This window comes from Phyllobates terribilis, unplaced genomic scaffold (assembly GCF_046119375.1).
Source record: "Phyllobates terribilis strain yellow unplaced genomic scaffold, ASM4611937v1 Scaffold_5__5_contigs__length_657084704, whole genome shotgun sequence".
NCBI classification, from domain to species: Eukaryota; Metazoa; Chordata; class Amphibia; order Anura; family Dendrobatidae; genus Phyllobates; species Phyllobates terribilis.
Genome location: NW_027362765.1, coordinates 20,438,787 through 21,592,219, shown reverse-complemented (window position 1 = coordinate 21,592,219; position 1,153,433 = coordinate 20,438,787). Strand labels below are relative to the sequence as shown.

The window sequence follows — 1,153,433 nt, the reverse complement described above, 5'->3', positions numbered from 1 at the left end:
TTTTTATTGTTTTAATGTTTGGAATTCATGTAAAAAATGTATTTAACTGTTTAAAATTAAGTGGTGTAATTCTTTTTTTAATTACTTTTTTTTACTTTGCCACTTACAGCAGTTATGGTAGCCACTGGTCATAAAAGACTGCAGTTGGATGCCAACCCTATCTTCTGTGTTGTTGCTGCCTCAGCTGTGAACTACCCCATCAAGCCCAGTGCACAGCTGTAGGTGGAGTTTGAAACCATTTTATTGTAGTCCAGCGCTATGCACTGGGTTACAATTTTTTTCTGTCATCAGTCCATACAGTGATCAGAGCCAAGCCTTCATCATTGCCAACTGCAGCCCTGAGATCACCAGGACTATTCAGCTTTCCAGGGACAAATTCAAATAACAGCAGTTGAACAACCTGGTAATGTAAGAGATGTTAGAGTGAGGTGTAGTCAGCACACTCCCCTCAACTTAAACTGGTCCTGGTCAACTTTATAAAAAAAAAAAAAATTGAAACATTTTTTTTACTCCGTCTTCTCCATTAAAGTGAAAGAAAATAAAAAATAAACATTTGGTATTGCCGCATTCATGTAGGTCTAAGAGGTAGCGTTTCTCCTTATGGAGAGTGACACACCAGCTCTGGCACGTCAAGGTAAGGAGGCTTATTCGCCATGCAATGCTCTTCAGAGAAAAAGAGGACTTGTACTCTATAGCGCCACCTATTGGAAGTAGCAATCCTACAAGTCACAATCAACCCTTTAACGAGTCGTGCAATATGACTTTGAGATTCTGATTTGGCTTTTATCCTAAGTCATATTGCACGACTCGTTAAAGGGTTGATTGTGACTTGTAGGATTGCTACTTCCAATAGGTGGCGCTATAGAGTACAAGTCCTCTTTTTCTCTGAAGAGCATTGCATGGCGAATAAGCCTCCTTACCTTGACTTGCCAGAGCTGGTGTGTCACACTCCATAAAGAAAAACGCTACCCCTTAGACCTCAGTTCGGAGCCTCACACCTAGCAAATCAGTTCTCATACTTTGCACTGACGAGGGCCAACACCGTGTCTGCAAATTGAGATTCTGATTTGGCTTTTTTCCTAAGTCATATTGCACGACTCGTTGATTTGATTGTGACTTGTAGGATTTCTACTTCCAATAGGTGGCGCTATAAAGTACAAGTCTTTTTTTTCTCTGAAGAGGCAATTTGCATATTTAAATTTCCCAGAGGAGCATTGCATGGCGAATAAGCAATAAGCGAAGAGGAAATTTGCGCATTCATATAAAAATTTGTTTTCCACTTTGGGAAATGCCATCTATAAAAAAAATAATCAAAATACTAGAATTAAGTTTTTTTGGTCACCTGTAGGGATGAGCGAACCTGACCCAGAAAGTTTGGGGTTTGTACCGGACACCTAGTGTCTGGTAAAGAACACGGACATTTTACTATATGTTCGGTTTCCTATTCCGGTTCCCCAGTCTAATAAAGCTTGTTGAAAGGCAGCAGCACAGCTAGTCAACAAGCTTTTAGACTGTGGGCACTTCCGCAGCCATGCCAAATAGTTGGCATGGTTGTGATTGGTCGGCACAGCACATGACTCAACCTGTATAAAGGCCAGATCATGAGTGCTCATTGGTGGTTCCGGTGTACATGTGCGCTGGCTCTCTCATTACGTATAAGACCTTCTGGTCTTGCGCACTAAGTGGTTCGGCACGTGGGTGGAACTCACGCTGGTACGCAATACATAGAACTTACGGGCATGCGCAGTAGCCCTACAGGCGTGCTGGTGGAACACATGAGATGCTGGATGGAACACCACACACGCGCTCCAGGGTGTACATATGGTACCTTCAGTATATACCTGGAGTGCGATATTAATCTAATATAATATAGTGCAAGAGGGAAAGTGCCTTGATTATAAGTAAGGGCATCCCTTGGGCATAATGTACAGTGGGGGAAATAAGTATTTGATCCCTTGCTGTTTTTGTAAGTTTGCCCACTGACAAAGACATGAATAGTCTATAGTTTTAGGGGAAGGTTAATTTTAACATTGAGAGATAGAATATAAAAAAAAAATCAAGAAAATCACATTGTAAAAATTAGATACATTTATTTGCATTTTGCAGTGAGACATAAGTATTTGATCCCCTACAAACCATTATGAGTTCTGGCTCCTACAGATCAGTTAGACGCTCCTAATCAACTCGTTATCTGCATTAAAGACTCCCACAGGAGTCTTTTATACAGACAGCCACCTGTATAAAAGACTCCTGTCCACAGACTTAATTAATCAGTTAGTCTCTAACCTCTACAACATGGGCAAGACCAAAGAGCTTTCTAAGGATGTCAGGGACAAGATCATAGACCTGCACAAAGCTGGAATGGGCTACAAAACCATAAGTAAGATGCTGGGTGAGAAGGAGAGAACTGTTGGTGCAATAGTAAGAAAATGGAAGAAATACAATCGACATCGATCTGGGGCACCATGCAAAATCTCACCTCGTGGGGTATACTTGATCATGAGGAAGGTGAGAGATCAGCCTAAAACTACACGGGGGGATCTTGTTAATGATCTCAAAGCAGTTGGGACCACAGTCACCAAGAAAACCATTGGTAACACATTACGCCTTAAAGGTTTAAAATCCTGCAGTGCCCGCAAGGTCCCCCTGCTCAAGAAGGCACATGTGCAGGCCTGTCTGAAGTTTGCCAATGAACACCTGGATGATTCTGTGAGTTATTGGGAGAAGGTGCTGTGGTCAGATGAGAAAAATTGAGCTTTTTGGCACTAACTCAACTCGCCGTGTTTGGAGGAAGAGAAATGCTGCCTATGACCCAAAGAACACTGTCCCCACTGTCAAGCATGGAGGTGGAAACATTATGTTTTAGGTGTGTTTCTCTGCTAAGGGCACAGAACTACTTCACCGCATCAATGGGAGGAATGGATGGAGCCATGTACCGTAAAACCCTAGGTGACAACCTCCTTCCCTCTGCCAGGACATTAAAAATGGCTCGTGGCTGGGTCTTCTAGCAAGACAATGACCCAAAACTTACAGCCAAGGCAACAATGGAGTGGCTCAAAAAGAAGCACATTAAGGTCATGGAGGGGCCTAGCCAGTCTCCAGACATTAATCCCATAGAAAACTTATGGAGGGAGTTGAAGCTCCCGAGTTGCCAAGCGACAGCCTCAAAATCTTAATGATTTACAGATGATCTGCAAAAAGGAGTGGACCAAAATTCCTCCTGACATGTGCGCAACCCTCATCATCAACTACAAAAAACATCCGACTGCTGTGCTTGCCAACAAGGGTTTTGCTACCAAGTATTAAGTGTTGTTTGCCAGAGGGATCAAATACTTATTGCTCACTGCAAAATGAAAAAAAAAGATCTAATTTCTAAAATGTGATTTTCTTGATTTGTTTTTAGATATTCTATCTCTCAATGTTAAAATTAACCTACCCTTAAAATTATAGACTGGTCATGTCTTTTTCAGTGGGCAAACTTACAAAAACAGCTAGGGATCAAATACTTATTTCCCCCACTGTATGTCTTGGTGCATAATTAGTGAAAGCCCTGTAAGAGAAAAAAGGAGAAGGAACAGGTCAGAGATACATATATATATATATGATGGTACTTAAGCTAATAAATATTTAACAATAATTATAGATACACAGTAAGACCCGTAATGATATCTATAAATTATCAGAAATACATAATTATCAATACTGTAACTTGTACTCCCTATTAAAACCCTTTGGAGATAGAGTTTGAAGTGTGTGTATCCAAAAGGATTCATGCTCTTTTAGCCTTTTAATATGATTACCCCCTCTTCAGCTTTGTGGAATGTCATCAATAACCTGGTATCTCAACTGTGATACCGTATGAGAAATAGCATTGAAGTGGGCCGGTATTGGCAACATAGTGCGACCACATCTAATTATAGATTTATGTTGTGACATGGGGTCTTGGATATGCTGGATGGTCTCCCCAATATATCCGAGACCGCAAGGACACTTTATTAAATATATCACATAGGTAGAATCGTTAGCCTGATTGTGGATGGGTGAAAGAGTCCCCTTTCATAATGTTTGAACATTGAAGACACCCTAAGCACGGGAATGTGCCGCGACTTGGTGTCGCTAGGGTAAGCTGTATTGAACTCTTTCTTGTAACGCCCACATCTGTTCTAACTATATGATCTAAATGTTGTGGGGGCGTTTATTGCAAAGCAGGGGTTTATTTGAAAATTAAGGTATAATGCCCAATGTCGCTGAATGCGTTTATAAATGGGTCCTCTAAAGGGAGGGTAAGTGTTGACAAATGTTAGTCTTGTGATTTTTTCCTCACTTGGTGTCCGTTGACTATTATACTTTAAAATATGACTTGGATAACCCCTTTGATAGAATTTCTGGTCTATTTCTTTGTGTCTAATATTTTTCACAGCACTGTCAGACAATGCGTTCGACCCTGCAGTGCTGTGATTTCGGAAGAGTCTTTTTTTATATGACAACTCGAATATAGTAATAAGCTATTTTTGTCAGTTGCCTTGACATTTAAGTCACTTTCGAGTGAGCCTATGTTTGTCAATGTAATCATGGTTTTCAAGAAATGGATAGAATGTGGGTGTCACGCCAGGTGTGGCAAAGACTAGTGCAACACAGAGGGACGAGGGAAAGGGAGCCCAGACACTAGGGAAAGGGGGGGAAGTGGAGACCTCCTAGTCTAGTCTAGTGTCACCCTGTCTCAACTACCATCCCTATATTGCCTCTTCAGCAATCGCCGCACGCGTGCCTCGCTCTGACTTTCCCTGGCGTATGGCTGTAATAGTGGGGAAGGGCGTAGCCTTCCTTTGGTACTGAGATAGTTAAAGGAAGTGTCCCTGAGGTCAGACCTCCCTAACTGGGGTAGACCAAGCTAAGGGGGTTAGCTTTAGCGGTCCAGTTAGTAGTGAGTAGAGGGGGAACTTTCTGCCCTTAGCAAGCCTAGAGAGATATAGAGCTTGTTCCTGGTATAATTCCTTCTGGGCTGTAGTACCTGAAAACAGCCACAAGATGCCACTGTTCTGGGTGCAGATGTCAGGTTGAGTCTGCCAGCAAAGTTATAGACAGTGATGGGTTAAAGTTCTGTGATGACAGCTCACTGAGGGTGGGCATATTCGGAAAGTCTCTGTTTAAGTTTCCAGAATCAGGAAGTGATTCTTGAGTACGAGTTGAGACCTCAAGTTGATCAGACAGCCTGACTATAGTGGCTGCTAGGGTAGACGGGAGCTCTGAACCCTCAGACAGTGAGATCCCAGTGCGCAATTCTCCCCACACAAGAGCACGAGTCCTGTTCGCTCGCCGGAGAAACTCATCAAAGTGTAGTGAGGACACGGGGCACTTCTAGTCTGCAGGAAGCAGAGGAAGCTAAATAGGACTCCAAGCTAAGACGTGGGGGAGAGATATCGGATCCGGTCACTGTCAATACAGAGGAGTCTCTTGGGCCAGGAATTATAGCCACAGAGATGCTCCGCTTAAAGAGGGAACCAGGGCTGAAGCAGTTAACAGCGCCTGTGAGAGAGATGATTGCCTGTCGGGCCTTATCCATTATATCTGACTGTAAATATTGTATATATTCCTCTTCCCCAAGTAAAGTCCAAGTTCTGGTTAAGAACCTCGTGTCCTCTGAAATTATTGCTGCCCTGGTCCCAGAAGAAAATTGCCTGGAGACAGCCGTGATCGGATGGCTTGAAGTAAGTGAAGAGCACTACATACACAGCCACACACCAGAGGGAGGACACGTATTGTCTGTAGGGTGCCATAGCGAGAGGGAGCTACAGCTCGCCCACAACTACCTCGCTGGGGCACCTTACATGGCTAAGGCTAGGGATGGGAGGAGATGAGCACTAGTCGATCTCCACTAAACTCTATAGACAACAAGGGTAGACTAACAGGGGGAGATTGCTTAGCTTTAGCCGACTCCTGACAAATGAGCACTCGGCCTCAAGCTCCAGAGTGGATGAAGTACTGCTCTTGCTAAGCCGTCACAACTAGTAATGAATATAGCTGGCACCTCCCTCTCAGACATACCAGGTATTTATACTCACAGGCCAGAGAACTAATTAGCCAGAGGGAGGTAGCCGCTGGGTCCTAAAGACAGCCTCTCCTCTAAGAAGATGTCTGTAATGCCAAACGCAGCGATCTCCAGCAACCAACTGCAGGGCGACTGTCACTTCTGACATACCCGTGACAGTGGGCTTTGATTTTTCATGAAAGTTAAATTAGGAACTTGAGTATTAAGATCTTCTAAGAAAATAAGTAACTCATCATCTCTGCCTGTCCAAATTAGAAAAATATCGATGACGCGTTTTCTGAAAGAGTATGAGTATATACAAAATCATCCTCAAAGCCCGCCATGAAGATGTTGGCGTAAGGGGGCGCTAAGTTCGAACCCATCGCTGTCCCCCTCTTTTGCAAATAAAGCTGATCCTCAAAGAGGAAATAGTTTTTAGTAAGGATCAAAGTAAGAGTGTCAATGCAGAAACTGATCTGTGGTGATTTTAATCTAGTATGCATGTGGAGGAAATTGGATGTAGCTTCAATCCCCTTATGGTGGTCTATGCTCATATACAAACTATTTAGATCCATGATAACCAAAAGACTGTTTGCAGGAATGATGCCTAGCCCACGTATAGATGACAGAAAATGGGAAAGAGCCTTTAGATAAGAGGTAATTTTGGTAATATGTGGAGTCAGAATTTTTTCGAGTGTAATAGACAACTGGGACAAAATAGAGTCAGTTGAGGCAACGATTTGTCTGCCTGGTGGTTTTCGTAAGTTCTTATGTATTTTAAGTAATGTATAAAAAACAGGTATTGTTGGATGTGTATTGACCAGAAATTCACAGAGCTTGGAGTCAATCTTGCCCCTTTGTGAATGATGAGAAACCAAATCCGCAATGAGTCCCGCTATTTCTGATGTGGGGTTGTTAGTGACACATATTTGGCCATTCCTATCGTTTATCGTCACTATCGTCCATGACAACTATAGCACCTCCCTTGTCAGCCAGTTTTATCCTAAGATCCTTCCTCTTTCTCAGAAAAAAGGGCTCTATGTTCTTCTACATTTAGGTTGATTTTGTTATGTAATTCCCCTGCTTAATTGCTTGTAAGGTGCCATTGATATCTCTCTGGACTAGGTCAATGTATGTCTTCACATGGTGATAAGAATGTGGAGGTTGGAAATAGCTTGGAACACGTAACTGCAAACTATGTAAAGAAAATGTGTCATCCTTTTGACCAGCCAAACTATTATCAGTTTTTTTTTTATCACCGGAAAAATGCACTTTAGTCTAAGAGTCCTAAAAATTCTGTATAACTCCTGTTCCAGGTGGAACATATCAAATGACATGGTGGGGCTGAACGAGAGTCCTTTTTGAAGTAAGGTTAATTCAGTGGGCGCCAAATTGTATGATGAGATGTTAAACACGATGTTGTCTGTCCTACCTGGGACCGTGTTGTCATCCGGGTGTTGTCTGGCTGCTCGCCTCCCCCTCCGCGGTTTGTTTTGTTCAGACGGGTTCTGCGTTGATCCAAAAAATGAGTTGAATAATGTGTGCCACGTATGCTGACGGTGGATGAGTTGTGTCCTGAAGATTTATTGTTGCCCCGTCTGTGGAATCTGCCGTTCCTGTTGAAATCTGAGGTACGCCATCAATAGACTTGATTATGCAGATAGTCCTCCGCGTCGCAAAGAAACTTAGATTTTTTTTCCTTACTTGTAAGTCGTTGTGATTGTCACTGATGGTTATATCGATACCGGTCTTCAGGGCCGAGAACTTCTCAGGTGATACTGTATTGCTCAGTTGTGGTTATCTTGGTATTTAAGTTTACTATTTCCTTCTGTAGAAAATCAACAGTAAGGAGTATTATGTCCACTGAACATTTATTCAAGATCCCCTCAAACTTAGTACAAAAGTCAGGGTTATCATTAAATAAGGTTGGACACAGTGAGACTCTCAGGCCTCGTGGGATCCGTTGCGTTTTATGGTATTCAGCAAGTGTTATACAGTGTAGATCAAGTGCCGTGTAGAGCTGTAATCCTTTCTCCAGATCCCGCGTACGAACCTCCTCAACCAGGGTGTGGAGGAAGGTACCAGGAGTAGTGACTCATGCAATGATACCACTCGCTTCATCTTGATTGTTCGCACCACCTCCAGTATCACCAAGCATCTCCACACCGTCCCATGGAAGTGTTCAACTTTCCATCCCCCAAATCCTTGAGAGAAAGATCAGATGCCAATGAGGCATGGTCCTTAATGAGAGCATTTGAAAATTACTGGCATTTGAAATGCTGCCATTCCGGCTGGTGGAGACAGACAGTATTTATACAACTGATGGCGGTGGCTGTCCCGCAGTACGTTGTTCCCAGTCACTACTTTTCTAGGCGGGCCATCCTGCCAGCCCACAAACATTTTGCGGACCAAATCAAGTATGCACTGCACAACGCCATTAGTGGGAAGGTCTACATAATCACCGACACGTGGACCAGTAAGCACGGCCAGGGACGTTCCATCTCCATTACTGCCCACTGGGTAAATTTATTGGCGGCTGGGGTAGAGGCGGAAGGGATTCTATCTCATGTCCTACTACCACCTAGTATTGCTGGATGTTTATATGTCCAAGTTCCCTCCTCCTACTCTTCTTCCTCCACCGCCTCCTGATTGGGTAACAGGAACACCTGCACTACCAACTTGTGCACAGCCAGGGGGAAACGACAGCAAGCTGTTCTTAAACTCCTCTATTTGGGGGACAAATCCCACAACGCGCAGGAGTTGTGGGCTGGGGTCAAACCGCAGACAGATGAGTAGTTGCTGCCGATGAACCTCTTGCCCGGCCTGATAGTGTGTCCTAACGGGCGAAATCTCATAGCAGCTCTGGGCCTAGCCGGTTTGACACACATCCCTTGCCTGGCGCATGTGCTCAATTTGGTGGTGCAGAGCTTCCTGAAAAACTACCCACACCTGTCAGAGTTGCAGCTGAAAGCGCTGGCAGTGTGTGCGCACTTTCGGTGTACTCATCCTGCTGCTGCTCGCTTGTCTGCTCTGCAGCGCCACTTCTGCCTTCCCACTCACCGCTGATTTGCGACGTACCTACAAGGTGGAACTCCACTTTGCATATTTTGGAGAGACTGGGCGAGCAGCAACAGGCAATAGTGGAGTTTCAGCTACTCCACGCACTGCAGAACAACACCACTTCACCACCCATGACTGGGCCTCCATTCGGGACGTGTGTGCTGTGTTGTGCTGCTATGACTATTCCGCCAATATGGCCAATGCTAATGACACAATCATCAGCATTACTATACCACTTGTATGCCTGCTGGAAAAAAACAATTCAGGTTATAATGAATGAGGTTGTGGCACAGGAGGAAGAGGAGCAGAGCCAATTCACACCATTATCAGACCTGTCGTCCACACACGGCTCGGAGGGTGGGTTACTGTCCCAACATCGGCCAGGTACCCAACTGTACAGGCAGAGGACAGTTTGGGAGGCTAATGAAGGGGAGGAGGAACAGTTTTTACAGCAGGGTTGCACTCAGATCAGCTCACTGGAGCGTGGCTGGGGGAATACAGAGTACCCAGACGATATACCTTCCACCGAGGACAGCTTGTCATCTCTGGGCAGTCTGGCACACATAAGCCAATATATGCTGCAGTGCCTGTGGAATGACCGCCGAGTTGTCCGTATTGTTAACAGTGCAGACTACTGCATGGCCACCCTGATGAATCCCCGCTACCAGAACAATGTACCGTCATTATGTGACGTTAGTCACTACTCACAGACAGGCCATTAAACAGAAGAGTCAGGTCACAGTCCAGAGTCAGGATACCAGAGAAATAGCAGATAAGCAAAGGGGCAAAAGCAAATGGGTAGTCACAGTCCAAAGGTCAGGCAGCAGAAGGACAGAACTCAGCACAGGAATCAGGCAAACACACACCAGAGAGCAGAAGCTATTGACTGGCAGTGATGTGGGCCAGACAGCTCACTTAAATAGCAAGGCAATTACTAAGAACAGGGAACACCTGCAGGAATCTCTAGATCTCCCAGTCTTCAGATACGTCAACTAAGCTGTCAATCAAGGCACTGACAGCTCAGCATGCCCCAGGATAGGATAACAGCTGTCCATCACTGAGTTCTGGACACTGAGCAGTGGAATCGTAACAGTACCCGCTTTTCTAGGGGGGCCACTAGACCCCCAAGTTTCCCAGGAAACCTACGATGAAAAGCTCTGATCAAATGAGCAGCCTTCACCGAACGAGCCAGAATCCAGAATCTCTCCTCAGGTTCGTATCCCCTTCAATGAACAAGATATTGGACTGAGTTTTGGACCCTCAGAGAATCCACGATCCTCTGTACCTCATACTAGAAACATTCATCAACAGTCACTGGAGGAGGTGGGGACAAGACAGACAACACCGAAGGAACAAACTTCTTTAACATGGACCTGTGGAAAACAGTACAGAAACGAAGGGACTGCGGAAGCTTTAATCTAAAGGCAATTGTATTGACTACCTCCTATAAACTTAGGACTGAATTTTAGCCCAATATTCTTGGACGATAACTAAACTTTATCCCCAACTTTGAAAGTGGGACCCGCCAAGCATATTCTATCGGCCTTACGTTTTTGAAGAAACTGAGCCACCCCAATATTCATCTGAACCTCTCTCCAAAAATCTCCCAAGTTTCTGTATGGTCACCTCTACTCCAGGACTCATCCTAGAAAATTCACCAAAATGAGGATGAAAACCATAATTACAAAAGATAGATGAGGTTCCATTGGATTGATTTACCCGACTGTTAAAAGCGGACTCAGCAAGAGGTAAGAATGAAGACCAGTCCTCCTTCTGAGCCACAACAAAACATCTTAAAATTTGTTCTAAGTAACGATTAATTCGTCCTGTCTGTCTGACCGTTGGTTTTAGGGTGGTAAGCAGAGGAAAATGACTAATCAATCTCCAATTTCCTACAAAACTCCCTCCAAAATTTAGAGACAAATTGCACCCTCTATCAGATACAATGTTAAAAGGAATGCCATGCAATTTCACCACATGATTGATTGACCTCGAAACTGTTTCAGCATTAGGTAACCCTGATAATGGAACAAAGTGAGCTTGTTTTCTGAATTGGTCAGCTACCAACCAAATAACAGTTTTTCCACCAGACAAAGGCAAATCAGTAATGAAATCCATGGACAAATGAGTCCACGCTGTTTCTGGATTAGGCAAAGGAGCCAATTCTCCGGCCAGCCGGTTATGACAGACTTTAGCTCGTGCGCAAACCTTAATATCGTTAAGCATGGATCCTTAATATTGTTAAGCATGAATGGCCACTAAAAGAGTCTAGCATCAGCGTTCTGCAGTGACTCCAGGTGACCACTTAAGATGGAATCATGAAACTCTTGCAATAGACGTAATCTTAGATACACAAGCACAAATAATTTAGATTCAGGAGTAGCGGATGGGGCCAACAACTGGACCTCACGAATTTCAGCTTCCAATTCCGAGGATACCATAGAAATCACAGTTCCTAGAGGAAGAATGGAGGATGGAGGTTCTGGGGGAGAAACGGAATCAAGGCTGCGTGACAAAGCGTTAGCCCTAACTTTCTTAGACCCTGCTCTGAGCATGATGGAAAAATTTAATTTGGAAAAAAAGTATGGACCATCTGGCCTGTGTAGGGGTTAAACGTTTAGCTAAATTTTTATTATCTGTCACCACAGTAACCGGAAGAATAGCTCTCTCCAAAAAATGTCTCCATTCGTCAAAAGCTAACTTGACAGTGAGCAGCTCACGATTCCCAACATCATAATTTTTCTCAGCAGATGAAAATTTCCTAGAGAAAAATGCACATGGTCGTAAGTTGGTCACAGTTTTGGAACCTTCAGACAAAACAGCCCCTACCACAACCTCTAAGGCATCCACCTTTACGATAAATGGTTTCTGGAGATCGGGTTGAATCTAAACTGGAGCGGACATGAAGCACTCCTTTAATTTATCAAAGGAGTCAATAGCATCCAATGGCCAAACCTTAAGATCCACCCCTTTACGTATGCGGTCAGTAAGGAGTTTAACGATCTGAGAAAAAACCCTAATCTTCTATAGTAAATGGTGAATCCTAAAAATCGTTGCAATGCTTTCAGGTCAAGAGGTTGAACCCAATCAATCAATCATAGCATGTTCCTTCCCGGGGTCTATCTTAAACCTTTAAGCTGATACAATAAACCCCAGGAACGATATTTCTTGAACAGAAAAAGTACATTTTTCCAATTTAGCAAACAAAGAATTTTCCCTGAGTTTCTGTAAAACAAACCGAATGTGCTCGTAATGTGAATCCAGATCAGGTGAAAAAAATTTGAATGACATCAAGGTATACCACAGTAAACCTTCCAGTAATATCTGAAAGAATGTCATTCATAAAACTCTGAAAGACTACAGATGCATTGGTTAAACCAAAAGGCATGACAAGATTTTCAAATAAACCCTCCAACATTAAAAACAATGTTTTCCACTCATCACCCTTCCGGGAAAATTGACTTGTGGATTTCAAACACTCAGCGCAGGTCAGTTTAGGCTGTGTAAAAAAAAAAAAAAAAAGAAAAACCACAGTGGGCATGAAATTTCTATAAATCCCATCTGTAAAATGTAGCGTTTTTGGCGCAGCGAAAACATGCAGTGTTGAAAACTCAGTGTGAAAACTTAACCTTGAAGCAATGGCCCCACTATCAGTATTCGGTCAGTATTTTTGGTGATAAATGCAGAATTGGTGACTTGTTTCTATTATACTTTTTCTCTGATTTGTTCCTCACCTGGTTTTGGCTCCCACTCCTGAGACAAAATACTGACCAAATACTGACCAAATACTGTTAGTGGTGCCGTGGCCTAAAGGGGTTTCCTGGTCTTCAAAAACCCTTTAACCTCTGGCTGTAAGTTATTGACAAAAACAAACAAACTGTGTTTTACTACCCGCCCCGAGTCCAGCACTTAGGCTATGTGCCCACGATGCAGAAATGCTCAGGAATTTTTCCTGAGCGTTTCTGCATCTCCGTGGCAGAAAAAAACGCATGTGGATTGTACATGCGTTTTCCTGCCAGGGACATGCAGATATGAAGCGTTCTTCACATGCATTTCCGCATGCAGGTGTCAAGCGCTTTCCAAGTAATTTTAGCATCACTTGGAAAGTGCTTGTCAACTTGGTCACACTATATAAATCCATGCAAACAGCATGGATTTATATACTGTGACCGAAAGAACAGTAAAAAATAAACCTATACTTACCTTCCGATGGCCCCTGCAGTCTTGCTGCGCTGCTGTGCTGGCTGCCGGCAGATCGCGGTACGCTGTACTGAAGGACCTGCCGTCACATGACTGTGACGTCACCGCAGGTCCTTCAGTCCTGCGCGATCTATCGGCAAGCACAAGGAAGGAGTCCGGGGGCCGTCGGAAGGTAAATATAATCTTTATTTTTTATTTTATTATTTTTTTTACAGCTTTTAGGGTACCTGGGTGTGGAGGAGAGTCTCCTGTCCTCCACACTCGGGTACCATCCGCACATTAGAACGCGCCAATTACGCAAGTACAGATGCAGTCTTGCGGAATTGGCGCGTTCTAATGCAAGTCAATGGCGGCGAAAACGCAGCACTTCCGCAAAATAATTGGTAGTGCTGCGTTTTTTTCCGCAATGAATTTCCGCAGCATGTGTACAGCACGTGCAGATTATCATTGGGGAGCATGGCAGGCCTTCAACCATGCGCTTTTTAAGCGCTTCTGCAGCGTTTTTGCCGCTGCAGAAACGCTTAAAAAACACATCATGGGCACACAGCCTAACAGTAGTCTCCATTGTTCCCATTGTCTGCAGCCTTGACGTCATCTCGACAGGACAGCAGACTATAACTCAGCAGATCTTAGCTCAGCAGCTCTACCCAAGGTCACAGATTGGCTGCCGTGCTGTTGAGATGACGTCAGCACTGCAGACAATAACAGAAACTGGGAAAAGCTATGGATACCCCGCACTGGATCCTGGGAAAGTAGTAAAGTACATTTTATTTTAATAAACATACTTCAGCCAGGGAGGAGAAGGGCTTTCTATATGTACATGTCGTACACACGCGGCTCGGCTCCGTACACCTCGTACACACGCTGCTCCGCTCCGTACACCTCGTACACACGCGGCTCTGCTCCGTACACCTCGTACACACGCTGCTCCGCTCCGTACACCTCGTACACACACAACTCCGTGCCGTACACGTTATACACGCACAGCTCCGCTCCGTACACCTCATACACAGGGCTCCACGTCGTACACCTCATTCCATTTCCAGTTAATGGAGCTGTACCTATGAGGACTTTGAGTGCCGAGTTGTAGATTTTATTGGTGCCATTTTGGGGTACACATGACATTTTGATTGCTTTGTACTGCATTGTTTGTGGGTGGTACATTGACAAGAAAAATAACCAGGATCTATCTGGCCATGACGACTGCATGTCACAGGGCACTTTGATGTGAAGGGGAGGGGGGAAACATTATAATTACCACAGGAGGCGGGGATTTCTTCCGGACCCCGGGACTGGAACACATCTGAAACTTGTATGAATAAAAAGACATTTCACAGTAACAAGACCTTTAATATGAGGCATGCATGCAGGTATAGGTTCACATTTCTATCACCTGTAAGCCCATATTAAAGGTCAGATAAGTGTCAGGGGGGGGGTGACAGATTCCCTTTAAGTGATAATTTTACTGTAGTAAAATGGTAACATCAGGATTTTTATCACTATTATGATACAATAATCAAGATATTTAGAACATAAAATATTTATTAGAACACAAGTTTGGAACACAAAAAGCTTTAAGAAATTGTAAATATGCAATACACTATGCAGTAAGTGGGAAAAACAGTTTTCAACAAAAAAACATACAGAATAACATTTGTGCAGTCCAAGAATTTGCTGTGAGAAATAGTATTGCCTCCATCAGATCCTCCTTCATAGATGACCTCAAATCTGATCTAATTATTTTAAGAGTAGAACAACCTCTCTACACTTACTTGGGCTGCCGCATGGGCAACATCTCTGACAATTTCATAGAATGTGTTTGGATGCTATTTTACTAGATTAAGCATTTGCACTTTATATCTGACATATACACTCTCTGGCATCTTTTGGAACCCATGAACATTGGGCCATAAAAGGCTTAACTGAGAATTTTGTATCCATTTTTTTATAGTATAGATAGTAATCAACTGAATAAGGATATATATATAGCACTTGCACTTTACTATTATTCCTGTATTCATTACTATTATACTTACCTGTGGATCTGTCTGATATTTACTATAAAACATATGTATATCCTTACCTTTGATGTGATTTTTCATTAGATAAAGATGAATTGTCTTTACTGTTAGTACTGATTTGCATATATATGTTTGGCCACCAGGTGGAGACATTATACCATTCTCTCTAAGGAATACCTATATATAAGTTATATTGTACTATTTTCTCCACATGGGTCTATAATTGGGAACGAATATGTTCCTAGTGATTAACATTTGGACTGACATAACGTTCACATTTGTCTGTCTCCTCTGCAGTTCAACTCCTTTTTAAGTGTTTTGCATGTATGTCTTATTACATGTATTTTCAATAAAAAATTTATTTATTGAAGAATGGGAGGATTCTGGTTGGTTTGCTTTATTTATACACAGAACGGTGACTGAAACCGCGCCTAATCCAACCCATGACTGAAACCCAAACTCCCAGGAGTAATAAAGTTAATTTCATTCCGACAGCATTCCAGATTTATTAATTGATTATCCCTGACTCCGACTCCCTCATACATTGCTCATGATTAACCCCTTTAAAGCCTGGGGCGTATTAGCCTGGTGCGTACTATCACCCCCTGTTCAGCGGCATTTAACAGCGCCGCGCCAGAAGCGCGTCACTTACCCCGCCCATCGGTGACCCCGTCACGTGATCGCGGGTCACTGATGTGTGAGCATGACAACCCTGGGTCTGCAGCAGACCTCAGTGGTTGTCATGTACTGATCGCTATGCTCGCCACCTAGTAGTCGGCGCTCATAGCACAGGAGCATTTCTGCTACATAGAGGTGATCTGCTCATCACCTCTATGTAGCAGAGGCGATCGGACAGTTGCTGCTTCTAGTCTCCTATGGAGACTATAGAAGCAAGCAAAAAGTGTTAAAAAAATGTTTTTAAAAAAAATATAAAAGTTTAATTCACCCCATTCAAAATAAAATAATAAAAAAAAAAAAAACACATACACATATTTGGTATGCCGCATTCAGAATCGCCCGATCTATCAATATAAAAAAAGAATTAATCCGATCGGTAAACGGCGTAACGAGAAAAAAATTCTAAACGCCAGAATTACGTTTTTTGGTCGCCGCAACATCGTAATAAACTGCAATAACAGGCGATCAAAACATCGGATCTTCCCCAAAATGATATCAATAAAAAATTCAGCACGGCGCGCAAAAAATAAGCCCTCACCCGGCTCCAGATCCCGAAAAATGGAGACACTACGGTTCTTGGAAAATGGCGCCATTTTATTTTTTTATTTTTTTTAGCAAACTGTGGATTTTTTTTTCACCACTTAAATAAAAAGGAACCTATACATGTTTGGTGTCTATGAACTCGTAATGACCTGTAGAATAAGAAGGGCAGGTCAGTTTTAGCATTCAGTGAACGTGGTAAAAAAATTTAAAAAAAAACATCTATGGTATTGCACTTTTTTTGCAATTTCACCGCACTTGGAATTTTTTTCCAGTTTTCCCGTACACGATATGGTAAAACCAGTAATGTCGTTCAAAAATACAACTCGTCCTGCAAAAATAAGCCCTCACACGGCCATATTGACCAAAAAATAACACTATGGCTTTGGGAACAAGGGGAGCACAAAACGAAAATGCAAAAACGGAAAATCCCAAGGTCCTTAAGGGGTTAAGTGATAAATTTACTGTAGTAAAATAGTAACATCAGGCTTTTCATCATCATTATGATACAATAATCAAGCTATTTAGATACAACATACTGAATAACATTTGTGCAGTTTATAACTTTGTTCTGAGAAATAGTATCACCTCCGTCAAATTATTTTAAGGCTAGAGAACAGATTCATCTCAACTAAAAGCCTATGTGACTAAACACCTTATAATATTAATCAGCCAGATGTTTAGATTTGTTAAGCCAAGAGAAATACACTATTATCTTTGAGGCTCAAGAAGGAGGACCGGAGAGCCCGTTGATCTGAGAGAGATCTAGAGTGATTGCCAGTGGACAACTGGGCGAACCTAATACAACGCTTGGGCGACTGGGACCGTGAACATGAGAAGGTCAGTATAGACATGGAGGAGTAACCGACTGAGTTGAGGCAGATGCTGGACGCGCTAGGAGAGCAGGCCATGGAGATAGTGAGCGGCAGTATTAAGAAAATGTCTAGGTGTGCATGTAGCAAGTAGCACCCTTACCCACCGCAGCACAGAGGACAATGGATAACAAGAGAGACGGGCCCACATCTTTAAGGTACCAGGATATACCACAGTTCAATGAGGACACCTCAGATATTGATGAACATCTCCGGTTATTTGATAACCTCTGCCTGCTGCATGAGGTGTCAGTCAGTGACTGGCCCAGATTTTTGAGTGTTGGCCTGACTGGAAAAGCAAGAGAAGCTTTTAATAGCTAGTCTTCCGGGGATCAGAGATGTTACTATAACTTTCGCAGCGCATTACTAGAGGGGTATGCCGTCACGCCTGAAACCTACCAGAGGATGTTTCGGGAGACTGACAAGCCCAGTGCACACATGCATTGGGAGCTTGCCAACACACTACGTACGGCATGCACTCAGTGAATAGAAGGACTAAGGGCTTTGGAAGCAGAACATGTCTTGGATATATTTATGCTGGAACAATTTATGTCCAAGCTCCCAGGTGACTTAAAAGAATGGCTGGCGGCGAGAAAACCACTCAGCCTGGATGAGGCTGCAAGATTGTCTGATGATTGGTCTGCTAATTGACCAGGGCTATGTGGAAGTACAGCCCCAGCGAGTTGGGAGCAGTAGCTTATGGGGAGGCCAGCCAGACCCATGGACCGGCCAGAGGAGGAACTGCTGAGATTCCGGACTTTACAAATAGGGGGAGGTTTCCCAAGCCCCCAAGTACGGCCCACGTTAGGGAAGCCCCCAAGTACGGCCTGCGTTGGGGCGAGAATGGTTAAGCTGCCATAACCGAAGACACATATGACACTTTGCAAGGGAATGCCGGGAACGTTCTAGCCCACATCATCCGCATCCCCAACCAGTGAACACTGTGCTGCAATGGGGCTGGAATGCTGAGAGAGGATCCCACTACCCCGACCGGAAGAGGAATATGGGGTACAAGGACAAGTGTCCCAGAGTAGATGGGACACCTCAGCGACAATGAACCAACATCTGCAGCCGGTCTGGGTAGAGGGCGGAGCCTCGGTCACATTGGTCCAATACTAACTGTTCTTTGATCAGTGTATTGTTCCTGGCAGCCGTATGTTACTTAATGTAGCCAGAGGAGAATCTTTGAACATTTGGAGGGCCCAACTACATTTAGACTGGGGTCACAGTCATGGAATTGTGGATGTAATAGTATTGCGGCACCTACCAGTAGATATGTTACTGGGAAACAATCTAGGATCAGGGTTAGTGTGCCACTGGGCCAATGTCGTAACCCAAAGCCAGGGACCAGTTCACACTGCATCAGCTGAGAGGGGGAACGGAGCAATCTCAACATGTTGACTAACCCCCCGCCAGTGTGGAACCGTGAGTATGAGGACATTAAAGAAACCATCCTTTAACATTATGCAGTTACTCCAGAAACTTACAGGACTCAGTTCCGCTCATTAGCCTGTAAGGGGGAAGGGTCTTTTAAAATGTATGCCCATATGATCAAACAGGTGTGTCTGGAGGGAGTCTTAACTTGGGAGACCATCCTCCTGGTCATCCTAAAAGAACAGTTCTTTGTCTAGTGCCCTGCTGAGATCAGAGAATGGGTGTGTAAAAGAAAACCAGCGACAATAGAACAAGCTGCCTCTTTAGCTGATAAAGTTCTCACCATCAAGCCTCAGTGGAAAAAGCTACTGTTGGATGGAGAAACCAGGATATACCACAGTTCAATTAGGACACCTCGGGACCTTCAGTCCCTAAGGTTTGCTGTCCCACTAGACCACCACCTAATGTTGGTACCTATGTGAATCACTTTCCAGCTAGTCCTACCTCATCCTCTGGAATGCGACAAGGAGAGAAAGTAGTAGAGCGCAGGTGTTATGGTTGTGGACATCCTGGGCATCTACAAGCCACATGCCCAGCTATCCAGTGGAGGAATCGTCCTCAACCCCAACAACCACCTTCAAATGGATATCTGCCTCTAGGTTCCCTTACTTCCTTCCCCAGAATGCAAATGGGAAGGAGTCCAACACAGTGCAGATGTTACTGATGTGGGCATCTGTAAGATACCTGCACTCATGGTCAATTGAGGAATGACCCTGCACCAAATTGGCCTATCAATTATTTGTAGCGAAATACAATGGAGGAAAAGGTGTTAACCCTCCAAGTTGACTTGCCTAATGCCTCAGATACCCATGTTCGACCATTATGGATTCATGGGGTGCGGGTCACAGCCATGAGTGTTAGCACCACACCGGATCCCTGCTCTGATGGGCAGGGTCTCCGGCGTGTCACTTCCCTCACCCACACTGCAGTCAGTGCTTCCCTTCCTCATGCTCTGCATGCTTCCAGCCGGGCTTCCAGCCATATCCGCACTCCCACCCTCTTAGAGGACCAGCGCGTGCACTTGCTATTTCCTCCCCAGCCAATGGCTGTGGGGCATTATGTATATATTGCTTCCTCCCCACTGGGGAGGTGCCTGAGCAACCTTCCTGTTTTGCAGTCTTAGTTGTTAAGGTTGCGTACCAGTCCTTGGTGCACTCTGGTGCAGATCCTGCCTGCTGCACTCTGGTGCAGATCCTGCCTGCTGCACTCTGGTGCAAAACCCAGCCTGCTGCACTCTGGTGCAAAACCCAGCCTGCTGCACTCTGGTGCAAAACCCAGCCTGCTGCACTCTGGTGCAAAACCCTGCCTGCTGCACTCTGGGGCAAAACCCTGCCTGCTGCACTCTGGTGCAAAACCCTGCCTGCTGCACTCTGGTGCAAAACCCTGCCACTCTGGTGCAAAACCCTGCCTGCTGCACTCTGGTGCAAAACCCTGCCTGCTGCACTCTGGTGCAAAACCCAGCCTGCTGCACTCTGGTGCAAAACCCAGCCTGCTGCACTCTGGTGCAAAACCCAGCCTGCTGCACTCTGGTGCAAAACCCAGCCTGCTGCACTCTGGTGCAAACTCTGCCTACTGCACTCTGATACAAACCCAGCCTGCTGCACCATCTAGTCTGTCCTACTGAGTCCAGCTGCTGCGCGTCCGTTGGTCTCTCCTGGAGTAGCACCTGGCATTCATCGGGAGAAAAGTCTAACCTCACCATCAGAGGCTCTAGTGAACAGTCCGGTGCTTGCTTAGTCACGACCCTCCAGGCTCTCCGCGGTCCGTGGCACAGTGGTTCCACAAACCACGTCCATGACAACGAGTTCCTCTAATCATCAAAGAAAGCACTTACAGGAGGTTGTGCTAGACAGTCGAATAGTTCTTGGTTCTTGTTTTTTTTGACTCTGGGGCATTTCTTACCACAGCTGATGTAAGAGTGGTTCTGCCAGAGGCGATACAGCAAGGACCAGGGATTACCATTGAATTAGCTGGAGGCCAATGGAGGAATATCCCAAAAGCAAATGTAGAACTGGACTTTGGATTTGGGGTCAAGCAATGTGTGGTTGGGGTGATCAGTGGCCTGCCTGCAGATATTGTCCTAGGAAATGATGTGGGAGATCTACAGTGCCGATTTGTGGATGCAGGAAGCAGAGTTTAAGTCAAAGAGAATGCGAAATGGAGTCCGGAACTGCATCCCTGTAACTCCAGAAGAGAACCAACACCAAAATGCTGAAGGATTGTCCTGACAGGAGGAGCCATGAGTCATGTCAGCCATGTCTACGTGTATTTGACAAGCGACCTGTTGAGGTCACTAGTCTGTACACAAGTTGAGGGGTGAAGGGGTTGTAACAGAGTGCAGAGCAGCGCCATTTTTTTTTCTCCTGCAGACTTTCCTCACAGAGGTTAGGTCTACAGGGAAAGCCCGCATGCGTACCCGCAAGAAAAATTTACATGCTGTGGTCTGGAAAGACGCGCTGCATGTCAGTTTCCGCACGTGAGCGGTAGACGCATAGTGGACATGGGATTTCAACAAATCCCATCCACTATGCTGTAACATCTGGCCGCTGTGGGTTTGATGCTGCATAAGTCCGCAGTGTCAATCCCGCAGCTGCTCCAGATCATGGGCACATACCCTAATCAGGCCCACATTAGCATTTTCTGTCCTGCATCTGGTGGGGGCATGTGTGTCTTTGTTCCTCTCTGCAGGGGGCTTCACTTAAACACACAACTCTGCTGACCAGCCTGAGACTGAAGTTCTAGAAGATTCTTCATTGTTTGAGTTAGGCCACAGCCCCACTATCAGTATTCGGTCAGTATTCGTCAGTATTTTTTCTCAGGAGTGGGTGATAAATGCAGAATTGGTGACTTGTTTCTGTTACACCTTTTCTCTGATTGTTCCTCACCTGGTTTTGGCTCCCACTCCTGAGAAAAAATACTGACCGAATACTGATAGTGCGGTCGTGGCCTTACCTGTAGTAAATGTTTAAGGGGGTGGGGTGTGGGTATCTCTGCCCAACCTGGGGGCTGATCCCAAGAGAAGGGGAACAATAAGCCACATGATTGGAGTTAGTTGATGCTGTGCTGTGTGAAAGGCTAGGATCTATTGCTGCGGCCAGGTCCTGGTGACGTGTATGGCAATTGGGAGATCAGTTGCTGCGTGGAATTGTGATGTGTTGCCACCCCGCTGGATTTGAGGACTTAGTCTAAGGTCGGTTTCACACATCCTTATATTTCCTGTACTGGAAAAAACGGTACCGGAGATATCCGTGTCCAGTGTGCCCATGTGTGCTTTATGTACCACAGAAACCAAGAAGAGGAACCACATCAAAGATGTGCACACCCACTATAATAGGATAAATATAACAAGTTTAATTGGGAATATACATACAAAAAAACACTTAAAAACATTTAAAAGACATATATCAAAGGATCCGCTCCTATAGAGATAATGAAAGTACTCAGCCTCCAAGAACCATATATTTTCTTACAATAAAGCCATTGCGTAACACATTTGGCACCTACCTCCCCAAGGTAATGTTCAATATACACTGTGTTCCAAATTATTATTCAAATAATATTTTCTCCGATTTTCCCAAATTACCTATATGAATTGCAGTCATTGTAATTTTCCAGTCAAATAACTATTAGAGTACAATTGAAAGGTTTTTGTACAAACTGCCTATGATAACAGTATATTTAAAAAAAAATAAAATACTCAAACTGCACTCAAAATGCATCTTCCAAATTATTACGCACAGCAGAGTTTTCAACCTTTTCATTTTAATAAAGAACAAAAAAATGGTCATTTTTGAAATTATAAGCATTAGCAGGTTATTACAAACTGAAATCAAACAGTTTTCAACTCAAAACTTTATTCTAGGTGATGTTACATTTGCACATAGGACCCCTTGTTCGAAAGGAGCTTCTGAACTCTCTCGTCCATTGAATTTGTCAGGTTTTGGATGGTTTCTGCTTCAATTGTTTTGCATGAGGACAGAATACCCTCCCAGAGCTGTTGCTTAGATGTGAACTGCCTCCCGCCATCATAGACACTCCTTTTGATGATGCTCCAGAGGTTCTCAATGGGGTTGAGGTCAGGGGAGCATGGGGGCCACACCATAAGTTTGTCCCCTTTTATGCCCACTCCATCCATCTGGACCATTGAACTGTTTTGTTCACCGATGAGTGCCGTGCAACGCTCAATGGTCCAGATGGATGGAGTGGAGGATGGCTGGTTGATGGACACCCCATGCAAACACGGCTACGGCGCCAACAAGGAAGAGGTGGAGTAATGTTTTAGGCTGGAATCATGGGGAGAGAGATTGTCGGCCCCTTTAGGATCCCTGAAGGGGTAAAGATGAACTCCATAATGTATGTTGAGTTTCTCAAACAGCACTTCCTGCCATGGTTCAAGAAGAAGAACCGTGCATTCCGCAGCAAGATCATTTTCATGCATGATAATGCACCGTCTCATGCTGCACATAACACATCTGCATCTCTGGTTGCTATGGGCATAAAAGGGGACAAACTTATGGTGTGGCACCCATGCTCCCCTGACCTCAACCCCATTGAGAACCTCTGGAGCATCATCAAAAGGAGTGTCTATGATGGCGGGAGGCAGTTCACATCTAAGCAACAGCTCTGGGAGGGTATTCTGTATTCATGCAAAACAATTGTAGCAGAAACCATCCAAAACCTGACAAATTCAATGGACGAGAGAGTTCAGAAGCTCCTTTCGGACAAGCGGTCCTATGTGCAAATGTAACATCACCTAGAATAAAGTTTTGAGTTGAAAACTGTTTGATTTCAGTTTCTAATAACCTGCTAATGCTTATCATTTCAAAAATGACCATTTTTTGTTCTTTATTAAAATGAAAAGGTTGAAAACTCTGCTGTGCATAATAATTTGGAACATGCATTTTGAGTGCGGTTTGAGTGTTTTATTTTTTAAAAAATATACTGTTATCATAGGCAGTTTGTACAAAAACCTTTCGATTGTACTCTAATGGTTATTTGACTGGAAAATTACAATGACTGCAATTCATATAGGTAATTTGGGAAAATCTGAGAAAATATTATTTGCATAATAATTTGGAACACAGTGTATTGATCATAAATATGGATCACGCAAATATCCTATATGTAGCGACTATGCAAAAGCCTATGGCTGTAGAACTTTACAATAAAGAAATCTGTGACAATACAGTACTGTGATGGTAACCTATAAATATAATATCACCATTATGCTAGACTAGACACATATATCAAAACATATCTATCATATGCACTTAACAAATAAAAGCTCATTTAAACCCCAATGGACTAATAGATACAGCAACCATGTCAGGCCCAGGGACAAGGACCACTAGCTAGGCACAGGGGTAAATGGTAGGGATATAGATGAGGGTACCGGCTGACCATCATCTGTGCCAGTTTAGAATACCTGCTATACATATAGTTGTTCCCCTGGACCAGGAACTGCATAATCAGTAAGTGATCTACCTATCCTTGTACGATTCTCCGGGACATGACCCGTAAAGAAAATGGTAAATTCAAGGGAGGCTAAAAGAGGCAGGAGGAGGCATGAGAGGAGCGAATCTCTGACCCCATGGGTATCGCTTGCATCTAGCGCAGCTTCATCAAGGGAATTACAATCAATCCTAGTACATCCCCTTAAATACTTGTATATCAAAAGGGTATAATTACATACCGGTGCCTCCCAGCTGTAAGGAGCAATGGCCGCAGACTGGAAATTACGTCATCCGCTGTATACCTAAGTAGTGTGGGCATAAGCGAGAGGTTTGCCCATACTCCGCGCAAAGCTCAATAATACAGTCTTCCTATGCTCAAGTAGGAGGAGATCCCTCTCTCCCGTGCCACCCCTGAGGGCGTATGGGGCATGCTAATAGCACACATAAATGTGCCTGTATATCCCTTCGGCACCTACCATCCCAGAATGGCAGTATGCTAGGTTGTCATACTGCCTAGTGATGAGCGAGTACCGTAATATTCGTAATCGCTATACTCGTAACGAGAACTTTGTAATAATCGTGTATTCGTTCCGAATAGCGAGTACAATGTAAGTCAATGGGAAATGAGTCAGCGACTCATTTGCGACCTGCCCACACGGTGGAACTCAACCTATCATATGTTGGCGAGGATTGGTCAACAGCAGAGGGCTGTAGCTGAATACCAGCTTCAACATGGCCGTCAGACTGAGAGTCAGCCACCACACATAACAATTGTCGAGTGAGTGTGGATCGCTGACATTTGTGAGGTTCTTGAGAACTTTGAGTACTGCACCAACCTCCTGAGCGGTGATCAGGCTATTATCAGTGTAACCATCCCACTGTTGTGTCTCTTGAAACAATCACTGCATAATCTCAAAGAGGAAGCTTTGAGTGCCCAGCATGTTGGTATGGAGCCAGATTTCCCAATGGGTGATACTAGCCAGCCCAGCCAATATTCTGAGACAACATTGGGTGATGAGGAGGAAGATGAGGAGGGAGAGGACTTGTTTTTCTGTGCTACCGAGAGGACTCGTAATGCTACAGAGGGGACACCCAACCCAAGCTTCATGTTTGTCCAGCCTGGATGGGCTGGAGAGGAGGAGGTGAAGGAGGAGGCGAGTCAGCGTGAGGAGAGGATGGGTACTGTTTCTACTGTTGGGGACACAGAACATTGGCTTTTTTGCAGCTTGGCCCACATGGCACAGTTCATGTGTAAGTCTGTGGCAAGACCCTCGCATGATACACATTTTATCCAACAATAATAATAATTTTTATTTATATAGCGACAACGTATTCTGCAGCACTTTAAAATTAAGCGGGGACATGTACATACAATAAATTCAATACAAGGTAAGACAGTTTAAACAGTTACATTAGGAGTGAGGTCCCTGCTCGCAAGCTTACATTCAACAAGGAAATGGGTGGACACAATATGTGAAAGGTGCTTGTTATTTCAGGTCAGGCAATTATAATAAGTAGGGATTTTCATATAAGACTGCATGATCCGGTCATCAGCCAGTATGTTTAAGTGGAATAAGCATGTATCGAGTGTAGCTATCGTGTGCATGGAGGATGTGGAGACAGATGAATAGTAGGGTGCAGATTCTGAATAATATTTAGAAGGAGGGAACAGGGGAAAGTTAGTTTACTGAGTAGTTGAGGTGGTAGACTTTTTAAAGAGATGGGTTTTTAAAGCTCGCTTGAAGACATGGGGGCTAGGCATCAGTCGGATCATCTGGGGTAGAGCATTCCAGAGAACTGGTGCAGCACGAGAGAAGTCTTGGAGATGGAGGTGCGAGGTTCAGATTATGGGGGATGTTAGTCTTGGGTCATTTGTAGAACGGAGGGCACGTGTAGGGCGATAGTTCTGTGGAAAGCTTTGTGGGTGAGAGTGATGAATTTATATTGGACCCTGTAGCGAATGGGCAACCAGTGTAATGACTGGTAAAAGATGGAGGCATCGGTGAAGCGGCTGGACAGAAATACGACCCTTTCTGTCGCATTCAGGACGGATTGGAGAGGAGAAAGTTTGGTAAGAGGAAGACCGATCAGAAGAGAGTTGCAGTAGTCCAGGCGAGAGTGTATAAGAGTGACAGTAAGAGTTTTAGCAGTTTCAAAGGTGAGAAAAGGTGTGATTCTGGAGATGTTTTTATGGTGCAGGTGACAAGAGCGACCTATACTGGTTGGCCACCTTTCTCGATCCACGGTACAAGGAGAAATTTCCTTCTCTCCTTTTGGAGTCAACAAAGAGTTTTACAATGGAATCGTTCAAGAGGGCTGTTGTAGATCAGTTGCTGAAAACATCACCCTCAGACAATGCTGGTGGCAGAGGTACCGGCTATTTTCAACACCAAGGGATAATGTGGAGAAACACGAACACCAGCTCCAACAGAGGTGGGGGGAAAATGTGCACGAATTGGGCAATTTTCAATAAACAAGCACAAAAGCAAGGGCTATCTGTGACTGTAACAATGCCAAGGAGGGATAAGTTGCAGAACATGGTCAAGTGGTACTTAAGTGACCATACGTGCGTCCTTTCTGACGCTTCAGTTCCATTTAATTATTGGGTGTCTAAGCTGATCACTTGGCCCGACCTCTCCTTATATGCCTTGGAGGTGCTGTCTTTCTCAGCTGCTAGTGTGGTGTCAGAGCGTGTTTTCAGTTCCGCTGGGGCAATCATCACCGATAGGCGCACACGCCTCTCCATGGACAATGCAGACAGACTTACTCTGATTAAATTCAACAAGGACTGAATATCTCCACATTTTATAATCCCTCCAGGTGACAGCAAGCCAACCTAAATTCACCAAAAATGCAGATTCATGCTACTGCTGTTAACGTCACCCCTTCCCATAAGAACCCGTTTCCTTCCTGCGTCAACCATGACTCAGCCCTTAGGGCTAATTTTTACAAACCCTATGCACATTGTGCAGACAAACCAGGACAGTATTCCTACTCCAGCCTAACTACTATTTGTGATTCGTGGCCCTTGGGATGGTGGCTTCCAAAATAGTGGGTAAAATTGCCTGGTGCGTGCTTGGTAGCAGGCAGTAGGAAATGTTTGGACTACTGCTTTGCGTAGGGCACTAAACTCCTTTTTAAGTGGACTAATGTGGACAGAAGTCAGGCTGTCAGCCCAAAAACAGCGGGGAAAATGGGCTGGTGCGTGCTTGGTAGCAGGCAGAAGGAAATGTTTGGACTACTGCTTTGTGCAGTGCACTAAACGCTGTTTTAAGTGGACTAATGTGGACAGAAGGCAGGCTGTCACCCCAGAAACAGGGGGAAAATGGGCTGGTACGTGCTTGGTAGCAGACAGTAGGAAATGTTTGGACTACTGCTTTGTGTAGGACACTAAACGCTTCTTTAAGTGGACTAATGTAGACAGAAGGCAGGCTGTCACCCCAAAAACAGCGGGGAAAATGGGCTGGTGCGTGCTTTGTAGCAGGCAGTAGGAAATGTTTGGACTCCTGCTTTGCGTTGGGCACTAACCGCCTTTTTAAGTGGACTAATGTGGACAGCAGAAGCCAGGCTCTGACCCCTAAAACAGCGGGGAAAATAGACCGCTGCTTTTACAAAAAAGGCAGCACAAAATGCTACTACTCTTCAGCTCTGAAAAGAGCTATTTTTTGGTGGTATTATGGAGCTAGTGAGCGGCTCCTTTAAACATTAACTTAGTATATACCTCAGGTAGCCATTAAAAGGGCTTTTGTTTGATCAAGAGGCCTAAACACTCTCCCTAGCAGCTCAGCGATCTCTCCCTATGCGTGTAGAATGCAGGCTCCAGGCGCAACGTGCCTAAAATGTCAGCGGCAGGGCTTAAATAGACCCTATGACGCTGGGCGGCCAGCCAATCACAGTAATGCCACAACCAAGATGTCTGCGGCATTACTGTGATTGGCTAAGAAGCCCAGCATGTTTAGTGGCTGCAAAGAAGGCGCCAAAATTGCAGGGCGGGACATCCGAATATAGCGAGGAGAGTACACAAATACTCGCAATATAACGAGTAACCCGAATACCGTACTATCCGTGCGAATAGTAAAAAATACACTCGCTCATCACTAATACTGCCAATGCCCGGACACCCGTGCCTGTATCGTACTCGCGTTGCCAGTGTCTGCAGGCACTATCAACACGAGTGTATCAATGAAATAGTGCATAGCCAATATGCCATATAGGAGTGCATTGTTATTACTGGTGGCCCAATGGTTGTCTACCAAACGTGCCTAAGAAGTATATAAAGATAGATAGCTGGCATGTTGTTTGATGTTAGGCAACCATAGGGCTGTGACCTACCCAGACCTTTGCTCTGATGCCTATATGCGTCCTACCATACATCTACCCCACATAGAGGACAGATATACAGACTAGTCTGCATGGAGAAATAATGCCTATAGCACTCCCTAAGTTTGTCATCTATACACTGTGTTCCAAATTATTATGCAAATAATATTTTCTCAGATTTTCACAAATTACCTATATGAATTGCAGTCATTGTAATTTTCCAGTCAAATAACTATTAGAGTACAATTGAAAGGTTTTTGTACAAACTGCCTATGATAACAGTATATTTTTAAAAAAATAAAACACTCAAACTGCACTCAAAATGCATGTTCCAAATTATTATGCACAGCAGAGTTTTCAACCTTTTCATTTTAATAAAGAACAAAAAATGGTCATTTTTGAAATTATAAGCATTAGCAGGTTATTACAAACTGAAATCAAACAGTTTTCAACTCAAAACTTGATTCTAGGTGATGTTACATTTGCACATAGGACCCCTTGTCCGAAAGGAGCTTCTGAACTCTCTCGTCCATTGAATTTGTCAGGTTTTGGATGGTTTCTGCTTCAATTGTTTTGCATGAGGACAGAATAGGTGGTGGAGTAATGTTTTAGGCTGGAATCATGGGGAGAGAGATTGTCGGCCCCTTTAGGATAGCGGCGCTATCGCTGACTGCGCACAGGCAGTACATGACCCCCGGCTGCAGCCGGCTCTTGCTTCCGCTTACGTCACGACTATTTGCGGCTGGAGCCAGGAGTCTCCTGTTCCGCGTTCCACGGTGAGTGACGGGTTGTGGGCGGGGTTATCCCCCATCGCGTCACACCCGGCATCCACCGCGCACTCTCTCAATGAATGGGCGCGCTGTGGATGCCGGGTGTGACGCGATGGGGGATAACCCCGCCCACAACCTGTCACTCACCGTGGAACACGGAACAGGAGACCAGTGGCTGCAGCCGCAAATAGTCATGACGTAAGCGGAAGCAAGAGCATACATATTCTAGAATACCTGATGCGTTAGAATCAGGCCACCATCTAGTATATTTATATCAACATACATACGTGTCACATTCACATTCATAAATCCTACGTGATTATACAAAGAACGTATCATATAAATTTCATTTAATTTCTAGGGCTAAACCAGTAACAGCCAAATAGTTGGCCAAAAAGAATTTGAAATGTCCCAAGATATTCCATAGGACCAATAGGTACCAAAAAAGATATGTCTTAGACCTGTGATGGCGAACCTTTTACGGACCGAGTGCCCAAACTGCAATCCAAAATCCACTTATTTATCGCCAAGTGCCAACACGGCAAATTAACCTGAATACTGAGGTTTTAGTTTAGAAAAAACAACTCATACCCCTGCTCCTTTCTGTGGCTGCTCTATGCTACCCTTGTCTGCTCTCTGTATGAGACTGCAGAAATAATGTGCTCACCCCCATCTTGTTATATGCTGCCCTCCCCCAATCCATGTATATATGGCTGCCCTCCCTCAATCCATGTATATATGGCTGTGTAGCACCCCGAGGACTCGGCTGCTACAGGGGTATTGCACCTCAGACCAGAGGTGTGGTATTCCACTCCCGGGTAAGGATGGAGTGTGGGACTGAGCTCAGTTAGCTGCATGCACTACACTCACCCCATTTCCGGGGGACAGAACAACGGTACTCCCACTAGGTAGATGTGCAGGTACGACAGCGTCTGTCCCTGGCTGGAGTGGGGAGGGGGGTGGAACATCCCAGTAGTGTAGGAGCAGACAGGGGAGGGACTCTGGGCATAGGAAGGAGCCCATTGGGTGCTAGTCACCTGGGCTCGGGTGTCAGAGGGAGTATAAGAGGTGGGCACCATCTTGAGACAGGGTTGTTGAGTCTGGGGAGAAGCAGAGAGAGAGTTCAGCCAGAGAGGGCTGACAGGGAGCTGTGGCTCCGGCTGGGCCCAGCTCCAGGGCCAGGCCTGAAGCGCAGAGAAAGAGGAAGAAGAGGAAAAACCCAGAGAAAGGCCCAGAGACACAATTAGAGGGAACCCTGAGATCCCACAAGTGAACTAAGACGGGTGAAGGGTTGGCAGAAGAGGGTACCGGATCCCAAACTGGCAGAGGCTAATCATCCTTAGCCAGGAACCGGAGGTCGTGGACAAGCTTTGGCGCGACCCCTCACCATATCCACCAGGAAGGCAGACCACGCATAGGGTCAGGGAAGCCGGGAAAGGTTTCGCCACCAAAAGACCCGAGGGAGCCGGACATAGGTGGGTCCCTGGTGAGGACGGCCTGTAGGAAGGAAGAGAGGGGAGCTCAGGACCACGCTCTGGAACTGCCTGGGAGTTGGCCGAGTCCCGCACCTGGTGGACGCAGCACGGCTCGGGTGGTCACTGCTGGCCGAAGTGACCGGAGCAACACCTGTGAGTAAAAGCCTTGAAACTGCACCACACGTCTCTGAGCTTCCTTGCTGCACCATCACTACCACTATCTTCTACATCTGCTGCTAAAGACTGCCGCTCAGTTTGACTCCCTGGGCACGGACCGGGTCACCGCCACGAGACTACTACCCCCATCTGATCCGGCTCCGGGTAAGCCCCCGTGCGCGCGATGCCGCACGACACAGCAGGCCCAGGGGCGCGTCAACTTTGGCGTAGTCGGCAGGATTACGTGCCCGCAACCACCGGGTACTGCGTGCCTGAAGAAAAGTTCACATTTACCGTAAGAAGAAGTCTCCCGCCAATTCCAAAGGGTTCCCGCCATCGGACGCCATCTTGGGTCATTTCCCGCCGTTTGCCCGCCATCTGCAGCCTTTTCCCGCCATCCACGGAGTTTCCCGCCATAAGGAGACGATTCCCGCCATCTGAGACGATTTCCCGCCCTGGCAGAGCGGACGCCATTATGGGCGTGCCAGAGGGTGGCAAGAGGCCACCTCCCATCGTGGGCCAGGGCCAGGTCCAGGAATGGCGCCAAAAGCGGAAACCGCCCCCACCAACAGAGACTGCAATGGTAGAAATGTCCATCAGCGTGAGGGGGCTGCCCCTGGAACTGACAATCACCAAGTTGCCCCGGGACCACCCTCAATGGGGGCGGATACAGAACAAAACCAAGAAGATGGGTGCGGCCTGGAGGAGTCTGGACAGATCGCACCCGGAGATGGAGGGAGAGTCGATCAGCACCGACCCTGTGGTCCGGAACATGTTGCAGGCTGCCACCCCAGAAGGCCTGGTGGAGATCCTGGCACAGCTCCCCAGAAATCGGGAGCGTGCACAGACCGCGCTGGAGGCCTTGGCCCGGAAGATGGCCCGGGTGCAGCAAGAAGCGCTGGCCGAGTGGAGGAGGGAGATGGTCCAGCAGGCTGGAACCAGCCAGCAGAGGATGCCACCCGCAACGTGGAGCGTGTCTGCCCCTGAGGATGGTGCAGGAGAAACGGAGGCCGGAGACGACGCCGTGGAGGGAGCCACCGAGATGGAAGCAGGTAAAGGGGACGACATCATCCCGTGCCCCGTAGCCGTAAGCCTGACCCAGCTCCCCGTCGCAGAGCCCGAAGTTCCACTCACCGCGCCCGTTGCCGCACCGCCGCTGCTTCCAACTAGGCCTCAAGCGGCAGGAGCCGCGGTCGCGCCCTCTGTTACGCCACGCCCCTTGACCCTGAGCGCGGCAAAAGAGGAAGTGCCCCCGGCCTGGTCGCAGGGCCGAGTACCCCCGGGCGCCGCCGTCTCCACAGTACCCTTCACCTTCAGAGTGCCACCGGCCTGGTCGCAAGGCCTGGTGAATCCGGGCGCTGCTGCCCCCACCGCGCCCTCAACCTCCACAGTGCTGCCCCTGGGTGAAGACCTATTCATGCAGCACACTTGCCCGGATGGGCAGCCCTTCGTGTGGCCACCGGAGTACGCCAACCCCCGACTCCGGAAGGAATGGCCCCTGTGTGAGCCTCTGATCCCGGCTCCGGCGCCCGCCAACATTGTCCCGCTCCCATTGGAAGAGGCCCAATTTGCGTGGGACCCCACCGGTGAAAACCTTATGGGGTTCACCCAAGAGACCCGGGCGGCCGCAGCCCAACGTGAGGAGTGCTGTCGTCAACAGCTGGAGGTCTTTCAGAGGGAACGGCAAGAGAGGCGGGTCCGCGAGGAGCGGCTGCAGGTCCAAAGCGCGGAGCAGAAAAGCCGGACCCGACGAAACCGCCGTGCAGCCCACGGTCCCCGCGCCACCGGGACTGTAATAAAGTTTCGGATGGAGCACGGCTGGGGCTTTATCCGGGATCATAGAACCCCCGGCGACGTCTTTGTCACCCGCAGGGATGTCGAATCTCACCTGCCGGAGGGACACCGCGGACGTGACCTCTACCCGGGTGACGAGGTCACCTTCACCCGGCATCAGTGTGCCAAGGGACCGTACGCCCTTCACGTACACCGGCTGACTGAGGAGGAGTTACAGTGGGAGGAAGATCAAGAGGACCCGGACGGGTCTGAAGACTATCCTCAGGAGGAGACAAGGAGAAGACACCGCTACTGAAGGGAAGTAGCCCAAATAAAGTACTGTAAATAGTTACCCGTAAGGGTACTTGACATGCTGCTAATCAGAGTATGTTCCCCGTTGGGACTAGTGTGAACTGTTTCCTGTGTGCCCCTATCCCTTACCAGGCTGAGGACTGTGAGCAGCCATTCCCCTATTTCCCACTGGCCAAGGACTGAGAGCGGCCATACCCTGTAAATAGTTGCGCTTCCTAAAGCGCCCCCTTTTGGTTTTATAAAGAACCGTTTTTCTCTAGTGACTGTTGCACTTTACCCGGTCATAAGTTGCACCGTGGCCGGAGGAACAAGAATGCTTTATATGGAAAAGTTTTATATCAAAAGTTTATGCTGCTAAGATAGTAATCTAAAAAGTTACCTGTAATGTTATATCTTCTGATAATGTTTTTATAATGTTTTATATGTTAGTGTATATTTTAAAAATTTTTGTATGTTTGGTTTTATTCTTTTACAGCCCGAGGACGTGCTGTGATTTACCAGGGGGGAATGTAGCACCCCGAGGACTCGGCTGCTACAGGGGTATTGCACCTCAGACCAGAGGTGTGGTATTCCACTCCCGGGTAAGGATGGAGTGTGGGACTGAGCTCAGTTAGCTGCATGCACTACACTCACCCCATTTCCGGGGGACAGAACAACGGTACTCCCACTAGGTAGATGTGCAGGTACGACAGCGTCTGTCCCTGGCTGGAGTGGGGAGGGGGGTGGAACATCCCAGTAGTGTAGGAGCAGACAGGGGAGGGACTCTGGGCATAGGAAGGAGCCCATTGGGTGCTAGTCACCTGGGCTCGGGTGTCAGAGGGAGTATAAGAGGTGGGCACCATCTTGAGACAGGGTTGTTGAGTCTGGGGAGAAGCAGAGAGAGAGTTCAGCCAGAGAGGGCTGACAGGGAGCTGTGGCTCCGGCTGGGCCCAGCTCCAGGGCCAGGCCTGAAGCGCAGAGAAAGAGGAAGAAGAGGAAAAACCCAGAGAAAGGCCCAGAGACACAATTAGAGGGAACCCTGAGATCCCACAAGTGAACTAAGATGGGTGAAGGGTTGGCAGAAGAGGGTACCGGATCCCAAACTGGCAGAGGCTAATCATCCTTAGCCAGGAACCGGAGGTCGTGGACAAGCTTTGGCGCGACCCCTCACCATATCCACCAGGAAGGCAGACCACGCATAGGGTCAGGGAAGCCGGGAAAGGTTTCGCCACCAAAAGACCCGAGGGAGCCGGACATAGGTGGGTCCCTGGTGAGGACGGCCTGTAGGAAGGAAGAGAGGGGAGCTCAGGACCACGCTCTGGAACTGCCTGGGAGTTGGCCGAGTCCCGCACCTGGTGGACGCAGCACGGCTCGGGTGGTCACTGCTGGCCGAAGTGACCGGAGCAACACCTGTGAGTAAAAGCCTTGAAACTGCACCACACGTCTCTGAGCTTCCTTGCTGCACCATCACTACCACTATCTTCTACATCTGCTGCCCTGAGGCCATACCCCTCCCGTTGGGGGTTCTACCAGCTACGCTGCACAACCTTACCACCGACCTCAGCGGTCTGCCCTGCAGCGGCGGCTTCATAGCCGCATTCAGCGGGTGGCGTAGTCGAACATTCTAACATCTACTGCTAAAGACTGCCGCTCAGTTTGACTCCCTGGGCACGGACCGGGTCACCGCCACGAGACTACTACCCCCATCTGATCCGGCTCCGGGTAAGCCCCCGTGCGCGCGATGCCGCACGACACAGCAGGCCCAGGGGCGCGTCAGCTGCCTTCCCCAATCCATGTATATATGCTGTTTCCCCCCCATTCCATGTATATATGCGGTTTCCCCCATTCCATGTATATGCTGTTCCACCCCATTCCATGTATATATGGTGTTTCCCCTCCATTCCATGTATATATGCTGTTTCCCCCCCATTCCATGTATATATGCTGTTCCCCCCCGATTCCATGTATATATGCTGTTTCCCCCCCATTCCATGTATATATGCTGTTCCCCCCCACTCCATTTATATATGCTGTTTCCCTCCCCATTCCATGTATACATGCTCTTTCCCTCCCATTCCATGTATATATGCTACCCCCCCATTCCATGTATATATGCTGTCCCCCCATTCCATGTATATATGCTGTCCCCCCCATTCCATGTATTTATGCCCTTTCACCCCCATTCCATGTATATATGCTCTTTCACCCCCATTCCATGTATATATGCTCTTTCCCCCCCATTCCATATATATATAGTACAGACCAAACGTTTGGACACACCTTCTCATTTAAAGATTTTTCTATATTTTCATAACTATGAAAATTGTACATTCACACTGAAGGCATCAAAACTATGAATTAACACATGTGGAATTATATACTTAACAAAAATGTGTGAAACAACTGAAAATATGTCTTATATTCTAGGTTCTTCAAAGTAGCCACCTTTTGCTTTGATGACTGCTTTGCACACTCTTGGCATTCTCTTGATGAACTTCAAGAGGTAGTCACTGGAAATGGTTTTCACTTCACAGGTGTGCCCTGTCAGCTTTAATAAGTGGGATTTCTTGCCTTATAAATGGGGTTGGGACCATCAGTTGTGTTGTGCAGAAGTCAGGTGGATACTCAGCTGATAGTCCTACTGAATAGACTGTTAGAATTTGTATTATGGCAAGAAAAAAGCAGCTAAGCAAAGAAAAACGAGTGGCCATCATTACTTTAAGAAATGAAGGTCAGTCAGTCCGAAAAATTGGGAAAACTTTGAAAGTGTCCCCAAGTGCAGTTGCAAAAACTATCAAGCGCTGCAAAGAAACTGGCTCACATGAGGAAAGGAAGACCAAGAGTCACCTCTGCTTCTGAGGATAAGTTTATCCGAGTCACCAGCCTCAGAAATCGCAGGTTAACAGCAGCTCAAATTAGAGACTAGGTCAATGCCACACAGAGTTCTAGCAGCAGACACATCTCTTCAACAACTGTTAAGAGGAGACATTGTGCAGCAGGCCTTCATGATAAAATAGCTGCTAGGATACCACTGCTAAGGACAAGCAACAAGCAGAAGAGACAAGTTTGGGCTAAAGAACACAAGGAATGGACATTAGACCAGTGGAAATCTGTGCTTTCGTCTGATGAGTCCAAATTTGAGATCTTTGGTTCCAACCACCGTGTCTTTGAGCGACGCAGAAAAGGTGAACGGATGGACTCTACATGCCTGGTTCCCACCTTGAAGCATGGAGGAGGAGGTGTGATGGTGTGGGGGTGCTTTTCTGGTGACACTGTTGGGGATTTATTAAAAATTGAAGGCATCCTGAACCAGCATGGCTACCACAGCATCTTGCAGCGGCATGCTATTCCATCCGGTTTGCGTTTAGTTTGGCCATCATTTATTTTTCAACAGGACAAAGACCCCAAACACACCTCCAGGCTGTGTAAGGGCTATTTGACCAAGAGGGAGAGTGGAGAGGTGCTACGCCAGATGACCTGGCCTCCACAGTCACCAGACCTGAACCCAATCGAGATGGTTTGGGGTTAGCTGGACCGCAGAGTGAAGGCAAAAGGGCAAACAAGTGCTAAGCATCTCTGGGAACTCCTTCAAGATTGTTGGAAGACCATTTCCGGTGACTACCTCTTGAAGCTCATCAAGAGAATGCCAAGAGTGTGCAAAGCAGTCATCAAAGCAAAAGGTGGCTACTTTGAAGAACCTAGAATATAAGACATATTTTCAGTTGTTTCACACTTTTTTGTTAAGTATATAATTCCACATGTGTTAATTCATAGTTTTGATGCCTTCAGTGTGAATGTACAATTTTCATAGTCATGAAAATATAGAAAAATCTTTAAATGAGAAGGTGTGTCCAAACTTTTGGTCTGTACTGTGTATATATATATATATATATATATATATATATATATATATATATATGCCGCCTCCCCCATTCCATGTATATATGCTGCACCCCCATTCCATGTATATATGCTGTTTCCCCCCCATTCCATGAATATATATGGTGCCCCTCCATTCCATGTATATATGCTGTTTCCCCCCCATTCCATGAATATATATGGTGCCCCTCCATTCCATGTATAAATGCTCTTTCCCTCCCATTCCATGTATGACTGTGGGGACCCACAGCCAAACCCAGATGCTCAGCCCCCTTACCGCCCCCCCTTTTCTTAATAATACAATAATGTAACTCTTACAACTGGATGGGTGAGGATCGGTCACAGCTTTATTAATTCTTTATACTCTTTCCATTAGAAAGGCATTTTATTTCCAAAATAATTCAGCTTTTTGCAGCATGCCCTGTGTCTCCACACTGGCAAGTTGGCCAACAAGTGTAACTCTCTAACATGTCCTTTCTATTTCCAGGCCGCTGTGACTTGAAAAGTCTATGATTTTCCTTTTTGCAGTCTTCACAGCAGTGAGGGTGGGTGGGACGTTCGGCTCCGGGACCAACACAGAAAGGAAGGAAGGTGGCATGTCCCGGTGTTTATGTATCCATGGGACGGCTTGTGGCAGCCGTCCCTTCCGCTTCATTGGACCCTTCCGGGGACTTCAGGATCACAGGTCAGTAAGGGGCAGTGAAGGGGCATCACCAATCGCCACGGCCCGTGGAGGAGCCACCACAGTCAGTGACTCCTTCCTTATTTAGTATGGAGTCTACCAGACTGTGGGGACCCCCAACCAAACCCAAACGCTCAGCCCCCCTACTCTTGACAATACAATAATGTAACTCTTACAGCTGGATGGGTGAGGATTGGTCACAGCTTTAATTCTTTATACTCATTCCATTAGAAAGGCATTTTATTTCCAAAGTAATTCAGCTTGTTGCAGCATGCCGTGTCTCCACACCGGCAAGTTGGCCAACAAGTGTAACTCTCCAACATGACTTTCTATTTCCAGGCCACGGAGGATCCTGCTTACTCATATGCAGGACTTCGACCCCCACCCATCATCATTAACGCTTACTCCATTCCGTCCTGGAGTCCTGACAGGAATAAGTCCAGTCCAATATCCGTTAACTGAACATCATCGGGCTGTATGAGGCCTGCTTTATCTTCTTCCAGTTGTCGGTGCCGTATTACTACACCGCCTCTTTCTTTTACAAATTTTGCCATTCGAATATTTATCAGCCGCCTTGTCCGTTCGATGGCCGCGATGTCTCGCGCACCTCGCCATACCACTCTTGGCACTATCTCTGACCATACTATAGTTAGTTTTCTAGAAATGCTCTGAAGCGCTCAGTGTCTAGTTTCATTATTGCCATTAGTTCTGCGCTCTTGTAATGATCGAGGTCGTTTCCCCCGGCGTGTATAACTAATATGACCGGACCTGTTGCCTCTCTCCCTATGTCGATCACCTCCATTAGTACCTGTGGCCAGGGGCGGACCTACCGCCCGTGCAGCCGGTTCATTGAACGGGGGCCCCCGAGGGAGAGGGGGCCCCTCCAGCCTCCAGCAGGGCCACCATCAGGGCATGACTGCCCTGACTCCAGCATGGGGCCCGGCCGGTCGGGGCCCCCTCGGGGCCCCCCTCTTGTGCGCAGGGACATCTCCGGTCATGTGACGGCGCCGGCACAATACTTACCTCTCCCCGTGCCTCCGCAGCGTCTTCCGCGTCCTCTGACTGTGACATCTCAGGTCAGAGGGCGCGGTGATGTCTTTACACCGCGCGCGCTCTCTCCTGACCTGTCACAGTGCAGAGCGGGAAGACGCGGGCGACGCTGGAGTCCGGAGCAGCGCCAGCAGCAGGTAAGAAGTGAGGTGAGTATTGGATTTTTTTATTTTTTTCATGTATTGGGGCATGGGGCATTATATGGTGGGGGGAGAGTGGGTGTGACATCCTGCATGGGGCATTATATGGGGGGGGTGGGGGGGTGACATCCTGCATGGGGCATTATATGGGGGGGTGATATCCTGCATGGGACTTTATATGGGGGGAGAGGTGACATCCTGCATGGGGCATTATATGGGGGGTGGGGTGGTGTGACATCCTGCATGGGGCATTATATGGGGGGTGATATCCTGCATGGGGCATTATATGGGGGGAGAGGTGACATCCTGCATGTGGCATTATATGGGGGGGTGACATCCTGCATGGGGCATTATATGGGGGGGTGACATCCTGCATGGGGCATTATATGGGGGGTAGAGGTGACATCCTGCATGGGGCATTATATGGGGCGTAGAGGTGACATCCTGCATGGGGCATTATATGGGGGGTAGAGGTGACATCCTGCATGGGGCATTATATGGGGGGTAGAGGTGACATCTTGCATGGGGCATTATATGGGGGGTAGAGGTGACATCCTGCATGGGGCATTATATGGGGGGGGTGACATCCTGTATGGGGCATTTTATGGGAGGTAGAGGTGACATCCTGCATAGGGCATTAAAAGGGGGGTGTCATCCTGCATGGGGCATTATAAGGGGGGAACAGCCTGCATGGAGCGTTACATGGGGGCCAATATTCTGTATGGAGTGTTATATGGGGGTCAGTATTCTGTATGGAGCGTTATATGGGGGACAGTATCCTGTATGGAGCGTTATATGGGGACCAGTATCCTGTATGGAGCATTATATTGGGACCAGTATCCTGTATGGAGCATTATAAGGGGGTCAGTATCCTGTATGGAGCATTATATGGTGCCCATAATACTGTATGGAGGACTATACTGTCCGGTCTGCACTGTGCGCTGTGAGGATTTGCCGGTTTCTGAGCTATTGTAGAATTTACAATAGATATCGCTCGTGTAATGGGGCATTATAAGGGGGGAACAGCCTGCATGGAGCGTTATATGGGGGCCAATATTCTGTATGGAGCGTTATATGGGGGGTCAATATTCTGTATGGAGCGTTATATGGGGGACAGTATTCTGTATGCAGTGTTATATGGGGACCAGTATCCTGTATGGAGCGTTATATGGGGACCAGTATCCTGTATGGAGCATTATATGGGGACCAGTATCCTGTATGGAGCATTATAAGGGGGTCAGTATCCTGTATGGATCATTATATGGTGCCCATAATACTGTATGGAGGACTATACTGTCCGGTCTGCTCTGTGCGCTGTGAGGATTCGCTGGTTTCTGAGCCTTTGTAGAATTTACAATAGATATCGCTCGTGTAATGGGGCATTATAAGGGGGGAACAGCCTGCATGGAGCATTATATGGGGGCCAATATTTTGTATGGAGCGTTATATGGGGGTCAGTATTCTGTATGGAGCGCTATATGGGGGACAGTATTCTGTATGGAGCGTTATATGGGGGCCAGTATTCTGTATGAAGCGTTATATGGGGACCAGTATCCTGTATGGAGCGTTATATGGGGACCAGTATCCTGTATGGAGCATTGTAAGGGGGTCAGTATCCTGTATGGAGCATTATATGGTGCCCATAATACTGTATGGAGGACTATACTGTCCGGTCTGCACTGTGCGCTGTGAGGATTCGCTGGTTTCTGAGCTATTGTATAATTTACAATAGATATCGCTCGTGTAATGGGGGATTATAAGGGGGGAACAGCCTGCATGGAGCATTATATGGTGAGCTATTGTAGAATTTACAATAAATATCGCTCATGTAATGTAGTAAGTGAAATCCTTGACCTTGTACTATATATATATATATTTCTCTGTGGTATCTGTGCATCATGAATCATGGTATGTGTTAAAGGGGCCCACTGAAACTCTGTCGCCCAGGGACCACAAAAACCTGGAGCCGGCCCTGGGGGTAAGTATAACAAGTTTTATTTTTTTAAAATACAATTAATTAACTAGGAGTGGGGGGAATCAGAGATGCACAGGGGGAAGAGAGATGCACGGGGGGGGGGGGGCCCTTCATGCCCCCTATGAAGGGCAGGGGGGGGGCCCTCAAAAAATTCTTGCACAGGGGCCCACTACAGTCTGTGTCCGCCCCTACCTGTGGCCATCGCAGGCCTCTAATACCTCTCCAGATGATATATTTGTTATGAAACCCTAACTTTCTCCCGCCAGGGCGGACTTTTGCCCTTTTTTCTGCCCAGTATATGTACAAGTGGCCTATCACCCACACTGTTGGCTTTGTGTCACCTGTAAAAGAAACAAACCACGTTAGGATAACAAGTCCGGTCTTATGTATCTCGCAAAACATGTGGATCGCCATCTCCTTATCCTCTGCACTTCCGTTTCTGACAGTCCTGCTCTTGCTGCTTCTGTGGCTGAACCTATGCGGAATGAGTGTGTCCCGTAATCTTTGGGGTGGTTCCCACCTGATGTTAGGCTATGTGCCCACGATGCAGAAATGCTGCATATTTTTTACGCTTCTCCCTGGCAGGAAAAACGCATGCGGATTTTACATGCGTTTTTCACGCCAGGTAGAATCGTTTGTCAAGCGTCTTTGCATGCATTTCTGCATGCGGGTTGACAAGCTCTTTTCCAAGCGATTTTAGCATCACTTGGAAAGTGCTTGACAACTTGGTCACACTATATAAATCCATGCAACCGGCATGGATTTATATAGTGTGACCAAGTAATAGTAAAAAAAAGAATAAGAATGGTGAAAAATAAAAAATAAAGATTATCCTTACCTTCCGATGGCCCCCGGTCTCCTTCTCCGCTCCATCCGGTCTCCCCGGTGTATCGCGGTGGTGTGAAGGACCTGCGATGACGTCATTGAGTCATGTGTGACGTCATGTCAGGTCCTCACACCACCGCGAGCCGCCCAACACACCGCACGCATCGCTGAGGAGGCCGGGGGACATCTTTATTTTTTATTTTAAATTCTTTTTTTTACAGTTTCTATGGTACCCGGGTCTGGATGAGAGTCTCCTCTTCTCCCGGCCTGGGTACCATCCACACATTGAATCGCTTCATATCCGTGTGTGTACATGTAGTGATGCGGATATGAAGCGTTTCAATGCAAGTCAATGGCGGCAATTACACCGAGTGTCCGCAAAATTAATGGACATGTTGCGTATTTTTCCGCAATGATAATCTGCACCGGAAATTTCCGCAGCATGTGCACAGCACATGCGGATTATCATTGGGGACCATGGGGCATGTATTACAAAGCGTTTTTTACGTGTTTTCGCTGCGGAAGTTCCGCGGCAAAAACGCTTGAAAAACGCATAGTGGGCACACAGTGTTTTTTAAGCGTTTTCGCTGCGGAAGTTCCGCGGCAAAAACGCTTGAAAAAAGCATAGTGGGCACACAGCCTTAGGCATTTATTAAATATAGATTGGAACTGGTATCTTGATAATGGAGTTCCGTCAATGTGTGATAGGAAGAAATTACTTTGTGGCCTGATGGCTGTATATGTTTTTACTATTGTTACCAGACACAGTGTGCCGTTTATGGGTTGTAAAAGCACCCAAGTGCCCTTGCCAGCTGGGTCCGTTTTCGATTTGCATATGCGTATTGCATTATTGGCTATGACTACGTCCTGGTGTAATAAGCCTCCACTGGTAATAATTTTGGATTGAGGGACTAATTCGCTTAAGCGTAGCGCCCCGAAGAAGGTGATCACAAATGCAGTAGACAGTAGTGTCGCTTCAAATTGTAAGTGGCATGTTAATGGTGTTAGGGATATGATTTCTGAAAGCAGTTTTAGTGACACGGGACGTCTGCACTCCTGACTTGGCTGAGCGCTTTTCCACCCTTTTAACGCTTGTCTGATGATGAATTTCTTTGTCACATCTCTCCAATTCAGTAGTTGGAAGTGAAATGCCACTCCGGTCAGACACCGCTGCGCCGACGCCCCTGATATGCCCCTCATCAGGCCCTCATCTTTAGCTTGTGAAGAAATTCTATGGTGACTTCTAATCTGGCTTGTTCACATTGGTCAACCCGTCTGCCTGACACTAGTCATATCCACTCTTCCAATGCCTTACCGTATGCTTGCCACGTCGACGGGGCGACTGACGCTCTGATTAATGGCATCAGCTGTTCACCACTATATCCCAGAGGGATGGGGGGCAACTGGTGCCCAACGGGTGGGAATTGGGGAGGAGCTCTCTGAAAACCTGCCAATTGAATTGTGATAAAGCGTTATCAGCAGCGTTAGACTCCTCCGTGCCGTGTTTGGCGCGGACCCATATATTGTGTTTTAGGCACAGGAATGCTAGCCTGCGTAATAGGCCTAGCACTGTGCGAGACGATTATGCCATCTTATTAATGCAGTGCGCTAGACTAGTGTTTTTTGTTATGAAGCGTATATTTTTGTTCACCAGGTGCGTGCCCCATGTTCCTATTGCTACCACTATGGGGAAGAGTTCCAGGAGTGTCTGTTTTTTTGTCAACCCTTGTTCAGACCAATACGGAGGCCATAAGCCTGTGCACCATTGGTTATCTAGTATCACTGCATATCCACCAGATTCTGCCGCCCCGGTGAATAATCTTAGTTCAATGTTGGACTACTCATCTGACAAAAATATCATGTGACAGTTGAATGATTGTAAGAAGGTTTTCCACACCTCTAAGTCCGCCCGAAGCTGCCTGAAGGTTCTGATTCTATGACTCGGTTTTAATGCACCTTTTGTTGCGAGGGATAAATGACAAGAAAAAACCCTTCCGACTGGCATCACCCGGCTCGCGAACACAAGGAGGCCTAGTATCACTTGCATCTGCTGTAGTGTTACTTTCTGTACTGCGCAAAATCCCTCTATCAGGTGTAGTGTTTTTTGTATTTTTTCCGTTGGGAGGCGGACCAATCTTGCCGTTGTGTCGATTTCAATGCCTAAGAACGATAGCTTTGTTGTGGGGCCTATGGTTTTTGTTGGGCATAATGGGACTCCAAACCAATGGGAGATGTTTGTGAATTCGTTGAGTAATGATTGGCATTGGTTTGAATCTTTGGGTCAGACGAATAGGAAGTAATCTAGGTAATGAGTGACGGACCTATTGCCGGTTTCGTACCTCAGCACCCATTCTAGGAAAGAACAGAATAGTTCGAAGTAATAACAAGATATTGAACAACCCATTGGGAGGCAAGTGTCGTAGAAGTAGTCGTTGTCCACTTGGCATCCCAACAGGTGGTAGCAATGTGGGTGTACCGGTAGTAGGCGAAAGGCGGATTCTATGTCGGATTTAGAGAGCAGCGCTCCTGGCCCCGCATCGCGTACTAACATTACAGCCCTGTCAAAGGACACGTAGGAGACACAGGCGTCTTCAAACGAATACCGTCATTCACAGACTCTCCTTTTGGGTAAGATAAATGATAGATAAGCCGGAATGAACCTGGCTCTTTTTTGGAGATTATTCCCAGAGGGGAAACGCTTAGGTTACTGAATGGTGGTGTTGGGAAAGGGCCCACTACTCTGCCTAGGGTTACTTTTTTTTGTATTTTTTGCCTAAGTATTTGGGGGTGCTCTCTTGCAGATTTAAGGTTATTTGCAAAGGTAGGCGATTTATTAGGTTTGAAAAGGATGAAAAAACCGTATGTGAAACCAAAATGTAATTTCCCCGCTGCGTCTTTCTTAGGATATTGGTTTAGCCAGGGCCCCATCGCATTTACGCTCTCCAGGGTCCTTGGAATCTGACTGTGGGAGTTTAATTGATAATTTGCTTGCGGGACGAGAACGTCTTGCTGCGGGATGGGCTCCTCCGCAGGATGAGCAATCATGCTTGTATCAGCATAAGGTGTAAAAACGACAGTGTCCCTCGTTAAACTGCCAGCAGGCCCCTGGTCTACGTACGACCACTGAATTTTGGCCTGCTGTTGCCGGTTGTCCAGTAGCCGTTGTTGGAAAGGGATGGTGTTTCTGTGACAGCATTAGTCGTAACCATACGTCTGTAGCTTTTACCCCCCCAGCCTAGTTGTGGTTGCAGGGCCAACCGCCTCCGGAACTCTTCATCGTAGCGCCACCATGCTGAACCGCCGTGGGCTTTGTACGAGTTATACACCGTATCCTGGTATATGAATAGTCCCGAGCAGCATTCCGGATGCTTTTGGCCCTTTATGCAACCCAGCATAGAAAATGCCTGTAACCAGTTACTCATTGTCTTAGCGACTTTTTGTCTGTTTCTGTCGAATGGTCTGTCGGCTACCCTTCTCTCTTTGTCTATAGTATGTTGGTCTGTGGATACTAGGGACCACATGTCGATGTAGTCATTATTCCATATTTTAATTCTTATTTCCTCGTCTATGTGTGAACCCAATGGACTAAACCCGCAAAAGAATGCGTCCTTGTGTACGCTAGCTAAAGGTGGAGTTGTTTTAGTGGAATTATGTACCGCGCCTGGTGGGGCAGATGGTTGTTCGACTAGGGCCTTAAGGGCCGCTATTAAGTTGGTGTTACTATTTCCCATTTCAGTTATACTTATATTGCACTCGCCCGTTCCTGCGGCTGGAGGAGGGACTCCGATGTGTGGAGGAACTCCGGCACCTGTCTCGATCGGGGTGAGCGGCGTGCCTCTGCTCGTAGACCTGCGTGAAACCGTTGCATCGTGCAGGCTGTAAGCGTTGGAGGGTGTATCATTTCTGTCCCCCGGAGGATGGGATCGGTGCAAGGGGCTACTGGGGCTCGATGATTCGCTCGACATCTCTGAAGCGGAGGATGGTGAGCGCCACCTTGAGGACCTTGATCTGTGACCCCTCCTGTGGGATGCCGATCTCCGCTTTGTTTGTGACGACCGCTTCCTTCGCCGGTGACTTGTGTGCGATGGTGTTGACCTGTCATAGGAGGAACTACGGCGAGTTCACCTGGAGCGAGTACGCCTGGTGTCTCTCTGTCCCTGAGGGTGTATGAGGGGTTCAGCGCAGTTTACAAGCGTCCAGCCGGGACATGTCGGTGCTATTTTTGGCCAGCTGGAGGGCGTCAGGGGAACATTACCTACTACATTTTTAATCTGGTGCTGCGATGCTATAGCGGTGTCAAGCGCGTGCGTCACTACGCTATTATAGGGGTATATGAAGGAGGGGAGGATGGGTGCTGAAGCTTTTAAGCTCGGCGTAGTGTCCATCAGGGGGTTATTGATACTGTGAACGGGCGCTAGATGGGCTGCGGTAATTACAAGGGCCGCCATGTTCCCCGGTTGTGTAGTGTTTTGGGCACTTTTTCTCTTATTTTTATTAGAGAGTTTTCTGCGGGGGGGGGGGGTGTTTGGGGGGGAGGAAGAGCACAGCCCCTGGCAGAGGATTTCCATCCGGAGCTCTGCTCTGCCACAGCCCCTGCTGTATGTTGAGGGGGTGGGGACTGATTACTATGTGGCCGGCAGCTTCTTCTGTGAGGCTGCGGAGTACTGTGCCTAAAGCGCTCTGGAGGGCAGGAGTGCCGACTGGACCTCCACTCTCCAGGGCGCCCATCGGCGGGATGCAGGACGGGTGTGTTCTGGGGGGTATGGGACAACAGGCTCGGTGTAGTCTCCAGCCCCGGCAGCGGGCACGAGCCCTGAATCCACTCTGCACCCACCACCGACACCACAGAAAGCCCCCATTCATTTATTAGCGCAGGGCCCGTCGCCGCCTCCTGGACTGGGGGGCGCGGCCTGCAGGGTCACGTGCGGCGGGCACGGACCCAGCACATGTGCATGGAGTGCTACCGGCTCTACAGCCACGCCTCCACTAGTGTGCCACTCCGGCCCCGAGGAGTCACGCACCCGCTGCCCTGCGCCGGTGCACGCCCGCCGAGCCGCCACAGTTACCTGCTTCCCAGCGCTGGTGTGCGCCCGCCGAACCGCCGCAGCTGCCCGCTCTCCTGTGCCAGTGTGCACCCGCCAAGTCATCTCCGCTGACCTCTTTCCTATGCCGGTGCGCTCCTGCCGAGTCGCCACCGTTGCCCTCTCTTCTATGCCGGCGCGCGCCCGCCGAGCAGCTGCCCGCTCCCCTGTGCTGGGGTGCGTGGCCAGATGAGACTCCTGCAGCTGTGCAGCTGCGGCGGCCGGGCGAGAACGGAGGACAGGGCCGAGCAGCGGCAGAAGCGCAGTCCCCCGTCCCAGAGGATCCGACTGCAGCATGTGGAGTGGGGGAAACTGCGTTACCAGTGGAACTTGATCCTGATGAAGTGGGTAAGTGGGCCAAATGGGTGAGGGGACTGGGTCTGGGGAATGTTGTTCCCATAAGGGGTTGAGGGCCTGGGGCAGGGTGATCTGGGGATTTAGAGCTGGGGCCAGAGGGATGAGCGCTGAGCCCAGACATGAAGGCCTGTAACCAGCGCTCGCCCCCCTGTGCAAACCCAGCCCGGAGGGCCTCAGCAATCTGACCTGATCCTCAATTGTCCATAGCGATGTTAGTCTCCGGGACCAACACAGAAAGGAAGGAAGGTGGGATGTCCCGGTGTTTATGTATCCATGGGACGGCTTGTGGAAGCCATCCCTTCTGCTTCATTGGACCCTTCCGGGGTCAGTAAGGGGCAGCGAAGGGAGATCACCAATCGCCATGGCCCAGGGAGGGGCCACCACAGTCAGTGACTCCTTCCTTATTTAGTATGGAGTCTACCAATATGTTGCTCCTCCATTCCATGTATATATGCTGTTTCCCTCCCCCCTCCCATTCCATGTATATGCTGTTTCCCTCCCCCCTCACATTCTGTGTATATATGCTCTTTCCCTCCCATTCCATGTATATATGCTGCCCCCCTATTCCATGTATATATGCTGTTTCCCTCCCCCTCCCACTCCATGAATATATGCTGTTTCCCCCCCCATTCCATGTATATATGCTCTTTCCCTCCCCCCTCCCATTCCATGTATATATGCTGTTTCCCTCCCTCCTCCCACTCCATGTATATATGCTGTTTCCCTCCCTCCTCCCATTCCACGTACAGTACAGACCAAAAGTTTGGACACACCTTCTCATTTAAAGATTTTTCTGTATTTTCATTACTATGAAAATTGTACATTCACACTGAAGGCATCAAAACTATGAATTAACACATGTGGAATTATATACTTAACAAAAAAGTGTGAAACAACTGAAAATATGTCTTATATTCTAGGTTCTTCAAAGTAGCCACCTTTTGCTTTGATGACTGCTTTGCACACTCTTGGCATTCTCTTGATGCGCTTCAAGAGGTAGTCACCGGAAATGGTTTTCACTTCACAGGTGTGCCCTGTCAGGTTTAATAAGTGGGATTTCTTGCCTTATAAATGGGGTTGGGACTATCAGTTGTGTTGTGCAGAAGTCTGGTGGATACATAGCTGATAGTCCTACTGAATAGACTGTTAGAATTTGTATTATGGCAAGAAAAAAGCAGCTAAGTAAAGAAAAACGAGTGGCCATCATTACAAATTGCCCTTACATCAGATGGATCAAGTGAGTACCTCATATGGAGGTCCTAGCACTATGGAATATTAGCGCAGCCAATCCTGTAAAGTATTGGCATAGCTAATATGGAGTTTGGGCATAACAAATTGTATTCTGTGAATAAAATATGTACCCTCCACTGTGAAATTAGATATAAGCATGGAGTATATGTATATAACGTCCATGGGTCTACCGGTCTAGGTAATCTTGCCCCTTAGGTACATTTTCCAAGGGTAGGGAAAGCTGAAAGGGAAAGACTTCCGTTGAAAAAGTCCCATAAGACGAATGGCACGAAATGGCCATATATACTGCCTCCATGCATGCATGCGCTCTTTCTTGGTCCATGCTTTGATCGACAGGTGTCAGCAGTTTTTATCTTGTAGATTATATCCGTAGACATGATGGATATTGGCGGATGTTCAGTCCCAGAGAGCCAGATGCTCACATTGTTGACAAAATTTCTAATTCCTTAGTATAGGGATCTTATGTCGCTTCATGCCGTGGAGGAGAACTAGAACAAACGTATTTGGCATACTTCATGGTCCCAAAAATCCCATAAATAATAGTTTGTTTCGTCCTTTTGGGGACACAGTCTGGAGTTCAAAAATCCAGAGTGACTACCTTTGAAGGAGTTTTTTACGTAGATTTCCACCTCTTCCAGATGCCTTGATTTTTTCCAACCCTACTACCCGTGTGTCGGTGGCATCACCATGATGAGAGTTGTAAAAATGCGCAGCTACAGAGGTTAGTATATTATCTTTCTCTAAATCCCCCGCCGCCAGATTGATGTTAGACAAATGATCCTCCTTCAAAGTTCTTGCGAGGTCTGTCCAACATAGACTTGTCGGCATGGACAGATGATCGCATAAATGACGTCTCTAGATTTGCAGTTGATGTAGGTCCTCTGGAGGTGTCAGGTCGAATCTGAGGGGTTAGTAAATGTGTCACGTGTTGCATACATACACACGTGGTCAAAATTGTTGGTACCCCTCATTTAATGAAAGAAAAACCCTCAATAGTCACAGAAATAACTTGAATCTGACAAAAGTAATAAAGTATTAAAAATCTATGAAAATGAACAAATGAAAGTCAGACATTGCTTTTCCACCCTGCTTCCACAGAATTAAAAAAAAAATTAAACTCATGAAATAGGCCTGGACAGAAATTATGGTACCCCTGAAAATAATGTGACAAAAGGGACATGTTAGATCAGGTTGTGTCCACTAATTAGCATCACAGGTGTCTACCATCTTGTAATCAGTCAGTGGGCCTGTATATAGGGCTACAGATACTCACTGTGCTGTTTGGTGACATGGTGTGTACCACACTCAACATGGACCAGAGGAAGCAAAGGAAAGAGTTGTCTCAGGAGATTAGGGAACATTGGACATAATTTCAAAAAACATCACAGTAAAAGATAATGCCTTATCAACACCAGGTCAGATTACCAATGCACTGCAGAATGCAGCAAGCCTCCACAATGAAGGCAGGGGGAGCACATGTGCAAAATACTGATGCAGACAGCCACTCACTAACCTACCAATTCATGGAGGGGGTGGCTGTGTAGTATTATACACCGCGTGCAGAATTATTAGGCAAATGAGTATTTTGATCACATGATACTTTTTATACATGTTGTCTTACTGCAAGCTGCATAGGCTTTAGAGCCAACTACCAATTAAGTAAATCTGGTGATGTGCATCTCTGTAATGAGGAGGGGTGTTGACTAATGACATCAACACCCTATATAAGGTGTGCTTAATTATTAGGCAACTTCCTTTCCTTTCACAAAATGGGTCAGAAGAGAGATTTGACGGGCTCTGAAAAGTCCAAAATTGTGAGATGTCTTGCAGAGGGATGCAGCAGTCTTGAAAATTCCAAACTTTTGAAGCGTGTTGGCCAAAAAAGGCGCAAAATAACTGCCCATGAATTGAGGAAAATCAACCGTGAAGCTGCCAAGAAGCCATTCGCCACCAGTTTTGCCATATTTCAGAGCTGCAACGTTACTGGAGTATCAAAAAGCACAAGGTGTGCGATACTCAGGGACATGGCCAAGGTAAGGAAGGCTGAAAAACGACCACCTTTGAACAAGAAACATAAGATAAAACGTCAAGAAATATCTTAAGACTGATTTTTCAAAGGTTTTATGGACTGATGAAATGAGCGTGACTCTTGATGGGCCAGAGGCTGGATCAGTAAAGGGCAGAGAGCTCCAATCCGACTCAGACGCCAGCAAGGTGGAGGAGGGGTACTGGTATGGGCTGGTATCATCAAAGATGAACTTGTGGGACCTTTTCTGGTTGAGGATGGAGTGAAGCTCGACTCCCAGACCTACTGCCAGTTTCTGGAAGACAACTTCTTCAAGCAGTGGTACAGGAAGAAGTCGGTATCATTCAAGAAAAACATGATTTTCATGCAGGACAATGCTCCATCACATGCATCTAACTACTCCACAGCGTGGCTGGCCAGTAAAGGTCTAAAAGAAGAAAAAATAATGACATGGCCCCCTTGTTCACCTGATCAGAACCCCATAGAAAATCTGTGGTCCATCATAAAATGTGAGATCTACAGGGAGGGAAAACAGTACACCTCTCGGAACAGTGTCTGGGAGGTTGTGGAGACTGCTGCACGCAATGTTGATCGAAAACAGATCAAGCAACTGACAGAATCTATGGATTCAAGGCTGTTGAGTGTCATCATAAAGAAAGGTGGCTATATTGATCACTAATTTTTTTGGTTTTTGTAAGTCAGAAATGTTTATTTCTAAATTTTGTGCACTGATATTGGTTTACCTGGTGAAAATAAACAAGTGAGATGGGATTATATTTGTTTTTTATTAAGTTGCCTAATAATTCTGCACAGTAATAGTTACCTGCACAAACAGATATCCTCCTAAGATAACCAAATCTAAAAAAAAAACACTCCAACTTCCAAAAATATTAAGCTTGGATATTTATGAGTCTTTTCGGTTGATTGAGAACATAGTTGTTGATCAATAATAAAAATAATCCTCTAAAATACAACTTGCCTAATAATTCTGCACACAGTGTACATGCACACCGATGGAGTCCCGCTCCGTACACCTCGTACACACACGGCTTCGCTCCATACGCCTCGTACACGCACTGTTCCCGGCCGAATCCCACGCCTGCTTTGTTTCCCCTGTACGGACGGCGCTATTCTCCCTGCCGTCCGTACAGTCTTGTGGACCAGGGAACTTGTGAGCAGGCGCTGGGAAGGTCCATTACACCTACTTCGCACACGGCTCTGCTCTGTACACCTATTACGCACACGGCTCAACTCTGTACACCTCGTACACACACGGCTCTGCTACATCCACAGTGTAAATCCCTCCTGACCTCACACACTGCTCCGCTCCGTGCAGCTCCGACACACGCGGCTCAGCTCCGTACGCCTCGTACACAAGCGGCTCAGCTCCGTACGCCTCGTACACACGCGGCTCAGCTCCGTACGCCTCGTACATACGCGGCTCTGCTCCGTACGCCTTGTACACACGCGGCTCCGCTCCGTACGCCTCGTACACACGCGGCTCCGCTCCGTACGCCTCGTACACACGCGCGGCTCCGCTCCGTACGCCTCGTACACACGCGGCTCCGCTCCGTACGCCTCGTACACACACACGGCTCTGCTCCGTACACCTCGTACACGCCCGGCTCCGCTCCGTACACCTCGTACACGCGCGGCTCAGCTCCGTACACCTCGTACACACGCGGCTCTGCTCCGTACACCTCGTACATACGCGGCTCTGCTCCGTACGCCTTGTACACACGCGGCTCCGCTCCGTACGCCTCGTACACACGCGGCTCCGCTCCGTACGCCTCGTACACACGCGCGGCTCCGCTCCGTACGCCTCGTACACACGCGGCTCCGCTCCGTACGCCTCGTACACACACACGGCTCTGCTCCGTACACCTCGTACACGCGCGGCTCAGCTCCGTACACCTCGTACACACGCGGCTCTGCTCCGTACACCTCGTACACACGCGGCTCTGCTACATCCACACTGTAAACCCCTCCTGACCCCACACATAAACTTCACCTCATCCAGCACCATGACAACCAGCACAGCAGAGTCCTGCATCCACTGAGGCCCCTGATCATGTGACCCCTGACTCCTCCCCTCCTGTGACCTCATCACAGGTCCTGTGCGCACAGAACAGCCATATATGTGGTGGCGGCTCTGCAGGTGGAGGTATGTGGAGATCCCCGTTACTGGGCCCAGGCCTTCGCTTCTCAGCCTTTTGGCTAAGATCTAGTGTAGTTTCTTTTGAAAAGATGCTCTATGTCTAGGTTCCATCCTAGTAGATAGATACAATATGCACACTGGGGTTGGTGTGCTTGTTAGTTTGCTAGGTGGCTTATATATTCACATATATATAGTGGAGAGCATGGCCCCTATGATCGACACCATTAGGCCAGGCAAGTTTGGAAGTGTAAAGTGCCCCAGGACTGGTGACACTAGGGTGCCTAAATTCACTGGGAACCCCACAAATTTTGATACATTTGCACATGCACTTCAAGTTTTTTACTTATTGAGTACACACCCTTTTCTGGGCCTTTTGGTCTTATGATGGGATTTTTTTTAAGTTTCCCACTCAAAGGTCCGGCCAGTGTTTCACTAGAAACATCTTCATTATTTATTTTTATATTTGTTTTTCACTGTGTGTCACCCTATTCACATGTGTCCTTTTGTTACTAGGATTTGTCAGGATGAGGATGCAGTTCCTTGGCAGGTCTAGGGGGGAGTGTGTGGCCATCAGTTTCCCCTCCCCTCTGACCACAACCTCTCCTCTCTTGAGAGGGGAGCCAATAGTCAAAGGCTGCCAGTTCTCAATTGGGTGGCAGTTGTTGGGGGTAAGATTGGGTCAAATATCACTGAATGAGGAGTTAGAAAGCTCAGGAAGGCCACCAAAATTGCACTAAAGTATCTTGCAATAGATATGTAATTGGTACAAATACTAGTCTACAGTATAATAATATTGACAATATTGTACTATCCCTTATTTCCTATGGACCAGCAACACTAAATGATATAATACAGAGTCCTGTTACATGGATATTTCCTAGTCCTTACTAGGTTCTGTCAAGTAGGTCAGGGTCTATTACATTAAAAGTGGACCTAATAGACTGCCCTATGCATTCACCCCTTTAATTACTTTTCGATCAGAGCATCCTATTTTATGGCATCAGAGTTTCCTATTCAATTATTCCCTGTGCCTATCTATATATACTGTATTCCACCTCAACGCAATCGCCACCCCCCCATCCAAAACAAAACATTAGATTGGCAAATCAGAAGGTTGACACCCTAATAAGTTTGTGCTAAAACATTCAATATTTTCAAGTATTAATGCTTTCGCTTTTGGCCACGATTAGAGCCCTTGTGATAACAGTAAGATTGGGACTCCGTTGGCTTCAGCTTTTGGAGGCCACTTGGACCTTACCCTTGGTGTGACCTGGCTCAAAGGGACAGGGAACGGTTATTGGAGGCACTTCTCCTGTTAGAGAGGGCTGCAATAGACCGCATCCTAGTTCAATTTTGTTGCATCACTTACAAAGTAATTGGGGCAGTGTAGATAGTAGATAGGAAGTGACAGTTTCCCTTTAAAGCTATTAGCAGCACTGTCTTAAGGGAAAGGGATTTAAGGGTTGCTGATTCTATTGGCTCAAAAGGCGAGCTAGTCAAGGCCTTTAGAACCAAATTTAGATCCCAGGGAACCAAGTTGCTTTTGACGATGGGTCTAGATCTAAAAGCTGCCTTCATGAATCGAGAAACCCAATAGTTACCTGCTAGATCGCAGCTATATAGGGCTCCCAATGCAGAGACCTGAACTTTTAGGGTGCTGAAGGATAACCCTAATTCAAGTCCCTTTTGTAAAATCTCCAAGATCTTTCCTATTGGCGCCCCCTCATCAACCCTAGATCCAAAGAAAGGCAAAAACTTCTTCCAAGTTCTGGCATAAATTCGAGTCTTAACAGGTTTTCTACTACGCATCAGGGTGACCACTAGACCTTGAGAAAAACCTTTCTGGCTTAGCAGTCACCTTTCAAGTTCCATACCTTCCAGTGGAGGCCAGCTGCTTGAGGATGGACTATTGGACCCTAGAAGAGGAGATCCAGAATCGCGGGCAGTATCCAAGGATCGGAGATGAACATGCTCCACAGGCATGAGAACCAGGTTCTCCTGGGCCAAAAGGGTGCGACCAGCAGAACCCTCGCCTTGTACTGCCTGATTTTTATTATGACCATGAGAAGAAGAGCCAATGGGGGAAAGGCATAGGTCAGGCTGAAATCCCAAGGTATCAGGAGAGCGTTCACTCCCAAGGGATTTAGAGAGTAGAAGAGCCTTGTTTGCTGATTTAGTCTTGTGGCAAACAGGCAGGGCTGTGGAGTAGGAGTCGGAGCCCATTTTGGTGGAGTCGGTATAAAATGGACTCCTAAAATATATAATAAATTGGGTATAGTAGTTGAATGCAGTATGTGGGGAATATTTTTTCATAAGAATTTAGGAAAGTTATGAAATGTTCTATAAATGTCTGTCCTATTCCTGAACTAAGGGTCTAGAATTTTAGCTGAGACCCTTAGTCACTTAAACATGAGCCATGTATGAGGGAGTCGGAGTCGGTGTCATGGAAATTGAGGAGTCTTGAGTCGGAGATTTGTGTTACCGACTCCACAGCCCTGCAAACAGGTCTACCAACGGAGGCCCCCATTTCTGGACTATTTGGATAAAAACTTCTTATTTTAGTTCCCATTCCCTCTGCATCAGAGAATAGTGGCTTAGGTAGTCTGCTCTTGTATTTTCTTTTCCCCTTATATGGAGGGCCGTCAAGGAAAGGAGGTGACTTTCCGTGATCTGAAAGAGATGATCTGTCACTCTCACCAGCGATCTTGACCGTGTACCCCCCTGGTGGTTCATGTACGCTACCGCCACTCTGTTATCCGCAAGGATCTTCACATTCTGACCCTGAAGGAAAACTAAGAAATTATTTACCGCCTTGTCTACTGCCAGCAGTTCCTTTGTGTTGGAGGAGAGACCCTTCTTGTTATCTGACCAGGTCCCCTGGGCTACCATATCCCCCAGATAGGCTCCCTGCCCCCTGCGACTTGCATCTGTGGTAATTGTTCTAGTGATCCTAAGTACCCAGGGAACCCCCCGAGATAGGTTCGCCTCACCCCCCCACCACTGTAAGGATTCTACTGACCGGGGTGATAAGGACATCTTTGCTTTCAGGTGCCCCTTAAGAGAAACTTCGTTATATAGCACATCCCACTGTAGAACCCTGGAGTGGTATTGTGCCCACAGAACCCCTGGGAAGCATGATGTGGGGTTACCCAACAGGGACATCGCTGCTCTAAGGGACATGACTGGATTTGATACGACTTTCTTCACCTGATTACTATTTTTTTGTTTTTTAAGCTTCCGGGAGGTAACATTCTTGAGGGTACTAATCTAGATTTTTCAAAGTTTAGCACGCAGCCCAGACTTTCTAGGATGGTGATCACCTCTTCTAGGTGTTTATTACATTGGTAGGCAGAATTTCCAACCACCAAGAAATCATCCAGATAAGGGATAATTAAAATTTAACTATAACTTTAGTAAACACCCGGGGGAGCTATGGCTAGATCAAACGGCAGGGCCTTAAACTGGAAATGCTTAATTTCCCCATCCATGACCAGGGCCACCCTTGGGTATCTCTGATATTTCTCATGGAGAGGTACATGGTAATAAGCGACTTTCAAATCTAATACTACCATGTAACAGCCGGAAAACCGTAATTTTATTGTTAAACTAACAGAATCCATCTTAAAGGTGGGAATTATCAAGAACTTATTAAGGGCTTTTAAGTTAATGATACATCTGAAGGAGCCGTCCGGCTTCGGAACTAGGAAGAGAGGTGAGTAGATCCCCAACCCTCTTTCGGACTTCCATCAGGACTGCCTTACAAACTAAGTCCAGCACCTTGTTTTGTAGGGCCTGTTGCTCTGTCACTGAGGAACAGACCGGAGTCAAGATGAATCTCTCACGAGGGATCACCTGGAACTCGAACCTCAGACCTCAAACTATCAGATCAAGCATCCAATTACTGGTTGAAATGGCCTGATCTCTCTGCGGTCTTTTACTTACTAATCTTCTTTTATGAAATGAACGTTTATAAGCAGGCATGGATAGGCTAGAGAATCCCTTTTTTGTGTCGCTTGCCTTATCCAAGATTTCATCCAGAGCCGGTCTAAAGAGATGCTCCCTCTAACATGGTATAGAGCACAGTCTCGTTCTGGCCTGGATATCTCCTGGCTAACACTTAAGCCACAAGGCTCTATGGGCTGCGTTGGACATGGCGGCTGACCTTGCCGCCAACCTAACCGAGTCCGCAGAGGCGTCCGCTAGGAAAGCTGCTGCCCCCTGCATGAGTGGGATGTTGGACAATATCTCCTTCTTGGATGTCTTATTTTTTAGATGGGACTCAAGCTGTTTCAGCCATATCATCGATGCTGCTCGGGACATTTCTTCAGGTGGTCTCTGGAAACTGTTGCTGTCGTTTCTCCTCCATCCTTACTTATGAGGTACACCTTGGTGTTATCATGCCTTGATGGTAGAATGGTGTACGGCTCTTTTTCCCACTGGTCATCCAATTTATGGAGCCTCCTTTTTCTCTTTAGGACTTGCTCTCCAGGTGACAAGGGGGCAGCAGGTGCATGTTGATTGTAAGTCCTCTCTTGCTTGGGGCAGACTTCTTTCAACACTTTCCTGTACCTTACGGTATTGCTGTTGCCACTCAGTATCCCAATCCGCAACTGGTGAGGCGTCCTCTGGTGTCAGAACTCCCATATCCAGATCAATGGGCAGCTTACCAGGGCTTGCTCTCATCAGGTAAGCAGGTGTGCAGTTGGTGGAATTCACTGGGATGTGATTGTAGAGATCCACCAGGTCTGGCAACTTTTCTGTCCACAGGCTGCGTTCCTCCAGGGGCAACTTCTTCAGTAGGTCTATCACCACCTGATTCATCTTTTCACACATCCCGTTGGTCTGGGGATGATAAGGCGTTGTACGGATCTTCCTGCAGCCGTACAGGTTGCAGAATTCCTGGAATACTGGCACTACTACCAGGAACCGGGAGTAGTGGTCTATGATGGTGAGAGCGTAGACATAGCCTGACCTGCTTGGGGATAGCTTCACATGGTCCAGGGCTACCAGTTCGAGTGGCTGCTTGGTGATGATGGGCTGTAGGGGAGCCCTCTGGCTGTCACGGTCTTTTCTTCTCAGGTTGCATGGTCCGCATTCTCGACACCACCTCTCGACTGCTTTCCTCATGCCAACCCAATAGAACCGTTCACCTAGCAGGACTTCCAGCTTCGTCCATCCAAAATGTCCCGCTCCATCGTGGTACGCTTCCAGGACCATAGACGCATCTCGCCTCGGGAGTACCACCTGCCAGACCAGCTCATGTGTCCGGGAGTTGACAGTTCTTCGACACAGCTTCCCTTCATAGATGAACAGCTTGCTCTTTTCTTTCCACAGCTATTTGGTCTCTTCTGGAGCATCTGAATCAGGGTATGAGTCAGCTTGTGTCAGCAACTCTTTGACTAGGCGAACAGCCGGGTCCCTGTCTTGTGTTTCTGCCCATCCATGCTGGGGCAATGGATTGAACGTGGCTTCTCTGTTGGCAGAGCACCTGTTCTTCACACAATGGGAGCACTGCTTTATTCCATGGCGGTGGAACGCAGGGATTTCTATCTCTTCCAGCTCCTCTGGGTCTTCTCCCCCGTCTGGCAAGTTAGGCATTCTGGACAGCGCATCTGCGTTTTGCATTCTTGTGCCCAGCCCGGTACTTGATGGTGAATTCGTAATTAGACAGTCGGGCCATCCATCTTTGTTCCAGGGCACCAAGTTTTGCAGTGTCCAGGTGTGTCAGCGGGTTATTATCCGTGTACACAGTGAATTTGGAAGAGGCGAGATAATGTTTGAAGCACTCAGTCACAGCCCAGACGATGGCAAGGAACTCCAACTTGAAGGAGCTGTAGTTTTCTGGGTTTCTTTCTGTGGGCCGGAACTTCCTGCTGGCGTAGGCTATCACCCTTTCTCTGCCTTGCTGGATCTGGGACAGCACCGCTCCTAGTCCCACGTTGCTCGCGTCCATGTGAAGGATGAAGGGTTGGCCATAATCAGGGTAGGCCAGGACCTCGTCTCCTGTTAGGGTCATCTTGAACCTGGTGAAGGACTCATCTTCCAGCTTGTCCCATTTGAATGGTGGTTTCTGGTTCTTGGCCTTCCTGGACTGGCCTATCCGGAGGTCCTGCATGGGTGCCGCCATCTTGGTGAAGCCTGGTATAAACCTTCGGTAGTAGCCTACCAACCCGAGGAACTTCCGCACTTCTTTGATGGTGGAAGGTCTCGGCCAGTCCTTGATTACGGTGATCTTATCGGGGTCTGCTGCTACACAGTCAGCGCTTACCACATGTCCTAAGTACTGTACTTTGGGCTTCAGCAGGTGGCACTTAGACGGCTTCACCTTCAGGCCAAAGCCAGCCAGGGCTTCAAACACTTCTGCCAGGTGCTTCAGATGATCCTCATATGTCTTGGAGTATACTATGACGTCATCCAGGTACAGCAGGACTGTCTCGAAAAATTCTTATGCCCTAGACAGCACTCCATCAACCGCTGAAAGGTTCCTGGGGCGTTGCAGAGCCCGAATGGCATGCAGTTGAACTCGCTGAGGCCCATCGGGGTGGTGAATGCGGTCTTTTCCTTATCCGCCTCTGCTACAGGAACCTGCCAATACCCACTAGTAAGATCCAAAGTAGAGAAATAATTAGCAGATTTTAACGCAGCTAGTGACTCCTCTATCCTGGGTAGCGGGTATGCATCTTTATGTGTTACGCGGTTAATTTGCCTGTAGTCTACACATATTCTCATTGTGCCATCCTTTTTCTTTACAAGAACTAATGGAGCTGCCCAGGGGCTACAACTGTCTCTTATTACCCCAGCCTCCTTCATCTCTCACAACATCCCTTTGGCATTTTGGTAGTGTGCTTGCGGTACAGGCCGGTACCTTTCTTTAATGGGTGGATGGTCTCCCATGGGGATATGGTGTTGAACCCCCTTTACCTGCCCGAAGTCGAGCGGGTGTTTACTGAAGACCCTTTCATACTCTTGGACCACCCGGTATACTCCTTGTTTTTGGTGTTGAGGGGTGGAGTCAGTGCCTAAATGCAGCTTCTGACACCAGTCCTCCATCTGTCCCTCGGAGCCATTACCCTCCGCCTGGTTGGATGGAGGTAAGGGTTCCCCTGTTTTTATAGCATTTTGATTGACGGTAAATAGCTTGGCTAGAGTGGCATACCGGGGCAAATGGACTTCTTTTTCCCCAATATTCAGGATGTGGACTGGCACTCTCCCATGGCGGACATCAACCACCCCCCCCGGCTGTCAAAATGGTGGTCCTACTGTCAGAGTAGACGAGCTCTACCAGGGCCTGGTAATCTCTACCCCGGAGACCGATTGCTGCCCGGCACCATATCAGCATTTCACTTCTTGGGGGCATGGCAATAGGGATTGGGTCACTTATCCTGACACTGCCAATTTCACCACCAGACAGTTCTACCTGTTGTCTTTTCATCAGGGCTCTGATCTCTCTTTGTAGAACCCACTGCTGGCTGGAACTGGCGGTCTCCGCAACCTGCTGTAACAAGACAATTATTTCTGCAAGACAATTTTCAATGACATTAGTGCCTAAGGTTATCATGGGATGACTTTCTCAGCGATCAATGTCGACAATAATCAGTCCTTGTGCTGGCAGTTCGACTTTGCCAACCTTTATGGTCACTTCTTTGTACCCCACCTGAGGTACGGGTTGACCATTACTAGCATAAATACTCAAATGTTCGTCTGGACGGCGGGTAATGTCCGAATCAGTCCAATACCGTTTGAAAAGATTGTAGAGGATGGTGGTCACCTGGGACCCAGTGTCCAGCAACGCGCTCATTGGAAAGCCGTCCAGCACGAATGGTAGGACTGGTTGTCCTCCCACATATTTGTCTCGCCAGCTTGATGGGTCTGGTGGTCTTACGCCTGGGGGTTGACCCTCTGCCCAAGGTTTTGCTCTTTTAAATGACAGTACCTTGCATAATGTCCTGGCTGGTTGCAGCGGCGGCAGATGGGTTGTCCCTCCTGGTCGTAGCGGTCGCTGTTCCTCCCTATGGATGGTGGAATCCTCTTCTGTCGGCACCACGGGATGTCCTCCGAACTGGAAGCCAGCTGGATCTTTCCTTTGGGATACACCTGCAAGGACTGCATAGTTTTGGTTAGCGCAGCTACACTTTTAGTTAACTCTTGGACCTGATGGTGCAGGTCTGTAGACGGAGCATTGTCCAGTGTCTGTGCATCAGCTCCTACAGGCTCCGGGGAAAAGGGTGCCACCTCCTGGTGGTAGGTGATAGCTGGGCGCCTTTGAGCTGTAGCGCCACCTGGTGCTGGTTTCCGTAGCACCCGGATGGCCCTGTCCTTAAATTGAGCAAAGTCCAAGTCGGGGTTTTGCAGATCCATTATGTGCTGCTGGGTTCGGTGGGCGCTGGACCGTAAACCCTCAATAAATTGCTCAGTTAACAGTCTGTTTTCATCACGCACACTGTCAGATTCTACCCGTTAGATGGCCCTCAGCGCCTCCTGCAGGTTTAAAGCATAGTCCCGTACACTGTCCTGTGCCCGTTGTTTGCACCCATAAAACTTCATCTTTATCTCTGCCGTAGTACGGGTGTCAAAAGTGTCCTTTAGGCGGGCCAGTATCTCTTTTACAGTCCCTTTTTCTCTGGCTGACCAGGATTTTACTTCTCTCTGGGCTGCACCAATCAACTGGCCTATGAGGATGCTCACTTTCTGCTCCTCGGACAGGGGGTATACTTTAAATAAATAAACTGCTTAGTCTCTCCTTGAAGTCACTCAGGCTGTGCGACTCTCCTGAGTACTGGGGCAACCACGCCACCCCCGGTATATATGGCATGGAGAATGGCATTACCGCGGCAGCGGCCGAGCCGGTGGTTGAAGTTCCCTCCATATCTGGCATCTTCCTCCCCCACTAGTGAACCGTGGCCTACCTTCCTTCTCTTTTCTTCCGTAGGCCGCAGTTCCGCAGGCAATGGTCTCTGTCGAGGGCCTGGCGTCGCACGCGTCTGACGTCCGCATTCGCTGTGGCTCCTTCCAGGACCTGGCGCTGCGTCCGTGCGTGGGGCGGGGCTTTGGACTTTGCGCGTTTCCAGCGATCACGCCCCTCTTCTTCCCGCGCGGCGACTCGAAAATGGCAGACAACGGCGGGAAAACGGCGACAAATGGCGGGAAATCTTCACCACGGTATGCGACAGTCTGTGAAGGCGCGCAGTACCAGGTGATAGCGGGTACGCAATCCTGCCGACTACGCCAAAGTTGATGCGCCCCCTGGGCCATGGGGTACCCGGAGCCGGGCCTGTAGATCCTGGGGGTTGTAGTCACCGTGGCGGTGACCCGGTCCGTGACCCAGGTGGTCAATCGAAGGGTAGTTTATGTATATCTGTTATGTATAGTCCGACTACGCCACCTGTGGAATGCGGTTATTGGGAACCGCCGCTGCGGAGCAGTCCGCTGAAGCTGGTGGTATGTGCAGCAAGGTGATGTAACTCCCCACAGGAAGAGTGGAGCTTCAGGGCAGCGTGTATGGATGATGGTGGTGGTAGTGCAAGGTATCAGTAATGACAACACGGTGCAGTGCAGTCCCAGGGTCTTTACTGTTGGCAATTATATGGGCCCCAACGGGAGTACCGGCTAGTGATGAGGGCCTGATCAGTCTGGGAGCAGTCCTAGAGTCCTCCTGGCCAGGTGAAGTTGTAGGCCTTCCGTTCTGACTATACTCTTTGGCTATCCCGCTTATAGTCGTGTTGTAGCCCACGTTCCTGAGTGTAACGTGCTGCGCTCACCCGTATGGCTGGCGACTTGGACCTTGTGTATTCCTCGCTCCTCTGTGGCGGTACGGGTCCTTTCGTGTGGCTGAGCCTCCGGGCTTCTGTTGGGCCAGGAGACCTGCAATCTCCTGCCCTGTAGTATCTGCTGCTGGGTATGCAATCCCCACAGCCTTGGACTCCGGCATCCGGTCCTCTGTGGATACTATCCAGGACGAGCTAACTCCAGCTCCAGTCCCTGGCTCTTTACTCCTCCGTGTCCTACTTCACTCCACACACACCTGAGCTCTAGACTCAGACTGACTAACCCCGCCTCCAGATCCAGTTATATAGGGCAGCATCCTCCCCTTTCTGGTCTGGGGCAGGAGGTGTTGCTTGTAATGTGTTCCTGACCAGGAAACTTCTGTTTTGCTCCCAGACATGGTATTACTACCACTGTGGCAACCAGACCCTCTGGGGTGCCACACATCCAGTTAACCTCCTTCAAGGTTACCTCCAGGCGGGCTTCAGGCATCCTATAGAGCTTTAAATTTTCTCGGACATGAGGTTCAGTGAGTATCTCATGCTCGATGACACAAATGAGACCTGGTAACTCCGAGTATATGTCCTTATCTTGGTGTAAAAATTCCCGGCAATGCTGTTCTTGGGAGGGTGACAAAGTTTCTGCCACCTTGACATCCCCAATGTTGGCTTCTAACTGGGCCAACAAGCAAGTGGTTTTGAGAGGCTCCCTATCCTTCCAAGGTTTTATTAGGTTGATGTGATATGTTTGGAAGGGCTTCCTTTCACTTGGTTGGTGTATTTTCCAAATTTGATCTCTCCTACAATTTCCACTAACTATGCCAGAGAACAGGTCTATGGCTGTAGCCATTTTTGCACCAAGTGTAGCAGGTCGAACATCTATAATCTGGGAGATGTGACCCTGACTGACAGGCTTAGCCCAAAAGTGCCAGAATTTTGCCCTTCAGCTAGCCGTACTCCTTAGCATCCTGCAGGGTAAGTTGTAATACGCTTCCTGTAGTTACTCAGTAAGGTACAGACTGAAGACCTCTCTAAATTGCTCTGTGGACAGTTTCTCCCAGTCTGCCAACCTCTTAAAGACGGAAAAGCGTTGACATCATCCTCCAGAGTTATTTTTTGCAAGGGCTCCTGTACTGTTCCCCTCACACGGGTACTGTCACTTGTTTCACGGGAGTTGCCGTCTCCCGGGCCCTGACAATTTTGGCAAGAGAGACATTTGCTGCTGTTACTGATGCTGCTGAAACTGCTGCTGTTGAGACTGCTGGATCAGGAGTTTTTGTTTTCCTGTTGGGTCTGCTGCTTCTGCAACTGCAGATTGGCTTGGACCAGTTTCTTAACAAGCTCCTCCATGCTTTCAGACCATATTTGCAATGCTGTAGGTGCCAGTACCAAGGACATTCAGTCTTTAAACTATAACCACCTGTGTTCTTTGGGACTATGCCCCACATTCAAACACCAATTGTTGGGGTTTCAGCTCTTTGGTCATCACATGGACATGCACAGGCACCGGTTTTAATTTCAAAACAAAGCAATGTTTATTGTCCTTCATAAACTTTCCAGCTTCAAAATGAAAACAGCCTTTCTTAGGCACAAATCAATAGCAAACCAGTTGTTTCTCTGGGTAAGGGAAAATAACTTAAAACAATCTCACCAACTTGGTATTAAAGGCACTTCTGAGTCTTTAGGATAGACTGTCCACAACTGATGGTCTTTTCACCAGCTCCAACACAACAAACTACCTGCTTAGCTAACTCGGCTGCCTTTTATTGGCCCTTTAAGACCTCGACTGGATTATGGGAGTGACCTTTCCCACCCAAGCCCTTCCCAAACACATCCCAAGTTTTCTTTTTGAAACTCTGAGGATTTTTTTTTATAGGTTATGTGAACCTGGCTTTAGAGGCAAGTATATCATGAAGATACAAACCTTTCAAGTAGAAAGCTAACGAGCTTCCCCTACACTTAGTGTTTATGAAAGGACTTCAGTCACATCCGGTCTGCTGGTATAACAGGCTCCATACAAGCAAACTTGCCTGGCAATTCATTATTTGTTTGTTTTTTTAAGTCACTTTTCTTTTGTTCTATTGTGGTATTTATTTAATTTTCTTTGCTCCAAATTCTTCAAAATGGCGCACGTGGGTCATGAATTTTGTGCAAAATAAAAATGCTGTTAGGGCAAAAAAGTTTCAAATTTTGCTAAGTTGCACAAAACCTGCATGGAAATATCTGGGGATGAACTTGGGTACATTTGTGACAAATTTTGTTTTTGTTTTTTTAAGTTGCAGCTGACAAATCAACTGAAAACATTTTGAGACCCCAAACCACGGCCAAATTGGTGAACAATAGAAAAAAAACAGGTGAACACTTATAAAATTGTCATATATGTTAGCATCATTTCTGCAGCCAGTAATGGATATAAAGTGTCCAGTAATTGTATTATTACATTTTTTATGATTTTTCACAGGCTCATCTTCCCATTCAGGTCCCTACAATATCGGAGATCTTCTATATAAGAGAATTCTCCTGATTGATCAAGGATGGAAAGGAATAGTGACAAGATGGCGGAAAAAATATTACACCTCACTCTAGAGATCGTCTTCCGGCTTACTGGAGAGGTGAGAGATTCTGTTGGCGTCACATTACATCATTCTTATCTATGGGAATAACAGATGGACAGAACTGGAGAGGTGAGGACTCTGGAAATGCCTGCAGTCAGATTTATTAATGTGTCTCTCCATAACCAGGATTACACAGTAGTGAAGAAGACCTCTAGTGAGTGCTGTCAGGACCCTGTGTCTGAGGGACGGGGAAGACCCCTGAGACCAATTATGGGGCTTCCACCTCACCCCCTGATACATGAGGACATCAATGACCAGAAGATCCTAGAACTCACCTACAAGATGATTGAGCTGCTGACTGGAGAGGTGACACTCTGGGAATGTTGGGACATTATACAGTAACGCTATAAAGGGATCGCGGGGATGACTGTATCATTGTATGTGTCAGGTTCATATTAGGTGTCAGGATGTCGCTGTCTATTTCTCCATGGAGGAGTGGGAGTATATTGAAGGACACAAAGATCTGTACAAGAACGTCATGACGGAGGTTTCCCATCCCCTCACATCACCAGGTAATAGACAGGACTAAATACACACGGCCTATAATTATCTGTATGTAAAGAATGAATTCAGTCTCTTTATGTGTTTCCTCCAGTTCTATCCAGTAAGAGAACAACACCAGACAGATGTCCCCGTCCTCTTCTTCCACAGGACTGTGAAAAAGAAAATCCCGATGTTCCTCAGGATCATCAGGTAGATGGAGAGAAGGTGTCATGAGATCTTCCCTGTGATGTATAGACAGCTGTGAAGATCTTGTGTTCAGTCTTGTTTTATCCACCATTATTATATGTTTTATTCTTGTGTAATGAGAACGGTGGAGATGGCAGGATTAGAGCTGATCATAGATGGGACTTCTCCATCTGTCTGTGACTGTTACAATATTTGTTTCAGGGTGAAGAGTTGAACAATATTGATGCTACAGAGACATATGTGAGTGGTGATGATTGGTATAAAGTGGAGATTCTTTCAGATGACAGCGCAGGTGAGTAGTAACCTTTATATTTTACTTATTCACTGGTTGGTACAATTGTGTTCAATTTTGTAGGCTTTCTATTGAATCCGTACTCTGTTCTGTGCACTTACCTCACAAGCTATGCACTTCTTAGCAGTCTTTTAAGCAATTGGTGCTGGTCTCAGGACCTAGACATCTGCCAATCTGTAGGTAATTAAAGAGGACCTTTCATAATATTAGTTTAAATCAGTAATTACCCTCTCTGAGGCTGGACAGGGCAGTAAGTAGACTAATGGCAAACTGGGCCAAATCCTGCTACTGGTCCAATTGTTTAACGTAGAAGTTCATGGGGTCAGATCTCAGGATATCTTCTTGACAAAGAACACAGTCCAGGTGTGTCTGATCTTGTGATCTCTGTTCAGGTGCAACTGCTTTTACTGATTTGTGTCAGGTTGACGAAGATGATGATAAAACACCTAGTATATCGTGTCCTATAAATTATCTTCGCTGCTGCTTCTTCGGCTACTTGTGTAGCTGACAGAAGTGGTGGAGCATTGACTCTGCGAGAAGCAGAGAGAGGCCTTCAGGTCACACATACAGACAGCAGGCATCTGCTGGGAGAAAGCTAGCACAGGATGAGTATAGAGTTTATCCTGGTAATATTTCAGGTTTGTTTTCCCTTCAGAAGCAGGAACTATCTCACATTTTCCTTTAATAGTGAGGGTATAACAGCATGGATATCCAATAGTCATCACTTGGCTTGATGCTAAAAATACTTCGATCAACACAATAGTTAACTTGCAACTTGGTTCAATGTGATTGAAGACCCTGTTAATTAACTCTTCTCTCCAGTATACGAGATTTTGCCATTATAGTCAGTGTCTTTGTCATTTGATAACGATGACAACAATGAGTGTAAGCCACATTGTCTCCATGAGCCTGGGATACCTCAATGTCTACATCCAAATCCACCAGTTACTCCTTCTCAAGTGCTCCTAGGTCTTTATCCTCCCCTACATCCTCCTGAATGTGACATTATCGCAACTAATCCCCAACAGCCCTCGGCTGACAAGAAAGTTGTAGATCTTGATGTTCTTCCTCCATATATGTTTGAATCATCAAGATCAAGCAATCAAGTGGCGACTATTTTGTTGGTGAAAGTTCAGAATGGCATTTTCACCACACCAGAATGGCTGAAATATGCAGATGCTCTCCTGGACATACAACATTTTTTTCAAGCTGCCTTTTGTTCTTCCACAAATGGACTTCCTGCAAATAAAAGTAGTAATTAGAGGTGAGCGGATTGACTCATTGGATTCCAGTCCAGGTCAGTTGCACCAAGCAGCTAGATAAGAGGCCCCCCAAATCTTTTACGTACGATCATCCCAGTGTCGCTTTAATCCGGGGTTGGCACAACTTCATAAATCCAAATTGCAGGAGATTTATCATAAATGGATATACAGTTGCGTCTCTTGCATGACACGGACTAACGAGTTGTGCTCGTCTCATCACCAGCAGGAGCCGGTTGTTACACATAGCTGACCTCCTTCTGTAAAAAATAGAAAACCAAAAAATATAATCCAGTTTAATAAGAAAAAAATGGTTTTGGTTGTTAAAAAAACCTCCAAAACTCGACATGTATTTGGTATTGCCGCATTTGTAATGACCCGTGCTATAAAACTGTATAATTTTTCATCCCGTAAACACTGATTTAAAAAAAATCTAAAAATGTATTCCATAATTTGGCAGTTTTGTTAGTCTTGGTTCAAAATATTAAATAAAAAATCTGAAATTCGCACGTATTCCAATATTTTACCAATAAAAACTTCAGCTCAATACCGAAAATAAAATCATAAAATCCCTCAAAATTTTCTGTGGCGACCAGAAAAAAGTGTTTTTTTTTGTGGTTTAAATTTACTGCCAAGCAAAACAATGACCCAGTCATCTGAAAAAGAAAATGTACTGTCACTGGCCATAGTTGTTGCTTTGTGTCCATGCTGGGGTGCACCGTGCTGCACAATCACAGTCCCAACAACAAATTCCATTGTTGTGATCACATGATCGCCCACTCGAGCTGGAGACGTAAGCTAATCCTGCAATAAAGTGAGTGCAGAAATGTATGTTGATCTCAGAAAACCCCTTTTGAATCTATTTTCTTTTTCTCGCACACTAATTCTTACGGCTGTCACCCACTAAGTGTATTTTGTGATTATGTCTTTCTCTCTGACTCAGAGATAGTCAAAGGCAATTTCAACATCCTACTAAAATTCAGATCAATTAAATTGATGCTTGTTCCAGTGTGTAAAAGACTTGAAGCAAAGCTAAACATAGCAACAAAATCTTGGATAAATAATGGACATACTCCTTCTTCTAGGTAGGTTTCCTCAAGACATCGAGAAGAAATTGACTTCAAATGCCGAGATCATTCCATTAATAATTTGTAGCCCACTAAACAAAAAGAGCAAAAGTCTCCCACTCTGTACTGTTATCCTGTTTTGGTCATAAAAGGTTTCTGCAGATAACAACTTTGGAGACCCAAGAGAGAATTCCCACATCTGAGGATCCTAGTGTTTTAATAAACATAGTCTTGCATGTTGTTGTTCGGAGTCACAGGTTTGAGGGTAGAGCATTTACAACTTTCATGGAAAAGCTAAAATTTCTTGCAGTGTCTAGAAAATCAATCGGTTGAGTTGCTTGAGTTCAGCTACTTGAGTCAGGATACTTCCTAACTTTTAATCGTTTGGCCCGTTCACGCACCTGCTGAGACATTCCATGAACTTGATCCTCCTTAGATTGCAGATGGTCTAACCGTATCGGACAATTGTCTTGTTAGGATTATGCTTACTAGCCAACTGAGGTAAAACACAATGAGCTTGGTCAGCGCTAAACCTGTTAACGAGTCCAAGAGATCACTTGTACTTATCATTTGATTCCTAAACAGAGATTTAGACTTTGCTGTAATATCTGTCACCAATTAAAGTTTCCGAATGGCAAACAAAATAGAAGTCAGTCTGGAGATTATCAGCAAGTGCATAGAGAGATTGGAGGAGAACCCAGAAACCTGGTCAGATAACAAGCTGGGTTAGAACCAAGTAGCAAAACTCACAATCACACATGAGAGACAGTTATCTAAACGAATATCTGTCAGACAGAGTGGCTGATCTGCCATGTACGCAGTTAGATTGGGAGACCACGTACATCATGCAGCATCCCCACCAGCGCGGCCATGGACTCTATTAATGCAGCTGGTATGAGGTGAAGCGCAGGAACATGCCATGTACTTTACAGCATAATCATGTGACAGTATAGCAAAGATGTTGTACTTACAAATATTTTTCTACATAATCAGCTTTATATTTTCTGTGCCCCATTTTTTTAAGGAAATTCTGCTTAATATGATATTTTGTGTAATCTTCAGTATTTTGGGCAAAGAAACGGAAATCATCTTGATGCAGAAATGAACAAACTTTTCTGTAAGGAATATATAATACATGTGAAAGTCAGAGACTGGCAACCATGACCGGATAATGACACTGCTTCAAATTAATTTTCAGGTGTCCCAGTGCTTCCATATACGCCTTAAAAGCCAATGTTTCACTTTTCCTCCTTATATTTCTCTTTGATCCTTATTTTTGCTAATGAAAATATACAAAAATGTCTGCACTACTCCAACCTTATTCCTGTTCTAAAGTCATGGTTTCTTTATACACTACCATCCTCCCCTTTGCATTGTTCTATGCTATAGTTCATGTAGCTGTCAGGGAGTAAACAAATTGAATTAGTGTACCAGCTCACCAGTCCTCCTGAAAAGGTTTTTCCGGCCATGCACGGACCATGAGGCTTGTGTCAGGAACAAGATAGAAATCCCAAATGAAAAAAGAAGGATCCAGCACCTCCAATCCGGAAAAAAAAATTTGGATTAAAATAAATTGAAAAACTGGTTTAAAATTAATTCATGGGTTCTTAGTCCTGGTTATGCACAGGAGGATGCATAACAAGGACTAAGAACCCAGTGTTCGAAACGCGTCAGTTGCATGCTTCTGACAATAGCTTTTTTTTATCATGAATTAATTTTAAACCAATTTTTCAATAAATGTTGTTTTTTTAATACAATTTTTTTTTTCCGGATTGGAGGTGCTGGATCCTTCTTTTTTCATTTTTTCATTTGAGCTGTCAGAGAGTGTATGAGACAGACACCACCTAATAGCACTGACATACAGGCCTCTTCATGATTCTCCACTGAACATTTCATTAGAAAAATTTGGTGACAAGTACAGTGAAACATAAAGCTATAAAAGAAAAAGCTAGCATTAGAAGAGCAATTTAAAATAAAAAAAGCACAACCTTTTGGTTTAATATTATACTCTTTTAGTCCCTCCATTGAAGTCTACAATTTGTACCCCTGTCTTCGTCAGCTAGTAATTGAATTTTTACACAATTTGTTTCAAAAGGCAGCATTTATGAAGAATTGTAATTTTTTTTCTTTGCAGATGACTGGGCGTCAGATGGACATCTGTCAGTTACTGATTTTGAAGCAGTTGATTATGGTATCACACCATATATATATGAAGGGCATGACATTATTCCAGATATACCGCCAGCCATTCACAGCGAAAATCTATCATCTATTCTTTACCAACAGGTCCCATCTTCTGATTCATTACAGACTGTTAAGCAAAATGAAAATAGTAATAGGGATGCTGAACATCAAAAAGCTCATACAGGGGAGAAGCCATTTTCATGTTCAGAATGTGGGAAATGTTTTACCAACAAAACAAGGCTTAGCGTACATGAGCGAATTCACACAGGGGAGAAGCCATTTTCATGTCACGAATGTGGGAAATGTTTTAACAGGAAAGAAACTCTTACTGCACATAAGAAAATTCACACTGGGGAGAAGCCATTTTCTTGTTCAGAATGTGGGAAATGTTTTACTTACAAAACCAGTCTTGTTGCACATAAGAAAATTCACACAGGGGAGAAGCCATTTTCTTGTTCAGAATGTGGGAAATGTTTTAACAAGAAAGCAAGTCTTATTGACCATCAGCGAATTCACACAGGGGAGAAGCCATTTTCATGTCAAGAATGTGGGAAATATTTTACTTACAAAACAAGTCTTGCTGCACATAAGAAAATTCACACAGGGGAGAAGCCATTTTCATGTTCAGAATGTGGGAAATGTTTTATTATAAAAGCAAATCTTACTGTGCATCAGAGAATTCACACAGGGGAAAAGCCATTTTCATGTCACGAATGTGGGAAATGCTTTACAGGCAAAGGAGAGCTCGTTAAACATAAAATCAGTCACACAGGGAGGAAGCCATTTTCATGTTTAAAATGTGGAAAATCTTATAGCATTAAATCAAAACTTGTTAGTCATCAGAGGAGTCACACAGGGGAAAAGCCATTTTCTTGTTCAGAATGTGGGAAATGTTTTAACAAGAAAGAAAATCTTACTGCACATAAGAAAATTCACACTGGGGAAAGACCATTTTCATGTCATGAATGTGGGAAATGTTTTACCTACAAAGCAAATCTTATTGCGCATAAGGTAATTCACACAGGGGAGAAGCCATTTTCATGTCCAGATTGTGGGAAATGTTTTACCTGCAAAACAAGTCTTGTTTCACATAAGATAGTTCATACGGGGGAGAAGCCATTTTCTTGTTCAGAATGTGGGAAATGTTTTACCAAGAAATCAAATCTTAATGTACATAAGAAAATTCACACAGGGGAGAAGCCATTTTCATGTCACGAATGTGGGAAATGTTTTTCGAACAAAGGAGATCTCGTTCAACATCAACGCACTCACACAGGGGAGAAGCCATTTTCTTGTTCAGAATGTGGGAAATGTTTTACCAAGAAAACATATCTTGTTGCACATCTGAAAATTCACACAGGCTATAATCCAATTTCCTGTCAACTAACTATGAATCAAAGAATACACACAGAGGAAAAGCCATTTTCACAATGAGAGTGGGAAAAGGTTTAACAAAGAATTACATTTTCTTAAACATTAGACATATTACACAGGGAACTAACCATTTCATTATTTATTAATGAATTTGAACAAGAAAAGTTAAGTCAAATCTTGGAAAGAAATTTAGAACACTAAATGATTAAGAAATGTACTGTATGCAATGACCAATAAATATCAGTAAGTGCAATGCATATAACAATCCTAAATATGTCACCATGTATATACAGGATGGGCCATTTATATGGAGACACCTAAATTAAATGGGAATGGTTGGTGATATCAACTTCCTGTTTGTGGCACATTAGTATATGGGAGGGGGAAAACTTTTCCAGATGGGTGGTGACCATGGTGACCATGGTGGCCATTTTGGATCCAACTTTATTTTTTTCAATAGGAAGAGGGTCATGTGACACATCAGACTTATTGAGAATTTCATAAGAAAAACAATGGTGTGCTTGATTTTTAACGTAGCTTTATTCTTTCATGAGTTTTTTTACAAGTTTATGACCACTTATAAAATGTGTTCAAAGTGCTGCCCATTGTGTTGGATTGTCAATGCAACCCTCTTCTCCCACTCTTGACACACTGATAGCAACACCGCAGAAGAAATGCTAGCACAGGCTTCCAGTATCCGTTGTTTCAGATGCTGCACATCTCGTATCTTCACAGCATAGACAATTGCCTTCAGATGACCCTAAAGATAAAAGTCTAAGGGGGTCAGATCGGGAGACCTTGGTAGCCATTCAACTGGCCCACAACGAACAATCCACTTTCCAGGAAACTGTTCATGTAGGAATGCTCGGACCTGACACCCATAATGTGGTGGTGCACCATCTTGTTGGAAAAACTCAGGGAACGTGCCATCTTCAGTGCATAAAGAGGGCAACACATCATGATGTAGCAATTTCACATATCCAATGGCATTGAGGTTTCCATTGATGAAGAATAGCCTCACTATCTTTGTACCCCATATACCACACCATACCATCAAGATACGAGATGTGCAGCATCTGAAACAACGGATACTGGAAGCCTGTGCTAGCATTTCTTCTGTGGTGTTGCTATCAGTGTGTCAAGAGTGGGAGAAGAGGGTTGCATTGACAATCCAACACAATGGGCTGCACTTTGAACACATTTTATAAGTGGTCATAAACTTGTAAAAAACTCATGAAAGAATAAAGTTACGTTAAAACCAAGCACTCCATTGTTTTTCTTATGAAATTCTCAATAAGTTTGATGTGTCACATGACCCTCTTCCCATTGAAAAAAAATAAAGTTGGATCCAAAATGGCCGCCATGGTCACCACCCATCTGGAAAAGTTTTCCCCCTCCCATATACTAATGTGCCACAAACAGGAAGTTAATATCACCAACCATTCCCATTTAATTTAGGTGTATCCATATAAATGGCCCACCCTGTATAATACTTTACCTTATGTGAACACTATAACTTCATCTTAAAGGGGTTGACCAGCACTTCTCTGGTATACATGATCGGTACAGTTGCTGAGGCAAACGTCAGACACCAAGCATGTCACATCTAATAATTATGGTGTCTTATTAATCAGATGAGACCAACTGGGGACTGGATGGTTCCCTCTTCAATTGTCATATTCAAGTTCAGCAGCATCTACCGGCATCTGATACCAGACCACATAGAAGAGAGAGGCGTAGAACTTGTAACCAAAGAGTAATACACATCTGCCCTTAATACTAATATCCTTTTGTTTGCATCTATATTTTTTATTTGTATGTTAAGATACTGTCTTAGGACCTGCATAGTTGAGGGAGAGCTGGTAAGGTTTGTATAGAAATAATGAAATAACAAATCTGAGATCATTGTAATGAAATTCTTAAGACGCTTTTCCGTTTTTGAAATTATCCTTTTATAGGAGACTAGTATAATTACCCAGCTTTGCATTGGTCTATAATGTTTTAAGAGGACTTTCCACCAGTTTCCGCATTGTAACTACCCACATCATGGAATAGTGGCTGGAGAGCTGAGTAAAACTTTAATTTTTTAATTTTTCCTCACCATTATGGAGAGATTAGCCTGTAAAGTTTAGGCTATTACTTTAGTTATAGTTCAACTGGGTGTTACCAGAAATTTTTCTCTGAGGGCTTGTTTTTTTGAAGGGCGAGTTGTATTTTTGAATAACACCATTAATTTTACCAAATAGTGTACTGGAAAATAAGAAAAAAAATCCCAAGTGCAATGAAATTTAAAAAAAAACAACGCAATTCTGACATTGTTTTTTGGGGGATTTGTTTTTACAGCGCACATTTTGTGGTAAGAATTACCATGCAATATGATTCTCCTCATCAATATGATTACGGTGATACTCAACATATCCAATTCTTTATTGGTGGAAAAAAAAAAATTGTTTGAAAAAAAAAAAGTATTTCGGCTTGTCTCACCATTTGACGAAAGCCGTGACATTTTTGCCCGTAAATTTCTATTTGTTGTGTTCCCTTGTTTTGGAAAGATGTTGAAAATGGCAGGTTCTGAATTCCAGTCTAAAATATACCAAAGCTCCTGATTTGTCTACATGGCAAATTTGGGGCAGAATGGTCCAGTCATTTTGCCATAAGTTATATTTGCTTTTGGTGAATATCTCGAAAGCTAGGTCATAGCTGAAATTTGTTCCAAATCTTCTTAAGTGCCTGATTTACCAATGTGCATAATGTGGTGCAGATTGGTCCAGTCGTTTGGTCATGCGTGCATAACAGACAACAGAATTTCATTCAACGTTATACATAATATATCTGTGTTGATCCTCTTACACCACTGAACAAGGCTAGGGGGGGCACCCATACATCCATCTATTCTAGTAAAAAGTTACACATATCAATATCCCAGTATGATGTAGCCACTTCTCATCATCAAAAAGACCCAACAGGATTATCTCAAGAGTAACTAGGACCCGAGGTCGGCCCACCTCAGACAGGTCCATCATTTCAGTCTAAAGGGTACAAATACTGGAACAGGAAAATATTGGATGTATACAATCCGCTCTCCTGGCGTTTATTACATTGTGATGACTTTGTGAGGTAGCATTGATGCACAATGTATAGTGTAGGAGGCCTATTATTAGCTGCAGAGGAGACTATTACATGGTATTCCAGACCTTCTTTTCATTCTACTTTGTAAGGTACAGGATGGGAGTCTTCCATCTATGGTGCTCCAGTAGAATTTTCAACATAATCCCTCTTATACTCTGTATATTTTGCTCCTTAACTAATGAGCGCACTGATGCCAACACGCAGGGCTAGAGAAAGAGTTGGTGGATTCGAAACCGCTGTCACCTGTCATACGCTTTTTTACTCTCCCCTGTGAGGTTGTATTTGGATTTATGGATTAAGAAATAAAAGTAGAGGTTGTTGCCATTTGGTGAGTGCTATGTTTTTCTTTCTATTATTGCTTGATCCTTAACTAATGATCTTCTATTGAAATAAATTATTTAAAACTAACATTAGTTATGATTTTAATGTTCCTGTTTACACCAGTATGAGAGCAGACACAATCAACTGGAACCAGTGTTAACGTCTGCTAGACTATAACTTAAGGTTGTTTTTACCTGGTTAGAAAATGCTGTGGGAGCTCCTGCACTCCAAGTAGCTCCCACATTGACACCACAGCGTTTTCTAACCAGGTTAAAACAACCTTAAGTTCTACCAGTTTAATGTACATGTGATAGTTCTTATTCATATTAGTGAGACCAAGTTGGAATTTCATGACCACTGAGGTTATTTTCACATTTAGATGATTCCCTGTGGCATCCAGCTTGACCTTTATACTACTAAGTGCACCTGGGAACTCTAATGATTTGACTCCCCATATGAAGGCTTAGCTTTGATATAGCACTATAGACCTTGGGGTACGTGTATTAATAATTTAGGTCAGAGGGCAGCATGCAATATTTGATAATAAATGATTTATATTTGCAATTGTACTAGCACTCCTCTATTGTTTGCATCTAGCTACCTTGCTTTGGACTACTAATTATAAGGATATTGTGCTTTAATGAGTTAGACTAAGGAGCAAAGTGCTAAATACAAAATTAAATTATACATGTATTTTTGAACTTTACTTAGAACTATAATCAATGTTGAATTTATATAAGATTGCTTCCAATTATTGGGTATAATAACTCCTGTACCTTTTCTGTTTTTAATAATTTTTAATTTGAAATATCTAATAAAAAATCTTTTTATTGAACTAATAGGTGTCACTTCTAGTTGTCACCAGGGGCAAACAGAACACCTGGTGGGGTCTTTCGTTATATATAATAGCCCCATATAGTGCACCACAGTATAATGACCCCATATAGTGCACCACAGTATAATGGTCCCATATAGTGCACCATACTATAATGGCCTGAAATAGTGCCCCACAGTATAAAGACTCCATATAGTGAACCACAGTATAATGGCCCCATAAAGTACACTACAGTATAATGGCCCAATACAGTGCAACACAGTATAATGACCCCATATAGTGCACTACAGTATAATGGCCCAATACAGTGCAACACAGTATAATGACCCCATATAGTGCACCACAGTATAATGGCGTCATATAGTGCACCACAGTATAATGGCGTTATATAGTGCCCCACAGTATAATGGCCCATGTAGTGACCTACAGTATAATGACATCATATATGGCCCCATCTTCCTCCTAGTATATATGGCCCTATCTTCCTCCTCCTAGTATATTTGGCCCCATCCTCCTCCTCCTAGTATATATATGGCCCCCATTATTCACGTATATATGGCCCCCATCCTCCTCATATATATGACTCCTATCATCCTCCTCCTAGTATATATGGCGCCCATCATTCTCTTCCTAGTATATATGGCCCCCATCATTCTCCACGTATATATGGGCCCCATCATTCTCGTATATATGGGCCCCATCATTCTCCTAGTATATATGGTCCCCATCAACATCCTCTGTGTGTATATATGGCCCCCATCATCCTCCTCCTAGTATATATGGCCTCCATCATCCTCATCCTAGTATATATGGCCTCCCTCATCCTCGTATATATGGCCCCTATCATCCTCCACGTATATATGGCCCCCATCATCCTCCACGTATATATGGCCCCAATATTCAATAAATAAAAGAGACTTGTACCTACCTTCCCAGCGCTCCTACTCAGCACTACGTCCTGCTCAGTGTCTTCAGGGCACCACAGATGGATGATCTCCCTGCTGTGTCCTGAACAGGTTGGTGGTGATCTGCAGCCTGTATTGTAATACTGACAGGCTGAGATCACCGCTGTCCGCCGCCACTGATACTCATCCCGGGACCATCGCTGCTGGCACTTCCTCTCCCTGGCTGCTCCTGACTGTCATCACATGCACTGAGCAGTGCGTGTGATGATGCGAAAATGAAGCCCGCTCCAACGCTGCTGGTTACAATAAAATGGTCTAAATCTCCTCCCACAGCTGTGACCTGGACAGCCTGGGGCGTGCCCAGGTCGCAGCTAAGAGGCAGGAGAAGTGGGCTCAACGTTAAAGATGCAGTCGGAGAGCGACCGCAGTCTCTTATGCCCATGGCTGCTGTAAGTGAGGTGTGTAAGTGTCTTGGGACAATTAGAGCCCCACTAAATTAAAATGGCAACCCCCAATGGCTAATGTAAAAATTAATAAATGAAATACTATTAAAGTGGTACATTTAATTTTGTATTAAAAATAATTGATTATGTAATCAAAAAATGTTAATACAAAATTAAAATTTGCGGCACCTTCCCTTTTAAGTCACAAGTTTGAAAGGGAAAGCAATTTAGAATACTAAATGATAATAATTGGGAAATGTACTGCATGCAATTACCAATAAATATCAGCAAGTAGAATGCGTATAACAATCCTAAATATGTCACCATTTATATAGAAATCTTTATCGTTATGTTAACAAAAGAGGTTGACCAGCCCTTCTCTGGTATACATGATCGGGACAGTTGTTAGGGCAAACGTCAGACACCAAGCACGTCACATCTAATAATTATGGTGTCTTATTAATCAGATGAGACCAACTGAGGGCTGGATGGTTCCCTTTTCAACTTCTCTAATCAAGTTCAACGGCATCTACCCGCACCTGATACCAGACCACATAGAAGAGAGAGGCGTCGGACCACCCCTTTAGAACTTGTAACCTAAGATTAATAAATATCTACCTTTAATACTAATATCCACCTGTACCTATTTGTATTGCTTATATGTTAAGATACTACCCTAGAACCTATAAAGGTTCTACTAAAGGTGACAAATCCCCGGGCCCGGATGTCATACACCTGCGAGTACTGCAGGAATTAAGTAAAGTCATATATAGACCATTATTTTTAATCTTTAAAGATTCCATAATAACAGGGTCTTTACCACAGGACTGACTTATAGCAAATGTGGTGCCAATATTCAAAAAGGGGACAAAAACTGAACTTGGAAATTATAGGCCAGTAAGCTTAACCTCAACTGTGGGTAAAATCCTGGAGGGTTTCCGAAGAGAGCCATACTCTAGTATAGCATCTGTGCCCACGATGCAGAAATGCTCAGAATTTTTCCTGAGCGCTTCTGCATCTCCCTGGCAGAAAAAACGCATGCGGATTGTACATGCGGATTGTACATGCGGATTGTACATGCGTTTTTCCTGCCAGGGACATGCGGATGTGAAGCGTTCTTCACATGCATTTCCGCATGCGGGTTGTCAAGCGCTTTCCAAGCGATTTTAGCATCACTTGGAAAGTGCTTGACAACTTGGTCACACTATATAAATCCATGCAACCGGCATGGATTTATATAGTGTGACCGAAAGAATGGTAAAAAATAAAATATATACATTATACTTACCTTCTAATGGCCCCCGGTGTCTTTATCCGATGCGTCCTGGCTTGCCGGCAGTTCGCGGTAGACTAAAAGGACCTGCCATGACGTCATTTAGTCATGTAACTGGTCACTCGACCGCCGACGTTGGCGGTCGCGTGCCCCGTCACATGACTAAATGATGTCATGGCAGGTCCTTTTTAGACCATCGCGAGCTGCCGGCAAGCCAGGACGCATCGCTATGGACACCGGGGGCCATCAGAAGGTAAGTATAATATATATTTTTTATTTTATTCTTTTTTTTACAGGTACTATGGTACCCGGGTCCAGAGGAGAGTCTCCTCTTCTCCAAACCATCCACACATTGAGCCGCATGATATATCCACATCTGCAGATGCAGTGATGCGGATGTCATGCGGTCCAATTAAAGTCAATATCGGCGCGATTCCGCAAAATAATTAATAGTGCTGCGGATTTTTCCGCAATGATAATCTGCAGCGGAAATTTCCGCAGCATGTGCACAGCACATGTGGATTATCATTGGGGAACATGGCAGACCTTCTACCAAGCGTTTTTTAAGCATTTCTGCAGCGGAATTGCCGCTGCGGAAACACTTAAAAAACGCATAGTGGGCACACAGCCTATCTGAAGAAAAATAACCTCATGACCCAATATCAACATGGGTTTACGAGGGACCGTTCCTGTCAAACTAATCTGATCAGCTTTTATGAAGAGGTAAGTTCCGGACTGAACCAAGGAAATGCAGTGGATGTTGTGTATATGGACATATCAAAAGCTTTTGATACGATTCCACACAAGAGGTTGATACATAAAATGAGAACAATGGGGATAGGGGAAAATGCATGTAAGTGGGTTAAGAACTGGCTCAGTGATAGGAAAGAGAGGGTGGTTATTAATGGAACACACTCAGACTGGGTCTCAGTTAACAGTGGGGTAACACAGGGGTCAGTATTGGACCCCCTTCTTTTAAACATTTATTAATGACTTTGTAGGGGGCATGCAGAGTAATATTTCAATATTTGCAGATGACACTAAACTGCAGGGTAATCAATACAGAGGAAGACAATTTTATATTACAGGAGGATCTATGTAAACTAGAAGCTTGGTCTGATAACTGGCAAACAAGCTTTAATGGGGATAAATGTAAGGTAATGCACTTGGGCAGAGGAAATAAAATGTATAATTATATGCTTAATTGTAAAACACTGGGCAAAACTGTCACTGAAAAAGACCTGGGTGTATTGGTGGACGACAAGCTCACGTTTGGTGGTCAGTGTCAGGCAGCTGCTGCAAAGGCAAATAAAATAATGGGATGCATTAAAAGAGGCATAGATGCTCATGAGGAGAACATAATTTTACCTCTATACAAGTCACTAGTGCGACCACACTTAGAATACTGTGTACAGTTCTGGTCTCCGGTGTATAAGAAAGACGTAGCTGAACTACAGCGGGTGCAGAGAAGAGCAACCAAGATTATTAGAGGACTGAGGGGTCTGCAATACCAAAATAGGTTATTACATTATGATTGGTGATTTTTCTGTTATTAAAGATTTGTGCCAGATTTGACAAAAACTTTTTTTGGACAGATGATAATGATTGTCGCAATGCGGACAATTCTCCACAACCTAATTCCTTTTAAAGGGAAATTTTTACAGGACAAATTAGTTTAACTTGTCTTATGGATTTGAATCCGCACGAAACTCTTACAGAATATTAATACTGTTCCATCTTTTATGACAAAGAATCCACATTTTTATCCTGTTCAAACACGTACAAATGCCATGGATCATTTTCAGGAAAATGTGGAAAGGGAGATTAAAAAACTTTTGGAGACTAACCGTCTCCTTCCATCAAATTAAATTCATGAAAATCTGAATATGATGGTTTGGAAAAATTGTCACTATGTCAGTGCATTGTTCATGAAGGTTTTTCTTTGGGTATTTGTTCACAGAAACTGGTTGACTATCTCATTTTGGAAAATCCTACAATTTCTAATATGCACGCTCTTTCTAAAACACACAAAGCGATATTTCCCCCACCAATACGTCCAATAGTGTGTGGTATTGGTTCTCTGGGAGACCATTTAGGTCAGTGGCTGGATTTGGCTTTACAACCTCTTGTCCAGCCCATCCCAGGCTATTTACAGGATTCAAAGGATGTATTGGAAATGTTTCAGGATACATGCTGGGATGCCAACTGGTCATGGCTCAAGTGTGATGTTGTTTTGCTTTATACCAGCATACCACATCTCACAGGTCTCCATGCTGTTAGTCACCACTTATCCAAATAGAGTTCCTACACTAATGACCTCCAGAATTTCATTAAATCAGTATTATAGTTTCTGTTAACACACAACTATTTTTTAATTAATAAAAAAAAATGTCTTCAAAATAGTGGAGTTTCCATGGGTAGAGTATGGAAGATACATAGACGATTTTCTTCTTGTTTGGGACGGTCCATTTTCTGACATATCTCTTTTTCTTGATCACTTAAACAAAAATCAATTTAATCTTCATTTCACTAGTTTTTTCACCCGGATTCCATCGCTTTTCTGGACCTATATTTGACAGGAAGGCATGGTTTTGCCGTCGATAGTAGTACGCACAGAAAAGCAACTGTGGAGAATACAATTTTACATTAAGCTGAAAAAGAGAATGGACAGCACCTCCAAAAACATGCGCTGATCTAATGCCTCTTGGCAAAAATATATAAAACTGAACATGAGGTTCTTAGTTTAACATTCTGATCAGACTGGATGAAGCCCACTGCCAGGTCACGACAAACATCTTAGTGGGTCCTATTATTCCCTGCCTGAACGGGAGCGGAGCCGTGCGCCAACCACCGCTGCAGCGACAATGCACCAGCAGGGCGGGCGGCCTGGTGCCTCACAGCACCCATGCTGCAAGACCGAGTCCCCATGACTCCAGGCCGTGCCGCCCCACAAGCACAAAACCACAGCAACAATGGCCAACACACTGCACCAACACCACATGGAAGGAGCATTATGACTCGCCTTCCTCAAGTGAGAGCAAAAATAGGCTGGACCCTCTTTGCAGTCTCCTAATTAAAATCACCTGTGCCAAATAAGAGGAGTGCACATCAAAAAAAAAAGGACAGATCATGCATTAAGCTGAAAAAGAGAATGGACAGCACCTCCAAAAACATACGTTGATCTAATGCCTCTCGGCAAAAATATACAAAACTGAATATGAGGTTCTTAGTTTAACATTCTGATCAGACTGTATGAAGCCCACTGCCACGTCACGGCAAACGTCGTAGTGGGTCCTAACATTTCCTACCTGAACGGGAGCGGAGCCGTGCGCCAACCACCACTACAGCGACAATGCACCAGCAGGGTGGGCAGCCTGGTGCCTCACAGCAACCATGCTGCAAGACCGAGTCCCCATGACTCCAGGCCACGCCGCCCCACAAGCACAAAACCACAGCAACAATACAATACAATTTTACATGTCCACAGTTTTTATCCCCTACATACTATTAATTCTGTTTCTGTCGGTGAATTAATCAGGGCCCAGAGAAACTGCCGTCATCCATCTTCTTTTCAAAAGGAATCGCATTCAATACATCAGCGTTTCAAAATTAGAAAGTATCCCACCTAGTCCTTAAATAGTGCATTCAATATACTAAACTCTAAAACTAGACAGGATTTAATAAATAAAACTCCTATCAAGAATAATACTACTTCGCCCCATACACCTACTATGGTTTCAGCTTATAATACTCATTTCAAAACCTTCTCCAATATTGTAAATCGTAACTTGCATATCCTGAGAGATAACATCATGGATTCAATTTTACAGAACGGTATTAGAATTGTTTCTCGACATGCACCTACTATTGGAAACTTTCGTTCACGTAGCTTGTACTGTTCATACAAGGGAATCAAGCGCTCCCATAATTGACTCTCCATAAAGGGTTACTTTAAATGAGGCCAGTCCTCATGTAAGACGTGTTCACACTCAGTCAACATGCAATTGTTCTCCAACTTCTTTTTGATGATGGTTCGTTTGAGAATCCCAGTGCAAACTGCTTTTTTTTATCAAAGAGCTAAAAATGTTGCCACACATCATATTTTTGCTGAAAATTTTGTGACTTTTTCCAGCACAGTTGCCAGTTTTCTAAAAAGGGTGGGCAAGTGTGCATGGTTAGCTTTGCGAAGAGGCATAACCCTTTAACGGCTGCCAATACGCATTAAAACAGCGGTCGTGAAGCGACCTTATTCCCTCATCACCGTTTTAAAACGCGATCGGGAATAAATGAACAGTGCCGCCCGGCAGCGGCAATTTCCACATTTGTCAGCTGTATCGGACAGCTGACACCCTGCAGTATTGGCCTCAGATGGTCGATCAAAGCCGATTAGCCCCTTAAATACCATTGTCAATTGAGACAGCGGTATTTAAGTTGTTACAAGGGGGTCTCAATATGAGAATCACAGATCCCGATGGTTACCATAGTACCATGTGATGACCTATAAGCTGGATCTCACAGGCTGAGTCAGTAACTTACTGACAGTCTCATGCACTGCAGTACATGAGTACTGCAGTATATGAAACCAGAGATCAAAATAAAAATAAGCATGTCCCACAGTGGGACTAAGTGAACTATTAAAAAAAAGTAGAATAAAATATGTAACAAAAAAACACACAAAAAAGCGCCCACAAATCAAGAAAAGCAGTTTTGCCACTCAAAACAAAGTGTTTGTGATAACAATTATGTTTACTTTTTTTTATATTTGTTTTATCGCTGTGTCCAGAATGACCAGATCTATACAATTGGCACATTATTTATTCCGGATGGCGAACGCAGTTGAAAAAAAAATGCCAAAAATGTAACTTTTTCATCATACTGATTCACAAAAAAGTGAATAAAAAGCGATCAAAAAGTAATTTGTAAAAAAAAAAAATGGTATAAATGAAAGCGCCAAACCATCCAGCAAAAAACAAGCCCTAATATGGCCAATTCGGAGTTACAGCTCTCAGAATATGATGATGCAAAAACAAATTCATTTTTGTAAAATATTGTTTTTAACCCCTTAAGCCCCGGAGCATTTTTCGTTTTTGCATTTTCGTTTTTGCTCCCCTTGTTCCCAGAGCCATAGCGTTTTTATTTTTTGGTCAATATGGCCATGTGAGGGCTTATTTTTTGCGGGACGAGTTGTACTTTTCAACGCCATTACTAGTTTTATCATATCCTGTACGGGAAAACAGGAAAAAAATTCCAAGTGCGGTAAAATTGCAAAAAAAGTGCAATACCCCAGTTGTTTTTTATTTATTTTTTTTACCATGTTCACTGAATGCTAAAACTGACCTTCCCTTCTTATTCTACAGGTCATTACGAGTTCATAGACACCAAACATGTATAGGTTCTTTTATATTTAAGTGGTGAAAAAAAATTCCAAAATTTGGTAAAAAAAAAAAAAAAAAATAGCGCCATTTTCTAAGACCCGTAGCGTCTCCATTTTTCGTGATCTGGGGCTGGTTGATGGCTTATTTTTTGCGTGCCAGGCTGACGTTTATATTGATAACATTTGGGGTAGATCCGATGTTTTGATCGCCCGTTATTGCATTTTATTGCAATTTTGCGGCGACCAAAAAACGTAATTCTGGCGTTTAGAATTTTTTTCTCGCTACGCCGTTTACCGATCGGAATAATTCTTTTTTTATTTTGATAGATCGGGCGATTCTGAACGCGGCGATACCAAATATGTGTATGTGGGTTTTTTTTTATATATATTTTATTTTGAATGGGGCGAAAGGGGGGTGATTTAAACTTTTATATTTTTTTATTTTTTTTTATATTTTTAAAAACTTTTTTTTTTTACTTTTTGCATGCTTCTATAGTCTCCATAGGAGACTAGAAGCAGCAACTGTCCGATCGCCTCTGCTACATACAGGGGACCAGCAGATCCCCTGCATGCAGCAGAAATGGTCCTGTGCTATGAGCGCCGACCACTAGGTGGCGCTCATAGCGACAAGATCATGACAACCACAGGCGTCTGCTGCAGACCCTGGGTTGTCATGCACGCCCATCGGCGACCCGCAATCACGTGACGGGGTCGCCGGTGGGCGGGGCTTATGACGCGCTACCCGGAAGCGCGCGTTAAATGCTGCTGTCGGAGATTGACAGCAGCATTTAACTGGTTAACAGCCGCGGGTGGATCGCGATTCCACCCGCGGCTGTTGCGGGCACATGTCAGCTGTAAGAATCAGCTGACATGTGCTCGGTTCAGTGAGGGCTCAGCGCCGGAGCCCTCACTGAACCGGCGGTACGCAGATATGCGTACTAATACGTCCCCGGTAAGTAAGGGGTTAATCTGTAAAAATAGCAAATCATAACAAAACAATATAAATTTGGTATCGCTGTAATTGATGAACAATTCAGTCTTATCACTTTTACCACACGGTGAACGGTGCAAAAAATAAAAACAATAACTGAATTGTTGTTTTTTGTTCATTCTGGATAAAAAGCGATAAAAAAATGAGCCATCATACCGCTTTGTTTGCCAAAAAATAAAAAAAATTACAGCTCTTAGAATATGGTGGCGAAAAAAACCTTTTTTTAATAAAAAATCATTTTTGCTGTTTGATAGCAGCAAAACATAAAAAAAATTAAATAAATCTGGTATCACTGTAAATGCACTGATCCAAAGAATAAATCTGCCTTATCACAAATACTGCACAGTGAACCACGCAAAAATAAAAATAACAAGTATTCTGGTATTTGTTCATTCTGTCTCCCAAAAATCGAAATAATTCTCGACTCGCATTTATCCTGCGCTCTCCGCTGAGCGCTTTACCCCCGTTGGAACCACTCACTTATGAGAGTGATGGAATGACTTTGGACTGGTCTCTGTTCCGGCGGTGTTCCATCATTTTAAGCATCTTTTTAGTGCACAAGTGTGGGCGACCACAGATCTGTGCATGCCTAAACAATGGATTCCACCGAAGCAGACGCCAAACAGACTCCAAAGTGTTTCCATCTGCCTCATTATGGGGGTTTCGTCTGAATCGCATTTTTATGGGATTTACACGGAAACTCCGACATAAGTGCTCAGCATAGAACACAAGAAGGAGGTCTCAGCCTTATTCTGGAAGCGATCAAAAAATATTATGTACTCCATAATGTTACCAATAAAACCCTAATTTATCCCACACAAAACCAGTCCCCACTCAGGTCCGTCATCTGTCACTGGAACTAAAGGGGTTTCCCACGTTACTGGCAGAACAAAGACTCTGGAAAAGCGACGGCTCCCGCCCCCTCAAGTAAAATCCAGTAAATTCAGCACTCCCAAATCCAAATACCCCCTCCTTCTGAGCCCCACTGTGCCTAAACCGCAGTAAGCGGTCACATGTTTGGCATTATTGTAGTGGGGAAAGCGCACTTAACAATTTAAGGGGTGTGTGTCTCCAGAAGCACAAGCTGGGCACAATGTATTGGGGCGCTACAATATATTGGGGCACAATGTATGGGCACTAAACTGGCATGTTTGCAATTCTCTAGAATAAAGCACGGCGTGAATGTTACAAAATAGTCACTGCAGACGTAGATTAATTCATTGAGATGCAATTTCTAGAATGCGGTCACTTTTTGAGTTTTTCTACTGTTCTTCCACCTTTGGGGCTCCGCAAGTGTCACCCACAAACTAATCTAGCAAAATCTGTGCTCCAAAAGCCAAATAGCGTTTCTTCCTTCTCAGCCCTGTCACGACCCCACTATCAGTATTCGGTCAGTATTATTTCTCAGGAGTGGGAGACAAAAACCATGAGTTGGTGATAAATGGAGAATTGCTGCACTTGTTTCTATTATACCTTTTCTCTGATTGTTCCTCACCTGGTTTTGGCTTCCAATCCTGAGAAAAAATACTAACCGAATACTGACCAAATACTGATAGTGGGGCCGTGGCCTACCAGTAATTTCTAACGATATATGGGGCATCATTGCGTTCGGGAGAAATTGTACAATAAATTATGGGGTCCAGTTTCACCTATTAACCCTTGTGGACCTGAAAAATTTGCAGTAAATATAATAATTACATTTTCACCATTAAAATTTCATATTTCCATGTCTCAGTGTTATAAAATTCTGTGATGCACCTATGGGTTCAAAATACTCACTACACCCCTAGGTGAATGCCTTAGGCAGTGGAGTTTCCGATATGGGGTCAACTGGGGAGTTTCTGATGTTCTGGCACCTCAGGTGCTCTGCTAATGGAGCCCATAATCTATTCAAACTGAATCTACGTTCTAAAAGCCACATAGCGCTCCTTCCCATCCGATCCCTGTTGTGTGCTCAAACAGTAGTGTACAACCACATATGTGGGGTACTGCCTCATTTGGGAGAAACTGCATAACAAATTGTGGGGTCCAATTTCTCCCATTACCCCTTGTGTAAATTATAAATTTGGTGCTAAAACAGTATTTTAGTGGGAAAAAATATATATTTTTGCTCTCACATCTAAATGTTGTAAAGTTTTGTGAATTACCTGTAGGTTAAAAATGCTCAGTATACCCCTAAATGAATTCCTTGAGGGGTCTAGTTTCTAAAACGGGGTCACTTGTGGGGGGTTTCTTCTGTATTCGCTTGTCAGGGACTCTCCAAATGTGACATGGCATTCACAATTTATTCCAGACAAATAGCGCTCTTTCCTTTCCTAGCCCTGCCATGTACCCAAACAGAAGTTTTTGACCATATATCGGGAGAAATTGCATAACAAAATATGGGGTCCGTTATCATCTATTATTGTGGCGCCCCTGAGGGTTGGACCGCCACAGGGATGCTGCACCTCTGTCGTGGGGTGTAGTGTTCCTCCTTTGAGGTAAGAACAGTGCGATGGTCAGGACCCTCCCTCCACATCCAACACCACACTTCTCCCACCAGAGGGGGCTAGTAGGCACCAGGTGCTGCCCCTACTGGAGGTTGGGAGACTGGGGAAACAAGAGTTAGGGGAACCAGTTAGTGGGTGAGGGTGGAGGATTCACATTTTAGTGAAATTTCATATTTAATTCACAGCCATCTTGGTTCTGCGTTCTTTGATCGTGATCTCCCTCCCTGAGCGTGGATCCTGTGTGGACCTGCAGAGGATGGAGACACGGCCCTCGTACCCTGGCCTTGGGTCGAGGGACAGGTTGCAGATAATGTATGTCTCAGCCCGGTCAAGGACCGTGACCAAGAAGGCCCACAGCTTAGGAGTGTAGCTCCACCGCAAATGGATCCCGGGAGGATGCAGACGGAGCGATATACGCCACCTGTCCTCGCCAACCTGATCTATTCAGAGGGATTCCGGCTGCAAGAGTGGTACTGGCCCCCGATACCTGACCTTGCTACTCTATGCCCTGGTCAGGGAACCCCTGTAGGCCCTGAGGATCCCACCGGGTAACGGAAAGAGTGGCGCTGCCACCCGTACCCTTTTTCTGAGTGAAGTTCAGAGAGAGACCAGGCCTATCTACACACACAGACAGGAAAGGTCCCGGTGTGAAGTCTAGGAACACTCTGGTACGGGGTCCCGATTGAACACTGGACTTACTCAGAGGTTGTCGGACCCCCGTCTCTGGTGACCGCAGAACTCCGCGAGGAGCAGGGAGAAGCCTTTCAACTGCAATCTCCACCATGAGTAAAAGCCCTGGAAGTTAATCCCTATGGCCTCTTTATTCTGCAATACACCGCATTACGCAGCACCAGACCTACTATACTACAACCCCCCTCCTGCTGCCTCTCTCTGCCTTGAGGCCCTGCTCCGCCTGTGGGGAGTAGTAACAACGACGGCTGCCATAACATCCTGCCTCAGCGGACTGCAGCAGCGCTGGTGGCCTTCACCAGGTGCCCCAGGTGGCGTAGTCGAGATCAGCCACTCAACCTGGATAAGCCCGTACCATCCTTTTTTTAATGTGACGGCCCTGGGCACGGGGCGGGTCCGGGCCACGGCTACACCCCATCGACAACATTAGGACCCCGCTCCGAGTCCCCCATCTCCCAGGGTAGGGCTTTCGAGCGTCACACATTATCCATTGTGAAAATTACAAATTTGGGGCTAAAACAACATTTTTGTGAAAAAAATGAAAATATTCCATATGATGACCTAATGTTATCAAATTCTGTGTAGTACCTGTGGGTTCAAAATGCTCATTATACCCTTTGATAAAATCCTTGCGGGGTGTAGTTTCCAAAATGGGGTCACTTGTGGGGGGTTTCCACTGCTTAGGCATATCAGGGCCTCTCCAAATGCGACATGGCGTCCGCTCTTGATTCCAGCCATTTTCTCCTTCCCCCATGACGTCACCACGGAGAGAGGGGATCCGCCCTTCAAGGATCCCCTCTTGAATCTGCCCTGTCCTTGACGGGATCCTACAGCTCCTAAAGGAGACATACCTGCGGGGTGCCAGAAGATGGACGTCGTGGGAAGCCAGGCCCGGCCAGTTCGATTCAGGCAGCGGGGGTTCCCTGCCTCGGCTGGTGCGGTGCTCTGAAGCACCACCGCTGGGGTCAGAGGCCTTTAGGGTGTGCGGGGGGGTCCAGATGAAGAGGACGGAGCCTGTCTGGGCCCGCCGAGGCTTGCTGCGCTGGACCCCCCTGGTTGCAGCAGGTGGGATCGCGGCGCTGCCCGGCGGCGATCTTAAAGACTTCCGGGTCTACCGCGTATGCGCAAGTGCGCCGGGCGCCTTCTGATGACGCGGTGCTGCAATGCATGACTGGGAAGCCAGTCTGTGCAGGCGCCAGCGTCCCCCCGCAGGTGCGGGGGAGGAGGGGTGCACCGGATCACCGCAGGCACTATGGGAGGGACTTCCAGTGCCTTAAAAGACAGCTGGGAGCGCCAGTAATTGCTTCTCTGAAGCTCTGGCACACTCTCTTGGAAAAAGATGAGTGACCAGCAGCTACTTGAGGGACAAGAGCTGCATCCTCAGTCGCCACCACCGCCGCCAACTCAGCGCAAAAAGAAACCGGAAGAGACGGAAAACCAGGATCGTAACAATGGAAGCGGGCACTCCAGCAGATCAAAGCAGCGCAGCAAAGACTCCACTTCAGCATCTTCCAGGAGGACCCCGTCTACAAAGATGGCTCCACCTCCTGAATCGGTACCCTCTCTTCCATCTGGTTGGTAAGTGATCTTCGTGAAAGTCCACTTTGTATCTAGGGCCTCCCCCCTCTCTCTTTTTTTCTCTTATTAGGGAAGAAAGAGTACAGGAAAAACTAAGAATAGGACCTGTGCACGGAAATCTTACCCGCTACTTGGGATAAGAGACTCTGCAGCTCCTGCATTGAGCAGACCATATGCGAGGAATCTCCGAAATTTGCCTCAGAACTTAGATACCTGATAAAATCGCAGGTTGAAGATACCATTAAGTCCCTTCGGGGGGGGGGACTTAAAAAAACTAAAAACATATCCCCCTAGCAGCTCTGAGATCGGCGGAGATTCGGACACGTCCGTTTCTTCATCCTCTTCCTCATCTACAGATAGGGGAGGACAGAGCTGTTTCCCTATCCAGAAAACAGATAGCCTCATTAAGGCTGTCAGGTCCACCATGGGGTTAGCAGATCCCCGGCCCAAGAGATCTATCCAGGAGGTAATGTTCAGCAGGTTAGAACTAAAAAAGAGGAGATCTTTTCCACTTAATGAGCAAGTTCACTTTGAAATTAAAAAGAGTGGAAAAGACCGGAGAGGAAGGGCCTCCTTTCCCCAAAAAGAAAGTACCCGTTCAATGACCCTGCATGTTCCTTTTGGGAGAAAGCGCCAAAAGTGGACGTCGCGATTGCTAAAGCCTCAAAGAAGTTCTCCCTCCCATTTGAGGACATGGGCGTCTTAAAAGACCCCATGGATAAAAAAGCAGACACCTTTCTAAAGGATTCCTGGGAAGCCGCTGGCGGGGGGTTAAAACCTGCGATAGCTGCCACATGTACGGCCAGGTCATTAATGGTCTGGTTAGACCAGCTTGAAACGCAACTGCAACAGAAAACGTCTAGAGACACAATACTAGAAACCATCCCGGTAATGAAAGGAGCAGCGGCCTTCTTAGCTGACACCTCGGCGGACTCCGTCAGATTAGGAGCTAGGGCGGCAGGGCTCGCTAACGCGGCCAGACGAGCCCTCTGGCTTAAATGTTGGCCCGGGGATCTACAAACAAAATCGAGATTGTGTTCCATCCTCTGTGAGGGCGAATTTCTATTTGGGCCCACCCTTGATGACATCTTAGAGAAAGCGGGGGACAATAAAAAGCAGTTCCTTATCCTATCTAACACTGCTTACAGAAAACCTTTTCGGAGGAAAAGGTTTATCCGCAGAAAGCCTCCTAATGAGCATAAGTGGGAGGACTGGAGAAGGAAAACAAAAGGGTTCCTATTCATCAAACCCCCCAATGATAGCAGAAAGCCCTCCCAATGAGAATTTGCCACAGGTGGGGAGAAGGCTATCAGATTTTCTCCCAGCCTGGGAAACAATATCCAACAGCTCATGGATTCTGAGTCTAATAAAATCAGGCCTGAAATTCCAGTTCCTCTCATTTCCACAGCCAAACGAGGAGCAGCTGGCCTTAGAGCAAGAAATCCGAGGACTGGTAGGGAAAGCGGTCCTTCAAGAGGTCAAGAGGTCCCGAAGTGGGAGGAAGGCAAAGGCTTCTACTCTCCGCTATTCCTAAGGAAAAAAACAGATGGGACTTATAGGACGATTATAAATGTAAAAAAGCTGAACAGACTTTTGAAGGTGGAAGCCTTCAAAATGGAGACAATAAAATCATCAGTAAAAATGCTGTTTCCCAATTGTTTCATATGCCGTTCTGGATTTAAAAGACGCCTGTTATCATGTCCCAATACACAAAGATTGCCAGAAGTTCCTCAGAGTAGCAGTTCCCATACGTGGAGTGGTCAAACACTATCAATACACTGCCCTCCCATTCGGCATCGCCATAGCCCCAAGGGTATTCACCAAAGTTATTGCGGAGGTGATGGCACATCTAAGGGAATAGAACACCCTAGTTGTTCCATACCTGGACGACTTTCTGGTAATAGGCAGTTCCTTCCTAAACTGCAGAACCCATCTGGGAAAGGTCATGGATTTCTTGACACACTTAGGATGGCTTTTGAATCTGAAAAAATCCAAAACAGAACCATGCCAGATACAGGAATATCTAGGCATCGTGTTGGATTCAAAAAGATGAGTGTCGTCTACCCCCAGGGAAAATTCACAAGATCATAGACCAAATATCGCGGGCAAGGACCCACCCGTCTATGTCCCTACGGAAAGCCATGTCCCTTCTAGGCTCCCTGACGGCGTGTTTCCCGACCGTCCAATGAGCCCAAATACACACCAGGGCCCTGCAGTGGGAAATCCTAAAGGTGGAAAAATCTCTAAAAGGGAATTTAGAAGGGCAGCTAACGCCATCTGCAGAAACCACACTTTTCCTAGAGTGGTGGGGGGAAGATAGACAATCTAACCCAGGGTATTCCACGGACAATCCCACACCTCAAATCCTGACAACAGACTCAAGCCCCGGGGGCTGGGGGGCTCACCTCAACAATCTTGTAGCTCAGGGGGTCTGGACAGAACATCTGAAGACAGTTTCCTCAAACATGAAGGAGCTTCTAGCCGTAGAGTGTGCACTCTGGGAATTCATACACACACTCCAAGGCCACCACATGAGGGTATTCTGGGACAATCGAGTAGTAGTAGCGTACCTGAACCACCAGGGGGGTACCCGGTCCCATTCTCTGATGCAGGCGACAGAGGTCATCTTTCATTTAGCCGAGGAAAACTTACAATCCCTATCAGCCCTACACATAAAAGGGATAGAAAATCGCATGGCAGACTTCCTGAGTCGGACACAGCTAAGGCAGGATGAGTGGGAGTTAAATCAGTCAGTTTTTCGTCAGATTGTACAAATGTGGGGACGACCTTCCATAGACCTGTTCGCCAACAGTCGGGACAAGAAAACAGACTCATTCTGCTCTCTAGACCCCAAAGGGAACCCCATAGCTTTAGATGCCGTTATGATCCCATGGAGTCACCCTCTAGCTTACATTTTTCCTCCGACCGCCCTGATTCCAGCTGTTCTGAGGAAAATCAAGGAAGAGAAAGCAAGAGTAATCTTGATAGCCCCCTTCTGGCCAAAGAGGGCGTGTTTTTTTTGGCTCAGGATGATGTCAATCTCCGACCCATGGGTTCTTCCGGACCTTCTTTCGCAGGGTCCGGTACTTCATCCTCAGGCATCAAACTTACACTTGACAGCCTGGAATTTGAGAGGGCTCTTCTGAAGGACAAAGATTTTTCCCCAAATCTCATCACCACACTTCTTCAAAGTAGGAAACCCGTGACCACCAAACTTTATGGGAAAACTTGGAGGAAGTTCCTTTCAGTCTCAGGTTTCAGGCTAGGAGGGGAGGTTCCATTAACAGCTATCCTAGAATTCTTACAGAGTGGTTTGGAACAGGGCCTGGCCACAAGTACCTTAAAAGTCCAAGTTGCGGCCCTGGGAGCCCTATACAATTTCGATCTGGCCAGGGATAGATGGGTATCTAGGTTCATTAAAGCATCATCCAGATCCCCACCCATCCGCTCTCGAAAAACTGCCCCTTGGGATTTAAACGTGGTCCTTTCAGCTTTAACAAAGACCCCTTTTGAACCTCTGTCAGCAGTGTCCCTAAAAATCCTACCCCTCAAGACAGTGCTTTTAGTAGCTCTCACATCCGCACATAGGGTTAGTGATATTCAGGCCCTATCTGCAGGCCCTCCCTTCACACAAATCTTGGGGGATAGGGTTACTCTGAGAACTGACCCTGCCTACCTGCCAAAATTGGCGTCAAGATTCCACAGGTCTCAGGAAATCACCCTCCTTTCTTTCTGCCCCAATCCTAGGAACAAGAAAGAGAGAGACTTACATACGCTAGACGTCAGGAGGTGCCTAATCTGTTACCTAGAGGCGACACAAGAGTGTAGTGAGGATAGTTCTCTTTTTGTTTGCTTTCAAGGTCCTCGTAAAGGGAAAAAAGCTTCTAAGGGCACGCTGGCCAGATGGATAAGGGAAGCCATCACACTATCGTACTCCTCACGCGGGGAAGCTGCCCCGGAGAAACTGAAGGCCCACTCAACGAGAGCGGTGGCAGCCTCCTGGGAGGAGAAGGCCGGTGCCACAGTAGAGCAGATATGTAGAGCGGCAACCTGGTCTTCCCCCTCTACCTTCTTCAATCACTACCGGCTAGACTTAACCTCTTCTTCAGACCTTACTTTCGGGAGAAGGCTTCTGGAAGCTGTGGTCTCCCCCTAATGAGTCACTTCTCTGTAATTCTCTCCGTGGTGCCGACATGGGGGAAGGAGAAAGACGTAGTTACTTACCGGTGACAGGATTTCTCATAGCCCATGACGGCACCCGTATATTCCCTCCATTCACATGTGGGTACACACACTTATTAGTTGCCTGTTTGTAGCCACATGGTGTTTCTGATAAGTTCTTAAAATGTTACATTTTGTGTTACTAATCTGGTGGTCCTCTCATGCTCTGTAAACAACTGATGCGGGAGAGAGGTACCGCCCTTTTATCTGTAGGTTTCCTGTCCTTGAAGGGCGGATCCCCTCTCTCAGTGGTGCCGTCATGGGCTCTGAGAAATCCCATTACCGGTAAGTAGCTATGTCTTTTGCCTTCATAAAGTCAATGTGAAGCTCCTTCCGAGCCCTGCTGTGCACCCAAACAATAATTTTCCCCACATAAGGGGTATCTGCATACTCAGAATGCATACTTCAATTTTTGTGGTGCATTTGTGCCCTTGTGAGAATAAAAAAATTGAGGCTAACAGCACATTTTTGTTGGAAAAATGTGATTTTTTTTATTTCCAACAATCTACGTTATAAACTTCTGTGAAGCCCCTGGGGGTTCAAGGTGCACATAACACATCTAGATACATTCCTTGAGAGGTCTAGTTTCCAAAATGGTGTCATTTGTAGGGGGTTTCCACTGATTAGGCAAATCAGGGGCTTTCCAAATGCAATATGGCATCTGCTCTCGATTTCAGTCTTTTTTTGCGTTCAAAAAGTCAAACTGTGCTCCTTTTCTTCTGAGCCCTGATGTGCGGTCAAACAATAGTTTTCCCCTATATAAGGGGTATTGGCGTACTCAAAATAAAGTAAACAACAAATTTTGGGATTCATTTTTTACTGTTATGTGGCACCCCTGAGGGTTCAGTCGCCACAGAGGTACTCCACCTCACCCAGAAGTGTGGTATCCCCTTCTCTCAGGTAAGGAGGGAGTGCTGCCCGGAACCCCAACACCTGCATCCAACACTACACTGCTCCAGGCCGGCAGGAGGGGCAACATGCATGTGCGTAGCTGCTGAGCCCTGACCCTGGCTGGAGTGGGGGGAACCCAGAGGTAGGGGGGAACCAGTAGTGGGTGTGGGTGGAGGAAGCAGTTTAGCGGAGCACCATAGAGTGAGGTATATAATGGGGAGCCATCTTAGGGTGGCAGTGGAGTCGGATTAGTCAGTGGGTGAAGTCAGTCTGGGAGCAGAGTCTATTTAGGAGCTCTGCTCCACAAGAAGGGCCCAGTCCTAGAGGCCCAGGAGGGGAGCAGAGGAGTAGGCTCCGATCTATTGAAGGGACCCCAGGGGGTACGGCGAGTGCAGGACGGCACCCGTACGCCCCGAATCTGTCAGAAGACAGAGGGATCGTAAGCCGCAAGAAGGGGACCGGCCCCTGGACCATTCGTGTAACTCCTCGGCTGGAAAAACCGGAGGCTTCTGGCTTTCATAGACCAGTTGCCGCAGCCTTATTCTAATCTCCGTGAGGGTCAAGCAGGTCTGGGAACTCCAGTAAGACAGGAAGAACCTCAGAGCACCCGAGCGGGATTGAGAGTGGGGAAGCGCAGGGCAGGAGGGAGAAAGACCCAGGGTGAAGACGGTCTAGCTAGGAACACAAGAAAGCGTGGTTCCGTCAGGTGCTCCCAATTTGCCTGAGGAAGAGCTGAGCCCCTGCCTGGTGAACGCAGCGCGACGTGGGAGGCTGGCACCCGTACAGTGCACCAGTGGAACTGTCATAAGAACTGTGAGTAAAAACTCGAATGACTGCACCGTACTGCCTCCATCCATTCTTTCATCTGCGCCCTCTTGCCTCCCGGCACTACAACGCCCAGCGCAACCACCACTACCTATACTGCCCTGGAGCTAGCTCTACCTGTGGAGAGCCACACCATCCCTGCTGCCGTAACATCAGCTCCAGAGGACTGCTCCGCAGCGTCGGCTCCCTTTAGCCGCATTCCACAGGTGGCGCCACGAGAAATTTACAAAAACCTCATATAAATCAAAACCCCCTTTTTATTGACCGCCCTGGGTCACGGACCAGGCCAGCCACCATGATATTCCCCACCGGCATCCAAAGGCTCGGCTGCCGAGCACCCCACGGCCCTGGGGGCGCGTCAGTTACCCCTGTGAAAATAAAAAAATTGGGGCTAAAAGTAAATTTTTGTGCGAAAAATGTGATTTTCTTATTTACATGGCTCTATGTTCAACTTCTGTGAAGCACCTGGAGGTTAAATGTGCTCATCACACATCTATATACATTCCTTGAGGAGTCTATTTTTCAAAATGATGTCTCTCATGGGGGATTTCCACTGTTTAGACACATCAGGGGCTCTCCAAACGCGACATGGCGTCCAACCATTTTTGCGTTCAAAAAGTCAAAGTGATGCTCCTCCTAGCCCTGCTGTACACCCAAAAAATAGTTTTCCCCTACATATGGAGCATCTGCATACTCAGAAGAAATTGGCTAACAAATGTGGTGCATTTTCTCCTGTTGCCCATGTGAAAACAAAAAATTTGGGGCTCAAGTAAAATTTTTATAAAAAAAGTAAAATGTTTATTTTTTTCCTTCCACATTGCTTTAGTTCCTGTGAAGCACCTGAAGGGTTGATAAACTACTTGAATGTGGTTTTGAGGACTTTGAGTGGTGCACTTTTTAGAAGGGTGTCACTTTTGGGTATTTTCTCTCATATGGGTCACAAAAAAGTCACTTCAAATGTGATGTGGTTCTTAAAAAATGGTTTTGTAAATTTTCTTGGAAAAATGAGAAATCACTGGTCAACTTTTAACCCTTCTAACTTCCTAACAAAAAAAATTGTATCAAAAATTGTGCTGCTGTAAAGTAGACATTTATTAAATGTTGTTTATTAACTATTTTTGTGTGACATAACTCTCTAAGGGCATAAGGATTTAAAGTTTGAAAATTGCGAAATTTTCGCTAAATTTCCAATTTTTTTCACAAATAAATGCAAGTCGTATCAAACAAATTTTACTACTGTCATGAAATACAATATGCCATGAAGTGACACTGGTCAGAATTCAAAAATTTGGCCTGGTCATTAAGGTCAAAATTGGCTTGATCACTAAGGGTTTAACCCCTTAAGCCCCGGAGCATTTTCCGTTTTTGCATTTTCGTTTTTGCTCCCCTTGTTCCCAGAGCCATAGCGTTTTTATTTTTTGGTCAATATGGCCATGTGAGGGCTTATTTTTTGCGGGACGAGTTGTACTTTTCAACGCCATTACTAGTTTTACCATATCCTGTACGGGAAAACGGGAAAAAAATTCCAAGTGCGGTAAAATTGCAAAAAAAGTGCAATACCACAGTTGTTTTTTATTTATTTTTTTACCACGTTCACTGAATGCTAAAACTGTCCTGCCTTTCTTATTCTACAGGTCATTACGAGTTCATAGACACCAAACATGTATAGGTTCTTTTATATTTAAGTGGTGAAAAAAAAATCCAAAATTTGGTAAAAAAAAAAAATAAAAAATAGCGCCATTTTCTAAGACCCATAGCGTCTCCATTTTTCGTGATCTGGGGCTGGTTGATGGCTTATTTTTTGCGTGCCGGGCTGACGTTTTTATTGCTAACATTTGGGGTAGATCCGATGTTTTGATCGCCCGTTATTGCATTTTATTGCAATTTTGCGGCGACCAAAAAACGTAATTCTGGCGTTTAGAATTTTTTTCTCATTACGCCGTTTACCGATCGGATTAATTCTTTTTTTATATTGATAGATCGGGCGATTCTGAACGCGGCGATACCAAATATGTGTATGTGGGTTTTTTTTTTATATATATTTTATTTTGAATGGGGCGAAAGGGGGGTGATTTAAACTTTTATATTTTTTTATTTTTTTTTATATTTTTAAAAACTTTTTTTTTTTTTACTTTTTGCATGCTTCTATAGTCTCCATAGGAGACTAGAAGCAGCAACTGTCCGATCGCCTCTGCTACATACAGGGGACGAGCAGGTCCCCTGCATGCAGCAGAAATGGTCCTGTGCTATGAGCGCCGACCACTAGGTGGCGCTCATAGCGACAAGATCATGACAACCACAGGCGTCTGCTGCAGACCCTGGGTTGTCATGCACGCCCATCGGCGACCCGCGATCACGTGACGGGGTCGCCGGTGGGCGGGGCTTATGACGCGCTACCCGGAAGCGCGCGTTAAATGCTGCTGTCGGAGATTGACAGCGGCATTTAACATGTTAACAGCCGCGGGTGGATCGCGATTCCACCCGCGGCTGTTGCGGGCACATGTCAGCTGTAATAATCAGCTGACATGTGCTCCGTTCAGTGAGGGCTCAGCGCAGCAGTCCTCACTGAACGGGCAGTACGCAAATATGCGTACTAATACGTCCCCGGTAAGTGAGTGGTCTGGAACTTCAATTTTTATAAATACGTACTGCTTATCTATTTAACGCCTTCACGACCTTAGACGTATAAATACGTCCTGGGTGGGAAGGGATCCCCGAGCTTGGACGTATGGATACGCGCAGTTGAAAATGCGTCACCGTGCATTAAGGTGCCTGCTGTTTCAGACAGCAGGGCACCTGTACTCGTCACCACAAGGGGGTTTTGCTGCTTCCTGCAGCTATGATCACTGTCATTGGCTGTTCAATTCTGAACAGCCAATCACAGCGATTTCAGTGTTTCACCGAAGTCCAGCTATGATCGATGCTTTAACAGCACTGATCATATGCTTGAGCTTAGCAACGGCAGCGTCAGACGATGACATCCGATCGCATCAATTAGTGACCAGAGACACAATCTGAACTCACAGTGACCACTCTGCACTTCCTCATTTCAGCTTGGAGACGCTGCAGAGCGGTCAATTTGTCGTTCTGTTGTGAATCTGCTGCGTCTTGTGGTGCCACATATTTTTTGAAGCTTGTGCCATCACTGCTGTTGCTGAAAGAAGATGTTTCTGATCTGTTCCTGCCCCCTGCTTTTTCCTAATCCACCCCAATCCATTCCCCTCTCCCCCTTTCCCCCACCTCCCCCTTCTGCCACCGAGCGCTGATCAGTACTTGATCGCCGATCAGTATTTGATTGCTCATTTTTTGGCAGCCGCCGAGAGCTGATCAGTGATGCATATCACCGATCAGCACCCATGCTCACTTTTGGCCAGGACTTTTTATCACTGTCCATTTTTTCTCCCCACCCTATGCACCACGTCTGTGTGTGCGTCCTGCAGCCACTGATCAGTGATGCACATCACTGATCAGCATCTGTGCTTGCTTTTGGCCAGACCTTTTTTTTCCAGTCCATTTTTTCTGCCCCCCCCCCCCTCTTTGCACTACCTCCTTGTGTGCGTCCTATAGCCGTTGAGAGCTGATCAGTGACGCAAAACACTGATCAGCTTATGTGCTCGCTTTGGGCAGGGCCTTTTTTTTCCTGTCCACCCCCCCCATCCTTTTGCACCACATCCGTGTGTGCGTCCTACAGCCGTAAAAGCGATGATTACAGTATTTTTAACTGAATATAGTCAGGATTAGTGTCAAATAGTTGCAAGCACTGCAAGTTTGTTTTTTATTTTATAAAATTTTTCTATTCTTTTATTTTTATCTTTTTCTTTCTAGATTATTTTGTTCTATTCCTTTTTTTCTCTTTATTGTATTCTAATAAAAAAAGTTTACTGCCTGCCTATAGCACTATACCCCATCTTGATGTGTGCTCTCTCTCACGGACAGAGTCACCAGTCCAAGGACGCAATGGTGAGTCAGGTAAAAATCAGTTGGGTGGCCCCAGTGTTCCATTATACTGCTACTAAATTTGTACAGGGATGCGTAATCTGTGTGTAATGTGGGAAAAATGGTGAAGGTGCCACTGTGATGAAACAGCTTCTTACCTTAATCAGCAAGACCTTTAGATTTGTTAAGCCAGGAGAAATACACTATTATCTTTGTTGACTTTTGAATGTATGTGTTTCTTTGGCTGGTGAAGAAGGACAGTGACTCAGTGTTTGGGAACAATGATGTTTGTTACTAGGCAAATTGCATATCTTACTAAGCTAGCTAGTTTATTTACAAGAGCCCCCTGCTATACCAACTATGTAAATTGATTAAATGCACAAACAATGAGACCTGAGCCATGTAGACTAATATCACACCTGACCCTTGATCTGTGGATGTGTACTTGAAAAGACAATTGTAACTATTTAAGGGACATATGCCTCTGTAGCAGTCAGAATTGTAAGAGAGAATCAAAGATCAAAAAGAGTCTTCAAGACATTAGCTTGGTAGCATGGCTTAATCCAGAGAGACACAGATTTGGATTCTACATGATTCCGGCTTAAGGGTATATGGCTCTGACTGGAAGGATACGGATCTGCTCCATTGACCATCAGAGAACCCATGGATATGTGGCGCCCAGGGGATGGGGACTACTCGGCGCCCGGGCCTTAATGCCTGGTCATGGGGGGGGTGGTGTCGCGGTGGTAGGCTCCCGGGCCCGTACACTGGGGTCTCTCTTAAAAAAAGGGGAAATTGAAATGTCAAAGTTCGTGACGCCACCTGTGGTGTCTGGTGAGGATCACCAGCGCTGCGGCAGTCCACTGAGGCCGGTGTTACGGCAGCTTTGATGGTGTAGCTCCCCACAGGTGGAGCTAGGCCTCAGGGCGGCGATGTTTGAAGAGGTGCACGATATGGCGGCGACCCAGCCAGGTCCAAGGAAGAACAGGGGACACACACACACGGTTTGCTTCTGTACCTGCAGGTACCGTCCGGAGCACTGTAGGGTGAGGGGTGCACTGCAGGACTCTCCCCAGTGAGCAGGTGTAGGGCCTCCTGTTTCTTCGCCGCTTAGTGTTAGTCTCTGGCCTGCCTGGAGCTAGGCCTAATTTAATCTCTGTTCTGCACCGGCTGATCCTGTGGTAGGGCCTTCTGTTGAAGTACACACTCCCTGGTATATGGGGGCTCGGTAACTCCTGACCCTGGTATAACAGTCAGCGTTTGGTATTCCTGGGACATGTAGTTCGCCAGAGGTTCTGGTTGTCTTCTGCTGGGTGTAAAGAATCCCTGCAGACTCGGACCCTGTGTCCGGTATATGGTTTCTGGGGTGAGCTGGTGAAGCTCCTCTGCCCCCAATGCTACTCACTCCTCTAGCCTTCGGCCTACTAGGGCCCTCACTAGGCTATACACACTGGCAGCTAGTTGGCTGCCTCTTCTGCAGCTCTCTGAGCGTCAGCAACGCTCCTAGCTCGCTTAACTAGAGCTGCTTGAGTCTGACTGAGCTCCACTGCAGACTGACCTGTTTCTCTGTGTCTCACTCTGCAGGAACTGGCTGTGGACTCCAGACTGTTCTGTCTCCACTCTCTTCCTGAGGAGAACTCACTCACAGACTCTCTCCTTCTGTGTCTGAGCAGAAAACTGCTGAATCACTCCACCTTCCCTATTTATATCCCTATCCGGGCTCCCTCTGGTGGTCTGAGGTGGAAGGTGGAGGTGTGTGTATGCTCTGAGGGCCTCTTGTGGAGAAAACCTGAAATGCACCCCTCCAGGATCTGTGGCTCCATGCACAGCAGGGTGTCACAGATACATTTGGGGAAACCAGATAGGGACAATGAGGTCACCTGGCCCCATGGATATCTTGTTTGGGGTTGCCAGGTGGGACCCTCTGGTCGCCTGGAACCCATGGAGATGTTCGGTGAAGCCAGTTTGGGATCAGCCGGTCATCTGGCTCCATAGAAACTCTCGGAGAGGCCAGGGTTGGACCCTTGGGTCTCCTGGCCTTGTGCCTCAATGGACTGTCAGCTTCCTAAGCTTGCCGCTACCTCCTCATCCCAAAGTCGCAGTTGTTCTAGCCCAGGCGGGCCAGCAGAAGGATGAGACTGTGTACATTTTACCATCTTGGATATTTGTGGGGACTGTTCTAGGTGTTTATTGTCAGTTTGGTGGTTCAATAAAATATTGCCACACTGTTTTACCCTCACCCTGTGTTGTCTGATTAGTGTTACGCCCACGGAAGACCCCATGTCTTCACAGCCACCAAAGTGCACAGCTAGACCATTGTACCAGTTTCAGCAACTTCAAACAGATTCCATACAGCTTACAGGGGTAGGCAGTTAAGAATAGGTGCTGGTATGCATTGATTTGTTCTCAAACTGGCCTGAAGCTTGGCCAACTGCCAAGGCTAACGCACGGTGGTGAAAAAGCAGTTTTCAGAGGTAGTGAGCAGATATGGAGTCCCAGAGAAAATTGAGAGTGACAGGGGCAGCCATTTCACTTCACAAGTATGCAAAGAAGTCTTACAGGCTCTAAGGGTACAACAATCCTTTCATACTCCATACCATCCGCAGAGTAGCGGTAAAGTGGAAATGCTAAATGGCACACTAAAAATTTAAAAGGCAATGGCTGAGACAGGTAAACCTCGGACTGAATGTCTTCCAATAGCATTGTACGCTGTCAGGGTTACTCCACTTAAGAAAACCAGTATAAGTCCATATGAGATTTTTTTGGGAGGACCTCCAAAAACTGAGTTGTAATTTCCCCAATAGTTGCAAGATTTACATTCAAATATGACAACATACGTGGGAGTTTTACAAAAGGTATTGCAACAGATTCACAACTGTGTTTTCAGTTTCATTCCAGATCCATCCTCCTTACAAGGTACGCATGATCTTAATCCTGGCTTCTGGGTGACAGTACGAAAGCACCTATGGAAAAGCCTGGGTCCTCGGTTTGAGGGGCCTTATCAAGTCCAACTGACAACTCCTACCTCGGTGAAGGTGGAAGGGATCCCCGAATCCACACTTCCCACTGCAACAAAATCCACAAAGACTGAGAGAACTTAGGGAAGTACAGTTATATGAAAAAGTTTGGGCACCCCTATTAATCTTAAGCTTAATGTTTTATAAAAATTGGTGTTTTTGCAACAGCTATTTCAGTTTGATATATGTAATAACTGTTGGACACAGTAATGTTTCTGCCTTGAAATGAGGTTTATTATACTAACAGAAAATGTGCAATCTGTATTCAAACAAAATTTGACAGGTGCATAAGTATGGGCACCTCACCAGAAAAGTGACATTAATATTTAGTAGATCCTCCTTTTGCAAAAATAACAGCCTCTAGTCGCTTCCTGTAGTTTTTAATGAGTTCCTGGATCCTGGATGAAGGTATTTTTGACCATTCCTCTTTACAAAACAATTCCAGTTAAGTTAAGTTTGATGGTCGCCGAGCATGGACAGCCCTCTTCAAATGATCCCACAGATGTTCAATGATATTCAGGTCTGGGGACTGGGATGGCCATTCCAGAACATTGTAATTGTTCCTCTGCATGAATGCCTGAGTAGATTTGGAGCAGTGTTTTGGATCATTGTCTTGCTGAAAGATCCATCCTCTGCGTAACTTCAACTTTATCACTGATTCTTGAACATTATTGTCAAGAATCTGCTGATACTGAGTGGAATCCATGCGTCCCTCAACTTTAACAAGATTCCCGGTGCCGGCATTGGCCACACAGCCCCAAAGCATGATGGAACCTCCACCAAATTTTACTGTGGGTAGCAAGTGTTTTTCTTGGAATGCTGTGTTTTTTTGCCGCCATGCATAACACCTTTTTGTATGACCAAACAACTCAATCTCGGTTTCATCAGTCCACAGGACCTTCTTCCAAAAAGAAATTGGCTTCCCCAAATGTGCTTTTGCATACCTCAGCCGACTCTGTTTGTGGCGTGCTTGCAGAAACGGCTTCTTTCGCATCACTCTCCCATACAGCTTCTCCTTGTGCAAAGTGCGTTGTATAGTTGACCAATGCACAGTGACACCATCTGCAGCAAGTTGATGCTGCAGCTCTCTGGAGGTGGTCTGAGGATTGTTCTTGACTGATCTCACCATTCTTCTTCTCTGCCTTTCTGATGTTTTTCTTGGCCTGCCACTTCTGGCCTTAACAAGAACTGTCCCTGTGTTCTTCCATTTCCTTGCTATGTTCCTCACAGTGGAAACTGACAGGTTAAATCTCTGAGACAGCTTTTTGTATCCTTCCCCTGAACAACTATGTTGAATAATCTTTGTTTTCAGATCATTTGACAATTGTTTTGAGGAGCCCATGATGCCACTCTTCAGAGGAGATTCAAACAGGAGAACAACTTGCAAGTGGCCACTTTAAGTAGCTTTTCTCATGATTGCATACACCTGGCTATGAAGTTCAAAGCTCAATGAGGTTACAAAACCAAAAAAAGTGCTTTAGTAAGTCAGTAAAAAGTAGGTAGGAGTATTTAAAACAAGAAAATGATAAGGGTGCCCATACTTATGCACCTGTCAAATTTTGTTTGAATGCAGATTGCACATTTTCTGTTAGTACAATAAACCTCATTTCAAGGAAGAAACATTACTGTGTCCAACAGTTATTACATATATCAAACTGAAATAGCTGTTGCAAAAACACCAATTTTTATAAAACATTAAGCTTAAGATTAATAGGGGTGCCCAAACTATTTCATATAACTGTATTATCCTTTGACCCTTCTCATTCTCAGCTTGTTATTCCAAAGTAAAAAGGGTGATAACATACTAGACCAGTAGGATAATGACATGTCAAAACAATGAAGTAATATGTTTGTGAAGTATCATGATTATTTAGCTCAAGCTCGAAACCTGTCAAATTATTAGATCTTTACACATGTCCCTATTTCTGAAAAAAACTATGCCTTACTTTGTTACTCTTCTTCCTGAAAAAAGATCTATTGAAAGGAAGGTGCTGGGATATGTAGTCCTTAGATTTGGGTGAACGAGAGCGTAAGACCTCTGCAGCCCTACCCATTATAGACTGGACAAAGTAACCCTGGTTCCAAATTAATCTAACCAGAAACCTAAATGGTAAAAGCAAGAGTCAAGGTAATATGTTTGAATTTAGAGTTTGATGGTACTTGGATGAATAAAGAAGCTAATGGAAACTACCTACGAAGAGTACCAGACCAAGAGGTAAAACTCTGCTAAAAGTCCTACCCCCTTAAATGTTGAAGGAGGACAACAATGTAATAGACAGATCTGTCTGGACAGAGAGCTCCATGATTACAACTAGTCCTGAGAATACCTCTTCGAAGGGGAAAATACAGATTAGTGTGCATAAAGGGGGGCAATATATATTGACAAAGAAAATAAAGAAGGTCAACTAGGTAATAGGGTGACTGGAATGTCAATAAGTATCAATACTGAACCTGGGTGTTATACAGTATTATGGATCAGTCACTACAGATTTAGACAATTCCTGGTGCCTCTATTCTCAAACTGTGCGTTTAGTCACCATAGTGATGCCATTTATTAAAGAATATAAATGCCAACTACCTAAGGGAATGTACATAGTATGTGGTAATAAAGTCTACAGATGGATACCCAAATGTGCAGAGGGTACTTGTACCTTAGACAGGTTAGAACCAGCAACATGAATGTGGGAAGATAAAGATTTTCCTTACAAATATGTTCCAAATCATATGCTTGCCAAGCGCAGTATACAACCCCCACATGACAAGCATTTAATGCACACCCCATGGTATCTGAAAACGGGGGATGGTTTTAACTGGCCCTTTAAGAGTAATGACTGGAACAATGAGAAATGTTCAGATGATAAAGGAACTGGGTGTTATCTTCGATAATTAACTGACTATCTATTTGATGTTCTTAATGTCGCATCTGCCTACATGAAACACCTTACAGTTATTACCAATCAGCACTCAATGATACTTGACTATCTCACGGTCTCTCAAAGGGGTTTGTGCCAGGTTGTTGGTTTTGCATGTTGCCATTACATAGACCCTACAGGACTCATGCAAGTCACCCATGATATAGAGCAGACCAGGAGACTTAGAGGAGTGAGAAAAGCAAATTCATTGGATGATCTACCATTCCCTGAATGGTTTTCGTGGTTGAACCCTTTAAACCTGTTCAAAGGAATAGGTGGATGGATAACTGGTGTAATTCACTTCCTGATTCAGGCAGTTTTTGTGATTCTGATTATTGCAATAATGATAAAACATTTTGTAATGCTCATAAAGAAAATTCTTGGTTCTAATTATAAATGTTTTCCAGGTAAAAACAAAGCCAAAGTTGACACAGATTCAGAAATAAAGCAAACTCAAGTGATGACCACAATAATTACTACAGTCTAGCGTGAATGTCTCTTCTGCAATACAGCAACTTCAGCCGACCAAGCTGATTGCATCTACTGTGAAAATCCGCTGGTCTAATGGATCCAAGAATAGAAGAATTCCTTTTATGGAAATATGGACTATACTAAGAACTATGTCATTAAGATTCATATAATCCATATATACTGATATATATAATTTATTTTCATGTTTTTCTTACACATATACTACCCCTCCAATAGCAATATACTGGCAGAAATAGGGACTGAAGGGATAGAAGGTCTGACTAGCAAGTTTAATCTGAATGGATATGTAGCAGGACTAGTATCCCATGATATACAAAGGTTTAGTCTTGTATTTTGTGAAGTAGGGTTATCTTGCAGACCTAACGAGTAGGCAAAGAAAGGACTAAGGGAAATATAGACAAGATGATGCAAAGAGGGGAGTTGTTAAAGAAATGGTTAAACTCCAGTTTTCAGGTTATTTCAGAAAAATAACCTTTATACTTGGTTTTCATATTGTTATCATCTATGTCTACATAAGCATTCCTTTCTGTGTTTATATCCTGTGTTTTTCCGAGAATCTTAGTAAACAATTTGTCGTTGATTTATTTGACAGATCAGATCCCGCCGCTAACACACACACTTTAATAAAATTTGGTTATTTTACATACACACCACACACGACAAAAAAATGTCCCACTCGTCTCGGGAATAGAGTTGAGCCACCCCCGTAGTGTCCGAGTTCAGTTCGGTTCGTCGAACACCCGTATGTTCGCCGAATTGTTCGTCGAACTGTTCGTCGAACACCGTCGAAACCAATGGCAGGCAAACAAAAACACATAGAAACACATAGAAAACACCTTCAAAGGTATCCAAAACCTGACAAACTGCTCAGAAGACACAACTAACACGTGGAAAAGTGACAAGTACATATAGTCATGCGAAAAGAAAAGAGGTGGAAGAGTAAAAGGAGGGGGAGACACAGATATAGGCATGTCATGCCCTTCTAAAACCAAAAAAGTGCGAAGCTGACACGGCCAGTCCGTTCCTGCCCGTGCGACCTCCGTGTCGCCGGGTTTGTGCCAGAGCTGCGGTGGACCCTGACGGCCAGTCTCCCTCTCCCAATACTGGTGCCTGTCCGCTGGTGGGTCGAGAGAGCCCCCCCTGTGGTGGAGGCAGGTCTAAGATTTTTAATTTAAATTGTCTTTGTAATTTGAATGAGTACACTTTAAATCCTTTTACAAGGATCTATTGGAGGGCAAGTCTGATGCCAGCAGCCGCGGGAATTCCAGCTCCAGTAGCGTCCACTAAAGCTGCTGCAGTTAAAAAGCTTTTATAAGGATCGAGCTTGGCAGTCCATCGCAAGGCGTCCTACCACCAGTCCCAGCCCCTGTGCTTTGGGGTGCCTCCCCGATGCTCTTCACTGAGTGTCCCGGGGGCCCGAAGCATTTCCTTTGAAAAAAATAAGTGTCCAAACTACAGGTGGTGTAGCTTGCTTAACAGGTGGGATAATCCGCTGACTAGCAGACACTGCTACTAGGTCCAAAGTATTTCCTGTGCTAGATGCAGTTAAAAATTTGTAATTAGATCTACAGGCGGTGGCTACTCCGCTGACTAGCAGACACTGCTACTAGGCCCAAAGTATTGCCTGGGCTAGATGCAGTTAAAAATTTGTAATTAGATACTCTCGTTGGATGCTGAGAAAGCATTCCATAGAGTCTCCTGGCACGCCATATATTATTCTCTTAAAAAGCTTGGTCTAGGGGAACCTTTTATAGCCAAAATCATGGCCCTGTATTGCAATCCGTCAGCTAGGCTGAAGATAAATGGAACATTTTCATCACCTTTCATAATCACCAATGGGACAAGGCAGGGATGTCCTCTGTCCCCTCTCTTATACATCCTAGTGATGGAGCACCTGCTCTCATCAATTCGCGATAACCCCAATATTAGGTGGATTGAGGTGGGAGGCACCGAGTACAAGTACTCTGCATTTGCTGATGATGTCCTAGTATATATCACTCAATCACATATATCCATCCCTGCTGTTATGGCTGAAATAGATCATTTTGTTACATTGTCAAATTTTAAAATCAATGCAGCGAAGTCTGAGGCCCTCGATATCTCCCTCCCCAAATCCATACAGGATTCCATCCAGTCCAACTTTCCCTTTGCCTGGCCCTCACAGGGTATCAAATACTTAGGATTTCGTATTCATAGAGACCTCTCCCGTCTATTTTATCTTAATTTTGGGCCCTTTATTGAACAACTCCATAAAGATCTTGCTTCTTGGACGGTGAAGGATTTTTCCTGGGTCGGCAGAATAAGTATACTAAAAATGAACGTCCTACCTAAACTCTTATACCTCTTCCAAACCATTCCTGTGGTAATTCCCTCAAATTTTTGGAAAAGACTACGCAGTAGCTTTTAGTCTCCCCAGGATGACACAGGTGGGGCAGATGGTGGTTGTCCCGGCCCGCTAGGCCGCATTGTAGCACAGTGAGCTTCGCTCTGCAACTTATGCTTCATATCCATGTGACGGTTCATGCATGAAGTACTCAAACTATGTATTTTTTGGCCTCTACTTAACTTTTGGTGACAAATGTTACAGATAACACGAGTTGGGTCATCCTTAGCGATCTGAAAAAATGCACAGGCTATGCAAGGTTTAGAGCCCATGCGACTCTGCTACTAGCAATACTATCATATGATTGGCTGGATTAGATGCAGAGCGTCTGGGTTTGGTTGGGGGTCCCAACAGTCTGCCTAGGCTAGATGCAGTTAAAAATTCTCATTAGATACACAGGCGGTGCAGCTTGCTTCGCAGCTGGGCTAATACGCCCAAAGTATTGGTAGACTCTATACTAAATAATGAAGGATTCACTGACTGTGGTGGCCCCTCCGTGGGCCGTGGCGATTGGTGGAAATTTGGTGGATGATTATAGGAGAAAGCTCCTTAATAGAGAAAGTTGGTGGATTTATACTTTAAATACACGTGTACCAGCGGGTTTAAACATCAGACATGATTTGATGTATCATTATGAGTGATCATTTATAGATTATTATTATATTATTATTATATATATGTTCCTTTTTTCTTCTTTTCTTTTTCTTTTTGATTATTTACATATATATGCATTGTTTCTATGCTATATGATTTTAACATGGTATGTGTTTTTAAATTTCTGATATAAATACCACTTCCTTGCTGTTTTTTTGCTATGCAATGATTAAGAACTCGTATATATATTGTGCAGAAAGAAGGGTGAAAGTCTGCCCAGGAGGGAGGAAATTGGAGTTTCATAACACATATTTGAACTGGAGAGGTATGAGAGGCCTGCAATGGCCACAGGTACTAATGGAGGTAATCAAGGTAGGGAGAGAGGCAAGAGGTCCGGTCATCTTAGTTATACAGGCCGGGGGAAACGACATAGCTTATCACAAGAGCGCATAACTAATGGCAATAATGAAACTAGACACTGAGCGCTTCAGAGAATTCTTCACAAAACTAACTATAGTATGGTCAGAGATTGTGCCGAGAACGGTATGGCAAGGTGCGTGAGACATCACGGCCATCGAACGGACAAGGCAGGTAATAAATATTCGGATGGCAAAATTTATAAGAGACAGAGGCTGTGTAGTGATACGACACAGACAACTGGAAGGAGATAAAGCAGGCCTCATATGGCCCAACAGTGTTCACTTAATGGATATTGGACTGGACATATTACTGTCAGGACTCCAGGACGGAGTGGAACAAGCGTTAAGAGTGATGGATGGGGGTCGGAGTCCTGCATACGAGTAAGTAGGATCCTCCGTGACCTGGAAATAGAAAGGACATGTTGGAGAGTTACACTTGTTGGCCAACTTGCCGTTGTGGAGACTGGAGACACAGGGCATGCTGCAACAAGCTGAATTAATTTAGAAATAAAATGCATTTCTAATGGAATGAGTATAAACAGTTAATAAAGCTGTGACCGATCCTCACCCATCCAGTTGTAAGAGTTACATGATTGTATTGTCAATGAAAGGGGGGCGTTAGGGGGCTGAGCGTCTGGGTTTGGTTAGGGGTCCCCACACTCTGCCTAGGCTAGATGCATTTAAAAATCATTATTAGATACACAGGCGGTGCAGCTTGCTTCGCAGCTGGGTTACTACGCTGACTAGCAGACACTGAAGCTTTGAAGCAGACCTCTGAGTAAACAGCTCTTCAGACTCAACCATCTGTGTTACCCCAAGCCATAGTGTATGTATTTTCTTACGGTTAAAACCCACCTCTGATTGACAATGGCAACGTCACGTAAAACAAAGCAAGGGGACTCCAAAAAGAGTCACCATTTTTTCCAAAAATTTGTGGCATAGACACCACTTAAGTGGCATCAATTGCCCCAGAGTTGCTTAAAACGGTTGGTTAGAATGAGTACCACACACTGCTACTATGCCCAAAATTATTTTCCAGACAAGATGCAGCTAAAAATTATTAGTAATTTGCAAGCTGGTGGAGCTTAGTATAGATGGCATAATAGAATGAGTACCGCACACTGCTACAGGCCCAAAATTATTTTCCAGACAAGATGCAGCTAAAAATTATTAGTAATTTGCAAGCTGGTGGAGCTTAGTATAGATGGCATAATAGAATGAGTACCGCACACTGTTACAGGCCCAAAATTATTTTCCAGACAAGATGCAGATAAAAATTATTAGTAATTTGCAAGCTGGTGGAGCTTAGTATAGATGGCATAATAGAATGAGTACCGCACACTGCTACAGGCCCAAAATTATTTTCCAGACAAGATGCAGCTAAAAATTATTAATAATTTGAAAGCTTAAAACGGTTGGTGAGGTGATTTTACGAAATCCTCAAGCTTTTACTCTCCCCAGGATGACACAGGGGTAGAAAAGTCCTTGCGGATCCATGATTTGTTCATCTTTATGAACATGAGTCTGTCTACATTCTCAGTGGACAGCCGCGTGCGCTTATCTGTCACCACACCACCAGCAGCGCTGAACACACGTTCAGAGAGAATGCTGGCTGCAGGGCATGACAAGATCTCCAAGGCGTAAGTGGCGAGCTCCGGACGTTTATCCAGATTGGAAGCCCAAAAAGAGCAAGGGTCCAGTGACACAGTCATGGCTTCGATGTTTACTTGGAGATACTCCTGTACCATTGTCTCTAGGCGTTGACTATGTGTCAGACTTGTTGTCTCCTGTGGCCTTGCAAAGGATGGGCTAAAAAAGTGGTGAAATGATTCAGCAAAATTGCTGTTACCAGCAGATACTGTGTTTCTGTTACGGTTTGAGTGCTGAACACTCGACAGTCCCACGGTTGGCAAGTTAGAACTGTGAGATTCACTACGTGCACCACTGGTGTTTTGTGGAAAAGCACATGTAAGATTCTGCAACAGTCTCTGCTGATACTCCTGCATGCGTGAATCCCTTTCTATGGCAGGAATTATTTTGGCAAATTTACTTTTGTACCGGGGATCTAAGAGTGTGGCAACCCAGTAGTCAGGATTATTTCGAATTCTGACAATTTGACGGTCATGTTGCAGGTAGTGCAGCAAGAAGGCACTCATGTGTCTTGCGCATCCAGGAGCACCAAGTCCCTGTTGTGTTGGTGGCGAGGTAACAATCATGCTTCCTTCCTCTGCCCTCTCCCCCCAACCTCGCACAACAGAAATGTGATCAAGGTCTCCCTCATCTGATGAGTCTTCCATCAGTTCGTTCCCCACTTCTTCCTGGGCTCCTGCACCTTCTTCACTAGTTTGGCTGCTACCATGCACCCTGGTAAATCCATCTCCCCCACCCTCACATGCCTGCCGCCTTGGTGCTGCCGACCGTCTGGACCTTGCAGATGTTAGCCCTTCCACATACAACTCCTACTCCTCTACTTCCTCCACCTCCTCTTGTCGCACCACCTGACTCCGAATTCTGTTTAACATGTGCTCCAGCATGTAAATCACCGAAATAGTCATGCTGATAATGGCATCATCAGCACTAAACATCTTCGTCGCCATTTCAAAACTGTGCAGAAGGGTGCATAGGTCCCTGATCTGAGACCACTCCTCCAGCGTGATTTGACCCACCTCTGGATCTCGTTGGCCCAGGCTATACGTCAGAACGTATTGCACCAGGGCTTGTCGGTGCTGCCACAGTCGCTGCAACATGTACAGAGTTGAATTCCACCGGGTAGGCGCATCGCATTTTAGCCGGTGAAGTGGCAGGCCAAACAACTACGGTAGAGATGTAAGTCACTGAGCTGCGGGATGCGAACGGCGGAAGTGAGCACACAGCGACCGTGACCTCTGCAGAAGGCCATCTAGTCCGGGATAGTGGCCGAAAAATTGCTGGACAACCAGGTTCAACACGTGAGCCATACAAGGCACGTGAGTGACATTGCCCCGGCGAAGGGCCGCACCGAGGTTTGCAGTATTGTCGCACAAGGCCTTCCCTGGTTTCAGGTCCAGTGGAGACAACCATTCATGAAACTGGTTCTCCAGAGCTGACCACAACTCCTCAGCTGTGTGACTCACATTTCCCAGACATTTCAAAGTAAAAACCGCCTGATGATGTTGAGCCCTGCTGTCAGCATAGTAAGGAGGTGTGCAGGATCCCTCCTGCGCAGTTAGAAAGTGGGTGGCATGACCAGACAGGCTTTGGGTGCAGGTGGAGGACCGAGAGGAGGTTGAGGAGGCAGAAGCAGTGGAGGAACTTCGAGATAAAAGAGGATTGACGCACAACTCGTGGGGACGGCAAGACTTGGACAGCAGCCCCTTGTCCTGCTGTCACCATAGTTACCCAGTGCCCAGTCAGCGACATGTAACGCCCCTGTCCATGCCTACTCGTCCAAGTGTCTGTGGTGAAATGCACCCTGTCACACACAGAGTTTCTCAAAGAAGCGGTGATGTTGTGTGCGACATGCTGGTGGAGCGCAGGCACACTTTTCTTTGAGAAGTAGTGCCGACTGGGCATCTGGTACTGGGGCACTGCGACGGACATAAGGTCTCGAAAATCCTCTGTGTCCACCAGGCGGAAAGGCAGCATTTCTGTAGCCAAGAGCTTGCAGATGGCGAAATTCAACCTCTTAGCTTTCTCATGGCTAGGAGGAAATGGTCTTTTACTTGTCCACATCTGAGGGACCGAGGGCTGGCTGTTGTGCTTAGACGGGGTTGAGAAGTGTGTCCCCGGCAAACTGCCGGTCTGTGAGGAAGATGCAGGCGGTCATGTTAGGTTGCCTTGATCCAAAGGTGGTGCTCTCGATGTTGGAGAGCGCTCAACACCAGCTGGTGTTTCCACCTCCAAATAAAATGATGACCTGCCAATCACGCTGGCTGTTGCGGGTAAAGAGGTGGCAGGTCTGCGTCCCAAAACAGGTATGACTGCTGTCCGCCCAGTCACAGAGGATGTAGAGGCCGCGGATGCACAAGATGGGGCAGACGGTGGTTGGCCCGGCCCGCTAGGTCGCATTGTAGCACAGTGAGCTTCCCACTGCAACTTATGCTTCATATCCATGTAACGGTTCATGCATGAAGTACTCAAACTATGGATTTTTTGGCCTCTACTTAGCTTTTGGTGACAAATGTTACAGATAACACGAGTTGGGTCATCCTTATCGATCTGAAAAAATGCCCAGGCTATGCAAGGCTTAGCACCCATGTGACCTGAAGAGCCACCACGACTTGTGGTCAGAGGCAGAGTTGTGTTTGAGGATGCCGTTGTTGACGTGCTTCCAGTACTATGTCTCTGTCCAGGAAGGCGCAACCTGACCTCGTCGTCACTAGCATCCTCCTCCATGCAACATACCTGGCGGCGTCCTTGCATAGTGGTCCATCTCCCACTGTGCAAGAGCGCGTACTTGATCTCCTGTCCAGGGTGTCTCTCTGGCTTCCCTCCTTGCTGTCTGTTTGTCTGTTTTGGCTGCATAGGGCGACGCCCGCTGAACTTCCTGTTTCTTGTACCTGCTGCGGACACGCCCCTGTTGCACCTTCAGCCTATTGCTGTCCATCTTTGGGTATTTATACCACCTTCTTCCTCAAGATGGCGCCTGAGCATAGTGTTTCATTCAGTGTGTGCTTGCACTCTGAAGGTGCCAGGTCCCGTTCTGTGTTCTCTTGTCTGCCTATCCTGGAGGCTGTATTTCCAGGCCTGTCTGAACACGCTCCTAGCCTGTTCCTCCTGCCTTCTAGGGGCCGATTACCTAGACCCGCTCCTGTATCTTGTCTGTCCTGTCTGAACACGCTCCTAGCCTGTTCCTCCCGCCTTCTAGGGGCCGATTACCTAGACCCGCTCCTGTATCTTGTCTGTCCTGTCTGAACACGCTCCTTGCCTGTTCGTCCCGCCTCTCTGGGGGCAGTATTCCCAGACCCGCTCCTGTATCCCGCTGCAGTGTCGGTCTCCTCCGTACACTCAGTTCCAGTCTGAACTCTCTCCTATCCTTTACCTGTTTTGCCTCTATGTCCGTTCCCTTCCTTTTTCTGCAGAGTCTGAACTCGTACCTAACTCCTGCTTGTTGTCTCTGTACTCCCGTTTGTGAGTTTGAGGTCCACTCGCTACTTCACTGCAAGTACCCTTCCTTTCTCTTCCTGTCTGTTCCGTGTGAACAGAGCCCTGTCCCCCCTGCTCCGACTCCTTTGCTCACCGCTCCGGCGGTTCTAGCCTGCTCTGGCTCCTTTGCTCACCGCTCTGGCGGTTCTAGCCTGCTCTGACTCCTTTGCTCACCGCTCCGGCGGTTCTAGCCTGCTCTGACTCCTTTGCTCACCGCTCCGGCGGTTCTAGCCTGCTCTGACTCCTTTGCTCACCGCTCCGGCGGTTCTAGCCTGCTCTGACTCCTTTGCTCACCGCTCCGGCGGTTCTAGCCTGCTCTGACTCCTTTGCTCACCGCTCCGGCGGTTCTAGCCTGCTCTGACTCCTTTGCTCACCGCTCCGGCGGTTCTAGCCTGCTCTGACTCCTTTGCTCACCGCTCCGGCGGTTCTAGCCTGCTCTGGCTCCTTTTGCTCGCTGCTCCGGCAGCCTTGCTCCGCTCTGACCCTTTTGCTCACTGCTCCGGCAGTCTTGCTCACCGCTCCAGGCGGCCTCGTCCTGCTTTACTCTTGCTCACTGCTCCGGCAGTCTCGCTCAGCTCTGACCCTTTGCTCACCGCTCCTGGCGGCCTTGTCCTGCTCTACTCTTGCTCACCGCTCCAGGCGGCCTCGTCCTGCTCTGCTCTCACTCACCTCTCTGGGCGGCCTCACTCTGCTGTGTTTGTCCGCCACATCTGTGGTTCTGTTCCTGAGTCGCAATGTGTACTGGGTCCTATCCCGCCAGTGTCCCTACCTGCTAGTGCCTCCCTGTCTGCACTCTAGCTGTGCTTGCCTGTACCCCTCTGTCTGTATTGTTCCTGAGTCCCAGTGTGTACTGGGTCCTATCCCGCCTGTGTTCCTACCTGCTAGTGCCTCCCTGTCTGCACTCTAGCTGTGCTTGCCTGTACCCCCCTGCCTGCATACCCGCCTGCCTGCATCCCAGTCGAGCCAGCCTATACCCACCAGTCTGTATGCCAGCCTACCAGTCTGTTCCTGTATTCCCCTGTGTGGGTCAACAGCCGTGTCCGGGGTCTGTCCTGGAGTAGCACCTGGTCCCTCTGCTCGGTTCCTCCTTGGTGCACTGGCGTCGTATGCCGTCGTGCGACCCTGGTCGGATCGGGTGAATACCTAGTTACGCCCCTCCAGGCATTCACTCTCCGGCACGGTCCAGTGGAATCACTACAATCACACGCACACGCCGCTCAGCCCGGGCGTGTGCATTACACTCCACCTCCTCTGCTGACCTCATCGACTGGCTGACTGTGGGTTGACAGTAAGTGGGATCTGCAACCTCGTCATCATCACCCTGTGTGTTCTCACACCCGTCGTCCTCAGAGCCAACCTCTTCCTGCCCTGACAAAAAACTCAAGTTGTCGCTCCAATCAGGTATTTGAGTCTCATCATCGTCTTCCTCATTGTCTCCACCAACAGGAGTTACAGTTTGGGAACGAGGGTCTACATTATGGTCAGAACCTTCTGCGTCTGGTCCTGGATCCGACTCATAAAGATTCTGGGCATCAGTGCAGATCATTTCCTCGTCTGGATTCACAGAAGCTCTGGAGCCGACCTCTGATTCCCAGGCTATAGTATGAGTAATCAGCTCTGCAGACCCAACCATCTGTTCTACCCCATACTCAGATGGGCAGCTGGAGACTTGGGAGCTGTGAGGAAGCAAGTGCGATTGGGGTGACACCTCTGAGGACTGGAGTATTTGTGATGTTGAGGTGGAAGAGAGCCCACTTAAAGGAGCACTTGATATCAGCTGAAGCACCTGCTGTTTTTGTGCCTCATCTGGAATTTGTAGCGATTGGCGTGGCCGTAAGAAAAGGATCATATCACATTGTCCGCTAAAAGAAGTAGACATCTTAGTTTGGCTGGAAGATGGTCTTTCTTCTGCAGATGTTACTGTTGCTTTAACACCTACCCCACGGACACAACCTTTTTTTCCCTTCCCAACACGCCTATTCCCCTTTCCACCAGCAGCAGGCCCTTTTCCACTCATTTTGGTGGTTAACTAATTGACAACTCTGGAGTTGTTTGCACAAAAAATGATGGATGGGAACCGAGCAGAGCTGAGTGGCCAAACTGTGGTATTAGCCCAAAAGGATTGGCTGGGTTAGATGCAGTAAAACAATTTTATTACATACACAGGTGGTGGAGCTTAGTATAGATGGACTAATAGAATGAGTCCCACACACTGCTACAAGCCCAAAATTATTTTCCGAGCTAGATGCAGATAAAAATTATTTGTAATTTGCAAGCTGGTGGAGCTTAGTATAGATGGACTAATAGAATAAGTCCCACACACTGCTACAAGCCCAAAATTATTTTCCGAGCTAGATGCAGCTAAAAATTATTTGTAATTTGCAAGCTGGTGGAGCTTAGTATAGATGGCCTAATAGAATGAGTACCACACACTGCTACTATGCCCAAAATTATTTTCCAGACAAGATGCAGCTAAAAATTATTTGTAATTTCCAAGCTGGTGGAGCTTAGTATAGATGGCCTAATAGAATGAGTACCACACACTGCTACTATGCCCCAAATTATTTTCCAGACAAGATGCAGCTAAAAATTATTTGTAATTTGCAAGCTGGTGGAGCTTAGTATAGATGGCCTAATAGAATGAGTACCACACACTGCTACTATGCCCAAAATTATTTTCCGAGCTAGATGCAGCTAAAAATTATTTGTAATTTGCAAGCTGGTGGAGCTTAGTATAGATGGCCTAATAGAATGATGCTATGCCCAAAAGGTTTTACTTGGCTAGGTGCAGTAAAAAAGATTGTATTCTATACAATTCTATTGCAACACAGATACGTTACTCCACTGACTAACACACACTGCAAGAGGCCAAAAAGGATTTGCTTAGCTAGATTTAGCCAAATGCTGTGAAAAACACTTGCACAGCACTGGCACAGACCTGCTTGGCAAAAAGTCCTAGGAAATGCTGTAACCTAGTCCTCAAAAGGACTGCAATTACAACTAGTCCCTACTCCCAAGCTGTCTATTTAAGAGCACAGACCAGCCTGATAAAAGTCGTAGGAAATGCTGTAACCTAGTCCTCAAAAGGACTGCAATTACAAGTAGACCCTACTCCCAACCTATCTATTTAAGAGCACAGACCTGCCTGCTAAAAGACGTAGGAAATGCTGTAACCTAGTCCTCAAAAGGACTGCAATCACAACTATTCCCTGCTCCCAAGCTATCTGTATATTTCTGAGAAAATTGGCTTGAAATTAACACTGAAAGTACAGCGCACACAGCAACAGCGGTGCCGTCTAATACGCAGCTGCAGCAGTGAGAAAATGGTGGCGACGGGGAAAATGTCTGGGTCTTATAGGGCAAGGACATGTGACATACACAGCCAATGACACATGCCATTGCTTGTGTGATAAAAAGCAGTTCGCTCCGTGTGTGCGCTGCTGATAGGCTGACAGATTGCACCTCCCCACTGTAAATGAGGGAAAGAGAAAAAAAATGGAGATCTTCATTATTTATGCAGAGATCCATCCCCTGCCTCTCCCCCCGCCCCGCTGTACACTCAAACTGCGTATTAACATTGATTATCAGCATTACTGTGAAAAAGTCCAGTTATGATTTTGGTGCACGAACAGTTATCGAACATAACCTCGAACAGCCGGATTTTTTTCAAATTGTTCGTGTTCGCCGAACGGCTCAAACACCGCTCAAAACAGCTCGAATTTGAGATTGGCGAACAGTTCGAGTCGAACACCGCTCATCTCTACTCGGGAATTCATCCGAGGAGGCATACTTCTTCCTTGCTTCCTTGCCTCCGACACTGATAAGTGAGGGAGAGGATGCCACCTTCCTTTAGTTTTCCTCTTGTGATACCGAACCACCAAGTAGACGCCCCAGGACAAGTTTGCTGAGGTGTACATTCCCCAAAGAAACATTTGCATGGATGAATCTCTAATACATTTCAAGAGAAGGCTCAAATTCCAACAATACCTGTCCAGTTAGAGGGCCATGTACGGAATTAAACTGTACAAGCTGTGTGAGAGTACCTCAGGTTACACCCACAGATTTTGTGTTTATTAAGTGAAGGACACCCAGAATGCCCCCCTGTCCTGGGAGTGAGTGGGAAATTTGTATGGGATTTGGTGCACCCACTGCTGAATCACGGTTATCACCTCTACGTACTGTAGATAACTTTTATACCAGCATCCCACTCTTCAATTCCCTCTCTGCCAGAGCTACCGCAGGCTGCGATGCTGTGTGCAAAAATCAGAGAGGACTCCCTAGGATGCTAATTGGGCAGCTACGCAAAAAGGGTAAGAGCAGAGCCCAATGTAGCGACAATATGCTAGTGGTCAAGTACAAGAGGGATGTCCTTTTCTTGACCACCATACATGGTGATGTCTGCACCACCACTGCTGTACGAGGTACCTCTACACAGGTCCCCAAACCAGACTGTGTCAAGGGGTACAAAAAAATATCGGGGGAGCTGATCTCTCTGATCAAGTTCTCCTGCCCTATCGTGCCATGCAGAAAGCTGAAGTGTGGTACAAGAAGCTGGCCGTGCACATCGTACAGATGGCAATTCATAACTCTTTCTTGCTATCACAATAAGTTCAGTTTTCAGTTCCAGGAAGTAGTAATGAAGGTCCTAGTATTTGAAAGTCAGGAAGGAGAGGGCCCGAGTACTTCTGGAATTGAAGATGCCCGTATCGTACCAGAGCAACATTTCCCAGGTGAGGTCCCTCAAACCTCAAAGAAAGGAAGCTCGCAAAAAAGGTATCGAATGTATTACAGAACGGGGATAAGAAAGGACACCACTTATCAGTGTGACACCTGCCATGACAAACCTGGCCTGTATATGAAAGACTGTTTCAAACTGTACTACTCATCCATGGACTAATAAATTTATTTCTGGCTCATGCAATTTACATATGCCAACGTGATGAACTCTACACAACTCACATATGCCAAAATGATGCACTTTACACTACACATCCCACATATGCCAACCCGATGCACTCTACACAACTTACATATGCCAACCTCATGCACTCTACACAAATTACATATGCCACCAGGGTCGGCCCGAGAGATTACGGCGCCCTAGGCGAAACTATTTTGTTGCGCCCCTACTATTCTTGGCAGTAGATGAAAACTTGGGATATAAATTTAGGAGCAAAATAAACCACAACAACAATGATTAATTAACTCTCTCATAACTCTTTAATCTTCTGAGAAGTTGTATAGGACAAATATATACAAAGTAATTAATAACACAAAACAAAAACGACCATAGGTAATTAAAATTTTTGTTTCCTTGCCTTTTTTTTTTTTTAAAGGATGACACTAAGTCACCGAGATTAATTTGTTTAGCAACTTCAGATTCTATTGAAATTGTTGCCAACCCAACCAACCTCTCTGGCATCATATTTGCCCTTAAATATGTTTTAATTAGCTTTAGTTTTGAGAAGCTTCTCTCTCCTGAGGCCACGGACACAGGCAGAGTCAAAAGAATTCTTAGAGCCACCACCAGGTTGGGGACACTTTCTTTCAAGTCAGATTTAAGCAAAAGTTCAAGAACGTCTTTTGGTGATGAATCTTCTGGAACACGTCTTGACATTGCCTGCAGTTCACCACATAGCTCTATGGCATCTATGTCTTTTACTTCGTTGTGTGTAAGAGACTTTTCCAGAGCTTTACACTTATCCAGAACAAATTTGCTTGGTTTTCCCTCAAGTGAACGGATGTGGTACAAAAATCCAAATTTCAATTCCATTTCTTTCAGCTGAGTGAACCGCTCATCAACTGAATTTATAGCAGTATCTAAGATCGCAAAGTAAAAGTTAATTTTGAAACTCTGTTTCTCATCTCTTATTGGCTCATCTTTCACTTCATAAGAGAACTGTCTGTTTTTTTTTCTTTAAACGTTTTGGCGCAGAACTTGACTCAAAATTAGCTGGTATGCCAAGCTCTTCTGCGATCTCCCTCGCATCAACTAACAGCTTCTCAAACTCTTCATCGCTTCTTAATGATTGCAGATATTTCTTTGTTTTGTCAAGGTGTTGAGAAGCAGCAGCTAAATCGAATTCTTGTGACTGAAGTAACTTACTTGTCAAATTGATTTCGTACAAAATGTTGAACCATACTAGAACAGATGTAACAAAAGAAAAGGTTCCAACTTGTTTAGCAAGACCTTGAGCTTCTAGCCGGGAGACATTTCCAGAGCTTCCTGTGAGACTAATATTTTCTGCTATGTCCATTAGGGCATCATGGACTTCGCTCAATTGGTAACGGAGGGGGGCCAGAGCATCAATTCTACTTTCCCACCTTGTTTCGCTTAGAGGTTTTAGAGTCAGAGATGGCAAATGACGCACGAGTACTTCCCAACGCTGAGTTGACGAAGAGAAAAATACGTAGAGATTTTGAACTAACAGGAAAAAAGTTGTCGCTCCAAAACAACATTTAGCGGCATCATTGTCGACTAAGTTTAGAGAATGGGAGCTGCAAGGCACAAATAATGCACGTGGGTTTATGTCCAAAATTCGTCTTTGTAGTCCAATGTTTTTTCCCTTCATGTTGCTCCCATTGTCGTAGCCTTGCCCTCGTAAGTTGTCCACAGAGAGCGACAGTTCTTCAAATTTGTTCAAGATAGCGGCTGTCAAACCACCTCCAGTTGTATCAGAAACAGGAATGAATCCCAAGAAGTGCTCTTTAATTTCAAACTTTTTGTCTTCTGATGTGGAAACAAACCGAACAATGATAGTCATTTGTTCAACATGAGACACGTCAGAAGTACAATCCAGCACTACAGAAAAGTATTTTGCAGTTTTGACATCGTCAAGAATCTTTTCCTGAATACCATTACTTAGCAGTTGAATCATCTCATTCTGCATTGTTTTTCCCAAATAATGTGCATGAATCTCTTTGTCCCGGATTTTCCGAATGTGCTCACACATGACGGGATCGAACATAGCCAAATACTCCACAAATTTCAAAAAGTTCCCATTATTAGATGCAAACAATGCATCATTTGATCCACGGAACGCTAAGTTTTGCGTACCTAGTACCCTCACTAGAGCTATCAACCTTTCTAAAATTTGATGCCAGTATTTTTCTTGCTCTTCAATTTTGCGTAAGTGTTCTTCGTCAATGGTCTTGTTCATCTTAAGTCTATTTTCGAGTTCCTTCCATTTTTGAAAGCTAATCATGTGATCTTTGCTTTTTTCGTGGCTGGCTAAATTAGCAGATATGTTTTTCCAGTCATTTACACCATCAGTACCTAAGGCTGAGCATTTGATGATTCCTAGTTGAAGTGATGAGTCTGGAAACAACGTGCAGCAAAAACAAAAAATTGAATTTTTCTGAATAGAATACGTTAGCCAATTGCGTTCAAGACTTTCACCATTGACAAGACGACGTTTATAGTGAACACAAGAAAATTTTCTACGATTAGTGTCCAAAGGAAAATCGAAATCTTTAACTTGTGTGGGGCCGAGTTTTACTACATCATCATTGATTACGGTCCACGTAGAGGGATCGTCCGTATAGTCTTTGCGTAGTATTTCTATAGATGTACCAGCCTCCATGTCAGTACTGGTACTTTGATCAGATCTACCACCAGATATTGATGGTTGTAGTTCACTATTTTCAGCATGAGAAACAAATTCTATTTCCACATTCGATATTTCCGAGGCAACAGAAGCCTGTTGTTCCAACGTTTGGAATTCCGCGTCTTCATTTCTATTGCTTAGATATTTTAAAAATGACCCTTTGATTTTTGAAAGTGATTTCTCCTCCTCAGCTTTTCTTTTACGGTTCTGAAACCCCAAAAGTTTTTTCTTCTTATCATCCATGACTCGTTACAACACACAGCATTTACCTAAAAGTTAACGCGCCGATTAAAATTGTTATCTGAACATTATATAATACGATTTTACTTTTAAGACAAAAACCACAAATTTCTTTAACAATTTCCAATGTTTCCAATATTTTTGAAAATCAAAACAATATACCTACCTCGCAGCGCCTAACACTTGAGAACCTAGGCCAAAAATTTACTAAAAACCTCCTATTTTCTATTTGCATTCATGAAACCTCATGGAACAATGAATCTAATGAATATACAAAATAACAGCAATGGCTCACATGATAAAGCATGCAAACAGTAGAGACATACCTCGAAAATATTATAATCGCGCGCGCCGATATGCAAAAAACGTAGATACTATTTCCCTTGGCTTAGCTGTCCTGACTGGCTGTCCAGGCAGTCTACGCCAATGCGTCAAAACAGACTCCTCCCACTAGCCGCATCGACTGCTGATGACATCTATCAATATAATCGCCAACTAGTACCTAGTACCTAAAGTCCAAACTACGTATAAATAGGCCATATGGTACACCTACCTTTTAAGTATACGTATTTTTTTCTCTCGGGCGCCCCCTTAGTGTAGTGTGTGCATTTTTGGTTGTTTGCTTTGCTTTGCCAACATTTGAAAACTTAGGAGCAAAATAAACGCGCGGGATCAAACACCTGTCAGCAGATGATGCAAACGACTCATGTCCGTAGTTTAGCGCCTCATTTCCGTGCGTAAATTGAAGCTCAACGGTTTTTCTTTTAAATTTATGGTAAAAAAAAATATGTATACTTTTGTTTCCATCCCTAAAACTTTTTGCCTTTTGAAAAGATTTTTTATAATTTTTTCTATTTTTTCTCTGGCGCCCCCTTAGGGTCGGCGCCCTAGGCGGCCGCCTAGTTCGCCTATACGTTCGGGCCGGCCCTGTATGCCACCACAGGATAAAATTCACATACCAGAAAAACACTAGATCAAATCCAATATATTGTCACTTGTGGGGGGTTTCCACTGTTTAGGCACATCAGGCCCTCTCCAAATGCAACATGGAATTCGCTCTCGATTCCAGCCAATTTTGCTTTCATAAAGTGAAACGGTGCTTCTTCCCTTCTGAATCCTGTCGAGCTCCTAAACAGTGGTTTTCCTCCACATATGGAGTATCAGTGTACTCAGGAGAAATTGTTCAACAAATTTTGGGGTCCATTTTCTCCTGTTACCCTTATGAAAATAAAAAATTTGGGACTAAAGTAACATTTTTGGGAAAAAAAGTAAAATGTTCATTCTTTTCTTGCACATCAATTCCTTTCATAAGTGGTTACACAACAGCTTTTGAGACTGTGTAGGTCATTTCATCAGGCATGCATAACAATGTATCTATGAGTGAATCCATAATTAGTTTAGACGTGGTGGAAGTTTTATTGTCCCAGTATCCAGGTAAGATTAGAGACCCGATGCCCTCACTGTCTCTGGAGCAGATTCCTCAGATTTTGTAGTAAGTCATAAATCCTTGTGACAGATTTAGTCCTGTGTGGAGGGGATCACAAACTGTAATTAAATTTTGTTCCCAGACCCCTCAGTGTTTTGAAGTTGTTTTTTTTAATATGACAACTTTCATATTGCTGATGTTGTGTCCTGGAGCACAGAGATGTTTAGCCACAGGTAGATGGTTTTTGTTTGTAATTGTGTGGTGATGAGACCTCATCCTTGCTCTCAATTTCTGTCTTGTTTCTCCAACAGACAGAACCCCAGTAGGACAAATAGTGCACAGAATTAAGTACACCCCTTTAGAAGAAGAACATGTGAATGCCCCAGGAATCTTATATTCCTGCTGTGCGGCGGGATCTGTATCCTGTCTGTGGTCATTACATGAGTGCAGGTTCTGCAGCATTTCACATTGTTAGGATAAGTTCCTAATGGGATATCAGAGGGCACTGAGCTCCTGATCACAATATTCCTTATATTTGGAGGCCGTCGGTAGTAAGGGAGGGTCTTTGCATAATATTTTTAGCCGGCCATCTTTGTGTAGGAAATGCTGACATTTTTTCGAAGTTTTTCTCAGCACTTCAAGTACACGACATACACAAAGCTCTGCTACATACGCTCCGCAAACATGCTGCTCTGCTCGTCTTGTATACAATCGGCTCTGCTCCATACACATCATACACACATGGCTCCGCTTCGTACATGTTGTACACACGCGGTTCGGATCCATACAACTCGTACACACGCGGCTCCGCTCTGTACACCTCGTACACGCGCGGCTCCGCTCCGTACACCTCGTATACGCGCGGCTCCGCTCCGTACACCTCGTACACGCGTGGCTCCGCTCCGTACACCTCGTATACGCGTGGCTCCGCTCACCTCGTACACGCGCGGCTCCGCTCCGTACACCTCGTACACGCGCGGCTCCGCTCCGTACACCTCGTACACGCGCGGCTCCGCTCCGTACACCTCGTACACACGCGGCTCCGCTCCGTACACCTCGTACACACGCGGCTCTGCTCCGTACACCTCGTACACACGCGGCTCCGCTCCGTACACCTCGTACACACGTGGCTCCGCTCCGTACACCTCGTACACACGCGGCTCCGCTCCGTACACCTTGTACACACGCGGCTCCGCACACCTCGTACACGCGCGGCTTCGCTCCGTACACCTCGTACACGCATGGCTCTGCTCCGTACACCTCGTACACACGCAGCTCCGCTCCGCACACGTCGTACACACGCGGCTCCCCTCCGTACGCCTCGTACACATGGCTCTGCTCCGTACACCTTGTACACGCGCGGCTCCGCTCCGTACACCTCGTACACGCGCGGCTCTGCTCCGTACACCTCATACACACACGGCTCTGCTCCGTACACTTCGTACACGCGCGGCTCTGCTCCGTACACCTCGTACACGCGTGGCTCCGCTCCGTACACCTCGTACACACTGCTCTGCTCCGTACACCTCGTACACACACGGCTCCGCTCCGTACACCTCGTACACACACGGCTCCGCTCCGTACACCTCGCACACGCGCGGCTCCGCTCCGTACACCTCGCACACACGCGGCTCCGCTCCGTACACCTCGTATACGCGCGGCTCCGCTCCGTACACCTCGTACACGCGTGGCTCCGCTCCGTACACCTCGTATACGCGTGGCTCCGCTCACCTCGTACACGCGCGGCTCCGCTCCGTACACCTCGTACACACGCGGCTCTGCTCCGTACACCTCGTACACACGCGGCTCCGCTCCGTACACCTCGTACACACGTGGCTCCGCTCCGTACACCTCGTACACACGCGGCTCCGCTCCGTACACCTTGTACACGCGCGGCTCCGCACACCTCGTACACGCGCGGCTTCGCTCCGTACACCTCGTACACGCATGGCTCTGCTCCGTACACCTCGTACACACGCAGCTCCGCTCCGCACACGTCGTACACACGCGGCTCCCCTCCGTACGCCTCGTACACATGGCTCTGCTCCGTACACCTTGTACACGCGCGGCTCCGCTCCGTACACCTCGTACACGCGCGGCTCTGCTCCGTACACCTCATACACACACGGCTCTGCTCCGTACACCTCGTACACATGCGGCTCTGCTCCGTACACCTCGTACACGCGCGGCTCTGCTCCGTACACCTCGTACACGCGTGGCTCTGCTCCGTACACCTCGTACACGCGTGGCTCCGCTCCGTACACCTCGTACACACGCGGCTCCCCTCCGTACGCCTCGTACACATGGCTCTGCTCCGTACACCTTGTACACGCGCGGCTCCGCTCCGTACACCTCGTACACGCGCGGCTCTGCTCCGTACACCTCATACACACACGGCTCTGCTCCGTACACCTCATACACACACGGCTCTGCTCCGTACACCTCGTACACGCGCGGCTCTGCTCCGTACACCTCGTACACGCGTGGCTCCGCTCCGTACACCTCGTACACACGCGGCTCTGCTCCGTACACCTCGTACACACACAGCTCTGCTCCGTACACCTCGTACACACACGGCTCCGCTCCGTACACCTCGCACACGCGCGGCTCCGCTCCGTACACCTCGTACACGCGCGGCTCCGCTCCGTACTCCTCGTACACACACGGCTCTGCTACATCCACACTGTAAACCCCTCCTGACCCCACACATAACCTTCCCCTCATCCAGCACCATGACAACCAGCACAGCAGAGTCCTGCATCCACTGAGGCCCCTGATCATGTGACCCCTGACTCCTCCCCTCCTGTGACCTCATCACAGGTCCTGTGCGCACAGAGCAGCCATATATGTGGTGGCGGCTCTGCAGGTGGAGGTATGTGGAGACCCCGTTATTCACACTCGGCCATTTTCCTCAGTATATAATAAATGTCCTTTATCGTCTTTGTGATGTTTAGTTTTCCATCATGTTTCCCTGTTTCCTCCCTGAATAAACTCGTCCTCCCCTCCACCATGTGCTGGTCGCTGGGGTCTGACCTGTGGACCCCCAGAGATCCTGAGATCGGGCTCTGCAGTCCTGGATGGATGGGAGGTTTGTGCTCGGCCTCCCCTCCCCCAGGTGCTGGTCGCTGGGGTCTGACCTGTGGACCCCCAGAGATCCTGAGATCGGGCTCTGCAGTCCTGGATGGATGGGAGGTTTGTGCTCGGCCTCCGCTCCCCCAGGTGCTGGTCGCTGGGGTCTGACCTGTGGACCCCCAGAGATCCTGAGATCGGGCTCTGCAGTACTGGATGGATGGGAGGTTTGTGCTCGGCCTCCCCTCCCCCAGGTGCTGGTCGCTGGGGTCTGACCTGTGGACCCCCAGAGATCCTGAGATCGGGCTCTGCAGTACTGGATGGATGGGAGGTTTGTGCTCGGCCTCCCCTCCCCCAGGTGCTGGTCGCTGGGGTCTGACCTGTGGACCCCCAGAGATCCTGAGATCGGGCTCTGCAGTCCTGGATGGATGGGAGGTTTGTGCTCGGCCTCCCCTCCCCCAGGTGCTGGTCGCTGGGGTCTGACCTGTGGACCCCCAGAGATCCTGAGATCGGGGTCTGCAGTCCTGGATGGATGGGAGGTTTGTGCTCGGCCTCCCCTCCCCCAGGTGCTGGTCGCTGGGGTCTGACCTGTGGACCCCCAGAGATCCTGAGATCGGGGTCTGCAGTCCTGGATGGATGGGAGGTTTGTGCTCGGCCTCCGCTCCATTCATTATGGGACTGCAGGGAACGGCCTGTAATGATTGATTGTATTTGTTACTTCCCCTAGAGGACTTGAACATTTGATAGTTGGGTGGCTTGTAATATATAGTGTAAAATACAGACTTCTATGACGCCAAGCCTGTATGAGCGTCACATGAGCACCAAGATGGCGTTACTAGTCTGTGGGATGAGAACAGAGCGCTCTATAGGGCGTGACCCGGATACATGGAGCATTAGTGTTGTGATATTCGCTCACCTTGTGGGGTTGTGAAACGCACAACTATTAAATTGGCTGATAAGAGCTAGCGCCTATAAAATAAAATTGCTCTTAGGGCAAAAAGTATCAAGTTTTGCTAAATTGCACAAAATTTGCAGCAAAATATCTGGGATATGTAAAATAGCTCAGGAGTGAACTGGAGTAAATTTGTGACAAATTTTGTGAATTTTTAAATAGTTGCAGTTGATGAATCAGTCAAAAACATCTGAAACCACGGTTGTGAAGACCCAGGGTCTTCCATGGGCGTAATACTACTCAGACAACACAGGGTGAGGGTTAAACAGTGTGGCAATACTTTATTGAACCACCAAACAGACAATAAACATATAGAACAATCCCAGCAAATGCCCAAGATGGTGCAAAATTACAGAGTTTCACCCTTCCCCTGGCTTGCTGGGAAAAGAGCAGCTGTGACTTTGGGACTTCTAGGGCCAACTACTTCAACCAGTGGCCCCTCGCTTTGGATGGACACCCACATAGAGGAGGTAGCTGTAAGCTTAGGAAGCTGACAGTCCGTTGAGGTACATAGCCAGGAGATCCGAGGGTCCCACCCTTGCTACTCCGGACATATCCATAGAACCATGTGACCGGTTGGTCCCAACCTAGTTATTGCCGAGTGTATCCATGGGTTCCAGGTGACCAGATGGTCCCAACATGGCTAACCCAAATATATCCATGGGTCCAGGTGACCGGAGGGTCACAATCCTGGCTTGACCCAAACGTCTCCATGGAACCAGGCAACCGTATGGTCCCAACCTGGCGTCTCAGAACATATCCATGGGATCAGGTGACCGGAGGGTAACAATCCTGGTTTCCCCAAATGTCTCCATAGGGTCAGTGATGGTCAATTGAGCAGATCTGTATCCTTCCAGCCAGGGCAGTGTTCCCTTAGTCTGGCATCCTGTAGAATCCAAATCTGGATGGAACCATGCTACCAAACTGCTGTCCTGAAGAGTATCTCTGATTCTTTTAGCAGCACTATAGAAACCCCTTTTTATGTACATCCATCTGTGGCTCAGGACATCATTCCCAGGTCGGAGGGAAGGTGCATGGCTCATGTCTTATTGTTTGAGAATTTAATCAATTTGCATAGTTTGTATCCCCCTGCTCTGTAAATGAACTAGCTGGAGTAGTACAATATGTAATTAGCATATTAACAAACATCATTGTTCCCCAACCCTGAGTCACTGTCCTCCATACAATAAGTTGCAGTAAATATCAACTGAAATGTTAATGACTCGCCCCCTGGGCCGGTGCTGGGAACCCGGAACCGGGCCTGTTTGTAGTATGCTGGGGGTTGTAGTCTCCGTGTGGCGGTGACCCGGTCCGTGGCTCAGGGTGGTCAAACCAGTGGCAGTCTATTGGTATAATAATTGTCCGACTACGCCACCCGTGGATTGCGGTCAGTGGGGACCGCCGCTGCGCTGCAGACCGCTGAGGCTGATGTTGTTTGCGCAGCTGAGTATGGGATAACTCCCCACGGGAGAAGTATTGCCTCAGGGCAGCTAATGTGGATGATGGGAGTGATGGTGTGAGCGTCCCAGTACTAATGGTGCTGGTGTGGCAAGGAATCACAGAGACGTGTGGGGCAGTTCAGGGTCTTTACTGATGGTATAAGCAGACCCTCCCGGGAGTACTGGCTAGTATAAGGGCCTGGTCAGTCTGCGAGCAAGCAGGAGTTCCCCTGGGCAGGTGGAGTTGTAGGCCTCCCCGTTTATCTGCACTCTTCCTGGCTACCTTGCTGTAAGCGGTTACAAGTAGCCCACGTCCCTGAGTATACCGTGTGGTGCTCACCCGTATGGCTGGTGACTTGGGGCCTTCTGTTAGCTTCCGCTCCTGGATGGCGGCGCTGGTCCCTTCTTTGTGACTGAGCCTCCGGGCTTCTATGGCCAGAGGACCCGGAATCCCCTGCCGGCTGGTTTCTGCTGCTGGGTATATATCGGTCCCCACAGCCTCGGACTCCTGTGTCCGGTTTTAGTGTCCTCGGCCAGGGCGAGCTATATCTCTGCTCACAGCCCCTGGTCTTCTGCTTCTGCTAATACAGAGCTCCTGTTCTCACTTTACCTGTGTCTGCTGTCCTCCAGACCAGACTGCGTCTCTGTCTGGGACTTCACTCCCTAATCCCGCCCCAGACCCAGTTTATAAGGGCAGATTCCTCCCCTCCCAGGTCTGGGTGGGCCGTGTTGCATGCTTAGGGCTCCTGACCAGAGAAACCTCCCACTTGCTCTCAGACATAATATTTCTATTACTGTGGCAACCAGACCCCTGGGGTGCCACATTCCCCCCTAGTAAATTTTAGTACTCCGGGACTAAACACATTTTTAAAGAAACATAAATGCAAGGTATAACAATAACAAGACAACATATTTACAAGAAACTTTAGTCTGTAGATGTCACGGCGTGTCCGTAACCGGGTGTCCATATCACCCAAGGTGAAGTTTTAAGTGAAGTAGGGGACCTGTCCAAAGCAAACCCCTTGCGTTGGCCTTGGGCGTGGCTGCAAGGCTGGAGCTAGTTACTTTGGGCAGCAAGGAGGCCACGCCAGACAGGTTTTCTCTTCCGCGGCTGTCTTCGCAAGAGGCACCAAGGTGCAACTATCTACAAGAATTGTTCCGGTTATCCAGCGTCCATAACCTGTTACTCCAGATAAATCTGCAGGGTAACTGAGAAACATAATTAGTAACAGGCAACAACAAAAACCATAAACAGTTAACAGATAAATTCACAGTGCATTAGTTATATTCTCCAGCGAGCGGGCATCTGACCTCTAGTGACCCTAGTGGACCTACGGAGCTCACTAATTGGCTCTGCACTACAGGGTGTAGGGGAGGTTGTAGGTAAGCTGGGCAGCTGTCTGCGCACTCTTTGGCTCACTAGGGGCACGGCAGGCTCACTACTAGCAGAGGGTTGATCCTCCTGGACTGCTGGTGTGGACTCTTCTGCCTCTTGGGCCGGCTGCTCTTCCAGCTCTATCGGTTCCTCTGTAGGCACTTGCGGGGCTGGCTGGAGAAAGGTGAGGATGGGTACCACGACAGCGCCGTTTACTTGTGTCCAAGACCGGGGGAAGTCTCCGAGTACGGTACTGATCATTTCTTCCCTTTCCTCTGCGGGTTGAGGTTTTTTTTGATCTTCTTCAGGGCTTTGCAGCTGCTCGGGACACTTCTTCAGGTGGTCTCTGGAGACAATGGCTGTGGTTTCTCCTCCATCCTTACTGATTACGCAGATTTTTGGGTTCTCATGGCTTGAGGGCAGTACGGTGTACGGGTCCTTCTCCCACTGGTCGTCCAACTTGTGGAGCCGCCTCTTCCTCTTCAAGACCTGCTCTCCAGGTACCAGGGGAACAGCGGGAGCATACTGGTTATAAGCCTTCTCTTGCCTTTCTCTAGCTTGAGACAGACTTCGCTCAAAGCTCTCCTGTACTTTCCGATACTGCTGCTGCCGTTCTGCATCCCAGTCTGCCTCTGGCGAGGTGTCCTCAGGTGTCAGGACTCCCATATCCAGGTCAATAGACAGCTTACCAGGTCTTGCTCTCATTAGGTAAGCCGGGGTACAGTTGGTGGAACCTACAGGGATGTGGTTATACAGGTCCACCAGATCGGGCAGTTTCTCAGGCCACAGACTGCGTTCTTCCAGGGGCAATGTTTTTAGCAGATCTATGACCACCTGGTTCATCTTCTCGCAGAGTCCATTGGTTTGCGGGTGATAGGGCGTTGTTCTTATCTTCTTGCAGCCATACAGGTTGCAGAACTCCTGGAAGACCTCCGCTTCGAAGGCTGGTCCTTGGTCTGTCAACACTTGGTCCGGGTACCCATGTGGACGGCAGAAGTGCTGCTGGAAGGCTCTAGCTGCTGTTTGAGCCGTTAAGTCCTTGACCGGGACCACCACCAGGAACCGGGAGTAATGATCTACGATTGTGAGGGCGTAGACATACCCAGATCTGCTTGGAGCCAGTTTCACATGGTCCAGGGCTACCAGTTCCAGTGGCTGTGTGGTGATGATGGGCTGCAGGGGAATCTTCTGGCTGGCACGATCCTTTCTTCTTAGGTTGCACGGGCCACAGTCTCTGCACCACCTCTCGATGGCTCCTCTCATGCCCACCCAGTAGAACCATTCACGCAACAAGAACTCCAGCTTCTTCCATCCGAAGTGTCCTGCTCCGTTGTGGTATGCCTCCAGAACCATAGCCGCGTCTCGTCTTGGGACCACTACCTGCCAGGTCAACTCATGAGTTCGAGAGTTAACCATTCTCCGGCACAGCTTCTCCCTGTAGAGGAACAGCTTACTTTTCTCCTTCCACAGTTGCTTGGTCTCCTCCGGAGCGTCTGGGTCAAGACTGGCATCGGCCTGGGTCAGCATTTCCTTCACCAAACGGACTGCGGGATCACTGTCTTGCGTTTCCGCCCAGTTGTAGTGGAGCAAGGGATTGAACGTCACGGAGCGCCTGTCCTTCACACGGTGGGAATACAGGGTAATCCCATGACGGTGGAACGCAGGGAGCTCGACTCCTTCCAGATCTTCTGGATATTCCCCTACGTCCGGCAAGTTCGGCATTCTAGACAGGGCATCCGCGTTGGCATTTGAGCGTCCCGCCCGGTATTTGATGGTGAATTCAAAGTTGGACAGGCGGGCCATCCATCTCTGCTCCAGGGCACCGAGCCTTGCAGTGTCCAGGTGTGTCAACGGGTTGTTATCCGTGTACACGGTGAACTTGGAAGAGGCAAGGTAATGCTTGAAACGCTCGGTCACTGCCCACACCACTGCCAGGAACTCCAGTTTGAATGAGCTATAATTCTCAGAGTTCCTCTCCGTGGGCCGTAGCTTTCGGCTGGCGTAAGCGATTACCCATTCTTTCCCCTGCTGGATCTGGGACAATACGGCTCCTAGCCCGATGATGCTTGCGTCCGTGTGGAGGATAAAGGGCTGGCTGTAATCAGGGTATGCCAGGATTTCATCCCCCGTGAGGGCCATCTTCAGCTGGCAGAAGGACTCCTCTTCCAGCTTTTCCCACCTGAAGGGCGGCTTCTGGTTTTTGGCTTTCCGAGATTGACCTATCAGGAGGTCTTGCATAGGGGCTGCCATTTTGGTGAAACCGGGAATGAATCTTCGGTAGTAGCCTACCAACCCGAGGAACTGCCGCACTTCCTTTATGCTGGAGGGTCTTGGCCAGTCTTTAATCACAGTGATCTTATCGGGGTCGGGAGCCACTCCGTCAGCACTCACCACGTGTCCCAGGTACTGCACCTTTGGTTTCAGGAGGTGACACTTGGAGGGTTTCACCTTTAGGCCGTAGTTTGCCAGAGCTTCAAACACTTCTGCCAGGTGTTTCAGGCGGTCCTCGTAGGTCTTGGAATAGACGATGACATCGTCCAGGTATAACAGGACCGTCTCGAAGTTCCGGTGTCCCAGACAGCATTCCATCAACCGTTGGAAGGTTCCTGGTGCGTTGCAGAGCCCGAACGGCATACAGTTAAATTCGCTGAGACCCATCGGGTGGTGAATGAGGTCTTCTCCCGGTCCGCCTCTGCTACAGGAACCTGCCAGTACCCGCTAGTGAGATCCAAAGTAGCGAAGAAGTTAGCAGATTTTAATGCAGCTAAGGACTCTTCTATCCTTGGTAACGGGAACGCATCTTTGTGTGTGATACGGTTGACCTTCCTGTAGTCTACACACATTCTCATGGTGTTGTCTTTCTTTTTCACTAAGACTAGTGGAGCTGCCCAGGGGCTACAGCTGTCCCTGATTACCCCAGCCTCCTTCATGTCTCTTAGCATCCCCTTGGCGTGTTGGTAGTGTGCAGGGGGTGCGGGTCGGTATCTCTCCTTTATGGGAGGATGGTCTCCTGTGGGGATGTGATGTTCTACCCCCTTTACTCGCCCGAAGTCTAGCGGGTGTTTACTAAACACTCTCTCGTACTCTTGAACCACCCGATAGACTCCCTGTTTCTGGTGTGAGGGAGTGGAGTCAGTACCCAAATGCAGTTGCTGACACCAGTCCTCCATTGGTTTCTTAGAGCCGTTACCTTCCTCTGGTTGAGATGGAGGTAAGGGTTCCACGGCCTTTACAGAATTCTGGTTGATGGTGAACAATTTGGCTAGCGTGGCATACCGGGGCAGGTGTACTTCTCTCCCCGATATTTATGATGCGAACAGGCACCCTCTCGTGGCGTACATCGACCACCCCCCGTGCTGTCAAAATGGTGGGCCTATTGTCTGAGTAGACGGGTTCTACCATTGCTTGGTAATCTCTACCTCTTAGACCAATAGCTGCCCGACACCAAATCATCATCTCACTTTTTGGGGGCATGGCAATAGGGAACGGGTCACACATTCTCACGCTACCTATCTCACCACCAGATAATTCCACTTGTTGCCGCTTCATCAGCGCCCGGATCTCCTTTTGGAGGACACGCTGCTGGCTGGAACTGGCGTTCTTGGCAACCTGCTGTAAAATGAGAATCACCTCTGCAAGACAATTTTCAATCACATTAGTTCCCAAAGTTATTCTAGGGTGACTCTCATGACGGTCTATGTCCACTATAATCAGTCCTTGTGCCGCCAGTTCGACTTTACCGATCTTAATGGTCACCTCCTTGAATCCCACCTGCGGCACGGGCTGACCATTGCTGGCGATGATACTCAGGTCGTCATCTGGGTAGCGGGTTATGTCCGAGTCATTCCAGTACTGCTTAAAGAGCACGTACGGGATGGTGGTCACCTGTGACCCAGTGTCTAGTAGGGCACTCATAGGAATGCCATCCAGTACCACAGGCAAGATTGGACGTCCCCCTACGTATTTATTACGCCAGTTTGATGGGCCTGATGATCTTATGCCTGGGGGTTGGCCCTCTACCCCAGGTTGTGCCCGTTTAAATGACAGTACCTTGCCATATGTCCGGGTTGGTTGCAGCGGCGGCAGATGGGTCGTCCGTCCTCGTTGTATCTGTCGCTGGGTCTTCCTCTGGCCGGTGGGGTCCTCCTCAGTCGGCGCCACGGGACGTCCTCCGGTCCGGATGCCAGCTGGATCTTTCTTGGAGTAGAGACCTGTAAAGACTGCACAGTTCTGGTTAGCGCGGCAACGCTCTTAGTCAGCTCTTGGACCTGATGGTGCAGGTCTGTAGCCGGGTCACTGTTTAAAGCCTGCGCATCAGCTCCCACAGGCCCTGCAGCCAAGGGCACCGTCTCCTGGTGATAAGTGATAGCAGGGCACCTGTGGGTCACAGCGCCACCTGGTGCCGGTTCTCGGAGCACCCGGATGGCTCTGTCCTTGAACTGTGCAAAGTCCAGGTCAGGGTCCTGTAAGGCCATTGCCCGCAACTAGGTTCGGTGGGCATTGCACAGTAGACCTTCAATAAATTGTTCGGTCAACAGCTTGTCTTCATTTCCCACGCTGTCAGGGTCTGCCTGCTTAATGGCTCTCATGGCCTCTTGTAGGTTTAGAGCATAGTCTCGTATACTTTCATGTGCCCGCTGTTTGCACCCGTAAAATCTGAGCTTTATTTCGGCTGAGGTGCGGGTGTCAAATGTGTCTTTCAGCCGGGCTAGTATTTCTCTGACAGTTCTCTTCCTCCTAGGTGGCCAGGACTTTACCTCCCTTTGGGCTGCCCCGATTAACTGGGCCACCAGGATGCTTACTTTTTGCTCCTCCGTGAGGGGGTATACCTGGAAGAGGCTATCCAGTCTTTCTCTAAAGTCACTTAGGGTATGTGACTCCCCTGAGTACTGGGGTAGCCCGGTTGCCCCCGGGATATAGGGCATGGTGAAAGGCATGACCGCAGCAGCGGTTGCGCTGGCGGCCGGTGTGGCGGTGGAGCTCCCCTCGGTGTCCGACATCCTCCTTCCCCCCCCTAGTGGACCGTGGCCTACCTTGCGATGCTCTTCTTCCGTAGGCCGCGGTTCCGCAGTCGATCGTCGGGGTCGAGGACCTGGCGTCGCGCTCCGATGATGTCAGCGTCGCTCTTCCTCCCTTCCAGGACCTTGCGCAGCGTCAGTGCGTGGGGCGGAGCTTCGGGTCTCGCCCGCTTTTGGCGTCCACGCCCCTCTTCTTCCTGCTCGGCGTCTTGAAGATGGCGTCCGATGGCGGGAAGCAGCTGCGGATGGCGGGAAGACGGCGGGAAACGGTCCAAGATGGCGTCTGATGGCGGGAATCGGCTCCAGATGACGGGAAACGACTCCGGACGGCGGGAAACTTCGCCACAGGTAAGTTACAAAAGTCTTTTTCAGGCATGCAGTACCCGGTGGTTGCGGGCATGAAATCCTGCCGACTACGCCAAAGTTGACTCGCCCCCTGGGCCGGTGCTGGGAACCCGGAACCGGGCCTGTTTGTAGTATGCTGGGGGTTGTAGTCTCCGTGTGGCGGTGACCCGGTCCGTGGCTCAGGGTGGTCAAACCAGTGGCAGTCTATTGGTATAATAATTGTCCGACTACGCCACCCGTGGATTGCGGTCAGTGGGGACCGCCGCTGCGCTGCAGACCGCTGAGGCTGATGTTGTTTGCGCAGCTGAGTATGGGATAACTCCCCACGGGAGAAGTATTGCCTCAGGGCAGCTAATGTGGATGACGGGAGTGATGGTGTGAGCGTCCCAGTACTAATGGTGCTGGTGCGGCAAGGAATCACAGAGACGTGTGGGGCAGTTCAGGGTCTTTACTGATGGTATAAGCAGACTCTCCCGGGAGTACTGGCTAGTATAAGGGCCTGGTCAGTCTGCGAGCAAGCAGGAGTTCCCCTGGGCAGGTGGAGTTGTAGGCCTCCCCGTTTATCTGCACTCTTCCTGGCTACCTTGCTGTAAGCGGTTACAAGTAGCCCACGTCCCTGAGTATACCGTGTGGTGCTCACCCGTATGGCTGGTGACTTGGGGCCTTCTGTTAGCCTCCGCTCCTGGATGGCGGCGCTGGTCCCTTCTTTGTGACTGAGCCTCCGGGCTTCTATGGCCAGAGGACCTGGAATCCCCTGCCGTCTGGTTTCTGCTGCTGGGTATATATCAGTCCCCACAGCCTCGGACTCCTGTGTCCGGTTTTAGTGTCCTCGGCCAGGGCGAGCTATATCTCTGCTCACAGCCCCTGGTCTTCTGCTTCTGCTCCTACAGAGCTCCTGTTCTCACTTTCCCTGTTTCTGCTGTCCTCCAGACCAGACTGTGCCTCTGTCTGGGACTTCACTCCCTAATCCCGCCCCAGACCCAGTTTATAAGGGCAGATTCCTCCCCTCGCAGGTCTGGGTGGGCCATGTTGCATGCTTAGGGCTCCTGACCAGAGAAACCTCCCACTTGCTATCAGACATAATATTTCTATTACTGTGGCAACCAGACCCCTGGGGTGCCACATTAACATTCAAAGTTATACAAATACTAGTCTGTCTTTCTTGACCCACCAAAGAAAAACACATAAATTCAAACGTCAACACAAAGATAATAGTGTATTTCTCCTGGCTTAACAAATATAGACTATTGGTGAATAGTAAAGAAAACACAGATGATGTTAGAACCCTCCTGTTTGTTTTTTCCATGTTGTGTTTTGCGGTCACATGACCATCTGCCTTTATATTCCAGCTCCGCCCTTTTGGCTGTGCTGGACTTCAGTGTTTGACTGTTTCTCTATCCAGGTGCATCTGTGCCTTTCTCTGTCAGTTCGTTTGGTCCTTCTGGGACCTCTAGAACCTTTTTGTCTGTTTGTCTTTTTGTGTTCTGCAACAACTTCTCTGTTTAGGAGGTCTCCCATTTTTGTCCCAGTCCTTAGTTCTTTTAGGGACCCCTCCTCTTATGCTATAGGTCTTCGTTCAGACTAGCCGAGGACTAAGGCGGGTCTGTTCGCTAGGAACAGGCAGCCCGCTACATCGTAGGGATTCAGCTTAGTTTTACTGTAGGGACAGTTTTCTCTTATCTTTCCTTAGTACTTATTGCAGATCATAACAGATGAACAGTTATAAAATAGTCATGTGCCTTACATGTTAGCATTATTTCTGTAGTTGGTGATTGGATATAAAGTCACCAGTAATTGTATTGTTACGTTGGATTCTTTATGATGTTACATCAGCTCATCTTCTCCCCCAAACCTTCTCACATCTCCCTTTTCAGCTTCCCACAATATCAGAGATCTTCTATATAGGAGAATTTTCCTGAATGACCCTTTAAGGATGGGGAGGAACAGGGACAAGATGGTGAAGAGGATAGTACACCTCACACTAGAGATCCTCTTCCGGCTTACTGGAGAGGTGAGAGATTCTGATGACGTCACATTACATCATTCTTATCTATGGGAATAACTGATGGACAGAACTGGAGAGGTGAGGACTCTGGAAACGTCTGTAGTGAGATTTATTAATGTGTCTCTCCATAACCAGGATTACACAGTAGTGAAGAAGACCTCTAGTGACCGCTGTCAGGCCCCTGTGTCAGACGGATGGGGAAGACCTCTGAGCCCATCAGGGCCTCCACCTCAGCCCCTGATACATGAGGACATCAATGAGCAGAAGATCCTAGAACTCACCTACAAGATGATTGAGCTGCTGACTGGAGAGGTGACACTGCTGGAAATGCTGGGACATTATACAGTAACGCTATGATCGGATTGGGGGTATGACGGTATCATTGTATGTGTCAGGTTCCTGTAAGGTGTCAGGATGTCACCATCTATTTTTCCATGGAGGAGTGGGAGTATTTAGAAGGACACAAAGATCTGTACGAGGATGTCATGATGGAGGTTCCCCAGCCCCTCACATCACCAGGTGATAGACAGGACTAAATACACACGGCCTATAATCTGTATGTAAAGAATGAATTCGGTCCCTATATGTGTTTCCTCCAGATTTATCCAGTAAGCGGACAACACCAGAGAGATGTCCCCATCCTCCTAAACAAGAAGATCCCAATGTTCCTCCGGATCATCAAGTAGATGAAGAGACGGCTGTGAAGGTCTTGTGCTCAGACTTGTTTTACTCACCAGTATTATATGTGTTATACTTGTGTAATGAGAAAGGTGGAGATAGCAGGATTAGAGCTGATCATAGATATGACTTCTCTATCTGTCTGTGACTTTTACAATATTTGTTTCAGCGTGAAGATCTGACCCATATTGATACTACAGAGACGCACGTGAGGGGTGATGAGCGGTGTAAAGAGGAGATTCCTATGGAAAACCGCCGAGGTGAGTAGTAGCGTCTCTATTTACTTATTCACCGGATGGTATAATTTTGATTTTGTAGACTTTCTCTGTTTTGTGCACCTACCTCACAAGCTATGCATTTCTCATCAGTCTATTAAGCAAGTAGTGCTGGTCTTTGGATCTAGACTTCCACCGATCTGTTGGAAGTTGAATAGGACCTTTCATTATATTTATTAGTTTAAATTGTATAAAATAAAAAGGGGCAGAGTGGTGAGTGGTTAATTACAACCGTTTTCTTTCTACACTGAATTGTGGAAATATGGGCTATTTAAAGTTTAGGGTGCCCAATATATCAATTTCCCCTTCAGCCAAATCTCACCTACAACAAAAGGGATGTTAACAGAGATTCCACTGGGGAAGGGGGTTACTTGTTTCTCTCTACGTCATTACCCAATCATAGGCAGGCAGAGTCATAGAGGGGAATGTATCGGTACAGCAGGTCCAGAGTGTTTTTTGGAACAAACGCTGCTCCCACAATGATCTTCACTTCAGTGGCATCAATGTGTGTTTTTATATTATTTTTACCCGTGTAAAGTAATTTCCTTCTCTGCAATGAGCAGAACAGTATTCCAAATGAAGAAGCCATGCCTTGTTTTCGCAATGAAAAATTACATTTTTGGTGGGCAGCTGCTTAATATTATGGTACTTTCTTTTTTCCAGTGAAGCGTAGGCCTTGTTCCTTCTATTCTTCCGACCATGTTGTCCTTCTCCGGTGATTACTCTCTTCGTATGATGTGTTTAAAGTAGACAAGTCTTAGCTGGATGATACTTGCTTCGAGTGACGTGTCTGCCTTGATTTGTTCCAAAATTGATTTCTTGCCATCCATGGTATTGATAACTTCCTTCTCCAGCACCACATTTCAAAGGCATCGATTCTTCTACTGTCTTGTTTCCCCTCACCGATGACAGCACACCTTGAGAGAGGGATCCGCCCCACCAAGGACAGGAAACAGTCTGACATAAAAGGGCGGTACCTCTCCCTCACTTCAGTTGGTTTCCTGTCCTTGATGGGAACCTGTCTGAAGAAAGGTGTCTTCTTACCTGGGCCCGTTCCGGTGTGGAAGAGCGGGCACCTGCCTGTGCACAGGGTTCCGGGTCCCAGAAGCGCCGTCCGCGATTCCCTGGAGCCGTGTCCGAGCGGGCGCAGGCGGTGAGGAGGGCTCCGGCTCCCCGCAGCCCGCTGATCTGTCTTCTCCCTGCCGCAGGCTCCTGGCTGGTCGCACGCTGGGAGCAGCGTCTTCCGGGTGTGACGCGCCTGACGTCACGGCGCGGTGCACGCTGGGAGAGGCGTGCCCGATGACGTCGGAGGCAGCACCCTTAACCAAGATGGCGGCGCCTTGTAAACGCTTGGCGGCTGTTTTTTTCAAAGATCGGCCGGTGGGTGTCAGGATGGGGGAGGACACATGGACCGGAGGAGGTCCGGATGTGCCCTATTTAAGGTGGGGGGGGCTCCTGACAAGCGCTGCTTATACTCAAGCTCGGGTGTAGCAGCTATGGCAGACCAGGACAGCCAGGAGCAGCAGCAGCTGACCCCTCCACCGCATCAACGCCAGTGGAAGAAGCAGTCGGACACCTCGCACACGGACTGCCGCTCCAGCAACCGCAGCGGCAGCAGGAGGAGTAAGGTGTCGGACCCTTCAGGGCCATCCAGAAGGGATTCGTCTTATGTCCCGCCACAGCCTCCAAATCCGGTACCCTTTTGTGACTTCAGGGGTGAGTGATCTTCGTGAATGTCACTTAATAGTAATGGAAAGTTATTATGTGCTTCATTCCTTAGGAACCTAAGAAGAGTAGCGCCAAAAAGAAGCACAGGGTTTGCGCCTTATGCCAGGCCCCCCTTGCCATAGATTGGCAGAAACAGCTTTGTGCAAGCTGTATTAGCCCAACGATAGCGGAGAGCACCCTGGATTTCGCCTCTAATTTGAGGTCCGTAATCCGTTCAGAGGTGCAAGATTCCCTGAAAGGCTTACTAAAGGGGAAAAAGAGATCCCATAAAGATATCTCCTCCGACTATGATTTATCCTCCCAGTCAGAGGATCTTTGCCTCAGTGATTCGGCATCCTCCTCTTCATCAGACAGTGGTAGGTCCTGTTTCCCTATTGAGGATACTGACAAGTTGGTCAGAGCGGTCAGATCTACCATGGGGTTGAGGGAGGAGAAGGCAGCCAGGTCCTTGGAAGATATTATGTTCGCAGGCCTGGAGGAAAAAAAGACGCTCCTTTCCAGTCAATTCGCAAATTCAGACCCTTATAGACCGGGAATGAAGGAAGCCGGAGAACTCAGGAGTATTTCCCTCATCCTCTAAAAGGAGGTACCCCTTCGAGGATAGTGTCTCTGAGTCCTGGGACAAAATTCCTAAAGTTGACAGGTTTGTCGCCCGATCATCCAAAAGATCGTCCCTACCCCTGGAGGATTCGGGCAGCCTAAAGGATGCTCTGGATAAGAAGGCAGATTCCTTCCTGCGTCACACCTGGGAAGCAGCGGCAGGGGGCCTGAAGCCAGCAGTAGCAGGCATTTGTGTCGCTAGGTCAATTAGGAGACCAGCTCTCCTATCTGCCTTTGCTACAAGCAGCATCTGCTTTTTTGGCCGACTCCTCAGCGGATTCAGTTAAACTCGCTGCCAGGTCGGCGAATTTGTCTAATGCTGCCAGACGAGCCATGTGGCTCAAGGGTTGCCCAGGAGACCTACAATCTAAGCATAAGCTTTGTTCTCTTCCTTGTGATGGTAAACTTTTGTTTGGCCAAAAACTGGACGAGCTTTTGGAGAAGGCTGGCGACAGAAAGAGAGGTTTCACAGGGGAAACAAAAAGGTCCTATTTTCGGAGGAAGAGATTTAATCGGGGTCGCCCTCCGGGAGAAAGGAAAAGATGGGAGCCCAGTTCTAAAAAGGACTCTGGTTACATGTTTGGAGGACCATCCTCCAGTTCCAAAAAATCTCCCCAATGACGCGAGGCTAGAGGTCGGGGGAAGGCTTTCCCATTTTATCCCAGCTTGGGAAGCCATCACTTCAAATCCCTGGGTGTTGGATATCATAAAGTACGGCCTAAAGATACGCTTCTGTCAGGTCCCTCACCAAACCTTCATGATCACCTCCAGGAGGAAGTCCAGGGAGGAGCAGATGGCTCTAGAATCAGAGATATTAGACTTAGTCAACAAGCAGGTCCTTCACGAAGTTCCAGTTTCACAATGGGGACAGGGATTTTATTCCCCCCTGTTTGTGATAAAAGAAACAAATGGGTCCTTAAGGACCATTATCAACCTCAAAAGTCTAAATCAGCTGATAATCAACCAGACTTTCAACATGGAATCAGTGAACTCTGCAGTGAAACTCTTACACCACAATTGTTTCATGGTGGTCATCGACCTAAAAGATGCCTACTATCACGTCCCAATCCACCCAGACTACCGGAAGTACATAAGTGTAGCCCTGTTCATCCAAGGGCAATTGAGACATTTCCAATTCACTGCCCTAACTTTTGGACTCTCGATAGCACCGAGAGTATTTACAAAGGTTATAGCGGAGATGACAGCTTTTCTCCGAATCAAGAACGTGGTGATTGTTCCCTATCTGGATGACTTTCTGATAATAGGGAAATCGGAGGACCACTGTTCCGCTCCCTATTTTAGAGGTCAGGACAGCTTTACATCACCTGGGGTGGTTAATAAATATTCAAAAATCAAAGCTATCCCCCTCAAGGACTCAGATCTTTCTGGGCTTGACCCTAGATTCCCAACGCCAATCCTGTTTCCTCCCAGAAGACAAGGTTTGCAAAATAATCAGCCTGGTCTCAAGGGCCATAAGGTCTCCCGTGATGTCCTTGAGAGAAGCAATGTCCCTACTAGGCTCCATGACTTCCTGTCTACCGGCAGTCAAATGGGCCCAGAGTCATATGAGGCTTCTTCAGTGGGAGGTCCTGTCGGCTCAGAAATCCTTCAATGGACATTTAGGAAGAAAACTCTTTCTTTGGAGACAGTAAACTCCCTCTCCTGGTGGACAAACAGGGAGAATCTGACCGCAGGTTTACAATGGTCCAAACCAGTGGAGAAATCCCTGATAGGCTTCCTTCCCCACATACAGGGTCGCCATGTCCAGATCAGGTCTGACAATCGGACGACAGTGGCGTATATAAATCACCAAGGAGGAACAAGATCTCGCTCCCTTATGGTAGTGGCCAACAGGATCCTGCATCTAGCAGAACAACATCTCCCATCCCTCAGTGCTCTTTTCATCCGGGGGGTAGAAAATTCAAGAGCAGATTTCCTCAGTCGCCACACTTTAAGACAAGGAGAGTGGGCTCTAAACCCGATAGTCTTCAAACAGATTATCCAGCTATGGGGGTCACCGGACATAGATTTGTTCTCCACCAGGGCGAACAGGAAGGTGGAGAGATTCTGTTCACTAAATCCAACAGAGAATCCCTATGCTGTAGACGTTCTCCACATTCCCTGGAAGTTCAGGAAGGCCTACGCGTTTCCACCGATAGTGATGATCCCGGCAGTTGTGAGGAAAATTCGGGAGGAGGGGGCGAGGATAATTCTAATAGCCCCCTTTTGGCCCAAAAGACCCTGGTTCTCCCTGCTTCCCCTAATGTCGGTCTCAGATCCCTGGGTCCTGCCTTACAGGCCGGACCTTCTCATCCAGGGGCCAATATTCCATGCACAAGCCAAAGGTTTCCATCTGGCGGCTTGGAATTTGAGAGGTTGTTACTGAACAATAGGGGTTTTTCACCAGGCCTAGTTTCTACCCTGTTGGGTAGTAGAAAGCCCATAACAACTATAAGTTATTCCAGAATCTGGAGAAAATTCCTGGATTTTATAGACTCCCCATTGTCGGATAAACCTCCAGTTAGAGAAATCCTAGAGTTTTTACAAAAGGACCGTGACATAGGGTTGGCTACGGGAACACTTAAAGTTCAGGTGTCCGCCCTTGGGGCGCTCTATAATTGTAACCAGGCAGGGAACAGATGGGTCTCTAGATTCATTAAATCCTGTTCCAGAGCTAAGCCAGTTCGGGCTCTCAGAGTTCCTCCCTGGGACCTGAATTTGGTTTTAAATGCACTCTCTGGCAACCCATTTGAACCCCTGCAGGTTATCTCTCCAAAGATCCTCACCCTCAAAACCATCCTCTTAGTGGCCCTAACGTCTGCCTGTAGGGTAAGTGACCTGCAGGCCCTTTCTGTTGATCCCCCATACACCCAAATTCATGAGGACCGGGTCATCCTGCGTACAGATCCGGCGTACCTTCCAAAAGTTGTATCCAGATTCCACTGTAATCAGGAGATTGTACTTCCCTCTTTCTGCAGTAACCCTAAAAACCCCGGGGAGGTTAGGTTCCACAATCTAGATGTTAGAAGGGCATTACTACAGTACATAGACATGACTAGTCAGTGGAGGAAGGACAAGTCCTTGTTTCTGGCCTTTCAGGGGAGTAGGAAAGGTCATGGGGTATCAAAGGAAACTATTGCTAGGTGGCTTAGGGAGGCCATTTGTCTAGCTTATACATCTACAGGTGTTCCGGCACCGGACGGTATTAAAGCTCATTCCACCAGAGCTGTCCCAACCTCCTGGGCAGAGAGAGCAGATGTCTCGATTGACCAGATATGTAAAGCTGCTACTTGGTCTGCACCATCCACCTTCTACAAGCACTATCGGTTGGATCTATCCTCCTCTGACCTTACCTTTGGGAGAAGGGTACTTCAGGCGGTGGTCCCTCCCTAGGGTGCTCATATTCTCCAAAATTCTCTGAAGGTGTGCTGTCATGGGTGAGGGGAAAACATCAAGGTTACTTACCGGTAGCCGGTTTTTCCTGAACCCATGACAGCACCCGTAGTCCCCCCCCCCCCGTCTTTCTCACACCCTGTTGAAGCACTTTACATTTTGGGTGATTATATACAGTATATATATATATATATATATATATATATATATATATATATATATATAGTAGGTGTTGGTTATGTGTCTAACCTTTTAATGGAGGTCCTCTCAATGCTCTGTAATCCAACTGAAGCAAGGGAGAGGTAGCACCCTTTTATTTCAGACGGTTTCCTGTCCTTGGTGGGGCGGATCCCTCTCTCAAGGTGTGCTGTCATGGGTTCAGGAAAAACCGGCTACCGGTAAGTAACCTTGGTGTTTCTTTATCGTCCAGGTTTCACATCCGTATGTTTCCACAAAATAGGCAAAACTATGTAGAGGTCGTCTCTTCTTCACTAGTGAAATTTTCCTTGATTTGAAGACCTTGTCCAGTGACTTCATTTGTGATTAGCTATTCTCCTATTGACTTCTGGTGTTGTTGCTGCATCTTGAGTTATCATCAATCTTAGTAGGTTGAAGTCTTTTACAACTTCCAGTTAGTCGCCGTCCATCTCAAATGTGTCCCAGTCTTGGCAGTAGTCAATATCTTTGTCTTCCTTGTGTTGAGTAAGACAACACAGACTCACAGCAGAACACTTATCTCCACCATTTAAATACATTGGGGCATTTTATATAGTAGCGGCAACCTCTTTAAGATTGTTGATGATTCGTAATGCAATTCTGACTCCTACTTCTTTTTCGGCAACATCAGCCTTCTGGAAATTAGCTTCTGCATAAAAATGGAAGAGAAATGGTGACTGAATGCAGCCTCGTCTGACGCTTTGCTCTACTTTGACCCATGCTGTGTCGCCTTGTTCCATTCGGACTGTTGCTTCTTTATCGATGTTAAGGTTCCTAATGAGGCTGATCAGATGGTTCGGCACACCCATACATATTCTTGATGGTATTCAAAAGTTTCTGGTGATCAACAAAGTCGGAGGCTTTGCTGTAATCGATGAAGCAAAAATAGATTTCCTTGTTGTATTCTTTGACCTTTTCTATTATCCATCTAATGTTAGCAATCACATCTCTTGTTCCTCTGCCTTTTTTAAATCCTGCTCGATCCTCTGGCAGCTCTTTGTCAAAGTAAGGCTGTAGCCGTCTTTGTAGGATCTTCAGTAGTATTTTGCTGGCATGACGTATGAGTGCAAAAGTCCGATAGTTTCCACAATCGGTAGCATCTCCCTTCTTTGGAATAGGCATAAACAGGGATCTTGTCCAGTCCTTGGGCTATGCACCAGTTGTCCACATCTGTTGACACAGGCACGTGATGACATCAACTGCTGCTTCAGAAGACTTTATTACCTCTATTGGAATATTGTCGCATCCAGACACTTTGTTGTTTGACATAAATTTTATTGCAGCTACGACTTCGTCTTTCAGGATGTTCGGCTTTCTATCATTCCCAGTCTGTTTTTTCCCGTATCACTGAGTCATTCTTGTAGAAGTGCTCCATGTACTCTTTCCTTGATCTGTTTTGACTGTTGACTGTTTTGTTTTAGATTGTTTCCGTTAGTGTCTTTCAACTTGCCCAATCTTGGTTGGAACTTATCTCTTTGATCTTTAGATATGCCTACCTGGTTTTGTCCCCCAGATGTTGTCTTTCTATCTCTGTACATATCTTTTGGTAATTTCTTTGTCTGCTCGAATGTCTTTCTTTAGACTTTTACTGATGTCTGCATCCTGCTTGTTACCCACTGATTTTACCACTCGTCTTTCTTTGATGATCTTTAGGGTCTCTTCTGTTAACCATGGCTGCGGGAGCCTCCTTTGCCTCTTGTTTTATTGTCTTACTGGTTTCTTCACTAATAATAGTCTTTATGTGTCCATAATTCCTCATGCTTTATTTAATTTGTGTCCAATGAAACACTTCCAAAAAACTTCAGGTATGTTGGTCAAATCGAAGTTGGAAACTGCCTGTTGTCTAGTCCATTTTCACAACTTTACTCTAATCTTTGCTGTCAAAAGTTCATGATAAATTTCACAGTCAGCTCCTGGCCTTGTTTTCAGGGTAATGATGATCGAAAACCTCCATCTTTGGCGCACACATATGTAGTCAATCTTATTCTTATAGACTCCATTCGGTTATGTCCATGTGTAGATTCTCCGCTTGTAATTTTGCAAGAAGGGGTTCATGACGGATAGTTGATATATTGTACAGAAGTCAATGTATCTTCCTCCAGCCTCATTTTGTTCACCAATTCCAAAGTTTCCAACAACGGTTCCATGTTTGCCATGGCCCATTTTGGCATTCAAGTCTCCCATGATAACAAGTAATTCTTGCTTTGGCATCTTGTTGAATTCCTCTCAAACTTGATCATAAAATAGTTCAACTTCTTCCTTCTCGGCATATGTTGTTGGTGAGTAGATTAGTATAACTGTGACATGGATTGGCGGTCCTTATAGCCGTATCGAGATGACTCTATCACTGACTCCATTGTACTTCAGGACAGTGCCGGCCTATCTTTAGTTGAGAATAAAAGCGAGACAGTTTCTTATTCGGTAACACAGGTCTGCAAGGGTAAAATTGTTTGAAAAGTAAGAGGTGATTATTATATACTTTCGATCACTGAACTCAGTACAAATATCAAAAATTTCCATCATGTACAGTTTTTTCACAAACAGTGACTCCATAGGCTTTTTCTTGCACCATACTTTGACCCCTTTGCGTGACTTTTGGTGAATAATTTTGGTGTCATTAGACTGGTTAGAAATTAATGGACGCTGTGCTTCAATTGGCTGCTGTGGGCAGAGAAGATTTTCTTAACCCACCTTCCAAAGAATGTGGTGGTGTCCATAACATCAAATCATAGCATGTCTTTCATTTTACCTCAGCAGTATAAGAAGTGAAAGCTGCGCTGTGATTGGTTGTTATGAGCAATAAAGACAGATTTTTTTTTATTCACAGTTCATAATAGTGTGGTGATTTAGGCACACATTCTATGGATGGGTGGTCCTCTTAATTGTCTACTGTCAAATTAGATATAAGGTGTACGTACATTGAGAACTCAGACAAGTGACTGTCGAAATCTGTCGTCAAAAGCAAATTTATGTTTATTAAGCAGGATACACAAAGTTATATAGCAAATGATTTTAGGTGTTTCCAATAGTGTTAATCTTCATAATTATTGCTGACAACTGCAAGCTAAATTTATAATTCAAGATATCAATCGATGTGGTCATTGTCCTTATGATTCTTCTGGTACTGGTACGGAAGCAATAAACTCTATTAGCAAAGTCAGAACAAACGAATTAATGTCCACGTAAGCAGGAGCAGATGAATTTTCCATTTAATCATCTCACGTATTGTTTAGACTATGGACTCAATATAGGTGCGGTACGGTGTTGTACAGCATGGAAGCACATTTTATATAACTTCAATATATAGGTATCAATATGTATAACTTCAACATACACATATGTCCTTAACAGTGGTGGTGTACATCACATCAAATCATATCATATCTTTCATTTTACCTCCGCAGTATAAGATCGGAAAGCTGCACTGTGATTTGATATCTATGTGGAGCAAAGGCAAAGTTTTTTAGACAGAGTTCATAAGAGTGTGGTGGTGTGCTAGACTTCGCTAGAAAAGTGTATTATGCATACTCTGGTATAAAACTAGGTGATCAAGACAAGTTGTGGGCTCCGCATGTAGTGTATTCTGTTTGTGTAGAAGTTCCAGGGACTGTCTGAAGCAAAACTGAAGGAAGGCATATTTATGGGTCTAGATATTCGGAAACTCAAGAAGGGCAACGTGTTCTAAACAACAATGAACGCTGTTGAGAAAAGGGCTTGGGATTCTTTTAAGGAAATCGTGAAGAAATTTTTAGGTAACAGCAAAGATCCAACATTTAAGAGACAATAATGCTATTGCCGGCGCCCCTGCATGACTCCACTTCCCCCTCCATGCAGGGAAGTTAGCATACTCACTGCCCGGACGTGCGACGTGATCCCACGGCGTGCTCTCTGCTTCTTCCTGTACTGAGCCCTGGCGGCGCACCTACGGCGCGGGCGCTTCTCTGCTCTTAAAGGTGCAGCACACGTATAGTAAAATATCCTCAGCCTATAACTGAGGGGCATTTAGTATAATTGTGCACTTGCAACATGGCTCCCAAACAATAAGTGGTAGTATCTTGTTTAAAATGCACTCTCCCCAATAGGATACAGAACCTATTAGTCTGAATGGAGTCCGAGTCCATATCAATGTCTGCGTACCTGACCCCTAGGGTCAGCAGCTGTAGTACTGGAGACTGCCTATAAGTGGTACCTGGCAGCTACCTACAGCCAAGCCTGACTCCACCAACAGGAGCACCAGTGAACACCTGGTAGCCGCTTAGCTGCGTCCCTCCTAGGTAAGCCTGGCCCCGTGGAATTTCAATATACAGTGAAACAATTACTAACATACAGTGCCAAAATACATACCAAGAGATCCCATCAAATTAATACGAATATACAGCACTCAAACAATACCAACATACAGTCCAATATACAGTGCCCAAATTATACAGAATAAAACCACTACACAAGACTAATATAGTATCAAAATACAGAGCACAAATAATACCACCATATAGTGCTCAAATATGAACAAAAAAGAAATCCCAGCCAACTAATGCAAATATGCAGTGTCCGAATATTGCTAGCTAAATAATACCAATGTACAGTGGCAAAATAATACCAACACACAGAGCTTAAATAATACCAACTTTTAAAATACAGTGCCCAAATAAAATTGACAATGTCCATATACTAGAAACCAATTACTGATAAACCGTGCTCAAATATTAACCAAATGCCAAAACATAGTGCCCAAATGATACTAAAATATACCACTATACAGTGTCTAATACAAGCCAAATAGTACCATGTACAGTGCCCAAATATTACAAGACAAATAATACTGATGTAGAGTCCATTTTGATTCTCCTGGACCTCTCTGCAGCATTCCACACTATGGATCACCAACTCGTCCTCACTATGCTCCTCTGTATTGGCTCCTTTTAGCTGTCCAAAAATTATCCATTTTGGGGAGTTTTTTGTTAGGTTCACCCCGTGTAGGGCTGAGTTCCCTCTCAGGAACAGCACAGTATCAAAAATAATGGAGAAGCAAAACATTTCTGGCAGTATAGGAGCGTTGGCTACAGCAGCAGCAGTACAGTATGAAACATAATGGACAGGCAGGAGATATCTGGGTTTGTAAGGGCTTTAGCGCTGGCTGCTTTATCAGTACAGTTTGGAACATAATGAACAGGCAGGAAATAGCATCATGGGGCTGTTAATATATAGCCAGTCCCCACTGTCCCCCACTGGTAGATCTAATTATTGGAATTAGCTCTGTTGCTCACCTGTCCTGGCTAGGCCCAGCTGCTGTCTCCTCTGGCTGCCCTTTGCTGTGCTCTACGTCGGGTTTTACAAGTTGCTTGATGTGTCTCTGTGACTTCATTTTAGGCCAGTTAGAGACACATCCTAGTTTTAGTATTGATTCTTAAGAGTTGATTTGTGTGGAGTACTCCAACATTCTTTCACCTGGGTACTGTCATGTTGCTATTCTCCGGTGATTTCGGCATACCCTCAGTCCTGTTGATTAATCTGCTACTACCCAGTTTCTCATTAACCCTTATGTTGCAGTAAACATGATGATGTTATTAGACTGCTCAGTTTGCGCAGTCTTCTTCCACAACTCCTATAATTCGTGCAGCGTCTCAGTACTACCAGTTAACCGTCTACTAGCCACGTGGATTAACCAGTTGGTTGCTGTAAGCATATTGTGCATTATCCTTGAAAAATACTGGAGGTTCTTCTCCCTTCCTGTGCGCTGATTTGGACTAGGCTATTCCCTCTATTCTGACCCTATAGTTTACCATGTGCCCTCCAGCCAAATGTGCCAACACCCTGGGTTAGTGTGCCCACCTTGACCTGTGGCTTCATGAATCTACCTCACCAGGTGAGCCTAACAAGCTGTAGGTGTGTGAACATAGATCTACAGTATGCTAGATTCATTTTAACAAATGTAAGGTTTTCCACATTTAAGAAGGCTACTCACTTGGGAGCAATCTGAGGTATCACAAGAACCGTTTCTATTTAAAGTCTGGCTGGTTTATTTCAATCCTTATAAACCACATCACAGGAAAACTTAAATACAGGCTTTATCTGGAACAAGGTGAAACATAAAGCAAAAAGTCCATACAATAGTGCTGGTTAGTCCGCCTGACTTCGAGTCCAGCTTCTTAGTCCTTTAGCAAAGGCACTTAATCCAGGAGTTCTGCACACCTCCATACACATAGTACTGTGTGAGACAAACAGGTCTCATTTCACAAAGTGAACCATAAACAGAGGTGGAGATATAGTGAGCAGCAACTCTTCAGCTGATCTTAATTAACCTGTTATGTCCTATTAACACCTTTTAGTCCTATATGTACTAAATCATTAATCCAGGTTTATCTCCCATCCACTATGTGCCTAACAGCCAACTTACACACACTTGTGAAGGACAGTCTTGTCTTCTTTGGTGTGACAGTGCCATGTTCCACGCTTATTATTCTCTCTGACATTACATGGAAGGCTGGACAAGGCAATAGACTAATTGTACACTGGTCCAAATCCTTTTACTGGTCCAATTTTTTTGATTTAGACGACTAGTCTGGGGAAACAATTGCCCCATCAACTATAATTTACATATGAAAAACAGAGTTTATAAAGACTTATTTTAATTATGTGTTTAGGTGTCAAATACTATAAAGGGCTTCTTAGGCAGGGCATTTAGCAAGAAATATACAAATGCTGGTGGGTTGGAAGTCATGGGGGACATGTCACATTCCCTTTAAACTCTATTCTCTTCTTCTCACACACTAATTCTCACTGCTGTCACCCACTCTGTCTGTACACAGTGCATGTTGTCTATTATGTCTCTATCTCTATGGCGGAGAGATAGTCAGAGGCAATTTCAACATTCTAATAACATTCAGATCGATTAAATTGATGGTTGCTCCGCCGTGTAGAAGAGTTGAAATAAAGATAAACATCATAGCAACAAAATCTTGGATAAATCAAGGAAATATACGTTCATCTAGGTAGGTTTCCTCAAAACCACCAATAACAAATTGACATCAGATGCCGAAAACTTTCCTCTGAGTATTTGTAGCTGTCACAATTTCGCCTACAGCTATGTCTGGAAGCAGTGAGTGACAGTTCAGGTGTCCTATCTAGGACAGCGGCTTGTTGTGCTGTCAGTATTGTGATGGACAGATCAGTTGTCAAATTAGAGGCTGGGGAGTGATGAGCTATCAGTAGGTTGAGTGATAGTTCAGCCATCCAATCATGGCCGTGACATGCTCGAGCTTCCTCCATGTGTCTGCTATTCAAGTGATTATGACTATTTAGCTCTCTCTCTGCCTCCAATTTGTGCCAGTTTTAGCTTTGCTCAAATGGTGTGCGCATTCTCTGTTCTTTATGTTCCTGTATTTGGTCTTTGCTGCCTGACCTAGGACCTTGCCTTTGACTATCTGTTTGCCTTACCCTTTTGTCTTGGTCCGCCACCTTCTCAGAATTCTGACCTAAAACTTTTACCTGACTACGATTTTGCCTCATCCGTTTGTTTATGATGAGCCATCTTGGTATCTAACCCTGGACCTCTTGACTACCCAGCCTCACGGCTTGTCCGTGAGTAGTGACTAGTATTGAGTAGCCCACTGAACAAAAAGAGCAAAAGTCTCACTCTGCAAAGTTCTGTTTTGGTCATAAAAGATTTCCGCAGGTAACCCCTCAGGGGGCCCAAGAGACAGAATTCCCACATCCAAGGATCCTCTTGTACAGTAGTAATAAAAATTGTCTATCATGTAATTGTTCAGTGAAAGGTTTGAGGGCAGAGCATTTACAACTTTAACAGAAAAGCAAGAATTTCTTGCAAACTCCTGAAAATCAATTGGGTTAGGTTTATCTTGAGTTCAGGAACAGGAGCAGCATTATGGGATACTTCCTAAGGTTGAATTTGTTTGGCAATTCACACTCCATGTGAGACATTTCATGAACTTGATCCACTGTTGGTTGCAGATGGTCCATTCTAACAGTTAAATTGTTAGGATTATGCTTACCAGCGAAGTGAGGCAAATTGCAGTGAGCTTGGTCAGGGCTAAACCAATCACTGAGACCAATAGATCCCTCATGTTTATCATTTAATGCCCTAAAGGAGATTTAGACTTCAAGGTCCAGAATGGCAAGCAAAATAGAAGTCAGTCTGGAGATCAGCAGCAAGTGTATAGACAGATTAGGGGCCAACCCAAAGGCAAGGTCAGATAACAAGCTTGGTCAGAACCGATTGGCAATACTAACAGTCAGATAATAGAGCCAGTTATCTAAACGAATATCTGTCAGACAGAGTTGCTGATCTGTAATGTACTCAGTTAGATTGGGGGACCACATGCATCATACAGCATCCCCACCAGCGCGGCCATGGACTTTATTAATACAGCTGGTATGAAGTGAAGTGCAGAAACATGGCAGATACATTATAGCATAATAATGTGACAGTATAGCAAAGATATTGTACATACGAATGTCGTTTTCCTAGATGATCGGCTTTATATTTACTGTGCCCCATTTTTCTGATTGAAATTTTGGTTTATATATTTTGTACATGCTAAAGTACTTTGGGCAAAGAAATGAACTCATCCTAATGCAGAAATGGTCAAACTTTTCTGTAAGGAATATACAATACATTTTATGTAGCTTAAGCTTTGTGATCACCCAAAGACCAGAGACTGGCAACCATGACAGGTAATGACACTGCTTCAAAATAATTTTCAGGTGTCCCACTGCTCCCATATACAGTTGTGCTCAAAAGTTTACATACCCCTGCAGAATTTTTGCTTTCTTGGCCTTGTTTCAGAGAATATGAATGATAAAAAAAAACTTTTTCTCTACTCATGGTTTTTGGTTGGGTGTAGCCATTTATTGTCAAACTACTGTGTTTTCTCTTTTTAAATCTTAATGACAACCAAAAACATCCAAATGACCCTGATCAAAAGTTCACATACCCTGGTGATTTTGGCCTGATAACATGCTCAGAATTTAACACAAATGGGTTTGAATGGCTACTGAAGGTAACATCCTCATCTGTGACCTGTTTGCTTGTAATCAGTGTGTGTGCATAAAAGCTGAGTGAGTTTCTGGGATCCAGACAGACTCTTGCATCTTTCATCCAGCCACTGATGTTTCTGGATTGTGAGTCATAGGGAAAGCAAAAGAATTGTCAACGGATCTATGGGAAAAGGTAGTTGAACTATATAACACAGAAAAGGGATACAAAAAGATTTCCAAGGAATTGATAATGCCAGTCAGCAGCATTCAAACTGTGATTGACAAATGGAAAATCAGGGGCTCTGTAAAAACCAAACCATGGGCAGGTAGACCAACAAAACTTTTGGCCACAACTGCCAGGAAAATTTGTTCAGAATGCAATTAAAAACCTGCAAATAACAGCTGAAATTCAGGACTCTCTGAAAACTAGCGTTGTGGCTGTTTCAAAATGCACAATAAGGAGGTGCATGGTCGAGTCGCCAGAAGAAAGCCAGTACTTCCACAAAGTATCTCGCCTACAATACGCCAAACACAGAGACAAGCCTCAAATTTCTGGAACAAGGTAATTTGGAGTGATGAGACCAAAATTTAACTTTTTGACCACAACCATAAACGTTACATTTGAAGAAAGGTCAACAAGGCCTATGATGAAAGGAACACCATTCCTACTGTAAAGCACAGAGGTGGATCGCTGATGTTTTGGGGATGTGTGAACTACAAAGGCACAGGAAACTTGGTAAAAGTTGAAGGAAAGATGAATGCAGCACGTTATCAGCAAATACTGGAGGCAAATTTGCACTCATCAGCCCGGAAGCTGCGCATGGGACGTACTTGGATGTTCCAACATGACAACGATCCAAAACACAAGGCCAAGTCGACCTGTCATTGGCTACAGCAGAACAAAGTGAAGGTTCTGGAGTGGCCATCTCAGTCTCCTGACCTCAATATCATTGAGCCACTCTGGGGAGATCTCAAGCGCGCCGTTCATGCTAGACAGCCCAGGAATTTACAGGAACTGGAGGCTTTTTGCCAAGAAGAATGGGCAGCTTTACCATCTGAGAAAATAAAGAACCTCATCTACAACTACCACAAAAGACTTCAAGTTGTCATTGATGTTAGAGGGGGCAAAATACGGTATTATACTTTTGATCAGGGTCATTTGGATGTTTTTGGTTGTCATTAAGATTTAAAAAGAGAAAACACAGTAGTTTGACAATAAATGGCTTCACCCAACCAATAACCATGAGTGGAGAAAAAGGATTTTTTGTTATCATTCATATTCTCTGAAACAAGGCCAAGAAAGCAAAAATTCTGCCAGGGTATGTAAATTATTGAGCACAACTGTACGTCTATAAGCTAATGTTTCACTAGTCCTCCTTTTATTTGTCTTTTCTCCCTATTTTTGCTAATGAAAATACATACCAAAATGTTTGTGCTACACCTGCTCTAAAGTTATGGCCTCTTTGTTCACGGCCACCCTGCTCCTAGCCTTTTTTCATTCTTTGCTATAGTTCATGTAGCTGTCAGGGAGTGTATGAGACAGACACCACCTAATAGCACTGACTTACAGGAATCTTTATGATTCTTCACTTAGCATTTCATTAGAAAAAATTGATGACTGGCACAGTGAAACATAAAGCTATATAAAAAAAAAACTAGTGTCAAGGAATTAGCTGGGGAATCACGCCGATATCCCACGACTGTCACGACAACAGCCAGGGGAATCTTGCAGATATTCCACCTTTACCATCAATTGTCAGGACAATTATGGAATTGACTGACGTTAGATGGATGAGGCCAAGGCTGCTTTCGCTACTACGCCAGTTATTGGAGAACTCACAGTGAACGTATAGTATATACATTTCCAATTCATGGAATATACACTGTGTGCAGAATTATTAGGCAAGTTGTATTTTAGAGGATTATTTTTATTATTGATTAACAACTATGTTCTCAATCAACCCAAAAGACTCATAAATATCCAAGCTTAATATTTTTGGAAGTTGGAGTGGGTTTTTTTAGATTTGGCTATCTTAAGAGGATATCTGTTTGTGCAGGTAACTATTACTGTGCAGAATTATTAGGCAACTTAATGAAAACCAAATATAATCCCATCTCACTTGTTTATTTTCACCAGGTAAACCAATATCAGTGCACAAAATTTAGAAATAAACATTTCTGACATGCAAAAACAAAAACCAAAATAATTAGTGATCAATATAGCCACCTTTCTTTATGATGACACTCAACAGCCTTCCATCCATAGATGCTGTCAGTTGCTTGATCTGTTTTCGATCAACATTGCGTGCAGCAGCCACCACAGCCTCCCAGACACTGTTCCGAGAGGTGTACTGTTTTCCCTCCCTGTAGATCTCACATTTTATGATGGACCATAGGTTCTCTATGGGGTTCAGATCAGGTGAACAAGGGGCCCATGTCATTATTTTTTCTTCCTTTAGACCTTTACTGGCCAGCCACGCTGTGGAGTAGTTGGATGCATGTGATGGCGCATTGTCCTGCATGAAAATCATGTTTTTCTTGAACGATACTGACTTCTTCCTGTATCACTAATTGAAGAAGTTGTCTTCCAGAAACTTGCAGTAGGTCTGGGAGTTGAGCTTCACTCCATCCTCAACCCGAAAAGGTCCCACAAGTTCATCTTTGATGATACCTGCTCATACCAGTTCCCCACCTCCACCTTGCTGGCTTCTGAGTCGGAGTGGAGCTCTCTGCCCTTTACTGATCCAGCCTCTGGCCCATCACGAGTCACTCTCATTTCATCAGTCCATAAAACCTTTGAAAAATCAGTCTTAAGATATTTCTTGAACCATTCTTGACATTTTATCTTATGTTTCTTGTTCAAAGGTGTTCGTTTTTCAGCCTTCCTTACCTTGGCCATGTCCCTGAGTATTGCACACCTTGTGCTTTTTGATACTCCAGTAACATTGCAGCTCTGAAATATGGCAAAACTGGTGGCGAATGGCATCTTGGCAGCTTCACGCTTGATTTTCCTCAATTCATGGGCAGTTATTTTGTGCCTTTTTTGGCCAACACACTTCTTGCGACCTTGTTGGCTATTTTCCATGAAACGCTTGATTGTTCGGTGATCACGCTTCAAAAGTTTGGAAATTTCAAGACTGCTGCATCCCTCTGCAAGACATCTCACAATTTTGGACTTTTCAGAGCCCGTCAAAACTCTCTTCTGACCCATTTAGCCAAAGGAAAGGAAGTTGCCTAATAATTAATCACACCTTATATAGGGTGTTGATGTCATTAGTCAACACCCCCTCCTCATTACAGAGATGCACATCACCAGATTTACTTAATTGGTAGTTGGATCTCAAGCCTATGCAGCTTGGAGTAGGACAACATGTATAAAAAGTATCATGTGATCAAAATACTCATTTGCCAAATAATTCCGAACACAGTGTATGTATATGTGTATATATATTTATATTATATATATTTACACACCCCAGTACGGTCACTGCCAAACTCCACAATAACCCAAGAAAAACTAACTGCCACCACCAATCTTTTATACCAGCCGATTGGACACTGGTTACAGGTAGCGTATGGCTTCAGGGGTGCTTTTTTTTAGAGCAAGAGGAATAGAGCTATTACATTTTATACATTTAATCCAAAAAGTAGGCAATGTTTATAAAAAATGTACAAAAGATATTACAAAAGAGACAAAACAATACTGTATACCCAATTACATTAAAAAGGGATAAGAAAAAAGATCTAAACCTCTGTCATGGAAATGGCGCAAATCTTAGCAGAGGGAAGCTCTCCTTTGTGAAAAATGGTACAGAACTACAGCAAACCGTGTCTTCCAGGGCTGACAATGACAATAATTCAAAATCTGCTTTTATTAGATAAAAGTCACGCCCACATGCCTCCCCTGGGTGACCACTGATTGGGACTGGTGAATGGGATGCAGCTTGGTCTCAAAAAATTGAGATCCCCAATTTTCAATATATCTGCTCACTTGGATGTTCCAGGCAGGAGATATTAATGCTATTTTTCCTATCATAATTTTAGCTTTCCATAGATGGGAAACATGGCCTACATACCGTTGCCCACCTGTTGAATATTAATCCGGCTCCACAAAGTCTGCTATAATTCCTTTAAAGACCAGAACAGTTACCTCCGGAGTTGATAGATTTGTCGCCTCCCAGCATCTGGTATAGACGTCTTATCTGCTCTGTATCAGATAACCCACTTCAATTCCTGTTCACAGCAGGGGATCATAGATGAATAGGGATTGGAATGAAGTCCCAGGTCTTTTTCCCTTCCCAAATTGTAATTAAGGCTGTGTGCCCACGATGCCTTTTTTAAGCGTTTCCGCAGTGGCAAAAGCGCTGCAGAAACGCTTAAAAAACGCATGGTAGAAGGCCTGCCATGTTCCCCAATGATAATCCGCATGTGCTATGCACATGCTGCGGAAATTTCCACTGCGGATTATCATTGTGGAAAAAAACGCAGCACTACCAATTATTTTGCGGAAGTGCTGCGTTTTCGCCGCCATTGACTAGCATTGGAACGCATGGATTACGCATCACTGTACATGTAGATGCACATTCCATGCGTTCCAATGTGCGGATGGTACCCAGGTCTAGAGAGGAGACTCTCCTCCGGACCCAGGTACCATAGAAACTGTGAAAAAAAGAATAAAATAAAAAATAAATATTATACTTACCTTCTGACGGCCTCCGGTGTGCTTGTCTTCGCTTGCCGGCAGCTCGAGATGGACTGGAGGACCTGCGCTGACGTCATAGTCATGTGACGGGTCACGCGATTCTGACTTCAGCAGGTCCTTCAGTGTACCGCGATCTGCCGACAAGGGAGAACGGAGGGAAGCAAGACACCGGGGGCCATCGGAAGGTAAGTATAGATTTATTTTTTTATTTTTAAACATTCTTTACGGTCCCACTATATAAATCCATGCCGTTTGCATGGATTTATACAGTGTGACCAAGTTGTCAAGCACTTTTCAAGTGATGCTAAAATCGCTTGGAAAGCGCTTGTCAACCCGCATGCGGAAATGCATGTGAAGAACGCTTCACTTCCGCTTGTCCCTGGCAGGAAAACGCATATACAATCCGCATGTACAATCTTCATGTACAATCCGCATGTACACTGTGTTCCAAATTATTATGCAAAAAGTGTTTAGGAGTGATAAGGTAAGAATTTTTTTGTTTGTCTGTTAAACTCATTGATGGTGATGTGTGTCAGGGCTCTTTATATCACTGTAAGCAATTGCAGACACCTGTGCTAGATAGTTTGGCAGGTGTGTCCAATGAAAGGCAAAACTACTTAAGAAGGCTGTTCCACATTATTAAGCAGCCTACATTTTCTGCCAAAATGGGAAAGAAAAAGGATGTGTCGGCTGCTGAGAAGCAACAAATTGTGGAGTGTTTAGGTCAAGGCATGACTACAATCAACATTGCCAAGACACTTCATCCTGATCATCGCACAAGAAGTATGTAGCTGATTCACAGTACACACGTGTGCGTGCTGATAAGGGAAAATTGAGGACTCTTTCCTACAGGCAATTACTTCAGGTTAAAAGAGCAGCGGCAAAAAAGCCTTGTCATAGCAGCAGACAAGTTTTTGAAGCTGCTGGTGCCTCCAACGTCCCCTGAACAACAAGATGCAGGGTCCTTCAGAGGTTTGCAGCTGTGCGTAAGCCATCCTGTCGACCTCCTCTATCCACTGCACACAAGCAGAAACGGCTCCAGTGGGCCAAACAATACATGAAGACTGACTTCAAAACGGTTTTGTTCACCGATGAGTGCCGTGCAGCGCTCGATGGTACAGATGGATGGAGTGGAGGATGGCTGGTTGATGGATACCCCATGCAAACACGGCTACGGCGCCAACAAGGAGGAGGTGGAGTAATGTTTTGTGCTGGAATCATGGGGAGAGAGATTGTCGGCCCCTTTAGGATCCCTGAAGGGGTAAAGATGAACTCCATAATGTATGTTGAGTTTCTCAAACAGAACTTCCTGCCATGGTTCAAGAAGAAGAACCGTGCATTCCGCAGCAAGATCATTTTCATGCATGATAATGCACCGTCTCATGCTGCACATAACACATCTGCATCTCTGGCTGCTATGGGCATAAAAGGGGACAAACTTATGGTGTGGCCCCCATGCTCCCCTGACCTCAACCCCATTGAGAACCACTGGAGCATTATCAAAAGGAGTGTCTATGATGGCGGGAGGCAGTTCACATCTAAGCAACAGCTCTGGGAGGGTATTCTGTCCTCATGCAAAACAATTGAAGCAGAAACCATCCAAAACCTGACAAATTCAATGGACGAGAGAGTTCAGAAGCTCCTTTCGAACAAGGGGTCCTATGATCAAATGTAACATCACCTAGAATAAAGTTTTGAGTTGAAAACTGTTTGATTTCAGTTTGTAATAACCTGCTAATGCTTATAATTTCAAAAATGACCATTTTTTTGTTCTTTATTAAAATGAAAAGCTTGAAAACTCTGCTGTGCGTAATAATTTGGAACATGCATTTTGAGTGCAGTATGAGTGTTTTATTTTTTTAAAAATATACTGTTATCATAGGCAGTTTGTCCAAAAACCTTTCAATTGTACTCTAATAGTTATTTGACTGGAAAATTACAATGACTGCAATTCATATAGGTAATTTGGGAAAATCGGAGAAAATATTATTTGCATAATAATTTGGAACACAGTGTACAATCCGCATGTGTTTTTTCTACCAGGGAGATGCAGAAACGCTCAGGAAAAATCCGGAGCATTTCTGCATCGTGAACACATAGCCTAAGCCATGCTTCAATGCTCAATATGAAGGTGACATGTCTCCTTTTACGAGATGGCTTTATGGATTTTCATCCCAATTTTACAATTATATCTTTGACAGCCAACATTGGAAGAGAAATTGAAAGAGCAAAAACTTTTGGCTTAATTCCATGATCTATTAGTCTTTGCATTGAAGCCAGCTGGTAATTGATTTTTTTATACAATTTGTTTGAAAAGGCAGGACTTATGAAGAAAATACTGTATTTTTTTTTCTTGACAGATGACAGTGCGTCAGAGGGACATCTAACATTTTCTGATTTTGAAGCAGCTGATTATAATATTACACCATATATACATGAAGAACATGACATTATTCCCGATATACCGCCAGCCATTTACAGCAAAAATCTATTATCTATTCCTTCTCAACAGGTCCTATCTTCTGATTCATTACAGACTGTTAAGCAAAATAAAAATAACAAAAAAGATGTTGAACATGAAAAAGATCATACAGGGGAGAAACCATTTTCATGTTCAAAATGTGGAAAATGTTTTACCAACAAAGGAAATCTTACTGTACATCAGAGAGTTCACACAGGGGAGAAGCCATTTTCATGTTCAAAATGTGGAAAATGTTTTACCAACAAAGGAAATCTTACTGTACATCAGAGAATCCACACAGGGGAGAAGCCATTTTCATGTCAAGAATGTGGGAAATGTTTTACTTGCACAAGAGATCTCGTCAATCATAAAAGAACTCATACAGGAGAGAAACCATTTTCATGTTCAGAATGTGGGAAATGTTTTACTAAGGAAGCAAACCTTACTGTACATCAGAGAATTCACACTGGAGAAAAGCCATTTTCATGTCATGAATGTGGGAAATGTTTTACTTACAAAGGAGATCTTGTTAGCCATAAAAGCACTCACACGGGCGAGAATCCATTTTCATGTTCAGAATGCGGGAAATGTTTTACTAAGAAAACAAACTTTACTGTACATCAGAGAATTCACACAGGGGAGAAGCCATTTTTATGTCCAGAATGTGGGAAATGTTTTACTTACAAAGGAGATCTTGTTAGCCATAAAAGCACTCACACGGGTGAGAATCCATTTTCATGTTCAGAATGCGGGAAATGTTTTACTAAGAAAACAAACTTTACTGTACATCAGAGAATTCACACAGGGGAGAAGCCATTTTCATGTCCAGAATGTGGGAAATGTTTTACTTGCAAAGGACATCTTGTTAAACATATCAGGACTCACACAGGGGAGAAACCATTTTCATGTTCAGAATGTGGGAAATGTTTTACTTGCAAAGGAGATCTCGTTAAACATATCAGGACTCACACAGGTGAGAAGCCATTTTCATGTCCAGAATGTGGGAAATGTTTTACTTGCAAAGGAGATCTTATTAAACATATCAGTACTCACACAGGGGAGAAGCCATTTTCATGTCCAGAATGTGGGAAATATTTTACATATTACACAAATCTTGTTGCACATAAGAGAATTCACACAGGAGAAAAGCCATTTTCATGTCTAGAATGTGGAAAATGTTTTACATACAAATCGGATCTTGTCAGACATCAGAGAAGTCACACAGGGGAGAAGCCATTTTCATGTTCCGAATGTGGGAAAGGATTTAATGACAAACCAAATCTTACTGCACATCAGAGGATTCACACAGGGGAGAAGCCGTTTTCATGTTCCGAATGTGGAAAATGTTGTACCACAAAATCAAATCTTGCTGCACATCTGAGAATTCACAAAGTATAATCCATTTTAATGTTCAGAATGTGGGAATTATTGTTCCTGTAAATCCTCTCTTTAACAAAGAAATTACATTTTCTTAAACATCAGAGAAATCACATAGGGATGTAGCCATTTGATATTTTAGAAAAATATTTTATTTATGAAATGTACAAGAATATTTAGATAAGATAAAATGTATTAATCATCTTACACCACTGAGCCAGGCTAGGGGGACACCTATACATCCATCTATTCTTGTAAAAAGTTTCACATATCAATATACCAGTATGATGAAGCCACTGCTCATTATCATCAAGAAGACCCAAAAGGATTATCTCAGGAGTAACTAGGACTGGAGGTTGGACCACCTCAGACAGGTCCATAATTTCAGTCTCAAAGGTACATATTCTTGAACAGAAAAATACTAGATGCAGAAGTATCAGATCTCCTGGCATTTACTACATTGTGATGACTTTGTGAGGTAGCATTGATGCACAATCTATAGTGTAGGAGACTTATTGTTAGCTGCAGGGGAGAGGATTACATGGTATTCCAGACCTTCTTTTCATTCTACTTTGTAAAGGACAGGATGGGAGTCCTCCATCTATGGTGCTCCAGTAGAATTTGCATCATAATCACTCTTCCGCAGTGCTAGAAAAAGAGTCAGTGGACATGAAACGGCTGTCGCCTGTATTATGCTTCCCTACTCTCCTATGTGGGGATGTATTTGGAAGTTTGGATTAAGAAATAAAAGTAGAGTTTTTTGCCTTGGGGTGAGTATTGTGTTTACGTTCAACTATTGCTGAATCCTTACATGGGTGGTCGAAAGGCAAATAATTTTCATCCTAAATCCCTGTCTATTTAGTGCCATAATCTAAACTGTTGTCTAATATACTTGCATTAAAAATTCTCTCTCCTTTCCTAACTACTCTATTTAACTGCTTTTATATTTTTTCCCTACTTCTTTTTGATGGATGTTTCATTTGAGAATACCAGTGCATACTGCTTTTTTATCAAAAAGCTGAAAATTTTCCCACATACCATAATTTTGCTGAAAAATTTGTGACTTTTTCTTGCACAATTGACACTTGTAAAAACAGGGTCTGCAAGTGGGCATGGTTAGCTATGCAGAGAAGCTTATAGGGGGGGTCTGGAACTTAAATTTATTTTAATACGAACTGCTTATCTATTTAACCCCTTTACCCCCGAGGGTGGTTTGCACGTTAATGACCAGGCCAATTTTTACAATTCTGACCACTGTCACTTTATGAGATAATAACTCTGGAACGCTTCAACGGATCTCCCTGATTCTGAGATTGTTTTTTTCCGTGACATATTGTCCTTCATGATAGTGGTAAAATTTCTTTGATAGGACTTGTGTTTATTTGTGAAAAAAAAATGAATTTTGGCGAAAACTTCGCAATTTTCAAGATTTGAATTTTCATGCCCTTAAATTAGAGAGATATGTCACCCAAATTAGTTAATAAATAACATTTCCCACATGTCTACTTTACATCAGCACAATTTTGGAACCCAAATTTTTTTTTTTTAGGGAGTTATAAAGGTTAAAAGTTGACCAGCGATTTCTAATTTTTCAACAAAATTTACAAAACCATTTTTTTACGGACCACACCACATTTGAAGTCACTTTGAGGGGCCTTTATGACAGAAAATACCCAAAAGTGACACCATTCCAAAAACTGCACCCCTCAAGGTGCTTAAAACCACATTCAAGAAGTTTATTAACCCTTCACGTGCTTCACAGCAATTAATCGAATGTGAAAGGAAAAAATGAACATTTAACTTTTTTTTAACTAAAATTTTACTTTAGACCCCACGTTTTTTATTTTCACAAGAGTAACAGAAGAAATTGGACCCCATATGTGGGGGAAAGCCATTGTTTGGGCGCGCGGAAGGGAAGGAGCACCCTTTGACCTTTTCAACGAAAACTCGCTGGAATTGACAGCGGACACCATGTCGCGTTTGAAGAGCCCCTGATGTGCCTAAACAGTGGAAAGCCCCACAAGTGACCCCATTTTGGAAACTACACCCCTTAAGGAACTTATTTAGATGAGTGGTGAGCACTTTGAACCCCAAGTGTTTTGCAAACGTTTATGACGTAGAGCCGTGAATAAAATGTATATTTTTTTTCCACAAAACAATCTTTTAGCCGCAATTCTTTTATTTTCACGAGTGTAACAGGAGAAATTGGACCCCAAAAGTTGTTGTGCAATTTCTCCTGAGTACACTGATACCCCATATGTGGGGGAAAGCCATTGTTTGGGTGCACGGCAGGGCTCGGAAGGGAAGGAGTGACGCTTTGAAATGCAGACTTTGATGGAATGGGCTGCGGGTGTCATGTCTCATTTTGAGAGCCCCTGATGTGCCTAAACAGTGGAAATGCCCAACAAGTGCCCCCTTTTTGGAACTGATACCTGACTTTTGAATTATATAATGTAGTGTCATATGTCGTTGTGTAGGACAACCTGACGAACACTACACAACTGACGTAGGAAAACCTGACGAACACGTCGTCAGTTGTGTAGTGTTCATCAGGTTGTCATACGTCCGAAATTAATTTAGTAGTGCATGGAAGTATGGTACCTTCTGAAGCATTCTTTCATGCACAGGCCAGGTTTTTCGGGGCAGGTGTCACATTGATAAGTGGTGTTCTTGCGTATTCCCCTTTTGTAACACACTTCTTTTGTGACTTACCTTTTTTTTCCTGTTTGAGGGACCTCCCCCGGGATATGCTGGCCTGGTACAATTCGAGGTCCTTCAGTTCTGGAAGTACTGGGGCCCGCTCCGTCACCACTGCCAAATATCAGGGCCTTGATCACTACCTCCTGGAAGTGAAGGTATGACGTAGAAGTTTGACCTACACATCGTGATAGAAGGAAAGTGCATTGCCATCTGTACAATGTGCACGGCCAGCTTCTTGTACCACACCTTGGCCTTTCTCAAAGCACTGTATGGCTGGAGGACTTGATCAGAGAGATCAAGTCCCCCCATGTACTTGTTGTATCCCACTACACAGTCTGGTTTGACGACCTGTGTAGTGGAACCTCGTACAGTGCTGAGGGTGCAGCCATCACAATGTATGGTGGTCAAGAGAAGGACATCCCTCTTGTACTTGACCACCAACAGGTGGTCACTACATTTGGCTCTGCTCTCACCCCTTCTGAGCAGCTGGCCAATTAGCGTCTTCGGGAGGCCTCTGATTTTTGGGGACAGTACCGCAGGCTGTGGTACCTTGCGCAGACAGGGACTTGGAGAGGGACACTGGTATAAAAGTTATCCACGTAGAGGTTATAACCTTTATCCAGCAGTGGGTGCACCAAATCCCACACAATTTTCCAACTCACTCGCAAAACGGGGGCATTCAGGGGGTTCAATCCGGGAGTCCTTCCCTTCGTAAACTCTAAACTTGTGAGTGTACCCTGAGGTACTCTCACACAGTTTTTACAGCTTGATTCTGTAGCTGGCCCTCTTACTGGGCAGGTACTGCTGGAATCCAAGCCACCCCTTAAAATGGATTAAGGACACATCCACGCAGATGTTCATTTGTGGCACGTACACTTCAGCAAACTTGTTAAAGTGCTCGATGACCGGCTGAACTTTGAAAAGATGATCAAAGTTCGGGTCATCACATGCAAGGCACCTTGCATTATCGTTGTAATGCAAGAACATGTAGATGGCCTCAAAACGTGTCCGGGTCATAGCCATGCGGAACACTGGAGTGTTATACAAAACGTCAACACTCCAGTATTGCCCAACTTCTGGCTTCTTCAGGATCCCAATATGAAGGATCAGGCCCCAAAACATCATAATTTCTACTGTGTCTAAAGGAGACCAGTTAGAAAATGATGAAGAGGGGTTTTGTTCCAAAAATTGATGAGCAGACATATTAGTTTGGCCCACCACGAGGTTTACAAAATCCTCAGAGAAAAAGACTTTGAAAAAGTCTATTTCTGTGAGGCTGCTGGTGTCAAACTTGATTTCTGATTCCACCACGAAATCAGGAATCTGGCTCAAAATTTTCAGGGGGTGAGGTCCATATGGGGTCAGTAGTGGGGGGCGCTGGTTCATCTTTTCTCCTGGGATGATTGTTTGGCGGTTCAGCAGCACCTGAGGAGGAGGAGGAAGAAGAGGAAGACGACGACGAGGAGTTAGAAAAATAAAGAAAAGTGGGATCCTCTTCCTTGCTGTCAGTGTCGGAGGCAAGAAAAGCATATGCCTCCTCCACTGAATAGCGAGTTTGGGATGAGCGGAACATTTGCTTTTATGTATGTGGTTCATGTGTGTCAGTGTGCTTGGTGTAAACTTTTTTTTGTTCTGATAAAAAAAAAGGAACAATCGTAGGTGGTGCAAACAGCGAGCACGAGTGCGGATCAGTGAACTACGTCACCGATCAACGCTCAGCGGCTGCTGGATGTGCACACAGATGTGGTGCAAAGGAGCAAGGTGTAAAACAGCGAGCACGAGTGCGGATCAGTGATCTGCAGTCACTGATCAGCACTCAACCGCTGCAGGAAGTATGAAAAAAAAAACTGACAGAAGTCAAGCGATCAAGTAATGATCAGCACTTGGTGGCTGAAAGGGAGATGGCAAAGGGGGAGAGGTGGATTGGGGTGGATGAGGAGGGATCAAAAAATCTTACTTACAGCTGTCTTCTGTAAGATGTCTTCTGTAGCAGGAGCGGCGATTGTGGTGTCACAAGCTTCTGTGGCACCACAAGGCCCAGCACAGCGCACAATCAGACAGCGTGACCGCCCTCTACTTTATAGGTTAGTGGAAAAAAAAAAGTGTAAATTAACGAGCGCGAGTGCTGATCGGTGATTTGTCTAAGAAAAGAGGGGGGAGAGGGGAATTGGGGTGGATGAGGGGAGATCAGAGATGGACTTACCGAAGTCTTCTCTGTTCTTCTTTCAGCAGCAGGCTCCGGAGCAGGATCAGCAGCTGGAGCAGACCCGAGCAAAAGACCCAAGCAGGAGCTGGAGACGGGAGCTGGAAACCGGCGACTGGAGCAGGTAGGAGATGGTCTTGTGGTGTCACAGGTGCTGTGGCACCACAAGGCCAAGCACAGAGGAGATTAGACATGTGACCACCCTGTAGAAATCATCACCAACTGTGAGGAGCTGCAGGGTGGTCATAGGGGGGTGATAGGGTGCTGACAGGCCGGTCACCTTCCGGTCAGGCACTCTGATTGGTGTGATGGATGTCATCATCGATTGCTCCAATCAGAACCGGCTGGGCCCAGGGCTGAGAGTACAGGGGGTCACAGGACGGTGACAGGCAGGTCATAAGCCGGTCGCTGCCCTTTGACTGCCTGGTCACCTATGGTCAGGCACTCTGATTGGAGCGATCAATATCATCGATCGCTCCAATCAGAGCTAGCTGGGGCCTGTGCACACATCACTGCGGGTCATGGGGCGGTGACAGGCAGATCACAAGCCGGTCACCGTGCGGCCGCGCTCTGATCGGTGCGATCAATGTAATCGGCGATCGCACCGATTAGAGCGGGTCGGGGAGAGGGCTGGCATTACTAGGCAACAGCCTAGGATTGGTGCTCTTAAGAGCACCGATCCTAGGCTGTACAACATTGTTTCAGACAACCTGATTGCCTGAAACAGTGAGAAATGCTGTGATTGGCTGTTCAGAATTGAACAGCCAATCACAGTGATCGTGATTGCGGGGGGGGCGGCGACACCCCCCGGGATGAAGGCGCCATCTACCCTGAGGTAAGATGGCGCCGGAAATTTAATGCGATCACCGCGACCGAAGTCGCGGTGCCGCATTAAAGCTAGGGTGTACTAATACGTATCTGGCCCAAAAGGCCCAGGGCGCAGGTACGGATTATTACGCCCAATGTCAGAAAGGGGTTAATGTCATAATCTAATCTCTTTCCTAGTATACTAGAACATACTGCTCTCTCACTGCTCTTTTTTTTTTTTCTGCCCCCTCCCTGAAATGAAGCGTCATAAGTGATGCTTGTTTCAAGTCTGGGTTAGTCCCTGCAAACTGTGCAATGTGTTCAAAGACAGTGCGCACTCTGTTGCCGGGTCAGATCAGCAGTAAGAGCTGTCAACAAAGTGCATTGACAGAATACCTAGCGTGCAGAAACCAGTGAAGTCACTAAAGGGAGCAGCGCTGGTCTCTTCATGCTGGGTTTTCTGACACCGCTCTGTTGCCGGCTTGTTATTGCTGATCAGAGCCGGCAACAGAGAGCGTACTGTTATTGTGTACATCGCACAGTGACAGGACAGAGAGTAGCCCAGACCCTGAAATGACCATCACTGATGACGCTTCATTTTAAGGAAGGGACAGAGGCTGTGACAGTGACCGTAATCTTTGCCTGCTGGTGGCGCTTCGTTTGAGTATCCCAGCATGCACTGGGATTCTCAAACGAAGCATTATCAAAATGGAAGTAGGTATAAAAAAATAGAAAAGCAGTTAGATAGTGTAGTTTTGCAAGTATATTAAAATATAGGTTAGATTATGACACTAAATACATAGGGATTTAGAATGAAAATTACTTTTGGCGTTTGGACCACCCCTTTTAACTAATGATTTTATTTATTGAAATAAACTATTTATTTAACTCAAACTTTAGTTATAATTTCAATATTTTTGTTAATACCAGGGTGAGAGCAGACACAATCAAACTGGAACTCTCAGAGCAAGAATTACTGTTCCAGCAGCTAAAAGTTGATCTACTATTTGCCACTGCATTGGCACTGCCAGACTACAACAAGCCCTTCACTGGGAATTCTTACTCAACTCAATGGATGTAAAGAGTGACTTATTGCTGTTATAAGTCGTTGCCTCAAAAAGGCTACCTCAAGACAGACTTGGCATTGGCCACTCCAAAGGAATCTCGGCCTTCGCCCTTTATTTCTTGTACAGGAATCTTAAGTTACAGCACAGTCCACTGGATTGCTTCCACGGAAGAGCTGGTGGCCAAAGGAGTGAACCAGATCCAAGAGAAGTCAAAGTAGATGGGTCAGAACCAAGAGGGCAGTTATGGCAGAAAATCAGAAAACAAGGAATGGTGAGCAAACAGGATGTGGTCGCACAACAGAAATTCAGTAAGCAAAGCAGGAGCAGATAGTTCCTCTTCTCTGGCTTTATCTTGTGCTAACAGGCAGTGAGACTAAGAGGTTCATGGTTTAAATAGATGACAGCCTCACCCTGGTCTCACAGAAAGGAGCTAGGAATTAACCCCATAGCTGCCGAAGCAGCACCAACAGGTCAAAGAATTGAACAAGATCGCGCTCCGCATCGTCTGCAGTAACGGTACAACGCCTGTAAGTGACCGAAGTGGAAAAACGGGACAAGCACTGGCCTGGATGTTACAATTCGATCCAGTAATATGAGGGTTCTCATTCTGCATTCAAGCATTGGCAGCATGTATACATACAGGTGCTTCTCACAAAATTAGAATATCATCAAAAACTTTATTTCAGTTCTTCAATACAAAAAGTGAAGCTCATATTTTACATAGAATCATTACAAACAAAGTGATCTATTTCAAGTGTTTATTTCTGTTAATGGTGATGATTATGGATTACAGCCAATGAAAACACACAAGTCATTATCTCAGTAAATTAGAATAATTAACAAAAAACACCTGCTCCCTAAGCATTTAAAAAGTCCCTTAGTCTGTTTCAGTCGGCTCCACAATCATGGGGAAAACTGCTGACTTGACAGATGTCCAGAAGGCAGTGATTGACACACCACAAGGAGGGTAAGTCACAAAAAGTCATTGCTAAAGAAGCTGGCTGTTCAGAGTGCTGTATCCAAGCATATTAATGGAAATTGAATGGAAGGAAAAAGTGTGATAGAAAAAGGTGCACTAGCAACCGGGATAACCGCAGACTTGAAAGGATTGTTAAGAAAAGACCATTCAAAACTTTGAGGAAGATTCACAAGCAGTGGGCTGCTGCTGGAGTCATTGCTTCAAGATCCACCACACACAGACGTATCAGGACATGGGCTACAAGTGTCGCATTCCTTGTGTCAAGCCACTCATGACCAATAGACAACGCCAGAAGTGTCTTACCTGGGCCAAGGAGAAAAAGACCTGGACTGTTGCTCAGTGATCCAAGGTGTTGTTTTCAGATGAAAGTAAACTTTGCATTTCATTTGTAAATCAAGGTCCCAGAGTCTGGAGGAAGAGTGGAGAGGCACACAATCCAAGCTGCTTGAGGTCTAGTGTGAAGGTTCCATAATCAGTGATGGTTTGGGGAGCAATGTCATCTGCTGGTGTAGGTCCACTGTATTTTATCAAGACCAAAATCAGCGCAGCGGTCTATCAGGAAATTTTAGAGCACTTCATGCTTCTCTCTGCCGACAAGCTTTTTCGATGGAAATTTCATTCTCCAGTAGGACTTGGCACCTGTCCACACTGCCAAAAGTACCAATACCTGGTTTAAAAACAACAGTATCACTGTGCTTGATTGGCCAGTAAACTCGCCTGCCCTTAACCCCATAGAGAATCTATGGGGTATTGTCAAGTGGAAGATGAGAGACACCAGACCCAACAATGCAGACGAGCTGAAGGCTGTTATCAAAGCAACCTGGGCTTCCATAACACCTCATCAGTGTCACAGGCTGATCGCCTAGAGATCACGCCGCATTGATGCACTAATTGATGCAAAAGGAGCCCTGACCAAGTATTGAGTGCATTTACTGAACATACTTTTCAGTAGGCCAACATTTCGGATTTAAAAAACATTTTTCAAGCTGGTGTTATAAAGTATTCTAATTTACTGAGATAATGACTTTTGTGTTTTCATTGTAAGCCATAATCATCAACATTAGCAGAAATAAACACTTGAAATTGATCACTCTGTTTGTAATGACTCTATATAATATGAGTTTCACTTTTTGTATTGAAGAACTGAAATAAATTACATTTTTGAGGATATTCTAATTTTGTGAGAAGCACCTGTAGTTGCAGACAAGATACTCTTATCACCCATTTTTGATACAAACATCACATTTAGTCACTAAATTGCTGAACCTGGTTCATGAAAAACATCTCTGTGCTGCCAGACTCTCCTATTATGATGTTGCCCTCTGCACTCCCTCTGACAAAGTTCTTACAACCAGGGGGTCGCACTCTTCTGACTTTGCTGTTCTCTGCCCATAGTTAGGCAAAGTTTGTTTCTAGTAACAAAGACCCTGAGACAGTCTTCAGAAAGTAGGGGGTATCTCTCATTAGCTGAAAAAAAGATTATTCCCAGTGGTAGAAAGAAAATAGTATACTTGTAGTTATGAAACCTTTTAATGGCTAACAAAAATAAAATAAGTGGTTACACAGAAGTTTCCGAGACTGCTTAGGTCTCGTCATCAGGCATGTATAACAAAGTATGTACAGTAGGGAAAATAAGTATTTCATACACTGCCGATTTTGCAAGTTTTCCCACCTACAAAGAATGGAGAGGTCTGTAAGTTTTATCGTAGGTACACTTCACCTGTGACAGAATTTAAAAATAAAAAACAGAAAATGACATTGTCTGATTTTTAAATAATTAAATCTCATTTTATTGCATGAAATAAGTATTTGATCACCTACCAAACAGCAAGAATTCTGGCTCACAGACGTGTTAGTTTTTCTTTAAGAAGCCCTCCTACTCTGCACTCATTACCTGTATTAATTGAATCTAATTTAACTTGTTACTGTATAAAAGACACCTGTCCACACACTCAATCACACTCCAACCTCTCCACCCAAGAGCTGTAATGGAGACCAGGGACCAAATTCTAGACCTGCACAAGGCTGGGATAGGCTACAGGACAATAGGCAAGCAGGTTGGTGAGAAGGCAACATCTGTTGGCACAATTATTAGAAGATGGAAGAAACACAATGTGACTGTCAATCTAACTCGGTCTGGGGCTACATCCAAAATCTCTCCTCATGGAGTAAAGATGATTCTGGGAGAGGTCAGGAGGAATCAACCCAGAACTACCAGGAAGGACCTGGTCAATGATCTGAAGAGAGATGGAACCACAGTCTCAAACATTACCGTTAGTAACGCACTACGCTGTCATGGATTAAAATCCTGCAGGGCACGTAATATCCCCCTGCTCATGCTGTCACATATCCAGGCCCGTTTGAAGTTCGCCAATGACCATCTGGATGATCCAGAAGAGGCAAGGGAGAAGGTCATGTGGTCAGTTGAGAATAAAATAGAACTTTTTGGCATCAACTCCACTCGTCGTGGTTGGAGCAAGAAGGATGGGGTCATGTATAGCGAGATTTTGGCCAACAATCTCCTTCTCTCAGTAAGATCATTGGAGATGGGTCGTGCCTTGGTCTTCCAGCATGACAGTGACCCGAAATGCACAGCCAGGGAAACTAAGGAGTGGCTCCCTAAGAAGCATTTCAAGGTCCTGGAGTAGCCTAGCCAGTCTCCAGTCGTGAACCCAATTGAAAAGCTTTGGAGGGAGTTGAAACGCAATGTTGCCCAGCGATAGGCCCGAAACCTGAAAGATCTGGAGAATATCTGTATGTAGGAGTGGGACAAAATCCGCAGTGTGTGAAAACTTGATCAAGAACTACAGGAAATGTCTGACCTCTGTAATTGCAACAAAGGTTTCTGTACCAAATATTAAGTTCTGTTTTTCTATTGTATCAAATACTTATTTTATGCAATAAAATGTTAATTAATAATGTAAAAATCATACAATGTGGTTTTCTGTATTTTTAATTAAAATTCTGTCACAGTTGAAGTGTACCTACGATAAAAATGACAGACCTCTCCATTCTTTGTAGGTGGGAAAACTTGCAAAATTAGCAGTATATCAAATATTTATTTTCCCCACTGTATATGTATACAGTGATGACCCTAAGTATTGGCACCCTTCAAATTGCTCCAGAAAGTATTTCTCCCAGAAAATTATTGCAATTGCACTTTTTTTTATGCACATGTTTAATTTCCTTTGTGTGTATTGGAACAAGACAAACAGAGACAAAAAGACAAATTGGATATAGTTTCACACAAAATCCCTAAAATGGGCCGGAAAAAAATTGTTGGCATCCTCAACTTAATATTTGGTTGCACACCCTTTGGAATAAATAAATGCAATCAATCGCTTACTATTACCATCAACAATCTTACACCTCTCAACTGGAATTTTGGACCACTCTTCTTATGCAAACTGCTCCAGGTCCCTTATATTTGAAGAGTGCCTTCTCCCAACAGCAAATTTAAGATCTCTCCACAGGTGTTCAATGGGACCTAGATCCGGATTCATTGCTGGCAACTTCAGAACTCTGTTTATATCCCTTTGTGGGTGCTTCTTGAAGTATGTTTGGGGTCATTGTCCTGCTGGTAGACCCATGAACTAGGATGCAAACCCAGCTTTTTAACACTACCTTACGACCCAAAATCCTTTGGTAATCTTCAGATTTCATGATGCCTTGCACACAGTCAAGGCACCCAGTGCCAGAGGCAACAAAACAACCCAAAACATCTTTGAACCTCCACCATATTTGACTATAAGCACTGTGATCTTTAATTTGTAAGCTTCATCCATTTTTGGCAAACAGTAGAATGTTTGCTTTACCAAAAAGCGCTATCTTGGTCTCATCTGTCCACAAGACGCTTTCTCAGAAGGATTTTGGCTTACTCGCATACATTTTGGCAAACAGCAGTCTAGATTTTTTTTATCTATGTGTCAGCAGTTGGGTTCTCCTGGGTCTTTGCTGCCATAGCGTTTCATTTTATTCAAACGTTGGTGGAAAGTAGTAGGGTATGGTACGTGTAGAAGGCGCTTATCAGGCTAACTACTACCAATGGCAGCGATAATTGTGGACAGGGAACCACTAATGTCCGTAGTAGATATACTACAATAAATTAACTGTTCTATAGTAAAAATCGCGCTATCGGTAGTGAAAAAGAGATCAGGAGAAGAGTACTATTATTTTATAAAAAAATGTTTTATTTGTTTGGATGCTAGCGATAAAAACTTAATAAAATACAGGATTAAAAAGACGAGTGTAGAAAACAATATTTCGTTTGGGATAAAAAAACAAATGGTATACAAGGTGTAATAAATAGTTAAATCCAGCGGTTAATTGGTGTGGTAAAAATGCCTGTGGTGGCTTTGTACCTGGAAAGAAGAGGAGTTTGGTTAGGACTATTGTTCTCTAGTATTGGGTATGCTTAGCTGGCTGTGGAGCTGTTACTCACCAGGTATCAGGATTGGCAAAGTGCAGGTGTGCACTAGGACTGTGGTCCGTCAGGATTCTTTGGGTGAGGCGTGGTCCTGAACGCTTTGTTATGCTCCTGGAGATTTAATGATATGGGGTTAATGCTGTTAGCACTGGGTAGGTAGATAGTGGGGTTAGCGACTTACCCTCAGAGGAGCTGGTCTATTTTTGGAGATTGCTTGTTAGCACTCCCTCAGTTGGGGGGTGCAGCAGGAGGCTCTGGATTGTATCTGACTTTATTGCAGAGATGTGACAGGGGGGCTTTTTGGTTGCCGGTAGGCGTAGTAACGCTTGAGAATACTCAATGTCCTGTATATAGATATGGAGGAAGGATTAGGAACTGAGACATACAGGAATAGTCCACAGTATGTGGTAAACCTAGATGTTTACCTGTGCATAATTATCAGTAATCCAGGGGTGCAACAGGAGGCTCTGGATTGTATCTATCTCTGAGCAGAGATGTAGCAGGAGGCTTCTGATTGCCGGGTGATAGGGGGCGTTGTAGCACTCAAGGATATTTGATGTCCTGTATATAGATGGGGAGGGAGAGTTAGGAGCTGAGGTGTGCAAACAATAAGCCACAGTGTAAGTAAGCCCAGGTGTTTACCTTGTTTAGGGTCCAAGTGTGAAATGGTCAGTCACCTTCTTATCTATAGCTGGAGGCCTAAATCAAGGGAAGGTGTTCAAGAGGTTCTGCAAGAGGTTTCAGCCTAGTGGTAGGTGTAGCAGGAGGCTCTGGCTGAGTAGTTTACTGGCTAAGTAGCAGTGGGTCTTGTCCCTGGACACTGTGGTGCAGCAGGGGACCGGCTACAAATGTGGTAGGAGGCCTGGTCTGGGTAAGTATATTCAAGTGGGTGAAAGGCTATGGTAGCAGGCTGTGTAGTAGATATCCGGGCAAGGTATATGGTTATGCGGAGTCCGGTTTTCATGCACGGTCCCTACTCGTTTGGAGTCAGGCAGGCCGCGTTCCTGGAATCCTGTCGGTAATAAAGAGGTGAGTGTATGTGGTTTTTGGTCCTTGTGGTGGCGTGTATCATAAACGGTGGGGGCCATGGCCCAGGGTACTTACGGTCCGTAGTCCTGCGGAGATGTCAAGAGGTAGTGGGGCCCGGAGGGAGAGCGGGGTCCCGGCCGGTGACCGCCGCTACTCGCGTGCTTCCGGGTAGGTGGAGCAAGAGAGGAGGGGCGGAGAAGGTGAGGGGGCGCGTTCTTTGGAAGCGCGCGAGAGGCAGAGAGACGCGCTGACACGTGGTGTGCAGCGTGTATTCGGGACGGATGCCTGTGGGCGCCTTCTCTTCTGGGTCAGTCAGTTCCAACGCGTTTCGACAGCTGACGGCTGTCTTCATCAGGGAAACTAAGGAGTGGCTCCCTAAGAAGCATTTCAAGGTCCTAGAGTAGCCTAGCCAGTCTCCAGTCGTGAACCCAATTGAAAAGCTTTGGAGGGAGTTGAAACGCAATGTTGCCCAGCGATAGGCCCGAAACCTGAAAGATCTGGAGAATATCTGTATGTAGGAGTGGGACAAAATCCGCAGTGTGTGAAAACTTGATCAAGAACTACAGGAAATGTCTGACCTCTGTAATTGCAACAAAGGTTTCTGTACCAAATATTAAGTTCTGTTTTTCTATTGTATCAAATACTTATTTTATGCAATAAAATGTTAATTAATAATGTAAAAATCATACAATGTGGTTTTCTGTATTTTTAATTAAAATTCTGTCACAGTTGAAGTGTACCTACGATAAAAATGACAGACCTCTCCATTCTTTGTAGGTGGGAAAACTTGCAAAATTGGCAGTATATCAAATATTTATTTTCCCCACTGTATATGTATACAGTGATGACCCTAAGTATTGGCACCCTTCAAATTGCTCCAGAAAGTATTTCTCCCAGAAAATTATTGCAATTGCACTTTTTTTTATGCACATGTTTAATTTCCTTTGTGTGTATTGGAACAAGACAAACAGAGACAAAAAGACAAATTGGATATAGTTTCACACAAAATCCCTAAAATGGGCCGGAAAAAAATTGTTGGCATCCTCAACTTAATATTTGGTTGCACACCCTTTGGAATAAATAACTGCAATCAATCGCTTACTATTACCATCAACAATCTTCTTACACCTCTCAACTGGAATTTTGGACCACTCTTCTTATGCAAACTGCTCCAGGTCACTCATATTTGAAGAGTGCCTTCTCCCAACAGCAAATTTAAGATCTCTCCACAGGTGTTCAATGGGACCTAGATCCGGATTCATTGCTGGCAACTTCAGAACTCTGTTTATATCCCTTTCTGGGTGCTTCTTGAAGTATGTTTGGGGTCATTGTCCTGCTGGTAGACCCATGAACTAGGATGCAAACCCAGCTTTTTAACACTACCTTACGACCCAAAATCCTTTGGTAATCTTCAGATTTCATGATGCCTTGCACACAGTCAAGGCACCCAGTGCCAGAGGCAACAAAACAACCCAAAACATCTTTGAACCTCCACCATATTTGACTATAAGCACTGTGATCTTTAATTTGTAAGCTTCATCCATTTTTGGTAAACAGTAGAATGTTTGCTTTACCAAAAAGCGCTATCTTGGTCTCATCTGTCCACAAGACGCTTTCTCAGAAGGATTTTGGCTTACTCGCATACATTTTGGCAAACAGCAGTCTAGATTTTTTTTATCTATGTGTCAGCAGTGGGGTTCTCCTGGGTCTTTGCTGCCATAGCATTTCATTTTATTCAAACGTTGGTGGAAAGTACACTGATGCACCCTGAGCCTGCAAGACAGCTTTAATTTCTTTGGAACTTGATTGGAGCTGCTAATCCACCATCTGAAATAGTTCTCTTTCTGTACTCCATGCTTAGTGTGGCACACAGACACCCAATGCAAAGATTGAGTCAACTACTCCCTTTTTCATCTGGTTTCAGGTGTGATTTTCATGTTGCCCACACCTGTTATTTGCCATGGGTGAGTTTGAATGAGCATCACATGCTTGAAACAAAGTTTTTTACCCACTATTTTGAAAAGGTGTCAACAATTTTGTCCGGCCTATTTTTGGGGTTTTGTGTGAAATTACGTTCAATTTGCCTTTTTTGTTTTTTTTGTGTTGTTCTAATACAAAGGGAATAAACATGTGTATAACAAAACATGTGTACCGTAATTGCAATAATTCTCTGGGATAAAATACTTCATTTACTGGAACTATTTCAAGGATGTCAACACTTTTGGCCATGACTGTATATACAAAAGAGCAGAGACATGACATGAATGGATAAAAAAATACAAACTGAGCTCAGACAATGAATCCTTAATAAGCTCAGATGGGTGATGTGAAAGTTTTATTGTCCCAATCTCCATGTAAGAGCAGAGACCTGGTGCCCTCAGGCTGCGTGCCCACGTTGCGTATTACAAGCGTATATGCTGCGGAATTTCCGCAGCGTAAACGCTTGTAAAACGCATGTATATCCGCACCCCATGGTCCCCAATGGCATTCTGCAATGTCAGTGCCCATGCTGCGGATTTTTCCGCAGCGTATATGCTGCGGTCAAAAATCTGCAGCATGTTCATTAATTTTGCGTTTCCGCATGCGGAATCAATGTGCGGATGGTACCCAAGTCTGGAGGAGAGGAGACTCTCATCCAGACCTGGGTACCAAAGAACCTGTAAAAAAAGAATAAAATAAAGTTTATACTTATCTTCTGATGTTTTCCCTCCATCGCGCTGTTGTCTGAAGGACCTGCCGCGTCATTGAGTTGTGTGACCCATCACATGACTCAATGACGTCATCGCAGGTCCTGCACACAACAGCGTGAGCCGCTCAAGACTCCGGACGGGGCCGAGAATGCATCGGTAGGTGAGTATAAACTTTGTTTTTTTATTTTTTACCATTCTGATTCTTTTTTTTAACTATTACTTGGTCACACTATATAAATCCATGCCGGTTGCATGGATTTATATAGTGTGACCAAGTTGTCAAGCACTTTTCCAAGTGATGGTTAAATCACTTGGAGAAGTGCTTGATAACCCGCATGCGGAAATGCATGCAAAGACGCTTGACAAACGCTTCTACCTGGCGGGAAAACCGCATGTAAAATCCGCATGCGATTTTCCCGCCAGGGAGAAGCGTAAAAAATATGCTTCAGTTCCGCAACGTGGGCACATAGCCTCACTGTTCATGTAGCAGATTTCTCAGATTTTGTAGTAAGTCATAAATCTTTGTGACAGATTTAGTCCTGTGTGGAGGGGATCACAGACTGTAATTCATTTTTGTTCCCAGACCCTTTGGTGTTTTGTGATTTGAAGTTGCCTTTTAATATGACAACTTTCATACTGCTGATGTGTCCTGAAGAAAGGTAGATGGTTTTTGTCTGTAATCCTGTGGTGATGAGACCACATCCTTGCACTCAGTTTCTGCTCTGTTTCTCCAACAGACAGACCCCCAGTAGGACATATAGTGCACAGAATTATGTACACCCCATTTGAGGAGGAACATGTGAATGTCCCGGGAATATTATATTCCTGCTGTGCAGTGGGATCTGTATCCTGTCTGTTGTCATTACATGAGTGCAGGTTCTGCAGCTCTTCACATTGCAAGGATAAATTCTGTGACAATACAGTTTATAATCTTAATCAGCCAGGCGATTAGATTTGTTAATCCAAGAGAAATAGACTATTATATTTGTGTTGACTTGTGAATGTCTGAATTGAATTTCTGTGGCTGGTCAAGAAGGACATGCAATCATTTGTATAACCCTGATTGTTGTCTCCTCTTGGGTCTGTGAACAATGATGTTTGTTAATATGCTAATTACATATTGTACTAAAAGCCAGCTAGATGTTGATTTAAAGAGCTCCCTCCTATACCAACTATGTAAATTGAATAAATGCACAAACAATGAGACCTGACCCCTGTGGAATGATATCGTCCCTAATCCTTGACCTGTGAATGTGTACTGAAAAAGGAGATATGCTTCTGTAGCAGTCAGACTTGAAACAGAGATTGGAGAGAGACTTTACAAGGAGAATCAAAGATCCGACTCTGAGACCATCAGCGTGGAAGCATGGCTTTAACCAAAGAGACACAGATTTGGATTCTACATGATTCCAGCCTAAGGGTATATGGCCCTGACTGGAAAGGTACGGATCTGCTCCATTGATCATCAGAGAGCCCATGGATACATTTGGGGAGACCAGGTTGGGACGATGAAGTCACCTGGCCCCATGGATATGTTGTTTGGGGTTGCCAGATAGGACCCTCCGGTCGCCTGGAACCCATGGAGACATTTGGAGAAGGCAAATTGGGACCAGTTATCTGGCCCCATGGAAACTCGAACAGGCGAGGGTGGGACCCTCGGATCTCCTGGCCTTGTACCTCGATGGACTGCTAGCTTCCTAAGCTTGCTGCTACCTTCTCTCTGTGGGGGGCCACTGGTTGAGGTAGTTGGCCCTGGAAGTCCCAAAGTCGCAGCTGTTCTATCTCAGGCGGGCCAGTGGAAGTGTGAGACTGTGTAATGTTGTACCATCTTGGGTATTTGCTGGGACTGTTATGTGTGTTTATTGTTTGCTTTGTGGTTCAATAAAGTATTGCCACGCTGTTTTACCCTCACTCTGTGTTGTCTGAGTAGTGTTACGCTCCCAGGGAAGACCCAGGGTCTTCAGAAGTTCCTCTTGGGGTATCAGCGGGCACTGAGCTTCTGATCGCGATATTTCTTATATTTGGAGGCCATCTGTAGTAAGGGAGGGTCGTTGCATATTATTTTTAGGTCAAGTTTTTTAGCAGTTTTTCTCAGCACTTCAAGTGCATGTCATACACACGGCTCTGATACATACGCTCTATAAGCGTCATACTTAGATGTCTCCGTACTGTACGCGTCTTAGGCATGTGGCTCCATTTTGTACATGTTGTATACACTCGGCAGTGCTCCATACACATCGTACACACACGGCTCTGTTCCGTACAGATCATACACACACGACTCCGCTCCATATGCATTGTACACACGGCTGTGCTCCGTACACCTCGTACACGCGCGGCTCCGCTCCGTACACCTCGTACACGCACGGCTCCGCTCCGTACACCTCGTACACGCGCGGCTCCGCTCCGTACACCTCGTACACACGCGGCTCCACTCCGTACACCTCGTACACGCGTGGCTCTGCTCCGTACACCTCGTACACACGCGGCTCTGCTCCGTACACCTCGTACACGCGCGGCTCTGCTCCGTACACCTCGTACACGCGCGGCTCTGCTCCGTACACCTGCGGCTCTGCTCCGTACACCTCGTACACGCGCGGCTCTGCTCCGTACACCTCGTACACGCGCGGCTCCGCTCCATACACCTCGTACACGTGCGGCTCCGCTCCGTACACCTCGTACACGCGTGGCTCGGCTCCGTACACCTCGTACACACGGCTCCGCTCCGTACACCTCATACACACACGGCTCCGCTCCATACACCTCATACACACACGGCTCCGCTCCATACACCTCATACACACACACGGCTCCGCTCCGTACACCTCGTACACGCACGGCTCCGCTCCGTACACCTCGTACACACACTGCTCTGCTCCGTACGCCTCGTACACACACTGCTCTGCTCCGTACGCCTCGTACACACCCGGCTCCTTACGCCTCGTACACACCCGGCTACGCTCTGTACGCCTCGTACACACGCGGCTCCGCTCCGTACCCCTCGTACACACGCGGCTCCGCTCCGTACACCTCGTACACACACGGCTCCGCTCCGTACACCTCGTACACACGCGGCTCTGCTCCGTACACCTCGTACACACATGGCTCCGCTCCGTACACCTCGCACGCGCGCGGCTCTGCTCCGTACACCTCGTACACGCGCGGCTCTGCTCCGTACACCTCGTACACGCGCGGCTCTGCTCCGTACACCTGTGGCTCTGCTCCGTACACCTCGTACACGCGCGGCTCTGCTCCGTACACCTCGTACACGCGCGGCTCCACTCCGTACACCTCGTACACGCGCGGCTCCGCTCCGTACACCTCGTACACACACACGGCTCCACTCCATACACCTCATACACACACACGGCTCCGCTCCGTACACCTCGTACACGCACGGCTCCGCTCCGTACACCTCGTACACGCACGGCTCCGCTCCGTACACCTCGTACACGCACGGCTCCGCTCCGTACACCTCGTACACACACTGCTCTGCTCCGTACGCCTCGTACACACCCGGCTCCGTACGCCTCGTACACACCCGGCTACGCTCCGTACACCTCGTACACACATGGCTCCACTCCGTACACCTCGCACGCGCGCGGCTCCGCTCCGTACACCTCGTACACGCGCGGCTCTGCTCCGTACACCTCGTACACATGCGGCTCTGCTCCGTACGCCTCGTACACATGCGGCTCTGCTCCGTACACCTCGTACACATGCGGCTCCGCTCCGTACACCTCGTACACACGCGGCTCCGCTCCGTACACCTCGTACACACGCGGCTCTGCTACATCCACACTGTAAACCCCTCCTGACCCCACACATAAACTTCCCCTCATCCAGCACCATGACAACCAGCACAGCAGAGTCCTGCATCCACTGAGGCCCCTGATCATGTGACCCCTGACTCCTCCCCTCCTGTGACCTCATCACAGGTCCTGTGCGCACAGAACAGCCATATATGTGGTGGCGGCTCTGCAGGTGGAGGTATGTGGAGACCCCGTTATTCTCTATCAGGATTAGCCGTTATTCACACTCGGCCATTTTCCTCAGCATATAATGAATGTCCTTTATGATGTTTAGCATAGCTCCCAACCATCCTGCATACTGCGGGACCATCCCGGTTTTGAGACTTCGCCCCGCAGTCCCAGCAGGGACCTTCTCCAGCACGGCAGTGAGAAGCAGCCGACATGCCCCCCCTTCTTTGTATCAGGCTATGTCCTTTCCGTCTCCTCTTCTTCTCGTCGTTCACTGAGAGCGAGCTCACCGCGTATCATTTTGGTGTTCTGGACTGAGTCAAGTGAGGTAATTTCAGCAGCAAAAAAAACAATCACCTCCAGCAGCAGCAGCTCCTGTGTGTGTGGCGCCCCTGAGGGTTTGGTCGCCACAGGGGTACTGCATCTCTTTAATGAGGTGTGGTATCTCTCCTTAGAGGTAAGGATGGTGCAGCTGTCAGGACCCCACCTCTGCATCCAACACTACACCTCTCCCACCTTAGGGGGGCTTATATGCACCAGGGTGCTGCCCCAGCCGGGATAAGTGGAGATGGGGGAACCAAAGTTAGGGGGGACCTAGTAGTGGGTGAGGGTGGATGACGCACATTTAGGTTACACAACAAATTCATATTTAATAAACAGCCATCTTGGGCTTATGGTCTTTTGATTGTGATCTTTATCACTGAACGTGGCTTTCTGTGTGAACCTGCAGTTGATGGGGACACGGTCCTCGTACTCTGGCCTTGAGTCGAGGAGCGGGCTAGAGTTAACGGCTGTCTCTACCCGGTCAAGGTCCCTACTGGAGGGGAGCAGAGGAGTAAAGCTCCGCAGGCAAAAGGATCCCAGGGGAATGCAGATGGAGCGGCATACGCCACCTGTCCTCCCTATTCTGGCCTAGTCAGAGGGAGTCCTGCTGCAAAAGGGGTACTGGCCCCCGATATCTGACTCTGTCACTTCACGTCTTAGTCGGAGAAGCCCGGAGGCTCAGTGGATCCCACCGGGTAACGGACTGAGCGGAGTTGCCACCCGTACCCTTGTTCTGTGCATAGTCCAGAGGGAGACCCGGCCTTAGCACACGCATCACATACGGACAGGAGAGGACCTAGTGGGAACTTCTAGGAACACTCTGGTGCGGGTTCCTGACCAAAGCACCTGAACTACCCGGAGGTTGTCGGACCCCCCGGTCCTGGTGACCGCAGCGGCCGTGAGGAGCAGGGAGAAGTCTTGCAGCTGTGCATTCTACCATGAGTAAAGCTTGGAAGACTACCCCTATGGCCTCCGGTTTCTTATTGCCACGCGGCACCACACGACACCACACCACATCTCCCACTACAATTCCCATCCTCCTGTCCCCTCTGCCCTGAGGCCCTGCTCCGCCTGTGGGGAGTAGTACCATCTGCTGTTGCCACTACATCCCGCCTCAGAGGACTGAACGCAGCGCTGGTGGAGGATCACCAGAAACCACAGGTGGCGTAGTCAATAGAACCACTCGATTAACACCAAAACCTGAAAGCCCATTACATCTTTTAATGTGACGGCCCTGGGCACGGAATGGGTCCAGGCCACGGCTACAACCCCCAACATCTGACCCGGCTCTGAGTACCCCCCATCTCTCAGGGTTGGGCTGTGAGTGTCACATGTGCTCTGTTGTGGCTAAGTTCCTGTTCTCATTACCTTACAACAATGAACTCTGTCCAGCAGTGATTTATAGCAACCAGCGTCTGCTGGGATCAGTGGTGCCCTGATACTATGGGGTGGACATACTATAACACCACAGATCCGTTCTCTCAGGGAAGTTTCACTTTCTATTCGGGGCTGGAGGCTGCACTAGAACCTGCTCTTCCTGCATTGTGCAGACCTCCTGTAAGCTTCAGGTCAGCCTGATATCCATGGTCTGATGGCTGCTCCTCTGTGATGATCCTTTCTATACTACAGATCAGGTAAGAGCATAGCTCCCAACTTTCCCGTATTCGGCGGGTCTGTCCCGATTTGATGGCTCAGTCCCGCGTACCGTCACGGCACAGCTGTTCTCCTGGCTTCAGTAGCGTCGTTCTATATCTAGTAACAAGCCGATTCCACCGACACCTTCCAGTTAAACACTCAGAGCTTCTCAGTGAGAGACGGCTATGAGCGCACACTTCCCATTATGTGGGCCAACATCCTATCGCTGCTCACATTAACCAAACAGCCGAGTGCTGCAGGATTCTCCGGGGCCGCACAATTAGAGGGAATCTGTCACATATGTGACCTATCTAAGCTATTAATATGGGCAGACAGGTTATAGACGGCTAAGGAGAGTGATACCTGTATGCCTCATACAGTCATGGCCGAAAGTGTTGGCTCCCTTGAAAATCTCCCAGAAAATGATTGAAGTTACACATGATTAGTTATACACACGCCAAGCCTGTATGAGCATCACATGAGCACCAAGATGGCGTTAATAGGCTGTGGGATGAGAAAAGAGCGCTCTATAGGGCATGACCCGGATACATGGAGCATTAGTGTTGTGATATTCGCTCCCCTTGTGGGGTTGTGAAACGCACAACTATTAAAGAGGCTGATGAGAATGTCCAGCTGCTGCTGCTCCGAGAGTCCGAAGAATTCCAACGTAATATAAAGGAAGAAGGAAAAGGATTATCTGCTGGTAAATAAATATACCAAGAGCGTGATATGGTAAAGTCATACAAAACTATAACGACTACATGCGGAAGGATATGAAGATTTCATCCAACATCAATTACTAATCTGCCATAAGCACCAATCCATTCCCATCAGTAGGACCAGAATGTTTACAACTCTTCAACAGAGCCCAATCCCTGCCATCTTATACAAGAATTAAATGAAATTTCTTATCATTTTGAACCCTAATATACCCTTTTTTTACCACCTCACTAAAATACATAAGCATCTCAATAATCCTCCAGGTAGACCCTTAATTGTGGTGATAAACTCACTAACAAGTACTCTCTCTTCCTGTATTGATTTGTTTCTTCAGCCCCATATACTCTCACCACCCAGCCGTCTTAGAGACTCTACAGAACTAATTGAACGCCTTCAATGTATCAGATGGAAGGAATCCTGTTTTTTCTTCACTCTAGATGTGTCAGCATTGTATTCCAATATATCGCATGATATTGGGCTCTTATGTATCCAAAAATGTTTATTTGTAGACTCCAGAATTGACAATAACCATAGAAGCTTCATCCTAGAAGGCTCAGAATTTATTTTAAAAACAATTTTTTTAAACTCCAAAATGTCATCTACTAACAAATCGAGAGGTACAGTTATGGGGACACGGGTGGCACCCACGTATGCCTACTGTTTGGTCGGGGTATTCAAAAGTATCTACATTTCTTCCAAACATGTAGAGAATATGAGAATAAAACCTAATATTTTGTTATTAGGAGCCTTCATCAGGACCATGGCAATCCATCTGCACCCTGTGATTGTGTCATACAGAGGACCGATAAGCCCCACTAGGATTGTACCATTTAAATACCACAGTCGGAGACTGAGAGTGGGGTTTCCGTTGGTTAACAGGAACAATAAGAGCTAGCTCCGGTAAAATAAAAATGCTCTTAGGGCAAAAAGTATCAAGTTTTGCTAAATGGCTCAAAATTTGCACCAAAATATCTGGGAAACATAAAATAGCTCAGGACTGAACTGGAGTACATTTGTGACAAATTTGTAAATTTTTAAGAAGTTGCAGTTGATGAATCAGCCACAAACATCTGAAACCATGGTCTCTTTGGCGAACATAAAAAAAAACACAGATGAACACTTAAAATAGTCATGTGCCAAACATGTCAGCATCATCATGGATATAAAGTCTTCAGTAATTTAATTGTATTGTTATGTGGGATTCTTTATGATATTACATCGGCTCATCTTCACATTCAGGTCCCTACGATATTGGATCCTCTCATTGGAAAGCTTTTATATAAGAGAATTTTTCTGATTCAAGGATAGATAGGAACAGGGACAAGAAGGTAGAGAAGATATTACACCTCACCCTAGAGCTCCTGCTCTGGCTTACTGGAGAGGTGAGCAATTCTGATCATTCTTATCTTTGGGTATAACAAATGGACAGAACTGGGGAGTCGAGGACTCTGGAAATATCTGTAGTGAGATTTATTAATGTGTCTCTCCATAACCAGGATTACACAGTAGTGAAGAAGACCTCTAGTGAGTGCTGTCAGGCCCCTGTGTCTGAGGGATGGGGAACACCCCTGAGCCCAATCACAGGCCCTCCTCCTCACCCCCTGATACATGAGGACATCAATAGCCAGAAGATCGTTGAACTCACCTACAAGATGATTGAGCTCTTGACTGGAGAGGTGACACTGCTGGGAATACTGGGACATTATACAGTAATGCTATGAAGGGATCACGGGATGACGGTATCATTGTATGTGTCAGGTTCCTATAAGGTGTCAGGATGTCGCCGTCTATTTCTCCATGGAGGAGTGGGAGTATTTAGAAGGACACAAAGATCTGTACAAGGACATCATGGTGGAGGTTCCCCAGCCCCTCACATCACCAGGTAATAGACAGGACTAAATACACACGGCCTATAATTATCTGTATGTAAAGAATGAATTCAGTCCCTGTATGTGTTTCCTCCAGTTCTATCCAGTAAGAGGACAACACCAGAGAGATGTCCCCATCCTCTTCTTCCACAGGACTGTAAACAAGAAGATCCCAATGTTCCTCAGGATCATCAGGTAGATGGAGAGAAGGTGTCATGAGATCTCCCCTATAATGTGTAGATGGCTGTGAAGGTCTTATGCTCAGTCTTGTTTTATCCACCAGTATTATATGTTTTATACTTGTGTAATGAGAACAGTGGAGATGGCAGGATTAGAGATGATCATAGATGTGACTTCTCCATCTGTCTGTGACTTTTGCAATATTTGTTCCAGGGTGAAGATCTGACCCATATTAATACTACAGAGACATTTGTAAGGGGCGCTGAACGGTGTAAAGAGGAGATTCCTAAAGAAAACCGCACAGGTGAATAGTTGCCTCTCTATTTACCTATTTACAAGTTGTTACAATTTTGTTTTCGATTTCGTAGACTTTCTATTGAATCTGTACTCTGTTTTGTGCACCTACCTTACAAGCTATGCACTTCTCATCTCATTTCCCAGTCTATTAAGCAATTGATGCTGGTCTCAAGACCTGGACATCCACCAATCTGTGGGCAATTGAATTTAATATTTAATATTTTTTAGTTTAAATTGTATATATCACTAAAAAGGGGCAGAGGGGCTGATTAGAACAGTTTTTTTCTCCATTGAATTGTGGAGACATGGGCTATTAAAGTTTAGGGTGCCCAATATATAAATTTCCTCTTCAGCCAAATCTCCCCTTCAATGAAAGGGGTGTTAACAGAGATTCCGCTGGGGTAGGGGGTTACTTTTTATCTGTCTATGACACTACCCAATCATTTGAAGGCAGTCATAAAGGGGAAAAAAAAACAAAAGCTCAGAGAATGTCAAAACAGGCCATTGTAGTTTGATTTAGCTGAGAACTCTTCACCTCCGTTGCTTCCTGTCATTACAGCTCTGGGAGAGGAGGAATAGTTGATTTGTTGTACAAAAGTCGAAGAATCTTCCCACAGCCTAATTTTTTTTCCAAGTCCAAAGTTTCCAAAAACGGTGCCATGTTTGCCGTGGCCCACTTTGGCATTCAAGTCTCCCATGATAATGAGTAAGTCTTGTTTTGGCATATTGTCGATTTCCTCTTGAACTTGATCATAGAATAGTTCAACGTCCTCCTCCTCGGCATCTGTTGTTGGTGAGTAGACTTGTATAACTGTGTCATGGATTGGCTCTTCTTGTAGTCATCACGACTATATTTTACTTCAGGACAGTGCCGGACAAGCTTCAGTTGAGAATAAAAGCAACACTGTTTCTTCTTCGGTTATCGTTGCCAGTATAGTAGATCCAATGTTCATTTGACTGGAAATGTCCGCATTGAGTCCATCTTTATTCGCCAGTTCTGAGTAAATCAAGTCCTATTCTGTCCATTTCGGCTTTGACGATGTCAAGTTCACATTGGTTCATGGTTCAAGGGCTCCAAGTTCCCAACTTTGATATCTCTGCAGCTTTTGATCTTCCCATTCAACCAAGCGATATCAGAACCAAGATGTCCTCGCGGCTTGGATCCTGGTGTGTCATGATGAGTGAACATATTCAGGTCTACTATCAACTCTTCCTCTGTAGCTTGTTGAGTGCCTTCCGACTTAGGGGTGCATCTTCCAGCAGTATATCGAATTCTATTAGTTGTACTCTCCATCAAGTTTTCTTGGCCTAATACATAGGAAGATTGCCTGGCCTTTTTTCAGCGCAGTAATGTGCCACCCATAAAGTATCCAGACTGAATCGGTGTTGTATGTTGTCAATACAAACTGCCTCATCGCCCAATGTCCTGCTGCCAATGCTGGTGCTGAGCAGTATGCTTAGTCTGGCACCCAATAGATATATCAGGTATACAAAACAGATAACAATAGCAAAATACAGACATTAAATATACAAAACACACAACAAATATACACACAACAAATACACAATACAGACATCAAATACACAATATAGACAACAAACCTATAATACAGACAACAAAAACAATGCAGACACATTACAGACAAAAAAAACTATACAAAGCTAATATACTTCCAATTTACAGTGAAATAATTACCAACATACAGTGCCCAAATATATACCAAGAAATCACATTAAATGAATACTAATATACAGCGCTTACCAAGTACCAATATATAGTTCAATAGACAGAGCCCAAATAATACAGAGAAAAACCACTACACATGGCTAATATAGTATCAAAATACAGAGCACAAATAATAGCAAAATCTAGTGCTTAAATATGTACTAAAAAATCAAGGCCAACTAATGCAAACATGCAGTGCCCAAATAACATGGATATTCAGTGCCTAGATATTACCAACCAAATAATACCAATATACAGTGACAAAATAATATTAAATACCAACACACAGAGCCTAAATAATACCAAATATCAAAATAATACAGTCTCCAAATAATGGCAACCAAATAATACTGAAATAATACTGACATACAGTTCCCATATAATACAAACCAAACACTTTAAACAGTGCTCAAATACCAACCAATTACCAGCATACAGTGCCTAAATGATACCAAAATATACCAATATATAGTGCCTAATACCAACCAAATAATACCAATGCTCAGTGCCGAAATGTTGCAAACCAAATAATACTGATGTGCTGTTCGTCCTTCAAAGATGACCATGACTTCAAGGTTTAGAGGAGGATCAGTGGCTGTGGGTCCAGAGGTGACTGATGAGGCCAAGCCTGGCCCTGAAAGCTTGCCCACATACATGACATAAGTTCAGGACAGTAGATAGCACAGCTCTCTTTCTTTAAGCCTCAAAGATTCTCCCGTCGTCAGCTGTATGTATTCCTGTGGTGATTCTGCCTCGTCAAGCTGGACAGTCCAGGGCAAGCTTCGCTCATTCGTTGATATCGACTCCCAGGTTTTTGAGAGACACTTTAAGGCAGTCATTGTAATATTTCTTCTGACACCCGACTGCTCACTTTCCCTAACACAGTTCTCCATACAGCAGTTTCTTTAGGCATCGGCTGTATGGCATTCTGACCACATGTTCGGCCACCTGGCTTGGGCTTTCAGTAGGAGGGTGTAAACACTGCAGAGCCCAGCTTGTTCTTGGATTGTCAGGGACATTGTCTTGCCACCTGATATGAAGAAGTCTGCGGAGACAGCTCAGGTGGAAGCGATTGAGCTATTTGGCATGCCGGCTGTAGACAGTCCAGGTCTCACTGCCATAGAGAAGTGTGGTAAGGACCAGGGCTGTGGAGTCGGAGTCTGTATAAAATGGACCAACTCCTAAAATATATAATAATTAGTACAATGCAGGATGTGCTGTAAATGTTTTCATAAGAATTTGGGAAAGTTGGGAAATGTCCTATAAATGTCTGTTCTATTCCTGATCGAAGGATTTAGGCTTTTAGTTAAGATAAATCTGTGCTGCACTTTATGTACATGCTTAGTAGTGAGGTAGTGCTGTGGTGTCAGAAGTCAGGCAAATTAAGGAGTCTTGAGTCGATGGTTTGGCTTACTGACTTCACCGCCCTGATAAGGACCACCGCGCAGTAAACCTTCAGCTTAGTGGTAAGGCTGAGTCCCCTTCATTCCCAGATATTCTTACGCAGTCTCCCGAAAGTGGTGCTGGATTTGGCAATTCTGTTTTTGACCTTAGCGTCAATTTCACTACGTGGGAGAGTGTGCTGCCCAGACTGGTGAAGTTTTCAACTGCTTTGAGGTTGTGCTCCTTCATCGTAATGCGTGGCTGCTAGTATGGTTTTCCTAGAGCAGGTTAGTACATAACTTTGGTCTTTCTAGTATTTGTAACAAGACTGTCATCAGAAAACAACAAGTCACAGATAACAGTCTCATGCACCTTTGTTACAGTCTTTAGACGTCTGGGGTTGAATAGCTTGCTGTCAGTCCTGTACCAGACATGCATTCTGTCTTCGCAGTTGCTAAAGGCTTCTCTCAACATGGCAGAAAATACCATACTGAACAGGGTCGAGGAGAGTACACAGCCTGGTTTTACACCGTTTGTAACTGGGAATGCCTCTGATTCGTCTCAATCATTTGGGACCTTCACCATCATACCATCATGCGGGACGATTGTGATGAACTTGATCAGGCAGCCAAACTTTGCCATGATTTTCCATAGAAATCCTCTGCTGACTGTGTCAAAAGCCGTGGTCAAATCAACAAAGGTCGCTATGTTGCTCCTGGCACTTTTCCTGGAGTTGACGCGCCTCGAAGACCATATCTGCCTACCCACGTATAGCACGGAAGCCGCACTGGCTTACGGGTAGTAGACGTTGCTCAGGGTGGTGGAGGAGGCAGTTGAGCAAGAGGTGAGCAGGAATCTTCCCAGCAGTGGACAGAAGGGAGATGCCTCGATGGTTGTAGCAAGATTGGGAGTTGCCTTTTTTCTTATAGATGTGGATTATGCTTACATCTTTCAGCTGTTGTGGAACCTGTTTCTTTTTCCACATGGACTGGAATAGTTTAATCATCATTTGTATCAGGACAGGGTCTCCTGCTTTGTATACCTCAGTAGGTATAACATCATTTCCTGGTGCTTTGTCACAGGAGAAATGTTTTACTGTTTTCCTGACTTCATCTTCACTGGGGAGAACATCGAGGTCCTTGTTGATTTCTTCCTGGGGCAGGTAAGCAATGACCTCATCGTTATGGCAGAGCGATTAAGGACACTGTTGAAGTGCTCAGCCCACCAATCCAGAATCTGTTTCTTTACTGTCAGCAGCTTAGTTTCAACCGTGTTAAGGAGAATTGAGGAGTTGGAGTGATTGGGGTCAATATTCAGCCTTTAGCGCATGATAGCAGTGCATAGCCCTGGATTTCCTCAGCCTTCTTGCTAAACCAGCTGTCCCAAATCTCGTGTTGCTTTATCTGTACCTTTCTTTTTGTGCTGATAAAGCCATCCTTCTTGTCTAGTGACATAGGGTTGTGTAGATGCGCTTTGTACTGCTGATGTTTCCATTTTAGGAGTGCCTTTATTTCTTCATCGTTTTCATCGAACCAATCTTTGTTATTTCGGGCTGCTGGTCCGAGATGCTCCAGAGCAGTATTGTACATAGCATCTTTAAGAATTCTTCACTGTTTTTCAACGCCAGTCTAGTCTGCCTGCGGTGTCTCTGACAATCAGCCGTCAAGTTCATTGGCAAATTAATCTGCAACTTTTCTGCTTTGCAGCTTGCAGACATTATTATTATTATTACATTCAGCCTCTTTGTAGTTTTCTGCCCTTGGGGTCCACTTGCCAACAGAATGCAAAGCCTGCACTTAGACACAATGAGGTGGTGGTCGGTCCAGCAGTCTGCACCGCACATGGTTCTCGTTACTCTAAAGTCACAGTGGAACTCAAAACCAATGGCTACCTTCTAAGGTGTATTGCTCCCGCATGCTAGCAGTTACTTGGATGTACAGGTCATTAGTCACATGTCAGAGGTAAAGGTGCAGGGCTCAACTATCATTGTTTTAGCTAATCTATTTACACAGTTGGTATCACAGAGACTGTTGTAAATAAACATCTAGGTGACTTTTAGTACAATTTGTCATTAGCATAGGAAACATGATTGTTTCCAAAGGAATAGAATTCAACATTCAGGGTTATACAAATACTGGTTTGTTCTTATTGACCAGACACAAATACACAAAGATAATGTTAGGCACACGCCCGGACTGACTGGCGTGAGCGTGATTAGTGATCCCTCTGGACCATGAACCAAGAAGTGCCTGGAGGGGCGTAACTAAGTATCAACTCGGTCCGACCAAAGTCACACGGCGGCTCAGTCGACTCTGTGAACCAGGGAGGAACCGAGCAGAGGGACCAGGTGCTACTCCAGGTCAGACCCCGGTCACAGCTGTTGACCCACACCGGGGAATGCAGGAACAGGCAGGTTAGGCTGGCATATAGACAGATGGGTACTGGCAGGCACGGCTGGCATACAGACAGGTGGGTACTGGCAGGCACGGCTGGTATGCAGACAGGTGGGTACTGGCAGGCACGGCTGGCATGCAGACAGGCGGGTACTGGCATGTAGGAACGCAGGCAGGATAGGGACCAGTACAGACTGGGACACAGGAACGGAGCCGCAGGTGCGGTAGACAAGCAGAGCAGACAAAACCCGCAGGTGCGGTAGACAAGCAGAGCAGAGCAAAACCCGCAAGTGCAGTAGACGAGCAGAGCAGAGCAAAACCCGCAGGTGCGGTAGACAAGCAGAGCAGAGCAAAACCCGCAGGTGCGGTAGACAAGCAGAGCAGAGCAAAACCCTCAGGTGCGGTGAACAAGCTGAGCAGAGCGAAACCGCAGGTGCGGTGAACTAGCTGAGCAGAGCGAAACCGCAGGTGCTGTGAACAAGCAAAGCAGAGCGAAACCGCAGGTGCGGTGACCAAGCAGGGCAGAGCGAAACCGCAGGTGCGGTGAACAAGCAGAACCAGATACACACAAGGTACTTAAAATGAAGTAGCGAGTGTACACAAAACTCACAAACAGAAGTTCAGAGACAACGAGTTGGCGTTAGGTGCAGGTTCAGACACTGCAGGAAAAGGGAAGGTTCGGACATAGAGAGAAACAGGTAACGGGCTAGGACCCAGTTCAGACAGGAACTGAACCAGGAATAAGATACAGGAACGAGCCTGGGAATTCAGCCCCCAGAGTGGCGGAGACAGACTAGAAGTCACAGATACAGGTAACAGGCCTGGGTATACAGCCCCCAGGGCGGAAACAGAAACGATACAGGACAGGACCTGGCAACTCAGTTGCACAGAACACACTGAATGAAAGTGTTGCTCAGGCACCCCCTACTGGGTGGAGGGGGTTTAAGTATCTAGTGACTCACAGCAATAGGCTGGAGAGGCATTAGGAGTGCGCACACAGTAACTATAAGAATCAGGCAGTAGCCGCGCCGCTGCCCTAAGCAATCAGACAAGAGACACAGCAGGTACTGGAGCAAAGTGTGCAGCCTGGATTGATAGGTAAGATGGCGGTCTTGCATGGTGGGAGATGGTAAGCCATGCCAGCATGCCGCCAGGGATGTTACAGATAATAGGGTATTTTTCTTGAATTAACAAATCTAAACGTCTGGCTTATTAAGAATTTACTCTGTATCGTCACAACTGTTATAGTTCATATTGTGTGTGAAGATACGGGGTCTTCCGAGGACATAATACTACTTAGACAACACAAGGTGAGGGTAAAACATTGTGCCAATACTTTATTGAACCATCAAATGGACAATAAACACATAGAATAGTACCAGCAAATACCCAAGATAGAGCAAAATTACACAGTCTCCCCCTTCCGCTGGCCCACCGGGAATAGATCAACTGTGACTTTGGGACTTCTAGGAGGTAGCGACAAGTTTAGGAAGCTAACAGTCCACCGAGGTACAAGGCCAGGAGACCCGTGGGTCCCACCCTGACCCTTCCGAGCAACTCAATGGGTTCAAGGTGACCTCATTGTCCCAACCTGGCTTTCTCCGAGTGTCTCCATGCGTTCCAGTTGACCAGATGGTCCCAATCTGGTAACCCGAAACAACATATCCATGGGGCCAGGTGACATCACTGTCCCAACCTGGTTTCCTCAAATGTATCCATGGGTTCTCTGATGGCCAATGGAGCAGATCTGTATCCTTCCAGCCAGGGCCGTGTACCCTTAGGCTGGAATCCTGTAGAATCCAAATCTTTGTCTCTCTGGATTCAGCCATGCTACCAAACTACTCTCCTGAAGAGTCTCTCTGCATCTCTGATTCTCCTTGCAGCAGGATAGAAAACCCTTTTTATATTTACAAATGTGGCTAAGGTCATCATTTACAGGTCAGGGGGAAAGGTGCAGGGCTCAGGTCTCATTGTTTGAGCATTTAATCAATTTACATATACACCTGCTCTGTAAATCAACAACTAGCATTCTTAGTACAATATGTAGTTAGCATATTAACAAACACTATTGTTCCCCAACACTGAGTGGCTGCCCTCTTTGACCAGCCAAAGAAACTCATATAATTCTAAAGTCAACACAAACACATTAGTGTATTTCTATTGGCCTAACAAATCTAGACGTTTGGCTAATTAAGATTAGAAGCTATGTCGTCACATTGCTCCCCCATCTTAATTTTCCAGACATGATAGGATCCCAATCATCCTTCTCCACTTATTGGGGATAGTCCATCAGCATGTCTTTAAGCACAGACACGAATGTAAGAGGTCTCACCTTCATGAGAGCAAAACTTTGCATCATCCAGTTTCCTCAGAGCAAATTCCATGTCTTCCTTGTGAATAAACTCCACACATAATTGACGAGAACCGACTCGTATCCATTGCTTCCACACCTGCCGTCCTCAGCATCCTGTGGTTCCCGAATTAAATCAAATGAGTGTTGGTGGCCTAGAATTCAATCCATTGAAGCTGGCACAGCTCCTTTAGTTGCCGTTTCGTCACATTGTGCATTTATCTTTGCAAAATACTGGCAGTTCTTCTACCTTCCTGTGTGCTGCTTTGAACTAGGCTATTCCCTCTGTTCTGATCCTATGGTTTATATTGTGCCCTGCAGCCGAATGTGGCAGCACGCTGGGTCCATGTTCCCACCTTGATTTGTGGATTTATAAATATTAATAATAATCTTTATTTATATAGCGCAAACATATTCTGCAACACTTTACAATTCAGAGGTTCATATACAACAGTCTTAAATAACAGTTAAAAATTTGTAGTGCTTTCGGGTGTGGTGGAGTTTGGTGGAGAATTATGTTTGGAGAAAGTGAATGGGCTATATATAAAATATACAGTACAGACCAAAAGTTTGGACACACCTCATTTAAAGATTTTTCTGTATTTTCATGACTATGAAAATTGTGCTTTCACACTGAAGGCATCAAAACTATGAATTAACACATGTGGAATTATATACTTAACAAAAAAGTGTGAAACAACTGAAAATATGTCTTATATTCTAGGTTTTTCAAAGTAGCCACCTTTTGCTTTGATGACTGCTTTGCACACTCTTGGCATTCTCTTGATGAGCTTCAAGAGGTAGTCACCAGAAATGGTTTTCACTTCACAGGTGTGCCCTGTCAGGTTTAATAAGTGGGATTTCTTGCCTTATAAATGGGGTTGGGACCATCAGTTGTGTTGTGCAGAAGTCAGGTGGATACACAGCTGATAGTCCTACTGAATAGACTGTCAGGCTATGTGCCCACGATTCAGAAATGCTCCGGATTTTTTTTGAGCGTTTCTGCATCTCCCTGGCGGAAAAAAACGCATGCAGATTGTACATGCGGTTTCCTGCAAGGGACATGCGGAGGTGAAGCGTTCTTCACTTGCATTTCCGCATGCGGGTTGACAAACGCTTTCCAAGCGATTTTAGCATCACTTGGAAAGTGCTTGTCAACTTGGTCACACTATATAAATCCATGCAAACAGCATCGATTTATATAGTGTGACCGAAAGAATGGTAAAAAATAAAAAAATAAATATATACTTACCTTCCGATGGCCCCCGCAGTCTTACTTCCCTCCGTCCTGGATGCCGGCAGCGGTACACTGAAGGACCTGCCGACGTCAGCGTCGCGTGACCCGTCACATGACTATGACGTCAGCGCAGGTCCTTCAGTCCATCGCGATCTGCCGGCATGAAAGGACGAGTGCAGCGGGGGCCGCCAGAAGGTAAATATAATCTTTATTTTTTATTTTATTCTTTTTTTCACAGTTTCTATGGTACCTGGGTCTGGAGGAGAGTCTCCTCTCCTCTAGACCTGGGTACCATCCGCATATTGGAACGCATGCATTCCGCATGTCCTTATCTAGTGAGGCGGAATGCATGCGTTCTAATGCAAGTCAATGTCGGCGAAAACGCAGCACTTCCGCAAAATAATTGGTAGTGCTGCGTTTTTTTCCGCAATGATAATCCACAGCGGAGATTTCCGCAGCATGTGCACTGCACATGTGTATTATCATTGGGGAACATGGCAGGCCTTCTACCATGCGTTTTTTAAGCGTTTCTGCAGCATTTTTGCCGCTGCGGAAACGCTTAAAAAACGCATCGTGGGCACACAGCCTTAGAATTTGTATTATGGCAAGAAAAAAGCAGCTAAGTAAAGAAAAACGAGTGGCCATTATTACTTTAAGAAATGAAGGTCAGTCAGTCTGAAAAATTAGGCAAACTTTGAAAGTGTCCCCAAGTGCAGTTGCAAAACCATCAAGCGCTACAAAGAAACTGGCTCACATGAGGACCGCCCCAGGAAAGGAAGACCAAGGGTCACCTCTGCTTCTGAGCATAAGTTTATCCGAGTCACCAGCCTCAGAAATCTCAGGTTAACAGCTGCTCAGAATAGAGACCAGGTCAATGCCACACAGAGTTCTAGCAGCAGACACATCTCTACAACAACTGTTAAGAGGAGACTTTGTGCAGCAGGCCTTCATGGTAAAATAGCTGCTAGGAAACCACTGCTAAGGACATTCAACAAGCCGAAGAGACTTGTTTGGGCTAAAGAACACAAGGAATGGACATTAGACCAGTGGAAATCTGTGCTTTGGTCTGATGAGTCCAAATTTGAGATCTTTGGTTCCAACCACCGTGTCTTTGTGCGACTCAGAAAAGGTGAACGGATGGACTGTACATGCCTAGTTCCCACCGTGAAGCATGGAGGAGGAGGTGTGATGGTGTGGGGGTGCTTTGCTGGTGACACTGTTGGGGATTTATTCAAAATTTAAGGCATACTGAACCAGCATGGCTACCACAGCATCTTGCAGCGTCATGCTATTCCATCCGGTTTGCATTTAATTGGACCATCATTTATTTTTCAACAGGACAATGACCCCAAACACACCTCCAGGCTGTGTAAGGGCTATTTGACCAAGAAGGAGAGTGATGGGGTGCTACGCCAGATGACCTGGCGTCCACAGTCACCAGACCTGAACCCAATCAAGATGGTTTGGGGTGAGCTGGACCGCAGAGTGAATGCAAAAGGGCCAACAAGTGCTAAGCTTCTCTGGGAACTCCTTCAAGATTGTTGGAAGACCATTTCCAGTGACTACCTCTTGAAGCTCATCAAGAGAATGCCAAGAGTGTGCAAAGCAGTCATCAAAGCAAAAGGTGGCTACTTTGAAGAACCTAGAATATAAGACATATTTTCAGTTTTTTCACACTTTTTTGTTAAGTATATAATTCCATAGGTGTTAATTCATAGTTTTGATGTCTTCAGTGTGAATGTACAATTTTCATAGTCATGAAAATACAGAAAAATCTTTAAATGAGAAAGTGTGTCCAAACTTTTGATCTGTACTGTATATATCCTAATTTCTTGGGGAACTGCATTCCAAAGAATAGGTGCAACTCTGGAGAAGTCTTGAAGCCGGGAGTGGGAGGTACGGGTTAGTGCGGATGTTAGTCGAAAATTGCTTGAGAAGCATAGAAAACGGGTAGGCCGATAAACAGAGATGAGGGAGGAGATGTAGGGGGTGCCGCACTGTGGAGAGCTTTGTGGGTGAGAACAAGCAATTTATATTGGATCCTACAATGAATGGGGAGCCAATGCAATGACTGGCACAGAGCGGAAGCATCCGAGTAACGATTAGCCAGATAGATGACTCTGGCTGCCTCATTAAGGATGGACTGGAGAGGGGAAAGTCGAGTGTGGGGTAGGCCAATTAATAGAGAATTACAATAGTCCAGGCAGGAGTGGATGAGGGCGACAGTGAGGGTTTTTGTTGTTTCCATGGTGAGAAAGGGGCGGATTCTTGAGATGTTCTTCAGGTGCAAGCGACAAGAGTGGGCATGAGATTGTATATGGGAGGTGAAGGACAGATTGGTGTCAAACATAACACCCAGACAGCAAGCCAGTTGGCTTGGCATAATTATGGTGCCACACATGGAGAAAGAGATATCCGATTTAGGGAGGTAAGTAGACGGCGGGAGCAGAAGAAGTTCAGTTTTGGAAAGGTTGAGTTTCAGATAGAGACGGATTTGATGTTGGAAACTGCGGACCGACAGTCACTGGTGTTCTGTAGTACAGCAGGGGTGAAGTCAGGGGATGAAGTGTTTAGTTGCGTGTCATCAGCATGTCTGTAGTTGTTTGTGCAGGAAGGGTCAAGAGAGGTTTTTTTTAGTAAAGTAATAATAAAGTGTTTGAAGGAAGAGGGGAAGATACCGGAAGAGATTGAAGTTTTTTGTTAGGTGAGTAGTGACGACTGGAGGGAAAGACTGGAGTAGGTGTGAGGGAATGGGGTCAGTAGTGCATGTAGGAGGACAAGAAGAAGAGACGAGCCTGGAGACTTCTTCTTCTGTGACTGAGGAAAATGTGGAGAGTGAGCCAGAGGAGATGTGGGGGGGGGTGGGAGTCACAGCATTTGGTGGCTGAGAGCTGATTTCCTGACAGATATTCTCTATTTTCTCTGTGAAGTAGGGGGCCAGGTCCTCAGCACAAATGTCTGTGATAGGGGCCTTCGCTTTAGGACTGAGGAGGGAGTGAAAGGTGTCAAAGAGTTTTTTTGGGTTGTTGGATAGTGAGGAGATCAGGGTGGTGAAATAGGACTGTTTGGCAAGGTGAAGGGCAGAATTATAGGTTTATTTATAGTGGCTAAAGTTTTCTGGTGTGCAAGTTTTTCTCCACAAGCGTTCGGCACTCCTAGCATTAGAAGAGAAATTAAAAATTGAAAGAGCACAATCTTTGGCTTAATATCATAATCTATTAGTCCTTGCATAGAAGTCAGCTAGTAATTGATTTTTTAATACAATTTGTTTCAAAAGGCAGCATTTATGATAATACTGTATATTTTTTTTCTTGGCAGATGACTATGCATTAGAGGGACATCTGACATTTACTGAATTTCAAGCAGCTGATTATGGCATCACACCATATATATATGAAGAGCATGACATTATTCCAGATATACCGCCAGCCCTTCACGGCAAAAATCTATTATCTATTCCTTATCAACAGGTCCTATCTTCTGATTCGTTACAGTCTATTAAGCAAAGTGAAAATACCAATAGGGATGCTGAACATCAAAAAGCTCATACAGGAGAGAAGCCATTTTCATGTTCAGAATGTGGGAAATGTTTTTCTTGCAGAAGAGATCTTGTTAAACATAAAAGAACTCACACAGGGGAGAAACCATTTTCATGTTCAGAATGTGGGAAATGTTTTACTAATAAAACAAACCTTACTGGACATCAGAGAACTCACACACGGGAGAAGCCATTTTCATGTTCAGAATGTGGGAAATGTTTTACTTGCAAAGGAGATCTTGTTAAACATAAAAGAACTCACTCAGGGGAGAAGCCATTTTCATGTTCAGAATGTGGGAAATATTTTACTTGCAAAGGAGATCTTGTTAAGCATAAAAGAACTCACACAGGGGAGAAGCCATTTTCATGTTCAGAATGTGGGAAATGTTTTACTTGCAAAGGAGATCTTGTTAAACATAAAAGAACTCACACAGGGGAGAAGCCATTTTCATGTTCAGAATGTGGGAAATGTTTTATTATAAAAGCAAACCTTACAGTACATCAGAAAATTCACACTGGGGAGAAGTCATTTTCATGTTCAGAATGTGGAAAATGTTTTACTTGCAAAGGAGATCTCGTTAAACACATAAGAACTCACACAGGGGAGAAGCCATTTTCATGTTCAGAATGTGGGAAATGTTTTACTTACAAAAGAGATCTTCTTAAACACAACAGAGATCACAAAGGGGAGAAGCCATTTTGATGTCACGAATGTGGGAAATGCTTTACTCAAAAAGGAGATCTTGTTAGACATAAGAGAACTCACACAGGGGAGAAGCCATTTTCATGTTCAGAATGTAGAAATGTTTTACCCCGAAATTAAATCTTGCTGCACATCTGAGACTACACACAGAGGAGAAATTACATTTTCTTAAACATCAGAGAAATCACCCAGGGAAATAGCCATTTCATATTTTATAAAATTATTTAATTGATGAAATGTACAAGAACACTTACAGTAAAAGTTAAGTCAGAAGTCTGAAAGGGAAAAGCAATTTAGAACACTAAATGATAATGATTAGGAAATGTACTGTATGCAATGACCAATAAACATCAGCAAGTAGAATGCGTATAACAATCCTAAATATTTCACTATGTATATAGAATACTTTACCGCTATGTGAACACTATAGCAGCATCGTAAAGGGGTTAACCAGCCCTTCTCTGGTATACATGATCGGGACAGTTGTTAGGGCAAACGTCAGACACCAAGCATGTCACATCTAATAATTATGGTGTCTTAAATATCAGATGAGCCCAACTGGGGACTGGATGGTTCCCTCTTCAACTGCTCTAATCAAGTTCAACGGCATCTACCCACACCTGATACCAGACCTCATAGAAGAGAGAGGCGTCGGACCACCCCTTTAAAACTTGTAACCTAAGATTAATAAACATCTACCTCTAATACTAATATCCACCTGTACCTATATCTTTTATTGTTTATATGTTAAGATACTACCCAAGAACCTGTATAGTTGAGGGAGTATCAGTAAAATGTAGTTTTATTTTTACATTTCTCTTCTCATTTCATAATTACATATGTGAATATAAATATATATATAGTGGGGAAAAAAGTATTTAGTCAGCCACCAACTGTGCAAGTTCTCCCACTTAAAAAGATGAGAGAGGCCTGTAATTGACATCATAGGTAGACCTCAACTATGAGAGACAAAATGAGAAAACAAATCCTGAAAATCACATTGTCTGATTTGGAAAGAATTTTTTTTTCAAATTTTGGTGGAAAATAAGTATTTGGTCAATTACAAATGTTCATCTCAATACTTTGTTATATATCCTTTGTTGGCAATGACAAAGGTCAAATGTTTTCTGCAAGTCTTCACAAGGCTGGCACACACTGTTGCTGGTATGTTGGCCCATTCCTCCATGCAGATCTCCTCTAGAGCAGTGATGTTTTGGGGCTTTCTCTGGGCAACACAGACTTTCAACTCCCTCCAAAGGTTTTCTATGGGGTTTAGATCTGGAGACTGGCTAGGCCACTCCAGGACAGTGAAATGCTTCTTACAAAGATACTCCTTCGTTGCCCTGGTGGTGTGCTTGGGATCATTGTCATGCTGAAAGACCCAGCCACGTTTCATCTTCAATGCCCTTGCTGAAGGAGGTTTGCACTCAAAATCTCATGATACATGGCCCCATTCATGCTTTCATGTACACGGATCAGTCGTCCTTGTCCCTTGGCAGAGAAACAGCCCCAAAGCATGATGTTGCCACCCCCATGCTTCACAGTAGGTATGGTGTTCTTTGGATGCAACTCAGCATTCTTTCTCCTCTAAACACGACGAGTTGTGTTTCTACCAAACAGTTCTACTTTGGTTTCATCTGACCATATGAAAATCTCCCAATACTCTTCTGGATCATCCAAATGCTCTCTAGCAAACTTCAAACGGGCCCGGACATGTAATGGCTTAAACAGGGAGACACATCTGGCACTGCAGTATCTGAGTCCCTGGTGGTGTAGTGTGTTACTGATGGTAGCCTGTGTAACATTGGTACCAGCTCTCTGCAGGTCATTCACCAAGTCCCCCCATGTGGTTCTGGGATTTTTGCTCACCGTTCTTGAGATCATTTTGACCCCACGGGGTGAGATCTTGTGTGGAGCCCCAGATGGAGGGAGATTATCAGTGGTCTTGTATGTCTTCCATTTTCTAATTATTGCTCCCACAGTTGATTTCTTCACACCAAGCTACTTGCCTATTGCAGGTTCAGTCTTCGCAGCCTGGTGCAGGGCTACAATTTTGTTTCTGGTGTCCTTCGACAGCTCTTTGGTCTTCACCATAGTGGAGTTTGGAGTGTGACTGTTTGAGGTTGCAGACAGGTGGCTTTTATACTGATAACAAGTTCAAACAGGTGGCAATACTACAGGTAATGAGTGGAGGACAGAGGAACCTCTTAAAGAAAAAGTTACAGGTCTGCGAGAGCCAGAAATCTTGCTTGTTTGTAATTGACCAAATACTTATTTTCCACCAAAATTTGAAAAAAAAGTTCTTTCCAAATCAGACAATGTGATTTTCAGGATTTGTTTTCTCATTTTGTGTCTCATAGTTGAGGTCTACCTATGATGTCAATTACAGGCCTCGCTCATCTTTTTAAGTGGGAGAACTTGCACAATTGGTGGCTGACTAAATACTTTTTTTCCCCACTGTATACAGTGGGTACGGAAAGTATTCAGACCCCTTTAAATTTTTCACTCTTTGTTTCATTGCAGCCATTTGGTAAATTCTAAAAACTTCATTTTTTTTTCTCAATAAAGTACACTCTGCACCCCATCTTGACTGAAAAAAAAACAAATGTAGAAATTTTTGCAAATTTATTAAAAAAGAAAAACTGAAATATCACATGGTCATAAGTATTCAGACCCTTTGCTCAGTATTGAGTAGAAGCACCCTTTTGAGGTAGTACAGCCATGAGTCTTCTTGGGAATGATGCAACAAGTTTTTCACACCTGGATTTGGGGATCCTGTGCCATTCTTCCTTGCAGATCCTCTCCAGTTTCGTCAGGTTGGATGGGGAACGTTGGTGGACAGCCATTTTCAGGTCTCTCCAGAGAAGTTCAATTGGGTTTAGGTCAGGGCCCTGGCTGGGCCAGTCAAGAATGGTCACAGAGTTGTTCTGAAGCCACTCCTTTGTTATTTTAGCTGTGTGCTTAGGATCATTGTCTTGTTGGAATATGAACCTTCGGCCAAGTCTGAGGTCCAGAGCACTCTGGAAGAGGTTTTCATCCATGATATCTCTGTACTTGGCTGCATTCATGTTTCCTTCAATTGCAACCAGTCATCCTGTCCCTGCAGCTGAAAAACACCCCCATAGCATGATGCTGCCACCACCATGTTTCACTGTTGGGATTGTATTGGTCAGGTGATGAGCTGTGCTTGGTTTTCTCCACACATACCGCTTAGAACTTTTTGGTGATAATTCTATCTTTGTCTCATCAGACCAGAAAACCTTATTTCTCATAGTCTGGGAGTATTTCATGTGTTTTTGAGCAAACTCTATGCGGGCTTTCATATGTCTTGCACTGAGGTGAGGCTTTTGTAGGGCCACTCTGCCATAAAGGTCCAACTGGTGGAGGGCTGCAGTGATAGTTCCACAAAAGTCAACTTTCTCCCATCTCCCTACTGCATCTCTGGAGCTCAGCCACAGTGATCTTGGGGTTCTTCTTTACCTCTCTCACCAAGGCTCTTCTCCCACGATTGCTCAGTTTGGCTGGACGGCCTGGTCTAGGAAGACTTCTGGTGGTCCCAAACTTCTTCCATTTAAGGATTGTGGAGGCCACTGTGCTCTTAGGAACCTTGAGTAATGCAGAAATTCTTTTGTAACCTTGGCCAGATCTGTGCCTTGCCACAATTCTGTCTATGAGCTCCTTGGGCAGTTCCTTTGAGCTCATGATGCTCATTTGGTTTGATATGCACTGTGAGATGTGAGGTCTTATATAGACAGGTGTGTGCCTTTCCAAATCAAGTCCTATCAGTTTTATTAAACACAGCTGGACTCCAATGAAGGAGTAGAACCATCTCAAGGAGGATCACAAGGAAATGGACAGCATGTGACTTAAATATGAGTGTCTGAGCAAAGGGTCTGAATACTTATGACCATGTGATATTTCAGTTTTTCTTTTTTAATAAATTTGCAAAAATTTCTACATTTCTGTTATTTTCTGTCAAGATGGGGCGCAGAGTGTATTTTAATGAGAAAAAAATTAACTTCTTAGAATTTACCAAATGGCTGCAATGAAGCAAAGACTGAAAAATTTAAAGGGGTCTGAATACTTTCCGTACCCACTGTGCATATATACAACCCCTGGCAAAAATGATGGAATCACCGGGCTCAGAAGATGTTCATTCAGTTGTTTAATGTTGTTGAAAAAAAGCAGATCACAGACATGCCACGAAACTAAAGTAATTTCAAATGGCAACTTTATGGCTTTAAGAAACACTAAAAGAAATCAAGATAAAAAATGTGGTACTCAGTAAGGGTAATTTTTTTCAGACCAAGCAGAGGGAAAAAATTATGGAATCACTCAATTCTGAGGAAAAAATTATGGAGTCACCCTGTAAATTTTCATTTCCAAAACTAACACCTGCATCAAATTAGATCTGCTCATTAGTCTGCATTTAAAAAGGAGTGATCACACCTTGGAGAGCTGTTGCACCAATTGGACTGACATGAATCGTGGCTCCAACATGAGAGATGTCAATTGAAACAAAGGAGAGGATTATCAAACTCTTAAAAGAAGGTAAATCATCACGCAATGTTGCAAAAGATGTTGGTTGTTCACAGTCAGCTGTGTCTAAAATCTGGACCAAATACAAACAACATGGGAAGGTTGTTAAAGGCAAACATACTGGTAGACCAAGAAAGACATGAAAGCGTCAAGACCGGAAACTTAAAGCAGTATGTCTCCAAAACAGGAAATGCACAACAAAACAAATGAGGAACGAATGGGAGGAAACTGGAGTCAATGTCTGTGACCGAAATGTAAGAAACTGCCTAGAGGAAATGTTAACATTAACACCTAAACAGAAAAAAACAAGGTTACAATGGGTTAAGGAAAAGCAATCGTGGACTGTGGATGATTGGATGAAAGTCATATTCAGTGATTAATCACAAATCTGCATTGGGCAAGGTGATGATGCTGGAACTTATGTTTGGTGCCATTCCAATGAGATTTATAAAGATGACTGCATGAAGAGAATATGCAAATTTCCACAGTCATTGATGATATGGGGCTGCATGTCAGGTAAAGGAAGTGGGGAGATGGCTGTCATTACATCTTTAATAAATGCCCAAGGTTACATTGATATTTTGGACAGTTTTCTTATCCAATCAATTGAAAGGATGTTTGGGGATGATGACATAATTTTTCAAGATGATAATGCATCCTGCCATAGAGCAAAAACTGTGAAAACATTCCTTGAAAGAAGACACATAAGGTCAATGTCATGGCCTGCAAATAGTCCGGATCTCAATCCAATTGAAAATCTCTGGTGGAAGTTGAAGAAAATGGTCCATGACAAGGCTCCAACCTGCAAAGCTGATCTGGCAACAGAAATCAGAGAAAGTTGGAGCCAGATTGATGAAGAGTACTGTTTGTCACTCATTAAGTCCATGTCTTAGAGACTGCAAGCTGTTATTAAAGCCAGAGGTGGTGCAAAAAAATACTAGTGATGTATTGGAGTGTTCTTTTGTGTGTTTGTTTTTCATCATTCCATAATTTTTTCCTCAGAATTGAGTGATTCCATAATTTTTTCCCTCTGCTTGGTCTGAAAAAAATTACTCTTACTGAGTACCACATTTTTTATCTTGATTTCTTTTAGTGTTTCTTAAAGCCATAAAGTTGCCATTTGAAATGACTTTAGTTTTGTGCCATGTCTGTGAGCTGCTTTTTTTCAACAACATTAAACAACTGAATGAACATCCTCCGAGCCCGGTGATTCCATAATTTTTGCCAGGGGTTGTATATATAGATATACATATACTGTATATATGAAGAAATAATAGGGTAAATATAGTCCTGAGAGGGATTCTAAATCATATATCAAAAGGGGAGGACCCCCAATAAATCTCCCCCCCTAACAGGACCTAAAACTTAGCTTTTATTATGCATCAATAATGGAGGGTATCAAAATAGAATTGCTTTGCCGCAAGTTTGCTGATTTGAAGCTTTACATTGAGCCATACATTGCTAGTAAACCTATTACAAAGGCATCCCGGTGCCATATTTTATAAGCAAATCAGGGCAAACTATTTACAGCCTCTGCCGTATTTGTACGCACAAGGCTGTGACCCCCGGTTCAGTGAGGGCTCCGGCGCTGAGCCCGCACTGAACCGGGCACATGTCAACTGACTATTAAAGCTGACATGTGCCCGCAACAGCCACGGGTGGAATCGCGATCCACCCGCGGCTGTTAACATGTTAAATGCCACTGTCAATCTCTGACAGCAACATTTAACTTGCGCAAACCGAATGCGCGTCACTTACCCCGCCCATCCGCGACCCCATCACATGATCGCGGGTCACCGATGGGTTGGCATGACAACCCTGGGTCTGCCGCAGACTCCAGTGGTTGTCATGAGCTGGTCGCTATGAGCGCCACCTAGTGCTCGGCGCTCATAGCACAGGACCATTTCTGCTGCATAGAGGTGATCTGCTGATCATCTCTATGTAGCAGAGGCGTTCAGACAAGTGCTGTTTCTAGTCTCCTATGGAGACTATAGAAGCACGCAAAAAGTGAAAAAAAAATGTTTTTTAAAATATTTAAAAAATATAAAAGTTTAAATCACCCCCCTTTTGCCCATTCAAAATAAAATAATAAAAAAAAAACACATACTCCTATTTGGTATCACCGCATTCAGAATCGCCCGATCTATCAATATAAAAGAAGAATTAATCCGATCGGTAAACGGCGTAACGAGAAAAAGATTCTAAACGAAAGAATTACGTTTTTTGGTCGCCGCAACATTGCAATAAAATGCAATAACGGGCGATCAAAACATCGGATCTACCCCAAAATGGTATCAATAAAAACTTCAGCTCGGCACGCAAAAAATAAGCCTTCACCCGGCCCCAGATCCTGAAAAATGAAGACGCTACGGGTCTTGGAAAATGGCGCCTTTTTTTTTTTAGCAAATTTTGTAATTTTTTTTCACCACTTAAATAAAAAAGAACCTATACATGTTTGGTGTCTACGAACTCGTAATGACCTGGAGAATAATAATGGCAGGTCAGTTTTAGCATTCAGTGAACGTGGTAAAAAAAACAAACATCTGTGGTATTGCACTTTTTTTGCAATTTCAAAGCACTTGGAATTTTTTTCCCGTACACAATATGGTAAAACCAGTAATTTCCTTCAAAAGTACAACTCGTCCCGCAAAAAATAAGCCCTCACACGGCCATATTGACCCAAAAATAAAAACGCTATGGCTGTGGGAACAAGGGGAGCAAAAAACGAAAATGCAAAAACGGAAAATCCCAGGGTTGCAAAAGGGTTAAAATAAGTCCCCTCTACATATTTCACCGTTTACACAGGGGAAGGGACAGCGACATTAATGAAGGCCAGCCAAAAACGCCTTCTATAGATAGTCTATGCCGGTGTAAGGACCAATCATTGACACTCCACACCAATCACATATTTCAATGACGACGCTGGCATCCAATGATCTAAAAGCGTCATCTTTTGAGAGTAGCTATAGAAACTCCTTACCAATCACCTCGTCCTCCGATAATCTATCAGCCATTCAATGTGTTCGTCATCGGGTATCTCAGCATGACATGGGTGATTCTAATAGGGTAGCGCTAGTTATCACATGGCCCAATCACAGCACACCAGTAAGAAGGTCCGATCAATCAGTGCACATTAGCGGAACAAATCAGAATTCAGCATTGTAAAGGTCCTATAGATTTGCATAAAAGTATAGTTATTGCCACAGAAACAAATATATACAAATGGGATAACAACATATACACATAAAAGTACAGAGTGCAATAATCATTATTATAGGGCAGCATGGTGGCTCAGTGGTTAGCACAGCAGCCTTGCAGCGCTGGGGTCCTGGATTCAAATCCCACCAAGGACAACATCGGCAAGGAGTTTGTATGTTCTCCCCATGTTTGCATGGGTTTCCTCCGGGTTCTCCGGTTTCTTCCCACACTCCAAACACATACTGATAGGGAATTTAGATTTTGAGCCCCAATGGGGACAGTGGCGATAATGTCTGTAAAGCGCTGTGGAATTAATGCCACTATATAAGTGAGTAAAATAAATAAATAAAAATAGGCAAATATACAGATGATATGGCATTAGTCATTGTCTAATGAACCTAAACCATTTACACTAGCTCATAATGTCTATTATAATGGCATAATACATGATGGATTATGACTGGTTACATATAGATGGTAAAAAATATTTATAATCACCCCAACAAATATTCAAAATGTGTCACATTTGTTAATTAATAACACATGCAGATACTCTCCATTTTATTAGATTCATTTATTAAATTCTAATACTACATTAAGGCTGGAATTTCAGTGGTGGAATTATCCCAATGGGAGAGAAAATGACATAGGAAACCTATGAAAAAGCACCATATTTGAAGCCCTCATTCAGGCCCGATGGACTTAGAGTACCTAAATGGTAAATCCATCTGGCTTCCTCCTTTAAAATCAGTTTATCAAGATCACCTTTTCTTTGTTTTAATACACAGTTTTGGATTCCCCAAAATTTAATATCAAAGGGATCTGTATTATGATGAAATCTCAAATGGCGTTAGATTGGAGTGTCAAGACTATTTCGGATAGAATCAATATGTTGTAAAACTCATCTTCTAAACTGCTGGCCTGTTTTTCCTACATATAGAAGGGGACAGGGACATTCAACTGCATAAATGATACCTGTAGTGGAACAGTTAATTGATAGTGATGAGCGAGCACTAAAATGCTTGGGTGCTCGATGCTCGTGTCGAGCAAATTGGAATGCTCAAGTGCTCGGTCCGAGTAACGAGCCCAATGTAAGTCTATGGGAAACTCGAGCATTTTTCCGGCGGCTCCCCCCGGCGGTCTGCAGAGGGCCTAAAAATTGCCCAAATAGATGGGAACAGTGCTCAAATTACATGGGAACAGCATGGGGAAGACCCCTGGAAGCATTTTTGACTCCCAGGTCACTGCTGTCAACAACGTTGTCAGAGGAATTACGCCACTTTTACGGACTCACAATAAAACATGCAAAAACTAAACCAAAATGGATTTTCCTGGGAAATATGATAAGGAACATCCTTTCCAGGGTAATGACTTGTATATAAGGCAAAATAAATAACCAAAACCAAAAATACTCCTCCACACCTTGGGCTATGTTGACACGTAGCATTTTTGATGCGTTTTTGCAGTATTGCATTGCTTTCAACCAAGACAAATGCATTCACTAGGAAATGTCATTTTAACATTTTACAACCTTATCTGGCCATGTGGTGTGTGACACATCATCAGAAACGTGCTGAAAAGACATGGGAACAGCATGGGGAGGACCCCTGGAAGCATCTCTGACTCCCGGGTCACTGCCTAAAAGTGTGCCCATCATAAGTGATCCTTGGTGCATGCGAAGATGCCTCCCGCCATGCACCTGTCGTTGCAGATTTGCAACAATCCTGTCCTAGTGCATCGTTCAGTTGTCCCTACCCCATTCCTTGGAATGCAAGCGCAAATATGCAGCCAGCCACCCACCCACAGGCTGCAATACTATACTGCCAAATTTTTGACAGCTGCTTGCACTTGAAATGTGGCCTTTTAGGCTCATGGAGGCGGAAGCTGTCCACAACCTCATGGTGGCGGCGGCCGGGTGTCCATACTCGGACCCCAGCCGCCACTATTTCTCCCAGTGTCGTCTCTGCCTTCCACAAGCACGGGTCCCACAACATTACCTGTGCCCTCCCCAGTGCACTTACTGGGAAGGACCGACTAACCGCAAACACGTGGACAAGTGAATGTGGCCAGGGTGCAGAGCCAGTCCACAGCTTGTCGGTGAGTTGTATTTCACCATAGCCATACTTTTTATCTCAGTGAAAGGACTGACTTTTGGGAAACCGTATCTACTCCGGCTGTCATTTCTCCGTCATCAGGTTCCACCCATTGTCACACACGACCATGCCTGTCTGTATGTTCAGCGGTGAGAGTCACAGGCTGCTGTGTTACAGCTTTCAACAATTCTTCAGCAGTGGGCGGTTTATCACCTAAGCATTAAGAATGTTATTTTCAGCACAGCCTTTTGCCGCTTGGCCAAGGCAGTGCTGCAGTGCTTTCAGCTTGTGACTGATGTGGTCATTTCGGAGATGGAGGCCAAACTGGAGGAGGAGGTGCAGGAGCTGAACAATGTGATTACATTGAGGTTACATTGGCGAGTCTGGTTTTTATACTAAACAAATATTCTACTGTGTTTTTATTTTTTAAGACAAATGCATTCACCGGGAAATGTTATTTTAACATTTTACAACCTTACCTGGTCATGTGGTGTGTGACACATCATCAGACACATGCTGTTTCATTTATGATGGAGGGACTCTGAAAGTCACAAAGCCTATTTTTATAGGGTCATCAGGCGGCCCTTACTATTCTTAAAGGGCCAGCAATCGGCCCTCGCTATTGTTAGAGCCATCAGCCGGCTATACTTTGTTGTTCCCATTATTAACGAGTGGGTCTCCTATACTGTTATTGCGTATGCAGTGACTGCAAGGGCTGCCAAAAATTTGGACGCAACCCAATACCCCTTTGAAGAGACATAGATGAGGGTCTCAGTAAAAAAAAATATTCCCATTATAAAGGAGCGGGTCTCCTATAGTGGTAATGCCCATGTTGTGACTGCAAGAGCTGCCAAAATTTGGGAAAAACCCCACTACCAATTGTAAGACACATAGAGCTGGGCCACAGTAATGACATGTTCCCATTAGAAAGGAGAGGGTTTGCTATACCGTTATAGGGGATGCAGTGAGTCCAACGGCTGCCAAAATTTAGGAAAAACCCCACTAACAATTTAAAGACACATAGAGGTGGGCCTCAGTAACGAAATATTCCCATTAGAAAGGAGCGGGTCTCCCATACTGTTTGCCTATGCACTGAAGCAATGGCTGCCAAAAATTTGGAGGAACTCCAATGCCCCTTGCAAGAGACGTAGAGGTCGGAGGGCCTCCAGAAAACAATGTTCCCATTTTTAGAAAGTGGGTCTCCCATACTGTTTGCCTATTCAGTGAAGCAACGGCTGCCAAAAATTTGGACGAACTCCAATGCCCCTTGCAAGAGATGTAGAGGTCGGAGGGCCTCCGGAAAACAATGTTCCCATTATTAGGAAGTGTGTCTCCCATACTGTTTGCCTATGCAGTGAAGCAATGGTTGCCAAAAATTTGGAGGAACTCCAATGCCCCTTGCAAGAGACGTAGATATGGCAGATATGGTGGTGGAGGGTGAGGATGCGGAGAAGGAGGAGGACAAGAGCAAATAGACAAAATCAGGAAGCGTATACCCATGTCTGGGTGTGAAGACAGAGGTGCATGTGAATAGAGTTAGACCTTATCAAAAAAAGACACTGTATTTGAGTTTATGTTACGCTGCTATCATTCGGTGGTGTTGAGAAGTCTGGCCCAATCCAGCCCTTGTTCATTTTTATAAGAGTCAGCCTGTCAGCATTTTCAGTTGACAGGCGGATGCGCTTATCAGTTATAATTCCACCAGCGGCACTAAAAACACGCTCTGACAAAACGCTAGCGGCAGGGCAGGCCAGGACCTCCAAAGCATAGAGAGCCAGCTCATGCCATGTGTCCAGCTTGGATACCCAATAATTATAAGGCACAGAGGAATCACAGAGGATGTTGGTACGGTCGGCAAGGTACTCCCTCACCATCTTCCGAAACGTTGCACTCCTTGTGAGAGTACCCCCCACCTCAGGGCCTGTGCGATGGGAGGGCCTGAGAAAACTGTCCCAGAACTTTGACAGTGTTCCCCTGCCTCAGCTGGATTGCATTTGTGGCTCTCTCGCCTGTACTCCTTGGTGACCTCTGCCGCCAGCATTTACAGATGGGAATTTTTTCAATAATTCTGATGCTGGCCTGGCAGGTGGTGCAAATGGCCTTTTTGGGGTTATCGTCAGAGTCTTTAAAAAACAACCAGACTCGGGAAGACCTAACAATTGTACTGGCAACTTCCATTGTATTGGCATTACGAGGAACGCTTTCCCGCCTTGTGTCTGCGGCTACCACACTGCTTCTTCCTGCCCTTTGTGGTGCTCCTCCCTCCCCCTGTGTGTTTCTGTCCTCGCTCTGTGTGTCCCCCTGTCAGGTTTGGGTCAGTTACTATATCATCCACCACCTCGTCTTCCACTTCCGCATCCTGGTGCTCCTCTTGACTTTCTGGCAATTGTGTCTCATCATCATCCACCTCTTGTGACAGTTTCCCACCGTTGCCTTTATGTGACCGTGGCTGCTCAAATACTTGGGCATCGCTACATGCGATCTCCTCTTGCCCTTTTCAAGTGGATGTGGCGAGAGGCCCGAATCTATAAATGGAAAAGTGAACAGCTCTTCGGAGTGTCCAAGTGTGGGATCAGTTGTCTCTGGGCACTCGGCATGGTGGGAGGAAGGAGGATCAGGGTGAGGAATATGCGGTCCACACTCATGGCTACTGACACTTGACCGTGTGGAAGACAGGGTGGTGGTGTTGGTGGCTAAGTGACTGCAAGCATTATCTGCTATCCAACCAATAACCTTTTGACACTGCTCTGTGTTCAATAGTGGTGTTCTGCGGTCCCCTATTAATTGGGATAGGAAGGTCGAGCAACAAGATGTGGGTGTTTGTTGTGGCGCAATTTCAGCTTGCACACGGCGTCGTCCTCTGCATACACCATCACCATCATGTCCACTTTCCCTTCCCTTGCCACGCGCCTTGCCCATTTTAAATGGAGAACAATATTTTCCACGTTCACTACAAATAGCTGGATTTGAACCGCAGTGATATGTGATAAATGTGACGGAAAACCACAGTTTTAAATAGCTGGCCTGTAGGTTACTATTTTTCACAGCGATCTCGTGTCAATAACTTCAATGACACACTACAACAAAATTTAAATGGAGGCCAATATTTTCCACGTTCACTACAAATTTCTGGATTTTTATCGCTGTAATATGGAAAGGATCTGGCTGTATTCTGCAGTGCCTACAAGCAAATGGAGCAGAAAAATGGTGTACCCTGGATTGCTTTTTAAGCAAATAACCAGGATACAGATAAAAAAAAAATTTCCCTGGCCCCTGATATCTGGGGCTATGTCTACAAATATCTGTAAGAACAGCAGCAGCAGGAACGTTCAATGGACCCTCTTGCACTATATGCACTGCAGTCTGCCACATACACTGCCTGCCTGCCTAGCACTGATTATATGCAGCTGGATTAGTCTTCAGAAGGACTGTTAGTTCAGATGGATATAGATATATGTTGTGGAATACCTATACTAACTCAAAACAAGCAAATCTCTCCCTGACGCAGCAGCACCTCTTCCTACTCTGCCTGATTCCGTGGTAGACTGTGACGAGCATGGCGGCGCCCGGTCTTATATACACCTGATGATGCAGTGCGGCCAGTCAATCACTGTAATGCCCACAACCAACATGGCTACGGCATTACAGTGCGTGGCAGCCAATCCCTGTGTAACATACCTTGTGGCGTCCTTGCATAGTGGTCCATCTCCCACTGTGCAAGAGCGCGCACTTGATCTCCGGTCCAGTCTGCTAGCCTGGCTTCCCTCCATGCTGTCTGCTTGCCTCTGTTTTTGCTGCTTAAGGGCGGCGCCCGATCACTTCCTGTTTCTTGTACCTGCTGCAGACACACCCCTTGTGTGTCCTCAGCCTATTGCTGTCTGTCACCTGGTATTTAACCCAGCTCCTCCCAAGAAACCCTGCCTGAGCATTGTGTTCTGTCAGTTGGCTTCTGGTCACTGATATGCCAGGTCCCGTTTATGTTTCCTGCCTTCGGTATCAGTTCCCGTGTCTGAACTGTGTCCTGTCTGTATTGTCTTCTAGCCTGTTGTCTTCTGCCTATCCTGGAGGCTGTATTTCCAGGCCTGTGTGTACACGCTCCTAGCCTGTTCGTTCTGCCTTCTAGGGGCCGCATACCTAGACCCGCTCCTGTATCTTGCTGCTGTGTCTGTTCTTGTCTGAATACTCTCCTAGCCTTTTTCCTGTTTTTCTCTATGTCCGTACCTTCCGTTTTCCTGCAGAATCTGATCCCGTACCTATCTCCTACTCGTTGTCTCTGTACTCCCGTTTGTGAGTTTAAAGTCCACTCGCTACTTCATTGCAATTATCCTGTGTGTACCTGGTTCTGCCTTTCCCTTCCAGTCTGTTCCGTGTGAACAGAGCCCTGTCCCCTCTGCTCTGCCTTGCTTACCGCTCCGGCGGTTCTTGCCTGCTCAGCCCTGTCCACCGCGTCTGCGGTTTCGCTTTGCTCAGCCCTGTCCACCGCGTCTGCGGTTTCGCTTTGCTCAGCCCTGTCCACCGTGTCTGCGGTTTCGCTTTGCTCAGCCCTGTCCACCGCGTCTGCGGTTTCGCTTTGCTCAGCCCTGTCCACCGCGTCTGCGGTTTCGCTTTTCTCAGTCCTGTCCACCGCGTCTGCGGTTTCGCTTTGCTCAGCCCTGTCCACCGCGACTGCGGTTTCGCTTTGCTCAGCCCTGTCCACCGCGTCTGCGGTTTCGCTTTGCTCAGCCCTGTCCACCGCGTCTGCGGTTTCGCTTTGCTCAGCCCGGTCCACCGCGTCTGCGGTTTCGCTTTGCTCAGCCCTATCCACCGCGTCTGCGGTTTCGCTTTGCTCAGCCCTGTCCACCGCATCTGCGGTTTCGCTTTGCTCAGCCCTGTACACCGCGTCTGCGGTTTCGCTTTGCTCAGCCCTGTCCACCGCGTCTGCGGTTTCGCTTTGCTCAGCCCTGTCCACCGCGTCTGCGGTTTCGCTTTGCTCAGCCCTGTCCACCGCGTCTGCGGTTTCGCTTTGCTCAGCCCTGTCCACCGCGTCTGCGGTTTCGCTTTGCTCAGCCCTGTCCACCGCGTCTGCGGTTTCGCTTTGCTCAGCCCTGTCCACCGCATCTGCGGTTTCGCTTTGCTCAGCCCTGTCCACCGCGTCTGCGGTTTCGCTTTGCTCAGCCCTGTACACCGCGTCTGCGGTTTCGCTTTGCTCAGCCCTGACTACCGCGTCTGTGGTTTCGCTTTGCTCAGCCCTGTCCACCGAGTCTGCGGTTCTGCTCTGTTCAGCCTTGTCTACCGCGTCTGCGGTTCTGCTCTGCTCAGCCTTGTCTACCGCGTCTGCGGTTCTGCTCTGCTCAGCCTTGTCTACCGCGTCTGCGGTTCTGCTCTGCTCAGCCTTGTCTACCGCGTCTGCGGTTCTGCTCTGCTCAGCCTTGTCTACCGCACTTGCGGTTTCGCTTTACTCTGTTTGTTAACCGCATCTGCGGCTCTGAATTTGTCTCCCAGTCTGTACTGGACCCTACCCAGCCTGCGCTCTAGTCTGCCTGTTCCTGTATTCCCCGGTGTGGGTCAACAGCCGTGTCCGGAGTCTGACCTGGAGTAGACCCTGGTCCCTCTGCTCGGTTCCTCCCTGGTGCACTGGCGTCGTATGCCGTCGTGCGACCTTGGTCGGATCGGGCAGATACTTAGTTACGCCCCTCCAGGCACTCTCCGGTTCATGGCACAGTGGAACCACTAAACACGCACACGGCAGTCAGTCCGGGCGTGTGCATTACAGCATGCTCAGGCCATGGTTCCCGTTGAGCCCCACGGCCTTCGCTCTCTGAGACTTTTTCCAGCGAATACGTGCTTCTAGAAGAAATGTATTTATTTATTTTGGGGTTTTTTTGCTACCAGCTGAGTTTCAGGCGTATTACGCACCCGTCCAGATGGATCTGTCAGCACTCGTTCCTGCGGATCCGCCACGGTACTATGGGAATCCAAGACTGAGTCGTGCATTTGTGGAGCAATGCATGCTACACTTCAAGTTCTACCCTCTTTGTTTTCCCACCGATCGGGTTAAGATGGGATTCATGATGTCTTACCTAATGGGTGATGCCTTGGAATGGATCAACCCCCTATGGGAAGCACAGGATCCTATCCTCCTGGACCTTCTGGCCTTCCTGGTGGCCTTTCTAATGGTCTTCGATGACCCTAATCCAGAGGCTCCTGCTGAAGCTTCACTTCCCAATAACCCGGAGCAGCCCCGTTGGGTAATGTGTGTGGGTAGCGCACTAGTCCTCCTGCCCGAAGAGACTACTGCCCACCCAGAATCCACACAGGATGACTACGCTCTCCGGAATACTTCTCCCAACCTCAAGAGGCAGTCCAGACGTGCTAGGCGTAGAGGCAAGCCGTCACGCCAGGGTCTGTCCTCCCAAAGACCTCCTGACCCCAACCTTGAAGTCCCTGCTGAAGCTTCACTTCCCTGTATCCCGGAGCAGCCCCGACGGGTAATGTGCGTGGGTAGCGCACCAGTTTTCTTGCCCGAAGAGACTTCTGCCCACCTAGAATCCACACAGGAGGACTTCCTGCACCCGATATGTGATGCTTCACCCACTTTAACCGGTGAGCCTGTCCAAGGGTACTCCGAAGCAGTGATTACCTCTGAGTCTGTGCATCTCTACTACCTGGCGGAGGACCCCCTGTTGCCTCCTGAATCCTCCGGGATACCACCTAATGACAAATGGAGAGAGACTTCCCTACACCCGGTACCCGATACTTCATTCGCTCCGTCCTGTGAGCCTGACAATGGGTACCTCAAAGCGGTAGTTAACCCCGAGTCTCTACACCCCTCCGACCAGTCGGAGGACCTCCAGTTGTCTCCAGAACCCTTCGGGGTTCTACCTGGTAGCGAATGGACAGAGTCTTCCCTATACTCTGCACCTGATACCTCGCCCGCTTCGTCCAGTGAGTCCGACCTAGTGTACTCCGAAGCAGAGGTTATCCCCGAGTCTCTACACCCCTCCGACCAGGCGGAGGACCTCCAGTTGTCTCCTGAACCCTTCGGGGTGCTACCTGATAGCGAATGGACAGGGACTCTCCTATACTCGGTACCTGATACCTCGCCCGCTTCTTCCAGCGAGTCCGACCTAGTGTACTCCGAAGCAGAGGTTGCCCCCGAATCTCTGCACTCTTCCGACCTGGCGGAGGACCCCCAGTTGTTTCCTGAATCCTCCAGGGTACCACCAGATAACCAAGAGACAGTGACTTTTTTACATCTTGTACCTGATACCTCGCCTTTTTCATTCTGTGAGCTTGACAAGATGTACCCCGAAGCAGAGGTTACCCCCGAGTCTCTGCACCCCTCCAACCCGGCGGAGGACTTCCAGTTGTCTCCTGAACCCTCTGGGGTGCTACCTGATAATAAGTGGAGAGAGACTTCCTTGTGTGCTGTTCCTGGTACTCCACTCGTTTCGTCTGTTGCTGAGGATGGCTGGATAGGAGGTAGCATCCTAGCTACCCAGATAAGACCAGTTTTTCCTGTGGACAGTGGAAGTGATCTCCTTGAAGTGAAGGATTGGCCCTCGAATTCCCTGCGGAACATTCTGGCAGGCCTGAAGAAGAGGGGGCGTAAGGGGGGGTACTGTAACATACCTGGCGGCGTCCTTGCATAGTGGTCCATCTCCCACTGTGGCAAGAGCGCGCACTTGATCTCCGGTCCAGTCTGCTAGCCTGGCTTCCCTCCATGCTGTCTGCTTGCCTCTGTTTTTGCTGCTTAAGGGCGGCGCCCGATCACTTCCTGTTTCTTTTACCTGCTGCAGACACACCCCTTGTGTGTCCTCAGCCTATTGCTGTCTGTCACCTGGTATTTAACCCAGCTCCTCCCAAGAAACCTTGCCTGAGCATTGTGTTCTGTCAGTTGGCTTCTGGTCACTGATATGCCAGGTCCCGTTTATGTTTCCTGCCTTCGGTATCAGTTCCCGTGTCTGAACTGTGTCCTGTCTGTATTGTCTTCTAGCCTGTTGTCTTCTGCCTATCCTGGAGGATGTATTTCCAGGCCTGTGTGTGCACGCTCCTAGCCTGTTCTTTCCGCCTTCTAGGGGCCGCATACCTAGACCCGCTCCTGTATCTTGCTGCTGTGTCTGTTCTTGTCTGAATACTCTCCTAGCCTGTTTCCTGTTTTTCTCTATGTCCGTACCTTCCCTTTTCCTGCAGAATCTGATCCCGTACCTATCTCCTACTCGTTGTCTCTGTACTCCCGTTTGTGAGTTTAGAGTCCACTCGCTACTTCATTGCAAGTATCCTGTGTGTACCTGGTTCTGCCTTTCCCTTCCAGTGTGTTTCGTGTGAACAGAGCCCTGTCCCATCTGCTCTGCCTTGCTTACCGCTCCGGCGGTTCTTGCCTGCTCAGCCCTGTCCACCGCGTCTGCGGTTTCGCTTTGCTCAGCCCTGTCCACCGTGTCTGCGGTTTCGCTTTGCTCAGCCCTGTCCACCACGTCTGCGGTTTCGCTTTGCTCAGCCCTGTCCACCGCGTCTGCGGTTTCGCTTCGCTCAGCCCTGTCCACCGCGTCTGCGGTTTCGCTTTACTCAGCCCTGACCACCGCGTCTGCGGTTTCGCTTTGCTCAGCCCTGTCCACCGCGTCTGCGGTTTCGCTTTGCTCAGCCCTGTCCACCACGTCTGCGGTTTCACTTTGCTCAGCCCTGTCCACCGCGTCTGCGGTTTCGCTTTGCTCAGCCCTGTCCACCGCGTCTGCGGTTTCGCTTTGCTCAGCCCTGTCCACCGCGTCTGCGGTTTCGCTTTGCTCAGCCCTGTCCACCGCGTCTGCGGTTTTGCTTTGCTCAGCCCTGTCCACTGCATCTGCGGTTCTGCTCTGCTCAGCCTTGTCTACCGCACTTGCGGTTTCGCTTTACTCTGTTTGTTTACCGCATCTGCGGCTCTGAATTTGTCTCCCAGTCTGTACTGGACCCTACCCAGCCTGCGCTCTAGTCTGCCTGTTCCTGTATTCCCCGGTGTGGGTCAACAGCCGTGTCCGGTGTCTGACCTGGAGTAGACCCTGGTCCCTCTGCTCAGTTCCTCCCTGGTGCACTGGCGTCGTATGCCGTCGTGCGACCTTGGTCGGATCGGGCAGATACTTAGTTACGCCCCTCCAGGCACTCTCCGGTTCATGGCACAGTGGAACCACTAAACACGCACACGCCAGTCAGTCCGGGCGTGTGCATTACACCCTGTATGTTCATTGGCTCTCTAAAGAGCGCCAAACATGCATGGGGGAGACCCGAGCTCCCGCCCGAGCAACCTGGAAATACTTGTCGAGCACCGAGTATCTCGAGCAGTGAGATGCTTGGGCGAGTACCGAGCAGTGGCGAGCATGTTCGCTCATCACTATTAATGAACTCATTAATAGTGTACATTTTTTGTACTTTTTGAGCCCTGAAAATATTTGACAGATGTAATGAAATTGCATGCCTTAAAATGTCCATATTTGTGTGAAACTAGCGTATTGTTTTGAAGCCAAGATGTGTTTTGTTCCTTCATGCCTGTTTCTTAGGCATTCCTCACATGTATTAAAGCTGTCAAACAGTGCACACAGAGAGACTGAAACATAACACCTGAGCACGCTGAAGATACTCGGTGTTCACCCGAACATGCTTGCCCAAAGGGTTAATAGAACATACTCGCTCATCACTACAGGATAGGACTTTTGTTCTCTTCTCAATAGATGGTTTAGGTGTTTGTCTTGATATTTATAGAGTTTTTGTAAAGCAAACTTTCTCACAAATATATTTATGTCTTTAACCCAGCTAAATATATCCATTTTTGGGGCCATAGTAAAGGATAATCCCTTACTGAGAAAAGATGTTTGTCATTCAGTTAGTGGTATGCCCACTTGGACCTGTCCTGTAGTTGAATTTGACATGCCCCTAAAAAAAGAGTATGTAGTTGGTGTTGTCAGGGACTCCTTACATAGTAGTTGTGTAGTCAGATTTACAGATTGTGTATCTGTACTTGTATTTATTCTGGGTGTTATTGTGAGGTTCAGTGATGGAGCATTCTGAACCTGCATGGATACTGGTTGCAAGAGCGATAAATTAGAATATGATTCCAAAGATGGAGTCGTACTGGAACATTGTGGATTACTTTGAATCAATGGTTGTTTAACCATTTGATATACACTTGAGGCAGTGTTATCAGATGATTTATGATAACGAGTGGAGGATGTATAATCCCTTCTCTTTGGAATGGCACCTTTGTTGTTATTCATGCCAGAAGATTTATTATTAAAAAATCTCTTTTTATCTGGGTAGTTCTTGGACTTAGTTCGAATCCACACTATCTTTCTATCACACTGGTTTTCTGATTCAGATAGATCACTCTCTGAAAAATAACTTGTAGATTTTTTTTATAGTTATTGCTTCTATCTTGTCTATAATAGGTCTTCTGATATTCTGTACCTGTCTGGAAATCGTTAAGACCACTGATAAATTTTTTATGTTTACGTTCTTTGATAGTTTTCTTGAAACTTTCTATATTTTTTTTGTAACTTTAATTCCAAATTGTTAAATTCAGGATTAGTTTTAAAAGTTTTGATTTGTTCAATTTCTTTTTCAAGTATTAGATTAACTTTAGCAAAATGTTCCTTTTCATAATCTAGTAGATATTTAATCATGCGTAGTGAATTCTCAGTCAATAGTCTTTCCCAGCCCTTTAAGAAGTCAGTATCTTCTCTATGTGAATTTGGTAATATGGGAATACGAAGACCTTGGTAAACTAGTTTCTGTTTGACGTAGGTGTCCAAGCTAGCCACTTCCCACAACGATTTGGTGTCTATCTTGAACATTTTTGAAAAGCAAATTGTATATTTTTTTTTTTGGAAGTGCATTGAGGTGAAGGGTACATTGCTGGAAAAGGAAAAAAAAAAACTCTTTAAATCTCTTAGTTTGCGAGTGTGAACGAGCTGCGTGTGTCCGGAGCGTAAGTGCGAACGAAAGTAAGTGTGTGACTTGTTTTTCAGTGAAGAGGTATTGGGAATCCTGCAGAAAATACCTGTGTGAATTGCGGTGAGTGCTGCATTGTGACCTGCTGAGTGCTTTTCTACCTGTTTAGATTTATTGGGCTTTTTAAAACCTATTTTCTCACTACAGTTTTAGTTTCTTAGTTTACTACCTGTGTATTTAAGGGTAAACTACATTGCACTAAAATCCTGAGGTGTAGATTTACTCACAAGGGGTTAATTAAGGGGAAGGGGTCATAATTAAGGGTTTATAAGGGGCAGCTGGTTGGGCATCAAGTCCTTTGGAAGTGCATTGAGGTGAAGGGTACATTGCTGGAAAAGAAAAAAAAAAAAAAAAGGAAAAAAAACTCTTTAAATCTCTTAGTTTGCGAGTGTGAACGAGCTGCGTGTGTCCGGAGCGTAAGTGCGAACGAAAGTAAGTGTGTGACTTGTTTTTCAGTGACTTTGGATTCAGGGAGTTTGGAAGGGAGGACTTAGGACTGAATTGCTGACTGTATTTCATTCTTTCTTTACTTTACTTTTTACTTAATTAATCCACCTGACCTACTTATCTGATTCCCCCGTCCATACTTGATACTTAAGTGATCCCCCGTCCATACTTAACTGATCCCCCGCCGATATCTAATTGATACACTTGCACATCCCTAATTGATCCCCGTCCATACACCTATATATAAATAATTGTGTTTTGTACTTTTATATATATACTGACTGTATCCCCATATTTAGAATGACATCCATGTTGGCCGGAGCCGTGCAGTGTACATCTTGCGCAATTTATGCATTCCGTGAGCAACCGCTCGAGGATCCATACTGCTGCGAGAGATGTGAGCATATCGTGCACTTGGAAGCCCAAATTCTGGATCTAAGTGCTCAGATAGCGATACTGAGGAGCATCGACAACATGGAACGGAGTTTGCTGCTCACCGAGCAGACACTCAATGGGTCAATACTGGGGGTGGAGCATAGAGAGGAAGTGCAGGCTGAACAGGCAGGGAGCTGGATAATAGTTAGGAGGGATAGAGGGAAGAAGTATAGGAAGGCTGGTTCAGAACCGACATTATTGGAGCACGACAGATCCTCTGACCGCCGGGGGAGTGTATGCTCCAGTAATGAGGGGGAGGGGGGAAGTGTAGGGCAGGCAAGACAGGTTCTGGTAGTGGGTGACTCTATTATTAGGGGGACAGACAGGGCAATCTGCAACAAAGACCGGGATCGCCGAACGGTGTGCTGCCTCCCTGGCGCTCGAGTCCGGCACATCGCGGATCGGGTTGACAGGTTACTGGGTGGGGCTGGCGAAGACCCAGCGGTCATGGTCCACATCGGCACGAATGACAAAGTGAGTGGTAGATGGAGGGTCCTTAAAAATGATTTCAGGGACCTAGGTAGGAAGCTTAGGGCAAGGACCTCCAAGGTAGTTTTCTCAGAAATACTACCAATCCCGCGAGCCACACAGGAGCGCCAACAGAAAGTTAGGGAGGTGAATAAGTGGCTAAAGAGTTGGTGCAAGGCAGAAGGGTTGGGGTTCATGGAGAACTGGGCCGACTTCGCGGTCGGCTACGGGCTCTACCGTAGGGACGGGCTGCACCTCAATGGGGAGGGTGCAGCGGTGCTGGGGAAGAAGATGACTAATAGGTTGGAGGAGTTTTTAAACTAGAGACGGGGGGGTAACCAAGGAAATAGGTGGGATGCGAGGCAAGCAAGGGGGAAGGGGAGAAGTGAATATAATGAGGGTGGAGAGGGGGGTGGAGATAGTACAGTTAGATCGTTAGAGAAGAATAGGATGCTAAATAACCCCAAAGTTTTATCTTGCATGCTGACCAACGCAAGAAGCCTGACCAATAAGGCGGATGAGCTGCGGGCGCTTATATCGGAGGAGAGGTATGACATCGTAGGTATAACAGAGACTTGGCTAGACGATAGCTACGACTGGGTGGTAAATTTATTAGATTATAGTTTATTTAGAAGGGACCGGAAACAGGGGAAAGGCGGAGGAGTCTGCTTATATGTAAAGTCATGTCTAAAACCCAGACTAAGGGAAGATATAGGAGAGGGAGAAGAGGGGGTCGAGTCCATGTGGGTAGAGATAGAGGGGGCAAAAAATAATAATAAAATATTACTGGGGGTCTGCTATAAGCCACCAAATATAACAGAGGAGAATGAGAATCTGCTATTAGGACAAATAGACAAAGTAGCAAAACATAATGAAGTGATTGTAATGGGGGATTTCAACTACCCGGATATTGACTGGGAAACAGAAACCTGTAGATCTCAGAAAGGAAAAAGGTTCTTGACAAATATTAGGGATAATTATCTCTCCCAACTAGTGCAGGAACCAACGAGAGGGAAGGCCGTGTTGGACTTAATATTGACTAATAGGCCTGATAGAATAACTGAGGTACAGATAGGGGGGCACCTAGGTAATAGCGATCATAATATTATCAACTTCAAAATGCCCTTCAGTAGGGTTATCAATAAGGGAACAACAAAAACATTAAACTTTAGGAGGGCGAAGTTTGATCAGCTGATAGAAAACCTTCAACTTATTGACTGGGACAAAGTACTTAATCAATGGAATACGAATAGTAAATGGGAAACCTTCAAAAGAATTCTGAATACTCAGTGCGAGAGATATATACCGTATGGGAATAAAAGGGCCAGAAATAAGAGGAAACCAATATGGTTGAACAAGAACGTAAAAGGGGCGTTAAATAGCAAAAAAGAGGCATTCAAGAGATGAAAACAGGAAAACAGTAAGGAGGCACTAATGTGTTACAAGGAAAAAACGAGAACCTGTAAAAAACAAATAAAAATAGCGAAGGAGGAAACAGAGAGACGTATTGCTAGGGAAAGTAGATCAAATCCCAAACTGTTCTTTACGTATATAAATAGTAAAGGGATTAAATTGGATAATATTGGACCGATAAAAAGTGAGGAAGGCAAAATCATAGAGAAAGATGAGGATAAAGCTAATCTATTAAATAATTTTTTTTCGACAACTTTCACAAAGGAAATAGAACTAACAGGAGAAATGAGAAGTGACAAACTTAATCCTCCACTAAGTATGACAAATCTAACCCAAGCTGGGGTACAGAAACGCCTCAGTAACATTAAAATAAACAAATCACCAGGACCTGAAGGCATACACCCACGGGTACTAAGGGAACTAAGTAATGTGATAGACAGACCGTTATATCTTATATTTAAGGACTCTGTTGAGACTGGGTCTGTGCCACTTGATTGGCGACAGGCGAATGTAGTGCCAATATTCAAAAAGGGAGCGAAAAGTGACGCCGGAAACTATCGGCCGGTGAGTCTGACGTCCGTTGTGGGCAAAATTTTTGAAAGCTTCATTAAAGAGGCAATTACGGAGCATCTTGATGCTAATAATCTTTTAATCCCGAACCAACATGGATTCATGAGGAATCGCTCCTGCCAAACAAACCTGATTGACTTCTACGAGGAGGTTAGCTCTCGATTAGATCAGGGGGAACCAGTGGATGTCGTGTATCTCGACTTCTCAAAAGCGTTCGATAGCGTGCCACATAATAGGTTGGTATACAAAATGAGAATGATGGGGCTGGGGGAAAATGTCTGCAAGTGGGTAGCTAACTGGCTAAAGGATAGAAGGCAGAGGGTGGTTATAAATGGAATATTCTCAGATTTGGTAAGCGTCACTTGTGGGGTACCACAGGGGTCTGTACTAGGCCCAATGTTATTTAATATCTTTATTAACGACATAGTCAACGGGATAAATAGTAAAATATCAATATTTGCAGATGACAAAAAGTTATGTAAAACAATTAATACAAAAGAGGACAGTGCAGACCTACAGAGGGATTTGGATAAGCTGGGTAGGTGGAGCATTAAATGGCAAATGAGGTTTAACGAGGAGAAATGTAAGGTCATACATATGGGAAGGAAAAATGGAAGTCACCAGTACTCACTGAATGGGAAATCATTGGGGAATTCAGAGATGGAGAAGGACTTGGGCATCTTGATTGATTGCAAACTAAATTGGAGTGCCCAAAGTCAGGCCGCTGCTGTAAGGGCAAACAGGGTAATGGGATGTATCAGAAGAGGTATAGCTGCAAAGGATGAGAACATTGTTCTTCCACTGTACAAAGCACTGGTCAGACCACACTTGGAATACTGTGCTCAGTTATGGGCCCCAATATATAGAAAGGATATAAATGAGCTTGAAAAGGTACAAAGGAGGGCAACAAAATTAATAAAGGGAATGGAGGGACTGCAATACCCTGAGAGGTTGGCAAAACTAGGACTATTCAGCCTGGAAAAGAGAAGGTTGAGGGGGGACATAATAAATGTGTACAAATATGTTAGGGGACAGTATAGAGATCTTGCCCGGGATTTGTTCAAAAGGAGGGATATTACGGTAACAAGAGGGCACTCACTAAGACTGGAAGAGAAAAGGTTTCAGCACCAGCATAGGAAGGGGTTCTTTACGGTAAGAGCAGTGAGAATATGGAATTCACTGAGTGAGGAGACGGTAATGTCGGATTCACTACACCAGTTCAAGCGGGGACTGGATGCATTTCTAGATACCAGGCAGATTTCAGCGTATACTTAAAAATAAAATAAAATAGTAGGTTGATACAGGGATTTATTCTGACTGCTGGTTTCAGAGTCGGGAGGGAATTTTTCCTCAGGTGAAGATTGGCTAAATCATTTGGGGTTTTTGCCCTCCTCTGGATCAACTTTAGCAATTACAGAACTAACAGGTCGAACTTGATGGACGCAAGTCTTTATTCGGCTTTACAAACTATGTTACTATGTTACTATGTTACTATATCAGCATTGATATCCACACCATTAGGTTTAGAAAAAACCTGTATATTTTCTGCTGACAAATTTTCAAAATTAATTTGTTGTTAGAGGAAACCAGCCATATTAATAATGGAGAGTATACGGGAGAATTATCCCAATAGAAAACCCCAAACTGACTTGCTTATAAAATATGGCACCCAGTATGCCATTGTTATACTGTAGGTTTAGTAGCAATGTAAGGCTCCATGTAAAGCTTCAAAACTGCAAACTTGTGGCAAAGCAATTTTAATCGTTCTATTTTGACACCCTCCTTTATTGATGCATAATTGTCTGAATTGTAAAGCGCTGCAGAATGTCTCGGCGCTATATAAATAAAAAAAATATTATATTATAATAAAAGCTAAGTTTTAGGTCCTGTTATTGAGAGAGATTTCATGGGGGTTCTCCCCTTTTGGTATGTGATATATATACAGTATATGTTTTTATATATATATATATATATATATATATATATATACATATATATACAGTACAGACCAAAAGTTTGGACACACCTTCTCATTTAAAGATTTTTCTGTATTTTCATGACTATGAAAATTGTACATTCACACTGAAGGCATCAAAACTATGAATTAACACATGTGGAATTATATACTTAACAAAAAAGTGTGAAACAACTGAAAATATGTCTTATATTCTAGGTTCTTCAAAGTAGCCACCTTTTGCTTTGATGACTGCTTTGCACACTCTTGGCATTCTCTTGATGAGCTTCAAGTGGTAGTCACCGGAAATGGTCTTCCAACAATCTTGAAGGAGTTCCCAGAGATGCTTAGCACTTGTTGGCCCTTTTGCCTTCACTCTGCGGTCCAGCTCACCCCAAACCATCTCGATTGGGTTCAGGTCTGGTGACTGTGGAGGCCAGGTCATCTGGCATAGCACCCCATCACTCTCCTCCTTGGTCAAATAGCCCTTACACAGCCTGGAGGTGTGTTTGGGGTCATTGTCCTATTGAAAAATAAATGATGGTCCAACTAAACGCAAACCGGATGGAATAGCTTGCCGCTGCAAGATTCTGTGGTAGCCATGCTGGTTCAGTATGCCTTCAATTTTGAATAAATCCCCAACAGTGTCACCAGCAAAGCACCCCCACACCATCACACCTCCTCCTCCATGCTTCACGGTGGGAACCAGGCATGTAGAGTCCATCCGTTCACCTTTTCTGCGTCGCACAAAGACACGGTGGTTGGAACCAAAGATCTCAAATTTGGACTCATCAGACCAAAGCACAGATTTCCACTGGTCTAATGTCCATTCCTTGTGTTCTTTAGCCCAAACAAGTCTCTTCTGCTTGTTGCCTGTCCTTAGCAGGGTTTCCTAGCAGCTATTTTACCATGAAGGCATGCTGCACAAAGTCTCCTCTTAACAGTTGTTGAAGAGATGTGTCTGCTGCTAGAACTCTGTGTGGCATTGACCTGGTCTCTAATCTGAGCTGCTGTTAACCTGCGATTTCTGAGGCTGGTGACTCAGATGAACTTATCCTCAGAAGCAGAGGTGACTCTTGGTCTTCCTTTCCTGGGGCGGCCCTCATGTGAGACAGTTTCTTTGTAGCGCTTTATGGTTTTTGCAACTGCACTAATTTTTTGGACTGACTGACCTTCATTTCTTAAAGTAATGATGGCCACTCGTTTTTCTTTACTTAGCTGCTTTTTTCTTGCCATAATACAAATTCTAACAGTCTATTCCGTAGGACTATCAGCTGTGTATCCACCTGACTTCTGCACAACACAACTGATGGTCCCAACCCCATTTATAAGGCAAGAAATCACACTTATTAAACCTGACAGGGCACACCTGTGAAGTGAAAACCATTTCCGGTAACTACCTCTTGAAGTTCATCAAGAGAATGCCGAGAGTGTGCAAAGCAGTCATCAAAGCAAAAGGTGGCTACTTTGAAGAACCTAGAATATAAGACATATTTTCAGTTGTTTCACACTTTTTTGTTAAGTATATAATTCCACATGAGAAGGTGTGTCCAAACTTTTGGTCTGTACTGTATATATATATATATATATATATATATATATATATATATATATACACACACACAGTTGTGCTCAAAAGTTTACATACCCCGGCAGAATTTTTGGTTTCTTGTCCTTGTTTCAGAGAATATGAATGATAACAAAAATACTTTTTCTCCACTCATGGTTATTGGTTGGGTGAAGCCATTTATTGTCAAACTACTGTGTTTTCTCTTTTTTTTCAACAACATTTTTAGTTGATTTTTCAAAACATAACATACATCTAATCTGGTACATAGAGAGATAAGAGTGCCTGTACGCAGACTGGGTCTATAACAACTCTATTCACATATTTAATTGGTATAACAGATATAACAAACAAACACAATGAATTAGTTGACAGTATGTCTTATATCTCATTGAAGCCATCATGGATAATTAATGCATTTATATCTATGCCAGAAGTCCTGGCCCATTGATTGTTCTCCTCACCATTCTCTTCTTCATTTTAAGTTAAACAAAGTCATTTTTGAGATCTTCTAGTATATACCATGCTGTAGATGTAAAGGGTTCTACTATTTTCCTTTTGTCCTCTATTGAACAGCAATTTATAATAAACTGTTTCCATTTTAGAAGGAATTTGCCTGCTTGCTTCTCTTTATTACATAGGGCATCTTGTTGTTCTACCTCCATATAATGCTTCATTTGTGCTATTAGTTCCATAATGGGGGGGTTATTTTTTGCCAATATAAGCCAGGCATGTAGTAGCTTGGGGGGACTCCCTATTAATTTGTTAGGGTTGTTTATGTTAGTCCAAACATGCAGCAGGGCTAAACATGGAGAAAGGACATATTCTGGTCCCCATGTGGTGTTAGTCATGTCAGCTACCTGGGTCTCAATAGGAAACCGATGCAGGACAGGACCAAAGGCCGCGTAGGAGGTCAGAGTGTGGATATTGGCACTTGGGACATGCAATTAGTCTATTAGAAAGTGGGTCTTTTTTGGTAGATTAAAGGCGTATATCGCACCATGCATGATTTTGAACTGAGTTTCTCTCCACGACTGATTTATAATATGTTTCCTGACTATCCTCCAATCCGTTCTAATCTTCTCGGGGATATCTACATCATCTAATTGTTGTTTCCAGTACTTAAAAAAGGTATCTGGGTGTGTTTCCACAAGGTTAGGTTTCATTGATGAATATAGTGTAGATATTGAGGGGGTACCCATTGGAGTTGACAGGATATTATCCAGTTCATTTCGGGAAGTTTCAAAGGTAACATCTCTTAAGTTATCCATGACGCAGAGCTTGATCTGTTCATATTGGAAATAGTGCTGTGAGGATAGTTCATATTTTCCTAAAGTTTCTGCACATGTTAGCCATCTTTGTTCAATTGGGTGAAGAAGGTGAGATATGTTCATAACACCTACTTGTTGCCATTTTATAAAGAATTTATTTTCACTACCTTGGGGGAATTTGAGATTGGGGTGTTTTGAGATTCTGAATGAAAGGCCATATTTTTTCCTGACTGCTTTCCATGTAGAGATAGTATCTCCAAAGATCACGGATTTCTTGATTACTAAGGGCAGCGAGGTAAAACCTGAGTGGAGGAGAGCTGTTAAGTTGTAGGGGGATGCATAGTCAGAATCTAGCGAGTAGTCCGAATATGCATGTCTTTTATGAAGCCAATCTATTATATATCGAAAAAGGCAAGCTAGGTTGTAATTTCTAATGCATGGAAAGTTGATGCCTCCCTCTTCCTTGGAGGCTATCAGTTTATTCATACTAATTCTAGGACGCTTTCCCTTCCAGATGAACTGACTGAAAGCTCTATTAAGTATAGTAATGTCTGAGTGTTTTAAAAGTAATGGTAAGGTTTGTAGATGATACATGAGCTTTGCCATACTTATCTTCACCAAGTGTGCCCTACCCATAAAGGATAAGGGTAGATCTTGCCAGCTTTTTAATAATTTTCTTAATAAGGGGGGGATAGTTTAGAGTGTATAAAGACGAGGGCGAGCGACCTATCTTGATACCCAAGTATGTAATATATGAGATGGCTAACGTTATGCCACCGAAAGATCCACTCGCGAATAATTTTATTCCTCTCTCGGTTTAGGAGGATTATTTAGCATTTTTTTACATTTATTTTAAACCTGGAGTAAGTGCCGAAGTTTTTAAGTAGTTCGAGAACTTTAGGCAAATGCTGAATGGAATCAGACATAAATAAAATGAAGTTGTCAGCAAAAAAGGCTGCCTGTATTGATCTCCTTGTGAACTGGATGCCTGAAAAAGTGTATGGATCTGATAATATGCGGACTAAGGGTTCCAGAGCTAAATTGAACAGGAGGGGGGGCAATGGACAGCCTTGTCTCGTTCTTTTTTCGAGGGGAAAGGGAGTGGACAAAAAGCCTGGAGTGTTTTCTCTTTTTAAATCTTAATGTCAACCAAAAACATCCAAATGACTCTGATCAAAAGTTCACATACCCCAGTTCTTAGTACCGTGTATTGCCCCCTCTAACATCAATGACAGCTTGAAGTCTTTTGTGGTAGTTGTGGATGATTTTTTTTTCTCAGATGGTAAAGCTGCCCATTCTTCTTGGCAAAAAGTCTCCAGTTCCTGGAAATTCCTGGGCTGTCTAGCATGAACGGCATGCTTGAGATCTCCCCAGAGTGGCTCAATGATATTGAGGTCAGGAGACTGAGATGGCCACTCCAGAACCTTCATTTTGTTCTGCAGTAGCCAATGACAGGTCGACTTGGCCTTTTGTTTTGGATCATTGTCATGTTGGAATGTCCAAGTACGTCCCATGCGCAGCTTCCGGGCTGATGAGTGAAAATTTGCCTACAGTATTTGCTGATAACGTGCTGGATTCATCTTTCCTTTAACTTTCACCAAGTTTCCTGTGCCTTTGTAGCTTAAACATCCCCAAAACATCAACGATCCACCACCGTGCTTTACTGTAGGAATGGTGTTCCTTTCATCATAGGTCTTGTTGACCTCTCTTCAAATGTAACATTTATGATTGTGGCAAAAAGTTAAATTTTGGTCTCATCACTCCAAATTACCTTGTTCCAGAAGTTTTGAGGCTTGTCTCTGTGCTGTTTGGCGTATTGTAGATGAGATACTTTATGGCATTTGCGCAGTAAACGCTTTCTTCTGGCAACTTGACCATGCAGCCCATTTTTCTTCAAGTGCCTCCTTATTGTGCATCTTGAAACAGCCACACCCCTAGTTTTCGGAGAGTCCTGAATTTCAGCTTGTTACGGGTCCGGGGGGTGGAACCTCTGTGACGATGTGCAAGGAGGGACCCAGAGGGGCGTAACTAAGTATCAACTGAGACCGACCCTGGTCGTACGGCGGCTAATGACTCCGTGACCAGGGAGGCACCGAGCAGAGGGACCAGGTGCTACTCTGGGAACGACCTTGTAAGAGAGCAGGTGGCTCCCACGGGTCAGCAGACTGGGACTGACCGGTATAGCGGATGGGCACAACAAGCAGGCAGGAGTCTCTGGGTTAGCTGACAGGTGGTCAGGGCACGTGACGGCAGAGCAGGCTGAAGTCTCTAGGTTAGCAGACAGGTGGTCACGGTAAGTAACAGCAGAGCAGGCTGAAGTCTCTAGGTTAGCAGACAGGTGGTCACGGCAAGTGACAGCAGAGCAGGCTGAAGTCTCTAGGTTGGCTAGCAGGTAACAAGCAGCTAACAGGCGAGTGCTCCCAGGTGAGCGGGCTAGCAGGCACGGCAGGTAACAGGCGGGTGCTCCCAGGTGAGCGGGCTAGCAGGCACGGCAGGTAGCAGGCAGGTAACTGGCAGGTGCTTCCTGGTAAGCAGGCGGGCTTGCCCATAGACAGACTGGCGGGTTGAACAGAAGACAGACTGTCGGGCTGAAGAGTAGTCAGGCTGGCGGACTGGAACAGTAGTCAGGCTGGCAACTGGACCTGAGGGCTGAAGCAGAGGTAAGTATACTGTGCAACAACTATTGCTCGGGCACCTCCATTTTGGAGGAGGTGCCTTATATAAGGGAGGACCCTCGGCAATTGGCCGGGGACTCCTTAGGACGAAGCGCGCGGCCCCTATAAGAGAGAGGGAGTGGGCGCACGCGCGCCCTAAGCACAGTGCCCGGGAAGCTGCGCGCGCAGGCAGCAGCAGAAAGAGGAGCGCAGGAGGATGCCGCACGGGGAGCGGGGAGGTGAGAAGGACGGCGTCTCTGCCTGGCAGGGGGCAGAGACGCCGATGCTACAGTACCCCCCCTTTACGCCCCCTCTTTTTTAGACCAGAAAGAAATTTTTCATGGAGAAACGGGGCATGAATGTTCTCCCTGGGTTCCCAAGTTCTCTCCTCTGAGCCAAACCCCTTCCAATCCACCAGAAAAAAAGGTTTTTCCTCTTACCCTCTTGGTGGCCACAATATTCTCTACCTCAAACACGTCCTCAGCGGAAACCAGAGCAGGGGAAGAACCTGGATTATTGGAAAAAGAGTTAAAGACAACTGGTTTGAGGAGAGATACGTGGAAGGAGTTGGGAATCCATAAGGTGGCTGGGAGTTTTAACTTGTAGGCCACTGGATTGATTTGCTTAAGGACTTCAAATGGACCGATGAACCGGGGGCCCAACTTGTAGGAGGGTATTTTGAGCCGAACATGTTTGGAGGAGAGCCAAACCTTGTCTCCCGGACGGAATTGAGGCGGATCCAGATGTCTCTTGTCAGCATGTCTCTTCATCCGCTTAGAGGACTGAAGAAGTGTGGACCTAGTACTCTCCCAAATGGTGGAAAATTCGCTGACCAGAGACTCCGCGGCAGGGTGGTCCACAGAAGTGGAGACGGGAAACGGAATCCGGGGATGTTGACCATAAACTGTAAAGAACGGAGACTTGGAAGATGATTCGCTCTCATGGTTGTTGTAGGAGAATTCGGCCCATGGCAGGAGATCCACCCAATCAGTATGGTGAGCATTAACAAAGTGCCGGAGGTAGCTGGTAAGGATCTGGTTGATCCGCTCCACTTGACCATTGGACTGTGAATGATAAGCGGAGGAGAAATACAGGGTGACATCCAGCAGCTTACACGTAGCTCGCCAGAAACAAGAGGTAAACTGAACCCTTCGATCCGACACGATGAGGAGGGGTAGGCCATGAAGACGGAAGATGTGGAGGAAGAAGTCCTTAGCTAGCTCTGATGCAGATGGGAGACCAGGCAGAGCGATGAAGTGAGCCATTTTAGAAAAGCGGTCGGCGACCACCCAAATGACTGTACAACCGGCAGAGACAGGGAGATCTTTGATAAAGTCCATAGCAATGTGTTGCCACGGAGCATCAGGTACGGGAAGAGGCAGGAGACGACCGGCTGGTAGATGTCTGGGAACTTTGTTGCGGGCACAGGACGAACAGACTGAGACGAAGTCTACCACATCCTTGCTCAGGGTAGGCCACCAGTAATACCGGGCGATGAGCAAGAAGGTCTTCTTTTGGCCAGCATGGCCGGCTAGTTTAGATGAATGACCCCAGCGAAGAACCTTCACACGATCCGGTACTGCTACAAACGTCTTACCGGGTGGAAGACGAGTTAGATCCAAGGGAGCCACATTCATCACTTTGGAGGGGTCGATGATGTGCATAGGCTCCTCCTCTTGATCGGAGGACAAGAAGGAACCAGACAAGGCTTTGACATTCTTGTCCGCTGGGAGGAAGTGTAGGACGAAGTCGAAGCGGGAGAAGAACAAAGACCACCGGGCCTGGCGCGGGTTGAGTCTTTCGGCATTCTGGAGATATGCCCGGTTTTTGTGATCCGTATAGATGATCACCGGGTATAGAGCCCCTTCAAGCAGGTAATGCCACTCCTCCAGCGCCAATTTAATGGCTAACAGTTCTCGGTCTCCTATAGAGTAGTTGTGCTCCGAGGAGGAGAAGAGTTTGGAGAAGAAGCCGCAGGTTACCATTCTGCCGGAAGAAGACTTTTGGGTGAGCACCACTCCGGCTCCGGAGGAGGAAGCATCAACCTCCAGGTAGAACTGTTTGTTGCTATCCGGACGGTGCAGCACTGGGGCAGAGGAGAAAGCTTGCTTTAAGGAAAGGAAGGCCTCCTCAGCTTCGGGTGACCATTCCTTGGGATTTGCTCCTTTATGGGTGAGCGCAGATATGGGAGCAGTCCGAGAAGAGAAGTGCTCGATGAAGAGACGATAGTAGTTGGCGAAGCCCAGGAATCGCTGAATCGCCTTCAACCCCTCCGGACGGGGCCACTTTAGGACAGCAGAGAGCTTCTCAGGATCCATTCGTAGGCCTGTCTGGGAGATAACGTAGCCCAGGAATGGAAGAGAGGTCTGCTCGAAGAGGCACTTCTCATATTTTGCATAGAGGTGGTTCTGCCTGAGCCTAAGCAGGACCTGACGAACATCTCTCTGGTGTGTGGGAAGATCCGGAGAGAAGACCAAGATATCGTCCAGGTATACCACCACGCAGGAGTAAAGAAGATCATGGAAGATGTCGTTGACCAATTCTTGGAAGACAGCGGGAGCATTGCAGAGACCAAAGGGCATCACACGGTACTCATAGTGACCGTCCAGGGTATTGAATGCCGTCTTCCACTCATCTCCTTGATGGATTCGGACCAGGTTATACACTCCACGTAGATCCAGCTTGGAAAAGATCCTGGCACCTTTAAGGCAATCAAACAACTCAGAGATGAGTGGCAGGGGATATTTGTTTTTTACCGTGACCTGATTGAGTCCTCTATAATCAATACAGGGGCGTAGCGAACCATCCTTCTCTTTGACAAAGAAGAATCCGGCTACAGCCGGGGAGGTAGATTTCTGGATGAATCCCCTAGCCAGGTTCTCCTCAATGTACTCAGACATGGCCCGGGTTTCGGCCGCCGACAACAGGTAAATACGCCCACGGGGTGGAGTGGCACCAGGTACCAGGTCGATCGGGCAATCATATGGCCTATGAGGTGGCAGTGTCTCTGCTTCCTTTTTATCGAAGACATCCGAGTAGGACCAGTAAGGAGCCGCTAGACTGGGTAAATTAGCTGGGGTAGGTGGAGGACGAGTCGGGCGAACCGGAATCAGGCAGGTCCTATGGCAGTCCTGCCCCTAGCAGAGTACTTCACCAGATTGCCAGTTCAGCACGGGTTCATGTGTCTGGAGCCAGGGTAGACCTAGCAATAGGGAGTGAGAGAGTTCGGACAGCACATAGAAGGAGATTTTCTCCGAGTGCAGCATTCCCACCTGCAGGGTTAGGGGCTCAGTGACGAGCAGGATGGTCACCGGAAGGAGTCTTCCATCCACAGAGGCGACGGACAATGGTTCAGCCAGAGGTTTGGTGGGAATTCGGTATCTCTCTACCAGGGACTGGGAAATGAGGTTTCCAGCAGCTCCAGAATCCAGATGAGCAATTTCAAAGAGACGGTTCTCTCCCCAGGAGATAGAGACAGACAAAGTCAGGGATGGAGAGGGCTTACTTTTGCCTAGGACGACCTCTCCGAGCGGTCCTAGACACTGAAGTTTCCCGGCCTCTCCGGGCAGAAACGGATCAGGTGCTCTTTACTGCCACAATAGAAACAGCTCCCCTCTGCTCAACGTGACTCTTGGCGAGATTTGACCATCTTGATCTGGTCGATCTGCATGGGTTCGGGCGAGTGCACCCGGGGAGTAACTGGTTGAGAGGCGGGTCTCTGGAAAGTAGGAGCAAGACGGAGGAATTTTCCCTCCCGGGTGGTCTCTTTGGTGCGTTCTTGGAACCGGATGTCAATCCGGGTAGCGAGTGACACCAGGTCATCCAGGGTGGTAGGAATGTCCCGACCGGCTAGCTTATCCTTAATCCATCCGGAAAGGCCCTTCCAGAAGACGGACACCAGAGCCTCGTTATCCCAGGTAAGCTCAGAAGCGAGGGTACAGAACCGTATGGCATATTGGCCCGCAGTGAGACTCTCTTGGCGGAGACGTAGCAGAGAGGAGGCTGAAGAGGATTTTCAACCTGGTTCATCGAAGACTTTCCGGAAAGTAGCAAGGAAAGACGATAGGTCGGACACCAGGGGATCCCCTCTCTCCCACAGGGGATTTAGCCATGCCAGTGCTTCCCCAGTGAGATGGGACATGATGAATGCCACCTTGGCCCGGTCGGAGATGAACTGATGTGCCAAGAGTTCAAAGTGCAGGGTGCACTGGTTTATGAAACCCCGAGCTAAGGCGGGGTTGCCAGAAAAACGTGGAGGTGCCGAGAGCCGGGGTCCATAGCCGGACGCCATAATAGGAGTAGTTGGTGGTGCCGAGGAAGTAGGCGCTGCCTGACCAGAGAAGGACACAGACGGATCAGATAATGCACCTAGGCGAGAGTTAACAGACCGTAGGTAGGACAGGACCGACTCCTGTTGACCTCTCTGACATAAGACCTCCTGGTGCAGGTCGGATATTGTGGGAGTCTGCGGGCCATCGGGTTCCATGGCCCGAGCAAACTGTTACGGGTCCGGGGGGTGGAACCTCTGTGCCGAGGTGCAAGGAGGGACCCAGAGGGGCGTAACTAAGTATCAACTCAGACCGACCCTGGTCGTACGGCGGCTAACGACTCCGTGACCAGGGAGGGACCGAGCAGAGGGACCAGGTGCAACTCTGGGGACGACCTTGTAAGAGAGCGGGTGGCTCCCACGGGTCAGCAGACTGGGACTGACCAATATAGCGGATGGGCACAACAAGCTGGCAGGAGTCTCTGGGTTAGCTGACAGGTGGTCACGGCATGTGACGGCAGAGCAGGCTGAAGTCTCTAGGTTAGCAGACAGATGGTCACGGCAAGTGACAGCATTGCAGGCTGAAGTCTCTAGGTTGGCTAGCAGGTAACAAGCAGGTAACAGGCGAGTGCTCCCAGGTGAGCAGGCTAGCAGTCACGGCAGGTAGCAGGCAGGTAACAGGCGGGTGCTCCCAGGTGAGCGGGCTAGCAGGCACGGCAGGTAGCAGGCAGGTAACCGGCAGGTGCTTCCTGGTAAGCAGGCGGACTTGCCCATAGACAGACTGGTGGGTTGAACGGAAGACAGACTGTCGGGCTGAAGAGTAGTCAGGCTGGCGGACTGGAACAGTAGTCAGGCTGGCAACTGGACCTGAGGGCTGAAGCAGAGGTAAGTATACTGTGCAACAACTATTGCTCGGGCACCTCCATTTTGGAGGAGGTGCCTTATATATGGGAGGACCCTCGGCAATTGGCTGGGGACTCCTTAGGACGACGCGGCCCCTAAAAGAGAGAGGGAGCGTGCGCGAGCCTTAAGCACAGTGCCCGGGAAGCTGCGCGTGCCGGCAGCAGCAGGAAGAGGAGCGCAGGAGAACGCCGCGAGGGGAGCGGGGAGGTGAGAAGGACGGCGTCTCTGCCTGGCAGGGGGCAGAGACGCCGATGCTACACTGCTGATGTTATTTGTGGGTTTTTCATTGCATCTCGAACAATTTTCCTGGCAGTTGTGGACGAAATTTTTGTTGGTCTACCTGACCTTGGTTTGGTTTTTACAGAGCCCATGATTTTCCATTTGTTAATCACAGTTTGAATGCTGCTGACTGGCATTATCAATTCCTTGGATATTTTTTTGTATCCCTTTCCTGTGTTATACCGTTCAACTACCTTTTCCCATAGATCCGTTGACAATTCTTTTGCTTTCCTCATGACTCACAATCCAAAAACGTCAGTGGCTGGATGAAAGATGCAAGAGTCTGTCTGGATCCCAGAAACTCACTCAGCTTTTATGCACACTCACGGATTACAAGCAAACAGGTCACAGGTGAGGATGTTACCTTCAGTAGCCATTCAAACCCATTTGTGTCAAATTCTGTGCATGTTATCAGGCCAAAATCACCAGGGTATGTGAAGTTTTGATCAGAGTCATTTGGATGTTTTTGGTTGACATTAAAATTAAAAAGAGAAAACACAGTAGTTTGACAATAAATGGCTTCACCCAACCAATAACCATGAGTGGAGAAAAAGTTTTTTTGTTATCATTCATATTCTCTGAAACAGGAAAAATTCTGCCGGGGTATGTAAACTTTTGAGCACAACTGTATATACATATATACACAAAAGTGCAGAGACATGACATAATAAATGGATAAAAAGCAAACAAACTGAGCTCAGAGAGTGAATCCTTAATTAGCTTACATAAGTGGTGTGAAAGTTTTGTCCAAAGCAAGTAAGATCAGAGACCTGATGCCCTCCTGTCTCTGGAGCAGATTCCTCAGATATTGTAATAAGTCATAAATAGAGATGAGCGTTCGACTCAAACTGTTCGCCAATCTCAAATTCGAGCTGTTTTGGGCGGTGTTCGAGCCGTTCGGCGAATACGAACGATTTGAAAAAAATTTGGCTGTTCGAGGTTATGTTTGATAACTGTTCGTGCACCAAAATCATAACTGGATTTTTTCTCAGTAATGCTGAAAATTAATGTTAATACGCAGTTTGAGTGTACAGTGGGGCGGGGGGAGGATCTCTGCAGGAATAATGAAGATCTCCATTTTTTTTCCTCTCTCCCGCATTTACAGTGGGGAGGTGCAGTCTGTCAGCCTATCAGCAGCGCACACACGGAGCGAACTGCTTTTTTTCACACAAGCAAGGGCATGTGTCATTGGCAGTGAATGTCACATGTCATTGCCCTATAAGACCCGGCCATTTTCCCCGTCGCCACCATTTTCTCACTGCTGCAGCTGCGTGTTAGACGGCACCGCTGTTGCTGTGTGCGCTATACCTTGTTAATTTCAAGCCAATTTTCGCACAAATCTACAGATAGCTTGGGAGTAGGGAATAGTTGTGATTGCAGTCCTTTTAAGGACTAGGTTACAGCATTTCCTACGACTTTTATCAGGCAGGTCTGTGCTCTTAAATAGATAGGTTGGGAGTAAAGACTAATTGTAATTGCAGTCCTTTTCAGGACTAAGTTACATCAGTTCCTATCAGTTTTTGCCAGGCAGGTCTGTGCCAGTGCTGTGCAAGTTTTTTTCACAGCATTTGGCTAAATCTAGCAAAGCTAATCCTTTTTGGCCTATTGCAGAGTGTGTTAGTCAGTGGAGTAGCCTATCTGTGTTGCAAGATATATCAGACCGACCCTGGTCGTACGGCGGCTAATGACTCCGTGACCAGGGAGGCACCGAGCAGAGGGACCAGGTGCTACTCTGGGGACGACCTTGTAAGAGAGCAGGTGGCTCCCACGGGTCAGCAGACTGGGACTGACCGGTATAGCGGATGGGCACAACAAGCAGGCAGGAGTCTCTGGGTTAGCTGACAGGTGGTCAGGGCACGTGACGACAGAGCAGGCTGAAGTCTCTAGGTTAGCAGACAGGTGGTCACGGTAAGTAACAGCCGAGCAGGCTGAAGTCTCGAGGTTAGCAGACAGGTGGTCACGGCAAGTGACAGCAGAGCAGGCTGAAGTCTCTAGGTTGGCTAGCAGGTAACAAGCAGCTAACAGGCGAGTGCTCCCAGGTGAGCGGGCTAGCAGGCACGGCAGGTAACAGGCGGGTGCTCCCAGGTGAGCGGGCTAGCAGGCACGGCAGGTAGCAGGCAGGTAACTGGCAGGTGCTTCCTGGTAAGCAGGCGGGCTTGCCCATAGACAGACTGGCGGGTTGAACAGAAGACAGACTGTCGGGCTGAAGAGTAGTCAGGCTGGCGGACTGGAATAGTAGTCAGGCTGGCAACTGGACCTGAGGGCTGAAGCAGAGGTAAGTATACTGTGCAACAACTATTGCTCTGGCACCTCCATTTTGGAGGAGGTGCCTCATATATGGGAGGACCCTCGGCAATTGGCCGGGGACTCCTTAGGACGACGCGCGCAGCCCCTATAAGAGAGAGGGAGTGGGCACACGTGCGCCCTAAGCACAGTGCCCGGGAAGCTGCGCGCGCAGGCAGCAGCAGAAAGAGGAGCGCAGGAGGATGCCGCGCGGGGAGGTGAGAAGGACGGCGTCTCTGCCTGGCAGGGGGCAGAGACGCCGATGCTACAGTACCCCCCCCTTTACGCCCCCTCTTTTTTAGGCCAGAAAGAAATTTTTCATGGAGAAACGGGGCATGAATGTGCTCCCTGGGTTCCCAAGTTCTCTCCTCTGAGCCAAACCCCTTCCAATCCACCAGAAAAAAGGTTTTTCCTCTTACCCTCTTGGTGGCCACAATATTCTCTACCTCAAACACGTCCTCAGCGGAAACCAGAGCAGGGGAAGAACCTGGATTATTGGAAAAAGAGTTAAAGACAACTGGTTTGAGGAGAGATACGTGGAAGGAGTTGAGAATCCGTAAGGTGGCTGGGAGTTTTAACTTGTAGGCCACTGGATTGATTTGCTTAAGGACTTCAAATGGACCGATGAACCGGGGGCCCAACTTGTAGGAGGGTATTTTGAGCCGAACATGTTTGGAGGAGAGCCAAACCTTGTCTCCCGGACGGAATTGAGGCGGATCCAGACGTCTCTTGTCAGCATGTCTCTTCATCCGCTCAGAGGACTGAAGAAGTGTGGACCTAGTACTCTCCCAAATGGTGGAAAATTCGCTGACCAGAGACTCCGCGGCAGGGTTGTCCACAGAAGTGGAGACGGGAAATGGAATCCGGGAATGTTGATCATCAACTATAAAGAACGGAGACTTGGAAGAGGATTCGCTCTCATGGTTGTTGTAGGAGAATTCGGCCCATGGCAGGAGATCCACCAAATCAGTATGGTGAGCATTAACAAAGTGCCGGAGGTAGCTGGTAAGGATCTGGTTGATCCGCTCCACTTGACCATTGGACTGTGGATGATAAGCTGAGGAGAAATACAGGGTGACATCCAGCAGCTTACACGTAGCTCGCCAGAAACAAGAGGTAAACTGAACCCCTCGATCCGACACGATGAGGAGGGGTAGGCCATGAAGACGGAAGATGTGGAGGAAGAAGTCCTTAGCTAGCTCTGATGCAGAAGGGAGACCAGGCAGAGGGATGAAGTGAGCCATTTTAGAAAAGCGGTCGGCGACCACCCAAATGACTGTACAACCGGCAGAGACAGGGAGATCTTTGATAAAGTCCATAGCAATGTGTTGCCACGGAGCATCAGGTACGGGAAGAGGCAGGAGACGACCGGCTGGTAGATGTCTGGGAACTTTGTTGCGGGCACAGGACGAACAGGCTGAGACGAAGTCTACCACATCCTTGCTCAGGGTAGGCCACCAGTAATGCCGGGCGATGAGCAAGAAGGTCTTCTTTTGGCCAGCATGGCCGGCTAGTTTAGATGAATGACCCCAGCGAAGAACCTTCACACGATCCGGTACTGCTACAAACGTCTTACCGGGTGGAAGACGAGTTAGATCCAAGGGAGCCACATTCATCACTTTGGAGGGGTCGATGATGTGCATAGGCTCCTCCTCTTGATCGGAGGACAAGAAGGAACCAGACAAGGCGTCGGCTTTAACATTCTTGTCCGCTGGGCGGAAATGTAGGACGAAGTCGAAGCGGGCGAAGAACAAAGACCACCGGGCCTGGCGCGGGTTGAGTCTTTGGGCATTCTGGAGATATGCCAGATTTTTGTGATCCGTATAGATGATCACCGGGTATAGAGCCCCTTCAAGCAGGTAATGCCACTCCTCCAGCGCCAATTTAACGGCTAACAGTTCTCGGTCTCCTATAGAGTAGTTGTGCTCCGAGGAGGAGAAGAGTTTGGAGAAGAAGCCGCAGGTTACCATTCCGCCGGAAGAAGACTTTTGGGTGAGCACCACTCCGGCTCCGGAGGAGGAAGCATCAACCTCCAGGTAGAACTGTTTGTTGCTATCTGGACGGTGCAGCACTGGGGCAGAGGAGAAGGCTTGCTTTAAGGAAAGGAAGGCCTCCTCAGCTTCGGGTGACCATTCCTTGGGATTTGCTCCTTTATGGGTGAGCGCAGATATGGGAGCAGTCCGAGAAGAGAAGTGCGGGATGAAGAGACGATAGTAGTTGGCGAAGCCCAGGAATCGCTGAATCGCCTTCAACCCCTCCGGACGGGGCCACTTTAGGACTGCAGAGAGCTTCTCAGGATCCATTCGTAGGCCTGTCTGGGAGATAACGTAGCCCAGAAATGGAAGAGAGGTCTGCTCGAAAAGGCACTTCTCATATTTTGCATAGAGGTGGTTCTGCCTGAGCCTAAGCAGGACCTGACGAACATCCCTCTGGTGTGTGGGAAGATCCGGAGAGAAGACCAAGATATCGTCCAGGTATACCACCACGCAGGAGTAAAGAAGATCATGGAAGATGTCGTTTACCAATTCTTGGAAGACAGCGGGAGCATTGCAGAGACCAAAGGGCATCACACGGTACTCATAATGACCGTCCCGGGTATTGAATGCCGTCTTCCACTCATCTCCTTGATGGATTCGGACCAGGTTATACGCTCCACGTAGATCCAGCTTGGAAAAGATCCTGGCACCTTTAAGGCGATCAAACAACTCAGAGATGAGTGGCAGGGGATATTTGTTTTTTACCGTGATCTGATTGAGTCCTCTATAATCAATACAGGGGCGTAGCGAACCATCCTTCTTTTTGACAAAGAAGAATCCGGCTACAGCCGGGGAGGTAGATTTCTGGATGAATCCCCTAGCCAGATTCTCCTCAATGTACTCAGACATGGCCCGGGTTTCGGCCGCCGACAACAGGTAAATACGCCCATGGGGTGGAGTGGCGCCAGGTACCAGGTCGATCGGGCAATCATATGGCCTATGAGGTGGCAGTGTCTCTGCTTCCTTTTTATCGAAGACATCCGAGTAGGACCAGTAAGGAGCCGCTAGACCGGGTAAATTAGCTGGGGTAGGTGGAGGACGAGTCGGGCGAACCGGAATCAGGCAGGTCCTATGGCAGTCCTGCCCCCAGCGGAGTACTTCACCAGATTGCCAGTTCAGCACGGGTTCATGTGTCTGGAGCCTGGGTAGACCTAGCAATAGGGAGTGAGAGAGTTCGGACAGCACATAGAAGGAGATTTTCTCCGAGTGCAGCATTCCCACCTGCAGGGTTAGGGGCTCAGTGACGAGCAGGATGGTCACCGGAAGGAGTCTTCCATCCACGGAGGCGATGGACAATGGTTCAGCCAGGGGTTTGGTGGGAATTCGGTATCTCTCTACCAGGGACTGGGAAATGAGGTTTCCAGCAGCTCCAGAATCCAGATGAGCAATTTCTGGTTGAGAGGCGGGTCTCTGGAAAGTAGGAGCAAGGCGGAGGAATTTTCCCTCCCGGGTGGTCTCTTTGGTACGTTCTTGGAACCGGATGTCATTCCGGGTAGCGAGTGACACCAGGTCATCCAGGGTGGTAGGAATGTCCCGACCGGCTAGCTTATCCTTAATCCATCCGGAAAGGCCCTCCCAGAAGACGGACACTAGAGCCTCGTTATCCCAGGTAAGCTCAGAAGCGAGGGTACAGAACCGTATGGCATATTGGCCCGCGGTGAGACTCTCTTGGCGGAGACGTAGCAGAGAGGAGGCTGAAGAGGATTTTCGACCTGGTTCATCGAAGACTTTCCGTAAAGCAGCAAGGAAAGACGATAGCTCGGACACCAGGGGATCCCCTCTCTCCCACAGGGGATTTAGCCATGCCAGTGCTTCCCCAGTGAGATGGGACATGATGAATGCCACCTTGGCCCGGTCGGAGATGAACTGATATGCCAAGAGTTCAAAGTGCAGGGTGCACTGGTTTATGAAACCCCGAGCTAAGGCGGGGTTGCCAGAAAAACGTGGAGGTGCCGAGAGCCGGGGTCCATAGCCGGACGCCATAATAGGAGTAGTTGGTGGTGCCGCGGAAGTAGGCGCTGCCTGACCAGAGAAGGACACAGACGGATCAGATAATGCACCTAGGCGAGAGTTAACAGACCGTAGGTAGGACAGGACCGACTGCTGTTGACCTCTCTGACATAAGACCTCCTGGTGCAGGTCGGATATTGTGGGGGTCTGCGGGCCATCGGGTTCCATGGCCCGAGCAAACTGTTACGGGTCCGGGGGGGTGAAACCTCTGTGCCGAGGTGCAAGGAGGGACCCAGAGGGGTGTAACTAAGTATCAACTCAGACCGACCCTGGTCGTACGGCGGCTAACGACTCCGTGACCAGGGAGGGACCGAGCAGAGGGACCAGGTGCTACTCTGGGGACGACCTTGTAAGAGAGCGGGTGGCTCCCACGGGTCAGCAGACTGGGACTGACCAATATAGCGGATGGGCACAACAAGCTGGCAGGAGTCTCTGGGTTAGCTGACAGGTGGTCACGGCATGTGACGGCAGAGCAGGCTGAAGTCTCTAGGTTAGCAGACAGGTGGTCACGGCAAGTGACAGCATTGCAGGCTGAAGTCTCTAGGTTGGCTAGCAGGTAACAAGCAGGTAACAGGCGAGTGCTCCCAGGTGAGCAGGCTAGCAGTCACGGCAGGTAGCAGGCAGGTAACAGGCGGGTGCTCCCAGGTGAGCGGGCTAGCAGGCACGGCAGGTAGATGGCAGGTAACCGGCAGGTGCTTCCTGGTAAGCAGGCGGACTTGCCCATAGACAGACTGGTGGGTTGAACGGAAGACAGACTGTCGGGCTCAAGAGTAGTCAGGCTGGCGGACTGGAACAGTAGTCAGGCTGGCAACTGGACCTGAGGGCTGAAGCAGAGGTAAGTATACTGTGCAACAACTATTGCTCGGGCACCTCCATTTTGGAGGAGGTGCCTTATATATGGGAGGACCCTCGGCAATTGGCTGGGGACTCCTTAGGACGACGCGGCCCCTAAAAGAGAGAGGGAGCGCGCGCGAGCCGTAAGCACAGTGCCCGGGAAGCTGCGCGTGCCGGCAGCAGCAGGAAGAGGAGCGCAGGAGAACGCCGCGAGGGGAGCGGGGAGGTGAGAAGGACGGCGTCTCTGCCTGGCAGGGGGCAAAGATGCCGATGCTACACTGCTGATGTTATTTGTGGGTTTTTCATTGCATCTCGAACAATTTTCCTGGCAGTTGTGGACGAAATTTTTGTTGGTCTACCTGACCGTGGTTTGTTTTTTACAGAGCCCATGATTTTCCATTTGTTAATCACAGTTTGAATGCTGCTGACTGGCATTATCAATTCCTTGGATAATTTTTTGTATCCCTTTCCTGTGTTATACCGTTCAACTACCTTTTCCCATAGATCCGTTGACAATTCTTTTGCTTTCCTCATGACTCACAATGCAAAAAACGTCAGTGGCTGGATGAAAGATGCAAGAGTCTATCTGGATCCCAGAAACTCACTCACCTTTTATGCACACTCACTGATTACAAGCAAACAGGTCACAGGTGAGGATGTTACCTTCAGTAGCCATTCAAACCCATTTGTGTCAAATTCTGTGCATGTTATCAGGCCAAAATCACCAGGGTATGTGAAGTTTTGATCAGAGTCATTTGGATGTTTTTGGTTGACATTAAGATTTAAAAAGAGAAAACACAGTAGTTTGACAATAAATGGCTTCACCCAACCAATAACCATGAGTGGAGAAAAAGTTTTTTTGTTATCATTCATATTCTCTGAAACAGGAAAAATTCTGCCGGGGTATGTAAACTTTTGAGCACAACTGTATATATATACACAAAAGTGCAGAGACTTGACATAATAAATGGATAAAAAGCAAACAAACTGAGCTCAGAGAGTGAATCCTTAATTAGCTTACATAAGTGGTGTGAAAGTTTTGTCCAAAGCAAGTAAGATCAGAGACCTGATGCCCTCCTGTCTCTGGAGCAGATTCCTCAGATATTGCAATAAGTCATAAATAGAGATGAGCGTTCGACTCGAACTGTTCGCCAATCTCAAATTCGAGCTGTTTTGGGCGGTGTTCGAGCCATTCGGCGAACACGAACGATTTGAAAAAAATTCGGCTGTTCGAGGTTATGTTCGATAACTGTTCGTGCACCAAAATCATAACTGGATTTTTTCTCAGTAATGCTGAAAATTAATGTTAATACGCAGTTTGAGTGTACAGTGGGGCGGGGGGAGGATCTCTGCAGGAATAATGAAGATCTCCATTTTTTTTTCTCTTTCCCGCATTTACAGTGGGGAGGTGCAGTCTGTCAGCCTATCAGCAGCGCACACACGGAGCGAACTGCTTTTTTTCACACAAGCAAGGGCATGTGTCATTGGCAGTGTATGTCACATGTCCTTGCCCTATAAGACCCAGCCATTTTCCCCGTCGCCACCATTTTCTCACTGCTGCAGCTGCGTGTTAGACGGCACCGCTGTTGCTGTGTGCGCTATACCTTGTTAATTTCAAGCCAATTTTCGCACAAATCTACAGATAGCTTGGGAGTAGGGAATAGTTGTGATTGCAGTCCTTTTAAGGACTAGGTTACAGCATTTCCTATGACTTTTATCAGGCAGGTCTGTGCTCTTAAATAGATAGGTTGGGAGTAAAGACTAATTGTAATTGCAGTCCTTTTCAGGACTAAGTTACATCAGTTCCTATCAGTTTTTGCCAGGCAGGTCTGTGCCAGTGCTGTGCAAGTTTTTTTCACAGCATTTGGCTAAATCTAGCAAAGCTAATCCTTTTTGGCCTATTGCAGAGTGTGTTAGTCAGTGGAGTAGCCTATCTGTGTTGCAAGATATACGACCTGTGTATAGAATACCAATTTTTTTACTGCACCTAGTGAAGTAAAACCTTTTGGGCGTAGCATCATTCTATTAGTCCATCTATACTAACCTCCACCAGGTTGCAAATTGAATATAATTTTTTTCTGCATCTAGCTCTGAAAAAATATTTGGGCTTCTAGCAGTGTGTGGGACTTGTTCTATTAGTCCATCTATACTGACCTCCATCAGGTTGCAAATTGAATATAATTTTTTTCTGCATCTAGCTCTGAAAAAATATTTGGGCTTCTAGCAGTGTGTGGGACTTGTTCTATTAGTCAATCTATACTGACCTCCATCAGGTTGCAAATTGAATATAATTTTTTTCTGCATCTAACCCAGCCAATAGTTTTGGCCTAATACCACAGTTTGGCCACTCAGCTCTGCTCGGTTCCCATCCATTGTTTTTTTGTGCAAACAACTCCAGAGTTGTGAATTAGTTAACCACCAAAATGAGTGGAAAAAGGCCTGCTGCTGGTGGAAAGGGGAATAGGCGTGTTGGGAAGGGGAAAAAACGTTGTGTCCGTGGGGTAGGTGTTAAAGCAACAGTAACATCTGCAGAAGAAAGACCATCTTCCAGCCAAACTAAAATGTCTACTTCTTTTAGCGGACAATTTGATAAGATCCCTTTCTTACGGCCACGCCAATCACTACAAATTCCAAATGAGGCACAAAAACAGCAGGTGCTTCAACGGATATCAAGTGCTCCTTTAAGTGGGCTCTCCTCCACATCAACTTCAACCTCACAAATACTCCAGTCCTCAGAGGTGTCACCCCAATCGCACTTGCTTCCTCACAGCTCCCAAATCTCCAGCTGCCCGTCTGAGTATGAGGTAGAACAGATGGTTGAGTCTGCAGAGCTGTTTACTCATACTATAGCCTGGGAATCAGAGGTCGGCTCCAGCGCTTCTGTGAATCCAGACGAGGAAATGATCTGCACTGATGCCCAGAATCTTTATGAGTCGGATCAAGGACCAGACGCAGAAGGTTCTGACCATAATGTAGACCCTCATTCCCAAACTGTAACTCCTGTTGGTGGAGACAATGAGGAAGACGATGATGAGACTCAAATACCTGATTGGAGCGACTTTAGTTTTTTGTCAGGGCAGGAACAGGTTGGCTCTGAGGACGATGGGTGTGATAACACACAGGGTGATGATGATGAGGTTGGAGATCCCACTTACTGTCAACCCACAGTCAGCCAAGAGATGAGGTCAGCAGAGGAGGTGGAGGAGGATGCTAGTGACGACAAGGTCAGGTTGCGCCTTCCTGGACAGAGACGTAGTACTGGAAGCACGTCAACAACTGCATCCTCAAACGCAACTCTGCCTCTCACCACAAGTCGTGGTGGCTCTTCAGGTCGCATGGGTGCTAAGCCTTGCATAGCCTGGGCATTTTTTCAGATCGATAAAGATGACCCAACTCGTGTTATCTGTAACATTTGTCAGCAAAAGCTAAGTAGAGGCCAAAAAATACATAGTTTGAGTACTTCATGCATGAACCGGCACATGGACATGAAGCATAAGTTGCAGTGGGAAGCTCACTGTGCTACAATGCGGCCTATCCGGCCGGGCCAACCACCGTCTGCCCCATCTTGTGCATCTGCGGCCTCTTCATCCTCTGTGACTGGGGGGACAGCAGTCACACCTGTTTTGGGACGCAGATCTGCCACCTCTTTACCCGCAACAGCCAGCGTGATTGGCAGGTCATCATTTTCTTTGGAGGTGGTAACACCAGCTGGTGTTGAGCGCTGTCCGACATCGATAGCACCACCTTTGGATCAAGGCAACCTAACATGTCCGCCTGCATCTTCCTCACAGACCGGCAGTTTGCCGGGGACACCCTTATCAACCCCGTCTAAGCACAACAGCCAGCCCTCGGTCCCTCAGATGTGAACAAGTAAAAGACCATTTCCTCCTAGCCATGAGAAAGCTAAGAGATTGAATTTCACCATTTGCAAGCTCTTGGCTACAGAAATGCTGCCTTTCCGCCTGGTGGACACAGAGGATTTTCGAGACCTTATGTCCGTCGCAGTGCCCCAGTACCAGATGCCCAGTCGGCACTACTTCTCAAAGAAAGGTGTGCCTGCGCTCCACCAGCATGTCGCACACAACATCACCGCTTCTTTGAGAAACTCTATGTTTGACAGGGTGCATTTCACCACAGACACTTGGACAAGTAGGCATGGACAGGGGCATTACATGTCGCTGACTGGGCACTGGGTAACTATGGTGACAGCAGGACAAGGGGCTGCTATCCAAGTCTTGCCGTCCCCACGAGTTGTGCGTCAATCCTCTTTATGTCAAAGTTCCTCCACTGCTTCTGCCTCCTCAACCTCCTCTCGGTCCTCCACCTGCACCCAAAGCCTGTCTGGTCATGCCACAAGCTTTCTAACTGCGCAGAAGGGATCCTGCACACCTCCTTACTATGCTGGCAGTAGGGCTCAACGTCATCAGGCGGTTTTTACTTTGAAATGTCTGGGAAATGTGAGTCACACAGCTGAGGAGTTGTGGTCAGCTCTGGAGAACCAATTTCATGAATGGTTGTCTCCACGGGACCTGAAACCAGGGAAGGCCGTGTGCGACAATGCTGCAAACCTGGGTGTGGCCCTTCGCCGGAGCAATGTCACACACGTGCCTTGTATGGCTCACGTGTTGAACCTGGTTGTCCAGCAATTTTTAGCCCACTATCCCGGACTAGATGGCCTTCTGCAGAGGGCACGGTCGCTGTGTGCTCACTTCCGCCGTTCGCATCCCGCAGCTCAGCGACTTACATCTCTACAGAAGTTGTTGGGCCTGCCACTTCACCGGCTAAAATGCGATGTGCCTACCCGGTGGAATTCACCTCTGCACATGCCATTGTCAGCATGACTATTCCGGTGATTTACATGCTGGAGCAAATGTTAAACAGAATTCGGAGTCAGGTGGTGGCACAAGAGGAGGTGGAGGAAGTAGAGGAGGAGGAGTTGTATGCGGAAGGGCTAACATCTGCAAGGTCCAGACGGTCGGCAGCACCAAGGTGGCAGGCATGTGAGGGTGGGGGAGATGGTTTTACCAGGGCGCATGGTAGCAGCCAAACTAGTGAGGAAGGTACAGGAGCCAAGGAAGAAGTGGAGGACGAACTGATGGAAGACTCATCAGATGAGGGAGACCTTGATCACATTTCTGTTGTGCGAGGTTGGGGGGAGAGGACAGAGGAAGGAAGCATGATTGTTAGCTCGCCACCAACACAACAGGGACTTGGTGCTCCTGGATGCGCAAGACAAATGAGTGCCTTCTTGCTGCACTACCTGCAACATGACCCTTGAATTGTGAGAATTAGAAATAATCCTGACTACTGGGTTGCCACACTGTTAGATCCCCGGTACAAAAGTAAATTTGCAGAAATTATTCCTGCCATAGAAAGGGATGCACGCATGCAGGAGTATCAGCAGAGACTGTTGCAGAATCTTACATGTGCTTTTCCACAAAACACCAGTGGTGCACGTAGTGAATCTCACAGTTCCAACTTGCCAACCGTGGGACCGTCGAGTGTTCAGCACTCAAACCGTAACAGAAACACAGTATCTGCTGGTAACATCAATTTTACGGAATCATTTCACCACTTTTTTAGCCCATCCATTGCAAGGCCACAGGAGACAAGAAGTCTGACACATAGTCAACGCCTAGAGACGATGGTACAGGAGTATCTCCAAGTAAACATTGAAGCCATGACTGTGTCACTGGACCCTTGCTCTTTTTGGGCTTCCAATCTGGATAAATGGCCGGAGCTCGCCACTTGCGCCTTGGAGATCTTGTCATGCCCCGCAGCCAGCGTTCTGTCTGAACGTGTGTTCAGCGCTGCTGGTGGTGTGCTGACAGATAAGCGCACGTGGCTCTCCACTGATAATGTAGACAGACTCACGTTCATAAAGATGAACAAATCATGGATCCGAAACGACTTTTCTACCCCTGTGTCATCCTGGGGAGAGTAAAAGCTTGATGATTGGTTAAAATCACCTCACCAACCGTTTTGAGCTTTCAAATTACTAATCATGTTTATCTGTTTCTTGGCTGGAAAATAATTTGGGCTTTGTAGCAGTGTGCAGTACTGATTCTATTAGGCCATCTATACTAAGCTCCACCAGATTTAAAATTAATAATAATTTTTAGCTGCATCTAGCCCGGAAAATAATTTTGGGGCTCCGAGATGCGCAAGACACATAAGTGCCTTCTTGCTGCTCTACCTGCAACATGACCCTCAGATTGTCAGAATTCGAAGTAATCCTGACTACTGGGTTGCCACACTCTTAGATCCCCCACACTCTTCGATCAACCTTTTCATTTTAATAAAGACCAAAAAAATGGTCATTTTTGAAATTATAAGCATTAGCAGGTTATTAGAAACTGAAATCAAACAGTTTTCAACTCAAAACTTTATTCTAGGTGATGTTACATTTGCACATAGGACCGCTTGTCCGAAAGGAGCTTCTGAACTCTCTCGTCCATTGAATTTGTCAGGTTTTGGATGGTTTCTGCTACAATTGTTTTGCATGAATACAGAATACCCTCCCAGAGCTGTTGCTTAGATGTGAACTGCCTCCCGCCATCATAGACACTCCTTTTGATGATGCTCCAGAGGTTCTGAATGGGGTAGAGGTCAGAGGAGCATGGGGGTCACACCATAAGTTTGTCCCCTTTTATGCCCATATCAGCCAGAGATGCAGATGTGTTATGTGCAGCATGAGACGGTGCATTATCATGCATGAAAATGATCTTGCTGTGGAATACACGGTTCTTCTTCTTGAACCATGGCAGGAAGTGCTGTTTGAGAAACTCCACATACATTATGGAGTTCATCTTTACCCCTTCAGGGATCCTAAATGGGCCGAAAATCTCTCTCCCCATGATTCCAGCCCAAAACATTACTCCACCTCCTCCTTGTTGGCGCTGTAGCCGTGTTTGCGTGGGGTGTCCATCATCCAGCCATCCTCCACTCCATCCATCTGGACCATCGAGCGTTGCACGGCACTCATCCGTGAACAAAACAGTTTTGAAGTCAGTCTTCATGTATTGTTTGGCCCACTGGAGCCGTTTCTGCTTGTGTGCAGTGGATAGAGGAGGTCGACAGGATGGCGTACGCACAGCTGCAAACCTCTGAAGGACCCTGCATTTTGTTGTTCGCGGGACGTTGGAGGCACCAGCAGCTTCAAAAACTTGTCTGCTGCTATGACAAGGCTTTTTTGCCGCTGCTGTTTTAACCTGACGTAATTGCCTTTGGAAAGAGTCCTCAATTTTCCCTTATCAGCACGCACACGTGTGTACTGTGAATCAGCTACATACTTCTTGATTGCCAATACACTTCATCCTGATCATCGCACAATGTTGATTGTAGTCATGCCTTGACCTAAACACTCCACAATTTGTTGCTTCTCAGCAGCCGACACATCCTTGTTCTTTCCCATTTTGGCAGAAAATGTAGGCTGCTTAATAATGTGGGACAGCCTTCTTAAGTAGTCTTGCCTTTCATTGGACACACCTGCCAAACTAATTAGCACAGGTGTCTGCAATTGCTTACAGTGATATAAAGAGCCCTGACACACATCACCATCAATGAGTTTAACTGACAAACAAACAAATTCTTCCCTTATCACTCCTAAACACTTTTTGCATAATAATTTGGAACACAGTGTACATGTGCTTTTCCACAAAACACCAGTGGTTCACGTAGTGAATCTTACAGTTCTAACTTGCCAACCGTGGTCTGTATGGAGTTGTTCAATAAAGGGCCCAAAATTAAGATAACATAGATGGGAGAGGTCTCTATGAATAGGAATTCCTAAGTATTTGATACCCTGTGAGCGCCAGGCAAAGGGAAAGTTGGACTGGATGGAATCCTGTATGGATTTGGGGAGGGAGACATCGAGAGCCTCAGACTTCGCTGCATTGATTTTAAAATTTGACCATGTAACAAAGTGATCTATTTCAGCCATAACAGCAGGGACGGATATATGTGATTGAGTGATATATACTAGGACATCATCAGCAAATAGAGAGCACTTGTACTCAGTGCCTCCCACCTCAATCCACCTAATATTGGGGTTATGGCGAATTGATGAGAGCAGGTGCTCCGTCACTAGGATGTATAAGAGAGGGGACAGAGGACATCCCTGCCTTGTCCCATTGGTGATTATGAAAGGTGATGAAAATGGTCTGACGCGCCCCCTGGGCCTTGGGACACCCGGAGCCGGACCCTTTTTGGTGGATGCTGGTGGTTGTAGTCTCCGTGGCGGCGACCCGGTTCCGTGGCTCAGGGCGGTCAAACCAGTGGCGGAACTATTTATGTGGTTTTGATGTTTAAATGTCCGACTACGCCACCCGTGGATTGCGGTCAGAGTGAACCGCCGCTGCAGGGCAGACCGCTGAGGCTGGTGTTGTGAGTGCAGCAGAGCTTAGCATAACTCCCCATGGGCGGAGTATAGCCTCAGGGCAGTGTATGCGGAGGATGGGGGTGATGGTGCAGGGCAGCAGCAGTAACGACACAGAGTCAGTGATACAGTCCAGGGCCTTTACTCACAGTTCTTATTATCCAGACCACTTCTGCAGGTAACGGCTGCCCACGTCGTACTGTGCTCACCAGGAGAGGGGCTCAGACAACTCCCAGATAACTTTGGAGCGCTTCACAGGACCCCCTTTGTGTGTCCTTTGTCTGGCCTTTCTTACCAACCCTTCTGTCCGGCTGCCTCGGGCCTCCTCTTGGTAAACTTGGCGCCAGTTTCCCTGACCCTATGTGGTGCCTTCCTAGCGGGTGTAGCGAGGGGCTGCACCACATAAAATGTCACAGCCTCCGGTTTCTAGCTGAGGGTCGTTTCCCGCCTCCACTAGTTTCGGGGACCGGTCTCCCCCTTTGGCCTGACCCCTCCACGCAGGTGTATTCGGGCGTGCGGTGGCGACTCGCCCGTCCGCACCCCTGGGATCCATTCGTTCCTCGTTCCTGGAGCCTTCTCCGCTCCTCTTCCTTCCTTCTCCCTCTTCCAGGCCTGGGCCTCTGTTACTAGGCCCGCCTCCGGAGCAGAGCTCATGCAGAGCCCCTGCTCCCTGTCACTTCTGCTCAGACTTCTCTGCACTGAACTAAGATGGTGCCCACCTTTTATACTCCCTTCTCAATGCACCCAGGAACTGCTTCCTCCCTGCTCCTGCACTACAGGGTTCCCCTTCCTCAGTGTTCCCTTCCCCCACTCCAGCCAGGGACAGGGACTGTCGTGCCCATCTCAGGGGCATATTGGTCGCCCTGCCCCACGGCAATGTGGTGTAATGCATGCAGGTGTCGGGTCCTGATCCACACTCCATCCTTACCTGAGAGTGAGATATCACACCTCTGGGTGAGGTGCAATACCTCTGTAGCAACCGAGCCCTCAGGGTGCTACAGTTCCATTTATCTTCAGCCTAGGAGACGTATTGCGATACAGGGCCGTGATTTTGGCTATAAAACGGTCCCCTAGACCCCTACCCCAAGCTTTTTAAGAGAATAGTATATGGCGTGCCAGGAGACTCTATGGAATGCTTTCTCAGCATCCAACGAGAGTATCTAATTACAAATTTTTAACTGCATCTAGCCCAGGAAATACTTTGTGCCTAGTAGCAGTGTCTGCTAGTCAGCGGATTATCCTGGCTGTTAAGCAAGCTACACCACCTGTAGTTTGGACACTTAATTTTTTCAAAGGAAATGCTTCGGGACCACGGGATACTCAGTGAAGAGCATCAGGAGGCACCCCAAGGCATAGGGGCTGGGACTGGCGGTAGGACGCCTTGCGGTGGACAGCCGAGCTCGATCCTTATAAAAGCTTTTTAACTGCAGCAGCTTTAGTGGACGCTACTGGAGCTGGAATTACGCGGCTGCTGGCATGAGACTTGCCCTCCAATAGATCCTTGTAAAAGGATTTAAAGTGTATTCATTGAAATTAGAGAGACAATTTAAATTAAAAAGCTTAGAGCTGCCTCCACCACAGGGGGGCTCGCTCGACCCACCAGCGGACAGGCACCAGTATTGGGAGAGGAGGGCTGGCCGTCAGGGTCCACCGCGGCTCTGGCACAAACCCGGCGACACGGAGGTGGTACGGGCAGGAACGGACTGGCCGTGTCGGCTTCTCACTTTTTGGATTTTAGAAGGGCATGACATGCCTATATCTGTGTCTCCCCCTCCTTTTACTCCTCCACCTCTTTTCTTTTCGCATGACTATATGTACTTGTCACTTTTCCATGTGTTAGTTATGTCTTCTGAGCAGTTTGTCAGCTTTTGGACACCTTTGAAGGTGTTTTCTATGTGTTTCTATGTGTTTTTGTTTGCCTGCCATTGGTTTTAACAGTGTTCGAAGGTGTTCGACGAACAGTACGGCGAACACACGGGTGTTCGACGAACCGAACCGAACTCGAACACTACGGGGGGTGGCTCAACACTAGTCATAAATCCTTCTGACAGATTTAGTCCTGTGTGGAGGGGATCAAAGACTGTGATTAATTTTTGTTCCTAGACCCGTCTGTTTTGAAGTTGCCTTTTAATATGATAACTTTCATATAGCTGATGTTGTGTCCTGGAGCACAGAGATGTTTGGCCACAGGTAGATGGTTTTTGTTTGTAATCGTATGGCGATGAGACCACATCCTTGCACTCAGTTTCTGTCCTGTTTCTCTAACATAGAGACCCCAAGTAGGACATATAGATACAAAGGTAAGTACACCACATTGGAAGAGGAACATGTGAATGCCCTAGGAATCTTATATTCCTGCTGTGTGGTGGGATCTGTGTCCTGTCTATGGTCATTACATGAGTGCAGGTTCTGCTGCTCTTCACATTGCAAGGATAAGTTCCTAATGGGATATCAGAGGGCACTGAGCTCCTGATCACAATATTCCTTATATTTGGAGGCCGTCTGTAGTAAGGGAGGGTCTTTACATAATATTTTTAACCGGCCATCTTTGTGTAGGAAATGGTGACTTTTTTAGCAGTTTTTCTCAGCACTTCAAGTACACGACATACACAAAGCTCTCTACATATGCTCTGTACTCTGCGTACACACACGGCTCCGCTCCGAACACACACTGCTCCGCTCCGTACGCCTCGCGCACGCGCGGCTCTGCTCAGTGCGCCTCGCACACGCACGGCTCCGCTCCGTACGCCTCGCACACGCTCGGCTCAGCTCCGTACGCCTCGTAGACGCGCGGCTCTGCTCCGTACACCTCGTACACATGACTCGCCCCCTGGGCCGTGGGGCACCTGGAACCGGGCAATAATGGGAGTAGTAGTGGCAACCCGGTCCGTGGCTCAGGGTGGTCAGACCAAACATTGTGGCAGTCTATTTGTAGGGTTTTAAATGTCCTACTACGCCACCCGTGGATTGCGGTAGAGTTAACCGCCGCTGCAGTGCTGACCGCTGGGGCAGATGTAGGTGTGCAGCACTAAGTAGTGTAATTCCCTACGGGAGGAGTGTGGCCCCAGGACAGTATATAGATGGATGGTGGAGGGGATGATTCCGACCGCAATAGCCAGGAGACGGAGGCCTCTTAAACAGTTCAGGGTCTTTATTAGAACAGGTGAGACGACCCAAAAACAGTCCCGGCTAGGAGGGAGCCTGGATGTCTGAGAACAAGTGGGAAGCTGGCCCTGGTCAGGGTGAGGGTGAAGGCCTACCGTACTCTCTGCGCTCTTTCTGGCTATTTCCCTTCTTGTGGTGTAACAGCCCACGTTCCTGAGCTCGCCATGTCTTCTCGCCCGTATGGCTTGCAACTTGGGTCCCTTTCTACTCTTGGCTTGGTGCAGCTTTGCTGGTCCCTTCAGTTGTGGCGGAACCTCCGGGCTTCTTAGGCCAAGGAACATACAGTTCCCTGCGGGCTGGTTATTTGCTGTAGGACTTGGAATCCTAGCAGCCTCGGACACCAAGACCGGTAGATCAGTTTCTCTCTCGGCCAGGACAGGCTCACCTCACCTTCCGTCCCTGGCTCATGGCTCCTCTGCTGCCACACGACCTCCTCAGCTACAGCTGAACTGACTCTCCCTTCTCTGGGACACCTCTCACTCCAGAGACAGGTCGTCCAGAACTCTCTAACCCTGCCCCCAGTTCCAGCTTTTATAGGGGCAGCCTGCTCCCCCTACTGGCCTGGGACAGGAGGTGCTGCATGCTAATGGTCCCTGACCAGAGAACCTCCCCCCTGCTCTCAGACACAGCCTTTAACTATTTGTGGCATCCAGGCCTGGGGTGACACATTCCCCCCTAGTAAAGTTTAGTACTCCTGGACTAACAGGAAACACAAATACAGGTTATAAGCAACAACATAACATATGTACAAGTGCATTTTGTCCTTAAGGCCACGGCGCTTCCGTGACCGGGTGTCCATTTCGCCCAACAAGGCGAAGTCTTTGAGCGATGTGGGGACCTGTCCAAAGCAAGCCCCAAACGTTGGCCCTGGGCGTGGCTGCAAGGCGAAACTACCTACTTTGGACCACACGGGGCCACGCCAGACAGGTTTTTCTTCCGTGGCCGTCTTCGCAAGAGGCACCAAGTGCAACTATCCACATGGTAGTTCCGGTTATTCACCGTCCATAACCTGTCAGTCCATGAGCTAGAAAAACTAGAAAAACACAATTAATAACCAGGGTACAACATAACACATTAAATATATACATTATCCATTTAGATCTTCCAGCGAGCTGGTATTTGCCCCTTAGTGCTTCGGGTTGACCTACGTAACCCAATGTCTGGTGGTGGTCTAACCTGGCTTTTCTCACTAGCGCTCGGGGTGCAATCACAGGCTAAACTTACAGGCATGGCAGGCTCACTGTCAGCAGAGGGTTGACTCTCCTGGGCTGCTGGTACAGGCTCTTCTGCCTCTGGAGCTGCTTGTTCTCCTTCACTTTCCTGCTCTGGTGTAGGTTGTTGCTGAGCCGGTTGCAGGAAATGCAGGACGGGTACCACTATGGCACCGTTTATTCGAGTCCAGGACTGAGGGAATTCTCTGAGAACGGTGCTGATCATTTCTTCCTTGTCCTCTGCGGGTTCAAGGTCACTTTGATCCTCTTCTGCATCCTGTAGTTGCTCGGGGCACCTTTTTAGGTGGTCTCTGGAGACGGTACTAGTGGTTTCTCCTCCATCCTTAGTGACCACGCACACCTTCGAGTTGTCGTGATCAGACTGCAGTACTGTGTAAGGTTCCCTCTCCCACTGGTCGTCCAGCTTGTGTAGCCTTCTCTTTCGCTTCAGGACCTGTTCACCAGGTTCCAAGGGACCAGCAGGGGCGTGTTGGTTGAAGAGCCTCTCTTGCTTTTCTCTCGCCTGGGCCAGGCTCTTCTCCACACTCTCCTGTACCTTCTTGTACTGCAGTCGCCTTTCCGTATCCCAGTCCGCATGTGGGGAGGTGTCCTCGGGTGTTAGGACTCCCATCTCCAGGTCTATTGGCAGCTTACCTGGTCTGGCTCGCATCAGGTAAGCCGGGGTGCAGTTTGTAGCATTCACCGGGATATGGTTGTATAAGTCTATCAGGTCCGGCAGTTTTTCTGGCCACAGGCTGCGTTCCTCCAGGGGCAATGTCTTCAGGAGATCAATGACTATATTGTTCATTTTCTCACACATCCCGTTGGTTTGTGGGTGGTAAGGCGTTGTCCGAATCTTCTTACAGCCATAGAGGTTGCAGAACTCTTGGAAGATTTCAGCCTCGAACGCTGGACCTTGGTCTGTCAGGACCTGTTCCGGATACCTGTGTGGGCGGCAGAAGTTTTGCTGGAAGGCTCTGGCCGCCATTTGGGCTGTCAAGTCTTTTACCGGGACCACCACTAGAAAACGGGAATAGTGGTCCACGATTGTCAGGGCATAAACGTATCGTGACCGGCTTGGAGCCAATTTGACGTGGTCCAGAGCTACCAGCTCAAGAGGCTGCTTGGTGACTATGGGCCTCAAGGGTGTCTTCTGGCTGGTGCGGTCCTTCCTCCTTAGATTACAAGGGCCACAGTCTCTGCACCACTTCTCTACAGCCCCTCTCATGCCGATCCAGAAGAACCGTCCTCTTAGCAGAAACTCCAGTTTCTTCCTGCCGAAGTGCCCCGCTCTGTCATGGTAAGCCTCCAGGACCATAGCTGCATCTCGCCTTGGGACCACGACTTGCCAGGTCAGCTTGTGCGTCCGGTGGTTGACGAGTCTTCTGCACAGCTTACCTTCATAGAGGAACAGCCTGCTCTTCTCTCTCCATAGCTGCTTGGCTTCCTCTGGGGCATCCGGATCTAGACGGGCGTCTTCTCGGGTCAGCAGGTCTTTCACCATGCGGATTGCAGGGTCACTATCTTGGGTCTCGGCCCAGCTGTGGTGAGGTAGGGGATTGATCATGATGGTTGTTAAGTTTCCTCCTTCACGCGGTGGGAGTATTGAGTGGCCCCATACCGGTGGAATGCAGGGAGCTCTACTTCCTCTAGCTCATCTGGATCTTCTCCCTCATCGGGCAAGTGGGGCATTCTCGATAGGGCATCTGCATTAGCATTCGCTCGGCCTCCCCGGTACTTGATGGTGAAGTCATAATTTGCTAGCCGGGCCATCCACCGCTGCTCTAGGGCACCAAGTCTCGCATTGTCCAGATGCGTTAACGGATTGTCCGTGTACACAGTGAATTTCGCAGAGGCCAGGTAATACTTGAAACGCTCCGTTACGGCCCACACCACTGCCAAGAACTCCAGCTTAAAGGAGCTGTAATTCTCCGGGTTTCTCTCGGTGGGCCTCAGCTTTCAGCTGGCGTACGCGATCACCCTTTCTCTGCCCTGTTGGTTCTGTGACAGTACGGCTCCCAGCCCCACATTACTGGTGTCTGTGTGGAGGATAAAAGGCTGGCCATAATCGGGGTAGGCCACGATCTCATTCCCTGTGAGGGCCATCTTCAACTGGCGGAAGGACTCCTCTTCCGGCTTGTCCCACTTGAAGGGTGGCTTTTGGCTTCTGGACTTAGACTGTCCTATCAGGAGGTCCTGCATAGTGGCTGCCATCTTAGTGAACCCGGGGATGAACCTTCAGTAGTAGCCTACCAACCCGAGGAATTGCCTCACTTCTTTGAAGTTAGATGGGCTTGGCCAGCTCTTGATGGCTGTCACTTTGTCGGGGTCAGGGGCTACTCCCTCTGCACTCACCACGTGTCCTAGGTACTGGACCTTCGGTTTCAACAGGTGACACTTTGAGGGTTTCACCTTCAGGGCATAGCCTGCCAGGGCTTCGAACACCTCGGCCAGGTGCTTTAGATGGTCCTCGTAAGTCTTCGAATAGACGATCACGTTGTCCAGGTAAAGGAGAACTGCCCTAGACAGCATTCCATCAGCCTCTGGAAGGTCCCTGGTGCGTTACAGAGCCCGAAGGGCATACAGTTGAACTCACTCAGTCCCATCGGGGTGGTGAAGGCGGTCTTCTCCTTGTCAGCCTCTGCCACGGGAACCTGCCAGTACCCGCTAGTAAGGTCCAAAGTAGAGAAGAAGTTAGCTGATTTTAGGGCTGCTAAAGACTCCTCTATCCTAGGTAACGGGTACGCGTCTTTATGGGTGATACGGTTGACCTTTCTATAGTCCACGCACATTCTCATGGTACCGTCTTTCTTTTTACCAGAACCAAGGGGGCTGCCCAGGAGCTACAGCTATCTCTAATGACCCCAGCTTCTTTAATTTCTCTCAGCATGCCCTTAGCGTTCTGATAATGTGCAGGGGGTACAGGCCTGTGTCTCTCTTTTATTGGTGGGTGGCTCCCCGTGGGGATGTGGTGTTCTATCCCTCTTACTCTGCCGAAGTCTAGCGGGTGCTTACTAAAGATTCTCTCGTACTCCTGTACCACCCGGTAGACTCCTTGTTTTTGGTGCTGGGGAGTGGAGTCAGCACCCACATGGAGTTCCTGGCACCAGTCCTCCTTGTGTTTCTGTGAGCCATTACTCTCCACCGGGGAAGATGGAGGCAAGGGTTCCACTACCCTGATAGCATTGTGTTGGACTGCAAACAATTTAGCTAGCGTAGCGTACCGGGGCAAGTATACTTCCCTTTCCCCGATGTTTAAGATCTGGACGGGCACCCTTCCATGGTGGACATCAACCACCCCCCTGGCTGTCCAAATGGTGGGCCTGCTGTCTGAGTACACGGGTTCTACCATGGCTTGGTAGTCTCTCCCTCTTAACCCGATTGCAGTCTGACACCAGATCATCATTTCGCTTTTGGGAGGCATGGCAATGGGGAACGGGTCGCTCATCCTCACGCTACCGATCTCACCACCAGACAGTTCTACCTGTTGCCGCCTCATCAGGGCTCTAATCTCTTTCTGGAGGGCCCTCTGTTGGCTGGAGCTCGCATTCATCACCACCTGCTGCTTACTTCTGAAAGACAATTTTCAATCACGTTAGTACCCACAGTTATTTTAGGGTGACTCTCACGCTGATCAATGTCCACAATGATCACTCCTTGTGCCGGCACTTCAACCTTACCAATCTTGATGGTCATCTCTCTGAACCCCACTTGCGGCTCAGGTTGGCCATTGCTGGCGATGATGCTTAAGTCATCGTCTGGATAACGGGTTATATCCGCGTCATTCCAGTACCGCTTGAAAAGTACGTAGGGGATGGTAGTCACTTGAGACCCGGTGTCCAGCAGTGCACTCATGGGGATACCGTCCAGCACTACGGGTAAGACCGGGCGTCCCCCCATGTACTTATCACGCCAATTAGACGGGCCTGATGACCTTATGCCTGGGGGTTGGCCCTCTACCCCAGGTCGGACCCATTTAAAGTACAGTACCTTGCTATGTGTCCTGGCTGGCTGCAACGGCGGCAAATCAGCTGTCCATCCTCAGTGTAATGGTCGGGGGGCCTCCCTCTGAATGACGGGATCCTCCTCTGTCGACGCCACGGGACATCCTCCGGACTGGAAGCCAGCTTGATTCGTCTTGACGGTTCCACCTGCAACGACTGTATGGTCCTGGTCAATGCAGCCACACTCTTTGTTAATTCTTGGACCTGATGGTGCAGGTTTGCAGGCTGGGATGGATTTAGGGCCTGTGCATCAGCCCCCACAAGGTCTGCGGGGTAGGGCACCCCCCCTGGTGGTAAGTGATGGCAGGGCGCCGGGAAGCTACAGCGACACCTGGTGCGGGTTCTCGGAGCACCCGGATGGCCCTATCTTTGAACTGCGCAAAAGTCAAATCGGGGTTCTGTAGGGCCATGCGGCGCAGCTGGGTTCTGTGGGCGCTGGACAGCAGACCTTCTATGAACTGGTCAGTCAACAGCTTATCGGTGTCCTGCACGCTACCAGGGTCAGCTTGTTTGATAGCTCTCAGGGCTTCTTGCAGGTTCAAGGCATAGTCTCTGATACTATCCTGGGCTCGCTGCTTACAGCCATAGAACCGCATTTTTATTTCTGCTGAGGTACGGGTATCAAAGGTGCTCCATAACCTGGCCAGAATGTCCTTTACAGTCCTTTTTTCCTCATCTGACCATGATTTCACTTCCCGCTGGGCTGCACCGGTGAGCTGCCCCGTCAGAATGCTCACTTTCTGTTCCTCTGTCAGGGGATAAACTTTAAATAAACTGTGCAGTCGTTCCTTAAAGTCAGTCAATGTATGGGATTCCCCTGAGTATTGTGGCAGCCAGGCTGCTCCGGGGATGTAGGGCATGGAGAAGGGCATCACCGCTGCTGCAGCCACACTGGTGGTAGAAGGTCCCTCCGCATCCGTCATCATCCTCCCCCCTAGTTAACCGTGGCCTACCTTCCGTTGATCCTCTTCCGTAGGCCGCAGTTCCGCTGGTGCTGCTCCGTGCGAGGACCTTGCGTCGCGTCCTGGTGACGTCAGCATCGCTCTCTCTCCTTCCAGGACCTTGCGCAGCATCGGTGCATAGGGCGGGGCTTCAAGTCTCGCGCATTTTTGACGTCCACGCCCCTCTTCTTCCCGCGCGGCGTCCTGAAGATGGCGTCCGATGGCGGGAAAATGGCTGAAGATGGCGGGAAAACGGCTGAAGATGGCAGGAACCGACTGAAGATGGTGGGAAATGGCTCTGGATGGCGGGAAACTGCCTTGTCAAGGTACGCAAAGTCTCTTCAGGCGCGCAATACCCGTTTGTGGTGGGTTGGTCACAATCCTGCCGACTACGCCAAACCTGACTCGCCCCCTGGGCCGTGGGGCACACGGAACCGGGCAACAGGGCAATAATGGGAGTAGTAGTGGCAACCCGGTCTGTGGCTCAGGGTGGTCAGACCAAACGTTGTGGCAGTCTATTTGTAGGGTTTTAAATGTCCGACTACGCCACCCGTGGATTGCGGTAGAGTTAACCACTGCAGACCGCTGGGGCAGATGTAGGTGTGCAGCACTAAGTAGTGTAATTCCCCACGGGAGGAGTGTGGCCCCAGGACAGTATATAGATGGATGGTGGAGGGGATGATTCCGACCGCAATAGCCAGGAGACGGAGGCCTCTTAAACAGTTCAGGGTCTTTATTAGAACAGGTGAGACGACCCAAAAACAGTCCCGGCTAGGAGGGAGCCTGGATGTCTGAGAACAAGTGGGAAGCTGGCCCTGGTCAGGGTGAGGGTGAAGGCCTACCGTACTCTCTGCGCTCTTTCTGGCTATTTCCCTTCTTGTGGTGTAACAGCCCACGTTCCTGAGCTCGCCATGTCTTCTCGCCCGTATGGCTTGCAACTTGGGTCCCTTTCTACTCTTGGCTTGGTGCAGCTTTGCTGGTCCCTTCAGTTGTGGCGGAACCTCCGGGCTTCTTAGGCCAAGGAACATACAGTTCCCTGCGGGCTGGTTATTTGCTGTAGGACTTGGAATCCTAGCAGCCTCGGACACCAAGACCGGTAGATCAGTTTCTCTCTCGGCCAGGACAGGCTCACCTCACCTTCCGTCCCTGGCTCGTGGCTCCTCTGCTGCCACACGACCTCCTCAGCTACAGCTGAACTGACTCTCCCTTCTCTGGGACACCTCTCACTCCAGAGACAGGTCGTCCAGAACTCTCTAACCCTGCCCCCAGTTCCAGCTTTTATAGGGGCAGCCTGCTCCCCCTACTGGCCTGGGACAGGAGGTGCTGCAAGCTAATGGTCCCTGACCAGAGAACCTCCCCCCTGCTCTCAGACACAGCCTTTAACTATTTGTGGCATCCAGGCCTGGGGTGACACACACACACGGCTCCGTTCACCTCGTACACACGCGACTCCGCTCCGTTCACCTCGTACACACGCGACTCCGCTCCGTACGCCTCGTACACGCGCGGCTCCGCTCTGTACGTCTCGCACACGCCCGGCTCCGCTCCGTACGCCTCGCACACGCACGGCTCCGCTCCGTACGCCTCGTACACGCGCGGCTCCGCTCCAAACGCCTCGCACACGCGCGGCTCCGCTCCGTACGCCTCGCACACGCCCGGCTCCGCTCCGTACGCCTCGCACACACGCGGCTCCGCACGCCTCGCACACGCGCGGCTCCGCTCCGTACGCCTCGTACTCGCGCGGCTCCGCTCCATACGCCTCGCACACGCGCGGCTCCGCTCCGTACGCCTCGTAGACGCGCGGCTCCGCTCCGAACGCCTCGTACACGCGCGGCTCCGCTCCGTACGCCTCGTACACGCGCGGCTCCGCACCATACGCCTCGTACACACTCGGCTCTGCTCCGTACACCTCGTACACACCCGGCTCTGCTACATCCACACTGTAAACCCCTCCTGACCCCACACATAAACTTCAGCTCATCCAGCACCATGACAACCAGCACAGCAGAGTCCTGCATCCACTGAGGCCCCTGATCATGTGACCCCTGACTCCTCCCCTCCTGTGACCTCATCACAGGTCCTGTGTGCACAGAGCAGCCATATATGTGGTGGCGGCTCTGCAGGTGGAGGTATGTGGAGACCCCGTTATTCTCTATCAGGATTAGCCGTTATTCACACTCGGCCATTTTCCTCAGTATATAATAAATGTCCTTTATTGTCTTTGTGATGTTTAGTTTTCCATCATTTTCCCTGTTTCCTCCCTGAATAAACCCGTCCTCCCCTCCCCCAGGTGCTGGTTGCTGGGGTCTGACCTGTGGACCCCCAGAGATCCAGAGATCGGGCTCTGCAGTCCTGGATGGATGGGAGGTTTGTGCTCGGCCTCCCCTCCCCCAGGTGCTGGTTGCTGGGGTCTGACCTGTGGACCCCCAGAGATCCTGAGATCGGGCTCTGCAGTACTGGATGGATGGGAGGTTTGTGCTCGGCCTCCCCTCCCCCAGGTGCTGATTGCTGGGGTCTGACCTGTGGACCCCCAGAGATCCTGAGATCGGGCTCTGTAGTCCTGGATGGATGGGAGGTTTGTTCTCGGCCTCCCCTCCCCCAGGTGCTGGTCGCTGGGGTCTGACCTGTGGACCCCCAGAGATCCTGAGATCGGGCTCTGTAGTCCTGGATGGATGGGAGGTTTGTGCTCGGCCTCCGCTCCATTCATTATGGGACTGCAGGGAACGGCCGAGTGCTGCAGGATTCTCCGGGGCTGAACCATTAGAGGGAATCTATGTCACCTATCTAAGCTATTAATATGGGCAGACAGGTTATAGACGGCTAAGGAGAGTGATACCTGTATGTCTCATACAGTCATGGCTGAAAGTATTGGCTCCCTTGAAAATCTCTCAGAAAATGATTGAAGTTACACATGATTATTTATACACACGCCAAGCCTGTATAAGTGTCACAAGAGCACCAAGATGGCGTTAGTGGGATCAGAAAAGAGCGCTCTATAGGGCATGACCCGGATACATGGAGCATTAGACTGCGTGTCCACTATGCGTTTTTCAAGCGTTTTTGCCGTGGAATTTCCGCAGCAAAAACGCTTGGTAATACGTGCCCCATGGTCCCCAATGATAATCCGCATGTGCTGTGCTCATGCTGCGGAAATTTCCACTGCAAATTATCATTGCGAAAAATACGCTGCATGTGCATTAATTTTGCGGACCCACAGTGTAATTGCCACCATTGACTTGGATTGAAAAGCTTGATATCCGCATGTGCACACGCGGATATGAAGCGATTCAATGTGCGGATGGTACCCGGGTCTGGATAAGAGGAGACTCTCATCCAGACTTGGGTACCATAGTACCTGTAAAAAAAAAAAGAATTTAAAATAAAAAATAAAGATTATGCTTACCTTCCGATGGCCCCCCCTTCCATGACGTCATTTAGGCGGTTGCGTGACCTGTCACATGACTAAATGACGTCATGGCAGGTTCTTTCACTCCACCGCGAGCCGCCCAACACACCGGACGCATCGCTAAGGAGACCGGGGGCCATCGGAAGGTAAGTATAATCTTTATTTTTTACCATTGTTATTCTTTTTTTTTTTAACTATTACTTGGTCACACTATATAAATCCATGCCGGTTGCATGGATTTATATAGAGTGACTAAGTTGTCAAGCACTTTTCCAAGTGATGCTAAAATCACTTGGAATAGCGCTTGACAAACGCAGGGAGAAGCGGAAAAAATATGCAGAATTTCTACATCGTGGGCACTTAACTTTAGTGTTGTGATATTCGCTTCCCTTGTGCGGTTGTGAAAAGAGGCTGATCAGAACGTCCAGCTGCTGCTGCTGCTCCGAGAGAAGAATCCCAGTGGAATATACCAAAAGGAAGAAGGAAAAGCAGATTATCTACTGGTAAATAAATATACCAAGAGCGTAATATGGTAAAGTCATACAAAACAATAACGACTACATGCGGAAGGATATGAAGATTATATCTAACATCAACTACTAATCTGTTATAAGCACCAATCCATTCCCATCAGTCGGACGAGAATATTTACAACTCTTCAGCACAGCCCAATCCCTGGCATCTTATACAAGAATGAAAGGAAATTTCTTATAATTTCAGACCCTAATCTACCCTTTTTTTTTTTTTTTTATCACCTCTCGAACATACATAAGCATCTCAGTAATTCCCCAGGTAGACGCATGATTTCGGTGATAAACTCCCTAACTAGTAACCTCTTTTCCTGTATTGATTTGTTTCTTCAGCCCCATGTACCCTCTCCACCCAACCATCTTAAAGACTCTACACAACTAATTGGACTCCTTCAAGGTATCACATGGAGGGAATCTTATTATTTCATCACTCTATATGTGTCAGCATTGTATTCCAATATACAACATGATATTGGGCTCTTACTGTATGTATCAAAAAATGTTTATATCTAGACACGGGAATTGACAACAACCATAGAAGCTTCATCCTAGAGGGCTCAGAATTTAATTTAATTTTTTTTTTTTACATTCCAAAATGTCATCTTTCACCAAAACGAGAGGTACAGCTATAGGTGGCACTTACGTATGCCAGCAGCGCAGAAGGTAATTCGCTTTTCCTTCTTCCTTTGGGTATACTAAGATTTTGTTAATAGTAGCCTTCAGAAGGACCCAGACATCCATGGCAATCCATCGGCACCCTGCGTTTGTGACGCGCCCCCTGGGACATATTCCTTTTTGAGGGGAATACCCGGCACCGGATCAGATGGGGGGGGTTGTAGTCTCCGAGCGGCTGTGACCCGGCCCGTGCCCAGGGCGTCAAGCTCAGTGTTATGTGGCAGTCCTACAGATGTTATTAAGAGTTCTTTTGTGTCGACTACGCCACCCGTTGTGTTGCGGTCACTGTGGCCGCCGCTGCAGCAGGGTCCGCTGAGGCTGGTGATGGGTGCGCAGCTTGGTGAGATAACCCCCAACGGGAGGGGTATAGCCTCAGGGGGGACAGGTGCAGAGGATGGGGGTTGTGGTGGTGCAGTGCAGACGGCAATGAAGACAGAGTCGGGTTGTGCAGTTAAGGGTGTTTACTTACTGCAGATGTTGTACTGGTCACTCCAGCTTCGAGTGACCACCCGAGCCGTGCTGCGTCCACCAGGTCCTGGATCCAGCCAACCCCCAAACAAGTCCGGAGCGTGGCCCTGAGCTCTCCTTCTGTCCCGTTCTCTGGCCGTCCCCACCAGTGATCCACCTAGGTCCAGCTCCCTCGGGCCTTCTGTTGGGACACCCTTGGCCCTGGGTTCCCTGACCCTTCATGTGGTGTGCCTTCGGGGTGGATGTGATGGGTGACCGTGGCAAACGCTGCCCACGGTCTCCGGTCTCTGGCTAGGGTGTGTTTTCTGCCCCCACCAGCTTGGGTTCCGGTACCCTGTGCCGACTCTTCACCCGGGGATTTAAGTTGGGATCTTGGAGTCCTTTTCTGCTGTTTTCCCCTCTGGGTCTCTCTCTCTCTTCTCCTCTCTCACTCTGGGTCTCTCTCTTCTCCTCTTCCTCTGCTTGCTGACTTGTTCTCTGCATCTGACCCTGTTCTTAGTTGGTGCCCACCTTATATACACCCTCTATGTGTGAGCTCAGGTGACCAGCACCCAATGAGCTCCTATCTTTACCCAGGCTGCTCCCCCTATCTGCCCCTACACTACTTGGGATGTACCACCCCCCTCCCACTCCAGCCAGGAACAGACTCGGTCGTACCTGCACATTTCTAAGTGGGAGTACCGTCGGTCTGCTCCTCGGAAATGGGATGTGTGTAGTGCATGCAGCCTACCGAGCTCAGTTCCACTCTCCATCCTTACCCGGGAGTGGAATATCACACCTCTGGGTTGAGGTGCAATACCCCTGTAGCAGCCGAATCCTCAGGGTGCTACATTCCCCCCTGGTAAATCACAGCACGTCCTCGGGCTGTAAGACATAAATAACACCAAAACATACATTTTTTTTTTTCATAAACATATAAAACAACATATATTAGCAAATAAAACATTCTCGTCGCCTCTGGCTCCTCCTCCGGTCACTGTGCAACGTGTGACCGGGTAAAGTGCGACAGTCTCTCTGGAAAACTGGTTTTCCTATAAAACCAGTAGGGGGCGCTTTAGGAAGCGCAACTATATACAGGGGAAGTTGGCCGCTCTCAGTCCTCGGCCAGGTAAAGGGAAGGGAATGGCTGCTCACAGTCCTCAGCCTGGTATGGATTACGGAATAACGGGTAAAAAGTTCACTCATACTGGTCCCAACGGGGACTATATATATGTAGCAACAGTTTCTTTAGTACCCGGTCGGGTAACTATTTACATCCACTGCTCTGCCGCACTCAACGGCGTCTTCCTCCTGCTCTTTGCTTATAGCTGGTTGTAACTTCAGACCCGTCCGGGTCCTCTTGCTCCTCCTCCTCGCACCGCAACTCCTCCTCCGTCAGGCGGTGTACGTGGAGGGCATAAGGTCCTTTGGCACACTTGTGCCGGGTAAAGGTGACCTCGTCTCCGATGTAGAGGTCACGACCTCTGTGCCCCTCCGGCAGATGGGACTCCACGTCTCTGCGCGTGACAAAGACGTCGCCGGGGGTGTTGTTGTCTCGGATGAAGCCCCACCCATGCTGCTGGTTGAACTTGATCACTGTCCCGATGGTGCGGGGACAATGCGCTGCACGGGGGTCCCTCCTGGTCCGGCTCTTCTGCTCGGCGCTCCTTATTTGGGCCTGTTGTTCCCGGACCCGCCTCTCTCTCCGCTCCCTCGCAAACTCTTCGAGCTGCTGTCGGCAACACTCAGCACGCTCCGCTGCAGCTGCCCTGGTTTCCTGAGTGAACCCCATTAGGTCTTCTCCGGTGGGGTCCCACTCAAACTGTGCTTCCGCTAGCGGGGGCGAGATCCGTGCCACGGGCTTCGGAGCCGGAATCAGGGGTTCATCCAGGGGTCTTAGTCTCTGCTGCCGTTCCAGCTCATGGTATTCTTCGGGCCAGATGAAGGGCCGCCCGTCCGGCCATGTGAGCTGGCCGAACAAGTCCTCCCCCAGGTGTGGCACCCTTGGTTTTACGGGCGCGGGCGCGGTGGTGGTGGCGCCCGGGTTGCCCAGGCCTTGCGGCCAGGCCTGGGGCACCTGGAAGGTGAAGGGCACCGTTAGGACGGCGGCGCCCTGGGCTACCTGGCCTTGCGGCCAGGCCGGAGGCTCTGCGGAGGTAGGGGGCGCTGTTGGTGATGCGGCGCCCGGGGGTACTAGGCCTTGCGACCAGGCTGGTGGTATTTCCTGCTTTGTCACGCTCCGGGTCGAGGCGCGTGACGTCACAGGGGTCGCTGCGGCGGCTTCCGGTCGGGGCCTAGTCCATAGCGGTGACATGGCGGCTACGGGCACAGCAGGGGGACTTTCGGGCTCTGCGACGGGGAGCTGGGGCAGGTGGGCGGTTTCCCGGCTTGGGGTATAGGCGTCCCCTGTACCTGCCTCCATGCGTTCGGCTCCCTTCTCGGCGCCGTCTCCGTACTTTGGTCCTCCCGCGCCATCCTCAGAGGCGGTCTGTTTCCTCTTCCAGGGTAGCGTGCTCCGTTGACTGGTCTCAGCTTGCTGGGCCATCTCCCGGCTCCATTCCGCCAATATCTCGCGCTGTACCCGGGCCATCCTCCGTGCGAGGCCCTCCAGGGCGGTCTGTGCACACTCCCGGTCTCGGGGGAGCTGTGCTAGGACCTCCACTAGGCCTAGTGGGGTCGTGGTGTCTAGCAGGCTCCTGACCAACGGGTCGGTGCTGCTCTGCTCTTCTTCCAGCAGGCTCCTGGCCAGCGGGCTGGTGCTGCTCTGCTCTCCTTCCTCGGTCTCTAGCAGACTCCTGGCCAGCGGGCCGGTGCTGTTCTGCTTTCTCTCCATATCCGGGTAAGCTCCTCCGCTACTCCTCGTTAGACTTCTTGCCTCCGGGTGCGCTCGCTCCAGACTGCTCCAGGCGGCACCCATCTTCGTTCTTTTCTTTCGTCTCCTCCCACTTAGAGGGCGGTCCCGGGGCAACTCGGTGACTGTCAGCTCCAGGGGCAGTTCTTTCACGCTGACAGACACCTCCAGCATCACAGTCTCTGTTGGTGGGGGCGGTTTCCACTTTTGGCGCCATTTTCTGTCCTGGCCCACGATGGGAGGCGGCCTCCTGCCCTCCTTTGGCACGCCCATAATGGCGTCCGCTCTTCCAAGGCGGGAAACCTTTGGAAATGGCGGGAATCGTCGCCCAGTGGCGGGAAACTCTGCAGATGGCGGGAACAAGCTGGAAATGGCGGACAACCGGCAGGAATCGATCTGTGATGGAGTCCGATGGCGGGGACCCTCCGGAACCGGCGGGAGACTTCTTTTTGAGGTAAACTCGTTCTTTTCTTCAGGCACGCAGTACCCGGGTGTTGTGGGCAAGTAATCCTGCCGACTACGCCAAAGTTGACGCGCCCCCTGGGACATATTCCTTTTTGAGGGGAATACCCGGCACCGGATCAGATGGGGGGGGTTGTAGTCTCCGAGCGGCTGTGACCCGGCCCGTGCCCAGGGCGTCAAGCTCAGTGTTATGTGGCAGTCCTACAGATGTTATTAAGAGTTCTTTTGTGTCGACTACGCCACCCGTTGTGTTGCGGTCACTGTGGCCGCCGCTGCAGCAGGGTCCGCTGAGGCTGGTGATGGGTGCGCAGCTTGGTGAGATAACCCCCAACGGGAGGGGTATAGCCTCAGGGGGGACAGGTGCAGAGGATGGGGGTTGTGGTGGTGCAGTGCAGACGGCAATGAAGACAGAGTCGGGTTGTGCAGTTAAGGGTGTTTACTTACTGCAGATGTTGTACTGGTCACTCCAGCTTCGAGTGACCACCCGAGCCGTGCTGCGTCCACCAGGTCCTGGATCCAGCCAACCCCCAAACAAGTCCGGAGCGTGGCCCTGAGCTCTCCTTCTGTCCCGTTCTCTGGCCGTCCCCACCAGTGATCCACCTAGGTCCAGCTCCCTCGGGCCTTCTGTTGGGACACCCTTGGCCCTGGGTTCCCTGACCCTTCATGTGGTGTGCCTTCGGGGTGGATGTGATGGGTGACCGTGGCAAACGCTGCCCACGGTCTCCGGTCTCTGGCTAGGGTGTGTTTTCTGCCCCCACCAGCTTGGGTTCCGGTACCCTGTGCCGACTCTTCACCCGGGGATTTAAGTTGGGATCTTGGAGTCCTTTTCTGCTGTTTTCCCCTCTGGGTCTCTCTCTCTCTTCTCCTCTCTCACTCTGGGTCTCTCTCTTCTCCTCTTCCTCTGCTTGCTGACTTGTTCTCTGCATCTGACCCTGTTCTTAGTTGGTGCCCACCTTATATACACCCTCTATGTGTGAGCTCAGGTGACCAGCACCCAATGAGCTCCTATCTTTACCCAGGCTGCTCCCCCTATCTGCCCCTACACTACTTGGGATGTACCACCCCCCTCCCACTCCAGCCAGGAACAGACTCGGTCGTACCTGCACATTTCTAAGTGGGAGTACCGTCGGTCTGCTCCTCGGAAATGGGATGTGTGTAGTGCATGCAGCCTACCGAGCTCAGTTCCACTCTCCATCCTTACCCGGGAGTGGAATATCACACCTCTGGGTTGAGGTGCAATACCCCTGTAGCAGCCGAATCCTCAGGGTGCTACATTTGTATCAACTGGAAGGAACAATATGCCCCACCAGTATTGCACCATTCAAATGTCATGGTCGAAGACTGAGAGTGGGGTTTACTTTAGTTAACCATGAGGGATAAGAGCTAGCTCCGGTAAAATAAAAATGCTCTTAGGGTAAAAAGTCTCAAGTTTTGCTAAATGGCACAACATTTGCACCAAAATATCTGGGATACATAAAAAAGCTCAGGAGTGAACTGGAGTAAATTTGTGACAAATTTTGTGAATTTTTTAAAAAAGTTGCAGTTGATAAAACAGCCAAAAACATCTGAAACCACGGCCTTATTGGTGAACATTAAAAAAAAAACACAGGTAACCTCTTATAAAATAGTCAAGTGTCATACATGTCAGCATAATTTCTGTGGTCGGTGATTGGATATAAAGTCTTCAGTAATTGTATTGTTACGTGGGATTCTTTATGATCTAACATCAGCTCATCTTCTCCCCAATTAGGTCCTACAATATCGGATCCTCTCATTGGAGATTTTCTGTATAAGAGAATTTTTACCCATCAAGGATGGAAAGGAACAGACACATGATTGTGGAGAGGATATTACACCTCACCCTAGAGATCATCTTCCGGCTTACTGGAGAGGTGAGAGATTCTGATGACGTCACATTACATCATTCTTATCTATGGGAATAACAGATGGACAGAACTGGAGAGGTGAGGACTCTGGAAATGTCTGTAGTGAGATTTATTAATGTGTCTCTCCATAACCAGGATTACACAGTAGTGAAGAAAACCTCTAGTGAGCGCTGTCAGGATCCTGTGTCTGAGGGATGGGGAAGACCCTTAAGCCCAATCACAGGGCCTCCACCTCACCCCCTGATACATGAGGACATCAATGACCAGAAGATCCTAGAACTCACCTACAAGATGATTGAGCTGCTGACTGGAGAGGTGATACTGCTGGGAATGCTGGGACATTTACAGTTATGCTATGAAGGGATCAGGGGGATGACGGTATCATTGCATGTGACAGGTTTCTATAAGGTGTCAAGATGTCGCCATCTATCTCTCCATGGAGGAGTGGGAGTATTTAGAAGGACACAAAGATCTGTTCACGGACGTCATGATGGAGGTTCCCCAGCCCCTCACATCACCAGGTAATAGACAGGACTAAATACACAACTATAATTACCTGTATGTAAAGAATGAATTCAGTCCCTGTATGTTTTTCCTCCAGTTCTATCCAGTAAGAGGACAACACCAGAGAGATGTCCCCGTCCTCTTCTTCCACGGGACTGTAAACAAGAAGATCCCAGTGTTCCTCAGGATCATCAGGTAGATGGAGAGAAGGTGTTATGAGATCTCACCTATGATGTGTAGACGGCTGTGAAGGTCTTGTGCTCAGTCTTGTTTTATCCACCAGTATTATATGTTTTATACTTGTGTAATGAGAACGATGGAGATGGCAGGATTAGAGCTGATCATAGATGGGACTTCTCCATCTGTCTGTGACTTTTACAATATTTGTTTCAGGGTGAAGATCTGACCCATATTATTAATATAGAGACATGTGTGAGGGGTGATAAGTGGTGTAAAGAGGAGATTCCTACATATAACCCAGGTAAGTATTAGCCTCTATATTTATTTATTCATCGGTTCATACAATTTTGTTTTCGATTTTGTAGACTTTCTATTGAATCCATACTCTGTTTTGTTCACCTACCTCACAAACTATACTTTTCTCATCAGTCTATTAAGCAATTGGTGCTGGTCTCAGGACCTGGACATCCACCGATCTGCTGAAAATTGAAAAGGACCTTTCATAATATTTTTAGTTGAAATTGTATATAAGTATATATCACTAAAAAGGGGCAGAGGGGTTGATTACAACAGTTTTTTTCTCTTTTGAATTGTGGAGATATGTTCTATTGAAATTTAGGGTGCCCAATATATAAATTTTCACTTCAGCCAAATCTCCCCTTCAACGAAAGTGGTGTTAACAGAGATTCCACTGGGGAGGGGGTTATTTTTTTCCCTCTGACACAATCATACAAAGGCAGAGTCATAAACGGGGAAAAAAACAAAAGCTCAGAAAATCTAAGAACAGGCATTTTTAGTTTAATTTCACAGAGAACTCTTCACCTACATTGCTTCCCGTCATTACAGCGCTGGGAAAGGAGGAGAGCTGCAGTGTGGAGAACCTGGAGATTGAAGATCATCATGTGAGCAGCATTTGTCATATACAGCGCTCTGAACCTACAACAGGTATCGGTGCGGCAGGTCCAGAGTGTTTTATGGCACAAACGTTGCTCCCACAATGATCTTCACTTCACTGGCAGCTGTAATGCCTGTAGGCGGCGCACATGGTTCGTGGACCTACTCTGCCAGGGAAAGGACTTAGTCCGGAGGGGCGTGACTAAGCAGCTACCTTTGTGTTCGCTGAATCTTCTAGTCGTGAGGTCATACCTCAGCAGGTATAGCATCATATCCTGGCACTTTGTGATAGGAGAGTTTGTCACAGGAGAGTTGTTTTACTGCCTTTCTGATTTCATCTTCATTGGGTAGAATATTGAGATTTTGTTGATTTCCACCTGGGGCAGGCAAGCAATGACCTAATCGTTATGGCAGAGCGATCAAGGACACTGTTGAAGTGCTCAGCCTACCATTCCAGAATCTGTTTCTTTACTGTCAGCAGCTTAGTTCCGTCCGTGTTATGGAGAGCTGAGGAGTTGGATGATTGGAGTCCATATTCAGCCTTTAGTGCATCATAGATGTGTTTGAGGTCATGACTATCTGCATAGCCCTGGATTTCTTCAGCCTTCTTGCTAAACCAGCTGTCCTACATCTCGTGTAGTTTTATCTGTACCTTTCTTTTTGTGCTGATAAAGTCACTCTTCTTGTCTAGGGACCTGGGGTCATTTTGATGCACTTTGTACTGCTGATGTTTTTCTTCTAGGAGTGCCTTTATTTCTTCATCGTTTTCATTGAACCAATCTTGATTACTTCAGGCTGCTCTTCCGAGATGCTCCAGAGCAGTATTTTACATAGCATCTTTAATAATTGTCCACTGTTCTTTTATGCAAGTCTCAGCGTAGCACACTTCTTGTTTGTACTGTAAGTGGGAGCTAAAGTGTCATCAGGAGGTCGTTTATGCCCTCTGAAAGCTGGCAAGTTTACAGACAAGGGGACATTTGATAGCAAATCCCAAGCCTGCTTCTCGTCGTTCAGTTCTGCCTCAACCACTCCAGAAAAGCTTGTATCCACCATTACTCTCTGTCAGTTGGCCCTTATCTGCTAAGCGTGGTTGCCGTCCATCTCTTTAGTCTGTTTGCTTTGATATTGTCTAGCAGAGTTTTCACATTCCATGTGCTAAGGTTGAGTATCATCATTTTCTTTGTGTGTCGACCGCGATGAGGGATAGCCGCCAGCTACAATAGGCTGTCCAGGTCAAGATGAAGCAGACTATGTTTGAGGCACCTTTTCTAGCTCTTTCCTCAATGGAAGTGAGCAAAGTGATCCTAACGAGGGTTGCTCAGACACCTAGCGGGCTGCCGAACTCCACTGCTTCTTCTGTCCATTGGAAAGCGACCCTATGCCCTGGGCCGCCTGTATGTAGGTTCGTGACTACAGCTTCCAATGATTCCACACCTGCTGCTTCACCACTCCCCCATCACTACAGGACTTTGAAGAGCGGTGATTGAAGTCATGACTTGCTTTTGACTTTGATTAAAGTGAGCAAGAGTTGCGCATGTGGCCAGCCTCACTCCTTATCCGTGTCTATCGAGTCCCAGTGGCAAGAGGGAGGTTGAGATGATTGGACATACAGTACAGACCAAAAGTTTGGACACACCTTCTCATTTAAAGATTTTTCTGTATTTTTATGACTTTGAAAATTGTATATTCACACTGAAGGCATCAAAATTATGAATTAACACATGTGGAATTATATACTTAACAAAAAAGTGAAACAACTGAAAATATGTCTTATATTCTAGGTTCTTCAAAGTAGCCACCTTTTGCTTTGATGACTGTTTTGCACTCTCTTGGCATTCTCTTGATGAGCTTCAAGAGGTAGTCACCGGTAATGGTCTTCCAACAATCTTGAAGGAGTTCCCAGAGATGCTTAGCACTTGTTGGCCCTTTTGCCTTCACTCGGCGGTCCAGCTCACCCCAAATCATCTCGATTGGGTTCAGGTCTGGTGACTGTGGAGGCCAGGTCATCTGGCGTAGCACCCCATCACTCTCCTTCTTGGTCAAATAGCCCTTACACAACCTGGAGGTGTGTTTGGGGTCATTGTCCTGTTGAAAAATAAATGATGGTCCAACTAAACGCAAACCGGATGTAATAGCATGCAGCTGCAAGATGCTGTGGTAGCCATGCTGGTTCAGTATGCCTTCAATTTTGAATAAATCCCCAACTGTGTCACCAGCAAAGCACCCCCACACCATCACACCTCATCCTCCATGCTTCACGGTGGGAACCAGGCATGTAGAGTCCATCCGTTCACCTTTTCTGCGTCGCACAAAGACACGGTGGTTGGAACCAAAGATCTCAAATTTGGACTCATCAGACCAAAGCACAGATTTCCACTGGTCTAATGTCCATTCCTTGTGTTCTTTAGCCCAAACAAGTCTCTTCTGCTTGTTGCCTGTCCTTAACAGTGGTTTTCCTAGCAGCTATTTTACCATGAAGGCCTGCTGCACAAAGTCTCCTCTTAACAGTTGTTGTAGAGATGTGTCTGCTGCTAGAACTCTGTGTGGCATTGACCTGGTCTCTAATCTGAGCTGCTGGTGACTCGGATAAACTTATCCTCAGAAGCAGAGGTGACTCTTGGTCTTCGTTTCCTGGGGCGGTCCTCATGTGAGCCAGTTTCTTTGTAGCACTTGATGGTTTTTGCAACTGCACTTGGGGACATATTCAAAGTTTGCCCAATTTTTCGAACTGCCTGACCTTCATTTCTTAAAGTAATGATGGCCACTCATTTTTCTTTACTTAGCTGCATTTTTCTTGCCATAATACAAATTCTAACAGTCTATTCAGAAGGACTATCAGCTGTGTATCCACCTGACTTCTGCACAACACAACTGATGGTCCCAACTCCATTTATAAGCCAAGAAATCCCACTTATTAAACCTGACAGGGCACACCTGTGAAGTGAAAACCATTTCCGGTGACTACCTCTTGAAGCTCATCAAGAGAATGCCAAGAGTGTGCAAAGCAGTCATCAAAGCAAAAGGTGACTACTTTCAAGAACCTAGAATATAAGACATATTTTCAGTTGTTTCACACTTTTTTGTTAAGTATATAATTCCACATGTGTTAATTCATAGTTTTGATGCCTTCAGTGTGATTGTACAATTTTCATAGTCATGAAAATGCAGAAAAATCTTTAAATGAGAAGGTGTGTTCAAACTTTTGGTCTGTACTGTAGGTCAGGATGCAATGGATGGCCAGTAGTGTCCTATATGTGCCTCACTGCACCCTGTCAGTGCTGCATAACACTTTGCTGGGAATCACTTTTCTATGCCTTGAATCTTACATGATTTCTTCAGTCCACCGAATCCAGCCTTCACATGCACGGGTAGTCAAACCCTTAAAGTCACCGTGGGCCTCAAAACCAACGGCTACCCTCACCTGGTTTGGCCTGCCTGCCCCTCTCCTTCCTCCCGCCCTCTACTAGATATAAGGATAGTGTATCTGCCCTGGATAAGCAGACGGGAGTGTGGATGAATGAATAAATAGTGGAGGATGTTGTGAAGCATTCTGAAGTGGGTACCTCCCCCTCTATTTGATGTTCCCTCCCCTTATGCTTCTGTCTATCCCTTCTGCTTTTTTGTTTTCTCTGTTTTCCTCCTCATCCCTCCTACAACACTCCCCTCTTAACGTTATAAGGGATAATGGGTAGCAGGTGTGCGTGTCTGTTTTTATTGGTGGCAGTGTACTACTTAATGAGATCCAAAGTGTGGCCATACCCTGGAAGAAGGCTAAGCGAGCCGAAATGTACGTAGGGTAGTGTGTGTGTGACGCCCTCTAACCCACATCAGGTAACTGTGTTTTGCTAAATAAATCCCTCTGTGGTATCGGGGGACTATTATGCTTTTGAACTATGGACTATTTCATCCCTTTTAATTTGAATGGGGGAATTAGCCAATAGTATATATAATAGACCCGTGTTAGTAAGGTCCATGTGGGTTATGGTGCCACCTGGTGGTTGTTCCCATTTTTTAAATGTGCATTTTTAAACTTTTTTCAATTACGACTGATGATTTAAAGGAAATTTATCTCTGAGTACTATGTGTAACTTTAAAATATGGTTGGTTCCACGGTACATTTATTTCCCTATAAGATATTAATGTATATGTGTACAGAACCATGTTACATATTTATGTGGAACTCTGGGTATTCTAATAGAGTCTGCATATAGTGACTGATAATCAAAATATGCCGTATATGTGGACAAATATATTTTACTACCCAGTACAGTTCCCAATTCCCGATTATTGTTGATATTATAAAAAAGTACTTACCTTTGTTAAATGACGATACCAAGCGTGCAGAAATCCTGAAAAAGGATGAAATTAGATATGCAGTAAAGAGGGCTCCTACTTTTGGAAATTTTCTTTCGCCCCACTTGTTTAATACATGTAAGCTAACTCCCTCATCTACGTGGCTTTCCCTGCAGGGATTTTAGAAATGTGGACATCACCCTTGTAAAGCATGTTTGCATGCGGAAAATAAAAAATAAATTTAAGTCTTTGGTTACAAATAGAGAATTTGCAATTATTAGGTTTATTAATTGCAATACTGCAGGTGTCATATACCTTGTAGAATGCACATAATGCGCATTACAATATGTTGGTTATACTATGGGACTCCTGAAGAAACATATTCGTAGAGATTTATCAGATGCAATTAATCCCACAGCTTGTAACATGTCAGCGGTATCCAAACATTTCTCCCATATCCACAGGGGAGATGTTAGTGCAATCAAGTTTTCAGGTATAGAGAAAGTTTTTAAACCAGTAAGAGGTGGGGATTTAAGGAGAAAGGTATTAACTAGAGAAACTTTTTGGATTTTTAAGTTACATACTAGAGTACCGCAAGGTATGAATACCCGCCAGGATCTTATCCTACAATATAATTCATCAAAATAATTGTTAATCTTCGCTGTAGATTTGTACTTCACGTGGTAATTAAAGAAGTTGTCCACTACTTTGACATTGATGCCCTATCCGTAGGATAGGGCTTCAATGTATGATCGGCCGGGGTAAAAGATAAAAGTCTAAAGGGGTCAGATCCGGAGACCTTGGTGGCCATTCAACTGGCCCATGACGACCAATCCACTTTCCAGGAAACTGTTCATGTAGGAATGCTCGAACCTGACACCCATAATGTGGTGGTGCACCATCTTGTTGGAAAAACTCAGGGAACGTGCCATCTTCAATGCATGAAGAGGGCAACATATCATTTTATCTTTGGGGTCATCTGAAGGCAATTGTCTAAGCTGTGAAGATAGGAGATGTGCAGCATCGGAAACAACGGATACTGGAAGCCTGTGCTAGCATTTCTTCTGCGGTGTTGCTATCAGTGTGTCAAGAGTGGGAGAAGAGGGTTGCATTGACAATCCAACACAATGGGCAGCACTTTGAACACATTTTATAAGTGGTCATAAACCTGTAAAAAACTCACGAAAGAATAAAGTTACGTTAAAATCAAGCACACCATTGTTTTTCTTATGAAATTTTCAATAAGTTTGATGTGTCACATGACATATGTGTATCCATATAAATGGCCCACATGTAGATGTCTTTTTTTCAAAAGCTGTATCATTGTTGAGCACGTCATGAATATTGCTAGTTTTCCAAAGAAAATGATTATTTAAGTTACCTAGGAGCTGACCAATTACCTCTGATAAGTGGTGCTTGTTTAGTAACAATTCTCGGATTGTTTTCCTAATAAGGAGGAGATGTAGGAAATCTTTACTTAGCAATTTATATTTTTGCTTAAGTTCCGTAAAGGATACAAACCTATTCCTGTCTTGCAGATCTTCAACCTTTTTTATCCCTAAAAGAGACCAATTTGCTGGTACGTCAGGTTTATTCAAAATTTGAAAAATTGAAAGGGGGAAATTTTTAATCTGTTCAAATCTCGTGGTTTTCTTATTGGGTCTTGACAGTTTTTTCCAAGCTAGGATAGGGGCTGAAAAAATGGGATGAGATGGATGCGGAATGGATGGATTAATAATATGTTTTACTACTAACTCATAAAGAGGACGATAATCGTTGAGTGCTAGCTCCAAATCTAACCATGCTGAGAGTGAGTCAGTTTTTAGCCATGCTAGGCTTTGTTTAATAAGGTTAATGTAGTAGTAGTAGCATATCAAGTTTGGAAGGCCCAAACCCTCCCTAAATTATTTTTCATCAGTGTATTTTTTTAAATTCTCTCCCTGTTTTGTCTGCAAATAAAATGGTTTAATATAGATTGCAGCTTGAGGACATACTTAGTTGGTATTGGCAATGGAATAGCCCTAAAAATATATAGGTTCTTAGGGAGACTAATTATTTTAAGGGAAACTACTCTTCCTAACCAGGTCAATTCGAGATTGGAAAAGCTGTCTAGATCCTTTGTTATGGTATTAATAATTTTTTTCCATATTCATATCTATAGTTGTTTTGAGATTTCTAGAGAGCAAAATTGACTTGTCCTCCCATTCAAAGTGTGAAGTACTTTTTATGTTATTTTTTATAGAAGTATCTATGTAGAAATGGAGTATTTTTGACTTTTCCACATTGACCTTGAAGTATGAAGCTTTAGCATATTTGTCTAACGCTATATGGACTTCTTGAATTGAAACAGACGGGTCTGTAAGGGACAATAAAATGTCGTCTGCAAAAAGACTGATTTTGAATTGACGTCTAGTAGTATGGATCCCTTTTATGGCTGGATTCAATCTAATCATTTCAGCTAAGGGCTCCATAACAAGGGCCAAAAGTAATAGAGACAGGGGACAACCCTGTCTGGTTCCATTAGTAATCGGTATGATCTTAGAGAGATGATTGTTGGCATAAATTCTTGCTCAGGAGCTTGAGTATAGTGCCATTATTATTTTGTTTATTTGACAATTAAACCAAATTTTATTAGTGTAGATTCTAAAAAAGCCCAGTTAACTCTGTCGAACGCTTTTTCAGCGTGGAGCGTAATGAGTATAGAAGGGATTTTTGATGTATTCATAATTTTTATTATGTTCAAAGTTCTTCTGGTTTCATCTGACGTTTGGCGTCCTTCTATGAACCCTAATTGGTCATTGTTCACTATTAAAGGGAGAATTTTTTTTAGTGTGTTTGATAAAATTTTTGAAAAGATTTTTATATCTGAATTCATAAAAGAAATCGGTCTATAATTGTTGAGTTGTTCCGGGTCTCCCTTAGATTTTGGTATAAGTAATGATGGCTTGTAGCATTTCAGGTGGAAAGGTGCCTGTGTCTGAAGCCTTATTGAAGATTTAAGCAATATGTGGGACCAGAAGGAAGGAAAAATATATATAATATTCATTAATAAATTAATTTGGGCCTGGTGATTTTTTTTGTTTCAGTTTTTTAATTGTATCTATTATTTCCATTTCAGAAATAGGAGCATTTAGTTGTTTTAACAATTCCTGTGGAATAGCGGGAAGATTTACTTTGGCAAGAAATGTATTAATATATTATTTAGTTGGTTGAGAATTCAGTGGGTCTTCTTTTAAATTGTATATATTATAGTAGAATTCCGCAAAAGATTCCACTATGTCTTTAGGGTGGATTTTTGTATTGCCATGTAGTGCTTTAATTTTGTTTATCCTAGTTTTTGTTCTATAATGTTTAAGTCTATTGGCCATAAATTTTGAGGGTTTATTAGATAGTGTATAGTAGTTTGTCTTCATTGTTTTAATGAATGTATCATATTCTGAGATCAATAATGTTTTGATTTCGCTTTTATAGGTAGGGGATTGAATTAAAAAAGATTTGCATTTCCAAAGTAAGCTAGGAGGGCCCAGGGAGATCACTCCTAAAACCAATGAGTGGTCAGAGAAGGTCTTTGGGTTTATTATGATCCTTTTAAATTTAGAAATAGTAAATCTATCCGTCAGATTTAAGTCAATCCGGGAAGATGTTTTGTGGACCTCAGAATAGTATGTAAATTCTATAGATGATTTATTTATACATCTAAAGTTTGTTGTTTTGTAGCCACTTCTTTAAAGTTGTGTAGGAGGAACAGGAGAGAAAAGTTGAATCTAAAGGCCCCGTCACACTTAGCGACGCTACAGCGATCCCGACAACGATACGACCTGTCAGGGATCGTTGCTGCGTCGCTATGTGATCGCTGGTGAGCTGTGAAACAGGCAGGCTCACCAACGATCAGGGGAGCAGCGATATCGTGGAAAGAATCTTTCCACGATGTCCTGCTCCTGGTTACCAGTCTGCTGAAGCAGGAGAAGGCTGGTAACCATGATAAACAGCGGGTTACTAAGTGCGCGTGTGCCCCTAGTAACCCGCTGTTTATTATGGTTACCAGCCTGATCACTGGTCCCGCTGGTCACACATAGCGATGTGTGCTGACCAGCGGGAGGGCAAAGACTAAAAAATGGTCCAGGACATTTCGCAGCGATCAGCGACCTCACAGCAGGGGCCTGATCGCTGCAAAGTGTCATACATAGCGACATATCTGGTGAGGTCGCTGTTGCGTCACCAAAACCGTGACTCAGCAGCGATCTCGCTAGCGATCTCGCTATGTGACACGGGGGCTTTAAATTGCTTCGGGCACTAGATTAAAATCACCTAACATTAAGAAATCTCTTTTTTATTTCTTGTGTTCTTTTTATAAGATTATCCAAGAACCAAATTCATTTTTTATTTGGAGCATAAGTGTTTACTATTGTGCATAGGTGGTTATTGATATAGCATACCAAAATATGATATCCGCCCTCAGTATCGAAATATTCGGATTCTAGCTTAAATGATACTGAATCTTTTATGATTGTAATCATCCCTGCTTTTTTATTTTCATTTAAAGTGTTGAAGATGTGAGGGTAATTTTTATGGATGAATTTGGGGTGCTTTTCTCTCGCTAGTTTTGTCTCTTGTAGACATATTATGTCCGCATTACTATTTTTAATTTACCAGGTCGTCCATCATGACATTACGATAGGGGGTACAGGACGCAGCAGAAAAGGTCTAAAGAAGATGATCAAAGGTACCTGTGCATCGGGGGGATCGGGGAGATCGATTGCTCCCCTCCCCCCTGTCAAGAGGCTCCATGCTGACACCCCACTGGGCGGGGGTCCCTCAGCTGAGTTGGTGGAGGGAACTCCCGACTAAGCCATATCCCTCGGACAGAGGGCTCTCGGCTTCACGCCTCTGCCCGCCGCCAGATTTCCCCGGTACCTGCGTGCATTCCAGAGTGGAGCGCACACCATGTCTGCCAGCCAAACTTCCTGCTGGCACGCGCTCTCTGGAGGTGGAGCATCAAGTCTTCCGGAATCTGACCTACACAGGCGCCCCGGGGGTAAATATTACGTCCAGGGCGCGTTATGATGACACGTGCGTTCCAGGCTGGAACGCACGCTGGCTTTTACAGGTCGCTGTCCGGTTTCAGCCATTTGGGCTGGGTAGCAAGGCGAACATCCCTGCAGAGATAGTAGCGGTTGATGAAGGGGGCGTGCCTCACACCACCTTGACCAGGTAAGACCCTATAGAGGGTACACTTGCATACACACACCTTCTGACACATTGGATTCCAATCCTCCACGGTCAGAAGCTCCAGCAGAGTCCCTGGGTAGTGTGAGTATAGGCCCAGGTTTATATCTGCTTTAATCTCCTGATCCACAGTAGAATGGGTTTAAAATACAAATTCCCGTGTCTCCTTTAAATGTAGGATAGAGGAACCAGGTAACCGGATCTTTCTCTTCTAAGAAATCCCAGAAATGCTTATCCTGTAACTCTAAGCTGCAGGATTCCTACAAAAAACAGTTATGCAAAGAATGTATTACCAAAATTCTCAGAGAGGAAAAGACATCATTTCTAACGGACATGCGTTCCATGATCCGAGAAGAGGTTCAAAACACAGTTTCTAACCTCTTACCCTCCCAAGCGCTCCAGGTGCCCCACACCGTTCAGCACTCCTCCCGCCATAAGAGACTTAGGTGGGAAATAGAGGAGTCAACTGAGGAAGGAGAAGATCTATGCTCAGCGTCGGAACAGGGTCTGGAAGGGGAGGAGGAGATGTTTTCCCAGTTACCTTCAGAGGAAAGGAAAAAATATATAGCTGAACATACGGATGATTTATTTAAATCAGTGAGACATAGTATGAAACTAGAGAACACACACATATCCCATTCTAGGCAGGATGAAATGTTTTCAGGTCTGAGAACGCAAAGAAATAGGGTATTTCTAGTTAATGAACACGTAAGAGCTATAATTTTGGAAGAGTGGGAAGACACGGAGAAAAGACTCGTCATCCCAAGAGACTTTAAAGCCAGGCTTCCATTAGACCCGGATGAAATTAAATTATGGGAAGAAATTCCCAAAGTAGATATTCCCATTGCAAAAGTTGCTAGAAAAACGTCCATTCCCTTTAAAGACTCCTCTTGTCTGAAGGACGCAATGGACAGAAAGGCAGAGTATGCTAAAGAGATGCTTGGAATCTGCCGCAGCAATTATAAAAAACAATATTGCAGTTACAGTACAGACCAAAAGTTTGGACACACCTTCTCATTTAAAGATTTTTCTGTATTTTCATGACTATGAAAATTGCACATTCACACTGAAGGCATCAAAACTATGAATTAACACATGTGGAATTATATACTTAACAAAAAAGTGTGAAACAACTGAAAATATGTCTGATATTCTAGGTTCTTCAAAGTAGCCACCTTTTGCTTTGATGTCATAGTCATGAAAATACAAAAAAATCTTTAAATGAGAATGTGTGTCCAAACTTTTGGTCTGTACTGTACCTCTGCTACCTCTGTAGCTAGATCAATGTTCCCCTGGATAGATGAGCTTGCAGATCAGATTACACCCAATACCCCTAGAGAAATAATGTCAGACTCCCTGCAATTTGTGGCCGACGCAATTGCGAAATCAGTCAAGTTCGCATCTAGGAGTAGCATGCTCTCTAACTCAGCCAGACGCGCGATTTGGCTTAAAACATGGTCAGGGGACAGCAATTCTAAAAACAAACTCTGCTCCATCCCCTTTTCCGGTTCTCGGGTCTTTAGTCCTGTCCTGGACGAAATCCTTGAAAGGGCATCAGACAAGAAAAAGGGTTTTCTGGAAGATAAAGCAAGGAAATACCAGCCCTTTCGTAAATCCCCTAGACGAGACTATAGGGCCAAGGGTAAATCGGGTAGATGGAGGGGGGGGGGAGATTGTGCAGCCCAGTTTTCCTCTGGTCCCTCGAATAGACTCTGACACCATAGGGGTTGGGTGGAGGCTCTGTTTTCTTAAGGAAAAATAGCAGACCATAACAGAAAACCAATGGATCTTACGGACCAAAAGGGAGGGGTACAAAATAGATTTTTCCCACCCTCCCCCATACCGTTTTCAGATTACCCACCCTCAATCTTCCGTGGCCTCAGAAAACCTCTGGCAGGATATAATATCCCTAGAATCTCTAGATACGGTCAAACAAGTACCTCTTTCAGATCTAGGTACGGGGCACTAGTCCTACCTCTTTACAATAATAAAACCTTTGGGCAAATGCGGTACGGTGATGAATCTAAAACCCCTAAATCATTGGGTAGAATACAGGAGGTTCAAGATGGAGACAATAAGCTCCAGCATCCCATTAATAGAAAAAGACTCCATAATGTGCACCCTAGATCTGAGGGATGCATACTATCATGTTCCTGTCCATCCAAGCCATCAACAATATCTGAGGTTCGCCCTAGAACAAGGAAACAGGGTATATCATTTCCAGTTCACCTGCCTGCCATTCGGCATCTGCTCCACTAATCTTTACAAAAGTAATGACGGAGGTGGCAGCCTTTCTAAAAATCATAATTCCCTTCCTGAACGATATGCTTTTAGTGGCCAAATCGGAGTCTCTTCTACTTCAACAACAGAAACATGCATTCGGGACATTAGTATCCCTAGGATGGGGTATCAACTGGGAGATATGCTTTTAGTGGCCGAATCAGAGTCTCTTCTACTTCAACAACAGAAACATGCATTCGGGACATTAGTATCCCTAGGATGGGGTATCAACTGGGAGAAATCAAATCTCCAGCCAAGCACCGGAAAAGTATTCCTAGGGGTGCTTTTGAATTCTCATCTTCAAAATTCCTCCCTGCCTATAATAAAGCAGGAAGAAATCAGTCTCAAAATCTGAAATTTCCAGAGGAAGAATTCCACGATAATCAGGTACGCCATGCGAATCCTAGGTCTAATGATGTCTTGTATTTCCAGCGAAAGATGGGCCTAGGCCCATTCAAGGCCCTTACAGAAGTCAGTCCTGTCGATCTGGAACAAACGGTCATCCCGACTGGACAAAAAGATGAGACTGTCAACAGAGCTAAACACTTCCCTTTCTTGGTGGACAGCCCCGTCAAACTAAGAAAGGGAGTAGATTGGATCCTCCTTCCCTCTATTCGAATCACTACAGACGCCAGTCAGAAAGGATGGGGCGTGAATGTGGAAGGCAGGTATCTACAAGGCTCATGGTCTCCTGAAGTGCAAAAAAAAAAATCTTAAAATTTCAAAGAATTAAAAGCGGTCTGGGAAACTTCCAACAATGCCTGGATCTGGTCAGGGGAAGTCACATAAAGATATTCTCAGACAACAGTACCACCTTCTCCTTCCTTTGCTGACATAGAGGCCCAAGGAAATGGTTACAACTTTTAGCGGCACAGATTTTCCGGTGGGCAGACGAAAATGTTCTTTCGGTGACAGCTGTCAATCTCAAAGGAACCGAAAACACGGTAGCAGATTACCTCAGCAGCAAGGAAATCTGGTCCTCCGAATGGGAATTGAACCCAGAGATCTTCCAGCGAATAGTCCAGAGATGGGGCACACCCTGTATAGACTTATTCACAACCAGAAAAAAACAGGAAACGTTGGCGTTTTTTCTCCATGAACCCGAAGGACAATCCAGAATGAGTGGACGATCTCTTTCAGCCCTGGGGAGTAAGTCTTCTGTACGCCTTTCCACCAATCCCACTTATCTCGAGAGTTTTGAGAAAAGTCAGACAGGAACAAACGACTCTAGTCATGATATCGCCTTACTGGCCCAAGAAGAATTGGTTTCCCCTGCTAGGGCTCATACTTGTGAGAAAAGCGGACGAGTGCAATCCAGTAAAGCATAGGATTGCACTCGGACCAATGTTAATTAATGAGTGACATCTCATCTGCGATTTTTTTTCTCACCTGAAATCGGACTGAGAAAAAAATTGCAGCATGCTGCGATCTGACACGTATCTCAGAGGAGACTCGCCAATGCAAGTCAATGGGTGCGTGAAAAAAATCGCACAGCACTCGGACCATGCGAGTGCCGTCCGATTTTCACACACCCGTCTCCTTAAAAGCCGGCAATTCATCAGATGCATACAGTTACCATACAGCAGTACCCGACAATTTAGAATAGAAAGAATAGAGCTACACTAGTGATGAGCAAGCACTAAAATGCTCGGGTACTCGTTGTTCGAGTCGAGCAAATTGGAATGCTTGAGTGCTCGGACCGAGTAACGAGCCCAATGTAAGTCTATGGGAAACTCGAGCATTTTTCCGGCGGCTCCCCCCAGCGGTCTGCCGAGGACCTAAAAATTACCCAAATCGATGGGAACAGTGCTCAAATGACATAGGATCAGCATGGGGAAGACCCCTGGAAGCATTTCGGATGCCCGGGTGCCTTTCTGATGCATTTTTGCACTTTTTACTACCTTATCTGGCCATGTGGTGTGTGACCCATCATCAGACACATGCATATAGTGCTGAAAATACATGGGAACAGCATGGGGAAGACCCCTGTTAGCATCTCTGACTCCCAGGTCACTGCCTAAAAGTGTGCCCATCATAAGTGATCCTTGGCGCATGCAAAGATGCCTCCTGCCATGCACCTGTCATTGCAGACTTGCAGCAGTCACCATCCACGTCCTTGTTCCAGCGCAGCGTTCAGTTGTCCCTACCCCATTCCTTGGAATGCAAGCGCAAGTATGCAGCCAGCCACCCACCCACAGGCTGCAATACTATACTGCTAAATTTTTGACAGCTGCTTGCACTTGAAATGTGGCCTTTTAGGCTCGTGGAGGTGGAAGCTGTCCACAACCTCATGGCGGCCGGGTGTCCATACTCGGTCCCCAGCCGCCACTGTAACTCCCGTTATAGTCTCCTCCTTCCACAAGCGCGGGTCCCAGAATATTACCTGTGCCCTCCCCAGTGCACTTACTGGGCAGGACTGCCTAACCACAAACACGTGTACAAGTGAATATGGCCAGGGACAGTACGGAACCAGGCCACAGCTTGTCGGTGAGAGTTGTATTTCACCATAGCCATATTCTTTAGCTCAGTGAAAGGACTTGGGAAACTGTATCTACTCAAGCTGTCATTTCTCCTAGGAAGTCCTCTAATGCAGCTTGTTGCATGAGCAATGGCAGCCCGTCCAACATCAGCTCGCACTTGTCGGTGGTGCTTCGATACACAAACATCTTTCTTTGCGCCTTTAATTTCATGACTACAGAGTTGGGCAATGGCCTGATCTGCAATGCGGTTTGAGAAATAACATGCCTAAGCACGTCCAATCCACATTAAAAAAGCAGCCATAAAGTGTCTGGGAACCTTCCCACACCCACACACTTTTTTTAATCCAGGGCTGCTTCTCGGCAAGGTTCGAAGGGCCCACTAGAGAACCGGAGAGTCGTCTGGTGGGCCCTGGCTTCTCCTTCAGGAGAGTTCATAGTGCCGAGGTGAGGCCATGATGATGATAGAGGCCACCATTTGCTTAGTTTTCTGTTACTTGGAATGCAAGCGCAAGTATGCAGCCAGCCACCCACCCACAGGCTGCAATAGTAAACTGCCAGATTTCTGGGCAGCTGCTTGTACTTCAAAAGGTGCCGTATTAGGCTCGTGGAGGCGGAAGCTTTTCACAACCTCATGGCGGCAGCCGGGTGTCCATACTTAGTCCCCAGCCGCCATTATTTCTCCCGGTATCGTCTCTGCCTTCCACAAGGGCGGGTCCCAGAACATTAACCGTGCCCTTACTGGGAAGGACCGCCTAACCACAAACACATGGACAAGTGAATGTGGCCAGGGACAGTACGGAGCCAGTCCACAGCTTGTCGGTGAGAGTTGAATTTCACCACAGCCATATTCTTTAGCTCGGTGAAAGGACTTGGGAAACCGTATTTACTCCAGCTGTCATTTTTCTGTCCCCAGGTTCTGCCCATTGTCACACACGACCATGCCTGGCTGTATGTTCAGCGGTGAGAGCCACAGATCAGGCTGCTGTGTTACAGCTTTCAACAACTCTGTAGCGGTGGGCGGTTTGTCACCTAAGCATTAAGAATGTTCCCTTCAGCACAGCCTGTTGCCGCTTGGCCAAGGCAGTGCTCCAGTGCTTTCAGCTTGTGACTGATGTGGTCATTTCAGAGAGGTGTAGGAGCTGAACAATGTGATTACATTGAGGTTACATTGGCGAGTCTGGTTTTTATACTAAACAAAGATCCCACTGTGTTTTTATTTATTTATTTTTTACGTTATTTTTTAAGGCAAATGCATTCACCGGGAAATGTCATTTTAACATTTTACAACCTTATCTGGCCATGTGGTGTGTGACACATCATCAGACACATCTTGTTTTATTTATGATGGAGGGAATTTGAAAGTCACAATGCCTATTTGTATAGGGCCATCAGGCGGCCCTTACTGTTCTTAAAGGGCCTGCAGTCGGTCCTCGCGATTTGTTAGAGAGCCATCAGACGACTATGCTTTGTTGTTCCCATTATTAACGAGTGGGTCTCTTATACTGTTATTGCGTATGCAGTGACTGCAAGGGCTGCCAAAAATTTGGATGCAACCCAATACCCCTTTGAAGAGACATAGAGGAGGGTCTCAGTGAAAAAAATGTTTCCATTATAAAGGAGCGGGTCTCCTACAGTTGTAATGCCCATGCTGTGACTGCAAGGGCTGCCAAAATTTTGGAAAAACCCCACTAACAATTTAAAGACACATAGAGCTGTGCCAGACTAATGATATGTTCTCATTAGAAAGGAGAGGGTCTGCTATACAGTTATAGGGTATGCAGTGAGTCCAACGGCTGACCAATTTTAGAAAAAAAAACACTAAGAATTTAAAGACACATAGAGCAGGGCCACAGTAACGACAAAATCCCATTAGAAAGGAGAGAGTCTGCTATACAGTTATAGGGTATGCAGTGAATGAAACTGCTGCCAAAAATTTGGAGGAACTCTAATGCCCCTTGCAAGAGATGTACAGTTGGTACAGAAAGTATTCAGACCGCTTTAAATTTTTCACTCTTTGTTTCTTTGCAACCATTTGGTAAATTCTAAAAAGTTCATTTTTTTCTCATTAAATTTCACTCTGCACCCCATCTTGAAAAAGTGAACAGCTCTTCTGAGTGTCCAAGTGTGGGATCAGTTCTCTCCGGGCACTTGGTGTTACGCACACGCCCGGGCTGACTAGCGTGAGCGTGATTAGTGATCCCACTGTACCATTAACCGAGGAGTGCCTGGAGGGGTGTGACTAAGTATCAACCCGATCCGACCAAGGTCGCACGGCGTTTCAGTCGACTCCGTGAACCAGGGAGGAACCGAGCAGAGGGACCAGGTGCTACTCCAGGTCAGACCCCAGTCACAGCTGTTGACCCACACCGGGGAATGCAGTAACAGGCAGGTTAAACTGGCATATTGACTGGTGGGTACTGGCAGGCACGGCTGGTATGCAGACAGGTGGATATTGACAGGCACAGCTGGTATGCAGACAGGTGGGCACTGGCAGGCACGGCTGGCATGCAGACAGGCGGATACTGGCAGGTAGGAACATAGACAGGATAGGGACCTGTACAGACTGGGATACAGTAACAAAGCCGCAGGTGCGGTAGACAAGCAGAGCAGAGCAAAACCCGCAGATGTGCTGAACAAGCAAAGCAGAGCAAAACCGCAGATGCGGTGAACAAGCAAAGCAGAGCAAAATCGCAGATGCGGTGAACAAGCAAAGCAGAAGCAAAACCCGCAGATGCGGTGAACTAGCAATGCAGAGCAAAACCCGCAGATGCGGTGAACTAGCAAAGCAGAGCAAAACTGCAGGTGCGGTGAGCAAGCAGAGCAAAGCAAAACCCGCTGATGCGGTAGACAGGACAGGGCTCTGTTCAACAGACTGGAAAATACAAGAAGATAGCTGGAACACAGGAGTTAGATACAGAGGCAGAACGAGCATAACCAGATACACACAAGGTACTTGCAAAGAAGTAGCGAGTGGACACAAAACTCACAAACAGAAGTACAGAGACAACGAGTTGGAGTTAGGTGCGGGTTCAGACACTGCAGGAAAAAGGGAAGATAGAGACAAACAAGTAACTGACTAGGACACTGTTCAGACAGGATCTGAACCAGGAACAAAATACAGGAACGAGCCTGGGAACTCAGCCCTCAGGGTGGCAGAAACTGACTAGAAGTCACAGGTACAGGTAGCGGCCCTGGGTACTCAGCCCACAGGGTGGCGGAAACAGACTAGAGTCAGGACAGGACCTGGCAACTCACAGTTGTACAGAACACACTGTAAGAAAGTGATGCTCAGGCACCTCCTACTGGGTGGAGGGGGTTTAAGTACCCTGTGACTCACAGCAATAGGCTGGGGACGCATTAGGACTGTGCACACTGTAGCTTTAAGAATCAGGAAGCAACAGCGCCGACGCCCTAAGCCTGCAGACAAGAGACATACAAACAGCAGGTACTGGAGCCAAGTGTGCAGGCTGGCCTGAAAGGTAAGATTGCGGTCTTGCATGGTGGGAGATGGTAAGCCATGCAAGCATGCCGCCAGGGATGTTACACTTGGCATGGTGGGAAGAAGGAGGATCTGGGTGAGGAATATGCGGTCCAGACTCACAGCTACTGAGACTTGACCGTGTGGAAGACAGGGTGGGGGTGGTGGTGGCCAAGTGACTGGAAGCATTATCTGCTATCCAACCAATAACCTTTTCACACTGCTCTGTCTTCAGTAGTGGTGGTCTGCGGTCCCCTAGTAATTGGGACAGGAAAGTCGAGCGACAAGATGTAGGTGTTTGTTGTGGCACAATTTCACCTTTCCCACTGCCACGTCCTTGGCCTCTGCATGCACCATCACGTCCACTTCCCCGTCCCTTGCCACGTACCTTGCCCATTTTAAATGGAGGACAATATTTTCCACGTTCACGAGAAATGGCTGATTTTGGAACGCAGTTATATGTGATATGTCTGACCAAGAATCACGATTTTAAATAGCAGGCCTGTAATTTACTAATATTCTACACGGAGAAGTAGTGTGAATAGCTTCACCGACACACTGCAACGGAATGAAAATGCAAGAAATGTATGATTTTTTAAGTCTTTTCAGTGATATGTTTGACAGAGAACCACGGCTTTAAATTGTAGGCCTGTAATTTACTAATATTATTCTACACGGAGACCTAGTGTGAATAGCTTCACCGACACACTGCAACAGAATTGAAAAGGAGGCCAATATTTTCCACGTTCAGTTCAAATTTCTGGATTTTTATTGCTGTAATATGGAAAAGATTTATTCTGCAGTGTGCAGAAAAATGGTGTACTCTGGATTGCTTTTTAAGCAAATAACCAGGTTTCAGATAAAAAAAAAAAATTGCCCTGGCCCCTAATATCAGGGACTGTCTAGAAATATCTGTAATTATTACAGCAGCAGACAGGACGTTCAATGGACCCTCTTGTGCTGTATTATACACTGCAGTCTGCCACGTACACTGCCTAGCACTGATTAAATGCAGCTGGATTAGTCCTCAGAAGGACTGTTGGTTCAGATGGATATAGATATACAGTACAGACCAAAAGTTTGGACACACCTTCTCATTTAAAGATTTTTCTGCATTTTCATGACTATGAAAATTGTACATTCACATTGAAGGCATCAAAACTATGAATTAACACATGTGGAATTATATACTTAACAAAAAAGTGTGAAACAACTGAAAATATGTCTTATATTCTAGGTTCTTCAAAGTAGCCACCTTTTGCTTTGATGACTGTTTGCACACTCTTGGCATTCTCTTGATGAGCTTCAAGAGGTAGTCACCAGAAATGGTTTTCCAACAATCTTGAAGGAGTTCCCAGAGATGCTTAGCACTTGTAGGCCCTTTTGCCTTCACTCTGCGGTCCAGCTCACCCCAAACCATCTCGATTGTGTTCAGGTCTGGTGACTGTGGAGGCCAGGTCATCTGGCGTAGCACGCCATCACTCTCCTTCTTGGTCAAATAGCCCTTAGACAGCCTGGAGGTGTGTTTGGGGTCATGGTCCTGTTGAAAAATAAATGATGGTCCAACTAAACGCAAACCGGATGGAATAGCATGCCGCTGCAAGATGCTGTGGTAGCCATGCTGGTTCAGTATGCCTTCAATTTTGAATAAATCCTCAACAGTGTCACCAGCAAAGCACCCCCACACCATCACACCTCCTCCTCCATGCTTCACGGTGGGAACCAGGCATGTAGAGTTCATCCGTTCACCTTTTCTGCGTTCCACAAAGACATGGTGGTTGGAACCAAAGATCTCAAATATGAACTCATTTGACCAAAGCACAGATTTCCACTGGTCTAATGTCCATTCCTTGTGTTCTTTAGCCCAAACAAGTCTCTTCTGCTTGTTGCCTGTCCTTAGCAGTGGTTTCCTAGCAGCTATTTTACCATGAAGGCCTGCTGCACAAAGTCTCCTCTTAACAGTTGTTGAAGAGATGTGTCTGCTGCTAGAACTCTGTGTGGCATTGACCTGGTCTCTCATCTGAGCTGCTGTTAACCTGCGATTTCTGAGGCTGGTGACTCGGATAAACTTATCCTCAGAAGCAGAGGTGACTCTTGGTCTTCCTTTCCTGGGGCGGTCCTCATGTGAGCCAGTTTCTTTGTAGCACTTGATGGTTTTTGCAACTGCACTTGGGGACACTTTCAAAGTTTTCCCAATTTTTCAGACTGACTGACCTTCATTTCTTAAAGTAATGATGGCCACTCATTTTTCTTTACTTAGCTGCTTTTTTCTTGCCATAATACAAATTCTAACAGTCTATTCAGTAGGACTATCAGCTGTGTATCCACCTGACTTCGGCACAACACAACTGATGGTCCCAACCACATTTATAAGGCAAGAAATCCCACTTATTAAACCTGACAGGGCACACCTGTGAAGTGAAAACCATTTCCGGTGACTACCTCTTGAAGCTCATCAAGAGAATGCCAAGAGTGTGCAAAGCAGTCATCAAAGCAAAAGGTGGCTACTTTGAAGAACCTTCAATATAAGACATATTTTCAGTTGTTTCACACTTTTTTGTTAAGTATATAATTCCGCATGTGTTAATTCATAGTTTTGATGCCTTCAGTGTGAATGTACAATTTTCATAGTCATGAAAATACAGAAAAATCTTTAAATGAGAAGGTGTGTCCAAACTTTTGGTCTGTACTGTATGTTGTGGAATACCTACACTAACTATGAACAAGCAAATCTCGCCCTGACGCCGCAGAAGCTCTCCCTACTCTGCCTGTTTCCGGAGTAGACTGTGACTAGCATGGCGACGCCCGGTCTTATATACACCTGATGGTGCTGTGCAGCCAGCTAATCACTATAATGCCCACAACCAACATGGCTACGGCATTACAGTGCGTGGCAGGCAATCCCTGCATTTTCATTGGCTCTCTAAAGAGCGCCAAACATGCAGGGAGGGGACCCGAGTTCCCTCCCGAGCAACCCGGAAATAATCGCCGAGCTCGTCGAGCACAGTGATGCTCGGGCGAGTACTGAGCAGTGGTGAGCATGTTCGCTCATCAATAATCTACACGCACAGAATAGATAGAGAGATGTCAGTCACATATATAATTAGTACAGTAACTGTGTTGGTTACTGTATTTGTAATTTATTGTTAAATTACAGAATTTATTTTAAAAAAAAAATTGGTGTGGGGTCCCTCGTAATTTTATACTCTAGCAGAGGTTAAGCAGACAGGACTGATATTAATAGCCCAAGAAGGGTCCATGAATATTGGCCCCCTCCCAGGCTAGAAACACCAGCCCTCAGCCGCCCCAGAAATGGCACATCCATAGGATGCACTAATTCTGGCACTTAGCCTCCGCTCTTCCCACTGTCTTTAGCCGTAGCGAGTGGGGTTATAGGGATGTGGTTGATGTCAGCTTATAATGCCTACAGAGTAAACACTCTGAAGTATTGTGGATTTATAACGGTGGATCAGAAAATATTCCTTGTAAGGAAATGTCTCTCTCCATCATTACCTGCAACCTATGGAAGCCTGTCGCGTCGTTGAAGTCGAGAGGTCTTTGCTTTTTAACTGCTTGGGGGATTTCCCCTGTATGCAGCGTCGGGTCTCTCGCCGTGATAAGGCGCAGTGAAAATAACCAATTTTGGTGTTTTCTTCACAGAGATAACACTGTGGGTTTTAAGGAATGAAATCTGACTATATTCCCCTCATAGAGATAACACTTTCTTTTTGTCTACAATGTTATATCACTCCCCAGCAGAGAGAAAAATCTTTACCTCAGATTAAATCTTCAGGGTAAACGTGCGTTTTCCAAGCTCTAACAGATTTTGGCTATGTGCCCGCATAGCAGATTTGATGCAGAGCGTTTTTGCCTCTCTCTGGCAGGAAAAAACGCATGCAGATTTACATGCGTTTTTTTCTGCCAGAGAGAAGCGTTTTTTCAGCGTTTTTACATGCATTTTCGCATGCGTTTTTTCAAGCAGTTTTCCAAGCGATTTTGAGCATCACTTGGAAAAGTGCTTCACAAGTTGGTCACACAATATAAATCCATGCAACCGGCATGGATTTATAATGTGTGAACAACTGATGCTTTAAATGCAGCATCTATAGTAAAAAAAAAAAAAGAGGAATTAAAACATTTAAAAAAAAAAACTTGTATACTCACCTATCCGGTCTCCTCCAGTCTGCTCCCGGCGGCGATCCTGCGATCCTCTCTCTTCGGCGTCCCGCTTTGTACTGTCGGGACCTGCTTTGACGTCATTTAGTCAGCTGATGGTCACGCGACCATCACCTGACTGCCGACGTCAGCGGTCGCGTGACCATCAGGTGACTAAATGACGTCACCGCAGGTCCCGACAGTACACCGCGGGACGCCAAGGAGAGAGGACGTGGGCGGGAGCAGACCGGGGGCCGACGAAGAGGTGACTATACAGGTTTTGTTTATTTTTAACTTATTTCTTTTTTTCACCGCGTGGTAGCCGGGATGATAGGAGTTGTAGTCTGCTCTTCATCCCGGGTACCACACGCACCGCGATTATGCTGCAAATTCGCGGCCATTGAATTTAATTGAAACGCAGCAAATCCACATATACCTGCGGGTTTACTGCGTTTCAATGTTCCTCAATGGCCGCAAATTTGCAGCTTAATCGCGGTAGAAATGGTCATGCTGCGTTTTGCAATGCAATGCGAATTCGGCGCGCAAATTAGCGCATCATGTGCGCAGCACATCCGAATTCACATTGCTTTGCATGGCAGACTGTTTTACAAGCGTTTTCGCTGCATTTTCGCAGCCGTAAACGCCGCAAAAATGCTACGTGGGCACATGGCCTTACACCCTCTGCAAAGTGCTTCCCTCCTCCTGTACCTGGACACACGAGGTAACAAAATGTTCAGGAGGTATTCCTGAGTCTTTTGGTAGTGTTCTGGAAGCTGTTACTCTTCTGTAGGTTGAGTTATCCATTGCTTTTCAAGATGAAGCACTGGACCTCGGGCTTCTGCTGCCTTCTCCATCAGCATCCCAGCCATGCCCCCATAAGACCTTCTTGTGACCAACACCCATAGAGCTAATTCTCAGGTGACATTCACTAATTTACTGACCTCACACCCTTGGAGCTTTTTGGATGTGTGCTTATTTGGGGAAACATTAAGGTATCATTTACATACCTTGATTAAGGCATCTCTCTGAAACTCGTAGGTTTTTGTATCTTTGGATATTCCTTGTGAACCGATGCATAGGGATTTTAATATTTCTACAATGGAGATGGTTTTTTTAACTGTCTGTCATCCCTGGAGAACCCTTTTTTCCTTTTGCATTTGTCTTTACGTCCAAGGCTAGGACGGCTCCGTGCGAGGCTTCATACCTGCTGGCAATAGGCAATGTGGTGAGCTGACATCCCTACCCTACTCCACTCTGTATATATGCTCTACAGTCATGGCTTCTTTGTACATGACCATCCTGCTCCTCACCTTTGTTTCGTTCTGTGCTATAGTTCATGTAGCTGTCAGGCAGTGTATGAGACAGACACCACCTACTAGCACTGACTTACAGACTTTTTAAAATTTGATGACAGGCATAGTGAAACATAAAGCTATAAAAAAAAAAAAAGTGTCGGGGAACCAGCTGGGGAATCACGCCAATAATCCCACGGCTGCCAGCAATTGTCACGACAACAACTGGAGGAATCTCGCAGATATCCCACCGATGCCACCAATTTGTCACGAACAGCACTTCGCTGCCTCCAATTGTCAGGACAATTACTTAGTTGACTGACGTTAGATGGACGAGGTCGCGGCTGCTTTCGCTACTAGGCCAGTTATTAGGGAACTCACAGTGAACATATAGTATATACACATCCAATTCCAATGCATGGATACCCATTATAGGTAGCGTATGGCTTCAGGGGTGCGGTTTATAGAGCAAGAGGAAGACTTTTTATATTTAATCCAAAAAGTAGGCAATGTTTATTAAAAATACGGGTATATGAAAAAAAGGAAAAGGAAATTCAACCTACCATACATATGCCACGAGGGTCTACTGGTGCACAGAAATCCTTGGTAGCAAATCCAGGGATAAAAAGTAAGTAATTGATGAAAATAAACTCCAGCACCTTCTCCATAGCCATCACAAGAAATGTAAAGTTAAAACGTCCATTTTATTGATTCCATTAAAAAACACCATGTGTAAGGCAAACCTTACGCGTTTCGAACCAAACAAGGGTTGTTAATCATAGGTTAAGAACCCTTGTTTGGTTCTAATCGCATAAGGTTTGCCTTACACATGGTGTTTATTTAATGCAATCAATAAAATGGACATTTTAACTTTATATTTCTTGTGATGGATATGGAGAAGTGTGCTGGAGTTTATTTTCATCAATTATTTATTAAAAATATACAAAAGAAGACAAAACATATCAGAATACACAATTACATAAAATAAAAAGGGATAATAAACGAAAAGATCTAAACTTCTGTCACAGAAATGGTGCAGATCTTAGCAGAGGTAAGTTCTCCTTTTTGGAAAATGGTACAGAACTACAGCGAACTGTGTCTTTCAGGACTGACAATGACAATAATTCAAAATCTGCTTTCATTAGATAAAAGTCACGCTCACATGCCTCCCCTGGGTGGCCTCAGATTGGGGCTGGTCAGTGGGATACGGCTTGGTCCCAAAACATTAATAAGATCCCCAATTTTCAGGATATCTGCTCACTTGGATGTTCCAGGCAGGAGATATTAATGCTATTTTTCCTATCATGATTTTAGCTTTCCAAAGATAGGAAACATGGCCTGTATGCCGTTATCCATCTGTCCAATAATAATCCGGCTCCACAAAGTCTGCTATAATTCCTTTTGAAGTCCAGAATAGTTACCTCCAGAGGGTAGATTTGTCACCTCTCAGCATCTAGTAAAGAATTCTTATCTGCTCTGCATCAGATAACCCACTTCAATTCATTTTCACAGCAGGGGGTCTTAGCTGAAAAGAGATTAGAATGAAGTGCCAGCTCTTTTTCCCTTTCCAAGTTATAATTAAGCCATTCTTCAATGCTCAATATGAGGGTGACACATCTCCTCTTACAAGATGGCTTTATGGATTTTGATCCCATTTTACCATTACATCTATGACAGCTAGCATTAGAAGAGAAATTGAAAGAGCAAAAACTTTTGGCTTCATATCATAATATATTAGTCTGAATTGAATTTAGCTGGTAATTGATTTTTAATATTATTTGTTTCAAAAAGGCAGCATTGATGAAAAAAAATACTGTGTATATATTTTTTCTTGGCAGATGACTGTGCGTCAGAGGGACATCTGACAGTTGCTGATTTTGAAGCAGCTGATTATAGTATCACACCATATATATATGAAGAGCATGACATTATTCCAGATATACCGCCAGCCCTTCACAGCGAAAATCTATCATCTATTCCTTGTCAACAGGTCCTATCTTCTGATTCATTACAAACTGTTAAGCAAAATGAAAATAACAAAAGGGATGCTGAACATCAAAACGCTCATACAGGGGAGAAGCCATTTTTATGTGCAGAATGTGGGAAATGTTTTACTAATAAAACAAGGCTTACTGTACATCAGAGAATTCACACAGGGGAGAAGCCATTTTCATGTCATGAATGTGGGAAATGTTTTGCCAAGAAAGAAAATCTTACTGCACATAAACAAATTCACACAGGGGAGAAGCCATTTTCATGTTCAGAATGTGGGAAATATTTTACATATAAAACAAATCTTATTGCACATAAGCAAATTCACACAGGGGAGAAGCCATTTTCATGTCCAGAATGTGGGAAATGTTTTACGTGCAAAAGAGATCTTGTTAGACATATCAGAACTCACACAGGCGAGAAGCCATTTTCATGTTCAGAATGTGGGAAACGTTTTACTCAAAAAGGAGGTGTTGTTAGACATAAGAGAACTCATACTGTATAATTCATTTTCAATTTTTAAATCCGCTCTTGTTATGAATCAGAGAATAGCCACAGAGGAGAAGCCATTTTCACATTGAGGATAGAAAAATATTTAACAAGGAAATAACATTTTATTAAACATCAGAGAAATTACACAGAGAAGTAGTCTTTACCTGCGCTGCTTGGCCGGCGCTTGTTACTGCACATCCGCTTACCATTCAATTGAATGGGAGGCGGATGTGCAATACCCCGCGGCGGCCACTACAGAAGGAAGGCCAAGCACCGCAGGTAAGCACTTCCGGCCGGCAGCAGCCGCCTCCGGCACCGATATCAGCCGAATCGGCGGGGGTGCCGCGTGTGGGACCCCGGCCGGTCAATGTGAAAGTAGTGGACAACTCCTTTAAAATCTGTATAGTTGAGGGAGAGCTGGTATCAGTAAACTTTTAGTTTTTATTTTTTCATTTCTCTTCTCATTTCAGAATTGTATGTATGTATATATAGTAACATAGTTTTTAAGATTGAAGGAAGACTAAGTCCATCTAGTCCAACCCATAGCCTAACTTGTTGATCCAGAGGAAGGCAAAAAAAAAACCATGTGGCAAACACTAAGCTCCACATTGGGGAAAAAAATTCCTTCCCGACTCCATACGACAATCAGACTAGTTCCCTGGATCAACGCCCTATCAAAGAATCTAGTATTTATAACCTGTAATATTATACTTTTCAAGAAAGGCATCCATGCCCTTCTTAAATTTTAACAGTAAATCACTCATTACAACATCATGCGGCAGAGAGTTCCATAGTCTCACTGCTCTTACAGTAAAGAATCCCCGTCTGTGATTATGATTAAACCTTCTTTCCTCCAGACGTAGAAGATGCCCCCTTGTCCCTGTCTCTGGCCTCAGAGTAGAAAGATCAGTAGAAAGGCCTTTGTACTGTCCGCTCATATACTTGTACATAGTAATAAGATCACCCCTAAGCCTTCTTTTTTCCACAGTAAATAACCCCAAGTGTAATAACCTGTCTTGGTATTGCAGACCCCCCAGTCCTCTAATAACCTTGGTCGCTCTTCTCTGCACCCTCTCTAGTTCAGCTATGTCTTTCTTATACACCGGAGACCAAAACTGTACACAATATTCTAAGTGTGGTCGCACTAATGACTTATATAGAGGTAAAATTATGTTCTCCTCATGAGCATCTATGCCTCTTTTAATGCATCCCATTATTTTATTTGCCTTTGAAGCAGCTGCCTAACACTGGCCACTAAACGTGAGCTTGTCGTTCACCAATACACCCAGGTCTTTTTCAGTTACAGTTTTGCCCAGTGTTTTACAATTAAGCATATAATTATACATTTTATTTCCTCTGCCCAAGTGCATTACTTTACCTTACCTTACATGTGTGTGTGTATATATATATATATATATATATATATATACTGCTCAAAAAAATAAAGGGAACACTCAAATAACACATCTTAGATCTGAATGAATGAAATATTCTCATTGAATACTTTGTTCTGTACAAAGTTGAATGTGCTGACAACAAAATCACACAAAAATCATCAATGGAAATCAAATTTATTAACCAATGGTGGCCTGGATTTGGAGTCAACCCCAAAATTAAAGTGGAAAAACACACTACGGGCTGATCCAACTTTGATGTAATGTCCTTAAAACAAGTCAAAATGAGGCTCAGTATTGTGTGTGGCCTCCACGTGCCTGTATGACCTCCCTACAACACCTGGGCATGCTCCTGATGAGGTTGTGGATGGTCTCCTGTGGGATCTCCTCCCAGACCTGGACTAAAGCATCCGCCAACTCCTGGACAGTCTGTGGTGCAACGTGACGTTGGTGGATGGAGTGAGACGTGATGTCCCAGATGTACTCAATCGGATTCAGGTCTGGGGAACGGGCGGGCCAGTCCATAGCTTCAATGCCTTCATCATGCAGGAACTGCTGACACACTCCAGCCACATGAGGTCTGGCATTGTCCTGCATTAGGAGGAACACAGGGCCAACCGCACCAGCATATGGTCTCACAAGGGGTCTGAGGATCTCATCTTGGTACCTAATGGCAGTCAGGCTACCTCTGGCGAGCACATGGAGGGCTGTGCAGCCCTCCAAAGAAATGCCACCCCACACCATTATTGACCCACTGCCACACCGGTCATGCTGAAGGATGTTGCAGGCAGCAGATCGCTCTCCACGGCGTCTCCAGACTCTGTCACGTCTGTCACATTTGCTCAGTGTGAACCTGCTTTCATCTGTGAAGAGCACAGGGCGTCAGTGGCGACTTTGACAATCTTGGTGTTCTGTGGCAAATGCCAAGCGTCTTGCACGGTGTTGGGCTGTGAGCACAACCCCCATCTGTGGACGTCGGGCCCTCATACCACCCTCATGAAGTCGGTTTCTAACCGTTTGTGCAGACACATCCACATTTGTGGCCTGCTGGAGGTAATTTTGCAGGGCTCCTGCAGTGCTCCTCCTTGCACAAAGGCGGAGGTAACGGTCCTGCTGCTGGGTTGTTGCCCTCCTACGGCCCCCTCCATGTCTCCTGGTGTACTGGCCTGTCTCCTGGTAGCGCCTCCAGCCTCTGGACACTACGCTGACAGACACAGCAAACCTTCTTGCCACAGCTCGCATTGATGTGCCTTCCTGGATGAGCTGCACTACCTGAGCAACTTCTGTGGGTTGTAGAGTCCGTCTCATGCTTCCACGAGTGTGAAAGCACAACCAACATTCAAAAGTGACCAAAACATCAGCCAGAAAGCATTGGTACTGAGATGTGGTCTGTGGTCCCCACCTGCAGAACCACTCCTTTATTGAGTGTGTCTTGATAATTACCAATAATTTCCATCTATTGTCTATTCCATTTGCACAACAGCATGTGAAATTGATTGTCAATCAGTGTTGCTCCCTAAGTGGACAGTTTGATTTCACAGAAGTTTGATTTACTTGGAGTTATATTCTGTTGTTTAAGTGTTCCCTTTATTTTTTTGAGCAGTGTATGTATATATATATATATATATATATATATATATATATATATATATATATATATATATTTATTAAGAAATAAAAGTAGAGTTTTTTGCCATGTGGTGAGTGCTGTGTTTTCTTTCTCATCCTAAATCCCTGTCTATTTAGTGCCATAATCTAAACTGCTCTCTAATATAAGAAAAAAACAGTGGTAGTTCAGCTCACCAAATAGTTCGGCGTAGTAAAAGTGGAGTTGTCAGAAGCCACGGATCCAGTCAGAGCAGCTGCACATGTACAAAAATGAAGGGAGAAACGATCCAGCGTAAATACAGGCTTTCTTTTAAAAAATAAAACTTAACATTTATTGAAGTATATAGAACTCTAGGTATACAGGTAACGTAATATAAAATACTGTTAACAGGAGCTACTAGTTTTGACACACTGTCTTACTCATGGTCTGTCTTGTCTGCTGGCTGCCAGGAAATATATAAATCAAAGATGTAAATTAACAGGGCGTGTTGTTCAAATATCATGTGATATGCCAGCAGACTGGTGTCAGCAGTAAATTAAAGGAGTTGTCCATTACGTTTTCATGTGAAAAAGATCGGCCGTACCCGGCACCCCCGTCGATCAGCTGTTATCGGTGCCGCCAACCGGAAGTGCTTACCTGCGGTGCTTGGCCGTCAAGTTTTAGTGGCCGGAGCTTGTTATTGCACAACCGCCTCCTATTCAATTCAACGGGAGGCAGATGCGCAGTACCCGTGGTGGCCACTGCAGATGGACGTCCAAGCCCCGCAAGTAAGTACTTCCGGCCAGCGGCTTCCGGCACCGATAACAGCTGATCGGTGAGGGGTGCCAGGTGCGGGACCCCAGCCTATCAAACTATGGATAGGACATCAATAAAAAAGTAGTGTACAACTTCTTTAAAATAAGTCCAATAAACAGAAAAAAGAGCATGTCAATCAAATCAAATGATAGTGTGATAAACAGTGAGGAAAAAAATAACACATTCAATATTGCAGGATTAAATCCTGTCTTAGATTTAATCCTAAAGGTGTATTGGTTTCAAGCATGAAGATCCAGTATGTTTCTCTGTTCAGCAGTTTACGTTTGAGATCCCCTCCACGGTGTGGCTTATGTACTTTCTCTATTCCCGAAAACCTGAAACCTGTTACATCCCCCTTGTATGTTCTAGGAAAATATTTGGATACAGCTGATGTGAAAATGGCTTTGGGATTATTAGCATCAGAAAGATGAGGCCTGATTCTTTTTTTCAGAGGACCTATTGTACAGCCCACATACTGGACCTTGCAGAATGTACACTCAATCAGATAGATTATATTGGAGGGGGGGCTTTGCTGGCGCACAATGAGAGGGGACGTGATCCCTGAGCTCTCTGGGATCGTTATACTGTATTGCCGTGATCCGGGCAGTATAATTGTGCTAATTGGCGCACACCCGCACTCTCTCTGTTAAGTGGTGACAGCGGTACTTTCCGGTCCTCTTTTCTGGTGTTGGGCGGCGAGGATGAGGAGAGCGAAAATGCCTAAGTGAGCTGAGCTCGAGATCCAAGATGGCGCCGCGGCGTCTGCACTCGAAGTGAAATATGGACGCGCAGCCATTCATCATAAGGAAGCCGCGACGAAGCTGGAGAGGTTTGCTAGGTCCACCTCTCTGGGAGAGGGAACGAGCCCCAGAAGAGAATCAGCACAGGTAGCACAACATAAGGCCCAGCCAGCAAAAATGCCACGCAATCAGCACAGCAAGGTATGATGAATGCTTACATACTATTACTGAGGAATCTGACATAAACTAGGCTGAAGGAACAGGGATCCTCACAGAATGAACAGCCTGATTTTACCACTAAAGAGCCCACTCGCACTGATGTAATGTCAGCGATAGGGATATACAATAAATTCCTGAATAATATTGCATTTCAAATGGAGTGCATTAACGAGGCGATGACCATGATTTAAGGAAACCGGCTGAAAGAACAAGCGAATTAGAGGAGAAAGTGAATGAAATGGATGATACGCTTCTGCTTGTGAAACAGGATGTACAACAGCATGGGAGAGACTTAGATATTATCCGTGCAAAACAGGATGATCTGGAAAACTGGCTATGCCGGAATAATATTCGTTTGGTGGGGGCGCCTGAGAAAGCGGAGGGAAATAGGCCCACTGAAATCTTTGAAGACTGGATTCTAAAAATATTTGGGAAACACAACCTGTCCCACTATTTGCTATAGAACGTGCTCATCGCGTTCCAACTCGGCCACTTCCCTCTGGCAGCCCACCACGTACAGTGCTCATGAAGATACTACACTACAGAGACAGGGATATAATACTCGGTATGGCGAGGAATATTTCTGACCTATCGGTGGATGGACACAAGATCTCCCTATTTCCTGATTAATCAGTAGAGGCCCAGAAAAAAAGAGCCTAATTCATGGACATTAAACGGAGGCTCTGCCAAATAAATATACCTTACCAATGTTGTACCCCGCGAGGCTTACAGTGGCGGCAATGAACTGTACCTTTTTCTTCGAGACGCCGAAAAACGCCCTTGGATGAATGGACCAAAACGAGAGACACTTGGACAAGACAGACAGCGCCTACTTGATATGTGTCAGATGAGTGTATACTGTGGACTTCTCTTGGTGTACTTAATTCATGATTCTAAAATTGCTATAATGCTCGACACATATGTTTGATATGCATGCTACTCATTCATTAACATCATGTGCTGGGTTGTAAACTCCTCTCCTTTCCCCTCCCCCACCTTTTTTTTCCTCTCTCTTCCTCATTACTGGTGCTGATTGGCATATGAGGTCATATGGATAAATCCGTTGTTGATATAATGCTTGATTTTCAGAGGCTCAGGGTTCATTTTGTTCTGTCAGATTACGACCCCTTGGGAGTTTAGCGCAAAGACAGTGGTAATCAGTCTTGACTCCTGGAGAGGGGAATGTTTCAGAGACCCCACTGTCATATCTGTTACATGTGCGTTAAAAGGGAGTTATATTTTTTCATGGGTAAAAGTTGAGGTGGGATTTGTTTGGGAATGCTATATTTGCTGTTGATTTATGGGGAATCTACAAACTTGAAAAGATATCTATCTGAAATGAGGTGTGCGTCAGAGTCTGACATTGCTCTAGAAAATGGCTAAGATTACAACCTTTTTGTCATGGAATGTTAGGAGGGTTAATGAGTTTGTAAAACAAAGGGATATTCTGGATTATACCAAGCCCTTGCACCCAGCAATAGTCTGTCTACAAGAAGCTCACCTAACTAAGGACAGAATACGCTTGTCAAAGGCACCCTGGATTGGTCAATGCTTTCATGTTACACACTCGGCGTATTCAAGGGGGAGTGTATTGATCCACCGCAATGTTCCTCTTTACTGCCAAAGGGTTAAAATTGATAAAGAAGGGAGATACATTTGTATTATGGGAAAATTAAATTATATGTACTGTATTATTGTGGCGGTCTATATACACACGTGGTCAAAATTGTTGGTACCCCTCGTTTAATGAAAGAAAAACCCACAATGGTCACAGAAATAACTTGATTCTGACAAAAGTAATCATAAATTAAAAATCTATGAAAATGAAAAAATGAAAGTCAGACATTGCTTTTCTGCTTCCACTGAATTTTTAAAAAAATTGAACTCATGAAATAGGCCTGGACAGAAATGATGGTACCCCTGAAAATAATGTAACAAAAGGGACATGTTAAATCAAGTTGTGTCCACTAATTAGCATCACAGGTGTCTACAATCTTGTAATCAGTCAGTGGGCCTGTATATATTGCTACAGATACTCACTGTGCTGTTTGGTGACATGGTGTGTACCACACTCAACATGGACCAGAGGAAGCAAAGGAAAGAGTTGTCTCAGGAGATTAGAAAGAAAATTATAGACAAGCATGTTAAAGGTAAAGGTTATAAGACCATCTCCCATCAGCTTGATGTTCCTGTGACTAAAGTTGTACATATTCAGAAATTTTAGATCCATGGGACTGTAACCAACCTCCTTGGACGTGGCCGCAGGAGGAAAATTGATGACAAATCAAAGAGACGGATAATACGAATGGTAACAAAAGAGCCCAGGAAAACTTCTAAAGAGATTAAAGGTGAACTTCAAGCTCAAGGAACATCAGTGTCAGATCGCACCATCCATCGTTGTTTGATCCAAAGTGGACTTCAAGGGAGATGACCAAGGAGAACACCATTGTTGGAAAAAAATCATAAAAAAGCCAGATTGGAATTGGCCAAACTACATGTTGACAAGCCACAAAGCTTCTGGGAGAATTTCCTATGGACAGATGAGACAAAAATGGCAGTTTTTGGCAAGGCACATCAGCTCTATGTTCACAGATGGAAAAATGAAGCATATCAAGAAAAAAAAACTGTCCCTACTGTGAAACATGGTGGAGGCTCTGTTATGTTCTGGGGCTGCTTTGCTGCATCTGGCACAGGGTGTCTTGAATCTGTGCAGGGTACAATGAAATCTCAAGACTATCAAGAGATTCTAGAGAGAAATGTGCTGCCCAGTGTCGGAAAGCTTGGTCTCAGTCGCAGGTCTTGCAACAGGATAATGACCCAAAACACACAGCTAAAAACACCCAAGAATGGCTAAGAGGAAAACATTGGACTATTCTGAAGTGGCCTTCTATGAGCCCTGACCTAAATCCTATTGAGCATCTTTGGAAAGAGCTGAAACATGCCGTCTGGAAAAGGCAACCTTCAAACACGAGACAACTGGAGCAGTTTGCCCATGACGAGTGGGCCAAAATACCTGTCGAGAGGTGCAGAAGTCTCACTAACAGTTACAGGAATCGTTTGATTGCAGTGATTGCCTCAAAAGGTTGTTCAACAAAATATTAAGTTAAGAAGAACCATCATTTCTGTCCAGGCCTATTACATGAGTTTAATTTTTTTTTTAATTCTGTGGAAGCAGAAAAGCAATGTCTGACTTTCATTTGTTCATTTTCATAGATTTTTAATTTATTATTACTTTTATCAGATTCAAGTTATTTCTGTGACCATTGTGGGTTTTTCTTTCATTAAACGAGGGGTACCAACAATTTTTACCACTTGTGTGTGTGTGTATATATATATACATATTACCCGCAGTGTTCTCCAGTGACCCCGGACATTCCTGTAATAATTTGTCACTTCTGTGTTGTACATTATGGTGACTGTCGGGGGCGCTCTTTTACGCCGAGGAGCTCCGCCCACTCTTCACAATGTCGGTGCTGCGGACAGGACTGTGGACAAATTGGAAATGTCACATTCTGCCAAAACTGAACAATCAGCGCTGAATGTAATTTATTATATTACAAAAAGCGACGATGCAAGTTTTATTAATCTGGGGAAAAAAATAATTTTTCTCAAATCCATAAAATATATAAGAGTGTAAAGAAAAATCCTGTCTGACCTATGATGTTTGCTCCATTAAAAACATGAGCAATTGCATAAAAAAAACCCCACTAGACTGCAGAGTGTATGAAAAGCTCCTGAGATCAGCGCCATCTAGTGGTGGCAGTGCAGAACTGCCTACATCGGAGGGGATTACTCCAGCAACTACAATCTAGACAGCAACCTTCCTGGTGTCAGGTTTGCAATAGAGAATGAGGCCCCGCCCTTTCTGGTGACATCACCAAATGGCATGGTCACATGGGCATGACGTCAGCAGAGGTCCTTTAGCCGATTTGGATTTAGTCTCTATCTACCATATATGTGGTGGCGGCTCTGCAGGTGGAGGTATGTGGAGACCCCGTTATTCTCTATCAGGATTAGCCGTTATTCACACTCGGCCATTTTCCTCAGTATATAATAAATGTCCTTTATCGTCTTTGTGATGTTTAGTTTTCCATCATCACTGACCTACACATTATACAGAGACATTAAGTATATACATGACCATATATATATACAGTACAGACCAAAAGTTTGGACACACCTTCTCATTTAAAGATTTTTCTGTATTTTCATGACTATGAAAATTGTACATTCACACTGAAGGCATCAAAACTATGAATTAACACATGTGGAATTATATACTTAACAAAAAGTGTGAAACAACTGAAAATATGCCTTATAGTCTAGGTTCTTCAAAGTAGTCACCTTTTGCTTTGATGACTGCTTTGCACACTCTTGGCATTCTCTTGATGAGCTTCAAGAGGTAGTCACCGGAAATGGTTTTCACTTCACAGGTGTGCCCTGTCAGGTTTAATAAGTGGGATTTCTTGCCTTATAAATGGGGTTGGGACCATCAGTTGTGTTGTGCAGAAGTCTGGTGGATACACAGCTGATAGTCCTACTGAATAGACTGTTAGAATTTGTATTATGGCAAGAAAAAAGCAGCTAAGTAAAGAAAAACGAGTGGCCATCATTACATTAAGAAATGAAGATCAGTCAGTGAGAAAAATTGGGAAAACTTTGAAAGTGTCCCCAAGTGCAGTTGCAAAAACCATCTAGCGCTACAAAGAAACTGGCTCACATGAGGACCACCCCAGGAAAGGAAGACCAAGAGTCACCTCTGCTGCTGAGGATAAGTTTATCCGAGTCACCAGCCTCAGAAAACACAGGTTAACAGCAGCTCAGATTAGAGGCCAGGTCAATACCACACAGAGTTCTAGCAGCAAACACATCTCTACAACAACTGTTAAGAGGAGACTTTGTGCAGCAGGCCTTCATGGTAAAATAGCTGCTAGGAAACCACTGCTAAGGAAAGGCAACAAGCAGAGGAGACTTGTTTGGGCTAAAGAAGACAAGGAATGGACATTAGACCAGTGGAAATCTGTGCTTTGGTCTGATGAGTCCAAATTTGAGATCTTTGGTTCCAACCAATGTGTCTTTGTGCGACACAGAAAAGGTGAACGGATGGACTCTACATGCTTGGTTCCCACCGTGAAGCATGGAGGAGGAGGTGTGATGGTGTGGGGGTGCTCTGCTGGTGACACTGTTGGGGATTTATTCAAAATTGAAGGCATACTGAACCAGCATGGCTACCACAGCATCTTGCAGTGGCATGCTATTCCATCCGGTTTGCATTTAGTTGGACCATCATTTATTTTTCAACAGAACAATGACCCCAAACACACCTCCAGGCTGTGTAAGGGCTATTTGACCAAGAGGGGGTGTGATGGGGTGCTACGCCAGATGACCTGGTCTCCATAGTCACCAGACCTGAACCCAATCGAGATGGTTTGGGGTGAGCTGGACCGCAGAGTGAAGGCAAAAGGATCAACAAGTGCTAAGCATCTCTGGGAACTCCTTCAAGATTGTTGGAAGACCATTTCTGATGACTACCTTTTGAAGCTCATCAAGAGAATGCCAAGAGTGTGCAAAGCAGTCATCAAAGCAAAAGGTGGCTACTTTGAAGAACCTAGAATATAAGACATATTTTCAGTTGTTTCACACTTTTTTGTTAAGTATATAATTCCACATGTGTTAATTCATAGTTTTGATGCCTTCAGTGTGAATGTACAATTTTCATAGTCATGAAAATACATAAAAATCTTTAAATGAGAAGGTGTGTCCAAACTTTTGGTCTGTACTGTATATATATATATATATATATATATATATATATATATATACAGTGGTGGCCAAAAGTATTGGCACCCCTGCAATTCTGTCAGATAATACTCAGTTTCTTCCTGAAAATGATTGCAATCACAAATTCTTTGGTATTATTATCTTCATTTAATTTGTCTTCAATGAAAAAACACAAAAAGAATTGTCCTAAAGCCAAATTGGATATAATTCAACACCAAACCTAAAAAAGGGGGTGGACAAAAGTATTGGCACTGTTTGAAAAATCATGTGATGCTTCTCTAATTCGTGTAATTAACAGCACCTGTAACTTACCTGTGGCACCTAACAACAGGTGTTGGCAATAACTAAATCACACTTGCAGCCAGTTAACATGGATTAAAGTTGACTCAACCTCTGTCCAGTGTCCTTGTGTGTACCACATTGAGCATGGAGAAAAGAAAGAAGACCAAAGAACTGTCTGAGGACTTGAGAAACCAAATTGTGAGGAAGCGTGAGCAATCTCAAGGCTACAAGTCCATCTCCAAAGACCTGAATGTTCCTGTGTCTTCCGTGCGCAGTGTCATCAAGAAGTTTAACGCTTATGGCACTGTGGCTAACCTCCCTAGATGTGGACTGAAACGAAAAATTGACGAGAGATTTCAACGCAATATTGTGCGGATGGTGGATAAAGAACCTCGACTAACATCCAAACAAGTTCAAGCTGCCCTGCAGTCTGAGGGTACAACAGTGTCAACCCGTACTATCCGTCGGCGTCTGAATGAAAAGGAACTGTATGGTTGGATACCCAGGAAGACCCCACTTCTTACCCCGAGACATAAAAAAGGGAGGCTGGAGTTTGCCAAAACTTACCTGAGAAAGCCTAAAACGTTTTGGAAGAATGTTCTCTGGTCAGATGAGACAAAAGTAGAGCGTTTTTGGGAAAAAGCATCAACATAGAGTGTACAGGAAAAAAAAAGAGGCATTCAAAGAAAAGAACACGGTTCCTACAGTCAAACATGGCGGAGGTTCCCTGATGTTTTGGGGTTGCTTTGCTGCCTCTGGCACTGGACTGCTTGACCGTGTGCATGGCATTATGAAGTCTGAAGACTACAAACAAATTTTGCAGCATAATGTAGGGCCGAGTGTGAGAAAGCTGGGTCTCCCTCAGAGGTCATGGGTCTTCCAGCAGGACAATGACCCAAAACACACTTCCAAAAGCACTATAAAATGGTTTGAGAGAAAGCACTGGAGACTTCTAAGGTGGCCAGCAATGAGTCCAGACCTGAATCCCATAGAACACCTGTGGAGAGATCTCAAAATGGCAGTTTGGAGAAGGCAACCTTCAAATATCAGGGACCTGGAGCAGTTTGCCAAAGAAGAATGGTCTACAATTGCAGCATAGCATTGTAAGAAACTCATTGATGGTTACCGGAAGCGGTTGTTCGCAGTTATTTTGGCTAAAGGTTGTGCAACCAAGTATTAGGCTGAGGGTGCCAATACTTTTGTCTGGCCCATTTTTGGAGTTTTGGGTGAAATGATCAATGATTTGATTTTTGCTTCATTCTCTTTTGTGTTTTTTCCTTGCAAGCAAATTAAATGAAGAGAATAATACCAAAGAATTTGTGATTGCAATCGTTTTCAGGAAGAAACAGAGTATTATCTGACAGAATTGCAGGGGTGCCAATACTTTTGGCCACCACTGTATATATATATATATATATATATATATATATATATATATATATATATAATACACACACATTATACTGGGACATGACATGTACATACTGTACTTACTCTCTTCATCAGCATTTATCCAGTGGCAGCAGTGGGGGAGTCCTGACTTTGGCAATCAGCAGTAGGAGCGTGGCTTGTACACCCCATCAGCCCTGTACACCCTCCCCTGTCAGCCCTGCACACCCTCCCCTGTCAGTCCTGTACACCCTCCCCTGTCATCCCTGCATACCCTCCCCTGTCAGCCCTGTACACCCTCCCCTGTCAGCCCTGTACACCCTCCCCTGAGGTGTCTGTAACATTACAGGAGGTGGTGGGGGGGGTGCTGTGCAGGCACAGAGGAGAGAGTTGTGATCTCTATCACCTCCCCCTAAAGCCGAGTGGTTAGATTCCCTGACAGACCTGGCCTGAGGCCTCATTGACCTCCTTCCTCCCCCTTCCAACATATACTCCCCCTAGGTGGCGCTGTGCAGTTGTTCTGCACATAGATGGATCCTCTGGGAGAGAAGCTGCGAGGTGATGACGCATCCACTGCACGTAAGGGAACCTGAACCCTGTGCGTTGTGTGGTGCGCGCACTCAGCGCACAGACAGATAAAAAAGTGCAATTAGTCTAAGAAAAAAAATTCTACAGAGAGATTCGAGGCAGCTCCCAGACCCGGACCTAAGTGCCCAACGACGCCCCTGACTTGGCCTGATTGGTGGTGCAACAGCATGTAGAGCAGAGCAGGGCTTGGAGAGCACCGCCTGCCCTGCACAGATGCCGGGGAAGCGGCCCATGCCCCCCTGATGGTCCAGGGTTCCGGCACTTGCCCGGGTACGCCAGGTGCTGACGCCGGCCCTGCCTCTATGCCTCATACAGTCATGGCTGAAAGTGTTGGCTCCCTTGAAAATCTCCCAGAAAATGATTGAAGTTGCACATGATTAGTTATACACACGCCAAGCCTGTATGAGCTTCACAGGAGCACCAAGATGGCGTTAATGGGCTGTGGGATGAGAAAAGAGCATTCTATAGGGCATGACCCGGATACATGGAGCATTAGTGTTGTGATATTCGCTTCCCTTGTGGGGTTGTGAAACACAAAACTATTAGGCTATGTGCCCACGATGCAGAAATGCACCACATTTTTCCTGAGCGTTTCTGCATCTCCCTGGCAGAAAAAACGCATGCGGATTGTACAGTCATGGCCAAAAGTATTGAGAATGAGACAAATAGTAATTTTTCCAAAGTTTATTGCTTCATTTTTTGTAATGGCAATTTGCATATACTCCTGAATGTCAATGAGTGATCAGCTTAACAGCAATTACTGTACTTGCAAAGTCAATATTTGCCCAGGAAATGAACTTTAACCCCCAAAACACATGTCAACATCATTGCAGTCCTGCCTTAAAAGGAGCAGCTAACATCGTTTTAGTGATTGATCCATTAACACAGGTGTGAGTGTTGATGAGGACAGGGCTGGCGATCAATCAGTCATGATTAAGTAAGAATGACATCACTGGACACTTTAAAAGGAGGCTGGTTCTTGGTATCATTGTTTCTCTTCAGTTAACCATGGTTATCTCTAAAGAAACACATGCAGCCATCATTGCACTGCACAAAAATGGCCTAACAGGGAAGAGTATCGCAGCTACAAAGATTGCACCTCAGTCAACAATCTATCGCATCATCAAGAACTTCAAGGAGAGAGCTTCCATTGTTGTCAAAAAGGCTCCAGGGCGCCCAAGAAAGACCAGCAAGCGCCAGGACCGTATCTTAAAACTGTTTCAGCTGCGCGATCGGACTACCAGCAGTGCCGAGCTTGCTCAGGAATGGCAGCAGGCTGGTGTGAGTGCTTCTGCACGCACTGTGAGGCGGAGACTCTTTGAGCAAGGGCTGGTTTCAAGGAGGGCAGCAAAGAAGCCACTTCTCTCCAGAAAAAACATCAGGGACCGACTGATATTCTGCAAAAGGTACAGGGAGTGGACTGCTGAGGACTGGGGCAAAGTCATTTTCTCTGATGAATCCCCTTTGTTTGGGACATCTGGAAAACAGCTTATTTGGAGAAGAAGAGGTGAGCGCTACCACCAGTCTTGTCTCATGCCAACTGTAAAGCATCCTGAAACCATTCATGTGTGGGGTTGCTTCTCAGCCAAGGGAATCGGCTCACTCACAGTCTTGCCTAAAAACACAGCCATGAATAAAGAATGGTACCAGAATGTCCTCCAAGAGCAACTTCTCCCAACCGTCCAAGAGCAGTTTGGCGCCCAAAAATGCCTTTTCCAGCATGATGGAGCACCTTGCCATAAAGCAAAGGTGATAACAAAATGGCTCATGGAACAAAACATAGAGATTTTGGGTCCATGGCCTGGAAACTCCCCAGATCTTAATCCCATTGAGAACTTGTGGTCAATCATCAAGAGACGGGTGGACAAACAAAAACCAACAAATTCTGGCAAAATGCAAGCATTAATTATGCAAGAATGGACTGCTATCAGTCAGGATTTGGTCCAAAAGTTGATTGAGAGCATGCCAGGGAGAATTACAGAGGTCTTGAAGAAGAAGGGGCAACACTGCAAATATTGACTTGCTGCATTAACTCATTCTAACTGTCAATATAACCTATTGGTACTCATAATATGATTGCAATTATATTTTTGTATGTGATATAAACATCAGACAAACACTAATAAAAACCAGAGGCCAGCAGATCATGTGAAAATATAATTTTGGTGTCATTCTCAAAACTTTTGGCCATGACTGTACATGCGTTTTTCCTGCCAGGGACAAGCGGATGTGAAGCGTTCTTCACATGCATTTCCGCATGCGGGTTGTCAAGTGCTTTCCAAGCGATTTTGGCATCACTTGGAAAGTGCTTGACAGCTTGGTCACACTATATAAATCTATGCAAACAGCATGGATTTATATAGTGTGACCGTAAAAGAATGGTAAAAAATGAATATTATACTTACCTTCTGATGGCCCCCCGTGTCCTTATCTGATGTGTCCGGTCTCCCCAGGGTCTTGCGGTTGTGTAAAAGGACCTGCCATGACGTCATTTAGTCATGTGACGGGTCACGCGACCGCCGATGTCAGCGGTCGCATGACCCGTCACATGACTAAATGACGTCATGGCAGGTCCTTTTAGACCATCACAAGCTGCCGGGGAGACCGGACGCATCAGATAAGGAGACCGAGGGCCATCGGAAGGTGAGTATAATATTTATTTTTTATTTTTAATTATTTTATTTTTTTTACTGGTACTATGGTACCCGGGTCTGGAGGAGAGTGTCCTCTTCTCCAAACCCGGGTGCCATCTGCACATTGAAGCACTTAATATCCGCATGTGCACGTGTAGTCATGCGGATATTATGCGATTCAATGCAAGTCAATGGCGGCAAAAACGGCGCGATTACGCAAAATAATTGGTAGTGCTGCAGATTTTTCCGCAATGATAATCTGCAGCAGAATTTTCCGCAGCATGTGCACAGCACATGCGGATTATCATTGGGGAACATTGCAGACCTTCTACCAAGCGTTTTTTAAGCGTTTCTGCAGCAGAATTGCCGCTGCGGAAACGCTTAAAAAACGCATAGTGGGCACACAACCTTAAAGAGGCTGATGAGAAAGTCCAGCTGCTGCTGCTCTGTGAGTCAGAAGAATTCCAACGTAATATAAAGGAAGAATGAAAAGCGGATTATCTGCTGGTAAATAAATATACCAAGCGCGTGATATAGTAAAGTCATACTAAACTATAATGACTACATGCGGATGGATATGAAGATTATATCTGACCAACTACTAATCTGCTATAAGCACCAATACATTCCCATCAGTAGGACGAGAATATTTACAGCTCATCGCTAGAGCCCAATGTCTGGCATCTTATACAAAAATGAAAGGAAATTTCTTATCATTTCGACCCTAATATGACCTATTTTACCACCTCCTTAAAATACATAAGCGTCTTGATAATCCCCCATTTTGCCCAATGTAACTTCAGCCCCATATACTCTCACCACCCAGCCTTTTTAGAGACTCTACCCAACGAATTGAACTTCTTCAATGTATCAGATGGAAGGAATCCTGTTTTTTCTTCACTCTAGATGTGTCAGCATTGTATTCCAATATACGACATGATATTGGGCTCTTATCTATCCAAAAATGTTTATATCTAGACACCAGAATTGACAATAACCATAGAAGCTTCATCCTAGAAGGCTCAGAATTTATTTTAAGAACCATTTTTTTAAATTCCAAAATGTCATCTACTAACAAATCGAGAGGTACAGCTATAGGAACACAGGTGGCACCCACGTATGCCTACTGTTTAGTGAGGGTATTCGAAAATATATGCATTCATGATTCCAAACATGTAGAGAATCTGAGAATTACACCATACCAAGCTTTTAAAATATTGATTTATATGCAGCGCAGAAGATAATCCGCTTTTCATTCTTCCTTTGGGTATATTAATATTTTGTTAATAGGAGCCTTCAGCAGGACCTAGGTGGTCATGGCAATCCATCGGCACCCTGCAATCGTGTCATGCAGGAGAACAGATAAGCCCCACTAGCATTGCACCATTTAAATGCCACAGCCACAGACTGAGAGTGGGGTTTACGTTGGTTAGCAGGAGGGATGAGAGCTAGCTCCGGTAAAATAAAGAGGCTCTTTGGGCAAAAAATTCTCACGTTTTGCTAAATGGCACAAAATTTGCACCAGAATATCTGGGATACATAAAATAGCTCAGGAGTGAACTCGAGTAAATTTGTGATGCATTTTGTGACTTTTTAAAAAGTTGTAGTTGATAAAACAGCCAAAAACATCTGAAACCACTGCCTCATTGGTGAACATTAAAATAAAACAGGTAAACAGTTATAAAATAGTCAAGTGCCAAACACGTCAGCATCATTTCTATGGTTGGTGATTGGATATAAAGTCTTCAGTAATTGTATTATTACATGGGATTCTTTATGACGTTACATCGACTCATCTTCTCCCCATTCAGGTCCTACAATATCGGATCCTCTCAGTGGAGATCTTATATATAAGAGAATTTTCTGATTTACCCATCAAGGATGGAAAGGAACAGAGACAAGATGGCGGAAAGGATATTACATCTCACCCTAGAGATCCTCTTCCAGCTTATTGGAGAGGTGAGAGATTCTGATGACATCACATTACATCATTCTTATCTATGGGAATAATAGATGGACAGAACTGGAGAGGTGAGGACTCTGGAAATGTCTGTAGTGAGATTTATTAATGTGTCTATCCATAACCAGGATTACACAATAGTGAAGAAGACCCCTAGTGAGCTCTGTCAGGACCCTGTGTCTGAGGGCAGGGGAAGACCCCTGAGCCCAATCACAGGGCGTCCACCTCACCCCCTAATACATAAGGACATCAATGACCAGAAGATGCTAGAACTTACCTACAACATGATTGAGCTACTGACTGGAGAGGTGACACTGCTGGGAATGCTGGAACATTATACAGTTATGCTCTGAAGGGATCGGGGGATGACGGTATCATTTTATGTGACAGGTTTCTATAAGGTGTCAAGATGTCTCCGTCTATTTCTCCATGGAGGAGTGGGAGTATTTAGAAGGACACAAACATCTGTACAAGGACTTCATGATGGAGGTTCCTCAGCCCCTCACATCACCAGGTAATAGACAGGACTGAATACACACGGCCTATAATTATCTGTATGTAAAGAATGAATTCAGTCCCTGTATGTTTTTCTTCCAGTTCCATTCAGTAAGAGGACAACACCAGAGAGATGTCCCCGTCCTCTTCTTCCACAGGACTGTAAACAAGAAAATCCCAATGTTCCTCAGGATGATCAGGTAGATGGAGAGAAGGTGTCATGAGATCTCCCCTATGATGTGTAGTCGGCTGTGAAGGTCTTGTGCTCAGTCTTGTGTTATCCACCAGTATTATATGTTTTATACTTGTGTAATGAGAACGGTGGAGATGTCAGGATTAGAGCTGATCATAGATGTGACTTCTCCATCTGTCTGTGACTTTTACAATATTTGTTTCAGGGTAAAGATCTGACCCATATTAATACTACAGAGACATATGCGAGGGGTGATGAGCGATGTAAAGAGGAGATTCCTACAGATAACCGCCCAGGTAAGTAGTAGCCTCTATATTTACTTATTCACCAGTTTGTACAATTTTGATTTTGATTCTGTAGACTTTCTATTGAATCCGTACTCGGTTTTGTGCATTTCTCATCAGTCTATTAAGCAATTGGTGCTGGTCCCAGGACCTGAACATCCACCGATCTGCTGACAATATACTGTATATATTAGTATATATCACTAAAAAGGGGCAAAGGGGCTGATTACAATAGTTATTTTTCTCCACTGAATTGTGCAGATATGTGCTATTGTAATTTAGGGTGCCCAATATATAATTTTTCACTTCAGCCTCCCCTTCAACGAAAGAGGTGTTAACGGACATTCCACTGGGGAAAGGGGTTATTTTTTTTCATGGGGGAACTGGCAACATACAGTTGCACACACCAAACCACCTAACAGTAACTATAGGGGTTGCTCAGGCACCTCCCAATTGGTGAGTGTGACAAATAAGCTTCTAATCTTAATCAGTCAGACGTTTAGGTTTGTTAAGCCAAGAGAAATACACTATTATCTTTGTGTTGACTTGTGAATGTATGTGTTTTTCCTTGGCTGGTCAAGAAGGACATACTATCATGTGTGTAAACCTGAATATTGACTTATCTTGGTTTGGAAACAATAATGTTTGTTAATATGCTAATTACCTATTGTACTAAAGTCAGCTAGTTTATTTATAAAAGAAGGGGGATTAGCTCAAACAATGAGACCTGAGCGCTGCACCTCCCACTCCCCCCCATAACCCCTCCCCCCAACCCTGTGACTGATGACCTTAACCACATATGCAAGTATAGAAAGGGCTTTTCAATCCTGCTGGAGAGGGAATCAAAGAGAATCAGAAAGACATTCTTCAGGACAGCAGATGGATAGCATGGCTCGATCCAGAGAGACACAGATTTGCATTTTACATGATTACGACCTAAGTGTATACGGCCATGAATTGAAGGATACAGATCTGCTCCATTGACCATCAGAAAACCCATAGATACATTTGGGGAGACCAGGTTAATATGATGAGGTCACCTGGCCCCATGGATATATTGTTTGGGGTTGCCAGATGGGACCCTCCGGTCGCCTGGAACCCATGGAGACATTCGGAGAAGCCAGATTAGGATCCACCGGTCATCTGGCCCCATGAAAACTCTCGGAGAGGCCAGGGTGGGACCCTCGGGTCTCCTGGCCTTGTACGTCGATGGACTGTCAGCTTCCTAAGCTTGCTGCTACCTCCTCTCTGTGGGGGCCCACCAAAAGCGGGGAGTCACTGGTTGAGGTAGTTGGCCCTGGAACTCCCAAAGTCGCAGCTGTTCTATCCCAGACGGGCCAGCAGAAGGGTGAGACTGTAATTTTGCACCAACTTGGGTATTTGCTGGGACTCTTCTATGTGTTTATTCAGGTAATGGAGAACCAAATGGGTTAATTCTGCACTGCCATGTACAAAGGATGAGGGATGCCAATTCGGGTGTAAGTGTTTTTTTAGTCAACACGTTTCAAAGTATACAAATGTGCTAAGATACGGAAAAATATGCATACTGTTCCTTAGTTAGCCCCGCTGCTAAAAATATATTTCCCATCACAATCAGAATTATAGAAATCTGGAGATCAAACTCGTGCAAATGGGAATGACCCAGCTATTGTAAGGAGTGTGATAGTTTCCCTTTGAAGCCTTAACGAGATGTTTCCTATCTCTCTCAGGTGTCTATTCATCACACGTCTCCTTTACCAGGGGCTCCATTTTATATGGTAATTAGCCAGGATAATTAAGTTTGTCACTTATTTTGTACCCTGCTACTTTACATAGAAGCAGCTTTTTAGATTGCTAGCTCACTACTGCAAATGGTATAAGGGAGGGGTTTGGAGGGAGAGAGAGTGTAGAGATCCGAGGTTGTGGGTTGTAAGTAATCACCTAGGCAGGTTAATGATGCAACAATATTTTATTGATCACAGCTATGGTAATAAAGCAATTCCAGGTAAATGGCCAAAATACAGTTCTCTCAGTCCTCAAATTCCCTATCTGGGTTCAGTAGTTCCACTGGGGCTTTGTATAAGGCCATACTTACTGTCTCCCAACTTTTGGTTGGCCCACAGATTTCGTATCTCCAGCCAGCATAGTCTGTAGCCACAGTCCATGATCCTCTAGACGGCAGATAAAACGATGAAAGCACAGGTATCCAGTCCTTTTAAGAAAGTGTAAATCCTAACAACATAATCCATAATGGTAACATGTTTATCCATTCATCCTTCCAAGTCCACGGTATCCATCCTCTTTTTCAATCCTTCCACACAAATCTCTAAAACATGTCTCCCCTTTCTTCCACTGGGCTCAGTCCCCTCCCAAGTCAGAAGTGATCACACCCTCCCTCTTAAACCTTTACTGTCCCCTAAAACAATGAAGAATAGTCTAGAAGCCTTTATCTGAGACTGCATGTAAGACCCCCTGTGGTGACGGCTCCACTGTGTCTACAATCTATACACACATAATGAGATTATTGGCTATTGGAACAATGGTTAGATACTCCTGAGATACAGAGATCCTGACATACAGATTAGTGGAATGCTGGACATTTTACAAGTGAATCTAGTGCACATACTGACAAGTTAGCAGAACTATATAAAACATAAGTAAATCACTAATAAAACACAATAATAATATTAACAAAAATGGTGGTCCGTTGCTGGAAAAGTATCATAGTTTTTAGAAAGTGGGCAGCTCCTCACAGAGAGATTTTTAATATTTTCTATGACAAGCAGTGTGTGTTTTTATATTATTTTTACGAGTGTCTGATAGTTTCCTTCCCTGCAATGAGCAGGACAAATGAAAAAGCATTCCAAATGAAGAAGCAATGCCTAATTTTAGCCATGAAAAATTAAATTTTTCGTGGGCAGCTGTTTAATGTTATCGTACTTTTTTTCCTGTGAAGTGTAGGCATCTCTTTCAGGAGAAGGACATTAGGGGCCGTGAAGAAGCAATGGCTCTTAACCGTTCTCCACAGGGTTGGACTGGGGCACCGGGACACTGGAGAATTCTCCGGTGGGCCCGGGTCCTCAGCGGGCCCCCGAGCTGGACGCAGGGGGGCCCCTAGTTATCATGGCCACCGGTGCTCCGCACTGCAAGGGCCCGGAGGGTCAGGAGGGCCCTTGCAGTGCGGCTGATGAGGGCAAGCTGGCCTGCTTCTCAGAGCCCCTCGCTCCGGGGTGCCCATGGCCAGATTGCCCTCATCCTGTGCGGCGGGCAGGGAGCGATCCCTCCAGCTCCGCTGCCCACAGGAGGAAGATGGCAGCGGAGCTGGAGGGATCCGTTCTCTGCTTCCTGCCTGGCGCTTCTTCCCTGACACAGGCTTGCACTGCTTGATGACGTCATCATGCAGCGCGAGCCTGTGTCAGGAAGAAAGATGCCGGGCAGGAAGCAGAGGACGGTGCTGCGGGGGAGCGCACTGAGAGGTAAGTTTTTTGTTTTTTTTGAGGGAGAGCAATGGTGATTGAGAAGGTGGGGGGAGATATGACATGGTGGGGGAAGATATGGCATGGCAATGGGGAAGGTAGGGGGGAGATATGACACGGTGGGGGATATATGGCATGGCAATGGGGGAGGTGGGGGGAGATATGCATGGCATGGTGATGGAGGAGGTAGGGGGAGACATGCATGGCATGGTGATGGAGGAGGTGGGGGGAGATATGCATGGCATGGTGATAGAGGAGGTGGGGGGAGATATGGCAAAGATGATGGAGCAGGTGGGGGGAGATATGGCAATGATGACGGAGCAGGTGGGGGGAGATATGGCAATGATGACGGAGCAGGTGGGGGGAGATATGGCAATGATGACAGAGCAGGTGGGGGGAGATATGGCAATGATGACGGAGCAGTTGAGGGGAGATATGGCAATGATGACGGAGCAGGTGGGGGAAGATATGGCAATGATGGAGGAGATATGACAATGATGGAGAAGGAGGGGGAGAACAATGATGGGGATGGGAGGGAGCAATGATGGAGGAGGTGGGGAGAGAGCAATGATGGGAATGGGGTAGAGCAATTTTGGAGGTGGGGGAGAGAAATGATGGAGAATTATTTGGACTCGTATATCCTCGTCAAAGCCCCTGGCGAAACGTGCGTCGGATTTGGTCTCTCGGGTCAGTATCAGCTCTGTAATTTCATACATGTTCTATTGTTGTATACCTTATCACCTGTTTATGCTGCATTATTACATACTCATCTGTGTGAGAATCTTAACCTGCACTATGCACCTTATTGTTGTTTCTACTTAAACACATGCAGTATATCCATGCTGTGGTGGGTATTTATGAATTGATCTTTTTGTATGTTAATTTTGTGATAGCTGCTGCTTACCTCTGGGACTTTTTATTGTGTTACCTTTCCCTATTTTATCTCCCTGATGTGTCTTTTTATTATATTGATTAATAAATATTACATTTTATAGTAATCTAGTTTGTGTGTCATACATGTAGGCTTTTCTAGTTACAGACACGCAACCGCCTGTCTATATATCTTTATATAGATTGTATCTAATTCTCTATATGCTGTTAATATCTGGTCTGGTCATGGTGTGGTAACATAGTAACATAGTTTTTAAGGTTGAAGGAAGACTTATTCCATCTAGTTCAACCCATAGCCTAACATGTTGATCCAGAGGAAGGCAAAAAACCCATGTGGCAACACTAAGCTCCACATTGGGGAAAAAAATTCTTTCCCGACTCCATACGACAATCAAACTAGTTCCCTGGATCAACGCCCTATCAAGAAATCAAGTACATATAACCTGTAATATTATACTTTTCAAGAAAGGCATCCATGCCCTTCTTAAATTTTAGTAGTGAATCACTCATTACAACATCATGCGGCAGAGAGTTCAATAGTCTCACTGCTCTTACAGTAAAGAATCCCCATCTGTGATTATGATTAAACCTTCTTTCCTCCAGACGTAGAAGATGCCCCCTTGTCCCCGTCTCTGGCCTCAGAGTAAAAGGATCAGTAGACAGGTCTTTGTACTGTCCCCTCATATACTTGTTCATAGTAATAATATCACCCCTAAGCCTTCTCTTTTCCACAGTAAATAACCCCAAGTGTAATAACCTGTCTTAGTATTGCAGTCCCACCAGTCCTCTAATAACCTTGGTCGCTCTTCTCTGCACCCTCTCTAGTTCAGCTATGTCTTTCTTATACACCGGAGACCAGAACTGTACACAGTATTCTAAGTGCGGTCGCACTAGTGACTTGTATAGAGGTAAAACTATGTTCTCTTCATGAGCATCTATGCCTCTATTAATGCATCCCATTATTTTATTTGCCTTTGCAGTAGCTGCCTGACACTGGCCACTAAACGTGAGCTTGTCATCCACCAATACACCCAGGTCTTTTTCAGTTACAGTTTTGCCCAGCGTTTTACAATTAATCATATAATTATACATTTTATTTCCTCTGCCCAAGTGCATTACCTTACATTTATCCCCATTAAAGCTCATTTGCCATATATCAGCCCAAGCTTCTAGTTTACATAGATCCTCCTGTAATATAAAATTGTCCTGCTCTGTATTGATTACCCTGCAGAGTTTAGTGTCATCTGCAAATATTGAAATATTACTCTGTATGCCCCCTGTAATAAATATGTTAAAAAGAAGGGGGCCCAATACTGACCCCTGTGGTACCCCACTGTTAACTGAGACCCAGTCTGAGTGTTTTCCATTAATAACCACCCTTTGTTTCCTATCACTGAGCCAATTCTTAACCCACATACATATATTTTCCCCTATCCCCATTGTTCTCATTTTATGTATCAACCTTTTGTGTGGAAACGTATCAAAAGCTTTTGAAAAGTCCATATACACAACATCCACTGCATTTCCTTGGTCCAGTCCGGAACTTGCCTCCTCATAAAAGCTGATCAGATTAGTCTGACAGGAACGGTCCCTCGTAAACCCATGTTGATATTGGGTCATGAGGTTATTCTTCTTCAGATACTCTAGTATAGCATCTCTTAGGAAACCCTCCAGGATTTTACCCACAGTAGAGGTTAAGCTTACTGGCCTATAATTTCCAAGTTCAGCTTTTGTCCCCTTTTTGAATATTGGCACCACATTTGCTATACGCCAGTCCTGTGGTACAGACCCTGTTATTATGGAATCTTTAACCCCTTAAGCCCCGGAGCATTTTCCGTTTTTGCATTCTCGTTTTTGCTCCCCTTGTTCCCAGAGCCATAGCGTTTTTATTTTTTGGTCAATATGGCCATGTGAGGGCTTATTTTTTGTGGGACGAGTTGTACTTTTCAACGCCATTACTAGTTTTACCATATCCTGTACGGGAAAACGGGAAAAAAATTCCAAGTGCCGTAAAATTGCAAAAAAAAGTGCAATACCACAGTTGTTTTTTATTTATTTTTTTTATCACGTTCACTGAATGCTAAAACTGACCTGCCCTTCTTATTCTACAGGTCATTACGAGTTCATAGACACCAAACATGTATAGGTTCTTTTATATTTAAGTGGTGAAAAAAAATTCCAAAATTTGGTAAAAAAAATAAATAAAAAAATAGTGTCTCCATTTTTCGTGATCTGGGGCTGGTTGATGGCTTATTTTTTGCGCACCGGGCTGACATTTTTATTGATAACATTTGGGGTAGATCCGATGTTTTGATCGCCCGTTATTGCATTTTATTGCAATTTTGCGGCGACCAAAAAACGTAATTTTGGCGTTTAGAATTTTTTTCTCGTTACGCCGTTTACCGATCGGATTAATTCTTTTTTTATATTGATAGATCGGGCGATTCTGAGCGCGGCGATACCAAATATGTGTATGTGGGGTTTATTTTTTATTATTTTATTTTGAATGGGGCAAAAGGGGGGTGATTTAAACTTTTATATTTTATATTTTTATTTTTTTTTATATTTTTAAAAACTTTTTTTTTTTACTTTTTGCATGCTTCTATAGTCTCCATAGGAGACTAGAAGCAGCAACTATCCGATCGCCTCTGCTACATACAGGGGACGAGCAGGTCCCCTGCATGCAGGGGACATGACAACCACAGGCGTCTGCTGCAGACCCTGGGTTGTCATGCCCACCCATCGGCGACCCGCGATCACGTGACGGGGTCGCCGGTGGGAGGGGCTTATGACGCGCTACCCGGAAGCGCGCGTTAAATGCTGCTGTCAGAGATTGACAGCGTCATTTAACATGTTAACAGCCGCGGGTGGATCGCGATTCCACCCGCGGCTGTTGCGGGCACATGTCAGCTGTAAAAATCAGCTGACATGTGCTCCGTTCAGTGAGGGCTCAGCGCAGCAGCCCTCACTGAACGGGCAGTACGTAAATATGCGTACTAATACGTCCCCGGTAATTAAGGGGTTAAAGATTAAAAATAATGGTATATCTTTGACGTTACTTAATTCCTGCAGTACTCGCGGGTGTATCCCATCCGGGCCCGGGGATTTGTCAACTTTAGTGATTTTTAGACGCCGCCATACTTCCTGCTGGGTTAAGCAAGTGACATTTAATGGAGAATTTTTGTTATCACTAATCATGTTTTCTGTCATGCGATTTTCTTATGTAAATACTGTTGAAAAAAAATCATTTAGCATATTGGCTTTTTCCTCATTTTCATCCACCGTTTCACCCAGACTATTTTTAAGGGGGCCAACACTATCATTTTTTAGTTTTTTACTATTTATGTAGTTAAAGAATATTTTGGGATTATTTTTACTTTCTCTGGCAATTATTCTCTCTATCTATTGACTACCTGTCGGATAGGCCACAGTTTGTTAGGTGGGGGACGGCTACATCAGATAGTGTACTGAGCAGTGTCGGAGCCCCACAGGGAACAGTGCTGTCGCCATTCCTCTTTACATTGTACACAGCTGACTTTCAGTATAAATCAGACCGTTGTCACCTCCAGAAGTACTCGGATGACTCTGTGATAGTTGGCGGTATTGGGAAGGACCAGGATGAAGAGGAATATAGAAGGGTGGTTGCGGACTTTGTAGTATGGTGCCAGGCTAACCATCTAGAACTAAATGTTAAGAAAACCAGGGAGTTGGTGATGAGCTATGGAAGGTGCAAGAAGGTATGCCTACCTGTTACCATTGACGGTCAGGATGTGGAGATGGTGGACAGTTTCAAATATTTGGGGGTTTACCTGGATAGCAAGCTAGACTGGAAGTGCCACATGGAGAAGGTCTACAAGAAGGGGATGAGTAGATTGTACTTCCTAAGGAAGTTAAGGTCTTTTAATGTGTGTGGCAAAATGCTTGAGGTGTTCTACCAATCCATTGTGGCTAGTGCCACCTTTCCGGCAATAATTTGGTGGGGTAACAGTGTGCGTGTTGCTGACGCCAACAAGCTCAACAAACTTATAAAGAAGGCTAGCTTGGGACTTTTGAAGAGGTGGTAGAGGATAGGATTAAGAAGAAGTGCAGAGCTATAATGGGCAACAACACACACCCGCTTTATGAACTGTTTGCGAAACAGAAGAGCACATTCAGCAATCGCCTAATACAACTAAGGTGTAAAAAGGAAAAATACAGGAGATCGTTTGTTCCAACAGCTATGGGGGTGTTTAACAAATGTCTGAAAAGCAATGTCTAAAGCATTCCAAATCTTATGTTATCATATGTGTCATGTTCGAGATCTGTGTTCTGCTGCTGTGATACCGCAATTTCCTCCGGGATAAATAAAGTATATCTTATCTTATCTTATCTATCTCAATCTTTGCTGCCTTGATTTGGTTTTTACAGAATTTATTTAATTTTCTATATTTATTTAATGCCTCATCACTACCTACTTGCTTTAGTTCTCTAAATGCTTTCTTTTTGTCACTTATTGCACCCCTTACAGCTCTATTTAGCCATAGTAGTTTCCTCCTATTTCTAGCATGTTTATTCCCATAGGGTATATATTGTGCACAGGTCCTATTCAGGATGCTAATAAATGTCTCCCATTTGCTTTGTGTAGCTTTATGTCTCAGGATATCATCCCAGTTTATTGCACTAAGATCATCTCTCAACCATTGGAAATTTGCCTTCTTGAAGTTTAGTGGCCTTGTAACCCTTCTACTACACATGTTATTAAAGGTTACATGAAAACGTATTATTTTGTGATCACTATTACCCAAGTGACCCCCAACTCGTATATTTGATATGCGGTCTGGCCTGTTGGTTAATATCAGGTCTAGAAGTGCCCCCCTTCTTGTTGGGTCCCGAACCAGTTGTGAAAGGTAATTGTCTCTCATAGTTGTCAAAAACCTATTACCTTTGCTTGAACTACATGTTTCTGTCCCCCAATGTATTTCAGGGTAGTTGAAGTCCCCCATAATAATGACTTCTCCTTCAGTCGCTGCTTCATCTATTTGCTTTACGAGGATATTCTCCGCTGCTTCCATTATTTTTGGAGACTTATAACAAACCCCTATCAGTAATTTATTATTTTTTCCCCCTCCCCTTATCTCCACCCACAGGGACTCTACATTTTCATTAGATTCACATATATTCTCGGACTCGAGCGCCGGTTAGGCAGCACACTGTTCGACGATCCCTGTCTTTGTGACAGATTGCCCTATCTGTTCCCGTAATAATTGAGTCCCCCACTACCAGCACCTGCCTGGCCTGCCCTGCTCTCCTATTCCCCCCCTTACTGGAGCTGACACTCCTCTGGCTTTCAGGGGACATGCCTTGCTGCAGCAGTGCTACCCCTGTACCGACACCCCCCTCATCTGCCAACTTTGCAAACTTATTGGGGTGTGCCAGATCAGGACTAGCCTCCCTGGCACTCTTCCCTCTACCCCCCCCCCTTCTAACTGTCACCCAGCTAGCTGCCTCACTGTCCTGCAGCTCCCTGCTACCACCCTCCCCCACATCTACCCCAGTGAGCAGCAGACTCCTTTCCATATTGTCAATGGATCCCAGTGTTGCCAGCTGCTCATTTAGATCCAGTACCTGGGCTTCCAAATGCACAACATGCTCACATCTCGCACAGCAGTATGCAAACCCGACCGGCTGTTCAAGGTTGCATACATGTGGCAAGATGTACACTGGATAGCATTGCCAATAATGGAGCTCATTTCCTAATGGGAATTGCACTAGACAGAAATGTTAGGTAAAAAGAAATGTAAAGAATTAATAAAATACAGACAGTAATTCAGTCCAAATTCCTCCCTTCCAAACTCCCTGAATCCAAAGTCACACACTTACTTCCGTTTGCACTTACGCTCCGGTCACACTCAGCTCGTTCACACTTGCTAAGGAAAAAGATTTAAAGAGGTTTTTTTTCCCCCCTTTTCCAGCAATGCACCCTACAGCTCAATGCACTTCCAAAGGACTGGATGCCCCAACCAGCTGCCCCTTATAAACCCTTAATTATGACCCCTCACCCTTAATTAACCCCTTGTGAGTATAGCTACACCTCAGGATTTAAGTGCAATGTAGTTAACCCTTAAATACACAGGTAGTAAACTACGAGACTGTAAAACTGTAGTGAGAAAATAGGTTTTAAAAAGCCCAGTAAAACTAAACAGGTAGAAAAGCACTCAGCAGGTCACAATTCAGCAACTCACAGCAATTCACACAGGTTTTTCTGCAGGATTCCCAAATACCTCTTCACTGAACAACAAGTAACACACTTAATTCCGTTTGCACTTGCGCTCCGGTAACACTCAGCTCGTTCACACGCGCTAAGGAAAAAGATTTAAAGAGGTTTTTTTTCCCCTTTTGCAGCAATGCACCTTACAGCTCAATGCACTTCCAAAGTGGTGGTATTTCTCCCTTGTATGTGGTATTATTCAGTCACTATGTGGTGGTAATATGTGGTCTGGTCATGGCGTGGTGGTATTTCTCCCTTGTATGTAGTATTATTTGGTCACTATGGGGTGGTAATATCTGGTCTGGTCAAGGTGTGGTGGTATTTCTCCCTTCTATGTTGTATTATTCGGTCACTATGTGGTGGTAATATGTAGTCCAGTCATGGTGTGGCAGTATTTCTCCCTTGTATGTGGTACTATTTGTGTTGGTACAGTGCATTGTGTTGTGTATGACGGCCATTTGTTCTCTCTGATATTAATTAGGAGAAGATTCTTTATTTCCATTAGTGATTAAATACTTGGAACAAGATGCACTTACAGGGGTTCTCCGGGGAAAACAAGTAATCACCTCTCCACAGGATAAGTGATACATTATTGATTAGTGGGGGTCTGACTGCTGGGAACCACACTGATTGGTAGAATGTGGCGCTTTTATCACCATTAGACTGGAGCTCATGTGCGACTTGGCCACTGATCCATTCATTCTCTCAGTGGCTGCTCTTGTTTTTTTTCTGGAAGCCCCAAAGAGAATGAATTGAGATGTGATCAGACGTCCCAGCTGCCTCTGCATTTTAAAATGGGGATAAGTGTCCTGTCAGGAATAAAACTTCCCCATTCTTCCGATCGGTGTGGTTTCCAATGTTCGGACCCAAACGATCAGTAAGTTATCACCAATCCTGTGGAGCCCTTGGATCGGTGATAACTTGTTTTAACCAAAGAACCCCTTTACTGCAAACTACCGTAATTGTACATCCCAGTTATAATGGTGCACAGTAGATGTGCCGGAGCCGCCTGTGATTCACAGCAGACGCTCCACTATAACGGGGATATCGGCTATCAGGTATTTGCATATAGCTGTAGGGTGGGCCCCGAGGATCAATTCCTCCTGTGGGCCCCAGACACTCCAGTCCGCCACTGGTTCTCCACCATTATCATGATAGTGTCAAGCCATCGTGTTGCTGATCTTCCTTTTCACCCCCTTGTTCCTTTTATTCTTCCAACCATGATGTCCTTCTCCATTGATTTCTCTTTTTGTATGATGTGTCCAAATTAGGCAAGTTGTAGCTTGGTGATCTTTGCTTCGAGGGATGATATCCTTCTCCAGCACCACATGTCAAAGGCGTCGATACTTCTTCTGTATTGTTTCTTTATCGTCCAGGTTTGGCATCCATATGTTACCACAGAAGAGGTCAAACTATGTAGAAACTGTGTCTTTATCGCCAGTGAAATGTTCCTCGATTTGAAGATCTTGTTCAGTTTATTGACATCATTGTTGATTTGCCCATAGCTATTGTTCTATTGACTTCCAGTGTCAACTCTGCATTTTGAGTTATCATCGATCTGAGTAGGCTGAAGCGCTTTACAACTTCCAACTAACAAAAAAGCAGCACACTGTAACGCTAAGTGTGCAATCATGAAATATATGAAATATGAAAGCATTACTGCTGTAGAAAAAAATAATAAATGAGAAATTCATGTGTACCTGGTAGCCACGTTAAGGCATCTCTCAAAATACCATGGTGAATCGGGGAAGTGAAATCAGCCAATTAGCAAATCTATTAATTAGTCTGTCTCCTTGCAACACTAGTGAAGGGTATAAATTGTTTCTGTGGCTCATACCATATATTTACCTGATGAAGGATGGATAGCCAAAACGCGTTGTGTTTTCATTGCAATTTTTATTCAATATCCAAAAACTCTTATCTAACTTGATAGTTATTTGTATTAATAAAATATTTTTATCATACATCGATTTTTTTGGACCCTTAGTATGATAGAGTAGGAGCGCCCATATCTTGGCTTTTAACTTGGTCTACTACTTTACGTTGGAACCTTTTCAAGGACTTGTCCACGGAAACCACGTTGGCAGCAAACCATCACCAAGGATCAATACTGGACATCTGCCCTTTTCAGAGTTGCGCCTGCTTGCTCAACTTCACAAGGTGAGCAAAATCTCTTCTCACCTTACACAGTTACTAATACTATGCTTAGATAGCACTCCCTTATTTTCCCTATTTTTCCAGGTAGCACCTTATAGCCATGGCTTCTTCAGTAATAATAATCTCTCTATATATATATCCATAATTCCTCAGGCTTTCTTTCATCCGTGTCCAGTGAAACTGTTCCTAAAAACTTCAGATATGTTGGTCAAATCGAAGTTGGAAACTGCCTGTTGTCTAGTCCGTTTGCGCTGCTTGACTCTAATCTTTGCTGTCAAAAGTTCATGATCAGTTCCACAGTCATATCTTGACTTTGTTTTCACAGTAATGTTCGATGACCTCCATCTTGAGCGAACACATATGTAGTCAATCTGATTCTTATAGGCCTCATTTGGTTATGTCCATGTGTAGATTCTCCGTTTGTGATTTTGGATGAAGGTGTGCATGACGGGTAGTTGATTTGTTGTACAATAGTCAAAGAATCTTCCCACAGCCTCATTTTGTTTTCCAATTCTAAAGTTTCCAACAATGGTTCCATGTTTGCCGTAGCACACTTTGGTATTCAAGTCTCCCAAATAAGGAGTAAGTCCTGTTTTGGCATATTGTCGATTTCATCTTGAACTTGATCATAGACTAGCTCAACGTCCTCCTCCTCGGCATCTGTTGGTGAGTAGACTTGTTTAACTGTGACATGTATTGGCGCTCTTTGTAGTCGTTTCGAGATGACCATCACTGTAATGTGGCACCCATAAAGTAGCCAGACTGAATCAGTGTTTTATGTTGTTAATACAAACTGCCTCATCGCGCAAAGTCTTGCTGCCGATGCTGGTGCTGAGCAGTATACTTAGTTTGGCACCCAACAGATACATCAAGTACACAATACAGACAACAATAGCAAACTACAGACATCAAATATACAATACACACAACAAATACACAATGCATACAACATACACCAAATACACAATATAGACAACAAACCTACAATACAGACAACAAAAACAATACAGACATCAAATACACAATACAGACAACAAATACACAAAACAGACAACAAATGCACAGTACAGACAAAAAAACGCTATACAGGGCTAAAATAATTCCAATAAAATGAAACAATTACCAACATACAGTGCCCAAATATATACCAAGAAATCACATCAAATTAATACTAATATACAGCGCTTAAAAATACCAATATATAGTCCAATATACAGTGCCCAAATAATACAGAACAAAACCACTACACAAGGCTAATAATATAGTATCAAAATCCAGAGCACAAATAGCAAAATCCAGTACTCAAATATATACAAAAAAATCAGAGCCAACTAATACAAACATGCAGTGCCCAAATAAGGATATTCAGTGCCCAGATATTACCAACTAAATAATACCAATATACAGTGGCAAAATATTGAAAAATACCAACACACAGAGCTTAAATAATACCACATATCAAAATACAGTGCCCAAATAATAGCAACTAAATAAAACTAACATACAGTTCCCATATAATACAAACCAAATACTGGTATACAGTGCTCAAATACCAACATACAAATTATACCAAAATATACCAATATATACTGCCTAACACCAACCAAATAATACCACTGCACAGTGCCCAAATATTACAAACCAAATAATGCTGATGTGCTGTTTGCCCTTCTTAGTCGAAGATGACCATGACTTCAGGGTTTAGAGGAGGATCAGTGGCTGTGGCTCCTGAGGTGACTCATGAGGCTAATCCTGGCCCTAAAGTCTCACCCACATATATGACATAAGTAACTAGATGTGGTCAGGACAGTAGAAGATGCTGCTTGTGCCATGCGCTTTCTTTTTGCCTCAAAGGTTCTCCTGTCGTCAGCTACGCGTACTGCTGAGGTGATTCTGCCTCGTCAAGCTGGACAGTCCAGGGCAAGCTTCTCCCATTCGTTGATGTCGACTCCCAGGTTTTTGAGAGACACTTTAAGACAGTGTTTTGTAACGTTTCTTCTGCCCCCTCCCCCCGACTGCTTGCTTTTCCTGACACAGTTCTCCATACAGCAGTTTTTTTAGGCAATCGGCTGTCTGGCCAAATGTCCAACCCCATCTGGCTTGGGCTTTCAGTAGGAGAGTGTAAACACTGCAGAGCCCAGCTTATTCTAGGATTGTTGAGGACATTGTCTTAACACCTGATGTGGAGAAGTCTACGGAGACAGCTCAGTTAAAAGCGATTGAGCTATTTGGCATGCCAGCTGTAGACAGTCCAGGTCTCACTGGCATAGAGAAGTGTGGTAAGGACCAGGGCTGTGGAGTCAGTCGGAGTCCATTTTGACTCCTAAAATATATAATAAATTGGGTTCATTAGTACAATGCAATATGTGCTGTAAATGTTTTCTTAAGAATTTGGGAAAGTTGGGAAATGTCCCATAAATGTCTGTTCTGCTTCTGAGCTTAGGATTTAAGCTTTTAGTTAAGATAAATCTGTGCTGCACTTTATGTACATGCTCATTAGTGAGGTAGTGCTGTGGAGTCGGAGTCGGAAGTCAGGCAAATTGAGGAGTCGGAATCGGTGGTTTGGCTTACCGACTCCACAGCTCTGGCAAGGACCACCGTGCAGTAAACCTTCAGCTTAGTGGTAAGGCTGAGTTCTCTTCACTCCCTGATGTTCTTACACAGTCTCTGGATGGTGGTGCTGGCTTTAGCAATTCTGTTGTTGACCTGAGCGTCTATGGTCACTACGCAGGAGAGTGTGCTACCAGACTGGTGAAGTTTTTCAACTGCTTTGAGGTTGTGCTCCTTCACTGTAATGTGTGGCTGCTAGTATGGTTTTCCTGGAGCAGGTTAGTACATAACTTTGGTCTTTATAGTATTGCTAATGAGAACGAAGTTGTTGCAAGCTTGTGAAAAACGGTCCATTTCATACGGCATCAGCTGCTCTGTGCTGACGTTCAGTGTGCAGTCTTCAGCAAACAACAAGTCACAGAAAACTGTCTAATGCACTATTGTAACAGGCGTCTGGGGTTGAATAGCTTGCTGTCAGTTCTATACCTGACATACGTTCCGTCTTCGCAGTTGCTAAAGGCATCTCTCAACATGGCAGAAAATACCATACTGAACAGGGTCGAGCAAAGTACACAGCCTTGTTTTACGCCGTTTGTAACTGGGAATGTGTATCATTCAGGACCTTCACCATCATGCTGGACGATTATGATGAACTTGATCGGGTAGCCAAACTTTGCCATGATTTTCCACAGGCCGTCTCTGCTGACTGTGTCAAAAGCCTTGGTCAAATCAACAAAGGCCACAAAAAGGTTGCTACTTTGCTCCTGGCACTTCTCCTGAAGTTGATGCTCTGCGCAGACCTTATTTGCCGACCCACATTTAGCACGGAAGCCGTACTGGCTTTCGGGTAGTAGACCTTGCTCAAGGTGGTGGAGATGGCGGTTGAACAAGAGGTGAGCCAGAATCTTCCCAGCCTTGGACAGAAGGGATATGCCTCGATCGTTATAGGAAGATTGGCAGTTGCTTTTTTCTTGTAGATGTGGATTATGCTTACATCTTTCAGCTATTGTGGATCCTGTTCCTTTTTTCGCATAGACTGGAATAGTTTAATCATCATTTGTATCGGAACAGGGTATCCTGCTTTGTATACCTCAGCAGGTATGGCATCATCCAGCAGGTATGGCGCTTTGTCACAGGAGAGTTGTTTTACTGCTTTCCTGATTTCATCTTCACTGGGAAGAACATCAAGTTTTTGTTGATTTCCACCTGGGGCAGGCAAGCAATGACCTCATCATTATGGCAGAGCAATTAAGGACACTGTTGAAGTTCTCTGCCTACCATTCCAGAATCTGTTTCTTTACTGTCAGCAGCTTAGCTCTGTCCCGTGTAACAAAAAACTGAGGAGTTGGATGATTGGGGTCCATATTCAGCCTTAAGCGCATCATAGAAGTGCTTGAGGTCATGACTATCTGCATAACCCTGGATTTCGCCGGCCTTCTTGCCAAACAAGCTGTCCTCCATCTTGTGTAGCTTTATCTATACCTTTCTTTTTGTTTTGATAAAGTCATTCTTCTTGGCTAGGGATGTGGGGTCGTTTTGATGCGCTTTGTACTGCTGATGTTTCTCTTCTAGGAGTGCCTTTATTTCTCCGTCGTTTTCATTGAACCAATCTTGGATACTTCAGGCTGCTGGTCCGAGCTGTTCCAGTGCAGTATTGTAAATAGCATCTTTAAGAATTGTCCACTGTTCTTCAACGTCAGTCTCAGCGTAGCATACTTCTTGTTTATAAGTTGTAGCTGAAGTGTCATCAAGAGGTTGTTTGTGTCCTCTGAAAGCTAGCAAGTTTACGAACAAGGAGAGATTTGATAGCAAATCCCAAGACTGCTTCTCATCGTTCAGTGCTGCCTCCACCACTCCAGAAAAGCTTGTATCCTCTGCTACGCTCTGTCAGTTGGCCCTATGTACACGTTGTAGCTAGCTAGTTTCTTAGCAACCGTTGCCATTCTTCTCTCTGGTCTGTCTGCTTTGATAATGTCTAGCAGAGTTTTCACATTCCATGTGCCAAGGTTGAGTATCATCATTTTCTTTGTGTGTTGACCGCTATGAGGGATACCCGCCAGATACGATAGGTTGTCAAGGTCAAGGTGAAGCAGACTATGTTTGGGACACCTTTTCTAGCTCTTTCCTCAATGGAAGTGAGCAAAGTGATTATAAAGAGGGCTGCTCACACAACTAGCGGGCTGCCGGACTTCACTGCTGCTTCTGTTCAATGGGAAGCGACCCTATGCCCTGGGCCGCCTGTATGCAGGTTCGTGACTACAGCTTCCAGTGATTCCACACCTGCTGCTTCACCACTCCCCCATCACTACAGGACTTTGAAGAGCGGAGATTGAAGTTATGACTTGCTTTACACTTGGATTAAAGTGAGCAAGAGTTGCGCTGGTGTTCAGTCTCACTCGTTATTCGTGCCTATCGAGTCCCAGTGGCAAGAGAGGGTTGAGATGACTGGAGATAGGTCAGGATGCAATGGATGGCCAGTAGTGTCCTATATGTGCCTCACTGCACCTTCTCAGTGCTCCATAACACTTTGCTAGGAATCGCTTTTCTGTGCCTTGAGGGTATGTGCCCACGTAGCGTTTTACAAGCGTATTTGCAGCGGAATTTCCGCAGCGGAAACGCTTGTAAAACGCTTGTCAATCCGCACCCCATGGTCCCCAATGAGAATCCGCAAGTTCTATGCCCATGCTGCGGATTTTTCCGCAGCGTTTTTGATGCGCACAAAAATCCGCAGCATGTCATTTAATTTTGCGTTTCCGCAAGCGGAATTGCCTTTTCAATGCAATAAAAAACGCAAGGCAATTCCGCATGTGGAAAACGCGCAATAACCGCTTGCGTAATTCCGCATGCGTTTTTCCGGGAGAGGACATGCTTAAATGAAGCAGAAATTTTCTGCTTCTTTTCTGCAACGTGGGCACATAGCCTAAATCTTAGATGGTTTCACATTCTGCCGAATCCAGCCTTCACATGCACGGGTAGTCAAACCCTTAAAGTCACCGTGGGCCTCAAAACCAACGGCTTACCCTCACCTGGTTTGGCCTGCCTGCCAAGGCGGTGTTCCAGGTTGTACCTACTGCTGCATGCTAGCAGTTACTTGGAGGTACAGGTGATAGTTAAGTACTAGTTGAGGACCAAAGATGGGGGAGCTGTCTTTAAAAGACACGGCAAGCTTCCACTAGAGGTGCTACCTCTATCTGGACACCCCTTACACACCAGTAATAAAAATACTGACGTACAGCGTACATATAATAGCAACAGAACAAATACCAAAATAGATTGCCCAAATAATACCAATATACGGTCCAAAAATAATACCAATTTACAGTGCCCTAGTATTTCAAACCAAATAATGACAACGTACAGTATCCAAATAATACCAGCAAAATAATACTAGGCATATAATACAAATATACAATACCCAAATTATACCAACATACAGTGCCCAACTAATTTTATTCAAGTAATAAAACATCCTCTCTTCCATCCTGGTTCATGTAAAAGTCCATTTTGATTCTCCTGGATCTCTCTTCAGCATTTGACACCATGGATCACCAGCTGCTCCTCACTAATCTCCGCTCTATTGGCTCCTTTCAGAAGTCCAAAAATTATCCGTTTTGTGGAATCTTTTGTTAGGTTTACCCTGTGCAGGGCTGGGTTCCTTCTCAGGAGCAGCAAAAAATTCCTGGCTGTTTAGGGGAGTTGGTTACAGCAACAGCAGTACATTATGAAACATAATGGACAGGTTAGAGAGATCTGGGTTTGTAAGGGCTTTAGCACTGGCTGCTTCATCAGCACAGTTTGGATCATGACGAACTGGTGGGCAGAGGCAGTGGCATCATTGAGCTGGTAATAAATAGCCAGTTCCCATTGTCTCCTACTGGTGATCAAATCACTGGAATTAATTGTTACTCACCTGTCCTGTCTAGGCTCAGCTACCTTCTCCTCTGGCCGCTGCCCTTTGCTGTGCTCTACGTCTGGTTTTGTAAGTTGCCCAATGCGTCTCTGTGACTTTATCTTCTTTGGCCAGTTAGAGAAACATCCTAGTCTTAGATTTTAGACTTAAGAGTTCATTTGGGTGGACTATGCCAACATTATTTCACATCAGTGCTGTCATCTTGCTCTTCTGTGATTACTGAATACCCTCACTCCTGTTGACCTATCGGCTGCTACCCAACTTCTGACTAACTATTTGGTTTCAGTAAGCATGATGATTAGTGATGAGCGAGTATGTTCGGTTAACCCTTTCGCCGAGTATACTCGGCCGAGCACCGAGTATTTATAGAATGCTCGGGCTTTAAGTTTTCGTCGCTCCGTGAACATGATTTGCGACTGTTTGACAGATTTAATACATGTGAGGAATGCCTGTTTTTCCAGCATTCTTCACATGTATTAAATCTGTCAAACAGTCGCAAATCATGTTCACGGAGCGACGAAAACTTAAAGCCCGAGCATTCTATAAATACTCGGTGCTCGGCCGAGTATACTCGGCGAAAGGGTTAACCGAACATACTCTCTCATCACAAATGATGATGTTATTAAGACACTCTTAATATCATTAAGACAGTCTTCTTCCAAATCTCCTATATTCCTGCAGGCTCTCAGTCCTGCCAGTTAACCCTCTACTAGCCTCCTGGATTCACTTATTGATTGCTGTAAGCATATGAACAGTTATAGTTGATATTGTGCATTCATCCTTGAAAAATACTGGCAGTTCTTCTCCCTTCCTGTGTGCTGCTTTGAACTAGGCTATTCCTTCTGTTCTGACCCTATAGTTTATCATGTGCCCTCCAGCCGAATGTGGCAGCACACTGGGTCCATGTTCCCACCTTGATTTGTGGCTTTATGAATTCATCTCACCAATTGAGCCTAACAAGCTGTAGCTGTGTGAACATAAATCTGCAGTATGCTGGAATCATTTTAACCAAGTTAGGTTTTCACCAAGCGTGGAAGGACAGTCTTGTCTTCTTCAGTGTGACAGTGCCATCTGCCGCACTTAATACCCTCTCTGACATTGCATGGGAGACTGGACAAGGCAATAGACTAACTGTTGCCACCAATTTGTCACGAACAGCACTTCGGTTCCTCCAATTGTCAGGGCAGTTACGTAATTGACTGACGTAAGATGGACAAGGCAGCGGCTGCTTTCGCTACTATGCCAATTATTGGGGAACTCACAGTGAACATATAATATATGCACATTCAATTCCAACACATGGAGTATGTATATATATATATATATATATATATATATATATATATATATATATATATATATACATATATACACTGCTCAAAAAAATAAAGGGAACACTTAAACAACAGAATAAAACTCCAAGTAAATCAAACTTCTGTGAAATCAAACTGTCCAGTTAGGAAGAAACACTGATTGACAATCAATTTCACATGCTGTTGTGCAAATGGAATAGACAATAGATGGAAATTATTGGCAATTATCAAGACACACTCAATAAAGGAATGGTTCTGCAGGTGTGGACCACAGGCCACATCTCAGTAGCAATGCTTTCTGGCTGATGTTTTGGTCACTTTTGAATGTTTGTTGTGCTTTCACACTTGTGGTAGCATGAGATGGACTCTACAACCCACAGAAGTTGCTCAGGTAGTGCAGCTCATCCAGGATGGCACATCAATGCGAGCTGTGGCAAGAGGGTTTGCTGTGTCTGTTAGCTTAGTGTCCAGAGGCTGGAGGCGCTACCAGGAGACAGGCCAGTACACCAGGAGACGTGGAGGGGGCTGTAGGAGGGCAACACCCCAGCAGCAGGACCGCTACCCTACCTCCGCCTTTGTGCAAGGAGGAACAGGAGGAGCACTGCCAGAGCCCTGCAAAATGACCTCCAGCAGGCCACAAACGTGCATGTGTCTGCACAAACGGTTATAAACCGACTTCATGAGGGTGGCATGAGGGCCCGACGTCCACAGATGGGGGTTGTGCTCACAGCCCAACACCGTGCAGGACGCTTGGCATTTGCCACAGAACACCAGGATTGGCAAAGTCCCACTGGCACCCTGTGCTCTTCACAGATGAAGGCAGGTTCACACTGAGCACATGTGACAGATGTGACAGAGTCTGGAGACGCCGTGGAGAGCGATCTGCTGCCTGCAACATCCTTCAGCATGACCGGTTTGGCAGTGGGTCAGTAATGGTGTGGGGTGGCATTTCTTTGGAGGGCCACACAGCCCTCCATGTGCTCGCCAGAGGTAGCCTGACTGCCATTAGGTACCGAGATGAGATCCTCAGACCCCTTGTGAGACCATATGCTGGAGCGGTTGGCCCTGGGTTCCTCCTAATGTAGGACAATGCAGGACCTCATGTGGCTGGAGTGTGTCAGCAGTTCCTACAAAATGAAGGCATTGAAGCTATGGACTGGCCCATCCGTTCCCCAGACCTGAATCCGATTGAGCACATCTGGGACATCATGTCTCGCTCCATCCACCAACGTCACGTTGCACCACAGATTGTCCAGGAGTTGGCGGATGCTTTAGTCCAGGTCTGGGAGGAGATCCCACAGGAGACCATCCACACCCTCATCAGGAGCATGCCCAGGTGTTGTAGGGAGGTCATACAGGCACGTGGAGGCCACACACAATACTGAGCCTCATTATGACTTGTTTTAAGGACATTACATCAAAGTTGGATCAGCCTGTAGTGTGTTTTTCCACTTTAATTTTGGGGGTGACTCCAAATCCAGGCCTCCATTGGTTAATAAATTTGATTTCCATTGATGATTTTTGTGTGATTTTGTTGTCAGCACATTCAACTTTGTACAGAACAAAGTATTCAATGAGAATATTTCATTCATTCAGATCTAGGATGTGTTATTTGAGTGTTTCCTTTATTTTTTTGAGTGTCTATATATTATATATATTTTATCCATAAAGTAGGCAGTGTTTATTAAAAATATACAAAAGAGAACAAAACAATACAGAATACACAATTACATAAAATAAAAAGGAATGACGAAAGAAAAGATCTAAACTTCTGTCATGTAAATGGTGCAGATCTTAGTAAAGGGAAGTTCTCCTTTTTGGAAAATGGTACAGAACTACAGCGAACTGTGTCTTCCAGGACTGACAATGACAATAATTCAAAATCTGCTTGTATTAGATAAAAGTCACGCCCACTTGTCTCCCCTGGGTGGCCACAGATTGGGGCTAAAGAATGGGATGCGACTTGGTCTAAAAAAAATTGAGATTCCCAATTTTCAGGATATCTGCCCACCTGGATGTCTCAGGCAGAAGATATTAATGCTATTTTTCGTATCAAGATTTTAGATTTCCAAAGATAGGAAACATGGCCTATATGCCGTTATCCATCTGTCCAACAATAATCCGGCTCCACAAAGTCTGCTATAATTCCTTTGAAGTCCAGAATAGTTACCTCCAAGGTAATAGATTTGTAATTTCCCAGCATCTGGTATAGACTTCTTGTCTGCTCTGCGTCAGATAACCCACTTCAATTCATTTACAGCAGGGGATCATAGTTAAATATGGATTAGAATAAAGTGTGAGCTCTTTTTCCCTTCCCAAGTTATAATTAAGCCATGCTTCAATGCTCAATATGAAGGTGACATGTCCCCTCTTACGGGATGGCTTTATGGATTTTTATCCCATTTTACCATTGCATCAATGACAGCTAGCATTAGAAGAGAAATTAAAAATTGAAAGAGCACGCCGGAGGATGGTGATGGGGATAGGGCTGTATGTTCTCTGGACTCCGCTAAGTTGTTTGATTCTGTTGAGTGGGAATATTTATGGGTGGTGTTGGAAAAGTTTGGTATAGGACCTAGTTTTATTTCATGGATTAAATTGCTGTATGGTAGGCCGGTGGCTAGAATACGGAAAAATGGACACCTCTCCCCGGCTTTTGGACTCAGTAGAGGTACGCGGCAGGGGTGCCCGTTGTCTCCCCTGTGTTATGCACACGCCCGGGCTGAGCGGCGTGTGCGTGTGATTCCACTGGACCATGAACCGGAGAGTGCCTGGAGGGGCGTGACTAAGTATCTGGCCGATCCGACCAAGATGGCACGACGGCATACGACGCCAGTGCACCAGGGAGAAACCGGGCAGAGGGACCAGGTGCTACTCCAGGTCAAACTCCGGACACGGGGGTTGACCCACACAGGGATTACTGGATCAGGCTGGTTAGGCTGGCGCACAGACTGGAGGGTATAGGCAGGCACGACTGGTATGCAGGCAGGCGGGTAAAGGCAAGCGCAGCTAGAGTGCAGACAGGGAGGCACTAGCAGGTAGGAACACAGGCGGGATAGGACCCAGTACACACTGGGACTCAGGAACAATACAGGTAGAGGGGTACAGGCAAGCCCAGCTAGAGTGCAGACAGGGAGGCACTAGCAGGTAGGAACACAGGAGGGATAGGACCCAGTACACACTGGGACTCAGGAACAGGCAGGTTAGGCTGGCACAGACTGGTGGATATAAGCAAACACGGCAGGTATGCAGATGGGTGGATACAGGCGAGTATGCAGGCAGGGAGGTACTGGCCGAAAGGACGGGCTGGAGCACAGAAAGGTTAAGACCCAGTACAGACTGGGTCACAGAACCGCAGATGCGGTAGACAACCACAGCAGAGAGGGAACGCCCGAAGCGGTGGGCAAGAACAGAGCAGGACGGGGCTGCAGGAGCAGCGAGCACAAGCAGGGCAGGACAGGACTGCCGGAGCAGCGGGCAGAAGCAGGGCAGGACAGGACTGCCGGAGCAGCGGGCAGAAGCAGGGCAGGACAGGACTGCCGGAGCAGCGGGCAGAAGCAGGGCAGGACAGGACTGCCGGAGCAGCGGGCAGAAGCAGGGCAGGACAGGACTGCCGGAGCAGCGGGCAGAAGCAGGGCAGGACAGGACTGCCGGAGCAGCGGCCAGAAGCAGGGCAGGACAGGACTGCCGGAGCAGCGGGCAGAAGCAGGGCAGGACAGGACTGCCGGAGCAGCGGGCAGAAGCAGGGCAGGACAGGACTGCCGGAGCAGCGGGCAGAAGCAGGGCAGGACAGGACTGCCGGAGCAGTGGGCAGAAGCAGGGCAGGCTAGAACCACCGGAGCGGTGAGCAAAGGAGTCAGAGCAGGCTAGGCTGAGTAGGGGGGACAGGGCTCTGTTCACACGGAACAGACAGGAAGGGAAAGGCAGAGCCAGACACCCACAGGGTACTAGCAGAGAAGTAGCGAGTGGACCACAAACTCACAAACGGGAGTACAGAGACAACAAGCAGGAGTTAGGTACAAGTTCAGACTCTGCAGAAAAAGGAAGGGAACGGACATAGAGGCAAAACAGGTAAAGGATAGGAGAGAGTTCAGACTGGAACTGAGTGTACGGAGGAGACCGACACTGCAGCGGAATACAGGAGCGGGTCTGGGAATACGGCCCCCAGAGAGGCAGGACGAACAGGCAAGGTGCGTGTTCAGACAGGACAGACAAGATACAGGAGCAGGTCTAGGTAATCGGCCCCTAGAAGGCAGGAGGAACAGGCTAGGAGCGTGTTCAGACAGGTCAGACAAGATACAGGAACAGGTCTAGGTAATCGGCCCCTAGAAGGCAGGAGGAACAGGCTAGGAGCGTGTTCAGACAGGCCTGGAAATACAGCCTCCAGGATAGGCAGACAAGAGAACACAGAACGGGACCTGGCACCTTCAGAGTGCAAGCACACACTGAATGAAACACTATGCTCAGGCAGGGATAGATGGAAGCAGCTGAGCTATATACCAGGTGACAGACAGCAATAGGCTGAGGACGCACAAGGGGTGTGACCCACAGCAGGTACAAAAAGCAGGAAGTGATCGGGCGCCGCCCTTAAGCAGCAGAAACAGACACAAACAGACAGCATGGAGGGAAGCCAGAGAGACATTCTGGACAGGAGATCAAGTGCGCGCTCTTGCACAGTGGGAGATGGACCACTATGCAAGGACGCCGCCAGGTATGTTACACCCTGCTTTTTGCAATGGCCATTGATTCCCTGGCATTGGTTATCAGGGAGCATCCAGGAATAGTTGGGTTTCGTAGAGGGAATAATGAAGAGAAGGTCGCTTTATACGCTGACGACACTTTATTATTTTTGGCTAAAACTTCTGAGTCCCTTCCTATAGTAATGGAAACGAAAGAAACATTTGGAATATACTCTGGCCTGAAGATAAAATGGAGCAAATCCGTCATACTTCCATTGGATAATACAGATGAGAATGCTTCCCACTACATTAATTCGGGTTTACAAGTGGTATCGGAGGTTAAATATTTAGGCATCAATATATCGGCAAAAATAAATGATTATAAGAAGTTGAATCTTGACCCAATATTAATTAAATTTTGAGGTAAACTAGGGGCCTGTTCTAAGTTACCGTTGTCGGTGGTGGGCCCTGCTAACCTGGTCAAAATGATCTGGATGCCACAACTTCTGTATGTTCTACAGAACTCCCCAATATGGATAAATCGGAGGTTTTTCTTTAAAGTCAGTCAGGAGTTTAGAAAATTAATATGGGGCAAACAGACTCCCAGAATTAAACTGGAAACATTGCAAAGAACCAAAAGAATGGGAGGGCTTGCGGTTCCTAATCCATGGGTATATTATGTGGCAGTTCAGCTTCAACATATTCGGGGATGGGGTGACCCTTGGAGAGGGGGGGGGGGCTCAACGTGTCTTGCTACAGCATTTTTTCCAATCAGATAAACTCTATGAGGTACTGGAGGCACATAAGTTTGGGACACTTGGAGGCAAAATGCAGACTATTCTGTTATGTCACAAACTTTTGGGGACGGTGAAAATATTACAGGGAATAGAAGGTATTTCGCAATTTACTTCATTATGGAACACTCCATGGCTTCCAAATCTATACCAACTGGTGGGATTTGGCTCCTGGAGCGCCAAGAGTTTAAACAGACTTAATCAAGTGCTGATAGGTGATGTGATTAAGGAATTCTCACAGCTGCAAAACAAATATGGGTTACCTCAAATATTCTACAAATATTTACAATTTAGGCACGCATATTGGGCGGAAGGCATTGTTCTGGAAGGGGCGTACCCCGAAATGCAGTAATTCAAAGACTAGCTAATTTACATAATTCTCGTGGACTGATCTCATTACTTTATAACATTCTCTTAGACATTATATTGACAAACCAGCCTATGGGATTAATAGAGAAATGGGAGAGCATAATGGGACCCATAGAGGAAAATCACTGGTCAGATATACTGGAAAGAGTTCCACAGCTGTCTTTTTAAGTGAATCCCATTGATTGTCCCATATATATGTGATACATCAGGTATACAGGACACCTCAATTCTTATTTAACATAGGATTTCGTTCAAGTCCCCACTGTCCTAGATGCAAAACTAACATAGCAGATATGCTTCATATGATGTGGAACTGTCCTAACTTGGTGTCCTTTTGTAATGACTAACAGGGTTTATTCAATTGACGTGGAGCTTTGACCATTGGTATGTATGGTGGGATATGTTGAAGATCTAACTACTGATGAGTATGGCAAAATTGTGACGGCACTAGTGATGATCGAGCATGCTCGTTGCTCGAGATTTACAAGAATGCTCGGGTGAGTAACTATTCTCTTCAGCGTGCTCGGGGGTAGAGATGAGCGTTGTTCTACTCGAACTGTTCGCCAATCTCAAATTCGAGCTGTTTTGGGTGGTGTTCGAGCCGTTCGGCGAACACGAACGATTTGAGAAAAATTCGGCTGTTCGAGGTTATGTTCGATAACTGTTCGTGCACCAAAATCATAACTGGATTTTTTCTCAGTAATGAAGAAAATTAATGTTAATACGCAGTTTGAGTGTACAGCGGGGTGGGGGGAGGGGCAGGGGATGGATCTCTGCAGGAATAATGAAGATCTCCATTTTTTTTTCTCTTTCCCGCATTTGCAGTGGGGAGGTGCAGTCTGTCAGCCTATCAGCAGCGCACACACGGAGCGAACTGCTGTTTTTCACACAAGCAAGGGCATGTGTCATTGGCAGTGTATGTCACATGTCCTTGCCCTATAAGACCAAGCCATTTTCCCCGTCGCCACCATTTTCTCACTGCTGCAGCTGCGTGTTAGACGGCACCGCTGTTGCTGTGTGCGCTATACCTTGTTAATTTCAAGCCAATTTTCGCACAAATCTACAGATAGCTTGGGAGTAGGGAATAGTTGTGATTGCAGTCCTTTTAAGGACTAGGTTACAGCATTTCCTACGACTTTTATCAGGCAGGTCTGTGCTCTTAAATAGATAGATTGTGGGAGTAAAGACTAATTGTAATTGCAGTCCTTTTCAGGACTAGGTTACATCAGTTCCTATCAGTTTTTGCCAGGCAGGTCTGTGCCAGTGCTGTGCAAGTTTTTTTCACAGCATTTGGCTGAATCTAGCAAAGCTAATCCTTTTTGGCCTATTGCAGAGTGTGTTAGTCAGTGGAGTAGCCTATCTGTGTTGCAAGATATACCACCTGTGTATAGAATACCAATTTTTTTACTGCACCTAGTGAAGTAAAATCTTTTGGGCATAGCATCATTCTATTAGTCCATCTATACTGACCTCCATCAGGTTGCAAATTGAATATAATTTTATTCTGCATCTAGCTCTGAAAAAATATTTGGGCTTCTAGCAGTGTGTGGGACTTGTTCTATTAGTCCATCTATACTGACCTCCATCAGGTTGCAAACTGAATATAATTTTTTTCTGCATTTAGCTCTGAAAAAATATTTGGCCTTTTAGCAGTGTGTGGGACTTTCTCTATTAGTCCATCTATACTGACCTCCATCACGTTGCAAACTGAATATAATTTTTTTCTGCATCTAGCTCTGAAAAAATATTTGGCCTTCTAGCAGTGTGTGGGACTTTCTCTATTAGTCCATCTATACTGACCTCCATCAGGTTGCAAATTAAAAATAATTTTTATCTGCATCTAGCTCTGAAAAAATATTTGGCCTTCTAGCAGTGTGTGGGACTTTCTCTATTAGTCCATCTATACTGACCTCCATCAGGTTGCAAATTAAAAATAATTTTTATCTGCATCTACCTCTGAAAAAATATTTGGGCTTCTAGCTGTGTGTGGGACTTGTTCTATTAGTCCATCTATACTGACCTCCATCAGGTTGCAAACTGAATATAATTTTTTTCTGCATCTAGCTCTGAAAAAATATTTGGCCTTCTAGCAGTGTGTGGGACTTTCTCTATTAGTCCATCTATACTGACCTCCATCAGGTTGCAAACTGAATGTAATTTTTTTCTGCATCTAGCTCTGAAAAAATATTGGCCTTCTAGCAGTGTGTGGGACTTTCTCTATTAGTCCATCTATACTAACCTCCATCAGGTTGCAAATTAAAAATAATTTTTTTCTGCATCTACCTCTGAAAAAATATTTGGGCTTCTAGCTGTGTGTGGGACTTGTTCTATTAGTCCATCTATACTGACCTCCATCAGGTTGCAAACTGAATATAATTTTTTTCTGCATCTAGCTCTGAAAAAATATTTGGCCTTCTAGCAGTGTGTGGGACTTTCTCTATTAGTCCATCTATACTGACCTCCATCAGGTTGCAAATTAAAAATAATTTTTATCTGCATCTACCTCTGAAAAAATATTTGGGCTTCTAGCTGTGTGTGGGACTTGTTCTGTTAGTCCATCTATACTTACCTCCATCAGGTTGCAAACTGAATATAATTTTTTTCTGCATCTAGCTCTGAAAAAATATTTGGCCTTTTAGCAGTGTGTGGGACTTTCTCTATTAGTCCATCTATACTGACCTCCATCAGGTTGCAAATTAAAAATAATTTTTTTTCTGCATCTACCTCTGAAAAAATATTGGGCTTCTAGCTGTGTGTGGGACTTGTTCTATTAATCCATCTATACAGACCTCCATCAGGTTGCAAACTGAATATAATTTTTTTCTGCATCTACCTCTGAAAAAATATTTGGGCTTCTAGCTGTGTGTGGGACTTGTTCTATTAGTCCATCTATACTGACCTCCATCAGGTTGCAAACTGAATATAATTTTTTTCTGCATCTAGCTCTGAAAAAATATTTGGCCTTCTAGCAGTGTGTGGACTTTCTCTATTAGTCCATCTATACTGACCTCCATCAGGTTGCAAATTAAAAATAATTTTTATCTGCATCTAGCTCTGAAAAAATATTTGGCCTTCTAGCAGTGTGTGGGACTTTCTCTATTAGTCCATCTATACTGACCTCCATCAAGTTGCAAATTAAAAATAATTTTTATCTGCATCTACCTCTGAAAAAATATTTGGGCTTCTAGCTGTGTGTGGGACTTGTTCTATTAGTCCATCTATACTGACCTCCATCAGGTTGCAAACTGAATATAATTTTTTTCTGCATCTAGCTCTGAAAAAATATTTGGCCTTCTAGCAGTGTGTGGGACTTTCTCTATTAGTCCATCTATACTGACCTCCATCAGGTTGCAAACTGAATATATTTTTTTTCTGCATCTACCTCTGAAAAAATATTTGGGCTTCTAGCTGTGTGTGGGACTTGTTCTATTAGTCCATCTATACTGACCTCCATCAGGTTGCAAATCGAATATAATTTTTTTCTGCATCTAACCCAGCCAATAGTTTTGGCCTAATACCACAGTTTGGCCACTCAGCTCTGCTCGGCTCCCATCCATTGTTTTTTTGTGCAAACAACTCCAGAGTTGTGAATTAGTTAACCACCAAAATGAGTGGAAAAAGGCCTGCTGCTGGTGGAAAGGGGAATAGGCGTGTTGGGAAGGGGAAAAAAGGTTGTGTCCGTGGGGTAGGTGTTAAAGCAACAGTAACATCTGCAGAAGAAAGACCATCTTCCAGCCAAACTAAAATGTCTACTTCTTTTAGCGGACAATGTGATAAGATCCCTTTCTTACGGCCACGCCAATCGCTACAAATTCCACATGAGGCACAAAAACAGCAGGTGCTTCAACGGATATCAAGTGCTCCTTTAAGTGGGCTCTCCTCCACATCAACTTCAACATCACAAATACTCCAGTCCTCAAAGGTGTCACCCCAATCGCACTTGCTTCCTCACAGCTCCCAAATCTCCAGCTGCCCGTCTGAGTATGAGGTAGAACAGATGGTTGAGTCTGCAGAGCTGTTTACTCATACTATAGCCTGGGAATCAGAGGTCGACTCCAGCGCTTCTGTGAATCCAGACGAGGAAATGATCTGCACTGATGCCCAGAATCTTTATGAGTCGGATCCAGGACCAGACGCAGAAGGTTCTGACCATAATGTAGACCCTCATTCCCAAACTGTAACTCCTGTTGGTGGAGACAATGAGGAAGATGATGATGAGACTCAAATACCTGATTGGAGCGACAACTTTAGTTTTTTGTCAGGGCAGGAACAGGTTGGCTCTGAGGACGACGGGTGTGATAACGCACAGGGTGATGATGATGAGGTTGGAGATCCCACTTACTGTCAACCCACAGTCAGCCAAGAGATGAGGTCAGCAGAGGAGGTGGAGGAAGATGCTAGTGACGACGAGGTCAGGTTGCGCCTTCCTGGACAGAGAGGTAGTACTGGAAGCACGTCAACAACTGCATCCTCAAACACAACTCTGCCTCTCACCACAAGTCGTGGTGGCTCTTCAGGTCGCATGGGTGCTAAGCCTTGCATAGCCTGGGCATTTTTTCAGATCGATAAAGATGACCCAACTCGTGTTATCCATAACATTTGTCAGCAAAAGCTAAGTAGAGGCCAAAAAATACATTGTTTGAGTACTTCATGCATGAACCGGCACATGGACATGAAGCATAAGTTGCAGTGGGAAGCTCAGTGTGCTACAATGCGGCCTAGCCGGCCGGGCCAACCACCGTCTGCCATATCTTGTGCATCCGCGGCCTCTTCATCCTCTGTGACTGGGGGGACAGCAGTCACACCTGTTTTGGGGCGCAGACCTGCCACCTCTTTACCCGCAACAGCCAGCGTGATTGGCAGGTCATCATTTTCTTTGGAGGTGGTAACACCAGCTGGTATTGAGCGCTGTCCGACATCGATAGCACCACCTTTGGATCAAGGCAACCTAACATGTCCGCCTGCATCTTCCTCACAGACCGGCAGTTTGCCGGGGACACCCTTATCAACCCCGTCTAAGCACAATAGCCAGCCCTCGGTCCCTCAGATGTGGACAAGTAAAAGACCATTTCCTCCTAGCCATGAGAAAGCTAAGAGGTTGAATTTCACCATCTGTAAGCTCTTGGCTACAGAAATGCTGCCTTTCCGCCTGGTGGACACAGAGGATTTTCGAGACCTTATGTCCGTCGCAGTGCCCCAGTACCAGATGCCCAGTCGGCACTACTTCTCAAAGAAAGGTGTGCCTGCGCTCCACCAGCATGTCGCACACAACATCACCGCTTCTTTGAGAAACTCTGTGTGTGACAGGGTGCATTTCACCACAGACACTTGGACGAGTAGGCATGGACAGGGGCGTTACATGTCGCTGACTGGGCACTGGGTAACTATGGTGACAGCAGGACAAGGGGCTGCTGTCCAAGTCTTGCCGTCCCCACGAGTTGTGCGTCAATCCTCTTTATGTCAAAGTTCCTCCACTGCTTCTGCCTCCTCAACCTCCTCTCGGTCTTCCACCTGCACCCAAAGCCTGTCTGGTCATGCCACAAGCTTTCTAACTGCGCAGAAGGGATCCTGCACGCCTCCTTACTATGCTGGCAGTAGGGCTCAACGTCATCAGGCGGTTTTTACTTTGAAATGTCTGGGAAATGTGAGTCACACAGCTGAGGAGTTGTGGTCAGCTCTGGAGAACCAATTTCATGAATGGTTGTCTCCACTGGACCTGAAACCAGGGAAGGCCGTGTGCGACAATGCTGCAAACCTGGGTGCGGCCCTTCGCCGGGGCAATGTCACACACGTGCCTTGTATGGCTCACGTGTTGAACCTGGTTGTCCAGCAATTTTTAGCCCACTATCCCAGACTAGATGGCCTTCTGCAGAGGGCATGGTCGCTGTGTGCTCACTTCCGCCGTTCACATCCCGCAGCTCAGCGACTTACATCTGTACAGAAGTCGTTGGGCCTGCCACTTCACCGGCTAAAATGCGATGTGCCTACCCGGTGGAATTCAACTCTGCACATGTTGCAGCGACTGTGGCAGCACCGACAAGCCCTGGTGCAATACGTTCTGACGTATAGCCTGGGCCAACGAGATCCAGAGGTGGGGCAAATCACGCTGGAGGAGTGGTCTCAGATCAGGGACCTATGCACCTTTCTGCACAGTTTTGAAATGGCGACGAAGATGTTTAGTGCTGACGATGCCATTATCAGCATGACTATTTCGGTGATTTACATGCTGGAGGACATGTTAAACAGAATTCGGAGTCAGGTGGTGGCACAAGAGGAGGTGGAGGAAGTAGAGGAGGAGGAGTTGTATGCGGAAGGGCTAACATCTGCAAGGTCCAGACGGTCGGCAGCACCAAGGCGGCAGGCATGTGAGGGTGGGGGGGATGGTTTTACCAGGGCGCATGGTAGCAGCCAAACTAGTGAGGAAGGTGCAGGAGCCCAGGAAGAAGTGGAGGACGAACTGATGGAAGACTCATCAGATGAGGGAGACCTTGATCACATTTCTGTTGTGCGAGGTTGGGGGGAGAGGACAGAGGAAGGAAGCATGATTGTTACCTCGCCACCAACACAACAGGGACTTGGTGCTCCTGGATGCGCAACACACATGAATGCCTTCTTGCTGCACTACCTGCAACATGACCCTCGAATTGTGAGAATTAGAAATAATCCTGACTACTGGGTTGCCACACTGTTAGATCCCCGGTACAAAAGTAAATTTGCCGAAATTATTCCTGCCATAGAAAGGGATGCACGCATGCAGGAGTATCAGCAGAGACTGTTGCAGAATCTTACATGTGCTTTTCCACAAAACACCAGTGGTGCACGTAGTGAATCTCACAGTTCCAACTTGCCAGCCGTGGGACCGTCAAGTGTTCAGCACTCAAACCGTAACAGAACCACAGTATCTGCTGGTAACATCAATTTTGCGGAATCATTTCACCACTTTTTTAGCCCATCCTTTGCAAGGCCACAGGAGACAAGAAGTCTGACACATAGTCAACGCCTAGAGACGATGGTACAGGAGTATCTCCAAGTAAACATTGAAGCCATGACTGTGTCACTGGACCCTTGCTCTTTTTGGGCTTCCAATCTGGATAAATGGCCGGAGCTAGCCACTTACGCCTTGGAGATCTTGTCATGCCCCGCAGCCAGCGTTCTGTCTGAACGTGTGTTCAGCGCTGCTGGTGGTGTGCTGACAGATAAGCGCACGCGGCTCTCCACTGATAATGTAGACAGACTCACGTTCATAAAGATGAACAAATCATGGATCCGAAACGACTTTTCTACCCCTGTGTCATCCTGGGGAGAGTAAAAGCTTGATGATTGGTTAAAATCACCCTACCAACCGTTTTAAGCTTTCAAATTACTAATCATGTTTATCTGTATCTTGGCTGGAAAATAATTTGGGCTTTGTAGCAGTGTGCAGCACTGATTCTATTAGGCCATCTATAATAAGCTCCACCAGATTTAAAATTACTAATCATGTTTATCTGTATCTTGGCTGGAAAATAATTTGGGCTTTGTAGCAGTGTGCAGCACTGATTCTATTAGGCCATCTATAATAAGCTCCACCAGATTTAAAATTACTAATCATGTTTATCTGTATCTTGGCTGGAAAATAATTTGGGCTTTGTAGCAGTGTGCAGCACTGATCCTATTAGGCCATCTATACTAAGCTCCACCAGATTCAAAATTAATAATAATTTTTAGCTGCATCTAGCCCGGAAAATAATTTTGGGGCTCCGAGATGCGCAAGACACATAAGTGCCTTCTTGCTGCACTACCTGCAACATGACCCTCATATTGTCAGAATTCGAAGTAATCATGACTACTGGGTTGCCACACTCTTAGATCCCCCAAACTTTTCGATCAACCTTTTCATTTTAATAAAGACCAAAAAAATTGTCATTTTTGAAATTATAAGCATTAGCAGGTTATTAGAAACTGAAATCAAACAGTTTTCAACTCAAAACTTTATTCTAGGTGATGTTACATTTTCACATAGGACCCCTTGTTCGAAAGGAGCTTCTGAACTCTCTCGTCCATTGAATTTGTCAGGTTTTGGATGGTTTCTGCTTCAATTGTTTTGCATGAGGACAGAATACCCTCCCAGAGCTGTTGCTTAGATGTGAACTGCCTCCCGCCATCATAGACACTCCTTTTGATGATGCTCCAGAGGTTCTGAATGGGGTAGAGGTCAGAGGAGCATGGGGGTCACACCATAAGTTTGTCCCCTTTTATGCCCATATCAGCCAGAGATGCAGATGTTTTATGTGCAGCATGAGATGGTGCATTATCATGCAAAAAAAATGATCTTGCTGTGAAATACACGGTTCTTCTACTTGAACCATGGCAGGAAGTGCTGTTTGAGAAAATCCACATACATTATGGAGTTCATCTTTAGCGCCTTCAGGGATCCTAAAGGGGCCGACAATCCCTCTCCCCATGATTCCAGCCCAAAACATTACTCCACCTCCTCCTTGTTGGCGCTGTATCCGTGTTTGCGTGGGGTGTCCATCAACCAGCCATCCTCCACTCCATCCATCTGGACCATCGAGCGCTGCACGGCACTCATCCGTGAACAAAACAGTTTTGAAATCAGTCTTCATGTAATGTTTAGCCCACTGGAGCCGTTTCTGCTTGTGTGAAGTGGATAGAGGAGGTCGACAGGATGGCGTATGCACAGCTGCAAACCTCTGAAGGACCCTGCATCTTGTTGTTCGGGGGACGTTGGAGGCACCAGCAGCTTCAAAAACTTGTCTGCTGCTATGACAAGGCTTTTTTGCCGCTGCTCTTTTAACCTGACGTAATTGCCTGTAGGAAAGAGTCCTCAATTTGCCCTTATCAGCACGCACACGTGTGTACTGTGAATCAGCTACATACTTCTTGATTGCCAAGACACTTCATCCTGATCATCGCACAATGTTGATTGTAGTCATGCCTTGACCTAAACACTCCACAATTTGTTGCTTCTCAGCAGCCGACACATCCTTTTTCTTTCCCATTTTGGCAGAAAATGTAGGCTGCTTAATAATGTGAGACAGCCTTCTTAAGTAGTCTTGCCTTTCATTGGACACACCTGCCAAACTAATTAGCACAGGTGTCTGCAATTGCTTACAGTGATATAAAGAGCCCTGACACACATCACCATCAATGAGTTTAACTGACAAACAAACAAATTCTTCCCTTATCACTCCTAAACACTTTTTGCATAATAATTTGGAACACAGTGTACATGTGCTTTTCCACAAAACACCAGTGGTTCACGTAGTGAATCTTACAGTTCTAACTTGCCAACCGTGGTCTGTATGGAGTTGTTCAATAAAGGGCCCAAAATTAAGATAACATAGATGGGAGAGGTCTCTATGAATAGGAATTCCTAAGTATTTGATACCCTGTGAGGGCCAGGCAAAGGGAAAGTTGGACTGGATGGAATCCTATATGGATTTGGGGAGGGAGACATCGAGGGCCTCAGACTTCGCTGCATTGATTTTAAAATTTGACCATGTAACAAAGTGATCTATTTCAGCCATAACAGCATGGATGAATATATGTGATTGAGTGATATATACTAGGACATCATCAGCAAATAGAGAGCACTTGTACTCGGTGCCTCCCACCTCAATCCACCTAATATTGGGGTTATGGCGAATTGATGAGAGCAGGTGCTCCATCACTAGGATGTATAAGAGAGGGGACAGAGGACATCCCTGCCTTGTCCCATTGGTGATTGTGAAAGGTGATGAAAATGTTCTGATGCACCCCCTGGGCCTTGGGACACCCGGAGCCGGACCCTTTTTGGTGGATGCTGGTGGTTGTAGTCTTCGTGGCGGCGACCCGGTTCCGTGGCTCAGGGTGGTCAAACCAGTGGCGGAACTATTTATGTGGTTTTGATGTTTAAATGTCCGACTACGCCACCCGTGGATTGCGGTCAGAGTGAACCGCCGCTGCAGGGCAGACCGCTGAGGCTGGTGTTGTGGGTGCAGCAGAGCTTAGCATAACTCCCCACAGGAGGAGTATAGCCTCAGGGCAGTGTATGCGGAGGATGGGGGTGATGGTGCAGGGCAGCAGCAGTAACGACACGGAGTCAATGATGCAGTCCAGGGCCTTTACTCACAGTTCTTATTATCCAGACCACGTCTGCAGGTAACGGCTGCCCACGTCGTACTGTGCTCACCAGGTGAGGGGCTCAGACAACTCCCAGATAACTTTGGAGCGCTTCACAGGACCCCCTTTGTGTGTCCTTTGTCTGGCCTTTCTTACCAACCCTTCTGTCCAGCTGCCTCGGGCCTCCTCTTGGTAAACTTGGCGCCAGTTTCCCTGACCCTATGTGGTGCCTTCCTAGTGGGTGTAGCGAGGGGCTGCGCCACATAAAATGTCACAGCCTCTGGTTTCTAGCTGAGGGTCGTTTCCTGCCTCCACTAGTTTCGGGGACCGTCTCCCCCTTTGGCCTGACCCGTCCACGCAGGTGGATTCGGGCGTGCGGTGGCAACTCGCCCTTCCGCACCCCTGGGATCCCTTCATTCCTCGTTCCTGGAGCCTTCTCCGCTCCTCTTCCTTCCTTCTCCCTCTTCCAGGCCTGGGCCTCTGTTACTAGGCCCGCCTCCGGAGCAGAGCTCATGCAGAGCCCCTGCTCCCTGCCACTTCTGCTCAGACTTCTCTGCACTGAACTAAGATGGTGCCCACCTTTTATACTCCCTTCTCAATGCACCCAGGAACTGCTTCCTCCCTGCTCCTGCACTACAGGGTTCCCCTTCCTCAGTGTTCCCTCCCCCCACTCCAGCCAGGGACAGGGACTGTCGTGCCCATCTCAGAGGCATATTGGTCGCCCTGCCCCACGGCAATGTGGTGTAATGCATGCAGGTGTCGGGTCCTGATCCACACTCCATCCTTACCTGAGAGTGAGATATCACACCTCTGGGTGAGGTGCAATACCTCTGTAGCAACCGAGCCCTCAGGGTGCTACAGTTCCATTTATCTTCAGCCTAGGTGACGTATTGTGATACAGGGCCGTGATTTTGGCTATAAAAGGGTCCCCTAGACCCCTACCCCAAGCTTTTTAAGAGAATCATATATGGCGTGCCAGGAGACTCTATGGAATGCTTTCTCAGCATCCAACGAGAGAATCTAATTACAAATTTTTAACTGCATCTAGCCCAGGAAATACTTTGTGCCTAGTAGCAGTGTCTGCTAGTCAGCGGATTATCCCGGCTGTTAAGCAAGCTACACCACCTGTAGTTTGGACACTTAATTTTTTCAAAGGAAATGCTTCGGGACCACGGGATACTCAGTGAAGAGCATCAGGAGGCACCCCAAGGCATAGGGGCTGGGACTGGCAGTAGGATGCCTTGCGGTGGACAGCCGAGCTCGATCCTTATAAAAGCTTTTTAACTGCAGCAGCTTTAGTGGACGCTACTTGAGCTGGAATTACGCGGCTGCTGGCATGAGACTTGCCCTCCAATAGATCCTTGTAAATGGATTTAAAGTGTATTCATTCAAATTAGAGAGACAATTTAAATTAAAAAGCTTAGAGCTGCCTCCACCACAGGGGGGCTCGCTCGACCCACCAGCGGACAGGCACCAGTATTGGGAGAGGGGGGCTGGCCGTCAGGGTTCACCGCGGCTCTGGCACAAACCCGGCGACACGGAGGTGGCACGGGCAGGAGCGGACTGAACGTGTCGGCTTCTCACTTTTTGGATTTTAGAAGGGCATGACATGCCTATATCTGTGTCTCCCCCTCCTTTTACTCCTCCACCTCTTTTCTTTTCGCATGACTATATGTACTTGTCACTTTTCCATGTGTTAGTTGTGTCTTCTGAGCAGTTTGTCAGCTTTTGGACACCTTTGAAGGTGTTTTCTATGTGTTTCTATGTGTTTTTGTTTGCCTGCCATTGGTTTTAACGGTGTTCGAAGGTGTTCGACGAACAGTTCGGCGAACACACGGGTGTTCGACGAACCGAACCGAACTCGAACACTACGGGGGTGGCTCAACACTACTCGGGGGTTAAGTTTTCGTTCCTCCCTGAACATGATTTGCGACTGTTTGAGAGCTTTAGTACATGTGAGGAATGCCTGTTTTTCCAGCATTTCTCACATGTATTAAAGCTGTCAAACAATCACAAATCATGTTCACGGAGCGACAAAAACTTAACCCCCAAGCACGCTGAAGATAATAGGTACTCACCCGAGCATGCTCGTAAATCTCGAGCAACGAGCATGCTCGATCATCACTAGACGGCACGTATGTTTTACATGGCAAGAAAATTGATAGCCCAAAAATGGATAGCAGACCAGGAGCCTATGATATCAGAATTTATTGATAAAGTTAACTAGCTAGTAAAGTTGGAGAAAGGCATATACCGAAAAAGAGATGTGATCTCTAAATTTGACAAGATATGGGGTCTATTGATTGATGGCTCTGGTTTGACATCTAGGGAACTGAGGAGATTTTGCCTCGGCTTGCTTTGCGTTACGTTTATATGATGCCTCAAATCAAACTTCTATGAAAATTAAAAGCATGTTATTAGTACTTCCACAAGTTATATTGGGTTGGATTGACTATCGTTATTAAGTTTAAATATTCGTCCGTCTAGTTATGCTGGTTCTGCAGAGCCAAGATGTATAAATAACTCATGTTTAATGTTTCTGAATGTTGGGGGGTGGATAACCGTGTTTCTCCAGTGTTTGTCTTGTTTTTTTATTTTTACCTTTTTGAAAATCTTTATACAAATCAATAAAAAACATTAAAAAAAAATAATTAACAAGCACAATCTTATGGCTTCACATCATAATCAATTAGTCCTTGAATTGAAGTAAACTGGTAATTGATTTTTAATATAATTTGTTTCAAAAGGCAGCATTGATGAAAAAAAATACTGTATATATTTTTTTCTTGGCAGATGACTGTGCGTCGGAGGGATATCTGACAGTTACTGATTTTGAAGCAGCTGATTATAGTATCACACCATATATATATGAAGAGCATGACATTATTCCAGATATACCGCCAGCCCTTCACAGCCAAAATCTATCATCTATTCCTTATCAACAGGTCCTATCTTCTGATTCATTACAGACTGTTAAGCAAAACGACAATAACAAAAAGGATGCTGAACATCAAAACGCTCATACAGGGGAGAAGCCATATTTATGTGCAGAATGTGGGAAATGTTTTACTAGGAAAGGAGATCTCTGTACACATAAAAGCACTCACACAGGGGAGAAGCCATTTTCATGTCATGAATGTGGGAAATGTTTTAACAAGAAAGAAATTCTTACCATACATCAGAGAACTCACACAGGGGAGAAGCCATTTTCATGTCCAGAATGTGGGAAATTTTTTATAGATAAAACAAGTCTTAATGTACATAAGAAATTTCACATAGGGGAGAAGCCATTTTCATGTCCAGAATGTGGGAAATGTTTTACTTGCAAAGGAGATCTCATTAGACATAAAAGAACTCACACAGGGGAGAAGCCATTTTCATGTTCAGAATGTGGGAAATGTTTTATTCGAAAAGCAGACCTTGTTAGACATAAGAGAACTCACACAGGGGAGAAGCCATTTTCATGTCACAAATGTGAGAAATGTTTTACTTTAAAAGCAAGTCTTGTTAGACATAAGAGAACTCATACTGTATAATTCATTTTTATGTCCAGAATGTGGGAATTGTTGTTCCTGCAAATCCGCTCTTGTTATGAATCAGAAAATACCCACAGAGGAGAAACCATTTTCACATTGAGAATTGGAAAAAGTTTAACAAGGAAATTACATTTTCTTAAACATCAGAGAAATTCCACAGAGAAGTATTTCTTTGTGACTTCACAAAAAAACTTAGTGAAAGTGAAGTCACAAGTCTAAAAGGGAAAGCAATTTAGAATACTAAATGATAATGATTAGGAAATGTACTGTATGTAATGAGCAATAAACATCAGCAAGTAGAATTTATATAACAATCCTATATATTTCACCATGTATATAGAATACTTTACCGTTATGTGAACTCTATAACTGCATCTTAAAGGGGTTGACCAGCCCTTCTCTGGTATACATGATCGGGACAGTTGCTGAGGCAAACGTCAAACACCATGCATGTCACATCTAATAATTATGGTGTTATAGATGAGACCAACTGGGGACTGGATGGTTCGCTTTTCAACTGTCCTAATCAAGTTCAACAGCATCTACCCGCACCTGATACCAGACCTCATAGAAGAGAGAGGCGTCAGACCACCCCTTTAAAACTTGTAACCTAAGATTTATAAACTGCCTTTAATATGAATATCCACTTTTATCTATACTTTTTATTGTTTATATATTTTAAGATATTGCCTTAGAACCTGTATAGTTGATGGAAAGCTGATATCAGTAAAAAAAAAATATTTTATTAATTTCTCTTCTCATTTCATAATTATATATATATATATGTGTGTGTGTTCTCATATATATATATATACATATATATATATATATATACAGTACAGACCAAAAGTTTGGACACACCTTCTCATTTAAAGATTTTTCTGTATTTTCATGACTATGAAAATTGTACATTCACACTGAAGGCATCAAAACTATGAATTAACACATGTGGAATTATATACTTAACAAAAAAGTGTGAAACAACTGAAAATATGTCTTATATTCTAGGTTCTTCAAAGTAGCCACCTTTTGCTTTGATGACTGCTTTGCACACTCTAGGCATTCTCTTGCCAGCTCATTGATGTAGATATTGAAGAGCGTTGGACTTAGGCTGCAGCCCTGTCTGACTCCTCGGTACTGCTGGAAATCAGCCGTTCTTTTCCCGTTCACCCTCACGCTGCAGCCGTTTTCAGTGTTGGAGCTTTTGATGACATAATAGGTCTTTCCTCCTATTCCGCTCTCCAGCAGTTTCAGAAACCGGCCCGGGTGCCATATTGAGTCAAAGACTTTTTTAAAGTCTACAAAACAAGCGTATATCTTCACGTGCTTTGTATTGTGGACCTGACTCTGAATCAGGCTGTGCAGGGTGTAGATGTGGTCGGTGGTGCGGTGGTTTGGCATGAAACCTGCTTGGCTTTTGCTGAGGACTTTGTGTTCAGTGAGGAAACGGAGGATCCTCTTGTTTAGGATACTGTTGAACAGTTTTCCCAGGTTGCTGCTGACACATATGCCTCTGTAGTTGGCAGGGTCATACCTGTCCCCACTCTTGTGAATGGGTGAGATGAGGCCTTGGTTTCCGGTGTGAGGTAAATAGCCAGCACTCAGCACGATGTTGAACAGTTTAGCTATTGTAGCCTTTATTTCTGGGGGGCTGTATTTCAGCATTTCCGGCGGGATTCCATCCACGCCGCTGGCTTTTCTACACCTTGTGGAAGACATTGTCTCTGAAACTTCCTGTAATGTGATTGGTGTATCCAGAGGGTTTTGGAAATCTTTTACTTTTTCCTCCATTGCCTTTAGTTTTGCAATCATATTTTCCTGTTCTTGGCTTAGTCCTTCCTTCGAGATGTCTTTGTATAGGTCACTGAAGTACTGGAGCCAGATGTTGCCGTTTTGGATATGTATGTTGCTTTTCTTGCTTTTTGTTCCCATGCGGTTCCATAATTCCCAGAAGGAGTTGTCTTGGAGGGCGTCTTGGAGTTGGTTAAGTTTAGTGGAGATGTAACTCTGCTTCTTCTTCCTGAGAATGGTTTTGTATTGCCTTTGTATGGTGTCGTAGGTATCTCTAAGGTCCGGGTGGTTGGGGTCTCTGTGTTTCTTGTTTGAGGCTGTTCTCAGGCTCTTCCGAACGACTTTACATTCTCTGTCAAACCAACCGTAGATCTGTTTTTCTTTTGGTCTCTTGTAGTTGACTTTTTTAAGGTCGGACAATTCTACCATGGTGTAGAGTATATCAATGAGATCTTTAGCAGCTTGATTCACACCTTCTGGGTTTGACTTGTACTCGTAGTTGTAAAAGTGGTGGAGCATCTCCTGTTTTTCGGGGTTGCTTGGAACCTCTTTATATTTTGTTGCCGATGCCTTGGACCATTTATAGTATGGAGGCAGGTTGAGGAGGCCACTCAGCTGGGGCTTTTATGTTGATGAGTTTTTTGAAGATTTCATGTATAGAAGAAGTTGGCTGTGATCTGTCAGGTGCAATTGTGGGGTGACAATAAAGGCGCTGATATTTGCTGGGTCCATGTCTGTAATGGCATAGTCAACAACACTCCTTCCTACATGTGAGTTTAATGTAAATCTTCCTACAGAGTCTCCTTTAGTACGGCCATTAAGTATATGAAGTCCTAAACTTCTGCATAGGTTCAGGAGCTTTTTGCCACTTTTGTTGACTGTACTGTCATAGCTGTTTCTCTCTGTGTGTACTGAGCCGTGGACGTTAGATTCTGCTCCATGTATGTAGATGTTTCCGTCCGTGGTCAGAAAGTCTTTTTCTCTCCCTGTTCTGGCATTGAGGTCTCCAAAGATGAGAACTTTGCCCAGGGCCTGATAATGGGCAGCTTCTCTTTGTAAGGTCTCAAAGCTGTCTGGATTGAAGTAGGGTGACTCTGGCGAGGGTATGTAGGTAGCGCAGAGGTAGACATCAGACTGAGAGGTAATGATGGAGCTGCTGATTTTGATCCATATGTGGCTGTCTCCTCTCTAAATCGGTTTGATGTACGGTTGGAGCTCCTCTTTATACCAGACCGATATTGCTCCTGAGCAGCGACCTTGTTTGATGTTTTTATTTTTCAGGGCAGGGACGGAGATTTCCCTGAATCCAGTGGGCACCAGGGATTCTTTTTCAGCTCCGGTCCATGTTTCCAGGAGGATCTGGATGTCTATATATTCAGTCTTTGTGTAAAGTCGTGGTCATTTGTTTTACGTCCAAAGGCCGAGGTTTTCAGGCCTTGGATGTTCCAACTGCTAATAGTAAGTGAGGTCATTTTTTCTATATAACTTGTGTGCATATACCTTGTAATGAGTGTGGTTGTGTAGGACACACCTGATATCTGACTGGTTTATTAATGACGTTCGTTTCATCCAGTCACATTAATTTTTTGCCCAATGTGCTGAGCATTTGTCTTCTCTGGATGTCTCTGTTTTGTATATCTCTTTGTAAGGCTGGTGGTCTCCTTCGTGGTGGTATTCTCTGATGGTCCAGTTTTGAGTGCAGGTGTTTGTTTCCATTTTTTTGTGAGATAATTGTGAGACTACCTCTTGAAGCTCATCAAGAGAATGCCAAGAGTGTGCAAAGCAGTCATCAAAGCAAAAGGTGGCTACTTTGAAGAACCTAGAATATAAGACATATTTTCAGTTGTTTCACACTTTTTTGTTAAGTATATAATTCCACATGTGTTAATTCATAGTTTTGATGCCTTCAGTGTGAATGTACAATTTTCATAGTCATGAAAATACAGAAAAATCTTTAAATGAGAAGGTGTGTCCAAACTTTTAGTCTGTACTGTATATATGTGTGTGTGTGTATATGTGTGTGTCTATAGGAAAAATAGAGGCAGCACTCCATGGAATCTAATATATCGTACATTTATTTGACCCATCATGTCAAAGGTGGTAACTTTTCATCCATAGTGAGGGACTTTTTCAAGCAATATGATATAGTGGTATATAGTCTCTAGTAATAGAGACTCTGAGACAGTGTGCAGGAAGTAGAGAGTGGAGGGGGTCTCTCATTAACTGAAATGAGATTGATTGTTCCCAGTGGGAAAAATAAAATAATATACCTGTAGAAATGAGACCTTTTAATGGCTACCAACAATAAAATAAGTGATTACACACAGGGGTGGATTAAAAGTAGCAAGGGCCCCGGGCAGTTTAGAAGGCGCGGCCCCCCCATTCCCCCACACACCTGATGTATCACGTGACATGTCACATGATCCCCTTTGATAGATCATGTGATAGTTCACGTGAAATTAATTTGGCACAATATTAATATATTAATTATAATTTTTTTTTATATTAATTGTATGACTTAATATTGAGCACAATTAAGTATGCTGACATCCCCTATATACAGTATGAGACCCTACACACAATATGAGCTGCCACAAACCTCCTATATGCAGCAGGGAGGCCGCGCGTAGCCATCTATGCGCAGCGGGGGGCCGCGCGGCGCCATCTATGCGCAGCGGGGGGCCGCGCGGCGCCATCTATGCGCAGCGGGAGGCCGCGCGGCGCCCCCCCAACAGACAGCGGGAGGCCGCAAGCAGTCGCGCACACACACATACATATACAGACATATACTACACTCATAAACACATTTGAAACACAAAAATACATATAAACAGACATCACACAATGATATCTGCCTGCACGCACACACACACTCACTCACCATCCCCCGGCTCGGTTCTAGTCGTCCAGATCCTCTCCGGTGGTAAGTAGCAGTGCAGGGCGCGCACTGCGTGACGTCATGCTAGCAGACACTGCCGTGCACAGGGCCGTGTCTCCTAGCTGTGACGCGGCCGGGCCAGCACACAGGGAAGTTAACAGGTCCAGTGCTGGCCCGGCCGAAGAAGAAGCAGCGGCTGTGCGCTGCTGCTGGGTGAACGGTCCGGGGGCCACCCGCCTCTGCCTGCCGGTATGTGCCGCATTGGCACCACACATATTATAATGAGGGCAATCTGGCCATGGGAGCCCCGGGCCCCAGGCGGTAGCCCAGATTGCCCTCATTATAATCCGCCTATGGTTACACAGAAGCTTTTGAAACTGTGTGGGTCTCATCATCCGGCATGTATAATAAAGTATCTGAAGAAACACATATACAGTGATAGCCAAAAATGTTGGCACCCTTGAAATTGTTACAGAAAGTTATTGCAATTACACATGTTTTGTTATACACGTTTATTTTTTTTGCGTGTATTGGAACAACACAAAAAAAAAGGCAAATTGGACATAATTTCACAAAAAAACAAACAAAATTGTTTTAGTTGCCTTTTAATGACAACTTTCATATTGTTGATGTTGTTCCCTGGAGCACAGAGATGTTTGGCCACAGGTAGATGGTTTTTGTCCGTAATCGTGTGGTGATGAGTAGTGATGAGCGAATATGTTCGAAATCTGATCTCAAAAGTTAAATTCGACACAAATATGGCATATTCGGATTCGTGATTGGAAAAGCTACCATTTTTACTTAAGTTTGGGAAAATTGGTAACATTCGGCAATCAGGGGCGGGAAAATGATTGCGGCGCAACTACAGTGTTTTTAACAGTTTGGCTAGCATACTGCTCTTGTATGATGAGTGGGGGGACGTGTTAGATGAGTGGAGGGGTTGGAGAGAGCTCAGAAGAGCGGCGCACTTGTAATCTTTTTTTTTCCTGTAACTTTAAGTGTGCAAATCGCGGCTAGCCAATCAGAGCGCAGGAAGCATCCACACTGTCCAGACACAAGGGCTTAGGCCATTGGTTGCTGAAATCACATGTCCTCTCTATATAAAGAGCGGCCATGTTCCCTCAGCGCCATTTTATGCATCTCACTGCTCACAGACGCTGCTGCTGAGTGTGCTCCTGTTTAATGAGAGATATTAGCTAGATAAATAGGCGGTTGTTTGGAAGACAGATAGTTTTGATAAGTAGTCTGCTGTGTGCCCGTGAAATCGACCTTGCAGCACCTTTTTTTTTTCTTGTGTAATTACTGAGATTCACACAAAAACAGCAGGGCCCATGGCATAGAACTGTGCTGTGCACTGCTTGTATTGTGCTCTATGCACCAGTATCGTTTCAATTTATTTTTTCACTTGCTAATGTGATATAGCAAGCAAGCCCTAGTAGCCCACCTTTTCATTTTGTGGGATTGAAATTCAGCTGTATGCAGACTCTGCAGAGCTCGTGAGTGCAGAGCATAAAACTCTTTTTTTCATTTGCTAATGTGATAGCACAAGCTATAGTAGCCCACTTTGTCATTTTTTGTGGGTGAAATTCAGCTGTATGCACAGTAAAAAATAAAAAAAAATTCTGTTGCTAGCCAGACTACAAAAAATATTTTTTTCTGTCGCAAATGTGATACACTCTGCTATAAGCCACCTACTACTTTAGTGGCGATGAACTTCAGCAGTTTTCAGAGTAAAAGAATATATTTATCTGTTGCTAGCCAGACTACAAAAAACTATTTTTTTCTATGACAAACGTGATAGTCTGCCATAAGCCACCTAGTCCTTTTGTGGCGGTGAAATTCAGCTGTATGGAGAGCTTATGCAGAGTAAAAAGATCTTTCGGTTTATGAAAGCTGATGGCCATCGCAGTCCCCCAGTAGCAGTTGCCATTACTTCTCTAAGAAAGCAGTGCCTGCGCTACACTACCATGTCACAGACAACATCACCTGTTCCTTGACTAAATCTAATATTTCACCACAGACACCAGGACGAGTAAGCATTGCCAAGAGCGTTACATCTCACTGACTTTGCACTGAGTGACTGTGGGGGCAGGCGGGGAAGGGGCAGCTCCACAAATCTTGGAATCCCAAAGGCTTGCAGAACAAACATCTGTATTTCACACTTCCTCCACTGCTTCTACCTCCTCTAGGGCTTCCACCTGCGCACTCGACCTCTGCCTTAACGAGACACGTGTTCCAACAGTGCAGAGCGAATCCACACCACCTCCGTGCTGCGCAATCAGGGCTCATCGCGATCAGGCAGTGATAGAATTAATATGCCTTGGAGATCGCAGTCATACAGCTCAAGAGTTGTGGACAGCTCTCCAGGTTGAGTTTGAGAAATGGCTGTCTCCGTTGAATCTAGAGCCAAAGAAGGCAGTGTGTGATAAAGGTGCGAACCTTGTGGTGTCCCTAGGCTGAGGCAAGCTCACACACGAACCTTGCAAGGTCACGTCCTCATCCCGATGATACAGCGATTTCACCGTCGCTATCCAGCTTGGATGAGCTGCTTCCGCCGTTCGCAGCCCTCAGGTCATCAACTTGCATTGATACAGAGGTCTTTGTCCATGCCAGTTAACAGGTTGATATGCGATGTGCCGACACGGTGGAATTCCACTCTGCACATGTTGCAGCGACTGTGGCAGCAGCAACCAGTCCTGACGCAGTATATCATGTCGTATAGCCTGGGCCAATGCAGTACAGACGTGGGGCATATCACGTTTACGGAGTGGGAACAGATTAAGGACCTCTGCACCCTTCTGCACAGTTTTAAAATGGCTACTAAAATGGTTAGCGTTGTTGATGCCATCATCAGCATCACTATTCCGGTCATCTACATTCTGGAGCAGACTTTGAATAGCTTGCGGCAGGAGGTGGTGGTCCCAGAAGAAGAAAAGGATGCGAAGGGATAAGAATGTCTCAAAGTTCCAGACTGTCGCTAACACAGGCGGATACCAAGTGACAGTGGATTCCTGCGATTGAGGGGGGTTGGTGATACCAGACAAACTGTTAGTGAAGGTGCCAGAGCCGAGTAACAAATGGAGGAGGAAGAGGTGATGGACGAGCACAGTCAGAGGATGAAGAGGATAATCATCCCCTCTCTGTTAATCATGGTTGGCAGGAGGGGACGGAGGAAACAAGCATCAATGTTACATTGCCATCAAGACAACCTGTCTTTGGACCTCCTGGAAGAGCCCGACATATGAGTGCCGCCTTCTCTTATAGTTAGGATTCGAAATAATGATGACTACTGGGTTGCCACTCTGTTAGAGCCACGTTATAAGAGTAAATTTTGACAGATTCCTGCCCTGGAAAGGGACCCGCTAATGCTGGAGTATCGAAACAAGCTTTTAAGCAACCTTAAGAGAGGTTTCCCCCAAGATAGCAGTGAGGCACACAATCACAGCTGTAGTCTTTCAACCTCCGGCACGTCAATTCATCAACGCCAAAAAATTAGCAACAACAGAGTAAGTGGCAGAAGCAATTTCTGTGAGTCCTTTCACACATTTTTTACAACAGCTTGTGCACCAGCTCAACAGAGTACAAGTCTGACACGTGGTCAACGACTGGAGAGGATGGTGCAGGATTATCTAGAGCTGAATATGAATACCATTAGGGAGGATTTGGACCCTTTTACATTTTGGTCTTAAAAATTGGATGAATGGCCTGAGCTCGCCTGTCACGCCTTGGAGGTTTTGTCATGCCCGGCAGTCAGCGTTCACTCAGAACGTGTCTTCAGCACTGCTGCTGGTGTCCTGTTGGATAAGCGCAGCCTGCTGTCCCCTGAAAGTGGAGACCGCCTAACTTTCATCAAGATGAACAAGTCATGGATCTCCAACGACTTTTGCACCCCAATCGCAGACTGTACAGACTAGGCGATGTTGTAGTTTTTAGTGTGCTGCATTGATCTTGCGGAATTGCAGTCTGTGATATGGCTTCTGTGCCTGCTCTTGCTGCTGCAGGTTTTAGGCCCTAATGTTTTTAAATGTGAACACTCCTGATTGGGTCTCCATCTACTGGGTTGGCTGTAGTGGAAGAGCTTTTGGTCTCTTTTAAACTACTTCTACTCTGGTGAAATTGATGCCACTTTGCTTGCTTTAGGCCATAATTTAGGGAAATATGAACACTCCTGGTTAGGTCTCCATCTCCTGAGTTGGCTGTACTGGAAGAGGTGTCAGTCCTAATTATACTATTTCTACTGTAGTGAAATTGATGCCACTTCGGTGGTGTCTGGCACTAATTTTTGTAAATGTGGAGAATCCTGATTGGGTCTCCATCTACTGGGTTGGCTGTAGTGGAAAAGGTTTTGGTATCCAATATACTACTTCTACTCTAGTGAAATTGATGCCACTTCGGTGTTTTAGGCCCTGATTTACGGAAATGTGAACACTCCTGATTGGGTCTCCATCTGCTGAGTTGCCTTTAGTGGAAGAGGTTTTGGTCTCCATTAAACTACTTCTACTCTGGTGAAATTGATGCCACTTTGGTGGTGTTAGGCCCTAATTTAGAGAAATGTGAACACTCCTGGTTAGGTCTCCATTTCCTGGGTTGGTTGTAGTGGAAGAGGTGTCGGTCCTAATTATACTATTTCGACTGTAGTGAAATTGATGCCACTTCGGTGGTGTCTGCCACTAATTTTTGTAAATGTGTTGAATCCTGATTGGGTCTCCATCTACTGAGTTGGCTGTAGTAGAAGAGGTTTTGGTCTCCTGGTCTCCATTAAACTACTTCTACTCTTGTGAAATTCATGCCTCTTTGGTGGTTTTAGGCCCTAATTTTTTAAAATGTGAACACTGCTGATTGGGTCTCTATTATAATATTTATACTCTAGTGAAATTAATTTTTTGGTGCAGATATTGTTCTCCACACAGGGGTACACAGACATGATAAACTCAAAATTGGTTTTCTTACTACCGTGGTATATAAAGCAGGCTACATCTCAGCTTAAAATTTTTTGGTGCAAATATTGTTCTCCATACAGGGGGGAAAAAATTAGGGTCCGAGCAGCTTCCTGACCCTCGTCACCAGACGTTAACCACTGAGGGAGAGGTGATCCTAATGAGACTCAGATACCTGAGGGTCACGCGGACTGTACTGTGCTGTCAGGGCAAGAAGAGGAGGAGGGTGATTGTCCGGGCGAGAAATGGGATAACACATTTCATGATGGTGAGGTTGTAGATATTGTTGATTTTCAATAAACAACCATCATCTGCCCCATCAACCACATCTGCTGCTTCTTCCTCCTCCTCTGTTACTGTACCAAGTATTGTCACTCAGGTCTCCAACCATAGAACCTACAGTTGTATACCTGCTCCAGTCACCCTGAGTGCGAGCTGTAATGGAAGTGGACATACCCGCTGTGTTTGTTTCACCGAGTACATCACATCTTTCTCAATCCACCATAACATCTCCGCCTGCACCTCACTCACGGTCCAGCAGTTTGTCCGGGTCACCGTTCTCCGCCCTCTCTCAGCACTGCAGCCAGCCCTCGCTCTCGCAGTTATGGTCACGTAAAAGATTGTTTCCTCTACACATGACAAAGCTAAGAGGTTGAACTCCACCATCTCCAATCTGTTGTCCACGGAACTAGTGGTGTTAGGCCCTAATTTTTTTTAAATGTGAACACTCCTGATTGTGTTTCCATCTGCTGGGTTGGCTGTAGTGGAAGAGGTGTCAGTCTCCATTATAATACTTATACTCAATTTAAATTAATTGTTTGGTGTAGATATTGTTCTCACAGGAGAACAAATGATAAAATAGAAATTGGTTTTCTTTCTACCCTGGTATATAAAGCAGGCTACATCGCTGCTTAAAATTCTTTGGGGCAGATATTCTCCACAGAGGGGTACACAGACATAATAAACTCAAAATTGGTATATAAAGCAGGCTACATCTCCGCTAAAAAATCTTTGGGGCAGATATTGTTCTCCATGTAGAGGAAAAAAAATGTTGGGTCCGAGCAGCTTCCTGACCCACAACTGTACTGTGTTGTCAGGGGAAGAAGAGGAGGGGTGAGACTCTCGGGGAGGAATGGGATAACACATTGAATGATGATGAGGTTGTAGATCCCACTTGGTGTGAACCCAGAGGCACACAGCCGAGTAGCTAATCTGAGGAGGACGAAGATGAGGAGGTTTTGTTGCACCCTATGGCGCAGACACGGAGTGATGCAAGCACGAGGAGCACTGCATCCTTAGCCACAACTGTGGCTGTTGCCAGCAGCGGTTGCGGGTCTGCAGCTCACAGGGGCTGCAAGGGTTGCCTTGCCTGGGCCTTTTTTGAGACTGCATAGGATGAGCCAGCACACGTTATCTGCAAACTTTGCAAGAAAAAACTCAGTAGAGGGAAAAAGTGCAATAATTTGACTACTACATGCATGAACCTTCACATCCGCATTCAACATGCTTTACACTGGCAATCTCACTGCGATAAAATGCGGACCTTAACAACCATCAGCCGCCCCATCAACCAAATCTGCTGCTTCTTCCTCCTTGTCTGTTACCGTGCCAAGTATTGTCACGCAGGTCTCCAACCGTAGAACCTACGGTTGTATACCCGCTCCAGTCACCCTGAGTTCGAGCCCGTTAGCTGCAACGGAAGCGGACATACCTGCTATGTTTGTTTCACCGAACACATCATGTTTCTCAATCCACCGTAACATCTCCGCTTGTACCTCACTCACGGTTCAGCAGTTTGTCCGGTTCACCGTACTCCACCCTTTCTCAGCACTGCAGCCAGCCCTCGATTCCGCATTTGTGGTCACGTAAAAGAGTGCTTCCTCCACACATGACAAACCTAAGAGGTTGAACTCCACCATCTTCAATCTCTTGGCTATGGATATGATAGTGTTAGGCCCTAAATTTTTAAAATTTGAACACTCCTGATTGTGTCACCATCTGCTGGATTAGCTGTAGTGGAAGACGTGTCATCCCCATTATAATACGTATACTCTATTTAAATTAATTGTTTGGTGCAGATATTGTTCTCACAGGGGAACACATGATAAAATAGAAATTGGTTTTCTTTGTACGGTGGTATATAAAGCAGGCTACATCTCTGCTTAAAATTCTTTGGGGTAGATATTGTTCTCCACACAGGGGTACACATTAGTGATAAGAGAACACTAAATGTGATCAAATTAGTGGTTCAGTGGTTTCACAAAATCTACCCAGAGCTGCTTGTGAAAGTATGCCGCATGTGTGCCCATTTCAGGAAGTCAGCTACAGCTTCCGCCACCCTGGCAATGCTTCAGCATCGTTTGCAGCTTCCAGCTCACCGACTGGTGTGCGATGTGACCACACGTTGGAAATGAATGTTGCAGATGTTGGGAAGAATTTGTGAGCAGCAGAGGGCAGTTGTTGAGTCCCAACTTCAATATGCCCGTTGGAATTCAGGTCAGCCTCCGCACATAACAGCTGATGAGTGGGCAAGGATGTCTGACATCTGTGCCGTCCTCCAAAACTTTGAGGACTCTACCAAGATGGTGAGCGGCGATGACACCATAATTAGCATCACCATCCCGCTTCTAAGTCTACTGAAACTCTCTGTGCTCACAGTTAAAGAGGAGGCATTGCAGGCGGAGCAAGAAACTATACAGCCCAGCCTTATCTCATCTCAACGCGGATTGGGTGATAATGAGAAGGATGAGGAGAACATGGACAGTTGTCCTCTTGGTGAGTACAGGGAAGTCTTGCCTGTTTTGGAAGTCTTGATACCCCACTTTCAATCTGTAAGAAAGCTGTATGAGCTTTGCTTAATGGTGACATTCAGTAGCCTAAACCGTGGCTTTGCTTATGCACGTTATTTCTCAAAATGCACTGTGGATCAAGCTATTTCCCAACTCTGTAGTCAAGAAATTCAAGGCATAAAGAAATATCTTTGTGTGTGACTAAGCACCGCCGAGAAGTGTGAGATGATGTTGGTCGTGCTGCCATTGTCTATGGAACAAGCTGCATTAGAGGACATCCTGGGAGAAACGACAGCTGTAAAAAGATACGGTTTCCATCTATGCCTGTCCTTTCACCGACTTAAAAATTATGGCTGAGGTGAAATACAACTGTCACCGAGAAGTAGTGTCAGACTGAAGAACATTGGACCCACCAGAGGATTTGATTCTGATGCCCCACCTTTGTCCCCCGCTCAAGAGCCCCCATAGCAGCTGCAAAGTTTGCGCTATGAACTTAGGGCCCACCGGATGATTCTCCGGTTCTCTGGTGGGCCCGTCCAACCCTGCCGAGAAGCAGCCCTGCCTAAGAAAAGTCTGTGTGAAGGTTCCCGGACACTGTATGGCTGCTTTTTTACATACATTATCACCACTGTCCCCATTAGGGCTCACAATCTACATTCCCTATCAGTATGTCGTTGAAGTGTGGGAGGAAACCGGAGAACACGGGGCGAACATACAAACTACTTGCAGATGTTGTTCTTGGTGGGATTTGAACCCAGGCCAAGACCCCAGCGCTGCATGGCTGCAATGCCACCACTGAGCCAATGTGCTGCTCTCTCTGTTCTCCCGGCTCTGATATCTAATATGCTGGAGAAACTTGCACCTAAAGCCACTCAGTGTCTTCTTTGTGAGAAACTAATGTTTGGGCAGCCACTCAGTTTACCAAATAAAATTCCTGAGAAGGGAATTGTGGATGGCTTTGCTTCTGGTACTGGGTGCACTGCTAATACCATGGCATTGTGCCATAATTCACTGGAAATATTCCAGGCTGGTTGAAGACAAGCTCAGTCCCACAGAAAAGTACCAGAAGCTAAGGAGATGGTGATCTCTATAATCCTAAAGGAGTTAGCGTGACACAGAGTAGCCAGAAGACCGCAGCGTCTGATTCCTCCCACTCCTGCAGTCATGAGAAGCCTTTCGCGTTCATATTAATTGGTGCAGGGGTTAATCTGCTCAGTTGTGAGCTCATGGAAGTTTACCTTTATTTAGGCTCTCAGCAGATTTGTCCCGTACATCTCCCCTACTGTGTAACTCTGTACCCCAACACATCAGACTCTCACTTACCATGGTAACCTTGAAAAGGAAGCTGAAGACCCACGTCTTCTGAGAAACGTACAACCTGCGGTAACCCTCGCCCCAGCATACCGCTGCACGACTAGCTGTACCCTAACCTACTGTATCCTCACCCATCCCTTGTAGATTGTTTGTGCTCCCTCGCGGGCAGGGTCCTGTCTCCTCGGGTACCAGTCGGTGAGCCACCGATAGTGACCCCTTTTCACATGTAAAGCGCCACAGAATAAATGTTGCTATAATAATAATTATAGTACTTGTACTCTGGGTCAATTGATGGATCTTTCCTGGTGTCTACCTCTAATTGGATTGTTTTGGCAGCTTTTGGGCCCTTATGAAGGTGTTGTGTATGTGTTTCTTTTTGCCCCCCATTGAATCCTATGGCATTTTGGTATTGTTTAACGAATATTTGACGAATAAATCGGCGAATATTGCAGATTCGACGATCGTAATCCGAACCGAATATTGAAACATTCGCTCATCTCTAGTGATGAGACCTCATCCTTGCTCTCAGTTTCTGTCCTGTTTCTCCAACAGAGAGACCCCCAGTAGGACAAATAGTGCACAGAATTAAGTACACCCCTTTAGAAGAAGAACATGTGAATGTTTCAGGAATCTTATATACCTGCTGTGTGGTGTGATCTGTATCCTGTCTGTGGTCATTATATGAGTGCAGGTTCTGCAGCTCTTCCCATTGCAAGGATAAGTTCCTAATGGGGTATCAGAGGGCACTGAGCTCCTGATCATGATATTCCTTATATTTGGAGGCCATCTGTAGTAAGGGAGGGTCTTTGCATAATATTTTTAGCCTGTTATCTTTGTGTAGGATATGTTAAAGGTTTTAGCAGTTTTTCTGAACACTTCAAGTACACGACATACACACAGGTCTGCTACATATGCTCCGTACACCTCATAAACACAGGAATCCGCTCCGTACACCTCGTGCGCGCGGCTCCGCTCTGTACGCCTTGTGCGCGTGTGGCTCCACTCCATACGCCTTGTACAAGCGCGGTTCTGCCCCGTACGCCTCGTACACGTGCGGTTCAGCCCCGCACATGTGGGGCTCCGCACGCCTTCTACACGTCCGGCTCCGCTCTGTACGCCTCGTACACGCGCGGCTCCGCTCCGTACGCCTCGCACACGCGCGGCTCCGCTCTGTACGCCTCGCACACGCGCGGCTCCGCTCAGTACGCCTCGCACACGCGCGGCTCCGCTCAGTACGCCTCGCACACGCGCGGCTCCGCTCCGTACGCCACGCACACGCGCGGCTCCGCTCCGTACGCCTCGCACACGCGCGGCTCCGCTCCGTACGCCTCGTACATGTGGGGCTCCGCCCTGTACGAGCGCGGCTCCGCTCCGTACGTCTTGTATATGCTCGACTCCGCACGCCTCCGCTCCGTACGCCTTCTACACGTCTGGCTCCGCTCCGTACGCCTTCTACACGTCTGGCTCCGCTCCGTACGCCTTCTACACGTCTGGCTCCGCTCCGTACGCCTTGTACACGCGCGGCTCCGCTCCGTACGCCTCGTACACGCGCGGCTCCGCTCAGTACGCCTCGTACACGCGCGGCTCCGCTCAGTACGCCTCGTACACGCGCGGCTCCGCTCAGTACGCCTCGTACACGCGCGGCTCCGCTCAGTACGCCTCGTACACGCGCGGCTCCGCTCAGTACGCCTCGTACACGCGCGGCTCCGCTCAGTACGCCTCGTACACGCGCGGCTCCGCTCAGTACGCCTCGTACACGCGCGGCTCCGCTCAGTACGCCTCGTACACGTGCGGCTCCGCTCAGTACGCCTCATACACGCGCGGCTCCGCTCCGTACACCTCGTACACGCGCGGCTCCGCTCCGTACACCTCGTACACGCGCGGCTCCGCTCCGTACACCTCGTACACGCGCGGCTCCGCTCCGTACACCTCGTACACGCGCGGCTCTGCTCCGTACACCTCGTACACACGCGGCTCTGCTCCGTACACACGCGGCTCCGCTCCGTACACCTCGTACACACGCGGCTCTGCTCCGTACACCTCGTACACGCGCGGCTCCGCTCCGTACGCCTCGTACACGCGCGGCTCCGCTCCGTACGCCTCGTACACGCGCGGCTCCGCTCCGTACGCCTCGTACACGCGCGGCTCCGCTCCGTACGCCTCGTACACGCGCGGCTCCGCTCCGTACGCCTCGTACACACGCGGCTCTGCTCCGTACGCGTCGTACACACGCGGCTCCATACGCCTCGTACACACGCGGCTCCGCTCCGTACACCTCGTACACACGCGGCTCTGCTCTGTACACGCGCGGCTCTGCTCCGTACACCTCGTACACACGCGGCTCCGCTCCGTACACCTCGTACACGCGCGGCTCCCCTCCGTACACCTCGTACACGCGCGGCTCCGCTCCGTACACCTCGTACACATGCGGCTCTGCTCCGTACACCTCGTACACACACGGCTCTGCTCCGTACACACGCGGCTCCGCTCCGTACACCTCGTACACACGCGGCTCTGCTCCGTACACCTCGTACACACGCGGCTCTGCTCCGTACACACGCGGCTCTGCTCCGTACACCTCGTACACACGCGGCTCCGCTCCGTACGCCTCGTACACGCGCGGCGCGGCTCCGCACGCCTCGTACACGCGCGGCTCCGCTCCGTACGCCTCGTACACACGCGCGGTTCCGCTCCGTACGCCTCGTACACACGCGCGGTTCCACTCCGTACACCTCGTACACACGCGCGGCTCCGCTCCGTACACACGCGGGGCTCCGCTCCGTACACCTCGTACACACGCGGCTCCGCTCCGTACACCTCGTACACGCGCGGCTCCGCTCCGTACACCTCGTACACGCGCGGCTCCGCTCCGTACACCTCGTACACGCGCGGCTCCGCTCCGTACACCTCGTACACGCGCGGCTCCGCTCCGTACACCTCGTACACGCGCGGCTCCGCTCCGTACACCTCGTACACGCGCGGCTCCCCTCCGTACACCTCGTACACGCGCGGCTCCGCTCCGTACACCTCGTACACGCGCGGCTCCGCTCCGTACACCTCGTACACGCGCGGCTCCGCTCCGTACACCTCGTACACGCGCGGCTCCGCTCCGTACACCTCGTACACGCGCGGCTCCGCTCCGTACACCTCGTACACGCGCGGCTCCGCTCCGTACACCTCGTACACGCGCGGCTCCGCTCCGTACACCTCGTACACGCGCGGCTCCGCTCCGTACACCTCGTACACGCGCGGCTCCGCTCCGTACACCTCGTACACGCGCGGCTCCGCTCCGTACACCTCGTACACGCGCGGCTCCGCTCCGTACACCTCGTACACGCGCGGCTCTTCTCCGTACACGCGCGGCTCTGCTCCGTACACCTCGTACACACGCGGCTCCGCTCCGTACACCTCGTACACACGCGGCTCCGCTCCGTACACCTCGTACACACGCGGCTCCGCTCCGTACACCTCGTACACACGCGGCTCTTCTCCGTACACGCGCGGCTCTGCTCTGTACACCTCGTACACGCGCGGCTCCGCTCCGTACACCTCGTACACACGCGGCTCCGCTCCGTACACCTCGTACACACGCGGCTCTGCTCCGTACACGCGCGGCTCTGCTCCGTACACCTCGTACACACACGGCTCTGCTCCGTACACCTCGTACACACGCGGCTCCGCTCCGTACACCTCGTACACACGCGGCTCCGCTCCGTACACCTCGTACACGCGCGGCTCTGCTCCGTACACCTCGTACACACGCGGCTCCGCTCCGTACACCTCGTACACACGCGGCTCCGCTCCGTACACCTCGTACACACGCGGCTCCGCTCCGTACACCTCGTACACGCGCGGCTCCGCTCCGTACACGCGCGGCTCCGCTCCGTACACCTCGTACACGCGCAGCTCTGCTCCGTACATCTCGTACACACGCGGCTCCGCTCCGTACACCTCGTACACGCGCGGCTCTTCTCCGTACACGCGCGGCTCTGCTCCGTACACCTCGTACACGCGCAGCTCTGCTCCGTACATCTCGTACACACGCGGCTCCGCTCCGTACGCCTCGTACACGCGCGGCTCCGCTCCGTACACCTCGTACACGCGCGGCTCCGCTCCGTACACCTCGTACACGCGCAGCTCCGCTCCGTACATCTCGTACACACGCGGCTCCGCTCCGTACGCCTCGTACACACGCGGCTCCGCTCCGTACACCTCGTACACGCGCGGCTCTGCTCTGTACACGCGCGGCTCTGCTCCGTACACCTCGTACACACACGGCTCTGCTCCGTACACCTCGTACACACGCGGCTCCGCTCCGTACACCTCGTACACACACGGCTCTGCTCCGTACGCCTCGTACACGCGCGGCTCTGCTCCGTACACCTCGTACACACACGGCTCTGCTCCGTACACCTCGTACACACGCGGCTCCGCTCCGTACACCTTGTACACGCGCGGCTCCGCTCCGTACACCTCGTACACGCGCGGCTCCGCTCCGTACACCTCGTACACGCGCGGCTCTGCTCCGTACTCCTCGTACACACTCGGCTCTGCTCCGTACACCTCGTACACACGCGGCTCTGCTACATCCACACTGTAAACCCCTCCTGACCCCACACATAACCTTCCCCTCATCCAGCACCATGACAACCAGCACAGCAGAGTCCTGCATCCACTGAGGCCCCTGATCATGTGACCCCTGACTCCTCCCCTCCTGTGACCTCATCACAGGTCCTGTGCGCACAGAACAGCCATATATGTGGTGGCGGCTCTGCAGGTAGAGGTATGTGGAGACCCCGTTATTCTCTATCAGGATTAGCCGTTATTCACACTCGGCCATTTTCCTCAGTATATAATAAATGTCCTTTATCGTCTTTGTGATGTTTAGTTTTCCATCATTTTCCCTGTTTCCTCCCTGAATAAACCCGTCCTCCCCTCCCCCAGGTGCTGGTCGCTGGGGTCTGACCTGTGGAATCCCAGAGATCCTGAGATCGGGCTCTGCAGTACTGGATGGATGGGAGGTTTGTGCTCGGCCTCCCCTCCCCCAGGTGCTGATCGCTGGGGTCTGACCTGTGGACCCCCAGAGATCCAGAGATCGGGCTCTGCAGTCCTGGATGGATGGGAGGTTTGTGCTCGGCCTCCCCTCCCCCAGGTGCTGGTCGCTGGGGTCTGACCTGTGGACCCCCAGAGATCCTGAGATCGGGCTCTGCAGTCCTGGATGGATGGGAGGTTTGTGCTCGGCCTCCCCTCCCCCAGGTGCTGGTGGCTGGGGTCTGACCTGTGGACCCCCAGAGATCCTGAGATCGGGCTCTGCAGTACTGGATGGATGGGAGGTTTGTGCTCGGCCTCCCCTCCCCCAGGTGCTGATTGCTGGGGTCTGACCTGTGGACCCCCAGAGATCCTGAGATCGGGCTCTGCAGTCCTGGATGGATGGGAGGTTTGTGCGCGGCCTCCGCTCCATTCATTATGGGACTGCAGGGAACGGCCGAGTGCTGCAGGATTCTCCGGGGCCGCACAATTAGAGGGAATCTGTCACACTTGTGACCTATCTAAGCTATTAATATGGGCAGACAGGTTATAGACGGCTAAGGAGAGTGATACCTGTATGTCTCATACAGTCATGGCTGAAAGTGTTGGCTCCCTTGAATGTCTCCCAGAAAATGATTGCAATTACACACGATTAGGCCACGACCGCACTATCAGTATTTGGTCAGTCTTTTTTCTCAGGAGTTGGAGCCAAAACCAGGTGAGGAACAATCAGAGAAAAGGTGTAATAGAAACAAGTCACCAATTCTACACTTATAACCCACTCATGGTTTTGGCTCCCACTTCTGAGAAAAAATACTGACCGAATACTGACCAAATACTGATAGTGGGGCCATGGCCTTAGTGTTGTGATATTCGCTCCCCTTGTGGGGTTGTGAAACGCACAACTATTAAAGAGGCTGATGAGAATGTCCAGCTGCTGCTGCTGCTCCGAGAGAAGACTCCCAGTGGAATATACCAAAAGGAAGAATGAAAAGCGGATTTAAATAAATATACCAAGAGCGTGATATGGTAAAGTCATACAAAACTATAACGACTACATGCGGAAGGATACGAAGATTTTATCTAACATCAACTACTAATCTGCTATAAGCACCAATCCATTCCCATCAGTAGGACGAGAATATTTACAGCTCATCACTAGAGCCCAATGTCTGGCATCTTATACAAGAATGAAAGGCAATCTCTTATCATTTCGGACTCTAATATACCCTTTTTTTTACCACCTCCCAAAAATACATAAGTGTCTTGATAAGCCGCCTTAGAGACTCTACACAACGAATTGAACTTCTTCAATATATCACATGAAGGAATCCTTTCATCATCTATCACCAAAATGAGAGATACAGCCATGGGAACATGTGGCACTGATTGGTGAACATTAAAAAATCCCAGATAAACTCTTATAAAATAGTCAAGTGCCATACATGTCAGCATCATTTCTGCAGTTGGTGATTGGATATAAAGTCTTCAGTAATTGTATTATTACACAGGATTCTTTATGATGTTACACTGTCTCATCTTCTTCTCATTCAGGTCTCTACAATATCAGTTCCTGTCAGTGGAGATCTTTTATAGGAGAATTCCTGATGTACCTATAAAGGATGGATAGGGAGAAGATGGCAGAGAGGATATTACACCTCACCCTAGAGATCCTCTTCCGGCTTACTGGAGAGGTGAGAGATTCTGATGACGTCACATTACATCACTCTTATCTATGGGAATAACAGATGAACAGAACTGGAGAGGTGAGGACTCTGGAAATGTCTGTAGTGAGATTTATTAATGTGTCTCTCCATAACCAGGATTACACAGTAGTGAAGAAGACCTCTAATGAGTGCTGTCAGGACCCTGTGTCTGAGGGATGGGGAAGACCCCTGAGCCCAATCACGGGGCCTTCACCTCATCCCATGATACATGAGGACATCAATGACCAGAAGATCCTAGAACTCACCTACAAGATGATTGAGCTGCTGACTGGAGAGGTGACACTGCTGGGAATGCTGGGACATTATACAGTAACGCTATGAAGGGATTGGGGGAATGATTGTGTCATTGTATGTGTCAGGTTCCTATAAGGTGTCAGGATGTCACTGTCTATTTCTCCATGGAGGAGTGGGAATTTTTAGAAGGACACAAAGATCTGTACAAGGACGTCATGATGGAGGTTCCCCAGCCCCTCACATCACCAGGTAATAGACAGGACTGAATACACACGGCCTATAATTATCTTTATGTAAAGAATGAATTCAGTCCCTGTGTTTCCTCCAGATCTATCCAGTAAGAGGACAACACCAGAGAGATGTCCCCGTCCTCTTCTTCCACAGGACTGTAAACAAGAAGATCCCAATGTTCCTCAGGATCATCAGGTAGATGGAGAGAAGGTGTCATGAGATCTCCCCTATGATGTGTAGATGGCTGTGAAGATCTTGTGCTCAGTCTTGTTTTATCCACCAGGATTATTTGTTTTACACTTGTTTAAGGTTTCATTTGGCCGAGTGTGCTTTGGAATCCCTGAACACCAGTGAAACACGGATGTAATGACACTGTCTTCACTACATCACGTTCTTACACTATTGGCACTGCGTCCTTGTGGGCCCATGACAATGACCTGTGATATAGTGTAGTGGAGGAGACGAACAAGGAACCAGGAGAGGCCATTATAATCAACAACAGAAAGTCTTTTACTGAGGTAGAAGTTGAAGATAACTAACATAACTGCCATTGGAGTGGATGGTATTCCCATTTGGATTTGACAGAGTTTTCACTTACTGTAGATGGGTTATACTGTATATACTGTAGATGGGTATGGCAGTACTTTACATTTCTACTTCAATTCTATCTCATAGTCATAGGAATCTGTTTTAGCAAAAATCAACTTTACTACTATCTGCAAAACGGCTACAGCAGCTACCTTTTCAGATGTTCCCATGAGACGAGACATAGAATTCCTTCTCTAAATCTTCCACACTTGTTTGGCAACTTACAATCCACCACTGTATCGGTGCGACAATGTCCATCCTATAGCAGTCTCAGGACTATCAATAGCACAGCTCCACCGTTGTTTCTAACTATGCTCCGATTTGGGTTTCTCTCAGCTTCCCACTAAACTTCCAGGATAATGCTTCTGCTACTTTTTCTGTATTTCTGTTCTTGTAGAATCTGCTTTTTGTCTGGTTGATGTTCACTCTGCTGTAAGTACAGGTAATCTGGTGCACCAGGCCTCTACAGCTCCCTGTAGTGCTGAAGCCCCAAGCTTCTAACTAATTGCTAAATCTTTGTTATCCACAACTCCTGCAGCTAGCATTACTTTTTACAGTACACTTATAAATCAATGCAGTAACTGAGAAATGCAGAAACATAGCATATTACATTTATTATATGATCTTGAGTAGGCGCTGATCATTCTTCCACTCCCTTACACTTGCACAATGAGAACAGTGTAGATGGCAGGATTAGAGCTGATCATAGATGTGACTTCTCCACCTGTCTGTGACTTTTACAATATTTGTTTCAGGGTGAAGATCTGACCCATATTAATATTTACGAGACATATGTGACGGATGATGAGCGGTGTAAAGAGGAGATTCCTACAGATAACACAGGTTAGTAGTAGATTCTATATTTTCGTATTCACCGGTTGGTACAATTATGTGTTTGATTTTGTAGGCTTTCTATTGAATCTTCATTCTGTTCTGTGCCCCTGACTTACAAGATATGCACTTCTCAGCTGCCTATTTGTTACGATTTCACCACTCACTGTGTCCTAAGGACGCTTTGAGTGACAGCTCAGCCGCCCTATAGCATCAGAGAGCTGGGCCGTTGCTCAATCTGGCTGGGCCTGGGGGGGTTTCCTTCAGCGTCACCTATTCAGGGTGATTGCCAGGCTATTTAGCTGAATTGCAATGATCAGACCACTTCCAGTCGTAGACTTTCTCAGTGGTGTGTTTGCTCTGTGTTCTGATATTCTGATCTTCATTGCCAGACCTTGGATTTGCCTTTTGACTACTCCTTTGTATTATCCTTTTTTTCTTGACATACTCTAACTTTAGCTCCCTGACACCGGACTTTGCCTCTGACTATTCGTTTGTCTTATCCCTTTGTCTCTGTTGTACTCTAATGGCATTTGACCTTGGACTCCTGGACTTCCCCACCTTGCGGCTTGTCCGTAAGTATTGACTCAGCGTCATACTACTAAGCAATTGGTGCTTGTCTTAGAACCTGGACATATACCGATCTGCTGCAATAAAAGAGGACCTTTCATAATATTTTACTTTAAACTGTATATATCATTAAAAAGGAGTAGAAGGCTGATCACAACAGTTTTTTCTCCAATGAATTGTGGCGATATGGGCTTTGGAAGTTTAGGGTGCCCAGTATATAAATTTCCCCTTCATCCAAATCTCCCTTTCAGCAAAAGGGGTGTTAACTGAGATTCCTCTGGGGGGGAGGGGGTTATTTTTTCACAATATCAAAACAGGCATTTTTAGCTTGATTTCAGTGATTTCATTCCCATTGCTTCCTGTGATTACAACACTTGGAGAGGAGGAGAGCTTGGAGCATTGAAGATCAACGTGTGAGCAGCATTTGTCATATACGGCGCCCTGAACCTGCTACGGGTATTGGTGCATACCATCAATCTCCTTTGTTTCTGATATGTGTAGCAGGTCCAGAGTGTTGTATGTGACAAACGCAGCTCCCAAAATGATCTTCACTTCACTGGCAGCAGTGTGTGCTTTTACATTTTTTTTTTTACCAGTGTCTGGTAATTTCCTTCCCTACAAGGTGCAGAACAGTATTCCAAATGAAGAAGCAATGCCTAATTTTAGTGGTGAAAAATGACATTTTTGGTGGGCAGCTGCTTAATATTTTGGAACTTTTTTTCTGTGTAGGGTAGACATCTCTTCCAGAAGAAAGACATTAGAAGCTGGGAAGAAGCAATGTCTTCTTTTAGCTGTCCAAAAATTATCCATTTTTTGGAGTTTTTTGTTCGATTTACCCCGTGCAGGGCTTGGCTCCTTCTCACGAGCATCACAGTATCAAACATAACAGGCAAGCAAAAGATTTCTGGCTGTCTAGGGGCATTACATACAGCAGCAGCCGTACAATATGAAACATAATGGACAGGCCGATGTCTGGGTTTGTATGGGCTTTAGCGCTGGCTGTTATTCAGTACAGTTTGGATCATGATGAATAGGCAGTGGCATCATTGAGCTGTTAATAAATAGCCAGTTTAAACTGGTAGATCTAATCATTGGAATTAGCTGTGTTATTCACTTGTCCTGGCCAGGCTTGGCTATCTTCCCCTCTGGCCGCTGCCCTTTGCAGTGCTCCACATTGGATTTTAGAAGTTGCCCGATATGTTTTTGTGATATCATCTTCCTAAGCCAGTTAGAGACACACACCCTTGTCTTAGTAGTGTGTTTCAAAAGTTCAGTCACGTGGAGTACTCCCAACATTCTTTCACATGGTGCTGTCATCTTACTCTTCTGTGATTCATGCTTTCCCTCAGTCCTGTTGGTTAACCCTCTGCCACCCAGTTTCTGAATTAACGCTTATGTTGCAGTAAGCATAGCAAACTGTTATTGGACTGTTCAGATTTTGTGTTCTTCCAATTCTCCTGTGATTCTTGCTGTCTCTCAGTCCCGCCTGTTAACCCTCTACTAGCCATCTGGATTAGTCCTTTGGTTGCAGTAAGCATATGAATTGCTATAGTTCATATTGTGTATTTATCCTTGCAAAATACTGGAGGTTCTTCTGCCTTCCTCTGTGTGCTGCTTTGGACTAGCTCTATTCTGGCTTTATGGTCTACCATGTGAAATCCCGCTGACTGCGCCAACACTCTTGGGTCCCTGCTCTTGACGTCCAGCTTCGTGAATTCACATCACCAGGTGAGCCCAACAAGCTGTAGATGTGTGAACATAGATCTATAGTATTCTGGATTAATTTTAACAAATATAAGTTTTTCCAACACTTGTGAAGGACATTTTGGTCTGCTTCAATGTGACAGTTCCATCTGCCGCACTTAATACCCACTATGACATTACATTAAAGGCTGCAGAAGGCAGTGGAGTAATGGCACACTGAGCCAAATTCTACTACTAATCCACTTTTTTGACATAGAACTCAGGGCTGCAACAAGGTACTTTGGTGCCCTAGGCAGATAAAGCCGACGGCGACCCCCTCACCCCTCAGCCACTGAGCAAATGAAAGGGTCAGAGGCTAAGGTAACATGACTCATGATGCTCCCCCTCCCTTCCCTCCGATGGGTCAGGTAAAAATTTCTGATGGACACTAAAATTGTTACCTTCTTCACCAAAAAATACCAACATACAGAAAAACGTGGTGTATTTTTAAAGATGAGGCACAACAGGGAATGCAATTTCACAGTTAGATATAGAATCATTCATTATTTGCATTGTTTACATATTCATGTAGTGATGATAGTTCAGATGCTGTATTTATCATCAGGACGATCATCAGTACATGAATATGATACAAAAATCATCGCCAGTACATAAATAGAACACCAAAGCCATATATGGTACATAAATATGGTAGCAGGACCATCATCAATAAATAAATAGGTCAATAGAACCACCATTATTATATGAACACATCACCAGAACCACTTTCAATACATTAATGCATCACCAGAACCACTAACAGTATATAAATGCATCAGCAGAACCATAATAAGTACATGAATACATCATGAGAACCACCATTGGTAAATAACTACATCACCAGAACCACCTTCAGAACATGAATGCATCACCAGGACTACCATCAGTATTTGAACGCTTCAACAGAACCACCAACAGTACATTAATGCATCACCAGAACCACTATCGGTACATTTATATATCACAGAATCACCATCAGTAAATCACCAAACTTAGTACAGCTGTCTATTGTAATGTCAAGTCAGCCTCCTATACATGAATGCATGACCAGAAACATAATCCGTGCATTAGTACATCACGAAAACCACCATCAGTAAATTCAACACCAGTGCTATCATAAAATACATTTATACAGTTATATGAAAAAGTTTGGGCACCCCTATTAATCTTAAGCTTAATGTTTTATAAAAATTGGTGTTTTTGCAACAGCTATTTCAGTTTGATATATATAATAACTGTTGGACACAGTAATGTTTCTGCCTTGAAATGAGGTTTATTGTACTAACAGAAAATGTGCAATCTGCATTCAAACAAAATTTGACAGGTGCATAAGTATGGGCACTCTTATCATTTTCTTGTTTTAAATACTCCTACCTACTTTTTACTGACTTACTAAAGCACTTTTTTTTTGTTTTGTAACCTCATTGAGCTTTGAACTTCATAGCCAGGTGTATGCAATCATGAGAAAAGCTACTTAAAGTGGCCACTTGCAAGTTGTTCTCCTGTTTGAATCTCCTCTGAAGAGTGGCATCATGGGCTCCTCAAAACAACTGTCACATGATCTGAAAACAAAAATTATTCAACATAGTTGTTCAGAGGAAGGATACAAAAAGCTGTCTCAGAGATTTAACCTGTCAGTTTCCACTGTGAGGAACATAGTAAGGAAATGGAAGAACACAGGGACAGTTCTTGTTAAGGCCAGAAGTGGCAGGCCAAGAAAAACATCAGAAAGGCAGAGAAGAAGAATGGTGAGATCAGTCAAGGACAATCCTCAGACCACCTCCAGAGAGCTGCAGCATCAACTTGCTGCAGATGGTGTCACTGTGCATCGGTCAACTATACAACGCACTTTGCACAAGGAGAAGCTGTATGGGAGAGTGATGCGAAAGAAGCCTTTTCCGCAAGCACGCCACAAACAGAGTCGGCTGAGGTATGCAAAAGCACATTTGGAGAAGCCAATTTCTTTTTGGAAGAAGGTCCTGTGGACTGATGAAACCAAGATTGAGTTGTTTGGTCATACAAAAAGGCGTTATGCATGGCGGCAAAAAAACACAGCATTCCAAGAAAAATACTTGCTACCCACAGTAAAATTTGGTGGAGGTTCCATCATGCTTTGGGGCTGTGTGGCCAATGCCGGCACCGGGAATCTTGTTAAAGTTGAGGGACGCATGGATTCCACTCAGTATCAGCAGATTCTTGACAATAATGTTCAAGAATCAGTGACAAAGTTGAAGTTACGCAGGGGATAGATCTTTCAGCAAGACAATGATCCAAAACACCGCTCCAAATCTGCTCAGGCATTCATGCAGAGGAACAATTACAATGTTCTGGAATGGCCATCCCAGTCCCCAGACCTGAATATCATTGAACATCTGGGGGATCATTTGAAGAGGGCTGTCCATGCTCGGCGACCATCAAACTTAACTGAACTAGAATTGTTTTGTAAAGAGGAAAGGTCAAAAATACCTTCATCCAGGATCCAGGAAATCATTAAAAGCTACATGAAGCGACTAGAGGCTGTTATTTTTGCAAAAGGAGGATCTACTAAATATTAATGTCACTTTTCTGGTGAGGTGCCCATACTTATGCACCTGTCAAATTTTGGTTGAATGCAGATTGCACATTTTCTGTTAGTACAATAAACCTCATTTCAAGGCAGAAACATTACTGTGTCCAACAGTTATTACATATATCAAACTGAAATAGCTGTTGCAAAAACACCAATTTTTATAAAACATTAAGCTTAAGATTAATAGGGGTGCCCAAACTTTTTCATATAACTGTATGTCACCAGAATCACCATCAGTACATGAGTACATCAACAGAACCTCCAATGGTACATAATAGCGTCACCAGAACCACCATCAGTACATGAATACATCACCAACCTTTGTACAGCAGTCTATTGTAATGTCAAGTCATCCCCATAAACATTTGTATTGCATGAACCTACAACTCCCAGCATGTCCTTAACAATGGTAAGTAGATGCTGGGAGTTGTTGTTAACCTCCATCATCAGGCTGCGGAGCATACAGGAACCTAAGTACTGATGAGACGCAGGCAGTATTACAAATAAACAGTTACATACCGGGTACTTAACAGGTGACATCATCTTCGATAGGAGTTGTCACTTTCTTTTCGTCTCCATCTTGTCTAGATGCCATGATGACTTTTCACGTCCACAGCTCGTCTTGGCAGACTTCCCTCTTCTCTCGTCTTCTGCAGCACATCTCATGGTGCCCTTAAAAATAAGAGTGTCAATAAAATGTCCTCTACATAAAAATATCTCTCCATACTATGACCTAAATAAGCCTCTGACACTGTTCATCTTAATGAGCTATAACCGTCACAAAGAATGCCCTTATGAAACATGACCTATGCCATAGATGTCGCCTCTCTAATTTTCCGTTACACTCTCTATATCTCAACACTGTCTTCCCACCATGCTAACCTCTCTGCATAAGTACCTGACATAGAGTGACCACAGAAATTTATGTTCACCCTTGAAAATCGCTTAAAATCCCTTCTTCTCACTCACTATTCAAATGCCGAGATCATTCCACTGAGAATTTAAAGTTCACTGTTTGCAGTGTTAGACTTTTCCTCTTTTTGTTCAATGTTACTCTGTTTTGGTCATAAAAGGTCTCCGCAAGTAAACCCTCCTGAGACCCAAGAGACAGAAAGAATTCCCACATCCAAAGATCCTCTTGTAATATAAGTAGTCTAGCATGTTGTTGTTTAGAGTAACAGGTTTCAGGACAGAGCATTTACAACTTTCACAAAAAAGCAATAATTTCTTGCAATCTCCAGAAAATCAATCGGTTGAGTTTATCTTGAGTTCAAGAATAGCATCAACATGAAAGGATGCTTCCTAAGGTTGAATTTGTTTGGCCAATTCACTTTCCAGCTAAGACATTCCGTGAACTCAATCCACCGTTGTATTGTTAGAATTATGCTTACCAGCAAAGTGAGGCAATACATATAAGCTTCAGTACTTTGGGAAAAGAAGCAGAACTCATCTTGATGCAGAAATGGCCAAACTTTTCTGTATGGAACTTATGCTTTATGTAGCTTTATCCTCCCTTTGCCTTGTTTTGTGCTATAGTTCATGTAGCTGTCAGGGAGTGTATGAGACAGACACCACCTAATAGCACTGACTTACAGGAATCTTTATGATTCTCCACTGAACATTTCTTAGAAAAATTTGGTGACAAGTACAGTGAAACATAAAGCTATAAAAGAAAAAAGCTAGCATTAGAAGAGAAATTAAAAATTGAAAGAGCACAACCTTTTGGTTTAATATCATAATCTTTCAGTCCTTGCATTGAAGGCTACAGTTTGTCTTCGTCAGGTAGTAATTGAATTTTAATCTAATTTGTTTCTAAAGCAGCATTTACCAAAAAATATATATTTTTTTCTTTGCAGATGACTGTGCGTCGGAGGGATATCTGACGGTTACTGATTTTGAAGCAGCTGATTATGGCATTACACCATATATATATGAAGAGCATGACATTATTCCAGATATACCGCCAGCCCTTCACAGCAACAATCTATCATCTATTCCTAATCAACAGGTCCCATATTCTGATTCATTACAGACTGTTAAGCAAAATAAAAATAACAATAGGGATGCTGAACATCAAAAAGCTCATACACCGGAGAAGCCATATTCATGTTCAGAATGTGGGAAATATTTTACCAACAAAAGAAATCTTACTGTACATCAGAGAATTCACACAGGGGAGAAACCATATTCATGTCCAGAATGTGGGAAATGTTTTACTTACAAACGAGATCTCATTAAACATAAAAGCACTCACACAGGGGAGAAGCCATTTTCATGTGCAGAATGTGGGAAATATTTTAACTGCAAAACAAATCTTGTTGTACATTTGAAAATTCACACAGGAGTGAAGCAATTTTCTTGTTCAGAGTGTGGGAAATGTTTTAACAAGAAAGCAAATTTTTCTGCACATCAAAGATATCACACAGGGGAGAAGCCATTTTCATGTCCAGATTGTGGGAAATGTTTTACTTGCAAAGGAGATCTCATTAGACATAAAAGAACTCACACAGGGGAGAAGCCATTTTCATGTTCCGAATGTGGGAAACGCTTTGTTAGTAAAACAAATCTTACTGTACATAAGAGAATTCACACAGGGGAGAAAACATTTTCATGTCACGAATGTGGGAAAGGTTTTAACAAGAAAGCTCATTTTTCTGCACATAAAAGCACTCACACTGGCGAGAAGCCATTTTCATGTCCAGAATGTGGGAAATATTTTAGCTACAAAACAAGTCTTGTTGCACATAAGATAATTCACACCGGGGAGAAGCCATTTTCTTGTTCAGAATGTGGGAAATGTTTTAACAATAAAGCAAATTTTTCTGCACATCAAAAATGTCACACAGGGGAGAAGCCATTTTCATGTCCAGAATGTGGGAAATGTTTTACTTGCAAAGGAGATCTCATTAGACATAAAAGAACTCACACAGGGGAGAAGCCATTTTCATGTTCCGAATGTGGGAAATGTTTTGCCAGTAAAGCATATCTTCCTGTACATCAGAGAATTCACACAGGGGAGAGGCCATTTTCATGTCACAAATGTGGGAAAGGATTTACAAAGAAATCAAATCTTACTGCACATCTCAGAACTCACACATTATAATCTATTTTCATGTCCAGAGTGTGGGAATGGTTGTTCCTGTAAATCAACTCTTGTTATAAATCAAAGAATACACACAGAGGAGAAGCTGTTTTGACATTGAGGATAGAAAAATGTTTAACAATTACATTTTGTTAAGCATCAGAGAAATTACACAAGTAGCCATTTCATATTTTATAAAATTATTTCATTGATGAATTGTATCAGTAAAGTTATACTAAAAGTTAATTCACACGTCTAAAAGGGAAAGCTATTTAGAATACTAAATGGTAATGATTATGTAGTGTACTGTATGCAATGACCAATAAACATCAGCAAATAGAATGTATATAACAATCCTAAATATTTATACCTTTATGTGAACACTATAACTTAAAGAGGTTGACCAGCACTTCTCAGGGTATACATGATCGGGGCAGTTGCTGAAGCAAACGTCAGACACAAACCATGTCACATCTAATAATTATGATTAATAATTATCAGATGAGATCAACTGGGGACTGGATGGCTCCCTCTTCATCTGTCCTAATCAAGTATCACACCACCTGCCCACACGTGATGCGAGTTCACATTGAAAAGGGAGGCGTCTGACCACCACTAAATATTCATCTGTTTGTATCTACAGTATATCTTTATTGTTAATATGATAAGATATTGCCTAAGAACGTGTATAGTTGAGGGAGAGCTGGCATAGTTTGTATAGAAATATTAAAGGAAGAATTACATTAAAGATCTCAGGTTTGTTAAATACTTTTCCATTTTTTAAATTATCCTTTTATAGGGAACTAGTATAATTACCCAACTTTGCTTGGATTTATAAGGCTTTTCGGCCGAGGTCACAAGAGCAATGACAGTCTTCCAAGAGAATTGGATAGATAATGTAAACGACACTCGATTCAAGCTCTGTCAGAGTTTGAGCCGAGTGTCAGCTTACTGTGATCCGATTCTCTCGGATGAGAGAATTGTACCACAGGTGAGGAGAAGATGGAGAGCTTAATTTCTCCATCTTCTCCATTGTATGTAGGACTGTATCCGGATGACATCCGAGTTCAGTCCGATGTTTTACACACACCCATAGACTTGAATTAGTGCTTGTGGTCTGATTTGCTGAGCCACTTGCAGCATGCTGCAATTTTTTTCTCATGTTGAATCAGCATGAGAAAAAAACACAGATCTGCACTGCCCCATAGTATAACTTTGGTCCCAGTGCTATCCTATAAAAGATTGGATAGCACTTGGCTTAGTTATACGCTTGTGTGAGCAAGCTCTTTAAGATGAAATATCACCAGTTTGAGCAAGTCATCTTGACTTTGTTTTATTTTTTTCTTTTCTCCATTGTGGCGATATTAGCTTGTAAAGTTTAGGCTATTATTTATGTTATAGTTCAACAGGGTGATACCAGAGATTTGTCTCTGGTTGCGTGTACTTCTTCCCCTGAATATGGTTGACAATTATGAGTAGGGAGCTTCATGTGAAGAAAAAAAGAATATGTCCTCCACTGCTCACTGATGTCTGCAGCTACTACGTATAAATACTGCAGAGCTACTTATCGTTATCAACCTCTCCAGATCTCATCTCACGGCAGTCAGTGTGGGGGGATGATAACAGCTGACAGCAATGTGAGATAAGATCTGGATGTGTTTGTAATGATACATAATTTGGCTGTGTTGTATCTCTACATGATAGCAGCAGAGATCAGTTAGAAAAGAAAGGCCTGTTCTTTTTTTCCACCAATGTGTTGCTGCCTGCTTATGATTGGGCAACCTCATGCAGTGGAAGAAGTATATGCCCCCAGAGACAAATCTCTGGTAACTCCCACTTAACCTATACCAAATAATTAACTAAACTGTGCAAGCTAATATCTCCGCAACAGAGATGAGAAATTAAATAATAATCTCGATATTTTACTCAGCGCTGCAGCCAGTAAACCATGATGTGGCATGGTGAAAGGTCCTGTATAATTATTTGTGTGTGTAGTTAATAACTAAGTTTGCTGCTGATATGAAGCCGACATATCTAAGTTATGCACAGAAATGTTACGTCTCTGTAATGGTGTCCTTAAGAAATATAAAGATTTGCTTTTGTATTCCATTTTTTGTTAATATGTTGAGACTGGAAGGTGCTAGAGTGCAGAAACCCAGTCTAAAACCTTCCGAATTGCCAGATTTACCAATGTAGCAAATTTGGGGCAGATTTGTCAAAGTATATATTTCGTTTTTTCAGTAAGTCATAGACAACCAAAATTCGTTCCAAATCTTCCTAAGGCTATGTGCCCACGATGCAGAAATGCTCTGGATTTTTTCCTGAGCGTTTCTGCATCTCCCTGGCAGAAAAAAAACGCATGCGGATTGTACATGCGGATTGTACATGCGTTTTTCCTGCCAGGGACAAGCGGATGTGAAGCGTTCTTCACTTGCATTTCCGCATGCGGGTTGACAAGCGCTTTCCAAGCGATTTTAGCATCACTTGGAAAGTGCTTGTCAACTTGGTCACACTATATAAATCCATGCAACAAGCATGGATTTATATAGTGTGACCGAAAGAATGGTAAAAAATAAATATTATACTTACCCTCTGATGGCCCCCGGTGTCTTGCTTCCCTCCGTTCTCCCTTGCCGGCAGCGGTACACTGAAGGATCTGCCGACGTCAGCATCGCGTGACCCGTCACATGACTATGACGTCAGCGCAGGTCCTTCAGTCCATCGCTAGCTGCCAGCAAGTGAAGACAAGGAGAGAGGGGGCCGCCAGAAGGTAAATATAATCTTTATTTTTTATTTTATTCTTTTTTTCACAGTTTTCTATGGTACCCGGGTCCGGAGGAGAGTCTCCTCTCCTCTAGACCTGGGTACCATCCGCACATTAGAATGCGTGCATTCCGCAAGTCCTTATCTAGTGAAGCGGAATCCATGCGTTCTAATGCAAGTCAATGGCTGCGAAAACGCAGCACTTCCGCAAAGTAATTGGTAGTGCTGCGTTTTTTTCCGCAATGATAATCCGCAGCGGAAATTTCCGCAGCATGTGCACAGCACGTGCGGATTATCATTGGTGAACATGGCAGGCCTTCTACCATACGTTTTTTAAGCATTTCTGCAGCGTTTTTACCGTACTGTAGAAACGCTTAAAAAACGCATCATGGGCACACAGCCTAAGTGTCTGATTTACTGACATGTCTAATTTGATGCAGACTGGTCCAGCCCTTTAGCTGTACATAACGAACAGATAATGGAGTTTCATTATTTATATATGTATGTATGTGTATATATACAGTACAGACCAAAAGTTTGGACACATCTTCTCATTTAAAGATTTTTCTGTATTTTCATGACTATGAAAATTGTACATTCACACTGAAGGCATCAAAACTATGAATTAACACATGTGGAATTATATACTTAACAAAAAAGTGTGAAACAACTGAAAATATGTCTTATATTCTAGGTTCATCAAAGTAGCCACCTTTTGCTTTGATGACTGCTTTGCAGTCTTGGCATTCTCTTGATGAGCTTCAAGAGGTAGTCACCGGAAATGGTTTTCACTTCACAGGTGTGCCCTGTCAGGTTTAATAAGTGGGATTTCTTGCCTTATAAATTGGGTTGGGACCATCAGTTGTGTTGTGCAGAAGTCTGGTGGATACACAGCTGATAGTCCTACTGAATAGACTGTTAGAATTTGTATTATAGCAAGAACAAAAGCAGCTAAGTAAAGAAAAACGAGTGGCCATCATTACTTTAAGAAATGAAGGTCAGTCAGTCCGAAAAATTGGGCAAACTTTGAAAGTGTCCCCAAGTGCAGTTGCAAAATCCTTCAAGCGCTACAAAGAAACTGGCTCACATGAGGACCACCCCAGGAAAGGAAGACCAAGAGTCATCTCTGCTTCTGAGGATAAGTTTATCCGAGTCACCAGCCTCAGAAATCGCAGGTTAACAGCAGCTCAGATTAGAGACCAGGTCAATGCCACACAGAGTTCTAGCAGCAGACACATCTCTTCAACAACTGTTAAGAGGAGACATTGTGCAGCAGGCCTTCATGGTAAAATAGCTGCTAGGAAACCACTGCTAAGGACAGGCAACAAGCAGAAGAGACAAGTTTGGGCTAAAGAACACAATGGATGGACATTAGACCAGTGGAAATCTGTGCTTTGGTCTGATGAGTCCAAATTTGAGATCTTTGGTTCCAACCACCTTGTCTTTGGGCGACGCAGAAAAGGTGAATGGATGGTTCCCACCGTGAAGCATGGAGGAGGAGGTGTGATGGTGTGAGGGTGCTTTGCTGGTGACACTGTTGGGGATTTATTCAAAATTGAAGGCATACTGAACCAGCATGGCTACCACAGCATCTTGCAGCGGCATGCTATTCCGTCCGGTTTGCGTTTAGTGGGACCATCATTTATTTTTCAACAGGACAATGACCCCAAACACACCTCCAGGCTGTGTAAGGGCTATTTGACCAAGAATGAGAGTGATGGGGTGCTACGCCAGATGACCTGGCCTCCACAGTCACCAGACCTGAACCCAATCGAGATGGTTTGGGGTGAGCTGGACCGCAGAGTGAAGGCAAAAGGGCCAACAAGTGCTAAGCATCTCTGGAAACTCCTTCAAGATTGTTGGAAGACCATTTCCGGTGACTACCTCTTGAAGTTCATCAAGAATATGCCAAGAGTTTGCAAAGCAGTCATCAAAGCAAAAGGTGGCTACTTTGAAGAACCTAGAATATAAGACATATTTTCAGTTGTTTCACACTTTTTTGTTAAGTATATAATTCCACATGTGTTAATTCATAGTTTTGATGACTTCAGTGTGAATGTGCAATTTTAATAGTCAAGAAAATACAGAAAAATCTTTAAATGAGAAGGTGTGTCCAAACTTTTGGTCTGTACTGTATATATGGCATTGATGACTTTGTGAGGTAGCATTGATGCACAATGTGTAGTATAGTAGATATATTATTAGCTGTAGGGGAGAAGATTACATGGTATTCCAGCACCTCTTTTTGTTCTACTTTGTAAGGTACAGGATGGGAGTCCTCCATCTATCGTGCTCCAGTAGAATTTTCAACATAATCCCTCTTATACTCTGTATATTTTGCTCACTTTTGTTCCTTAATTAATGATCACACTGATGCCAACACACAGGGCTAGAGAAAGAGTTGGTGGATGCAAAACGACTGCCGTCTGTCATATGCTTCACTACTCTCTCCTGTGAGGATGTATTTGGATTTATGGATTAAGAAATAAAATAGAAGTTTTTTTGCCAATTGGGGAGTGCTGTGTTTTTTCTTCTATTATTGCTATATCATTAACTAATCATCTTTTATTGACATAAATAATTGATTTAATGCAAACTTTAGTTATGATTTTAATGTTTCTGTTAATAACAGTGGACATCTATTTCTCTTCAGGTCAAATGGGCTCCCAATAATCGATAATACATGTATGGTGAAATAAAGAATGCACAGGAAATAATATTTGCCTATATTTACCTGTATTATCGATTTATTGGGAGCGCATTTGGCCTGGAGAGAAATCGATGTCTGTTAATAACAGTGTGAGAGCAGACACAATCAACCTGGAACTCGTAGAGCCAGAATTGCTGTTCCAGTAGCTAAAAGCTGATATACTATGTGCCTCAGCATTGACTGCGTGAGACTACAACAAGCCCTTCACGGGGAATTCTTACCCAACTCGATGGGTGAAAACAGTGACTCATTACTGCCACACCTGTAAGAGGCCGTTGGCTCAAAAAAGGTATCTCGGATAGACTTGGCACTAGCCATTCCAAAGGAATCGCGGCCTTCGCCCTTCAACCATTTTACATAGATCTGGTGTTACAGCAGGGTCCACTGGATTGCTTTACATGGAAGAGCTGCTGGCCGGAGGAGCAAACCAGGGGCAAGAGGAGTCAAGTTAGACGGGTCAGAACTAGGAGGGCAGTTAAAGCACAAAAATCAGAAGACAAAGAATGGTCAGGAAACAGGCTGTGGTCAAACAGGAAATCAATATGCAAAGCAGGAGTAGATAGCACAAGATATAATCAGAGAAGAGAAACTAACGGGCAGTGATAGTCAGAGTTTTAAGGGTTTAAATACATAATAGCCCCAAGGCTCTCAGAATCGAGTCAGGAATTAATCATACAGCTACCTGTCAAAGCAGCACCAACTGGCCGAGACATTAAACAGGACCGCCGCTCTGAATCCACCCCACAACAAAAGGCCTTCCAGCGACTGAGGTGGAAACAAGGAGAAGGCACTTGGCTGGATATTACAATTAGATCCAATAATAACAGGGTCCTCTTTCCGCATTCAAGCAGTGTCACTGTCAGCAAATATAGTTACAGACATGATAAATGTTACAGACATGAAAATATCACATTCAGTCACTGAATTGCTGACCCAGGCTTGTGCATCTGTTTGCTGCCAGCCTCACCAAGTATGATGTTGCCCTCTAAACTCCCTCTGACATTACCTTTAAAAAATGTTCAAATTTAGACCCAGAAGCAACGTCGTAGCTGCGTTAAGAAGACAGGGCAAATGAGTAGGTATAACAATTATATGAGAGATATGAGAAGGCCAAAGAAAAGGAAGAGCAGTGAGTGGAAATGAGAACCTAAAAACAGAGAGAGGAAGCAAGTTATCAAATTACTTTAACAAGTTACCCTAAACCACACATTTCTTTTCTCATCTGGATAATTATCATAACCATCTTGATTTGATGAAAATGGAAATGATGGAGCTACAACACCAATAACACCAGACTGAGGTTTTTTTTTGTATATAATGCTCCTGATAGTACCATGAGTTCAGTCCATGAACGGGTTTCGTGATCACCCCCATGGATGAGGTTATAGTACAAGAACCAGTCCCAGCCTCTTGTTTGCCACAGGAGGTGGAATTGAAAGCATTTGTTAAGGAAATTATTGCGGATTGGTCAACATACCGTAATTTTCTCTTCAACTCCAAATAGTAGTGTCTGATCAAAATCATGAAATTCGGTCTGCAACGTTCACAGAAAAGTTTAAATGGTGTTCAAGTACTGAATGCTTAATTTCAATCAAATGGAAAGCAGTGCACAATGAAGCAAATAAATGTAGTATATTGAAAATGATAAATAAGATCAACCCAAACAACGTTTTGTATGGCAGACATAGATTGCAATGACGTGGGCTGAAACACGTCTGCCCCAAAATTCCCCCCCCCCCCTTCCTGTGGTTGTAACCTATATGCTGTGATTCATACATTTTTTAACATACATGGAATAAAAACTGCTGATTTTAATGGATTTCTGAGGCTGGATATTGTCTGCTATTGTTAGGAGGAAATGGACCACATAATTTGTTAAGCAATTTCTCTTAAGTTCACCAATACCCTATATGTGGTCGGAAACTACTTTTCAGGCACAGTACGAAGCTCAGAAGGGAAGGAGCACCATATTGAAATACAGATTGCTAGAATGGTTTGCCTGCATCATGTCACATTGACAGAGCCCCTGAGGTGCCAGAACAGCAGAACCCTATATAAGTGACTTCATTTTACAAACTGCACCCCTTAGTGAATACATTTAGTGATGAAGTGAGGATATTGACACTACAGGTATGTCACAGAATTTTACACCATTCTGTGTTGAAGAACTAATTGTTATGCTTTCAGCATTAAGTTTAATTGCTAGGTTTGTTTGCAGAACACAGGCTAGATCTATTGGATGAATTTATTTATCGGCACTAACTTTTTGTCCCTCTACTTTTCCTGTCTCTTGCTCTGTAGTGGTGCTTTATGAGAAGAAGCTCATTACTTCACAGACTGGTGAAACAGCACCTCAGTGTGCACAGAGATGACAGAACAGTGAAACATTGGCTACCCAGCCAGTGGGATTCAGGACACCGACTATACAGAGACTTAGTACAGCTACAGCAATCTCTGCATAGCTAAACACTCCCTTAATGGCACCATGTCCCAAAAATCTTCATAAAGAATGAGATCTGTAGCTTCTATCTCCTCGAAGGCATAATCTATTAGAAGCGCTGTCGCCATTGCCCTCGCAACAGCTGAAGCTGCCAAAACGCGTGCAATTTTTGCTAGCCAGGAAATGCAACTGAAGTGGGAGAAAGCACTCTTGGAAGCAACACTAACAGAGCAAGAAACAAGAGCAAAGTTAGAGAAAGCAGAGCAAGAAACGAGCAAAGTTAGAGAAAATGTGCTTAGAATCAACTCTTGAAGAGCGAGAGAAAAGGTAACAAATTGAGAAGGCACGCCTGAATGCTGCCTTAGAAAGACTAGCAACAGAAAAGGAGGCTGCAGCCGCTCTAGCCAAAGCAGAGTCCCTAGAGGCAATGCAACTCCTTAGATCGCAAAGGCAAAGCAGCATGCCAAGCATGAGGCTTATACCCCAGGATTCATTATAACACACATCACAGTACGTTAACGAGCTTCCCAATTCGAACTATAATCCTGAGCCAGTACCAAAACAAGAACATGATATCCCCAGTGAATCAAACAGAGTTCATCATGGGGTGCAAATCCAGGATAGCTATAAATATGAGAGCAACATGCAAAACAACTCCGCTAACGTCAATCCTGCTGCTCACTAGTCAACCAAGCCAGATCAACTTCTATATCTTTCGTCATGCTGAATAAGTATGACACTGGCTGGCGCCACTTAGAGGATACTAACAGGTATGAACGCACCTCACATCATTACCATCAGTATACCCTGCCGATAGTCTGTTCACGACAAACTTTGCTAAGTTCTTTACATGGCATGAACTAGTCACCAAAGCGCTCTTAAAATTCAATAATCATGCTGAAGACTACAGGGCCTGGATAGTTTCTTTCCAAAATGTTACTAGAGACTTGGGGTTGTCACACAGAGAAGAAATAGACCTCTTAGTCAAATATCTGTAAGAAGAGTCAGGCAGACACACAGTAAGGATCAGAGAAATCAATATAAACCACTCTGAGACTGAACTCAAAATGATCTGGAATAGGCTGGATGAGTGTTAGGCTATGTGCCCACGATGCAGAAATGCTGCATATTTTTTCCGCTTCTCCCTGGCAGGAAAAACGCTTGCGGTTTTTACATGCGTTTTTCCCGCCAGGTAGAAGCGTTTGTCAAGCGTTTTTGCATGCATTTCTGCATGCGGGTTATCAAGCGCTTTTCCAAGCGATTTTAGCATCACTTGGAAAAGTGCTTGACAACTTGGTCACACTATATAAATCCATGCAGCCGGCATGGATTTATAGTAGTGTGACTATGTTAGTTAAAAAAAAAAGAATAAGAATGGTAAAAAGAAAAAAAAAAAAAAAGATTATACTTATCTTCTGATGTCCTCCCGGTGTTTTCTCTGCTGCGTCCGGTCTCTTGCACTGCTCGCGGTGGTGTGAAGGACCTGCGGTGACGTCATTGACTCATGTGACAGGTCACATGACTCAATGACGTCATGGCAGGTCCTTCACAACACCGCGACCCATAGAGCAGACCAGACGAAGGGGAGAAAACACCGGGAGGACATCGGAAGGTAAGTATAATCTTTATTTTTTATTTTAAATTCTTTTTTTTACAGTTTCTATGGTACCCAGGTCTGGAGGAAAGTCTCCAGACCTGGGTGCCATCCGCACATTGAACCGTGTGATATCCGCTTGTGCACATGTAGTGATGCAGATGTCACGCGGTCCAATGCAAGTCAATGGCGGTGATTACGCTGCGTGTCCGCAAAATTAATGGAGATGCTGGGGATTTTTGAGCGCAGCATAAATGCTGCGGAAAAATCCGCCGCATGGGCATTAACATTGCGGCTTGTCATTGGGGACCATGGGGGACGGATTACCAAGCGTTTCCCAAGCGTGTACGCTGCGTAAATTCCGCAGCATAAACGCTTGGAAAATGCTTCGTGGGCACACAGCCTTATGGCTCCATATCTATTCCAACCCAGTAACAACGACTTCCATGTCAAGGAACAGGCACACTGCACCCAACTACCCAACCCTCTAATAGACTCTACTTGTGACAGCAGTATAATATCCAACAGCTATGAGAGTCAGTTAGGGTGTACAGTCCTCCAGAGAACAAAGCAAGACAATCAGGTGGCAATGTCAATGGAAGACAAATTGTCCTTTGAGATAATGGACAAGGAACTTGTTAAAGATGAGACTAACAACTGGGTTGCACCTCTTCCCTTCAGAAACCACAGACCATGCCAAATAACGGATCAAGTGTTAAAATTCAGAAGGAAAAAAATCCAGCGTCCAGATCGTCCATAAAATCTCCACATTATTTTATAAATTTTTTAAAAATAATTAGTGGAATAAAGTCGCATCCCTACACAGAGGGTTAGATACACTTGGCAAACATGTTTCGGAGTAAAACCCCTTATTCATTGCATACTGACATACCATGTGTTGGCGAATTCATACGAGTAAAAAGAAATGCTACATTGGAACAGAAATTGGAGCAAGAAATAGCGACTATCAGTAAAAGATTGGAAATTAGGAAATATCCAAAGTGGACACTAAAACGAGCACAATCTATAGAGAGAGATATACCAAGACAGGAGATATTAAAAACTAAAACAAAACCATCAAATCATTTGGATAATCGAACGATCACATTTGTTTCCACATATAGCCCTCAATTTTGGCAGATTAAAGATATTATAAATAAATATTTACCATTATTATATCAGGATGAAAAACTAAGAAATATTCTAAAGAATCCTGTCAGATTTTCAGCAAGGAAAGCACCGACTTTGGGCAGCTTATTGTCAACTAGCTTATATTTAAGTACTGAAAAAAAGTTTATCTAATAATACTTGGTTGGATGTTGTGGGTTTTTATAAATGTGGACATAATCGCTGTCTACTAAGAAACCCTACCCGATTAGAAGCTATATTAATTGCAATTCATCTTTTGTCATATATCTAATAACATGTAAAACCTGTAGTATTCAATACGTGGGTTGTATAACAAATAGTTTAAAAATACGTATTAGGAGACGTTTATCGGATGCATATGGTATGAATATCAGACCGGACATTCATTATGAATGACAATGCATACTGTAACATCCCTGGCGGCGTGCTGGCATGGCTTACCACCTCCCACCATGCAAGACCGCCATCTTACCTATCAGTCCAGGCTGCACACTTTGCTCCAGTACCTGCTGTGTGCATGTCTCTTGTCTGATTGCTTATTGGCGGCGCCGCTGTTACTGCCTGTTTCTTAAAGTTACTGTGTGCACAGTCCTAATGCGTCCCCAGCCTATTGCTGTGAGTCACTGGATACTTAAACCCCCTCCACCCAGTAGGAGGTGCCTGAGCAACACTTTCTTTCAGTGTGTTCTGTGCAACTGAGTTGCCAGGTCCTGTCCTGTATCTTGTCTGTTTCCGCCACCCTGGGGGCTGTATACCCAGGCCTGTTACCTGTATCTGTGACTTCTAGTCTGTTCCGCCACCCTGGGGGGCTGTATACCCAGGCCCGTTACCTGTATCTGTGACTTCTAGTCTGTTTCCACCACCCTGGGGGCTGAGTTCCCAGGCTCGTTCCTGTATCTTGTTCCTGGTTCAGTTTCTGTCTGAACAGTGTCCTAGCCCGTTACTTGTTTGTCTCTATGTCCGTATCTTCCCTTTTCCTGCAGTGTCTGAACCTGCACCTAACTCCAACTCGTTGTCTCTGTACTTCTGTCTGTGAGTTTAGTGTCCACTCGCTACTTCATTGTACGTAGTTTTGCTCTGCTTGTCTACCGCACCTGCGGGTTTTGCTCTGCTCTGCTTGTCTACCGCACCTGCGGGTTTTGCTCTGCTCAGCTTGTCTACCGCACCTGCGGGTTTTGCTCTGCTCTGCTTGTCTACCGCACCTGCGGGTTTTGCTCTGTTCTGCTTTTCTACCGCACCTACGGGTTTTGCTCTGCTCTGCTTGTCTACCGCACTTGCGGGTTTTGCTCTGCTCTGCTTGTCTACCGCACCTGCGGGTTTTGTCTGCTTGTCTACCGCACTTGCGGCTCTGTTCCTGTATCCCAGTCTGTACTGGTCCGTATCCTGCCTGCGTTCCTACCTGCCAGTACCCACCTGTCTGCATACCAGCCGTGCCTGCCAGTACCCACCTGTCTGCATACCAGCCGTGCCTGCCAGTACCCACCTGTCTGCATACCTGCCGTGCCTGCCAGTACCCACCTGTCTGTATGCCAGCCTAATCTGCCTATTCTTGCATTCCCCGGTGTGGGTCAACAGCTGTGACCGGGGTCTGACCTGGAGTAGCACCTGGTCCCTCTGCTCGGTTCCTCCCTGGTTCATGGAGTCGACTGAGCCACCGTTCGACCTTGGTCGGACGGAGTTGATACTTAGTCACGCCCCTCCAGGCACTCCTCGGTTCATGGTCCAGTGGGATCACTAACCACGCTCACGCCAGTCAGTACGGGCGTGTGCGTAACACATACTATGGTATTTGGATTTTAACAATTTGAAAGGTTTTAATATATATGTTTTTTATGCTTTTTCAGTTTTTTTTTCTGTTAGTTTGTGGATGTGTATTGTTACATACTATAGAGGTAGGGCTGAATGACTGCTTAATGTTGTTTTTCTTTCCTCACCTGAGATTGGATTACTGACACAGGTGTCTGATCAGGATATGACATAAGACTCCGAACAACACATGGTATGACAGTATGCAATGAATAAGGGGTTTTACTCCGAAACATATTTGCCAAGTGTATCTAACCCTCTGTGTAGGGATGCGACTTTATTCCACTAATTATTTTTTAAAAATTGATAAAAAAAAAATTATAATAAAATTTGGAGATTTTATGGAGGATCTGGACGCTGGATATTTTTCCTTCTGAATTCTGATCTACGTTGTTGCACTAAGAGTATCCGTGCAGAGGATTCTTCTGATGGTGATCTGACTCTCTTCATCTTTTTTCAAGTGTTAAAATGTTTCTCCTCTCTCAAGCATAACTTCCAAAAGAAACCAGAGATGAAAAAAATCACTTTTTCTCCTTCATGGCAAATATTTTTTCAAACCTTCATGTAGAGAAATCTCCCACTCTCAAACACTCCGAAGAATGCTGGTTCCTACCCATGTTTGGAGTATACCACCCAAAGAAACCAGGCCAGATTAAAGTGGTGTTTGATTCTAGTGCTAAGTTTAAAAATGTCTCTTTGAATGACATTCTTCTAACAGGTCCAGACCTCAACAACAAACTGCTCGGAGTACTAATGTACTTCAGTAAAGATTCCATTGCCTTTGTCGCTGACATCCAGCAAATGTTCCACTGCTTCCTCGTAAAAGAAAGGGACAGGTATTTCTTTTAGTTCCTCTGGTACAGAGACAATGATCCTTCTAAAGACATCACAGGCTATATTGCATGAGAGTAAACATCTTTGGCAACACTCCTTCCCCTGTAGTCGCTATTTATGGACTCAAAAGGTCTGCTCAAGAAGGATAAGCCAAAAACTCTACGTATTCTCAGATGATTCTGTCAAAGCAATTGATGCTGTTGCCTACATTGAGACTGTGGACTCCAAAGGTCAGAGTCGCATCGGATTCGTCATGGGGAAAGCCAAACTTGCACCACTCCCAGGCAGCATGGTGGCTCAGTTGTTAGCACTGCAGCCATGCAGTGCTGGGTTCCTGGGTTCAAATCCCACCAAGGACAACAGCTGCAAGGACTTTGTATGTTCTCCCCGTGTTTGCATTGGTTTCCTCCAGGTTCTCCGGCCTCCTCCCACACTCCAAAGTAGTACTGTTTGGGGATTTAGATTGTGAGCCCCAATGGAGACATCGATGATAATGTATGTAAAGAGCTGGGAAATATGATTTCACCCTCACCCACACACACGGTTTACAGCCTATGTAGGAGCTTTCACCAAATGAACCTACATATGCTGTACACTAACATGAATCTGCGTGCATTGCTATACCTGTTCATTACAATATATTAAAAAAAATTAATCTGGGCTCCCGCATAATTTTAATACCCAGCAGATGGCTGAGGACTGATGTTGGACTGTGGGAAGTAGCCAATATTCATGGCCCCTTTCCCTGGCTATTAATGACATCCCACAGCTGTTTTCTTACCCTTTCCTGGCTATTTTACAGTGGTACCCCAGAAAAAAAAGGACATGGGGTCCCCCTATAAATTGTAACCAGCAAAAGCACTGTTTTGGGTTTTCTTGCTATTTTAAAGGGGAACCCCAGAAAAAAAAGAGGATGTGGGGTCCCCCTGTAAATTGTAACCAGCAAAGGCTAGGCAGACAGCTGTGAGCTGATATAAATAGCCTAGAAAAGGGCCATGGATATTAGCCCCCTCCCAGGCTATAATATCAGCTCTCAGCTGCCCCAGATTTGGCGCATCAATTTTGTGCTGCAAACCTGGATCTTAGCCTCGCTCTTCCCACTGCCGTGTAGCGGTGGCAAGTGGGGTAATAGTGTTGGGGTTCATGTCAGCCGCAGCTGACATGAAGCCCAGGTTAGTAAAGGAGCGGCGTCTATAAGACGCCCCCATTACTAACCTAAAATATGAAAGAGTTAAAAAATAAATGCAAGACCCAGAAAAAATCCTTTATTGAAATAAATGACACTTTTTTATTTAATTCTTATTTTACTAAAAAAAATACTTACCTAGCTCCTAATCCCCAATTCCCTTGTCTAATAAAAATTTTAAAAAAACACAAAAATACTCACCTGTTACATGTTCCCACACAGATCTGACATGAACAGCAGTCACATCTGGAGATGTGACTGCTGTTCATCACAGGAAGCACACACTGCCGGGAACGTGATTGCTCCCGGCAGTGTGAAGCACTGAGTGAGGTCACTGGAGTTTAATCAGCTGATCTGCTGCGGTGACCTCGTTTACGGCCTGGTCGCACCGTAAGAATTTCATCACGAAGCACCGGGGCTGTACATGAGATCACCAGAGCAGATCAGCTGACTGAACTCAGGTGAACTCTGCGCTACACTGACGGGAGCGCTTTACGTTCCCGTCAGCGTATCGCCGGCGGCTGTTTAGAGCGGTCACATCTAATGTGGCTGCTCTAAACATTGGATCTGCTTGGGACCCTCGCTTATTAGGACTGCTGCGGACAGGTGAGGATGAGCTTGGTTTTTAATATTTTATTTATTACAGGTGATCATGGGCTTCGGGGACAAGCTGTAAGGTGAGTATATGGTGTTTTTTTGTTTTTTTTCAGGGGACGAGAACATCGGTGACTGGTGAGTATGAACTACATTTATTAAATTTTAATTTTTTTTTATGCACTAGAACTGGAGGAGACGGATGGGAACTACTGCTCCCATCCAGCTGCTCCTTCCCTCACTGCAGCACGGGGTACAGATGCAGGCTGATGGGAGTTGTAATCTCTCATCAGCCCACGTCTTGCTGCAATCCCGGACACACACAACAGGACTCCAGGACACAACCGGACCCCCGGACAACCATATACAGACCCCGGAAAACAAGGACACTCACACACACAAACACCCACATACAGACATCACCGGACACAGTGGGTACGGAAAGTATTCAGACCCCTTTAAATTTTTCACTATTTGTTTCATTGCAGCCATTTGGTAAATTCTAACAAGTTCTTTTTTTTTCTTATTAAAGTACACTCTGCACCCCATCTTGACTGAAAAAAAAAACAGAAATGTAGAAATTTTTGCAAATTTATTAAAAAAGAGAAACTGAAATATCACATGGTCATAAGTATTCAGACCCTTTGCTCAGTATTGAGTAGAAGCACCCTTTTGAGCTAGTACAGCCATGAGTCTTCTTGGGAATGATGCAACAAGTTTTTCACACCTGGATTTGGGGATCCTATGCCGTTCTTCCTTGCAGATCCTCTCCAGTTCCGTCAGGTTGGATGATCAACGTTGGTGGGTTTAGGTCAGGGCTCTGGCTGGGCCAGTCAAAAATGGTCACAGAGTTGTTCTGAAGCCACTTCTTTGTTATTTTAGCTGTGTGCTTAGGGTCATTGTCTTGTTGGAAGGTGAACCTTCGGCCAAGTCTGAGGTCCAGAGCACTCTGGAAGAGGTTTTCATCCAGGATATCTCTGTACTTGGCCGCATTCATGTTTCCTTCAATTGCAACCAGTCGTCCTGTCCCTGCAGCTGAAAAGCACCCCCATAGCATGATGCTGCCACCACCATGTTTCACTGTTAGGATTGTATTGGGCAGGTGATGAGCAGTGCCTGGTTTTCTCCACACATACTGCTTAGAATTAACACCAAAAAGTTCTATCTTTGTCTCATCAGACCAGAGAATCTTATTTCTCATAGCCTCGGGGTCCTTCATGTGTTTTTGAGCAAACTCTATGCGTGCTTTCATATGTCTTGCACTGAGGAAAGGCTTCCGTCAGGCCACTCTGCCATGAAGGCCCGACTGGTGGAGGGCTGCAGTGATAGTTGACTTTGTGGAACTTTCTCCCATCTCCCTACTGCATCTCTGGAGCTCAGCCACATTGATCTTGAGGTTCTTCTTTTCCTCTCTCACCAAGGCTCTTCTCCCACGATTGCTCAGTTTGGCTGGACGGCCAGGTCTAGGAAGACTTCTGGGTGTCCCAAACTTCTTCCATTTAAGGATTATAGAGGCCACTGTGCTCTTAGGAACCTTGAGTAATGCAGAAATTCTTTTATAACCTTGGCCAGATCTGTGCCTTGCCTTAATTCTGTCTCTGAGCTCCTTGGGCGGTTCCTTTGAGCTGATGATTCTCATTTGGTCTGACATGCACTGAGCTGTGAGGTCTTATATAGACAGGTGTGTGCCTTTCCAAATCAAGTCCTATCAGTTTAATTAAACACAGCTGGACTCCAATGAAGGAGTAGAACCATCTCAAGGAGGATCATAAGGAAATGGACAGGATGTGACTTACTGAGCAAAGGGTCTGAATACTTATGACCATGTAATATTTCAGTCTTTCTTTTTTAATAAATCTGCAAAAATTTCTACATTTCTGTTTTTTTTTCAGTCAAGATGGGGTGCAGAGTGTACTTTAATGATAAAAAAAAATAAACTTTTTAGAATTTACCAAATAGCTGCAATGAAACAAGGGGTCTGAATACTTTCCGTACCCACTGTATGAGCTGAATCAGTCAATGCCATTTGGGAGCAGCAGCCTTAGCGGGAGTGAACTTTAACCCCTTTCCGATCTTGTCAGTAATAGTACGTAGCTGTGCCCTGGGCCTATAGGGTCAGCTACGTACTATTACGCGCGCTGCGATCGCGCCCGCACATAAGCGGCGCCAGGTGTCAGCTGATTGTCACAGTTGACACCCGGTGCTATGTGCAGGGAGTGGTCCCGCACCGCTCCCTGCACATTAACCCCCGCAATGCTGCGATCTAAGTAGATCACAGCATTGTGGTGGCAAGGGGGGAGGTGATCGTTATACTCACCTCTCCTGCTGACGTCCAGCAATGTCTGCGGCGGCTTCCGGATATTGTCATGACGACCCGATGTCGTAATGACAACATCCGGGTCACCAGGACGTAGGACATTACTTTGGTTATGCGCAGTGAACGGCCAAAGTAATGTCTCCCCTGTGTGCAGCGCTGACAGGCTGCATGACATGCTCTCTATGCCATGCAGCCGATCAGACTGCAAAAAGTGAAAGTCCCATAGTGGGACAATGTGTAAAAGTAAAAAAAAAATAGGAAAGTGAAAAAATAAAAATAAAAAATTTTTTAAAAATATTTAAAAAAATGAAAAAAATAATCCCCCAAAAATAAAAATATATTGAACCCATAATAAAAATAATAAAAGTACACATATTTGGTATCGCCACGTCCGGAACGACCTGACCTATAAAACTGTCCCACTAGCTAACCCCTTTAGTGAATATGGTTAAAAAAAAAAAAAAAAACGAAGCAAAAAACAATGCCTTATCATCATACAGCCAAACAAAAAATGGAATAACACGCGATCAAAAAGACGAATGTAAATAAAAATGGTACCACTGAAAACGTCATCTTGTCCCGCAAAAAAACAAGCTGCCACACAGCTCCATCATCCGAAAAATAAAAAAGTTATAGCTCTCAGAATAAAGCGATACAAAAAAAATATTTTTTCTAGAAAATCGTTTTTATTGTGTAAAAGCGCCAAAACATAAAAAAACTATATAAATGTGGTACCGCTGTAGACGTACTGACCTGAAGAATAACGCTGCATTATTAATTTTACCACACGCAGAACGGCATAAAAAAAACAAAAGAAACAATTCCTGAATTGTTGTTTTTTTTTTATTCTGCCTCCCTAAAATCGGAATAGAAAGTGATCAAAAAATGTCACATACCCGAAAATGGTACCAATAAAAAACGTCAACTTGTCCCGCAAAAAAACTAGCCGTCACATGACTCTGTCGGGCAAAATATGGAAAAATTATAGCTCTCAAAATATGGTGATGCAAAAACTAGTCTTTGCAAAAAAGCGTCTTTTAGTGTGTGACAGCTGTCAATCATAAAAACCCGATATGAATCTGGTATCGCTGTAATCGCACCGACCCGAAGAATAAAGTCGTCTAATCACTTATACCACACGAGGAACGGTGTAAAAAACTAAACTCTTGGGTTAGGGTTGTGCTAGGGTTAGGGTTTGGCTAGAGTTAGGGTTAGGGTAGGGTTGGGGTTGGGGTTAGGGTTGGGGTTGTATTAGAGTTGGGGTTAGAGTTGGGATTTTTTCAAAGGTAAAGAAAAAAAAATGATGACAATATGGAGACCAGTGTTGAGCACAAGTGCTCGCTACTTGAGTTTGCATTGGGTGCTCGGGTATCATCGAGTGACATGCTCGAGTCTCTGCCCCATATGCTTCGTGGCCAAAAAAAACGTTGCTGGGATCGCCTGCCATGCACGAGCAATCCCCGCATGTTTTTTTTTTGGGTGTCTAACAACCGTAAAACATGCGGGGCAGTGACTCGAGCATGTCACTCGAGCACCCATGATACATGGTGCATACCCGAGTACCCTATGCAAACTCAAGTAGCGAGGACTTGCGCTCAAGACTAATGACAACTTATTCAATATGATGACCTAATGTTATCAAATTCTGTCGTACCTCTGGGTTCAAAATGTACACTATACCCCTTGAAAAAAAAAAATCAGAGGTCTAGTTTCCAAAATGGTGTCACTTGTGGGGAGTTTCTACTGTTTAGGCACATCATGGGCTCTCCAAATTCTACATGGCGTCTGCTAACTATTCCAGCAAATTTTGTATTCAAAAAGTAAAACGGTGCCAAATCCCTTCCGAGCCCTGCCGTGCCCCAAACAGTGTTTTTTTTCCCACATATGGGGTATTGCCATGCTCAGGAAAAATTGCACAAGAAGTTTTGGGATCCATTTTTTCCTGGTATCCTTGAGAAAATAAAAAAGATTTGGGTCTAAAGTAAAATTTTTGTGAAAAACAGTTAAATGTTAATTTTTTGTTTCCACATTCCAAAAATTTCTGTGAAGCACCTGAAGGGTTAATAAACTTCTTGAATGTGGTTTTAAGTACCTTGAGGGGTGCATTTTTTAGAATGGTGTCACTTTTGGGTATTTTCTGTCATGTAGACACCTCAAAGTCACTTCAAATGTGATGTGGTCCCTAAAAAAAAAAATGGTTATGTAAATTTTATTGGAAAAATGAGAAATCGCTGGTAAAATTTTAACCCTTAACTTCCTAACAAAAAAAAAATGCTTCAAAAATTGTGCTGATGCAAAGCAGACGTGAGAAATGTTATTAACTATTTTGTGTAACATCTCAAAATTGCAAAATTTTCAGCAAATTACCGTTTGTTTTCACAAATAAATGCAAGTCATATCGAAGCAATTTTACCACTATCATGAAGTACAATATGTCATGAAAAACAGTCTCAGAATCAGTGGGATCTTACCTCATAAAGTGACGCTGGTCACAATTGTAAAAATTGGCCTGGTCAGGAAGATGCAAACAGCCTTCGTGGGGATTAAGGGGTTAAAGATAGCAGGGTTCTTTACTTGTTTGGATGAGGTTTCCAGGACCTAACGTATAATCATATTGGTTTAGAAAGAATACATACAAACAGTACCAATAAATACAAACCAATGCCGTTCTTGGAGAATTCTATATGAGGCCGCCTAGAAGTAGGTGTGGTGTCAATCTCTCAGAACTCTGAGAATCTCCCGAGGGTTCCATCAGGCCTTAACTGTCAAAGACTATACGTAAGACCCAAATTCAGTAACCTAATACTTTTTTGCGTACTATAACCACAACATATGGAAACCAATAATAACAGAATAACAGAACACAATATATAGCAGAAGACCTGAGTAGTCCCTACACATAATATTTCCCTATTATTGCCCCTGCCCAGACGCCGAGGTTGGCACCTATTAAATGCATATGGTGCCCATACTCAGCATAGGTGGACCCCAATGTCCTGGCATACCCTATATATAACATAGAATTATTCATTCCCTCATACATTAGGGAGCGGTCAGCTCTGGACATGTGACCAATCACATGACCGTGATATCATGAGCCGTCCTTGAGTTCATCGGTACCCACCATCTCCTGTCCGGCTGTTTCACGACCTGCAGCTTCTGCGCTTCTCTCCATTGTAGGAAGCTGAAGAGCGATGAGCAAATCCTGATCAGCTTCTTCTCCTCGCTGATCAGAGACGTGAGCGGCCGCACAGAGATCAGGGGGCGAGATGTGATTGTATTTCTCGTGGAAAGTCTCATGGAGAAGACGAGAGCTGACAGTGTCAAGGTAAAATATATATATTATAGAAAATCAATTAGTTTATTTTAATAGATTACCTAATCAGTGTGAATTAACAGAGATGATGGAATAATCTATGTGTATGTATGTATGCAAATGTGTATATGCACATGGATTATGTTAATAGTTAATGAATATATAACTAACAGCTTCTGTTTTTATTGCAGACATGAACAACTAAATGATTTCATGTGAATGATGTATGCATGGCTGATAACAGAGAGATTTATGTCGAGTTGGCAAAGATGGCGCTGAGAGACGAACTCACCCCTCCCATCGGAATTCCTAAGGCGCTACTGAGAATAAGAGATAAATGGATGAGAAAATTGCAGTGTGCCGAGTTATCAGAAAGCAATGAATTTTACTAATCCCACCTAGAAGTAGAATACTATATAACCCCATGTCTACGTAATAAAGTATGCCATTTTGGTGGTTCAGTCTCTGAGGGAAGTTTTTCAACCAGATTAGCAGATTTGGTTAATTAGCTTCTCTGCATGCACTCGGACATCTTTAATTTGTAGGAGAGCAGTTACCTAGTGTATCTTGGTGAAACCTCCACAAATGGTGCCGTGACTAGGATTACACTCGAGGGGACTCTAAGTCTTAGGGTGCCCATCACCGGACCACCTACGGACGAGCCGGGACTGCTCAAAGTGAGAGCCTGATCAACTCTCATCACTGAATACGGTAAGTCTGCAGATTTAATGAATCTGTAGTGCTTACTCATATTTTGAGCGGTCTCTGGTGAGTTTGTGGTGTCTAGATTGGCCCTTAGGGACAGCCCATGCGACTGGGCGGGTCCCCGCTGTGTGATTCCAAGAACTCTGGTGTGTAGTCGCTCCTAGCTAACTGCTGCTCTGTGGTTTCTGAGGTGTTTCGTCCCATTGGAACGATCTTTGTAGGGGCGTACAAGTATACACTTGAGAATTTAGGAAAATTTCTTTGTTTATAACGCGGGCACGCGGGGAGTGACGTTGTTGCTGATAAGTAGTGTATTAAGATGCCATTAGGACGTGGGCGCACGGGGCCAACCAATCCTCTATTAAGTCGGTAATTAAGTCTTGGGACACACGGGGAGTGAAGTTACTGATAAGTCGTGTATTAAGATGTTATTAGGGCGCGGACACGCTGGGTTAACCAATCCTCTATTAAGATGTGGAATACGCGGGGAGCCAACTGCATCGTTAAGCTGTATATTAAGACGTCACTAGGACGCGGGTGCACGGGGTGTTCAGTGCTTCATTAAGTTGTAAAGAATCAATTCAGTACTTGGTAGGGAGTGTAGGGACCTGTTACAATTCTACTTGTGTATCAGCTGCCTGGTCTGATCATAAGTCTAAGGGGACGGAACGCCTGGAGCCAAAATCATGAAAAAACTAAAGACATTGTTTGTGTCACAGGGGTCGCTCGATCAGGAGCGACAGGACCCCAAAGATATAGTTGCTAGAAGAGAAGGAAGGAAATATGTAGAGAAAACAGAAAAAGTAATGTCATTGTGTGGGTTGTACCCGGGGGGGGGGATAGATTACAGTACGAGATGTTGAACGCAGCAATTTGTGAAAACAGGGGAAAACTGGAAGATAATGGGTTGTTGCAAAGTGCATTCATGTGGAAAACGGTTGGGTTGAGTTTATCGAAAGAAGGGAAAAAGTATGTGCAGAAACTTAAACAGTTAACTAAAATATGCGAGCTACCAGATAAGGGCCGGTTACAGCTGCTAGAATGTCAAGAAATTATGAAGAAGAGAAAGGGCAAGCTAGAAGATGAAGGATTGTTACAAACAGCTTTGGCTTGGTATAGAACAGCAGAGAATTTGTCAAAAGAAGGGTGGGTGAAGGAAGAAAATACAGGCAATAAGGGAAAGACGCCATATTATGTGTATTACAAAGATACTGCTCTCCAGCCACCGCCCGATAATGGCGGACAGGGGAGATGGACCTGTACAAATTGCAGTCAGCAGAATCCTGATAATAGAGATACTTGTCTTGCATGCGGGGCACCACGTCCCAGACCTCCCACTGTTCCTCCCCTCCCTACCATGCCTCCGCCACCACCCTATAATGGCGGCGCAATGAATTGTTGGGTGTGTTCTAATTGTGGCCAGCAGAATCCATTGTCAGCAGATTATTGTGTTGCATGTCACGCACCCCCTCCAGGAGGCCCAACCCTCGCTACTACCCAAGCCACTCCTAGTGCCCCATCCTCATTCTGCAGCGGCCATGTTACTACACTCTTTGCATCACCTCCGGCCTCTGACCAGATGTCAGTGAGTGTGTTCCTTCCCAGTGGCACACACCCTTCCTGTTGTGTGCTTCCTTCCGGTGGCGGCCATTTTGGCACACCCGGAATGCAGGCCACAATACACACTACACCCGGGAACATCAACAGCAACATTTACTCCTATATCAGTGTGTCCAGTTGTCACTCGGATGGTGCATACTATGTCCCAAAAGACTATGTCCCTCTCTATCCTCATTTGCCTAGTGCCGAAACTCTATTTAATAGTCCGGAGTTCCGGCAGGCCCTTAACCGAAGGAGAAATACTATTGAATCGGAAGAGCCGTGGGATGACGAGGAGGCAGCACCACCACCACCATCAGCGTCCACACCAATAAGCGATCCAGAAGGTAAACCGGCTCGTGTGACATTTCATACACCAGTATCAGAATTCCCTCCGGATCATGAGGATTCCTGTGCCACCCTTTCAGATGAAGATTACCCACAGGTGTGGAAACCATGGACAGAAAGAATGATTTGGAAGTCTTCAAGGGTACTAACAGCAGGTCTAGGGGATCTGGTAACACAGTGGGTGGATGCTATAGTTAATGCAGCAAACCCTAGATTACAACATAGGGGAGGAGTGGCTAAGACTATTGTGCAAGCCAGAGGTAATGCTATTCAGGATGACTGTAACAGCATTGTACATTCTTCAGGACCGGTCGAGACAACAGACCTGGTAGCCACCAGACCAGGGAGATTACCATGCAGGCTTATCATTCATGCAGTAGGTCCAGTGTATGATGAAGATCGTCATGATCAGTGTGTGTTACAACTTAGAGCTACAATCAACAATATTCTGAACTATGCTGGAACAAGGAACCTTACTTCTATAGCTCTTCCTGCTATAAGTTCTGGAATGTATGGATTTCTTATGCAAGCCTGTGCCCAAGCAATAGTCCAAGCTATACGGGAGTATAGAGGACTAACTACGTTGGAGGAGATAAGACTAATCAGCAATGACTATCATAAATCTCAAATTCTCACCCGAGCTGTGGAAAGTGCCACAGCTAGATCAGACCCACTCAGCTGCCAGATGACCTCAGAAGATAACCCAAATGAACTATTTTGGTGACAAACAAGCCCACCTCCTGTTGCTGTGTTGCCGGTATCTCCCTCAACATCTTCTCAGTCAGAATCTCCAGTGCCAGATTACCATAATATATATGTGGCATTCACACCTTTGCAAGTTTATGGAGTGATTAGTCAACTACCTGACCCAGACAGACACCCTATGGCGTTCTACAGAAGAGTCAGACAAATTCAACAAACTTAATCAGCCACTTGGAAAGATCTTCATGAAATCACTAGCATTAAAGCGGGAGATGGCTTTTGGCCAATAATTCAAGTAGCTCTGAATGACAGCCAAGTGACAGACAAGGAGACTTACCAATCAGGAGGAGCTTTTTGTCAACAACTTCAGCAATGGGCCAAGGAGCGGCTCACAGACCCATCTACCAGTGTATCGGACTGTACTCAAGAATCAGGGAAGAATGTAAAAAAAATTTACACCAGAATCTATACTCTGTTCAAGGATCAAGGGTTCGATGAAGGTCAGAGGATCCAACAGAATCTGCTAGTCACTTCATTTGTTAGGGGACTCAGAGAGGAAATCTCAGTGAAGCTTACAGACTCCAGGCCAGAATATGTGGACATGTCCTCCCAGAATGTACTCCTTATTGCTAAAGCTATAGAGAAACAATTGAATGCTGTACTAAGGCCTGCTCCAGAGCCTGCTCCAGCACCTGCTCAACAGATTTACCCTATGAATCGCTTATTTCTGATGATTTCCCTTCATGTGTGGGAGTGGATGGAAAACCACACTCATCCCGACTAACATTTCCATTTCCTATTGGGAAAGAACAGAAGCTGCTGGCCAGATTGCTCGTTTCAGACACCTGCCCGCTTAATTTGTTGGGAGCAGATCTACTCCAGAAGTTAAATGCTCAGATATATGATGAGAATGGAATGCATCTAGATGTCTCTACTCCATTATCATTAGAGGAACAAACAAAGGTACATGCCCTCCCATTGTGTGTCATCCAATTTGCAACAACCGCCATACCACAGCATTATCTTGACTGCATACCACCTGAACTCTGGTCTCAAGGTCCTGATGATATAGGCCGGCTGCCTGTCCCGCCAGTTCAAGTTTTCCTGAAAGAAGGTGCACAGATTCCCAGACTCCCACAGTACCCACTGAAAGCAGCCCAAGAAGCGTCATTAGATGCCCAGATCCAAGAATTACTCAAGAAAGGAGCATGTGTTTCTCCTGCTAATACTCCATTGTTTCCAGTGAAGAAGAAAACTGCAAGAGGAGAACCAGATAAATTTAGGATGGTGCAAGATCTGAGAGCTGTGAATGCAGTTACAATCCTGGAGACCAAATCCACATACATTACTCAGTGAAATTCCCCCTGAGGCAACGCATTTTACAGTAATCGACTTGGCAAACGCCTTCTTCAGTGTGCCTTTGCATCCAGACTATCAGTATCTTTTTGCTTTTACACACAGAGGAGTAAAGTACACCTGGACCGTTATGCCTCAAGGAGCTCAGAACTCTCCTCATCACTTCACACTGGCCTTAACTACCTGTCTCCAACCCTAGAAGAGTGAGAACCCTGAAGTCACATTGATACAATATGTCGATGATGTACTCCTCTTGTTGTCCCGATGACCAAACTTTCCACAGGTTCAGCTATTCTTTGCTACAATTTCTGGCCACCATCGGATGCAAAGTTACTCTGCGAAAGCTACAATGGTGTTGTACCAAAGTTGTGCTTTTGGGTCATTGCATATCCCAAGGTACCAAGCATCTCACTGAAGAGCGGAAAACTGCCATCCGTGACATCCCATACCCGAGAACTGTCAAACAACTCCAAGCTTTCCTGGGAATGGTCACATACGGCAGGCAGTGGATCCCTAACACGTCAGGTCTCATGCAACCTCTATATGATCGGGTCCACTCTTCTGAGCTTGACTTGCATTTTGACCAAGAAGCTGAGGATGCAATGGACCAGTTGAAATAACTCATCATTTCAGCCCCTGCACTGGGGATTCCCAACTATGAATTTCCATTCTTTCTATTTGTCTCTGAAGCGTGTGGCCATGCCTCAGGAGTTCTGGCACAAAAACATGGAGGCCACATGAGACCCATCGGATATTATTGCAGTAAATTGGATCCAGTGGCGCAAACATCTTCAACATGTCTCAAAGCAATGCTGGCAGCTACAGAACTCCTCCACAAGAACAGCAGATGTTGTACTTGGCCATCCTACAACTATACTGGCCCCTCATGATTTGAAAGCTATACTTGCATAAACCGAGCACAACCATCTATCTATGCAACGTCGTGTCAGAATCCAATGTGAGCTCCTTTTACCAGAAAATATAGCTCTTCGGCGATGTACTGTCTTGAACCCCTCCACTCTGCTTCCTCTGTCAAGGGGGGGACTGCTCTGATTACTTAGGGGGGTCCTCAGAAGACCATGAATACCCTGATTCGAGTGACTATGATTGCCTTGAGGTCATGAAGGCAGAAATCTCTCACCTACCTACTGTCTCTGAACAGCCACTGCCTGAAGCGGATCTTATACTGTATACTGACGGGTCCAGATACGCAGATGAATATGGAACTTACCATACCGGATATGCGGTGGTGACCCACCAACAGTTATTTCTGCTGGCCCACTGCCATCTTATATGTCAGCTCAAGAGGCCAAACTGTATGCTCTGACCGAAGGCTGCAAGTGCGCAGAGAGTCGAGTCGTCAATATCTACATGGACTCGAGGTACGGATTCAGGATTGCCCACGACTTTGGCCTGATATGAGCCCTGAGGGGCTACAAGACAGCCAGTGGAGCTCCAATCCGGAATGCAGCAGAAGTGAGAAGTCTGCTAGAAGCTCTGAAGTTACCTAGGCAAGTGGCTGTGATCAAAATTAAGGCTCATGGGAAACTGAATTCGGAAGAAGCCAAGGGGAATCAGCTGGCTGACATTAAAGCAAAATCAGCAGTTATGGAACCAATATTTCCAGAGGAAGCAGAGGTGTCGGGGGGTACGGAGGTGTTTGTGCTCACCAGAAGTGAGAGACAACGAGGGGATGAGGAAGAAACGGGAATGAGAAATTTGGGGTTGGAAGAAGAAAAGGAGGAAGATGAAGAGGAGCAAAGACTGGAAGAGAATCCGGCATACAGGACTTTAGTGGACCGGCAGAATGCGGTAACAGAAGAAAAACAAGGATGGATCGGACTGGGAGGAATGTTTTGTAATGACGGAGGAGAGTGGGAAGAAGAATATGTCTGCCAAGAGCACTGTATCCTGCAGTGGTTCAGTGGGCTCATGGAAAGGTACATAGAAGGAAGAATCAGATGATTTCAGCTATCAATAAACTCTATTGCACCCGAGATCTCAGTTCTTGCTACAAACTATACTAGGAGCTGTGAGATTTGTAGCACTTGTAATCCCAGAAGAACAGAACATGTGCCAAAGAAGAAACTGGCAAAGTCACAGTATCCTTTCCAGAGAATCCAAATTGATCATATGTAATTACCCAAGAGTGGAAGATATGAATATGTTCTGGTGGTGTTGGCTATGTTTTCAGGCTGGACAGAAGCATACCCAGTAGCCAACATGACTGCTAGAACTACAGTGAAAAGGCTTCTGGCAGAAGTGATTGAAAGTGATCACGGACCCGCCTTCACTGCAGAAGTTACCAAATCAATCTGGGAGATGATTGGTGCGGATTTGGGCCTGCATACTCCTTATCATCCTCAAAGTAGCGGCAAAGTTGAAAGGATGAATGGCACTTTGAAAAACAAAATTCTTAAAGCCAGTAAAGAATTGTCACTTCCATGGCCGGAGGTGCTGCCTATTGCCCTATACTCAGTCCGAAATACCCCGAGACAACCCACAGGGCTCACACCATATGAGATCTTGTTTGGGGGGCCACCTAGAATGGGTCGATATTACCCACAGCAACTTAGTTCAGGGAATGATAAGCTTGTGAATTTTGTTGTCAGACTTGCTAAAGAGTTAAAACTAACTCATGCTACAGTGTACTCTTCTATTCCAGACTCAGATCTTAAACCAGGTACTCACAGCATCCAGCCTGGAGATTTTGTCTAGCTAAAGTATCATGTGCGAGACACACTGGATGCCAGATTTGAAAGGCCCTATCAAGTGTTGCTTACATCACCTACGGCTGTGAAGGTCGAAGGCCGAACATCAAGGGTCCACGCATCCCATTGCAAGAAGGCAGTCTCAGACCCACAACCCTGATGCTCCTTTTTCTGATGACGGTAGCTATGGGGGAAGCCTTTGTTACGGTAACACATGCATTCCAAGCAATTATTACTAAAGAGAACGATATTCCAGTTTACTGGTACAACACTTCCTTGAATGTGGTGACTTTCCAATTTGATTACTGTGGGACAGTATCTTGTAGGGGGTATGAGAGATTGAGTAGTGACTGGTTAAGAGCTTTGTGGGTGGACGCTGACCAATATATCTGTGTCACTGACAATTAATGGGGACAAAAATGTGATTACTGGGGTGCTGTTGGGTGGAACACAGGTGACTATGACTGGGGAATGTGCCTTAACTAAAGCAATAATGTCTGTTTACCTTATATCTGAGTCCCAGGAATCCAAAGAGGAAATAAAGGCTGCGTTTGCAGGTACATACAGGGCCAAGAGAGAAGTCAACCCCAAAGGCAATTTTGACCCACATATATATATATATATATTGATGTTCTCGGAGTGCCTAGGGGGGTAACAGACTAATTCAAGGCCCGAGACTAAGTGAAGGCGGGATTTGAGTCCATAATACCCATAATAACCGTTAACAAGAACGTAGATTGGATAAATTACATACAGTATATTATAACCAACAAAGATTTGTCAATTACACCAAAGATGCCTTACAAGGGATAGCTGACCAACTAGCACCCACATCTACCATGCCTTCAAAAACAGAATAGCTCTGGATATGTTACTTACAGAAAAAGGAGGGGTATGCAAAATGATAGGTGAACATTGTTGTACCTATATCCCAGACAATACCGGCCCCACAGGGAAAGTTACTAAGGCTCTCAAAAATCTATGAATAAACAGTTCCCCTTAGAGCAAAGGTGTTGTACCAGAGAGATTACTGGAAGTAAATGAGTTTGTAAAGTTGATATCCATATTTCTGTGCTAGGGGTGGCCCTCGATTACCCAGTCACTAGATCTTTTAGGGTCTCCATCCCTTTCCTGTAGGTCTTCGTTTGAGTTAGATTTAGGAACGTCGGTGGGTCCGTCTAAAAGGGACTGGGCGCCCGTCACATCGTAGGGTTCCAGAATAGCCTACGCTCCGTACGCCTCGTACACGCGCGGCTCCGTTCCGTACGCCTCGTACACGCGCGGCTCCGTTCCGTACGCCTCGTACACGCGCGGCTCCGTTCCGTACGCCTCGTACACGCGCGGCTCCGCTCCGTACACCTCGTACACGCGCGGCTCCGCTCCGTACACCTCGTACACGCGCGGCTCCGCTCCGTACACCTCGTACACACGCGGCTCCGCTCCGTACACCTTGTACACACACGGCTCTGCTACATCCACACTGTAAACCCCTCCTGACCCCACACATAAACTTCCCCTCATCCAGCACCATGACAACCAGCACAGCAGAGTCCTGCATCCACTGAGGCCCCTGATCATGTGACCCCTGACTCCTCCCCTCCTGTGACCTCATCACAGGTCCTGTGCGCACAGAACAGCCATATATGTGGTGGCGGCTCTGCAGGTGGAGGTATGTGGAGACCCCGTTATTCTCTGTCAGGATTAGCCGTTATTCACACTCGGCCATTTTCCTCAGTATATAATAAATGTCCTTTATCGTCTTTGTGATGTTTAGTTTTCCATCATTTTCACTGTTTCCTCCCTGAATAAACCCGTCCTCCCCTCCCCCAGGTGCTGATTGCTGGGGTCTGACCTGTGGACCCCCAGAGATCCAGAGATCGGGCTCTGCAGTCCTGGATGGATGGGAGGTTTGTTCTCGGCCTCCGCTCCATTCATTATGGGACTGCAGGGAACGGCCGAGTGCTGCAGGATTCTCCGGGCTGAACCATTAGAGGGAATCTATGTCACCTATCTAAGCTATTAATATGGGCAGACAGGTTATAGACGGCTGAGGAGAGTGATACCTCTGTGTCTCATACAGTCATGGCTGAAAGTGTTGGCTCCCTTGAATGTCTCCCAGAAAATGATTGAAGTTACACATGATTATTTATACACACGCCAAGCCTGTATAAGTGTCACAAGAGCACCAAGATGGCGTTAGTGGGATCAGAAAATAGCGCTCTATAGGGTATGACCCGGATACATGGAGCATTAGGCCACGGCCCACTATCAGTATTTGGTCAGTATTCGGTCAGTATTTATTCTCAGGAGTGGGAGCAAAAACCAGGTGAGGAACAATCAGAGAAAAGGTGTAATAGAAACAAGTCACCAATACTGCATTTATCACCCACTCCTGAGAAAAAATACTGACCGAATACTGACCAAATACTGATAGTGGGGCCGTGGCCTTAGTGTTGTGATATTCGCTCCCCTTGTGGGGTTGTGAAACGCACAACTATTAAAGAGGCTGATCCAGCTGCTGCTGCTCCGGGGGTCAGAAGAATTCCAAGGTAATATAAAGGAAGAAGGAAAAGCGGATTATCTGCTGGTAAATAAATATACCAAGAGCGTGATATAGTAAAGTCATACAAAACTATAACGACTACATGCGGAAGGATACGAAGATTTTATCTGACCTCGACTTCTAATCTGTTATAAGCACCAATCCATTCCCATCAGTAGGACGAGAATATTTCCAGCTCATCACTAGAGCCCAATGTCTGGCATCTTATACAAGAATGAAAAGAAATTTCTTATCGTTTTGTACCCCAATATACCATTTTTTACCACCTCTCGAAAATACAAAAGTGTCTTGATAAGCCCCCAGGTTGCCCAATGTAGCTTAAGCCCCATGTACTCTATCCACACAGCCGCCTTATAGACTCTACACAACGAATTGAACTACTTCAATATATCACATGAAGGAATCCTATTCTTTCATCACTTTAGATGCGTCAGCATTGTATTCCAATATACGACATGATATTGGGCTCTTATGCAAAGAAAAGTTTTATCTAGACACCAGAATTGACAACAACCATAGAAGCTTTCTGGTGGAGGGCTGGCATAATTTTTTACATTTCAAAATATCATCAACCACCAAAACGAGAGGTACAGCTATGGGGACATGTGACATTCATTGGTGAACAATAAAAAAAAAAAATAGATGAACTCTTATAAAATAGTCATGTGCCTGATGTCAGCATCATTTCTGCAGGATTCTTTATGATGTTACACTGTCTCATCTTCTTCTCATTCAGGTCTCTACAATATCAGATCCTGTCAGTGGAGATCTTTTATAGGAGAATTTCCTGATGTACCTATAAAGGATGGATAGGGAGAGGGAGAAGATGGCAGAGAGGATATTACACCTCACCCTAGAGATCCTCTTCCGGCTTACTGGAGAGGTGAGAGATTCTGATGATGTCACATTACATCATTCTTATCTATGGGAATAACAGATGGACAGAACTGGAGAGGTGAGGACTCTGGAAATGTCTGGAGTGAGATTTATTAATGTGTCTCTCCATAACCAGGATTACACAGTAGTGAAGAAGACCTCTAGTAATCGCTGTCAGGACCCGGTGTCTGAGGGATGGGGAAGACCCCTGAGCCCAATCACGGGGCCTCCACCTCACCCCCTGATACATGAGGTCATGAATGACCAGAAGATCCTAGAACTCATCTACAAGATGATTGAGCTGCTGACTGGAGAGGTGACACTACTGGGAATGCTGGGACATTATACAGTAATGCTATGAAGGGGTCGGGGGGATGACGGTATGTTTGTATGTGTCAGGTTCCTATAAGGTGTCAGGATGTTGCTGTCTATTTCTCCATGGAGGAGTGGGAGTATTTAGAAGAACACAAAGATCTGTACAAGGATGTCATGATGGAGGTTCCCCAGCCCCTCACATCACCAGGTAATAGACAGGACTAAATACACACGGCCTATAATTATCTGTATGTAAAGAATGAATTCAGTCCCTGTATGTGTTTCCTCCAGTTCTATCCAGTAAGAGGACAACACCAGAGAGTTCCCCCCGTCATCTTCTTCCACAGGACTGTAAACAAGAAGATGCTCATGTTCCTCAGGATCATCAGGTAGATGGAGAGAAGATGTCATGAGATCTCCCCTATGATGTGTATACGGCTGTGAAGATCTTGTGCTCAATCTTGTTTTATCCACCAGGATTATATGTTTTATGCTTGTTTAAGGTTTCATTTGGCCGAGTGTGCTTTGGAATCCCTGAACACCAGTGAAACACGAGATGTAGTGACACTGTCTTCACTACATCATGTCCTTACACTATTGGCACTGCCTCCTTGGGGGCCGGTGACAATGACTTGTGATATAGTGTAGTGGAGGAGACGAACAAGGAACTAGGAGAGGCCATTATAGTCAACAACAGAAAGTCTTTTACTGAGGTAGAAGTTGAAAATACCGAACATAACTGCCGTTGGAATGGATGGTATTCGCATTTGGATTTGACAGAGTTTTACATACTGTAGATGGGTTATACATGGCAGTTACTTACATTTCTACTTCAATTCTATCTCATAGTTATATGAATTTGTTTTAGCAAACTCCATCTTTACTACTATCTGCAAACCGGCTTGAGCAGCTACCTTTTCAGATGTTCCCATTTGAAACATAGAATTCCTTCTCTAAATCTTCCACACTTGGTTGGCAACTTGCAATCCACCACTGTATCGGGGCACCCTTGTCCATCCTATACACACGTGGTCAAAATTGTTGGTACCCCTCGTTTAATGAAAGAAAAACCCACAATGGTCACAGAAATAACTAGAATCTGACAAAAGTAATAATAAATTAAAAATCTTTGAAAATGATCAAATGGCATGTTTCAGCTCTTTCCAAAGATGCTCAATAGGATTTAGGTCAGGGCTCATAGAAGGCCACTTCAGAATAGTCCAATGTTTTCCTCTTAGCCATTCGTGGGTGGTTTTAGCTGTGTGTTTTGGGTCATTATCCTGTTGCAAGACCCATGACCTGCGACTGAGACCAAGCTTTCTGACACTGGGCAGCACATTTCTCTCTAGAATCCCTTGATAATCTTGAGATTTCATTGTACCCTGCACAGATTCAAGACACCCTGTGCCAGATGCAGCAAAGCAGCCCCAGAAAATATCAGAGCCTCCTCCATGTTTCACAATAGGGACAGTGCACTTTTCTTGATATGCTTCATTTTTCCGTCTGTGAACATAGAGCTGAAGTGCCTTGCCAAAAAATTCCATAGGACATTCTCCCAGAAGCTTTGTGGCTTGTCATTATGTAATGTGGCAAATTCCAGTCTGGCTTTTTTATTTTTTTTTCAACAATGGTGTTCTCCTTTGTCGTCTCCCATGAAGTCCACTTTGGATCAAACAACGATGGATGGTGTGATCTGACACTGATGTTCCTTGAGCTTGAAGTTCACCTTTAATCTCTTTTAGCAGTTATCCTGGGCTCTTTTGTTACCATTCGTATTATCCGTCTCTTTGATTTGTCATGAATTTTCCTCGTGCGGCCACGTCCAGGGAGGTTGGTTACAGTCCCATTGTTACGGGTGTGTCAGAGGTGACAGACCGTCGCCCTGCAATGGTTTGCAGGAGATCTCCACGTTTGGCAATGCTGACAGCTGCCTAGATAGGAGGCTGTGTTTAGGACCCTGCGACTATTTCCCTTTAGTCTGGGTGTATATATACCTGGTATGTCTAGGTGGGTTATATTCATTCCTGCTTGAAACGTGTGCCCTGTTGGAGTTCTTCTAAAGCAAAGTTATATTTTCCCTGTGTTGTCTTCCCCTTTTGTCTTTAGAGTGGTAGTGGAGGTGGACTAGTGCTCATCTCCTTCCACCCCCAGCTTTAGCCTTATGCCAGGGATAGTAGGGCGAGGCACGTGATCGGCGACAGCTGCGGAGGCTGCATAGGGACGTTAGGGGGAGACAGGGTGCCGCTACTCCAGATTAGGAGGTCACCTCTTCCCCCTTTCCCTAGTGTCTGGGCTTCCTTTCCCTTTCCCCTCTGTGTTTCGCTCACACCTGGCGTGACACCCATGGATCTTAAATTTCTGAATAATATGTGTAGCTGTAGTCACAGGAACATCAAGCTGCTTGGAGATGGTCTTATAACCTTTACCTTTAACATGCTTGTCTATAATTTTCTTTCTACAACCCCTGGCAAAAATTATGGAATCACCGGGATCGGAGGATGTTCATTCAGTTGTTTAATGTTGTTGAAAAAAAGCAGATCACAGACATGGCACAAAACTAAAGTAATTTCAAATGGCAACTTTAGGGCTTTAAGAAACACTAAAAGAAATCAAGATTAAAAATGTGGTACTCAGTAAGGGTAATTTTTTTCAGACCAAGCAGAGGGAAAAAATTATGGAATCACCCTGTAAATTTTCATTTCCAAAACTAACACCTGCATCAAATTAGATCTGCTCATTAGTCTGCATCTAAAAAGGAGTGCACCAAGTGGACTGACATGAATCATGGCGCCAACACGAGAGATGTCAATTGAAACAAAGGAGAGGATTATCAAACTCTTAAAAGAAGGTAAATCATCACGCAATGTTGCAAAAGATGTTGGTTGTTCACAGTCAGCTGTGTCTAAAATCTGAACCAAATACAAACAACATGGGAAGGTTGTTAAAGGCAAACATACTGGTAGACCAAGGAAGACATCAAAGCGTCAAGACCGGAAACTTAAAGCAATATGTCTCCAAAACAGGAAATGCACAACAAAACAAATGAGGAACGAATGGGAGGAAACTGGAGTCAATGTCTGTGACCGAACTGTAACAAACCGCCTAAAGGAAATGGGATTCACATACAGAAAAGCTAAACATAAGCCATCATTAACACCTAAACAGAAAAAAACAAGGTTACAATGGTCTAAGGAAAAGCAATCGTGGACTGTGGATGACTGGATGAAAGTCATATTCAGTGATGAATCGCGAATCTGCATTGGGCAAAGTGATGATGCTGGAACTTTTGTTTGGTGTCGTTCTAATGAGATTTATAAAGGTGACTGCATGCAGAGAACATGCAAATTTCTACAGTCACTGATGATATGGGGATGCATGTCAGGTAAAGGCACTGGGGAGATGGTTGTCGTTACATCTTCAATAAATGCCCAAGCTTACATTGATATTTTGGACAGTTTTCTTATCCCATCAATTGAAAGGATGTTTGGGGATGATGACATAATTTTTCAAGATGATAATGCATCCTGCCATAGAGCAAAAACTGTGAAAACATTCCTTGAAAGAATACACATAAGGTCAATGTCATGGCCTGCAAATAGTCCGGATCTCAATCCAATTGAAAATCTTTGGTGGAAGTTGAAGAAAATGGTCCATGGCAAGGCTCCAACCTGCAAAGCTGATCTGGCAACAGCAATCAGAGAACTTTGGAGCCAGATTGATGAAGAGTACTGTTTGTCACTCATTAAGTCCATGCCTCAGAGACTGCAAGCTGTTATTAAAGCCAGAGGTGGTGCAACAAAATACTAGTGATGTATTGGAGTGTTCTTTTGTGTGTTTGTTTTTCATGATTCCATAATTTTTTCCACAAAATTGAGTGATTCCATAATTTTTTCCCTCTGCTTGGTCTGAAAAAAAAATTACCCTTACTAAGTACCACATTTTTATCCTGATTTCTTTTAGTGTTTCTTAAAGCCCTAAAGTTGACATTTGAAATGACTTTAGTTTTGTGCCATGTCTGTGATCTGCTTTTTTTCAACAACATTAAACAACTGAATGAACATCCTCCGAGCCCGGTGATTCCATAATTTTTGCCAGAAGTTGTAATCTTCTGAGACAACTCTTTCCTTTGCTTCCTCTGGTCCATGTTGAGTGTGGTGCACACCATGTCACCAAACAGCACAGTGAGTATCTGTAGCCCTATATACAGGCCCACTGACTGATTACAAGATTGCAGACACCTGTGATGCTAATTAGAGGACACAACTTGATTTAACATGTCCCTTTTGTCACATTATTTTGAGGGGTATCATCATTTCTGTCCAGGCCTATTTCATGAGTTTATTTTTTTTTAATTCTGTGGAAGCAGGGTTGAAAAGCAATGACTGACTTTCATTTTTTCATTTTCATAGATTTTTAATTTATTAGTTTTGTCAGATTCAAGTTATGTCTGTGACCATTGTGGGTTTTTCTTTCATTAAACGAGGGGTACCAACAATTTTGACCACGAGAGTAGCACTGTCAGGACTATCAATAGCACAGCTCCACCGTTGTTCCCAGCTTGGGCCTCTAACAGCTTCCCACTAAACTGTACTCACTTCCAGGATAATGCTTCTGCTACTTTTTCTCTATTCCTGTACTCCTTTTTACAGTACACTTATAAATCAATGCAGTAACAGAGAAATGCAGCAACATAGCATATTACATTTATTATAAGATCTTCAGGAGGTGCTGATCATTCTTCCACTCTCTTGTACTTGTGTACTGAGAATGGTGGAGATGGCAGGATTAGAGCTGATCATAGCTGTGACTTCTCCATTTGTCTGTGACTTTTACAATATTTGTTTCAGAGTGAAGATCTGACCCATATTAATACTACAGAGACATATGTGAGAAGTGATGAGCGGTGTAAAGAGGAGATTCCTACAGATAACGACACAGGTTAGTAGTAGATTCTATATTTACTTATTCACCGGTTGGTCCAATTATGTGTTTGATTTTGTAGGCTTTCTATTGAATCTGCACTCTGTTCTGTGCCCCTGACTCACAAGATATGCACTTCTCAGCTGCCTATTTGTTACGATTTCACCACTCACGGTGTCCTAAGGACGCTATGAGTGACAGCTCAGCCTTCCTATAGCATCGGCGAACTGGGTTGTCAGTATTGTGAGTGTCAACCCAGCTGCCCAATCTGGCTGGGCCTGCGGGGTTTCCTCCAGCTGTCACCAGTGCAGGGTGATTACCAGGCTATTTGGCTGGATTGCAGTGATCAGACCATATTCAGTAGTAGACTTTCTCGGTGGTGTGTTTGCTCTGTGTTCTGATATTTTGATCTTCATTGCCACACTTTGGATTTGCCTCTTGATTACTCCTTTGCATTATCCCTTTTGCCTTGATGCACTATGACTTTAGCTGCCTGACCCCGGACTTCGCCTCTGACTATTCATTTGTCTCATTCCTTTGTTTTTGATATACTCTTTTGGCATTTGACCTCGGACTCCTGGACTTCCCCGCCTTGCGGCTTGTCCAAAAGTATTGACTCATTGTCATACTATTAAGCAATTGGTGCTGGTCTTAGAACGTGGACATCCACCAATCTGCAGCAATAAAAGAGGACCTTTCATAATATTTTAGTTTAAACTGTATATATTATTAAAAAGGGGCGGAAGGGCTGATCACAACAGTTTTTTTCTCCACTGAATTGTGGAGATATGGACTATGGAAGTTTAGGGTGCCCAATATGCAAATTTTCCCTTCATCCAAATCTCCCTTTCAGCAAAAGGGGTGATTCCTCTGGGGGGATGGGGTTATTTTTTCCCCCTTTATGACACTACCCAATCATACAAAGACACATAGAGAGGAGAAAAAGAAAAGCTCACAATGTCAAAACAGGCATTTTTGCTCGATTTCAGTGAGAATTCTTCATTCCCATTGCTTCCTGTGATTACAACACTCGGAGAGGAGGAGAGCTTAGAGCATTGAAGATCAACGTGTGAGCAGCATTTGTCATATACGGTGCCCTGAACCTGCTACGGGTATTGGTGCATACCATTAATGTCCTTTGTTTCTGATATGTGTAGCAGGTCCAGAGTGTTTTATGTGACAAACACAGCTCCCAAAATGTTCTTCACTTCACTGGCAGCAATGTGTGTTTTTACATTTTTTTTTACCAGTGTTTGGTGTTTGCTTAATATTATGGGACTTTTTTTCTGTGCAGGGTAGGCATCTCTTCCAGGAGAAAGACATTAGGAGCTGTGAAGAAGCAATGTCTTCTTTTAGCCGTCCAAAAATTATCAATTTTTTGGAGTTTTTTTGCTCGATTTACCCCGTGCAGGGCTTGGTTCCTTCTCATAAACAGCACAGTATCAACCATAACCGGCAAGCAAAAGATTTCTGGCTGTCTAGGGGAATTACATACAGCAGCAGCCATACAATATGAAACATAATGGACAGGCCGATGTCTGGGTTTGTATGGGCTTTAGCGCTGGCTGTTATTCAGTACAGTTTGGATCATGATGAATAGGCAGTGGCATCATTGAGCTGTTAATAAATAGCCAGATTTCACTGGTAGATCTAATCATTGGAATTAGCTGTGTTATTCACTTATCCTGGTCAGGCTTGGCTATCTTCCCCTCTGGCCGCTGGCCTTTGTTGTGCTCTGTGCTCCGTATTTTAGAAGTTGGCATATACGTCTTTGTGATATCATCTTCCTAGGTCAGTTAGAGACACACCCTTGTCTTAGTAGTGTGTCTCAATAGTTCAGTAGTGTGGAGTACTCCAACATTCTTTCACATCGTGCTGTCATCTTGCTCTTCTGTGACTCTTGTGTTACGGGTCCGGGTGGTGGAACCTCTGTGCAGCGGTGCAAGGAGGGACCAGAGGGGCGTGACTAAGTACCTACTCGACCTGACCAAGGTTGCCCGTCGGCTTAGTCGACTCCGTGAACCAGGGAGGGACCGAGCAGGGGGACCAGGTGCCACTCTGGGACCGACCTTGTATGAGAGCAGGTGACTCCCATGGGTCAGATGGCAGGAACAGACCGGTACAGCAGATAAGCAGGCTGATTCGGCTGATAGCCAGATGGGTGCTCTGGTTAGGCAGGCTGGCGGGCACAACGGGAAACTGGCAGGTGCTTGCAGGTAAGCAGGCTGGCGGGCACGGCAGGTAACAGACAGGTGCTTCCAGGTAAGCAGGCTGGTAGGCACGGCAGGTAACTGGCAGGTGCTTCCAGATAGACAGACTGGCGGACTGGACTGTAGAGACACTGTCGGGCTGGATTGTAGTCAGACTGGCGGGCTGGACTGAAGAACAGGCTGGCGGACAGGACTGACTTGTAGAGGGACCTGAGGGCTGAAGCAACAGTAAGAACACAGAGCAACAACCTTGCACGGGCACCTCCATATTGGAGGAGGTGCTTTGAATAGGGAAAGTCCTCCGGCCATTGGCTGGGGACTTTTAGGACGGCGCGCGTGTGCCCTTTAAGAGGTAGGGAGCGCGCGCCCAAAGCACAGTGCCCGGGAAACTGCATGCATCAGCAGCAGCAGGGAGGCCGGAAGACGCCGGACCCGGACCGCGGCGGTAAGGGGGATGGCGTCTCTGCCTAGCGGGGGGCAGAGACGCTGATGCTACAGTACCCCCCCTTTTACGCCCCCTCTTTTTTAAGCTTGCAAGAAATTCTTTAAGAAGAAGAGGGGCATGGATGTTCTCCCTGGGTTCCCAAGACCTCTCCTCTGGGCCAAACCCCTTCCAATCCACCAGAAAAAAAGTTTTTCCTCTTACCCTTTTGGTGGCCAAAATGTTCTCTACCTCATAGACGTCCTCAGCAGAGACCGGAGCTGGGGTGGTACCTGGATCGTCAGAAAAAGAATTAAGAACAACTGGTTTGAGGAGAGATACGTGGAAGGAGTTGGGAATCCGTAAGGTGGCCGGGAGTTTTAGTTTGTAAGCCACGGGGTTGATTTGAGACGAACATATTTGGAGGAGAAACAGACCTTGTCTCCTGGACGGAATTGAGGCGGATCCAGACGTCTCTTATCAGCATTTTTCTTCATCCTCTCGGAGGGCTAAAGAAGTGCGGATCTAGTGTCTTCCCAAATAGCAAAAAATTCGCTGACCAGAGACTCCGCGGCAGGATTGTCCACTGAAGAAGAGATGGGAAACGGAATCCGGGGGTGTTGACCGACGACCACAAAGAACGGGGATTTGGAAGAAGACTCGCTCTCATGGTTGTTATAGGAGAACTCGGCCCAGGGTAGGAGCTCAATCCAATCGTTATGGTGAGCGTTGACGAAGTGCCGAAAAAAGCTGGTAAGGACCTAGTTGATACTTTCCACTTGACCATTGGACTGAGGATGATAAGCAGAGGAGAAATCCAAGGAGACATCCAGCAGCTTGCACGTAGCTCTCCAGAAGCGCGAAGTGAACTCTACTCCGCGATCAGACACAATGTGGAGGGGTAGGCCGTGGAGACGAAAGATGTGATGGATGAAGTCCTTAGCCAGCACAGATGCAGATGGGAGACCAGGCAGCGGGATGAAGTGGGACATTTTAGAAAAGCGGTCAGCGACCACCCAAATTACAGTACAACCGGCAGAAACAGGGAGATCCGTAATAAAGTCCATAGCAATGTGTTGCCACGGAGCGGAAGGTACGGGAAGAGGAAGGAGACGGCCGGCTGGAAGATGCCTGGGAACCTTGTTACGGGCACAGGAGGAACAAGCCGTGACTAAATCCGCAACATCCTTGCGTAGAGAAGGCCACCAGTAATGCTGGGTGATGAGCAGGAAGCTCTTCCTCTGGCCAGCATGGCCGGCTAGTTTGGATGAATGGCCCCAGAGAATAACCTTCTTACGATCCGGAACCGCTACAAAGGTCTTACCGGGTGGAAGACAAGACAGGTCAAATGGAGCCACAGTCATTACTTTGGAGGGGTCGATGATATGCAGAGGCTCCTCCTCTTGGTCGGAAGACAGGAATGAGCGGGATAGAGCGTCGGCTTTAATGTTCTTGTCCGCAGGGCGGTAGTGTAGAGTAAAGCAGAATCTGGCAAAGAATAGAGACCACCGGGCCTGACGCGGATTGAGTCTTTGGACATTTTGTAAATAGGCCAGGTTTTTGTGGTCAGTGTAGATGACCACCCAGTGCAGGGCCCCTCCAGCAGGTAGCGCCACTCCTCCAGCGCCAATTTGATGGCTAGTATCTCACGATCTCCTATGGAGTAGTTGCGCTCGGACGAGGAGAAGAGCTTGGAAAAGAAGCCGCAGGTTACCATTCTCCTGGACGGAGATTTCTAGGTGAGCAGCGCTCCGGCTCTGGAGGAGGAAGCATCAACCTCCAGGAAGAACTGCTTGTTGCAATCCGACCGGTGCGGCACAGGGGCAGAGGAGAAAACTTGTTTTAGGGAGACGAAGGCCTCCTCCGCTTCGGAAGTCCATTCCCTGGGATTTGCTCCCTTACTGGTGAGCGCGGAGATGGGAGCTGTCCGGGAGGAGAAATGAGGGATGAAGAGGCGGTAATAATTTGCAAAGCCCAGGAATCGCTGAATCGCCTTCAACCCCTCCGGTTGGGGCCACTTTAAGACGGCAGAAACCTTCTCGGGATCCATCCGTAGACCAGTCTTGGAGATAATATATCCCAGGAACGGATGGGAATTCTGCTCGAAGAGGCATTTCTCAAATTTTGCGTATAGGCGATTCTGCCGAAACCTTAGCAGGACCTGACGAACATCCCTCCGGTGTGCGGGCAGGTCCGGAGAGCAGACCAAGATATCGTCCAGGTACACAACCACGCAAGAATACAGGAGATCACGGAAGATGTCGTTAACCAGCTCCTGGAAGACGGCTGGGGCATTACAGAGACCAAAGGGCATCACACGATATTCATAGTGACCATCTCGGGTATTGAATGCCGTCTTCCACTCGTCTCCCTGGCGGATCCAGACCAAATTGTATGCCCCACGAAGATCGAGCTTGGTGAAGATCTTCGTGCCTTTAAGGTGGTCGAACAGCTCCGAGATGAGAGGCAGGGGGTACTTATTCTTGATAGTAATCTGGTTAAGACCCCTGTAATCGCTACAGGGACGTAGTGAGCCGTCTTTCTTCACGAAGAAGGGTGCCGGCAGACGAGGTAGATTAGCTGGAGTAGACGGGGGTCGAGCTGGACGAACCGGAACCAGACAGGACTCATGGCAATTCTGCCCCCAGCGGAGCACCTCACCAGATCGCCAATTCAGGATGGGTTCATGTCTCTGTAACCAGGGTAGACCAAGCAAGAGGGAGTGAGAGAGACCGGACAGCACATGAAAGGAGATCCTCTCCGAATGCGGCATTCCCACCTGAAGGGTTAAAGGCTCTGTGACGAGCAAGATGGTCTCCGGAAGAAGTCTCCCATCCACGGAAGCGACTGCCAATGGTTCAGCCTGATGTATGGTAGGAATCTGATACCGCTCCACTACAGCCTGTGAAATGAGATTCCCAGCGACTCCGGAATCCAGGTGGGCAGTCTCGAAGAAGCGGGTCTCACCACTGGAAATGGAAACAGGTAGGGTCAAGGATGGAGAGGATTTACTCTTGCCTAGGACGACCTCTCCGAGCGGTCCTAGACACTGGAGTTTCCCGGCCTCACCGGGCAGGATTGGATAAGATGCTCTTTACTGCCACAGTAGAAGCAACTCCCCTCGGCTCGGCGCATCTCCTGGCGAGACTTGACCATCTTGGTTTGGTCAATTTGCATTGGCTCAGGCGAACATGCCCGGGGAATTGATGGTTGAGAGGCAGGCTGTTGGAATACAGGAGCGAGACGCGGAAATCTTCTCTCCCGGGTAATTTCCATGGCACGTTCCTGAAAATGGATGTCAATCCGGGTAGCTAATGACACCAGGTCGTCCAGGGTTGTAGGGATGTCACGACCGGCTAGCTCATCCTTGATCCGTCCGGAAAGACCCTCCCAGAAGGTGGACACCAGGGCCTCAATGTTCCAGGCATGCTCAGATGCCAGGGTTTGAAAATGTATGGCATACTGGCCCACGGTGAGACTCCCTTGGCGTAGACTGAGAAGTGACGAGGCAGTAGAAGATTTTCGTCCGGGCTCATCGAAGACCTTCCGGAAGGCAGTGAGGAAAGCCGGAAGATCGGACACCAGGGGATCCCCACTCTCCCACAGAGGGTTCAGCCATGCCAATGCCTCCCCGCTGAGGTGAGACATGATGAACGCCACCTTGGCCCGGTCGGAGGGGAACTGATGTGCCAGGAGTTCAAACTGCAGCGTGCACTGATTTAAGAAGCCCCGAAATAAGATGGGGTCACCACCAAAACGTGGAGGCGCAGAGAGCCGGGGTCCAGAGCCGGGTGCCATAGCGCCAGTAGGTTGAGATGCCGCCAGAGCGGGTGCCGCTCGGCTAGAGACGGACACAGACGGAGTGGACAGCATGTCCAGGCGGGAATTGACATTCCGCAGATAGGTCAGGATAGTCTCCTGTTGGGATCTCTGACTTAAGACCTCCAGGTACAGGTCAGAGCGTGAAGGAGCTCTGGGCCACCGGGTTCCCTGGCCCGTGCAAACTGTTATGGGTCCGAGTGGTGAAACCTCTGTGCTGCGGTGCAAGGAGGGACCAGAGGGGCGTGACTAAGTACCTGCTCGGCCTGACCAAGGTCGCACGGTGGCTTAGTCGACTCCGTGAACCAGGGAGGGACCGAGCAGGGGGACCAGGTGCCACTCTGGGACCGACCTTGTATGATAGCAGGTGACTCCCACGGGTCAGATGGCAGGAACAGACTGGTACAGCGGATAGGCAGGCTGATTCGGTTGATAGCCAGACGGGTGCTCCGGGTAGGCAGACTGGCGGGCACAACGGGAAACTGGCAGGTGCTTCCAGGTAAGCAGGCTGGCGGGCATGGCAGGTAACAGACAGGTGCTTGCAGGTAAGCAGGCTGGCGGGCACGGCAGGTAACTGGAAGGTGCTTCCAGGCAAGCAGGCGGGCAGAGCCCATAGACAGACTGGCGGACTTGACTGTAGACAGACTGTTGGGCTGGATTGTAGTCAGACTGGCGGGCTAGACTGAAGAACAGGCTGGCGGACATGACTGACTTGCAGAGGGACCTGAGGGCTGAAGCAACAGTAAGAACACAGAGCAACAACCTTGCACAGGCACCTCCATATTGGAGGAGGTGCTTTAAATAGGGAAAGTCCTCCGGCCATTGGCCGGGGACTTTTAGGACGGCGTTCGCGGCCCCTTTAAGAGGGAGCGCGGGCGCCCTAAGCACAGTGCCCGGGAAGCTGCGTGCACCAGCAGCAGCAGCAGGGAGGCCGGAAGACGCCGGACCTGGACCGCGGCGGTAAGGGGGGGGCGGCGTCTCTGCCTAGCAGGGGGCAGAGACGCTGATGCTACATCTTGCATACCCTCAGTCCTGTTGGTTAACCCTCTGCTACCCAGTTTCTGGATTAACCCTTATTCTGCAGTAAGCATAACAAACTGTTGTTGGACTGTTCAGATTGTGCATTGTTTTTCCAATTCTCCTGTGATTCTTGCTGTCTCTCAGTCCCGCCAGTTAACCCTCTACTAGCCATCTGGATTAGTTCTTTGGTTGCAGTAAGCATATGAACTGCTATAGTTCCACTATAGTTCATATTGTGCATTTATCCTCGCAAAATGCTGGAGGTTCTTCTGTTTTTCTCTGTGTGCTGCTTTGGACTAGCTCTGTTCTGGCTTTATAGTCTACCATGTGCCATCCAACTGACTGTGCCAACACTCTGAGTCCCTGTTCTTGACCTCCAGCTTCGTGAATCCACATGACCAGGTGAGCCCAACAAGCTTTAGGTGTGTGAACATAGATCTATAGTATTCCGGATTCATTGTAACAAATATAAGTTTTTCCACACTTGTGAAGGACATTTTGGTCTGCTTCAATGTGACAGTTCCATCTGCCGCACTTAATACCCTCTATGACATTACATTAAAGGCTGCAGAAGGCGGTGGAGTAATGGCACACTGGGCCAAATTCTACTACTAGTTCACTTTTTTGACATAGAACTCAGGGCCGCAACAGGGCACATTGGTGCCCTAGGCAGATGAAGCCAATGGTGTCCCACTTATCACAAGAACCATTATCAGTACATGAATATGATACAAAAATCATTCCCTGTACATAAATAGAATACCAAAGCCATCTATGGTGTATAAATATGGTAGCAGAACCATCATCATTAAATAAATAGGTCAATAGAACCACCATTAGTATATGAATACATCACCAGAGCCACCTAAATACATTAATGCATCACCAGAACCACCATCAGTAGATTAATGCGACACCAGAACCACTAACAGTAAATGAGTGCATCACCAGGACCATAATAAGTACATGAATACATCATGAGAACCACCATCAGTAAATAACTACATCACCAGTACTACCTTCAGAACATGAATGCATCATCAGAAACACCATCAGTACATGAATGCATCACCAGAACCACCAACAGTACATTAATGCAACACCAAAACCACTATCAGTACACGAATACATGAATACATCTCTCTCATTATTCTGTCATATGGCAAATATTAAAAATTATGGTAATCCTAATTGACCTAAAATGGGAAAGCTTTATTCTGATTTCATGTCAGATATTGAGAAAAACATGCATATGTGTCTTTTTATATAGTGTATGTAAACTTCTGATTTCAACTGTATAACTGTCACAAAGTATGCCCTTTTGAAACATGACCTATGCCATAGCTGTCCCTTCTCTAGTTTTCCGTTACACTCTCTATATCTCAACACTGGCCTCCCACCATGCATAAGTACCTGACATAGAGTGACCACAGAAATTTATGTTCACCCTTGAAAATCGCTTAAAATCTTTTCTTTTCACACACTAATTATCTAATGCCGAGATCATTCAACTGAGAATTTAAAGCTCACAGTCTGATCAAAAAGAGCAAAAGTCTCACTCTGCAATGTTACTCTGTTTTGGTCATAAAAGGTCTCCACAGGCATGTTGTTGTTTAGAGTAACAGGTTTGAGGACAGAGCATTTACAACTTTCATGGAAAAGCAATAATTTCTTGCAACCCCAGAAAATCTCCAGAAAATCAATCGGGTGAGTTTATCTTGAGTTCAGGAATAGCATCAACATGAATTTGTTTGGCTAATTCACGCTCCAGCTAAGACATTCCATTAACTCAATCCACAGTTGTCTTGTTAGGATTATGTTTACCAGCAAAGTGAAGCAAACTGCAATGAGCTTGGTCAGGGCTAAACCAGTCACTGAGACCAAAAGATCCCCCGTATTTATCCTTTGATGCTCAAACATAGATTTAGATTTATGTTCCTGAATGGCAAACAAAATAGAAGTCAGTCTGGAGATCAGCAGCCAGTGTATAGAGAGATTAGGGGACAACCCAGAAACAAGGTCAGATAACAAGCCTGTTCAGAACCAAGTAGCAAAACTCACAAAATAGAGCCAGTTATCAAAACGGATATCTGTCAGACAGAGTGGCTGATCTGTGATGTACTCAGTTAGACTGGGAGACCACGTGCATTGTGCAGCATCCCCACCAGCGCAGCCATGGACTCTATTAATGCAGCTGGTATGAAGTGAAGTGCAGGAGCATGCCAAGTACATTATAGCAATGGAACTTACCTCACAGGCCCCTGATGAAGCCACTTATGTGGCGACACGTATGTAGGGCAGTTTGTTTGCCCATGCACATCCACTTGTGATTTTTTTTCCTCCTTACTTGATTGTCTTTATGATTTTATGGGACACTTTGGTCAGTGTAACTGCCTGTCCAGCTGAGACCATCTTTCATGGGCTGACCAGGTATTCTGAACAGGGTTCTGGTTTACAAGATACACCTGCACTTGGTGAGTCTCTGCTGGGTATGTACAGGCCTTGTTGTGCACAGACATGCATATACGTTTGCATTAGTTTTGCAGGTCTGTCCTCATCCATCTGGCACTAAGTTACCTTTGTTGCCCCATAACTACAGCATTTATTGGTTTCTTTATTTAGTGTGGGGAGTTTAGTATCAAAAGGATCTTTGATCATCAGAAACAGCATATGTATATTATATATCTATCATTCACATATATTTTGCCTGTATAGTCTTATGTTGGATGGGCTACCACCCAGTGTGGAGTTTATTAGGTTTTTACTTGTGTTTTAACATTTTTTGGTTTTATTCTGTGACATGCACTTAATAAAATGTATACATTTTTTCATATATCTTTTGCATATGGTGATCACTGCATATTAGCATGTTTCTTCTTCTTGCTTATCATAGCATAATCATGTGACAGTATAGCAAAAAGATATTATAAATAAAAATGTCATTTTGCTAGATGATCAGCTTTATATCTGCTGTTTCCCATTTTTTAAAATTTTGCTTAATATGATTTTTTATATAAGCTTCAGTACTTTGGCCAAAGAAGCGGAACTCATCTTGATACAGAAATGGGCAAACTTTTCTGTATTGAACATACAATACATTTTATGTAGTTTAAGACCAAAGACTACCGACCATGACAGGATAATGACACTGCTTCAAATTAATTTTCAGGTGTCCCAGTGCTCCTGTGTATGTCTATAAGTCAATGTTTCACTTGTCCCCATTACTTCTCTTTGCTTATTATTTTTGCTAATGAAAATACTTACAAAAATGTTCTACTCCAACCTTACACCTGCTCTAAAGTCATGGTTTCTATGTACACGACCATCCTGCTCCTCCCCTTTGTATTGTTCTGTGCTGTAGTTCATGTAGCTGTCAGGGAGCGTGTGAGACAGACACCATCTAATAAGAATAATAATTTTTATTTATATAGCGCCAACATGTTCCGCAGAACTTTACAATTAAGTAGGGACATGTGCAGACAATATAAACAATACAATGTATCACATTTCAACAGTTACAGGAGGAGTGAGGACACTGCTCGCAAGCTTACAATCTACATGGAAATGGGGGGGGGACACAATAGGTAGAACATGGTCATCAGCCAGTATCTGTCTAAGAGCAGGTACCGTGTGGTATTTGGTGCATGGAGGATGTGGAGACAGATGAATACGCAGGGGCAGATTAAGATTAACAATTAGGAGAGGACAGGGGAGAGTTAGGTTGGTGAGTTGAGGTGATAGGCTTATCTAAACAGATGTGTTTTTAAAGCACGTTTAAAAACATCGGGGCTAGATATCGTTTGGGGTAGTGTATTCCAGAAAACTGGTGCGGCACGAGAGAAGTCTTGGAGACCGAGGTATCAGATTCGGATTAAGGAGGATGTTAGTCTTACATCAGTTGCAGAACAGAGGGCACGGGAAGGGTGATAGACAGAAATGAGGGATGAGATATAGGGTTGTGCAGAACTGTGGAGAGCTTTGTGGGTGAGAGAGATGAGTTTGTATTGTATTCTGTAGTGAATGGGTAACCAGTGCAATGACTGGCACAGGGTAGAGGCGTCGGTGAAGCTGCCTGATAAAATTACGACCCTGGCTGCAGCATTCAGGATGGATTGGAGAGGAGAGAGTTGGTTTAGAAGGAGACCGATTAGAAGAGAGTTGCAGTAGTCTAGGCGAGAGTGAATAAGAGCGACAGTAAGAGTTTTTGCAGTATCAAAGGTGAGAAAAGGTTGGATTCTGGAGATGTTTTTAAAGTGCAGGTGACATGAACGAGTGAGTGATTGTATAGGGGAAATAAAGGAAAGTTGTGTGTCATATGACTCCAAGACAGCGAGCTTGCTGCTTGGTAGTTATGGTGGCACCACCCAAGAAAATTGTAAAGTCAGGTTTAGGTAGGTTAGTAGAGGGAGGAAACACAAGGAGTTCAGTTTTGAAGAGATTCAGTTTCAGATAGAGGGAGGACATGATGTTAGAGACAGCAGAAAAACAAGCACTGTTATTTTGTAAAAGAGTGGGGGTGATGTAAGGTGAAGAGGTGTATAGTTGGGTGTCATCAGCATAGTGATGATACTGGAAACCAAATCTGCTGATGGTTTGTCGAATAGGGGCAGTATACAAAGAAAAGAGGAGGGGGCCTAGGACTGAGCCTTGAGGAACCCCGACAGCAAGGGGAAGATTAGAGGAAGAGCCAGTAAAAAATACAGTGAAGGAGCAATTGGAGAGAGAGGAGGAGAACCAGGAGACAATGGTGTCCTTGAGGCCTATAGAGCGGGGCATAACGAGGAGAAGCTGGTGATCCACAGTGTCAAATGCGGCAGGGAATTCCAGGAGAAACAGCATGGAGTAGTGACCATTAGATTTAGCTGTTAATAGATCATCAGTGACTTTAGTGAGGGCAGTTTCAGTAGAGTGTGAAGAGCGTTAATCAGATTGTAAAGGGTCGAGAAGAGTGTTTTCTGAGAAATGGCAGATGAGACGGGAGTGGACCAAGCATTCCAAGAGTTTAGAGATGAAAGGAAAATTAGAGACCGGTCTCTAGTTAGCAGCGCAGTTCTGGCCAGGGATGTTTTTTTAAGTAAAGGGGTTATAATGACATGTTTGAATGAAGAGAGAAAGATACCCGAAGAAAGAGAGAGGTTAAATATTTTAGTTAGGTGGGTAGTGATAGCTGGGGAAAGGGACTGAAGGAGATGTGAGGGAACAGGGTCACTGTTGCAGGTGGTAGAGCGAGAAGAAGCGAGGAGTCTGGTCACTTCTTCTTTTGTGACGGGCTTGAAGATGGAAAGTGAACTTGAGATGGAGGAGGGAAGGGGATCAAGACTCTACAAAAGTGTCTTGATGGATATGATTGATTTTTTTGTAGGAAATAAGTGGCCAGATCGTCAGCGCTTAGATTGGTGACGAGGGTCTGTACTTTAGGGCTCAGGAAGGAGTGGAAGGTTTCAAAGAGTCGTTTAGAATTGTTGGCTAGAGATGTGATGATGGTTGTAAAGTAGACTTGTTTAGCCAGATGGAGAGCAGAGTTACAAGTTATAAGTTTTGAGCATGAACACTGACTTACAGTCATCTTCATGATTCTCCACTGAAAATTTCATTAGAAAAATTTGGTGACAAGCAGGGTGAAACATAAAGATATAAAACAAAAAAGCTAGCATTAGAAGAGAAATTAAAAACTGAAAGAACACAACCTTTTAGCTTAATATCATAATCCTTTAGTCCTTGCATTGAAGGCTACAGTTTGTACCCCTGTCTTCGTCAGCTAGTAACTGAATTTTAATCTAATTTGTTTCTAAAGGCAGCATTTATGAAAAAAATATTTACTTTTTCTTGGCAGATGACTGTGCGTCAGAGGAATATCTGACAGTTACTGATTTTGAAGCAGCTGATTATGCTATCACAACATTTATATATGAAGAGAATGACATTATTCCAGATCTACCGCCAGCCCATCACAGCAAAAATCTATCATCTAATCCTGATCCACAGGTCCCATCTTTTGATTCATTACAGACTGTTAAGCAAAGTTACAATAACAAAAGGGATGTTGAACATGAAAAAGCTCATACAGGAGAGAAACCATATTCATGTTCAGAATGTGGGAAATGTTTTACCAACAAAGGAAATCTTACTGTACATCAGAGAATTCACACAGGGGAGAAGCCATTTTCATGTTCAGAATGTGGGAAATGTTTTACTTACAAACGAGATCTCATTAAACATAAAAGCACTCACACAGGGGAGAAGCCATTTTCATGTCCAGAATGTGGGAAATATTTTACCTACAAAACAAATCTTGTTGCACATAAGAAAATTCACACAGGAGTGAAGCAATTTTCTTGTTCAGAATGTGGGAAAGGGTTTAACAAGAAAGCTAATTTTTCTGCACATAAAAGTACTCACACGGGCGAGAAGCCATATTCATGTCTAGAATGTGGGAAATATTTTACCTACAAAACAAGTCTTGTTGCACATAAGAAAATTCACACCGGGGAGAAGCCATTTTCTTGTTCAGAATGTGGGAAATGTTTTAATAAGAAAGCTAATTTTTCTGCACATCAAAGATGTCACACAGGGGAGAAGCCATTTTCATGTCCAGAATGTGGGAAATGTTTTACTTGCAAAGGAGATCTCATTAGACATAAAAGAACTCACACAGGCGAGAAGCCATTTTCATGTTTTGAATGTGGGAAATGTTTTGTTAGTAAAACAAATCTTACTGTACATAAGAGAATTCACACAGGGGAGAAAACATTTTCATGTCACGAATGTGGGAAAGGTTTTAACAAGAAAGCTAATTTTTCTGCACATAAAAGCACTCACACTGGCGAGAAGCCATTTTCATGTCAAGAATGTGGGAAATATTTTACCTACAAAACAAGTCTTATTGCACATAAGATAATTCACACAGGGGAGAAGCCATTTTCTTGTTCAGAATGTGGGAAATGTTTTAACAATAAAGCAAATTTTTCTGCACATCAAAGATGTCACACGGGGGAGAAACCATATTCATGTCCAGAATGTGGGAAATGTTTTGCTTGCAAAGGAGATCTCATTATACATAAAAGAACTCACACAGGGGAGAAGCCATTTTCATGTTCCGAATGTGGGAAATGTTTTGCCAGTAAAGCAAGTCTTACTGTACACCAGAGAATTCACACAGGGGAGAGGCCATTTTCATGTCACGAATGTGGGAAAGGATTTACCAAGAAATCAAATCTTACTGCACATCTCAGAACTCACACATTATAATCTATTTTCATGTCCAGAGTGTGGGAATGGTTGTTCCTGTAAATCAACTCTTGTTATAAATCAAAGAATACACACAGAGGAGAAGCTGTTTTGACATTGAGGATAGAAAAATGTTTAACAATTACATTTTGTTAAACATCAGAGAAATTACACAAGTAGCCATTTGATATTTTATAAAATTATTTCATTGATGAATTGTATCAGTAAAGTTATACTAAAAGTTAATTCACACGTCTAAAAGGGAAAGCAATTTAGATTACTAAATGATAATGATTAGGAAATGTACTGTATGTAATGACCAATATAAATCAGCAAGTAGAATGCATATAACAATCCTAAATATTTATACCTTTATGTGAACACTATAACTGCATCTTAAAGGGGTTGACCAGCACTTCTCAGGGTATACATGATCGGGGCAGTTGCTGAAGCAAACATCACACACCAAACATGTCACATCTAATAATTATGGTGTCTTATTAATCAGATGAGACTAACTAGGGACTGCATGGCTCCCTCTTCATCTGTCTTAATCATCTACAACAGCATCTACCCACACGTGATGCCAATTCACATGGAAAAGAGGCGTCAGACCACCACTAAATATTTATCTGTTTGTATCCATATCTTTATCATTTATACGATAAGATATTATCGTAGTTTCTTTATAGTTGAGGGAGAGCAGGTATAGTTTGTATAGAAATATTAAAGGAAGAATTACATGAAAGATCTCAGGTTTGTTAAATACTTTTCCATTTTTTAAATTATCCTTTTATAGGAGACTAGTATAATTGCTCAACTTTGCTTGGATTTCTAAGGCTTTGCCAGGGGTCACAAGAGCAATGACAGTCTTCCGAGAGAATTGGATAGATAATGTAAATGACACTCGATTCAAGCTCTGTCAGAGTTTGAGCCGAGTGTCAGCTTACTGTGATCTGATTCTCTCGGATGGGAGAATTGTACCACAGGTGAGGAGAAGATGGAGAGCTTTAATTCACCGTCTTCTCCATTGTCTGAGGCTGCGTATGTAGGACTGTATCCGGATGACATCCGAGTTCAGTCCGATGTTTTACACACACCCATAGACTTGAATTGGTGCTTGTGGTTTGATTTGCAGAGCCACTTGCAGCATGCTGCAATTTTTTTCTCATGTCGTATCAGCTTGAGAAAAAAACGCAGATCTGCACTGCCCCATAGTATAACATTGGTTTGTGTGCTATCCTATAAAACATCGGATAGCACTTGGCCATATTATACGCTTGTGTGAGCAAGCCCTTTAAGAGGAAATATCACCAGTTTTAGCAAGTGGTCTGACCACATCATGGAATAGAGGCTGCTGAGCTGAGTAAAACTTTGTTCTATTTTTTAATTACTTTTCTCCATTGTGGCGATATTAGCTTGTAAAGTTTAGGCTATTATTTATGTTATAGTTCAACTGGGTGTTACCAGAGATTTGTCTCTGGTTGCGTGTACTTCTTTCCCTGAATATGGTTGACAATTATGAGTAGAGAGCTTCATGCGGAGGAGAAAATAATATGTCCTCCACTGCTCACTGATGTCTGCAGTTACTATGTAGAAATACTGCAGAGCTACTTATCGTTATCAACCTCTCCAGATCTCATCTCACGGCAGTCAGTATGGGTGGAGAATCACAGCTGACAGCAATATGAGATAAGATCTGGATGTGTTTGTAATGATACATAATTTGGCTGTGTTGTATGTCTACACAATAGCAGCAGAGATCAGTTAGAAAAGAAAGGCCTGTTCTTTTTTTCACCAATGTGTTGCTGCCTGCTTATGATTGGGCAACCTCATGCAGTGGAAGAAGTATATGCCCCCAGAGACAAATCTTTGGTATCTCCCACTTAAACTATACCAAATAATTAACTAAACTGTACAAGCTAATATCTCCGCAACAGAGATGAGAAATTAAATAATAATCTCGATATTTTACTCAGCGCTTCAGCCAGTAAACAATGATGTTGGATGGTGAAAGGTCCTGTATAATTATTTGTTATTTGTGTGTGTAGTTAAAAACTAAGTTTCTTGAGAAAGGTTCTGAGAACCGAAACGTTGCCAATTGGGCTCAATAAAGTCAATTTTTTCGAAGAATTGAATTTACTTGGAGTGCTGCCTCAATAAATTATATACATATACAGTACAGACCAAAAGTTTGGACACACCTCATTTAAAGATTTTTCTGTATTTTCATGACTTTGAAAATTATACATTCACACTGAAGGCATCAAAACTATGAATTAACACATGTGGAATTATATACTTAACAAAAAAGTGTGAAACAACTGAAAATATGTCTTATATTCTAGGTTCTTCAAAGTAGCCACCTTTTGCTTTGATGACTGCTTTGCACACTCTTGGCATTCTCTTGAAGAGCTTCAAGAGGTAGTCACCGGAAATGGTCTTCCAACAATCTTGAAGGAGTTCCCAGAGATGCTTAGCACTTGTTGGCCCTTTTGCCTTCACTCTGTGGTCCAGCTCACCGCAAACCATCTCGATTGGGTTCAGGTCTGGTGACTGTGGAGGCCAGGTCATCTGGCGTAGCACCCCATCACTCTCCATCTTGGTCAAATAGCCCTTACACAGCCTGGAGGTGAGTTTGGGGTCATTGTCCTGTTGAAAAATAAATGATGGTCCAACTAAACGCAAACCGGATGGAATAGCATGCCGCTGCAAGATGCTGTGGTAGCCAGGCTGGTTTAGTATGCCTTCAAATTTGAATAAATCCCCAACAGTGTCACCAGCAAAGCACCCCCACACCATCACACCTCCTCCTCCTCCATGCTTCACGGTGGGAACCAGGCATGTAGAGTCCATCCGTTCACCTTTTCTGCGTCGCACAAAGACACGGTGGTAGGAACCAAAGATCTCAAATTTGGACTCATCAGACCAAAGCACAGATTTCCACTGGTCTAATGTCCATTCCTTGTGTTCTTTAGCCTAAACAAGTCTCTTCTGCTTGTTGCCTGTCCTTAGCAGTGGTTTCCTAGTAGCTATTTTACCATGAAGGCTTGCTGCACAAAGTCTCCTCTTAACAGTTGTTGTAGAGATGTGTCTGCTGCTAGAACTCTGTGTGGCATTGACCTGGTCTCTGAGCTGCTGTTAACCTGCAATTTCTGAGGCTGGTGACTCGGATAAACATCCTCAGAAGCAGAGGTGACTCTTGGTCTTCCTTTCCTGGGGCGGTCCTCATGTGAGCCAGTTTCTTTGTAGCGCTTGATGGTTTTTGCAACTGTACTTGGGGACACATTCAAAGTTTGCTGAATTTTTCAGACTGACAGACCTTAATTTCTTAAAGTAATGATGGCCACTTGTTTTTCTTTACTTAGCTGTTTTTGTCTTGCCATAATACAAATTCTAACAGTCTATTCAGTAGGACTATCAGCTGTGTATCCAACTGACTTCTGCACAACACAACTGATGGTCCCAACCCCATTTATAAGGCAAGAAATCCCACTTATTAAACCTGACAGGGCACACCTGTGAAGTGAAAACCATTTCCAGTGACTACCTCTTGAAGCTCATCAAGAGAATGCCAAGAGTGTGCAAAGCAGTCATCAAAGCAAAAGGTGGCTACTTTGAAGATCCTAGAATATAAGACATATTTTCAGTTGTTTCACACTTTTTTGTTAAGTATATAATTCCACACGTGTTAATTCATAGTTTTGATGCCTTCAGTGTGAATGTACAATTTTCATAGTCATGAAAATACAGAAAAATCTTTAAATGAGAAGGTGTGTCCAAATTTTTGGTCTGTACTGTATATGTGTATATATATATATATATATATATATTGTAAGGTAGCGTTATTCATCACGCTGGGGGTACTCGCTTCGCCTCATCAATTAAAGCACACATGCAACGTCTTTCCGGTATTTCACAGTCCAGCAGTTTATTACACATCATAAACTGCACATAACATAGTCCATCTCAGTGGCTCACCGACATATTACACATATAATGTCCAAGAGCCTTTCCAGTGACAGATATGTCCACTTGGCTCCTGATACAGCCTTCAGCAAGGTAACAATACCAATGTCCACATCAAGCAGCGTTTTTACCTTTGCCGGGTTTTAGCTGCTTCTCTCAGCTCGGTTCTGCCACCGCTGTGGCTTTAAGGTTTCCCAGACGTAGTCTCCAAGCCACGTGCCTTCAAAAGGCTACTGGTATCTTAGATCCAGCCTCTGCCTTCCAGGCTTCACCAGGCCTCTCTCTTCCAGCCTCTCCAGGCTAATGGTGTCCCACACACAGGGATCAGGCCTCACGCCTTTCACGCTGTTTCCAAACCACCAGGATTTATATATCCTTTAGTGCACACAGGACCTGCGATGATGTCACAGTCATGTGATCAGTCACCTGAGGGAGAGGTAAATGGTCAGCTAGAGCACACCCCCTGGACCATTACAGTAATTCCGCAAGCCGCTGCATTATAATATATATAATATTGCATTTATTACATTGTGATGTCTTTGTGAGGTAGCATTGATGCACAATGTATAGTGTAGGAGGCCTATTATTAGCTGCAGAGGAGACTATTACATGGTTTTCCAGAACCTCTTTTGTTCTACTTTGTAAGGTACAGGATGGGAGTGTTCCATCTATCCTGCTCCAGAAGAATTTTCAACATAATCCCTCTTATGCTCGGTATATTGTGCTCAGTTTTGCTCCCTTAATTAATGATCAAGAGTTGGTTGATGTGAAACGACTGCCGTCTGTCAAATGCTTTGCTACTCTACTCTGTGAGGATGTATTTGGATTTATGGATTAAGAAATAAGAGTTTTTTTGCCAATTGGGGAGTGCTGTGTTTTTTTCTTCTATTATAGCTGGATCATTAACTAATCATCTTTTATTGAAATAAATAATTGATTTAACGCAAACTTTAGTAATGATTTTAATGTTTCTGTTAATAACAGTGTGAGAGCAGACACAATCAACCTGGAACTCATATAGCAAGAATTACTGTTCCAGTAGCTAAAAGCTGATATACTATGTGCCTCAGCATTGACTGCGTGAGACTACAACAAGCCCTTCACGGGGAATTCTTACCCAACTCGATGGGTGTAAACAGTGACTCATTACTGCCACATCTGTAAGAGGCTGTTGGCCCAAAAAAGGTATCTCGGATAGACTTGGCACTAGCCATTCCAAAGGAATCGCGGCCTTCGCCCTAAAACCCTTTTACAGAGATATGGTGTTACAGCAGTGTAGCCAGGTCAGAACTAGGAGGGCAGTCAAGGCACAAAATCAGAAGACAAAGAATGGTCCGGAAACAGGCCGTGGTCAAAATGGAATTCAATACGCAAAGCAGTAGTAGAAGCATAAGATAAAATCAGAGAAGAGAAACTAACTGGCAGTGATAGTCAGAGTTTTAAGGGTTTAAATACATAATAGCCCCAAGGCTCTCAGAATTGAGCCAGGAATTAATCACACAGCTACCTGTCAAAGCAGCACCAACAGGCCGAGAAATTAAACAGGACCGCCGCTCTGAATCCACCCCACAACAAAAGGCCTTCCAGCGACTAAGGTGGATACAAGGGGAAGGCACTTGGCTGGATATAAGGTGGATACAAGGGGAAGGCACTTGGCTGGATATTACAATCCAGTAATAAGAGGGTCCTCTTTCCACATTCAAGCAGTGGCAGCTAGTGTTGAGCGAGTATGTTCTATTAACCCTTTCGCCGAGTATGCTCGGGCCGAGCTCCGAGTATTTACAGCTGCTCGGTGATATGGTTGAATCGCTCCCGTGTGCATGATTTGCAACTGTTTGACAGTTTTATTACATGTGAGGAATGTCTATTTCTTACACATTCCTCACATGTAATAAAACTGTCAAACAGTTGCAAATCATGCACACGGGAGCTATTTAACCTTATCACCGAGCAGCTATAAATACTCAGAGCTCGGCCCGAGCATACTCGGACAGAACATACTCGCTCAACACTAGTGGCAGCACATTGATATAGTTACAGATATAATACTTGATTGCCCATTTGTAATACAAAATCACATTCAGTCACTGAATTACTGACCCAGGCTCGTGCATTTGTTTGCTGCCAGACTCACCAAGCATGATGTTGCCCTCCAAACGCCCTCTGAAATTGCCTTTAAAAAATGTTCATATTTGGACCCAGCAGCAACATCGTAGCTGCGTTCAGAAGACCGGACAAATGAGTAGGCAGAACAGTTATGCGGGAGATATGAGGAAGCCAAAGAAGAGGAAGAGCAGTGAATGGAAATGAGAACCTAGTAATTGGGACAGGAAGGTAGGTCGACATGATGTGGGTGTTTGTTGTGCTCCCTCAGCAGGTACAGTTTTATCACGTCCCCGGAAGAGGCGATCAAGCGATACGGCATCCGTCGGGTGTGGGGAGGACACAGCAGGTCTTTAGCGCTCCAGGACCCACGGTTACAACGAGGTATCTTGATTCCCTCTTCTAAATACATTATTTATTTAATGCATATTAGCTCTAATATCCCATTTAGAGCCCCTTTTCCTTTTTTTTTTTTTTTTTTTTTACATAATTTGGATTAACATTGTACATACTCCCCTTGTTGCACTTGCGCAGTATTTGGTGAAGTATTTCAATCTGATTTAATATGCCTCCCCATTTTTTGGATTAATTACCTGACCTCGTTTAGGTTCCTGTTCCTGTGTGCTGCTTTATACGATTACATCGTTCATTATTTATTAGACCGTATTGTGTTTCCTATCCCCCCTTTTTTGGACGTTTATTTCCTTGTCTATTTTATTATACTTTTTATCCATTACTTGAAATAAAATTGTCAGTATTTTATTATTTCATTGTCAGAATTTCTTCTTATCTGGCGGTCAAATGCCGTTATAGATCTTTTTGTGGTGTAATAATTTCAAAGTTGTCTGACCTCATGTTATTGCACTATTTTTGGATTTAACAGTTTTATCTTGTTCACAGCCTTGGCCTCTGCGTGCACCATCACCATCACGTCCACGCACCTTTACCATTTTAAATGGAGTGTAATATTTGGCTCCACAAAATGTCTGTATTATTACGTCTGTAATATGTGATCACGTGTGACGATCACGGTTTTAGGCTGTGGACTTGTATAGTATTGGTCACTTACCAAGTGTGAATAGGTTCAACAAAAACACAGATGGCTGACTTTAACTGGAGTGGAATATTTGGCACGCTCCAAAAAATGTCTGAATTATTACCGCAGTAATATGGGATTATGTGTGATGTGATGGAAAAGTTTCTCTGCTTACACAATACAGCATTGTGAATAAAATAAAAAAAATTGCCTGTATTCTGCTAACAAGCTAATGGAGCAGTAAAATGGAGTACTGTATTGCTTTTTAAGCAAATAATCAGGATTAAGAGCAAAAAAAAAAAGTCCTGATATGTAGGGCTATGGATATCTGTAACAGCAGCAGCAGACAGAATGTGCAATGGACCCTATTGTGCTGTATACACTGCCACAAACCCTGCCTAACTCCTACTATCACCAGTAATATATGCAGCTTGGATTAGTCCTCAGAAGGACTGTTAGTTTAGATGTATATATTACTGTGGAATAGCTGACTAAAACAAGCAACAATACTCTCCGTCACTCAGCAGCAGCTCTCCCTACTCTGCCTGTTTTCTCGGTAGACTGTGACGAGCATAGGGCCACCAGGTCTTTTATAGACCTGATGACGCTATGCGGCCAGCCAATCACTGTAATGCCACAAGCAACATGGCTACGGCATTACAGTGAGTGGCAGGCAATCCCTGCATGTTAATTGGCTGTCTAAAGAGCGCCAAACATGTGGGGAGTGGACCTGAGCTCCTGCCCAAGCATCCTGGAAATACTCGAGGAGTGCCAAGCTTCTCGAGCAGTGAGATGCTTCAGCGAGTACCAAGCAGTGACGAGCACGCTCACTCATTACTAGTCAGCACTGTTCTGAAGTACAATGCAGTGAGTGATAGAGTCATCTCAATATGACTACAAGGTGCGCCAATACATGTCACAACTATACAAGTTTACTCACCAACAACAGATGCCAAGGACATTGAAATATTCTACGATCAAGTTCAAGTAGGAATCGACAAGACAAGACTTACTTATTATCATGGTAGACTTGAATGCCAAATTGGGCCATGGCAAACATGGAATCGTTGCTGGAAACTTTGGACTTGGTGAAAGAAACAAGGCTGGAGGAAGATTTATTGACTTTTGTATGAGAAATCAAATGTACATCATGAACACCTTCTTCCAAAATCAGAAAAAAAAACTATATATGGACATCATTGAATGGGGTTTGTATGAACCATATTGACTACATATGTGTTTGCTAAAGATGGAGGTTGTCTATCATTATCGTGAAAACAAGGCCAGGATCTTACTATGGAACTGTTCATGAACTTTTGACAGCAAAGATTAGAGTCAAACTGAGCAAATGGACTAGACCACAGGCCATTTCCAACTTTGATTTCACCAACATACCTGAAGTTTTTTGGAACAGCCTACACAACCGATTTACATCACTGGACACATATGAAAGTAAGTCTGAGGAATTAGTGACACATATAAAGACTATTATTACTGAAAAAGCCAGTAAGACAATAAACAAGAGGTAGAAGGGACCCCCGCTGTCATGGTTAACAGAAGAGACCCTGAAGATCATTGAGCAAAGGCAAATGGCAAAAGGTAACAAGCAGAACGCATACAACATCAGTAAAAGAGTAAAGACAGTCATTCAAGCAGACAGAGAACTTTATTACCAAAAGATATGTACAGAAATAAAAAGCGAACATCTGAGGGGCAAGACCAGGAAGAACAGATACGACGAAAGTTTCAACCAAGAGGGAAGCATGCTGAAAGATGTCAACAGGAACAAACTAACTGAGCAACAACAGATCATGGAAAGATGGAAAAAGAACAAAGATCACCTTTACAAGAATGATTCAGAAAGAAACTGAGACTGGAAATGATAGTGAGCCAAACATCCTGAAAGACTAAGTCGTTGCTGCGATAAAACCTCTGTCAAACAACAAAAAGTCTGGATGTGACATTATTTCATTAGTGCTAATGAAGTCTTTTGAAGTAGTGGTTGATGTCATCACATGCCTGTGTCAACAGATATGGAGAACTTTTAAATGGCCCAAGGACTGGACAAGATCGATATTTATTCCTATTCCGAAAAAGTGAGATACTACTGACTGTGGAAAGTATCGGACTATTGCGCTCATACCTCATGCCAGAAAAATACTACTGAAGACCAGGTTACAGCCTTGCATTGACAAAGAGCTGCCAGAGGAAGTAGCAGGATTCAGAAAAGGCAGAGGAACAAGAGATGTAATTGCTAACATTAGATGGATAATGGAAAAGGCCAAAGAAAACAACAAGGAAATCTATTTTTGCTTCATTGACTACAGCAAAGCCTTCAACAGTATTGATCACCAGAAACTTTGGAATAACATGAAGGATATGGGTATGCTGAACCATCTGATCAGCTACATTTGGCACCAAGAAGCAACAGTCTGAACAAAAACGCAGCGACCCGGCATGGTTCAAAGTAAAGGAAGGCGTCAGACAAGGCTGCATCCTTTCACTATTCCTTTTCAATTTATATGCAAAAGATATTTTCAGGAACGCTGGACTTGCTGAAAAAAAAGGAATCAAAATTGCTGAATGAATCATCAACAATCTTAAATACGCAGACGATAAAAAATTGAAAGAAACAAGTATAGATGGAATGGAGGACTTATTACTGAGTGTCAAGATGGAACATGAAACTGTTATTCAATACAAAGAAGACAAAGGTATTGACTACTGCCAGGTACAACCAGGACACAATGTAGATGGACGGTGATGAACTGAAAGTTGTAAAGCACTTCTTCGTACTCGGATTGAACGTCACTCAAGATGCAGCGACAACACCAGAAGTTAATAGAATAGCTATGGGCAAATCAATAATGAAGTCACTGGACAAGGTCTTTAAATTGAGGAGCATTTCACTGGCGACGAAGACATGGCTTGTACATAGCCTGTTTTTTTCTGTAGTAAGATATGGATGCGAAACCTGGATGATAAAGAAACAAGACAGAAGAAGAATGCACGCCTTTGAAATGTGGTCCTAGAGAGGGATGTTATCAATACCAAGGATGGCAAGAAGAACAAACCAATTTTGGAACAAATCAAACCAGACATGTCCTTTGAATCAAGGATCACCAAGCTACGACTTGCCTACTTTGAACACATCATACAAAGAGAGCATTCACTGGAGAAGAACATCATGGTCGTGAGAATAGAAGGAACAAAGCGAAGAGGAAGACCTGATGGCTTGATATCAATTGATATTAATCAAGATAACGGCAGAGAAGACCCTGGTGGACCTATCTAGGCTTGCACAAGATCGATCTTCCTATAGATCTTTCTTCCATCAAGTAGTCATTGCTCGAGGTAGAGCCGAGGACTGTTAAATAAATATTTAATTGAATTTTAAATAAACAGAAATGGAGATAAATGACCTGGGAAGGGTATAACAATATATACAAAACTCCTAAAAGCGCAAAGCCCTATTGGAAATTACCTTTCTCTAATCTATATAAATAAAATGTAAATGTTCGTTTGTTCAAAATCTTAAATCTCCGAAAGTTCCGCACCGATTGCTTTGAAATTTTGACACAACGTTGCATTCGAACACACGCATGTTTTTATATACCAGCTGTTGGACGTAGAAGCAACAGCGAGAGGGCGGTTACGAGCTCAGTCCCAGGCTGACTCTCCCCCCCCCCTTAGTGACATCTAATTCATAAACCTTTCTCCCTGTCCTTCATTTGCCCCAGCCCGTGCCGGTGCTCTGCTCCTTTCATGTTCCCCGTGGTGGTAGGGGGGAAGAGATATGACAAGACCATCTGTTCGAGGCCGAAAGACACTGGTGCTCATCACCACCACCGCGTCTCTGCTCTCCGGCACCACTGCTGCTGCGTCTTCTTCAGCAGGTGAGTCTTATTTCCTACTGCGCAACAACAAGCGGGTGAGGGAGAGAAGGAGAGAGGCAGGCTGCACGGAGATGCGCAAGCCGTGGCCTCCGCTCTGGCTGCTGAACTGGGCCGGAGCCTTGCAGCAGTGGGTGGATAGAGAGTGAGTGCAAATCCCACCGTGCCACTGGCGGGAGCGGCGCTGTGATCTGGCTGGTACCGGCCCAGGACATGTCAAGCGGATCACCTGTTAAATATTAATTACGGATATTCATTTTATTCTTTAATTCTGTATCCATAAACAAGAGTGCATCAGCCTTGTGCTAAATCTTCAGGCTATTTTTAGCCCATTGTAAGTTAATGCCATATATAGATAACAAATACTATGAGGGGACTGTATAACCCCTGTAAGACATAAGGAGGGGCTCGCTGGCCATTTCACAGGACACTGGATCAGGATCTACGCTGGCTGAGGAAACCGCTGCCGATGTAGGCCCAAGGAGACATGTGCTTTACCCGGACATGTGCTTGACACAGATTGAAGGGAGATATCCTTCAGGATCCAAGGAAAGATGGACACTCATGAATCAATCACTTTGTAACTATTTCACCTATTTTATGTAACTACTGCAATTGTTCTTTTTGACGGACAATCTAAGAATAAACCGCTACATTTTTTATAAGAATATTGTGATATATATTCTTTAATCAATCGCATCTGATAAGAAGTCCTCTATAAAAATATACGTAAATAAGTATTTTTAACATCACCCCCTCCTCCTCTGCTGCCGCCTGCCTTCATCTCTGCACAATCTCCTGTCACATTCCCTCTGTACTAGGCAATTGTATATCTAGCAATCCCTGACATGAACGGCTCCATTGTGACACCTGACAGCAAGTACCGACCTCTTTAGTGACCTGTGCAGAGTACAGGCCTGCAGGGATCACAGGGCACAGGCTGCCACCATGCCTGCCTGATGGGCACAACTATCAACAGCGCCAGCATTGCCTCATCTGATATAGACTGAGCCACAGCAACGCATGGCCGAGTACAGCTAGTGGTCAATAAAATGTAACCATTACTCCATTACTTTAATATATTAATTTTGTGGGGTAATAAATTAAAATAGTAATTCATATTTGCCATTGATCAATTAGATTATTAGAGAGAGCACCCTGGGGTACCATCAATAGAAAGGCAAATTAGATGTTTAGTTTCATATTGTTTTATTTGAAAAGGAACAATAAATTCGGTGACAATTACCCCACACAGGGGGAGTATAATACTATTCATGTCCATTTGTCCCTTCGCTTTTTACATTTTTACAGTAACACATCAAACAAATACAAATAAGACTCCAGACTCAACATGGGAAGGGGAGGGAATGAATATCCAGAGGTTACCATTTCAATCACATTTCCTAAATCTCATTGTCCACCTTTAATTTGTTACAGATGGATAGGCAAACTCAAAGTGACCCTAATGACACATAATATGGTGTCCTTTAATTAAGACTACCAAGCTAATATGATCCAATCATGCCCATCTTTATATACAAACTCCATATCAAGGGGAGATACGCAGGGCTGCTGCTAGCTGTGTGTCCGTGTGAAAATCTAACCAGGGGGTCCAGGTGTCGAAGTATGTTATCAGGCTGTCAGTTCTTGTGGCTTCTATTCTTTCGTGTAACATTATTGTATTAATTCTGTTTTTTACTTCCAAAAGGAATGTTGTTGTTTTCCATTTGGATGCTATATGGATCCTCGTCGCCTTGGTGATATAATTAAGGAGTTTAAAAGAAGTGTTAGAGATTCCAGAAGGTTTATCTCCTAGTAGCAAAACTGTCAAAGATATCTGGACAGATGTCCTAAGCAGTTTCGTGATCAAATCTCCAATATCTTTCCACAAGGCTTGCACCTTGGAACACGTCCACCAGATATGTTTCATGTCTCCCTGGGCATCACATCCTCTGAAGCATTTTTCCGAGATCCCTGGGTAGATTCTGTGCAGTCTAGTTGGGACATAGTATGTTCTGTATAGTAGTTTTATTGAGGTTTCTGTCAATGAAGTTTGATTGCTACCCTTTGAAATTGTGTCACAACAGCATTGCCATCTTTGGGGGGTCATTGTTACATTGAGGTCTGTTTCCCAGTTTAGCATGAATTTTTGTTTTCTATTATGTGTTGGGGTGTTAAATATAGAATATAAGTGTGAGATGATTCCCCTACCGAACGGGTCGTAGATACATTTTTGTTCAAAACTCGTTGGATGTGAGAGAATTTTCTTTGGGACTTGTCTTCCTACAAAATGTAGTACCTGGTTGGTGTGCATTGCTTCTCTACATGGAGGGGTGTGTGTGTCTACGAATTCCTGTCTAGTGATCAGTTTATAGGATGGGCAAAATTCCTTCAAACTTATAAGCCTCTTTAGCTTCCACCATTGGAACGCTTGTGGTTCTAATCCAGGGGGAACATCGGATTATTAAGTATCCTCAGCAACGGGGAGGGTTGAGATTGTAGATGGAACTTAAATCTTACTTTCCTCCAGATGCTCAGAGAGTGGAATGAAAATGGGGAAAATATAGTCACATGTTTAAGTAATTTGCCCACTGACCACAGGAGCCCTGGGAGTGAGTATGGCTCCAATAGTGAAGACTCAATTCCTACCCATCTGGGCACATCAGGTTGAGCGGACACATTTGACAGCTGTGCCACTTGAGCTGCTTTGTAGTATAAGGAAAAGTTTGGCAGCGACACTCCTCCCGCTTGTTGTTCCATATGAATTTATCTATCAGCGAATGTATCATGGAAAAGGTCCTATGAGGTATATTTATAGGGATAGTTTTAAAGAGGTAAAGAAATTTCGGGAGTGTGACCATTTTGATTGCATGTACTCTACCTAACCAAGAAAGTGATGGGGTGGACCATCTATTTAGGTCAGCTTTAAAGCTTTGTATAAGAGTGGCGTAGTTCCATTTATAAAGTGTACCCTTTTCTTTTGTGAGGTTAATTCCCAAATATGTAATGTAGTGTTCTTTTTTAGTAAAGCCAAAGTTTGAGGTAATTTGTTCTTGCTGTGTTTGGGTCATATTGATGAATAGTGCTTCGGATTTCTCTATATTGATTTTGAGTCCTGAGATTTTTTCAAACGATTTGAGGAGGGAAAATAAATTGGTCAGGGATATTAAAGGCTGGGTAATGGATAGGAGAAGGTCATCTGCAAGAAGACTCACCTTGTATTCATCGTTGGAGAGCTTAAAACCGCTTATGTCAGGGTGGCCTCGGATTGCTTCAGCCAGGGGTTCCATCGCCAGTGCAAATAGCGCAGGAGAAAGTGGACAGCCTTGGCGTGTACCTCTGCATATATTTATAGGGGTCGGTTTGGTTGTTGGGAGTTTAAGATAAGCAGAGGGTTTATCATAAAGCAATGCAATGGGGTCGATGAACGAGCGGGGGAATCCATACTTACTCAAAATGTTGAAAAGATAGGGCCAGGATATCGAATCAAACACTTTTTCAATATCTAAAGCGAGCATCATTAGTGGTGTCTTTTTCGTTGTTGCGGCATGTATAATATTTAGGTTATGCCTAATATTGTCTGGCGCTTGCCTAGTGGGGATAAAATCTACCTGATCTCTATTGATTAGAGATGGCAAAAGTTTCTTTAATCGTCTGGTGATGATAGATGTATAAATCTTAAGGTCAATGTTAAGTAGGGATATTGGTCTATAATTTTTGATCATGAGGAGGTCTCGTTTGGGTTTGGGTATTACCGTAACTTTAGCAGTATAAAATTCTGTCGGCATTTGTTCACCTAAAAGTAAAGCATTAGAGTATTTTTTGATGTGTGGGAGAAGGGTGTCAATATATTTTATATAGTACATGGCTGTCAGCCCATCGGGTCCTGGAGCCTTCCCTTTCTTAAGCTGTTTTATCACCATAGTGATTTCCTCTTCCGTTATCTCAGATTGCAAAACTTTACTTGTATTATTGTCAATTTTGGGGAGGTGTATTGTTTGTAGGAAGGACTCTATCTGGTTTTGAGGCAAGGGTTGGGGCTTTGAATATAGTTGTTGATAGAAAGAATGAAATGTGGCATAAATTTTGTCAGGGTGTGATGTTACGCTACCTGAGGTATCTTTTATGGAGAATACTGTGTTTATTAGTTCTTTTTTACGGAGTTGTCTAGCTAATAGCTTACTGGGTTTGTTCGCTTGTTTATAGAAGTATGTTTTTGTCCATTTCATAGCCTTCTCCGTTTTTGTAGTTAAAAGGGCATTTAATTGTAGTTTCGTGTCTAGGATGAGTTTTATTAGATATTTCGATGTTTGCGATTGGTTCGCTATTTCATATCTAGCTAGTTGGGTTTCTAGATTCCTTTGTTTTTGGGATCTTTCTTGCTTTCTATGAGCCGCCAATTTAATTAGTGTTCCTGTTATGTATTTTTTGTGAGCCAGCCAAATGGTTCCAGGGCTAATGTCTTCCGTACAATTTGTAGAAAAATAAGTATCCAGGTCTTCCTTAATTTGAGCTGCTATTATTGGGTCTGTGAGGATAGCCTCATTTAGTCTCCAAGAGAAAAGCCGTGTTGTTGGAGTATTAAGTTTGAAAACCATTAAAACCGCATCATAATCTGACCAGGAGGAAGGGATATGTCTAGAGTATAACATTGTTGGTAACGTACATGAGTTTGTTAGGATCAGGTCAATCCTAGAGTAGGTTTTATGCACTGGGGAGAAGAACGTATACCCTCTGTTAGAGCTATTGGATTCTCTCCAGGTATCAGTTAGTTGGTTGGATTTAATAAGGTAATTGATCCTTTTACGTTCTATTTTGGATAAATCCGCTCTGCCAATGGCGGAGCTGTCCAGGCTAGGGTTTAAGGTCAGATTAAAATCCCCGCACCATATTAAATGTTTGAAGGTGAAGTTATTGAGCTTAGTAAGAATCATTCGGAATAATGAAAGCTGTTGACCAGCTGGGGTGTAGCTATTAATTAGACCTAGGTCTAAGCCCTGCAATGTTCCCATTAGGATAACAAAACGGCCCTCTGGGTCAACTAGGGTATCGCTCAGTTGGAAAGGTAAGCTATTTTTAAGGAATATTGCCACTCCTCTATTTTTTTTGTCATTAGTTGCCAAATAAACCCTATTGTATGCAGAATTAAAATATGAAGGGAATTACGTGTTTGAGAAATGGGTTTCTTGGAGGCAGATAATATCAGGATTATGCTTCGCATAGTCAATGAATGCCATTCTTCGTTTTTACAGGGAATTAAATCCCCGGACATTATGCGATAAGACCCTACACATGGTTATGGTGTGTGGGGGTGTAGAGTGGGTTACCTATTACATATCGCCTTATATTCAATGTTCGTGTCGGTGGTTCCAAATTGGCATGGTATATCAGGAAAGGATCTGTGGACATGGTCGGAGAATCTGGATCATAGGAATAAAAATACATATAGGGTGAATAAGACAAAAAATAACATAAATACAAGTTGGGAGATTAACCCAAACAGGTTGGTAACATAGAGGTTCCTAACACACTTGGAATTCCTCCTCATTAAGATGGTGGGCAACATACAGAATCCCGGGTCGCCTAACACAGCTAAATATATGGAAATTCACCGTAAACAGGTGAAAAAAAAAGAAACAATCTAATATGCGTCTTATGATGTATCCGTCCTTCCAAATCATATACATGTGTTTTCACATGTATATACCACATATGAACCTTCTTTCTTTTTTTTTTTTTTCTAACAATTTTTATTAATAAAGGTTTATGTGGTATAATTACTAGGGTCGGAGGGATATCATAAGAGTAAAACTGTCTCATTTCTGGGTTGTGGGTACACGTTACCTGTTTAATCTCAATAAACAAAAAGAGCATAGGCAAACAACTTAAAAAGAGACCTATGTAACTTCTCAAGTTCTAAAACCCATCTCAGACTCGAGGGCATAAGAAACCATAGAAGGTCTCTGTAATTTAAGTTCAGGTCGTTGATACTCTGGTCTGTTGTCTCCTTCTTATGTTGGCTTCAGCCCTCTCACTCCGACATGTCCTCTCACTCCGAGGTCCACGCATGCGCCGCAAATTAGATGTTTAAAATTCAAACATTCAACACATGTCCCCCCCAACATTTTTCACCAAAGGATTGGCATCATCGGTAGATGGGACCATAGACATTTAGGATTTTTGACCATATATTTAATACATAACTTAATGGGCAATAGCTCTTTTTGTAGTGTGTGACTGAGATATTCTGGGAGCCTTGGCTGAGCACCTGTCTTGTCTGTCATAAGCTATATGATCATGGTCATGTACTCTGGTCAAAACATGAGCTACGTGATCGGAGACAAATGTCATATACTGAAGTGAGACACACAAACAAATATTTATATAAATTCTTAAAGGTAGCAAGGTTCTTTACGAATTTGGATGAGGTTTCCGGGACCTAGCGTATAACCATATTGGAACAGAAAGAATAAATACAAACTAATGCAGTTCTTGGAGAATTGTATATGAGGCAGGCTAGAAGTAGGTGTGGTGTCAGATCCCTCAGAACCCTGAGAATCTCTAAAGGATCCCTTCAGGCTACAACTGACAAAGACTATACGTAAGACCTAAATTCTGTAACCTAATCCTTTTTTTTTTAAACTATTTGTTTCATTGCATACGGGACTCAATATTGCATTCTTTTCATAGGCCTCACCGTGCTCTGACTAAGAGCACAAAAGCCTCCGCCATGTCAAGGTGTACCTGAATATAGACAGTCCTTATCACTAATGTCCTAACTCCATGTTGCAAACCAGCCTCATCTGAATGGGGAAATGAATAGTGATCGGGAATACTTCACAGCAAATGATACAGCATAACATCAATGGTCACCTAAATATAATGAAAATCATCGACTTAATAAAATATTGGGTACAAGCACAAAACAGTGCAGTAAGTCGTAATTTAGAAGAGAGAAAATCGCCACCAAGAACATGTGACAAAAACACAGGTAAGTATGGAAAATGGGTGATAGGCAGCCAATAAACAGGTCCAGGTCTTATGGATATAGGGCCACAGTGTATCCTACGGGGCCTGGAATAACCACAACATATGGAAGCCAATAATAACATATATAGCAGAAGACCCGAGTAGCCACTACACATAACATTCTCCTATTGTTGCCCCTGCCCGGCCGCCGAGGTTGGAACCTATTAGATGCATAGGTGACCCCAATGTCCTGGCATACCCTATATATGAGTTATTCATTCCCTCATACGTTAGTGAGTGGTCAGCTCTGGACATGTGACCAATCACATGACCGTGATATCATGAGCAGTCCTTCAGCTCATCATTACCCATCATCTACTGTCCGGCTGTTCCAGGACCTGCAGCTTCTGAGCTTCTCTCCATTGTAGAAAGCAGAAGAGCGATGAGCAAATACCGATCAGCTTCTTCTCCTCCCTGATCAGAGATGTGAGCGGCCGCACAGAGATGGAGGGGCGAGATGTGATTGTATTTCTTGTGGAAAGTCTCACGGAGAAGACGAGAGCTGACAGCATCTATAGCAAAGTAATGGAAGGGACAGATACACACGGCTCTGCTACATACGCTCCGTACACACACGGCTCTGCTGCATACACCCCATATACACGGCTCTGCTACATACGCTCCGTACACACACTGCTCCACTCCGTACACACACGGCTCTGCTGCATACACCCCATACACATGGCTCTGCTACAAACGCTCAGTACACACACGGCTCCACTCCGTACACACACGGCTCTGCTACATACGTTCCGTACACACACTGCTCCACTCCGTACACACACGGCTCTGCTACATACACTCCGTACACACACGGCTCTGCTACATACACTCCGAACACACATGGCTCTGCTACAGACACTCCGTACACACATGGCTTCTCTCCATACACCTTGTGCACACATTGCTCCGCTCCATACACACGTGGCTCCGCTATGTACACCTCGTATACACGCGGCTCCGCTCCGTATATCTCGTACACCTATGGCTCCGCTCCGTATATCTCGTACACCTATGGCTCCGCTTCGTACACCTCGTACACACTCGGCTCCGCTCCGTACGCCTCGTACACACACACGGCTCCGCTCTGTACACCTCGTACACGCGCGGCTCCGTACGTCTCGTACACACACACGGCTCCGCTCCGTACGCCTCGTACACGCGCGGCTCAGCTCCGTACGCCTCGTACACGCGCGGCTCAGCTCCGTACGCCTCGTACACGCGCGGCTCAGCTCCGTACGCCTCGTACACGCGCGGCTCAGCTCCGTACGCCTCGTACACGCGCGGCTCAGCTCCGTACGCCTCGTACACGCGCGGCTCAGCTCCGTACACCTCGTACACACACGCGGCTCCGCTCCGTACACCTCGTACACACGCGGCTCCGCTCCGTACGCCTCGTACACGCGCGGCTCTGCTCCGTACGCCTCGTACACGCGCGGCTCTGCTCCGTACGCCTCGTACACGCACGGCTCCGCTCAAAACACCTCGTACACGCGCGGCTCTGCTCCGTACGCCTCGTACACGCGCGGCTCTGCTCCGTACGCCTCGTACACGCGCGGCTCTGCTCCGTACGCCTCGTACACGCGCGGCTCTGCTCCGTACGCCTCGTACACGCGCGGCTCTGCTCCGTACGCCTCGTACACGCGCGGCTCTGCTCCGTACGCCTCGTACACGCGCGGCTCCGCTCAAAACACCTCGTACACGCGCGGCTCAGCTCCGTACACCTCGTACACACGCGGCTCCGCTCCGTACACCTCGTACACACGCGGCTCCGCTCCGTACACCTCGTACACACGCGGCTCCGCTCCGTACGCCTCGTACACGCGCGGCTCCGCTCAAAACACCTCGTACACGCGCGGCTCAGCTCCGTACACCTCGTACACGCGCGGCTCCGCTCCGTACACCTCGTACACACGCGGCTCCGCTCCGTACACCTCGTACACACGCGGCTCCGCTCCGTACACCTCGTAGACACACGGCTCTGCTCCGTACACCTCGTACACACGCGGCTCCGCTCCGTACACCTCGTAGACACACGGCTCTGCTCCGTACACCTCGTACACACGCGGCTCCGCTCCGTACACCTCGTACACACGCGGCTCCGCTCCGTACACCTCGTACACACACGGCTCTGCTCCGTACACCTCGTACACGCGGCTCCGCTCCGTACACCTCGTACACACACGGCTCTGCTCCGTACACCTCGTACACACGCGGCTCTGCTCCGTACACCTCGTACACACGCGGCTCTGCTCCGTACACCTCGTACACACGCGGCTCTGCTCCGTACACCTCGTACACACACGGCTCTGCTCCGTACACCTCGTACACACGCGGCTCTGCTCCGTACACCTCGTACACACGCGGCTCTGCTCCGTACACCTCGTACACACACGGCTCTGCTCCGTACACCTCGTACACGCGGCTCTGCTACATCCACACTGTAAACCCCTCCGGACCCCACACATAAACTTCAGCTCATCCAGCACCATGACAACCAGCACAGCAGAGTCCTGCATCCACTGAGGCCCCTGATCATGTGACCCCTGACTCCTCCCCTCCTGTGACCTCATCACAGGTCCTGTGCGCACAGAACAGCCATATATGTGGTGGCGGCTCTGCAGGTGGAGGTATGTGGAGATTCCCCTCATTTTTTTCTGTATGGATTAGCCATTATTCACACTCCTGTGTCCGTTTTCCCTCAGCATATAAGAAATGGACTTTATCAAATTATTATTTTTCCCTGTTTCCTCCCTGAATAAACCCGTCCCCCCCCCCCCCCAGGTGCTGGTCGCTGGGGTCTGACCTGTGGACCCCCTGAGATCGGGCTCTGCAGTCCTGGATGGATGGGAGGTTTCATTTTCGGAGACCCATACATTTTTGTTTTTTTTGTTAATTCTGCCTTCTGTTTGCTGCCTTATTTCTAGTCTTTATTTTAGTTTGTAATCACTTTTTTGCATTTTAGGGGGAATTATAGTGACTGGGGTGTTGTTAGGGTTAAAAAAGATCAGTGGAAGAGACCACGAGACTTATGCTGCTCTACCAAAGAATGAAATGCATCCTCGCATATAACAGTGATAACTCTGGGTGCAGATCATGTAGTAGATGTCACTTGCAGTCCTATGTAACACCACAGATAACACTGTGATAACTCTCCTAGTTCAGATAATGTAGTAGATGTCACCTGCAGTCCTATGTAACACCACAGATAATACGGTGATAACTTGTCTAGCACAGATAATGTAGTAGATGTCACCTGCAGTCCCATGTAACACCACAGATAATACGGTGATAACTCTATCAGTACAAATAATGTAGTAGAGGTGATAACTCTGTGGGTATACATAATGTAGTAGATGTCACCTGCAGTCCTGTGTAACACCACAGATAATACGGTGATAACTTGTCTAGCACAGATAATGTAGTAGATGTCACCTGCAGTCCCATGTAACATCAAAGATAACACTGTGATAACTCTATCAGTACAAATAATGTAGTAGAGGTGATAACTCTGTGGGTATACATAATGTAGTAGATGTCACCTGCAGTCCTGTGTAACACCACAGATATTATAGTAGATGTTACTTGCAGGTGAGTACAGAGAGTTGAGACACTGGGAGCAGAGGTGTAGACTCAGTGTTGACGATGAGCACAGCGCAGTATAATATATAACAGTCTGCAGCCACGGCCGAACATTTTATGAATAATGACGACCCATTTACACTTGAATTTAATTCTCTGTTAATTATTTTAGTAACTTCAAAAATTCTGACGTTTGTTTGATAAAGAAAAAAAGTTGGTTTGTGTCTCCGTTTTCTGAGACTGATAACACTTTATTTTTCAGTCTGTGGTGCTGTGTGTATGAGGGCTTTGCGTACCGAGTTGTAGATTTTATTGCTGTCATTTTGGGGTACATACAACATTTTGTTTGCCTTGTATTGCTTTTTTTGGGGTTGGTACATTGACCAAAAAATTTTTATTTTTTTATTTTGGGCATCTACCATATGGGTTAAATAGTAAAAGGCAGGACTTTTACAGACACGTCGATACAGAATATTTTTTTTGCACTTTTAAACTTCTTCTGTGGGCTGTGGGATGATAAAAGAGCGCTCTATAGGGCATGACCCGGATACATGGAGCATTAGTGTTGTGATATTCGCTGCCCTTGTGGGGTTGTGAAGCGCACAACTATTAAATAGGCTGATAAGATCGTCCAGCTGCTGCTGCTTCGCGGGTCAGAAGCAGTTAATCCGCCTTTCCTTCTTCCTTTTGGTATACTTTGATGGCCTTTAATAGGAACCTTCAGCAGGACCCAGGCGGCCAGGGCAATCCCTCGACACACCGCGATTGTGTCATACAGGAGGAACAATATGCCCCACCAGGATTGCGCCAGTTAAAATGGGTTGTCCGGTCAAATGTGATGTCTGCAGTTACTCTGTGTAAGTGCAGACTTATGGATCCCTCCAGCGCATGCATTGTGCGTTGCGGGGATTTGATGGTTTCAGACTCGGTAACGGAGGATAAAAGTTATACATTCCCCCCGCCAGTCGGTGCCGCCTCGCTCCATACAAGTGTACAGAGAGAGAGCCCGCGTCCACTGGCCAGGGGTATGTATAAGGCATCTTAGGGCTCGTTCACACGACCGTATGTTCAGTTCGAGTTCTGTAGGTAAAATAACGGACTGCACTTGGACCATATGATTCAATGTGGCATGTTCAGATGAGCAATATTTTTTTTCACTGACTGAAAAAAAATTGCAGCATGCACGAGTTCCTTCAGTAAATCGGATGAGACTCGTCCTTTTAAGTCTACAGCTGCGCCCAAAAAAATTGGATTCTAAGCAGCCACTATACAGCAGCCATTTTTTACAAATACATTGAATTTCTTTAATGTAGAAAACTGTAAATTATGTATAATTGGTGCTATGGATGCACACGGACCACAAGTGAGAAAAAAATCGTACCAAGTTTTCTGGATGAAACTGATGATCTTTGTATCCGGTCATGTGGCATCAGAGGCAGTTACTTCATGGAAAGAGAAAGGATTCAAGTAGAAGCTAAGGAGCTTTTCCCTCAGTGAATATTTATGACTGGACCTCGGTCACGTCCGGTCTGCGGGTTCTGTACCAGAAAACGTAGGTCCCGTCAAATGCATTGTTTTTTTTCAAGTCACTTTTCTTTTTTTGCCTCATGATATTTGAGTATTTTTGCTCCTTATTGTTCAAAATGGTGCAAGTGGTTCATTTATTTTGCACAAAAGAGAAATGCTCCAAGGGTAACAAGTCTAACGTTTTGCTAAATGGCAGAGCATTTGCACCAAAATATCTGCGATACATAAAATAGCTCAGGAGTGATCTGGAGTTTATTTGAAATGTTTGACTTTTTAAAAAGTTGCAGTTGATTAATTGTTCAAAATTATCTGGTAACTCTAGACCACGACCTCAGAGGTGAACATTAAAAAAACAAACAAAAAACAGGTGAACACTTATAAAATAGTCATGTGTCATACATATTAGCATTGTTTCTCTGGCCAGTGATTGGATATAAAGTCTTCACTAATTGTATTATTACATTCGACTCATCTTCTCCACATTCAGGTCCCTACAATATCGGATCCTCTCAGTGGAGATCTTCTATATTAACAGAATTTTCCTGATTTACCCGTCAAGGATGGATATGGACAAAGACAAGATATCGGAGAGGATATTACATCTCACCCTAGAGATCCTCTTCCGGCTTACTGGAGAGGTGAGAGATTCTGATGACGTCACATTACATCATTCTTATCTATGGGAATAACAGATGGACAGAACTGGAGAGGTGAGGACTCTGGAAATGTCTGTAGTGAGATTTATTAATGTGTCTCTCCATAACCAGGATTACACAGTAGTGAAGAAGAACTCTAGTGAGCGCTGCCAGGACCCTGTGTCTGAGGGATGGGGAAGACTCCTGAGCCCAATCACAGGGCCTCCACCTCACCCCCTGATGCATGAAGACATCAATGACCAGAAGATCCTGGAACTCGCCTACAAGATGATTGAGCTGTTGACTGGAGAGGTGACACTGCTGGGAATGCTGGGGCATTATACAGTAATGCTATGAAGGGATCTGGGGGATGACGGTATCATTGTATGTGTCAGGTTCCTATAAGGTGTCAGGATGTCACCATCAATTTCTCCATGGAAGAGTGGAAATATTTAGAAGGACACAAAGATCTGTACAAGGACATCATGATGGAGGTTCCCCAGCCACTCACATCACCAGGTAATAGACAGGACTAAATACACACTGCCTATAATTATCTGTATGTGAAGAATGAATTCAGTCCCTGTATGTTTTTCCTCCAGTTCTATCCAGTAAGATGACAACACCAGAGAGATGTCACCATCCTCTTCTTCCACAGGACTGTAAACAAGAAGATCCCAGTGTTCCTCAGGATCATCAGGTAGATGGAGAGAAGGTGTCATGAGATCTTACCTATGATGTGTAGACGGCTGTGAATGTCTTGTGTTCAGTCTTGTTTTATCTACCAATATTATATATTTTATACTTGTGTATTGAGAACGGTGGAGATGGCAGGATTAGAGCTGATCAGAGACGTGACTTCTCCATCTGTCTGTGACTTTTACAATATTTGTTCCAGGGTGAAGATCTGACCCATTTTAATACTACAGAGACATATGTGAGGGGTGACGAGTGGTGTAAAGAGGAGCTTCCTACTGAAAACCGCCCAGGTGAGTAGAAGCCTCTCTATTTGCTTATTCACTGGTTGGTACAATTATGTGTTTGATTTTGTAGACTTTTTATTGAATCCGTACTCTTTGCTGTGCACTTACCTCATAAGCTACGCTCGTCACAGTAGTCTATTAAGCAAGTGGTGCTGGTCTCAGGACCTGGACATCCACCGTTCTGCTGGCACTTAAAGAGAACTGTTCACTACATTTTTTAGTTTAAACTATATATGTCACTAATAGGGACAGGGGGCTCATTACAACTAAGATGCCAAGCCTGTGGTTTCACATGAGCACTAAGATGGCGCTAAATACTCTGTAGGATGACAAAAGAGTGCTCAATAGAGCATTAACTGGATACATGTTGCATTAGTGTTGAGATATTCGCTCACCTTGTGGGGTTGTGAAACGCACAACTATTAAAGAGGCTGATAAGAACGTCCAGCTGCTGCTGCTCCATGAGTCAGAAGAATTCCAACGTAATATACCCAAAGGAAGAAAGTGAATTATCTTCTAGTAAATAAAAATACTAAAAGTTTGGTGTAGTAAAGTTATATAACACTTTAACAACTACATTCACAAGGCTATGATGATTTTATTTAACCTCGACTACTATCCTGCTATAAACAATTTCATATATGTATAGTAAAAAAGTACCTATCTATAAAGCCATCGCTCAAGATATCTCACCCTCTCATTGAGGATTGAAGCATGGCTTCATTATAAATTGAAGGGGAAAATAAAGCGTTCACTCTAACACTTCATCTGACCCCCGTTCAGCTACAACCTCCTGCTGTGAACAAGTAATTAAAGTCGATTAACTGATGGAGAACAGACACGAAGTCCTGGCAAAATCTGTACCAGTTACTGTGAGGTGACAAATTTATCACCTATAGAGATAAGTGTTCTTGTGTTCAAAGGAATAAAAGGCAGACGAGATGGCACCAGATTCCAGTAATGAATATTGTTGTTTTTTTGTGACTGGTGTAGCTCTAATATACTGTGTGCAGAATTATTAGGCAAGTTGTATTTTAGAGGATTATTTTTATTATTGATCAACAACTATGTTCTCAATCAACCCAAAAGACTCATAAATATCCAAGCTTAATATTTTTGGAAGTTGGAATGTTTTTTTTTTTTCAGATTTGGCTATCTTAGGAGGATATCTGTTTGTGCAGGTAACTATTACTGTGCAGAATTATTAGGCTGTTATGATCTGCTACAGGGACTAAGGAAAGACAGGAGAACTGTCCCTACAATAGAACTAAACTAGATCCCTACGATGTAACGGGGAACCTGATCCTGCGATCAGACCCGCTAAAGTCCTCGGCTAGTCTGTACGAAGACCTATAGATGTGAGGGAGGGATCCCTACAAGAACTAGGGACTGGGATAAGTTGGACACCTCCTAGCAGAAATAGTAGCAGTCAAAGACAAACACACAACAAAAAGCATAGAGGTCAGAAGACCTAGCAAAACTAACAGAGAACGGCAACAGAGCACCAAGCTAGCTCAAGAGTAGTAAATACAATGAAGTCCAGCAAGACCAGGAGGACGGAGCCGGATTAAATAGGCAAAAATGGTCATGTGACCAGCAAACTAAAAAAAACCTAACAGGAGAGTTCTAACAGTACCCCCTCTTTTAAGAGGATCCTCCGGATCCCCTAGGCCCAGGCTTACCAGGAAACCTCCTGTGAAACGCTCTGACAAGTCTGGAAGCAGAAACATCATCCGCCCTCACCCATGAGTTATCCTCAGGTCCGAAACCCTTCCAAGCGACGAGATACTGCAAACTCCCTCTATACCGTCTAGAATTTAGGATGCGGGAAATTTCATATACCCCGTCCTCCACCACCGGAGGAACAGTGGCAGAGGCGTCACCATCCGATACATCAGCTTTTTTCAACAGAGAAACATGAAGCACCGGGTTAATCTTCCAGGACGTAGGAACCTCCAACCTAACAGCAGATTGGTTAACTATCTGAAGCACCTTAAAGGGCCCTATGAACTTGGGACCCAATTTTTTAGAAGGAATCCTCAATCGCAGATTCTTAGAGGACAACCAAACCATGTCACCAACAGCAAACAAAACCTATTGCCGTTTCCTATCAAAGTACCTCTTAGATTTTTTGTTAGCCTCCTGAAGATTACCACGCACATCCGTCCAAACTCTCTCCAAATCACCGGAAAAACTCTCCTCCTCAGGCACAGCCGAAACCAATTTGGAGAATGACCCAAAAGACGGATGTCTCCCAGAACAACAAAAAAAAGGCGAACACCCAGCAGAAGAGGATGTATGGTTGTTAAGAGCAAATTCAGCAAGTGGCAGAAACTCAGACCACCCCTCTTGATTGTCTGCCACAAAACAACGCAAGAACTGCTCAACATCCTGGTTCTTCCTTTCTGTCTGGCCATTAGACTCAGGATGATATCCAGATGAAAACGACAAATGAACTCCCAACCTGTCACAAAAGGCACGCCAAAAACGAGCCACGAACTGAGGTCCCCTATCAGAAACAATGTCAGTAGGAACACCATGTAGTCTGACAATTTCCTTGACAAAGGCCTTAGCGAGTGTCTTAGTGCAAGGCAGTTTGATGAAGGGAACCAAGTGACACATCTTGCTAAAACGGTCCACGACCACCCAGATGACCGTGAAACCTTCAGAGGGGGGAAGGTCAGTAATAAAGTCCATAGCCAGATGTGTCCAAGGTGCACCTGGAACCTCCAGAGGGCAAAGCAACCCCGCAGCATGCGAAGACTTGGATCTAGCACACACAGTACATTGGCGCACCCACTTAATGACTTCCTTCTGCCATCCAGGCCACCAAAAACTGCGACCCACAAGTCTCTTGGTCTCAGAAATTCCTGGATGACCTGCCAACCGAGACTCCTGACACTCAACAAACAAATCTCTCCTAAAGGTCCTAGGCACAAACAACCTCCCATGGGGAGTGTTAGATGGGGCATTCTCCTGAGCTTTAAGAATCTCATCCTCCAAAACGGAGTCCAAAGCAGCAATCACAACACCTTCTTGTAAAATGCTCTCCTCTTCCTCCACAACACCGACCATGGGAGAAAAGCTGCGAGACAAAGCATCCGCTTTAACATTCTTGGTACCCGGGATGTAAGTAACGGAAAAATTAAACCGCGAGAAAAAAAGTGCCCACCTAGCCTGACGGGCATTCAAGCGCTTGGCAGCATCAAGATAGATCAGATTTTTATGATCAGTGAAAACCTGAATGGGAAATTCAGCACCTTCCAAGAGGTGACGCCAGTGTTCAAATGCGAGTTTAATCGCCAGCAATTCCCGATTACCAATATCGTAATTAAGTTCAGTCTCAGAAAATTTTTTTGAAGAAAAGGCACAGGGATGTACTCCATCCTTGTTCTCCTGAGACAACACCGCACCGACCCCCACCGAAGAAGCATCAACCTCAACCAAAAAACGTCTTAGTCACATCAGGCTGCATAAGGATGGGAGCAGAGGTGAACCTCTCCTTTAGAAACACAAAAGCTTCAGTGGCCTCAGAAGTCCACTGAACCGCATTAGCACCTTTCCTGGTGAGATCGGTCAGCGGTTTGACAATAATAGAAACATTTTTTATGAATTTTCTGTAATAATTGGCAAAAACCAAAAACCTCTGTATCGATTTCAAACCAATAGGCCTAGGCCATTCCTGCACAGCTTGAACTTTAACCGGGTCCATCTCAAAACCTTCACTGGAGATAATGTAGCCCAAAAAACTAATTCTCTGTACAGCGAACTCACATTTCTCCAGCTTAGCAAAAAGCGAATTGTCCATTAATAACTGTAATACCTCACGTACGCTCCGCCAATGAGACTCCAGATCAGGCGAATAAATCAGAATGTCATCCAAATACACAACCACATTTTTGCAGATTAAAGGTCTAAGGATGTCATTAATAAGATTCTGAAAAAATGCTGGAGCATTGGTAAGACCAAAAGGCATAACCAGATTCTCAAAATGACCCACAGGAGTGTTAAAAGCAGTCTTCCATTCATCACCCTCCTTCATGCACAACAAATTGTCTGCCCCCCGGAGATCAATTTTAGAGAACCACTTGGCCCCCACTAACTGGTTAAATAAATCAGGAATCAATGGCAGTGGGTAAGGATTGCGTACAGTAATTTTATTAATCTCACGAAAGTCCAGACAAGGACGTAAACCGCCATCTTTTTTTTTTTACAAAAAAAAATCCAACAGCCACAGGAGACTTGGAAGGCCTAATGTGACCGGCGGCCAAGCTTGTCTGTATGTATTCCTCCAAAGCCTTTCTCTCAGGAATAGTAAGATTAAATAAACGACTTTTAGGAAGAGTCGCTCCAGGGACAAATTCAATGGTACAATCATAGTCGCTATGGGGAGGCAAAATTTGTGACTCCTCCTCAGAAAAAACTCTCCAAAAATCCTGAATAGGTACAGGCAATTCCCCTTTATCCACAGCAGCAATACGTCCGTTACAACACTTGTCATAACACTTAGGGCTCCAGGACTTAATTTCATTGGTAGACCAATCCAGTACAGGATTGTGCAATTTTAACCAGGGTAACCCCAATATTACTGGAGAAGGCAAATTATCCAATACCACCAAATCCAAATTTTCTTGGTGAATACCATTAATAGTGAGGGGAAATTCACAGACCTTATGAGTAACACTCTTCAAGGGAGAGCCATCAACAGAAACCACAGCAATAGGGGATGACAAAGTTTTAGGTTCTAATCTAAGTTTTTCCAAGAATCCCCCATCAATCACATTCAGAATAGAACCACAATCCACAAATACCCGAAATTCAATTAATTCATCCTGAGCAGCAGTAGTGGCAGATAGGAATACTCCCTTAGAATTTAAACAGGCAATACGGGCATAACTGACCATTTTTTTTTCTTTCTTCATACGAAGCACACAGTTCTTAATAAAATGACCAGAATTTCCGCAATAGAAGCACAAGCCTTCAGAAAGCCTGCGGTCTTTTTCCTGAGAGCGGGGTGTCATCGCCCCAATCTCCATCGGCTCTCCATTGTCAGCACAGACCCTCTCAGGACTCGGAGCTGACATAGCAGAGGATTTGCTCTCATTAACCCTTGCACGCAGTCTCCTGTCCACCCGTATAGCTAATTGCATTGCCTCCTGCAAGTTTCCAGGTGTGGGATAAGCAATCAGTAAATCCTTAACCCTTTCACCTAGCCCTGCAAGAAACAAGCTTTTCAAAGCTGAATCGTTCCACCCCACCTGGGCAGACCACCGACGGAAGTGAGAACAATATTTTTCCACATTACCTGATCCCTGCCTCAAACGTCTCAATTCAGACTCAGCAGATGAGACACGATCAGGATCATCATACAACAAACCCAAAGCAGAAAAAAAACTATCCACTGATCTAAAGCACGGATCATTAGGTTGGAGAGAGAAGGCCCATCCCTGAGGATCTTTGCGCAAAAGTGACATTATGAACCCTATGCGCTGTGATTCATCACCAGAGGATCCGGGTCTCAAACGAAAATCCAATAAACAAGCATTTTTAAAAGAAAAAAAATCTTGTTGTTCGCCAAAAAATAGATCAGGCAGACGTACCTTTGGTTCCACAAAATGCGCTCCAGAACAGCTACTCACGTGTTGTTGGAGCTCGGCCACCTCCAGAGAGAGTCCCTGCAAGCGTTGAGCCAAATCTTGAACCGAGACCATGATGGAAAACTGGAGGTCTTTCCTTAGAGAAAATTTTTTTTTTTCTTTTAGGGCTGGACTTACTGTTATGATCTGCTACAGGGACTAAGGAAAGACAGGAGAACTGTCCTTACAATAGAACTAAACTAGATCCCTACGATGTAACGGGGAACCTGATCCTGCGATCAGACCCGCTAAAGTCCTCGGCTAGTCTGTACGAAGACCTATAGATGTGAGGGAGGGATCCCTACAAGAACTAGGGACTGGGATAAGTTGGACACCTCCTAGCAGAAATAGTAGCAGTCAAAGACAAACACACAACAAAAAGCATAGAGGTCAGAAGACCTAGCAAAACTAACAGAGAACGGCAACAGAGCACCAAGCTAGCTCAAGAGTAGTAAATACAATGAAGTCCAGCAAGACCAGGAGGGCGGAGCCGGATTAAATAGGCAAAAATGGTCATGTGACCAGCAAACTAGAAAAAACCTAACAGGAGAGTTCTAACATAGGCAACTTATTAAAAAACAAATATAATCCCATCTCACTTGTTTATTTTCACCAGGTAAACCAATATCAGTGCACAAAATTTAGAAATTAACATTTCTGACATACAAAAACAAAACACCAAGGTTACTTACCGGTAGCCGGTTTTTCCTGAGCCCATGACAGCACACCTTGAGAGAGGATCCGCCCCACCAAGGACAGGAAACCGTCTGAAATAAAAGGGCGGCATCTCTCCCTTGCTTCAGTTGTTTACAGAGCATTGAGAGGACTTCCCTAAACAGGTTAGGCATATAACCAACACCACAATATACATATACACACCACCCAAAACAGTGCACACCAGGGTGTGAGAAACATAGAAAAAATAGGGGGGGGAACTACGGGTGCTGTCATGGGCTCAGGAAAAACCGGCTACCGGTAAGTAACCTTGGTGTTTTCCCCTCCCCCATGACAGCACACCTTGAGAGGATTTTGGAGAATTTATGAGCACCCTTGGGAGGGACCACCACCTGAAGTACCCTTCTCCCAAAGGTGAGATCAGAAGAGGACAGATCCAACCGATAGTGCTTAAAGAAGGTGGATGGTGTAGACCAAGTAGCAGCCCTACATATCTGCTCGATCGAGACGTCTGCTCTCTCTGCCCAGGAGGTTGCGGCGGCTCTGGTGGAATGAGCCCTCACATTGTCCGGGGCTGGAACCCCTGTGGACGTATAGGCTAAGCAAATGGCCTCCCTGAGCCACCTAGAGATGGTACCCTTGGACACCCCGTGACCTTTCCTACACCCTTGAAAGGCCAGGAACAAAGAATAGTCTTTCCTCCACAGACTAGTCATGTGAATGTACTGTAGCAGGGACCTCCTAACATCTAGGCTATGGAACCTGACTTCCCCTGGGTTCTTGGGATTGCTGCAGAACGAGGGTAGCACAATCTATTGACTACGGTGAAATCTAGATACCACCTTGGGAAGGTATGCTGGATCTGGCCGCAAGGTGACCCTATCCTCAAAGATTTGTGTGTAAGGAGGATTAACCGAGAGGGCCTGCAGATCACCCACCCTACGGGCTGACGTTAAGGCCACTAGGAGGATGGTCTTAAGGGTGAGAATTTTTGGAGAGACCTTGTGTAGGGGTTCGAACGGTTCACTAGTAAGAGCGTTCAAGACTAAATTCAGGTCCCAAGGAGGAACACCCATGGACCTAACCGGTCCTGCTCTCGCACAGGACTTGATAAACCTCGAGATCCACCTATTCCCAGCCAGATTACAATTGTAGAGTGCTCCCAAAGCTGAAACTTGAACCTTAAGGGTCCCTGTAGCTAGACCCAGGTCCCTCCCCTTTTGCAGAAATTCCAGGATCCCTCTGATCGGAGGTTTGCTCGATAGCGGGATTTCTATAAACTCTAGGAATTTACCCCAAACCCTGCTATAAATCTTAGTTGTAATTGGTTTTCTGCTCCCCAATAAAGTAGAAACTAAGCCTAGTGAAAACCCCTTGCTACTCAATAGTGACCTCTCAAATTCCATGCAGAAAGATGGAACCCCCTGGCCTGGGCATGGAATTCTGGTCCCTGCATGAGAAGGTCCGGCCTCTCTGGTAGAATCCAGGGATCTGACGCCGACATTAGCCGAAGCAGAGAGAACCAAGGCCTCTTGGGCCAAAAAGGGGCTATCAAAATCACCCTGGCGCCTTCCTCCCGGATCTTCCTCACCACTACTGGAATCATCACTAATGGCGGAAAGGCATAGGCCTTCCTGAACCCCCAAGGAATCTGGAGGGCATCTACGGCATGGGGATTTTCTGCCGGATTTAGGGAGCAAAATCTCTGCACCTTCCTGTTTACCCTTGTGGCGAACAGGTCTATGTCTGGCTGCCCCCATAACTGGACAATCTGATGGAAGACCTCCGGGTTTAACCCCCACTCCCCCTGTCTTAGGGTATGGCGGCTTAGAAAATCTGCTTTCACGTTTTCTACCCCCTTTATGTGAAGGGCGCTGAGGGATGGGAGGTTTCGCTCTGCTAGACGAAGGATCCTGTCTGCCACCATCATCAGAGGGCGTGACCTTGTCCCTCCCTGGTGATTCACATAGGCTACTGCTGTCCGGTTGTCGGACCTGACCTGGACATGGTGACTTTGGATGTGAGGGAGGAAGCCCCTGAGGGATCTTTCTACTGCCCAAAGCTCCTTTATGTTTGAGGATGCTCCCCTCTCGTGGTAAGCCCAGTGACCCTGTATTGAGAGTTCTGCCAGATGACCCCCCCCATCCGGAACTGCTTGTGTTGGTCGTAATTACCCGATCTACTGGTCTGGACCACTGAACGCCTGCGGTCAGATTTCCCCTGACTGTCCACCACGAAAGGGAATCTACTACTTCTGGGGAGAGAGAGAGACTGCCTTCTAAATGCCCGTTGCAGGACCTCTGTGCTGACAGGACCTCCCACTGAAGCCGCCTCATATGCCCCTGGGCCCACATTACTGCTGGGAGACAGGCCGTCATAGAACCCAGGAGGGACATTTCCTCTCTCAGAGACATCTCTGGAGCTTGAATGGCCTTCGAGACTAATGCAATCAACCTGCAGATTTTGTCCTCTGGGAGGAAGCAGGTTTGGTGACGAGAGTCTAGGATTAGACCCAGAAAGGTCTGAGTCCTGGAGGAGGTTAGTCTTGATTTTTGGAAATTCACTAACCACCCCAGCTGATGCAACACTTCCGTGACCACTAGGAGCTGACTGGAGCAGTGGGCTTCTGTTTTCCCTATTATCAAGAAGTCGTCTAAATATGGCACGATCACTACATTCTTGATCCGTAGGAAGGCTGTCACTTCTGCTATTAGTTTCGTAAATATTCTCGGGGCAATGGAGAGGCAAAAGGGTAGGGCAGCAAACTGAAAATGCCTCAGCTTCCCCTGAATAAACAGGGCTACTCTCAGATACTTCTGATACTCCGGATGGATTGGGACGTGATAATATGCGTCCTTCAAGTCTATTACAGCCATAAAGCAGTTGCGATGTAAGAGCTTCACTGCCGAGCTTACTGACTCCATCTTGAAAGTCTGGTTTTCTACTACTTGGTTCAGACTCCTGAGGTTGATGATGGTCATTAAGGACCCGTTTGTTTTTTTTATCATGAATAGTGGGGAATAGAACCCCTTCCCTCTCTTTGGTGCTGGTACTTCGAGAAGGACCTGCTTTCCTACTAACTCTAACACTTCTGTTTCCAGGGCTAACTGTTCTTCCTGGACCTTTCGTAGGGGGGTAACCACAAAGGTCCGCCAGGAGGTCTGGCTGAATCGGATCTTCAGGCCCCCACTGATAATTTTCAGAATCCAGGGGTTTGTTGTTATCGCGTCCCAAGCTGGAAGAAAGTGGGAAAGCCTTCCACCCACTACTAGCCTGGCGTCATTGGGAGGATCTCTTTGAACTCGAGGATGGTCCTCCAAACTTGTAGCCCGACTCTTTTTTGGACTTGGCTTCCCATCTCCTTTTGTCTCCCGGAGGACGACCCCGATTTAAATTTCCTCCTCCGAAAACTAAATCTTCTTGGTTCCCCTGAAAATCCCGGGAACCCTTTGCTTTTATCGCCTGCTTTTTCTAACAGGTTTTCTAACTTTTGGCCAAACAGGAGTCTACCTTCACACGGGAGGGAGCACAGCTTCTGTTTCGAAGGTAGGTTGCCTAGGCAACCTTTGAGCCACAAGGCCCGCCTGGCTGCGTTGGATAGTCCCTCTGCCCTGGCTGACAGTCTGACCGAGTCTGCTGAAGAGTTGGCCAGGAAGGCCGATGCTGTTTGTATTAGAGGTAGATCCGCAAGTATTGCCTGTCTGGAGACCTTTTTATCTTTAAGCTGGTCTTCCAGCTGTTGGAGCCACACCATCAAGGACCTCGCCACACAGGTGCTAGCCATCGCTGGTTTTAGGCCGCCTGCTGCCGCCTCCCACGTGTGGCGCAGGAAGGAGTCAGCTCTTTTATCCAGGGCATCTTTTAGGACACCAGAGTCCTCCAAGGGCAGGGAACATCTTTTCGATGACCTTGCTACAGTCCAGTCCACCTTGGGGATCTTATCCCAAGGTTCCGCATCCTTCTCTTCGAAGGGGTACCTTCTTTTTGAGAAGGAGGGTAAAGCCCCTGATCTCTCTGGTCTCCTCCACTCCCGGTCAATGAGGCCCTGAATCTTACTGTTAACCGGTAATGAGCGTCTCTTTTTCTCTCCCAACCTCCAAACATGATGTCCTCCCAGGATTTAGATGCTCTCTCTTCCTCCAGACCCATGGTTGATCTTACTGCCCTAACCAGTCTGTCTGTATTCTCAATGGGGAAGCAGGGTCTACCGCCCCCCGATGAGGAAGAGGACGATGAATCCCACTGCTCCTCGGACTGGGAGGAATCCGAGACGGAGGAAACCTCTCTACGGGGTCTTTTCTTCCCTCTAAGTAACCCTTTCAGGGACCCCTGAACTTCTGCATGTACTATGGACTTTAAATTTGCAGCAAAATCCCGGGAATTCTCAGCTATGGTTTTGGTCACACAGCCCTGGCAAAGTGGTTTCTGCCACTCTACTGAGAGAGAAGCTTGGCAAAGGGCACACATTCTATGGTTTTGCTTGGCACTACTCTTCTTAGGCTCCTAAAAAAAAGAAGCGCATAAGAGACTTACCGTTACTAACCAGTGACATTCACGAAGCTCACTCACCCCCGGAGGTCACAAACGGGTACCGGATTCGGAGGCTGCCGTGGAACTGAAGATTCCATTCTGGATGGTCCTGAGGCACTTGAAGCCTTACTCCTGAGGCTGCCACTACGATTACTCGAGCGGCTGTCTGTATGCGATGCATCCCTCTGCTTTTTCTGTTGCTGAGGTGGGGTAAGCTGCTCCCCCCCCTTAAAAATAGGGCCATCCAGCCTCCTCCGGTCTGTGGGCCCTCCCCCTTCCTCAGGCCGGAGCTCCGTCGAAAAAAAACGGCCTGGAACGCTCCGATGGGCGCCGCCATCTTGGATCGGCGCCGCCTCCTGACGTCACCCAGCGCGCCGCTCCCAGCATGCCCTGCTCCGTGACGTCAGGCGCATCACACCCGGAAGCGTTCCACACTGCAGGGGGAGGACGGCGCCGCGGTCTCCGGGAGGACAGAACCTGCCTCACCGCGTGCGCCTCGCTCGGCGCAGAGACCCCAGGGGAAGCTGCGGACGGCGCTTCTGGGATACTGAACCCGGTGCACAGGCCAGTGCCCGCTCTTCCACACCGGGACAGCCCCAGGTAAGTCTTCTTTCTTCCAGACAGGTTCCCCATCAAGGACAGGAAACCAACTGAAGCGAGGGAGAGGTGCCGCCCTTTTATTTCAGACGGTTTCCTGTCCTTGATGGGGCGGATCCTCTCTCAAGGTGTGCTGTCATGGGGGAGGGGAAAAAAAATTTGTGATCAATATGATGACACTCAACAGCCTTCCATCCATAGATTTTGTCAGTTGCTTGATCTGTTTTCGATCAACATTGCGTGCAGCAGCCACCACAGCCTCCTAGACACTGTTCCGAGAGGTGTATTGTTTTCCCTCCCTGTAGATCTCACATTTTATGATGGACCACAGGTTCTCTATGGGGTTCAGATCAGGTGAACAAGGGGGCCATGTCATTATTTTTTTCTTCTTTTAGACCTTTACTGGCCAGCCACGCTGTGGAGTAGTTGGATGCATGAGATGGAGCATTGTCCTGCATGAAAATCATGTTTTTCTTGAACGATACCGACTTCTTCCTGTACCACTGCTTGAAGAAGTTGTCTTCCAGAAACTGGCAGTAGGTCTGGGAGTTGAGCTTCACTCCATCCTCAACCCGAAAAGGTCCCACAAGTTCATCTTTGATGATACCAGCCCATACCAGTACCCCACCTCCACCTTGCTGGCGTCTGAGTTGGAGTGGAGCTCTCTGCCCTTTACTGATCCAGCCTCTGGCCCATCCATCTGGCCCATCAAGAGTCACTCTCATTTCATCAGTCCATAAAACCTTTGAAAAATCAGTCTAAAGATATTTCTTGGCCCATTCTTGACGTTATATCTTATGTTTCTTGTTCAAAGTTGGTCGATTTTCAGCCTTCTTTACCTTGGCCATGTCCCTGAGTATCGCACACCTTGTGCTTTTTGATACTCCAGTAATGTTGCAGCTCTGAAATATGGCAAAACTGGTGGCGAATGGCATCTTGGCAGCTTCACGCTTGATTTTCCTCAATTCATGGGCAGTTATTTTGCGCATTTTTTGGCCAACACGCTTCTTGCGACCCTGTTGGCTATTTGCCATGAAACGCTTGATTGTTCGGTGATCACTCTTCAAAAGTTTGGAAATTTCAAGACTGCTGCATCCCTCTGCAAGACATCTCACAATTTTGGACTTTTCAGAGCCCGTCAAATCTCTCTTTTGACCCATTTTGCCAAAGGAAAGGAAGTTGCCTAATAATTAAGCACACCTTATATAGGGTGTTGATGTCATTAGTCAACACCCCTCCTCATTCCAGAGATGCACATCACCAGATTTACTTAATTGGTAGTTGGCTCTCAAGCCTATGCAGCTTGGAGTAGGACAACATATATAAAAAGTATCATGTGATCAAAATACTCATTTGCCTAATAATTCTGCACACAGTGTAGTTATGGCGGACATATGACATATTTTTGTAATCGTTCCCCCGAAGTGAACACAATGCATCTGCTTGCATTGCAGTGTGGCCTGCCTATCACCCCCGAATTGCTGTCGGCCAGATGGATACCGTTATATTGGCAAGGTTTCATATCTACTGAAAGCTAAAATCATGATAGGAAATATCCCATTAATATCTCCCACATGGGACCCCCAGGATTGCAGATACCCGAAAGGTTGGCGATCTCCTTATTTTTTGGGACCTAGCTACATCCCATTGAGCAGTTCCCATCTGAGGTCACCAAGGGGAGGTAAGTTGAAACCAGAAGTTTACATACACTATATAAAAAGACACGTGCATGTTTTTCTCAATATCTGACATGAAATCAGAATAAACCTTTCCCGTTTTAGGTTAATTAGGATTACCATAATTTTGAATATTTGCCAAATGCCAGAATAATATGAGAGAGAATGTTTTAAAGCATTTTCATTACTTAATGCAAAGCCAAAAGTTTACACACACTAAGATTACTATGCCTTTAAACCGTTCTGGACTGCCCATATGACGGTGTCATGTGTTTGGAAGCTTCTGATAGTTTTTTTGGCAACATCTGAATTAATTAGAGACACACCTGTGGATGTATTTTAATGCACACCTGAAACACACTGTTTCTTTGTGTAGCATCATGGGGAAGTCTAAAGAAATCAGCCAAGATATCAGGAATAGAATTGTGCATACTGCCAAAGTGGCTTAAGGATAACAAAGTCAATGTTTTGGAGTGGTCATTCCAAAGCCCTGATCTCAATCCTATTGAAAATTATTGGGTAAAGCTGAAAAGGCAGGTGCGAGCAAGGTGACCTACAAACCTGGATCAGTTACACCAGTTTTGTCAGGAAGAATGCGCCCAAATTCCAACTATTGTGAGAAGCTTGTGGAAGGATATCCCAAACGACTGACCCGAGTCATTCAGTTTAAGGACAATGGTACCAAATACTAACGAAATGTATGTAAACTTTTGACTTTGTAGTAAGTAGTAAAATGCCTTAAAACATTCTCTCTCTCTCTCTCTCTCTCTCTCTCATTATTCTGGCATTTGGCAAATATTAAAAATTATGGTAATCCTAATTGACCTAAAGCAGGAAAGGTTTATTCTGATTTCATGTCAGATATTGAGAAAAACATGCATATGTGTCTTTTTATATAGTGTATGTAAACTTCTGGTTTCAACTGTATGTGGGCATCACTTTTATCTAATAAAAGCAGATTCTGAATTATATTCTGGGAGATACAGCTTTCTGTAGGACTGTGTCATAATCCAATCGGAATGCCCCTTTCCGTAAAGACCAGCGCCATTTCTGTCCGGTTTAGTCATTTTCTTTTGATATCCCTTTTTATTTTATGTAATTGATTGTATATAATGTATTGTTTTGTCCCTTTTTTTTGTAATTTTTTAAAAATATTTTTAGAAACACCGAAACATTGCCTACTTGTTCGACTAAATATATAAAATTTAATAGCTTTGTTCCTCTTGCTCTATAAGCCGCATCCCTGAAGCCTCTTGAGGCCATACATTACCAGCAATGGGTTTCCAATCAACCTGAAAAACGATTGGTGGTGGCTGATAGTTTTTCTTGGGTTATTGCGGAGCTTGACGGTGACCGTACTGAAGTAGATACAGTGGGGAAAATAAGTTTTTGATACACTGCCGATTTCGTAAGTTTTCACACGTACAAAGATTCGAGAGGTTTGCAATTTTTATCATAGGTACACTTTAACTGTGAGAGACAGAATCTAAAAAAAATCCAGAAAATCACATTTTATGAATTTTAAATAACTAAATTGCATTTTATTGCATGAAATAAGTATTTTGATCACCTACCAACCAGCAAGAATTCTGGCTATCAGACCTGTTCATTTTTCTTTAAGAAGCCCTCCTACTCTGCTCCCATTACCTGTATTAATTGCACCTGTTTGAACTTGTTATCTGAACTTGTTATGGAAAATTACATTGCATTACATTTTACTTAATTAATTTGCATCTTATTGCATGAAATAAGTATTTGATACAGTAGAAAAACAGAACTTAATATTTGGTACAGAAACCTTTGTTTGCAATTACAGAGGGCAGAAGTGTCCTGTAGTTCTTGACGAAGTTTGCACAAACTGCAGCAGGGATTTTGGCCCACTCCTCCATACTGATCTTCTCCAGATCTTTCAGGTTTTGGGGCTGTTACTGAGCAACATTGAGTTTCAGCTCCCTCCAAAGATTTTCTATTGGGTTCAGGTCTGGAGACTGGCTAGGCCACTCCAGGACCTTAAAATACTTCTTACGGAGCCACTCCTTTGTTGCCCTGGCTATGTGTTTTGGGTCATTGTCATGCTGAAAGACCCACCCACGACCCATCTTCAGTGCTCTTACTGAGGGAAGGAGGTTGTTTTCCAAAATCTCTCAATACATGACCCCATCCAACCTCCCTTCAATACAGTGCTGTCATCCTGTCCTGTTTGCAGAAAAGCACGCCTAAAGTATGCTGTTTTCCCTTGCACCATGCTTCACGGTTGAGATGGTGTTCTTGGAGTTGTACTCATCCTTATTCTTCCTCCAAACACGGCGAGTGGAGTTGATACCAAAAGTTTCTATTTTGATCTCATCTGACCACATGACCTTCTCCCATGCCTCCTCTGAATCATCCAGATAGTCATTCAAACGGGCTTGGACATGTGCTGGCGTGAGCAGGGGGACCTTGCGTGCCTGCAAAATTGTAATCCATGATGGAGTAGTGTGTTACTAACGGTAATGTTTGAGACTGTGGTCCCATCTCTCTTCAGGTCATTGACCAGGTCCTCCCATGTAGTTCTGGACTGATTCCTGACCTTTCTTAGAATCATTCTTGCCCCACGAGGCGAGATCTTGCATGGAGCCCCAGACCAAGGAAGATTGACAGTCATTTTGTGTTTCTTCCATTTTCTAATAATTGTGCCAACAGTTGTTGCCTTCTCACCAAGCTGCTTGACTATTGTCCTGTAGCTTATCCCCAGCCTTGTGCAGGTCTACAATTTTGTCCCTGATGTTCTTAGACAGCTCTTTGGTCTTGGCCATGGTGGAGAGTTTGGAGTGTGATTGATTGAATGTGTGGACAGGTGTCTTTTATATAGGTAACAAGCTCAAACAGGTGCAATTAATACAGGTAATGAGTGCAGAATAGGAGGGCTTCTTAAAGAAAAACTAACAGGTCTGTGAGAGCCAGAATTCTTGCTGGTTGGTAGGTGATCAAATACTTATTTCATGCAATAAAATGCAATTTAATTATGTAAAAATCATACAATGCGATTTTCTGGATTTTTAAGATTCTGTCTCTCACAGTTGAAGATTACCTACGATAAAAATTACAGACCTCTTGATTCTTTGTAGGTGGGAAAACTTGCAAAATTGGCAGTGCATCAAATACTTATTTTACCCACTGTATATATTATATTCCTTCCCTTCCATTTTATATTCACTGTGAAGTGTCCAATAACCTGCATAGTAGCGAAAGCAGCCATGGCCTTGTTTATTAATTGTCAGTCAATTTTGTATTTGTCTTGATTACACAGATCTACAAAATAATATTTTTTGTAATCATCGCAGTTGACCTTGTACTTTTCTGAATCATTTTGTTGTTCTGATTTAAAAAATGTATATGTAGCATCGGCGTCTCTGCCCCGTTCTAGGCAGAGACGCCGTCCCTCTCACCTCCCCGCTCCTGGCGCGGCGTCCTCCAGCGCTGCTCTCCCCGCTGCTTCCGGCACGCGCTCCTTCCCCGGCAGTGTGCTTAGGGCGCGCGCGCTCCCCCTCTCTTAAAGGGACCGCGTGCGCCGTCCTAAGGAGTCCCCGGCCAATTGCCGGACGACCTCCCATTTAAAGGCACCTCCTCCAAAATGGAGGTGCCCGAGCAATGTTGTTGCACTGTTCACTACTCTGCTTCAGCCCTCAGGTCCCGTTGCCAGTTACCTGCCAGATTCCTGACAGTCTGCTGTCTAATTCCTGCCTGATATCCTGCTACCTGCCTGCTAGCCTGAGGTCCGACGGTCTGCCTTACTACTCCTGTCAGTCTGTCTATGGACCAGCTTGCCCGCTCACCTGGGAGCGCACATCTGCTACCTGCCTGCTAGCCTACCTGGAGGCTCCGCCGTCACGTGCTGTGACCACCTGCCTGTCCAGTGACTCCTGCCCGCTCACCTGGGGGCGCTCATCTGCTGCCTGTCTGCTAGCCTACCTGGAGGCTCCGCCGTCACATGCTGTGACCACCCGCCTGTCCAGAAGACTTCTGCCCGCTCACCTGGGAGCTCACGTCTACCATCAGCCGCCACAGGTCGTACCAACCCTTTACCCAGAGACTGCCCCGGTCACTTGCCGTGACCATCTGCCCGTTCACCCAGAGACTGCCCCGGTCACTTGCCGTGACCATCTGCCCGTTCACCCAGAGACTGCCCCGGTCACTTGCCGTGACCATCTGCCCGTTCACCCAGAGACTGCCCCGGTCACTTGCCGTGACCATCTGCCCGTTCATCCAGAGACTGCCCCGGTCACTTGCCGTAACCTCCTGCCCGTTCTTCTAGAGACTGTCCCGGTCACCTGCTGTGACTGCCTGCCTGGTCGCCACCCGCTCCCTTACAAGGACCGCCCCCTTGTATAGTAGCTCAGAGGTTCCGCCTCCCAGACCCGTTAGTTTGCTCGGGCCATGGAACCCGGTGGCACCCAAGCTCCCTCGCTCTCTGACCTATACCATGAACTCTCCCGTCAAAGATCCCAGCAGGAGTCCATCCTGAACCACCTGCGGAATGTCAACTCCCGCCTGGACACACTGTCTGCTCCACCAGCAACCACCGCTAGTGTCACGACTCGCACCCCGGCAGCACCGTTGCCCACCAATACCATGGCATCCTGTCTCGGACCCCGGCTGTCTGCACCTCCTCGCTTCGGAGGGGACCCCGCTCAAGCTCGGGGCTTCATAAACCAGTGCACCCTGCACTTTGAACTCTTGACTCACCAGTTTATCTCCGACCGGGCCAAAGTGGCATTCATCATGTCCCATCTCACTGGGGAGGCACTGGCATGGCTTAACCCCCTGTGGGAGAGAGGGGATCCCCTGGTGTCCGACCTGTCGTCTTTCCTCATTGCTTTCCGGAGAGTCTTCGATGAACCGGGACGAAAGACCTCATCTGCCTCCTCTTTGCTACGTCTCCGTCAAGGGAGTCTCACCGTGGGCCAATATGCCATACGGTTCCGCACCCTCGCTTCTGAGCTTGCCTGGGATAATGAGGCCCTGGTGTCCGTCTTCTGGGAGGGCCTTTCCGGTCGGATTAAAGATGAGCTCGCCGGTCGGGATATTCCTACCACCCTGGATGACCTGGTGTCGTTGGCTACCCGGATTGACATCCGGTTTCAAGAACGCACCAAAGAGACCACCCGAGAGAGAAGGTTTCCCCGCCTAGCTCCTACTTTCCAGAAACCTGTCTCCTCTTCTGTCACTCCCCGGGCACACTCACCCGAGCCCATGCAGGACGACCAGACCAAGATGGTCAAATCTCGCCAGGAGTCTCGCCGAGCCGAGGGGAGCTGCTTCTATTGTGGCAGTAAGGAGCACTTGATTCGTTCCTGCCCGGAGAGGCCGGGAAACTCCAGTGTCTAGGACCGCTCGGAGAGGTCGCCCTAGACAAAAATAAATCCTCTCCAACCCTGACTTTGTCTGTATCTATCTCCTGGGGAGAGACCCGTCACTTTGAACTCGCCCACCTGGATTCTGGATCCGCTGGAAACCTCATCTCCCAGTCCCTGGTTGAGAAATACCGTATTCCCACCAAGTCTCTGGCTGAACCCTTGTCGGTCGCCTCAGTGGATGGAAGACTCCTTCCGGTGACCATCCTGCTCGCCACGGAACCCATAACCCTGCAGGTGGGAATGCTGCACTCTGAGGTAATCTCCTTCCATGTGTTGCCCGGACTCTCCCACTCCCTATTGCTAGGTCTACGTTGGCTCCAAACACACGAACCCGTGTTGAACTGGCATTCCGGTGAAGTACTCCGGTGGGGGCCGGACTGCCATAAGACCTGCCTGGTTCCGGTTCGTCCTCCACCTACCCCAGCTAACTTACCCGGTCTTCCGGCTCCTTACTGGACCTATGCTGACGTCTTTGGTAAGAAGGAAGAAGAGACATTGCCACCTCATAGGCCATATGATTGACCTGGTTCCTGGCGCCACTCCACCCCGTGGGCGTATTTATCCGTTGTCTGCGGCCGAAACCCGGGCCATGTCTGAGTACATAGAGGAGAATCTGGCCAGGGGATTCATCCGGAAGGCTGGAGCCGGATTCTTCTTTGTCAAAAAAAAGGATGGCTCGCTACGCCCCTGTATTGACTATAGAGGACTCAATCAGATCACTGTTAAAAATAAATACCCCCTTCTGCTCATCTCCGAGTTATTTGATCGCCTTAAAGGCGCCAGGATCTTTTCCAAGCTGGATCTACGTGGAGCGTATAACCTGGTCCGTATCCGTCAGGGAGACGAGTGGAAAACGGCATTTAATACCCGTGACGGACACTATGAGTACCGTGTGATGCCCTTCGGTCTCTGCAATGCTCCCGCCGTCTTCCAAGAACTGGTCAACGACATCTTCCGTGACCTTCTTTACTCCTGCGTGGTGGTATACCTGGACGACATCTTGGTCTTCTCTCCGGATCTTCCCTCACACCGGAGGGATGTTCGTCAGGTCCTGCTGAGGCTCAGGCAGAACCACCTCTATGCTAAATACGAGAAGTGCCTTTTTGAGCAGACCTCTCTTCCATTTCTGGGCTACGTTATCTCCCAGACGGGTTTGCGAATGGATCCCGAGAAGCTCTCTGCTGTCCTAAAGTGGCCCCGGCCGGAGGGCTTGAAGGCGATACAGCGATTCCTGGGCTTCGCTAATTACTATCGTCTCTTCATTCCTCACTTCTCGTCTCGGACTGCGCCCATATCTGCGCTCACCCGTAAGGGAGCAAATCCCAAGGTATGGCCACCCGAAGCTGAGGAGGCCTTCCTTTCCCTGAAGCAAGCCTTCTCCTCTGCCCCTGTGCTGCACCGTCCGGACTGCAACAAACAGTTCTACCTGGAGGTTGATGCTTCCTCCTCTGGAGCCGGAGCGGTGCTCACCCAAAAGTCTTCTTCCGGGAGAATGGTAACCTGCGGCTTCTTCTCTAAAATCTTCTCCTCCTCTGAGCGCAATTACTCCATTGGAGACCGAGAACTGTTAGCTGTTAAATTGGCGCTGGAGGAGTGGCGTTACCTGCTTGAAGGGGCTCTATACCCGGTGATCATCTACACGGATCACAAAAACCTGGCATATCTCCAAAATGCCCAGAGACTTAATCCACGTCAGGCCCGGTGGTCTTTGTTTTTTGCCCGCTTCGATTTCATCCTTCATTTCCGCCCGGCGGACAAGAATGTCAAAGCTGATGCCTTGTCCCGATCCTTCCTGTCCTCCGACCAAGAGGAGGAGCCTATGCACCTTATCGACCCCTCCAAGGTGATGAATGTGGCCCCCCTGGATTTGACTCGTCTTCCACCCGGCAAGACGTTCGTGGCGCCTCCTGACCGTGAGAAGGTTCTTCACTGGGGTCATTCTTCTAAACTTGCTGGCCATGCCGGCCAAAAAAAGACCTTCCTACTCATTTCCCGGCATTACTGGTGGCCTACCCTGCGTAAGGATGTGGTAGACTTCGTCTCTGCATGTTCATCTTGTGGCCGCAACAAGGTTCCCAGACACTTACCAGCTGGTCATCTCCTGCCGCTTCCCATACCTGTTGCCCCGTGGCAACACATCGCTATGGACTTCATTACCGATCTTCCTGTCTCTGCCGGGTGTACTGTCATTTGGGTGGTCGCTGACCGCTTTTCTAAAATGGCCCACTTCATTCCCCTGCCTGGTCTTTCATCTGCACCTGAGCTGGCTAAGGACTTTATCTGCCATATCTTCCGTCTTCATGGCCTACCCCTCCACATCGTGTCGGATCGAGGAGTTCAGTTCACCTCGCGCTTCTGGAGAGCCACATGTAAACTGCTGGACGTCACCCTGGACTTCTCCGCTTACCACCCTCAGTCCAATGGTCAAGTGGAGCGGATCAATCAGATCCTTACCAGCTATCTCCGGCACTTTGTTAATGCCCACCATTCTGATTGGGTGGACCTCCTCCCTTGGGCCGAGTTCTCTTACAATAACCACGAGAGCGAGTCCTCTTCCAAATCCCCGTTCTTTGTTGTCTTTGGCCAGCACCCCCGGATTCCGTTTCCCGTCTCCGCCTCTGTGGACAACCCTGCCGCGCAGTCTCTTGTCAGCGAGTTTTTTACCATTTGGGAGAGTACTAGATCCGCACTTCTTCTGTCCTCCGAGCGGATGAAGAGATATGCTGATAAGAGACGTCTGGATCCGCCTCAATTCCGTCCGGGAGACAAGGTTTGGCTCTCCTCCAAACATGTACGGCTCAAGATACCCTCCTACAAGTTAGGTCCTCGCTTCATCGGCCCATTCGAAATCCTCAGGCAAATAAATCCGGTGGCCTACAAACTAAAACTCCCGGCCACCTTACGGATTCCTAACTCCTTCCATGTGTCTCTCCTCAAACCCGTTGTCTTTAACTCTTTTTCCAATAATCCAGGTGCCCCTCCTGCTCCGGTTTCCGCTGATGACGTCTTTGAGGTAGAGAGTATTCTGGCCTCCAAGAGGGTAAGAGGAAAGACCTTTTTTCTGGTAGATTGGAGGGGGTTTGGTCCTGAGGAGAGAACTTGGGAGCCCAGGGAGAACATCAACGCCCCGCTTCTCCTTGAAAAATTTCTTTCTGGCCAAAAAAAGAGGGGGCCTAAAGGGGGGGGTACTGTAGCATCGGCGTCTCTGCCCCGTTCTAGGCAGAGACGCCGTCCCTCTCACCTCCCCGCTCCTGGCGCGGCGTCCTCCAGCGCTGCTCTCCCCGCTGCTTCCGGCACGCGCTCCTTCCCCGGCAGTGTGCTTAGGGCGCGCGCGCTCCCCCTCTCTTAAAGGGACCGCGCGCGCCGTCCTAAGGAGTCCCCGGCCAATTGCCGGACGACCTCCCATTTAAAGGCACCTCCTCCAAAATGGAGGTGCCCGAGCAATGTTGTTGCACTGTTCACTACTCTGCTTCAGCCCTCAGGTCCCGTTGCCAGTTACCTGCCAGATTCCTGCCAGTCTGCTGTCTAATTCCTGCCTGATATCCTGCTACCTGCCTGCTAGCCTGAGGTCCGACGGTCTGCCTTACTACTCCTGTCAGTCTGTCTAAGGACCAGCTTGCCCGCTCACCTGGGAGCGCACATCAACTACCTGCCTGCTTGCCTGAGGTCCGACGGTCTGCCTTCCAACTCTTGTCAGTCTGTCTATGGACCAGCTTGCCCGCTCACCTGGGAGCGCACATCTGCTACCTGCCTGCTAGCCTACCTGGAGGCTCCGCCGTCACGTGCTGTGACCACCTGCCTGTCCAGTGACTCCTGCCCGCTCACCTGGGGGCGCTCATCTGCTGCCTGTCTGCTAGCCTACCTGGAGGCTCCGCCGTCACATGCTGTGACCACCCGCCTGTCCAGAAGACTTCTGCCCGCTCACCTGGGAGCTCACGTCTACCATCAGCCGCCACAGGTCGTACCAACCCTTTACCCAGAGACTGCCCCGGTCACTTGCCGTGACCATCTGCCCGTTCACCCAGAGACTGCCCCGGTCACTTGCCGTGACCATCTGCCCGTTCACCCAGAGACTGCCCCGGTCACTTGCCGTGACCATCTGCCCGTTCACCCAGAGACTGCCCCGGTCACTTGCCGTGACCATCTGCCCGTTCACCCAGAGACTGCCCCGGTCACTTGCCGTGACCATCTGCCCGTTCACCCAGAGACTGCCCCGGTCACTTGCCGTGACCATCTGCCCGTTCACCCAGAGACTGCCCCGGTCACTTGCCGTGACCATCTGCCCGTTCATCCAGAGACTGCCCCGGTCACTTGCCGTAACCTCCTGCCCGTTCTTCTAGAGACTGTCCCGGTCACCTGCTGTGACTGCCTGCCTGGTCGCCACCCGCTCCCTTACAAGGACCGCCCCCTTGTATAGTAGCTCAGAGGTTCCGCCTCCCAGACCCGTTACAGTATATAGTTTTTCAGTAGCAGGTATAGTTTCCACGGAGCAGCATCATTATTATAAGGTATAGGAAATATACTGGTGACATTAAGAAAACAGTAATCTACATATCAGAAAAATATGCTTGACCTTACAAAACCGTTTTTAGTGAACCAAAATAAGTTCACATGCAAAATAGAAACCAAAATATGAGCAAAAATTAAAAGTGCTTGACATTAGACTGTCGTTGATACGATTTTTCAGGGTTGTCCCTATATAACATCCAACAGTAATCTGCCATCATTGAGTCATTCCAAAAACCCTGGTAGCAGTGTTCCATTACTTTAATGTCCTGGTGAAACCGCTCGCCTTGTTCATTGCTTACATCCCCAATATTTGGAGGGAAGAAATCTAAATGTGAATGCAAAAAGTGCATTTTCAGAGACATGAGGCATCCAAAACACTGGTATGCATTTAGCAGTTCCTCAACACCTTCAACATATTCTGGAGATTTATTTTTTCTTAAGAAGTTTTCATAGATCCACTTGAAGCTTTTCCAAGCTCTCAATTCCTTATCATTTAGATTTCCTTCAAACACACCATTACTCATAAGCTCTCTGATGTGAGGACCAACAAATACCCCTTCCTTCAGTTTTGCTTGTAACATGCTGGAGAATTTCTGTGAAATGTACTGGAACCCTTGTGAATTTGTCTTTGCCATGGCGTTCACAAAGTTTTTAATCAATCCCAACTTTATATGTAGTGGAGGAAGAAAGATTTTTGTTGGCGCAACTAAAGGATTACGCTGTACATTGTGTCTACCTGGAGCATAGATGTCTCTCTGTCCCCAATCATGTCGAACATAATGCTCTACTGTATTTCTACTGTCCCATAAACACAAGAAGCAACAATATTTTGTGAAACCTCCTTGCATTCCCATTAGCAGACCAATCACTTTCAAATCCCCACTGATATTCCATTGATGATGCTTATATTGTATAGCATCCAAAACAACTAACAGATTTTCATAACTTTCCTTTAGAAGACATGAGTGAGCAATAGGGAGTGATGGTTTCATATTTCCATTGTGAAGTAACACTGCTTTCAAACTTCTCTGGGATGAGTCAATAAACAATCGCCAATCTGCAGCAAAATACTCTTGATTCAGTTCTTCAAAGAACATTGTTACAGTACACCATTGGTCCATCGACTGTGAAAAATTGTGTTAAACTGTTATTTCTGTTTTGGTAATAACACACTTTGACATCATCATGAAGAAGATGCTTCTGTTTCAAACTAGATCCAAGAAGTTTGGCTTTATCTTTTGACAATGACAGGTCTCTGATGAAATCATTTAATTCATGTTGAGTAAAGCGTTCTGGCTGCTCGGCTTCTCCATCAGGTACATACTCATCTTGACTTGAGGTCTCCATGCCTTCGCTAGTAGCTTCAGCTCCATATCCTACTTCAATTTCATCCAATCCAGACAATGGTGGTACAGGAACTGGCAAGGTATCATCATGTGGAACTGGCCTAATCGCAGATTCAAGTTCAGGATAATTAATCTTATGTTTGTTCTTTGTAGAAAAGCCCTTTAGTTTGACAAAACAAAAGTATCAGTCATCACTATGATTTTTGGGTTCTCTCCAAATCATGGGAACAGCAAATGGCATAGCCACTTTCCTCATATTCAACCAGTCACGAAGACCATTTGAACAACTTGAGCGTATCACATGAGGGGCCCAGCTTTTGTCTTGATCACCAAGTTGACAGTTAAAGTACATCTGGTACATCATTTTAATATCATGAGTGATTGAACGTACTTGGCGTTTTGGTGTAAAAGAACCACACACATAGCAGAATCTGTCCGGATGATTGATACACTGTCGGGGCATTTTTCTCCTTTAAATCAGATCAAACAGTAGAGTAAGTTCAGTTCAAAGGTGGTGACAAACTAAAAAAAAAAAATGTGACGAGCCGGTATGTAGATATTTCCCCAGAGATGACAGAGGCTGCTTGTATTTAGAACTGATTTTACTGGAGGTAATCTGGTAGATTAGTATATACAGGTGTGAGGTAAACGGGTCAGTCTATTCCTTACAGATGAACACTTGCAGACAGGCAGTTTCTCAGTGTGATATTGACTGCTTTCATGTTCTGTCTATGTGGAGACCCTTACTCAGATACACCTCAGTGTAAGAGGCCTATCTCCTGTCACAGTCTCACATACCAGTCCTTGCTGCCATCACCATCCTTTTCTGACTGACTCAAATCTTACCACCTCATAACAGGTAGCTCCTCCCCATAACATGTGACTTTCCGAGAAGCAGTCATTGGCTGACTGCACTGTCAATACTCCTTCCCATAAAACTCACTAAAAACTTTACTGATATTGTCCCTGTAAGAAAATTCACAATTAAGTATGACAAGCAAAGAAATGGGAATAATGTAGAAAAACCACATACGTTGAAAATGTAGAAATAACGTAGTAACAAAAAATCCTTCTAATGCATATTTTTGGAATCAGCACATCAAACTCCATAAAACAGACATATTACCTTTGCTGATGATTTTTTTTTGTGTTGACCAGTGTTATTGGAGATAGCGGAATATTGTTTGTGACAAATTGGTGTCAGCTGTGGAATATCTACCTGATTCCCCAACTGTCCTTTGACAAGTACTAATCTATTCTTATCAGCCGAATCAGAATATTTACAACTCTCCAATTGAGCCTACTCCAAAGGCATCTTATACAAGAATGAAAGGAAATGTCTTATCATTTCAGACCCTAATATACAGGGATACGGATAGTATTCAGACCCCTTTAAATTTTTCACTCTTTGTTCCATTGCAAAGTGGCTTCAGAACAACTCTGTGACCATTCTTGACTGGCCCAGCCAGAGCCCTGACCTAAACCCAATTGAGCATCTCTGGGGAGACCTGAAAATGGCTGTCCACCAACATTCACCATCCAACCTGACGGAACTGGAGAGGATCTGAAAGGAAGAATGGCAGAGGATCCCCAAATCCAGGTGTGAGAAATTTGTTGCATCATTTCCAAGAAGACTCATGGCTGTACTCGCTCAAAAGGGTGCTTCTACTCAATACTGAGCAAAGGGTCTGAATACTTATGACCTTGTGATATTTGTTTTTCTTTTTTAACAAATTTGCAAAAATTTCTACATTTCTGGGTTTTTTTTTTCAGTCAAGATGGGGTGCAGAGTGTACTTTATTGAGAAAAAAAATGAAGTTTTTAGAATTTACCAAATGGCTGCAATGAAACAAAGAGTGAAAAATTTAAAGGAGTCTGAATACTTTCCGTACCCACTGTATATTTTCTTTTTACCACTTCACAAAATAAATGTCTCAAAAACCCCCCAGGTAGACCTATAATTTCGGTGATAAACTCACTAACTAGTAACTTCTTTTCCTGTATTGATGTGTTTCCTCAGCCCTATATACTCTCTCCACCCAGCCATCTTAAAGACTTTACACAACTAATTGATCTACTTCAATGTATCGCACAAAGGAATCCTATTCTTTCATCACTCTAGATGTGTCAGCATTGTCTTCCAAAACATGACATGATATTGGTCTCTTATGTATCAAAAAAAAAATTCCATCTAGACACCAGAATTGACAATAACCATAGCAGCTACATCCTAGAGGGCTGAGAATTTATTTTAATTTTTTTTTTTAAGTTCCAAAATGTCATATACCACAAAAAACATAGGTACAGTTATTGGGACACTGGTGGCACTACATATGCCAAGTTATTCATTGGGGTTTGAGGTAATTACATCACAGGTAGAGAAGGCATTCAAGTAGAAAGCTAACAAGCTTACCCTAGACTGAATATTTATGACAGGACCTCAGTCACATCCAGTCTGATGGTATAACAGACTCCGTACCAGAAAACTTGGGTCCCAACGTTTCATTTGAGGGTTTTTTAAATTCACTTTTCTTTTTTTTTTTTCCTCACATTTTTCTCTAAGGCACAAAATTTTCACCAAAATATCAAACTTTTTAAAAAGTTACAGTTGATAAATCAGACAAAATCATCTGGAAACCCTCAAACCATGGCCTCAATGGTGAGCAATAAAAAAAGAAGCAATAAAATCAGGTGAACACTTAAAAAATAGTGAAGTGCCATATGTTTATATACAGTCACTGACAGCAGAAATTATGCAAAGTCTTCAGTAATTGTAATATTACTTGGGATCTTTATGATTTTACACAGGCTCATCTTCTCGTTCAGGTCCCTATAATATCGGGGATCTTCTGTATAAGAGAGTTTTCCTGACTGACCCTTCAAGGATAGAAAGGAACAGTGACAAGATAGCAGAGAGGTTATTAAACCTCACCCTAGAGATCCTCTTTCGACTTACTGGAGAGGTGAGAGATTCTGATGATGTCACATTACATCATTCTTAGGAATAACAGATGGACAGAACTGGAGAGGTGAGGACTCTGGAAATGTCTGTAGTGAGATTTATTAATGTGTCTCTCCATAACCAGGATTACACAATAATGAAGAAGATCTCTAGTGAGCTCTGTCAGACCCCTGTATATGAGGGATCGGGAAGACTCCTGAGCCCAATCACAGGGACTACACCTCACCCCCTGATACATGAGGACATCAATGACCAGAAGATCCTAGAACTCGCCTACAAGATGATTGAGCTGCTGACTGGAGAGGTGACACTGCTGGGACATTACACAGTGATGCTATAAAAAGATTGGGGGGATGACTGTGTCATTGTATGTGTCAGGTTCCTATAAGGTGTCAGGATGTTACCGTCTATTTCTCCATGGAGGAGTGGAAGTATTTAGAAGGACACAAATGTCTGTACAAGGACGTCATGATGGAGGTTCCCCAGCCCCTGACATCACCAGGTAATAGACAGGACTAAATACACATGGCCTATAATTATCTGTACGTAAAGAATGAATTCAGTCCCTGTATGTGTTTCCTCCAGTTCTATCCAGTAAGAGGACAGCACCAGAGAGATGTCCCCGTCCTCTTCTTCCACAGAACTGTAAACAAGAAGATCTAAATGTTCCTCAGGATCGTCAGGTAGATGGAGAGAAGGTGACATGAGATCGCCCCTATGATGTGTAGATTACTGTGAAGATCTTGTGCTCAGTTTTGTTTTATCCACCAGGATTACAGTGGGGAAAAAAAAGTATTTAGTCAGCCACCAATTGTGCAAGTTCTCCCACTTAAAAATATGAGCGAGGCCTGTAATTGACCTCATAGGTAGACCTCAACTATGAGAGACAAAATGAGAAAACAAATCCTGAAAATCACATTGTCTGATTTGGAAAGAAATTTTTTTCAAATTTTGGTGGAAAAAAAGTATATGGTCACCTACAAACAAGCAAGATTTCTGGCTTTCACAGACCTGTAACTTCTTTAAGAGGTTCCTCTGTCCTCCACTCATTACCTGTAGTACTGGCACCTGTTTGAACTTGTTCAAACAGTCACACTCCAAACTTCACTATGGTGAAGACCAAAGAGCTGTCGAAGGACACCAAAAACAAAATTGTAGCCCTGCACCAGGCTGGGAAGACTGAATCTGCAATAGGCAAGTAGCTTGGTGTGAAGAAATCAACTGTGGGAGCAAGAATTAGAAAATAGAAGACATACAAGACCACTGATAATCTCCCTCGACCTGGGGCTCCACACAAGATCTCGCCCCGTGGGGTCAAAATGATCTCAAGAACTGTGAGCAAAAATCCCAGAACCACACGGGGGGCCTAGTGAATGACCTGAAGAGAACTGGGACCAACGTTACAGAGGCTACCATCAGTAACACACTACGCCGCCAGGGACTCAGATCCTGCAGTGCCAGACGTGTCCCCCTGCTCAAGCCATTACATGTCCGGGCCCGCCTGAAGTTTGCTAGAGAGCATTTGGATGATACTGAAGCGTATTGGGAGAATGTCGTATGGTCAGATGAAACCAAAGTAGAATTGTTTGGTAGAAACACAACTTGTCTTGTTTGGAGGAGAAAAAATGCTGAGTTGCAGCCAAAGAACACCATACCTACTGTGAAGCATGGGGGTGGCAACATCATGCTTTGGGGCTGTTTCTCTGCCAAGGGACCAAGATGACTGATCCGTGTACATTAAATGAATGGGGCCATGTATCGTGAGATTTTGAGTGCAAACCTCTTTCCATTAGCAAGGGCATTGAAGATTAAACGTGGCTGGGTCTTTCAGCATGACAATGATCCAAAGCACACCGCTAGGGCAACCAAGGAGTGGCTTCGTAAGAAGCATTTCAAGGTCCTGGAGTGGCCTAGCCAGTTTCCAGATCTAAACCCTATAGAAAACCTTTGGAGGGAGTTGAAAGTCCGTGTTGCCCAGCGACAGCCCCAAAACTTCACTGCTCTAGAGGAGATCTGCATGGAGGAATGGGCCAACATAACAGCAACAGTGTGTGCCAACCTTGTGAAGACTTGCAGAAAACGTTTGACCTCTGTCATTACCAACAAAGTATTGAGATGAACTTTTGTAGGTGACCAAATACTTATTTTCCACCAAAATTTGAAAAAAAATTATTTTCAAATCAGACAATGTGATTTTCAGGATTTGTTTTCTCATTTTGTCTCTCATAGTTGAGGTCTACCTATGATGTCAATTACAGGCCTCTCTCATCTTTTTAAGTGGGAGAACTTTCACAATTGGTGGCTGACTAAAAACTTTTTTCCACACTGTATGTGTTTTATACTTGTGTAATGAGAACGGTGGAGATGGCAGGATTAGAGCTGATCATAGATGTGACTTCTCCATCTGTCTGTGACATTTACAATATTTGTTTCAGAGTAAAGATCTGACCCATATTAATACTACAGAGACCTATGTGAGGGGTGATGAGCGGTGTAAAGAGGAGATTCCAACAGAAAACCTCCCCGGTGAGTAGTAGCATCCATATTGACTTATTCATTGGTTGGTACAATTTTCATTTTGTAGACTTTCTCTGTTTTGTGCACCTACTTCACAAGCTATGCATTTCTCATCAGTCTATTAAGCAATTTGTGCTGGTCTCAGGACCTGGACATCCACCGATCTGCTAGCAATTGAAGAGGACCTTTCATAATAATTTTTAGTTTAACCTGTATATGTCACTAAAAGGGGCAGAGGGGCTGAATACAACAGTGTTTTTCTCCACTGAAGTGTGGAGATATGGGCTATTAAACTTTAGGGTGCCCAATATATAAATTTCCCCTTCAGCCAAATCTCCTCTTGAACAAAAGGGGTGTTAACAGAGATTCCACTGGGTTAGGGGGTTACTTTGATTTTGCTGAGAACTCTTCACATCTGTTGCTTCCTTTCATTACATCACTGGAGAGGAGAGCTGCAGTGTGGATAGCTTGGAGCATTGAAGATCATCATGCAAGCAGCATTTGTCATATACAGTACAGACCAAAAGTTTGGACACCCCTTCTCATTTAAAGATTTTTCTGTATTTTTATGACTATGAAAATTGTACATTCACACTGAAGGCATCAAAACTATGAATTAACACATGTGGAATTATATACTTATCAAAAAAGTGTGAAACAACTGAAAATATGTCTTATATTCTAGGTTCTTCAAAGTAGCCACCTTTTGCTTTGATGGCTGCTTTGCACACTCTTGGCATTCTCTTGATGAGCTTCAAGAAGTAGTCACCGGAAACGGTCTTCCAACAATCTTGAAGGAGTTCCCAGAGATGCTTAGCACTTGTTGGCCCTTTTGCCTTCACTCTGCGGTCCAGCTCACCCCAAACCATCTCGATTGGGTTCAGGTCTGGTGACTGTGGAGGCCAGGTCATCTGGCATAGCACCCCATCAGCCTGGAGGTGTGTTTGGGGTCATTGTCCTGTTGAAAAATAAATGATGGTGCAACTAAACGCAAACCGGATGGAATAGCATGCCGCTGCAAGATGCTGTGGTAGCCATGCTGGTTCAGTATGCCTTCAATTTTGAATAAATCCCAAACAGTGTCACCAGCAAAGCACCCCCACACCATCACACCTCCTCCTCCATGCTTCACGGTGGGAACCAGGCATGTAGAGTCCATCCGTTCACCTTTTCTGCGTCGCACAAAGACACGGTGTTTGGAACCCAAGATCTCAAATTTGGACTCATCAGACCAAAGCACAGATTTCCACTGGTCTAATGTCCATTCTTTGTGTTCTTTAGCCCAAACAAGTCTCTTCTGCTTGTTGCCTGTCCTTAGCAGTGGTTTCCTAACTGCTATTTTACCATGAAGGCCTGCTGCACAAAGTCTTCTCTTAACAGTTGTTGAAGAGATGTGTCTGCTGCTAGAACTCTGTGTGGCATTGACCTGGTCTCTAATCTGAGCTGCTGTTAACCTGCGATTTCTGAGGCTGGTGACTCGGATAAACTTATCCTCAGAAGCAGAGGTGACTCTTGGTCTTCCTTTCCTGGGGCGGTCCTCATGTGAGCCAGTTTCTTTGTAGTGCTTGATGGTTTTTGCAACTGCACTTGGGGACACTTTCAACGGTTTCCCAATTTTTCGCACTGACTGACCTTCATTTCTTAAAGTAATGATGGCCACTCGTTTTTCTTTACTTAGAATTTGTATTATGGCAAGAAAAAAGCAGCTATCAGTCTATTCAATAGGACTATCAGCTGTGTATCCACCAGAATTCTGCACAACACAACTGATGGTCCCAACCCCATTTATAAGGAAAGAAATCCCACTTATTAAACCTGACAGGGCACACCTGTGAAGTGAAAACCATTTCCGGTGAAGCTCATCTAGAGAATGCCAAGAGTGTGCAAAGCAGTCATCAAAGCAAAAGGTGGCTACTTTGAAGAACGTAGAATATAAGACATATTTTCAGTTGTTTCACACTTTTTTGTTAAGTATATAATTCCACATGTGTTAATTCATAGTTTTGATGCCTTCAGTGTGAATGTACAATTTTCATAGTCATGAAAATACAGAAAAATCTTTAAATGAGAAGGTGTGTCCAAACTTTTGGTCTGTACTGTACAGCGCTCCGAACCTACTACAAGTATCGGTGCAGCATGTCCAGAATGTTTTTTGGGACAAACACTGCTCCCACAATGATCTTGACTTCACTGGCAGCAGTGTGTGTTTTTACATGTTTTTTTACCAGTGTATGGTAATTTCCTTCTCTGCACGGAGCATAACAGTATTCCAAATGAAAAAGCAATGCCTAATTTTAGCCTTGAAAAATTAAATTTTTGGTGGGCAGCTGTTTAATATTATGGTATTTTTTTCCTATGAAATATAGGCATCTCTTTCAGGAGACGAACATTATGAGCCGTGAAGAATCAATGGCTCCTTTTGTTTGCTGTTATTATTTAACGGGCTTCGGGTCAATCTTAAGCCATGGAGACTTGATGGATGAATGATCTGTAGGAAAATTGATCTTGCGCAAGCCTAGATTGGTCTACCAGGATCTTATCTTGATAGTGTCAATGTGACGACACCGCGTCGATCAGTCCACTGGTGGAGGGCTGAAATATTCTTAATTATGCCAGACGTACTGTTTCTTTGTTCAGTAGGTCAAGGGACATGAGCCATTGTTTCAGGTAAAACTGTTTGTTGAACCTTGTATGTTAATTTGTGGAATGCCTGCAGTGTACTAGTCTGCACAACTTGGAGGACAAATATGCAGTCTAATTGAACAAGAAGGTATTACCTCCCCGCACCTTCCCCTTATCGTAAGGGACAATGCCCTGAAATGAGAGCTGTGGAATATAAAAGGGTCCTGCTCCTTTCACCGGTGTGACTCTACAGGGCATCTGGTGGAATATAGTGGAATATAGATTTGATCCACTGACTATCACTGAACCCACAACGTCGTTTGGAGAACCCAGGTTGGGACAGTCAGGTCACTTGGCCACATACTTCGATGTGTTCGGTCAGTTTTCTAAGCTTGCCGCTACCTCTTCTCTGTGGGTGCCCACCAAAAGCGGGGTGCTACTGGTTGGGGTAGTTGACTCTGGATGCTTCAAAGTCACGGAGGTTCTAATTCCCGATGAGCCAGTGGAAGGGTGAGGCGCTGTCATTTTCACCATCTTGTGTACTTACTGGGAATGTACTATATATTTTTGACTGTTGGTGATCCAATTAAGTCTTATCAGAGTGTGATTCCCTCACCCTGTGTTGTCTGAGTAGTGTTCTTCCCATGGGGATGGAGTATGGGCATTCAGTGGGATGAGCCGTGGCTTGTGCGGTCTTTCTAAAGACAGCCAGGCCAGCAGTCGAGCTCACTCACTGACCCTCATGTCTCTACACTTTGTGGCATCGGTGGGACACTACTCCTCCCGGCTGATCCAGGGAGCTTTAGGGGACTGGTGTTCGTAGACACCATCAAAGTGCTCCACAACCAGGGAGGTATATAGGCAGACTCAGCAGACCATAGGTGAGGCATACACAGCAGGTTCATGTCTAGTCCCACCAGGTCGGCCTTGGGAAGAGGACTGGAAAGGATATACAGCCGCAACAGGAAACTGCAACTACAGGAGCTATGCTAGCTTTGACGGGTTGAATACCGAGCTGTATTTGATCCTGGAATTGGTCTATTGGGATGCCCAGAACGTCGTGGAGGATGACGAGGTTGACCCAGAGTGATTAAACTGCTCATCAAGGATCCAGTGGCAGTCTGGAATCAACAACCCAGTCCCAAGAAGCCCAAACCCAGGAGTTGTTTCTCACATTGAGACCCAGAGCCTCAAGCAGGGAGAGGGCTTGTGTTATGGAATGAGTTTTGGGGGTTCCAGTTCCCCTACCGTCAGCACCGGCCCCTACCTCCATGACGGTCCACTACCATGACAATTATTTCCGCTACAGAGACGTGCCAGTATTTAGTCAAACACCAAGGTTGATGAACATTTGCAAAGTTTTGAGACCCTGATGCTGATGCACCAGGTGCCCATAGCTGATTGGGTCAAATACCTGTGAAGTAGTTTGACTGGCCAGGCCCAGGATGCTGTCCGGCCACTTGGCGTAGGGACTGCTTGGACTATGGGACTAGTAAGAACACCCTGTTGGCCATTTTTACCATCACCCCCAAGATATAACGCATCAAGTTCCGGATGTTGTCTCGCCAGCGGGCCTCCTATGTAGAATTTGGCAGTCATCTCTGACGGCACTGCAACCGATGGATCGATAGTCGGGCTGCTCTCTCCGCTGCTGCTTTCCAGGATGTGATTATTCTTGAACAACTTATGGAGAAGATGGCCCCAGAAATATGACAGTGGGTAGCCGACCAGAAGCCTGGCACCACAGAGCAAGTAGCCCAATTGGCTGATGAGTTTACAGCCAATTGACCCCACTGGAGACCCGATATGCTCACCAATCCCAGAAGACCCCGCAACCAAGGATTCGACTGACCACCAGCCACTCGAGCAGGACTGTCCCATTACCCAGGAGAAACCCCACCAAGCCAAAGGTTTACAAACAGGGCCCCTGATTTGCCCAACCCACGGCGTTGATGTATGTGCAGGAGCCTTCGACACATGGCTAAAGATTGTCTCCAGAGCCAGGGCCCCATGCTTGGAGCTCGTCTGCCGGCCCAGCCTATCAACATCTGCCAATACGAGCCATCAGGGTCTGAGGGCCGCTACCCCCGGGATACACGACACCAACAGCAGAGGAAGTGATATATCTCATCTACACTCTACCAGTCTACAGCTGCTTGGCCACCCTACATCGCTTCATCCAGCTGGTCAAGGTCGGTGACTTTCAGGCCCAGGGACTTTGGGACACTGGAACACCATTTACCAGGCCGCCAAGTGACCATCTCCCTGGCTGGAGGTTAGTGCTCGGACATCCCCTTGGCATGTGTGCAGTTAGACTGGGAGACCGACCAGGGAGAGGTCAAAGTGGGGCTCATGAACGACCTTTCCACTCCTGTTATTTTGGGGAGCAACCGAGGACAAGGGCTGTCTAGCCAGTTTGTCATAGTCATCACCTGCAACCAAGCCAAGCAGGACCCTGATGCGGATCATTTTTCCACCCCTTCAAGGAAAACCCACACTCCAACCCTCCATCATCCTCCTCGGAGCCGGCGATGGTGAGTACATATGACCAAACTGTGGCCATTGACTGGTGGGAGATCGCAAGGAGTATAGGAAGCCTAACTCACAGACCCCACCCTAGAGCTTGTCTACAGTATGGCTGCCTGACCTGGGGAAAGCCCTCATCCTGCTCAGAGAAACCCAGGGACCAGTGTCCCTCAGATCATGGTACCCCAGCAGTACCGACCCCAACTTCTACAGTTGGCCCATGACGTCCCTGCAGCTGGGCACATGGGGATCAAAAAGACCCGGGGCCATATGCTGCGTAGTTTCTTTTGGCCGAGGGTCACTGGAGGTGCGGAAATACCGAGCTGCTTGTCTGGTATGTCAATGAATGGGGGGGAGTATGCTGTCGTGGCCCACTCCAATCCATGCCTTGGTAGGTGAACCATTTTAGAGGGTTGCCATCGATTTGATAGGCCCCTTAGCCATCCCCAGCGGAAAGTGGCTTATCCTCACCCTTGTCAACTTTGCCACCCGGAGGTCATTGTCAATTTTACAAGTGGCTCAAGCTCTACTGGACATCTTTAGTCGAGTAGGGTTTTCGTATAGAGAATTGACCGACTATGGGGCTAAGTTCTAAAGCAAGCTGATTCAGGCCCTCTGGGAGAAACAAGGGGTCACCGTTACAGATGCCTTGGATGGATGAACTACTGGACAGGTTAGGAGGGTCTCTGTTCATATCAACCATTGATCTGAGCAAAGCATACTGGCAGATCCCGCTCACGAAGGAAACTCAAGAGAAGTTTGCATTCATTATCCCATTTGGCCTGGCTTTCTTCCAAAGGATGGTGGACCAGTTAGGTGTCATGGGTATGCCCAAGCCTACCTGGGCCCTGCAAAAATTACAGCCATATCTCTATGGCAAGGAGTTAACGGTCCTAATCGACCACAATCCTTTAAGTTGGCTAAATGGGACTGCCAGGGACAACGGACATTTACTCAGATGGAGTCTGGCCTTACAGCCCTATAATTTTTCGGTCTCACATAAAAAGGGCAAAGATCATGGAAATGCAGACGGACTGTTCCGACAAGTGGTGAAGGATGATCAGAAGCCTATCACGTCTGGCAGCTCCATTAACAGCGACCTACAACAGGATCCAGAAGTCTTTGGGACTAATTAAGAATGGGGAGGAATGTGTCGACATAGCGTCAATCTGACCATTGGTGCGGGGGTGAATTATTCTTAATTATGCCAGACATGTTGTTCCTTTAGTTCAGTAGTCAAGGCACATGAGCCATTGTTTCATGTGAGATTTTCCATTGAACCTTGTTGTATTTTAATTTGTGGAATGCCTGCTGATTACCTATTGCATCAGCCCCCTGCGGTGTACTAGTCTGCAAAACTTGGAAGGACAAATATGCAGTTTAATTGATCAATCAAACAATGAGAGATTACCTACCTCCACCTTCCTCCAATCCTGTGGGACAATGCCCTGAAATGAGAGCTGTGGGATATAAAATGGAGCTGCTCTTGTCACTGGTGTGACTCTACAGGACGTCAGCCCAGGAACCACGGTTCCAGCTGGTGGAATACAGATCTTCTCCACTGCCCATCACTGAGCCAAGAAAGTCGTCTGGAGAACCCAGGTTGGGATGTTCAGGACACCTAGCCACATACCTTGCTGTGCTCGGTCAGCTTCATAAACTTGCCGCTACCTCTTCTCTGTGGAAGTTCGCCAAAAGCAGTATGCTGTGTTGTCTGAGTAGTGTTCTGCCCCCAAGCAAGGAGTACGGGCTTTCAGTGGGATGAGCCCTGGCTCGTGCGGTCTTTCTAAAGACAGCCAGGCCAGCAGGTGAGAGCACCCACTGACCCTTCTGTCTCCATATTGAAGCATAGGGTTGCTGCTCTTCTCCTTGTTCCTTCTATTCTTCTTCTTCTTCCATGATGTCTTTCTCCAGTGATTGCTCTCTTCGTGTGATGTGTCCAAAGGAGGCAAGTCGTAGCTTGGTGATCCTTGCTTCAAGTGATATCAATGGCTTTATTTGTTTCAAAATTGATTTGTTTGTTCTTTTTGCCATCCTTGGTATTGATGACGTTCTTCTCCAGCAGGGGTGGATTAAGAGTAGCAAGGGCCCGGGCAGTTTAGAAGGCGTGCCCCCCCCCTCCCCCCCCCCCCTCCCCACACACACACACACACACACACCTGATGTATCACGTGACTTGTCACATGATCCCCCTTTGATAGATCATGTGAAATTCATTCTGAACAATATTAATATATTATAATAATTTTTTTATATTAATTGTATGACTTAATATTGAGCACAATTAAGCATGCTGACATCCCCCTATGTATGTAGGGTCTCATACTGTATAATATGAGCTTCCACATAATCCTCCTATACACAGCAGGAGGCTGCACGGCGCCCCCCCCACGCACAGCCTGAGGCCGCATGGCCCCCCCCCCAGATACAGCATGAGGCCACACGGCGCCCCCCTAGATACAGCATGAGGCCACACGGCGCCCCCCTAGATACAGCATGAGGCCACACGGCGCCCCCCCAGATACAGCATGAGGCCGGACGGCGCCCCCCCAGATACAGCATGAGGCCGGACAGCACCCCCCCAGATACTGCATGAGGCCGGACGGCGCCCCCCCCCCAGATACAGCATGACGCCACACGGCGCCCCCCCAGATACAGCATGAGGCCGCACAGGCCCCCCAGATACAGCAGGAGGCCACACGCGGTCACGCGCACACACACACACACAAACATATACAGACATATACAAAGACAAATACATACACGCATAAACACATTTGAAACACAAAAATACATATAAACAGACATATCATCACACAATGATATCTGCACACACAGACAAGCACTGTGCGCACACACACACACCACTCACCATCCCCCTGCTCGGCTCCCATCATCCAGCTCCTCTCTGGTGCAGCAGTGCAGGGCACACTGCATGACGTCACGCTAGCAGACACTGCCGCGCACAGGGCCGTCTCTTCTAGCTGTGACGCTGCCGGGCTAGCACACGCGCGAACGCACGATACGCAGACATGCGCACACGCACGGCACGCAGGCATGCGCACACGCACGGTACGCAGGCAGGCGCACACGCATGGTACGCAGGCAGGCGCACACGCACTTTACTCAGGCATACAAGCATACGTACATATCTTATAAAAACATAAAACTGTCCTGTCCAGCAGCTCCTCATGCATTTCTCAGTGCAGGGTCGCCGGTGTGTCACAGACATGGCCCTGGACCATCAGAGGGGCCCACTCGCCGTTGGGGCCTGGCTGCTTTAACAGCATCTGTGTAGGACCTCTGGCGCTGCTTGGTTGCCGGCACTTCTCCTGACATGGCCGTGTCGCCCCTGCCTTGTCATTAATACCAGACACAGCCACACAGCTCACTGCCATGTCAGGTGAAGTGCCGGTGGTCCTGCACAGATGTCGGGGAACTGGCCCGGGCCACGACAGCGAGTGAGCCCCTCTGATGGTTCACAAATACATAGACATAGATACATACATACACATTTATGTGTATATATATATATATATATATATATATATATATATATACACACACCCACACATTGCACATGGACTTACCCTTTCTGTACATGATGCAGGTTCTTCCATCTTCTCTGTGGGGCAGCCTCCCCTCCTCTTGGGGCCCGACTCCAGAGCTCTGGGAGGGGGAGAGCGGAGCAGTAACATTCAGAGCAGGGGAGGGGGCAGGGAGAGCAGTAGCCATGCTGTAAGCTGGCTCTGTGCTCTGCTGGAGGCTGGAGCAGGTGGGCGGAGCCTCCTCTCCTGCACTTACACAGTAAGCAGCGGGTGAGTCATCTTCTGCAGCGCTGCCGAACACACCAGTTTTACGGAGCAGATTCCATCTTCCGACTCCCGGGTCCTCCTGTCACAGACACATTATAATGAGGGCAATCTGGCCATGGGCCCTCTGGGAGCCCTGGGCCTCGGGCTGTAGCCCAGATTGACCTCATTATAATCCGCCTATGTTCTCCAGCACCACATTTTAAAGGCGTTGATTGTTCTTCTGCCTTGTTTCTTTATCGTTCAGGTTTCGCATCCCTATTTAACCACAGAAAAGACCAGGCTATGTACGAGCCATGTTTTCGTCGCCAGTGAAATACTCCCTGATTTGAAGGGACTTCAGTATTCATTTTTCCATAGCTATTTTCCTATTGACTTCTGGTTTTGTCGCAGTATCTTGAATGATCATCGATCACAGTATGTTGAAGTCCTTTACAACTTCCAGTTCGTCGCCGTCCAGCTCAAATGTCGTACCTGGCAATAGTCAATATCTTTCTTTGTCTTCTTTGTGTTGAGTAGCAGTCCCATGTGTGAGCTCTCCATCTTGTCGTCACTCCTTAATAAGTCTTTCATTCCATCTATGCTTGTTGCTATCAATGTTGTATCGTCTGTGTATTTAAGATTGTTTATGATTCGTAATGCAATTTTGATTCCTCCTTTTCCGGCAAGTCCAGCCTTCCTGAAAATAGCTTATAAATGTAAATTGAAGACAAATGGTGACAGGATGCAGCCTTGTCTGACATTCGCTCTACTTTGAACCATGCCGTGTTGCCTTTTTCCATTCGGACCGTTGCTTCTTGGTCGATGTAAAAGTTCCTAATGATTCTGATCAGATGCTTCAGCACATCCATATCCTTCATGGTATTCCAAAGCTCCTAGTGATGAATAGTCAAAGGCTTTGCTGTAGTCTATGAAGCAAAAATAGATTTCCTTGTATTCTTTGGCCTTTTCCATTATCCATCTAATATTAGCAATCACATCTCTTGTTCCTCTGCCTTTTCTGAATCCTGCATGTTCCTCTGGCAGCTCTTTGTCAAAGTAAGATTGTTACCATCTTTGTGAGATTTCCAGTACTATTTTGCTGGCATGAGGTATGAATTCAATAGTTTCCACAGTCGGTAGCATGTTCCTTCGGAATAAGCATAAACACGGATCTTGTCCTGTCCTTGGGCCATTTACCAGTTGTCCATATCTGTTGACACAGGCTCGTGATGACATCAACTGCTGCTTCAGAAGACTTTATTAGCTCTATTGGAATATTGTCGCATCCAGACACTTTGTTGTTTGACAGAAGCTTTATTACAACAACGACTTCATCTTTCAGGATGTTCTGCTCTCCATCATTTCCAGTCTTAGTTTCTTCCCGTATCGCTGAGCATTTCTTGTAGAGGTGCTTCGTGCACTCTTTCCATCTTTCCTTGATCTGTTTTGGCTCAGTTAGTTTGTTCCTGCTGGTGTCTTTCAACATGCCCTCTTTTGGTTGAAACTTTTGCCATATATCTTTGATCTTTAGATATGCTTTCCTGGTCTTGCCTTTATCTTGCCCTTCAGAACAAAACCAATATTATTATTATTATTATTAATATTTATTTATATAGCGCCATTGATTCCATGGTGCTGTACATAAGAAGGGGTTACATACCAAATACAGATATCACTTACAGTAAACAAACTAACAATGATAGACTGGTATGGAGGGAAGAGGACTCTGCCCTTGCAGGCTAAAGCCCCCGTCACACTAAGCGAGATCGCTAGCGAGATCGCTGCTGAGTCACAAGTTTTGTGACGCAACAGCGACCTCAGCAGCGATCTCGCTACGTTTGACACTTAGCAGCGACCAGGCCCCTGCTGTGAGATCGCTGGTCGTGTCGGAATGGTCTGGACATTTCTTTGATCGTTTAGGCCCCGCTGGGTAGCATTCATCGGTGTGTTTGACACCTTACCAACGACCTTGTTAACGACTCAGACACAGAAACACATAGGTGTGCATCGTTATACAGGTCGCTACGGGTCGCCGCATCGTTGCTGCGTCTTTGGGAAGATCTGACTGTTTGACATCTCACCAGCGACCACATAGCGACGCAGCAACGATCCCTGACAGGTCATATCATTGTCGGGATCGCTGTAGCGTCGCTTAGTGTGACGGGGCCTTTACATTCTACAGGAGTGGGGAAGGAGACAGTAGGTTGAGGGGTTGCCGTAGATCCGGTGTTGTTGAGGTGGCAGCAAGCAAGGTCATGGCAGGCTGTAAGCTTGTTTGAAGAGATGAGTTTTCAGGTTCCGTCTGAAGGATCCAAGTGTGGCGGATAATCGGACGTGTTGAATCACAGAATTCCATAGGACAGGAGATATACGGGAGAAATCCTGGAGGCGATTGCGTGAGGAATGAATAAGTGTGGAGGAGAGAAGGAGGTCTTGGGAGGACCGGAGATTATGTGAGGGAATATATCGGGAGATTATTTCAGAGATGTATGGAGGAGAGATGTTATGGATGGCTTTGTAGGTCAGTGTTAGTAGTTTGAACTGGATACGCTGGGCAATTAGGAGCCAGTGAAGGGATTTGCAAAGGGGCGTAGCAGAGGAGTAGCGAGGCGAGAGATGGACCAGTTGCGCAGCTTGAGGGGTGCGAGAGTGCTAGCAGGTAGGCCACAGAGGAGGATGTTGCAGTAGTCGAGGTGGGAGATGATGAGGGCATGCACAAGCAGTTTAGTAGATTGAGGGTTGAGGAAAGGATGGATTCTGGAAATATTTTTGAGCTGGAGGCGACAGGAGGTGGCGAGAGCTTGGGTGTGGGGTTTGAAGGACAGGGCAGAGTCAAGGGTTACTCCGAGGCAGTGGATTGTCGGTACAGCACGGTGGCTCAGTGGATAGCACTGCAACCTTGCAGTGCTGGGGACCTGGGTTCAAATCCCACCAAGGACAACATCTGCAAGGAGTTTGTATGTTCTCCCCGTGTTTGTGTGGGTTCTCCGGTTTCCTCCCACACTCCAAAGACATACTGATAGGGAATTTAGATTGTGAGCCCCAATGGGGACAGCCATGATAATGTATGTAAAGCGCTGCGGAATATGTTGGCGCTATATAAAAATAAAGATTATTATTATTATTTATTACATAAAAGAAAAGATCCCAATTTATGTCACGGAAAAGGTACAGATCTTAGCAGAGGGAAGCTTTACTTTTTGGAAAATGGTACAGAACTACAGCGAACTGTGTGTTCCAGGACTGACCATGACAATAATTCAAAATCTGCTTTTATGAGATAAAAGTCACGCCCACTTGTCTCCCCTGGGTGGCCTCAGATTGGGGCTGGTGAATGGGATGCGGCTTGGTCCAAGAAAATTATGAGAACCCCAATTTTCAGAATACCTGCCCACCTGGATGTTCCAGGCAGGAGATATTAATGCTATTTTTCCTATCATTATTTTAGCTTTCCATAGATAGGAAGCATGACCTTTATGCCGTTAGTCATTGGTCCAGGCACAGACTGGGACTGAAATTCAGTTCTAGCATTTGAAAGCACAGGCCCATGCTGTCCCCGCCCCTGAGTCCCAGATGGGTATATCCATTACTAATATTACCCTGCCTGGAGGAAATCGTGATTTACTACTTTCATAATACCACTATATAAGATTGAATAATACCGCTATATAAGATTTAATAATCATACCGTAATAATAATATTGCAATATTTATTTATTTTACTCATTTATACAGCACCATTAATTCCACAGCGCTTTACAGACATCATCATTACTGTCTCCATTGGGTCTCACAATCTAAGTTCCTTATCAGTATGTCTTTTTGGAGTGTGGGAAGAAACTGGGGGAAATCCATGCAAACATGGGGAGAACATACAAACTCCTGGCAGATGTTGTCCTTGGTGGGATTTGAACCCATAACAGACAAATGCCAACAAACCATAACCAAATATTACCAGCATATTATTATTGCTTGTACCACCATACTGATAGTTAAAGGGGATGTCCAGGCTTGAGGTTAAAGTCTATGTGACTACAGACTTTTGAACCCTCACAGTGCACACTGTCAGGATTTTTATGCGCCAGCATTGGGAGCGGCCGTTATGTATGCGATTTCTACACCTCCGGACACATTCCGACTAAACGTACTCTGCTTTGCTAAATTCTCTTGTATTGAGCGAGGCCATGCACATCTAGTCAGCATGTGACCCCATGAATGCAAATTACATACTTGCGGTCACATGATCGCCCGCTTCCAGCGCCGGCACCAGAGCATCCTCACAGCGTGCGATGCACACAGTGTGAGGATTCAGAAGTCTGCAGTCGCACAGAGTGAGTGTAGATCAACTTCAAGCCTGGACCACCCCTTTAACCAAAACCAATGTACTAGGACTGATATCCCCACCATACCACCATACAAAGACAGTATATTGGTAATTTCAGGTCTACACTAGTGCTCTGCAGACCATATATGTCTATAATGTACACCAATGACGTTCTCGCTGATTGTTGTCATTCATTTTCCCTTTTCCTTTGCATTTTCCCAAACAATGATGACCTCTTCTTCCATCCATAACTTTTCTCCGTAAAATATAACACAGACATCTTTACTTTACTGCATTTCCAGGACCCTCCTCACATTCTACCATCTCTACACAATCCATATAGTGCCGTTAACAGTGCCCCAGAGGGTAATAATGCCCCTTCTTTGCCCTATATAGTAATATTATCCTCCTATTATGCTCCACACAATAACAGAGCCCTCTGAGAACTCCTACACAGTTATAATGTTTCCTATGTACTTCATACGTACAGCATCATACAGTAATAACGTCCCTTTGTGCTGCCTTATAATTCCCTTGCGCCTCCTTTAATAATGATCCCCCTTGACCCCTTATAATAATTGCCCTGTACCTCCTTATCTAATAAAACCAAGAAAATACAGCTGCACTCTGAAATGCTATAATTTGCAAATATTGAGTATATGATATTGCAACTGCATGACTGCTATAGAAAATATACTTAAAAATTAAGGTACTTGGCACACAAATTGGCCAATTCATGAGAGCCCACTAGCTGTAACAATACATTAAAAGCCTACAATTTTATGGGCAGGCAGCATCCAGCTGGAATTATGTATGATGGTCCCCCACAGTTTTTCCACACAGTATAATGTCCACCACAACCACCTTACATAGTATGATAGTCCTCCACAGACACTCCACACACACACTTTGATGATCACCAACAGCCCCAATACAGTATGATGGTTCCCTCTACAGGCCACCATAAAGTATGATGGTCCACCCAACAACCCCCTATACAGCATGATGATCCCCCAAACAGACCCCTTTACAGTATGATGGTCCACCCCTCAGGCCCCCATAAAGTATGATGGTCCACTCCACAGACCCAACCCACACTGGCCAAATACCGCACACAGGCACTGGACATTCTGTATACCGTAAAGAACCCCCACACTGAATACATACAGCACATGGCACTCACACTCTGTATACAGCACTCACATACTGGACATACACCACATCTGGCACACATACACTGTACACGAACGTCACTAATACATTAGATATATGGTATATATTAGTTATAAACAAATTTAGCTCAGATATAAGTATTTGGTGCTTCGCTGACCCTGTGCCCCCCACCGGTAACATCATGTGCAGCACAAGTTCCTGCCTGAGGCTCCTCCTCATGTGAGTAGGATGAACAGCTAAGCTCCAGGGCTACAGCAGAAAGGAAGCCTGGCCCTGACCAATGTTTGGCCAATCAGCGCTGGCTTCACTCACGTCTCCTGTCTTTTCTATGCGGCTACAGCTGAACAACCAAAGGACTCCGGAGTGCAGAGGACGAGATGGGAGAGAGGTGGAGGACATGGCACCATTCCGCCTCCTCAGTGCGATCCAGGCCCCTCTCTCTGGTTGTGACTGGTATCTGACAGGAGAGTGTGCAGGATCCCAGAGGGAGAGTGAAGTCACCCCTACTGCTGACCGGCGCCCTGTGCGATCGCACATCGCTAAAGACTGCCATGGTTAACAGTATGAAGAGAGTAGGGAATAATATTGTGGGCATTCAGACGGTTAGTAGATTTCCCACTTAGTGGTAGAACAAACTTGATATGAAATGAAATACCACGGCACAGATATATTGCAAAGAAAAGGGTGTAATTTTAATGGTGCACCAAAAATGTAAGAAAAGGAGAAGAGTAATTTATAAGGAGCAAAAGCAATAATGTAAGTTAAAAAGGCAAAGGAAGGGACCAGATATAGAAAGTGAAGAAAAGAAAGAGAAAAAAGGGGGATAAATAATTATATACCAGTAGGGGTAAATAAAGTAAAGGATGAAAAAAAGATAGTCAAAAAAGCCAGCAATGCAATGGAGAGCTCAGGCTAAAATATGTAATGCAGCAAAAGATCATGATAGAAAATTAAGGCAAATAGGAGGGAGCTGGGGGAAAGGAGTGAGGAGTAACGAGGACTGCAATGGTGATGATACTGAATAAAAATTCTCTGAAAAAGAGAGGTGTCTACATGACAGATAAATGCTAAACGAGCAGAGAGAGGAGGCATCACAAGCGCTCACGAAGGCCAGGGAGACAGACTTCCATCTGCTGCTGAAGATGAAGTGGGTATCAGGAAGCCAAGTTTGAATAGACCACCCATACTGCAGACAAAGTCATGCTGTGACTGTATTAGATCAGAAGTGTGGCAGAGAGAGTACACCATGCAGGACGGAAGTGGGGCAAGGAGGAAGGGTGGAAGTGAGGAACTAAAAGTAGATGTAGGAGTATATAGATAAGATGGGAGTGGGGCAGAAAATATGAAAAGGCAGGGAAACAGGCTTTTGGTTAACTGAATGGGCGTCCTGATGACACAGATATTGTCCATGGTTGTCCCAGCCCATCTGTCATCTGCCAGATGGCCAGTCCGGCCTTGCATTGGTCTGATATTAAGTTGGAGCTGACGTGCAGGCTGCCCAATGATGCAAGTAAATCCATTATGCCTTCCACTTTGTCAGAATGCCGAAAATATGTTTCCCATAATTGTAGGGCCTATGACAGTCAAAAAAAAAAAAATATTCATAACTGGAATCCTTCTCCACAAAGTCTGCTATAATTCCTTTGAAGACCAGAACAGTTACTTCCGGAGGTGATGTATTTGTTGCCTTCCAGCTTCTGGTATAGACTTCTTGTCTGCTCTGCATCAGATAACCCACTTCAATTCCTGTTCACAGCAAGGGATCATAGTAGAATAGGGATTGGAATTAAGTGCAAGCTCTTTTTCACTTTCCAAGTTATAACTAAGCCACGTTTCAATATGAGGGTGACACGTGCACTTTTAAGAGATGGCTCTATGGATTTTGATACCATTTTATCTATGACAGCTAGCATTAGAAGATAAATTGAAAAAGCACAACCTTTTGACTTAATACCATAATCAATTAGTCCTTGCACTGAAGTCAGCTATTAATTGATTTTTAATACAATTTGTTTCAAAGGCGGCATTTATGAAAAAAATACTGTTTTTTTTTTTCTTGGCAGATGACTATGCGTCAGAAAAACATTTGACATTTACTGATTTTGAAGCAGCTGATTATGGTATCACACCATATATATATGAAGAGCATGACATTATTCCAGATATACCGCCAGCCCTTCACAGCAAAGAACTGTCATCTTTTCCTTATCAACAAGTTCCATCTTCTGATTCATTACAGAATGTTAAGCAAAATAAAAATAACAAAAGGGATGCTGAACATCAAAAAGCTCATACAGGGGAGAAACCATTTTCATGTTCAGAATGTGGGAAATGTTTTACCAACAAAACAAATCTTACTGTACATCAGAGAATTCACACAGGGGAGAAGCCATTTCCATGCCAAGAATGTGGGAAATGTTTTACTTGCAATGGAGATCTTGTTAAACATAAAAGAACTCACACAGGGGAGAAGCCATTTTCATGTTCAGAATGTGGGAAATGTTTTACCAAGAAAGGAAATCTTACTGTACATCAGAAAACTCACACAGGGGAGAAGCCATTTTCATGTCATGAATGTGGGAAATGTTTTACTCACAAAGGAAAACTCATTAAACATAAAATAACTCACACAGGGGAGAAGCCATTTTCATGTTCAGAATGTGGGAAATGTTTTACCAAGAAAGAATATCTTACTGTACATCAGAGAATTCACACAGGGGAGAAACTATTTTCATGTACACAATGTGGGAGATACTTTACATACAAAACAAATCTTGTTGTACATCAGAAAATTCACACAGGGGAGAAGCCATTTTCATGTTCCGAATGTGGGAAATGTTTTAACAAGAAAGCAAATTTTTTTGCACATCTGAGAAGTCACACAGGGGAGAAACCATTTTCATGTCCAGAATGTGAGAAATGTTTTACTTGCAAAGGAGATCTCGTTAAACATAAAAGAACTCACACAGGGGAGAAGCCATTTTCATGTTCCGAATGTGGGAAATGTTTTGTTAGTAAAGCAAGTCTTACTGCACATCAGAGAAATCACACAGGGGAGAAACCATTTTCATGTCATGAATGTGGGAAATGTTTTACTTGCAAAAGAGATCTTGTTAAACATAAAAGAGCTCACACAGGGGAGAAGCCATTTTCATGTCCAGAATGTGGGAAATATTTTACCTACAAAACAAGTCTTGTTGCACATCTGAGAATTCATACAGGGGAGAAGCCATTTTCATGTCACGAATGTGGGAAATGTTTTACTCAAAAAGGAGATCTTGTTAAACATAAAAGAACTCACACAGGGGAAAAGCCGTTTTCATGTTCAGAATGTGGAAAATGTTTTACCACTAAATCAAGTCTTACTGTACATCTGAGAACTCACACAGGAGAGAAGTAATTTTAATGTTCAGAATGTGGGAATTGTTGTTTCTGTAAATCTATTCTTGTTATGAATTAGAGAATACACACAGAGGAGAAGCCATTTTCACATTGAGAATGGTAGAATGTTTAACAAAGAAATTACATTTTCTTAAACATCATGAAAAGTACACGTGGATGTAGCCATTTCTTATTTTATAAAATTCTTTCATTTATGACATGTACAAGAAAAGTTACAGTATAAGTTAAGGCACACTTCTTAAAAGGAGAGCAATTTAGAACAGTAAAAAAATGATTAGGTAGTGTACTGTATGCAATGGCAAAATAAACATTAGCAAGTAGAATGCATATAACAGTCCTAAATATTTAATGTACTGTATATAGAATACTTTACCTTATTTTCAACACTATAACTGCATCTTAGAAGGGTTGACCAGCCCTTCTCTTGTATACATAATCGGGACAGTTGCTGAGGCAAACGTCAGACACCATGCATGTCACATCTAATAATTATGGTGTCTTAGTAATCAGGTGAGACCAGCTGGGAGCTGGATGGTTCCCTCTTTTTAACAGCATCTACCCACACCTGATACCAGACCACATAGAGGAGAGAGGTGTCGGACCACCCCTTTAGAACTTGTAACCTAAAATTAATAAACATCTACCTTTAATACTAATATCCATCTGTTTGCATCTATATTTTTTATTGTTTATATGTTGATATTGCCTTAGGACCTGTGTAGTTGAGGGAGAGCTGGCATGGTTTGTATAGAAGTATAAGTGCTTCTCACTAAATTAGAATATTATCAAAAAGTTAATTTATTTCAGTTCTTCAATACAAAAAGTGAAATGGAGATGAGAAATTATAAAACTAAGTTTTACTCAGTTCTGTAGCCACTATTCCATGATGTGGCATAAGATACTCAAACTGATGAAAGTTCTTCTTAAAACGTTATAGACCTTTGCAATGCTGGGTAATTATACTGGTCCCTGTCCTAGAAATATTTAGAATTTCGCTCTTCCCCTGAAACCACTCATTCCCCCTCCTATCTACCATTTCTCACAGGAGAAGAGCTGACAATCTACGGAGCTGGCAATCTACGGAGCTGGCTGTATGCAAATAGCAGTACAAGAAGCTCAATAGCCCCTTCTAATTAACATACAAATGCAGTCCCTCTTAGCTCAGACCTGTGATAAATGGACACCTTTGAGCAGATGGGCCAGAGATTGGAAGACAGATGATACAGCTCTTGGGCTTCAAAGGAACTCTGTCACCCTCATTTGCAAAATCCTTTTGGTTAACCGCAATCTTCAGTCTTTCCAGCAGCAACGCAAAATATGGAATATATGAAGTTCTATACTTCCGATAATAATGGGAAGCATATTTTTAGTGGCAGAGTCAGCTAAGGAGCAATATGGATAATTTTCCATAGCTGTATGCCCCCCGGGGAGCGGTAATGCAAAAGTACAAAATAACAGACTGCAGCTATGTCATGTGACGTCTCTAAAGAAAGGTAAATTCATAATGGAAATTATGGCGTCACTTGCAAGCTTCTGCGATCCACCAGAGATAAGTTATCTCAGAAGTTAGAGATTCTAATAAAAATATGAAGGCTGGTACCCAGCCCATGTGAGGTCATCACAAGGGGTGTGTGGGCAGGTCTCCCCCTTTGGCATAAAAGACACAGCCAAAGGGGGGGGTCAGTACTCATTACTGGGAATATATATTTTATATAGCAGGGGTCACTTTCGATAATGGTCAAATGAATTGGAGTGTCTCCCCTCCAGCTATACTGAGTCGTCTCTGCGAACTTTATAGTAAGTTTCTTCTATTTAATTGTTAAATATTAATTACAGATATTCATTTTATTCTGAATTCTGTACCATACATTGCATAAGATTGCATCAGCCCCAAGCTAGGGTTTCTAGATGACATGCGCTATTTGTATTTTTAGTTGGTGTAAGTTAGTACCATAAGTAGAAGAACAGCTGGTATGCCGGCCTATATAACCCCATGTTAGAGACAGGGGGGGGCGCTCTTGCCATTTCACAGGACACTGGACGAGGATTTATGTGTGAAGGAAACAGCTGCCGATGTAGGCCCAACGAGACACGTGCTTTACCCGGACACATGGTGTTATCCTGACACACGTGCTGGACACAAACAGACGCAATCTACCATTCAGGATCCCAAGAAAAAATGGGTAAATCTCAACTATTAAGCTAATTATGGACAAATGGACAATCACTTTGTAACTATTTTATGTAACTACTGCAATCATTCTTTTTAATGGACAATCCAAGAATAAATCGATACATTTTTTTATAAGAATATCGTGATAGTCTTTGATCGATCACATCTGGTAAGAAGTTCTCGATAGAAAAATATACGAAAATAAGTATTTTTTACATTGATCCCTTTTATTTTGGTGTAAACTGTATATTCTGTACTGTATTGTCTCCTTTTGTAAAATCTTTGTATATTTTTCCTAAACACTACCTCCCTTTTGGATTAAATATAAAATTTAATAGCTCTGTTTCTTTTGCTATGTTATCGTTCCCTCCCCTGAAGCCAGATACGCTACCAGAAAGCAGGCGTCCGATCAGGCCTGTATTGTATTTTAAAAGCTGGTCGGTGGTGGCAGCGAATAATCGTAATTGGGCTATCGTGTAGCTGGCAGTAACCGTATGGGGCGTATACACATATTCCATGCATTGGAATCCGGAGGTGTGTACACCATACGCTTTCTGCTCGCTTGCTAATAGCTACGGAGTGAGTAATCGGGATCGTGTGTGCACAAATCCCTGCTCAATCCTGACAAAGTGACGGCAGCAGTGGGATATTGAGGGATCTCCCCGGAGTCGTCACTGATGTCCCTGACAGTCCCCTATAAAAAGAATCATTTCCAAAATGGAAAAGTGTCTTAACAAACCTGAGAACCTTAATGTAATTCTTCCTTCAAGTGTTTATTGTTTATTATAAGTTAGAGATTTTAATAAAAACATGAAGGGTGGAGCGCAGCCCACGTGAGGTCATCACAGGGGATTGTGTGGGCAGGCCCCCCTTCAGCATAAAAGATCCAGCTGAAGATGGGTCCATACTCATGCCGGGAGATACGTATTTATGTGTAAGCAGTGGTCCTGTTCGATAATGGTCCATTAGAGCGCCTCCCCTCCAGCTAAACTGAATCGTCTCTGCAATCTGTCTAGTAAGTTCTGTTAATCCATTTTTATTTTGTGTAACTGTATATTCTGTACTGTATTGTCCCCCTTTGTAAAATCTTTGTATATTTTTCATAAACACTGCCTCCCTTTTGGATTAAATATAAAATTTAATAGTTCTGTTTTTTGTGCTCTGTAATCGTCCCTCCCCCGAAGCCATACGCTACCAGAAATCAGGCGCCCGATCAGGCCTGTATTATATTTTAAAACTGATCGGTGGTGGCAGCGAATAATATTCATTGGGCTATCGTGAAGCTGGCAGTGATCATACGGGGGCATATACACATATTCCATGCTTTGGAATTTGGAGGTGTGTATGCCGTACTCTCACTGCTCGCTTGCCGATAACTACGTAGTGAGTAATCGGCATTGTGCATGTGCCGAATCCCTGACAAAGTGACGGCAGCGACGGAATATGGTATGATCACGATGGTGTCGTTCCTAACAAGAATATATGGGGTATTGTCAAGAGGAAGATGAGAGACACCAGACCCAACAATGCAGACGAGCTGAAGGCTGGCATCAAAGCAACCTGGGCTTCCATAACATCTCAGCAGTGCTACAGGCTGATCGCCTCCATGCCACGCTGTATTGATGCAGTAATTGATGCAAAAGGAGCCATGACCAAGTATCGAGTGCATTTACTGAAAATACATTTCAGTAGACCAACATTTCGGATTTTAAAATCATTTTTCAAGCTGTTGTTATAAAGTATTCTACTTTACTGAGATAATAATTTTTGTGTTTTCATTGGCTGTAAGCCATAATCATCAACATTAACAGAAGTAAACACTTGAAATAGATCACTCTGCTTGTAATGACTCTGTATAATATTAGTTTCACTTTTTGCGTTGAAGCACTGAAATAAATTATCTTTTTGATGATATTCTAATTTAGTGAGAATCACTTGCATTGAAGGAAGAATTACATTAAGGATCTCTGGTTTGTTAAGACACTTTTCCATTTTGGAAATTATCCTTTTTATAGGGGCCCGGTATAATTACCCAGCATTGTAAAGGTATATAACATTTTAAGACAAACTTTCATCAGTTTGAGTATGTTATCTGGCTACATCATGGAATAGTAGCTACAGAACTGAGTAAAACTTAGTTTTATAATTTCTCATCTCTATTTCATAATTTATATATACACACGTGGTCAAAATTGTCGGTACCCCTCATTTAATGAAAGAAAAACCCACAATGGTCACAGAAATAACTTAAATCTGACAAAAGTAATAAATTAAAAATCTATGAAAATGAAAGTCAGACATTGCTTTTCAACCCTGCTTCCACAGAATTAAAAAAAAAAAATGTAACTCATGAAATAGGCCTGGACAGAAATGATGGTACCCCTGAAAATAATGTGACAAAAGAGAAATGTTAAATCAAGTTGTGTCCACTAATTTGCATCACATGTGTCTACAATCTTGCAATCAGTGTCAGTGGGCCTGTATATAGGGCTACAGATACTCACTGTGCTGCTTGGTGACATGGTGTGTACCACACTCAACATGGACCAGAGGAAGCAAAGGAAAGAGTTGTCTCAGGAGATTAGAAAGGAAATTATAGACAAGCATGTTAAAGGTAAAGGTTAGAAGACCATCTCCAAGCAGCTTGATGTTCCTGTGACTACAGTTGCACATATTATTCAGAAATTTCAGATCCATGGGACTGTAGCCAACCTCCCTGGACGTGGCCGCAGGAGGAAAATTGATGACAAATCAAAGAGACGGATAATACAAATGGTAACAAAAGAGCCCAGGAAAACTTCTAAAGAGATTAAAGGTGAACTTCAAGATCAAGGAACATCAGTGTCAGATCACACCATCCGACTTCATGGGAGACTACAAAGGAGAACACAATTGTTGGAAAAAAAAATCATAGCAAAGCCAGACTGGAATTTGCCAAACTACATGTTGACAAGCCACAAAGCTTCTGGGAGAGTGTACTATGGACAGATAAGACAAAAATGGAAGCTTTTGGCAAGGCACATCAGCTCTATGTTCACAGACGGAAAAATGAAGCAAAAGAACACTGTCCCTACTGTGAAACATGGAGGAAGCTCTGTTATGTTCTGGGGCTGTTTTGTTGCATCTGGCATAGGGTGTCTTGAATCTGTGCAGGGTACAATGAAATCTCAAGACTATCCAGGGATTATCCAGTGTCAGAAAGCTTGATCTCAGTCACAGGTCATGGATCTTGCACCAGGATAATGACCCAAAACACACAGCTAAAAACACCCAAGAATGGCTAAGAGGAAAACATTAGACTATTCTGAAGTGGCCTTCTATGAGCCCTGACCTAAATCCTATTGAGCATCTTTGGAAAGAGCTGTCTGGAAAAGGCAACCTTCAAACACAAGACAATTGGAGCAGTTTGCTCTTGAGGAGTGGGCCAAAATACCCGTCGAGAGGTGCAGAAGTCTCATTGACAGTTACAGGAATCGTTTGATTGCCTGAAAAGGTTGTTTAACAAAATAGTAAGTTAAGGGTACCATCATTTCTGTCCAGGCCTATTTCATGAGTTTAATTTTTTTTTTAAATTCTGTGGAAGCAAGGGTGCAATGACTGACTTTTATTTGTTCATTTTCATAGATTTTTAATTTATTATTACTTTTGTCAGATTCAAGTTATTTCTGTGACCATTGTGGGTTTTTCTTTCATTAAAGGAAGGGTACCAACAATTTTGACCACGTGTGTATTCATATATATATATATATATATATATATATATTTATATTTATATATAATTTATTTTTATTTTTTTAAAACAATGAGTTTTTATTAGAATTTTTCAAACATAACAAAGGAAAAAGGACATCAGATACATCACATACAATATTTAGTGTACAATATTGCTTCTGAGAGCAAGTAGCAAGGAAACTTTAATGTCATGAATCTGAGGAACAAGAGAGGAAGGGTAGCTGGATATAAGCCAACCTCTCAATTGTGGAAGGGAGAGGAGGAGGGGGAAGTAAACCAGGGAAGGGTATATTCTCCAAAATGGATACCGTCAGGAATTATACATAGAGAAGGAACTAAGTCCAGATTCTACAAAAGCAAGAAGTGTGGTGTAATGTTAATCATGAACATACTATACTCAAGAATCTTGGTTATGAAAAAATGCTTTAACTTCCAGCCATGCAGACCACCGTTGTTGGGTCTTATCTTTTTTTGAAACGTCCCATGACAGAATCATTTCATAGGAATTATATGAATCGACTCTCCACCAGATGTCATCCATTGATGGAGCAGAGTGGGATTTCAACTTAGAGGCAAGGGCTAGTCTGGCCGCAGTTAATATAAAGGAACAGAGCCATCTATTTTTGTACGGGAGGTCAGTAATGCCTATGTTCAGTAAAGCTAATGCTGGATTCATTGGGATGTCAGTTCCAGCACAGTGTGATAATATCTTATATACCTCCTTCCAAAAGCTATTTAATTTAGAGCAAGACCATCAAGAATGCAAGAGTGTGCCTGTTTCTCTACAATTTTTCCAGCATTAAAGGGATGCTCCCTGGGATAGGTGAGCTATACGGTTTGGGGGTAAATACCAACGGAGTTGGATTTTTTTTGCAATTTCTAGGTGGTTTATGCATGACGAACCTTTAATGGGCCAAGACAGAGCTAATTGCCATTGTTCATACGTGAACGAAGTGCCCAAATCTGATTCCCATTTAACCATGTACGGGTGCTTAGTATTGTCAGAGGGAGAATTGAGATAATTATATGCTACCGAGACACCCCTGGAGAATCCCTTCTTCCCTAAGATAAAATGTTGTATTGTGGATGGAGCCAGTCGAGACATAATTGCTGGGGAAGAGGATAAAAAACTCTTCAGTTGAATATAGGAAAAGAGAAGATTGCTGTGGAGTTGATATATGGAAGAAAGTTCATCAAACGTTTTAATAGAACTAGCTAAAAACATAGACTGCAAATTAGGAATACCGTGATCTTCCCAATGATGGAATTGGGAGAAAGGGACCACCAAATCAACGCTCCTAAACGAGATATATTTCAACGGAATGTGTATAATCCTTTTAAAAATCAACTCCACATTTTAAGAGCATGTATCATTGTAGGGAGAGAGCAAGATTGAGACCCCGGGAGCAGAAATTCCGCTTCCAACATAAATCTAGTAGAATGAAGTTTAGTTTCTGATTTTTTCATTTGAACCCAGGAGAGATTGGACTTAGTGTCCCACCACTCTCTAAGAGCATCAATCGTGCATGCTTTATAGTAGAGGTGGATATTCGGTAGTCCCAAACCTCCCAATCCCATTCTATAAGACAACAAAGAGCTTTGGAATCTGGGTTTTTGGGTTTTTTGCCACACCAAATAAAACGAAATAGTAGAGCTTGGATTTCGTCTAGTTGTTTTTTTTTGTATGGGAAGTGGTATACATCTTAAAAGATATAGAATTTTAGGTAAAAATGTCATTTTACACGTTTGTATATGGGCCATCCAAGAAAATTCTAAAGTGCTTAGTCTTTTGAGTTCTGGTTTGATAGAATTTAGTAATTCTGAAATATTTTTAGAGACTAAATTTTTAGAGGGGGATATTAGGTGAATTCCCAGGTAGAGAATGGAGTTTTTAGCCCACGTAAATGGCAGGAATTTTTTTAAATCAGAAATTAATCTAGAGGGACAGCCAATCGGGAGGGCCATTGACTTTGTGGAGTTCAATTTGTAGAGAGATACTTCTGAGAACTGAGAGAGAATGGATAGCAGTGCTCGGAGGGAAGTTTCGGGGTGTGTTACAGAAATAATTACATCATCCGCATACAGACCAATTGGGTGGGCTACGGATCCTATTTTAATTCCAGAGATATCTTCACAAGTACGAATCTTCTGCGCCAAGGGCTCCATTATCAATGCAAAAATTGCAGGTGACAACGGACACCCCTGGCGAGTTCCATTCGAGATATGAAACCGTTTTGAGCTAAAGCCTGCTGCTAATACCTTCGCACTCGGGGAGGAATATAACGCCATTATATCCTTTTGTATGTGTCCAATGAACCCAAATTTAGGCAAGACTGCTTGAAGATATCCCCAGTGTACTCGATGAAACGCTTTTTCTGCGTCCAGCGAAACGAGCACACTGGGGACTTCAGATTTTTCTGCTCTATGTATCAAGTTTAGAACACGTCGAGTGGCGTCTCTAGTTTGTCTCCCCGGCACAAAACCCATTTGATCTGGTGCTATCAGTTGAGGAAGGACCAAATTAATTCTTTGAGCTAGGATCTTAGAGTACAATTTAAGATCACAATTCAGTAGTGAGATAGGTCGGAAGTTCTCAGGTTTATTTGGGGGTTACCTTACGTTTTGCTAAGGTAGCGGCTGATAAATCTTGAAAAATAGTGATCTCTTGGAACGGAGCGGGTAGATCTGGTTTATCTCTGATTCAGGGTAAAAAATTTTCTTTGATGGTAAAAAATTGAATCCTTGCTAGAGTATCTCTAGGCAGTGAGGGATTTACATGTTTAGGTTTAGGAACCCTGTGAATTCTGTCCACTACCAACTCAGAGTCAGATGCGTCTGGAAGTACAGACTGCAGCAGGTTGTGAAAAAATTGGGGCAAATCTGAATTTTTAACACTTTCTGGAAACCCACGTAGTCTCACGTTATTCCTACGAGATCTGTCCTCTTGGTCTCCCATTTTATTTCTGAGATATTCTGAGGAATCTTTTAATTCGTAGTATGCGTCAACCAGAGAATTGTGAGAATCCGCAAAATCTACCATTTTGTCCTCCAACCGTGAGGTACGCTCCTCCAGGTTTCTCACATCTTTTGTCAAGGCACTCACCATTTGTTTCATGTCATCTTTTAAAGATTTACGTAGAGTGCTCAGTAACTCTTGCATCATGTTTTTAGTTAACGGAGCATCTGCAGTCCCTGGATCTTCTCCCATAGTTGAGCTTTCACGGGAGGAGCGACCCGAGGGTGGCGAGGAGTCTCGTTGTGTCTCACTCTGAATGGAAGTAGACTGTGCGGCTCCCCGTGTAAAAAATTCAGTCAGTTTAGTAGGTGACGCTGTTTTACGAGGATTGCCTCTGGTCATTTTTGCTTTTATTAATGGGAACAAGATATAGCGTTATTAAGCTTATTCTCTGTTTTGGAGTATTAGCCTAGCTTCACTGTTCACTTTGAATAGAAATGCGTCGTGTCGCTTTTATAGAGGTCTGTGTAGTAGGAGTCACCTCATCTTGTGATCAGCATAATGAGGTTAGGTACCGGACAAAGCCATATCACTATATATTGGGCAATAACTTGGAGTTTTCTGTTTTACCCAAAAGTTCCAGCAGGTGGCAGTCTTGCACTAGGCAACACTGGTGAAGACTCACATAGCAGTAGATTGGGAATTTACACCTGGGAACTATGTTTAGACAGCTTATTAACTCCCTGTGGTATGGCAAAATGGCGGCCGTCTTTCTCAGAGGAAGATGGCGGGAACTTTTGGCGCCAAAAGATGAAGAGGCTTACAGTACCGTTCCCGGTCAGTGTCCCGCTCTGCAAGAAAGGAGCAATGAGGGAGAGAAGGTCCAGGGGGCACCAGGGTCGTCTCTCCCAAGAGCGGCGGTCCTGCTCCTTCACTCCGGGCACGGTGCACCTCCTCCTCCAGCACCACAAGGCAAAGCGCGGCTTCGGGCACCCGCACCCCCACCTCCCCCAAGCAAAGGCTCCGCTCTCTATCACCCCGGAGTTCAGCAGATCGGGTAAGGGGGACCGCAGCCGCAGGGTAGGAGGGGGGAGGAGGGGTTGACTCACAGCGTCTCTTCCGTGATCCGACGGTCCTGCCCTTCATATATATATATATAGACTACTCACAAAGCATTAGGGATATTTGACTTTCTGGTGAAATTTATGGAAAACGTAAAATATTTAGATGAGACAGGTTACGGAAAGCAAAGTTATCACTACGGCAGACATCATCTATTGCATTATTTCTGTGTCTTATTGTGTATAAATATGTGGCTCTTCAGATTTTGCATTATAAACCTGATGAAGAGACCTGCGTAGTCTCGAAAGCTTGCAACTTGTTACCATCTTTTCAGTTAGCCATTAAAAGGTATCAACCACTGAGGACTCTCAAATCTAAATATTTTTCTATCTACTGGCTAACCTAACATGGTACAAAAATATGGAAAACATAAAAAGTTCACGCTGCAGTGATATTTTATCATGAAAGTAAGGCATTTAAGTAGAAGCATGAAATGGTGATTTGCTCATCTCAAAATTTATTGAAACAAAAGAAAAATGTCAATGTCTCAATAGCTTGTCATGTGGCCTTGAACATCAATAACAGCTTGACAATAACATCTCATGCTGTTCAAAAGTTATTGTCTGCTGAGGCATGGCATCTCACTCTTCTAGAAGGGCGGCCCTCATGTCATTGAAGTTCTGGGATACAAAGTTACAAGCCTCTACACGGCAACTCAGCTGATCCCGCAGGTTTTCTATGGGATTCAGGTCTGGAAAAAATGCAGGCCACTCCATTTGAGGTACCCCAGTCTCTAGCATCTGTTCAATAATGATGCGATCTCAATGAGCTGGAGCATTGTCGTCCATGAAGATGAAATTAGGCATGTGTTGTTCGTGCAGAGGCACAATGACTGGATTAATGATCTTATTCAAGTAGTAGGGGTTTGTCACTGTACCATTCACAAAGTGTAGGGCAGTTCTGTATTGACTAGACACACCTGCCCACACATTGTAACACCACCACCAAAGACTCGTCTGGTGACAACAGTGGCTGATGCAAAGTGCTCTCCTTAACGTCTCCCAACATCATTAGCAGCCATTATTTCTGCTCAGTGTGCATCGACTAAGGCACACTGGTCACTTGTCCAGCGTAGATGCTCCCTAGCTTATGTAAGACGATGCCTGTGCCTGGTGGTGTGGTCTGGTCCCTTTGCAGGTCATCTAGCACTCAGACCATGCTGATGCAAACAGTTTTGAATAATCTGACATGACACTTAGGTGCCTCTCACCTCCCTTAAAGCGAACCTGTCACCAGGATTTAGCCCTATTAACTAAAGGCATGGCTATAATGGCACTGTGATGCTGATTAATATGATACCTGATGTGAAGGGATCCGCTCAGTGGCTGCTGAATGCTCACCCTTTTAAGCTTTCAGAAAATGATGTCTTGTGTGCTTCAGGGAGGGACGTGGGGGCAGAGTCGTCTTCTCGTTCTCCGCCTCCCACCAGCCTCCTCTGTTTCTTGTGCAGGTCACTGATTATTCAGTGACCTGCCTCCTTTTAAAATTTCATGCCATCGCCCACACAATAATTGTTTGGGTGGCGCATGCGCATTGGCAGCCAGCATCCTGTATGTAGGACCCCAGTAAGATGGCGCCGGAGGCAGCGCATGCGCAGATCAAGCTCTTAGCCCAGTTCAGAGCCGAAATCTCGATCTGTGCATGCACCGAAGCACACTCCAGCACAGAAGACGTAATTTTCTTAAAACTTCATAAGGTAAGTATTCAGCAGCCACTGAGCGGATCGCTTCACATCATGCCTTTAGTTTATAGGGCTAAATCCTGCTGACACATTTGCTTTAAATGTGCTTAGAGTTGTGTTGCATTCATCATCCGATTCCGAAGGGAATTGTTCACAATGAAGCGGTCAACAGTGTGGGATTAGGCCATAGGATGTCCACTTCTCTACCTTTCTCTTACTCTTCCAGTCTCTCTGTATATCTGTTGCAACCTGCTGGTGACCTGCTCAGTGGCCACTTCCGTCTGAGAACATCCTGCTTGAAGCCTCACAATGGCGAGGTACTGTTGATTAATTGTTAGGTGTCGTCTTGGTCTCATGATGTCAAAATGTGAACAGCATGAAGTGGAAAACTGTTTAAATACCAATTCTAACTGAACCCCGAAATGTATTGGCTGATTCATGGATCAAACTCTTGCTGTGAATTTTGCCATTAAGCTCCTTGTTAGAGAACAGCAAGTTGTGCAAAAAGTACTAAAATATTGAACAGATGGACATGTGCATTCAAAAGTTTAGAGAAGGGCAAATTAACTTCACAAAAGGTTAGAATGCATTTTAGGTTCATCCTGAGATTTCACCCGAAAGGCTATGTCCCTAACGTTTTGTGAGTAGTGTATGTATACTCTGACTAGCAAAATGGTAATAATGTTTTGAACTTTTGGGCTCCATATCTCACTATCCACTACTGAGACTACCATAATTTTATAGACAATCATCTTGACTATCCCATACATAAATTTGACTTGCAGCTGTTTAGCATATGATTAGTTATGCAGATTCTTGTCATGCCACTGCATTGTTACTGTTTTGCTTCTGGTGGTTGAAAAATCTTTTTCTTCCCGTGTACTACAAATTACAATCTGTTCTCACATTCCCTAACAGCTCAATGTGTTATTAGGTTGATTCCCAAGCAAAATGTCACTGGTTCGAATTGAGGAGCAGGCATGAAGATGATTTCCCAAGAAAAGAGTGTACACGTCATAGACATATGTAGCTTTGCTTTGTACATGTCATATACACCTGGCTCTGCTTGGTACACAGTTTTGCTCCATACAACTCACACACACACTGCTCCTCTCCGTACACTTTGTACATACACGGCTCGGCTTTGTACACCTCGTACATGCGCGGCTCCGCTTCGTACACCTCGTACACGCGCGGCTCCGCGCCGTACACCTCGTACACGCGCGGCTCCGCTCCGTACACCTCGTACACGCGCGGCTCCGCTCCGTACGCCTCGTACACGCGCGGCTCCGCTCCGCACGCCTCGTACAGGCGCGGCTCCGCTCCGCACGCCTCGTACACGCGCGGCTCCGCTCCGCACGCCTCGTACACGCGCGGCTCCGCTCCGTACTCCTCGTACACACGCTGCTCCGCTCCGTACGCCTCGTACACGCGCGGCTCCGCTCCGTACGCCTCGTACACGCTCGGATCCGCTCCGTACGCCTCGTACACGCGCGGCTCCGCTCCGTACACCTCGTACACGCGCGGCTCCGCTCCGTACACCTCGTACACGCGCGGCTCCGCTCCGTACACTTCGTACACGCGCGGCTCCGCTCCGTACACTTCGTACACGCGCGGCTCCGCTCCGTACGCCTCGTACACGCGCGGATCCGCTCCGTACGCCTCGTACACGCGCGGATCCGCTCCGTACGCCTCGTACACGCGCGGATCCGCTCCGTACGCCTCGTACACGCGCGGCTCCGCTCCGTACACCTCGTACACGCGCGGCTCCGCTCCGTACACCTCGTACACGCGCGGCTCCGCTCCGTACGCCTCGTACACACGCGGCTCCGCTCCGTACGCCTCGTACACACGCGGCTCCGCTCCGTACACTTGGTACACACGCGGCTCCGCTCCGTACGCTTCGTACACGCGCGGATCCGCTCCGTACGCCTCGTACACACACGGCTCTGCTACATCCACACTGTAAACCCCTCCTGACCCCACACATAAACTTCAGCTCATCCAGCACCATGACAACCAGCACAGCAGAGTACTGCATCCACTGAGGCCCCTGATCATGTGACCCCTGACTCCTCCCCTCCTGTGACCTCATCACAGGTCCTGTGCGCACAGAACAGCCATATATGTGGTGGCGGCTCTGCAGGTGGAGGTATGTGGAGATTCCCCTCATTTTTTTCTGTATGGATTAGCCATTATTCACACTCATGTGTCCGTTTTCCCTCAGCATATAATGAATGGACTTTATCATCTTATTATTTTCCCTGTTTCCTCCCTGAATAAACTCGTCCTCCCCTCCCCCAGGTGCTGATCGCTGGGGTCTGACCTGTGGACCCCCAGAGATCCTGAGATCGGGCTCTGCAGTCCTGGATGGATGGGAGGTTTGTGCTCGGCCTCCCCTCCCCCAGGTGCTGGTCGCTGGGGTCTGACCTGTGGACCCCCAGAGATCCTGAGATCGGGCTCTGCAGTCCTGGATGGATGGGAGGTTTGTGCTCGGCCTCCCCTCCCCCAGGTGCTGGTCGCTGGGGTCTGACCTGTGGACCCCCAGAGATCCTGAGATCGGGCTCTGCAGTCCTGGATGGATGGGAGGTTTGTGCTCGGCCTCCCCTCCCCCAGGTGCTGGTCGCTGGGGTCTGACCTGTGGACCCCCAGAGATCCTGAGATCGGGCTCTGCAGTCCTGGATGGATGGGAGGTTTGTGCTCGGCCTCCCCTCCCCCAGGTGCTGGTCGCTGGGGTCTGACCTGTGGACCCCCAGAGATCCTGAGATCGGGCTCTGCAGTCCTGGATGGATGGGAGGTTTGTGCTCGGCCTCCGCTCCATTCATTTTGGGACTGCAGGACTCTCCAGGTTCATGTAAATGACGTCTTCCAGGCAATGGGCAGAACAATGTCCAGAAGATAACTCTGCCTCCGTCATTCATCTCCATATACCTCACCTCCCATCAGTGTTACTCTGGTCCTGTGGCGTTGGAAGTTTGAGAATAAATCTTTCGCTTGCACATTACTGTTCCCTTCTTTCCTCCGAAGTCTTCTGCTCTTCTATGGGCATAGTCATTGAGTATCTTCTGTGCAGGGGCCGTTCTCAGTGTTCTCCAGTGCTCATGTTTAATCACACAGGGAACACTGGGAAGGCCCTTAATGCCTGTGCCCATAGAAGGGAGGAAGAATGCGGAGGAAAGAAGAGAACAGTAATACTCAAGAGGTTTTCCACTCAAGCGGGCGACATCATAGGGACCGAGTGACGCTGATGGGAGGCGAGATATATGGAGATGCATGGCGGAGGCAGAGTTAGCTTCCGGGCAATGTCCTGCCCAGAATCTGGAAGAGGTTGTTTACATAAATGGATTAAAGATGATGATTTATCAACAAGGCATTTGATATGAGACATGCAGGTATCACTTTTTTTCAGCAGTATATAACCTGTATGTCCGTATTAATTAATTTAGATAGGTTAAATGTGGTAACAGATTCCCCGTAAAGACATAACAAACATATAAGGTTTATAAATACACATATATATATACAGTGCAGACCAAAAGTTATAGTGTTGAAAATAAGGTAAAGTATTCTATATACAGTACAGACCAAAAGTTTGGACACACCTTCTCATTTAAAGATTTTTCTGTATTTTCATGACTTTGAAAATTGTACATTCACACTGAAGGCATCAAAACTATGAATTAACACATGTGGAATTATATACTTAACAAAAAAGTGTGAAACAACTGAAAATATGTCTTATATTCCAGGTTCTTCAAAGTAGCCACCTTTTTCTTTGATGACTGCTTTGCACACTCTTGGCATTCTCTTGATGAGCTTCAAGAGGTAGTCACCGGAAATGGTTTTCACTTCACAGGTGTGCCCTGTCAGGTTTAATAAGTGGGATTTCTTGCCTTATAAATGGTGTTGGGACCATCAGTTGTGTTGTGCAGAAGTCAGGTGGATACACAGCTGATAGTCCTACTGAATAGACTGTTAGCTGCTTTATTCTTGCCAAAATACAAATTCTAAGTAAAGAAAAACAAGTGGCCATCATTACTTTAAGAAATGAAGGTCAGTCAGTCAGAAAAATTGGGCAAACTTTGAAAGTGTCCCCAAGTGCAGTTGCAAAAACCATCAAGCACTACAAAGAACCTAGCTCACATGAGGACCGCCCCAGGAAAGGAAGACCAAGAGTCACCTCTGCTTCTGAGGATAAGTTTATCCGAGTCACCAGCCTCAGAAATCGCAGGTTAACAGCAGCTCAGATTAGAGACCAGGTCAATGCCACACAGAGTTCTAGCAACAGACACATCTCTTCAACAACTGTTAAGAGGAGACTTTGTGCAGCAGGCCTTTATGGTAAAATAGCTGCTAGGAAACCACTGCTAAGGACAGGCAACAAGCAGAAAAGACTTGTTTGGGCTAAAGAACACAATGAATGGACATTAGACCAGTGGAAATCTGTGCTTTGGTCTGATGAGTCCAAATTTGAGATCTTTGGTTCCAACCACCGTGTCTTTGTGCAACGCAGAAAAGGTGAACGGATGGACTCTACATGCCTGGTTCCCACCGTGAAGCATGGAGGAGGAGGTGTGATGGTGTGGGGGTGCTTTGCTGGTGACACTGTTGGGGATTTATTCAAAATTGAAGGCATACTGAACCAGCATGGCTACCACAGCATCTTGCAGCGGCATGCTATTCCATCCAGTTTGCGTTTAGTTGGACCATCATTTATTTTTCAACAGGACAATGACCCCAAACACACCTCCAGGCTGTGTAAGGGCTATTTGACCAAGAAAGAGAGTGATGGGGTGCTACGCCAGATGACCTGGCCTCCACAGTCACCAGACCTGAACCCAATCGAGATGGTTTGGGGTGAGCTGGACTGCAGAGTTAAGGCAAAAGGGCCAACAAGTGCTAAGCATCTCTGGGAACTCCTTCAAGATTGTTGGAAGACCATTTCCGGTGACTACCTCTTGAAGCTCATCAAGAGCATGCCAAGAGTGTGCAAAGCAGTCATCAAAGCAAAAGGTGGCTACTTTGAAGAACCTAGAATATAAGACATATTTTCAGTTGTTTCACACTTTTTTGTTAAGTATATAATTCCACATGTGTTAATTCATAGTTTTGATGCCTTCAGTGTGAATGTACAATTTTCATAGTCATGAAAATACAGAAAAATCTTTAAATGAGAAGGTGTGTCCAAACTTTTGGTCTCTACTGTATATGTTGTGACAGGGTCACTGACGATGTATGTGAAGGGAGATATGTGTCACTGAAATTGCTATCTTCCGTGATATGAAACCCAGAAGTTTCTCTCCAGCATGTTATGTGCTGAGAGGGGTTAATCTGCTATGACAGGGTTGGGATTTATGTGAGTGGCTGTGATAGATGGGTGGGTCGGCCACTCACCATATCTCCGCCTCAAAGGTGTGGTTGGGGAAGTTAAATTTCCAGCTACTGAGTTTTTTTTCTCTGTTTTGTGTGTGTGTGTGTGTGTGTGTGTGTAGGCCTGAGAGCTCCACAGAAGTGTTTAGGTGTACTTTGTTGTTGTATCCAGAGGTCTGTGTCACCATTTTCTGAGACCCACAGTTTTTTTTAAATTCCTCCATCTGTTTAATGCTTTATTTCTAGTTCATCTTTGATCACTTTTTTTTCTTTTAAATTTAGCATTTTTGGGGGAAATTATAGTGACTAGGGTATTGCTAGTGTCAAAAAAGATCAGCGGCCCAGACCACGAGACTAATATTTTGCTGCTCTACCAAAACATAAAATGCATTCTCACAGATAAGTGATAACTCTCTAAGGACAGATCATGTAGTAGATGTCACCAGCAGTCCTATGTAACACCACAGATAACACAGTTATATCTCTCTGAGTACAGAGAGTTGGGACATCAGTGCCACATCCAATACTGGACATCGGGAGCAGAGGTGTAATCTCAATGTTGGGCCCAAGTTTGGTGAACACGGCACAATTTAATATATAAAAAACTGCAGCCAGGGCAGAATATTTTAAGAAAAGGCCAACCTATTTAAATTGGAATATAATTCTTTGTTAGTTATTTTAGTACCTTAAAATGTTCTGAAGTTTAATGACAAACAAAATGTATTTTGTTGCCATTTTCTGAGACTGATAACATTTTTTTCTCAGTCAGTGTAACTGTATGACAGCTTTTTGTGCTAATTTGTAGATTTTATTAGTACCATTTTTGGGTACATAAAACATTTTGCTCACTTTGTAGTGCTTTTTTTGAGGGTGGTACATTGACCAAAAATATTTTTTTCCTGGTCATCCTTCGCACACAATACTCTATCCATACCCTGGGACACAAACTTATATGAAGCCAAGTCTGTGGCTGAGCTTCACATGAACACCAAAATGGCGTTAATAGGCTGTGGGATGACAAAACAATGCACTATAGGGCATTAACCAGATACTTGGAGCATTACTGTTGTGATATTCGTTCACCTTGTTGGGTTGTGAAACGCACAACTATTAGGCTGTGTGCCCACAATGCATTTTTTAAGCTTTTCCGCAGCGGCAATTCCGCTGCAGAAACGCTTAAAAAACGATTGCTAGAAGGCCTGCCATGTTCCCCAATGATAATCCGCATGTGCAGTACACATGCTGTGGAAATTTCCGCTACGGTTTATCATTGCGGAAAAAAACAGCACTACCAATTATTTTGCGGAAGCACTGCGTTTTCACTGCCATTGACTTGCATTGGAACGCATGGATTACGCATCACTGCATCTGTAGACGCGGATTCCATAAGTTTCAATGTGCGGATGGTACCCGGGTCTGAAGAAGAGGAGACTCTCCTCCGGATACGGGTACCATAGAGCCTGTAAAAAAAAGGAATAAAATAAAAAATATATATTATATTTACCTTCTGATGGCCCCCGGTGTGCTTGTCTTCGCTTGCCGGCAGATCGCGGTGAACGGAAGGACCTGCTCTGATGTCATTTAGTCATGTGACGGCAGGTCCTTTAGTGTACCGCGAGCTGCCGGCAAGCCAGAACGGATCGAATCAAGACTCCGGGGGCCATCAGAAGGTAAGTGTATATTTATTTTTTTATTTTTTACCATTCTTTACGGTCACACTATATAAATCCATGCTGTTTGCATGGATTTATATAGTGTGACCAAGTTGTCAAGCACTTTCCAAGTGATGCTAAAATTACCTGGAAAGCGCTTGTCAACCCGCATGCGGAAATGCATGTGAAGAACGCTTCACTTCCGCTTGTCCCTGGCAGGAAAAACGCATGTACAATCCGCATGCGTTTTTTCTGCTAGGGAGATGCAGAAACGCTCAGGAAAAAATCCTGAGCATTTCAGCATCGTGGGCATATAGCCTTAAAGAGGTTCATAAGAACGTCCAGCTGCTGCTGCTCTGCAAGTCAGAAGGATTCCAAAAGGAAGAAGGAAAAGCGGATTATCTGCTGGTAAATAAATATACCAAGAGCGTGATATGGTAAAGTCATACAAAACTATAACTACTACATTTGGAAGGCTATGAAGATTTTATCTGACCTCAAATACTAAGCTGTTATAAGCACCAATCCATTCCCATCAGTAGAATAGTAGAATGAGAATATACCCAACTGTTCAATAGAGCCCAATTCCTGGCATATTAACCAAGAATTAAAGGAAATTTCTCATAAGTTCAGACCCAGTATACCCTTTTTTTACCACCTCCCCAAAATACATAGGTATCTCGATAATCCCCCAGGTAGACGCATGATTTCAGTGATAAACTCACTAACTAGTAACTTCTCCACCTGTACTGATTTGTTTCTTCAGCCCTATGTACTCTCTCCACCCAGCCATCTTGGAGACTACACAACTAATTGAACTCCTTCAATGTATCAGATGGAAGGAATCCTATTCTTCACTTTAGATGTGTCAGCATTATATTCCAATATACAACATGATATTGGGCTCTTATATATGTAAAAAAGGTTTATATCTCAACAACTGGAATGACCATAACCATATTAGCTTCATCCTAGAGAGTTCAGAATTTATTTTTAAAAATTTTTAAATACAAAATGTCATCTTCCACCAAAATGAGAGGTACAGCAATGGATACATAAGTGGCACCTACGTATGCAAAGTGTTTGGTGGGGGAATTCGAAAGTATCTACATTTCTGATTCCAATCATGTTGAGAATATGAGAATTAGATTGCAAAATTTACAATTTAAAAAATTGATATACCAGCAGCACAAAAGACAATCTCATTTTCCTTCTTCCTATGTCAAGGTATCACATGGAAGGAATCCTATTCTTTCTTCACTTTAGCACTGTATTCCAATATACAACATGATATTGAGCCGCTGTCTGTACAAAAGTGTTTCTATCTAGACACAAGAATTAACAACAACCATAGAAGCTTCATCCTAGATAAAATGTCGTTTACTAGAACAAGAAGTACAGCTATGGGGACACTGGTGTCACATAAATAGGCCAACTTATGGAGCTATTTGAAAGTATCTACATTTATGATTCCAAAAATGTAGAAAGCATCAGAATTTAACTGCAAGATTTACCATACTACGCTTTTGCAATATTTACCAGCAGTCCAGCAGACAATCCACTTTTCATTCTTCCTTTTGGTATACTAAGATGTTATTAAAGGGAGCCTTCACCTGAACCCAAGCTGCCATGGCAATCTACTGACATTCCATGACTGCGTCATAAAGGAGGAATGATATGCCCCTTCAGGACTGCGCTACTTAAATGCCAGAGAGATTGACTGTGGCATTTATGTTGGTTAAAAAGGAGCGATAAGAGCTCGCTCCAATAGTTCCTCTCCAGGCTCATTCAAACGATCACATTTTCATTCCTAGTGCTCTCTGTAAAATAACAGACTGCACTCAGACCAATGTTTTTCAATCTAAACCGAAAAAAGTGAACTGGAGTATAAGTTGGTATGTGTCAGGAACAACATCGGGGGATCATGCATCCCAGTTTTCATGGCACCCCTTGATCCCCCATCCTGGTATGCATGGCACCCCTTGATCACACATCCTGGTATGCATGGCACCCCTTGATCACACATCCTGGTATGCATGGCACCCCTTGAGCTCCCATCCTGGTATGTATGGCACCCCTTGAGCCCCCATCCTGGTATGCAAGGCACCCCTTGAGCACCCATCCTGGTATGCATGGCACCCCTTGAGCCCCCATCCTGGTATGCTTGCCACCCCTTGAGCCCCCATCCTGCTGCCCACAAAAAAAAAAAATCAATCATACTCACCTCCTCTCTCCTCCAGCGCTGTCCTGCTCTGCTGCTGACACTCTCACTGTGAGCCGCGCATGACAGGGCGAGCATGGCGTCCCTGCCATGCGCCCTTACACAGTGTGAGAGCGCGCACTCTGTACTGCAGCACGGCTCCTGCTGCCCCTCTGTGGTCAGTGTACCAGCTATTAAAGACCATGGATATTCACTACAACCCATGGGAGTGGGTTGTAGTGAATATTCATGAGCTTTAATAGCGGGCACACAGACCGCTGCGGTACAGTGTGCCAGCTATTAAGAAAAATTAATATTCCCTGCTCCCCACGCCCATGGCAGGGAATATTCATTTTCTTTAGTAGCGGGCACAGCGCAGGCTGCAGCAGTTGGCTGCTGCCTCCTGTGCCCCGCTGATCCCCTGCTGCTGCTCCCCCAGACCTCCTACCACGTAGAGCCACAGTATATACATGGAGATAGTATTCGGACTATAAGACGCACTCCCCACTTTCCTCCAAAATTTTGGAGGAAAAAAGTGCGTCTTATAGTCCGAAAAATACAGTACTATCTAGACACAAAAATTAACAACAACCATAGAAGCTTCATCCTAGATAAAATGTCGTCTACCAGAACAAGAAGTACGGCTATGGGGACACAGGTGTCACCTAAATAGGCCAACTTATGAAGTTATTTGAAAGTATCTACATTTATGATTCCAAAAATATAGAAAGCATCAGAATTTAACTGCAAGGTTTACCATACCACACTTTTGCAATATTTACCAACAGACAATCCACTTTTCATTCTTCCTTTTGATATACTAAGATGTCATTAATGGAAGCCTTCACCAGGACCCAAGCTGCCATGGCAATCTACTGACCCTCCATGACAGCGTCATAAAGGATGAACAATATGCCTCTTCAGGACTGTGCTACTTAAATGCCAGATAGATTGACTGTGGCATTCATGCTGCTTAAATAGGAGCAATGACAGCTCGCTCCAATAGTTCCTCTCCAGGCTCATTCAAACGATCACATTTTCATTCCTAGTGCTCTCTGTAAAATAACAGACTGCACTCAGACCAATGTTTTTCAATCTAAACCGAAAAAAGTGAACTGGAGTATAAGTTGGTATGTGTCAGGAACAACATCGGGGGATCATGCATCCCAGTTTTCATGGCACCCCTTGATCCCCCATCCTGGCATGCATGGCACCCCTTGAGCTCCCATCCTGGTATGTATGGCACCTCTTGAGCCCCCATCCTGGTATGCAAGGCACCCCTTGAGCACCCATCCTGGTATGCATGGCACCCCTTGAGCCCCCATCCTGGTATGCTTGCCACCCCTTGAGCCCCCATCCTGCTGCCCACAAAAAAAAAAAAATCAATCATACTCACCTCCTCTCTCCTCCAGCGCTGTCCTGCTCTGCCGCTCTGCTGCTGACACTCTCACTGTGTGAGCCGCGCATGACAGGGCGAGCATGGCGTCCCTGCCATGCGCCCTTACACAGTGTGAGAGCGCGCACTCTGTACTGCAGCACGGCTCCTGCTGCCCCTCTGTGGTCAGTGTACCAGCTATTAAAGACCATGGATATTCACTACAACCCATGGGAGTGGGTTGTAGTGAACATTCATGAGCTTTAATAGCGGGCACACAGACCGCTGCGGTACAGTGTGCCCGCTATTAAGAAAAATTAATATTCCCTGCTCCCCACGCCCATGGCAGGGAATATTCATTTTCTTTAGTAGCGGGCACAGCGCAGGCTGCAGCAGTTGGCTGCTGCCTCCTGTGCCCCGCTGATCCCCTGCTGCTGCTCCCCCAGACCTCCTACCACGTAGAGCCACAGTATATACATGGAGATAGTATTCGGACTATAAGACGCACTCCCCACTTTCCTCCAAAATTTTGGAGGAAAAAAGTGCGTCTTATAGTCCGAAAAATACAGTACTATCTAGACACAAAAATTAACAACAACCATAGAAGCTTCATCCTAGATAAAATGTAGTTTACCAGAACAAGAAGTACGGCTATGGGGACACAGGTGTCACCTAAATAGGCCAACTTATGAAGTTATTTGAAAGTATCTACATTTATGATTCCAAAAATATAGAAAGCATCAGAATTTAACTGCAAGGTTTACCATACCACACTTTTGCAATATTTACCAACAGACAATCCACTTTTCATTCTTCCTTTTGATATACTAAGATGTCATTAATGGAAGCCTTCACCAGGACCCAAGCTGCCATGGCAATCTACTGACCCTCCATGACTGCGTCATAAAGGATGAACAATATGCCTCTTCAGGACTGTGCTACTTAAATGCCAGATAGATTGACTGTGGCATTCATGCTGCTTAAATAGGAGCAATGACAGCTCGCTCCAATAGTTCCTCTCCAGGCTCATTCAAACGATCGCATTTTCAGTCCTAGTGCTGTCTGTAAAATAACAGACAGCACTCAGACCAATGTTTTTCAATCTAAACCGAAAAAAGTGAACTGGAGTATAAGTTGGTATGCATGCAAAATATAGGAACATGTTCACACTGGCAACTAAGCAGACAAAACCTAAGACAGAAACAAAGTGAACATATACCCTGTTGTAAGTAAATAAGTAAAAGCAATAGTGCATATAAATAACACAAGGTACTTAGGAAACACCGGTTTTGATTAAAAAAAAAGCGTCATAGCCATCCTACCAGCGTCAAGGTGTACCCAAATCGGGATGGTCCTAACCTCTAGTATTTTTTTCAGTGTGGCAGTGAAGATGAGTGATTTATTTTCACTGACCACTTCTGGGTGTGAATCAATTGATTACAGCATGCCCTCGTTTTTTCAGTAAATCAAATGAGACATTCATGTGTATGAGTGCTCAAAAAAACTAATGAGATTCCAAATAGAGCTACCATAGTGCATCTATTTTTTACAGATACATTGCGATTCTGTAACATAGGAAATTGTAAGTGGTCTCATAATTAATAGCTACTGCTGTAAAAAAATAAATTGCACACAGATGACAAATGAGAAAAAAATTGTTCAAGTTTTCAGGATGAAACTCTGATTATTTTTTATGCGGCAGTGTGAAGATTGTTGTATGACATTAGAGGAAATTATTTCAAGGGAAGAGAATGGATATAAGTAGAAAGCTAAAAAGCTTTCATCACTGAATATTTATTACAGGACCTCAATCACATCCAGTCTGCTGGTATAACAGGCTCCGTACCAGAAAATTTATGTCCCATTTCAATCAATTGCATTGTTTTTTTTAAGTCACTTTTCTTTTTTGCCATGTGGTATTCATTGAGTTTTTTACTCCTAATTATTCAAAATTATGCATGTGCTTCATTCATTTTGCACAAAATAAAAATCTCTTTTGAAAATAGTCTCACATTTTGCTAAATGACACAAAATTTGCACCAATATATATGGAACACATAAAATAGCTCAGGGGTGAGCTGGAGTACATTTCTGCCAAATTTTGTGACTTTTTAAAAAGTTGCAGATTATGATGAATCAGCAAAAACAGCTGGAAACCCCCAAACCACAGCCTCAATGGTGAGCAATAAAAAAAAAAAAAAGCAGGTGAACACATAAAATAGTGATGTGCCATACATGTTAGTATCATATCTCCGGCTAGTGATTGAATTGAGTGATTAAAGTCTCCAGTAATTTGTAATATTACATTCTTTATGATTTTACACAGGCAAATCATCCCATTCAGGTCCCTACAATATCGGAGATTTTCTATATAAGAAAATTTTCCTAATTAACCGATCAAGGATGGAAAGGAATAGTGACAAGATGGTGGAGAAGATAATAAACCTCACCCTAGAGATCCTCTTCCGGCTTACTGGAGAGGTGAGAGATTCTGATGACGTCACATTACATCATTCTTATCTATGGGAATAACAGATGGACAGAACTGGAGAGGTGAGGACTCTGGAAATGTCTGTAGTGAGATTTATTAATGTGTCTCTCCATAACCAGGATTACACAGTAGTGAAGAAGACCTCTATTGAGCGCTGTCAGGATCCTCTCTCTGAGGGATGGGGAAGACCCCTCAGCCCAATCATGGGGCCTCCACCTCACCCCCTGATGCATGAAGACATCAATAACCAGAAGATCCTAGAACTCACCTACAAGATGATTGAGCTGCTGACTGGAGAGGTGACACTGCTGGGAAATTATACAGTAACGCTATGAAGGGATCGAGGTGATGACCGTATTATTGTATGTGTCAGGTTCCTATAAGATGTCAGGATGTCACCATCTATTTCTCCCTGGAGGAGTGGGAATATTTACAAGGACACAAAGATCTGTACAAGGACGTCATGATGGAAGTTCCCCAGCCCCTCACATCACCTGGTAATAGACAGGACTAAATACACACGGCCTATAATTATCTGTATGTAAAGAATGAATTCAGTCCCTGTATATGTTTCTTCCAGTTCTATCCAGTAAGAGGACAACACCAGAGAGATGTCCCCATCCTCTTCTTCCACAGGACTGTGAACAAGAAGATCCCAATGTTCCTCAGGATCATCAGGTAGATGGAGAGAAGGTGTCTTGAGATCTCCCCTATGATGTGTAGACGGCTGTGAAGGTCTTGTGCTCAGTCTTGTTTTATCCACCAGTATTATATGTTTTATACTTATGTAATGAGAACGGTGGAGATGGCAGGATTAGTGCTGGTCATAGATGTGACTTCTCCATCTGTCTGTGACTGTTACAATATTTGTTTCAGGGTGAACAGTTGAACAATATTGATACTACAGAGACATATGTGAGGGGTGATGATTGGTTTAAAGTGGAAGTTATTACCGATGACAGCGCAGGTGAGTTGTAACCTTTATATTTACATATTCACTGGTTGGTACAATTATTTTGTTCAATTTTGTAAAACTTCAATTGAATTTGAAAGCAAAAGCAATGAACTAGAATATAAGTTGGTGTGCATGCAACGTGTAGGTGCATGTTCACACTGGCTAGTAAACAGACAAAACCCAAGACAGAAACAAAATGACCAAATACCCTATAGTAAATAAATACATAGCAATAGTGCATGAAGATAATATAGAGTACTTGGTTAACATATTTTTGATCAAAAAAACATAAAAGCCATCCCACCACTTCATGATGACCCTATTTGGGACGGTTCCAATCTCTAGTATTAAAACCTTACCATGTGTCTAATGACGTATGTGTGAATAAGGGCTGAAAAGGACCAAAACCCCGACTAATGGACACCCAGCAGAGGGGAGCATTTTAATCGTAATGTCCAACTCAAAGAAAAGAGAGGCCACGCTGCAATTTGCACGGGGTGCAAAAACTGAAACAGAAAGCAAAAGCAATGAACTGGAATATAAGTTAGTGTACAGGCAACATGTAGGCGCATGGTCACACTGGCCATTAAACAAACGAAATCCAAGACAGAAACAAAATGAGCAAATCCCCTGCAGTAAATTAATAAAGAGCAATAGTGCTTGAAAATAATATATGGTACTTGGTTAACATATTTTTGATCAAAAAAACGTAAAAGCCATTCCGTCATTCCGCTATTCGGGACGGTCCTAACCTATTGAATCTGCCCCTGCCTAATAAGCAACGCATTACTTATCAGTCTTTAATGCAATTGGTGTGGGTCTCAGGACCTGGACATATACCGATCTGCAGGATCTTTCATAATATTTTTTACTATAACCCCTTTCTGACATTGTGCGTAATAATACTTCCCTGTGCCCTGGGCCTTATGGACCAGGTACGTATTATTACTACATGGCGATCGTGCCCGCACATAGGCTGTGCGGGAGTGATCGCAGCCGGGTGTCATCTGACAGCTGACACCCGGCACTCAGTGCCAGGAGCAGTGCCAGAACCGTTCCCAGCACTTTAACCGCCTAAATGCTGCGATCACAGCATTTAGCGAGAGAGCTGAGGGACAAAAGCTCATCTGCTCTTGGACCGGAGACCCCGCACTGACAGACCGTTGCCATAGTGACCCGACATCCAGGTCACCAGGCACCAGCAAGTTAGTTTGATCAAGTGCAGTGCATGACCAACTAACTTGTATTAGTGCAGAACTGACAGTTATGAGGTATAGCAGTGATCCTGCACTATTACACCTTATAACTGCGATCAGATCGCTAAAAGTGAAAGTTCCGTAGTGGGACTAAGTAAAAAAGTGAAAAAAAAAGTTGTAAAAATATTTAAAAAAAAAAAGAAAAAACATACATACATATATATATATTTTACCCATAAATAAATACTTCTGAAAAAATAAAAAAACAATAAAAGTACACATATTTGGTATCACCACGTCCGGAACTGTTCTACTAGTTAACCCCTTTAGTGAACACCGTAAAAAAAAAAAAATGAAGCAAAAAACGATGCTTTATCATTATACTGCCAAACAAAAAGTGGAATAAAACCAGATCAAAAAGACTAATGTAAATAAAATATGGTACCGCTGAAAATGTAATTTTGTCCCGCAAAAAACAAGCCGACATACAGCTCCATCACTCGTAAAATAAAATAGTTATAGCTTTCAGAATAAAGTGATGCAAAAAAATTTATTTTTTCTCCAAAATAGTTTTTATTGTGTAAAAGCGCCAAAACATAAAATAATATATAAATGTAGTAGCGCTGTAAACGTACAGAGCCGAAGAATAAAGCTGCCTTATAAATTTTACCACACTCAGAACTGCATAAATAAAACACAATTCCTGAATTGTTGTTTTTTGCTTATTCTGCCTCCAAAAAATTGGAACTGAAAAAGATCAAAAAATGTCACGTGCCTGAAAATGGTACCAATAGAAACGTCAACTTGTCCCGCAAAAAAACAAGCCTTTACATGACTCTGTTGGCCGAAATATGGAAAAATTATAGCTCTCAAAATATGGTGATGCAAAAACTAGTCTGCAAAAAAAAATGTTTTTTTTAGTGTGTGACAGCTGTCAATCATAAAAACCTGATAGAAATCTGGTATTGCTGTAATCACACCGACTCGAAGAATAAAGTTGTCTAATCACTTATACCGCATGAGGAATGGCGTAAATAGTAAATAAAACCAAATTTTCACCTGCTGCTAATTTGTTCATTCTGCCTCCCAAAGATCACAGTAAGGCCTGGCTCACATTTATCCTGCGCTTTGCGCTGAGCGCTTACACCGGGGTTTCCATGTGAATCTCTGAAATACGTGACTCAGACGAACCCCCGGCAGAAGATTTCCTGTAATGAGGCAGATGGACGCACCATGGACGCCATCTGGCCTGTGATCCCACGGTGTCTGTCTCTTTATTAGGCGTGCATAAAAGTGCCGTCGGCCACAGTTTTGTGCTCCTCTGAAAAAAAGGACACCACTAAACAGAGGCCAGACTGAGTCCAGAGTAAGGCTGGTTTCACACGTCCTGATATTTCCGGTACTGGAAAAAACAGTACCGGAGATGTCCGTATGTACATGTGTGGCAACCATGTGCCGCCCGTGTGCCACATCAGGAGCACACGTACCGGCGCCTGGGAATCAGTGGTACAGTTAGCTCTGTTTCCAAGCATCTGGTGCTGAACGCTGCCCTCATCATTGTCTTCTGCCGGCGCTGCATGTCAGCGCGAGCAAGGGACAATGTTGAGCATAGTATTCTGCGCCCTCTGTGTCCTGGTGTTAAAAAAAAAAAAAAAAAAAAAGAAATAACATCCTTATACTCACCTGTCCGAAAATGTCCCCTGCTGTAACCCATCTGACTGCTCACGCCGAGGACCCAGGGAGAATGCGCTCAGCGAGCAGTGTCATGTCACTCACTGAGCTCAGCACAGCTTCGGGGCTCTTTCGCTGGAGTGAGTCATTCTCCCCAGCTCCTCTGCATGAGCAGTCAGGTGTATTAAGTTCTTAATATGATATTTTGTAAAAGCTACAGTACTATGGGAGAAGAAATTGAACTTATCTTCATGCAGAAATGGCCAAACTTTTCTGTATAAAATGTATAATATATTTTATGAAGCTTAATCTAGGTGATAACCCAAAGACCAGAGAATGGCAAATATAACAGGATACTGACACTGCTTCAAGTTTATTTTCAGGTGTACCAATGCTTCCATATATGTGTTTTAATTGTCCTCCTTTTATTTCTTTTTGCTCTTTATTTTTGCTAATGAAAAAACATACAAAAATGCACGTACTACTCCAACCTTACACCTGCTCCAAAGTCATGACTTCTTCATACACGACCATCTTGTTCCTCCCCTTTGCCTTGTTCCATGCTATAGTTCATGTAGCTGTCAGGGAGTGTATGAGACAGACACCACCTAATAGCCCTGACTTACAGGCCTCTTTATGATTCTCCACTGAACATTTCATTAGGTGACAAGCAGAGTGAAACATAAAGCTATAAAAAAGCTAGCATTAGAAGAAAAATTAAAAATTGAAAGAGCACAACCTTTTGGCTTAATGTCATAATCTATTACTTTTTGCATTGAAGTCTAAAGTTTTTACCCATGTCTTCATCGGATAGGTATTGAGTTTAAATACAATTTGTTTCAAAAGGCAGCATTTATGAAAAAAAATACATTTTTCTTGGCAGATGACTGTGCGTCAGAGGGACATCTGTCAGTTACTGATTATGAAGCAGCAGAATATAGTATCACACCTTATATATATGAAGAGCATGACATTCCAGATATACCGCCGGTCCGTCACAGCAAAAATCTATCATCTATTCCATATCAACAGGTTCCATCTTCTGATTCATTACAGACTGTTAAGCAAAATGAAAATAACAAAAGGGATGCTCATACAGGAGAGAAGCCATTTTCATGTTTAGAATGTGGGAAATATTTTAACCAGAAAGCAAATCTTTCTGCACATCAAAGAATTCACACAGGAGAGAAACCATTTTCATGTCCAGAATGTGGAAAATGTTTTACCTACAAAACAAATCTTGTTAGCCATATGACAACTCACACAGATGAAAAGCCATTTTCATGTTTGGAATGTGGGAAATGTTTTACCAAGAAAGCAAGTCTTGCTGTACATCAGAGAATTCACACAGGACAGAAACCATTTTCATGTGAAGAATGTGGGAAATGTTTTACTTACAAAGGAGATCTCATTAAACATAAGACCACACACACAGGGGAGAAGCCTTTTTCATGTTCAGAATGTGGGAAATGTTTTACCAAGAAAGCAAGTCTTACTGTACATCAGAGAATTCACACAGGGGAGAAACCATATTCATGTCAAGAATGTGGGAAATGTTTTACATACAAAGGAGATCTTGTTAAACACGAGATAAGTCACACAGGTGAGATGCCATTTTCATGTTCAAAATGTGGAAAATCTTATAGCATTAAATCACAACTTGTTAGACATCAGATAAGCCACATGGAGGAAAAGCCATTTTCATGTTCCGTATGTGGGAAAAGTTTTAACAAAAAAGCAAATCTTACTGCACATCAGAGAATTCACACAGGGGAGAAGCCATTTTCATGTCCAGAATGTGGGAAATATTTTACCTACAAAACAAATCTTATTGCTCATAAGAAAATTCACACAGGGGAGAAGCCGTTTTCTTGTCCAGAATGTGGGAAATGTTTTAACAAGAAAGCAAATTTTTCTGCACATCTGAGAAGTCACACAGGGGAGAAGCCATTTTCATGTCCAGAATGTGGGAAATGTTTTACAGACAAAACAAATCTTGTTAGACATAAGAGAACTCACACAGGGGAGAAGCCATTTTCATGTTCAGAATGTGGGAAAGGTTTTACCAACAAATCAAACCTTGTTGCACACGTGAGAATTCACACAGCGGATAATCCATTTTCATGTCCAGATTGTGGGAATTGTTGTTCCTGTAAATCAGCTCTTGTAATGAATCAAAGAATACACACTGAGGAGAAGCCATTTTCACATTGAGAATAGGAAAATGTTTAACAAGGAAATTACATTTTCTTAAACATCAGAGAAATTACACAGAGAAGTAGTCATTTCATACTTTATTAAATTATTTAATTGAAGAAATGTGTATGAAAACTTACAGTAAAAGTTAAGTCACAAGTCTAAAAGGGAAAGCAATCTAGAATACTAAATGATAATGATTAGGAAATGTACTGTATGCAATGACCAATAAATATCAGCAAGCAGAATGTATATAACAATCCTATATATTTCACTATATATGTGTGTGTGTGTATATATATATATATATATATATATGTGTGTGTGTGTGTATATATATATATATATATATATATATATAGAATACTTTACCATTATGTGAACACTATAACTGCATCTTAAAGGGGTTGACCAGCACTTCTCTGGTATACATGATCGGGACGTTGCTAACGTTAGACACCAAGCGTGTCACATCTAATAATTATGGTGTTATAGATGAGACCAACTGGGGACTGGATGGTTCCCTTTTCAACTGTCCTAATCAAGTTCAACAGCATCTACCCACATCTGATACCAGACCACGTGGAAGAGAGAGGTGTTGGACCACCCTTTTAAAACTTGCAACCATGAATTAATAAAAACTGCCTTTAATGTTAATATCCATCTGTATCTATATTTTCATTGTTTATATGTTAAGATATTGCCTTAGGACCTGTGTAGTTGAGGGAGAAGTGGTATGTAGTTTGTATACAAATATTGAAGCAAGAATTACATTTTGGATCTGAGGTTTGTCAAGACAGTTTTTGATTTTTGAAATTATCCTTTACTTGGGGGGCTGGGCTATTATAATTTGAAGGTTTAAGGGGAAACTTGCACTAGTTTGATCATGTTATCTGGTCACATCATGGAATAGTGGCTGCAGAGCTGAGTAAAACGTTTAATTTCTTTTCTCCACTGTGGAGATATTAGCTTGTAAAGTTTAGGCTATTATTTATGTTATAGTTCACCTGAGAGTTATCAGAGATTTGTTTCTGGGGGTGTGTACTTCTCACCCTGAATGGGGTTGACAATCATAAGTAGGCAGCATCATACAGGGGAGAAAAGAATACACCCTGCTTTCATCAACTTCTATGTAGAGATGCTGCAGAGCTGTGTATCATTATAAACTCTTCCAGATCTCATCGAACAGCAGTCAGTGTGGGGAAGGGGATCAGTGCTGGGATTCAGAAGGTGCACTGGGAAGAGAGCCTGTCTGAGTAAGCGCTGTCTTGTCGTGGTGTGGCTATTCCTAGTCCATTCTTGCTTGGTTAGCTCTCCTGTTTTTTTGTTACAGTTTGTTTGACAACACGGGGTCCAGAGCGAGGACAACCAGCTTATGGTAGCAGGATTAACCCTCAGAGTGTAAGCTTTTTCTCTTGTTATCCACATCCCGCTTTTTTGTTTGTATTTTTTAGCTAATATCTCTCCAACATAGATGAAAAATTAAATAATAATTAAGTTTTACTCAGCGTTGCAGCCAGTAAACCCTTATGTGGCCAGTTTAACATGCTCAAACTGGTGAAATGTCCTTTTTAACTATTTCATGTTTGTGGGTGTGTGGTTAAAAAGTTTGCTATTGCTATGAAGCCAACTTATTGGAGTTATATGCAGAAATTTTATGCATCTGTAGTGGTATCCTGAAAAGATTTAAATATTTGCTTTATATTCCATATTTTTGCAAATATGTTGAGAATGTATAATCCTATGTATCTGAATCCAGATGTAAAATCTTCCAAACCACTTGATTTGCCTATTCGGCAAATTTGGGGCAGAATGGTCAGGTCATTTGGCCGTAAATTAATATTTGCCTTTGTTTTTGATTTTTGGTGAATATCTCGAGAACGGTAGATCACAAAGAGCAGAAATTTGGTTGTATGTGCCCAATTTATTGATGTCCTAAATTTGGTACAGCTGGGTTCGTTTGACTGTGCATAATAAACACACAACAGAATATGAATTTATATATAACATAATTGTAATAAACATCTTATAGCACTGAGGCAGGCTAGGGGCCACCTATCCATCTATTTTAGTAAAATGTTTCACTTATCAATATACCAGTATGATGTAGCCGCTGCGCATCAAGAAGACCTCACAATATTATCCTAGGAGTAATTGGCACTCCTTAATTAATGAGCGCACGGATGACAAGACACATGGCTAAAAAAACGAATAAATTGACACAACACGGTTGTTGCCTATCTTCTGCTTTGCTACTCTCCCCTGTAAAGAGTATTTAGATTTATGGATTAATAAATAAAAGTAAAGTTTTTTGCCATTTGGTGAGTGCTGCATTTTTCTTTCTACTATTGCTGAATTGATAACTAATGATCTTTTATTGAAATAAATTATTACAAACTTTAGTTATAATTTTACTGGTTCTGTTAATACCAGTGTAAGAGCAGACCCAATCAACCTGGAACTCACAGGGCAAGAATTACAGTTCCAGTAGCTAAAAGCTGATCCACGATCTGCCACAGCATTGGCTCTGCCAGACTACAAGCAGCCCTTCACTGGGAATTCTTACCCAACAAGATGGGAGTAAACAATGACTCTTTGGATATTATTACGTCTGTCAGAGGCCAAATCTACGCTACCCACTCCGTCTGGTAGATTACAAAGGAATCCCAGCCTAAACCAATTAACCCCTGTACAGTGATCTGGTGTTAAAACGGAGTCCAGTAGATTGCTTCCATGAGAGAGCTGCTATTCAGAGAAGCAAACCAGAGGCAAGTTTGCCGGGTCAGAAAAAGCATGGCAATCAAGGCCCAAAACGAGAAGACAAAGAATGGTCAGGAAACAGGCTGTGGTCAGGCAACTGGAATTCAATAAGCAAAGCAAAAGCAGATAGCACCAGACAGAGCCAGAAAAGAGACACTAGCTGGCAATGATAATCAGAGGTTCAGTGGTGTATATTGATGACAGCCTCTCCTCAAAGTAAGGAGTCAGGAAATAACCAAAATAGTTGCAAGACTAATCAGCAGACCCAGGAATTAAACAGGACGGCCACTCCACATCGCCCACAAAAAAAGTCACGGTGCCTCCCAGCAATCATAGTGGGAACAGATGAGATATGCACTGGTCTGGATGTTACTATTAGATCCAGTAATAAGATGGTCCTCTTTCTGCATTCAAACAGTGGCAGCACATAGACATAGAAGTAGACATGTTACCCAATCACCCTTGTATAATAAAAAATCACATTTAGTCACTGAAATGCTGACCCAGACTCACGGAAAACATCTCTGTGATGCTAGACTCGTCAAGTATGATGTTACCCTCTGAACTGCCTCTGATAATACCTTAAAAAGATGTATAAATTTGAACCCAACTACCATGTTGCTGCTGAGTCCAAAAGAGGGGACAAATGAGTAGGCAGAACAATTATTGGAGAGATATGAGAAAGCCAAAAAAGAGGAAGAGCAGAGAGTGGGAAATGGGAATGGAAAGAGGAAACGAGTTATCAAATAACCCACATTTTTTCCCTTTTCTCACCTAGATTATCATTATGACCGTCTTGAGCTGATAAAAATTGAAATGAGAGAGCTACAGTCATGGCCAAAAGTTTTGAGAATGACACTAAAATTATATTTTCACATGATCTGCTGGCCTCTGGTTTTTATTAGTGTTTGTCTGATGTTTATATCACATACAGAAATATAATTGCAATCATATTATGAGTACCAATAGGTTATATTGACAGTTAGAATGAGTTAATGCAGCAAGTCAATATTTGTAGTGTTGCCCCTTCTTCTTCAAGACCTCTGTAATTCTCCCTGGCATGCTCTCAATCAACTTTTGGACCAAATCCTGACTGATAGCAGTCCATTCTTGCATAATCAATGCTTGCATTTTGCCAGAATTTGTTGGTTTTTGTTTGTCCACCCGTCTCTTGATGATTGACCACAAGTTCTCAATGGGATTAAGATCTGGGGAGTTTCCAGGCCATGGACCCAAAATCTCTGTTTTGTTCCATGAGCCATTTAGTTATCACCTTTGCTTTATGGCAAGGTGCTCCATCATGCTGGAAAGGGCATTGTTGGGCGCCAAACTGCTCTTGGACAGTTGGGAGAAGTTGCTCTTGGAGGACATTCTGGTACCATTCTTTATTCATGGCTGTGTTTTTAGGCAAGACTGTGAGTGAGCCGATTCCCTTGGCTGAGAAGCAACCCCACACATGAATGGTTTCAGGATGCTTTACAGTTGGCATGAGACAAGACTGGTGGTAGCGCTCACCTCTTCTTCTCCGAATAAGCTGTTTTCCAGATGTCCCAAACAATCGAAAAGGGGATTCATCAGAGAAAATGACTTTGCCCCAGTCCTCAGCAGTCCACTCCCTGTACCTTTTGCAGAATATCAGTTGGTCCCTGATGTTTTTTCTGGAGAGAAGTGGCTTCTTTGCTGCCCTCCTTGAAACCAGCCCTTGCTCAAAGAGTCTCCGCCTCACAGTGCGTGCAGAAGCACTCACACCAGCCTGCTGCCATTCCTGAGCAAGCTTGGCACTGCTGGTAGTCCGATCCCACAGCTGAAACAGTTTTAAGATACGGTCCTGGCGCTTGCTGGTCTTTCTTGGGCGCCCTGGAGCCTTTTTGACAACAATGGAAGCTCTCTCCTTGAAGTTCTTGATGATGCGATAGATTGTTGACTGAGGTGCAATCTTTGTAGCTGCGATACTCTTCCCTGTTAGGCCATTTTTGTGCAGTGCAATGATGGCTGCACATGTTTCTTTAGAGATAACCATGGTTAACTGAAGAGAAACAATGATACCAAGAACCAGCCTCCTTTTAAAGTGTCCAGTGATGTCATTCTTACTTAATCATGACTGATCGCCAGCCCTGTCCTCATCAACACCCACACCTGTGTTAATGGATCAATCACTAAAACAATGTTAGCTGCTCCTTTTAAGGCAGGACTGCAATGATGTTGAAATGTGTTTTGGGGGTTAAAGTTCATTTTCTGGGCAAATATTGACTTTGCAAGTACAGTAATTGCTGTTAAGCTGATCACTCTTTGACATTTAGGAGTATATGCAAATTGCCATTACAAAAAATGAAGCAGTAAACTTTGGAAAAATTACTATTTGTCTCATTCTCAATACTTTTGGCCATGACTGTAGAACACCAATACGTAAATAAGACTGAGTTTTTTGTATACAGCTCCAGATACTAGCATAAGGATAGTCCATGCACGGGGTACGCGGTTACCCCCACTTCCTTGGCTCAGGAGGAGGAATTGAAAGCGTTTAAGAAAATGATAGCACATTTGTGAACATACTTTGTTCCTTTTCAATTCAACTCCAAATAGTACAGTTACTATAGTTGATCCTTACTACGGATCCTTGTAAAGTAAAATGAAACCATTCAACTTATCTAACAAAAGCCACCATCTAATTAATGAAACTCAGAAAAGGAGTGAAACAGAATCCCTTTCATATCAAAATCATTTGACTTAAATTCTAAAATATTTAAAAAACAAAGTTGATAAAATAAGACCCATAGTTACTCAAGAGCAACATACTTATAGAGCAATCCAATTAAACAGATAATACAAATGGGTTACACAATTACCAACTGCTAGATGGCTGTTAATCCCGTAGATAGTATAAAATTCATAAATTGCCGCAACGCAAATTGCACATATACAAAATTGGCATTGAATTATGATTAATATGAGCAAAAAGGACAAACAGTGGTGACTAAATTAATATATAGCTCTATATTAATGCACATACTAGTTGATAACATATAAGGGACAGAAAATAATTCTGACAAAGTGTGAGGGTATATTATATATTCTAAAAATAAAGTGCATGAAAAGTAGAAATGGTAGTAATATAGGTCCCTTTTAGTGTCTAGAAATCGATATAATGCGCTTACAAAAGGTGAAGGTATGTAACAAAGAGCTAGTGAAGCTGTATTAATATACACTGCTCAAAAAAATAAAGGGAACACTCAAATAACACATCCTAGAACTGAATGAATAAATGAAATATTCTCATTGAATACTTTGTTCTGTACAAAGTTGAATGTGCTGACAACAAAATCACACGAAAATCATCAATGGAAATCAAATTTATCAAATTTATTAACCAATGGAGGCCTGGATTTGGAGTCACCCCCAAAATTTAAGTGGAAAAACACACTACAGGCTGATCCAACTTTGATGTAATGTCCTTAAAACAAGTCAAAATGAGGCTCAGTATTGTGTGTGGCCTCCACGTGCCTGTATGACCTCCCTACAACACCTGGGCATGCTCCTGATGAGGTTGCGGATGGTCTCCTATGGGATCTCCTCTCAGACCTGGACTAAAGCATCCGCTAACTCCTGGACAGTCTGTGGTGCAACGTGACGTTGGTGGATGGAGCGAGACATGATGTCTCAGATGTGCTCAATCGGATTCAGGTCTGGGGAACGGGCGGGCCAGTCCATAGCTTCAATGCCTTCATCTTGCAGGAACTGCTGACACACTCCAGCCACATGAGGTCTGGCATTGTCCTGCATTAGGAGGAACCCAGGGCCAACCGAACCAGCATATGGTCTCACAAGGGGTCTGAGGATCTCATCTCGGTACCTAATGGCAGTTAGACTACCTCTGGAGAGCACATGGAGAGCTGTGCGGCCCTCCAAAGAAGTGCCACCCCACACCATTACTGACCCACTGGCAAACCGGTCATGCTGAAGGATGTTGCAGGCAGCAGATCTCCATGGCATCTCCAGACTCTGTCACGTCTGTTACATGTGCTCAGTGTAAACCTGCTTTCATCTGTGAAGAGCACAGGGCATCACTGGAGACTTTGCCAATCCTGGTGTTCTTTGGCAAATGCCAAGCGTCCTGCACTGTGTTGGGCTGTGAGCACAACCCCCATCTATGGACGTCGGGCCCTCATACCACCCTCATGGAGTCGGTTTCTAAACGTTTGTGCAGACACGTACACATTTGTGGCCTGCTGGAGGTCATTTTGCAGGGCTCTGGCAGTGCTCCTCCTGTTCCTCCTTGCACAAAGGTGGAGGTAGCGGTCCTGCTGCTGGTTGTTGCCCTCCCCTCCACGTATCCTGGTGTACTGGCCTGTCTCCTGGTAGCGCCTCCAGCCTCTGGATACTACGCTGACAAACATAGCAAATCTTCTTGCCACAGCTCGCATTGATGTGCCATCCTGGATGAGCTGCACTACCTGAGCAACTTCTGTGGGTTGTAGAGTCCGTCTCATGCTACCATGAGTGTGAAAGCACAACCAACCTTCAAAGGTGACCAAAATATCAGCCAGAAAGCATTGGTACTGAGATGTGGTCTGTGGTCCCCACCTGCAGAACCACTCCTTCATTGAGTGTGTCTTGATAATTGCCAATAATTTCCATTTATTGTCTATTCCATTTGCACAACAGCATGTGAAATTGATTGTCAATCAGTGTCGCTTCCTAAGTGGACAGTTTGATTTCACAGAAGTTTGATTTACTTGGAGTTATATTCTGTTGCTTAAGTGTTCCCTTTATTTTTTTGAGCAGTGTATAATAAAGAAACGCCATACTTAGCTGTTGTGTGGATATAATGTGCCTGCACTCCGATGTGCGTTTCACCCTGCTTCCTCAGGGGGGTGTGTTTGAGGAGAAGGAGAAGTTTCGTTTTTTATATGGTGAATACCCAAAGGGAATAGGAGTGAAATGGTCATGAGATTTTTGATTATAATATATTTCCAGAATTATAGCTTACCACATTGTATCAGCACTTTAAGTACTGATATCCTCCCATAGGTATGGCTACTGTTTCCAGTCAGTGGAAAGCATGCCAGAATCTGACATGCCGACGTCTCAAATAATATATACAGTGGGTACGGAAAGTATTCAGACCCCTTTAAATTTTCACTCTTTGTTTCATTGCAGCCATTTAGTAAATTCTAAAAAGTTCATTTTTTTTCTCTTTAAAGTACACTCTGCACCCCATCTTGACTGAAAAAAAAACTGAAATGTAGAAATTTTCGCAAATTTATTAAAAAAGAAAAACTGAAATATCACACGGTCATAAGTATTCAGACCCTTTGCTCAGTATTGAGTACAGCCATGAGTCTTCTTGGGAATGATGCAACAAGTTTTTCACACCTGGATTTGGGGATCCTCTGCCATTCTTCCTTGTAGATTCTCTCCAGTTCCGTCAGGTTGGATGGTGAACGGTGGTGGACAGCCTTTTTCAGGTCTCTCCAGAGATGCTCAGTTGGGTTTAGGTCAGGGCTCTGGCTGGACCAGTCAAGAATGGTCACAGATTTGTTCTGAAGCCACTCCTTTGTTATTTTAGCTGTGTGCTTAAGGTCATTGTCTTGTTGGAAGGTGAACCTTCGGCTAAGTCTGAGGTCCAGAGCACTCTGGAAGAGGTTTTCATCCAGGATATCTCTGTACTTGGAAGCATTCATGTTTCCTTCAATGGCAACCAGTCATCCTGTCCCTGCAGCCGAAAAACACCCCCATAGCATTATGCTGCCACCACCATGTTTCACTGTTGGGATTGTATTGGGCAGGTGATGAGCAGTGCCTGGTTTTCTCCACACATACTGCTTAGAATTATCACCAAAAAGTTCTATCTTCGTCTCATCAGACCAGAGAATCTTATTTCTCATAGTCTGGGAGTCCTTCATGTGTTTTTGAGCCAACTCTATGCGGGCTTTCATATGTCTTGCACTGAGGAGAGGCTTCAGTGGGGCCCCTCTGCCATAAAGGCCCAACTGGTGGAGGGCTGCTGTGATAGTTGACTTTGTGGAACTTTCTCCCATCTCCCTACTGCATGGCTGGAGCTCAGCCACAGTGATCTTGGGTTCTTCTTTATTTCTCTCACCAAGGCTCTTCTCCCACGATTGCTCAGTTTGGCTGGACGGCCAGGTCTAGGAAGACTTCTGGTGGTCCCAAACTTCTTCCATTTAAGGATTATGGAGGCCTCTGTGCTCTTAGGAACCTTGAGTAATGCAGAAATTCTTTTGTAACCTTGGCGAGATCTGTGCCTTGCCATAATTCTGTCTCTGAGCTCCTTGGGCAGTTCCTTTGAGCTCATGATTCTCATTTGGTCTGACATGCACTGTGAGCTGTGAGGTCTTATATAGGCAGGTGTGTACCTTTCCAAGTCAAGTCCTATCAGTTTAATTAAACACAGCTGGACTCCAATGAAGGAGTAGAACCATCTCAAGGAGGATCACAAGGAAATGGACAGTATGTGACTTAAATATGAGTGTCTGAGCAAAGGTCTGAATACTTATGACCATGTGATATTTCAGTTTTTATTTTTTAATAAATTTGCAAAAATGTCTACGTTTCAGTTTTTTTTTCAGTCAAGATGGAGTGCAGAGTGTACATTAATGGAAAAAATTAACTTTTTAGAATTTACCAAATGGCTGCACTGAAACAAAAAGTGAAAAATTTAAAGGGGTCTGAATACTTTCCGTACCCACTGTAGCTGGTTATTTTCCTGATTTTTCTCAAAAACTGTTCTATCTGCACAGTGCGCAGGGGACAGCACACAGGAGACAGTGCACAGGGGACAGTGCAGGGACCAGCCCCTTAAACAAGCATCACTGATTATGGTTCGTTTTACGGACGGGGCAGAGCCTGTGACAGTGACCGCACCCTCTGCCCCCAGCTCTGATGACACTTCGTTTGAGTATCCCAGTATCTCGAATCGTAATCGGACAGGAAGTTAAAAAAAATAGACAATGTAGTTAGGGAACGGTAGGGAATTTTTAAAGGAGTATATTAGAAAATAGCTTAGATTATGGCATCAAATAGATAAGAGGAAAATGATTTTGCCTTCGAACCACCTCTTTAAGGAATCTCCTTGTCCTTAGTGTTCTCTCATCACCATCAGAGAGTAGCACATTCCCCTTTAACAGCAAAAAAATGCAAGACTTGTACCCACATATTACCAGCAAATACAGTCCGCATATTCAACACAAATCACGACTATAAGATCATGGATTTCTTTTCATATACATCCTCCACTGTTGTGTACATGATGATGACTATATTGGGGAAACTAAGCAAAGACTACAAACGTGGATGAATCTAAACAGACGCACTATAAGGAATGAGCAGGAAAACATATCTCTGGACCTTGAGACAATATGACAGATTAAAAGGTCTTAATACTGAAAGGTCAATTTAAAGACAACCGAGAGAGAAATCTGTGAATTCAAGCTGATCAGGATGTTCAAGTCTTTAACAATAGGACTCAATCTAACCCCTTGATTTATGACTCACTACTTGGACATACTTCACACCTCCACTAGACTGACCCCAGATCATTAAGCCATCACTTACACCACTTCTCTTCTTGTAACAAAAACAATTTTCTAAGCTTCGTGTCACAGCAGTAACGCACACGAGTCCCCAGTGCCGTGCTACTCACTGCATTCGTCATTCTGCTCCTTCCCATGTCAGGCCACCGTTCTGAGTCATGCAGCTCTTCCAACTCTGTTGCATACCCCTGCTGTCTCAACCTGGCCTTAAGGAGGTGCGCCAGATACTGCTGGGGAACCTAAATCCTGCAGGTTTAGGTTCCGCAGCCTATCCCTAGTCAGCATTGGGTTTTTTAGGCATCTCCTCCCATTATTCCTTGCCTGAACTTAGGTTCCTAGTAGCTTGTCTCTAGTCCTGTTTGTGCTTGTTTGTTCTGTGTCTCCTTATTGACCCAGCTCGTTTACCGTTTATCCTGATCTCTCTGCTCCTGACCTCAGCATATTCTATATTGAACCTGTGCTGCCTACTCAGACCTCGGATTGTCTGACCACATCTTTGCTTTTGTCCTCCTCTGCCTTGTACCAGTGTGTCTGACCCTCTGGTCAGCTGCTGACCTGGGGACTGCCAGGGAGTGGTACCTGCGGCCCAGCCTATCCTCACTATCAGTGGCTCTAGTAATTGCCAGGTAGTAACTCCGTTATGAACCGCCAAGGTAAGCCCGACCCGTGGAGCAGTTGCTTCACACCAATCAGCGTTACAGTTCATGGACCCCGCTGACAAATCGGGACCCAGGGACCTCAATTCTAGCGTGCAAGTAGTGTACGATGAGGTCCGCTCTCAGCATGTCAGGACCTGTTGATGCAGGACATCAAGGTGGTGGCAACCAAGCTGCAGGATCTGTCCAACGTAATGTCCTCCTTGCCTCTTGCTTCTCCCATGTTTGGACAACCCTCCCCTGGACAGTCAGCCTGTCCGGGATAACCGACTAATGTTCTAGTCTCTGGTCGAACTGCTAAGCTCCAACTTCCACTTCTGACCCACTACGGAGCAGAGCTGTGCGTGTACGATGTATACGGAGCAGAGCCGTGTGTGTACGAGGTGTGCAAAGCGGAGCCGTGTATGTACAAAGTGTATGGAGAGGAGCTGTGTATGTACGAGTTGTATGGAGCAAAGCTGTGTGTGTACAATGTGCATCAAGCAGAGCCAGGTGTACATGACCTGTACAAAGCAGAGCCACGTATGTCTATGACGTGACTGACGTGTGTCAGAAATGGGTGACAGGGGGTTAATCCTATGGACTCTTTCCACTTTTTTGCCCTCTGGTAACTGTAATGTTCTTGGGATCTCGTTTTCACATAGAGACTTCAGGGCATTTTGTTGGAAGGATTCTGGTAGCCCCATCAGATGTAAGTTGCTTCTGCATGAGCAGTTCTTGAGGTCATCAATGTGGTCCTTGTTATGTCCCATGATTTACTGTAAAGAGTGGCAAGCTTTCCACCAACTTAAATCTGAGAGAGATTGCATGGTGCGTGATATTAAAGCCAAGACAGAGGCAAGAATTTCACTAATGGCCAAGATGTCATCTTGCATTTCTGGCTCAGCCAGGCAGGCCATGCGTTCATCTAAGACACGCTCTTCAAAATCTTCAACCCTCAGCAAAGGAAGCAGAAATGGTAGCCAAAGCAGCACGCAAGAAGGCAGAAATTGAAGCCAGCGCAGCACGCTAAAAGGCAGAAATAGAGGCCCTAGAGAAGGAATGTGAATACTCCACAGCCATGGCAAGGTAAGGTACAGGAACAAGCTATCAATGAGAGCCAAAGAGACAGCATCAGTTTAAGTGAATTTGATACTGAAAACCCCCTTAAGCGTACAAGAGACTATGTACAAAGCCAAAATAGTGCACCCCTGATTCCAGCAATCATTCCTGATGCCACAGACGTTCCCCTAAGGCAACAGGACACAGAGCGTTTATCAGCATCCTGCATTCAAGGTCAGTACAACACGCTGCCAACCCTTCATCCTGATCCTCCTCCGTGCACCAGAATGTACCAGGCCCTTGCACCTCACCAAACCCTATACACAGAAGCTCATGTGCAGGCCAATATGCAGGCAAGTCCTCACATTCCGGTCAGCCACACAGTTCCAGCTCAATGTGTGGCAGAAACCATGCACATTAAGCTAGTTACTGGACTGAACGCTTACGCTGCACCATTCTTTCTTGCACTCCTAGGTCAAAACACCACAGACTGTAAGAACAACGCTACTCAGCCAGTAACCGTCTTTCCAAAATCAGAGAATGCTGACATGTCCGCCTTTGCAAGGTACATGATTCGCCATGAACTAACTCAGACCGGTCTTACAAGGTTTGATGATCAACCTGAAAACTACAGAGGTTGGAAATGTACCTTTAAAACTGCAATTAGTGACCTCGGCATCACCGCTGCTGAAGAGCTGGATCTGCTGATCAGGTGGCTCGGGCCACAGTCCACAGAACGGGTCAAGAGACTCATCTGTCTACATCAGTAATCCAATGGCTGGTCCCACTGCTGCATGGGAGAAACTAGAACAAAGCTATGGTAGTGCTGAGGCCATAGAAAATGCCCCGCTCAAGCGTCTAGATGATTTTCCAAAAATATCCAGTAAGGACAGTCTAAAATTCCAAGAGCTCAGTGACTTCCTGTTAGAGCTTCATCAGGCCAAAGGTGACCCACACCTGCCTGGCCTCAGCTTCCTGGCCTGGACACTGCTCGTGGGGCAATCCCAATAGCTTCTAAGCTACCATTCAACATCCAAGATAGGTGGGCCACACTTTGATCAAAGTACAAAAGGGAAAACAGAGTCTCCTTTCCTCCATTTTCCTACTTCTGTGAGTTTATATCGAAAATATAGCAGAATGTAAGACTGACCCAAGCTTTTTCCATGGAGAACCCAGCGGCCCTGGTTCATCCCCTCCCAAGTATGAAAGTCCACGTTCAAGCAACAGAAACCGCAGCAGTCCAGTGTCAGCAAAGAAGGCTGATGTTCTCCCCACACCTTCACCAGCTCCAGACAAGAAAGAGGTATGTGAAAAGGTCGAAAATCCTAATCGTATGTGTCCCATTCTTAAGATGCCATATCCCCTAAAGAAGTGCATCGGCTTCAGAAAGAAACCGCTCCAGGAACATAAGGAGCTTCTAAAGAAGTTTGGGGTATGTTCCAGATGTTGTGCGTCTACTGAACACCTTGCTGAAGAATGTAAAATCTCTATTAAGTGTTTTGAGTGCAACAGTGAGGACCACGTACAAGCGCTCCATTCATCCGAACCTGACTCTGCACCGCTTACGCCTTCCTTCACCACAAGGCATGGTGGGGAGAATGCAGATCAACCAGCAAGTCTTACCACAATATCTCCTTCATGTACAGAAGTCTGCACAGAGGACCGGTGTGACAAATCCTGTGCAAAGATATGTATGGTGAACGTGCATCCTAAGGGTCAACCAGAGAAAACAGTAAAGATGTATGCTGTTCTGGACGATCAGAGCAATCGATCCCTTGCAAGGTCAGAACTCTTTGATCGGTTTGACTTAAAGGGAAAAGCTCACCCCTACACCCTTGGCAACTGTAGTGGTATTACAGAGGTCTCTGGGAGAAGAGCAAATGAACTCCTAGTACGAGTTCTCTTGAGAACAATGTGAAGATACTCCTACCCACTTTGGTCGAGTGCAGCCAGATACCATCCAACAGAGAGGAGATCCCTTCTCCAGAGGCTGCTTTTCGTCACCCCCATCTACCGTATTTTTCAGACTATAAGACGCACCGGACCATAAAACGCACCTAGGTTTTAGAGGAGGAAAATAAAGAAATAAAAATTTAAAAATGTGGTAATGATGCACTTTTAAGGGGGAGGGGGTCTTCTGCTGACACTGGTATAGGGGTAATGTCCCCCAATTCTGACAATATCCCCCATCCTGGTATATATGCCGCCCCCCTTCCTTTTATACGTGGTCCCCATCCTCATCCTGGTATGCCTGGCATCCCTCCATCCTGGTATGCATGGCACCCCTCATACCTGTCCTAGTATGCATGGCACCCCTCATTCCTGTCCTAGTATGCATGGTACCCCTCATCTCTGTCCTGGTATGCATGGCACCCCTAATCCCTATCCTGGTATGCATGGCACCCATCATCCCTGTCCTGGTATGCATGGTACCCCTCATCTCTGTCCTGGTATGCATGGCACCCCTAATCCCTATCCTGGTATGCATGGCACCCATCATCCCTGTCCTGGTATGCATGGCACCCCTCATCACTGTCCTGGTATGCATGGCACCCCTCATCCCTGTCCTGGTATGCATGGCACCCCTAATCCCTATCCTGGAATGCATGGCACCGCTAATCCCTATCCTGGTATGCATGGCACCCATAATCTCTATTCTGGTATGCATGGCACCCCTCATCCCTGTCCTGGTATGCATGGCACCCCTCATCCCTGTCCTGGTATGCATGGCACCCCTCATCCCTATCCTGGTATACATGGCACCCCTAATCCCTGTCCTGGTATGCTTGGCACCCCTAATCCCTGTCCTGGTATGCATGGCACCCCTAATCCCTGTCCTAGTATGCATGGTCCCCCTAATCCCCATCATACTGCACATTAAAAATAAACACTCCTACTCACCTCTCTTCTCTCCTCCAGCGCTGCATCCTGTCTGCCTGCACTTATCTCTCCATGTGAGCTGCGCATGACGTCACTGCCATGCGCGGATCACATGGAGAGATCAGCTGCCGGAAGTCACTGCTCCCCACGCCGGGTCTGTGTGCACGGGGAGCAGTGACTTCCTCTCCTTCATAGCCAGCACACAGCGGAGCCGCGCTGCGGCTGCTGCTGCTATCTCCTGTGCCCGCTCATTAAAGGGCATGAATATTCACCCCATGCCCATGGGCATGGAGAGAGGTTGAATATTCATGCCCTTTAACAGTGGGCACAGGAGATAGCCGGCAGCAGCCGCAGCGCGGCTACACTGTGTACCATGGTGCTTGGGGAGCACTGAATATTAATTTTCTTTAGCAGCGGGGACAGTGTAGGCTGCAGCGGGCGGCTGCCGCCTCCTGTGCCCCGCTCCTCCACTGATACCGCTCCCCCCACCACACATAATTATACACCCCCCCCCCAACATTCGGACTATAAGACACACACCCCATTTTCCTCCAAAATTTTGGAGGAAAAAAGTGTGTCTTATAGTCCGAAAAATATGGTAAAGACTATAGCCAACAAGATTCCAGCTCTTGACAACAGCGCAAATATCCTGATTCTGCTTGGCAGAGACATTCTGCAGCTACACAAGGTACGTCAGCAAATCAACGGGCCAGCCACATGATGCTCCATTTGCTCAATGCTTTGATCTAGGCTGGGTTATCATAGGTGATGTCTGCATGGAAAGGACGAAGAGACCTGCAAAGATCTTCTCATTTAAGACTCATGTCTTGCCAAATGGTCGCAGCACTTACTTTCAGCCATGGCCACATCATTACTGTTAGAACCCTCCTGTTTGTTTTTTCCATCTTGTGTTTTGCGGTCACGTGACCATCTGCCTTTATATTCCAGCTCCGCCTTTTTGGCTTTGCTCGACTTCAGTGTTGTTTGACTGTTTTGCTAGCCAGGTGCTTTGGTGCCTATCTCTCAGTTCGCTTGGTCCTTTGGGACCTCTAGTACCTTTTAGTCAGTTTTTCTTTTGTTTTCTGCAACAACTTTCTTTGTTCAGGAGGTGTCCCTTTTTGTTCCAATCCTCAGTTCTTTTAGGGACCCCTTCCTTTTATTCTATAGGTCTTCGTTCAGACTAGCCTAGGACTAAGGCTTAAGCTTTCCCCTTCTTTCCTTAGTTCTTGTTGCAGATCATAACAATTACTGGGTGAAAGAGAAGCCGAGTAACAGTAAGTGGCAGCATGAAACCCCTAACAACATGGACACGTTCCCGTCCTGTGATGACAACCTCGGGTCAACGGCGTTAAACTCTACAAGTGAAGATTACCGGACGAAGGTACATGTCTTCGGGATCAGCCCCTCACCTGCTGCAGCAATCTGTGGACTGAGACGGACAGCCCAGGAAGGTGAGAGAGAGTATGCATCTGATGCTCATCTATCTGTGAAGAAGAACTTCTATGTAGATGATGTGCTTAAATCTCTACCCACAAGTAAAGCGGCAATTGATCCGCTCCCTAAAATCAGGAAATGTTGTTAGCAGCAAACCTTAGACCTCACAAGATTATCTCCATCAGCCAGGAGGTAATGGAGGCATTTCCATTTGAGCACCGTACAACAAGCTTACCAAACGAGGAGTCTTACGTGTTGTGAACAGCTTACAAAAGTCCCACAATGGTATCCCATATATAATGATATAGATCACAAAAAACTCCAACAATATGTAGCAACTACTTGCATATAGGATATTAATCCAAATAACAAGAAAATTAGTATATCAGATCATAAAATTTAACTTTTATTAAATAAAGTCACAATACTATAAAAACTAGATAAAAAGCACACCAGTAACTTCATGGAATGGGTATCGTCAAAAAGTGGCATTAAATCACATATTGCCATACAGATGGATCACAAAATAACAAAGTTGTGGAATATAATGGTTTACATCAGACTCAGTAGCTATAACATACCAAACAAATATATAAAGTTGCACAGCAATCTTATAGCGTTGAATTCGTGTTAATAGCTCATAACCATGATTAAGAATAAATATGATCTACATATAATCTCATATATACAAAATATGCACACAATTTGCCATAGTGTCCATTACCTGATGGAACAATAAGGTGAGTAAACAAGACGACCCGCCGCTAAGACGCGCGTTTCGTCAACCTTCTTCAGGGAGCGCAATATGTGATTCAATGCCACTTTTTGACGATACCCATTCCATGAAGTTACTGGTGTGCTGTTTATCTAGTTTTTATAGTATTGTGACTTTATTTAATAAAAGTTAAATTTTATGATCTGATATACTCATTTTCTTGTTATTTGGATTAATATCCTATATGCAAGTAGTTGCTACTGTTGTGAACAGCACCTACGATCCGCTCGGGTTTACAGCACCTATCACCATTCAAGGCAAGATACTGTTGAGACAGTTGACCACTGAGAACACGGATTGGAAGACTCCACTACCGTCCCTGAAACCACACACGTGGGAAACATGGAAGATGTCTCCGAAGATCTTAGAACATCCCATCTCATTCCTATCTGGTTCTACCTTAAGGTCTCTTTCAGCCATCACTAGAAGAGAAGTCCACATTCTCTCTGACACACCTAGAAGGGTAATAGCTGCAGTAGCCTACCTGAAGACCTCAGGAGCCATCAACAAGTCAGACAGTGAGTTCGTCCTGGACAGGGCCAAACTAGCTTTAAGGCCTGCTGCACCAAAACTTGGTCTTTGTGCTGCTGTACTAGCAGTGGAGGTTACCGAAATTGGCCCTGAACCGTGGCACCCATAGGCGGATTATAATGATGGCAATATGGGCTACCACCCGGGGCCCTGAGGCTCCAGGGGGCCCATGAATTGCTCCCATTATAATGCGCATTTTTTTTGGTCACCGCCGCTCTGGCCGAAGGTTTAGATGATCACCGCTGCGGACCCGCAGCTGTCGGCGGTTTGAATCATACTGTGTCGCCCCGCCCTGCCAGTGCCACATGACGCTCCCATCTGGCCGCCGCGGCTGTATATTCACTAGCACGGGCGTGCAGTTTAAATGCTGTTGGTACCGCCCTGCCTGACGTCATGTGGCAGAGCAGTCCCAACATCATTTCAATTTCCTGCTGGCGCTAGTGCATATACAGGGCTGCGTGATGCAGCCAGCGTGTCTGTGAGTGGCTGCTTTGAACTTTGGGACTGCCCTGCCACATGATGTCAAGCAGGGCGGTCCCAAAGTTCAAAGCAGCCATTCACAGACACGCTGCATCACGCAGCCGCTCCCATGCGGCCAGCTGCAGATCCACCTTGGCGGGCAGTTTGAATGATGCTGGGACCGCCCTATCACATGATGTCAAGCAGGGCCCAGCATACACAGGGGCGCGTCATACAGGCAGACAGTGGTGGAGGGGCACCCGGACCGCTCCCCCAGCAGCGGTGCACGGCCGCTACTTCTTCGGCCAGGCCAGCACTGCAGCAGTTAACTTCCCTGTGCTGGCCCGGCTGCGTCACAGCTAGGAGACACGGCCCTGTGCCTCCTGCTGTCTCTGGGGGGGGGCGCCGTGCGGCCTCCCGCTGTGTATAGATGATGCCCTGCGGCCTCCCGCTGTGTATAGACGGCACCGTGCGGCCTCCCGTTGTGTATAGATGGCACCGTGCGGCCCCCTGCTGTGTATAGATGGCACCGCGCGGCCCCCTGCTGTGTATAGATGGCGCCGTGCGGCCTCCTGCTGTCTCTGGGGGGGCACCGTGCGGCCTCCCGCTGTGTATAGATGGCACCGTGCGGCCTCCAGCTGTGTATAGATGGCACCGTGCGGGCCCCTGCTGTGTATGGATGGCACCGTGCGGCCCCCTGCTGTGTATAGATGGCAGCGTGCGGCCCCCTGCTGTGTATAGATGGCACCGTGCAGCCCCCTGCAGTGTATGGATGGCAGCGTGCGGCCTCCCGCTGTGTATAGATGGCACCCTACGGCATCCTGCTGTGTATAGATGGCACCGTGCGGCCTCCCGCTGTGTATAGATGGCACCGTGCGGCCTCCCACTGTGTATAGATGGCACCGTGCGGCCTCCTGTTGTGTATAGATGCCTACGTGTGCTCCATATTGAGTCATACAATTAATGTAAGGCTATGTGCCCACGATGCAGAAATGCTCCGGATTTTTTTGAGCGTTTCTGCATCTCCCTGGCAGAAAAAACGCATGCGGATTGTACATGCGTTTTTCCTGCCAGGGACAAGCGGATGTGAAGCGTTCTTCACATGCATTTCTGCATGCGGGTTGACAAACGCTTTCCAAGCGATTTTAGCATCACTTGGAAAGTGCTTGACAACTTGGTCACACTATATAAATCCATGCAACCAGCATGCATTTATATAGTGTGACCGTAAAAGAATGTTAAAAAATAAAAAATATATACTTACCTTCTGATGGCCTGCCGACGTCAGTGGTCGCGTGACCCGTCACATGACTAAATGACTTCACGGCAGGTCCTTTTCAGACCATCGCGAGCTGCTGGCAAGCCAGGACGCATCGGATAAAGACATCGGGGGCCATCAGAAGGTAAGCATTATATTTATTTTTTATTTTATTCTTTTTTTACAGGTTCTATGGTACCCGGGTCCGGAGGAGAGTCTCCTCTTCTCCAAACCCGGGTACCATCCACACATTGAAACGCATGGATTCTGCATGTACAGTTGCAGTGATGCGGATTCCATGCGTTCTAATGCAAGGCAATGGCTGCGAAAACGCAGCACTTCCGCAAAATAATTGGTAATGCTGCGGATTTTTCCGCAATGATAATCCACAGCGGAAATTTCCGCAGCATGTGCACAGCACATGCGGATTATCATTGGGGAACATGGCAGAACTTCTACCAAGCGGTTTTTAAGTGTTTCTGCAGCGGAACTGCCGCTGTGGAAACGCTTAAAAACGCATAGTGGGCACACAGCCTAAAAAAAATGATTATAATTAATATTGTGCCAAATAAATTTCACGTGAACTATCACATGATCTATCACAGGGGATCATGTGACATGTGATACATCAGGTGTGTGTGTGGGGTTGGGGGGCCCGCGCCTTCTAAACTGCCCGGGGCCCTTGCTACTCTTAATCCACCCCTGGTGGCACCACATCTCCACCATTGGCCTGCTTCCAGCTTTCCAAGGATCAGGACTCATGGCTGTATCTACCCTTTGTGACAACACCTGGCTGTCGTCTCCAAGTTTTGTTCCTGTGGACCCTTGTTCTGTTAATGTTGGCAGCACTTTTAAACTCGAGGAGCCAGACATCGATGGAGAGATCGGACCAGCAATCTCTACACGCTGCATACCCGTGACACCAATGTTGAAGGTGAGGCCTCATCACTCTGGACGCTTCTCAAGCTGGTCACCAGTTGTGCAGGCTGGTATTCACCTGACTTATACCGCCAAGTGCTTCATGGGAGAAGGTATCACATGAAGGACATTGACATTGACACTGGACACAGCTTACGGTGGGGATCTTACCACTATATACCTCCAGCTGTGTTAGAACATTGGAACTTTCTCCCGTGGATTGTTGGGTTGGTGGAAGTGTTTGCACCTTGCAGCTTCCCCAATCCGAAGATTGGTTCCCATTTGGACTTGGATTATCCGGCTGTTAAGGACTTCACGCCACCAACTGGAAAGTTGGACAACTGTTATGGTTATTGTTGTATGCTTGTTTATTTCCTTTGTCTTTCAGGTCTACTGTGACATCCCCAGAAGACATCACGTCAAAGGAATCATTGAAATCTAAAGATTTCAGATGGGGAGTGTAATGTTCCATGATTGGGACATTTACAGACTTTATTGGACTTTTTTCAGTTGTTATATACTGCTGTTTATTGCATAGCTGTAATGATCACTTTCTCTGAAGCTTGTCTCTTCTCTCTCCCTGTCTCCCTCTCATGTGACTGTAATGTAGCTAACCCCTCCCTTCTTCCCCTCATTCTCCATCTTGGCCATGATAGAAGCTCATGTGCTCTCAGTCTGTGTGAGAAAAGTTATTTTTACCTGCAGTTGATGTATGCATTCTTACAAGATTCTGCAAGAGAAAATAAAGATTCTTCTAATCTTCACAACGTGCAAGTCTGTAGCCAAGTTAAAGCTATCTGCGACCATCACCACTGTAAGTAAGGTGAAGAGACATCGTCTCACAGCACCCTATATTTACAGCACAGCCATGGGGACAGAATAGTCCCTCAAAACAGTGTTGTCACAGATGAGAAATAATATCTTGGCGTGGCCACTACTGGAGTCGTCCTCTAGTTAATACTCATTCCAACTCTGATATATGTTCTGCCTGTTCATCTTGCCTGTCTTGCAGCCCCTTTAGTGCCGTGTTCAGAGTGACTGAATTATGGCGGTGATTTCAAGGAGAGGCTTGGCCGTGACCTTGGCTGCCAAGGAAGAACATCCCATTGGTGAACCATCTCCCCTTGAGGTAGATGAATGAGTTGGTTTGGAGGTAGGAATGATCTCATCTTCTGTGTGCTGGTTCTGGTTTTCAAAAGTTGAAGTTGGCATCATTTTGTGACCATCACTTAAATTTGAGAGGAGAGAGGAAGTAGGCTGCTTTTGTCCACTGCAAGGTAAGTAATGATCCATAAATGTGAGCGGCGAGGGCAGGGAACCGCTTTTCACCTTGTTTTCACATCCCGTAAGGGCAGAGAACCTGGGAACTAGGATGCGATAAATTGTATTCAGTAGGTAGAGCATCTAGTGTTGACATGTCTCACATTGTCGGCGCCTGAACCAGAAGTTTGAGTCTAATGTTATTTGCGTTAGTGACCATCAAGGTTAAGCTTGAACTGGGGGCTGACATCTGCATCTTAGCTTAGTCATTGAAGATGGTAAGTTGAATTTTTAGATAGTATTGAGGAGAAATTAAAAGTTTCAGTTTTAATTGTATTGTTCGCAATTGGTCACAAGGTGGCAGCAGAGTCATAGATTGAGATTGCAAAAGAGCTGAATTTTAGCAAAAATGCTTACCTGTAGGGATTCATCAAAGATGAGGTCTCTGAGTCATTATTATTATTTTTTTATTTTACTAACTTATATAGCACCATTAATTCCACAGCACTTTACATTCATTATACATGAATATGTTTAGCCCCCTGTTAAGCTGATCAGGAGTGTGAGAAGAATTGGCCCATATGTTTTGCCTCCCCAGGAAGATTTATCCTGAGCAGCCACAGGGACCTTATATTGTGTGTCTCTCTCCCAGGCGGCCCTCAAGATGGAGGATGAGTGCAGGCAGTGGTAGGGAGAGAGAGATTTCAGTCAGGCCCTCAACAGGACCCTCAGTGTCCTGGGTAAGGAAGAACAAGAGCAGTGCCTCCTGGACTCAACACCCACGATCAGGACCTCTTCCATGGGCGGGGTGGGAAGCATGCCTTCGGTGTCAAACATGGTGGCGGTCGGCAGGAAGGTAGACTTATTCTTGTGACAGTGCCAGGGGAGCTCAAGAGAGGTATCAAACGACTCCTCCAGGTGAGACAAAGCACGGGGAGGTGTTTTGGCGGGTGAATGTTTTTTCTGCCTGTGTTACAAGCACGCTTCTTCCCCAACGGTCAAACGCTGAATGGTTTAATTTTAAATCCTTGTCTTTTCCTCATGTTCATTGATCCTAATAGGTTATACTTAGTGTTGAGCATTCCGATACTGAAATATCTGGTATCGGCCGATATTCGCGGTATCGGAATTCCGATACTTAATTCCGTTACTTTTACAATATCGAATACCGGAATCGGAAGTTCCCATAATGCCTGCGCTCTGCAGTGTCTCTGAAGGATGACAAGCTGGATGGCAGCGCTCAGCTGCGATCCAGCCTGTCATCAGAATGCCATCGCAGCGTGAGAGAATTCTCCTGATTGTTTAAAAGCCGGTGGGCGGTAAAAAGCCGCCGGCTTTTAAACAATCACACAGCCCAATACTGCTTCCCCGCAGCCTCCCACCCCGATCCTCCGCTCCCCTCGCCACCTCCCATCCCGATCGTAAGTTAGGACCAGGCGGGGAGTTCAGCACCAAGGAGCGGGGAGCGAAGGACCCGGGCGGGGAAGCCGGCAGTGAAAAGACTTCACCGCCGGCTATCTCGTTCTGTGCTGCGCTTTCCCGCCGGTTATTTCAAATGAACAGCTGAGGTATCAGGTGATGCCGATCAGCTGTTCATTTGAAGTAGCCACGGTGCCCTCAGAGGGTTCATGTGAGTTCATGCTTGACTGCATTGCATGAACTCACATGAACTTTCCCACGGCCGCACAGGTCAGCCTCACCTCCCAGACCACCAGACCCGTCATGGTTGGTGTGTGTGGGTCTCTGTGCGGGTGTGCGCGGTGTGTGTGCGGTGTCTGTGCGATGTCTGCGGGTGTGCGCAGTGTCTGTGCGATGTGTGCGGGTGTGCGCGGTGTCTGTGCGATGTCTGCGGGTGTGTGCGTGCAGGCAAACATAGGCCGATGTGACACTACTACTCCCATCGGCCTATGTCTGTCCCCCGTCCACTCGTGCCAGCAGGATCAGCTTGATGGGAGCAGTAGTTCCCATCAGCCTGATCCTACTATTTAAACTGCCCCATATGTTATTTTGGCCCCCATAGGTTTATATTTTTGCCCCTATACGTGTTTTTTTTAGGCCCCCATATTTTTTTTTTGTTTTTGGTCCCCAATAAATTTTAAATACATGTCATTGGTGGCCAGTGGTTACCTAAAATAAATTAGTTTATACATTACCTGTCCCCGCCGATCGCCACCTAAAATAAAGTAAAAAATAAAATACACCTATACTCCCCTAGACACCTAATTCCCCGAAGCCATCGATCTCCTGTAATAAAATGTAAAATAATAAACCACAACCTTATCCTTACCCCTCCGTAGTAGTCCACGAGTGTCCCACGAAGATCTCCAGTTTAGAGCAGCCACATAGAATGTGACCGCTCTGAACCGCTGCCGCCGCTAGAATGACGAGGCCGTAAAGCAGCCCCGTCATTGCATAAGCGGGTTCGCCGGAGTTCAGGCAGCGCTGCTCCGGTTAGCTGCTTTACGGCCCCGCTGTACCGTGAGAAATTCCCACGGTACAGCAGTGCCGTAAAGGAGGTCTCCGGAGCTGCGCTGCCTGAATGCACTCCGGTGACCTCAGTCAGTGACTCCTGCTGCCGGGAGCGGACGTGTTCCCGGCAGTGTGAGCTTACGGCAGCCATGCACAGCTGTCACCATCTCCAGATGTGACAGCTGTGCATGGGAGATCAGCGCAGGAACGTGGACAGGTAACTATTTTTTTTTTAGTAAACTAAGAATTAAATAAAATGGTGTGTTTTATTTCAAATAAATTATTTTTTTCTGGGTGTAGTGTGTGTTTTTTATTTTTAACACTTTGTAGGTTAGTAATGGGGGTGTCTTATACACGCCCATCATTACTAACCTGGGCTTCATGGCAGCTGGCGCTGACATGAACCCCACCACTATTACCCCCTGCCACCGCACCAGGGCAGCGTGGAAGAGCGAGGCTAAGTGCCAGAATTGGCGCATCCTATGGATGCGCCATTTCTGGGGCGGCTGACGGCTGGTGTTTCTAGCCTGGGAGGGGGCCAATATTCATGGTACCCTTCCTGGGCTATTAATATCAGCCCCCAGCTGTCTGCCTAGCCTTTGCTAGCTATTAAAATAGGGGGGACCCCACGTCATTTTTTTTTGGGGGGGGGGTCTCCCATTTTAATAGCTAGTAAAGGCTAGGTATTCAGCTGGGGGCTGATATTAGTAGCCTGGGAAGCTCCGTGGGTATTACCCCCTTCCCAGGCTTCAAACATCTGCCCCAGCCGTCTGCTTAACCTCCGCTAGAGACTAAAATTATGGGGGATCCCACGCCAATTTTATTTTTAATAAATCCTTTATTTTAACACTAAATGACACTTGAGGGGTTAATAAAGATGCAGTCCCTAAATTATTATTTATTTTTTTATTAATTTTTCCCAAAAATTTTGACGTGGGCTTTGCCATATTTTTGTATGCCAGCCAGGTACAGCATCCAGGAACGGGCTGCCCCCAACTCCCAGCTGCCTAATTGTACCTGGCCGGACACAACAATATAGGGAAGCCCTTTTTTTTTAATTATTTCATGAAATAATTAAAAAAAAATTGACGTGGGGCTTCGCACTATATTTGTGTCCAGCCAGGTACAGCAGGCAGGAACGGGCAGCCCCCAACCACCAGCTGCCTATTTGTACCTGGCCGGACACAACAATATAGGGAAGCCCTTTTTTTTTAAATTATTTCATGAAATAATTAAAAATAAATTGACGTGGGGCTTCGCACTATATTTGTGTCCAGCCAGGTACAGCAGGCAGGAACGGGCTGCCCCCAACCACTAGCTGCCTATTTGTACCTGGCCGGACACAACAATATAGGGAAGCCCTTTTTTTTTTAATTATATAATGAAATAATTAAAAAAAATTGACGTGGGGCTTCGCCCTGTTTTTGTGTCCAGCCAGGTACAACTAGGCAGCTGGGGGCTGGAATCCGCAGCGCAGGGAGGCCCAAGCTTTCTGGGCCACCCCCGCTGCAAATTGCAGTCCGCAGCCACCCCGGAAAAGGGCGCGTTCATAGAAGCGCCATCTTCTGGCGCTGTACCCAACTCATCCAGGGCCCTGGTGCGGTGGCTCACTGGGTAATAAAGGGGTTAGGGCCAGCTTGGCATTATCAGCTGGCCCTAAGCCCGAAATTCATGGGGTCACGCCAATATTAGACATGACCACCATGAATTTCTAGTAAAGTATTTAAAAAAAACACAACACCCAGAATAAAGTCCTTTAATTGAAATAAACACACAATTCTTTATTGTTCTAAATTAAACTATACTTACCATCACGCCCATTCCAGCTGAAGCCAACGATCTCCTGCAAAAAAAGAAAAATAATAAAGCGACCTCATCCTTACCTTTCCATGGTTCCCACGACAGCTTCAGCTCTGCTACATCGAGATGACAGGCCGGACCGCAGCAGAACGCTGCCATCCAGCCTGTCATCCCGCAGACACTGAGAAGCGCAGGCTTGCTTGCGCTCCTCAGTGTCTCACTGTGACGGCATAAAGATGAGCCGAGGTCATGTCCAATGAACTCGGCTCACCTCATGCACATCACTGACAGCGTGGGAAAATTCTCCTGCACTCAGCGCTTCAGCGTGAGAATTCTCTCACGCTGTCAGTGACGTGCATGAGGTGAGGTCATGTCCTATGAACTCAGCTCACCTCATGCACGTCACTGACAGCGTGGGAAAATTCTCCTGCACTCAGCGCTTCAGTGTGAGAATTTTCCCACGCTGTCAGTGACGTGCATGAGGTGAGCTCATGTCCAATGAACTCAGCTGACCTCATGCACGTCACTGACAGCGTGGGAAAATTCTCCTGCACTCAGCGCTTCAGCGTGAGAATTCTCCCACGCTGTCAGTGACGTGCATGAGGTGAGCCGAGTTCATTAGGCATGAACTCGGCTCATCTGGATGCCGTCACAGAGAGACACTGAGGAGCGCAAGCAAGCCTGCGCTTCTCAGTGTGTGCTGGATGGCAGCTTTCTGCTGCGGTCCAGCCTGTCATCTCGATGTAGCAGAGCTGAAGCTGTCGTAGGAACCATGGAAAGGTAAGGATGATGTTGCTTTAATATTTTTCTTTTATTGCAGGAGATCGTTGGCTTCAGCTGGAATGGGCGTGATGGTAAGTATGGTTTAATTTAGAACAATAAAGAATTGTGTCTTTATTTCAATTAAAGGACTTTATTCTGGGTGTTTGTGTTTTTTTTTAACTTTGACTATGGGGTTAGTAATGGGGGTGTCTTATAGACGCCTCTCCATTACTAACCTGGGCTTGATGTCAGCTGGCATTATAAGCTGACATCAACCCCAGCTCTATTACCCCACTGCCACTGCTACAGGGCAGTGGGAAGAGCGAGGCTAAGTGCCAGAATTGGCGCATCCTATGGATGCGCCATTTCTGGGGCGGCTGACGGCTGGTGTTTCTAGCCTGGGAGGGGGCCAATATTCATGGCACCCTTCCTGGGCTATTAATATCAGCCCCCAGCTGTCTGCCTAGCCTTTGCTAGCTATTAAATTACGGGGGACCCCACGTCATTTTTTGGGGGGGGTCCCGCATTTTGATAGCTAGTAAAGGCTAGGTATTCAGCTGGGGGCTGATATTAGTAGCCTGGGAAGCTCCGTGGGTATTACCCCTTTCCCAGGCTTCAAACATCTGCCCCAGCTGTCTGCTTAACCTCTGCTAGAGCCTAAAATTACGGGGAACCCCTCGCCAATTTTTTTTTAAATAAATCCTTTATTTTAACACTAAATGACAAGTACAGTAATCAACACTGTCACTGTACTTCATATATATGTGACTGACATGTTTCTATCTATCTAATCTATGTGTGATTCTCTATTCCTTCTATTCTAAATTGTCGGGTACCGCTGCTGAATTGCCGGACGGTGCATGAAAACACTATTATTTTTTTTAATAAATCCTTTAAACTAAATGACAAGTACAGTAAGCAACACTGTCACTGTACTTCATATATATGTGACTGACATGTTTCTATCTAATCTATGTGTGATTCTTTATTCTTTCTGTTCTAAATTGTCGGGTACCGGTGTATGCCGCTGATGAATTGCCGGCTTTTCGCGTAATACATTCTACATTATTCTTAGTTGTTTTACTTCATGTAGAATTAACCTACAAGGAAAGAAAGGGTTTATTTTCATTCCGATATTTGTGTCCCATTGACTTGCATTGGTTTCCGGTATCGGAATCGGCGATATCCGATACTTTTTGGGTATCGGTCCGATCCAATCCGATACGATATTTCCTGATATCGGAAGGTATCGCTCAACACTAGTTATACTGTAATAAGATATTCTACTTTATGTTATATTTTCGTAACATGGTATAATAAATTTTAAAAAAAAGAAAGAAAAATCAAAATAATAATACTCATGATTTCTTCATTCTCTGATGTTACTTTCATGGTCCTCATTCACAAACTTTCCCCACAAAGAAGTAGAACCCTCCACTGGGTTGGGTTCCTTCAGGAGGACTTCATTTAAAGTTTAAATTTGTGATTTATTAACATTTCTACTGTTATTCATTATCGTTGCAAATCAATATCTGACTGTATTGTCTTGGTTTTTGTATTTTTATTTGTTGGTTTATTATTCACCCTAAGCCTTAAACTGTCAATCCAGAGCCCCATTATCATTTCACATAACAATTAAAGAACTTAATCTAGTATACACCACTGTGCATCTATTACACCATGAGTATTAAACTCTTGTCATATAACGTGAGAGGTCTAAACAGCCCAAACAAAAGACATTCCATTTGGAAGGAAATCAGTAACAGTCACGCTGATTTGATATGTCTTCAGGAAACAAAATTTTCCCAAGCAAATCACCCAAAATTTTCACATAAAAATTTTCCCAATATTTTCGAATCCTTAAATTCAAAAGAAAAAGCGGGAGTAGCTACAATAATAAAAAACTTGATCCCCTTTAAACTGATAGAAGAACATTGTGACTCCCTGGGCAGATATCACATCTTGATCTGCTATCTGAACAATCAATTGAGCACCATTGTCAATATTTATGCCCCTAATAAAAGACATATTTCTTTCTTAGACAAATTAATGATAAAAGTTCAATCAATAAGAAAAGGTGTCTTAATTCTGTTAGGTGACTTTAATATAGTCCTAGATGGACACTTAGATTCCACCTCCACAACTCGTCATACCGCTGCCACTCTCAATAACTGGATCTTTAAAAATGAATTATTCAATGTTTTTCGGTGTATCAATACAACATCTATTGAATATACCCATTTTTCTGACGTGCACCAATCCGCTTCTAGAATTGATCTTATTATTACTGATGTGTTTCCTCTTCCTAAATTTAAGAAAGTAACAATTCTCCCAAGAACTATCTCTGACCATTCACCAGTTGTGTGCGAAATCTCTTTAGGACCCAATCTCCAAAATAAAATCTTGTGGAAATGCAACTCCACTCTTTTACAAAATCCTAATTATAAGGAAGAAATCGATTCCGCCCTAAAAAATTTCTTTATTGATAACTGTACCAAGGGAATGGACCCTTTCATCTGTTGGAATGCTCATAAAGCGTTTATGAGAGGGGTCCTGATGCAGATCTCGTCTAGACACAAGAAAAAATATAGAGCTAAACTAACTTCCTTACAATCTCAAATAAAAATCAAAGAAGACCTCCAACTCAACTCCTCCTCTCCCTCATTATTAAAACAAAAAGAAATTTTCAATCTCAGACAAGAGTTAAAACACAAAATTTTTTCCTCTTACGACTCAATGATTAAATCCTCTAAATACAATTTCTATACATCTGCGAACAAACCAACTAGATTCATGATGGGTCGTCTAAAATCCAACAGATTAAAAAATAGAATTGATAAAATCATTTCTTCTAAAGGGGTTCCGTCATCTCATCTGAAAGATATTGCTGACATTTTTGCAGATTATTATTATAAGCTGTATAATTTACACCTTAATCCTCTTTCTCCCCAACCAAATAAAAATGATATTGACTCATTTCTTTCATCCATTAATCTTCCCAAGATTAATCCTAATGACCTAGAACACTTAACTCCCCTGTTCTCTGAAAAAGAAATCGCAGATACTATCCAAAGACTAAAAAATCATAAAGCTCCAGGCCCTGATGGTTTTATCAACGAGTACTTTAAAATTTTTAACAAACATTTGATCCCAAAAATGACCGAAATATTCAATTTAGCCTCTTCCCAATGGTCTTTCCCAGCCAAAATGCTCAAAGCTAACATTATACTAATTCCTAAATCTAAAGACAAATTAGATCAGGTCAAAAATTTCAGGCCAATTTCACTTATTAATACAGACCTTAAAATTTACTCTAAAATTTAGGCAAATAGATTAAAAAACACCTTCCCATACCTAATCAACAATGACCAAATTGGTTTTGTTGAAGGCAGACAAGCCACGGAAGGAACAAGGAGAATTATAAATATTATTAAAATGATCAATACCTCGAAGCTTTCTGCAATCTTCCTTACCCTTGACGCCGAAAAGGCTTTCGACAGACTGAACTGGAACTATTTAAATTCAACACTCCTTAAATTCGGCTTTAACGATCAATCACTTCTATTTATCTCAGCTCTCTACTCAAATCCTAGCGCTAATATCTATGTTAACAATCATCTTTCAAATCCATTTACATTATCCAATGGCCCAAGACAATGGTGTCCCTTATCCCATCTCCTTTTTGCTCTCACAATGGAGCCTTAGGCTCAAACAATAAGGGATAATCCGAAAATCTCTGGAATCTCGATTCCTTCGCAACATTACAAAATCAGCCTATTTGCGGATGACCTTTTTTTGACCCTCTCCGATCCTGTTAATTCTATTTGCGAACTCACCAAAATACTTAACGCATTCTCAAAAATTTCGTATTTTAAGATCAATGAAAGGAAATCTAAAATTCTGCATTTTAATCTCAATGACTATTCCATTGATAAAGTTAAAAACCTTTCTTCATTTTCCTGGGTAGAAAGAGATCTCTCCTGCATAGGTATTTCAGTCACCAAAAATATTAGTTCTATGATTTCCCTCAACATTGAAAATTTAAGTAATACCAAACCAGGGGAGGAGTCCTGAGGACACAATTTGCATATTCCCACTACATTTTGGGATAAGTGAAGAGTCTCCGCGAGCTCAAAGAACACTGGATTTTGGCCGTTGGAGCTGAAAGGAGGACATCGGTAAACCAGGGGAGGAGTCCTGAGGAGACAATTTGCATATTCCCACTGCATTTTGGGATAAGTTTGAGCTCGCGGAGACTCTTCACAACACTGGATTTTGGCCATTGGAGCTGAAAGGAGGACATCGGTAAACCAGGGGAGGAGTCCTGAGGAGACAATTTGCATATTCCCACTGCATTTTGGGATAAGTGAAGAGTCTCTGCGAGCTCAAAGAACACTGGATTTTGGCCGTTGGAGCTGAAAGGAGGACATCGGTAAACCAGGGGAGGAGTCCTGAGGAGACAATTTGCATATTCCCACTGCATTTTGGGATAAGTTTGAGCTCGCGGAGACTCTTCACAACACTGGATTTTGGCCATTGGAGCTGAAAGGAGGACATTGGTAAACTAGGGGAGGAGTCCTGAGGAGACAATTTGCATATTCCCACTGCATTTTGGGATAAGTGAAGAGTCTCTGTGAGCTCAAAGAACACTGGATTTTGGCCGTTGGAGCTGAAAGGAGGCCCTCCGTAAGCCGCGCGCCTATTGGCATGCAAATTTTGGAGCGTTTTTCACTGTTTTCATAACACATTAACAGTAAGAACATGGAAGAGTCCAGGAGCCATTTGGTGAGCTGCATATCCTGCTACATGTTCACAGACTTGCCAGTGGAAAAGCCAAACTTCACATGCCAGAAATGCAAGCTTGTGTCCCTGTTGGAGGAAAAGTTGCGAAATCTAGAAGAGAGGTTAACTACCTTGAAAATCATTAAGGAAGGTGAAGAGTTCTTAGACAGAGCAGAATTATCTCTTCATGATACAGAAAGAGAAGAAATTCGAACTGCATCTGACGAAACAGAGGAATGGAAGCATGTGACTCAGAGAAGCAGGAGGATCGAGAGGCAGTCAGCACCCATACTGCTCAGGAACCAGTACCAGGCTCTCACGCAGGAGAACCACGAACAAATACAGCAAGATAAGACTTTGCCCACAATGAATAACTTTGTAAGCCCTCAGAATCCTCCTGGATGGAGAAAGAAAAATGTTGTGAAGAAAAAACGGAGAGTGGTGGTCATGGGGGATTCCCTGTTAAGAGGAACAGAGGCCGCTATCTGCAGACCAGACATAACCTCAAGAGAAATGTGCTGTCTTCCAGGTGCAAAAATTAAAGATGTGTTTGACAGGATATCAAGACTCTTCAGACCTACAGATCACTACTCATTCCTGCTAATACATGTGGGGACAAATGACACTGCAAGAAAGGACCTGGAAACCATCTGCAGTGACTTTGAAAACTTAGGCAAGAAAGTGAAAGAATTGGGAGCGCAGGTGGTCTTCTCATCCATCCTCCCAGTGGATGGCCATGGAACAATGAGGTGGAATAAGATTCTACAGGTGAAAAACTGGCTACGTCAATGGTGCCGTCATCAAGGATTTGGATTTCTGGATCACGGAATGAATTACCTATATGATGGACTACTTGCTAGAGATGGGGTGCACCTTACGAAGACTGGAAAACATGTATTTGGAAGTCGCCTTGCTACACTCATCAGGAGAGCTTTAAACTAGAAAAATGTGGGAAGGGAAGCAAAAGGCCAGAAAAAGCTATACAGCTGACAAATACTATTGAGATCTCTGCTATTGGAAGTGGAAAGAAAGAACAAAGACAAAAAAAAATCTAATAAATAAAAATATGGGAGGAAGAGAAACCAATCACAAACTAAAATGTTTTTATACAAATGCACAAAGCATGGGCAACAAACAAGGAGAATTGGAACTACTAACGCAGGGAAAGAAATATGATGTAATTGGAATCACTGAAACTTGGTGGGACGATACACATGATTGGAATACGAGGCTAAAAGGATACAACTTATTTGCAAGAAACAGACTTGATAAACGAGGAGGAGGTGTCGCATTGTATGTTAGAAAAGCGTATATCTGCACAGAGATTGAAGCTTCAGAGACTGGGAGTTCTGTGGAAACTGTTTGGGTAAGAATACAAGGAGAGAACAACGGAAAGGACACCATTGTAAGCATTTACTACAGGCCACCTGGGCAAACTGAAGATATGGATGAACTCTTTATGTATCAAATGACCAAGTTCTCCAAAAAATATGACATAGTGGTCATGGGAGATTTCAACTATCCTGACATTTGTAGGGAATCTCTCTCAAGTAAAACTAACAGGTCAAGCAAATTCTTATCCTCTCTTGCTGACAAAAGGTAGAGGAGAAAACAAGGGGATCTGCTACTTTGGATCTAATCCTTATAAACAGGGAGGAAATGGTTGAGGAGGTAAAAGTGACTGGGACGCTAGGAGGCAGCGATCATGCTATTATAGAATTTTGGATAACTAGAGGAGAAAGACATGTGAAGACTCAAATTTCAAGGTTAGATTTCAGAAAGGCAGATTTTAAGCGACTCAGAAAGAGAATAGGAGGGATCCAATGGCTGGATGTCCTTAAGGACAAAAATGTCCAGGAAGGATGGGAAATTTTTAAAAATGAGATTCTCAAAGCACAATCGTTAACAATCCCAAAAAGTAGGAAAAATGGGAAGCATTTAAGGAAACCAGGATGGATGAAAACAGAACTTAAACACATGCTAAAAAAATGAAAGAAATGTTTATCAAATGAAAAGAGGGAAGAAGATTATAATGCAGTCTGCAGAACCTGCAGGGCACGTATTAAGTTAGCTAAAGCTGACAATGAATTAAGGCTTGCAAGAGATGTCAATAGCAATAAAAAAGGATTTGGGGGGTATGTCAAAAGTAAAAGAAAAGTCAAAGATGCTATAGGATTTTTACAGGATAAAAATGGTGAAATGGTAAGAAAGGATGTTGAGAAGGCAGAACTTTTTAATTCCTATTTTGCATCAGTTTTCTCTCAGAAAGAAAATGTAACATCAACTGATCTTCACTGTCCTATTAAAGGAATATAAGAATCCAGGTTATCTGTAAACAGAAAGATTGTGAGGGGATATTTAGCTAACATAAATGAGTTCAAGTCTCCAGGTCCAGATGAATTACACCCCAGAGTACTGAAGGAGATCGTAGAAGAAATTTTAGAACCACTCTCCATAATCTTTGAAAATTCTTTGAGAAAAGGAGAAGTCCCAGAAGACTGGAGAAGAGCAAATGTTGTTCCTATCTTCAAAAAGGGGAAGAAGGTGGACCCAGGGAACTATAGGCCGGTGAGTCTGACTACTATACCAGGAAAGATGTTTGAACAAATTATTAAACAACATGTATGTAAGTACCTGGATAAGAATGAAGTGATTAACCAGAGTCAGCATGGGTTTGTAATTAACAAGTCATGTCAGACTAACTTAATTTCCTTCTATGACAGAATCACTGACTGGGTGGATCAGGGAAATGCTGTAGATATAGTATATCTTGACTTCAGCAAAGCATTTGACAAAGTATCTCACACCATCCTTATTGAAAAAATGACCAAGTATGGAATGGACAAGGCAACTGTTAGGTGGATTCATAACTGGCTTAGTGATCGTACTCAAAGAGTGGTCGTTGTTATGCACACGCCCGGACTGACTGGCGTGTGCGGGTGTTGTGGTTCCACTGGACCATGGACCGGAGAGTGCCTGGAGGGGCGTGACTAAGTATCTGGCCGATCCGACCAAGGTGGCACGACGGCATACGACGCCAGTGCACCAGGGAGAAACCGGGCAGAGGGACCAGGTGCTACTCCAGGTCAAACTCCGGACACGGGGGTTGACCCACACTGGGATTACTGGAACAGGCAGGTTAGGCTGGCACAGACTGGTGGATGTAAGCAAACACGGCAGGTATGCAGATGGGTAGATACAGGCGAGTATGCAGGCAGGGAGGTACTGGCCGAAAGGACGGGCTGGAGCACAGAAAGGTTAAGACCCAGTACAGACTGGGTCACAGAACCGCAGATGCGGTAGACAACCACAGCAGAGAGGGAACGCCCGAAGCGGTGGGCAAGAACAGAGCAGGACGGGGCTGCAGGAGCAGCGAGCACAAGCAGGGCAGGACAGGATTGCCGGAGCAGCGGGCAGAAGCAGGGCAGGACAGGACTGCCGGAGCAGCGGGCAGAAGCAGGGCAGGACAGGACTGCCGGAGCAGCGGGCAGAAGCAGGGCAGGACAGGACTGCCGGAGCAGCGGGCAGAAGCAGGGCAGGACAGGACTGCCGGAGCAGCGGGCAGAAGCAGGGCAGGACAGGACTGCTGGAGCAGCGGGCAGAAGCAGGGCAGGACAGGACTGCCGGAGCAGCGGGCAGAAGCAGGGCAGGACAGGACTGCCGGAGCAGCGGGCAGAAGCAGGGCAGGACAGGACTGCCGGAGCAGCGGGCAGAAGCAGGGCAGGACAGGGCTGCCGGAGCAGTGAGCAAAAGGGTCAGAGCGGAGCAAGGCTGCCGGAGCAGTGAGCAAAAGGGTCAGAGCGGAGCAAGGCTGCGGAGCAGTGAGCAAGGAGTCAGAGCAGGCTAGAACCGCCGGAGCGGTAAGCAAAGGAGTCAGAGCAGACTAGAACCGCCGGAGCGGTGAGCAAAGGAGTCAGAGCAAGCTAGAACCGCCGGAGCGGTGAGCAAAGGAGTCAGAGCAGGCTAGAACCGCCGGAGCGGTGAGCAAAGGAGTCAGAGCAGGCTAGAACCGCCGGAGCGGTGAGCAAAGGAGTCAGAGCAGGCTAGAACCGCCGGAGCGGTGAGCAAAGGAGTCAGAGCAGGCAAGGCTGAGTAGGGGGGACAGGGCTCTGTTCACACGGAACAGACAGGAAGGGAAAGGCAGAGCCAGACACCCACAGGGTACTTGCAGAGAAGTAGCGAGTGGACCACAAACTCACAAACGGGAGTACAGAGACAACAAGCAGGAGTTAGGTACGAGTTCAGACTCTGCAGAAAAAGGAAGGGAACGGACATAGAGGCAAAACAGGTAAAGGATAGGAGAGAGTTCAGACTGGAACTGAGTGTACGGAGGAGACCGACACTGCAGCGGAATACAGGAGCGGGTCTGGGAATACTGCCCCCAGAGAGGCAGGACGAACAGGCAAGGAGCATGTTCAGACAGGACAGACAAGATACAGGAGCGGGTCTAGGTAATCAGCCCCTAGAAGGCGGGAGGAACAGGCTAGGAGCGTGTTCAGACAGGTCAGACAAGATACAGGAACGGGTCTAGGTAATCGGCCCCTAGAAGGCAGGAGGAACAGGCTAGGAGCGTGTTCAGACAGGCCTGGAAATACAGCCTCCAGGATAGGCAGACAAGAGAACACAGAACGGGACCTGGCACCTTCAGAGTGCAAGCACACACTGAATGAAACACTATGCTCAGGCAGGAATAGATGGGAGCAGCTGAGCTATATACCAGGTGACAGACAGCAATAGGCTGAGGACGCACAAGGGGTGTGACCCACAGCAGGTACAAAAAGCAGGAAGTGATCGGGCGCCGCCCTTAAGCAGCAGAAACAGACACAAACAGACAGCATGGAGGGAAGCCAGAGAGACATTCTGGACTGGAGATCAAGTGCGCGCTCTTGCACAGTGGGAGATGGACCACCATGCAAGGACGCCGCCAGGTATGTTACAGTCCCCCCCCCACTTACGCCCCCTCTTCTTCAGGCCTGCCAGAATCTTCCGCAGGGAATTCGAGGACCAGTCGTTCACTTGAAGGAGATCACTTCCACTGTCCACAGGAAAAACTGATCTCATCTGGTTAGCTAGGATGCTACCTCCTATCCAGCCATCCTCCGCAACAGACGAAACGGGTGGAGTACCAGGAACAGCACACAAGGAAGTCTCTCTCCACATATTTTCAGGTGGCACCCCAGAGGGTACAGGAGACAACTGGAAGTCCTTCACCGGGTTGGAGGGGGACAGAGACTTGAGGGTAATCTCTGCTTCGAGGTACATCTTGTCAAGCTCACAGGAAGAAATAGACGGGTTATCAGGTACATAATGAGGAAAAGTCACTGTCTCTTTGTTATCTGGTGGTACCCCGGAGGATTCAGGAAACAACTGGAGATCCCCCGCCGGGTCAGAAGTGTGCAGAGGCTCAGAGAAAACATCTGCTTCAGAGTACACTAGGTCGGACTCACTGGACGAAGCAGGCGAGGTATCGGGTACCGAGTATAGGAAAGTCTCTGTCCATTCACCACCAGGTGGCACCCCGAAGGGTTCTGGAGACAACTGGCGGTCCTCCGCCTGGTCAGAGGGGTGTAGAGACTCACGGGTAACCTCTGCTTCAGAGTACACTAGGTCGGACTCACTGGACGAAGCAAGCGAGGAATCAGATCCAGGATATAGGAAAGTCTCTGTCCATTCACCACCAGGTGGCACCCCGAAGGGTTCAGGAGACAACTGGCGGTCCTCCGCCTGGTCAGAGGGGGGTAGAGACTCACGGGTAACCTCTGCTTCGGAGTACACTAGGTTGGACTCACTGGACGAAGCGAGCGAGATATCAGGTACAGAGTATAGGAGAGTCTCTGTCCTTTTGCTACCAGGTAGCACCCCGTAGGGTTCTGGAGACAACTGGAGGTCCTCCGCCTGGTCGGAGGGGTGTTGAGACTCGGGAGTAACCTCTGCTTCGGAGTACACTAGGTTGGACTCACTGGACGAAGCGAGCGAGGTATCAGGTACAGAGTATAGGAGAGTCTCTGTCCTTTCGCTACCAGGTAGCACCCCGAAGGGTTCTGGAGACAACTGGAGGTCCTCCGCCTGGTCGGAGGGGTGTAGAGACTCGGGGGTAACTACCACTTTGGGGTACCCATTGTCAGGCTCACAGGACGAAGCGGACAAAGTATCGAGTACCGAGTGTAGAGAAGTCTCTCTCCATTTGTCATCGAGTGGTATCCCGGAGGATTCAGGAGGCAACAGGGGGTCCTCCGCCAGGTAGTAGAGGTGCACAGACTCAGAGGTAACCACAGCTTTGGAGCATCCTTGGACATGCACACCGGTTAAAGTGGGTGAAGCATCTGATGCCGGGTGCAGGAAGTTCTCCTGTGTGGAGTCTGGATGGGCAGAAGTCTCTTCGGGCAGGAGAACTGGTGCACTACCCACGCACATTACCCGTTGGGGCTTCTCCAGGATACAGGGAGATGAAGCTTCAGTAGGGACTTCAAGGTTGGGGTCAGGAGGTCTCAGGGAGGACAGACCCTGGCGTGACGGCTTGCCTCTACGTCTAGCACGTCTGGACTGCCTCTTGAGGTTGGGAGAAGTATTCCGGAAAGCGTAGTCACCCTGTGAGGATTCTGGGTGGGCAGTAGTCTCATTGGGCTGGAGGACTATTGCGCTACCCACACACATTACCCATCGGGGCTGCTCCGGGATATTGGGAGGTGAAGCTTCAGCAGGAGCCTCCGGGTTAGGATCATCGAAGACCATTAGAAAGGCCACCAGGAAGGCCATTAGGTCCAGGAGGATCGGATCCTGTGTTTCATATAGGGGGTTGATCCATTCCAAGGCATCACCCGCCAGGTAAGACATAATGAATGCCACCTTAACCCGATCGGTGGGAAAACATAGAGGGTAGAACTTGAAGTGTAGCATGCATTGCTCCACAAATGCACGACTTTGTCTTGGATCCCCATAGTAACGTGGCGGATCCGCAGGAACGAGAGCAGATAGATCCATCTGGACGGGTGCGTAATTCGCCTGGAACTCAGCTGAGAAAAAAAATAAATTTTATTTATTTATTTTTAATGCATGTATTCGCTGGAAAACTTCTCAGAGAGCGAAGGCCGTGGGGCTCAACGGGAACCATGGCCTGAGCATGCTGTTATGCACACGCCCGGACTGACTGGCGTGTGCGGGTGTTGTGGTTCCACTGGACCATGGACCGGAGAGTGCCTGGAGGGGCGTGACTAAGTATCTGGCCGATCCGACCAAGGTGGCACGACGGCATACGACGCCAGTGCACCAGGGAGAAACCGGGCAGAGGGACCAGGTGCTACTCCAGGTCAAACTCCGGACACGGGGGTTGACCCACACTGGGATTACTGGAACAGGCAGGTTAGGCTGGCACAGACTGGTGGATGTAAGCAAACACGGCAGGTATGCAGATGGGTAGATACAGGCGAGTATGCAGGCAGGGAGGTACTGGCCGAAAGGACGGGCTGGAGCACAGAAAGGTTAAGACCCAGTACAGACTGGGTCACAGAACCGCAGATGCGGTAGACAACCACAGCAGAGAGGGAACGCCCGAAGCGGTGGGCAAGAACAGAGCAGGACGGGGCTGCAGGAGCAGCGAGCACAAGCAGGGCAGGACAGGACTGCCGGAGCAGCGGGCAGAAGCAGGGCAGGACAGGACTGCCGGAGCAGCGGGCAGAAGCAGGGCAGGACAGGACTGCCGGAGCAGCGGGCAGAAGCAGGGCAGGACAGGACTGACGGAGCAGCGGGCAGAAGCAGGGCAGGACAGGACTGCCGGAGCAGCGGGCAGAAGCAGGGCAGGACAGGACTGCCGGAGCAGCGGGCAGAAGCAGGGCAGGACAGGACTGCCGGAGCAGCGGGCAGAAGCAGGGCAGGACAGGACTGCCGGAGCAGCGGGCAGAAGCAGGGCAGGACAGGACTGCCGGAGCAGCGGGCAGAAGCAGGGCAGGACAGGACTGCCGGAGCAGCGGGCAGAAGCAGGGCAGGACAGGACTGCCGGAGCAGCGGGCAGAAGCAGGGCAGGACAGGGCTGCCGGAGCAGTGAGCAAAAGGGTCAGAGCGGAGCAAGGCTGCCGGAGCAGTGAGCAAAAGGGTCAGAGCGGAGCAAGGCTGCGGAGCAGTGAGCAAGGAGTCAGAGCAGGCTAGAACCGCCGGAGCGGTAAGCAAAGGAGTCAGAGCAGACTAGAACCGCCGGAGCGGTGAGCAAAGGAGTCAGAGCAGGCTAGAACCGCCGGAGCGGTGAGCAAAGGAGTCAGAGCAGGCTAGAACCGCCGGAGCGGTGAGCAAAGGAGTCAGAGCAGGCTAGAACCGCCGGAGCGGTGAGCAAAGGAGTCAGAGCAGGCTAGAACCGCCGGAGCGGTGAGCAAAGGAGTCAGAGCAGGCAAGGCTGAGTAGGGGGGACAGGGCTCTGTTCACACGGAACAGACAGGAAGGGAAAGGCAGAGCCAGACACCCACAGGGTACTTGCAGAGAAGTAGCGAGTGGACCACAAACGGGAGTACAGAGACAACAAGCAGGAGTTAGGTACGAGTTCAGACTCTGCAGAAAAAGGAAGGGAACGGACATAGAGGCAAAACAGGTAAAGGATAGGAGAGAGTTCAGACTGGAACTGAGTGTACGGAGGAGACCGACACTGCAGCGGAATACAGGAGCGGGTCTGGGAATACGGCCCCCAGAGAGGCAGGACGAACAGGCAAGGAGCGTGTTCAGACAGGACAGACAAGATACAGGAGCGGGTCTAGGTAATCAGCCCCTAGAAGGCGGGAGGAACAGGCTAGGAGCGTGTTCAGACAGGTCAGACAAGATACAGGAACGGGTCTAGGTAATCGGCCCCTAGAAGGCAGGAGGAACAGGCTAGGAGCGTGTTCAGACAGGCCTGGAAATACAGCCTCCAGGATAGGCAGACAAGAGAACACAGAACGGGACCTGGCACCTTCAGAGTGCAAGCACACACTGAATGAAACACTATGCTCAGGCAGGAATAGATGGGAGCAGCTGAGCTATATACCAGGTGACAGACAGCAATAGGCTGAGGACGCACAAGGGGTGTGACCCACAGCAGGTACAAAAAGCAGGAAGTGATCGGGCGCCGCCCTTAAGCAGCAGAAACAGACACAAACAGACAGCATGGAGGGAAGCCAGAGAGACATTCTGGACTGGAGATCAAGTGCGCGCTCTTGCATAGTGGGAGATGGACCACCATGCAAGGACGCCGCCAGGTATGTTACAGTCGTAAATGGCTTCACATCCAGTTGGATGAATGTCTCAAGTGGGGTACCACAGGGCTCTGTCCTGGGACCTGTATTGTTCAACATCTTTATCAATGATTTAGATTAAGGAATTGAGGGTAAACTGATTAAATTTGCTGATGACACAAAGCTAGGAGGGATAGCTAACACTAGAGAAGAGAGAGAGAGGATTCAAAAAGACCTAAATAAACTGGAGCAGTGGGCAGCAACTAACAGAATGGTTTTTAACAGGGAAAAATGCAAAGTACTACATCTTGGCAATAAAAATGAAAAAAGCATATACAGAATGGGAGGAATAGAGCTAAGCAACAGTACATGTGAAAAAGACTTAGGTATACTAATAGATCATAGACTGAACATGAGTCAACAGTGTGATGCAGCAGCAAAAAATGCAAATACAATTCTGGGATATATTAACAGAAGCATACAGTCCAGATCACGTGAAGTCATTATCGCACTTTACTCCTCTTTGGTCAGACCTCATCTGGAATACTGTGTTCAGTTTTGGGCACCACATTTTAAAAAAGACATTGAAAAACTGGAGCAAGTTCAGAAAAGAGCGACCAGAATGGTGACCGGTCTGGAAACCATGTCCTATGAGGACGGTTACAGGATTTGGGAATATTTAGCTTGCAAAAAAGAAGACTGAGAGGAGACTTAATAGCTGTCTACAAATATCTCAAGGGATGTCACATTGTAGAAGGATCATCTTTATTCTCATTTGCACAAGGAAAGACTAGAAGCAGTGGGATGAAACTGAATGGGAGGAGACACAGATTAGATATTAGAAAAAACTTTTTGAGAGTTAGGGTGATAAATGAGTGGAACAGGCTGCCATGAGGGGTGGTGAGTTCCCCTTCAATGGACATCTTCAAACAGAGGCTGGACAGACATCTGTATGAGATGATTTAGTGAATCCTGCTTTGAGCAGAGGGTTGGACCAGATGACCCAGGAGGTCCCTTCCAACTCTACCATTCTATGATTCTATTATCTAAAGATTTACTTGCCCTGGGCAGTCATGATCTTTCATGGTTGGGTAAAATACTAATAATCAAATCATTTATCTTTCCCAAAATATTGTACTTATTCAGAAGGGGGCTTCTGTCAGATGCAGAACACACACACCACCTTTCTCTTCGGCTCCAGCCAGACAGTAAACAACTTCCCCACAATCCCCCTGGGGCTCTGCTAAAACACTCCCCTTCTCCTGTGACTGTGTTAACACATCTAGTTGCTGGATGTTTCTGGAGCACAACACTTCCTGTCTCATGTGCTTGTGTTACTGCTAATAGTTGCTGAATGCTTTTAAAGCAACAGCACTACTTCTGCATGTCACACTCGGCAACAGCACTACTGCTGCATGTCACACTCTTCCCTCCTTTTCGAATGTCGTTCTCGACATTCGTCTTAATTGGTCAATATGACCAATTCTGGGACAGTGGTGAAAGTTGGATAGCTTTATACACAAATTGGCATTTACAAATTGGTATAACGTTCATAAACCTTGATAACAACCTATTCTTATGACCTTTTTCTTGTAGGACACCTGTAAGAAATAAACAATTAACATCATTAAAACAATCAGCATCTCTTCAGCAGGAGCTTTTCGTACGTCTTCAACCAGCTCTCTCTATCTATGCTTTAACAGTTCTTTGCTTCTACAAAGTCTTTTAAGAAAAATCAAAGCATGAAAACAAGTCTTAACAGTATGCAACATCTTCCTTACTGCCTCTCGGTGGTGAATACCACTCAAGTTGGCTTACCTGGTCCGCAGGCAGAGATACCTGTTTCCAGTCGATAGTCTTTGGCACTTGACTCGGTTCACCAAGTGTCTCATACGTCAGCATCACGGGCCTCCTCACTTCTCGAGTCGACATTCTCCTGGTGGGTTGTTCCTCAGACACCACGAGTTCTTTGGTCACAGGAGTTTCTTCCGCCGCACTTATTTCCCGTGCTTCCTCAGATGCTCTTGAAGCTGCCTCTGTAAGTTCATGTACTTCTCCTGAGTCACCTGTTTCCACACGGTCTGGTAATTCCACGGCTCCTGAGTGTCGATCGGTCTCTTCAAAGACAGGTGTTCAATCATTAGATATGAATTGGACTTCATCTGTACTCCTTGGTACGAACTCTGGAGCATCAGAACTTAGCTCACTCTCCTGAAGATGGTATATCCCTCTCCTTGCCAGTCCGAGAAATACAACGATGTGTTCTTCTCCATCGGAACTTTCAAGGTCACTATCCACCTCCGGAGCTTCAGTCTGTGGTGGTCCCTTAGTCGATCTCGGACGATGTCGGTCTACTTCTGGGAAGTCTTGTTGTGGTGGGAGATAATCACAGGGTAGCAGTAAATTCCGATGGACTATTCTGGTTTTCTTGTCTCCCGTTTCCAATCGGATTTCATACACTGGGCTGTCATCAGCTTTCCTCCTTACCACCACATAGACTTCGTCTTCGCAGTACGAACAAAGTTTTCCTGGACCGCTTTTCTCATGTAAGTTCTTGACTAGCACCCGGCTTCCCGATGCCAATTCTGCTCAACATTTTCAATCATAGTACTCCTTACTCTTGCTCTGTCCTTGCGTAATCACTTTGGACGCTATGTTGTATGCCTCTGCCATCCGTTCCTTCCATTTCCGAACATACACCGGATACGTTCTGTAAGTCTCTGACACCGGAGTATCGAACATGATGTCGATTGGCAGTCTTGGCGATCGTCCATACAATAGGAAAAAGGGTGAGTAACCCGTTGCATCGCTTTTTGTACAGTTATAGTCATGTACCACTTTTGACAGAGAACTCTTCCAGTCTTTCTTCTCATCAGCTGTTAAAGTGCGCAACATCGACAATATGTCCGGTTAAAACGCTCCACTTGTCCATTACCCTCTGGGTGATAGGGCGTCGTGTGGGATCTCTGAATTCTACAGTACTTTCCTAGCTTGGCAAAGAGCTGGTTCTCAAATTCTCTTCCTTGGTCATGGTGTTACCTTGTAGGGAACCCAAATCTCAAAGCAAAATCATTGAAGATCTTCTCTGCCTCTGTTCGACCTGATTTATTGGTGGTGGCATATGCTTGAGCAAAATGAGTGAAATGGTCCATCACCACCAAGATGTATTTGTAACCACTCTTGCACGTCTCGAAATGTAGAAAGTCTATTGAGACCATCTCAAACGGATGCGTAGTTTGGATGTTGCCCATTGCCTGGGTTGATGTGTTGGGACGTTTAACTTTCAGACACCCACACTCCCTGGTCACGTACCTCTCAATATCTCTCTGCATGTACGGCCAGAAGAAACGTTCACGGATCAAGTTGGCTGTCCTTTCCAATTCCAGATGTCCCATGTTTTCATGGAGTTCTTTGAAGACCAACCTTCAGAATACTCTGATTAGTACCAACTGCTGGTTTTGTCCTCCTTTACGAAACAGGATACTGTCTTCACTGAGGTAGAGCTTTGTCCATTTTTTAATTTAAAAAGATACTGCTGGTGACTCATTGTCTCTCTCTCGTTTACTTGGAAACCGATTTTGGTCCACATAAAGTAGTATTCTACCAATTATCTGATCTTCCCGTTGTGCTCTATGGATTTTCCCTTTTGGTAGTTGTTGAATAGATCGGGGGTGATCTTGTTCTCTCACTTTTATGGTGGTTTCCACCGTCAACGGACACCACAATGGTGTGTCTTCCTCCTGATAAGCTTGGGTAGTGCTCTCAATTGCTTTCAGACTGACTTCCTTCGAGCATTCTTGCATGAACTCCTCAGGCTCTAGTGGCATTCTTGACAATCCGTCAGCATCCGCACTGCATTTTCCTGGCCTGTACTTGATGCTGAAATTGAAATCAGCTAGTTCAGCGACACATCTCTGACTCGTTGCATTCAGTTTGGCTGTAGTAAGGACATAGGTCAAAGGGTTGTTATCAGTGTATACCTCAAACTCTTTGCTGTAGTAGATAATCTCTAAATCGTTCACAGATAGCCCATTTCAGTGCCAGGAACTCCAATTTTCCGAAACATAGATGGTAATTCTCTCGGCATCTGTCAGCGTTCTAGAACTGTATCTTGATGCTGATACAGGGCAGCTCCCAGTCCAACTTTAGAAGCATCACAATGAAGAACAAATGGTAAATTGATATCCCAAGATGGGTGGTTTTACCAGGTAGTCTACTAGTTTTTCCAATACCTCCTGGTGGTCTTCTGTCCAGAGAATGGGCTGTTGGGACGAAACGGCGTTGTTTCTTTTAAGCCCAGTCCTACCCGCGTTCTTCTTTTTCTCTGTGGTGTTGTTGTCTCTGTCGTCATCCCCAAGAGGAGGTATAGTGGCGCAACAATCCTGGAGAAGTTCCGAATGTAAGTACGATAGTAGGAGAGGAATCCTAATATCTGCCTCAACTCCCCGACGATAGAGGGCCGCTTGTCTTTTAAGGCCAGTACCGGAGCGATTTCTGCTGGGTCCATGGTATATCCTTCTCAAGGCACAATTTTCCACACTTGCTGGATATACCATTTTAAAGGTTTCAATGTGACTTAACACAGTCTTTGGATGCAGTCTAATTTCGTGTTTCGTAGTATTCATCACCGGTACTGTCACTCGAACAAACCCACCAGTAGGAATTGTAAGCATAGTCTCACTTTGAACTAGGCCTTCCGGAAGTTCTGAGGAGTTTTTTGGCACGAATAGTCTTTTCTGGACTTTTCTTCCCGGTTCTACCCGGATTCCACACCTCACCCCCACCATTTGGTTTGAAGGGATCATGGCTGGGCGCCAGCCTACCTTGACTTCCTTTAGGTCCATTGTATTCTGTGCTTTCTTTACTCTATGAATCACATTTTTCTCCACGGCGTTGGGTATGGCAAGTGATGTGGCAATTGCATCAACAACCAGCGTCCCTGACTTGTGTTTCGTGATGACCTCACTGATTACATTATAACCCAGGATAAGATCCTCTGCCACATTCTGATCACTGGTCACGAAAAAAGGTACCAAAAGCTCAATGTTGTTGCTGTTCTTTGTGGCCCACAGTTGGAAAGTCACTTCCACCCAGCCTATGAAAGGGATTTCGGTCTGGTTGACAGCTTTGCCGTGGAGTTCCACTAGTCCTAAGAGTTTTTTTACCAACCGAAGACAGGTATGTGGCAGGTAGCGCCTTCTCCATTCTTCATTTAAAAAGGTTCGCTTGGGCTCCTGTGCCTTACAGTGCTTTTACCAGGAGTCCATCTAACTGGCACTGTATAAAGCACCTTTCACCAATTAGGCTGGCTTTACTGTCCGGGGAATCCTCCTCCCAGGGGTACATCGTTTGACCTCCACACTGGGCATTAAGTAACTGATGCCCCTGTCTCTCTTGCAGCTGTTGTAGACGGGAACACACTTGGGGATAGTACTGACGCAGCCGTTTTACCTCATGCGCCGCTCTGGGATTTGGTGAGATTTGGATTTGCTTCTGGGGCCTCCTCCATGTCGCAGTTACCAATCGCCCCGCACTGGCAACCTCCTGTCTTTTAACCCCAACGACCCAGACCATTGGCATTCCTTGGCATAATGTCCTTCCTCAGCACATCTTAGACAGTGGACACACACTGTACTCTGATTTGATGAACGGCACGCTTCACAAGCTGGGTCTCTTCTGTTTTGGAACCCATTCCTGGGTCTGAGGGATACAAGTTCTGGCCTGGAACGAATCAACTTTTTCACCTCAATCAACTCGGCTCGCAGTTCTCCTATTACTTCCTCCCAGTCAGCGCTGGCGGTTCTCTCTTTTGTTGGTGATTTCAGGTTCCCTCTCGGAGGTGGCACTGGAGGGTCTCCATGATGATCTTCGGATTGGCCACTGGGGGTCTCCAACTTCAGCTGACTCATTTTGGTGATTTTAGGAGCAGAGCCTTTCTTTAACTTCTGTTCGCTCTCTGACTCCAAACTAGCAGCCTCATTCATTTTTTCAATTAGGACTTTGTCCAGAATGCCAGGATCTTCTAGGTACTGTTTCAGCTGCAACTTGATGTCTTTGCTGATTAACCCCGTTCCCAATGATCTCAAGAACTTCTTCTGGACTAGTCCAACATCAAACTTCTCCTCCGCTTCTACATCTCTGGATGCAAACAACAGTCTATCCTTAAGTTCAATTGCTCTGAACAAGAAACTTTGGGGTGATTCATTATTTTTGTATTTGTGAGAGATTGAGTCGGTGAAACAATTCTGAAGTACTCTCTTCTTTATAGTGCCCTTTTAAAATCATCTTCAGCTGTTGCAAGGTCAGTTGACTCTTCATTTCTAGCATACTACGGAGGTTCAGTCCTGGGCTGATCGCTTTCACCACCCCCTCAACAATCTCATCTGGCTGGTAGCCTTTCTGTAGCCTGTATTGATCTGGTGCAACAAGTTCATATAAGACAGTCTCTCTTTCTGTTCACACTCTCCAATCTGTCCTGGGATCTTGAATTCTTTCCTTATGGTGATTTGTGGTGTTAGAGAGGACTGTCTCCCTAATTTATCTAACCCGAGCAGGTTAAAGGTCCAGTATGAGTCTGTCACCCGTTCAGAGGTTTTGATCGATTCCTACAGGGCTGTTGTTAGGGCTTTGAATTGTTCTTTCAATTCCTGTAGTTCAATCTGTGGACAGAGATTCCCGCTTTTGGTAACTGGTGCCGCCCCTCCATGCTCCAGCTTCAACCTGGTTAAAAACTGTTAGTTCCTGGAGGAACGTCCCCATGATGTCTTCACCTTCTTTCTCCCCCAGCTCATCCATTTTTGCATTAATGGCAGCTAACAGTTGCCTGCGGTTGTGCGCTTTAGAAATCTGTTCTTCTGAGATCTTTATATGTTCTGCTACTGTTCTCAATTCTTCACAGGTTAACTGAAGAAGCAGCTCACTAATTCTGTCCATTTGTATTTCCACATCCATTGCTGCTAGTGAGTTTTCTTTAGGGCTGGTCCCCTTTAACTGGTGTAGCAGAATTGAGTTGAGGTGCTGTGCTGCTGTGTTTTTCTAGACACTTTACCTCTTCTCCCTCTACACGCTAATTCCCGCTCAGGACTCCCCGTACGGGCCACCAATGTTACACGCACGCCGCTGGGTTCAGATAGGGGCGAGACAGGTTACATGAATTCTTTGGAATCCTGGGGGAACCATTACTCAGGGCGACCATAGACCATGTGTTGCAGCTTCTCTCAGGCACACAGGGGTATTGACCCTCAGGCACAGACACGTAGGTTGTTTCACTTGCTGACTAGACGCACTTGACATGAGTCTTCATAAACGGTAGAACAGTAGCATTTAATAAGAAGCCGCACAGCCAGTGCAAGTTAAGTCTTATGAGCAACAGGCTCCAGTGACAAACAGTACAGTTTCCTTAGCAGTACAGAAGTTCACAGTCTTCCCAGTAGTACAGGACAGCACAGTTCTAATGTGAAGGCACATTAATGAACACAACATTCTTTACAGCACAGTGAGATGGAGGAGGGGGGGAGGGTTTGCTGAGGGAGATGATCCCTGTGACACCATTTCTTACAGTCCTTATCTTTCTGCTTGACAATACTCTGCACTACTAGTTCAGGAACTCTACCTGACCTGTGCTTAGCTTTATTCCTGACTTGAATCCTTTTCACTTGCAGGGGGCTTCTGTCAGATGCAGAACACACACACCACCTTTCTCTTCAGCTCCAGCCAGACAGTAAACAACTTCCACACATTCCCCCTGGGGCTCTGCTAAAACACTCCCCTTCCCCTGTGACTTTTTTAACCCCTCTAGTTGCTGGATGCTTCTGGAGCACAACACTTCCTGTCTCATGTGCTTGTGTTACTGCTAATAGTTGCTGAATGCTTTTAAAGCAACAGCACTACTTTGGCATGTCACACTCTGCAACAGCACTACTGCTACATGTCGTACCTGGATTTACCAGGATACGGTGCAGTAGCATGTGAGTTCTCTCAAGTGCGTCCTGCTCCCCTGACTTCTGGTCACAATCCATTACTATCGAATTTTAATATTTTTAGAAATGACAAGGCTTCCACGATCCCCAACCATGCAGAGGATTGTAAATTGCTGAGCAAAGGCACTGGATGGCAGAGTGGGGAAAATAAGGCTATGGCTGCAGAGAAAGTGGATAGACCTTGAAGATAATGTGAGAACAAGTTATTCTGCAGGCTTTTTACAACTTTTATTGAAAACTTAGTTATCAATCATCTCCTGTCCGGCTGTTCCAGGACCTGCAGCTTCTGTACTTCTCAGCATGTAGGAAACAGAAGAGTGATGAGCAGATCCCAATCAGCTTCTTCTCCTCCCTGATCAGAGACGTGAGCAGCCGCACAAAGATCGGGGGCGAGATGTGATTGTATTTCTTGTGGAAAGTCTCATGGAGAAGACGAGAGTTGACAGCATCTATAGCAAAGTAATGGAAGGGACAGATACACGTGGTTCAGCTTCGTAAACACAAGGCTCTACTCCACTCACATCATGGCTCTGTTCCGTACGCCTCGTACATGCGGCTCCGCTCCATACGCCTCGTACACACGCGGCTCCACTCCATACGCCTCGTACACACGCGGCTCCGCTCCATACGCCTCGTACACGCGCGGCTTTGCTCAGTACGCTTTGCACATGCGCAGCTCCGCTCCATACACATCGTACACGCGCGGCTCCGCTCCGTACACCTTGTACACACGCGGCTCCGCTCCGCACACCTCGTACACACGCGGCTCCGCTCCGCACACCTCGTACACACGCGGCTCCGCTCTGTACACCTCGTACACATGCGGGGCTCTGTTCCGTACACCTCGTACACATGCGGCTCTGCTCCGTACACCTCGTACACACACGGCTCCGCTCCGTACACCTCGTACACACACGGCTCTGCTCCGTACACCTCGTACACGCGCGGCTCTGCTCTGTACACCTCGTACACGCGCGGCTCCGCTCCGTACACCTCGTACACACGCGGCTCTGCTCCGTACACATCGTACACACGCGGCTCTGCTCCGTACACCTCGTACACACACGGCTCCGCTCCGTACGCCTCGTACACACACGGCTCCGCTCCGTACGCCTCGTACACGCGCGGCTCTGCTCTGTACACCTCGTACACGCGCGGCTCTGCTCTGTACACCTCGTACACGCGCGGCTCCGCTCTGTACACCTCGTACACGCGCGGCTCCGCTCCGTACACCTCGTACACGCGCGGCTCCGCTCCGTACACCTCGTACACGCGCGGCTCCGCTCCGTACACCTCGTACACACGCGGCTCCGCTCCGTACACCTCGTACACACGCGGCTCCGCTCCGTACACCTCGTACACGCGCGGCTCTGCTCCGTACACCTCATACACGCGCGGCTCCGCTCCGTACACCTCGTACACGCGCGGCTCCGCTCCGTACACCTCGTACACACACGGCTCCGCTCCGTACACCTCGTACACACGGCTCTGCTCTGTACACCTCGTACACACGCGGCTCTGCTCCGTACACCTCGTACACACGCGGCTCTGCTCCGTACACCTCGTACACACACGGCTCCGCTCCGTACACCTCGTACACACGCGGCTCTGCTCCGTACACCTCGTACACACGCGGCTCTGCTCCGTACACCTCGTACACACGCGGCTCTGCTCCGTACACCTCGTACACACGCGGCTCTGCTCCGTACACCGTAAACCCCTCCTGACCCCACACATAAACTTCCCCTCATCCAGCACCATGACAACCAGCACAGCAGAGTCCTGCATCCACTGAGGCCCCTGATCATGTGACCCCTGACTCCTCCCCTCCTGTGACCTCATCACAGGTCCTGTGCGCACAGAGCAGCCATATATGTGGTGGCGGCTCTGCAGGTGGAGGTATGTGGAGACCCCGTTATTCTCTGTCAGGATTAGCCGTTATTCACACTCGGCCATTTTCCTCAGTATATAATAAATGTCCTTTATCGTCTTTGTGATGTTTAGTTTTCCATCATGTTTCCCTGTTTCCTCCCTGAATAAACCCGTCCTCCCCTCCCCCAGGTGCTGGTCGCTGGGGTCTGACCTGTGGACCCCCAGAGATCCAGAGATCGGGCTCTGCAGTCCTGGATGGATGGGAGGTTTGTTCTCGGCCTCCCCTCCCCCAGGTGCTGGTCGCTGGGGTCTGACCTGTGGACCCCCAGAGATCCTGAGATCGGGCTCTGCAGTCCTGGATGGATGGGAGGTTTGTGCTCGGCCTCCCCTCCCCCAGGTGCTGGTGGCTGGGGTCTGACCTGTGGACCCCCAGAGATCCTGAGATCGGGCTCTGCAGTACTGGATGGATGGGAGGTTTGTGCTCGGCCTCCCCTCCCCCAGGTGCTGATTGCTGGGGTCTGACCTGTGGACCCCCAGAGATCCTGAGATCGGGCTCTGCAGTCCTGGATGGATGGGAGGTTTGTGCTCGGCCTCCCCTCCCCCAGGTGCTGGTCGCTGGGGTCTGACCTGTGGACCCCCAGAGATCCTGAGATCGGGGTCTGCAGTCCTGGATGGATGGGAGGTTTGTGCTCGGCCTCCCCTCCCCCAGGTGCTGGTCGCTGGGGTCTGACCTGTGGACCCCCAGAGATCCTGAGATCGGGCTCTGCAGTCCTGGATGGATGGGAGGTTTGTGCTCGGCCTCCGCTCCATTCATTATGGGACTGCAGGGAACGGCCGAGTGCTGCAGGATTCTCCGGGCTGAACCATTAAAAAAAAGAAAAGTTCATTTTAATCCATGGCTGTGTCTTACTTTGTACGGAACATACCACATCTCCTGGGCAGGGGAGGAAGCAAATGACAATACAGACATTACAGCAGGGGATCTCAGAGGATTCATTTTTTGAGGTAAAATATTGTTTAAAAACAGGCAGGGAAATATTTTACCTCACATAATGAATCCTCTGATCCCCTGCTGTAATGTCTGTGTTGTCTTTTGCTTCCTCCCCTGCCCAGGAGATGTGGTATGTTCCGTACACGGTCAGACACAGACAATTATTAATCTGAACTTTTGTCTGTGGGAAAACCCCTTTAAGGACATAAAATTATACACTTGATATATATATATATATATATATATAGTGAATGCCAATGGGAAGGGGGAGGGTGATAATACTTTCACAAGCCCCTGTACATACACGATGCATCCGCACACTGCGACTTATGACTACATGAGCTCAGTATCTTTCCCACACAAAGTATTAATTACAAGGTCTCCTTTTCACTCCCCCTTCAGATGGTGGTCATCAGTGATAGGGACCGTCCATATTATATGTATGTGTTCTGATAACGATGGTAAGTCTCCAAAAACAGATAATGTAGGAAATGTCACCTGCAGTCCTATGCAACACCACAGATAACACTGTCATAACTGTGTGAGTACAGATAATGTAGTAGGTGTTGCCTGCAGTCCTATGTAACACCACAGATAATGTAGTAGGTGTTGCCTGCAGTCCTATGTAACACCACAGATAATGTAGTAGGTGTTGCCTGCAGTCCTATGTAACACCACAGATAATTTAGTAGATGTTACCTGCAGTCCTATGTAACACCACAGATAATGTAGTACTTGTAGATGTTACCTGCAGTCCTATGTAACACCACAGATAATAGTGATAAATCTGAGTACAGATGATGTAATAGATGTTGCCTGCAGTACTATGTAACACCACAGATAACACAGTGATAACTCTTAAAGTACAGATAATGCACAGAGGGCACTGTATGTGGGAACAGTATTGATAGGTCACAGTATGTTGAGGCACTTCCTAGCTGGGGCACAGTAGATGGGTAAGTCTCTGGCTTGGGCATTATTCGTTGTCTAGGTGACTGCAGGAATTACCATATTTTTCCGATTATAAGACGCACTTTTTTTCTAAGTGAGATTACCAGGGGGCAGGGGCGCTGCTTCAGGAGGCAGGCGCGGGGCAATGCTGTGGGCCCAGGGCTCTCATATGTCTGCGCTGGTGAGCAGAGTCCATTTTCCCAATGATTTCCCTGTGGTGGGCTTTGGGAAAATGGCCGCCGGAGTTCATGCGCAGATTGAAATCTCAGGAAAATCACAGGTCTGCAATGCCTCATAGTATGACATTGGCCAAATGCTATCTGATAAAACATCGGATAGCACTTGGCCGTGTTATACTCTCGTGTGAGCGAGCCCTAATAGTTGTCCCGTGGGCAGATTCTCCCTACTGAGCTGTAGAGATCTCTGCAGCTCCTCTAGAGTGACCATGGGCTTCTTGGCTGCTTTCTAATTACTGCTTTCTTTGCTTGGGATGTCAGTTTAGGTGGACGGCCAGGTCTTGGTAGGTTTGCAGTTTTGCCATATGCCTTACATTTTTGGATGATGGATTGAACAATGCTCCGTGAGATGTTCAGAGCTTGGGTTATTTTTTTTTATAACATAAGGCCTGTTTCTCATGTTCGTATATTTCCGGTACAGGGGAAACCAGTACCGGAGATGTCTGTGTGTGTCACACATGTGGCAACTGTGTGCCACCTGTGTGCTGCATCAGGAGCAAACGTGCCGGTACCTGAGAATCAGTGTACAGTTAGCGTTGTTCCCAAGCGGCGGTGCTGAACGCTGCCCTCATCATTGTTCCCTGCCAGTACTGCAATCAGCACCAGCAGGGACAATGATGAGGATAGTAGTGTCTGCTACCGCAGTGTCCACCTGTAAAAATAAGAATAAAATTAAAAAATCCATATACTCACCTAAGTGTCCCCCGCTGTTATCCATGCAACCGATCAGCAGAGGAGCTAGGGAAAATGAAGCGATGCAGCGAGCGGGTCCCAGACCTCTGCTGAGCTCAGGAGCGGTGTCCTGTCACTCACTGAGCGCAGCTCATTGTCCCTGCTGGTGCTGATCACAGCGCCGGTAGGGAACCATGATGAGGGCAACGTTCAGCACCCAATGCTTAGGAACAGCGCTAACTGTACATGGATTCCCAAGTGCTGTTACATGTCACATGGATAGCATCCATGTGTGGCACGTGTTTACACGGACCCATTGACTTGAATGGCTCTGAGTGTGTCAGTGTCTCCGGTACGTGTGGAAACTGACACCACACGTACCGGAAATACTGACGTGGGAAAGAGCCCTAACCCTGCTTTACTCTTCTTCAACTTTATCCCTGACCTGTCCGGTGTGTTCATTGGTTTTCATGATGTTGTTTAATCCCTAAAGTTCTCAAACAAATCTCTGAGACCTTCACAGAACAGCCGTAGTTATACTTAGGAGAAATTACACACAGGTGGACTCATTTTACTAATTATGTGACTTCTGGAGGCAATTGGTCACTCAGGATTTTATTTAGGAGTATCAGACTACAGGGAGCTGAATACAAATGCATGTCACAATTTTTAGTTTTATATTTTTAAAATAATTAAAAAAAACATGTACAGTATAATTTCCTTTACACTTCCCAAATGCTTGCTACTTTGTGTACTTTATTTATCTCACTTATATAGCACGTTTAATTACACAGCACTTTCCATACACTATCATCTTATTTCCCCATTGGGGCTCACAATCTAGATTTCCTATCAGTATGTCTTTGGAGTGTGGGAGGAAACTGGAGAACCTGGAGGAAACCCACTCAAACACGAGGAGAAGATACAAACTCATTACTGATGTTGTCCTTGATGGGATTTGTACCCAAGACCCCAGTGCTGCAAAGCAACAGTGCTAGCCACTGAGCCAATGTGCTGCCTACATAAAATCCCAATAAAATCCATTTAAGTTTGTGGGTGTATGGAAAAAATGTGAAAAATGTCACTGTGTACGAGCAAGCTGCCTGTGAAAAATGAGTTGTACACATATGCCATCTATATGTTGCCCACATTTTATTCTCAAATCCATTTATTTGAATGACCCGAGTTTCGTCTGCAAACTGGCCCAGTGTAGAACATTCCTTATTCTTTTTTTTCTTTCATGAGAACAGGGTGTAATTAGATGGCTATGGGCCTCAGGGTAACTTTTGGACCTGGGTGCCATACATGTCAGCATCATTTCTGCTGCCAGTGATTTGATATTAAGTCTCCAGTAATTGTGTTATTACACAGGATATTGTATTATGTTACTTATCAGCTTATCCTCTTCCTATTCAGGTATCTACAATATCGGATCCTCTCATTGGAGATCTTCTATATAAGAGAATTTTCCTGACTGACCCGTCAAGGATGGAAAGGAATAGTGACAAGATGGCAGAGAGGATATTACACCTCACCCTAGAGATCCTCTTCCGGCTTACTGGAGAGGTGAGACATTCTGATGACGTCACATTACATCATTCTTATCTATGGGAATAACACATGGACAGAACTGGAGAGGTGAGGACTCTGGAAATGGCTGTAGTGAGATTTATTAATGTGTCTCTCCATAACCAGGATTACACAGTAATGAAGAAGACCTCTAGCGAGCACTGTCAGGACCCTGTGTCTGAGGGATGGGGAAAACCCCTGAGTCCAATCACTGGCCCTCCACCTCAACCTTTGATACATGAGGACATCAATGACCAGAAGATCCTAGAACTCACCTACAAGATGATTGAGCTGCTGACTGGAGAGGTGACACTGCTGGGAATGTTGGGACATTATATAGTAGCACTATGAAGGGATCAGGGGAATGACTGAATTATTGTATATGTCAGGTTCCTATAAGGTATCAGGATGTCACCGTCTATTTCAACATGGAGGAATGGGAGTATTTAGAAGGACACAAAGATCTGTACAAGGACGTCATGATGGAGGTTCCTCAGCCCCTCACATCAACAGGTAATAGACAGGACTAAATACACACAGCCTATAATTATCTGTATGTAAAGAATGAATTCAGTCTCTGTATGTGTTTCCTCCAGTTCTATCCAGTAAGAGGACAACACCAGAGAGATGTCCCCATCCTCTTCTTCCACAGGATTGTAAACAAGAAGAACCCGATGATCATCAGGTAGATGGAGAGAAGGTGACTTGAGATCTCCCCTATGATGTATAGACAGCTGTGAAGGTCTTGTGTTCAGCCTTGTTTTATCCACCAGTATTATATGTTTTATACTTATGTAATAACAACGGTGGAGATGGCAGGATTAGAGCTGATCATAGATGTGACTTCTCCATCTGTCTATGACTTTTACAATATTTGTTTCAGGATGTAAATATGACCTATATTAATACTACAGAAACATATGTGAGGGATGAACGGTGTAAAGAGGAGATTCTTTCAGATGACAACGCAGGTGAGTAGTGGCCTCTATATTTTACTTATTCACTAGTTGGTATCAATATGTGTTTGCACGAAATCAAAGTTCTGCACCGCTGTGTATGCCAAATGAAAAGCAGTGCCTAATTTTAGCTATGAGAAATTACATTTTTGGGTGCACCTGTTTAATGTCTTGCTAAATTTTTATTCTGTGCTGGATAGGCATCCCTTCCAAGAGAATGACAGTGGGAACTGTGAAGAATTTTGTATTCAATACGTCCAAAAATTATCCCTTTTTGAGAGTTTTTTGTTAGATGTACCCTGTGCAGGACAGGGTTCCATATCCGGGGCAGCATAGTATAGAACTTAATGGACAGGCAAAATATTTCTGGCTGTTTAAGGGCATTAGCAGCAGCAGTAGTACAGTATGAAACATAATGGACAGGCAGGAGATGTCTTTAGCACTGACTGCTTAATCAGTTCAGGTTGTATTATGGTGAACAGGCAGACAGCAGCATCATTGGTTTGTTCATAAAGAGCCAGTCCCCCTGTCTCCACTGGTAGATGTAATCATTGGAGATAGCTTTGTTAATCACCTGTCCTGGCCAGAATGGCTACCTTCCCATACGACCGCTACCCTTTGCTGTGCTCCGCGTCGAGTTTTACAAGTTGCCGGATGCATCTCTGTGACATCATCTTCCTAGGCCAGTTAGAGACACACCCTAATCTTAGTGTTCAGAGTTCAGTTGTTCAGAATGCTCCAACAATTCTTCTCCATTGTGGTGTCATTTTGCATTTGTGTATGATTCCTGCAGACCCTCAGTCCTGTTGATTAATTCTCTGCTGGACCACTCCATCGGTTGCAGAAAGCAACAAACTGTTATTGGACTATTCAGATTGTGCAGTTATTTTTCAACTCTCCTGTTATTCCTGCTGCCTCTCAGTCCTGACAGTTAACTCTTTACTTGCCACCTGGATTAACACATTGGTTTCATTAAGCACATGAACGGTCATTGTTCATATTGTGCTTTTGTCCTTGCTGCTGGTTCTTCTGCCTCCCTGTGTGCTACTTTGGACTACCCTTTTCCCTCTGTTCTGGCTCTATGGTTTACCGTGCGCCCTCCAGCTGACTGTGCCAACGCTTTGGTCCATGTGCCCAGCTTGACCGGCGACTTTATGAATCCACCTGAGTAAGTGAGTGGCATAAGCTGTATGTACGTGAATATAGATCTACAGTATGCTGGATTCAGTTTAACGAATGTAAGGTTTTCCACACCTGTGGAGGACGATCTAGTCCACTTCAGTGCGACATTACCATGTCCTTCACCTATTACCCTCTCTGAGGCTGGACAGGGCAGTAAGTGGACTAATGACAAACTGAGCCAAATCCTGCTACTGGTCCAATTTTTTGACGTAGAAGTTCATTGGGTCAGATCTCAGGATAACTTGTGGAGAAAGGACACAGTCCAGATATGACTGATCCTTGTTGTTGAGGTGCTGCTTATGGTTTTGCTGATGTGAGTCAGGTTGGCGCAGCTGATAATAAAATATCTGGTGTATCATGTCCTATAAATTATCTTCGTTTCTGCTTTGTCTACTGATAGAAGTGGTGGAGCATTGACGCTGCGGGAAGTGGAGATGGGCCTTTAGGTCACACAAACAGACAACAGGTATCTGCTGGGTGAAAGTAACCACAGGCTGAGTCTAGAGCTTATTCTGGTAATACTTCTGGAATTCCTTTCAAAAGCAAGAAAAATTCTCGCATTTTGCTTTTATAGCAATGGTCAATCATGGCCAGGGCGGTATTTATCGCTCACGCTGCCCTAGGCACTTTGATTTTTAATGCACCCTACTGGTAAGTCAGCCTAAAGCCTCATTCCGTTTTTTTGCATACAAGAAAAACAGTGTGCCGGATCCGATTTTCATCTATTTGTGGTCCAGGCATCAAAGCAGCATCCATTCTTTTTCTTGTAAGCAAGAAGAAAAACAATAAAGATCTCCAAGCTACTCCTACCTATTAAACTGTAAAAAAAGAGACCAAACTCGAATGACTAGGGAAAAATGACCAGGGAAGAGTGACCAAGGCAGTGTCTCAGACCTGCACATCCCTAACTCCCCATCCCCCACCATCAGGTCCAGACACAGGTCAGGGATCACACCATGCCAGACTTACAGAAACCAGATCCCCATCCTGTCTGCAGAACACAGGAAGGGGGGATAATATTATGAATATGAAGGAAGGAGCAGAACATCTACACCAGGGCTCCAGTCCTTGTGTGACACACTCCCCTCCCCAGAGAAATGATGTTGTGAGTCCCGAGTCTCTTCTCCTCCTCTTCACACAACAGAAGGACATCAAGCAGTTAGTGCAGAGCTGCTGTACTTACACTGTGCTGCTGCAGGACGATCTGATGGAGCAGCAGGTGATAACTGGAGGCTCAGAGCTTCCTCCTCCTCAGCGCTGCCTTCAGTCTTCCCTATGCACAGAGGGCATGTAGTCTGTCTTATGATTGGTGGAGCAGCGCGCAGCAACCCCTGATGACTGCCGTTCCACCAATCAGCGCTGAGCTTTTTTTTTTTTGCTGCCTCACTCTGCAGCTCATTTTGTCTGCCCTCACTCCTCAGAAAAACACTAGAATAATTTACAAGTCTGAAGGGAGACAAAGGGGAATATTTTAAAAAAATCACTACTGTATGGCGCTGCCCCATTTTAATGTACTGCCCTAGTCACCTGCCCTCCAGTGCCTAATGGTAATAATAATAATAATAGTTTTTATTTTTATAGCGCCAACATATTCCGCAGCAGTTTACAAATGTTAGGGGGGACATATACAGACAATACAGAATAAGCATATCTCATATCGAAAGGAGTGAGGGCCCTGCTCGCAAGCTTACAGTCTATGAGGAAATGGGGGAGACACAAAAGGTAGAATGTACATATATTGTATAATGCAGCCTTAATATACTAAATAGGATAAATAATAATACATGGACTGGTCGCCAGCCAGTATGTGTACAGTCCTGACAGAGGCTATTAAGTGCATGGTTGGTATGAACTTGAAGTTGAAGAAGATTTTAATATGGGGGAAAACTGGGACGGACAGAGTGTTTAGGCGATACGCCAGTCTAAAGAAATGTGTTTTTAGGGTTCGCTTGAAACTGTGGGTATTGGGAATTAATCGAACTGTCCTGGGTAATGCATTCCAAAGAATTGGCACAGCACGCGAGAAATCTTGGAAACGGGAGTGGGAAGTTCGGATTATGGAGTATTTTAGTTTTAAGTCATTTGCAGAACGGAGAGCATGTGTAGGGTGCTAGACTGAGACAAGGGAGGAGATGTAGGGGGGTACTGAAGCATGGAGCGCTTTGTGGGTAAGCGTGATAAGTTTAAATTGAACTCTATATTGGATGGGCAACCAATGCAATGACTGGCACAGGGAAGAGGCATCGGTGTAGCGGTTGGCAAGGAATATGATCCTGGCTGCTGCGTTAAGGACGGATTGGAGAGGGGAGAGTTTAGTAAGAGGGAGACCGATTAGTAGAGCGTTGCAATAGTCAAGACGAGAATGAATAAGAGCTACAGTAAGAGTTTTTGCCGAGTCAAAGGTGAGAAAAGTCCTGATTCTTGAGATGTTTTTGAGGTATAAATGACATGAACGAGCGAGTGATTTGATGTGAGGAGTGAAAGAAAGATCTGAATCAAAAATGACCCCAAGACAGCGGGCTTGTTGCTGGGGAGTAATGGTTGAGCCACAAACGGAAATGGCAATATCGGGCACAGGTAGGTTAGTGGAGGGAGGAAAGACGAGTAGTTCAGTTTTTGACAGATTCCGTTTTAGGTAGAGGGAGGACATAATGTTAGACACAGCAGAAAGACATTGTAGTAATGCAGGGGTGATGTCCGGAGCAGAGGTGTATAATTGGGTGTCATCAGCATAGAGATGGTAGAGATGTAGATTATATATAGAGCGAGAGCTAGAGATAGTGGTGCTTTATGTAACTGCACAATATGGTTGAGGGTTGAGTCTCTAGGCAGCAGGGTGGCTCAGTGGTTAGCACTGCAGCCTTCAAGTGCTGGGTCCTGGGTTCAAATCCCACCAAGGACAACATCTGTAAGGAGTTTGTATGTTCTACATACTGATAGGGAATGTAGATTGTGAGCCCCAATGGGGACAGTGCCAATAAAGTCTGTAAATTGCCTGAATTGTAAAGCTCTGCGGAATATGTTGGCTTTATATAAATAGAAAGATTATTATTATTAATTATTATTATTATATAATATAGCATATGCAGGTATATGCAAGAGAGCGCTTCAAATACATGAATTTGTTTGGCCAATTGAAGCTCCAGCTGAGACATTCCATGAAATTGATTCAGCTTAGGGTGCAGGATTATATTTGTTATAAGGATTATTATGCTTCCCAGCAGAGTGAAGCAAAACGCAGTGAGCTTGGTCAGGGTTAAATCAGTCAATGGGTACAAGAGATCCCTGGTTTTTACACTAGAATTCAGTCTGGAGATCAGCAGCAAGTATATAGAGAGATTGGAGGAGAACCCAAAAACAAGGTCAGATAACAAGACTGGCTGATCTGCCATGTACGCAGTTAGATTGGGAGACCACGTACATCCTGCAGCATCCCCACCAGCGCAGCCATGGACTCTATTAATGTAGCTGGTATGAAGTGCAGGAGCATACCAAGTACATTATAGCATAATCATGTGACAGTATAGCAAAGATATTATATGTACAAATATCATTTTTCTAGATGATTAGATTTAGATTTGCTGTGCCCATATTTTTTTTAATCCTGCTTAATATATTTTGCATAAGCTTCAGTACTTTGGACAAAGAAATCAACTCATCCTGATGCAGAAATGGCCAAACTTTTCTGTAAGGAATATACATTTTATTTAGCTTAAGCTGTGTGATCACCCAGAGACCAGAGACTGGCAACCATGGCAGGATAACGACACTGCTTCAAATTGATTTTCAGGTGTTTGCCATATACGTCTATAAGACAATGTTTCACTTGTCCTCCTTTTATTTCTCTTTGCACCTTAATTTTGCTAATGAAAATCTATACAAAAATGCACGTACTACTTCAACCTTACACCTGCTCTAAAGTCATGGCTTCTTTGTACACGACCATCCTGCTCCTCCCCTTTGCCTTCTTCTGTGCTATAGTTCATGTAGCTATCAGGGAGTGTATGAGATTGACACCACCTAGTAGCACTGACTATATGACTTTTATGATTTTTCACTGAACATTTCTTAGAAAAAATTGGCTATGAAAGAAGAAAAATTTAAAATTGTACAACCTCTTGACTTAAAATAATCTATTAGTTCTTGCATTGTAGTCTACAGTTGGTACCCCTGTCTTCTTCAGCTAGTAATTGAATTTTAATACAATTTGTTTCCAAAGGCAACATTTATGAAAAAATATTTTTTTTCTTGGCAGATGACTATGCATCAGAGGGACATCTGACAGATAACAATAGGGTTGTTGAACATCAAAAATCTCAGACAGGGAAGAAGCCATTTTCATGTCAAGAATGTGGGAAATATTTTACCCATAAATCAAGTCTTGTTACACATAAGAAAATTCACACAGGGAAGAAGCTGTTTTCTTGTTCAGAATGTGAGAAATGTTTTACTACCAAAGGAGCTCTCTGTACACATAAAAACACTCACACGGGGGAGAAGCCATTTTCATGTTCAGAATGTTTGAAACGTTTTACCCAGAAAGCAAGTCTTACTGTACATCAGAGAATTCACACCGGGGAGAAGCCATTTTCATGTCAAGAATGTGGAAAATGTTTTAGTAGCAAAGGAGATCTCGGTAAACATAAAAGCACTCACAAAGAGGAGAAGCCATTTTCATGTTCAGAATGTGGGAAATTTTTTACCAGGAAAGTACATCTTACTGTACACCAGAGAATTCACACAGGGGAGAAGCCATTTTCATGTGCAGAATGTGGGAAATATTTCATCTGCAAAAGAAATTTTGTTACACATAAAAGAACTCACACAGGGGAGAAGCTAATTTCTTGTTCAGAATGTGGGAAATGTTTTACTAGCAAAGGAGATCTCAGTAGACATAAAAGCACTCACACAGGGGTGAAACCATTTTCATGTCCAGAATGTGGGAAATGTTTTACCCAGAAAGCAAGTCTTACTGTACATCAGAGAATTCACACAGGGGAGAAGCTATTTTCATGCCAAGTATGTGGAAAATGTTTTACTAGCAAAGGAAATCTCAGCAAACATAAAAGCACTCACACAGGGGAGAAGCCATTTTCATGTTCAGAATGTGGGAAATGTTTTACTAGCAAAGGAGATCTCGGTAAACATAAAAGTACTCACACAGGGGAGAAGCCATTTTCATGTTCAGAATGTGGGAAATGTTTTACCTTCAAAGGAAATCTTGTCAGACATAAGAGAGCTCACACAGGGGAGAAGCCATTTTCATGTGCAGAATGTGGAAAATGCTTTACCTTCAAAGGAAATCTTGTTAGACATAGGAGAACTCACATAGGGCAGAAGCCATTTTCATACCCAGAATGTGGAAAAGGTTGTACCAACAAATAATCTTGCTGCACATCTTAGAATTCCCACAAGAGAAGCCATTTTCATGTCCAGAATGTGGTAATTGTTGTTCCTGTAAATCCACCCTTTTTATGAATCAAAGAATACACACAGAGAAGCCATTTTCACAATGAGAATTGGAAAAAGTTTAACAAAGAAATTATATTTTCTGACACATCAGAGAAATTACACAGAGCAGTAGTTGTTTCATATTCTCTTTTTGATGAAATGTACAAGAAAACTTACAGTAAAAGTGAAGTCAGAAGTCTAAAAGGGAAAGCAATTTAGAAAACTAAATGACAATGATTAGGAAATATACTGTATGTAACGACCAATATAAATCAGCAAGTAGAAAATATATAACAATCCTAAATATTTCACCATGTATACAGAATACTTCACTATTTTGTGAACACTATAACTGCATCTTAAAGGGGTTGACAATTATCGGGACAGTTGTTAGGGCAAACGTCAGACACCAAGCATGTCACATCTAATAATTATGGTGTCTTAGTAATCAGATGAGACCAACTGGGGACTGGATGTGTCACATGCAGAAATAGTGCTGTTGCTTTAAAAGCATTCAGTGACTATTAGCAGTAACACAAGCACATGAGACAGGAAGTGTTGTGCTCCAGAAGCATCCAGCAACTAGAGGGGTTAAAAAAGTCACAGGGGAAGGGGAGTGTTTTAGCAGAGCCCCAGGGAATTGTGGGGAAGTTGTTTACTGTCTGGCTGGAGCCGAAGAGAAAGAAGAAGCGCCCCTGCAAGTGAAAAGTATTCAAGTTAGGAGTCAAGCTAAGCCCAGGTCAGGTAGAGTTCCTGAACTAGCAGTTCAGAGTATTGTCAAGCAGAAAGATAAGTACTGTAAGAAATGGTGTCACAGGGATCATCTCCCTCAGCAAACCCCCCCCTCCTCCATCTCACTGTGCTGTAAAGAATGCTGTGTTCATTAATGTGTCTTTGAATTAGAACTGTGCTGTCTGTATTACTAGGAAGACTATGAACTGCTGTGCTGCTAAGGAAACTGTACTGTTTGTCACTAGAGCCTGTTGCTCATAAGACTTAACTTGCACTGGCTGTGCGGATTCTTATTAAATGCTACTATTCTACTGTTTATGAGGACTCTTGTCAAGTGTGTCTGGTCAGCAAGTAAAACAACCTACGTGTCTGTGCCTGAGGGTCAATACCTCTGTGTGCCTTAGTGAAGCTGCAGCACATGGTCTATGGTCACCCTGAGTAACGGTTCCCCCAGGATTCCAAAGAATTCATGTAACCTGTCTCGCCCCTATCTGAACCTAGCAGCATGCGTGTAACATTGGTGGCCCGTACAGGGAGTCCTAAGCAGGAATCAGCGTGTAGAGGGAGAAGAGGAAAAGTGTCTGGAAAAACACAGCAGCACAGCACCTCAACTCAACTCTGCTACACCAGTTAAAGGGGACCAGCCATAAAGAAATCACACTAGCAGTAATTGAAGTGGAAATACAAATAGACAGAATTAGTGAGATGCTTCTTCAGTTAACCTGTGAAGAATTGAGAACAATAGCAGAACTTATAAAGATGTCAGAAGAACAGAGTTCTAAAGCACACAACCGCAGGCAACTGTTAGCTGCCATTAATGCAAAAATGAATGAGCTGGGGGAGAAAGAAGCTGAAGACGTCATGGGGACGTTCCTCCAGGAGCTCACACAGTTTCTAACCAGGTTGAAGTTGGAGGATGGAGGGGCAGCACCAATTACCAAAAGTGGGAATCTACGTCCACAGATTTAACTACAGGAATTGAAAGAGCAATTCAAAGCCCTAACAGCCCTGCAGGAATCGACCAAAACCTCTGAACGGGTGACAGACTCAGACAGGACCTTTTACCTGCTCGGGTTAATAAATAGATAAATTAGGGAGACAGTCCTCTCTAACACCACAAATCACCATAAGGAAAGAATTCAAGATCCTGGGACAGATTGGAGAGTGTGAACAGAAAGTGAGACTGTCTTTTATGAACTTGTTGCACCAGATCGATGCAGGCTTACAGAAAGGCTACCAGCCAGATGAGATTGTTGAGGGGGTGGTGAAAGCTATCAGCCCAGGACTCAACCTCTGTAGTATGCTAGAAATGAAGAGTCAACTTACCTTGCAACAGCTGAAGATGATCTTAAAAGGGCACTATAAAGAAGAGAGTACGTCAGAATTGTTCCAGCTTTTGGTACCTTTTCTCGTGACCAGTGATCAGAACGTGGCAGAGGATCCTATCCTGGGTTATAATGTGATCAGTGAGGTCATCACGAAACACAAGTCAGGGACGCTTTGTGGTGAATGCAATTGCCACATCACTTGCCATACCCAACGCCGTGGCGGAAAATGTGATTCATAGAGTAAAGAAAGCACAGAATACAATGGACCTAAAAGAAGTCAAGGTAGGCTGGCACCCAGCCATCATCCCTGCAAACCAAATGGTGAGGGTGAGGTGTGGAGTCTGGGTAGAACCGGGAAGAAAAGTCCAGAAAAGACTGTTTGGGCCAAAAGACTCAACAGAACTTCCGGAAGGCCTAGTTCAAGGTGAGACTGTGCTTACGATTCCTACTGGTGGGTTTGTTCGAGTGACAGTACCTGTGATGAATACTACGAAACACGAAATTAGACTGCATCCAAAGACTGTGTTAGGTCACATTGAAACCGTTAAAATGGTATATCCAGCCAGTGTGAGACCAGCCCAGGGGTCTACAGTGAATTCAGTCTCCCCATCAAGGAACAGGAGTTTCCCAGGAGAAGAAATTTCACAACCCACCTCGGAGTCCTGGGTTCCTCCAGTACCTCTGGAACACTTGTGTGCTGAAGATTGAACGGTAGCAAAACCGATGCGGAGAGAAGAGTGTTTGCATTCTCCAAAGATGACTGATATAGGCTGTATCCCATTGTTGCAGTTGAAAATCAATTGGAAAGACACAACCCCAGTAACCAGAAGTTACATGTCTGTGCCGAAACCATTACACCGTGAAGTGAAAGAGTATTTATAAGTCCTAATCAACAGAGGTTTGGTCCAAAAGTCGACGTCGTCTTATTCCTCTCCTATTGTTTGTGTTAGGAAGAAGGACGGTACGTTGAGACTCTGCTGTGATTACTGGGAACTAAACCGAAAGTCAGTACCTGATCGGCACCCAATACCAAAGATCCAAGATATGCTGGATAGCCTATCAGGAAGTACCTGGTTCTCTGTCCTCGATCAGGGTAAGGCATACCACCCTGATCGAGGTCCAGTAGACCCTTGACAGCATTCATCACACCGAGGGGATTATATGAGTGGATCCGCATACCGTTTGGGCTCAGTTCAGCTCCAGCAGAATTCCAGAGGCGCATGGAGACATGTTTAGAAGGATTGAGGGACGATATCTGTCAGCCGTACTTGGATGACAATGTGGTACACAGCGAAACCTTCCGGGAGCATGTTGAACACGTGAGGACCGTATTACAACGGTGTCAACCATACGGAGTTAAGTTGACCCCAAAGAAGTGTGAACTGTTCAAAATGCAAGTCCTATTTCTAGGGAAATTGTGTCCGGAGAAGGATATACCATGGATCCAGCAGAAATCGCTCCGGTACTGGCCTTAAAAGACAAGCGACCCTCTACCGTCGGGGAGTTGAGGCAGATATTAGGATTCCTCTCCTACTATCGTACTTACATTCGGAACTACTCCAGGATTGTCGACTCACTATACCTCCTCTTGGGGGGGACAACAGAGATGACAACACCCACGGAGAAAAAGAAGAACGCAGGTAGGACTGGGCTTAAAAGAAACAACGCTGTTTTGTCCCAACAGCCCATTTTCTGGATAGCAGACCAACAGGAGGTATTGCAAGAACTAATAGACTACCTGGTAAAACCACCCATCTTGGGATATCCTGATTTCAATTTACCATTTGTTCTTCATTGTGGCGCTTCTCAAGTTGGACTGGGAGCTGCCCTGTATCAGCATCAAGATGGAAAATTGAGAGTCATCGGTTACGGTTCTAGAACATTGACAGATGCCGAGAAGAATTACCATCTACATTCCGGAAAATTGGAGAGTTTGAGGTATACACTGACAACAACCCTTTGACCTATGTCCTTACTACAGCCAAACTGAATGCAACGGGTCAGAGATGGGTCGCTGAACTAGCTGACTTCAATTTCAGCATCAAGTGCAGACCAGGAAAATGCAATGCGGATGCTGACGGATTGTCAAGAATGCCACTAGAGCCTGAGGAGTTCATGCAAGAATGCTCGGAGGAAGTCAGTCTGGAAGCAATTGAGAGCACTACCCAATCAGTACAAGCTTATCAGGAGGAAGACACACCATTGTGGTGTCTGTTGACGGTGGAAACCTCCATAAAAGTGAGAGAACAAGATCACCCCTGGTCTATTCAACAACTACCAAAAGGGAAAATCCATAGAGCACAACGGGAAGATCAGATAATTGGTAGAATACTACTTTATGTGGATCAAAATCAGTTTCCAAGTAAACGGGAGAGAGACAATGAGTCACCAGCAGTATCTGTTTTAATGAAAGAATGGACGAAGCTCTACCTCAGTGAAGACAGTATCCTGTATCGTAAAGGAGGACAAAACCGGCAGTTTGTTACTACCCAGAATATTCCGTAGGTTGGTTTTCAAAGCACTCCATGAAAACATGGGACACCTGGGATTGGAAAGGACAACCAATTTGATCCGTGAACGTTTCTTCTGGCCGTACATGCAGAGAGATATTGAGAGGTACGTGACCAGGGAGTGTGGGTGTCTGAAAGATAAACACCCCAACACATCAACCCGGGCACCTATGGGCAACATCCAAACTACGTATCCGTTTGAGATGGTCTCAAAAAACTTTCTACTTCTCGAGACGTGCAAGGGTGGTTACGAATACATCTTGGTGGTGATAGACCATTTCACTCGATTTGCTCAAGCATATGCCACCACCAATAAATCAGGTCGAACAGCGTCAGAGAAGTTCTTCAATGATTTTGCTTTGAGGTTTGGGTTCCCTACGAGGTTACACCATGACCAAGGAAAAGAATTTGAGAACCAGCTCTTTGCCAAGCTAGGAAAGTACTGTAGAATTCAGAGATCAGACACAACGCCCTATCACCCAGAGGGTAATGGAAAAGTGGAACATTTTAACCGGACATTACTGTCGATGTTGCGCACTTTTACTACTGATGGGAGAGTTCTCTGTTAAAAGTGGTACATGCCTATAACTGTACAAAGAGCGATGCAACGGTTTACTCACCCTTTTTCCTATCGTATGGACGATCGCCAAGACTGCCAATCAACATCATGTTCGATACTCTGGTGTCAGAGACTTATAGAACATATACAGAGTACGTTCGGAAATGGAAGGAACGGATGGCAGAGGCATACAACATAGTGTCCAAAGGGGTTATGCAAGGACAGAGCAAGAGTAAGGAGTACTATGATCGAAAATATTATGAATTGGCACCGGGAAGCCGGGTGCTAGTCAAGAACATACGTGAGAAAGAGGGTCCAGGAAAACTTTGTTCGTACTGGGAAGACAAGGTGTATGTGGTTGTAAGGAGGAAAGCTGATGACAGCCCAGTGTATGAAATCCGATTGGAAACGGGAGACAAGAAAACCAGAATAGTCCATCGGAATTTACTACTACCCTGTGATTATCCCCCACCACAACAAGACTTCCCAGAAGTAGACCGACATCGTCCGAGATCGATTAAGGGACCACCACAGACTGAAGCTCCGGAGGTGGACAGTGACCTTGAAAGTTCCGATGGAGAAGAACACACCATTGTATTTCTCGGGCTGGCAAGGAGAGGGATGTACCATCCTCAGGAGAGTGAACTAAGTCCTGAGGCTCCAGAGTTCGTACCAAGGAGTACAGATGAAGTCCAATTCAGATCTGATGATCGAACACCGGTCCTTGAAGAGACCGATCAACACTCAGGAGGAGCAGAATTACCAGACCGTGCGGAAACAGGTTACACAGGAGAGGTACATGAACTTACAGAGGCAGCTCCAAGAGCATCTGAGGAAGCACGGGAAATGAGTGTGTCGGAAGAAAATCCTGTGACTGTGGTATCTGAGAAACAATCCACCAGGAGGATGTCGAATCGAGAAGTGAGGAGGCCTGTGATGCTGACGTATGGGACACTTGGTGAACTGAGTCAGGTGCCAAGGACTATTGACTGGAAGCAGGTATCTCTGCCTGCGGACCAGGTAAGCCCACTTGAGAGGTATTCACCACTGAGAGGCAGTATGGAAGATGTTGCCTACTGGAAAGACTTGTTTTCATACTTTGATTTTTCTTAAAAGACTTTGTAGAAACAAAGAACTGTTAAAGCATAGATAGAGAGAGCTGGTTGAAGACGTATGAAAAGCTCCAGCTGAAGAGATGCTGATTGTTTTAATTGTGTTAATTGTTTATTTCTTACAGACGTCCTACAAGAAAAAGGTCGTAAGAATAGGTTATCAATGTTTATGAATTCTATACCAGTTTGTCTATGCCAATTTGTATATAAAGCTATCCAACTTTCACCACTATCTCAGAATTGGTCAGATTGGAAAAATTAAGACGAATGTCGAGGACGACATTCAAAAAGGAGGGAAGAGTGTGACATGCAGAAGTAGTGCTGTTGCTTTAAAAGCATTCAGCAACTATTAGCAGTAACACAAGCACATGAGACAGGAAATGTTGTGCTCCATAAGCATCCAGAAACTAGAGGGGTTAACACAGTCACAGGAGAAGGGGAGTGTTTTAGCAGAGTCCCAGGGGGATTGAGGGGAAGTTGTTTACTGTCTGTCTGGAGCCGAAGAGAAAGGTGGTGTGTGTGTCCTGCATCTGTCAGAAGCGCCCCTGCAAGTGAAAAGGATTCAAGTTAGGAGTCAAGCTAAGCACAGGTCTGGTAGAGTTCCTGAACTAGCAGTGCAGAGTATTGTCAAGCAGAAAGATAAGTACTGTAAGAAATGGTGTCACAGGGATCATCTCCCTCAGCAAACCCCCCCTCCTCCATCTCACTGTGCTGTAAAGAATGCTGTGTTCATTAATGTGCCTTGCATTAGAACCGTGCTCTCCTTTACTACTGGAAGACTATGAACTGCTGTGCTGCTAAGGAAACTTTACTGTTTGTCACTGTTGCTCATAAGACTTAACTTGCACTGGCTGTGCAGCTTCTTATTAAATGCCATTGTTCTACCGTTTGAGGACTCTTGTCAAGTGTGTCTGGTCAGCAAGTGAAACAACCTACGTGTCTGTGCCTGAGGGTCAATACCCCTGTGTGCCTGAGAGAAGCTGCAGCACATGGTCCATGGTCACCCTGAGTAACAGTTCCCCCAGGATTCCAAAATATTCATGTAACCTGTCTCACCCCTATCTGAACCTAGCGGCGTGTGTGTAACAGATGGTTCCCTTTTCTACTGTCCTAATCAAGTTCATCAGCATCTACCTGCAACTGATACTAGACCACATAGAAGAGAGAGGCGTCGGACCACCCCTTTAAAACTTATAACCAAGGATTAATAAACAACTGCCTTTAAAGGGAACCTGTCATGTCATTTGTATAATTTAAACTGTCCTCAGGTCACAATTAGTGATGTAATGTGCATCACTAACATGCTTTTTCCATGCTTTTATATACTTATAATCTTACTTGCTCATTCAGTCACAGGAGTGTTCTTTACTGTATCCAGTCATGGTGGTCTCTGCCCTCTTAAATTTGCATTCTGTCTGAGTGTTTGTGGCGACTTCATCTGACTAGTGCAGTTCAAATTCCACGCTTGCGAATTTTTCAATATTAGCAAGCTTGCGCATTGTGTTTGTGTGACATCCTCGCTTGCACAATGTGTAGGTTTTGGCCACGCTTGCGCATTATCCATGGGTCCCCTCGCATGCGCCCTGAATCGCAGCTCCCCTGCGCGTGCACAGTGAAGCTGTGTTCACAGCTTCACTGTCTGTGTGCGCATGCGCAGGGGACCCTATGGACAATGCGCAAGCATGGCCAAAACCTACACATTGCGCAAGCGTGGAAGTCACACACATACTACGCAAGCTGGCTAATACTGCCAAGTGCACAAGCACGGAATTTGAACTGCACTAGTCAGATGACGTCGCCGCAAACACTCGGACAGAGTGCAAGATCTGGAAGTGTTAGTAATGATACCGATTCGTCTCACGTGGTGAGATGGATCTTCCAAGCCCCAGGACCGGGTGAGCACACTGGCCACGGGCTTCAGTGCAGCAGGGTATGCAAGTCACATGGGAAACGGGTACTGGAAGCACAGGAAACCGGGAAGCAGAAACTGGAAGCACTGGAGGCCACAGGAGAACTAAGTCTTAATACCAAGACACAGGTGTGTGTGTGATGTGGCCACTTGCAAAGCCAGATACGGGCACAACAGAGTTGAGCGGACTGGGGCAAGTGGAGCATATTCCAGACCCGGGATAGATGTGTAACAATACCCCCATCTTTAATAGCTCCTTCCAAATGAGTCCATAACAGCTGAAAGAGAAATTGTGAGAAAAAGAGCGACCTCTGAAGTTGATGGGAATTCAGCCTACAAGAAGACTGAAGATTCTCCAGGTTTTTGTTGTATAGATAGTCAGTGGGAACTTAGCTCCTTCAAGAAGATATCGCCAATCCTCAATGCTCAATTTTATGACTAAGAGTTCATAGTCACCAATGGAATAATTCCGTTCCCGGGAAACTTTCCTGAAGCAGAATCCACAGGTATGATTTTTTTGCTCTAGAAGTATATTGCAAGTTAACTGCTTTTACCCTAATAACAGAAGCATCCACTTCAATGAAGAAAAGTCTGTTCACATCAGGATGGTTCAGGACAGGAGCAGTAGAGAAACCAGTCTTGAGTTCTAGAAAGGCTTGAACGCAGATTCCAGTCAATTCCTGAAACTATTGCCCTTTCGAGTTAGGGTCATCAGTGGAGCAACCACTTGAGAGTTGTTTTTAATAAACTGAAGGTAATCATTTGCAAAGTCAAGGAATCTTTTAGAAGCCTTAAAACCAACTAGCTATGGCCAATCCATTATGACGGATACTTTGACTGGGTCCTTATGAAGACCACCAGAAAAGAAGATGTTACTGAGGTATGGCAATTCTTGTCACTGAAACAGACATTTCTGAACATCTCCTTTGAACCAGGTGACCGGAGGGTCCCAATAGAAATCCCTTTTTATATTTACATCTCAACTCTTCAGCCACAGATCAGGGGTGAAGATGGCAGGGGCTCATGTCTCATTGTTTGAGCATTTAATAAATTTGCATACTTTGTCCTCCATTGGTCTGCAGGTCAACAAACTAGCGGGTTTGATACAATATGTAATCAGCATATTAGCAAACATCATTGTTCCATGACCCTGAGTCCCTGTCGTGCAAAGCTAGCAGACCGTAAGTTTCAGTAAATATCAACTCAAGTGTCAACATGAAGATAAAAGTGTATGGCTCCTGGCCTACTGAATTTACAACTGGATAATTAAGATTAACTGCTGTGTCGTCTAGGGCAGAGGTCCCCAACCTTTTTTGCACCAGGGACCGGCTTTAAGCAAGACCAGTTTTCCATGGCCCGGTGGGGGTGGGGGCGGGGCTTTGGTCATATGGGGGTGGGGTTATGGAGGGGTGGAGCTGTATGGGGAGGATGCTGGCGGGACCTCGGTGTACAGCGCTGCTAAGTAGCAGCATTGTACATTGAGCGTCAGTGTATACAGCGCTGCTGCTTAGCAGCGCTACACACTGAACACCGGTACCGGGAGCCACGTCACTGAAGCCAGTCTGCTGCCCCAGCACGCCCCACATAACATGTTCTGCCGGGGGCGTGTCAGTGAGGAGAGCCTGCCGCCCCACCCCGTCAGGAACACACCATGCTGTGCAGGAGGTCCGCGTCACTAAGACCCGCCCCGTGACGTACAACAGGTACCATGCTGTGCTGTGGAGGGCTGCGTCACTAAGACCCGCCCGACGCCCCACCCCGTCCTGCATAATGTTCTCTGCCGGGAGCTGCGAGCTGTCACGGCTATGGCAGAAAACATTATAAATCCACACAGAGCGAGTTCTGACCAGGCGCAGGGCCGCGGAGCTAGCTGTCAGCGGCAGGGCCGGCTCCAGGTTTTTCTGGGCCCCGGGCGAAAGAGTCTCAGTGGGCCCCTTTAACACATACCACGATTCATGATGCAGAGATACGGCGGAGAAATATATATATATAGTACAATGCAAAGATCTCACTTCATGAGTGATATCTATTGTAAATTCTACAATAGCTCAGAAACCGGTGAATCGCTCCACACAGAATAGTGGCCCCCATATAAGGCTCCATACGGAATACTGGTCCCCATATAACGCCCATACGGAATACTGGCCCCCATATAACGCTTCATACGGAATACTGGCCCCCATATAAGGCCCCATACGGAATACTTGCCCCCATATAAGGCCCCATACGGAATACTGGCCCCCATATAAGGCCCCATACGGAATACTGGCCCCCATATAAGGCCCCATACGGAATACTTGCCCCCATATAAGGCCCCATACGGAATACTTGCCCCCATATAAGGCCCCATACGGAATACTGGCCCCCATATAAGGCCCCATACGGAATACTGGCCCCCATATAAGGCCCCATACGGAATACTGGCCCCCATATAAGACCCCATACGGAATACTGGCCCCCATATAAGGCTCCATACAGAATACTGGCCCCCATATAACGCTCCATACAGGATACTGGCCCCCATATAACGCTCCATACAGGATACCGGTCCCCATATAATGCTGCATGCAGGCTGTTACCCCCCACATAATGCCCCATACAGGCTGTCCCCCCCTTATAATGCTCCATGCAGGCTGTTGCCCCCCACATAATGCCCCATACAGGCCCCTCCCTTTTAATGCTCCATGCAGGCTGTTACCCCCACATAATGCCCCATACAGGCTGCCCCCCCCCCCTTATAATGCTCCATGCAGGCTGTTCCCCCCCACATAATGCCCCATACAGGCCCCCCCCTTTTAATGCTCCATGCAGGCTGTTACCCCCCACATAATGCCCCATACAGGCTGCCCCCCCTCTTTATACTGCCCCATGCAGGCTGTCACCCCTCCTCTTTATACTGCCCCATGCAGGCTGTCACCCCCCCTCTTTATAATGCCCCATGCAGGCTGTCACCCCTCCTCTTTATAATGCTCCATGCAGGCTGTCACCCCTCCTCTTTATACTGCCCCATGCAGGCTGTCACCCCTCCTCTTTATACTGCCCCATGCAGGCTGTCACCCCTCCTCTTTATACTGCCCCATGCAGGCTGTCACCCCTCCTCTTTATAATGCCCCATGCAGGATGTCCCCCCCTCTCTTTATAATGCCCCGTGAAGGCTGTTCCCCACCTTATAATGCCCCGTGAAGGCTGTTCCCCACCTTATAATGCCCCATGCAGGCTGGTCCCCACCTTATAATGCCCCATGCAGGCTGTCACCCCTCCTCATTATAATGCCCCAAGCAGGAATCCCCCCCTCTTTATAATGCCCCATGCAGGCTGGTCCCCACCTTATAATGCCCCATGCAGGCTGTCACCCCTCCTCATTATAATGCCCCAAGCAGGAATCCCCCCCTCTTTATAATGCCCCATGCAGGCTGGTCCCCACCTTATAATGCCCCATGCAGGCTGTCACCCCTCCTAATTATAATGCCCCAAGCAGGAATCCCCCCCTCTTTATAATGCCCCATGCAGGCTGTTCCCCACCTTATAATGCCCCATGCAGGCTGTCACCCCTCCTCTTTATAATGCCCCATGCAGGCTGTCACCCCTCCTCTTTATAATGCCCCATGCAGGATGCCCCCCCTCCCCTCTTTATAATGCCCCATGCCTCCATACATTAAAAAAAAAAAAAAAAAAAATCAAATACTCACCTCCCTTCTCCTCACCTGCTACCTGCTGCCCGCCGCTCGCTGCTCGGCTCCGAAGTCCAGCGTTGTCGTTTCTTCCCGCTCAGCGCTCCCTGTGACGGCTCAGGAGAGGGCGCGGTGTAAAGACGTCACCGCGCCCTCTGACCTGAGACGTCACAGGGAGCGCAGAGCAGGAAGACAGCTGATCTGCGGAGGCACGGGGAGAGGTAAGTATCGGGCTGCCGGGGCCCTGAGCAAGCGGCGAAGGGCGGGCGCTGACACCGCTCTCCTCCGCCCATAGCTCAGCGGGGTGCGCGACCGCCAGTGGGCCCCTCTGCCTGCTCAGAGCCCCGGCATTTGCCCGGGTGCTGACGCCGGCCCTGGTCAGCGGCGCCGCGGACCGGCTGAAAAACCCCAACGGCCCGGTCCTGGTCCGCGGACCGGCGGTTGGGGACCTCTGGTCTAGGGTGTCTCTAGCTTTAGGGATAGGGAAGGAATCCCTAGCTCCTGGTTATCTGACAGAGCCAAGACAGGAGGTTTTGTCGTAGTCTCATTAGAATGGAAGGGAGATGAAGGTGATGACTAAGATATATTGATAAAGGACATCACAAAGGATCTGATTCACAAAGTGCTGGACAATAGCCGATGCATGGTACAATCCGAAAGGCATCACCAGGTATTCATAGTGACTATCACAGGTGTTGAAAGCTGTCCTCCATTCAACGCCCTCTTTGATGCAAATTAAGTTATAAGCACGATGCAGGTCTAACTTAATCATGACAGTAGCACCATAAGTTCTATTGAATACAGTTGTGCTCAAAAGTTTACATACCCCAGCGGAATTTTTGCTTTCTAGGCCTTGTTTCAGAGAATATGAATGATAACAAAAATACTTTTTCTCCACTCATGGTTATTGGTTGGGTGAAGCCATTTATTGTCAAACTACTGTGTCTTCTCTTTTTAAGTCTTAATGACAACCAAAAACATCCAAATGACCCTGCTCAAAAATTCACATACCCTGGTGATTTTGGCCTGATAACATGCTCAGAATTTGACACAAATGCTTGTAATCAGTGTGTGTGCATAAAAGCTGAGTGACGATGGATCTGATAGGGGGCTGGTTTTATGTGGGATAAATTTATTGATAACATTTTGGGGTACGTAACATTTTTCGCTCACTTTCAGTATGAGGCTAGGATCACATTCTTGTATTCTACGCTGAGCACTTACGTCTGGGTTTCCGTGTAAATCACACAAAAATGCGATTCAGGCAAAACTGCCAACGGAACCAACCATCATAATAGCTAGTCTTTCAAGATTTCAGTCTCCGGGGAGCATTATCCCGAAGCCTACCTCGGGAAAATCTGCGGGAAAGGGGACTCCGCTGACCTGCGCCAACATCTTCTGAGAGCCCAGGATCCGCAGCATCACCCCACTCCTGCTGCTGGCGTCGTGAAGCAGCGATCCTGGCTCCTGTGACTTCACAGCCGCCCCGCCCCCCCCACACTGGTACGATACAAATTTGGGGGGAAAAAGTGCATCTTATAATCCAAAAACTATAGTTGTAAGGCAGTGACTTTCGTGTCCATGCGGCAGTGAAACAAGAAAGTTCAACTTAAAGGTCTTTATTATCCAACTTCAAAACAAATCCAAAACTTTATCCTTTGGTTCGCAGCCGGAATGTCCATGTCAGTCAGTTGCCATGGAGAACTGCAACACCGTATATTCTGTGGGTGCGGTACTGCCATCCAATTGACCACCTGTTTGCATTGTTCTGGCTTCAAGAATGGTGTCACCCTGCAAAGTGGAAAGGGACAGGAAGCTAGGTCTTTTGGATGAGCGTATTTGTTGTGCTCCCACAGCAGGCACAGTTTCCCCTGGCCCACGGCCTCAAACTCTTCATGCACCATCAGAAGCACGTCCACTTCCCCATCCTTTTTCATACGCCTTGCACATTTTAAATTAGGTATACTATATATGCCTGCAAATTTTCTAGTATTAATATGGAAAATAAAATATTTAGCACTGAAAAGGAGTTTTGTTTTTACATTGCAGCAGTAGTATACCTATAGAAGGAGTATAAGGCAATAAACCATGCCTATATGCTACTGATCCAAAACCATCCCTCCTCCACAAGCTATCCCTACATTGATTGCAGGTAACAGCAATGTTACTAGAGAAAGGACAGTACGTAGCCCTGAAAAAGACTTATTTTAACGGTGCAGAAGCGGTATACAAGTATTGCAATAGCAATTAAACACTGTATATGTGCCTGCTCTAATCGAAACTGTGCCTGCTACATCAACTCTCCCTGAACTGCTGCAAGAGGAGAGCGTGCGGAGCATTGCATCACCGGGACTTATATAACACCCAATGACGCGATGCGGCCAGCCAATCACTGGAATTCCAGTAGCCAACATGGCTATGGCATTACCGTGTATAACAGGAGATCGCTGCATGTTTGTTGGCCGTCTAACAGCCATGAAACTTGCAGGGCGGGAACTTGAGCACCAACGTTATTCGATTGAGAAACGAGAGTACCCGAGCACCCTGATGCTCGATCGAGTAGTGGCACGCTCGCTCATTACTATTCTCCTCCTCTGGTAAACGCATGTCCTTTTGTTATCTGATTCCCAGAGAACTTTGTTTTTTTTTTTTCATTGAACCCATTAAAAAATGTACTAAAAATGTAATACTGAGGTAGTGTTCACATGTAGGATAAATATTGCATTTTTTTCGCAGAAATTCTGCTCTGTTTAACTGTCCCAGCAAATCAATACTCCGCTCACTGTAAATCTAAAGATGCTGCTGAACTGTGCGGTTTTGGTGATTTTTTTCTCTAGAGTCCTCTATGTGGAGCTTGAAAAACACATGTTAAAAACTACACTTACTTTATTAACTGCAGAATCAAAGCTTTTCTGTCCTATAAAAAAACAGAATAAGGCTACGTGCCCACGATGCGGATATAGTGCAATTCCGCCGCGGAAACGCATTAAAATAGCTTAAGGTGTCTGCCATGTTTCCCAATGATAATCTGCATGTGCTGTGCACATGCTGCAGAAATTTTCGCTGCGGATTATCATTGAGGAAAAATCCGCAGCACAACCAATATCAGTGCGATTTTGCGGCGAAATCGTGCCCATAGACTTGCATTGAACTGCTGCAAACCCGCATGTATATATCTATACATGCGGATTTGCCGTGTTTCAATGCGCGGATGGTTCCCGGGTCAGGAGAAGAGGAGACTGCTACTCCAATCATCCGACCCGTGTACCATCGTACCCGCAGGTTAATAAAGTAAAAAATAAAATTATTCATACTCGCCTCTCCGGCTGCCCCCGGTCTCCTGGCGGCGATCCTCTCTCCTCGGCGGCCCGCGGTGTACTGGCAGGACCTGTGGTGATGTCCTTTCCCAGCTAATGGTCACGCAACTGTTAGCAGTCAGGTGATGGTCGCGTGACCATCAGCTGAGAAATGATGTCACCGCAGGTCCTGGCTGTACACCGCAGGCCGCCGAGGAGACAGGATCGCCGCCAGGAGGAGACCAGGGGCCGCAAGAGATGTGATAAAAAGGTTTTTTTTTTTCTTTGTACTTTTTTTTTCTACTATGCACCATTGCAGAACTCTCCTCATAAATTGGTCACACAATATAAATCCATGCCAGTTGCATGGATTTATATTGTGTGACCAACTTGTCAAGCACTTTTCCAAGTGATGCTCAAAATCGCTTGGAAAAGCGCTTGAAAAAACTCATGTAAAATTCGCATGCGTTTTTTCTGCCAGGGAGAGGAAAAAACGTTCAGGAAATTTCTGCTTCAAATCTGCATCGTGGGCACATAGCCTAAAAATGTGGCTTCACATCTGCACCAGATCTGACAGCATCTATAGAAAATTAATGGAAGGGACAGATGAACACCGCTCTGCACACACACGGCTCTGCTACATAGGCTCTGTACATACACGGTTACACTCTGTCCACGCGCGGCTCTGCTACATACACCCCGTGGCTCTGCTACATACACCCAGTACACGCGCGGCTCCGCTCCGTACGCCTCGTACACGCGCGGCTCCGCTCCGTACGCCCCGTACCCGCGCGGCTCCGCTCCGTACGCCCCGTACCCGCGCGGCTCCGCTCCGTACGCCCCGTACCCGCGCGGCTCCGCTCCGTACGCCCCGTACCCGCGCGGCTCCGCTCCGTACGCCCCGTACCCGCGCGGCTCCGCTCCGTACGCCCCGTACCCGCGCGGCTCCGCTCCGTACGCCCCGTACCCGCGCGGCTCCGCTCCGTACGCCCCGTACCCGCGCGGCTCCGCTCCGTACGCCCCGTACCCGCGCGGCTCCGCTCCGTACGCCCCGTACCCGCGCGGCTCCGCTCCGTACGCCCCGTGTACGCGCGGCTCCGCTCCGTGCACGCGCGGCTCCGCTCCGTGCGCCTCTTACACGCGCGGCTCCGCACGCCTCGCACACACGCGCGGCTCCGCTCCGCACGCCTCGCACACACGCGCGGCTCCGCTCCGCACGCCTCGCACACACGCGCGGCTCCGCTCCGCACGCCTCGCACACACGCGCGGCTCCGCTCCGCACGCCTCGCACACACGCGCGGCTCCGCTCCGCACGCCTCGCACACACGCGCGGCTCCGCTCCGCACGCCTCGCACACACGCGCGGCTCCGCTCCGTACGCCTCGCACACACGCGCGGCTCCGCTCCGTACGCCTCGCACACACGCGCGGCTCCGCTCCGTACGCCTCGCACACACGCGCGGCTCCGCTCCGTACGCCTCGCACACGCGCGGCTCCGCTCCGTACGCCTCGCACACGCGCGGCTCCGCTCCGTACGCCTCGCACACGCGCGGCTCCGCTCCGTACGCCTCGCACACGCGCGGCTCCGCTCCGCACGCCTCGCACACACGCGCGGCTCCGCTCCGTACGCCTCGCACACACGCGCGGCTCCGCTCCGTACGCCTCGCACACACGCGCGGCTCCGCTCCGTACGCCTCGCACACACGCGCGGCTCCGCTCCGTACGCCTCGCACACACGCGCGGCTCCGCTCCGTACGCCTCGCACACACGCGCGGCTCCGCTCCGTACGCCTCGCACACGCGCGGCTCCGCTCCGCACGCCTCGCACACGCGCGGCTCCGCTCCGCACGCCTCGCACACGCGCGGCTCCGCTCCGTACGCCTCGCACACGCGCGGCTCCGCACGCCTCGTACACGCGCGGCTCTGCTCCGTACGCCTCGTACACGCGCGGCTCTGCTCCGTACGCCTCGCACACGCGCGGCTCCGCTCCGTACGCCTCGCACACGCGCGGCTCCGCTCCGTACGCCTCGCACACGCGCGGCTCCGCTCCGTACGCCTCGCACACGCGCGGCTCCGCTCCGTACGTCCTGCATCCACTGAGGCCCCTGATCATGTGACCCCTGACTCCTCCCCTCCTGTGACCTCATCACAGGTCCTGTGCGCACAGAACAGCCATATATGTGGTGGCGGCTCTGCAGGTGGAGGTATGTGGAGATTATTATTATTATTATGTGGCACCACTGATTCCTTGCTGTTGTACATGAGGAGCAGTTACATACGATCTAGCAGCCACATCCACTGTATGTATGTAAGTATGTGTGTATAAGTCACTGGCTCCCCATTGCTCAGAAACCCAGTTCAAAACCCTAACCATGACATACAAAGCCATTCACAACCTGTCTCCTCCATATATCTCTGACCTAGTCTCCCGTTACATACCCGCACGCAACCTCCGATCCTCACAAGATCTCCTTCTCTACTCCCCTCTTATCTCCTCCTCCCACAATCGCATACAAGATTTCTCCCGTGCATCCCCCCTACTCTGGAACTCTCTACCCCAACACATCAGACTCTCGTCGACCGTGGAAACCTTCAAAAGGAGCCTGAAGACCCACCTCTTCCGACAAGCCTACAACCTGCAGTAACCACCGCTGCATGACCAGCTCTACCCTCACCTACAGTATCCTCACCCATCCCTAATAGATTGTGAGCCCTCGCGGGCAGGGTCCTCGCTCCTCCAGTACCAGTCGCTGTCACATTGTGTTCAAGATTATTGTACTTGTTTTTGCTATGTATACCCCTTTTCACATGTAAAGCGCCATGGAATAAGTGGCGCTATAACAATAAATAATAATATGTATATATATGTTTGCACGGTGGCTCAGTGGTTAGCACTGCAATATCTGCAAGGAGTTTGTATCTTCTCCCCGTGTTTGTGTGGGTTTCTTCCGAGTTCTCCGGTTTCCTCCCACATCCCAAAGACATACTGATAGGGAATATAGATTCTGCACCCCAATGAGGACAGTGCCCATAATGTCTGTAAGTTGTCTGAATTGTAAAGCGCTGCAGAATATGTTGGTGCTATATAAATAAAAAGATTATTATATGTTTAATCCCATTCTAACGGCGGGCATAATAATACGTACCTGGGCCTTAATGGCCAGGTACGGATTATTACACCCTGGAAATTTCGCCCGCACAGAGGCTGCGCGCTGACCCCCGGTACTATGTGCAAGGAGCGATCGGGCACTGCTCCTGGTACATTAACCCTCGAAATGCTGTGATCGAAGTCGATCACAGCATTTCTGGGGTAAGCAGAGGTAAAAGCGCCCCTCTTACCTCGGATCGGAGGGGTCCCGATCATTACCATGGTGACCTGATGTCGTCATGACAACAACCGGGACACCAGGCATCAGGAAGTTAGATAGATCACGCACTGCGAACGATCTATTTCTATTTAACTTGTATCTGCAGGACTGAGCCTGCATAGCATAGGGGATGCATCTGCAAAAAAAAAGCAATCAGCCTGCAAAAAAATGGAAGTCCCATAGTGGGACAAAGTAAGAGAGTGTCAAAAAGTGAAAAAAACAAACGATGCTTTATCATAATACCACCGAACAAAAAATGGAATAACACGCTATCAAAAAGATGAATGTAAATAAAAATGGTACCGCTGAAAACGTCACCTTGTCCCGCAAAAAAACAAGCCGCCATACAGCTCCATCAGCTGAAAACTTAAAAAGTTATAGCTCTCAGAATAAAGTGATGGAAACAATATATCGTTTCTATAAAAGTTTTTATTGTATAAAAGCGCCAAAACATAAAAAAAACAATATAAATGTGGTTCTGCTGTAAACGTACCGACCAGAAGAATAAAGCTACCTTATCAATTTTACCACACGCAGAACAGTATAAAAAAAAAACAATCCCTGAATTGTTGGTTTTTTTGTTTATTCTGTCTCCCATAAATCGGAATAGAAAGCGATCAAAAAATCTCACGTGCCCGAAAATGGTACCAATAAAAACCTTGTGGGGGGTTTCCACTGTTTAGGCGCATTAGGGGCTCTCCAAACGGGAATGGCTAAAAGATAATTTTTGTGGAAAAAGTTTGATGTTTTTATTTTCACGGCTCTACTTTTTAAACTTCTGTGAAGCACCTGGGGGTTCAGGGTGCTCACCTCACATCTAGAGAAGTTCCTTGTGGGGTCTAGTTTCCAAAATGGTGTAGGTTGTAGGTGACAAAGGGGCTCTCCAAACGCAACATAGCGTCCGCTAATTATACAAGCAAATTTTACATTCAAAAAGTCAAATGCCGCTCCTTCCCTTCTGAGCCTTGCCGTGCGCCCAAACAGTGGTCCATCTTGAACACTTTCTTCCAAAATCACAAATGGAGACTCTGCACATGGACATCACCGAATGGGGCCTATAAAAATCAGATTACCTGCATATGTGTTTGCCAAAGATGGAAGTCGTCGATCATTTCCGCAAAAACAAGGCCAGGAGCTGACTGTGGAACTGATCATTAACTTTTGACAGCAAAGATTAGAGTCAAGCTGCGCAAACACACAAAACAGCAGGTCATTTCCAACTTCGATTTGACCAACATACCTGAATTTGTATTATGGCAAGAAAAAAGCAGCTAACAGTCTATTCAGTAGGACTATCAGCTATGTATCCACCAGACTTCTGCACAACACAACTGAGGGTCCCAACCCCATTTATAAGACAAGACATCCCACTTTTTAAACCTGACAGGGCACACCTGTGAAGTGAAAACCATTTCCGGTGACTACCTCTTGAAGCTCATCAAGAGAATGCCAAGAGTGTGCAAAGCAGTCATCAAAGCAAAAGGTGGCTATTTTGAAGAACCTAGAATATAAGACATATTTTCTGTTGTTTCACACTTTATTGTTAAGTATATAATTCCACATGTGTTAATTAATATTTTTGATGCCTTCAGTGTAAATGTACAATTTTCATAGTCATGAAAATACAGAAAAATCTTTAAATGAGAAGGTGTGTCCAAATTTTTGATCTGTACTGTATATATGTGAACATGGTTTAACTAGATTGCTTTGGGCCTCAGAGTAACTTTTAGACCTAGTGGTTGGATATAAAGTCTCCAGTAACTGTGTTTGTTACATACCGGATTCTTTATGATGTTACTTATCAGCTAATTTTCTTCTCATTCAGGTCTCTACAATATCTGGTCTTCTCAGTGGAGATCTTCTATAAAAATTTATTTTCCTGAATGACCCATTAAGGATGGATAGGGAGAGGGACAAGATGACAGAGAGGATATTACACCTCACCCTAGAGATCCTCTTCCGTCTTACTGGAGAGGTGAGAGATTCTGATGACGTCACATTACATTATTCTTATCTATGGGAATAACAGATGCACAGAACTGGAGAGGTGAGGATTCTGGAAATGTCTGTAGTGAGATTTATTAATGTGTCTCTCCATAACCAGGATTACACACTAGTGAAGAAGACATCTAGTGAGCGCTGTCAGGACCCTGTGTCTGAGGGATGGGAAAGACCCCTGAGCCCAATCACGGGGCCTCCACCTCAGCCCTTGATACATGAGGACATTAATGACCAGAAGATCCTAGAACTCACCTACAAGATGATTGAGCTGCTGACTGGAGAGGTGACACTGCTGGGAATGCTGGGACATTATACAGTAACGCTATGAAGGGAAAGGGGGGATAACAGTATCATTGTATGTATCAGGTTCCTATAAGGTGTCAGGATGTCACCGTCTATTTCTCCATGGAGGAGTGGGAGTATTTGGAAGGACACAAAGATCTGTACAAGGATGTCATGATGGAGGTTCCCCAGCCCCTCAAATCACCAGGTAATAGACAGGACTATATACACACGGCCTATAATTATCTGTGTGTACACCATGAATTCAGTCCCTGTATGTGTCTCCTCCAGTTCTATCCAGTAAGAGGACAACATCAGAGAGATGTCCTCTTCCTCTTCTTCCACAGGACGGTAAACAAGAAAATACCGATGTTCCTCAAGATCATCAAGCAGATGGAGAGAAGGTGACATGAGATCTCCCCTTATGATGTCTTGTTTTATGCACCAATATTATATGTTTTATACTTGTGTAGTGAGAATGGTGGAGATGGCAGGATTAGAGCTGATCATAGATGTGACTTCTCCATCTGTCTGTCATTTTTACAATTATTTGTTTCAGGGTGAAGATCTGACCCATATTGATACTATAGAAACATATGTGATAGGTGATGAGTGGTGTAAAGAGGAGATTCTTTCAGATGACAGCACAGGTGAGTAATGGCCTTTATATTTTACTTATTCACTGGTTCGTATAAATATGTGTTTGTTTGCGTGGAATTCGTACTGTGTTCGGAACTGCTAAGAATGCCAAATTGAAAAACAATGCCTAATTTTAGCTATGAGAAATTTATTTTTTGGGGGCATCTGTTTAATGTCTTAATAATATGGCCGCCGGTGGTGATGGTCGCATGTAGGGAGGCTCCAGGCACTTGGACACCATCCACTGTCATCCAAGCCCGCCCGTCCTCCCTACACACTTCCACCTTCGCCTGCATCACCCCCGGGCGCCCCCCGACCGTCTGGGCCGCCTGCCGGGCGCTCTGGCCGGCCTGCCGTGTACGGCCGAAGGCCGTGCCCTGCGGCTCCTCACCTGGGCCTGCGTCCCCGGCGCCGGACGCCTCCAGCGCTCCCGGCGCGGTCCCACAGCAGGGGCTGCGTCGCTGCTGCGGCCCCAGACCTCCGGGCAGCTCCTCACCACCTGGACCGGACCCTCCGGCCGGCCTGCCTGCCGTGTGCGGCCGGCGGCCGTGCCCCGCGGCTCCTCACCTGGGCCTGCATCCCCGACGCCAGACGCCTCCAGCGCTCCCGACACGGTTCCACAACAAAGAGTGCGTCGCTCATCTGCGCTGCTGCAGCCCCGGACCTCCGAGCGACTCTTCACCGCCTGGACCGCCGGTAAGTGCGGTGCCGCCGTCCCCGTCCTCCACACCCTGCCATCGCTGCAGGCCCGACCGCGGCCTGGCCTGCCCCCTCCTGGGCTCCCGTACCTGTACCTGGCCCTCTGCGGTGCTGCAAAGCTGCGGGCCGCAGAGGCATCGGTGCTCTCACGGGGCCCACCGCAGCACACCCAGCTGAGGACCAAGTGGGGCGGTCAGCGCTGCCCTCGGGACCCTCCACAGCGGTGCGGGGCCGCGGGCTGTGCGGGACTGGCGGTGCCGCCTCCGGTGCCCTACCTCCATCGGCTGCATCACCTGCATCATCCCTTCCTCGGCTGCATCATCCCTTCCTCGGCTGCATCATCCCATCCTCGGCTGCATCATCCCATCCCCGGCTGCATCATCCCATCCCCGGCTGCATCATCCCATCCCCGGCTGCATCATCCCATCCCCGGCTGCATCATCCCATCCCCGGCTGCATCATCCCATCTTCGGCTGCTTCATCCCATCTTCGGCTGCATCACCCCATCATCGGCTGCTTCACCCCGGCTCCATCACCTTATCTCTGACTGCATCATCTCATCCCTACTGCATCACCCCATCTCTGACTGCTTCATCTCATCACTGCTGCATCACCTCATCTCCGGCTGCTTCATCTCATCCCCACTGCACCATCCCATCCCCGCCGTACCATCCTACCCCCAGCGTCACCCTCTCATCCAGGCTCCATCACCTCGTCCACGGCTGCTGCATCTGCCCCTGGCTGCTTCACCCTCATCTCTACCCCGGCTGTTTGTACCTCTCCCCTGGACTGCAACTCATCCCTGAACTGCTCCCCACCCTGGACCGCACCCTATCCCCCAACATCACCCCACATGTGGCCTCCTGTCCCCCACTAGGACCCACCCCACATACATCGTTCCCGGGCTGCCTCCTACCCCTATCACCTCTCGCCCACTACTCACCCTCGCAATGTTCCCACTTCTTCTCACCCTCACTCCCATCCTTCTCCACTTACTTCTACCCCCACTCATCACTCCTCCCAGCAATGAAATGCTCATCGCTCCCTCCATCCTACCTACCCACCTCACCCTCTCCTCAGAACTTTTCCTCCACTTTCAACCCTCCATCTCCAAACAAACACGCCCGCCACGCAAGCTCTCCTGCCCGCACCTTCTCACCCTCGCCCTGCTCCTCCTAATTGCGGGCGACATCTCCCCCAATCCTGGCCCACCCCATCATACCACCCCCCCACTCCCACGACATATAACCAACCCCCTTAACCTCAGCAACCTCAGACCCATCCCTCCTGCCCCTGCTTCCCCAGTCTCCCTCCCGGGCCCCCTCTGGGACGCCCGCTCGGTCTGCAACAAACTACCATACATCCACGACCTCTTCATCTCCAAAAAACTCTCCTTCCTCGGCATCACGGAAACCTGGCTCACCCCCTCTGACACAACCTCCCCGGCCGCCCTCTCCTACGGCGGACTTACTCTTTCCCACACCCCCCGCCCCAACAACACCCGCGCTGGAGGCGTCGCCTACTCCTGGCCAACATGTGCTCCTTCATCCCGATTACGCCGCCCCCCTCCTGCCCCCTCCCCTCCTTCGAGGCACACTCCGTGCGCATCTTCTCCCCTTGCAACCTCCAACTGGCAGTCATCTACCGTCCCCCAGGATCACCCTCCTCCTTCTTCGACCACTTCACAACCTGGCTCCTCCACCTCCTCTCCTCTGACATCCCCACCATCATCATGGGCGACTTCAACATCCCCGTCGACGCCCCCTGCGCCGCCGCCTCTTGACTCCTATCCCTAACCTCCTCCCTCGGTGTCTCCTAATGGACCTCATCCGCCACACACACCGACGGTCACACACTGGACCTTGTCTTCACCCGCCTCTGTTCCCTCGCTGACCTCGAAAACTCACCTCTCCCCCTATCTGACCACAACCTACTGACCTTCTCCTCTCTCTCCCCCCCCTCTCTGATCGCCCCTCCCCGCACACTCCCCCATCCCGCAGAAACCTCAAACTCATCGACTTCCACTCACTCTCCGAGTCATTCCTCCCTCTCTCCGGCCTATCTTCTTCCCAAGATGCCGACGCCGCCGCCACCCTCTACAACACCACCCTCACCACAGCCCTCGACCAAGCTGCCCCGCTCTCACACGTCACAACCCGTGCACACAGACAACCCTGGCTAACGCCCCACACGAAAAAACTTGGGCAGACGTCCAGAGTGGCTGAACGGAAATGGAAGAAATCCCACTCCACGGAACACCTCAACCTGTTCAAACAGTCCCTCACCACCTTCAAGACTGCTCTCACGAATGCAAAACAAGACTACTTCTCTTCCCTAATAACCGCCCTATCCCGCAACCCCAAGAACTTTTCAGTACCTTCAACTCCCTACTCCGTCCCCCTGCACACCCCCCCTCGCCCCTCATCTCAGCCAACGACTTCGCCACCTTCTTCAAGGACAAGATTGACAAAGTCAGACAAAGCTTCTATCTACAAGCCGCTCGGCCCCCCACCCCCACCACCCAACCCCCCTCACCCAAATGCAGTTTCTCCCCCATGACAGAAGACCTCTCCTCTCTGCTAGCTCACTCACACCTCACCACCTGCGCGCTCGACCCCCTACCCTCCCACCTCATCCCTAACCTCACCACTGTCCTCATCCCCGCCCTAACCCATCTCTTCAACCTATCACTTAAATCCGGCACCTTCCCATCATCCTTCAAGCATGCCACAATCACACCCATCCTCAAAAAACCCTCCCTTGACCCTGCAATAGTCTCCAACTACTGCCCGATATCTCTCCTCCCTTTTGCCTCAAAATTACTTGAACAGCACGTACACGCCGAGCTGTCCTCCCACTTCTCCTCCTCCTACTCCCTCTTCGACCGCCTTCAATCCTGTTTCCGACCCCACCACTCCACCGAAACAGCCCTAACTAAAGTCACCAACGACCTACTGACCGCCAAGAGTAAGCGACACTACTCCGTCCTCCTCCTCCTCGACCTCTCCGCCGCCTTCGACACAGTCGACCACCCCCTCCTACTCCACATCCTAGAATCCCTTGGCATCACCGACCTAGCCCTCTCATGGATCTCCTCCTACCTAACGGACCGGACCTTCAGTGTCACCCACTCACACACCTCATCCTCGCCCCACCCCCTTTCTGTTGGAGTTCCCCAAGGCTCAGTCCTGGGACCACTCCTCTTCTCCATATACACCCTCGGCCTGGGGAAACTCATCGAATCCCACCGCCTCCAATACCACCTCTACGCCGACGACACCCAGCTCTACCTCTCTGGCCCCGACATCTCCGCCTTACTATCCAAAATTCCCCAATGCCTATCCGCCATCTCATCCTTCTTCTCCACCCGTTTCCTCAAACTCAACATGGACAAGACCGAGATAATCGTCTTCCCCCCTAACCGCTCTCCCCAGCTCCACAACCTATTCATCACAATCAAAGACTGCACCCTCTCACCCGTCTCCCACGCCAAGTGCCTCGGGGTAAACCTCGACTCCGCCCTCTCCTTCAAGCCCCACATCGAAGCCCTCGCCACCGCCTGCCGACTCCAACTGAGGAACATTGCCCGAATCTGCTCGTTCCTCGACTAGGACACGGCAAAAACACTCATCCACGCCCTCATCATCTCCCGTCTCGACTACTGCAACCCCCTGCTCACTGGCCTCCCCGCTTCCTCCCTCGCACCTCTCCGCACCATCCTCAACTCCGCTGCCCGACTCATCCACCTATCTTCATGTTTCACCCCCGCCTCACCCCTCTGCCAAGCCCTTAACTGGCTCCCCATTGCCCTGAGATCACGGTTCAAAACCCTAACCCTAACATACAAGGCCATACATAACCTGTCCCCCCTACATCTCCGACCTGGTTTCCAGATATGTTCCCCCATGTGATCTTCGCTCCTCTCAAGAACTTCTCCTCTTCTCCCCTCTCATTTCCTCCTCCCACAACCGCCTACAAGACTTCTCTTGTGCATCCGCCATACTCTGGAACTGTCTCCTCCATCACATCCAACACTCCGCTACCCTGGGAACCTTCAAGAAAAACCTAAAAACCCACCTCTTCCTTCAGGCCTACAGCCCACGCTGAGACCCATCCGCTACACCATCTCACCCTCTCCTCTCCCCCTTCCTCCTGTCTCCCCACCCACCCCCTATAGACTGTGAGCCCTCGTGGACAGGACCCCCTGCCCTACTGTACCAGTGCGCCTCGCCTGATGCTTCATGTTCGTGTCCCTGTCTCCCCTACACTTGTAAAGCGCCATGGAACCTAATGGCGCTATATAAATATTTAATAATAATAATAATAATAATGTCTTGCTAAATTTTATTCTGTGCTGGATAGGCATCCCTTCCAAGAGAAGGACAGTGGCAACTGTGAAGAATTTTTGATTCTAACTGTCCAAAAATTGTCCCTTTCTTGGGAGTATTTTCTTAGATATACCCCGTGCAGGGCAGGGTTCCATCTCGGGGTCAGCACAGTATGAACATAATACACAAGCAAAAGATTTTTAGCTGTTTAAGGGCATTAGCAGCAGCAGTAGTACAGTATGAAACATAATGGACTGGCAGGAGATGTCTTTAGCACTGGCTGCTTATTCAGTACCGTTTGGATCATGATGAACAGGCAGGCAGCAGCAGTGACATCATTGCATTGTTAATATGTGGCCAGGTTCCCCTGTCCCCTCTGGTAGATCTACTCATTGGAGATAGCTGTGTTAATCGCCTTGCCTGGCCAGGTTTGACTACCTTCCCATACGACCGCTGGCCTTTGGTGTGATCCCCGTCGAGTTTTACATATTGCCTGATGCGTCTCTGTGACATCATGTTCCTAGGCCAGTTAGAGATACATCCTTGTCTTACTGTTGAGACTTCAGAGTTTAGTTGTTCAGAATGCTCCAACAAATCTTTTACATTGTGCTGTTGTCTTGCATGTGTGTATTATTCCTGCAGACCCTTAGTCTGGTTAGTTAATTCTCTGCTATTCAGTTTCTGGACCACCCCATTGGTTGCAGTAAGCAACAAACTGCTATTGGACTGTTCAGATAGTGCAGTTATTTTTTAACTCTCCAGTGATTCTGCTGTCTCTCAGTCCTGACAGTTAACCCTTTACTAGCCACCTGGATTAACGCATTGGTTGCATTAAGCATATGAACTGTCATTGTTCATAATGTGAATTTATCCTTGCAAAACTCTGGTGGCTCTTCTGCCTCCTTGTGTGCTACTTTAGACTGGCTGTTTCTCTCTTTTCTGGCACTGTGGTCAACCCTGTTACCTCCAGCCGCCTGTACCAACGCTTTGGTTCCTTGTGTCCACCTTGGCCTGCAATTTCATGAATCCATCTCAGTAAGTGAGCGGAACAAGCTGTAAGTGTGTGAATGTAGATCTACAGTATGCTGGATTCAGTTTAACATATATAAGGTTTTCCACATTTGTGGAGGACTGTAGCGCCGGCGTCCCTGCCCTCTGCTAGGCAGGGACGCTGTTCCCCTCACCCCTCTGCTCCGAGCCCGGCGTCCTCCTCCCGCTCTGCTGGCAGCGCGCGCTACTTCCCGGCCACTGTGCTTAGGGCGCACGCGCGCGCGCTCCCTCCCTCTTACAGGGGCCGCGCGCGCCGTCCTAAGGAGTCCCCGGCCAATGGCCGGAGGACTTCACCATCTATAAGGCACCTCCTCCAAAATGGAGGTGCCCGAGCAATGTTGTTGCACTGTTCACTACTCTGCTTCAGCCCTCAGGTCCCGTTGCCAGTTACCTGCCACATTCCTGCCAGTTTGCTGTCTGATTCCTGCCTGATATTCTGCTTACCTGCCTGCTAGCCTGAGGTCCGACGGTCTGCCTACCGACTCCTGTCAGTCTGTCTAAGGACCAGCTTGCCCGCTCACCTGGGAGCGCTCCTCTGCTACCTGCCTGCTAGCCTGAGGTCTGACGGTCTGCCCTCCAACTCCTGTCAGTCTGTCTATGGACCAGCTTGCCCGCTCACCTGGGAGCGCACATCTGCTACCTGCCTGCTAGCCTACCTGGAGGCTCCGCCGTCACGTGCTGTGACCACCTGCCATTCCAGAGACTCCTGCCCGCTCACCTGGGAGCGCACACCTGTTACCTGCCTGCTAGCCTACCTGGAGGCTCCGCCGTCACGTGCTGTGACCACCTGCCATTCCAGAGACTCTCGCTTGCTCACCTGGGAGCACACATCAACCATCTGCCTGCTAGCCTACCTGGAGGCTCTGCCATCACAGGTCGTACCTACCCTTTACCCAGAGACTGCCCCGGTCACTTGCCGTGACCTCCTGCCCGTTCATCCAGAGACTGCCCCGGTCACTTGCCGTGACCTCCTGCCCGTTCATCCAGAGACTGCCGCGGTCACTTGCCGTGACCTCCTGCCCGTTCATCCAGAGACTACCCCGGTCACTTGCCGTGACCTCCAGCCCGTTCACTCAGAGACTGTCCCGGTCACCTGCTGTGACTGCCTGCCCGTCTTCCCTGGTCGCCACCCGCTCCCTTACAAGGACCGCCCCCTTGTATAGTAGCTCAGAGGTTCCGCCTCCCAGACCCGTTACAGTTTGCTCGGGCCATGGAACCCGATGGCACCCAAGCTCCCTCACTCTCGGACCTGTGTCATGAACTGTCCCGTCAGAGGTCCCAACAGGAGTCCATCCTGGGTCACCTGCGGAATGTCAATACTCGCCTGGACACTCTGACTGCTCCACCAGCAACCACCGCCAGAGCCATGACTCGCAGTCCGGCAGCTCCGCTGCCCACCAATACTATGGTATCCTACCCCGGACCCCGGCTTTCCGCACGTCCTCGCTTCGGAGGCGACTCCGCTCAGGCTCGGGGCTTTATAAATCAGTGCACCCTGCACTTTGAACTCCTGTCCCACCAGTTTAACTCCGACCGGGCCAAAATTGCCTTCATCATGTCCCATCTCACCGGGGAGGCCCTGGCCTGGCTAAATCCTCTATGGGAGAGAGGAGACCCCCCTGGTGTCCGACTTGCCTGCCTTTCTCACGGCTTTCCGGAAAGTCTTCGACGAACCTGGACAGAAGACCTCATCCGCGTCATCTCTGCTACGCCTCCGTCAGGGAAGTCTCACCGTGGGCCAATATGCCATACGGTTCCGTACCCTTGCCTCGGAGCTGGCCTGGGATCTGTCTTCTGGGAGGGTCTGTCCGGCCGTATTAAAGATGAACTTGCCGGTCGAGACATTCCTACCACTCTCGATGACCTAATAACTCTTGCCACCCGGATTGACCTACGGTTCCAGGAACGTGCCAAAGAAGTCACCCGTGAGAGGAGGTTTCCACGTCTAGCTCCTACTTTTCAGAAATCCGTCACTCCCTCCGTTTCTCCCCAGGTACACTCTCCTGAGCCTATGCAGGTCGACCAGACCAAGATGGTCAAAACCCGTCAGGATTTACGCCATGCCGAGGGGAGCTGCTTCTACTGTGGCAGTAAGGAGCACCGGATCCGTACCTGCCCGGAGAGGTCGGGAAACGCCTGTGTCTAGGTTCGCTCAGAGAGGTCGACCTAGACAAGAATAAATCCTCTCCATCTCTGCTGCTGTCAGTCTCAATTATCTGCGGGGAGAATCGTTATTTCGAACTAGCCCAACTTGACTCTGGAGCGGCCGGGAATCTTATTTCACAGGCCCTGGTAGAAAAATACCGCATTCACACCAAACCTCTGGCTATACCATTATCTGTCGCTGCTGTGGATGGGGGCCTCTTACCACGTCCCATCCAACTCATCACCGAATCCGTAACTCTGCAGGTGGGAATGCTGCATTCTGAGAGCATCTCTTTTCATGTTCTGCCTGGACTCTCTCACGCCCTCTTACTAGGTCTACCTTGGCTCCAGAGACATGCACCCGTGCTTGACTGGCAGACCGGAGAAGTCCTTCGCTGGGGACAGGACTGTCATAAGACTAGTTTGGTTCCTGTTCATCCCGCCCGTCCTTCTCCTACCCCAACTAATCTACCTGGACTTCCGATTCCCTATTGGTCATTTGCTGATGTCTTTAATAAAAAGGAGGTAGAGACATTACCCCCTCATAGACCATACGACTGTCCTATCGACCTGTTACCCGGTACTACGCCTCCCCGTGGGCGTATTTACCCATTGTCCGCTGCTGAGACCCGGTCGATGTCCGAATATATTGAGGAGAATTTGGCCAGGGGATTCATCCGGAAATCTACCTCCCCGGCGGGAGCAGGCTTCTTTTTCGTAAAAAAGAAGGACGGCTCTCTCCGTCCCTGTATAGACTATAGAGGCCTTAACCAGATCACGGTGAAGAATAAGTACCCCCTTCCGCTCATTCCAGAATTATTTGATCGTCTGAGGGGGGCTAGAATCTTCACCAAACTGGACCTCCGTGGGGCGTACAACCTGGTCCGTATCCGTCAAGAGGATGAATGGAAGACTGCATTCAACACCCGGGACGGCCACTATGAATATCTGGTAATGCCCTTTGGTCTCTGTAACGCTCCTGCCGTCTTTCAAGAGTTGGTCAATGACATCTTCCGGGACCTTCTCTACTCCTGCGTAGTGGTGTACCTGGACGACATCTTGGTCTTCTCTCCGGATCTCCAGACTCACCGGAGAGACGTTCGTCAGGTCCTGCTCAGGCTCAGGCAGAATCACCTCTTCGCTAAATATGAGAAGTGCCTCTTTGAGCAGACCTCGCTTCCGTTTTTGGGCTATATTATTTCTCAGACCGGCCTTCGAATGGATCCAGAGAAACTGTCTGCCATCGAGAAATGGCCCCGACCGGAGGGGTTGAAGGCCATTCAGCGGTTCCTGGGCTTCGCCAACTACTACCGCCTCTTCATTCCGCACTTCTCTTCCCGGACTGCCCCAATTTCCGCTCTCACCCGTAAGGGCACTAATCCCAGAGAGTGGCCGCCCGAAGCAGAGGAGGCCTTTCTTTCCTTAAAACAGGCCTTCTCTTCCTCCCCGGTGCTGCATCGCCCAGATGGCAACAAGCAGTTCTTCCTGGAGGTTGACGCCTCCTCCTCTGGAGCCGGAGCGGTACTTACCCAAAAATCATCTTCCGGGAGAATGGTAACTTGTGGCTTCTTCTCCAAACTCTTCTCCTCTTCTGAGCGCAACTATTCCATAGGAGATCGAGAGTTATTGGCCATCAAGCTGGCATTGGAGGAATGGCGTTACCTGCTCGAAGGGGCTCTTCACCCGGTAATAATTTACACTGACCACAAGAACTTGGCTTACCTCCAGCATGCCCAGAGACTTAACCCGCGCCAAGCTCGGTGGTCCTTGTTTTTTTGCTCGCTTTGATTTTATTCTTCATTTTCGCCCGGCTGACAAAAACATCAAGGCGGACGCCTTGTCCCGATCCTTTCTGGTGTCTGATCTCGAGGAGGAACCGAAACACATCATCGATCCCGCCAGAGTAATGCAGGTGGCTCCCGTGAGTCTAAATCGTCTCCCTCCCGGTAAGACGTTCGTATCAGTACCTGATCGAGAGAAGATCCTACACTGGGGTCACTCGTCTAAACTAGCTGGCCACGCCGGTCAGAAAAAGACCCTCCAGCTTATTACCCGGCACTACTGGTGGCCTACCCTGCACAAGGACGTAATAGACTTTGTTTCTGCCTGTGTGTCCTGCGCCCGCAACAAGGTTCCGAGACATCTGCCAGCCGGTCGCCTCCTTCCGCTCCCAGTACCTGCTGCCCCCTGGCAGCATATAGCAATGGACTTTATAACTGATCTCCCCGTCTCTGCCGGTTGTACGGTCATTTAGGTGGTCGCTGACCGCTTTTCCAAGATGGCTCATTTCGTTCCCCTGCCAGGCCTCCCGTCTGCACCCGAGCTGGCTAAAGACTTTATCCGCCACATCTTCCGTCTTCATGGCCTGCCCCTCCACATCGTGTCGGATCGTGGGGTACAGTTCACCTCACGCTTCTGGAGAGCCACTTGTAAACTGCTAGACGTCACCCTGGACTTCTCCTCCGCTTACCACCCACAGTCTAATGGTCAAGTGGAGTGGATCAATCAGAACCTGACCAGTTACCTCCGGCACTTCGTTAATGCCCACCATTCAGACTGGGTGGATCTCCTGCCATGGGCCGAATTTTCTTACAACAATCACGAGAGCGAATCTTCCTCCAAATCCCCGTTTTTTGTTGTCTTCGGTCAGCATCCTCGGATCCCATTTCCCGTCTCCACCTCGGTGGACAATCCGGCTGCGGAATCTCTTGTTAACAAATTTTCCTCCATATGGGAGAGTACCCGATCCGCACTCCTTCTGTCATCCGAGCGTATGAAAAGACATGCTGACAAAAAACGTCTGGATCCTCCTCAATTCCATCCAGGAGATAAGGTCTGGCTCTCGTCCAAGTATGTCCGGCTCAAGATTCCTTCCTATAAGTTAGGGCCTCGGTTCATCGGTCCTCTGGAGGTCATCAGTCAGATCAACCCGGTGGCCTATAAATTGAAACTCCCGGCCAACTTGCGGATCCCTAACTCCTTCCATGTATCTCTCCTCAAACCTGTGGTACTTAACTCTTTTTCCAAGTCTACAGGTACGCCTCCTGCTCCGGTTTCCGCTGAAAACGAATTTGAGGTAGAGAACATTCTGGCCACCAAAAGGGTAAGAGGGAAGACCTTTTTTCTAGTAGATTGGAAGGGGTTTGGTCCTGAAGAGAGAACGCGGGAGCCCCGGTAGAACATCCATGCCCCTCTCATCCTAGCTAAATTTCTCTCTGGCCTAAAAAAGGGGGGGCCTAAAGGGGGGGGTACTGTAGCGCCGGCGTCCCTGCCCTCTGCTAGGCAGGGACGCTGTTCCCCTCACCCCTCTGCTCCGAGCCCGGCGTCCTCCTCCCGCTCTGCTGGCAGCACGCGCTCCTTCCCGGCCACTGTGCTTAGGGCGCGTGCGCTCCCTCTTAAAGGGGCCGCGCGCACCGTCCTAAGGAGTCCCCGGCCAATGGCCGGAGGACTTCACCATATATAAGGCACCTCCTCCAAAATGGAGGTGCCCGAGCAATGTTGTTGCACTGTTCACTACTCTGCTTCAGCCCTCAGGTCCCGTTGCCAGTTACCTGCCAGATTCCTGCCAGTTTGCTGTCTGATTCCTGCCTGATATTCTGCTTACCTGCCTGCTAGCCTGAGGTCCGACGGTCTGCCTACCGACTCCTGTCAGTCTGTCTAAGGACCAGCTTGCCCGCTCACCTGGGAGCGCTCCTCTGCTACCTGCCTGCTAGCCTGAGGTCCGACGGTCTGCCCTCCAACTCCTGTCAGTCTGTCTATGGACCAGCTTGCCCGCTCACCTGGGAGCGCACATCTGCTACCTGCCTGCTAGCCTACCTGGAGGCTCCGCCGTCACGTGCTGTGACCACCTGCCATTCCAGAGACTCCTGCCCGCTCACCTGGGAGCGCACACCTGTTACCTGCCTGCTAGCCTACCTGGAGGCTCCGCCGTCACGTGCTGTGACCACCTGCCATTCCAGAGACTCTCGCTTGCTCACCTGGGAGCACACATCAACCATCTGCCTGCTAGCCTACCTGGAGGCTCTGCCATCACAGGTCGTACCTACCCTTTACCGAGAGACTGCCCCGGTCACTTGCCGTGACCTCCTGCCCGTTCATCCAGAGACTGCCCTGGTCACTTGCCGTGACCTCCTGCCCGTTCATCCAGAGACTGCCCCGGTCACTTGCCGTGACCTCCTGCCCGTTCATCCAGAGACTACCCCGGTCACTTGCTGTGACCTCCAGCCCGTTCACTCAGAGACTGTCCCGGTCACCTGCTGTGACTGCCTGCCCGTCTTCCCTGGTCGCCACCCGCTCCCTTACAAGGACCGCCCCCTTGTATAGTAGCTCAGAGGTTCCGCCTCCCAGACCCGTTACAAGGACAAGCTTGTCCGCTTCAGTGTGACATTGCCATCTGCTGCACTTATTACCCTCTCTGAGGCTGGACAGGGCAGTAAGTAGACTAATGGCAAACTGGGCCAAATCCTGCTACTGGTCCAATTTTTTGATGTAGAAGTTCATTGGGTCAGATCTCAGGATATCTTCTCGAGAAATGACACAGTCCAGATATGAGGAAAGTAAATGCAATAAGTATACTACAAAGGGAGGTCTTTATTCAAAAAACACATGGACTTAAAATTAAAAACCCTTAAAAAACATGAAACATAAATATCCCCTACATGAAGAATAATAGAAACACTACATGGTAACAATGCACGTATCCATTTGAAAAAATATATATATACCCTTTTTAAGTTATAAGTAGCACACACAAATTATTTTAATTAAGCCGTAATAGTTAGTATGATATAGCTGGATATCCCCAATAAGAAAGAGAAAGTGCAACCTGTATATAAGGTTAAAGATCAAATATATAGTCATTGGGGGATATTCAGGGCAAAATTACCCAAGGTGAGAAGAGAAAGGGTGTATACTGATGTCCTGATAATCTAAGCATAATACACACCCCTATAAGCAAAATTCCAAGTGCTACTGATGGAAGGGATACCAAACCCTACGCGTTACGCCACCATTTTGGCTTCCTCAGGGGTAATGTGGTCAAACCACTAGGGGAAAAATATAAATGGGTAACAGACAGGTGTGTTTAATTCAAAATAGATTGGCTTAACCCTATGAGCACATGCTTATGTGTAATGGCTAGGGATGACCGAGGAAAAAGTAAATGTGTTTAAAATAACTCTGCGATAGCTCAGCTGTGTGTTGATACCAGGGCAAGGGAACACACGCATCAATACAGCGTGCGGTCCAGCCTGGAACGCAGAACCGGAAATGACGTTCACTGAGTGTAGCACGTCACCTGAAGTGACGCGTATAGGGGCTGAAGACAGACCGACGTGGGTCTCACAGTGGAGCGCACCACCGGAACTGAAGGTCCGACCTGTGCACGGTCCGACCTAGAACAAGAACAAAGAGAAAGGTGTCCACTTAAATATCAGCATAGCGCATGGAATAACGGGCCAAAAATAGTATACATCTAGCAGCTGCGTTTTCTAGGAAACATGGAAAAAGGAACATAGAGGATCAGTTCACACAATACAAAATGCATATAAATTCATTATGCATAAGGGACAAGTCTTATATAGATAACAAGCTAACAATATAGAACAATGCAAGTCCATTAGTATACAGGAACAATTCTACATAATACATAATAGAAGATACAATTGGATAAAGCGTCAGAAGACGCTCTCACCACAATCCATCAGTATTGATTTTATGTCTGACAAATATATTCAAATTTGCAGCATCAATCAAATTTTTTCTTGTAGGAACCTGTGAACAAAAAGTTTTCATTGATACGTAATGGAGAGAGACAATTTTTAAATTATAGACACTGCGGGATTCAGATCTAAGAAGGGCCAGAGTGATGTCATCCCCACGAATATTGGAGGGGACAAGCTCCAGACCAACCACAGTCGTACCCCCTGATCTGCAACATTGATATTGCTTATAATGAAGGGCAACTGTCGATGAAGTCTTGCCCATTTCAAAATGAGCTTCGGTCAGAGCAATGTTTGAGAAATGTTGCTGAGTTCTGTTGTGCATCTCTTGTGATGTCTGGCCCACATAGACCAATGGACATGGGCAAACCAGTGCATACACAACATTTTTCGAACGGCAATTGATATATTGCTTAAGTACAAACTCTCTGCTGTCCAGAGAGATAAAAGTCTATGTAGACGGCATAGATGGGCAAACGGAGCAGTTCCCACAAGGATGTAAGCCTTTCAACGTAATTCCTCGTGTCAACTTTATTGTCGAACGAACAAAGTGGCTTGTCCCATAAGTTCCTCGCTCTTCTTGCCACTAAGGATGGTACACGTGGAACAATATGTTTCAGTCTGGGTTCAGACGTGAGAATAGACCAATTTTCTTCTTAGGATGTTGTGGATGTCACTCCACTGATTATTTTAACTTGTAATCACTTGAATAGCAGCGTCCTCAGCTCTCGGTTTTGGCCGCAACAAATCCCCACGATCTAAGCGCATAACCCGATCACGGGCATGTCCAAGTAACCTCTTCCGGTATCCCCTGGCTTTGAACCGTCAAGTCATATCGCTAATCTGTAGGGAAAAATCATGATCATTGACTCGCACAAATTGGCTAAAGGGGATACCTTTCTTCTGATGTAGCGGATGAAAGCTACTAAAATGTAAAACACTGTTGGTAGCGGTACCTTTCCTATACAGGTTGGTGTCTATGCTTCCATCTCTCAAAGTCAGACTGAAATCCAGAAAACTAACAGAGGTAGATGAGATCCAGGATGTGAGTCAAATATTTAACAGGTTGGAGTTAAGTGATGAAATAAACTCCAGACATTGCTCATGTGTACCTCTCCATAAAATCAGGACATCATCAATATATCTGTACCATTTGTACACATGTCTGCGAAACAGATCATGAGGGTACACATGTGCCCCCTCCCATCAACCCTGCTGGGCGAAATCAACCACAGGCTGCGTCTAGAGCTTATCCTGGTAATACTTCAGGTATTAATTTCAAAAGCCGGAAAAATTCTCGCATTTTGCTTTTATAGCAATGGTCAATCATGGCCAGGGCTGTATTTATCGCTCACGCTGCCCTAGGCACTTTGATTTTTAATGCACCCTACTGGTAAGTCAGCCTAAAGCCTCATTCAGTTTTTTGGGTTTTTTTGCATACTAGAAAAACATATTTTTTTCAATGTGCCAGATCCAATTTTCAGATATTTGTGGTCCAGGCATCAGTGCAGCATCTGTTTTTGTTCTTGTAAACAAGAAAAAAAATCTCTAAGCTACTGATACCTACTAAACAGTAAAAAAAACCTGGGCAGTGTCACAGATCCGCACATCCATTAATATGAGGGAAGACGCAGGATATCTACACCAGGGCTCCAGTCCTTGTGTGACACAGTCCTCTCCCCAGAGAAATGTTGTGAGTCCCGAGTCTCCTGTCCTCCCTCACACAACAGAAGGACATCAAGCAGTTAGTGCAGAGCTGCTGTACTTACACTGTGCTGCTGCAGGACGATCTGATGGAGCAGCAGGCGATAACTGGAGGCTCAGAGCTTCCTCCTCCTCAGCGCTGCCTTCAGTCTTCCCTATGCACAGTAAGTATGTAATATGTCTTCTGATTGGTGGAGCAGCGCGCAGCAGCCTCTGCTGACTGCCATTCCACCAATCAGCATTGAGCTTTCTTTTTGTATTGTCTCACTCTGCAGCTCAAGTCTGGAGAGAGACAGAGGGGAGAATTTAAAATGTTTTTTTAAAAAAAAAAAAATCACCACTAGGTGGCGCTGCCCTAAACACCTGTCCTCCAGTGCCTAATGGTAAATACGGCACTTGGCTATCCAATAGTCATCACTTTGCTTAATGCTAAAATTACATCTCTCAGCCTGCCAGAAACAAAGAAGTCAGCTTGCTATGCTCACCAGTGTGACTAAAGACCATGTGAATTCACTCTCCTCCCCAGTATAGGACATGTAGTCATCCTAGTCAGTGTCTTCATTGTCATTATCAAATTGACAATGAGTTTAAGCCACAATGTCTGCACGAGCCTGGGACAACTCAATGTTGGCATCCAAATTCACCTGTTACTCCTCGTCCTCAAGTCCTTCTAGTTCCTGATGTCAATTATACTGCACGGTAAACTCTGTAAAAAAGAAAGTGTTAAAGTAATTCCATATTTTGGTTAATTTTCCACAATGATTTTTTGACCCTGCATCAGAAATGCAGCCTCTTACATTTCTAGCAAAGTGGATGGGATTTATAGAAATCTCACACTCACTGTGCTTTTTTTTATTATTATTATTTTTACGCATCGAAATTTGACCTGCAGTGCATTTCAAATCCGCAAGGTGTCAGTCCGTAAGAGTATTATGTGCAGATTTTCCTCATAAAATTGCATTAAATGTGGAAAGTCCACAGGTAAAAACATATGTTTTTAGTGAGTTTCCGCTTGCTTGTAAACCGCACGTCTGTATCATTAAAGTTTTGTCAAAGCCAAATACCAGGAAATATCAAAAACAAATCAACTTTTCCTTAATAATGACAACTCAAAAAAAGACGAAAACCGCAGTGTCAAAAACGCGCTAAAAACGTATGTAAAAAAAAAAGCAGTTGAAAATGCAATCAAAAAATGCAAGTAACGTAATTCACCTGATAGATGCAGAAATAATGATGCAAAAAAATGGCAGAAGTGTTTTTTATTGTATATTAATTTCCATTAAGAGTTAATATAAAATGTAACTGTCACTTAAAATAGGTATAGATCCTAGGATGTTATAATAGTAAGGTAAAAAAAAGAAGAAATAATCAGTCATAATGGTCAAAACTAGCTGTGACGCCAAGGAATTAAAAAGAAGTTGCACCACAAAATCCATGATATGTGCCACGCAGAGAGACTGTGATAAGATTTGCATGTGGAGAAGTTAGATAAGTTCTGCCTGTTAGAACCAGACCTGCCCTGCGTTACTGGCGGGGTTTACCCTGGAAGAGTATAACTAAGTGACTACCTGGTCTTCACTAGAGCCTCTGATGGTGAGGATTGGCTTGGGTCATTAGGGTAGTCACCAGTTGCTATTCCAGGGCAGCTGACCTACGGGTCAAAGGCTACATGCCCACTATGCGTTTTTCAAGCGTTTTTGATGCGGAATTTCCGCACCGAAAACGCTTTAAAAACGCTTGGTAATATGTGCCCCATGGTCCCCAATGAAAATCCGCATGTTCTGTGCACTGGCTGTGGAATTTTCCGCAGCGGATTTTCAGTGCGGAAAAATCCGCAGCATGTCCATTATTTGTGCGTTTCCGCATGCAGATTTGACTACTCAATGCATTTGAAAAACGCAAGTCAAATCCGCATGTAAAAACGCTGCAAAAACGCTTAAAAAACTAGTGTAAAATCCGCAAGCTTTTTTACTGCCAAGGACATGCAGAAACGCTGCGAAAATTTTCTGCTTCAATTCTGCATCGTGGGCACATAGCCAAAGGCACAAAACAAAGATCAGACGGCGAATACGGAGACATGGTCAGGAATTTCAAGGTCGGGGTGGGCAGCACAGGTTCAAAGTACGAATCTGGGGTCAGGACAGGAGTGGAGAGATCAGACTGAACAAGTAAACAAGCTGGGTCAGTAACAGGATAGATAAAGCAATAAAGAACCTAGACAGGGAACTAGAGACAAACTGCAACTAGAACCTAAGCTCAGGCAAGGTGTGGAGGGAGGAGCTGCCTAATCTATCCACTGCTGGCAGGAGATAGGCCAGGGAAGAAAAACTCTGCAGGACACAGTGGTTTTAAATTCCAGCAGAATCTAGCCGCGCCTCACTATAGCTGGGTACAGACTCTCCAGCAACAGGAGGATGTAGCAGTGCTGGAATTGTTTGCACGAGGCGGCTCAGCGAGATGTTCTGACAGTGAGCGGAGCAGAGCGGTGCACACAGTGAATAAAACGCCGCTTACCAACTGTGCGAGTCACTGGCACAACAGTCAAGCACTATCTGTGTAGAGTGTGCATTTTGTGTGTAATGTCTCTCTGTCTATCTCTGACTGAGATAGCCAGCGGCCATCTAACATCCTAGTAACATTCAATTAAATTGAAGAATTATAGCAACAAAAGCTTTGATAAATCAAGGAAATATCTGTTCATCCAGGTAGATTTCCTCAAAGCCACCGAGAAGAAATTGACATCAAATCCCAAGATCATTACACTGAGAATTTGTAGACCAATGTCTGAACAAAAACAGCAAAAGTCTCCGACTCTACACTGTTATTCTGTTTTGGTCATCAAAGGTTTCCACACAGAAAGAATACCCACATTCAGGGATCCTCTTGTAATAAAAAAACAAAAACAAATAGTCTAGCAGGTTGTTCTGAGTCAGAGGATTGAGGGCAGAAAATTTACAACTTTCACGGAAACGCATGAAATTCTAAGAAAATCTCCAGGTAATCAAGTAAATTTATCTTGCGTTTAGGAACAGTATCATCTTTAAGAGATACTTAAAGAGGACCTATCACCTCCACACATATTATGATATATCACAGTAAGGAGACTGTAGATAGGAAATTTATTTCATGTATATTTATATGGAAGAATTACTTGAATTATGAAATAAGAGAATCACAGTTTATGGGAGCTGCCATCTTGGGATTGGCAACTCAGCTTGTTGTGTTCTGAGACACGCCCCCAGAGGCTGGTTGCTAGGCAGCGCCTCTGGTCAGTAGCAGTGTAGTGACTCTAAGGGTATGTGCCCACGATCAGGAGACGCTGCGATTTCTAGAAATCCCATGTCCACTATGCACCTCTGTACAACTGCGGATCACCCGCTTCTTTCACACCCACAGCATGTCGCTCTCTCTTGTGGGTCCGCATGTGGACTTTCCCCATAGATTAACATCAACAACGAAAGTCCGAATGTGAAAAAAAAAAATTGCTAAGCTCATTTGCATAAACCTATGGAAGCCACGCAGCTGCACTACAGCGTCGGGGGCCGCAGGCAGCTCCTGGTCGTGGGCACATACCCTAAGAGCTCATTTATCAAATGGTACAGTTAAGGAAAGAGGGAAAATGTATATAAAGGGGCCTTCTGTCTATATATACTGCAGCACGGTGGCTCAGTGGTTAATGCTGCAGCCTTGCAGCGCTGAGGTCCGGGGTTCAAATCCCACCAAGGACAGCATCTGAAAGGAGTTTGTATGTTCTCCCTGTGTTTGCGTGGGTTTCCTCCGAGTTCTCCAGTTTCCTCCCACACTCCGATAGGGGATTTAGATTGTGGGCCCCAATGGGGACAGTGCCCTTAATGTCTGTAAAGCGCTGTGGAATTAATGGCGCTATATAAGTGAGTAAAATAAATAAATATATACTGTGTATAGAGCCAGAGATGAGGCTACAGAGTAACCACAGCATGTATTACCCATATCCACTTATAAAAACTCACATTTACATCTCCTGGCTAAAAATGGAGCAAGTTGAATAATAGAGTTGAAGCAGCACTCCAGTGGAAATAAGTGAAAAGGGCTGACTTTATGCATCCAGATCAGATGGGTGAATAAAGTCTGTATCACTTATTTTCATTAAAGTGCTGCTTCCATTCTATTTTTTTTCAATATTTGAAGGTTTTTGGCTGGTTGCTGATATTTTTCCATATATCTCTCTATCTATAGTTATAGTGGGTACGGAAAGTATTCAGACCTCTTTAAATGTTTCACTCTTTGTTTCATTGCAGCCATTTGGTAAATTCTAAAAAGTTCATTTTTTGCTCATTAAAGTACACTCTGCACCCCATCTTTATTGTAAAAAAAACAGAAATGTAGACATTTTTGCAAATTTATTAAAAAAGAAAAACTGAAATATCCTATGGTCATGAGTATTCAGACCCTTTGCTCAGACACTCATATTTAAGTCACATGCTGTCCATTTCCTTGTGATCCTCCTTGAGATGGTTCTACTCCTTCATTGGAGTCCAGCTGTGTTTAATTAAACTGATAGGACTTGATTTGGTAAGGCACACACCTGTCTATATAAGACCTCACAGCTCACAGTGCATGTCAGACCAAATGAGAATCATGAGCTCAAAGGACCTGCCCAAGGAGCTCAGAGACAAAATTGTGGCAAGGCACAGATCTGGCCAAGGTTACAAAATAATTTCTGCAATACTCAAGGTTCCTAAGAGCACAGTAGCCTCCATAATCCTTAAATGGAAGAAGTTTGGGACCACCACAAGTCTTCCTAGACCTGGCCATCCAGCCAAACTGAGCAATCGTGGGAGAAGAAGCTTGGTGAGAGAGGTAAAGAAGAGCCCCAATATCACTGTGGCTGAGCTCCAGAGATGCAGTAGGGAGGTGGAAGAAAGCTCCACAAAGTCAACTATCACTGCAGCCCTCCACCAGTCGGGCCTTTATGGCAGAGTGACCCGACAGAAGCCTCTCCTCCGTGCAAGACATATGAAAATCCGCATAGAGTTTTCTCAAAAACACATGAAGGACTCCCAGACTATGAGAAATAAGATTCTCTGGTCTGATGAGACGAAGATAGAACTTTTTGGTGATAATTCTAAGCAGTATGTGTGGAGAAAACCAGGCACTGCTCATCACCTGCCCAATACAATCCCAACAGTGAAACATGGTGGTGGCAGCATCATGCTATGGGGATGTTTTTCAGCTGCAGGGACAGGAGGACTGGTTGCAATTGAAGGAAACATGAATGCAGCCAAGTACACAGATATCCTGGATGAAAACCTCTTCCAGAGTGCTCTGGACCTCAGACTTGGCCGAAGGTTCACCTTCCAACAAGACAATGACCCTAAGCACACAGCTAAAATAACAATGGAGTGGCTTGAGAACAACCCTGTGACCATTCTTGACTGGCCCAGCCAGAGCCCTGACCTAAACCCAATTGAGCATCTCTGGAGAGACCTGAAAATGACTGTCCATCAATGTTCACCATCCAACCTGGCGGAACTGGAGAGGATCTGCAAGGAATAATGGCAGAGGATCCCCAAATCCAGGTGTGAAAAACTTGTTGCATCATTCCCAAGAAGACTCATGGCTGTACTAGCTCAAAAGGGTGCTTCTACTCAATACTGAGCAAAATACTTATGACCATGTGATATTTCAGTTTTTCTTTTTTAATAAATTTGCAAAAATTTCTATATTTCTGTTTTTTTTCAGTCAAGATGGGGTACAGAGTGTACTTTAAGGAGAAAAAAAATGAACTTTTTAGAATTTACCAAATGGCTGCAATGAAACAGAGTGAAAATTTTAAAAGGGTCTGAATACTTTCCGTACCCACTGTATATCTCTATATATCTATAGATAACGCAACTTTATGTAACTGCACATTATTATGGTCGAGCGTCTCTGTCTATATAACACATGTATGCTTATATATGTAGCACTCTCTTGCTATATACTGTGTATGAATGTATGTATATATATGTGCGTGTGTGTATATATATTGTGTCAGTCATTGGCAAAGTACTGTACAGGAGATATGTTTCACTGAGGATATTAGCTTCAGTGAATTGAAACCTAGAAGTTTGCTTCAGCACACTTTGTGTCTAGGGATTAATTGGCCATTTTTAATTGGCTAGGATTTTATGTGAACAGCTGTAGAGCGGGTGGGAGGCTTTTCACCATATCTCCACCTCAGGGTGTGGCCTGGGCTATAAATAGCCAGCCTTTTGAATCAGTCAGTGTTCAGTAGAGCTGGAGAGAGGAACTCCAGTGATTTTGTATCCTGACAAGGAAAAACTGAACAGTTTGTTTGCTAAACTCTTGAGCGGGTGGACCCCAGCTACCACAAGGACTGTGCTTTGTGTTATCGCTGTGCTTTGTTTTCCTGTTTTTGACCAAAGGGCCGTGTTTATTTTTACTTCACCACAGTTTATGCTACCTGTCTAATAAACCTGGGAAGAATTTAAAGAGACAGTGTTATATAAAAATTAGTATATGCAAGAGAGCGCTACAAATACATGAATTTGTTTGGCCGATTCAAGCTGAGACATTCCATGAAATTGATCCAGCGTATGTTGCAGGATTACATGTAAAGCGCCATAGAATAAATGGCGCTATAATAATAATAATTATATTTATGAGCTTGGTCGGGGTTAAATCAGTCAATGGGTACAAGAGATCCTAGAAATCAGTCTGGAGAATCAGCAGCAAATGTGTAGAGAGATTGGAGGAGAACCCAAAAACAAGGTCAGATAACAAGCCTAGTCAGAACCAAGTGGCAACAATAACAGTCAGGTAATAGAGCCAGTTATCTCAACAAATATCTGTCAGACAGAGTGGCTGATCTGCCATGTACGCAGTTAGATTGGGGGACCACATGCATCATACAGCATCCCCACCAGCGCGGCCATGGACTTTATTAATACAGCTGGTATGAAGTGCAGGAGCATGCCAAGTACTTTAAAGCATAATCATGTGACAGTATAGCAAAGATATTGTATATACAAGTATCATTTTTCTAGATGATCAGCTTTATATTTTCTGTGCCACATATATTTTTTTTAATCCTGCTTAATATATTTTGAATAAGCTTCAGTACTTTGGACAAAGAAAGTTACAGCTTTATATTTGCTGTGCCCCATTTCTGATTGAAAATTTGCTTTATGTATTTTATACATGCTAAAGTATAAGCATAACAGGTAATGACACTTCTTCAAATTAATTTTCAGGTGTCCCAGTTCTCCCATATATGCCTTAAAAGCCAATGTTTCACTTCTCCTCCTTTTATTTCTCTTTGCTCCTTAATTTTGCTAATGAAAATCTATACAAAACTGCACATACTACTCCAACCTTACACCTGCTCTAAAGTCATGTAGCTGTCTGGGAGTGTATGAGACAGACACCACCTAATAGCACTGACTTTCAGGCCACTTTATGATTTTTCACTGAACATTTCTTAGAAAAATTTGGTGACAGGCACATTGAAACAAAAAGCTATAAAAGAAGAAAAATTTGAAATTGTACAACCTCTTGGCTTAATATGATAATCTATTAATCCTTGCATTGAAGTCTACAGTTCGTACTCGTGTCTTCGTCAGCTAGTAATTGATTTTAATAGAATTTGTTTCCGAAGGCAGCATTTATGAAAAAATATTTTTTTTCTTGGCAGATGACCGTGCGTCAGAGGGACATCTGACAGTTACTGATTTGGAAGCAGCTGATTATGGTATCACACCATATATATATGAAGAGCATGACATTATTCCAGATATACCGCCAGCCATTCACAGCACAAATCTATCATCTATTCCTAATCAACAGGTCCCATCTTTTGATTCATTACAGACTATTAAGCAAAATGACAATAACAATAGGGATGCTGAACATCAAAAAGCTCATACAGGGGAGAAGCCATTTTCATGTTCAGAATGTGGTAAATGTTTTACCCATAAATCAAGTCTTGTAACACATAACAAAATTCACACAGGGGAGAAGCTGTTTTCTTGTTCAGAATGTGGGAAATTTTTTACTAGCAAAGGAGATCTCGGTAAACATAAAAGCACTCACACAGGGGAGAAGCCATTTTCATGTTCAGAATGTGGGAAATGTTTTACCTTCAAAGGAAATCTTAATGCACATCAGAAAATTCACACAGGGGAGAAACCATTTTCATGTTCAGAATGTGGGAAGTTTTTTACCAGGAAAGTACATCTTACTGTACATCAGAGAATTCACACAGGGGAGAAGCCATTTTCATGTAGAGAATGTGGGAAATATTTTATCTGCAAAAGAAATTTTGTTACACATAAGAGAACTCACACAGGGGAGAAGCTGTTTTCTTGTTCAGAATGTGGGAAACGTTTTACTACCAAAGGAGCTCTCTGTACACATAAAAGCACTCACACGGGGGAGAAGCCATTTTCATGTGCAGAATGTGGGAAATGTTTTACCCAGAAAGGAAGTCTTAATGTGCATCAGATAATTCACACAGGGGAGAAGCCATTTTCATGTCACGTATGTGGAAAATGTTTTACTAGCAAAGGATATCTCCATAAACATGAAAGCACTCACACAGGGGAGAAGCTGTTTTCTTGTTCAGAATGTGGGAAATGTTTTACTAACAAAGGAAATCTCCGTAAACATAAAAGAACTCACACAGGGGAGAAGCCATTTTCATGTTCAGAATGTGGGAAATGCTTTACCTTCAAAGGTAATCTTGTTAGACATAAGAGAACTCACACAGGGGAGAAGCCATTTTCATACTCAGAATGTGGAAAAGGTTGTACAAACAAATAAATCTTGCTGCACATCTTAGAAGTCACACAGGAGAGAAGCCATTTTCTTGTCCAGAATGTGGGAGTTGTTGTTCCTGTAATTCCGCTCTTTTTATGAAAATAATACACACAGAGAAGAAGCCATTTTCATATTGAGAGTTGGAAAAAGTTTAACAAAGAAATTATATTTTCTGAGACGTCAGAGAAATTACACAGAGAAGTCGTCATTTCATTTCATATTTTATTTTTGATGAAATGTACAAGAAAACTTACAGTAAAACTGAAGTCAGAAGTCTAAAAGGGAAAGCATTAGAATACTAAATGCTAATGATTAGGAAATATACTGTATGTAATGACCAATAAATATCAGCAAGTAGAATGCGTATAACAATCCTAAATATTTCACCATATATATATATATATATATATATAGAATACTTCACTGTTTTGTGAACACTATAGCTGCATCGTAAAGGGGTTGACCAGCCCTTCTCTGGTATACATGATCGGGACAGTTGCTGAGGCAAACGTCAGACACCAAGCATGTCACATCTAATAATTATGGTGTCTTATTAATCAGAGGAGACCAACTGTGGACTGGATGGTTCCCTTTTCAATTGTCCTAATCAAGTTCAACAGCATCTACCCACATCTGATTCCAGGCCACATAGAAGAGCGAGGCGTCAGACCACCCCTTTAGAACTTGTAACCAAGGATTAATAAACAACTGTCTTAAATACTAAGATCCATCTGTTTGTATCTATCGTTTGTAGTGTCTATATGTTAAGATATTACCATAGAACCTGTGCAGTTGAGGGAGAGCTGCCATGGTTTGCATAGAAGTATTGAAGGAAGAATCACATTAAGGATCTCAGGTTTGTTAAAACATTTTTCCGGTTTTGAAATTCTCCCTTTATAGGAGACTAGTATAATTACCCAGCTTTGCATTGCTCTATAAGGTTTTCAGAGCACATTTCACCAGTTTGAGCATTTTATCTGGTCACATCATGGAAATAGTGGCTGCAGAGCTGAGGAAAACGTAGCTTTTATTTTTTAATTTTTAATCTCCGTTGCGGAGATATTAGATTGTGGATTTTATTCTATTATTTATGTGGTAGTTCAACTGGGTGTTACTGGAGATTTTTCTCTGGGTCCTGTACTTCTTCCCCTGAATGGGGTTGACAGTCGTAAGTAGGCAGCATTATGCAGGGTAGAAAAGAATACACCCTCTTTTATCACTGATGTCTGCAGCTACTATTTAAAGATGCTGCAGAGCATTAAACGGCAGTCAGTGTAGGGGAGGATCAGAACTGAGAGCAATGTGAGATAAGATCTGGAAATGTTTGGAATGATACTAATTCTTCTCACATTGTGAGGTGGTCTTCCAAGCCCTAGGACCGAGTGAGCACCTCCCAAATGAGTCCATAACCAAAACCAGTCTTCAGTTCTAGAAAGGCTTGAACGCAGACTCCAATCAATTCCTGAAATTAGTGCCCTTCTGAGTTAGGATCATCAGCGGAGCAACCACTTGAGAATAGTTTTTAATAAACTGGAGGTAATAATTTGCAAAGTCAAGGAATCTTTGAGAAGCCTTGAAACCAACTGGCTGTGACCAATCAGTTATGACGGATACTTTCTCTGGGTCCATATGAAGATCACCAGAAGAGAAGTTGTAACTGATACATGGCAATTCTTGTCACTGAAACAGACGTCCTCTCCTATTTTGTTTTTCCTTCCTATACTTCCCGGTGTTCCACTCTAAGTAAACCAAAAGAATAAACCCCTTTAAAATTACTCTTTATTAAATATATTAAAAATCTCAATATAACACCGCACAGATGAACAAAAACAAATTACAAAAATTATAAAATTCAGCAGAGAACTAGGGGATCTAGTAAATCCCTATATGGGTCCTCATTTTCCCTACCTGACTACGAGGGGTTGGTGCCTGTAAAGATGTGCGGTTTTGGATTTTAATAATCACCTAGGCAGGTTAACAATGCAATTAGTTTTATTCCTTCCGACCACGTTAAACAGCAATTCCGGGTAAATGTCCAACAGGCAATTCTCTCACTCCTCAAGTTTCCAACCCGGGATCAGTAGTTCCAGTGCCCCGTACCAGGTGATACCCACTGTCCCCCAACTTTTGGTTGGCTCACAGCTTTTTGTATCTCCCGCCGCTTTATTGGCCATCACAGCATATGCGCCTTCGGATGATGGATATCACGACCGCAGCACGTGATACCACCCAGCTCTCTCTCTGACTAGAAATGACTCTTCTCTTTCTCCTGGACAGGGATCAGCCCCCTGAATGGGCAGAAAAGCTCACCCTCCCTCCCACAACTAATTGTCCTTAGTGGAAATATTTTCTCAGGTTGAAGCCATCACCTGGGTCTGCCTGTGAGATTCCCTGTGGTGACAGCTCCTCTGCATCCACTCTTTCCATCTACTCACGTAGTCTATTGGCTGAGAGAACAATGGCCCAAGGCCCCTGATATATGGTCACTGAATGGAAGCATTGATACGTGAGGTTGAACTGATGAGCAAACAAATCACTAACACAACACAGAAAGCAAATTTCTAACAAAAAATAAAAATAAGATTGACGAAAATGGGTGCTGGAAAAGTATTTAGTTAGTGGTCAGGTCCTCAAACTCCTCCCCCACTTTTTCAGCACGGTCAGCGCTGGTCTCCATTTCCTGGGATTGATTATCTACCTTCCTCTGGCGGCAATTACCGGGGTTCAGGGCTTCCTCAGTTTGTCTCTATAGGCCATCAACGTTGCCATGATCTCTCCCCTTTTTGTGAGAAATGGTAAAGTTAAACGGTTGCAATGCCAGGCTCCATTGTAGTAATCGCCCATTCTCCCCCGCCACCCGGTGTAGCCAGGTCAGTGGATTGTGGTCCGTTACCCTATGTGAATGGGAGGGAATTCACCAAGTAACAGTTTTTTCAGTGCCCAGACAATGGCCAAGCATTCCTTTTCTGTGGTGGCGTATGCTTTCTCTCGGTCTAACAGTTTTCTTGAAAGGTATACCACTGGTTGTTCCTGCCCTGTGCCATCCACCTGACTAAGGAGAGCGCCCAACCCACTGTCTGAGGCTTCAGTCTGCACCAGGAATCTTTGTCTAATCGGCTGCAACCAGCACAGGGCCCACCGCCAGGGCTTGTTTGAGCTGCACAAAAGCCTGTTCACATGGTTCGGAATTTCTTTGTCATCAGGTCAGTCAGCGGCTTTGCTAAAGTACTGTACCCCACAATGAATTTGCGGTAATACTCGGTGATACCCAAGAATGCTTGCACTTGCTTTTATGTGAAGACCCGGGGTCTTCCATGGGCGTAACACTGCTCAGACAACGCAGGGTTAGGTTAAAACAGCGTGGCAATACTTTATTGAACCACAAAGCAGACAACACAAGAACAGTCCCAGCAAATGCCCAAGATGGTACAACATTACACAGTCTCACCCTTCCATCTCCGCCCACCTGGGATAGAACAGCTGCGACTTTGGAGACTTCCAGGGCCGACTACTTCAACCAGTGGCCCCCCCGCTTCCAGCTGGCCCCCACAGAGAGAAGGTAGTGGCAAGCTTAGGAACTAGCAGTCCATCGAGGTACAAGACCAGGAGAACTGAGGGTCCAAATCTGGGAGTTTCCATGGTGCCAGGCGACCGGTGTGTCTGGTCTGGCAACTCCAAATGTCTCCATGGGTTCTAGGCGACTGGTGAGTCCCTCCTAGCAACCCCAAAACAACATATCCACGTGGCCAGTGGACTTCTTCGTCCTCTCCTGGACTCTCCAATATGTATCCATGTCTCTCTGATGGTTAATGGAGCAGATCCGAATTTTTCCAGTCAGGGCCGGTACCCTTAGACTAGAATCATGTAGAATACAAATCTGTGTCTCTTTAGATGCCATGCAATCCATCTACTTTCCTGAAAGATATCTCCCATTCTCCTTCCAAAGTCCTTCTGATGTTCCTTGATTCTCTGTCCCAAGTCTCATTCTGCACATGTCCTTTCTGCTTCCCTGGGTTCAAGTCTCACTCCTACAAAAACACGTGTCCCTTCTGCTTCTGTGTGCTCAGCCTCCTGAATGGCAGAACTGCTCTCACCCTCCTCCCCCAAAGCTTAGTGTGCATATCACATGTCAGAGGTAAAGGTGCAGGGCTCACCTATCGTCGTTTTAGCTAATCTATTTACATAGTTGATATCACAGGGGCTGTTGTAAATACACATCATTGTTTCAGAATCAAAGAGCAGATAACATTCAGGGTTATACAAATAATAGTCAGTGTTAATCAACTAAAGAAAAACACAGATTAAAGAGTCAACATAAAAATAAAGGTATGCTGCTCTTGCCATCAGAAAGTATGTCTGGCATAATTAAGATTTTACTCTGTATCGTCACCCTTTTGGTTGCGAGGTCGGGGCCACTGAGTTATTGCTTCCACTTTGGCTGGGTCCAGCTTTATCCTACCACCCCCTACTCGATGTCCTAGGTACTGGACCTAAGCCATCCACATTTGGCACTTGTCTGCCCAGATGGTTAACCCAGCCTGCTGAATGCATTGGAGTATCTCCCCCACGTGCCGCAGGTGCTCCTCCCAGGTCTTACTGAATATGGCAATATCATACAGATAAGCCGGGGAGAATCCTGACAGCCTGCAAGCATGACATCCACCATTCGCTGAACGGTAGCTGGTGCATTCTTCATTCCGAATGACATGACCGTAAATTGGAACTGACCAAAGAGGGTGAGGAAAGCTGAATGCTCCTGGGCATCTGGTGACAAAGGGATCTGCCAGTATCCTTTACTGAGATCTAAGGTGGACACAAATGTTGCTCCCCCCATTTGGTCTAACAGATCATCTATTCGGGGCATGGGGTAGGCATCGGTGATGGTTGTCTCCTTTAGCCTCCAGTAGTCCACGCAGAACCTTGTGCTCTGGTCCTTTTTCAGGACAAGGTCTGCGCTGGCTGCCCAGGCACTGCACGAGGGAACCACCACTCCCAACTCTAATATTTCTTCCACTTCCCTCCGAATCATCTGCTGAACCTTGGGTACCACTCAGTACAGCGGCTGTCGAATTGGCCTTGCTGTCCCGGTGTCCACTCGATGCTCAGTCAGAGCGGTTCGACCAGGCTGGTTAGAGAATAGCCCACAATACTTGTCTAATAACTCCCATAGTTGGCTGGATTGGGCAGGGGAGAGATGATCTCCTTAGGTGACTTTCTCCACCCCTCCCTTTTCTTTGGTGTGCTGTAATAAGTCCAGCAGGGGATCGAGTTCTGAAGCATCTGGAGGGGGACAGCATATAGCTACTGCACATGTATCTCTGGCCTGGTACACTTTTAATCTGTTAACATGAATTACCTTGGTTTGGGTGTTGTGGGTGTTGAACACTACCCAATAGGTGACTGCACCTTTTTTGTCGACTATGGTGTAAAGACCCTCCCAGTTGGCCTGCAACTTGTCATGGCGGACGGGAGTTAGTACCAGCACTTGCTGGCCTACTGTGAATTCTCGGGGCTGGATGTCCCTATCATAGTAGTTTTTCTGTTGCCCTTGTACCTCCCCTAGATGTACCCATACAAGCCGCACATGGTGTTATATCCTCTCTCGCAACTGCCTCACATAGCGGAGCTTTGGCACCCCCCAGAATTGGACCGGTCTTCCCAGTGTTTTCGCACTAAGTCTAGCGGGCCCCGAGGCTGCCTGCCATATAGGAGTTTGAATGGGGGAAAACCAGTAGAAGCCTGTGGCACCTCTCTGTAGGCAAACAGGAGCAGGGGCAGAGCTTCTTCCCAGTCTCCCCCTCTGCCTCTAAGTATGCACAGATCAACCGTTTCAGGGTCCCATTGCACCGCTCACAAAGTCCATTCGTCTGTGGGTGGTTTGCAGAGGTGAACACTGGTCGAACCCTGGACCGACTCCACAGAGTACGCAATACCTCACCCGTGAATTGAGTTCCCTGATCCGAAACAACCTCCTTCGGGAAACCCACCCTGCTAAATATCTCAGCTAATGTGTAGGCTCACTTTTTTTACATCTATTCCTCGGAGAGCTACCGCCTCAGGGTATCGGGTGGCATAATCTACAACAGTTAGTATATATCTCTTCCCTGAGTGACTGAGTCGAGGCAGGGGACCTATCAAATCCACCCCTACCCACTGAAAAGGTTCTGCTATTAACGGCATGGGTTGTAAAAGAGCTCTGCACGAGTGGCTTTCCACTCTTTGTCAGGTCTCACAGGAGCTTACAAATTTTTTACTTCAAGGGTCACTCAAGGAGACACGCAACTATACACCTCTTCACCTGACATCACCCCCACTCTAATACAAAATACCAGTGATTGTCTGTACGCTGTCTCTACCATCATGTCCTCCCTCTATCTGAAACTGAATCTCTCCAAAACTGAACTCCTTGTTTTTCCTCCTTCTACTAACCCACGTATGCGTGACTTTTCAATTTCCCTGGGTGGCGCCACCATAACTCTCAAGCAACAAGCTCGCTGTCTTGAAGTCATATTTCACACACAACTTTCCTTTATTCCCCATATACAGTCACTCACTCGCTCATGTCACCTGCACCTTAAAAACATCTCCAGAATCCGACCTTTTCTCATGTTTGATACTGCAAAAACTCTTACGGTCGCTCTTATTCACTCTCGTCTGACATACTGCAACTTTTTTCTAATCGGTCTCCCTCTAAACATACTCTCCCCTCTCCAATCCATTTTGAATGCAGCAGCCAGGGTCGTATTTCTATCAGGCCGCTTCACAGATGCCTCTACCCTGCTCCAGTCATTGCACTGGTTACCCATTCACCACAGAAGCTCATCTGAGGAGGTGGAGGAGGAAGACAAGGAAGTTACTTTTCGCTCTACCGCACAGACACGGAGTGATGCAAGCATGAGGAGCACTGCATCCTTAGCCACAATTGTGGCTGTGGCCAGCAGCTGTCTCGGGTCTGCAGCTCGCAGGGACGGCAAGGGTTGCCTAGTCTGGGCCTTTTTTGACACCGCAAAGGATGACCTAACTTAAGTTATCTGCACACTTTGCGATTAAAAACTCAGTAGCAGGAAAAAGTGCAATTATTTAACTACTACATGCATGAACCTTCACATGCGCACACAACATGCATTACGCTGGAAATCTCACTGCGCTAAAATGCGGTCCAGCACACCTCACCAACCATCAACTGCCCCATCAACTGCATCCACTGCTTCGTCCTGTTCCCCTGTTACCGTGCCAAGTATTGTCGCGTAGGTCTCCCACCGCAGAACCTCTGGTTCTCTACCCGCTCCAGTCAGGCTGAGTGAGAGCCCGTCAGCGGCAACAGAAGCTGACATACCTGCTTTGTTTGCTTCACCGAGCACACCACGTTTCTCAATCCACCGTAACATCTCCGCCTGTACCTCACTCACGGTCCAGCAGTTTGTCCGGTTCACCATACTCCACCCTTTCTCAGCACTGCAGCCAGCAAACGGTCCTGCAGTTGTGGTCACGTAAAAGATTGTTTTTCTGTCACCCATGGCGGCACAACAAGAGAGGGGATCCGCCCTTCAAGGACAGGAAACCTTCAAGATAAAAAGGGCGGCGCCTCTCTCCGCATCAGTGGTTTCCTGTCCTTGATGGGGGACCTTCCATCTCGTTGGGGGCGACAGCAGCAAGTCATCTTACTTGGGCCGGGGCCGGTCGGTGCTGGCCGGGCACAGTCTCTGCTGCGGCCGGTCCTGTGGTTCCTGGAAGCGCCGCGGGGGGCGCCGACATTTGGTCTCTCCGCGTGCGGGCGGGAGTTTGCAGCACCTACACAGCATGGTAGCCGCCAAACCCCGCGTCACGGGGCGCGACCGGAAAGTGACACAGAAGTCGTGCCCCGATGACGCACGCCGGGACCTCTGATCCCCGGATGTAATTTTCAGTGGAGGTACCGGAAGCTGCGGGGACGCCGGCCGGTGATCTCCCTGGCACAATAAGGGTACTTAAGGGTAGATCACCGGCCTGGCAGGGGCGCAGTGCAAATGGCCTCACAGCAGCCCTCCCCACCGCATCAGCAGCAAGAGCAGCAGTCCATGCTGCAGCTGCAGCAGCCCGAGGAGATGGAGCAGCCGCGGCAGCCTCGGCACCAGAAGCACACCCAGGAGCAGCGTCCACCACAGAGCAAGAGCAATGGGCTTTCTGGGACTCGCAGCACCTGGGATTTAAACTTAGTGCTAAACGCGTTAACAGGTTCTCCCTTTGAGCCCCTTAGCTCAGAGTCCATAAAATCACTCACCCTAAAAACAATGCTTCTTGTGCCCTTAACATCAGCACAGAGGGTTGGTGAGTTACAGGCTTTGTCTGCAGATCCACCTTTTACCTTAGTGCTAGACGATAGGGTAGTTTTGAGACCAGACCCTGCTTTCCTTCCTAAAATTGTTTCTAAATTTCATATGTCTCAGGAGATAGCCCTACCTTCCTTCTGTCCTGAACCAAAAAATAGCAAGGAGGAAAGATTTCTGTCACCCATGGCGGATGTCAGGAGATGTCACCCTTGGATGTCAGGAGATGCCCTATACATTATTTAGCATCCACAAGCTCATGGAGGAAGGATAGGGCTCTATTTGTCTCCTTTCAGGGCTCCCGAAAGGGATCAAAGGTCTCAAAAGGCACTCTATCAAGGTGGATCCGGGAAGCCATCACGATGGCCTATACTGGATCAGGCAGAGATCCTCCTAACAATCTGAAGACCCACTCTACACGGGGCATGGCTGCTTCCTGGGCAGAAAGAGCGGACGTGCTCATTGAGCAAATATGTAAGGCGGCCATGTGGTCATCTCGGTCCACTTTCTATAATCACTATAGACTTGACCTTTCTCCCTCCTCTGATCTCACATTTGGGAGAAGGGTTCTGCAGGCCGTGGTCCCTCCCTTACATACCTAGTTCTCTGTAATTCTCTCGTGCCGTCATGGGTGACAGAAAAACACGTATATTACTTACCGGTAATGTGTTTTTTCGGAACCCATGACGGCACCTTTACATTCCCTCCCTAACACTATGGTGTTCACCTTCCAGTTGGTGGGTGTTTAGTATTCACATGGGTGAAGTTCGTTTATGGTTAATAAAATGATGTGCTCTAACCGGAGAGTCCTCTCATGCTCTGTAATCCACTGATGCGGAGAGAGGCGCCGCCCTTTTTTTCTTGAAGGTTTCCTGTCCTTGAAGGGCGGATCCCCTCTCTCGTTGTGCCGTCATGGGTTCCGAAAAAACACATTACCGGTAAGTTATATACGTGTTTCATCGTACACATGACAAAGCTAAGAGGTTGAACTCCACAATCTCCAATCTGTTGACCACAGAAATGGTAGTGTTAGGCCCTAATTTTTTTAAAATGTGAACACTCCTGATTGTGTTTCCATCTGCTGGGTTGGCTGTAGTGGAAGAGGTGTGTCCCCATTATAATAATTATACTCAATTTAAATGAAATTTGTTCTCACAGGAGAACACACGATAAAATTGAAATTGGTTTTCTTTCTACCGCGGTACATAAAGCAGGCTGCATCTCAGCTTAAAATTCTCTGTTTAGCACTGCAGCCTAGCAGCGCTGGGGTCTTGGGTTCAAATCCCACCAAAGACAATATCTGCAAGAGTTTTTTCTGTTCTCCCCATGTTTGCTTGGGTTCCCTCCTCTTGTTCTTCGGTTTCCTCCCACACTCCAAAGACATACTGATAGGGAATGTAGATTGTGAGCCCCACTGGGGACAATGCCGATAATGTCTGTAAATTGTCTGAATTGTAAAGCGCTGCTTAATATGTTGGCGCTATATAAATAAAAAGATTATTATTATTATACAGGGGTACACACCTGATAAACTCAAAATTAGTATATAAAGCAGGCTACATCTCAGCTTAAAATTATTTGGAGCAGATATTGGTCTCCATACAGGGGTGCACAGACCTGATAAACTCAAAATGGGTATATAAAGCAGGCTACATCTCAGCTTAAAATTGTTTGGGGCAGATATTGTTCTCCATACAGGGGAAAAAAAAAGGTTGGGTATGAGCAGCTTCCTGACCCTCGACTGTACTGTGCTGTCAGGGCAAGAAGACGAGGAGGGTGACTCTCAGGGTGAGGAATGGGATAACACATTGGATGATGATGAGGTTGTAGATCCCACTTGGTGTGAACCCAGAGGCTCGCAGCTGAATAGCTCATCTGAGGAGGAGGAGGAAGACGAGGTTATGTTGCATCCTACAGCGCACACACTGAGTGATGCAAATGCGATTAGCCACAACTGTGGCTGTGGCCAGCAGCGGTCGCAGGTCTGCAGCTCGCAGGGACAGCAAGGGTTGCCTAGCCTGGGCCTTTTTTGAGACCTCAAAGGATGAGCTAACTCACGTAATCTGCACACTTTGCGATAAAACACTCAGTAGAGGGAAAAAATGCAATAATTTGACTACTACATGCATGAACCTTCATATGTGCAATCAACAAGCATTACTCTGGTAATCTCACTGCGATAAAATGAGTACCTGAACAACTATCAGCCGTCCCATAAACCGCATATGCTGCTTTTTCCTCCTCCTTTGTTACCGTGCCAAGTATTGTCACGCAGGTCACCCACCGCAGAACCTCCAGTTCTTTACCCGCTCCAGTCAGGCTGAATGAGAGCCTGTCAGCTGTAGAGGAAGCGGACATGCTTGTATTTGACCGATCTCTGAAAACAAGCACACCACAACTTTATCAATCCATCGTAACATCTCCGCCTGCATTTCACTCACAGTCCATCAGTTTGTAAGGATCACCGTACTCCACCCTCTCTCAGCACAGCAGCCAGCACTCGGTCCTGTAGTTGTGGTCACGTAAAAGATTGTTTCCTCCTAAACATGACAAATCTAAGAGGTTGAACTCCACCATCTCCCATCTGTTGGTGTCAGGCCTTAATTTTTTGAACTGTGAACATTGCTGTATAGTTGCTTTTTTTTACTGAGGAGGAAACCAGAGAATCTGGGGGAAACCTCCACAAACACGGAGAGAACATACAAAAAACAGATGTTGTCCTTGATGATATTTGAACTCAGGACTCCAGCGCTGCAAGACTGCAGTGCTAACCACTGAGCCACCCTCTCTGTTTTCCCAGCTCTGATATCTAACATGCTGGAGAAACTTGCACCTATTACCACTCAGTGTCTTCAGCTCCTTTGTGAGAAACTAATGTTTGGGCAGCCACTCAGTCTACCAAATAAAATTCCTGAGAAGGAAATTGTGGATGGCTTCGCTTCTGATACTGGGTGCACTGCTAATACCATGGCGTCGTGCCATAATTCACTGGAAATATTCCAGGCTGGTTGGCGACGAGCTCATTCCCACAGAAAAGTACCAGCAGCAAGCTAAGGAGATGGTGGCCTCTACCATCATAAAGGAGTTAGCTTGTTGTCTAGGAGTCCGACCACCGCTGCTGTCTACCTTGTGAACATTGTGTTGAAGCTTGCAAGGTGTCACGGGTTTACCGTGACAGAGAGGAGCCAGAAGACTGCAGTGTCTGATTCCACCCACTCCTGCAGTCATTAGAAGCTTTTTGCCTTCATATTAATTGGTGAAGGGGTTAATCTGCTCAGTTGTGAGCTCCTGGAACCTTACCGTGATTTAGGCTCTCAGCAGATTTGTCCCGTGCATCTTACCTACTGTGTAACGCTGTACCCCAATACATCAGACTGTCGCCTACTGTGGAAACCTTGAAAAGGAAGTTGAAGACCCAATTCTTGTGACACGTGTACAATCTGCAGTAACCATAGCTCCAGCATACTGCTGCACGACTAGCTGTACCCTGACCTACTGTGTCCTCACCCATCCCTTGTAGATTATTTGTGAGCCCTCGCAGGCAGGGTCCTCTATCCTATTGTAGCAGTTGATGACCCCTTTTAACATGTAAAGCGCCACGGAATAAATGTCGCTGTAATAATAATAATAATTATAGTACTTGTACTGTGGGTCAATTGATGGCACTTTCCTGGTGTCTACACCTAATTTGATGTGTTTTAGCAACCTTTGGGCTCATTTGAAGGTGTTGCATATGCTTTTTTTTTGCCCCGCATTGAATCCGTTCAGTAACGTTCCGCGAATATTCGACGAATAAATCGGCGAATATTGCAGATTCGCAGATCGGAACCTGAACCCAAACATCAAAACATTCGCTCATCTCTAGCCATGAGTTCTGTGATAGTCAATGGAGCAGATCTGTATTCCTCCAGCCAGGGCCGTGGTCCCTTAAGTTGGCTTCCTGTAGAGTCCAAATCTGTGTCCCTCTAGATGGAACCTCGGTGTCATAGCTGTTCACTGGCAAGTCACTCTGATTCTCCTTGCAGAATGATAGAAATCCCTTTTTATATTTATATCTGTGGCTCTGGTCTTCATCTACAGGTCTGGAAGGAAGGTGGCAGGGGCTCATGTCTCATTGTTAATCAATTTGCATACTTTGTCCTCCATTGGTCAGTCTGCAGGTCAACAAACTAGCTGGCCTGGTACAATATGTAATCAGCATATTAGCAAACATCATTGTTCCATGACCCTGAGTACCTGTCCTACTGAATTTACATCTGGATATATTAGATTAAATGCTGTGTCCTCACACTAGGGTGTCTCTAGCTTTAGGGATAGGGAAGAAATTCCTAGCTCCTGGTTATCTGACATTAGAGCTATGACAGGAGAGGAGATGAAGGCGATGAGAGTCAAAGAGAAGATTAGGATGTTGTACAGATAGACTAAGATATATTGATAAAGGACATCACAAAGGATCTGATTCATGAAGTGCTGGACCATAGCCGATACATGGCACAATCCGAAAGGCATCACCATCCATAGTGACCATCACAGGTGTTGAACGCTGTCCTCCATTCACCGCCCTCTTTGATGCAAACTAATTTATAAACACCATGCAGGTCTAACTTAATGAAGACAGTAGCACCATAAATTCTATTGAATATGTCATCGATGAGGAGCAATGGATAACTGTCTTTCAGTGTGATTTTATTCAAGCCTCAATAATCTCTGTTTGGTCTCATAGATCCATCTTTCTTTTTAACAAAAAACCTGCACCAGCTGGGGGTGAAGAATTTTGAATGAATGTCTTCTCTAGGTTCTTTTTAACATAAGCAGACTTTGCTTCAATGTTTGGGAGAGATATAAGATAAACGCTCCCTCTGGGTGGTTCCATGCCTGGAAGAAGTGGAATGGCGCAGTCATACAGTAGATGAGGCATCAGAGCCTTCTGCTTTGAGAAGACATCTGTGAAATCCTGATTGGCCACAGGTAATTTGCAGGCAGTATGTGATGCTGAGTCACTTCTCACGGACAAGCCGTGAGTCAGGGTTGTCAAGGAGTCCGAGGTCAAGAGCCGGGAGAGTAAGTCATAAATAGAAGGAAAAGACAGATGCATAGTCAGGTAACGGTCTGAGGTCAGAATACCAGGAAGATAGCGGTTCAGAGCAAAGGGACTAGGTAAATGGATAGTCAGAACGAGATCCAATGTCAGGCAGCAATAGATCTGCAAGAAAAGCACAAGGCACAATGAAAAAAACACACTGACTTGAAGCTACAACTGACAGTTATCTGGGACTGCGAGACAAGTTAAGTAGCTGAGTAATAATTAGGAACAGGGAACACCTGACATCTCAGCACCTCCCAGTCTCAGATTGGATTGACAGCTCAGCTGTCCAAACACAGACAGCTCAGCACACCCCTGCACTAGACTGGAAGACTGAGCTGTCAATCACTGCATTCAAGACACATGGAGGGGTGGAATCGTGACAAAGTAGATGCAGAGCAGAGTTTAAAAGGAGGGGGCTGAGGTAGAGGTTTGAGGCAATTGTGAAAACTAGATGGACCCCACTGGGTAATTTGGTTAGTAGACCAATCAATGACCAGTGAATGAAGTCATAGCCAAATTAGTCCCAAAAGCAATCGTGCATCAGAGATTTGCAAAATTAAAAAATAAAATTAATTTTATTTATTTTACTAACTTATATAGCGCCAGTAATTCCACAGCGCTTTACAGACATTATGGGCACTGTACCCATTGGGGCTCACAATCTAAATTCCCTATCACTTTGTCTTTGGAATGTGGGACCGCAGAACCCGGGGGAAGCCCACGCAAACACGGGGAGAACATACAAGCTCCTTGCAGATGTTGTCCTTGGTGGGATTTGAATCCAGGATCCAAGCTAACCACTGAACCACTGAGGACAAATGTCCTCAATGTCTAGTGTCTAATGCACCAATCTTGAGTTTCCTTTCTTTATCCGGAATTAGACACCACAACCAGGAATTATAGAGCCATTTGCGGAGATTAGCTTTAGATGCATTGAAATCATTGAAATTTTCTTTTGCTCCAGAATGAATGAATGCTTGTTCTGCAAACACAGAGGAACCAAAGGAAACAGGCATAGACAGAAGTAATATATCTTTAGTGAAGGATAGAGTTACTCTCATGGCAATACTTCCCTCCTCACCTAGGGACTGAAGTTTACCTATTTGGCCTTTAGTTTGGAACAGTCAGTGTGAGAGTGATTCCATTAACCCCAAGATAAACAGAGTCCTTGTTAAATCTTTTGGCTGGTGACAATCTCTAACAACCGGCTTGCATTGGTTCTGATGAGGTTGGTATGGGATGCGGAAATTTGAAGACGCTCTTGGAGGAGAGACACGAGAATCCAGAGTTTTTCCCTAGATCGTTCTTTAATACCTAAGTCCCCACGAGTAGTGAGAGAAATTAAACCGTCAAGTGAAGAAGGCAAATATCTATCCTCAAGCTGATCCTTGAAATGACTAGACAGCCTGGCATAGAAGACAATTGTGCCACCCATAGTAATGTAGAAAAAAAAATATTTCAGCTCACCTGGGTCAGCCTGCTCGGTCCACTTTCTCATGAGGCACGGTGCTCGGATTGTAAAGATCCCCATCTGGGAGACATTAGGCAGTGATGAAAGAGTAGTTATCCAGCAACTCGTGAAAGTGACTTAAAAAATAGCCTTTATTTTGAAAAAATTAAAACCATGAGACCATGGTGCAAATAAAAGCATACAGAGGCTTACGCGTTTCGGATACGTAGATCCTTATTCATAGCATAATACAATGTTGAAATGGAGAAAGTAGCCGTCCACCGACATCACCTGTTCAGAAGCTCAATTACACATGAGTCCAGAGTCTCAGAAAACTCAGTTTTAACCCTAAATGAACTGACTGTTTCTATTTTAAAGGGGAAAAAAAAAAATTTGGAAAGTTGCCAAACAATTACAAACTCCCTAAATATAACTCGCTAAATATAAGTCGAATAATATCAACCTTTAAACAGACAATTATAATAAATATAGCAGGAAATCAGCTAGTGTAAAATAGTGCAGGTGGAAATAACCGGAATATTAATACAAATACATTATTTCATTTCTCATATTTAAACCTGTTGGATATCTAGTATTTAATTTCAAAATCCACTGTGCTTCTTTTTTCCATAATAATTTAACCCTGTCCCCACCACGATGAGATATAGAGACAGTTCCCAATGCACTTACACGTAAGCAGCCGATGTTACCTCCATGTTCATGCAAAAAATGCCTGGAGGCTCCTGACAAACTGCGGGTAGTGGGATTTAGGACATCGTATATGTGTTCTGACAAACGTTTTCTCAAAGTGCGGCTTGTGGACCCAACATACTGTTTATTACACTGTGTGCAGAGAATCACATAAACACAATGATTACTGCCGCAGTTCATAAATGTCACTAGATGGTATATTTGTCCCTCATTATTAATTACCAATTTGTTGTTATTAATCATGTACGGACACAAGCCACATTGCCTTTGTCCACACCTAAATGAGCCTTTTGTGGATAGCCAAGAATTCCCCCTCTTTCTATGTTCGTTATTTCTAAATTCACTAGGAGAAATAATGTTCCCCACTGTGCGTGACCTCTTTGGAACAAATTTGCATCCATTTTTCAAAATTTCCTTTAAAGTACTATCTGTATAAAGCAATGGCCAATATTTCCGTACAACACCAATAACATAATAATTTTTGTTATATGTGGTTGAGAATATCACTTTTTTCGGGAATTTATTTATTCTATTTGCATTTTTGGAACTCTGTGCTAAATATTGATCCCTGGTCTTACCATTAGCTTTATCTTTTGATGTTTCTATGGTTTTAGTGTCATACCTTCGATTTATTAACCTCTCTTCAATGATTTGACATTCCTGTTCATATTTGACGCCATCAGTGCAACACCTGCGTGCCCTTATGAACTCTCCTGTGGGTATGCTGCTAATAACATGCTTAGGGTGCTGGCTCGAGGCATGCAATATAGAATTGCCAGCTATTTTTTTACGAAAAAGGTTGCATTCCACCCTATGGTTATTAATATTACCCTTTAATTTCAAATCTAAAAAGGAAATTTCTTCCTTTCTTGCTTCAATAGTAAAGGATAAATTCAATTCATTAGTGTTTAAATAATTTTCAAACCCGAGAATATCACTCTCCTGTCCGCTCCAAACAATTAAAATATCATCTATGAAGCGCATGTAATACCGCAGGTAGTCTGAATAAGGGTTAGAAATAGCATAAATGTATTTAGATTCCCACCAGTTCATGTACAGATTTGTGCCACCCATAGTATAGAATCAGCAGCTGAGTTAACTCGACCTGGTTAATAAAACACTCAATGAAATGCAGTCAGACAGGAGAGTAAAGAATGAATTTTAGGTTGATCCCATTTCCACAAGTGCGCAGCAATTAAAACCTACAAGCATGGGGAAATGTGGAGCTGTTTCCCAACAGAGTGTTGCACATGAAGGTGTGGAAGGCATTGAGGAACTAGTGGTGAGACCGAGGTAGTGCATTCATATGGCCCGAGAGGTTTTCCACAGCCTGGACAAGTTCATGCTGGCTGACAGCCAGTTGCGCCACGAGTAGAGGAATGCCGTCTATATTCCACTGCAATGGTGTTATTTTTGCTGTGCCTATGGGATCCATGGTAGATCCTCCAAGCCCTAGGTCTGGGTGGGCACATGGGCCACAGGCATCAATGCTGCAGGTAAGTAAGGCACACTGGAAACGGGTACTGTGGAATCTCTGGAGACCGTGGGTAGACAAGACACAGAGAAGCAGATATGTAGCAGATACTGGAAGCCCTGGCAGCTGCAGGCAGACATGACACAGGAGAACTAAGAGTATTAGTACCAAGACACAGGTGTGTATCTTAGTGGGCCATATACAATATAGGCCTAGGCAGGTGATCACATAGGAGCACGCCAGGCCACTTGCAAAGCCCAACACGGAGACAACAGAGTTGAGCAGACCAGAGCGATGAGAGCAGAGCGGACTTGGGACAGGTATTGTCACAACACAGCTGTCGGGGAACCAGGGATCAGGAGCTCCTACCCTGTCCCTAACACTAGGTGGCGCGCTAGCTCGCCCTATTCCCCGGGATACCTCTGAAGGTGAGGATGCCGGGGCCACCGCCCTCGCCCTAACTCCTGAATTAGCCCTCCGTCAGTTCTCTTCCCCCACTCAGGGAAGGGGGCGCTACTGTGCACCGTAGTACACCAACCCGACAAAAAAGGCTGCACAGACAGGTGTTAACAAAACTCCAGGCACACAAAATATTCACTCACATATAACAGAGGTAAGCACCTGGGTGTGAAGGTAAGGAGATAAACCAAAATGGAGAAGGATAAGGAATTTCCAAGCATACAAACCAGACAGCAGTCTCTACTAATTCCTCCAACACTCCTTCTCATTAATACTCCTCTCCCTCCTTTAGCCATGCAGCAAATGCTAGCTCTGACAAGGATTTAGTATAAGAGCCCAGATTATATAGGGAGAGGGAGTGGCTAACTGAGCTCAGCTGTGAACACAGGAATATCCAACATGGCCGCTTAACCCCTGTTCTGCCAGAAAAAATAAACATTTAAAAAGACGGAGAAGTGCTTCTTCTCGGAGCAGAAGTAGGAGCCATCCGACGCTGAGGTCTTCTGGCTCCAAACTGTCACAGTAACCCCGTGACAGGTATATAACAGATACATAATTCAGCTGCACTGTATCTTTACACAATAGCTGCAAAGATCAGTGTGGGGAGGAGGGCTTGTTCTTTTTTTCCTGTGTTTTGCTGCCTACGAATGATTGGTCAACCTCATGCAGTGGAAGAAGTATATGCTCTCATAGAGAAATCTCTGGTAACTCCCACTTAAACTATATCAATTCATGAACTAAACTTGTTTAAGTGTGTGACTAAAAACTAAGTTTACTACTGATATGAAGCTAACATATCTGAGTTATACACTGAAATTATATGTGTCTGTTGTGGTAAAGAGATTTAACCCCTTAGTGATCAAGACACTTTTGACCTTAATTTTTAGGCCAAATGTTTGAAATCTGACCAGTGTTCCTTTATGTGGTAATAACTCTGGAACGCTTCAATGGATCCCAGTGTTTCTGATACTGTTTTTTTCGTGGCACATTGTACTTTGTTAGTGGTAAATTCAGGACAATATTTTTGCATTTATTTGTGAAAATTTCGGAATTTTGGGGAAAATTTTGAAACTGTTGCAATTTTTCAAACTTTCTATCCTTAAATCAGTTAGTCATGGTGTACAAACTAATAAATAACATTTCCCATATGTCTACATCATTTTTTTCAAATGTCATTTTATTTTATTAGTATGTTAGAAAGGTTAAAAATTTAGCAGCAATTTCTATTTTTTTTTTTTTTTTTTAATTTCCAAAACCTGTTTCTATTGGGACCTATTCAGATTTAAATGGCCTTGTTGGGGCCTATATATTGGAAACTTTCCAAAAGTGATACCATTTTAAAAACCTCACCCCTCAAATACTTCAAAACTGCTTTTTTAACCTTCAGGTGCTAAACAGGAATTAATGCAAAGTGGAATGAAAAAATATAAAATGTTATCCCAAAATATTACCTCTAAAATACTGCTTTAGCTCCATTTTCTTTACTTTTACAACGGATAGCATGACAAAATGGATCCCAAAATTTGTTACATAGTTTATTCCGAGCACGCTGATACCCATATGTGGTCAGAAACCTCTGTTTGGACACACGGACGGGCTCAGAGGGGAAGGAGCACAATTTGAATTTTGGAACACAAATTTTACTGAAATAAAGTATGGGCACGATGTCACATTTGCAGGGCCCCTAAAGTGCCTAAAAAGCAGAACCCTCCCAAGTGACCCCACTTTGGAAACTACACCCCTAAAAGATTTTATCCAGGGGTATAGTGAGCATTTTGAAGCCACAAGTACTACACAGAATTTGATAACATTCGGTTGTCATATTGAAGCTTTTCATTTTTTTCACAGAAAGGTTGCTTTATCCCAAAGTTTCTCACTTTTGCAAGAGGTAACACCAAAAAGTGGACCCAACAGTTTTGTTACACACTTTTTTAAGAGCGCAGCGATACCCCACATGTATTCAAAAAGTTCTGTTTGGAAAAACGGCCTGGCTCGAAAGGGAAGGAGCAGTATTTGAATTTTGGAACACAAATTTGGATGAAATACTGTAAATTGTGGGCACAATGTCACATTTGAGAAACAGGAGGAGAGAGGAGTATATGATACAATAGAAAAAATATTTTATTTAATACAAAAAGACAATCACATGTTAAAACAATTGTAGAAACAGGACAGATAGAAATGTGGACCAACTGTAAAAGGTTAACCAGTTACCTCAGAGACTAGAGCAGTAAAGCTCAGTAAAGTGCAACAAGTAGAGGAGTCCAAGCCAACCATAAGGCTGGATCTATAATTGGTATGGACTAGAGGATATACTGGTGAACCACCTCCACAGACAGAAATGCTTCAAGGACATAATGCCAGTATCTAAATGTTAATATGCCCAGTGTCCTTTAAAAAGAATAGCAAGTCTTTCTTACCCAGGGAAAGAGGCTGGACAAAGACAAAACCAGGTGGAGAAAGCCCCCTACTGAGCCACAACACGCATTTTGCGTAGCTGTAACATCGCTTTATCAAGGGGAAACGTGATAAAGCGATGGTAACTGAAAAATTTGTTACAAATGTTTCAGTAACACAAGGGTTAATAGGCGAAACTGGACACCACAATTTATTGCGCAATTTCCTCCTGAATGCGGTGATGCCTGTGGTAAAGCAACTTGCTCGGCTCTCACAGACACAGGAAACACGTCTCGGGTTAACTTCCTGCAGGTTTATTGATATATAGAATAAACCACAGCAGGTTTCCACAAAATGAACACCACGTCTCCGGGATAACGAAAAACAAAAAGATAAAGTATAGTACAGTCCATAGGCAAGCAGGGTTTCACCCGCTCTGGGTAGCACACTAAGGTTTCACCACAAAGTCGTTCTGTGGAGCGCTCTGGCTTCCACACACACAGTCTGGAGACTTCCTTCTCCAGACCACACCAGAGAAAAAAAATAAGTGACTAAGCATTTAACTTCCCCAGCCACACCCTTGAGGTGGAGATATAGTGAATGATCTCCCTTCTGGCTTCAAATTATAGATATTACACTGATCACATCTATCTTAGAAGATTATTTTCAGGAAAACGACAAACGAATGTCACAAAACACATTATGGGATGCCATGAAGGCGTGCTTAAGAGGAGTCTTAATATAGGCCATTAACAAATCCAAAACTAAGACAAAACAGTTTGGGGAATTTTTACGGGATAGAGTTAGATCTACAGAAGAGAAATTTGTACTAACCGGTGTAAAAGAGGACCTGATGGAGTGGGGAGAGGCACAAGAAGCGTACACCACACATATCAAGGAAAAAGCTAAAAACAAACACGTTTGTCCAGGCACACTTCTTTGAGGAGGGGGAGAAAGCAGGATTCTTACTGGCCATGATGGCAAGAGCCCAGATGGGGAGTTCTTTTATTGGTGCTTTGAATGACAGGGAAGGAGTGGTAGTAAACCAGACTGATGAGATCTCAAACGCTCTGCTAGAATTTTATAAAGCTCTATATACATCCAAACTGCAATTTAATAGAGAACAAATCTTACCTACTTGAGGGAAATCAAACTACCGACATTCAGCGGTAAAGATCAAGAATTATTGAATAGACCATTACAGCTGGAGGAGTTGCAAATGGCAGTAGCCTCTATGGCTAATAACAAATCGCCAGAACTAGACGGGCTTCCCACAGAAATATATAAGAAATTTGGAAATATTCTACTTCCCCACTTACTGGCTACCTTCGAGGAGGCGGTGAGGGGGGGAACCCTACCCCATTCAATGCAAGAGGCGGTGATAGTAGTCATACCTAAGCCAGGTAAAGACACTTTAATCCCTGACTCATACAGGCCCATATCTTTATTGTCAGCTGATGTTAAAATTATTGCGAAGGTTCTGGCTTCTAGATTGAATACTGTAATTTGTACAGTTATCCATACTGACCAGTCAAGCTTCATGCCGGCTAGATCCACAGCTGCTAATATACGGAGATTGTTTCTTAATCTTCAATTGCTGGTGGATAGTAATGGAGATAGGGCTGTATGTTCTCTGGACGCCGCTAAGGCATTCGATTCTGTTGTGTGAGAATATTTATGGGCGGTGTTGGAAAAGTTTGGTATAGGACCTAGTTTTATTTCATGGGTTAAATTGCTGTGTGGTAGGCCGATGGCTAGAATATGGGTAAATAGATATCTCTCCCCGGCTTTTGGACTGAGTAGAGGTACGCAGCAGGGGTGCCCGTTGTCCCCCCTGCTCTTTGCACTAGCCATTGAACCCCTGGCATCGGTTATCAGGGAGCATCCAGAAATAGTTGGGTTTCGTAGAGGGAATAATGAAGAGAAGGTCGCGTTATACGCTGATGACACTTTATTATTTCTGGTTAAAACTTCTGAGTCCCTTCCTATAGCAATGGAAACAATAGAAACATTTGCAAAATACTCTGGTCTGAAGATAAACTGGAGCAAAACAGTCATACTTCCATTGGATAATATAGATGAGAATGCTAATTCGGGTTTACAAGTGGTATCGGAGGTTAAATATTTAGGCATCAATATATTGGCAAAAATAAATGATTATGAGAAGTTGAATCTTGACCCAGTCTTAATTAAATTTAGAGGTAAACTAGGCGCCTGGTCTAAGTTACCGTTGTTGGTGGTGGGCCCTGCTAACCTGGTCAAAATGATCTGGATGCCACAATTGCTGTATGTTCAGCACAACTCCCCAGTATGGATAAATCGGAGGTTTTTCTTTAAAGTCAGTCAGGAGTTTAGAAAATTAATATGGGGCAAACAGACTCCGAGAGTTAAACTGGAAACATTACAAAGAAACAAAACAATGGAAGGGCTTGCGGTTCCTAACCCATGGGTATATTATGTGGCATCTCAGCTTCAACATATCCAGGGATGGGACGAGGGAGGGGAGCTCAGCGTACGTTGCTACAGCATTATTTCCAATCAGATAAACTCTAAGAGGTATTGGAGGCACATAAGTTTGGGACACTTGGAGGCAAAATACCGACTATGCTGTTGTGTCACAAACTTTACATAGTTACATAGTTTGTAAAGCCGAATAAAGACTTGCGTCCATCAAGTTCGACCTGTTAGTTCTGTAATTGCTAAAGTTGATCCAGAGGAGGGCAAAAACCCCAAATGATTTAGCCAATCTTCACCTGAGGAAAAATTCCCTCCCGACTCTGAAACCAGCAGTCAGAATAAATCCCTGTATCAACCTACTATTTTATTCTATTGTTAAGTATATGCAGAAATCTGCCTGGTATCTAGAAAAGCATCCAGTCCCCGCTTGAACTGGTTTAGTGAATCCGACATTACCGTCTCCTCACTCAGTGAATTCCATATTCTCACTGCTCTTACCGTAAAGAACCCCTTCCTATGCTGGTGCTGAAACCTTTTCTCTTCCAGTCTTAGTGAATGCCCTCTTGTTACCGTAATATCCCTCCTTTTGAACAAATCCCGGGCAAGATCTCTATACTGTCCCCTAACATATTTGTACACATTTATTATGTCCCCCCTCAACCTTCTCTTTTCCAGGCTGAATAGTCCTAGTTTTGCCAACCTCTCTGGGTATTGCAGTCCCTCCATTCCCTTTATTAATTTTGTTGCCCTCCTTTGTACCTTTTCAAGCTCATTTATATCCTTTCTATATATTGGGGCCCATAACTGAGCACAGTATTCCAAGTGTGGTCTGACCAGTGCTTTGTACAGTGGAAGAACAATGTTCTCATCCTTTGCAGCTATACCTCTTCTGATACATCCCATTACCCTGTTTGCCCTTACAGCAGCGGCCTGACTTTGGGCACTCCAATTTAGTTTGCTATCAATCAAGATGCCCAAGTCCTTCTCCATCTCTGAATTCCCCAATGATTTCCCATTCAGTGAGTACTGGTGACTTCCATTTTTCCTTCCCATATGTATGACCTTACATTTCTCCTCATTAAACCTCATTTGCCATTTAATGCTCCACCTACCCAGCTTATCCAAATCCCTCTGTAGGTCTTCACTATCCTCTTTTGTATTAATTGTTTTACATAACTTTGTGTCATCTGCAAATATTGATATTTTACTATTTATCCCGTTGACTATGTCGTTAATAAAGATATTAGGGGGATGGTAAAAAAATTACAAGGAATAGAAGGTGTTTCGCAATTTACTTCATTATGGAACACTCCATGGCTTCCAAATCTATACCAACTGGTGGGATTTAACTCCTGGAGCGCCAAGAGTTTAAACAGACTTAATCAAGTGCTGATAGGTGATGTGATTAACCCCTTAAGCCCCGCGGGTGGTTTGCACGTTAATGACCGGGCCAATTTTTACAATTCTGACCACTGTCACTTTATGAGGTAATTACTCTGGAACGCTTCAACGGATCCCCCTGATTCTGAGATTGTTTTTTCGTGACATATTGTACTTCATGATTGTGGAAAAATTTCTTCGATATCACTTGCGTTTATTTGTGAAAAAAACGGAAATTTGGCGAAAATTTTGAAATTTTCAAAATTTGAATTTTTAAGCCCTGAAATCAGAGCGATATGTCACACAAAAGAGTTAATAAATAACATTTCCCACATGTCTACTTTACATCACCACAATTTTGGAACCAAAATTTTTTTTTGTTAGGGAGCTATAAGGGTTAAAAGTTGACCAGCGATTTCTCATTTTTCCAACAAAATTTACAAAACCATTTTTTTAGGGTCCACATCACATTTGAAGTCACTTTGAGAGGTCTTTATGACAGAAAATACCCAAAAGTGACACCATTCTAAAAACTGCACCCCTCAAGGTGCTCAAAATCACATTCAAGAACTTTATTAACCCTTCAGGTGCTTCACAGGAATTTTTTGAATGTGGAAGAAAAAAATGAACATTTAACTTTTTTCACAAAAATGTTACTTTAGACCCAATTTTTTTTATTTTCACAGGGGTAACAAGAAAAAATGGACCCCAAAATTTGTTGTGCAATTTCCCCTGGGCACGCAGATACCCAATATTTGGGGAAAAAATACTGTTTGGGCGCACGGCAGGGCTCGGAAGGGAAGGAGCGCCATTTGACTTTTTGATTGTAAAATTTGCTTGAATAATTAGCGGACGCCATGTTGTGTTTGGAGAGCCCATGTGTGCCCAAACTTTGGAGCTCCCCCACAAGTGACCCCATTTTGGAAACTAGACCCCCCAAGGCACCTTTCTAGATGCATAGTGAGCACTTGGAACCCCCAGGTGCTTCACAAATTGATTCGTAACAATGAAAAAGTGAAAAAAAAAAACACTTTTTCATTTTTATGAATCAATTTGTGAAGCACCTGAGGGTTCCAAGTGCTCACAATGCATCTAGATAGGTGCCTTGGGGGGTCTAGTTTCCAAAATGGGGTCACTTGTGGGGGAGCTCCAATGTTTGGGCACACAGCGGCTCTCCAAACGCAACATGGTGTCGCTAACAATTTGAGCCGATTTTCCGTTAAATTTGTTAGAGGACACCATGTTGCATTTAGAGAGTCCCTGTGTGCCCAAACATTGGAGCTCCCCCACAAGTGACCCCATTTTGGAAACTAGACCCCCCAAGGCACCTATCTAGATGCATAGTGAGCACTTGGAACCCCCAGGTGCTTCACAAATTGATTCGTAACAATGAAAAAGTGAAAAAAAAAACACTTTTTCATTTGTATGAATCAATTTGTGAAGCACCTGAGGGTTCCAAGTGCTCACTATGCATCTAGATAGGTGCCTTGGGTGGTCTAGTTTCCAAAATGGGGTCACTTGTGGGGGAGCTCCAATATTTGGGCACACAGTGGCTCTCTAAATGCAACATGGTGTCCGCTAACAAATTTAACGCAAAATTGGCTCAAATTGTTAGCGACACCATGTTGCGTTTGGAGAGCTGCTGTGTGCCCAAACATTGGAGCTCCCCCACAAGTGACCCCATTTTGGAAACTAGACCCCCCAAGGCACCTATCTAGATGCATAGTGAGCACTTGGAACCCCCAGGTGCTTCACAAATTGATTCGTAACAATGAAAAAGTGAAAAAAAAAACACTTTTTCATTTTTATGAATCAATTTGTGAAGCACCTGGGGGTTCCAACTGCTCACTATGCATCTAGATAGGTGCCTTGGGGGGTCTAGTTTCCAAAATGGGGTCACTTGTGGGAGAGCTCCAATGTTTGGGCACACAGGGTCTCTCTAAATGCAACATGGTATCCGCTAACAAATTGAATGGAAAATCGGCTCAAATTGTTAGCGGACACCACATTGCGTTTTTTTTTCCACTTTCACACAGTTTATACACTTTATTACTTTGTCCCACTCTGGGACTTTCACTTTTTTTTTTCTGATCGCCTGCATGGCACAGGAATGGAGCACCATCCCTATGCCATGAAGGCTGTCAGAAGTGCACAGTGTGAAGATTGCTTGGAGATGCACTGCGCATGTCCAAGCAATCTTCCTGCTCTCTGGTGACCCGGATGTTGTCATGACGACATCGGGTCGTCATGGCAACACCCGGGAAGCCTTTGCAGACTGCGCTGGAAGCCGGAAGAGGAGGTGAGTATCGCCGATCACCTCCCCTTGCCCCCGACTTCGATCGCAGCATCGCGGGGGTTAATGTGCTGGGAGCGGTGCGTGACCGCTCCCTGCACATAGTACCGGGTGTCAGCTGTGACAATCAGCTGACACCCGGCGGCGATCGCGCCCGCACAGCCTGTGTGCGCGCGCGATCGCGATGACGTACTAATACGGGTCTGGCTCTTAAGTCCCAGGGCACAGACGCGTATTAGTACGTCAGATGTTATTAAGGGGTTAAGGAATTCTCACAGCTGCAAAATGAATATGGGTTATCTCACTCTCAATTCTATAAATACTTACAATTTAGGCACGCATATCGGGCGGAAGGCATTGTTCTGGAAGGAGGGGTACCCCGAAACTCCATAATACAGAGACTAGCTTATCTACACAGTTCTCATGGACTGATCTCATTACTTTATAACATTCTCTTACACATTATATTGACAGTCCAGCCTATACGAGCAAAAGAGAAATGGGAGAGTGTAATGGGACCCATAGAAGAAAATCACTGGTCAGATATACTGGAAAGAGTTCCACAGCTGTCTTTAAGTGAATCCCATAGACTGTCCCATATATATGTGATACATCAGGTATACAGGACACCTCAATTGTTACTTAACATAGGATTTTGTTCAAGTTCCCACTGTCCTAGATGCAAAACTAACATAGCAGATATGCTTCATATGATGTGGAACTGTCCTAACTTGGTGTCCTTTGGGAAAAGTGTTGTAGCAGTGATTAACAGGGTTTATTCAACTGACATAGAGCTCTCACCATTAGTATGTATACTGGGATAAGTTGAAGATCTGACTATTGATGAGTACAGCAAAATTGCGGCGGCACGTATGTTATATATGGCAAGAAAATTCATAGGCCAAAAATGGATAGCAGATCAGGAGCCTATGATATCCGAATTTAATGATAAAGTTAACTGGCTAGTAAATTTGGAAAAAGGCATATATCTAAAAAGAGATGCTATCTCTAAATTTGACAAGATATGGGGTCTATGGATTGATAGCTCTGGTCTGACATCTAGGGAACTGAGGAGATTTCCCCTCGGCTTGCTTTGAGTTATGTTTATATGACGCCTCAAATTAAACTTCTTTGAAAATTAATAAAAATGTTATTAGTACTTCCACAAGTTATATGTAATTGACTTGACTATTGTTACTATGTTCAAATATTTGTTCATCTAATTATGCTGGTTTTGCAGAGCCAGGCTGTATAAATAACTCATGTTTAATGCTTCTTAAGGTTGGGGGATGGAGAATTGTGTTTCTCCAATGTTTGTCTGGTTGTTGTTTTTTTTTTTATTTTTACCTTTGTGAAAATCTTTATAAAAATTAATAAAAACATTTGATTTAAAAAGAATCCTGCCTTCCTCAGAGCATCCAGAATCACCTGTACCTTTGGTAGATGACTAGCCTAGTCTGGGCTAAAGATGACAATGTCATCAAGGTAGGTTGCGGCATACTTCTTATGTGGGGCGAGGATCTGATCCATGGCCCTCTGGAAGGTGGCTGGGGCCCCCTGCAGTCCGAAAGGCATTTCAGTGTATTGGAAACACCCATCAGGTGTTGAGAAAGCCATCTTCTCCTTGGCCCTCTGGGACATGGAGATCGTGCAGTAGTCCTTCGTCAGGTCTAGGGTGGTAATATACCTCGCAGGTCCAAGACTCTCCAGGTCCACGCCTCTCCATGAGTTCATCGACTTGGGGCATTGGGTATGCGTCACACTTGGATACCTCATTCAGCCGACCGTAGTCATTGTAAAACCTCGACTCCCCATTGGGTTTTTGGCACGAGAATGATGGGACTCAACCATCCACTCTTTGACTCCTCTATCACACCGAGGTCTAACTTGCTTTTCACCTCGGTTGACATCACCCCCTGGCATGCTTCAGGAATCCTATAGGGCTTCAGATTCACTCTTATATGCGGCTTTGTTAACACATCATGCTCTACCACTTGCATGTACCCCGGCAACTTTGAGAACAGGTCACGATTTTGCTGCAGCAGTTCTCGACACTGTTGATTCTGAGCCAGCGATAGTCTCCGCTATCGTGACAGCTTCCACCGTGGCTTCAGGAGCATCTCCCAGTCAAGGAGCTCCCATGGGTTCCCGATCTCGCCACGGCTTGAGTAAGTTTACATGATATATCTGGTGCGGCTTTCTTCGGCCTAGCTGGTAGACTTTATAATTAACTTCGCTGAGTTTCTCCACCACATCATACGGGCCTTGCCACTTGGCTAGGAGCTTGCTCTCGACTGTGAGGATCAGCACCAGAACACTGTCCCCAGGCTGGAACTGCCTCAGCCTCGCTGATCTGTTATAGACACACGCCTGGGCCTCCTGTGCCTGGAGGAGATGTGACTTCACGATAGGCATCACTTTCGCCATTCTCTCCTGCATGTGGGCGACATGTTCTATGATGCTCTGATGGGGCGTGTCATAGAAATTATTAAGAAAATCTCTCTCTCCCTCTGAAATCCCCCCTCCCCTATTTACCATTTGTCAAAAGTACAAGAGCTTGCAATCTACCAAGTTGCTCCTTAGCAAACAGCCCAGTACAAAATCTATCTCAATTGTCCAGGCTAATTAATATACCAAACAGAGAGACATGGGTGATGAATAAACACCTGGGTGAAACGGATACAGTGTGTAAGCTTCAAAGGAATTCTATCTCACCCCCAGGACATCCCCATCTGCACATGTGTTAAATCTGCAGTCTCGCAGGCACCAACATGAAATATGGAATATTGTAGTTTCTATCATTCCGATTGTAAAGGGACACATATTTTTAGCGGCGGCAGGGTTACCTAAGGAACAATACACATATTTTTCCTTATCTGAGAGCCCTATGGGTTATCTATGATGCAAGAGTGCAGAGATAACCAACGGCAGTTATGTCAAGTCTAGTCTCTAAAGAAAGATAAATTCGTAATAAAAAATATGGTATCACTTGCGAACTTCTGCTATCAACCAGCAAGAAGTTATCGCAGAAGTTAGAGATTTTAATAAAACTATAAAGGGTGGAGACCAGCCCACGTTGATGTCATCACAGGGGAGTGTGTGGGCAGGGCCCCCCTTCAGCATAAAAGATCCAGCTACCCATTGGTACGCACTCGTGCCGGGAGTTACATATTTGTAAGCAGGGGTCCCCTTCGATAACTGTCCATTGGAGCACCTCCCCTCCAGCTCAACTGAATCATCTCTGCGATCTGTCTAGTAAGTTCTTCTATTCATCCCTTTAATTTTGGTGGAACTGTATATGTATTGTACTGTCCCCCTTTGTAAAACCTTTTGTATATTTTTCATAAACACTGCTTCCGTTTGGATTAAATATAAAATGTAATAGTCTGTTTCTTATGCTCTGTAATCGTTCCTCCCCGAAGCCATACACTACCAGAAAGTAGGTGTCCAATCGGCCTGCCTTTAAAACTGATTGGTGGAGGCAGCGTATAATATTAATTGGGTTATCGTGGAGTTGGCAATGATCGTACGGGGGAGTATACACATATTCCATGCGTTGGAATTCGGAGGTGTGTACGCCATACGTTCACTGCTCACTTGCCGATAACTACATAGTGAGTAATCGGGATCATGTTTGTGTGACGAATCCCTGACAAATTGGTGGCAGCGGTGGGATATTACAGAACATCAGTGGCTGGATTGAGCAATAATTCCTATCACAGAAAACTTGCACGGTTCTTGCGAGAATTCTGTGCAAAGTTTTAAGGAATCAGACTCAGTGTTTTAATATTTTTTATCTGGGACATTACTGTATGTGTAGCAGTTGCATTCCCCCCCTTCTCTTGTTTTTCTGTCCTATCTTTTGTTTGGCAATGATGGCTACACATGGAGAGACCTGGTATCACCAGCAGTCAAAGGACACACTCGCTTCCCTCTGTGAGCTGAGACAGATTGACCCCACTGGCAAAAGCAAGGCTCAATTGATTGCTGAACTGTTGCAAGGTGCCGCAGAGCCAGTCCGACAGCAGAGCCCTGATGATGGGGCGGCCAGCCAAGGCCTTGATGGCACTGCTGCAGGGGTGCCACCTGTGATTGCCAGCCATACCCACAGCCAGGGTAGTGTGGACCCCCACCTGCAGATGGCCTTACAGCAACTCGCCGCAGATGATCGTGAAGGATGACTGCAGTTGATCCTGAAATTCCAGGAGCGAGAGAGCAACAGGCCAAATCTGACCGAGAGGTTGCTGAGCGACAGGCCCAAGCTGAGAGAGCTGAGCGAGAGGCAGAGCGAGCCGAGTGAGAGTGGCAAGACGACCGTCTGTACCGGCTGGAGCTTGCCTGGATTCAGAAGGAGCCATCCCCTACACAGACCAATGAGTCCAACAGTGCCAACAGCTTTAAACCCCATCCTGAGAATTTTCCTGTAATGGAAAAGGACGGGGACTTGGACATATTTCTGCGAGGATGTGAAAAAGCCTGCAGACAGTGCCAGCTGTCCGAGGACCAGTGGGCCTGATATTTAACTCCAGGGCTCAGAGGAAAAGCTCTGGAGGTGTTTGCTTCTATCCCTCGAGACCAAGATGGAGACTATGAGGCCATCAAGCAGGCCCTGATACTTTTTTTTATCAGTTTACTCCGGAGGTTTACCGGAAAAAATTAAGAGCTCTCCAGGGTGTACCACATGACAGCTACAGCGATGTGGTGGATGGGCTCAGGACCAACTTTGAGCAGTGAGTCCAAGGACTGTCAGTAGTGATGAGCGAGTATGTTTCGGTTAACCTTTTTGGCGAGTATACTCGGGCGAGTGCTGAGTATCTTCAGCGTATTCGGTGATATGTTTGAATCACTCCCGTGTGCATGATTTGCGACTGTTTGACAGCTTTAATACATGTGAGAAATGCTTGTTTCTTTCGCATTCCATCTTCCAGCACCCGGCCTGCATCTGACTCATGCCGGTGCTATACCTGTGACTGGACTGGTCACATCAGCCTCACCTGCCCACAGAGGCAGAAGAAGAACCCCACACCTAAAGCCCAGGAGCCTACTGCAGCAGTTATTTTTGTGGGTGGCGTGGTTGGAGGTGTCTGTGACAACTTACAATCAGTCACCTTAGGTGATAAAGTCACTATGGGGCTCGAGAACACCGGAGCCGAACGAACCCTCATGCACCCTGAGTTGGTGTCTCCTGAAGACCTTATCCCTGGGAAAACCCTGACTGTCACTGGGATTGGGGGTGTTCACCGTCCTTTGCTAATGGCCCATGTTTTCCTAGACTGGGGTGTGGGGAAGGGGTTACGGGAAGTGTGGGTGTCTGAGAACCTCCTGACAAATGTTCTATTGGGGACTGATCTGGGATGGTTGGTTGCCCAATATGTTTCTGACAACCCTCCCAGATCTGATAATTCCTGTGATGAAAAGGCTGATTATGTGAACGGTAATATGATGCATGATTATGATATGTCTTGTGCTACAGGAGTGCTCAGCCATGTCACACTTCGGGGTGATGTTGCTGAGGACCCCCAAAAAGGAGCCAGCGTGAGTGCTAAAGGCGATGGGAGCAGGCACGGCGACCTTGAAGTCAGGGGTCCCGTGTCGCCAACCAGTGTCACGACGGACGGTGACATTGTCGGTCGTAGCTGCCCCATGATTGGCATGGCTCCTGAGGTATTGGGGGGAGGATGCAGTGGTGGTACCCACAGCCTGTCAGGCTGATGTGAAAGGGTTGTTGTCCTCCGGGAAGACAGCCTACATAGCCGCTGTGACTCATAGTATGAGTGCTTAGAACGCACGTGATGCGCTGCCTTCTGGGCCCTCATCACCTGGTGGGACAACAGAACTGGCTGTGGACCCAGAGCCGGTCTCAGATGTTTCCAGCGAGGTTGGGGCCTTAACATTGCTCCTGGCTACCTCCAGCCAGGAGTTCAAGGCGACCTCTGGGCTGAGATGCCAGTCTAGAGGCGTTAAGGGACCTTGCTGAGAAGCCCATCTCCGAATCCGATAAAGAGAGAGTATTCTGGTATCAATGGATGTTGTATTGGGAAATGGTCCCATGTAACCCCCAACAGGAGTGGATAAGGGAAAGACAGCTGGTCGTGCCCTATTAGTTTAGGGAGGAGCTTTTACGGGTTGCCCATGAGATTCCACTAGATAGACACTTGGGGTTCCGCAAAACCAAGGCCCGGCTGTCGCACCACTTCTATTGGCACCAAATGGGGACAGATGTTGCCAACTACTGCCTCTCCTGTATCTCGTGTCAAAGAGTGGGGAAGTCGGGGCGTGCACCCAAGGCTCCCCTGATCCCTTTGCCAGTGATAGAGGAGCCATTCCAGCTCCGGTGCCAAACGAGGTGTGAGAGTTAGTGAGGAGAAACTCGCTGGGCTCATGTGCAGCGTCATGGATGGTGAGCACGCTGTTAAGGCTACAACTAGATAGCGGGGAGGTGCGGGAATTCCAGGAATGTGCCGCCATAGAGATGCAAGTACAAGGGAGGAATGTGAGCGCTGTAAAACAGGGACTGAGAGAAGGGAGGGGATGTGGGTGATCTGGCTCTGTGCTCGGCCTCCCCTTCCCCACCGGCTACAGGAGCTGTTGGAATGCTGGCAGTTAATCTTTCCCACAGGGATGTAAATAATGAGCATTCACAATACACTGTTAACCCCTACGGAGAACAGCCTCCCCTTGTGCCATCTCAAGATAATGGTACACAAGTACAGATAAATAGGCTGTACTCTATGCTGGCAACTTTTGGAGACTTAAGTGCACAGATCAAAGATATCCCCACTAAAAAAGACATGGAGCAATACATATCACACCTGGAAAACACTTCTAAAACAGAACTGTCATCCATAAGAGACGAAGTGCAACAGTGGGGGGAAAGAGTGGTAAACGCTGAGACTGCCATATCTGCTGTGACCACTAGGGTGGACACCTATGATTCTGCTTTAGAGACACACTCTTATCAAATACAAATGCTTACAGATATGCTAGACGATGCTGAAAATAGGGGCAGACGGAACATCAGAATCAGAGGCTTGCCAGAAACAATTGAATCAAATGATTTAAATAAAACGCTTCGCCACATTTTCAACTCGATTCTGAAAACCCCTGTAGACTTTCTAATTGAACTGGACAGAGCCCATAGAGCATTGGGCCCCAGATCTCCTAATCCTGAGTATCCAAGGGATGTGATATGTCGTGTTCATAGGTACCAAATAAAAGACTCTATTATGTCACAGGCTCGGTTAACAGGTAACCCTCAATTCTAGGGGAAAAATATACAGATCCTTTCAGATCTTTTGAGACGGACCTTACAAAAGAGAAAACCACTAAAGCCACTGTTGGAGGTCCTGAGAGGGCATAATATTCCTTACTCGTGGGGATTCCCTTTCAGACTGAGGGTACGCCAGGGCAGAAGAGTCCATGTTTTAAGTTACCTGGGCAGTATTCCAGCGTACTTTGAAGCTCTTAACATTCCACATGTAGAAATCAGAGACTGGCCCACCTTACCAATTGGGATCGGTGAAGAGGACTTCCCCCATCGACCCCCACAAAGACAAAGAGAAATTAGAAGTAGACCAGACAGGAGATGAGCAAGAAGAGGAGAAGATAATCCATAGGCGTTGACTCCCATCACTTGAAGGAATGTATATACCAAATAATTGTTATATACACTGGGACTCATAATGTTTCATTAATATAAGAGTCCTTCGCAGTAGTTAGTAATATGCAACTATTCCTGAAAAATAATAGAGTTCGAAGTTGTTTAAAAGTTGAGGATATTACGACAGTTAGAGTAACGTAATGTATTGTATCATTGATTCTATGCGTTACAATTTACATGAAAAAAATGTAATATAACATACTATGTCATTTCTATCCAGAGATCTGAGCCTGATAGTCCTTTGGTTTCGGATTTGTAATGGATGATCAACTGTGGGTTCAATTCCAGTATTGGGCACATAAGTGATCCCCCCCCCCAAAAAAAAAAGATGGCTGTTGACCATTATAAGTCCAAAACGACAGTTGAATAGTTACGCCAAAGATTTGAGGAAAGGAAAACAAGCGGCAAATCCGTCCAACAAAGAATAAAAATTATTTCATGCTTTATTGAAGATACATTAAAAACATGGAGTCCAAAAAGTGTATAAAAACCTGACGCGTTTCTGGCGTCTCCAAGCGCCCTTTGTCATAGGATATAATGAAGTATACTGGGTAAACTATTTAAAGCAACCTTAGCCAATCACAAAGAAGGTAAAACATAAGTAAGAAAATGAAACACAGGTGTTGACCACAAGTCACATGGGTCTATTATACAAATTGGACTGACTTTCTAAAGAAATACGTATCATATACATCAACCAAGCAGCCTATATAAGTCTATCTATAAGATTTTTTTATTTTTTTAAATTTTATATGGCTATATTGGTATCAATGTTATATTGCATGACACAAAACTGTCCTACAGTGAATTAAATTTAAGAGACTGTAAATATGATGTCCAGGAGTAAATGTGGTGAATACATTTTGTTACAGAAGGATCAAATGGATATTATTACTCAGGCAGCAACTGACAGAGAGAAAACTAATGGCACAATGATGATATACAGTAATGCATTCAATTATTCATCTTTGTACAGTTATAATAAAGACAATTCATTTTACTTAAGAAAAGCAAAGGCCAATAGTAATAAAAATAATAAATATCTCAATTTGCCGTGCGGGCTTGGCTGGAAGCCGACATGAACAGATGCACATAGAGAGAGCTCCGTCTAGAACTCAGATTACCTTTAATAATCCTGCCGTAACCAGGTGAGAAAACATACTCACGGATACATCTTGCAGCCGCGCACGCTAGGAGTGGAGAAATGAAAAGAAGGTGACAAACCTTGGCGGTGGAGAAGCTCCGGGAGTTTGCGAGGCCCTCTCAACAAAATGGCGCCGGAAGCCCAGTACAACAACAGGGGGAAGAGGAGGTGGCGCGGGAGAAAGTGGATGGAGAAGCTCATTCTGAAGACCTTGAACCTATGTTAAAGCAGGTATCGATAAAGCAGGTATCGATACAGCTCCTTTCTGCCATACAAGATACAAAAATATCCCTTACTGGAAAAATAGATGAAGATAAAATTGATTTGGGCCTTTTAAGACAGCACTTACAGAATCTCAGGGATTGCAGATAACTCAGCCCCGGTAGCAGGAAAAATATCACTGCTAGAGAAAGCAGCTTCTATGTGGTCTCAAAGTGCGGAGGACCTGGAGAACCGACTCCGCCGTAACAACTTGCGGATCCTGGGTCTCCCGGAAGGAGCGGAGGGCAAGGACCCCTGTGCATTTCTCGAGAACTGTATTAAGTCCACGTTCACAGACATTAATCTCTCTCCCACATTCATTATAGAGAGAGCGCACCGAGTTCCGACACGTCCATCTCCTCCTGGAGTACAACCTAGGCCGCTCCAGGCACGGCTTTTAAGTAGCACGGACAGGAACGGCGTATTAGGAGCAGCACGGCGCAAGGGTCCAGTCATATACAATAATGTTAACATTGCGCTTTTCCCGGATTTCTCAGCTGCTTTGCAAAAAACAAGGGCCGCATTTATCAATGTGAAGAAAAGACTAAGGGAGTTGCAGATCCCCTATTCAATGGCCTTTCCAGCTCGACTGCGGATGATACATGATGAAAATACATTGTTTTTCTCGACTCCATCAGAAGTAGATGGTTGGCTGAGCCTTATGAAACTCAATAAAAAATGCTGAGGAAATTGAGAAGGAATCGGTGTTTATATCCTTATACCATCTTTTCCTTTTATGTTACTACAACCCACATAACATGCAGGCCTAATGATCATTGTACAACGGACTGTTATACAATATGGACTTCCGATATGAATACCAAGTAATGGATAGCTAACTACAACACTCTTCCTCTCCTTTTCCGCTTTATCAACCCCCCCTTTTTTTTCCCCTTTTCCTTCCTTAATCCCCCTATATCCCTACCCTCCCTATCCTTCTCCTCTTCTCCCTCCCCCTTTTCCCCCCTCCTTCCTACCCTTTACTCTCTTGCTATCCCCTTCTTTCCCTATTTCTCTCCCCCTTCCTCCTTTTCCTTCTTGTTCTCCTTCTCCCCCTCTATCTCACCGGATCTCCTCTCCCATCCCATCTCCCCATAGACCTCTGATTTTATCCTGTGGTCCGAGAGTTATTTGCATTGATGTTTCATCTTAAGTGTAATATCTACACCTGTGTAAATCTATGGTTTTGTATCTGAGTTATAGTGTGTGATATGAGACTGGTTCTGTTCTCACAGACTAGCCCCGTTATCAATATTTGCAACATAACTTGGTATTTAATCGGTAATAGAGAACACAGTTAGGATATCCATTAGACACCAAGACTCTAGCTGAATTCTCAACTTGGGAAGAGAGAAAAAAATTCTAGTTATTATTATAAGTTATTGCAAAATAGGATTGTTCATAGTTAGATATTTGACTCATGATATTGTGTTAGGGTGAACACTTTGGTATGTTCACTAGTTGCATGTTCCTGGCCTAATGGATATGATCAAGTGCATGCGAGAAAGAATAACATCAGACACACACACAGTTGGATGAAAGCTCTCCTTCATCAGCTATGGCACAGCTCCAAGTGACTTTATTCAACCCGAACATAAACTTATATAAACTCTGTAAAGGGGCTCAGTTAGCCCTAGAATGGGAGTAAACAGATGTATTTATTGGTTAATGGATTGAGCAATGGGCAAGTCCATGGGCGGATCAATGAGGTCATCAGGTTTGGTCCATGAGGTCTTCAGGGGGCGTGGTCTCAATCAGGTGTCCCCAAGCGACGTGTCGCTCTGTGATTGGTTAGTTCTTCTATAGAATTCAGCTTCCTCTGGAACTTCCTTGTACGACAGGGGTGTAGTCATAAATAAAGTCTCAACCTTTTCCACATGTACAAAAGGATGTAGTCATAGGTCCAGTCGCCATCTTGCATACCAGAGCATGGTGAGATGAAACAGGAAATGGCAGACACCTTTTGATCTAAACAAGCTTATGTAAGGTAAAATAATACACTTTATGGGTCTTTTCTCTCAATCTCCTATGTCTTGAGGTTAATTAATCCTATGGCTCTCCTCAACAATTGAAGGTACTATCTTAGAATGTGAGAGGCTTGGGAACTCCCCAAAAATGTAATTTGGTTTTTGCTAGTGATGAGTGAGCATACTCGCAAGTACTCGGTACTCGCCCGAGCATCTCAGTACTTGAGATGCTCGGAGCTCGCCGAGTACTTGCAAGATGCTCGGGCGGATGCTCGGGTCCCCTCCCTGCATGTTTGGCACTCTTTAGAGTGCCAATCAACATGCAGGGATTGCCTGCCACTCATTGTAATACCGCAGCCATGGTGGTTGTGGCATTACAGTGATTGACTGGCCGCACAGCGTCATCAGGTCTATATCAGACCTGGCACCGCTGTGCTCGTCAGTCTACTCCGCAATCAGGCAGTGTAGGGAGAGGTGCTGCTGAGCTAGGAAGAGATTTGGTTGTGTATTAGGTAGTGTAGGGAGAAAACAAGTACATTACACATATCCCTCTCAACAAACAGTCCTTCTGATGACTAATCCATCTGCAGAGATATCAGGCAGTCAGTGTATATAGGCAGGCAGTGTATATAGCAGACTGAAGTGCATATAGCACAAGAGTCTCCATTCCAGTTCTGCCTTCTGCTGCTGTTAGATATTTCTAGACAAAGGCCCAGGTCTCAGGGGCTAGGAATAATTTTTTTTGGATGTTAATCCTCATTATTTGCTTAAAAAGCAATCCAGAGAACACCGTTTTTCTGCGCCATTTGCTTGTTGGCACTGCAGAATACAGCCAGGTCCTTTCTATATTACAACGCTAAAAATCCAGCTATTTAAAACTGTGGTTTGTCTGTCACACAGATCACATATAATTGCGCTGAAAATACTGCCATTTTTAGCCTCCATTCAAATTTTTTTTCAATGCGTCAGCAAAGTTTTTGACACTGGTTTGCTGTTCAAAATAGTTACCTACAGGCCAGGTATGTAAAACTGTGGTTTCTCCATCACACGGATTACATATAACTTCGCTCCGAATTCAGCCATTTGTAGTGAGCGTGGAAGATATTGTCCTCCATTTAAAATGGGCAAGGCGCAAAGCAAGGGACGGGGAACTGGACGTGATGGTGATGGTGCATGCAGAGGCCAAGCTGAAATTGTGCCACAACAAACACCCACATCTTCTCGCCCGACCTTCCTGTCCCAATTCTTAGGGGACCGCAGCACACCACTATTCAACCCAGAGCAGTGTCAAAAGGTTGTCGGTTGGATAGCGGATAATGCTTCCAGTCACTTAGCCACCACGACCACTCTGTCTTCCACACGGTCAAGTCTCAGTAGCCGTGAGTCTGGACCACATATTCCTCACCCTGATCCTCCTTCCCCCCACCATGCCGAGTGCCCGGAGACAACTGATCCCACACTTGGACACTCTGAAGAGCTCTTCACTTTTCCATTTATAGATTCGGGCCTTGCACCCGGTTCACTTGAAGCAGGGCAAAAGGAGATTGCACGTAGCGATGCCCAAATATTTGAGCATCCACGGTCACATGAAGGCGACGGTGGGAAAGTGTCACAAGAGGTGGACGATAATGAGACACAATTGCCAGAAAGTCAGGAGGAGGACCAGGGTGCGGAAGTGGAAGACGAGGTGGTGGATGATATAATAACTGACCCAACCTGGCAGGAGGACATGCAGAGCAAGGACAGCAGCACACAGGGTGAGGGAGGCAGAGCACCCCGACAGGCAGGAAGAAGCAGTGTGGTGGCCGCAGACAGAAGGCAGGCAACCGTTCCCCGTAAAGTCAACACAAAGGAAGTTGCCAGTACGACTGTTAGGTCTTCCCGAGTCTGGTTGTTTTTTTTAAAGACTCTGCCGATAACCCCAAAAAGGCCATTTGCACCACCTGCCAGGCCAGCATCAGCAGGGGTGGCAAAACACGCAGCCTGACCACCACAGGAACATGGCAGCAAAGCACCCGACTTTGTGGGCTGAACCCCAGGGTCCAGGAACAGTGTCTGCGGGTGGCATCATTGCTTCTTCCGCTGTTGTACATGCAAGCCAATCCCCTGTCCATGGTGCATGCGAAGATGCCTCCTGCCCTGCACCTGTCGTTGCACACTCTCAAGTAGCAGCATCAGGAAGCACGTCCACGTCCTTGTTCAGTTGTCCATACCCCAGTCCTTGGAACGCAAGCACAAATACGCAGCCAACGCCCCACAGGCCACACTACTAAATTCCAACATTTCACGACTGCTTGCGCTCGAAATGTTGCCTTTTAGGCTCGTGGAGATGGAAGAATTCCGCAACCTGATGGTGGCGGCCATCCCTCGGTACTCGGTCCCCAGCCGCCACTATTTCTCCCAGTGTGCCGTCCCCGCATTACACAAGCACATGTCCCAAAACATTAGCCATGCCCTCAACAACGCAGTTACCGGGAAAGTCCACCTTACCATGGACACGTGGACAAGTGCTTGTGGGACGGTACATCTCGCTGACGGCACACTAGGTTAACATAGTAGTGGAAGCCGGGACCCAATCAGACCTTGGGACGGAACACGTCCTCCCGACGCCAAGGATTGCGGGCCCTAGGTCAATCAGGGTTGCCCCCACTGTCTACAGCTCCTGCACCTCAGCCTCCTCCTCCTCTTCAGCCTCCATCTCGAAAATGACCACATCAGTCACAAGCTGGAAGCACTGCAGCACTGCCTCAGCCAAGCGGCAACAGGCTGTGCTGAAGCTAATATGCTTAGGTGACAATCCGCACAATGTTGAAGAGTTGTGGACAGCTCTGAAAGAGCAGGCAGATTTGTAGCTCACACCGCTGAACCTACCGCCAGGCATGGTCGTGTATGACAATGGCCGGAACCTGGTGGCGGCTCTGAGGCGAGGCGAGCATACACGTGGCCCATGTGCTTATCCTCATGGTTCAGCGGTTTCTCAAATCCTACCCGGAGCTGCCAGATCTGCTTGTCAAAGTACGCCGCCTGTGTGCCCATTTTAGAAAGTCACCTACAGCGTCCGCCGCCCTTGCCGTGTTTCAGCAGCGTTTGCAGCTTCTGGCTCACAGACTGGTGTGTGATGTCCCCACGCGTTGGAACTCTACACAGCAGATGTTGGGAAGGATTTGTGAGCAGAAGAGGGCAGTTATTGAGTACCAGCATCAACAAGGCCGTCGGTATTCAGTTCAGACTCTACACATAAGACGAAAGGAGTGGACATGGATGTCAGACATATGTACCCATCCTCCAAAACGTTGAGGATTCCACCAAGGTGGTGAGCGGCGATGACGCCATAATTAGTGTCACCATCCCGCTTCTCTGTCTTCTGAAATGCTCTCTGCTCTCAATTAAAGAGGATGCATTGCAGGTGGAGCATGATGAGATGGAGCAAGGAACCATACAGGGTGATTACACACAGCCCAGCCTCATCTCATCCTAACGTGGATTGGATGACAATGAAGAGGAGAAGGAGGAGGTAGAACAGGAGCTATAACGGTACTACAATGAGGAAGAGGAGGAGGAGGAAGAACAGGAGCTATAGACGGTACTACCTGCACAACTGTCATACCGTCTGTTCAGCGTGGATGGCCTGAGGACAGGGAGGAGGAGGAAGAGGAGGATGAGGAGGAGAGCATGGTCAGTCATCCTCATGGTGACGACATGGAAGTCTTGCCTCTTTGCAGTGTGGTACACATGGCTGAGTTTATGTTACGCTGCCTTTCCTGTCACCCTCACGTTGTCCAAATTTTGGGTGATAGTCATTACTGGTTGGTGACGCTTGTAGACCCATGCTACAGGGAGAACTTTCTGTCTCTTATTCCCTTGCTAATAAAATGGTGCAGTACCAGAAGGCCCTTGTTGTAGAATTATTAAAAAAATTCCCATCTGAAAACGCTGGCGGCAGAGGTCACAATTAGTTGGACAACTAATTTGTCTTGGTTGAAAGCAATGCAAAAGTGCGAAAACGCATCAAAAACGCTACGTGTGGACATAGCCCAAGGTGTGGAGGAGCATTTTTGGTTTTGATTATTTATTTTGCCTTATATACAAGTCATTACCCCGGAAAGGATGTTCTTAAACATATTTCCCAGGAAAATCCATTTTGATTTCGTTTTTGCATGTTTTATTGTGAATCCGTAAAAGTGGCGCAATACCTCTGACAACGTTGTTGACAGCAGTTTCCAGGGAGTCAGAAATGCTTCCAGGGGTCTTCCCCATTCTGTTCCCAGGTCATTTGAGCACTGTTCTCTTCGATTTGGGCAATTTTTAGGCCCTCTGCAGACCGCCTGGGGGAGCCGCCTGAAAAATGCTTGAGTTTCCCATAGATTTACATTGGGCTCGTTACTTGGACCGAGGACTCGAGCACTCCAATTTGCTCGACTCGAACAACGAGTACCCGAGCATTTTAGTGCTTGCTCATCACTAATACCCACATGATGACATGTATCAGATACTTAAATCCATACATCTAGATACCTGTCATCACTGTAAGATAGAGAGACACCCGTCCAAAAAACCACATTGGATCGGGGCTCATGCAATATGCCATATGAGGAGAAGTATAATCTACCATCGCCTCATAGTACCCATATGGTTAATGGCAAAAGGGAATCGCCACAGGATCAAGTCAATTTAGCAGGCACGAGGCAATGTATTGCACATATGGAACACACATCCCACCCAGACAAAAGCATCATATGGATAGTATGGACCATAAAAAGCGTATTCAAAGAGGGCCCAATAAGGTGAGCGACCAAGGGAAGAGGGGAGGCATAGATGGGACTGCAGGTGGTAATAGGAAAGAGAAAGAGAGGCGTCTGACAAGCTCTGGCGAAATTCTAGCCAAACTGTTCCCTACCTGTTAGTGGAGGTTGGCACCCTAGGACCTGCGCAAATGGCGCCCCCACTCCACGGTGGCTTTCCCCACACTCTTCACCCTAATGATCCCTACACTTATAGAAAAGACCTAAAAGACAGCTGCTCGTTCAGACCGTATGGAGACATTGTCTGCAGCTTGTAGATCCATTTAATCTCTCTCTGGAGGATCAACTTATCCCAATCGCCCCTCCTGGGTGGGACCTTTACTTTGTCAATCCCCATGAATCGCATGCTGTCAAGGTGGTTTGGATGCATGGTGTTCACATGTCTTGCTGTGGGGGTGTCTCTTTTCAAAGCAATATCTCGCTGGTGCTCCCCCACCCTTCTCCTTAGTTCTTACTCTGGGTCATTGCCTTACAGGACACACAACCACTGCTTCTGAAGCTACCTCTTGTAGAGCTTTGTAGGCAACTACCTTCCTGGTGGCTGATGTAGTGGCTATGAATTAGCCTGTCCCTCAGGGATCTACCCCTTTTATAGGTGATCTGGAGCTTAGAACTGACCATTGTGCCTATGTCCTCATCCATCTGGAGGATTGGCCAATGCATTTGCAGTATCTTGTGGACCCTTGTGTCCGCTGTTGGAGAAGGTGGTAATGAGCCTACATGTGATGTCATTTGCTGTTGGTTTAGGGGGTGGGTTCAATAAAGAAGTGCGGTCCCTAGCCACTATCTCCTCATATGCCTTGGCCACCACCTTCCTCGGATACCATCTCTCATAGAAACGCTTGCGTAAATCATAAGCCCGTTCCTTAAAGGTGGTTTCATCAGAACAGTTTCTATGGACACACATAAATTGTCCTTTTGGAATTCCCTTCTTGAGGGGGCCCGGATGGTTGCTCTCCCACCTCAGAAGGGAATTTGTCGCAGTGGCCTTCCTGAAGGTTTTGGTCCCTATCTGGCCATCATCCCCCTTTTGGATTAGAATATCCAAAATAGGTAGTCTCTCCTTGTCCATCTCAAAAGTAAAATGGAGGTTCAAATTGTTATGATTCAGTCTCTCGACAAAGTCTTCAAATTGTCTTTTATCTCCTTTCCACATTACCAAGACGTCGTCGATATATCGGATCCACAACAATACACAATCACTCCCTTCCACAGGTGTGTCCCCAAAGACAACGGTTTCCTCCCACCAGTCCAGGTATATATTTGCGTAAGATGGCGCATGGGGGCTCCCCATCACCGTACCCCTGATCTGGTGGAAGTACTTCCTGTCAAAAAATTACTTCCTTTGCTGCCATGTGCCTGATCATGCTGTGGTGGTCAGGCTACTAGTTTTGCTACCCCTGCTGATGCTGGCCTGGCAGATTGGTGCAAATGCCCTTTTTGGGTTATCTGCAGAGTCTTTAAAAAATAACCAGACTCGGGAAGACCTAACAGTTGTGTTGGCAACTTCCATCGTGTTGGTGTTACGGGGAACGCTTTCCCGCCTTTTGTCTGCGGCCAACACACTGCTTCTTCCTGGCTGTTGTGGTGCTATGCCTCCCTCCCCCTGTGTGCTTCTGTCCTCATTCTGCATGCCCCCTGCCAGGTTGGGTCAGTTACTATATCATCCACCACCTCGTCTTCCACTTCTGCACCCTGGTCTCTTCCTGACTTTCTGGCAATTGTGTCTCATCATTATCCACCTCTTGCGACAGTAATTGCACTTTCCCACAGTTGCCTTCGTGTGACTGTGGCTGCTCAAATATTTGGGCATTTCTACACGCGTTCTCCTCTTGACCCGCTTGAAGCTGGCCGTGCAAGAGGCCCGAATCTACAAATGGAAAAGTGAACAGTTCTTTGGAGTGTCCAAGTGTGGGATCAGTTGCATCCGGGCACTCGGTATGGTGGGAGAAAGGAGGATCAGGATGAGGAATATGCGGTCCAGACTCACAGCTACTGAGACATGACCGTGTGGAAGACAGGGTGGTGGTGTTGGCAAAGTGACTGGAAGCATTATCTGCTATCCAACCAACAACCTTTTGACACTACTCTGTGTTCAATAGTGGTGTTCTGTGGTCCCCTAGTAATTGGGATAGGAAGGTCGAGCGACAAGATGTGGTTGTTTGTTGTGGCACAATTTCAGCTTTCCCACGGCCTTGGTGTTAGAACCCTCCTGTTAGTTTTTTCTATTTTGCTGGTCACATGACTTTTTGCCTATATTATCCAGCTCCGCCCTCCTGGCCTTGCTGGACTTCAGTGTTACATTTTCTCTTAAGCTAGCCACGTGCCTTGTACCTTTCTCTGTAGTTTGCTTGGTCTTTTGACCACTAGTACTTCTGTTTGTTTGTTTGTCTTTGCTCTGCTACAATTTCTGCTAGGAGGTGTCCAACTATATCCCAGTCCTTAGTTCTTGTAGGTTCCCCTCCCTTATATCTATAGGTCTGCGTTCAGACTAGCCGAGGACTTAAGCGGGTCTGTTCACAAGGAACAGGTCCCCCGCTGCATCGTAGGGAATCAGCTTAGTCCTATTGTAGGGACAGTTTTCCTATCTTTCCTTAGTGTATGTAGTAGTTCATAACAGTAAGTCCAGCCCAAAAAATAAAACACTCTAAGGAAAGAAATCCTGATTTCAGCATGGTGTCGGTTCAGGAGTTGGCTCAACGCCTACAGGGACTGTCTTTGGAGGTGGCCGAGCTCCAGCAACACGTGAGTAGCTGTCCTGGAGCGCATTTTGTCGAACCAAAGGTAGGACTGCCAGATTTTTTTTATGGTAAACGGCAAGATTTTTTTCCCTTTAAAAACGCTTGATTATATTTTCGTTTAAGACCCAGATCCTCAGGGAATGAATCACAGTGCATTGGGTTTATAATGTCACTTTTGCGCAAAGAACCACAGGGATGGGCCTTTTCTCTACAACCTAATGATCCGTGTTTTAGATCTGTGGAAGATTTCTGCTGAAACTGAATTAAGACGTTTGAAGCAGGGATCAGGTGATGTGGAAAATTATTGTACACACTTCAGAAGATGGTCGGCTGAAGTGGAATGGAATAACTCAGCATTAAAATGTTTGTTTCTTGATGGTCTAGGTGAAAGGGTTAAGGATCTGCTGATTGCCTTCCCAAAACCTGGAACCTTGCAGGAGGCAATGCGATTAGCCATACGTGTGGACAGGAGACTGCGTGCTAGGAGTAATGAAGAGAAATCTACTGCTGTGGCAGCTCCTAGTTTTCAGAGGGTCTGTTCGGAGGGTGGAGAACCGATGGAGATTGGGGCGATGTCACCCCACTCTCAGGAAAAAGACTGCAGGTTTGCTAAAGGATTGTGTTTTTATTGCGGTAAATCTGACCACTTTATTAAGAACTGTGTGCTTCGTTTGAACAAAGAAAAAAAAAAAAAGGGTCAGTTACGCCCGTATAGCTTGTTTAAACTCAAAAGGAGTATTTCTTTCTGGATGCACCTCATTCCAGGAGGAGTTGATTGAATTTCGGGTATTTGTGGATTGTGGTTCTACACTCAATGTGATTGATGAGGGTTTTTTGGAAAAATTTCAATTAGAATCCAAACTTTTGTCATCTCCTATTTCTGTGGTTGCTGTTGATGGCTCTCCCTTGAAAGGTATTACTCACAAGGTTTTTGAATTTCCCCTCACCATTAATGGTATCCACCAAGAGAATTTGGATTTGGCGGTATTAAATAATTTGCCTGCTCCAGTGGTTTTGGGGTTACCTTGGTTAAAATTGCACCATCCTGTACTGGACTGGTCTACCAATGAAATTAAGTCTTGGAGTCCTAAGTGTTATGATAGATGTTGCAACGGTCGCATTGCTGCTGTGGAAAGAGGGGAATTACCTGTACCTATTCAGAATTTTTGGAAGGTTTTTTCTGAGGAGGAGTCGCAAGTTTTGCCTCCTCATAGGGACTATGATTGTACTATTGAGTTTGTCTCTGGAGCAACTCTTCCCAAGAGTCGCTTATTTAATCTTACTATCCCTGAGAGAAAGGCCTTGGAGGAGTACATACAGACGAGCTTGGCCGCTGGTCACATTAGACCTTCTAAGTCACCTGTGGCTGTTGGATTCTTTTTTGTAAAAAAAAAGGACGGCGGTTTACGTCCATGTCTGGACTTGAACTAAATTAATAAAATTACAGTACGCAATTCTTACCCACTGCCATTAATTCCTGACTTGTTCAACCAGTTAGTGGGGGCCAAGTGGTTCTCTAAGATTGATCTCCGGGGGGCATACAATTTGTTACGTATGAAGGAAGGTGATGAGTGGAAAACTGCTTTTAACACTCCAGTGGGTCATTTTGAGAATCGGGTTATGCCCTTTGGTCTTACCAACGCACCAGCGTTTTTTCAGAACCTTATTAATGACATCCTAAGACCGTATATCGGTAAGAATGTGGTGGTGTATTTGGATGACATTTTGATTTTTGCGCCGGATCTGGACTCTCATTGGCAGAGCGTAAGTGAGGTATTGCAGTTGTTAAGCGACAATTCACTTTTTGCTAAGCTGGAGAAATGTGAGTTCGCTGTTCAGAGAATTAGTTTTTTGGGCTACATTATCTCCAGTGAGGGCTTTGAGAGGGACCCGGTGAAGGTTCAGGCGGTTCAGGAATGGTCTAGGCCTATTGGTTTGAAACCAATACAGAGATTTTTGGGTTTCGCCAATTATTACAGAAAATTCATTAAGAATTTTTCTATAATTGTTAAGCCGCTGACCGATCTCACCAGGAAAGGTGCGAATACGGTCCAGTGGACTACTGAGGCCATTGAAGCTTTTGTGTATGTCAAGGAGAGGTTCAGTTCTGCCCCCATCCTTATGCAGCCTGATGAGACCAAGCCTTTTTTGGTCGAGGTTGATGCTTCTTCGGTGGGGGTCGGTGCTGTTTTGTCTCAGGAAAACAAGGATGGAGTACATCCCTGTGCTTTTTTTTCAAAAAATTTTCTGAGACCGAACTTAATTACGATGTCGGTAATCGGGAATTGCTGGCGATTAAACTCGCATTTGAACATTGGCGTCATCTCTTGGAAGGTGCTAAATTTCCCATTCAGGTTTTTACTGATCATAAGAATCTGATCTATCTTGATGCTGCCAAGCGCTTGAATGCCCGTCAAGCTAGGTGGGCACTTTTTTTTCGCGGTTTAATTTTTCTGTTACTTACATTCCGGGTACCAAGAATGTAAAAGCTGATGCTTTATCTCGCAGTTTTTCTCCCATGGTTGGTACTGAGGAGGAGGAGAGCATTTTACAGGAAGGTGTTGTGATAGTGAAGTGACCGCGGGCAAGGCCGCGCATTGGTATCTATGACCTGGCCCAGCAAGATCCCCACACACAGACTCTATCTTGATAACTGTATCTTTACTCGTATACATTTTTAACACAGCAAAGAAAAAAAACAATAAATGACAACCGTAAATATGCACAGTAATAACGTGTACTGATAAGCTGACCCTCACTGTCCCTACTCACACGTTACCAGTCCTTTACTCCAGAAGGATGTGTCCCCCGTCGCAGGCCTGTCTGTCTTTGCAGGAGGGCGTCCCAGACGGAAAAAAAACAGGAACAGCAGATTTCGCGGAAAGAAAGGAAGGGATACTTTGGCCTCTCGCCAGAGGTCCCGCTTACAGTCTCTCTGATCCGGATAGAAGCTCTGGTGGGTCCCCTTATGTAGTCCACACTCCAGTAGCAGGGAGTGTAATAGCTGTACCCTTCAGCAGTGCAGAAGCTGGGGAAGGCTCCGAGGATATGGTGTTAGATAGAAGAAATCACGTTGAGAGTCTCTCCTGCGCCACACACGAGGGCCTGCACACCGTCCTGGCTCTTTTCACAGACCACAGGAGACTCTTTGCGCGCTTTTTCCTGCTTCCCACTTTGGTCACGTGACTCTCTAGGGCGGGACACAGGAGGCTCAGTCTTTTTCTCTGTCATCACACCCTGCGCAGGTGCAACCTCTGGCCACAAGGTGGCAACATCATCCTGTGTAATCACTTCTGTAACAGGCTCTATATCAATTATCACAGCACAGCCAGAGCCGGCCAGCTCACTACAATAGCAGCATTGGACTCCGTTTTGGAAGATGGGATTCTGAAAGCCCAGGAGGATGCCCCATCTAACACTCCCCATGGGAGGTTGTTTGTGCCTAGGAACTTTAGGAGAGATTTGTTTGTGGAGTGTCATGAGTCTCGGTTGGCAGGTCATCCAGGAATTTCGGAGACTAAGAGACTTGTAGGTCGCAGTTTTTGGTGGCCTGGGTGGCAGAAGGAAGTCATTAAGTGGGTGCGTCAATGTACTGTGTGTGCTAGATCTAAGTCTTCACATGCTCCTGCTGCGGGGTTGCTTTGCCCTCTGGAGGTTCCTAGTGCTCCTTGGACGCATTTTGCTATGGATTTTATTACTGACCTTCCTGCCTCTGAGGGTTTCACTGTTATCTGGGTGGTCGTGGACCGTTTTAGCAAGATGTGTCACTTGGTTCCCTTCATCAAACTGCCCTGCGCCAAGACACTCGCTAAGGCTTTTGTTAAAGAAATTGTCAGGCTCCATGGCGTTCCTACCGACATTGTTTCCGATAGGGGACCTCAGTTCGTGGTTCGTTATGGGCTTGCCTTTTGTGACAGGTTGGGAGTCCATTTGTCATTTTCATCTGGTTATCATCCTGAGTCTAATGGACAGACAGAAAGAAAGAACCAGGATGTTGAACAGTTTTTGCGCTGTTTTGTGGCTGACAATCAAGAGGGGTGGTCTGAGTTTCTGCCACTGGCTGAATTTGCTCTTAACAACCATACATCCTCTTCTGCTGGGTGTTCTCCTTTTTTTTGTTGTACTGGGAGACATCCGTCGTTTGGGTCATTCTCCAAATTGGTATCGGCTGTGCCGGAGGAGGAGAATTTTTCCGGTGATTTGGAGAGAGTTTCGACTGATGTACGTCGTAACCTTCAAGAGGCTAACAAAAAATCCAAGAGGTACTTTGACAGGAAACGTCAAGAGGTTTTGTTTACTGTTGGTGACATGGTTTGGTTGTCCTCTAGGAATCTGCGGTTGAGGATTTCTTCTAAGAAATTGGGCCCGAAGTTTGTGGGTCCGTTTAAGGTGCTTCAGGTAGTTAACCAATCTGCTGTTAGGTTGGAGTTTCCTACCTCCTGGAAGATTAATCCTGTGTTTCATGTTTCCTTATTAAAAAAAGCTGATGTTTCTGATAGGGACGCCACTGTCTCTGTTCCTCCGGTGGAGGAAGACGGTGAATATGAAATTTCTCGCATTCTTAATTCTAGATGGCATAGAGGGAGATTGCAGTATCTCGTCGCTTGGAAAGGTTTCGGTCCCGAGGATAACTCCTGGGTAAGGGCGGATGATGTCTCTGCTCCTAGACTTGTCGGAGCGTTTCACAGGAGGTTTCCTGATAGACCTGGGCCTGGAGGATCCGGAGGATCCTCATAGAAGAGGGGGTACTGTATGAACCCTCCTGTTAGTTTTTTCTATTTTGCTGGTCACATGACTTTTTGCCTATATTATCCAGATCCGCCCTCCTGGCCTTGCTGGACTTCAGTGTTACATTTACTCTTAAGCTAGCCAGGTGCCTTGTACCTTTCTCTGTAGTTTGCTTGGTCTTTTGACCACTAGTACTTCTGTTTGTTTGTTTGTCCTTGCTCTGCTACAATTTCTGCTAGGAGGTGTCCAACTATATCCCAGTCCTTAGTTCTTGTAGGTTCCCCTCCCTTATATCTATAGGTCTGCGTTCAGACTAGCCGAGGACTTAGGCGGGTCTGTTCACAAGGAACAGGTCCCCCGCTGCATCGTAGGGAATCAGCTTAGTCCTATTGTAGGGACAGTTTTCCTATCTTTCCTTCGTGTATGTAGCTGTTCATAACACTTGGCCTCTGCATGCACCATCACGTCCACTTCCTGGTCCCTTGCCATGCACCTTGCCTATTTTAAATGGAGGACAATTAGTGATGAGCGAGTATCGTAATATTCGTAATCGCTATACTCATAATGAGTACTTTGTAATAATCGCGTATTTGTTCCGAATAGCGAGTACAATGTAAGTCAATCGGAAATGCAAGTAATTTTCTGCTGGAACCTACAAAGGGGTCTGGGGGCCTGAGAAAAAGGCTGAAATGGATGGGAAAGTGGTGAAACAGAATGGGAAGAGCCTGGAGAATATGGCTGCATGCATTTCTGACTCACATATGGTTTCTGGGAATAAGTTTGTCGCAGTTTTACACCACTTTTACAGACACACAAGAACAACTACCAAACCTAACCTAAATTGCATTTAACAGGCCAAAAAGGGTAAGAAACAGTTTTTCCTGCATAATCACTTGTATATAAGGCTAAATAAACCAGAGAAACAAAAAATATCCCTTTTAGCGTTTGTTCACACATACTGTTGTGGCTTTTTTTTTCGCCTTTTAGAATTGGGAGGGCCCTGACTTATACATTTTGTAGGTCCCTCTGTCATGCATCATTTTTAGTCGCTATTCCCGAGCACTTTACAAGCACAGCTAGAACGTACCAGTAGGTATGTTGATCTTTGACCTGAGAGGCCTCAGGTGGCTCTGTAACATGCGTTTTGGAGGGACAGCTGTTATTTAGACATTTGGGTGGTCCCTCCATCATTGACACTCAGATAGTGGAATGCATATTCCATAGCAGTTTACAATGTGCCCACTGTAGCATTGGGCTTGACCCTCCCCCTCTACCTCTTCCACTACCATGTGATACTGCGGCCCTAAATTCAAATGTTCACAGGGCCTGCAGTAGGCAGGAAAGCTGAGTTTTGTGAGAGCCCTCGTGTGGCCCTGTAACATACATTTTGAAGTGCCCTCCTCTAGAAATTTTGGAGGTGCCTCTTGTGTACATTTAAGAGTGCCCTCGCTTATTCATATTGTAGGGCCCTCACTCTATTATTTAACTGATTTAAGGGCAGAGACTACAGAGAAAAAGGCCAAGAGACCTGGAGTACTAGAAAGTAGCAGTGAGTGCGGCCTACGATCCTCAGGTTTGGCTTAACTCTGTGAACCGGAAAAATAAAGCTGCACTAGTCAACTGGATGACGAGCTCAAATATATCACTTGTGCAAGTCAAAGGACAAAGGATATATGGTGCCCCCCTCCAGGATGGGTTGGAGAAGCTTCTCCAAATGGCTCAGAGATTTTGTCAATATTCCCCAGATTATATAGGAAGAGAAGACTTCTTGATACTGTACTCCTAGGTCCAGTGCAGAATATGCATAGTATTTCCAAAAATTACTCCTGGGGCTGGGGGCTGTGTCATAGGTGCAGGAAGATTCAATGACAAGGGCCTCCCTTGACAAACATTATCTATGATGGAGTACTGTAGTAGTTGTGGCCCTCAATTCAAGTTTTCAGAGGGCCATCAGTCGGTCATCAACAGTCAGTGTAAATTTCTATTGAATATGTATCCCAGGGGGGCGTGTCCAGCAACCGAGGGAGAAGGACGTGGACTAGAGAGCTCCCTGAAACAATCTTTAAAATTAATTCCTTAAGAAGTATTTCCCAGACCACTCATCGTATAATCGATTCAGGAGATCCCACAGGACCGAAGGGCACCCCGTGGAGAAGATACCAGAGCCGCAGTGCCAGTCAGGAGGACCAGGCCTACTGGAGCCCCTGAAGCCGAAGGACTTTCATGAAGGTTGGCAGCGCAATTCAAGAGGGCCCTGCCGAACCTGACTGGAGGAGACGTGGAGAGGAGGTACCGAGACGAGTCAGCCCTGAATCCCACTCACAGCGGAGACCGAAGGACGAGGACCGGAAGGTTACGCTTCACCAGCGATACAGACGCCGTCTGAGCACCTTGGTTAACACAGAAAATCTCTGCTGCGGAGGTAACAGGAGATCCCGACTCCCGGCCCCCACGACGCAGCATAGAGCACGGAGCTCATACTTACCGAGCCAAAGCCTACACCTGCAGATTTTCCATCGGCTCCTGGGGGCCACGGGCTAAGCGGGAGGGTGCTGCCTGAGCGGAGGAAGAAGCTGAAGTCGCAGCCATAGACTTACCCTGCTGACTGTATCTGTGCCTCAGGGGAATTTCCTGCCGCGGGAGCACCCGCCATTTTGAGGCAACTGAATATCTTTAATGCTAGCTCAAGTAGAGGCTCCTCTAAAACCTCTGCCTGCTACCTACAACATATGGTCAGCACATAACAAATATCTTCCCCCCACAATGATCAGTAAGAGCAATCCCAAATAATATATACCTCTCCAAGGACGCTAATAGGAGTCCACTCATCATCACACTAAATATCGGTATATAAGAACCACTTCTCTTTAACTGCAACAGGCCCCCAAATATCAGATTTATTCTGGGAATACAGACTTCAGTGATGTTAACCCATTATTACTAATTTAATACCGCTACAGCAGAGCTTCATATTTAATACTAAGAAAAACTACCACAGTTCAGCACACAGAAGCACCCCTGCATAACTATCACACAGACTCTGGCGGCATCTAGTGGCTGAATACAGAATAATATTAAAATTCTATCTGCCTATATTTCTCAAGAAAATTGTACAGCATTTAACAACTGGAACTTTGGCGGCACCCTGTGGCCAAGAGAAGAAAACACACCATAATAATCTTGCTAATTCTTGTTCGGCCACTGTACACCACATATCCCTTTGACTATAACGCCGAGGGGTGAAAACTGAAAATTTGCCTACAACTATATAGCGTGTTATTGATGTAAACTTTCTATTTGCTAACTCCAGAGGTCAGCGTTAAGCAGGGATCACTGCTTTTTTTAAAACGGCGCCTGCGTACACTTACACGTGCTTGGATAGATAACGGATAAAGCCCACCTCCATCAGGGCTCGCCTTCCGTATTGCGTTTGACCCCGGCCCAATTTGGGACATATCTTCGATACAACTTTACCAGGACTATGTAAGTCTCTTTAGCTAAATCTCAGCTGTGGTATCCCCTTTTTTCTTTCTTCGTGCACACATGATGACTTCATACTCCGCTCCATCCTCCATGGATAAATTTGTGAACCTGGGTAGCTCTAAATCAGTTAAGACCAGAGCCCAGGTCGCCAAATCTCCTCCTAAAACATTAGACTCTAACACCACCGTGTCTGAGGAATCCCTGCAATCAATTGCTGCTTCTATTACAATGAAACTCATGCCGGTGATTGATGCCAGACTTCAATCTATTCAATCCTCATTGGAATCAATCACATCCCAGTAAAATTTCAGCGGCAGAACAGCGGATTTCCGATTTAGAGGACACTGTACAATCATTTGCTGCTCAGATAAAGGACAGAGACCATGAGATAGAGCAGATGGCCCGGATGGGTTCTCGGTAGAGTTTTTTAAACTGTTGCAACCTTTAATTACTCCCCACCTCACTTCTCTTTTTAATCACATTATTGACTCGGGTTCTTTGCCCGATTGATTTAATGAGGTCTGTCTGTCTTTATTACTAAAGCCAGGAAAAGATCCGCTTCTCCCTGCCTCGTACCGCCCGATTTCCCTTCTAAATGTTGATTTTAAACTACTCACCAAAATCATGGCTAATAGACTGCAGTCTATACTTCCTGATATTCTCACCTCATCTCAAACGGGTTTTGTTCATGGTCAGTCTATCACTTATAATATTAGGACGGCATTGGCGGCCATTACATATAGTTATCAGACTAAGGCCAAGCAGAATATACTGGTCAGCCTTGATGCTGATAAAGCTTTTGACCAAGTGTCCTGGTCTCATCTTATTAGAATTCTTAAATATAGATTGTTTGGCTTTACCTTTTTTAACTTTGTACGTACAATCTTCCCCAACCCCCAATCTTCGATTTGGCTTAATGGTATCCAGTCAACCACTTTTTCCATCTCTAGGGGGACGAGGCAGGGTTGTCCTCTGTCACCTTTGCTACTTAATATTGCCCTTGACCCCTTATTGAGATACATGGAGATGATCCCTTCCTTTAGGGGTATTGGGATCGGTCACTATACACTTAAAACATTGGCATTCGCTGATGATATTTTACTCATGATATCTAATCCTAAGGAATCCATTTCCTCTATAATGAATGCTTTTAAAGAATTTGGAGCAGTCTCGGGATTTCGCATAAATTTTAACAAATCTCATGCTTTAGCCATATTTAAAAGTGCTCAGAAACGGTGGCAGTTCCCTTTCCCCTTTCAGTGGAGGAGAAATTTTTTATGTTATCTTGGTGTTGACCTACCCTCAAATCCTCATGATATCTATAAACTAAATGTCCAGCCTCTCATTTTGGTGATTATACAGGAAATGCAGTCCTGGAAACCCCTTAAACAATCCTTTGCGGGTAAAGCCCACCTAATTAAAATGATCTCTTTTCCTAAAATACTCTTTTCCTTACAGACAATGCCGGTTCTACTATCCAAAGCTGATGATAGGCTTTTGACACGAGCCTTCCGTCAATTTAATTGGGGCTCAGAGGGGGGCTCTAGGTATAGTATTTTTAAGCTACAGCAAACTAAATCTTTAGGTGGCCTTAATCTTCCCAACATACGACTTTACAGTATAGCGGCTGCTTTCCGCCATTCCTTTGACTGGATCTATGCCTCCACTCGCTTCACTAATACCCCAATAGATGAAGCCATGTGTAGACCCTTTAGCCTTCCAGCTCTGCTCCATTTACGACAAGCTGAGGTCCCAGTGGAGGTTAGAGATGATCCTCTACTGTGGTCGGTAATCTTGGGATGGCGTTATGCCAAACGAATTAGCGGACTTGACCCTTACATCTCGGTGTTCCTCTCCTTTCAAGGCAACCCCTCTTTTCTACAAGGCAGGCCACCTCCCGTCTATCATGTGCTTGGGATGGATGGATGCATGTAGACTGGTTCGAGACATGTGAACAGATAATCAATATCCTCTTACCGTGGACGACATGATCTTCAAATACCCAATTCTTGCAAATGACAACCTTACTATCACTCAAATTAGACACTATATAAGCTCGATATTGCGAGACATACCGGAAGATGTTAGAACACACTCTCTAAACTTAATTTCCATCAAATCCCAAATGGGGACTTATTCCTTGAGCTTTATATACAAGTCATTGAAACCTTCCATACAGTGGTTGGACTCTTCACCAGGCCCAGGGAGATGGATTTCTCAATTAACGGATTGTCGGGTAAATGACCTTTTGAGAGCCACACTACGTATTAACGCTATACTACCGTATGATAGTTACACAACCATGTCTCTCATGATATTTCATACAGCATATATCTCCCCAGAGGTTGTCTAAAATGTCACCCTCAGGAGACTTTCCCTGCTCTAAATGCTTACACTCTCCAGCTGATATTTTTCACTGCCTCTGGGACTGTCTAAAAATAAGGGAGGTGTGGGATATACTTTTGCATCATCTCATTAACACTTTTGGTACATCTGTTTCTCTATCCCCAGAGTGGGCCATATTTAATATTCTCACACAGGAGCAGTTGGTGAGGCTTTCTGTTCAGCAGCGTCGCATTTTGTTCATATGGGCGGCAGCCACACGCAAAAGTATTTTCCATCCATGGGCACAGGATGCAGCTCCTTCTTTAAGCTTAATTACTACAAAAGTAACCTATCTTTTCAAAATGGACTGGATAGAGGCCATACCCAATAAAGACAAAGACACTGAACGTTTTTTTCTTACATGGTCTTCTTTTATTAATACTCAGACATTATCTATACACCAGGCGATACATAGCTGTTTCCAGTTCACTAATTGTAACATGAGAGAGCAACTGGCCGGCAAAACTTCATTGATATTGTTATATAAAGTCATGGGTATGTGCCCGGGAAAGGGGGGGGGGGGGGAGAGGGAAAGGGAAAAAGGTTATAGTTATAAGACACCGTCTACTGTTATAAGTATTGCGTAATCGTTTTTTCTCTCTTCCGAGATATTAACATTATATGTATACTCTGCTTTTTACTCAATAAAGACGGTTTTAAAAAAAAAAAAGAATATGTATCCCTTTCTCAGTCACAATGTGGCACAAGCCAGGCATGTTTTTTTGCCAAATAGGGTGACTGACAGTATATTTCTATTGAATATGTATCCCCTATCTCAGTCACAATGTAGCACAGCCTGTGAAAAGGGCCTCCAATGACAAATATTAGTTTAGTAGGACCACTGTACATTCCAGATTTGTAAAAATTAGCCCTATGGGCTGAGTCATGGTTGACGCAGGAAGCCAAGGCCTCCAATCACAAATAGTAGTTAGGCTGGAGTAGGAATACTGTGACATGCAGAAGTAGTGCTGTTGCTTTAAAAGCATTCAGCAACTATTAGAAGTAACACAAGCACATGAGACAGGAAGTTTTGTGCTCCAGAAGCATCCAGCAACTAGAGGGGTTAACACAGTCACAGGAGACAGGGAGTGTTTTATCAGAGCCCCAGCTGAAGAGAAAGGTGGCTTATGATCTGTATCTCACAGAAGGCAAGGGAACATAATTCAAGTCAGGAGGGAAGCTAATCAAAGGTCAATTAGACTTCCTGATCTAACAGTGTGGAGTATTATCGGTCAAGAAGATAAGGACTGGAAGGAAGCCTGTCATAGAGATCATCTCCCCCATCACACCCTTCCCCACTCCATCTCCATGCAGGATAAAGAATGCTGTGTACTATTGAGTCCTTGTGAAGGAAAAGCCTGTGGTTGTGTATGCATTAAAACTGTGCTGTACTGTGCTATCGGATAATAGACTGTGTACTGCTGTGCTGCAAAGGAGACTGTACTGTTATTACTGGAGCCTGTTGCTCAAAGAGACATTTGCATTGCACTGGCCATGCCTCATTAAATGTTACTGTTCTACCGTTTATGAAGACAGATGTCAGATGTGTCTGGTCAGCAACTGAATCTATCGTGTGCCTGAGAGAAGCTGCAGCCTATGGTCGCCCTGAGTAATGGTTCCCCCAAGATTCCAACAAATTCATGTAACCGGTTTCGCCCCTATCTGCACATAGGCGGCGTGCGTGTAACAATACTGGGTTGTCCACTGCACAATGTGCATAGAGTTTGTAAAAATTAGCCCTATGGGCTGAATCTTGGTTGACACAGGAAGCCACCATCTCAAGGGCCTCCAATCACAAATAGTAGTTAGGCTGGAGTAGGAATACTGTCCTGGTTTGTCCACTGCACAATGTGCATAGGGTTTGTAAAAATTAGCCCTATGGGCTGCGTCATGGTTGACGAAGGAAGGAAACGGGTTTTTATGGGAAGGGGGTGACGTTAACAGCAGTAGCATGAATCTGCATTTTTGGTGAATTTAGGTTGGCTTGCTGTCATCTGGAGGGATTACAAACTGTGGAGATATCCAGTCCTTGTTAAATGCAGACAGAGTAAGTCTGTCTGCATTTTCCGTGGAGAGGCTTGTGTGCCTATCAGTGATGATTGCCCCAGTGGAACTGAAAACACGCTGTGACACCACACTAGCAGCTGGGCAGACTAGCGCCTATAAGGCATATAAGGAGAGGTCGGGCCAAGTGTTCAGCTTAGACACCATAATTAAAGGGAACTGAAGCATCAGAAAGGATGCACATATGGTCACTTAAGTACCCCTTGACCATGTTCTGCAACTTATCCCTCCTTGGCATTGTTACAGGCACAGACAGCCCTTGCTGTTGTGCTGGTGACTCGCCCCCTGGGCCGTGGGGTACCCGGAACCGGGCTTCTGTACGATGCTGGGGGTAGTAGTGGCAACCCGATCCCGTGGCTCAGGGTGGTCAGACCAAATACTGTGGCAGTCTATTTATAGATTTGTGAGTGTCCGACTACGCCACCCGTGGATTGCGGTCAGAGATAACCGCCGCTGCGAGGCAGACCGCTGAGGCTGGTGTTTGTGTGCAGCACAGGGGTAGGACAACTCCCCACGGGAAGAGTGTAGCCTCAGGGCAGTGTAGGTGAACGCTGGGGGTGATAGTGCAGGTCGCAATAGTAAGAGTTCAGAGTCCGCTTTAATGACCCAACAGTAGTACCGGTTAGGAATGGGCCTGGGTGTCTGAGAGCATTCGGGCGAGCCCCACTGGTCAGGGTGAGTGTGTAGGCCTACCGTTCTCTCTATGCTCTTTCTGACTATCCCCCTCTTCGTGGTGTAATAGCCCACGTCCCTGAGCTGGCGGTGTACTTCTCGCCTGTGTGGCTTGCGACTCGGGCCTTGTGTACCTTTTGCTTTCTCCTCGCTGTACTGTCCCTCTGTGTGGCGCAGCCTCCAGGCTTCTTAGGCCAAGGGACGTGAAATCCCTCGCGGGTTGGTTCTCTGCTGCTGGGCTTACAACCCTGACAGCCTCGGACCCCAATGTCCGGTTGTGTGATATTCTCAGCCAGGACCGGCTCTCGTCGCCTCTGTCCCTGGCTTGCAGTTTCTCCTCTGCCTCACAGACTCCTCGGCTACAGCTGAACTGTCCCTCCTTCTCTGGGACTAGTCTCAGTCCTGAGCTAGGTCGTCCAGTTCTCTCTAACCCTGCCCCCAGTTCCAGCTTTTATAGGGGCAGCCAGCTCCCCCTACTGGCCTGGGACAGGAGGTGCTGTATGCTAATTGTCCCTGACCAGGGAACCTCCCTCCTGCTCTCAGACACAGCCTTTAATATTTGTGGCATCCAGGCCTGGGGTGACACACTGGTTTATTGAAAATTGCCCAATTTGTGCACATTTCCCCCCATCTCTGTTGGAGCTGGTGTCCGTGTCTCTTCCCATTATCCAATGGTGTTGAAAAGAGACGGTACCTCTGCCACCAGCATTGTCTGAGGGTGATGTCACTCTTTGGTGACTCCAAAAGGAGAGAAGGAAATTTCTCCTTGGACCGTGGATCGAGAAAGGTGGCCAACCAGTATAGCTTGTTGGATAAAATGTGTATCACGTGAGGGTCTTGCCACAGACACTTACACATAAACTGTACCATGTGGGCCAAGCTGCAAAAAGGCAAATCTTCTGTGTCTCCAACAGTAGAAACTGTACCCATCCTCTCCTCACGCTGACTCGCGCCTCCTCCTGCTTCTCCACCTCCTCCTCTCCAGCCCATCCAGGCTGGACAGACATCAAGCTTGGGTTGGGTGTCCCCTCTGTAGCATTACAAGTCCCCTCAGTAGTACAGAAAAACAAGTCCTCTCCCTCCTCATCCTCCTCATCTTCCTCCTCATCACCCAATGTTGCCTCAGAATATTGGCTGGGCTGGGCAGTATCACCCATTGGAAAATCTGGCTCCATACCAACATGCTGGGCACTCAAAGCTTCCTCTTTGAGATTATGCAGTGATTGCTTCAAGAGACACAGCAGCGGGATGGTGACGCTGATAATAGCCTGATCACCGCTCACGAGGTTGGTGCAGTATTCAAAGTTCTCAAGAACCTCACAAATGTCAGCGATGCACACCCACTCGACAGTTGTTATGTGTGGTGGCTGACTCTCAGTCTGATGGGCATGTTGAAGCTGGTATTCAGCTACTGCCCTCTGCTGTTCACTAATCCTTGCCAACATATGATAGGTTGAGTTCCACCGCGTGGGCAGGTCACAAATGAGTTGGTGTCTTGGCAAATTCAAGGGCTTTTGCAGCGCTGTAAGAGTAGCAAAAGCGGTAGAGGAATGGCGGAAATGGGCGCTAATATGGCGCACCTTCTCAAGTAGGTACGGCAAGTCACGGTAAGTTTTCAGAAATTTCTGAACAACTAGGTTCAGCACGTGAGCCATGCATGGCACGTGTACCAGTTTGCCGACCTTTAAAGCCGCCACCAGGTTACGCCCAGGGTCGGACTGGCTTGGTGGGATAGCGGGAAAATTCCCGGTGGGCCCTGATGAGAGAGTGAGAGAATTGGTAGCGGGCGCCCTTTAAAAGTACGGGCCCTTTAAAAGCGCAGCCGAAGCAAATGTAACGTCGCGTGTGGCACACAAACTATTCAGTGCTGACAGAGGGTAAAGCGCATGCTCACATGACAGGAGGACGTGTTCTTGATGGGCGGTGACATGCACCACGCTCTGCTTTCCCACTGGTGGCTGGCAGGTTTTGATACGTCGGCGCCGCGCTCTGCTCTCCAGTCACGGCTCCTGCTCCCCAGTCCCGGCTCCTGCTGCCCTTGGAGTTGGCCTTATAACATCGGCTCATGTCCGGATATGTAACACCGCAGTGGCACCGCCTTCTTCTCTCCTTTTCGCTTGGTCTTTTAACGCCGCCTCCTGTGGTGAACTGCACTCTGCTCTCTCACCGTCACCCTGGAAACAAGGCTGCAGGCCTGGCTATAGCTCTCCCTGATTCAATTTCAAGTCAAGTGCAATATCAACGTTTTTCTGGGTGAGTGTTCCCAGCATTGGCCATCATGCATATATGGGGGGGCAGGCTGGACACATGGGGCCTAGGATGGATACATGGGGGTGAGGGGGGGCATGCTGGACACATGGGGCCTAGGATGGATACATGGGGGTGAGGGGGGGCATGCTGGACACATGGGGACCTGGATGGATACATGGGGGTGAGGGGGGCCAGGCTGGACACATGGGGACCTGGATGGACACATGGGGGTGAGTGGGGGCAGACTGGACACATAGGACCTAGGTTGGATACATGGAGGCGAGGGGGGGGCAGACTGGACACACGGGGACCTGGATGGATACATGAAGGTGAGGGGGGATGGCAGGCTGGACACATAGGGCGTAGGATGGATACAAGGAGGTGAGGGGGGTGGCAGGCTGGACACATGGGGACCTGGATGGATACATGGGGGTGAGTGGGGGCAGGCTGGACACATGGGGACCTGGATGGATACATGGAGGTGAGGGGGGGCAGGCTGAACACATGGGGACCTGGATGGATACATGGAGGTGAGGGGTGGCAGGCTGAACACATGGGGACCTGGATGGATACATGGAGGTGACGGGGGGTGGCAGGCTGGACACATGGGGACCTGGATGGATACATGGAGGTGAGGGCAGGTGGCAGGCTGGACACATAGGGCGTAGGATGGATACATCGAGGTGAGGAGGGAGCAGGCTGGATACATGGGGTCCTGGATGGATACATGGTGGAGAGGGGGGGCAGGCTGGACACATGGGGACCTGGATGGATACATGGAGGTGAGGGGGTGCAGGCTGAACACATGGGGGCCTGGATGGATACATGGAGGTGAGGGGGGTGGGCAGGCTGGACACATGGGGACCTGGATGGATACATGGAGGTGAGGGGGGGCAGGCTGAACACATGGGGGCCTGGATGGATACATGGAGGTGAGGGGGGTGGGCAGGCTGGACACATGGGGACCTGGATGGATACATGGAGGTGAGGGGGGGGCATGTTAGACACAGGGGACCTGCATGGACACGTGGGGGTGAGGGGAGGCAGGCTAGACACATGGGGAGCTGGATGGATATATGGGTGTGAGAGGGGGCAGGATGGACACATGGGGACCTGGATGGATACATGGGTGTGAGGGGGGGCAGGCTGGACACATGGGGACCTGGATGGACACATGGGGGTGAGTGGGGGCAGGCTGGACACATGGGGGCTTGGATGGCTATATGGGGTGGGGCAGGATGGATATGGGGGGGCAGGATGGACACATGGGGTCTAGGATGGATATATGGGGGGGAGGTTGGACACATGGGGGCTAGGATGGATATATGGGTGGGGCAGGCTGGTCAAGTGGGGGCCAGGATGGATATATATATATGGGGGGGACAGGATGGATATATGAAGGGGGCAGGCTGGACACATGGAGGCCAGGATGGATATATGGGAGGGGGCAGGCTAGACACATGGAGGCCAGGATGGATATATTGGGGGGGCAGGCTGGACACATGGAGGCCAGGATGGTGATATGGGGGCAGGCTGGACACATGGTAACCTGGATGGATACATGGGAGTGTGGGGGGCAGGCTGGACACATGGGGGCTTGGATGGATATATGGGGTGGGGCTGGCTGGACACATGGCGACCTGGATAGATATATGGGGTGGGGCAGGATGGATATATGGGGGGGCAGGTTGGACACATGGGGGCTAGGATGGATATATGGGGGGGCATGTTGGACACATGGGGGCTAGGATGGATATATGGGTGGGACAGGCTGGTCAAATGGGGGCCAGGATGGATATATATATGGAGGATACAGGATGGATATATGAAGGGGGTGGGCTGGACACATGGAGGCCAGGATGGATATATGGGAGGGGGCAGGTTAGACATGGAGGCCAAGATGGATATATGGGGGGGCAGACTGGACACGTGAAGGCCAGAACGGACACATGGGGGGCCAGGATGGATATATGGGAGGGGGCAGGCTGGACACATGGGGGGCTAGGATGGACATATGGGAGGGGGCAAACTGGACACATGAGGGACTAGGATGGATATATGGGGGGCAGGCTGGACACATGGAGGCCAGGATGGATATATGGGGGGGCAGGCTGGACACATGGAGGCCAGGATGGATATATGGGGGGCAGGCTGGACACATGGAGGCCAGGACGGATATATGGGGGGCAGGCTGGACACATGGAGACCAGGATGGATATTTGGGGGGGTAGGCTGGAAACATGGAGGCCAGGATGGATATATGGGAGGGGGCAGGCTAGACACATGGAGGCCAGGATGGATATATGGCGGGGCAGGCTGGACACATGAAGGCCAGAATGGACACATGAGGGGCCAGGAAGGATATATGGGAGGGGGCAGGCTGGACACATGGGGGGCTAGGATGGATATATGGGGGCATGCTGGACACATGGAGGCCAGGATGAATATATGGAGGGGGCAGGCTGGACACATGTTGGCCAGGATATATATATGGGGGGGCAGGCTGGAGACATTGAGGCCAGGATGGATATTTGGGGGGAGGGGGCAGGCTGGACACATAGAGGGCTAGGGTGGACATATGGGAGGGGGCAAACTGGACACATGAGGGGCTAGGATGGATATATGGGGGGCAGGCTGAACACATGGAGGCCAGGATGGATATATGAGGGGGCAGGCTGGACACATGGAGGCCAGGATGGATATATGGGGGGGGCAGGCTGGGCACATGGAGGCCAGGACGGATATATGGGGGGGCAGGCTGGACACATGGAGGCCAGGATGGATATTTGGGGGGGCAGGCTGGACACATGGAGGCCAGGATGGATATATGGGGGGGGGCAGACTGGATACATGTGGGCCAGGATAAATATATGGAGGGGCCAGGATGGACATATGGGGGCCAGAAGGGATATATGGGGGGTGGGTGGCAGGATGGATATATGCAGGGGGGGGGGTCAGGATGGATATAAGGGGGACCAGGCTGGACAAGGGACTTAATTACTGTTTGGGGGCAAGATAGAGGAAGTTTATTAGTTTATGATGGCAAGTGGGGAACATTATTACTTTAGAGTCCAATTAGGGACATTATTACTGCTGTAATACAATTTACTTTTTAGGAAAGTTTTCCATGGGAGGAGACAAAAGGGGGGTCCTGTTACTGTGCAGGGGGGCACTGTGTCGCTTTATTTCTTCAACTGGTGTAGTGTAGAAGTCCGGGGAAAAGTGGGAATGTGCTCTAAAAGAGATCAGTTATTGATAACTGTGTGTTATCTTCTGCAGAGATGATTCCTGGCTGGAAGAAGTGATGACAGACAGTGCCAGATGAAGAAGAAAAGCGAAGATGAAGAACTTCACCTAAAGACATCACTGTTGAGTCAGTGTATTACATGTACACCTACACTATATAGTATATACAGAGCTCCTGTGTATGTCACTGGTGACCAGTGTATTACCTATACACTATATACAGAGCTCCTGTGTATAATGTCACCGGTGATCACTGTATTACCTGTACACTGACACTATATACAGAGCTCATGTGTATAGTGACAGTGTTGTTAGTATTGTGGTTTGTATTCATGATCAGTATTGTATTATTTGGTCACTATGTGGTGGGAGTTTGTGATCTGGTCATGTTATGGCAGCATTTGTTCCTTGTATGTGGAATTGTTCGGTCACTTTGTGATGGTATTATGTCGTTCGGTCATGGTGTGACTGTATTTGTTACTTGTATGTGGTATTATTCGGTCACTTTGTGGTGGTAATATGTGGTCTGGTCATGGTGTGGCGATATTTGTCCCTTTTGTATATGGTATTATTGGTGTTGGTATAGTGGATTATGTTGTGTATGGCAGTCATTTGTTCTCGCTGATATTAACTAGGAAAATATTTTTTTTCCATAAGGCCACGGCCCCACTATCAGTATTTGGTCAGTATTCGGTCAGTATTTTTTCGTCAGGAGTCGGAGCCAAAACCAGGAGTGGGTGATAAATGCAGAATTGGTGACTTGTTTCTATTATACCTTTCCTCTGATTGTTCCTCACCTGGTTTTGGCTCCCACTCCTGAGAAAAAAATACTGACTGAATACTGATAGTGGGGCCGTGGCCTTAGAGATTAAATACTTGGACCAAAGCATCAGAGATGCACTTACAGGGGTTCTCCGGTGAAAACAAGTAATCAACTCTCCACAGGATAAGTGATAACTTATTGATTGGTGGGGGTCTGACTGCTGGGACCTGCACCGATCGGCAGAATGTGGAGCTTTTCTCCCCATTAGACTGGAGCTCATGTGCGACTTGACCACTGATCCATTCATTCCCTCAGTGGCTTTGAGCGCTGCTCTTTTTTGGAAGCCCCCAAGAGAATGAATGAGGCTGCGGTCAGATGTCCCACCTGTCGCTGCATTTTAAAATGGGGATAAGTGTCCTGTCAGGGATAAAACTTCCCCATTCTTCCAATCGGGGGTGGTTTCCAATCTTTTGACCCAAACGATCAATAAGTGATCACTGATCTTGTGGAGCCCAGGGATCGCTGTTAACTTGTTTTGACCAAAGAAGCTCTTTAATGCAAACTACCGTAATTGTACATCCCAGTTATAGTATGTGCACAGTAGATGTCCGGAGCTGCCAGTCAATGCTCCACTATAACAGGGATAGCGGATAACAGATATTTGCATATTGCTGTAGGTGGGCCCCTAGAGTCAATTCCCCCTGTGATCCCCAGACACCCCAGTCCGACCCTGGTTACGCCATTATCGCAGACAACCAGACAGGGTTGGAGGTGCAGCGGGGAGAGCCACTGATCAGTCTGTTGTTTTAAAGCTTGCCACAGCTCTGCTGCAGTGTGTGCTTTCTGACCTAAACAGATCAGCTTCAGCCAATGTACTGCTGCACAGGTCCCAGCTTGGCAGTGATGGGGAGGGTAATTCAGCAGAGGATGAGGAGCAGGAGGAGGGGAGAGAGGAAGTGGAAAATGAAGAGGCGGAAACTCTGACAGAATTTGGCCCGCTATTCTTGGCGTGGGTAGGATGTGTGATGTTCCAGTTTGCACCTTTGTCCCACCCTCCACCAGGTTCACCCAGTGTGCCGTGACAGAAATGTATCGTCCCTGTCCACAACAACTTCTCCAGGAGTCTGTTGTTAGGTGGACCTTCCCGGTTACAGCGTTGGTGAGAGCATGGTTCAGATTGTTTAACACAATCTTGTGTAACGCAGGGACGGCACACCGGGCAAAATACTGGCGGCTGGCAACACTGTATCGTGGGGCAGCCACAGCCAAGAGATCACGGAAAGACTGTGTTCCTACAAACCTAAACAGCAACATCTCCACAGCTAGCAATTTGGCAATGTGTGAGTTTAGTATTTGTGCCTGTGGGTGTGTGTCTGGGTATTTACGCCTTCTTTCCAAGCTCTCAGCACGGACAATTGGATGCTTCGCTGGAACAAGGAAGTGGATGTGGTTGATGTTTGTTGTGTGTGAGCAACCGCAGCTTGTGGGCAGGAAGTATGAGTGCCTGCTTCCTGAACAGCAGATTCTGAAGGACATAGCCCAGGCGACATGGCATTGGTTTGACCCGTAGACGCAGATTTGTTACCCTGGTGTTCCACCCAACTACTGGGGTGCTTGGCTGTCATGTGGTTTTCCATACTGGTGCTGCTCAGGTTGCCTTTTCCCTGGCCTGTGCTCAACTTGGTATGGCAGATGATACAGACTACAATGTTTTTCTCTGAAGGACTTTCAGAAAAAAAATTCCACACAGCAGCTGAACGCCCCCTTGCCCAGACTTGGCGCTCATGGGAACAGTTGACCTAGTTCTCATTCTGGGAAAACCATGACCCCTTGGTGCCTGTGTTGGTGCTACATATCCATCTTCCTCTGTGTTGCTGTCATGGCTATGCATGCCAACGGTCCAGGTCGGATCAGTGGACTCATCATCAACCACCTCGTCTTCCATCTCATCCTCCTTTCCAGTTGACATTGTAGGTTGACCTGATGGCAACTGTGCCTCATCATCATCAGCCTCCACCTCTGGAGACAGTAAATGACTTTCCTCCAAGTGTCTGTCTTCTGGCTGTAAGTCCTCAAATACTTGAGCATCAACGCACGCCACCTCCACTTGTCCCTCTTCAATGCTGCACGGTGATAGGCCAGAGCCAACCAAAGGAGACGTACCAAACAGATCCTCGGAGTGGCCAAGCTTGGAGTCATATATCTCCTGTGACTGATAATGGCGGAGGAAGGAGAACCAGCTTCAGGATTGGATGGGCCAGCCTTCTGTGTATCGACAGCAGACTGTGTGGTCGTGGAAGATTTGTTGCTGCTTGGCAAATGCGTAGAGGCCTTGTATGCTATCCAAGACAGAATCTGCTCTCGCTCTTCTGGCTTCCACACAAGTTTACGTTCCAGACTGGGAAATATTTCCAGAAACATAGTGGATGCATCAAGCTTCTTCTGACCTGACACAGACTGAGTGCCTTCTCGCGCACCACTGACAACACCATGTCCACGTCCCTTAACAACAGGCTTTTTTGGCATTTTGGGTTTTGTTGACAGATTTTCAGATGTTGATGGCACAAGCCAAGCTAGCTGTCACAGCCAAAATAGTGGGTAAAATGGCCTGGTGCGTGCTTAGTAGCAGGCAGTAGGAAATGTTTGGCCTAAACACTCTCCCTAGCAGCTCAGCGATCTCTCCCTATGCTTGTAGAACGCAGGCTCCAGACGCAATGTGCCCAAAATGGCGGCGGCAGGGCTTAAATAGACCCTATGACGCTGGGCGGCTAGCCAATCACAGCAATGCTACACCCAAAATGTCTGCAGCATTACTGTGATTGGTTAAGAAGCCCAGCATGTTTAGTGGCTGCAAAGGAAGCGCCAAACCTGCAGGGCGGGATATCCGAATATAGTGAGGCGAGTACACAAATACTCGCAATATAACGAGTAACCCGAATACCGTACTATCCGTGCGAATAGCGAATAGTAACGAATACACTCGCTCATCACTAAGGACAATATTTTCCACGTTCACTACAAATAGCTGGATTTGAACTGCAGTTACATGTGATACGTCTGACGGAAAACCACGGTTTTAAAAAGTGGGCCTGTAGTTTACTATTCTTCACAGCAACCTCATGTGAATAGCTTCACTGACACATTGTAACAAACTGTTAATGGAGGCCAATATTTTCCACGTTCACTACAAATTTCTGGATTTTTATCGCTGTAATATGGAAAAGATCTGGCTGTATTCTGCAGTGCTAACAAGCAAATGGAGCAGAAAAATGGCGTACTCTGGATTGCTTTTTAAAGGGAAGTCACCCCCCTGGGACTTTTCAGACCTTTTTTATTCGCGACCGGGGGACGCCAAGAAATCCCCTGCCTACTTACTTAATTTAAATATTCACCCCCTCCCCTGCACATCACAGGGCCCTGTGACGTGCAGTCTAAGTCTGCAGATCCCGAGCATGCGCAATGCGCCGATAACTTAAGGCACATTTTTTTTCTCCCTGCCCTATTTTACAGCTGTACTGTCCCGTGCAGGCGCCGGGAGTCACTGTGACTTCCACTCCAGTGACCTGCGGTGTGCACAACAATAAGGTTTGGTCATCACTTCCTCCCGGATAGTTGCTAACTATCAGGATGCCGGGAGGGAGTGGGTACCTGCCCTGTCAAATTCTCTTGTGGTGTCACTAGTCTCTGCAACCGAAATTTGACCACTAGAATGTATTGAATGCGGTAAATACCCATGGTTCAGTGAACATGTGTGGATTTACCTGCATTCAATAGAATGCAACATTTTGGACGCAGCAAAAATATGCGTCCAAAGCGCTGCTACGTCCAAATCGTGGGCACAGAGCTTAAAATTTTTTAAAAAAATAGCGTTGGCTCCTGCGTCATTTTCATAACCAGCAGAGAGAAAGCTGACCGCTGGGAGCTGATATTAGTAGTCGGGGAAGGGGCCATTAGCCAAAAATGTTCCCTAGCTATTAATATCAGCCCACAGCTGTTTGTTTAGCTTTTACTGGCTAAATTACAGGGGAACCCAGAAAAAAATTGACTTGGGGTCCCCCTATAAAATCTAACCAGAAAAGGCTAAACAGACAGCTGCGGGCTGATATTAATAGCCGGGGAAGGGGCCATGGATACTAGCCCCCTCCACGGCTATTAATATCACCCCTCAGCAGTCCCAGAAGTGGTGCATCCATAAGATGCACCAAATCTGGCACTTAGCCTCCGCTCTTTCCACTGCCCTGTAGCGGTGCGAGTGGGGTAATGGGGTTGGGGTTCACGTCAGCCTTGTATTGGCGGCTGAAATGAAGCCCAGGTTAGTAATGGAGGGCGTCTATAACGGTAATGTGGGTACTATGGTGTGTTTTATATGCAGAGCATATGATGAACTGGGACTGGGGAGTGGGCAGAGCATATGATGAACTGGGAGTGGGGGTGGGCAAAGCATATGATGAACTGGGAGTAGGGAGTGGGCAGAGCATATGATGAACTGGGGAGTGGGCAGAGCATATGATGAACTGGGGAGTGGGCAGAGCATATGATGAACTGGCACTGGGGGGTGGGCAGAGCATATGATGAACTGGGACTGGGGAGTGGGCGGAGCATATAATGAACTGAGAGTAGGGAGTTTGCAGAGCATATGATGAACTGGGAGTAGGGAGTGGGCAGAGCATATGATGAACTGGGACTGGTGAGTGGGCAGATCATATGATGAACTGGGACTGGGGAGTGGGTAGAGCATATGATGAACTAGAACTGGAGGGTGGACAGAGAATATGATGAACTGGGACTGGGGAGTGGGCAGAGCATATGATGAACTGGGGGGCAGGCAGAGCATATGATGAACTGGGACTGGGGAGTGGGCAGAGCATATGATGAACTGGGAGTAGGGAGTGGGTAGAGCATATGATGAACTGGGACTGGGGAGTGGGCAGAGTACATGATGAACTGGGACTGGGGAGTGGGCAGAGTACATAATGAACTGGGACTGGGGGGTGGGCAGAGCATATGATGAACTGGGACTGGGGAGTGGGCAGAGCATATGATGAACTGGGACTGGGGAGTGGGCAGAGCATATGATGAACTGGGACTGGGGAGCGGGCAGAGCATATGATGAACTGGGACTGGGGAGTGGGCAGAGCATATGATGAACTGGACTTGGGAGTGGGCAGAGCATATGATGAACTGGGACTGGGGAGTGGGCAGAGCATATGATGAACTGGGGGGTGGGCAGAGCATATGATGAACTGGGACTGGAGGGTGGACAGAGCATATGATGAACTGGGACTGGGGAGTGGGCAGAGCATATGATGAACTGGGGGGTGGGCAGAGCATATGATGAACTGGGACTGGGGAGTGGGCAGAGCATATGATGAACTGGGAGTAGGGAGTGGGCAGAGCATATGATGAGCTGGGACTGGGGGGTGGGCAGAGCATATGATGAACCGGTATTGGGGAGTGGGCAGAGCATATGATGAACTGGGACTGGGGAGTGGGCAGAGCATATGATGAACTGGGACTGGGGAGTGGGCAGAGCATATGATGAACTGGACTGGGGAGTGGGCCGAGCATATGATGAACTGAACTGGGGAGTGGGCAGCGCATATGATGAAATGGGCCTGGAGGGTGGATAGAGCATATGATGAACTGGGACTGGGGAGTAGGCAGAGCATATGATGAACTGGTGGGTGGTCAGAGCATATGATGAACTGGGACTGGGGAGTGGGCAGAGAATGTGATGAACTGGGAGTAGGGAATGGGCAGAGCATATGATGAACTGGGACTGGGGAGTGGACAGAGCATATGATGAATTGGGACTGGGGAGTGGGCAGAGCATATGATGAACTGAGGGGTTGGTAGAGCATATGATGAACTGGGACTGGGGAGTGGGCAGAGCATATGATGAACTGGGACTGGGGAGTGGGCAGAGCATATGATGAACTGGACTGGGGAGTGGGCAGAGCATATGATGAACTGGGGGGTGGGCAGAGCATATGATGAACTGGGATTGGAGGGTGGACAGAGCATATGATGAACTGGGACTGGGGAGTGGGCAGAGCATATGATGAACTGGGGGGTGGGCAGAGCATATGATGAACTGGGACTGGGGAGTGGGCAGAGCATATGATGAACTGGGAGTAGGGAGTGGGCAGAGCATATGATGAGCTGGGACTGGGGGGTGGGCAGAGCATATGATGAACCGGTATTGGGGAGTGGGCAGAGCATATGATGAACTGGGACTGGGGAGTGGGCAGAGCATATGATGAACTGGGACTGGGGAGTGGGCAGAGCATATGATGAACTGGACTGGGGAGTGGGCCGAGCATATGATGAACTGGACTGGGGAGTGGGCAGCGCATATGATGAAATGGGCCTGGAGGGTGGACAGAGCATATGATGAACTGGGACTGGGGAGTGGGCAGAGCATATGATGAACTGGTGGGTGGTCAGAGCATATGATGAACTGGGACTGGGGAGTGGGCAGAGAATGTGATGAACTGGGAGTAGGGAATGGGCAGAGCATATGATGAACTGGGACTGGGGAGTGGACAGAGCATATGATGAATTGGGACTGGGGAGTGGGCAGAGCATATGATGAACTGAGGGGTTGGCAGAGCATATGATGAACTGGGACTGGGGAGTGGGCAGAGCATATGATGAACTGGGACACACCAGACCCAACAATGCAAACGAGCTGAAGGCTGCTATCAAAGCAATTTGGGCTTCCATAACACCTCAGCAGTGCCACATGCTGATTGCCTCCATGCCACGCCGCATTGATGCAGTAATTGATGCAAAAGGAGCCCCGACCAAGTATTCAGTGCATGTACAGAACATACATTTCAGTAGGCCAACATTTCGGATTTTAAAAACATTTTTCAAACTTGTGTTATAAAGTATTCTAATTTACTGATAATAATGACCCATGTGTTTTCATTGGCTGTAAGCCATAATCATCAACATTAACAGAACTAAACACTTGAAATAGATCACTCTGTTTGTAATGACTCTATATAATATATGAGTTTCACCTTTTGTATTGAAGAGCCAAAATAAATAACATTTTTGATGATATTCTAATTTTGTGAGAAGCACCTGTGTGTGTGTGTGCATATATTATATATATACCCCCACACACACACACACACACTGTGTCAAGACGACTCGCTCGGCCGCTTCCGAAAGTAGATTCAGGAACTGGGTTTTCTCTGCAGGCTTTATTATATGGCATAAAGTCTTGCAACTCCAGCAACATAAACACTGCTGTGATGATACAGCCTAAAATCTTAATTAGCCAGATGATTAGATTTGTTAATCCAAGAGAAATACCTTATTGTGTTTTATTAGAGATTGCTGACTGTGTTTTATTAATGTTCTGCTTGTTTGTAAGTTTATGTACACTAATTTAACTTGTAAAGTGTCCAGCATTCCACTAATCTCATTAGTATCTCAGGAGCCTCTAACCATTGTTCAAAAATTGTCTAGGCCCATTGTGTAAGTATTGAAAGAAGATCCGGCGGAGCCTTCACCACAGGGAGTCTCACATGAAGACCCAGGTAATGTGGTCAGCCTGCGAAAGATACTTCCAATAATGCACACTTAGCTTTGGGGGGGAGGGTGAGAGCAGTTCTGCCATTCAGGAGACTTGAGCCCAGAGAAGCAGAAGCGACATGTGTTTTTGTAGCAGAGAGACTTGGGACAGAGAAACAAGGAACATGAGAAATACTTTAGAAGAAGAATGAGAGACATCCTTCAGAACCGCAGATGGATTGCATGGCATTACCCAAAGAGACACAGATTTGAATTCTATATGATTCTAGCCTCAGGGGATCGGCCCTGACTGGAAAGATTTGTATCTGCCCCATTAAACATTAGAGAGACCATGGATACTTTTAAGGAAACCAGGAGAGGACGAAGAAGTCACCTGGCCCCATGGGTATGTTGTTTTGGGGTTGCTAGGAGGGACCCACTGGTCGCCTAGAACCCATGGAGACATTTGGAGTTGCCAAGATGGGACCATCGGGTCTCCTGGCCGTGTACCTCGATGGACTGCTTGCTTCCTAAACTTACCGCTACCTCCTCTCTGTGGGGGCCCACCAGAAGCGGGGGGCCACTGGTTGAGGTAGTCGGCCCTGGAAATCTCCAAAGTTGCAGCTGTTATATCCTAGGCGGGCGGAGGAGGAAGGGTGAGGACTGTGTAATGTTGTACCATCTTGGGTATTTGCTGGGACTGTTCTGTGTGTTTATTGTCCGCTTTGTGGTTCAAAAAAGTATTGCCACGCTGTTTTACCCTCACCCTGTGTTGTCTGAGCAGCGTTATGTCCACGGAAGACTTCGGGTCTTCACAATGGACTTACTGGCAAAACAACATAAAAGATAAACGATGGCACAGTCCATATGTGTGTGGGATTCGTCCAAACAGGTTGTAGTCCCAACCTTCAGCTCTGTCCTGAGCTGAAGCTTTCCCAGTCTGGAGACCTTGCCTCTCCAGACCACAACAACAGAAAAAAAATAGTGTCTGAGCTTTTAAGCTTGCTAAGCCACACCCTGAGGGGAGGTAGTGTGAATGGCCTCCCACCCTCTTTGAAATTCACATAAAACCCAGACACTAGGGAAAGGGGGGAGTGGAGACCTCCTAGTCTGGTCTAGTGTCACCCTGTCTCAACTACCGTCCCTATCTTGGCTCTGCACCAATGGCCGCACACGAGTCGCCCTGACTTTCCCTGGGGTATGCCTAAGGGTAGGGAAGGAAGGAGATTAGCACTAGTCTATCTCCACTAAGCTCTATAGACAACAAGGGTAGACAAACGGGGGGGGGATTGCTTAGCTTTAGACGACTCAAAATGTGCACACGGCCTCAAGCTCCAGAGAGGACGAAGTACTGCTCTTGCTAAAGTCTCACAAGTAGTAATGAATATAGCCGAAATCTCCCTCTTAACAAGAGGGAGATAGCCGCTAGGTCCTAGAGACAGCCTCTTATCTAAGAAGATGTCTATAATGCCAAATGTAGAGATCTCCTGCAACCAACTACAGGGCGACTGTCTGTCACCTATGACATACCCGTGACAGTACTCCCCCCTCTACAAGTAGCCTCCGGACACTCAGGACTGGGTTTCTCAGGAAAAGAGGTGTGGAATGAGCGAACCAATCTGGGAGCATTCACCTCTGACGTTGAAACCCACATCCTCTTCTCTGGACCATAGCCTTTCCAGTGCACCAAGTATTGTAGAGAATGACGTTGGAGATGAGAATCTACAATCCTCAAAATCTGGAACTCCAGATTACCATGAAGCATTACTGGGGGCGGTGGTAGAGGTGAGGGCTCAAGAAGTTCCACATACTTTTTGAGTAAGGATCTGTGGAACACGTTGTGGACCTTAAGGGCCTGAGGAAGTTCAAGACGAAACGCTGCTGGGTTAATGACGGCGGTTATTTTATAGGGACCAATAAACCTAGGTCCCAGCTTCCAAAAAGGAACTTTCAATCTTATATTCTTGGTAGACAACCACACAAAGTCATTCACATTCAGGTCCGGACCTGTCTAGCGTTTTCTGGATGCCCAGCAAGCACAGAGTTATGATGTTCCTTAATTACTTTGCGGCTCATATCAGATGGTACAAATAACTTTCCTGAAGGGCAGGAGGGAGGGACGTCCCCCTGTGCCTCCAACACCTCACCCTCCAGCTCAGGATAAAGTCCCAAAATGACTACCCCTTTCTGTACTATCGTGGCAGGGTTCTCATGGTCACCACCATCAGGGAAGCTCCAGGACAAAGCATCAGCCTTGACATTTTTGACCCCTGGATGAAAAGTGACAACAAAATTGAACCTAGTAAATAACAGGGAACATCTGGAATGCCTTCGGTTGAGACGTTTAGCTGACTGGAGATATGACAGGTTTTTATGGTCGGTAATAACAGTAATAGGATGGACAGCCCTCTCCAACCAATGTCGCCATTCTTCGAACGCCAATTTGATCGCCAAAAGTTCCCTATTACCCACATCATAATTTTTCTTAGCCAAAGAAATTTTTTTAGAAAAGAAGGCGCATGGACGCCATTTACCAGGGGACGAACCCTGAGACAACACAGCCCCAACCCCGACATCCGACGCATCAACCTCCACAATAAAGGGTTGAGAAACATCAGGTTGACTGAATATAGGTGCAGTGGCAAAATGATTTTTTAAGGAAGAAAAAGCCTGGAGGGAGGCATCCAACCATTTGGAAAAATCAGACCCCTTCTTAGTCATGTCAGTAAGGGGTTTCACAATAACAGAGTAATTTTGGATAATTTCCGGTAAAAATTTGTAAAGCCAGAAAACGTAAAGCCTTCAGGTTCTCAGGATGTTCCCAGTCAAGGACTGCATGGATCTTCTCCGGATCCATCCGAAAACCCAAAGATGACAACAAGTACCCCAAAAACTGCACCTCCTGAACAGTGAAAACACATTTTTCTAGTTTGGCATAAAGTTTGTTATCCCTTAATATCTGGAGCACCTGCTTAACATGCCCCCAATGAGTCTCAAAATCAGGTGAGGAAACCAAAATATCGTCCAGATAGACCACCACAAACCTCCCCACTAAATTATGGAAAATATAATTTATGAAATGCTGGAATACCGCAGGTGCATTGGTCAAACCAAAAGGCATAACCAGACTCTCGACATGTCCTTCCGGTGTATTGAATGAGGTTTTCCATTAGTCCCCTTCTCTGTTTCTAACCAGGTTGTAGGCTCCCCTTAAATCCAACTTGGAGAATACCTTAGCTCCCACAACCTGGCTGAGCAAATCAGGAATCAGAGGAAGAGGGTATGGATTTACAGATGGTAATTTGATTTAATTCCCGGAAATCTAAACAGGGATGTAGACCGCCATCTTTCTTCTTCACAAAGAAGAACCCTGCCGCCACGGGCAAAGAAGAGGGTCTGATATGTCCCTTCTCCAGACTTTCCGCAATGAAATCCTTCATGGCTTGTCTCTCAGGGCCAGAAAGATTATACAGTCTGGACTTCGGTAGTTTAGCTCCGGGGGTCAGGTTAATAAGACAGTCATAAGCACGATGAGGAGGCAAATCCTGACAACCCCTCTCAGAAAAAACATCCTCAAAACCAGACAGAAAAGCAGGTAATATTTCCATAGAGACAGCAGCAAGGGAAATATCTAAACAGTTCTCATGGCAGTAATCTCCCCATTCAATAATCTCCCCGGTTTGCCAATCCACCAACGGATTATGTTTAACAAGCCAAGGGATACCCAAGACAATCGGTGTGGGATAATTGTGCAAGACAGCACAGGATTATTTCACAATGAACTGACCCCACCCTCAGTTTTATATTATGTACAATCTGAGTAAATGCTTTCTGTACAAGTGGCGCCGAGTCGATGGCGAAAATGGAAATAGGTTTATCTAAAGTACAGCAAGCAAGACCATGAGTTTTCACAAACTCAGCATCCACCATGCTGACTCCGGCTCCACTGTCAATAAACAGAGAAATTTTCTCAGTTTTGCTCTATAGCACCACCTCTGCTGTCAGGACAAAGAGGGAACTGCAGTTTGGCCACAAATGCACCCCTTGTTTATCCAACTAAAGACTACCAAGAGTTAATCGAGTCTCCTTTTATTTAGGAATTGAAGGATAGGTCCCAACAAAATGTCCCTTTTTCACACAAAAAAAATATGCCTTTTTTCTTCTGAATCTCCGGGGAGATGTATGATGTAGATGTAGCACCCCGAGGGCTCGGCTGCTACAGGGGTATTGCACCGCGAACCAGAGGTGTGATATTCCACTCCCGGGTAAGGATGGAGTGTGGACCAGGACTCGGTAGGCTGCATGCACCACACACACCCCATTTCCGAGGGACAGTTCAACGGTGCTCCCACGAGACAGGAGTGCAGGCACGACAGAATCTGTCCCTGGCTGGAGTGGGGAGGGGGAGGAAAACCCAGTGGTGTAGGAGCAGATAGGGGTGGGTCTCTGGGCATAGGTATGAGCCCATTGGTTGCTAGTCACCTGGGCTCACACATAGAGGGAGGTATATAAGGTGGGCACCATCTTAGAGTAGTCAGTTCAGTCAGGAGGAGAAGAAGAGAGGAGTTCAGCCAGAGAGGGCTGACAGGGAGCTGTGGCTCAGTCTGGGCTCCGGTCCACGAGGCAGGCCTGGAGTGGAGGCCAGAAACAGCAGAGAGAGAACAGGAACAGAAAGGAAAGTAAGAAAGGAACAGGAACACAGAGAAAGGCCCAGAGACACGAGGACAGAGGGAACCCCAAAGACCCAGGAGAGTGCGGGTGAAGGGCTGGCAGAGCAGGGTACGGGAACCCAAATTGGTGGAGGCAACAAATTCCTCAGCCAAAGACCGGAGGTTGTGACCACATCTTGGTGCGACCCCTCACTACATCCACCAGGAAAGCATACCACATAGGGTCAGGGAAACCGGAGATAGGTTTCGCCAAGAGAAGGCCCGAGGAAGCTGGACAAAGGTGGGTCACTGGTGGGGACGGCCAGAGAAGGGAAGAGAAGGGAGCCCTGTGCCACGCTCTGGAATTGCCTGGGAGTTGGTCAAGCCCCTTGCCTGGTGGACGCAGCACGGCTTGGTCAGTCACCGCTGGTACCGAGGTGACTAGGATCAGTAAAGAACTGTGAGTAAAGCATTGGAAACTGCAACCACACGTCTCTGTGTTTCATCACCGCACCAGCACCATTAGTACTGGGACGCTCACACCATCACTCCCATCATTCACACTAGCTGCCCTGAGGCAATACTTCTCCCGTGGGGGGTCATCCCATACTTGGCTGCGCATACAACATCAGCCTCAGCGGTCTGCAGCGCAGCGGCGGTCCCCACTGACCGCAATCCACGGGTGGCGTAGTCGGACATTTGTTAGTACACTAAGACTGCCACTGGTTTGACCACCCTGAGCCACGGACCGGGTCGCCGCCACACTGAGACTACCACCCCCAGCATCCCACCAGAGGCCCGGTTCCGGGTTCCCCAAGCGGCCCAGGGGGCGAGTCATAGAGACACCCCCTAACTGCATGGTTTCCTCCACCACCCCCAGACCGCTTCCATGGCAGAGGTACACAACCCCGACAAGAAGGACCTGGAGAAGGTGGTCTCACCCGTATATCACGAAGGCGTCTATCAAGAAGTATGGCCAAAGACATGGCATCCGCCAAAGACTGAGGGGTTTTATATACAGCCAAGTCATCTTTCAACCTTTCAGTAAGCCCCTCACAAAATTGACTTCTAAGGGCTGAGTCATTCCATTTGGAATCAGTTGCCCATCTACGGAATTCCGAACTGTACGTTTCCACTGACCTATTCCCCTGCTGAAGGCGGCGTAGCCTAGACACTGACTTTCCCTGGCATATGGCTAAGGCTAGGGAAGGAAGGAGATGAGCACTAGTCAATCTCCACTAAACACTATAGACAACAAGTGTAGACAAAAAGGGGGGGATTTCTTAGCTTTAGACGACTCCAAATGCGCACACGGCCTCAAGCTCCAGAGAGGACAAAGTAGTGCTTTTGCTAAAGCCTCACAAGTAGTAATGAATATAGCCGGCACCTCCCTCTCAGACACACCAGGTATTTATACACCCAGGCCTGGGAGCTAATTAGCAAGAGGGAGGTAGCCACTAGGTCCTACAGACAGCCTCTCATCTAAGAAGATGTCTGTAATGCCAAATGTAGAGATCTCCTGCAACCAACTGCAGGGCAACTGTCTGTCACCTCTGATACACCTGTGACACCGGCTCCTGAGCAACACCATTGCAAACCGTAATATTGTCCCACGTCCCTTTCAAGGTCAAGTCCCGAACTTGAGCTGACCCAAAGTTCTCTCCGGGCACCTCTAATTCAGGGAGGCCGGCCACCTCGGTCACAGTCTCGTCCTCATCACTGGCAAGGACACGCAGTGGGAACTCATCCACTTCCGATGTGGACTGGGATATTTCTCACACACACAAAAATGAACAGCTGAGATCATTGAAGCAGGAAATCTCCAGCAGCTCTCAACTGAACAGATTAAACCCTGCACTGCAAGCAGAAACCTGCCCTCTTGTGATGGTGAAGTGCTTCTAATCAGTGCAGGAGTACGTGAAATCAGACACTGTGGCCTTATAGCCTCTCTCTGTCGCGGTGTGAGCTCCTTGGGCAGTTCCTTTGAGCTCATGATTCTCATTTGGTCTGACATGCACTGTGAGCTGTGAGGTCTTATATAGACAGGTGTGTGCCTTTCCAAATCAAGTCCTATCAGTTTAATTAAACACAGCTGGACTCCAATGAAGGAGTAGAACCATCTCAAGGAGGATCACAAGGAAGCAAAGAGTGTGAATACTTATGACCATGTGATATTTCAGTTTTTCTTTTTTAATAAATTTGCAAAAATTTCTACATTTCTGTTTTTTTTCCAGTCAAGATGGGGTGCAGAGTGTACTTTAATGAGAAAAAAAAAACTTTTTAGAATTTACCAAATGGCTGCAATGAAATAGTGAAAAATTTAAAGGGGTCTGAATACTTTCCGTATCCACTGTAGACGAGCATCAGATCCATACTCTCTCTCACTTTCCTGGGTCATCCGTCTCGGTCCACAGATTGCTACAACAGGTGAGGGGCTGTTCCCGAAGACATGTACCTTTGTTCGGTGGTCTATGACCTCGTTGTGGACGTCATTGTCCTACTGTCTTCTCTTGCAGGTACCAGCCTGTTGTCTCCACTTGTTGAGTTGAACGCTGTTGACCCGAGGTTGTCGTCACAGGACGGGAACATGTTCATGTTGTCAGGGGTTTCTTGCTGCCACTTACTGTTACTCGGTTCCTCTTTCACCCAGTAATGATGTGGGCATGGTTGAGAGTGAGTGTTGCAACCATTTGGTGAGACATGAATCTTAAATGAGAAGATCCTTGCAGGTCTCTTTGTCCTTTCCATGCAGACATCACCTATGATAACCCAGCCTAGAACAAAGCATTGAGCAAATGGAGCATCATGTGGCCCGTTAATTTGCCGAAGTACCTTGTGTAGCCGCAGAATGTCTCTGCCAAGCAGAATCAGGGTGTTCGCGCTGTTGTTAAGAGCTGGAATCTTGTTGGCTATAATCTTTAGATGGGGGTGACGAAGAACAGCCTCTGGAGTAGGGATCTCCTCTCTGGTCGAGTGCAACCAGATACCGTCAAACAAAGTGGGTAGGAGTATCTTCACATTGTTTTCAAGAGAAGATACTATGAGTCCATTGGCTCTTCTCCCAGAGACCTCTGTAACACCACTACAGGTGCCCATGGTGTAGGGGTGAGCATTTCCCTTTTAAGTCAAATAGATCAAAGAGTTATGACCTTGCAAGGGATCAGTTGCTCTGATCGTCCAGGACGACGTACATCTTTATGGTTCTCTCAGGATGGTCCTTAGGATGCACGTTCATAAGACATATCTTCACACAGAACTTGTCACACAGGTCTTCTGCGCAGACTTCTGAACATGAAGAAGATATTGTGGTAGGACTTACTGGTTGCTCTGCATTCTCCCCGCCGTGCCTTGTAGTGGGGGAATGCGTAAGCGGTGCAGAGTCAGGTTGGGATGGATGGAGTGCTTGTACGTGGTCCTAAATGTCGCACTCAAAACACTTAATAGAGATTTTACAGTCTTTAGCAAAGTGTTCAGTAGACGCACAACGTCTGTAACATACCCCAAACCTCTTTAGAAGCTCTTTACATTTCTGGAGCGGTTTCTTTCTCAAGCCGATTCACTTCTTTAGGGGATGTGGCATCTTATGAATGGGACACATACGATTAGGATTTTCAATCTTTTCACATACCTTGCTCTTGTCTGGAGCTGGTAAAGGTGTGGGAAGAACATCAGTCTTCTTCACTGACACTGGTCTGCTGCGGTTTCTGTTGCTTGCACGTGGACTTTTATACTGGGGAAGGGATGAATCAGGGCCGCTGGGTTCTTCACGGAAAAAGCTTGGCTCAGTCTCACACTCCGCAATATTTTCAATAAACTGACATAAGTAGGAAAAGGGAGGAAAGGAGACTTGGTGATCCAAGCATGGCCCACCTATCTTGGATATATCATGGTAGCTTAGAAGCTATTGGGATTACCCCACGAGCAGTGTCCAGGTAGCTGAAGCCAGGCAGGTGCAGGTCTGCTTTGGCCAGCTGAAGCTCTAACAGGAGGTCACTGTGCTCTTTAAATTTTAAACTGTCCTTACTGTATATTTTTGAAAAATCACCTAGACGCTTGAACAGGGCATTTTCTATGGCCTCTGGACTACCATAGCTTCGTTCTAGTCTCTCCCATGCGGCAGTGAGACCAGCCATTGGATTACTGATGTGGACAGATTTAAGTCTTTCTTGTCCCGTTCTGTGTGGCCCAAGCCACCTGATCAGCAGGTCTAGCTCTTCAGCAGCGGTGATGCCGAGGTCGCTAATTGCGGTTTTAAAGGTACATTTCCAACCTCTGTAGTTTTCAAGTTTATCTTCAAACTTTGTAAGACTGGTCTTAGTTAGATCACGGCGAATCATGTACCTTGCAAAAGCAGACATGTCAGTATTGTCTGATTTTGGAAAGACAGTTGCTGGGTGAGTGGTATTGTTCATGCAGTTTGCAGTGTTTTGACCTAGGAATGCAGGAAAGTACAGTATGGTGCAGAGTAGGCATTCAGTCCAGTAACTGGCTTAATATGCTTAGTTTCTGCCACACATGGGACTGGAACTGTGTGGCTGACCGGAATGTGGTGACTTGCCTGCATATTGGCCTGCATATGTGCTTCTGTGTATAGGGTTTGGTGAGGTGCAGGGGTCTGGTACATTCTGGTGCACAGAGGAGGATCAGGATTAAGAGTTGGCAGCGTATTGTACTGACCTTGAATGCAGGATGCTGATAGGCGCTCCATGTCCTGTTGCCTTAGAGAAATCTCTGTGACATCAGGAATGATTACTATAATCAGGGTGCACTATTTTGGCTTAGTACATAGTCTCTTGTACGCTTAAGGGGGTCTTCAGTATCAAATTCACTTAAACTGATGCTGTCTCCTTGGCTCCCATTGATGGCTTGTTCCAGGACCTTTAACCTTGCCATGGCTGTGGCGTGTTCACAGTCCTTCTCTAGGGCCTCTATTTTTGTCTTTTTGGTGCTGCGGTGGGTTCCATTTCTGCTGTCTTACGTGTCGTTGCGGCTGCTTCCACTTCCATATCCGCCTTTTGGCATGCTGCGCTGGCTTCCATTTCTGCCTTTTTGCGCACTGCATTGGCTTCCATTTCTGCCGTCTTGCGTGCTGCGCTGGCTTCTATTTCTGCCTTTATTTCCGCCTTTCTGCGCACTGCTTCGGCTGCTTCTACTTCCATCTCAGTTTTCTTTTGAGCAAAGGCAGCTTGTACCTTAGTGGCCTCAGCTTCTGCACGTGCTCTTATAAGCTGTTCGCTGAGGGTTGAAGATTTTGAAGAGCGTGACCTAGATGATCACTTTAACTGCCTGGCTGAGCCAGAAATGCAAGATGACATCTCAGCCATTAGTGAAATTCTTGCCTTTAATATCGCGCACCATGCATTCTCTCTCAGAGTTAAGTTGTTGGAAAGTTTGCAGCTCTTTACAGGAAACAGAATGGTTACGTTGGAGAAGGGTGACATATTCATCTGTTGTTTCGACATACAGTTGATAATCTGAACACAGTTGTGCAAGGGTCCCCTTTGATGGTAGTTTGAGAGAAGCAGGCTGAGACAGGCTGTCCATGTGACTCAGCATTTTTTGCCATACGTCTGCTATAACACAGGAAAGTTCATGTTTACGGGTTTCAAGGTTCTCTCTATCCTTCCATGTAGGCTTTGTTGGACATTTAGCCTTCTCACTAGACAGTGGATCAAGTTCTATGCATTCTTCCTCTACCAATGGGTCTGGCCGATACCATGTAGTCGTTCCCTCAGCCATCTTAATTCACAAGGAGAAAGAACACTGTATGGTCTCTTATATGCTGAGAGCAGATGCTCTGCTGTAGGTTGTGTAGCGTTATAGAAGCTGTGGCTGGCTTTATCTGGGATCTGGGAAGTTCTTATTACTATTCTGTCCCCATGGCTGTGCTGTAATTTAGGGCGCTGTTGAGACGCTGTCTCTTCACCTTACTTACATGGAAGCGATGGTTGCAGATAGCTTTAACTCTGCTACAAGCAGGCACGTTGTGAAGAATTCAGGAGAGGCTTTGTTTTCTTTAACCGCTTCCCGACTGCCCACTGTACATAAACGTCCGCACTGCCTGGGCTCTGTGCAGCGCGGACGTTTAAAAACCATGGGTGGTCCCGCAGCGCTCAGGACCCCCAGGGTCCTGCAAGCACTGCAGGAGCGGTGCAGAGCGATAGCTCTGACAGGGAACATCATCGGGACCTGATTGGATCAGGTCCCAGTGATGTTAACCCTTTGCTGTCTTCTATATGCCGCGATCTATAGTGATCGCGGCATATAGAAGACAGCAGGAGGAGAGGGGGTGGTATACTTACCTCTCCGAAGACCCCTGATACCTTCCAGGACCTTGGGTTGCTATGGCAGCTGGAGGTCACATGACCGCCTCCAGCTCTGCCATATATGGTGTCCTGCCTGGCTCAGCCTGCAAGCTGAAGCCAGGCAGGAGACTGACTGTGACACAGTCAGTGAAGATCTCATGTAATGTAATATATGTCTATTACATTACATGAGATCAGTGATCAGAAAAATAAAAATTAATGTCCCATACAGGGACTAAATAAAAATGTAAAAAAAAGAAAAAAAAATGTTTTGAAACTGTTAAAAAAAATACAAAATAAATTAAAATAAATAAAATATTAAACCGATAAATCCATATATTTATGCAAAAATAAAAAAAGTACACATATTTGGTATCGCCGCGTCTGAAACAACCCGAGCTATAAAACTGTCACACTAATTAACTCCTTCTGTGCACACAGTAATAAAAATAAATAAAAAACGGAGCAGAAAACTATGCTTTTTCCTCATATCGCCAAACAAAAAGTGGAAAAAAATGCGATCAAAAAGCGAAATGGAAATAAAAATGGTACCGCTGAAAACGTCATCTTGTTCCGCAAAAAAAAAAGCCGCCATACAGCTCCATCAGCCGAAAAATAAAAAAGTTATAGCGCTCAGAATAAAGCAATGCAAAAAAAATATTTTTTCTATAAAATTGTTTTATTGCGTAAAAGCGCCAAAACATAAAAAAAATATACAGTAAGTGTAGTATCGCTGTAAACGTACTGACCCGAAGAATAACGCTGCCTGATCACTTTTACCACACGCAGAATGGCATAAAAAAAAACCTCAAAAAACAATTCCTGAATTATTGTTTTTGGTTCATTTTACCTCCCAAAAAATGGAATAGAAAGCGATCAAAAAATGTCACGTACCCAAAAATGGTACTAATAAAAATGTCAACTCGTCCCGCAAAAAACAAGCCATCACATGACTCTGTCGGCCGAAATATGGAAAAATTATAGCTCTCAAAATATGGCGATGCAAAAACTAGATTTTGCAAAAAAAAGCGTCTCTTAGTGTGTGACAGCTGTCAGTCATAAAAACCCGATATAAATCTGGTATCTCTGTAATCGCACCGACCCGAAGAATAAAGTAATCTAATCAGTTATATCACACGAGGAACGGCGTAAAAAAATAAATAAAACCAATTCTTCACCTGCTACTGATTTGTTTATTATGTCTCCCAAAGATCGCAGTAAGGCTCTGCTCACATTTATCCTGCGCTCTGCGCTGAGCACTTACGCCAGAGTTTCCGTGTAAATCTCTGAAATACGTGATTCAGACGGAACCCATGACGGAAGATTCCCTGTAATGAGGCAGATATAGGCCACTGTGAATGCCGTCTGGCCTGTGATCCCATGGTGTCATTTGTTTTAGGCGTGCATAAAAGTGCGGTTGGCCACAGTTTTGTGCACTTCTGAAAAAAAGGACACCGCTAAACAGAGGCCAGACGGAGTCCAGAGTAACTCTGCTGCCTCATTACAGTGAATGGATCCTGCAGGGGTTTCATCTGAATTACATCACTTGGAAATTTAGATGGAAACCCCGATGTAAGTGCTCAGCCTAGATCGCCGGATAAATGTTACATAAAATGTTCCCAATAAAAGCTTCAACTCAGTCCTCAAAAAAAGCTAGTCCCCACTCAGGTCCGTCATCTGTTAAAAATATAAGGGACTTCCAAGTTACTGGTAGCAGAAAGGCTCTGGAAAAGCGAAATGGCCCTTGCCCCCCAAAAGAAATTCAGAAAATTTTGTGCTCCCAAATCCAAATGCCTATTCTACAATAATTTGTTCTCCAATTGTCAAATAGCGCTCCGTCCCCCCCAGATCTCGCCGTACGGCTGAGCGGTACGATACAGCCACATATGGGGTATTGCCACTTTTAGAAGAAATTGTGTGACACAGTTCGGCACCATTTTTACCCATTGCCCTGTGTGAAAATGTAAAATCTGAGGGTAAAACATTTTTTTGCGGTAAAAATATAATTATGCTTTTTTCACTGCCCAATGGTATAAATTTAAAAATTAAAAAATACTCACTACTTCCCTAGATGAATTCCTTGAGAGGTGTAGTTTACAAAATGGGGTCACTTGTGGGGGTTTCTGCTGTTTCGGCATGTCAGCAACTCTTCAAATGTGACATGGTGTCTGCAACCTATCCCAGCCAACATAGCGCTCCTTTCTCTTCCGAACCCTGCCGTACACCAAAGCAGTGGTTTTCCCCCACATATGGGGTATCAGCGTACTCAGGAGAAATTGCACAACAAATTTCATGGTGCAATTTATCCTGTTACCCTTATGATAATGCAAAATTAGGGAATGAAAAACATTTTTTGTGGGAAAAATGTGAAAATTGTATTTTTATGGCTCAATATTATAAACTTCTGTGAAGCACCTGGGGGTGCAAGGTGCTCACCACATATCTAGATAAGTTTCCTAAGGGGTCTAGTTTCCAAAATGGTGTCACTTGTGGGGGGTTTCCACTGTTTAGGCACATTAGGGGCCCCCCAAATGCAACATGGCGTCCGCTAATTATTCAAACAAATTTTACATTCAAAAAGTCAAATGGCGCTCCTTCCCTTCCGAACCCTGCCGTGCGCCCAAACGGTGGTTTGCCTCCACATATGGGGTATCAGCATGTTCAGGAGAAATTGCACAACAAACTTCATGGTGCAATTTATCCTATTACCCTTATGATAATGCTAAATTAAGGGATTAAAAACGTTTTTGTGGGAAAAATGTGAAAATTTTATTTTTACAGATCAATATTATAAACTTCTGTGAAGCACCTTGGGGTTCAAGGTGCTCACCACACATCTAGATAAGTTCCCTAAGGGGTCTAGTTTCCAAAATGGTGTCACTTGTGGGGGGTTTCCACTGTTTAGAAACATCAGGAGCTCCCCAAATGCAACATGGCGTCCGCTAATTATTCAAACAAATTTTACATTCAAAAAGTCAAATGGCTCTCCTTCCCTTCTGAACCCTGCCGTGCGCCCAAACAGGGGTTTGCCTCCACATATGGGGTATCAGCGTGTTCAGGAGAAATTGAACAACAAACTTCATGGTGCAATTTATCCTATTACCCTTATGATAATGCAAAATTAAGGGATTTAAAACGTTTTTGTGGGAAAAATGTGAAAATTGTATTTTTACAGCTCATTATTATAAACTTCTGTGAAGCACCTTGGGGTTCAAGGTGCTCACCACACATCTAGATAAGTTACCTAAGGGGTCTAGTTTCCAAAATGGTGTCACTTGTGGGGGGTTTCCACTGTTTAGGAACATCAGGGGCTCCCCAAATGCAACATGGCGTCCGCTAATTATTCAAACAAATTTTACATTCAAAAAGTCAAATGGCGCTCCTTCCCTTCCGAACCCTGCCGTGCGCCCAAACAGTGGTTTGCCTCCACATATGGGGTATCAGCATGTTCAGGAGAAATTGCACAACAAACTTCATGGTGCAATTTATCCTATTACCCTTATGATAATGCAAAATTAAGGGATGACAAACGTTTTTGTGGGGAAAATGTGAAAATTTTATTTTTACAGCTCAATATTATAAACTTCTGTGAAGCACCTTGGGGTTCAAGGTGCTCACCACACATCTAGATAAGTTCCCTAAGGGGTCTAGTTTCCAAAATGGTGTCACTTGTGGGGGGTTTCCACTGTTTAGGAACATCAGGGGCTCCCCAAATGCAACATGGCGTCCGCTAATTATTCAAACAAATTTTACATTCAAAAAGTCAAATGGCTCTCCTTCCCTTCTGAACCCTGCCGTGCGCCCAAACAGGGGTTTGCCTCCACATATGGGGTATCAGCGTGTTCAGGAGAAATTGAACAACAAACTTCATGGTGCAATTTATCCTATTACCCTTATGATAATGCAAAATTAAGGGATGAAAAACGTTTTTGTGGGAAAAATGTGAAAATTTTATTTTTACAGCTCATTATTATAAACTTCTGTGAAGCACCTTGGGGTTCAAGGTGCTCACCACACATCTAGATAAGTTCCCTAAGGGGTCTAGTTTCCAAAATGGTGTCACTTGTGGGGGTTTCCACTGTTTAGGAACATCAGGAGCTCCTCAAATGCAACATGGCGTCCGCTAATTATTCAAACAAATTTTACATTCAAAAAGTCAAATGGCTCTCCTTCCCTTCCGAACCCTGCCGTGCGCCCAAACAGTGGTTTGCCTCCACATATGGGGTATCAGCGTGTTCAGGAGAAATTGCACAACAAACTTCATGGTGCAATTTATCCTATTACCCTTATGATAATGCAAAATTAAGGGATGAAAAACGTTTTTGTGGGAAAAATGTGAAAATTGTATTTTTACAGCTCATTATTATAAACTTCTGTGAAGCACCTTGGGGTTCAAGGTGCTCACCACACATCTAGATAAGTTCCCTAAGGGGTCTAGTTTCCAAAATGGTGTCACTTGTGGGGGGTTTCCACTGTTTAGGAACATCAGGGGCTCCCCAAATGCAACATGGCGTCCGCTAATTATTCAAACAAATTTTACATTCAAAAAGTCAAATGGCGCTCCTTCCCTTCCGAACCCTGCCGTGCGCCCAAACAGTGGTTTGCCTCCACATATGGGGTATCAGCATGTTCAGGAGAAATTGCACAACAAACTTCATGGTGCAATTTATCCTATTACCCTTATGATAATGCAAAATTAAGGGATGACAAACGTTTTTGTGGGGAAAATGTGAAAATTTTATTTTTACAGCTCAATATTATAAACTTCTGTGAAGCACCTTGGGGTTCAAGGTGCTCACCACACATCTAGATAAGTTCCCTAAGGGGTCTAGTTTCCAAAATGGTGTCACTTGTGGGGGGTTTCCACTGTTTAGGAACATCAGGGGCTCCCCAAATGCAACATGGCGTCCGCTAATTATTCAAACTAATTTTACATTCAAAAAGTCAAATGGCTCTCCTTCCCTTCCGAACCCTGCAGTGCGCCCAAACAGTGGTTTTCCCTCACATATGGGGTATCAGCGCGCTCAAGAGAAATTGCTCAAAAAATTTTGGGGTCCATTTTTTCCTGTTACCCCTGTGAAAATAAAAAAAATTGGGTCTAAAGTAACATTTTTGTGAAAAAAGTTAAATGTTAATTTTTTTCTTACACATTCCAAAAATTCCTGTGATGCACCTGAAGGGTTAATAAAGTTCTTGAATGTGGTTTTGAGCACCTTGACTTCAAATATGATGTGGTCCCTAAAAAAATGTTTTTGTAAATTTTGTTGGAAAAATGAGAAATCGCTGGTCAACTTTTAACCCTTATAGCTCCCTAACAAAAAAAAAATTTGGGTTCCAAAATTGTGCTGATGTAAAGTAGACATGTGGGAAATGTTATTTATTAACTATTTTGTGTGACATATCTCTCTGATTTAAGGGCATGAAAATTCAAAGTTTGAAAATTGCAAAATTTTCTAAATTTTCGCCAAAGTTCCGATTTTTTCACAAATAAACGCAAGTGATATCGAAGAAATTTTACCACTATCCTGAAGTACAATATGTCATTAAAAAACATTCTCAGAATCAGGGGGATCCGTCAACTAGTGATGAGCAAGCACTAAAATGCTCAGGTGCTCATTGCTCGACCTGAGCAACAAGCCCAATGTAAGTCAATTGGAAACTCAAGCATCTTTCCGGCGGCCCCCACCCTGGAGGTCTGAATGGAGCCTAAAAATTGCCCATATTGATGTGAACAGTGCTAAAATAACAAGGGAACAGCATGGGAAAGACCTCTGGAAGCATCTCTGACACCCAGGTCACTGCTGTGAACAATGTTGTCAGAGTATTAAGCCACTTTTACGGACTCACAATAAAACATACAAAAACAAAAACAAAATGGATTTTCCTGGAAAAACATTTCTAGGGGGCCACATAATACCATTCTTTAAGTCAGACTAGTGTGAAAAGGTTATTGGTTGGATAGCAGATAAATAGATAATGCTTCCAGTCAGTTTGCAACCACCACCACCACCACCCTGTCTTCCACACAGTCCAGTCTCAGTAACCATGAATCTGGACCACATTATTATTATTTATTATTAGTGCGCCTTACATGTGAAAAAGGGGTGTACATAGCAAAAACAATTACAATAATCTTGAACAAAAAAGTGACGGCGACTGGTACAGGAGGAGAGAGGACCCTGCCCGCGAGGGTCAGGTCTACAAGGTACAGTAGTTGAGGGTAGAGCTGGTTGTGCAGCGGTATGGTGGATCGAGGGTTACTGTAGGTTGTATGCTTGTTGGAAGAGGTGGGTGTTCAGGTTCCTTTTGAAGGTTTCAACAGTAGGTGAGAGTCTGATATGTTGGGTGTTGGGGTAGAGAGTTCCAGAGTAGGGGGGATGCATGGGAGAAATCTTGTATGCAATTGTGGGAAGAGGAGGTAAGAGGGAAGTGGGGAAGGAGATCTTGTGAGGATTGGAGGCTGCATGCAGGAAAGTACAGGGAGACTAGGTCACAGATGTATGGAGGAGACAGGTTGTGGATGACTTTGTATGCCAAGATTAGGGTTTTGAACTGGAGTCTCTGTGCAATGGTGAGTCAGTGAAGGGATTGACAGAGTGGAGAGGCCGAGGAACAGCGGGATGACAGGTGGATTAGTCAGGCAGCAGAGTTTAGGATAGATTGGAGAGGTGCAAGAGTGTTAGAAGGGAGTCCACAAAGCAGGAGGTTGTAGTAGTCGAGATGGGAGATGATGAGGGCATGCACTAGTGTTTTTGCAGATTATGGTTTGAAGAATGTGCGAATTTGGGAGATTTTTTTTTACTTGGAGTCGGCATATTCCTCACTTGTCCCTCAGCGTTCAGTTGTCCCTAACCCAGTCGTTCGAACACAAGCACAAATACACAGTCACCCACCCACAGGCCACAATACTAAATTGCCACATTTCTCGCTGCTTGCAGTGGAAATTTTGACTTTTAGGCTCGTGGAGGTGGAAGTTTTCTGCAACCTCATGGCGACGGCTGTCCCTCGGTAGTCGGTCCCCAGTCGCCACTATTTCTCCCTGTGTGCTGGGCCTGCCTTATACAAGCACGGGTCCCAGAACATTACCCGTACCCTCACCAACAGTTACTGGGAAGGACCACATAACCATAGATATGTGGACAAGTGCTTGTGGCCAGGGACGGTATATCTCACTGACGGCATACTGGGTTAATATTGTGGAAGCTGGGACCCAGTCGGACCCTGGGATGGAACACGTCCTCTCGACACAGAGGGTTGCGGGCCCTAGGTCAATCAAGCTTCAACACATTGTTCACAAGGTAGACAGCAGCGGTGGTCGGTCTCCTAGACAACGAGCAAACTCCTTCATGATGATAGATGCCACCATGTCCTTAGCTTGCTGTTTGTCATGAATAATTTGGAGATTCGTGGCAGCTCTTATTATGCTGTCATTTAAATGTAGTTTTTTTCCTTTTGGTCCAGCAAGGGTTAATGTTAATCTTGTAAGAGAATGAGAAGTCCTAATAATCTGAACAGCCATGTTAAACCTAGCAGCCATCTTGTTCAGAAGTTTGAGCTAAGTAAGTTTTGCAGCTAATGAGATGCATGCTCTGTGTGCTCTCCCCACAATGGAGACATGAAATGATGTTAGTGCCATTAGCAGGTATGGTTAGTATACACAAAGGTTAATAGCACCAGCTGCAGGTCATTGTGAGGGTAAATAAGTGGTGTTATAGGGTAGTAAATAGTGTCATTGTAATTGTGGTATGGAAATTAGGACAATACAGTTGTCAATATGTGGAGAATTATGAGGAAACTGTCATTACTTAAAAGGGACATGGGAATTTATGCATTGTAATGGAGTTTGGTAAAAATACTCATAAATAATGTCATGTTGCATTATCACTGTTGTTCTAAAATGCACGTTTTCCCTGCAGTATGATGTTATCATGTATACTCCTTTTGCCGCATTATGTAGTTCCTTTGTTTAAGCCATGTATAAAAAGGCTCTGTTACTGTTGTTCGGAGCAGTTTACCGCCAAGACCACACCATCCCCAAACCATGGCCAGATATCCTAATGCTGTGTTTAGTCACCTGCGAGTGCCAGTGTATTTTCCCTGCCTGCATTCTGAACTGTTCTGCCACGTATCTCTGAATAAACCTCATTTTCTGCTTTAAAGAAGAATCATCCACACTGTTTTCCCGGCTCTTCCAGCTCTCAGTAAGGACTTTCTTACTAGTGGCGAGCCTGCCAGAAGGAGCGGCTCAGGTGAGCTGCCTCCAGAAGAACCAAAGGAGAGGATTGTGGATGAGGAGCTAGAGACTGGAAGGGCGAAAAAGGTGTGGCGCCACGTGTAAATTGCTCCAAGTAAGCCAGCCGGAAAGAGGACTCCTCCTGAGCGCTTCAACTTCAAGCCTGCCAGATTTTATAAGAAAACTACAAAAGCGAAGGACTATCGAAATATATGTACAACCAAGAAGAAACTTCTATGTGAGTTATCTACAAGGACTTGAAGAAGACTTTGTGAGCCCAGTATCAAGGAGACTTTAAAAGGCAGAGGGAGACGCCTGGCAAGCGTAAGGAGAAGGGCTGGAAACGGAGCCACAACTCTTTTGGTTTACTCAAGCTGGCAGGGGGTCTTCCAGACAGAGAGGTGTGAGTATTTAACTTTTGCTTAAATTGCACTTGTTAATACCAGAACAGAGAAAATGCATCCTTCAAGTCTTCCAGTATGGTTTGGTTACGAAAGCAAGCAGATAAGCATACTGGCACACCCTAGCTTGAGGGGGTTAATGTTGAATCCACTTGGCTAATTTGTATGCAGTGGTTAACAAAAGAAAGCAGGGAACTAGATGAGAAAAGGGCATTAGGGAAAGACAGTAGCCAAACAGTGGCTTTGTGTAAGTGAGTTATTGATTTTGATCTGTCCATTGATAGATTTCCTGCAAGGCAACCTGTTAATATGATCACCCAGGGAGGGGCAGTGTTCAGAGTAGAGAAGCTGGATGAGACTCTAAAGCAAGCAGAGATAGTACAGAAAGATGGGTATGAATACTGGACTTTGCAAATAGTCATTGATGAGATGGGAGCGGTAGCAGAGGAGCAAGAAGTTGACAGGGATAAGATTGAGGACTGGAGACTTAGAATAGAAGAATGGACAGGGGAACATTTAGGGAAACAGAATGTGGTGACAAGACATCTTGAAAGCATTGAAGAACAGTTTAGAAAAGAGTTTATGCAATTACAGAATAGTTTTTAAAGAAAATACCCTTTGAGGGGGCTTTCAAGTCAGGAGCCTTGCAGAATGCTGAATCTATTGATGATGTTGTAGAGACTTTATTAACCAGTGATTTCCTTATGCGTTTGTGAATGATCCTTGGCAATATCAGCAGTATAAAGGTCTTCAAAGGGTTAACCCTGTCTCTCATGAGCCTTCTGCTCCTGCTTTTTCTCCAGTAGCCCCCAGCTGTCCTGCCTGGAGATCAATGTTATTTAGGGAAGAGCCACCCCTCCTCATCTCTATGCTTCTTTAATGAAGGAGCTGCTGGATCATGAGGACTGGTTTCTAACTGAAGATCTCTTTGGGGCAGAGGTGGGAGCTGTAGGATGGAAAACTTTCTTAGATGGGGATGATGGATTTTTTTCAGGCTTCCCACTGCAGGTAACACTGACCGATAGGGTGCTTACTCTGTTTCCCTTGCCCTCATTGTCCCTCTTTCCCTGGGCAAGGATGGAAGACCTTATGTCAAAGGGAGAATAGAGGGCTGCCATGGGAAGACATCCTCATCTATACAGGAGACTCAGTTTCAGTAACAGGGCACAAATTGCAGTCACCCTGTGGACCTGCCCGAGACTACCACTTTGGTAGGATTTGATGGCTCCTGTATTCAAGCAGTAAAAAGCCATCCAGTGAACCTGAGATTTCAGGACACAGGGGGATTGAAGAAAAGGGGTCTTCGATGCACTTTTTGGGTAAATCCACAGTTACAGTCCACTATTTTGGGTACCCATGTTTTGGGAGAAATGGGGTTGTTGTTGATTTGTGTAACAAAGTTCTGTGGTGCAACAAAGAAGCAAATATTTTTTCTGTAACTGTACCTGTGGAGGAGGCGTTGGAGAGTCACAAATTACACATTGCCAGTCTAGGTTCATGTACCGATGAAAATGATGAAAATGTTGATAATGATGTTCTGAAAAATGAATTGAAACAAATGTTCCCTGAATTGTGGATCTCAAAGAAAACTGATTGTGGGTTAATGCAATCTCAAGTTAAAATTGATGGTGAAAAGCTACCACCTTTCCAGCGTTAGTATAGAATTCCTGAGGATGCAATGCCTTACATAAGGGTTGCGATTAGTGAATTGGAAAAATAAGGTGTTGTTGTAAAAAGTAATTCTCCATGTAACAGTCCCATTTTACTTGTAAAAAAAGGAAGATGGTAGCTTTCGAAAGGTTGGGGACTTGAGATTTGTAAATAAGTACACCCCCTCAGCAGCTCACCTTGTTGCATCTGTCCCTGAAGTTAAGTCACAGCTGGGGAGTAATTGTAAAGTGTTTTCTTGTTTGGATATTGCAAATGGCTTTTTCTCAGTACCACTAACACCTGAATCTGCCCTCCGCTTTACATTCACCTTTGAGAAAGTGCAGGACTTGTTCACGTGGTTGCCCATGGGATTCCACAGTTCCGCTGTGTATTTCCATAAGGCATTGGCTCAGGTCTTAGAACCCTTTGGTTATGGAGTCTTACAATATGTGGATAATTTGTTAATTCAAACTGTTGATGAATATGAACACAAAGAGACTCTTGAAACTTGACGCGGGACTCAAAAGGAGCCTTGACAAAATACAATTGATGAAGTCAGAGGTTACATTTTTGGGTGTATCAATTTCAGCAGAAAAAAAAAACAAAACAATGCATGACAGGGTTAATGCTATTGAAGCGGTTCCCATGCCAACTAATATGATTGAGCTTAGAAAATGTTGGGTTCTTATAAATTTTTCCAGAGAATTTGACTTTGCTCATCTGGCTAAACCATTGTATAATTTGTTAAAAGAAGTTGATAACGATCACGCCCCGGTAATTGTAGAGGTAGAAGCCTTAAAGGCTTTTGAAGGTATGAAGCAAGCCCTTACAGCAGCCAATGCATTTATCAGTCCTGACCCGTCCCAGCCCTTTTACATTCAAGCTCACACCGGAGATGTATCTATTTCCTCGGTGCTTTTACAAACATGGCCCAAAGATAGTCCCGAAGTGTTCAGTCTGTTGTATGCCCTGGATTACTACTCCAGGTTGCTTACCCCCCGCGGAGAAAGGTTTTACTCCATGCATGAAGCACTTAATGGATTCATTGTCCAGTGCATGCCCAGTAAGACACATTGTGGGATTTGCTCCATTAATTCTACAAACCTCACATGTTACTCTAAAAACTCTGTTGAAAGGAAAAGCCTTGGGGTTAAATTCACAGAGAATGGCTCAATGGATCAATGACTTTGATACCAGAGACTTACAAGTTGAAGTGGGTGAAAAATATAATTTAACCAAAATGATGTGATACGCAGAAAAATGTCACAATTGTCAAGTTGAACAGGCTAATGTCACTTCCTCCCCCTTCAAACTTTCAGGAGGGTGTCCCTTGTGCCTATATCGACGGAGCTCGATACTGGTATAATGGAATCTATGCCACAAGCTATGATGTATGGTTTTGGCACACCCCCTAGGCTGTGGGGTACTCGGTGCCGGGCCGGTCGTTGTTAGGGGAGATGTCACAGTGGCGGTGACCCGGTCCGTGACCCAGGGGGCGGTCAATCAAAAGGGGAATATTTACAGGGGATTTATAGTTTATATATAAAGTTCGTGACGCCACCTGTGGTATGCGACTAAAGGGAGCCGCCGCTGCTGTGCAGAACCTCTGGAGCTGTTGTTGTTGCAGCAGAGTTGGTTTAGCTCTCCACAGGTAGAGCTTAGCTCCAGGGCAGTGTAGAGATGTTGTGGATGTTATAGGTGATGATAGGCGTTGTAGTGCAGGGGTGATGGCGCAGATTATAATCACAGAGACAGTGGGGTGCAGTCTTCTGAGTTTACTCACAGTTGTTAAGTTCCTCAGGTTACAGGTTCCGGACTACAACCTCCCACGTCGTGCTGCGTTCACCAGGCCGGGGTTCAGCAATCCCTCAGGTAGTTCAAGAGTGCCTGACAGGACCCCTTTCTATGTGCCTTCCTCAGTCGTCTTCCTGCGCTGGCTCTCATCCTCCTGCCCTGCGCCTCACAATCAGTGTCCCAAGCCGGTAGCCTCGGGTCTTGTCGGGCGACCTGCAGTCCCCTGGACTCTCTGTGGCCACCTTTTCGGCGATGTAATTGTGGTTGTGGCCATTGCACCTTGCAAGTACAGCAGCCTCCAGTTTCTAGCTGTGCCTTGTAGTTCTCCACTAGTTTAGGGGCCGGTCCCCTCGGCGGCTTGATCCCTCAACACCAGGTAGATTCGGGCATACGGGTGGCCTCCAGCACTGCCCGTACCCCTAGGATCCCTTCCTCCTCTTGGAGCCTTCCTTCCTACTCCTTTCCTCTCTTTTCTTCTCTCCTTCTTCTCCTGGGCCTCTCTGCTAGGCCCTCTCTGGGGCAGAGCTCGTGCAGAGCCCCTGTCCCCTCACTCTCCCCCTCTGACTGGACTGAACTGAACTCACTTTCCAAGATGGTTCCCTCCTTCTGAAGTGCTCCCCTGATCTACGTCCTCCACCCACACCCACTACATGGTTCCCCCTCACTTGGTTCCCCTCCACTCCAGCCAGGGACCAGGGACTGTGCTCTCCCATAGGAGCAATCTCGCCCTGCCCTACTGAAGTGGATGTGTTGGATGTAGGTGTTAGGGTCCCGGGCAGCACTCTATCCTTACCCGAGAGTGAAATACCACACCTCTGGGTGAGATGCAGTACCTCTATGGCGACTGAACCCGCAGGGGCGCCACAGTTTCTCTATAAAAAGTTGATGCTGCAGTACAGACTCCCAGGTTACTTTTCTGCCCAGAGAGCTGAATTAGAAGCAGCTCTACAAGTTATTCTAGTGTTTTGGCCCTGAGGGGATGGTTGATTCACAGAACAAACCCTTACAACATGCAGAGATTCTCAGACAAATTCTGCAGTGGTGCAAAGAATTCCCAAATTTATTGTCCTTCTGTAAAATCAAAGGTCACCAAAAACGAACTCCCGACCCCCACATCCTTGGCAATGCATATGTAGATTACGTAGTCAAGTAAGCTGCCCTTACAGGGGAGTGTCTGTACCACAAAAGGGTTAATGACAAGCTTGTGCCTTACATCCCCAGGACAATGATCAAGCCTCTGATTAAATTTAATCATTCAATTTTTGCTCACCCGGGACCAGATGCTTTACTACAGCTTGTACAACACAAAATGTGGCATCCCCATTTGAGAGCTGTGTGTCATGAGATACATGATGAATGCTTTATCTGTTTACAGAATAATCCCGAAGGAAAAGGCAAGCCCCATCTCCGCAGAATACAAGTAGCGGAGGGTCCCTGGCAGTCTATTCAAATTGATTATATTGGTCGCTTCCCTAAAGCAAAAGGAGGTTTTAAATATGCCCTTGTGTTGGTCAACAACTAAATGGGTAGAGGCACTCCCAGCCACAAATACTGCCCTGACTACAGCTAGACTTTTGTGGAAAAATGTCTTCTCACATTGGGGTTTCCCTAAAATAATTGAAAGTGACAATGGTCCTCACTTTGTGGGACAGGTTACGACCCACCTTTGTGCTCTGCTGGGGATCCAGCAGCGGTTTCATGTCCCCTATCATCCGCAGTCTGCGGGAATGGTAGAGCACATGAACAGAACACTAAAGTCGAAAATGTCCAAAATGATTCAGGAAAAAGGCAATGATTGTGTCAATCACTTACCGGCTATTCTGTTAGCCATCCGTGCTGTGGCATCCAAGTCCACCAGCATTTCCCCATTTGAATTAATGACTGGGAGACAGATGCCTTTTCAGTTGCCAAGTGATATTGTACTTCCTAGTCCTGAGCAAGCAGTAGTGCAGAGGGATCAGCGGTTACAACAAATACAACAGCACATTAAGCACCTTCAGCAGTACGCTGCTTTTCAGATGGCAAAGAGTTGTGCAGATCCTACTGAAAAATACAATGTCTTAATTTATTAAAGGAGCTCAGGTGATGATTAAGATTTTCAGAAGAATAGGACCCTGGGAAGCTAATTGGGAAGGTCCCTTTGTTGTCACTCGCGTAATTGGCCCCGCGGTTTTAGGAGTGCGCAGGGTTAATAAACTAAGGGACAAAGGTGTTAAAATTGTTCATATTGATCAGTGTACACTTCTTAATTATCTTACTGACATTTCTGGTAAAGATTGATACTCCACCTTATTTTCTCCCCAGGTCAGCCAAAGATTTTCATATTTGACTCCTGTGACCATGAACCTACTGGATGATCGGGAGAAGGTGTTTCACACTGTACAGTGGGAATCTGATAGTGTGAGAGGGGGAGAAGACCAGGAAAATCCAGAATTCAAAGCAGAAGAAGAAAAAAAGAAGACAGGTATCAAAAGACTTAACTATTATGGGACTTATTATTTTGAGACTAATACTTTAATGACTTTTTATTATGTTTTTTGTGTTTTTTAGGGATCTTTGCCGCTCTAGACATAGGTTTATAAAATGATGAATTTCCTCGATAATCCTGTTTATAATAATTCACCTTTGCATATTACATTAATGTAAAGTTGTACTCTGGAAAGAGTACAACAGGGGGACTTGTAAGAGAATGAGAATCCTAATATTCTGAACAGCCATGTTAAACCTAGCAGCCATCTTGTTCAGAGGTTTGAGCTAAATAAGTTTTGCAGCTAATGAGATGCATGTTCTGCGCACTCTCCCCACAATGGAGACATAAAATGATGTCAGTGCCATCAACAGGTATGGTTAGTATACACAAAGGATAATAGCAGAAGCTGCAGGTCATTGTGAGAGTAAATACAGTGGGGGAAATAAGTATTTGATCTCTAGCTGTTAACCTACCCTTAAAATTATAGGCTAACATCGAGTGAAAGAATATCCCAAAAAAATCAAGAAAATCACATTCTATAAATTAGATAACTTTTTTTTGCAGTGAGAAATAAGTATTTGATCCCCTACAAACCATTATGAGTTCTGGCATCTACAGACCAGTTAGACGATCCTAATCAACTCGTTACCTGCATTAAAGACAGCTGTCTTACATAGTCACCTGTATAAAAGACTCCTGTCTACAGACTCCATTAATCAGTCAGACTCTAACCTCTACAACATGGGTAAGACCAAAGAGCTTTCTAAGGATTTCATGGACAAGATCATAGACTTGCACAAAGCTGGAATTGGCTACAAAACCATAAGTATGACACTGGGTGAGGAGTCAAATGTTGGTGAGATAGTAAGAAAATGGAAGAAATACAAAATGACTATCAATCCAGGCCTGGCGTCAGCACCTAGCGCACCCAGGCAAGTGCCGGGGCCCTAGCAGGCGTGGGGGGCCCCCTCACCGTCGGGCACCCCGGAGCACTATGGGACCCGTGAGCGGAGGAGAGCGGTGCCAGCGCCCGCCCCTTGCTTACTCAGGGCCCCGGCAGCCGGCACAATACTTACCTTTCCCCGTGCCTCCGCAGCAGGTCCTGTCTCTTCCGTGGCAGCTGCGCTGCGACGTCTCAGGTCAGAGAGCACGATGACGTCTTTCCACCGCGCCCTCTCTTGAGCAGTCACAGCGCAAAGCAGGAAGACGCCGGCGACGCTGAGGAGACCAGAGCTGAGCAGCGGCAGCAGGTGAGAAGTGAGGTCAGTATTTGATTTTTTTTAAATGTATGGAGGCATGGGGCATTATATGGAGGGGGTGACATCCTGCATGGGGCATTATATGGGGGAAAAACAGCCTGCATGGGGCATTATGTGGGGAGGAACAGCCTGCATGGGGCATTATGTGGGGGGAACAGCCTGCATGGGACATTATGTGGAGGGAACAGCCTGCATGGGGCATTACACTGTGTTCCAAATTATTATGCAAATAATATTTTCTCAGATTTTCCCAAATTATCTATATGAATTGCAGTCATTGTAATTTTCCAGTCAAATAACTATTAGAGTACATTTGAAAGGTTTTTGTACAAACTGCCTATGATAACAGTATATTTAAAAAAAAAATAAAAAACTCAAACTGCACTCAAAATGCATGTTCCAAATTATTATGCACAGCAGAGTTTTCAACCTTTTCATTTTAATAAAGAACAAAAAAATGGTCATTTTTGAAATTATAAGCATTAGCAGGTTATTACAAACTGAAATCAAACAGTTTTCAACTCAAAACTTTATTCTAGGTGATGTTACATTTGCACATAGGACCGCTTGTTTGAAAGGAGCTTCTGAACTCTCTCGTCCATTGAATTTTTCAGGTTTTGGATGGTTTCTGCTTCAATTGTTTTGCATGAGGACAGAATACCCTCCCAGAGCTGTGGCTTAGATGTGAACTGCCTCCCGCCATCATAGATACTCCTTTTGATGATGCTCCAGAGGTTCTCAATGGGGTTGAGGTCAGGGGAGCATGGGTGCCACACCATAAGTTTGTCCCCTTTTATGCCCATAGCAGCCAGAGATGCAGATGTGTTATGTGCAGCATGAGACGGGGCATTATCATGCATGAAATGATCTCAATGGTCCAGATGGATGGAGTGGAGGATGGCTGGTTGATGGACACCCCATGCAAACACGGCTACGGCGATAACAAGGAGGAGGTGGAGTAATGTTTTGGGCTGGAATCATGGGGAGAGAGATTGTCGGCCCTTTTAGGATACTTGAAGGGGTAAAGATGAACTCCATAATGTATGTTGAGTTTCTCAAACAGCACTTCCTTCCATGGATCAAGAAGAAGAACCGTGCATTCCGCAGCAAGATCATTTTCATGCATGATAATGCCCCGTCTCATGCTGCACATAACACATCTGCATCTCTAGCTGCTATGGGCATAAAAGGGGACAAACTTATGGTGTGGCACCCATGCTCCCCTGACCTCAACCCCATTGAGAACCTCTGGAGCATCATCAAAAGGAGTGTCTATGATGGTGGGAGGCAGTTCACATCTAAGCAACAGCTCTGGGAGGGTATTCTGTCCTCATGCAAAACAATTGAAGCAGAAACCATCCAAAACCTGAAAAATTCAATGGACGAGAGAGTTCAGAAGCTCCTTTCGAACAAGGGGTCCTATGTGCAAATGTAACATCACCTAGAATAAAGTTTTGAGTTGAAAACTGTTTGATTTCAGTTTGTAATAACCTGCTAATGCTTATAATTTCAAAAATGACCATTTTTTTGTTCTTTATTAAAATGAAAAGGTTGAAAACTCTGCTATGCATAATAATTTGGAACATGCATTTTGAGTGCAGTTTGAGTTTTTTATTTTTTTTTTAAATATACTGTTATCATAGGCAGTTTGTACAAAAACCTTTCAATTGTACTCTAATAGTTATTTGACTGGAAAATTACAATGACTGCAATTCATATAGGTAATTTGGGAAAATCTGAGAAAATATTATTTGCATAATAATTTGGAACACAATGTATGTGGAGGGAACACCCTGCATGGGGAATTATGTGGGGGGCACAGCCTGCATGGGGCATTATGTGGGGGCATAGCCTGCATGGGGCATTATGTGGGGGGCATAGCCTGCATGGAGCATTATATGGGGGCCAGTATCCTGTATGGAGCATTATAAGCGGGCCAGTATCCTGTATGGAGCATTTTATGGGGGTCAGTATCCTGTATGGAGCATTTTATGGGGGCCAGTATTCTGTATGGAGCATTTTATGGGGGCCAGTATTCTGTATAGAGCATTATATACAGACCAGTATTCTGCATGGAGCATTTTATGGGGTCCATTATTCTGTATGGAGCATTATATGGGGTCCATTATTCTGTATGGACCAAAATATGGTACCCATAATACTGTATAGAGGACTATACTGTCTGGTCTGTACTGTGCTCTGTGAGGATTTGCTGGTTTCTGAGCTATTGTAGAATTTATAATAGATATGGCAAATGTAATGTAAGAAGTGAAATCTTTGGCCTTGTACTATATCTATATTTCTCTGCGGTATCTGTGCATCATGAAGCGTGGTATGTGTTAAAGGGGCCCACTGAGACTCTTTTGCCCGAAGCCCACGAAAACCAACCTGGAGCCGGCCCTGTGTCAATCGACATCGATTTGGGGCACCATGCAAAATCTCACCTCGTGGGGTATCCTTGATCATGAGGAAGGTGAGAGATCAGCCTAAAACTACACGGGGGGAACTTGTTAATGATCTCAAGGCAGCTGGGACCACAGTCACCAAGAAAACCATTGGTAACACATCACGCCTTAAAGATTTAAAATCCTGCAGTGCCCACAAGGTCCTTCTGCTCAATAAGGTACATGTGCAGGCCCATCTGAAGTTTGCCAATGAACACCTGGATGATTCTGTGAGTTATTGGGAGAAGGTGATGTGGTCAGATGAGACAAAAATTGAGGTCTTTGGCATTAACTCAACTCGCCGTGTTTGGCGGAAGGATGAGTACAACCCTAAGAACATCGTACCAACCGTGAAGCATGGTGGGGGAAACATTATACTTTGTGGTTGCTTTTCTGCAAAGGGGACATGATGACTGCACCATAATGAAGGGAAGATAGATGAGGTCATGTATCACAAGATTTTGGCCAACAACCTCCTTCCCTCAGTAAGAGAATTGAAGATGGGTCGTGGCTGGGTCTTCCAGCAAGACAATGACCCAAAACATACAGCCAAGGCAACAAAGGAGTGGCTCAAAAAGAAGCACAGTAAGGTCATGGAGTGGCCTAGCCAGTCTCCAGGCCTTAATCCCATAGAAAACTTATGGAGGGAGTTGAAGCTCCGAGTTGCCAAGCGACAGCCTCAAAATCTTAATGATTTAGAGATGATTTGCAAAGAGGAGTGGACCAAAATTCCTTCTGACATGTGTGCAAACCTCATCATCAACTACAAAAAAGTCTGACTGCTGTGCTTGCCAACAAGGGTTTTGCCACCAAATATTAAGTGTTATTTGCCAGAGGGATCAAATACTTATTTCTCACTGCAAAATGCAAAAAAAATTAATCTAATTTATACAATGTGATTTTCTTGATTTCTTTTGGATATTCTAATCTCTCAATGTTAAAATTAAACTACCCTTAAAATTATAGACTGTGTCAGTGGGCAAACTTACAAAAACAGCAAGGGATCAAATACTTATTTCTCCCACTGTAAGTGGTTTTAATAGGGTAATAAATAGTGTCATTGTAATTGTGGTATGGAAATTAGGACAATACAGTTGTCAATATGTGGAGAATTATGAGGAAACTGTCATTACTTAAAAGGGACATGGGGATTTATGGATTGTAATGGAGTTTGATAAAAAAATACTCATAAATATTGGCATGTTGCATTATCAATTTTGTTCTAAAATGCATGTTTTCCCTGCAGTATGATGCTATCATGTATACTCCTTTTGCCGCATTATGTAGTTCCTTTGTTTAAGCCATGTATAAAAAAGGCTTTGTTACTGTTGTTCGGGCCAGTCCACCGCCAAGGCCACACCATCGCCAGACCAAAGTCAGACCATCGCCAGATATCCTAATGCTGTTTTGGTCACCTGTGAGTGCCAGTGTATTTTCCCTGCCTGCATTCTGAACTGTTCTGCCTCGTATCTCTGAATAAACTTCATTCTCTGCTTTAAAGAAGAATTGTCCACACTGTTTTCCCGGCTGATCCAGCTCTCAGTAAGGACTTTCTTACAAGTCTCTTGCTGACAGCCTTTTGTTAGCGGTCAGTTGATGTTGGTTGGTGCCATTCTCACCTCACTTTAAATAACCACATGATCCATCAGCATTCTATGCTGACCTCTTTGAAGGAGCCAGTCTCTGGAGAAGCTGTGGTGTTCATTGCTATTGCAGCGGTGAAGTTTTCTGTTTGAGCGATAAGTGTATTTTATGTTATCTTCCCATTGTTTGTCTTCCCTTCCTTGTGTTGTCCTATTGTAGTGGTGAGACTAGTGTCTCATTGGACTGTGCACTAGCCAGGTTAAGTCCTGGCACGTGATTGTGACCAGTCTAGGGACTATAGGGTTGCTTAGGGACAGACACAGGTTGGTGTCAGAAGGTGCCCCTTCCCATGTTCCCTACCACCTCCTTCCCCCTCTATCTCCTGTTACATCCATGTGTTGTCCCATTCACCAGACATCCCCTTGTCGTTTCATGACACTAGTACTTTTCTGTGGGAATGAGCTTGTCTCCAACCAGCCAGGAATATTTTCCAGTGAATTATGGAATGCCAGGGTTTGGTATTAGCACCCAGTACCAGAAGCGAAGCTATCCACAATTTCCATCTCAGGAATTTTATTTGGTAGACATGCTGCCCAAACATTAGTTTCTCACAAAGGAGCTGACGACAATGAGTGACACTACGTGCAAGTTACTCCAGCATGACCTGTTATATATCAGAGGGAGAACAGAATTGGACTTTGTCAAGGTGCCAGATTGCAGATCTTAAGTCGTACAGATTGCTGGAGGCAGTCCACAGTAAAAAGCAGCCATAAAGTGTCTGAGAACCTTCACACAGACTTTTCTTAGCCAGGGCTGCTTATCGGTGACAGCTGTATTTCACCACAGCCATATTCTTTAGTCGGTGAAAGGACTGGCATAGAGGGAAACCGTATCTACTCCGGCTGTCATTTCTCCGCCACCAGGTTCCGGCCATTGTCACACACGACCATGCCTGGCTGTATGTTCAGTGGTGAGAGCCACAGATCTGCCTGCTCTGTTACAGCTTTCAACAACTCTGCAGTGGTGTGTGGTTTGTCACCTAAGCATATTATCTTCAGCACAGCTTGGCCGAGGACGTGCTGCAGTGCTTCCAGCTTGCGACTGATGTTGTCATTTCGGAGATAGAGGCCAAAGAGGAGGAGGAGGTGCAGGAGCTGTAGAATATGATTACATTGAAGTTACATTTGCGAGTCTTGTTTTTATACTAAAGATCCTGCTGTGTTTTATTTTACTTCTCTTCAAAAATGTATTGGAGTGTGTCCTAATTTTTGGCAGCCCTTGAAAGTGCTGCATATGCAATAACAGTATAGGAGACCCACTCCTTAATAATGGGAAGGACAATTCAAATAGATTCTATATTCTAGAATATAACCTGTCTTATCTTAAATTCGTTTATGGGTGAGCTATCTCAGTATGGATAGCTTATTACACCGATCTAGCCAGGTATGATTGCCTTATGCTGCATGCTGCTATAGAAAAAAATAAAAGTCTATTCTATTCCCTATCTATACCGCTATTAGAAGCATTTACAGTAGGGACTGGTGCTGCTAGGTGGTATCATCAGCTCGAGTTGAGTGTTTATTCTGGTCGCATAAATCTCTTCACAGCCCATAATTATTATTTTTTTAATTTATTTGACCTTATGTTTCTTAAAATTTCTTTAGGAAAATCCATTTTAGCTTCCTTTTTGTATGTTTTATTGTCAGTCCGTAAAAGTAGCGTAATACTCTGACAACATTGCTCACAGATATACTATTGGCGACCAAGTGTAAATAGGTTTGAACAACACACAACTGGCAGACTTTAATTGGAGTGCAATATCTGGCACACTCCCAAAAAATTCTGTATTATTAGCGCAGAAATATTGTATTACATTTGATGACCACAGTTTTAGGCAGTGGTCTATTAGTATGATAATGGTCAGCGACCAAGTGTGAATAGATTTGAACAACACACAACTGCCAGACAATAAGTGGAGTGTAATATTTGGCATGCTCCAAAAAAGTCACGATTATTATGGCAGTAATATGGGATCACGTCTGAGGACCATGGTTTTAGTCACAGGACTTGTAGTATGGTATTTGTCAGCGACCAAGTGTGAATAGTTTGGGACAACACACAACTGCCAGACTTTAAATGGAGTATAATATCTGACACGCTCTCAAAAAGTCAGGATTATTACGGCAGTAATATGGGATCACGTCTGATGACCACGGTTTTAGGAAGTAGCCTCATAGATGTGGTATTGGTCAGCGAACAAAGTGTAAATAGGTTCAACAAAACACAGCTGGCTGACTTTAAATGGAGTGTAATATTTGTCACGCTCCACAAAATGTCTGCATTATTACGTCAGTAACATGGGATCATATCTGATGATGGAAAAGTTTCTCTGCTTCCACAATACAGCAATGCGAATAAAATAAAAAAAATCTGGCTGTATTCTGCTAACATGCAAATGATATGATATGTAGGGCTATGGATATCTGTAACAGCAGTAGCAGACAGAAGTTGCAATGCACCCTATTGTGCTGCATACAGTGTCCACAAACCCTGCCTGCCTAACTCCTGCTATCACCAGTAATATGTGCAGCTGGCTTAGTCCTCAGAAGGACTGTTAGTTCAGATGGATATATATCTTGCTGTGGAATGCCTATAACTAAATAATAAACCGTCAATTCTCTCCCTCACGCAGCAGCACCGGGTTAGACTGTGACGAGCATAGGGTCACCAGGTCTTATATAGACCCAATGATGCTATGCGGCCTGCCAATCACTGGAATGCCACAACCAACATGGCTATGACATTACAGTGAGTGGCACGCAATCCTTCCATGTTAATTGGCTGTTTAAAGAGCGCCAAACATGAGGGGCGGGGACCCGAGCTCCAGCCCGAACATCCCGGAAATACTCGCCGAGCATGTCGAGCAGTGAGATGCACGGGCGAGTACCGAGCAGTGGCGAGCACGCTCGCTCATTACTATTGTCAACCCCATTCAGGGGAAGAAGTACATGTCTCCAGAGAAAAATCTCTGGTAACACCCAGTTGAACTAAAACAAAAATAATAGCATAAATTCTTCAAGCTAATATCTCCGCAATGGAGAGGAAAAATTAAAAAATATGAGCCAAGTTTTACTTAGCTCTGCAGTCACTATTCCATGATGTGGCCAGATAAAATGCTCAAACTGGTGAAAGATGCTCTGAAAACCTTATAGAGCAATGCAAAGCTGGGTAATTATACTAGTCTCCTATAAAAGGAGAATTCAAAAACGGAAAAGTGTTTTAACAAACCTGAGATCCTTAATGTAATTCTTCCTTCAATACTACTATGCAAACCAAACCAGCTCTCCCTCAACTATACAGGTTCTACGGTAATACCTTAACATATAGACAATCCAAACGATAAATACAAACAGATGGATCTTAGTATTAAAGGAAGTTGTTTATTAATCCTTGGTTACAAATTTTAAAGAGGTGGTCCTACGTCTCTCTCTTCTATGTGGTGTGGTAAAGCGACAAACTCGGCTGTAGGCAGAGATAGACACAGGACACTGTCTCTTTAAAGTTTGGGTTAGTTTATTCAGCGTCATAAACTATCCAGTAGTCCATAAAGAAAAACACAGCCCATTCGGTTAAAGTGGCAAAAGAAAATACAAAACTTGCAGCACAGTCCGTATCTCAGCCAAGGTCTGGCCACTCACACGGTTCAGCACAGCACATGTGAGCTCCTCTCTGGAGCAGGTTTCCCCAGGTACTGAACATACCTGAGTGTCAAGGCTGGATCTTTAAAGCCCAGACCACTCCCTGGATTGGAGATATGGTGGATGACTTCCCGCCCTGCACTTCGTCATCCACTAAAAACATTCCCTTGTAAACCTGAGCGATTAACCCTCTCTGCACTTAATGTGCAGGAGAAACTTCCATGTTTTCACATCACTGAGGCTAACAGCCTCAGTGAAACATATCTCCCTTCCAAACACGCTGCCAGTGACTGTCACATATTCCCCCCCTCTGCCCAAAGTCGGGAGTTTTGGCACCTTCACTCGTTTGACAGGGAAGTCTGGACAGGGCATCAACATTAGAATGCAGTTTCCCGGGCCTGTGATCCACCAAAAACTAAAGTTCTGGAGGGCCAGGAACCACATGGTCACTCGGGCATTTTTCCCCATCCTTTCCCTCATCCATCTCACGGGGGCATGGTCTGAGAACAGTCTGAATTTGTGGCCCAACAGGTAGTACATAAGGGTGTCAACCACCAACTTGACGGCCAGGCACTCCTTTTCCACAATTACCAATTGCATAGTTCTTTTCACAGGCCGAGAGTTTTCTGCTCAGGTACAAAATGGGGTGTTCCTCCTCATTCACCTACTGCTATAAGACGGCTCCTATGCCGACGTCTGAGGCATCCATCTGGAGCATAAACTCTTTATGGAAGTCAGGTGCTATCAAGATCAGCTGGTTACAAAGGGCGCGTTTCAGCTCCTGGAACGCTATCTCTGCCTCAGAAGACCACTTAGCCATCGCCATCTTTGTACCTCTAAGTAGGTCGCTCAGGGGTGCCGCTATTGTGGTGAAATTCGGGATAAATCACCGATAATACCCCACGATTCCCAGAAAGACCCGTACCTGTTTCTTGGAGGCCGGTTGCTGGCAATTCTGGATTGCTTCCACCTTGCTCATCAGCGCTTTTATTTTGCCCCTTTCAACCACGTAGCCCAAGTATTTCACCTCTTCCTTTCCTATGGTGCATTTTCTTGGGTTTATGGTAAACCAGGCATTTCTCAATGCAGCTAATACTGCCTGGACCTTCTGCAGGTGGATACCCCAATCTGGGCTCAAAATCACGATGTCGTCCAGGTAAGCAGCAGCGTATTTCTTATGTTAGCCCAGAATCCGGTCCATGGCCCTCTGGAAGGTAGCTGGGGCTCCCTGTAGTCCGAAAGGCATCCTGGTGTATTGAAAACACCTGTTGGGTGTAGAGAATGCCATTTTCTCCTTGGCACCTAGGGCCAGGTGAATTTGCCAGTACCCTTTTGTTTAGGTCCAGGCAGGTAGTGATGTACCTGGCAGGCCCCAGCCTCTCAATAAGCTCATTGACCTGGGGCATCAGGTAGGCGTCAAACTTGGATACGTCGTTTAGCTTTCTGTAATCGTTACAGAAACGCCATTCTACGTCCAGCTTGGGTACGAGAATCATTGGGCTGAACCAGCCGCTCTTAGACTCCTCGATAATGCCCAGGCTCAATATTCTCCTCACCTCCTTGGACATCACCTCGTGGCAGGCTTCGGGAATTCGATACAGCCTCTGGTTCACCCATACGTGCGGTTCTGTCAGGATCTCATGCTCCACAACGTGCGTACATCCGGGAAATTCTGAGAACTGGTCTCGGTTTCTCGGCACTGTTGTTTTTGGGCCGGTAACAGTATCTCTGCCACTGTGACATCCTCGACCCTGGCTTCAGGATTGGCCCCTAGACACGCAGCTTCCACCGGTTCCCTGTCCCGCCACGGTTTAAGTAAGTTGATGTGGTAGATCTGGTGTGGCATCCTCCTACCCGCTGATGGACTTTGTAATTAACTTCCCTCAGCTTCTCAACCACTTTGTACTGCCCTTGCTATTTAGCCAGGAGCTTACTCTCGACTGTGGGCACCAACACTAACACAGATCTCCCGGGCTGAATTGTCTCAGCCTTGCAGCCCGATTGTAGACCCTCACCTGGGCTTCTTGTGCCTGTAGAAGGCTCTCCTTCATTATTGGCATAACCTTTCAATCCGCTCCTGCATTTGGGCCACATGCTCAATGACAATCCGGTCGGGTGTAACCTCTGTTTTCCAGGTCTCCTTTGCTATGTCCATAAGTCCTCGAGGGTGTCGTCAGTATAGCAGTTCAAATGGCAAGAACCCTGTAGAGCTCCAGAGAACCTCCTAATAGAGAACAGAAGGTATGGGAACAGGCAATCCCAGTCTCACTCATCCTTCACAACTTTCTTCAACATCGACTTCAAGGTCTTGTTGAAACGCTCTACCAGTCCGTCCATCTGCGGGTGTCCCGGGTGTGTCAGTCGCCCTGCAGTTGGTTGCAGGAGATCTCTACATTTGGCATTACAGACACCTTCTTAGTGGTTGTCTGTAGGACCCAGCGGCTACCTACCTCTGGCTAATTAACACCCTGGCGTGGGTTGATAAATATCTGCTGTCTGCCAAAGGGAGGTGCCAGCGATAGTCACATTATCCCTTGTGAAGGCTCGGATCAAGTGTATCACTTCTTCCTCTCTGGAGTTTTGGGTGTTCATCTCTCTGAAGTTGACTAAAGCTAAGCTATCTTCCCTTGTTTGTTCCCCCTTGTTGTCTTTAGTGGTCAGTGGGGATCGACTAGCGCTCATCCCCCTCCTTTCCCTAGCCATGGCCTAATGCCAGGGAAAGACAGGACGAGGTTTGAGTGCGGCGATTGGTTTAAGAACCAATATAGGGACACTAGTGGAGACAGGGTGATATTAGATCAGCCTAGGAGGTCTCCACTTCCCCCTTTCTTTAGAGTCTGGGCTCCCTTTCCCTCTTTTCTTTGTGCTGCACTAAGTCTTTCCCACACCTTGCATGACAGCGGGTGGTATATGTCATCACTTTTGACATAAACGGACCTCCCTGGGCTATCAGGATCTCCTTTGACAAACCCATCCAAAAAAAAAAAAGCACCAGTTCTCTGGTGATTCTTCTGGAGGAGGAATTCCTTAATGATACTGCTTCCGGATACCGAGTTGCAAAGTCCAATACAACCAGAATTTATTGGTGTCCCCGGGCGGATTTCACCAGGGGCCAGACAGGGTCCATGATAATCCAGTCAAATGGGACCTCTATGAAAGGTAACGGCACTAAGGGGGTTGTGGAAATTAGACACGGGAGCCGTTAACTGACAGGTGAGACAGGACCAACAGTAGTTCACAATCTCCGGGCGACATCCAGGCCAGTAGAACCTCTGTAGGACCCGCTCCCGAGTCTTGTCTAACCCTAGATGCCTTCCCAAAATGTGAGAATGGGCCAGGTTTAACACTCTATGCCTATAGGGTCCCGGCCCTACCAAGTGCTCTATTACTTCCCCTTTTGGGTTAGTGACCTGATAAAGAAGCTCCCCATTAAGTGAAAAATATGGGAACCTGGTGTCAGTCCCCGGCTCTTGAGCAACCCCATTGATCACAGATACATTGTCAAAGGCACACTTCAAAAGAAAGATCCTGCATCTGCGCAGTACCTACCAAAATTCCCCCCAGACACCACCAAGTCCAGAACCTCATCCTCCGGGGTCAACACCTCGTCTTCGTCCACCGCAAGGACCCACAGGGGGAAGTCATCTGCCCCTGACTGCGATGGTGATGCATCATGGTGTAATCGGTTCCCGGTGGAGACACTTGGCACGCCCGCTTGCCGCCACAAGTCCCAGAACAGACTGAAGTCCCACCCTATTATCACTGGGTGGAGCAGATCCCTAATCAATCCAACTTCTGGGACTCAGCTCCACAGTCAGTGTGTATTGTCACACTGGCAATTGGGTAATCCTTTGCGTCCATGTATGCCCCACACACCCACGTTTTTCCCGGGAATCAACTGGTATGGGAGCGAGGCCCCATGAGAGTCACCAAACTCCCTGAGTCCAGGAGTCCTGCCACCAGTACCCCATTAACAGACTTGGGAATATGACTGTGGCCCTCACTAGGCTGATAGTCCACACTGCAGGCGGGGTAGGCATAGTAGGCACAGCAACGTCCCAGGCTACAGTCCATTTGTTCAGAGGTCAGCTACATGGCCACGGAACCCTCGACCCCCTGGTACCTTTCAACCAGTCCGACCAGTTCATCAGCGTTCCAAGGATCACCCTGGGCAACCCAAGTCTGTACTGGCCTTGGTAAGGAGTGCACAAATCGATCCATCACTACTCACTTTATGAACTGCACCTGGGTAGAAGATTCCTGTTGCAGCCATTTTTTAACCAGGTGCAATAGGTCAAACATTTGGGAGCATGGTGGTTTCTCGCGGTGATAAGCCCAGCGGTGGACGCGCTGTGCCCTGACAGTCATTGTTACCCCCAAGAGTGCCAAAATTTCATTCTTTAAATTTGCATACTCTTTGGCATCCTGCAAGGCTAAGTAATAATACGCCTTCTGGGGTTCTCCCATCAGGCATGGCGCCAACACCTCAGCCCATTGCTCTGACGGAAACCTCTCCCTCTCAGTGACTGTCACGGGTGTGTCTGAAGTGACAATCGCCCTGCATTTCGTTGCAGGAGATCTCGATGTTTGGCATTACAGAAATCTTCTTAGAGGCTGTCTCTAGGACCCAGCGGCTACCTTCCTTTGGCTAATTAACTCCCTGGTCTGGGTGTATAAATACTTGCTGTGTAGAAGAGGGAGATGCTGGCGATATTCATTACTCCTAGTGAAGACTTCAGTAAAAGCAGTACTTCCTCCTCTCCGGTGTTTGAGGACGTGTGCGCATTTATCTGGAGTCGCATAAAAGCTAAGCTGTTTGTCCTTCATTTTTGTCTTTAGAGTTCAGTGGAGATAGACTAGTGCTCATCTCCTTCCTTCCCTAGCCGGAGTCTCCACTCCCCCCTTTCCCTAGTGTCTGGGCTCCCTTTCCCTCTGTGTTGCACTAAGTCTTTCCCTCGAAAACCATCAAAAAAGCGTCTACATCCTCGCCCGGGTCATTTTCTGCAGCGCTCACCTTATCGCTTTTCGGTCAGCAAAGTCATCCACTGACCTTATCGTTGGAGATGTTGCCGAGCTATGTATCGCCTTTGCTAGAAAATCGATCTACCGCTGCTGTTGTTGGCGCTGGTCCTGTTGCTGGAGCTGCTGCATAAGTAACTCCGTGGTCTCCTGTTGCACCATCTGCTGTTACTGTAGCATCTGCTGGTGCTGCACTTGCTGCTGCTGGTACTGCGATTGCTGCACCTGCAACAGATGCTTAAGGAGGTCCTCCATTATGGCCGACATCACTTGCTGGTTTATTGCCGACTTCACCTAGGACATGCAATCTCTCCTGTAACAGTCACACGTGGTGGTCCGACGCCTCTCTCTTCTATGTGGTGTGGTAAAGCGACAAGCTCGGTTGTAGTCGGAGGTAGACACAGGACACTGTCTCTTTAAATTTGGGTTTGTTTATTCAGCGTCATAAACTACCCAGGAGTCCATAAAGAAAAACACATTCGGCTAAAGTGGCAAAACAAAATACAAAACTTGCAGCACAGTCCATATATCAGCCAAGGTCTGGCCACTCACGATTAAGAACACACGGTTCAGCACAGCACAGCACGTGTGAGCTCCTCTCTGGAGCTGGTTTCCCCAGGTACTGAACACATCTGAGTGTCAAGACTGGCTATTTAACGCCCAGACCACTCCCTGGACTGGAATTATGGTGGATGATGTCCTGCCCTGCACTTCGTCATCCACTAAAAACATTCCTTTCTAAACGTGGGCCGTTAACCCTCTCTGCACTTAAAGTGCAGGAGAAACTTCCGTGTTTTCACATCACTGAGGCTAACAGCCTCAGTGAAACATATCTCCCTTCCGACACACTGCAAATTACTGTCACAGTGGTCTAGTATCAGGTGCAGGTAGATGCTATTGAACTTGATTAGACCATCCAGTCCCCAGTTGGTCTCATCTGATTAATAAGACACCATAATTATTAGACAAGCTTGGTGTCTGACGTTTGCCTCAGCAACTGTCCCGATTATGTATTCAAGAAAAGTGCTTGTCAACCCAGTTAAGATGCAGTTAGTGTTCACATAACGGTAAAGTATGCTATATACATAGTGAAATATTTGGGATTGTTATTCGAATTTTATTTGCTGATATTTATTGGTCATTGCATATAGTACATTTCCTAATCATTATCATTTAGTATTCTAGATTGCTTTCCTTTTTAGACTTCTGACTTCACTTTTACTGTAAGTTTTCTTGTACACTTCATCAATGAAATAATTTTATGAAATGACTACATTTTTGTGTAATTTCTCTAATGTGTCAGAAAATATAATTTCTCTGTTAAACATTTTCCAATTATTGTGAAAATGGCTTCTCCTCTGTGATTCATAAAAAGAGCGGATTTACAGGAACAACAATTACCACATTCTGGACATGAAAATGGCTTCTCTCCTGTGTGACTTCTAAGATGTGCAGCAAGACTTATTTGTTGGTACAACCTTTCCCACATTCTGAATATGAAAATGGCTTCTCCCCTGTGTGAATTCTCTTATGTCTAACAAGATTTTCTTTGGAATTAAAACATTTCCCACATTCTGCACATGAAAATGGTTTCTTCCCTGTGTGAATTCTCTGATGTACATTAAGACTTGCTTTCTGGGTAAAACATTTCCCACATTCTGAACATGAAAATGGCTTCTTCCCTGTGTGAGTGCTTTCATGTTTACCGAGATCTCTTTTACTAGTAAAACATTTTCCACATTCTTGGCATGAAAATGGCTTCTCCCCTGTGTGAATTCTGTGATGTGCAGCAAGACTCGATTTGTTGGTAAAACATTTCTCACATTCTGAACAAGAAAATGGTTTCTCCCCTGTGTGAATTCTCTGATGTAAAGTAAGACTCGATTTGTTGGTAAAACATTTCTCACATTCTGAACAAGAAAATGGTTTCTCCCCTGTGTGAATTCTATGATGTACAGTAAGGATCGATTTGTTGGTAAAATATTTCCCACATTCTGCACATGAAAACGGCTTCTCCCCTGTGTGAGTTTTCTTATGTGTAACAAGATTTGTTTTCTTGGTAAAATATTTTCCACATTCTGCACATGAAAACGGCTTCTCCCCTGTGTGAGTTTTCTTATGTGTAACAAGATTTTCTTTCTTGGTAAAACATTTCCCACATTCTGAACATGAAAATGGCTTCTCCCCTGTGTGAGTTCTTTTATGTCTAATGAGATCTCCTTTGCAAGCAAAACATTTCCCACATTCTGGACATGAAAATGGCTTCACCCCTGTGTGAATTCTCTGATGTACAGTAAGACTTCCTTTCTGGGTAAAATATTTCCCACATTCTGCACATGAAAATGGCTTCTCCCCTGTGTGAACTCTCTGATGTACAGTAAGACTTGTTTTATTAGTACAACATTTCCCACATTCTAAACATGAAAACAGCTTCTCCCCTGTGTGAGTGCTTTTATGTTTACGGAGATTTCCTTTGCTAGTAAAACATTTTCCACATACTAGACATGAAAATGGCTTCTCCCCTGCGTGAATTTTCTTATGTGTAACAAGACTTGTTTTATGGGTAAAACATTTCCCACATTCTTGACATGAAAATGGCTTCTCCCCTGTATGAGCTTTTTGATGTTCAGCATCCCTATTGTTATTTTTATTTTGCTTAACAGTCTGTAATGAATCAAAAGATGGGACCTGTTGATAAGGAATAGATGATAGATTTTTGCTGTGAAGGGCTGGCGGTATATCTGGAATAATGTCATGCTCTTCATATTTATATGAAACAGCCAGATGTCCCTCTGACGCACGGTCACCTGCCAAGAAAAAAAATATTTATTTTTTTCATAAATGCTGCCTTCAGAAACAAATTGTAAGAAAATTCACTTACTAGCTGATGAAGACAGGGGTACCAACTGTAGACTTCAGTGCAAGAACTAATAGATTATGTTATTAAGCCAAGAGGTTGAACAATTTCTAATTTTTCTTCTTTTATAGCTTTTTGTTTCAATGTGCCTGTCACCAAATTTTTTCAAGAAATGTTCAGTGAAAAATCATAAAGAGGCCTGTAAGTCAGTGCTATTAGGTGGTGTCTGTCTCATACATTCCCCCAAAAGCTACATGAACTACAGCACAGAACAAGGCAAAGGGGAGGAGCAGGATGGTCGTGTACAAAGAAGCCATGAATTAGTGCAGGAGTAAGGTGTAAGGTTGGAGTAGTATGTGCAGTTTTGTTTAGATTTTTATTAGCAAAATTAAGGCGCAAAGAGAAATAAAAAGAGAAGTGAAACATTGTCTTATAGATGTATATGGAAGCACTGGGACACCTGAAAATATATTTGAAGCAGTGTCGTTATCCTGTCATGGTTGCCAGTCTCGGGTCTCTGGGTGATCACAAAGCTTAAGCTACATAAAATGTATTGCATATTCCTTACAGAAAGGTTTGGCTATTTCTGCATGAAGAGAAGTTCCTCTCTTTGCCCAAAGTACTGAAGATTATACAAAATATCATATTAAGTAGGATTAAAAAAAATAAAAATAGGGCACAGAAAATCTAAATCTGATCATCTAGGAAAACGACATTCGTATGTACAATATCTTTGCTATACTGTCACATGATTATGCTATAATGTACCTGCCATGCTTCTGCACTTTATGTCATACCAGCTGCATTAACCTCTTTACGACCAAGTCAGTAATAGTATGTAGCTGCGCCCTGGGCCTTATGGGTACTATTACGCACGCTGCGATCGCGCTCGCACACAAGTGGTGCAGAGCTGATTGTCACCGCTGACACCCGTGCTTTGTGCCAGGAGCAGTCCTGCACCGCTGCTGGCACTTTAACCCGCGAAATGCTGCGATCGAAGTCGATCGCAGAATTGCGGGGGCAAGGGGAGGTAAGCGCCGATACTTATCTTCTGTGCCGATGTCCCGCGATAGCGCAGTGCATGACTAAAGTAACTTCTCAATGTGCAGCGCTGACAGGCTGCATAAAGTGAAAGTCCCATAGTGGGACAAAGTTTAAAAGTAAAAAAAAGTGCCAGAAAGTGGAAAAAATGTTTTTTTAAAAACACAATCCCCCAAAAATAAAAATATTAAAAATATATTGTACCGATAATATTTATTTACTAAAAAAAAAAAAAAAAAAAAAGAGTATACATATTTGGTATTTCCGCATCCGGAACAACCTGACCTATAAAACTGTCCCACTAGTTATCCACTTTAGTGAACACGGTAAAAAAAAACAAAAACAAAGCAAAAAACAATGCTTTATCATCATACCGCCAAACAAAAAATGGAATAACACGCGATCAAAAAGATGAATGTCAATAAAAATGTTACCGCTAAAAACGTCATCTTGTCCCACGCAAAAAACAAGCCGCCATACAGCTCCATCATCCGAAAAAAAAAAAAAAGTTATAGCTCTCAGGATAAAGTGATACAAAAAAATTTTTTTTCTATAAAACAGTTTTTATTGTGTAAAAGCATCGAAACATAAAAAAAAGATATAACTGTGGTACCGCTGTTAACGTTCTCACCAGAAGAATAAAGCTGCCTTATCAATTTTACCACACGCGGAATGGCATAATAAAGAATCCAAAAAAACAATTCCTGAATTGTTGGTTTTTGTTTATTCAGCCTCCCAAATATCGGAATAGAAAGCGATCAGAAAATGTCACGTGCCCGAAAATGGACAAATTATAGCTCTCAAAATATGGCGATGCAAAAACTAGTCTTTGCAAAAAAAAGCGTCTTTTAGTGTGTGACAGCTGCCAAACATAAAAACCTGATATGAATCTGGTATCGCTGTAATCGCACCGACCCGAAGAATAAAGTCATTTAATCACTTATACCTCACGAGGAAAGGCATAAAAAATAAACTCTAGGATTAGGTTTGTGTTGGGATTTTTTCAAAAGTAAAGAAAACAAAAAAAATGATGACGATATGGCGATTAGTGTTGAGCGCAAGTGGTCGCTACTTGAGTTTGCATCGGGTGCTCGAGTGACATGCTGGAGTCTCCGCCCCACATGCATCGCGGGCAAAAAAAACGTTGCTGGGATTGCCTGCCATGCACAAGCGATCCCTGCATGTTTTTTTTGGATGTCTAACAACCGTGAAACATGCGGGGCGGGGACTAGAGTATGTCACGCAAGCACCCGCATTACATGGTGCATACCCGAGTACCCGATGCAAACCCAAGTAGCGAGCACTTGTGCTCAAGACTAATGACAAATTATTCAATATGATGACCTAATGTTATCAAATTCTGTTGTACCTCTGGGTTCAAAATGTACACTAAACCCCTTGATAAAATCCTTGAAGGGTCTAGTTTCTAAAATGGAGTCAATTGTGGGGAGTTTCTACTATTTAGGCTCCCGAAATGCGACATGGCGTCCGATCTTGATTCCGGCCAATTTTGCGTTCAAAAAGTCACACAGTGCTCCTTCCCTTCTGAACCCTGACGTGCGCCCAAACAGTGTATTTTCCCCACATATGGGATATTGGCGAACTCAGAAGAAGCTGCACAACAGTTTTTAGGTTCCATTTTCTCCTCTTACCCTTGTGAAAATAACAAATTTGGGGCTAAAAGATCAGTTTTGTGGAAAAAGTTAGATTTTTTTATTTTCACGGCTCCATGTTATAAACTTTTGTGTAGCACGTGGGGGTTCAGGGTGCTCACCACACGTCTAGATAAGTTCCCAGAGGGGTCTACTTTCCAAAATGGTGTCACTTGTGGGGGGGTTCTACTGTTTAGGCATATCAGGGGCTCTCCAAACGCAACATGGCGTCCACTAATTATTTGAGCAAATTTTACATTTAAAAAGTCAAATGGTGCTGCTTCCCTTCCAAACCCTGCCGTGCGCCCAAGCAGTGGTTTTCCACCATATATGGGGTATCAGCGTACTCAGGGGAAATTGCACAACAAATTTTGGGGTCCATTTTTCCTGTTACCCCTGCAAAAATAAAAAAAAATTGGGTCTAAAGTAACATTTTTGTGGAAAAAAAATAAATCTTCACTTTTTTCTTCCCCATTTCCAAAATTCCTGTGAAGCACCTGAAGGGATAATAAACTTATTGAATGTGGTTTCATTTTGAGACCTTCTTCAAGAAGATCGGACCAAAATGGACTTTGGCACCAGCTTTTAATCATGGCGAGGCAGGAGCAGAAGCTGGAACTGTCCCCTGCAGTGCTGCTGCGAGAAAGAAGTGGTGGGAAAGGGACATCTCGTCTAACTACCACCGCTCCACAGAATCTGTCACCAAGCCCTGACCTGAAATCAGACGCGGACGGTGGTGTGGACCCCCCCTCCATACCTGACAATCAAACCATATCCTACCTGGCTTCCCCTTGGCACGGCTGGGTCGAGCAGCTGGAACGGTGAGATCCATCTTTGCAAGGCGCTATATATGTGAAGTTGTTGGAGCGGCAGGCGGGCCACACTGCTCCGGCATATATGAACAACCCTCCAGCTCACTTAATACACTTATTAAGCCCAACTAACATCACAGAAGGGGGATTTAGTTAAGATTCCTCAGCCACCTTGAAATACAGGCCCGGCATTGTAAGTGGCATCAAGGACCTGGGGAGAAGAGGAAGTGGACTGTGACAGCTATTCTATAACCCTCAGAGCATCAGCAGCTCGTCCCTCCTCCCCTCCCTTCACTCCTTCCAAGGTACTGAATAATATATTAAAGAGAATATCCCTGAGACACTAAGTGACTCGTCGGCACAACACAATAGGAGGCTCTGATCTAAGGAGAAGGGAGAGATCCCCACAGACACCACTTTAAATTTAATAGATTCAGTGTGATCTCTCCCCCCTAGTCTCCACAGTACCCTACATACTGCCAGACTCCTCAACCTGCAGCATACAGGTTTATAAAAATTTGATCAGGAGGAAAAGGAGCAAAGGTACAGGCATAGGATCTCGATGTTGCAGTGGGCTACTGCCACCTACTGTCCTTTTTGAAAATTGCACTTGTTGGACGAGCTCCTGACCCTGGGTCATACAATTGAGCGCAAAAGTCTTAAAAATAAGACATTCTGCATAATTATCACAGTTTGATATTGTAAACCAGTGTGTGACGACAGTGACATCCAATGTTCAACACTGGAAGACCAATAAACCACTAATTAATTACAGAGTCGGCGACATCTGATGAGCAGATCTGAAATCGTAATGAACATCTAAATAAAGCAACACGTTCAGGTAGTGTAAAAAAGCTGCACGTTATTAGAAACTTCAAAATGGTGAAAACAAATAAAGAATGTGCAAAAAGCCGACAAAAGACCCCTTCCGGAGGTCAACAACCTCCGTCACAAGGAGACATTGGCAGATACTTGAAGACACAACAGGACACTACGCATACCCCTAAGATAAGCCCACCGAAACGGAACATCTCGTCAGAGCAACTGCCGGACTCAGATACTAGCGGAGAGGAGTCAGAGGGAGATTCGGCAAGGGAAGACTACACTCCGATAACTAAGGACTTTATGAAACAGTTAATGGCGGACACAATGAAACCACTAATGGAGGAAATCTCGGGACTACGGTCCGATCTACAACAAATAGGCCAAAGGGTGGAAGCCCTAGAATCCACTAATGGGAAGCTTATTGAGGCGGCCAGCTGCTTACGAACGCAAGTTATACAGCAACAACATTTACTGAACATGGCCCTCCTCGCAACTGAAGATCAGGAAAACAGAAGTAGGAGGAAAAATATCCGCCTACAAGGAATTCCTGAGTCATTTGCTAATGAGACACTGGAGAAGGTCACCAAAGAAATCTTCGCGAATCTCTTGGGAGAGGAGAGCGCTAAAGCCAAGGCCGAAGCAGAATGAGCCCCCTAGGGACGTAGTATGCGGATTACTCAGCTATGTGGATACCTCCGCCGTCCTCTAAAGAGCCAGAGAGCTGAAAGACATCACCTACGAAGAAGCACCGCTTCAACTATTTCAAGACCATGCCTATTCTACCCTTGCTAAGAGGAGAACCCTTAGACCGCTTCTACTGGCTCTCAAAGACAAAGGATATAACTACAAATGGCTCTTCCCTTTTGGCTTGGCGGTCACTGCAAAGGACCAACACATCATTATTCGCTCCCCAGATGACCTGAGCAAGATAAATTTCCGGTGACTACCTCTTGAAGCTCATCAAGAGAATGCCAAGAGTGTGCAAAGCAGTCATCAAAGCAAAAGGTGGCTACTTTCAAGAACCTAGAATATAAGACATATTTTCAGTTGTTTCACACTTTTTTGTTAAGTATATAATTCCACTTGTGTTAATTCATAGTTTTGATGCCTTCAGTGTGAATGTACAATTTTCATAGTCATGAAAATACAGAAAAATCTTTAAATGAGAAGGTGTGTCCAAACTTTTGGTCTGTACTGTATTCCACACAGACATAATGCAAGGAATATGAAGTTACTAGAGTAAAAACTGTCTGCTTTGAGCCTAAGTCACAAAGACATTACCTGAACCTCCTCGCCTATGTGGGGACACAACCCCCCCCCCCTGCTGTAGGCGATGTCTCAATTGTACAAAGTTATAGTTATACTTGGTTTAACATGTTTGTATTGCTATCCCCTCCCTGACCCTAACAGTGTGAAGGCAAGCGCAACGGGACGAACCGACCATGACAGATAGCCTGAACCCCTCCACGATCACAGTGGCATCCTTCAATGTCAAGGGATTAAACTCCCCAGCGAAGAGACACCAGATCCTCAATATTCTTAAGAAACACAAGACTAAGGTAGCTTTCTTACAGGAAACCCATTTTAAACTGGATAGAACCCCCAAGCTAACATACGCATCCTTCCCCACTTGGTACCACAGTTGTAGCACTTCGGCATCAAAGGGATTAAGTATAGCCTTCAAAAAAGGCCTCCCTTTCTCCTTCCAAGACAGTTTGAGTGATACCGAAGGTAGATATATCTTAGTGAAAGGTCATATAGCAAACACGACAGTAACTTTTGCCAATGTATGCGCACCAAATACACGCCAGGTCCAGTGGTTACTCACAATGCTAGACACTTTGACTTTATTTAAACACGGCCTGCTAGTGCTAGGGGGAGACTTTAATATGACATTGAACCCTTTACTAGACTCGACCAGCGTCCAATCCCCTATTTCTCAAAAACTGAGGAAACGCTTATTAGATAAACTCCACTCACTATCATTAACAGACGCCTGGCGTTCCTTACACCCCACAACAAAGGATTTCTCATACTTCTCCCCACCACATGACTTGTACCATTGGATAGATCTCTTTTTACTACAAGCCAGAGCTCTCCCATTGCTTACATCTGCCAGCATAGATTTAATCACAAACTCCGACCACGCCCAGTGTTCATAGACATACTCATCACCTCGTTACCAAAATCTGCCATGACCTATTAGATCATTCACAAAATGTAGATAAATTACGTGATATTATATCGCAATATTTTACGGAAAACACTACGCCCGGAATGCTTGAGCCACTGATATGGGAAACACATAAGGCAGTTCTTAGAGGCGAAATCATTGCTTTGAGCTCTTACATTAAAAAACAGAAAGAAAAAAAAGATATCCTCGATACTCCATCAAATTTATGCGATGGAGAGATTAAGCAAACGTGTCGGGGCCTCGGGGTCCCTCTTGGAACTCACGACTCTACGAAACAGCCTTAAAAATTTACTACATGCACAATCGGCTAAACAGTTCATGCGATGCAGGCAACGCATCTATATGCATGGAAATGAGGCCGGGAAACTTACCTCTTCCTTACTTAAAAAAACAAAAAGAAAAATCTTTTATAAAACAAATTACTACAGAGGCTGGTGGAGAGGTCGTGGGGACGGAGGGGATAGCTGAAGCATTCCGTCAATACTACGAATCTCTTTACAATCTTCCCACGCCAGAGAGCATAAAGAACCCAATAGAAGGCACTACCTTAATCCAAGGTTTTCTCAATCAGCTCTCCCTTCCAACATTGTCCCCATCTGAGGCTAATATGCTTCTTTCTAAGATCTCCCCAGCAAAAATTACAGAGGCCATACAAACTTCACCCACAGAGAAAACACCAGGCCCAGATGGTTTTTCCATTGAATACTATAAAAAATTTTTAGACCTCCTCCTTCCACAGATGACAAAACTATTCAACGCATTCCTGGCAAGAGAGACACCACCATATCAAGCTCTAGAGGCCCATATAGCTATCATCCCGAAGGAGGGAAAGGACAGCAACCTTTGTAGCAACTATAGACCCATTTCGTTACTCAATGTAGATATGAAGCTCTGGGCCAAAATTCTGGCAACCAGAATTGGGAAGGTTCTGGGGGGGCTAATTCACCCGGACCAAGTGGGTTTTGTGAGAGGCAGAGAGGGCAAACAGAACTCAACACAAATTCTACAAGCTATCTCATTCGCGAGACGCTCCAATACCGGTCTTGCCCTTCTGTCTACCGACGCCGAAAAGGCATTTGACAGAATTAGTTGGCAGTATATGGTACGCGTATTGGAGAAATTCGCTTTTCCTCCTACCTTTATAGACGCCATTATGTCCTTATATACTCGCCCCACTGCAAAGGTCGGGGTGAATGGGGTCCTCTCAGCTCCTTTCACGATCTGTAACGGAACTAGGCAGGGCTGCCCCCTTTCCCCTACACTCTTCATTCTAGTGATGGAAACACTAATTCAAAAAATAAGGCAAGATGAGTCAATTGCGGGCCTAAAAATCGGACAGGTGGAATTGAAAACGGCAGCTTTTGACGATGATCTCCTACTCCTGGTGTCGAACCCAACAATAGCATTTCCCAAACTGCTGAAGGTTTTTTCAGAATTTGGTGTTATATCTAACTTCAAAATTAACATGAGTAAATCTGAAGCACTAAATATTACGATAACCAAGGCAGAAGCAGACGAACTGAAAAAGAACACCCCCTTTAATTGTCCCCTAACAAATTGAAGTACTTAGGTATAAACCTAACTCCCGAACCGGACTCCTTATATACTGCTAACTACTTAACTCTGCTTAATAAAATTAGAGACACCCTAAAGAAATATTATATTCCTGTGTTATCGTGGATTGGTAGAGTTAACGTTGTTAAAACATATATTTTCCCGAAGATTTTTTATACCATGAACATGATGCCCATAAAACTCCCCGATTCCTTCTTTTCATCCTTACATCAACTTGTGTCCCAGTTCATATGGAAATACAAAACAGCCAGATTATCCCTTAAAACCATAATGAAACTGAGAGAAAGGGGGGGACGGGGACTCCCAGATTTCCGCCTCTATTACTTGGCAATCCACCTCAGCCACTGGGTTAACCTAGTAAAAGCTAAACAAGATAACAATATCTCTAATATAGAACTTATCATGCTGGGAACAGATGTTAATTGCTACCTGTGGACATCAATACATCCCTCTCCAGGTAAGCTAGACGAAATAACCGACGCAACCCTTTCATTGAGACGTACCCACATACCAAACCAACTGCCTTACTGCCACTTTCTAGAAAATATCCCGCTAAAAGTATTACCGTGGCTTGCAGACCTCCAATATAAGGATATATACAGGGTGGTCCAAAAGTAGGTGGACATAAAGTGTAATAAGGTTATGAAGGGGGAGATTTATCAAACACTGAATTGCAGTCGCCTATCTGGATCATCCTCCAATAAAGCATGAATTAGACGTAGACTATAAGCTTTCCACCCAATAGATTTCAGGATTCGCATGATAAAAGGTCGTGAAATTCCCAATTCCAAAGAGGCTCTTCTGGTGGACTTTTTTGGACTCTGAACAAATGTTTCAGCAACAAGTTGTTTATTATCTTCTGTACAGACTGTTTTGGGTCGACCAGTTTTTGGAGCATTAAGGATTGAGCCAGTGGCATTGAATTTGTCACGAAAGTGGTAAAGGGTTTGTCTCTTTGGGGCTTGAGTACCAATTTTTTCAACCCAATTTGCTCTAACGGTTTCAGAATTTTGAGATTTCCAATACTCTGTTAAAATCCATTTTCTTTGATCTGTATTTAAATTATTTGCCATTATGTGTTATCTGAATTATCTGAAACGAAAACAAATATGGGTGAGATCTATCTGTGAAAACTAGATCTGTGAAACTGGCTCAGTTGCCCTTAGCAACCAATCAGATTCCACCTTTCATTTTCCAAAGAGTCAGTGAAGAATGAAAAGTGGAATCTGATTGGTTGCTAAGGGCAACTGAGCCAGTTTCACTTTACACCATGTTTGATAAATCTCCCCCTTCATAACCTTATTACACTTTCTGTCCACCTACTTTTGGATCACCCTGTATAATGTATGGGTATTATTACCCAACTTACCAATTTCACATTATATAGACGGCCTACCTGCATACCGGGAAAGCTGGTTGACGGTAAGAAACAATCATTCAACTTCCTTATGGAAGAACATATAAACTACACTATGTCACAATTTAAAACCGCACTCAGACTCAAGACAGATTGGCTTTGGCTCGAACTATTTGTTAGACTCACGGGCACCATAACTAAACTCACTTCCAAAATGTATGCCAACCTAACCAACCCAATTGAACAGCACACCCCAGTATATATCCTTTCATGGGAAAAGGAGTTAAGACTAAATTTTCCTCTCAAGACATACGTCGCATTCTAGCAAACTCTCATGCATTTTCAAGGTGCACACTACTACAGGAAAATACTTTTAAAATAGTGACCCGCTGGTATTATACCCCTGAACGCCTATATCACTTACAATTGGCAGAGTCATCTTTATGCTGGAGATGCTCTAACTCCAAAGGCACATTAACCCACATATTATGGTCCTGCCCTAAGATACAGCCTTTTTGGCTGGACATAAAAAACTCACTTCACTCGCTAGGCATAAAAGAATGGGACCTTACTGCCCCAGAAATACTGCTATCCCTGCCTACCCATAAATATAAACCTAAGAAACACGCACTTGTTCCACTATTACTCCCTTGTGCAAAAAATCTAATCACGACTCGCTGGAAACAGGTTTCACCACCAACCTTACACGATTGGGTACACAAAGTACAAGATCTCTATCGTTTAGAAGAAATCTCAAGTTGGGAAATCGGATCCCATGACAAATTTGTAGATACCTGGTCCCCATGGTACGCAAACTTCCAATTGCTTGCGTGCCATCAGACATCTCCTGCGGCCCCGATCTCAACCACTACTTGAGCCAATTACCCCAGACCTAAATCAATATGCCACAACGACTGAAACCACTAGTGGTTGGAAGGACACTGACGTTAACCATCACAGCCGATAAGCTCACACCTCCCCTTGACAAACTTAATTTGATGTTTTTACTGAACTTGATATGACATCTAATTCTATCATGCACGACTTGCTCGCCTGAGACTCTGGATCCCAAAGTTTTTCCTCATTCCACCCTCCCCCTCTTCCTTCCTTGTTAAAAAAAAGTTTTTTTCCTAAATGAAATTAAATGTTTATTATACATTTTGACTCACTAAGTAATAATTGGAACAACATTTACCGTATTTGCTATTGCTTTATTATTATATGTATACAAATTCCTTAAATAAAGATTTGAAAAAAAAAAAAAAAAAGGGATTTGGTCCCAAAAAAAATGGTTTTGTAAATTTTGTTGGAAAAATGAGAAATTGCTGGTCAACTTTTAACCCGCATAGCGCCCTAATAAAAAAAAAAATTTAGTTCCAAAATTGTTTTGATGTAAAGTAGACATGTGGGAAATGTTATTTATTAACTATTTTGTGTGACATATCTCTCTGATTTAAGGGCATAAAAATTCAAATTTTAAAAATTGTTAAAAATTTTCACCAAATTTCCGATTTTTTCACAAATAAACCCAAGTGATATTGAAGAAATTTTACCACTACCATGAAGTACAATATGTCACGAAAAAACAAACTCAGAATCAGCAGGATCTGTTGAAGCGTTCCAGAGTAATTACCTCATAAAGTGGCCCAGTCATTAACGTGCAAACCACCCACGGGGGTAAAAGGGTTAATAGAGTACATGGCCGCGCTGGTGGGGATGCTGCACGATGCACACGGTCTCCCAATCTAACAGATCAGCCACTCTGTCTGACAGATAATCATTTAGACAAGTGGCATCATTTTGTGAGTGTTGCTACTTGGTTCTGACCAGGCTTGTTATCGGACCTTGTTTCTGGGTTCTCCTCCAATCTCTCAATACACTTGCTGCTGATCTCCAGACTGACTTCTATTTTGCTTGCCATCTTGGAATTTGAATCATAAAGGGTAAATACCAGGGGTCTCTTGGACTCATTGACTGGTTTAACCCTGACCAAGCTCACTGTATTTTGCATCACTTTGCTGGTAAGCATAATAATCCTTATAGGAAATATAATCCTAACAAGATAACTGTCCGATACTGTTAGAATGGACCTTCTGCAAGCTACGGTGGATCAAGTTCATGGAATGTCTCAGCTGGAGCTTGAATTGGCCAAACAAATTCAAACTTATGCTGATACTGTTACTGAACTCAAGATACATTTACCTGATTATCTGGAGATTATAAGAAATTCTTGCTTTTCCGTGAAAGTTGTAAATTTTCGGCCCTCAATCCTCTGACTCTGAACAACCGGTTTGCTGCGATTCAATGTAAGTTAATGGCCACGAATTCGCTGCGGAATTGCGTTAAAAATGGTCCTGCTGCGGATTTTACCGCAATGGTAATAAGGAGCAGAAATTTCCGCATCATGTGCACAGCACATGTGGATTACCATTGCTATACGTGGCAGGCCTATTAACATGCAGTTTTAATGCGTTTCCATGGTGGAAAAACCGCAATGGAAACGCATAAAATCTGCATCGTGTCCACATAGCCTTAGATTATGTGTTTTTAATTACAAAAGGATCCTCAGACATGGGCATTCTTTCTGCCACCTGGGTCTGGAGAGTTGTTATGCGTGGAAACCTTTGATGACCAAAACTGTGCAGAGTGGGCTATAAATTCTGTGCTCTTTTTGTTCAGACCGTGGGCTATAAATTCTCAGTGGAATAATCTTGGCATTTGATGTCAATTTCTTAGCGGTGGCATTCAGGAAATCTACCTAGGTCAACAGATATTTCATCGATTTTTCCAAGCTTTTGTTGCTATATTTGTTCAATTTAACTGAAAGCTACTAGCATGTTTAAATGGCCTCTGACTATCACAGTCAGAGAGATAGAGAGAAATTATACACAAAATACACTCCTCACAGATAGACAGTGTTTCACTGTTATGCCAGTGACTCACATGGTTGGTAAGCGCCATCCTTTTGACTGCATGCACCCCTCTGCTCCTCCCAGTGTCAGACCATCTCGCTGAGCCGACTTGTGCAAACAATTTCAGCACTGCTACTGTCACGCAAGCCCAGACACTAAGGAAAAGGGGGAGTGGAGACCTCCTAGTCTGGTCTAGTGTCACCCTGTCTAAACTATCGACCCTATATTGGCTCTTAACCAATCGGCGCACACGTTCCTCGCCCAGTCTTTCCCTGGCGTTAGACTCAGGCTAGGGAAGGGAGGAGATGAGCACTAGTCGATCTTCACTGAACTGTAAAGACAAAAAGGAAGGACAAACAGGGGAAATTGCTTAACTTTTAGACGACTCCAGACAAATGCGCACACGCCCTCAAACACCAGAGAGGAGGAAGTACTGCTCTTGCTGAAGTCTTCACTAGGAGTGAAGACTTCGCCGGCACCTCCCTTTTGTACACAGCAGGTATTTATACACCGGGACCAGGGTGTTAATTAGCCAGAGGAAGTAGCCCCTGGGTCCTAGAGACAGCCTCTAAGAAGATGTCTGTAATGCCAAACGTAAAGATCTCCTGCAACCAAATGCAGGGTGACTGTCTGCCATTTCAGACACACCCGTGACAGCTACATCCTGATGTTGCTGGAGAGTCTCCACCCAGCTATAGTGAGGCACGGCCAGGCTCTGCAGGAATTTAAAACCCATCTGTCCTGCAGAGTTTTGCTTCCCTGGCCAATCCCCTCCCTCCACACCTTGCCTGAGCTTAGGTTCTAGTTGCAGTTAGTCTATAGTTCCCTGTCTAGTACTTTATTGTTTTGTCTATCCTGTTACTGACCTGGTTTGTTTACTTGTTCTTTTTGATCTCTCTTCTCCTGACACTAGTTTTGTACTGTGAACCTGTGCTGCCCACCCAGATCTCTGACTTTTTGACCACGTCTCTATATTCGCCCTCTGTGTTCTGTTTTCTGCCTTTGTACTGGTCAGCTGCTGCAGGTCTGGGCACTGCCCTGGTGACTACCCTAACAACACAAGGCAATCCTCACTGTTAGAGATTTATCACAAATGTCACAGGCCAGGAAGGACACGCAGAACCACCCGCTTTCATCTTTGGAGCGAACAGGTCTCTGCTGCCCCCTATTATCCGGACAATTACACAATTGGCAGAGGACTAAAGGAGGAGGCCGCAGGCTATTCACACTAACAGGATGGTTATAGGAAAACTAACAGTGAGCATATCATATATACACCTCCGAATTCTAACACATGGAATATCTGTATATACCCTGTACGATCACCGCTAACTCCACGATAAGTCCAGACTACTCGCTGCCACCACCAGTCATTTTTACAGGCTGATAGGTAGCATATGGCTTTGAGGCGCGGTTACAGAACAAAAGGAAGAGAACAATTAAATTTTATACATAAACCAAAAGGAGGCAGTGTTTATGAAAAATATACAAAAGATTTTACAAGGGGGACACAACAATACAGCATATACAGTTACAGAAAATAAAACGGGATTAACGAAAGAACTTACTACACTGCTCTCAGAGACGAGTCAACTTAGCCAAAGGAGAGCGCTTCGTTTGGGGCCGTTCAGTAGACGGGATTCCTGTATATACAATGTGTATCTCTCTTTACGAACACAGATCATAATTCGGCTTGATCTTTTATTGGCCTCCCGAGTTCCACCCACACCCCCCCCCCCCCCCATGATGACCTCACGTGGGTAGGGTTGAGGGTTGTCCTCAGACCTTCAGGGTTTAATGAAATCCCAACTTGTGTAAGAATTTTACTCCTGATGGTCACAGAAGTTCGAGATTGTCGCTATATTTTCCATCGGATTTTACCTTTCCATACATAGTAAACATGGCATAGCTGTTGTAAGTTATCTGTCCATTGTATATTTGAGCTCATAGGAAGGGGTTACAGTCTTCTTTTCCTGTTAGCCCTGGTGCTGTAAAATGTATGTCTCATTAATATCGGATTTATACAAATTCCAACATTCCAAGTTTTCTTTTGTAGACTGTCAGGAACTCCTACAGGGACGACGTTGGGGAGATCAAGCAATATCTCACCGTGTCGTCACGCTGTCAGTATTTCGTCCGGAGTCGCGAGCATACGATCCAGACTGCTCACTCCTTGGGCATCGGCGAGCACGTAGAAAGCATATGGAGTCACACCTCCGAATTCCAGCTCCAGGAATATGTGTGCATGCCCCGTACGGTTGCTGCCGGCTGCACGATAGTCCGATTATTAATATTATTCTCTGCCACCACCGTTCAGATTTGAAATATAATCCCCTTCGGGGAAGGGAACAATTACAGGACAAAAGAAACAGAACTATTCAATTTTATATTTAATCCAAAAGGGAGGCCGTGTTTAGGAAAAATATATACAAGGATGTTACAAAGGAGACATTAAAATACATAGGCAGTTACATAAAATAAACAGGATAAAAGAAAACAACTTATGATCTGCAACATGTACTAAGGAAAGATAGGGGAAAGCTGTCCCTACAGTAAGACTAAGCTGAATCCCTATGATGTAGCGGGCTGCCTGTTCCTAGCGAACAGACCCGCCTTAGTCCTCGGCTAGTCTGAACGAAGACCTATAGCATTAAGGGAGGGGTCCCTAAAAGAACTAAGGACTGGGACAAAATGGGACACCTCCTAAACAGAGAAGTTGTAGCAGAACACAAAAAGACAAACTGACAAAAAGGTACTAGAGGTCCCAGAAGGACCAAGCGGACTGACAGAGAAAGGCACAGAAGCACCTGGCTAGAGAAACAGTCAAACACTGAAGACCAGCACAGCCAAAAGAACGGAGCTGGAATATAAAGGCAGATGGTCACGTGACCGCAAAACACAAGATCGAAAAAACAAACAGGAGGGTTCGAACAGTACCCCCTCTTTTATGAGGATCCTCCGGATCCTCCAGGCCCAGGCCTATCCAGAAACCTCTTGTGGAAAGCTTTAACAAGCCTAGGAGCAGAGACATCATCCGTCCTTACCCAGGAGTTGTCTTCGGGACCGAAACCCTTCCAGGAGACGAGATACTGTAATCTCCCTCTATGCCACATAGAATTCAAGATACGAGAAATTTCATATTCGCAGTCTTCCACCACAGGAGGAACTGTGACAGTGGCGTCCCTATCAGATACATCAGCCTTTTTCAACAAGGAAACATGAAACACAGGATTAATCTTCCAGGAAGTAGGGACATCCAACCTAACAGCAGACGGGTTAACAACCTGAAGCACTTTAAATGGACCCACAAACTTACAGTAGGACCCAGTTTTTTAGAGGGAATCCTCAACCGCAGGTTCTTCGAGGACAACCAAACCATGTCACCCACAGTAAACAAAACCTCCTTACGTTTCCTGTCAAAATACTTCTTGGACTTCTTGTTAGCCTCTTGAAGGTTGCAACGTACATTAGTCCAAACTCTCTCCAAATCACCGGAAAAATTCTCCTCCTCCGGCACCGCCGACCCCATTTGGAGAAAGAACCAAAAGACGGATGTCTCCCAGTACAACAAAAAAAAGGAGAACACCCAGCAGAGGAGGATGTATGATTGTTAAGAGCAAATTCTACGAGAGGCAGAAACTCAGACCACACCTCTTGATTGTCCGCCACAAAACAACGCAAAAACTGTTCAACATCCTGGTTCTTTCTTTCAGTCTGTCCATTAGACACAGGATGATAACCAGACGAAAATGACAAATGGACTCCCAACCTGTCGCCAAAAGCGAGTCACAAACTGAGGTCCTCTATCAGAAACAATATCCGTGGGAACGACATGGAGCTTGACAATCTCCTTAACAAACGCCTTAGCGAGTGTCTTGGCGCAGGGCAACTTAATGAATGGAACCAAATGACATCTTACTAAAACGGTCCACGACCACCCAGATGACAGTAAAACCCTCGGACACCAGAAGATCAGTAATAAAATCCATTGTGAGATGCGTCCAAGGCACACTAAGAACCTCCAGAGGGCAAAGCAACCCCACAGCAGGAGTATGTGAAGCCTTTGACCTAGCACACACAGTATACTGACGCACCCACTTGATGCCCTCCCTCTGCCATCCCGGTCACCAAAAACTGCGACTGATAAGTCTCTTAGTCTCCGAAATTCCTGCATGACCTGCCAACCGAGACTCATGACACTCCACAAACAAATCTCTCCTAAAGGCTCTAGGCATGAACAACCTCCCATGGGGAATGTTAGATGGATCATCATCTTGAGCTTTCAGAATCCCATTCTCCAAAACGGAGTCCAATGCCGCCACCACAACTCCTTTCTGTAAAATGCTCTCCTCCTCCTCCTCGGCACCGACCGTAGGAGAGAAGCTGCGAGATAAAGCATTGGCTTTAGCATTCTTAGTACCAGGGATATAGGTAACAGAAAAATGAAACCGAGGAAAAAAAAAGTGCCCACCTAGCTTGACGGGCATTCAAGCGCTTGGCAGCATCCAGATAGATCAAATTCTTATGATCTGTGAAAACCTGAATAGGAAATCTAGCGCCTTCCAAAAAATGACGCCAATGTTCAAACGTAAGTTTAATAGCCAGCAACTCCCGATTTCCAACATCATAATTCAGTTTGGTTTCCGAAAATTTTTTCGAAAAGAAGGCACAAGGATGTACTCCACCCTTGTTCTCCTGAGACAAAACTGCTCCGACCCCCACCGATGAAGCATCGACCTCGACAAAAAAGGCTTGGTCTCATCAGGCTGCATAAGGATAGGGGCAGAACTGAACCTCTCTTTGAGATACTCAAACACTTCAATGGCCTCAGTAGTCCACTGGGCCGTATTCGTACCTTTCCTGGTGAGATCGGGTAGAGGTTTAACAAGTACAGAAAAATTCTTAATTAATTTCCTGTAATAATTGGCAAAACCCAAAAATCTCTGTATAGATTTCAAACCAATAGGCTTAGGCCATTCCTGCACACCCTGAACCTTCACAGGGTCCATCTCATAGCCCTCGCTAGAGACAAAGTAGCCCAAAAAACTAATTTTCTGCACAGCGAACTCATATTTCTCCAACTTAGCAAATAGTGAATTATCACTCAATAACTGCAAAACTTCACGTACACTCTGCCAATGGGACTCTAGATCTGGTGAATAAATCAAAATGTCATCCAAATACACAACCACATTCCTACCAATCAAAGGTCTCAGGATGTCATTAATAAGGTTCTGAAAAAATGCAGGTGCATTGGTAAGACCAAAAGGCATCACCAGATTCTCAAAATGACCTACCGGAGTGTTAACAGCAGTTTTCTATTCATCACCCTACTTCACTCGTAACAAATTGTATGCCCCCCAGAGATCAATTTTAGAGAACCACTTGGCCCCCACTAACTGGTTAAACAAGTCAGGAATTAACGGCAATGGGTAGGAATTGCGTACAGTAATCTTATTAATTTCACGAAAATCCAGACATGGACGTAAACCCCCGTCCTTTTTTTTAACAAAGAGAAATCCAACTGCTACAGGCGGCTTAGAAGGTCAAATGTGACCAGCAGCCAGGCTAGTCTGTATGTACTCCTCCAAGGCCTTTCTTTCAGGGATAGTCAGATTAAACAAGCAACTCTTGGGAAGAGTAGCTCCCGGAACAAACTCAATGGCGCAATCATAATCCCTATGAGGAGGTAAAACTTGCGACTCCTCCTCTGAAAAAACCCTCCAAAAATCTTGAATAAGTACAGGTAATTCCCCTTTTTCCACAGCCGCAATGCGACCATTACAACATTTATCATAGCACTTCGGACTCCAAGACTTAATCACATTAGTAGACCAGTCCAGTAAAGGATTGTGCAGTTTTAACCAAGGCAAACCTAAAACGACCGGAGAGGGTAAATTATCTAAAACAACCAAGTCCAAAATTTCTTGGTGAACTCCATTGATAGTGAGGGGAAATGCAGCAACCTTGTGAGTAATACATTTCAAGGGAGTGTTATCAATTGCAATCACAGAAATACAGTACAGACCAAAAGTTTGGACACACCTTCTCATTTAAAGATTTTTCTTTATTTTCATGACTTTGAAAATTGTACATTCACACTGAAGGCATCAAAACTATGAATTAACACGTGGAATTATATACTTAACAAAAAAGTGTGAAACAACTGAAAATATGTCTTATATTCTAGGTTCTTGAAAGTAGCCACCTTTAGCTTTGATGACTGCTTTGCACACTCTTGGCATTCTCTTGATGAGCTTCAAGAGGTAGTCACCGGAAATGGTTTTCACTTCACAGGTGTGCCCTGTCAGGTTTAAGAAGTGGGATTTCTTGCCTTATAAATGGGGTTGGGACTATCAGTTGTGTTGTGCAGAAGTCAGGTGGATACACAGCTGATAGTCCTACTGAATAGACTGTTAGAATTTGTATTATGGCAAGAAAAAAAGCAGCTAAGTAAAGAAAAACGAGTGGCCATCATTACTTTAAGAAATGAAGGTTAGTCAGTCCGAAAAATTGGGCAAATTTTGAAAGTGTCCCCAAGTGCAGTTGCAAAAACCATCAAGCGCTACAAAGAAACTGGCTCACATGATGACCGCCCTAGGAATGGAAGACCAAGAGTCACCTATGCTTCTGAGGATAAGTTTATCCGAGTCACCAGTCTCAGAAATCGCAGGTTAACAGCAGCTCAGATTAGAGACCAGGTCAATGCCACACAGAGTTCTAGCAGCAGACACATCTCTACAACAACTGTTAAGAGGAGACTTTGTGCAGCAGGCCTTCATGGTAAAATAGCTGCTAGGAAACCACTGCTAAGGACAGGCGACAAGCAGAAGAGACTTGTCTGGGCTAAAGAACACAAGGAATGGACATTAGACCAGTAGAAATCTGTGCTTTGGTCTGAGGAGTCCAAATTTGAGATCTTTGGTTCCAACCACTGTGTCTTTGTGCGACGCAGAAAAGGTTAACGGATGGACTCTACATGCCTGGTTCCTACCGTGAAGCATGGAGGAGGAGGTGTGATGGTGTGAGGGTGCTTTGCTGGTGACACTGTTGGGGATTTATTCAAAATTGAAGGCATACTGAACCAGCATGGCTATCACAGCATCTTGCAGCGGCATGCTATTTCATCCGGTTTGCGTTTAGTTGGACCATCATTTATTTTTCAACAGGACAATGACCCCAAAAACACCTCCAGGCTGTGTAAGGGCTATTTGACCAAGAAGGAGAGTGATGGGGTGCTACGCCAGATGACCTGGCCTCCACAGTCACCAGACCTGAACCCAATCGAGATGGTTTGGGGTGAGCTGGACCGCAGAGTGAAGGCAAAAGGGCCAACAAGTGCTAAGCATCTCTGGGAACTCCTTCAAGATTGTTGGAAGACCATTTCCGGTGACTACCTCTTGAAGCTCATCAAGAGAATGCCAAGAGTCATCAAAGCAGTCATCAAAGCAAAAGGTGGCTACTTTCAAGAACCTGGAATATAAGACATATTTTCAGTTGTTTCACACTTTTTTTGTTAAGTATATAATTCAGCATGTGGTAATTCATAGTTTTGATCCCCAACAGTGTCACCAGAAAGCACACCCACACCATCACACCTCCTCCTCCATGCTTCATGGTGGGAACCAGGCATGTAGAGTCCATCCGTTCACCTTTTGTGCATCGCACAAAGACACGGTGGTTGGAACCAAAGATCTCAAATTTGGACTCCTCAGACCAAAGCAAGGAACAGTATAGAAGCTGCAGGGGCCTCTGGCTTTTACAAAATGTTGGCGGACCCACCCCCCGCACCACCGGACACCTACCAGACCGCAAGCCATGGCACCGCGAGTCATCTTCCGACTCCTGCCTCTGCAGGAAGGCAGAAACTTCCGGCTGCAGCAATCCTGGGACCCTGCTCCACCAACGTCGTTAAGTTTGCATTATAAGACGCACCCCCATTTTCCCCCCCAAATTTAGGGGGGGAAAGGTGCACCTAATAATCCGAAAAATACGGTACATATCCACTGTGCAAAGGGGGAATTGGATGTTTCGCCTCCAGCAGTTCACCCCCGGGTATATTTCGTCCCCAGCATTTGGCCCCCAGGATGTTTTGCCCCCGCACATCTCGCCCCTGCACATATCGCCCCCAGTTCGAAACGTGCGGGGGCGAATCTTCCTGGGCGAAATGTACCTGGGGGCGAACTGCTGGGGGCGAAACTTCCTATAACCGTGCAAAGGGAAGACTGAAGGCAGCGCTGAGGAGGAGGAAGCTCTGAGCCTCCAGTTATCACCTGCTGCTCCATCAGATCGTCCTGCAGCAGCACAGTGCAAGTACAGAAGCTCTGCACAAACACAGCTTGATGTCCTTCTGGTGTGTGAGGGGAGGACAAGAGACTCAGGACTCACAACATCATTTCTCTGGGGAGGTGGAGGGGAGTGTGTCACACAAGGACTGGAGCCCTGGTGTAGATGTTCTGCTCCTTCCTTCATATTCATAATATTATCCCCCCTTCCTGTGTTCTGCAGACAGGACAGGGATCTGGTTTCTGTAAGTCTGGCATGGTGTGATCCCTGACCTGTTTCTGGAACTGATGGTGGTAGAGGAGGAGTTAGGGATGTACGGATCTGTGACACTGACCAGGTGACACTGCCCTGGTCACTATTTTTTTTTTACTGTTTAGTAGGTATGAGTAGCTTAGAGATTTTTTTTCTTGCTTACAAGAATAAAAATGGATGCTGCACTGATGGTGATACCTGGACCACAAATAGATGAAAATTGGATCCGGCACGCTGAAAAAAATGTTTTTCTTGTATGCAAAAAATTGAATTAGGCTTTAGGCTGACTTACCAGTAGGGTGCATTAAAATTCAAAGTACCTAGGGCAGCGTGAGCGATAAATACCGCCCTGGCCGTGATAGACCATCACTATAATAGCAAACTATGTTAATTTTTTCTGCTTTTGAAAGGAATACCTGAAGAATTACCAGGATAAGCTCTAGACTCAGCCTTTGGCTGATTTCGCCCAGCAGATACCTCTTGTCTGTACGTCTGACCTGAAGGCCCCTCTCCACTTCCCGCAGAGTCAATGCTCCAATACTTGTCAGCGACCCAAGTAGACAAAGAAGCAGTAGCGAAGACATTTTATGGGACACGATACACCAGATATTTTATCATCAGTAAAAGCAGATTCACACCTCAGCAGTCAGGATCAGTCATACCAGGACTGTGTCTTTTCTAGAGAAAATATCCTGAGAGCTGACCCAATGAACTTCTATGTCAAATAACTGGACCAGTAGCAGGCTTTGGCCCAGTTTGCCATTAGTCTACTTACTGCCCTGTCCAGCCTCAGAGACGGCAATAAATGCAGCAGATGGCAATGTCACACTGAAGCGGACAAGATTGTCCTCCGCAGGTGTGGAAAACCTTACAGTCGTTAGACTGAATCCAGCATACTGTAGATCTATTTTCACACACTTACAGCTTGTTCCGCTCAATTACTGAGGTGGAATCATAAAGTCGCAGGTCAAGGTGGGCACACGGACCCAAAGCGTTGGTACAGGCGGCTGGCGGGAACAGGGTTGACCATAGGACCAGAACAAAGGGAAACGGCTAGTCCAAAGTAGCACAAAGGGAGGCAGAAGAAACACCAGTATTTTTCAAGGATAAATGCACATTATGAACAATGACAGTTCATATGCTTAATGCAACCAATGCGTTAATCCAGGTGGCTAGTAGAGGGTTAATGTCAGGACTGAGAGGCTGCAATAATCACAGGAGAGTTGAAAAATAACTGCACAATCTGAACAGTCCAATAACTGTTTGTTGCTTTCTGCAACCGATGGGTTAGTCCAGAAACTGCGTAGCAGAGAATTAACCAACCGGACTGAGGGCCTACTGGAATCATACACAAATCCAAGATGACAGCACAATGTAAAACAATTGTTGGAGCATTCTGAACAACTGAACTCTGAAGTCTCAACACTAAGACAAGGATATGTCTCTAACTGGCCTAGGAACATGAGGTCACAGAGATGCATCAGGCAGTATGTAAAACTCGACAGGGAGCACAGCAAAGGGCAGCGGTCGTATGGCAAGGTAGCCAAACCTGGCCAGGACAGGTGACTAGTGTTGAGCGAGTATGTTCTGTTAACCCTTTCGCCGAGTATGCTCGGGCCGAGCTCCGAGTATTTACAGCTGCTCGGTGATAAGGTTAAATCGCTCCCGTGTGCATGATTTGCAACTGTTTGACAGTTTTACTACATGCAAGGAATGTCTATTTCTTACACATTCCTCACATGTAATAAAGCTGTCAAACAGTCGCAAATCATGCACACGGGAGCGATTCAAACATATCACCGAGCAGCTGTAAATACTCGGAGCTCGGCCCAAGCATACTCGGAACAGAACATACTCGCTCAACACTACAGGTGATCAACATAGCTATCTCCAATGATTAGATTTACTAGAGTGGACTGGAGAAACTGGCTCCTTATCAACAACGCAATGATGCCACTGCCACGGCCTGCCTGTTCATCATGAACCAATCTGTACCGAATACGCAACCAGTGCTAAAGACATCTCCTGCCTGTCTATTATGTTTCATACTGTACTACTGCTCCTGCTATTGCCCTTAAACAGCTAGAAATCTTTTGCTTGTGTATTATGCTCCATACTGTGCTGACCCCGAGATGGAACCCTGCACAGCGTACATCTAACAAAAATCTTCCAGAAAGGGATAATTTTTGGACAGTTAGAATCAAAAAATTTTCAAAGTTTCCAATGTTCTTCTTTTGGAAGGGATGCCTATCCAGCACAGAATAAAAATTTAGCAAGACATTCAACAGATGCCCCCAAAAATTAAATTTTTCATAGCTAAAATGAGGCAATGCTTTTCATTTGGCATAGATAGCGGTGCAGAACATAGTACGAATTCAAGAGAATCAAACACATATTTATATCAACTAGTGAATAAGTAAAATATTGAGGCCACGACTCACCTGCGCTGTCATCTGAAAGAATCTCCTCTTTACAATGCTCATCACCCCTCACATATGCCTCTGTAGTATTAATATGGGTCAGATCTTCACCCTGAAACAAATATTGTATAAGTCACAGACAGATGGAGAAGTCACATCTATGATCAGCTCTAATCCTGCCATCTCCACCATTCTCATTACACAAGTACGGTATTTTTCAGATTATAAAAGACGCACTCCCCCCCAAATTTGGGGGGAAAATGAGGGTAAGTCTAATAATGAAAACTGTATAATCTGAAGCATTTACTGGCGTTGGTGGAGCGGGGTCCCAACATCGCTGCAGCCAGAAGTTTCTGCCTTCCGGCAGAGGCAGGAACTAAGTGGCCATCATACTGGGTGTGTAGGTACCACTACTGTGTGGGACACAATGAGAGGGCAGTGTGTAAGTATGTGGAGACACGGAAGGAGCACTATTACAGAAGATGGCAGTGGTCCCCTTACTTGCAGTACAGTAGGTGTCCGGCGGTGCGGGGGCTCCGCTAACATTTTGTAAAAGCCGGAGCCCCGCACCTTCCATGCTGTTCCATGCGGCGGTCTCTGGGAAAATGGCCGCTAGAGGCGGCGAATGCGCAATTAAGATCTCGGGAGTCGAGATCTCGGTGTCGAGATCTCAATATGAGCATGCGCCGCCTGCGGTGGCCATTTTCCCAGAGATCGCCACATATGGCAAGAACAGTATGGAAGGTGCAGAGCTCCAGCTTTTCCAAAATGTCGGCGGAGCCACCGCACCACCGGACACCTACCGTACTGCAAGCAAGGGGACCGCAGCAAGGCAGAAACTTCCAACTGCAGCGATCTCCCGACTCCTGCCTCGACCCTGCCATCTGGGACCCTGCTCTACCAACGCCTTGGGCCCCAATGTAAGCTGATTATAACACGCACCGGTTTATAAAAAAACATTTTATTTTCCTATTCTTCTCCCCAAAATTTGGGGTGTGTCTTATAAACCGATGCGTCTTATAATATGCAAAATAAGGTATGTAACATATAATTCTGGTGGATAAAACAAGACTGAGAACAAGACATTCACAGCCGTCTACAGGGGGAGATCTCATGACACCTTCTCTCCATCTACCTGATGAGCCTGAGGAACATTGGAATTTTCTTGTTTACCGTCCTGTGGAAGAAGAGGACAGGGACATCCCTCTGGTGTTGTCCTCTTACTGGATAGAACTGGAGGAAACACATACAGGGACTGAATTCATTCTTTACATACAGATAATTATAGGCCGTGTGTATTTAGTCCTGTCTATTACCTGGTGATGTGAGGGGCTGGGGAACCTCCATCATGATGTCCTTGTACAGATCTCTGTGTCCCTCAATATACTCCCACTCCTCCATGGAGAAATAGACGGTGACATCCTGACACCTTACAGGAACCTGACACATAAAATTATACCATCATTCCCTGATCCTTTCATAGTGTTACTATATAATGTCCCAGAATTCCCAGCAGTGTCACCTCTCCAGTCAGTAGCTCAATCATCTTATAGGCGAGTTCTAGGATCTTCTGGTCATTGATGTCATCATGTATCAGGGGGTGAGGTGGAGGCACCGTGATTGGGCTCAGGGGTCTTCCCCATCCCTCAGACACAGGGTCCTGACAGCGCTCACTAGAGGTCTTCTTCACTACTGTGTAATCCTGGTTATGGAGAGACACGTTAATAAATCTCCCTCCAGACATTTCCAGAGTCCTCACCTCTCCAGTTCTGTCCATCTGTTATTCCCATAGATAAGAATGATGTAATGTGATGTCATCAGAATCTCTCACCTCTCCAGTAAGCTGGAAGATGATCTCTAGGGTGAGGTGTAATATCCTTTCAACCATCTTGTCACTGTTCCTTTCCATCCTTGACGGGTCAGTCAGGAAAATTCTCTGATGTAGAAGATCTCCACTGAGAGGATCAGATATTGTAGAGACCTGAACGGGAAGAAGATGAGCAGATAAATAACATCATATAGAATTAGGTGTAATAATACTGGAGACTTTATATCCAATCATTGGCAGCAGAAATGATGCTGACATGTATGGCGCCCAGGTCCAAAAATTACCCTGAAGCCCATGTACGCCATGTTCACATTAAAAAAAAAAAAAATGTACTCTGGGCCAGTTTGCAAACCAAATGCAGTCATTCAAATTAATGAATTTGAGAGAAAAAAATTTGGGCAGCATATAGATACATGTGTGTGCTACTCATTTTTTACAGACTGCTTGCTGGGAATTGCTTCGGAAATTTCCTAAAGAACCTTTGTGTTTTTATCCCCTTGGCAATATATAAGGCAGCACTACATACAGGGCCTTGAAAAATATTTCATACCCCGTGAAATCGTTACCATTTTTTCACATTACACCCATACACTTAAATGGATTTTATTGGGATTTTATGTGATACCAACACAAAGCAGCAAGTATTGTAAAGTGTAAAGTAAATGCGACATATTATTTTTAATTATTTTAAAAATATAAATCTAAAAATTGTGACATGCATTTGGACTCAGCCCCCTGTAGTCTGATACTCCTAAATAAAATCCCGAGTGCCCTATTGCCTCCAGAAGTTACAAAATTAGTACATTGAGTCCACCTATGTGTAATTTGTCCTTAGTATAACTTAAGTTGTTCAATGAAGGCCTCAGAGATTTGTTTGAGAACTTTAGGGATCAAAAATCATCATGAAAACCAAGGAACACACCGGATAGGTCAGGGATAAAGTTATAGAAGAGTAAAGCAGGGTTAGGTTATAAAAAAAAAAAAGCTCTGAACATCTCACACAACACTCTTCAATCCATCATTCAAATATGGAAGGAGTATGGCACAACTGCAGATCTACCAAGACATAGCCGTCCACCTAAACCGACATCCCAAGCAAGGAAATCACTAATTAGAGAAGCAGCCAAGAAGCCCATGGTCACTCTGGAGGAGCTGCATAGATCCAAAGCTCATGAGGGAGAATCTGTCCACAGGACAACCATTAGGGCTCACTCACACGAGTGTATAACACGGCCGAGTGTTATTTTATAAAACATCGGATAGCACTCAGGCCAATGTCATACTATGGGGCAATGCAGACCTGCGATTTTTTTTCTCATGCCAACTCGACATGAGAAAACAATCACAGCATGTTACGAGTGTATACGACACGTTCATGTTTCACGTGCATGGGTGCATGTGAAACATCGAACTGCGCTCCGATATCATCCGAGTGCAGTCCGATTACCATGAACACAGACAATGGAGAAGATGGAGAAATTAAATTCTCCGTCCTTGTGCTCCGATTCTCTTGAGAGAATCGGGTCACACTAAGGTGACACTCGAATCAAACTCTAAAAGAGCTTGATTCGGGTGACATTAGCATATTCGGCTCAATTCTTTCACATGAGAGAATCGACAGTCGCGTGGACCCCAGCCTTAAGGTGCTTTCACACTGCATTCTGTGTCCCCATTGGGACATACTGTAAGTCCTAAAATTCCCCGCAAAACGGGGTCTGGACGTATGCTCTGAGACAGGGCCATAGATAGTGCTAGTTCGATCTGCCGTCACCATTGCTCTGCTGTGCACTTTTTTCGGGAGTGTACGCCCACAGGAGGTGGACAGTCAGAAACATTCAAGCCCTATCAGAGCATTCGTCCGGAACCCGTTTTGAGACGTATGTGACTCACCCCCTGGGCCAGTGCTGTAGTGCGGCGCGCGTGCGCGCGGGGGATACCCGGAGCCGGATCCAATGGGGGTAGTAGTCTTCGTGTGGCGGTGACCCGGTCCACGCCCAGGGTGGTCAAACTAAGTGGCAGTTATTGGTATGATGGTATTAGTGTCCGACTACGCCACCCGTTGAATGCGGTTATGAAACCGCCGCTGCAGGGTAGACCGCTGAGGCCGGTGGTATAGGTGTGCAGCAATGTTGATATAACCCCCCAACGGGAGAGGTATGGCCTCAGGGCAGCGGATGTGGGTGATGTTGGGAGTGATGGTGTGGATGTCCCAGCACTAACGGTGCGACAAGGAAGCACGGAGACGCGAGGGTACAGTTCAGGGCCTTTACTGATGGTACAAGGCAAATTCCCCCGGGAGTACTGGCTAGTAGTTGGGGCCTGGTTAGTCTGCGAGCAAGCCGGAGTTCCCCTGGCCAGGTGGAGTTGTAGGCCTTCCCGTTAGTCTGTACCCTTCCTGGCTACCCTGCTTTCGGCGGTTACAAGTAGCCCACGTCCCTGGGTATACCGTGTGGTGCTCACCCGTATGGCTGGTGACCTGGGGCCTCCTGTTAGCCTCCGCTCCGGGATGGCGGTGCTGGTCCCTTCGTTGTGACTGAGCCTCCGGGCTTTTATGGCCAGAGGACCTGGAATCCCCTGCCGGATGGATTCTGCTGCTGGGTATATTTTAGTCCCCACAGCCTCGGACTCCTGTGTCCGGTTTTAGTACCTTCTCCCAGGGCGAGCTCTGCACAGCTCCAGCCCCTGGCGCTTCTCCTTGGCTCCTACAGAGCTCCTGATGTCTATCTGTCCCTGTTTCTGCGTGTCCAGACCAGACTCCGTCTCTGTCTGGAACTCCTCTCTCTAACCCTGCCTCAGCCCCAGTTTATGTAGGGGAAGTTCTTCCCCTCCCAGGACTGGGCTGGAGGTGTGGCATGCTTAGGATTCCTGCCCAGGAGACCTCCCACCTGCTCACAGACGTAATACTGCTATTACTGTGGAAACCAGACCCCTGGGGTGCCACATATGCCCCGAAGGGGACACAGAACGCTATGTGAAAGCACCCTACATCGTGTATTCCACAAATCTGGCCACTATAAAAAAGTGGCAACAAGAAATCCATTTCTGAAAGAAAGCCTTAAGAAGCACCATTTGCAGTCTGCAAAAAGCCATGTAGGGGACACTGCTATCATAAGGCATATGACCAAGGCAGAACTTTTTCGGCTAAATGCAAAATGCCATGTGTGGCGAAAAACTAACTCTGCACCTCATCCTGAAAACACCATCCCCTCCTCACACATGTTGGTGGCAGGATCATGCTGTGGAAAAGCTGTTCTTTACCAGGAACAGGGAAGCTGCCACAGCTACAAATTACAAATCCATCCCCAGAGATCTTGATGTTCCTTTATCCTTTGTGTGCAACATACTCAAGACGTTTACAACCCAGGGCACTGTAGCTAATCTCCCTTGGCATAGAGGGTAGAGAAAAATTGATGAAAGGCTGCAACGCAGGATAGCCTGGATGGTGGATATGCAGCCCCAATCAGGTTCCAAAGAAATTCAAGCTGTCCTTCGGGCTCAGGGTGCTCATATAATTCCTTTAGTCCTATAGGCAATTAATAATGCCCAAGCCAGTGTCTTACTCATATACTGTGCCTCAACATACTTTAACCTATCAATGCTGTTATACTGTTCCCACATACAGTGCCGTCTGTGCATTATCTGTACTTTAAGAGTTATCACTGTGTTATGTGTGGTGTTACATAGGACTGCAGGTGTCATGTACTTTATTATCTGTGGGGTTACACAGGACTGGACTGCATGTGGGTTATTCCATTTCAACTGATTCAAATCTGAATTTTTTTTTTACCTGACATCTTCGGATATTTATTTTCTTTGGTGTTTTTTGAGGCTATATTTTACTTTCTCCCATCTCCCTATTGCATCTCTGGAGCTCAGCCACAGTGATCTTGGGGTTCTTCTTTACCTCTCTCACCAAGGCTCTTCTCCCATGATTGCTCAGTTTGACTGGACGGCCAGGTCTAGACAGACTTCTGGTGGTCCCAAATGGCTCTTTCATTTAAGGATTATGGAGGCCACTGTGATCTTAGGAACCTTGCGTAATGCAGAAATTCTTTTGTAGCCTTGGCCATATCTGTGCCCTGCCACAATTCTGTCTCTGAGCTCCATGGGCAGTTCCTTTCAGCTCATGATTCTCATTTGGTCTGACATGCAATGTGAGCTGTGAGGTCTTATATAGACAGGTGTGTGCCTTTCCAAATCAAGTCCTATCAGTTTAATTAAACACAGCTGGATTCCAATGAAAGAGTAGAACATCTCAAGGAGGGTCACAAGGAAATGGACAGCATGTGACTTAAATATGAGTGTCTGAGCAAAGGGTCTGAATACTTATGACCATGTGATATTTCAGTTTTTCTTTTTTAATAAATTTGCAAAAATTTCTACATTTCTGTTTTTTTTTCAGTAAAGATGGGGTGCAGAGTGTACTTTAATGAGAAAAAAAATTAACTTTTTAGAATTTACTAAACGGCTGCAATGAAACAGAGTGAAAAATTTAAAGGGGTCTGAATACTTTCCATACCCACTGTACATGCACACTCACATATACACACATACATACACATAGTAGAAATACCTACCAACCTTTGAAGGTTAGAAAGAGGGATAGATGTTACAGGCAAATTTTGGCCACACCCCAATCCACGCCCATTTACCATTATCTTTCTCCCCTGTCAGGAGGAGTTGTCAGAGGGGCGCTTGCAGTGAGGGAGATTCAGCAGATGCCCGCGTCAGAGGGGCGCAGACCCAAATCCAGGACTGTCTGCTGTATCCGGGAGAGTTGGGACTAGAGATGAGCGGATGGATTCCCGGGTCTCTGGTCCAGGTCAGTGGTACCTGGCGGCTGGACGGGAGGCTGTGAATCTCTAACCATCCAGCGTCCCCGGCGGCTTTTGATCACCCAGGGCAGCGCGACGTCATCTGTGACTCCTCCTCATCTCTAGTTGTAGATTATTTTTTTGTTCCTTCATTCACAGTTGGAGCCGCCAGAACTTTCTCATCTTTATGTTGGGTCACTTTCCGACTTCCGGCTTTTTGGTGCCTGTAAGGTCGTGTTCACATGTTGCAGAAATACTGTGGGTTTTTTTCTGCAGGATCTGCACCAAACTACAGAATAACAATCTTCTCTAAGGCTATGTGTCCACGATGCAGAAATGAAGCAGAAAATTTCTGCATCTCACAGGCAGAAAAAACGCATGCAGATTGTGCATGCGGTTTTCCTGCAGAATACATGCGGATCCACATGCAGATTCACATGCGTTTCCGCATGCAGATTGACAAGCGCTTTCCAGGCGATTAGCATCACTTGGAAAGTGCTTGACAACTAGGTCACACTATATAAATCCATGCAAACAGCATAGATTTATACAGTGTGACCGTAAAACAATGCTTAAAATAAAGCTATACTCACCCCCGATGCTCCGGCGTGGCTGCAGCGCTGCTTCCTGGCTGGTTCCCGGCTGCCGGCATATCGCGAGACACAGCAGTGAAGGGCCTGCGGTCACATGACTGTGACGTCACCGAAGGTCCTTCAGCGCTGCCGGCATGCAGAGAGAAGCCGTCTGACAGGTGAATATAAACTTTTATTATTTTATTCTTTTTTTTCACAGGTACAATGGTACCCAGGTCTGGATCAGAGTCTTCTCTCCTCCAGAACTGGGTACCATCCGCACATAGAGATGCATAGAATCCGCTTGTACAAATGTACAGACGCGCATTCTATGCGTCTCAATGCAAGTCAATGGCGGCAATTCCGCTGCACTTCCGCAAAATTAATGAACATGCTGCGGATTTATGAGCGCTGCGGAAACGCTGTGGAAAAATCCGCAGCATGTGCATTGACATTGCGGAATGCCATTGGGGACCATGGGGTGCGGATTACCATGCGGTTTTATGCGCTTCCGCTGCGGAAATTCCGCAGCATAAACGCATGAAAAACGCATCGTGTGCACGCAGCCTTATTATTGCTGCATTTTTTTTCTGCCCGTCCTTAGACCACAGGGGGCGCAATTCTCATGAAAGAATATCCACTTTGCTTCGACGGTTAAACAGAGCAGAATTTCTGTGCAAAAAAAAACAGCAGAAAAAAACGCGGCATTTACTCTACATATGAACACGGTCTAAATATCCAAGCAAGGTGGATGTAATTCCATGAAATCTCCACTCTCTGTGGTCTGAAGACGCTGCTGTACTCTGCGGTTTTAGTGCATTTTTTCTTTATAGACTTCTAGAAAAAAAAAATGCATGAAGAAAAAAATGCTGCTGCATTTTTAAGCTCAGAATCAAAGCTATTCTGTACTATAAAAAAGCATTAAAAATGTGGATTCACATCCGCATCAAATAAGTGGAAAACACATAAGAAAAGCAGCAAACACGCAATAATGAGAGAAGACTGTTATTGCGTTGTGTGGTGCGTAAACCTGCAGAAAACGTTCAGAAAAAAAGCAGCATTTACACTACGTGTGAACACCGCCTCAGCGTTAGGTTTTCAATACATTTTATATGGGTTTAATAGAGAAAAAATATCAATGACGCCATTTTTTTATGCCATTTACCGATCCCCATAAATAATCTGATCGCTGTGATGTGCGGGTCGTCACAATTACAGGGACACCAGATATGTCCATGTTATGTGCTGATTTATGATGTTCATTATTTTTTAAAAAATCGCATTAAAAATAACAATATTTTAAGTGTTTTTCATTTTTTTTTCTAATTTTATAGGAATAAAAAAAATCTCTTATTCTCCCTCTAGAACACAATACATAGAAATCCACTGCTATGTGTAATGTATCTCTATGTAATGTCTGCAGGCAGAGCTGCTATAACAGTATGGAAAGTTCTCCTCATAACATCACCTGAGCTTGTACCTCAGTGTGTTCAGCTCCTCCCTGGGATACCGAGGCCTGTGGGTTTGAGCCCCCATGGAGGCTTTCACCCAAAAAAATCCAATTTTGTAATTGCTTATAATAAAAATCTTTTATAGGAATAAAAATCTGACTTTTTTTCCACCTCAGAATACAAGTACAAAGATATACACTGCTGTATTCAATGTACTTGTATTCTGTGCATCTGGAGTCACTGTCTGATATAGAGGTCAGGATTACCAAAACCTCCTTCGTCTCCCATTATTTGCTATGACTCCTTGGTAGAGCTGCTGCCTGAGAAGAAAGAGAACGAGTCCTGGGAGACCTAATAGAGACTTCCCTAGGCAGAGCTATGAAGATGGTGGAGAGGTGAGTATGAGCCAGAACAGCTGAGCTGTGATGGGATGTGGGACTGAGCCCTCAAAGCGGGACAGTCCTGCTGAATACGGGACTGAGCTCCCAAAGCGGGACAGTCCTGCTGAATACGGGACTGAGCCCTCAAAACGGGACAGTCCTGCTGAATACGGGACTGAGCCCTCAAAACGGGACAGTCCTGCTGAATACGGGACTGAGCCCTCAAAGCGGGACAGTCCTGCTGAATACGGGACTGAGCCCTCAAAGCGGGACAGTCCTGCTGAATACGGGACTGAGCCCTCAAAGCGGGACAGTCCTGCTGAATACGGGACTGAGCCCTCAAAGCGGGACAGTCCTGCTGAATACGGGACTGAGCCCTCAAAGCGGGACAGTCCTGCTGAATAAGGGACTGAGCCCTCAAAGCGGGACAGTCCTGCTGAATACGGGACTGAGCCCTCAAAGCGGGACAGTCCTGCTGAATACGGGACTGAGCCCTCAAAGCGGGACAGTCCTGCTGAATACGGGACTGAGCCCTCAAAGCGGGACAGTCCTGCTGAATACGGGACTGAGCCCTCAAAGCGGGACAGTCCTGCTGAATACGGGACTGAGCCCTCAAAGCGGGACAGTCCTGCTGAATACGGGACTGAGCCCTCAAAGCGGGACAGTCCTGCTGAATACGGGACTGAGCCCTCAAAGCGGGACAGTCCTGCTGAATACGGGACTGAGCCCTCAAAGCGGGACAGTCCTGCTGAATACGGGACTGAGCCCTCAAAGCGGGACAGTCCTGCTGAATACGGGACTGAGCCCTCAAAGCGGGACAGTCCTGCTGAATACGGGACTGAGCCCTCAAAGCGGGACAGTCCTGCTGAATACGGGACTGAGCCCTCAAAACGGGACAGTCCTGCTGAATAAGGGACTGAGCCCTCAAAGCGGGACAGTCCTGCTGAATATGGGACTGAGCCCTCAAAGCGGGACAGTCCTGCTGAATACGGGACTGAGCCTTCAAAGCGGGACAGTCCTGCTGAATACGGGACTGAGCCCTCAAAGCGGGACAGTCCTGCTGAATACGGGACTGAGCCCTCAAAGCGGGACAGTCCTGCTGAATACGGGACTGAGCCCTCAAAGCGGGACAGTCCTGCTGAATATGGGACTGAGCCCTCAAAGCGGGACAGTCCTGCTGAATACGGGACTGAGCCCTCAAAGCGGGACAGTCCTGCTGAATACGGGACTGAGCCCTCAAAGCGGGACAGTCCTGCTGAATACGGGACTGAGCCCTCAAAGCGGGACAGTCCTGCTGAATACGGGAAGGTTGGGAGCTATGCAGTGGCTGTGGCTGCTAGATCGTATGTAACTGCTCCTTATGTACAACAGCAAGGAATCAATGGTGCCACATAATAATAATAATAATCTCCACATACCTCCACCTGCAGAGCCGCCACCACATATATGGCTGTTCTGTGCGCACAGGACCTGTGATGAGGTCACAGGAGGGGAGGAGTCAGGGGTCACATGATCAGGGGCCTCAGTGGATGCAGGACTCTGCTGTGCTGGTTGTCATGGTGCTGGATGAGCTGAAGTTTATGTGTGGGGTCAGGAGGGGTTTACAGTGTGGATGTAGCAGAGCCGCGTGTGTACGAGGTGTACGGAGCAGAGCCGTGTGTGTACGAGGCGTACGGAGCAGAGCCGTGTGTGTACGAGGTGTACGGAGCAGAGCCGCGTGTGTACGAGGTGTACGGAGCAGAGCCGCGTGTGTACGAGGTGTACGGAGCGGAGCCGCGAGTGTACGAGGTGTACGGAGCAGAGCCGCGTGTGTACGAGGCGTACGGAGCGGAGCCGCGCGTGTACGAGGCGTACGGAGCAGAGCCGCGTGTGTACGAGGTGTACGGAGCAGAGCCGCGTGTGTACGAGGTGTACGGAGCAGAGCCGCGTGTGTACGAGGTGTACGGAGCAGAGCCGCGCGTGTACGAGGCGTACGGAGCAGAGCCGCGTGTGTACGAGGTGTACGGAGCAGAGCCGCGTGTGTACGAGGCGTACGGAGCAGAGCCGTGTGTGTACGAGGTGTACGGAGCAGAGCCGCGTGTGTACGAGGTGTACGGAGCGGAGCCGCGTGTGTACGAGGTGTACGGAGCGGAGCCGCGTGTGTACGAGGTGTACGGAGCAGAGCCGCGTGTGTACGAGGTGTACGGAGCAGAGCCGCGTGTGTACGAGGTGTACGGAGCGGAGCCGCGTGTGTACGAGGTGTACGGAGCGGAGCCGCGTGTACGAGGTGTACGGAGCGGAGCCGCGTGTGTGCGAGGCGTACGGAGCGGAGCCGCGTGTGTACGAGGCGTACGGAGCGGAGCCGCGTGTGTACGAGGCGTACGGAGCGGAGCCGCGTGTGTACGAGGCGTACGGAGCGGAGCCGCGTGTGTACGAGGCGTACGGAGCGGAGCCGCGTGTGTACGAGGCGTACGGAGCGGAGCCGCGTGTGTACGAGGCGTACGGAGCGGAGCCGCGTGTGTACGAGGCGTACGGAGCGGAGCCGCGTGTGTACGAGGCGTACGGAGCGGAGCCGCGTGTGTACGAGGCGTACGGAGCGGAGCCGCGTGTGTGCGAGGCGTACGGAGCGGAGCCGCGTGTGTGCGAGGCGTACGGAGCGGAGCCGCGTGTGTGCGAGGCGTACGGAGCGGAGCCGCGTGTGTACGAGGCGTACGGAGCGGATCCGCGTGTGTACGAGGCGTACGGAGCGGAGCCGCGTGTGTGCGAGGCGTACGGAGCGGAGCCGCGTGTGTGCGAGGCGTACGGAGCGGAGCCGCGTGTGTGCGAGGCGTACGGAGCGGAGCCGCGTGTGTACGAGGCGTACGGAGCGGAGCCGGGGGTGTACGAGGCGTACGGAGCGGAGCCGCGTGTGTACGAGGTGTACGGAGCGGAGCCGTGTGTGTGTACGAGGCGTACGGAGCGGAGCCGCGCGTGTACGAGGCGTACGGAGCAGAGCCGCGTGTGTACGAGGCGTACGGAGCGGAGCCGCGCGTGTACGAGGCGTACGGAGCGGAGCCGCGTGTGTACAGAGCAGAGCCGTGCGTGTACGAGGTGTACGGAGCGGAGCCGTGCGTGTACGAGGTGTACGGAGCGGAGCCGCGTGTGTACGGAGCAGAGCCGTGTGTGTACGAGGTGTACGGAGCGGAGCCGCGCGTGTACGAGGCGTACGGAGCAGAGCCGCGTGTGTACGAGGTGTACGGAGCGGAGCCGCGCGTGTACGAGGCGTACGGAGCGGAGCCGCGTGTGTACGGAGCAGAGCCGTGCGTGTACGAGGTGTACGGAGCGGAGCCGTGCGTGTACGAGGTGTACGGAGCGGAGCCGCGTGTGTACGGAGCAGAGCCGCGTGTGTACGAGGTGTACGGAGCGGAGCCGCGCGTGTACGAGGCGTACGGAGCGGAGCCGCGCGTCTACGAGGCGTACGGAGCGGAGCCGCGCGTGTACGAGGCGTACGGAGCGGAGCCGCGCGTGTACGAGGCGTACGGAGCGGAGCCGCGCGTGTACGAGGCGTACGGAGCGGAGCCGCGCGTGTACGAGGAGTACGGAGCGGAGCTGTGCGTGTACGAGGCGTACGGAGCGGAGCCGCGCGTGTACGAGGCGTACGGAGCAGAGCCCTGTGTGTACGAAGCGGAGTCGCGCGTGTACGAGGTGTACGGAGCGGAGCCGTGAGTGTGTGTACGAAGTGTACGGAGCGGAGCCGCGTGTGTACTAGGTGTACGGAGTGGAGCTGCGTGTAGACGAGGTGTACATAGTGGAGCCGCGTGTGTACGAGGTGTACGGAGTGGAGCCGCGTGTGTGCGAGGTGTACATAGCGGAGCCGCGTGTGTACGAGGTGTACGGAGCGGAGCCGTGTGTGTACGAGGTGTACGGAGCAGAGCCCTTTGTGTACGACGTGTATGGATCAGAGCCATGTGTCTGTGAGGAATAAAGGAATATATAATGAACAGAAGGGTGGGAATTACTTGTGCTGTCGTAGAGGGCTCCTAGAAAGGGAATTACCAGTAGGCCTTATTCTATTTTCTCCCCTCACCCTCCATAACAGCACAACAGGCGGAATACCAAAGAAAAATTCTCAGGGAGGGACGATTGCCTAAAGGACTTTCCTCCCAAAGGCTAAATGCTTATGATACATTAAATCTAATCTATAATGCTTAGAGAAGGTATAGACTGAGGACCAGGTGGTGGCTCTGCAGATCCCCTCGATGGATGCGTTGGCCCCTTCGGCCCAGGAAACCGACATGGCTCTTGTGGAGTGAGCTCTCAACGTCTCTGTTGGTAATAGACTCTGACTTCTATATGTTTCACAAATTGCTTTCTTAATCCAGTTGGCTATGGTACTTGTCGAAGTCTTTGTTCCCTTGTTTATTGGATAAAGAGATTCTGGTCTTTCCTCCAGGACTGTGTCTGTTGGAGATAAAACCGCATGTATAACAAATTAAATTCCTTTTCTCTGTTGTTTGTTGGATCCTGTCAGAAAGATGGAATAATTATTTCCTGAAACATGGGTCTAGACGGAACACAATTCTATCTTCTTGGATCCTTAGATATGGTACTCTGATTGTTATGGCTACAAGGAAAGCTGTGTTCCAGGACAATTTATTTAAATCCATGGAGGCTATTGGCTCAAAAGAAGGTACAGTTAGAACCTTGAGGACAATATTTAGGTCCCATGGTGGGATTATATTGGTTTTTCTTGGGTGTACCCAGGAACCTGTGGTCATGAATCTTCTTATCCACCAATGATTTTCTAAATCCTGTTCAAAAAAGAACTTAAAGCGCACCTGTCAGCAGGATTGTGCTTAGTGAACTACATACACTGTCAGGTTGGCGACAATACACTGAGTAAAATGATACCTTTGTTGATGAAATCCGTGCTGTGGTTCTTTTGTAATCTTTATTTTCAGTTCTGCCATAATGAGATGCTCGTGCTTCGGGGCGTGTCTTTAGGGAGGGGCTGTAACTGGTGCTCTCATTATGTATGACCATCTCTGGCCTCTGACAGGTCACTGTGCTTTCAGTGACCTGCCTACTATTTTAAATATTGCCTTTGTAATTTCTCTGCCAATGTGAAATTTCGATGTCCCAAAATATCCGCCGGCGCAGTAGCATTTTTCGGTTGCCGAGAGATGCTACTGCGCACATGTGGGCGCCATTTTGCTTTTGGAAAAATTATTTGGGTGCAGCAATATGGCGCCACACATGCGCAGTAGCATCTCTCGGCAATCGAGAAATGCTACTGCGCAAGCGCGGGGGCCATATTGCTGCAGGCAAATTTCTTTTTCCTCCAGCCGGCCGGTGACCATTTTGGGACATGTAAATTTCCCATTGGCAGAGAAATTACAAAGGCAGTATTTAAAATAGTAGGCAGGTCACTGAAAACAGTGACCTGTCAGAGGCCAGAGATAGGCATACATAATGAGAGCATGTGTGTACGAGGTGTACAGAGCGGAGCCGCATGTGTGCGAGATGTACTAAGCGGAGCCGCGTGTGTACGAGGTGAGCGGAGCCGCGCGTGTACGAGGTGTACGGAGCAGAGCCGCGTGTGTACGAGGTGTACGGAGCAGAGCCGCGTGTGTGTACGAGGTGTACGGAGCGGAGCCGCGTGTGTACGAGGTGTACGGAGCGGAGCCGCGTGTGTACGAGGTGTACGGAGCGGAGCCACGTGTGTACGATGTGTACGGAGCGGAGCCGCATGTGTGCGAGGTGTAGGGAGCGGAGCCATGTGTGTACGAGGTGAGCGGAGCCGCATGTGTGTACGAGGTGTACGGAGCGGAGCCGCGTGTGTACGAGGTGTACGGAGCGGAGCCGCGTGTGTACGAGGTGTACGGAGCGGAGCCGCGTGTGTACGAGGTGTACGGAGCGGAGCCGCATGTGCACGAGGTGTACGGAGCGGAGCCGCGTGTGCACGAGGTGTACGGAGCGGAGGCGCGTGTGTACGAGGTGTACTTAGCGGAGCCGCGTGTGTACGAGGTGTACAGAGCGGAGCCGTGTGTACGAGGTGTATGGAGCGGAGCCGTGTGTGTACGAGGTGTACGGAGCGGAGCCGCGCGTGTACGAAGCCGCGCGTGTACGAGGTGTACGGAGCGGAGCCGCTTGTCTACGAGGTGTATGGAGCAGAGCCGCGTGTGTACGAGGTATGCGGAGCGGAGCCGTGTGTGTACGAGGTGTGCGGAGCAGAGCCGCGTGTGTGTACGAGGCGTACGGAGCCACGTGTGTACGAGGCGTACGGAGCGGAGCCGCGTGTGTACGAGGCGTGCAGAGCCGCGTGTGTACGAGGTGTGCAGAGCCGCGTGTGTACGAGGCGTACGGAGCGGAGCCACGTGTGTGTACGAGGCGTACGGAGCGGAGCCACGTGTGTGTACGAGGCGTACGGAGCGGAGCCGCGTGTGTGTACGAGGTGTACGGAGCGGAGCCGCGTGTGTACGAGGTGTGTAGAGCTGCGTGTGTACGAGGCGTATGGAGCGGAGCCGCGTGTGTACGAGGCGTATGGAGCGGAGCCGCATGTGTATGGAGCAGAGCCGCGTGTGTACGAGGCGTACGGAGCGGAGCCGCATGTGTACGAGGCATACAGAGCGGAGCCGTAGGTGTACGGAGTTCCAAGTTTAAGAACAAGTGCTGTTCGAAACACGTCTGGTAATCAGCACTTTATCCCATGTTTCCCTAATTCCAGACATGGATTTTTGATTGTTCACACTATCAAGATGGATTTTATAATATATATCAAATAAAAAAATTTGAATTTTAAATTTTGGACGTTTGGCGAGCTGGATCTATTTCTCCTATACCTCTGTATCCTAGCGCTGGCAAAGTGCTTGATTGCTAGCTCCTAGACGGATTGAAGTCGCTGGAGGGTGAGCCGGTTAAACTCCCTTTTTTCTGTATAATACAGATATTTGTAGACATAGCTCCAGATAATTGGGGCCAGGGCTAATTTTTTGGGGATCTGAATGCTGATTATTTGCTTAAAAAGCAATCCAGAGTACACAATTTCACTGATCCATTTGCTTGTTCGCACTGCAGAATACAGCCATATCTTTTCCAGCTATTCACACGTGGTTGCTGTCCAAAATAGGAAACTCCAGGGCCGCTATTTAATACCGTGGTTGTCCAAATCAAAAGGAGAGCCCCACAAATGAGAGAGCTCAAATGATAAGTTTTTTTTTTACAAAACAATATTACTTTATTTAAACATTTATTACATAATTAAAATATCATAGTGCTACACAGGGAGGACACTGCTAGCTCCAATGTTCTTTTAATCACAGTCGGACATGATTAGGGTACATGCAAAGAGTAGAGGGTACATGATTAGGATACATTTAAAGTGTATGCTTTTTTTTGTAAATAATTATCTCAGTCCACTGCTTCTCAATCCAATTTAATTTTGTCAAATATTTCGAGTTTAATATGACATTTTGGAAATCCTTAAGAGTATGATGCTATTTACCGTGGTTGTCCGTCAGATGTATCACATATAACTGCGCTACAAATCCAGCCATTTCTGTCCTCCATGTACAGTTTATAGCAGTGTGTCAGAGAAACTATTCACACAAGGTCACTGCCAAGAATGGTAAACTACAGGGCTGCTTGGGTGTCCCTCAGACGTATCACATATAACTGCACTACAAATCCAGCCATTTGTAGCAACCGTGAAAAATATTGTCTTCCGTTTAAAATGGTCAAGTTATGTGGCAAGGGATGGGGAAGTGGACGTGATGCTGATGGTGCATGCAAAGGCAGAGGCCGTGGGCAAGCTGAAATTGTGCCACAACAAACACCCACATCTTGTGGCTCGAACTTCCTGTTCCAATTACTAAGGGACCGCAGTACACCACTATTGAACCCAGAGCAGTGTCAATACCCCACGATTCCCAGAAAGACCCGTACCTGTTTCTTGGAGACCGGTTGCTGGCAATTCTGGATTGCTTCCACCTTGTTCATCTGCGCTTTTATTTTGCCCCTTCCAACCACGTAGCCTAAGTATTTCACCTCTTCCTTTCCTATGGTGCATTTTCTTGGGTTTATGGTAAACCAGGCATTTCTCAGTGCAGCCAATACTTCCTGGACCTTCTGCAGGTGGATACCCCAATCTGGGCTCAAAATCACGATGTCGTCCGGGTAAGCAGCAGCGTATTTCTTATGATAGCCCAGAATCCGGTCCATGGCCCTCTGGAAGGTAGCTGGGGCTCCCTGTAGTCCGAAAGGCATCCTGGTGTATTGAAAACACCCGTTGGGTGTAGAGAATGCCATTTTCTCCTTGGCACCTAGGGCCAGGCAAATTTGCCAGTACCCTTTTGTTTAGGTCCAGGCAGGTAGTGATGTACCGGTGACAGTATCTCTGCCACTGTGACATCCTCGACCCTGGCTTCAGGATTGGCCCCTAGACACGCAGCTTCCACCGGTTCCGTGTCCCGCTACGGTTTAAGTAAGTTGATGTGGTAGATCTGGTGCGGCATCCTTCTACCTGCTGATGGACTTTGTAATTAACTTCCCTCAGCTTCTCAACCACTTTGTACGGTCCTTGCCATTTAGCCAGGAGCTTACTCTCGCCTGTGGGCACTAACACTAACACAGATCTCCCGGGCTGAATTGTCTCAGCCTTGCAGCCCGATTGTAGACCCTCACCTGGGCTTCTTGTGCCTGTAGAAGGCTCTCCTTCATGATTGGCATAACCTTTCAATCCGCTCCTGCATTTGGGCCACATGCTCAATGACAATCCGGTCGTGTGTAACCTCTGTTTTCCAGGTCTCCTTGTCACGGGTGTGTCACCACGAAGATCGTCACGATTACACAGCCTGACTTCTCGCAGCTGAGTTTTTGGTGCTTTGTGTTTTTCGGCAGTGAGGGAGTTAATTCTCTCTCTCTCTGTGCTAGACGAGGTCCAGCCTCGCCCAGCTGCAATCAATGCTGCTGTAGTGAGACTCCTTCAAATGCCTGCCGGTCTGTTAGGGAAGTGTCGGTGAAAGCATTTCATGCAGACTAACAGAGCGGATCGTGGTATTTGGAGTTTCAGAGATAAGTGTATTTGGAGTGTTTTTTCCCTTCCTCGCTTTATCATTTATCTCCTTTCCCGTTGGTGTTCCCTCTGTTGTAGTTGTGTAGTTTTTGTATGCAAGGTGGTTTTGGTTTTTCCCTTGTACTGTCTCGTTCGTCTAAGTACTGTGTGTGGGCATATTATTACTTGTCCCCTTTTGTTGTGATCGGGGTCCTTCTCAGGACTAGATTACTTAGGTGCAGGGATCCTCAGGAGGTAGGGGTTTCGCTGGCGGCCTGGACCTCTGTACCTTTAACAGTACCTTCAGGTTGAGGGATTAGTCAGGGCCCCAGCTTAGGGTCAGCTTAGGCCCCCTACCTCCAGTACACAGAGACAGCGTGACATTTTCACCGACCACTTAGTTTTTCTCCAGCTACCATGGATCCAGTAGACGGTCTAGCTCGGCAGTTGCAGAGTTTGTCCATGGAGCTGGCGGACGTTAGGTCCAAGGTTTTGTATCCTCAGGAGCAAGCCGGACCAGAACCTAAAGTAGCTCTCCCTGACAGGTTCACTGGGGGGCGGGACAAGTTTTTTGTTTTCCGGGAGGCATGCAAGTTGTACTTTCGGCTGCGGCCTCGGTCATCGGGGAGTGAAGAACAAAGGGTGGGAATTGTCATCTCGCTCCTACAAGGGGACCCACAATCTTGGGCGTTCTCTCTTCCCCTGGGCTCCCCGGCTCTCCAGTCAGTGGATAGGTTTTTCGCTGCTCTGGGACTCGTATATGATGACCCAGATCGGATCTCCCTTGCTGAATCTAAGTTACGTAGGATCCAGCAGGGAGATCGTCCGGCGGAGGAATTCTGTTCGGAGTTCCGTAGGTGGGCCACGGACACCCAGTGGAATGACCCGGCTCTTAGGAGCCAGTTTTGTCAAGGTTTATCCGACAAATTACAGGATGTGTTGGCACAGTATGACTCTCCCGCGTCACTGGAAGCCGCTATGGCCCTTGCTATTCGCGTTGACAGACGGCTTCGGGAGAGGTGCGGGATAACTCTACCCCCTGTGATGACTCCACCTCCTACAAGGTCCCCTCATATGGTGGTTCCCCTGGTCAGTCCAGAGGACCCTATGCAATTAGGAGGGACATCATTTCGGGGGAGGGGACCGGTGGTGCGCCATAAGACAGTAAGGTGTTTTTTCTGCGGGAGAAAGGGACATTTTATTGGGGGGTGTCCATCCCGTCCCTTGCAGAGTGAAGAGTCGTCGGAAAACTGTTGATCCCAGGTTGTGTGGTGGACGGCAATCTGGGAGTAGGTATTTCGTCCCTAGGTTCGTCTCAGTTTCTCGTACCGGCGGAGGTGGTGGTGGGTACGAGAACTGAGAGGATATCTGTTCTTCTGGATAGTGGGGCCGGGGCTAATCTGGTTGATGCTCGGTTTGCCCGGGTTCAAGGTATGCGATTGAGTGAGTTGGCTAAACCCATCCCCATATTCTCGATCGATGCCAGGCCTCTCGGTCAGGGAAGTTTTTTGCAAGCTGTGCATGACGTAAAACTTCAAGTGGGGGCGATACATAAAGAACTGTTGTCTTGCTACGTGTTGGAGGGTCTTCCCACTCCTATAGTGTTGGGCCTTCCTTGGTTAACTAAGCATAACCCGGTTATTAATTGGCAAACCAGAGAGATAAGCCAATGGAGTAAATTCTGTAATAAAAACTGCATGAACACGGTCATCGGTGCGGTTACTCCTTGGGTCTTACCTCCATTTCTGGCGGACTTTGAGGATGTATTCTCAGAGAAAGGGTGCCAGGAACTACCTCCTCATCGCGAGTATGACTGTTCTGTAAAACTGCTCCCTGAGGCCAAGTTACCTAAAGCTAGGTTGTATAACCTTTCTGGTCCTGAGAGGCAGGCCATGAAGGATTATATTTCAGAAAGTCTGGCTAAGGGGCATATTAGACCTTCATCTTCACCGGTGGCTGCGGGGTTCTTCTTTGTTAAGAAGAAAGATGGAGGCCTACGCCCTTGCCTGGATTTCCGTGAACTTAATCGGATTACGGTCCGAGATCCGTATCCGCTCCCTCTTATTCCCGATCTCTTTAATCAGATCGTGGGCGCCAAATGGTTCTCTAAGTTGGATCTCAGGGGGGCGTACAATCTGATTAGGATGAAGGAGGGGGATGAGTGGAAGACGGCGTTTAACACTCCGGAGGGGCATTATGAGAACCTTGTCATGCCATTCGGTCTGACTAATGCCCCGGCGGTGTTCCAACACTTTGTTAATGACATTTTTCGCCGCCTGGTGGGACAGTTTGTTGTCATATATCTGGATGATATCTTAATTTACTCGCCGGATCTGGTGTCTCATCAGGAGCACGTTAGGCAGGTGTTACAGATCTTGCGGGATAATAAACTGTATGCCAAATGGGAAAAGTGTGTGTTCGCCGTACAGGAACTCCAGTTTTTAGGCTTCCTGGTTTCAGCGTCCGGTTTTCGTATGGACCCTGGGAAAGTGCGGGCAGTTCTTGAGTGGGATCGGCCTGAGAATCTTAAGGCACTACAACGTTTCCTGGGGTTTGCTAATTATTACCGGAAGTTCATTCGTAATTTCTCATCCATGGTTAAGCCTCTCACAGACATGACTAAAAAGGGGACGGATTTTTCTAGGTGGTCTGACAAGGCTTGTCAAGCATTCTCCTCCTTGAAAAAATGTTTTGCCTCGGCACCCATACTCATTCAACCTGATGCGTCACAGCCATTCATTGTAGAGGTAGACGCTTCCGAGGTAGGGGTGGGAGCAGTATTGTCACAAGGTTCGTCCCCTGGTAAGTGGCATCCGTGCGCCTTTTTCTCTAAAAAATTGTCGTCCGCTGAGAGGAATTACGATGTCGGCAATAGGGAACTCTTGGCCATTAAGTTAGCTTTTGAGGAGTGGTGCCATTTTTTGGAGGGGGCAGTCCATCCGGTCACCGTCATCACCGATCACAAGAACCTGCTATATCTGGAGTCCGCGAAACGTCTGAATCCCAGACAAGCTAGGTGGTCATTGTTTTTTACCAGGTTTAATTTTGTCGTTACATATCGTCCTGGGTCAAAAAATGTAAAGGCGGATGCCTTATCTCGTAGTTTCCCTGGGGCCGGGAATACGGACGACCCGATTCCTATCCTTCAGGAGGGGGTGGTGGTTTCGGCAGTATGCTCTGAGCTGGAGGAGGAGGTATTGGAGGCTCAGGGGGACGCCCCTGTTGGACCTCCGGGGAGACTGTTTGTTCCAGATCAGTTGCGACAAAAGGTGATCGAGGCACACCATAACTCAGTTTTTGCAGGACACCCGGGGAGTAGAGCAACTGTGGATCTCCTCTCGCGTCGGTTTTGGTGGCCTAACTTACATAAGGAGGTGGTAACTTTTGTCGCGTCCTGTGGGGTTTGTGCGCGCTCTAAGACCTCACATACCCGTCCGTCTGGGGCCCTCTTACCTTTGAAGATCCCGGAGCGTCCTTGGACTCATCTGTCTATGGACTTTATTACGGACCTCCCTCCGTCTTCGGGTAAAACGGTCATACTCGTTGTAGTGGACAGGTTCAGCAAGATGGCACATTTTATCGCTCTTCCGGCTCTCCCTAATGCTAAAACTCTTGCGCAGGTGTTCATTGGGGAGATTGTGAGGCTTCACGGGGTACCCTCCGAGGTGGTGTCTGATCGGGGGTCTCAGTTTGTGTCCAAGTTCTGGAAGGCGTTTTGTGCACGGCGGGGGATGCATTTGTCGTTCTCATCGGCTTTTCATCCTCAGACCAATGGTCAGACGGAACGTATGAACCAGAGTTTGGAGACATATCTCCGGTGTTTTGTGTCAGAGAACCAGGAGGACTGGGCTTCTTTCTTACCTCTGGCAGAGTTTGCTCTTAATAATAGGCGGAGCGAGTCCACTGGTAAGTCCCCGTTTTTTGGGGCATATGGTTTTCACCCCCAGTTTTGTATTTTCAGTAGGGGGGGCTCTTCGGGGGTTCCTGAGGAAGAACGATTTTCCTCATCACTCGCTTCAGTATGGAGAGGGGTGCTGAAGAATCTGAATACTATGGGGAACCGATACAAACGTATGGCTGATAGGAGGAGAGTGTCTGGTCCGGACCTGAGTGTGAACGATCGGGTATGGTTGTCTACCAGGAATATAAAACTTAAGGTTCCCTCCTGGAAACTGGGTCCCAGGTTCATCGGGCCGTACAGAATCAGTTCTATAATTAATCCGGTGGCATTCCGTCTTGACCTCCCCCCTACGTTTAAAATTCACAACGTGTTCCACAGATCGTTGCTTAAGAGGTATGTGGCGCCGGTGGTACCGTCACCTTTACCTCCCCCTCCAGTGGTGGTCAATGGTAACTTGGAGTTCCAGGTATCGAGGGTCATCGATTCACGCTTTAATCGCCGGTCCCTTCAGTACCTGGTTCATTGGAAAGGGTATGGTCCTGAGGAGAGGATGTGGGTTCCTGCGTCGGATATTAACGCAGACCGATTAGTTCGGGCCTTCCACACGACTCACCCGGATAAACCTGGCCCTGAGGGTCCGGAGGCCCCTCGTAGAAGGGGGGGTACTGTCACGGGTGTGTCACCACGAAGATCGTCACGATTACACAGCCTGACTTCTCGCAGCTGAGTTTTTGGTGCTTTGTGTTTTTCGGCAGTGAGGGAGTTAATTCTCTCTCTCTCTGTGCTAGACGAGGTCCAGCCTCGCCTAGCTGCAATCAATGCTGCTGTAGTGAGACTCCTTCAAATGCCTGCCGGTCTGTTAGGGAAGTGTCGGTGAAAGCATTTCATGCAGACTAACAGAGCGGATCGTGGTATTTGGAGTTTCAGAGATAAGTGTATTTGGAGTGTTTTTTCCCTTCCTCGCTTTATCATTTATCTCCTTTCCCGTTGGTGTTCCCTCTGTTGTAGTTGTGTAGTTTTTGTATGCAAGGTGGTTTTGGTTTTTCCCTTGTACTGTCTCGTTCGTCTAAGTACTGTGTGTGGGCATATTATTACTTGTCCCCTTTTGTTGTGATCGGGGTCCTTCTCAGGACTAGATTACTTAGGTGCAGGGATCCTCAGGAGGTAGGGGTTACGCTGGCGGCCTGGACCTCTGTACCTTTAACAGTACCTTCAGGTTGAGGGATTAGTCAGGGCCCCAGCTTAGGGTCAGCTTAGGCCCCCTACCTCCAATACACAGAGACAGCGTGACACTCCTATGCTATGTCCAGAAGTCCCCGAGGGTGTCGTTCGTATAGCAGTTCAAATGGCAAGAACCCTGTAGAGCTCCAGAAAACCTCCTAATAGAGAACAGAAGGTATGGGAACAGGCAATCCCAGTCTCACCCATCCTCCTCCACAACTTTCTTCAACATCGACTTCAAGGTCTTGTTGAAACGCTCTACCAGTCCGTTCATCTTCGGGTGTCCCGGGTGTGTCAGTCGCCCTGCAGTTGGCTGCAGGAGATCTCTACATTTGGCATTACAGACACCTTCTTAACAGTTGTCTCTGTAGGACCCAGCGGCTACCTACCTCTGGCTAATTAACATCCTGGCCTGGGTGTATAAATACCTGCTCTCTGGAGTTTTGAGGACGGGTGTTCATCTCTCTGAAGTCGACTAAAGCTAAGCTATCTTCCCTTGTTTGTTCCCCCTTGTTGTCTTTAGTGGTCAGTGGGGATCGACTAGCGCTCATCCCCCTCCTTTCTCTAGCCATGGCCTAACGCCAGGGAAAGACAGGACGAGGTTCGAGTGCGGCGATTGGTTTAAGAACCAATATAGGGACACTAGTGGAGACAGGGTGATATTAGATCAGCCTAGGAGGTCTCCACTTCCCCCTTTCTTTAGAGTCTGGGCTCCCTTTCCCGCTTCCCTTTGTGTTGCACTAAGTCTTTCCCACACCTTGTGTGACAGCGGGTGGTATATGTCATCACTTTTGACATAAACGGACCTCCTGGGCCATCAGGATCTCCTTTGACAAACCCATCCAAAAAAAAAGCACCAGTTCTCTGGTGATTCTTCTGGAGGAGGAATTCCTTAATGATACCGCTTCCGGATACCGAGTTGCAAAGTCCAATACAACCAGAATGTATTGGTGCCCCCAGGCGGATTTCACCAGGGGCCTGACAGGGTCCATGATAATGCAGTCAAATGGGACCTCTATGAAAGGTAACGGCACTAAGGGGGTTGTGGAAATGAGACACGGGAGCCGTTAGCTGACAGGTGGGACAGGACCAACAGTAGTTCACAATCTCCCGGCGACATCCAGGCCAATAGAACCTCTGTAGGACCATCTCCCGAGTCTTGTCTAACCCTAGATGCCCTCCCAAGATGTGAGAATGGGCCAGGTTTAACACTCTACACCTATAGGGTCCCGGCCCTACCAAGTGCTCTATTACTTCCCCTTTTGGGTTAGTGACCTGTTAAACAAGCTCCCCATTAAGTGAAAAATATGGGAACCTGGTATCAGCCCCCGGCTCTTGAGCAACCCCATTGATCACAGATACATTGTCAAAGGCACACTTCAAAAGCTAGATCCTAAGGGGTGTGACCTGCAAGACAAGGTGGCAGCAGCTTAACTGCATAGCTCCAGCCAGCCAGGATTAAAACCAGCAAAAAGCATCACACAGCATCGTCCTACAGCCTATTACCTAACACCCAGTGGCGGCAGAACACCCAGGGCCCATGATGACCAGGGGAAAGTCTGAAAAAAGAGGATCCCCGGCGAGATTGGAGGCTTTCTTCCAGAGGGGACAAACAACAAGAACAGTGAGCAAGATGGCACCTGCCTCCCGTGCAACTTCTTCACACTCCTCAGGGGGAGGGGAAGTAGAGAATGTGAAACACAGCAGCAGGGATAATGAGCCCACAGCACCAATGACAAGGACAGATATGCAAGAATTTCTGGCTGCAATTCGCTCCTCCATGAGGGAAGATATGCAGGCAATGTTACAGGAGATGAAAGGGGAGATTACTTCCATTGGGGATCGTACTTCCCACATTGAAAACAAGATGGAAGAATATGCCAGAACGATCAATGCCTTGGTAGATGAAAATGAGGCACTCAGGGAAGAGATGTCTTGAGTCACTGATAAAGTTGATGACTTAGAAGATAGATCCAGACGTAACAATGTGAGGCTTAGGGGAATCCCTGAAGAAGTGCCAGATAAGGATCTCTCTGAGTTCATGCGACGCTTCCTGGTGGCTGTATTACCTGAGGTTGCCCCTAATGAATTAATGGTGGACAGGATTCACAGCACACCGAAGCCCAGACACGTACATCCTACCCTGCCTAGAGATACCTTGGCACGCATTCATTTCTTCACTACGAAGGACATGTTCCTTTACCAACTAAGGAAAACCCCCAGGCTGCCTGAGGAATTTCAAAATCTGCAGGTCTTTCCAGACCTTTCTGCGGCTACCCTGGCAAAGAGAAGAGAATTTGCCCATGTGTGCAGGGCATTGAGAGAGGCCGATATACGGTATAGATGGGGATTCAACCCAGTAAAACTACTAATACTCCGTGACAGTGGCGTGGTAGCGTGTTTTACCCCTAAACAAGCGGAAGAGAAATTGGCTTCCTGGAAGATTGCCTATGCTCCTAGACAACCTGCTAAGGGCAAGAAAATTGCGCAGGAATGGGTATCGACCTGAAAGAGAGGCGAGGACGCTATCCTGGCTGAGATGGAGCTGTTAGAGGATTGCTGACCTTTTTTTTTTTCCCTTTGTTCTTGTTGTTCGGCGGAAGCCGTCTGGTTGGTGATCCTCTGGACTGTGAGAAATCTTGCTGAGTGACAGCGAGATTTGAAAATCTCACGGGACCCCGTGGTCAGATTTATGTCTGAAGAATTTACTTTTTTGACTGAAGTTTTCTCTATGTTTTTTTCTGCGGACTTTTTTCCGCTGTGTTTTTTCCTTCTTTTTACTGTTTTTTATTTGTTTTTTTTCCAATTTAACTTGAGGTTCTAAGGACGTTCTAAGGACATATGTGCTTTTTTCAGTGAATGGCTCATGAGGGGTGGTGTGGGGGGGTTGGGGTGGGGGAGGGGGGAGAGAAAAATTGGATTTTTGTATGCGGCTCATAACAATTTCCTCCTTTATGTGTAATTATGAGAATACAATTTCTCTCATTGAATGTGAAAGGGTTAAATTCACCTGCCAAACGCTCTATGTTGTGGAGGGAGGTGGGGAAATCGAAGGCAGACATTGTGTGTCTGCAGGAGACGCATTTATTGGCAGCTGATAATCATAGATTGCATCAGGCACAATTCCCCCATATATTCGTTGCAAATGCCCAGACTAAGACAGCAGGAATCTGTATTATGATAAAAAATTCGGTGGTCTTCCAGAACATTCAGATGTGTGCAGACCCCATGGGTAGATACTTGGTGTTGGTGTGTACACTGAATGGGACCCCTCATACGATTTCAGCACTATACGCCCCAAATTCTACCCAGCTCCCATTTGTGCGAAAAGTCCTCTCTACCATTTCAACACTTAAACAAGGGGAGGTTATTGTATGCGGGGATTTTAACATGCCAATGGATGGTACTTTAGACTGCTCATCTAGATCGGGTTGCCCTTGGAGAGAATTGGGCAAGTTGGTCCATGAATTTGGTCTGCACGATTTTTGGAGATACTCTCATGCCAGTGAAAGGGACTATACTTTTCATTCTCTCCGACATGAGTCATATAGTAGGATTGACTTATTCCTAGTAGACAATAGAGCTCTCAATGGATGTATGTCTGCGGAGGTTGGAACGATTACGTGGTCTGACCACGCACCGATCTACCTACGTGTACATCTTGCGCACCACTTCAACCCAACACCACACTGGCGACTAACACCTCTCTATTATTGAATGACTCTATAGTGACAAAAGCAACAGCAGAATTGACATCTTATTTTGAATTAAACGACAATGGCACAGTTTCCGACGAGACTTTATGGACAGCGCACAAAGCGGTGATACGGGGAGTCTTCTTACAACAAGCGTCACAATTGAAAAGAAAGAGGGAGCAACACAGGAATGACCTCCTGACTGAGTTGAAAAAGCTAGAAATATTAAATAAAACCTCCCCCTCCCCGGCTACCACTGAGGCCATATATCAGCTCAGATTTAAACTGCGCTCTGATCTGCTGGCAGTATATGAATATAACCTCCGCAAGTTCCAACTTAGTCACTACGCCATGGGACATAGGCCGGGAGCCGTTTTGGCCACGCGGGTCAAGAAAAAGGCTGCAAAATCCAGAATAGATCATCTACGGGACTCGAAAGGGTTGATAGCCAGAAGTCCGAAGGACATAGCTGCAGTCTTTGCTGCATACTATAAATCTTTATATAACCTAAAAGATGATGTTGATACCCCACAGCCACAACAGTCAGATATTGATCAATATTTGAGTGATTTGAAGCTCCCTAAGGTTTCCCGGGAACAGTTACAAATATTGAATGCCCCCTTCACAGAAGTAGAACTGAAAGATGTTATTAATTCATCCAAATGTCACAAGACCCCTGGCCCAGACGGCATGGCTAATGAGTACTATCGTGGTTTCCAAAAAATTCTTACCCCATACCTTATCAGGTTATATAATACCTGGAGAGACTCGGGAAAGGTAGCAGTACCTAATTTGGAGGCTACGATCGTCACATTGCCTAAGCCTGGAAAGACCCCTGATTCTCCAGGTAATTTTAGACCAATAGCACTTTTGAATAGTGATGTAAAGATCTTTACCAAGCTCTTGGCTGTTAGACTAAATCGTGTCGTTCCTTCCCTGATATCCTCGGATCAAGTTGGTTTTGTAGCTGGTAGGGAAGCTAAAGATGGTACGAGGAGGATGTTGGATCTGATCAAAGTTGAGCGGCCTCCCCAGTGTACTCCTGTCGCTAGATGCTGAGAAAGCGTTTGATAGGGTGCACTGGGGATACCTTAAAAGTGTTTTGCTTAAATTTGGACTAAAAGGACCTATTCTGTCTGCGATTAACGCATTGTACTCCACTCCTTCCGCTAAGGTTTTGACGTCTGGTTTCCTCTCTGAATCCTTCCTCATAACAAATGGGACACGGCAGGCTGCCCCTTATCTCCAGTCATATTTGCTTTATGTATGGAGCCCTTGACTGAAAAGATTAGAAATAACTCAGAGATTTCGGGCATCTCTGTGGGGGGGTCCTCCCACAAAATCGGTCTATATGCAGACGATGTGGTTATCCCATGCACTGATCTGGACAGGTCCAACTCTGCCATTATGCCCGTTCTCAAAACGTTTACAAACATCTCGTATTATAAACTGAATGCAGCTAAGACGGTTGTCCTGCCGATTCTTGTTCCGTTGTCACTTAGGCAAAGACTGGAAGGGGCATACCCTTTTCAGTGGGCGCAGGAAGGAATGACGTATTTGGGTATCACCTTAACCCTTTCAAAACAATTGGTGGAAGTAAATTTTACTAGACTGATAAATACGGTGCGGGAGGAGCTGGCGGTATTACAAAACGTTGTTGCATCGTGGATAGCCAGGATAAATATTTTTAAAATGAAGGTCCTTCCAAAAATTTTATACTATTTTAGGTGTATCCCAATTAAAATCCCATCTAAAATCATAAATACCCTTCAAAGACTGGCTAATAATTACGTTTAGGACAATAGGAGACCGAGGGTGTCTGGTAGACTTCTGTATTATCCATATGACATGGGAGGGATGGGCATGCCCAATCTCATAGCCTACTATAGAGCGGCAGTGTTGACGGGAATCAGGGACTGGTGGAACATGGACAGCGGCCACAAATGGTTGCAAATAGAGTCCTTACTTGCCCGAAACCATCCTACCAGATTGATATTGGAGACCGAAGTAGTGAAGCGAAGCACTATGGTCGCCGTGTTACCAAAATCGGAGGCTACTATGCATTGTTGGAGGAATTTGGCATCCAAACTGCTGTTACTCCCCAGGACTGAGATCTCTTTACGAGCTCTAGAATATCATATTCCATAAATTAACCTTCAACGTTGGGTGTCAGCTTGAGTTCAATCGCTAGCAGACCTGTTGGAGGACAATGTAATAATTCCTTTTGATAAACTAGTTATGAGATTCCCGGACCTACGGCCCTTGTTTTACCAGTATTTGCAAATAAGGCATTTACTTCACGCTACACAGACATCCCCCTTTTTTATTCTACCTAAGGATAAAAGAGCTATGGGTTATTTTCTCCACTCTAAGACTGGTTCTAAGGGGGTTTCTATACTTTATAGGGCTCTAAACGACCCAGATCTGGATGATAAATTGACGTATATGACTCGTTGGGAACGGGATCTAAGAATTTCGATGGACCCTCAGGACTGGCGGGATGGTTTGGATGAGGCCCAGCGAGTTTTGTCGTGTTTAAACCACCTAGAGCAGCTTAAAAAGACGCACATGAGATGGTACTACTACCCGGCACAGATGGTACACTTCGGGTCTGAATCATCATCTTTATGTTGAAGAGGATGCAATGGGTAAGGCTCGTTGGGCCACATGTGGTGGTTTTGTCCAAAACGTCAATCACTATGGGGGGCATTGGATAGTTTGATATGGGATGTACTGGGGACTCACCTGGAGAGAACACCTAGTATGGGAATACTTCATATAGGATTAATGGATGTCCCCTGGGAAATTAGAGGAATTTTGTCACATATTCTGATCGCAGTTAGATCAGCTATCGCGGCTAAATGGAAAGGAGTGGGCATCCCTACGGTGGGGGAGATAGTGACCAGACTAAACACGAACTGTCAATATGAAAGGGCTCTGGCACACACACTCAAGGCAAAGAAGAAAACTGATAAAACATGGGAACCTTGGTTAAACAGACCCATTGTCTATACATGGGGAACGTTGAGGAAGCGGGATATTTTGTGCGCCGTTCTGAGTTTGGTTGACGCGCGGGACAATTCCGGGCCCCTCTCCCTACCTTGCACCTCCGATCTTGCAATAGAGCAAAATATGAGCCATGCGACATTCACAGCACTTACGGATATAAATTATTTCTCACAACCATCTAATATATGGGGAATTGAATGTAATTAATCCATTCTTTTTTCTTTTGTTTTCTTTTATGTATATGTATTTTCCTTTTATTTTATTTTTATACTGTTCATTTTGTAAGCCCAGAGGTTGGGGCACAGTTTTGGGCATCTGTTGGCCCTATAGATTGTATGTTCTGATTTTTGTGCAAAATTCAATAAACACATTTTTTTTTTTTTTTTTTTTAAACAAAGAATCCAGAGGAAAAACGTAAAAAAAAAAAAAAAAGCTAGACCCTGCATCTGCGCAGTACCTACCAAAATTCCCCCCAGACACCACCAAGTCCAGAAAATCGTCCTCCGGGGTCAACACCTCGTCTTCGTCCACTGCAAGGACACACAGGGGGAAGTCATCTGCCCCTGACTGCGATGGTGATGCATCATGGTGTAACCGGTTCACGGTTGAGACACTTGGCACGCCCGCTTTCCACCACAAGTCCCAGAACCGACTGAAGTCCCACCCTATTATCACCGGGTGGAGCAGATCCCTAACCAATCCAACTTTATGGGACTCAGCTCCACAATCAGTGTGTATTGTCACACTGGCAATACGGTAATCCTTTGCGTCCATGTATGCCCCGCACACCCACGTTTTTGCCAGGAATCAACTGGTGTGGGAGCGTGGCCCCATGAGAGTCACCAAACTGACTGAGTCCAGGAGTCCTGCCACCAGTACCCCATTAACAGACAAGGGACATGACTGTGGCCCTCACTAGGCTGATAGTCCACACTGCAGGCGGGGTAGGCATAGTAGGCACAGCAACGTCCCAGGCTACAGTCCATTTGTTCAGAGGTCAGCTACATGGCCTGGGCCGTGACACCGCCAATAAATAATCTCTCCCGCAGGGACCTTGGGCATCACCGCCCCCGCTCCTTTGGACCTTGGACACGCCACCCTTTTTTGGGCCTCCGCCCCCGACTGGGATCCCCAATATGGAGTGGGCTGTTTTCCCACGGTACCCTCGACCCCCTGGTACCTTTCAACCAGTCCGACGAGTTCATCAGCGTTCCATGGATCACCCTGGGCAACCCAAGTCTGTACTGGCTTGGTAAGGAGTGCACAAAGCGATCCATAACTACTCACTCTATGAACTGCACCTGGGTAGAAGATTCCTGTTGCAGCCATTTTTGAACAAGGTGCAGTAGGTCAAACATTTGGGAGCATGGTGGTTTCTCGCGGTGATATGCCCAGCGGTGGACGCACTGTGCCCTCATAGTCATTGTTACCCCCAAGCTTGCCAAAATTTCATTCTTTAAATTTGCATACTCTTTGGCGTCCTGCAAGGCTAAGTAATAATACGCCTTCTGGGGTTCCCCCATCAGGCATGGCGCCAACACCTCTGCCCATTGCTTTGACGGAAACCTCTCCCTCTCAGTGACTGTCATGGGTGTTTCTGAAGTGACAGTCGCTCTGCATTTGGTTTTAGGAGATCTCTAGGATCTCCTGCAACCAAATCTCTTCTTAGAGGTTGTCTCTAGGACCCAGCGGCTACCTTCCTTTGGCTAATTAACTTCCTGGTCTGGGTGTATAAATACTTGCTGTATAGAAGAGGGAGGTGCTGGCGATATTCATTACTCCTAGTGAAGACTTCAGCAAAAGCAGTACTTCCTCCTCTCTGGTGTTTGAGGACGTGTGCGCATTTATCTGTAGTCGCATAAAAACGAAGCAATTTCCCGTTTGTCCTTCCTTTTTGTCTTTAGAGTTCAGTGGAGTTCGACTAGTGCTCATCTCCTTCCCTAGCCTGAGTCTAACGACAGGGAAAGACAAGGCGAGGAACGCGTGCAGCGATTGGTTAAGAGCCAATATAGGGTCGATAGTTGAGACAGGGTGACACTAGACCAGACTAAGAGGTCTCCACTCCCCCCTTTCCCTAGTGTCTGGGCTCCCTTTCCCTCTGTGTTGCACTAAGTCTTTACCATCAGAAAAGCGTCTACATCCTCGCCCGGGTCATTTTCTGCAGCGCTCACCTTATAGCTTTTCGGTCAGCAAAGTCGTCCACTGACTTTATCGTTGGAGATGTTGCCGAGCTATGGATAGCCTCTGCTAGCAAATCGATCTACCGCTGCTGTTGTTGGCACTGGTCCTGTTGGGCCTGCTGCTGGAGCTGTTGCACAAGCAACTCCGTGGTCTCCTGTTGCGCCATCTGCTGTTACTGTAGCATCTGCTGGTGCTGCACTTGCTGCTGCTGGTACTGCGCTTGCTGCACCTGCAACAGATGCTTAAGGAGGTCCTCCATCACTTGCTGGTTTATTGCCGACTTCACCTAGGACATGCAATCTCTCCTGTAACAGTCACACGTGTTCGCTGGGAGTTTTGCCCGCAATTGTAGCACCACTTGTGATAAAGCGACAAGCTCGGTTGTAGGCGGAGGTAGACACAGGACACGGTCTCTTTAAATTTGGGTTAGTTTATTCAGCATTATAAACTACCCGGGAGTCCATAAAGAAAAACTCATTCGGCTAAAGTGGCAAAACAAAATACAAAACTTGCAGCACAGTCCATATATCAGTCAAGGTCTGGCCACTCACGATTAAGCACACACGGTTCAGCACAGCATGTGTGAACTCCTCTCTGGAGCAGGTTTCCCCAGGTACTGAACACATCTGAGTGTCAAGGCTGGTTATTTAACGCCCAGACCACTCCCTGGACTGGAATTATGGTGGATGATGTCCTGCCCTGCACTTCGTCATCCACTAAAAACATTCCTTTGTAAACGTGGGCCGTTACCCCTCTCTGCACTTCAAGTGCAGGAGAAACTTCCGTGTTTTCACATCACTAAGGCTAACAGACTCAGTGAAACATATCTCCCTTCCGACACACTGCAAATTACTTTGTCACAGTGTGCAGGTAGATGCTATTGAACTTGATTAGACCATCCAGTCCCCAGTTGGTCTCATCTGATTAATAAGACACCATAATTATTAGACAAGCTTGGTGTCTGACGTTTGCCTCAGCAACTGTCCCGATTATGTATTCAAGAAAAGTGCTTGTCAACCCATTTAAGATGCAGTTATAGTGTTCACATAACGGTAAAGTATGCTATATACATAGTGAAATATTTGGGAATGTTATACAAATTTTATTTGCTGATATTTATTGGTCATTGTATACAGTACATTTCCTAATCATCATTTAGTATTCTAAATTGGTTTCCCTTTTAGACTTCTGACTTCACTTTTACTGTAAGTTTTCTTGTACACTTCATCAATGAAATAATTTTATGAAATGACTACATTTTTGTGTAATTTCTCTAATGTGTCAGAAAATATAATTTCTCTGTTAAACATTTTCCAATTATTGTGAAAATGGCTTCTCCTCTGTGATTCATAAAAAGAGCGGATTTACAGGAACAACAATTACCACATTCTGGACATGAAAGTGGCTTCTCTCCTGTGTGAATTCTAAGATGTGCAGCAAGACTTATTTGTTGGTACAACCTTTTCCACATTCTGAATATGAAAATGGCTTTTCCCCTATGTGAGTTCTCTTATGTCCAACAAGATTTCCTTTGGAATTAAAACATTTCCCACATTCTGCGCATGAAAATGGCTTCTTCCCTGTGTGAATTCTCTGATGTACATTAAGACTTGCTTTCTGGGTAAAACATTTCCCACATTCTGCGCATGAAAATGGCTTGTTCCCTGTGTGAATTCTCTGATGTACATTAAGACTTGCTTTCTGGGTAAAACATTTCCCACATTCTGAACATGAAAATGGCTTCTCCCCTGTGTGCATGCTTTCATGTTTACCGAGATCTCTTTTACTAGTAAAACATTTTCCACATTCTTGGCATGAAAATGGCTTCTCCCCTGTGTGAATTCTGTGATGTGCAGCAAGACTCGATTTGTTGGTAAAACATTTCTTACATTCTGAACAAGAAAATGGTTTCTCCCCTGTGTGAATTCTATGATGTACAGTAAGACTCGATTTGTTGGTAAAACATTTCTCACATTCTGAACAAGAAAATGGTTTCTCCCCTGTGTGCATTCTATGATGTACAGTAAGGATCGATTTGTTGGTAAAATATTTCCCACATTCTGCACATGAAAACGGCTTCTCCCCTGTGTGAGTTTTCTTATGTGTAACAAGATTTGTTTTCTTGGTAAAATATTTTCCACATTCTGCACATGAAAATGGCTTCTCCCCTGTGTGAATTCTCAGATGTGCATGAAGACTTGCTTTCTTGGTAAAACATTTCCCACATTCTGAACATGAAAATGGCTTCTCCCCTTTGTGAATGCTTTTATGTTTACCGAGATCTCCTATGCTAGTAAAACATTTTCCACATTCTTGACATGAAAATGGCTTCTCCCCTGTGTGAGTTCTCTGATGTACAGTAAGACTTCCTTTCTGGGTAAAATATTTCCCACATTCTGAACATGAAAATGGCTTCTCCCCTGTGTGAGTTCTCTTATGTCCAACTAGATTTATTTTTTCGGTAAAACATTTCCCACATTCTGAACAAGAAAACGGCTTCTCCCCTGTGTGGGTTTTCTTATGTGTAACAAGATTTGAATATTGGGTAAAATATTTCCCACATTCTGCACATGAAAATGGCTTCTCCCCTGTGTGAACTCTCTGATGTACAGTAAGACTTGTTTTCTTGGTACAACATTTCCCACTTACTGAACATGAAAATGGCTTCTCCCCTGTGTGAGTGCTTTTATGTTTACAGAGATTTCCTTTGCTAGTAAAACATTTTCCACATACTAGACATGAAAACAGCTTCTCCCCTGTGTGAATTTTCTTATGTGTAACAAGACTTGTTTTATGAGTAAAACATTTCCCATATTCTTGACATAAAAATGGCTTCTCCCCTGTATGAGCTGTTTGATGTTCAGCATCCCGTTTGTTATTTTCATTTTGCTTAACAGTCTGTAATGAATCAGAAGATGGGACCTGTTGATAAGGAATAGATGACAAATTTTTGCTGTGAAGGGCTGGCGGTATATCTGGAATAATGTCATGCTCTTCATATTTATATGGTGTAATGCCATAATCAGCTGCTTCAAAATCAGTAACAGCCAGATGTCCCTCTGACGCACGGTCACCTGCCAAGAAAAAAAATATTTATTTTTTTCATAAATGCTGCCTTCAGAAACAAATTGTATTAAAATTCACTTACTAGCTGATGAAGACAGGGGTACCAACTGTAGACTTCAGTGCAAGAACTAATAGATTATCATATTAAGCCAAGAGGTTGAACAATTTCTAATTTTTCTTCTTTTATAGCTTTTTGTTTCAATGTGCCTGTCACCAAATTTTTTCAAGAAATGTTCAGTGAAAAATCATAAAGAGGCCTGTAAGTCAGTGCTATTAGGTGGTGTCTGTCTCATACATTCCCCCAAAAGCTACATGAACTACAGCACAGAACAAGGCAAAGGGGAGGAGCAGGATGGTCGTGTACAAAGAAGCCATGAATTAGTGCAGGAGTAAGGTGTAAGGTTGGAGTAGTATGTGCAGTTTTGTTTAGATTTTTATTAGCAAAATTAAGGCGCAAAGAGAAATAAAAAGAGAAGTGAAACATTGTCTTATAGATGTATATGGAAGCACTGGGACACCTGAAAATATATTTGAAGCAGTGTCGTTATCCTGTCATGGTTGCCAGTCTCGGGTCTCTGGGTGATCACAAAGCTTAAGCTACATAAAATGTATTGCATATTCCTTACAGAAAGGTTTGGCTATTTCTGCATGAAGAGAAGTTCCTCTCTTTGCCCAAAGTACTGAAGATTATACAAAATATCATATTAAGTAGGATTAAAAAAAATAAAAATAGGGCACAGAAAATCTAAATCTGATCATCTAGGAAAACGACATTCGTATGTACAATATCTTTGCTATACTGTCACATGATTATGCTATAATGTACCTGCCATGCTTCTGCACTTTATGTCATACCAGCTGCATTAACTCCTTTACGACCAAGTCAGTAATAGTATGTAGCTGCGCCCTGGGCCTTATGGGTACTATTACGCACGCTGCGATCGCGCTCGCACACAAGTGGTGCAGAGCTGATTGTCACCGCTGACACCCGTGCTTTGTGCCAGGAGCAGTCCTGCACCGCTGCTGGCACTTTAACCCCCGAAATGCTGCGATCGAAGTCGATCACAGCATTGCGGGGGCAAGGGGAGGTAAGCGCCGATACTTATCTCCTGTGCCGTTGTCCCAGTGCATGACCAAAGTAACTTCTCCCTGTGCAGCGCTGACAGGCTGCATAAAGTAAAAGTCCCATAGTGGGACAAAGTATAAAAGTAAAAAAAAGTGCCAGAAAGTGGGAAAAAAAATGAAAAAAAAAAATGAAAAAAAAGAATCCCCAAAAAATTAAAATATTAAAAATATATTGTACCGATAATATTTATTTATTATGAAAAAAAAAAAGTATACATATTTGGTATTGCCGCTTCCGAAACAACCTGACCTATAAAACTGTCCCACTAGTTATCCACTTTAGTGAATACGGTAAAAAAAAAAAAAAAAAAAGAAGCAAAAAACAATGCTTTATCATCATACCGCCAAACAAAAAATGGAATAACACGCGATCAAAAAGATGAATGTCAATAAAAATATTACCGCTAAAAACATCATCTTGTCCCACGCAAAAAACAAGCCGCCATACAGCTCCATCATCCGAAAAAAAAAAAAAGTTATAGCTCTCAGAATAAAGTGATACAAAAAAATTATTTTTTCTATAAAAAACAGTTTTTATTGTGTAAAAGCGTCGAAACATAAAAAAAGATATAACTGTGGTACCGCTGTTAACATTCTCACCAGAAGAATAAAGCTGCCTTATCAATTTTACCACACGCGGAACGGCATAATAAAGAATCCAAAAAACAATTCCTGAATTTTTGGTTTTTGGTTATTCAGCCTCCCAAAAATCGGAATAGAAAGCGATCAGAAAATGTCACGTGCCCGAAAATGGACAAATTATAGCTCTCAAAATATGGTGATGCAAAAACTAGCCTTTGCAAAAAAAGCGTCTTTTAGTGTGTGACAGCAGCCAAACATAAAAACCTGATATGAATCTGGTATCGCTGTAATCTTACCGACCCGAAGAATAAAGTCATCTAATCACTTATACCTCACGAGGAAAGGCGTAAAAAATAAACTCTAGGATTAGGGTTAGGTTTGTGCTAGGGTTGGGATTTTTTCAAAAGTAAAGAAAAAAAAAAATTATGACGATATGGCGACTAGTTTTGAGCGCAAGTGCTCGCTACTTGAGTTTGCATCAGGTGCTCGAGTGACATGCTGGAGTCTCCGACCAACATGCATCGCGGGCTAAAAAAAAAAGTTGCTGGGATTGCCTGCCATGCACAAGCGATCCCTGCATGTATATTTTTGGGTGTCTAACAACCGTGAAACATGCGGGGCGGGGACTAGAGTATGTCACGCGAGCACCCGCGATACATGGTGCATACCCGAGTACCCGATGCAAACTCAAGTAGCGAGCACTTGCGCTCAAGACTAATGACAAATTATTCAATGATGACCTAATGTTATCAAATTCTGTCGTACCTCTGGGTTCAAAATGTACACTAAATCCCTTGATAAAATCCTTGAAGGGTCTAGTTTCTAAAATGGAGTCAATTGTGGGGAGTTTCCACTATTTAGGCAGATCAGGGGGCTCCCGATCTTGATTCCGGCCAATTTTGCGTTCAAAAAGTCACACAGTGCTCCTTCCCTTCTGAACCCTGACGTGCGTCCAAACAGTGTATTTTCCCCACATATGGGATATTGGCCTACTCAGAAGAAACTGCACAACAGTTTTTAGGTTCCATTTTCTCCTCTTACGCTTGTGAAAATAACAAATTTGGGGCTAAAAGATCAGTTTTGTGGAAAAAGTTTGATTTTTTTATTTTCACGGCTCCATGTTATAAACTTTTGTGTAGCACGTGGGGGTTCAGGGTGCTCACCACACATCTAGATAAGTTCCCAGAGGGGTCTACTTTCCAAAATGGTGTCACTTGTGGGGGGTTTCCACTGTTTAGGCACATCAGGGGCTCTCCAAACGCAACATGGCGTCCGCTAATTATTTGAGCAAATTTTACATTTAAAAAGTCAAATGTTGCCGCTTCCCTTCCAAACCCTGCCGTGCGCCCAAACAGTGGTTTTCCACCATATATGGGGTATCAGCGTACTCAGGGGAAATTGCACAACAAATTTTGGGGTCCATTTTTCCTGTTACCCCTGCGAAAATAAAAAAAATTTAGGTCTAAAGTAACATTTTTGTGGAAAAAAATTAAATCTTCATTTTTTTTCTTCCCCATTCCAAAAATTCCTGTGAAGCACCTGAAGGGTTAATAAACTTATTGAATGTGGTTTCATTTTGAGACCTTCTTCAAGAAGATCGGACCAAAATGGACTTTGGCACCAGCTTTTATCATGGCGAGGCCGGGAGGCAGGAGCTGAAGCTGGAACTGTCCCCTGCAGTGCTGCTGCGAGGAAGAAGTGGTGGGAAAGGGACATCGCATCTAACTACCACCGCTCCACAGAATCTGTCACCAAGCCCTGTCGAACCCAACAATAGCATTTCCCAAACTGCTGAAGGTTTTTTCAGAATTTGGTGTTATATCTAACTTCAAAATTAACATGAGTAAATCTGAAGCACTAAATATTACAATAACCAAGGCAGAAGCAGACGAACTGAAAAAGAACACCCCCTTTAATTGTCCCCTAACAAATTGAAGTACTTAGGTATAAACCTAACTCCCGAACCGGACTCCTTATATACTGCTAACTACTTACCTCTGCTTAATAAAATTAGAGACACCCTAAAGAAATACGATATTCCTGTTTTATCGTGGATTGGTAGAGTTAACGATGTTAAAACATATTTTCCCGAAGATTTTTTATACCATGAACATGATGCCCATAAAACTCCCCGATTCCTTCTTTTCATGCTTACATGAAATCGTGTCCCAGTTCATATGGAAATACAAATACAAAAAAGCCAGATTATCCCTTAAAACCATAATGAAACCGAGAGAAAGGGGGGGACTGGGACTCCCAGATTTCCGCCTCTATTACTCAGCAATCCACCTCACCCGCTGGGTTAACCTAGTAAAAGCTAAACAAGATAACAATATCTCTAATATAGAACTTATCATGCTGGGAACAGGTGTTGATTGCTACCTGTGGACATCAAAACATCCCTCTCCAGGTAAGCTAGACGAAATAACCGACGCAACCCTTTCATTGAGACGTACCCACATAGCAAACCAACTGCCTTACTGCCACTTTCTAGAAAATATCCCGCTAAAAGTATTACCGTTGCTTGCAGACCCCCAATATAAGGATATATATAATGTATGGGTATTATTACCCAACTTACCAATTTCACATTATATAGACGGCCTACCTGCATACCAGGAAAGCCGGTTGACGGTAAGAAACAGACAATCATTCAACTTCCTTATGGAAGAACATATAAACTACACTATGTCACAATTTAAAACCGCACTCAAACACAAGACAGATTGGCTTTGGCTCGAACTATTTGTTAGACTCACGGGCACCATAACTAAACTCACTTCCAAAATTTATGCTAACCTGACCAACCCAATTGAACAGCACACCCCAGTATATATCCTTTCATGGGAAAAGGAGTTAAGACTAAATTTTCCTCTCAAGACATACGTCGCATTCTAGCAAACTCTCACGGATTTTCAAGGTGCACACTACTACAGGAAAATACTTTTAAAATAGTGACCCGCTGGTATTATACCCCTGAACGCCTATATCACTTACAATTGGCAGAGTCATCTTTATGCTGGAGATGCTCTAACTCCAAAGGCGCATTAACCCACATATTATGGTCCTGCCTTAAGATACATCCTTTTTGGCTGGACATAAAAAACTCACTTCGCTCGCTAGGCATAAAAGAATGAGACCTTACTGCCCCAGAAATACTGCTATCCCTGCCTACCCATAAATATAAACCTAAGAAACACGTACTTGTTCCACTATTACTCCCTTGTGCAAAAAATCTAATCACGACTCGCTGGAAACAGGTTTCACCACCAACCTTACACGATTGGGTACACAAAGTACAAGATCTCTATCGTTTAGAAGAAATCTCAAGTTGGGAAATCGGATCCCATGACAAATTTGTAGATACCTGGTCCCCATGGTACGCAAACTTCCAATTGCTTGCGTGCCATCAGACATCTCCTGCGGCCCCGATCTCAACCACTACTTGAGCCAATTACCCCAGACCTAAATCAATATGCCACGACGACTGAAACCACTAGTGGTTGGAAGGACACTGACGTTAACCATCACAGCCGATAAGCTCACACCTCCCCTTGACAAACTTAATTTGATGTTTTTACTGAACTTGATATGACATCTAATTCTATCATGCACGACTTGCTCGCCTGAGACTCTGGATCCCAAAGTTTTTCCTCATTCCACCCTCCCCCTCTTCCTTCCTTGTTAAAAAAAAATACTTTTTTCCTAAATGAAAGTAAATGTTTATTATACATTTTGACTCACTAAGTAATAATTGGAACAACATTTACCGTATTTGCTATCGCTTTATTATTATATGTATACAAATTCCTTAAATAAAGGTTTGAAAAAAAAAAAAAGTGATGTGGTCCCTAAAAAAATGGTTTTGTAAATTTTGTTGGAAAAATGAGAAATCGCTGGTCAACTTTTAACCCTTATAGCTCCCTAACAAAAAAAATGTTGGTTCCAAAATTGTTTTGATGTAAAGTAGACATGTGGGAAATGTTATTTATTAACTATTTTGTGTGACATATCTCTCTGATTTAAGGGGATAAAAATTCAAATTTTAAAAATTGCTAAATTTTCGCCAAATTTCCGTTTTTTTCACAAATAAACCCAAGAGATATCGAAGAAATTTTACCACAATCATGAAGTACAATATGTCACGAAAAAACAATATCAGAATCAGCAGGATCTGTTGAAGCGTTCCAGAAGTATTACCTCATAAAGTGGCCCAGTCATTAACGTGCAAACCACCCTCGGGGGTAAAAGGGTTAATAGAGTACATGGCCGCGCTGGTGGGGATGCTGCACGATGCACACGGTCTCCCAATCTAACAGATCAGCCACTCTATCTGACAGATAATCATTTAGACAAGTGGCATCATTTTGTGAGTGTTGCTACTTGGTTCTGACTAGGCTTGTTATCGGACCTTGTTTCTGGGTTCTCCTCCAATCTCTCTATACACTTGCTGCTGATCTCCAGACTGACTTCTATTTTGCTTGCCATCTTGGAATTTGAATCATAAAGGGTAAATACCAGGGGTCTCTTGGACTCATTGACTGGTTTAACCCTGACCAAGCTCACTGTATTTTGCATCACTTTGCTGGTAAGCATAATAATCCTTATAGGAAATATAATCCTAACAAGATAACTGTCCGATACTGTTAGAATGGACCTTCTGCAAGCTACGGTGGATCAAGTTCATGGAATGTCTCAGCTGGAGCTTGAATTGGCCAAACAAATTCAAACTTATGCTGATACTGTTCCTGAACTCAAGATACATTTACCTGATTATCTGGAGATTATAAGAAATTCTTGCTTTTCCGTGAAAGTTGTAAATTTTCTGCCCTCAATCCTCTGACTCTGAACAACCGGTTTGTTGCAATTCAATGTAAGTTAATGGGCACGAATTCGCTGCGGAATCGCGTTAAAAATGGTCCTGCTGCGGATTTTACCGCAATGGTAATCCGGAGCAGAAATTTCCGCATCATGTGCACAGCACATATGGATTACCATTGCTATACGTGGCAGGCCTATTAACATGCAGTTTTAATGCGTTTCCGTGGTGGAAAAACCGCCGTGGAAACACATAAAATCTGCATCGTGTACACATAGCCTTAGATTATGTGTTTTTAATTACAAAAGGATCCTCAGACATGGACATTCTTTCTGCCTCCTGAGTCTGGAGAGTTGTTATGTGTGGAAACCTTTGATGACCAAAACTGTGCAGACTGGGCTATAAATTCTGTGCTCTTTTTGTTCAGACCGTGGGCTATAAATTCTCAGTGGAATGATCTTGGCATTTGATGTCAATTTCTTAGCGGTGGCATTGAGGAAATCTACCTAGGTCAACAGATATTTCATCGATTTTTCCAAGCTTTTGTTGCTATATTTGTTCAATTTAACTGAAAGCTACTAGCATGTTTAAATGGCCTCTCACTATCACAGTTAGAGAGATAGAGAGAAATTATACACAAAATACACTCTTCACAGATAGACAGTGTTTCACTGTTATGCCAGTGACTCACATGGTTGGTAAGCACCATCCTTTTGACTGCATGCACCCCTCTGCTCCTCCCAGTGTCAGACCATCTCGCTGAGCCGACTTGTGCAAACAATTTCAGCACTGCTACTGTCACGCAAGCCCAGACACTAAGGAAAGGGGGGAGTGGAGACCTCTTAGTCTGGTCTAGTGTCACCCTGTCTAAACTATCGACCCTATATTGGCTCTTAACCAATCGGCGCACACATTCCTCGCCCAGTCTTTCCCTGGCGTTAGACTCAGGCTAGGGAAGGGAGGAGATGAGCACTAGTCGATCTTCACTGAACTCTAAAGACAAAAAGGAAGGACAAACAAGGGAAATTGCTTAACTTTTAGACGACTGCAGATAAATGCGCACACGCCCTCAAACACCAGAGAGGAGGAAGTACTGCTCTTGCTGAAGTCTTCACTAGGAGTAATGAACATCGCCGGCACCTCCCTCTTGTACACAGCAGGTATTTATACACCGGGACCAGGGAGTTAATTAGCCAGAGGAAGGTAGCCGCTGGGTCCTAGAGACAGCCTCTAAGAAGATGTCTGTAATGCCAAACGTAAAGATCTCCTGCAACCAAATGCAGGGTGACTGTCTGCCATTTCAGACACACCCGTGACAGCTACATCCTGATGTTGCTGGAGAGTCTCCACCCGACTATAGTGAGGCACGGCCTGACTCTGCAGGAATTTAAAACCCATCTGTCTTGCAGAGTTTTGCTTCCCTGGCTACTCCCCTCCCTCCACACCTTGCCTGAGCTTAGGTTCTAGTTGCAGTTTGTCTATAGTTCCCTGTCTAGTACTTAATTGTTTTGTCTATCTTGTTACTGACCTGGTTTGTTTACTTGTTCTTTTTGATCTCTCCTCTCCTGACCCTAGTTTTTTACTGTGAACCTGTGCTGCCCACCCAGATCTCTGACTTTTTGACCACGTCTCTATATTCGCCCTCTGTGTTCTGTTTTCTGCCTTTGACCAGTAGGTCAGCTGCTGCAGGTCTAGGCACTGCCCTGGTGACTACCCTAACAACACAAGGCAATCCTCACTGTTAGAGATTTATCACAAATGTCACAGGCCAGGAAGGACACACAGAACCACCCGCTTTCATCTTTGGAGCGAACAGGTCTCTGCTGCCCCCTATTATCCGGACAATTACACAATTGGCAGAGGACTAAAGGAGGAGGCCGCAGGCTGTTCACACTAACTGGATGGTTATAGGAAAACTAACAGTGAGCATATCATATATACACCTCCGAATTCTAACACATGGAATATCTGTATATATCCTGTACAATCACCGCTAACTCCACGATAAGTCCAGACTACTCGCTGCCACCACCAGTCATTTTTACAGGCTGATAGGTAGCATATGGCTTTGAGGCGCGGTTACAGAACAAAAGGAAGAGAACAATTAAATTTTATACATAAACCAAAAGGAGGCAGTGTTTATGAAAAATATACAAAAGATTTTACAAGGGGGACAAAACAATACAGCATATACAGTTACAGAAAATAAAACGGGATTAACGAAAGAACTTACTACACTGCTCTCAGAGACGACTCAGCTTAGCCAAAGGAGAGCTCTTCGTTTGGGGCCGTTCAGTAAACGGGATTCCTGTATATCCAATGTGTATCTCTCTTGACGAACACAGATCATAATTCGGCTTGATCTTTTATTGGCCTCCCAAGTTCCACCCACACCCCCCCCCATGATGACCTCACGTGGGTAGGGTTGAGGGTTGTCCTCAGACCTTCAGGGTTTAATGAAATCCCAACTTGTGTAAGAATTTTACTCCTGATGGTCACAGAAGTTCGAGATTGTCGCCATATTTTCCATCGGATTTTACCTTTCCATACATAGTAAACATGGCATAGCTGTTGTCAGTTATCTGTCCATTGTATATTTGCGCTCATAGGAAGGGGTTACAGTCTTCTTTTCCTGTTAGCCCTGGTGCTGTAAAATGTATGTCTCATTAATATCGGATTTATACAAATTCCAACATTCCATGTTTTCTTTTGTAGACTGTCAGGAACTCCTACAGGGACGACGTCGGGGAGATCACGCAATATCTCACCGTGTCGTCATGCTGTCAGTATTTCGTCCGGAGTCGCGAGCACACGATCCAGACTACTCACTCCTTGTGCATCGGCGAGCACGTAGAAAGCATATGGAGTCACACCTCCGAATTCCAGCTCTAGGAATATGTGTGCATGCCCCGTAAAGTTGCTGCCAGCTGCACGATAGTCCGATTATTAATATTATTCTCTGCCACCACCGTCCAGATTTGAAATATAATGCAGGCCTGGACGGACGCCTGCGTTTTGGTAGCGTATATGGCTTCGGGGAAGGGAACAATTACAGGACAAAAGAAACAGAACTATTAAATTTTCTATTTAATCCAAAAGGGAGGCCGTGTTTAGGAAAAATATATACAAGGATGTTACAAAGGAGACATTAAAATACATAGGCAGTTACATAAAATAAACAGGATAAAAGAAAACAACTGTTATGATCTGCAACATGTACTAAGGAAAGATAGGGGAAAGCTGTCCCTACAGTAAGACTAAGCTGAATCCCTACGATGTAGCGGGCTGCCTGTTCCTAGCGAACAGATCCGCCTTAGTCCTCGGCTAGTCTGAACGAAGACCTATAGCATTAAGGGAGGGGTCCCTAAAAGAACTAAGGACTGGGACAAAATGGGACACCTCCTAAACAGAGAAGTTGTTGCAGAACACAAAAAGACAAACTGACAAAAAGGTACTAGAGGTCCCAGAACGGCCAAGCGAACTGACAGAGAAAGGCACAGAAGCACCTGGCTAGAGAAACAGTCAAACACTGAAGTTCAGCACAGCCAAAAGGGCGGAGCTGGAATATAAAGGCAGATGGTCACGTGACCGCAAAACACAAGATGGAAAAAACAAACAGGAGGGTTCGAACAGTACCCCCTCTTTTATGAGGATCCTCCGGATCCTCCAGGCCCAGGCCTATCCGGAAACCTCTTGTGGAAAGCTTTAACAAGCCTAGGAGCAGAGACATCATCCGTCCTTACCCAGGAGTTGTCTTCGGGACCGAAACCCTTCCAGGAGACGAGATACTGTAATCTCACTCTATGCCACCAGAATTCAAAATACTAGAAATTTCATATTCGCAGTCTTCCACCACAGGAGGAACTGTGACAGTGGCATCCCTATCAGATACATCAGCCTTTTTCAACAAGGAAACATGAAACACAGGATAAATCTTCTAGGAAGTAGGGACATCCAACCTAACAGCAGACGGGTTAACAACCTGAAGCACTTTAAATGGACACACACAGTACACTGACGCACCCACTTGATGACCTCCCTCTGCCATCCCGGTCACCAAAAACTGCGACTGATAAGTCTCTTAGTCTCCGAAATTCCTGCATGACCTGCCAACCGAGACTCATGACACTCCACAAACAAATCTCTCCTAAAGGCTCTAGGCATGAACAACCTCCCATGGGGAATGTTAGATGGATCATCATCTTGAGCTTTCAGAATCCCATTCTCCAAAACAGAGTCCAATGCCGCCACCACAACTCCTTTCTGTAAAATGCTCTCCTCCTCCTCGGCACCGACCGTAGGAGAGAAGCTGCGAGATAAAGCATTGGCTTTAACATTCTTAGTACCAGGGATATAGGTAACAGAAAAATGAAACCGAGAAAAAAAAAGTGCCCACCTAGCTTGACGGGTATTCAAGCGCTTGGCAGCATCCAGATAGATCAAATTCTTATGATCTGTGAAAACCTGAATAGGAAATCTAGCGCCTTCCAAAAAATTACGTCAATGTTCAAACGCGAGTTTAATAGCCAGCAACTCTCGATTTCCAACATCATAATTCAGTTTGGTTTCCGAAATTTTTTTCGAAAAGAAGGCACAAGGATGTACTCCACCCTTGTTCTCCTGAGACAAAACTGCTCCGACCCCCACCGATGAAGCATCGACCTCGACCTCGACCAAAAAAGGCTTGGTCTCATCAGGCTGCATAAGGATAGGGGCAGAACTGAACCTCTCTTTGAGATACACAAACACTTCAATGGCCTCAGTAATCCACTGGGCCGTATTCGTACCTTTCCTGGTGAGATCGGTTAGAGGTTTAACAAGTACAGAAAAATTCTTAATTAATTTCATGTAATAATTGGCAAAACCCAAAAATCTCTGTATAGATTTCAAACCAATAGGCCTAGGCCATTCCTGCACAGCCTGAACCTTCACAGGGTCCATCTCAAAGCCCTCGCTAGAGACAATGTAGCCCAAAAAACTAATTTTCTGCACAGCGAACTCACAGTTCTCCAACTTAGCAAAGAGTGAATTATCACTCAATAACTGCAAAACTTCACGTACACTCTGCCAATGGGACTCTAGATGTGGTGAATAAATCAAAATGTCATCCAAATACACAACCACATTCTTACCAATCAAAGGTCTTAAGATGTCATTAATAAGGTTCTGAAAAAATGCAGGTGCATTGGTAAGACCAAAAGGCATCACCAGATTCTCAAAATGACCTACCGGAGTGTTAACAGCAGTTTTCCAATCATCACCCTCCTTCACTCGTAACAAATTGTATGCCCCCCAGAGATCAATTTTAGAGAACCACTTGGCCCCCACTAACTGGTTAAACAAGTCAGGAATTAATGGCAATGGGTAGGAATTGCGTACAGTAATCTTATTAATTTCACAAAAATCCAGACATGGACGTAAACCTCCGTCCTTTTTTTTAACAAAGAAAAATCCAACTGCGACAGGCGACTTAGAAGGTCTAATGTGACCAGCAGCCAGGCTAGTCTGTATGTATTCCTCCAAGGCCTTCCTTTCAGGGATAGTCAGATTAAACAAGCGACTCTTGGGAAGAGTAGCTCCCGGAACAAACTCAATGGCGCAATCATAATCCCTATGAGGAGGTAAAACTTGCGACTCCTCCTCCGAAAAAAAAACTCCAAAAATCTTGAATAGGTACAGGTAATTCCCCTTTTTCCACAGCCGCAATGCGACCATTACAACATTTATCATAGCGCTTCGGACTCCAAGACTTAATCACATTAGTAGACCAGTCCAGTAAAGGATTGTGCAGTTTTAACCAAGGCAATCCTAGAACAACTGGAGAGGGTAAATTATCTAAAACAACCAAGTCAAAAATTTCTTTGTGAAGATCATTGATAGTGAGGGGAAATGCAGCAACCTTGTGAGTAATACATTTCAAGGGAGTGTTATCAATTGCAATCACAGAAATAGGTGATGACAAAAGGTTTGGATTTCAATTTAAGATTTTCCAAAAACCCTTTATCAATCACATTAAGTGTTGAACCACAATCCACAAATACCTGAAATTCAATCAAATCTCCCTGCAAAGTGGTACTCCCGGAAAGAAATACTCCTGCAGAGCGTAAACAAGCTATACGGGCGTAACTGACCTTTTTTTGTTCTTTAGTTAAATGACGCTCACAATACTTAATCAAATAGTCAGTTTTACCACAATAAAGACACAATCCCTCGGTGAACCTCCGGTCTCTTTCCTGAGAGCGGAGTGACATCGCCCCAACCTCCATCGGTTCTACGCTGTCTGAGCAGATTTTCCAGGGACTAGGACCTGGCATTACAGGAGTCTTTACCTCATTCAGCCTGCACCTCAGCCTCCTGTCCACAGGAACAGCTAATTGTATGGCATCCTGCAGAGTCTCAGGTGCAGGGAATACAATTAGCAGATCCTTAACCCTTTCACTCAGACCAGCAAGAAATAAACATTTCAGCGCAGGATCATTCCATTTAACTTCCGAGGCCCATCTCCTGAAGCGTGTGCAATAATTTTCAACATCACCTGACCCCTGATTCAAATGCCTGAGTTCTGCCTCAGCAGATGAGATTCAATCAGGATCGTCATATAATAGCCCCATAGCAGAAATTTTTTTTTCAACAGACCATAGTCACTCTGACGGCTTTAACTAGTCTCTCAGTATTATCTACCGAAAAACAAGGCCTGCCCCCCCCCCCATCATCATCTGAAGACTCCGACGATGATGAGGAGAGATTAGAGGAGGAAGGCAGTTCTCTTGTAAAACGGGACTCTACCGATTCCTCTGATTCCGAGGAAACTAGTTCTTGCTTCTTATTCCTGCGTGAGGTTAAGCCTTTTAAATAATCCCTTACTTTTGTCTGGATTATATTCTTTAACTCCATAGAAAACCTGGGGGACTCCTCTGCTATGGTTCTCTGAACAGTCCTAGCACAGGTTTTTGGCGTAGGAGGTGGGAAGACTGACCTTACATAAAGCACACTCCTTGTTTTTACTCTTAGCACTACACTTCTTCGCCTCCTGACCCAAGAATTGAAAGGAGAAAAGAGATGACAACAGAGAAGAGCACATTACTCAAGGTGAGCTTTCACGAAGATCACTCACCACACTGCTGTTTAGATTAGGATACTGGAGGCGGTGGTTGCCGTTCACATGAGGGCTCCCATCTGCGGAGGTGGATTGACGAGGTCTTTTCTGACCGGTTCTGCCGGAACTCGAAAGCCCTCCACTGCTGTGGATTTGGTGATGGGAAGATTCTCGATGTTGCAGTTGCTTAAGTTGCTTGCGCTGCTTTGGCGGCTGTGGCTGCTGCTGTTCCTCCTGCGGCGGTGACAGCTGCTGCACAGGTGACTGCGGCTCCTCATTCATTATGGCGGGGATGCAGACACCGCCATCTTGATTGCTCCCCATTCTTAAAAAGCAGTAGGGCTCCACCTCCTTTAGGCTCTTCCCCTTCCGGCAGCGTGCTCACTCTCATTCCTCCTTTAATTATTTCCTTTTTAAACTTGGCTAGCTGACGCGCTACACCGCAGCTTCTCCTTTCTTCTGCGCGTGCGCAGCCCAGCGGCACCCGGCGCGCTTGCAGCGGGATGTCGGACTCCCACCAGCGCATGCGCAGACCCGGCTTCCAGCGCGCTCCGTCACAGGGTGCGATGCGACCCCCACTGCGCAGACCCGGAAGACCTGCCGGCCGGCGCACTCAGTCTAGTCTCTGTGAGGAACAGACCCGGCCGCAGGACCCGGAACACGCGGAGAGGACTCCGGAAGGCAGCCCCCCCCACACGCAGACCCGGGCAGCAGCCAGATGGGTTGAGAACAAGGGCCATCTGCTGCTTCCACGGCCTCCAGGCCGCACCGACCCCGGAATCCACGGTCCAGGTATGTGAGGTACCACCTGGCAAGGCTCCCATCAAGGACAGGAACCAAAACTAATGCGGAAGAGAGGTACCGCCTTTTTATTCAGTAGGTTCCTGTCCTTGGTGGGCGGATACCCTCTCTCAGGTGGTGTTGTCATGGAAGAAGGGGAAAAGATGGATGCTGCACTGATGGTGATACCTGGACCACAAATAGATGAAAATTGGATCCGGCACACTGAAAAAAAATATATTTTTCTTGTATGCAAAAACTTGAATGAGGCTTTAGACTGACTTACCAGTAGGGTGCATTAAAATTCAAAGTACCTAGGGCAGCATGAGCGCTAAATACAGCCCCGGCCATGATAGACCATCACTATAAAATCAAAATATGTTACTTTTTTCTGCTTTTGAAAGGAATACCTGAAGAATTACCAGGATAAGCTCTAGACTCAGCCTGTGGCTGATTTCGCCCAGCAGATACCTCTTGTCTGTACGTCTGACCTGAAGGCCCCTCTCCACTTCCTGCAGAGTCAATGCTACAACACTTGTCAGCGACTCAAGTAGTAGACAAAGCAGCAGCAGCGAAGACATTTTATGGGACACGATACACCAGATATTTTATCATCAGTAAAAGCAGATTCACACCTCAGCAGTCAGGATCAGTCATACCAGGACTGTGTCTTTTCTAGAGAAAATATCCTAAGGTCTGACCCAATGAACTTCTACGTCAAAAAATTGGACCAGTAGCAGGATTTGGCCCAGTTTGCCATTAGTCTACTTACTGCCCTGTCCAGCCTCAGAGAGGGTAATAAATGCAGCAGATGGCAATGTCACACTGAAGCGGACAAGATTGTCCTCCGCAGGTGTGGAAAACCTTACAGTCGTTAGACTGAATCCAGCATACTGTAGATCTATTTTCACACACTTACAGCTTGTTCCGCTCAATTACTGAGGTGGAATCATAAAGTCGCAGGTCAAGGTGGGCACACGGACCCAAAGCGTTGGTACAGGCGGCTGGCGGGAACAGGGTTGACCATAGGACCAGAACAAAGGGAAACGGCTAGTCCAAAGTAGCACAAAGGGAGGCAGAAGAAACACCAGTATTTTTCAAGGATAAATGCACAATATGAACAATGACAGTTCATATGTTTAATGCAACCAATACGTTAATCCAGGTGGCTAGTAGAGGGTTAACTGTCAGGACTGAGAGGCTGCCAGAATCACAGGAGAGTTGAAAAATAACTGCACAATCTGAACAGTCCAATAACTGTTTGTTGCTTTCTGCAACCGATGGGTTAGTCCAGAAACTGCGTAGCAGAGAATTAACCAACCGGACTGAGGGTCTACAGGAATCATACACAAATCCAAGAAGGCAGCACAATGTAAAACAATTGTTGGAGCATTCTGAACAACTGAACTCTGAAGTCTCAACAGTAAGACAAGGATATGTCTCTAACTGACCTAGGAACATGAGGTCACAGAGACGCATCAGGCAACTTGTAAAACTCGACAGGGAGCACAGCAAAGGGCAGCGGTCGTATGGCAAGGTAGCCAAGCCTGGCCAGGACAGGTGACTAGTGTTGAGCGAGTATGTTCTGTTAACCCTTTCGCCGAGTATGCTCGGGCTGAGCTCCGAATATTTACAGCTGCTCGGTGATAAGGTTAAATGGCTCCCGTGTGCATGATTTGTGACTGTTTGACAGTTTTAATACATGCCAGGAATGTCTATTTCTTACACATTCCTCACAAGTAATAAAACTGTCAAACAGTTGCAAATCATGCACACGGGAGCGATTCAAACATATCACCGAGCAGCTGTAAATACTCGGAGCTCGGCCCGAGCATACTCGGAACAGAACATACTCGCTCAACACTACAGGTGATCAACATAGCTATCTCCAATGATTAGATTTACTAGAGTGGACAGGAGAAACTGGCTCCTTATCAACAACACAATGATGCCACTGCCAAGGCCTGCCTGTTCATCATGATCCAACCTGTACCGAATACGCAACCAGTGCTAAAGACATCTCCTGCCTGTCTATTATGTTTCATACTGTACTACTGCTCCTGCTATTGCCCTTAAACAGCTAGAAATCTTTTGCTTGTGCATTATGCTCCATACTGTGCTGCCTCCGAGATGGAACCCTGCACAGCGTACATCTAACAAAAATCTTCCAGAAAGGGATAATTTTTGGACAGTTAGAATCAAAAAATGTTCAAAGTTTCCAATGTCCTTCTTTTGGAAGGGATGCCTATCCAGCACAGAATAAAAATTTAGCAAGACATTAAACAGATGCCCCCCAAAATTAAATTTTTCATAGCTAAAATTAGGCAATGCTTTTCATTTGGCATAGATAGCGGTGCAGAACATAGTATGAATTCAAGAGAATCAAACACATATTTATATCAACCAGTGAATAAGTAAAATATTGAGGCCACGACTCACCTGCGCTGTCATCTGAAAGAATCTCCTCTTTACACTGCTCATCACCCCTCACATATGTCTCTGTAGTATTAATAAGGGTCAGATCTTCACCCTTAAATAAATATTGTAAAAGACACAGACAGATGGAGAAGTCACATCTATGATCAGCTCTAATCCTGCTATCTCCACCATTCTCATTACACAAGTACCGTATTTTTCAGATTATAAGACGCACTTTCCCCCCCAAATTTGGGGGGAAAACGGGGGTACATCTAATAATGAAAACTGTATAATCTGAAGCACTTACTGACGTTGGTGGAGCGGGGTCCCAACATCGCTGCAGCCAGAAGTTTCTGCCTTCCGGCAAAGGCAGAAACTAAGTGGCCATCTTACTGGGTGTGTAGGTACCACTACTGTGTGGGACACAATGAGAGGGCAGTATGTAAGTATGTGGGGACACGGAAGGAGCACTATTACAGAAGATGGCAGTGGTCCCCTTACTTGCAGTACGGTAGGTGTCCAGTGGTGCAGGGGCTCCGCTAACGTTTTGTAAAAGCCGGAGCCCCGCACCTTCCATGCTGTTCCATGCGGCGGTCTCCGGGAAAATGGCCGCTAGAGGCGGAGCATGCGCAAGTAAGATCTCGGGAGTCGAGATCTCAATATGAGCATGCGCCGCCTGCGGTGGCCATTTTCCCGGAGACTGCCACATAGAACAGTATGGAAGGTGCAGGGCTCCAGCTTTTCCAAAATGTCGGCGGGGCCACCGCACCTCCGGACACCTATCGTACTGCAAGCAAGGGGACCGCAGCAAGGCAGAAACTTCCGACTGCAGCGATCTCCCGACTTCTGCCTCGACCCTGCCATCTGGGACCCTGCTCTACCAACGCCTTAGGCACCAAGGTAAGCTGATTATAACATGCACCGGTTTATAAAAAAACATTTTTTTTCCTATTCTTCTCCCCAAAATTTGGGGTGTGTCTTATTAACCGATGCGTCTTATAATCCGCAAAATACGGTATGTTACATATAATTCTGGTGGATAAAACAAGACTGAGAACAAGACCTTCACAGCCATCTACACATCGTAGGGGAGATCTCATGACACCTTCTCTTTATGCACCTGATGATCCTGAGGAACATTGGGATTTTCTTGTTTACAGTCCAGTGGAAGAAGAGGATGGGGACATCTCTCTGGTGTTGTCCCCTTACTGGATAGATCTGGAGGAAACATATACAGGGACTGAATTCATTCTTTACATACAGATAATTATAGGCCATGTGTATTTAGTCCTGTCTATTACCTGGTGATGCGAGGGGCTGGGGAACCTCCATCATGACATCCTTGTACAGATCCTTGTGTCCTTCTAAATACTCCCACTCCTCCATGGAGAAATAGACAGAGACATCCTGACATCTTATAGGAACCTGACACATACAATGATACCATCATTCCCTGATCCTTTCATAGTGTTACTGTATAATGTCCCAGCATTCCCAGCAGTGTCACCTCTCCAGTCAGCAGCTCAATCATCTTGTAGGCGAGTTCTAGGATCTTCTGGTCATTGATGTTCTCGTGTATCAGGGTATGAGCCATGATTTTGCTCAGAGGTCTTCCCCATCCCTCAGACACAGGGGCCTGACCGCGCTCACTAGAGATCTTCTTCACTACTGTGTAATCCTGGTTATGAGGAGACACATTAATAAATCTCACTACAGACATTTCCAGAGTCCTCACCTCTCCAGTTCTGTCCATCTGTTATTCCCATAGATAAGAATGATGTAATGTGACGTCATCAGAATCTCTCACCTCTCCAGTAAGCTGGAAGATGATCTCTAGGGTGAGGTGTAATATCCTTTCAACCATCTTGTCACTGTTCCTTTCCATCCTTGACGGGTCAGTCAGGAAAATTCTCTGATGTAGAAGATCTCCACTGAGAGGATCAGATATTGTAGAGACCTGAACGGGAAGAAGATGAGCGGATAAATAACATCATATAGAATTAGGTGTAATAATACTGGAGACTTTATATCCAATTACTGGCAGCAGAAATGATGCTGACATGTATGGCACCCAGGTCCAAAAATTACCCTGAAGCCCATGTACGCCATGTTCACATTAAAAAAAAAAAAAATTTGCTCTGGGCCAGTTTGCAAACCAAATGCAGTCATTCAAATTAATGAATTTGAGAAAAAAAAATTGGGCAGCATATAGATACATGTGTGTGCTACTTATTTTTTACAGACTGCTTGCTGGGAATTGCTTCGGAAACTTCCTAAAGAACCTTTGTGTTTTTATCCCCTTGGCAATATATAAGGCAGCACTACATACAGGGCCTTGAAAAATAATTCATACCCCGTGAAATCGTTAACATTTTTTCACATTACACCCATACAATTAAATGGATTTTATTGGGATTTTATGTGATATCAACACAAAGCAGCAAGTATTGGTAAAGTGTAAAGTAAATGCGACATATTATTTTTAATTATTTTAAAAATATGAATCTAAAAATTGCGACATGCATTTGGATTCAGGCCCCTGTAGTCTGATACTCCTAAATAAAATCCCGAGTGCCCTATTGCCTCCAGAAGTTACAAAATTAGTACATTGAGTCCACCTGTATGTAATTTGTCCTTAGTATAACTTAAGTTGTTCAATGAAGACCTCAGAGAATTGTTTGAGAACTTTAGGGATCAAAAATCATCATGAAAACCAAGGATCACACCAGATAGGTCAGGGATAAAGTTATAGAAGAGTAAAGCAGGGTTAGGTTATAAAAAAAAAAACAGCCAAAGCTCTGAACATCTCACACAACACTCTTCAATCCATCATTCAAATATGGAAGGAGTATGGCACAACTGCAGATCTACCAAGACATAGCCGTCCACCTAAACCGACATCCCAAGCAAGAAAATCACTAATTAGAGAAGCAGCCAAGAAGCCCATGGTCACTCTGGAGGAGCTGCATAGATCCAAAGCTCATGAGGGAGAATCTGTCCACAGGACAACCATTAGGGCTCACTCACACGAGTGTATAACACGGCCGAGTGTTATTTGATAAAACATCGGATAGCACTCAGGCCAAAGTCATACTATGGGGCAATGCAGACCTGCGATTTTTTTCTCATGCCAACTCGACATGAGAAAACAATCACAGCATACTACGAGTGTATACAATACGTGCATGTTTCACGTGCATGGGTGCATGTGAAACATCGGATTGCGCTCCGATATCATCCAAGTGCAGTCCGATTACCACGAAAACAGACCATGGAGAAGATTGAGAAATTAAATTCTCCGTCTTCTCCGCACTTGTGCTCCGATTATCTTGAGAGAATCGGGTCACACTAAGGTGACACTCGATTCAAACTCTAAAAGAGTTTGATTCGAGTGACCTTAGCATATTCGGCTCAATTCTCTCACTTGAGAGAATCGACAGTCGCGTGGACCCCAGCCTTAAGGTGCTTTCACACTGCATTCTGTGTCCCCATCGGGACATACAGTACAGACCAAAAGTTTGGACACACCTTCTCATTTAAAGATTTTTCTGTATTTTCATGACTATGAAAATTGTACATTCACATTGAAGGCATCAAAACTATGAATTAACACATGTGGAATTATATACTTAACAAAAAAGTGTGAAACAACTGAAAATATGTCTTATATTCTTGGTTCTTCAAAGTAGCCACTTTTTGCTTTGATGACTGCTTTGCACACTCTTGGCATTCTCATGATGAGCTTCAAGAGGTAGTCACCGGAAATGGTTTTCACTTCACAGGTGCGCCATGTCAGGTTTAATAAGTGGGATTTCTTGCCTTATAAATGGGGTTGGGACCATCAGTTGTGTTGTGCAGAAGTCTGGTGGATAAACAGCTGATAGTCCTACTGAATAGACTGCTAGAATTTGTATTATGGCAAGAAAAAAGCAGCTAAGTAAAGAAAAACAAGTGGCCATCATTACTTTAAGAAATGAAGGTCAGTCAGTGCAAAAAAATTGGGAAAACTTTGGAAGTGTCCCCAAGTGCAGTTGCAAAAACCATCAAAAACTACAAAGAAACTGGCTCACATGAGGACCGTCCCAAGAAAGGAAGACCAAGAGTCACCTCTGCTTCTGAGGATAAGTTTATCCGAGTCACCAGCCTCAGAAATCGCAGGTTAACAGCAGCTCAGATTAGATACCAGGTCAATGCCACACAGAGTTCTAGCAGCAGACACATCTCTTCAACAACTGTTAAGAGGAGACTTTGTGCAGCAGGCCTTCTTGGTAAAATAGCTGCTAGGAAACCACTGTTAAGGACAGGCAACAAGCAGAAGAGACTTGTTTGGACTAAAGAACACAAGGAATGGACATTAGACCAGTGGAAATCTGTGCTTTGGTCTGATGAGTCCAAATTTGAGATCTTTGGTTCCAACCACCGTGTCTTTGTGCGACGCAGGAAAGGTGAACGGATGGACTCTACATGCCTGGTTTCCACCGTGAAGCATGGAGGAGGAGGTGTGATGGTGTCGGGGTGCTTTGCTAGTGACACTGTTGGGGATTTATTCTAAATTGAAGGCATACTGAACCAGCATGGCTACCACAGCATCTTGCAGTGGCATGCTATTCCATCCAGTTTGCGTTTAGTTGGACCATCATTTATTTTTCAACAGGACAATGACCCCTAACACACCTCCAGGCAGTGTAAGGGATATTTGACCAAGAAGGAGAGTGATGGGGTGCTACGCTAGATGACCTGGCCTTCACAGTCACCAAACCTGAACCCAATCGAGATGGTTTGGGGTGAGCTGGACCGCTGAGTGAAGGCGAAAGGGCCAACAAGATGCCTTCAGTGTGAATGTCCAATTTTCATAGTCATGAAAATACAGAAAAATCTTTAAATGAGAAGGTGTGTCCAAACTTTTGGTCTGTACTGTACGTCCTAAAATTCCCCGCAAAACGGGGTCCGGACGTATGCTCTGACAGGGCCATAGATAGCAATGGTGACGGCAGAGCGAACGTGCACTATGCTGTGCACTTTTTTCGGGAGTGTACGCCCACAGGAGGTGGACATTCAGACGCACTCAGGCCCTATCAGAGCATACGTCCGGATCCCGTTTTGGGACGTATGCCCCGAAGGGGACACAGAGCGCTATGTGAAAGCACCCTACGTCGTGTATTGCACAAATCTGGCCATTATAAAAAAAGTGGCAACAAGAAATCCATTTCTGAAAGAAAGCCTTAAGAAGCACCATTTGCAGTTTGCAAAAAGCCATGTAGGGGACACGGCTATCATAAGGCATATGACCAAGGCAGAACTTTTTCGGCTAAACGCAAAATGCCATGTTGGTGGCAGGATCATGCTGTGGAAAAGTTGTTCTTTACCAGGAACAGGGAAGCTGCCACAGCTAGAAATTACAAATCCATCCCCAGAGATCTTGATGTTCCTTTGTACTTTGTGTGCAACTTACTCAAGGCGTTTACAACCCAGGGCACTGTAGCTAATCTCCCTTGGCATAGAGGGTAGAGAAAAATTGATGAAAAGCTGCAACGCAGGATAGCCTGGATGGTGGATAGGCAGCCCCAATCAAGTTCCAAAGAAATTCAAGCTGTCCTGCAGGCTCAGGGTGCTCATATAATTCCTTTAGTCCTATAGGCAATTAATAATGCCCGAGCCAGAGACTTACTCATATACTGTGCCTCAACATACTTTAACCTATCAATACTGTTATACTGTTCCGACATACAGTGCCCTCTGTGCATTATCTGTACTTTAAGAGTTATCACTGTGTTATGTGTGGTCTTACATAGGACTGCAGGTGTCATGTACGCCATTATTTGTGGGGTTACACAGGACTGGGCTGCATGTGGGTTATTCCATTTCAACTGATTCAAATCTGATTTTTTTTTTACCTGACATCTTCGGATATTTATTTTCTTTGGTGTTTTTTGAGGCTATATTTTAGTGAATTAAAAATAATAAGTTTTCAATTTTTATATGCATTAGTTAATTTCTTTTTTAGAGATTTCTAAAGTTGACTTTGTGGAACTTTCTCACATCTCCCTACTGCATCTCTGGAGCTCAGCCACAGTGATCTTGGGGTTCTTCTTTACCTCTCTCACCAAGGCTCTTCTCCCACGACTGCTCAGTTTGGCTGGACGGCCAGGTCTAGACAGACTTCTCGTGGTCCCAAACTTCTTCCATTTAAGGATTATCGAGGCCACTGTGCTCTTAGGAACCTTGAGTAATGCAGAAATTCTTTTGTAGCCTTGGCCATATCTGTGCCCTGCCACAATTCTGTCTCTGAGCTCCATGGGCAGTTCCTTTCAGCTCATGATTCTCATTTGGTCTGACATGCACTGAGAGCTTTGAGGTCTTATATAGACAGGTGTGTGCCTTTCCAAATCAAGTCCTATCAGTTTAATTAAACACAGCTGGACTCCAATGAAGGAGTAGAACCATCTCAAGGAGGGTCACAAGGAAATGGACAGCATGTGACTTAAATATGAGTATCTGAGCAAAGGGTCTGAATACTTATGACCATGTGATATTTGAGTTTTTCTTTTTTAATAAATTTGCAAAAATGTTTACATTTCTGTTTTTTTCAGTCAAGATGGGGTGCAGAATGTACTTTAATGAGAAAAAAAATGAACTTTTTAGCAGGGCTGTGGAGTCGGAGTCGTGGAGTCGGAGTTAGTTTCGGTTGGAGTCGGAGTCGGTAGAAATGTACCGACTCCAGCTTTAAAAAAAAATGTATTAATATTTCAGAATTGAACTTTCATATGAATTTTATAAATGTTACACAAATATATATGTTCTATCAAACTATGAACAACAGTGATAAGCAGTTCTGCTGGAGATAGAGACATTTCTTACTTCTTGTGTGTCACAGTTCTCCACTGCCCTTATCTAATCTTATACTTGGTTAACCTCATGCTGCCCCAACCCCCCTACTTACAATGTATGAAACTGAAAGTGAAAATGTGTTGCAAATTCTAAGTAGTAAAGCTCCTCCTCTAGACTAGATGTTTACTAGGTGTGGGTCTTCCAAGCATCTCACAGCTGCTACTCAGAAGAGGAAGACTGTAAGAAGTATTATCCTTTCAACAAACTTTGCATCAGTTAACTGTGAGTACATGAGGAATAACAGTATTACTGACCACTATATCAGTTGTACGACCTGGCAATAATTTTGTACAATTGTTTTTAGGAAAAACAATTGTCATTTGGATTGTGAATGCAGAATTAAAAACCTGAGAATGTCAAAGAAGCGTCACATTAAATCAGCTGTATTTGAACATTTCACCATCACTCAAGATAGAAAACATTATGTCTGTCAGTGTATGACAAATGATCCAGACGAAAACAAATGCTGTGAAGCCAAGATCAGTGCATATTCAGGCAAAGATAAAAATGCTCCTACCAGAGCTTCTAATCTAAAGAGACCTTTACAGCGCTTTCATCCAGAAGTACTGAAAGCAGTGGATGAGAAAGACTGCATCCAAACCAATGAACCAGTGCCCAGCTCTTCCAGCCAAACAAAGGAGCAGAGAACTTTGCAGCCATCAGTTGCAAGATATTTTGTCACTGACAAAGTTACTGTGACAATGACAGTAAATACATTTAAAAAACAGATCATAGAGCTTGTTGTAAAGGATAGTGTGCCTATTTCATTATTTTCAGGACCAGCTTTTATGTGTCTGAATGGGGAAATGGTCCGCAAGCTTGGTGTTTCTCTGGAGAGAGAGAGTATTAGAAAATTAGTAATCGAAGAAGCTTTTAAACAAAAGGAAGAACTTAAAAAAACTCTCAAGGGAAGCTTTCTGTTTCTTAAAATGGATGCCTGCACACGTCACAGAGTGAACTATTTTGCCATCAATGTCTGATTTGTTTGTGACAAAAATGAAATATTTACCAAGACATTGGCAGTAAAAGACACCAAAGCTCATCACACCAGTGAGTTTCTCCAGGTCTTGGTGGAAAAGGTTCTGCAAGACTATGAACTTAAAAAAGAGCAAGTTCTTTCTGTCGTAACTGACAATGCTTCAAATATGAGAAGTACTATTAAGCTAATGAATGAGAGTAATGATGGTGACCAGCAGCTAGAAGAACATTCTGGATCCACAGACACAGAAATGTTTGAAATAGAGGAACACAGTATTGTAACTGAGGAGCAAACTGAAGTTGCTTCTGATGAACAGCAACATGATAGTTTAGATGATCTTGTTGAAACGGTGTCAATACGTTCTTTCATTCATCACATGCGCTGTGTTGTGCATACGCTACAGCTGGCTATAAGAGACAGTCGGCAAGAAGGACATGCTGCTGCACTGATTGGCAAGGTGAGAAAATTGGCTACTGTTGCCAGAACCCCTAAAGTTGACTCAATTATGAAGAGACGTGCTGGAAAAGGGGCAATTATTGATCAAGCCACACGATGGGGCAGTACTTACTTAATGATTCAGCGCTTGGTTGAACTGAAAACCTTTCTTGTAGACATGGCTAACCCTCAACTGACGCTAAAGAAAGTCAGTGGAATCAGGGGACTGAGCTGGAAAAATTGCTAGAGCACCCATTTACAGTGACTAAAAAATTACAAGCAGAGGACTTAACTCCAGGTATTTTCTTAAAGGAGTGGAAGAACCTGATGTTTCGCCTGTCCCAAAGAGGAGGGTTAATTGCAAGTGGCATGAAACGGAGAGAGGAGCTACTATTACAAAATAACATTCTTTTGGCAGCTGTTTATGTAGACCCAATGCATCAGATTCTTCTAGATGATCAACAGCTAACTAAAGGAAAAGAAGCTCTGTTTGAAATAGCAGTAAGGATGAAAGGGTTGCAGAACAGTCAGGAGGAACAAGAAGAATTTGGTCGTCCTGCCACATCTTCACCCTCATCATCAACTGATGAAGAATTTAATTTCGAAAAATATTTGGATCACAAGGACCGTGCAAAGCGTTCCCGCATAGAAGAAGAGTCATCCCCATCAAAGAACACAGCCAGTACATTTCAGCAGAATTTTTCATGTGCACTAAAAGAAATTGAGAAATTTGACCGTTCATCAAAAATAACAGTTCAACAAGCGATTCCTCTGTATCCTGACATTGTCAGAGATGTTGCCCGAGTGGTTACTGCCACCAACCCAAGTTAGTGTAGAGAGGTTGTTCTCTGCTCTCAAAATAATTAGATCAGATTTGAGGGCATCCATGAAGGAGGATCTGACAGAGGCAATACTTTTTCTGAGGACAAATTTGGAGATTTCTTCTTATTAACTGCATAACAGTGTTTATTGCATACTTACTTACAAGAGTTTAGAAAAGTTAATAAAAGTTATTTGCTATATTCTAATTGTATTCTAATAAATATAGTTTTTGCTCTAAGTGGTCTGATTACTTATATGATGGTGAGAAACTGAATAAGCAAGATGTTAATATTTTACAACAGTAAATTTATTGTTACGAATTGGCCATTTATGAAGGAGTCGGAGTCGGAACCTGATAAAATCCAGGAGTCGGAGTCGGAGTCGCAACTGTGGCTTACCGACTCCACAGCCCTGCTTTTTAGAATTTACCAAATGGCTGCAATGAAACAAAGAGTGAAAAATTTAAAGGGGTCTGAATACTTTCCGTACCCACTGTACATGCACACTCACATATACACACTTACATACATACACACAGTAGAAATACCTACCAACTTTTGAAGGATAGAAAGAGGGATAGATGTTACAGGCAAATTTTGGCCACGCCCCTTGCCACACCCCAATCCACGCCCATTTACCATTATCTTTCTCCCCTGTCAGGAGTTGTCAGAGGGGCGCTTGCAGTGAGGGAGATTCAGCAGATGCCCGAGACTGCGGGGTGCAGACCCAAATCCCGGACTGTCTTCTGTATCCGGGAGAGTTGGGACTAGAGATGAGCGGATGGATTCCCGGGTCTCTGGTCCAGGTCAGTGGTACCTGGCGGCTGGACGGGAGGCCGTGAATCTCTAACCATCCAGCGTCCCTGGAGGCTTTTGATCACCCAGGGCAGCGCGACGTCATCTGTGACTCCTCCTCATCTCTAGTTGTAGATTATTTTTTTGTTCCTTCATTCACAGTTGGAGCCGCCAGAACTTTCTCATCTTTATGTTGGGTCACTTTCCGACATCCGGCTTTTTGGTGCCTGTAAGGTCGTGTTCACATGTTGCATAAATACTGTGGGGGTTTTTTCTGCAGGATCCGCACCAAACTGCAGAATAACAATCTTCTCTAATTATTGCTGCATTTTTTTATGCCCTTTCCCTCTTATTTGATGCGTTTCTGGTGCAGATGTGAAGCCACATTTTTTAATTTCTTTTTAGAGTATAGAAAAGCTTTGATTCTTAATAAAGTTTCTGCAGTTTTTTACCTGAGGTTTTTTTTTTAGGATCCAAATAGAAGACGAGAAACAAAGCACCAAAACTGCATAGTTCAGCAACGTCCTTAGACCACATAGGGCGCAATTCTCAAGAAAGAATATCCACTTTGCTTCAACGGTTAAACAGAGCAGAATTTCTGTGCAAAAAAAAAACCAGCAGAAAAAAAGCGGCATTTACTCTACATATGAACACGGTCTATAAATCCAAGCAAGGTGGATGTAATTCCATTAAATCTCCACCCTCTGTGGTCTGAAGACGCTGCTGCACTCTGCGGTTTTAGTGCATTTTTTATTTATAGACTTCTAGAAAAAAAAAACACATGAAGAAAAAAATGCTGCTGCATTTTTAAGCTCAGAATCAAAGCTATTCTGTACTATAAAAAAAGCATTAAAAATGTGGATTCACATCCGCATCAAATAAGTGGAAAACGCATAAAAGAAAAGCAGCAAACACGCAATAATGAGAGAAGATTGTTATTGCGTTGTGTGGTGCATAAACCAGCAGAAAACGTTCAGAAAAAGCAGCATTTACACTACGTGTGAACACCGCCTCAGCGTTATGTTTTCAATACATTTTATATGGGTTTAATAGAGAAAAAATATCAATCACGCCATTTTTTTATGCCATTTACCGATCTCCATAAATAATCTGATTGCTGTGATGTGCTGGTCGTTACAATTACAGGGACACCAGATATGTCCATGTTATGTGCTGATTTATGATGTTCATTATTTTTAAAAAATTGCATTAAAAATAACTATATTTTAAGTGTTTTTCATTTTTTTTTCTAATTTTATAGGAATAAAAAAAATCTCTTATTCTCCCTCTAGAACACAATATAGAAATCCACTGCTATGTGTAATGTATCTCTATGTAATGTCTGCAGGCAGAGCTGCTATAACAGTATGGAAAGTTCTCCTCATAACATCACCTGAGCTTGTACCTCAGTGTGTTCAGTTCCTGCCTGGGATACCGAGGCCTGTGGGTTTGAGCCCCCATGGAGGCTTTCACCCCCAAAAAATCCAATTTTGTAATTGATTATAATAAAAATCTTTTATAGGAATAAAAATCTGACTTTTTTTCCACCTCAGAATACAAGTACAAAGATATACACTGCTGTATCCAATGTACTTGTATTCTGTGCATCTGGAGTCACTGTCTGATATAGAGGTCAGGATTACCAAAACCTCCTTCGTCTCCCATTATTTGCTATGGCTCCTTGGTAGAGCTAATGCCTGAGAAGGAGAACGAGTCCTGGGAGACCTAATAGAGACTTCACTAGGCAGAGCTATGAAGATGGTGGAGAGGTGAGTATGAGCCAGAACAGCTGAGCTGTGATGGGATGTGAGACTGAGCCCTCAAAGGGGGACAGTCCTGCTGAATACGGGACTGAGCCCTCAAAGCGGGACAGTCCTGCTGAATACGGGACTGAGCCCTCAAAGCGGGACAGTCCTGCTGAATACGGGACTGAGCCCTCAAAGCGGGACAGTCCTGCTGAATACGGGACTGAGCCCTCAAAGCGGGACAGTCCTGCTGAATACGGGACTGAGCCCTCAAAGCGGGACAGTCCTGCTGAATACGGACTGAGTCCTCAAAGCGGGACAGTCCTGCTGAATACGGGACTGAGCCCTCAAAGCGGGACAGTCCTGCTGAATATGGGACTGAGCCCTCAAAGCGGGACAGTCCTGCTGAATATGGGACTGAGCCCTCAAAGCGGGACAGTCCTGCTGAATACGGGAAGGTTGGGAGCTATGCAGTAGCTGTGGCTGCTAGATCGTATGTAACTGCTCCTTATGTACAACAGCAAGGAATCAATGGTGCCACATAATAATAATAATAATCTCCACATACCTCCACCTGCAGAGCCGCCACCACATATATGGCTGCTCTGTGCGCACAGGAGCTGTGATGAGGTCACAGGAGGGGAGGAGTCAGGGGTCACATGATCAGGGGCCTCAGTGGATGCAGGACTCTGCTGTGCTGGTTGTCATGGTGTTGGATGAGGTGAAGTTTATGTGTGGGGTCAGGAGGGGTTTACAGTGTGGATGTAGCAGAGCCGTGTGTGTACAAGATGTACGGAGCGGAGCCGCGTGTGTATGAGGTGTACGGAGCGGAGCCGCGTGTGTACGAGGCGTACGGAGCGGAGCCGCGTGTGTACGAGACGTACGGAGCGGAGCCGCGTGTGTACGAGGCGTACGGAGCGGAGCCGCGTGTGTACGAGGCGTACGGAGCGGAACCGCGTGTGTACGAGGCGTACGGAGCGGAGCCGCGTGTGTACGAGGCGTACAGAGCGGAGCCACGTGTGTACGAGGCGTACGGAGCGGAGCCACACGTGTACGAGGCGTACGGAGCGGAGCCGCACGTGTACGAGGCGTACGGAGCGGAGCCTCACGTGTAAGGAGCGGAGCCGCGTGTGTACGAGGCGTACGGAGAGGAGCCGCGCGTGTACGAGGTGTACGGAGCGGAGCCGCGTGTGTGTACGAGGCGTACGAAGCGGAGCCGCACGTGTACGGAGCGGAGCCACGTGTGTACGAGGCGTATGGAGTGGAGCCGCATGTGTACGGAGCGGAGCCGCGTGTGTACGAGGCGTACAGAGCGGAGCCGTAGGTGTACGGAGTTGATCCAAGTTTAAGAACAAGTGCTGTTCGAAACACGTCTGGTAATCAGCACTTTATCCCATTGTTGGAACCTAACATGGACAATATCTATCGTACGTGTAATGTGAATGACTGAACTCATAATTTGATCCACAAACTCCGTATAGCACTAAAGTTCATCAAAGGACTGCATCAAAGAGATTGACCATGTGCTATGGAGTCATAAAACCTGTGAGGCGGGAAGACATTGTGTGTCCTGTGGTGTGGTGCCTTTTGTTCTAGTGATAGAGTAAAGAGAGCACCTACATGGGAGATGGACATCTTGTCTTGCCTCTTGAAAGGTACATAACCCCTGTGGTGTTTGGATTACAAACCATTGTTCTTCAAGTTGACCTCTTATCTCCAAGCAAAATGCAGTTGAACCTATCCTCAGGCCACTTGATACAAAGACCTTTTGGCTATATACCAGACGCCATCAGCAGGAAGATGAAGACCACTGCAATCATGTATGAACTCTGATGCTCTTACCCATTCTAAACCTAAGAGCGCCACCTTCAGAAGAGTGTCTGCATCAGCAGCCATGTGCATGTTTCTGGAGAACTTCAAAGACTGTGACCTGATTGGATGGTACCATTATTTGGAGGTGTTACAGGGATGGGCAATGTATGGGCCATGTCTGACTGTGTAACTGATGTAAAGGTAGCACATCAAACTAGTTATTATTATTCTTCTTCTGCTTCTTCCCACTTCCCATATTCTACCACCCTCTCCTTTTCCCTTACATTGTTCCCTTGTCCCTTAGTTAGGTTTCCCTTATGTATGTTAATGTAAATATCCTATTTGTAATAAATCCCCTTTTAAAGATACAGTAGCTCTTGTTAATTAATATTAACTGGCACCCCAAAACTCAGCAGATTCTACACCCATGTTTCCCTAATTCCAGACATGGATTTTTGATTGTTCACACTATCAAGATGGATTTTATAATATATATAAAATAAAAAAAATTTAATTTTAAATTTTGGACGTTTGGCGAGCTGGATCTATTTCTCCTATACCTCTGTATCCTAGCGCTGGCAAAGCGCTTGATTGCGAGCTCCTGGACGGATTGAAGTCATTGGAGGGTGAGCCAGTTAAACTCCTTTTTTTCTGTATAATACAGATATTTGTAGACATAGCTCCAGATAATTGGGGCCAGGGCTAATTTTTTGGGGATCTGAATCCTGATCATTTGCTTAAAAAGCTTCCAGAGTACACAATTTCACTGATCCATTTGCTTGTTCGCACTGCAGAATACAGCCATATCTTTTCCAGCTATTCACACGTGGTTGCTGTCCAAAATAGGAAACTCCAGGGCCGCTATTTAATACCGTGGTTGTCCAAATCAAAAGGAGAGCCCCACAAATGAGAGAGCTCAAATGATCAGGGGTTTTTTTTACAAAACAATATTATTTTAATTATGTAATAAATGTTTAAATAAAGTATCATAGTGCTACACAGGGAGGACACTGCTAGCTCCAATGTTCTTTTAATCACAGTCGGACATGATTAGGGTACATGCAAAGAGTAGAGGGTACATGATTAGGATACATTTAAAGTGTATGCTTTTTTTGTAAATAATTATCTCAGTCCACTGCTTCTCAATCCTATTTAATTTTGTCAAATATTTGGAATTTAATATGACATTTTGGAAATCCTTAGGAGTATGATGCTATTTACCGTGGTTGTCCGTCAGATGTATCACATATAACTGCGCTACAAATCCAGCCATTTCTGTCCTCCTTGTAGAGTTTATAGCAGTGTGTCAGTGAAACTATTCATACAAGGTCACTGCCAAGAATAGTAAACTACAGGGCTGCTTGGGTGTCCCTCAGACGTATCACATATAACTGCACTACAAATCCAGCCATTTGTAGCGACCGTGAAAAATATTGTCTTCCGTTTAAAATGGTCAAGGTACGTGGCAAGGGATGGGGAAGTGGACGTGATGCTGATGGTGCATGCAAAGGCAGAGGCCGTGGGCAAGCTGAAATTGTGCCACAACAAACACCCACATCTTGTCGCTCGACCTTCCTGTCCCAATTACTAGAGGACCGCAGCACACCACTATTGAACCCAGAGCAGTGTCAAAAGATTGTTGGTTGGATAGCAGATAATACTTCCAGTCACCTCGCCACTACCACCACCACCCTGTCTTCCACACGGTCAAGTCTCAGTAGCCGTGAGTCTGAACCGCATATTCCTCACCCTGATCCTCCTTCCTCCCACCTTGCCGAGTGCCCGGAGACAACTGATCCCACACTTGGACACTCCGAAGAGCTGTTCACTTTTCCATTTATAGATTCAGGCTTCTCACCCGGCTAACTTCAAGCAGAGAAAGAGGAGATAAAATGTAGCGATGCCCAAATATTTGAGTAGCCACGGTCACAAGAAGACAATGGTGGGAAACTGTCACAAGAGGAGGATGATGATGATAAGACACAATTGCCAGGAGGAGGAACAGGGTGTGGAAGGGGAAGACAAGGTGGTGGACGATGAAGTCACTCACCCAACCTGGCAAGATGACATCGACATGCAGAGCAAGTAGAGAAGCACAGAGGGGGAGGGAGGCGTAGCACCACAACAGGCAGGAACAAGCAGTGTGGTGGCCACAGACACAAGGCGAGCAACCGTTCCTCGGAATACCAGCACAACGGAAGTTGAAAGTACAACTGTTAGGTGTTCCCGAGTCTGGTTCTTTTTTAAAGACTCTGCAGATAACCCTAAAAAGGCCATTTCCACCAGGCCAGCATCAGCAGGGGTAGCAAAACTAGCAGTCTGACCACCACCAGCATGATCAGGCACATGACAGCAAAGCACCCGACTAAGTGGGCCAAACGCCAGGGTCCAGAAACAGTGTCTGCAGGTAACACCACTGCTTGTTCCGCTGTTGTGCGTGCACGCCAATCCCCTGTCCATGGCGCATGCGAAGATGCCTCCTGCCCTGCACCTGTCGTTGCACACTCTCAACTAGCACCATCAGCAACAATGTCCTTACCCCAATCCTTGGAACGCAAGAGCAAATAAGCAGCCAACGCCCCACAGGCCACACTACTAAAATCACACATTTCGCGAATGCATGCGCCCGAAACGTTGCCTTTTAGGCTTGTGGAGACGGAAGCTTTCCGCAACCTGATGGCGGAGGCTGTCCCTCGGTACTCTGTCCCCAGCCGCCACTATTTCTCCTGGTGTGCCATCCCCACATTACATTAGCACGTGTCCTAGAACATTAGCCATGCCCTCAAAAAAACAGTTACTGGGAATGTCCACCTAACCACGGACACGTGGACAAGTGCTTGTGGGCAGGGACAGTACATCTCGCTGACAGTACGTTGGGTTAATATAGTGGAGGCCGGGACTCAGTCAGACCTTGGGACGGAACACGTTGTCCCGACCCTGAAGATTGAGGGCCCTGGGTCAATCAGGGTTGCCCCCACATTCTATAGCTCCTGCACCTCCTCCTCTTCAGCCTCCATCTCCGAAATGCCCACATCAGTCAGAAGCTGGAAGCACTGCCTCGGCCAAGCGCCAACAGGTTGTGCTGAAACTAAGGTGACAAACCGCACACCGCTGAAGAGTTGTGGACAGCTTTGAAAGAGCAGGCAGATCTGTGGCTGTCACCGCTGAACCTACAGCCAGGCATAGTCTTGTGTGACAATAACCGGAACCTAGTGGCGGCTCTGAAGCGAGGCGGGCTCACACGTAGCATGCCTGGCCCATGTGCTAAACCTCGTGGTTCAGCGGTTTCTCAAAACCTATCCAGATCTGTTGGATCTGCTTGTCAAAGTAAGCCGCGTGTGTGCCCATTTTAGAAAGTCAGCTCCAGCTTCCGCCGCCCTTGCTGTGATTCAGCAATGTTTGCAGCTTCCAGCTCACCGACTGATGTGCTATGTACCCACGCGTTAGAACTCAACGTTGGAGATGTTGGGAAGGATTTGTGAGCAGCACAAGGCAGTTGTTCAGTACCAGATTCAAAGACGGTACTATCCGCACAACTGTCATACCGTCTGTTCAGCGTAGATGGCCTGAGGACAGGGAGGAGGAGGAGGATGAGAGCATGGTCAGTCATCCTCTTGGTGAGGACATGAAAGTCTAGCCTGTTAGCTGTCTGGCACACATGGCTGAGTTTATGTTATGCTGCCTTTCCTGTGACCCTCGCATTGTCCAAATTTTGGGTGACAGTCATTACTGGTTGGTGACACTTCTAGACCCACACAACAAGCAGAACTTTCTAGGTCTTATTCCCGTGGCGGACAGGTCTACTAAAATGGGGCATTACCAGAAGGCCCTTCTTGCGGAATTATGAAAAAAATTCCCATCTGAAACCGCTGTCGGCAGCAGTCGCAGATCCTTGGAAACCAAGGAGTACAGGTGAGAGAGACACAAATACGATCCAGCAGAGACAGGGGTCCACTGTCAAAGTTCTGGAACAGTTTTCTCAAACCCATCGCACAGGCCCTAATGTGTGGGGTAGGCTCACAAGGAGGGATAATTTTACGTCCTCCGTGATTCCTCTGTGCCTTATAATTATTGGGTATCTAAGCTGAACATGTGGCATAAACTGGCTCTCTACGCCTTAGAGGTCCTGGCCTGCCCTGCCACTAGCGTTTTGTCATAGCGGGTTTTTAGTTCCACCGGGGGAATTATAACTGATAGGCGCATCCACCTATCAACTGATAATGCTGACAGGCTGACTCTTATAAAAATGAACAAGGGCTGGATTGGGCCAGACTTCTCAACACCACCGAATGATAGCAGCGTAACAAACTCAAATCCAGTGTCTTTTTTTTTTTGGGAGATCTATTCTCATGCACCTCTTCACACCCAGACATGGGTGTACGCTTCCTGATTTTGTCTATTTGCGGTTGTCCTCCTCCTTCTACTCATCCTCCACCACCATATCTACCATACCACCATATCTACGTCTCTTGCAAGGGGGATTGGAGTGCCTCCAAATTTTTGGCAGCCCTTGCATTCACTGCATAGGCAATAACAGTAAGGGAGACCCACTTACTAATAATAGGAATTTTTTTTTTAATATGGCCCTCCTCTACGTCTCTTCCAAGGGGCATTGGAGTGTGTCCAAATATGGGCATTCGTTGTAGTCACTGCATACACAAGAACAGTATGGGAGACCCCCTCCTTTCTAATGGGAACATGTTGTTACGGAGGCCCTCCTCTATGTCTCTTCAAAGACAGCTCTTTCAGTCACTGCATACGCAATAACAGTATAGGTGACCCACTCTTTAATAATGGGAACAACAAAGCATAGCCAGCTGATGGCTCTCTAACAATAGTGAGGGCCGACTGCTGGCCCTATAAAAATAGGCTTTGTGCCTCCTTCATAAATGAAACAGGATGTGTCTGATCATGTCTCACACACCACATAGCCAGATAAGCTAGTAAAATGTTAAAATGACATTTACCGGTAAATGTAGTTTTCACCAGTGAAAGCAATGCAAAAGTGCAAAAACGCATCAAAAATGCTAAATGTGAATATAGCCCAAGGTGTAGAGGAGCAGTTTTGTTTTTGGATATTTATTTTACCTTATATACAAGTCATTACCCTGGAAAGGATGTTCCTTAACATTTTTCCCAGGAAAATCCATTTTGGTTTCGTTTTTGTATGTTTTATTGTGAGCCTGTAAAAGTGGCGTAATACTCTGACAACATTGTTGACAGCAATGACCTGGGAGTCAGAGATGCTTCCAGGGGTCTTCCCCATGCTGTTCCCATGTCATTTGAACAATGTTCCCATCGATTTCGGCAATTTTTAGGCCCTCTGCAGACCTCCGGGGGGGCCGCCGAAAAAATGCTTGACTTTCCTATAGACTTACATTGGGCTCGTTGCTCGGACTGAGCACTCGAGCATTCCAATTTGCTCGACTCAAGCAACGCTCATTACTAGTTACCACCACTCCTAGGGATTATCAACTGTTCCAGCACTTGATATTTTAATTGTGCGATGGCATGTTTTTTTTCTTGAAAATGTGCTTTAAAAGAGGTAATGTGATGTCTCTGCACCTTATTGTGGATTTATGCTTATTGATCCTGTGACAAAGTCACTGGTAAAGTGGTGGAGGGGAGATATGCTTCCCTGAGGCTATGGGCGTCAGTAAATTTAAAAACGTTAAGTTTCCTCCAGCATGTCATGTGCAAGGAGGGGTTAAGTTTCCATTTCCAAAGGGCGTGTTTTTATGAGAACAACCATAGGGCAGGTGGGAGGTTGTTCTCCATATCTCGTCCCCAGGGTGTGGTCTGGGGGGAGGTTTAAATACTTGGCCAGCTGAGGCATTCAGCGTTCAGTAGGTCTAGAGTGAGGAACTCCAGATCTGTTTATGTGGAGCTAACCTGAACCACACAGAGTATCTGCACTCTGAGCCGGTGGATCCTTGCCTCCATAAAGACTGTGCTTTTGTGTTGCCATTTTGTTTTGTTTTTCCTGTTTGCCCACTGGGCTGTGTTTTTCTTTTGTGGACTCTGTTAGTTTATGCTGCATTTTTTAATAAACCAACCAGAAGTTTTAAACAGACAGTGTACCTGTGTCTACCGTCGTGTGCAGCTTAGTGAGCGATCTACCACAGGTGGCGGTAGAAGTGTGGGCAAGATCCCCAGGAGGCACGTGTAACGGCTGAGGACAAACCACATGTCCTGGGTAAAGGCGGCCATAAGCCAGGAAACGAAGACCGACAGTATGGATGACCTGGTCAAGCATCTTGTGTTAGCTCAGCAGGAGACAAGCAAGCTACTATTGCAGCAGATCCACCAACAGCAGCAGCATCAAGAGGACCAGCTCAGACAACAGCAGCAGCAGATGGAATTGCTCGCTGAGGTAGTTTGGGAAAGGCCGACAGCCCCTCCCCCAACTCCAGGTGATGACTCGAGCGTCCGGAAAGCGGTAAGGCAAGCCATGCAAAAAATGACCCCACGCGATGATGTGGAGGCATTTTTGACTGTGTTTGAGCGGGTGGCAGAGCGGGAGAAGCTATGCCGGAGCAGTGGTCAGATGTGCTCGCCCCCTATCTGACTGGTGAGCCCCAAAAGGCTTATTACGACCTGGCCTTGCAGGATGCCCAGGAGTATACTAAACTTAAAACGGAGATACTGGCACGTGCTGGAGTGACTATGTCAGTCAGAGCCCAAAGGGTCCACCACTGGGCATACTGCGGTGATAAACTCTCTCGTTCGCAAATGTTCGCTCTCCTCCATATTGTGCAGAAATGGCTGCAGCCAGAGTCCTCCACCCCAGCCCAGATGGTAGAAAGGGTCATGATGGACAGATTTGTTCACTCCCTCCCTAGGCCCGTGCAGACCTGAGTTGCCCAGGGAGACCCCCGAAATGCGGATGACTTGGTCGGCCTCCTAGAAAGATACCAGGTGGTCGAAAGGTCCCTAAGGAAGCCGGGTGGTGCTGCATCCCCAACTCAGAAGGAGCCAGAGTCCCAAAAGAGGGGTGTTAGAGCCACTGGGGGGAGTCCGAGGTCCCAAGGGGTCCCTGAGGGTCTGCAGAAAGCCGCTGGGAAAGACTTGATCTGCTGGAGGTGCCGCGGGTCTGGACACGTAGCTGCCCATTGTCCTCTGACCTCTGAGCAGATGGATTGCAGCATTGGGATGCGCTGTTCATACTACGCATACCCTGCCTGCAGTGTGGACTACCAGCCCTGTGAGGTGTCACAGTCATGTCCAGTGACCATAAATGGGTTACTGGTGTCGGGACTTTTGGACTCGGGGAGTTTGGTGACTCTGATAAGGGCCACACTTCCCCACCAGTTGATCCCTGGTAAACATGTGGGCGTCCGCTGGATCCACGGAGATACCAAGGATTACCCAGTCACCCAAGTGACTATAAAAACGAGCCGTGGTACTGAGTCCCATGAGGTCGGGGTAGTCAGAGACTTGTTACAGCCAGTTATAATCGGGCTGGACTTCCGTCTGTTCTGGTACTTGTGGGGAAAGGCGGGGGTACCCACTTGCTCAGACCAGAGCCGGTTCATCTACGAAGAATCTCCATTACAGCCAGAGGAGGAGGAGTTTCCCCTTTGTGTCCTTGCTGGTGACGAGGACGAGACAGGGACCCATGAGGATGAGATTCCTGGACTCGGGTTTTCTGGGGGGAATTTTGGTACTGCACAAATGCAGGATATTACTTTGAAAGCTGCATGGGACAATGTGACGGTGATAAATGACGTTGCCCAGGAGCCGGGGGGCTGACACCAGGTTTCCTTATTTTTCAGTCAATGAGGATTTGCTTTATCGGGTCACTAAACAGAGAGGAGACGTGTTAGAGCAGTTGTTGGTACCAGGACCCTATAGGCGTAGGGTGCTAGACCTAGCTCATTCTCATGTCTTGGGGGGACATCTGGGCATAGACAAAACCCAAGAGAGGGTCCTTCAAAGGTTTTACTGGCCTGGGTGTCACCAGGAGGTGGTCAATTATTGTCAGTCCTGTCCTACGTGCCAGCTAACTGCTCCCGTGTCCCACTTCCGTTGTCCCCTGGTCCCATTGCCCATTATAGAGGTTCAGTTTGACCGCTTTGCTATGGACCTGGTAGGGCCCTTAGTTAAGTCCACCAGGGGTCACCAATACATCCTAGTGGTGCTGGACTACGCAACACGGTACCCAGAGGCAGTACCATTGAGAAACTCCTCTGCCAGGAGTATAGCCTGAGAGCTGGTACATATCTTCTCCCGGATGGGCCTGCCAAAGGAGATCCTGACAGACCAAGGAACTTCTTTCATGTCGAAGGTGATGAGAGAGTTGTGTAAGGCTCTCCAGATTACACAACTCAGGACATCAGTGTAACATCCACAGACGGACGGCCTGGTGGAGAGGTTTAATAAGACCCTGAAGGCCATGCTTAAAAAAGGTCATGGAGAAGGATGGTCGAGACTGGGATTGCTTACTCCCTACCTGCTATTCTCCGTTAGGGAAGTTCCCCAGGCCTCTACGGGGTTCTCACCCTTCGAGCCGCTTTATGGACAGCACCCTCGAGGACTGCTGGACGTTGCGAAGGAGACCTGGGAAGCCGAGGTAACATCCTACCAGAGCGTCATCGAGCATGTGGCCCAGATGCAAGACCGGATCGCGAGTGTGATGCCGATTGTAAGAGAGAGCCTCCTTCAAGCCCAAGAGGCCCAGGCAAGGGTCTATAATCGGTCAGCGAGACTAAGGCAGTTTAGTCCTCGAGACCGGGTTTTGGTGTTGATCCCTACCGTATAAAGTACATTCCTGGCTAAGTGGCAAGGGCCATATGAGGTGGTCGAAAAGTTGAGTGACGTCAACTACAAGATCCACCAAACAGGAAGAAGATAGCCTTATCAGGTATACCACATTAACCTGCTCAAACCTTGGCGAGACAGGGAGCCTGTGGTAGCTACTTGCCTGGGGGCCCAACCTGAAGCCCGTATAGAGGATGTCACAGTGGCAGAGACACTGTCACCAGCCCAGAAGCAACAGTGCCGAGAGCTGCTCTAGCGGAACTGGGACCTGTTTTCAGAGCTGCCAGGTTGTATGCGGGTGGTCGAACACGAAATATTGACAGAGCCGCATGTGAGGGTCAATCAAAGGCTGTATCGGATTCCGGAAGCCCGCCGTGAGGTGATCTCCAAAGAGGTGAAGAGAATGTTGAGCCTGGGCGTCATCGAGGAGTCAAAAAGCGGCTGGTCCAGCCCCATTGTCCTGGTGCCGAAGCCGGATGGAGAGTGGCGGTTCTGTAATGACTACCGGAAGCTGAATGAGGTGTCAAAATTTGACGCGTATCCGATGCGTATCCGACGCGTTGATAAGCTTATTGAGAGGCTAGGGTCAGCCAGATATATCACCACCCTGGACCTAACGAAACGGTACTGGCAGATTCTCTTGTCCCCAAGTGCCAAGGAGAAGACGGCCTTCTCTACTCCTGACGGGTACTTCCAGTACACCAGGATGCCGTTCGGTCTGCAGGGAGGACCATCTACCTTCCAGAGGGCCATGGACCGGATACTAGCCTCTCATAAGAAGTATGCCGCAGTGTACCTGGGTGACGTCGTAATCTTCAGCCCAGATTGGGGAAGTCATTTACAGAAGGTCCAGGCAGTACTGGATGCGCTAAGGAAAGCAGGGTTTACAATAGACCCAAAGAAATGCGCCATCGGGAAGGAAGAAGCAAAATACTTGGGCTACGTTGTCGGAAGGGGCAAAATAAAGCCGCAAGTAAAGAAGGTGGAGGTTATCCAAAACTGCCCGCAACCGAACTCCAAGAAGCAAGTTTGTGCGTTTCTGGGAATTGTGGGGTATTATCGCTAGTGTCAGACATTGCACCCCTGAGATGGATGAGGGAAAGGAAGGGGAACAATGCCCAGGTATCTAGGTGGTTCCTACCACTCCAAGATTTTAATTTTCATGTAGAGCACAGGCCCGGGAAACTACATGGAAACTGAGACGCCCTGTCCAGACTTCCCTGTTTAGCGAGTGAAGGTGCCAAAACCCCCTGGCTTTGGGCAGGGGAGGGGGATATGTGACAAAGTCACTGGTAAAGTGGTGGAGGGGAGAAATGTTTCCCTGAGGCTATGGGCGTCAGTGAAATGAAACTGTTAAGTTTCCTCCAGCATGTTATGTGCAAGGAGGAGGTAGTCACCGGAAATGGTCTTCCAACAATCTTGAAGGAGTTCCCAGAGATGCTTAGCACTTGTTAGCCCTTTTGCCTTCACTCTGTGGTCCAGCTCACCCCAAACCATCTCGATTGGGTTCAGGTCTGGTGACTGTGGAGGTCAGGTCATCTGGCGTAGCACCCCATCACTCTCCTTCTTGGTCAAATAGCCCTTACACAGCCTGGAGGTGTGTTTGGGGTCATTGTCCTGTTGAAAAATAAATGATGGTCCAACTAAACGCAAACCGGATGGAATAGCATGCCGCTGCAAGATGCTGTGGTAGCCAAGCTGGTTCAGTATGCCTTCAATTTTGAATAAATCCCCAACAGTGTCACCAGCAAAGCACCCCCACACCATCACACCCCCTCCTCCATGCTTCACGGTGGGAACCAGGCATGTAGAGTCCATCCATTCACGTTTTCTGCGTTTCGCAAAGATACGGTGGTTGGAACCAAAGATCTCAAATTTGGACTCATCAGACCAAAGCACAGATTGGTCTAATGTCCATTCCTTGTGTTCTTTAGCCCAAACAAGTCTCTTCTGCTTGTTGCCTGTCCTTAGCAGTGGTTTCCTAGCAGCTATTTTACCATGAAGGCCTGCTGCACAAAGTCTCCTCTTAACAGTTGTTGTAGAGATGTGTCTGCTGCTAGAACTCTGTGTGGCATTGACCTGGTCTCTAATCTGAGCTGCTGTTAACCTGCGATTTCTGAGGCTGGTGACTTGAATAAACTTATCCTCAGAAGCAGAGGAGACTCTTGGTCTTCCTTTCCTGGGGAGGTCCTCATGTGAGCCAGTTTCTTTGTAGCGCTTGATGGTTTTTGCAACTGCACTTGGGGCACTTTCAAAGTTTTCCCAATTTTTCGCACTGACTGACCTTATTTTCTTAAAGTAATGATGGCCACTCGTTTTTCTTTACTTAGCTGCTTTTTTCTTGTCATAATACAAATTCTAACAGTCTATTCAGTAGGACTATCAGCTGTGTATCCACCATACTTCTGCTGAACACAACTGATGGTCCCAACCCCATTTATAAGGCAAGAAATCCCACTTATTAAACTTAACAGGGCACACCTGTGAAGTGAAAACCATTTCCGGTGACTACCTCTTGAAGCTCATCAAGAGAATGCCAAGAGTGTGCAAAGCAGTAATCAAAGCAAAAGGTGGCTACTTTGAAGAACCTAGAATATAAAAGACATATTTTCAGTTGTTTCACACTTTTTTTGTTAAGTATATAATTCCACATGTGTTAATTCATAGTTTTGATGCCTTCAGTGTGAATGTACAATTTTCATAGTCATGAAAATACAGAAAAATCTTTAAATGAGAAGGTGTGTCCAAACTTTTGGTCTGTACTGTAGGTCATGCTGAAAATCATCTAACCAATGTACTACTTGTTTAGATATACCTGGGAGATTGTAGGCTGACCTCGGACAATATGACTACTAACAGTAGATGGGAAGCTGAACCATGATCATAACCTAGGTTATTGGTTGGGTTTTTTTTCTGTTTGATTGTTAATTAAGGTTCATCGTTTGTTTGGTATGTTTTTAACTTTATATCTTAATAAATATATAATTTTAAAATGTCTTCCCTTTAGTTTATATACTGTGATTGGGTAAGATTAATAATATTTATTGTTGTGAGATGCATTAAAAGAGGCATAGATGCTCATGTGGAGAACATAATTTTACCTATATACAAGTCACTAGTGCAACCACACTTAGAATACTGTGTACAGTTCTGGTCTCCGGTGTATAAGAAAAGACATAGCTGAACTAGAGCGGGTGCAGAGAAGAGCGACCAAGGTTATTAGAGGACTGGGGGGTCTGCAATACCAAGACAGGTTATTATACTTGGGGTTATTTAGTGTGGAAAAAAGAAGGCTTAGTGGTGATCTTATTACTATGTACAAGTATATGAGGGGACAGTACAAAGACCACAAAGACCTTTCTACTGATCTTTTTACTCTGAGGCCTGAGACGGGGCCTGAGACAGGCATCTTCTACGTCTGGAGGAAAGAAGGTTTAATCATAATCACAGATGGGGATTCTTTACTGTAAGAGCAGTGAGACTATGGAACTCTCTGCCGCATGATGTTGTAATGAGTGATTCACTGTTAAAATTTAAGAAGCCTTTCTTGAAAAGTATAATATTACAGGTTATATATACTAGATTCCTTGATAGGGCGTTGATCCAGGGAACTAGTCTGATTGCCGTATGGGGAAAAAAATTCCTTCTTGACTCCACAATGTGGAGCTTAGTGTTTGCCACATGGGTTTTTTTGCTTTCCTCTGGATCAACATGTTAGGCTATGGGTTGAACTAGATGGACTTAGTCTTTCTTCATCCTTAAAAACTATGTTACTATGTTGTCCGGCACAAAGTGAAACAAAGTAAAAAGTCCATACAATTGTGCGGGTTCACCTGCTTGGGTTAGAGTCCAACTTCTTAGTCCTTTAGCAAAGGCACACAATCCTGGAGGTCTGCACACCTCCACACACAGACCATGTGTGAGACAAATTGTCCCATTTTACAATGTGAACCACACCCAGGGGAGGTGATATTGTGAGCAGCCATCCCACCCAGCTCACGTTAAACCTGGCCCTGTCATGGCTGATTAACCCCTCTTAGTACTGTGTGTACTGGGGATTTACTCCATGTTTACATCAGAGGACATCCACGTCTGTGATACATATCTCCCATCCACCATGTGTCCAGCAGCCATTAGTTGTCTGTTCGCTATGAACAGCCAAATGACTGGGCTAATTTCTACACCAAGTTAAGCACATCAGTAAATCAGGTACTGTGGTAGCTTTAGACAGAATTCCATCTCTCTATGACCTACCGTTCACCTCAAGATATACCAAAAAAATCACCACAAAAGCAAATATTAATTTATGGTGAAATGACTGGACCATTCTGCCCCAAGTTTACCATGTAGGCAAATATTTTACACTGGGATTCAGATTTCTAGGACCTACCCTTCTCAACATATCCCTCCCTTAATAAAAAAAAGAGCACAAAAGCAAATGTACATTTACAGTCTAACGTTTGGACCAATCTGAACCAAATTTACAATATTGGTAAATCAGACACTTTGGAAGGTTTTAGACTGGGTTTCAGCTCCCTAGGATCTGCGGTTCTCAACATATGTGCAAAAAATTGAATACAGAAGCAAATTTTAAACCCCTTAATGACCACTGATATGCATAAAAATGTTGGTCATTAAGGAGCCCTACTCCCTCATCATCGTTTTAAAACGGTGATCGAGAATAAGTCTATAGTGCCGCCGGCGGGCAATGTTCCAACAGGTGACAGCTGGACATCAAAGTTGAGATCCTGCGGTACCGGCCCTGGTCGGCTTTGTAACCAATCGCAGTTGATTACCCCTTTAAATACCTCTGGTAATCGCGACAGCGGTATTTAATTGGTTAAAATTGGGTTCAAATTTAATAGACCCACTTTGTAACCATCAGACCCCCTCGATGAGAATCAAGTGTGCCAATGATTACCATGGTACCTTGAGGTCTAGTGATGACCTCAGGGTACGGTGGCCTGTGAAATCCTGCTATAAAGCTGGGTCTCACAGGCACAGTCAATGAGTCACTGACAGGACTCATTCACTACAGTACTTATGAGACCAGAGATCAAAATAAAAATTATCCATATCCCATAGTGGGACTAAGTAGAAAAGTAAAAAAAGTTACATAAAATGCAGCCATTGTGTTAAAACAAAAATAAACAGAAAAAGTGCACACAATTGCTGACGCTGCGTCTAGAATGACCAGATCTATAAAACTATCATGTTACTTATCCGTATGGTGAACGTAATAAAAAAATAAATAAAAAACACGCCAAAAATGTCGCTTTTTCATCATACTGACACAAAAAAGTGAATAAAAAGCGATCAAAAAGTCATATGAAAAAAAAATTATAGAAATGAAAACGCCAAACCGTCCCACGAAAAATAAGTCCTAATGAGGCTCATTCGAAAAAAAAAGAAAAAAAGTTACAGCTCTCAGAATATGGCAATGCAAAAACAAATACATTTTTGAAAAATAATGTCTTTAGTGTGTAAAAAAAGTAAAGCATAAAAAAATTATATAAATCTGGTTTCGCTGTAATTGCACCAACCCAAAGAATAAATCTGACTTATCATTTATACGAGGTGAACTGCGCAAAAATATAAATAAGAACTATTGTTTTACTGCTGTCTATATGTTCATTCTACCTCCAAAAAATCTGAATAAGGCTCGAATCACATTCATCCTGCGCTCTCCGCTCAGCGTCTACGTCGGGGTTTTGTAAATTACCCAAAACCATGATTCAGACAAAATTCCTGACGAAACCACTCAGTTATGAGGCCGATGGAATCACTTTGGACTGCTCCCTTTACCGGCGGTGTCCCATCATTTTAGGCGTCTTTTTTAGAGAGCAAGTGTGTACCCCAAAATATTGAGGAAGTGAATTTGGATCCAGCTCAACACACCGAGCAATTAATTAAAATTCAACAATCTTTATTGGCAAATCCTTTTAAAAACTTGTAGAAAAGACAAGTTTTTAAAAGGATTTGCCAATAAAGATTGTTGAATTTTAATTAATTGCCCAGTGTGTTGAGCTGGATCCATCTTTACTTCCTCATTGACCCAGGCGCTGTGCCGAAGCGAGGACGTCGTGCTCCATGCCAGACTGGGATTACATTTCAAGGGTGAGCGGAAATTTTCTCTTTATTCATATTACCCCAAAATATCTACAATGGGGTCACTTTTGGGGGTTTTCTGCTGTTCTGGCACCCTAGGAGGTCTGCAAATGTTGCCTGCAAACTATTCTTGCAAAATCTGTGCTCCTGATTACATAAGGTCACAGGATTCAGGAGAAATTGTGCAATAAATTGTGGGGTCCAGTTTCACTTATTAACTCTCGAGTAAGTGTTAAATTTGCAGCTAATTAAAAAATTGCATCTTTACCACTAATGTGTTATATTTCCATGTTTCAATGTTATAAAATTCTGTGAGGCACCTATGGGTTGAAAATACTCATTACACCCCTAGATGAGGTCCTTAGGCAGTGAAGTTTCCAATATGGAGTCACCTGAGGGGGGGTTCTGCTGTTCTGGCACCTCAGGGGCTCAGCTAATGGAGCCCAAAATCTATTCAAACAAAATCAGCGTTCTAAAAGCCAAATACCGCTTCTTCCCATACGACCCCCGCCGTGTGCACAAACAGTAGTGCACAACCACATATGGGGTACTGCCACATTCAGGGAAAATTGCATAACAAATTGTGGGGTCCAATTTCTCTCATTACTCCTTGTGTAAATGATAAATTTGGGGCTAAAACAGAATTTTAGTGGAAAATGAGAAAACAAATCCTGAAAATCACATTGTCTGACTTGGAAAGAAATTTTTTTAAAATTTGGTGGAAAATAAGTATTTGGTCAATTACAAAAGTTCATGTCAATACTTTGTTAAATATCCTTTGTTGGCAATGACAAAGGTCAAATGTTTTCTGTAAGTCTTCACAAGGTTGGCACATACTGTTGCTGGTATGTTGGACCATTCCTCCATGCAGATCTCCTCTAGAGCAGTGACTTTTTGGGGCTGTCGCTGGGCAATACGGACTTTCAACTCCCTCCAAAGATTTTCTATAGGGTTTAGATCTGGAGACTGGCTAGGCCACTCCAGGACCTTGAAATGCTTCTTACGAAGCCACTCCTTCGTTGCCTTGGCAGTGTGCTTGGGATCATTGTCATGCTGAACGACCCAGCCACGTTTCATCTTCAACGCCCTTGCTGATGGAAGGAGGTTTGCACTCAAAATCTTACGATACATGGCCCTGTTCATTCTTTCATGTACACGGATCAGTCGTCCTTGTCTCCTGGCAGATAAACAGCCCCAAAGCATGATGTTGCCACGCCCATGCTTCACAGTAGGTATGGTGTTCTTTGGATGCAACTCAGCATTCTTTCTCCTCCAAACACAACCAGTTGTGTTTCTACCAAACAGTTTTACTTTGGTTTCATCCGACCATATGAAATTCTCCCAATACTCTTCTGGATCATCCAAATGCTCTCTAGCAAACTTCAAACGGGCCCGGACATGTAATGGCTTAAGCAGGGGGACACGTCTGGCACTGCAGGATCTGAGTCCCTGGCGGCGTAGTATGTTACTGATGGTAGCCTTTGTAACGTTGGTCCCAGCTCTCTGCAGGTCATTCACTAGGTCCCCTAATGTGGTTCTGGGATTTTTGCTCACCATTTTGAGATAATTTTGACCCCATGGGGTGAGATTTTGTGTGGAGCCCCAGATCAAGGGAGATTATCAGTGGTCTTGTAGGTCTTCCATTTTCTAATTATTGCTCCCACAGTTGATTTCTTCACACCAAGCTGCTTGCTTATTGCAGATTCAGTCTTCCCAGCCTGGTGCAGGGCTACAATTTTGTTTCTGGTGTCCTTCGACAGCTCTTTGGTCTTCACCATAGTGGAGTTTGGAATGTGACTGTTTGTGGTTGCGGACAGGTGTCTTTTATACTGATAATGTCACCCAGGTGCCAGTACTACAGGTAATGAGTGGAGGACAGAGGAGCCTCTTAAAGAAGAAGTTACAGGTCTGTGAGAGCCAGAAATCTTGCTTGTTTGTAATTGACCAAATACTTATTTTCCACCAAAATTTGAAAAAAAAAAATTCTTTCCAAATCAGACAATGTGATTTTCAGGATTTGTTTTCTCATTTTGTCTCATAGTTGAGGTCTACCTATGATGTCAATTAGAGACCTCTCATCTTTTTAAGTGGGAGAACTCGCACAATTGGTGGCTGACTAAATACTTTTTTTTCCCCACTGTAGGCCCCTTCAAGTTCATTTAAATCTGAATAGGTCCCTAAAGAAATTTCTGCTAAATCTTAATCTTTCTAACACACTAACGAAATAAAATTACATTTGAAAAATGATGCAGATGTAAAGTAGACATATGGGAAATGTTATTTATTAATTATTTTGCAAAGCATGACTAACTGGTTTAACCGCTTCCCGACCGCCCACTGTAGATAAACGTCCGCGCTGCCTGGGCTCTGTGCAGCGCGGACGTTTAAAAACGGTGGTTGTTCTCGCAGCGCTCAGGACCCCCAGGGTCCTGCAAGCGCTGCAGGAGCGGTGCAGAGCGATAGCTCTGACAGTGAACATCATTGGGACCTGATTAGATCAGGTCCCAGTGATGTTAACCCTTTGCTGTCTTCTATATACCGCGATCTATAGTGATCGCGGCATATAGAAGACAGCAGGAGGAGAGGGGGTCGTCCACTTACCTCTCCGACGACTCCTGATTCCTTTCAGGACCTTGGGTTGTTATGGCAGCTGGAGGTCACATGACCGCCTCCAGCTCTGCCATATATGGTGTCCTGCCTGGCTCAGCATGCAGCTGTAGCCTGGCAGGAGACTGACTGTGAAACAGTCAGTGAAGATCTCATATAATGTAATATATGTCTATTATATTACATGAGATCAGGGATCAGAAAAATAAAAATTAATGTCCCATACAGGGACTAAGTAAAAATGTAAAAAAAAGTAAAAAAAAATGTTTTGAAACTGTTAAAAAAAAAAGTACAAAATAAATTAAAATAAATAAATAAAATATGAAACCGATAAATCCATATATTTATGCAAAAATAAAAAAAGTACACATATTTGGTATTGCCGCATCCGAAACAACCCGAGCTATAAAACTGTCACACTAATTAACTCCTTCTGTGCACACCGTAATAAAAATAAATAAAAAACGGAGCAAAAACCTATGCTTTTTCCTCATATCGCCAAACAAAAAGTGGAAAAAAATGCGATCAAAAAGCAAAATGGAAATAAAAATGGTACCGCTGAAAACGTCATCTTGTTCCGCAAAAAACAAGCCACCATACAGCTCCATCAGCCGAAAAATAAAAAAGTTATAGCTCTCAGAATAAAGCAATGCAAAAAAAATATTTTTTCTATAAAATTGTTTTATTGTGTAAAAGCGCCAAAACATAAAAAAATATACAGTAAGTGTAGTATCGCTGTAAACGTACTGACCCGAAGAATAACACTGCCTGATCACTTTTACCACACGCAGAACGGCATAAAAAAAACCCTCAAAAAACAATTCCTGAATTGTTGGTTTTTGTTAATTTTACCTCCCAAAAAACGAATAGAAAGCGATCAAAAAATGTCACATACCCAAAAATGGTACCAATAAAAATGTCAACTCGTCCCGCAAAAAACAAGCTGTCACATGACTCTGTCGGCTGAAATATGGAAAAATTATAGCTCTCAAAATATGGCGATGCAAAAACTAGATTTTGCAAAAAAAAAAAGCGTCTCTTAGTGTGTGACAGCTGTCAGTCATAAAAACCCGATATAAATCTGGTATCTCTGTAATCGCACCGACCCGAAGAATAAAGTAATCTCATCACTTATACTGCACGATGAAGGGCGTAAAAAAATAAATAAAACCAATTCTTCACCTGCTACTGATTTGTTTATTATGTCTCCCAAAGATCGCAGTATGGCTCGGCACACATTTATCCTGCGCTCTGCGCTGAGCACTTATGCCAGAGTTTCCGCGTAAATCTCTGAAATACGTGATTCAGCCGGAACCCATGACGGAAGATTCCCTGTAATGAGGCAGATATAGGCCACTGGGGATGCCGTCTAGCCTGGGATCCCACGGTGTCATTTGTTTTAGGCGTGCATAAAAGTGCGGTTGGCCACAGTTTTGTGCACTTCTGAAAAAAAGGACACCGCTAAACAGAGGCCAGACGGAGTCCAGAGTAACTCTGCTGCCTCATTACAGTGAATGGATCCCGCAGGGGTTTCATCTGAATTACATCACTTGGAAATTTAGATGGAAACCCCGATGTAAGTGCTCAGCCTAGAGCGCCGGATAAATGTTACGTAAAATGTTCCCAATAAAAGCTTCAACTCAGTCCTCAAAAAAAGCTAGTCCCAACTCAGGTCCGTCATCTGTTAAAAATATAAGGGACTTCCAAGTTACTGGTAGCAGAAAGGCTCTGGAAAAGCGAAATGGCCCTTGCCCCCCAAAAGAAATTCAGAAAATGTTGTGCTCCCAAATCCAAATGCCTATTCTACAATAATTTGTTCTCCAATTGTGAAATAGCGCTCCGTCCCCCTCAGATCTCGCCGTATGGGTGAGCGGTACAATACAGCAACATATGGGGTATTGCCACTTTTAGAAGAAATTGTGTGACACATTTCGGCACCATTTTTACCCATTGCCCTGAGAGAAAATGTAAAATCTGAGGGTAAAACATTTTTTTGTGGTAAAAATATAATTATGCTTTTTTCACTGCCCAATGGTATAAATTTAAAAATTAAAAAATACTCACTACTTCCCTAGATGAATTCCTTGAGAGGTGTAGTTTACAAAATGGGGTCACTTGTGGGGGTTTCTGCTGTTTCGGCATGTCAGCGACTCTTCAAATGTGACATGGTGTCTGCTGCCTATCCCAGCCAACATAGCGCTTCTTTCTCTTCCAAACCCTGCCGTGCGCCCAAACAGTGGTTTTCCCCCACATATGGGGTATCGGCGTGTTCAGGAGAAATTGCACAACAAATTTCATGGTGCAATTTATCCTATTACCCTTATGATAATGCAAAATTAAGGGATGAAAAACGTTTTTGTGGGAAAAATGTGAAAATTTTATTTTTACAGCTCAATATTATAAACTTCTGTGAAGCAGCTGGGGGTGCAAGGTGCTCACCACACATCTAGATAAGTTCCCTAAGGGGTCTAGTTTCCAAAATGGTGTCACTTGTGGGGGGTTTCCACTGTTTAGGAACATCAGGGGCTCTCCAAACGCAACATGGCGTCTGCTAATTATTCAGACAAATTTTACATTCAAAAAGTCAAATGGCGCTCCTTCCCTTCCAAATCCTGCCGTGCGCCCAAACAGTGGTTTTCTCCCACATATGGGGTATCTGCGTGTTCAGGAGAAATTGCACAACAAATTTCATGGTGCAATTTATCCTATTACCCTTATGATAATGCAAAATTAAGGGATGAAAATAGTTTTTGTGGGAAAAATGTGAAAATTTTATTTTTACAGCTCAATATTATAAAGTTAGTGGTTTTCCCTCACATATGGGGTATCAGCGCGCTCAAGAGAAATTGCACAAAAAAATTTGGGGTCCATTTTTTCCTGTTACCCCTGTGAAAATAAAAAAAATTGGGTCTAAAGTAACATTTTTGTGAAAAAAGTTAAATGTTAATTTTTTTCTTCCACATTCCAAAAATTCCTGTGAAGCACCTGAAGGGTTAATAAAGTTCTTAAATGTGGTTTTGAGCACATTGAGGGGTGCAGTTTTTAGAATGGTGTCACTTTTGGGTATTTTCTGTCATAAAGACCCCTCAAAGTGACTTCAAATATGATGTGGTCCCTAAAAAAATGTTTTTGTAAATTTTGTTGGAAAAATGAGAAATCGCTGGTCAACTTTTAACCCTTATAGCTCCCTAACAAAAAAAAAGTTTGGTTCCAAAATTGTGCTGATGTAAAGTAGACATGTGGGAAATGTTTTTTATTAACTATTTTGTGTGACATATCGCTCTGATTAAAGGGCATGAAAATTCAAAGTTTGAAAATTGCAAAGTTTTCAAAATTTTCGCCAAATTTCTGATTTTTTCACAAATAAACACAAGTGATATCAAAGAAATTTTACCACTATCATGAAGTACAATATGTCACGAAAAAAAAATCTCAGAATCAGGGGAATCCGTTGAAGCGTTCCAGAGTAATTGCTTCATAAAGTGACAGTGGTCAGAATTGAAAAAATTGGCCCGATCATAAAGGCAAAAACAGGCTCTGGTGCGAAGTGGTTAAGGATGTAAAGATTGGAAGTTTGAAAAATTGCGACATTTTTCAAACTTTTGCCAAAATGACGAAATTTTCACAAATAAATGCAAAAAATATCTACCTAAATTGACCACTAACATGAAGTACAGTGTGTCATGAAAAAAAACTGTTTCAGAATCACTGTGATCTGTTGAAGCGTTCCTGCGTTATTACCACATAAAATTACACTGGTCAGATTTCAAACATTTGGCCTAAAAATTAAGGTCAAGAGTGGCTTGATCTCTAAGGGATTAAATCTCTTCAGGACACCACAACAGACACATATAATTTCATTGCATAACTCAGATATATAAACTTAGTGTTTAGCCACACACTCAAACAAGTTTAGTTCATTATTTGGTATAGTTTAAAGTGCACCTGTCAGCAGGATTGTGCTCAGAAAATGACATACACTGTCAGGTGGGCGACATTACACTGATTAAAATTATACCTTGGTTGAGGAAATCCGTCCTGTGGTTTTTGTGTAATCTTTACTTTCAGTTTGGAGATAATGATATTCTCGTGCTTCAGGGTGGGACTGTGGGGTGGGCTCTATCTGATGCTCTGCTTACATATTTAGCTATATGCTCTTATGACAGGTCACTATTCCTTCTCTGACCTGACCTCATGTATCAATATATCTTATACAAATACCTCATGGAGAAGATCAACATGTCATAAAATATAGTGACAATATATCTACCATATGACAACATGTATACATGTGACAGTAATAGGACTAGTAAGACCACACGTCAAAACACAAGAGGAGAAACAAAAAAAGGGACGATATAGTGGTCAAGGTAATATAAAAATAGCAAATTTATTAAATATTTATTACAAAATGTATAGGTCACAAAAGGGGGAGGGCATGCGAGAGGAGAATCCTGTTTAAAATAAGGGGTGCTAAGGAACAGAGCCAAAGTGGTAAATTCCAAATATAGTTCATATATGAACCTAAGATAACATTCTGAAAACTATGTAGGATAGCAATACACGGTGCTGGAACACCTATACATGTTCCAGTAACATATAAGTATAACAATATCACAGCAATGCCATGTCAAATATAGGGGGTCTAACGAAGGCTTGCCGAAATGGCCGTAGGGGTGGGTGCGCTCAGGTTAGCCTGACATGGCATGGTTGTGATATTGTTATACTTATATGTTACTGAATATGTATAGAATATTGCTATTTTTATATTACCTTGACCATTATATCGTCTTTTTTTGTTTCTCATCAATATATCTCAGTCTATCTGTACTACATCCTAATCTTCTCCAGAGACTTTGACTCTCATTGCCTTTGTGTTCTTTCCATTCTGAGACTACGACAAAACCTCCTGTTATGGCTCTAATGTCGAATAACCATGAGCTAGGGACTCCTTCTCTATCCCTAAAACTAGGGACACCCTAGTGTGAAGACACAGCATGTAATCTTAATTATCCAGATGTAAATTCAGTAGGCCAGGAGCCATACGCATTTATCATTATGTTGACACTTGAGTTGATATTTACTGAAACTAATTGTGTGCTAGCTTTGCAGGACAAGGACACAGGGTCATGGAACAATGATGTTTGCTAATATGCTGATTACATATTGTACCAAGCCAGCTAGTTTGTTGACCTACAGAGCAATGGAGGACAAATTATGCAAATTGATTAAATGCTCAAACAATGAGACATGAGCCCCTACCACCTTCCCCCCTGACCTGTGGATGATGATCTGACCCACAGATATAAATATAAAAAGGGATTCCTGTCGTTCTGCAATGAGAATCAGAGTGACTTGCCAGAGCAACAGCTAGCACACCATGGCTCCAACAAGAGGGACACAGATTTGAATTTTGCAGGATGCCAACTTAAGGGACCACGGCCCTGGCTGCAGGAATACAGATCAACTCCATTGACTATCACAGAACGCATGGATACATTTGTGAAAACCAGATTGGGACACTAGGGTCTACTGGCCACATACTTCAATAGACTGTCAGCTGCTTAAGCTTGTCGTTACCTCCTCTCTGTGGGTGCCCACCAAAAGTGGGGTGCCACTGGTGGGGGTAGTCTACCCTGGAAGCCCCTCGAAGTCGCAGATGCTCTAATTCCTGATGAGTCAGCGGAAGGGTGAGACTCTAAATTTGCATCTTCTTGGATATTTGCTGGGACTGTCCTATATGTTATTGTCTGTTTGGTGGTTCAATAAAGTATTGCCACACTGTTTTACCCTCACTCTGTGTTTTCTGACTAGTATTCTGCTCACATGAGACCCCTTGTCTCCACACCTAGCTATTAGTAAGGAGAAAAGAAAAAACAGCTCACCCTTTGATGCAATACGATTTGCTTAGAAGCTCATGATCCACGCTACAGCAGGGTGTCAGTCAATCCAGGGGAAAGAAGAAATTGATCCAGCTTCAAATCCAAGGTTCAAGAGCTTGGAAGATCCACCTCACCACGAGAGACGAATCAGTATCATTCCAAACACTTCCACATCAAATTTCACATTGCTCTCAGTTCTGATCCTTCTCTACACTGACTGCCGTTTGATGCTCTGCAGCATCTCTACATAGTAGCTGCAGACATCAGTGATGATAGCTGGGTGTATTCTTTTCTACCCTGCATAATACTGCCTACTTATAATTGTCAACCCCATTCAGGGGAAGAAGTACAGGACCCAGAGAAAAATCTCCAGTAACACCCAGTTGAACTATAACATAAATGATACACTGCTCAAAAAAATAAAGGGAGCACTCAAATAACACATCCTAGATCTGAATGAATGAAATATTCTCATTGAATACTTTGTTCTGTACAAAGTTGAATGTGCTGACAACAAAATCACACAAAAATCATCAATGGAAATCAAAATTATTAACCAATGGAGGCCTGGATTTGGAGTCAACCCCAAAATTAAAGTGGAAAAACACACTACAGGCTGATCCAACTTTGATGTAATGTCCTTAAAACAAGTCATAATGAGGCTCAGTATTGTGTGTGGCCTCCACGTGCCTGTATAACCTCCCTACAACGCCTGGGAATGCTCCTGATGAGGTTTTGGTGGTCTCCTGTGGGATCTCCTCCCAGACCTGGACTAAAGCATCCGCCAACTCCTGGACACTCTGTGGTGCAACGTGACGTTGGTGGATGGAGCGAGACAGGATGTCCCAGATGTGCTCAATCGGATTCAGGTCTGGGGAATGGGCGGGCCAGTCCATAGCTTCAATGCCTTCATCTTGCAGGAACGGCTGACACACTCCAACCCCATGAGGTGTGGCATTGTCCTACATTAGGAGGAACCCAGGGCCAACCGCACCAGCATATGGTCTCACAAGGGGTCTGAGGATCTCATCTTGGTACCTAATGGCAGTCAGGCTACCTCTGGAGAGCACATGGAGGGCTGTTCGGCCCTCCAAAGAAATGCCATCCCACACCATTACTGACCCACTACCAAACCGGTCATACTGAAGGATGTTGCAGGCAGCAGATCGTTCTCCATGGCATCTCCAGACTCTGTCACATGTGCTCAGTGTGAACCTGCTTTCATCTGTGAAGAGCACAGGGCGCCAATCCTGATGTTCTGTGGCAAATGCAAAGCGTCCTGCACAATGTTGGGCTGTGAGCACAACCCCCATCTGTGGATGTCGGGCCCTCATACCACCCTCATGGAGTCGGTTTCTAACCATTTGTGCAGACACATGCACATTTGTGGCCTGCTGGAGGTCATTTTGCAGGGCTCTGGCAGTGCTCCTCCTGTTCCTCCTTGCACAAAGGAGGAGTTAATGGTCCTGCTGCTGAGTTGTTGCCCTCCTATGGCTCCCTCCACGTCTCCTGGTTTCTGCTTCATGCTCTGGACACTGTGCTGACAGACACAGCTATCCTTCTTGCCACAGCTCGCACTGATGTGCCATCCTGGATGAACTGCACTAGGTGAGCAACTTCTGTGGGTTGTACTGTAGACACCGCCTCATGCTACTGTACCTCTAGGGGTGAGAGCAATGGTAAAATGAAAAAGTGACCAAAACAACAGCCAAAAAGGATGAGCACGGAGAAATGGTCTGTGGTCACCACCTGCAGAACCACTCCTTTATAGGGGGTATCTTGCTAATTGCCTATCATGTCTACCAGTTGTCTGTTCCATTTGCACAACAGCAGGAGAAATTGATTCACAAACAGTGTCGCTTCATAACTGGACATGTAGATTTCCCAGAAGTGTTATTGACTTGGAGTTGCATTGTGTTGTTTGAGTGTTCCCTTTATTTTTTTGAGCAGTGTAGAATAAAATCTACAAGCTAATATCTCCGTAACGGAGAGGAAAAATTAAGAAATATAAGCTAAGTATTACTCAGCTCTGCAGTCACTATTCCATGATGTGACCAGATAAAATGCTCAAACTGGTGAAATGTGCTCTGAAAACCTTATAGAGCAATGCAAAGCTGGGTAATTATACTAGTCTCCTATAAAAGGAGAATTTCAAAAATGGAAAATGTTTTAACAAACCTGAGATCCTTAATGTAATTCTTCCTTCAATACTTGATGCAAACCATGGCAGCTCTCCCTCAACTATACAGGTCCCACAGTAATATATTAACATATAGACAATACAAACGATAGATACAAACAGATGGATCTTAGTATTTAAGGAAGTTGTTTATTAATCCTTGGTTACAAGTTTTAAAGGGGTGGTCTGACGCCTCGCTCTTCTATGAGGTCTGGTATCAGGTGCGGGTAGATGCTGTTGAACTTGATTAGGACAGTTGAAAAGCGAACCATCCAGTCCCCAGTTGGTCTCATCTATAACACCATAATTATTAGATGTGACATGCATGGTGTTTGACGTTTGCCTCAGCAACTGTCCCGATCATGTATACCAGAGAAGGGCTGGTCAACCCCTTTAAGATGAAGTTATAGTGTTCACATAACGGTAAAGTATTCTATATACATGGTGAAATACATAGGATTGTTATATACATTCTACTTGCTGATGTTTATTGCTCATTACATACAGTACATTTCCTAATCATTAGCATTTAGTATTCTAAATTGCTTTCCCATTTAGACTTCTGACTTCACTTTTACTGTAAGTGTTCATACACATTTCATCAAAAATAAAATATGAAATGAAATGACTACTCCTCTGTGTAATTTCTCTGATGTGTAAGAAAATATAATTTCTTTGTGAAACATTCTCCAATTCTTATTGTGAAAATGGCTTCTCCTCAGTGTGTATTCTTTGACTCATAAAAAGAGCGGATTTACAGGAACAACAATTCCCACATTCTGGACATGAAAATGGCTTCTCCCCTGTGTGAATTCTCTGATGTGCAGTAAGATTTGCTTTCTTGGTAAAACATTTTCCACATTCTGGACATGAAAATGGCTTCTCCCCTGTGTGAATTCTCTGATGTGCAGTAAGATTTGATTTCTGTATAAAACATTTCCCACATTCTGAACATGAAAATGGCTTCTCCCCTGTGTGAGTGCTTTTATGTTTACTGAGATCTCCCATGTTAATAAAACATTTTCCACATTCTTGACATGAAAATGGCTTTTCACCTGTGTGAATTCTCTGATGTACAGTAAGACTTGCTTTCCTAGTAAAACGTTTCCCACATTCTGAACAAGAAAACAGCTTCTCCCCTGTGTGAATTTTTTTATGTGTAACAAGGGTTGATTTATGGGTAAAATATTTCCCACATTCTGGACATGAATATGGTTTCTCCCCTGTGTGAATTCTCTGATGTACAGTAAGACTTGATTTCTTGGAACAACGTTTCCCACATTCTGAACATGAAAATGGCTTCTCCCCAGTGTGAGTGCTTTTATGTATACCAAGATCTACTTTGCTAGCAAAACATTTCCCACATTCTGAACAAGAAATTAGCTTCTCCCCTGTATGAGCTTTTTGATGTTCAGCATCCCTATTGTTATTGTCATTTTGGTTAACAGTCTGTAATGAATCAGAAGATGGGACCTGTTGATAAGGAATAGATGATAGATTTTTGCTGTGAAGGGCTGGCGGTATATCTGTAATAATGTCATGCTCTTCATATTTATATGGTGTAATGCCATAATCAGCTGCTTCAAAATCAGTAACAGCCAGATGTCCCTCTGACGCACAGTCACCTGCCAAGAAAAAAAATATTATTTTTTCATAAATGCTGCCTTCGGAAACAAATTGTAAGAAAATTCAATTACTAGCTGACGAAGACAGGGGTACCAACTGTAGACTTCAATGCAAAGACTAATATATTATGATATTAAGCCAAGTGGTTGAACAATTTTTAATTTTTCTTCTTTTATAGCTTTTTGTTTAAATGTGCCTGTCACCAATTTTTTTCAAGACATGTTCAGTGAAAAATCATAAAGAGGCCTGTAAGTCAGTGCTATTAGGTGGTGTCTGTCTCATACACTCCCTGACAGCTACATGAACTATAGCACAGAACAAAACAAAAAGGGAGGAGCAGGATGGTCTTGTACAAGGAAGCCACCTGTTACGGGCACAGGTGGTGGAACCACTGTGCTGCGGTACAAGAAGGGACAGGAGGGGCATAACTAGGGACCTCACCCTGACCGACCTTGGCTGTACGGCGGCTAGTCGACTCTGTGAACCAAGGAGGGACCAGGGAGGTGGGTCAGGTGCTACTCCGGGACTGACCTCGGGTGGAGGGCTGGTGCCCCCAGGGGACTGAAAGCAGACACAGGCAGGCATGGCAGAGGGATGGACCCAGCTGTTGGCGGGCATGGCTAGTAGGCAGGCAGGTGGGCACGACTAGTAGACAGGCTTTCGAGCAGTGCTGGGATGTGAGAACTGACAACAGTGTTAAACAACAAACCTTCAACATTGCACAGTTGAGGGAGGTGCCTTAAATAGTAAATGTCCTCCGGTCAGCTCGTGACCCCTTTAAGAGACAGGGAGCGCACGTGTACCCCGGGCAGAATTGGTATGGAGGGAAGCAGGAGGAGTGGGAGCCGGAAGAGAGGGAAGTCGGAGGAGTTTCACTGGCCGGGGGTTGCGGCGGTAAGGAGGTCGGCATCTCTGCCGGAGAGAGGCAGGAGGCAGAGATGCCGGCGGTACAGTACCCCCTTTACACCCCCACTTTTTCAAGCCCGAAATGAATTTTTCCAGAAGAGGAGCGTGGATGTTGTCCCTGGGCTCACAGGACCTCTCCTCAGGACCAAACCCCCTCCAATCTACGAGTAAAAAGGTTTTTCCTCTTATCCTCTTGGTAGCCAGGATATTCTCTACCTCAAAAACGTCTTCGGTGCTGACTGGAGCAGGAGAGGTACCCAAATCTTCAGAGAAAGGATTGAGGACGACAGGCTTGAGGAGAGACACCTGAAAGGAATTTGGGATCCGTAACAAGGCAGGGAGTTTAAGTTTGTAAGCCACCAAATTAATTTGTTTCGGAACCTAGATGGGACAAATAAAACACGGGACCAACTTATAAGAAGGTATTTTGAGATGGACATACTTTGATGACAACCAGACTTTGTCCCCTGGACGAAATAGAGGCGGATCCAGACGTCTCTTGTCTGCATGTTTCTTCATCCGCTCAGAGGACTGCAGCAAAGCAGACTTGGTGTCCTCCCAGATCTCAGAAAAGCTTTTTACGAAAGATTCACAAGCAGGATTGTCGACAGAAGTAGAGACAGGGATTGTAATATTAGGATGCTGACCGTATACCACAAAAAACGGAGATTGGGCTGAGGATTCGCTCACATGGTTATTGTAGTAAAATTTGGCCCAAGGCAGGAGTTCAACCCAGTTACTATGGTGGGCATTGACGAAGTGCCGAAGGAAGTTAGTGAGGATCTGATTGATACGCTCTACCTGGCCATAGGATTGCAGATCATAAGCCGATGAGAAATCCAATGCGACATTCAGAAGCTTGACCGTGGCCGTCCAGAAGTGTGAAGTTGGACTCCTCTATCCGAGACAATATGAAGGGGCAGGCCGTGGAGATGGAAGATGTGGAGAATTAATTTTTCAGCCAGCACTGGTGCAGAGGGAAGACCAGGCAGGGGAATGAAGTGAGCCATCTTGGAGAAGCCGTCCACTACCACCCAAATGACAGTAAAACCGGCCGATACAGGAAGATCAATGATGAAATCCATCACAATATCCTGCCATGGGGCGTAAGGCACTGGTAAACGAAGTAGTCGACCAGTCGGAAGTTGCCTAGGAGTTTTGTTTCGGGCACAGGAGGAGCAGGAAGAGACAAAATTCGCAACATCCTTACGCAGGGTTGGCCACCAATAATGTCAGTAAATGAGTAGAACTGTTTTCTTTTGTCTGGAATGACCTGCCAGTTTAGACAAATTACCCCAGAGAAGGACCCTCCTCCTATCTGGTGTCGCAACGAAAGTCTTACCAGGAGGAAGATGAGACAGATCAAATGGGGCGACAGTAATTATCCTGGAGGGCTCAATGATGTGTTGTGGTTCCTCCTCCTGATCGGACGACAAAAATGATCTGGAGAGTGCGTTTGTCTTGATATTTTTATCTGCCGGCTGGAAGTGGAGAATGAAGCTGAAGCGAGCAAAGAACAGAGATCATCTGGCCTCTCGAAGATTAAGCCGTTGAGCAGACAGTAAGTAAGCAAGATTCTTATGGTCTGTGTAGATGATCACTGAATACAAAGCCCCCTCTAGCAAGAATCGCCAGTCCTACAGCACCAGTTTGATTGCCAGCAGCTCCCGATCTCCAATGGAATAGGAGCTTGGTAAAGAAACTGCAAGTCACCATACGACCGGACGAAAATTTCTGGGTGAGGACTGCTCCGGCCCCTGAGGACGAAGCATCCAGGAAGAACTGCTTGTTACAGTCAGGACGCTGCAGCACCAGAGCCGATGAGAAGGCCTGTTTCAAGAACACTAAAGAACTTTCGGCCTCAGGAGTCCATTACTTGGGATTAACCCCCTTGTGAGTCAAGGCAGAGATGGGAGTAGTCCGAGAAGAAAAATGAGGAATGAACAGGCAGTAATAATTTGCAAAACCAAGGAACCGCTGAATAGCCTTCAGCCCATCAGTTCGGGGCCACTTTAGAACATCAGACACCTTCTCACGATCCATTCTTAGACCGGTTTCCGAGATTATGTACCCCCAGGAATGGAAGAGAAGTCTGCTCAAAAACGCACTTTTAGATTTTGGTATACAGACAATTCTTCCTGAGCTTCAGCAATACCTGCAGAACATCTCTCCAACGTGAGGGCAGATCAGGAGAAAACAGCAGAATATCGTCCAGGTACCCCACTACTCGTGTAGAGAAGGTCCCGGAAGATGTCATTCACCAGCTCTTGAAAGACTGCTGGTGGGTTGCAGAGTCTGAAGGGCAACACACGGTATTGGCAGTGGCCATCCCAAGTATTGAATGCCGTCTTCCATTAGTCTCCCTGGCGAATTCAGATCAAGTTGTATTCTCCTCAAAGGTCGAGTTTAGTGAAGATTTTAGAGCCTTTAAGGCAATCAAACAGCTCAGAGATGAGAGGCAGAGGGTACTTATTCTTAATAGTAATTTGATTAAGCTCCCTATAGTCGATACAGGGCCGAAGAGAGCTGTCCTTCTTCTTGACAAAGAGTCCTGCACCAGCCAGAGAGGTGGATTTCTGGTTAAATCCCCAAGCAAGATTCTCCTCAATATATTCAGACATAGCATGGGTTTCGGCCTGCGACAGGGGGTACATTCGGCCACGGGACGGGAGAAGCACTCGAAATGAGGTCGATGTTTTTTTTTTGTTTTTTTTTACACTTGATAAAGATTCCAGTACGGCATTGAAACGTGTAGTGGATATTAAAGAACCTTTTAATGAATATCGCAGCAAGAGACTTCCTTCCAGCAGTGCAGCCAATTTTTAAACGTGTTTTTACTCTGTTTTGGTACTTTCCCCCTGGTGGATCCTCCCCCAGCCACGGGGCTTCAGACAACCACCCAAGGTGAGAAAACCTATTGTTATTATTTTCTCCTATATTAGGGTTTTACCATATTGTGCATTTCTCCCTTGACAGTCACTGTTTATTCATCATTTTGTGATTATGAGTGTTGCTACTTGTTATCTGACCTTGTTTTTGGGTTCTCCTCCAATCTCTCAATACACTTGCTGCTGATCTCCAGACTGACTTCTAGTGTAAATACCAGGGATCTCTTGGACTCATTGACTGGTTTAACCCTGACCAAGCTCACTGTGTTTTGCCTCACTCTGCTGGTAAGCATAATAATACTTAAAATAATTATAATCCTAACAAGATAACGGGCCGATACTGTTCGGATGCAAGCTACGGTGGATTAATTTCTTGGAATGTCTCACCTGGAGAGTGAATTGGCCAAACAAATTGAAACTTAAGTATTCCTTAATGCTGATACTGTTTAAGATATATTCTCTAGAAAATCAAATCAGGTAAATTTAAGAAATTCTTGCTTTTGCTTTAAAGTTGTACATTTTTTGCCCTCAATCCTCTGACTTTGAACAACTTGCTAGACTATATATTTTTTTTAATTACAAGAAGATTCTCAGATGTGGGCATTCTTTCCGCCTTTTGGGTCTCGAGAGTTGTTATGTGTGGAAACCTTTGATGACCAAAACAGTGTAGAGTCGGAGACTTTTGCTCTTTTTGTTCAGACAGTGGGCTGCAAATTCTTAGTGGAATGATCTCGGCATTTGATGTCAATTTCTTCTCGGTGGCTTTGAGAAAATCTACCTAGATGAACGGATATTTCCTTGATTTTTCCAAGCTTTTGTTGCTATATTTATACAATTTAACTGAATGTTACTACAATGTTTCAATAGCCTTTGACTATCTCAGTCAGAGAGATAGACAGAGAGACATTATACACAAAATGCACACTACACAGATAGACAGTGTTTGACTGTTATGCCAGTGACTCGCACGGTTGGTAAGCGGCGTCTTATTCACTGCACACACACCGCTATGCTTCTCCCAGTGTCAGACCATCTCGCTGAGCCGCCTCATGCAAACAGAGTCTCCACCCAGCCATAGTGAGGTGCGGCCAGACTCTGCAGGAATTTAAAACCACTGTGTCCTGCAGAGTTTTTGTTTCCCTGGCGATCCCCTGGCAGCAGTGGATAGATTAGGCAGCTCCTCCCACCACACCTTGCCTGAACTTAGGTTCTAGTTGCAGGTTGTCTCTAGTTCCCTGTCTAAAGCCCCCGTCTCACATAGCGAGATCGCTGCTGTGTCACGGTTTTCCTGACGCAACAGCGACCTCACCAGCGATGTCGCTATGTGTGACACTTTGCAACGATCAGGCCCCTGCTGTGAGGTCGCTGATCGCTGCAAAGTGTCCTGGACCATTTTTTGGTCGTTGCTCTCCCGCTGGTCAGCACACATCGCTGTGTGTGACCAGCGGGAGCAGCGATCAGGCTGGTAACTATGGTAAACATCAGGTTACTAGGGGCACACGCGCACCTAGTAACCCGCTGTTTATCATGGTTAAGAGCTTGCTAAAGTGAGCGGTAACCTCCCGCTCACTGTAGCAGAGTGGTAACCATGATAAACAACGGGTTACTAGGAGCGCGTGTGCCCCTAGTAACCCGATGTTTGCCATAGTTACCAGCCTGCTCCTGCTTCAGCAGGCTCGTAACCAGGAGCAGGACATCGTGGAACGATGCTTTCCACGATGTCGCGGCTCCCCTGATCGTTGGTGAGCCTGCCTGTTTGACAGCTCACCAGCGACCACATAGCGACGCAGCAACGATCCCTGACAGGTCGTATCGTTGTCGGGATCGCTGCAGCGTCGCTAAGAGTGACGGGGCCTTAAGTGCTTTATTGTTTTGTCTATCCTGTTACTGACCCAGCTTGTTTACTTGTTCTTTGTAATCTCTCTGCTCCTGACCCCAGTTTCGCACTTTGAACCTGTGCTGCCCGACCTCGAACTTTCTGATCACGACTCAGTATTCCCCTCTTTGCTTTGTTTTGTGCCTTTTACCTGTAGGTCAGCTGCTGCAGGTCCGGGCACTGCCTTTGAGTGTCACCCAGTGACTACCTTAATGACCCAATCCTATCCCCACCATCAGAGGCTCTAGTGAAGGTAGTGACTTAATTAGGCCCCTCCAGGGTAAACCTAGCCAGTAACGCAGGTCTGGCTCTCCATGATTGATCAGGTCTGGTTCTAACAGGCAGGACTTATCCACCTTCTCCACATGTAATCTATCACAGTCTCTCTGCATGGCACATATCATGGATTTCGTGGGGCAACTTTTTTTTTTCTTTTTTTTTTAATGCCTTAGCGTCATAGGCAGTTTTGACCATTATGACTGATTATTTCTTCTTTGTTTGCCTTCCTTTTAACCCATACTAGTAGCTATACCTATTTTAAGTGACAGTCACATGAGGGCTGGTTTTTCAGGAAGAGTTGTTTGCATCAGTGGCATCATTTTTGTGTACATTCACAAATTCAAGATGACAGCACGATGTAAAGGAATTGTTGGAACATTGTGAACAACTGAACTCTGAAGTCTCAACACTAAGACAAGGGTGTGACTCTAACAGGCTTAGGAACATGAGGTCACAGAGATGCATCAGGCAACTTGTAAAACTCGACATGGAGAACAGCAAAGGTCAGCGGTATTGGAAGGTAGCTAACCCAGGCCAGGACAGGTTATTAACACATATCTCTAATTATCAGATGTACCAAAGGGCACAGGAGAAACGGACTCCTTAACAACACAATGATTCCACTGACGTTGCCTGCCTGTTCATCATGATCCAATCTGTACTGAATAAGCGGCCAGTGCTAAAGACATCTCCTCCCTGTCCATTATGTTTCATACTGTACTACTGCCGCTGCTAATCCCCTTAAACAGCTACAAATCTTTTGCTTGTCTATTATGTTCCATACTGCGCTGCCCCTGAGATGGAACCCTGCCCTGCACGGGGTATATCTAAGAAAATACTCCCAGAATGGGATAATTTTTGCACAGTTTGAAGAATTTTCGATTCTCAGTTTCCAATGTCCTTCTCTTGGAAGGGATGCCTATCCATCACAGAATAAAATTTAGTAAAACAGATGCCCCCCAAAAATTTAATTTCTCATAGCTAAAATTAAGCAATGCTTTTTATTTGGCATACATAGCTGTGCAGAACATAGTACTAATTCAAGAGAATCAAACACATATTTATACCAACCTGCGCTGTCATCTGAAAGAATCTCCACTTTATACCAATCATCACCCTTCACATATGTATCTGTAATATTAATATGGGTCAGATCTTCATCCTGAAACAAATATTGTAAATGTCACAGACAGATGGAGAAGTCACATCTACGATCAGCTCTAATCCTGCCATCTTCACGTTTCTCGTTACACAAGAAAAAAACATATAATACTGGTGGATTAAACAAGATCAAACACAAGACCTTCACAGCCGTCTACACATTATAGGGGACATCTCATGTCACCTACCTGATGATCCTGAGGAATATTGGGATTTTCTTGTTTACAGTCCTGTGGAAGAAGATGACGGGGACATCTCTCTGGTGTTGTCCTCTTTCTGGATAGATCTGGAAGAAACACAAACTGGGACTGAATTCATTCTTTACATACAGATAATTATAGGCCATGTGTATTTAGTCCTCTCTATTACCCGGTGACGTGAGGGTCTGGGGAACTTCCATCATAACGTTCTTGTACAGATCTTTGTGTCCTTCTAAATACTCCCACTCCTCCATGGAGAAATAGACTGCGACATCCTGACACCTTATAGGAACCTGACACATACAATGATACAGTCATTCCCCCGATCTCTTCATTGTGGTACTGTATAATGTCCCATCATTCCCAGCAGTGTCACCTCTCCAGTCAGCAGCTCAATCATCTTGTAGGTGAGTTCTAGTATCTTATGGTCATTGATGTCCTCATGTATCAGGGGGTGAGGTGGAGGCCCCGTGATTGGGCTCAGGGGTCTACCCCATCCCTCAGACACAGGGTCCTGACAGCGCTCACTAGAGGTCTTCTTCACTACTGTGTAATCCTGGTCATGGAGAGACACATTAATAAATCTCACTACAGACATTTCCAGAGTCCTCACCTCTCCAGTTCTGTCCATCTGTTATTCCCATAGATAAGAATGATGTAATGTGACGTCATCAGAATCTCTCACCTCTCCAGTAAGCCGGAAGAGGATCTCTAGGGTGAGGTGTAATATCCTCTCCACCATCTTGTCACTGTTCCTTTCCATCCTTGTTGGGTCAGTCAGGAAAATTCTCTGATGTAGAAGATCTCCATTGAGAGGATCCAATATAGTAGATATCTGAACTGGAAAAAGATACGCTGATAAATAACATCATACAGAATCATGTGTAATAATACTGGAGACTTTATATCCAATCAAGGGCAGCAGAAATGATGCTGACATGTATGGCACCCAGGTCTAAAAGTTACCCTGAGGCCCACAGCAATCTAGTTAAATCCTGGTAACAAAAAAAAAAAAATAAAATAAAGAAAGAAATTTTCTACTGTGGACTAGTTTGCAGACGAAACTCGGTCTTGAAAAAAAAATTGGGCAGCATATAGATGACCTCTGTGTGCTACTCATTTTATACTGACTGCTTGCTGGAAATAGCTTGGGAAACCTCCTAAAAGAACCTCAGTGGTTTTATCCCCTTGGCAATATATGAGGCAGCAAAATACAAGGCATTGAAAAAGAATTTGTACCCTGTGAAATTTTTCTATTTTTTTCATGTTACAAACACAAACTTAAATGGATTTTATTGGGATTTTATGTGATACCAACACAAAGTAGGAAGCATTGGTAAAGTGTAAAGAAATAATTTTTTCAATTATTTTAAAAATATACATCTAAAAATTGTGACATGCATTTGGATTCAGCCCCTTTTAGTCTTATACTCCTAAATAAAATCCCAAGTGCCATATTGCCTCCAGAAGTCATAAGATTAGTACATTAAGAGAATGCCAAGAGTGTGCAAAGCAGTCATCAAAGCAAAAGGTGGCTACGCTGAAGAACCTAGAATATAAGACATATTTTCAGTTGTTTCACACTTGTTTGTTAAGTATATAATTCCACATGTGTTAATTCATAGTTTTGATGCCTTCAGTGTGAATGTACAATTTTCATAGTTATGAAAATACAGAAAAACCTTTAAATGAGAAGGTGTGTCCAAACTTTTGGTCTGTACTGTATATATATATATATATATATATATATATATATATATATATATATATATATATATATATATATATATATATATATATATATATATATATATATATATATACACACACACATACATACATATATATTAGACTCAAGACATAGGAAATGGAACGCTCTCTGGTACTTGTAACGATAGGAGCTCTTTCCGCCAGCATACAATATAACAACAATACCGGACACTGTGTTCAGTGAAGGTACCCTCTTTTTGGAATACAGGAGCATGAGATTGTGCTCCTATTTGAACTTTATCTTGTTCTTTCTTGTTCTAGTTTTGATAGTTGATGTTTGTATAGATACTGCTATCAAGACACCAATTAAGTTGCTTGTGAAATTTAACTTGTGTGACAATGTACATCATATCTTGATAGGGGAACATGGGATCTGAAATTATATGTATGACCTGGAATGTGAGGGGTCTCAGATCTCCTCGAAAGAGAATTAAGGTTTTCTCTCAGATTAAACGTCATCATCCTCACATTGTAGCTTTGGTTGAAAAGCACCTGACCAGAGACTCAGCTCGCTGTGTGCAGAAACCATGGGTGCAATGGTCCATCCATGCATTCCACACGAGTTACTGTAGAGGGGTGACCTTGTTAATACACAAAGATGTTAGATGGGAGGTCAAAGAGGCTTGGAGAGACCCTGAAGGACGCTTTGTTTTTGTACATGCATCGGTAAATTTGAAGGATTATGTCATAATATGTGTCTATAACCCACCCCCAGCTAATATGACAGTTCTTAAAAAGGCAGTAAACTTTGCCGTAAATTATCCGGATGCACATGTTATGTGTATGGGGGATTTCAACCTAGTTATGGATAACTGTCTTGATAGACTCAGACTCAGACTGGATGACGGAGTCTCTGGAGTGACCTCCTCTCCCTCCCAATTATCAATGTTCATGGAAGACAATGCCTCCTTGGATCTGTGGAAGGTATGTCATCCTGATGTGAGAGAATATACCTGCCACTCATTCACTAAACGCACTTTATCCCGTATAGACTGTATATTTGGATCCAGTAACCTAGCAATGTGGGGGGGGGGGGATGTGGAGCATGGGAACAGGGGTATTTAAGTCCGATAGTACTTAAACTTAGATTTAGCCGAACCAATCACAACTTATTTTGGAAACTAAACCCATTCTGGCTGAAATTGATAGGTTCCAAAGATAGAACACTAGACCAATTAGAATGCTTCATTTCATATCATCCTGAACCCCAAAATATTAACTTGTTTTGGGACACCCTTAAAGCATATTTAAGAGTATGTTTATCTTCCACAATATTATATATTAAACGGGTGACATCAAAGGAAGATGATGAAATGGAAAAATGACTGAGGGAATCGGAAACAACCTATAAAACTAATCAAACAAATGAAAATAGAATTGAATGGTTGAGCTCCCACAGGTTATATACCCAATATATGGACACCAAATCTAAGCGTAAACTATTCTTTACCCGCCAGTCATATTTTGAATTAGGGAACCAGTCCAGTAAACTACTGGCATTTATAGTACACCAGCATAACACATCCAACACTATACTTCAAATTCGAAAGCCAGATAACTCGATAGTAACCTCAACAGATGGCATACTCCAATGTTTTCATGATTACTATAAAACACTATGTAGCTCCAAAGGTGAATTTCACACCTTAGAGTGTCTTGAATATTTATTGGACATAAAGTTTCCCACGTTAAGCCCCACTCAACAAGCCGTTCTGGATGCTTTTACTATAGAGGAGATAAATAAAGCTATAATAGATATTGCCTCAGGGAAGGCACCTGGGCCAGATGGATTTCCCATAGAAATGTATAGGAAATATTGGGATACTATGGCGCCACTCCTAAAAGTGTTTCAAAAGACCTGGGAGGAAGGTTCTTTACTAGACTCCTTTTATGAATCAAATATAATAATACGTAAGAAAGAAGGGAAGGATTCCCTCGAATGTGGGCCATACTGCCCCATATCGTTGGTAAATGTGGATTATAAAATCTTTACTAAAATCCTTGCCACTAGACTAAATTCAGTGATACTGGAAATAATACATCCAGACCAGACAGGCTTCATGCCCGGGAAGAACACATCTATTAACATCAGGAGAGTTCAATCAGTAGTCCAGGATAGTTCTCTGGTGCCAGCTAATAAATGGGCTCTGGCCTCGCTGGACGCGGCTAAAGCCTTCGATTCCCTTCGGTGGTCCTTGTTATCTGCATGTCTACAAAAATATGAATTTGGTCCTAAATTTTGGAAGTGCATTTGCATAATATATATGAATCCAATAGCCCGAATAATTATAAACAATTCTATATCAGGGTCGTTCTCCTTGGCAAGAGGAACACGCCAAGGATGTCCCCTTTCCCCGGCCCTCTTTGCTCTTACGATCAAAGCATTAGCGATACGTATAAGATCCACTCCAGCCATTAAGGGTATCAATATAGCAGACCGTCTAGACACTATTGGCTTATACGCTGATAACATGGTGGTATTTATGGATAAAGCAGAAGAAACATTACCACATGTGATTACCACTATAGACAAATTCAGTAAATATTTGGGATTATACATAAACTGAGATAAATCCGCTTTAATGCCTCTTTTCCATGATCCAATGGATCACCTTGAAACACTTTCCCCACTGCCTATTATATCTCATTTTAAATATCTAGGAATAAATATACCAAAACACAGCAGACTTGATTTACAATTAAATATTCTCCCGTTGTTAGAACTCGCCAAGCTTAAATTTGCCATCTGGAGTAAATTACCGTTATCTGTCTCTGGGCGTATAAATTTGATTAAAATGATTCTACTTCCAAAGCTCACTTATTCTCTCCAGCATAGTGCAATATTGATTTCTAAATCTTTCTTCTCAAATCTTAATTAATTAATCTCGTCCTTCACATAAGGGAAGACTAGACAAACTCAAATTGTCCACCTTACATTAGGTCTAAACAAATGGGAGGAGGGCATTGCCAGATTTCTTTTTGTATTATGTGGCTGGACAAATCAAAGCTTTGAGTAAGTGGATGCCTAACAATTATCTACCTAATTCGGAGAGCCATTTGGCCTACGCTGCAAAGGTCGATTGCATGCTGGGTTTTTTAGAAGCAGAGAAACCCAATACCCCTAGATTATTACCCTTACTCCGAATGGCACGATCAGTCAGGAGACAAATTAAAAAAGTGATTCACTTTGATGGCATCATAGCTGAAATGCCATTATGGAATAATACCTACTTCCCAGTGCTACTAAACCACCCGTCCACTCAATTCTGGATTTCACATAATGTTTCCTTGGTTAAAGATTTATATGATCATAATGTCCTAATGTCTTTTGAACAAATACAAATTAAATATAGAATTCCCAGGCCCCAGTTCTTCCACTACCTACAGCTCAGAACAGCAATTCAATCACACTTACGCCACATAAATACAACTCAAACAATATCGTCCTTCCCTTTAATAGGGATCCTCAAATCGCAATGCGATAAATAATGTATCTGTAGCCCTGTTACAGCACAGGGACTACACAGCAGGCGCTAGGATGCGTGTGTGATACACGCCGGCGTATAAGTGCTCCCAGCCGGCGTGCTACCGGACTGAGGAGTATCTCTCCACATGGCTTACAGGCGGTGCCGGGAATATGGCGTCTGCAGACTGCTCGGGGTGTATGGACACCCCTTTGTCGGAGCCGGACTGTCAGACGAAGCTACCTGCCTCCCTCCATCTAAGGCTGCCTATCCCCCGCTAAACCTGCCTGACTGAAGCTAAAGCACACGTGGAGACCAAACGACCAAGCGTCCACACAACAACACCCACATAGCTCAATGATCAGAGCGCGCCGCCACGTTTGTGGGTGGGCTATTTAAAGATTAAGCCCTGCCCATCATCGCACTATTGGTGACGTCACCTGCGACCAATCAGGTGGTGCCAGGTCACCAGATCAGCTGACTCCCAAACCACCAATCACAGTCCGCCATGTCACGGGCATGCTCAGTGCCGTGAATCCTGGACTTAGGCTGTAGCAGTCCTGTTTCCCTCCGCAACCTACGCTTCATGTTGCTGGGAACAAAGACCCAAGAGACAACTTGTACATCTCGTGCACCAGCTAGGCATTGGGACTGATGACGATGCTGAGCAGCATCAGCCCCGGTGGGACCGGAATGGGAGTCCACAGAATCCACTGATGGTTCTGAACCCATTTCGAATCCAGCAAACGGCCGACGCCTAACAATGTACCATTAAAATACTGAAGTGGTGGTTGCTGGAAATGGGCCTCTATATACCTATGTAGATATTGCAATAAAAACAAGACTTTTGCAGCTAGAATAGTCATTCACCACATTAACAATGTATAGCGGGGATTTCTGATTAATTTAATGTTAGCTTCATTGAAAAAAATGTGCTTTTCTTTAAAAAATAATGAAATTTCTAAATGACCTCAAACTTTTGAACGGTAGTGTATATATAGTAAACCAATCATATCTGACCTCGTTACGGTTATTCAGAATAGAACGGTCTCAAACTTCAGAATGCTTAAGATGCCATACAATGGATGCGGATTTTATACATATGGTGTGGGGGATGCCCAACTATCCTATCCTTTAGGAATGAGGTAACCTCGTTGTTAACCTCCCTTGTATCTACTCCTGTCCCTCTTAATCCATTAGTGTACTTATTTGGTGTGCTAGAAGAGGAGATATGGGGATACCATGTTAACATTTTCCTACAGGAGACTCTTTTCTTAGTTAGGAAAATATTGGCCTTATGCTGGATGGGTAATTGGATTGAGTTGGTAAACTCAATTATATCTTACGAGCGAACAATGCACCAGAATAGAGGCTGCTTGGGGAAATTCAATAAGATTTGGGATATGTGGAACTCGTCTCATCTTACTATATCAACTCGTAGATAATGATCTGGTACCACTATTATACAGGGTGGACCATTTTTATGGATACACCTAAATAAAATGGGAATGGTTGGTGATATCAACTTCCTGTTTGTGGCACATTAGTATATGGGAGGGGAAAACTTTTCCAGATGGGTGGTGACCATGGCAGCCATTTTGATGTCGGACATTTTGGATACTTTATTTTTTTCAATGGGAAGAGGGTCATGTGACACATCAAACTTATTGAGAATTTCATAAGAAAAACAGTGGTGTGCTTGGTTTTAACATAACTTTATTCTTTCATGAGTTATTTACAAGTTTCTCTTTGTTTACAGCCATTGACATGTCGCAGAGGTTAACACGTGAGGAGCGGATAGAAATTGTGTTGATGTCTGGTGAACGCAGTACCCAGGTCATTGCAGCAGATTTCAATGCAAGACACCCTATGAGACCACCCATCTCCCATGCCACAGTTAGCAAACTGCTTGCCAAATTTTGTGAAACAGGTTTAGTGTTGGATTTGCCAAAATGTGGACGCAAGAAAACTGTCACTAATGAAGAAACATCAGTGGCTGTCCTAGCTTGATTCAGCAAGAGCCCACAGTGTAAAAAGTATTTAGTCAGCCACCAATTGTGCAAGTTCTCCCACTTCAAAAGATGAGAGAGGTCTGTAATTGACATCATAGGTAGACCTCAACTATGAGAGACAAAAGGAGAAAACAAACTCAGAAAATCACATTGTCTGATTTGGAAAGAATTTTTTTTCAAATTTTGGTGGAAAATAAGTATTTGGTCAATTACAAACAAGCAAGATTTCTGCCTCTCACAGACCTGTAACTTCTTCTTTAAGTGGCTCCTCTGTCCTCCACTCATTACCTGTAGTACTGGAACCTGTTTGAACTTATTATCAGCATAAAAGACACCTGTCCACAACCTCAAACAGTCACACTCCAAACTCCACTATGGTGAAGACCAGAGAGCTGTCGAAGGACACCAGAAACAAAATTGTAGCCCTGCACTAGGCTGGGAAGACTGAATCTGCAATAAGCAAGCAGCTTTGTGTGAAGAAATCAACTGTGGGAGCAATAATTAGAAAATGGAAGACCTACAAGACCACTGATAATCTCCCTTGATCTGGGGCTCTACACAAGATCTCACCCCGTGGGGTCAAAATGATCTCAAGAATGGTGAGCAAAAATCCCAGAAACACACGGGGGGACCTAGTGAATGGCCTGCAGAGAGCTGGGACCAACGTTACACAGGCTACCATCAGTAACACCCTACGCCGCCAGGGACTCAGATCCTGCGGTGCCAGATGGGTGTCCCTGCTTAAGCCATTACATGTCCGGACCCGTCTGAAGTTTGCTAGGGAGCATTTGGAATTTAAAATAACATCAAAATTCAGAGCACAAATCATAGCAAGATATAATGCTCAAATAATATGTACTAAAAATAAATAATAATAATAATAATAAATATCCCGGCCAACTAATGCCTCATAGCGTACTAAAATAACATGGGTATTTAGTGCCCAAATATTACCAGCCAAATTCATAACAAAAACCTCCAAAAATTGGTCTACTTTAATATTAAAAAACATTTTATACACACACAGTGGATGTGGCTGCTAGATTGTATGTAACTCCTCCTCATGTACAGCAATGAGGAATTAATGGTGCTACATGGTGCCATTTATGGCGGCGGGGGCGCACAGGCGCCGGACCAGATTTTACACTGGTACAGGTATATTGATGACCTGTTGTTTTTGTGGAAGGGGATGTCTGCATCGAAATGGATGCTGAAGGATGTATACAAGCTGATGTTTTAAGAAAGGCAACCTCTGTAAATTCATTGATCCATGCCACATTTGCACATAATGAGGCTACCATCAGGGCCTTCCCCGGTTGGCCATTACCTTAGGATGAGGCGGATCTGTTCCACGAAAGATCGTTTTGAGGCACAAGCTTAAGACCTCAGATCAAGATTGGAGGATAGGGGTTACAGCAATAGGTCCTTTTGCCTCCACCTAAGACAACTGAATGGGAAGGTCAACTGAGATTCATCTCAACATATAATCATGAGTGGCAGAATCAGGCCCGGCGTCAGCACCCGGGCAAGTGCCGGGGCCCTGAGCAGGCGGGGGAGCCCCAGCCGGGACAATGCTTACCTCTCCCCGTGCCTCCGCAGCAGGTCCGGTGTCTTCCACGGTTGCTGCACTGTGACGTCTCAGGTCAGAGGGCACGATGACGTCTTTCCACCACGCTCTCTCCTGAGCAGTCACAGCGAGGAGCGGGAAGATTACGGTGACGCTGCGGCAGCAGAAGGTGAGAAGTGAGGTATTTCATTTTTTTTAAGGCGTGGGGCATTATATGAAGGGGGGGGTGACATCCTGCATGGGGCATTATATCGGGAGGGGGGGGTGACATCCTGCATGGGGCATTAATTGGGGGGGAGGAGGTGACATCCTGCATATGGCATTATATGGGGGGGGGTGACATCCTGCATAGGGAATTATATAGGGGGGGTGACATCCTGCATAGGGCATTATAGGGGGGGTGACATCCTGCATGGGGCATTATATGGGGGGGAGGTGACATCCTGCATGGGGCATTATATGGGGGGCGGTGACATCTTGCATGGGACATTATAGGGGGGGGAGGTGACATCCTGCATCATGGGGCATTATATGGTGTGGGGGGGGGTGACATCCTGCATCATGGGACAGGGAGATTTCATTAGAAAATGAACCTGGTATTTAAGTGTCTAATATATATATATATATACATATGTAGACATATACACACACTTACATACATACAGTGGATGTGGCTGCTAGATTGTATGTAACTGCTCCTCATGTACAACAGCAAGGAATAAATGGTGCCACATAATAATAATAATCTCCACATACCTCCACCTGCAGAGCCGCCACCACATATATGGCTGTTCTGTGCGCACAGGACCTGTGATGAGGTCACAGGAGGGGAGGAGTCAGGGGTCACATGATCAGGGGCCTCAGTGGATGCAGGACTCTGCTGTGCTGGTTGTCATGGTGCTGGATGAGGGGAAGTTTATGTGTGGGGTCAGGAGGGGTTTACAGTGTGGATGTAGCGGAGCCGCGTGTGTACGAGGTGTACGGAGCGGAGCCGCGTGTGTACGAGGTGTACGGAGCAGAGCCGCGTGTGTACGAGGTGTACGGAGCGGAGCCGCGTGTGTACGAGGTGTACGGAGCGGAGCCGCGTGTGTACGAGGTGTACGGAGCGGAGCCGCGTGTGTACGAGGTGTACGGAGCGGAGCCGCGTGTGTACGAGGTGTACGGAGCAGAGCCGCGTGTGTACGAGGTGTACGGAGCAGAGCCGCGTGTGTACGAGGTGTACGGAGCAGAGCCGCGTGTGTACGAGGTGTACGGAGCAGAGCCGCGTGTGTACGAGGCGTACGGAGCAGAGCCGCGTGTGTACGAGGCGTACGGAGCAGAGCCGCGTGTGTACGAGGCGTACGGAGCAGAGCCGCGTGTGTACGAGGTGTACGGAGCAGAGCCGCGTGTGTACGAGGTGTACGGAGCAGAGCCGTGTGTGTACAAGGTGTACGGAGCAAAGCCGCGCGTGTGTACGAGGTGTACGGAGCAGAGCTGCACGTGTACGAGGTGTACGGAGCAGAGCTGCGTGTGTACGAGGTGTACGGAGCAGAGCTGCGTGTGTACGAGGTGTACGGAGCGGAGCCGCGTGTGTACGAGGTGTACGGAGCGGAGCCGCGTGTGTACGAGGTGTACGGAGCGGAGCCGCGTGTGTGCGAGGTGTACGGAGCAGAGCCGCGTGTGTACAAGGTGTACGGAGCGGAGCCGCGCGTGTACGAGGTGTACGGAGCGGAGCCGCGCGTGTACGAGGCGTGCGGAGCCGCGTGTGTACGAGGTGTATGGAGCAGAGCCGCGCGTGTACAAGGTGTACGGAGCGGAGCCGCGCGTGTACGAGGTGTACGGAGCGGAGCCGCGCGTGTACGAGGCGTGCGGAGCCGCGTGTGTACGAGGTGTACGGAGCGGAGCCGCCCGTGTACGAGGTGTACAGAGCAGAGCCGCGTGTGTACGAGGTGTACGGAGCAGAGCCGCGTGTGTACGAGGCGTACGGAGCGGAGCCGCGTGTGTACGAGGCGTACGGAGCGGAGCCTCGCGTGTACGAGGCGTACGGAGCGGAGCCGCGCGTGTACGAGGCGTACGGAGCGGAGCCGCGCGTGTACGAGGCGTACGGAGCGGAGCCGCGCGTGTACGAGGCGTACGGAGCGGAGCCGCGCGTGTACGAGGCGTACGGAGCGGAGCCGCGCGTGTACGAGGCGTACGGAGCGGGGCCGCGCGTGTACGAGGCGTACGGAGCGGGGCCGCGCGTGTACGAGGCGTACGGAGCGGGGCCGCGCGTGTACGAGGCGTACGGAGCGGGGCCGCGCGTGTACGGAGCGGGGCCGCGTGTGTACGAGGTGTACGGATCGGGGCCGCGTGTGTACGAGGTGTACGGAGCGGATCCGCGTGTGTACGAGGTGTACGGAGCGGATCCGCGTGTGTACGAGGTGTACGGAGCAGAGCCGTGTGTGTACGAAGTGTACGGCCTGACGCAGATTGAGTCTCTGGGCGTTTTGCAGATAGGCTAGTGTTAGGCCGGTACGCAGGAGAAGGGCTTTCTTGGCGTCCGGCCAGGCCCTTTCCTGCTGGTCAGTAATTGTCAGCATTTAAGTTCTGTTCTAGGGATTCTAAGTGTGGTTTCTGCGTGTCTGCTCATGTGCCGCTAAGCCACGCCCCCTTGCCTTCATGTGCTGCTAGGCCACGCACCTTTGCGGTCATCTGCCACTAAGCCACGCCCCCTGCTGTCTGTTACAGAGTGGTTGGTTGTCCTGGAGGGCTGGGGCTGTCTCTGGTGTTTTTAAGGGCTCTGTGGGCTCCGCCCCGGTGCCTAGTCTATCTCTTTCTAACCTGGGGTGAGGTCTCTGGCAGTAAATGCAGTGTGTGAGAGTCGTTATCAAGGGTTCCTGCTGAAAGCTCCCTAGTCATCCTAGCCATCAATTAGTGCTAGGGGAATGCTGTGAGCAGCATGCTCTACCGCGTCGGTTCACCGGTTGGTGTCCACGCCATGGAGGCGTCCGTGCTACCAATCCAGTATTCCAGGGTCCGCCATTGTATGTGTGGTCCCACTGCCGCTTTTACACCCTTGTGTTGGGTGCTGCAGAGTTCCTCCTCCTCTTTAGGAACTTAGGTTGCAGGCCTTTCCTGGCCAGCAGCTATCTGCAGCCGCCATCTAGTGCTCAGGCGTTTCATGCTGCCAAATCCTTCCTGGTCTGCACAGCGGTGTCTTGCAGTGCAGAAGTTTATTAGTTTCGTTTCTGGAGTGTTGTTAACTCCCAGCATTGTACCTTGTTTAGTTACTACTTGTGTGTGCACTTAACACACTAGTTTATTTCTTTCTCTGTGCTTAGCTGAACATTCCTCTGGACTCAGCTGCTGCAGCTCCTCTGCAGTCCGGTGGACTCCGACGTGTCCTTTAAGTTTTATTTTATTTTATTAAAGGACACGCCAGCGTAACAGCCAGGTTTTTGTGATCTGTGTAGATGATCACCGGGTGCAGAGGCCCTTCCAGCAGGTAACGCCACTCCTCCAGCGCCAATTTGATGGCAAGCAGCTCACAATCTCCTATGGAGTAGTTGTGCATGGACGAGGAGAAGAGCTTGGAGAAGAAGCCGCTGGTTACCATTCTCCCGGACTGAGATTTCTGGGTGAGCACCGCTCCGGCTCTGGAGGAGGAAGCATCAACCTCCAGGAAGAACTGCTTGTTGCAATCCGGACGGTGCAGCACAGGGGCAGAAGAGAAAGCTTGTTTTAGGGAGACGAAGGCCTCCTCCGCTTCGGAAGTCCATTCCTTGGGATTTGCTCCCTTACAGGTGAGCGCGGAGATGGGTGCGGTCCGGGAGGAGAAATGAGGAATGAAGAGGCGGTAATAATTTGCGAAGTCCAGGAATCGCTGAATCGCCTTCAACCCCTCCAGTCGGGGCCATTTTAAGACGGCAGAAACCTTCTCGGGATCCATCCGAAGACCAGTCTCGGAGATAATATATCCCAGGAACGGAAGGGAAGTCTGGTCGAAGAGACATTTTTCAAATTTTGCGTAGAGACGATTCAGCCGGAGCCTTAGCAAAACCTGATGAACATTCCTCTGGTGTGAGGGCAGATCCGGAGAGAAGACCAAGATATTGTCCAGGTATACCACTACGCAAGAATACAAGAGGTCACGGAAAATGTCGTTAACTAGCTCCTGGAAGACGGCTGGGGTATTACAGAGACCAAAGGGCATCACGCGGTATTCATAGTGACCATCCCGGGTGTTGAACCCCATCTTCCACTCGTCTCCCTGGCGGATCCGGACCAAATTGTACGCCCCACGTAGATCGAGCTTGGTGAAGGCCCTCGCCCCTTTAAGGCGGTCGAACAGCTCCGAGATGAGAGGAAGGGGTTACTTATTCTTGATGGTGATTTGGTTAAGCCCCCTGTAATCGATGAACGGCCGTAGCGAGCCGTCTTTCTTTTTAACGAAGAAGAATCCTGCTCCAGTAGGGGAAGTAGATTTCTGAATGAATCCCCTATCAAGATTCTCCTCGATGTACTCAGACGTGGCCCGAGTCTCAGCCAGCGACAAGGGGTAGATACGCCCGAGGGGAGAAGCACGAGGTACCAGGTCGATGGGGGAATCATACGGCCTATGAGGTGGTAGTGTCTCAGCCTCCTTCTTGTTGAAGACGTCCGCATAGGACCAGTAGGGTGCCGGCAGACCGGGTAGATTACCCGGAGTAGACGGAGGTCGACAGGAATGGATCAGATGCTCCTTACTGCCACAGTAGAAGCAGCTCCCCTCGGCTCGGCGCGTCTCTTGGCGAGACTTGACCATCTTGGTCTGGTCAATCTGCATGGGTTCGGGCGAGCGTGCCCAGGGAATTGCTTGTTGGAGGCAGGTTTCTGGAAAACAGGAGCGAGACGAGGAAATCTTCTCTCCCGGGTAGTCTCCTTAATTCGTTCCAAGAAACGGATGTCAATCCGGGTAGCTAGTGACACCAGGTCGTCCAGGGTGGAAGGAATGTCCCGGCCAGCTAGCTCGTCCTTGATCCGTCCGGAAAGACCCTCCCAGAAGGTGGACACCAGGGCCTCTTTGTTCCATGCAAGCTTAGATGCGAGGGTACGGAACTGTATGGCATACTGGCAAATGGTGAGACTCCCCTTGGCAGAGACGGAGCAGTGAGGAGGCAGTAGAAGTCCTTCGTCCGGGCTCATCGAAGACGTTCCGGAAGGCAGTGAGGAAAGCTGGAAGATCGGACACCAGGAGATCCCCTCTCTCCCATAGAGGGTTTAGCCATGCCAATGCTTCCCTGGTGAGGTGAGACATGATGAACGCCACCTTGGCCCGGTCGGAGGGAAACTGATGTGCCAGGAGTTCAAAGTTCAGCGTGCACTGGTTCAGAAAACCCCGACATAAGACGGGGTCTGCACCAAAATGTGGAGGCGCAGAGAGCCGGGGTCCAGAACTGGATGCCATGGCACTAGTAGGCTGAGGCGCCGCCAGAGCGGGTGCCGCTCGGGTCGAGACGGACACAGATGGGGTGGACAGCGTGTCCAGGCGGGAGTTGACAAACCGCAGGTAGGTAAGGATAGTTTCCTGTTAGGATCGCTGACAAGAAACCTCCTGGTACAGGTCAGAGAGCGAAGGAGCCTGGGGGCCACCGGGTTCCATGGCCCGTGCAAACTGTTACGGATCCGGGTGGTGGAACCTCTGTGCTGCGGTGCAAGGAGGGAGCAGAGGGGCGTGACTAAGTATCTACTTGGCCCGACCAAGGTCGCACGGCGGCTCAGTCGACTCCGTGAACCAGGGAGGAACCGAGCAGAGGCACCAAGTGCCACTCTGGGACCGACCTTGTATGAGAGCAGGTGGCTCCCACGGGTCAGAAGGCAGGAACTGACCAGTACAGCGGATGAGTTCGGCAGGCAGGCAGACGGGTGGTCTGGCTAGACAAGCTGGCGGGCACAACAGGTAACTGGCAGGTGCTTCCAGGTAAGCAGGCAGGCGGGCACAACAGATAGCTGGCAGGTGCTTCCAGGTAAGCAGGCGGGCACAACAGATAGCTAGCAGGTGCTTCCAGGTAAGCAGGCAGGCGGGCACGGCAGGTAACAGGCAGGTGCTTCCAGGTAATGCTGGCTGGCGGGCACGGCAGGTAACAGGCAGGTACTTCCAGGTAATGCTGGCTGGCGGGCACGGCAGGTAACAGGCAGGTGCTTCCAGGTAAGCAGGTGGGCAGAGCCCATAGACAGACTGGCGGACTGGACTGTAGGCAGACTGTCGGGCTGAAGAGAAGTCAGACTGGCGGACTGGGCTGAAGATCAGACTGGCATACAGGACTGACTTGCAGAGGACCTGAGGGCTGAAGCAAAGTAAGTAACACAAAGCAACAACCTTGCACGGGCACCTCCATATTGGAGGAGGTGCCGTTTATAGGGAAAGTCCTCCGGCCATTGGCCGAGGACTTTTTAGGACGGCGCACGTGGCCCCTTTAAGAGGGAGGGAGTGCGCGCGCGCTCCCTAAGCATAGAGCCAGGGAAGCTGCTTGCAGGACCGCGGCGGTAAGGGGGACGGCGTCTCTGCCTGACAGGGGGCAGAGACGCTGATGCTACAGTCTGTATTCCATCCAGGACATACTATAATACTGCCCCCTATGTACAAGAATATAACTACTATAATACTGCCCCTATCTGCAAGAGTATAACTACTATAATACTGCCCCCCATGTACAAGAATATAACTACTATTATATTGCTCCTATATACAAGAATATGACTACTACTAGCTATTGAGCTCGTTCTATGCCCGGTGGCGAGCATTTTTATTGGTATATGGTCTCCCATGCTGGTATGTGCTGCCCCCCTCCTGGTATTTGTGCTGCCCCCATGCTGGTATTTGTGGTTCCCCCATCCTGGTATTTGTGCTCCCCAATCCTGTTCCCCCATCCTGTTATGTGCTGCCCTCATCCCTATCCTGGTATGCATGGCACGACTCATCCCTATCCTGGTATGCATGGCACCCCTCACCCCCAATCCTGGTACGCATGGCACCCCTCACTCTCAATCCTGGTGCGCATGGCACCCCTCACCCTCAATCCTGGTATGCATGGCACCCCTCACCCTCAATCCTGGTACGCATGGCACCCCTCACCCCCAATCCTGGTATGCATAGCACCCCTCACCCCCAATCCTGTATGCATGGCACCCCTCACCCACAATCCTGGTATGCATGGCACCCCTCATCCCCAATCATGGTATGCATGGCACCCCTCATTCCCAATCCTGGCATGCATGCACCCCTCATCCCCAATCCTGGTATGCATGGTGCCCCTCATCCTGGTATGCATGGCTCCCTCATCCCTCATCCTGGTATGCATGGTACCTCTCATTTCTATCCTGGTATGCATGGTACCCCTCATCCCCCAATCCTGGTATGCATGGTACCCCTCATCCCCCAATCCTGGTATGCATGGTACCACTCACCCCTCAATCCTGGTATGCATGGTATCCCTCAATCCTGGTATGCATGGCACCCCTCTTCCCCCAATCCTGGTATGCATGGCACCCCTCATCCCCTATCCTGGTATGCATGGTACCCCTCATCCCTGAATCCTGGTATGCATGGTACCCCTCATCGCCCAACCTGGTATGCGTGGCCCCCTCATCCCCCAATCCTGGTATGCATGGTACCCCTCATCCTCCAATCCTGGTATGTATGGTACCCCTCATCCTCCAATCCTGGTATGCGTGGCCCCCTCATCCCCCAATCCTGGTATGCGTGGCCCCCCTCATCCCCCAATCCTGGTATGCATGGTACCCCTCATCCCCCAATCCTGGTATGCATGGTACCCCTCATCCCCCAATCCTGGTATGCATGGTACCCCTCATCCCCCAATCCTGGTATGCATGGTACCCCTCATCCCCCAATCCTGGTATGCATGGTACTCCTCAATCCTGGTCTGCATGGTACCCCTCACCCCTCAATCCTGGTATGCATGGCACCCCTCTTCCCCCAATCCTGGTATGCATGGCACCCCTCATCCCCTATCCTGGTATGCATGGTACCCCTCATCCCTGAATCCTGGTATGCATGGTACCCCTCATCGCCCAACCTGGTATGCATGGCCCCCTCATCCCCCAATCCTGGTATGCATGGTACCCCTCATCCCCCAATCCTGGTATGTATGGTACCCCTCATCCCCCAATCCTGGTATACGTGGCCCCCTCATCCCCCAATCCTGGTAATGCGTGGCCCCCCTCATCCCCCAATCCTGGTATGCGTGGCCCCCTCATCCCCCAATCCTGGTATGCATGGTACCCCTCATCCCCCAATCCTGGTATGTATGGTACCCCTCACCCCCAATACTGGTATGTGTGGCCCCCTCATCCTACAGTCCTGGTATGTATGGTACCCCTCATCCCTCAATCCTGGTATGTATGATACCCCTCATTCCCCAAGCCTGGTATGTATGGCCCCCTCACACCCCAATCCTGGGATATATGGTACTCCTCTACACACATACAAAAAAAATAAACACTTATACTCACCTTTCTTCCCTGTGCTCCAGCGCTGCTGTGTCCTGTTCTGCCGGAGGCCAGGAGAGGAGTGCGGCGCCGGAGCACCGCGCTGTCTGGTGCCATTTTGCTGAAGACCCACTGCAAATGTGTCTTCAGTAAAATGGTGCCAGATAGCGCTATGCACATGTGCCAATTCCGACGCCTTCACTCCGCCCCCTGTCTCCGGCCAGAAGAGAGGCGCCGCGGCAACGCTCCTCCCAGTCAGGTAAGTATGTAAGTATGCGTAGACACTGAACGCATACCGCGATCTCCGGCGCCATACACTCCTCTTACCTGTAACGGCTCCAAGCGTTCTTCTGTCTGGAGCCAGACTGCGCGTTGCGCATGCGCATTCTATAGGGGCTTCAGACAGAGGGACGCTTGGTCAGTTATATTATAGATATATCCGTAAGCCTGAATCAGAGCTCCATCTGAGAAACCACTGTCTATTCATACCCGGGGTAAAGTTCAGGTTTGAAAAGAGAGCAGTTAAAGGATTGTCAGTGCTTATTAGGCTTTTTTTCTGTTTTAATATATCCCATGTTTTCAATGTATCTTTAATCAAGAACCCCTGAGGAGCTATCCGGATCCTTTATTATCAATTCAAGGCAAGTTTCTCAAGGGGAACTCTGAGCATCCTTGTTTAATAGTGACTCATTGTTTAGATTTATGATTAAAATGCCAGTCAATTAATCTAGCTAACAAGGAAGCCTGATGGTATAGTTGTAAGTCTGGTAATCCAGCGCCTCCGCCACCTTCGACCTCGTCAGTATCTGATATTTTAGTCGAGGTCTAGTTTGTCACCAGATAAATTTAATCAAGGCGGATCTTATTAATTAAAAAAAAACAGAAGGGGGTATAATCGGAACAGTTCGGAAAACATATGAAAAGCTAGGAAGAATGTCCATTTTGAAAGTATTCATTCGTCCAAACCATGAGATAGGTTTCTTATCATATCTCGTCAGATCTTTAAGAGTCTTATCAAGAAGTGGTTGGTAGTTTAAAGAATATAGGTCTTTCTCCTGTGAGGAAACACACATACAGTGGGTACGTAAAGTATTCAGACCCCTTTAAATTTTTCACTCTTTGTTTCATTGCAGCCATTTGGTAAATTCTAAAAAGTTCAATCTTTTTCTCATTAAAGTACACTCTGCACCCCATCTTGACTGAAAAAAAAGAAATGTAGAATTTTTTGCAAATTTATTAAAAAATAAAAACTGAAATATCACATGGTCATAAGTATTCAGACCCTTTGCTCAGACACTCATATTTAAGTCATATGCTGTCCATTTCCTTGTGATCCTCCTTGAGATGGTTCTACTCCTTAATTGGAGTCCAGCTGTTGTAATTAAACTGATAGGACTTGATGTGGAAAGGCACACAGCTGTCTATATAAGACCTCACAGCTCACAGTGCATGTCAGACCAAATGAGAATCATGAGCTCAAAGGAACTGCCCAAGGAGCTCAGAGAAAGAATTGTGGCAAGGCACAGATCTGGCCAAGGTTACAAAACAATTTCTGTATTACTCAAGGTTCCTAAGAGCACAGTGGCCTCCATAATCCTTAAATGGAAGAAATTTGGGACCACCAGAAGTTTTCCTAGACCTGGTCGTCCAGGCAAACTGAGCAATTGTGGGAGAAGAGCCTTGGTGACAGAGGTAAAGAAGAACCCCAAGATCACTGTGGCTGAGCTCCAGAGATGCAGTAGGGAGATGGGACAAAGTTCCACAAAGTCAACTATCACTGCAGCCCTCCACCAGTCAGGCCTTCATGGCAGAGTGGCCCGATGGAAGCCTCTCCTCAGTGCAAGACATATGAAAGCCCACATAGAGTTTGCTCAAAAACACATGAAGAACTCCCAGACTATGAGAAATAAGATTCTCCGGTCTGATGAGACGAAGATAGAACTTTTTGGTGATAATTCTAAGTGGTATGTGTGGAGAAAACCAGGCACTGCTCATCACCTGCCCAATACAATCCCAACAGTTCACCTTCCAACAAGACAATGATCCTAAGCACACAGCTAAAATAACAAAGCAGTGGCTTCAGAATAACTCTGTGACCATTCTTGACTGGCCCAGCCAGAGCCCTGACCTAAACCCAATTGAGCTTCTCTGGAGAGACCTGGAAATGGCTGTCCACCAACGTTCGCCAACCAACCTGGCGGAACTGGAGAGGATCTGCAAGGAAGAATGGCAGAGGATCCCCAAATCCAGGTGTGAAAAACTTGTTGCATCATTCCCAAGAAGACTCATTGCTGTACTAGCTCAAAAGGGTGCTTCTACTCAATACTAAGCAAAGGGTCTGAATACTTATGACCATGTGATATTTCAGTTTTTCTTTTTTAATAAATTTGCAAACATTTCTACATTTCTGGGTTTTTTTCAGTCAAGATGGGGTGCAGAGTGTACTTTAATGAGAGAAAAAAATGAACTTTTTAGAATTTACCAAATGGCTGCAATGAAACAGGGGTCTGAATACTTTCCGTACCCACTGTACCAAGTTATTTAAGAGCAATGGGTTGCCATTTAAAGGGGAAGTTATTTCTGACCAGTTCAATCTCCCTGAGTTCTAGGGTGATATTTAAAGCTTCCGTTTTTGAGCCGTTAACTTTGAAATTGATTAGGTCTCCGTAGCGATCAAACTCTCTCGCCAGGGCCAGGAATGTAATTTGAGGTTCAGATATACGCTGACGATTTTTTGTTATATATAAGGCAGATTTGTACTGAACTTGCATGATCTGTAGACCATGTACACTGGAGTTGTTTCTTAGCGAATGCGATAAATGTTCCATAACAATCACATATAATAACAGTGAGAGCAACCTTGTCTGGTTCCATTACTTTCATCGGGGAAGACAAGCTGCCAGTGATGAGCGAACACTAAAATGCTCGGGTGCTCAAAGCTCGGGCCGAGCACATCGTGATACTCGGGTGCTCGACCTGAGCAACGAGCTCAATGTAAGTCTATGGGAAGCCTGAGCATTTTTCTGGCAGTCCCCCCCCAGCTGTCTGCCGAAGGTCAAAAATTGCCCAAATCGGTGGGAACAGTGCTCAATGAAACATGTCAGGCAGGCAGAATATATAGGCAGACAGGGTATATAGGAGGGTGCATGAAAAACATAGCAGGGCACTTGGAACACACTAGTGCCCTCTGATTTTCACGCATCCATCTCTTTAAAAAAGCCGGCAATTCAGCAGCCGCATACAGTTATAACATCGGTACCCGACAATTTAGAACAGAAGGAATAGAGCATCACACATACATTAGATAGATAGAAACATGTCAGTCACATATATAATAAGTACAGTGACAGTGTTGGTTACTGTACTTATCATTTAGTGTTAAAATAAAGAATTTATTAAAAAAAAATTGGTGTGGGGTTCCCCGTAATTTTAGTTTCTAGCGGAGGTTAAGCAGACGGCTGGGGCAGATGTTTGAAGCCTGGGAAATGGGGTAATACCCACGGAGCTGAATACCTAGTCTTTACTAGCTATTAAAATGGGGGACCCAAAAAAAAATGACGTGGGGTCCCCTTATTTTAATAGCTAGCAAAGGCTAGGCAGACAGCTGGGGGCTGATATTAATAGCCCAGGAAGGGTGCCATGAATATTGGCCCCCTCCCAGGCTAGAAACACCAGCCCTCAGCCGCCCCAGAAATGGCGCATCCATAGGATGTGCCAATTCTGGTACTTAGCATCGCTCTTCCCACTGCCCTGTAGCGGTGGCAGTGGGGTAATAGGGCTTGGGTTGAGGTCATCTTATAATACCAGCTGACATCAAGCCCAGGTTAGTAATGGGGAGGCGTCTATAAGACGCCCCATTACTAACCCCATAGTGAAAGTGAAAAAAAACACCAACACCCAGAATAAAATCTTTTAATTGAAATAAACACACAATACTTTAATATTCTAAATTAAACTCTACTTACCATATCGCCCAATCCAGCTGAATCCCATGTCTCCTGCAATAAAAGTAAAATAATTAACCAACCTCATCCTTACCTTTCCATGGTTCCCACGATGGCTCCAGCTCTGCTACATTGAGATGGCAGGCTGGATCGTAGCAGAACTTGCCAGCTTGCCATGCCGCAGAGACACTGAGAAGCGCAACAGTGCTTGCACTCCTCAGTGTCTCGCTGTTACCAGCATCCAGATGAACTCTGCTCACCTCATGCACATCACTGACAGCGTAGGAGAATTCTCCTGCTCATGCGGTGCCAGCAAATTCTCCCACGTAGGGATGGCATTGAGATGGCAGGCTGGATCGTAGCAGAACGCTGCCATTCAACTTGTTATCCTTCAGAGACACTGCGGAGTGCAGGCCTGCTTGCGCTCCACAGTGTCTCGCTGCAACGGCATCCAGATGAGCCGAGTTCATGTCAAATGAACTCGGCTCACCTCATGCACGTTACTGGCAGCGTGGGAGAACGTCATTTGCGGGCACCGCATGCACAGGAGAATTCTCCCACGCTGTCAGTGGCATGCATGAGGTGAGCCGAGTTCATCTGGATGCCGGCCACAGCGAGACACAGCTACAGGGCAGTGGAAAGAGCGAGGCTAAGTGCCAGAATTGGCACATCCTATGGATGCGCCATTTCTGGGGCGGCTGAGGGCTGGTGTTTCTAGTCTGGGAACGGGCCAATATTCATGGCACCCTTCCTGGGCTATTAATATCAGCCCCCAGCTGTTTGCCTAGCCTTTGCTAGCATCTTTTTTGGGTCCCCCATTTTAATAGCTAGTAAAGGCTAGGTATTCAGCTGGGGGCTCATATTAGTAGCCTGGGAAGCTCCGTGGGTATTACCCCCTTCCCAGGCTTCAAACATCTGCCCCAGATGTCTGCTTAACCTCCACTAGAAACTAAAATTACGGGGAACCCCACACCAATTTTTTTTTAATAAATCCTTTATTTTAACACTAAATGACAAGTACAGTAACCAACACTGTCACTGTACTTATTATATATGTGACTGACATGTTTCTATCTATCTAATCTATGTGTGATGCTCTATTCTTTCTGTTCTAAATTGTCGGGTACCGATGTTATAACTGTATGCAGCTGCTGAATTGCCGGCTTTTCATGTTTCACTGAGCACTGTTCCCATCGATTTGGACAATCGCTGTAATGCCACAACCACCATGGCTGCGACATTACAGTGAGTGGCAGGCAATCCCTGCATGTTGATTGGTGCTCTAAACATGCAGGGAGGGGACCCGAGCTCCCATCCGAGCATCGCGCAAGTACTCGGCGAGCTCCGAGCATCTCGAGTACTGAGATGCTCGGGCGAGTACCGAGCAGTGGCGAGCATGCTCGCTCATCACTACAAGCTACCATTAGTCTTGATACGAGCTGTAGGGCAAGAGTATAAAGCTAATATTCTATTAAGGAAATTATTACCAATTCCTATTTGTTGTAATGCAGATGTCATAAACCCCCAGTGTACATGCTCAAAAGCTTTTTCCGCGTCCACCAACAACAGACACATTAGCTGTGCGGTGGCTCTGGCACACGCAATGAGCGAGATCGTTTTGCTTACGTTATCTCTGGCCTCCCTTCCCTGCACAAAACCCTCTTGGTCCGTATAGATTATTGAAGGTAATAGTGGGGTTAGTCTATTTGCTAAAATTTTAGAAAATATGTTGATATCTATATTCAGCAGAGAGATTGGCCTATAATTAGATACTATTGAAGAATCTTTACCAGGTTTTGGGATTACTGCATATGATCTTCTACTTATTGTGGTGTAAATGGGGAAATTTCAGAGACCGAGTTGAATACTTTGGTGACAAAGGAGGTTAACAGCTCACTAAATGTTGAGAAGAATAGGGGAGTGAATCCATCTGGACCCGGGCTCTTGCCTATAGGAGTATTTTTAATTGCATTATCTATTTCTTCTACTGAAAACTGACTCTGTAAATGCTCTGTGGAGTCAGAACTCAAAGGGGGGATAGCTGTGTCAGCTATATATTGGTCTATCCGTGTTTGCAGAATCTGAGGATTCATGTCTGACAATTTACCCTTTATATTATATAGATTGGAGTAATATCCCCGCATTATTTCTAATATCTGTTGAGTTATGTGTTTCTTTTCCTTTATGTCCTTGAAGTTTGGAAATAAATGTGTTCTGGTTACGAGGATGTAAAAGTCGTGACAATGGACGACCGCATTTATCAGCAGAGTTATATAGATATTTTTTAAATTGATTTCTGAATTTCAAGAATTTTTCATTTAATAAAGATTTTAGTTCTTCTCTATGTTTCATTAGGTCTACTAATACTGTTGGGGAAAGATTAGCCTTATGTTTTGTTTCTAGTATATGTATCTTTTCGGTGAGTTTTTCAACCTTATGTGCCTTTTCTTTTTTAAGGCGTGCGCCATGTTTAATTAAAGTACTCCGAATGACGCATTTAAAGGCTCACATTGTATTGGTAGGGATGTATTGTCTGTCTTGTGAGTTGTCAGGAAGAGGTCTATTGTTTTTTTTATGTCTTCAATATATATGATGTCTTTAAGGAGGTTGTCATTTAGCCTCCATGTCCAAGACCGGTTTGGACTGTCTGGGGGTGAAAGGTCCAGAAATACAGTGGCATGGTCAGACCATATAAAATTACCTATTGAAGGTTTTGGCTGCCATGAGAGCGCATGATGACTCAGTAAAAAAAAATTAATCCTACTATATGAGTCATGTGGGGTGAATAAAAAGTGAAATCTCTACCTTTTAGGTTCATTATTCTCCATATGTCAATTAATTGAAGTTGATGAAGATCTTTTTTCATCGAGGTCAGTTGATTGGAAGGCACCACACTCTTTCCTGCCGATGTGTCTGCCATAGGACTTAAAGTAAGATTAAATGCCAACATTGTTCTGTACAAGAGGTTTATAGATGATCTTTTTATTATTTGGAAAGGGGATCCACAGTTTCATGCTTTTTATCTTATCTTAATTATAATGATTGGGGGATTACTTTTACCCCTACAATAGGGAAAGATTTTATTAACTTTTTAGATATCACCATCTCTCATTAGGGACAACATGTAATTACTAAAACTTTTTTTAAAGATGTGGATGCCAATAGTTATATCCATTTATCCAGCGGTCACTATAAAAAGTGGCTTGAAAATGTCCCTTTTAACCAGTTTCAACGGATAACACGTAACTGCAGCAATGAGGTTGATTTTGAATCACAAGCCAATATCCTGCATGAGCGTTTTCATAGGCAAAGTTACCCCAAAGGGCTTATCAAGCGCGCTTATCAAAAAACTAGGAACTTATCACAAAAACAGTGCATCCAGCCCAAAACTGTCCCACAGGCTGGTGCAGGTGATGATTTTAATTGTAATTTTATCACAACTTTTAATTCAGCACATGAGTCCATTTGAAACTCACTGCACAAACATTGGCACATTCTTCTAAAAGATCCAATTTTGTGTTCTCTCATTCCTAAACAGCCTAAGGTTACCTTCAGGCAAGCCCCTACGCTGAGAAACATCCTAGCCCCTAGCCGCCTGAAACACACTACCCCCAGTGGTACACGCACCAATAAACGTTCACAAAAAAATGGGAGTTTTAAATGCTTTTCGAGAAAATGTCTTTGTTGCAACAGCATTAAACATAATACCCAAACTTTTAAATCTAACCATACAGGTGAAGTTTTTACTATCAAGTCAAATATGAGCTGTCAATCTTGCTTCATTATATACCTCATAGAATGTCAATGTGGCCTGCAGTACGTGGGCAGGACCACCCAGACACTACATCGAAGGCTTAACTCTCATCGGTCCAATATTGTGAAAGGTTTCATGAAGCACGGTTTATCCCGGCATTGCGCATTGGTACACGGTAAGAATGCCACAGGCATCTCTATCACAACAAATTAATCCATTTCCCTTGATCTGCCAAACCCTATGGAAACCTTGAAGAGAAAAGAAATATATTGGATATACAGGATCAGCACCCTTAAACCCTATGGACTCAATGAAATTCTAGATTTTTATTTAATTATTTATTTTTTTCTATTTTATCTCTGCACAGTCGTTTCATAGGGCCACAGATCCTTTTTATTATGTATTTTCTTAGGTACTTTTTAATACCCTTCTGATTGTTATTTTAATATTAATTTCTATTAATATCCCCATTTTTAATTCTATATCAAAATGTGTCTTATCCTAAATAATCAATATACACATGATCTTGGATCCAATTTATCCATTCTTGAAAATTCATTTAAATTTTTTTTTTTTTTTAATTATTCCCTGCTTATTGTTTCATTATTCTTGTTCCCAGGGGGTGCACTTCGATAGTAGCGGGCAGCCCGCCTAGTCTAATAGTATGGGTGTAACTAATAGTCTGTAAGCCGGATACTGTGCACTACCCTAGTGTGAACAGCACCCTATACAAGCCTTTTTTCTGCAATTTAAATACTAAGCAGTAACCCCCTCCATGAAATGGTAGGTTGTGAGTGGTTATCTCATCAGTATTTTGCACCTGTGTAGCCGCCATCTTTATGTGGGTCTGCTGCATCCTGGTAGTGCATTTGGCTTTGAAGATCTGGGCAGGTGAACATTGCTGCCCTTTTTTGCTGTTTTTCTTTTTTTCATTATTCTTGTCCATGATTTTTTATTTATGAAAATTATCCCCATTTCATTTTTCATCCCCCTTTTTAGCTCTTCCTTTTTTTTTATAGTTTCCACCCATTAGTCTCACTACGCCTTCCACGGCACTTTCTGGCCCCTATTCAATGGCTCATATTGAGTTCAAATCCGGTTTCTCCTGCACTCCAAACTGCAGTCTTTACAACACTTTTTGTCCTTTTTATTCATTTATAAGTATAATTCCCTTTTCTGTATCACCTTTCCCTCATCCACTTAGATGGCTCCTCTGTTACATGTTGCCCTTCTGATGTCCATACACTGCCGAATCCCAGGTTCTAATCACATTTCTCCTACACTCCAATTGCTTTTCCTTAACAATTTGTCTTTTATTTACAGTGCCTACAAGTAGTATTCAACCCCCTGCAGATTTAGCTGGTTGACACATGCGGAATTAACTTGGCATTGTGACATTTGTACTGTAGATCAGCCTGGAAGTGGGAAATGCACTGCAGCAAATTTTTTTTTTTTTTTTTTTAAAACGTTAAAAGTTAATTCAGAGTGTCATTTATTATTCAACCCCTCAAACCACAAGAATTCTGTTTTGGTCCCCCAAAAGTATTAAGAAGTAGTTCAGGCACCAAGAATAATGAGCTTCACATGTGTGGATTACTGATCTCTTTTGCCAGCCTTTTCTGACTATTTAAGACCCTCCCCAAACTTGTGAACAGCACTCAGACATGGTCAACATGGGAAAGACAAAGGAGCATTCCAAGGCCATCAGAGACAAGATTGTGGAGGGTCACAAGGCTGGCAAGGGGTACAAAACCCTTTCCAAGGAGTTGGGCCTACCTGTCTCCACTGTTGGGAGCATCATCCGTAAGTGGAAGGCTTATGGAACTACTGTTAGCCTTCCACGGCCAGGACAGCCTTTGAAAGTGTCCTCCCGTGCAGAGGCCAGGCTTGTCCGAAGAGTCAAGGCTAACCCAAGGACAACAAGGAAGGAGCTCCGGGAAGATCTCATGGCAGTGGGGACATTGGTTTCAGTCAATACCATAAGTAACGTACTCCACCGCAATGGTCTCCGTTCCAGACAAGCCCGTAAGGTACCTTTACTTTCAAAGCGTCATGTCAAGGCTCGTCTACAGTTTGCTCATGATCACTTGGAGGACTCTGAGACAGACTGGTTCAAGGTTCTATGGTCTGACGAGACCAAGATCGAGATCTTTGGTGCCAACCACACACGTGACGTTTGGAGACTGGATGGCACTGCATACGACCCCAAGAATACCATCCCTACAGTCAAGCATGGTGGTGGCAGCATCATGCTGTGGGGCTGTTTCTCTGCCAAGGGGCCTGGCCATCTGGTCCGCATCCATGGGAAGATGGATAGCACGGCCTACCTGGAGATTTTGGCCAAGAACCTCCGCTCCTCCATCAAGGATCTTAAGATGGGCCGTAATTTCATCTTCCAACAAGACAACGACCCAAAGCACACAGCCAAGAAAACCAAGGCCTGGTTCAAGAGGGAAAAAGTAAAGGTGTTGGAGTGGCCTAGTCAGTCTCCTGACCTTAACCCAATTGAAAACTTGTGGAAGGAGCTCAAGAATAAAGTCCACATGAGACACCCAAAGAACCTAGATAACTTGGAGAAGATCTGCATGGAGGAGTGGGCCAAGATAACTCCACAGACCTGTGCCGGCCTGATCAGGTCTTATAAAAGACGATTATTAGCTGTAATTGCAAACAAGGGTTATTCCACAAAATATTAAACATAGGGGTTGTATAATAATTGACCCACACTTTTATGTTTAAAATTTAATAAAATTCAACTGAGCAACATAACTTTTTGGTTTGTAAGATTTATGCTTCTGTTCATAAAACCTACTCTCGTTTGCAGCTTGAAGGCTCTAACTTATTTGCATCTTATCAAACCAGCTAAATCTGCAGAGGGTTGAATACTACTTGTAGGCACTGTATGTGGTACCATTTATATGTGCATTTCCCCTCTTTCCTTTGTCCCCTTTCCCACATTTGCCTGGGTGGCTCACCGGTTAAATATTCACTCACTGGCTTCTATTCACCGCCCCATCCTGGGTTCTTATCCCACTTCTCCCACATTGCAATCATTCAACTGTTTACATTTTATCAGTATTAAGGATGGTCCTTTTTTTTCCCCCCAACTTTAATTTATTTTGCAAGTTGAACGTCCCTCCCCTTCCTAATTTTCCCATTGGTTTAAGTGTTCCTGTGGGTGTTCCCTATGTAATTGACATCCATTTTGGGCCTTTAAAAACCCATCCATTCTCATGCTGTACACATTTGTTTTTTTTTACTTGAAAAAGACGCCGGTACGGCGTTGAAATGCGTTGTTAATAAAAAGCCTTTTCATCATCATCTCTGAAGAATTGATTTACTTCAGCAGCGCAGCCCACCTACGTGTTTATCCAACTGGAGGATTTATCTTCCGGCCATGGAGCAGCAGCAGCTGTTTTTCTTCATGCCTTCATAGGAGTTGTGCCTGTCACAACTCCATCAGGTGAGTGTAACCAGCACTCTCTTAATCTCCCTCCATGGGGTATCACCCTATTGTGCGATCTGTTCCCCACATTTAGATCTACATAAAGTAAGATTAAAGTCACCTCCAACCACTATTATTTCTTCTGCAAAATCAGACAAAACCTTTAAAAAATGACGACATGCATTACTTTGTCCCTTATTTGGTACATATCAACCAGCTATAGTGTCATATTTATTTTGATTTTTAGTATGATGTAGCGGCCATCCGAATTCAAATTGATGTCTGTAACTGAGTGTGGCAGCGATTTGTGTAACGCTATAGACACTCCCCTCAATCGCGAGTCTGGGCTGACGCTGTGGAACCATTTGGGATAGAATCTATCCCTAATATTAGGTACAGCAATATCTGTACCCTCTTCTTATGCATTCCATACAATATTTATGATCACATTTGGGGTACTTTGAACCCCTTTGTGTTCGGGGAACCTAGTCTTAATTGGTTTCGACATTACCTTATCTTGAGGCATTGATAGGGTTGGGAAAGGAAGTTGGGGGGGGGGAATGAGAAAAAAAAAAACAGAAGATAAAGAGATTAAAGCTAATAAAGTCTTTAGAATAAGTACTCACTGCTATGGAGTGAGTTAAATGGAGCCCCTTAATTGGAGGTTCAATATTTAGTATTGCTACACCACAACCAGTGTGGTGTAGCACCTCCACTCGTGTAATGGGCTTTCCACTAAGAGATCCTCCCACCGGGCCAGGAAGTAACTACCAACATTATACTTTTATAAATATATCAACAATTAAAAGGTATAATGTATAGAAGTAAGAAGGTTCAACCACCGATCCTCCCCAGAATGAGACCGCAGATAAGACTATTTTCATTTGTGTTTCTACTATACTACATATTTCTTCCCTTAAGCAAATTTAACTATTTAACTGATAAGAGAGGTGGAGAGCGATTATGAGCTCACCACGCTATGTCTTCTAATGCTGAAGTTGAAAGCTGCTTGTTGGGTGCCACTACTGCTGGTGAAGTTCAGCCAAAGATTTGAGGAAAGGAAAATGAGCGGCCAACAATGAATAAAAATTATTTCATGCTTTATTGAAGATGAATTAAAATAGAGTGGTGAGCTCATAATAACCCCTCTCTCTTATCTGCGTTTGTGTTGTATGGAGCTCGCTGTGTGAACTTATCATTGATATATGGTAGAAACTGATAAAATATCTACTATATTGGCTTTCACTGGTGTTAACCTTTTAGACAACTTGGAACTCTTTGAACTGATACATCATTGATTCACGGCTTGCTAAGCTGGCCCAGGTGTTCAATGATTGTACGGACTGTAATTCAGTTTCCACTGAACTCAAAGAGTTAATGCACCATCTTGAAAAAATCTCCTCTCAGGAGTTATGGACATGGTGGGATCACAATACTTTAATAAAATATCTTGGAAAAAAAGATGATCCCTCGAGGGTTATGTCTGAAAAAAATCCCCACTTACATTTTCTCTGATGGAATTCTTGTCAAGCGGAATGCAATATTAACCCAATGCTCACTTGATTTAATGACTTTAATCATATCTCAAGAAGAACGGAGATTAAACCAGTTGAAATTAGACATTGATAAAACTCATATTGCTGTTTCCAAGTTCAATAATTCTGCTCAATTTGAGGTTTTAAATAAAAAAAATGTTAGAGAACCTGAATGCACTTGAAGATTCTAGAATGAAAACCAAAAAGTCCAAATTCAGTAGAGATACTTTGGATTTCAGCAAAGACAAAGTCTACAACTGGAATTCACAAAATCCTGATGGATCTTACAAAAAAATCTATTCTGAAATGCCGCTATAATAATCAATCTCACGAAGAAAAACAATATCCTTCTCCTCTTCTAATTGTGACCCCAGAGACCATGATTTTCACTCTCCTAAATCTGGACTGGACACCAATAAATCACATTTCAGTTCCACTCCAAAAAACGGAGGAGAAGATCAAAGAGAGGAAGGAAATTGGAATCGTTACTACACGAGGAATGCAAGGAGAAACAATTGATTCCAATCTCACAAAGTGTAGTAATCCTTACTCCCACCATCTTGACATAAACTCAAATGGATGTGCTAGGAAAAGGTCTTAAACTTTCTTCCAACCCAGGATTTCAAATTGTTCAACACCATCAAAGATGTGAATAAATTCACTAGACTTTTAAGAATAAAAAGACATTTTTTCTCTGATGTGGAAATTGACATAACCTTAAGACAAACTAAGCCTACGGTTTCACTAAATGCAGAAAGCTCTTTATCATTTTGTGAACAGAATTCCATTATTATATTTGTGCTTGATACTATTTTGTATGTGGATTTAGTATTTAAAATTCTCAGTGATACAAACACATACAAACCCCTTTCTTGCGAGCCTACTGACACTTTCAAAGTTACTCTTTCTAAATACTTGGATGATGGGGTGGCCTTGGGAGTTTTGAATTCTAAAATACACAAATGGCTATTGCCAGATTACCCAGTAATCTATTTTTCATGGACTACCCAAAATCCACAAAAAAAACTTTCCACCTCCGTTATGCTCCATCATCTCAGGCATTGCTTTTTTATATGAAAACTTTGAGCCAGTGGGTGGATGAACACCTACAACCTCTAATGTTCCTGGCTTCCTTAGAGATACTTTATCACTTCCTTGAGGTTTTTGATAAGTTTTCTTTGGAGGAAAGTCATCATTCCCTCACTTGTGATGTTGTAAATTCAAATTCCACTATCCCACATTCATTAGCCAAAAAATCAATACAATATCATCTTGATCGGTACAGTTCATATTCACCTAATTTAAAGCAATTTATTATGATAGCTTTGGATTATTTACTCAGCCAAAATAATTTCATATTTCCTTTAAAAAAAATTTTTTTGTACAAACAGAAGGTGCTCTAATGGGCTTGAAATTTTCACCCTCCTTAGCCATTTCATTTATGGCATGGTGGGAGGAGCAATTCATATTTAATAAGTTATCCTTTTTATGGACGTTATGGTATGGACGCTATGTGGACAATTTACTTATAGTATGGACAGAGGACACATCCATTATTCCACAGTTCCTTCAGTACATCAATGCCAATGATTTCAACTTACGATTTACAGCTGATAACCCAATTATCACAACCTCTTTTCTAGATCTCACGCTCACAGGTATCATCAAATAATAAAGTTGAAACCACACTCTATCAAAAGAATACTATGAGTAACACAATTCTCCTTTCCAGCAGCTGTCACCCCAGACACACAATTGAGGCTATCCCCTTTGGGGAATTTACACGTGCCAGGCGAATATGATCCAGGGACACTTCTTCCTTTCGGAGGGCAATGTCATTAGAGACAGACTTAGAGCCAGAGGTTATCACAATCAAAAGATTAAATATGCATTCAATAAAATCAGTGAAAAATCTAGAAACAGCTTACTATATGCCGAAACAAATCTTGAATCCTATTCTCCATCATGTGTCACTTTTTCTACACCTTACAGCGTACAATTTAATGACATAGAGAAAATTTTCTTAAAATATCTACCCGTGGTCAACCAAGATGAGATTCTTCGTAAGGTTGTCCACAAGGGCTGTAGATATGTTGCAAAAAGAGGATTGTCTTTGGGAAATATTCTCTCCCCAAGCATGTAATGTTTTCCTTCTCCTGCCCCTTCTTGGTTGTCTTGTAAGGGATTTTATAGTTGCTCGGGTTCTAGATGTAACGTTTGTGCTTTTTGCTGTTGATAGAAAGAAATCATTTGCATTGACACATGGTGGGAGTCGCACTATTGATTCCTTTATCAACTGCGACTCTACCCATGTGGTGTATTGTATAGAATGTCGTTCATGCACTATGCGCTATATTGGTTGCACTTCACAAAAACTGAAAAGACGCATTGCCGAACATATTGCAAACATTGGAAGTAAAAATAGTATTTATTCAGGAGCTGTAAAACATTTTACAACTGTACACAAAGGAGATATGTCGGAATTTTCTTTTTACGGCATCGAAAAAGTTGTTTTCGAAGTGGCAACCGGTAGAGACAAAGCACCCTAAGAGAAGCTTTTTGGATTCTAAATCTGGATACTAAGTTCCCAAATGGCATGAATTATAGAAATGATTTATTTTATATTTATTAAAGTACAGAAAAACCATTTAGATTTGATTAATTAATACAATGATGTTTACAAGTTTTGCTTCCCAAATGCTATTTAACTTCTTCAATTTTTTCACTCCAGGTTTTTCTTTGGTATTTCTCTTTTTCACATATTATTTTGATAATATATACTAATCAATCACTCAATCTCTGTATATACCGGTTATATTCTGTAACATGCTAATGGTATAATTTTCCAAGGTATTATTACCATCTAGCACTATCCATCAATTTATGCATAATTCCAATATTTATTTTGGCTTCATTTATCTGCAAATTGATTTTTTTTTTTTTAACTCGTTTTATTTCTTATGAGATATCATATCAACAAATAAACATATCGTCAATCAGTTCTCAATGATTCAATGTACACTCGCAGTTTTGTTTTACAAGATATTTTCCAGGATATTAGTCCTTAACAAAATACATATATGAAAAGAAAAATCTACACAACAATAACAAATTTGACTCTATGATCGAGGGCATATATGTTTTGACGTTTACATTTATGTAATTGACTTTGGAATTAACATCTTTCAACCAAATCATGTATAGAGGCATTAATGGCTTGAGGAGGGTCCCCTGTCTGTGGAGCACCGAAACACAATCCCCATATTTCATCAAATTTATTGGAGAAATTTCTATTCTTATAAATAAAATGTTCAAATGACAGAGTTGTATTTGTGTGTTTAATCCACTTTGCACGGGTCGGGGGTCGTTTATCCATCCATCGGATAGCAATAACTTTTCTAGCAATAAATCTAGTTTTTTGTAATAACAAGTTATAATAGTAAGACCATTCCTCCTCATCACATACTCCAAATAAACAAAGTGTAGGATCCATTGGGATGTTCATGTGTAGGATTAGAGATAGTGTCTCAACAACTCGTCTCCAGTAATTTATAACAATAGGACATTCCCATATCAAATGCCAGAAATCAGCATCAGGTGTTTTACACTTCGGGCTCCTGGCTTCTTGGGATCTGCCCATTTTTTTTAATCTAACGGGTGTAATATAACGCTGGTGTATTGTGTACAGTTGGGATAACTTATTATTAATCGCTGGAGAGGCAGATAGATGTGAGTCTAGAATGTCATTACAACTCTCATCGTCTAAAGAAGGAATCAGTAGCTTCCACTTATCTATTACCGTCAAGGGAGTATTTTGTGTTTTGGCATGGATGAGAGAAGAATATAGCCTAGAGATCAGTCCTCCTGGTCCTTGAGATTTAATAATCCCAATTACTGGGTATGATGAGAAAGATGTCTCCCTCGCTTTGAACTGGGACTGAAAGGGGTGTCTTGCCTGTAGAAATTTATAAAAATGTGAGTTTGGTAATGAGAACAATGACTGCAGATGTGCAAAGGTACAAAATACATTTCCCTGGAGAAGGTGACTTATTCTCACAATACCTCTCCTTTCCCGCCTTTCAAAGTTTTGTAACTTGAGAAACTGCGGTAGACCAGAATTGCGCCATAATGGGGTTTCGAGGGGAATATCTTTATAGTCATATACCTTTTTGAATTCCCTACACACCTTATTGGCTAATTTGTGTATGGGAAGCCATACTTTCTTATTTGAAGGTTCCAGGTTTTCTATTATGGGCCATAGTCTTTCTTGATCCAAGAAGTCACTTAAATAATTTTCAGGGGTTATTATTCCTTCATCACAAAGCCACGGTCTCATGTATTTAAGATGGCAAGCCAGATAATAAAGAAAGAGGTCGAGTAAAGCCATACCTCCCATCTCTTTGGGTCTTTGCAGTTTGGTCATCTGCAGTTTAGCTCTTGAAGACCCCCATACAAAATAAATAATCATAGAATCCAGGTTTTTAATCCAGATAAAGATATGTTGGAGGATATATATAAACACTTCAGTTGTGCAATTATCTTAATCAAATTAATCCTACCTTCCACTGATAATGGGAGTAAACTCCATAGTTTGAATTTTTCTCTGAATAATGGGATTAGAGGGGATATATTTAGTGTTATCATCTCTGTAGGAGATTTAGCTATCATTATCCCTAAATATCTAAACCGGTTGACAATCTGAATACCTTGTGTGACAGATCCGGCTAACTGTGCTCTGCTGGATGACAAATATAGTAAATATGATCTGGTTCAATTTATAAAGAGATCAGAGAGCCTCCGAATGTGTTAATTAATTCCATGGCTCTCGGAATAGTGCTATCTGGCGAAGAAACAAATAGCAGTAGATCATCCGCATACAAAGCTATGCGGTCCTCTCCTGATGGATGCCTTACCCCCTGATAAAATTTGTCTAATCTAATGCGTATGGCAAGAGGATTTATCGCCAGTGCGAAGAGCAAGGATGATAACGGACAGCCCTGTCGAGTACCTCTGCACAAAGGGAAAGAATTTGACATACCTCCGTTAACATGAATACTGGCTTTAGGATGTTTATATAGAATTGATATCCACTTTCTAAAATTATCCTTAAACCCAAACTGGGGAAGCACCTCCAGCAAAAAAGGCCACTCCACAGAATTGAAGGCCTTGGCTGCATCTGATGATACTAGAGCCCAGTTCTCATCTCTTTCACCCCCGATTTGTGTCATGATTTGTGCTCTTCTCAGGTTATCTGATGCACGTCTTCCTGGTATAAACCCAGACTGATCTATATGTATTAAGTTAGATATGACCCTGTTTAATCTATTTGCCAGTATTTTAGTAAGAAGTTTATAGTCCGAATTCAATAAAGAGATCGTTCTATAAGAGCCGCAATCCATTGGGCCCTTATCCAGTTTTAATATTAAGACTATTGAGGCTTCATAAAATGATTCCGGGAAATTTCCAGTCTCAAGGGTGACCTCACATATTTTCAGCAACGAGGGTAATATGTCCTTCTTATATTGAACATATATTTCTAGAGTAAGTTCGTCCAGACCCGAGATCTTTCCCTTAGATAAATCAGCTAATGCCTCTTCCAATTCTGCCATATTAATATTTGCCTCCATTGGAGATACCTGCTCCAGAGATAATTTGTGGAATTTAATTTTGCTGAGATAAGCTTGGATCTCGTCAGATGAGTATGTCAGATTAAATTTGTACAGGTCTTGGTAATACTCTTTAAAGGTTCTCACTATAGATTCATTAGATGTCACTGAGTGAACGCGCTCGTCACTGCTCCGTACTCGCCTGAGCATCATTGTTCTCGACAAACTCAGCGCTCGGCGTGTATTTCCTGGTTGCTTGGGCGGGAACTCCGGTCCCCTCCCTGCATGTTTGGCGCTCTTTTTATCTTAATCATGGTTATTTGCTTAAAAAGCAATCCAGAGTACACAATTTTCTGCTCCATTTGCTTGTTCTCACTGCAGAATAAAGCCAGATCTGTTCCATATTTCAGCGATAAAAATCCAGAAATTTAAACTGAATGTGGAAAATATTGGCCTCCTTTTCCTGTCTGTTGCAGTGTGTCGGTCAAGCTATTCACACTAGGTGTCTGTGAAGAATAGTATTAGCAAATTACAGGCCTGCTATTTAAAACCGTGATTCTCTGTCAGACATATCAACTATAAGACTATTCCAAAATCAGACATTTCTTCCATTTTCATTCCGTTGCAGTGTGTTGGTCAAGCTATTCACACTAGGTGTCTGTGAAGAATAGTATTAGCAAAGTACAGGCCTGCTATTTAAAACCGTGATTCTCTGTCAGACATATCACCTATAAGACTATTCCAAAATCAGACGTTTCTTCCATTTTCATTCCGTAGCAGTGTGACGGTCAAGCTATTCACAATAGATGTCTGTGAAGAATAGTATTAGCAAATTACAGGCCTGCTAAGACTGTTCCAAAATCAGACATTTCTTCCATTTCCATTCTGTTGCAGTGTGTCGGTCAAGTTATTCACACTAGGTGTCTGTGAAGAATATTATTAGTAAATTACAGGCCTGCTATTTAAAATTGTGGTTCTCTGTCAGACGTATCACATATAACTGCGTTCCAAAATCAGCCATTTCTCGTGAATGTGAAAAATATTGTCCTCCAATGGGCAAGGTGCGTGGCAAGGGACTGGGAAGTGGATGTGATGGTGATGGTGCATGCAGAGGCCGAGGACGTGGCCAAGCTGAAATTGTGGCACAAAAAACACACAAATCTTGTCTCTTGACCTTCCTGTCCCAATTACTAGGGGACTGCAGAACACCACTATTGAACACAGAGCAGTGTCAAAAGGTTGTTGGTTGGATAGCAGATAATGCTTCCAGTCACTTGGTCACCACCACCACCATCCTGTCTTCCACACGGTCAAATCTCAGTAGCCGTGAGTCTGGACCGCATATTCTTCACCCTGATCCTCCTTCCTCCTACCATACCGAGTGCCCGGACACAACTGATCCCACACTTGGACACTCCGAAGAGCTGTTCACTTTTCCATTTGTAGATTTGAGCCTCTCGCCCGGCCAGCTTCAAGCGAGCCAAGAGGAGAACGCATGTAGCGATGCCCAAGGTTGCGGAAGTGAAAGATGAGGTGGTGGATGATATAGTAACTGACCCCAGGGGTCCGGTTGCCACAGTGGCATTGCCTCCCTCACAAGAGGTGATGCCATGCCTGGAAGCAAGCAGGGGTCCCCTAGTCAGGTATACTAACATGCAACACATTCCTGGCTCCAGACCAGCAAGGGGAGCCACTCCCCTTGGCAACTGGGATCTTGGGGGCGGGGTTAGTTAGACATAGTGTGAGGAGTTGAAGTGAGGACATCAACGAGAGAGGAGCTGGGGAGTGGAGCTGCGCGGCAGTTCTCCCCAGAAGGAACCAACACAGAGGAACCGGACACGGGAGTCCGAGGCTGTGGGACACTGAAGGCCCAGCAGCAGAAACCGGAGGGCAGGAGACTGCAGGTCTCCTGGTCCCACCAGACGCCCGGAGGCTCAGCAGCACTGCAGGGCCCAGCACCGCCACGTGGTAGTGATGCATCAGCAAGGCCCGAGCTGCCTGCCATACGGTTGAGCACAAAGACGTTGCACTCAGGGACGAGGGCCACTGCACAGCTACAAGCAGCAGGGCCAAAGAGATTAGTGGAAAGGGAAGGCCTCCAACTTCACCTGGTGAGGTGGATTCCTTACTTGCTTCCAGGCTGCCCGGACTTCCACTTCTAGACAGTACCCTAGTCCTGGTTTGCCTAATCACCGCCTGTAAAGATAACAGGAAACCGCCATTAAGTTGTGGACTGATTATTGCTGCGCCATCAAACCCTGCACTACAACGCCCAGCATCACGTATAACATCTACACTGCCCTGATGCTAAGCTCTACCTGTGGAGAGCCACACCAGCTTTGCTGCACTAACATCAGCTCTAGAGGACCTGTTCCGCAGCGGCGGCTCCCTTTAGCCACATACCACAGGTGGCGTCTCGAACTTTGTACAAAAAACTATAAAATCCCCGTTTTACTCACCGTCCTGGGTCACGGACCGGGTCACCGCCACTGTGACATCTCCCCTACCAACGACCGGCCTAGCACTGAGTACCCCACGGCCCAGGGGGCGCGTCAACCCAACCTGGCAGGGGGACATACAGAGCGAGGACAGCAGCACACAGGGGGAGGGAGGAAAAACACCACAACAGACAGGAAAAGCAGTGTGGTGGCCGCAGACACAAGGCGGGAAAGCGTTTCTCGTAACGCCAACACGACGGAAGTTGCCAGTTCAACTGTTAGGTCTTCTCGAGTTTGGGTATTTTTTAAAGACTCATCATATAACCCCAAAAAGGCCATTTGCACCACCTGCCAGGCCAGCATCAGCAGGGGTAGCAAAACTAGCAGCCTGACCACCACCAGCATGATCAGGCACATGGCAGCAAAGCACACGACTAAGTGGGCCGAACCCCAGGGTCCAGCAACAGTGTCCGCGGGTGACACCACTGCTTCCTCCGCTGTTGTGCGTGCATGCCAATCCCCTGTCCATGGCGCATGCCAAGATGCCTCCCGCCCTGCACCTGTCGTTGAACACTCTCAAATAGCACCATCAGCAAGCACGTTCTTGTCCCAGTGCAGCGTTCAGTTGTCCCTACCCCAGTCCTTGGAACGCAAGCGCAAATACGCAGCCAACACCACACAGCCCACACTACTAACTTGACACATTTCGCGAATGCTTGCGCTCAAAATGTTGCCTTTTAGGTTCGTGGAGACGGAAGCTTTCCGCAACCTAATGGTGGCGGCTGTCCCTCGGTACTTGGTCCCCAGCCGCCACTATTTCTCCCGGTGTGCCGTCCCTGCATTAGACGAGCACGTGTCCCACAACATTAGACATGCCCTCAAGTGCTTGTGGGCAGGGACAGTACATCTCGCTGACGGCACACTGTATTAATATAGTGGAAGCCGGGACCCAGTCGGACCTTGGGACGGAACACGTCCTCCCAACGCCTAGGACTGCGGGCCCTGGGTCAATCAGGGTTGCCCCCACATTCTACAGCTCCTGCACCTCCTTCTCTTTAGCCTCCATCTCCGAAATGACCACATCAGTCGCAAGCTGGAAGCACTGCCTCGGCCAAGCGGCAACAGGCTGTGCTGAAGATAATATGCTTAGGTGACAAACTGCACAACGCTGAAGAGTAGTGGACATCTCTGAAAGAGCAGGCAGATATGTGGCTGACACCGCTGACACTACAGCCAGGCATGGTCGTGTGTGACAACGGCCGGAACCTGGTGGCGGCTCTGAGGCGAGGCGAGCTCACACACGTACCATGCCTGGCCCATGTGCTAAACCTCGTGGTTCAGCGGTTTCTCAAAACCTAGCCAGATCTGATTGTTAAAGTACGCCACCTGTGTGCCCATTTTAGAAAGTCAGCTACAGTTTCCACCGCCCTTGCCGTGCTTCAGCAGCATTTGCAGCTTCCAGTTCACCGACTGATCTGCGATGTCCGCACGCATTGGAACTCTACATTGCAGATGTTGGGAAGGATTTGTGAGCAGAAGAGGGCAGTAGTTGACTACCAGTATCAACAAGGCCACGGTATTCAGTTCAGACTCCACACATAAGACCTCAGGAGTGGACATGGATGTCAGACATATGTACCATCCTTCAAAACTTTGAGGACTGCAGTTACTTTATTAAGTTCAGAATCAAAGCTTTTCTGTCCTATAAAAACACATTAAAAATAAGGCTTCACATCTGCACCAAAAATACAGCAAATAAGAAGGAAAAGGGTCAAAGAGCACAGCCCGAGAAGGATGTGCAGATCCTACCTCTGCCACAAATTGTCAAATATCACAGCAAGGAAGGTCATGGAGATCCACCTGCTGCTACCTTTTTGTCACAAAGAGCTCTCTGCTGTCCCCTATCGTCAGGACAATTATGCAAATGTGAGACAATTAATGGAGGAGGCCACGGATGTTTCCACTACTAGGCTGATTATTGGGGAACTCACAGTGAGCGTATTGTATATATACAATCGATTCTAATGCATGGAATCTTGTGTACATATATTTTGGTACGGTCACTGCTGACTCCACAATAACCCAAGAAAGATTATTAGCTGCCACCATCAATCATTTTACACGCCGATTGGACACCCATTACAGGTAGCATATGGCTTTCAGGGGTGCGGTTTACATAGCAGAAGGAACAGACTGTGGGGACCCCCAACGAAACCCCGACGCATGCTTTGTTCCCCTACCACCCCCATTTCCCTTGCCAATAATGGACCAGGTACAACTGGGGATTGGTCACAGCTTTATTAAATTCTCCATTCATTTCTTTAGAAAGGCATTTAACTTTTTTCAAAACAGCTCGTCGCCAAATGCCTTGTGTCTCCACACAGGCAAGTTACCAACAAGCGGAACTCTCCAACATGTCCTTTCTTTATTTCCAGGCTGCTGTGACTTGTAAAGTCTCAAATTGTCCATTTTGCCGTGTTCTCACAGGGGTAGGAGGGTGGAACAATCGATTCCAGGACCACCGGGGAAAGGAAGGCAGGTGGGACATTTCCGTGTTTATATACCTATGGGACGACTTGTGACAGCCGTCCCTTTCACTTTATTGGTCCCTTCGGGGACTTACTATTTCTCTGGCCAGTAAGGGGCAGCTGAGGAGACCACCAATCGCCACGGCCTGGGGAAGGGCCACCACAGTCAGAGGCACTTTCCTTATTTAGTGCAGCGTCTGCCAGACTGTGGGGACCCCCAACCAAACCCCGACACATCCTTAGTTCCCCTACTGCCCCCTTTTCCCTTGCCAATAATGTACCAGGTACAACTGGATGGGTGAAGATTGGTCACAGCTTTATTAAATTCTCCATTCATTTTGTTAGAAAGGCATTTAACTTTTTTCAAAACAGCTCATTGCCAAATGCCCTGTCTCTCCACACAGGCAAGTTAGCCAACAAGCGGAACTCTCCAACATTTCCTTTCTTTATTTCTAGGCCACGGAGGATCCTCCGTACCGATACGCAGGACTCCGACCCCCACTAATCTCGTTTAGTGCTTCCTCGACTCCGTCTTGGAGCCCTGGAAATAATATTTCTAGCTCCATGTCTGTGAGGTGCCCTCTATCGGGCCTCAGAAGCTTTGCGTTGTCCTCCTGATTCCATTTTGTAACCTGGACCCTAATTATGTTGTTTCAAATGTCGGTAATGACGCGCCCCCTGGGCCGTTGGGTACTCGGTGCCGGGCCAGTCGTTGCTAGGGGAGATGTCACAGTGGCGGTGACCCGGTCCGTGACCCAGGACGGTCAATAAAAAGGGGGATATTTACAGGGGATTTATAGTTTTTATATACAGTTCGCAACGCCACATGTGGTATGCGGCTAGATAGAGTCGCTGCTGCGGAGCAGGTCCTCTGGAGCTGATGTCAGTGCAGCAGAGTTGGTTTAGCTCTCCACAGGTAGAGCTTAGCTCCAGGGCAGTGTAGATGTTAAAGATGTTGCGGTGTAGTGCAGGGGGTGATTTTTCGCAGAGACAGTGGGGTGCAGTCTTCAGAGTTTACTCACGGTTGATAAGTTCCTCAGGTTACACTTTCCGGATTACGACCTCCCACGTCACGCTGCGTTCACCGGGCAAGGGTTCAGCAAACTCCCAGGTGTTTCAAGAGTGCCTGACAGGACCCCATTCTATATGCCCTTCTCAGCCGTCTTCCTGCGCTGGCCCTCACCCTTCTTGCCCTGCGCCTCGCCAAACAATGTCCCCAGCCGGTATCCTCGGATCTTTCTGGCCAACCTGGAGTTCCCTGGATCCTAATCCTATGTGGTTACCTTTTTGGTGACTTGAGTGCGGTTGTGGCAACTGCACCCTGAAAGTACAGATGTTAGAACCTTGCTCTTAGGTTTTTTCCTTTGCTGGTCACATGACCTTGTTGGCCTATTTAATCCTGCTCCGCCCTTCTGGCTTTGCTGGACTTCATTGTATAACTACTTTCTAGCTAGCTTGTGCTCTGTATCTAACTCTGTTAGTTTGCTTGGTCTACGGACCTCAGTGTTCTATATATTTTGTTTGTTTGTCTGTCTGCTACTATTTCTGTTAGGAGGTGTCCCATTTTCCTCCCAGTCCTTAGTACTTGTAGGGATTCCTTCCCCACATCTATAGGTCTCCGTACAGACTAGCTTAGGACTTTAGCAGGTCTGATCGCAGGATCAGGTCCCCTGTTACATCGTAGGGATAAAGCTGAGTTCTATCGTAGGGACAGATCTCCTCTCTTTCCTTAGCTCTGGTAGCAGAACATAACAGTAAGTCCAGCCTGCAAATTCTCTAAGGAAAGATTTTTCTGTTCCATCATGGTGTCGGTTCAGGATTTGGCTCATCGCCTGCAGGGACTCTCTCTGGAGGTGGCCGAGCTCCGTCAGCACGTGAGTAACTGTCCTGGAGCACATTTCTTGGAGCCTAAGGTATGTTTGCCGGATTTATTTTTTGGTGAACACCGAGAATTTTTTTCATTTAAAAATGCTTGCTTATTGTATTTTCGTTTGAGACCCAAGTCCTCTGGGGATGAATCCCAGCGCATAGGGTTCATAATGTCACTTTTGCGCAAAGAGCCTCACGAGTGGGCCTTTTCTTTGCAACCTAGTGATACATGCTTCAGATCAGTGGATAGTTTTTTTTCTGCTTTGGGGCTATTATATGATGATCCTGACCGTGTCGCATCAGCTGAGACTGAGTTAAGACGTTTGAGACAGGGATCAGGTAATGTGGAAAAATATTGTACTCATTTCCGTCGATGGTCTACTCAAACAGGGTGGAACGATTCTGCTCTGAAAAGTCTATTTCTTGCTGGGCTCAATGAAAGGGTTAAAGACCTGCTAATTGCTTATCCTACACCTGAAGATTTGCAACAGGCTATGCAATTAGCTATACGGGTGGATAGGAGACTGCGTGCAAGGGTTAATGAGAGCAAATCCTCTGCTATGTCAGTTTCTGGTTATGAGAATGTGTGTACTAACAGTGGTGAACCGATGGAGATTGGATCGGTGGCACCTCGCTCTCAAGAAAAAGACCGTAGATTTTTGGAAGGCTTGTGTTTCTATTGCGGAAAATCTGGTCATTTGATTAAAGGCTGTGAGCTTCGTATCAAGAAAGAAAAAAAAATGGTCAGTCATGCCCGTATTGCCTGTTTAACTTCCAAGGGTGTATTTTTAGCTGCTTCCACGATTGCTCAGGAAAAATTAATGGAATTTCGGGTGTTTGTCGATTGTGGGTCTACTCTGAATGTAATTGATGGGGGATTCTTGGAAAGACTCAATTTAAAACCCGAACCTTTATCATCCCCCATTGCTGTGGTTTCTGTGGATGGTTCCCCTTTGAAGAATATTACTCTCAAGGTCTGTGAATTTCCTCTCACTATTAATGGTGTTCACCATGAGAAATTGGATTTGGTAGTTTTGAATAACTTGCCTTCTCCAGTAATATTGGGATTGCCCTGGTTAAAATTTCACTATCCTGTACTGGATTGGTCTACCAGTGAAATTAAATCCTGGAGCCATAAATGTTATGACAAGTGTTGTAACGGGCGTATTGCAGCTTTGGATAGAGGAGAATTGCCTGTTCCTATTCAGGATTTTTGGAGAGTTTTTTCTGAGAAGGAATCGCAGGTTTTGCCTCCCCATAGAGACTATGATTGTTCTATTGAATTTGTCCCTGGAGCGACTCTTCCTAAAAGTCGTTTATTTAACCTTACTATTCCTGAGAGGAAGGCTTTGGAGGAATACATACAGACAAGTTTGGCCGCCGGTCACATTAGGCCTTCTAAGTCTCCTGTGGCGGTTGGATTTTTTTTTGTAAAAAAAAGGACGGCGGTTTACGTCCTTGTCTGGATTTTCGTGAGATTAACAAAATTACTGTACGCAATCTTTACCCACTGCCATTGATTCCTGATTTATTTAACCAGTTAATGGGGGCCAAGTGGTTCTCTAAAATTGACCTTAAGGGGGCATACAATCTGTTGCGCATGAAGGAGGGTGACGAATGGAAGACTGCTTTTAACACTCCTGTGGGTCATTTTGAGAATCTGGTTATGCCTTTTGGTCTTACTAATGCTCCTGCATTTTTTCAGAATCTTATTAATGACATCCTTAGACCTTTGATCGGCAAAAATGTGGTTGTGTATTTGGATGACATTTTGATTTATTCGCCGGATCTGGAGTCTCATTGGCGGAGCGTACGTGAGGTATTACAGTTGTTACTGGACAATTCGCTTTTTGCTAAGCTGGAGAAATGTGAGTTCGCTGTACAGAGAATTAGTTTTTTGGGTTACATTATCTCCAGCGAAGGTTTTGAGATGGACCCGGTTAAAGTTCAAGCTGTACAGGAATGGCCTAGGCCTATTGGTTTGAAATCGATACAGAGGTTTTTAGGTTTCGCCAATTATTACAGAAAATTCATAAAAAATTTTTCTAGTATTGTCAAACCTCTGACCGATCTCACCAGGAAAGGTGCTGATGCGGTTCAGTGGTCTTCTGAGGCTATTGAAGCTTTTGTGTATCTCAAGGAGAGGTTCACCTCTGCTCCCATCCTTATGCAGCCTGATGTGACTAAGCCGTTTTTGGTTGAGGTTGATGCTTCCTCTGTGGGGGTTGGCGCAGTATTGTCTCAGGATAACGGGGATGGATTACATCCCTGTCACGCTGTCTCTGTATACTGGAGGTAGGGGGCCTAAGCTGACCCTAAGCTGGGGCCCTGACTAATCCCTCAACCTGAAGGTACTGTTAAAGGTACAGACGTCCAGGCCGCCAGCGTAACCCCTACCTCCTGAGGATCCCTGCACCTAAGTAATCTAGTCCTGAGAAGGACCCCGATCACAACAAAAGGGGACAAGTAATAATATGCCCACACACAGTACTTAGACGAACGAGACAGTACAAGGGAAAAACCAAAACCACCTTGCATACAAAAACTACACAACTACAACAGAGGGAACACCAACGGGAAAGGAGATAAATGATAAAGCGAGGAAGGGAAAAAACACTCCAAATACACTTATCTCTGAAACTCCAAATACCACGATCCGCTCTGTTAGTCTGCATGAAATGCTTTCACCGACACTTCCCTAACAGACCAGCAGGTATTTGAAGGAGTCTCACTACAGCAGCATTGATTGCAGCTGGGCGAGGCAGGACCTCATCTAGCACAGAGAGAGAGAGAATTAACTCCCTCACTGCCGAAAAACACAAAGCACCAAAAAGTCAGCTGCGAGAAGTCAGGCTGTGTAATCGTGACGATCTTCGTGGCGACACACCCGTGACAGTACCCCCCCTTCTACGAGGGGCCTCCGGACCCTCAGGGCCAGGTTTATCCGGGTGAGTTGTGTGGAAGGCCCGAACTAATCGGTCTGCGTTAATATCCGACGCAGGAACCCACATCCTCTCCTCAGGACCATACCCTTTCCAATGAACCAGGTACTGAAGGGACCGGCGATTAAAGCGTGAATCGATGACCCTCGATACCTGGAACTCCAAGTTACCCTTGACCACCACTGGAGGGGGAGGTAAAGGTGACGGTACCACCGGCGCCACATACCTCTTAAGCAACGATCTGTGGAACACGTTGTGAATTTTAAACGTAGGGGGGAGGTCAAGACGGAATGCCACCGGATTAATAATAGAACTGATTCTGTACGGCCCGATGAACCTGGGACCCAGTTTCCAGGAGGGAACCTTAAGTTTTATATTCCTGGTAGACAACCATACCCGATCGTTCACACTTACGTCCGGACCAGACACTCTCCTCCTATCAGCCATACGTTTGTATCGGTTCCCCATAGTATTCAGATTCTTCAGCACCCCTCTCCATACTGAAGCGAGTGATGACGAAAATCGTTCCTCCTCAGGAACCCCCGAAGAGCCCCCCCTACTGAAAGTACAAAACTGGGGGTGAAAACCATATGCCCCAAAAAACGGGGACTTACCAGTGGACTCGCTCCGCCTATTATTAAGAGCAAACTCTGCCAGAGGTAAGAAAGAAGCCCAGTCCTCCTGGTTCTCCGACACAAAACACCGGAGATATGTCTCCAAGCTCTGGTTCATACGTTCCGTCTGACCATTGGTCTGAGGATGAAAAGCCGATGAGAACGACAAATGCATCCCCCGCCGTGCACAAAACGCCTTCCAGAACTTGGACACAAACTAAGACCCCCGATCAGACACCACCTCGGAGGGTACCCCGTGAAGCCTCACAATCTCCCCAATGAACACCTGCGCAAGAGTTTTAGCATTAGGGAGAGCCGGAAGAGCGATAAAATGTGCCATCTTGCTGAACCTGTCCACTACAACGAGTATGACCGTTTTACCCGAAGACGGAGGGAGGTCCGTAATAAAGTCCATAGACAGATGAGTCCAAGGACGCTCCGGGATCTTCAAAGGTAAGAGGGCCCCAGACGGACGGGTATGTGAGGTCTTAGAGCGCGCACAAACCCCACAGGACGCGACAAAAGTTACCACCTCCTTATGTAAGTTAGGCCACCAAAACCGACGCGAGAGGAGATCCACAGTTGCTCTACTCCCCGGGTGTCCTGCAAAAACTGAGTTATGGTGTGCCTCGATCACCTTTTGTCGCAACTGATCTGGAACAAACAGTCTCCCCGGAGGTCCAACAGGGGCGTCCCCCTGAGCCTCCAATACCTCCTCCTCCAGCTCAGAGCATACTGCCGAAACCACCACCCCCTCCTGAAGGATAGGAATCGGGTCGTCCGTATTCCCGGCCCCAGGGAAACTACGAGATAAGGCATCCGCCTTTACATTTTTTGACCCAGGACGATATGTAATGACAAAATTAAACCTGGTAAAAAACAATGACCACCTAGCTTGTCTGGGATTCAGACGTTTCGCGGACTCCAGATATAGCAGGTTCTTGTGATCGGTGATGACGGTGACCGGATGGACTGCCCCCTCCAAAAAATGGCGCCACTCCTCAAAAGCTAACTTAATGGCCAAGAGTTCCCTATTGCCGACATCGTAATTCCTCTCAGCGGACGACAATTTTTTAGAGAAAAAGGCGCACGGATGCCACTTACCAGGGGACGAACCTTGTGACAATACTGCTCCCACCCCTACCTCGGAAGCGTCTACCTCTACAATGAATGGCTGTGACGCATCAGGTTGAATGAGTATGGGTGCCGAGGCAAAACATTTTTTCAAGGAGGAGAATGCTTGACAAGCCTTGTCAGACCACCTAGAAAAATCCGTCCCCTTTTTAGTCATGTCTGTGAGAGGCTTAACCATGGATGAGAAATTACGAATGAACTTCCGGTAATAATTAGCAAACCCCAGGAAACGTTGTAGTGCCTTAAGATTCTCAGGCCGATCCCACTCAAGAACTGCCCGCACTTTCCCAGGGTCCATACGAAAACCGGACGCTGAAACCAGGAAGCCTAAAAACTGGAGTTCCTGTACGGCGAACACACACTTTTCCCATTTGGCATACAGTTTATTATCCCGCAAGATCTGTAACACCTGCCTAACGTGCTCCTGATGAGACGCCAGATCAGGCGAGTAAATTAAGATATCATCCAGATATATGACAACAAACTGTCCCACCAGGCGGCGAAAAATGTCATTAACAAAGTGTTGGAACACCGCCGGGGCATTAGTCAGACCGAATGGCATGACAAGGTTCTCATAATGCCCCTCCGGAGTGTTAAACGCCGTCTTCCACTCATCCCCCTCCTTCATCCTAATCAGATTGTACGCCCCCCTGAGATCCAACTTAGAGAACCATTTGGCGCCCACGATCTGATTAAAGAGATCAGGAATAAGTGGGAGCGGATACGGATCTCGGACCGTAATCCGATTAAGTTCACGGAAATCCAGGCAAGGGCGTAGGCCTCCATCTTTCTTCTTAACAAAGAAGAACCCCGCAGCCACCGGTGAAGATGAAGGTCTAATATGCCCCTTAGCCAGACTTTCTGAAATATAATCCTTCATGGCCTGCCTCTCAGGACCAGAAAGGTTATACAACCTAGCTTTAGGTAACTTGGCCTCAGGGAGCAGTTTTACAGAACAGTCATACTCGCGATGAGGAGGTAGTTCCTGGCACCCTTTCTCCGAGAATACATCCTCAAAGTCCGCCAGAAATGGAGGTAAGACCCTAGGAGTAACCGCACCGATGACCGTATTCATGCAGATTTTATTACAGAATTTACTCCATTGGCTTATCTCTCTGGTTTGCCAATTAATAACCGGGTTATGCTTAGTTAACCAAGGAAGGCCCAACACTATAGGAGTGGGAAGACCCTCCAACACGTAGCAAGACAACAGTTCTTTATGTATCGCCCCCACTTGAAGTTTTACGTCATGCACAGCTTGCAAAAAACTTCCTTGACCGAGAGGCCTGGCATCGATCGAGAATATGGGGATGGGTTTAGCCAACTCACTCAATCGCATACCTTGAACCCGGGCAAACCGAGCATCAACCAGATTAGCCCCGGCCCCACTATCCAGAAGAACAGATATCCTCTCAGTTCTCGTACCCACCACCACCTCCGCCGGTACGAGAAACTGAGACGAACCTAGGGACGAAATACCTACTCCCAGATTGCCGTCCACCACACAACCTGGGATCAACAGTTTTCCGACGACTCTTCACTCTGCAAGGGACGGGATGGACACCCCCCAATAAAATGTCCCTTTCTCCCGCAGAAGAAACACCTTCCTGTCTTATGGCGCACCACCGGTCCCCTCCCCCGAAATGATGTCCCTCCTAATTGCATAGGCTCCTCTGGACTGACCAGGGGAACCACCATATGAGGGGACCTTGTAGGAGGTGGAGTCATCACAGGGGGTAGAATTATCCCGCACCTCTCCTGAAGCCGTCTGTCAACGCGAATAGCAAGGGCCATAGTGGCTTCCAGTGACGCGGGAGAGTCATACTGTGCCAACACATCCTGTAATTTGTCGGATAAACCTTGACAAAACTGGCTCCTAAGAGCCGGGTCATTCCACTGGGTGTCCGTGGCCCACCTACGGAACTCCGAACAGAATTCCTCCGCCGGACGATCTCCCTGCTGGATCCTACGTAACTTAGATTCAGCAAGGGAGATCCGATCTGGGTCATCATATACGAGTCCCAGAGCAGCGAAAAACCTATCCACTGACTGGAGAGCCGGGGAGCCCGGGGGAAGAGAGAACGCCCAAGATTGTGGGTCCCCTTGTAGGAGCGAGATGACAATTCCCACCCTTTGTTCTTCACTCCCCGATGACCGAGGCCGCAGCCGAAAGTACAACTTGCATGCCTCCCGGAAAACAAAAAACTTGTCCCGCCCCCCAGTGAACCTGTCAGGGAGAGCTACTTTAGGTTCTGGTCCAGCTTGCTCCTGAGGATACAAAACCTTGGACCTAACGTCCGCCAGCTCCATGGACAAACTCTGCAACTGCCGAGCTAGACCGGCTACTGGATCCATGGTAGCTGGAGAAAAACTAAGTGGTCGGTGAAAATGTCACGCTGTCTCTGTATACTGGAGGTAGGGGGCCTAAGCTGACCCTAAGCTGGGGCCCTGACTAATCCCTCAACCTGAAGGTACTGTTAAAGGTACAGAGGTCCAGGCCGCCAGCGTAACCCCTACCTCCTGAGGATCCCTGCACCTAAGTAATCTAGTCCTGAGAAGGACCCCGATCACAACAAAAGGGGACAAGTAATAATATGCCCACACACAGTACTTAGACGAACGAGACAGTACAAGGGAAAAACCAAAACCACCTTGCATAAAAAAACTACACAACTACAACAAAGGGAACACCAACGGGAAAGGAGATAAATGATAAAGCGAGGAAGGGAAAAAACACTCCAAATACACTTATCTCTGAAACTCCAAATACCACGATCCGCTCTGTTAGTCTGCATGAAATGCTTTCACCGACACTTCCCTAACAGACCAGCAGGCATTTGAAGGAGTCTCACTACAGCAGCATTGATTGCAGCTGGGCGAGGCAGGACCTCATCTAGCACAGAGAGAGAGAGAATTAACTCCCTCACTGCCGAAAAACACAAAGCACCAAAAAGTCAGCTGCGAGAAGTCAGGCTGTGTAATCGTGACGATCTTCGTGGCGACACACCCGTGACAATCCCTGTGCCTTTTTTTCAAAAAAAATTTCGGAGACTGAACTGAATTACGATATTGGTAATCGGGAATTATTGGCTATTAAACTCGCATTTGAACACTGGCGCCACTTCTTGGAAGGTGCGGAATTTCCCGTTCAGGTTCTTACGGATCATAAAAATCTGATATATCTTGATGCTGCCAAGCGCCTGAATGCCCGTCAGGCTAGGTGGGCACTGTTTTTCTCGCGGTTTAATTTCTCCGTTACTTACATCCCTGGTACTAAGAATGTTAAGGCGGATGCCTTGTCTCGCAGTTTTTCTCCCATAGTCGGTGCTGAGAAAGAGGAGAACATTTTACAAGAAGGTGTTGTGATAGCTGCTTTGGACTCCGTTTTGGAAGATGAGATTCTTAAAGCACAGGAGAATGCCCCATCTAACACTCCTCATGGGAGGTTGTTTGTGCCTGGGACCTTTAGGAGAGATTTGTTTGTTGAGTGTCACGAATCTCGGTTGGCAGGTCATCCCGGAATCTCTGAGACCAAGAGACTGGTGGGTCGCAGTTTTTGGTGGCCTGGATGGCAGAAGGAAGTCATTAAGTGGGTGCGTCAATGTACTATATGTGCTAGATCTAAGTCCTCACATACTCCTGCTGCGGGGTTGCTTTGTCCTTTGGAGGTTCCCAGTGCTCCTTGGACACATTTGGCTATGGACTTTATAACTGACCTTCCCCCCTCTGAGGGTTTTACTGTCATCTGGGTGGTCGTGGACCGTTTTAGCAAGATGTGTCACTTGGTTCCCTTCGTCAAACTGCCCTGCGCTAAAACTCTCGCTAAGGCCTTTGTCAAGGAAATTGTCAGACTTCATGGCGTTCCTACTGACATTGTTTCTGATAGGGGTCCTCAGTTCGTGGCTCGTTTTTGGCGTGCCTTTTGTGACAGGTTGGGAGTTCATTTATCGTTCTCGTCCGGATATCATCCTGAATCTAATGGCCAGACAGAAAGGAAAAACCAGGATGTTGAGCAGTTCTTGCGTTGTTTTGTGGCAGACAATCAAGAGGGGTGGTCTGAGTTTCTGCCACTTGCTGAATTTGCTCTGAACAATCATACATCTTCTTCTGCTGGTTGTTCGCCTTTTTTTTTGTTGTTCTGGGAGACATCCGTCGTTTGGGTCGTTCTCCAAGTTGGGATCTGCCGTGCCTGAGGAGGAGAATTTTTCCGGTGATTTGGAGAGAGTTTGGACGGATGTGCGTGGTAATCTTCAGGAGGCCAACAGAAAATCTAAAGACTACTTTGATAGGAAACGACAGGAGGTTTTGTTCGCTGTTGGTGACATGGTTTGGTTGTCCTCTAGGAATCTGCGGTTGAGGATTCCTTCTAAGAAATTGGGTCCCAAGTTTGTAGGGCCCTTTAAGGTGCTTCAGGTTGTCAACCAATCTGCTGTTAAGTTGGAGGTTCCTACCTCCTGGAGAATTAATCCGGTATTTCATGTCTCTCTGTTAAAAAAAGCTGTTGTGTCGGATGGTGACGCCTCTGCCTCTGTTCCTCCGGTGGTGGAGGACGGGGAATATGAAATTTCTCGCATCCTTAACTCTAGACGGTATAGAGGTAGTTTGCAGTATCTTGTGGCCTGGAAAGGTTTCGGACCCGAGGATAACTCTTGGGTGAGGTCAGATGATGTTTCCGCGTCCAGACTTATCAGAGCGTTTCACAGGAGATTTCCTGATAAGCCTGGTCCTAGGGGATCCGGAGGATCCTCTTAGAAGGGGGGGTACTGTTAGAACCTTGCTCTTAGGTTTTTTCCTTTGCTGGTCACATGACCTTGTTGGCCTATTTAATCCTGCTCCGCCCTTCTGGCTTTGCTGGACTTCATTGTATAACTACTTTCTAGCTAGCCTGTGCTCTGTATCTAACTCTGTTAGTTTGCTTGGTCTACGGACCTCAGTGTTCTATATATTTTGTTTGTTTGTCTGTCTGCTACTATTTCTGTTAGGAGGTGTCCCATTTTCCTCCCAGTCCTTAGTACTTGTAGGGATTCCTTCCCCACATCTATAGGTCTCCGTACAGACTAGCTTAGGACTTTAGCAGGTCTGATCGCAGGATCAGGTCCCCTGTTACATCGTAGGGATAAAGCTGAGTTCTATCGTAGGGACAGATCTCCTCTCTTTCCTTAGCTCTGGTAGCAGAACATAACAACAGAAGCCTCCGGTTTCCAGTTGAACTTTGTAATTCTCACTGATTAGGGGCCGGTCCCCTCTGCACCTTGATCCCTCCACCGCCTGGCAGATTCGGGCGTACGGGTGGCCTCCAGCACTGCCTGTACCCCTGGGATCCCTTCTTCATTCCTGGAGCCTTTCTCCTGCTCCTCTCCTCCTCAGTCTGTCCTGGGCCTCTCTCCAGGCCCTCTTCCTGAGCAGAGCTCCTACAGAGCTCCTGCTCCCTCTACTTCTCCTCTCTTACTGAACTGAACTCCCAAGATGGCTTCCCTCTTTATACTATTCCTAACAAGTGCTCCCCTGATTTACTTCCTCCACCCACACCCACTACATGGTTCCCCCTACCTTGGTTCCCCCCACTCCAACCAGGGACAGGGCTCAGCAGGAGCAAATACGCAAGTGGCCAACAGTTATTACATATATCAAACTGAAATAGCTGTTGCAAAAACACCAATGTTTATAAAACATTAAGCTTAAGATTAATAGGGGTGCCCAAACTTTTTCATATAACTGTAAGTACCCTAAGACGTATATCATTATTGGCAATTACCACGTCTTTGTAAATGAATCCTCCACTAGTATTTTCTATGACCAACGGACTAGTTCACTGCTACGTAACGCACCTAGGATGGCATGTTAATGTCATTAGGGAAATGATGCGACTTAAACAGATTTAGTGAAATGTGACGTCTACACTCCTTGCTTGGTTGAGATGTTTTCTAACCTTTCTAGGCTTATCTCATGATGAATAATTTTGTAACATCTTTCCAATTCAACAATTGAAAATTAAATGCCAACCCCACTAGTCGCTGTTGTGTCTATGCCCTCGAAATGCCGCTGATAAAGGGCTAGGAAAGAAAATTGATTCTAACGTATAATTTGGACTGATCACAGATATTTTCTCGTTGTTAGAAAACGGATGTGTTTGTTAGCCAGGCGTGTGCCCCATAGTTCTATTGCTATCGGAAAGAGTTTGAGGAGCATGTTTTTTTGTGTCAGTCAATGCTCAGTCCAATAAGAGGAGGGGGACATATATTCGCGCTCCATTGGGTGTCTAGTATCGCTGCATAACCACCCGATTTTTGCTGCTCCGGTGAATAATTTTTAGGTCATTGTTGGATGTTTCTGCTGACATTAATAACGTGCGACTGTTGAATGACTGTAAGACAGTTTTCCCCACTTCTCGTCCGCTTGTAGCTGCCTGTTGATTCTGATTCTATGACTCGTTGTAGATGCGCCTTTTGCTATGCCTACTGTTTTTTTTTAATTATATGTGTCTAGCCAGGGGCCCATCGTGGTTACGCTCACAGTGGTCCTTGGATTCTGACTGTGAGAGTCCAATTGGACTCCCCCGCAGGCTGAGCATTCGTGTTTGCATCTGCATAGGCCAGAAAAACGACAATGTCCCTCGTTATATTGCCAGCAGGCCCCAGGTCTACGTATAACCACTGAATTTTTGGCCTGCTTTTGTCGGTTGTCCATTAGCTGCTGTTGTAAAGAGATGATGCTTTTTTCAGTCGTAGTCAACGTCAGTAGGTTTTACTCCCCAGCTCAACTGTGGTTGTAGGGCCAACCGCCTCCGGAACTCTTTGTTGTGGCGCCCCCATGATAAACCGCTGTGGGCTTTGTACAAGTTATATACCGTATCTTGGTATGTGAATAGTTCATACAGCGTTCCGAATGTTTTTGGCCCATAATGCAAACCCAGCACAGAGAAAGCTTGTAACCAGTTGATCACTGTTTTTGTGAGCTTTTGTCTATGGTTTTCGAACGGTCTGTCGGCTACCGTTCTCTCTTTGTCGATCGTATGCTGGTCAGCGGATACGATTGACTCTATGTCGATATACTCATTATTCCCTATTTTTGTTTTGGTTTCCTCATGTATATGTGATTCTAATGGGCTAATCCCACAAAAGAATGCGTCCTCATGCACACCGACATTTTTATCATATTATTTGCCGTGCCTGGTGGCGCAGATAGTTGGTCAACTAGGGCCTTAAGGGCCGCTATAAAGTAGCTGTTGATACTTCCCATTCCCATTATGTCGCTCTCACCCATGCCTGCGGCAGGAGGGACTCTGACATATGGAGTAACTCTGGCGCCAGTATCGTTCTGGGTGAGCGGCATGTCTCGGCTTGTAGTCCTGCGTGATGTCGTTGGCTCATGCAGACTGGAAGCACTAGAGAGTGCCCTTGTCTCGCTTCTGTGCCCCGAAGGACCGGATCGATGCGACTGGTTGTCGGGGCTCGCCGATGTGCTCGACATCTTGGATGATGGAGATGATGAGCACCACCTCGAGGACCGAGACCTGTGCTCCCTACTGTGGGATGCCGATCTCCGCCGTGAACATGCGGATCGTCTATTGGTCATGAGTGGCTTGACATAAGGAATGCGACACTTGTAGCCCATGTCCTGGATACGTCTGTGAGTGGTGGCTCTTGAAGCAATGACTCCAGCAACAGTCCACTCTTTGTGAATATCCTCCAAATTTTTGAATGACCTTTTCTAAATAATCCTTTCAAAGCTGCGGTTATCCCAGTTGCTTGTGCACCTTTTTCTACCACACTTTTTCCTTCCACTCAACTTTCCATTAATATGCTTTGATACAGCACTCTGTGAACAATGACCTTTTGTGGTTACCCTCCTTGTAGAGTGTATCAATGAGTGCCTTCTGGACATTTGTCTAGTCAGCAGTCTTCCCCATGATTGTGGAGCCTACTGAAACAGACTAAGGGACCTTTTTAAACACGTAGGAATCCTTTGCAGGTGTTTTTTTGTTAATTATTCTAATTTACTGAGATATAAATCTATATTTGGATGCCAAAGCATCCAAAGATACCACTGACAATTCAATTATAAAAAACTGATTATCTTTATTAAACAATGTAGACAAACAAACATATAAAAATGCAGCAATATAGAAAAACTACACAGAGATATAACAAAGAGGGATTTACCAGCAAAAAGATAGCGGTGAGCCCAATGCTGGGTAAGATATTCTAACACCAATCTTCTCTATATGGCCTAATTAGGGACATTAGTATATACCCTAGTCCCTGACAATATACAAGATTCAAAAAAATGTGCAACAGTGCATTGATATATGGATTAGGTCCTCAGGGTGCCCCAGTACCTAAAGTAATCATATACAACTCAAAGCTTCCCCAGCAACCTAGTCCTACAGTCAGAGCCACGCACCAACTTGAGAAATAAGCTAACCCATGTCAACGTGAAATACTGCGGGCCGCCACCATTCACCCCGAAGCGCTTTTCGCACACATACAGCTTTTTCAAGGGGAGTGATAATGACTTTTGTGTTTTCATTGGCTGTAAGCCATAATCATCAACATTAACAGAAATAAACACTTGAAATAGATCACTCTGTTTGTAATGACTCTATATAATATATGAGTTTCACTTTTTGTATTGAAGAACTGAAATAAATTAACTTTTTGATGATATTCTAATTTTGTAAGAAGCACGTGTGTGTTTGGGGTCATTGTCCTGCTGGAAAACCCATGACCTACGATGCAAACCCAGCTTACTAACACTGGGCAAAACATGCCGACCCAAAATCCTTTGGGAATCTTCACATTTCATTATGCCTTTCACACAAGGAACCCAGTGTGTTTATTTGTAGGTCTCATTCCATTTACAGTAAACAGTTGAATGATGTGCTTTTACAAAAAGCTCTATCTTGGTCTCATTTCTCCACAAGACGCCTGCTGGCCATCTAAAAATAGTAGAGGCCGCCTGCTAGCACTCTATAAGTTGTGACAGCCGCCTGCTGTCATTCCAAGATTCAACCTTTACAGAATATATATGAAAAAAAAAATTGCCCACCTCAGATGGATCCATTATATTGCAGTAGCAATATATGGCTAGGCTATTAGTGATGAGCAAACATGCTCGGATAAGGGGTTAACTGAGCACCCTTGAGTCCTAACCTAGTATCTTCGGCGTGCTCGTATATTATGTTCGAGTCCCTGCGTCTGCATAAATTGAGTCTGACAGACAGCCTCAACACGTGAGGATTCCCTAACAAATAGGCAATCCCTGCAAAGCATAGCCGGCTACTGGCCCTCCAAAAATGTCTAGTGAGGGCTGGCTGCTGGCCCTTTAAAAATGTTGAGTGAGGGCCAACTGTTGGGCCTCCAAGTTTCAAAATTAACAGAATATATTAGAAAAATATACACTGCTCAAAAAAATAAAGGGAACACTCAAATAACACATCCTAGATCTGAATGAATGAAATATTCTCATTGAACACTTTGTTCTGTACCAAGTTGAATGTGCTGACAACAAAATCACACAAAAATCATCAATGGAAATCAAATTTATTAACCAATGGAGGCCTGGATTTGGAGTCACCCTCAAAATTAAAGTGGAAAAACACACTACAGGCTGATCCAACTGTGATGTAATTGTGGCACCCCAGGGGTCTGGTTTCCACAGTAACGGCAGTGTTATGTCTGAGAGCAGGTGGGAGGTCTCTTGGTCAGGAATCCTATGCATGCCACACCTCCTGCCCAGTCCTGGGAGGGGAAGAACTTCCCCTGTATAAACCTGGGGCTGAGGCAGGGTTAGAGAGTTGAGAGGGAGAGTTCAGCCAGGAGGGCTGACAGGGAGCTGTGGCTCCGGCTGGGCCCAGCTCCTGGGCCATGCCAGAAGTAGAGAAGAGAAGCAGCATAGGAAGAAACAACAGGAGCTCTGTGGGAGCAGTGTTACAAAGAGTCAGGGGCTGGCAGCTGCAGAGCTCGCCCTGACTGAGAAGATTTCTTACCGGACCCGGAGTCCGAGGCTGTGGGGACTAACTCCTACCCAGCAGCAGAATCCGTCAGGCAGGGGATTTCAGGTCCTCTGGCCAAGAAACCCGAAGGCACGGTCACACGCATGGGACCAGCACCGCCGTCGTGGAGCGGAAGCTACTAGAAGGCCCCGAGTCACCGGCCATACGGGTGAGCACCACACGGTACACTCAGGGACGTGGGCTACTTATACTCGCTTCTAGCAAGGTAGCCAGAAGAGTACAGTCAGTTTGGGAGGCCTACAACTCCGCCTGGCCAGGGGAGATCCCATCTGCTCAAGGACTGACCAGGCCCCAACCGCTAGTCAGTACTCCGGGAGGGTCTATCTTTGTCACCAGTAAAGACCCTGAACTACACCGCATCGTCTCTGAGTGGTTCCTGCTACCCCCATCATCCACGTCGGCTGCCCTGAGGCCATACCCCTCCCGTTGGGGGTTATACCATCTACGCTGCACTATCCTACCACCGGCCTCAGCGGTCTGCCCTGCAGCGGCAGCTCCATAGCTGCATTCAACGGGTGGCGTAGTCGTCCATCATCTACCGCTGATACAGCGCCACTTAGTCTGACTCCCTGGGCACGGACCGGATCACCGCCACGAGACTACAACCCTCAACAGATCCGGCTCCGGGTAAGCTCCCGCGTGCGCAACGCTGCGCGACACAGGCCCAGGGGCGCATCAACATTTGGCGTAGTCGGCAGGATTTCGTGCCCGCAACCACCGGGTACTGCGTGCCTGAAAAAGACTGTTCAAACTTACCTGTGGTGAAGATTCCCGCCATCCGGCGCCACCTTCCGCTTCCTTCCCGCCATCGGTGGAGTTTTCCCGCCATCCGGCGCCATCTTCAGCCTTCTTCCCGCCATACGTGGAGTTTTCCCGCCATTGGACGCCATCTTGAGGACGCCGCGCGGGAAGAAGAGGGGCGTGGACTCCGAAAGCGCGTGAGAACTGAAGCCCCGCCTCACGTCCGGACGTTGCGTAAGGTCCTGGAAGGAGCCCAGCAGACGCCGACGTCACAGGAGCGCGACGGAAGGTCCTCAACCCTGACGATCCACTGCGGAGCCGCGGCCTACGGAAGAGGATCATCGCAAGGTAGGCCACGGTCCACTAGGGGGGAGAAGGATGCCGGATACGGAGGAGAGCTTCACCGCTTCAACCCCCGCCAGCGCCACCGCTGTTGCGGTCATGCCTTTCACCATGCCCTATATCCCGGGAGCAGCCTGGCTACCCCAGTACTCAGGGGAGTCACATACCCTGCATGACTTTAGAGAAAAGCTGGATAGCCTCTTCCAGGTGTACCCCCTCACAGAGGAGCAAAAAGTGAGCATCCTGGTGGCCCAATTAACCGGGGCAGCCCAAAGGGGGGTAAAGTCCTGGCCACCTGGGAGGAGGACTGTCGCAGAGATACTAACCCAGCTAACCGAGGAGGAGCTGCAGTACTACCAATACGAGGAAAGCCAAGAGGACCCGGACGGGTCTGAGGACTACCCTCAGGAGGGAGCACAAAGAGGACATAGCTACTGAAGGGAAGTAGCGTGAATAAAGAGCTGTACATAGTTACCCGTTAGGGTACAAGGACTGCTGCTAATTAAAATATGGTCCCCGTTGGGATTAGTGAATTGTTCCCCGTGTGTCCCTATCCCTTACCAGGCTGAGGACTGTGAGCAGCCATCCCCTATCCCTTACCAGGCTGAGGACTGTGAGCATCCAATCCTTATCCCCACTGGCCGAGGACTGAGAGCGGCCATATCCTGTAAATAATTATGTGTTTCTAGTAATTTATAGGAGTCCTTGGTGGATTTACCGGGAATCCTTTGTACAGTTAGTGGAGCGTAACCCAGGATGGACTAAAAGACTGTTAAGGACTCGGGGCAGGACAGACCCCTACCTGGTTACGTCTCCCTGTTTTGGTGAAATGGACACCTTTGTTTTCTTCAAAGACTGCACCCGGTTGCGGACACGCCGTAACCATCTTTATGTGTTTTTCTTATTGTATTATTATTGTTTATACCTTGTTATGTTTTTCTAAAAATATGTTTAGTCCCGGAGTACTAAATTTCACTAGGGGGGAATGTGGCACCCCAGGGGTCTGGTTTCCACAGTAACGGCAGTGTTATGTCTGAGAGCAGGTGGGAGGTCTCTTGGTCAGGAATCCTATGCATGCCACACCTCCTGCCCAGTCCTGGGAGGGGAAGAACTTCCCCTGTATAAACCTGGGGCTGAGGCAGGGTTAGAGAGTTGAGAGGGAGAGTTCAGCCAGGAGGGCTGACAGGGAGCTGTGGCTCCGGCTGGGCCCAGCTCCTGGGCCATGCCAGAAGTAGAGAAGAGAAGCAGCATAGGAAGAAACAACAGGAGCTCTGTGGGAGCAGTGTTACAAAGAGTCAGGGGCTGGCAGCTGCAGAGCTCGCCCTGACTGAGAAGATTTCTTACCGGACCCGGAGTCCGAGGCTGTGGGGACTAACTCCTACCCAGCAGCAGAATCCGTCAGGCAGGGGATTTCAGGTCCTCTGGCCAAGAAACCCGAAGGCACGGTCACACGCATGGGACCAGCACCGCCGTCGTGGAGCGGAAGCTACTAGAAGGCCCCGAGTCACCGGCCATACGGGTGAGCACCACACGGTACACTCAGGGACGTGGGCTACTTATACTCGCTTCTAGCAAGGTAGCCAGAAGAGTACAGTCAGTTTGGGAGGCCTACAACTCCGCCTGGCCAGGGGAGATCCCATCTGCTCAAGGACTGACCAGGCCCCAACCGCTAGCCAGTACTCCGGGAGGGTCTATCTTTGTCACCAGTAAAGACCCTGAACTACACCGCATCGTCTCTGAGTGGTTCCTGCTACCCCCATCATCCACGTCGGCTGCCCTGAGGACATACCCCTCCCGTTGGGGGTTATACCATCTACGCTGCACTATCCTACCACCGGCCTCAGCGGTCTGCCCTGCAGCGGCAGCTCCATAGCTGCATTCAACGGGTGGCGTAGTCGTCCATCATCTACCGCTGATACAGCGCCACTTAGTCTGACTCCCTGGGCACGGACCGGATCACCGCCACGAGACTACAACCCTCAACAGATCCGGCTCCGGGTAAGCTCCCGCGTGCGCAACGCTGCGCGACACAGGCCCAGGGGCGCATCAACATTTGGCGTAGTCGGCAGGATTTCGTGCCCGCAACCACCGGGTACTGCGTGCCTGAAAAAGACTGTTCAAACTTACCTGTGGTGAAGATTCCCGCCATCCGGCGCCACCTTCCGCTTCCTTCCCGCCATCGGTGGAGTTTTCCCGCCATCCGGCGCCATCTTCAGCCTTCTTCCCGCCATACGTGGAGTTTTCCCGCCATTGGACGCCATCTTGAGGACGCCGCGCGGGAAGAAGAGGGGCGTGGACTCCGAAAGCGCGTGAGAACTGAAGCCCCGCCTCACGTCCGGACGTTGCGTAAGGTCCTGGAAGGAGCCCAGCAGACGCCGACGTCACAGGAGCGCGACGGAAGGTCCTCAACCCTGACGATCCACTGCGGAGCCGCGGCCTACGGAAGAGGATCATCGCAAGGTAGGCCACGGTCCACTAGGGGGGAGAAGGATGCCGGATACGGAGGAGAGCTTCACCGCTTCAACCCCCGCCAGCGCCACCGCTGTTGCGGTCATGCCTTTCACCATGCCCTATATCCCGGGAGCAGCCTGGCTACCCCAGTACTCAGGGGAGTCACATACCCTGCATGACTTTAGAGAAAAGCTGGATAGCCTCTTCCAGGTGTACCCCCTCACAGAGGAGCAAAAAGTGAGCATCCTGGTGGCCCAATTAACCGGGGCAGCCCAAAGGGGGGTAAAGTCCTGGCCACCTGGGAGGAGGACTGTCGCAGAGATACTAACCCAGCTAACCGAGGAGGAGCTGCAGTACTACCAATACGAGGAAAGCCAAGAGGACCCGGACGGGTCTGAGGACTACCCTCAGGAGGGAGCACAAAGAGGACATAGCTACTGAAGGGAAGTAGCGTGAATAAAGAGCTGTACATAGTTACCCGTTAGGGTACAAGGACTGCTGCTAATTAAAATATGGTCCCCGTTGGGATTAGTGAATTGTTCCCCGTGTGTCCCTATCCCTTACCAGGCTGAGGACTGTGAGCAGCCATCCCCTATCCCTTACCAGGCTGAGGACTGTGAGCATCCAATCCTTATCCCCACTGGCCGAGGACTGAGAGCGGCCATATCCTGTAAATAATTATGTGTTTCTAGTAATTTATAGGAGTCCTTGGTGGATTTACCGGGAATCCTTTGTACAGTTAGTGGAGCGTAACCCAGGATGGACTAAAAGACTGTTAAGGACTCGGGGCAGGACAGACCCCTACCTGGTTACGTCTCCCTGTTTTGGTGAAATGGACACCTTTGTTTTCTTCAAAGACTGCACCCGGTTGCGGACACGCCGTAACCATCTTTATGTGTTTTTCTTATTGTATTATTATTGTTTATACCTTGTTATGTTTTTCTAAAAATATGTTTAGTCCCGGAGTACTAAATTTCACTAGGGGGGAATGTGGCACCCCAGGGGTCTGGTTTCCACAGTAACGGCAGTGTTATGTCTGAGAGCAGGTGGGAGGTCTCTTGGTCAGGAATCCTATGCATGCCACACCTCCTGCCCAGTCCTGGGAGGGGAAGAACTTCCCCTGTATAAACCTGGGGCTGAGGCAGGGTTAGAGAGTTGAGAGGGAGAGTTCAGCCAGGAGGGCTGACAGGGAGCTGTGGCTCCGGCTGGGCCCAGCTCCTGGGCCATGCCAGAAGTAGAGAAGAGAAGCAGCATAGGAAGAAACAACAGGAGCTCTGTGGGAGCAGTGTTACAAAGAGTTAGGGGCTGGCAGCTGCAGAGCTCGCCCTGACTGAGAAGATTTCTTACCGGACCCGGAGTCCGAGGCTGTGGGGACTAACTCCTACCCAGCAGCAGAATCCGTCAGGCAGGGGATTTCAGGTCCTCTGGTCAAGAAACCCGAAGGCACGGTCACACGCATGGGACCAGCTCCGCCGTCGTGGAGCGGAAGCTACTAGAAGGCCCCGAGTCACCGGCCATACGGGTGAGCACCACACGGTACACTCAGGGACGTGGGCTACTTATACTCGCTTCTAGCAAGGTAGCCAGAAGAGTACAGTCAGTTTGGGAGGCCTACAACTCCGCCTGGCCAGGGGAGATCCCATCTGCTCAAGGACTGACCAGGCCCCAACCGCTAGCCAGTACTCCGGGAGGGTCTATCTTTGTCACCAGTAAAGACCCTGAACTACACCGCATCGTCTCTGAGTGGTTCCTGCTACCCCCATCATCCACGTCGGCTGCCCTGAGGCCATACCCCTCCCGTTGGGGGTTATACCATCTACGCTGCACTATCCTACCACCGGCCTCAGCGGTCTGCCCTGCAGCGGCAGCTCCATAGCTGCATTCAACGGGTGGCGTAGTCGTCCATCATCTACCGCTGATACAGCGCCACTTAGTCTGACTCCCTGGGCACGGACCGGGTCACCGCCACGAGACTACAACCCTCAACAGATCCGGCTCCGGGTAAGCTCCTGCATGCGCAACGCTGTGCGACACAGGCCCAGGGGTGCGTCAACATGTCCTTAAAACAAGTCAAAATAAGGCTCAGTATTGTGTGTGGCCTCCACGTGCCTGTATGACCTCCCTACAACGCCTAGGCATGCTCCTGATGAGGTTGCGGATGGTCTCCTGTGGGATCTCCTCCCAGACCTGGAATAAAGAATCCGCCAACTCCTGGACAGTCTGTGGTGCAACGTGACGTTGGTGGATGGAGTGAGACAGGATGTCCCAGATGTGCTCAATCGGATTCAGGTCTGGGGAACAGGCGGGCCAGTCCATAGCTTCAATGCCTTCATCTTGCAGGAACTGCTGACACACTCCAGCCACATGAGGTCTGGCATTGTCCTGCATTAATAGGAACCCAGGGCCAACCGCACCAGCATATGGTCTCACAAGGGGTCTGAGGATCTCATCTCGGTACCTAATGGCAGTCAGGCTACCTCTGGCGAGCACATGGAGGGCTGTGCGGCCCTCCAAAAAAATGCCACCCCACACCATTACTGACCCACTGCCAAACCCACTGTCATGCTGAAGGATGTTGCAGACAGCAGATCGCTCTCCACAGTGTCTCTAGACTCTGTCACGTCTGTCACATGTGCTCAGTGTGAAACTGCTTTCATCTGTGAAGAGCACAGGGTGCCAGTGGCGACTTTGCCAATCCCAAATGCCAAGCGTCCTGCACGGTGTTGGGCTGTGAGCACAACCCCCATCTGTGAACGTCGGGCCCTCATACCACCCTCATGGAGTCGGTTTCTAACCGTTTGTGCAGACACATGCACATTTGTGGCCTGCTGGAGGTCTTTTTGCAGGGCTCTGGCAGTGCTCCTCCTGTTCCTCTTTGCTCAAAGGCGGAGGTAGCGGTCCTGCTGCTGGGTTGTTGCCCTCCTACGGCCCCCTCCTCATCTCCTGGAGTACTGGCCTGTCTCCTGGTAGCGCTTCCAGTCTCTGGACACTACGCTGACAGACACAGCAAACCTTCTTGCCACAGCTCGCACTGATGTGCCATCCTGGATGAGCTGCACTACCTGAGCAACTTCTGTGGGTTGTAGAGTCCGTCTCATGCTACCACAAGTGTGAAAGCACAACCAACATTCAAAAGTGACCAAAACATCAGCCAGAAATCATTGGTACTGAGATGTGGTCTGTGGTCCCCACCTGCAGAACCACTCCTTTATTGAGTGTGTCTTGATAATTGACAATAATTTCCATCTATTGTCTATTCCATTTGCACAACAGCATGTGAAATTGATTGTCAATCAGTGTTGCTTCCTAAGTGGACAGTTGGATTTCACAGAAGTTTGATTTACTTGGAGTTATATTCTGTTGTTTAAGTGTTCCCTTTATTTTTTGAGCAGTGTAATTTGACCACCTCAGATGGATACATTATATTGCAGTAGCAAAGCATAGCAAGCTGCTGGCTTCCAAACATGCTTAGTAAGGACTGCTGGCCCTCTAACAATAGTAAGTGCCACCTCATGGCCCTCTACAAATATTGAGGGCTGCCATGATGGCTGTAACGTGTCTGGGAGGCGGAACCTCTGAGCTACTATACAAGGGGGCGGTCCTTGTAAGGGAGCGGGTGGCGACCAGGGTAGACGGGCAGGCAGTCACAGCAGGTGACTGGGACAGTCTCTGAATGAACGGACAGGAGGTCACGGCAAGTGACCGGGGCAGTCTCTGGATGAACGGGCAGGAGGTCACGGCAAGTGACCGGGGCAGTCTCTGGATGAACGGGCAGGAGGTCACGGCAAGTGACCGGGGCAGTCTCTGGATGAACGGGCAGGAGGTCACGGCAAGTGACCGGGGCAGTCTCTGGGTAAAGGATTGGTACGACCTGTGGCGGCAGATGATAGACGTGAGCTCCCAGGTGAGCAGGCGAGAGTCTCTGGATAATCGGGTGGTCACAGCATGTGATGGCGGAGCCTCCAGGAAGACCAACAGACAGGTAGAAGATGAGCGCTCCCAGGTGAGCGGGCAGGAGTCTCTGGACAGGCGGGTGGTCACAGCACGTGACGGCAGAGCCTCCTGGTAGGCTAGCAGACAGGCAGCAGATGAGCGCTCCCAGGTGAGCGGGCAAGCTGGTCCTTAGACAGACTGACAGGAGTTGGAAGGCAGACCGTCGGACCTCAGGCAAGCAGGCAGGTAGAAGATGTGCGCTCCCAGGTGAGCGGGCAAGCTGGTCCTTAGACAGACTGACAGAAGTTGGAAGGCAGACCGTCGGCCCTCAGGCTAGCAGGCAGGTAGCAGGATATCAGGCAGGAATTAGACAGCAGACTGGCAGGAATCTGGCAGGTATCTGGCAGGTAACTGGCAACGAGACCTGAGGGCTGAAGCAGAGTAGTGAACAGTGCTACAACATTGCTCGGGCACCTCCATTTTGGAGGAGGTGCCTTTTATATGGGAGGTCCTCCGGCAATTGGCCGGGGACTCCTTAGGACAGCGCGCGCGGTCCCTTTAAGAGAGGGGGAGCGCGCGCGCGCCCTAAGCACACTGCCGGGGAAGGAGCGCGTGCCGGAAGCAGCGGGGAGAGCAGCGCTGGAGGACGCCGCGCCAGGAGCGGGGAGGTGAGAGGGACGGCGTCTCTGCCTAGAACGGGGCAGAGACGCCGATGCTACAATGGCCCTGGAAAAATAAAGGAACTTTGAGTCACATTCATAAATAAAACAAGATGTGTCTGACCATGTCTCACACATCACATGGCCAGATAATGTATTAAAATGTTAAAATTACATTTACTGGTGAAGAGATCCCCGTTGAAAGCAATGCAAACGAGCCAAAAACACTACGTGTGAACATAGCCCAAGGTGTGGAGGAGCATTTTATTTTCTCTTATTTATATACTTAACTTAATGTTTCTTAACATTCTTTTCAGTAAAATCCATTTTATCTTCGGTTTTGTATGTTTTATTGTCAGTCCATAAAAGTGGCGTAATAGTCTGACAACATTGTTCCCAGCAGCGACCTGGGAGTCAGTTATGCTTCCAGGGGTCTTTCCCATCCTGTTCCAATGTCATTTTAGCACTGTTTCCATTTATTTAAGCAATTTTTAGACCCCCTCCAGACTTCCGGGGGTGGTGGTGGGGGGCGGAAAATTGCTCGAGTTCCCCATTGACTGCCATTATATTCATTACTCGGGTCGAGCACCCTATCACCTGTACAACACAGGAAGTCTCTACCACAAAGGGTGTTTTGATTAATTTTCCTCACTTTCTAGCTTCAAGTAAGTTTTCCTCTGCCACATATGTCCAATGTGTCAGCTCTTTGTCCCTGATGTCCTATGCGGTGGGGTGGGCAATGTGCCTTACCTGGAGATGTCTTATGGATTTTAATAAAATGGTGTGATTGATGTTTTTTTAAACCCATTAAAAACTGTAATGAAAATGTAACACTGAGGCAGGGTTCACATGTAGGGTAAATGTTTTGCTTTTTCTCCTGCTCTTTGTGCAGAAGTTCTGCTCTGTTTAAAGGGAATCTGTCACCCCACTGGGCGATATGAGACATCTACTATGGCCATACAGGTGATAGAAAAGTAAATCTATACTTACCTGTATGGCCCATAACAGTGGTCTGATTGCAGAGAAATCTGGTTTTATAAAGTCTGTTTTCCAGGGGAAGCCAAGCAAACCCCTCCTATCTGCTTACTATTCCCCTAAATCGACGCCTCTGTGCTAAATTACCATATTGCCCTGTGACGTGCCCTGCTCTGCTTCCCCACCCACGCATGCGCAAAGCGTCGCTCCCATGGAGTGTGCTTTGTTTCCCTCCGCCCACATTTGGCTGTGTACTGCCAGCGGAGCGGAAGTCTCAGTGACTCACCGTCGCTTGCGCAATACAAGGCTGCACACAGTACGCAGCCAAACGGGACGGGAGGGAAACAAAGCGCGCTCCATGGGAGCAGCACGTTGTGCGTGTGCGGTAGGGGAGGCAGAGCAGGGCAAGTCACAGGGCCTGTCACAGGGCCCTGTGATGTGCAGGGGAGGGGGGGGATATGGTAATTTAGCACAGAGGCGACAATTTAGGGGAATAGTAAGCAGATAGGAGGGGTCTGCTTGGCGTCTCCCGGACGCCAAGCCTCTGGAAAACAGACTTTATAAAACCAGATTTCTCTGCAATCAGACCTCTGCTATGGGCTATACAGGTAAGTATAGATTTACTTTTCTATCACCTGTATGGCCATAGTAGATGTCTGATATCGCCCAGGGGGGTGACAGATTCCCTTTAACTGTCCAAGCAAATCAATACTTTGCTCACTGTGAATCTAAAGATGCTGCTGAACTGTGCGGTTTTGGAGCCTAAAAAAACACATGTAAAAAACTACAGTTACTTTAAGTGCAGAATAAAAGCTTTTCTGCCCTACTAAAAACACTTTAAAAACGAGGCTTCACATCTGCACCAAAAATGCATCGAATAAGGGGGAAAAGGCCTAAAAAATGCAGCACAAATGCAATAATCACCACCCTTCTCTGACATCTCCTCCTACCGGAGTAGAGAGATGGTAAATGAGTGTGGCCTGAGGTGTGGTCAGGGCCGTGGTTTCACCCTCTTTCTGTTCTGTATAAGTCGAGAGGTGTGATCCGTCCTTCAGCTCATCGGTACCCACCATCTCCTGTCCCGCTCTTCCAGGACCTGCAGCTTCTGCGCTTCTCTCCATTGTAGAAAGCAAGAGAGCGATGAGCAGATCCCGATCAGTTCTTCCCCTGCCTGATCAGACACGTGTGCGGCCGCACAGAGATGGAGGGGTGAGATGTGATTGTATTTCTTGTGGAAAGTCTCATGGAGAAGACACAGGAGCTGACAGCATCTATAGCAAAGTAATGGGAGGGACAGATACACATGGCTCTGCTACATATGCTGCATACACACATGGCTCTGCTACATACGCTGCATACACACACAGCTCTGCTGCATACACGCACGGCTCTGCTACATATGCGCCATACACACACCTCTGCTACATACACACACAGCTCTGCTATATACACTCCGTACACACACGGCTCCGCTCCGTATACACATGACTCCACTCTGTACCCCTCGTACTCACACGGCTCCGCTCATGTCATACACACGTGGCTCTGCTCCATACATGTCGTACACACGCGGCTCTGCACACCTCGTACACACACGGCTCCGCTCCGTACACCTCGTACACACGTGGCTCCGCACACCTTGTACACACACGGCTCCGCACACCTCGTACACATACGGCTCCACTCCGTACACATGCGACTCTGCTCCATACATTTCGTACACACACGGCTCCGCTCCATACACCTCGTACACGTGTGGGTCGGCTCCGTATGCCTCACTTGGTCACTTGGTAGGTAGTAGTGGAACAGCTGGGAGTTCTGGCCAGACTCCGCTGTGCACAAAAATTAAGAATCTTTGTTGGTTGTGAAGCGGCAGTAGTGATTAATCAATGCTTCCGTGGAGCAGAAAGAATTTTGTCTCCCCTGCAGGAGGGGGAGGATGTGATGAATATCATGATTGGTCGAGAAGGGAAAAGATCTTTTAAGAATGCACCAAAAGTGTTTAAGGTGTTAAATTTTCCTGTGGAGGGGAGGCTTCAGCCTGTGTTGTGGGATGAAGGCTTCCGGCAGCAAAGGGGTAGATTAGTTGACTGCTGTGGATTGTTGGAAGATGCTGAAAACTTTAGGAAAGTGGCACATGAGATTTGTGATGAAGGATATGTTGAAATAGAGGAGGAGATGAAGCCTGGTTATTTTAATTACTTTTATGTCAAGAAAGGGAAATTATCTAGCACTGTGACAAAAACTGTTTGTTTTGTGTTACAAAATGAAGCTGATGGGGAAAAAAGTACAGGAGGAAGTACTTATGTGTCCACAACCCGAATCTAAAGCCCCTCAAGAAGCATCCCCTACCCCCACAAATGTAGCAGTACCCCAGCCCCTAAACCCGGTGTTGTAGCACCAAACCTTATGAGATTAAATACCCTACACTTCCCACTGAGAGCCAGCCACCATCATATAACCCAGACGGTTGGCTCTGTAATGTGTGTTGGGTCACTAATCTAGGATGGCGCAAGACATGCTATAATTGTGGAGCACGTAAACCCAGTGTTGCAGCACCAACCTGCCCATTACTTAACGCTGACGGGGGCTATTATAAATCACTACCCCCACCTGCCCCTACCATCATACTCCATTCAGAGGGACCCAGGGTCCTCTGAACTCTTCCCTATTCACCTTCTCCCAAACTGGGGAAATAGAACATGGACGCGAGTATGAGGAGGTGGCTTCTGTTTTACTGAATGGTCCTTCAGAATTCTCCACTATACTGAGAATAGGTATGGGGAGTATACCACAACAGCAGGTTGGGATCATTGTAAACGCAGCAAATGCGAAACTGCAGCATTGGTGGGGGCTAGCTGCAGAGATATGTATGTCGTATTGGGGGACCTACAATACAAGCTGCATCTAATGATTACATCCGTGACCATGGTCCATTAAGAGAACGAGAGGTGATAGCTACAAGAGCAGGACAGCTATCATGTCAGTTTGTTACATGTAGAGAAAACCAAAAAGAGTAATGTCATTGTGTAAGATTACAGTACAAGATGTTAAATGCAGCAAGGAAGATAATGGAATGTTGAAATGTTGAAAAGTGGTGAATACATATGAGGAAAGGTTGCGCTGAGTTTGTTGACCGAAGGAAAAAGTATGTAGATATGTGGAGGAGCTTAAATGGTTAACTGAAATATGCGCGCTGCCAGATAAGCACCCAGTTACAGCCGCTAGCATAGCAAAATGGCCTTGGCTTGATACAGAGCAGAGAAGAAAAAAAGGTGAATGGAGGAAGAAAATACAGACAATAAGGGAAAGACGCTATGTTATGTGTATTACAAAGATACTGCTCTCCGATAATGGCGGAGAAATAAATTGTTGGGAATGTTATAATTGTGGCCAGCAGAATCCATTGTCAGCAGATTATTGTGTTGCATGTCACGTGCCCCGTCCAGGAGCCCCACCCCTTGCTACTACCCAAGCCACTCCTAGTGCCCCATCCTCATGTGTTATACCTATGTCCGCCCAAAGTTCCAACCCTTCCTGTAGCGGCCATGTTGCTACACCCATTGCATCACCTCCAGCCTCTGACCACATGTCCCTTTGGTGGTGGCCATCTTGGTGCACCCTTCCTGTCGTATGCTTCCTTCTGGTGGTAGCCACCTTAGCACACCCGGAATACAGGCCGCAATACACACTAAACCCAGAATCCCAGAATGTATATGAGGAAGATCATCATGATCAGTGTGTGACAGAGCAATATATGTGTTTATGTAAACTAATTCTCTAGATGGTTTTATATCCTTAAGTTTCTAATAGATGCACATACACGTTGTCTTGTCTGGTTTACAGTAATTGATTTAGCAAACATAGTAACATAGTAACATAGTTTGTAAAGCCGAATAAAGACTTGCGTCCATCAAGTTCGACCTGTTAGTTCTGTAATTGCTAAAGTTGATCCAGAGGAGGGCAAAAACCCCAAATGATTTAGCCAATCTTCACCTGAGGAAAAATTCCCTCCCGACTCTGAAACCAGCAGTCAGAATAAATCCCTGTATCAACCTACTATTTTATTTTATTTTTAAGTATACGCTGAAATCTGCCTGGTATCTAGAAATGCATCCAGTCCCCGCTTGAACTGGTGTAGTGAATCCGACATTACCGTCTCCTCACTCAGTGAATTCCATATTCTCACTGCTCTTACCGTAAAGAACCCCTTCCTATGCTGGTGCTGAAACCTTTTCTCTTCCAGTCTTAGTGAATGCCCTCTTGTTACCGTAATATCCCTCCTTTTGAACAAATCCCAGGCAAGATCTCTATACTGTCCCCTAACATATTTGTACACATTTATTATGTCCCCCCTCAACCTTCTCTTTTCCAGGCTGAATAGTCCTAGTTTTGCCAACCTCTCTGGGTATTGCAGTCCCTCCATTCCGTTTATTAATTTTGTTGCCCTCCTTTGTACCTTTTCAAGCTCATTTATATCCTTTCTTTTTTTTGGGGCCCATAACTGAGCACAGTATTCCAAGTGTGGTCTGACCAGTGCTTTGTACAGTGGAAGAACAATGTTCTCATCCTTTGCAGCTATACCTCTTCTGATACATCCCATTACCCTGTTTGCCCTTACAGCAGCGGCCTGACTTTGGGCACTCCAATTTAGTTTGCTATCAATCAAGATGCCCAAGTCCTTCTCCATCTCTGAATTCCCCAATGATTTCCCATTCAGTGAGTACTGGTGACTTCCATTTTTCCTTCCCATATGTATGACCTTACATTTCTCCTCATTAAACCTCATTTGCCATTTAATGCTCCACCTACCCAGCTTATCCAAATCCCTCTGTAGGTCTGCACTGTCCTCTTTTGTATTAATTGTTTTACATAACTTTGTGTCATCTGCAAATATTGATATTTTACTATTTATCCCGTTGACTATGTCGTTAATAAAGATATTAAATAACATTGGGCCTAGTACAGACCCCTGTGGTACCCCACAAGTGACGCTTACCCATTCTGAGTATATTCCATTTATAACCACCCTCTGCCTTCTTTCCCTTAGCCAGTTTGCTACCCACTTGCAAACATTTTCCCCCAGCCCCATCATTCTCATTTTGTATACCAACCTATTATGTGGCACGCTATCGAACGCTTTCGAGAAGTCGAGATACACGACATCCACTGGTTCTCCCTGATCTACTCGAGAGCTAACCTCCTCATAGAAGTCAATCACGTTTGTTTGGCAGGAGCGATTCCTCATGAATCCATGTTGGTTCGGGGTTAATAGATTATTAGCATCAAGATGCTGCGTAATTGCCTCTTTAATGAAGCTTTCAAAAATTTTGCCCACAACGGACGTCAGACTCACCGGCCGATAGTTTCCGGCGTCAATTTTCGCTCCCTTTTTGAATATTGGCACTACATTCGCCTGTCGCCAATCAAGTGGTACAGACCCAGTCTCAACAGAGTCCTTAAATATAAGATATAACGGTCTGTCTATCACATTACTTAGTTCCCTTAGTACCCGTGGGTGTATGCCATCAGGTCCTGGTGATTTGTTTATTTTAATGTTACTAAGGCGTTTCTGTACCTCAACTTGGGTTAGATTAGTCATACATAGTGGAGGATTAAGCTTGTCACTTCTCATTTCTCCTGTTAGTTCTATTTCCTTTGTGAAAGTTGTCGAAAAAAATTTATTTAATAGATTAGCTTTATCCTCATCTTTCTCTATGATTTTGCCTTCATCACTTTTTATCGGTCCAATATTATCCGATTTAATCCTTTTACTATTTACAGTACAGACCAAAAGTTTGGACACACCTTCTCATTTAAAGATTTTTCTGTATTTTCATGACTATGAAAATTGTACATTCACACTGAAGGCATCAAAACTATGAATTAACACATGTGGAATTATATACTTAACAAAAAAGAGTGAAACAACTGAAAATATGTCTTATATTCTAGGTTCTTCAAAGTAGCCACCTTTTGCTTTGATGACTGCTTTGCACACTCGTGGCATTCTCTTGATGAGTTTCAAGAGGTAGTCACCGGAAATGGTCTTCCAACAATCTTGAAGGCGTTCCCAGAGATGCTTAGCACTTGTTGGCCCTTTTGCCTTCACTCTGCGGCCCAGCTCACCCCAAACCATCTCGATTGGGTTCAGGTCTGGTGACTGTAGAGGCCAGGTCATCTGGCGTAGCACCCCATCACTCTCCTTCTTGGTCAAATAGCCCTTACACAGCCTGGAGATGTGTTTGGGGTCATTGTCCTGTTGAAAAATAAATGATGGTCTAACTAAACGCAAACCGGGTGGAATAGCATGCCGCTGCAAGATGCTGTGGTAGCCATGCTGGTTCAGTATGCCTTCAATTTTGAATAAATCCCCAACACTGTCACCAGCAAAGCATCCCCACACCATCACACCTCCTCCTCCATGCTTCACGGTGGGAACCAGGCATGTAGAGTCCATCCGTTCACATTTTCTGCATCGCACAAAGACACAGTGGTTGGAACCAAAGATCTCAAATTTGGACTCATCAGACCAAAGCACAGATTTCCACTGGTCTAATGTTCATTCCCTGTGTTCTTTAGCCCAAACAAGTCTCTTCTGCTTGTTGCCTGTCCTTAGCAGTGGTTTCCTAGCAGCTATTTTACCATGAAGGCCTGCTGCACAAAGTCTCCTCTTAACAGTTGATGAAGAGATGTGTCTGCTGCTAGAACTGTATGTGGCATTGACCTGGTCTCTAATCTGAGCTGCTGTTAAACTGCGATTTCTGAGGCTAGTGACTCGGATAAACTTATCCTCAGAAGCAGAGGTGACTCTTGGCCTTCCTTTTCTGGGGCGGTCCTCATGTGAGCCAGTTTCTTTGTAGCGCTTGATGGTTTTTGCAACTGCACTTGGGGACACTTTCAAAGTTTGCCCAATTTTTCGGGCTGACTGACCTTCATTTCTTAAAGTAATGATGGCCACTCATTTTTCTTTACTTAGCTGATTTTTTCTTGCCATAATACAAATTCTAACAGTCTATTCAGTAGGACTATCAGCTGTGTATCCACCAGATTTCTGCACAACACAACTGATGGTCCCAACCCCATTTATAAGGCAAGAAACCACACTTATTAAACCTGACAGGGCACACCTGTGAAGTGAAAACCATTTCCGGTGACTACCTCTTGAAGCTCATCAAGAGAATGCCAAGAGTGTGCAAAGCAGTCATCAAAGCAAAAGGTGGCTTCTTTGAAGAAGCTAGAATATAAGACATATTTTCAGTTGTTTCACACTTTTTTGTTAAGTATATAATTCCACATGTGTTAATTCATAGTTTTGATGCCTTCAATGTGAATGTACAATTTTCATAGTCATGAAAATACAGAAAAATCTTTAAATGAGAAGGTGTGTCCAAACTTTTGGTCTGTACTGTATATACGTAAAGAACAGTTTGGGATTTGATCTATTTTCCCTAGCAATACGTTTCTCTGTTTCCTCCTTCGCTATTTTTATTTGTTTTTTACAGGTTCTCGTTTTTTCCTTGTAACACATTAGTGCCTCCTTACTGTTTTCCTGTTTTAATCTCTTGAATGCCTCTTTTTTGCTATTTAACGCCCCTTTTACGTTCTTGTTCAACCATATTGGTTTCGTCTTATTTCGGGCCCTTTTATTCCCATACGGTATATATCTCTCGCACTGAGTATTCAGAATTCTTTTGAAGGTTTCCCATTTACTATTCGTATTCCTTAGATTAAGAACTTTGTCCCAGTCAATAAGTTGAAGGTTTTCTATCAGCTGATCAAACTTCGCCCTCCTAAAGTTTAATGTTTTTGTTGTTCCCTTATTGATAACCCTACTGAAGGGCATTTTGAAGTCGATAATATTATGATCGCTATTACCTAGGTGCCCCCCTATCTGTACCTCAGTTATTCTATCAGGCCTATTAGTCAATATTAAATCCAACACGGCCTTCCCTCTCGTTGGTTCCTGCACTAGTTGGGAGAGATAATTATCCTTAATATTTGTCAAGAACCTTTTTCCTTTCTGAGATCTACAGGTTTCTGTTTCCCAGTCAATATCCGGGTAATTGAAATCCCCCATTACAATCACTTCATTATGTTTTGCTACTTTGTCTATTTGTCCTAATAGCAGACTCTCATTCTCCTCTATTATATTTGGTGGCTTATAGCAGACCCCCAGTAATATTTTATTATTATTTTTTGCCCCCTCTATCTCTACCCACATGGACTCGACCCCCTCTTCTCCCTCTCCTATATCTTCCCTTAGTCTGGGCTTTAGACATGACTTTAGATATAAGCAGACTCCTCCGCCTTTCCCCTGTTTCCGGTCCCTTCTAAATAAACTATAATCTAATAAATTTACCGCCCAGTCGTAGCTATCGTCTAGCCAAGTCTCTGTTATACCTACGATGTCATACCTCTCCTCCAATATAAGTGCCCGCAGCTCATCCGCCTTATTGGTCAGGCTTCTTGCGTTGGTCAGCATGCAAGATAAAACTTTGGGGTTATTTAGCATCCTATTCTTCTCTAACGATCTAACTGTACTATCCCCACCCCCCTCTCCACCCTCACTATATTCACTTCTCCCCTTCCCCCTTGCTTGCCTCACATCCCACCTATCTCCTTGGTCCCCCCCCCGTCTCTAGTTTAAAAACTCCTCCAACCTATTAGCCATCTTCTTCCCCAGCACCGCTGCACCCTCCCCATTGAGGTGCAGCCCGTCCCTACGGTAGAGCCTGTAGCCGACCGCGAAGTCAGCCCAGTTCTCCATGAACCCAAACCCTTCTGCCTTGCACCAACTCTTTAGCCACTTATTCACCTCCCTAACTTCCCGTTGGCGCTCCTGTGTGGCTCGCGTGATTGGTAGTATTTCTGAGAAAACGTTTTTGTTTTTTTATTATTAGCATTCCACTACACAAAGACTGTCAGTTTCTGTTTGCATTTACATATCAGGGCAGGCAAATGACTTGGACGGTGATGCCGCAGAGTTCGCAGAATAGCCCTAATCAGTTTGCAAAGAACATGTCTAGCTGTCTGCTGCCATGGCAGCTGGACAACTCTGAGGTAGTACTTTTACAATACGTGGATAATCTTCTTTTGTGTGCCCCCACGGAGCAAGTGTCCATCAGGGCCAGTGTTAGCCTCCTCAAGCATCTAGCAAAACTGAATTGTCGAGTCTCAGCATCGAAGCTTCAGTTTTGCCTTGGTCAAGTGGTCTTCTTAGGCCATTGCCTTATTCAGGGTGCCAGACATCTCACAGAAGAAAGGAAGACGGCCATCTACCTACTACCATTCCCAAAAGATTCCATAGAGCTGCAATGGTTCCTCGGACTATGTACATACTGCAGACAATGGATCCCAGAAGTCTTACGTCTCATGCAGCCCCTGTATGATGCATTAAAAGAAGACACTCTGGCTGATGTAAACAACAAGGACCACTAAAAACAGCTGCAACAAGCCTTTGAGCAACTAAAGTCAAGGATAATGACAGCCCCTGCCCTTGGAAATCCGGACTATTCTCAACCTTTCCATTTGTATGTCTCTGAGACAGGAGGACATGCAGTCAGAGTACTCACGCAGAGACACTGTACAAAGCAGCGCCCAGTCGGGTATTACTCAGCGCATCTGGACCCGGTAGCCAGGGCCTCCCCCAACTGTCTACGAGCGGTTCACGCCACACAGCAACCTAAACATCTGTCTACACAGAGACACCTGCGGCTACAGTGTTCGTTGATTTTGCCAGAAAATGTGAAATTACACCGGTGCACCACCATCAACCCAGCCACCCTGCTACCAGCACCTGAAGGAGAGGGGAAAGAGGCTCCACCGCATGATTGTCCGGAACAAATTACTGCGGAGTCAACTCCACTTGTTCTAGTGGGGGAAGTACCCTTGGATGACCCAGAACTTACGTTATATATGGATGGATCCAGATATGCTGACACCTCTGGCAGGTTTCATACTGGATATGCTGTCACAACCGAAGATACATTGGTAGAGGCTGCAATCTTACCTCCCAGTATGTCAGCACAGGAAGCAGAGCTCAAAGCTCTGACTGCAGGTTCTCCTGTGAAAAATGCTGAAAGCATCAGACAATTGATGGAAGTGGTGCAACTACCAAGACAGTTGGCTGTCGTAAAGGTAAAAGCTCATACCCGACCTGATGCCCCTGAGGCAAGAGGTAATGCACTTGCTGATCTCCATGCTAAGCAAGCAGCTCTTCTTCTGACATCCATGTCCATGGCTCTTATGCGGCAACAGGCCAAACAGCTAAATTCCATGCCAACCCAGGATCAACCTGCAGAAGAGCATCAACCGGTCCCTCCAATCACAAAGCTACGCTCCACACGCTCTACGCTCTAAAGAACGCCAGTCGTGGAAGGAGGAGGGTGCTAAGTTGATAGATGGGCTATGGAAGAAGAAACAACTGTACTGTTTGCCTCGACTCCTGTATCCAGCCATTGCTGCCTGGGCCCATGGACTGCTTAGTGGTAGTGGATATGTTTTCCAGTTGGCCAGAAGCATTCGCCGTTCCAAACATGACTGCCAAGACTACCGCCAAGAAGCTGGTCTCTGAAGTAGTTTGCCGGTATGGAGTCCCAAAACTTATCAAAAGTGATCAAGGACCAGCCTTTCCCTCATGCGTATATCAAGAAATATTTACCATGATCGGATCAACAGTGACGTTACATACTCCTTACCATTCACAGTCAAGTGGCAAGGTGGAGAGATTGAATGGCACACTAAAAGGGCAATGAACCAAAATGATGCAGGAGACTACGGCCCAGTGGCCTGAGCTCCTTCCCATTGCACTATATCACATACGCACCACACCCATAGGGAAACACAAACTGTCACCCTATGAGATACTATTTAGGTCACAACCAGCTATAGCTAGATTTACCCCACAACAATTATCAGAAGAAACAGATTATATTGTGCAATATGTGATTCAGCTTACCAAAGCACTAACTAACACCCATGCATTAGTATCATATTCTATTCCAGATCCAGCTGCTGCAGAAGGTTGTCATACCCCCAAGCCTGGAGATTATGTGTATGTGAAGAAGCATGTTCGGAAACACGGACTAGAACCATTGTATGACGGACGATACCAAGTGCTCCTGAAAATCCCAACAGCTGAGATGTTTTATGATAATATGTATGGTTAAAAAGTCAATACCTGGAATAGCCTACAACAGAGTACTGACCATCAGATTTTGGTACAAGAATTGAGACAATTAGAAGACAACCAGATCAGTGACTGTTGGATATGTACTCACTCACCAGTTTCAGCTGCTAGTATGCCCTTTCTGGCGGTCCGTCCCAGACCGTCATTATTGGAAAGATACATTCATAATCACTCATGGGTACATGCAAATCTGTTTATAAAAGGCACCAATGACACGTTATAAAATATCTGGTAACGTCCCTTGTAATGAATTTTCTGAATATAAGCCTAGTAATCCAACATGTGGCAATCCAAATGTTGGATATTGTAGCCCCCTGGGACAAATGCCTTCATGGTGTATGTTATCAAATAACACAGTTTTTATTGATTTGGAGCATAAATTAGTATTACAGCACTCTGCTTTATGGGATTTACCATCAGCCACATATTGGGTCTGTTGGAATAATGCGTATGAATGGCTCCCAGTCGGAGTAGGGGGGACTTGTACATTGGGCCGGCTAACTTCAGCCACTTATCTTATTCCCCATAGTAAAGTAGATATGAGAGCCATCCCTCTTCATACCATCTATAAACGTTATAAACGTGCCAAAGACAACACCCCACGCCCATCAGGAAGACCTCATTTAGTTCAAATGAGTATACCCAATAAGATAGCCAGTACTGTCTTCCTCTACCCTATGGTTAAATAAATGTGGGACAAGTTAGTGGAAGTCACTGACTACTTAGATGACCCAATTTGGAATATTTTGGAAGTAATTAATACTACTGTTGCAGTGCAGAATCAGCTTATCATAGTGGCTAATCAACATACGTTAGTGCTGGACTATTTGACAGCAGCTCAAGGAGGGATGTGTGTCAGATTCTGCACTGCAACAGTAGTATTAATTACTTCCAAAATATTCCAAATCGGGACATCTAAGTAGTCAGTGACTTCCACTAACTTGTCCCACATTTGTGTTACCATAGGGTAGAGGAAGACAGTACTAACTATCTTATCCGGTATACTCATTTGAACTAAATGAGGTCTTCCTGATGGGCGTGAGGTGCTGTCCTTAGCACGTTTATAGATGGTATGATGAGGGATGGCTCTCATATCTACTTTACTATGGGGAATTGTATTTGCCTTTTTTGCTGCTGCATCACACTGCTGAACATGAGTCAACAGTGTGATGCAGCAGCAAAAAAGGCAAATACAATTCTGGGATGTATTAACAGAAGCATACAGTCTAGATCACGTGAAGTCATTATCGGTCTTTACTCCTCTTTGGTCAGACCTCATCTGGAATACTGTGTACAGTTTTGGGCACCACATTTTAAAAAAGACATAGACAAACTGGAGCAAGTTCAGAGAAGAGCGACCAGAATGGTGACTGGTCTGCAAACCATGTCCTATGAGGAACGGTTGCAGGATTTGGGAATGTTTAGCTTGCAAAAAAGAAGACTGAGAGGAGACTTAACAGCTGTCTACAAATATGTCAAGGGCTGTCACATTGTAGAAGGATCATCTTTATTCTCATTTGCACAAGGAAAGACTAGAAGCAATGGGATGAAACTAAATGGGAGGAGACACAGATTAGATATTAGAAAAAACTTTTTGACAGTTAGGGTGATTAATGAGTGGAACAGGCTGCCACGAGAGGTGGTTAGCTCCCCTTCAATGGACGTCTTCAAACAGAGGCTGGACAGACATCTGTCTGAGATGATCTAGTGAATCCTGCTTTGAGCAGGGGGTTGGACCAGATGACCCAGGAGGTCCCTTCCAACTCTACCATTCTATGATTCTATGATTCTATGAATAAGATAAGTGGCTGAAGTTAGCCGGCCCAACGTACAAGTCCCCCCTACTCCGACTGGGAGCCATTTATACGCATTATTCCCACAGACCCAATATGTGGCTGATGGTAAATCCCATAAAGCAGAGTGCTGTAATACTAATTTATGCACCAAATCAATAAAAACTGTGTTATTTGATAACATACACCATGAAGGCATTTGTCCCAGGGGGCTACAATATCCAACATTTGGATTGCCACATGTTGGATTACTAGGCTTATATTCAGAAAATTCATTACAAGGGACGTAACCAGATATTTTATAACGTGTCATTGGTGCCTTTTATAAACAGATTTGCATGTACCCATGAGTGATTATGAATGTATCTTTCCAATAATGACGGTCTGGGACGGACCGCCAGAAAGGGCATACTAGCGGCTGAAACTGGTGAGTGAGTACATATCCAACAGTCACTGATCTGGTTGTCTTCTAATTGTCTCAATTCTTGTACCAAAATCTGATGGTCAGTACTCTGTTGTAGGCTATTCCAGGTATTGACTATTTAACCATACATATTATCATAAAACATCTCAGCTGTTGGGATTGTCAGGAGCACTTGGTATGGTCCGTCATACAATGGTTCTAGTCCGTGTTTCCAAACATGCCTCTTCACATACACATAATCTCCAGGCTTGAGGGTATGACAACCTTCTGCATCAGCTGGATCTGGAATAGAATATGATACTAATGCATGGGTGTTAGTTAGTGCTTTGGCAAGTTGAATCACATATTGCACAACATAATCTGTTTCTTCTGATAATTGTTGTGGGGTAAATCTAGCTATAGCTGGTTGTGACCTAAATAGTATCTCATAGGGTGACAGTTTGTGTTTCCCTATGGGTGTGGTGCGTATGTGATATAGTGCAATGGGAAGGAGCTCAGGCCACTGGGCCGTAGTCTCCTGCATCATTTTGGTTCATTGCCCTTTTAGTGTGCCATTCAATCTCTCCACCTTGCCACTTGACTGTGGATGGTAAGGAGTATGTAACGTCACTGTTGATCCGATCATGGTAAATATTTCTTGATATACGCATGAGGGAAAGGCTGGTCCTTGATCACTTTTGATAACTTCTGGGACTCCATACCGGCAAACAACTTCAGAGACCAGCTTCTTGGCGGTAGTCTTGGCAGTCATGTTTGGAACGGCGAATGCTTCTGGCCAACTGGAAAACATATCCACTACCACTAAGCAGTCCATGGGCCCAGGCCTCAACGGCTGGATAAAGGAGTCGAGGCAAATAGTACAGTTGTTTCTTCTTCCATAGCCCATCTATCAACTTAGCACCCGCCTCCTTCCATGACTGGCGTTCTTCTTTAGAGCGTAGAGCGTGTGGAGCGTAGCTTTGTGATTGGAGGGACCGGTTGATGATGGGTTGGCACGGAATTTAGCTGTTTGGCCTGTTGCCGCGTAAGAGCCATGGACATGGATGTCAGAAGAAGAGCTGCTCGCTTAGCATGGAGATCAGCAAGTGTATTACCTCTTGCCTCAGGGGCATCTGGTCGGGTATGAGCTTTTACCTTTACGACAGCCAACTGTCTTGGTAGTTGCACCACTTCCATCAATTGTCTGACGCTTTCTGCATTTTTCACAGGAGAACCTGCAGTCAGAGCTTTGAGCTCTGCTTCCTGTGCTGACATACTGGGAGGTAAGACTGCAGCCTCTACTTGGTCAACCGAGAAGGGTTATTGCCCTCCCTTAACACACACACGGCTCCATATGCCTCGTACAAGCCTGGCTCCGCTCCCTACACCTCGTACACACACAGCTCCGCTCCGTACACCTCGTACACGCGCGGCTCTGCTCCGTACACCTCGTACACACACAGCTCCGCTCCGTACACCTCGTATACACGCGGCTCCGCTCTGTACGCCTCGTACACGCGCGGCTCCGCTCCGTACGCCTCGTACACACACGGCTCCGCTCCGTACGCCTCGTACACACACGGCTCTGCTCCGTACACCTCGTACACACGCGGCTCCGCTCCGTACGCCTCGTACACACACGGCTCTGCTCCGTACACCTCGTACACACACAGCTCCTCTCTGTACACCTCGTACACACACGGCTCTGCTACATCCACACTGTAAACCCCTCCTGACCCCACACATAACCTTCACCTCATCCAGCACCATGACAACCAGCACAGCAGAGTCCTGCATCCACTGAGGCCCCTGATCATGTGACCCCTGACTCCTCCCCTCCTGTGACCTCATCACAGGTCCTGTGCGCACAGAGCAGCCATATATGTGGTGGCGGCTCTGCAGGTGGAGGTATGTGGAGATTATTATTATTATGTGGCACCACTGATTCCTTGCTGTTGTACATGAGGAGCAGTTACATACTATCTAGCAGCCACTTCTACCCTGTGTATGTACAGTACAGACCAAAAGTTTGGACACATCTTCTCATTTAAAGATTTTTCTGTATTTTCATGACTATGAAAATTGTACATTCACACTGAAGGCATCAAAACTATGAATTAACACATGTGGAATTATATACTTAACAAAAAAGTGTGAAACAACTGAAAATATGTCTTATATTCTAGGTTCTTCAAAGTAGCCACCTTTTGCTTTGATGACTGCTTTGCACACTCTTGGCATTCTCTTGATGAGCTTCAAGAGGTAGTCACCGGAAATGGTCTTCCAACAATCTTGAAGGAGTTCCCAGAGATGCTTAGCACTTGTTGGCCCTTTTGCCTTCACTCTGCGGTCCAGCTCACCCCAAACCATCTCGATTGGGTTCATGTCTGGTGACTGTGGAGGCCAGGTCATCTGGCGTAGCACCCCATCACTCTCCTTCTTGGTCAAATAGCCCTTGCACAGCCTTGAGGTGTGTTTGGGGTCATTGTCCTGTTGAAAAATAAATGGTGGTCCAACTAAACGCAAACTGGATGGAATAGCATGCCGCTGCAAGATGCTGTGGTAGCCATGCTGGTTCAGTATGCCTTCAATTTTGAATAAATCCCCAACAGTGTCACCAGCAAAGCACCCCCAGACCATCACACCTCCTCCTCCATGCTTCACGGTGGGAACCAGGCATGTAGAGTACATCCGTTCACCTATTCTGTGTTTCACAAAGACACGGTGGTTGGAACCAAGATCTCAAATTTGGACTCCTCAGACCAAAGCACAGATTTCAACAGGTCTAATGTCGATTCCTTGTGTTCTTTAGCCCAAACAAGTCTCTTCTGCTTGTTGCCTGTCCTTAGCAGTGGTTTCCTAGCATCTATTTTACCATGAAGGCCTGCTGCACAAAGTCTCCTCTTAACAGTTGTTGAAGAGATTTGTCTGCTGCTAGAACTCTGTGTGGAATTGACCTGGTCTCTAATCTGAGCTGCTGTTAACCTGCGATTTCTGAGGCTGGTGACTCGGATAAACTTATCCTCAGAAGCAGAGGTGACTCTTGGTCTTCCTTTCCTGGGGCGGTCCTCATGTGAGCCAGTTTTTTTGTAGCGCTTGAGGGTATTTGCAACTTCACTTGGGGACACTTTCAAAGTTTGCCCAATTTTTCGGACTGACTGACCTTCATTTCTTAAAGTAATGATGGCCACTCGTTTTTCTTTACTTAGCTGCTTTTTTCTTGCCATAATACAAATTCTAACAGTCTATTCAGTAGGACTATCAGCTGTGTATCCACCTGACTTCTGCACAACACAACTGATGGTCCCAACCCCATTTATAAGGCAAGAAATCCCACTTATTAAACCTGACAGGGGACACCTGTGAAGTGAAAACCATTTCCGGTGACTACCTCTTGAAGCTCATCAAGAGAATTCCAAGAGTGTGCAAAGCAGTCATCAAAGCAAAAGGTGGCTACTTTGAAGAACCTAGAATATAAGACATATTTTCAGTTGTTTCACACTTTTTTGTTAAATATATAATTCCACATGTGTTAATTCATAGTTTTGATGCCTTCAGTGTGAAGGTACAATTTTCAAAGTCATGAAAATACAGAAAAATCTTTAAATGAGAAGGTGTGTCCAAACTTTTGGTCTGTACTGTATATGTGTGTGTATTTGTATATATGTTTAATGTGTTAAAATTAGTAAGGGCAGGGTGTCATAGATAAATTTCTGCAGGTTTTTGTTAGAAATTTGGCTGGTAATATTTGGGCACTAGATACCCTTGTTTTTTGGGCACAGTATGTGGTATTAGTTGGCCGGGTTTTTTATTATTATTTATTTTTAGTACATATTATTTGAGCATTAGATCTTGCTATGATTTGTGCTCTGAATTTTGATGTTATTTTAGCTTTGTATTGTGATTTTGTTCTGCGTTATTTCAGCACTGTATATTGGTATTAGTTGATGTATTGTTTCGGTACATATTCTGGCACTACATGTTGTTGGAAATTCTTTCACTGTATATTATCTGTAATCGGATGAAGTCGGTGCTGGGAAACTGCGCTCCTCCATGGTGAAGAAATTTGCAGTTTGTGTATTATTAGCTATGATCAGCTATGTACCTGAGGAAGTGGACGGGACGTCCACGAAACACGTAGTAATCGTAGCTTTCAGTAATAAACTATAAGATTGTTAATTATACACAATCTCTCGGTAAATTTCTTCACCACGGAGGAGCGTATTTTTTATTCCCGGCACCAATTTCATCCTATTACAGACAACCTTACAAGATCCCTAGGGATTCTGTGTTGGCGGCAGCCCTTCGGTACAAATTCTTACATGAGTTGTGCATTACATAACTCATGAAGGTGAGCACATTTTCTTTTACCTAATTGGTTGTTGTTGGATAACAGCGCTATTACGCCCCTATCTCTCTACTTACTTTCACTGTATATTGGTATTTGTGTTTCATTATTTGGGCTCTGTATGTTGGAATTATTTTAGCACTGTATAGTGAGTGATGTGTTACTGTGTATTTTGTATATGTTGTCTGTATTGTGTGTATTTATTAGTATTGTGTATTTGTTGTGTGTATCTGATATATGTATTGTCTTTATTTATGTCTGTATTGTGTATTTGTGTGGATCAGTGATGTTGAAAGGTATGCTGTCGGCAGTGTATTTTGCCATCAGGCACACTCCAGACGAACAGGTTTTAACTGGGGTACCAAACTAAGCATACTGCCCAGTGCCAGCATCAGCAACAGGACGTTACGCAATGAGGCGGTTTGTATTGACATCATCTGTGACAATACAGCGTAAAATCTTAATTAGTCAGACGATTAGATTTGTTAATCCAAGTGAAATACCTTATTGTGTTTTATTAGAGATTGCTGGCTGTGTTTTATTAATGTTCAGCTTGATTCTCAGTTTATGTACACTAATTTAACTTGTAAAGTGTCCAGCATTCCACTAATCTCATTAGTATCTCAGGAGCCTGTAACCATTGTTCAAAATCGTCTAGGTCCATTGTGTAAGTGTTGAAAGAAGGTCCGGCACAGCCTTCACTACAGGGAGTCTCAAATGTAGACCCAGGTGATGAGGTCAACCTGAGAAAGATACCTCCACTAATGCACACTTAACTTTGGGAGAGGAGGATGAGAGGAGTTCTGCTCATTCAGGAGACTTGAGCCCAGAGAAGCAGAAGGGACATGTGTTTCTGAGACAGATTCAGACTTGAGACAGAGTCAAGCAGAATCAGAAGGACTTTGGAAGGAGAATGGGAGACATCCTTCAGGAAAGTAGATGGATTGCAGGGCATCTAAAGAGACACAGATTTGTATTCTATATGATGCTAGTCTAAGCGTGCCGTCCCTGACTGAAAAGATACGGATTTGCTCCATTTAACCATCAGAGAGACAATGGGCATTTTGAGGAGTCCAGGAGAGGACGAAGAAGTCACCTGGCCCCATGCATATGTTGTTTTGGGGTTGCTAGTTGGGACCCACCAGTCGCCTAGAACCCATGGAAACTCTCGGAGAGGCCAGGGTGGGACCCTTGGGTCTCTTGGCCTTGTACCTTGATGGACTGCTAAATTCCTAAGCTTGCCGCTACCTCTTCTGTGTGGGGGCTCCCCAGAAGCGGGGGACCACTGGTTGAGGTAGTCGGCCCCGAAAGTCTCCAAAGTCGCAGCTGTTCTATCCCAGGTGGGCCAGCGGAAGGGTGAGACTGTATAATGTTGTACCATCTTGGGTATTTGCTGGGACTGTTCCGTGTATTTATTGTCTGCTTTGTGGTTCAATAAAGTATTGCCACACTGTTTTACCCTCACCCTATGTTGTCTGAGTATTGTTACGCCCACGGAAGACCCCATGTCTTCACATCATCCAACTCCGATTCAGTGTGGCCCCTTCACGGGAGCCACATTACTGCTTGGAATAAATCTACTTGGCAATCTACAACCCCTGGCAAAAATTATGGAATCACCGGGCTCGGAGGATGTTCATTCAGTTGTTTAAAGTTGTTGAAAAAAAGCAGATCACAGACATGGCACAAAACTAAAGTCATTTCAAATGGCAACTTTAGGGCTTTAAGAAACACTAAAAGAAATCAAGATAAAAAATGTGGTATTCAGTAAGAGTAATTTTTTTCAGACCAAGCAGAGGGAAAAAATTATGGAATCACTCAATTCTGAGGAAAAAAGCTTGTGTCAAAAAATAAAGCATGTGGATGTGACAATATTCCAATAGAGCTAATAAAGTGTTCTAAAGCAGCAGTTGATGTCCTTGGATGCCTGTGTCAACCGATATGGACAACTCGTAAAGGTCCAAGGACTCGACAAGATTCATGTTTATTTCTATTCCAAAGCAGGGAGATGCTACTGACTGTGGAAACTATCAGACTATTGCGCTTATAACTCATGGCAGCAAATTACTGCTGAAGATCCTTCAAAGACGGCTACAGCCTTACTTTGACAAAGAGCTGCCAAAGAAACAAGCAGGATTCAGAAAAGATAGAGCAACAAGAGATGTAATTGCTAACATTAGATGGATAGTGGAAAAGGCCAAAGAATACAACAAGGATATCTATTTTTGCTCCATCGACTGCAGCAAAGCCTTCAACAATATTGATCACCAGAAACTTTGGAATACCATGAAGGATACAGGAGTGCTGTACCAGCTGATCAGCCTCATTAGGGACCTTTACATCGAACAAGAAACAACAGTCCGAACTGAACACGGCAACACGGCATGGTTCAAAGTAGAGGGAAGTGTCAGACATTTCTCTTCAATTAATATGCACAAGCTATTTTCAGGAAGGTTGGATTTGCCAAAAAAGAAGGAATCAAAATTTCTGGATGAATTATCAACAATCTTAAATACGCAGACGATACAAAATTGATAGCAACAAGCGTAGATGGAATGAAGGATTTAATACAGAGTGTCAAAATGGAAAGCTGGAGCATGGGACTCATACTTAATACAAAGAAGACAAAGATATTGACTACTGCCTGGTTTGACCGGAACACATTTGAAATGGATGGCGACAAACTGGAAGTTGTAAAGGACTTCGACCTATTCGTATCAATGATCACTCAAGATGTAGCGAAGACACCGGAAATCAATAGGAGAATTAGCTATGGGCAAATCACAAATTAAGTCCCTGGACAAGGTCTTCAAATCGAGGAACATTTCACTGGCGACGAAGACATGGCTTGTATATAGCCTGGTCTTTTCTAACATATGGATGCAAAACCTGGATGATAATGAAACAAGACAGAAGAAGAATCAACGCCTTTGAAATCTGGTGCTGGAGAAGGATGCTATCAATACACACTCATCCATTTTTTCTCAGCATAAAAATAAATTCACTTTATCATCTTTGTGATATTTAGATTTTCATTCATTTTTCCATGTTTACTCCCTGAATAAATCAGTTTTCCGTCACCCAGTTGCTGATCGCTGGGGTCTGACCTGTGACCACGAGACTTATATTTTGCTGCTCTCCTCTCCTCCACTACACAGCACACTGCGACTAAAGCATACATGAACTCCAATATTGCTGGAAACGTTAAGAACGTAAGGTACTTAGTATCTTTCCCACACAAGGTTTTAATTGCAAGATCTAATTTTCATTCCCCATTCAGATGGGGTGTGGTTTGGCACATGGAAAAGTAGGTTATTAGTGTTTAGGGACCATCCATATCAACGTTAGATGTTGTCAGAGGCTTTTGCGCTCTTTCATAAAAAAAATACTAGCTCAGAACCTTACGTTTTTAACGTTTGCAATAATATTGGAGTTCATGTATTTATTAATCGCAGTGTGCTGACACGTCGTGTAAGTATACTGTATGATCTGATAACAATGATAAGTCTCCGAGTACAGGTAATGTAGTACATGTTACATGTGTCATCACATGACAAGTGACCAATTAATTTTTCCTCTATATTTTTAATTCTTTTGATATTTTGTTCTCTGGTAATAGTATGTTATCAAATGCAAAATGTGAAAAAAAAATTCTATATACTATCTTTTTTTTTTTTTTAATTCATTTTCAAAGTTTTGAAAAAAATGCACATTTCTGTCTTACATGCCTTTTACGTTTCTCCTCATAACCCAGGCCAAAACCAAGATAGAGAAACGTAAAAAACACCATTCTACTCAGAAATGTACAGGCTTTCACCCGATATGTCACAAGAATATCTTGGTCAATATTTTACCCATGCGGACTCAAACACAAAATTTTGAAAAGCATTTCCAAAATAACTACACTGTGTTCCAAATTATTATGCAAATAATATTTTCTCACATTTTCCCAAATTACCTATATGAATTGCAGTCATTGTAATTTTCCAGTCAAATAACTATTAGAGTACAATTGAAAGGTTTTTGTACAAACTGCCTATGATAACAGTATATTTTTTAAAAAATAAAACACTCAAACTGCACTCAAAATGCATGTTACAAATTATTATGCACAGCAGAGTTTTCAACCTTTTCATTTTAATAAAGAACAAAAAAATGGTCATTTTTGAAATTATAAGCATTAGCAGGTTATTACAAACTGAAATCAAACAGTTGTCAACTCAAAACTTTATTCTAGGTGATGTTACATTTGCACATAGGACCCCTTGTTCGAAAGGAGCTTCTGAACTCTCTCGTCCATTGAATTTGTCAGGTTTTGGATGGTTTCTGCTTCAATTGTTTTGCATGAGGACAGAATACCCTCCCAGAGCTGTTGCTTAGATGTGAACTGCCTCCCGCCATCATAGACACTCCTTTTGATGATGCTCCAGAGGTTCTCAATGGGGTTGAGGTCAGGGGAGCATGGGGGTCACACCATAAGTTTGTCCCCTTTTATGCCCATATCAGCCAGAGATGCAGATGTGTTATGTGCAGCAAAGGACGGTGCATTATCATGCATGAAAATGATCTTGCTGCGGAATGCACGGTTCTTCTTCTTGAACCATGGCAGGAAGTGCTGTTTGAGAAACTCCACATACATTATGGAGTTCATCTTTACCCTTTCACGGATCCTAAAAGGGCCCACAATCTCTCGCCCCATGATTCCAGCCCAAAACATTACTCCTCCTCCTTGTTAGCGCCGTAGCAGTGTTTGCATGGGGTGTCCATCAACCAGCCATCCTCCACTCCATCAATCTGGACCATCGAGATCATTTCATGCATGATAATGCCCCGTCTCATGCTGCACATAACACATCTGCATCTCTGGCTGCTATGGGCATAAAAGGGGACAAACTTATGGTGGGACCCCCATGCTCCCCTGACCTCAACCCCATTGAGAACCTCTGGAGCATCATAAAAAGGAGTGTCTATGATGGCGGGAGGCAGTTCACATCTAAGCAACAGCTCTGGGAGGGTATTCTGTCCTCATGCAAAACAATTGAAGCAGAAACCATCCAAAACCTGACAAATTCAATGGACGAGAGAGTTCAGAAGCTCCTTTCGAACAAGGGGTCCTATGTGCAAATGTAACATCACCTAGAATAAAGTTTTGAGTTGAAAACTGTTTGATTTCAGTTTCTAATAACCTGCTAATGCTTATAATTTCAAAAATGACCATTTTTTTTGTTCTTTATTAAAATGAAAAGGTTGATCGAAGAGTGTGGGGGATCTAAGAGTGTGGCAACCCAGTAGTCAGGATTACTTCGAATTCTGACAATCTGAGGGTCATGTTGCAGGTAGTGCAGCAAGAAGGCACTCATGTGTCTTGCGCATCTAGGAGCCCCAAAATTATTTTCCGGGCTAGATGCAGCTAAAATTTATTATTAATTTTAAATCTGGTGGAGCTTAGTATAGATGGCCTAATAGAATCAGTACTGCACACTGCTACAAAGCCCAAATTACTTTCCAGCCAAGATACAGATAAACATGATTAGTAATTTTAAATCTGGTGGAGCTTAGTATAGATGGCCTAATAGAATCAGTACTGAACACTGCTACAAAGCCCAAATTATTTTCCAGCCAAGATACAGATAAACATGATTAGTTATTTTAAATCTGGTGGAGTTTAGTATAGAATCAGTACTGCACACTGCTACAAAGCCCAAATTATTTTCCAGCCAAGATACAGATAAACATGATTAGTAATTTTAAAGCTTAAAACGGTTGATGAGGTGATTTTAACAAATCATCAAGCTTTTACTCTCCCCAGGATGACACAGGGGTAGAAAAGTCGTTTTGGATCCATGATTTGTTCATCTTTATGAACGTGAATCTGTCTACATTATCAGTGGAGAGCCGCTTGCGCTTATCTGTCAGCACACCACCAGCAGCGCTGAACACACGTTCAGACAGAACACTGGCTGCAGGGCATGACAAGATCTCCAAGGCGTAAGTGGCGAGCTCCGGCCATTCATCCAGATTGGAAGCCCAAAAAGAGAAAGGGTCTAGTGACACAGTCATGGCTTCAATGTTTACTTGGAGATACTCCTGTACCATCGTCTCTAGGCGTTGACTATGTGTCAGACTTCTTGTCTCCTGTGGCCTTGCAAAGGATGGGCTAAAAAAGTGGTGAAATGATTCCGCAAAATTGATGTTACCAGCAGATACTGTGTTTCTGTTATGGTTTGAGTGCTGAACACTCGACGGTCCCACGGTTGGCAAGTTGGAACTGTGAGATTCACTACGTGCACCACTGGTGTTTTGTGGAAAAGCACATGTAAGATTCTGCAACAGTCTCTGCTGATACTCCTGAATGCGTGCATCCCTTTCTATGGCAGGAATAATTTCTGCAAATTTACTTTTGTACCGGGGATCTAACAGTGTGGCAACCCAGTAGTCAGGATTATTTCTAATTCTCACAATTCGAGGGTCATGTTGCAGGTAGTGCAGCAAGAAGGCACTCATATGTCTTGCGCATACAGGAGCACCAAGTCCCTGTTGTGTTGGTGGCAAGGTAACAATCATGCTTCCTTCCTCTGTCCTCTCCCCCCAACCTCGCACAACAGAAATGTGATCAAGGTCTCCCTCATCTGATGAGTCTTCCATCAGTTCGTCCTCCACTTCTTCCTGGGCTCCTGCACCTTCCTCACTAGTTTGGCTGCTACCATGCGCCCTGGTAAAACCATCTCCCCCACCCTCACATGCCTGCCGCCTTGGTGCTGCCTACCGTCTGGACCTTGCAGATGTTAGCCCTTCCGCATACAACTCCTCCTCCTCTACTTCCTCCACCTCCTCTTGTGCCACCACCTGACTCCGAATTCTGTTTAACATGTGCTCCAGCATGTAAATCACCGGAATAGTCATGCTGATAATGGCATCGTCAGCACTAAACATCTTCGTCGCCATTTCAAAACTGTGCAGAAGGGTGCATAGGTCCCTGATGTGAGACCACTCCTCCAGCGTGATTTTCCCCACCTCTGGATCTCATTGGCCCAGGCTATACGTAAGAACGTATTGCACCAGGGCTTGTCAGAGCTGCCACAGTCGCTGCAACATGTGCAGAGTTGAATTCCACCGGGTAGGCACATCGCATTTTAGCCAGTGAAGTGGCAGGCCCAACGACTTCTGTAGAGATGTAAATCGCTGAGCTGTGGGATGCGAACGGTGGAAGTGAGCACACAGAGACCGTGCCCTCTGCAGAAGGCCAGCTAGTCCGGGATAGTGGGCTAAAAATTCCTGGACAACCAGGTTCAACACGTGAGCCATACAAGGCACGTGTGTGACATTGCCCCGGCGAAGGGCCGCACCCAGGTTTGCAGCATTGTCGCACACGGCCTTCCCTGGTTTCAGGTCCAGTGGAGACAACCATTCATGAAACTGGTTCTCCAGAGCTGACCACAACTCCTCAGCTGTGTGACTCACATTTCCCAGACATTTCAAAGTAAAAACTGCCTGATGACGTTGAGCCCTGCTGCCAGCATAGCAAGGAGGTGTGCAGGATCCCTTCTGCGCAGTTAGAAAGCTTGTGGCATGACCAGACAGGCTTTGGGTGCAGGTGGAGGACCGAGAGGAGGTTGAGGAGGCAGAAGCAGTGGAGGAACTTTGAGATAAAGAGGATTGACGCACAACTCGTGGGGACGGCAAGACTTGGACAGCAGCCCCTTGTCCTGCTGTCACCACAGTTACCCAGTGCCCAGTCAGCGACATGTAACGCCCCTGTCCATGCCTACTCGTCCAAGCGTCTGTGGTGAAATGCACCCTGTCACACACAGAGTTTCTCAAAGAAGCGGTGATGTTGTGTGCGACATGCTGGTGGAGCGCAGGCACACCTTTCTTTGAGAAGTAGTGCCGACTGGGCATCTGGTACTGGGGCACTGCGACGGACATAAGGTCTCGAAAATCCTCTGTGTCCACCAGGCGGAAAGGAAACATTTCTGTAGCCAAGAGCTTGCAGATGGTGAAATTCAACCTCTTAGCTTTCTCATAGCTAGGAGGAAATGGTCTTTTACTTGTCCACATCTGAGGGACCGAGGGCTGGCTGCTGTGCTTAGACTGGGTTGAGAATGGTGTCCCTGGCAAACTGCCGGTCTGTGAGGAAGATGCAGGCGGACATGTTAGGTTGCCTTGAACCAAAGGTGGTGCTATCGATGTCGGACAGCGCTCAACACCAGCTGGTGTTACCACCTCCAAAGAAAATGATGACCTGCCAATCACGCTTGCTGTTGCGGGTAAAGAGGTGGCAGGTCTGCGTCCCAAAACAGGTGTGACTGCTGTCCCCCCAGTCACAGAGGATGAAGAGGCCGCGGATGCACAAGATGTGGCAGACGGTGGTTGGCCCGGCCGGCTAGGCCGCATTGTAGCACAGTGAGCTTCCCACTGCAACTTATGCTTCATGTCCATGTCCCGGTTCATGCATGAAGTACTCAAGCTATGTATTTTTTGGCCTCTACTTAGTTTTTGCTGACAAATGTTACAGATAACACGAGTTGGGTCATCTTTATCGATCTGAAAAAATGCCCAGGCTATGCAAGGCTTAGCACCCATGCGTCCTGAGGAGCCACCACGACTTGCGGTCAGAGGCAGAGTTGTGTTTGAGGATGCAGTTGTTGACGTGCTTCCAGTACTACGTCTCTGTCCAGGAAGGCGCAACCTGACCTCGTCGTCACTAGCATCCTCCTCCACCTCCTCTGCTGACCTCATCTCTTGGCTGACTGTGGGTTGACAGTAAGTGGGATCTCCAACCTCATCATCATCACCCTGTGTGTTATCACACCCGTCGTCCTCAGAGCCAACCTGTTCCTGCCCTAACAAAAAACTAAAGTTGTCGCTCCAATCAGGTATTTGAGTCTCATCATCGTCTTCCTCATTGTCTCCACCAACAGGAGTTACAGTTTGGGAACGAGGGTCTACATTATGGTCAGAACCTTCTGCGTCTGGTCCTGGATCTGACTCATAAAGATTCTGGGCATCAGTGCAGATCATTTCCTCGTCTGGATTCACAGAAGCTCTGGAGCCGACGTCTGATTCCCAGGCTATAGTATGAGTAAACAGCTCTGCAGACTCAACCATCTGTGTTACCCCATACTCAGACGGGCAGCTGGAGACTTGGGAGCTGTGAGGAAGCAAGTGCGATTGGGGTGACACCTCTGAGGACTGGAGTATTTGTGATGTTGAAGTTGAGGTGGAGGAGAGCCCACTTAAAGGAGCACTTGATATCCGTTGAAGCACCTGCTGTTTTTGTGCCTCATCTGGAATTTGTATCGATTGGCGTGGCCGTAAGAAAGGGATCATATCACATTGTCCGCTAAAAGAAGTAGACATTTTAGTTTGGCTGGAAGATGGTCTTTCTTCTGCAGATGTTACTGTTGCTTTAACACCTACCCCACGGACACAACCTTTTTTCCCCTTCCCAACACGCCTATTCCCCTTTCCACCAGCAGCAGGCCTTTTTCCACTCATTTTAGTGGTTAACTAATTCACAACTCTGGAGTTGTTTGCACAAAAAAACAATGGATGGGAACCAAGCAGAGCTGAGTGGCCAAACTGTGGTATTAGGCCAAAAGTATTGGCTGGGTTAGATGCAGATAAAAATTATATTGAATTTGCAACCTGATGGAGGTCAGTATAGATGGACTAATAGACCAAGTCCCACACACTGCTAGAAGCCCAAATATTTTTTCAGAGCTAGATGCAGAAAAAAATTATATTGAATTTGCAACCTAATGGAGGTCAGTATAGATGGACTAATAGAACAAGTCCCACACACTGCTAGAAGCTGAAATATTTTTTCAGAGCTAGATGCAGAAAAAAATTATATTGAATTTGCAACCTGATGGAGGTTAGTATAGATGGACTAATAGAACAAGTCCCACACACTGCTAGAAACCAAAATATTTTTTCAGAGCTAGATGCAGAAAAAAATTATATTGAATTTGCAACCTGATGGAGGTCAGTATAGATGGACTAATAGAACAAGTCCCACACACCGCTAGAAACCTGAAATATTTTTTCAGAGCTAGATGCAGAAAAAAATTAGATTGAATTTGCAACCTGATGGAGGTCAGTATAGATGGACTAATAGAATGATGCTATGCCCAAAAGGTTTTACTTCACTCAGTGCAGTAAAAAAATTTGTATTCTATACACAGGTGGTGTAGCTTGCAACACAGATAGGCTACTCCACTGACTAACACACTCTGCAATAGGCCAAAAAGGATTTTCTTTGCTAGATTTAGCCAAATGCTGTGAAAAAAACTTGCACAGCACTGGCACAGACCTGCCTGGCAAAAAGAAAAGTGATAGGAAATGATGTAACTTAGTCCTGAAAAGGACTGCAATTACAATTAGTCTTTACTCCCAACCTATCTATTTAAGAGCACAGACATGCCTGATAAAAGTCATATGAAATGATGTAACCTAGTCCTCAAAAGGACTGCAATTACAATTAGTCTTTACTCCCAACCTATCTATTTCAGAGCACAGACCTGCCTGATAAAAGTCGTAGGAAATGATGTAACCTAGTCCTTGAAAGGACTGCAATCACAACTATTCCCTACTCCCAAGCTATCTGTAGATTTGTGCGAAAATTGGCTTGAAATTAACACTGAAAGTATAGCTCTCACAGCAACAGCGGTGCCGTCTAACACGCAGCTGCAGCAGTGAGAAAATGGTGGCGATGGGGAAAATGGCTGGGTCTTATAGGGCAAGGACATGTGACATACACTGCCAATGACACATGCCCTTGCTTGTGTGAAAAAAAGCAGTTCGCTCCGTGTGTGCGCTGCTGATAGGCTGACAGATTGCACCTCCCCACTGTAAATGCGGGAAAGAGAAAAAAAAATGGAGATCTTCATTATTTCTGCAGAGATCCATCCCCTGCCCCTCCCCCCGCCCCGCTGTACACTCAAACTGCGTATTAACATTAATTTTCAGCATTACTGAGAAAAAATCCAGTTATGATTTTGGTGCATGAACAGTTATCAAACATAACCTCGAACAGCCGAATTTTTTTCAAATCGTTCGTGTTCGCCGAACAGCTCGAACACCGCCCAAAACAGCTCGAATTTGAGATTGGCGAACAGTTCGAGTCGAACACCGCTCATCTCTAGTAATGACTCTATATAATATATGAGTTTCACTTTTTGTATTGAAGAACTGAAATAAATTAACTTTTTGATGATATTCTAATTTAGTGAGAAGCACGTGTGTGTGTGTGTATATATATACTGCTGTGGAATGCCTATAATAATATAATAATAATATTTATTTATATAGCGCCAACATATTCTGCAGCACTTTACAATTAAGCAGGGGCATATATAGACCATATAAACAATACAATGTATCACATTTAAACAGTTACAGGAGGAGTGAGGGCCCTGCTTGCAAGCTTACAATCTACATGGAAATGGGGGGGACACAATAGGTAGAACATGGTCATCATTCAGTATCTGTCTAAGAGCAGTAACCGTGTGGTATTTGGTGCATGGAGGATGTGGAGACAGATGAATACGCAGGGACAGATTAATATTAACATTTAGGAGGGAACAGGGGAGAGTTAGGTTGGTGAGTTGAGGTGATGGGCTTGTCTAAACAGATGTGCTTTTAAAGCACATTTGAAGACATGGGGGCTAGATATCAGTCGGAACATCGTGTCTGCAAATTGAGATTCTGATTTGGGTTTTATTTTGAGTCATATTGCATGACTCGTTAAAGGGTTGATTGTGACTTGTAGGATTGCTGCTTCCAATAGGTGGAGCTATAGCATTCAAGTCCTCTTTTTCTCTGAAGAGGCAATTTGCATATTCAATTTCCCAGAGGAGCATTGCCTGGCAAATAAGCCTCCTTACCTTGACATGCCAGAGTCAGTGTGTCACTCTCCACCCCTTAGACCTTTGTATTAGGAGAGTTTAATTAAATTAGTGATGTGTAGAAGTGTAAATGTGAGGTGTGAAATTGAACAATGCCCTGAGCAACTGAATGGCAGACCCCATAGTGTGAAAGTAAACAGTGTCATACAAACTTCCTGGAGTCCAATACACAGGTGCCTGGGCTGTAGGTATCCAGGCTTCTGGAAGTACTGGAGCCCCTGACATTTAGAAATGGGAAATGCCAAGAGTGTGCAAAGCAGTCATCAAAGCAAAAGCTGGCTACTTTGAAGAACCTAGAATATAAGACATATTTTCAGTCGTTTCACACTTTTTTGTTAACTATATAATTCCACATGTGTTAATTCATAGTTTTGATGCCCTGTCTAGAGACTGTATTCAGCCACTCTTCCTGCTCCTGCAAATCTCTCTCCCTAGGCTAGACGCAGAATGTATCTGATACAAACAACAAAGCACAAGATTAGTCCTTAGAAGGGTTGTTAGTGTAAGGCTAAGTGCCCACGATGCAGAAATGCTCTGGATTTTTCCTGAGCGTTTCTGCATCTCCCTGGCAGAAAAAATGCATGCCGATTTTACATGCGTTTTTTTCAGCAAGGGACAAGCGTTTGTCACGCGTTTTTCACATGCGATTTCGCATGCAGGTTGTCAAGCGCTTTTCCAAGCGATTTTAGCATTACTTGGAAAAGTGCTTGACAACTTGGTCACACTATATAAATCCATGCAACCAGTATGGATTTATGTAGCGTGACCAAGTTAATAGTTAAAAAAAGAATAAAATGGTAAAAAAAAAAAACCATAAAATGGTAAAAAAAACATTATACTCACCTTCCGATGGCCCCCGGTTTCCTTCTCTGGTCTCCCCGGTGGCTCGCGGTGGTGTAAAAGGACCTTCCATGACGTCATTTAGTCATGTGAAAGGTCACGCGACCGCTGACGTCAGCGGTCGCGTGACCTGTCACATGACTAAATGACGTCATGGAAGGTCCTTTTACACCATCGCGAGCAATCGGGGAACCTGGACGCACTGTATAGGAGACCGGGGGCCATCAGAAGGTGAGTATAATGTTTTTTTGTTTTTTTTTATTTTAAATTTTTTTTTTTTTTTACAGATACTATGGTACCCGGGTCTGGAGGAGAGTCTCCTCTTCTCCAGACTCGGGTACCATCCGCACAGTGAATCACTTAGGGTATGTGCCTACATAGCGTTTTACAAGCGTATATGCTGCGGAATTTCCGCAGTGTAAATGCTTGTGAAACGCTTGGTAATCCGTCCCCCATGGTCCCCAATGAGAATCCGCAATTTCAATGCCCATGCTGCGGATTTTTCCGCAGCATTTTTGATGCGCTCAAAAATCCAAAGCATGTTCATTATTTGTGCTTTTCTGCCTGCGGATTTGAGGTCTCAATGCACTAGAAAAACGCATGGCAAATCCGCATGTAAAAACGCGTCAAAAAACGCTTGTAAAATCCGCAAGCGTTTTTGACTGCCAAGAACATGCAGAAACGCTGCAGAAATTTTCTGCTTCATTTCTGCATCGTGGGCACATAGCCCTAATATCCGCATGTGCACATATAGTCATGCGGATATTAAGAGATTCAATGCAAGTCAAAGGCGGCAATTATGCTGCGTGTCCGCAAAATTAATGAACATGCTGCGCATTTTTCATTGGGGAACATTGCAGACCTTCTACCAAGCGTTTTTTAAGTGTTTTCGCGGCAGAATTGCCGCTGCGGAAACGTTTAAAAAACGCATAGTGGGCACACAGCCTAATGGTTCAGCTTCAGTACTAGTATCAACACTACAGGACTCTGATTCATTAAACTGTACACACGCACACCTGGACAGGCACTCTCTCCCTCCAATAATAACTGTCACAGAGCTGTACAATGGGGTCAGTGTGCCGAGCCTGGCAGGACCTGACCTTTTATAACCCCTGCTGATAATGCCACTACAAAGATGGCTTTCAGAGTTTGATCCGAGTGTCACCTTAGTGTGCCCCGATTCTCTCAAAAGAATCGGGGCACAAGTGCAGAGAAGACATATAACTTTATTTATCCATCTTCTCCATTGTCTGTGTCCATGGTAATCGGACTGCACTCAGATGATATCTGAGCGCAGTCTGATGTTTCACATGTACCCATAGACTTGTATAGGTGCATGTGATCCAATTATCGGATGCTTTCGCAGCATGCTGTGATTGTTTTCTCGTACCGAATTGGCATTTAAAAAAATCGCAGGTCTGCATTGCCTCATAGTATGACATTGGCCTGAGTGCTATCCGATGTTTTATCAGATAGGGCAATTGGTCACTCAGGATTTTATTTAGGAGTATCAGACTACAGGGAGTTGAGTCCAAATACATGTCACAATTTTTAGATTTATGTTTTTAAAATAATTTAAAAAACCACGTGTCATATACTTTACAATTCACCAATACTTGCTGCTTTGTGTTGGTGTCATATAAAATCCATTTAAGTTTGTAAATGAAAAAATGTGTAAATGAAAAAATGTGAATAATTTCATGGGGTATGAAATATTTTTCAAGGCCCTGTATGTAGTGCTGCCTTATATATTGCCAAGGGGATAAAAACACAAAGGTTCTTTTAGGTTTCCCAAGCAATTCCCAGCAAACAGTCTGTAAAAAATGAGTAGCACACAGATGCCATCTATATGCTGCACAATTTTTTTTTTCTCAAGTTCATTTATTTGAATGACTGCATTTGGTCTGCAAACTGGCCCAGAGTAGAAAATGTCTTCTTTTTATGTGAACATGGCGTAACTAGATTACTATGGGCCTCAGGGTAATTTTTGGACCTGGGCGCCATACATGTCAGCATCATTTCTGCTGCCAGTGATTGGATATAAAGTCTCCAGTATTATTACACCTAATTCTATATGATGTTATTTATCAGCTCATCTTCTTTCTGTTCATGCATCTACTAAATCTGATCCTCTCAGTGGAGATCTTCTACATCAGAGAATTTTCCTGACTGACCCGTCAAAGATGGAAAGGAACAGTGACAAGATGGCGGAGAGGATATTACACCTCACCCTAGAGATCCTCTTCCGGCTTACTGGAGAGGTGAGAGATTCTGATGATGTCTCATTACATCATTCTTATCTATGGGAATAATAGATGGACAGAACTGGAGAGGTGAGGACTCTGGAAATGTCTGTAGTGAGATTTATTAATGTGTCTCTCCATAACCAGGATTACACAGTAGTGAAGAAGACCTCTAGTGAGCGCTGTCAGGACCCTGTGTCTGAGGGATGGAGAAGACCCCTGAGCCCAATCACGGGGCCTTCACCTCATCCCCTGATACATGAGGACATCAATGACCAGAAGATCCTAGAACTCACCTACAAGATGATTGAGCTGCTGACTGGAGAGGTGACACTGCTGGGAATGCTGGGACATTATACAGTAACGCTATGAAGGGATCGGGGGGATGACGGTATCATTGTATGTGTCAGGTTCCTATAAGATGTCAGGATGTCACAGTCTATTTCTCCATGGAGGAATGGGAGTATTTAGAAGGTCACAAAGATCTGTACAAGGACGTCATGATGGAGGTTCCCCAACTCCTCACATCACCAGGTAATAGACAGGACTAAATACACACTGCCTATGATTATCTGTATGTAAAGAATGAATTCAGTCCCTGTATGTGTTTCCTCCAGTTCTATCCAATAAGAGGACAACACCAGAGAGATGTCCCCGTCCTCTTCTTCCACAGGACTGTAAACAAGAAAATCCCAATGTTCCTCAGGATCATCAGGTAGATGGAGAGAAGGTGTCATGAGATCTCCCCTATGATGTGTAGACGGCTGTGAAGGTCTTGTGTTCAGTCTTGTTTTATCCCCCAGTATTATATGTTTTGTACTTGTGTAATGAGAACGGTGGAGATGACAGGATTAGAGCTGATCATAGATGTGACTTCTCCATCTGTCTGTGACTTTTACAATATTTGTTTCAGGGTGAAGATCTGACCCATATTAATACTATAGATATATATGTGAGGGGCGATGAGCATTGTAAAGAGGAGATTCTTTCAGATGACAGCGCAGGTGAGTTATGGCCGCTATATTTTACTCATGCACTGGTTGGTATAAATTTGTGTTTGATTCTGTTGAATTCGTACTATGTTCTGCACTGCTATGTATGCCAAATGAAAAGCATTTCCTAATTTTAGCTATGAGAAATTAAATTTTTGGGGGCATCCATTTAATGTCTTGCTAATTTTTTATACTGTGCTGGATAGCCATCCCTTTCAAGAGAAGGACACTGGAAACTTTGAAAAAATTTTGATTCTAACTGTCCAAGAATTATCCCTTTCTGGGAGTTTTTTTTTGTTGGCTGTCCCCGTGCAGGGCAGGGTTCCATCTCGGGGTCAGCACAGTATGAACATAATAGACAAGCAAAAGATTTTTAGCTGTTTAAGGGCATTAGCAGCAGCAGTAGTACAGTATGAAACATAATTGACAGGCAGGAGATGTCTTTAGCACTGGCCGCTTATTCAGTACAGTTTGGATCATTACAACAGGCAGACAGCGGCAGTGGAATCATTGCGTTGTTAAGGAGCCATTTTCCCCTGTGTCCTCTTGTAGATCTGATAACTGGAGATAGCTGTGTTAATCACCTGTCCTGGCCAGGCTTGGCTGCCTTCCTATACGACCGCTGCCCTTTGTTTTGCTCCACTTTGAGTTTTACAAGTTGCCTGATGCGTCTCTGTGACATCATGTTCCTAGGCCAGTTAGGGACATATCCTTGTCTTAGTGTTGAGACTTCAGAGTTCAGTTGTTCAGAATGCTCCAACAATTGTTTTACATTGTGCTGTCATCTTGGATTTGTGTATGATTCCTGCAGACCCTGAGTTTGGTTGGTTAATTCTCTGCTACGCAGTTTCTGGACTACCCCATCGGCTACAGAAAGCAACAAGTTGTTATGGGACTGTTCAGATTGTGCAGTTATTTTCAACTCTCCTGTTATTCTTGCATCCTCTGTCCTGACAGTTAACCCTTTACTCGCCACCTGGATTAACGCACTGGTCACATTAAGCATATGAACTGTCATGGTTCATAAAGTGCGTTTATCCTTGCAAAACACTGGTGTTTCTTCTGCCTCCTTGTGTGCTACTTTGGACTAGCTGTGTCCCTCTGTTCTGGCCCTATGGTCAACCCTGTTCCCTTCAGCCGCCTGTACCAACGCTTTCTGTCCGTGTGTCCACCTTGACCTGTGACTTCTTGAATCCACCTCAGTAAGTGAGCGGAACAAGCTGTAAGTGTGTGAATGTAGATCTACAGTATGCCGGATTCAGTTTAACGAATATAAGGTTTTCCACATTTGTGGAGGACAATCTTGTCCGCTTCAGTGTGACATTGCCATCTGCTGCACTTTATCCTCTCTGAGGCTGGACAGGGCAGTAAGTAGACTAATGGCAAACTGGGCCAAATCCTGCTACTGGTCCAATTTTTTGTAGAAGTTCATTGGGTCAGAGCTCAGGATATCTTCTCAAGAAAGGACACAGTCGGGATATGACTGATTCTGGCTGCTGAGGTGGTGAATCTGCTTTTACTGATGTGTGTCAGGTTGGCACAGCTGATTATAAAATACTAGCTATTGAACCCGTTTTTCGCCCGGGTGGGGAGCATTTTTATTGGTATATGGTCTTCCATGCTGGTATGTGCTGCCCCCATCCTGGTATTTGTGCTGCCCTCATCCTGGTATTTGTGCTGCCCCCATCCTGTCCCCACCATCCTATCCTGGTATGCATGGCACCCCTCATCCCCCAATCCTGGTATGCATGGCACCCCATCCCTCATCTTGATATGTATGGTACCCCTCATCCCTATCCTGGTATGTATGGTACCCCTCATCCTGGTATGCATGGCACCCCATCCCTCATCCTGGTGTGCATGGCCCCCACATCCCTATCCTGTTATGCATGGCACCCCTCATCCCCCAATCCTGGTATGCATGGCACCCCATCCCTCATATTGATATGTATGGTACCCCTCATCTCTATCCTGGTATGTATGGTACCCCTCATCCTGGTATGCATGGCACCCCATCCCTCATCCTGGTGTGCATGGTACCCCGCATCCCTATTCTGGTATGTATGGTACCCCTCATCCTGGTATACATGGCACCCCTCATCCCAATTCTGGTATGTATGGCCTCCTCATCCCCCAATCCTGGTATGCATGGCACCCAATCCCTCATCCTGGTATGCATGGCTCCCTCATCCCCAATCCTGGTATGTATGGCCCCCACATCCCTATCCTGGTATGCATGGCACTCCTCATCCCATATCCTGGTATGCATGGTCCCCTCACCCCCCAATCCTGGTATGCATGGTCCCCCCTCCACCCCCCAATCCTGGTATGCATGGTACCCCTTATCCCCCAATCCTGGTATGCATGGCACCCCTCACCCCCCAATCCTGGTATGTATGGTACCCCTTATCCCCACACACATACAAAAAAGGAAACACTTATACTCACCTTTCTTCCCTGTGCTCCAGCGCTGCTGTGTCCTGTTCTGCCGGAGGCCGGGGAGGAGTGCGGCGCCAGAGTGCGCACGTGCCCATATCGCGCTGTCCGGCGCCATTTTGCTGAAGACACACTGCAAATGTCTTCAGTAAAATGGTGACGGATAGCGCTATGCGCATGCGCTGATTCCGACGCCTCACTCTTGCCCCGGTCTCCGGCAAGAAGAGAGGCTCCGCGGCAACGCTCCTCCTGGTCAGGTAAGTATGGCGCCGGAAATCGCGGTATGCTTTCAGTGTCTACGCATACCACGATCTCCGGTGCCATACACACTCGTCTTACCTGTAACGGCTCCATGCGTTCTTCTGTCTGGAGCCAGACTGTGCAGGTGTGTCACACTTGCGCAGTCTATAAAGGCTTCAGACAGAGACACGCATCTCTGGTTATATTATAGATCTGGTGTATCGTGTCCCATAAAATGTCTTCGCTGCTGCTGCTTCGTCTACTTGTGTCGCTGGCAGTGGTGGAGCATCAACTCTGCGGGAAGTGGAGAGGGGCCTTCAGGTCAGACGTACAGACAAGAGGTATCTGCTGGGCGAAATCAGCCACAGTCTAGAGCTTATCCTGGTAATACTTCAGTTTTTTCTTTCAAAATGAAGAGAAATTCTCGCATTTTGCTTTTGTAGTGATGGTCTATCATGGCCAGGGTTTTTTTTGTTGTAAGCAAGAAAAAAAACATCTCCAAGCTACTCATACCTACTAAACAGTAAAAAAAAAAGAGTGACCATGGCCGAGTGACCAGATCAGAGTGACCAGGGCCGAGTGACCAGATCAGAGTGACCAGGGCCGAGTGACCAGATCAGAGTGACCAGGGCAGTGTCACAGATCAGCACATCCCTAACTTCCCCTCTCCCACCATCAGGTCGAGAAACAGGTCAGGGATCACACCATGCCAGACTTACAGAAACCAGATCCCTGTCCTGGGGAAGGAAGGAAGGAGCAGGACATCTACACCAGGGCTCCAGTCCTTGTGTGACACACTCCCCTCCTCAGAGAAATGATGTTGTGAGCAGAGTAGCAATGGCCCCAGGCAGTTTAGAAGGCGCACCCCCCCCCCCCCACACACACACACACACCTGATGTATCACATGATCCCCTGTGATAGATCATGTGATAGTTCACGTGAAATTAATTTGGAACAATATTAATTATAATAATTTTTTTTAGGCTGTGTGCCCACTATGCGTTTTTTAAGCAATTCCGCTGCAGAAACGCTTAATTGCTTGGTAGAAGGTCTGCCATGTTCCCCAATGATAATCCGCATGTGCTGTGCACATGCTGCGGAAATTTCCACTGTGGATTATCATTGCAGAAAAATCCACAGCATTACCAACTATTTTGCGGAAGCTCGGCATTTTCGCCGCCATTGACTTGCATTGGAACGCATGTAATCTGCATCACTGCACCTGTACATGCGGATTCCATGCGTTTCAATTTGCGGATGGTACCCGGGTTTGGAGAAGAGGAGACTCTCCTCCGGACCCGGGTACCATGGAACTTGTAAAAAAAAGAATAAAATAAAAAATAAATATTATACTTACCTTCTGATGGCCCCTGGTGTCTTTATCCGATGCGTCCTGGCTTGCCGGCAGCTCACGATGGTCTGAAAAGGACCTGCCGTGACGTCATTTAGTCATGTGACGGGTCACGTGACCGCTGACGTCGGCAGGCCATCAGAAGTTAAGTATATATTTATTTTTTATTTTTTACCATTCTTTTACGGTCACACTATATAAATCCATGCTAGTTGCACGGATTTATATAGTATGACCAAGTTGTCAAGCACTTTCCAAGCGATGCTAAAATCGCTTGGAAAAGCTCTTGATAACCCGCATGCAGAAACGCATGTAAAATCCGCATGTACAATCCGCATGCGTTTTTTCTGCCAGGTAGATGCAGAAACGCTCAAAAAAAATCCAGAGCATTTCTGCATCATGGGCACATAGCCTTACATTAATTGTGTGACTCAATATTGAGCACACGTAGCCATCTATACACGGCGGGAGGCTGCACGCAGCCATCTATACACAGCGGGAGGCCGCACGTAGCCATCTATACACAGCAGGAGGCCGCACGGTTCCATCTATACACAGCGGGAGGCCACACGGTGCCATCTATACACAGCGGGAGGCCGCACGGCACACCCCCCAGAGACAGCGGGAGGCCGCACGCAGTCACGCACACACAAACATATACAGACATATACATACACGCATAAACACATTTGAAACACAAAAATACATATAAACAGACATCACACAATGATATCTGCCTGCACACACACACACACACTCACTCAATCACACATACACACACAGACACTCTCTCACACACAGACACTCTCACACACAGACACACTCACACACAGACACTCTCACACACTCTCACCATCCCCCGGCTCGGCTCCAGTCCTCCTCCGGTGCAGCACTGCGTGACGTCACAGCTAGGAGACACGGCCACGCACAGGGCCGTGTCTCCTAGCAGTGACGCGGCCGGCACAGTGAAGTTTAACAGCTGCAGTGCTGGCCCGGCCGGAGAAGAAGCAGTGTCCATGCGCCGCTGCTGGGGGAGTGGTCCGGGGGCCCCCCGCCACTGTCTGCCAGTATGTGCAGTGGCGCCGCACATATAATGAGGGCAATCTGGCCATAGACACCCCGGGTGGTAGCCCAGATTGCCCAAATTATAATCCGCCTATGGTTGTGAGTCCCGAGTCTCTTCTCCTCCTCTTCACACAATAGAAGGACAGCGAGCAGTGTTAGTGCAGAGCTGCTGTACTTAGTGTGCTTCTGCAGGACGATCTGTTGGAGCAGCAGAAAGATTGTAATTAAAAAAAAATCGTCTAGCAGGTTGTTCAGAATCAGAGGATTGAGGGCAAACAATTTACAACTTTCAAGGAAAAGCAAGAATTTCTTATAATCTCCAGATAATCAATCAGGTAAATTTATCTTGAGTTCATGAACAATATCAGCAAACAGGGATACTGAAGTTTGTTTGTTTGGCCAATTCATTCTCCAGGTGAGACATTCCATGAAATTAATCCACCGTAACTTGCAGACAGTCTATTCTAACAGTATCGGCCAGTTATCTTGTTAGGATTATAATTATTTTAAGTATTATTATTCTTACCACCAAAGTGAGGCAAAACACAATGAGCTTCATCAGGGTAAACCACTCAATGAGACCAAGAGACCCCTCATATTTACCCTTTACGATTCAAATTCCAGAAAGGCAAGCAAAATAGTCAGTATGTAGACCAGCAGCAAGTGTTGTGACAGAGTCACTGGTATGATATATGAGAGGAGATATGTGTCACGCAGGTTGCTAGCCTTTGTGAACTGAAACCAATAGACTTTCTGCCAGCATGTTATATGCTGGGGGTTAACTCTTTTAAAGGGTGTGGTTTTATGGGAATGACATAGAGTTGGGAGGGTGTGGCTGAGTGAGGTTGAAATGCTCAGTCACCGTTTTTTATTTCCGTTGTTGAGTTTGGAGTGGCAAAGACTCCAGACTGGAAGGCCACAGCTCAGAGAGGAGCTGAAAGCTGGGACTACAAACTGTGTGTGGGAGAACCTAACAATGCTATGGACTGTGCTATCGTTTATCTTTTGTGTTGCTGTTTTGCCAATAAGGCTGTGTTTTTGCTGGAGCTGCAAGGCTTTATGCCACATAATAAAGCCTGCAGAGAAAACACATTTCCTGAGTCTATTTCCAGAAGCAGCCGAGTGAGGTGATCTACCACAATGTATAGAGAGATTGGAGGAGAACCCAGAAGCAAGGTCAGATAGCAAGCACTGTCAGAACCAAGTAGCAACTCTCAGAATCACAAAATTAAGCCACTTGTCTAAACCAATATCTGTCAGACAGAGTGGCTTATCTGCCATGTACGCAGTTAGATTGGGAGACCACGTACATCATGCAGCATCCCCACCAGCACTACCATGGACTATATTAATGCAGCTGGTATGAAGTGAAGTGCAGGATCATGCCAAGTACATTATAGCATAATCATGTGACAATATAGCAAAGATTTTGTACATACAAATATCATTTTTCTAGATGATCAGACTTATATTTGCTGTGCCTCATATTTTTTTTAAATCCTGCTTAATATAATATTTTGCATAAGCTTCAGTGCTTAGGACAAAGAAAATAACTTCTCTTGATGCAGAAATGGCCAAACTTTTCTGTAAAGAATATATAATACATTTTATGTAGCTTAAGCTGTGTGATCAGCCAAAGACCAGAGACTGGCAACCATGACAGGATAACGACACTGCTTCAAATTAATTTTCAGGTGTCCCAGTGCTTCCATATACATCAATAAGACAATGTTTCACCTCTTCTTTTATTTCTCTTTGCTCCTTAATTTTGCTAATGAAAATCTATTCAAAAATGCCCGCACTACTCCAACCTTACACCTTACACCTGCTCTAAAGTCATGGCTTCTTTGTACACGACCATCCTGCTCCTCCCCTTTGCCTTGTTCTGTGCTGTAGTTCATGTAGCTTTTGGGGGAATGTATGAGACAGACACCACCTAATAGCACTGACTTACAGGCCTCTTTATGATTTTTCACTGAACATTTCTTGAAAAAATTTGGTGACAGGCACATTGAAACAAAAAGCTATAAAAGAAGAAAAATGAAAAATTGTTCAACCTCTTGGCTTAATAACAACATAATCTATTAGTCCTTGCACTGAAGTCTACAGTTTGTACCCCTGTAAATGTCTAGTAACCCCAGTAAATCAGCTAGTAATTTCATTTTAATACAATTTGTTTCTGAAGGCAACATTTATGAAAAATTAAAAATTTTCTTGGCAGATAACTGTGCGTCAGAGGGACATCTGACAGTTCCTGATTTTGAAGCAGCTGACTATGGTATCACACCATATATATATGAAGATCATGTCATTATTCCAGATATACCGCCAGCCATTCAAATCCAAACTCTATCAGCTATTCCTTATCAACAGGTCCAATCTTCTAATTCATTACAGGCTATTAAGCAAAATGAATATAACAATGGGGATGCTGAACATCAAACAGCTCATACAGGGGAGAAGCCATATTCATGTTCAGAATGTGGGAAATGTTGTTCCAGGAAAACACATCTTACTGTACATCAGAGAATTCACACAGGGGAGAAGCCATTTTCATGTGCAGAATGTGGGAAATATTTTACCCATAAATCAACTCTTGTTACACATAAGAAAATTCACACTGGGGAGAAGCTGTTTTCTTGTTCAGAATGTGGGAAACGTTTTACTAGGAAAGGAGATCTCTGTGCACATAAAAGCACTCACACAGGGGAGAAGCCATTTTCATGTTCAGAATGTGGGAAAAGTTTTACCCAGAAAACAAGTCTTACTGTACATCTGAGAATTCACACAGGTGAGAAGCCATTTTCATGTCACGAATGTGGGAAAGGTTTTACTAGCATAGGAGATCTCGGTAAACATAAAAGCACTCACACGGGGGAGAAGCCATTTTCATGTTCAGAATGTGGGAAATGTTTTACCAAGAAATCAAGTCTTACCGTACATCAGAGAATTCACACAGGGGAGAAACCATATTCATGTCAAGAATGTGGGAAATGTTTTACTAGCATAGGAGATCTCGGTAAACATAAAAGAACTCACACAGGGGAGAAGTCATTTTCATATGCAGAATGGGGAAAAGGTTGTACCAACAAATAAATCTTGCTGCACATCTTAGAAGTCACACAGGAGAGAAGCCATTTTCATGTCCAGAATGTGGGAATTGTTGTTCCTGTAATTCCGCTCTTTTTATGAAAATAATACACACAGAGGAGAAGCCATTTTCACAATGAGAATTGGAAAATGTTTCACAAAGAAATTATATTTTCTTACACATCAGAGAAATTACACAGAGGAGTAGTCATTTCATTTCATATTTTATTTTTTATGAAATGTGTATGAACACTTACAGTAAAAGTGAAGTCAGAAGTCTGAAAGGGAAAGCAATTTAGAACAGTCAATGCTAATGATTAGGAAATGTACTGTATGTAATGACCAATAAACATCAGCAAGTAGAATGTATATAACAATCCTAAATATTTCACCATGTATATAGAATACTTTACCGTTATGTGAACACTATAACTTCATCTTAAAGGGGTTGACCAGCCCTTCTCTGGTATACATGATCGGGACAGTTGCTGAGGCAAACGTCAGACATCAAACATGTCACATCTAATAATTATGGTGTCTTAGTAATCAGATGAGACCAACTGAGGGCTGGATGGTTCCCTTTTCAACTGTCCTAATCAAGTTCAACGGCATCTACCCGCACCTGATACCAGACCTCATAGAAGAGAGACGTCCGACCACTCCTTTAAAACTTGTAACCAAGGATTAATAAATAACTTCCTTTAATACTAAGATCCATCTGTTTGTATCTATCATTTGTATTGTCTATATGTTAAGATATTACTGTAGAACCTGTATAGTTGAGGGAGAGCTGCCATGGTTTGCATAAAGCATTGAAGGAAGAATTACATTAAGGATCTCAGGTTTGTTAAAACATTTTCCGGTTTTGAAATTCTCCCTTTATAGGAGACTAGTATAATTACCCAGCTTTGCATTGCTCTATAAGGTTTTCAGAGCACATTTCACCAGTTTGAGCATTTTATCTGGTCACATCATGGAATAGTGGCTGCAGAGCTGAGGAAAACGTGGCTTTTATTTTTAAATTTTTACTCTCCGTTGTGGAGATATTAGATTGTAGAGTTTATTCTATTATTTATCTTATAGTTCAACTGGGTGTTACTGGAGGATTTTCTCTGGGTCCTGTACTTCTTTCCCGAATGGGGTTGACAATCATAAGTAGGCAGCATTATTCAGGGTAGAAAAGTATACACCCTGCTTTCATCACTGATATCTGCAGCTACTATTTAGAGATGCCGCAGAGCATCGAACAGCTGTCAGTGTAGGGGAGGATCAGAACTGAGAGCAATGTGAGATAAGATCTGGAAGTGTTTGGAATGATACTGATTTGTGTCTCGTGGTGAGGTGGATCTTCCAAGCCCTAGGACTGCGTGAGCACACTAGCCACGGGAGTTGGTGCAGCAGATATGTAAGGCACACCGGAAACAGGTTCTGGAAGCACTGGAGACTGCAGTCAAACAAGACACGGGGAAGCAGAAACTGGAAGCACTGGAGGACACAGGAGAGCTAAGAGTCTTAATACCATGACACAGGTGTGTGTTTTTGTGGATTTTATATAGGACTAGGCAGCACGTGGGAGCACGTCAGGCCACTTGCAAAGCCAGACACGGGCAGAACAGAGTTGAGCGGACTGGGGCGAGGGGAGCATATTCCGGACCCGGGATAGGTGTGTAACAGTACCCCCCTCTTTTATAGCTCTTCCCAAATGAGTCCATAACAGCTGAAAGAGGTTGAAATCAAATTGTGAGAAAAAGAGCGACCTTTGAGCTTGGTGGGGATTCAGCCTACGAGAAGACTGAAGATTCCCCAGGTTTTTGTGGTATAGTCAGTGGGAACTTAGCTCCTTTAAGAAGATATCGCCAATCCTCAATGTCCAATTTTATGACTAAGAGTCCATGGTCATCAATGGAATAATTCTGTTCCGGAGAAAATCTCCTGGAGTAGAATCCGCAGGTATGATTTTTGCTCTAGAGGTATTTTGAAAGAGAACTGCTTCTACCCTAATAGCAGAAGCATCCACTTGAACGAAGAAAGATCTGTTCACATCAGGATGGTTCAGGACAGGAGAAACCAGTCTTGAGTTCTAGGAAGGCTTGAACAGCAGATTTCCAATCAATTTCTGGAATTAGTGCCCTTCCGAGTTAGGATTGTCAGCAGAGCACCCATTTGAGAGTAGTTTTTAATAAACTCGAGGTAATAATTTGCAAAGTCAAGGAATCTTTGAGAAGCCTTGAAACCGACTGTCTGTGGCCAATCTATTATGACGGATACTTTCTCTGGGTCCATATGAAGACCACCAGAAGAGAAGATGTCGTTGAGGTGTGACAATTCTTGTCACTGAAACCGACATCCTCTCCTATTTTGTTTTTCCTTCCTATACTTCCAGGTGTTCCACTCTGTTGTTTGTGAGTGCATTTTGTATGATCAGTATTTTAATTTATCCCTGTATGTCAACCTTTGTTAGTCTGGTTTGTGTATTTTTATACACGACAACTCCCCACTTCCCTGGAAGTGAGAGGGGACAGATAAGGGCGGATTTAATAGATCAGCAAGGCACGTGGCCCCGGCGTCTTCACCATATATAAAAATATATAGTCCAAAATTTAAAAACGTAGGTGATAAATAAGTGCAAGCAGAGAAAAACTTCACAACATTGGAGCTAATGATGGAATATAGGTAGAAGGAACATGAAAACATCATATTGTTATCATCTACCATTTTAAATTTTGAAAATAAAAGACTATATATTTTTAATATGCTGTTGAACTTTGGATTTGAAACTGGATCAATTTCTTTCCCCTGGATTGACTGACGCCGTGTGGTAGCAAGGAACACGAGCTTCTAAGCAAATCGTATTGCATCAAAGGGTGAGCTGGTTTTCTTTTCTCCTTACTAATAGCTAAGTGTGGCGACACATGGTCTCCCGTGGGAAGAATACTACTCAGACAACACAGAGTGAGGGTAAAACAGTGTGGCAATACTTCATTGAATCACCAAACAGACAATAACATATAGGACACTCCCAGCAAATATCCAAGAAGGTGCAAAATTACATCTGCAATGCCCAACAAAGAGCTCTTCAAAGATTGTAAGCTTGCGAGCAGGGCCCTCTCTCCTCCTGTTATCTGTTGATTTATGTGATTATTGTTAGTCTGTAATGTCTTTTATTGTCTGTACAAGTCCCCTCTAAAGAGTAAAGTGCCGCGAAATATGTTGCTATAGAAATAAAAATTAATTATTATTATCTTCTGCAGCCAACTGCAGAGAGACTGTCTTGTCACACCTGACACACCGGTCTCACCTCATTGGACAAATGGCCTGGCTCGGAAGGGATGGAACACCATTTGAATTTTGGAGCACAAATTTGGATTAAATAAATTGGGTACCATTTCGAATTTGCAGGGCCCCTAAGGTGCCTGAACATCAGAAATCCCCACAAGTGACCCCATTTTGGAAACTACACCTGTCAATGATTTTATCCAGGGGCATAATGAGCATTTTGAACCCACATGTATTACACAGAATTTGATAACATTAGGTCGTGATATTGAAAATTCAATTTTTTCACGAAAATGTTGTTTTAGCCCAAAGTTTGTAATTTTTGCAATGGATAAATTGGACAACACAATTTCTCCTGAATGCGATGATACCCCATATGTGCTCAAAAACTTCTGTTTGGGCACATGTCAGGGCTAGGAAAGGAAAGAGCGCTATTTGTCTGGAATAGATTGTGAATGCCATGTCGCATTTGAAAAAAATCTAAATTTAAATTTTTCCTCTAAAATGTCGCTTTGGCTCCATTTTTTTTACTTTTACAATGAATATCATGATAAGAGCCCCTGACATGCGAAAACAGCAGAAACCCCCGCAAGTGTCCCCATTTTGGAAACTAGACCCATCAAGGAATTCATCTAGGGGTGTATTGAGCATTTTTAATTTATAATTTACACAAGGGGTAATAGGAGAAATTAGACCCCACAATTTTTTATGCAATTTCCCCTGAATGTGGCAGTACCCCATATGTGCTTGTGCACTACTGTTTGTGCACACGGGGGGTGTCGTATGGGAAGAAGCGGTATAATAGATTTTGGGCTCCATTAGCTGAGCCCCTGAGGTGCCAGTACAGCATAAACCCCCCAGGTAAATCCCATATTGGAAACTTCACTGCCCAAGGAAATCACCTATGGGTGTAGTGAGTATTTTGAACCCATAGGTGCCTCACAGAATTTTATAACATTGAGACATGGAAATATAACGTATTAGTGGTAAAATGCATTTTTTTTAATTAGCTGCAAATTTGTCAGTTACTCGAGAGTTAATAAGTGAAACTGGACCCAACAGTTTATTGCACAATTTCTTCTGAACGCTGTGACGCCCCATATGTAATCAGGAGCATAGATTTTGCTAGAATAGTTTGCGGGCAACATTTGCGGAGCCCCCAAGGTGCCAGAACAGCAGAAAACCCCCAAAAGTGACCCCATTATAGAAACATCTCTGCCGTGCTTTATTCTGTAGAATTGCATATGTTATGTCCCCATACATTGTATCCACCCGTAAAGTGTTAAGTGTGCTCTCCTTGCTACAATAATGCCAAACAGTCAGCAGCTTCCTGTGGTTTAGTTCCAGTGGGGCTCAGAAGGGGGACATTTGGATTGGGGAGTGCAGAATTCACAAGATTTTATTTAAGAGGATGGGAGCAATGTATCTTTTCCAGAATCTTTGTTCTACCAGTAACGTGGGCCCCCCTATAGTTGCAGTGACAGATGACTGACCTGAGTGGGTGTTGGTTTTGTGTGGGATAAATTAGGTTTTTTATTGGTAACATTTTGAGGTGCATAATATTTTTTGACTCTTCCACTATAAGGCTGGGATCACATTATTGTGTTCTACACTGAGCACTTATCTCCGGGTTTTCATGTAAATCCCACAAAACTGCGTTTCAGACGAAACCTCCCAACGGAACCACTAACCATAATGAAGCAGATGGAGACACTTTGGACTCCGTTTGGTGTCTGCTTCGGTTGTATCCATCTTTTTAGGCGTGCACAGATCTGTGGTCGCCCCCACACTTGAGCTCTAAGTCCAAAATGACTCCATCGGCTTCATAAGTGAGTGGTTTAGTCCGGAATTTTGTCTGAATCATGATTTTGGGTAATTTCCAAAAATATTTAGATTTGAGAGTCCTCAGTGGTTGATACCTTTTAATGGCTAACTGAAAAGATGCTAACAAATTGCAAGCTTTCGAGACTACTCAGGTCTCTTCATCAGGCATAGTATACCACAAAATCTGAAGAGTCACCTATTTATACACAATAAGACACACAAAAATGCAATAGGTAAGACAGGTGATGAAAAGCAGAGTTATTATGGAAGAGATAAACATTTCTGGCTATAAATATTTGAGCAGTTAATAGATAAGGAGTGTGAAGGTTTTATTGTCCTGTGACTAGGTCCAGTGTTGTGATGGCCTCACAAGTCTGAGGAGCACATTCCTTAGTTGATGTAGAATGACATAAATCCATGCGACACATTCATTCCTGCTCTGAAAGTGTTAAAGGTCACCATCAGTTTATATTCTGAGATTCTTCTTTCTCTTTGAGATTTGAAGTTACCTTTTAATACCAGTAATTTCATGTCTTTTATGCTGTGATCAGGGGAACAAAAATGCTTGGCTACAGGTAGATCTATTCTTTTTTCTTTTATTGTGTGATGATTCATCCTTGTTCTAAGTTTTTGCCCTGTCTCCCCTACATACAGACCCCCAGCTGGACATTTGGTACATATAATTAAGTTCACTACATTAGATGTGATACAGCTGAACGTACCTGGGATCTTTATAGTCCTGATGTGAATTGGGAATCTTTATCTGGTCTGTGGTCGTTATAAACAGACAGGTTTTACATTTTTCTGGTTGCAAGGAAAGGTACCTGTAGCTGGTGGAGATGACGGGGAGCTTCTGACAATGATGCTTCTTAGATTTGGGGGCTGCCTGAAACACAGAAGTGGGGAGTCTGGAAATATGGATTGTAATCGGGCATCTTTTTGTAGTAAGGATTGTAGTTTTCGTGCAGCTCTTCTTAGCGCCACCAGATTTGGATTGTAGGTGACTACTAGAGGCACCCAGTTGTTTTCTTGTTTGGTTTTGTAATGTAGGAGATGATTCCTTGATATTCTGGTGGCTCTTGTAATCTGGTTCTCAATTGTTCTTGGATGGTAGCCCTGTTTCAAAAAGGTCTTTCTGAGGCCATCAAGGTGTTTGTCTCTATCCATCTGGTTGTAACATATCCGATTGTATCTGATGGCTTGGCTGTAAACAATAGAGTTTTTTTATGTGTTTTGGAAGGAAACTGTCCCATTTAAGGTATGTAGGACGGTCGATTGGTTTCCGGTACAAGAATGTCTCTATTTCATTGTTCTGTAGCTTGATGATGGTGTCCAAAAAGTTAATTTCAGTACAGGAGTAGTTGAGTGTTAGGTTGATTGTGGGATGAAATCGATTAAAGTGTTCATGGAACGTCTTCAGCTGTAGCTCAGACCCTGTCCAGATGATTAAAATATCATCAATGAAACGATAGTAGGCCAGAGGCCTGATGGGACAAGAGGACAAAAAGTCACTTTCAAGCTTGGCCATGAAAGGATTTGCTTACTGTGGAGCCATTTTACTTCCCATCGCTGTACCAGTTTCCTGTAGATATATGTTGTTATCAAATTCAAAGTAATTGTGGGTGAGGATGAGTTCTGTAAGTTTGACCACAGAATCAGCAACAATTCCTGTATTTTCTATGAAGAGTTTGCAGGCATTTAATCCATCCTTGTGTGGGATATTAGAATACAAAGATTCCACATCCATGGTGGCCAGGATGGTTCCTTCTGGTAGAGGACCTATTGCTGCTAGTTTATTCAGTAGGTCTGTCGTGTCCTGAATGTAGCTGGGTGTGCTCTTTACCAGGGGTTTAAGAACACACTCTACCCATCCAGAAACTTACTCAGTAAGGGTGCCCAGACATGAAATAATTGATCTTCCTGGATTTCCAGATTTGTGGATTTTGGGGAGCATATAGAATGTTCCTATTCTTGGACTCTCTGGTATCAGGTCATCGGCTCTTATGGATTCGTCAGGCAGACACGATACCAACTTGTTTAGTTCCTTGTAATAGTCCTGTGTATGGTCAGACTCCAGTTTTTTGTAGTAGCGCGTGTCCACCAGTTGTCTGTTTACTTCCTTCATGTAGTCTGATGTGTTCATCATGACTATTGCACCACCCTTGTCAGCAGGTTTAATGATGATTTCTTTGTTGGTTTTCAAAGATTGTATGGCCTTTCTCTCCTGGGCACTGATGTTGGATGCTTGTCTCCTGTTTGTGTCTAGGATGGTGGATTTTATCACATGTTTGAAGGAGTCTATATATGTATCCAAATGAGGGTTGTGTCCAGGTGGAGGTGTCCAATCTGACCTCTTCTTGGTTGTCAAGGTCCCTTTTCCTTCAGTTCGGGTGGGTTCTGAATCTTCTGTAGAATTGAAGTATTCCCTCAGGCGCAGTCTCCTGAAATAATTTTCCATGTCACTAGAGTTCAGTTTTATCTAGGGCCTTAGTAGGACAAAATGAGAGTCCCCTAGAAAGAACGGTAGGTCATAGAGAGCTGGAATTCTGTCTAAATCTACCGAAGTACCTGATTTACAAAACCCCGACGTAAGCGCTGAGCGGAGAGGGCAGGATAAATTTAAGTTTAGCCTTATCCAGATTTTTGAGAAGTAGAATGAACATATAGTCAGCAGTACAAGAATAATTCTTATTTTTATTTTTGCGCGGTTCACTTCGTAGTATAAATAAGTCAGATTGATTCTTTGGGTCGGTGCGATTACAGCAATACCAGATTGATATAGGTTTTTTTTATGTTTTGCTGCTATCACACACTAAAAATGCTTTTTTTTATATAAAAAGTTGTTTTTTCGTCGCCGTATTCTGAGAGCTGTAACTTTTATTTTTTTAGCGAACAGAGCTGTATGAGGCTTATTTTTTTGGGGATGAGTTAATATTTTATCTTTTTATTCACATTTTTCAGACACTGAATGAACAAAAACCCGCAATTCAGTTATTGTTTTTATTTTTTACTGTGCAGTAAAAGTGATAACGCCGATTTGTTCGTCGGGTTGGTATGATTAGAGCGATACCAGATTTATATAATTTTTTTTATGCTTTGCTTTTTTTACACACTAAAAACTTTATTTTTCAAAAATGAATTTGTGTTTTGCATTGCCATATTCTGAGAGCTGTAACTTTTTTTTTTTTCCAAATGAGCCATATTAGGGCTTATTTTTTGTGGGACGGTTTGGCGTTTTCATTTATACCATGTTTTTTTTACATATGAGTTTTTGATCTCTTTTTATTCACTTTTTTGTGAGTCAATATGATGAAAAAGCAACATTTTTGGAATTTTTTTTATTATTGTTTTTGCTGCTTTTGCCATATGGAATAAATAACATGATAGTTTTATAGATCTGGTCGTTCCGGATGCAGCAATAGCAATTATGTGTACTTTTTGAGTTTATTTTTGTTTTAACACAATGGCTGCGTTTTATGTAACTTTTTTTTAGTTTTCCACTTAGTCCCACTATGGGATATGTATAATTTTTATTTTGATCTCTGGTCTCATACACTGCAGTACTTATGTACCATGATACCTGTCAGTGACTTACTGACTGTGCCTGTGAGACCCAGCTTATAGCTGGATCTCACAGGTCACCATACCCCATGACCATACACCATATCACATGACCTCAGGGTAGCATCGTAATCATCGGCACCCTTGATTCTCATCGAGGGGGTCTGATGGTTGCAAAGGGGGTCTTTTAAATTTTAACCCAATTTTAACCAATTAAATACTGCTGTCGCGATTACCAGAGGTATTTAAACCGGTAATCAGCCGCAATCGGTTACAAAACCGGCCAGAGCCAATACCACATGGTCTCAACTGTCATGTAGAGCTATCACCCATGGGAATTTTGCCTGCCGGCGGCACTGTAGACTTATTCCCGATGTCGCTTTAAAACGGCGATCAGGGAGTAGGGCTCCTTAATGACCAACGTTTATTTGGATCAGCGGTCGTTAAGGGGTTAAACATTTGCTTCTGTATTCCATTTTTTTGCACATGTGTTGAGAACAGCAGATCTTAGGGAGCTAAAACCTTCCGAAGTGCCTGATTTACCAATGTGGTAAAATTTGGTCCAGATTGGTCCAAACATTTGACTGTAAATGTATATTTGCTGTTGTGCTCGTTTTTTTGGGGATGGGGGGGAGATGTGTTGAGAATGGTAGGTCCTAGAAATCTGAATCCCGGTCTAAAATATTCCAAAGCAAATGATTTGCATACATGGTAAACTTGGGGCAGAATGGTCCTGTCATTTCTCCATAAATTAATATTTGCTTTTGTGGTGAGTGTTTTGGTGAATATCTTGAGGAGAACGGTAGGTCATAGAGAGCTGGAATTCTGTCTAAATCTACCGAAGTACTTGATTCACTGATGTGCTTAACTTGGTGCAGATAGGCACAGTCATTTGGCTTTGCATAGCGAACAGACAAGTGCTTCTCACTAAATTAGAATATCATCAAAAAGTTAATTTATTTCAGTTCATCAATACAAAAAGTGAAACTCCTATATTATATAGAGTCATTACAAACAGAGTGATCTATTTCAAGTGTTTATTTCTGTTAATGTTGATGATTCTGTATTACAGCCAATGAAAACACAAAAGTCATTATCTCAGTAAATTAGAATAATTAATAAAAACACCTGCAAAGGTTTCCGATGGGTTTAAAAAGGTCACTTAGTCTTTTTCAGTAGGCTCCACAATCATGGGGAAGACTGCTGACTTGACAGATGTCCAGAAGGCAGTCATTAACACACTCCACAAGGAGGGAAAGCCACAAAATAATAATAATCTTTATATAGCGCCTACATATTCCGCAGAGCATTACAATTCAGAGGTTCATATACAACAGTCATAAGTAACATAGCTAAAGATAACACAATAATTAAAGCAAAAATAATGACGACCCTGCTCGTAGGAGCTTACAATCTACAATGAGGTGGTGGTGACACAAAGTACAGGGGCTTATTTACAATGATGGTGCAGCCATCTTGAGGGGATGAAGGATAGATAAAGGCTGCATGAGCCCGTCGTCAGCCAGTACTTGTAGTGCTTTTGGGTGTGGTGGAGTTTGGTGGAGACTTACAATGGGGAAAAAAGTATGAGAGAGGCCTGTAATTGACATCATAGGTAGACCTCAACTATGAGAGACAAAATGAGAAAACAAATCCTGAAAATCACATTGTCTGATTTGTAAAGAATTTTTTTCCAAATTTTGGTGGAAAATAAGTATTAGGTCAATTACAAAAAGACAAGGTTTCTGGCTCTCACAGACCTGTAACTTCTTTGAGAGGCTCCTCTGTCCTTCACTCATTACCTGTAGTACTGGCACCTGTTTGAACTTGTCCACAACCTCAAACAGTCACACTCCAAACTCCACTATGGTGAAGACCAAAGAGCTGTCGAAGGACACCAGAAAGAAAATTGTAGCCCTGCACCAGGCTGTGAAGACTGAATCTGAAATAGGCAAGCAGCTTGGTGTGAAGAAATCAACTGTGGGATCAATAATTAGAAAATGGAAGACATTCAAGACCATTGATAATCACCCTCAATCTGGGGCTCCACACAAGCTCTCACCCCGAGGGGTCAAAATGATCTCAAGAACGGTGAGCAAAAGTCCCAGAACCACATGGGGGGACCTAGTGAATGACCTGCAGAGAGTTGGGACCAACGTTACACAGGCTACCATCACTAACACACTACGCTGCCAGGGACTCGGGTCCTGCAGTGCCAGATGTGTCCCCCTACTTAAGCCATTACATGTCCGGGCCCGTCTGATGTTTGCTAGAGAACATTTGGATGATCCAGCAGAGTATTGGGAGAATGTCATATGGTCAGATGAAACCAAAGTAGAATTGCTTGGTAGAAACACAACTCATCGTGTTTGGAGGAGAAAGAATGCTGAGTTGCATCCAAAGCGCACCATACCTACAGTGAAGCATGGGGGTGGCAACATCATGCTTTGGGGCTGTTTCTCTGCCAAGGGACCAAGATGACTGATCCGTGTACATGAAAGAATGAATGGACCATGTATTGTGAGATTTTGAGTGCAAACCTCCTTCCATCAGCAAGGGCATTGAAGATGAAACGTGGCTGGGTCTTTCAGCATGACAATGATCCCAAGCAAACTGCCAGGGCAACGAAGGAGTGGCATTTCAAGGTCCTGGAGTGGCCTAGCCAGTCTCCAGATCTAAACCCTATAGAAAACCTTTGGAGGGAGTTGAAAGTCCATGTTGCCCAGCGACAGCCCCAAAACATCACTGCTCTAGCAACAGTGTGTGCTGACCTCATGAAGAATTACAGAAAACGTTTGACCTCTGTCATTGCCAACAAAGGATATATAACAAAGTATTGAGATGAACTTTTGTAGGTGACCAAATACTTATTTTACACCAAAATTTGAAAAAAAATTATTTCCAAATCAGACAATGTGATTTTCAGGATTTGTTTTCTCATTTTGTCTATCATAGTTGAGGTCTACCTATGATGTCAATTACAGGCCTCTCTCATCTTTTGAAGTGGGAAAACTTGCACAATTGATGGCTGACTAAATACTTTTTTTCCCCACTGTATATAGCTTCCTCTGCTGTTATGTACAGTGCTGTCCCTTGCATAGCGTATTCTTGTTATTTTTTTTATCAGTCACAGCGCCCTTTTTTATTACATAGTCATCTCTTGTTAGTTATAAAATGACTGCTGATGGAGCACTCGGGGACCAGAAGACTGGTCCATCAGCTCTTCCACCAGAAAAAAAGCTTTCCCATGCTCCATCAGCCATCATTGCATTATATATCTAACAAGCAAGGACAGTATGTAATAAAAAACAGCGTACTATATTATCCGATATGTAAGGGACGGTGCTGTATATTACAAGAGAGGGCACTGTGTAATAAGGGACGGTAATATACATAATAAAGGAGACAATGTAAGAGATATGTGTGTGTGGCTATATGTACAGTTAGGTCCATATATATTTGGACGGAGACAACATTTTTCTAATTTTGGTTCTAGACATTACCACAGTGAATTTTAAACAAAACAATTCAGATGCAGTTGAAGTACAGACTTTCAGCTTTCATTTGAGGTTATCCACATTAAAATTGGATGAAGGGTTTAGGAGTTTCAGCTCCTTAACATGTGCCACCCTGTTTTTAAAGGGACCAAAAGTAATTGGACAATTGACTCCAAGGCTATTTCATGTACAGGTGTGGGCAATCCCTTCGTTATGTCATTCTCAATTAAGCAGACAAAAGGCCTGGAGTTGATTTGAGGTGTGGTGCTTGCATTTGGAAGGTTTTGCTGTGAAGTAAACATGCGGTCAAAGGAGCTCTCCATGCAGGTGAAACAAGCCATTCTTAAGCTGCAAATACAGAAAAAACCCATCCGAGAAATTGCTACAATATTAGGAGTGGCAAAATCTACAGTTTGGTACATCCCGAGAAAGAAATAAAGCACTGGTGAATTCATCAATGCAAAAAGAACTGGGCGCCCACGGAAGACAACAGTGGTGGATGATCGCATAATAATCTCCATCTTGAAGAGAAACCCCTTCAGAACAGCCAACCAAGTGAACAACACACTCCAGGAGGTAGGCGTATCAATATCCAAATCTACCATAAAGAGAAGACTGCATGAAAGTAAATACAGAGGGTTCACTGTACGGTGCAAGCCACTCATAAGCATCAAGAATAAAAAGGCCAGACTGGACTTTGCCAAAAAACATCTAAAAAAGCCAGCACAGTTCTGGAAGAACATTCTTTGGACAGATGAAACCAAGATCAACCTCTACCAGAATGATGGAAAGAGAAAAGTATGGCGAAGGCGTGGTACAGCTCATGATCCAAAGCATACCACATCATCTGTAAAACACGGCAGAGGCAGTGTGATGGCTTGGGTATGCATGGCTGCCAGTGGCACTGGGTCACTAGTGTTTATTGATGATGTGACACAGGACAGAAGCAGCCGAATGAATTCTGATGTATTCAGAGCCATACTGTGTGCTCAGATCCAGCCAAATGCAGCCAAACTGATTGGTCGTCGTTTCATACTACAGATGGACAATGACCCAAAACAAAAAGCCAAAGCAACCCAGGAGTTTATTAAAGCAAAGAAGTGGAATATTCTTGAATAGCCAAGTCAGTCACCTGATCTCAACCCAATTGAGCATGCATTTCACTTGTTAAAGACTAAATTTCAGACAGAAAGGCCCACAAACAAACAGCAACTGAAAACCACCGCAGTGAAGGCCTGGCAGAGCATCAAAAAAGAGGAAACACAGCGTCTGATGATGTCCATGAGTTCAAGACTTCAGGCAGTCATTGCCAACAAAGAGTTTTCAAACAAGTACTAGAAATGAACATTTTATTTATAATCATTTAATCTGTCCAATTACTATTGGTCCCTTTAAAAACAGGGTGGCACATGTTAAGGAGCTGAAACTCCTAAACCCTTCATGCAATTTTAATGTGGATACCCTCAAATGAAAGCTGAAAGTCTGAACTTCAACTGCATCTGAATTGTTTTGCTTAAAATTCATTGTGGTAATGGCTAGAACCAAAATTAGAAAAATGTTGTTTCTGTCTAAATATATATGGACCTAACTGTACATCTGTAGCATTGTCGCCATAAAAGGCGGGGGGCCAGACACATTGCACAGGGGCCCTAAGCAGTCGGTGTCCGCCCCTGAGAGAATCTATGGGTATTGTCAAGAGGAAGATGAGAGACATCAGACCAGACCGAGCAATGCACACGAGCTGAAGGCTGCTATCAAAGCAACCTGGGCTTCCATAACACCTCAGCAGTGCCACAGGCTGATCGCCTCCATACCACGCCGCATTGATGCAGTAATTGATGCAAAAGGAGCCCCGACCAAGTATTGAGTTCATTTACTGAACATACATTTCAGTAGTCCAACATTTCAGATTTTAAAAACATTTTTCAAGCTGTTGTTATAAAGTATTTTAATTTACTGAGATAATGACTTTTGTGTTTTCATTGGCTGTAAGCCATAATCATCAACATTAACAGAAATAAACACTTGAAATAGATCACTCTGTATGTAATGACTCTATATCAGGGGTCGGGAACCTATGGCTCGCGAGCCAGATGTGGCTCTTTTGAAGGCTGCATCTGGCTCGCTCTACCTGCCACTGACAGCTTAAAATGGCGCCATCGCTTCTGATCCACACCACAGGAAGCCGTCACCCGTGATATAAGGCGCCCGCTCTCCTGACAGCTAGAGCGGCGCTTGAGCGAGCGGAGCTCAGTTGCTGCTACGCTGGGGCGAGTCATCATTAAGCGCAGACCGGAGGTGAGCTCACCAGCAGGTATAGGGAGTTCCTGCGCTGTCAGCCGTCGTTCTCCTCACCCCAGCGTAGCAGCAACTGAGCTCCGCTCGCTCAAGCTCCGCTCTAGCTGTCAGGCGAGCGGGCGCCTTATAGGGGTGATGGATTCCTGGGGTGCGGATCAGAAGCGGCGGCGCCATTTTAAACTCCACTGGCAAGAATCAGCAGCCGCATCAGTCAGTCAGAGAGTGCCTGAATACAGGTAACGCTCTTACTTCATACCACCAGTCAATTAGGGGGATGCCAGTTACCTATATACACAGTACTGCGGGGGTACAGTTTGCCCTTCCCCTTAAGAGCAAAGACGCCATCTCTGTTCCCCACATGGAATCAGCCAGGGACACCTCCAGCATATGGAAAATAACTTCCCTTATTTTAATCAAGTAGTCAGCTAGCTAATTGCAGAAACCCTTTTATTGAAGAAGATGGCTAAAAGATGAGGAGTATCATACTTTTCAGCAGGAATGGACAGAAGAATTTGCATTTGTGGAGAGAGCAGGTTCTACAGTGTGTCTAATATGCAATGATAAAATTGCATTGATGAAACGGTCAAATATAAAGCGGCACTTCGACACACGCCATACTACATTTGCATCGAAATATCCTGCGGAGGACAGCAAGAACAAAGCATATCAAGAGCTACTGTGCAGCGTGCAAGCTAGTCAGCAGCAACTCCGTATTTGGACCCAACAAGGTGACTGGAATTCGGCTAGCTTTGCTGGTGCTTTAGCACTTGTGAGAAACGGAAAGCCATTCACAGATGGAGAGTATGCCAAAACATTCATTCTTGATGTTGCCAATGAAGTTTTTGACGACTTTTCGGATAAAGATAAGATAATCAAACGAATAAAAGACATGCCTTTGTTGGCAAGAACTGTTCATGATCGTACCATCATGATGGCAAATCAAATTGAGGCAACACAAGTGAAAGACATAAATGCAGCACCATTCTTTTCTCTTGCTTTGGACGAGTCAACAGACTTAAGCCATTTATCCCAGTTCAGCGTGATTGCAAGGTATTCTGCCGGTGACAATACAAGAGGAAAGTCTTGCTGTTTTGCCTTTGAAAGGGACAACAAGAGGGGAGGATTTATTCAAGTCTTTCACTGAGCTCGCTACAGAAAAAAAATCTACCAATGTATAAACTTATTTCGGTGTGTACTGATGGTGCTCCGTGCATGGTGGGGAAAAACAGAGGATTCGTAGCGCTTCTTCGTTAACATGAAAAGAGACCTATCCTAAGTTTTCACTGCATCCTACATCAGGAGGCGCTTTGTGCTCAGATGTGTGGCGAGCAGGTTGGTAAAGTGATGTCGCTGGTCATTCAGGTGGTCAACTTTATTGTTGCCCGAGCTTTAAATGATCACCAGTTTAAAACACTGCTGGATGAAGTTAGGAATAATTATCCTTGTCTGTATCTGCACAGCAATGTGCGTTGGTTGTCAAGAGGGAAGGTGCTCAGCAGTTTTGCGGCTTGTCTGAGCGAAATCCGGACTTTTCTTGAAATGAAAAACGTCGAGCATCCTGAGTTAGCTAACACTGAGTGGCTCCTGAAGTCCTACTATCTCGTGGACATGACTGAACATCTGAACCAGCTCAATGTGAAAATGCAAGGCATTGGAAATACAGTCTTATCCCTTCACCAAGCAGTGTTTGAATTTGAAAATAAGCTAGAACTCTTCATCGCCGACATTGAAACAGGTCGTTTACTACACTTTGAAAAACTGGGAGAGTTTAAAAGATTCATGCACAGCAAGTGACCCTTGCTCAACATCTTGATCTTCAGCAGCTAGCGGGCTTCAGATGTAGTCTCCTGCAGTCATTCAAAGCGCGCTTTGGAGAATTTCGTGAGCACACTCATCTTTTTAAGTTCATCACCCATCCACACGAGTGTGCAGTAGACAGCGCCGACCTGAGTTACGTCCCCGGTGTCTGTCAGAGATTTTGAGTTACAAGCTGCTGACCTGAAGGCCTCGGACATGTGGGTGAATAAGTTCAAGTCACTGAATGAAGATTTGGAAAGACTTGCACGACAGCAAGCAGAGTTGGCGAGCAAACACAAGTGGTGAGAAATGAAAAAACTTCAACCCGCGGACCAGCTGATTGTCAAAACTTGGAACGCACTTCCCATCACATACCACACACTGCAGCGTGTGAGTATTGCTGTACTGACAATGTTTGGCTCTATGTATGCATGTGAGCAGTCTTTCTCACATCTAAAGAACATTAAGACCAACCTACGATCACGTTTAACGGAAGGAAGTCTCAGCGCCTGCATGAAGCTCAACCTCACCACGTATCAACCAGACTACAAAGCCATCAGCAAAACCATGCAGCACCGGAAGTCACATTAATGGTAAGAAGTACTTTATTCATCATTGGTTAGCAACAACATAACAACATTATTAAAAAGAATTGAGAGACTTATTGTACTTTAAAAGTGTTGGTCTTGCATAAAATGCCCACATTTACTTGTATTTAGTCTTAAAAATATTGTATGGCTCTCACAGAATTACATTTTAAAATATGTAGCGTTCATGACTCTCACAGACAAAAAGGTTCCTGACCCCTGCTCTATATAATATATCAACATTAACAGAAATAAACACTTGAAATAGATCACTCTGTTTGCAATGACTCTATATAATATGAGTTTCATTTTTGTATTGAAGAAATGAAATAAATTAACTTTTTGATGATATTCTAATTTAGTGAGAAGCACTTGCATGCATCACAGATGTGGTTGTCCTCTGTGATGTAAACCTGGAGTAATGCTCTAGTGCACATAATACTAAGAGGTGTTAATCATCCATGACAGGGCCAGGTTTAATGTGAGATGGGCGGGACTGCTGCTCATTATTAGTGATGAGCGAACCTGTTCGCCACTGCTCGGTACTCGCCCGAGCATCATTGTGCTCGGCGAGTATTTCCGGGTTGCTCGGGTCCCCGCCCTGCATGTTTGGTGCTCTTTAGAGAGCCAATGGACATGCAGGGATTGCTTGCCACACACTGTAATGTCATAGCAGTTTTGGTTGTGGGCATTACAGTGATTGGCTGGTCGCATAGCGTCTTCGGGTCTATATAAGACCTGGCGCTGCCATGCTCGTCACAGTCTACCCCGGAAACAGGCAGAGTAGGGAGAGCTGCTGCCGAGTCAGGGAGAGATTTGCTTGTTTATAGTTAGTATAGGTATTCCACAGCATATCTATATATTATCTGAACTAACAGTCCTTCTGAGGACTAATCCAGCTGCTTATATTCAGTGGTAATAGCAGGAGTTAGGCAGGCAGGGTATGTGGCAGACTGCAGTGCATATAGCACAAGAGGGTCCATTGCACGTTCTGACTGATCCTGCTATTACAGATATTTGTAGGCATATCCCCAGGTATCAGGGGCCGGGGCTAATTTTTTTTTTATCTTAATCCTGATTATTTGCTTAAAAAGCAATCCAGAGTACACAATTTTTCTACTCCATTTGCTTGTTAGCACTGCAGAATACAGTCAGATCTTTTCCATATTACAGCGATAAAAATCATCCAGAAATTTGAACTGAATGTGGAAAATATTGGCCTCCATTTCCATTTTGTTGCAGTGTGTCGGTGAAGCTATTCACACAAGGTCGCGGTGAAGAACAGTATTAGTTATCTACAGGTCCGCTATTTAAAACCGTGATTCTCCGTCAGACGTATCGCATATAACTGCGTTCCAAAATCAGCCATTTCTGGCTTCCATTTCCATTTTGTTGCAGTGTGTCGGTGAAGTTATTCACACGAGGTCGCTATGAAGTATAGTATTAGTAAACTACAGGCCCACTTTTTAAAACTGTGGTTCTCCATCAGACGCATCACATATAACTGCGTTCCAAAATCAGCCATTTCTGGCTTCCATTTCTATTTTATTGCAGTGTGTCGGTGAAGCTATTCTCACGAGGTCGCTGCGAAGAATAGTGTTATGTCCCATGATTGGGAATTTCATGGACAATAATGGACTTCTTACAGTTGCTACATATTACTGTTCATTGCATTGCTGTAAAGTTCACCTTCCTTAAGTTTGTACCTTCTCTCTCCCTGTCTCCTCTCATGTGACTCTAATGTAGCTAACCCCTCCCTTCTTTTTCCCCTGTCTTTCCTCATTTACCATCTTTTGCTCCATCAGAAGCTCATGTGCTCTCAGCCTGCCTGTCTGAGGAAAGTTCCCTTTTACCTGCTCCTGTATGCATTATAACAAGAATTCTTAAAGAAAATAAAGCCTCTTCTGAATTCTTCAAGACGTGCCTGCTTGTAGCTGAGTTAAAGCTATCTGCGACCATTGCTTCCATGTAAGTAAGGTGAAGAGATAGCACCTCAACAGCGCCCTATATTACAGCCACAGCCATGGGGACTGAATAGTAAAAAGGAACTTCCCAGATTGATCTGTAAAGCCAGCCACAGCTTCTATAAAGCTTCAGAACATTCAGCAGAGCATCTGCTCTCAGCGTATAAGAGACCATACAATGTTCCTTCTCCCTGTGAATTAAGATGGCTGGGGGAACAACTACCCGGTCTCTGCCAGACCCAATAGTAGAGGAAGAATGCATAGAACTTGATCCACTGTCTAGTGAGAAGGCTAAGCGCCTCATAAAGCCTTCATGGAAGGTTAGAGAGAACCTTGAAACCAGTAAACATGAACTTTCCTGTGTTATAGCAGATTTATGTCAAAAGCTGCTGAGTCACATAGACAGCTTGTCTCAGCCTGCTTCTCTCAAGCTACCACCAGAGGGTGCCCATGCACAACTGTGTTCAGATTATCAACTGTATGTAGAAACAACAGATGAATGTCACCATTTTACAAAAACGTAACCGTTCTGTTTCCTGTAAAGAGCTGCTAGCCTTCCAACAACTTAACTCTGAGAGAGAATGCATGGTACGTGATATTAAAGCCAAGACAAAGGCAAGAATTGCACTAATGGCCAAGATGTCATCTTGTATTTCTGGCTCAGCCAGGCAGTCAAAGCAATCATCTAAGTCACTCTCTTCAAAATCTTCAACCTTCAGAAGCTGAAGGCCACTAAGGTACAAGCTGCCTTTGCGCAAAAGAAAACTAAGATGGAAGTAGAGGCAGCCGAAGCAGTGTGGAAATAAAGAAAGGCGGAAATAAAGGCAGAAATAGAAGCCAGCGCAGCTCGCCAAAAGGCGGAAAAGGAAGCCAATGCATCATGTAAAAGGGCAGAAATAGAGGCCCTAGAGAGGAAATGTGAACACGCCACAGCTATGGCAAGGTTAAAGGTCCTGGAACAAGCTATCAGTGGGAGCCAAAGAGACAGCATCAGTTTAAGTTAATTTGATACTGAAGATCCCCTTAAGCGTGCAAGAGACTATGTACAAAGCCAACATAGTAACATAGTTTTTCAGGTTGAAGGAAGACTAAGTCCATCTAGTTCAACCCATAGCCTAACATGTTGATTCAAAAGAAAGCAAAAAAACCCATGTGGCAAACACTAAGCTCCACATTGGGGAAAAAAAAAATTTCCCGACTCCATACGACAATCAGACTAGTTCCTTGGATCAACGCCCTATCAAAGAATCTAATATATATAACCTGTAATATTATACTTTTCAAGAAAGGCATCCATGCCCTTCTTAAATTTTAATAGTGAATCACTCATTACAGCATCATGCGGCAGGGAATTCCATAGTCTCACTGCTCTTACAGTAAAGAATCCCCGTCTGTAATTATGATTAAACCTTCTTTCCTCCAGACGTAGAAGATGCCCCCTTGTCCCCGCCTCAGAGTAGAAAGATCAGTAGAAAGGTCTTTGTACTGTCCCCTCATATACTTGTACATAGTAATAAGATCACCCCTAAGCCTTTGTTTTTCCACAGTAAATAACCGCAAGTGTAATAACCTGTCTTGGTATTGCAGACCCCCTGTTAAATATTAATTATGGATATTCATTTTATTCTGAATTCTGTACCATACAGATTGCATCAGCCATCGTGTTAGGGTTTTTAGCTGACATGCGTGTATTTTTGGTTCAGCACCATAATTAGAAGAACAGGTGCCATATGACCAGCCTATAAAATCCTATGTTAGAGACAGGGGGGCTCTTGCCATTCCACAGGACACAGGACGAGGGTCTGTGTGTAAACCAGCTGCTGATGTAGGCCCAAGGGACACATGGTGTCACCCTGACACACCTGTTGGACACAGACAGACGCAATCTACCATCCAGGATCCCAGGGAAAGATGGGTGAATCTCAACTATTAAGCTAATTATGGACAATCACTCTGTAACTATATAATTGTTTTATGTAACTATAGCAATAATTCTTTTTAATGGACAAACCAAGAATAAATCAATACATTTTTTATATAAGAATATTGTGATATTGATACTTTGAGAAGTCCTCGATAGAGAAAATATACAAAAAATAAGTATTTTTTTACACCCCCCAGTCCTCTAATAACCTTGGTTGCTCTTCTCTGCACCCTCTCTAGTTCAGCTATATCTTTCTTATACACCAGAGACCAGAACTGTACACGGTATTCTAAGTGTGGTCGCACTAGTGACTTGTATAGAGGTAAAATTATGTTCTCCTCATGAGCATCTATGCCTCTTTTAATGCATCCCATTATTTTATTTGCCTTTGCAGAAGCTGCCTGACACTGGCCACTAAACGTGAGCTTGTCATCCACCAATACACCCCGGTCTTTTTCAGTTACAATTAAGCATATAATTATACATTTTATTTCCTCTGTCCAAGTGCATTACCTTACATTTATCCCCATTAAAGCTCATTTGCCATTTATCAGCCCAAGCTTCTAGTTTACATACAGCACAGACCAAAAGTTTGGACACACCTTCTCATTTACATTTCTTTCTGTATTTTCATGACTTTGAAAATTGTACATTCACACTGAAGGTATCAAAACTATGATAACACATGTGGAATTATATACTTAACAAAAAAATGTGAAACAACTGAAAATATGTCTTATATTCTAGGTTCTTCAAAGTAGCCACCTTTTGCTTTGATGATTGCTTTGCACACTCTTGGCATTCTCTTGATGAGCTTCAAGAGGTAGTCACCGGAAATGAATTTCGCTTCACAGGTGTGCCCTGTCAGGTTTAATAAGTGGGATTTCTTGCCTTATAAATGGGGTTGGGACCATCAATTGTGTTGTGCAGAAGTCAGGTGGATACACAGCTGATAGTCCTACTGAATAAACTGTTAGCTGCTTTTTTCTTACCATAATACAAATTCTAAGTAAAGAAAAACGAGTGGCCATCATTAGTGCAGTTGCAAAAACCATCAAGTGCTACAAAGAAACTGGCTCACATGAGGACCGCTCCAGGAAAGGAAGACCAAGAGTCACCTCTGCTTCTGAGGATAAGTTTATCCGAATCACCAGCCTCCGAAATTGCAGATTAACAGCAGCTCAGATTAGAGACCAGGTCAATGCCACACAGAGTTCTAGCAGCAGACACATCTCTACAACAACTGTTAAGAGGAGACTTTGTGCAGCAGGCCTTCATGGTAAAATAGCTGCTAGGAAACCACTGCTAAGGACAGGCAACAAGCAGAAGAGACTTGTTTGGGCTAAAGAACACAAGGAATAGACATTAGACCAGTGGAAATATGTGCTTTGGTCTGATGAGTCCAAATTTGAGATCTTTGGTTCCAACCACCGTGTCTTTGTACGATGCAGAAAAGGTGAACGGATGGACTCTACATGCCTGGTTCCCACCGTGAAGCATGGAGGAGGAGGTGTGATGGTGTGGGGGTGCTTTGCTGGTGACACTGTTGGGGATTTATTCAAAATTGAAGGCATACTGAACCAGAATGGCTACCACAGCATCTTGCAGCGGCCTGTTATTCCATCCGGTTTGCGTTTAGTTGGACCATCATTTATTTTTCAACAGGACAATGACCCCAAACACACCTCCAGGCTGTGTAAGGGCTATTTGACCAAGAAGGTGAGTGATGGGGTGCTAACGCCAGATGACCTGGCCTCCACAGTCACCAGACCTGAACCCAATCGAGATGGTTTGGGGTGAACTGGACCGCAGAGTGAAGGCAAAATGGCCAAGAAGTGCTAAGCATCTCTGGGAACTCCTTCAAGATTGTTGGAAGACCATTTCCGGTGACTACCTCTTGAAGCTCATCAAGAGAATGCCAAGAGTGTGAAAAGCAGTCATCAAAGCAAAAGGTGGCTACTTTGAAGAACCTAGAATATAAGATATATTTTCAGTTGTTTCACACTTTTTTGTTAAGTATATAATTCCACATGTGTTAATTCATAGTTTTGATGCCTTCAGTGTGAATGTACAATTTTCATAGTCATGAAAATACAGAAAAATCTTTAAATGAGAAGGTGCGTCAAACGTTTGGTCTGTACTGTAGATCCTCCTGTAATATGTAATAGTGCACCTCTGATTCCAGCAATGATTCCTGATGTCACAGACATTCCTCTAAGGCAGGGGTCAGGAACCTTTTTGGCTGAGAGAGCCATGAAGCTACATATTTTATAATGTAATTCCGTGAGAGCCATACAATATTTTTAAGACTAAATACAAGTAAATGTGGGCATTTTATGCAAGACCAACACTTTTAAAGTACAATAAGTCTCTGAATTCTTTTTAATAACGTTGTTATGCTGTTGCTAACCAATAATGAATAAAGTACTTCTTACCATTAATGTGACTTCTGGTGCTGCATGGTTTTGCTGATGGCTTTGTAGTCTGGTTGATACGTGGTGAGGTTGAGCTTCATGCAGGCGTTGAGACTTCCATCCGTTAAACGTGATCGTAGGTTGGTCTTAATGTTCTTTAGATGTGAGAAAGACTGCTCACATGCATACATAGAGCCAAACATTGTCAGTACAGCAATACTCACACGCTGCAGTGTGTGGTATGTGATGGGAAGTGCGTTCCAAGTTTTGACAATCAGCTGGTCCACGGGTTGAAGTTTTTTCATTTCTCACCACTTGTGTTTGCTCGCCAATTCTGCTTGCTGTCGTGCAAGTCTTTCCAAATCTTCATTCAGTGACTTGAACTTATTCACCCACATGTCCGAGGCCTTCAGGTCAGCAGCTTGTAGCTCAAAATCTCTGACAGACACCGGGGATGTAACTCTGGTCGGCAGTGTCCACTGCATACTCGTGTGGATAGGTGATGAACTTAAAAAGATGAGTGCGCTCACGAAATTCTCCAAAGCGCGCTCTGAATGACTGCAGGAGACTAGATGTGAAGCCCGCAAGCTGCTGAAGATCAAGATGTTAAGCAGGGTCACTTGCTGTGCATGAATCTTTTAAACTCTCCCAGTTTTTCAAAGTGTAGTAAACAACCTGTTTCAATGTCGGCGATGAAGAGTTCTAGCTTATTTTCAAATGCAAACACTGCTTGATGAAGGGATAAAACTGTATTTCCAATGCCTTGCATTTTCACATTGAGCTGGTTCAGATGTTCAGTCATGTCCACGAGATAGTAGGACTTCAGGAGCCACTCAGTGTTAGCTAAATCAGGATGCTCGACGTTTTTCATTTCAAGAAAAGTCCGGATGACGCTTACACAAGCCGCAAAACAGCTGAGCACCTTCCCTCTTGACAACCAACGCACATTGCTGTGCAGACACAGACAAGGATAATTATTCCAAACTTCATCCAGCAGTGTTTTAAACTGGCGATCATTTAAAGCTCGGGCAACAATAAAGTTGACCACCTGAATGACCAGCGACATCACTTTACCAACCTGCTCGCCACACATCTGAGCACAAAGCGCCTCCTGATGTAGGATGCAGTGAAAACTTAGGATAGGTCTCTTTTCATGTTCACGAAGAAGCGCTACGAATCCTCTGTTTTTCCCCACCATGCACGGAACACCATCAGTACACACCGAAATAAGTTTATCCATTGGTAGATTTTTTTCTTTAGCGAGCTCAGTGAAAGACTTGAATAAATCCTCTTGTTGTCCCTTTCATAGGCAAAACAGCAAGACTTTCCTCACGTAGTGTGTCACCGGCAGCATACCTTGCAATCACGCTGAACTGGGATAAATGGCTTAAGTCTGTTGACTCGTCCAAAGCGAGAGAAGAGAATGGTGCTGCATTTATGTCTTTCACTTGTGTTGCTTCAGTTTGATTTGCCATCATGATGGTACGATCTGGTGCCATCTGTGAATGGCTTTCCGTTTCTCACAATTGCTAAAGCACCAGCAAAGCTAGCCGAATTCCAGTCACCTTGTTGGGTCCAAACACGGAGTTGCTGCTGACTAGCTTGCACTCTGCACAGTAGCTCTTGACATGCTTTCTTCTTGCTGTCCCCCGCAGGATATTTCGATGCAAATGTAGTATGGTGTGTGTCGAAGTGCCGCGTTATATTTGACATTTTGACATTTCATCGATGCAATTTTATCATTGCATATTAGACACACTGCAGAACCTGCTCTCTCCACAAAGGCAAATTCTTCTGTCCATTCCTGCTGAAAAGTTCGATACTCCTCAACTTTTAGCCATCTTCTTCAATAAAAGGGTTTCTGCAATTAGCTAGCTAACTACTTGATTAAAAGGAGGGAAGTTTATTTCCATATGCTGGAGGTGTCCCTGGCTGATTCCATGTGGGGAACAGAGATGGCGTCTTTGCTCTTAAGGGGAAGGGCAAACTGTACCCCCGCAGTACTGTGTATATAGGTAACTGGCATCCCCCTAATTGACTGGTGGTATGAAGTAAGAGCGTTACCTGTATTCAGGCACTCTCTGACTAACTGATATGGCTGCTGATTCTTGCCAGTTGAGTTTAAAATGGGCCGCTTGTGGAAGCCATCACCCCTATAAGGCGCCCGCTCGCCTGACAGCTAGAGCGGAGCTTGAGCGAGCGGAGCTCAGTTGCTGCTACGCTGGGGTGAGGAGAACGATTGCTGACAGCGCAGGAACTCCCTATACCTGCTGGTGAGCTTAATGATGATTCACCCCAGCGTAGCAGCAACAGCTCAAGCGCCGCTCTAGCTGTCAGTAGAGCAGGCGCCTTATATCCCGGGTGACGGCTTCCTGTGGTGTGGATCAGAAGAGATGGCGCCGTTTTTAAGCTGTCAGTGGCAGGTAGAGTGAGCCAGATGCAGCCTTCAAAAGAGCCACATCTGGCTCGCGAGCCATTGGTTCCCGACCCCTGCTCTAAGGCATCAGGACACGGAGCATGTGTCAGCATCCTGCATTCAAGGTCAGTGCAATACGCTGCCAACCCTTCATCCTGATCCTTCTCTGTGCACCAGAATGTACCAGGCCCCTGCACCTCACCAAAATCTATACACAGAAGCAAACGTGCAGGCAAGTCATCACATTCCAGTCAGCCACACAGTTCCAACTCCATGTGTGGCAGAAGCTATGTAAATTAAGCCGGTTACTGGACTGAATGCCTACGCTACACCATACGTTCCTGCATTCCTAGGTCACAATACCACAGACTGTATGAACAATGCTACCCAACCAGTAACTGTCTTTCCAAAATCAGAGAATACTGACATGTCTGCCTTTGCAAGGTACATGATTCGCCGTGATCAATCTAAGACCAGTCTTACTAAGTTTGATTCTCAACCTGAAAACTACAGGGGTTGGAAATGCACCTTTAAAACCGCAACTAGCGACCTCGGCATCATCGCTGCTGAAGAGCTAGACCTGCTGATTAGGAGGCTTGGGCCACAATCCACAGAACGAGTCAAGAGACTTAAATCTGTCCACATCAGTAATCCAATGGCTGGTCTCACTGCTGCATGGGAGAGATTAGAGCGAAGCTGTGGTTGTCCTGAGTCCATAGAAAATGCCATGTTCAAGCGTTTAGATGACTTTCCAAAAATATCCAGTAAGGACAGTCTAAAATTCCAAGAACTTGGTGACCTGTTAGAGCTTCAGCTGGCCAAAGCAGACCCACACCTGAATGGCCTCAGCTACCTGAACACTGCTCATGGGGTAATCCCACTAGCTTCTAAGCTACCATCCTATATCCAAGATAGGTGGGCCATGCTTGGATAAAAATACAAAAATACAAAAGTACAAAAATACAAGTATCCTTTCCTCCATTTTCGTACTTCTCTCAGTTTATCGAAAACATTGCAGTGTAAGACTGACCCAAGCTTCTTCCATGAAGGACTCTGCGGCCCTGGTTCATCCCCTTCCAAGTATGAAAGTCCACATACAAGCAACAGAAACCGCAACAGTCCAGTGTCAGCAAAGAAGACTGATGTTCTTTCCACATCTTCACTAGCTCTAGACAAGAGCGAGGTATGTGAAAAGATTGAAAATCCTAATCATATGTGTCCCATTCATAAGATGCCACATCCCCTAAAGAAGTGCATCGGCTTCAGAAAGAAACCGCTCCAGGAACGCAAGGAGCTTCTAAAGAAGTTTGGGGTATGTTACAGATGTTGCGCGTCTACTGAACACCTTGCTAAAGACTGTAAAATCTCTATTAAGTGTTTTGAGTGCAACAGTGAGGACCACCATGTACAAACGCTCCATCCATCCCAACCTGACTCTGCACCGCTTACACCTTCCCCCACTACAAGGCATGGCGGGGAGGATGCAGATAAAGCAGGAAGTCCTACCACAATATCTTATTCATGTACAGAAGTCTGCGCACAAGACCTGTATGACAAGTCCTGTGTGAAGATATGTCTGGTGAATGTGCATCCTAAGGATCATCCAGAGAAAACCGTAAAGATGTACGCCGTTCTGGATGATCAAAGCAACCAATCCCTTGCAAGGTCAGAACTCTTAGATCTATTTGACTTAAAGGGAAACGCTCACCCCTACACTCTGGGCACCTGTAGTGGTGTTAGAGGTCTCTGGGAAAAGAGCCAATGGACTCATGGTGTCTTCTCTTGAGAGCAATGTGGAGATACCCCTACCCACTCTAGTTGAATGCAACCAGATACCATGCAACAGAGAGGAGATCCCAACTACAGAGGCTGCACTGCATTACCCTCCTCTAAAGACTTTGACAAACAAGATACCAACTCTTGACAACAGAGCGAAGATCCTGATTGTGCTTGGCAGAGACATTCTGCGTTTACACAAGGTACGTCAGCAAATCAACGGGCCACATGACACTCCATTTGCTCAACGCTTTAACCTAGGCTGGGTTATCATAGGCAATGTCTGTATAGAAAAGATGAAGAGACCTACAAGGATTTCCTCATTTAAGACTCATGTCCTGCCAAGTGGTCGCAGCACTTACTTTCAGCTATGCCCACATCATTACTGGGTGAAAGAGAAGCTAAGTGACAGTAAGTGGCAAGAAGAAACCCCTGAGAACACGAACATGTTCCTGTCCTGTGATGACAGCCTTGGGTCAACAGTGTTCAATTCTACAAGAGAAGATAACCACTTAGCACCCGCAAGAGAAGACAAAGAACTCATAAAGATTATGGAAAAAGAATTTGCCCAAGACTATTCCAATAGCTGGGTAGCACCTTTTTTACCTTTTTGTTTTCCAAGAACAAGGTTGCCTGATAATCTGCAGCAAGCAATGGCAAGGTTTTCATCTTTAAAACACACCTTAAAGAAAAGGCCGGAGATGGAGAAACATTTTTGTCAACTTCATGCAGAATATCTTCGACGGAGGTCATGCAGAACCCGCACCTCCACTGAAGGAAGGAGTAGAATGCTGGTATCTCTCATCCTTTGGTGTCTACCACCCTTGCAAACCTGACCAAATTAGAGTGGTGTTTGACTCCAGTGCTCAGTATGAAGGCATCTCTCTCAATAGCCAGCTCCTCACTGGGCCTAATCTAAACAATAGCAGCCTTATAGGATTACTGATTCTCTTCAGACAAGAACCTGTAGCAATAATGGCCGACATTCAACAAATGTTTCATTATTTTATCGTGAGAGAAGACAGTAGAAACTACCTCAAGTTCCTATGGCACAAAGACAATGATGTCCGCAACCAGGTCATAGACTACCGGGTGAAAGTGCATGTCTTCGGGAACAGCCCCTCGCCTGCCGTGGCAATCTATGGACTAAGATGGACAGCACAGGAAGGTGAGAGAGAGTATGGGTCTGATGCTTGTCTATTTGTGGAGAGAAACTTGTACGTAGATGATTAGCTTAAGTGTCTGCCCACAAGTGAAGAGACAATTGATCTGCTCTCTAGAACTCAGGAAATGCTGTCGACAGCAAACATAAGACTCCACAAGATCATCTCCAACAGTAAGGAGGTAATGAAAGCAATTCCATCCGAGGATCACGCAGCTAGTGTAAGGAATCTTGTTCTGGGTTCTGACTCTCCTCCTATGCAACACAGCCTCAGTCTACTTTGGGACATGAAGCAGGACACGTTCACATTCCAGGTGTCAGTTTGTGATAAAACTTTCACTAAACGAGGAGTCCTATCTGTTGTGGACAGCATCTATAATCCGAGTTTATTGCACCCATCACCATTCAAGGCAAGATACTGTTGAGACAGTTGACCACCGAGAGCACGGATTGGGACACTCCGCTACCATCCCAGAAACAACAAAGGTGGAAGACATGGAAGAACTCTCTGAAGGTCTTAGAGCATCTCCAAGTCTCACGCTGTTATTCCCTAAGCACCCTTTCAGCCACCACTAGAAGAGAAGTCCACATTTTCTCCGATGCATCTACAGAGGCCATAGCTGCAGTAGCCTGCCTGAAGACCTCGGAAGCCAACAACAAGGTACATTGTGGATTCGTCCTCGGTAAGGCAAAACTAACCCCGATACCTGCTCACTCTGTACCAAGACTCAAACTTTGTGCTGCCGTACTGGCAGTGGAATTAGCTGAAGCTATAAGGGATGAAATGGACATTGCGATTAATTCATTTACATTCTACACAGACAGTAGAGTGGTACTTGGTTACATTTATAACCAAACAAAACAATTTTACATCTACGTCAGCAATAGACTAGAGCGCATCAGAAGCTTTTCTATCGATGAGCAGTGGCACTACGTCTCTACCGATCTGAACACAGCTGACCGAGGGACAAGACTCACAGCCACATCTAAGCTCAATGACAACATGTGACTGTTGCCTCCAAGTCTCTTATACGAGGATGATAGTTCAAAGGACATCAACAACACTTATGAGCTGGTGGAACCGGAGTCTAACAAGGAGATCAGTCCAATCATCTCTACTCGCTACACTTCTGTGATGCCAAAATCGAAACTAAGACCTCACCGCTTTGAACGCTTTTCAAGATGGTCAGCTGTTGTGAGGGCCATAGCTCATCTTATTCACATCGCCCATTCGTTTGCGAGTGACAAATCATCAGAGTGTTGTGGCTGGCATATGTGTGAAGGACACCCTAATGTTGCTGACATCAGACATGCCGAGCGATTCATCATCCAATGCGTGCAACAGGAAGAATATTGCCACAAGATCGATGTTACGGGTCCGGGTGGTGGAACCTCTGTGCTTCAGTGCAAGGAGGGACCAGAGGGGCGTGACTAAGTGCCTAATCGGCCTGACCAAGGTCACACGGCGACTTAGTCGACTCCGTGAACCAGGGAGGGACCAGGCAGGTGGACCAGGTGCCACTCTGGGACCGACCTTGTGTGACAGCAGGTGACTCCCACGGGTCAGATGGCAGGAACTGACCAGTACAGCGGATGAGCACGGCAGGCAGGCTGGCGGGTGGCCCAGGTAGATAAGCAGGCAGGTACGGCTAATAGCCCGACAGGTGCTCCGGGTAGGCAAACAGGCAGGCACGACAGGTTACTTGGCAGGTGCTCCCGGTTGATGGGCTGGCGGGCACGGCAGGTAACTGGCAGGTACTCCAGGTAGACAGGCTGGTTGGCACGGCAGGTAACTGGCGGGTGCTCCGGGTAGACTGGCTGGCGGGCACGGCAGGTAACTGGCGGTGCTCCAGGTAGACAGGCTGGCGGACATGGCAGGTAACTGGGTGGCAGAACTATAGACAGACTGGCGGGCTGGACTGTAGACAGACTGGCGGGCTGGACTGTTAGACAGACTGGTGGGCAGGACTGACAGGCAGCGGGACCTGAGGGCTGAAGCAAGTGTTAGCACACGGAACAACAACCTTGCACAGGCGCCTCCATATTGGAGGAAGTGCCTTATATAAGGGAAGTCCTCCTCGTCATTCGCCGGGGACTCTATAGGACGGCGCGCGTGGCCCCTTTAAGAGGGAGCGCGCTCGCTCCCTAAGCACAGTGCCCGGGAAGCTGCGTGCGGTGCGTGCCACAACAACATTGGAGCAGGAGGACGCCGGACCTGGACTGCGGCAGTGAGGGGAACGGCGTCTCTGCCCAGCAGGAGGCAGAGACGCCGATGCTACAGCACCCCCCCCTTTACTCCCCCTCTTCTTTAGGTCGACCAGAAATTTTTTAAGAAGATGAGGGGCATGAATGTTCTCCCTGGGTTCCCAAGACCTCTCCTCAGGGCTAAACCCCTTCCAATCCACAAGAAAGAAAGTCTTTCCTCTTACCCTCTTGGTGGCCAAAATGTTTTCTACCTCAAAGACGTCCTCAGCAGAGACTGGAGCTGGAGTGGTACCTGGATCATCAGAGAAAGAATTAAGGACAACAAGTTTGAGGAGGGATACATGAAAGGAGTTGGGAATCCGTAAGGTAACCGGGAGTTTCAGCTTGTAAGCCACGGGATTGATTAAGTTCAGAACCTTGAACAGACCGATGAACCGCGGACCCAACTTATAGGAAGGTATCTTGAGATGAACATATTTGGAGGAAAGCCAGACCTTATCACCTGGACAGAATTGAGGCGGATCCAGATGTCTCTTATCAGCATGTCTCTTCATCCACTAGGAGGACTGAAGAAGTGCAGATCTAGTGTCTTCCCAAATAGCTGAAAATTCGCTGACCAGAGACTTCACAGCAGGATTGTCCACTGAAGAGGAGACGGGAAACGGAATCTGGGGGTGTTGACCGTAGACCACAAAGAATGGGGATTTAGAAGAAGACTCGCTCTCATGGTTGTTATAGGAGAACTCAGCCCAGGGCAGGAGCTCAACCCAATCGTTATGGTGAGCATTGACAAAGTGCCGAAGAAAGCTGGTAAGGACCTGGTTGATACGTTCCACTTGACCATTGGACTGAGGATGATAAGCAGAGGAAAAGTCCAAGAAGACATCCAGCAGCTTACACGTAGCTCTCCAGAAGCGCAAAGTGAACTGAACCCTGCGATCAGACACAATGTGGAGGCGTAGGCCGTGAAGACGAAAGGTGTGATGGATGAAGTCCTTAGCCAGCACAGATGCAGATGGAAGACCAGGCAGAGGGATGAAGTGGGCCATTTTAGAAAAGCAATCAGCGACCACCCAAATGACAGTACAAGAGGTAGAAACAGAGAGATCCGTAATGAAGTCCATAGCAATGTGTTGCCACAGAGAGGAAGGCACGGGAAAAGGAAGAAGATGGCCGGATGGAAGGTGCCTGGGAACCTTGTTACGGGCACAGGCGGAACAAGCCGTGACGGAGTCCGCAACATCCTTGCGTAGGGAAGGCCACCAGTAATGTCGGGCGATGAGCAGAAAGGTCTTCCTCTAGCCAGCATGACCGGCTAGTTTGGATGAATGGCCCCAGAGTAGAACCTTCTTACGATCCGGAACCGCTACAAAGGTCTTACCGGGTGGAAGATGAGACAAGTCAAACGGAGCCACAGTCATTACTTTGGAGGGGTCAATGATATGTAGAGGCTCCTCCTCTTGGTCGGAAGACAGGAATGAGTGGGATAGTGCGTCAGCCTTAATGTTACTGTTCGCTGGGCGGTAATGCAGAGTGAAGCAGAATCGGGCCAAGAATAGAGACCACCTGGCCTGGCACGGATTTAGACTTTGGGTGTTCTGTAAATAAGAGAGGTTCTTATGGTCAGTGTAGATGACCATCAGGTGCAGTGCCCCCTCAAGCAAATAGCACCACTCCTCCAGCGCTAACTTGATGGCCAGCAGCTCACAATCTCCTATGGAGTAGTTGTGCGCGGATGAGGAGAAGAGCTTGGAGAAGAAGCCGCAGGTTACCATTTTTCTGGACAAGGATTTCTGGGAGAGCACCGCTCCGGCTCCCGATGAGGATGCATCAACCTCCAGGAAGAACTGCTTGTTGCAATCCAGATGGTGTAGCACCGGAGCGGAGGAGAAGGCTAGTTTTAGGGAGACGAAGGCCTCCTCCGCTTCGGAAGTCCATTCCCTGGGATTTGCTCCTTTACCGGTGAGCGCGGAGATGGGAGCCTCCGGTTAAGGCCACTTTAAGATGGCAAAGACCTTCTCAGGATCCATCCGCAGACCAATCTCGGAGATAATATAGCCCAGGAATGGTAGAGAGGTCTGCTAAAAGAGGCAATTCTCGAATTTAGCGTATAGGCGATTCTGCCGGAGCCTAAGCAGAACCTGACGAACATCCCTCTGGTGTGAGGGCAGATCCGGAGAAAAGACCAAGATATCATCCAGGTACACCACCACGCAAGAATACAGAAGATCACAGAAGATGTCGTTAACCAGCTCCTGGAAGATGGCTGGAGCATTACAGAGACCAAAGGGAATCATGCGATATTCATAGTGACCGTCCCGGGTGTTGAATGCCATCTTCCACTCATCTCCCTGGCGGATCCGGACCAAATTGTACGCCCCACAAAGATCGAGCTTAGTGAAGATCTTCGCGCTTTTAAGGCGGTCGAACAGCTCCAAGATGAGAGGCAGGAGGTACTTATTTTTTATATTAATCTGGTTAAGACCCCTGTAATCGATACAGGGACGTAGGGAGCCGTCTTTCTTCTTGACTAAGAAGAATCCTGCTCCAGCCGGAGAGGTGGATTTCTGGATTAATCCCCTAGCAAGATTCTCCTCTATGTACTCAGACATGGCCCGGGTCTCAGCCAGCGACAAGGGGTAGATACGCCTGCGGGGAGGAGAAGCACCAGATACCAGGTCGATGGAGCAATCATACGGCCTATGAGGTGATAGTGTCTCTGCTTCCTTTTTGTCGAAGATGTCTGCATAGGACCAGTAGGGTGCCGGCAGACCAGGTAGATTAACCGAAGTAGACGGGTGTCGAGCAGGACGAACCGGAACCAGACAGGACTCATGGCATTCCTGACCCCAACGGAGCACTTCACCAGATCTTCAATACAGGACGGGCTCATGTCTTTGTAACTAGGGTAGACCAAGCAAGAGGGAGGGAGAGAGACTGGACAGCACATGAAAGGAGATATTCTCCCTGTGCAGCATTCCCACCTGAAGGGTTACAGGTTCTGTAATGAGCAAGATGGTCTCCGGAAGAAGCCTCCCATCCAAGGAGGCAACCGCCAACGGTTCAGCCAAATGTACAGTAGGAATCTGATACTGCTCCACAACAGCCTGTTGAATGAGATTCCCAGCGGCTCCGGAATCCAGATGGGCAATCTCGAAGAAGCGGGTCTCACCACTAGAAATAGAAACAGACAGAGTCAAGGACGGAGAGGATTTACTCTTGCCAAGGACTACCTCTCCGAGCGGTCCTAGACACTGGAGTTTCCCGATGTCACCGGGCAGGAACGGATCAGATGCTCTTTACTGCCACAGTAGAAACAACTCCCCTCGGCTCGGCACGTCTCCTGGCGAGACTTGACCATCTTGGTTTGGTCAATTTGCATGGACTCAGGTGAACATGCCCGGGGAATAGCTGGATGCGAGGCTGGCTTTTGGAATACAGGAGTGAGACGCGGAAATCTTCTCTCCCGGGTAGTCTCCTTAGCACTTTCCAGAAAACGGATGTCAATCATGGTAGCTAATGACACCAGGTCGTCCAGGGTCACACAGAGCCGCGGTCCAGAGCCGGGTGCCATAGCGCCAATAGGTTGAGGTGCCGCCGGAGCGGGTGCCGCTCGGCTAGAGACTGACACAGGCGGGGTGGACAGCGTGTCCAGGCGGGAGTTGACATTCCGCAGATAGGACAGGATAGTCTCCTGTGGGGATCTCTGACGTGAGACCTCCTGGTACAGGTCAGAGAGCGAAGGAGCCTGGGGGCCACCGGGTTCCATGGCCTGTGCAAACTGTTACGGGTCTGGGTGGTGGAACCCCTGTGCTTCGGTGCAAGGAGGGACCAGAGGGGCATGACAAAGCGCCTACTTGGCCCGACCAAGGTCACATGGCAGCTTAGTCTACTCCGTGAACCAGGGAGGGACCGGGCAGGTGGACCAGGTGCCAATCTGGGACCGACCTTGTGTGAGAGCAGGTGATTCCCACGGGTCAGATGGCAGGAACTGACCGGTACAGCGGATGAGCACGGCAGGCAGGCTGGCGGGTGGTCCAGGTAGATAAGCAGGCAGGTACGGCTAATAGCTCGAAAGGTGCTCCGGGTAGGCAAGCAGGTGGGCACGGCAGGTTACTTGGCAGGTGCTCCGGGTTAATGGGCTCGCGGGCACGACAGGTAACTGGCAGGTACTCCAGGTAGACAGGCTGGCGGGCATGGCAGGTAACTGGCGGGTGCTCCGGGTAGACTGGCTGGCGGGCACGGTAGGTAACTGGCAGGTGCTCCAGGTAGACAGGCTGGCGGACACGGCAGGTAACTGGCAGACTGGCGGGCTGGACTGTAGACAGACTGGCGGGCTGGACTGTAGACAGACTGGCGGTCTGGACTGATAGGCAGCGGGACCTTAGGGCTGAAGCAAGTGTTAGCACATGGAACAACAACCTTGCACAGGCACCTCCATATTGGAGGAGGTGCATTATATAGGGGGAGTCCTCTGGCCATTGGCCGGGGAATCTATAGGATGGCGCGCGTGGCGCCCTCAGCACAGTGCCCGGGAAGCTGCGCGGGGTGCGCACCACAGCAGCATGGGGGCGGGAGGATGCCGGACCTGTACCGCGGCGGTGAGGGGAACGGCGTCTCTGCCCGGCAGGAGGCAGAGACGCCGATGCTACAATCGACAGTATTACAAAGGGTACCAGCCTGTCCAAGAAAAGTTTACTGCTTGAATTTAACCCAGTGGTCGATCATCACGGACTGTTAAAGGTGGGTGGTCGTATAGAGAAGTCTGATCTATGTGATAATGAGCAGAATCCTGTCATCATTCCGGGTCGGCACTACATTGCTACACTATTGGTCCGTCACTATCATGAACGAGTGCAGCACCAAGGGAGACAGTTTATCAAAGGTGCCATAAGGTTCGCTGGCCTCTGGATCGTGGGGATGAAGAGATGTGTCTCCTCAGTGCTCCATAAATGCATTAAGTGTCAAAAATTAAGAGGAAAACACCAACATCAACAGATGGCAAATCTCACAGCAGATCGACTAAACACTGACCAGTCATTCACATATGTCGACGTAGATGTTTTTGGCCCATGGTTGGTTGTTACAAGAAGGACCCGTGGTGGAGCCGCAAACAGTAAGTGGTGGGCCGTGCTGTTCACCTGTCTTGGCATCCAAGCAGTTCACATTGAGGCAATTGAGTCCATGGATTCCTCTTGCTTCATCAATGCTCTCAGAAGATTCTTTTCCATCCGGGGACCTGCCAAACCGCTCAGATCTGACTGTGACACTAACTTTGTGGGAGCGTGCAAGGAACTACAGTTAGACAACTTCTTGACTGACAATGGGTGCACTTGGGTGTTCAACCCTCCACATTCATAGCATATGGGAGGATCCTTGGAACTTATGATTGGCATTGCTCGAAGAATCCTTGATTCGATGTTGCTGGATCATAAGCTACCTCTCACTCATCAAGTCCTGGCTACCTTCCTGGCTGAAGTGTCTGCCGCAATAAACGTAAGACCATTGGTACCAGTATCATCGGACCCTGATGATCCTTACTCCTGCTACACTTCTTACTCAGAAGGTTGGAGCTGCTGCAATTCCTCCAGGGAAGTTTGTGGACGGAGACATTTACAGACGTCAGTGGAAACAGGTACAACACTTGTCTAATGTCTTTTGGCACCGCTGGAATACTGAATACTTGCACTTGCTTCAAAGCCGTCAAAAATGGCAGACTGCAAAACCTAACCTCCAAGAGGGAGACCTCGTCCTCCTTAAGGATAAAGAAACTCATCGCAATGACTGGCCAATGTGTCTTATCACCAAGGTTACACCAAGCAACGATGGAAAGATTCGTAAGGTAGAAGTCAAGGTCATGAAAGATGGTTTAACTCGTGTTTTCTTCCGTCCAACTCACTGAACTTGTACTGCTTTTACCAAAGGAGGACATCACATGAAGGACATCACTTCTGGACATAGCTTACGGCGGGGAGCCAAACGCAATATACTTTCAGCTGTGTTGGAAAGTTGAACTTTCTCCAGCAGATTGTTGGGTTGGTGGAAGTGTTTGCACATTGCGGCTTCCCCAATCCGAAGATAGGTTTTCCAATTGGACTCGGATTATCCGGCTGTTGAGGACTTCAGGCCTCCAACTGAAAATTGGACTACAATTGTTATTGTTGCACGCCTGTGTGTATTTTGTTTTATGTTTTAGGTCTACCTTGACATTCCCAGTAGATATCACGTCAAGGGAATTATTGAAACCTAAAGATTTCAGACAGGGAGTGTTATGTCCCATGATTGGGAATTTCATGGACAATAATGGACTTCTTACAGTTGCTACATATTACTGTTCATTGCATTGCTGTAAAGTTCACCTTCCTTAAGTTTGTACCTTCTCTCTCCCTGTCTCCCTCTCATGTGACTCTAATGTAGCTAACCCCTCCCTTCTTTTTCCCCTGTCTTTCCTGATTTACCATCTTTGCTCCATCAGAAGCTCATGTGCTCTCAGCCTGCCTGTCTGTGGAAAGTTCCCTTTTACCTGCTCCTGTATGCATTATAACAAGAATTCTTAAAGAAAATAAAGCCTCTTCTGAATTATTCAAGATGGTGCTACTTGTGGCTGAGTTAAAGCTATATGCGACCATCGCTTCCCTGTAAGGTGAAGAGACAGCGTCTCAACAGCGCCCTATATTACAGCCACTGCCATGGAGACATAATAAATAGTATTAGTAAACTACTGGCCCGCTTTTTAAAACCGTGGTTCTCCGTCAGATGTATCACATATAACTGCGTTCCAAAATCAGCCATTTCTGGCTTCCATTTCCATTTTGTTGCAGTGTGTTAGTGAAGCTATTCACACGAGGTCGCTTTGAAGAATAGTATTAGTAAAGTACAGGTCCGTTATTTAAATCCGTGGCTCACAATCAGACGTATCACATATAACTGCATTCCAAAATCAGCCATTTGTAGTGAACGTGGGAAATATTGTCCTCCATTTAAAATGGGCAAGGTGCGTGACAAGGTAAGGGGAAGTGGACGTGATGGTGCATGTAGAGGTCGAGGCCAAGGCCGTGTGCAAGCTGAAATTGTGCCACAACAAACACCAACGTCTTGTCGCTCGACCTTTCTGTCCCAATTACTAGGGGACCACAGAACACCACTATTAAACACAGAGCAGTGTCAAAAGGTTGTTGGTTGGATAGCAGATAATGCTTCCAGTCACTTTGTCACCACCACCACCACCACCCTGTCTTCCACACAGTCAAGTCTCAGTAGCTATGAGTCTGGACCGCATATTCCTCACCCTGATCCTCCTTCCTCCCACCATGCCGAGTGCCTGGAGACAACTGATTCCACACTTGGGACACTCAGAAGAGCTGTTCACTTTTCCATTTATAGATTCGGGCCTCTCGTGAGGACAGCAGCACTCAGGGGGAGGGAGGCGTAGCAGGAAGAAGCAGTGTAGTGGCCATAGACACAAGGAGGGAAAGTGTTCCCCATAATGCCAACACGACGGAAGTTGCCAGTACAACTGTTAGGTCTTCCCAAGTCTGGTTATTTTTTAAAGACTCTGCAGATAACCCCAAAAAGGCCATTTGCACCACCTGCCAGGCCAGCATCAGCAGGGGTGGCAAAACTAGCAGCCTGACCACCAACAGTATAATCAGACACATGACAGCAAAGCACTAAGCGGGCCGAACCCCAGGGTCCAGAAACAGTGTCTGCGGGTGACACCACTGCTTCTTCCGCTGTTATGCGTGCACACCCATCCCCTGTCCATGGCACATGCGAAGATGCCTCCCACCATGCACCTGTCGTTGCGCACACTCTACTAGCTCCATCAGCAAGCACGTCCACGTACTTGTTCCAGCGCAGCATTCAATTGTCCCTACCTCAGTCCTTTGAAGACAAGTGCAAATACGCAGCCAACGCCCCGCAGGCCACACTACTAAATTCACACATTTCTTGAATGCTTGCGCTCAAAATCTTGCCTTTTAGGCTTGTGGAGACGGAAGCTTTCCGCAACCTGATGGAGGCATCCGTGCCTCGGTACTCGGTCCCCAGCCGCTACTATTTCTCCCAGTGTGCCTCCCCGCATTACATGAGCACATGTCCCTCAGCATTAGCCTTGCCCTCAATAACGCAGTTATTGGGAAAGTCCACCTAACCACGGACACGTGGACAAGTGCTTGTGGGCAGGGACAGTACATCTCGCTGATGGTACACTGGGTTACCATAGAGGAAGCCGGGACCCAGTCGGACCTTGGGACGGAGCACATCCTCCCGATGCCGAGGATTGCGGGCTCTAGGTCAATCAGGGTTGCCTCCACATTCTACAGCTCTTGCACCTCCTCCTCCTCTTCAGCCTCCATCTCGGAAATGACCACATCAGTCACAAGCTATAAGCACTGCAGCAGTGCCTCGGCCAAGCGGCAACAGGCTGTGCTGGAGCTAATATGCTTAGGTCACAAGCCGCACAATGCTGAAGAGTTGTGGACAGCTCTGAAAAAGCAGGCAGATCTGTGGCTGACATCGCTGACCCTACAGCCAGGCATGGACGTGTGTGACAATGGCCGTAACCTGGTTGCAGCTCTGAAGTGAGGTCTGGCCCATGTGCTTAACCTTGTGGTTCAGCGGTTTCTCAAAACCTACCCAGATCTGCTTGTCAAAGTACGCTGCGTGTGTGCCCATTTTAGAAAGTCAGCTACAGCTTTCACCGCCCTTGCCGTGCTTCAGCAGCGCTTGCAACTTCCAGCTCATCGACTGGTGTGCGATGTTCCCACGCGTTGGAACTCTACATTGCAGATATTGGAAAGGATTTGTAAGCAGAAGAGGGCAGTTGTTGACTACCAGCATCAACAAGGCCGTCGTTATTCAGGTCAGACTTCACACATAAGACCTCAGAAGTGGATATGGATGTCAGACTTTTGTACCATCTTCCAAAACTTTGAGGACTCCACCAAGATGGTGAGCGGCGATGACACCATAATTAGCGCCACCATCCCGCTTCTCTGTCCTCTGAAACGCTCTCTGCTCACAATTAAAGATCATGCATTGCAGGCGAAGCACGATGAGATGGAGCAAGGAACCATACAGGGTGATTCCACACAGCCCAGCCTCATCTCATCCTAACGTGGATTGGGTGACAATGAGGAAGAGGAGGAGGAAGGGCAGGAGCTAGTTTCCTGCGCTATAGCTGGTACTACCTGCACAACTGTCATACTGTCTGTTTAGCGTGGAAGGCCTGAGGACAGGGAGAAGAGCATGGTCAGTTAAGTGCTGCGGAGTATGTTGGCGCTATAAAAATAAAAATTATTATTATTATCCTCTTGGTGAGGACACGGAAGTCTTGCCTGTTAGCAGTCTAGCATACATGGCTGAGTTTATGTTACGCTGCTTTTCCCGTGACTCTCGCATTCTTCAAATTTTGGGTGACACACATCCGCATGTCAACTGAAAATGCTAACAGGCTGACTCTTATAAAAATGAACAAGGGCTGGATCGGGTCAGACTTCTCAACACAACCGAATGATAGTAGCGTAACATAAACTCAAATACAGTGTCTTTTTTTTGGGGAGGTCTAACTCTATTCCCATGCACCACTGTCTTCACACCCAGACATGAGTATACGCTTCCTGATTTTGTCTATTTGCTCTTGTCCTCCTCCTTCTCCTCATCCTCCACCACCATATCTACCATATTACCATATCTACATCTCTTGCAAGGGGCATTGGAGTGCTTCCAAATTTTTAGCAGCCGTTGCATTCACTGCATAGGCAAACAGTATGGGAGACCCACTTCCTAATAATGGGAACATTTTTTTCGGGAGGCCCTCCTCTACGTCTCTTGCAAGGGGCATTAGAGTGCCTGCAAATTTTTGGCAGCCATTGCAGTCACTGTATACTCTATAACTGGATAGCAGACCCGCTCCTTTCTAATGGGAACATGTTATTACTGTGGCCCACCTCTATGTGTCTTTAAATTGTTATTGGGGTTTTTCCTAAATTTTGACAGCCGTTGCACTCACTGCCTATCCTATAACTGTATAGCAGACCCTCTCCTTTCTAATGGGAACATGTCTTACTCGTTACTGAGGCCCACCTCTATGTGTCTTTAAATTGTTATTGGGGTTTTTCCCAAATGTTGGCAGCCCTTGCAGTCACTGCATGGGCATTACCACTATAGTAGACCCACTCCTTTATAATGGGAACATTTTTTTTTACTGAGGCCCTCCTCTATGTCTCTTCCAAGGGGTATTGGGGTGCTTCCAAATTTTTGGCAGCCCTTGCAGTCACTGCATAGGCAATAACAGTATAGGAGACCCACTCTTTAATAATGTAAACAACAAAGCATAGCCGGCTGATGGCCCTCTAACAATAGTAAGGGCCACCTGATGGCCCTATAAAAATAGGCTTTGTGACTCTGTGTCCCTCCTTCATAAATGAAACAGAATGTGTCTGATCATGTCTCGCACACCACATGGCCAGATAAGGTAGTAAAATGTTAAAATTTACCGGTGAATGTATTTTTCACCGTTGAAAGCAATGCAAAAGTGCAAAAATGCAACAAAAACTCTATGTGTGAACATAGCCCAAGGTGTGGAGGAGAATTTTTGGTTATTTATTTTGCCTTATATACAAGTCATTACCCTGGAAAGGATGTTCCTTAACATATTTCCCAGGAAAATCCATTTTGGTTTCATTTTTGTATGTTTTACTGTGAGTCCGTAAAAGTGACGTAATATTCTGACAACATTGTTGACAGCAGTGACCTGGGAGTCAGAGATGCTTCCAGGGGTCTTTCCCATGCTGTTCCCATGTCATTTGAGCACTGTTCCCATCAATGTGGGCAATTTTTAGACCCTCTGCAGACCGCCCCAGGGACCGCTCGAAAAATGCTCGAGTTTCCCATAGACTTACATTGGGCTCGTTGCTCGGACCGAGCAGTCGAGCATTCCAATTTGCTCGACTTGAACTACGAGTACCCGAGCACTTTAGGGCTCGCTCATCACTACTCAACAACTCTGTCGATGTTTGGAAATCTTCTTGGTCTTCATGATGTTGTTTGGGTAGTGGTGCCTCTTACTTAATAGTGTTGCAGCCTCTTTGGTCTTCAAGAAAATGTATGTGTATACTAACAGACCATGTGACACATTTCACATAAGTGGACATCCTCTCACTAAGCATGTGACTTATGAATGTAACTGATTGCACCATAAATTTTTAGGGGCTTCATAGCAAAAGGAGTTAATACATAGGCACATGCCAATTTTTAGTTATTTGATCCCATACATTTAATTTATGCACATATTTTTCTCACTTTAGTTCACCACCTTAAACTATTTAGTGCTGATGCATCTCACACAAATCAGATTACAAAAATATTTAAACACAGGTCGCAATGTAACAAAATAGGTAAAAAGACTAGCCGTATATTTTTATGTTCCTGTATTCTAGAAGGAAAATAAGTCAGAATTTTTTCTTCCTTTAGAATTACTAAAAAATAATGAAAAACAATTACAAAAAAATCATTTTTTTTCTTCTCTTCTTGTGACTTGGCCTCACCGGGAATTTAATCCACAACCTGTATCATTGCAGACAGCAGCAGCAATGAGCCACAACCTGCACTAATCAGTATGGGAGAATTTGATGTATTGCAGGCTGTGAATCCATAGCTAGATTATACTGGTACATAGAGATGCGCTACTATATGCAATGTAACTCTATGTCCCTATATACCTGAGGTAAAGAAAAATAATTTTTTTCTTCCTATAAAATTACTAACAAATAATGAAAAACAATTACAATAATGTCATTTTAATTCGCTTTTTTAAAAATAATAAACAAACATCACAAATCAGCAAATATCAGACATTTGTGTTCCTGTAATTGTAACGGCCTGCACAACACAGCAATCAGATTATTTATGGTGATCTGTAAATGGTGTAAAAAAATGGCGTGATCAATGTTTTTTTTTCATTAAACGCATTAAAAAATTGAATAAAAATGGAACACTGAGGTAGTGTTCACATGTAGTGTAAATGCTGATTTTTTTCTGCTGCTTTCTTGGTCAGAAATTCTGCTTTAACTGTCCAAGCAAACCAATACTCCACCCACTGTGAATCTAAAGATGCTGCTGAACTGTGTGGTTTTGGTGCTTTTTTTTCTCTAGAGGCCTCTATGTGGAGCCTAAAAAATGCATGTAAAAAACTGCAGTTACTTTATTAAGTGCAGAATCAAAGCTTTTCTGTCCTATAAAAACTCGGCTTCACATCTGCGCCAAAAATGCAACAAATAAGAAGGAAAAGGTGTCAAAGAGCACAGCCCAGGAGGTTGCATAGATCCCACCTCTGCCACCAATTCTCAAATATCACAGCCAGGGAGGTAATTGAGATCCACCTGCTGCTACCTTTTTGTCACGAACAGCCCTCTGCTGTCCCCTATTGTCAGGACAATTACTCAATTGCCCGACAATTAATGGAGGATTCGACGGATGTTTCCACTACTAGGTTGATTATTGGGGAACTCACAGTGATTGTATTATATATTGTGGTATAGCGACAAGCTCGGATGTATGCGGAGATAAAACATGGGATACTGTCTCTTTAAATTTTCGAGTTAGTTTATTTAGCAGTCATAAACTACCATGGAGTCCATAAAGAAAATATAGCCCATTTGGCTAAAGAGACAAAACAAAATATGACGCGCCCCCTGGGCCGTGGGGTACTTGGTAGCCGGGCCGGTCGATGCTGTGGGGATGTCACGGTGGCAGTGTCCCGGTCCGTGACCCAGGGCGGTCACTTAAAGGGAAAGTGAAAGCGGAATAAAGTTTTTAGAGATGGTATTCTTGACGCCACCTGTGGTATGCGGCTATATGGGGCCGCCGCTGCGGTGCAGATCCACTGGAGCTGATGGTGACGCAGCAGAGTTGGTTCAGCTTTCTACAGGCAGAGCCAGGCTCCAGGGCAGTTTAGATGATTTGAAGAGTAGGTGTTGTCGGCAGGGACAGTGTCGTGCAGGGCTGAGGGCACAGGTAATGAACAGACAACACATTAATGGCTGTTTCCTCTTGCTTTACTTGCGGTTGGTCAGAGCAGACCGGGGCACGGGTACTAGCTGGTAGTGGAGGTCCAGGTGGCCTGGAAGCAAGTTGGGGATCCACCTTGCCAGGTGGAGTTATAGGCCATCCCTCTATGCTATTCTCTTTGGCCCTGCTGCTTGTAGCTATGCTGTGACCCTCCTCCCTGAGTAAAGCGTCTTTTTCCTCACCCGTATGGCAGGCAGCTCGGACCTTCCTCAAGTGTCGCTCCCACGTGGCAGTGCTGGGCCCTATGATGCTGCTGAGTCGCCGGGCATCTGGTGGGGCCAGGAGACCTGCAGTCTCCTACCCTCCGGATCTTGCTGCTGGGCCTTCAGTGCCCCACAGCCACGGACTCCAGTGTCTGGTTCTTTTGCACTTCTCTCCTGAGGCGAGCTTGTACACAGCTCCCTTCCTCAGGTCCTTCCTCGTCGCTGTCCTGTCTTCAACTCCTCTCCACTCACTCTTACTAACCCCGCCTCCAGATTCCAGATCACAAAACAAATTTAAATATTAGAAAAAGATAACACAAGTAAACACAAAAGGCAGTTTTTAAATGAAGGTCTTTATTAGTAAGGGGGAAAAAATCCAAACCTACAGGGCCCTGTATGAAAAAGTGATTGTCCCTTCCCTCTTAAAACATAAATTAACTGTGGTTTATCACATCTTTGGGAAGCTGAATTCAATTTCCTTAGCCACACACAGGCCTGTTTACTGCCACACATGTTCTCAATCAAGAAATCACTTAAATAGGACTTGCCTGATAAACTGAAATAGACCAAAAGATCTTCAAAAGCTAGACATCATGCTGCGATCCAAAGAAATTCAGGAACAAATGATAAACAAAGTAATTGACATATATCAGTCTGGAAAAGGTTATAAAGCAATTTCTAAAGCTTTGGGACTCCACAGTGAGAGCCATTTTCCAAAAATAGCGAAAACATGGAACAGTGGTGAACCTTCCGAAGAGTGGCCGGCTGACCAAAATTACCCCAAGAGAACAGTGACGACTCATCCAAGATGTCACAAAAAAACCCACAACAACATCCAAAGAACTGCAGGCCTCACTTGCCTCAGTTAAGGTCAATGTTCATGACTCCATCATAAGAAATAGACTATGCAAAAACAGCATGCATGGCAGAGTTCCAAGACAAAAACCACTGCTGAGCAAAAAGAACATAAATGCTCATCTCAGTTTTGCCAGAAAACATCTTGATGATCGCCAAGACTTTTGGGAGAATACTCTGTGGACTGGCGAGAAAAAAGTTAAGCTTTTTGAAAGGTATATGTCCCGTTACATCTGTCATAGAAGTAACACAGCATTTCAGAAAAGGAACATCATACCAATAGTAAAATGTGGTGGTAGTGTGATGGTCTGGGTTGTTTTCCTGCTTCAGGACCTGGAAGATTTGTTGTGGTAAATGGAACCATGAATTCTGCTGTCTACCCAAAAAATCCTGAAGGAGAATGTCAAGCCATATGTTCGTGACCTAAAGCTCACTTGGGTTATGCAGCAGGACAGTGATCCAAAATCCACCAGCAAGTCCACCTCTGAATGGCTTAAGAAAAACAAAATTAAGACTTCGGAGTGGCCTAGTCAAACTCCCAACCATAATCCGATTGAGATGCTGTGGCATGACCTTAAAATAATAAAGACCTTCATTTAAAAACTGCATTATGTGTTTACTTGTGTTATCTTTGTCTAATATTTAAATTTGTTCTATGATCTGAAACATTGAAGTGTGACAAACATGCAAAAGAATAAAGAATTGGGAAAGGGGCAAACACTTTTTCATACCTCTGTATGTCTTCCTAGGTACTGACAAAGTCTCAAACCCAGGTTCTGTTTTTTTTTTATCAGCGCCTAAGTTACGCCCATACACCTTCCCTTGATGCCTCATAACAGGACTGGTCATGGAATATGGCTTCAGTTTCAGAAAATTAAGAGATTTCCAATAATGATGACATTTATTGTGATTTTACTATTACATAGGGACCAAATATGACCTGGTTCGCACTATCTATTAGCCCGTTATTCAATTGGAGGGATTCTAGTGGCCCTACATTGACGTGAGTTAATGCATCACATCCGTCTTTTCACTACGACGCCGAAAATCTATATCTCGTCAATATTGGTTTGATATAGAACCCAATATTACTATCTAGACAATGGAGACACCAAGGCTGGAAAAAGATTCTTTCATCATAGGAGCTTCTGCCTGAGAGAGCATATTTATACTCTAGTGATGATCAAGCACTAAAATGTTCAAGTGCATGGTACACGAATCGAGCCAGTCAGACAAGTGGACGGGCTCGATTAGAGTACCGAGTATAATGGAAATCAAGAGAAACTAGAGTGTTTTTCCGGAAGACCTTAGCAGAAGGGCAGGGGAGGCAGAAAAATCACTGATATAGATGGAAACAGTGCTTAAATGGAACAGAGTATTACTCCACTTTTATGGACTGACAATAAAACATACAAAACCAAAGATAAAATAAATTTTACAGGAAAAAAAACGCCTCCTCCATCCCTTAATAGCTGGGCCATCTCTCACCATATTTCACTGTTGCCTATGACTACAGTAGATGACATAGTAGAGGAGGAAATAAAACTAAACCCACTGGTAGTCACCGGTAAATGTAATTTTAATATTTTACCACCTGATCTGGGCATGTGTGTGTGTGACATGGCCAGACACATCATGCTTAAATTTATGAAGGAGGGACTCTGAAGCTATCAAAGCCTACGCGAGCAATGCAAGAACTGACAAAAATTATGAGGAGGGACTCCGATACACCCTGTATTAAACATAAAGGAGGGCCTCATACACATTCTGTTAAACTTGTTAGGTAGTGGGACTCCTAAAGCCTATGCACGGCTGAAAAAAATTAGAAGGAGGGTCTGCAATACACCCTGGATGACCTTTAAATTGTGAGAGAGGGCTGCCTGATGACCCTCTAAAAATTCTGAGTGAGGGCCGCATGATGATCCGCTAAAAATTTGGAGCATGGGCTGCATGATGACCCTGTTGACATAGTGGAGGAGGACAAGAAAGAAGAAACCATGAACCGTATACCCTTTTTTGGGTGGGAAGAAGTGCATAAGAATACCACAGATCTGTCTGGTCTATCATACTTTTCCACAACTCTGCAGCGGTGTGCTGTTTATCACCTAAACAAATTAGTTACAGCAGAGCCTGTTGTCGCTTTAACGAGGCAGTGCTGCAGTGCTTTCAGCTTGTGACTGATATGGATGACTTGCTCCGAGATGACAATTTGGTGATGGATGATGAGGAGTGGGTGCAGGAACTGGTGGAGGAAACCCTGATGCAACTAGGGCCTGCAATCCTTAACGTCGGTAGCATGTGTGCTGTCCCAGGGTCCGACTCGGTCCCAGCCTCTACAACGTCAGGGAAATGTAGCATACCTGGCCACAAGCAGTTGTCCATGTGTCAGTCGTTAAGTGGACCTTACTTGTAACTGTGTTGGTCAGGGCATGGTTGATGCTATGGGGAATGTGCTTGTGTAAAGCAGGGACAGCACACCGGGAAAAATAGTGGCGGCTGGGGACTGAGAACCGAGGGACGGCCACCGCTATGGAGTTGTGAAACGCCTCAGTATCCACAAGCCTAAACGCCAACATTTCAAGGGCAAGCAGTCTGCAAATGTGCCCGTTTAGTGAATGGGCCTGTGGGTGGGTGGCTTGGTATTTGCTTTTGTGTTCCAAGGCCTGGGGTAGGGACAACTGAACGCTGAGCTGGGACAAAGAATTGGATATAGTTGCCGATGGTGCTTGCGAATGTGCAACGACAGGAACAGGGCAGAAGGCATTTGCACCTGCATACTGGACAGGGTATTGGCAAGCACGTAGCACAGGGGAAGAGGCAATGGTGTCACCCGCAGACACTGATTGTTGACCAGGCGTTAAGCCAACCTAGTCAGGTGCTTTGATGACGTGCCTGAGCATGCTGGTGGTGGTCAGGCCCCTGCTCATCTTGGTATGGCACAGGTTGAAAACGATCGTTCTATTATCCTTCAAACTTTCTTTAAAAAAGCGTCAGACTGGGGAACACCTGACCCTTGGTCTGGGAACTTGTCACGCGTGGGTGTTCTGGGGAACAGTTGCCCACCTTCTCCCTCTGGCCATCCCACTGCCTCTTCCTGCCTGTTATAAACAATGAAAAAAAATTGGCGTGCGCACTTAATAAGTATACACAATAAACCATACTTTATTATTTATACATAAATTAATTACATTCATGAAAACTATTAAAAAATGAGGTGACCAAAAAAATGCAGAGTCACCTTGGGAATAAAGGGACTAGGCACAGAGAGTTATCAGTAATAATGCACAGACCAAAAATCGGGATAAAGAGAAAGTTCATGTATAGAAAGATTAAACACGTACTTGAGCAGGAGCACAATATTATCACAAAAGATTTATATGCTGAAATGTGGCCTGGTTTTTGGACCACACTATTAGCACAAAAAATTTAGACTCTGAAATGTGGACTCCTGGCTGGACAAAAATATTAGCACAAAAGATTTATATGCTGAAATGTGGCCTGGTTTCTGGACCACGCTATTTGCACAAAGAATTTAGATTCTGAAATGTGGACTCCTGGCTTTAGCACAATATTAGCACAAAAGATTTATATGCTGAAATGTGGCCTGGTGTTTGGACCAGACAATTTTCACAAAGGATTGAGATGCTGGAAGTTCGATTTCATACAGGATCCTATCTATCTGAACTAGCTGACTGACAATCAACCTAGATAACTATCTGACTGTCTTGTAGCAGTAGCAAGAGCAGCATCTCTGTGCTGTTAAATGTAAAAAATGGTGCCAAAACAACATGTCCGCTCTTTATATTGATATGGACATGTAACGTCGGCAGCCGATTAAACAGGCCTGTGTGTCTGGACGTTGTGGGTGGTTTCTGAATCCTGATTGCCTGCCGGAATCTCCACACATTAAGTTAATAAAAAATAAAGAATAACAGTCTGCCGCTCCTCTGACCTCTCCCCACTCCCTCCCCTCATCAAACACGTCCCCTCCCACTCATCATACAGCACCACTATCCTAGCCAAAGTCCTAAAAAAAGCATTAGTGGAAACTCGATCATTTACTGAACTTTGGACGAATTTTGCCAATTTTGAGGAAAATGCTCGGGGAGCCGAACACGAATCCGAATGTGCAATGTTCGTTTCAACTTTCATATTGGCGAATGTTTTCCGAACAAGTTTGCTCATCTCTAATTATTGGCGTATAGTCATGCTGCTGCAACCCTAAAAAAAATTATATTATATTCTCTATTAATACCATTATTAGCTGCATTTAGTATAGGGACATGTGCTAGGTATCATCTGCTGGAAATGAGTCTTCATTCTGATGACATACATCTCTTACACTGTCTATAATTTGATTGCTTTTTTAAAAAGACTTATTGACAGATTTGTGTTTTTTACTGTAATCTGCACTTAGAAATTCATCAAAGCAGGCAGGGTTGCTTACGTTCCTCCACAGTTTGGTACTGCCATGTCTAGGGCCAATTTAAATCTATTTTATATTCTACAATGTTTCCTCTCTTATTTGCAATTTGTGTACAGTGAGCTGTCACACTAAGGATAGCGTATTACAGGCATCTAGTCAGGGCTTATTGCCTCATAAGATGAAAAAGGGAATGGACAGCCCCTCCAAAAATCATACATTGATCTAACGCCTCTCTGCAAAAATATGTATAACTGAACATGAGGTTCTTAGTTTAACATTCTGATGAGACTGTATGAAGCCCACTGCCACATCATGGCGAACCTCTCAGTGGGTCCTAACGTTTATTGCCTTAAAGGAGAGGCGTCGCGCGCAAACCACCGCTGCAACGACAATGCACCAGCAGGGCGGGTGGCCTGGTGCCTCACAGCACCCATGCTGCAAGACTGAGTCCCCATGACTCCAGACCGCACCGCCCCACCAGCACCAAACCAACAGCCACAAAGGCCACCACAAAGCACCAACACCATATGGAAGGAGCATAAAAAAACATATGTTGGCAAGGCTTTGTGAGCAGCAGAGGGCAGTAGTTGAATTCCAGCTTCAAGATGCCGGTCGGTATTCCTGTCAGCCTCCGCACATAAGAGCTGATGAATGGGCATGGATGTCTGACATCTGTGACATTCTCCAAAACTTGGATGATTCAACCAAGATGGTGAGCGGCGATGACATTGGAAATGAGTCTTCATTCTGGTCACATACATCTCTTCCACTGACTATAACTTGATTGCTTTTTTAAAAAAAACTCATTGACAGATTCGTGATTTTTACAATGACCTGTACTCAGAAATGTATCAAACTAGGCAAAATTAACCGATTTAATCAGTGCATTCGCAGTTTATCTGTACCTTCTGTATGTAAGAGGTAGTGGTGGGAGGCTTTATGCTACTGGAGCTGGAATTACCATTTTAGAACTCTCCAGTGCTTTGTTTCTATCCATTTCTGGGTACTTCTTGAAGTATGTTTGGGGTCATTGTCCTACTGGAAAACCATGACCTAGGATGCAAACCCAGCTTTCTAACAATGGGCCCTACATTCCAACCCAAAATCCTTTGGGAATCTTCACATTTCCTTAGGCCTTGCACACAGTCAAGGCACCCAGTGCGTTTATTTGTAGGTCTCATTCCATTTACAGTAAACAGTTGAATGATGTGCTTTTACAAAAAGCTCTATCTTGGTCTCATCGCTCCACAAGACGCCTGCTGGCCATCTAAAAATAGTGTATAAAGAGGGCAACACATCATCATGTAGCAATTTCAGATATCCAGTGGCATTGAGGTTTCCATTGATGAAGAATGGCCCCACTATCTTTGTACCCCATATACCACACCATACCGTCAAGATACGAGATGTGCAGCATCTGAAACAACGGATACTGGAAGCCTGTGCTAGTATTTCTTCTGCAGTGTTGCTATCAGTGTGTCAAGAGTGGGAGAAGAGGGTTTTGACAATCCAACACAATGGGCAGCACTTTGAACACATTTTATAAGTGGTCATAAACTTTAAAAAAACTCATGAAAGAATAAAGTTACGTTAAAACCAAGCACACCATTGTTTTTCTTATGAAATTCTCAATAACTTTGATGTGTCACATGACCCTCTTCCATTGAAAAAAATAAAGTTGGATCCAAAATGACCGACTTCAAAATGGCCGCCGTGGTCACCACCCACCTGGAAAAGTTTTCCCCCTCCCATATACTAATGTGCCACAAACAGGAAGTTGATATCACCAACCATTCCCATTTAATTTAGGTGTATCCATATAAATGGCCCACCCTGTACAAATCATTATCCTGGAAAGAATGTTTCTTAACATTCTTTCCAGTAAAATCCATTTTATCTTCAGTTTTGTCATAGTCTGACAACATTCTTTCCAGCAGTGACCTGGGATTCAGAGATGATTCAAGGGGTTTTCCCCATGCTGTTCCCATGCCATTTTAGCACGGTTTCCATCGATTTAAGCAATTTTTCAACTCCTCCAGACCAAGCATTACGATTTGCTCAACCCCAGTGACTAGTACCCAAGCATTTTAGTCCTCGTTCATCACTGGTGATCGCCTGTACCCCACCGGAAGTCTCTGCCTCAAAGAGTGCTTTAATTAATTTTCCTCACTTCCTAGCTATACGCAAGTTTTCTTCTGCTCCATATGTTCAGTTTTTCAGCTCTTTGTCCCTGATGTCCTATGCGGCAGGGTGGCCAATGTGCCCTCCCTGGAGATGTCTTATGGATTTTAATTAAAATGGTGTGATTGAGGTTTTTTTCATTAAACTCATTAAAGAATGTAATAGAAATGTAACACTGAGGCAGGGTTCACGTATAGGGTAAATGTTTTGCTTTTTCTTCTGCTTTTTGTGCAGAAGTTCTGTTCTGTTTAACTGTCCCAGCAAATCAATACTCTGCTCACATTGAATCTAAAGATGCTTCTGAACTGTGTAGTTTTGGTGCTTTTTTTTTCCTCGAGGTTTCTATGTAGAGCCTAAAATACACATGTAAACAACTACAGTTATTTTAAGTGCAGAATGAAAGCTTTTCTGTCCTATAAAAAACACATTAAAAATGCGGCTTCACATCTGCACCAAAAATGCATCAAATAAGGGGGAAAAGGCCTAAAAAATGCAGCAATAATTACCGCCTGCCTCTGACATCTCCTCCTACCGGGGTAGAGAGATGGTAAATGAGTGTGGCCAGGGCCGTGGTTTTACCCTCATTCTCTTCTGTATAAGTTGGGAGGTGTGAGCCGTCCTTCAGCTCATCGTTACCCAGCATCTCCTGTCCGGCTGTTCCAGGACCTGCAGCTTCTGCGCTTCTCTCCATTGTAGGAAGCCGAAGAGCGATGAGCAGATCCCGATCAGCTTCTTCTCCTGCCCTGATCAGAGACATGAGCGGCCGCACAGAGATCGGGGGCAAGATGTGATTGTATTTCTTGTGGAAAGTCTTATGGAGAAGACGAGAGCTGACAGCATCTATAGCAAAATAATTGAAGGGACAGATACACACGGCTCCGCTACATACACTCCGTACACACGGCTCCGCTACATACACACACTGCTCCTCTACATACGTTCTGTACACACGCGGCTCTGCTCTAGACACCTGGCACACACACGGCTCTACTCTGTACACGTCGTACACACACACGGCTCCGCTCCGTACACGTCGTACACACAAACGGCTCCGCTCTGTACACCTCGCACACACATGGCTCCGCTCTGTACACTTCACAGACATGCGGCTCAGCTCTGTATACCTCGTACACACGCAGCTCCCCTCTGTACACATAAGGCTCCGCACACCTCGTACACACACGGCTCGGCTACATACACGACAGCTCCACTACATATGCTCCATACACACGCAGGGCCGGCTCCATGTTTTCGTGGGCCTCGGGCGAAAGAGTCTCAGTGGGCCCCTTTAACACATACCACGGTTCATGATGCAAAGATAAGGTAGAGAAATATATATATAGTACAATGCCAAAGATTTCACTTACCATATTTTTCGGACCATAAGACACACTTTATTTCCCCCAAATTTGGGAGGAAAATGGGGGGGGGGGTCTTATGGTCTGAACGTAGAGCTTACCTGATAGTTGCGGTGGTGGCGGAGCAGGATTGCAGGGCCCTCTGTTCTCTCCATACTTCAGGAACCAGCGGCAGCAGAAGAGGTGAGATGCTGCGGGCCGGTGTCTGGCTCGGGCCGGTGAGCGGCGTGGCAGAGCGGCGTGTGCGGCCATCTTCCTGAAGCTGTGATCTACAGGAAAATCGCCGATCAAGCCGGCGCATGTGCAGACTGGTAGCTTGGGCGGCCATTTTCCTGTAGATCACAGCTTCAGGAAGATGGCCACGCACACCGGAAAGCCGCACACTCCGCTCTGCCACGTCGCTCACCGGCCCCCAGCCAGACACCAGGCCCTGGCCCTCAGACAGGCACCGGGCCTCAGCCAGACACCGGGCCTCAACCATCTCACCTCTTCTGCTGCAGCCACCAGGTTCCAGGGAAAGAACGGAGGGCCTTGCGATCCTTCTACACCACCACCGCAACTCCCCGCTGCTGGAGCACCGGCTTCCTGAAGGACCCTGCCTTCTGTGACTCTCGCTCCACCGCCCCCCAGGTAAGATACCTTTTCAGACTATAAGACGTTACCCCATCATATAAGAAATATTTTTTTTCATATATTCCACCCCAAAATTTGGGGTGCGTCTTATGGTCCAGTGCATCTTATAGTCCAAAAAATACTTCTTACAATAGATATGAGTGATATCTATTGTAAACTCTACAATATCTCAGAAACCGGCGAATCCTCGCAGCGCACAGTGCAGACCGGACAGTATAGTCCTCCATACAATATTATGGGCACAACATAGTCCTCCGTATTGCATTATGTGCCCCATATATTGCTCTATACAGAATAATGGACCCCATAAAATGCTCCATACAGAATAATGGACCTCATATAATGCTCCATACAGAATAATGGGCCATATAATGCTCCATACAGAATAATGGGCCTCATACAGTGGGTACAGAAAGTATTCACATCCCTTTACATTTTCACTCTTTGTTTCATTGCAACCATTTGGTAAATTCTAAAAAGTTCATTTTTTTCTCATTAACGTACACTCTGCACCCCATCTTGACTGAAAAAAACAGAAATGTAGAAATTTTTGCAATTTTTTTAAAAAAAGAAAAACTGAAATATCACATGGTCATAAGTATTCAGACCCTTAGCTCAGACACTCATAATTAAGTCACATGCTGTCCATTTCCTTGTGATCCTCCTTAAGATGGTTCTACTCCTTCATTGGAGTCCAGCTGTGTTTAATTAAACGGATAGGACTTGATTTGGAAGGGCACACACCTGTCTATATAAGACCTCACAGCGCATGTCAGACCAAATGAGAATCATGAGCTCAAAGGAACTGCCCAAGGAGCTCAGAGACAGAATTGTGGCAAAGTACAGATCTGGCCAAGGTTACAAAAGAATTTCTGAATTACTCAAGGTTCCTAAGAGCACAGTGGCCTCCATAATCCTTAAATGGAAGAAGTTTGGGACCACCAGAAGTCTTCCTAGACCTGTCTGTCCAGCCAAACTGAGCAAATGTGGGAGAACAGCCTTTGTGAGAGACATAAAGAAGAACCCCAAGATCACTGTGGCTGAGCTCCAGAGATGTAGTGGAGAAAGTTCCACAAAGTCAACTATCACTGCAGCACTCCAACAGTCAGGCCTTTATGGCAGAGTGGCCCGACAGAAGCCTCTCCTCAGTGCAAGACATATGAAAACCCGCATAGTTTGCTCAAAAACACATGAAGGACTCCCAGACTATAAGAAATAAGATTCTCTGGTCTGATGAGATGAAGATAGAACTTTTTAGTGATAATTCTAAGTGGTATGTGTGGAGAAAACCATGCATCACCTGCCCAATACAATCCCAACAGTGAAACATGTTGGTGGCAGCATCATGCTATGGGGGTGTTTTTCAGCGGCAGGGACAGAACGACAGGTTGCAACTGAAGGAAACATGAATGCGGCCAAGTACAGAGATATCCTAGATGAAAACCTCTTCCAAAGTGCTCTGGACCTCAGACTTGGCAGAAGGTTCACCTTCCAACAAGAGAATGACCCTAAGCACACAGCTAAAATAACAAAGGAGTGGCTTCAGGACAACTCTGTGACCATTCTTGACTGGCCCAGCCAGAGCCCTGACCTAAACCCAATTGAGCATCTCTGGAGAGACCTGAAAATGGTTGTCCACCAACGTTCACCATACAACCTGACGGAACTGGAGAGGATCTGCAAGGAAGAATGGCAGAGGATCCCCAAATCCAGGTGTGAAAAGTCATAAGTTACTTACTGGTAATGGGATTTTTCAGAGACCATGACAGCACCATGAGAGAGGGGATCCGCCCACCAAGGACAGGAAACCTACAGGCTTAAAAGGAGGGTAGGACTTCTTCTTGGAGTCTGTGAAAATGGGTAGCTACTTTAGGGAGATAGGCGGGGTCAGGTTTAAGAATTATTTTATCATCCAGGATCTGAGTGAAGGGCAAGACTGAAGACAGGGCATGAATATCACTAACTCTCCTAACAGATGTTAAAGCTATCAGAAGCGCTGTTTTAAGGGAGAGGGACTTAAGAGTGGCTAACTCTATTGGCTCAAAGGGTGGACCAGTTAAGGCTTTAAGAACCAAATTTAGATCCCAGGGTACCAATTTGCTTTTGACAATGGGCCTGGACCTAAAGGCGGCTTTAATGAAACAAGAAATCCAATAATTACTCGACAGATCACAGCTATATAAGGCGCCTAAGGCGGACACCAGAACCTTCAGGGTGCTAGAGGCTAGCCCTAACTCATCACCTTTTTTGCAGAAATTCTAGAAATTTACTTATTGGAGCCTCCTCACCGACTCTGGAACCGGAAAAGGATAAAAACTTCTTCCAGGTTCTTTCATAAATTCTGGTTGTAATAGGCTTACGGCTACGCATTAAGGTTGTCACTAATCCTTGGGAGAATCCCTTTTTTCTTAATAGCTCCCCTTCAAGTTCTATACTGTGAAGTGGAAGCCAGACACTTGAGGATGGACTATTGGACCCTGGAAGAGGAGATCCGGAACTTCTGGTAGAACCCAAGGATCTGACAGACATGCTCCTGAGGCATGAGAACCAGGGCCTCCTGGGCCAAAAGGTTGCGACCTGCAGAACTCTCGCCTTGTCCTCCCCGATCTTCCTGATAACCATAGGAAGAAGGGTTAACAGGGGAAAGGCATAAGCTAGGCTGAACCCCCAAGGTATCTGGAGAGCGTCTACTGCCAGGGGTTTTTCATTGGGATCCAGGGAACAGAAGAGCTGAGTTTTCCAATTTAACTTTGTAGCAAACAAGTCCACTACTGGAGGTTCCCATCTTTGGACAATTTAGGAGAAATTGGGTGGTCTAGTTTCCAAAATGGGGTCACTTGTGGGGGAGCTCCAATGTTTAGTCACACAGGGCCTCTCCAAACGCGACATGGTTCCAATTTGTTAGCGGACACCATCGTGTGTTATTCCATTTTTTGTTTGGCGGTATGGTGATAAAGCATTGATTTTGCTTCGTTTTTTTTTTTTATTTTTTTACCGTGTTCACTGAAGGGGTTAACTAGTGGGACAGTTTTATAGGTCAGGTTGTTCCGGACGCGGCGATACCAAATATGTGTACTTTTATTGTTTTTTTTTTATAATAATATTTATTGATGAGTACATTATATTTTTATTTTTGGTGGATTATTTTTTTTATTTTTTTTTAAATATTTTTACAATTTTTTTTTTTCACTTTCTGATAGTTTTTATACTTTATTACTTTGTCCCACTATGGGACTTTCACTTTTTTTTCTCTGATCGCCTGCATGGCACAGGAATGCAACACCGTCCCTGTGCCATGCAGGCTGTCAGCGCTGGACAGGGAGAAGATTGTTTGGAGATGCACTGCACATGTCCAAAACATCTTCCTGCTGTCTGGTGACCCGGATGTTGTCATGATGACATCGGGTCGTCATGGCAACATCCTGGAAGCCACGGCAGACAGCGCTGGAAGCCGGAGGTGAGTATCTGCGATCACCTCCCCTTGCCACCGCAATGCTGCGATCGACTTCGATCGCAGGGGTTAATGTGCTGGGAGCGGTGCGTGACCGCTCCCTGCACATAGTACCGGGTGTCAGCTGTGACAATCAGCTGACACCCGGCGGCGATCGCGCCCGCACAGCCTGTGTGCGCGCGCTATCGCCATGACGTACTAATACGGGTCTGGCTCTTAAGTCCCAGGGCACGTCTAATGTTGTTAAGGGGTTAATATGTCATGCTCTCTAACTTGAGCCATTACCTCTGCCACAATTTTGGTAAATACCCGGGGGGCTATGGCTAAACTGAACGGCAGGGCCCTATATTGAAAGTGCTTGATGACCCCATCTATAACCACGGCCACTCTAAGATATTTCTAGTAATCTGAATGGATAGGTACATGGTAATAGGCGTCTTTCAAATCCAAAACTACCATGTAACAATCTGGAAACAGCAATTTTATTGTTGACTATCGATTCCATTTTGAAGGTGGGGATTATCAGGAATTTATTCAGGGCTTTTAAATTTATAATACACTTGAAAGAACCGTCCGGCTTAGAGACCAGAAAAAGAGGGGAGTAAAATCCCAACCCCCTTTCGGACGCCGGGACCTCCATCAGGACTGCTTTTTGAACAAGGTTCAGTACTTCTTCCTGAAGAGCGAGTTGTTCTGATATAGAGAAACGGACCGGGGTCAAGATAAACCTTCCACGAGGAACTGCTTGGAACTGGAATCTCAGACCCGAACCTATAAGATTAAGGGTCCAGTTACTGGCTGAAATCTTTGTCCAGGCAGGTAAGAAGCCCATCAGCCTCCCCCCTACCTGGGCTACGAGTCATTGACTCGATTTCCGGGGCTCCTGAGTGGAAGAAGACGTACTGAACAGAAGACCTCTTTTGGTTTACGGTCTTCCCATTTATTCTGGTCTCTCTGTGGCCTTTCACACACAAATCTTCTCCTGCGAAAAAACAGCTTATAGGCAGGCATGGACAGGCTAGGGAAACCTTTCTTCCTGTCGCTTGCTTTGTCTAGGATTTCATCCAGGACTGGACTGAAGAGATGTTCCCCTTCGCAAGGTATAGCACAGAGTCTAGTTCTAGCCTGGATGTCACCCGGCCAACACTTGAGCCACAGAGCCCTGCGGGTTGCATTAGACATGGCGGCCGATCTAGCAGCTAACTTAACAGAGTCCGTGGAAGCATCCACTAGGAAGGCTGCTGCCGCCTGCATGAGTGGGATACTAGACAAGATCTCTTACCTGGATGTGTTGTTTTCTAAATGCGATTCCAGCTGATCTAGCCATATCATCAAAGACCTAGCTGTGCAAGTGGCAGCAATTGCCGGTTTTAAAGCCCCAGCGAGTTGTCTCCCAGGTGCCTTTGAGAAACACATCCGCTTTTCTGTCCAGAGGATCTTTAAGGGCCCCCATATCATCAAAGGGGAGAGATTACTTTTTAGAATCTTTAGTTATGGCTGCGTCTAGTTTGGGAGCCTTTTCCCAGGAGGAGGAGGCCGAGTCCTCAAAGAGGTACTTTCTTTTAAAGAATGGGGGGAGAGAACCCTTTCTTTCTGGCTTTTGCCACTCTCTATGGATTAGACCCTGAAGTTTATCATTAAAAGGGAAACATTTTCTCTTCCTCTGCCCCAGTCCTCTGAACATGATGTCTTGGACTGACTTCTCTGGTCTGAGGTCCGTAATGTCCATGATTGAGTGGACCGCTTTAACCAACCCATCAACTTAATTTAATGGAAAGCAGTGCTGGCCTGAACCACTATCCAAGGATGAGGAAGATGAAGAAGATGAATCGTCAGAGTCCACCTCCTCAGCTGATGATAGGGAATAATCAGGAGTTGGGGAGACCTCATGGTTAGCTTCCTTGCTCTTAGACTTTTTAGAGAAGAGTTTGCTCACCTCTGATTTAACTAGGGTTTTTAAGCCTGAGGCAAAACTAGGGGTCTCATCCGCCAAAGTTTGGTTTATACAGGACTGGCACAGTCTTTTGGAATATGAGTCCGCCAATAGGGCCTCTCATAACGCACATTGCTTGTGTTTGGTTTTGGAGGTACACTTCTTCCCCGATTTAGCTGGAGGACCTTTCTCAGCCGGGATATCGCCCCTAGGGGCTGCAGATTCGTCCGTCTTGTTAGAGTCACGATGGCCGGACCGGGTTCATCTACCTGAAGACCTGCAGTCTGAGAATTGCTGGTGACTCGAGGGGGTCATGTCTCCTGGGGCTCCCCAGGCGACCACTGAGATGGAGAAAGCGGCGGCCGCTGGATTTGCTGCTGCTCGTCTTCAGAATCCATCAACAATAGAGTTCTGAAGTAGCTGGGAAGCCTAGAGCAGCGATATCTGGACGCTTAAATAGGAGCGTCTACTTCTCTTTAATTTCCCCTCTTTTTTTTTTTTATTACATCTGCTGGTTGGAGGGGAAAATGCAGTGCTCACACGGCGTCTGCATGCATGTGGACCGGATTTCCTGTCAAGTCACATGACTGCCTGGCATCAGGCCCTGCCCCCAGCCTAGTAAAAGACCGTTAGCATGCGGCGCCGGTCATAGAGGCGCCGCTACTGTAATCTCCCTCCAGCTGCCTGCTGCTAGGGGCGGCCCTACCCCGGCCGGGGTGCTGCTCCCCCAGCGTCCTGCGCGCAGGTCTGGGGCTGCCAACCCCAGACAGGGGCGCAGCCCCCCAATGCTGTGCCCACCTCAAGTTGGGGCTACCGTCCCCAGATAGGGGCGCAGCCTCCGTCATCACGATCCATCTGGTGCAGCTCCCACAGCCCAGGGCACAGGACGGTATTGGAGCTGCTGATCCCAGACAGGGGCGCAGCTCGACAGCACGCTTCTTCCAGACATATTCACAGGTAAGCCTGTCAGAGGTTCCCTCCATCAAGGACAGGAAACCAAACTGAGGCGAGAAGAGAGGGCCGCCCCTTTTAAGCCTGTAGGTTTCCTGTCCTTGGTGGGCGGATCACCTCTCTAGTGGTGCTGTCATGGTCGACCGATAAAACTTGTTGCATCATTCCCAAGGAGACTCATGGCTGTACTAGCTCAAAAGGGTGCTTCTACTCAATACTGAGCAAAGGGTCTGAATACTTATGACCATGTGATATTTCAGTTTTTCTTTTTTAATAAATTTGCAAAAATTTCTACATTTCTGTTTTTTTCCAGTGAAGATGGGGTGCAGAGTGTACTTTAATGAGAAAAAAAATAACTTTTTAGAATTTACCAAATAGCTGCAATGAAACAAAGAGTGAAAAATGTAAAGGGGTCTGAATACTTTCAGTACCCACTGTATGATGCCCCGTACAGAATGATGGGCCCATACAATGCTCCATGCTGTATGGGCACCATATAATGCTTCATGCTGTATGGGCACCATATAATATTCCATACCTCCATACATTAAAAAAAATATAAAAAAATCAATACTCACCTCTCCTTACTGGCCGCTGCTCTGTTCCGGACTCCTCAGTGTCACCGTCTTCCTGCTCTCTGCGCTGTTACTGCTCAGCAGAAGGCGGGCTGTAAAGACACCATCACGCCCTCTGACCTGAGACGTCACAGTCAGGAGACATGGAAGAGACAGGACCTGCAGAGGAACGGGAAGAGGCAAGTATTGTGCTGGGGCCCTGAGCAAGCGGGGGAAGGGGGTCCAGTCTCTGGACTATCCCGCTCACGGGCCCCCTAGCAAACCGGGGCGCCCGACGGCGAGTGCCCCCCCCCCGCATGCTCAGAGCCCTCGCACTGTCCGGGTGCTTACGCTGGGCCTGCACACATGGCTCTGCTACATACGCTCTGTACACACACGGCTCCGCTACATAAGCTGCGCACACACACGGCTCTGCTACATAAGCTGCGCACACACTCGGCTAGGCTACATAAGCTGCGCACACACTCGGCTAGGCTACATAAACTCCGCACACACGCGGCTCTACTCCGTACACCTCGTACACGCGCGGCTCCGCTCCGTACGCCTCGTACACGCGCGGCTCCGCTCCGTACGCCTCGTACACGCGCGGCTCCGCTCCGTACGCCTCGTACACGCGCGGCTCCGCTCCGTACGCCTCGTACACGCGCGGCTCCGCTCCGTACGCCTCGTACACGCGCGGCTCAGCTCCGTACGCCTCGTACACGCGCGGCTCAGCTCCGTACGCCTCGTACACGCGCGGCTCAGCTCCGTACGCCTCGTACACGCGCGGCTCAGCTACGTACGCCTCGTACACGCGCGGCTCCGCTCCGTACGCCTCGTACACACGAGGCTCCGCTCCGTACGCCTCGTACACACACGGCTCTGCTCCGTACACCTCGTACACGCGCGGCTCCGCTCCATACACCTCGTACACGCGCGGCTCCGCTCCGTACACCTCGTACACGCGCGGCTCCGCTCCGTACACCTCGTACACACGCGGCTCCGCTCCGTACACCTCGTACACACATGGCTCTGCTCCGTACACCTCGTACACACGCGGCTCCGCTCCGTACGCCTCGTACACACACAGCTCCGCTCCGTACGCCTCGTACACACGCGGCTCTGCTACATCCACACTGTAAACCCCTCCTGACCCCACACATAAACTTCAGCTCATCCAGCACCATGACAACCAGCACAGCAGAGTCCTGCATCCACTGAGGCCCCTGATCATGTGACCCCTGACTCCTCCCCTCCTGTGACCTCATCACAGGTCCTGTGTGCACAGAGCAGCCATATATGTGGTGGCGGCTCTGCAGGTGGAGGTATGTGGAAAGATTATTATTAGTGATGAGCGAATAGTGAAATATTTGGATTCGGGAAAATCGGTCTGAATAATTTCTAATATTTGGGTATTCGTACCGAATAACGAATCCAATACAAGTCAATGGGAAAGCTGAATAATTTTCTGCTGGACCGAACAAACAGGTCTGGGGTCCTGTGAAAAAAGCTGAAATGGATGGGAAAGTGTTAAAACTAAATGGGAACAGCAGGGACAAGATGCCTGCATGCCTTTCTGACTCGCATATGGTATCTGGGAATAATGTTGTCAGACTGTTCCGCCGGTTTTATGAATTTATAAGAAGACCTACCAAACCAAACCTACATTTTTTTTTACAGGGAAAAATGCTAAGAAACATTTTTTCCTTCATAATTACTTGTATATAATGCAAAAAATAAATAAATAAAAAAAATATACACCTCCCATATTTTCACACATAGCGTTTTTGGCTTTAGTTTTTCCGTTTACATTTGGGAGGGCTCTCACTCCTACAATATTCTCAGGCCACATTGGGTGATGACGAGGAACAGAAGTTTTTGGTCTGAGCTACAGAGGGGACTCCCAATCCCAGCTTCATGCCTGTCCAGCATGGACGGCCTGAAGAAGAGGAGTAGGAGGAGATGCGTCATGAGGAGGAGAGGATAGTTGGTGTTCGTCCTGGTGGGGACACTGAACATTTGACTCTTTGTAGTCTGCCACACATGGCACAGTTCATTTCCAGATGCCTTCCCCAAGACCTTCGCGTGAAAGACATTTCGTCCACCATTGAAAACTGCCTGTGCACCTTTCCCTCATGTCGGAGGCAGACGTGCCATTTTCAGTGCATGCATGCCAGAGAGCCGTTGTTGAAGAGTTGCTGAAAAGACAACGCTGCTGGCAGAGGTACCGGCTCTTTTCACCCACGAGGATTACAGGGGAGGGACACGCACACCAGGTGCAACTCGGGAAGGGGGGATGTCCACCAACTGGGCCATTTTCATGAAACTGTCACATCAGCAAGAGCTATCTGTGGGTGTAACTATGACAAGGAGGGAGAAGTTGACCAAGATGGTGAAGGAGTACTTAAGTGACCATACCAGCGTCCTTCCTGATTCTTTGGTGCCCTTTAACTATTGGTTGTCCAAGCTGCACACTTGGCCCAACCTCTCCTTGTACGCCTTGAAGGTGCTGCCATGCCCTGCCGCAAGTGTGTTGTCTGAGCGGGTATTTACTTTGGCCGGTGCAATCATAACGGATAGGTGTACACGCCTGTCAATGGAAAATGCAGACAGACTGACTCTTCTAAAATTTAACAATACAGCCCAAATGTTCTTTTTTGGAAGTTGTCTTAAAGTCCATCCCTTACCATCCAAACCCATTTTGTTCTGGAAATCACGTCCTACTCCTCCTGCTCCTGCATGTCTACTTAGTGGACATCTATGTATACCCCACGTGGGTAATGTTTTTAAATTTGTAAACCTTTGTACATTGTACAATGGTGAAACTTGTACTACCCATCTCTAGGATTTATAATAACTGCAAAATTTATTGTGAGGTATCCATCACGGTCTCTTTCAGCGTGTATGATACAGACCCCTTGGGTAATTTTTGGAAACCTTCGTACATTGTGCAATGGTCAAATTTCTACTCTCAATCTCTATATATTCTATTATTATAAGTTTTTATTGTGTTGCACTTCTCACGGTCTCTTTAAGCATGTATCTGGGAGCCTGATGTTGATTTTTGGGTCTGCACTTGGACATTGGGGAACATCAATACATTAATATGCTCCACACACTTCTTCAGGTTTCAGCCTTACACAGAATAATAATATGAGTAATGAAACATGCTCTCTATATATGCTGCTAGTTCGAAAATATTACCTACATATCCCTTTATAAAGGGAAATTCGACATAATACCTCAGTTAGCATATACTGCTGACATACGCTGCACCAGCACCCAGTAGGTGGGCGGAAGGCCTGGGTACAAAATCTGTGTCTGAGGGTGAAACCACTGGCCCTTCCCCTTTGTTACGTCCTTCCCAATCTGCTATCCAGGAAGCAGGTGCTGATGCCTCTTGCCCACAACCTGCAGTTGCACATACAGTAAGAACATTCAGCAACCACGTCCACTTTTTGGTCCCAGCGCAGTGTTCAGTTTTCCCTTCTCAGCATATATGTCTCTACCCAAATTATTAGTTAGATAGGGCATACATATTAGTTAGCACTTTATATTGTCCGGTGCTGGATAAAGACCATTGCTGGCTTTTCCAGGCCCCTAAATTAGACTTGTGTCTCTTTATTAAACTGTTGCTTCCCTTAAATTTTCTAATATTTGGTAAAAAAAAAATGCTGGTGGGGTATTGGCCAGTTTCTGTACATTTTAAGCAAGTCTAAGAGACTGGGTTATTGCACTCCACAGACCTATCCAGGCCGCAGCCTTACACATATTGGAACATGGTCATTGCCACGCTATGGTCTTTACGTGAGCTCTGTAGCACTGCCTGTCACCTGAGTAATACACTCCACAGACCTCATCACTCTCTGGGACATATCCTGTAATTACTTTGTTGTTGCTCAAAACCATGCAAAAGATACATTCTGCTTGTTTGGGTAGTTTCTAGAAGACGTGCGTAGTCTTGTGCAGATTGGTCAATGGCACTCCTGTCTCTTTCCCTTGAGGAGGCTGCTTCAAAGTAAAATGAGGCTTGCACATACTCCGGACATGGGTTTCGGGCCTGACAGACTGATCACAATACAGATCCTCGCTTGCATACACTATATTAGAATTTAATTAAAATGCTTTTGGTGTCTGGTAGAATCCAATTTACTGACATTGATCATACAGCTCCCCCAACTCCTGTATTATATTCACCTTACAGCAGCTTCACCCGCTATGACAGTGGCTCCATTGGGATCCGGTGGCCAAAATGAACAGTGGAACTCACAAAACTCAGGTTTCACGGCACCTGCTGGCCCTTTGAAAATGTCCCAGCCTCTGACTCTGTCCTAGACTCCACCAGGTTCACCCAGTGTGCCGTCAAGGAAATGTAGCATCCCTGTCCACACTAACTTGTCCACGTGTCTGTGGTTAGGTGGACCTTCCCTGTGTCTGCATTGGCCAGAGCACAGCTGATATTGTGTAACACGTGCTTCTGTAATGCAGGGATGGCACACTGGGAAAAATAGTGGTGACTGGGAATTGAGTACTGTGGGGCTGCCACCGCCAAGAGGTCGCGGAAAGACTCAGTTCCCACAAGCCGAAACGGCAACATTTCCAGGGCTAGCAGACTGGCAATACGGGCTTTTAGCATTTGGGCCTATGGGTGGGTGGGTGGTTGGATATTTCTGCTTCTTGTGAAACGTCTGGGGCAGGGACACCTCCTCATGACCCTCTTTAATGGTGCACGTTGAGAGGCCTGAATAATTACAAGGGAATGTAAACAGTTCCTTGGAGTGGCCAGCGTTGGGGTCATATGTCTCCTGGGACTCTTGATGGAGGAAGGAAAGAGGACCAGGTTGAGGATTGTGAGGCCCAGGCTCTTGGCTACTGAGACTGGACCTTGTGGATGACTTGGTTGTGCTGCTTGTCAACACACTGGAGCCTTTGTCTGCCATCCAACCCACAACCTCCTCGCACTTGTCTGGGTTTGACAGTGGTGTAGCACGCTGACCGAATTTTGACAGGAAGCTAGAACCAGATACAGTCACCTTCTGATCTGTCACACGGCCTTGGCGGGCACCACCACATCAATGTCCACGTTCTTTAACGTCACCCTTTCCCATATTGAATGAGTTATGAAAAAAAAATTTTCCTGGCTTTATTTTTCACAAGTACCCTCACAGAGGTGTTATGTACAAATTCCCTATATCTAGCAATATGTGGGTATTTTTTTTATCAGATATTAGCTTTATTACACAAGGCTACAGCAGACTCAGGGAAATTACTGGTAACTAGTGACGTTTGCGTATCTCTGCAGGTTTTGCGCCAGTCTCACAACTGCAAGATAAATTAGCTATTTCAGCAATAGGTCAGGAATATTACTTAGCAATTAGCTTTTAAAGAAGATGTTTACTATATGCTGGCACTGACTATTATTATTTAGTTGTAAAAAAAAACAAAAAAACTTTTTATATGCTGGTACGCAGGAATATTATCTAGCTCCAAAAAAATTGTTTTAGTATATGCTGGTACTACTAAGTAATATTATTTGCCTCTGCTTTATATATTATGCTAGTGGATAAAACCCTGCCTCTCTCCCTAATCCCACAGTCTGTTCCTACACTATACAACACAATGCGAAGTAGGAGAGATCTGCAGCATGTACTTGCAAACACCCAGGTGCCTGACTTTCACTCTCCCTCGGTTTAAATCTCTCCCTACACTATCTCCACCTAACAGAGAACTAATCTTCACCCTCAGTAGCTCTTAGGCTGAGTGCACACGATGCGGTTTTAATTAGTCTCCGCAGCGCTTTAAAACTGCTTGGTAAGAGGTCTGCCATGCTTAGCAATGATAATCCGCATGTGCTGTGCACATGATGCCCCGCAGTGTGTTTCTAGGACCTACGGTGATGTCACTGATCACCTGATGGTCACGCGACCATCAGGTGATCAGTGACATCACCGATCAGCTGATGGTTGCTTGACCATCAGGTGATCATTGCCGCAGCAATCAGCTGATGGTCACGTGACCATCAGCTGATCAGTTTCATGATGACGCTGGTGCTGAGCGTGGGAAGATTCACAAGAATTTTCCAACGCTCTCTAGTTCATCGGGGATCATCAGCTGATCTTCAGCTGATGAACCCCAGTGGCCCCCTGCAGCACTATATACTGACAGGGGGTGATTTTACCCCCCTGTCAGTATACAGTGCTGTATTCTACAGCTGTGACATCAGTGATTTCTGATGTCACAGCTGTAGAAATGATCCGGATCATCATGGGACAGTTGTGATCGTGGATTGCTTCGTTAACGACGGACAGGTGAGGTATATGGTTGTTTGTTAGGTTTTTTTACGTTTGTTTCAGGAGATCAAGGGCTTTGCAGAGGCGGGTAATAAAAAAAATTGTAGAACAGTGTCTATTTTATTTCATTAAAATTCTTTATTCTGGCCGTGTCTTTTATTGAAAATGCGCCGACCATTTTACTACGCGGTTAGTAATGGGGGCGTCTTATGGATGCCTTCCATTACTAACCTGGGCTTCACGTCAGCCGCCAATGCAAGGCTGACGTGAACCCCAACCCCATTACCCCCTGCCACTGCTACAGGGCAGCATGGAAGAGCGAGGCTAAGCGCCAGATTTGGCGCATCTTAAGGATGCGCCATTTCTGGGACTGCTGAGCGGTGTTATTAATAGCCGTGGAGGGGGCTAGTATTCATGGCCCCTTCCATGGCTATTAATATCAGTCCAGCGCCAGATTTGGCGCATCTTATGGATGCGCCATTTCTGGGACTGCTGAGAGGTGATATTAATAGCCGCGGAGGGGTATTACTATTCATGGCTCCTTCTATGGCTATTAATATCAGTCCACAGCTGTCTAGTTTAGCCTTTGCTGGCTAGATTTTATAGGGGGACCCCACGTCGATTTTTTTCTGGGGTCCCCTTGTAATCTAGCCAGTAAAGGCTAAACAAACAGCTGTGGGCTAATATTAATAGCCATGGAACATTGTTGGCTAATGGCCCCTTCCGCGGCTACTAATATCAGCCCCCAGCGGTCGGCTTTCCCTCTGCTGGTTATAAAAATTACGCAGGCGCTCATGCCATTTTTTTTTCATAATTCAGACGTAGCACTGCTTTGGACGCAAATTTTTGCTGCATCCAAAACATTGCATTCTATTAAACGCAGGTAAATCCACATGTGTTACCTGAACCATGCCGATTTACCACATTCAATACTTTCTAGTGGTCAAATTTCTGTTGTGTAGACTAGCGACTCCACAAGAGAATTTGACATGCTGCGGTCCTGAAAGACGCACCGCATGTTAGTGTCCACGTGTGATTAACAGCCTCAGATGCACGCATAGCGGACATGGGATTTCCAGAGATCCCATCCACTATGCTGTAACATCTGGCCCCTGCGGGTTTGATGCTGTATAAACACGCAGCGTCAAACCTGCAGCGGCTCCTGACCGTGGCCACGTACCCAAACTCACCCGCAGCATGTCAACTTCTGTAGCGGACACGCTAGTCTCCGCTGCAGATTTTGACCGATTGAAGTGTCATTATATGCGGTGGATTCACATTTACCGACAACAAAAGTGCGGCATTATAACTCTGCGTTTTGGACGCAACATAAATACGTTGTGTCTAAAGCGCTGCTGAGTGCTGATTGGGGAGGGGGGACGTAGGGGCTAACGAACCAGCTGTGAGATGTTAATTATGGCCAGGGAAAATGTTTGCCTATTGGCACATTCCCAGGCTAAAAAAAAACAGCTCACAGCGGTCCTATGAATTACGTGAATAGAAATGCTAATGAAGATTGGGTGAATGGGACTAGCTGACACCCTCTTTTGTTTGGTGATGTCAGGGTGTCAATCAGACCTTTTCATGACCAAACAAAGTAAAGAAACACACAGACACAGTGTAAACACTTTATTTGAAATTCAAGGGACCCATTCTTTAAATGAACCAATATACTCACCCCAGTTCTTATGGTAATCCAAGGGCTTAAACAATGTCCCACCAACTTTATTTAGCTCCAAAAATCATTCATTGATACTCAAAAACTCTTAAAAAAATGCATGTAAAAACACGTCAAAAACGCATGTAAAAACCGCATGCATTTTTTCTGGCAAGGAGAGACAAAAACTCTCAGGAAATTTCTGCTTCAAATCTGCATCATGGGCACATACCCAAAAAAGAGCTTTTTGTAATCATTAAATCTCCCTAAACACTGCTTTCACTCTCCCTACGCTCACACTGCGGTGTTTCCGGCTGTAATGTGCGCAATATGGCACTGGCAAGGATTAAATATCCCTTATGATGCTGTAAGGTCAGCCAATCACAATAATGCCACACCAAAGATGGCGCCGGCATTACTATGATTGGCAAGCAAGCCCAGCATGTTCATTGGCTGCAAATAAAGTGCCAAACATGCTGGGCGGGTCACTCGACTATACCGCCGAGTAACGAATAACCCGAACACCGTACTATTCGTGCGAGTAAAGAATAGTGCCGAATGTATTCGCTCTTCACTAATTATTATTATTTGTGTGGCACCATTGATTCCTTGCAGTTGTAGATGAGGAGCAGTTATAAGACGCACTTTTTTCCTCCAAAATTTTGGAGGAAAGTGGGGGGTGCGTCTTATAGTCCAAATACTATATATAATACTATATTATTGTATGGACGCATGGTGGTGGGTGTGGGGGAGCGGCAGCGGGGGATCAGCGGGGCACAGGAGGCAGCAGCCGCCTGCTGCAGCCTAGCTGTTCCTGCTACTAAAGAAAATGAATATTCCCTGCTCCCCACGCCCATGGGCGTGGAGAGCAATGAATATTCATTTCTCTTAATAGCCGGCACAGTAGTGAATATCCATGATCTTTAATAGCAGGCACACTGACCACAGAGCGGCAGCAGGAGCCGCGCTACGGTACAGTGTGCCGGCTATTGAACAGACTGAATGGTCACTGCTCCCCACGCACAGCGTGGGGAGCAGTGACTATTCCAGCACAGCGTCTCACACTGTGTGAGAGCACATGGCAGGGATGCCATGCGTGCCCTGCCATGCGCCGCTCACACAGCGAGAGTGTCAGCAGAGCGGGACAGCGCTGGAGGAGAGAGGAGGTAAGTATGAGTGTTCTTTTTTTTTTTTTTTTTGCAGGCAGAGTGATGGGGGCTCAGAGGGTGCCATACATACCAGGATGGGGGCTCAGAAGGTGCCATACATACCAGGATGGGGGCTCAGAAGGTGCCATACATACCCGGATGGAGGCTCAGAGGGTGCCATGCATACCAGGATGGGGGCTCAGAAGGTGCCATACATACCAGGATGGAGGCTCAGAGGGTGCCATGCATACCAGGCTGGGGGCTCAGAAAGTGCCATACATACCAGGCTGGGGTCTCAGAGGGGTGCCATGCATACCAGGCTGGGGGCTCAAGGGGTGCCATGCATACCAGGATGGGGGCTCAGAGGGGTGCCATACATACCAGGATGGGGGCTCAAGGGGTGCCATGCATACCAGGATGGGGGATAAAGGGGTGCCATGCATACCAAGATGGGGGATAAGGGGTGCCATGCATACCAGGATGGGATGGAGGCTACTTATACCAGGAAGGAGGGTCCATACATACCAGGATGGAGGATATTAACAGAATTGGGGGACATTACCCCAATACCAGTGTCAGCAGCAGACCCCCTCCCCCATAACAGGGCACCATGACCACATTTTTTGCTCCTATTTTCCTCCTTTTAAAACCTAGGTGCGTCTTATGGTCCGGTGTTTCTTATAGTCCGAAAAATACGGTACATACAATCTAGCAGCCACATCTACACTGTTTGTCTGTAAGTGTGTATATGTGGATGTGCATGTATATGTGTGTATTTGTATATACGTTTAATATGTTAAAATTAGTAAGGGCAGGTTTTTGTTATAAATTTGGCTGGTAATATTTGGGCACCTAATACCCATGTTATTTGGGCACAGTATGTGGTATTAGTTGGCCGGGATATTTATCTATTTATTTTTTTATTATTTATTTTTTGTACATATTATTTGAGCATTAGATCTTGCTATGATTTGTGCTCTGAATTTTGATCTTCTGGCATTGTCTATTGGTCATGAGTGGCTTGACACAAGGAATGCGACACTTGTAGCCCATGTCCTGGATATGTCTGTGTGTGGTGGCTCTTGAAGCAATGACTCCCGCAGCAGTCCACTCCTTGTAAATCTCCCCCAAATGTTTGAATGGCCTTTTCTTAACAATCCTTTCAAGTCTGCGGTTGTCCCGGTTGCTTGTGCACCTTTTTCTACCACACTTTTTCCTTACACTCAACTTTCCATTAATATGCTTGGATACAGCACTCAGTGAACAGCCAGCTTCTTTAGCAATGACCTTTTGTGGCTTACCCTCCTTGTGAAGTGTGTCAATGACTGCCTTCTGGACATCTGTCAAGTCAGCAGTCTTCCCCATGATTGTGGAGCCTACTGAAACAGACTAAGGGACCTTTTTAAATGCGTAGGAAGCCTTTTCAGGTGTTTTTTGTTAATTATTCTAATTTACTGAGATAATGACTTTTGAGTTTTCATTGGCTGTAATCCATAATCAACAAGATTAACAGAAATAAACACTTGAAATAGATCACTCTGTAATAACTCTATAATATATGAGTTTCACTTTTTGGATTGAAGAACTGAAATATATTAACTTTTTGATGATGATCTAATTTTGTGAGAAGCACCTGTATGTATGATGTTTTTTTCTGTCTGTATTGTGTATTTGTGTGGATCAGTGATGTTGAAAGCTATGCTGTCGGCAGTGTATTTTGCCATCAGGACACCCCAGATGGACAGGTTTCAACTGGGGTACCAAACTAAGCATACTGCCCAGTGCCAGTGCCAGCGTCAGCAGCAGGACGTTGCACTATGAGGTAGATTGTATTGACATCCAACTCTGATTCAGTGTGGTCCCTACACGGGAGACACATTACTAATCTACTTGGCAATCTACTTCCGTATTATGCCAGGAAAACTTGATAGAGAGTACAACTAATGGAATTCGATGCACCCCTAGGTCAGAAGGCACTGAACAAGCTACTGGGGAAAAGTCGATAGTCGACCTGAATGTGAGCAATGCTCATGACGCGCCAGGATCAAAGACGCAAGGACGTCTTGGTGCTGATATCGCTTGGTCGAAAGGGAAGATCAAAAGCTGCAGAGATATAAAGTTTAGAACTTTGATTGTATGAACCATGAACCAATGCAAACGCGACATCATTAAAGCCAAAATGAACAGAACAGGACTTGACTTTCTCGGAATTAGCAAACTAAAATGTACTCAATCCAGACATTTCCATGGGTCTACTATTCTGGCAATGGTAACCAAAAAAGAAACGGTGTCACTTTTATTCTCAATCGAAGATTAGCTGGCACTGTCCTAAAATACAATGCAGTCCGTGATAGAGTCATCTCGATACAACTACTAGGAGCGCCAGTTTATGTGACAGTTATACAAGTCTACTCACCAACAACAGATGCCAAGGAGGAGGACCTTGAACTATTCTACAATCAATTTCAAGAAGAAATCAACAAGACACCAGAACAAGAATTACTCATTATTATGGGAGACTTGAATGCCAAAGTGGCCTGTGACAAACATGGAACCGTTGTTGGAAGCTTTTGGACTTGGTGAGCAAAACCAGGTTGGAAGAAGATTCATTGACTTTTATACGACAAATCAACTGGCCATCATGAACACCTTCTTCCAAAATCACAAACAGAGACTCTACACATTGACATCACCATTTGGGGCCTATAAAAATCAAATTGAAAACATATGTGTTTGCCAAAGATGGAGGTCGTCGATCATACACTGTGTGCAGAATTATTAGGCAAATGAGTATTTTGATCACATGATACTTTTTATACATGTTGTCCTACTCCAAGCTGCATAAGGCTTGAAAGCCAACTACCAATTAAATAAATCTGGTGATGTGCATCTCTGGAATGAGGAGGGGTGTTGACTAATGACATCAACACCCTATATAAGGTGTGCTTAATTATTAGACAACTTCCTTTCCTTTGGCAAAATGGGTCAGAAGAGAGATTTGACGGGCTCTGAAAAGTCCAAAATTGTGAGATGTCTTGCAGAGGGATGCAGCAGTCTTGAAATTTCCAAACTTTTGAAGCGTGATCACCGAACAATCAAGTGTTTCATGGCAAATAGCCAACAGGGTCGCAAGAAGCGTGTTGGCCAAAAAAGGCGCAAAATAACTGCCCATGAATTGAGGAAAATCAAGCGTGAAGCTGCCAAGATGCCATTCGCCACCAGTTTTGCCCTATTTCAGAGCTGCAACGTTACTGGAGTATCAAAAAGCACAAGGTGTGCGATACTCAGGGACATGGCCAAGGTAAGGAAGGCTGAAAAACGACCACCTTTGAACAAGAAAAATAAGATAAAACGTCAAGAATGGGCCAAGAAATATCTTAAGACTGATTTTTCAAAGGTTTTATGGACTGATGAAATGAGAGTGACTCTTGATGGGCCAGATGGATGAGCCAGAGGCTGGATCAGTAAAGGGCAGGGAGCTCCACTCCGACTCAGACGCCAGCAAGGTGGAGGTGGGGTACTGATATGGGCTGGTATCATCAAAGATGAACTTGTGGGACCTTTTCGGGTTGAGGATGGAGTGAAGCTCAACTCCCAGACCTACTGCCAGTTTCTGGAAGACAACTTCTTCAAGCAGTGGTGCAGGAAGAAGTCGATATCGTTCAAGAAAAACATGATTTTCATGCAGGACAATACTCCATCACATGCATCCAAGTACTCCACAGCGTGGCTGGCCAGTAAAGGTCTAAAAGAAGAAAAAATAATGACATGGCCCCCTTGTTCACCTGATCTGAACCCCATAGAGAACCTGTGGTCCATCATAAAATGTGATATCTACAGGGAGGGAAAACAGTACACCTCTCGAAACAGTGTCTGGGAGACTGTGGTGGCTGCTGCATGCAATGTTAATCGAAAACAGATCAAGCAACAGACTGAATCTGTGGATGGAAGGCTGTTGAGTGTCATCATAAAGAAAGGTGACTATAATCACAATTTTTTGGGGGGGTTTTGCATGTCAGAAATGTTTATTTCTAAATTTTGTGCACTGATATTGGTTTACCTGGTGAAAATAAACAAGTGAGATGGGATTATATTTGGTTTTTATTAAGTTGCCTAATAATTCTGCACAGTAATAGTTACCTGCACAAACAGATATCCTCCTAAGATAGCCAAATCTAAAAAAAAAAACACTCCAACTTCCAAAAATATTAAGCTTGGATATTTATGAGTCTTTTGGGTTGATTGAGAACATAGTTGTTGATCAATAATAAAAATAATCCTGTAAAATACAATTTGCCTAATAATTCTGCACACAGTGTATATGCAAAAACAAGGCCAGGAGCTGACTATGGAACTGATCATGAACTTTTCTAAGCAAAGATTAGAGTCAAGCTGCACAAACAGACTACATAACAGGTCATTTCCAATTTCGATTTGACCAACATACCTGAAGTTTTTTGGAACAGTCTCTACAACCGATTCATAGCACTGGACACGAATGAAAGCCTGAGGAATTATGGACACATATAAAGACTATTTTTACTGAAGAAGCCAGAAAGACCATGAACAAAAGGCAGAAGAGATCCCTGCAGCCATAGTTAACAGAAGAGACCCTAAGGCAATGGCCCCACTATCAGTATTTGGTCAGTATTCGGTCAGTATATTTTCTCAGGAGTGGGAGCCATCAGAGAAAAGATATAATAGAAACAAGTGCACCAATTCTGCATTTATCACCTGGCTCCCACTCCTGAGCAAAAATACTGACCAAATACTGATAGTGGGGCTATGACATAAAGCTCATCAAAGAAAGATGAATGATAAAAACAAAAGGTAACAAGCAGGATGCAGACAACATAGAACTTTATTACCAAAAGATATGTACTGAGATAGAAAGCGAACATCTGAAGGGCAAGACCGGGAAGGCATACCAAAAGATCAAAGAGATACAATGAAAGTTTCAACCAAGAGTGGGAATGTTAAAAGACGCCAATGGGAACAAACTAACTTAGCCAGAACAGATCAAGGATAGATGGAAAGAATACATGGAGCACTTCTGCATGAATGACTCGGTGATACAGGAAGAAACTGGGACTGGAAATTATACCATTCCGAACATCTTGAAAGATGACGTTGTTGCTGCGATAAAGCTTCTGTCAAAAAACAAAGCGCCTGGATGTGACAATATTCCAATAGAGCTAATAAAGTCTTCTGAAGCAGCAGTTGATGTCATCACACGCCTGTGTCAACAGATACAGACAGCTCGTAAAGGTCCAAGGACTGGCCAAGATACATGTTTATTCCTATTCCAAAGAAGGGAGATGCTACAGACTGTGGAAATTATCGGACTATTGCGCTTCTAACTCATGGCAGCAAATTACTACAGAACATGCTACAAAGACGGCCACAGCCTTACTTTGACAAAGAGCTGCCAAAGAAACAAGCAGGATTCAGAAAAGGTAGAGGAACAAGAGATGTAATTGCTAACATTAGATTGATATTGGTAAAATGCCAAAGAATACAACAAGGAGATCTATTTTTGCTTCATCACCTACAGCAAAGTCTTTATTGAATATTGATCACTAGAAACTTTGGAATACCATGAAGGATATAGGTATGCTGAACCATCTGATCAGCCTCATTAGGAACCTTTACATCAACCAAGAATGAACAGTCCAAACGGAACATGGCAATGGCATCATTTCTCTTCAATTTATATGCAGAAGCTATTTTCAGGAAGGCTGGACTTGCCGAAAAAGAAGAAGAAATCAAAATTTCTGGATGAATTATCAACAATCTTAAATACGCAGACGATACAACATTGATAGCAGCAAGTGTAGATGGAATGAAGGATTTATTACAGAGTGTCAAGATGGAAAGCTCAAGCATGGGACTTCTACTCAATACAAGGAAGACAAAGATATTGACTACTGCCAGGTTTGACCGGAACACATTTGAAATGGACGGCGACAAACTGGAAGTTGTAAAGGACTTTGATGTACTTGTATCAATGATCACTTAAGATGCAGCAAAGACACCGGAATTCAATAGGAGAATAGCCATGTGAAAATCACGAATGAAGTCACTGGACAAGGTCTTCAAATCGAGGAACATTTCCCTGGTGACGAAGACATGGCTTGTATATAGTATATATCCTAGTCTTTTCAATAGTAACATATACATGCAAAACCTGGACGGTAATGAAACCAGACAGAAGAAGAATCAATGCCTTTGAAATTACACACTCGTCCATTTTGCTTCAACATGAAAATAAATGCACTTTATCATCTTTGTGATATTTTAGTTTTTCATTCATTTTTCCATGTTTATTCCCTGAATAAAGAAGTTTTTCCCCACCCAGTTGCTGATCGCTGGGGTTTGACCTGTGACCACGAGACTTATATTTTGCTGCTCTCCTCTACTCCACTACACAGCACACTGCGACTAAAGCATACATGAACTCCAATATTGCTGGAAACGTTAAGAACATTAGGTACTTAGTATCTTTCCCACACAAGGTTTTAATTGCAAGGTCTCATTTTCACTCCCCATTCAAATGGGGTGTGGTTTGGCACATGGAAAGGTAGGTTATTAGTGTTTAGGGACCATTCATATCAACTTTGGACGTTGTCAGAGGCTTTTGCACTCTTTCATCAAAAATACCAGCTTAAGTACCTTACGTTTTAACGTTTGCAGTAATATTGGGAGTTCATGTATTTATTAATAGCAGTGTGCTAACACATCATGTATGTATGTGTTCTGATAACGATGATAAGTCTCCGAGTACAGGTAATGTAGTACATGTTACATGGGTCATCACATGTCAAGTGAACCAGTGAATTTTTCCTCTATATTTTTAACTCTTTTCAGATTTTGTTCTCTGGTAATAGTGTGTCATCGAATGCAAAATGTGAAAAAAAAAATTCTATATACTATCTTTTTTTTAATTAATTTTCAAAGTTTAGAAAAAATGCGCATTTCTGTGTTGCATGCCTTTTACGTTTCTCCTCACAGCTCAGGCCAAAACCAAGATAGAGAAACTTAAAAAACACCATTCTACTCAGAAATGTACAGGCTTTCACCCGATATGTCACAAGAATATCTTGATTAATATTTTACCCATGCGGACTCGAACGCAAAATTTTGAAAAGCATTTCCAAAAAACTATGATACAACATTTTCAAAAAATTCACATGGTCTTAGCCATATCTGTATCAAAATTCAAGTTGGGATCTCAAAAGGATCACACTTCAAAAAATAACTGTATGAACAGTGTCAATTTGAAAATCTCAAATTCAGATCTGCTCAGCCTGTGATCTAAGGCAGCGTGCCCACTATGCGTTTTTCAAGTGTTTTTGCTGCGGAATTTCCGCAGCGAAAACTCTTAAAAAACGCTTGGTAATACGTGCCCCATGGTCCCCAATGATAATACGCATGTGCTGTGCACATGCTGCGGAAATTTCCGCTGCGCATTATCATTGTGGAAAAATCCGCAGCATGTCCATTAATTTGGCGGACACACAGCGTAATTGCCGCTATTGACTTGCATTGAATCGCTTAATATCTGCATGACTACATGTGCACATGCGGATATTAAGCGATTCAATGTGCGGATGGTACCCGGGTCTGGAGAAGAGGAGACTCTCCTCCAGACCCGGGTACCATAGTACCTGTAAAAAAAAAAAATTAAAATAAGAAATAAACATATACTTATCTTCCGATGGCCCCCGGTGTTTTCTCCGGTGTGTCCAGTCTCTTGTACGGCTCGCGATGGTCTAAAAGGACCTGCGGTGACGTCATTTAGTCATGTGACAGGTCACGCGACCACTGACGTATAGTTTAATGTTAGTATAATGTTTATTTTTTACCATTTTTATTCTTTTTTTTTTAACTATTACTTGGTCACACTATATAAATCCATGCCGGTTGCATGGATTTATATAGTGTGACCAAGTTGTCAAGCACTTTCCAAGTGATGCTAAAATCGCTTGGAAAAGCGCTTGATAACCCGCATGCAGAAATGCATGCAAAAACGCTTGACAAACGCTTCTACCTGGCGAGAAAAACGCATGTAAAATCCGCATGCGTTTTTCCTGCCAGGGAGATGCGGAAAAAATCTGCAGCATTTCTGCATCGTGGGCACATAGCCTAAAATAGTTTGCAATAGTGTTGAAGTGAGCCGAATTATACCTGGCAGGAAAGACTGTGTGTGTGTGTGTGTGTGTGTGTGTGTGTGTGTGTGTGTGTGTGTGTGTGTGTGTGTGTGTGTGTGTGAAAGTGAATGGTATGAAAACTCATGTCCAAAAGAGTCTGATTCTTGCCAATTTGAAAGAGACCTACGAATTTATTTATTTTTTTTAAATTCAACTTCTGCCAAAATAGGATTTTCAAAATGTGCTGACCTACGACCTTAGAATTGTGTCCTGGCTGGTAGTAGTGTTGCACACTCAGTATGGGTATGTACAGCACACGAGAACACTAAGCTAATGATTAAAGGAGGTAAGCTGAAAGATAATCAGATTGGGGAGTTCAACCTTGGTGATAACAAAGTCTGTGTCTCAAATAACGTGTCCAGAAAAACTGTTAGGGTATGTGCACACGATGCAGAAATGAAGCAGAAAATTTCTGCATCATTTCTGCATCTCCCTGGCAGAAAAAACGCATGCAGATTGTGCATGCGTTTTTCCTGCAGAATACATGCGGATCCACATGCAGATTCACATGCGTTTCCGCATGCAGATTGACAAGCGCTTTCCAGGCAATGTTAGCATCACCTGGAAAGTGCTTGATAACTAGGTCACACTATATAAATCCATGCAAACAGCATGGATTTATACAGTGTGAACCGAGAGAGTGTATATACTTACCTCCGATGGCCCGCGCTGTCCTGCTCACTCCGTTCTCCCGGCTGCCGGCAACTTTGAATTGAAAGACCTGCCGACGTCAGCGTCACGTGACCCGTCACATGACTCTGACGTCACCGCAGGTCCTACAACTCACTGCAAGTGCCGGGAACCAAGCGGGAGCGCTGCGCGGGCCGACAGAAGGTAAGAATACATTTATTTTTTATTTTATTCTTCTTTTTACAGCTTTTTTAATGGTACCTGGGTGTGGATGAGACTCTCCTCTCCTCCACACCCGGGTACCATCCGCACATTAGAACGCACCAATTACGCAAGTACAAATGCTGTCTTGCGGAATTGGCGCGTTCTAATGCAAGTCAATGGCGGCGAAATCGCCGCGTTTCCGCAAAATTAATTGACATGCTGCGGATTTTTGACCGCAGCGTTAACGCTGCGGAAAAATCCGCATCATGGGCACAGCACATGCGGATTTCCATTGGGGAACATTGCTGCCCTTCTACCATGCGTTTTTCATGCGTTTCCGCGGCGTTTCCGCAACTGCAAAAACGCCGCGGAAACGCATGAAATACGCATCGTGTGAACACAGCCTAACCTAAATATTAGAAAAAAAATGTCCTCCAGTAATGGCTTTCCAAGAAAAAATATTAAATAATTTTGAAGAGGCTATGGTAGGTTGTATAACTTATAAACAGTGGATATCTGGTGACAGAAGTACTTTTGACACTGTTTCTAAAAGTGCAGAACACTTTGTAGAATGTTTCTGTGACCAGTCCTTAAAGGGTTAGTCCGAAACCCTAAAGTAAATTTCAATTAATAAATCTTTAAAAACTAATCACTTTTGTAATTCAAGTCATGGCAAAATTCCTTGCCGTAATTCACTCTGTACTGCAACTTAGGGTTCTGTTTATATTACCCATTTCCTATGACTATTTGTTTGAGAATCCTTAGTGCATGATGGGATACTCGAATGAATCGTCATCTGCTGCCACTCCTCTTTCCGCCCTGAAATGAAGCATCACTGACAATCATTTCAGCAGCTGGTCCTTGTGCGGTGTCTCCCTTGTGCAATGTCTCCCCAAGTGCCCTGTGCAATGAGCACAGCATCCGGTCTGTTGTCTGCTTAGCTGAATAATAAGCCGGCTCTGCTTACAGTCAGAAATAAAATACAAAAGTGTAGTTATGATATATGAGTGCTTACTTCATGTTTCAATAGCTGTTCATTTGTTCCAAAAAATTGATTTTAGAGATAAAAACTGACATCCTAACAAGTCTGAGCAAGGTCTACTATTTTCTCGGATGGCTCTACTGCACAGTGGAAAAATAGGAAAAACTTTATAAATGTATGCCATCACAAGAAAGATATTGGAGTGGTAGTTCAATGGCACTTTTTTTCCCACAGCTTATGGCAAAGGTGTATGTGATGGTTTAGGAGACATCTTGAAACATTTTGCAGCTCGAGCTAGCCTCTAGAGGCCATATTCAGACCAACTCTCAACACTAGAAATGAGCGAGCACTAAAATGCTCGGATGTCCGTTACTCGAACCAAGCAATTTCTAATGCTCGGGTGCTCATTTCGAGTAACGAGTATAATGGGAGTTAATGGGAAATCCGAGCATTTTTCCATCAGACTCTACAATGAGGTCTGGGCGGCAGTGAAAATGTTGAAATGGATGTAAAAAGTCCTGAATGGAAGGAGAACAGCATGGGGGAAGACTTTTGGAAGCATGTCTTACTCCCAGATCACTGCTGAGATCAATGATGTCGCACTTTTACTCCACTTTAAGGACTGACAATAAGACATTGAAAATCAATGAGAAATTGTAGTTTACGGGAAAAAAATGTTAAGAAACATCCTTTCCTGTATAAGGAAAAATTTAAAAAGGATTTAAAAAAAAAAATAATAGTTTTAAGTAAACCAAAATGTAAATTTATGAAAAAAATGGAAATTTCAGTGTGGTTTATGAAGGAAGCAAGAAGTGCCAAAAATTAGGGACTCAAAGGGACTCAGATACATCTGTATTAGACATAAAGGAGGGCCTCATACTACACATTCAGGCTTTGCACAAAGTGTAAAACCAGGAAAAATTATAAGGAGGGTCATCCATAGACCTTAAAATGCAACAACTGGAGGGCCTCATTCAAATATTTAACATTAAAAACACTATGTGCTGCTTTGTTCTGGTGGTGTGGAAAAGTCATGTCTAGTCCAGGCTTTGTTCATTATTATCAGAGTGAGCTTGTCAGCATTTTCTTTTGACAGACAAAAGCACCTGTTTGTTATGACCCCTCCGGCGGCACTAAAAACCCGCTCAGACAAGACTCTAGCGGCAGAGCAGCACAACACCTCTAAGGCATAGAGGGACAGCTCATGCCAGGTGTCCAACTTTGAGACTCTATAGCTGAAGGTCGCAGAGGAATTAAGGAGTATGATAGTTTTGTCGGTCAGGTGTTGCATGACCATCTTTAAAAACTTTTCCCTACTTGTCAAGAAAACATCCGGTCATCAGGGCATGGACGCTGGGAAAGTGTCATAAAAATGGCCCAGGCCTTTGACAGTGTCTGCTGTACCTGGTGGGTGTCTGCCTCACCTCCTCTCCTTGGCTGGACAAGGTAACTTGCCCCCTGCCACTACCATTGTCTTATGGGATTTTTTTCAACATATTTTCCACAATGGCCATCTGGTATTGCACCATTTTAGAAGACTTTTTCGCCTCAGGAAGAAGAGAGAAAATTAAATGTCCTTCTTGTAGCGTGAGTCTAGGAGGGTGAACAACCAGTACTCTTTTTTGGCCAAGATGAATATAACGTGAAGGTCACGGGAAAGGCAGCGGTATATAAAGTCTGCCATATATGCCAAGGTCCCTACAGCCAACACTTCCCTGTCTCCACCATGATATCTACTCTCCATCGCCTCCATCTCTTCCTCTCCTCCATCTCTTCCTCCTCCTTTCCCTCTTCCACCCATCCACATACGAGAGATGGGATGAAGCTTGTGTGGGTACTAGACTCTCTTGCGATATCAGGCAGCTCCTGTTCCTCCACCTCTTTCTCAGCCTCCACCTCCTCATTGTTAACAAAGCTGTGCTGAGCAGATGAGATGAGGCTAGGCTGGGTAGTATCTCCCTGTCTCATGTCTTCCTTCGACTCCACAAAGCTTCAAGTTTAATTATCAGCAGCGACTGTTTAGTCTTGGAGGACTGCGCAAATGTCAGACATCCATGCCCACTGTTCAGTTATGTGTGGAGACTGACCAGAGTACCGATGGGCGTGTTGGAGCTGGTATTTCACAGCTGGCCTCTGCTGCTCACAAAAACCTTGCCAGCTTGTGCAGTGTAGAGTTCCAGCGCAATGTCAAGAATGCGCTGCTGCAGCACTGACAGAGCAGCGGCAGCTGTAGTTGACTGCAGAAATGGGTGTTGATGTAGCGTACCTTGACCAGAAGCTCTTGCAAATCTGGTTAGGTTTTCAGAAACCGCTGAACTACCAAATTGAGCATGTGCGCCCAGCATGGTACGTGCTTGCCAAGCTTCACAGCCGCCACGATGTTATGTCCATATCTGGTTGGAGGTTCAGCGGCGAGAACCACAGATCTGTCTGTTCTGTTATTCCTTTCAATAATTCAGCCTCAGTATGCGGTTTGTCTACTAGACAAATTAACTTCAGCTGAGCCTGTTAGGGCTTTGCTGAAGCAGCTCTGCTGAACTTCCAGATTCCGACTTATGTGGATGACGTGCTCTTAGATAGCACATCTGAGATGGAGGAGGAGCAGGAGTGGGTGCAGGAACTGGTGTAGGAGGTGAAGGACACCCTGATAGAAGTAGGGCCAGCAATCCTCGGCGTCGGTAGCACACGTGGGACTCAACCCCGGCCTCCACAATGTTCACCCAGTGTGCCGTCAGGGAAATGTAGCTTCTCTGGCCACAACCGCTTGTCCATGTGTCAGTCGTTAAGTGGACAATCCGAGCAACCGCGTTGGTAAGGGCAAGGGTGATGTTTCTGGACACGTGCTGGTACAAGCGGGGGACGCCACAGCAGCAGAAGTAGTGGCAGCTGGGGACAGAGTACCGAGGGAACAAATTTGTACACCTGTAGCAGGATAATTTTTATTTTTTATTTCAAACCAACTAAATTTTACAGAAACCAAGTTCTAGAGTATGGCAACGGCCTCACTATCAGTATTTGGACAGTATTTATTTTGATGAGTGGGAGCCAAAACCAGGAGTGGGTGATAAATGCAGAATTGGTGACTTGCTTCTATTATACCTTTTCTCTGATTGTTCCTCACCTGGTTTTGACTCCCAATCCTGAGAAAAAATACTGACCAAATACTGATAGTGGGGCCGTGGCCTAAATGTGACAATAGTCAATTATTGAACAACCAAATTTCTACACCTGTAGCAGGCCAATTTAGCCTTTAATTTTTTACATTTTTTAACTCTACAGTTTTCAAGAAATTAAACATCTTTTACTGAAAAGATTAAGTAAAAGAAAAGTGTGTAACAAAATATCGTTGGTGTAAAAAAATAAATAATAAAACAAATTAATCCATTTTTGAACAACCAAATTTCTATACGTGTAGCAGGCCAATTTTGTTTTTTATTTCAAACCAACGAAATTTCACATAAAGCAGGTTCTACAGTATATATCACAATAGTCTATTTTTGGAACCATGCGGTTTTTAAAAATTTTAACCTATCATAAATTTACACAAAACACGTTAAACTGTATGGATGACTAACTGAATCCAGAAAAATGTTTTGAATGTAAATATTTTTAAAGTATAGTTGATGTACTCCTACACTCATAAATGCTTTGCAGAAAGTGCAAAGGCAAGAAAAAATTATAAGGAGGGTAATGCAATAATCCTCTTCAGGTATCTGCTTCTTCTTCTCCCTCCTTGGGAGCCTGGGCAAACTTCCTCAACCAGCTTCATGGAGTCCGATTCATAGGTGCCTGGGCTATAAGTGACCAGGCTTTGGGTAGTGCCGGAGTCCCCGACATGTAGAAATGGGCGACAGCCCCTGTGTTGCCTGCTCCCATACAGGAGGTCAAGGACAGTACGATCTGTTGGTGGGGTGGTAGCCCCATCTCAGGCCGCCTCGAGGAACCTTTCACAGGCCCATTAATTTTTCAACAAGGGCTCATCCTGCTTTCTTCCTTCTTGGATCATAGCCACAGCATACCAGCGATTTTGACCATCCATTTTGCAGAACGTGACCTTGGTTCCAGACGTCAGCTCTTTCAGCCTTCGAGGCAAGTGTTCTGCCTCTACTGCCCGCTGGTTGAACGAGATGTGATGGGTCCCAAACTCTTCTATGGACCCCCATCTCTGCGGCCGGTCGTACGTAACGACCTCCCTCCAGGATGCCAACTGTCGGTACCTTGCGGCTAGTGGGCTCAATGCCATTTCTCCAGCCCTGGACCTGTCTCACCTCCTTGTCTCTTCCAACCAGCCTAGGCCCCGCAGTCCGCTCACCAGTTCCTGGATCCGGCCTCTCCCATCCGCAGTCAGCATGAACTCCAGAGGTGAAGGCTGCGTGCTGGGTCCAGGCTATGGTGGTCTTGGGAAAGTGGCCGGATCAGAACAACAGGATTCTGCCACCTCCGCTGTCGCGCCAGCTTCTTCTGGCTCCAATAATCCTCCGGTCACTCTCTTGGGAGTCTCGCGTGATTCTGCCATCTTTGTCGCCCACTAAGCATGTTACACTGTATGGATGACTAATTGAATACAGAAAAAAATGTTAATGCTTATTTGGAATGTTATATACCACAGAAATGTACCCCAGAGCATGTAATACTGATATGGATGAGTAAGTGAATACAGAAAAATGTTTCAATGCTTTTTTGGAGTGTTATATAACACCAAAATGTACCAAAAAGCATGTAATACTCCACGGACCACAATATATTAAATTGTTTCACAGAAAAAAAAGTCAACTGCCTGAGCTATATATTTTTACCAATGGACTGCAAAGCCCTAATCCCTGTCTAGAGACTGTATTCAGCCACTCTTCCTGCTCCTGCAAATCTCTCTCGCTCCCTAGGCTAAATGCGGAATGTGTCTGATGCAAACCGCAAAGCAGGGCTGTTATTATGATGATTCATCTTCAGTATCAACACTACAGGACTCTGATTCGTTAAACTGTACACACGCACACCTGGACAGGCACTCTCTCCCTCCAATAATAACTGTCACAGAGCTGTGCAATGGCGTCAGTGTGCTGAGCCTGGCCCCACCTGTCCTTTTATAACCAAAGATGGCTACGTCATTACAGTGACAGGCAGGCAATCCCCGCATTGCTTATCGGCTGTATAACAGGCGCCAAACATGCAGGGCGGGGATTCGAGTTTGAAATCGAGCAGCGCCAAGCACATCCAAGCACCCAGATACTCGAGTGATATCGGAGTATCACCAAGCATGTTGGCTCATCCTTACTTAACACCCATTGGAACTTTTCAACTGGAGTGAGAAAAATATTCCAAACATCCAGTTCATGTACTGTACAAACCAGGACTAAAAGAAGAGAAGAGTTTGTTAAAACATCGCTTACAGAAAGCAGAACCCATCAAAGGCACTCATCAATACCACACTTTCATTCCATGTAGTGAAACAGAATTAAAAACAAGGATTTTTTTCATTCAGCAACCAATGACCGTGAAGTCCATGAAGTGATTGAAGGTGGCACAATATTGTCAATGGATGACATAATTGGCTATGTGACCTGTGAATATCATCGCCACTGGTGGCTGGCTAATGTATTCTCCAAAGATTATGATAATGAAGAAGTAGAAGTGACACTTTTGCATCCTTCTGGTCATCACCATCCTTTGTGTATCCAAGAGAACCAGACATTTTAAAAGTAAAAAAAAATCAGATATTAACTCAGGTGGTCTCAAAACTCATAACAGCCGTACATACTGACACAAGGAAACGGCCATTGTTAGTAAGAGATTGTGGACAAGATTACATTTCTCCCAGTTGAAGGGACAAATTGATGATAAATGGTCAGTGTAAAGAGTGACTTACTATTAATTGTTAGACTAGTTCATATTGTTTTATAGCTTGATGATTTAGCTACTGTACTATTCTTTTTAAAAACTTGAAAAAGGACATGTCTAGTGGCATAATAATAAAAAAATTGTTACATGTATAGTTAAAAAGTAGTGTTGAGCGAGTCTGTTCTATTAACCCTTTCGCCGAGTATGCTCGGGCCGAGCTCCGAGTATTTACAGCTGCTCGGTGATATGGTTGAATCGCTCCCGTGTGCATGATTTGACAGCTTTATTACATGTGAGGAATGTCTATTTCTACATGTAGAAGGTCTACTAGAAGGGGATGAGTAGATTGTACTTCCTAAGGAAGTTAAGGTCTTTTAATGTGTGTGGCAAAATGCTTGAGGTGTTCTACCAATCCATTGTGGCTAGTGCCACCTTTGCGGCAATAATTTGCTGGGGTAACAGTGTGCGTGTTGCTGACGCCAACAAGCTCAACAAACTTATAAAGAGGCTAGCGCGACGGTGGGCCTACAGCTTGGGACTTTTGAAGAGGTGGTAGAGGATAGGATTAAGAAGAAGTGCAGAGCTATAATGGGCAACAACACACACCCGCTTTATGAACTGTTTGCGAAACAGAAGAGCACATTCAGAAATCGCCTAATACAACTAAGGTGTAAAAGGGAAAAATACAGGAGATCGTTTGTTCCAACAGCTATGGGGGTGTTTAACAAATGTCTGAAAAGCAATGTCTAAAGCATTCCAAATGTTATGTTATCATATGTGTCATGTTCGAGATCTGTGTTCTGCTGCTGTGATACCGCAATTTCCTCCGGGATAAATAAAGTATATCTTATCTTATCTTATACATTGCTCACATGTAATAAAGCTGTCAAACAGTTGCAAATCATGCACACGGAAGCGATTCAACCATATCACCGAGCAGCTATAAGTACTCGGAGCTCGGCCCGAGCATACTCCGACAGAACATACTCGCTCAACCCTATTAAAAAGGTGTTAAAAATATTGATTCTTTTAATTTAGCATTAAACATATATGATTAGGATGGAGACTGTGTTTAGAAAATCACGCTTCGAAATATGATCCTACGGAGATCCCAACTTGAATCCCTTAACAAATGTAACCGAGAACACAAGTAACAACACGTATGCATTTTTTTTTTTAATTTATAACATAGTTTTTCCAAAATCGCCCATCAAAATTTAGAATTTGACTCCTCAAAAAGAAAATATCAAATTAAAGCCTGTACAATTCTGAACTAAAATGGTGCCTCCATATCTCTTTATCTTAATTCTAGCCTGAGATATGATAACAAATTTGAGGTCATAAAAGCCCAAAATTCTGATTTTTTTCAAAACTTTAGAAATTTATAAGAAATTAACCAATGACCTATAGAAATTCAATAGATACTATTTTTATTTAGCTAAAATAGCGCTTTAAAAAAAAACAAAGAAAATAAATATGCTAAGATGTCAGGTAAAAACAAATGTTCAGATTTGGATCACTTGAAATGGAAGACCCACATGCAGTCCTATGTAACACGGTTATAACTCTTCTAGCACAGATAATGTAGCAGCTGTCACCTGCAGTCCACAGTGATAACTGCCCTCTCTACATTATCTGTACTCTATGTGGGAACAGTATTGATAGGTTAAAGTATGTTGAGGCACAGTAGACGAGTAAGACTTTGGCTTGGGCATTATTAACGGTCTATGAGCACCCTGAGCCTGCAGGACAGCTTACATTTCTTTGAAACTTGATTGGGGCTGCTTATTCAACATCCTGACTATCCTGCGTTGCAACCTTTCATCAATTTTTCTCTGCCGTCCACATCCAGGGAGATTAGCTGCAGTGCCCGGGGTTGTAAACTTCTTGAATATGTTGCACATAAAGGAACATCAAGATCTCTGGAAATGGATTGTAATTTTAGCTCTAGCAGTATGTTTAGGGTCTTGTTCTACTGGATAGTGAACCTACTCCCCAGTCTCATGTCTTTTGAAGCCTCTAACAGGTTTTCCTCCAGGATTGCCCTGTATTTAGCTCCATATTCCCATGAACTCTGACCAGCTTCCATGTTCCTGCTGAAGAAAAGCATCTCAACAGCATGATGCTGCCACCAACAAGTGTGACGGAGGGGATGGTGTTTTCAGGATGAAGTGCAGAGGTAGTTTTCGTCACACGTGGAAATTTGCATTTAGCCCAGAAAGCCTTGGTCATTTGCCTCATACTAGCCGTGTCCCCTACATGGTTTTTGCAAACTGCAAATGGTGCTTCTTATGGCTTGCTTATGGTTTGCTTTCAGAAATGGATTTCTTCTTGCCACTTTTTCATAATGGCCAGATTTGTGGAATATACAACTAAGGCCGGGGTCACACAGCCATCGATTCTCTCATGCGAGAGAATTGAACCAAATATGTTAATGTTACTCGAATCAAACTCTTTCAGAGTTTGATTCAAGTGTCACCTTAATGTGACCCGATACTGTCAAAAGAATCAGAGCACAAGTGCAGAGAAGAAGGAGAACTAAATTTCTCCATCTTCTCCATTGTCTGTTTCCGTGGCAATCGGACTGCAGTCGGATGATATCTGAGCGCAGTCTGATGTTTCACATGTACCCATAGACTTGTATAGGTGCATGTGATCCGTTTATCGGATGCACTCGCAGCATGCTGTGATTGTTTTCTCGTACCGAATTGGCATGAGAAAAAAATCGGCTTTTATTTAGGAGTATCAGACTACAGTGGGCTGAATCCAAATTCATATCACAATTTTTAGATTGATATTTTTTTAAATAATTTAAAGACCATGTATCATTTACTTTACTCTTCATCAATACTTGCTATTTTGTGTTGGTATCATATAAAATCCCAATAAAATCCATTTAAATGTGTGGGTGTAACATGACAAAATGTGAAAAATTTCACAGTCTATGAATTAGTTTTCAAGGCCCTGTATGTAGTGCTGCGTTATATAAATGAGTATCACACTGATACCATCTATATGCTGCCCAAATTTTTATTCTCAAATTCATTTATTTGGTCTGCAAACTGACCCAGAATAGAAAATTACTTTCTTTCTTTTTTTGTTTTTGTAATGTGAACAAGGACGTAACTAGATTGCTATGGGCCTCTGGGTAACTTTTTGACCTGGGTCCCATACATGTCAGCATCATTTCTGCTGCCAGTGATTGGATATAAAGTCTCCAGTATTATTACACGTGATTCTGTATGATGATATTTATCAGCTCATCTTCTTCCTGTTAAGGTATCTACCGTATCGGATCCTCTCAGTGGAGATCTTCTACATCAGAGAATTGTCCTGACTGACCCAACAAGGATGGAAAGAAACAGTAACAACATGGTGGACAGGATATTACACCTCACCCTTGAGATCATCTTCCGGCTTACTGGAGAGGTGAGAGATTCTGATGATGTCATATCAAGCAGGGCAGCACGGTGGCTCAGTAGTTAGCACTGCAGCCTTGCAGCGCTGGGGTCCTGGGTTCAAATCCCATCAAGGACAACATCTGCAAGGAGTTTGTATGCTCTCTCCGTGTTTGCGTGGGTTTCCTCCGGGTTCTCCGGTTTCCTACTGGGAATGTAGAATGTGAGCCCCAAAGGGGACAGTGCCCATAATGTCTGTGACATGCTGTGGAATTAATGACACTATATAAGTGAGTAAATAAATAAATTACATCATTCTTATCTATGGGAATAACAGATGGACAGAACTGGAGAGGTGAGGACTCTGGAAATGTCTGTAGTGAGATTTATTAATGTGTCTCTCCATAACCAGGATTACACAGTAGTGAAGAAGACCTCTAGTGAGCGCTGTCAGGACCCTGTGTCTGAGGAATGGGGAAGACCCCTGAGCCCAATCATGGGGCCTCCACCTCATACCCTGATACATGAGGACATCAATGGCCAGAAGATCCTAGAACTCACCTACAAGATGATTGAGCTGCTGACTGGAGAGGTGACACTGCTGGGAATGCTGGGACATTATACAGTAACGCTATGAAGGGATTGGGTATGAATGGATTGGGGAATGACGGTATCATTGTATGTGACAGGTTCCTATGAGGTGTCAGGACTTCACAGTCTATTTCTCCATGGAGGAGTGGGAGTATTTAGAAGGTCACAAAGATCTGTACAAGGATGTCATGATGGAGGTTCCCCAGCCCCTCACATCACCAGGTAATAGACAGGACTAAATACACATGGCCTATAATTATCTGTAGGTAAAGAATGGATTCAGTCCCTGTATGTGTTTGCTCCAGATCTATCCAGGAAGAGGAAAACACCAGAGAGATGTCCCCGTCCTCTTCTTCCACAGGACTGTAAACAAGAAGAACCCAATGTTCCTCAGGATCATCAGGTAGATGGAGAGAAGGTGACAGTAGATCTCCCCTATGATGTGTAGACTGCTGTGAAGGTCTTGTGTTTTATCGTGTTTATCCACCAGTTTTATATGTTTTATACTTGTTGTGGTTACATGGGGTCTCCCGTGGGCATAATACTACTCAGTCAACACAGGGTGAAGGTAAAACAGTGTGGCAATACTTTATTAAACCACCAAACAGACAATAAGATATAGAACAGTCCCAGCAAATACACAAGTTGGTGCAAGTTACAGAGTCTCACCCTTCCGCTGGCCCACTGGGAATAGAGCAGTGAGATATATGGCCAGGTGACCTGATTGCCCCAAACTGGCAACATGTCTAAGAGTTCAGCAATGGTCAATGGAGCAGATCTGTTTTCCTGCAGCTGAGGCCGTGGTCCCCTAAGCTGATATCCTGTAGAGTCTAAATCTGTTTCCCTCTTGATGGAGTTATGTGTCCTGATTGCTGTCCTGAAGAGTCTCTCTTATTCTACTTGCAGCACGATAGAAATTCCTTTTTATATTTCCATCTGTGGCTCGGGTTATCATTCACATGTCAGGGGGGAAGGTGGCAGGGGCTCATGTCTCATTGTTTGAGTATTTAATCAATTTGCATAGTTTGTATTCCCCTGCTCTGTAGATCAACAAACTAGCTGGCCTAATACAATATGTAATTAGCATATTAGCAAACATCATTGTTCTATGACTCTGTCATAAGATGTAAATAACAGCCATTCATCAATTAACAAATATCAATTCAAGTGATACAACATTCATGCTTATTCAAACAATAGTCTGTGTTGATCAACCAAAGAAGAACGCAAATTCATAAGTTAATATAAAGATAATAGTGTATTTCTCCTGGCCTACTGAATTTGCATCTAGATAATTAAGAAGAAATGCTGTGGTGTCACACTTGTGTAGTGAGAATGGTGGAGATGGCAGGATTAGAGCTGATCATAGATGTGACTTCTCCATTTGTCTGTGACTTTTACAATATTTGTTTCAGGGTGAAGATCTGACCCATATTAATACTATAGATATATATGTGAGGGGTGATGAGCATTGTAAAGAGGAGATTCTTTCAGATGACAGCGCAGGTGAGTCGTGGCCTCTATATTTTACTTATCCACTGGTTGATATAAATATGTGTTTGATTCTCTTGAATTCGTACTATGTTCTGCACTGCTATGTATGCCAAATGAGAAGCATTGCCTAATTTTAGCTATGAGAAATAATTTTTTTGGGGGCATCTGTTTAATGTCTTGCTAAATTTTATTCTGTGCTGGATAGGCATCCCTTCCAAGAGAAGGACATTGGAATCTGTGAAGAATTTTTGATTCCAACTGTCCAAAAATGATCGATTTCTGAGAGGTTTTTGTTAGATGTACCCCATTCGGGGATGGGTTCCATCTAAGGGGCAGCACGGTATATAAAAAATAGACAAGCAAAAGATTTCTAGCTGTTTAAGGGCATTAGCAGCAGCAGTAGTACAGTATGAAACATAATGGACTGGCAGGAGATGTCTTTAACACTGGCTTCTTATTCAGCACCGTTTGAATCAACAGGTAGACAGTGGCAGTGGCATTGCGTTGTTAAGTGGCCAGTTTCCACTGTCCCCTCTGGTAGATCCAATCATTGGAGATAGCTGTGTTAATCACCTGTCCTGACCAGAATGGCTACCTTCTCATACGACCGCTGGCCTTTGGTGTGATCCCCGTCGAGTTTTACAAGTTGCCTGATGCGTCTCTGTGACATCATGTTCCTAGGCCAGTTAGAGACACATCCTTGTCTTACTGTTGAGACTTCAGAGTTCAGTTGTTCAGAATGCTCCAACAATTGTTTTACATTGTGCTGTCGTCTTGCATTCGTGTATGATTCCTGAAGACCCTCAGTCCTGTTGGCTAATTTCTCTGCTATGCAGTTTTTGGACTGACCCATGGGTTGAAGAAAGCAACAAACTGTTATTTCACTGTTCAGATTGTCCAGTTATTTTTCAACGCTCCTGCAGCCTTTCAGTTCTGACAATTAACCCTTTACTAGCCATCTGGATTAACAAATTCGTTGCATTAAGCACATGAACTATCATTGTTTAAAATGTGCATTCATCCTTGCAAAACACTGGTGTTTCTTCTGCCTCCCTGTGTGCTACTTTGAACTAGCTGTGTCCCTCTGTTCTGGCTTTATGGTTTACCATGCGCCTTCCAGTTATTATTATTATTTATTATTATAGCGCCATTTATTCCATGGCGCTTTATATGAGAAAAAGGGGGTATACATAGCATAAACAATTACAATAATCTTGAGCAAAAATGCAACGGCAAACTGGTACAGAAGGAGAGAGGACCCTGCCCGCGAGGGCTCATAATCACAATCACAGTTGACTGTGCCAACGCTTTGGTTCCTTGTGTCCACCTTGACCTGTGACTTCTTGAATCCACCTCAGTAAGTGAGCGGAACAATCTGTAAGTGTGTGAATGTAGATCTACAGGTATGCCAGATTCAGTCTAACAAATGTAAGGTTTTCCACACCTGTGGAGGACAATCTTGTCCGCTTCAGTGTGACATTGCTATCTGCTGCACTTATTACCCTCTCTGAGGCTGGACAGGGCAGTAAGTAGACTAATGGCAAACTGGGCCAAATCCTGCTACTGGTCCAATTTTTTTGACGTAGAAGTTCATGGGGTCAGATCTCAGGATATCTTCTCGAGAAAAGACACAGTCCAGATATTACTGATCCCGGGTGTTGAGGTGCTGCATCTGCTTTTACTGATGGGTGTCAGGTTGGTGCAGCTGATAATAAGATATCTGGTGTATCATGTCCTATAAATTATCTTCGCTGCTGCGGCTTCAGCTACTTGTGTCTCTGACAGAAGAGGTGGAGCATTGACTCTGCGGGAAGTGGAGAGGGACCTTCAGATCAGACGTACAGACAAGAGGTATCTGCTGGGCAAAAGTAACCACAGTCTGAGTCTAGAGCTTATCTATCCTGGTAATACTTGAGGTATTCTTTTCTCTGTGCACAAAAAGCAATGTAATCTGTCTTCTGATTGGTGGAGCAGAGCACAGCAGCCCCTACTGACTGCCGTTCCACCAATCAGCTCTGAGCTTTCTTGTTTTGCTCCCTCACTCTGCTCTACAAGTCTGAAGGAAAACAAAGGGGAGTATTAAAAAAAATTCACCACTATGTGACGCTACCCCCTTCATTGCGCCTCTATAGGCAGCTACCTTGCTAAATGCTAAAATTACACCTCCCAGCCTGCAAGTCAGCTTGCTATGCTCCCCAGTGTGACTAAAGACCATGTGAATTCACTCACCTCTCCAGTATAGGACATGTAGTCATCCTAGTCACTGTCTTCATTGTCATTAATATCAAATTGACAATGAGTGGAAGCCACATTGTCTGCACGAGCCTGGGACAACTCAATGTTGGTATCCAAATCCACCTGTTACTCCTCGTCCTCAAGTCCTTCTAGTTCCTGATGTCCGTTATACTGCACGGTAAACTCTGTAAAAAAGGAAGTGTTAAAACAATTCCATATTTTGGTTAATTTCCCACTGCATATTTTTGCTGCGTCAGAAATGCAGCGTCTTACATTTCCAGCAAAGTGGATGGGATTTATAGAAATCTCACGCTCACCATGCTTTTTTATTATTTTTACGCATCGAAATTTGACCTGCAGTGCATGTTTTTAAACCGCAAGATGTTAATCCGCTAAGGCAGGGCCGGCGTCAGCACCCGGGCAAATGCCGGGGCCCTGAGCAGGCAGAGGGGCCCACTGGCGGTCGCGCACCCCGCTGGGCTATGGGCGGAGGAGAGCGGTGTCAGCGCCCGCCCTTCTCCGCCGCTTGCTCAGGGCCCCGGCAGCCCGATACTTACCTCTCCCCGTGCCTCCGCAGATCCGCTGTCTTCCTGCTCTGCGCTCCCTGCGACGTCTCAGGTCAGAGGGCGCGGTGACGTCTTTACACCGCGCCCTCCCCTGAGCGGTCACAGGGAGCGCTGAACGGGAAGACGCCGACAACGCTGGAGTTCGGAGCTGAGCAGCGAGCAGCGGGCAGCGGGCAGCGGCAGCAGGTGAGGAGAAGGGAGGTGAGTATTTGATTTTTTTTTTTTTAATGTATGGAGGCATGGGGCATTATAAAGAGGGGGGGGACATCCTGCATGGGGCATTATATAGAGGGGGGGGCAGCCTGCATGGGGCATTATATAGAGGGGGGGGCAGCCTGCATGGGGCATTATATAGAGGGGGGGGGACAGCCTGCATGGGGCATTATATAGAGGGGGGGGACATCCTGCATGGGGCATTATATAGAGGGGGGGGCAGCCTGCATGGGGCATTATAAAGAGAAGGGGGGGGACAGCCTGCATGGGGCATTATATAGAGGGGGGGGGGACATCCTGCATGGGGCATTATATAGAGGGGGGGGCAGCCTGCATGGGGCATTATAAAGAGAAGGGGGGGGCATCCTGCATGGGGCATTATAAAGGGGGGGGGGACATCCTGCATGGGGCATTATATAGAGGAGGGGGGGGGAACAGCCTGCATGGGGCATTATAAAGAGAAGGGGGGGGCATCCTGCATGGGGCATTATAAAGGGGGGGGGACATCCTGCATGGGGCATTATATAGAGGAGGGGGGGGAACAGCCTGCATGGGGCATTATAAAGAGAAGGGGGGGGGCATCCTGCATGGGGCATTCTAAAGAGAGGGGGGGACATCCTGCATGGGGCATTATAAAGGGGACGACAACATCCTGCATGGGGCATTATAAAGGGGGGGCAGCCTGCATAGTGCATTATGTGGGGGGGGGGAACAGCCTGCATGGAGCATTATAAGGGGGGGCTGCCTGTATGGGGCATTATGTGGGGGGTAACAGCCTGCATGGAGCATTAAAAGGGGGGGCCTGTATGGGGCATTATGTGGGGGGTAAGAGCCTGCATGGAGCATTAAAAGGGGGGGGGCCTGTATGGGGCATTATGTGGGGGGTAACAGCCTGCATGGAGCATTATAAGGGGGGGGGCAGCCTGTATGGGGCATTATGTGGGGGGTAACAGCCTGCATGCAGCATTATATGGGGGCCAGTATCCTGTATGGAGCGTTATAAGGGGACCGGTATCCTGTATGGAGCGTTATAAGGGGACCGGTATCCTGTATGGAGCGTTATATGGGGGCCAGTATCCTGTATGGAGTTTTATAAGGGGACCAGTATCCTGTATGGAGCGTTATATGGGGGCCAGTATCCTGTATGGAGCTTTATAAGGGGACCAGTATCCTGTATGGAGCGTTATATGGGGGCCAGTATTCTATGTGGAGCGTTATATGGGGGCCAGTATCCTGTATGAAGCGTTATATGAGGGCCAGTATTCCGTATGGAGCCTTATATGGGGGCCAGTATTCTGTGTGGAGCGATTCACCGGTTTCTGAGCTATTGTGGAATTTACAATAGATATCACTCATGTAATGTAAGAAGTGAAATCTTTGCATTGTACTATATATATATATATATATATATATATTTCTCCGCTGTATCTCTGCATCATGAATCGTGGTATGTGTTAAAGGGGCCCACTGAGACTCTTTCGCCCGGGGCCCAGAAAAACCTGGAGCCGGCCCTGCGCTAAGGTGCAGATTTTCCCCATAGAATTGCATTAAATGTTGAAAGTCCGCAAGTAAAAACACGTTTTTAGTGAGTTTCCGCTTGCTTGTAAACCGCACGTCTGTATCAAAAGTTTTGTCAAAGCCAAATAGCAGATAAATATCAAAAACAAAGCAACTTTACTTTAAGCCTGACACACCAAAAAGAGACGAAAACCACAGTGTCAAAAATGCGCTAAAAACGTATGTAAAAAAAAAAGCAGTTGAAAAAATGCAAGTAACCTAATTTACCTAATAGGTGCAGAAATAATGATGCAGAAAAACGCAAAAAAAAGTGGTGGAAATGTTTTTTATTTTATACTCCTTTTTTATTAAGAGGTTAATAAAAAGTGTGACAAAAACAACTCATATTGTAAAAACGGCCCTCATGTGACTCGCTTAAAATAATAACTCCTAGAATAGAATAAAAGAAAATTAAAAAATGAAGAAATAATCAGTCATAAAGGTCAAAACTGGCTGTGACACCAAGGAGTTAAAGAAAACATTGGACCACGAAATTCATGATATGTGCCACGCACAGACTCTGATAGAGTGCATGTGGAGAAGTGCTGCTTGTTAGAACCATACCTGCCCGATCATGGAGAACCAAACCTGCGCCACTGACGGGGTTTACCCTGGAGGGGTGTAACTAAGTGACTACCTGGTCTTCACTAGAGCCTCTGATGGAGAGGATAGGCTTGGGTCATTAGGGTAGTCACCAGTTGCCACTCCAGGGCAGTGCCCGAACTTGCAGCTGCTGACCTGCTGGTCAAAGGTACAAAACAAAGCACAGAGGGCGATTACAGAGACGTGGTCAGAATCTCCGAGGTCGGGGCAGGCATCACAGGTTCAAATTTTATGTTTATTAGTATCATTAAAAATTCAAAATTGAATTGTAACTGACCCTCAAAAAAACAAAAAACACCAAAAATGGTTAAAAGGCTGTAAAGTATTCTCAGCCTAAAAAGAGATTCTCACAAAGTGGAGAAGGGGCAATGCCCTAAACTGACCCCTAATCTGTCCCTACCTCACAGCGGAGGTTGGCACCCTCTTGAACGCAAATGGCGCCCCCGCTTCTGGTCGGCTCACCCTAAAGGACCCTATAAGTCCCTGATTAGGTGAGAGTGATGGGAGTCAATTATCAGTGCAAGGGGATGCAAGAGGGTAATCACCATTCAATCCCTGAGACAAATAGGCCACCACCACTGTACCTGCAGTGTAAATCAAAAAATAGGAAATTAATGGGTACTCATAACATTCAGTTATCTTAATGGCCCAGATACTCAAGAGGATATCAATCATCAAACAATCAATAATACTGTGTATAGATCTCAATCTGGCTGTAAATACAGTACAAATATATGTGTATCAGTAACAAAAATGATCGCAAGGGAATTTTACTGCATCCCCTCCCTCCCTTTCTTTCCTTACCCTCATCAAATACACATAGGTGCATTCTTTCCTTTCTGTCCTATATGGATATTTTCCTTTTTGGGACACATGGTATAATTCTGGGCCCTTACTTGTGCTATGGACGAGGTTGACCTAAGATGTCTAGTATAAATGCCATACTCATATTCTCCCTATTAGGCTATGTGCCCACGATGCAGAAATGCTGTGGATTTTTCCTGAGCGTTTCTGCATCTCCCTGGCAGAAAAATTGCATGCGGATTGTACATGCGTTTTTCCTGCCAGGTAGAAGCGTAAGTGAAGCATTTTGAACATGCAATTTCGCATGCGGGTTGTCCAGCGCTTTTCCAAGCGACTTTAGCATCACTTGGAAAAGTGCTTGACAACTTGGTCACACTATATAAATCTATGCAAACGGCATGGATTTATATAGTGTGACCAAGTTACAATGCTGCAAATGCAGCATCAATAGTAAAAAAAAAATAAAAAAAAACAGTATACTCACCTTCAGATGGCCCCCGGTCTCCTCAGCGATGCGTCCGGTATCTTCGGCGGCTCCCGGTGCTCTAAAAAGGACCTTCCATGACGTCATTTAGTCATATGATTGTCACGCGACCGCCGACACCAGCGGTCACGTGACCGTCACATGACTAAATGACGTCATGGAAGGTCCTTGCAGACCACCGCTGGAAGCCAAGGAGACAGCAGCGCCGCTCAGAGGAGACCGGGGGGCGCCGGAAAGGTGAGTATTAGATTTTTTTACAATTTTATTTCTTTTTTAACTACAGGTACTATGGTACCCGGGTCTGGAGGAGAGTCTCATCTTCTCCAGACCTGGGTACCATCCACTCATTGAACCGCATGATATCCACATGTGCACGTGTAGTGATGCGGATATTATGCGGTCCAATGCAAGTCAATGGTGGCTAAAACGCCGCAATTCCGCAAAATAATTGGTAGTGCTGCGGATTTTTCAGCAATGATAATCCACAGAGGAAATTTCCGCAGCATGTGCACAGCACATGTGGATTATCATTGGGGAACATGGCAGACCTTCTACCAAGCGTTTTTTAAGCATTTCTGCAGCGGAATTGCCGTTGCTGAAACGCTTACAAAACCCATAGTGGGCACACAGCCTTATACTGCTAAATAGACAGAGGGTAAATATATTTACTCACTTAAATATGTATGGTGAATATAGCTTTATATGGGACATTTGAGTACTGGACCATCTCAGTTTATAGAAATAATGTGCCTATCTACTTTTTTGATTCTTCAATGCTGCAATGATTGGACAGACAGAGTTCTAATGTTTGTTTTGCGATGTATTCGTTCCTATACAGAGATTGTGATGGTCCTATATAGGACATCCTATGGGTCTTTATTTAGATTGGTCTGTGTGCATTGGCTGACCCTAGTCCCTGTATGGGCGATGTGCACTTGGGAGTTTTTTTTCGGCTGGCGTACCAGCCGCCTTTGAATACGCGTACTTGCGTGCCCGCCCTGCTCTATGCACACCACTGAGAGCTGTGCTCCTTGCATGGAGCGCGTCAGTGGTGACATATGTGTCCTCACTGCCAATGGCGGGATGAGACGTGCCGCGGGAGATGCATGCGGTCTGGCTGACACGCACAAGCCATTGAGAGCACAGGCGAGCAAAGGCGCTGACAATGACACATGACTCCCTTTGCCCCGTGGTAGGCGAATGTGCTCTAGCTGACACATATTTACGTGTCACGCCACTGTGAGCACAAGTGTGCCGGCAATGACATATGACCCCCATTACCCATTGCCACTAATGAGATGGGATCTATCGGCATAGTATGATATGGCAAACTCCCCCTTGAAGGCATGCATCCGATCCATCACCTTTCATAAGGTAAATGCATGCCAGAATGACTTCTGGGTTACTATATGGCGATATTGTAGCCTTGGACTTGATGTCATATGATCACATTTGGGCCTGGTATCATGTGACCACACTTAGACCTGGTATCATGTGACCACACAGGTGAACAATTACCCACAGGATATATTAGGAAGGGTGACCAGTTAGGCTCTTGATATACGTGCGGGTGGGGGTCAATGCGGGTGGTTGCCATTTGGCACAGACCTCATGGGAATGGGGCATTATCCCCCCTGTTTGCACTGACCACTTTATCACTATCTCCACTTCCACATCTGTGGAGCAGTTTGCATGAGGCACCTTACTGAGAATACCAACACGATTCATCTAAGCTAAGTCTCTCTTATTAAGCATTCATATTATATTATCTGAATTTATAGGGTCTGTGGCTCCTGATGAGCCGATTAGCAGGAGAATCGCGCCCGCGTCGAGCGATACATACCTGCATCTGTATTTGAACTTAGCGATGTAGTTGTGGGGTTGGTCTATTTGCATTTCTGATCTTGTCCCTATGAATAGGAGGGTCCAATGACTCCTCCATACTTTATCTCTTGACTTTCTGGCTAACTAGTGAATCTTTTTATGCTTATTGTGCTTGAACATTGGTCTATTGTATATATTGCTGTAAAGTGACATCTATTTTCTGGTTTGGTGAGGGATCATTTTTGTTACTAATACACATATACTTGTTCTGTATTTACAGCCAGATTGAGATCTACTGTATATACAGTATTATTGATTGCTTGATGATTGATATCCTCTTGAGAATCTGGGCCACTAAGATAACTGACTGTTAGGAAATGAGTACCCCATTAATTTCCTATTTTTTTATTTACACTGCAGGTACAGTGGTGGTGGCCCATTTGTCTTGGGGATTGAATGGTGATTACCCTTGCATCCCCTTGCACTGATAATTGACTCCCACCACTCTCACCTAATCAGGGACTTATAGGGTCCTTTAGGGTGAGCCGACGAGGAGCGGGGGCGCCATTTGCGTTCAAGAGGGTGCCAACCTCCGCTGTGAGGTAGGGACAGATTAGCGGTCAGCTTAGGGCATTGCCCCTTCCCCACTTTATGAGAATCTCTTTTTGGGCTGAGAATACATTACAGCCTTTTAACCATTTTTGATGTTTTTTGTTTGTTTTTTTTTGAGGGTAAGTTACAATTGAATTTTGAATGATACTAATAAATATAAAATTTTAGGTGTATTTTTTCGGTGAAATTGTTTAAATACTATACACTTCAATCATAATCTGTGATTTCATCACAGGTTAAAAGTACAAAGCCGGGGTCAGGTGCGGAGAGATCAGACAGAACAAGTAAACAAGCTGGGTTGGTAACAGGATAGACAAAACAATAAAGAACCTAGACAGAGAACTAGAGACTAACTGCAACTTGAACCTAAGCTCAGGCAAGGTGTGGAGGGAGGAGCTGCCTAACATATCCACTACTAGCAGGAGATAGGCCAAGGAAGAAAAACTCTGCAGGATTCAGTGGTTTTAAATTTCTGCAGAGTCTGGCCGCTCCTCACTATATCCAGATGGAGACTCTCCAGCAACAGGAGGATGTAGCAGTGCTGGAATTGTTTTCAAGAGGCAGCCCAAAGAGAAGGTCTGACACTGGCGGAGCAGAGCGGTGCACACAGTGAATAGGACAGCGCTTATCAACCGTGCGAGTCACCAGCATAACTGTCAAACACTGTCTATATGTATAGAGTGCATTTTGTGTATAATGTCTCTATAGGTCTATCTCTCTGATAATCAGAGGCAATTTCAACATCCTAGTAACATTCAATTAAATTGAACAAACATAGCAACAAAATCTTGGATAAATCAATGAAATAACCGTTCATCAAAATAGATTTCCTCAAAGCCACTGAGAAGTAATTGACATCAAATGCTGAGATCATTCCACTGAGAATTTGTAGACCACTGTCTGAACAAAAAGAGCAAAAGTCTCCCGCTCTGCACTGTTATTTTGTTTTGGGCATCGAAGGTTTCCACACATAACAAATCTTGAGACCCACAAGGCAGAAAGAATGCATTGTGGGTCCAGGGATCATCTTCTAATGAAAAAAAAATAGTCTAGCATGAATCAGAGGATTGAGGTCAGAAAGTTTATAGTTTTCACGGAAAATCATGAATTTCTTTGAAAATTTCCAAATAATCGGGTAAATTTATCTTGAGTTCAGGAACAGCATTAAGGGATACTTGTGTTTCAATTTGTTTGGCCAATTCACACTCCAAATGAAATTGATTCACTGTAGCTTGCAGGCGGTCCATTCTAACAGTATCGGCCCGTTATCTTGTTAGGATTATGCCTTCCACCAAACTGAGGCAAAACGCAGTGAACTTGGTCAAGGTTAAACCAGTGAATGAGTCCAAGAGATTCCTGGTATTTACCCTATACAATTCAAATTCCAAGATGGCAAGCAAAATAGAAGTCAGTCTGGATATCAGCAGCAAGTGTATAGAGAGATTGGAGGAGAACCCAGAAACAAGGTCCGATAACAAGCCTGGTCAGAACCAAGTAGCAAAACTCACAATCACAAAATGAAGCCACTTGTCTAAATGAATATCTGTCAGACAGAGTGGCTGATCTGCCATGTACGCAGTTAGATTGGGAGACCACGTACATCGTGCAGCATCCCCACCAACGCGGCCATGGACTCTATTAATGTAGCTGGTATGAAGTGCAGGAGCATGCCAAGTACATTATAGCATAATCATGTGACAGTATAGCAAAGATATTGTACTTACAAATATCATTTTTCTAGATGATCAGCTTTATTTTTTCTGTGCCCTATTTTTATTTTTTAATCCTGCTTAATATGATATTTTTTATAATCTTCAGTACTTTGGGCAAAGAAAGAAACTCATCTTGATGCAGAAATAGCCAAACCTTTCTGTAAGGGATATACAATACATTTTATGTAGCTTAATCTTTGTGATCACCCAGAGACCCGAGACTGGCAACCATGACAGGTAATGACACTGCTTCAAATAAATTTTCAGGTGTCCCAGTGCTTCCATATACATCTATAAGACAATGTTTCACTTCTCCTCCTTTTATTTTTTTTTTCCTCCTTAATTTTGCTAATGAAAATACATACAAGAATGCCCGTACTACTCCAACCTTACACCTTCTATAAAGTCATGGCTTCTTTGTACAAGACCATCCTGCTCCTCCCCTTTGTTTTGTTTTGTGCTATAGTTCATGTAGCTGTCAGGGAGTGTATGAGAAAGACACCACCTAATAGCACTGACTTAAAGGCCTCTTTATGATTTTTCAATGAACATTTCTAAGAAAAATTTGGTGACAGGCACATTGAAACAAAAAAGCTATAAAAAAAGAAAAATTTTAAATTGTTCAACCTCTTGGCTTAATATGATAATCTATTAAACCTTGCATTGAAGTCTACAGTTGGTACCCCTGTCTTCGTCAGCTAGTAAGTGAATTTTAATAGAATTTGTTTCCAAAAGCAGCATTTATGAAACAAATTATATTTTTTTTTCTTGGCAGATAACTGTGCGTCAGAGGGACATCTGGCTGTTACTGAGTCTGAAGAAGCTAATTATGGTATCACCCCATATATATATGAAGAGAATGACATTATTCCAGATTTACCGCCAGCCCTTCACAGCGAAAATCTATCATCTATTCCTTATCAACAGGTCCCATCTTCTAATTCATTACAAACTGTTAAGCAAAATAAAAATAACAAAAAGGATGCTGAACATCAAACAGCTCATACAGGGGAGAAGCCATTTTCATGTCAAGAATGTGGGAAATGTTTTACAAGCATAGGAGATCTCAGTAAACATAAAAGAACTCACACAGGGGAGAAGCCATTTTCATGTTCAGTGTGTGGGAAATGTTTTACCCAAAAATCTAATCTTGTGACACACAACAAAATTCACACAGGGGAGAAGCCATTTTCATGTGCAGAATGTGGGAAATGTTTTACTTCCAAAGGAGATCTTGTTGGACATAATAGAACTCACACAGGAGAGAAGCCTTTTTCATGTTTAGAATGTGGAAAATGTTTTACCAATAAAAGAAGTCTTACTGTACATCAGAGAATTCACACAGGGGAGAAGCCATTTTCATGTCAAGAATGTGGGAAATGTTTTACTAGGAAAGGAGATCTCTGTACACATAAAAACACTCACACTGGGGAGAAACCATTTTCATGTCCAGAATGTGGGAAATGTTTTACTTGCAAAGATGTTCTCATTAAACATAAAATCACTCACACGGGGGAGAAGCCATTTTCATGTTCAGAATGTGGGAAATGTTTTAACCAGAAATCAAATCTTACTGTACATCAGAGAATTCACACAGGGGAGAAACCATTTTTATGTCAAGAATGTGGGAAATGTTTTACGTGCAAAGATGTTCTCATTAAACATAAAATCACTCACACAGGGGAGAAGCCATTTTCATGTTCAGAATGTGGGAAATGTTTTACCCAGAAAGCAAGTCTTACTGTACATCAGAGAATTCACACAGGGGAGAAGCTATTTTCTTGTTCGGAATGTAGGAAATGTTTTAACAAGAAAGCTGATTTTTCTGCACATCAGAGAAATCACACAGTGGAGAAGCCATTTTCATGTTCAGAATGTGGGAAATGTTTTACCCAGAAAGCACGTCTTACTGTACATCAGAGAATTCACACAGGGGAGAAGCTATTTTCTTGTTAGGAATGTAGGAAATGTTTTAACAAGAAAGCTGATTTGTCTGCACATCTGAGAACTCACACAGGGGAGAAGCCATTTTCAGTATGTGGGAAATGTTTTACCTAAAAATCACATCTTGTGACACATAACAAAATTCACACAGGGGAGAAGCCATTTTCATGTCAAGAATGTGGGAAATGTTTTACTAGGAAAGGAGATCTCTGTACACATAAAAACATTCACACTGGGGAGAAACCATTTTCATGTCCAGAATCTGGGAAATGTTTTACCTAGAAATCAAATCTTACTGCACATCAGAGAAGTCACACAGGAGAGAAGCCATTTTCATATTGAAAATTGGAAAATGTTTAACAAAGAAATTATTGTTTCTTAGGCATCGTAGAAATTACACGAAGAAGTAGTCATTTCATATTTTATTTCATAATTTTTTATTTTATTGACGAATTGTACAAGAAAACTGACAGTAAAAGAAAAGTCACAAGTCTGAAGGTGAAAGCAATTTTGAACACTAAATGCTAATGATTAGGAAATGTACTGTATGTAATGACCAATAAACATCAGCAAGTAGAATGCGTATAACAATCCTAAATATGTCACCATGTATATAAATAAACAACTGCCTTTAATACTAAGATCCATCTGTTTGTATCTATCATTTGTATTGTCTATATGTTAAGATATTACTGTAGGACCTGTGTAGTTGAGAGAGAGCTTGTATAGTTTGTATTGAAGGAAGAATTACATTAAGGATCTCAGGTTTGTTAAGACACTTTTTTTCCTTTTTTTTAAAGTTTCCTTTTATAGGAGACTAGTATAATTACCCATATAATTTCATTTTACAATGTGTGGAGACCCTCCCCTCCTTTCTCAAAGACACCACTGATGTTCTTAAAAGGTTAGACGGTATGGTACTTGAGGATAACATGTGGTTGGTCACTTGTGACGTGGAGTCCCTCTTCACGTTGATACGGCACGACCAGGGGATCAAAGCTGTGGAATTCTTTTTGAATATGACTAATTTATAACCTGAGATAATTGAATTCATATTGAAACTTCTAAAATTTATCCTGACTCATAATTATTTTGGGTTCAAGGACCGCCCCTTCCTGCAGCTCCAGGGTACAGCGATGGGGGCATCCTGCATGCCCTCATACGCCAACTTGTTCCTGGGGCTGTGGGACAGGGAGACGGTCCTGAACACCCCAGGACATGAAGCGTTTGTCCTCTGGTCGCTATATTGACAATGAATTTTTAATCTGGCAGGGCTCCACGTCACAATTAGAAAACTTTCTGACCTGTCTAAATAGTAACGACATAAACTTCAGATTGACATGGAAATACAGTCAGATGCAGATTGATTTCTTAGATTTACTTATCTCCAGGAATCCGGATGGCAGCCTGGAGACAGATATCTTCCGTAAGAAGACCTCAATGAACTCTGTTGCATTATACCTCTTCTCACCCTCCAAAATTAAAAGATTCCATACCTATAGGTCAGTTCCTGAGAGCTTGTCGTATCTGCTCCAATGAGAACAAATTTTTAGATCAAGCACAGGAACTGACTACACGATTTCGGTATAGACATCAGGATATCAACAGAGGATTTGTTACAGCTCTTCATACTGACAGACAAACTCTGCTGAATAAACCACAACGACCATACTGTAGAAAAAGAAACTTTCAATCTAATTCGACTCCTCGCTTTATCTCTACGTTTAACGCTAATTGGTCAGCGATGAAAACAATTATCTGTAGACATTGGCCTATTCTTCTCACGGATAAGGACCTACGTTACAACTTGACAGCATATCCAACTATCACTTGGCGCAAATCTAAAACTTTAGGAGAATTACTTTCTAGGAGTCATTACATACCACCAGGGAACAAGTTTATCTTTGGAAGCAGGGGTCCACCCTGGGGAAGTTTTCCCTGCGGTGGATGCTCGATCTGCAGATACGTTCCCAGAGTTTCAGATTTTTGTAACTCCAGACACAACAGAACATACAAAATTCTATACCACATATCTTGCGAGACAGAGGCAGTGGTGTACCATTTAACCTGTCCATGCGGACTAATCTATGTAGAAATGACCATGAGGCCATTAACAGTCCGTATCCAGGAACATATCCGAGATATAAAAAATTCAAGACTATGCCCCAATCCGGAATCATTGAAAACCATTCCAAGACATTACTTAGAGGCCCATAATGGAGACCCTAAAGGCACAATTGTATGTGGTATTGATCATATCCACCTAGGAATTAGAGGGGGCAATGTAAAACAAAAATTATTACAAAAAGAAACACGGTGGATAACGGTCCTGGATACGGTAGCTCCCCGTGGGCTCAATGAGAGCATGAGTTTCAAGCCTTTCTTGGCCTAGAGAGCCGGAGGATTGTTTAGTCCATTTTAACTGTTTTTTAATACTTTTGAGATTGATTTTAACTTCTATATTTGTTTCATTGTAGGGAATTCTTCTTCTTTTGCAATGTCATTGCTACTTATAGTATGGGAGCTGTGATTGGTCATGGACGTATACATCGCTGTTGCGATATCAAATCCCATGTGAAGACTACATCTGATGGATGGATGCACCTATTATCTCCTTAGGCCTTATGGCCTTTTTTATATATATGTATCTTATCATCGGTATGACATATGTTTGGCTAATGTGTCTTTATATTCTTCATTAATGCAGATTAATGTGATTCTTGTTATATCACTTATTATATGTGATGTTATGTGTGCAAATAAGTTTAGCATGCTATATAATTTGTATTTATGCACGATGACCTTTTGGGAATATACAGATACATACATATTATGTTGGGTTATCCTGTATTATCATAGACCACCTCCCCCTTTTTATATAGGTTCTGAACATGTGCATATCATCTTATATATATATATACGGAATACACCTAGAGTCAACTACTATATTGAGGTTTATTTTTCCTCATAATTGCATCCCCCTATTCGAATTGACATTTGATAGATCGGAATAGCACTCTGGTTGCTGGTGGACTGGCCACCCACCTGACACCAGATGATGCATTCACGATCACAACAAAATACTCACACTCTCCTCCCTATCTATTATTGCCATGGCACTCTGTTCATGTGCTGTCGTACGCCCAGAGCGTCGTGGGCGATTCCTGGGTTGCCTTGACAGTGGGAGGTATGACGCAATTCCTCTTTCCTGCTGTGTGCGGCGTGCTCGGATTCGCCCGGACGCCTGAGAAGGCAGGGCACCGCGTTCGGAGATGCGCTTATTGGCCAGAGATTGCTGCTCCCTCATATATCTACGCCTACCTGCTCCATCATAGCCACGCCTCCTGACGAAGCCGCGCATGCGAAACGTGAGTTGAGGCGCGCTATCCGATCACCTACAGCAGCTCCTCCATACTTCAGATTAATATGTCCCAAGGTAATGCCTTTTAGAATTAGATCTGTATTAATTACTATGTCTAGTTATTTTGTATATCCTTAGGAAGATTGTATTTGCATACCCTTGTGGCTTTTTGAGCTTTATGTGCATGTCCGTATACATATACAGGCATACTTAGTGTGGATTACTCTGCAGCTGGTGAATTGGTCTCTTTTTCCTTTTGGGTTATTCCATATCATCCCTGGCTTGGCCCTTCACCTTAGACATCAATGATACATTTTTTACCTGTTGTTTATGATATAAAAATATCTTATGTATAATAAAATTTATAAATTCTTTCATTAATAGCTCTATCTCTGGCTATTTTTGTTTGAATGGGGTGTCCTCCATATACTTCCTAGTGGATCCTGGTTACACCTCCCTCTCCTCTTTTGGTGTTAGTATAATTACCCAGCTTTACATTGCACTGTAAGGTTTTCAGAGCACCGTTCATCAGTTTGAGCATTTTATCTGGCCACAGCATGGAATAGTGTCTGCAGAGCTGAGTAAAACTTAGCTTTTATTTTTTTAATTTTTACGCTCTGTTGAAGAGATATTAGCTTGTAGAGTTTATTCTATTATTCATGTTATAGTTAAACTGGGTGTTACCAGGGATTTGTCTCTGGGTCGTGTACTTCTTCCCCTGAATGGGGTTGACAATCATAAGTAGGCAGCATTATGCAGGGTAGAAAAAAGAATACACCCTGCTATCATCACTGATATCTGCAGCTACTATTTAGAGATGTCACAGAGCTATGTATCATTATAAACTCTTCCAGATCTTATCGAACGGCAGTCAGTGTGGGGGGAGGATCAGAACTGAGAGCTATGTGAGATAAGCTGTGGAAGTGTTGTAATGATAATGATTTGTCTCATGTGGTGAGGTGGATCCTCCAAGCCCTAGGACCAGGTGAGCACACGAGCCACGGGCATTGGTGCAGCAGGCATGTAAGGCACGCAGGAAACAGGTACTGGAAGCACTGTAGACTGCAGGCAGATAGGACATCAATAAGCAGATACCGGAAGCACTGGAGGCCACAGGCAGACCGGTCATGGGGAAGCAGATATAGAGCAGATACTGGAAGCCGCACGAGAACTAAGAGTCTTAATACCATGACACAGGTGTGTGTCTTGGTGAGCTTTATATAGGACTAAGCAGATCACATGGAAGCATGTCGGGCCACTTGCAAAGTCAGACACGGAGCACAACAGAGTTGAGCGGACCGAGGTGACGGGAGCAGATTCCGGACCCGGGACAGGTGGGTAAGAGTACATCCCTCTTATAGCTCCTCCCAAATTCATTTAAATCAGCGAAAAGAAGATTAAATCAAATTGTTAGAAAAAGAGCGACCATCGAGCCTATGAGCAGGCTGAAGCTACTCCAGGATTTTAAGATATAGATAGTCACTGGGAGGTTAGATCGTTTAAGAAGATGTCATCAATCCTCAATGTCCAATTTTAATTTCATGACTAAGATTTCACAGTCACCAATGGAATAATTCCATTCTAGAGAAAATTTCCTGGAGAAGAATCCACGGGTATGTTTTCTTACTCTAGAGGTATTTTGCGAGAAAACTGCTCCAACCTCAATAACAGAGGCTTCCACTTCAATGAAGAAAAGTCTGTTCACATCAAGATGGTTCAAGACAGGAGCAGTAGAGTTCTAAAAATGCTTGAGTTGCAGATCCCGACCAGTTCCTGGAATTAGTGCCCTTCCGAGGATCGTCAGTTTATAATAAACTGGCAATAATTATTAGCAAAGTCAAGAAAGCTTTGACAAGCCTTGAAACCAACTGGCTGTGGCCAATCCATTATGATGGAAACTTCCTCTGGATCTATATGAAGACCACCTGAAGAGATTATGTAACCGAGGAATGGCAATTCTTGTCGCTCAAACAGGCAATTCTTGTTACTCAAACAGACATTTCTTGAACTTGGCATTGAGGAGGTCTTGTTGTAGCCTTATTAAAATGGAAAGGACATGAAAGCCATGAGCGTCACAGTCTCTTAAGATTACGATGTTGTACAGATAGACTAAGACATATTGATACAGGACATCACAAAAGACAAAAGATTTGATTCACAAAGTGCTGGAACATAGCCGAAAGGCATCCCCAGATATTCATAGTGACCATCGAAGGTGTTGAACGCTGTCCTCCGTTCATCACCCTCTGTGATGCAAATTAAGTTATAAGCACCATGTAGGTCTATCTTAGTGAAGACAGTAGCACCTTTAATTCTGTCGAATAACTCAGAGATGAGGGGCAATGGATAACTGTCTTTCGGAATAATTTTTTTTCAAGATCCAATAATCTATATCTCACAGATCTATCTTAATTAAGAAAAAACCTGCACAAGCTGGGGATGGAGATTTTTGGATGAATGCCTTCTCGAAGTTTAAGGTTTAATGTAAGAAGACATTGCCTCAATCTCTGGGAGAGAGAAGATAAACGCTCCCTCTGGGTGGTTCCATGCCTGGAAGAAGGGGAATGGTGCAGTCCTGTGACTGATGAGGCAGCAGTATCTCGGCCCTCTGCTTCGAAAGGACATCTGTGAAGACCTGATAGGCCACAGGCAATTTAGAGACAGTATGAAACGCTGAATCACTTCTCACAGACAAGACGTGAGTCAGGGTAGTCAAAGAATCTGAGGTCAAATACCTCGTAAGCAGAGGGAAAAGACAGAGGTGTAATCCGGTAATGGTCTGAGGTCAGAATACCAGGAAGATAGCGGATCAGAGCAAAGAGGCTAGGCAAAAAGATGGTCAGAATGAGATATAAGGTCAGGCAGCAATAGGTCTACAAGAAAAGTACAAGACACAGTGAAACTGCATTTTTTGAGACTCCTGCTAAAGTTCTCTCTTGGTTGGATACTAATGAAAAAGGCCTGCGGAACAGAGTATTCTGAAATAATTTCTGCTCTGATATTGTGGGACAGTAATCCAGGTTGACTCTTTTTTTTTCCCTCCTTTCCTGTGTTACATTTCAACAATGCTGGTAGCTTTGATAGTTTATATTATGTCTAATGCAGGTGTTGTGCTGAAGTTATGGGTGTAGTACATATCACTGTGAGTGACAATTAGGATTGAGCAAACCCGAACTGTTCGTACCAAACCTCGAACACAGACTTTTTAGCAGATGTCCAGTTTACTGTTCGGGTTCGGATACCTAATAAAGTTTGTTGAAACCCTGCCGCTCTGTCTGTACGAGTAGTGTGCCTAAAAAATAATTCTACCCTGCAGCTGTCTTTTTGAGAGTACTAGTGTGCCTAAAAATAATTATACTCTTTATCATTAATAATTCTAATCTTTTTGCCATTTGTAGGCCAACATTTTTTTTGCTCTACTGCTGAGTCTATACGCGTAACATAGTAGTAACATAGTAACGTAGGTTGAATGAAGACCTAGCTCCATCCTGTTCAACCTTTCTCCCCCAATTGTACTCCCTACACTAACTTACTAACTTACTGGGACTAGGCCTCACAAATGTATTATTACCATTTTTATTCTTGCTGCACTATTACAATTAAAAATTAACCCGTTTATAATTTTTGATTAGTTTTATATTTTTTATTACTCTTATGATTCTTATAATGGTATTACTAAAATCCCTATGCCTAAATCTGTTGATCCAGAAGAAGGAAAAAAAAAACAGGATACATTCAGCCAATTTGCATCAAGGGGAAAAATTCCTTCTTGACCCCGAGAAAAGGCGATCAGTCCAAGTACCCTGGATCAAACCTAATTATGATACTAGTTATGTAATTACTATTATCATATTAAATGTACTACTATACTTGTAACATTTTGTCTGATTTAACTGTAGCCCACAATATTATGTGTATTTAGGAAATCATCCAGCCCTTTTTTGAAAGCTGTTATTGTGTTGGCCATTACTACCTCTTGTGGTAGTTCATTCCACAGTCCAACTGCTCTGACAGTAAAGAACCCTTTCCTATTTAGGTGCCGGAATCGCCTTTCTTCCACCTGTAATGAATGCCCCCTGGTCCTTAGTATGGTCTTTGGAAGGAATAAGTCATGTGCTAGTCCTTTGTACTGACCACACTTATATTTATACATGTAAATGGGATCCCCTCTGAGGCGTTGTTTATCTAAGCTAAACAAGTTCAACTTTTTCAACCTCTCATCATATGAGAGGCCTTCCATCCCTTGTAATAATCTAGTTGCCCGGCTTTGAACTGACTCTAACTTCTGAATATCCTTTTTAAAATGTGGAGCCCAAAACTGGATCCCATATTCCAAATGTGGCCTCACCAGTGATTTATAAAGTGGTAACAATACATTGGGATCGCAGGATTTTATTTCTCTTTTTATACATCTTAATATCCTGTTTGCTTTCGCGGCTGCTGCTTGACATTGGGTACTGCTGCTCAGCTTACTTGTAACCAGAATACCCAAATCCTTCTCCTGTTCTGTACTCCAGAGTATACTCCCATTTAATGTGTATACAGCAATAGGATTACTCCGTTCTAGGTGCATTACTATACATTTATCTACATTAAACCTCATCTTCCAAGTGTTTGCCCAATCAGTCATCTTATCCAGATCATTCTGCAATATCATAATGTCAAGATCCGATTTTAATACCCTACATAGTTTGGTGTCGTCAACAAAAACTGACACTTTACTGTCAATCCCGTCCCCAAGGTCATTAATAAAGAGGTTGAAAAGAATCGGCCCTAGCACAGATCCCTGTGGCACCCCACTGCTGACTATGTCCCATTTAGAGAATGTACCATTTATGACGACTCTTTGTTTCCTATCATTTAACCAATTCCTTACCCATCTGCATATAGTTCCCCCAAGTCCTTGCTTCTGTAGCTTCAGTATAAGGCTGCTATGTGGTACAGTGTCAAATACCTTTGCAAAATCCAGATAAATCACATCAGCTGCATTACCAACATCGAGATTTGCACTTACCTCCTCATAGAACCCCAACATGTTGGTTAGACACTACCTATTTTTCATGAATCCGTGCTGATTATCATTTATTATATTATTCTCTGTGATATAACTCTGCAGGTCATCTCTTATGATGCCCTCAAAAACTTTGCACACTACTGATGTCAGACTTACCGGAGATCCAGTAGTTACCTGGATCCACCTTCTTACCTTTCTTAAATATTGGTACCACATCCTCCAATCCCGTGGCACTACCCCTGTTACCAGAGAGTCTAAGAAAATGAGATTCAGCAGTTTGTCAATTTGAGCTCAATTCCCTCAGTATCCGTGGATGAATACCATCTGGGCCGGGGGATTTGTCAATGTTTAAATTGCTCTGATGCAGGCGTACTTCTTTTTGTGTTAAACTAGTTATATTAGGTGGTAAACTTTGATTTTTGCCATGCTGAAAGATCAGACGGTTTGTTGGTGAACATGGATGAAAAGTGCCTGTTTAATATCTCAGCCTTTTCTTTGTCCTCTATAATTATCATGTTATCATCTTTTAAGGGGCCGATACCATCTGATTTTTTCTTTTTGGCATTGATGTATGTATAAAATTTGTTGGGATTTATTTTACTGTCGCTGGCGATTTGTTGCTCTGTAGATAATTTTGCTAGCTTGATTTCTTTTTTACATTTCTTATTTAGGTCTTTATACTCCTGAAAAGCTATTTCTGTATTCTCGGCCTTAAAGATTTTGAATGCCCTATGTTTTTGTCTTATTAAACTTTGTACTGTCTTATTTATCCATGTTTTTTTTTTTTATTCCTGGACATCTTATTAACAGAGGGTATAAATTTTCTACAGGATTCTAGTCGTATTTCCTTGAACATGCCCCATTTACTTTCGGTATCCCCAGTTACCATGACATGGTCCCAGTCTACACAATTAAGCTCTTCCCTTAATTTGTTGAAATCAGCTTCCCTAAAGTTCCAGGTTTTTGCATTTCCTTTTTGAAATGTTTTATTGAATATTACATTGAAACTTACCATATTAAGGTCACTCTTTCCCAAATGCTCCCTGACCTGTAAATCTGAAATTGTATCTGGTTTATTTGACTGCACAGGATCCAGCAGATTACCTCCTCCGGTTGGTTCATCGACCAGCTGCGAGAGGTAATTGTCCTGAACTGTGGATAAGAATTTGCAACTTTTAGCACAACTGGAAGATTCTATGTCCCATTGAATATCTGGATAGTTAAAATCCCTCATAATAAGGAGCCTATTATTGTTTGCTGCATTTTTAATTTGTTGCAGCATTTCATCCTCTACCAGTTCAGCTATATTAGGAGGCTTGTAACAAACTCCAATTAAAATCTTTCCATTATGGCCATCCCCATGTACATTAACCCAGACTGACTACATTGTCGCAGCCCCCCCCCCCCCCCCAGTGTTGTCATTGAGCACAGGTTTTCAGTTGGATCTAACGAAAATACACACCCCTCCACCTTTTTTGTCTTTCCTGTCCTTTCTAAATGTAGTATATCCTTTCACGTTTGTCACCCAGTCATGGCTTTCATTCAGCCTGGTTTCCGTAATACCTACCACATCATATTCCATGACCGACATAAGAGTCTCCAGTTCTTGCATTTGCCAGCAGACATTTAATACTATTAGCACATTTGTTACTCCTACTCAGCTCCCTACTTTCCTTGTGTATCCCAGCCCCCCTAGATCCTCTATAACCCCTGCTGTCCCACTCTGTCTATCTATCCCCTTATTAGCACGAATACCCTCCCTCCCCCCAGATCCTAGTTTAAAAGCTCCTCCATCCATTTAACCATTTTTTCCCCCAGCATAGCTGCACCCTCCCCATTGAGATGCAGCCGGTCCCTACTGTAGAGCCTGTAGCCGACAGCGAAGTCAGCCCAGTTCTCCGTGAACCCAAACCCTTCCTTCCTGCACCAATTTCTGAGCCACTTATTTATCTCCCTAAACTCCCACTGTCAATCTAGTGACGCACGTGGCACCAGCAGTATTTCTGAAAACCCCACCTTGGAGGTCCTGGCCTTCAGCTTCTCTCCTAGTTCCCTGTAATCATTTTTAAGGACCTTCCACCTCCCTCTAACTTTGTCATTGATACTGATGTGTACCATGATCGCTGGATTTTCCCCAGCCCCACCCAGCAATCTGTCTATCCGATAAGTAATATGTCGAACCTGAGCACCCTGCCATGGGCGTGGAGGAGTGAATATTTATTCCCTTTAGTAGTGGGCACAGAGGATCACTGAGCCGCAGCAGGAGCAGCGGCCGTGCTCAGATGCTGAGATCAGCTACTGACAGACAGGATGCAGCGTTGGAGCAGAGGGTAGGAACGTGAGTAGAAGTGTTTATTTTTTTCATGTGTGCAGTGATGAGGGGCCATGTATACCAGGATAGGGGGCCATGCATATCAAGATTGGGGATGAGGTGGCCTTGCATATTAGGATTGGGGATGAGGGGACCATGCATACCAGGATTAGGGATGAGGGGGCCATGCATACCAGGATTGGGGATGAGGGGGCCATGCATACCAGGATTGGGGATGAGGGCCGTCTGCTGAATGCCCCTCATTACCAGGGGCGTGGCCAAAATTTGACACGCGGCTCTGCTCCGTATGCCTCGCAGACACGTGGCTCCGCACGCTTCGTACACACACGGCTCCGCTCCATACGACTCGCACATGCATGGCTCCGCTCCGTACGCCTCGCACACGCGCGGCTCCGCTCCGTATGCCTCGTACACACGCGGCTCCGCTCCGTACACCTGGTACACGCGCGGCTCCGCTCCGTATGCCTGGTACACGCGCGGCTCCGTTCCGCACCCCTGGTACACGCGCGGCTCAGCTCCGTACACGCGCGGCTCCGCTCCGTACACCTGGTACACGCGCGGCTCTGCTCCGTACGCCTGGTACACGCGCGGCTCTGCTCCGTACGCCTGGTACACGCGCGGCTCTGCTCCGTACGCCTGGTACACGCGCGGCTCTGCTCCGTACGCCTGGTACACGCGCGGCTCTGCTCCGTACGCCTGGTACACGCGCGGCTCTGCTCCGTACGCCTGGTACACGCGCGGCTCCGCTCCGTACGCCTGGTACACGCGCGGCTCCGCTCCGTACGCCTGGTACACGCGCGGCTCCGCTCCGTACGCCTTGTACACGCGTGGCTCCGTACGCCTCGTACACGCGCGGCTCCGTACGCCTCGTACACGCGCGGCTCCGTACGCCCCGTACACGCGCGGCTCCGCTCGCCCCGTACACGCGCGGCTCCGCTCCGCTCGCCTCGTACACGCGCGGCTCCGCTCCGTACGCCTCGTACACGCGCGGCTCCGCTCCGTACGCCTCGTACACGCGCGGCTCCGCTCCGTACGCCTCGTACACGCGCGGCTCCGCTCCGTACGCCTCGTACACGCGCGGCTCCGCTCCGTACGCCTCGTACACGCGCGGCTCCGCTCCGTACGCCTCGTACACGCGCGGCTCCGCTCCGTACGCCTCGTACACGCGCGGCTCCGCTCCGTACGCCTCGTACACGCGCGGCTCCGCTCCGTACGCCTCGTACACGCGCGGCTCCGCTCCGTACGCCTCGTACACGCGCGGCTCCGCTCCGTACGCCTCGTACACGCGCGGCTCCCCTCCGTACGCCTCGTACACGCGCGGCTCCGCTCCGTACGCCTCGTACACGCGCGGCTCCGCTCCGTACGCCTCGTACACGCGCGGCTCCGCTCCGTACGCCTCGTACACGCGCGGCTCCGCTCCGTACGCCTCGTACACGCGCGGCTCCGCTCCGTACGCCTCGTACACGCGCGGCTCCGCTCCGTACGCCTCGTACACGCGCGGCTCCGCTCCGTACGCCTCGTACACGCGCGGCTCCGCTCCGTACGCCTCGTACACGCGCGGCTCCGCTCCGTACGCCTCGTACACGCGCGGCTCCCCTCCGTACGCCTCGTACACGCGCGGCTCCGCTCCGTACGCCTCGTACACGCGCGGCTCCGCTCCGTACGCCTCGTACACGCGCGGCTCCGCTCCGTACGCCTCGTACACGCGCGGCTCCGCTCCGTACGCCTCGTACACGCGCGGCTCCGCTCCGTACGCCTCGTACACGCGCGGCTCCGCTCCGTACGCCTCGTACACGCGCGGCTCCGCTCCGTACGCCTCGTACACGCGCGGCTCCGCTCCGTACGCCTCGTACACGCGCGGCTCCGCTCCGTACGCCTCGTACACGCGCGGCTCCGCTCCGTACGCCTCGTACACGCGCGGCTCCGCTCCGTACGCCTCGTACACGCGCGGCTCCGCTCCGTACGCCTCGTACACGCGCGGCTCCGCTCCGTACGCCTCGTACACGCGCGGCTCCGCTCCGTACGCCTCGTACACGCGCGGCTCCGCTCCGTACGCCTCGTACACACACATGCGGCTCCGCTCCGTACGCCTCGTACACGCGCGGCTCCGCTCCGTACACCTCGTACGCACACACGCGGCTCCGCTCCGTACGCCTCGTACACACGCGGCTCTGCTACATCCACACTGTAAACCCCTCCTGACCCCACACATAAACTTCACCTCATCCAGCACCATGACAACCAGCACAGCAAAGTCCTGCATCCACTGAGGCCCCTGATCATGTGACCCCTGACTCCTCCCCTCCTGTGACCTCATCACAGGTCCTGTGCACACAGCCATATATGTGGTGGCGGCTCTGCAGGTGGAGGTATGTGGAGACCCCGTTATTCTCTTTCAGGATTAGCCGTTATTCACACTCGGCCATTTTCCTCAGTATATAATAAATGTCCTTTATCGTCTTTGTGATGTTTAGTTTTCCATCATTTTCCCTGTTTCCTCCCTGAATAAACCCGTCCTCCCCTCCCCCCCCCCCCAGGTGCTGGTCGCTGGGGTCTGACCTGTGGACCCCCAGAGATCCTGAGATCGGGCTCTGCAGTCCTGGATGGATGGGAGGTTTGTGCTCGGCCTCCCCTCCCCCAGGTGCTGGTCGCTGGGGTCTGACCTGTGGACCCCCAGAGATCCTGAGATCGGGCTCTGCAGTCCTGGATGGATGGGAGGTTTGTGCTCGGCCTCCCCTCCCCCAGGTGCTGGTGGCTGGGGTCTGACCTGTGGACCCCCAGAGATCCTGAGATCGGGCTCTGCAGTCCTGGATGGATGGGAGGTTTGTTCTCGGCCTCCGCTCCATTCATTATGGGACTGCAGGAAACGTCCGAGTGCTGCAGGATTTTCCGGGGCTGCATGATAAGGCCACGGCCCCACTATCAGTATTTGGTCAGTACTGGGTCAGTATTTTTTCTCTGGAGTGGGAGCCAAAACCAGGAGTGGGTGATAAATGCAGAATTGGTAACTTGTTTCTATTATACCTTTTCTCTGATGGATTGCTGGTGGATTCTCTGGGCCGCACCATTAAGGACATAACAACCTTATGCGCTTTATATACATAAGTAAAAAGCCAATGGGAAGGGGGAGGTTGGTAATACTTTCGCAAACCACTGTACATACACGATGCATCCGCACACTGCGACTTATGACGACATGAGCTCAGGTACTTAGTATCTTTCCCATACAAAGTATTAATTACAAGGTCTCCTTTTCACTCCCCCTACAGATGGTGGTCATCAGTGATAGGGACCGTCCATATGGGTAAAATAATGGGTTCACCAGCATCCCTAGTGATCAAACTGGCTAGAGCTCATAAGGCTCTTCCTCCTAAAGGATCTTCACCTCAACCCCGAGATATAATATGCTGTGTAACAGACTATGGAATGAACGAGGAAATAATGTTCGATGGAGTACATCTTCAAATCCTACCTGACCTCTCTTGGGTTACTCTACAAAAATGCTGAGAGACAATCAGATTTTATATAGATGGGGGTTTCCATTCAACCTTACAGTCGGAAGAAATGGTCTGTCACCAATTCTTAAATCTCCAGCGGACCTAGATCAATTTTGTTCAACATTGGACATATCAATCCAAAAATAGCCAAACTGGGAGCTGACCACCTCCGCCACTTTCCCCAGCATGGCACGGGTTCCAAGCAAAAAAGTATGAAACTTTTCCCTCTGGCTCTCCCCAGGTCAAGGGCCATCAACATATCAAATGATAAAGGCACACAGACCTGATGTTCCTGGATATCTTAATTCCAGAGGAGGGCCGCTGGCCTGACACTTCTGAATGCTTCTTCCACACTGAAACATGACCGTATATTATGGAAAAGGAAAAAAAGTGGAAAAAAAAAATCATTTGATGCACATGAAGGGGTTTTCCTCTATTTTGTTTACTGTGCTTGTGCCTAACTGACTACTGCAGAGTCTTCTGGTTCTAATCTTTCCCCCACTTTGGTATTTTCAACTTCTTGACGTTATTTCTTATGTCAGAGATGGACTTCAACAAGTTTCGTAATTTTTTCTTTTTTTTCTACTAACCACTCTTTGACTCTGTTTTTTTCAGAGCTCAAATATAAATGAGGACACAATTTTGATTGTGGACTCATGTTGTGTCGTTTATTATGATTTACTTGTTCTTTGTATTTCCCTCACCCTCTTCCCTCTCTCTTTTGCCCCCATCTTTTCCCTTTTTCAAGGTACACTCATCAAATATGTATCCTGTTGTGGAGTGGGTAGTCTGATGGGGCACCCTGTTTGCCAATGTTCAAGATTGGTTGGGATTGAGTTGGGTAACTATTCTTTTCTACATATTCTACATGCTCATGATACACAAACGATGGATCTGCCATGGTGCGTCTCTTTTCATTAAACGTTAAGGGACTTAAGAAACAAATGCCTCTTGACATTAAGTTAAGGAACTGAAAACTTTAAAAGCAGATGTGGCATTTCTTCTCTTAGCGGCCCAGCTGAAGGAGAAATCAATCCAGGCTTTTCCCTTTGCGGTCAAAAATGAACAACGTCACTTTATTTATGATCCCCAAAAGTAAGCTGATATATTCTGTGAATATTATTCCCATCTATACTCTCTTCCCTCTAACCTACCTACAGACCTGAATAAGAGATTCAAAACCTACTTAGATTCCTGCCAGTTGCCAACCTTAAGGCTGTGTGCCCACTATGCGTTTTTAAGCTTTTCTGCAGCGGCAATTCCACTGCAGAAGCGCTTAAAAAATGCTTGGTAGAAGGCCTGCCATGTTCCCCAATGATAATCCGCTGTGCACATGCTGCGGAAATTTCACCTGCGGATTATAATTGCGGAAAAATCCGCAGCACTACCAATCATTTTGTGGAAGCGCGGCGTTTTCGCCACCATTGACTTGCATTGGAACGCATGGAATCCGCATCACTCCATCTGCAGATGCGCATTCCATGCGTTTCAATGTGTGGATGGTACTCTGGTTTGGAGAAGAGGAGACTCTCCTCTGGACCCGGGTACCATAGTACCTGTAAAAAAAAGAATAAAATAAAAAATAAATATTATACTTACCTTCTGATGGCCCCCCGGCGTCTTTGTCTCGGCTTGCCGGCAGCTCGCGGCAAGCTGAGACCAGGACATCGGGGGCCATCAGAAGGTAAGTATATATTTATTTTTTACCATTCTTTCGGTTGCACTATATAAATCCATGCCGTTTGAATGGATTTATATAGTGTGACCAAGTTGACAAGCACTTTCCAAGTGATGCTAAAATCCGTTGGAATGCGCTTGTCAACCCGCATGCGGAAATGCATGTGAAAAACGCTTCACTTCCGCTTGTCCCTGGCAGGAAAAACGCATGTACAATCCACATGCGTTTTTTCTGCCAGGGAGATGCAGAAACGCTCAGGAAAAAATCCGGAGCATTTCTGCATCGTGGTCACATAGCCTAAATATGGAAGCTCTAAATATCTGATTATTGATGTCTGATTGGACAATTTGAAAAACATTCTATCCGCTACATACTGGATTTTCTTATTGATTTTGACATAACTCTTCATTGGCAACTCTTTGTCTGATACAATTACAATGTTTTGCAAGTTTGTAACAAGGGTTAATCGAATACATATTTGTTATGTTAAAGATAAAAAATGTTAAATTAACAGTTGAAAGAAAAAACATCGGATAGCACTTGGCCATGTTATACTCTCGTGAGAGCGAGCCCTAATAGTTGTCCTGTGGACGTATTCTCCCTCCTGAGCTTTGGGTCTTTGCAGCAAATCCAGCGTGACCATGGAATTCTTGGCTGCTTCTCTATTTAGTGCCCTCCTTGCTTGGGATGTCAGTTTAGGTGGAAGGCCATGTCTTGGTAGGTTTGCAGTTGTGCAATACTCCTTCCATTTTTGGATGATGGATTGAACAGTGCTGCGTGAGATGTTCAATGCTTGGGCTATTTTTTTTTTATAACCTAACCCTGCTTTACTCTTCTACAGCTTTATCCCTGACCTGACCGGTGTGTTCCTTGGTTTTCATGATGCTGTTTGATCTCTAAAGTTATCAAACAATTCTCTGAGGCCTTCACATAGCAACTTTAGTTATAATAAGGGCAAATTACACATAAGTGGTCTCAATTGACTAATTATGTGACTTCTGGAGGCAATTGATCACTCAGGATTTTATTTAGGAGTATCAGACTACAGAGGCCTGAATCCAAAAGCATGTTACAATTTGTAGATTTATATTTTTAAAACAATTTAAGAACCTTGTATAATTTCCTTTACACTTCACAAATACTTGCTACTTTGTGTTGGTATCACATAAAATCCCAATCAAATCCATTTACCATATTTTTCGGACTATAAGACGCACCGAACCATAAGATGCACCTAGGTTTTAGAGGAAGAAAATAAAAAATTAAGCAAAAAATGTGGTCATGATGCACTTTTAAGGGGGAGGGGGTCTTCTGCTGACACTGGTATTGGGGTAATGTCCCCCAATTCTGACAATATCCCCCATCCTGGTATATATGCCCCCCTCCTGGGATGCCTGGCATCCCTCCATCCTGGTATGCATGGAACCCCTCCATTCTGGTATGCATGGCACCCCTCATCCCTGTCCTGGTATGCATGGCACCCCTCATCCCTGTCCTGGTATGCATGGCACCCCTCATCCCTGTCCTGGTATGCATGGCACCCCTCATCCCTGTCCTGGTATGCATGGCACCCCTCATCCCTGTCCTGGTATGCATGGCACCCCTCATCCCTGTCCTGGTATGCATGGCACCCCTAATCCCTATCCTGGTATGCATGGCACAGCAATCCCCATCCTGGTATACATGGCACAGCAATCCCCATCCTGGTATGCATGGCACCCCTCATCCCTGTCCTGGTATGCATGACACCCCTCATCTCTGTCCTGGTATGCATGGCACCCCTCATCTCTGTCCTGGTATACATGGCACCCCTCATCCCTGTCCTGGTATGTATGGCCCCCTCATCCTTACCCTGGTATGTATGGTCACCTCATCCTTATCCTAGTATGCATGGTCCCCTTAATCCCCATCATGCTGCATATAAAAAAAATAATAAACACTCCTACTCACCTTTCTTCTCTCCTCCAGCGCTGAGTCCTGTCTGCCTGCACTGATCTCTCCATGTGAGCCGCGCATGATGTCACTGCCATGCGCGGCTAACAAGGAGAGATCAGCTGCCGGAAGTCACTGCTCCCACGCCGGGACTGTGTGCGCGGGGAGCAGTGACTTCACTCTCCTGCATAGCCGGCACACAGCGGAGCCGCGCTGCGGCTGCTGCCGGCTATTTTGTGTGCCCGCTTATTAAAGGGCATGAATATTCACCCCCTCCCCACGCCCATGGGCGTGGAGAGAGGTTGAATATTCATGCCCTTTAACAGGCGATTCCGGCAGCAGCAGGAGCCGCAGCGTGGCTACACTGTGTGCCGCTATTAAGGAGCATGAATATTCAGTGCTCCCCGCGCCCCATGAGCATGGAGAGCAGTGAATATTCATTTTCTTTAGCAGCGGGGACAGTGTAGGCTGCAGCGGGCGGCTGCTGCCTCCTGTGCCCCGCTCCTCCACCGCTACCGCTCCCCCCACATATATATATACTCCCCCAACATTCGGACTATAAGACGCACCCCCCATTTTCCTCCAAAATTCTGGAGGAAAAAAGTGCGTCTTATAGTCCGAAAAATACGGTAGGTTTGTGGGTGTAACATGAAAAAATTTGACAAATTTTACGGAGTACGAATTCTTTTTCAAGGCCCTATATGTAGTGCTGCCTTATATATTGCCAAGGGGATAAAAACACAGCAAGCAGTCTGTAAAAAATGAGTAGCACACAGATGCCATCTATATGCTGGCCACATTTTTTTTTCTCAAATCCATTCATTTGAATGACCAAGTTTGGTCTGCAAACTGGCCTACAGTAGAACATTTCTTACTCTTTTTTTTTTTTTTTTTTTTTTTAAAAAAGTGAACAGGGTGTAACTAGATTGCTATGGGCCTCAGGGTAACATTTGGGCCTGGGTGCCATACATGTCCGCATCTTTTCTGCTGCCAGTGATTGGATATAAAGTCTCCAGTAGTTGTGTTATTACCTAGGACTCTACATGATGTTATTTATCAGCTCATCTTCTCCCCATTCAGGTCTCTACAAAATCTGATCTTCTCAGTGGAAATCTTCTATATAAGAGATTTTTCCTGATACATCCATCAAGGAAAGGAAGTGTGACAAGATGGTGGAGAGGATATTACACCTCACCCTAGAGATCATCTTCCGTCTTACTGGAGAGGTGAGAGATTCTGATGATGTCACATTACATCATTCTTATCTATGGGAATAACAGATGGACAGAACTGGAGAGGTGAGGACTCTGGAAATGTTTAGTGAGATTTATTAATGTGTCCCTCCATAACCAGGATTACACAGTAGTGAAGAAGACCTCTAGTGAGCGCTGTCAGGACCCTGTGTCTGAGGGATGGGGAAAACCCCTGCGCCCAATCACGGGGCCTCCACCTCACCCCCTGATACATGAGAACATCAATGACCAGAAGATTCTAGAACTCACCTACAAGATGATTGAGCTGCTGACTGGAGAGGTGACACTGCTGGGAAATTATACAGTAACGCTATACCGGGAAAGGGGGTATGACAGTATCATTGTATGTGTCAGGTTCCTGTAAGGTGTCAGGATGTCGCTGTCTATTTCTCCATGGAGGAGTGGGAGTATTTAGAAGGACACAAAGATCTGTACAAGGACGTCATGATGGAGGTTCCCCAGCCCCTCTCATCACCAGGTAATAGACAGGAGTAAATACACACGGCCTATAATTATCTGTATGTAAAGAATGAATTCAGTCCCTGTATGTGTTTCCTCCAGTTCTATCCAGTAAGAGGACAACACCAGAGAGATGTCCCCGACCTCTTCTTCCACAGGACTGTAAACAAGAAGATCCCTATGTTCCTCAGGATCATCAGGTAGATGGACAGAAGGAGTCATGAGATCTCCCCTAGACGACTGTGAAGGTCTTGTGCTCAGTCTAGTTTTAACGACCAGTATTATACACTTCTGTGAAAAAATAAAGCATCAATATTTCCAAATTCATTTTGAAATGGAAGCAATGGTCTGATTGAAACGAAATTTTGCATGGTTGTAGGCCAGACACTGAATTTCATGATACAGAAATTGTTTTTCTGTTTTCAAATCAATTCTAGAGGCTGCAACCCTCTGAACACCCCAAATTGGAAAGTGGCTAGAACAGTTCCAAAGCAGTCAACTTTTCTCTGAAACTGTTGAATGGATTGGTTTGAAAATTTCGTCAGTGATCGTCGATTGTCTATCATTTGTGATCCTGTCAAATTCAACCGCCTACGATTAAAACTATCCCTCTTGTGAGCCCCTAAACTCAAACCCTCCCCAAAGCGTTGAAAATGGGGCGATAATGATAATTCATATTCATCTCCTCACATCTACTGATCATTCTAACCAATTTGCATCATCAGATTACCTGTCAAAAGCCACCAAGGGGTAAAAACACCTTTAACCCCCCCCCTTCATAAAAGTGGCGGGGTTGGGGCATTTTGGACAGTCAGCATGGATTGTGGTGTGTAATGCTGTAGTAAGGTATGCCCCCCATTTTGTAGCAATACTTTCCCCCCAAAATAAGGATTGGGGTGCAACGCGAAAAGGACCCAAATTTAATTTCAACCCCATGAAATGAATTTTCATAATGGAGGGAAGATTTCGAAACTTGGGTCAAAAGGTGGTGTAATCCTCCTTTCCAAACTCCCAAAACCCCATTACTGTACAAAAGAAGAAACCACTCCTTTCAACTCGTTTTCACGTCTGCACTTGTGATTTTGTTGAACTTGTGATTTTAACCATTGTTTCAGGTGTCTGTTGGGTTTTTATTTCCCCCTACAGATATGCCTTACAGATACACCTTAAAAAGAGTTGTTAGCCCTTACACGGGTGTGGGAGAGGAGATGAACATAATGTTTGCCTCTTTGCCTAAAATTACATTTTAGGGGGTAAACGCTAAGGAGTACACATGCAAAACCCCTGAAAAGGGGGATAAACATTCCGATTTCTTGACATACTGATTTAACCAAGGTCATCATTATTGCCCTATTTTCCACCCTTTGGGGAGGGTTTGAGAGTAAGGATGCACCAGAGGGGTAGTTTTTATCGTAGGCAGTTGAACTTGACAGGATCACAAATGGTAGGCAATCGACCATCACTGACGAGATTTTCAAACCAATCCATTCTACAGTTTCGGAGAAAAGTCGACTTCTTTGGAATTGTTCTAGCCACTTTCCAAATTGGGGTGTTTAGAAGGGTTGCAGCCCCTAGAATTGATTTGAAAACAGCAAAGCAATTCCCGTTTCATGAAATTCATGGTCTGGCCTACAACCATGCAAAACTTCGTTTCAATCCGACCATTTTTCCATTTCAAAATGAATTTGGAAATATTAATGCTTTAATTTTTCACAGGAGTATATGTTTTATACTTGTGTAATGAGAATGGTGGAGATGGCAGGATTAGAGCTGATCATAGATGTGACTTCGTCCCCTGTCTGTGACTTTTGCAATATTTATTTCAGGGTGAAGATCTGACCCATATTAATACTACAGAGACATATGCGAGCGGTGGTGAGCGGAGTAAAGAGGAGATTCTTTCAGATGACAGCACAGGTGAGTAGTGTCCTCTATATTTTACTTATTCGCTGGTTGGTATATATATGTGATGGAATCAGTTGAATTAGTACTATATTCTGCTCTGCTATGTATGTCAAATGATAAGTAATGCCTAATTTTTGCACTGAGAAGTTAATTTTTGGGGGGCATCTGTTTAATGTCTTGCTAAATTGTTATTTTGTGCTGGATAGGCATCCCTTCCAAGACAAGGACATTGGGGGCTGTGAAGAAGCATTGACTCCTTTTAACTGTCCAAAAAATATCCCTTTCTCAATACGCCTTCCAGGACAGCATTGGAGGATGTTGTCCACGCCCTATTGGGGGACAGGAACATAGAGAGTTTAAAAGCCCCTCTCCACCGTCAATCCCCAGCGTTTTCCTGTCCCCCTTGGGGCATGGAGAGATCCTGCAGTGCTGTCGGGCCGGCAGGGCAGCGCTGTGTTTTTACCTGTGTTGCCGGGCAGTGGTCGGTCGGGGTGCTCCCTCCTCCCTCCTTGCTGCTCCTCTTTGGGGACCACCCTGGCTTCCTACGTCCCACTGAGGGTAAAGCAAGCCAGGTGATCGTTCATGCCAGAGGCCGCTCCTGCTCTCCGGCATCTCCTCTTTCCTGGAGCTTGGACGTTGCCGCGCACACGGGGCATCCCCGCCGGATGTGACGTCGATGCGCGTTGGCACCAGAAGTGGCGTTGCTGTGGGCCCTGCCGCTCCGGCCTGAGCTTTCCACGCTGAGATGTGTGGAGGGGCTCTCCTGAGCCGAGGGGCGGTTTGGCACGCGTGCGCTGGGTGATGTCACTGCGGGTCCCATCTCTCCGGTCGGGGCGTTCCACGTGGGACGCTGAATGGTGTCCAGGACATCAAGGCCCATACCAACCCTGGATTGGCCCTTAGAAAGTGACCGGAAAGGGAAGGGGACTGAGGTCCCTTGCTGGGAGGCACGGTTTTATTTAAAACCCACCTGAAGACACCAAAAGGTAAGGCTATTCCCACTATGGAAGGTGATAGGTCCTGTACCCCTGCATCTGCAGAGCCCAGCATGCCCTCGGCTACAGTGAGTAGTACCTGGGTGGTCACTATGGGGTTATCTCGGCCTCCTTTTTTAGATGACACTAGATCTCCCCTCCTTCTAGTTACATGGGTTCCCTTCTCTTCCCCTTTCTTAGGAAGACAAGGTCCCCGTCGCTAAGAAGGATAAAGACCAGCCCCGTAGATGTGGCATCTCTACAAAAAAGCTGTCCTCATCCTATAAGAAGAAGTTGTGTCAGCCCTGTACGGATAAAATAATTAGAGAAGAAAACCCCTCACTGATCGAGGAGCTTAGATCACTCGTTAAACAGGAGGTCCAGGTGGTTAGACAGGAGGTCCAACCTTCCTTTGCTGCCCTACCTGTCTATTCCTCCTCCAGGCCATCTCCCCCTAAGAAGAGGAAGATCCAAGAATTGGACTCAGATGTGGCCTCTATGGACGCTAGTAGCTCAGCCTCTGATGATTTTGAGGAATTGGCATCCGTAGGGCCTGCCAAAACAGTAGAAACCGGTAGATATTATTTTTCCTCGGACAACTTAGAGGAACTACTGGATGCAGTTAAAGGCACTATGGGGCTGGAGGAAGTGGAGGTTCCCTGTTCTGTTCAGGACGAGATGTTTAGGGGTCTTAAAACCAAGAAGCAGACTGGTTTTCCAGTCCATGAGGTAATTAGGGATCTCATCCGACAGGAATGGGAATCCCTGGAAAATCGTCTCACCACCTCTTCGGAATTAAAACATAGGTTCCCATTAGAGGGTGAAGGATTTGAGTGGGAAGTCCCTAAGGTGGACATCCAGGTGGCTAGGGTAGTGAGGAAAACTTCACTTCCCTTTGAGGACTCGTCCCAATTAAAGGATCCTTTGGACCGCAAAATGGAAAGCGTCCTTAAAAAATCATGGGAAACTTCCTCTTCCTCTCTCAAAGTCAATATTTTCTCGACTTGTGTGGCCAGATCCCTCTTCAAATGGCTGACCCAACTGGAGGAACATCTGTCTCAGGGCACATCCAAGGCAGACCTGCTTGACTCCATCCCTCTCCTTCAAAAAGCCACAGGTTTCTTAGCGGACGCCTCAACTGAGTCAGTCCGGATCGCGGCCAGAGCAGCTGTCCTGTCCAATACTGCTCGCCGTGCACTATGGCTCAAAACATGGAGTGAGGATGTCACCTCTAAAGTTAAGCTCTGTTCCAGTCCATTCCAAGGAAAATATGTATTTGGCCCAGCCCTGGATGAAATCCTGGAAAAGGCCTCAGACAGGAAGAAAACCCTTCCCAAACAGAAACAGGCTAAGAAACATTCCTTTCGGCCTTCCCAAAGTCACCCCTCACAGTATAGAGGAAAGGGAAAATCTGGGCGCTGGAGCTATCCTAAAGGCGGCAAGGGCCGCAACATCCTTGTACCCCAGCAACAACACCAGCAGCAGGACAGGCAATGACTTGGTCCTTGTAGGGGGGCGTCTCTCGAGTTTCTTTCCCCAGTGGTGGGCAATATCTTCCTGCTAGTGGATCCTCAATACCATCGAGGAGGGTCTTCTATTGGAATTCGAGAGTCGCCCCCCTCAGATCCTGAGGGTCACGTCCCTTCCTTCTCGGGGGGCTCAGGAACTCCTATCGGTCGCCCTAAAAAACCTTCTGAATTCGGGAGTGGTGTCTCTGGTTCCCCCTGGCCAGGAGGGGACGGGTCACTACTCAAAAATATTCCTAATACGGAAACCATCAGGGACCCCACGCATCATAATCAACCTTAAGTCCCTAAACCATCACATCAAATACAGACGATTCAAGATGGAGTCTATAAAATCAACTATTCTCCTAATAGGGAAAGACTTCGTCATGGTGACCATAAATTTAAAAGATGCGTACTACCATGTGTCGATTCATCCGTCCCACAGGAAGTTCCTGCGGTTTGCAGTCCTCAGGGACAATATAACAGTTCATTACCAGTACAACATACTGCCCTTCGGCATCTCCTCAGCACCCCGGGTGTTTACGAAGATTATGGCAGAAGTCATTGCACTCATCCAGAAACAGGGCGTCTGCAAAATTCCATACTTGGACGACATATTGATTGTCGCTCCTTCAGTAGCAACTCTCAATCTTCACGTCTCTATAACCTTAAGAACCCTTCGGTCCTTAGGTTGGGTTCCAAACCTAAAAAAATCGCAACTCCTCCCTTCATCAAGGAGGAAGTTCCTTGGTGTATTACTGGACTCCAACAAACAGATGTCCTTTCTACCATTGGAGCATCAGACAGCTCTCAGATCCAAAATCTCAAATTTCAGACACCAAGAGAATCCAACGTTGAGAGCGACAATGTCTGTATTGGGGTCTATGACAGCCTGTATCCAGTCGGTGTTGTGGGCCCAGGCCCACTCAAGGCCTCTCCAGGATCATATCCTAAGATCCTGGAACAGACAAAGGGATTCACTGAACAAACGGTTCAGGATCCCCGGTCGGATAAAAGCTTCTCTTTCTTGGTGGCTAAGCTCCCGAGATCTTCAAAGGGGGATTTCTTGGACCCAGGACCCTCTAATTACAGTGACTACCGATGCCAGTTTACGAGGCTGGGGAGCTATGGTGGCCCGGATTCCCTTTCAAGGCAGGTGGAGTCCCGAGATCAGTGCCAGATCTTCCAACTTCAGGGAGCTAATGGCGGAAGAAAAAATGCTCAGAGCGGCAGTCAACCTAATCCAGTGTTCTCACATCAAGATTCTTTCGGACAACGTGACTACAGTTGCCTTCCTTCGTCATCAAGGAGGTACAAAGGTACACAACCTAAAACAGATTGCAGGCCGAATATTTTTTTGGGCAGAACAACATCTATCACTTTCAGAAATCCACCTGAAAGGCTCAAACCACGTTCAAGCAGACTTTCTAAGCTGGAAAGATATCCAGCCAGGAGAATGGAGCCTGAATCCTCAGATTTTCCAGTCGCTGGTAGCAAAATGGGGTCTCCCCGAGGTAGATCTCTTTTCCATTCGGTCAAACGCAAAACTTCCCCTCTTTTTTTCATTGGACAGACGAGACAATGCCATGAATTTGTATGCATTAGCCCATCCCTGGCATTTCAAGCTGGTCTATGCGTTTCCTCCGATACCACTGATAGCAAGAACCATCCAGAAAGTCAGGTTAGAGAGAGTGGCAACAATTCTGGTGGCCCCTCTGTGTCCCAAAAGGCCTTGGTTCGGGGCCATCACAGATCTCTGCCTAGAGGGTCCGGTAATATTACCACAGGTCAACAACCTTCTCTCTCAAGGGCCCCTGTTCCATCCCAATCCTCAGTGGCTAAACCTAGCAGCCTGGTTTCTGAAGCCGAGATCTTAAGATCCAAAGGTCTCTCGGAAGAAGTTATAAAAACTCTTCAACAGAGTAGGAAGCCAGTCACCAACGCGATATACTGCAAAATATGGAAAAAATTCCTATCATGGTACACCCCGAATATTCCTGGTATCTCACATCCCAACATTGCTCGGATCCTTGATTTTCTACAGAGTGGATTGGAGTTGGGTCTCAAACCCAGCACTCTTAAGGTGCAGATTTCAGCCCTAAGTTCCATATTCGACCAAGATTTGGCCTCTCATAGGTGGATCAAGAGATTCATAACTTCAGCACTTAGACTTCATCCAAGAATTCAGTCTCAGGACCCATCCTGGGATCTAAATGTGGTACTCAAGGGTTTACCCCTCTCTCCCTTTGAGCCTCTGTCCTCTAGCACAATACAGACTCTCTCTCATAAGACTGCCTTCTTAGTAGCCATCACTTCAGCACGGAGAGTAGGAGAGCTTCAGGCCCTTTCTATCAGAGAACCTTACGTGAATGTGACTGAAGACAGAATTACGCTTCGCCTGGACCCTTCCTTTCTCCCAAAGGTAGTTACAGACTTCCATCGTTCCCAGGAAATCATCCTTCCCTCCTTCTGCCAGAATCCTTCCAATCCAAAGGAAGCAGAGTTCCACCTCCTAGATGTCCGCAGAGCTGTCCTTTGTTATCTTCAACAAACTGAGTCTTGTAGATTGGATGGGAACCTATTTATACAGCACTCAGGGCAGAACAGAGGAAGGAAGGCAGCTAAATCCACTATAGCAAACTAGATCTAAAAGGCAATTGGGGAAGCCTATAGGAATCAACAAATGAATCCACCGATTGCCTTAAAGGCTCATTCTACCAGATCCACATCAACTTCATGGGCCGAAAGAGCGGGCGCTTCTACTGCGCAGATTTGCAGGGCAGCTACATGGTCTTCCCTTCATACATTTTCTAAACATTATAGATTAGACTTATCATCCACTAGGGATTTAGCCTTTGGTAGGAAAGTCCTACAAGCTATTGTCCCTCCCTAATAAAATATTGTTGGTATTCCTCCAATGCTATCGTGGAAGGCATATTGAGAAAATAGAATTAGTCCTTACCGGTAATTCGGTTTCTAGAAGCCTTCCACGACCGCACGAATTTCCCTCCCTTTGGATTCCATATAACTGTCAGGTAACCATTTTTCCAGGTGATCTTGGTAAACACTGGGGATTGATGGTGGGGAGGGGCTTTTAAACTCTCTATGTTCCTGTCCCCCGATAGGGCGTGGACAACATCCTCCAATGCTGTCGTGGAAGGCTTCTAGAAACCGAATTACCGGTAAGGACTAATTCTATTTTTTGGGAGTTTTTTGTTTGATTATACTGTGCAGGACAGGGTTCCGTCTCAGGGGCAACACAATATGGAACATAATGTACAGGCAAAAGATTTCTGGCTGTTTAAGGTCATTTGCAGTGGCAGTAGTACCGTTTGAAACAAAATGGACAGGCAGATGTCTTTAGCACTGGCTGCTTATTCAGTACAGGTTGGATCATGATGATCATGATGAACAGGCAGTGGCATCATTGGCTTGTATATAAAGACCATTACCCCTGTCCCCACTGGTAGATCTAATCATTGGAGATAGCTATGTTAATCACCTGTCCTGGCCAGAATGGTTACCTTCCCATACGACCACTGCCCTTTGTTTTGCTCCTCGTCGAGTTTTACAAGCTGCCTGATGCATCTCTGTGACATCATGTTCCTAGGTCAGTTAGAGACATATCCTTGTCTTAGTGTTGAGACTTCAGAGTTTAGTTGTTCAGAATGCTCCAACAATTCTTTTACATTGTGCGGTCGTCTTGCATTTGTGTATGATTCCTGTAGACCCTCAGTCCGGTTGGTTAATTCTCTGCTACGCAGTTTCTGGACCACCGCATCGGTTGCAGAAAGCAATAAACTGTTATTGGACTGTTCAGATTGTGCAGTTATATTTCAACTCTCCTGTGATTATTGCAGCCTCTCAGTCCTGACAGTTAACTCTTTACTAGCCTCCTGGATTAATGCATCGGTTGCATTAAGCATATACATTGTCATTGTTCATAATGTGCATTTATCCCTGGAAAATGCTGGTGTTTCTTCTGCCTCCCTGTGTGCTACTTTGGACTAGACGTTTCCCTTTGTTCTGACCCTATGGGCTACCCTGTTCCCTCCAGCCGCCTATACCAATGCTTTGGGTCCTTTTGCCCACCTTGACCTGCGACTTCATGAATCCACCTCAGTAAGTGAGCGGAACAAGCTGTAAGTGTTAGAACCTTGCTGTTAGGTTTTTTTTCCTTTGCTGGTCACATGACCTTGTTGGCCTATTTAATCCTGCTCCGCCCTTCTGGCTTTGCTGGACTTCATTGTATATCTACTTTCTAGCTAGCCTGTGCTCTGTATCTAGCTCTGTTAGTTTGCTTGGTCTACGGACCTCTATGTTCTATCTATTTTGTTTGTTCGTCTGTCTGCTACTATTTCTGTTAGGAGGTGTCCCATATTCCTCCCAGTCCTTAGTACTTGTAGGGATTCCCTCCCCACATCTATAGGTCTCCGTACAGACTAGATTAGGACTTTAGCAGGTCTGATCGCAGGATCAGGTTCCCTGTTACATCGTAGGGATTCAGCTGAGTCCTATAGTAGGGACAGATCTCCTCTCTTTCCTTAGCTTTGGTAGCAGAACATAACAGTAAGTCCAGCCTGCAAATTCTCTAAGGAAAGATTTTTTTTTTTTTTTTTTTTGTTCCATCATGGTGTCGGTTCAGGATTTGGCTAAACACCTGCAGGGACTCTCTCTGGAAGTGGCCGAGCTCCGTCAGCACGTGAGTAACTGTCCTGGAGCATATTTCTTGGAGCCTAAGGTATGTTTGCCGGATTTATTTTTTGGTGAACATCGAGAATTTTTTTCATTTAAAAATGCTTGCTTATTGTATTTTCGTTTGAGACCCAAGTCCTCTGGGGATGAATCCCAGCGCGTAGGGTTCATAATGTCACTTTTGCGCAAAGAGCCTCAGGAGTGGGCCTTTTCTTTGCAACCTAGTGATACATGCTTCAGATCAGTGGATAGTTTTTTTTCTGCTTTAGGATTATTATATGATGATCCTGACCGTGTGGCATCAGCTGAGACTGAGTTGAGACGTTTAAACAAGGATCAGGTAATGTGGAAAAATATTGTACTCATTTTCGTCGTTGGTCCACTCAAACAGGGTGGAACGATTCTGCTCTGAAAAGTCTATTTCTTGCTGGGCTCCGTGAAAGGGTTAAAGACCTGCTAATTGCTTATCCTACACCTGAGGATTTGCAACAGGCTATGCAATTAGCTATACGGGTGGATAGAAGACTGCGTGCTAGGGTTAATGAGAGCAAATCCTCTGCTATGTCAGTTTCTGGTTATGATAATGTGTGTACTAACAGTGGTGAACCGATGGAGATTGGATCGGTGGCACCTCGCTCTCAAGAAAAAGACCGTCGTTTTTCGGAAGGCTTGTGTTTCTATTGCGGAAAATCTGGTCATTTGATTAAAGGCTGTGAGCTTCGTATGAAGAAAGAAAAAAAAATGGTCAGTCACGCCCGTATTGCCTGTTTAAATTCCAAGGGTATATTTTTAGCTGCTTCCACGATTGCTCAGGAAAAATTAATGGAATTTCGGGTGTTTGTTGATTGCGGGTCTACACTGAATGTAATTGATGGGGGATTCGTGGAAAAACTCAATTTAAAACCTGAACCTTTATCATCCCCCATTGCTGTGGTTTCTGTGGATGGCTCCCCTTTGAAGAATATTACTCTCAAGGTCAGTGAATTTCCTCTCACTATTAATGGTGTTCACCATGAGAAATTGGATTTGGTAGTGTTGAATAACTTGCCTTCTCCAGTAATATTGGGTTTGCCCTGGTTAAAATTTCACAATCCTGTACTGGATTGGTCTACCAGTGAAATTAAATCCTGGAGCCATAAATGTTATGACAAGTGTTGTAACGGGCGTATTGCAGCTTTGGATAGGGGAGAATTGCCTGTTCCTATTCAGGATTTTTGGAGAGTTTTTTCTGAGAAAGAATCGCAGGTTTTGCCTCCCCATAGAGACTATGATTGTTCTATTGAATTTGTCCCTGGAGCGATTCTTCCTAAAAGTCGTTTATTTAACCTTACTATTCCTGAGAGGAAGGCTTTGGAGGAATACATACAGACAAGTTTGGCCGCCGGTCACATTAGGCCCTCTAAGTCTCCTGTGGCGGTTGGATTTTTTTTTGTAAAAAAAAAGGACGGCGGTTTACGTCCTTGTCTGGATTTTCGTGAGATTAACAAAATTACGGTACGCAATCCTTACCCACTGCCATTGATTCCTGATCTGTTTAACCAGTTATTGGGGGCCAAGTGGTTCTCTAAAATTGACCTTAAGGGGGCATACAATCTGTTGCGCATGAAGGAGGGTGATGAATGGAAGACTGCTTTTAACACTCCTGTGGGTCATTTTGAGAATCTGGTTATGCCTTTTGGTCTTACTAATGCTCCTGCATTTTTTCAGAATCTGATTAATGACATCCTTAGACCTTTGATCGGTAAAAATGTGGTTGTGTATTTGGATGACATTTTGATTTATTCGCCAGATCTGGAGTCTCATTGGCGGAGCGTGCGTGAGGTATTACAGTTATTAATGGACAATTCGCTTTTTGCTAAGCTGGAGAAATGTGAGTTCTTTGTACAGAGAATTAGTTTTTTGGGCTACATTATCTCCAGCAAAGGTTTTGAGATGGATCCGGTTAAGGTTCAGGCTGTGCAGGAATGGCCTAGGCCTATTGGTTTGAAATCGATACAGAGGTTTTTGGGTTTCGCCAATTACTATAGAAAATTCATAAAAAATTTTTCTAGTATTGTCAAACCTCTGACTGATCTCACCAGGAAAGGTGCTGATGCGGTTCAGTGGTCTTCTGAGGCCATTGAAGCTTTTGTGTATCTCAAGGAGAGGTTCACCTCTGCTCCCATCCTTATGCAGCCTGATGTTACTAGGCCGTTTTTGGTTGAGGTTGATGCTTCCTCTGTGGGGGTTGGCGCAGTATTGTCTCAGGATAACGGGGATGGATTACATCCCTGTGCCTTTTTTTCAAAAAAATTTTCGGAGACTGAATTGAATTACGATATTGGTAATCGGGAATTATTGGCTATTAAACTCGCATTTGAACACTGGCGCCACTTCTTGGAAGGTGCGGAATTTCCCGTTCAGGTTCTTACGGATCATAAAAATCTGATATATCTTGATGCTGCCAAGCGCCTGAATGCCCGTCAGGCTAGGTGGGCACTGTTTTTCTCGCGGTTTAATTTCTCCGTTACTTACATCCCTGGTACTAAGAATGTTAAGGCGGATGCCTTGTCTCGCAGTTTTTCTCCCATAGTCGGTGCTGAGAAAGAGGAAAACATTTTACAAGAAGGTGTTGTGATAGCTGCTTTAGACTCCGTTTTGGAAGATGAGATTCTTAAAGCTCAGGAGAATGCCCCATCTAACACTCCTCATGGGAGGTTGTTTGTGCCTGGGACCTTTAGGAGAGATTTGTTTGTTGAGTGTCACGAATCTCGGTTGGCAGGTCATCCCGGAATCTCTGAGACCAAGAGACTGGTGGGTCGCAGTTTTTGGTGGCCTGGATGGCAGAAGGAAGTCATTAAGTGGGTGCGCCAATGTACTATATGTGCTAGATCTAAGTCCTCACATACTCCTGCTGCGGGGTTACTTTGTCCTTTGGAGGTCCCCAGTGCTCCTTGGACACATTTGGCTATGGACTTTATAACTGACCTTCCCCCCCTCTGAGGGTTTTACTGTCATCTGGGTGGTCGTGGACCGTTTTAGCAAGATGTGTCACTTGGTTCCCTTCGTCAAACTGCCCTGCGCTAAAACTCTCGCTAAGGCCTTTGTCAAGGAAATTGTCAGACTTCATGGCGTTCCTACTGACATTGTTTCTGATAGGGGTCCTCAGTTCGTGCCTCGTTTTTGGCGTGCCTTTTGTAACAGGTTGGGAATTCATTTGTCGTTTTCGTCCGGATATCATCCTGAATCTAATGGCCAGACAGAAAGGAAAAACCAGGATGTTGAGCAGTTCTTGCGTTGTTTTGTGGCAGACAATCAAGAGGGGTGGTCTGAGTTTCTGCCACTTGCCGAATTTGCTCTGAACAATCATACATCTTCTTCTGCTGGTTGTTCGCCTTTTTTTTGTTGTTCTGGGAGACATCCGTCGTTTGGGTCGTTCTCCAAGTTGGGATCTGCCGTGCCTGAGGAGGAGAATTTTTCCGGTGATTTGGAAAGAGTTTGGACGGATGTGCGTGGTAATCTTCAGGAGGCCAACAGAAAATCTAAAGACTACTTTGATAGGAAACGACAGGAGGTTTTGTTCGCTGTTGGTGACATGGTTTGGTTGTCCTCTAGGAATCTGCAGTTGAGGATTCCTTCTAAGAAATTGGGTCCCAAGTTTGTAGGGCCCTTTAAGGTGCTTCAGGTTGTCAACCAATCTGCTGTTAGGTTGGAGGTTCCTACCTCCTGGAGAATTAATCCGGTCTTTCATGTCTCTCTGTTAAAAAAAGCTGTTGTGTCGGATGGTGACGCCTCTGCCTCTGTTCCTCCGGTGGTGGAGGACGGGGAATATGAAATTTCTCGCATCCTTGACTCTAGACGGTATAGAGGTAGTTTGCAGTATCTTGTGGCCTGGAAAGGTTTCGGACCCGAGGATAACTCTTGGGTGAGGTCAGATGATGTTTCCGCGTCCAGACTTATCAGAGCGTTTCACAGGAGATTTCCTGATAAGCCTGGTCCTAGGGGATCCGGAGGATCCTCTTAGAAGGGGGGGTACTGTTAGAACCTTGCTGTTAGGTTTTTTTTCCTTTGCTGGTCACATGACCTTGTTGGCCTATTTAATCCTGCTCCTCCCTTCTGGCTTTGCTGGACTTCATTGTATATCTACTTTCTAGCTAGCCTGTGCTCTGTATCTAGCTCTGTTAGTTTGCTTGGTTTACTGACCTCTATGTTCTTTATATTTTGTTTGTTCGTCTGTCTGCTACTATTTCTGTTAGGAGGTGTCCCATATTCCTCCCAGTCCTTAGTACTTGTAGGGATTCCCTCCCCACATCTATAGGTCTCCGTACAGACTAGATTAGGACTTTAGCAGGTCTGATCGCAGGATCAGGTTCCCTGTTACATCGTAGGGATTCAGCTGAGTCCTATAGTAGGGACAGATCTCCTCTCTTTCCTTAGATTTGGTAGCAGAACATAACAGTAAGTGTGTGAAAATAGATCTACAGTATGCTGGATTCAGTCTAACGACTGTAAGGTTTTCCACACCTGCGGAGGACAATCTTGTCCGCTTCAGTGTGACATTGCCATCTACTGCATTTATTAGCCTCTCTGAGGCTGGACAGGGCAGTAAGTAGACTAATGACAAACTGGGCCAAATCCTGCTACTGGTCCAGTTATTTGACGTAGAAGTTCATTGGGTCAGCTCTCAGGATATTTTCTCGATAAAGGACACAGTCCTGGTATAACTGATCCTGACTGCTGAGTTGTGAATCTGCTTTACTGATGATAAAATATCTGGTGTATCGTGTCCCATAAATTATCTTTGCTGCTACTGCTTCGTCTACTTGTGTCGCTGACAAGTATTGGAGCCTTGACTTTGCTGGAAGTGGAGAGGGGCCTTCAGGTCAGACGTACAGACAAAAGGTATTTTCTGGGCGAAATCAGACACAGGCTGAGTCTAGAGCTTATCCTGGTAATACTTCAGGAATTCCTTTCAAAACCAGGAAAAATTCTCACATTTTGCTTTTATAGTGATGGTCTATCATGGCCAGGGCTGTATTTAGCGCTCAGGCTGCCCTTGGCACTTTGATTTTTAATGCACCCTACTGGTAAGTCAGCCTAAAGCCTCATTCAGTTTTTTTGTATACAAGAAAAACATATTTTTTCAGTGTGCCGGATCTGATTTTCATCTATTTTTGGTCCAGGTATCAGTTTTCACCATCAGTGCAGCATCCATTTTTTTTCTTTTAAGCAAGAAAGAGCAGTGTACTAGGGCAGTGTGACCAGGGCAGTGTCACAGACCTACACATCCCTAACTCCCCATCCTCCACCATAAGGTCCAGAAACAGGTCAGGAATCACACCATGCCAGACTTACAGAAACCAGATCCCCGTCCTGTCTGCAAGACACTGGAAGGGGGGATTATATCATGAATATGTCCTTGTGTGACACACTCCCCTCCTCCTCCCAAGAGAAATGATGTTGTGAGTCCGGAGTCTCTTCTCCTCTTCACACACCAGAAGGACAGCAAGCTGCAGGACGATCTGATGGAGCAGCAGGTGATAACTGGAGGCTCTGAGCTTCCTCCTCCTTCTCAGCGCTGCCTTCAGTCTTCCCTATGCTCAGTGGGCATGTAATCTATCTTCTGATTGGTGGAATGGCAGTCAGCAGGGGCTGCTGTGCGCTGTTCCACCAATCAATGCTGAGCTTTCTTTTTTTTGCTGCCTCACTCTGCTGCTCATTCTGTCTGCCCTCACTCCTGCAAAAAAATACCGCTTCCCCTCAGAAAAACACCAGAATGATTTACAAGTCTGGAGGGAGACAGAGGGGAGTATTAAAATTTTTAAAAAATTCACCACTCTGTGGCACTGCCAGGAAGTATCAAAAACAAAGCAACTTTATTTTAAGCATGACACACCAAATAGAGACGAAAATAGTAGGGTCAAAAACGTGCTAAAAAACCTTTATAAAAAAAAAAGCAATGCAGTGAAAAAATGCAACTAACCTAATTTACATAAGTTTTGCAGAAATAATACTGCAGAAAAACACAAAAAAAAGTGCCAGAAGTGTTTATTTTATATTCCTTTCCATTAAGCGTTAATATAAAGTGTGTTAATAAGTTATATGTACACAGAAATTCTGCCACTGATACAAACTCAAAGCCATATGCTACCTATCAGGTGTCCAGTCAGCCTGTAAAAACGACTGGTGGTGGCAGCGAGTAGTCTGGGGTTATCTTGGAGTTAGCGGTGATTTTACGGGGTATATACACATATTCCATGTGTTAGAATCCCGAGGTGTATATACGATACGCTCACTGTTAGTTTTCCAATAACCAGCCTGTTAGTGTGAACAGCTTGCGGCCTGCTCTTTTAGTCATCGGCCAATTGTGTAATTGTCCGGATGTAAGAGGGCAGCAGAGAGCTGTTCGCTCCAAAGATCAAAGCAGGTGGTTCTGCGTGACCTTCCCGGCCTGTGACATTTGTGATAAATCCCTGACAGTGAGGATTGCCTTGGGTCGTTAGGGTAGTAACCAGGTGCCACTCCAGGGCAGTGCCCGGACCTGCAGCAGCTGACCTATTGGTCAAATGTACAAAACTGAGCACAGAGGGCAAATATAGAGACGTGGACAAAAAGTCAGAGGTCAGGGAGGGCAGCACAGGTTCAAAGTATGAAAATGGGGTCAGAAGCGGAGAGATTAGACAGAACAGGTAAACAAACCTGGTCAGTAACAGGACAGAAAAAACAATAAAGCACCTAGGCAGGGAACTAGAGACAAACTGCAACTAGAACCTAAACTCTGGCAAGGGATGGAGGAAGGAGCTGCCTAATATATCCACAGCTGGCAGGGGATCAGCCAGGGAAGCAAAACTCTGCAGGACACAGTGGTTTTAAATTCCTACAAAGTCTGGCCACGTCTCACTATAACTGGGTAGAAACTCTCCAGCAACAGGAGGATGTAGCAATGCTGGAATTGATTGCATGAGGCTGCTCAGTGAGATGGTCTGACACTTGGAGGAGCAGAGAGGTGCATGCAGTGAAAAGGATGGCACTTCATTGTCATAACAGTGAAACACTGTCTGTCTGTGTAGAGTGTATTTTGTGTATAATTTCTCTCTGTCTATCTCTCCGACTGAGATAGTGAGGGGAAAGTTAAACATCCTAGTAGCATTCAGTTAAATTGAACAAATATAGCAACAAAAGTTTGGAAGAATCTATGAAATATCCGTTGACTTAGGTAGATTTCCTCAAAGCCACTGAGAATAAATTGACATCAAATCCCGAGATCATTCCACTGAGAATTTGTAGCCCACTGTCTGAACAAAAAGAGCAAAAGTCTCCCACTCTGCACTGTCTTGGTCATCAAAGGTTTCCACACCTAACAACTCTCGAAACCCAGGAGGCAGAAGGAATGCCCACATCTGAGGATCTTCTTGTAATTTAAAAAAATTTTGAAGAAGGTTTCCTACCGAAACGTGCGTCGGGGTGACGCTTACCGCGGTTCAATTGGTGGCTGAGCAACGATCCAGGTATATCTTTCCCCAATATTTGGACACTAATTAATGGTACCATTTATATATGTATGTGATTATATTCAGTTTATTGGGTATCCTAGATGCCATATAGGGATGCAGATGTAACATGGGGATGGAATATTCCCTAATTTTGAGTCGTTTGAATACTGATATATATATATTTTTTCGTCCCTACTAGCACTTGCAGTATGTTAGCCTACCATTTGCCGCGGGTGCGCCACTAATTTTATTATTTTTTGTGATCATGGCCTTTTTAATTTATATTTCTTGGTCTTAGCACTCTGTTTTCCAGGACATGTTTCGTATGTATATGTACATGATGTGATATATATTTTTCTAATAAAGTAATATTTTTTTACATATGAACTAGTGTGACCATCCTTTTTCTCTGCTTTGCGGAGATCCCCCCCTAATTTAAAAAAATTGTCTAGCAGGTTGTTCAGAGTCAGAGGATTGAGGACAGAAAATTTACAACTTTCATGGAAAAGCAAGAATTTCTTACATTTATCTGATTGATTATCTGGAGATCATATCTTGAGTTCAGGAACAGTATCAGCATTAAGGGATACTGAAGTTTCAATTTCTTTGGCCAATTCACTCTCCAGGTGAGACATTCCATGAAATTAATCCACCGTAGCTTGCAGACTGTCCATTCTAACAGTATCGGCCCGTTATCTTGTTAGGATTATGCTTCCCAGCAAAGTGAGGCAAAACACAGTGAGCTTGGTCAGGGTTTAGCCAGTCAGTGAGTCCAAGAGATCCCTCATATTTATCGTTTACGATTCAAATTCTAGGATGGCAAGCAATATAGAAGTCAATCTGGAGATTAGCAGCAAGTGTATAGACAGATTGGTTCTGACCTTGCTACTGGGTTTTCCTCCAAGTAGCAACGCTCACAATCACACAATAGAGCCAGTTATCTAAATGAATATGTCAGACAGAGTGGCTGATCTGCCATGTACGCAGATAGATTGGGAGACCACGTGCATCGTGCAGCATCCCCACCAGCGCGGCCATGGGCTCTATTAATGCAACTGGTATGTAGTGAAGCGCAAAAGCATGCCAAGTACAGTACAGACCAAAAGTTTGGACACACCTCATTTAAAGATTTTTCTGTATTCTCATGACTTTGAAAATTGTACATTCACACTGAAGGCATCAAAACTATGAATTAACACATGTGGAATTATATACTTAACAAAAAAGTGGGAAACAACTGAAAATATGTCTTATATTCTAAGTTCTTCAAAGTAGCCACCTTTTGCTTTGATTACTGCTTTGCACACTCTTGGCATTCTTGTTATGATCTGCAACAAGTACTAAGGGAAGATAGGGGAAAGCTGTCCCTACAGTAAGACTAAGCTGAATCCCTACGATGTAGCGGGCTGTCTGTTCCTTGTGAACAAACCCGCCTTAGTCCTCGGCTAGTCTGAACGAAGACCTATAGAATTAAGGGAGCGGTCCCTAAAAGAACTAAGGACTGGGATAAAAATGGGACACCTCCTAAGCAGAAGTTGTTGCAGAACACAAAAAGACAAACTGGCGAAAATGTACTAAAAGGTCTCAGAGGACCAAGCGAACTTGACAGAGAAAGGCACCGAAGCACCAGGCTAGAGAAACAGTCAAACACTGAAGTCCAGCACAGCCAGAAGGGCGGAGCTGGAATATAAAGGCAGATGGTCACGTGACCGCAAAACACAAGATAGAAAAAACAAACAGGAGGGTTCTAACAATTCTCTTGATGAGCTTCAAGAGGTAGTCACCGGAAATGGTCTTTTAACAATGTTGGAGGAGTTCCCAGAGATGCTTAGCACTTGTTGACCCTTTTGCCTTCACTCTGTGGTCCAGCTCACCCCAAACCATCTCGATTGGGTTCAGGTCTGGTGACTGTGGAGGCCAGGTCATCTGGCGTAGCACCCCATCACTCTCCTACTTGGTCAAATAGCCCTTACACAGCCTGAAGATGTGTTTGGGGTCATTGTCCTGTTGAAAAAAAAATGATGGTCCAACTCACTTAATGAGTTCAAGAGAGGCCTGGACGCCTTTCTTGAGAACAATAAAATTACATCTTATGCTTAGTTAATTAATCCAGGGATTTAATCTTACTGCCAGATTGGTGTCGGGAAGTGAATTTTTCCTCAATGATGTAAATTGGCCTATACCTCATGGTTTTTTGTTGCCTTCCCCTGGATCAACGCTGCGGAATAGCTGCAGTGCACAAGAAATAGGCTGAACTGGATGGACGCTTGTCTTTTTTCGGCCTTATAAACTATGTAACTCTAAACTATGTAACTATGGTCCAACTAAACGCAAACCGGATGGAATAGCATGCCACTGCAAGATGCTGTAGTAGCCATGCTGGTTCAGTATGCCTTCAATTTTTAATAACTCCCCAACAGTGTCACCAGCAAAGCACCCCCACACCATCACACCTCCTCCTCCATGCTTCACGGTGGGAACCAGGCATGTAGAGTCCATCCGATCACCTTTTCTGCATCGCACAAAGACACTGTGGTTGAAACCAAAGATCTCAAATTTGGACTCATCAGACCAAAGCACAGATTTCCACTGGTTTATTGTCCATTCCTTGTGTTCTTTAGCCCAAACAAGTCTCTTCTGCTTGTTGCCTGTCCTTAGCAGTGGTTTCCTAGCAGCTATTTTACCATGAAGGCCTGCTGCACAAAGTCTCCTCTTAACAGTTCTTGAAGAGATGTGTCTGCTGCTAGAACTCTGTGTGGCATTGACCTGTTCTCTAATCTGAGCTGCTGTTAACCTGCGATTTCTGAGGCTGGTGACTCAGATAAACTTATCCTCAGAAGCAGAGGTGACTCTTGGTCTTCCTTTCCTGGGGCGGTCCTCATGTGAGCCAGTTTCTTTGTAGTGCTTGTTTTTGCTACTGCACTTGGGGACACTTTCAAAGTTTTCCCAATTTTTTGGACTGACTGACCTTCATTTCTTAAAGTAATGATGGCTACTCGTTTTTCTTTACGTAGCTGCTTTTTTCTTGCCATAATACAAATTCTAACAGTCTATTCAGTAGGACTTTCAGCTGTGTAGCCACCAGACTTCTGCACAACACAACTGATGGTCCTAACCCCATTTATAAGGCAAGAAATCCCTCTTATTAAACCTGACAGGGGACACCTGTGAAGTGAAAACCATTTCCGGTGACTACCTCTTGAAGCTCATCAAGAGAATGCCAAGAGTGTGCAAAGCAGTTATCAAAGCAAAAGGTGGCTACTTTGAAGAACCTAGAATATAAGACATATTTTCAGTTGTTTCACACTTTTTTGTTAAGTATATAATTCCACATGTGTTAATTCATAGTTTTGATGCCTTCAGTGTGAATGTACAATTTTCATAGTCATGAAAATACAGAAAAATCTTTAAATGAGAAGGTGTGTCCAAACTTTTGGTCTGTACTGTACATTATAGCATAATCATGTGACAGTATAGCTAAGATATTATTCTTACAAATATAATTTTTCTAGGTGATCAGCTATATATTTTCTGTGCCGTATTTTGATTTTTTAATTTTGCTTATTATGATATTTTGTATAATCTTCAGTTCTTTGGGCAAAGACAGGAACTCTTCTTCATGCAAAAATAGCCAAATCTTTCTGTAAGGAATATACAATCCATTTTATGTAGCTTAAGACCAAAGACTACCAACTATAACAGCAGGGTCTGCTCCAGGTTTTCGTGGGCCCCGGGCGAAAGAGTCTCTGTGGGCCCCTTTAACACATACCACGATTCATGATACGCAGTGTAAGGCAGCGCTAGACATCATAATGGGGAATACTCGCTTCGCTGCGACAATCAATGCACACGTGCAATGTCTTTCCGTTTTTAAACAATGCTCAGCAGTTTATTACTTCATAAACCGCATATGACCGGGTCCAACTCAGTGGCACGCCGACTCACATATATATAATATTCATGAGCCAAGTGACACACAGGCCCACTTGCTCCAGGTACAGCCTTCAGCAAGGTAATCATATAGCAATGTCCATAGCAATGTCCATATAACGTGGTGAATTACCTTTGCCGGGTTTAGCTGTCTCAGTCCATTACTCTGCCACCACTGTGGCTTTGCGGCTTCCCAGGTGGGGGTCTCTAGCCGTCGTTCCCTCAAAGGCCACTGACATCCACACAGGATCCAGGCTCTGCCTTTCAGGACTCTTCCTCAAGCCTCTGCCTTCCAAGGTCACTAGCATCCACACAGGATCCAGTCTCAACCTTTGAGGCACCAGGCTTCACTCGGCCTCACTAGGCCTCACACGGTCGGTGTCCCACACACACGGGAACAGGCCTTACGCCTCTCTCACTGAAGACACCTGTCTCCCATCAAGCAGGGTTTATATATGCATCCCGTGCACACACAGACACACACTGACAGGACCTTGCTGATATCACAGTCATGTGATCAGACAGACATTCTGTGCGCGCAGGACCTGTGCTATGTCACAGTCATGTGACCAGTCACCTGAGGGGGAAGGTACATGGTCAGGTAAAACACATCCTGGACCATTACCGTAATGCCAGCAAGTCGCTGCATTACATATCCCCCCCTCTGTTCAAACTTGTGGGGTTGAACACATAATATACACAATCACTATAACTCCCAGCTCTGTTGAAACTTGTGGGGTTGAACACATAATATACACAATGACATTATAATTGTGCTACTCAGCCCCTGGAACATTAGTCAACGACATTAGCCCATTCCTTAGGGACCTACCATTTGTCACTGTCACTGACTTAGTCAGGTCACCTTTCCGGGTCGTAACCTTGTCAGAGCTCCCCCGCTCCCAGCGGTCAGTTGTAACCTTGTCAGGTCTCCCCCGCTCCCAGCGGTCAGTCAAAATCTTGTCAGACCTCCCCCTCTCCCAGCGGTCAGTCGTACAGCGGTGTGACTCACATGCCCTGGTATCTAAGGTCCGGTTCGACTCCGTACTGTCCCGTCCTCTATTGGGTCGTTTGTATGGGCTGCTCAAACCTGAGTTACTGGAGGTCTCACCACCTCTAAACCCAAGCCCACTACTCTCAGGACATCTTGAAAGGTCCCTAACTCCAGCTATAGCTGTTCTGTTATTTAGGGGGCCCTTTTTCTGTCTGGTCTCATAATTGATAGACGGCTGCCATCTTCTGCTACTCAGATGATGCTGTCTGTCCACTCGCAGTCTAGCAAGATTTAACTGTTCCACCTCTCGCAGGTAGATCACTCGGTACTCCAACAGCATGCGCATATATCCCAGGCTTTCTTCTGTTCCTACAGCGGAGAATGATATCTTGCCGTCTTCGTCTGGTATCCAGTCCTGACGATCACGTGGACTGCTTACTTTCACCACACCAGACTTCTTGACCATCACCTGCATGGCTCGACCATTTCTCCCAACGAGCTTCCTCACCAGAACATGAGGCACCCGGATGACCTCTTCACGCATACTGTGGGCTTTCCTCATCAACTCCAGTTGTCTAACGGCTTGTTCCGTCTTCAACTGGAGAAACCGCTTCGTGCGAATACATCGCCAGTGCATGTCACTTAGGATAGCCACCCTCTTCACTGTGACTTCGGTCGTGGACAGGACCACCAGCTGTTTAGCTTCTGAGGTCAAGTACACCTTACAGGCTCCCACGGCCTTCTTAAACTCCTCATGCACGGACTCACTGGTGCATTCTTCCCTCAAATCCTCGGGCACATCTACGAGGCACTTGTACCAAGACGTTTCGGTCTCACCAGTGGTTTCCATACGATCAACCAGCTCAGGGTTCAGGGACAACTGACTTTCAGCTTCTTCCCCCTTAACGCTTCCCCTGAGCTGACTCACAGCTACAAATTCACCAATTTTCGTCTTGACCACTTCCATCTCATATTTATCTGTGGTTAACACTCTCTTAGCTCTCCTCAGGCCCACCCTCTCTTGGTATAAGGGAGTGAGTGCAACATGTTCGCCCTTTTCCTTCTCCAAGAAGGCCTCGTTCACTGAGTGATACTTTGTCAGGCGACTTTTGAGCCCGGAAACTTCTTCCTCTAGCTCCACCACTCGCCTCTCAGCGGCCCGTCTCTGAAGCTCCTCTTGCTTCCAATGGGTTTGTAGCGACTCCTTGATCTCGGCTCCTACATCCACCGAATCATCCGAGCTCACATCACTCGAGGAGGTATCTGCTTCATACCTCCCATCACCAGCAGCCCACTCCTGGCCCTGGTCTGTGGCTTCTCCGATAGACTCTTCCATCTGCTTCTGCTCCGCCTCCATCTTGCTGAGCCTTTCCTTAAGGCACGTCTCTGCCCTCTGGAGATTATCACAGAACGTCCGCAGCTCCTTCACCTGAGCTTCCAGACCTAAGGTCTTTCTGCGGAGATCACCATTTTCATTACGGGTGTCCTGCAGAGTGGTCTCAACCACTTGGCGTATGTGCTCTGCATCCACCTTATCATCCTCTAGTTTTCCTTTAACCCTGAGGAGATCCTCATAGTCTCTCTTGATTTGTTGCAGTTCCCTATTGAGCTTTTCACCATATTCCTTCTTGGAGTCACATAGCTCCCGGTTGAAGTGTTCGCGCAGTCGTTTTAGGTTTTGGTCACGTCCGGAAACTTCAACCTGCAGCGCCTCTTTTAAGGCAGACAGCTCTACTTGTACCAGGGAGGACCTATCTTTCAACTCGCACAGCTCATCTTCAAACTCCGCTTTGTCAAGCCCCAACTGAAAAACCTCCTCTTTATTTCTCTGGAACTTTTCCTTCCAATTGTTGACTTCCTTGCTGTTTTCCTCCAGTTCTCGCTGCAAGTTCCTCACAACCTGGTTTATTTTCTGCCGTTCAGACTCCAGGCCCAGCTGGTCTGAGGACACGATCTCCAGGTTTCCACATAGTTGCTGCACGTCACTCTGACCCTGCTTGCTGATAGGCTCCAGCTCTTGGTCTCGACTGGCCGCCTCCTCTTTCAGGGCTGTCAGATCCTTCTGACTCGGTACCGTACCGGAGGTTGCTACTGGCAACGTCACCTCCTCTTCTGCCTCGTAAGGAGGATCCACCCTTGCAACAAAGGTACACCGTACTACATTTTCCTTATTTTCACTTTCAGCCAAGTCTACAGGAGCAACCTTTTTGTGGCCCTTGCGCCGTCTACGAGATGGGGACTTTCTCACCTCGTCTAGCCCCTCCTGACTGACCTCTCCTTCTACTTTCGTAGTGTCACCGTCAGCTACGGGGTCTGTGTCCCCATGGTGTTGTGGACTAACAGGTCACCTCCCACTTTGACGTCACCCCCTTCTACTGGAGCTACCCCGTTATCAACGGTCACATTGTCATTTTTAGGAGGTACCAACCCACCACCAGTAATTTTTTTTTTTTATTTTCTATCCTCCACGCTGTTTTGAACAACCGCCCCTTTTTTAGACCCCGCCCCCTTTTCAACAACCACACCGGCAGGGGAATTTTTACAAGAAAAATCAACAATAGTCTTAGGACTCAGTTCACAACAGCTCTTACCACCTCCCCGGGCACTCTGGGACAACAATGGCACCCCCGGAGAGTTCACAGAATAGTCCGCTGCCGCCTCTCTGTAACGGGCCAACAGCTCCTGTCCTTCCTGCACCACGACCTCTTGTCGTTTCTCCCATACCTGCTGTTGTTTCTCAAATGCCTGCTGCGAGTCCTGTTGTTGTTTCTCCCATACCTGCTGTTGTTTCTCCCATACCTGCTGTTGTTTCTCAAATGCCTGCTGGGAGTCCTGTTGTTGTTTCTCCAATGCTTGCTGCTGCGACTCCAATGCCTGCTGCGAGTCCTGTCGCTGTTTCTCAAATACCTGCTGCTGCGACTCCAACAGGCATTTCAATCGCTCAACAGCCTCAGACTCATCTGCTGCTCCCTTCACAGCCATCATTATCTGCTCCTGCATTTCTTCAGGAAACTCCATTATTCCGAAGAGCGATTGCACACGGTCATCTAACTCCTTCTCCATTCCGTCTGGAGATACTGCACCATTCATGGCCATCACGGTACACACTAGACACTTCACACCGCTCTCCCCGAAAATTTTCGGGGCCCCGCCGAGCCACCGCAAAACCGGATTTGAGTGCGACGACAATCTTCGCAACCCCGCCGAGTTGCAGCAAATAACCGGAATTGAGTGTGACGAAAATCTTCGCAACCCCGCCGAGTTGCAGCCAGATGCTTTAATCCACACTCGTCGTCCTATGCCGTTGCCCCTAGCAACCGGGCTGCAGATGCCCCTAGCAACCGGGTTGTCGTTGCCGCTAGCAACCGGGCTGCAGTTGCCCGCATTCTCGAACCATATGTAAGGCAGTGCTAGACATCATAATGGGGAATACTTGCTTTGCTGCGACAATCAATGCACACATGCAATGTCTTTCCGTTTTTGAACAATGCTCAGCAGTTTATTACTTCATAAACTGCATATGACCGGGTCCAACTCAGTGGCACGCCGACTCACATATATATAATATTCATGAGCCAAGTGACACACAGGCCCACTTGCTCCAGGTACAGCCTTCAGCAAGGTAATCATATAGCAATGTCCATAGCAATGTCCATATAACGTGGTGAATTACCTTTGCCGGGTTTAGCTGTCTCAGTCCATTACTCCGCCACCACTGTGGCTTTGCGGCTTCCCAGGTGGGGGTCTCTAGCCGTCGTTCCCTCAAAGGCCACTGACATCCACACAGGATCCAGGCTTTGCATTTCAGGACTCTTCCTCAAGCCTCTGCTTTCCAAGGCCACTAGCATCCACTCACAGGATCCAGTCTCAACCTTTCAGGCACCAGGCTTCACTCGGCCTCACTAGGCCTCACACGGTCGGTGTCCCACACACACGGGAACAGGCCTTACGCCTCTCTCACAGAACACACCTGTCTCCCATCAAGCAGGGTTTATATATGCATCCCGTGCACACACAGACACACACTGACAGGACCTTGCTGATGTCACAGTCATGTGATCAGACAGACATTCTGTGCGCGCAGGACCTGTGCTATGTCACAGTCATGTGACCAGTCACCTGAGGGGGAAGGTACATTGTCAGGTAAAACACATACTGGACCATTACCGTAATGCCAGCAAGTTGCTGCATTACAGCAGATACTGCAGAGAAATATAGATATAGTACAATGCCAAAGATTTCACTCGCTTCTTACATTACATGAGTGATATCTATTGTAAATTCTACAATATCTCAGAAACCGGTGAATCCTCGCAGCACACAGTGCAGACCGGACAGTATAGTCCTCCATACAGTATTATGGGCCCCATATAATGCTCCATATAGGATACTGGCCCCTATATAAAGCTCCATACAGAATACTGGCCCCCATATAATGCTCCATACAGAATACTGGCCCCCATATAATGCTCCATGCAGGCTGGGCCCCATATAATGCTCCATGCAGGCTGGGCCCCATATATTGCTCCATCCTGTATGGGCCCCATATAATGCTCCATCCTGTATGGGCCCCATATAATGCTCCCTCCTGTATGGGCCCCATATAATGCTCCCTCCTGTATGGGCCCCATATAATGCTCCATCCTGTATGGGCCCCATATAATGCTCCATCCTGTATGGGCCCCATATATTGCTCCATCCTGTATAGGCCCCATAGATTGCTTCATCCTGTATGGGCCCCATAGATTGCTCCATCCTTGTATGAGCTCCATCCTGTATGGGCCCCATAGATTGCGCCATCCTATATGGGCTCCGTCCTGTATGGGCCCCATAGATTGCCCCATGCCTCCATACATAAAAAAAATCAAATACCTCTCCGGCTGCCGCTGCTCAGCTCCGGACTCCTCAGTGTCGCTGGCGACTTCCTGCTCTCTGCACTGTGACTGGTCAGCATAGGGTGCGCTGGAAAGACGTCATCGCGCCCTCTGACTTGATACGTCACAGTCAAGAGACGGAAGAGGCCAGAGCTGCGGAGGCACGGGGAGAGGTAAGTATTATGCTGGGGCCCTGAGCAAGCGGGGAGGGGGGGCACTTGCGGGCACTGGCACCGCACCCCTCCGTTCACGTGCCCTGGCACCGCACCCCTCTGCTCACGGGCCCCAAAGCACACCGGGGTGCCCGACAGCGAGTGGGCCCACCTACTCAGTGCCCCGGCACTTGCCCGGGTGCACCAGGTGCCGATGCCAGGCCTGCATAACAGGATAACGACACTGCTTCAAATTAATTTTCAGGTGTTCCAGTTCTCCCATATACGTTTTAAAAGCCAATGTTTCACTTGTCCTCCTTTTTATTTATTTTTTTTGCTTCTTAAATTTGCTAATGAAAATATATGCAAAAATGCCTGTACTACTCCAACCTTACACCTGCTCTAAAGTCATGGCTTCTTTGTACACGACCATCCTGCTCCTCCACTTTGCCTTGTTCTGTGCTATAGTTCATGTAGCTGTCAGGGAGTGTATGAGACAGACCCCACCTAATAGCACTGACTTACAGGAATCTTTATGATTCTCCACTGAACATTTCTTGAAAAATTTGGTGACAGGCACATTGAAACATAAAGCTATAAAAGAACAAAAATTTTAAATTGTTCAACCTCTTGGCTTAATATGATAATCTATTAGTCCCTCCATTGAAGTCTACAGTTCGTACTCGTGTCTTCGTCAGCTATTAATTGAATTTTAATACAATTTGTTTCCAAAAGCAGCATTTATGAAAAAAATAATATTTTTTTCTTTGCAGATGACTGTGCGTCGGAGGGATATCTGACAGTTACTGATTTTGAAGCAGCTGATTATAGTATCACACCATATATATATGAAGAGAATGACATTATTCCAGATATACCGCCAGCCCTTCACAGCAAAAATCTATCATCTATTCCTTATCAACAGGTCCCATCTTCTGATTCATTACAGACTGTTAAGCAAAATGACAATAACAAAAAGGATGCTGAACATCAAAACGCTCATACAGGGGAGAAGCCATATTTATGTGCAGAATGTGGGAAATGTTTTACTAGGAAAGGAGATCTCTGTACACATAAAAGCACTCACACAGGGGAGAAGCCATTTTCAGGTTTAGAATATGGAAAATGTTTTACCAGTAAAAAAATTTTTACAGTACATCAGAGAATTCACACACAGGAGAAGGCATTTTCATGTCAAGAATGTGGGAAGTGTTTTACTTACAAAAAGGATCTCATTAATCATAAAAGCATTCACATAAAGAAGTCATTTTCATGTTCAGAATGTGGGAAATGTTTTACCCAGAAAGCAAGTCTTACTGTACATCAGAGAATTCACACAGGGGAGAAGCCATTTTTTTGTTTGGAATGTAGGAAATGTTTTAACAATAAAGCAGATTTTTCTGCACATCAGAGAACTCACACAGGGGAGAAGCCATTTTCATGTCCAGAATGTGGGAAATGTTTTACTTGCAAAGGAGATCTCAATAAACATAAAAGAACTCACACAGGGGAGAAGCCATTTTCATGTTCAGAATGTGAGAAATGTTTTACCCAGAAATCAAGTCTTACTTTACATCAGAGAATTCACACAGGAGAGAAGCCATTTTTATGTCAAGAATGTGGGAAATGTTTTACCTCCAAAGGAAATCTCATTAAACATAAAATCACTCACACAGGGGAGAAGCCATTTTCATGTTCAGAATGTGGGAAATGTTTTACCCAGAAATCAAGTTTTGCTGTACATCAGAGAATTCACACAGGGCAGAAGCCATTTTCATGTGCAGCCTGTGGGAAATGTTTTACCCGGAAAACAAGTTTTGCTGTACATCAGAGAATTCACACAGAGCAGAAGCCATTTTCATGTGCAGCATGTGGGAAATGTTTTACCCGGAAAACAAGTTTTGATGTACATCAGAGAATTCACAGAGGGGAGAAGCCATTTTCATGTGCAGAATGTGGGAAATGTTTTACCCGGAAAACAAGTTTTGCTGTACATCAGAGAATTCACAGAGGGGAGAAGCCATTTTCATGTGCAGAATGTGGGAAATGTTTTACCCGGAAAACAAGTTTTGCTGTACATCAGAGAATTCACAGAGGGGAGAAGCCATTTTCATGTGCAGAATGTGGGAAATGTTTTACCCGGAAAACAAGTTTTGCTGTACATCAGAGAAGTCACAGAGGAGAGAAGCCATTTTCATGTGCAGAATGTGGGAAATGTTTTACCCGGAAAACAAGTTTTGCTATTCATCAGAGAATTCACACGGGGGAGAAGCCATTTTCATGTTCAGAATGTGGGAAATGTTTTACCTGGAAAACAAGTTTTGTTGCACATCAGAGAATTCACACACAGGAGAAGCCATTTTCATATTGAGAATTGGAAAATGTTTAACATGGAAATTATTTTTTCTTACGCATCAGAGAAATTACACGGAGAAATAGTCATTTCATATTTTTGCATATTTATTTTTAATACAAGAAAACTGACAGTAAATGTGAAGTCACAAGTCTGAAAGGGAAAGCAATTTAGAATACTCAATGACAATGATTAGGAAATGTACTGTATGTAATGACCAATAAACATCAGCAAGTAGAATTTATATAACAATCCTATATATTTCACCATGTATATAGAATACTTTACCGTTATGTGAACACTATAATTGCATCTTAAAGGGGTTGACCAGCCCTTCTCTGGTATATATGATCGGGACAGTTGCTGAGGCAAACGTCAGACATCAAACATGTCACATCTAATAATTATGGTGTCTTAGTAATCAGATAAGACCAACTGGGGACTGGATGGTTCCCTCTTCAGTTGTCCTAATCAAGTTCAAAAGCATCTACCCGCATCTGATACCAGACCACATAGAAGAGCGAGGCGTCAGACCACCCCTTTAAAACTTGTAACCAAGGATTAATAAACAACTGTCTTTAATACTAAGATCCATCTGTTTGTATCTATCGTTTGGATTGTCTATATGTTAAGATATTACTGTGGGACCTGTGTAGTTGAGGGAGAGCTGCCATGGTTTGCATCAAGTATTGAAGGAAGAATTACATTAAGGATCTCAGGTTTGTTAAAACATTTTTCCGGTTTTGAAATTCTCCTTTTATAGGAGACTAGTATAATTACCCAGCTTTGCATTGCTCTAAAACTTTAACTTTTTAATTTTTCCTCTCCGTTGCAGAGAAATTAGCTTGTTGAATTTAGGCTATTATTTATGTTATAGTTCAACTGGGTGTTATCAGAGATTTGTTTCTGGGGGTCGTGTACTTCTTCCCCTGAATAGGGTTGACAATCATAAATACGCAGCATCATGCAGGGGAGAAAAAAAAATACAACCTCCTTTCATCACTGATATCTGCAGATACTATTTAGAGATGCCACAGAACTATGTATCATTATAAACCCTTTCTCTTATCGAACGGAAGTCAGTGTGGGAGGAGGATCAGAACTGAGAGCTATGTGAGATAAGATTTGGAAGTGTTTGTCATGATACTGATTTGTCTCATCTAGTGAGGTGGATCCGGCAAACCCTAGGACCGGTTGAGCTCACAGGCATTGGTGCAGCAGGCCTGTAAGGCACATGGGAAACAGGTACCAAAAGCACTGGAGGCCGCTGGCAGACCGAACATGGGGAAGCAGATATAGAGCAGACACTGGAAGCCGCACGAGAACTAAGAGTCTTGATACCATGACACGTGTGTGTCTTCATGAGCTTTATATATGACTAGGCATATAATCACATGGGAGCCACGTCGGGCCACTTGCAAAGCCAGACACGGAGCACAACAGAGTTGAGCGGACCGAGGCGACGGGAGCAGATTCCGGACCCGGGACAGGTGGGTAAGAGTACATCCCTCTTATGGCTCCTCCCAAATGAATTTAAATCAGCTGAAAGAAGATGAAATCAAATTTTTAGAAAAAGAGCGATCATCGAGCTTGACGGGGATTCAGCCTAAGAGCAGGCTGAAGATACTCCAGGATTTTGAGGTATAGAAAGCCACTGGGAGGTTAGATCGTTCAGAAAGATGTCACCAATCCTCAATGCCCAATTTTAATTTCATGACTAATATTTCACAGTCCCCAATGGAATAATTCCGTTCTAGAGAAAATTTCCTGTAGAAGAATCCACAGATATATTTTTCCTTATTCTAGAGGTATTTTGCGAGAGAACTGCTCCAACCTTAATAGCAGAGGCTTCTACTTCAACGAAGAAAAGTCTGTTCACATCAGGATGGTTCAGGACAGGAGCAGTAGAGAAACCAGTCTTGAGTTCCAGATTCCGACTAGTTCATGGAATTAGTGCCCTTCTGAGTTAGGATCGTCAGCGGAGCAACCACTTGAGAGTAGTTTTTAATAAACTGGCAATAATTATTAGCAAATTCAAGGAATCTTTGAGAAGCCTTGAAACTGACCGTCTGTGGCCAATCCATTATGATGGAAACTTCCTCTGGGTCCATATGAAGACCACCAGAACAGATGATGTAACCGAGAAATGGCAATTCTTGTCGCTCAAACAGACATTTCTTCACTTGGCATAGAGGAGCTTTTGTTGTAGTATTATTAGAATGGAAAGGACATGAAAACAATGAGAGTCCAAGTTTCTGGAGATTAGGATGCTGTACAGATAGACTAAGACATATTGATACAAGACATTGCAAAAGATCTGATTCACAAAGGGCTGGAACATAGCCGAAAGGCATCACCAGATATTTATAGTCACCATTGCAGGTGTTGAATGCTGTCCTCCATTCATCACCCTCTTTGAAATAGTGCAGTCATGTAACTAATGAGGCAGTATTGTCTCAGCCCTCTGCTTTGCGAAGACATCTGTGAAGTCCGGATAGGCCACAGGCAATTTGGAAGCAGCATGAAATGCTGATTCACTTCTCATGTACAAGCCGTGAGTCAAGGTAGTCAAGGAGTCTGAGGTCAAATAAGTCATAAACAGAGGGAAAAGACAAAGGCCTAATCAGGTAATGGTCCGAGGTCACAATACCATTAAGATAGCGGATCAGAGCAAAGGGGCTAGGCAAATGGATGGTTAGAGCGAGGTCCAAGATCAGGCAGCAATAGATCTACAAGAAAAGCACAAGACACAGTGAAACAAAGCACACTGATCTGAAGCTACAAATGACAGCTATCTGGAACTGCCAGCCAAGTTGAGTAGCTGAGTAATAATTAGGAACAGGGAACACCTAATGGAAGCTTAGCACAAACATAGACAGCTCAGCACGACCCTACACTAAACTGGATGACTAAACTGTCAATCACTGCATTCAAGACACACGGAGGGGTGGAATTGTGACACAGTAGATGCAGAGCAGAGTTTAACAGTAGGGGGTTGAGGTAAAGGTTTGAAGCAATTGTCAAAACAAGATGGACTCCACAGGGCAATATGGTCAGTAGACCAGTCAATGATTAGTGCATGATGATGTAGCTACATTAGTCCCAAAAGCACCCGTGCATCAAGGAGTTGCAAAATTAAAAAATAAATGTCCTCAATGTCTAGCATCTAATTCACCAATCTGAAGAGTTTCTTTACTTGTCCGGAATTAGATACGGAAACCTGGAATTACACAGCCATTTGAGGAGATTAGCTTTAGATGCATGTGCAAGGGAACAAAAGAAATTTTCAGCCTTTTGCCCAAAGAGAAGTCCATGAAATTCTCTGCTGCTGCAGAATGATTGAATGCTTGTCCTATGAACACAGAAGAACCAAAGGAAACAGACATAGGCACAAGTAATATATCTTTAGTGAAGATTAGAGTTACTCTTATGGCAATACTTCCCTCCTCGCCTAGGGGCTGAAATTTACTTATTTGGCCTTTAGTTTGGAACAGTCAGTGCGAGAGTGAGTCCATTAACCACAAGATAAACAGAGTCTTGCAGTTTATTTTCTGAAGATGCTCTTGGAGGACAGATATAATCCAGAGTTTTTCCCTAGATAGTTTTTTAAAACGTAAGTCCACACGAGTACTGAGGGAAATTAAATCGTCAAGTGAAGACGGCAAATCTTCACCTGCAAGTTCATCTTGGAGGATAAAGAATGCATCATAGGGTCATCCCATTCCCACAATGGTGCCGACTAAGCCAAGTCATCACCAGACTATAAAGTAAAAATGTATGCCACTGTAAATTGGTAAGAAAAAAATACCGAGGACATAATTCAAAGTGTACAGTGCATTGATTTACAAAACCTCAATAGGCTAAAGAATCACCATTAAAACCTGGCGTAAGCAAATGTGGAGCTGTTTCCCAAGCAGAGTGCTGCACATTAAGGTGTGGCCGGTGTTGAGAAGCTGGTGGTGAGACTGCAGGAGACTGCGGCAGTGCATTCATACGAGCTGAAATGTTTTGCACAGCCTGGACAAGTTCACGCTGGCTGAGAGCCAGTTGCACCACATGTACACTAAAGTTGTCCGTATTCACTGCAATGGTGTTATTTTTGCTGTGCCCTTGGTATCCATGGTCTTGGTATCCTCTTTTAGCTCACATGGTGAGGTGGACCCTTCAAGCCTTATGTCTAGGTGGGCACAAGGGCCACAGGCATCAATGCAGCAGGCAAGTAAGGCACGCCGGAAACAGGTACTGGAAGTACTGGAGACCGCAGGAAGACAGGACACCGGGAAGCAGATATGGAGCAGATACTAGAAGCACTGGTGGTTGCAGGCAGACAGGACAAATGGAAGCAGATATGGAGCAGATACTGGAAGCACTGTTGGCTGCGGGCAGACAGGACACTGGGAAGCAGATATGGAGCAGATACTGGAAGTACTGGAGACCGCATGCAGACAGGACACTGGGAAGCAGAAATGGAGCAGATACTGGAAGCACTGGTGGCTGCAGGCAGACAGGACAAAGGATAACTAATAGTATTAAAGGGAACCTGTCATGTCAGTTGGAGCATGTAAACTGCCCCCAGGTTGTTGTAGTGATGCAATGTGCATCACTAACACGATTTTTGCATTAAAAT

The 1,153,433-nt window shown here is 45.5% G+C and overlaps 4 protein-coding genes and 4 pseudogenes across 8 annotated transcripts; 7 read left to right on the top strand and 1 right to left on the bottom strand.

Moving 5' to 3' along the window:
* Positions 1-56,991: 56,991 nt before the first annotated feature.
* LOC141270505 (uncharacterized) lies at positions 56,992-72,096 on the top strand (annotated as a pseudogene).
* Positions 72,097-126,648: 54,552 nt separating this feature from the next.
* On the top strand, positions 126,649-201,428 carry LOC141270598 (uncharacterized). The gene is made up of 9 exons (XM_073680678.1): positions 126,649-126,724; positions 137,925-138,061; positions 138,191-138,367; positions 138,451-138,574; positions 138,655-138,761; positions 138,903-138,993; positions 161,005-162,450; positions 178,249-178,266; positions 200,083-201,428. Exons 2-9 carry the CDS (start codon positions 137,984-137,986, stop codon positions 200,715-200,717), a joined length of 2,676 nt encoding a protein of 891 aa, XP_073536779.1. The 5' UTR covers positions 126,649-126,724; positions 137,925-137,983; the 3' UTR covers positions 200,718-201,428.
* A 63,208-nt stretch (positions 201,429-264,636) lies between these two features.
* On the top strand, positions 264,637-440,797 carry LOC141270588 (uncharacterized; annotated as a pseudogene).
* On the top strand, positions 264,679-606,937 carry LOC141270494 (uncharacterized). Of its 4 annotated transcripts, XM_073680498.1 has the most exons (20): positions 460,890-460,952; positions 463,919-464,069; positions 464,199-464,378; positions 464,462-464,585; positions 464,669-464,766; positions 464,965-465,055; positions 492,223-492,377; positions 492,501-492,680; positions 492,755-492,878; positions 492,962-493,059; positions 493,406-493,413; positions 522,493-522,515; positions 537,358-537,476; positions 537,606-537,785; positions 537,860-537,983; positions 538,067-538,164; positions 538,363-538,453; positions 542,192-543,451; positions 586,554-586,580; positions 604,898-606,937. In XM_073680498.1, the coding sequence occupies exons 1-20, from the start codon at positions 460,927-460,929 to the stop codon at positions 605,821-605,823; spliced, it is 4,083 nt and encodes a 1,360-aa protein (XP_073536599.1). In that variant the 5' UTR covers positions 460,890-460,926; the 3' UTR covers positions 605,824-606,937. The 4 variants fall into 4 exon arrangements, with proteins under 4 accessions (XP_073536597.1, XP_073536599.1, XP_073536598.1 ...); XM_073680496.1 differs by lacking the exons at positions 460,890-460,952; positions 493,406-493,413; positions 522,493-522,515; positions 586,554-586,580; positions 604,898-606,937 and adding exons at positions 264,679-264,718; positions 494,812-494,902 and having other exon boundaries at positions 537,322-537,476; positions 542,192-545,771; XM_073680497.1 differs by lacking the exons at positions 493,406-493,413; positions 522,493-522,515; positions 586,554-586,580; positions 604,898-606,937 and adding an exon at positions 494,812-494,902 and having other exon boundaries at positions 492,241-492,377; positions 537,322-537,476; positions 542,192-545,771.
* Positions 593,842-652,430, top strand: LOC141270539 (uncharacterized). Of its 2 annotated transcripts, none has more exons than XM_073680590.1 (7): positions 593,842-593,908; positions 626,197-626,346; positions 626,476-626,655; positions 626,739-626,862; positions 626,946-627,058; positions 627,214-627,304; positions 650,615-652,430. In XM_073680590.1, exons 2-7 carry the CDS (start codon positions 626,269-626,271, stop codon positions 651,739-651,741), a joined length of 1,713 nt encoding a protein of 570 aa, XP_073536691.1. In that variant the 5' UTR covers positions 593,842-593,908; positions 626,197-626,268; the 3' UTR covers positions 651,742-652,430. The 2 variants fall into 2 exon arrangements, with proteins under 2 accessions (XP_073536691.1, XP_073536689.1); XM_073680588.1 differs by lacking the exon at positions 593,842-593,908 and adding an exon at positions 623,131-623,207.
* On the top strand, positions 623,123-1,149,361 carry LOC141271381 (uncharacterized; annotated as a pseudogene).
* Positions 763,412-898,673, bottom strand: LOC141271382 (uncharacterized; annotated as a pseudogene).
* Positions 970,431-997,785, top strand: LOC141270557 (uncharacterized). The gene is made up of 7 exons (XM_073680626.1): positions 970,431-970,506; positions 987,833-987,956; positions 988,086-988,265; positions 988,349-988,472; positions 988,556-988,653; positions 988,852-988,942; positions 996,245-997,785. Exons 1-7 carry the CDS (start codon positions 970,481-970,483, stop codon positions 997,117-997,119), a joined length of 1,518 nt encoding a protein of 505 aa, XP_073536727.1. The 5' UTR covers positions 970,431-970,480; the 3' UTR covers positions 997,120-997,785.
* Positions 1,149,362-1,153,433: the final 4,072 nt, after the last annotated feature.

What these genes read in the sequence shown, in the direction of transcription:
- LOC141270598 (XM_073680678.1), top strand. Translation starts at nt 137,984, where the DNA reads ATGGGGAGGAACAGGGACAAGATGGTGAAGAGGATAGTACACCTCACA. An exon ending in TCTTCCGGCTTACTGGAGAG is followed by an intron (nt 138,062 to 138,190) that starts GTGAGAGATTCT and finishes CTCCATAACCAG; the next exon opens with GATTACACAGTAGTGAAGAA. An exon ending in TTGAGCTGCTGACTGGAGAG is followed by an intron (nt 138,368 to 138,450) that starts GTGACACTGCTG and finishes TGTATGTGTCAG; the next exon opens with GTTCCTGTAAGGTGTCAGGA.
- LOC141270494 (XM_073680498.1), top strand. Translation starts at nt 460,927, where the DNA reads ATGTGGTGGCGGCTCTGCAGGTGGAG. An exon ending in TTGAGCTGTTGACTGGAGAG is followed by an intron (nt 464,379 to 464,461) that starts GTGACACTGCTG and finishes TGTATGTGTCAG; the next exon opens with GTTCCTATAAGGTGTCAGGA. An exon ending in GTGTTCCTCAGGATCATCAG is followed by an intron (nt 464,767 to 464,964) that starts GTAGATGGAGAG and finishes TATTTGTTCCAG; the next exon opens with GGTGAAGATCTGACCCATTT.
- LOC141270539 (XM_073680590.1), top strand. Translation starts at nt 626,269, where the DNA reads ATGGATAGGGAGAGGGACAAGATGACAGAGAGGATATTACACCTCACC. An exon ending in TTGAGCTGCTGACTGGAGAG is followed by an intron (nt 626,656 to 626,738) that starts GTGACACTGCTG and finishes TGTATGTATCAG; the next exon opens with GTTCCTATAAGGTGTCAGGA. An exon ending in ATCAAGCAGATGGAGAGAAG is followed by an intron (nt 627,059 to 627,213) that starts GTGACATGAGAT and finishes TATTTGTTTCAG; the next exon opens with GGTGAAGATCTGACCCATAT.
- LOC141270557 (XM_073680626.1), top strand. Translation starts at nt 970,481, where the DNA reads ATGTGGTGGCGGCTCTGCAGGTGGAG. An exon ending in TTGAGCTGCTGACTGGAGAG is followed by an intron (nt 988,266 to 988,348) that starts GTGACACTGCTG and finishes TGTATGTGTCAG; the next exon opens with GTTCCTATAAGATGTCAGGA. An exon ending in CCAACTCCTCACATCACCAG is followed by an intron (nt 988,473 to 988,555) that starts GTAATAGACAGG and finishes TGTTTCCTCCAG; the next exon opens with TTCTATCCAATAAGAGGACA.